The 1,153,433-nt window shown below is 44.5% G+C and overlaps 1 protein-coding gene and 1 pseudogene across 1 annotated transcript; one reads left to right on the top strand and one right to left on the bottom strand.

Moving 5' to 3' along the window:
• The first annotated feature begins 465,538 nt into the window (after window positions 1-465,538).
• SV2C (synaptic vesicle glycoprotein 2C) lies at window positions 465,539-998,193 on the top strand. Its single transcript, XM_086962974.1, has 12 exons — window positions 465,539-466,216; window positions 690,658-690,838; window positions 731,902-732,053; window positions 848,719-848,852; window positions 848,982-849,071; window positions 882,561-882,671; window positions 883,239-883,327; window positions 950,611-950,775; window positions 958,717-958,850; window positions 974,197-974,400; window positions 986,058-986,217; window positions 997,664-998,193. The coding sequence occupies exons 1-12, from the start codon at window positions 465,640-465,642 to the stop codon at window positions 997,845-997,847; spliced, it is 2,181 nt and encodes a 726-aa protein (XP_086819100.1). The 5' UTR covers window positions 465,539-465,639; the 3' UTR covers window positions 997,848-998,193.
• LOC147726712 (uncharacterized) lies at window positions 737,597-738,867 on the bottom strand (annotated as a pseudogene).
• Window positions 998,194-1,153,433: the final 155,240 nt, after the last annotated feature.

Here is a 1,153,433-nt window from a genome sequence, read left to right as displayed (position 1 = left end):
ACTCGAGCAGCAGAAAATGACCGCTTGCACAGTGCCAGGTGCGGTTTGCACTGATTGCACAGTGCGGATGAGCATCCGGCACTGTGCAATCAGTTAGAATAGCATTTTGCACAGTGCACTACACAGTTCGCGTAGCTACGCAGTCCGAAGTGTACTTCGTGTAGCTAAGCGTAGCGCTACTACGTGAACTATGCCCAGGATTACTCGTAGACAGTACCTTTCTTGTTGCAGCTGGCACGTTGGTGTGGGCCATTCGGGGCAACCGTTGCAGTGGCGATGTGAAGTGGAAGCGGTGCAGCGTGGGGTGCCCTCACAGCACAGTGCAAGCAGAGGCTCAGAGAGGGCCATCCAATGGTGTCAATGAGGCCAAGGCTTGCGATGCCGATTGAGGCGGTGCTCGATGTGGTGCTGGCAGGTCATGGTGCAGGCAATGGAGCTGGTCGATGTTTCGGTCGGGCAGCGATGGTGTCCGTGAGGTCCAGGCAGAGTGAAGCGAGGCGGTGCGGAGTGCGGTGCCCACAAAATGTGGTGCAAAGTGTGGAGGTGCCTTCTGCGGTGCCTTCAGGATACGGAGCCAGCAGTGGACTCAGTGACAGAGTCGGCTGCTCTTGTCCTCTGTGGAGACTGAAACCAGAGGTTTCTGAGACAGTGCCCAGAGGGATGGTGAAGTATTTGCTGTCCCTGAGACTTCATGAACAGGGGTCAAGCTCTACCTCAAGCTATTGAAGATACTGTTCAAGCAGGATACACACACAGTTCGTCTCCTTGGTAGAAACATCTACTGAAGTCCAACCCCCAACAGAACACAGCAAAGGGGCAGTACTTCTCCATCAGCTTTTCCCAGCTCATGTCCTTGGCAAAGGTTCTTCTTGTATTCCAAAAGTAATCTAATCCACTTTTTATAACACAAAGTCCTTTGTTCTCTGGTGGCAGAGAAGCTCTTTGTCCAACCAAAACCAGTTCTGTCCTCTCGTTGTGCAGCTGCCCAACAGGAGGTGGAGACAGCATTGTCCAAGGCAGACCAGGCCCATTCAGGTGTGAATGAAATCTCCTCCCCATACTCTGAATGCAGCCAGGTCTAGTTAGCCCAGCCCTGACTCACCCTGGAAAGGCAGAACACACTTTACCCCCCCCCCCCAAGTGGCTGTCTTAACAGAATACACATCCCCAGCCCCTGTTACCCCAAAGCCAGACAGTCCATACCGAAACCTCGCAGAGGCACACTGGATGGCTAAGCAAGAAAATAACCACTTTCTAAAAGTGGTATTTTGAAACCCAGGATATAAAAGTCATCCTTACTAAAAGATGCATCTTTATATCCTGAGTTCAGGCATATCAAACTCCGGGTTCATGTTGTGTTCCCATGGGCAGTTATACTTATAAGATGTTTTAAGTAACTCCCGCCCCATTTTATCCTATGTGATAGATAGACTTTATATCGTGAAAAACAAAATTGGCAGTATTTCACCATCAGGACATGCTACACACCTCAGGGCATGTCCTACCTCTCACATACACTGCACTCTGCCCACAGGGGTACCATGGCCCACCTTAGGGGTAACTCACATGCATAAAAATGGAAGGTTAGGGCCTGGCAATTGGGTGCACATGCCACGTCGACATGGCAGTCCTAGGCTGCACACAGACAATGCAGTGGCAGGCCTGAGACTCTTGTGCAAGGCTACTGGTGTGGGTGACACAACCAGTGCTGCAAGCCCACTTGCAGCATTTGATTTACAGGCCCTGTGCACACCCAGTGCACTGAAATAGGGTAATAGTAGTAAATCAAATAAGCCAAGTATGGAAACTCTAATCCATGATAACAATTGAGAGAGGGAGCACTTGCACTTTGGCACTGAACAACAGTGGCAAAGTGCCCAAAGCATCTAGACAAGCAAAAACTAAGTCCAACATACAGGAGGCAAATGCAAAAATACCGGGGAAACCCACACCAAGGATGCCAGGTCTAGCAAGTGTCCAGTGGTGTGTGTGGGTTCAGTAATGTGCTTGGTAATGCCAAGGTTTTCAAGAATTTCTAGACAGGCCATAAAGTTTGGGTTGGTGCTGTCTTTTAGATGAAAATAAAGGGCATAAAGGAGAATGAAGGTGCCGGTATTTATGATGAGGGGTGGGACGAAGTCCATAATGCTCTTAACTAAATCGGTGTGTGGTCCTGGTTGTCTGTTTATGACTGTTGGCTGTCAAGCATATCTTGAAAGTGAGGTGTTCCATGTAGCTGGTGGGGATATCTGTATAGGTGGTGCAACTAATGGTATCTTTGAATATGATGGCTACTCTACTTCTGGGCTTGTGCTGATGGTTTTGTCTGGTGACATTGTAGCTGGCAGGGATGGCTGTAGCCATGTTTTGGTTCAGAGGTTGAGTTTATCGTGGTGCAACTGTAGCTGGCAGCACTGGCAGATGCTATTGTTAATGTCCTGTTCTGCCCTTCTGCTTTCGCACTGCATTTACATAGCAAGCTGTCCCTTGGACAGTCAGATGGGATTAATCCATGAACTTAGTTTTTGGCAGGACGTGCTGGTTCCAGCACCATTTTTTGAGAAGGTAAAATGTCTGATTTTAGTTATCTATTAATTAAGGCATTTTATAGAGCACAGTGTATCACATTTCAGTCACTTTAGATTGCTCATAACAAATCATTGTTTGCACTAAGAGTACAGACGTCAAGAAGTTAAAGTCCAATCAGTGAGGGGTGTCCACAATCTGATATTCTTCAGTCACTTTTCACAGCTGCATGAGCTTCAGCAGTATGAGGTCTAGAGAAGTTAAGTTTTCAGCCCTGCTCTAAAAGGGAAGTAGTAAGGTCCTGTTCACAGGCTAGGGTTTAATACATTACACAGTTACCCCCCAAGTCCTGCCTCCAAGATTGATTTAACTGAAGGCTCATTGACAAATCGCATGTGGCATTATAAATGTGTATACTTGTAAATGTGTATACTTGTAAAGCGCACTGTGACTCCATCTCGGAGTGTCCTGGCGCTGTATACCGTTGGGGAACCCTTCCTGGCTTTCCCTGTGAGATGGTCCCTTCCGGGCATCTCCAAGGTGAAGCCAGGCATCCCCGGCGTTGAAGGGGCCGTTGTGGAGATTAAGCAAGCTATTGCCCAGAGTTGCAGAGTGGAACCCATGGTTAGAGTAGGCACTGAGGCGTGAATTATCGAGCCCGCGGACATTTTGACACAAGACCCTGCCGCGTCGGGAATTGAACCCTGGTCCCGGGCCAGACCTCTGCATCAGGGTCCGACGCTCTAACCATTGAGCCACGCTTCTCCACAGAGTCCTGCTGGGCATCTATTAGGGTGTCAGTGTTTATAGATGTTTTAGAGCTTTGCCATAGGAAGCCTTGAGTGTGCCCCAGAGAACTTTGAACTTCATCCTTGTATGGATTGGAAGCCTTTGCAGCATTTTCAAGGCCGGGTTGATAACCTCCTCTACTGAACTTCATTTTAAAGTATTTGCAGCCAATCAATGATCCTCTTTTGTAGCCCAGTGTAGATGATAAAGCAGTAGTTTAATTGTGCAGTCATCCAAATTCCCATTAACTCGACTTGGTGGTCACATCAGAGGAGCAGGAAGATATTCCAGAGTAGAGCGTGCTTCCAGTTGCCCTTGATTACCACCGTTAAATGTGGCATAAAGGAGCGCTTCTCATTGAATCTAAGAATCACATCGGTGAGGTAATACTCCAGGCCACCCACGGTCTGGTGATGCAAGTTTTGCCTAGCACCCGAATCTCAGTCTTTGCTGCATTCAGACATAAGACGCTCCTGTTGATATGCTGGTTCATGTGACCTAAACAGGAGGAGATCTGCTGGTTCAACAATAGCCTGTTTCCCAGATGGAAGTGGAATTGGCTTTATTGGTCTAGATCAGGAAGTTTACCTGATACTTATCCAAGAATTAGGCCATCAGGCACATGCAGGTTTTTATAAGTAAACAGGTTATGTACAACCTTAGTACTAATCTGAAGTAATTTTGGGGCAGATTTACTTAACTGAATACAATGCACAGCTCCATAAAAAGAAGCTGTGTTGCATAAATTGACACATTTTTTTGCAGCATCCTATTTACTAATCATTACTGATTCAAACGCAAGTAACACTGCTTTCACATGACACTAAAGCAATCTAGTGTTGCAACACAATCCAAAGGCTGGCAAGTGGTTCTGCATGAAATTTGCGCTCTAGGCATAACCTTGAATTATGCTCTAAGCATAAACTATAGTCAAAATATCCTCATGTAGATTATGACCAAAGATCACATAGGGTAATATGTGTATTTTGTATGATTCTGATAGTTAGTATGAATTTAAAAATAATGTGATTTCACCTACCCCACCTTTGGTGCTACATACAATCATGCACATTATCACCTACCTGCAGTTGCAAGAGCTAGACTCTAGTTTTGCTGGATGCTGTGCTGTTCTGCACACGCTGTGCACATACATGGAAGGTTGATTGTTAAAGTAGAGTAGTGATTCTTAACCTGTGGATGCCTGGGGGCCTGCGGTGCCTGCTCAATAGGGCCGTGACTGCTTCAAAAATTAAATTAAATTAACAGATTAATAAATTGTAAATAAATCCGAGAAACAAAACTGAACATTTTAAAACATTCTCCCTGGAAGAGGCCATTGAGCAACACATTGTTACCATTGTGTATTATGCCAATGACACACAGCTTATTGCCACCCTCTTGCAGGATGAGGGAGGTGTCACAGAGCATTTTAGATTTTGCCCGATGGAACTGGCAGAATAGATGGATAGGAGCTGCCTCAAGCTCAATGCCAATAAAACAGGTCGTAATGTTGGGAAAATTACCTCTGTTTGGTTCTCTGCTTGGTGGTTGGATGCTTTGGGCCCCACTCCAGCCCCCATCTAAAGTTAAAAACCTGAAAGTTTGGTTTCATTCTAACCTGACGTTTGAGAGCCAGATCACATATCAATAAATCAATCAATCAGGGATTTGTAAAGCTCTCTACTTACCCATGAGGGTCTCAAGGCGCTGAGGGGGAGAGGGGAAGGGGGCTGCTACTGTTCGAGGAGCTAGGCCTTGAGGAGCCTTTTGAAGGTGAGCAGGTCTTGGGTCTGCCGTAGGTGGGTGGGGAGGGTGTTCCAGGTCTTGGCGGCGAGGTAGGAGAAGGCTCTGCTGCCGGAGGTAGTTCGTTGGAAGCACGGGATGGCGGTGAGGGCGAGGCTGGCGGGCGGGGGTGTAGAAGTTTAGTCTGTTGTTCAGGTAGGCTGGTCCGACGTTGTGGAGTGCTTTGTGTGCGTGGGTGAGGAGTTTGAAGGTGATCCTTTTGTTGATGGGAAACCAGTGCAGGTCTCTTAGGTGGGAGGAGATGTGGCTGTGGCATGGGAGATTGAGGATCAGTCGGGCTGAGGGGTACTGGATGCATTGTAGTCGTTGCAGGTGTTTGGCTGGTATTCCTGCGTAGAGTGCATTGCCGTAGTCCAGCCTGCTGCTGCCGAGGGCCTGGGTAACCATTCTTCTTGTTTTGGTCGGGATCCACTTGTAGATCCTGCGGAGCATGCGGAGGGTGTTGTAGCAGGAGGAAGAGATGGCGTTGACCTGCTTTGAAATGGAGAGGGAGGAGTCGAGGATGAATCCCAGGTTGCGTGCGTGGTCCGTGGGTGTCGGAGCTGTTCCCAGTGCGGTCGACCACCAGGAGTCGTCCCAGGCCGAGAGGGTGGGCCCTAGGATGAGGACCTCCGTCTTGTCCGAGTTCAGTTTCAGACGGCTGCTCCTCATCCATTCGGCGATGGCCTTCATTCCCTCGTGGAGGTTGGTTTTGGCAGTGTGCGGGTCCTTGGTTAGGGAGAGGATGAGCTGGGTGTCGTCAGCGTAGGAGATGATGTTCAGGTTGTGCTGGTGGGCCACTTGCTCGAGGGGGGCCATGTAGACATTAAACAAGGTCGGGCTGAGGGATGAGCCTTGGGGTATGCTGCAGAGGATGCCGGTGGCTTCGGAGCGGGCGGGAGCCGGAGTCTCTGGGTTCTGCCGGAGAGGAAGGACGTGGTCCATTCAAAGGCCTTCTTCTGAATTCCGGCTTCTTGGAGGCGTGTTCTGAGTGTACGGTGGCAGAACAAGTCGATGGCGGCTGATAGGTCCAGGAGGATGAGTGCTAAGGTTTTGCCGTTGTCCAGCTGATACCTGAAGTCGTCTGTGGCGGTGATAAAGGCAGTGTCGGTGCTACTAGTCGCTTCTGAATCCGGACTGGGATGGTTCTAGGATACTGTTTTCCTTGAGGTGCTGGGTCAGCTGCATGTTGGCGATTTTCTTGATGACCTTCGCCGGGAAGGGGAGCAGGGAGATGGGCCGGAGGTTCTTGAGGTCTTTGGGGTCCGCTTTGTTTTTTTTTTAAGGAGTGCGTTGATTTCATCGTGCTTCCAGCTTTCTGGGAGTGTTGCGGTGTCAAAGGAGATGTTGATGATTTTTCGCAGTTGGGGTGTGATGGTTGCATCAGCTTTGTTGAAGATGTGGTGTGGGCAGGGGTCTGATGGCGATACCGAGTGGAATGAGTTCATGATCTTGCGTGTCTCTTCGTCGTTGACGGGAGTCCAGGAGGAGGCTGTCGTGAATGTTGGTGATCTTGCAATGGAAAAAGGTGGCCAGTGAATCGCACAGTTCCTGGGAGGGCGGGATATTGTTCGTGTTGGTGCTGGGGTTGGAGAGTTCCTTCACTATGTTGAAAAGTTATTTGCTGTTGTGTGCGTTGTTCTCCAGTTGGGATTTGAAGGACGACCTCTTGGCTGTTCTAATGTGGTGGTGGTGTCTGCGGATGGGCTGCCTGGCTGTCTGGTGTGCGGTCATGAAGCCATTTCTTCTCCAGCTTCGGGCATGTCCGTTTGGAATTCAGGAGTTCTTCGGTGAACCAGGCGGCTTTCTTGCTGGGGTGATTGATGGAAGGTTTCTTGAACGGGGTGAGACTGTTGGCGCAGTAGTCGATCCACTGTCTCAAGTTACGAGCGGCGGCGTCTGGGTGGGTGGGGTCGTTGGGTTGTTTCTGGGCGAGGGTAGAGGTCCGCTGGTCCTCGGTGACTTTGCTCCAGCGGCGGCAGGCCAGCTGTAGGGTGCAGTGGTGAGTTGTTGGATTCATGAAGGTGAAGTGGATGCAGCGGTAGTCAGTCCAGTGGAGTTCGGTGGTGTTGTTGAAGGCGACATGGGTGCTTGTGGAGAAGATGGCGTCGAGTGTGTGGCAGGCGGCGTGGGTGGGTTCGGTAATGAGCTGTCTGAGGCCAAGGTTGGCGAGGTTGTCAGGTGGTGGAGTTGGCGTCGTTGTTGTTCTCGAGGTGGAAGTTCAGATCCGCGAGGAGGATGTAGTCCCTGGAGGTGAGAGCGTGGGTGCTGGCGAGGTCGGCGATGGAGTCGCTGAATGGGGCCCGTGGTCCGAGGGGTCTGTAGACGAGTGTTCCTCTGAGGGTGGTGTTGGGGTCGGTGTGGATCCAGAAATAGAGGTGTTCGGTCGAGTTGAGGGAGTCGTCTGTGACGGTGTGGACCTGGAGGGTGGACTTCTGGACGATGGCTATTGCTCCTCCGATTCCGCTGTTGCGCTCTCTGCGGGAGATCTTGTAGCCGTCCGGGATGGCTATGGCAATGTCCGGTGCCGAGGAGTCGTTCCACCATGTCTCGGTTAGGAAGGCAACATCTGGGGCGGAGGTGTCGAGCAGGTCCCAGAGCTCGACAGCGTGTTTGCGTGCGGAGCGGGAGTGGAGGAGTATGCATTGAAGGTGGTTGTTATGTTGTTATGTTAGGTGCCATTTGTAAAGCGCGCTGACGCCAAAGCTTCCTGGGCTGGTTGGGTCCGGTTCTTGGAGGCTTGGTGGTTCTGTCGCAGGTGAAGTTGCAGGCGTGGCAGGAGAAGGGTCCGTGGATGTGTTTAGGGGCGGCCGGGAAGCAGTGGTGGTCCCTGCTGGTGTTGAGAGCGTGGAGGGTGTTGGCGTCGTATCGGAGTCTGATGTTTTGGAGTGCGCGGGATCCAGGGGTTCTGGCGCTGGGTGCAGTCCTGGCGCGGACAGGTGCAGAAGGGCTTGCCTTTGGCACGCCTTCGGCACGCCATCGGCGCTCCCGCTGCGGTCGTCCGCTGCGCGTCCGGGTGGCAGTTGCCATTTAAGGCGGAGAGGAGGGAGGAGCAGCTGGGAGGGGCGAGCGGGGCAGCAAGGGGGCATGGCCTCAGGAGAAGGTGGCGGAAGTGACCGGGATACAGAAGTCAAAAGAGGGGGGTGTAGAGCGGCGAAAAATACAGTGAAAAATGGCGAAAGATACAGTAAATAACAGTTGGAAAAGAGGCAGAGATTAGGCAAAATACAATACAGTACAATCAGAGACAACTATAGAAGAGGCACAGGAGCAGTGGCAGCGGGCCAGAATAGTAAAAATGCATGTAGTGCCTTTTCCTGCACTACGTGGCAGGCACCAAGCAGTGCCTGCCACTCAGTGCAGGGAAATGCAGGGGAGTACCATGGGTACCCCCTCGGTGCACAACCACCTCCCCCTAGCACAAGTGGGGCCTGCAACGGGCCCGCAAAACTAATCCCCGCCAGCCTTTCAATGGTGGTTTACCCGCCACGGAAAGTCTGGCTGAGGCCAGCATCCTAATCTGGTGGACGGTGCCTGCTAGGCACGCCACCATTTTACTGATGCTGACCGCTCCCCCATGCAATTGTAACGATTGCCTGTGGCGGATCCGTGGCGGGCGGTCTTTGCACCCACCACGGTCATGTTCAGATTCCCCCCGCCTTCGTAATGTGGTGGAGAAAAATTGCTTTTCGATGGCGGAAGGCTCGCCACCTCACTGCTGGCAGTGGTGGGCTTTCCGCTATCGTAAGGACCCCCTCTGTAACTAAATAAATGAAGAAAGCTTTCAAAAATATTATAACATGTTTTCCTTTATATAAAGCAGATTCAACTTCATTAACATTGCACCTATAAAATTCAACACAAAGATTTACGTACAAACAACAATAAAATATAACACAAATTAAGTATATGATTAAACCAATAAATAGCATAAATTATTTAAAAGTAACACATTTATTAAATTAACAAAACATAGCTAACAAATGTTTTTCTTTTTAACAGCTTCTACGAAATTCAACGAAACCACAACATCTACCAAGGACACTCCATCAACTAAAAAAAGTATGTATATTTATTTAATTACAAATAGATAAAAAATAAACACAAAATAATATAAATAATCAAATTAACTAAAATTACAACATGTTATGTTTCACAGATTCTACTTCAGAATAACTCCACCCAAAAACCCCAAAACAAACATTATGGGGTCCATTAGGATGTCGGGCGGTGGCACCACGGCGGTGCTGGCGGGGCAGAAAAATGCATTTTTCTGCCCGCGTGCAGCGGGAAACAAGTCCTCCATATTAGTATTGCAAAACATAGGTCAATTTTTGTCCGCCGCAGTGAGACGCGCACCCCCATCAAAGTGCGTCCGCCATCGCGGCGGTGTGAGCCAATGGAGACTTACCTCCATGCGGAATGACGTCCACCTGCTCCACAAATTAGTATGCCCCAAACAAGCATACGCACTCCAGAGGAGACACTGGCCAACCAGAGACGGTGGAAACTCGGCTGCGGAGCGCGATACCAGAGTCCCGGTTCCCACAACCCAGTCACAACCGCCATGGACCCAGCTCTACATGTGTTCCCGGTGCTGCGATTACACAAATACAACACACAACACAGGGGCTGACACAGGGTCCAAATCTAAAACAGACACCCTGCTGGGGACAACAATACATCCACAAGGGCACCCACACATGAACCACCTGCCACCAAGTCACCGCTCTGCATCCTGGACACACATTGATTGCGAAATTGCAGCAATGTCCCGGTCACGTCACCGCAGCGGCGAATACATGCGCCCAATGCAGAAGGCAGGGTCAGTCCAAGAAATGGGCGGGTCACAAAGACCCCAGGGACACACCTCCCTCATCACACATCAACACACACCATGAAGGCACAGGCCCAGTGCCCATCCGGTGCACTCCTATGCACAGCAACAAGCCAGGTCAATCCACACCCTGCACCACACAACAAACAACCAGGGAGACAGCCACTGCAGGAGTGGCTGCACAGGAACACACAACACACAGCACAGTGCCGGGAAACACACACACCACAACACCACCACACACATGGAAACACACATGAGTACAAGCACCAAAGTAACACATACAAGGAAAAAAATACAAATGGACACACAGCCTGCATATTCACACATACATACCACACACTCACACACAGACCCCCAAATTGTCCACAGCAATGAGGCACAACAAATCAGCAATCCAAAGTGGGATGTACACAAATGGAAGGCCATGGAGACACCCAACAAGCATGTGCACATCTCATCCAAGACCAGTAACACAGAACACCCCCCTCATCCCTTCAAACCACACATGGCTGCTAAAGTCAGTGAAGTCAAACCACAGCCAACACAGTGCAACAGCACAGGGAGACAGCAAGGCATACCAACTAACGGCACAAGGAAGGAAGGAAGGCCAGGAAGTCTAACTGGGAACAGCCACACGTGCATACAACAACCCCACAGGAGTACACCTGCAGCATAACACACAGGGCCCATATACATACTCCATTACTGACAAACGCCAGGAGGAATGTACACACATACCCCCCTCACAACAGCAGCACACAACACCAGTGCCACACACACTGAAAGCTGCCAATACTTGCCAGAACATACACACACAAACAAACATACACCCTGGGTGTAGCCACAAACATAACACACACACACAGGGTTGCCAGAACAGATGTCTGCCCAAAAACAACACACAAACACAAAACACAACCAAAACACACACAGAACCTCCATCAGAAACAGACATACCCTGTCAGCCAAAGGGTGGAAAGGCCATGGGAGCACAGACACTACAGGAGTGCACAACCCCGTAACCCCGGACCAAAACTCACACAATATACCACAAATCACACAAGAAGTGCACCAACACAGAACAACACTGCCACATCAAACCAACTACAGATGCACATGAAATAAAAACTGAACATACACTGCAGGTCATAAGGGAATGCACATCAGGCAATACCAAGGCCACATACACACAGCACTGTATGCACAACAAGCAGTGTGTGCACACCAAGCATAAGTCACACACAGACATGACTGACACCTCAACACACACACAACACAAATCAGCACAACACAACAGCATACCCAGGAAGTGAAGCAATACCACAGCCAGCACACATACATCCAACACAACAACAACAGATGCACCATTCTGGGATACAAGAGCAGAACCATCTTGACCAGAGCACTGGGCAGCACATAGAGCTGAAGGGCACATGAGCAATCCTGACTGATAAATAGCACAAGAACATCACATATAATCCATTGGGGCAATGTCCAGAATGGAACTTTTCCCTTGGCCCAAGAACTGCATCACAAAGCACAGTGTCACAAATGAGGGAGGGACACCCAGTGTAAACCAAGGGTACAGCTGACATCAAAGTAAACTGTCTTGCATGTCATTAGTCAACATGTAAGGGGTGTACCATTCACAAATAGAAGGAGTGCAGATTCACAATGGGTAGGCATAAGTGGCACACATAGGGTATGTCATTACATCACACACACCATGACATACAGGAGGACATACAGGAGGATTAAGGCCCATCACAAGATGACCATACACATACACAGCTGGGCACACATAAAGAAATAACACACATACATGATGTTATTGCCCAGCCTGCATGCAAACCTGTGCACGGAATCACACCCTGTGCTGGCAGTGTCCCCCAACCTGACATGTGAACAATGTAGCCAACAATAGCTAACCACGAAAAAGAGAACTGCATGACAGGTAAAATTGACACCGCAGATAACACAAGTATCAGTGTATGAATGGACTGAAGACCCTGTCACCCCTGTTAAAAAATGTGATGCAGGTAAAGTGCTTGGCAGTGTTGAAGTGCCACATAGAGCATGGGGCACAGTCAACCAAATGCACACACCAAAATAACTTTACTCAGCAAGGACACTGTCAAAACAGACAACAGGAGTAACTGTCTTTATTCACATATTGCACAGATGTGACAGTAGAACAACAGTAGAGAAGAGCAAGGCACCAAATGCTGAGCTTATGTAAGAGAATCTGCACAGGCAAACTATAAACAGGAAGGCCAGTGGCCTGTTCAGGCTGCATGGCAAATACATGAGAGGCTGCACAGGGTAGAGTTCAGCACAGCAGAGCAACAGGGCCAGTGGCCAGGGCAGGGTGCACAGCAAGTACATGAGAGGCTGCACAGGGGAGAGTTCAAAACAGCAGAGCAACAGGGCCAGTGTCCAGGGCAGGGTGCACGGCAAGTACATGAGAGGCTGCACAGTGGAGAGACCAACACAGTAGAGCAACAGGGCCAGTGTCCAGGGCAGGGTGCACAGCAAGTACATGAGAAGCTGCACAGGAGAGAGTCCAACACAGCAGGACAACGGGCCAGTGTCCAGGGCAGGGTGCAAAGCAAGTACATAAGAGGCTGCACAGGGGAGAGTCCAACACAGCAGAGCAGCAGGGCCAGTGTCCAGGGCAGGGTGCACAGCAAGTACATGAGAGGATGCACAGGGGAGAGTCCAACACAGCAGAGCAACAGGGCCAGTGGACATGGCAGTGTGCACAGCAAGTACATGAGAGGCTGCACAGGCAATGGCAGAACAGCAGTGAATGACAAGGCCAATGGGCATGGCAAAGTGCAGAGTCAGGACATGAGAATCTGCACAGGCAAGGACAGAACAGGAAGGCCAGTGGGCATTGCAAAGTTCAGAGTGAGTATATGAGAAGCTGCACAGGCAGGGCCAGAACAGCAGTGAATGACAAGACAATTGGGCATGGCAAAGTGCAAAGTCAGGACATGAGACGCTGCACAGGGAGTGTGTTTGACTGCACCCTTCCATGGGCAGCAACACACTCAGGGGGTAAACAATGGGCAGGACTGGGTCACCTGTATAAGAGACAGGTGTGTGAGGGGGACTACCACTCACTCTTGGCTGTTAGGGGGACTTGGAGCTGGCTGTGTGTCGGGGACAGCAGGACCACTTGACTGGGGAGAGAGAGGCCCAGGTGATGTAGGGCTATCAGTGGCTTGGCAAGCTGGAGGGCTGTTTGGACCAGGTGGTGTAGTGGCATGTGGAGGTGGAGTCATGCAGACCTGTGACACAGTGTGGGTGGCAGAGGTTTGAGGGGTGCTTTTCCACTTTTTGGGAATTTGAAATGACTTCCCTGTACTGGGGTTAATGGGAACTGGTGATGACACAACAGGCACACACACCAACAGAGCCGCATCAGGTGCAGACACTGGCACTCCCTCTGGTGACGTGCTGGATACTGCGGAATGCTTCATCTGGCTACGCCTCTAGCCCTCCTTCCCCTGTTTGGCAGGTGTACCCCCTACAGTGCCCTCCTTCCCCTGTTTGGCAGGTGTACCCCCTACAGTGCCCCCTTCCCCTGCTTTACTGGGATTGGAATGGGAGTCGATGTGGTGGGGAAATGTGGCTCTGAGCCCTTCCTAGGTGTACCCTTGCCATACAACACCTCCTCAGTGGGCAAATAAACTGCACGCCTACCTTTGGGTGAAGTTTTAGGGACAGGAGAGTCCTTCGCTGGTGATGCCTCTGAGGCATGTGAGCCTGATGTCTGCTTCTTTGCTTTTTTGGCCTTGCTCTTCCCTCAGGGGCTCTTGTATTTGCATTCTGGGCTGGCTTTGCTCTTCTGTGGGGATGGTGTCTGCGGTGGGCCCACTTGGGTTGTTTCTGCTGGGTGCTTCTCGTGCTGTATCGTGACTGTGACGCATGTGGACCGTGGTCACTATCATCAGATGTAACCACTAACTGGGGGGTGGATAAAGGCACTGGAGCAGGAATGGGAGTAGGTGCCTGTTGAAGGGCAGACGTCACTGTGGATGATAAAACCTGGACAGTACGGTGCAGCCCACCCACGTCAGAGTGTATGCCCTTCATGTAGGGAACCACCTGGCCTAATTTTTTGTCATGGTCACTGAAGGCATTGAGCAGGGCTGTCTGGCCCAATCAAAGCTGGTGCAGGAGCTCAACAGACTCAGCACTGAGGGCAGAAGGGGGGACAGGTGCAGGCTCAGCAGTGCCAGGTGTGAATGTAACTAGTACCCTCTTACTGACACAGACACAGACAGCACCAGAGGAAGTGGATGGGAGGGTGGGCACTGGCCGCTGTGTGGTAGAAGATGGTGCAGAGTCCCCATTCCCTGTGCCTGCCAACATGGATGCATCCCCACTGGCATCAGATGATGTTGTACTTTGTGTCTCAGGCAAGGATTCATCCTCATACTCCAGTCCCCCTCTGAGGTGCTTGTGACCTCTGTCACTGGGCTCCTGTGCAGCTGTAGTGCTAGTCTCACAACCACAGGTGTCCGGCTCCTATCCCTCAATGTCCACTGGCGAATCTGCATGAGAGAGAGATGCAGGGTCAGGTTAGTGTCATCAACAGGACAAAGCAATGCAATCAATGCAGTACAAAAGATACCCAAATCTACCTGTTGCTCCCTATACTCTGAAATCACATTGGAGCAACTCACTACATAGACCACAACAGTGCCTGTAACACTGATTACCTGCCATGACTGAACCATGTTAAGGCCACACAGCACAAAACCCTGCCCGTAGATGAAGTCTACGAGACACACAACTTGCTCTGCCCACACCTAGGGACATGATCTGGGCACACTACTTATTGCCACTGACAGACCTTGAGGGAACAGGAGGGGAGAACACAGACACCTATTAGAACATGACAGTCCACAATGGCAAATAGCCCATGCCAAACACCATGTTGTACTCTGGGGCACATTGTTGTCAGATGTGTAGGCCTCAACATTCATGGTGCACGCAATGTACGCATAGATGAAGTCACACTCAGATTGTGAACACTGCTGTTCACTCCCAAATAGAATGCCTACACTATCCCAATGCTGAATAACCATGAATATCCTAACACATACGGCTATGAGAATGCACAGCAGGGCGTATCACCTTTGTAAGGCCAGTTTGGGCTAATGCATGACACTGGTACCCATCACAGCAGCCGCTTACATGGCACAGCACTGCACTACCCCACAAACATCACATAGGCCACCGCTGCCACAGGCCCTGTACACATGCATCCGCTCACAGCCAAAGTCACCCTCCCCAAATACTCACCCCTGCCTTGCTGCCGATGCTCCTTCAGATGTGCATCCAGCTCAGGATGAGTCACTGCCAAGATGCGGCCCATCAGTGGTGTCATGCTGCGTTGTGCCAAACCCCCAGGACGTAGAAGCAGCCCCAAGGTCAACTCTGCCACGTTCTTTGCCAGCCGGCTGATGTCGCCCCGCCTCTTGTGGCAGTGGGTGCATCATCGGTTAGATACCCCCAGAGTTCGCACCTTCGCTGCAATGGCCCTCCACTCAGCCTTACACTGGTGTACCTTGAGCTGCAGGCAATGAGAAAAGAGGGGGAAATGATCAGTGACACAGTGTCATGTACCAACATATATCAGTACAGTAGTAAGACCCAGACTCATCACCAAATGTAATCTCTGGCCATCCCACCCTGGGGTACATCTCACATGGACACTCTGCATGGGCTAAGCTGATCTGATTGCATGCATTTATGAGGGCATACAGGGTCCCTGCTAATCTCACACACATGCAGGATGACAGCACTGAACCCCCTCTGTGGCTTGCACACATCTCCTGTCCTATGCATGTCTGGCCACTACATACATCACATATCGACCTGTGTCTGTGGGTAGACTCACTGTATGCATGACTGGGTAGCATTCAATGTGCATGTTCAGTGAACATATCTGTATGCCATGTGTGTGGCATTGGGGGACATGGACTCACCAACAAAATATTCATCTACACAAGTGTGGTCGTGTGCAATTATACAGGGCTGAGATGGTACATATTTGGATTTCAGTGTGAATGAACAAGAGTAAGGATACAGTAAGTGCAGTGATGTGATCTCGTCTTGGTGGGCGGGCACTGTGCAGAGCCTCTGGGTTCACACTGAGTCGGACAACAGGGACACACAGTGACATTTCATAGGCATCCGCAGACATTTTTCCAGGGGGGGGGTGGGAAATGTTAACGTCATCACCATCCTCCGACATGATGTGTGCCAGGTGGGGCACAAGAAACACTGGGGCTCAGAACTGGGATAGACTCAATTAAATGCCAGGAATCCAGGACATGTGACTGAACCTGCCACAGGCTAACAAACACCACCTGTAGGGAAAACGCTAAACTTTCTGAGAAGGTGCTTTATCTCTGTCTGCTAGGTGTGCAGACTTCCGGGTCCTCGATCCAACACCAATCAAAGCTGTCTTCAGCACGATTCGATTTTTATCAGAATACTTTAAAACAGCCTATGATTAAAGCACCAGATTAAATATACTGTATGCACAGTGTATGTTGGGGATTATTTGTAGCACACATATTTACCAATATTGGCTTCTTGGTGCTAGAATTCATGATAACTTTTATCGAAAGTTAAAGCACAACGTCAAAGTTAGTAATAAATAATGCATCAATCACACACGCTAGTGATTCGCCAATGGGTGCTCCCATTACTAGAATTCCCCGGGCATTGCTAAATGTTACACACATTCAATTAATTTATACAAAATAAAATGTATAGGTCCAAATGTTAGCTATATTTTTTAAAAGAAGCTTAGAGTCCCTCTACGTGTAGTCAATGTCAAACTCACAACATGCCCACTTTTAGGGATACAATAATGGCCAGCTCCCTTATGCGGAATCCCGGCACCGTAAATGATTGGATCTGTGGGTGGAGCCAGAGGTGTGGCCAGAATGCGCAGACATCCCAATTTTTAATATTTGTTATGCATTTCACTGCCCAGGTTAATCAACCAATGGATACAATGAATATATATAAATATATATTTTTTTCCTCCTTTCCGGAAAACAGGACCTCACGTCAGTGCAAGTCCATCATCCCTGCCTATTTGTGTCGCTTCCACATCCGGGGTGGGGGATGTCGCTCTATCTCTGTTCCATTGGGTGAAGGGTTCCCAGATATCCCGGGGTCTGGACGCAGCAGGCATCAGCTCCCAATAGGTGCCCAGTTGTGTGTGACCATATATGACCGCTATCAGCCAAGCAACAAACGTTGGCAGTGTCTTCCGTCCCCATCTGAGAGCAACCTGTCGTCTCGCAAACAGCAATAACAGAGCATGCAGTTTCCTACTGCCAGGAGCGGTGTTCACCACCATACCCAGCAGGCCCAGATGTGGAGAGGGGGGTTCCAGTCTACCAACAATTTGGTAGACTGCCTCAAATATTTCCAACCAGTAACTAGTCAGTTTGTGACAACTCCAGGCCATATGTAAGAAAGTAGCACTATCTTGTCCACATCTCCAACATCTAGCGTCATCTCGCAAGCCCATTCTATGGAGACTCATTGGAGTACGGTAGTATCGATGTAAGAATTTAAAATGCACTAGTCGAAGCCTGTAGTTGGGGGACAGTTCCAGCAGTTGCCTGCAGCAGAATGACCATTGGTCGTAAGATAAGGGAGGGTCTACCTCCTCATTCCAGAGGGTCAGGGATCTAGGTGTAACTATTGGGGCCTGTTCTTGCATCTCGTTATATAATCTGGTCACCAGCTTCTTTGGGGAGGCGCGAGCCAAGATGTTTTGGAGTGCATTTAGTGTGGGCGGGGCCTCAGGGAAACCCTCCCATAGGGAACTACATGCCGTTTTTAGTCTGTGATACGCAAACATTTCACCAAACGAGACCGACTCCCCTTTCTCCGCTGTCCGCTGATCTCTAAACTTCCCGTCCTGTTATAAGTCTGCGAAGGTGTGCATCTGGATGCCACCGAGGACCAGCTGTCCCCACAGTGTTCCAGACAAGCCAGCATAGGGTTATTTTTCAGTGGTATGGCAGGTGCAAACAATAAAGGCAGTCGTGCGCGCCTCTGCAGCTCACGCCATGAGCAGCGCAGTGTGTTTGCCGAGTCAACCTCAGTCGTTGGGCCTGTACTCTTCTGGTATAGGGCAACTTCCAGGGACATCGGCGATAATGAATCTGCTTCAACCGCCACATGTGGCTGATATGGAGTGGGGTATGCCCAGAAATGCCAAAATTGAGCTTGTGCACAAAGGGCATATAGGCGCATATCTGGAGCCGCCAGTCCTCCCTGTTTGAGCGGCAAGGTCAGTAGGGCCCAAGATACCCGGACCTGCCCACGTGCCCACAGCAGAGCAAACTAGTGAGATCTTAAACATTTGAAGAACTGGGCAGTGAGCGGTATAGGAATATTAGCGAACAGGTATAGGAATTTTAGCAAGACTACCATTTTGGACAGGGCCACTCTGCCAGAGATAGACAGCGGCAATCTAGACAATATCTCTACTTTAGATTCGAGCCAGTCTTGGACTTTGCGGCTCACCCATACTCCCAGGTATTTAACCTCATCTGCAGTCGAACGCAGTGGGAACTCAGACCTCACCTCAGGGGTATTATCTGTTAGGGTGAATACTACAGATTTAGACCAGTTAATTGATACACCCGAAAGGCCTCCGAATTTGACAAACTCCCTCAGCAGGGAGTCCAGATTAACAGAGAGTTTCAGGACATATAGTGTGACATCATCTGCGTAGATGACGATCAGCAGGCTGCGTGAGCTGAACCCAATCCCCCTAGCAGTGTGATGTTGCCTAAATCTCGCCGCAAATGGTTCCATTGCGATGGGGAATAGAAGGGGCGACAGAGGGCAGCCCTGTCTCGTGCCCCGAGTCACTTCGAATGTCTCCGAAATCATTTTGTTTACTCATACCCTTGCCGTTTGTCTCGTGTAGAGGAGACTGATCTGGGCTATAAATAGCGGACTAAAGCCCATCCGCACCAATATCTGAAATAAATAGGGCCATTCAAGAGAGTCAAACGCCTTAGTGGCGTCCAAGAAGACCGCTGCTGCATGCACCATTGGCGAAAGGTAGTGCAACACAGAGAATAACGTCCTCAGGTTGTGTGATGTCGAGCGCCCAGGTATAAAACCTGATCGGTCCGGAAGGGCCACCATCGGAAGGAGGGGTTGGAGCCGTTCCGCCGCTATTTTCACGTATATTTTGGCGTCGACATTAATCAAAGAGAGCGGCCTATAGGAGTCAAGGGAGTGCTCATCCTTGTCCGGATTGAGCAGCGTAATGATCAGGGCCTCATGTATAGATGCCGGCAGTATCCCAGTCTCTAGGGATTCAGCATAGACCGCATGTAGCCTCGGTGCCAGTTCCTCCGAGTAGGCCTTGTAAAAGGCCGTCATCAGGCCATCAGGGCCAGGAGCTTTGTTCAGTGGCATACCCTGAATCGTCTTTTTAATGTCCTCCACCGTCACCGGGAGTGCCATGTATTGGCGGTGTGTATCATTGAACCAAACTAACGCAATAGATTCAAGAAACGTTTCCAGATGTTCAGGAACATCCGGTTGCGTCGTAGAGTATAACTCAGCATAGAAGGTTCTGAACTCCTGCAGCACCTGTTCTTGCCCTGTCACAAAACCCCCGTCCGGAGTACGGATCATGTGCACAAATTGGACAGCTTTCTGTTTATTGATGAGACCCGCCAAAGTGCGGCTTGGTCTGTCCCCTTCCCCGTATCGTCTTGCCTCCGCATATTTACCTAAGAAGTTGAGTTTGCGTTGCGCCTCCTGTTCGAATTTCAACAATTTCTCTTTTATTTCAGATGCGGTTGCCGGACTGGGGGTGGTACAGAATCCCTTTTCAAGGTCCCCCATTTGCCCCTCTAACTCGCTCAAAGTACCCCTGAATGTCTTCAGTACGCCGGCTTGTCTTGCAATACATTGCCCTCAAATCACCACCTTAAATGCCTCCCACAGGGTTGCCTCCGTGGTCACCGAGCCTCAATTCAAGGTAAAGTAGTCTGCAATGTCGCCCCGTATCTCCTCCTTAAAGGCATTATCCATAAGTGCGTGCTGCGGGAGTCGCCAGCTAAATGCCAGCGTGGCAGTGGTCGGGAGTGATAGCTCCAACAAGCACGGTGAATGGTCTGACAGGGATCTAGCCATGTGGCCAACCCTCGTAGTCCACGCAGCCACGTCCGAGGTCTACTAGCCAATAATCTATCCGGGACCATGCCGTGTGTTGTGTGGAAATGCATGTGCCTTCTCAGGCGTTGGGATTGCGCACTCTCCAGACATCTATCAGATTTCCTTCGGCCATGACGTGTCGGAGTGCGATGTTTGCATGTGGGTGCGGTTGTCTAGCGATTCCCTTACGGTCAAGTGAGTCATTCAATGCCACATTAAAGTCCCCACCCCAGATGATCGTGGGACACCCCACTGCTGCGATTCGAGCCCAGACCTCTCTGAAAAAATCAGGCGTATCCGTGTTCGGACCATATACATTAACTAGCACCACCGCTCTTCCACACAGCAGCCCCTGAGCCACAATGTATCTCCCTCCTGGGTCTTTGTGTACGCATACCTCCCTCCAGTCCAGTCCCCTCCTAATCAAAATAGCAACCCCCCTAGCATAATTAGAGAAAATAGCAGAGTGAATTGTGCCCCACCTGTTGTGTTTCAGCCTCACCGATGGTTGTGAATTTAAGTGAGTTTCCTGCAAAAGGCAAATATCCACCTTGTGCCTCTGCAAGTATGAGTGCATCAGCCTCGCCTTTCCACCATCATTTGCTCCCTTAATATTCCATGTGACAATGTTAATTACTTCGTTAGGCGTACCCATTGTGCTTTCAACAACTTCATTTGTACATACTCCCCAAAACAGCCAGACACATGCACGCCCAACATAAGTAGGACTCGACCTTTCAGCAACCCGTTCCGAACCGAATATAACAAACCCTCAACTACCCCTCCCCACCCCCAACCCACTCCAATCCCCCAGTCAGGTTGTGTGATATCCCCCCATCAACACGATTGGCGTGCAAATAACAGAACATTGGGAGACACCCCATGAGGGCGAGTTTTCCCGGACATACTACCCTGTTGCACAGGGCGGCCATGGGATCCATGTAGGCGCCCATCGTGACTCCCCCGGCGCCCCTCAGTATTTAGAATTCCTTTATCTTGCACCTCAGCATAGTTCTTGTACCTAAAAAGGAATCTGTTTACATATAGCAGCCAGATAGGATTGAAAAACAGACGTAGTCTCTCAGTTCCGTTCAGATTGTCCAAACATCCCCAAACAAGCCCCGGATGCAGCTTCCTCATGGTATAGCTACAATACAGTAAATAGAGTCAATCATTATCACTTAGCTGATCTTCCTCTGCGCCTCGCTGCGACCTCGGGGTTTTCTTTTCCTTACCACAAACATGTTTAGCAAATTTCAAGGCAGATTTTGCCTCGACAAAGAACTGGGTCGACCCATCGTGTGTGACCTTCAGCTTGGCCGGGTATAAGAGCGCATATGGCACTTGTGCTTGTAATAGCAACCTTTTTGCAGGCAGGAACTCCCTTCTTGCCGCTTTCATCGTAGGCGTGAAGTCCGGATAGAATGTGATGTTATTTCCTTTGTGGGTTATTTGGCCTCTCTCGCATGCCATCTTTAGGATCGAGTCTCTGTCTTGATAGTTAAGGAGCTTCGCGAGAATGGGTCTCGGTGTTCCACCCACTAGCGTGGAGAAGTGTGGCTCAATGGTTAGAGCGGCAGACCCTGAAGCAGAGGTCTAGCCTGGGACCAGGGTTCAATTCCCCGCCTCGGCATGTCTTCGGCTCAAAAAATTCCACGGACCTGATAATTCTCGCATCGGTGCCTATTTCAATCATGGAGTCCCACTCTGCAACTCTGGGGAATAGCTTGCTTAATCTCCACAACGGCCCCCACAACGCTAAGGATACCTGGCCTCCACCTTGGGGGTGCCCAGCAGTGGACACCTCACAGGTAAAGCCAAGATGGGTTCCACAGCGGTGTTCGTACAAGTGCCTTGAGACCCTTGCGGGTGAGTAGTGCGCTATACAAGTATCAATTTACATCACAATTTACATTTACTAGCGGCTTCGGGCCTAGCGCTCGATGTGCGCGCTCCACCGCAAACATCTGGGACAAGTCAGAGTCAAATAGTTCACGGAGCAGATCTGTGATAAACACCTCCATCTTCCCTATGTTGGTGGTCTCCGGGATTCCCGTGATTCGGAGGTTGTTCCTTCGGGAGCGCGCTTCCAAATCATCATTCTTGGCTTTGATGACCATCAACAGTTTGTCCATATGTAGGAGTTGTTCCTTTGTGTCACGCTGAAATTCCACGCATTCCGTGTGCCGATTCTCCAGTCCATCAAGTCTCGTTTCATGAGTTGCCACTTGCGTTTTCACCTGGTCCATCTGTGAGGTCAGCATGCCCAGCTTCGCATCAATATTACGTAGGCTGGATCGCACATCTACCATCTAAGTGCAGATATCCACTTCCTGGTCCGTCTCATTTTCTTCACCCCCGACCGCTCCAGCCTCCGCCGACTGCGTGTTTTTGGTCTTTGCAGGCTTGGCGTTGTCGAACGATATTGTCGCCTGTCTGGCGTCGTTTTTCCCTGTGGCGATCACCAGATGAGGACACCTGTTAGCAGCACCACCAGTATTGCACACCTCTCAGCACCCCATGCATCAGCAGCGCAGCCCAGTGCCTGGCTCACCTGCTCTTCGGATCTAATATTATGGTAGCAGTGTGTCCCGCGCCACCAGTCCCCCTTCAGTCATCTGTGCTCGATGCGTACGCCAGTATTGCCCCGCCCTGGCGGCCCTCAGCTGCAGGGAACAATGGACGCCAAGTGTCCGTTTCTATCGGCGGTACTGCCACCCAGCCCTCCGCACCCCAATGCCCCCGGGCAGGGCGTCAATGCGACCTGTATGTTGGCAGATCTATCTGCAGGGTCAGGAAGGCTCATATGCCCAAGATGTTCCGTGCCATGTTCGAGGGCCGGCAAGACTCACCACACCTGCTTGTTGAGTGCCACCTCCTGATTGAGCTGTCTGCAAAGTCACTGTGCGCTTGGGACCGCAGCCTGCGCCGTACGTATCAGCACAGCTACTCGGCCCGAGCCTCGCATATCCCAGCCCGGGCTCAAGCAGCTCCACCGCCCCATCCGGGTCCGAGCACGGAGATCCCAAAATGGCACCTCCCGCCTCCACAAAACAGTGCCGGCACTCACCGCATCTCCTGTCCGCTCTGCGCTATCGCGGGTGTCCCTACGGCGTTGCCGCACTCCGGGCTCGCCTCTGCCTCGCACGCCCCAGGTTCACGGCGTCGCCAGCCGCTCCCGACCTGCACCCCTGGGTTCGGCAGGGCCCAGAGATCCGCGGGACGAGCTCTCCACCCCGGACACCAGGCAGGCCTCGTCCCGGGGCAGTACGCACCGCCGCCAAAAGACCGGCAGCCCGGGTAGCCGATGAGCAATAAAACACTCGGCGTGGTCCTCGGGGCTTAGGATGCCAGGGCGCCGGTTTTCAGCTCACAGGGACGCCACTATGCAGGACTTAGTGAAGGATTTGCTGCCATGGCCGGCGGAGCTTGCTCAGATGGCGGCCATTTCGCAGTCCGGCTAGCCACGCCCCATACACATGAATATTTAAGGTTATAATGAGTTATTGACATTAAAATATATTCACAAAGTGGGATATGCTTCTAATCACAGAATGTACCAAATACGATAAAATGTGGAAACACAAGCCATTTGTCTCAGAGCCATGCAGTTTCTGTCATCAGCACAACTCCCTTTTTCCACAACAGCTGTTCAAACATGAATTGTCAAAATATCCTAGTTTGCAAATGTTTTCTCTAAAATTATGGCTCTGCCATATTTGCCTCATAATGCAAGATCTGCTGCATGATCTGACCATTTAAACTAATAAATTGTTTGTAGCTCAAACATATCAAAAGTTAATATAAAATGTGACTTGTGTTGCTGCGGAGTGAATGGCCTATTGTAAAGGTTGACTGATCACCTTTCTCACTGCTGCGTTTGTATGTTACACTGGTACTAATAAGGCAAAATCTTTCCAGAGACTGTTAGCGTGTGTGCACACGTCAAAATAATAAAATATCTGAAAATATACTGCATTACGCTGCAGCCTTTTTTTAATGCATAATTTAGTCAACACTACGGCATAATGTTGTCATCCATTGCTGCATAATTAATTCCAGTGGCCCCACAGCAGGCAGCACATGTTAAAAGTGCTTGTGAATTAAGCCGGGTGACTGTAAGTTTGTGAACTTAGTTTGGTGTGCGTGCAAATCCTGCATTGCCAATCCCTGGTGAGTTGCAGCTACTACTGCTGAAACAAGGCCAATGGAGGTACCTATGGGTGAGGCAGACTGGCCTCAAGGGCAGGGCCAGCCATAGCACTGGTGGTGTCCTGTGCATTAATGTTTTTTAGTGCCCCCCAATGACCACCTCTGCCATGGATTCCTTCACTACCACCCTTTAACTGTGCCCCCCAAGTTACCATGACCACTCCCTCTCAGATGCATTTAATTTGATTTACAGCGCCACTCATACCATTGTAGGGTGTCAGCGCACTTTACATCACACACATTACACAGAGACAATCAATATGTGAGTAAATCACTGTATAGAAAATGTTACATAAGACTAAGGACTACAAGGTGTAGGAGTCACATGACAACCATACTAGTAGCCCGTATAGTTTTATAGTGATTGGTCTGGAGAAACACAATACCCGGGGTTTAAAACGTAATACCATGGTTGGGGATTCTCCTTAATAATCAGAATTGATTTATGTCCAAAAGAACACTTTTTGGAACATTAGGATAATCAAAGACTGTGCGGGGGGTGGTGGGGGATATGGAACATAACGCTCTAATTGATACATTGCTGTTTGTATGCAGCTCTTAGATGACAGTTAGTAGCTCACTGTTCTAAGTTAGGATTTTAACTTATAAACTGCAAGTACCAAAAGGATCTCTCTGACAAAAGCAGTAGTCCACTGACCTATTTACATTATGTGCACTTTGTGATCTGCATGGCGCATGTTCTTTGCAGCCGGTACATTAACCCTCTGAGCTACCTTTCCATGAGTCAAAACTTCCACTAGACAAAATTTTGATCTCTCTCTAGGAAGAACATTAATGACGTCATCATGACATTTTTATTGTTGGCAAAAATTGCTGGAGGCCAGGAAGGAGGCAGCAAGCATTTTTAAAACCATAATATACTTGCAAACATGATGCCTCCACCTAAAGTCAGCACCCGGTGCGGTCACACTGGTTGCACCGCCCTAGAGTTGGCCCTTCTCAAGGGTCCTGTGACCTCAGTGACAGGGTCACTGTTGCTCTAGGGTGTGCTGCTTCATAGGCCTGCCCGCAAGACTGGAGGTGAAATTCAGTATGGATAGTGGTGGAGAAGCCTTGAAGGTTAACCTACACTTGTCAGGCTAGGGTCCACCTGCTGGTGCAAAGACACCAGGACTTCTAAGGTGTTGTGAAGCCTTCTAAGGTCTAGCATGTGATTGTGCTCTCGCAGGAGAGTGTCTGGTGGACCAGTTATTAAGGCTAAACCTGGTTCCCAGTTCCAAATTCAGCAGCTCTGACCACAGTTCTACATCCTCTCCCCCACTGAACACCGTACTGCCCCACCGAGAAAAACTCCCACTGTCTTCAACTACAACCCAATGTTTGCCTGCTATAAACACCTGGATGCGGCTCAATTTAAATTACGCACTAGACAAGAGCAATATGTGGACTACAAAAAAAAAAGTAACACCATCCTGGAAAAAGCAAACACTTATAGAGAATGCAAAATGTATCAAACCATGGGAAATGTAAGCAGGAACAACATGGTTACCTTAACGCTTTTACGCTCGCTATTCAGAAATCAGTGAGTGCTTTTGCCTGAAAAGTTAAGGACATGACTTCAGGGCCATGAATGGACCCATTTCAATGGCCATTGCTTATACTCTTACAAAAGGTAAGAATTATGGTAAAAAGACCACATCCCTGGACGCAGAGCCGCAGCACACATTTTGTTTTCCAATCCACACATTGCAGTACCTCTAGGATTGGTGCACTAGTTGCAAGCCCAGGGAAAACAAAGACAAGAAAACAAAAATAGAGCTTCACTGGCAAACTCTGTAAAAGTGGTGCTACTGTGGTTCAGTGTGAATACAATCAGTTTGGCCAGTTTGCTACCACTCTGTCTTACTTTATTTCGTTATTTATATATTTTTAGCCTTTTATTCCCAAAGCTGCATTTGGAATTAAAATGTCAGAAAAATATGACATTTCCAGGAAAAAGTGTCTTTCTTTTTTGGATCCATTTCACAGGGAAGCAAATAAAAGAAAGGAGAGGAAAGAGAGTGAGAACCCCGTCTTGAAGTCACGGTTTTCATGGGCGTCCGCAGGGGGTGCAAGGAGGGTCACTCCAGGGGGGGGGGCATGCGCCCCACCTCGCCACCCCCTGCGGATGCCCAATCACTGTCATGGCACCTGCATGTCCAACATTCTGTGTCTCTGTATGGTTGACAATGTAACCTACTAGACTCAGACATACAACTGCAGGCAGCGAAACTTGTGACATTGGGACACACACTCCTTCACCCTGGAGACAGCATATTTGTCAGTGCATGACACAACCCTACACCCTCAAGCATATACTGCAGCAATTCAACTACATGTGTACCCTTCCTGCCCTACACCTCCCTTTTTGATGACTTACCATGATATTTGGGCACCATACAGCCTTGGGTACTGTGCAAGCACCTTGTCCACCAGGACCTCTAGCTCCTCGCTTGTGAATCGACTGGCACAGATCTTCTCTGTCCTTGCCATCCCTGTGGACATGGAACACCTGTAGTGGAATTGGGTGGTGAGGGGTCTCAGGCAGCAGGCTCTGGAGACAGCAGTAGATGAGGGTCTCAGGCTGCAGGCTCTGGAGGCAGCAGCAAATGAGGGTCTCAGGCAGCAGGCTCTGTGAGCAGTGAAAATGTGAGGCTCACTCTCACACATATATAGCTCCCTGGGATCGTTTTAAAGGTGCCAAGCTGCAACAATTGGTTGTCCAGGTCTGTCTCATTCAAAAGCATCCAATGACTGCCCCTGCGGTGGCGGAACACGCCAGCCGCGATTTTCCAAATTGCATCGCCACCACAATCATTGTTCCCATTGGCTGTAGGCAATGCTCCATGTCGGAGACACACTGCAGGGGCCAGGCGGTAGCTACCGCGATTTTGGTGGCGGGGCATGCCCACCGCCATTTGGGCATGTCTCCATGCCAATGACTACTGCACTTGTGTCAGGGGGGGTGCTGGTGACACACCGCCGGGGCCAGGCAGTATCTACCAGGGTTTGGGTGGCAGAGCATGCCCACTGCCATTTGGGCATATCTCTATGCCAATGACTACTGCACTTGTGTCAGGGGGGGTGCTGGTGACACACCGCCAGGGTCAGGCAGCAGCTACCGCAGTTTCGGTGGCGGAGCATGCCCACCGCCATTTGGGCAGGTCTCCATGCCAATGACTACCGCACTTGTGTCGGGGGGTGCTGGTGACACACTGCAGGGGCCAGGCAGTAGCTACAGTGATTTGGGGCACATACAACGGCAATGTCCATCGGACACACCTCAACAGTACACAGTGGCCACATGCTGAAGGGCACCTCATCGTGCACACAATGCCAATGTCCCATTGACTCAACAGGTGCCTACACATGCCATGGTTGTGTATGTGTGATGTACATTGGTCTATTGTCCCTACAATGTCACAAATGCATCAGATGGTTGTTGAGGCAGGACAGTGTGGTAGTGGACTCAACAATGTGTTCACATTAGGCCTGGGCGGTAAATTCCGTTCCGCTTGCCTAATTTGGGTAATTTCGCGTTCCGCGGAGAACGCAAAATTGCCCAAAATTCTGCGTTCCGCGACTTTATGGAATTTTTTGCTTGTTCACGATCTCAAAATGCGTGTTTGCTAGATATTTCCCCCCGAGCATGCAAACAGCAATTGTGACCAGGAAAAAAGCATCGCGAACAAGCAATTCCACGTGTTTGCGGAATTTCTGCTTGGTCGCAGAGATTTTTTTACGTTTTCCAGAGATTTGCATAGCGCGATGATGCAAATTTCGCCTACCCCTAGTACACATATGAATGTGTTGTGGGGCAGTGAAGACCTCAGCAAGGCTTTTCTGACTGTATGATGTTGTTACTTACTTGTGCTTTTCTGTGTGCTCATACAAGCAATTGTCAGTTTACCGCCAACTGTGATCATTGTGTTGTGGATGTGTGCCAAGTTTGAATGATGCATTGAGGTGTGACAGGAACAGCAGATGAGTATGAGACAGTTGCGTTGATTTGTCGCACAATGGCTGGATGCCACGCTCGCAGGCGTGCACAGGTGGAATGTGGGCATGAAAATATGTGCATTCACATTGACCTATGTGGTGTTTGAGGCACTGTTGTATTGTAAATGGATAGGTGTGCCCTCTGTGTGGCTCAAACGTGATGGATGTCATTGACATGTGTCCATTTTTATCTCAACTAGGAGGAGGCCTAATCTGATACGTAACTTGACACTGCTGGGGAACATGGAGGATGTGGTGATCATTCGCAAATATTGTCTAGATAGAGCCAACCTGAAGACCCTTTGTGATCTGTTTGAGCCCCACCTGCAGCCTCGCTGCACATACCCAACAGCTTCCACCCCAACTTACAAAGTGATTGCAGCCCTCTATTTTTTTGCCACTGGGTTGTTCCAGGAGACCATGGCCGGCGCTACATGGATGTCTCAACCCATGGTCAGCATGGTGCTGCGGGATGTTCTGTCCACCATGATGATCTACAAGGACCGATTAGTACATTTCCCCAGGGGTGCAAAATTGGCAGGTGTGAAGGGAGACTTCTATCAGCTTGGGCACATCCCACATGTTATTGGGGCCATAGATTGCACACATGTCGGTTTTGTGCCACCACAGGCAAGTGAGCACATTTTTCGCAACAGAAAACATTATCACCCTATTAATGTGCAGGTGGTGTGCCGGGCAGATATGACCATCTCACATGTGTGTGCCAGATTCCCTGGCTCTGCCCATGACTCATATGTCCTGAGGAACAGCATTGTGCCCCGGCTGATGGCTAATCTGCTTCCCGAGCGTGCTTGGATTGTGGGTGAGTATTCCTAGTCGTATGGTGTGCTGGGTGTGTGACCTGCTGCCTTCTGCCTGTGCAACATTGCAATGTGTGTTTGTCATTCCTAGGTGACTCTGCATATCCCAGTCATCCATGGCTGCTGAGCCCACTGCGTAATCCCAGGACACCGGCTGATGTCAGATACAATGAGGCCCATGGCAGGACACGTCCTGTGGTTGAGTGTACTTTTGGCCTGCTCAAATCACGTTTCCGCTGCCTTGACAAAACTGGAGGTGCACTGTCATACTCACCTGGGAAGGTGTGTAAGATCGTAGTGGCTTGCTGCATGCTCTACAGCCTGGCCATTCGCAAGGATATTCCCCTGATCCTGGATGATGATGAGGACCCAAGGCCCCACCTGCACAAGAACCTGAGTCCACTGATGAGGACAGTGGAGAGGAGGAAGGAGTTGGCATGCGTCAACAGCTCATCACCCGCTACTTCACTTGAGGGTGGTTGACAATGTACAACATGTACATTATCTGGTGTGATTGCTGTTGTCATGAAAGGCTATGTGCAAATGGTACAGACAGCCAGATGTAAAGTCACCTGTGTGTGGATATGTGACAGTGACATGTAATCTGTGAACGTATACAGGACATGTTTGTTGACACTTGTTGCCCATTGTGTTGGCTGCATGTTGTGTTATGTAGATGGTTTGTGTAGTGTAATGTCTGTGATGCCACACTCACATATGTCAATGTTGTTCTGTTGTGTTTCCCTAGGTGCCTCAAAATTATCCATTCCTACATACAGTACATCTTTCTGATACATTATGGACATTTTGAAGACTGTACATCTTGCACTAAAGACAAAGCTGACACGATGAAAGTGTGTAAGGTTTTTTATTTACAAAGTTAACATGTGAGGGGGTGGGCAGATTAACATGAAGGTGGTGATGGACCAGTGAGTTGACATTCATGGTAAATGAGATCAATTAGTAGACACCACATCGATGTGGTGACCTAGTCCAACAGACAGGTGCCATTCACAAGGCAGTATGGGGAAGGACAGTCCAAACAATCAATGCAGTGGGGAAGAGGGTTGCCATCAGGGCTGGCTACGTGACTGGCGTTTGGCTAGTGCTTTGCCTCCGGAGAGTCCCAGTCTCTTCTTTGGATGGCCCCTTGGTCCCTTCACTAGGGTAGGTCCTGGTGTGGTGCCAGTGGCGTCTGAGTGCTCACCCCTCTCAGTGGCCGCAGAGGAGGATGGTAAACTGTCATCCTGCAGCACAACAGAGGGGGGTGGAGGTGTTGTTTGGGACGCAGGCCTGTCCATCAGTAATGCCACGTGCTGGCCCATGAGGTCCACCATTTGTCCGATGCGGGTGTAGATGGACCTCAACAGCAGGATGAGCTTGTGTAAGAGTTTGCCACTTTGTCCCTGGACCTGTTCGTATGCCACAAAGACTCTAGTGAAATGGTCCAGGGATGAGGTCCCAACCTCCTGATGTCTGGGGGTGACCCTGGCCCTCCCACCTGCCCTGCTCCTCACCACTGTGGGTCCATGCACACACTCCACAGTTGTTGGTGTGGGCTGGTCATCCCCTGGGACAGGGAGGGTCCTGCAGGTGGCACTGGTGGTGGTGGATGCACAGACCGTAACAGCAGGGCTCTGCTATGCTGTTGTTGTTGCAGCAGATGTGGTGGGGAGGATGGGGTCCGGGGACCTGGTGCTCCATGGCACACCAGATGGACCAGCTTTGAACTCATCGTCCTGAAAATCCTGGCAGTCTACATCTGAGAGTCCATGTACCGGGGGAGAGACTGGCTTAGCTGGTTATTGATGTTGTCTTCAGCAGTGAGTTATTGAACATCTGTGGATTAGATGGGGAATGGTCAGCGTTGTGCACTCAGCAAGAATTATGTTAGCTGTGTTTCATCCAGTGTCTGTACTCTACACAATTGACTTATCTTCACATGTTTTGCTATGTGCAATACTGTGCCTCATAACATGATGCAGAGGTTCATACATTACTCGTACATGTTGTCAGGTGCCAATGCATAGCATGCAAATCGTGCTGTGATCATGTTCACAGGGACCAGTTGCCATGTAGGGATCAGCCCAAATGAGTTTCATGGTTCTCTCATTGTTGATTCGTATGACCTGGCTGACGTCACATCCGGCCATGGAGTGGCCATTGTATTGTATTGCATGACTTTGTCCTGCAATGCGCATATTTGGATTTATAAGCCCCCACATGTTTTCTGTAATTTTACATGGTCCATGCTGATTGTGTCACATGGCAATGCACTCATCAGTGTGTGCTGTGCGTGGTTGTGCATGGTCTTCCTTGTGCATGTTCATTGGTGTGTGACTTTTTGTTATCTGTGACAGTTCCCTTTACTTACCTGTGTGCACACTGTGCGTGTCAAGCATGGTTGGTGTGCATATTTGTGCATGGAGAGGCCTGGGGTTGCCATATGGCACCATTTCATTGATAACAGATGTGTGGCTGCACATACGTGCTACCTACCTGTTAGGTGAAGCAGAACAATGCAATGGCTGCCACATGCTTGTGGGTGGGAGAGAGTGCTCCATCCTGCTGTGGTGTGGGGCAGAGGGCATGGTGGGAGTAGTGGTACAGGCCTCCCTCCCCAAACAGGCCTCCCAAGCAAGATGGCTGCCTACCTGTTAGGTGAGGATGAACAATACAATGGCTGCAAACTGCTTCTGGGTTGGTGTGGAGTGCTTCATCCTGGTTAGGGGTGGGACAGGGGTGCTTGGTGGGAGTTGTAGTGCAGGCCTCCCACCCTAAACCAGCCCTCCCAGGGAAGATGGCTACCTACCTTTTAGTTCGTTTGGTGTACTGCAATGGCTTCAAAATGCTTGTGGGTGGAGGGAGGGCTCTGTCCTGCTGGGGTGTGGGACAGGGGGCATGGTGGGAGTAGTGGTACAGGCCTCCCTCGCCCAAACAGGCCTCCCAGAGTAGAAGGCTACCTACCTGTTGGCTCGTTTGGTGTACTGCAATGGCTTCCAAGTGCTTCTGGGTGAGGGAGCGATCCATCCTGCTGGAATGTGGGACAGAGGGCAATGTGGGAGTAGTGGTACATGCCTCCCTCCACCAAACAGGCCTCCCAAGCAAGACGGCTACCTACCTGTTAGGTGAGGGTGAACAATACAATGGCTGCAAACTGCTTCTGGGTTGGTATGGAGTGATCCATCCTGCTTGGGTGTGGGACGGGGGCATGGTGGGAGTAGTAGTGCAGGGTGACTGTGCTCAGGATCCCATGGTAATATTGCTAGCTAGACTGCGGCGGTGGGATACTGCCGGATCGTACTGCGGGACCATCAGGAATATCCTAATTTCCAGTGCGGTGTTTCCACTATGCTTGCGGTGGGTTGTAGCTTTTCTGCTGCATTTCCAACCGCCGCGGTCGGTTTTAGATCGCCACCGCCCGCATCGGGCGTTTTTTTATTTGCCCGCTACCGCCGCAGTCGGTCTTTTTTTGGTGGTTGATCCTAATTTGACCCCCGGTTTATCCACGGTCCCGCAGACGGTTGTTTTCCGCGTCCAGGGCATTCGTGGTGGTTTTCCGCCCGCCATCCTAATGGGGTCCTAAGTTTGAAAAACAAATACAAAAACAACGTAAGAGAAACATTTTATACGAAGAAAGTATATAAAGTAACCAGCAAATAAACCTAACTATGAAAAAACGATAAATTTAATGAAAAAATAATTATTACTAACAAATACTTTTCTCTAAACAGCATCTACGAACTTCAACAAAAACAACATCAACGAAAGAAACTTCACCAACTACAGTCAGTAAATATTTTCTTTCTTCAATTAACCCCTTCCATGCTCATGACAAGCTCAGCTCGTCATGCAGTACAGTGCTCCTGTGCTCACGACGAGCTGAGCTCGTCATGACAACACCCGTTTTTATTAGGGCCCTGCACAGGAGAAGAATCTCTCAAGCAGTGATGTGGTTAAATTAAGACTAAAAAAGCAACAAAAAAAAACATACTAATATTTTACCCTTTTATTTTATACTTCACAGATTACACTTCAATAAAACTCCACCTAAAAAAGTCAAAACAAGGATTAACTTCGAAAATAAAGACAAAAGCAACACTACAGAAAAATATACAAAATAAGTAAGTAATATAAATTAACCAGCAAATACAACAAACTAATGAAACTAAAAAAAGAAAATGTAACAAACAAATATTTTTATCTTGCCAGCTTCTACAAACTGCAACCTACAACAAAATCATCGAAATAGAATCATCAACTAAAAATAGTAAGTATTTTTTTTTCCTCAAATAAAAATAGAAACGAATGGGGTCATTATGATGGCGGAAGGACTGCCACCGCCGGGCCAGCAGTGGCAGTTTTCCCGCCATCATACAGAAAATGTTCACCTCCAAATTAGGATGACAGTGGGAATCCCAATGTTTTCGCGGTGGAAAGAAAGTGTGCATGCCATGGTTCCGCAAGGCAGTCCTTTTTCGCCGCCTTGCGCAACACGGAACCAGGGAAACATTACGGCGGTACCGTGCAGGCACTGCCGTAGAGATTACTGTATCCCGCCGCAAAAAGACACGCGGAGACTGGCTTTGGGGGCCCATTGCGGGCCCCCTCTGTATGTGGGGGGAGGTGCACTGGGGGGTATCCATGGTACCCTCCTGTATTTCCCTGCACTGCATGGCACGCACCGTGTGGTGCCTGCCACTTAGTGCAGGGAAATGCTCAGCATTGCCTTTTAACATTGTGGATGGTGCTGCAGCCAGCAGCACCGCCCCCGCAATGTTAAAAGGCCAGGATGCAGCCGCATACTGTTACTTGAACAAGCGCGTGAGGAACCACTTGTGTTCTGTCAGGGTGAGAACAGTACAGCGGCGACTATGTTGTGATGAAGCAGCCCACTGTGTTTTTCGAGCAAGTTGTGAGGAGCTGTGGCAACGGCATCCACGTTTGGATTGATTGAGACAATACTACAAGCACCAGGAGGCATTGTGCCGACACGCCCATAATAAGCAACCTGCACGCTGCCGCTCCCAGTATGCCAATCCCGTGAACAAGGGCGGTAAGCACCAGAAACATGTTAGGACTGATTTGGCTGAGAGTGCAACATCGCTGTACAAGTCTGCATTGCTGTGCTGATTGGCCGAAATGAAGAAATTAGACATGCTGTGTTTGGTTCTCCAAGTGTGGGCGTTATTCGAATGGAATATATGGTGGCCTGCCTTGGTCGCGGAGAACCCCCCTATATATACACATATATTCACAGATAGACCAAGAAATGGCAGAAGTAGCAAAATATATTACTACACAAAAGGGAGAACTACTTCTGTGTTACATGGGCTAAACTTATACACAAGAGAAAATGATGGGAATCAAAACATTGGAAATGCAGTAAATATTACTCTAACTCTTGCTCTGGGACAGCCACTACAATAGAAACCAAGGTAGTAAGTGTCAAAGAACACAACCATTCCCCCAATGTAACTAAAATTGAGGTTAGAGATGCTCTCGAGACAATCAGAGAAGCAAGTACTGGCTCCCAACTGACAAGTACCCAAATACCTAAAAACATGTTAACTAGAGTACCTGAACATGTCACATGATAACTACCATCTAACCCAACCCTGAAAAGGTTAATTGCCCGAGCTAAAAGTGCTACAGCTCAAACACTACCCACTCCCAAACATGTGCAGAAATACAAATATGACCAGAATACACCATCACCTTCAAAGATGAAAAATTCCTTCTACATGACAACAACAGTCATGAAAAACGAATTGTCATCTTAGCAACAAACAACAACTTACAAAAATTTAAAAACTGTAAAACACGGATGATGGATGCACATTCAAAGTCTGACCCAAGCCTTTTTATCAACTATAAATTATCCACGGTGAATATGAGGATATTAACATCCCCTTTATATGCGCACTACTCCCTAATAAACAAAACAGCATAGTGCTCCTAACAATATTAAAACAATACATCGACAGCTATTTTCCACAAAAAATCATAATTGAATTAGAACAAGCAAAGCTTCAATCAATTTTTAAAATATACACACACTACAATACAAGGCTGTTATTACCTCCTTAACCAAAGTATCTGGAGACAATTACAAAATTCTACTTTAAGTATAGATTAAGCCACCAATAGCAATTTTGCCTACCAAATAAAAAAATGAATAGCCCTGGCCTATGTACCAACAACTGAAGTAGCAAACCATTATAACCTACTTCTTGAACGCTCCTTCTAACGAGCAAATGTAACTAAACTAACTCCCTTCCAAGACTACTTTGAAGACACTTGGGTAGGAAGGCTACATAGATCAAAGCACCAAGTTCCAAATACCCTGGTGGAACGTCTACCACAGTACTCTAGCTCAAAAATCTAAAAACAACAAGGCAGTGGAAGGATGGCACAATGCCTTCGAAGCCACAATAGGAAGAGGACAACCAACCCTACATAAGCTTATAGAAGTTATCAAAAAACAATAAAGCTATCACGAACTAAGGCTGGAACAATCCCTAACTAAAATCGGCCCTAAACTAAGTAAACAAACTAAAACGATGTATGGATACCTACAACACAAAACTACACTATTTGTAAACACCAAAGTTCCTAGAATATCTAGATATGATAGCTAAATTCATAATTTAAAGAAAAAACAATGCCAAACACCAAAAACATTTTAAAATTTCCAAACATTTAAACAACATAAGCTTATAGAAGCTATCAAAAAAGAATAAAGCTATTAAGAGCTAAGGCTCGAACAATCTCTAACTAAAATTGTCCCTAAACTAAGTAAGCAAACTAAAATTATATATGATACCTACAACACAAAACTACACTATTTGGAAACACCAAAGGTCTAGAATATCTAGACATGATAGATAAATTTATAATGTAAAGAAAAAACAATGTCAAACACCAGAAGCATTTTAAAATTTCCAAACATTTAAACAGCATAAATGTACTAGTTTTTTAATTTAATAATTATAATTATGTCAAGTAAAATTTAAAACATAACACAAATATATATGACATAATATAATTATTAAAGCAAAAAAGAAACAAACAAATCAAAATAACTAAAAGCATTTCCCACCCATAATAATAAAAAATAACTTACACTTATGTAGCAGTAGTTCATCCTGGACATCCAATAAATCCATAGAAGATTAATCGAAATGCAAATCCATTCAGAAAGAGAATCCCCCAAAACAGGCCAAATACAACTGTAGAAAAAATAACTCCAACTAGGCAATCCTCATAAAAACTAAACTCTTAAAATCCAGAATATTAGTTTTAAAAACAATGCAAAAATTAAACTGTAGAAAAAAGACTCCAACAATGCAATCCTCTCAATATCAAAACCCTCAAAAAGCCAAAAAATTGTTTAAAAAAAAAATGCTCCAACAAACCTGAAAAAAAGGAAATGGAAAACAACTTGTTTTAAATAAACAAAATATATTTTCCTTTGTGTATAAAAAAATACGCATCGACACCACCATCCACCCACAAAAACACGTCCAAACCCACAAACATTAATATCAACAATAAACAACACATAACTAACACTATATAACACTCTATTCCTATCCAACACTAAGTCACACACAGAAAATACTAAACTACCGAAACAACGCCCAACTACACCAAAAAAAACAACAACATTCTAACAAACCTAATTACACTACTACTACCTCGGCCCTACAGTAAAACTACCTAAAAAGTAAATTAAATCAAAGTTACCTTAAGCAACAAAACCCAGGTTCCAACCACCAGGTTCCATCTTTGAAAATGATCTAAAAATGAAACAGATAGATAGAAAAGTAAGGAAAAAAAAGCAGCCTAATAAAAATGAAAAAAAGACTTAGAAGATAATGTACAAATATTTCTAAAATGCAAACAAAATATTAATATTTTTGTTTACTGTCTAAAAATGTAAAAATGATACAAAAATATTCAAAACATTGTAAAATATATATTAAAAATTATATGATCAAAAAAACAAAAATAAAAATATTTTATATACACTAAAATGCATGTTTATTTCATGTACTGTAAATGTACAGAAAATATTAAAATGTATAAATGAAAAATATATGTGAAAATATAATACATATATTTAAATAACAATAATATTCAATATACTAAATATTAAAATATAGAAAATTAATTGTAAAATACATATTTCATAATTAGATTAAAAAATGGAATTATATAAAATGTATTACAACATTGTTTTTAAAATATTATTACAAATGTTTACTTTTTGTCATAAAAAATAATAAACAATCAAACTCAAACTGTTTATAATAAATAAACTACAAATATATTTACTTTAGTATTTCATGACTATACTTAAAAAAAGCTACCATTTTTTAAATTGAATACAAACATTTATATGTAAAAAATGTTGTCAATTTTCCAATTCTACAAGAATAATATAGGTTAAAAATATATTATTCTGTAAAATAAAATTTTAAGAACATCAAAATGCTTGAATTATGTTTCTAATGTTGTGAAAAAAATGTATAACAAAACCAAATAAAATGTAATAACCAATAAAAATATTTACAATAATAACTAACATACATCTCCTTTCCTTTTTAAATTTACATACAAACTATAAAAATGAAATAACTAGTTAACAATAGAGATTTACTATTCCTAACTCCCAAACCAACTAAAGTCAGTAAAAATGCTGAATATTCAAGCATAATTACTATTTTAACTCCAAAACAAAAGAAAACTCAGGAAAAGTACTGGATAGTAAACCAAATTAAATTACTATTCCAACTCCACAATCAAATAAACTCAGGGAAAGTGCTGGATAATAAACCAAATATAATTACTATTCTAGCTCCAAAACCCCAAAAAACTCAAGGATAGTGCTGGATAATAAACCATATTAAGGGGTCTATTAGGATGGTGGTCAGAAAATAACTCAGACTGCCATGGTAGCGGGAAAACACCACTCGCTAGGACTGCGGCATAAGCGCTGGTCCAATTAGTAAGCACAGCAGTCGAAATCTGACCGTGGCAGTTGGACCACAACATTTAACATTGCGGCTGTTGCTGCTGCCAGCAGCACCGCCGCAATGTCCAAAAAAGCATGTCCTGCATATCCCTGCAATGCGTGGAAGGCTCTGCACAGGGCCTGCCACCTGGGACAGGGACATACCTTTCCATAGCGGTCCGACTGCTGTGGAAAGGATGGCTACCGCAGGCATCATAATCATGCCAGAGGAGCCTGGCCCTGCACCACCCCCATTTTAGCGGTCCAGCTCCGCCCACCAGTTAAGCCTGCAGACTTCTATCGGCGGAAATGTGGCAGGAGTAAAATTTCACCGCCGCGGTCGTCACCGCCATGCTAATGGGACCGGCATTTTTCTGGGTTACGATCGCGGGCGGATGACCACCACCTGCTCGACGGTTACCACTGCAGGCCTGGCGATGATCATCCGACCGCCATCCTAATAGATCCTTAAATTACTATTCAAACTCCAAAACCAATTAAATTCAGGGAAAGTGCTGGATAATGAACCAGAATAAATAACTATTCCAAATTCAAATCGAACTAAACTCAGGGAAAGTGCTGGATAATAAAACTTAATAAATTAATATTCCAACTCCAAAACCAACTAACCTCAGGAAAACAGCTGAATAATAAACCAAATTAAATTACTATTGCAAATCCAGAACTAAATAAACTCGGGGAAAGTGCTGGATAATAAACCATAATAAATTACTATTCTGAATCCAAAACCAGCAAAGCTCGAAGAAAATGCTGGATAATGAACCATAAAAAATAACTATTACAACTCCAAATGCAAAAATAATCAGGGAAAGTGCTGGATAATAAAACATAATAAATTACTATTCTAACTCCAAAACCAAAAAAACTCAGGGAAAGTGCTGGATAATAAACCAAATTAAATTACTATTCCAACTATAAAACTAACTAAACTCAGGGAAAGTGCTGGATAATAAACAATAAGAAATTACTATTCCCACTCCAAACTTATAAAAAAAATAAAAGAAATTACCAGTACCATTTTTATAATAAAATTATAAGGTAAAATACAATCATATTTCTCTTTAAATTAATGTTTTTAATACATTTGAAATATATATAAAAAAACACAAATACATTTAACCTCAACATTTTGTAATTTGTTTAACATTTTAAAATTTCAAAATTTTAAAAATATAATTCAAAATTTCAAAAAGTAGTTTAATAAAAATGTATTTTTAAACAACATTCAAAAATTACTCCCTACACTTTTCTCCTACAAACACAACATAACACTACTAAATTTTATCAAAAAATTCCTAAAAACATTTACAACGTATAAACAATATTTTTACTCCCTACCCATATCCCCCATAAACCCAACATCCCACTCCTAATATTTTTTTATGACTGTAATTTTTTAAAATTACTCTTCACCCTTATCCCCCATAAACCCAACATCCCACTCCTAATATTTTTTATAATTTTATACAATTTAAAAAATTCCCCCAATTGATAACTCCCCGCCCTTATGCCCTATTAATCCAACATCCCACTACTGAAACTTTACAAAAATGTAAAAAATATTTAAATATGAACACATTTTTAAATTACTACCCACCCTTATGCCCTATAACCCCAAAATCCTGCTACTTAGGGGCCGATTCCGATCTTGCTGGGAAAGCTCTACGGCCAACTCACACCTGTAGAGCTTTCCGAGCAACCTGGGCTCTGAGCGACAGAGTACGATGCGCTGCAGCGCTGACAGACTCGGGTCACTCGGAGCCCCATTGAAGTCTATAGAAGCCTGGTGTACGTTGAGTACATAGGTTCTCATAGACATAAAAAGCACATCTTGGTCAAGGGCGCCCCGTTTTGCCGGGAAGCCTCGGTCCCGCCTGCACAGTGCATGCATGTGTAGGGTGGACCCTTGGGTCGTAGGGCCCCGGGTGAAGGGAGGCCCACTATGAAACAATGAAAAAATTACCTCCATATTTTGCACCATCAATATTCTTGACTCAATATTAAGGCAATTCAATATTTGTATGTCGATATTCTGTCACTGCACCCACAAAATCTAGGCAAATGCTTGTCTGAAGATCCAGGTTTTTAACAAAGACCTAACGCTGGTGTAGGAAGACAAGACTCTAATATTCTGGGGAACAGAATTCCAAATGTCATGGACAAGCATGAACAAACTAGTTCCACCAAATATCTTCCAATTAAACTTAGGGACCTCGAATAAGTTTTGAAGCGCAGACCTCAAAGAGCTCTTGGGGACATATTTCTGAATTCTGAAGGTGACTTTTGCCAGATCAAGACTTAAAAATAGTACTCCTCGTCTTGAAAATAACTCTCTGTGTGACTAGGAGTAATTGTAACTTTACCAGCAAAGGTCTGGTATGACAAAATCTGGGCTGACATCAAACCAACCTACCTGCTCTGTTTTGGTCCAACTGAAGCCTCTGGCTCAACCCCTTGGATAAGCCCAAGTACAAAGAGGTAGCATGATCAATACATGACATGACTAGAGTAATTATAATCCGGCTGATAGCCTCAATTAAAAAAAATTATCTAATTTTATTTATTTGCTGAACCTGGTAACAAAAAGGAGAAGTCACTGGGCCTATCCGGGGTTTCAATGAAAGATCTTATTCAACTAAACTCCTGATGCCTTTAACTGCTTTTTTGGGATAGTAGGAGTGTCCATCTCTATAGGCCATCCTGGTCTTTGTTAAAGTTCCAGAAAATAGTGAAGCATATTTTCCCTAACTGGATATGGTCAATGGAGAGTCGCCCTGTAGATTTCAAGAAGATCTTTCAATGTGAAAACTGCCTTTATTGCTTTGAAATTTTAAAAGAGGATAAGGTTTATCATGTTTTATGATGTCATCAAAAGAAGGTTCAACAGGTTGTCGAATCAAGCTTGTTTTGGCTTCAAATAAGCCTTTTCAAGTACTCACATCTTACTGGCCCTGCTCAAGTAAATTGAGTCCCACAAATATTTTTAAGTCCCAATATGCAAACTGTGACTCAGTAAATTTCCAAGTTAGTGCCCTGAAGTAACAGGAATGAGACACATAGGGGCATATTTACAAGCCCCTATTGCCACCAGAATGTCACTTTTTTTAACGCTGTGATGGCACTATGGGCTTCACCTTATTTACAAGGCAGCATTAAAACTGCCTTGTAAATAAGGCACCCTTTCATGCTATACTTAGTGTGAAAGGGGTGAGTAGTGGGTGTTCAAAAATCGCTGATTCTGACGCTCCCCCATATTTACAAGAGTGGCATAAATATGAGGCAGCGCTAAAATTAAGACCAGGGAAAACATAGACTTTTCAGGGTGCAATGACGAGTAATGCTTTATTTCTCTTCACTGTTGCTGTTTTTATGTGCACTGCATTGCACAGCACACATAAAAACAACAAAACGCCATGCAAGATTGTTTATGTACAGGAAGGAGTCCCTTCCTGCACACAAACAATCATTTTAAAAATGACGAGTTGCAACTTCTATGAGTGCTGCACAAACCAGTCTGCTTAGAAGTTACAAATCGCCATTTAAGATTGTTTATGTGCAGAAAGGGACACCTTCCTGCACATAAACAATTTTTCCCCACAAAGCAGGCACTCTTTTACTATGGTGCCAGGGTGCCTGCGTTGGTGCTAGGCAGCTTAAATTACTACCAGTGCAGGGGGAAATGCAGGACTGCACAGAATTGTTGTAAATATGTTCAGCCCAGCGTTTCAAAAGTGGGGCTCCCTCACTTCTTTGTAAACATACCCCATAGTACTCCAAACAAATAGATTTGTCTTCATCTTCTCTTTTGGACTTTGAACCACTTTAAGATTTTTAAACCAAATGTCTGTGGTTGGATTATAAATGAAGGCCAATGGAAAGCAAAATGTATTGGAACTGACAGCAATGAACAATATATGCAGAAGTAAACATTGAGTGTTCCATCACTAATTACAGGGAAATGTGCAACATTTGCATCATGCTGGAGGATATAACAGGTTGACTAAGTACTACTGCTAGACCAGAGGTCTTTAATCTGTGGGGCGCGACGCAAAGGGGGCAGAGAATACTGGGAAGGGGGTCGCGCATTCCCCAGCTTCACTTGTCCATGCAATCCAAAACATTTACTTCCCTTTTGGAAAAAGACAGCTGTCCTGGAACAGCTAATTTAGGGGTCCATTACGATGGCGGAGGGACCGCCACTGCCGACCCAGCGGTGGTGGTCCCTCCACCACCTGGCTCCCATTTTCCCCCCGCCACATTAGGTTGGCGGGGGGAATCGTGCTTCAAGCGTGGCGGGCGCAAAGAGTGCCAACCACGCTTCTGCCACAGGCAATCGTAATGATTGCCTGGCTCAGCGTAGAAGTCCGGGGATATAGGGATGGTGCCTCAAAGGCACCGCCCAACAGATCACAATGCTGGCGTCAGCCAGCCTTTCTATGGCGGGTGGAACCGCCATGGAAAGGCTGGCGGAGGCTGGCTTCAGGGGGCCCATACAGTCCCCCTCTGTGGGGGGGGGAGTTGTGCACTGAACAGCTACGCTGCTATGGCATGGTACACGCACCCGCAGGTAGGGCGCTGTTGGACTTCACCCTTTCAGCAGGGTCTTCTAGAAACGTTTAGCCTTTACTCTTCCATTTTTGCTGAATTTTTTTTTGTTGGCCTTGAGATCCTTTACCACTGCTAACCAGTGCTAAAGTGCTTGTGCTCTCTCCTTTAAACATGTTAACATTGGTTTACACCCAAATGACATATTTAATTTACTTTTAAGTCCCTAGTAACGTGGCACTACATGTATCCAGGCCTGTAAATTAAATGCTACTAGTGGGCCTGCAGCACTGATTGTGCCACCCACTTAAGTAGCCCCTTAAAGGTGCCTCAGGCCTACCATTACAGAGCCTGTGTGTGCAGTTTTAAATTGCCATTTCGAAATGGCAAAATAAACTTTTTACCATACTCAAACCTTGCTTTTAAATACATATCCCCCCCCCCCCAAAGTGTAGGACCTGGACAGCCCAGAGGGCAGGGTGCAATATATTTAAAAAGTAGGAAATGTATATTCAAGTTATACATGTCCTGGTAGTGAAAAACTCTTACATTAGTTTTTCACTGTTGCATGGTATGCCTCTCCCATAGGACAACATTGGAATTGTCTAATTACATTTTTAAAATTTATTTTCCAAATGGGAAGAGATGACCAGTTCTTGTTTGGTGTATCTGGAATCACAACTTAATTTCTTAACCTCTGGTGAAGTTGGATTTTAAATTGCAGTTCTGAAAATGCCACTTTTACAAAGTTTAAAAATCAAGAGAAGTTAGGCTCTTGGGACAGAGATTGGGCAGGGCCGTTAATGAGTATACAACTGGGGAATGTGCCTAAATCTCCAAGTTTTTCAAAAGCTTAAGTTGTTTGGGCTTTGTAGACAAACGTGTACAACTTATGTTTATCTTGGTTCATTTATTCAAACCTTTTTACTTAGTCTTTTGAAGTTTATCTTCAATCACATAGAGAAATGAAAACAATGTCTTTCAGTTTTCATATTACAAAAACATATCATACATTATTTACATGAATGAAAAAATTATATTTGACAAACAACCTCACACAACATTTTAAATAGACAATTTTTTTGACAAACACTTTGTGGAAGACAATTACACTACAATAAAAGAATGAAACAACTACTTTTCAACTTGTGAAATAAACTACAATGAAACAACTACTGTTCATCATATTGCCCTATTCTTAAATGTCCACAGGATTATCTTCATTTAACCACTATAATGGACACTATGTTGTGGGCATAAGGGGTATTTTATCCCTTAGTTTAGAATGGATTTAAACCATATGCTGAGGCGTTTCGAATTCTGTTAAATTCTTCACAGAACTCTGATCAGGGCTTTTTCTCTTTTTGATATTATGAACAGAAGAAGCACTCATTATCCTGTCCCTACATTCATACCAGTGTGAAGCTTTTGACCCCATTATTTCAGGCACTCTATAAGTATGAGGCTCATAAAGTGTAACTCAAGTGAAATTCTAACAGGAAGGGAGTCATTAAAAATGGTTTTATTCTACAACTTCTTTTTTAGATCAAAAAGAGAAAAAGCCCTGATCAGAGTTATGTGAAGAATTTAACAGAATTCGAAACGCGTCAGCACATGGTTTAAATCCATTCTAAACTAAGGGATAATTTGGGCCAGATGTAGGTCAGTAACGGCCGATTTCGGCCGTTACCGACCGGTATTTGGTGATTGAGATGTGGGTGCCTAAATTTTACAGAATCGGTAAATTTACTGATTCGGTAAATTTACCGATCCTGTAAAATACCGAATCGGTAAATTTACCGATTCGGTGAATCTATATGTAGGTGGCACTGCAAACAGTGCAAGAGGCCCCTAAGAATTTGTTATTTACCATGTAATACTAATGCATTTGCTTACCGAGACTCTGTTCCCTGACTTCATTTCGAGGTTGAACGCGGCATTGGACTAAATCGTATTGATCCTTTCTGCCATTGCAATACAGGCATAGAATCCCCATGCCTGATAGGACAGTGCATCTATAATTCCCGCTTCTTTGTCTTGATAAAGACCCACCGTGACCACCAACAAACGCACAGAAGGGTCGAAACGTCGACGTAATCTCTATGTCCAGTATGACCCTGTTTCTACAATGAAGACAAAACTGTGGTTTCAAATAGAACACTGGCCTCTCCTACAGAAACAATTTCAGATTGAATATCCAGTGAATATTGTATATATCGCACACTGTGTCACTTTTTCACTATGCACAAATGTCACTAAACAGTATTTTGTATATGACTTGTTTTCATTTTGATATAAACAAATAGCTCATAATAGAATGAAGTAATTTTGATAAAGATTGAGCACAGATTTAAAGAGTATTGGTTTTGTTTTTTCTCCTTGTGTGTGTTGAGAATATCATAATTTCTCAGTATTCCATTTATTGTATTTTGAAGGAATAATAATTCTCATATATTGTATTTTGAAGAAATAATAGACCTACCCTACAGAACCACTTTTTCTTGAAACGTCTATTTTACCCAGGTTCTGAGGGACACAGGGTTACCCCATTATTTTGAACTAGGGTCTCTAGGGGAGCCAGATTTAATACTGAGACAGATGTTTCTTAAAGTCTCAGGAGGGGGGACAGAAAAGTGTTCCAGTCTCCACCCTGTCTTACTGACTCCCAACAGTTCCTCGAAATCACCTCCACTCACTGGGATGCCAGAAAACGAAGAGTAGATATTCCTCACCTTCTGTGTGAAATATTCTGCCATCCTATTGCAGTCTTCCACTGAATAAGTGCTAGATATATTTAAACTAGCTAACGTTGAGATCTCTATATAAATTCTAAAGAGTTCCTTAGAGGAATTCTCCGCATTCCCAATTCTGACTTTCTAATGTGCGGCCTTAGCCCCTCTGAGTAGAATTTGATATTTCCTCTGTCCTTCTCTATGTAACAATCTCTCCTGTGCTCGAAAACCCCTTCTCCATCTCCTCTCCAGTCGCTTGCAGCCTGCCTTAGCCTGCTGCAAGGCGGGGGTAAACCATGGAGTGGTTTTCCGCGCTCTGTTTACGGTTTTGTTCAAGAGCAGCGGTGCCACTTTATTGAGGGCATTAAAAATCCACCTTTCCAGGTTCTCCTTCGCTATCTCACTATTGGACCCTCCTGGGGCCCCCCTTCACTCAGCTCTTTATTAAATTTATCCTGCGTGAAGCTTTTCAGCTTTCTACAGGGATAGCTATTAGTTACCCCCTTTTGTCTCTCCTCTACAGTCATGTCTATACTGAAAGGCACCAAAGAGTGATCCGAACAAGGGACTGGTAGCGGGGTCCCAACCTCCACACTCTCCCAGTTGGCAAACACTGGATCTAACAGGTGGCCTTGCTGATGCGAAGGAGAGCATGATTTTAGAGCCAGTTGTGTAGACTGCAAATCCTGGCACAACTCAGCCGCCTCCTTGTGCATAGGGTCCTCAAAATGAGCATTAAGGTCACCCAAAACTAGGAATTTATCCTGCCTAATAGCCAGGTGGGCAATACCCTCTTACAAACTAGCCCTGAAGTTACCAAAGGCTCCAGGAGGTCTATATATAAGGATCCCAGTAATTGAAGACTTTGGGCCTAATTTTAACACAAAACGACCAGCCTCGCTATCATTCACCAATAAGGGGTCCAGGGAGCATTCATAAGGAGCCTTTGTGACTACTGCGATACCTCCGCCCCTGCCCCCTGATCTGTCAATTCTAGTTATCGTATATCCAGATGGGAGAGCCTCTATAATATCTGGATCCGAATTTGCCCCAAACCAAGTCTCTGTAAGGAACAGCACGTCGAGCTCCTTATCTGCAAAAACCTCCGAGATCTCAACGCTGTGCTTACTGAGGGACCTACAATTCAGTAATCCACCCAAAAGCAGCCTTCTACCCCCCTGACTATATTGCTCCCGACACCCACCAAATGAGCAGTGTTGGCAGCCTCTAGCTAGGGTCACTACCATGCTGTGTCGGCAGGCATTCATCATGGGGGGCAAAGCCGCATTAACTCCTCCCTACCATATTGTATTATATGCTTGCTTCGGGCAGGGATTATGGCCCCGGTCCCCGTACGGCCGCGGACTGGCGCAGACGGGCTTGCCTTTGGCGCGCGGGCGTAGTGCCGGCGGCGCGCCTGCTGCGCACATCCGCTGCACGGCCGCTGTTTCTCCGCATTTATTAGGGAGCGGGACGGTGAAACTAGACCGCTGCCCTCCTTCCTGTGGACCCGGGAGTGATGGGCTCCTCACCCTCCGCAAAAAACGCCCACAATGGACGTGGCGGAACGGGGCGGGCAACACAGGTAAGTTTCACAGACAAGAAATGGTATCTCAAGCACCCTCTTATTTACCCCCAATGGCTGGTAGTGCTGCACACATTAAAAAAACGATTATAAGATTTAAAAAACAATTGTTCGCAAATAACACCAACGCTCTCACTCAGCACCAGAGAATGCAAATTGAGTTTTTTTTTTAAGCAGGTGGTGCCTGTCGCTGCCACCGACATGCCCTTCTCCACTATCTCTGGTCACATGACAGGCTACAGCTGTTGGTTGAGCTATGTACATTCCTCCAATATAGCCACACATAGTAGGGCGTTTATGTATGCCTGGATGGGCATTCACTGGCAGGAGAAGAGGGAGGAGCTGGCCACAGCGTCCCTATATTTGAATGAACTGAGTCCTGCGTCCACACTAAGGGCTGTATCCCCCCATGTAATTAGTTTCAGCCAGGACAGGGGATACAGGATGCCTGGGGCCTCTTGGCCGCCATAAGTGTGGCAGGGTTTGCTCAGACGTGAGTCCCTTGCTCACTTTGCCACTGGATTCAAGCAAGCCGGGCTGAAGACGGCTGGAATGCCAGAAACCGGTCCTCAGAAGCTTGTTTCCGGTCCAGGGAAGACATGGTTTGGCAGTTCGGGCTGGACTGTTCCCATGAGGCACAGGGTCAGACTGATTTGCATATAGCCATGTCTGCACTGGGGTGGCAAAGTGGGCTAAAGAACGGTGATGGATTAAACCAAGATCTTTTGACTGGGTGTGAGTGTTTGATTGATTCAGATGCTCTGTCCATCACCACCCCCTTTTGTACCGCTTTTGGCCACCATAAGTGTGGCAGGGTATGCTCAGACGTGAGTCCCTTGCTCAATTTGCCACTGGATTCAAGCAAGCCGGGCTGAAGACGGCTGGAAGGCCAGAAACCGGTCCTCGGAAGCTTGTTTCCGGTCCAGGGAAGACATGGCTTGGCAGTTCGGGCTGGACTGTTCCCATGAGGCACAGGGTCAGACTGATTTGCATATAGCCATGTCTGAACTGGGGTGGCAGAGTGGGCTAAAGAACGGTGATGGATTAAACCCAGATCTTTTGACTGGGTGTGAGTGTTTGATTGATTCAGATGCTCCGTCCATCACCACCCCCTTTTGTACCGCTTTTGGGGACTTCAATAGGCATGCCACTAGAAGCATCTCCTCACTTCAAAGGCACCACTGTGTATAAAAGAAGGACCTCATATACCAACTTTTCCGTACGTTTCTGGACCTGCCAATACGCTGCCAAAAAGAATGACTGCTGTGCTGCTACAAGGGCTGCCACTTTGTTGGACTGCTTCTCTAAAGGAACTGTTGTCCTTCTGACCTGCTGCCCTCTTGCCTGGAGAAAAAGAACTGAACTTGCAACTACATATTGAACCCAAGACCCCAGTTTACTCAAAGGTCTAGTCTGTTGGCCCCCTGATCTGAGGGACATAAAAGGCTCCCCAAACAACTCTTGGCACAACACTCAAGAAAATAAAACTTCAGCTGGTCTAATTTGGGATTGTACATGTGCTCAATCGCAGTCTGCCTGAACCTCTTACTTCGACCTGAACCAGTGCAACAAGATAGCCAAGGTTGGTGCTTTATGGTTTAAGGTGCTAGTTTACACTTTATTCTTTAAAAAAAATCCTTACTCTGGCTCTACTGATTGGATTGTTGTCATTTTGGCCTTGTTTTACTTATGAAATTAATCTCTATTTTTCTAACCTGATATGGCATCTTCTTGTGTAGTGTTTTCACTGTTTTACTGTTTTAAGTGGTGCATAAAACTTGCACATTGCTTCTAAGATATGCCTGATGGCTCTGTGGCAAGCTAACAGGGGGTTGAGCACAGGATAATTTGGGGTTTGATTGTGCCTTACCCGGACAAGGACAGGCACAGGCAGCTTCAGGGATTCCGATAGAGGGACCTGATCGTCTTTTCGACACTGGGAGACATATGGTCTCATGATAATATGACATCCTTCTCCGACCTACAGGCAGAATTCTCACTGCACACCTTCCAGATTTATTGCTACCTTCACTTGAGACATGCCCTGGTGGTTTACAGAGGCAAATTCGGAGCGATTTGAGAAAGCTCTTCCCTAGAAGATAAATTAATATTCACCAGGTCAGGTCTCTGTTGCACAATGCCCTCGATCCCCTTACACAACTCTGTATAAATGGGAACTGAATGTGGAGAGGCTTGTTGATGAGAATTAGAAGGAGGCAATGATGGCCTGTAATGTTTGGAAGTGTGTTTTGGCTGTGCCTCATCCAATTTAAATATCAACACAGGTACTATTATACATCCCAACATCTCTGGCACATTGGTAAGATGCACATCCCTATTTACACAACAGGACAAGCCACAGAAGAGGATATTTTTTACATGATCAGGTTATGCTTGACCATAATACGATATTAGGAATCCTTATGTTCTGTACTGGTGGTGGTGATCGGTGGCACTGGCCCCGATGATCCCTGTATGGCAATATTAGGCTTACAAGAAGAATGGGGTGGGGGTCCTCACTCTACCTGACTGTTTGTAGCAAAGGGAATCCAGGTGGCCTAAAGAGATCATGCACAGCACTGGAGGGATGCAGAGGTCCCTACAGTGACAGAATGGATGAGAGGTATAGATCTCTGTGCAAAAGTGGAAGAGCTGGTTTAGAAGGCATGGGGAGTGAGCAAAAATCATGTAAAATGTAGGGAAACTGGTCCGACTATTCACAATCTTCATGTATTCCCCCCCATGTAAATGTAAATATAAATGTATTGCGATTTATATAGTAGACTTTAATGTATGCAATGTTGGAAACCTTAACAACTATAAAGCGCTGCCTGTTAGCGAGTTATTTGGTGTTAAACTTGAAAAACCCAATGAACATATTATAAAAAGAGATATGTATTGCTGTTGAAGTCCATGCTCAATGGACTCAAGGAGCGAGAATGTGCTTTTGCTCCATATCTGCTGCCCAGAGCCTATGTGATATGGAAAAGGACCATGCTTAGAGGCTTGAGAAGGAGGAGAGTCCTTACCCTATACTCTAAACACACAGGCCATGGACAAAAAAAGGCCTTGTGCCCTGTTGCCTTTGGGGCAATGGGAGTCAGCATATGTACTGACAATAAGCCACAGTGGAGAAGTGTGGCTCAATGGTTAGAGCGGCAGACCCTGATGCAGAGGTCTAGCCTTGGACCAGGGTTCAATTCCCCGCCTTGGGTTCAAAATTCCACGGACCTGATAATTCTCGCCTCGATGCCTATTCTAATCATAGAGTCCCACTCTGCAACTCTGGGCAATAGCTTGCCTAATCTCCACAACGGCCCCCACAATGCTAAGGATGCCTGGCCTCCACCCTAGGGGTGCCCAGGAGTGGACGCCTCACAGGGAAAGCCAGGACGGGTTCCACAGTGGTATTCGTACAAACGCCTTGAGACCCTTGCGGGTGAGTAGTGCGCTATACAAGTATCAAATTTACATTTACTGCCACTGATAAGGAGCTTCAATTAATGGCCAAAAGCTTTGTTCGGTGGGTGTGAGGTCTGTTACAGAAATCATAAGGTACGGCCGAAGACAGCGCACTGCATGCTCGAGTGAAGGAAGATTCAGCACACTATTTACTAATACACCACATCATGTATTTGGAGCCAGTAAAGTACAGCCTGCTCAACATGCTCAGGAGACGAGGGAGTGGGCGAAGGATTTGGCCAGAAACCAAGCTTCGTGCTCAGAGCCCTGAAGAATGTCCAAAGGTAATATCCAGTTGGCTGTATGGAAATGGGGTGTGAGCACAACATGTGGTTGTAGGCTACTCCATGTGTCCAGAACTCAGAGATTGAAGACTATTACTATGATTAGTGGACTTGGCTGAAAGTTATGTCTAGCGGGCAAAGGGTATTGGACGTATGGAGATCAATACCAGCATGGACAGGGACTTGACAACCGCTCAATGGGTGTACCAGAAACATATACTGGGCTTGCTCTATATTTTGGTCTGCCTGCGGAGTGGGCAGGAGCTGTCAACTTGGGTGTTTTTAGGCATACGTCTACCCATGTGTCCCCACCTCCACTCTGGCCAGCTATGCTATGGAGCTGGCACTCCCAGCAGCTCTGTGCTATGGCCTTACCTATGATCCATACCAATTCAATTCAATTCAAAGATAGCTTTATTCGGTATTTGTTAAAAGACCATAAAAGCACATATAAAAGAGATTAAAAAACATTTCATCCCCGCAATATACAATAGTACAATTTAATTCAATATTTTTCATAAAAAGGGAACTTAATCATTCGTTAAAAGCACTGGGGGAATCCAGGATGATTAAAAATATACTATTAAGTAAATTGATATACAGTACAATCATACAATCATTATGCCAACGAGCATCTACATCTTACTACAACCATGCCACAATCCACCATTACTTCTGGATTCTTCTATATCTACCCATGGTCTTCATTAATCACCTGGCTCCATACTTAAATTCACTTGGTCTTGCAGTCTTTCGTCAACCTATTGCTCCTCTTCAGCATGCTTGGTGGCCTTATAATATCCTTGAAAGCCACATGCACCAAAAGCATGCTGTACCAACTCTTGTTATCGTATTTTTCTGACATGGAGCCAAATATTATATGATGTATCCAATTAGAATAGGATGCATATTCCAGCCTAGCCATACCAATGCTTATTTGGTAATTTCGATATGGGATTGTTTATGCCACTTATCCAGCATATCTCAATTATCACTTTTTGCATTGAAGATCAATTTAGTGTGAACTCTGGTCACAAGTCTAGGATGGCTGCTGTTTATAAAGAGAAAATTAGAAAGTAAGCTCGATAGAATATTCTGATGAAGTGTCACTTTTTTTGACACCGCGGTGGTGCAAGTCTTTCAATCATATCTATGAGGCCACACTAAACCACTCTTCACGGCATGGCATAAGACAAGGCAGCGCAAGTTGCTGCTTTGACTTACTCTGTGCCAGGGAGGTGCTCCATGGGTGTTGTGAAACATTTCCTGTGCAACACCCATGGATTTTGACACTGCCCCAGATTTAATTAATGATGTATACCTAGGGCAGCGCCAAAACCTTAGGTCTCCCTATAGAAAGCGTAACAAAGAGAAATATTTTTATTTCTGTGTGTTATTTTCTCTTTTCATGTGTGCTGCATATAGAAAGAGGAAAGCATAGAAAGTATGCAATGGTGCAAGGGTGCCTGCATTGGCTCCAGGCAGCAAGTTGTGCGCCAGTGCAGGGGGAAAGGACAAGAATGCACCGTTTTCTATTAATACAGTGTATTCCTGCCCTTTCACATTGGCGTAGGGCGCAGGGCAGCGCAGCAAGAACACTGAAAGTCATTAGCTTACTCCCTTTCCCATTAAGGAGAAATACCTCCAAGGCTAGTTTCAACAAGGATGTAAAACGTGCACTTTTCGAATGATAATTCTAACCAGAGATGTAATAACTCCATTACTTTCTCTAGTATGCTTTGAAATGGCTCATCTCTGCTGCCAAAGATTTGTTTAGCATCTAAAATATCTAACTCTCCTTGTAAATTATTCCATAAGACACCTCTAGTCACATTAGGTTTTCTTCGACCCCATCAATCGTTATACAAAGCTAGCCATGTTTTAATGGTCTTCTTCTATTTTTTTCACGTAACTATGCATCTCTCTTACTATTTTTTTATCAATAAAGTATTTCAATTTCACTATAATTTCTCGCTCAAAAATGTGCTTCATGTTTGATATGTAATGCTTTGTGACACCCTCATGGCCGGGGTCACAAGCATTAAAAACATAACCTAATTGGATAAGTACACGTTTTAATATATATGCCCTTTTTATGAAGCGCCGTCGGGCCAGTGCGTCTCCAGTCTGGTTCGATGCACCATCCGTCAGCGCGGCAGCCACTCCTGTCACGTCAACAGACGTCTGCGCGTCTGCGCCATTTGTCTGTGATTTGGACAGCTTATGCTATCACCTGCTATAGGTGCCCGATGTGCTCATTAAACTCTCATACAGCACAAAACCCGTTTTAATCACACAGTAGGAGCACACAATACATCTTCCGCGACTTTTGTCTCAATGTGACATCTGCGTGCTCGTCACGCGCCAGAGAGTGAAGGCCCACTATGTCTTGCCTCAGCTTGTTTGCTGTAAAACCTCACCTATCCTTCATACTTGTACTGACACTGCATTTTGACAGGAAGACAGAGTCCCTTTTTTAAGTCTGGCTTGACAGTGGAGCTGACTGAATGATCTATTGTTACCAAGACTTTAAAATGTACATATCTTGGACGTTGGCTTCATCCAGACTAGTATAACTTTCTGCTCAATGTTTCATTCTGTCTGCTATGGAATTCTTCAATTGCCATGCAGGAGGGCCCATCTTACATCTCAACAATACACAAAATCATCACACATTACATTTTACATCACAGAGGTTTAGAAAATCTATTGATGTTGCTCTGTTTTTACTGCTGCAGGCTTTAATAAAAAATAAAAGGTTTAGCTAGGATTCAAAATGCAAACGCAACCCTCTGGTTTTGCCAATGCTTATTTTCTTTGTGTTTTTTGATAAAATGACAAATGCTGTAATGGAAACTTACAATGATATTTCTAGAATAAACGGAGAACCTAACAGATCCTTTCATAATTTATTCCTGATTCTTAAGCGCTGCATTCCACTTGAAAGCTGCTTCAGTGTGCCCCAAGGAAAAGAAGCTTGAGAGAGCTGTGGAATAACAATAGGTTCCGGTCCATCCACTGCTTAATTTACTCACATTCCAGTTCCTATTTAGCAGGGAGTGTGCCTAGGTAGGCTTCGTGACTCATGCGTGGGTTCCTAATCTAGGATGAATGCACTCTTCCAATAAATATAAATTGCCCATTTTCAACTCTTTCGTGGATTTGAATCCTAGATTTTGCAGAATATGCGTTGCTATGGAATCAGAACCTGTCCTCTCCGGCCACCAACAACTGCTGCTTTTGTTTTGCACTGTGTACATACTGTAGAAAGAAGGCAACCGGAAGCAATCAGCAGTTGTTGCAAGGCCTTCAACATTGATCTGAAATGGTGCACCATTCATGTTGAGACCAATGCTATGCTGTTATTAGTCAGTCAGAAGGCACATTATGTTAAACAGGTGCTACTGGTGTATTTACTACTTTTTTTGGCAACATTCTGAGTGTTTCACGTCCATGGGCATGTGCTATCACTTATGTACCTCTCTACAAACAATTTGGTTCAGATGGATTTGACCTCTGTGTCTCAAGAAATACCTCTTTATAGTCCCTCAATGTAGCCAAATGTGTTTATGTATATTATCTGATACTCTTGCATACCGTCTTTTAGGCGTTTCTGGATACTGTGTCATAGGTCTTGATGTAACAAATTTTGAAATAGCTGCAAAGGACGGTTCTTGGTGGAAAAGGAAACACAATCTTTCAATCTCAAGGTCAATGTAGTTTGCCAGTTGAACCATGCCTTATTTATATTTTCAAGCAGTTATGGTTTAGTAACGCAATGCCACTCGCACTTTTATGTTGATTAAAAGACCTACTTAACTATTCATTTTAGGAGAGTTTCTACAGTGACCTTTCGTCACATAATGTAATTTTTAAATGATTTTTAAATTTTTAGATGATTGTTTTATAAATCTTTATTAGTGCAGCTCATGGTGCTACCTTACACCACACTAAGGCAATTGCTGACAACCTATTTAGTATGCTGTTTATGGAATGTTTCCCAACTATATTTACCCTTTCCTTAGAGCGCTGACTCCATGTTAGGGGCCGATTCTGATTAAGGGTGGGCGGGCGGCTACGCTCCGTGCACGGAGTGTGCGTAGTGCCGGCTTCTACGCATTTTGCGTAGCAGGCGTAGAATCCGGCACTACGCACGCTCCGCAGACGGAGCGTAGCTGGCCGCCACCCGCCTCCCTCTCGCCCTCCCTAAATACTTTAAATGACATCTGTAAATGAATTAAAAGGCACTTACCTTGCCCGCCGCTGCCCGCCGCGTCCCCGGGGCTCGCTCTCTTCGTCGCTTCCGTCTTGGGTAATATTGCGCATGCGCGGCCGCCCGCGCATGCGCATTATTACCCAAGACGGAAGCGACGAAGAGAGCGAGCCCCGGGGACGCGGCGGGCAGCGGCGGGCAAGGTAAGTGCCTTTTAATTCATTTACAGATGTAATTTAAAGTATTTAGGGAGGGCGGGAGGGAGGCCTGTGGTGCGTAGTGGGGCTACGCGGAGTGCGGAGGTGGGCGTAGTTTCTCGCCCACTTCACGTAGCTCCGCGAAGCCCCACTACGCCCACTACGCCCAGGGTTAATTCTGATCTGGGTCGGAAAGCACTCCGACCGAGCCGGATTCGGGGTGTTTTCTGACCGATCCAGACACCTGCAGTCCGACTGAGCGAGTACGATGCAGCTGTATGCTGTCGGACTCGGTTCGGTCAGACTTCCATAAAATTCAATGGGAGCCGGTCGTACGACGCGTACATGGGCTCCCATTGACTGAATGGGTAATTCGCGGACAAGTGCACCCCTTACAGTGGGTACGCTTCGGTGCCATCTGCACCGTACATGCCTGTGTTCGGGAGACCCATGGGTCTCCCCTGTGTCCGATTCGTAAGGCTGCGGGTAACAGGGAGTCAGAAGAGGACCCCCGAAGTCTAACTCCGGGAGCTATTGCGAGCCGGACACTCCGACTTGATCTGGCTGTCCGAATCGAGCATCGTGTAAAACAACAAGGACCCCCTGATAAGGATCAATTTCCTGGGTCAGGGCAAGTAATTTGTGTGAATAAAACACCCAGGCAAATATCTAATAACCACTAACACATGAGCAATGGCATTTGCCAAACAAGAATAATAATGATCAACAACTGTTTTTACACATAAGATACAGTTTTAATTCCTTATACACAACATACTTATTGATAAAATTGATACATGATTATAGACAAATGATAAAATATTTCAGCATTGTAGCATATGCATAATTTCATACATTCAACAATTATTAAATATAAAAACTAATAGATGGTTTCCTGTCTATGCGTTTCGACACTGAGATGTGTCTTCCTCAGGACTGAACCATCGTAATTCTGTAAAAAATATTTTTAAAAGATATTTTTACAAATTTGTATTTACAGTGCAAAAACAGTTTGTATTTAAACTACAATGTCATGTGTTAGATACTTGTGGTTAACATGTACTGATGATACCGCTCACGAACATACTCTAATTTCTGAATTCTTCATAAAAACCCCATTTTCATATATACATGCATCTCTATCACATCTACATAAGTGTATGTACATACTAATAACATTCTTCAAAACCTACTTTATTCAATTTGACAGTTTCTTTCAATGTAACATTTCCCTCATTTATAAAAAGTTTTATATACATTCGAACAACCTAACGATAGGGGCAAGAACTGAAAAGTATAAGAGGGAAGAAAGAATGAAAAGAAGAGATTTTCAGTGTATTTATCAGTTGATATTGGATATGGCGAAAAAGTTTTTTAACTATATATGATGAATCACACTTATCACTTCACTGTGATATACATTATTCACATCTATCTTATCACCCTGTCATGGTTTTAAGTCTGTTCAATATGATGTTCTAAGATTATATTGCTATTTAATTTCCTATCTAAGTATATTATTAACATCCTGTCAGGATATAGGTTACAAACATTACGTCCGGTTTACGTCAGTTTAAGCTTACCTATATGATGGTTAACTGACGTAAACCGGACGTAATGTTTGTAACAACTGGCTTTAGACAGGTCCACGATAGGTAAATGAGTACCCCCTATATCCTGACAGGATGTTAATAATATACTTAGATAGGAAATTAAATAGCAATATAATCTTATATAAGTCTGGCTGGAACCCGAGCTTTCGATGAAAACACAAGCATCCAAAACAGCAGGTACCTGTTTCGGGCTTATGCGCACCATCCGTAGGATTCTCCCCCTACTCCCGCCCACATCTAGAAAACTCCTAGTCCAAGGCCTAATACTGGCACGCTTGGACTACAGCAACATGGTTTATCTGGGAGCACCAGAGGCCACAATGGCTAAACTTCAACGCACACAGAATGCAGCAGCACGACTACTTTTCAACCTTCCCTCCAGAGTATCAGCCAAACCAGCAATCAAGGCCCTTCACTGGCTGCCAGTGTGCCAAAGGGTGGAATTTAAGGCCATGTGTACTGCACACAAACTGCTAAATGGCGTTGGCCCTAGGATCCTCAGTGACCTAGTCACTCCCTATAAGGCCCCCAGATCCCTTCGGTCTGAGAATGAGCGCCTGGCTAACATCCCCAGATACAGGAAGACACGGACCGGTGGCCGACGCTTCTCTGTGAAGGCATCTGCCGGGTGGAACTCCCTCCCCCGTACCCTTAGGCTGTAACCGAGCTATCTGATCTTCAGAAAAAAACTGAAAACGCTCTTATTCCCTAAATAAAATCCCTGTCCACCTTGCCTCCCTCCTCCCTCCCCTCTCCTCTGGATAAAACAATCATTATAGCGCGGGGATGCCTTCGGGTCACCAGGCGCTCTACAAATCGTTAAATAAATAAATTGAAAGAAACTGTCAAATTGAATAAAGTAGGTTTTGAAGTATGTTATTAGTATGTACATACACTTATGTAGATGTGCTAGAGATGCATGTATATATGAAAATGGGGTTTTTATGAAGAATTCAGAAATTAGTGTATGTTCGTGAGCGGTATCATCAGTACATGTTAACCACGAGTATCTAACACATGACATTGTAGTTTAAATACAAAGTGTTTTTGCACTGTAAAGACAAATTTGTAAAAATATCTTTTAAAAATATTTTTTACAGAATTACGATGGTACAGTCCTGAGGAAGACACATCTCAGTGTCGAAACGCGTAGACAGGAAACCATCTATTAGTTTTTATATTTAATAATTGTTGAATGTATGAAATTATGCATATGCTACAATGCTGAAATATTTGATCATATGTGTATAATCATGTATCAATTTTATCAATTAGTATGTTGTGTATAAGGAATTAAAACTGTATCTTATGTGTAAAAACAGTTGTTGATCATTATTATTCTTGTTTGGCAAATGCCATTGCTCATGTGTTAGTGGTTATTAGATATTAGCCTGGGTGTTTTATTCACACGAATCGAGCATCGTACCAGCTCGGTCGTGAAACGTCTCCATTGTGCCCAACGGTTTGCTTGTGACTGAGTCGTATGGAGCGGTTCGGACCCAGAAACAATTCAGACAGAGATTTTGCGCTTGTTTGCATCGTACTTTGACGTGGACATGGACAGGTGAGCTCCGCGCCCCACATTCCATGCACTAGCTTGCCATTTCACGCACAGGAAAACAAACACCTGAGACGATTTCCTTTAAAAAAATCCAAATGTCGCATAGCAATCCGGCAGCCCTGGGATAGGAGAATTACATGAAGCAGCAACTACTCCAACTCTTAGACTTCTCGCTGCCTCTTCTTTGCAGTCTTTCCCATGCTCATCAGGTGTCACTTGTATCTGGCCCGAGCCCTTTGCACATCTCCTGTGCCCTCCCTCCCCCCAGGTGTTCCCCTCATTCTGGACAGTGTGCCAGTGCAAATCAGGTGCCTCCGCAACAGCGACTCTAACACTTTCCTATTGTTCATTTTTAATGCAGTAATGAAATGAATGTTCTGCCAATGCAAATGTCAGTCACGCCAGCCTCTGCTGCCATGCACTGCAGCGCAGGTCCCGGGCCTGGCACAGCATCTGTATCCTTGTGAGCACCTGACAAATAGGGGGTTATGACTTACCATTGTGTGGGCAATTAATTGAAAACCTGAGAGATTCCGTTCATGGTGATATGCGGCACTGCCAAATCCCCTATTCCACAGATAACTTGATTAATTTTTGGGGGACGGCATGTTGTGGCGTGGGTGCTTTGTACCCGGAACTTGTGCCGCTGGGGCAGAGACATGCTGTGTGCCTGAAGCTTTTTGTAGCTGCACGACATGCCATGTGCTGCAAGACACACTTAGTCCTACAGGGCTTTGCCTGTATTTTTCCATGTGAACTTCCATCTGGCTGTAGAAAATTACTTTTAGTTTCATAATATCCTCTCAGTGCAAATGCACAGGATGTCTTTAAATTAGGCATGGGCGGAAAATCCGTTCCGCTCGCGGATTTTGCGGATTTTCGGGAAATCCGCAATCCGCGAGATTCGCGAATCTCCCGCAAAATCCGCAAATCCGCGAGCAGCGGATTTTGCTCGCACTGCTCGCACTGTTCGCGTGAGTTCGCGTGAGTTCGCGTGAGTTCGCGCCCCGCGAATAAGTGCAAAATTGCAGAAATACGATCTTAGCAAAACTGAAAGTAACTACTTACCAGGTTCAAAAGTTCAGGCTCATCATTTGTAGCCATTTCCTGTAGTGCTTCCTGAGGGGCCCCTCCAGAGTTCAGTTGCCAGTTGAAACTATTATGTGACCCTGCTCTGAACCTCAGAATAGTTACACATATGCCACAAAGGTCCTGAATTACAGCTAAGGGAGACAAGCAGGAGCCAGGCTGGAAGTTAAAATCCATTAATCAGCCCCTAATTCATTATTGTCAGTTGGGGCAGGGCAGGTGTTGTAACTAATTTTGCAACAATGAAAGCACTTAGCAAGTGCAAAAGATCACTAATCAGGGCGCACTAAGGAAGCAGGTGCCAGCTAAAAAAATATTCTGTGACACATTAATCAGCCCCAAATTAATTCAGGTCACTTGAGGCAGGGAAGGTGTGCTTTGCTTTGCCGAAAATAATGTACACTGGACAACCAGAGGGTGTGGTGATGAAACAGAGGGTGGCATGGGTGGGCCAGAGGGTGGCATGAGTAGTCAGAGAGTGGCAGTGGTGACAGAGAGTGGCAGTGATGAAGAAGAGTGTCCCAAACAGGCTGGACACGTAGAAACAACAAGTTCGCGAAACTTGCGACCCGACAGGTAAGTTCGCAATTTGCGAAAGTGTACAAAACCCTCGCGAACTGGCAGAAACACGGGCGAACACAAAAAAAAAAATTCCGCAAATTCGCGGGAATTCGCGGATTTTGCGGATTGCGAATCCGCAAATCCGCAAAATTCGCGAACGCGAGATCCGCAAAATTCGCTCATGCTTACTTTAAATTCTCCTAGTTTATTGTTTCCGAATAGCATTGGCAACATTCACCCATTAACCCTTAGAAGAGAAGGCTGCAGCTCTCTTTACCTCAGAGAAACACATGTGCTGATACATGGTGGTTAGAGGAGTTTTTACCAAACTCTGCGCTCCAAGTGAAGCGCAAAGTGGGAAAAGCGCAGCAAAGTCTGCTGGCGGGGTAGCTTGTTAGTTTTATTTTTTTGCATTTTGAGTACCTTAAATAAATTTACTAACCATTTTTCTTTTTGCCTTCTGTAATGATTTTTAAATTTTAAAGTAACCTTCATGGTTAGGAATTGAACCTTGTCCTGTGTGGATTTTACATTGTGAATTTTTTATGTGGACTCTCTGGGTATTATTGAAATTTGATGCGTAGGGCCCTCGTCCTATGGTACTCACACACTTCCTGATTTGTCCACTGACCCTTTAATAGTAAAAAGCACTGACAGTTACCAAACCTAATTCAAAATGTTCTTACAGTTCCTCAAATTAAATACCTTTCTTATCCAACAGGAAATGCACAATATGTCCAACAGTTTTTTTTACTCTTTAAATTAATAACATTTCTTTTGATGTTCACACTTGTATGAATGCACAAATAATACTCTAAGTGAGCTACATGATGAATATTTCACAATTGTGAAATATATTCCACACCCATTAAGTTTGTGCTTTTCTGATTGAATCCTAGCTGAGACCATGGATATCTCTCTATAGGGAAACAGAAGCTAACATTTGCTGGCAAAGCCAATAGGTCTGACTTTGAAGTGCTAACAAATGCAAACACAAGCATGCACAAATGTCCACTAACAATTTGTACTGTATCTCTCTGCAATCCGTCTCTTTCTGTGACCTCTTATGTCTATGTACAATATTTTACTCTGCAGCTTCTGGTGCTTGCTGGAACCAGGAAGATGGTGATAATCTACTGAATTCCAGCTACAACCCCAGAACAGAAAATATCCCCACATGCACTTTCACTGCCTCCACACCACCCCCTGGAGTACAAAGCTGTGGCTGGGTCCAGGCCAGGGTTAACAAAACAGCCTACCAGCCTGCATTGGAAAATGCACCTCTCCTAGGGATCATGTGATTGATGGGGGAAACGGATGTGAGATTCTGGTAGACCACGTGGCCATGGAATTAAAATACAGTCTAAATCCCATTACATAGGGCAGAGGTCTTCAAACTTTTGTAGCTTGAGCCCCCCAGCTGAATTTTTTTAGATGTTGGGCCACCCCCACCAACCGGACAGAAATTTCTGGACTCGACCGCCACGCGCACATTCCGGGCATATTTAGCTCATGTCCCGGTTTTTGGAGAGGGTCGACTAAAAACAGGGGGAAGTGCTTTTTAGGTATCACAAAGCAGGGATAGTTAGCAGTTGTACCTGATTAACAATCCACTGTGGGCGGACCATTTCCCACTGGGTGATAAACATTTGATATTCATCAAATATTTTCTGTAAATCCGAGCTTCCTATTCTGGTTAATGCCTTTAAGAGGGACGGTGGTGTGTGTTCTTCTCAAAGTTGCTGCCAAGGTCTCCTCAGATGTAAAGACCTGTTTGCATTCGATCGCCCCCCTCCGGCCTCGGTCAGGCCGACCCATGGTCTCTTTACCCATGTGCCCAGAGCTGATAATCTAAGTAACCGGGGCCCACAGCTCTGCCACTAGCCAGATCAGACCCCCTCTGCTGCTGGGTGCTAGGGTTGCATCTTTAGTAATGGTGCCCTGCGCAGGGTTGCCTTACCATCTGAACCGGTCCCTCCCATTGAGGTGAGGTGGTCTTGCTGGACACAGTCCTTAAGCCCAATGCGGTGCCTCCTGCCAGTCTTCACGCAGTGGTCTCATGTGTGTCCAGATCTGTGCATCCCAAACTGCCCACAGCCTCTCTCCACCCAGTCGTGCCACAGATTCTCCCCATTTCAGCCCACAGTCTCCTCTCAGGCTGGCACAGCTCTGCATTTCCGCCCGCAGTCTCCTCTCAGGCTGGCACCGCTCCGCATTTCAGCTCCACATTCTCCTTGCGCTGGCTCAGCCTGGCCCTCTCCTTATGGCACTACCTGGCCCTGTTCTTATTTTAGTCCCTGGGTCTCCTCACGCTGGCCCTCCTTCTTATTTCAGGCAGCTGTCTCCCAAGCTTATTCTGCATTGCCATTCCCCTTGGATGGAATCTACATGGCATTTATGAGGGTTTCCCCAGTCTGTTGCTGTTAATAACCTTGATTGTCCACTTACAACAGTACAAATTTGGGGACTTCAGTGCACTTTTAAATTCAAGCCACACTATTGTCCTCTGTTGAACTACCAACCATCTCCTCCTTTGTACTTTTGGCTTCATGCTGAGAGAAAAGAATTGAGATGTGTGAATTGGCCCATTCAGAAGTAGTCAGAACATGTCCGAGCAGCCTGAACACGTGGCATTTATGTACCAGGCTCTCAAAATCTTAACTTATGCTTCGCAAGTTATATTCCAGTTCCATTGCCTGTGGCTTGGAACAGCCCCCATAAATCTTAAAGTTGTGGAGTTTGGACTTATTTCCAGGCAAGTTTGAAGTGTACCTTGTACTATTTGGAACGGCCTTAGGTGTCCTTCTGAAGGATTGAGTGGCAACATTTGTTTATCTTTGGATCCCTCTTGGAGCAGATGGAGTACATGTACTTTCTCCCATAATGGGTTCTCTGCAGCCCTGGCTGGGAGAAAATGCAGCATAATATAGTGACATATGTGATCTTTCTCCCTGTCTGTGGGTGCTTTTCTGGTTCCTTATTTCGTTTCTTTGCTGCCACTGGTGAGGCTTACCAGTCTCTCAGTAGCCAGTTTCAGTACACATATGTAGACCCATCAAGCTACTTAAATCAAAGACTGGTCTATGGCATTGGTGTTTATTGATATGTGGAGAAGTGTGGCTCAGGGGTTAGAGGCGGCAGACCTGGAGCTTGAGTTTCAGCCCTGGACCAGGGTTCAATTCCCCGCCTCGGCGGGTCTTGGGCTCAATAATCCCACGGACTCGATAATTCTCGCTCCGGTGCCTTCTCGACTCACGGGTTCACACTCTGCGACTCTGGGCAATAGCTTGCTTAATCTCCACATCGGCCCTTCGTGGCGGGATGCCTGGCTTTCGCCTTGTGGATACCCTTCCAGGGTTATCTCACAGGGAAATACCAGGACGGGTTACCTAAGCAAGTGCGGAGATGCCCCAGGGTAAGTCCAGCGCTATATAAATTTCATACATTTACATTTACACATTCACATTATCCCTGTGTTCGAGTAGCATCCCTCTGATACATTGACCTAATCTGCATGAGTTGACTCTGTATTAGTCTTGTCACCTGATTCTTTAGCCACTTGTTTTTGTTAGGCGCGGGGAGATTAAGTGATTTGCCCAGAATCTCAGGATGTTCAGCTTCATTGCAGAGACTCGAACACTGGAAACTTTGTCCACGTTCTGGGAAGAGCTAACTCTCCCAGGAGGGGGTTAATTCAGCTGCAGTGGGAGGCAGGATGTCTCCTCTGCTAAAACCGAAAGCAAGCAAACAGACACGCTTTCAGTTTTAGCAGAGGAGACCCCTTGTCTCCCAATGCAGCTGAAGCTGTCAGCTCGTTGAATTAACCCCCTCCTAGGAGAGTTAACAGGACAAAAGAACGGGTACCTTCTGCCCCATCGATCTCCCCACCCTCCCCCTTCCACATACCGGAGTCTTTTTGCACGGACGCAGGGAACAAAGGTGAGATTGAAGTGGAGTGCGCGCCCCCCCAGGGAAGGTGTCGCGCCCTCCCAGGGGGGCGCACCCCACAGATTGAAGAACACTGACATAGGGTGTATGGCCAAGATGGCAGTTGCATGAGAATGACAGAGAAACTGTTCAAATGCCCCAGGAGGAACTTTTCAGTGGCGTTGTGCCTAGTCTAGGCAGTGCAATCCCATAACATTGATTTGCGTGGTGCCACCTGTATCTGGCCAGAGGCAAGATTGTGTCCTTGGCCTCAGTGAGGGCAGCCTCAATGTAGAGGGGACTGCTATGAAGCAATGCTCCTCGGCAAGGGTATAACAAAGCCTAAACCCCAACACATGTGACTACCTCAACAGCTCCACAGTTCACTGGTTAGCACCTCCTGCATGGCTAGCCGAGTGAGGCTCTGAAAATCTGGTGCATGCTCTAACAATAAATAACCCATCATGAACCACCCACTGGTGCAGAGTGTGGCAGACAACAAATGCTAGCAGAGCCAGAGCATCTAGCACAGAGTAAGGCCCTTCATGTCCCCAGTTCAGCCACAAGAGGATACTGTAGTGGCGTTGTGAGCTATCAATGACAAAACTCTTGTAATTCCCAACGGACAACGTAGTACTGTGACTTAAGCATTAGAGAGTAGTGAAGTCAATGCAGCTTGAGAATGTTGAGGTCATGGTTATACTAAGCTCCATGTGTGGCATAGTCATTGGCAAGTACCCAGGCTGGGGAGGACTGTAGAACTGACGACGTTCTAGGAGATCAGTAATCCGAAGATTGGCTGTGCTCTCCAAGAGAGTTTGCCGTGGTCCAGCAAACTGCTCATGCATGCCATGTGTTTCTCCGTGGAAGTGCAGAATCGAAGTTTGGCTTATGTGGAGTCAATGAACATCTCCATCTAGAGTGAAGCATTTGATGATAACAAAAGCTTCACTGAGAAGCCGACAGATCATTGGCCAAGAACCTGCTGGGAAGGCTGTAAAGAGAGGTACCACGCTATTATGCAACACAAAGCTATAGCATACGCAGTGACATCTTTGGTGATTTGTGCACCATCGAAGAAATAGCAAGTCCAAACAAATCATTTTCTGCTCAAATGTAGTACTTATTAAGAGCTGCCACAATAAAAATATCGTACAACTATCAACTGCTTTTCCAACTGACTTGGAAAACACCATTGGCACTTCAGCATGTACCATGATTTGATTTGAGTTATAATTTTATATAGCTCTCAAATGCCCTGAGGGGTCTTGGTGCTGCTGATATCACAACAGAGAGTTGGAAAATAAAACCAGAATAAAAGCTGCTCTCCTGATTAAAAGCCAAGACTTCAGGGATTTTTGAAAAGACAAGAGATCTGGGCACTTCCTTAAATTCATGGGCAGGTAGGTCCATAGCTTTGTGGCCTTCAAAACAAAACTTCTACCTCCACATGAAGCTTGTTTAGCCTTGGGCTGTACTAAGTATTTTGCTTCTGAGGATCTAAGTCTCCTAGGAAGGATGTACCAGACAAATTACTCATAAAGATAGTGTGGATCAATATTGTGCTGTGCCTTGAAGTCAATACAGTGGAGTGCAAAAAACGATGGATTTAGGCCCAGATCCTTGTACTGGGGTGAATGTAAGACATTGATCTACATTCTGTCCATCAAATTGTTTTTTGTAATTTTCTCCCTGAGTGTACTGAGGTAGCTCAGACGTGGGTCCCAGAGCCTCCACACCACTGGAGTCAAGCTAGCCAGGCTGATGAGAGGTGTTACCTCGAAACCGGTCCGGTCCTCGGATGCTTGATTCCGGTCTGGGAAAGATATGGCTGTTGTATTTCGGACTGGACTGTTCCCATGGGGCACAGGGTCAGAGCTGATTTGCATAAAGCCATTATCTGACCCAGGGTGGTGTGGAGTGCAAAAAACGATGGATTTAGGCCCAGATCCTTGTACTGGGGTGAATGTAAGACATTGATCTACATTCTGTCCATCAAATTGTTTTTTGTAATTTTCTCCTTGAAGTCAATACAGAGCCCCTTAAATGCAATCTTTTTTACCACTGGTAGCCAAGGTAGCTTAATCAAGGCCTGTGAAGCTGAAAAGGGTGTTCCCATAGTCCAATTTAGCTAGGACTAAGGTGCTAACCACCAGTTTTTGAAAGTCAGAGGGGATAAAATAACATATTTTTCAGATTATTCTTAAAGTAATGAATAGCGATGTGGTAAGAGCATTGACCTGATCTACAAAATTAAGTATATCATCAAAGAGAATTCCTAAGTTCTTCACTTTCTGCACTAGTAAAGGTGGAACCACCATATCCTGCGCCCACCAGCTTGGCTATCAGAAAGAATTATCTATGCCAAAAATAAGGGCCCCTGTCTTTCCTGAACTGAGCTTTAAGCAATTTAATCTCATCCAGCAATCTACTTGGGACTTACAAAAGCTAAGCTTTTGAGCAGTATCCTAAGGATTGCTTGAAAAGGATACCACTATTTGGGTATCATCCGTGTAAAACACCACTGAGAATCCAAGCAGTGTTATCAGCCTCACCAGTGGGGTAACATAAAGATTAAAAAGGGTAGGGCTCAATGAACACCACCCGTCATTTGAATTTGTGCCAGTCAGTTCTCAACTGAATCTGTTTGATATTTTATCAATTTATCACTGATGAACAAAAAGTTTGCATTCTATAAATGTTTCTAAATTTGCATTCAGTGTACATGTGAGTTTGTATGACAGATGCGAAAGGGAGTGTATGATTACTACAATGTTCTATATTGTTAAAATACTTAATGTCAATTTTTGTTAAATAATTTGCTATCTTTGGTTCTTTCTGATTCATATTGTCTATTTATTAGTAATTAATGATTGCTGTTTGAAAGGTTGACTTATATGTGTACATTGGTGGAACCCCCATATCCTGCGCCCACCAGCTTGGCGACCACAAGGAATTATCTTTGTCAAAAAGAAGGGCCTCTGTCTTTCCTGAATTGAGCTTTAAGCAATTTAATCTCATCCAGCAATATACATGGGACATACAAAAGCTAAGCTTTTGAGCAGTATCCTCAGGACTGCTTGAAATGGATGCCACTATTTGGGTATCGGCGGTGTAAGACACCACCGAGAAATCAAGCAATGTTATCAATCTCACCGGTGGGGTAACATAAAGTTTAAAAAGAGTAGGGCTCAACGAAGAGCCCTGGTGTCCTCCACATTGCAGACTAAACTGTTCAGAGATGAGATTGTCAACATGTTTCGGTCTATCTATTAGAAAAGATGTTATCAGCTTCAGCATAAGGCTGCTTATTTTTTGCCCAGCGAGTCGGTCAATTAGAATATTGTGGATGACTGGATCAAAGGCCACTAAGAGATCTAATATCAATGCAACCCGACCTCCTCTATCTAGAATGAACCTCAGTTCCTCTGATGCAGTTATAAGCGCTTTCTGTGTACTATTTGCGTTTCTAAAACCATATTGGGTGGAATCCAGAAGGCTGTAATTGTCAATAAATGACATAAGTTCAATGTTCAAAGCCTTCTCTAATAGTTTGGCTGGGAATGGCAGTCTAGATATGGGCCTGTAACTACTAATTACAGATACTCTTTCCCTTGGGAAAACAACCAACAAAATTAAGCACAACAAAAAATATTCTACTATACAGTATATACAATAAAAGAAGTAAAAAAAAACATTATAAGATCTTAAAAACAAAACTATACATACTATTACTGGAAACAAGCATACAACAGTAAAATACAACAACAAAAACCTTCAAAGTTGGAATACTACAACATGAGCCTTGAACTAAATAAACAAGATGATCATAAAGCCAGGCAATTATCTGTACCTATGAGGAACATGTCTAATGCAATTGTGCCAGCGAAACTCGGGAATAATATTTTCTGGTTCAAACGTTTCACATACACACCTAGTTTTCTTCCAACCACCTTATTCCTGGTATTCACCATGATGTCCTCACCAGACGGACCAGGCTCCTCCTGACTATCCATAGTGACTTCCTGCCTAGGTATAGCCTTGACTACTCTAGCCACATTCCACCAATTAGTACTATTCAGTCTAACAGCATTTCCACACACTTTGTCCACCACCAATGGTCCAATGAATTTCTCACCACACTTTCTCACATACCCACTTTATTTCATATACACCGTCACCAACAATACATTTCACATAAGTCATATGATATCTGTTATTGAAATTATTTTTAATGCTTGTTCTTATTTTTGGCCTAATTTTCTTTTACTTTCACATTGCAATCCTTTAACTAGACACCAAACTTTACCCACCTACTCACCTAACTAGGGTATACCTTGGTGGCAGGTTTACTACCCCTTAACAATTTGAATGGAGAAACTTGTTTACATGATTGCGGGCTGGTCTGGTAAAACCATAACATGGACTTGGACTGGAGTGCATACATCACAATACACCTGTCCCACTGAACACAATAGACCAACACCTGATTCATGCACGCCACATGACCATTGCTTTGGGGATGATAGAGAGACATTTTCAAAAGTTTAACTTCGCCAGATTTAAGGAACATGTCCACCTCTTCATTAACGTCCAGTACACCATTCTCAGAAATAGGAAATTGGGGATGACCTTTTGAAAAGAACATTTCTTTGAGAAACTCAATTACCTTTTTGGCATTAGGCTCTGCTACAAATTCTACTTCTGGCCCTTTGAATACAAATCCGTTGCTACTAACGCAAAATGAATTTGACTTGGTAACCTATTAAACTGACCGAATAAATTAATACCCACTTTTTTCCAAGCTTTAGATGGGCACTCAATGGGCTGCAATGGAGGCTCCCAGGTGTCCTTTATGAGCCATCTTTATGAGCTTGAACCTGAACCCAAGAGGAGGTATTCATTTGTATCCTTCTAGAAGAAGTCCATCATCTACTGATAACTCGTCAGCTATCTTCCAAAATGGTTGGCACAAAATAGAAAGTGCTTTTTCTGTAGTCCATCCCTTGGAAAAATAAGACTTTATTTCTTTCATAACTTCATCCAACTCCATTTAATTCTTCACTTTTATTCAGATACTGCACACATTTGTTCAAGTTCCAATGTGCCAATCAAACAATTGTTATCCTTAGTGTCCTCAGCGTCGATCCCATTGTCATCTTGTACTGTAAACCTAGACAAAAAATCTCCATGCCCATTTTTTTCCCCTTGGATGTGCAAAATGTTACAATAATACTGCAACAATCTTGTTGTAAGCTTTGCAATTCTGGGAATATGTTCTTTAATGTTTTTCCCCAGTTTGGATAGCCACTAGAAGTTTATGATCTGTATTTACAGTGAACTTCGTCCCCAAAATATATGGTTTGAATTTCTGTATGGCAAACCAACTTGCCAGCAATTCTTTTTCGATGATTGAAAAATAGGACTCAGCATCCCTCAGCATCCTACATGCATAACTGATAGTATTTGATGTTCCACCACTGTCCTGGGTAGGAATAGGAACCAGACCATGGTTAATCGCATCAACAGTAATGAAACATGAAAGTTTAGGGTCAAATGGTTTGCGAATCCTAGAATTGGAAAGTTGTTTTTTTCACCCATTGAATGAATCCTGGCATGTGGAAATCCACTTAAAGATAACCTTTTTTTTTAAAGAGAACTTTCAAAGGTTTAATATGTGATGCATAATCCGGAATAAAATAAGCATAGAATTTACACATTCCCATAAAAGACTAATGTGCTGTTCTTTTATTATGACTCTGTACATCAATTATAGCACTAACCAAATCCCACCTTGGTTCTATGCCATCTCCAGAAACAATATGTCCCAAATTTTTGACAATGTGTTTACAAACGTCACGTCTGTCAATTTTAAGGCCTACCCTGTCAACGCTCGATCAAGAATTGCCTGGCATTCTTCCTTGGTTTCTACAAATATCAGTACATCGTCCAGATAAGACACAACCCATTTCTCATCCCTGAATACTTGGTACATTATTCTCTGAAGCATGGATGCTGCTGAAGCTAATCCAAACAGAATCCTATGGCATTGGATAGTCCTGATAGGGGATACAAATGCTGTGTAATGCATGGATTCTAGTTCCAGCACTACCTGGCAAGACACTAAAGCTGGGTCTAGCTTACTGAACCACTTGGCACCAGCCACTTCAGCAAGAAGATCAGAAATTTTAGGAAGACTGTACCAATCAATCCAAATAGCCTTATTAAGGCTCTGTAAATATACACAAAGTCTCAGATTGCCATTATTTTTAGGGGCCACTATGAAAGCTGACAGTCACACTGACAGCTTAATAGGTTCAATGATCCCACGGTCACACAATTTAATCAATTCTTTCTTAAGATCTTCTCTTATAGACAATGGCACACTGCGTGATATGTGTTTTACTGGAATGGAGCCCTCTTTAATTTAGATTTCTTTTTTTTTTTTCAAAGCTTTATTCGACATTTGTCATAAAAGCATTCACCTAGCCCTAATACAATAAATACTACAGATAAAATACTTTCTAAAATACATATTAAACATTGGTAGTCGAATAAAATACATGTTAAAATACAAAAAGATTTTCACAATTCATATAAGGTATTATTCTAAAAAAATGGCAATTCATGTGACGGAATGGTGGAATAGTAATAGACATAATTCATTATGTTGTAATTGACATTAGCGAGCGAGTACGGATTGTCCATGCCCAAGCAAGAAATTTTGCTACAGCAACCACAAACGGAGTTGAACAATCGGATTCCAGTATCCTGAGGGCTACCGATTGGCTACGAGTGCCCATGTTTAGGCACACTGGCTTTAGCCATTTGCGCCTTGGACTCGAGTACAGTGGGCAACAGAACAACAAATGGGAAATGTGCTCAGTTTGATCTTTGCAATGGTGGCAATGTTCATCCCATGCTGGAGACCAGTGCTTCTTAAAAGCATTCACTGGTAATGTACCTATACGAAATTGGAAATATAATTTTCTATCATGCGGTCGTTCAATTACGTCCCAAAATATTTTGCATGAGGGGTACATTTTTATATCCAAAAATCGAGTTGTTAGTTTTGATTTGGATACATTAGAAAACATTGTAAGGTACACCATTTCCCAATATAGTTCTTTCAACTTTGCTTTCGAGGGAAAACTAGCCACATCATTAGTATCCCATAGATGTTCCAATTTCAGCTTTACAAGAAGTCCCCGTAGTTCCTTTAGCCATGGGATACAATGGAAACAATCGAACTTAACAACATCCGTCAGGGCTGCAGCATAGTGACTTAATTCAGGGGTCACCATCAGACGTCCCCAGTATAGAAGAGGGCGTAGCCTAGCTATGTCCTCTATATTTTTCCTGCCAAGATCCAATTTTAGAGGAGATATAGGTGTGCTTTGTGGGACCATTACAAGCCCTCGCAAAAATCTGTTTTCTGCACGTCCCAGTTCTCCCAAATTAGAAAACCCTCATAGTTCGGATCCATATAAACAGGCACCCAATACTTTCATGTTGTAAATTTCAAGTGCACAATTTACCGGCTTAGTTAGCGAGGCTCGATGTTTTGAAGCAATTGCGCCTGCTAGCTGTCTAAACTTCAATACTGTTGTAATAATATGCGATTTCCACTTCATATTTTCCTGTAGGATGATGCCTAAATAGGAAAAAGAGTCCACTTTTTCTAAGGGAATACCTTTATATTTTATTACACCTTTGAAGGTGGACTGTTGGTTTAGGCACATGAATTTCGTTTTGGTAGTATTCAATTCAAGGCCCTTGCCATCACAAAATTCACCAAAGGCATCAACCACTTTTGGGAGACCGCTCGGGGTGCGTGAAAGTAAGAGCGTGTCGTCCGCGAACATCAGGACGGGGACGTGGGAACCTGCTATGATTGGGGCGTCACTAGGGGATTTCTGTAGGTATTCGACAATACCATTTATATAAATTGAAAACAGTGTCGGTGCTAGGACGCACCCTTGCCTAACCCCACGCTCTATTGGGAAAGGGTCTGTTACTTCTCCTTGCTTGCCCCACCTGATTTTAGCAAAATTATTTTCATGGAGACGAACAAGGAGAGTAAGGAGTTCCTGACTTAGGCCTGCATCAGCCAGGGTCTGCCACAGTTTTTCTCTGGGGACCAGGTCGAAAGCTGGTTTTAGGTCCACAAAAACTGCATACAATGTCCCCTTCTTTAGTGTAACGTTTCTCCAATATATGGTTAGGAAGTGTAAGACTTGGTCTACGCTACTAGTTAAGGGGCGAAACCCTGCCTGGTATTGTGACAGTATGTTCTTTTCATCGATCCATTGTTGCAGTTTATTCTGGACTAGGCGGCCCATCAGTTTTTGGGCTGTGTCAATGAGACTAATGGGTCTATAGTTTTTGGCCAGAGTTTTGTCGCCTTTTTTGAATATGGGGATAATTTCAGCTCCCTTCCATGAAGCAGGTACTTCCCCTCCCATTGCCACAGCATTGGCCAACATTGTAAAATAACTACACCAGGAATTCCGGTCCGATAGAAATATGTCAGCCGGAATTCCGTCCATGCCCGGCGCTTTTCCCCCCGCTACACAATCCAATACTTTACTTACATCCCTTTCATCAAATATTGGATTTTTGAAAAAAACATGTGGGGGGGGGTTGGTCAAGGTTGAAGGCTGGATTTCGGGCATACTGTGGTTGGAAAAACTCTATCCAATTATCTTTCGCAACATGGTTCAAAGGCTGGGCAGCTATCCCTCCCTTCTCCCATTTTACTGAGGCCCAGAAACGTTTAGAATCCCTGGCAGCACAGGCCTCCTTTAGTTCATACCAACACTCCTCATCCCAGCGTATCTTGGCCTGTTTTTGGGTCTGTCTGTATAATGGTTTCTGGCCATCCTAACTGTTATTGCATTTCCAGTTCTCAATTCCATACTTAGGTTGTGTCGTGCTAACCTACAACTCTTGTCGTACCATCCTTAACTATTTTGGTCCTTTTTCTTTTTGTTGGGAACTACTGTTTTAATGAAGAAGCTTTGGATTTTACAGAAGAGCTTCTCATGGGCCTCCATCATGTAGTCTTTGAAGTTAAACTTCCCACAGTGGGACTTGATCTTGTTAACTTCATCAGCTACTAGTTGTTTAAGAACCTCCAATTTAGATACATCTTCTAGTAACATACTCCATTTCAAATGCCGATGACTGTTTGAGCATACAACATCTTGCATCACCATTTCATTTTTACTGGAGAGGTCCATAGCTTCTTGGTAGGAGTGAAGGGTCAGGCATAGGGGGTTATGATCACTTTCTAGTTTGTCTTTCACTACCATATCTACCAATTTGCTCCAAACCCTTACATCCAATAATAGGTAGTCAATTCTGCTAGCTGCTCGGCCATTATCAAATGTATTTTTCCCTATTAAGTCAGAGGGTGAGCGCCCGTTTACTGCTCTCAACCCTCTTGATAGACAAAGACTCTTTAGCTGAATTGCCACTGTGCTCCATTTCCTGATAGCAGGCACCTCCAGTTGGGGTATTCCCCATTTGGCATCCTCCTCTTCGGCCAGTATCCTATCCTCTTCCCCCAGGGGTTCGAAGGTGGTATTAAAATCCCCACCCACTATTATGTGAGGTGTTGGTGGCAATGTTTCGATGTTCTGCTCTAAAGTTGTTATGACCTCTGAGGATTTACCACAGCCAACTCCCCTGGCATAGACATTAAACAGGACAAGTTGTTGGCCATTTTCCCAACTAATATTAAGAGCTATGATGTCATTGAATGGTATGGACCTTTGTTTAATTGTACAATTCAGTGTCTGGCGTATCCAAATTAACAGGCCCCCAGAAGGACGACCCACTCGATTTCTAATTGCAGGCATATGGAAATTCAAATACCCCTGCCGAAAGGTTGGGGTCAGTGACCAAGTTTCTTGCAACATGATAATGTCGTATTGATCAATGAAATCAACCCATTCCGGAGTATTTATCTTGTTTGCTATGCCGGCTATATTCCAAGAGACAATGGACAATAATAATGTCTCTTGTTGGTGTTGTGTCTGGCCCTTCTCAGGTTGATTTACAATTTCTTCATTTTCTACGATTACTATTTCTCCATCCCTCAGTTTTGAATTCCTCTCTGTCACCTCTCTGGCTCTATTTGGACCCTATGTGTCTGTATTTAGTTCTTCAGGAGCGGGAGTTTGGGGTTCCCTGGAACCTGTTTTCTGCTTGCCTGCTAAGTACTCATTCAAGTTTCCTGTCCTTCCATTCTTATAGGGCAACTGTCTTTTAGGAGGGGCAGGTTCACAGCCTACGAGTCAGTCGCATTCGTTTAGGTCGGATAGGGCAGAATAATGATTTTCCAAGTTTAGCCCCCACTCACATATGGGGCCATCCCGAGCCCTTCTATTTCCCACTACTGTCCACTTGGTTCTCAATATACTTGGTTTTGCTACAAGTCCTCTTCTACTATAAAAGAAATCCAACGTTAGTGGAATAATTTCCGCTGTTCTGTGCTGAGGAGGAAAAATATTACGCAAGACGTCTGGTAGTACTTCAGGGCCCTTAAAATTTAAAACCACACAATCCCCTTGGAATTTTTTGGTTTTAGTCCCTATCCACTTTACCCGTCTTGCTGTTAGCAGATCATCTGATAGCTTTTCTTTGCCCCAGGGAGATATATGCATATTATTACTCAACCACTGCAGTGCCTTATTTAATAGAGAATCTGGAGACTCAATCTGCCCTAATTTCAGTGGTGGAACATTAGCAAGCACTAGGATCAATGGTGAGGCCTCTACAATTAATTCAACAGGTCTTATTTCTGTATTGGGATCGACGGTTGAAGTATTACCTTGAATTTGCACAGGTTCTGTGGTTGTGGGGTTGTTGGGATTATCACCAGGTCTGGAGCTAATTAGCTGAATTGGGGCTAGTGTATCTTCTGCACCTCCAATCGTGATCCCCCCTGGTATATTTCCTGTGTCTTGCTTTTCCTCAAGTTTATTTATTATTAGATTTGGAATTTCCCCCACACTATCGTTTGTTTTTTTCAGGAGGGTCTCTAATTTGTTGACTTTATTAGTAAGGTGGTCTATTTTGGATATAAGAGGTTTTATTAACCCAGATATCTTGGATTCCAACATACCCATAAGCTTACTTGTTATCATGTCATCCCAACCTGTACTGTCATTCCCTTCCTCCCTTATTCCTTCTATAGCCCTTCTATGTTTACTTCTGGGAGGGGTTGCCGGTTTGTTCTTACTGGACCGCAATCCATCTCTTTTAGGAGGAACCTTAGTGGTCCCTCTTTTTGCTCTTGGTGCGGGAACAGGAGTAGGTGGGGAAATACTCTCATTGTCTGAAAATACACCGTTACAAGAAATATTTAACTCTTCCACAGTTAATAAGTCGGCAATAATATCTGATTGTGGTGCGATAGATGCCGTAGAAACATTTGTCACTGAACAATCGTTAGTTTCCTCAATAAGTAGGTCAATAGCATTTGTATCATCACAGTCCGATTGGGTTACACCTAGTGTTTCAATTTGGGCACAAGGTGGAGAGTCCATAAGTCCCAACGAAGACCTCCGTTCGCTATTAATTTTAGCCACCACCTGGACTAAGTAATTGTCCATGGTGTTGGCAGGAGTGACAGGGGTTTTCTGTCTCGACATGTAAGCCAATCAAGCCCAGTACAAGCAGCTAAATTGAAAAGAGATTTAGATGACAAGAGTAGTGAACAGACTTGTATGGAGCATGAGAATATGTATAACGCCTTACCACAATCACAATCGGGCGCGGGGGCCAAGAGGGATGGCCCAGTCCAGTCTTGCACTGACTAGAACGGGCTAAAACGGGCCCGCCCTTGGCCCGGGCTTCGCCCGGCGTCCCGCGAGACGGGGGTGACGCGCTATTTCAGCGCCTCCTGGCGCGCAGATGGCGCGGTGTGCGCCGCTTGGGATCCTGGGTATGGTAGTTTTTCCCCCTCGACCGCACTCCTCTCGGCTACCACCGTACTCCGAGATGGCAGGGGAGTCGGGCAGCGGGAGGCGGGAGGGCAAGCACCGGTATCCAGATGGTTCCAGCAGTTTAGAGAGGCGTCAGGGCAGCAAGAGCTTTTTTGGCACAGAGGTTCCCCCCTCGACCGGGGTGACGCGCTATTTCAGCGCCTCCTGGCGCGCAGATGACGCGGCGTGTGCCGCTTGGGATCCTGGGTATGGTAGTTTTTCCCCCTCGACCGCACTCCTCTCGGCTACCACCATTCTCCGAGATGGCAGGGGAGTCGGGCAGCGGGAGGCGGGAGGGCAAGCACCGGTATCCAGATGGTTCCAGCAGTTTAGAGAGGCGTCAGGGCAGCAGGAGCTTTTTTGGCACAGAGGTTCCCCCCTCAACCGGGGTGACGCGCTATTTCAGCGCCTCCTGGTGCGCAGATGACGTGGCGTGCGCCGCTTGGGATCCTGGGTATGGTAGTTTTTCCCCCTCGACCGCACTCCTCTCGGCTACCACCGTACTCCGAGATGGCAGGGGAGTCGGGCAGCGGGAGGCGGGAGGGCAAGCACCGGTATTCAGATGGTTCCAGCAGTTTAGAGAGGCGTCAGGGCAGCAAGAGCTTTTTTGGCACAGAGGTTCCCTTTAGAACTTAGAATTTAGATTTTGTGTTATAACCCTTCAATGACTCCCAGTTATCAGAAAATACAGAAGGACATTTAGCACACACATCCTCTACTAGGTTTTCTCCAAATGTAGAGACTTTGGGCTTGATGTAGATCTTGGTGGATCTGGTCTCGCTAATGCTTTTCCGTCTAATTCTCCTTTCACCTATTTACATGCTGGCGGATCGATGGATGAGAGTTCGTCGGAGTGCAGCCATCTTTGCCAGATTTTTCCACCCTCATCATAGCAAAAGTGTCTGTCAGAGAGAGTACAGCCAGTATTTTCAATGGACCAATCACAATGTGCCTTCCTGCTGGCATAACTGGGGTATGGAATCCTCCACACCTGGGTTAGCAGTTCCAAAGGAATATAAGGCAAACACTTAAGTATTTTATTTTTCACACTTCCTTTTCTGTCATGGACCCGATCGTCCAAGTCCAGCCTTTGCTGCTTCTACTTGACCACAAAGCAAATCAACCGTCTTGTCATCGGAATTGAAGGTAAGCTTTTTTGCTTGTTATATTTTGCATTTTCTATTTAAGTTTTATCCAGTCTTGGTTATTTTTCAATCTCTCTTACAAACAATAACTTTCTAAGGCAAAATGCATTTGTGTGTAACGTTTTCATTTAAGAAATATTAAAGAAACACACCTGTATTATTTTCTTGTATTTTTAAATTTGGTGCAAGGTGCCTTCAAGATAATAGACACTTTCATTAAAATGTATATAAATGAAAAAACCAAAAGGGACCATACAGGTTGTTTAATTAATTTTTGTAAACTATAAAATCCCAAACCTGGGCATAACTCATTAGTGGGATAATTGAAATTGTAATATAATGTAGAAATTGCACTAGACAAGGTGTAAAACGTTTATTTAAATATCAGTAAAATCTATGTTAGTTCTAAACTTGAGTTGGTTAATATATTTATTAATGTAACAGTTCCCTTTGTCAAGTGCATTTCTTGAAATGTATTACATTTCAAATGTCCCATTTTTAGCACTCAAGTTCAAATGAACACACCTGTATTAAGAGTTCATAAAATTCTATTTGTTGGTGTAAGTGTCCATTATCATGATGAATGCAGGCATCAACATTTAAATGTCCGCCACATTCTATTTTAACTAGTGTATGAACTTAACAAATTAGACATTTAAAAAAACGGTTGTATTTCCTGACTTATTGTAAGTAGAAATATCTACTTAATATTTAATCATTAACATTTCTAGGAATTAAAGAATTGTAATTGAAAAATAAATGCCAGGACAAGCTTGGTGAATCAAAAATATATGCTCTATTAACAAAGGAATTACTTCTCTCATAAAGCTTTCTTTATTATAAAACCATCAAAGAGTAACCAAATGGTTTCTCTACACAACAGCCTGTTGTACTGTTTTCCCAAACTTACCTCTTATAAAAGTGGCAAGGGGTAACCTCCTCATGAAGAAACATCTTTTTGGACACAGAAAAGGCACCTCAAAGATCTTTCCTAGGAGGGGTTGGTCTAGGTTTCACAGGGGTAGGAGGAGTACAGGTGGGAGAGGTCGGAAAGAGTTGGGTTTGGGAGGTAGAAGGAGCTGGAGTGGGTGATGTGTGTGACTACGTTTTGCAGTTGCATGTGGGTCTGGCGTATGTTGTGTATGTTCGGGTATTTGTTTCTTGGCAGGTGCATGTTGTTTGGGTGAGTGTGTGCATTTGGGTTTGGTTGGTGTTAAGGGTGTGCTTTTGTGCGAGTATGTTCGAGAGTGTCGTCTTGAGGTGGTTGGTGAGGATGTGTTGCATGCGTTTGTATGTTTTGCAGTTGCATGTGAGTGCAGTGTAAGTTTAGATGTGTGTAGTTTGGCAAGTGATTTGTATTCAGGTGCGTGTGTGCGTTAGAGTTTGGTTAGTGTTGTTTTGCATGTAGGTCTGTGTTTGGATGAGTGTGGTGTTGTGGTGCTAGTGGATGTTGTGGTGATGCTTGTGGGTGTGCTAGTGGTTTTGGGTGTGCTGGTGGTTGTGGGTGTGTTGATGGTTGTAGTGGTGCTTGTGGGAGTGGTGGTGGTCCGCCGCTCTTCCTTCTGCTGCTTTAGTGCATGCTCCTGTTTTATTGTTGCTATCATCTGTTGCATGTCTGTTTAAATGACTGTTTTGCTTGCTCTATTTGGGATGTGCCGAGCTTTTAATGACATAAACTATTGGAGGTTCCATCTACAGCCAATAGATGTACTTGTAATGAACAAAGTCCTGAAGAAGGTGCAAGATTGTGTATGTCACCGAAACGCCGCGTCGACAATTTGTTTGTTCTTCATTAACTGTAAAGTGACCAAAAAGGAAAATATTTTTTGTAATAAATTTTGTTTTTGTATGATTTTAATGAAAATGTTTTTATAATTCTAATTACTGAATTAGAAATTATGTACATTATGACCTCAGTAGAATACTGATATTTTAATAACCAATTTTTTTCAATAAATGATTGAAATTTTAAGCTCATGAGTGTTAAGGTGCTCTTACAAAAGAACTGTTTCAAAGAAGTCTGTACATTTCGTAACTCTAGCATTGACTCTACTTATGGTTGATGGGGAGGGCGCATGAAACTCTAAGGACCCACTAGGATCATCAACCTTGATAAATTGTGGAAAAGGGAAACTTGCTGCTGTTTATTGTAACCCATCCCTTTTCCGGTAGAAGGGTAACTCCCTCTTGATTTTGGTGTTTTGCCTTACTGCCATTTCTGTTATCTCTCCAATTTCTGCTGTTTTTCTCTGTTCCTGCTCCCTTTTTTGCCTTCTGTACCCCGTTTTCTCACCGCTGCTTCCCTGCCACCTCCCCTTGTACGGTGGCCGCTGTGCGGCCGTGCCGCGGGTACACTAAAGGCATTCCCAAGGCAAACTCGTCTGCGCCCATACGCGCCCGTCCGTACCTGGACAGCACACAGCGCCAGAACCCCTGTCCCCCGCCAATGCCACGACGCCTATCTCCGCTACGATGCCAGCACCCTCCACGCACGCAATGCCAGACGAGCACACACCTGCTTCCAGGCCGCCCAAAGCGCACCTATGGACCCTTCTCCTGCCGGAACTGCAGCTTCACCAGCAGCTGACCCACCTATCCAGCCTCTGGGACAGGACACAACCACCTCAGATGCATACGCCTGAACACCCGTTCCGCACGCAAACATGCCATCGAACTCTGGGACCTGCTCAACACATCCTCCCACGGACGTCGCCTTCCTGACAGAGACCAGGTTGAAAGACTACTCGGCCCCGACATTGCCATAGCCATCCCCAACGGCTACAAGATCACCTGCAGAGACAGCACCAACGGAACAGGAGGAGGAATCGCCATCATCCACAAGTCCACCCTCAAGGTCTCAACCAACACCGACAACACCTCAACACTGCTGAACACCTGCACTTCCAGATCTACACTGATCCCAACACCACCCTCAGAGGAACTCTGATCTACAGGCCCCCCGGACCCAGGCCACAGTTCGGCAACTCCATCGCAGTTTTCATCAGCACGCATGCCCATGCGTCCATGGACTACATCCTCCTCGGAGACCTGAGCTACCACCTTGAGAACAACTACGACACCAACTCCACCACCCCGTTCAACAACCTCACCAACCTCGGACTCAGACAGCTCGTGACAACCCCCACCCACTCTGCCGGCCACACGCTTTACCCCATCCTCTCCGCAAGCTCCCACGTCTTCTTCAGCCACACCACTGAACTGATCATCGCTGCGTCCACTTCACCTTCAAGAAGCCTACCATGCACCACTGCACCCAACAGATCCCCTGCCGCTGCTGGAGAAAAATCACAAAAGACTAGCTACATAGCGCCCTCGCCCGAAGCCCACCCACAGACTTCACCGACTCTGCCGCCACCAGCAACCTCAGACTCTAGATCGAAGACTGCACCAACACCCTCGCCCCGATCAAGAATCCCTCCAACAGACGCACCAACAGAGACTGCCAGCTGGTTCACCGCAGACCTCCAGACCTCCAAGCAAAACTGCCGAAAGCTGGAGAAGAAATGGAACCACGAAAAGAATCCGGAGAATCAAGCAGCCCACAAGAATGCCATGTGCCAACACCATCACCTCATCAGATCTGCCAAAAAGACCTCCTTCAAGGACCGCATTCACAACAACGCACACAATAGCAAAGAGCTCACAACATTGTGAAGGAACTCTCCAACCCCAGCTCCAACAACAACGACATTCCACCATCGCAAGACCTGTGCAACTCCCTGGCCTCCTTCTTCCACCGCAAGATTGCAGACATCCATGACAGCTTCGACAACCAGTACACCATGGCAGCCAACGACACCTCAGTCCCCACGGCCACGACCCACGGCGACCTCCTACTCACCTGGCTTAACATCAACGACGATGACACCATCAAAATCATGAGCACCATCCACTCCGGCTCCCCATTGGACCTGTGCCCTCACCACATCTTCAGCAAAGCCAGTGCCACCATCAAACCCCTCCTCTGCAAAGCTATCAACATCTCCTTCGAGATCGCGATCTTCCCGGAGAGCTGGAAGCACGCGGAGATCAACGACCTGTGCAAGTAACCCAAGGCAGACCCGAGGGAACTCAAAAACTTCTGACCCATCTCCCTGTTCCCATTCCCGGCGAAGGTCATCTAGAAAACTGTCAACAAACAGCTGACCCGCTACCTCGAGGAGAATAACATCCTTGACCCGTCCCAGTCCGGTTTCCACAGCAACTACAGCACCGAAACAGCCCTTATCACCGCTACCGATGAAATCAGGGCACTGCTGGACAACAGCGAGACCGCGGCCCTCATCCTCCTGGACCTATCAGCCACTTTTGACACAGTCTGCCACCGCACCCTACGCACTCACCTCGACGACACAGTAATCCGAGGCAAAGCACTAGACTGGACCACCTCCTTCCTCTATGGCAGAAAACACAGCGTCCGCCTCCCTCCCTTCCGATCCGAAGCCACCAAGATCATCTGCAGCATACCCAAGGATCCTCCCTCAGCCCGATGTTGTTCAACATCTACATGGCCCCATTCACCCACGTCGCCAGACTGCACGACCTCAACATCATCTCCTACGCCGACGCCACACAATTGATCCTCTCACTCACCAAGGACCCTCTCACCGCCAAAACCAACCTCCAGGAACGAATGAAAGCCGTAGCCGAATGGATGAATAACAGCCTTCTGAAGCTGAACTCGGACAAGACGGAGGTCCTCATCCTCGGCTCCACCCCATCTACCTGGGATGACTCCTGGTGGCCGACCGCCCTGAGAGCAGCACCAACACCCACCGACCATGCACGCAACCTGGGATTCATCCTCGATTCAACACTGTCCATAATCAAGCAAGTCAACGCTATCTCATCCTCCTATTTCAACACCCTCCGCATGCTCCGAATGATCTACAGGTGGATCCCCACCAACACTAGAAGAATGGTCACCCAGGACCATGTCAGCAGCAGACTGGATTATGGAAACGCCCTCTACTCAGGAGCCCCGGCCAAACTGCTGAAACGACTACAACGCATACAGAACACCTCTGCACGCCTGATCCTCGACATCCTTCGCCACAGCCACATCACACCCCAACAAGAGGATTACCTTCAAGCTCCTCACCCACACACACAAAGCAATCCACAACACTGGACCAGCATACCTCAACAAGTGACTCACCTTCTACACCCCGAACCGCCAGCTCCGCTCTGCCGACCTCGCCCTCGCCACCATCTGTCACATCAGGAGAGTGACCACTGGTGACAGATCTTTCTCCTACCTTCACTGCCAAGTGCTGGAATACCCTCCCCATCCTCTTCCAGCAGACCAAAGCCCTACTAACCTTCAGGAGGCTACTCAAAACCTGGTTGTTCGAGCAGTAGCACCCCCACCCACCCCCAGAGCTTTGAGACCCTCGTGGGTGAGTAGCACGCGTGACACATGTCTTGATTGTTATTTGTTTATGTGTGTGTGTGTGATTCAGCTGGTTGTGTCTGTTGGAGTGGGTGCCTGCAAACAAGTGAGTGTGCTTGAAATACAGGTTGTACTTAGGATTTGTGGTGAGGGGACTGAGTTATGGCACACGTTCGGACTGATTGGGAGGCAGCGGTCAGTAAGGAGGCTATTTTAGCAAGCGATCTCTGCATGTCAGACACTGAACTGTGGACAGCATACAGAAATGCAACTATTTGTTACATTTGGCCGCTAAGGCCCTTGATACCATTCATGATCCCAATCTCGCCTACAGAGATGCTGTGTTAGAGGTCAATAGCCTCTTCACTCAGCGCAGCTGGGGTTTCAGGGGCAGGGGTTGAGGTGCCTGTGGAAAGGAGACCCCAGTCCCTTTAGGGGATTGGGTTTAGCCAACTGGGAGGAGCAAGAGGGAGGGTGAAGATGGGTCTCAGGGTGGAGGACAAGGATGCAGTTGGTACAGTTCCTGTAGGGTCCACCAACACTAGGGACCAGTAGCTTGTGGAGGCCTCCGAAGATGTTGATGAGCCGCTGCCCTCCATTACAGTCCATTCACCCTCGTTGCCACGGTGTCGATCGGTGTCCGTGGTTTCAACACCCGAAACACAGTGGCCAGCTGCTTCCCTGCCTGCATGGCCAACATCCCCTTTTCCTGCTCCTGAACATACTGAAAACATATACAATTGTTTTAATGTATCTGTGTAAATAGAACTGAGCATGAAGTTTATTTCTCTAAACTTTTTCCAAATTTTCAGTTTTCACCCGCTTCAAGGTTTTCAAATTTTGGTTCATTTTTATCATTATCATTATCTCTTATCATGATCTCATGAATGTAGGGTACATCTTCAGTAACCAATTAGTCAGAGTTGTGTAATTTCCCAGTATTGCTCCTATACCATTTATGATATTTTCTCTTAACTATTTTCAATTCCCTCCAGAATATGGTTTCACACCCCGGAATGTTTCTGATTTGTTCTTTTCAATAGTGAATAGTGATCTAATTTCACAAACAATAGTATAATGCAAAAATACCTTTGTACAGTGTGTGTACAAGACAAAACAATCTGACATATTTTTATATATGAATCAATGTGAATGAACAATTAATGCAATGTTGTACCAATATTTTTATAAACCAAAAGCATTTTTAGTTTTTTTGCACATTTCACAATGGTAACACTTACTTCAAGTAACTTAAGTATTTTCCAAATGTTGACAATATTATATGGATTGAGTGCTGAAGTTGCTTATTAATGTATCACACCCTATGTATTTACTTATGCTGTTGTGGAAATTAAGAATACATCTGGGGATTTACAAATGACTTATACAGCATAAGTAAATGCATAGCGATTGATACGTTTCTAATACACATTAGTGCAGAGCAAAAATTATTTTACGTTTGGCGACAAAATATCTTAAGTTATTAATCTAGTTTGATTTACCATTGTGGACATTTTTTACATCAAAAATCGGTACAATATCAGAATAAACATGTCATACACTGATTCATATCTAATTTTCAAATCAAAAATTAAAATGCAAATCACAATATGCAACAGATTAAACCCTAATGTATTGCTACAATTTCCTAATGCGTCACGAGTTGTGCCTGATTTTGAGTTTTCCAGATGGCATATTCAAACATATATGTGCTGGAATATTTTATGTGCAAACATCCCTTTAAGTATCCTATCATTGACTTATCATCTGGCAATAAGAAAGGACATTTAAAAAACTGTTTTTGGGTATGTTTTACAATGTCACCAATGTGTTCACCTTCCTGTCTGTCTTTAAAAAGAAAATTTATGTCTATCAGATTCTCTTTTTCAAAAAACAGACTGACGTACATCCACATTTGTGAAGGAGTAAGACATCATTCAAATCTGTCACTTTTAACATAACTGGAATAGCATTTTTGATCCAAAATATATTTGTGATATGCTTTTAATAAAATATTGAGCCATTTAATCTTATGTTTGTAGTTATTTTGGCTTGCATGTTCACTCTTGTTTGTTTATATTAACAACTCAACAATGTGACGTTCAGAACATCCACATTATACTAGGTGTATTGTATGCTATGTCCCCCAATATAGGGCTAACGTAATATCCTTTACAATTGGGACTGAGCATCACAGCTGACACATTCATAAATTGTCGCCTGTCTAGTACAACTGTACTGCATAACATCCAGAAAACTCACGTAAGTTTTTTTCAGGCAGGCATGTGTCTGCTCAAAACGGTCCTTTAGAATATTCAGAAACATAGTAGTATCATTTTCAACAAATTAATATGCAAAACATATCATCATACACCTTGTGCAAAACTTACACCTTCAAGAACTCTTCCAGTGCATTGGACATGTGTCCACCTTTATGTTGATGCCATAATTTGTTACTGTAACATAAAATTGTTAGTTAACATGACAAACTAAAAAAAAAACGTACGCCTTTGATGCTACTGTGGGCTCTCAACTGCCTATCAAACTGGGGATAGGCCACTTAAAGTATATGTGCCAGGGTGGGGTGGCTTCAGGATGCTGCACACATGCTTTGTATGTTGGGAGGACCGCCAGGGCTAAACATCAGCTGACCTTTTGGTCCTGCATCGTAGGACCTCCCACCCCTTTCTGCAGTGGATGGTGCACCACTTGTAGACCCCCAGGGTCCCCAACTTTCTTGCGAGGCCTTCCAGATGCTCTTGTTTTGATAGGCGTTGACCTGCATGGATACAAAAAAAAGTTTTGGGAGTTTCTGTTTGTTTGTATTGAAGTTACACAGTTTAAGAGATTCCAATCACAAGCAATTTTCAAAAAATTTACAACAGCATTAATGTTTAATTATTTTTATTAAATACTTTTTTGTAGTAACTTATTGAATTCCCCGTAACCCTGGTCATGTCCGTATTGTATTAATCCAGGAGAGTGACGTCATCTAGGCTAGGGGTCTCCAACATTTTCTGTAATGAGCTACTTTTGATAAGTGAAAATTATCATGAGCTACTGAAGGCTAAACAAATTGTGCATTGTTACCAGACACACCTACGCTGAGCTTAATTAAATTTAAGCCTATTGACCTTAGAGCCACATACTATGGTTTGAACAAAATACAATGACTAAGGGCACTATGAAAGGGCTGCCATGTGTGTCAGTGAGAGCATGGTCTTTGGAGATTTATGAACATGTGTGCGTATGAATGGGATATATTTCTACAGGTGACTGAGAGCCTGTGCCAAATGTACTTGAAACCAGGTCATATCTTTCGCCATATGTGGCACCATTACATGCATAACACAACATAGAAAAATAATCTGCAAACGAATTCATATTATGGGACATTTTTCTGCCCTTTAAATTATCTCATGAAAAAATGACTGTATTTCTCCATTATAATTATGCATAGTGTCTTCCGGCCACTGGTAGAAAATGACCTGCTGTTTGTGAATGCAACACTTTCAAATGGGAGGAAATTGGAATGAAACGTTAACTTAGTCACTAAGGTTAATTTCCTTTTCAATTTTCTTCTATTTAAAGAAACATCATTTTGTTCACAGCTCCAATATTGAGTTGAAAAGGACTTTTATTTAAGAGTTAAACACCTCTGTCCATCTATCAATTAATCAATTAATCAGGGGGTTTATAAAGTGAGCTACTCGCCTGTGAGGGTCTCAAGGTGCTGGGGGGGGTTGGGGGGGGGGGGTGTGATGCCACTCTGGATCAGTCGAAGAGCCAGGTCTTGAGGGCCCTCCTGAACGAATGTAGGGTTGGTGAGCATCTGATGTTCACAGGGAGCTCATTCCAGGTCTTTGCTGTGATATGGGAGAAGGCCCTCCTGCCTGTTCTGTGTCTGCGGATGCAGGGGACCCCTGCCTGGGTGAGGTTGGCGGAGCAGAGGTTCCTCTTGGGTACGTGGTAGGACACTCTCTTGTTGAAGTATTTAGGTCTGATGTTGTGGAGGGATTTGCAGGAGTGGGTGAGGTGTTTGACGGTGACCCCCTTTATGGGGCACCAGTGGAGGTCTTGTAGGTGTTGAGTCATGTGTTTGTGATGCTGTGTTCCAAGGACGAGTCTGGTTGCAGCGTACTGGATGGTTTGGAGTTTGTGCAGAAGAGTTCTGTTGATTCCGACGTATAGGGCGTTGCCGTAGTCCAGTCTGCGGGTTATTAATGTGTGCGTGATGGTCTTTCTGCAGTTGGGGGGATCCATTTGAAGGTCTTACGGAAGATGCGCATGCAGTTGAAACTAGTGGAGGTGACGGCGTTGACCTGGCGGTTCAAGGAGAGGGAGGAGTCGAGGATGATTCCAAGGTTTCGTGCGTGGTCAGTAGAGGTGGGTGGATTCCCTAGGGCGGAGGGCCACCAGGTGTTGTCCCAGGCGGAAGTGCAGGCTCCGAGGATGAGGACCTCGGTCTTTGAGTTGAGCTTCAGGCACCTGTCCTTCATCCAGACTGCCACGTTCTTCATTCCTTCCTGGAAGCAGAGTCTGGTGTCCTCTGGATTCTATGTGAGTGAGAGGATGAGCTGGGTATCGTTGGCGTAGGATACAATGCTCAGCCCATGCTGTCTAATGATGGCAGCGAGGGGGGTCATGTAGATGTTGGAGAGCGTGGTGCTGAGTTTTGATCCTTGGGGTACTCCGCAGATGACATCAGTGGGTTCAGAGAGGAAGGGGGAGAGTCTGATCCTCTTTGTTCTGCCAGAGAGGAAGGATTGGATCCTGTTGAGGGTGGCTCCTTGTATCCCTTCGTCTGGAAGACTGGCTGCGAGCATGAGATGTTAGATGGTGTTGAAGGCTATGGAGAGGTCTAGGAGGATGAGGGCCGCAGTGTGTCCCTGGTCGAGTAGCATGCAAATGTCTTCAGTGTGGATATATATATATATATATATATATATATATATATATATATATATATATATATATATATATATATATATATATATATATATATATATATATATATATATATATATATATATATATATATATATATATATATATGTATATATATATATATATATATATAATTATATATATATATATATATATATATATATATTTAATTATATATTATTATATATTTAATGTGCATCCTGCAAATTTTAAACATTATGTTAATTTAGAAAAAAATATTTTTTTATACAAATTAACACATACTTTTTTAGATAGTGTGTTTGTGAATGTTAAATGTGTCACCACCACTAAAAAATTGCCGCTACTTTGTTTATTTATACAAAATGCTAATGGTGTTCATTTGTTTTTTTTACACAAACATTTTTATGTAGTGCATTAATGTGGTTAGATGCAATATTTGCGTGGTTTTGTTTATACTTTTGTTGACAGAGTTTTCTGTGACAAAATGTAAAATAAAACAAATGCGTAAATAATACATATAAGGTGTAATATTTACACATTTTAATTACAAACAAAAAAACACATGTATAAAATGTAATTTTGTAAAGGAAGAAAACAAAAATATTAATGTTGTGTATAAATATGTTAAAGGAGTAATTCTTTAGAAAAGTAGATGAAATGTATGTTTTGATTTAAAAATAGGTTTTCAAAACTTTACAAGATTTTTATTATTTTAAATGCTGACATATAACCCAGTGAGAGTGAGAATAAGAAAGCCTCAGGTTTTCCAACCATTTCCAGACTTTGCCAAAATGGAAGAATGGGATGTCATCTAAAAAGTAATACTGAATAGGCAAACAATTATTGATTTATATATTCAGCTGGACCCATATCTTCTGCCCCACAATAGGAATGCCACATCAATTCCACCAATTGTCAATATCATGGTAGTACTTGATTTTGTGGCCAAAGGAAGATTCCAATACACTGTGGCAGTATCTGGTGAAAGTCACAAACAACTTTCAGTGGTGTGCTACAAAATTCTTTCTTCATTGATGAGACACATCAACAGCTTCATGCAGTTTCCATTAATAGAGGATTTTGCCAATGTGAAGGGATATTTTTATGCTTTGGGTTGCCTCCCACATGTGGTTGGAGTAATTGATGGCACACATATTGCCTTAGTGCTACCACACAACCGAGGACATATCTACCACTATTGGATTCAATTCACGCAATCTGCAAATTACCTGCTTTCAAGGTTTGTACTTCACAAGAGTGTGTGTGCGTGTTCCAGGATCAACACATGATTCCTTTGTACTACGAAACAGCAGCATATGTCATAACATTGACCTGAGAGGACCTGGCGTGTTGGTAAATACAATCTGTCCATAAAATGTTTTGATAAATTTAAGTCTAATGATCGAAAATAGTATGCAATTTTTTGGCTCTGTTTTAAATTTTTGTTTTGTTTCTTCTAGGACACTCAGCTTATCCTAACTGACCATGGTTGTTAGCACCACAGAGGAATCCAACATTGCCAGGGGAAGACCGCTTCACTGAGGCCCATAGAGAAACACAAAGGCCAGTGGAATGGGCTTTTGGGCTCCTAAGACCAGATTTTGATGTCTGCACATGAATAGTAGAGCCATCCTCTACTCACCCAATAAAGTGTGCAAATGCCAAAATCACAATGGCATGCTACATGTTATACAACATAGCCCTGCAACAGATCTTCTCATACATTGTAGAGGAAGAAGACCATAATGCTCCACTTTGTGAGGATGTTGAAATGTCAAATGAAGATGATATTGGTAAAGCGGAAGGAATTTACTTACATCAAGATGTTATTGGCACTTCTTCCCATGAGTGTAAGTATATATTCACATAATATTACATTACATTTAAAGCCAACTTTCAATCTATGAGACTAAAAGTCTGTGATAGACATTTTTGTGAAAGGGCAAGTTAAGGTGGATCCAGGTCAAAGGTGTTTATCCATCTAAGTTTTAAAATACTGTATACTGTATTTATTTACATTATTTATCTTTGTTTGCTTTAAGAAAATGTGCCTTAACCCCTTCCTTAACCCCTTCCGTGCGTGGCTGTTTCCCCCGCTGTGCTGGGGCGGGGGCGCGTACAGCGCCCCCATGCTCATGACGAGGTCAGCTCGTCATGAGCTGCGGCACTCCGGTGCTCATGACAATCTTAGACTCAACAAAAGCAAATACACTAAAACTGGACTAAAACATAAAAGCAAAACAAACATTTAAAAAGTTAATCATGGTGAATAAAACTAATGTTGAAGAGGCAAAATTGCTTGAAATCCAATGTCCAAAATACAACTGGCATCAGAATGACAACTGTGTAAAGAAAATCGTCCACACAGTGAATGTATAACAAGACACTCACTGGGGGGGCCGAAACAACTCCGCCCAGTACCACCCGCGGCAGGAGAGGTCGCTGAGTGCGTTTGCCGTGCCTGGAGGCGCAGAAAAGGGAAGCAGCACTCCCACAGCACGGAATAGTGAGACACTCACTGGGGGGGCGAAACTACTTCGCCCAGCACCACCAGCGGCAGGAGAGGCCGCCAAGTGTATTTGCCGCACCTGGAGGCGCAGAAAAGGGAAGCAGCACTCCTGCAGCACCCATCGGAGAAAACTACCCACAAATTCCGATGGGGAGAAAGTTAAAGCGAAGATACCTAGAAACTGTGCTTCTATTATTTCATACCTGACACCTGCTGTGGGGGTGCTAAATGATTAAATCCATGTTGTGGAGGAGTAGCTGGGCTTAGGGGGAATATCGGGCCGGATAAGAACATACAGTCTAGCCCCCGGGAGATAATGAGTGGAAGAGCACAATTTAACTTAATTAGTGCTAACATTGAAACAGCCCCTGAGGTGGATGAATCAGCTCCCATTGAGGCAAGACAAGACATTTTAGCGACTGCCCAGGACCCAGTGTCAGTTATTGCAGCAACCACGGGTGGAGGGCGGAGGGGCGTTGCTTCTGCCTCTTCAATGGGGGCTACAAGTAAATGGAAACGTCAAAAGGGTATGAAGACAGGGGCCTATTCTGCTGTCTCTATGCTTGAGGTGGGGAGCAGAGGATCACCTGACGCAGAACTAGGGGTGGGCGGAATTTGCGAAATTAACTTTTGCAAACTATTGCGAAAATGTTAAAAATCTCCGCAAACACGTGGAAATATCGCGAAGACGCAGACCTTTTTTTCCCGCTCATTCGCTGTATTTTCTGCGTGAACGCTTTGAAAAATGTCTCGCTAACTTACCCATGCGGTGGCTCATGGGCGCGGACATCTTGTTTTCACTTGTCACTTGTTACTTCCTGTTCCGGGTCGCGCAATGCATGCCTCTGCCTGTTTGCGTTACGTATTTCCTGTTCGGGAATGTTTTTACGTGTTTGCGCCGCTTTTTGCGTGCTTGGGGAGAAAATATTGTGCGTACTTGTGCACGTGGTTGCAATGGGCGTGACCATCTTGTTTTTCACACTATGATATGGTTCTGGGGCCTGCTTTTGAATCCTCCCTTTATCTTTTCAATCCTTACTTTATAGAAACTTTTTAAAAATCTTTTTTATTTATTATTATTCATACTATCTTCCTGCTTCTAAAATTTTGGTTTTAATCTGTTTTTTAGCTACTTTTTCACTCTTTTTCTATTTCCTGCTATTTTCATTTCCTTTGCTTACTTTTTTAATTTATTCCCACCCCATCTCACTCTCCCCAGAACCATGTCGAAGGGTAGGGCTCGCCGCAGCCAGAGCCGCGACCGCCTTCCTTGTGGAAGGCGGCGCCCACAAGGGGTGCAGGCACGGGCCTTATTTGGGGAGATGAAGTTGGCTGCACTAATCTTCTTTGTGCAGCACCACCTCTCCTCAACCCTAGCAGCAGCTAGCAGGCCTGGGTCCGGGTATGGTCTCTGGGAGCGTCAACAGCGGTGGGGGAAGGTGCGCCGGGCAGTGTACCGCTGTACTGGGGTTCGGCGCACCCAGGCGCAGTTGACACACCGGTGGTCTGACATCCTGGACCGTGAGCAGGACCTGCTGGACCTGCTAGTGGTGGAGGTACCGGGTCTTGGTGAGTAACTATTTAATTATTACTACTTTGTGTCTGTTCTTCTGCTCTGTGTTATATATTGCGAATATCTTTTTTTCTTCCAACCAGCTAGAATGTTGCTGGTTACATTACAGGTGAATTACATTTAAAAGTCTTCTGTGATTGTTACAACACAGGTGCTCCTCTGCGCTACTACTAATCTTACTAGTTTGCAACTTTGTGTTTGCGCTCCCTTAGCGTGATTATGTAAGAATTTATTTTAGAGAAATGAAGTTACGTAATGCTATAGTGACTCTAGTCCTTACTTTGTCCTATCACTAAGAGATAGGGGCGGGTTGATACTTAGGTTTAGTTACTTTGCATGGGTTTGCAATTTTTTAGTGGTATGCGTGATACCCCCTCATTTACGTCATGTGATGCTAGTACCCCAGTTTTTATTAGAACCTTTTCTAGTTTGTTCAATGAGTGGTGGTAATCGGCTTAGCACTAGCAGAACATCAGCATCAATCAATCAACCAAAAATGTTGTGTATACAAAAATGTAGTCATGTGTCCTCCATTTGACCATATGCATTGTTGAGGACTAAGAACTGGAAATGCATTCTTAATGTACAATTGGCACGCCTGGATTAGGTGGGCTAGGCCAGGTGGTATGTCGTACTTAGGCTTAGTTAGTATTCTGGAATCAGAATGGAAGACTGGATTAGTCTTGATAAATAGTAAGTATTCGATCCGCAAATCCCCCGAAGCTACTTATTGACCAGATGAGATCGGTCAATTTAGTTATTGCAATTGCTGTTTACATAAGTGTTTTTTGACCGTTCTTTAAAAATGTTTTCTTTGTTTGGCACAATCATCAATGTTTGTCTCTTTCTAATATCTTTCCTGTTCAGCACTCAGGGGCAGGCAGACAGGGAGGACACAGTCGGTGGGAGAACAACACCAGGAGGACACCAACGAGGGCTCCTCTGCTGGCCCTAGTAAGTCTTCTTGTTTTTCATAATAATTCTTTTTCCATAACTTTTACTGCACCGGATTTTTCCCGAACTATTGTTTCCGTTTCCAAATGCTATTTGTTACCAACAATTATCCTTCGATCTGTACTGTTTCGAAAATCTTGTTATCCCTGCCTCTGCTACGATGACTCTCTGTACTACTACTACTACTAGTCTGTCTGTACTGTAGTAGCTAAGCTTGCCCGGTTGACCACTCTTTATTTAAAAGGTTGTAAATAAAACTCAGATTCACCAGTAGCTCTAGCCATTGAGTCCAGTCCTTTGGGTCGTCCTCTTGTGCTACTTCTAGTCTTATTGATCTTGAGTCTTTGTTAATCTTGATACTTTGACAATTCACACCAACAAATTCCCAACCAGATTTATTACTATTTTTATATGATAGGACATACTACTACTACTGTTGTAGGGAGTTTGCACATACAAACCTTTGCACAATAAAATAGGATGTTGGTGATGGGAGGTTAGACCTTCCTCACACGCCTCAATCTGAAGTTCAGAACCCACCACAATTCCCTGCCTGACTAGTTATAGTAGTGTCTTGTCATAACTATTAGCTCTCTGAACCCTCCCCCCAAGATACCCAACAAGTAGACAACCCAGAACATAACACACCCAACCTCTCACTCGGGGAAGCAATGTACATGCACACCCTTCCTTTCGCTCGCTCACTCGTGTAAGTCCATACCAAATACCACCAAGTCTATGTAAGTTCAAAATTTTTATTTTTAATTGACAAGCTCTGAACGTTGTTCTATAATGCAGCACAGCAGGAAAATCAATAACATTAAAACAATAAAAACATTGTTAACACTTACAGTTGGTAAATAAATCATGATAACTGAACAGTGGTGGAAGCACCACCATCCCCTAGGCAGGAATATAGTTTATACATTTGTAAATGAAGATCTGAGGGAATTCTGGGTACCCCTAACCTTAGAAGAACCTAGTACTGCTACTTGCTGCATCATAAGCTCTGCAAAGCTCTGGTTCGTAGAAGGGAATCTTCCGTCTGTAATGCGAAAAATGAAATGGTGCGCGTTAGTATATTGCAAGCATTTCTCAGCCGTGCCAAAAAGTAGCATTTATGGATAAGCAATATGGACTAACAGTACACCAGAACTTCATAAAAAAGTGGCTTTGTTAATGTTTTGGTTGACCGCTTGTACGCAGCTCTTAGTCAGTAGCAGTATGAGGTCATGTGGGATCAAAGGTGTCTTATACAACAAGCTGCAAGGTAACGTCACATGTGCAAAAAATAAAAGACACAAAGGTAAAATGGTTGCATGGCTCCGGCTAACTAAGCAAAGGCTAGAATGACCCTAGGGACCATATATAACTACTGGTGTCTACTCTACTACTACCTGATTTGTACTAGTGGTGTATGTTGTATACTACCAACTAATTTTTCAATCTTGCTACTGACCAATAGGGGGAGGTGTATAGGACGTCTAAAAAATTTGTAATGTTTTCTAGCCGCACTACTGACCACCATTGCCGGGGCCAGCGGCGGTGAAGACGACGCGGAGGGGGAGGATGCGGCAGTTGCCGATACTGATGGAGCGGTAGGGGGAGTGCCAGCACCCGTTGGCGGCCGGCGGTAAGTTAGATTCATAATCCTTACCTATTGACATTACACTCACTGCAAGGGTGTACTGTATGTATGCTGTACTTTTGAGACTTTTAGGGCCCTGGCCATTAGGATGGTGGGTGGATTGCCCCCGCCGGGTCGGCGGTAGTTACCGCCGTCCCCACAGGGGCAAACCTCCCGCCATCCATGTTGAAAAGCCATATTACAATGGGTTGGGAGTCTGTGGCGGATAGAAACTGTCTGCCGATTTTACGCACAGTCGACATGTCGATCGGGTGGAAAAGGGTTCAATATGGTGGCGGTGTCTGAAACACACTCAGAGCCATATGATCTGCATTTTGGAATGCCTAATGCCGCCACGGAAAGGCATGCGGAGTATGCTTGGGGTGCCCGTTGCGGGCCCCCATGGAGGGTACCTATGCTATGGTACCCCCCTGCCTTTCAAAGCACAACGTGGCAGGCTCCACGTGGGGCCTGTCATGTTGTGCTTGGAAAAGCACAACATGTACTTTTAGCATTGCCACTGTGACGGGCGCATCTTTCCTAATTTTCCCCACGGGACCCCCGCCCTTATGGCGGGCGGTCCCTTTTTAGCGTGGGGAATGGGATGGTGGATCCTAATGATGTCCTAAGTAAGTAAGAGTTGTTGTGAACGTTTGAAGAGTGAAGACATCCTTTAATTGGCAAAGGGGCGGGAGTATTGAGTAACCAATGGCCTCATCTATCCGTGATTTCAACTCCACTTTGAAAGTTTTATGGCGAAGACTAAAAGTCAGATCATATCACCTGGTGTTCAACTAAAAAGTGAAAGACGGGTGGAAGGAAGAAGGATGGGCGACATTTAATATTTATGACTGACAGACAGAAGGATACGAGTGATGCAAGCATGCAAATTGCAAAGGTGGCTGATAGTAAAGAATCTGGTGCATGGTTGGTTGAATTATGCCTGAAAAAAATCCTGCAAATGTTAAAGCCCAAGCAAGTTGGAGGATAGAAAGTAGATACATGCAACAAATGTTATGTACTGTGCTTTATAGTGCTAACATTCCACTATGTGTATAATTAACTTGTCTTACTGTTTTTCTAAGAGTATATTTTACAATTGTCTTGTTTTTTCTTTTTGATATGCAGCTACTCCTTCCAAAGTTGATCAGAAGGAGTTGGCTGCCAAGGCATGGCGCCGCAAGCTGGAGGCAATAGGAGCCCGATTTCGGCCGTTACCGACCTGTATTTGGCTTTTGAGATGTAGGGGGCCTATTCGGTAATTTTACCGATTCAGTAAAATACCGAATCGGTATATTTACTGAATCTGAAAATACATATGTAGCTGGCACTCCTAAGAGTGCCACAGGCCCTTAAGAGTCGGTATTTTACCACACAATCCTATTGTGTGGTAAAATACCGAATTCAGGTGTGTATGCACATCTGTGCATGCACACCTGTGCCATGTGACACACAGACATGCCCTTAGGGCATTTATGTGTGCCACATGTCATACAAGGCTGTACTTGGGGTGCTAGAGGGTGTCAAAGTGACACCCCCTGCACCCTTGCAGGATTCGGTATTTATCAATTCGGTAAATACAGAATCGGTATTTCCCATTGATTCCTATGGGCTTCAAGGCCCATAGGAATCAATGGGCAATACGGATTCGGTATTTACCGAAATCAGTAAATACCGAATCTTACAGCTGCGGTAATTGTGTTTAAAAAATTACCTACATCTGCCTCCTTCTAATTTACCAATTCATAAATACCGAATCGGTAAAATTCGGTATTTATGAATCGGTAAATTAGATTTACCTACATCTAGCCATATATCGCGAATATCGGCTGGTGGTCTTGGCAGAGGAGGAGGAGGAGGAGGAGACTGCAGTACTTGGAGCCTCCTCCAGTGCCCTGGGCCCCAGCCACCACCCTCCAGCGGTACGGCCCCACCACCAGGCGGCCGCCCACCACCGCCTTACCATCTCTGGTGCCCCTCCACTGTGGTTGCTAACTGCTTCGCTCTCAAGCGCCACGGCGCACCTCTAGAGGAGCAAATGCGTGTCGTCCTCGAATCCCACCACACATCATAGACTCCCTATCTTCTGACCCTTTTTTTATTCTTGTTTTAGTGGGTGGAAATTGGGCGTTGGGGTTTTGGATAACCCTGAGCGAAGCACTACGCTACGCTCGTGGAGTTTGCGAAGTTTGTGCAACTTAGCACTACGCGAGCTGCACGTAGCACAGTGCGAACACGCGCAGTGCAGCGTAGCGTAGTGCAGCGCTCATTTTTTGCTTGTTCGTGGTCCTGAACGTCATGTTCACGACCGCGAGCAAGCAAAATGACATCCCGGCAAGATTCTCAACGCGGGGAGGTAAGGTTTCTCATTGTGAGTGGTTGCGAATGCTCGCGACCGCTCTCAATGAGAAACTACCAGTTCACGTTGAGAAAGCTGCAGCTCAAGTAATAATCTACTCGAGCAGCAGAAAACTACAGCTCGCACTGTGCAATATGCCGTTTTCAATGATTGCACAGTGCCGGATGCTTGTCCGCACTGTGCAATCATTGAAAACACATCTTGCACAGTGCGAACATGCTACTACGCAGCTCGCGTAGTGCTACGTGAAGTTTGCGTAGTGCGAAGTGCACTTCGCGTAGCTTCGCATATCACTACTTCGTGAACTACGCCCACCCTTAGTTTTGGACATTTGGACTTTCTTACGGATATTGGTTGGAGTTAGGGAGGGGGGTGGGTCAGCTTTTGTGGGTTTTACATAGTGTATTTTTGTTAGGGTACATTAAATCTATATTTCTACTTTACATGCAATGTTGTTAATGTTTTGTAGGTGGGGTTACTGTTTTACATCACACTGTTTCCTTGCTGGTGCAGGTCCGCCCATAGCCAGTGTTTGATTTAAATAATTGTATGACTGTGTAAGACACAAACAGATAGATGCGACACCCCTCACTGATTGAGTTGTCCTACTAGTTCTCTCAGTCTCCCTCTTCTAGTCTATGCATTCTTTATCTGGACTCAAAGGTGTAGTGTCCTGCTCCCAATAATGACAGACACTCATATCTCTTTTACAGGAGCCTATATTCATGCATCCTACCTCGACCCTGTCCCTACTCTAACTGCCCAGGTTCCTGTCACTGGCTCCTCCCGTTACTACTCCTCCCTCTTAACTCCACCCCCAACCACTAGACTACATCATACAATCCTACATCTCCCCCCTTCTTAACAAAATGAACTTAATTTCCACAGTGTTCGCAATTCTTCAATCCACCACACGGGTTGGCAGACAGCTTGTTCTTCAAGCATCAGTAGTGTCGAATCCGTGGTGGTCCTGACTTTGATCAATCTTTCCGGTGTCTTAACCAAGACATCCTTGACTACGGGAGTGCACTTTTGAGAATGCAACCCATTGCATGTGGGCTGCTTATTATCCGGTTCCGCCGTTATCATGGTTCTTTCATGTTGTGTGACTGCTACTGGCTCAGCTCGGCAGTGGCAGTCTGCTTTCCTTGGTAAATCTTGTTCTGTTGACGGTTGATCTCCTTCAGGAGTGGACGATGTTCTGGTCCTCTTCCGAGCTCACACCTGTAAGGTTATTTCTCTTTGTCTTGTCAGGTTGGGAGCAGCACTGTTCTTCTGTTTACCGTCAGGCATGCCAGACGTTAATGTACTATCTGAAATGGGTGTCTTGTCTTGATTCTTGGACTCGTTTGCTGCCTCGGTTTGTCTCTCCCCCTCCCACTCGTGTTTGAGACTGGCGAAACCCTTGACCATCCGGTCATGTACCTGTTTCTCTCTCATTCCGTGACAGTCTATCTCTGTCACCACATTTGGTCCTCCTCGCGGGGTGAAAGGATAATCCTTTTCCACTTGGTAGATACTGTTCCATCTCTTTGTTTTCCTTCCGTCAGTTCTTTGAGTCAGCCTCGCTGACCCCATCAGGGGTGACGGTATATTACTCATGTCTTGAAATGGCGATGACTGATATGACATGTTGTCCTTTGATTCTGTTGTGCGTTCGGGTGATTGATGCCATGGACGTGGTCGGGACCATGATTTTGTTGACCCGAATGATCGGACAGACATGTTTTCCAACTCGGAGGAGTCGTTCGCCGATTCCCTTTCAGAACGTTCTTATGAGGGCATCGTGACTGATAAGTTTATTGAGTTGGTAGTCTGGGATGACATGCTCCTGGAGTCGGAGCTATCTACGGAACATTCCTTTGGGTACGTCTCTTTATGTGTCTTCTGTGTTGTTGCGATGGAGAGATTGTTTGCTAACCACACATTTACTTCTTTAGTTTGATCCCGGAGCATTTGGTCTTTGCCCTTTTCACGGGACATCAATTGTCCCTTCTCCGTTTTCTCATTGTCACAACTGTCTTGAGTGCACCTGCCCCTCCCTTCTCGGTGTCTGAGTGGCTTGCCACTCCTCATGTGGTTAGTTTCTTCTTCTCGCTTGTTGGGTGTGCTGACGTCCGTGCCATTGGGGTGATGTGTCTCACTGCTTGATGCTTCCTCCGACTCATCTACAGACTTTGGTGCATAGCCGGAGGATGCCCGGGGATGTTCGTGAGCCGATTTCCGGCCTTGACGGGATTGGTCCCGTCTTCTGTAGTGTGTCTTTCTTGCCCTCTTGTTGAGCAATCTGCCATCTTGTCCATGGGTGTGATCTGTCCCACTTGACACTTCATCTGCTTCATAACCATTTTCATCATCGGTTGACTGACTCCTTGAGGTTGAGTAACTCAGTGAGGTTGTATCAGTATCATCATCTGTTGACTGACTCCTTGAGGTTGAATAACTCCGTGAGGTTGTATCAGTGCCGCTATCGCAATCCTGATTCATCCTGGTCTTTTGTGATGTTGGCTTGGAGTATTCCATGACGCTCTGTCTCTTGTTTCGTCTTGGCTCTGGTTCACCCTCCCTCTTTTCAGTTTTGTTTGTTTCCTGGACCTTGCCCCCAGACATGAGGAATGTCTCTTTCCAGACATCCATGTGTCTTGCATTCGAGTGCACGTCTTTCGATAAGTCTTTTCCTTTTACCCGTACTCCCACCTCGGCCCCTCTGATGATTCCCTTTAGCGACCACTGCCCCTGAAGAATCTTGCGCTTCGAGTCTGCGCTTGAACAGCCTTCGATTATCCGGAGCCGAACTGCTTCTTCATTTGTAAATGTATTGAAGTAGCAGCAGGGTACCAGACTTAGCAACCTGGTGATGAATTTCAGCAATGGTTCTCCTGGTTCCTGCCGTGCTGTAGTGAAAGCGATGCGAGCATGATCCACCTCTACCTGTGCATGGAAATGGGCACGTAGCTTCACTTGGAGTCTTTCATAGCTCTCTGTGTCTCTTTTGGGAAATGTTCTGATTAAGCGTCGGCCCTCATGACCGACCAGCTGGAGGAGTAGTATCAGACATTTTCTATCTCTTCGCTCACCAATTGCCTCAAGAAAATCGTCCAGTGATTCCAGCCACCGGTTCCATTTGAGACCCAAACTCTGACTGTCAGTCTGTTGCACTGGGGGTGGTACTTTAATGCAGGGATTGGACCGATGGGTTGCATTTACCACTGCCATGAGGGAAGAAAGGTTTCGTCTGCTACCGTCGCAGGATTGTTCATTTTGCCTCCAGTCTTATTTGCTGACTTTCTTCGCCCGAGATCCTGTGTCTAGTCGTCTCCTTCGATGTTGGGAAGGTTCGTCACTCCTGGGTGACTACTGTATTCTGTCCGCCCTTAGCACGACTGTCTCGGTAGGCTTCAATGAGTGAGGCTTGGATTTCACGATTTCGAAATGGCCACTACTCAGCTGCTCCTTACATCACGTAAGGAGCAGCTGAGTAGTGGCCATTTCGAAATGGCGTGGCTCAGCAACTTCTCACTTCCGTTAGGGTGATCTGCTAACTGTAGGTAATTTGGGACTCTTCCGCGATGATACGTGAAGCCATTGACATCTCGTTCTTGCGTTTCCTTTTGGCCTGGCACAGGTTATTCAGTGGTGTCAATGATGAGAGAAGGCTTCCTTGACGTTCGTTCACTCGCGCTTCTGGATCATTTGATCTCTTAGCTCTTCTTACTGTTGATCATTTATCTTCGCGTGGTGCTGAAGGTTTACTTCGGTACTTGCCTTTGCTCGTGTTTTTTGCGTTCGGGATTTACACTCCCTCGTGTTAGTTTCATTCGAGATTTGTGTGGGCTTGTGCTTGTTTACGTCGAGTCTTGCATTTGCTCGGGCTTGTTTATACTTGAAGCACATGTTTGCTTGTGCTTGTTTTCAGTGTATCTCTTGCACTTGCCAGTGCTTGTTGTATTTATTGATACTTTTGTTCCTTTCGCTTAATGTTGCTGGTGCTCATGCTTGTTTATATTTAGTGCGACCTTCGCTTGTTTCGGTTGCTTGCTTGGGCTTGGTGCGCTGTAAATCTTGCCTTTGCCAGTGCTCATTGCTAACGGTCGGTTTTGTTCATTCCCCTTCTGGTCACTTGTATTAGTGCTTGTTCTGTTGCACTTCTTGCATTTGTCAATGCTTGTTGATTCACATATACCAGTGTTTGCACTCTCGGGTTTACCAATGCTTGTTGTACTCTCTCTTCTTGTCTTTATCAAAGCTTGTTTTGTAGTTGCTCGTGTTTGTTTATTCTGTTCTCTTGCATTTACTTGTGCTTATTTGTGTCCACTTGTTGCTTCTATTTACCTCTTGCACTTGTATGTGCTTGTGTTCTTTTATACTCCTTGCATTCGTTAATGCTTGTTTTCAGTTTCCAATGCTTGTTTCACCAAACTGGAGATTGCCTGACTCCAAGATGGCCGCTTCACAGTTGTACAGGGATGTCCTTCCCAGTTGCCTGACTCAAAGATGGCCGCCGCTATGAGAATCTCGTTTCCCACAAGATCTCAGTCTCATTCAGGCCTCCAGACTCACGTCTCTTCACTCGGCACTCACCGGCAGACGATTTCCAGGCAGACAGCACTTCCAGACACACCCTGGACACCAGCGTGGCAGGTAGGATCGGGGTGAGCTCCCGACCTCCGTTTCTTCAGCCGCCCCGCCACTCCTCACGCATCCGGGGTGAGCACCCGGTCTTAGCGCTCGCTCGCGCTTTTCCCGCCGGGGCAGACCCAGCGCTCACTAGCTTGGGCTCCACTCACTGCACTCACCGGGTGCAGGGGCTCACTTCTGCATGATGAGACCTCCACCGTCTCCACTCCAGCAACGGACACCACCGGGAAAGATCGGGGTGGGCTCCCGACGTCACGTTCCCCTCCCTTGGACTCACGCTTCAGGGGTGAGTTTTTGAAGTCCGTTTTGGCGCGTGATTGCGCTCGCTGACTCTTCCAGCGATTCACTCGCAGAGCAGCATGCTCCACGCAGCCTTTTCGGCCACGGAGCTTCAGGCAGGCGGGCAGTGTTTCTGGCGGCTCACTCTTGGCCGCGACGCTCCTTTCTATCGCAGTGGTCACGATGGCAAACTCCTCATCGGCGCTACCTGGGACAGGGTCACACAGTGTCACTAGATCGGTGTGGGGTGCACGATGTGCCCGATCCCACCCTCGTCGCCAGCTGTAGTGTCCTGCTCTCAATAATGACAGACACTCATATCTCTTTTAAAGGAGCCTTTATTATTGCATCCTACCTCGACCCTGTCCCTACTCTAACTGCCCAGATTCCTGTCACTGGCTCCTCCCGTTCCTACTCCTCCCTCTTAACTCCACCCCCCAACCACTAGACTACATCATACAATCCTACAAAAGGTTGTGTGAAATCATTGAAAACATGTCCTTTATTAATTATGCCTCGTCCAAACTTCTCTTACCCTGGCCTGATGTTTAACTTACAAAATACACAAAGTGCCTAGACCACTCTTTTTTTTAAAACACAAGAACAGTTAATGAAGGTCAAGAATACTCTTTATTGAATTCTGACCAGGTACTTATATTTTATACCTTTGACTTATTTTTTTACTTTCAAAGTTTTTTTATATATACATTCATTAGCAAAGATAGGACAAACTGTACGCCTTTGGAGGCACAGGCGTACTTGGAGGCACATTTGGTGGAATAATTGGCTCACAAGAGCTATCTGTTAGCTTAAACATCATGAAATAGCATCATTAATTTGACTCTATTCCTCACGCTTTCCTTCCTTCTTGCCTCTCTTTTCCTCCTTTTGATTTTGTCTCTCATTCATTGAAATCAAGTACACATTAATTTAATGTGTGTTTTGTTGTGATTATGTTGTTTATTTGAATTTGTGTAGATACATTGTGCTGTTTTGTTTATAAATTGGTTTGTATAGTATTGTAAATATATGTACAGTTTGTCCTATCTTTGCTAATGAATGTATATATAAACAAGCATTAGAAATGCAATAGGTCTCGCAGCATTAGAGTTAGTGCTTTTAGAATTGTTAATGGGTTTTTTTGTAAATCTTTAGCATGAGGGTGAGGGTGAGTGAGGGTGGGTGAGGGTGGGTGAGTGAGTGTGAGTGAGGGTGTGTGGGTGAGTGTGGGTGAGTGTGGGTGAGTGTGGGTGAGGGTGAGGGATTGAGGGTGAGGGGTTGAGGGTGAGGGGTTGAGGGTGAGGGGTTGAGGGTGAGTGAGGGTGAGGGGTTGAGGGTGAGTGAGGGTGAGGGTGAATGAGGGTGAGGGGTTGAGGGGTTGGGGGTGAGTGAGGGTGAGGGGTTGAAGGTGAGTGAGGGTGAAGGTGAGTGAGGGTGAGTGTGGGTGAGTGTGGGTGAGTGTGGGTGAGTGTGGGTGAGGGATTGAGGGTGAGGGGTTGAGGGTGGGTGAGGGGTTGAGGGTGGGTGAGGGTGAGTGAGGGTGAGTGAGGGTGAGGGGTTGAGGGTGAGGGGTTGAGGGTGAGTGGGGGTGAGTGAGGGTGAGGGGTTGAGGGTGAGGGGTTGAGGGTAAGTGAGGATGAGGGGTTGAGGGTGGGTGAGGGTGAGTGTGAGTGAGGGTGAGTGAGGGTGAGGGTGAGTGAAGGTGGGTGAGGGTGAGGGGTTGAGGGTGATTGAGGGTGAGGCGTTGAGGGTGAGTGAGGGTGAGGGGTTGAGGGTGAGGGTGAATGAGGGTGAGGGGTTGAGGGGTTGGGGGTGAGTGAGGGTGAGGGGTTGAAGGTGAGTGAGGGTGAAGGTGAGTGAGGGTGAGTGTGGGTGAGTGTGGGTGAGTGTGGGTGAGTGTGGGTGAGGGATTGAGGGTGAGGGGTTGAGGGTGGGTGAGGGGTTGAGGGTGGGTGAGGGGTTGAGGGTGAGGGATTGAGGGTGAGGGGTTGTTGGGATAATTATATTTTGTACAGAACAGCGCAAGTGTGTGTTGAGGGTTTTTATCCCTCATCCCTATGAGAGAGGGGTTGGGAGGACGGTTCAAGCAGTGAAGAGGGCGTGGGGGGGTGAGCACGCAAATACAACTGTGTATCGAGATAGCATGTGCTTGCGGTTGCAGAAGGAACAGCTTCAATAACCCAGTGATAGTGCATAGATGGGCAGCCTTCCCAAGTACCACGCACGGCATCTTAATTGCAGCGAATACGCACAGCGAGCACTAACTTTTATTTTCAAGCCGCCTTCAACGCTCACGTCTTTCGGCAGCTTAATTTATGCTAATATCCACTCTTAGCTTTAAGCCGCCTTTGCTCATCATGTTCCCAAAGATATTTAAATGTAACCTAATGAAACAGGTTACCTTTATATATATGGCGAGTCAGCATTAAACTGTAGTTCTAAGCCGCCTTTAACATCTATGTCCTTGAGCACCCTCTCCTAAGCAAGTGTCTCTGCGAGCTCCGCTGTGTTAATGTATTTCAAACAAATGAGTTAGTTGAACTCCACTCGCACCTTAATTGCAGCGAGAACGCACAGTGAGCATTAACCTTTATTTCCAAGCCGCCTTTAAAACTCACGTCCCAGAGCAACGTAACTGATGTTAATATCACTTTTACCTCTAAGCCGCCTTTGCTTATCGTGTTCCCAATGATATTTAAATGTACGGCGGGAAGGGGAGGGGGCGGAACGGGGGCGGAGAGGGGAGAGGTGCGAGTAAAATAAACAAAAAAAAAGAAGCCGGAGGGAAGAGAGGGGAGGGGGGAGGAGAAATGCGACACGGCGGGAAGGGGAGGGGGCGGAACGGGGGCGGAGAGCTGAAAAGTGTTGCTGCAACGTGTGGATGCTTGTGAAGGACATCATGTAGTGAAGATGCTCCCTTGGCGTAAGGAGCATAGTAGAGAAGACGTGGTGAGGAGGCTGATAGCTGGTGAGTTCAGGATTTAGCATGCGGCCTGTGCATGTATGTAGGGGACATGCAAAAAGACCAGAGATGTACTTCGATCCTAGGACAACAAGTGAACGGGGTAGCTGGTTAGTATTTTAGAAAGGGTATATGCTGGATCTGTGTCACACGGCGGGTAAACTAAACAAAAAAAAAGAAGCCGGAGGGAAGAGAGGGGAGGGGGGAGGAGAAATGCGACACGGCGGGAAGGGGAGGGGGCGGAACGGGGGCGGAGAGGGGAGAGGTGCGAGTAAAATAAACAAAAAAAAAGAAGCCGGAGGGAAGAGAGGGGAGGGGGGAGGAGAAATGCGACACGGCGGGAAGGGGAGGGGGCGGAACGGGGGCGGAGAGGGGAGGAGCGGGTAAACAAAGACGGACATGCACGCGCCCGTGACTTTTAAGGTCAATGCGCATGCGCATAAGCTTAATGCGCATGCGCATTGACCTTAAAAGTCACGGGCACTGCAAGGAATCGCCACGATTCCATGCAAGCTAGAAAAGAGTCGATGAGCCCCTATAGTCTCGCTTGCTCGATGCGCATGCGCATCGACAGGCGAGACCTAAAAAACGTTGAAAGTAAAAAAAGAAGTCAAAGGTATAAAATATAAGTACCTGGTCAGAATTCAATAAAGAGTATTCTTGACCTTCATTAATTGTTCTTGCGTTTTTTGAACAAAATAGTGGTCTAGGCACTTTGTGTATTTTGTATTTATAAAGTGTCTAGCCTATTCCACGTCCAATAAGGACCTAACTCCTTTGGGTTATGATGTTTAACTTAGGCACAGCGATGGCTGCATGGTGAAGATGGTTTCCTTTTTCTAACATGCCATGATTGGGGTGGTGGTGATAGACTGGTAGTATAGTAGTAGTAGTAGACACAGGCAGGGCAGCAGCATTTGCAAAAAAAGAAAATGAGACAGTCAGTCGCCTTTGAGAGACTATTCAAGGAGTAGTAGAATGAAGTACAGAACAGTACTTACCGAGCAACAATAATATGCTAAAATATTTTACAACAAAACATAATGGTGGTGGGGATAGCCTACTAGACAGAGTTACAAACTATAGTTGTGTCGAGTCACTTGACTAGGCCTACAGCGTAACAGTTAGTGCTGTGTATGAGGAATGACAACAAATCCAATCAACGCTAAGGTATATGTTCCTTTGTTAAATAAAAATCACCTCTAAAATATACTGCTCAAGGGTGGGCAAGCAGAAGAAGATCAACGCTCTGCCTTGAAATTGAAGTACTGTTGATTTCGCCACATCCGCCCCAGCAAGCGTGTGATTAAATATTGGTGTACATTTAATTTAGTCACACCTCAATAAGTCACACAGCCCGGGGGAAGAGGGTTAGGGTTTGTTGAATGGATGGGAAGGGGGTTTGGGGAAAGGTTTGACAGTGAAAATGAGTACGTATGGACAAACAAATGACAATCTTTGAAGACTACCATATCCAATATGTTAACCCCTTCGAGGCTGATGACGAGCAGGGCTCGTCATGGTGTAGCCTCCTCGCACACTGATGACGAGCCCAGCTCGTCATGAACAATGGGTTTTTTAAAAAGTCAGCGTTCCAGCAGAATAATAGCAGCGTGCATGTGGTTAAGGGAGAAAAAGGAAATGCATGCATGATGATGATTGATAAGGAGACCCGGATTACATACACTTCTTGTTCTGTTGTTCCGGGCTTAATACTTTTACAGATAGCAAATAGAATGTTTAAATATTGGTAGGGATGAATCACAAACAGAGAGCAAACCTAATGATAATAACAACGTCGCTTAGCACATCCTCCGTTTAGAGTACCTTTTTTTAAAGAGTTGGACAAAGCAAATATCCAAACATAGCATTTTACAATTTAAGTTAGTAAATCAATGCACCACATTCATCCCACCGCTACACTCGACTCCACTTCTACACAGACATTTGGGTCTGCTGGATTGTTGTTGACGTGCTTACCTTTTATGCCACTCATGAAACGTCCTCCTGACCTCCATTAATCATCTCCGATACTTGTACTGACTGACTGTGAAGATCGGCCTGCAGTAGAAGTAGAATTTTGTTATTACACAAGAGTAGAAATATTATTGACTTGAGTTACTCTTTAGTGTGTACAGTAAGACTACTAGTACACTTTGACTTCACTTCATGCACAACAAACAAACAACAAAAACACAAACACCAAACGCTCAGTGCCAGGTGTCCAATGCATGCCATTCATTTTCATTACCTGTTACTTCTCATCTTAGTTAATGGGTTGTTTTTTTCAGCATCATCATCATGGACGGTGCTGTTGTCATACTCATGGTGGAGATGAGTCCCCTTCCTGTACTCAATTAAAAGCAATGTATCAGGCTGCAGTAGAAGTACAATTATTAAAAATATTTTCAAGAAGGGGAAAATTGCCTTGAGTTACGTTTAGTATGTACTGTAGAAAGATGATTAGTGCACAATGACACAACTTCATGTACAACAAGCAACAACAAAATCACTCAGTCTGCGACTCTGCGTCCAATGCATGGCATCAATCATTACCTGTTCCTTCTCATTTTAAGTTAACGGGCCGTCTTTTTAGCCATTATCATCATAGACGGTGCTGTTGTCATACTCAGTGTACAGATTGACTCCCTTTCCTGTATTCAATCAAAAGCAATGTATCAAGCTGAGGTAGAAGTACATATTTCTTATTAAAAATATTTGCAAGAAGGGGAAAATTGCCTTGAGTTACGTTTAGTGTGTACTGTAGAAAGATGATTAGTGCACAATGACATAACTTCACGCACAACAAACAACAACAAAATCTCTCAGTTTGCGACTCTGTGTCCAATGCATGACATCAATCATTACCTGTTCCATCTCATCTTAAGTTAACAGGCTGTTTCTCGCGACTCTCAAAGGAGGATAGCTGTAGTAGTCATCATGTGCCACTTCTTTTTGCGGGACTAGGAAAGTTTTTATTTTTTCTTCTATTTTCCATCATCCAATCATCATGAGGGCAATGGATTTAGGGAGATTCAGTATGATGGAGCGGAGGAGCTGGATTAGGAGGATTGTACAGTGAAATGCAGACACCTGAAAATTGTATATTGAAATAAGAAGAGTAGAAGATGGTGGTAATGGATTTGTTGTGATTCAAAGTTTGTAACCGGAACGACAGACACACAAATAAAGGAAAATTAGGGAGGAAGACAGTAAGTGCAAGCCTAATTGTCAGGGAAGTAGATAGTGATAGTGAGTGTTGTGAGCCAAATGCACTGCCCTCAGCCTCGTAAGCTGCACTTGATGCCGCATGCTCTGCTGCAGTACTTCTTGTGGGTTGATCTTGCGGGCTTTTAATTAGCAGCCGTTCATTTTCCAACTTACTCGCTGCCTCAGCTATCTAAGTTTTGTAGCAGGCAACATCCATCTCTGAAAAAGGAATGAATTTCTTCTGTCCCAATTTTGCCAGTGGATCCAGAATTGTGGCAGAAATGTAATGTTCTTGTGCCAAAATCTTATTTTGCACCCTTGTATTTTCAGCTGGGCGACGGGCTAAGCTCTCCACCAAGTCATAGGCTTCCTTTTTTTCCTCTACACCTTTGTATGATTCAGACATCTTCTTCAGCTGATGCTCAAGCATTTGCAATAATGGGATAGCTTGGCCCATTGCACAGTCCTCCTTGCTGACTTCACGTGTGAAGACCTCAAAAGGACAAAGCATCTCAGTCAGGCATTTAACTGGGCACCATTGGTCCATCTGAAGGGTCATGCCTTTCACAGTAGCATCCAGTCTTCCCATGACATATTCATTGAGTGGCCTGTACTGCTCAAACAGACGATCAAGCATGTAATACATTGAGTTCCAACGTGTTGCCACCTCCTGGATGAGTGCTTTGACTGGCATTTTATATTCACATTGAATGATCCTCAGCTGCTTCCGAGCTTTAAAAGATTGGCTGAAATGAGTGCATATTCTTCGGCAGATGGTCAATAAGTTGCTGACTATGGGTTCTTTTTTCAGAAAGTCTTGAACTATAATGTTTATGCAATGCGCCAAACACGGAACCCTGAAATAGGAACCAAGGTCTATGGCCTTAAGTACATTACTGCCAATATCTGTGGCAACAAAACCAATACTACACCCTTTTGGGCACAGCCATTCAAAAACCTTGCTGCAAAACTCTTGCAAAAAGTTTAGAGTAGTATGAGATTTCTCCATGGCGAACATGGCTACAGTTGCATGTTTCCGAGTAGCTTTAAAAATCTCAGCCGTATCAACAGCACCTCGTTCAGATAGCTGATCTCTAACCCCCACAAAAGAGACCCAGTGTGCAGTGATGCACGTGTAATTTGTGGCTTGGCATCTGGTCCACATGTCTGTTGTCAGGAGGATATTGTGAACAGCACTCTGCTGCAAAGCTTGTCCAACCAATTCCAGCACATAATGATGTAGTGCTGGAACTGCAATTCTTGCGAAATAGGACCGGCGGGGAACCTTCCATTTAGGGCCTATGGCTGACACAAATTCAAGGAAACCCACCCCTTCCACAAATGAAAAAGGGAGAAGGTCCAGCGCTAACATTTTAGCCTGCTTCGCATTGTACAACAGTGCCGTTGGTGTTCCGCTGCCAACCAGCCAAACACCGCAGGAGTGAAGAACGTCCCAATCCTCTACCCTCGCCGTTAACCCCCTCACTCACAGATGTATTCCGGGTGGTGGAGAACACGACACCGGGAGAAGGTGGGTAAACAAAACAAGGGAACCCAAGGTCTTGGGGAACACAGCGCGTCTCCTCTGATTTCCTGGTAGCAGACTGCCTAACCAAGTCGAGACCGCTGAAAAAGAAAAGGGGGACAAAATTAGACACACCCCATAAACAAACCTAGTGCCAAGAACACACACGAACCTCCGACCTCCCTGCTCACCCCAGTTAAATCTCAGGAATATCTTGATACGAATCAGGAAACTATCCACTGTTTTCGTATTGGATCTTTCTTGTGTAACCCCAGACCAACCACGCCCCCTCGGGAAACACCGAGAATGACAAAGGGGTGGATTAGTAACATTAAAGACTAAGAAGGGAGAGGGGAAAAAAGGTGTCTAAAGAAAGAATAAGACACCCAAAAAACCCCTATCTTTAAAATGAACATGAAGGTAGCACAAAAAACGGCCGTTATTCAGCTCCTTCGTGAAACCACCCAAAAGGCATATAACAAGATGGTTTGCGTACAAAAAAAGAGAAATAAACGGGACTCCAGAACTCAAGGGAAATGCAGCCACGTATCCCGAAGTGCCACCGAATACAAAACAGGTCCCCACTAAGGGTTCAAAATAGCCCAAAGGTTTAGAAAACAGGGTAAATGGGAAAAGGGAGCCAAAGGCCAGCTTTCTAAAGGCCCGCTGTAAAGGACCGCAATGGAGAGAGAACAAGGTAGGAAAACAGGAACTGGAAACACACGGCAAGGGACCATCAAAGAAACCAAGCACCGGTTTCCTGCGGGCAAGCCCTTTTAAAGCGAGCCCAAGGGAGCGTCCATAAATTCGCATATGCACTTGGCACTACACGCTTAAAACCAGTGATCGGGGATCTAGACATAAGGCCCCCCTGAACCCCAACAGTTGGGTGGTTGCGTTGGAACTGCCCCTCCAACCTAAGCATGCTCTCAATGTTAGGCTGGATTACTTTCCTTTGTGGTGCTGTTGTTTTCATTAACCCACTTAGGCTCAACAACTCACTTTGTCTCATTGCGGTACTCAGTCGCCTTGGTGTCTCAGGCTGACTCAGAGTATGGCTCTTACTGTGGTGCCACTCAGATGTTAATGAGGAGGATGTGGGCAGTATCACTGGGAAAGGGCTAGAAATGCCTCTCTCTTCTTCACCTTCCACCGTAATATTATCGTCCCCTGATTCTTCATGCCCAACTTCAATGGGTTGAGTTTTTTTACTTTGTTTCAACTGAAGTAGGTGATTCTCCCACACGATAGTGTGGTGTATTCTGAGATGGCTTGCTTGGCCTCCGGTACCACAGTTTGTACCTAGCTTACCGCGCCGAACACATGTGCGACAAATTGGCATATAGCAACGTTCTCCTCCTTGGTGCTAACAGAAAAGAAGTCCCAAACTGGGGAGGAGAACTTTCTGGTACTGCTGGATGTGCCGCTTTCAATACCAGATGAACTGGAGGGTGTGCTTGGAATGTGACTCTGTGCAGATACACTGTGACTTTTACTACTACCACCACCACTACCTACTGAGATGCTTGAGCTGGATGTAGTAGGTCCCTGCCACGCCTTTGAAAATATGGCAGCTGGAGGTTGTGGTGGTGTAACCTGTGTTGGTGGTATCCGTGCTACATCCCGCTCAGTAGGAGCCTTTCTGGATAGGGTGAGAATGTTGGTCTCCATCCCCTTTGGGCCGGGAGTGATGTGCGTGATGACTGACTTGTCTGACTCTTCATCAACATCATCCCCCTCTTGTACATCTATCTCCATAACTGTAAGTTTTTCTGGATTCTTCCTTTTCAGAAGCATTGTCTTGTGGCGTGCATCACGCTCAGACAGAGCTGGTGGCTGCCAAGTGGCATCACGATCATCAGAAGCGGGGCTTGAAGAAGAGGATGATGTACTCAGCCTCCTTTTCCTTGTTGGTGGTCTGGAAGACAATAGATCTTCCGAAACAGTGGTTTGCTCCACTTTGTCTGCAGGAAGCTTGATTTCCTAAAATGCCTCTACGTCAGGAGCAACAACTACTATTGTGGGCTGTTCTTGCGGATGCTGCTGCTGTTCTTGTTGCGGCTGCTGCAGCTGTTCTTGTTGCGGCTGCTGCTGCTGTTATTGTTGTGGCTGCTGCTGCTGTTCTTGTTGTGGCTGCACACTTATCTGCTGGGATTACGCCTGCATTGATTGTGTACTACTTTGCGATAATGACATTTCAACATCGCTGCTCATTAGTAGACTGGCTGCCTCTGCGACACTCAAGGGCTTGGGCCGAGGTTGGTGGGGTTGGACCGCTGGTGCGGAGGTGCTGTTCCCGGACAACGCTGCTGCAGGCGTAACTTTTTTGGTCCCAAACAAAACTGTAGCAAGTCATGGTTAATGGCACTTCCTTTTTCTGTTCCTTATTCTCACTAGCAACTTTCTTGGTACTGGACCTGGTACCTTTCTTTGGGGCCATCTTCTTCAGATGTCAGGCAGGATGCAGATGCACAGCAAGTTGTGGTCACACGTGGACGTGATGCGCAGCAAGACTTCTGTCTGGCTGGCAGTACAACGGGTGATGAGGTGATAATGATGCTGACACCTCCTCCTCTGGGTTTTTGTGCACCTAAAAGCAAATAAGCCAGGAGAAGAACATCAGTGAAATGTTGCATTAGTTGTTGTGGTTCAGTTACTTACTACTGTACTAGTACAAACAAAACATATAGTCTAACCATTTCTTAGACTTTGTCAACAAGGGCTATGTTATACTACTGTGTACACACACACACACAACACTCTCAGGAAGGATAGGAAAGAGAATAAGAACCACCAAAATAAAAATATAATGGAAGTGGGGTGGACCCTATTTGCCATTAAATAATTTGAGCATCACATCATTCATGGAGCTGCTGCTGGCAAAGGGGATGGATGGATGGATGGATGGAAGCAGTAAGCCAATATGAAAACCAAGCAGACCTATATGGCAAAAGCAGGACACTATTAACTCCCAGCACAAAAGGAGGCCACCAGGCACATGGACACTCACAAATCACAAACAACAAGCAGGAGGCCTGGGAAACACCAGGAGCTGACAAAAGGCCTATAAAAGCCAGGCAAAGAATGCATTCTAAAGCACACTACTCTGCCTTTTTAATGCAACCAAATGCAAATACGAAAATTCACAGGCCCCAAAAAGGTCAGCAGGGTGCATGCATTGCACACCAACACACACCAGACACACACAACAGAGGTATGTCTTTAAGACGCCCAACATCACGAAGCCCACCCCCAAAAAAACTTCCCAACTCAATCCAATGCCATCCATGCCCTAAATGATGTCTAAATTCAACAGACCACACAGAAACACTTGATTAATAAAGCTGTGGCTATCTGCTCTGAGCCTACTGGATGAAAGCAGGCCTGTTGGCAGACAAGGCCAGACAAGCTTTGCAGGCCTAGACTTCAAAATGGCCACCAGCCACATGGTCAGGCCCAACATCAGAAAGCCCACCCCAAGAAAACACACTTCCCAACTCAATCCAATGCCATCATGCCCTAAATGATGTCTAAATATTCAACAGACGACACAGAAACACTTGATTAATAAAGCTGTGGCTACCTGCTCTGAGCCTACTGGATGAAAGCAGGCCTGTTGCAGACTAGGCCAGACAAGCTTGCAGGCCTAGGCTTCAAAATGGCCACCAGCCACATTGCCAGGCCCAACATCAGAAAGCCCACCCCAAGAAAACACACTTCCCAACTAAATCCAATGCCATCCATGCCCTAAATCATGTCTAAAAATTCAACAGACCACACAAAAACCCTTGATTAATAAAGCTGTGGCTACCTGATCTGAGCCTACTGGATGAAAGTAGGCCTGTTGCCAGACTAGGCCAGACAAGCTTGCAGGCCTCGGCTTCTAAATGGCCACCAGCCAAAAGGCCAGACCCAACAACAGAAAGCCCAGCCCAAAAAACACATTTCCCAATTCAATCCAATGCCATCCAGGCCCTAAATGATGCTTTAAAATGAAATACATAAAAAAACACCAAAGGAGCAGTTGCTTCATCATGCACACACCCATGAGGCCATGACTAGCTCTGGGCCTACTGACTACTACTACCCACAACATTTTTAAAAAAAGGAATGATAGTTACCAAAAATAAATTATAGTTGCAACAACTGCAATGCTCCAAATCAAACAGACACAACAACCACTTACTTGTTAAATATCTAATTCAAAAATCCTTAAATCCAATGGCAATGATGCAGCAGACAAAAAGAGTGATCTTTCCAGCTCAAAATCCAAAGGCAGAATGAGCAGGAGATGGACAAAACACTGGGAGGAGCCTGCTGGACAGGAACAGGCAGTTGGATATTCTGTGGCACTTCCTCCCTCTCCCCACCTTTTTAAAAATGGACTCCTTGCACCAAAAAGGACAGCCAAAGGTCAATCTGAGGAGTTTTTTTCATCCAAATCATCATTTGCAGAAGGTTTCATGTAGCTAGAGCTGATATTCTTCTCCAAATTGAAAATTTTACATGTTTGAAATCTCGAGCTTCACATTACTTCCGCCGGCACTTCCAAAATGACGTGATCGTGTTCTTTCGCTCCCTGTCGCGTTGGATATGACGTGTTTGGGTTCTCTTGCTCCTTGTCTCGTTTGATATGAGGTGTCCGCGTCCTCACGCTCTCGGTGGAGAATGACGTGTTCGAGATCTCATACTCTCGCTGTGCATGATCGCGAGACGAATGATGTGATCGCGTGATGAATGACGTGATAGCGTGAAGAATGACGTGATTGCAGGCGCTAACTTGCTCAAGATAGCACAAAATGGCTACCAACAATTCAACAACTCGTGGCGAACGTGACCGGATTGGGAAAACTTGTCGCGAACGCGGGGATGCAGGTAAGGCGAACGCGCACACAAGATTGTATTTTACAGCGTGAGCAAAAAAAGAAAATTCCGTGACGATGTGGATTGAGGAAATTTTGACATTTTCGCACTCTCCGCGGAACACGAAAATGTCAAATTATCACTATTTCCGCGAGTGGAACAGAATTTGACGCCCACCCCTACGCAGAACCCTGGTCAAACGCCTGTTATGTTACGGAGGTCGAAAACTGTATTCAAATGCATCTTACGAGATTGCTGGGGACACTCAAAGAGGACTTGTTGAACTGTATTAAAAATGCACTAGGAGTAATGTTAATCAAACTGACCTCCATAGATTTAAATTTAAGCAAATTGAGGGAGCATGAAGGTGGTATAAACAGGATTAAGGTTGTCGGTCACCGTAATGAGGCCGTGGATGACCAAGTAGTTTCCGGCCATACACACGCAGGGTCATCCAACGAGGTTGAACATACAGCCCTGTACCCAGGAAGCCCTACATTTGACCTGAATGCCAGGCCTGGGTGTCCAGTTTAACCCTACAGGGGTGCGTTCACAGCCCAAACAAATACCAGCCACTGTCTATAGTGCGCGGTCTAATCAGTCCCCCCCGCACATAGGGAAATAAATGTAGGCTCCATTTACCCCCGGAGGCACCACCACTGTCAGCCATGTTAGTAGGGGTCCCTTATTTGAATGACAATAAAAATGAGTCCCCGGATGAACTGATCCGCAAAGTCAAATTTCGGTTTTCATTGCTGCCAGAGGGAGGAGTCGATGCAGCCTCACATATTATTATGGCGAGGTGCGTGGGATGGGTTGGACAGGGGCTGAAGACCATTGAAGGAGATAGCGTTGTTATTAACTTTAATCAGGCTAATGTAGCTCGCCTATTGTTCAGAGATCCTAGGACCCTGGGGGGGGGAAGAGATTAAAGCTTTACCCCTGGGGTTTTTCTATTGCCTGCCTCTGAGAAACCTAGCTAGGAATTTACGGCCACATGCATCATTGCACCCGTTTGCGATTCCTAAATTGCGAAAATTAAGGAATCGCAATTTAGAAATCGCAAACGGCAATACATGAACAAATCGCATTAATTTTTGAGATTCGGTATTTTTCCTTAATTGCGATTCACAATTTGCAAATCGCAATTAAGGAAAACCCTTCCTATTGATTTCTAAGGGCCAAAAGGCCCATAGGAATGAATGGGAAGGCATTCACATTTTTTGAATTTCAAATTGCGATTCGCAAAATGTGAATGCAATTACAAGGGTGCAGGGGGGGGTCCAAAGAACCCCTCCCTGCACCCCTGAAATGTAACTTTAAATGCAATTTACACACACACATGCCCCAAGGGCATGTGTGTGTGTAAATTTAAACTTTCAAAAATGCAATTTGTGCATATTTGAAAGTTTTCGGTAAATTAGCATGAAGATCAACTTCATGCTAATTTACCACTTCCAAATTGCGAATTCGCAATTACAAAATGATCATGCATTGCATTTAAGAAATCTGGTTGCAATTCCTAAAATTGCGAAATGCATGATGCATTCCAAATTAGTCAATTGCATTCGCAAACGGCCGAAAATTGCGATTCGCACCGTTTGCGAATGCAATTGACTTTGATGCATGTGGGAATTAATTTCTTTGTGTAGTCATCCTATAGAGATGCTACATATATGGCAAGGTTTTACGCGTCTGCCAAGACAGATTCACATGCCGATTCTAACCCACAACCCACAAGTCTGTTAACAGCTGGGATTACACCAGGGCCTAGTTTACTGTGGGAACTCATTAGAACTTGTTAATAAATGTTCCCCTTTGGACTAGCTGGATGTCAATGACTGACTACCCAGTCATTCACCCATACTGGCAAAGATCCTCTCGGGTCAGATTGCCCTTAGTTCGAGTTTCCCTAAAAGGGTTGTTGAAAGAGGGACAGAAACGCTGAAAATCTTAAGTTGGAATTTAGCTGGTTTTAAGAATAAGTGTGATGACCCAGGATGGCTTGACCTGGTGAGGGAACATGATATACTGAGTTTTCAAGAAACCTGGGAGCCCGATAATGTATTTTGGTTGGACGGGAATACAACTTATTCTGATGCCACACGAAGACCCTCAGTCACAGGCCGCCCAAGTGGCAGCCTACTAACACTGATTTCCTTAAAAGTGAAGGGTAGCCATTATAAACTAGAAACAGGGTCTGTTAATTGTTTAGCAGTAGAGGTTAATTCCCCACAGGCTCAGAAAATACTTGTTCTTAATTTTTATAATTCTTTTAATAAGGTATTTATAAATAAACATTTATGCAGCCTTAATCACTTTTTAGATTCATACTGGGAGAAACATGCTAACCTAGTTTTCGATTATTTTATTCAGTTATTTTAATATTCATTTGTGTAACAGAAAATGCCAGGTGTACGATGATCTAGGGCTGGGAGAAAATTCTGAGACTCATTTTGAACATTCCCCCGAAGGCAGATTTTTAGAGGATGTTTTAGCTGACTTTGGATGGGCTTTTCTAACCACCACAGAAGCTGGGTTACGTATGCCCTCGTTTAAGGGCAGGGGACTATTTTCCACCATTGACTATATATTTCTTAATACAACTTTAATACCCCTTGTCCTGGTTTATTCTGCGATATGGTCACCTTATACTGATCATAACCCTATTATAATTAGCATAAGGGTGTGTTTTATGTCCCCAGAACTGGTAGAGTTCGGGTTACAGAACCTATATTAGAAACTAGGGATCAAGGCCGCAGAATAAAATGGGCCAAGGTGGTTCCAATTCTTTTCCCAAAAGACTTGTTAAAAACTGTAGGGACCGAGATGGCCATCTGTCAAGATGACAAATATGGGGCAGCAGGGATTGTGAAGCGTTTGATAGGATTTGTAAGTACGTAGCAAGTGCCCTCTCCATTCCTCATACAGAAGGGTTTTTTTTAAAGAAGAGAGATGGTTTGACCATAACTGCACAGCTTCCCACCAGAAGTTGTTACATGCCTTAAAATAAAAACCACAGGACAGAAATTTTATATTGGCAGCAAGGTCAGAGTATAATCGCGTTTGGCACACACACAAATTGGAAATTAACCCCTTCGCTGCTCATGACGAGCTCAGCTCGTCATGCAGCACACTGGTCGTGCGCTCGTGACGAGTTGAGCTCGTCATGAACAATGGGATTCTGCATTCCTTAGCACACAGCGGGAAAATGCACCGTATGCATGGGGTTAAACAAGAAGCCTGGGATGATTTGCTGTCTGTCGACGTGGTAAAGAATAGTGCCAAATTTTTGAACAATGTGGGCAACACTGTGGAGTGCAATATCCCCGAAGAGCTTTGGTTTAATCATTTTAAACATATTTACGATGACCTGTCATACCAAGAAAACACAAGGACCATGTGTTTAACCGCTGCATATAGTCAAAAATTTTCTGTACAAGAAGTGGCCACGGCTATAGCCCAAATGACTAGCAACAAAGCCCCGGGCCTAGACGGGGTTCCAGTTGGCCTTTTTAAAACTGAAATTCCCTTATGGGCAAAGCTATTGGCTAACGTCTTAAATGCAGCATGTGTGCAGGGAATGCTGAAGTCCTGAGCTACATCAATTTTTGTCCCAGTCTTTAAAAAAGGAGAGGAGGGGGACCCAGGCCAATATCGTTGATCGATTCAACAGTGAAGGTGCTGGGGAGAGTGGTTCTTAGCAAACTGACCGGGTGGTTTAACAAGCGTGGTGTGTTGTCAAACCTTCACTATGGTTTTAGGTAGGGTAGAGGCATCCTGGACCAGTACCTAAACCTCCACCTTCTAATTGGGAAATATACAGCAGCCAAGAAAGGGACACTTCACCTTGCATTTATGGATCTATCCTGTGTCTTTGACCGAGTAAATAAATCCAAACTCTGGGACCTGTTGCTTGCGATGGGCATTGATAAAAATATTGTGTATTTTGTATCTGACTTGCATAGGGATACCCCTGCTGTAGTAAGGTTTGACCAAAAGGGGAACCTAACACAGAAGATAGATATTATAAGAGGAGTAAGACAGGGCTGTATGCTGGCCCCATTGCTATTTACCCTTTATATTATTAACTTAGGGACATATGTATCAACACATTTCCCCATAGACACAAAATGGGCAAAACCCTTTGATACATCTGGCCCTTAGATCTGGTTTTGTGTGGAGCTGCTAAGGCTATCCGCCGGGTGGGGAAACAACTGATTCCTGCATTGCTGTATGCAGATGATGTTGCTCTATTGGCGAACACAGTGGTGGGGCGTCCTCCTTTTCTGATTTTATGAGCTCATTGGATTTGAATGTAGATTTCTGAAAATCACACACCATGAGTACGGGTGTAAAGCCTAGTAAAATCAAAACATTTAGCTGTGACAGGAATGAAATAACTAGTGTCACCTCATTCCCATACCTAGGTGTTATTTTTGATGACTGATGCTCATGGGCATCGCAAAGGAGGGTGAAGAGAAACGCCATGGCACGTTCCACAGGCACGGATCTCAATTTTGCTCAAAGGTTGGGTGCCAAACCTGTGCATAAAATGTTAAAAATATACAAATCTAAGTGCATTGCCATTGCCAGATATGGCTCTGATGTTTGGGGTTACAAAAATTGCATAGAACTTCAAACGGTGGAAAATACATTTTTAAGAAGCCTGCTTTCAGTCCCCCCATCTAGATCTTCGTACATAATTCAGGAGAAATTGGGTATTGGCTACGTGGCTGATCTAATTAAAATTTCCCCTCTTCCTAAATGGATTTCAATCTGGTGTAATCCAGAGTTAGTGTTAAATCAAGATATTATCCGAGATTGCATGGCGCTAGATAGGGCTAGCAATACCCCATGGTTCAGACATGTGAATGGTATAACAAGGATGCTTGGTCGCCCAGAGGTTTTTGATAACCCTGACAGTATATGTAAAAAAGATCTGGTGTGGGCTAAGACCTCGTTCTTACATTTAGCTTCTGCAGAAAGAGAGGTCACTGAATTATCGAAACCTACTGCCCGTGTTCAACAGATTTTAAAATTCTCTAATTTAATGGAACCTTATTTGGCCTTAGTTAAGAAGCCCGTTCATTGTTTTCTGTTGACAAGATTGAGGTTTAATCTTTTACATTTTTATTAGCCGAAACTTTGGGCTGGAGTGAGATGTGATCTGGGACCATGCCCTTGTGATAACTTCTCAAGGCAAGATACCTTGCACTTTGTCAGTCAGTCAGTCAGTCAATCTTTATTTGGGTACCACAGTATCCATAAAAGCACAATATAAAATTCATTACATATTTATTAAAATTTTAATCGGTCAAATAGTCTAAATACAGTCATTATACAGAACATAAGTGATTTAGTGCAAACTTTAGGATCATCACAGAACAAAACTATTTACATTACTCTCAGTCTTCAACCATAGATCTGCGTGCCCTTACTGCCGTTTTTAGGATAGTGCAAGTGCGAAAAATAAGGTCCTCATCATCTAAAGTTTAACATGGAATTAAATGCTGCCTCTAAACTAATTGGTCTTCTCTTATCAAAATATACGCATAAAAACTGTTTAAAATATTTGATATAAAATTTGCAGGAGAATATAAAATGCTTTACAGATTGCTCACTCCTCCCATCGCACGGACAGGGGATTGAGTTTAAATTAGAACAATAACCAAGTGGGAAGGAGAGTACAAAACAAATTGTGCCAGCCCTTAAACGGAACAATAAACTTGTCTCCCAGCAAGTCATTGGTAGTAACAAATAGATGTGGAGTGGGTGCATATAATGTTCAATGGCCATATAGTTCTCACAGTAGTTTTATTGACCCCTACTGCCTCACGCTCAGTCTTATATAAGGAGTACAGAGCATTCTGCATATCCTTTTTTGCAACTAAAGCAGCAAGTGAAGGGTCCCAAAAGATGCTTTCCATATTTATACTGCGCAAACTGATCAACACTCCACCCAACCACGAAAAATCTAGGCCCCTAGCACAACCTATGCAGTCCTTAATGATTGACTGGGTCAGGGAAGCTGCTTCGTTCTTCCATACAACAATCCACATAAGTGCTGGGCGAGCCCTGATAAAATCAGAAATAAAATTTATATTGAGCTCTTTATGGGATATATAATGGGAGGTTGAAATAGGGACATTCAGTATTTTTCTGCAGACTCTATTCTCCTTCTGCTGTATACCAGAGCAGCTGGCCGTCCCTCATATCTCAGCGCCACAGGTCGCTACCGGGGTACACTGATGTTTATAAATCCTTTGGACAGCTAATACTGCACCCATCGTCTTAGGGCGAGGGATGCTTAAAATCGAGTTATTGGCCTTTGAGAACTTGCTCCTGGCGCGAGCTGAGTGCTCACTCCAGGAGCTGTTCGCAGTAAAGGCCAAACCCAAATATACAAAGGATTTTACCGCCGTCATCTTATGGCCGTCTATTGCAATCGGGCGTATAGCTCATTTGCCTGGGCCACTGCTCATTAAAAAAGATTTTTTTAAATTGACTTGAAAGTCTAGATTTTTCATAAAAATATTAAAATCTTCAACAAGGAGGCGTAAACAATTTGATGTGTGCCCTATTAAAACTGTGTCATCAGCGTAGAGCAACGCAGGAATGAGTACTTTGTTAACATATGGGACGTCTTGGGTGGCCAATTTCAGGGATGCGTTCAGGTCAATGATATATATAATGAAAAGCAGGGGGGCCAGACCACAACCTTATCTGACCCCCCCTGCCAATATCAATAAACCCTGAGACCTCTACTCCCACCCCCATTCTTACTTGGGCCTTAAGATCTCTGTGCAGTAAAGCCAGGAAATTGACCAGAGTTTCGTCCAGACCCTTGGATAGAAGGGTTGCCCACAGCTTAGACCTATTAACTAGGTCAAAAGCTGTGGACAAGTCCATGAAGGCCATATAGACCGGGGATTTCTTAGCAATAGCATATTTACTAATAATTAAATTCAAGTTAAGGCACTGCTCCCTTGTTCCCACCTTACTCCTGAAACCCAGCTGACAAGGGTCCAAGATGTTAGTTTCCTCTGCCCAATCTAAGATTTTGTTATAAAGAACTCTACCTAAAATGTTAAGGGTGTTGTCTATTAAGGAGATGGGTCGATAGTTACACAGTAGTGATCTATCGCCTTTTTTAAAGATCGGAACTATTACACTTCTCGCCCAAGTTTCTGGGATCTTCGCCAGGGTTAAATTGTTAAAAATATTCAGAAGTAAGGGGGCCCAAAACGCCGGATTCCATTTCATTAAGTCTATTGGCAGCCGATCCGGGCCGAGGGCTTTATTGCCTAAACTTTGGTTAATTGCTTCAATTACTTTTGAAATGCTGATGTCTATAGGTGTAGGATTACCAAAAATAGGGGTTGGGTCAGATGGAGGTGGGGCACAGTAAATAGTTGCAAAATGGGCCACCCAGGCCTCACTAGTTATATTACAACTGATAGGTGTTAGTGACTGCCCTATGGAACACACTTCCCTCACTGCCGCCCAGAAGATGTTAGCATTATTTAAATTGGCAGCGGCGGACAGCTTGTCCCAGCGCTCCTTTAGGACTTCATTTCTCCTAATTTTGGTTACTACCTTGTAATTGTTTCTGGGCTGCCTAACCGTTACAGGGCATCTCGGGACAGTGGTTAGAGCCCTGCAAAGATTCCTATTTGCTTTCGAGCAGTCTCGATTAAACCAACTAGGGACAGGTGCTACCTTTTTGGGATGTTTGGATATGACGCTTTTAACAGTCAGACATATCTTACCAAAGTCCTCGATTATCTGTTCAGGTGTTGAGACAAGAGAAAGGCAGGACTCGATAAGAGGCATGTTGTTTTTAGTAAGTATGGGTGAAATTTGCGAATTCGCGTTCCGTGAATTTGCTCAAAATCAAATTTGCAATACGCAAAATCCGCGAATTTGTGCGAATTTGCGGATTTTTGTTTTTGTGTGTTCGCTGGGTTTTTTGCGTGTTCGTGGGTTTTTTGCGTGTTCGCGGGGCTTTTTACGTGTTCGTGGGCCGCTTCATTGGCGAAATTACCCATGCAGTCGTGTATGGGCACAGCACCCGCTGGTTCACCACTGCCACCCTCTGATTCATCACTGCCACCCTCTGGTTCACCCCTGCCACCTTCTGGTTCAGCATTTTCACCCTCTGGTTCACCACTGCCACCCTCTGGCTCACGACTGCCACCCTCTGGTTCATCACAGCACCTCTGGTTCACCACTGCCACCCTCTGGTTAACCACTGTCACCCTCTGGTTCAGCACTGCCACCCTCTGGTTCACCACTGCCACCCTCTGGTTCACCCCTGCCACCCTCTGGTTCACCACTGCCACCCTCTGGTTCATCACAGCACCCTCTGGTTTACCCCTGCCACCCTCTGGCACAGCACTGTCACCCTCTGGTTCACCACTGCCACCCTCTGGTTCATGACCGCCACCCTCTGGTTCATCACAGCACCTCTGGTTCACCGCTGCCACCCTCTGGTTAACCACTGTCACCCTCTGGTTCAGCACTGCCACCCTCTGGTTCACCACTGCCACCCTCTGGTTCACCCCTGCCACCCTCTGGTTCACCACTGCCACCCTCTGGTTCATCACAGCACCCTCTGGTTCACCCCTGCCACCCTCTGGCACAGCACTGTCACCCTCTGGTTCACCACTGCCACCCTCTGGTTCATGACCGCCACCCTCTGGTTCATCACAGCACCTCTGGTTTACCCCTGCCACCCCCTGGTACAGCACTGTCACCCTCTGGTTCACCACTGCCACCCTCTGGTTCACAACTGCCACCCTCTGGTTCATCACATCACCTCTGGTTCACCACTGCCAACCTCTGGTTAACCACTGTCACCCTCTGGTTCTGCACTGAAACCCTCTGGTTCACCACTGCCACCCTCTGGTTCACCTCTGCCACCCTCTGGTTCACCACTGCCACTCTCTGGTTCATCACAGCACCCTCTGGTTCACCCCTGCCACCCTCTGGTACAGCACTGTCACCCTCTGGCTCACCACTTCCACCCTCTGGTTCACGACTGCCACCCTCTGGTTCATCACAGCACCTCTGGTTCACCACTGCCACCCTCTGGTTAACCACTGTCACCCTCTGGTTCAGCACTGCCACCCTCTGGTTCACCACTGTGACTCTCTGGTTCACAACTGCCACCCTCTGGTTCACCCATGCCACTCTCTGGTTCACCACTGCCACCCTCTGGTTCACCCCTGCCACCATCTGGTTCATCACAGCCACCCTCTGGTTCACCACTCCCACCCTCTACAGAGACCTTTTGTGACGCAGCGGCAGCACAAAAGATGCGCCATGGTGCTGGGTATTAACAACGTGATGCATCTGAGAGATGCGTCACGTTGTAAGCCCTGCGCCATCAGGAGGCGTTCCGGCGCAGGGGAGGGTGTTCCTGCGCAGGAACGCCTCCTAAAAGTGGCTGAGTGAAATCTACAAGAATTCACTCAGTCACTTTTAGGCCAATGCTGCGTCAAAACCCTGCGCCTGCTTGAAGCAGGCGCAAGGCTTGATGCAGTATTGGGGAGATAGGGCCCCCCAGAGCATTGCTGGAGCTGCGTCGCAAGCTCGACGCAGCTCCAGCAATGCGCTGCTTTTACGGCACAGATGCTTGACGCATCTGTGCCGTTTTTGCCACATGGTGCGCCGCATTGTAAATGCGGCGCACCATGGGTGGCGGAGCTGCACCGCACAATAACTGCCCCATCCCTGGGGATGCTCCAGTTATTGTAAATCTGCCCCTATACATTTAGCCAACGAGGAAGCACTTACTGATTAGACAGTAGAAAGTACTCCAGTTGAGTAGACGTATTGCGCAAAAAGGAGGCATCTTCGTGGACAAACACGCAGGGCGGGATTCATTCAGCCCCCTGTTAGACTCGTTTTTTGTGCCCTTCTGCCCTCTGTTAGACTCTTTTTCCCTTGTTTTTGTGCCCTTCTGCCCTCTGTTAGACTAATTTTTCCCTTGTTTTTCTGCCCTTCTGCCCCCTGTTAGACTTGTTTTTTGTGCCCTTCTGCCCTCTGTTAGACTCATTTTTCCCTTGTTTTTCTGCCCTTCTGCCCTCTGTTAGACTCGTTTTTTGTGCCCTTCTGCCCTCTGTTAGACTCGTTTTTATGCCTTTCTGCCCCGTTAGACTAGTTTTTTGTGCCCTTCTGCCCTCTGTTGGACTCGTTTTTCCCTTGTTTTTCTGCCCTTCTGTCCTCTGTTAGACTGTTTTTTTGTGCCCTTCTGCCCTCTGTTAGACTCGTTTTTCCCTTGTTTTTCTGCCCTTCTGCCCTTTGCTAGACTGCTTTTTGTGCCTTTCTGCCCTCTGCATCACCACATCATCACACAGCGCTACCCCAGCATCACTCAGCACCACCACATTATCACTCAGCACCACCACATTATCACTCAGTACCACCACAGCACCACTCAGCGCCACCACAGCATCACTCAGCGCCACCACAGCATCACTCAGTGCCACCACATTATCACTCAGCACCACCACAGCACCACTCAGCACCACCACAGCACCAATCAGCACCACCACAGCACCACTCAGCGCCACCACAACATCACTCAGCACCACCACAGCATCACTCAGCACCACCACAGCACCACTCAGCACCACCACATTATCACTCAGCACCACCACATTATCACTCACACCACCACAGCACCACTCAGCACTACCACAGCATCACTCAGCGCCACCACAGCATCACTCAGTTCCATCACATTATCACTCAGCACCACCACAACATCACTCAGCACCACCACAGCACCAATCAGCACCACCACAGCACCACTCAGCGCCACCACAACATCACTCAGCACCACCACAGCATCACTCAGCACCACCACATTATCACTCAGCACCACCACAGCACCACTCAGCACCACCACAGCATCACTCAGCACCACCACAGCATCACTCAGCACCACCACAGCACCACTCAGCACAATCCCAGCATCACTCAGCACCTTCCCAGTATCACTCAGCACCACCACAGCACCACTCAGCATCACCACAGCACCACTCAGCACCACCACAGCACCACTCAGCGCCACCCCAGCATCAATCTGCGCAACCATTCAACAACAACTGGTTCAAATATGTTCTCCCAATGTTTCAAACTTTATTACAAATGTCACAAAAGGATGTTATTATTTCACTTCTATTCTTGGATTTTCGTCACAATAAAATACACTGAACATAATCTTCACAAAAGTTATTTACAAAAGTTTAAGCTATTGCCATTATAAATTAAAATCACATTTATTTAAGTATTAATTATTTTAAAAAATTAAAAGCCATTGTAATTTGTAATATCAATACAGCTAAGTCACGTAAATACAAAACATGTTGCATTACAAATGCTATAGGTGTCACATTTGCGAAAGTTAAAACTATTGGCATTGTAAATGACAAAGCTATTAATTTAGCTATTTTCAAAACCAACACATAAATAAAAAAAATTGTCATTTACAAGACCAATAGCTCAAACTTTCCTAATGCAAGACCTATTGCATTGCAAATGCTTGTTTTTATATCTGTCAGTGCTTCCTGTTGAGGTCTAATTTTCGTGACAGGCGCCTCATTGCCTATTTGTAACTATTCTCTGACCCTGCTACTAGGGTCAGATCAGGGTAAGAGAATAGTTGCAAGTAGGCAACGAGGCGCCAGGAAGCACTTACAGGCTTACAGCAGCAGGTGCCCAAGTTGAAGTTAATTTCTTTGTAACCCTTTTGTAAAAAGTTACAAAAAATTAGCTTCAACTTTTGCACCTGCTGCTGTAACCCTGTAAGTGCTTGGCTGAAAATTCGTCCCCGCTGATTCACGGATTTAACCGCGATTTCGCGAGATTCGCGGATCGCGAAATCGCGGAAATCCGCAAGTTCCGCGAGCGGAATGAATTTTCAGCCCATGCCTAGTTTTTAGCCAGTGCCTTAAAGACTTCTGCACTGTCTGCCCCTTTCCAACATAATCTTAAATTAGCTGTTGAGACTGATAAATTTGCCGCTACACAGTCGCTATAAGCGATAGTCCATCTGGTTGCTTTTAGTATTACTTTAATCGGGTTATGATTCCCAAAATCAGACGGTGTCACCGCAGCAAAAGTCACCAGTTTTTCAATTAGGGAACATACAAAAACATAGTCTAATGTAGAGCCACTCCCCCTTCCTCTATATGTCGGATGGTTAATCCTATGAGAACTTACAGCTAAGTCCATAACATTAGATAGGTTATGCGAGTTAATAAGTCTTTTAAGTTCTCGGCCTCTGGTATAAGAGGGTTGTGTACAGAAAGATGTTAACATATCAGTACCTTGGCCTTGAAATTTAGCATTAAAATCACCACCTAATAAGATGCCTAAAGTATCTCCTTTTGTGGACTGGTTATTCAGATCAGACATAAAATCAAATAACTTTAAAAAGCTTTTGTTAGGGACTGACTGAAAATCATTGTTATAAAAATGTAATAAATAAAATTGAATACCCCTTTTAATCAATGCAGCTTGAAAATCTAGGCTATACGTTGGGATAATTTCAAATGTGCCCCTAGATGTCACCTTAAATCCTATGAACAATCCCCCTGTTGGCCTTTCCTTCCTTGGTTTTTGTGAAAGGACACTATAACAATGAAAACCCTCAATGTATAAGTTTTCAGTAGCCCATGTTTCTTGAAACATCAAAATATCATGTTCCCTGACCAAATTTAGCCATTCAATATCATCAAGTTTTGATCGGAGACCTGCCACATTCCAACTGAGTATGCTCAGACTTGTCCCATCATTCCTTGTTGTTGGGACTTTCTTCCCTTGAGGTGGCTATTTTCCACCATTGACTATATATTTGTTAATACAACTTTTGCGATATGGTCACCTTATAGTGATCATAACCTTATTTTCATTAGCATAAGGGTGTGTTTTAAGTCCCCAGACGTGGTAGAGTTCGGGTTACAGAACCTATATTAGAAACTAGGGATCAAGGCCGCAGATTAAAATGGGCCACGGTGGTGCCAAATCTTTTCTCAAAAGACTTGTTAAAAACTGTAGGGACCGAGATGGCCATCTGTCAAGATGACAAATATGGGGCAGCAGGGATTGTTGAAGCGTTTGATAGGATTTGTAAGTACGTAGCAAGTGCCCTCTCTATTCCTCATAAAGAAGGTTTTTTTTAAAGAAGAGAGATGGTTTGACCATAACTGCACAGTTTCCCACCAGAAGTTGTTACATGCCTTAAAATAAAAACCACAGGACAAAAATGTTATAGTGGCGGCAAGGTCAGAGTATAATCGCGTTTGGCACACACACAAATTGGAAATAAAACAAGAAGCCTGGGATGATTTGCTGTCTGTCGAAGTGGTAAAGAATAGTGCCAAATTTTGGTACATTGTTAACAGATCTTTCTTTTTGGGCAATGTGGGCAACACTGTAAAGTGCAATATCCCCGATGAGCTTTGGTTTCATCATTTTAAACATATTTACGATGACCTTTCAGACCAAGAAAACACAAGGACCATGTGTTTACCCGCTGCATATAGTCTGAATTTTTCTGTACAAAAAGTGGCCACGGCCATAGCCCAAATGACTAGCAACAAAGCCCCGGGCCTAGACTGGGTTCCAGTTGACCTTTTTAAAACTAAAATTCCCTAACGGGCAAAGCTATTGGCTAACGTCTTAAATGCAGCATGAGTACAGGGAATGCTGAAGTCCTGAGCTACATCATTTTTTGTCCCAGTCTTTAAAAAAGGAGAGAAGGGGGACCCAGGGTGTTATAGGCCAATATCGTTGATCGATTCAACAGTCAAGGTGCTGGGGAAAGTGGTTCTTAGCAAACTGACCCGGGTGGATTAACCCCTTCTGTGCTCATGACGAGCTCAGCTCGTCATGAGGCACAGTGCTCGTGTGCTCATGACGAGCTGAGCTCGTCATAACCACACCCATCTTCATTGACTTCCAGCACAGGGGAAGAATATCGTGAGCAGCCAAGGTGTTAACAAGTGTGGTGTGTTGTCAAACATTCAATATGGTTTTAGGTAGGGTAGAGGCATCCTGGACCAGTACCTAAACCTCCACCTTTTAATTGGGAAATATACAGCAGCCAAGAAAGGGACACTTCACCTTGCGTTTATGGATCTATCCTGGGTCTTTGACCGAGTAAATAAATCCAAACTCTGAACCTGTTGCTTGCGATGGGCATTGATAAAAATATTGTGTATTTTGTATCTGACTTGCATAGGGATCCCTCTGCTGCAGTAAAGTTCGACCAAAAGGGGAACCTAACACAGAAGATAGATATTATAAGAGGAGTCAGACAGGGCTGTATCCTGGCCCCATTGTTATTTACCGTTTATATTAATAACTTAGGGCCATATGTATCAACACATTTCACCATAGACACAAAATGGGCAAAACCCTTTGATACATCTGGCCCTTAGATCTGGTTTTGTGTGGAGCTGCTAAGGCTATCCACCGGGTGGGGAAACAACTGATTCCTGCATTGCTGTACGCAGATGATGTTGCTCTATTGGCGAACACAGTGGTGGGGCGTTCTCCTTTTCTGATTTTACGAGCTCATTGGATTTGAATGTACATTTCTGAAAATCACACGCCATGAGAACGGGTGTAAAGCCTAGTAAAATCAAAACATTTAGCTGTGACAGCAATGAAATAACTAGTGTTCACTCATTCCCATACTTAGGTGTTATTTTTGGGGACCGATGCTCATGGGCATCGCAAAGGAGGGTGAAGAGAAACGCCATGGCACGTTCCACAGGCGTGGATCTCAATTTCGCTCGAAGGTTGGGTGCCAAACCTGTGCATACAATGTTAAAAATATACAAATCTAAGTGCATTGCCATTGCGAGATATGGCTCTGATGTTTGGGGTTACAAAAATTGCATAGAACTTCAAACGGTGGAAAATACATTTTTAAGAAGCCTGCTTTCAGTCCCCCAATCTAGATCTTCGCACATAATTCATGAGAAATTGGGTATTGGCTACGTGGCTGATCTAATTAAAATTTCCCCTCTTCTTAAATGGATTTCGATCTGGTGTAATCCGGAGTTAGTGTTAAATAAAGATAGTATCCGACATTGTATGGCACTAGATAGGGCTAGCAATATCCCATGGTTGAGACATGTGAATAGTATAACAAGATTGCTTGGTCGCCCTGAGGTTTTTGATAACCCTGACTGTATATGTAAAAAAGATCTGGTGTGGGCCATGACCTTGTTCTTACATTTAGCTTCCGCAGAAAGAGAGGCCACTGAATTATCGAAACCTACTGCCTGTGTTCACCAGATTTTAAAATTCTCTTATTTAATGGAACCTTATTTGGCCTTAGTTAACAAGCCCCATCATCGTTTTCTGTTGACAAGATTGAGGTTTAATCTTTTACATTTTTATTAGCCGAAACTTTGGGCTGGAGTAAGATATGATCTGGGACCATGCCCTTGTGATAACTTCTCAAGGCAAGACACCTTGCACTTTGTCATGTTTTTGCGACTATTACTTGCAGATTCTCAAGCATTTAATGTTCCCAATTTTAAAGGATTGAGGGTTCCTGCATGTTAGACCGGCTCTTACCCATCTGCAGATGTTGAATAGACCTTGGGAAATTTTTAATATTGCCAGTTTTTTAGCAGCAGCAGTCAGAAACAGGAAAAGAAGGTAATATGAAAAGAATGTGGGCCTATGGGTTTCGACTTTTCTCTATGCACATTTATTTAATAATTTTGTAATATTCTACTTTATTTTATTTGTATTTTATTACATTGGATATTTGTGGTATCAGATTCTTAGAGTGTAAATTGACTCTCCCTCTTGTAATATGTATTCTACATTTTATTGTTAACATTTTATACATGTATTTTATCTATGATGGATTATTGTAATTCCTGGTTCTATGTTTTTGGTATTTTAACATGCTTTTATGGTTTTGAATAATGGAATAAAGTGATTTTGACTGACTGAATGGGGGAGAGGGGTTGGATCAACAGTTGCAGGGACTGAGGATTGTGCAGCTGTTTGGTCTTGAGCAGGGCCTCCCTTTCTGTGGCTGAAGCGGATGTAGTTGGCTCAGATGTTGTTGGACTACAGAAAAAGGGAAGATGTTGCTGAACAATCTGTGCACTTACGGATAAACATATCATGCAGCACCCCAGTCAGGAAGCCCATATTGGAGTTTGGAATCTCCATCAGTAAAATGTGCTCCCTCTGCAATAGCTTAATCTCCCAAAGCTCTGCCAGGACCTGTCCCATCATGTCTTAGCACTGATGGATGGATCCCAACATTTTGTCAATGGTGCCCTGGGGGACAGTGAACCCAAGGCCTCACTTTGCTGGTCCACAGTTTCCCTCCCATGACTGTACCTCCACTACACTGTGCCCTTGATCTTGTGTGCCACCTCCCATTGGGTCCTGGTTGAAGTGGGGGTTGTGGTGGTGGTGATGGATCAACAGTAGCCAGGACTTGGGGGCTCAAGATAGGGGTGATGTTGGTTTGCACACAGGAAGTGGGGGTATCCATATGTTGAGGTATAGTAACAGCTGTGGTGGGAGGTGTAGGTGTAGTCCGAATGGACCAGTAAGCTCCTTCTCATATGAACCTGCAGGAGTGGAGTCTTCACTGAAGGCTTGTTTCTGGGCTGGGGTAGAATTATCCTCAGTGGCTGTTGGTTCTCCACGCAACTTGGGTGTTGGACCTATAATTAATTAAAAATATATATATTTCAAAATTCTGGATTATACATCAAATGAGTTTAAAGGTAAAAGTGAAGCAACCTAAAAGGAAAAAGAAAAATAATATAATGATTTTTCCTTTCAGTGGTATTATAATAATGTACACAAACAGTTTAAATTACACACAAAACTAATTAAAAAAAGCAGGTAAAAAGATGTCTTGAAATAAGCTAAATAAATAGAAAGTATATATAAAATATGCCATAGTTTCAAAACAACAGAGTAGAGAAGAGAAATGTGAAAGAACCATTTCAAGGCCTAGCAAGCTTACATTTTGACAAATAGTGAACTTAGATGGGTATATTGTATTGATCATCACATAAACCTTGCACAGTACATTTTTAAAAACATACACTTACATTCAGCATAATTGCATACCTTAAAATGTTCTCCTCGAGCCATTATCCCCCCCCAAAAAATGAACTAAATGTTATGACCCACAGGAAAATAAATGAAAGAGGAAGCCAGGAGAAGAAACAGAGAAAGCAACAAAAAAATCACCTGACAAATTTCTCCTTGATAATGTAGAGCTATAGTGGAATGGAAAGGATCATGGTCTGAAATGGAGTGTGTTTTATAGTGCGGTATGCAGGTGAAAACAATTAGCCACAACGCATCAGGTACGGGATACTAACATCCATCCAAAACCACAGGATTAGTACAATGTTGAATGCGTACCAAGGCAAAATCCCTCCATTGGCAATCTGCGACTAGAACACCACCACTGGCTCCCACCCTTCGAGCATTATGGACAGCGGTGCATTCCCCTAACTTCTCATCTCTGAGGAAGGACCTGGTGCACCTTAATTGCCGGATCCTGGCTCTTTTCCAAACCAATCACCGGATGGGTACCGGCAACTCATCAATCATGCCCCAAACTGGACGATCCATTATTTAGTTATATTATTTTATTATATTGTTTTGGGTGGACCATCAGAAAATTTGCCTATCGTTAGGCTCCATACGCCCAATTTTTGGCCGCCGTTATCCCTTTATCTCGGATTGGCAACCGCCAGCACAACCCATCAGACCGCAGGTCTGCTCATTTAGGGCTACTTTTCAGGCATTTTGTTCTATTATTCAGTCCTGATGATGATCCCAGAATCTTTCTTGGGATCGAAACGTCGTTGACACCTACATCTTAACTCTATACTGTAATTCATTATAAATGTGGAGTACAAGATTTATTTTTCATTGTGACTTTTGCATATTTACATTTTTCTTCTTAAAAGTCACTTTTAAGTCACTTGCCTGTGGTAAGGAAATTGACTAATTTCCCTTTACCCTGTCACGTGTAGCTCCCTCACTTTGTGTATTTTGTTGTGTTTTTCATTATTAGTGAATACATTTCTTGATACTGTCGATTAAGAGATAAACATAGCCAATCTTGATTGTATTGACTTTCGTTTTAAAGGGACCGTTGTCACTTAAAACTACTAGAACACCACCGGCACAACTATGAAATCTAAATGTGCTCAGTGCAATCCCACCACTCTGACGGCGATGGAGTAATGTTGGTTAGCAGAGACGTTCACTGCATTGGCAGGGGTGAACCACTTACACAACAGAAAACAGTCTGTCGAGACAGAAGGAGATTCAGCCAGCACATATCTAAATACAGCCAGTGAGATTCCATCAGCTTGGCGGAGTACTTGTAAACTTCGCCGCGGACAAACAACAGGATTCCAGCCAGGATATAAATCAAGCCCATGGTCTTTTGTGCCAGGCCTCAAAATCATTTTGAACAAACCTTGGTGAAACCACTTTAAAATACATAGACCCTTGACAGCCTTGTATATTTTACCAAAAATCTTTCTGTTCCTAAAATTTAAGAAATTTTCAAAAAATCCTGACAGATCGATATGTCTGCCTTCATGTGATACTGGTGCATGATCAGGAGGTTCTAAAATTCTGCCTGACCATGGTTTATTAAATAACTGATGGTTGATCATAGTTTTTCTAGATCCTGAATCCACTATTAGTCTTACTGATCTGTCCACTATCTAGATTTCAGCATATGGGTCTACACAGGACGAAAGATCGCCTGTACCAACCGCATCTTCACTAACCACTAAAATCATATCTTGAAGTTTTTCTTGAAGTTTATCTAAGTGGCCATATTATGTTATACTCTAGGGTTTGCTACTACAGTGTTACCCCTGACTGTCTGTTTTACCTGACTCTGACATACATTAGCAAAATTACCCAATTTATTGCAATTTCTACATACAACATTTCTTGCAGGACATTGTGTCCCAGACCTTATATGTGACATATTTTCACATCGAAAACATATTTAGTTTGCTTAAAAATATATTTTCTGATTTAGCTACTTATTTAACAGACTCCTTCATATTGGTTTTCCCTTTTTGTCTCACGTTTCCCAACTCTTAGTTTTTGTCTTCTAATTCTTTCACTGATATCTGTGGCGTTTCAATACTCTTAGCTATTCGTAACATTTCATCAAGAGATGTATCTGTTAAAGACAATAGTTTTTGCTGTGCTGCTTTGCATATAAATTGGTCACAAACTAGTTGGTCCGTAAACTTTTGAAAACGACAACCAGCTACTAGTCTCCTGATTGCTGACACATACATGTCTACATTTTCCCCAACATTTTGTTTCCTCGTAAGAAATGTATGTCTTAAAACTACTATGCTAGGTTTGACATCGAAACAAAGCTCTAGCTTCTTTACACAGTCTGTTTACACATCCATCTGCTCATCACTTGTTTGTTCCACATCAGGTAAATATTTATAAACCTGAAGAATGTAACAACAAAACTTGTTTCCTCTCAGTTCGAAATTTCAAAGCTCCTATTGCCTCAGATAAATTGTGAAAGCATCAAATCAGTTTCTCCCCACGATGGGGGGTGGGGGGGTTCTAGAAATGGTGGTGGTTGATTGACTGATTTCATAGCGAAAGACAGAATTTGGATTGAAATTCAGACCTAAATGCTCTATGATAGTGTGCGCATCACTGTGAATTAGATGCGCTACTGATAATAATGTGTGTTATGTTGTAAAACAATAGTGTGCATATCACAGAAAATACACTGTACCAAGATTTTGACATAGATATTCTTTATCTGCTTTTACTTTAAATTTGTTCAACTAAACATGTGATGCTAGACAACAAAAAATGCACCAAACAATGCCAAGGAAATGAGCAGTCATCAATCAAAATCAGAGTTTGAGGCTACTTGCAATCAGGGACTGAAATAAATGTTATATGCATAGATTGATTCATAGTAAGCCTGAAAACCAATTACAGTGCTGCTCCTCCTATGGAGTTTCACTTAAGTGGATGCAGGCTGCCTGGAATGACTGGTCACAGAGAGGGCACAATGTGAGTTTTACATTTAATAAATGTATTGGAGCAATTAAACTTTTTCCTCCCTTTAAAACAACGTGTACTGAGATGCAAGTAAAAACAAACTAACACTTTGAAGGGTCTTTAAATAGTCTTCAACGGAGGCAGGGCTGCTGGTGCTTAGATGAAATGCATGCAAACTTCAGCGCCAGGACACCTCCGGGTATTAGAGCGCTCTATAAATTTGCAAAATAAATAAAATAAAAAATAAATGTCTGCGAACGCTTTGTCATTACTTCCCTGCCTACACGGTAGCCGGGCCGATGCTGCAGCTTTGGTACAGTGAGAATTTGAGACGCGCACCAGCTGTTCCACTAATTCAAAATGGCACATGAAGAACGTGATGACGTTTTTGAAAGGCTTCTCAGCACACTTTTTGCGTTTCCTCTGTACGTGCTTCCAACAATACATGTGCTGCTGACACAGCATTAAAATGTCAAAAGAGATAACCAAGCAGCGTTTGACCCCTAATAGGAAATAAATAAATAAGGCTGACGTGATGTTTGACAAGATTAGATCTGTAGACCTTAATATTACGTGCTACTGTGGGATTCTGTGGCAGCTCCCAACTGCTCATTCCAAACAAAAGTGTGGTGATTTGTGCACCATCGAAGAAATAGCGATTCCAAAAAGATTAATTTCTTCTCAAATGTATTGCTTATTAAGAGCTGCCACAATGACACTGTTGTACAACTATCAACTGCTTTCCCAACTGACCTAGAATACTTACCTGAGCATTACAAGCCTTATATGCTGAGGTTCCATAAAATTACATCATACCATTGATGCTTAAGCATGTGCCACTCATACTACAATAACGCAAAAGGGAGATGCCACCAGGTTTTGAAAGAGCAGCAAATTGCAGGATAATGCTGAGAACAGACGAGCTGCAAAGCAGAGATCAACCAGGTGTCCGACAGTACAAAGAGTCGCCTAAAGGCAAAGTGATACAGATACAAGAAATTGTAATTTTCCTACCAGAACTGATTAATGAGAGTCATCAGACCAAAGTGCTGGGTGAAGAAGTGCCCGGCGTTGTGTTGACGGAGCGTTCCATCCCCGAAGGAGCACACCACCAATGCTGCCGTGTGTGGCTCAGAACAACTTTAGAGGTCTCCAAAGCTCAGAGGCAGGGAGCACCGATCAGAATTGTGCAAATTTGATTTTCAAATTGAGACCCAGAAAGAGGTCACATTTCCTGAAATTATTAAGGATGACCCAGAGACCAGTGCGTCGCAAGGCCTCAGAGATGGTTTACATAAACAAGCTTCAGAAAGAACACTAATTTCCACATCAGTAAGTTCCAACAATCGTTACAATGCTGCAACATTCGTGAAAGCACCAGCACCATTTGATACTACCAAAAAGCAAATAATTGGTGACAGATGGACTGCCTGGACAGAAACATTTTATGAGTTCATTGATGTAATAGAACAAGCAGATAAGAAGATTATCAAATAACTTAAGATGCTTGCTGGTGAAGGTGTAAAAGAAGTCATAAAGAAAATACCACAAGTTCACAAAATTACATACTGTCAAATCAGAGCAGCCTTGAATCTCAAGTTCAATCCAATGTCAAATGTAGATTACGTAAGATACATTTTCAGTCAAGAATGACAGAAGGTTGGTGAAACCATCAAAAAATTGGTGAGAGACTGGAAATGCTTATCAAACACTGTAAGTTCAATTAATGTATTGATTAGCAATCTATACACCTCAGAAATATTGACGGATGTCTGTTAGAGTCATGTCCACAAGGCCAAGCAACAATACCAGCTGAGGCAAATTAACACCAAATGAAGTTGATCATCACCTAAATTATCAATAAAAAGTTCTTCAGTATCAATATCAAGTGAAAGTGAAGAAGATTGTTGCGCAATTTCAATGTTTACCACAGAGAAATGAGAGCATGTTAGACTGGTCGCATGAGAGGAAGAACTAAGGTCAAAGAAAAACCGACTTGACAAAGGACCAAAGTCATTCAAGCATTGCCCGAAGATTACACTGAAAGTCAATGGTTGCTCAATACCTTTTATTATCGACAGTGGTGCGTCAATAAATATTATGCCTAAGGAGAAATACATTGAACTTTCTCCATTGTCCAGACTAATACTGTTGAAAACTAAAGTGTATGCATGGGCTACATCAACACATTAACCCCTTCCATGCATTTGTCGGCCAGACCATCGTAAGCACTACCTCCGAAGTGCTGCGCACGTCTGTAGGCAGACGCCGCCCCGCCCACTCCGATAAACCTTCGCCGCGGTTAAGCGGTTAAAAAGTCAAGGTTCATTTGTAACAATGATGAAACACAAGAGAACAAAAGTACAGGCATCCATTCATGCATTTCAAGGTATGGCGTCAAGTGCCTGTTTCCTCAGCTTCAGCTGAGGCATAGCTGCTGAAATGGGACTGATATCAGTGAACTATAACATGAATGCTCATTATGAAATAGCAATTCCCTTCCTTGTTTTAAGGGTTGGGAAAACTCAAGACTATGAAAGTATAATTATACATTAATGAGGACGTCCATCCTATTGCTCAAAGTCACAGATGAATTGCATTCCATTTACAGGAAGTTCTTGAAAAAGAACTTGAATCTTTACTCAGACATGATATCAGTGAGCGTTCCACTTGTCCAATGCCATGGGTTTCTCCCATAGCACCCAGAAAGGACGGTGAAGGAGCTGTATAAGCATGGGCGGAAAATCCGTTATGCTCGCGGATTTTGCGGATTTTCGGTAAATTCGCAATCCGCGAAAGCTCGCGAATTTACCGAAAATCCGCAAATTCGCACGCAGCGGATTTTTTTTTCTTGGTGATACAATTTTGCGGCGCGCGGCGTTTACTTACCGTCATTCAGCGTTTGCCGAGTTGTTTTTCTTGATATTTTGCGAGTGCTGCGCCATTTTGGATCTTGCTGCGGGATCCCGCGGGAATTTGGCGAGCGCGATTACGTAATCGCGGCTTGCCAACTTGCACAGCGAGAGTTTGTCAACGCGAGTACGCCGTGATCACGTATCGCGGTACTTCGCAATTGCGAGCTTGGAGATGCGGCGAGCAGCAACAATCTCGCACTCGCGAAAATACAAAATTTGCAATTCTGCACAAGAAATCCACCAGCAAGCAGCATAAACCTTCTGGAAATGATGATTTTTATCTGAATAACTCCTCAGGTTGACATTTGCCTGCACTTTTTTTGCGAGGAGTCCATTTTGGGGAGGGGGGGTGGGAGGAAGGAAGTGCCCCACAGTCTTCAACTTCCTGTTCCTGTCCAGCAGGCTCCTCCCAGTGCTTTGTCCATCTCCTGGTCACTTTTCGTTTGGATCTGGAGCTGGAAGGATTACTTTTTGTGGATGCTGCTGGATATTTGGATTTGAGGCCTTTTTGACTTTCTTTGGATCACTTTTGGATTAGAAATTTCACAAGTAAGTTTGTTTGGGGCATTACAGTTGCTGCAACTACAATTTTGGAATTTTCGATTTTTGGGCTGTTTTGGGGCCTTTTGTCCAGGGGTACTCAGTGGTGGGTGCACTGAGTCTTTCTGTGGGGTGTTTTGAATTTAAACATCACGGAGGGGCTGGATGGCTTGGGGTTGTGCTGATTTTTCTGTGATTTTCGTTTTTTGGCCTGTTGTGGCCTTTTCACCAGGGGTAGTGAGTGTTGCATGGGCCTAGTCTTTCTGTGGGTTTTCTCGAATTTAAACATCACGGAGGGGCTGGATGGCTTGGGACTGTGATGATTTTTCTGTGATTTTCGTTTTTTTGGCCTGTTGTGGCCTTTTCACCAGGGGTAGTGAGTGTTGCATGGGCCTAGTCTTTCTGTGGGTTTTCTTGAATTTAAACATCATGGAGGGGCTGGATGGCTTGGGATTGTGCTGATTTTTCTGTGATTTTCGTTTTTTGGGCCTGTTGTGGACAGGCCACGTGGTTGGGGGCCATTTTGAGTGCTGCTACAGGCCCTGGCCATGTGCTGGGAGGGAGGGGGCCATTTTGAATGCAGGCAGTGTTCTCAGGCCTGCACCCATTTTGCCTAGCTTTCATCCATTATGCCCAGGGGTAGTGAGTGGTGCATGGGCCTAGTCTTTCTGTGGGTTGTCTTGAATTTAAACATCATGGAGGGGCTGGATGGCTTGGGATTGTGCTGATTTTTCTGTGATTTTCGTTTTTTTGGCCTGTTGTGGACAGGCCATGTGGTTGGGGGCCATTTTGAGTGCTGCTACAGGCCCTGGCCATGTGCTGTGAGGGAGGGGGCCATTTTGAATGCAGGCAGTGTTCTCAGGCCTGCACCCATTTTGCCTAGCTTTCATCCATTATGCCCAGGGGTAGTGAGTGGTGCATGGGCCTAGTCTTTCTGTGGGTTGTCTTGAATTTAAACATCATGGAGGGGCTGGATGGCTTGGGATTGTGCTGATTTTTCTGTGATTTTTGTTTTTTTGGCCTGTTGTGGACAGGCCATGTGGTTGGGGGCCATTTTGAGTGCTGCTACCGGCCCTGGCCATGTGCTGGGAGGGAGGGGGCCATTTTGAATGCAGGCAGTGTTCTCAGGCCTGCACCCATTTTGCCTAGCTTTCATCCATTATGCCCAGGGGTAGTGAGTGGTGCATGGGCCTAGTCTTTCTGTGGGTTGTCTTGTATTTAAACATCATGGAGGGGCTGGATGGCTTGGGATTGTGCTGATTTTTCTGTGATTTTCGTTTATTTGGCCTGTTGTGGCCTTTTCAGCAGGGGTAGTGAGTGGTGCATGGGCCTAGTCTTTCTGTGGGTTGTCTTGAATTTAAACATCATGGAGGGGCTGGATGGCTTGGGATTGTGCTGATTTTTCTGTGATTTTCGTTTTTTTGGCCTGTTGTGGCCTTTTCACCAGGGGTAGTGAGTGGTGCATGGGCCTAGTCTTTCTGTGGGTTGTCTTGAATTTAAACATCACGGAGGGGCTGGATGGCTTGGGATTGTGCTGATTTTTCTGTGATTTTCGTTTTTTTGGCCTGTTGTGGACAGGCCATGTGGTTGGGGGCCATTTTGAGTGCTGCTACAGGCCCTGGCCATGTGCTGTGAGGGAGGGGGCCATTTTGAATGCAGGCAGTGTTCTCAGGCCTGCACCCATTTTGCCTAGCTTTCATCCATTATGCCCAGGGGTAGTGAGTGGTGCATGGGCCTAGTCTTTCTGTGGGTTGTCTTGAATTTAAACATCATGGAGGGGCTGGATGGCTTGGGATTGTGCTGATTTTTCTGTGATTTTTGTTTTTTTGGCCTGTTGTGGACAGGCCTTGTGGTTGGGGGCCATTTTGAGTGCTGCTACAGGCCCTGGCCATGTGCTGGGAGGGAGGGGGCCATTTTGAATACAGGCAGTGTTCTCAGGCCTACACCCATTTTGCCTAGCTTTCATCCATTATGCCCAGGGGTAGTGAGTGGTGCATGGGCCTAGTCTTTGTGTGGGTTGTCTTGAATTTAAACATCATGAAGGGGCTGGATGGCTTGGGATTGTGCTGATTTGTCTGTGATTTTCGTTTTTTTGGCCTGTTGTGGCCTTTTCACCAGGGGTAGTGAGTGGTGCATGGGCCCAGTCTTTCTGTGGGTTGTCTTGAATTTAAACATGGTGGAGGGGCTGGATGGCTTGGGATTGTGCTGATTTTTCTGTGATTTTCGTTTTTGTGGCCTGTTGTGGACAGGCCATGTGGTTGGGGGCCATTTTGAGTGCTGCTACAGGCCCTGGCCATGTGCTGGGAGGGAGGGGGCCATTTTGAATGCAGGCAGTGTTCTCAGGCCTGCGCCCATTTTGCCTAGCTTTCATCCATTATGCCCAGGGGTAGTGAGTGGTGCATGGACCTAGTCTTTCTGTGGGTTGTCTTGAATTTAAACATCATGGAGGGGCTGGATGGCTTGGGATTGTGCTGATTTTTCTGTGATTTTCGTTTTTTTGGCCTGTTGTGGCCTTTTCACCAGGGGTAGTGAGTGGTGCATGGGCCTAGTCTTTCTGTGGGTTGTCTTGAATTTAAACATCATGGAGGGGCTGGATGGCTTGGGATTGTGCTGATTTTTCTGTGATTTTCGTGTTTTTGGCCTGTTGTGGACAGGCCATGTGGTTGGGGGCCATTTTGAGTGCTGCTACAGGCCCTGGCCATGTGCTGGGAGGGAGGGGGCCATTTTGAATGCAGGCAGTGTTCTCAGGCCTGCACCCATTTTTGCCTAGCTTTCATCCATTATGCCCAGGGGTAGTGAGTGGTGCATGGGCCTAGTCTTTCTGTGGGTTGTCTTGAATTTTAACATCATGGAGGGGCTGGATGGCTTGGGATTGTGCTGATTTTTCTGTGATTTTCGTTTTTTTGGCCTGTTGTTGTGGCCTTTTCACCAGGGGTAGTGACTAGTGAGTGTTGCAGGGGCCTAGTCTTTCTGTGGGGTGTCTTGAATTTAAACATCATGGAGGGCATGGGATGTGCTGATTTTTCTGTTTTTTTTCGATTTTTTTGGGGTGTATAACTGAACTGATGTTCCTCTGTCTTCCATTGCTTTTAGGTGCACAAGACTCAAGAAAACCACCAGTGCCAGGAAGAAGTCCTGCAGCGGTGTGTGTGTGCAGCATAACGTCACGCGACGTCACGTCTGGCCACAGACAACTCTGCAACTCGTGCAACTGCGGCCTGCTGTTCTGACCTGCTCTGAAGAAGATGGCCCCCAAAAAAGTTCTCCGTAGCTCCTCTAGCAAGAAAGTTGCCAGTAAGGAGCAGAAGAAGCAAGTTACCAAGGAGGCTGGTGTGCCGGCCGCCGCGTTTTTTGGGAGTAAAAAAAAAAGTACGCCTGCAGCAGCAGCGGGATCTGCTGGGGACCAAGCTGGGAGCAGCACCCCCGCTCCATTGGGCTCAGTGCCTCCACCACCACCACCACGCCAACTTAAGTCAAAGCCCTTGAGTGCTGCAGAGGCAGTCAGTGTACTTCTTCAATCACCATCGACCAGTGATGTTGGCTCATCGCAAGAAAGTAGCAGCAATGTCCCTGAATCAACACAGGTTGTTGTAACTCATCTGACAAGTGTTGAACAACCACAGCCGTAACAACAACCCCATGTGCAAGTACAAGCCCAAGTACATGTGGAAGGAGAGGCAGCGCAAGGATATGCGCAAGCAGAGGTGCATGGAGGGTCACAAGTGCCCACAATAGTTGTTCCTCCCGAAGTAGGGGCAAATCAGGAAATCGACAATCAAACCGAGGTATCATTTGAGGAAGCCACTCCTCCTGATGATCATTCATTGTCTTCCACATCCCTAGCAAGGAAAAGATCAAGGGGGGTGTCTACATCTTCTTCAAGCCCACCTCCTTCTGATGATCTGGATGAAGATTGGGAACCATCACGGCCGTCTGAGAGTGAGGCACACCATGATCTGACAAAGGTACCTAAGCGTAAAAGGAAGGTCGTCGAAAAACTCATAGCTATGGAGTGTGATGAGGCTCAACAAGAAGTGACGGATACTGCTGCTGATGAAGCCTCTCACGACGATGAGCCAGTCATCATAAAGGTCACTGCAGCCCCAGCGGGCATGCAGCAAAGAGACATTTTGACCCTAGCCCGAGAAGCTGCTGAGCGTGATGATGATGTCGACGAGGAGGCAATGGAAACACAACAATCATTGGAGTTAACTAGTGCACCAACACCTACCGCTTCCATATTTCTTCCTCGCAAGAAGGGACCTCCATCCACCTCGACCTCAATTAGTGATGGTGAAAGTGCAAAACGTACTGAAGTTCGGCAATCCACATCCTCCACTTCATCTGGCATTAGCAGCAGGACCACCACCACCAGTATCGCCGCCTCCTCCGGCCCCCAAAGACATTTCAAGTCTGCAGTTTGGGACTTCTTTAGTGTTTGCCCAAAAAAGGAAAACGTAGCCATTTGTAGCATTTGTAAGCTTCGAGTTACTCGTGGTAAGTTTGGTACCAACTATGGTACCGGAGGCCAGAGAGGCCATCTTAAGAGACAGCACGCTGTCCAATGGTTTGCGCACCTACAGGCGATCAAGGAAGCCCGAATTGCACGTAATGAAAACGTTGATGTTTCATCTGATGATGACGAGGAGGAAGAAGACGTGTCAAACACTTCACTTACACCCAGTACCCCTGTCAGCAGCACACCCCATGTGAGCCACACTAAGAGTGTGGGATAGAGTGATACACCAATGCGAAAAAGTTCATCAGCGAGCGTAACTGGGTCAAAGATATCATCATCATCATCCCGTAAATCCTTGGTCCAGGGCAACATTAAAAAGATGTTGTTTACAGAAGCGCAATATGAACGCAACCACCCACTGACGCGTCTGTATAACACTAAGCTGGCTAAAATGCTAGCTCTGGACTTTCTCCCTTTTTCTTTTGTAGAAGGGGTTGGTTTTCTAGAATTAGTGGCAGCGCTCTGCCCTAAATGGAAGGTTCCTTGCCGGTTCTATTTTGCCCGAGTTGCGGTTCCAGCACTACATGAAGATGTTCTGGAGGTGATTGGGGCCGCTTTGCAGAAGAGTGCTGTTCACACTATACATCTGACAACAGACATGTGGACCAGTGGCGCAGGCGCTGATTACATGTGCATCACTGCACACTGGGTCTCTTTTTCAGGGGTTAAAGCAAAGCTAAACGCAGGTGTTGACCCGGACCAAGTTTTTAAAGCTGCTCGGAAACATGCAACACTAGTCATGTTTGGTTTGGAGAAACGTCACACAGCAGAAAACATTTTGGATGTGTTTAACACAAAGGTCCTTGACTGGCTGTCCCCAAAAAAACACGCCAGATTGGTTATGTTTCCACGGATAATGGCGCCAATGTAGTTAAGGCCATGGAGCTGGGTGAATATTTCAGAGTGCCGTGTTTGGCGCACTGTATAAACCTGGTTGTCAAAAAATTCTTGAGTGATAAAGACAGTGCAGCGTACAGGGTAGTGGACACCTGCTGAAAAATGTGCAACCATTTCAGCCATTCTTTTAAGGCCCGGAAGCATCTGAGGAGCCTGCTATATGAACGTCGAATGCCAGTGAAAGCACTGATCCAGGAGGTGGCAACACGTTGGAACTCAACCTTCTACATGCTTGAGCGTCTGTATGAGCAGTATACGGTACTCGATCACTATTTCTTAACACAGGGTACAGCTCAGAAGGAGGACCTGAGGATGGGTGCGGCGCAATGGGACATAGTTAAAAGCCTGACACGCATGCTTCGTCCTTTTGAGTTCTTCACGTGTGCAGTCAGCAAGGAGGACTGTAATTTGGGAAAAGCTATCCCATTGTTGTACATGCTGGAGCACCAACTGAAGGAGGTGTGTTCTGTGTTTCAAAAAGATGAAAAAAACCAAGACCCTTTTGTTCTGGCGGAGAAATTATTAGAGCGCCTACAAGGTGATGAACGTCTTAAAATGATCCACTCAAACCAGCATTACATTTGTGCTACTATTCTGGATCCACGCTACAAAAAGGCGCTGGCAGGCCAAGCATTCTTTCCTTTTGCTGATGAAGATGTTACAAAGTACAAACAGTGGCTAGCCTCCTCAGCCAAGAGGTTTGAAAGAGAACGGCAGAAAATTGAAAGAAAAGGCAGTACATCAGCATCAGCAGGCCATCCCCAGTCACAACAATCCACTTCTGCACCTGTGGCTGCGGCACAAGTGACCTCTCAGCCGTTAAAGACACCAGCAACCGGATCATCTGCACCACCAGACACAACAGTAACATTGGAGGCTGAAGAGGATTGGCTAGCTCGGCTTGGGTTTGGTTCTCAAAAGGTCACAGCAACAGCTAAGCAAAGTGGAGGAACCTTGGAGGAGCACCTTGAGTCGATGGTGAAGGACTATCTGAATGACTCAACAGAGGTCTATGTTAATGCTGACCCATTGGCGTATTGGCATGGGAAAAAAGAATTGTGGCCACAGCTCTCCAACCTGGCTTTAAACTACTTGTCTTGCCCACTCGCAAGTGTGTCTTCTGAACGTGTTTTCAGTGCTGCTGGTGGCATTGTAACTTCCAAACGGAGCTGCCTCTCGCCCAAAAATGTGGAGAGGTTAACAATGATCAAGATGAATCAGCACCTCATACCACCAGATTACAGAGTACGAGAAAGCACGCCGGATGAAGACGAGGTGGACAGCAACATAGATGAGGGAATTTCTTCTCTATCAGGTGACACTGAGCTCACCCTGCCTGAATTCGCAGAGTATGATGACGAAGCCTTATTCTTATTCGTGGACCATGACACGAGCCCTGAAAATGAGACAATGAATCAATAACTTTCTTTTTCGTCCTTATTCACTTTTATTCCTGTGTGTCTGTCTTTCTTTGTTGTGCACAGTTAATATAATTCAAACTTTAATCACCTAATCACAAAAACAAGCCCATCAGCAGAACTGTCTTCACTTGTTTGCTTATTAATTTTAAGGTGCCGCAGTCTGCATTCCTCAGGTTCACAAGTTCAGAAGAACATGCTCCCCTATCCTCCTCCTCCAGACTCCTATTTCCATCAAAGCAGAGGGCTGGTTTACGCCCAATGAAGAAAGACTCAGCACTTGTGGGGGTGTTCTACTTCTTTGCGGTTGAGTTGACGGCTCTGGGGCCATTGCTGGGAAGCTCTAATACCGGATAAAAGTGGGTTGGACCAAATCCGAGGCGGAAATTTTGGGGTGTTCTTGCTGACTTGCTTGCCTTTGAGGTGCTCTTTGGGGGGGTTCCGGGTGTTTGTGGGTGAGTTTCGGGGTCTGGGACCACTGCTGGGACACTCTAATCTTGATTGCATTTGCTTTTCAGGAAATCCGTGGTGGTAAACTGGAGTTATGGCCTAGCTACACAGCGCCTTTGGACCGAAGGCCGAGAAATATTGTAAGTATGAGATTTTGCTTTTGGGCTGTTTGGGGGTGTTGTGCTTTTTGGCGGGTGGGTTGGCGGGTCTTGGGGCATTCCTGGGAAGGTCTAATACCGGATAGAAGTGGTTGGGACAAAATCCATGCTGAATTTTTTTGTTGCTATTTCTGACATTTTGCTCAATGTAGCGTTTTCGGGGGCCTGTTTGGGGGGCTTCCTGGTGTTTGTGGGTGGGTTTCGGGGTCTGGGAGCACTGCTGGGACACTCTAATCTTGATTGCATTTGCTTTTCAGGAAATCCGTGGTGGTAAACCGGAGTTATGGCCTAGCTACACAGCGCGTTTGGACCGAAGGCCGAGAAATATTGTAAGTATGAGATTTTGCTTTTGGGCTGTTTGGGGGTGTTGTGCTTTTTGGCGGGTGGGTTGGCAGGTCTTGGGGCATTCCTGGGAAGGTCTAATACTGGATAGAAGTGGTTGGGACAAAATCCACGGTGATATTTTTTTTGCTATTTCTGACATTTTGCTCAATGGGGGGCCTGTGTGGGGGGCTTACTGGTGTTTGTGGGTGGGTTTCGGGGTCTGGGAGCACTGCTGGCTATGGATACTTTACTTTGCAAGAGGTTTGAAGCAAATCCATGGTGGCAGAGGGGAGTTAGGGCCTAGCTGCAGAGCGCGCGCGGAGTGATTTGGGAAATTGGCAAAAAAATGACTAAGTCCCCATTTTTGTACTTTTGCTCTTTGGCTGTTTGGGGGTCTTCTACTCGTTTTCTCCTGGGTTGACGGCTCTGGGGCCATTGCTGGGAAGCTCTAATACCGGATAAAAGTGGTTTGGACCAAATCCGAGGCGGAAATGTTTTGGTGTTTTTGCTGACTTGCTTGCCTTTGAGGTGCTCTTTGGGGGGGGTCCGGCTGTTTGTGGGTGAGTTTCGGGGTCTGGGAGCACTGCTGGGACACTCTAATCTTGATTGCATTTGCTTTTCAGGAAATCCGTGGTGGTAAACTGGAGTTATGGCCTAGCTACACAGCGCGTTTGGACCGAAGGCCGAGAAATATTGTAAGTATGAGATTTTGCTTTTGGGCTGTTTGGGGGTGTTGTGCTTTTTGGCGGGTGGGTTGGCGGGTCTTGGGGCTTTCCTGGGAAGGTCTAATACCGGATAGAAGTGGTTGGGACAAAATCCACGGTGATTTTTTGTTGTTGCTATTTCTGACATTTTACTCAATGTAGCGTTTTCGGGGGCCTGTTTGGGGGGCTTCCTGGTGTTTGTGGGTGGGTTTCGGGGTCTGGGAGCACTGCTGGGACACTCTAATCTTGATTGCATTTGCTTTTCAGGAAATCCGTGGTGGTAAACTGGAGTTATGGCCTAGCTACACAGCGCGTTTGGACCGAAGGCCGAGAAATATTGTAAGTATGAGATTTTGCTTTTGGGCTGTTTGGGGGTGTTGTGCTTTTTGGCGGGTGGGTTGGCGGGTCTTGGGGCTTTCCTGGGAAGGTCTAATACCGGATAGAAGTGGTTGGGACAAAATCCACGGTGATTTTTTTTGTTGCTATTTCTGACATTTTACTCAATGTAGCGTTTTCGGGGGCCTGTTTGGGGGGCTTCCTGGTGTTTGTGGGTGGGTTTCACGGTCTGGGAGCACTGCTGGCTATGGATACTTTACTTTGCAAGAGGTTTGAAGCAAATCCATGGTGGCAGAGGGGAGTTAGGGCCTAGCTGCAGAGCGCGCGCGGAGTGATTTGGGAAATTGGCAAAAAAATGACTAAGTCCCCATTTTTGTACTTTTGCTCTTTGGCTGTTTGGGGGTCTTCTACTCGTTTTCTCCTGGGTTGACGGCTCTGGGGCCATTGCTGGGAAGCTCTAATACCGGATAAAAGTGGTTTGGACCAAATCCAGGGCGGAAATTTTTTGGTGTTTTTGCTGACTTGCTTGCCTTTGAGGTGCTCTTTGGGGGGGTTCCGGATGTTTGTGGGTGAGTTTCGGGGTCTGGGAGCACTGCTGGGACACTCTAATCTTGATTGCATTTGCTTTTCAGGAAATCCGTGGTGGTAAACTGGAGTTATGGCCTAGCTACACAGCGCGTTTGGACCGAAGGCCGAGAAATATTGTAAGTATGAGATTTTGCTTTTGGGCTGTTTGGGGGTGTTGTGCTTTTTGGCGGGTGGGTTGGCGGGTCTTGGAGCCTTCCTGGGAAGGTCTAATACCGGATAGAAGTGGTTGGGACAAAATCCACGCTGATTTTTTTTGTTGCTATTTCTGACATTTTGCTCAATGTAACGTTTTCGGGGGCCTGTTTGGGGGGCTTCCTGGTGTTTGTGGGTGGGCTTCGGGGTCTGGGAGCACTGCTGGGACACTCTAATCTTGATTGCATTTGCTTTTCTGGAAATCCGTGGTGGTAAACCGGAGTTATGGCCTAGCTACACAGCGCGTTTGGACCGAAGGCCGAGAAATATTTAAGTATGAGATTTTGCTTTTGGGCTGTTTGTGGGTGTTGTGCTTTTTGGCGGGTGGGTTGGCGGGTCTTGGGGCATTCCTGGAAAGGTCTAATACCGGATAGAAGTGGTTGGGACAAAATCCACGCTGATTTTTTTGTTGCTATTTCTGACATTTTGCTCAATGTAGCGTTTTCGGGGGCCTGTTTGGGGGGCTTCCTGGTGTTTGTGGGTGGGTTTCGGGGTCTGGGAGCACTGCTGGCTATGGATACTTTACTTTGCAAGAGGTTTGAAGCAAATCTAAGGTGGCAGAGGGGAGTTAGGGCCTAGCTGCAGAGCGCGCGCGGAGTGATTTGGGAAATTGGCAAAAAAATGACTAAGTCCCCATTTTTGTACTTTTGCTCTTTGGCTGTTTGGGGGTCTTCTACTCGTTTTCTCCTGGGTTGACGGCTCTGGGGCCATTGCTGGGAAGGTCTAATACCGGATAAAAGTGGTTTGGACCAAATCCGAGGCGGAAATTTTTTGGTGTTTTTGCTGACTTGCTTGCCTTTGAGTTGCTCTTTGGGAGGGTTCCGGCTGTTTGTGGGTGAGTTTCGGGGTCTGGGAGCACTGCTGGGACACTCTAATCTTGATCGCATTTGCTTTTCAGGAAATCCGTGGTGGTAAACCGGAGTTATGGCGTAGCTACACAGCGCGTTTGGACCGAAGGCCGAGAAATATTGTAAGTATGAGATTTTGCTTTTGGGCTGTTTGGGGGTGTTGTGCTTTTTGGCGGGTGGGTTGGCGGGTCTTGGGGCATTCCTGGGAAGGTCTAATACCGGATAGAAGTGGTTGGGACAAAATCCATAAGGAAAAGCCTTTTGGCACTTTTTGTAACTTAGGGTTCGTTAGGGTTAGCCCTAGCAGCAGGATTGCATGTGTTTTGGGGTGTTCTAGATTTTTGCAACTGAGTTCTGGGGTCTTAGAGCACTCGTGAGAATGTGTAATTTTGGTTGCAAGTCATTTGAAGAAAATCCATGGTAGGAAAGGGGGGATTTGGCATAGTTAAAGATGCCTCTGCCACTATTCTTAACTTAGGGCTCGTATGGGTTAGCAGTATTTCTATTGCATGTGTTTGGGTGGGGGGGTTTTCGAGTCTTGGAGCGATGCTGGCTATGGATACTTTTGCTTGCTTGCAAGTGGTTTGAATACAATCCACGGTGGGTAAGGGGGTATTTGGGCCTACTTTTACTTTCGAAGTACGTTTTGTCACCAGTTTTCTGCTAGGCCTCGTTTTTTGAGATCTGATTGGGGGCCTTCTACATTTTTGCAACTGGCTTTAGTAAGGGTCTGGGTGGAAGCACTGCTGGTAAGGTCTAATTTTGCTCTAAAACACAGTTTCCAGTACACCTAGCTTGAGGGGAAAGATCCGCTAAATTAATTCGCCCATACTTATTTATCCTTGAAAAGGTGACTCAGACAGAGTACGCACTTTCAAAAATGTTGTACTGTCTATTAGGAAAATCAAAGTGTGACTTTTTGCACTACACAGTGTACATACCTTATATTTATTTATCAGTGCTGTTTTTCGTTCAATAATTACAGGCCGGGTTTCAGTCTGCAATGGGGAAAAAAGGATGGAGTCAGGCTTCACATTAGCGAGCCGCAATTCAGCATCCGCCAGGCAGGCAGTGTACAGGGTGTCTTCGGGTCACCAACATTGATGGACGAAGCGTCAGCTGGAATGGAGGAGTGCCGCTAATAAGAGGAATTGTTTGCTGCATGCAACTTACTTACCAAATTCAACAGGACAACTACAACAATACAGATACAGTATCCATTATTTTATTCAATGAGTGTGTGTGACTGCATTTCTTGGATCTCTCTCTGCTTCTAAATTTATCCCTACAGCCATTCTATATGTTTTACTTCGGCTATTTTTTTAACCTAATTTAATGTAGCCCTGTACTGTCGCATTCTGGCATTCACTGTTGTCGAAAGTACTACTTACTTTTCTGTAACAATGCATTCAGTAGTGCATGCACTTCCTTTATATCATGTAAAAGATTTATGGTTAGCTTTGTAACTAAAAATATCTTTATGTTCAATTATTGTTTGTCCATGTTGTGCTTTTTTTTTTTCTCTCAACAAAACCTACCCAAAAAGAAACCCCCATTCCTATCCATTTTACAAACCCTAACCCTCTTCCCCCGGGTTGTGTGGTTTTGCTTGATGTGTGACTAACTGAAATCAATAATTCCACAGCTGGGGAGGATAAGGTCATAGCAACAGGCTGGTGAAGGAATCCGAGGATATATTCTAGACTTACTCAGCTTCAGTACTATTTCTTGTAGTATTAGCCAATGTCAAAGAAATCCTACGCAAGTACAAGTTATACTATAAATACTTTACCATTTGTTAGGCTACATTGTGGCACTGTTGTAGTCTAGTGTACTGTCACCTGCTATATTCTCTATCGTACCGTTGTAATGCTACAGTAAGGACAAACCAGGTTTCATTTTCTTTTTTTCCATAGCCATGCAACTGCCACTGTGTCACACCACTAGTACCACCACAAGGAGGAGGAAATTTCAGCCGCCCTGGATTGCAACCTTAATCGCCATTTCCCGTGGAGCCAGCCCTGGGCCTAGCCCTACTTTCAAACAGAAATTACAGGTAAGATAAGTGTTTGGTTGGAGGTAGTATAATGGAGTATTAGGAGAGACGAGAGATTGACGGTAGTACTACTAAAGTCCTAGGACTATTCAGGAAAACAAACTTACTGTTAAACCCCCACCCACCAGACTCAAAAGCAGTAAAAAACAGGTATGGTCAGATAAAGTTTCAAAAAGTATATCTTTATAGCCCTAACAAAATAATCTCCCGCAAGACCCTCCCTAACCCCAACGATTGTCCTTCAAAAGTCCCCAAAAACCCAAATCCCAATTCCCACCCCCCAAAAGTCTCTAAAAAAGGGGCAAGGGACACTATGGCAGGGTGCTGTTGACTTTAGCAGCCAGGGCATCATGCTCCTTGCGGAGGGTGGCATGTTCGAAGCGGAGGCCCTCCACCAAGTTCTTATAATTCAGGACCTCCTGCTCCAGGTAGGACAGTCTGAGGGATAAGCGGCGCCGGCGTGCCTTGCAAATCCTGTGGGGGGCAGCTGCTGTCTTTGCTGCTCGGCGGTGGCGTTTGGCTTTGGTAGCCCGGCTCCGTACCGCTGGAGCACTGCGCTGGCTGGCAGCCCGCACGGAGGAGGATGCAGCTGTCCCAGTGGACGTTGTTGTATTACCAGACTGCGTCTCCTCCTCCTCTAGGGCCACCAGCCGCCAATATTCAGCGACAGTGGCATCCAGCCTCCGTTGCCGGGCCATTCGAGCCAGCTCCTTCCTCCTTGATGGTCTCTTGGATTTGGAAGGAGCAACTACATGAAGAAAGAAAGACATAGTCTGTAACCAATACTCCTTAAGATTAACACAAAATGATTGAGCAGAAAGTTGTCACAGTACAAGTAGCAAATTGAAAGCACAGTACATAACTATTGAGGACAGTATCTATGTAACCTCCGACTTCTTCATCCTTGCTCTAACATTAGTGGGAGTTTAAGGAACAAATTCTACGAGCACTATGGACTTCCATTACAGTCGACTATGACAGTACACCAGTCTTATTCTTCTTCTTCTCTCTTGTTTAGGAAAATTGGTACGTTATCTTATGCAAGCCGGCATAATGCCAGCGCAGTGAACTTGCACCCGAGAAAAACAGACGCACACCATGGTGAGTGAGACAGACTTGCGTTACTGTACCGGTCCAGTACATGCAGGTGGTGAAGCTCTTACTTTTCTATTACGGGTGGCATTGAGAATACTCTGTTAAAAGGGCTACTGCTTAATTAATTTAGCTTTCACCCTACAGTGCAAATGAGTATTAGAAAAGGAAAATGAAGAAGCTAAATAATCTGATTATCTATCACTTCACATGGGATGTATTTGATGACATATGGGATGACTTTAGGTGCTTTGCTTATTATTGAGTGAACAGTGATACACCCACACATGAATGATGTACTACTACTAAACTAAAGTTATTAAGAGTGGTAGGGAGTGTCCACCGTAATAACCGGATATATGCTGTGCTTGCAGTTGCAATACAAACTACTGCTACTATTCATGGGAGTATTTGGACAAAATTACAACTTCTTTTCCTTGCCTTTCCTACACTGGAACGGACGTGCGGGTGCGGTGTTACATGCTCTTCAAAGTAACACTTAGTTCATCCAGTGACCGTCTACTCTCTCTAGATACACATATGCTATCTAAGAGTCAGATAGTACCATGAATGATCCAGGCATCCATCCATTCAAAGTATATGCACACATACAGTTTCTGTTTCACCCACCCAGGCTGTTCTCCTTCCACCCATCCTTGCTTCATCATTCACCCAGCCATGCACCATACCATATTCTTTCCTTCCCAGCCACCTCGGGGACCAAGCAAACACATATCATTCTTCTTTGCCAGTCATCATTACATTTCTCGTCCTTCCACACTTACTTACACCCTTCTTTCGCTTTTAGTTCATCCCATCCATCAAGTTCATCCCAGATCTGATTGGGATTCTTCTCGCCAAAAACTTCACAGCTAAGTCGAAGTACATTTAGAGGAGGCTACTACCTGGTTTATTTATAATACACCCGTGCAGAAAGCACACTCTGCAGTCTTCAATCTCAATGAGTAAGGAATATATAGCTTACCTCTGCCCGCCACCACCGTGTCATCCCCCACAGAATGGTCCGGCACTTCCACCGCCTCCTCCCCAGAGTTGTCCTCCTCGTCCAATGCCACCACCACCTCCGCGCTGGCCCCGCCTCGAGATGTTCCACCTACAAAGTACATTTAATAATGTTAGAATACACCACTCACTACTATATAATATTTGGTCTAGGAGGAAGAAAGAAATGTGAAAAAAACAGTATATAATTTAATAATTTGTGACTGTCTACTCTAAAGTAAAAATGTCCCTTTTTCCATGGAAGGCTGTTGTCTTGCTGCACTTTTTGGCACAACTGATGAATGCTTGCTTTTTATTTTTAACACGCACCACATTTTCTCCTAACAGACAGAAGCTTGACTTCTAAGAACACGAGCAGGATCAAGTTCAAACCAGGTGAGAGCTCGGCTCGACCACAAGAAATGTGTCCAATTAATCGTCAGCACTAAGCACTTTTCCATTTTCAGTTAAACGTTTACTTTTATGACAAACTTGATTTTAATAAATGTGTTTACTTTTAATAAAGCTTTTAAACTTAAATAGACTCTGTGGTTTTTGGTCCTCCAGACTAGAGTGGATGAGCTAAAGGTTTTGCGATTTTTTCAAGCATTAGTCCGTGCCTCTGACATCATTGGGGAATAATCATAATCATTGGTGACTTTGGGAGCTAAATGACTCTGCCACACTATCTAGTCAGTAAGGAGATTGGGGGTTCAACTACAAAGTCTGTTATCACTGAGGTATGTGGAAAGTCTAACAGCACCTATTATAATTGATAAGCTAAGCAATGCATTATTTAGTGTCCATAGTTCTGTTTGTGCCGATTTGTCCCTGCAACACTAGTAGAATGGATTGTCCTCCTATCCAAACCAAAAGTAAAGTAGTATCTTATTCTTTCTTGGTGGTCATTCACCTTCTTATTGTTGGCAATTGTCAAAGCATAAACATTTAGAAGACTTGAAAAGACATTATGGACAATCCCAGAGGACTGCACTCTGTGCATAGAGCTATTGCTGACTAGAATGGGAGTCCAATGGAATTGCCAAATGTGCAATCTTAGTTAGCTACACAGACAGACTAATAAGAATAATCTAGTAATACCACACGGAGTCATAGTCGAGGCAGGATAAGAATTTAGATCCAGTCTACAAGAATATCAAAGACGATTTAGAAAAAATCGAATGAGGAACGCTGGGAAAAAATAAGTACTCTATATTAAAATTAAAACTTACTGGGGCCAGCAAAGGAGCCCTCGCCTGCCCAATCCTGGCCTGCATCCTCAACAGCACCCTCCTCCTCCTCCTCCTGTGTCCTCCTCTTGCCCCTGGGGGAAGCTGATGTACAACATGAAAGAAAGAAAAACAGAAAACATGGATGATATTTGTCAACCAAATCAAACATTTTAAAAGAACTAACCAAATATTTTGGCGAAATAGCAAATAGACAACTATTCAACGGGATATATTATTGACCAATCTCATGTGGTCTACTACGTTATTAGTATTGCTTGATTTGCGGACCGTCAAATTATAAACTTCTTATGTAACTCACTACACAAAGTACTAAAAAGGTTTGCCTAGGATTGGCAGGCAGCAGTCCGCAGCACGCGAAGTGACAGCCAAAGTCCACCGTGATTGCAGATCAGCGACAACACTAAAGTTTCCTACTACATTAACCAGTCATTAAAATACTCAAACTATCAATCCACCACCACTATTTCTCCTTATCGCCATGTGTACAAAGGAAGGACTGGACTTGAGTCTGTAGGGGCTGATTTAGAAGCCCCTTGCGGCTCTTTTGCTCCATTGTTGCGTGACTTTTGTGACGCAGCGGCAGCACAAAAGAGGCGCAATGGTGCAGCGTATATTAACAACGTCACGCATATGGGAGATGCATCACGTTGTAAAGCCCTGCGCCATCAGGGGACGTTTCGGCGCAAGGGAGGGCGTTCCTGCGCAGGAACGCTTCCTAAAAGTGGCTGAGGGAAATCTACAAGATTTCAATCACTTACTTTAACGACAATGATGCATGACTCAAACCCTGCGCCTGCTTGAGCAGACGTACGGCTTGACGCAGCTTTGGGGAGATAGGGCACCCCAGAGCATTGATGGAGCTGCGCCATCGTTGCGACGCAACTCCAGCAATGCGCCGCCCTTACGGCACAGATGCGTAACGCTTTAGTGACGTTTTGGGCCCATGGTGCGCCGCATTGTAAATACGGCGCACCATGGGTGCTAGTGGCGTGGCGCACAATTACTGGCGCATCCCTGCTACTTTGCAGGGATGCGCCGGTAATTAAACATCTGAACCTTAGTGTGTAGCATTACGCAGTTCTTTAAACTACACTCAAACATAATTTCACTGGCCAATGAAATGAACACAAAATCGGAAACACATAAGCATAGTAGCAACACAACTGAGAAGGAGAGCAGTGCACCTGAAATGCACAGAAGATTTTGAAATATAATATACCTACAATGTAATGAGCAGCATTATTGCTCTTGTTAAAAAAAAAATTGCAATATATTAACACAGGAGAAAACAGAGTAGTAAAGAAATAGCTACTACTACTACTCACCAAGCCAGGGGATCTCGAGGCCAAGCAGGTTGAGCAGATCTCGTTCACGGGTCAGGACATCCGTCCAGCGGTGGGTGGCCTGGTTGTAGGTGCGCCGGACCCGAGAGTGGTGGTACATGGCCCGGCACACCTTATCCCACCGCTTCTGGCGATCCCGCATCCCGTACCCGCCTCCGATCTTGCCGCCTGCCATTATGGTCCTGGGGAGGTGGCGCTGTACATAGAACAGTAGTGTGCCCACCTCCTCCGGGCTGAAAATCTCCCGGGGTGCGACTGTCTCCCCCCTCAAACGCCCGCACGGGAGCCGGGCACGGGGTGCGGGACCCTTCCCCTTCTCGGGATGCTTCCCGGCTCCCTTCACCATGGTCTGGGCAGAAAGGAATAAAGAAAATAGAATAGGGAGAGAAGAAAAGAAAAGAGTTTAAAAAAGTAGTTTAAAATTAACAAAAAGTAGCAGTAAACACAAAATATAGGGCTAGAAAAGTAGAGGGGTAGATAATGAGTAAAATAGATCAAAAAAAACTTCAAACAAGCAAAGGATGGCACAGATTTAGAGAGGATACAAGAAGCATGCCCAGAACCATAGCAATGAATGAGAAACAAGATGGCCGCGCCCGTTCACGACCGCGCGGGTAAGTTCGCGCGAGATGTTCCTCGCGAACACTCGCAAAATTGTACTTGCGAGCCGCACACTTTGCGAGATTACACTTCGCGCCCGGAAACGGAAATACGTCATGCAAACAAGATGGCCGCGCCCTTGAACGACCGCAAGGGTAACTTCGCGCCTTGCGCTACAAGCGGCTCGCGAAAACGCACAAAACCTTGCGAACTAACACGCCGCAAAAAAAGAAATCACATATTCGCACGAATCCGCGGCTTCCGAATCCGATGTCGCGCGTGTTCGCGCCCCGCGAATCCCGCGAAATTGCAGAAAAACGAGTTTTGCAAAACTGAAAGCAATCGGCAGGTGCAAGAGTTCAAACTCATCATTAGTAACAATTCACTGTAGTGCTTCCTGACTGGGGCCCTTCCAGAGTTCAGTTGCTAGTTGCAACAATTGTATGACCCTGCTCTGACCCTCACAGTAGGCTCATAGAATAGCTAGAAGTAGGCCACAAAGGTCCTGGAAAAAAAATTGCACTGCAACAGAAAGCAAATTACTGACAAGGAAGCAGGTGCCAGACCTGGAATTTTAAAACAGTGACACATTAATAAACTAACCCCAAATTAATTCATGTCAGTTGAAGCAGGGCAGGTGTGCTTGCTTTTCCCCCCCATCATCTACAGTGATGATGAACCAGAGGGTGGCATTGATGTAACAGAGGGTGGCATGGGTGAAAGAGAGGGTGGCAGTGGTGAAACAGAGGGTGCTGGGAGGCTGTGATGATGAACCAGACGTAGAAACAACATAGTCACAACCGTTGCGAGCCGACAAGTAAGTTCGCAATTGCGAACTAGTACCAAATCCTCGCGAACTGGCAGAAACCCTTGCGAACACAAAAAAAATTCTGCAAATTCGCGAGAATTCGCGGATTTTGCGGATTGCGAGTTCACAAATTCGCAAAATTCGCGAACGCCAGATTCGCAAAATTCGCCCATGCTTAGAGCTGTACACATCTTCATCGATATGCATCAAGCAAAAAAGGCAATTGAAAGATAACGACATCCAGGTCTCCACATTGCTGACATGATAACATAATTGAATGGTGGAAAGGTATTCTATTGCCTTGATTGAAATGAAGGATATTATCAGTTGGAACTCGAGGAGAATTGCAGGTAGATTGCAACTTTTCTACACATATTTCTCTGTTCCGATATAAAAGACATAGGGCCTCATTAGGATGGCGGACGGACCTGCGTCCGTCCGCTTCCCCGAGGTGGAGTGACAGTCCTCAGGGGAAGCGGCGGTCCCTCCGTGCGAATTAGGATGTGACCGCCACCCTGGCAGTCACATCCTGTATATCTAACATTGCGGCAGGTGCTGCTTGAAGCAGCACCCGCCGCAAGGTTAAATATGCATGCTTTCCATTTGCATGCACAAAACGGCAGGCACCGCGCGGTGCCTGTCGCCTTGTACATGCAAATGCTGGGGGGTACCATAGGTACCCCCCATGTGCACCCCCACCCCTCGACACCCTGGGGGCCCGCAAGGGCCCCCCAGAAGCTATTTTCCGCATGCTTTTCCACGACGGTAAATCCGCCGCGGAAAAGCATGTTTTTACACACATTGTAATTTGGCTGGCGGAGTCTTGCAAACACCACCACCAAATTGCAGCCAACACCCTGCGGATCAGTGGCGGACGGACCTGCCGTCTGCCGCTGATCCCACCGCCATCCTAATCTGGCGGTGGGTGTTTTGTAGGGCCGCAGCGGTGATTCCGCATCCTCCGGGCGGGCGGTGGCTTCCGCCGGCCCGGAGGATGCGGAATCACCGCAATCCTAATCGGCCCCTAAGTTTTGGTGCATCATCAACTGCAGAGCTTTTTCAAGATGTCATTCGATGTATCAGACAGTGTAAACCAAAATATCGTAGAGGAGGGGATGAACCACTTGAATCTTTGTCTTGCCAGGGTCTCTGGAAAAAAAATTCTTCCAACCCTCAACTACGCTGCACGGCCTGCAGCAATATTTTGGTCTATATAAACAGGAAGTTGGATGAACTTCTAATTCTTGATCCCTCCTCCATTGATTTGGGCACATATAATACAGCATGTAATGAATGCTTTCAATTATAGTGATGACATATTGGTTTTTGGAGCTATACAGAAAGAACACGGCGAAGTTCTCATGCATGTGTGTCGTTCGCTTGCTGATGCTGGTTTAACTTTGAATACTGAGATATGTGAGTTCTGTAAGACAAAGGTAAAATTCTTTCCCCCTATCTTTTCTGATGGGGGTATGACACCTGATCCAGCTAAAGTGCAAGCTGTGTCAGCTGGCAGTCCCCCACAAGATGTTTCCATGTTATGTTCATTTATGGGCATCGCCAGCTACTGTACAAGATATATACAAGACTTTGCCATCGTGAGTGCTCCGTTAAGAGACTTGATGAAAAAGATTGTTTCATTTCATTGGTCACATGAATGCAAGCAAAACTTCAAGAAAGTCAAACATGCTATTGAGAACACTACTGATGTGACATACTTTGATCAAAAGCTTCATACTGAAGTTTTTGTTGATGCTATGCCAGTTGGGTTAGGTGCAATCCTTGCACAGCACAACGGACACCCAAATGCTCGCAGACAAAGTGTGGCATATGCAAGCACAAGTTTATCCCAAACTGAACGTGCTTATTCACAGCCTTAGAAATAAAGCTTACCAGTGGTGTGGGCTTCTGAACATTTACACATATTCTTCTATAGGAAGCCTTTCATGCTTGTGACAGATCATCAAGCATTGTTGACCATATTTGGCAATCCAAAGGCAGAGATGCCTCCTTGCATCGAACGTTGGGGTCTATGATTACAAGAATACAACTACACAATTGTGTACTGTTAGAAATTGAGGTTTCTGGTTGGCAGAGCATGTACACTGTCCAAGCAGAAACCCCAATTCTAAGCAGGGTAAGTCAAATACACAACCTAAATTAGCCTGTGCGCACCCTCAGGTAGCTTGGCACAGAACAGTCAGGCTTAACCTTAAGAGCAACGTTTGGAAAAACAGGGAATATTAAATTTGAGTTGAAGTCAAGGTATGAATTTTTAAAGATTAAATCCCAAAACAGAGCTTAAAAGTCTATGGTGCTAAAAGTTGGCTTGTGGTCATGCTAGACCGGGAAAAATCCAAAGTTAAGGCCGACCACGATGGAGGGCAGGCTGGCTATAGGTCCCAGGCAGGGCCCAATGAAAAAGTACCTTGTACAGAGCATGGGTTGGGGTCGAGGACTCCCTGCATCGGGTCCGATTTGAGCCTCTCAGTCTTTGTCAAAATATTGCTACTGCATCGAAGTCGAGCCTCGCAGGGGAGTCTTCAGATGGGATCGGTGCTGCATTGCCGTCAAACCTTGTAGACAAAATGCGTGCCATTGTCAAATATGTACTACGTACAAGCCAGAGGGCTTTGCATCAGTTCTGATCAGAGCAATGGGGTCACTGGGTTAAATTTTGCGGAAAACAGTGCAGAACACACTTCTGAGGCATAGGTCTGGAGGGGGCACCACAGGCAAGGGTAGGACTCACAGATGGAAGAGTTCAGAAGCACCAGTAGAGTTGCAAGTAGTATCTTGTGTCCCTGAGACTTCAGAAAACAGGAGGCAGAGAACAGGTTCAGTGTTACTCACTCCCAGGCTAGAGGAAGCAGGCAGCAGGGCAACACACAAGAGCAGGTAGCACTAGCAAAGTGACAGCCCCTCCTACAGCACAGCAATCCGCAGGCAGAAAGCAAACACAGCAATGCAGGTAAAAAAGTGTCAGTCCCTCCTGCAGCACTGCAGGGCTTCCTCCAGGCAGAATGCCTTTGGTTCCAGTAGAGGTCTGATTTGGTGGCGACGGGATCCAGTACTTATCCCCAAATGTGCCTTTGAAGTGGGGTGACTTGAAAGAGGCCTTAGAAGAGCATAAGGTCCCTGCCGTGCCCTGGCTCAAGACTCACTACAGGGAGGTATGCAGTTCTTTGGCTGGGGACAGGCACAGTTCTGTTCAGGTGCAAGTGCCAGCTTGGTGCTGGGCCTTCAGGATCCAAATGTCACACCCTAGGTCCCGGTGTGTGACTTTCTAGAGCGAATGGCCAAAGCCCAGCTGTCTCCCAACCCAGACGTGTATTGAGAGACAGGCAGAGGCACAGAATGGTCAAAATAAGAAAATGCCATGTTTCTAAAAGTGGCATTTTCAGACTTAAAATTCAAAATCCGACTTCACCATAAGTTGTGATTTTTAATTGTGAGTCCAGAAACACCAATCCTCTATCTTTTCCCAATTGGAAATTACACTTAAAAGATGTGCTAAGGCAATCCCAATTTTAACCTATGGGAGAGAAAGGCCTTGCAGTAGTGAACAGCAAGATTTGCAGTGTTTCACAACTAGTACATATAAAACTAAAAAGAACATGTCCTAGCTTTTAAATACATTGCACCCTGCCCATAGGGCTGCCTAGGGCCTATCTTAGAGGTGATATATATGTAATAAAATGTAAGGTTTCAGCCTAGCAAGTAGGTGAACTTGCCAGGTAGAAATGGCAGTTTAAACTACACGCACATGCTCTGCAGTGGCATGCCAGAGCCATGTGTATAGGGTACTTAGGGGGGTGGCACAATCACTGCTGCTGCAGGCCACTAGTAGCATTTAATTTACAGGCCCTGGGCACATATAGTGCACTTTCATATGGACTTATAAGAAAATTTGCCAATTATAGATACGCTAATGTTACCATGTTTTGAGTACCGAGCACATGCATTTTAGCAGGCAGTGGTAAAGTACCCTGGGTCCTAGAGCCTACAAAAATGAATTAAGCAACAAGAATGAGGAGGAAGGCAAAAGGTTTGGGGATGAACCTACAGAAAGGGCCATTTCCAACATGCACCATCCAGGGAAAGATCAAAACCCTGCTGACTACTTCTCAGAAGAGCACCTGCAGTGCCCTGATACCCCTCCCAGTAAGGCTGAAGAATACATGCATTTCATTGAGAAATCAAGCACACCAGCTGCCATTTAGTTGGAACAAATCATAACTCCCACAAGTCAAGATAGTGACGTGTTAAAACTAAAAGACATTATTGCACATCAGTCTTAGCACCAGCACCCTTGATCTCTTACCAGTAATAGTGAGTACCAGATGTTTAAAAATGAACTGTCCATTACTCAGGAAGCATTATCCTAGGAGGTTTGGGAATTGTTATTTCGGAGAGTCTGTGACCATTGATAAATGAAGTGTCTCATTTAGGACATCGAGGAATCATTGCCACAAAGTGAGCGCTCCAAGACCGAGTCAGATTTCACATTTCGATGAGAGAGTTGAAAGAGAATTAAATGCCTGTCATCTTTGTAACTGTCTTTCATGGAAATCTATTCAACACACCTTAAACATGTTTCAGTTTCCAAAGCATGTATGGGAAAGATTTGCTATTGACTTTTGCAGTCCTCTTGATAATGGACATCACCTGAGGGTCATTGTTGATGAGTACTCCAGTTTTCCATTGATAGAAGATCTCTCATCTATCATTAAAGAAAGGGTAATTGAGAGATTAAACAGCATCTTCGCAACATGGGCTTTTCCTTCTATATTAAAATCTGACAGTGGTCCACCTTTTTAACAGTTGAGAATCCAGAGACTTTCTCAGTCATCCTAACTCTTAACTGTTTAGTCACAGGCCAATGGCTTTTCCTAATGTTTCATGAGTACTTTTAAGAAAGCTGTTCAGCGTGATATATGGGAAAAGCTTGACGTTAAAACTGTCTTGAATTCTACTCTTAGAGCTTACCGTTCGACCCCTCACTTGACCACAGGTGAAAGGCCTGCAATTTTGATGTTCAGGAGAACCCTGATGACCAAGTGACCTCAATGAACTACCAGAAGATCAAGCACTAAAGAGTCACAGTGAATGCAAAAAGAAAGGAGTGCGATTTGGGGATATAGTTCAATTAAGTCTGAACACAGGCCTTGGCTCCCAGTCCCAGTAGGTAATGTCTGGGGCGCTGGAGGAGTCAATGGGGGTCACTCCTGATGTGTGAAAGCATTCTTCAGCCCAGTTTTGCCCACTGGACATAAAACTATTGTTATCCATTGTGAATGGACCTTTTGATAGTTACAAAGTTCTTTCTTTGGTTTGAGATTGGTACTGGGTTTACACTCACAAAACTACACTTAGTCCTGCATCACAACCTACCGTAGCAGCTTTCTATGCACCCCCAGAACATCAACATTGTGCGATCACTGCCTCCTTACTGCAAGACCAAATTCAGAGGACTTCTGAGGTTGACTAGGCAGTATACACTTCAATACCACTGATATCAAAATAATTAGCCTCATTATCAGAGGTCTGAATAACCCGACCAAGTGAACTTGATATTGTTCCCCCTGGAACAGCGTGGGAGAGCCAACTATTTCCTCAAAGACACATCTTCTAACAAAAGATTGACACAGCTTGAAATCATGCTAGGTTCCCCAGCAGCACATCATCTGGGCCTCTAAAGTGAGAAGGAGCTGCTATACTTTTCTCTCAGAACTTCTGAGATGAAGTCATGAGCAGGATTGCTAACATTAGAGGCAAGTTGCTAGCATATCGCATACAGCTAGGTGGGAAATATCTCAAAATAGCCAATGTTTACACCCCCAATGAAAACCAGGAATTTATTTTAAATAGCACTATCTGAGATTTTGCAAACTCCTGACCCAGCTATCCTAATGGGGAGGTTGGGGTATGAAATTGGGTTATTGGTTAAAAAGGGTGGAAACCACACTCAAGCAACAACCGCAATTCTTGCCAGGGTAAACCATAAAAGTCAACTAATTAACCTCTGCTTAACCCTAGGTTAGATTGGCCCAAAAGCAGTCAGGCTTCACTTAGACACAACACAAGTAAAAATTGCAAACCAATTTAGAAAAATAGAGTTAATATAAATAAACAAAATCACACCAAAACAAATTAACTTCAATCAGTAGATATCATTTTGATTTTTAGTGAAACTAAGCCCAAGAACCAGAAAGTGATACTTGTGTGGAGAATGTCAAGCGTCTTGGGTGGCCATTGCTGTAGCTCAAAGAACAAGTTGTTGCTGGAGCTACTCTTTGGTTAATCATTGAAGACGTTCGCTGTCATTGGGAGGTTCAAGTCCTGCATTGCTAGTTGTCACAAATGGTCACTGTCAGCTCGAAGAGCAGACCCAACTGGAGCTGCACGTTGACGGCTGTTGCAGGTGGTCAATTGTTGGTGCCAAGTGCTCACTTCGCAGTCCTGAGGAGTCAAAACCTCAGGAGTTTCACCATTTTATCTGAAGGAGGAGCTCTCACAGATGCCAGCCAAAGGTCCTGGACTCTTGGGGATCAGGACTTAGTCTATTAGGTGCCATCAGCATGGCTCAGGCAGATCCCAGCAGGCTCAGTTGGTTCTGGTCAGCTGGGCAGTTGCAGTTAAGGCCTCTGTAAGCTTGCTGTGCCCATGTACCACCCTATGGCAGCTGTATTTCCCCGAGAGAAATTGCATCTTGTAATAAGGCGTCAGACCAAGACGACGGTATGGCAATTAATAGACTGCTAAACTCGTAATACAGCCCTAAGAATGAAGTTCTTAAGTGTTGGTGCCTGTTTTTATGAAAGACAGGAGGTGTGTTTATATATGTATATATACATATATATATATAACATAAATATATATTTGCCATTTTACATATATACATATATCACTTTTCATGAGCACCAGATTACATTACACAAGGTCAGATTCATTTTATTTTAAGCACCAGAGAGCACATGATTTACCCAGAATTAAAGGATGTTGACCCTGGTTCCCTAGAAAGTTAGCACCTCTGGCCATTATGCCACATCTATATTTCTAAATGTATATGTAAAAAAAACCACACACAAGTGTTATCTTGGTGAATGATATTGAATAGTGGGCATATTCTCTATTGAAATGGCTTTGTGAAGTTAAATAATAGCAGCACAAAAATACTGGAAGTTTCACTTGGAGACTTGCTTGGGAATATGTACAAGAGTTTCTTTGAAACTGGACTGAGCTGCATTGTTCAGCACCTTTGCACTGGTGCACAAACAGGGGTACTCATTTAAATGCTATTTAAATATAGACCAGTTCTTTCGCGACCCTTTAGAAATTGGTTTGCGACCCACCACAGGGTCTGACCCACAGTTTGGGAAACACTGATTCTAGCGAAATCTGCTATGAAAGTTATCCTTGGTGATGTTAGCAATGAGTAAGTACACATCAAAGCCCTCATTATGTGCTTCAGGTCATATCTGAAGGACTTTTCCCCTTCATGAAGAAAAGGGATTAAGAGTTTAAATGCAGAACTTGGGGGCATATTATCGAGAACGGCGTTAAAAATTATCACCGGTTTAGCAGCAGAAAACTGCAGCTAAAACTGTGATAATGGGCTTGATAATATGATCTTGAGAATTCCAATAGAAGTCCATGTTCTGGTGTGAACCTGGGCTTCTATTGGAATTCTCTAGGGCGTATTATCAAGCCCATTATCGCCGCTTTAGCTGCAGTTTTCTGCCGCTCAACCAGCGATACTTTTAACGCCGTTCTTGATAATATGCCCCCAGGTTTGATTGTGCTTTCTGGGATTAAGATGCAACCCCAAACATATTTATAGCACTTGCATGTTAATGTGTTATCTTAAAAACAGCACTTATCCCCGAAATCAAGTGATTCTTAAAGGCAAATCTTGCATAACAAATTATATTGCAGCAAATTCATCATGGTACGAACATAACTAACAACATTTACTATGAAGTTTCAACATCTTTATCTTAACCCATAAGCAATATCCCATTTTAAGAAAACATCCAGCATATTCTGCACTACTGCTATCCAGACATGTTAGAACAAAATATGATGAGGAGGTGTGGGAGCTTCCCACACTAAATCCTGGAGGTGCTCCTGTGGGAGGTGATTACCTCAGTTCATTCAACAGAAATATATACTCAAGTTCAATCTTTGGTTCTTCAGAAAAAAAAATGTAATCCAAAAAAAAGAGAAGTCATATATTCATGATCATATAGACTATTTGGTGAGGTTCAATACTTTGTACATCACTGACGATTTCAAATGCCAGAATCCCTATGCATTTCGGGACCGGAGTCCCTTCATCAAGGGATGAGGTTAATCTGTTGAGGAAATATACACTTGTTTAGAAAGGGGACCCTCTCTTCAACTTTAAATGCAAAGCGACAACAAAAAGAAATGGATGAGGTGACTTACGAGAAAATTACAAGTAGGCACTGACTGGGGAAAATTAATAAAGGATGAGTGAAGGAAGTGCAGAACGTTCGTATTTATCGTGTGGAAACACCGAAGTGACATCGGAAACGAGTTAAAGAGCCATGAAAATAATGTGCATTTCAAAAAAACGAAAACCTGAAAAGACAATCGTATTCCAAATATGAAACATTTAAACAATATCACTTCATACAAATTAATAGGACCCATCTACAAAGCAGAACTATGGTGGAAGGGCCTTGACTGTAACGGAAAGTGTATTTAAAACTTTGTATTCATAACAGTGGAAATACTATTTTCATCAATTTGACTTTGTCTGCAGAGCTTCTGAAGAGGGAAAATCCATAGAGGGACAGGGTATGAGGGGAGAATGCAGGAGTGAATTACAGAAATAGCATTCATTTTATACAAGACAGTATTTTTACATGACTGTGACATAACTAAATTATATTAATAGTCACAAATCTATATTTCACGTTAAGCTTATTTCAACAGTAATAGCATTTGCTCATCATTTGCATATTGGATCCAACATGAAACATATTATTATTCATTATTACTTAATGCACAATAATATAGATGTGGAAAAACACTTCCATGCAGTTATCACAAGCCTGGTGCACAGCTTTGTTTAATCTGCGCTACTGGATGATTGACATCTAAAAAGCAATGGTGAATTTTAGTATGACTATAATGTGAAAATAGAGGTTTTTTCTTTTTTTTACTTTTTAAAGTCCTCATTGCCAGGAATAACGGAGGTTCACTCCTTCATCACCTCCGAAGTAAGTGGCACCGACCAGTGATCTTATTTACCGGGACGGAACACTCTACACCTTGCCATCCTTACTCAACCTTCGGTGACTATTTCGTCAGATAATTTGTAAGCCACCATCAGAGTATTTTAGCACTATGGTATAGAGGCCTAATCATTGGACTATTATATAAATGATTCTACCCAGTTCTCATAAGGAAGCCAGAAATCGTTCTGCTTGCTTTTACGTACTCTATCTATTACATTAATATACTGTATTGAGGCCAACTATTCTATTTTATTAGGAGGAGTAGCTTTGACCCAATCCTTCAATATTTCCCTGCAGGTAAATAGTATAAAGAAGAATATCAATTTTATGGTATTTTTTATCAATGATTCATAGTTATCAGGAAGGCCAAAAAAGACTAAAGATTTGCCTACCTGGAGCCTTTCACCAAGTATTAGAGAGATTGTATTACTCACTTCCGGCCAAAAACCTTGAATCGCTGGGCATTCTGAAAACATATGGATATCATCGCCTTTCTCTTTACCACATTTAGGACATTTTGGCACCACTCCATTCCCCAGTTTAGATAATTTGTATGGAGTCCAATAGACCCTGTCGAGACAATAGAGGTGGTTCTGCTTTAAATTTGCAGGTCATACTGTGGAGTATTATGTGTTACAAGATACTTGCCATAAGTCTTCGATCTGCTCCCCTGGCAAGCTCTTCTCCCACAGCATAGTTGGCAAATTGAAATCGCCATCCGCTATTTCCATTAACAGCCAATACCCATGCGCCACCTCTTCTTTCTGAGTTACTCCGGCTACCAAGCATGATTACAATTTATTAGGTAGTCCTGCTCCAAGACCTTCATTGAGACTACAACTCAACATTTGAATATATTTAAATCTTCATAGTTGACCGTTGAATTAGGCTTGACCCTCTTCCCATGATATTAAGGCTCCATTCTTCATCAATTGGCTCCAGGTAATTATTCCTGCATCTTTTAATGGACGCGCCAAACAATCCCTAGCCCATTCCGGAGATCCTGGTGTATCGAAAATTGGCGCCATCCCGCTATAATAGTTGATTTTTAATTCCCTCCTAACTTTGTGACTCAAGCATTGGTAACCTCCCGTATGGATTACTGAAATGTCTTACTCCTAGGCACCACAGAGAAAAACATGGGGCGCCTGCAAGTTCTCCAAAACACAGCAGCACGTCTGGTCTTGAAACTCCCAAAAAGAGCAGCTTCCAAACCCGCTCTTGTGGCTCTACACTGGCTGCCGGTCAGGAAGAGAGTCATGTATAAAGCGCTCTTAATATGCCACAGATCATATGGCATAAAGCTCCATCCTATCTCCAGGACCTTGTCCATATTTGTGAGCCAAACGGAGCACTACGCTCAGTAGGAACAGGCCTACTGAGGATCCGCCGTGTAAAAAAAGCAAAACTGGGAGGCCGCTCTTTCAGAGTGTTAGCAGCTAACAACTGGAATCGGCTCCCGGCTGGCCTTAGGTTGGAAGAATCAGAGGCTAATTTCAGAAAACTCCTAAAAACTTACCTGTACAATCTCTAGAACTCTGATGGGTGGAGGAGCCTACCATAACACTGATTTTATCTTATCTCCATAGCGCGGGGACACGCCGAGATGGCGTCACCAGGCGCTCTATAAATTTCTTTATTATTTGTACTATGTTATTGCTCAGCCCTGCAAGGTCTTCAAACATATCTTTTTGAAATAGCGCGGGTCACCATATTTATGAATAAAATCAAATTCTCCCCCTTTTACATATTTTAACATTGCTTTATACATTTTCCCAATTTCGGAATCATCTGGTACTTTAAACAGACTTTCGGTAGGGCCATAAGGCAGTTATATAAAGTCCCCTCAGCCAAAACATTATTAAATGGAAGTTTATCCAATAACTTTAACATCTGTAGGGGGACTAGACAGGGGTGCCCACTATCCCCACTACTTTTTAATCTTTATATTGAACCCCTAGCCGAGAAGATCAGGAAACATGATAAGATAATTCCATTTCAAGTGAGGGGCTGGCAAAAGAAAGTGGGACTATATGCAAATGACTTGGTGCTGTATACATCAAATCTTAGCCTTGCATTACCAATGGTCTATGAGCTGGCTGCGGGTTTGAGGAAGATCTCAGGGTATGAAATAAATCAAAGCAAAACGGTTATAATGGTTTGAAACATCAATACACAGGCAAACTGTGTAGAAAAAGGAAATGAGGTATCTGGGCATCAAAATTGTGCAGAATGCTGAACAAATTCCTGAAACCATTTTTCAGAAGATAAATAAGGAAATTGGGAAACTCCTGCTGGGGTGTTCTCACCTGCCATTATCTATCTATGGAAGAGTCAATATCCTTAAAATGACAATCCTCCCAAAAATCACGTTCCTATTTCAGAACATCCCTATGGCGTTCAAGGAAGAGTGGCTTAAAAAGTCCCAGTCAAAAATCACTGAACTGAATTATACAAAATTTGGCAAAAAGTTAGAACTGTACTCAGAAATCATGCTATTTGTGATTAAGTTGTGATCTGTTCAATAATTTTAAAGAAATAAGCATTTATAAAAGGGCTGGGGTTGGGCATAAAGTCTATAACCCTCATAAAAAAGTTTGATATATCCCCACAGGTAGTTCAATGGGAGCCCCTTGGTGCCAAATATAAAAGAAATATCTACTTCTAATTGGTTGAGGAAGCTTTTTCTTCGGTCAGCCATTGTGGCACTGATGTACCGGTGCCAGCACCACTGTACTGATTGATCTGATTGGCTAGCTGCAACTCCTCTATAGAAAATGTTGCAGCTGACATGACAGGTCTCATGGACTTGATCCCGAAGTTTTGAAAACAAAATTGGAAAAAACCCCAAAGGGGGCAGGATGGGCAGATCCTGATGCCCATGACTAAAATAAATAAAATACATTAAATTGTGGACACCAGTATTGTTGTACTGGTGCGATATTCCATGTGATACTGCGGTAACAGTACTTTAACTGCAGTACCAAATATTTAGTTGAAAATTGCAGGTGTTTCTTCATAACACCAAAGTCCAGGGTATTAAGAATATGTAGCCTGGAATGTTCACCTCCTGCCCTAATCCCCAAAAAGGTGCAGTCAAAAAAGTTCGTGCTGTGCTGTAGGAGGTCTTGCTGTAATCCAAATAAGTAGAAAATCACCAGTCCTGCTAAAGTTTCTTATGGTGCTCACCAAGTTATTTATTATACCATTTATAATGATTATTTAATCACTTCATGAATACAATATCCAAGAAAACAGCAGAAGGCAGCCAACGTTTGTTTCAAAGAGAGTTCTCTTTCTCAAGGCATCAGTTAGTCTTTGTATTGGGAATTGGCTTCTTGGTTTTTTATTCTGTTCAAACAGAAAGTATTAATAATCGACCTTTTTTGGACCTTCGAATACTATGTTTGTGGCTCAGTCTTATGTACAACTAGTAGATCTCTGATTTTCTATTCGCCCCTGAGAAGAGGTATCAGAAGTACAGTTATTTTCTCATCCATATAGATTCAACTGATTAAGTTTGTAACCATTCCCAAACTATCAGACCATTTCAGGACCTTCTCTATGAGACACTGGTCGCGTTGGTTTATAAATATCGTCCTAATGTAGATGGCCTGTCCTGTTTTGAAACAGCTGTAACCAAGTACCCAACAACACAGATCCAAGTACTATATATTGGGGTGTGACTTTAAAGCAGTGCTGAACCATCAACTAGATATGTCCACAACCACTGTAGGACTATTTTTAGCTGCAGTCTACAAAATATCCCATATCATGCAGCAATGTGATTTGATTGACATATGACATCAAAGACACCCTGACTGTAGAGGACATACATGCTACATCTCAGTCAATGAAATGCCGTCTCACATGGACTCCTACTTACTGTAAAGACATGCTTTTACATGGACATAAAAATTTGGAAATTTAGCCTTTCCAATCATTTGCTTATTCACTCTATACAACCATTCACCTATAGTTTTAACAATTAATTACCCATTGGCAGGAAATAACGCAAAATGTGGTACTACTTCTTTAAAGCTTTGCAGGATACATTATTTAAATCGATGACATATCAGGCCTTTAGGGATTACTTGTAACTGAAGGTAGGTCCTGTGCCCAGCTCTTGTTCAATCAGAAAGCTTAAAAGGCATAATTCAGGGGGCTATGCTTATCGAAGCATGCTGGGATATTCTGTAAATAAGAGATAGGCTTAGGAGATCGGAGGTGAGTTACATGAATTCGAAGAGAGGGACGCAGGAAAATACTATGTGAGTTAAAGGAGAAACTTTAAGAATTGAGATAAGAATATGGTTGTTCAATCACATTAAAGAAAAAATATAACTCTATTAGATGGAAGGGTGAGGTGGAGTGTTCTGGGAAGATGCTTTCACAGATGCTGAAAGGACGCATCTAGAGTCATTATGGAGATAGTAGATGGCTCAGGGACTATAGTAAAAGACACTCAATGTATTTTTTAGGCTTTCACAGGATGTAACACTCAGCTTTACTCATCTTGATCACTGGTGACATGTGCTGACATCTCTGTACATTATCACTGGTGACATATGCTGACATCTGTGTCTATTTTTACAAAATTGCACTGGCCTGGTTGGAAGACAGTGATATAAAACCACTGTTGCAACGTACCACAGTCAAGGAGAATATAAGCACTATATTATCCATAACCAATAGTACAATGATGGTCTGCTACTGAATTCTATAAAGAACTAGCTTACCCGTCAAGGACATTTAAGGAAACTTGTCATGATAACATTCAATTTAGATTGTGTCATTTTTATTGAAACCTATTCATTTTAATATGGAAAACATTTTAAAGTGTTGTTTTAATTCTGTTTATTTATTCGAGTGCTTGTGGATACACAGTATTTTTTGTTTTTCCGTCTGGTGCGTACACAAATAAATCAGAAGGTTTTCAGACGGGTGAGCTGGCCACATACAGTTGTCCATGTGAGAAGCACGGAATCTCCAAATGTAGTCCACACACTTGCAGTGATTGTCCTTGTGCTTTGTTGATGGTCATTGCAAAAGCGAGTCGCACCGTAAACTGTAAATGTTCAGTATTGGAAAGATTATGAGGGCCCTGGGGTGCCGGGGGCCGATATTTAACACATTTTTCTTTTTTTTTGCCAGAAAACTTCGCGGGAGTGTACTCAACAACTTTTAGCAATTTTTTTTTTTTTGCCAGAAACCTTCACAGGAGTGTACTCAATAACTTCCCAAAGTTTCATGGCGAAAGGATGAATGGTGTAGTAATACATAAAGAACAAACAGACATACTTTCGTTTTTATATATATAGATATGGGGAGTTATTAGCGACTTACTCTTCAGCCATGTATGAAGAGCTGCTTCATAGTGTCAAACTGCTGCAACACTACGTGGGACAACCATGGTTACATTGCATAAGCCAATCAAAAAAACAATCTATATGTACATCACGTGGACCACTCTCCTTAATTATCACAGACACCAAGATGTTGTCAAAAAGCACAATGTCTAGGCTTCTTCTGTATAGGTGGGATTGGAGGTTCCAGATCAGACTGGAAGAATTCCTAGACGCACAGCATCACATATTCTCTTCACTCTCTATGGAGTACTGCATACAATATGTTAGTTCCTTAGGCTGTGGTATATTTAGACACTGAGCAGGCCTTTGGCTGACTGGAGCAGATGTTGACAATGCTGCAGAGGGTCTACCTAGTGGAATACTTTATAGGCTCAGTGTACTTTGTTCAGAGAGTAAGACCAGTATTAAAGTAAATAGTATATATTGTCATTTATACTGTTCTGATTAGCCATTATGCTACCTTCGTTATAGACCAGTTGCATAGCACTAAGCAAAATGGGTATCCTGCCCCTATCATTGTACAAATACCAGTGACCATAACTAGAAACCTCTTCAACACTCTAATGATGATGTTAACTAAATAAGTGTGGGCAGGCAAAGCGCCTAGAATATGTTGGACGGTCCTGAAGCTACCCTATTGAAAGAGGATATTTTCAAAACCTGATTTCGTGTTTTAATCTGATGTGGAAGGAGTCACTGTTAGGAGCCCATTGGAAGAACTGTTAAACAACCAAAGGTTCCATGATTGGACAACAGGGCTCCAAAGCAGAGCTGCTCCGGCCCCTGCAGTAGGCTAGGAGGAAGTCAGACCTCCATATATAACCTATGCAATCGACTTAAAGGGGACTGACAGTTTAACTCCTGGACACACTGTAGAGCCACCAGAAATCAAATATGACAGCACAGTATAATCGTATATCTGTAGATTAACTAGGGTTACACAATTATTCAGATAAATTCTGTCGTTGGTAGTGGTGTGGTCTGGGAAAACATGCCAACATTGATGGGCTTAACCTTTCCCTCTTCTGACCACTATCCTGTCTTTACAGAATAATAGGGTAAGATATTTATTTCTCAACAGAAGTCACAAAGAAATTCTAAACGGTAATTGTGTTGAGTTTAGAGTTATCAATTGAAGGAATCAGTATTCATTTACAGAATGGATGCATGGGGATACAAGCATGTAAGCCTCCTTCTTTTTAAAATGTTTTAGAGAAAAGAATTACAAGAACCTTTTCACATCATCCATTTAGTCCAAACTGAGGCTTTCATTCTCATCTTCCAGACTAGTAAGAATGCTGCTGTGACTGTTCCTTTTATTCTCAGAGCAAAATGTGCCCATGCTGTCCAATCCATATATTTATACGGATCTTGAAATTGCTGAAAAGTTTGCATTTCCGATTTCACAAAATAATCATCCATCCTTGTTCACAATGCCTTTTCTAGCACGCAATAAAGAAAAGACTGCTTCCGTGGCAACCAGAGAATATTAAACATTAGAACTGCAAAGCCTAATGATAATTTTTATAAAGCAATTGCTTGGAATTGCTTTCCACTTCCAACGATAGTGATGATGTGAATAGTAAGATCACTACACCTCTTTGGGCCAGATGTACGACGGCCAAAATAGCGCCTCGCAAATTGAGAGTCTTTTGCGACTCGCAAGCTGTGAGGTGCTATTTTTGATGTACAACAGTGTGGAACACACTGTTAGCGATTCCCAATGCGGTCGCAAAGACAGAGGATCATGAATATTAATGAGCCTCTCACAATTTGCGACCCTATTGGGAATGGCAGGCCCTCCCAGGTATGGTGGCCTTGAGGGCTCAGCAGACCACCATGTCTGGAACTGCTTTTAAATAAAGCATTTTTTTTTTAAATGAAACGGTTTTTGGGTCCACTGCCTGCCCTTAAAGAATATTTTCCTGTGCGCTTGCAGAGGGGAAGTGGTTCGCTGGGGACCCCTTCCCTTTTGCGACCTCCTTACCACCCTCCTTTAGAGGGTGGTAATTTGCGAATCTTTTGCGCCCGCAATTGCGGACACAAAAAATTCTTACATAGGGTTGCGCTCGCTATTAGGAAGGGAACGCCCCTTCCTAATAGCGACTCACAAAACCCTATTTTGCAATTCGCAAAATAGGGTTTGTACCTTCCCCATGCTGTTTTTGCATGTGCAAACAGGTTCGCAAACCCATTTGCGCATGCAAAAATGGTCGTGCATCTGGCCCTTGGTCTCTGAAAGTTGAATTAAAACATTATAGATGGCTGTTGCTCATTACCAAATATAGTGTGGAAAAGTTTTTTGGGTATTAAACAATGATCATTACTATTACATTTTACACATGATTTAATATGTATTGACTAAATTAATAAACTTGTAATTGAAACACATTTCTAATGCTGTATAGAATTACCTTTATAATATTATGTTTGAATTAGGCCACATTTCTGTGTAGTTTGCTGTTCTGGGGCAGTTTTGTGGGGCGGGGCTAGGCTGCACAGAGGGGAGGAGTGGTGGCACTACAGCCTGGGTGGAGAACATGCCCAGGCTTCCATTCCTCATCTGAGCGCTGAACCACAGCGCTCAGACCAATCACAATGCTGCATTGCAGTGTTGTGATTGACTTAGGGTAGTCTATCCTGCTTCCTGTTTGAACAGAAGCCAGAAAGGAGATGGAGAGGATGGAAGAGAGGCAGGCGGTTGCCGGCCAGCCAGCCAGCCAGCCACCCAGCAGGTAAGTGATCTTTTAAAAAAAAAATCACCCCCTTACCCCCCTTCTTCCCCACCTGCCCCAATAATGCTTTGCGGGTGCAGCTGCGACTGCACCGTCACTTCCTGCCTTACCTCTTAACAGGCAGTGAAAATTTGCAGTAGTTGGATTGCATGTTTACGGTCGCTCATTGACTGATTGATGGGAACACTAGTTTTGAAAAATCTCTTCTTTGGTAAGTCATATCTGAATCTCTGTTGTTCAGTGGGTTACAATATCACAATGCTCAAAGTTATTGCAGATCAAGTGTGGTAGCTCAAGTGGAAATTGCACTTTACAGACTACATGTCCTTTCTGTTCGATCTAGTTGACTTTTCTACAGCAGCTGCGATGCTAGTTAAAAACATCTAGTTGATTCCACATGTATCTCGGAGATGATAATTAATAGTGTCCAATCAAGGGGTTCCTTTAGTTTTAATTCCTATTTTCATTTTACCAGGATAATTTCCCTTGTTTCACTTGATAAATACGGTCAAGCCAAAAGACCTACAGCGATCAACTGGATCCAATAGAAATCATTTGTAACTGTTTATCCAGTGTTGCAAGTTGGTAGGAGTCTTCATATAGCATGTTTTAGATTTAGTGATCCATTTTCACACTTACAAGGTGGATTCAGTACTGTCTTAAGTTTGTTTGGAGTCATTACAATGTACATTGAAAACAGATTCTCAATTCTTTTATCAAAATGTCAGTTTGCAGTGCATGGACCGACTTCGAAAACATGGGTATCTGACATTTAGCAAGATGTACTACTGGATCTGTGAACCTCTGTTATGGCTTTTTTCTGATCTTCTATATAATGTTGAAATGTATAATTCAAGTATCTGTAACTGGCTCCAACCGGTAATTTCCAATATCCGGTATGAAATTGCCTTCCAATAATTCGATGGTTCTGAGCATGTGTGCCAGGTATGCATTTTTGTCTTAACATCTCAGACATTCACTCGATACTCCTTCATATATCATGTGCAATCTATGCGTTTTGAGATATGCTCTATGTAAAATGTTGAATTAAATTAACTCAATCTTGCATTTCTGATGTCTTTAGAGGGGAATCCAGCTATTACAGCCCTTTACGGGAATCTGTATAGAAATAAGGGGCACCCACTGTAGAAGAAGTGTTGGACCTATCTGAATGCAGGCCCAGAATATTGTGGCTCCCTTAAGAAGAGGAGGAGTGTGTATCCTTTAAAACTCATGTGCTCATTGCAGGAAGTTGCTTGTTATCAGAGTGACTTCCTGCTTGCTTGCGGCAACTTACCTAGTATGGAGCTCCAGCTGGCGTCTTCTGTGCTTCTGTTTTCTGGGTGTTTTCACAGTTTTGGTTCCTGACGTCTCGGCGTTGGTTTGAGAATCGCGGTGTGCATGTTTTGAAGATTTACAGACTGCAGGATAGGTGAGATATTACGTAATAGTTATATATTACCTACTAGTAAGTGTAAGTGGAGCAAATACATTATGTTCTCGTCTTTTCAGTAACTATTCAATCTATCCAGAAGGGTAGCACTAAAGAACATTTGAACAGAAGAGGGAATTGTCAGGTATTTCTCCTACCTGTGCCTACTTTCAGTCTAGTGTAGAGAAAATTGTCATATTCCTCCTAACTCAAAAACAGGAGGAAAGAGAGAGGAAATTGAAGGCGACACTGAAAAATAAGCTTTACTTTTCCATCCCGCTTCCGTGGCGGGCAGGATTAGGCCTTGATATACTTGGGACATTTCTGCTTGACCCAGAGGTTGGGAGTATTCTTCAAGACCGATCATTTTACTCCTGCAGAAATGCATACCAGGTGAGAACCTGATAAGTAGATTTATTCTGAATTTTGCGAAGATTTCACAGTGGATCGTAGAAATCACTTTTCGAGATCTACCATGTGTTAGTATGGAGCAGGAGGAGTTGATGATTCTTTATTGCCCCCATTCTAATATGCTTTTATTTGTCTTACTAGGGTGTCACAGGATTTGAATAGGCCTGCTGACAAGGTATCATTAGCCCTCAGTTCCGCAAAGATAGGTAGACTGCGACCTTCTAAGAGATCAACCCGTTAAGTTATACCGACTCTGCCCTGACTAATTGTATTAAGAGCTGTATCCCATCCTACAGAGTCTTGGGTGCAACAGTAAGGGGAGCCCAGGGGAGTATGCCTTCATTGGTTTAGTGTGTCAAAGACACTTTCTCAAGCAAAATCAACATGGTGACCAGAATTTAAGAATCAAAACTGTGACAAGCTTGATATGAAAGTAAGTCTAAAGCCTTTAGCCCTCCTTCCATGCTTGGCCTGTCCAAGCTTTTGAGTCTTGAGCTCTGATTGGCTGCCAACCTTTCAACCAGGACGTGTTGGCAGCCATTTTGGACTCAGCATCAGCCTAATCCCACACACAAAGCAAAAAAGAAAAGAAAAGAGGGCAGGGTAGGAATACCCTGAACACCAAGAATAGGTCTTGGGGTCCCACTGGGACCCCACCATGGTATAAAAGCATTTTTTTTAATTCACAGCAAATTTTGTAAAATATTCATAAATATCAACATGAATTTTAAAAAACAAGCGTGTGTTCCATCTCTTGTTTTAATTGTAGCCTCCGGGTGTGCCAGGCCCCGGGGACATGTGGGTTCAATAAAAAATTGAGGGGGTCACAAGGGTTTAAAAATGCCGCAGGGACCACCACCTCCCCAGTGCTAATTTATATCATAAGAGGGGAGCGCACGGTTACCCCTGGACCACCCTCTCCACAGAACTATAAATTAAAAATTATATGCCGGGCCGCGTGGACCACTGAGGACCACCACCTACCCACGGCTACACATAAAATACTTAGGGGGGCAGCGTCGACCACCTAAGCCCCGGGGACCACCATCTCCCAGGGCTATAAATAAATTGAATGGGGGGCTGCGAAGACACCCCAATCCCCAGGGATCGCCACATCCCTGAGGCTTTCTTTTGTCCTTTTAAGAAGGAGGGGGCCACAATGTCCTTCTCCTGGACCATTGTCAGCCCTGGGGACCACCACTTCCCTGGGGTGACCTGCGCTAACAGAGGGTGGGAGGCTGCAAGCCCCCCTCATGGATCCATAAATGGCCCTGGGGACCACCATCCCCAGACTCGGCTCCTGCTCTGTACCAAGGTGCCCACCCCCAGGACATAGCTATTTGCTTTTGCTTAGCTGGAGCTTTAACAGCCGCCATCACACAAAAGAAAACACTCTGGTTCCAGTGGGTGACAGCTGTCAAAGTGCTCCTGGGCATTGGAAGTTGAAATCTCATCTCTTTCCCTGCCTGCAGATATGTGGAGAGAGAGAATGATGAAACAATTGTTCCTGCACAAAGGGAGCTACCTTTCCAGCAGCGTCCTCCGTGCAGCAGCAATGCTGGTTTCTGCAGGAGGCGGGGAGCCAGCAAGGACTGCAGGGGCATTCAGGCTCCTACTGTGATCCCGACACTAGTTACTGGGGGCCCTGGGTGGGCTCCAAAGCACTCAGTGTTACAGGACTGGGCCTCGTGGGATGGGTTCGCTGGGGCCGGAATCAGCCTGTGGTGGGGGACTTTGCAACCCTTATTCAAATATGGCTGGTCCCAGGGGATGGGGTTCACAGGGCACACAGAGCCACTCAGACTCATGCACCCACTCACAGACTCACTCATGCACTCACTCACAGACCTACGTAGACACTTACACATCCACTCACAGACCCACTCAGAGACTCATGCACCCACTAAAGGACCAATTCAGACACTCACTCTGACACTGATGCACCCACTCACAGACCCATTCAGACACTCACACACCCACTCACACACCCAGTGAGACACTTGTTCAGGCACTCCCAGAGTCACTCAGACACTCACACACACATTTAGATATTCACACACTCAATCACACACCCACTGAGACAATCTTGCACTCACTGACACACTCATTTTCAAAGCATATGGTTTACTGTTAGGAAATACATTTTTTTCTTTTAAACTTAGAAATTCACTCAAAATACCAAAGGTTACAGGGACATTATAGTTCAGAAACAGATTTATAAAACCTTAGAAATTCACTAAAAAAAAGATAAGGTTACAGGGACGTTATAGTTAGGCTCAAATACCACTCGTACAGAACCAGAAAAATTCAGCAGTTATAGTTACCTTTTGCCCCTGCAATGGACTGCTTATGACTTCACAAACTACATCATTAATGACATTGTCAGTGAAATCACTGGTGACCTCAATGATGACATCTAAAATGACATCACTGATGACATCATGCACAGAACCACTCACACCCCAGTACAACTTCTTATATACCTACCTCTAAAACCCACACAATCACTCACATACCCATTCAAAGACCCATACAAGTACTCACACAACCACACATTCAGCAATAGACCAACTCAAATACCCACTCACTCACTCATTCATACAGCCACTTATACTACCATTTACTCACTCATACAGCCACTCATGCAACCAGTCACTCACCCATACAGCCACTCACACAGTCACACACTCATTCATACAGCTACTTACACATAGACTTGTTCACTTAGACAGTCACTCACAAACCCACTCACTCAACCATTGAGCCTCTCAACACAGCCACTTATTCAGCCATACAAGCAATCACACACTCACTCACACATGCATACCCAATCACACATCCATACAAACACTCCCATATCCCCTCACTCACTCATACAGCCATTCACACACTCACTCTTGATACAGCCACTCACATACCAAACCACTTACCTAAACACCCACTTTGTCACTCACTCACCCATGCAACCACTTACATTCACAGTCACTCACTCATACATGCAAACACCCACTTACTTGCCCATACAGTCACTCACACCCCCGCTCACCCATCCATACAACCACTCACACAGCCACTCATTCACCCATACAGCCACTGACACACCTACTTACTTACCCATACAGTCAGTCACACACCCACTCACATGCCCATACAGCCACTCACTCACCCACACAGCTACTCACACACCCACTTATACACCCATAAGGCCACACTCACACACCCATGCAGTCACTCACTCACACACCCACAAAACCATTCACACACCTAGTCACATACATACAACTACTCAAACAACCACTCACACACCACAGAGCATGTCAAAAACCTACTCACTCACCCACACAGCCACTCATTTGCATAGCCACTCAGAACACATATGTTAGAAGTAGTATCACTCATTAGTAGTACAACTAGTATAATAATGTAACTCCTGTGATAGGTTAGTATATATATTTAACATTCATAAACTCACTTCCACTCACTTGATGTCATCAGTGATGTCATATGAGATGTCATCAGTGACGTCACTGACCATGTCACAAGGAATGTAATATGTGAGGTCATAAGCAGCGCATTGCAGGGGATAGCAAACCATAACCTAATAACTAGTTGCCACTGGAGTCCCACATTTCCAATAAAAGTGCCCCACCACAAATAGATCCCCCAATGTATTTTACTTGCCTCCTATGCTCGAGAGTTACTCAGCAGTTGGCAAAGTGAAAATGTAAAGAAATCCATTCTCAGTAGCTTCAAAAACAAAAACGGAAGACGCACTTTAAGTTGCTACAAAATGTCCACTTTCCTTAGGACGTCACACACACTGTATTTGTAGCCTTCAAATCCATGCCTAAAATTAATCTAGTAATCTACCAAGCAGGACTGACGTCTCTTTAGTTTTCTGAGCTTTGCCACCATGGCCACGAGCCTCACAAAAAAAGGCTTGTATCTATGTGCCGGGCATGCCCAGCAATGACAGATGTGCTTGTCTGGGACAGCTGCACAGATTTTTGCCCAAGGTAGCCAGTCATTTAGAATGACCATCTGTGAGATGCTAAAAATGGTAACCCCATTGTAATCTCTTCCACTTTTCTGCTCTTGCGATTCTACACCTCTTGATGCTGAGATCACAGTGTCACCACTTGAAGAGTAACCGCCATCTACCTACTAATTTCCATTTGAAGATGGAAAAAGATTGTAGTGCCCAATAGTAAGGGTTTAGCTAAAAAAGCGGTTCCTCAACACAATGGACATATTTGAAAATTTTTACACTTCTTGTTTGAGGTACCGCAAGACAAAGGAGAAAGAAAAATACATTTTTAGGCTAGATCAATGCTGACTGGAAGAATCGTTGTCAGAACTCTGAGTGTTTCTCAGTACTATATAAACAGGGATAGTAGATAAGAATTTTGGTCAGTTAGCTTATCAGTGTGTGGACTATCATTAAAAAATGTGGCTGGTGGTACCTCACGCCTACATGCAATTAGAGAGCTGTAATTTGAAGGGGTCATCCAGCGTATAGGAGAAAAACTGTTATTTTTACCAAAATTGCCATTTCTGGCAACCACCAACAATAAGCTTTCTAGAATGTTGCTTTATTTGATGATGTCAGCTAGGGTTTCGAGATGAACTGTGGCTAGCCCCTGAAAGTTGTATTATTTGCTTTCATATGCTTTACAGATCGTCTGACAGCTTTCCAGGTCTCAGAAGACAGTTCTCCAGGGGCAGTTTCTGCTTTTGGGCTCTGGAGCTAATCAACATTTTTTAAATACATCAATTTATTTAGAGATATGATTTCAGATCGTATCTTTAAATAAAATGATGCATTTAAACCTGTGCTGCCTGCTGCACCTCGCTATGAACAAGTACCTGGAAGCCAGATAGTAAATCAACTTTTTACAATGTGACTCACAATGCAGTGCTTCCCTTTCTAAAGCCTGTTTAGTGCCATAGTAGTCTGGTGATATCCACGGTAGACCAGTGACGATGCCAGTGTCGTGGTTTCAGACTTGCAGGCTGCATCCCTGTATGAAGCCAGACGTCATTCATAGGCATAGATCCCACACTTTCCCATTCGTCACAGGGTGGGATAGGATGCAAGCACAGTAAGTGGGATTTTGCTCCTTGTCCTCGGTAATGGTAAGTGTAATGCCAAACTTGTATTAGGTATGTTGTGCTGAAATGCCTGGTCATGCTGACCTCCCCCACTGTGACATCCCAGGTTGTGGATGTAGGTCGCTAGCCCCTTTAAAAGTGGAATTACTGTATTTGTTCCCCAGTGAACGTGATCCAAAAGTCATTAGGGCTTTTGCTCCCTGGTTAAAGTTATCGAAATAACCTCAGCTTGTGGAGAAATATGGGCATATAGGGCCTTATTCACAAAGATAAACATCTTGGCGGTGCACCGTGCGCAAGGTAAATAGTTTTATTTATTTATTTAATTACTTACTTTACTCCGGTCCTTCGTATGTCGGAATCCACTAACCCCTACCCTGGCCCTCCCCCGCACTGCCCACCGCCCTGCAGCACTCCCTCTGCGAGCCGCCACTGCCCCTTGGTCTGTGGATTGATCTTGTTATAAATTGATAAAATTGGTTTGTAAAAGTTCTACTCAAGCATCAGCTTCCTCAACGCGAATAGAAGCTTTCTCAACGCGAGAAGTAGCGATGGCCTGCATTGAGAAATCTCACTGGGAAGCAGTCTACTGTTGGATTTTCCTTGCTCACGTTCACCCACTTACTGTGGGCAAGTGGGGAAAAAACTCTGAAACGCTATGCTATGTGGAGTTTTTCAGACCACCACGAGCTGTGCGGAGTGAGAAAAACTATGCAGGCTCTTAGTTCACCACGGGCCTCTGCTATGTGGCCCTGGGGACACATGCAGTGCCCCCCAAACATCTATGCACTGTGCGCCAAGCACCACATGGTGCCTGGCACATGGTGCATGGATGTTTAAAAACATCCCTTTTTCTATTGATGCTTGAGCTGCAGCCCTTTTCCCGGGCCACAGCACAAGCTGCAATAGAAAAAGGGATATTTCCGACCACCTACATGGCAGTCACATCATAATCTGGCGGGAGGGAATGTCGACTACTTGTCAGGTGGTCCTTATCCAGCTGCGATGGCTGTCAGACACTTGTCCGACTGCCATCGTAATAAAGCCCTCAACATGTTTCCTAAAACCACTCACTCACTTTGTTCCACTGATATTGCTGCTGTAGCTGCTGCTCTCAGACATTTAGCAAGTGCCCTGGCTATGGGATCTGGTATTGCAGACAGATATGCGTATGGGTCTCTTTTGGCCCCCGGGTGCGATAATAGCGAGAGGTGTTGGTGGGGTTTGGTACCACAGGAAATCTGGGCTGCACTGTTTTATTAACCTGGTGCAGGCCTTAAACCAAGCACCATTCAAAAGGTTTTGATGGGTGTTTGCTTCTTTTGCGGATGAGAAGAATAGGGAAGTTGCATACATCCTCCTTTGTCGCCACCGTTATACCTTCTTTAATAAATGCTGTTATTATTTGCTGCAGACCTAACTCTCCTTCTCATGATGTGTTTTACTGTGGAACTTAGGCCAATGGAGCATTTTCCTTCAAAACAACTTGAACAGGTTCAACATTTAAAATCTTCCCCACATTACATTTGTTTAAAGCCCAAACATCAGTTATCGCATGGTTGCATACTACATTAGGTAAACAATTAAAACATCATGCTGAAAGTCAGTACGTCGCCAACTCCCTTTATGTTGGCATATCGGCATACCAACTAAAGAGGCTACAACTTGTCCAGAACCAGGCCGCACGGCTCATTCATCATCAGCCTAAACACCAACACGTACGCCCTCTTTTAAAATCCCTCCACTGGCTTCCTGTCTCTGAGCGCTGCAAGTTCAAACTGGCCTGCATTATTTTTAAATCCCTTGCTGGCACAGGTCCTTCGTTTATTTCTTCACTACTGCACCCATGTGTCCCCTCTCGTAATCTCCGTTCCTCCCATCTGGCCTTACTCCAGATCCCGACCTTCAAACGCAAAAAACAGGGAGGACTGAGGTTCTCATTCCTTGCCCCGTCCTTCTGGAATGCCCTCCCTTTAGGCCTAAGACTAGCCTCCCCCACACCCATTTTAGGTCCCTTCTAAAAACTCATCTGTTCCGTAATGCCTAAAATTAACGCTTCCAGCCCCACGGATTGCTTGTTTTCCTTATGCTTTAGCTCCAAGAAACCGCTGGGTGCTAGTTGCGCTGTATAAGTTCCTTTTACATTACATTACATTACATGTTGGACGCACATTTCAGATACAAAGGGATAATTATTACTGCATTCAAAGAAAACACCACACGGCAGACATTTTATAAAAGCATTTACCCTTTTCAATAATCCAGACCCAATAAATTGAAAATGCTTAATCGGAGACCACAGAGGGAAGCTTATTTGTTATTGGGCCAATAGTGAACTCGACAGGCCTACTGATAGGATTAGTAGCAGGTTTGTTTGTAACTCCCACAGATGTGTTTGTTCTCCATGAGAGAGGAAGGTGGGGAACATCATTAGCTGGCACTGTGGAAAAAGTGGCATGAAGAACGTAAAATCCCGATCATCAACTTTTGCTTGAACATTTGGACCTCGTTGGTCTACCGGTAACATGGCTTTCACTACTTCTTGTTCACCTCCCAGGACTGGGTGGCGATAAACCACACGAGACAAGAGCCATAATCTCTCCCTGATGAATCACGTAAATCATGATTCATAAACAAGTCATAGGTGTTGCCATGATTATCTTATGTGCTGATTAGATGGATTCACAAGGCCCGTCCATAAGCTACCTCATGCTACTGTCACGTTATCAAGACCCACTGTTAACATGCAGGTAGAAATGGTTTACTACAGTGACAATGTTGCACATAACCTATTTAGGTTACCAGTGCTTTAGAAAATATCCAAACATCACACAGCTCTGCTACTAATGAAATAGGCAGGGGGAGTGAAGAGGCTTCTAGCCTCAGCAGCAAATCTATACCAGAAGTCCTGTGTTTGCTTTACACTCGAAGACAAACTACTGGTAGTGATGTAACAGGAAATCATAATGTAGACAGCACACACTGAATCAGTGTTATGAGAGGGAGAAAGAAGCATAAGATCAATGTTTCTCCTATTACTTGTTATTTTCTTTTACATTTGATGCAATTTCCATTGTTAGAAAAACAGAAAGTTATTTGCTGAAACGTGATTTGTGCTTCATCCTAACAATCATTGACAATACAACTAAACCTGAAGGAAAGGTAATAAAACATTAAGGAAAAAGCAACATTCTATATGACATAGATTTACATACTTACATTGGAAATGATTTCTAGTGATCTCGGCACATCACGTTCTTCCTTCTCCTGCCCTTGAATCATCCTGAGGGTACTGTGGTATAAGCATATCATCTTCATCTGACTCTAACAAGAGGACAGGTATTCTTCTTTGTGTTGCTATGTTGTGCAGTATTGCCCATGTTGTTACCAGGGGCGTAGCTAGAGCTTGTGGCGCCTGGGGCAGTTGTGAATACACCGGTGACCGGCAGTACAAAGGAGAACACACAGACTGCCACCCTGCAGGATTTCAGGAAGGGCCTAAAAACATGGATATTTGATTAACGTCCCTCATCAACAGCACCGCCCAACCCCCCAGCGCCTAGATACCCTCACAGGTGATAAGTAGCGCTATGCAAATCCTGTTTGTCAGTGGCATATTAGGGAGTGGGTGGGGTGGCAGGCCCACTGAGGGCAGGCACCGCCCAGCAGGTGTCACTCATGTCTCGATCTGGTGACGTCAGGCCTGGGCTGTACTCTGATTGACTGGTGGCCCATTGCGGCAGCCTTTATCATTTATTTGGGGACTGGGGACACTGACTGACACTACTATAAAGTGTCAGACAGTGAGTGTCCCCAAATAACTTATAAAGGCCGCTGCAACAGGCCACAAGTGCCACGCGGCCGCCGTCCGCAAAATAGTGCTGCCCCCCCGTAGCTATGCCACTGCACATAGAGCCTGAAAAATAACCCGTTCCAGTTGCTTTTTCTAATTTCGGCCAGTGCTAAGACCCAGCCACCTTGTTTGACACACCCTCTTTCCCCACTCACTTCATCTTTTAATGTCCAGTCAATATTTAACTTACACTCAGCCTTGCAGTACCACATTCACTCTCTCTTGCTCTCTCTTTTACTCTCTCTTCATCTTTCTCTATCTCTCTCTCGCTCTCTCTCCCCCTCTTTCTCTCTCACGCTCTTGCTCTCTCTCTTTCTCTCCCTCTCTCTTTCTCGCCCCCTCTCTCTCCTTCTTCTCCCTCTCCCTTTCCCTTTCTCTCTCTCTCCATCTCCATCTCTCTCGCTCTCTCTCTTTCTCTCTCCCCCTCTCTTTCGCTCCCCTCTCTTTCTCTCTCTCGCTCTCTCTCTCCTTTGCTCTCCCACCCACACGTCCCCACTCAGAATTTTAAAATGTAGATGAAGTAGAACCGGGCCTGGTTGTAGGTATGATGTTACTTGTTGTATCACATTTCTGGATGCAATGACAGAAACAGCAAAATACAAGTCAGGCGGCACACTATGCTAAACACAGATTTTTAGCATAAGTGTTTTAAAGCCACGCCCTATTTAAATTGGCCACCCCCCTTTGAGAGACCCCCCCAGTTATTTCATCCCACTTAAAGCTCTGTTGACAGCTATGTTGCCACTCTTTAAATATCCCCTCTGAAAACTCTCCAGTGACAGTCTTACCTCACTCGTCGTGACTCGCTCCAGGGTCTCTATGGCAGGTAAGGGTGGTTGGTTCAGCAGCCAGACTAGTCTCCAGAGCCAGCAAATCCCCAGTGAGCAGAACTGCCACTGACTGCCCCAACAGGCCAGAATGAGCGCGAGAGAGCGCGAGCGTCACTGCTACGTTGTTCTGATCGCAGGGGCAGGGCTGGCCCGGCAAAATAAAGCATTTAATGTCGCCCAGGGCCGTCATTGGTAGCGCTCGTGTGCCACAAGATTGATTGACGGCCCTGAAGGCTGGGACGGACGAATAGTCGAGCTGGGAACAAAAGAAGGTGATAGGTCATGTGCGTGCAGCTCGCAGCGCGCACTTTCAAACTGCCAGGGGCACTGGTGGCCCGTTGCGGTCGCGGCAGCCCTTATAATTTATTTGGGGACACTGTGTCCCCAAATAAATTATAACGGCCGCCGCAACAGGCCACCAGTGCCGCGCGGCCGCCCCCAAAATTGTGCAGCCTGGGGCAGACGCCCCCCCCCGCACCCTCTAGCTTCGCCGGTGGTTGTTACTATTTTGCAGATTGTCTCTGGTGTATACTGGAGTGCCCCACCACTTTTATGGAGAGAGCGAAAATATATTTCAGCAGCCCAACTGATCGCTCTATCACACTTTCTGTACATTTATGAGGTGAATTGTAGCAGCGTTCACTTTGTGTGGCAGAGCCAAAATACAGTGTTTAAATCCATGAACACAAAGCATCATCACTGTCTGCTACAATGCGAAAGTTTGAAAATGTTTAGAAACAAAATAGATGACCATGTTCAGCACATGCCTACGTAAATATCTAAAAAATGACCAAGCACTTATCCCTCACCAAATTATCCTCTAAGAAGGAGTGCATAAATCCCACTATGCCTAAGCGTAAAAAAATTATGAGTACTTCTGGGGAATCTTGCCACTATATCTGTAATTAAGTTTGATCCATTGCAAACTACTTCTATGTTTAGAGAATGTGAATTCTATTTCTAAAAATAAACGTATTGGTCAAATTGCATCAATACATCCAGTGCCATGGGGAAATTGTACAGTTTGATTAAAAAAAATTAACTTGATTAACTGCAGTTCCTGTGCAGTTGTTGGAAATTCAATATGAAAATTAATTTTCATCAGCATTGCATCAAGAAAAGCTCAGAAAAACCGAGATACTCATCCTGCTGCAGCAATCACACCTTGGTAGCTCCCAGAGGCTAAGAGGTGGAGTGAGCATATTACCCGCACATGGGTGGGAATTGAATAACTCCTGAGTGGGTTTCTCTCTAGCTGAGGCTTAATTCAGCTATAAGATCTAATATAAGAGCACTGCGTATCCTATATTTGTCAAAGATTTCTTCCTCTGTCTGTTGAAAAAGTGTAGCTCTGACACTAAATATGTGCTTCTAGAGCATTCTGCTCCTCTGCCAACTAGCCAGTGTCTTCATTCTCCAACCCATCATGTACAAAGAAGTCATTGTGCAAAACGCTGAGGCAACTAAGGCTGTTTATTTGTGTTGTACTTAGTTACCAACTGTGTTGAGTTGGTGGATAAATGTCACATGCAAAACAAGCATTCTGCGACAAGTCACAGTTTGTGAATGCTTTATACATACAGAGCCATATGCAAAAAAATAAAATTCCTTCGCAAAGGGTCGATTCGCAGAATCGGACGTTTACAAACGCAAACAAATGCCTTTCTATTGCAGCAAACCCTATTTTGCGATTTGTTACCAAATTGTAAAATGGGCCTGCAATTCGCTATTAGGAAGGGGTGTGTTTAGGGTGTCCCTTCATAATACTGAATCGCATCAGTATGCATAAATATCTTGCGACTGAAATGCGGTCGCAAACCATCTGCACTTTACCACCTACTTCAAGTAGGTGGTAACCAATTCGCAAATAGGAAGGCACCACTGCCTGCTCTTAGAAAAAGAAAGGAAAAGTTTTCAATTTCTCTTTTGTTAAGCATCCTGTTTTCCTTTAAGGGAAACGGGCTGCTTTACAAAAAAAAAAAACTTTGTTTAAAAGCAATCACGGACATGGTGGTCTGCGGACCCTAGCAGGCCACCATCCCCGTGACTTACCTCATTATTATTCATGAGGTAGGTCATTTGCGATCCCCTAGGAATTGCAGAAAGTGTTAAACACACTTTCATGCATTCCATTTTGCAATTTTCTAATTGCGAATCGCAAAATGGATTGTTGATGCATCTAGCCCACAAATACCAAAACACTATTACAGAATTCCTAATAGCAATTCGGTATTTGGAGTTGCAAAAATACTGATTTGTATTCATTCAGTTTGGTAAAAGAGAGAATCAAATGCCTTTCATACACACAATAAGGTTGTTCTGTATTCACAAATGGCCCGATTTAATGATTCAGACCTTCTACATGTGCAAAAAAAGCCTTGCTACATCTGGAACGACATTAGACAGCTACTTTCAGTTGAAGTCCTGTTAGAGGAGCAGACTGAAAAGATTAGTACTGGACAAGAAAATCACAAATCTACATGGAAAATTAAAACTAATGTCACTGGACACAGAAGGGTAACACTTTAGGATTAGATGTATGTTAATGTACAAGAACATTATTAAAGTTTCACTTTCAGTTTAATAGTGTTTCTAAATGAATCATTAAGCATAAAATATATGGTATTGTTCCCAGTCTGACATTATATTTTGTTTCATAGGCCAGTTGTATTTTCCCTTTAATGGAATAAAACATGTGAAATGAGAATATATTAAGTTTGGTTTCAGGGAATAGAGTGCTAATTACGGCTACAGCAGTATCCACGGTGACTGTGCGGGCACTGCCGCAGCAACAGTCTGACCACCCTATTACAAATTTGGCGGTTGTACCACCAGAGGACTGCAGCAACCACTGGGGACCCAAGATCCCTGGCAGTGGCACAGTGGTCTGAGGCCTGCAATATGCTTGGCAGTGCTGCTGCAGTACCACCATGCATATTACAAGTTGCCTCACCACCACAGTTTTAATGGCCATGATAAGTGTGGTGGTGAGGAAACAAAGGGGGCTGTATAGCTGTTGCCTCAGGTCTTTGGGGATGCATGCAGGGGGGCACATGGTGTGCCCGACTTTAAGACTGAACCTCCAATTCCAGCACGGCATGGACTTCACAATGTGGTAGTCCCACGGTGCTGCCTTATTAAGGCTCACATACAAGCCGTTGAAAGTCACAGCCCTTGGAACCACTGCCGCAGGACTGCCAGACCAGAAGAAAACTCCTAATCTGGTGGGAGGGCAGCAGAGGGCTTTGGCAATCTCACAGCAGGGCACTGACGTGGTGGCCCGCTGTGAGAGCACCACATTTGTAATCAGGCCCTTACTGTTCTCAGAAAATGAAAAAGTGGGATGCCTATTCCCTCCATCCATCCATCATCCATTCATACATCCATCACACAGATCAGCTGCACAGGGGTCATGGGATTATAAGAGGGACTCACTTTCCTCATCTCCCTTTCCTGAAATATAACGGGATATAAGATTTATACATAATGAAACTAGAGATATTTCTTGCAGAGAATTTTAATGCTTCAGTAGAGGATTGGAAAACCTAACAAGAACAATGTTTTTTATATTTTAATTTAAATTTTCCAGTTTAGCTGTTTCACAAGGAATCTATGCTGCTTCAAGACATCTTTACAGTTCAAGGTATTGCTTTCAACAATCTTTACAGCCTGCTTCTTTCTCTTTAACTCAGACTTACCATTCTTGTAGTGAACTTGTCCTTTTCTATATGTTGATCTTCTAAGGTAACTGACATTTTGACATTTATTGGTACACTCAGCATCCTCATGAACATCACAGCCCATGTAAGTATACTTTTGTTTGGCTTTTAAGTATAACTTCTTCAGGGCCACTTGAGCTACCATATACTTTGCTTATTTCTAGGTTGGGGGATGGTACTGAAGAGCCTCAAACTTTCGAGGACAGCCTGACTGTACTTTGTCTTTTGAAGAATTATTCCTTCTAAGGCCCTCAAGAAAAGATGGCAAAAGCTTTTTAAGTTAAAGGGTCAAGACGTGTAGGTATTAATTATATTGTGCAAGCTTCCAAGGTACTGCAGTTTACTGCAATAATCAATGTTAGTGAGCCTACATTTTACAACTGATACTTAAAGGCTGCAAAACCTGCTTGACTACTATGGCAGAAACCAACCCTTGAGGAGCACATTAGCCATCAATGATTAGAACATTTACATGTGCCTTTGCTCCTTATGTAATTTGATAATATTCATTGAATTATATAAATGATGTGGCTGGCCATAAAGTAGCTGTAAAATAGTATATCAAACACCAGTGTCTTGCATTGTTTGGAATGAAAATAAAGAATTTAACGATCCAAAAATGCATTAAAACTAATCTTTAGGGGGGAGGAGCTTCGCGGGCAACCAAGATGGCCGCGTGAGCTCGAAGCTCGGAGCTCCGAAGACCCTACGATCCTCTGAATTAATCCTGTCACCTATCCTGCCCCACGGAAGTAGGAACATGTTGTTGAACTGCTGCTGACACGGGACTCGTTCTCCGATTGAAGATCCGAGGTCCCTAGCTGGAGTTACACCGTGTGGAAGTTTGGGACGACGACGTCATCAGGGCCCGGGCTTGCATGGGCGACTGCGACGCTGCTGCACGGCGGTGGTCTGGGGAGAGAGAGACTGTCCCGCCTCGAAGTGTCACCTGTGTTGCTCTGGAGATTGTTGGAGCGGACCGAACGGTGCGCACGACTGCTACCGCTTGCCGATTTGGTGATCCGGCAAGGGCCAAGGGGTCTTCCCGACCGTAGTGGCTTCTTGCCTAACATGGCTGGCAGAGGTGATTCCGACAGAGGGAAGCCCCGGGTCAGTAGAAAATCATCTTTCTCTCAGTCCACCAACACAGAACGTTATGCCCACCCAATGGGTTCGCCCGGAGTCGCCGCGAGGCCTAAGGACATGCAACGGGATGTGTCGCCGGACGACTCGGCCCCAACCCTCCAGGACGTCATGGGCGCTATTGCGGGCATTAAAGCCGAGATGCACTAGCAACATGAGGTACTGACGCACAAGGTCGACACGCTAGCTATTGAGATCAACTTGATCAGGGCCGATCTGGGCAAGACTAATGACCGGGTCAAATCACTCAATATAAAATCGTCGAGCCTTACCTCGGACGTAACGGACCTGCAATCGGAGGTCCGTGACCTAAAAGCTGCAAACTCGCTGTTTGCCCGCAGGCTTGATGATTTTGAAGGACGGGCCAGGCGCCAGAAGGTCCCAATTGTAGGTGTCCCGGAGGGGGCCGAGGAAGACGTCACTGATCTCTTTGTCGAGAACTTGGTCCAGAACCACCTGGCCCCTGGTGGCCTCAGCAAGTTTTTCTCGGTGGAGCGAGCTCATAGACTGCCCAGAGGCCGCCCGAAGCTAGGGGCCCTTCCGTGTCCTATCATCGCCCGTGTGTTCAACTTTAGGGACAGGGACGCTATCCTGCAGGCATCGAGGAGAGGTGGACCGCTGAAGTTCCAAAATGCTGACGTTAACTTTTTCCTGGACTTCACCCAAGCGGTGCAGAAGCGAAGGCAAAGTTTCACGGGCGTGAAACGCAGACTGCGCGAGCTGGGGATGAAGTACTCCATTCTGTTCCCCGCAAAATTACGTATTGAACATGATGGCCGTGCATTGTTCTTCGACATGCCTGAAGTGGCCGGGGACTGGCTGGACACTTTGCCTCAGCGACGGGAGGAACCCAAGGAACAGTCGGGGGGGGCGGCTGGTGGCCCCGATCCTCAGGAGTAGAAGGTTTCTTTGGACCATGTTCGGACGATGAGTCTGCCTAGGCAGTTAGTTACACAATATTGTATTTTTGCTGATATCCTTGTTTTATGAATGGGGGAAACGGGGGGGGGATAGGTCAGCCTCCTTTCTCCTCTAGGGGCTTTTCGTAGAGTAGTTTTTGGGGCGGCAGGCACACTGCTAGTTGGGGGGGCTCTTTAGTCTAATGCAGGGGTGCAGGGTGGGGGCGGATGTGTTGTTTGTTTTCTATGTGTTCTCTTTTTCTCTCCTTTTCTTACTTCTTGGCAAGGCAACTGTTCTGCTGTCGATTATGTTATAGCGACGCCACCCTGCAGGTCTGGCATGGGCCTCTACATTGACGATGGGGGGTAAGAAGTTAAATGTTCGGAATGTTAATGGGCTGGGTGATCGTATTAAGCGAGGTGTGTTGCTGCAAATGTTTAAGAGATGCATGCCTGATGTCATCCTGTTACAAGAAACTCATCTGATTGGGAATACGTGCCATGCACTCAATAGGAAAGGTTTCAAAATGGTGGCACACTCGGCGTTCTCCTCGGGGTCCCGCGGGGCGGGGATTATGGTGCGCATGTCACTCCCGTTTGAGGTGGAATCCTGCGTGATCGATTAGAGGGGACGCTACGTCGCCATCACGGGTAGGTGGGAGGGGCGTACCCTGGTCTTGGTCTCTGTTTACGCCCCCCTGGTTTGCAAACGACTACATTTCAGGATCTTGGGGGCGCCATTTTGAGTCTGCCTGAAGGTTTGCTTATAGTTGGTGGTGACTTCAATGCAGTTGGATCTGGGACTTTAGACCGTCATCCATCCAGGGATCTTCGGAGCGCGCAGTCCTGGCTTCCTGACTTCTTGGATACCGTGGGGCTTATTGATTGCTGGAGACTGCTTCATCCCGCTCAGCGTCAGTACTCCTTTCACTCCGGTGCACATGGTAGCCTCTCCAGGATTGACTATGTTCTGGAATTGGCTGCCCACACGTCAGCCGTCTCTGAGGCCCGTCTGATGGCCAGGGGCATTTCGGACCATTCCCCGGTCTGGGTGTCCTTTGACTTCGACATCGTGGTGGCTAAGAGGGTGGTGCCAGTCAATCCGTGGTACTTCCGTAACCCTAAGACCCGTGGACTCCTGGCTAAAGCCATTGAGCTCTACTTTTCTGAAAATACGGGCTAGGTAGCGTCGGCCATATCCCTATGGGAGGCCTTTAAGACTGTCTTGAGAGGTGAAGCCTTCTCCTTAATAACCGAGGTGCGCAGACGTAGAGATGAGGATGTGGTGCGGCTGGAATTAGAGATTGAGGACCTTGACTCCCAATTGGAGACTGATCCGACGCCTGCCCTGCTCCACGCTCTCTCACTTAAGCAGTCGGAGTATCGGGCCACTGCTACTGACGCTGCCAAGGCAATGGGCAGAGAACAGCAAGGGAGGATCTACGATGTCGGGGACAAGGCAGGCAAGCTTATCGCGTGGCTTGACAAGAAGGAGATGGCCCCCCGGGTGGTCTCCGAGGTGCTGGGGGAGGACGGCTTGGCCGTTACCGACCCCAGCGCTATAGTCACGGTTTTCGCTGATTACTTTGAGTCCGTATATACCTCGGCTTCTGAAATGTCCGAGGCGGACTCTGCCGCTCTTCTTGAAGAGGTGGACCTTCCGTGTCTGTCGGACACTGAACGCGACGACATGGACAGAGGTATAACGGCGGATGAGGTCGCACTGGCGATATGCTCTTTAAGGTCCTATAAAAATCTGATAATCACAGAAAAAAGCAAATTCTTTGTACACAAAATAAATGAATCCAAGAACTCGAGTAAAGATCTGTTCACAGTAGTCAAAAAACTTGCCAAAATTGAAAATAATAATCCAGTAGATATATCATCTGACTTCTGTAACACTTTAGGCCACTTCTTCGTAAATAAAGTATCATCAGTGTATGAACTATTTAAAAACAATCAGAGTGACCATACAACTCAAAACCCCATAAACAATACAATACTAGACAATCAACCCAGCGGTACCCCATCCTTTAACTGGTCCTTACCCACAGTGGAACAAATCGCTAAGGAAGTAATGACAACCAACTCAGGCAGTCCCTTAGACCCATGTCCACCGAAAATATTTCAAATATGCCCTGAACAAATAGGATAAGCACTTCAAAAATTGTTTGAAGTAATTCTTAACACTAGCATATTTCCAAACGACTGGAAAACCATTTCAATCAGGCCACTACTGAAAAAAACCCATCTGGACAGTGAAGTCCCCAGCAATTACAGGCCCATAGCCAGGATTCCTTTTGCCGCAAAAGTGCTGGAGAAACTACTAAACAAACAGTTCTCACGGTACCTACTGGACAACAATTGGCTTGATCACTCTCAATTTGGATTCCGGGAAGAACACGGAACGGAATCAGCCCTCCTCACGGCCACCGAGGAACTTAGAAGCATATTGGACAGAGGAGAAAAGGCCGCCTTGGTGCTATTGGATCTCTCGGCGGCCTTCGACACGGTCAGCCACGAGATACTAATAAAACGCATTAGGGAAACCGGATCCAGTGACCACGTGTGCAACCTCATCGCATCCTACCTCAATGAGAGAAAATTTACGGTTGAACTAGGAGAAGCAAAGTCAGACTCCTTTAAAGTACCATGCGGCGTCCCACAGGGCTCGTCATTAAGCCCAACACTTTTTAATTTATATGTGGCCCCCCTTGCCGAATTAATAAGAGAAAATGGCTTCACACCAATATCCTACGCTGACGACACACAAATCGTCATCTCTATAGGCAAAGACAGTAAAGTAACAGCCAATAACTTCCAACTATGCATGCTAAAAATCAGTCAATGGATGCAACAAAATTGCCTCAAACTCAACGGAGAAAAGAGTGAGGTAATGATTCTAGGAGGTAACGCTGATATCTGGTCCCCAGACTGGTGGTCTCCTGAACTGGGAATAAGACCAGAACCCTCTGAGAAAGCTAAAAATTTGGGAGTCATGATAGACACCAAACTAACATACGAAGCCCAAGTAAACAAACTGGCATCGTCTTTCTGGCTGATACTAAAAATGATTAGAAAAATTCTCCCATACCTGCCCCAAGACACACGCAGAACGGTAGTGACAGCCCTGGCACTGTCTCGACTGGACTACGGTAACGCATTGTATGCCGGAGCCAGAGTAAAAATCATGGAAAAAATGCAGCGACTCCAGAATGCAGCGGCTCAACTGATACTGGAAATCCCAAAGTTTCAGCCTATCAGTCACAAACTAGAGACACTCCACTGGCTACCTGTAGCCAAAAGAGTCAAGTTTAAAACACTATGCTTGACCTACAAGGCACTGCAGGGCAAAGGCCCTCAATTCTTGAAAACTCACCTGAAGCACTACGAACCATCAAGGCTTCTTAGATCAGGTCAAAAAAAACTGATAGTGATACCCAAGTTCAAACGATCAAACTGGGGAGGAAGAAGCTTCTTCGTGCATGCGGCACGGACATGGAACTCACTGCCACTTGATGTAAAAAACAGCCCAACTCTGGAGATTTTCAGAAAGAGAATCAAGACCTGGCTTTTCACCGCATAAATATCTACTAACTCCAGACCTGCACCGGAAACTGGACAATTCACAGCGCCAAGACACCTACGGGCATTCGTGCGCTTTAGAAATTGACAAATCAAATCAAATCAAATCAAGGCACCCGGCCCTAATGGCCTCCCGGTGGAGCTTTATAAAATAAAGGCTGATGCCATTGCTCCGCCCCTACGGAACATGTTCCTTGAGGCGCGCGAGATGGGCGAGCTCCCCCCGAACCAAAGGCTGGCCACCATAGTGGTCATTCACAAGGAAGGGAAGCCCAGAGACCTCTGCCGGTCGTATCGCCCTATCTCCTTGTTAAACGCCGAGCCTAAGATCCTGGCTAAACTACTGGCCAATCAGCTGGTGGGTGCGATTAGCGATTTGGTCCATCCGGACCAATCAGGTTTTATTCCTCACCGCAATACCGCCCTTAATCTTAGGAGGCTCCACGCGGTCATGGCAAGGGTCAGTACGCTGTGGGAGCCGACCGTTTTGGCGTCCCTGGAAGCGACGATGGCTTTTGATTCTGTTGAATGGAATTACCTGTGGGCAGTGCTGGCGAAGTTCGGGTTTGGCCCTGAATTTTTTGGATGGGTCAAGCTTCTGTATGCTAGTCCACTTGCCAATGTTACGGTCAATGGCCACGTGTCTGCATCTTTTGCCCTTCGAAGGAGCACCAGGCAAGGTTGCCCCTTGTCACCCTTGCTATTTGCGTTGGTGCTGGAACCTCTGGCTGCTTGGTTAAGGGTTCACCCTGATATCAATGGGATACGGTGGTCCTCTGGCTTCGAGGACCGCGTGTCTTTATACGCGGATGACATTTTGCTCTACCTCACCTCCCCTTGTAGATCCCTTATTGTGGTTTGTGACGTGCTGCATACCTTTGGCAGATATTCGGGCCTGGTCATTAATTGGTCAAAATCTCACTTATATGTTCTGAGTGGTGTGGCTCTGCGACTTCCCAGGGGCTGCATCATACAGATCACGAGGCAGGGGTTTAAATACCTGGGCATCTATATTTCAACCGATGCCCGGACACGCTATGTGAACAACTTGCTTCCCCCTCTTGCACGCCTTTGGCACGACGTAGAGGGATGGCGGAAGCTACCACTTTCCCTGCTTGGAATGCAGCGTTGTTCAAAATGATGTCCCTGCCCAGATTCTTGTATGCGCTCCAGAATACTCAGGACCCAATCCCCTCCGGGTACTTTAGAGAGGTCGAAGGTTTGCAGCGGACCCTTCTCTGGGATGGCAGACCACGTATTGCTGTAACCAAACTGACGCTTCCGTGGTATGACGGCGGCATCGCTTTGCCTGATATCCAACGGTACTATTGGGCCCCCAACTGGCCGCCCTTAACCATGGTTTCTACGGTCTGGCCGATAATCCGGGGTACGCCATGGACCGGTGGCTCCTTGATGGTGGGAAGTACTACAGGGCGTTGTATTCGAGATCTCTGGATGGAGGAATGACGGGCCCCACTAGGACAGCTGTGCACATATGGAGGGCTGTCAGAAAGGCACAGGGATGGAAGGGGAGGCTTACGTTGGCCACCCCGCTTTACGACTCGTAATTGTGGCACACAAAGGGGTTTGATCGGTGGGACCTTATTGGTATCTCTAGGGTCGACGACATGATGGCCAAAGGTGAGATAAAGTCTTTCGCTGCTTTACATGCGGAGTTTCAGCTGGGAGCGACGGAATTCTTTAGATATGCCCAACTGCGACACGCCCTTATGGCGGTGCTGCAGGTGGGTGAGAAGGTCCCTGAGTCGTCCCCGCTGGAAGACAGGGTGCTGGATGGTCATATGCCGGACAGTGCCATCTCATTGCTTTACAAAAAACTGATTAACGTCCGAACGGACCTCCTTTTGAGTGTGAGAGACCAATGGGTGCGTGATGGATTTGAACTGGACGATGAGGATTGGCAGTGTGCGGTGTCTTCTCCCAAGGAAGTGGCAATCCCAGCTAGACTACGCTTGGTCCAATTAAAATTTTTGCCTAGAGTGTATGTGACCGGCCCCCGGTTGATCCATAATGGCCACTCGGTGGGCGGTCTTTGTAGGCGTGGTTGTGGTGAACTGGCCACATTCATGCACATTATCTGGGAGTGCCACGCCATCGCCTCTTACTGGAGGCGTGTCCACGCGGTGATGCGTGAGGTGACTGGTGTTGATTTGCCGGCGGAGGCCCGGCGCTGCTTACTGAATGTGTGGGGCCCCACGGACTACAATAATGCGCAAACCCAATGGGTCACTTTGGGAAACATGGTGGCGAAGCGCGACATCGCTCAGAAGTGGGGCGCCCCGTCGCCTCCTTCTGTGGAACTGTGGAAGACCAACATGGATTGGTGTATGGGTCGCGAGAAAACGGTGTATGTGGCCCGGGGCAAGCCCAAGAAGTGGATTATGATCTGGGGGGCTTGGAACGAGTACAGGGGTGATATCTGTCTCCCTCCCGACACTGCCCCATTGGATATACGACTTTCTCCCTAGCCTTTACTTCCAACCTACTTACCATTTCATTGTCATCCTGCTTTCCTTTCCTCCCGATATCGTCCATTTTGTACTGCTCAGTTGCACTCTTTGGGCATAAGGCCCTACCTGCTCCTGCGTTGGGTATTGTCGCATTTGTGTACTTATTCCTTGCCTTTTCACACTGGTTTTGGTGTTTCTTTAGGTTATTTAACTCATAGGTTTTCGTCATTATAGTATAAAACTAAACCTGGTACGATTTTATAATATGCACTGTGTGCACTGATCATCCTTCTTCTAATAATGCTGCCTAGCCTCCGGGATGTAAGGCTAAATAGCTGTGTGCCTTGATTTGTCAATAAAGGTTTTCCAAAAAAAAAAAACTAATCTTTAGGAGTTTTTAAGGGGCACCACATCCCCAAAACCAACGTTTTATATTTAGGAGAAATATAATCAATTTAATCTAACTTTATATTTTAATTGGAATTGTTTTTAAATGAAAATGTGTAAAAATTAGAGCATGGGTCCCTAATATCTATATCAGAACATTTATGGTACTTAATATCAAAGTTATAATAATGTGGGTACCCTAATATTAAGGTTTAGAATACAATGACAAGTGTCAGTATTTCCAGGACATAAACTGAAAAATCTGATGTCCATCCTCTCACTCCCCAGGTTGCAGCACGGCACGTACTTGAGTAAACAGAGGAAGCAGTATAAAACTCTGGAGGTTAATGGAAATGAGAGAGAAAAGACAAAGCAATAGCATCATGGGCTCGTCCGGAGTACAGCTCTCAATATTCAAGGGATGCAAGGCAGTATTCATACAGGTGAACTTAAGCATTTACTAGAAATACTACAAACAAATTAACAATTATTAAGATTTAAAGTAGGAAGCATGGTAATAACAACAGTGTTATTTGCTGTTATGCTTATTTGAATAAAAATGGTGGGCTGCACGGAATCTAAGCCTATGTATAGGAAACCGGTATTAGAAATGATGAACTCCAGGTTGAAAGCAATCCTGGAAAACAAGTATGAAGAAGCAAGGGACAAACACAGCAAAGCTAGCCAAATGGAAATCCGTAAGCAATTCAAAGTTCATATAGAAATCATAAAAAAAGGGAACTGAAAAAAGCACAAAAACTATTAACGAGAAGGTCAGATGATATGGTGAACAAACTATAGTGAAATTGAAAGAGCCAATACAACATGAGAAGTTGATATGCAGCTTTCCAAGGGAGGTGAACAATTTATAAAGCCCTTCTGCCACCCATGATCAGGGCGTCCCACTCTCTGTATCTTCAGGCTAGCAGTCTTGACACCATTGGCACCAAATTCTGTTCTGACACACTATGACAGGAACTCTTAAAGCAAGTTTCCATCTCCACCCACCCTGTTAATTCCTGTTAGTAAGTTATTAAAGTTGTAAATACCTACTGCTTTAATATTGTTGTTTTGTAATACCAATTGTATGTTTATGTTAACGTTTTGCATTAACCCCTTAAGTGCTGCTGACGGCCAATGGTCGTCAGCAGCGCTACCTCCCCAGTGCTGCGCACGACCATTGAACGTCCATTCAGCACTAGTTCTAATGGACAGCGCAGCACTGGGGAGAAATGTTTACACGCAGCTAAGGTGTTAAAGGCCTACTTCTTGAATATTGTTGTTTTTTAACATCAATTTTATGTTTTTGTTAATATTTTCCAATTTATTTGATCTGTTTTTAAATATTATTTATTTGTTTATAATTTTGTACCTCACTGGGAATTTTTAAATATTTTTTAGATTCCTTTTTGCTAAATTTCAATTCAATTTGTAATTGTAATCTTTGATTTGTTGAATTTTATCTGGTTTTATAAAGTGTAGTATTTTCAATGAATAGTTTATAGTTTTTTGTTATTAAAATGATTAATTATTGTTTTATTTTTAATTGCATTTTTTAAATTACTTTTATTTAAATGTAATGTTCTTTTTCGAGATGTTGAGTTCTATAGGACATTTGGTTGGGATGGTCTTAATCTATTTTTTATATATTTGAAATTAATTAAATTTTTTGTGTTATATTGTATTATTTAATTTATTTAATTTAAAAAATGTTTATACAGTCTGATTAAAAATAGACCATAAAAGTACATTACAAAATACATATCCATAATATCTCAGAAGTTTAAACACAGATTCACAAAATATTAAGATCAGTTAAAAATCTAATATAATTGCATGATTATATTTTGAGTCTCCAAATGTCATCATATGACCAAGATAAAAAGGAACAAGAAACATGGATTGTGCTTAAAATTGAATCATCACTACTCTCACATCACAGTTGGCCAAAGTTAAACGAAGGTAAGGGAAAGAAAAGGAGAGCAAAAACCTCAAACAGGGTCCGCCATGTACTCCTGCTAACACAAAAGTAAACAAATCTCAGCTAAACTCCACCTATCAAAGGCAAGCTCAATTCAAGTGGTGACTTTTTAAGCGAGAGCTCATAAGAATAGAAAGAGAGGAGCTCACACAGAAATCGCTCTCTATCCATGGTGCCTGATATTCTAGGTATATCTGAAGGAGGAGAGGTTAAATGGACTGTTAATCCATTTATATATAAAAGAAACAGCAGGGGAGCCAATATGCACCCCTGTCACACTCCACTCTTCAAGGGGAAATTAGAAGAACCCTCGCCATAGGAATTTTGACGAACTCTAGCAGTAAGATCTGTGTATAGTGAGTATAAAAATCTTACCAGTGGAGGGTCCACTCCTTGATCCAGCAACATTAACAATAGCTTGGTTCTGTTCACTGAATAAAAGGCGGTGGACAGATCCATGAAAGCAAGATAGATGGGACAGTGTTTGGTGTTAGTGTACATAGAAATTGTTCATTAAATAATTGAAGAATGAATGGAAATGGAAACCAGATTCAAAAGGGGAAATACTGTTCGTATCCGCTGCCCATTTAACTAAATGTTCGTAAATAACTCTGCCAATAATTTTAATCGTGCTGTTTATGAGCGAGATGGGACAATAGCACTCTGGGGTCATACAGTCACCCGTTCTGAATATTGTCACAACCGTTGTGGTAGACCAGGAAAGAGAGATGTTAGTTGTAAAGCAAGAATTACATGTGTTGGTAATAAGGGAAACCCATATCTCAGGCATGGATTTCAACAGATCCATAGGTTCTCCATATGGGCTAGGCGCTTTCCCGCCTCTCTGATCCCGCCTCCCAGCTGACCCTCCCACGCTCCGCCCCCACCACCAACCATTTAAGCCAGATGGTCCCACGCGCAGCGTCCACGCGCTACGGCCTCGCCGAAGTTGCGCCAAAGGTAAGCCCGTCCACGCCCGTCCGCGCCTGGACCGCGCCCAGCGCCAGAGCCCCTGCCCCTCGCGCTGCCCAGCCCTCCCACATTACCTACGATGCCGCCACCCTCCTAGCCCTCAACCCCGGCCGTTCCCCCGACTGCGTCCAAGCCGCTCCTGGACACACCCATGGACCTTTCTCATGCTACTCCTGCAAATTCACCAGCACCGTCAACAACTCCGCTACGATCACACCACAGATTCCCGACCCCAACCACCTACAATGCATCTTGCTCAACACCCGATCGGTCCACAGGCACGCCATTGACCTTTGGAATCTACTTGACACCATCTCTCCGGACGTCGCTTTCTTAACAGAAACATGGATGAACGCCTCCTCCGCCCCAGACATCACCATTGCCATCCCGGAAGACTATAAGATCATACGCAAGGACCGTACCGGCCACACAGGAGGAGGAATCGCTATCGTCCATAAGAAATCCATCCACATCTCAACTAGCTCTGACGTCAATCTCGCCAACTCTGAACACCTTCACTTCCAGATCCACATCGACCCCAAGACCACACTCAGAGGCACCCTCCTTTACAGACCACCAGGACCCCGCGCAAAATTCAGTGAAGACATCACGGACTTCATCACTCCACACGCGCTCCCCTCCAAAGATTACATCCTTCTGGGAGACCTCAACTTTCACCTTGAAAAGAACAACGACCGCAACACCACCACCCTCTTGGACAACCTCGCCAACCTCGGACTTAAACAACTGGTCACTTCCCCCACCCACATCGCAGGTCACACACTCGACCCTATCTTCACCTCCAGCAATCATGTCTCCTTCAGCCACACTACGGATCTCCTCTGGACTGACCACAGCTGCGTTCACTTCACCTACAACAAGCCGAAACCCATCAACCACCCCCAACCAACTCTGCAACGAAACTGGAACAAAATCACCATCGACCAGATCTCCTCATCGCTCCTTCTAAACACCCCAGCCCACTCTTCTAACCCAGACCAAGCCGCCACCAACCTCACCCTATGGTTATCCAACAGCGCCGACATCCTAGCACCACTGAAAAAACGCCAAAGCAAACCTGGCAGCAAGAAGGCCTCATGGTTCAACGATGATCTTAAGAAGTCCAAGAAACTCTGCCGCTCCCTTGAAAAAGCCTGGAAAAAAGACCCAACCACTAGCACCAAGGACGCCTTCAAAAACGCCACCCGCACACACCACCAACTTATCCGAAAGGCCAAGAAAACAGCATTCAAGGATCGACTAGATAACAACGCCCACAACAGCAAGGAACTTTTCAACATCGTTAAGGAATTTACCAATCCCTCGGCCAACTCCAACGACATCACCCCCTCTCAAGCCCTCTGCGACTCCCTGGCTTTATTCTTCCACGACAAAATTGCAGACATCCACAACAGCTTCAACAACCAACCCGGAGACCAACCCACCCAACCATATGCTGAACATTCTCCCCCCTTGAACACCCTTAACGACTGGAACCCAATCTCCACTGAGGACACCATCCGCCTGATGAGCTCCATCCACTCAGGATCCCCCACAGACCCATGTCCTCACCACATCTTCAACAAAGCAGACTCCGTCATAGCACCGCACCTCCGAGACGTCATCAACTGCTCCTTCAACTCCGCCACCTTCCCGGAAAGCTGGAAACACGCTGAACTCACCGCCCTTCTGAAAAAACCCACAGCGGACCCCACCAAACTAAAAAATTACCGCCCCATCTCGCTCCTTCCTTTCCCGGCCAAAGTCATCGAGAAAGCGGTCAACAACCAGCTCGCCGCCTTCCTCGAAACCAACAAATCCCTCGACTCCTCACAGTCTGGCTTCCGAGCAAAACACAGCACTGAGACCGCCATCATCGCAGCAACAGACGACATTCAAACTCTACTGGACAATGGAGACACAGTCGCCCTCATCCTCCTCGACCTCTCTGCAGCCTTCGACACAGTCTGCCACAGCACCCTTTTACAACGCCTCAGAAACATCGGAATACAAGGAAAAGCACTTGAATGGATCACCTCGTTCCTCATCGGAAGAACCCAGAGAGTCCGCCTTCCACCATTCAAGTCCGAGGCCACTGAAGTCATCTGTGGCGTACCACAAGGATCCTCACTCAGTCCCACCCTCTTCAACGTATACATGAGCCCCCTCGCGGCCATCGCCCGCAAACACAACCTCAACATCATCTCTTACGCGGATGACACTCAACTGATCCTTTCTCTCACCAATGACCCCAGCACCGCCAAAACTAACCTACACGAAGGAATGAAAGAAGTTGCCGAATGGATGAAACACAGCCGTCTGAAACTGAACTCAGATAAAACAGAAGTCCTCATCTTAGGTACATCCCCCTCTGCTTGGGACGACTCCTGGTGGCCGGAAGCCCTTGGAAAAGCACCCATCCCGACAGACCACGCACGGAACCTAGGCGTTATCCTGGATTCTTCACTTTCAATGAACAGACAAGTCAGCGCCGTCTCCTCATCCTGCTTCAACATTCTTCGCATGCTCAAAAAAACATTTCGCTGGATCCCCACCGAAACCAGAAAAACAGTCACCCATGCTCTGGTCACGAGCCGACTGGACTACGGAAACACCCTCTACGCAGGTACTACCGCTAAACTCCAGAAAAAACTCCAACGAATCCAAAACGCCTCAGCCAGGATCATATTAGACATCCCGCGTAACGAACACATCTCTGGTCACCTGAAAAACCTCCACGGGCTACCCGTCAATAAGAGGATCACTTTCCGACTTCTAACCCACGCACACAAATCACTCTACGATATCGGTCCAGAATGCCTCAACTCACGACTGTCCTTCTACACCCCCTCCCGCCAACTACGCTCTTCCAGCCAAGCCCTCGCCACCGTACCTCGCATCAACAAGACCACCATGGGAGGTAGATCCTTCTCATACCTGGCAGCTAAAACATGGAACTCACTCCCCACTTACCTTCGCCTTACCCAGAACCACCTAGCATTCAGAAAGCAACTTAAAACGTGGATATTTAACAAGTAATCCTCCTCCCCTCCCTAAGCGCCTTGAGACCCTCTGGGTATGTAGTGCGCTATATAAATTCTTTGACTTGACTTGACTTGACCCTTGATGTGTTGAATGGCCATTTCTACTTCCTGCAACAATATTAGAAAGGGTGAGGAATTCTGTAGTCTATTGTATGAGACAGTTAGCATACTAAGATCTTCCTCAATAGAATGGATGGAAACGAAATTAGTAACCCAATCTGAACCTAAAATTTTGTTTTGCAGAAATGGATTAGTAGGGAATTTCTATATCGAATTAATGTTACTAAATCCCAAAAGGATTTACTGTCTTTCCCTGGGCTACATTTTCTAGCAGCACCCAATCGCGCTTATGAATTTCCCTCTTACTGTTTGAGAGTGCGATTTTATACTCTCTTTGTGCCCTGGAAATCTCGCTCCTATCCCTGGGTTGTGCAATTAAAGCATTCCTGAACGTTCATTAGCCTTAGAACAAGGCCCATCAAACCGTGTGGGTTTCATACTGCATGACTGGACCAGCTTGAGCATAAACTCAATTATTTAATATGAAAATATGTATTGTTTTAGATTATGTTTTGTGTTTTTGGTGATGTCTAGGGGTTTTGGGTGAATGGTGGTTTATAATCAAAAATATATAATTTTTTGTTTTAAATATTTGTTGTTTCTGGTTGAACATTTTTTTACATTTTGTTATTAAAAATAATGTGCTTTATTTAAAAAAGTTTCAGAAAAAACATTAACTCCATTGTTTCAATTTTAAAAGTTACATTTTGTAAATTAACTTATTGTTTTAAATTAAATGTATTTCAGATATGGGGGTGTGGCTTAGCTAGCTGCAAGATGGCCGCACTTTGAGTGGGCTCTGCCGGCCAAGCTAATTATCTGGCATAATCCTGCAGACCTGGGGTGCTCTGATTGCCTCCAAACGGGGATCTGTGGCACCTGCACCCTGGGGAATACATGGATCATTTTGTTTTCAGGCCACTGCACACTGGAAGCGTGAACAGGACCCTTGTGCATTGCTGTGGCCTGCGTGTAGCTGATCGGTGGGCCTTGCGGCGGAGCAGCGTCATCGTTACTCGTCTGCTGAGGAAACCCTGCCCAGCTGTGCCTGTGACCCAGACTGCTGCAGAGTGGAGATGAGCCACTGTGCAGGGGTGATATCCCCGACAAGAACACCGAGTAAGTAGGGTGGGAGCAGCGGGAGGCGGCTAGTGAAGGAGTGGGGATGCGGGTGCCAGACCATGGGGCCCAGTGTGGCGGGCGACTGTGATGGGGTGCCTGCCTCCTGGCATTTGGTGACGGCCCCTTCTGAGCCCACGGGTCCCCATGACTGGGCCACTGAGCCCTCCTTGCATCCCCGCTCTGGCGCGCCTTCTGTGCAGCTGCCCTCGCAATCTGAATCCTGAGGCCTGGTCAAAAGCCTTCAAGTGCCAGCAGAAGGAAGGGGCGGGGCGGAGCTGTGCAGCTGCCACGGTGGAGTGCTCTGCCATTGGAAAGGAAGATCGTGTGCACCACGGCGTGCACTGACCGTGGGGAGATTACCCCTGCAGTGAAGCAAGGTCTCTGTGATCCCCCCCTCTACCCTCCTCAAATGACAAATGTGCCTGCTGTATGGTACATTGGATTAGGCCCCTGCTGCTCCCTGTATGCCAGGTGCTATCTGGATAAGGTGCTTTGATACAACACTGATCTGGGGAGGCGGCGAACCATGACTAGAGGGCACCTGCTGAGGGTGTGGGGCCTGCCCTTTTTCCTAGCTCCTCATTGCGACCTGCCCCATTGCTGGCGCTGATTTTGCTGTTGGCCGCCCTCATCTGTGCCATAGACAGACCTACCAGGCACTGACTATTGTTTCTCTGCATCTCAAACACGATCCTGCTGGCCTCCAGGTGAACTGTTTGTGGATCTCCTCCCTCTGGTCCTGTGGACAGCATGGGCAAGGCAGATGCCCAACAGACTATGCTAGCATTTGAGACCCATAGGCAGACTCCCCAGGAGGAGTCTGCCCTGGAGGCGGGCGAGCAGGCTACCCAAACTGAGCGCGGTGCAAAACGGGACAACGACCTGTAGGCACTGCTGCTGGAAGTCAAGGCCAGCATTGGCGGTATTGATACTAACCTCGATCAATTGACTGCCCGCCTCAACTGCGTGAAGACCAGGGAAGACACGCGTGACACACAAATCGTGCAGCTAGAGGCGAGGGTGTCAAATGTCGAAGATGCAATGACTGGAGATAAGCAAAATATGCTGCAAATGAAAAAGGTACTGGAGCTGATTAAATCTAAAAACAAAGATTTGGAGGCGCGCTCTGGAAGGAGCAACCTCTGCATCACAGGCGTAACTGAGTGTCCAACATCATGAAGATGGAAGATTTTGTCGAAACACTTCTGCGCGACCTCTTTGCCGATGTGCTCTCAGCTGTCTTTATTGTGGACAGGGCTCACAGATCCTTAGGGCCGCGGTCTCCTCCGGGCGCGCTGGTCCGCCTGATAATTGATACGCTCCGGAACTATCGCAACGCTGTGCTATGCGCATCACAAATAAAAGGCAAGATGCAACACCAAGGGAACACGTTGGTCTGGACTTTACGCTGGTGGTACAGGCTGCCCGCCGTGAGTTCCTCCCAGCCAAGAGAATACTCCAAATGCAGGATGTTCAATGTGCTCTGGTCTACCCCGCCACGTTGAAAATAAAGATGGGAATACAGACGCAGTTCTTCAATGACCCTAAAGCTGCGCTGGCATTCGCCCAAAAATTGGAGAAGCAGCAGAGTCATGCACCGAAAAACCCAGAGCATGTTCATTGAGGGGGAACAAGTGACTGACTAGTCGGGCTGCTTCATACTGCTTGTGTAATTTTCTGACTAGCATAAGGATGCCTGAACTCTTTGCTGGCTTTGCTGGATATAATACCGGTGGTGCTATGGCACAGGGGTTGGGGCATGTCCACATGTTCACAATGTTTGCTCACATTATGTCCTACCCTTAAATATGGCTTGGCAACCCTGTCCTCAGATGGGGGAGAATGCCAGGTGGAGTCAGGCCCCTATGGGATAACTCCCTTGCTTGCTGAATGTCATTAGTTGGGTCTAGGGAGGGTGGTTTTTCTCAACCTGATTGGTACGGGTGGCGGGAGGAGACTTTCGCGCCGGATACAGCGTGCTCTTGTTTTTGTTGTTCCTATTTATTTATTTATTTATTTATAGTGTTTTATATAGCGCGAACAAGACCCTTGGGTATCAGAGCGCTTAACATGTTGGGGGGATGTTGGGGGGATCATGAAGGTTGTTTTGGGGTTCCTGGTGGGGTGGGCTCGATACTCTACCTAACTGGGAGGTTGGAGTAGGTGGGAGGTGGATCTGGGTTTGTTATTTTGGGGTTTGCATCGGACATCTACTTCGTGGAATCTGCTGATTTGGTATTTCTGTATTGTTTATGGCATTTTTTCTCAGACTCACACCTCAAGACTGCTCTGACTGCAGGACACTGGCTCTCCTTGGTCCGACAGCAGACTGCTGGCTCTGCTTCATCATTTCCCCCATGACTGCTCCATGACTGACACTACCTTCATGACTTGGATATTAGGGGCCTTAACGACTATTGCAAAGCCCGCCTCATGCACGCACATCTCGATAGGCACAAGGTGGATGTCTGCTTTCTTCAGGAGGCGCATCTCCTTCCTGCTGCCTCTTCCCAACTGCACACTCGCTGGTGGGGGGAATCCTACAGCGCCTTCGACTCTAACTATGCAAGAGGCATCACCATCCTCTTCCAGACTGGCCTCCCTTTGCATGGCGCCCACTCCTTCTTAGATACTTTGGGTTGCTATGTTATCCTTGCCGGTTCCCTATACAACAGGCTGTTGATACTTGTGGCACTTTACGGCCCTAATACTGATGAGCCAGGCTTTCTTTCTCAGGTTTGGCAAATTCTATCCTCTATGGGGCCCCATTCCCTGATCTGGGGGGGTGACTTTAACATTGCACCTTCACGGACACCAGACCGTTCTGGGGACAGCACGCATCACCCACAGGCCACTGCTACCCTTCATTCCATCCTAGAGGGCAACACCCTGCTAGACGCCTGGCCCCATGCACACCCAGGCGTGCTTGAAGGTTCCTGCGTTTCTGGCTCGCGTGGCACATGGTCTTGTATCGACCTATGGCTCACCTCCATGGATGTTGCCTCCTGGGCCATTTCAGTAGATCACTTGGCCTGCAGATTGTCAGATCACGCCCTGGTGCGACTGTGGTGCACTTCCCACTTACCTTACCTGGCATGTTCTCATGGCGCCTCCCTTCCAATTCGCTCTGCGATGCCACAATTCGGGAAGACATCCTGGGTGCCATTATTGAATACTTCGAGCGTAATACTGTTAAGTCACCCTCAATGCTCTGGGAGGCCTTCAAGGTCGTAATAAGCGAAGAATGCTTCGCAAAACAGTCCAGGTGTTGAAATCCATTAGGGGCACCCTTGAGCTCCTGTGAAAAGACATCAAAACTCTGGATCTCCAGCATTCCCAAGACCCTGACCCGGCCACTTTGGCCTCCATTAGTGACAAGCTCACAAAGTTTCATGATTAAGCTGAGAGGGGGGTTGTATTCCTTGGCAGGGAGGCCTGCGCTCACCGTTACGGGGAGGGCAATTGACCCGGCAAGACCCAGGCAAGTCTTCTTAGGCAGCCACCTGCATCCTCTTGCATTACTGTACTCTGTGACGATACTGCTGGGTGTACTACCTTCCCCTCAGAAATTATCGAGAGGATCTCTTCTTTCTACTCACACTTGTACACTGAGGGGGCTGCTTCTAGGGAATTCCTTGATCAATACTTTGGCTCTATTGAACTGTTATGGCTCGGCACCAGTCACCAGGAGTATCCGGATGAACCATTCCCACAGGAAGACATCTCAAAGGTCATCTCGGGTCTCCCAGGCGACAAGACCTCGGGCTCAGGTGGACTCACCCCCGCATTCTATAAAGAGTATGCACCCCATCTCATCCCACACATGACTGAGATGTATAATGAGAGCCTTGAACTGGGCAGGGTCCCCCATCTCTCCGTGAAGCCATGATCTCTCTTTTTTTAAAGCCAGATAAATCCCCTGAGTGCTGCGATTCTTATTGTCCGTTATCTTTAATTATTACGACAATAAAATGTATGCTAAACTCTTGGCTAATCATCTTCTCCCACTGATGTTCTTAATTGCCCGCCCTGACCAATCGGGGTTCATCTCAGGTCGTACCACCTCACATAATTTGTGCACTACTTTCTCGGTCCTTTACCAGATCAATCCCTCTTTGCCTGCTGTGGCTGCCCTACCGGATGTAACTAAGGCATTTGACACTCTTGAATGGCCTTTCCTTTTCTACCTCCTACCACGCCTGGGATTTAGTCCTGACTTCGTCCGGAAAATTCAGCTCCTCTATACATTCCCAACGGCATGCATTAGGGTCAATTGGCTGGTGATTGAACCTGTAGTAATCACTAAAGGCACAAGACAGGGCTGTCCCCTGTCCCCCATGTTATTCGCTTTCGCAATGGAGCCCCTGGTAGCGCGCCTACATCAGCACCATACTCAGCGAGGAATTGGCTACGCGTCCCGTGCTCTGGTTACGTCAATGTATGCAGACAACGTTCCAAAGTATATTTGCGAGCCGCAAGAGAACCTGGCCCCCATGACTAGGGAGGTTATTCATTTCGGCTGCCTATCCGGGGTCCAGATCAATTGGGGCAAGTCAATCATGTTCCCACTTACTGATCCACACACCCATTCCCCACTTTCTATCAATTTAGTTGGGCTGCTGGTCCCACTAGTTACCTGGGCATCTGGCTGACCAGGGATCTGGACGAATTGTGGTGATCCAACTTCAGGAGAGTAATGCTGGAGACCAGAATACAAGCGTGACAAAAATGTACCCTTTTGCTGGCAGGACGCATTGCCATCGCAAAAATGGTTGTGCTTCCCAAATTCCTGTACTTGTTTATGAATATCCCCATTACACTCACATTGCAAATTAAAAAAAAACTTAAATCCAACATTATTATCTTGGTCTGGGTGGGACGGCAGCCCCATATTGCCTATCATGTCCTAACACTACCCTGGGTGAGGGGGGGAATGGGTGCCCCTGATCTCCGACTCTATGTGCTATGTGCCCAAGCTAGCTTCCTCCACTTCTGGATTCACCTCACACCTTTCCAGCCACATGTCACGGTCAAGGCGGATCTGGCCTCCCCTTGGTCACTGCAAACAGCACTATTTCTGCTGCATAAAACTGCAAGATAGGCACAGTGGAGTGTATGCGCTGGGCCTGGGATGGTCTACACAAATACACTGGGTAACAACAATTGTGTGCGATGTTCTGCTCCTGGCACGGACTTCGCGCATCTGGCCTGGACATGTCCTAAGGTTTCAGACTTCGGGATGGAGGTATGCTCCGAAGTCGGCGATATCACTCAGGAGCACATCAATCCTGACCCCCTATTGTGCATCCTGGGGCATGCCATTGACATTTCGGATGCCAATCGTAAGCTTGTCACAATGCTACTGTTGCTCACCAAGAGATGGGTGGCAATCCACTGGGGCCGGAAGCCGGCGCTCCAGGTTAAACACTGGTTATCCAACACAGCTCACTGTCAGACACTCCTCTGTGAATTCTGGGACCTGATGCCAGCTGCAAGCAGGCCCCGCGGATATATGGGGCCCTCTCACATCTTATCTTCACAGATTAGCCAACCTTGATGAGCTCCTAGAGGATCTTAATTTCACCAACACCCACACCACTGAAGTGGAGTCTGACGCGATTAAATCCAGTTGTCATATAGATCACCTGTAGTTCACTGGTTGCTTACACTCTCATTGTTCCATGCTCTTTTTCACTTGACAAGTCGCATGATGATGTGTACTATGGGGTACCCCTATTGCAATGTCAGCTATTTCATGATTGCAATATGTGACGCTGTGTCTGCTAAATGTTGTTTGTAACATGCTAAATGTTCAATAAAGGTTTTTGAGAAAAAAATAATAATGTATTTCAAATATTAAATGTATTAATTATATAAAATGTATATTGCTGTTTTAGTATTTTTAAATATGATTTAGATTTGTTTAACCTTCAATAGATAAAACATTTATGATATTGTATTTGTTAAAAAATGTGCTTATCTACATTGATTCTATTTTTTACTTCAATTTTGATAAGTTTGGAATGGAAATGGTGAATTTGACCTTCCCACCCACCAAGAGTCTAATGTTTTCCCCAAGGTTGCTTAGTTTGGCGTGGGAATAGTAGATCTGACCCCTTCAGAGTCCAACGTTTTCCTCAATTTTCTTTTTGATTGGAGTGGGAATAGCAGATATCACCTCTCTAGAGTTCAACAATTTCCCCACTTTTGTTTAGTTTGAAGTGTGTATGGTAAATCTAACCCAACACCCCAGCATCCAATGCTTTCAATCAATCAATAATTTGTAGAGCGCACTAATCACCTGTGAGGGTCTCAAGGGGCTGAGGGGGGGTGCAGCTACTGCTCGAATAGCCAGGTCTTGAGGCGTCTCTTGAAGGTCAGCAGGGCCTGGGTCTGTCGCAAGTGGGTGGGGAGGGTGTTCCATGTCTTGGCGGCGAGGTACGAGAACGATCTGTCGCCGGGGGTCGTCCGGTGGATACGTGAAATGGTGTTCAGGGCGAGGTAGGCGGAGTGAGCTGGCTGTTCGGGGTGTAGAAGTTGAGTCGTTTGTTGAGGTATGCTTGTCTGGCGTTGTGGAGTGCTTTGTGAGCGTGGGTGAGGAGCTTGTAGGTGATCCTCTTGTTGACTGGGAGTCAGTGCAGGTCTCTAAAGTGGGATGTGATGTGGGTGTGGCGGGGTATGTCGAGGATGAGGCGTGCTGAGGTGTTCTGTATGCGTTGTAGTCTTTCCTCGAGTTTGTCCGTGGTTCCTGCATAGAGGGCGTTGCCGTGGTCCAGCCTGCTGCTGACGAAGGCCTGGGTGACTGTCCTTCTGGTTCCAGTGGGGATCCATCTGTAGATCTTGCAAAGCATGCAGAGGATGTTGAAGCACGAGGAGGAGACGGCGTTGACTTGCTGGGTCATTGAGAGCGATGAGTCCAGGATGAACCCCAGCTTGCGTGCGTGGTCGGTGGGTGTCGCTGTGGCTCCCAGTGGGACCAGCCACTAAGAGTCGTCCCAGACGGAGGGATTGGAGCCGAGGATGAGAACCTCTGTCTTGTCTGAGATTAGTTTTAGGCAACTGCTCTTCATCCATTCGGCATCAGCCTTCATTCCATCGTGGAGGTTGGTTTTGGCGGTGGCGGGGACCTTGGTGAGTGAGAGGATCAGTTGGGTGTCGTCGGCCTAAAAGACGATGTTGAGGTTGTGTGATCGGACGATGTTGGTGAGCGGTGCCATGGGGACGTTGAAAAGCGTTGGGCTGAGGGATGATCCTTGGGGTACGTCGCAGGTGATCATGGTGGCTTCAGATCGGAAGTAAGGGAGGCAGACCCTCTGGGTCTGCCGATGAGGAAGGAGGTGATCCAGCCAAGGGCTTTATTGCAGATCCCTGCGTCATGGAGGCGTGTACATAGGGTGTGGTGGCAGACGGTGTCAAAGGCAGCTGAGAGATGAGCCAGGCAGCCAGAAAGATGAGCGCCGTGGTTTTGCCGTTGTCCAGCATGGTCCTGATGTCGTCGGTGGCAGCGATGAGGGCGGTTTCGGTGCTGTGGTTGCTGTGACATCTGGATTGGGACAGGTCCAGGATGGTGTTGTCCTTGAGGAAGTGGGTCAGTTGTATGTTGACAATCTTCTCGATGACTTTCGCCGGGAACGGGATCAGGGAGATGGGTCGGAAGTTCTTGAGGTCCTTTGGGTCCGCTGTGGGTTTCTTGAGTAGGGCGTTGATCTCGATGCGCTTCCAGCTTTCCGGGAAGGTGGCGGTATTGAATGAGCTGTTGATGATCTTCCAGAGTTGGGGTACGATGATGCGGTTTGCTTTGTCGAAGATGTGGTGGGGGCAGGGGTTGGATGGTGAGCCGGAGTGGATGGTGTTCATGGTTTTGATTGTGTCGTTGTTGTTGATGTGGGTCCAGGAGAGCAGGAGGTTGGTGTGGCTGGGGAGTGGTGAATCTGCGGTGTCGGTGGCTGTTGGGAGGGACTGGGTGTTGAAGCTGTCATGGATGTCTGCGATCTTGCAGTGAAAGGCGCTTGGGAGTCGCATATGTCTTGCGACAGCGGGATGTCGTTAGAGCTGGAGCCGGGTTGGAGAGTTCCTTCACGATGTTGAAGAGATCTTTGCTGTTGTGCACTTTGTTGTCGATGCGTTCCTTGAAGGAGGTCACTTTGGTGGCTCGGATGAATTGGTGGTGCTTGCGGCTGGCGTTCTTGAGGCTGCGTAGTTGTCCTTTGTCTGTTTGTGCCACCATTTTTTCTTGAGTCTTCGGCAAGTCCGATTGGATTCCTGGAGGTCTGTGGTGAACCGGCTGGCCTTTCTGTTGGTGTGTCTGTTTGAGATTTCTTGATTGAGCGAGAATGTTGGTGCAGTTGTTGATCCATTGCCTGAAGTTGCGGACAGCTGTGGCAGTGGTGTCGGTTGGTGGGTCTCGGGCGAGGGTGGTGATGAGCTGGTCTTTGGTGGCCTTGTTCCAGCAGCAGTGGGGGTCCATTGTGGGTGGTGGTGAGTTTCTTGAAGGTGAAGTGGATGCAGCAGTGGTCGGTCCGGTGGAGTTCCGGTGCTGTGGCTGAAGGTGACATGGTTGCTGGCGGAAAAGATGGGGTCAAGCGGTGGAGTGGGTGGCAGTTGTGATGAGCTGTTTGAGTCCGAGGTTGGTGAGGTTTTCGAGCAGTGCAATGGAGTTTCTGCTGTTGGCGTCCTCCAGGTACAAGTTCAGGTCTCCAAAGAGGATGTAGTCTGTGGAAGCAAGAGCGTGCGTGCTGACGATGTCTGTGATGGAGTTGCTGAAGTGTGTCTGAGGTCCGGGGGGGTCTGTAAATGACGGTTCCTCTGAGATTGGTGTTGGGATCATTGTGGATCTGGACGTCCAGATGTTTGGCGGCGCTGGAGGTGTCTTCGGTGTTGGTCGAAATTCTGAGGGTATTCCTGTGGGTGATGGCGATTCCTCCTCCTGGTCTGTCGGTGTGGTTCCTTCAGGTGATCTTGTAGCCATCCGGGATGACTATGGCAATGTCGGGCGCCAAGGAGGGGTTCATCCAGGTCTCCGTCAGGAAGGCGACTTCCAGAGAGGCTGAGTCGAGTAGGCCTCAGAGTTTGATGGCATGCTTGTGGACCGAGAGGGTGTTGAGTAGTATGCATCTGAGATGGTTGCGTCCTGCCCTGGCGGGTGGGGTAGGACATGCAGGTGTTCAGCGGCTGGTGAAGCTGCAGCTTCGGCAGGAGAAGGGTCCATGGGTGAGCTTCGGGGTTTCCACAATGTTGCTTAAGTTTGACTGTTAATAGTAAATCTGACCCCTCCTCTAGTCCAGTGCTTTCCCAAACCGTGTATAGTTTGAAGAGGGAATAGTAAATCTGAACTCCCTACAAATATTTTAAAGATTTAAATATATTACGACATTGTTTTCTATGTTTGTAGATTTAAATGTAATTATTTGACATTTTTAACATTTTATAAAACTATCTTTAATGAAGTTACTTAATTGATGTCTAGAAAAATTATTTTTGCTATTTTTCTTTTGATATTTTAAAGTGTTTCGGGGCACATGCATCAAGCTATTTAGGAATCGCAAACGGTGCGATTCGGTAAAATCGGCCGTTTGCGATTCCTAAATACCTTTTTAGTATGCATCATGCATTTTTGGAAAATTCGCTATTTTTAGCGAATTCCAAAAATGCGATTGCTCTTAAGGAATCGCAAATTTGCGATTCCTTAAAAGCAATGCATCATTTTTTTTAAAATTGCGATATTCAAAACTGGAAGTGTAAATTACCACGAGGTTGAACCTCGTGGTAATTTGCGAAATTGTTTAAATATGCTTTAAATTGCTTTTTTTAAACTGTGCAATAACAGTCACACATGTCCTAAGGACATGTGTGTATGTAACTTGTACTGAAAAGTACATTTCATGGGTGCAGGGGGGGGTCATTGGACCCCCCTCTCCACCCTTGAAATGCATTCATGAATTGCGATTTTTCAATTGCGAATTCGCAATTCCCATTGATTCCTATGGGCCTTTTAGCCCATAGGAATGAATGGGAATTGCGAATTCGCAATTGAAAAATCGCAAATTTCATGCGAATCGGTAAAAATTTCGATTTTTACCGATTCGCATAAAATTTGCCAAAAAAATGATGCATAGGCTTTTGCGAATTCTTATTTGCGATCCGCAATTTTTCGCAAATAAGAATTCGCAAATGCCGATATTGATGCATGTGGGCCCACATGATTTGTGAATTCAATATTTTTAATGTAGAAGTTATATTACTTTTCATTAATATAATTTTAAATACACATTTTTTACAATTTAATTATGATACATGTAGTTTTATTACTTTAAATGTATTTTAAAAAATATATTGCAACTTTTTAAAATGTAAAATACATTTTAAGTACATGCATTTCATGTTTTAAAACGATATGTTTCATATTTTTTACAATATATTTAGTTTTTTAATATTTCTGTTTTTTTAATGTTAGGTTTATGAATCAATAGCATTCTAATCTATTGTTTTGCTTCGCATTTTTTTAAACTGTTGATGTTTTGTAAGGCATTTTGGATTCCATTTTTTGATATTTTAATTATAAGTAGTGAGTTGCAGATATTATTGTTTTCAACATTTTTGTTGCCGATGTTCTGTAAAGCAGTCACAAAATATATTTAGAGGCTCGCTACCTTTAAGTGGTTGAGGGGCTTGTGTGTCTCAGTGACCTGTAGAAGTATGCCCTTGGTAGCTTAGGGCCTAATTACTCTCTTGCCAGATGGGATACTCCATCATGAACGAGACGGGAATCCCGTCCATCATATTACAAGTTCCATAGGATAGAATAGAATAGAATAGAATAGAAGAGAAGAGAATAGAATAGTAATGGAATAGAATAGAATAGTAATATAGCAGGCAGGATATCCGTCACGTTTGTGATAGAGTATCCAATCCGCCAAGATCGTGGCAGGGTCACCGAAGCCTGACAGGTCAAAGGGTAGAGACCAGACGGAGTGTGATCCACTGGTCTTTTAGGTTGATGGTTGAGCACAAGGCCAAAAGCCTTGCCCCATTAAAAAAAAACTGATACAGAACAGCATCAATGCTGTCCTACATGGCAGCCGATATAACAGGCTTGAATGGTGCACTTTTTTGAGAAACGCCATTTTATCCCATAAGGCACAGGGTAAATATCATCATCTCTCTGCGACCAGATATTTTGTCAAGCACTAGATGAATTCACATTTTTTTTCAGGCCTGTGTATGCTTTTCTGACTCATGCTTTCACTCCTTTTGCAACTGCAATGCACATCAAAGTTATATTACCTGGCTCCATTTTGTTCCGTCTTCATTGCCTTTGGCTAATTTCCTTCCAAATCACCCAACAATGTGGCAACTACCCACACAGATGACTGTTGAATCATCACCTTTGCAACCATGTTGACTAATTGCAGAGTGAATTTAATAGGACTTTAGTGTCGACACAATTACTAATCCCCGATCAGAAACAATAAAGGTAATTACCAGGAGTGCACAGATTCTACTAGCCACAGGGTGCAAACAAGATGAACTTGTTTAAATAGTCACTGCGGGGGAACATTTGAGAAGCACTGCAGAAGCTATGAAGGGGCAGGAGTAATGACTCACCAGTCCAAGTGGAGCTGAACGCTGTAAGCGGTAGATTGAACCAATTACTGCCTGCCAAGACAGAAAACCTCATTTGGAACAACTAGGTGTTCTATTATGAAATAGGAGATACAGTGATAAAGATACACTTTACATGGTCAGGTCCAAGTTGCGCTTTCTTCTGAAATGTATGCACGTAAAATTATTTGCAAAGCGCAAATATTGTCAAATAGCCACAGAGAGCACTGGTGAAGACATGGGCCTATGGATACAGTATAGGGATCCTTTACAATGAGGAAAATAATGAGCAAGGAGGAGACACCTATTGCTTAAAGACGCAGCGCTCTCTGAAAAGTTTTCAGATTTTCTGAATTTAGAGATGTATGGGCTAGTTTTGGTGTTTGTGGAGAAGTTGTTCCTGATCCTGGAAGCACAGTTTGAAAACAGCTGTCTTCTGTATTTTTCTCTTTGTGAGTTTTTAATTTTCAGCCTTGCAATGTCCTGGCTTCTAGTATGGTCCTGACACCACCAGATGTGATTTTTCTCAGTCAGGTGTACAGGTTACATTTTTATTTTTGGGAGTTTTTATATAAGGCGAACTCGACTCGAAGGTATGGAAGTGCTTTGCATGAGCACCTTACATCAGAAAATACTCATTTTTTGTAGGCACATGGAGATTTAGGGCCTAATTACGATGAATGTGGGACCGCTACTGACAGCCCGTTGGTGGCAGTCCCACCGCCATTGTAATAGGGATTCCCGCCTCATTAGGATGGCATAACCTCAATGTTGTCCAATCCAATGGTGGCGGTGCCTGCGAGGCACCGCTGTAGGGATTACAATGTTCCTTCCCGCCGACCGTTTCATTGCGGTTTACCCGTCATGAAAAGGCAGGCTGAAAGGGACATTGGGAACCCGTAGCGGGACCCCCTTCACCCCTGGCCCTGTGACATGGGCCCTGGGGTGCACATATGGTACCACCTACATATCCCTGCACCATGTGGCAGGCACTGCATTGTGCCTTCCACATAGTGCCGGGATATGCAAAAGGTGTATTTTTTGTACTGCGGCATGTACTGCAGCCCGCTGCACACGCCGCAATGCAAAATATACACTTCGTGACTGCCTTGAAGGCGGTCGTATTGTAATTTGCAGGGCAGGACTGCAGACAGCTAGTCGGGCGGTCCCGTCCCCGATATGATTCGTCCAACCGCCATCTTAATGAGGCCATGAGTGATTTGCCCAGAATCACAGGATGTTGACCGACACGGATACTTAAACCTGGTTCCCCAGTTCCAAAGTAGGCAGCTCTGGTTGTTACCCACATCCGACACATGTACAAAGGGCAATAGAGAAATAAATAGGAGTAATGAACTACGGGATTCCAAGTAAAGGAGCCAACAGGGCAATCAGAATATGAAAATTACTAGTATTAGGAAAGCTAAACCAAGAAAGAATGAAAATATGATTTCAACTACCTAAGGCAGAGAGCTCCTTTGCCTAAAGAAGGTGACCTGTCCCATATTTCACATCCTCACAGGCAATCCAAATTACAGCTCATGGAGAAATTATCATGAATAAAGACGTGACGGACACAATGCAATAATAAATTCGCTAAAGAAAAAAATCAATGAAAGGAAGTAATTGATGAAAGACAATGAACAAAAAAACTAAGAAAGTAGGAAGGAAAGAAGCAACGTTAGGAGAGAAGAATAAAAAGTTGGAATTGTTTTTATATAAGGAACACAACGTAAGTAAGGTATGGAAATCAAGTGCATTAAGTTTCTTTAGGCTGCCATGAAAACCACTGCCTGTAGAGAATCCCTCCCCTATATCGCTCTGTAACAGAATTCTCTTTCTTGGTTGTATCACAGAATATCAAGAACAACAATATCGGCATGCCAGAATATTGTTTCAAAATATTGTCTACAAAAATATCGAGTTTACGTACTTTGGGCCTCATTTACAAGGCCTTGTGCGCTGCCGGAACCTCACTTTTATTGACGGTCTGGCAGCGTACACTGCCGGACAACATCTGCAAGGCAATGTAAGGCCACCCCGCATGGCTTTACATGGCCTTGCAGATATGGGATGAGACAATGCGGTGCCTCACCCTGCGATAGGAGGCGTGCCTTGGGCGTTACGGTGGGTGTTCCAAAATAACACCCATGGCATTTGACATAGTCGCAGATTTACTAGATTTCGTAAACCTGAAGAAATAACTTTATTTCTCCTTGTTTTTCATTTTCTATGTGTGCTGCAGCCTACAGCACACATAGCAAGAGGAAAAAGCGTCCCTTCCTGCACAAAAATCAATCATCCCTGCAACGCAGGCATCCTTACACAAGGTGCAACGGTGCCTGCATTGGTGCATGGCAGCCCATTTTATGGCAGCGCAGGAGAAAAGGACAGGAATTTGCTGTATCTGATAGATGCAGTGCATTCCTGCCCTTTTCTTTTGCCGTAGGACAGAAAAGCAAGAAGGCTTGCGGCACTGCCCTATGACAAAACAATGCAAATGATGACCTATGTAGGAAACCTACCAAAATAGTGAGTTAAGAATATCATGGAACAAAATATTGACAGAAATAAGTCAAAATATATTTTAAAAGACTATGGGCCAGATGTATGACCATTTTTGCATGCGAAAACAGGTTTGCAAACCCGCTTGCGCATGCAAAAATGGCATGGGGTATGTACAAAATAGGGTTTTGCGGCTCGCTATTAGGAAGAGGCGTTCCCTTCCTAATAGCATGGACAACCCTATGTACAGATGTTTTGTGTCCGCAATTGCGGGTGCAAAACACTTGCAAATTACCACCCTCTTCAAGAGGGTGGTAATGGGGTCGCAAAAGCGAATGGGTTCCCATGGGATCCCTTCCCGTTTGCAAGTGCAGGGGAAAATGTATTTTAAGGGCAGGCAGTGGTCCCATGGACCACTGCCTGCCCTTAAGAAATTAAACGAAAAAGTTCCACCTTTTTTCTTTTTAATGCATCCCATTTTCCTTTAAGGAAAACAGGTTGCATTTGAAAAAAAAAATTATCTATTTAAAAGCAGTCCCAGACATGGTGGTCTGCTGAGCCCAGCAGGCCACCATATCTGGGAGTGCCTGCAATTCCCAATGGGGTCGCAAATTGTGAGAGGCAGTTAATATTCATGAGCCTCTCTATTTGCGATCCCATTGGGAATCGCTAACAGTGTGTTACACACTGTTGTACATCCTAAATAGCAATTCGCAAATTGCGAGTCCCAAAAGACTTTCAATTTGCGAGGCGCTATTTTGGCCGTCGTACATCTGGCCCTATATTTATACCATTACATAAAATGTATTTAAAGTAGAAATATACAAAATAATAATGTCATTAAAATAAACAGTTTCAATAATAGTAAAAATTAACAAACATATATGTACCATAACATATATGAAACCTAATTTAAACAGAATCAGTTCCAAGACATTTCCTGAAGAAACATGGGAGCAAAGTTGAAATGCTTTGTTTCTTTGGCATTGCCAGGGTACTGGATCTGACGAGAGGTAGAGAGAAGGAGAAACAGCTATGTATACTTGAGTCATACCCAGTGCTTTAAATGGGAAAAAATAAGTGCAGGTACTCATTAAAATACGCTAGAGGTGTAGTGAGTGGGCGGGGCTAGGGCGGGGCTAAGGGCAGGACATGATGATACTTAACGACTTCTATAATAGTTGCAGCACACACCAAAACACATGATAAATGTGGTTATATAAACAAGGCAGGTTAACTCATTACAGAAAATGAAAGAGAAATGCAATAATATGTTAACATTTACTTTTTTTTTGCAATAGTTGCACCTTCTTAATGCCATACTGTTAATTGCTGTTGTTTAGCACAATACTATATATTTTTGAGTAAGTGAGTAGGAAGAAACTGAAAATACCCCCACTTCGAACCAAAGTTGTTATGGCACCAAGCAAATCATCATGACCCTCCCCAGAAGATATCTCTTGTCTCTTCCATCGATCTATCCATTCATCCTTTCATCCAACCATTTACCTGCTGATGTTCACCATTTACCGTTTACATTCTATTGTCTATTCAGTTTTTCATCCATAATTCAGTTGATTTTCACCATTCCGTCTGTCCACCCTTCATATCCAAACCTATCCATCCCTCTTTAAACCTATCCATTAATCTTTTCACTCATCCATCTCTTTATACACCTTTTCACTCACCCGTCAATCCTTTCGCTCATCTATCCATCAACCCTTTCACTCCTTAATACCATCCGCCCTTTCATTCCATCCACCCTTTCACTAAATCCCTCCTTTCACTCATCCATCATCCACCCTTTCAACCATCTCTACCTTTCATTCATCCATCCAATATTTAACTTATCCACCCATCATCGGCCCTTATATCCAATCATCCACCCTCTTTCACCCATCCGTTCACTCATCCATCCATTCATCTGCACATCCACCCTTGCCCACTCATTCACCCATCCACTCACTCACTCACCAACCCTCCCTACTACGTTATTTATGAACCTTTGTCGCCGAGCAGACATGTACCCACAAAGTGCCACCCATTTTCTTTAAAATACCTCCTGAGAGTGTCTTGATTCTTTCTCTCTCACTTTTTTCTTACAAAAAACAAGCTTACAAATGCAGGCAAACAGACAAACATAAGCAGACACACAAAAGATGTTGGTATGTTAAAAGCCATGTTATACTCTTCAGTATGGCTTTTTTAATTGCCACTGCCAGGGGATTGCCAGGATTCCTGTGTTTACGCAAATTCAGAGGATAGTGTGAATGTGTTGACAGCACAGGGCAGAATGGACCCCAGAGCTGGCAAGGTTTCAGATTGCTATGTGTGACATTTTCATATTTTCATTGTAATTATGAGTGACATTTCAACGATGTGAGTGACACTTTTTCACTAGCAAAATGAGGGAATCATATAAATATTAAAAAATCACACATTTGAGTCGAGCTGCTGTTTCAGATTGCATGTGTGACATTTTCATAGATTCAGTGGATTTACGAGAGTCAGGCAACAACTAGATGTGTAACACTTAGAGGGGCACAATCTTGCGAGCATAACCATGGTATGAAGTCAATGGAAGTAGACAAATATCAGAAATCGCACTAATTTGAGCAACAAGTCAAACTCGGCAGCAGGTGCTTTTGAAGCTAATATTTAATTTCAATAAAAATCAGCACCCTCCACCCCAACCTCAGCTTCATGTGCGGCCAAACCACATATAACAAAGGGATCTCTGTGGCAAAAACAGCAACTCACTGAGCTATCCACATACAATACAGTACAATACAATATGCCTTTTTGAAGGCGCATTAACCATCTAAGCTACTTATTGGTCAGAGTGCAAACTGTCAGTAGAGAAAGCTCTGACTTCTCGACAGCGGCAACAATAATCCCATGAGTTATCTCTGACTTAGCAAGTCTAACTGTGCTTAGAAAATAAAGGGTGCTGCTTTGTAGTGTCACTGTCAAGCAGGGATGTTAAACACTTTGCTCTACTAATAAATCAGCAAAACTGCTAGTTTAGACAAAACGTAGCACATATTCAGCACACACAGACAACTCTAGTGTGCCCATTTGCAAGGACCTATGCGTGCTGGAGCCTAATCATTTTTGTAACAAACAGTTTAAATGTCAGCAGCAGGAGAATATTAAATGTTCTCTTTACTGCTGTCTGAACGATCCACCGAGGAGCTGCTGCCTGGCACCGCGGGGATCGCTAGTCTGACTCTTCTTCAGAGAGTCAGACAGCGGCCCTGCTGCAGTGCCTCAGCCTGTGCCACCTGCTCCCACTATGAGACTCACGATGGCGTGGTGAGTCTGGGGCAGAGGTCAGGAGGAGGTGTGCTCGAACACCGGCCTCCTCCTTGAACTCCAGGCAGCAGGGGAACTTCATGGGTGCACTGGGGCCCGGCTGGCAGGCAGGACATTAAACATCCTGCCACAGCATTGGCATATAAGAAGCAGACCGGCCAATGGAGGCATTTGGCGTTAGGAAGGTAGGCTCTTCAATGCAGAAAACAGATTAGCGCTCCAGGGGCCTCTTCGATCGCATTGTCTGTGCATTAACACTCACACCAAGAGAAAGGACTTGTGAGATTCCGCCGCCCTTTTGTCTGATAACATTTATGTTCAAAGTGTTACACTGCACTGACTTACTTTTCACTTGTCACTACCTGAAGTGCGGCGCTTTGAAAATCACACACGCACACTAGCAGGTAAAATGAATCCCGACTCACCTCTTTCAAGCACAGCATGACGGCAAGCACGGGACATTATCCAAAAGAGCCCTGCTGAATAGCTCAGCTGGGGCTCTGATGGGTGGGAGGGGGCTGCAGAAGCGGCGCCTCGGTTGCCAGTGACATGTCCCACTCTGGCTCACCAGCACAGCCACGAGCCTACCTTTTTATGAGTATAGGTACTCTCCTTTTGAAGAAGAGAAGTGCCGGTACTCAAAGTGATAAATTTAGGAAGTGCCGGTACTCAGTACCGGTGAGCACCGGCCCATTTAAAGCACTGGTCATACCTCATCATTGAACTGAATACAAAAAGCCGCAATGGTTTTCACAAGGCATAAAAACTGCCAATACATTAAACTCCGCTCCACCAGCAGAGTTTGCGGAGTTTTGCCTACTCCCCGCTCCTTTGCAAATACGGAGGTTAGGCAAAACTCTGACTCAGTGGCGGAGTAGAGTTAGCCAGCCCCGCCACCCTCCCAAATTATTTACGAATGAAAAAAGAAGGCACTTACCTGCGTGGCTGCCTCCTCCTCTGCCTGGCCGCTCTCCTTCTTACTCCTCGCCGTCCTTCTCCTATGAAAAATTCTCCTACATTGTACGTCTTGCGCATGCGCAAGACATACAACGTAGGAGTTTTTTCATAGAAGAAAGATGGAAAGAAGCAGGAAGGAAAGGAGCCAGGCAGAGGAGGAGGCGACCACGCTGGTAAGTGCCTTCTTTTTTCATTTTTAATTAATTTGGGAGCGGAGTGGAGCAGAGATCCAGAGAGTTTTTTTCAAACTCTGTGGAACTCCGCATAGCGGCACTACGCCATCTCCGCCCGCCCTTACAATACATATTGGCACATAGTGGACAAATTGACATACTATACAGATGTAGAACTGCAGTAATTTTATGTAATAAAGCTTTATCTCATCGAACCTTGGCTGGAGTGAGGAGACCCTTTATGATGTATCGGGTGCCTATTCTGATGAACTATGAACTTATTGTATTTATGAGATAATTCTTAAACAACCATGAACCATTTTGCAAGTATAGGGTGTATTGGATTACTTACTTTCCGTATATACTGGGAACATGGTATGTGGCTACATATGTCCTCTTGTTGTGCCTTTTTCCATGGCTTTACCCACAAAGGCCTACATGGGTCCTTTCGTTTCCCACAACTTCAAGTCCCTGTATTCATGTTATTTTCTGTGTGTTAGGTTATTTCCTTACCGTTATCACTTATTTCACGAAGATTACGAACAGATTATTGGGTGATCACTGAGATTGCCAACACCGTGCCCCCACACTGCCAAGAGTCACTACCGCCCACCAGATTAACAAGTTATTTGTAGTCTAGCAGGTAGCATTGGGTTTGCCCCTGTGGTGCCCTTTCAGAGGCGGCAGTGCCTTTGAAAAGGCTCAGCAATGGAAACACCTCACAAGGTACCTGCATGGCATGGACTGTAACGCCCATGCCATGAAGGAACTGATGTGCATGTGGTGGAACCGCCATGAAAACCTTGGCGGAGAGGAAACTCGTGATATGCTTCGCGGGGGCCACGGCAGTCCCACCAGGCATATTGTGGCTTCTGACCGCCATGCCAATGCCATGGAACTGTGGTTCCCTGGCAGCAGCAGTGGTCCCAGGGAAGTCTGACCGCCCAAGTCATAATGAGATGGTCAGATCGCCGCTGCAGCGTTGGCTGTACTGCAATAGCCGCGCCAACACAAGTCTGGCAGTCCTCAGACCGCCAGACTTATGATTTTTGCCCCTCAGTGTCATACATGGAGCAATACACACAACTGACTGTATCCTTGTACGTCTTCTGAGAAGATTGCATGCCATTTTACAGTCTTACGCACTTAAAGCGCATATGTAATAGGTAACATTTTGGCACTTGCCCAAATATAATATACATATAATTCATAGACATGGGGAACTAGCTCATTGACACACACCCAGACATGATACTCTAGTAGGTAATATTCATAATATAATCCTGTCCTCTAATTCATCGTACAGTACCACACACTGATCTACCATTACTGTATGACTGGTCTTACATATACCAGTTTCTCTGGTATTTGATTGTTTATTCTATCACCATCATTTTCATTGTCTTTTTAATTGCCCTCTTACCAACTGGAATCATTTGGAGAAATTTTAATTAGAAACATGATGCCTCACTAGTGAAATACATTTTGTATTTGCTTTAGTCTCATAGCTTAAATTGATGTGTAATGAGCCGACTGACGACAGTAACTATTTTATATTTATGATTACATGTCCACTGGATTTTTTAGATGAACTCACACCATAATAAGGATGTCTCAAAATTATGATTAATGTTTTCCTATATTGTTGCTTTATAGGAAGTTGATGTGTAATGAAGCCATGTCACAACAGTAACTCCCTTATGTCTATAATGGTTTGACTATGTGTTTTTGAGGTATGTTCTTACTTGATAAAGGCTTCTGTGAAGCTGAAAACTTTAATTGGTGTGGCTGCACAATGAACATGTGTTGTATGCAAAAATGTCTATGCTAATAATTATTGGATTCCTTTATATAACTAAGGGGTTTCCAAGCTTGAATGAGTCCCACATGACTGATGTGAATTCTATATATGTTGATCTGAGTCTCTGAGGGAAAATAGGATTTTCCTTTTCTTATGTTATATGTACGATAACAGGTGCACTGCAGTTGGAGTTCCTTCCTCAAGGATTATTACACACACACACACACACACACACACATGCATGCATATAGCACCCACACACACACACCTACACACACACACACACACACACAGCAGTGGAAGTTATAGTTAGGACCATGTTGCCATAGGAATTGTTTTTTTGGTTTGATTATATTTTGGACGGGGTTTGACTAATCTTCACAAAACTGTCCAAAAAAGGTTACATCTTCCTATGGGAAACTTTTGGGATGATCCTTCAAGTGGGGGTGGGGTGGAAGGGTCCCAATACACATTTTTTCCCCATGTAATTTTCCATAGGAAAATTGGACACAGCTACAGCCAAAACAACTGAACTCAACTACACCAGATTTGGTAGAAAGATACAGCTTGCTCAAGAAAGCGTGCTTTTTAGGTCTCGCCTGTCGATGCGCATGCGCATCGAGCAAGCGAGAGTATTGGGACTTATTCACTCTTTATCCACACTGCAAGGAATCGTGGCGATTCCTTGCAGTGCCCGTGACTTTTAAGCTCAATGCGCATGCGCATTGAGCTTAAAAGCGCGTGCACGTCCGTCTTTGTTTACCCGCTCCGCCCCCTCCCCTTCCCGCCGTGTCACATTTCTCCTCCCCCCTCCCCTCTCTTCCCTCCGTCTTGTTTGTTTACCCGCTCCGCCCCCGCCCCCTCCCCTGCCCGCCGTGTCGCATTTTTTTTAAATCCCCACTTCCCCCTCTTCATACTGCGTACAGCCCCCTCTATCCTTCACTCCCAAGAGAAACAAACCGTGTGTGAAAGAAACTCCCAGCAACCGACATAAAAGTGAAAGTCTAAACTGGTTACCAAAACAGGCTCAATCCAGAAAAGAGCTACTCATTTTAGTTTCAAGTTGTCCGTCGGCCGAGGTGAACATGGTTAAATTCTTTACAATAGCTTCCAAATGCACGCAACTCCCCAGCGGCGAAAAATCTCGAAATCCAAAGCACGGAGCCCTGTGCCAAGATACAATGAGTCCAGAACAGTAAAAACCATTTTTGTGTGTGCTCCAAGTGCCAGTGGTAGTAAATGAACGCGAGCCCGTCCCACGAAACGTTTAATGTCACGAAGCAATACGAGCAGCCACAAGTTGTTTTCCTCCTCGCGGTCTCCAGGCGGGCCAACTCCCTTACAGACAAAATCCCACACAGCTCCACCTAACGGAAGGAACTTGCCATAGTTTGCGTCGCTCGACTTTCAATTAAAGGAATTTTCCACTAACCTAATAGTATAACAAAACGGTTAAACACACGATTGTTAACTGAGAAAGTTACTTGCTTGTAATCCTATACCTGCAAGATCCTAGAGCACATTTAAATACACAACTCCAAAATAAAAAACAGAATGTATTATAGAAAACATGCATGTAAATCGGAATCGTTTGTCTTTAACAACCCAACTTATGCCATAGTATGGCATTTATGACTGAAATCTCCACCAGATGGCAATATTTTATTTAAACAAAAAGCATGAATGAAAAATCTTTGTCACTTCAGAAAAAGTACCGTTTTAGGATTTGTGGGCGTTCCAAGCAACAAAAAAAGTTCCCCATCCTCTTTGGAATAACTTTAAATGTATATTTATTTTTCTGATAATTACCGGGTATTAGCAATCAATGAATTCAACATTAAACTTTCATAAGCATTTCTCCTCCCCCCTCCCCTCTCTTCCCTCCGTCTTGTTTGTTTACCCGCTCCGCCCCCGCCCCCTCCCGTGCCCGCCGTGTCGCATTTTTATTAAATCCCCACTTCCCCCTCTTCATACTGCGTACAGGATGTTGTTCACTTCATCCACTGCACTGATCTATAAGGCTCCGTTGCCCACATACATGTGGAAGCCCCCTCTATCCTTCACTCCCAAGAGAAACAAACCGTGTGTGAAAGAAACTCCCAGCAACCGACATAAAAGTGAAAGTCTAAACTGGTTACCAAAACAGGCTCAATCCAGAAAAGAGCTACTCATTTTAGTTTCAAGTTGTCCGTCGGCCGAGGTGAACATGGTTAAATTCTTTACAATAGCTTCCAAATGCACGCAACTCCCCAGCGGCGAAAAATCTCGAAATCCAAAGCACGGAGCCCTGTGCCAAGATACAATGAGTCCAGAACAGTAAAAACCATTTTTGTGTGTGCTCCAAGTGCCAGTGGTAGTAAATGAACGCGAGCCCGTCCCACGAAACGTTTAATGTCACGAAGCAATACGAGCAGCCACAAGTTGTTTTCCTCCTCGCGGTCTCCAGGCGGGCCAACTCCCTTACAGACAAAATCCCACACAGCTCCACCTAACGGAAGGAACTTGCCATAGTTTGCGTCGCTCGACTTTCAATTAAAGGAATTTTCCACTAACCTAATAGTATAACAAAACGGTTAAACACACGATTGTTAACTGAGAAAGTTACTTGCTTGTAATCCTATACCTGCAAGATCCTAGAGCACATTTAAATACACAACTCCAAAATAAAAAACAGAATGTATTATAGAAAACATGCATGTAAATCGGAATCGTTTGTCTTTAACAACCCAACTTATGCCATAGTATGGCATTTATGACTGAAATCTCCACCAGATGGCAATATTTTATTTAAACAAAAAGCATGAATGAAAAATCTTTGTCACTTCAGAAAAAGTACCGTTTTAGGATTTGTGGGCGTTCCAAGCAACAAAAAAAGTTCCCCATCCTCTTTGGAATAACTTTAAATGTATATTTAATTTTCTGATAATTACCGGGTATTAGCAATCAATGAATTCAACATTAAACTTTCATAAGCATTTCTCCTCCCCCCTCCCCTCTCTTCCCTCCGTCTTGTTTGTTTACCCGCTCCGCCCCCGCCCCCTCCCCTGCCCGCCGTGTCGCATTTTTTTTAATTCCCCACTTCCCCTTCTTCATACTGCGTACAGGATGTTGTTCACTTCATCCACTGCACTGATCTATAAGGCTCCGTTGCCCACATACATGTGGAAGCCCCCTCTATCCTTCACTCCCAAGAGAAACAAACCGTGTGTGAAAGAAACTCCCAGCAACCGACATAAAAGTGAAAGTCTAAACTGGTTACCAAAACAGGCTCAATCCAGAAAAGAGCTACTCATTTTAGTTTCAAGTTGTCCGTCGGCCGAGGTGAACATGGTTAAATTCTTTACAATAGCTTCCAAATGCACGCAACTCCCCAGCGGCAAAAAATCTCGAAATCCAAAGCACGGAGCCCTGTGCCAAGATACAATGAGTCCAGAACAGTAAAAACCATTTTTGTGTGTGCTCCAAGTGCCAGTGGTAGTAAATGAACGCGAGCCCGTCCCACGAAACGTTTAATGTCACGAAGCAATACGAGCAGCCACAAGTTGTTTTCCTCCTCGCGGTCTCCAGGCGGGCCAACTCCCTTACAGACAAAATCCCACACAGCTCCACCTAACGGAAGGAACTTGCCATAGTTTGCGTCGCTCGACTTTCAATTAAAGGAATTTTCCACTAACCTAATAGTATAACAAAACGGTTAAACACACAATTGTTAACTGAGAAAGTTACTTGCTTGTAATCCTATACCTGCAAGATCCTAGAGCACATTTAAATACACAACTCCAAAATAAAAAACAGAATGTATTATAGAAAACATGCATGTAAATCGGAATCGTTTGTCTTTAACAACCCAACTTATGCCATAGTATGGCATTTATGACTGAAATCTCCACCAGATGGCAATATTTTATTTAAACAAAAAGCCTGAATGAAAAATCTTTGTCACTTTAGAAAAAGTACCGTTTTAGGATTTGTGGGAGTTCCAAGCAACAAAAAAAGTTCCCCATCCTCTTTGGAATAACTTTAAATGTATATTTATTTTTCTGATAATTACCGGGTATTAGCAATCAATGAATTCAACATTAAACTTTCATAAGCATTTCTCCTCCCCCCTCCCCTCTCTTCCCTCCGTCTTGTTTGTTTACCCGCTCCGCCCCCGCCCCCTCCCCTGCCCGCCGTGTCGCATTTTTTTTTAAATCCCCACTTCCCCCTCTTCATACTGCGTACAGGATGTTGTTCACTTCATCCACTGCACTGATCTATAAGGCTCCGTTGCCCACATACATGTGGAAGCCCCCTCTATCCGTTTAATGTCACGAAGCAATACGAGCAGCCACAAGTTGTTTTCCTCCTCGCGGTCTCCAGGCGGGCCAACTCCCTTACAGACAAAATCCCACACAGCTCCACCTAACGGAAGGAACTTGCCATAGTTTGCGTCGCTCGACTTTCAATTAAAGGAATTTTCCACTAACCTAATAGTATAACAAAACGGTTAAACACACGATTGTTAACTGAGAAAGTTACTTGCTTGTAATCCTATACCTGCAAGATCCTAGAGCACATTTAAATACACAACTCCAAAATAAAAAACAGAATGTATTATAGAAAACATGCATGTAAATCGGAATCGTTTGTCTTTAACAACCCAACTTATGCCATAGTATGGCATTTATGACTGAAATCTCCACCAGATGGCAATATTTTATTTAAACAAAAAGCATGAATGAAAAATCTTTGTCACTTCAGAAAAAGTACCGTTTTAGGATTTTTGGGCGTTCCAAGCAACAAAAAAAGTTCCCCATCCTCTTTGGAATAACTTTAAATGTATATTTATTTTTCTGATAATTACCGGGTATTAGCAATCAATGAATTCAACATTAAACTTTCATAAATCAGAGCATGCAAACCAGCACAAACTCTTGAGCATCCCTCACCCTCACCCACCCTCAACCCCTCACCCTCACCCACCCTCACCCTCTCACCCTCACACAGTGCAATAGGTCTCAGACCATTTTAGTTAGAGCTTTAAGAAATGTTTATGGCTTTTTTTATTTGTAATTCTTTAGCATTGGCTACAGGAAACAAAAAAATGCTAAACATTTACAAAAAAAACCCATAAACAATTCTAAAAGCACTAACTCTAATGTTGCGAGACCTATTGCATTTCCAATGCTTGTTGTGAATTGAGGTTAATCTGTTCAGTGGCTTGGGAGAAATCAAGGTTCAAAATGACTCAGTCTCCTCTCCTGACAAAAAGTTTCAAAAAAGAACATATAATGAGGCAGGGTATGCCTGGGGCCAAAAATCTATTTTTGTTTTTAATGCGGGACCATGGGTTAGGACAAGGACTGTGGGTCAGCAAGATTTTGTAAACATTTATATGCATTAGCTGAATCCAAGCTGTACAAAAGTAGTTAGAAAAGCAATATGACAGCACCCTGCAACTATGTAAACTATAAAACAAACTAGCACACTCATTGGATGATGTCATTTGTGATGTTGTCAATGATGTCAAATGAGCTGTTATCAGAGATGTCACAAATGATGTCATAGAACATGTCATGAGTGAAGTCATATGTGAGGTCATATGCAGTGCATGGCTGGGCGCAAGTTATAATTATTGCTACTTACTCTAACTGCAGAATGTCAGTGTTTTCTTAAGTTCAAAATGGAAATGTTGTAACTGAGAAATTCACCTAACTATAATGATACTTTAACCGTTGTTTTTCCAGTGAATTTATACTTTTCTATCAAAAAGAGATATTTCTGCTACACCTAAATATAACCTTACTTCAACCTTTGTTGTTTCAGTGAATATCACGTTTTTTTTTATTAAGTTAATTAATTATTTTCATTAGTGATGTATGGTAGAATCACTTTATAGTAGATGTTGTGTTCAGACAATATTTTAGTTATAGAATGTTTTTTCTCCAGTTCTCCCACATCCACAGCTGTGTTGGGTCCTCTCTTGCTTTTGGGTTCCTATGAGCTCCTCTCTCTCCTCCTCCTTCCTGGCCTTTATTTCCTTGAAGTCCTCTGTTTTTCCCTCTTCTGGGTTTGAAGGTAAAGAAACAGAAGTCTTTTTTATTATGTTTGCCCATTCTTTCTTTCTTTCTTGCTGTCCTTCCTCTCTATGTGCTTCTTTATTTTTCTCCCTAGGTTGCCAGAGATCATGTGATGGGGCAGGGAGAGATGTTGGGTAGGCCGTCCGTCTTGTCACACATCCTCAAATGCGCTACTTATCCATTGCTCTCCTATCCCTCCATATGCCATGCGTCATTTCTTTTTAGGGCGAAGGCTACCAGACAGTGCAGCTGTCTGGTTTACATGCAACATCTTAGGGGCATTCAGAAAGCTTCCCTGGAATGAATTCTCCCATTGTTTACCATTGGCTTTGTAGCTCACATTTGTTTCCTTTCTATTTGCTGGCTCTATTGTTTTAGGCTGTCCAGCTCAAGCTTGTCCCTTCCATTACCCGAATTCCTGTATTCATCTATCAGGAACTTTGGGGTTCTATCCAGATCCTTCAATAGAAACATTCAGAAAACACTTGCTTTTTTTTTTTCTTTTTAAAAATGTTATTTTGAAAAAGATCAAATAGTGCAGTCGTGGCGATCAAAACAAGAGTGAGTTAGCAGAGTGATGGGGCAGTGAAGCAATAAAGAGAAACAACCAAAAATTGTTCTATAAGAAAGAGAAAAGAACATCAAGAAAAAAGAACAAACAGTTCACGGAGCTATAGCATTTTTAAAGGTACACAACTTATATATGGTAGGCACAGAAGCTATTTTAACCATCCCTCCGCCAGGGCCCGGATCCTACAGGCTAGCTTCCGCCTACGCATACCCTTTAATGTAAATACTGAGGATTCCAAATTATAGATAGCTAGCAACCTAGCTCTCCAGTTAATGAATGTAGGTGCTTCAGGGCTTAACCATTGCAAGGTAAAGCAAAGCCGAATCATAGAAATGGCTATAAACAAAATTGCAGAGATTTGCCACGGATTTCTAGATGCCGCCGAGCCTTCGACACCCATTATCACCATCTCTGAGGACAGTGAACACAGAATATTGAGCTTAAGATTAATAAATCGCTCAACATCGGACAGGAAGTCACGTAGGCTCGGGCAAGAATAAAACATGTGAATAGCATCCGCTGCATACAGCCCACATCTTGCACAGTGATCGGCCTTTCTACAACCCCAATTCGCTATTTTTGCAGGCGTGTAGTATAGATCAAACACTGCCATGTAACTTTGGGTTTGAAGACTACCAGAAACCAGAACCTAGCTAGCTAGCTCCAATGCAGGTCTCAAATCAGCCCCAGTCTTGCCAAGTTTACCATTCCATTTAAGATTTTGTATTGTATTGTATTGTATATTGGATTTATATAGCGCTTATCATCCAGGGGTCTCTAAGCGCTTGCCTTGGGAACCCGTCCTGGCTTTTCCCTGTGAGATAGCCCCTACAGGGCATCCCCAAGGTGAAAGCCAGGCAACCCGCCGCGGGGGCCGTTGTGGAGATTAAGCAAGCTTAATGCCCAGAGTTGCAGAGTGTGAACCCATGATTAGGTCAGGCACCGAAGCGAGAATTATCGAGTCCGTGGACATTTGAGCTCAAGACCCTGCCACGTCGGGAATTGAACCCTGGTCCCGGGTCTGACCTCTGCTTCAGGGTCTGCCTGCTCTAACCAGTGAGCCACACTTTTTGCACCTCAAGGTCGTCCCGAAAGCTAGACAATAAGTATTGATACACTATCCTGGCCTTTTTTTGAACCAACTCATAGATCACAAGCTTATCTAACATTGAGGGGGATACGCTAAGGCGTTTGAAAATGAAACTTCTAAGCTGTAAATATTTGAAAAAATATTGCATATTCAACTGAAACTTATCCCTCAAAGACGAATAAGATAGTACTTGCACGGCCCCCACTAAATATCCTATAGCTTGAATACCAAGTGCCTGCCATCTAAAAGTAATGTAAAATTACATTAGGAATAGACAGTTTCTGCCGAATCTTTTGCCATATCAAGAACATAGCGATGACCACCTTAAACCTGGTCTCCTTAAAGTAGCTCCGCTCCAAAACTTGCGTCAGGATACCCTTGGCGGCTGAGGCAAGACCAAACTCGTAGATAGTAGGTCTGTTACATGGCTGAACCTCCGCCCTTTCCCCCAGCAGTGGTAGTCCCGGAAACTGAACCATCACAGACCAGTAGTATAATACCAAGTTGGGTAGAGCCCGATTGTGTGATCGTGTGAATGACACATCCACTTAGCCGCTCTTCGAGACTGGCGATACCCCCAAAGAAACCTATAGCAAATCATATTGGCCTTTACCAAGCTTTTTTGCGAGAGCTCTAGAGGGATTGTCCGGAAAAGGTACAGAAACTTTGGGAGCACCATCATTTTAAGGACACTGCAGCGGCTATAAAGGGAAAGGTGTAAGTGATCCAGCCATTCTAGCTTGGTATTTACAGCCTCAACCACCGGAAGAATGTTCAAATCCGGAATATTTTCTACTGCAGCCGTAATTTTTACTCCCAGATAAGTTGCTTCGCTGACCACTGTGGCATCAGAGTACGACATGTTAGGTGTTTGTACTACCTGGGTTTTTGCCGCCTTTAGCTTATACCCCGATACTGATCCTAACTGTTCGGCAGACGCCTTAAGAACCGGAAATGAGGAAGGAACATCTGGTGTAAAGACAACGATGTCATCTGCATAAGCCAACGCACGATATTCTGTACCTTTGATCCTTATAGGCAAGATCCCCGCATGTCCTTCTATTTTGCTCAAAAACGAATCAATGTACAGAGCAAAAAGCAAGGATGAGCAAGGGCACCCTTGCCTAGTGCCTCTGCTAATATTAAAATACCCTAGCTCCTGACCAGAAATTCGCAGCGCTGCTAATGGGGAGGTATATAATTCCCGAATTGCCTGGATAAATTCATTGCTGAAACCCTTCCACCAGAGCACGGCCTACAAGAACCCCCAGGAGACCCTGTCAAACGCCTTCTCGGTGTCCAACAGGTTCAACCCGAGGGGAGAGGTCGTGACCTGGGCCCAGTCCGATAGGGCGATGACATGCCGGACCTGGTCCACAGTGTCCCTGCCCGGGATAAACCCATGTTGGCGCAGAGATACTAATGGGACAATCACCTCTACCAACCTAGATGCTAGGATCTTGGAATATATTTTGCTGTCGCTATTTACGAGGGATATTGGTCAGAAGGATGATGGGCTCAGCTCGGGCTTTCCCTTTTTTTAAAAACAAAACAATTGTAGTCTGGTGCCATGAATCGGGGACAGTGCCTTTCTGCGCTGCCCTAAGAACAGTTAAAAGGTCTAGACGGACCTCCCCAGGGAAGGTCTTATAAAATTCCAAGGGCAGGGCGTCAGGTCCAGAGGCCTTCCCATTGGCTAAGACTTTTACTGCTAGCTCGACCTCCTCCCATGAGATAGGCGCTGATAACCATTCATTCTGCTCGTGAGGCATCTTCAAGGTATCCAACCCCAGCAAAAAATCCTCAATCTCAGACTCCCACTGAGTTTTTCTAATGTCTTCAGTATAAAGTGTTGAATAAAACTTCTGAAAAGCATCGGCCACTCCCTCCTGAGTGTCCTGGACCACCCCAGCTTCATCCTGATTTTTTCGGAAATCACTTGCAATGACTAGCATTTAATATCCTGGCTGGTATTTTTTTCCTTAACTATAGATACCTTTAACAGTTAACGCAAGAAGAAAACATTTTAAAATGTTTTTCAGCTGCCCTAATGGCCCCTGACTAATAGCTTAAGTAAACAAAGACAGAAAGGCAATTTAAAATTAATACAGGTACTTTCATCTACGGTTCTACTTAAGAATCATATGTAGGCCTTTGCAGAATCTTAAAACAAGAAGAGAATGCTGGATTTTTTCTCTGGGAAAGGTGGATACCCTAGCAATGCTCCAGGCATTTCTGTGCTGCCTCTTCCCCTCTAAGAGGAGCAGTGCTCAACACTTACTCTTGTAAGGTGCCTAGCAGGCTGGACTGAAGAGAAACAAATAACATATTTTGTTTATTTTTAATCCTGGGTCGGTGCGGTCCCGGATCAGAGTATTCTTCAAACTGCAGCTCCTTTAGAGAGACATGCTGAGGGGGCCTTCTTCATATCAAGAAGACTGGGGGCCCTACCGCACCGTGAGGGCTGCTGGGGTGTCCATTACGCCCCTGTGGTGACTGCACTCTACACTACGGAAATCTACTCTGCACTACTCTTCTCTACCCCACTGCAATCTACACCACTGTTCCATCAGGGACTGCCTGCTTCTCTGGTCTCTTGGTCCTTTCGTAACCAGAGAAGCAGGCAGTCCCTGATGGAACAGCAGTGATATACGCCCATGCGCCACAGGGACATGACGAAAGTGCCTCTGGTACTTTTTTAAGAAAACCCCCTAGAACCAGGGAAGTAAGGAGTCCCTCTGCGCCACAGTGTGAAACATTAATTCACGACGCAAGGACATGACTTAAGCACCTCTGGTCTTTTAATAAATAAAAGAAAACGCATCACAAGGCCTAAATACTAGACAACAGCTAAAGTCAACGCCTTCAAGTTCTAATATCAGGAGTCTATTGCATATGACTTTTGTAACCAAAGAGGGGAATACATAAAGCCCAAATCTTTACTCAAACACGCTCCGATGTGATTAATAACGAAAATCGGACCACATTCAAAAGAGAATCATAAGGGAGATCATATTGACCTACTCACTACGACAGATACCAAATGTTGTCTTGACAAAGGTGGATAAAAACGTGGAAACCCACTGAAACGCGTTGACGCACCATCGCAGTATAATTCATGACTCATACACCTTTGTTGATATGCGATTCTGTGGTGTGCACAACATAGGTGTTGGAAATAGAGTTGGAATATACATTTAGTACTGTACAAGTTTCACGTCTCACTGCGTTCTGTCTTTATGTTTCAATCTTGCTGGTCAATATTGAATGTTAAACAGTTTTATTGTTTTTCATATTCTGCCATAGTGGTTCTTGTATGTCCACTTTTTTAACATTTGTATTTTCAATAAATTGTTAAGAATTCTTTTTATATAAGCGAATCTTTTTATTGTTCTTTTGACCTTTGTGCCTTGTTCATCTAGTTCTGTTCAAGGGAATTATTTCTAAATCTCTTTGCACATTTTACAGTAGCCTGTCTTATACTATGGGCCTTAATACGACCTTTGTGGTCGGACCACCAGGCCTCAGCATCTGCGGTCGGGAGAATGGCAGTCTTGCGGTGGCAGTATGCATGGGCTCACAATGAGAGCCTGAAGGCAATGCCGCCGAACTGCAGTGCCTGCACTGTAGTGCACGCACTGTTGCCATGCACCATGCCATGCTTGGCACACACTGTGGGTAGCATGACAGTGCAGGCATGGGGGGAGCTAAAACACCCAGGGCCCTATTTCGGGTCCCTTCCCTAAATTTTCACTGACCTGTTGATGGCAGGGTTCCTGCCATGAAAAGGTCGGCGGAAATGCACGTTGTGGTTAGCAGGGCGGTGTCGGCATCGGCACCGCCTCCATTCCCCGCTGCCGCCTCGAGAGCCAGATCCTGGCGGTGGCGGGTCATGTGGCGGTTGGATTGCCATGGTTGTAATCAGGCGGTCGGACTGCCACCACAGGTAGAGCAGACTTCGGAGCGCCGTTCTCAGGCCCTATGTGTACTCCAGTTTTAAAATAATGACTTACCTGGGCACTGTGCTTTCGGTCGCAGGACGTAACATCACAGCACAATAAATAGATGTCACTATTCCCCACTGTGCAAATCAGGATTCTGTTCTGTAACTGATTACACACAGACATCTGCGGTATCACATTAACCAATTGAGCTTATCTAACGTAACAGAGTGCATTTCCCACTGATCACTTTAATTTGCATTTTTTTTAATTTAAGTAGTGTGTGTTATACTTTATATCAGTGGTAGAAGTGGGCGGGAACGGAAGGGCATGGCGTGCCCCTACTTCTAAAAATTATTTCAGTCAGTTCCCCTACTTCTTACTTTCAAAAAAAGCATCCCTGGACGGCAAGAATAGTCCTACTTAAAAAATATAACTTTTTTTTCATTCAGCTTCCAGGGGCTGCTCGCACTTCTCTGTTAAACTCCAGGGGCTGCAGCAGCCCTCCCCCCTTCCCCCCCAACCCTCCCCGCCTGAGCTCTCACAGGTTGAGGGCAGGCCCATTGTCATTCCGTTTGAGGCTGATTATCCCCTTTCGAACGACAATGCGCCACCCTCTCTGCCTTTAGTATATCAAGTGCCAGTGAGATCAGAGTGAGTGATTACAGAGGAGCTTTCCCCAGACAGAGTACTGTGGGGAACTTGACACCTTCTTGGAGAAGTGACGGGCAGGAGTGGTGATGGGGCAAGAGAAGTGATAGGGCAGGAGAGGTGACGGGCAGAACCTGCTAATGTTGTACAGGGAGTGAACTGGGCACGGACAGAAGAGGCGACAGGAAAGGAGAGGTACTAGGGCACGATAGGTGACCGGGAAGGAGAAGTAACGGCAGGAGAAGTAACGGGCAGGAGAAGTGACAGGGCAGGAGAAGTGACAGGCAGGAGAAGTGACAGGCAGGAGAAGTAGCGGATAGGAGAAGTGATGGGGCAGGAGAGTTGACGTGTCAGGAGCAGTGAAGGGACAGGAGAGGTGACAGGAAAGGAGAGGTGACGGGGCAGGAGAAGTGATGGGGCAGGAGAAGTGAAGGGGCAGGAGCGGTGATTAGGCATGGGCAGGAGTGGTAACCGGCAGGAGCAGTGAACGGATAAGAGCAGTGAATGGGGCAGGAGAAGTGGTGGGACAGTAGAAGTGATGGGGCTGGAGCGGTGATCGGGCAGGAGTGCTGACCAGACAGGAGCAGTGAACGGGCAGGAGTGGTGACAGGGTAGGAAAAGTGATGGGGTAGGGAATGTGACGAGGCAGGAAAAGTGACGGGCCAGGAGCAGTGACAGGGCAGGAGAGGCAACAGGAAAGGAGAGGTGACTGGGCAGGAGAGGTGACCAGGCAGGAGAAGTGATGGGTAGGAGAAGCGACGGGGCAGGAGAGGTGACGGGGCAGGAGAGGTGATGGGGCATGGGAGGTGATGGGGCAGGGGAAGTGACGGGCAGGAGAGGTGACGGGGAAGGAGAGGTGACGGGCATGAGCTAGAGCGTTTACCGGGCGGGAGCGGTGAAAGGACAGGAGCGGTGAACGGGGCAGGAGCAGTGAACAGGAGAGGAGCAGTGAACAGGAGAGGAGCAGTGAACAGGGCAGGAGCAGTGAACGGAGCAGGAGCAGTGAATGGGGTAGGAGCAGTGATGGGGCAGGAGCAGTGACGGGGCAGGAGAAGTGACGGGGCAGGAGAAGTGATGGGCAGGAGAAGTGATGGGCAGGAGAAGTGACGGGCAGGAGTGGTGATGGGGCAAGAGAAGTGATGGGGCAGGAGAGGTGAAGGGGCAGAAGCAGTGATTAGGCATGAGCAGGAGCAGTGACCTGGCAGGAGTGGTGAACGGACAGGAGCGGTGAACAGACAGGAGCGGGGAACGGACGGGAGCGATGAACGGACAGGAGCGGTGAATGGGGCAGGAGCGGTAAACGGGGAAGGAGCAGTGAACGGGGCAGGAGCGGTGAACGGGGCAGGAGAGGTGAACAGGGCAGGAGCGGTGAACAGGGCAGGAGCAGTGAACAGGGCAGGAGAAGTGACGGGCAGGAGAAGTGACGGGCCAGGAGAAGTGACGGGCCAGGAGTAGGGAGGGGGCAGGGGAATTGATGAAGCAGGAGTGTTGATCGAGCATGAGCAGGAGTACTGACAGGACAGGAGCAGTGAAAGGGCAGGAGCAGGTGTTTCCCAGGGCGACTGGAAGGGTAGGGGGCCAGTTTAGTGTGGGGGGACCGGTTGTGTACAAGAGCAGGAGTTTTAAAAACACTGCAAAGTTCTTTGTATACTCAGCAGGTTTCGGTCAACAATACAAGTGCCAAGATAACTTTGGTGATCAATGTACCTGCTGGAGAGAGATGGGAGCATGTTTTGTCTAGTTTCTATTTTACTCATCTAAGGTTGTGCAGAGGGGTAATATGCCTGCTGCAAAGAACATGCACCATGCATATCAAAGAGCAATATGTTATGTGCATAGATAGTTCAGTGGGTACTGCTTTGTGTTCGCTTCCCGAATGAAAGGACACTTGAATATATATGGCCTGGCAGTTCGGGCTGGACTGTTCACATTGAGGCCAGGATCAAGACTGATTTGCATATGGCTGGGTCCAAACTGGAACGGCATGGTGAGCAAAAAACGATGGATTTAGGTCTAGATCTCTGTACTGGGGCGAATGTATGACATTGTTCTGCATTCTGTCCATCAACTGTTGTTTTTGCATTTGTTACCTCTGTGGGACGGGTATGCTCAGACGTGAGTCCTGTTCTCTCCATGCCACTGGAATCAAGCTCTCCTGACTGATGAGGGCTGAAAGCCCGTAACCGGTCCTAGGATGCTTGTTTCCAGTTCAGGGAGGACCTGGCCTGGCAGTTCGGGCTGGACTGTTCCCATTGGGTGCAGGATCAAGACTGATTTGCATATGGCTGGGTCCAAACTGGAATGGCATAGTGAGCAAAGAAACAATGGATTTAGGCCGAGATCTCTGTACTGGGGTGAATGTATGATATTGTTCTGCATTCTGTCCACCAGTTTTTTTTGCTATATTATGATTGAGCAGCTAGCTGGCTGACATGAATATGAAGGAGCCTTTGTGGGTTTATGTGAGTCTAGATTCTCCTGAAGAGTCCCTTTCTCTTCTGAGCCCTGCATAACACATGTGTACAGGAGGAGCCCTGTATTCGTGACCTCAATGTTTGAAACAAAAAATAATCATGGATTTCTGAACAATGAGAGTAAAACCATTATAGTAACATGTTGTTCCTGCTTATATTTCACACGCTTTACATAAACCTGTATTCCCTATGAGTGTTTGCTTTTTCCTGAATTACACCTCAAATAAACATGTTTATCCATTGTTTTAATTAAATAACGTTATAAGCTGTAACTGGTCAGTGAAATGCTAAACGAACTAAAAATTGGTATGTTTTGGTATTTCTAGCCACACCCCTGACTCCGCCCACTGATCCAATCTTCGGTTATTCCCACCCCCTGATTCTCCACCCACAGTTCCCCTACTTTTTTCCCACTTCGACCACTGCTTTATATGTATCTACCTGAACGTGAAAGGCCAGCAAAAAATCTGCTTTTTCGCCACCTCGCTGGGCACGCCCTTAAACGCAATGAATCCCCATTCTTCCTACCCCCCCCCCCCCCCCCCCACCCCCCCATTGCACTCTGGATTAGTTCCCATGCTTTTTAAAAGCGCTGCCTCTTCTGATGTTACCAAATATGATATGACCTGTACAAGTTCTAGGTTCTGTTCCGTTTATCTTCCTAGCCGTCTACGCTGAAACACCCTACCACCGAAACTGGGGCAAATACCATCTCTTGAAACTGGAAGGGCCTAAATCACTACTGCCTCACTTCCTGCCTACCACGATAAATATGGGTACTGTGCATCTCTGTCGCAGTAAATATGTATCTGTTTCACTAGTCGAAGAGGTTTTCTTTGACACAGGTCTGTCTTTTCCATTGAATTGTGCAATTTTCCTCAACTGACCACTTCGGCTTAATGTAAACCACTGTTGTACAACGTAGTACTAAGGTTTCTCTTTACTACGCTTCTGTTTGAAATGTTGAACGCTAAAAAAAAATACATATAAATAAATAGAGAAATAAATAAAACCTGTCCCTGCAGAGTCGTGTTACAGTTCTTCTGAATCGGAGGCCTTTGCATCAGAAACCCCTTCCACAGAGAACGCGGTGTGTTCCTCTCAGGGCGTAAACACCGGGTGCGCGCACCAAGAAGAAGACACTTAAATCCGGAGCAGGTCTCACCGGACCGATGTTTGCATTATTTGTACGGCTTTGATGCCACGCTCTGCGGCCTTTTCCCAAATCCACCGATGAGCATTGTTCTTGATTTAATTAAAACATTTAAATGTCTTCATCATTAATTTAACAGCTTCTGGAAATGATAGTCTGAACAAGCAAACATCCACTGATGTTCTGGTTCAACTGAGGCTGTTACATTAGTTAAGTTTCATAAACATCCTCATCATTTATTCATGCTTCTTGCATAAATCAACAACGCGAAAGTCCATTAGGTAGGAGTCAAGTCCACCCTCGTGCACTTCGTGATGCTGGCTTCGCTAAGTACTTCCGGTGCTACGTGTGAGCTCCCTGCACTGATAGAGAGGTTCAGCCAGACTCCTCGCGACCCTTCATGCTATTCTGATGACAGCCTATTGTCGTATTAACACAGTAATGACCTTGCAGGACTCTAGATAACACTATACCTTTATATATATATATATATATACATATATATGTTTGCCAAAGCGCCCAAGCTTTGAAAGAGCACTCGACAGCGCTCGTTCCCCCAAGGGCAGTCACTCGCCTCGTTGCAGCTCACCTCTCCTGTCACTCTTAGTGTTTCATGCCGACGCGTTTCGAGGCTTCCACGCCTCTTCTTCATGGGCTTAATAAAAACAGGCACTCAGGGTTCACTTCAAAGTACGGTTCTTTTATTACTGACACGCCTTCATTTGGCTTAATTGAACAGAGTCTTGATGTCAAAGCATTCTGGGAGTTGTTGTCCTTTGAAGTTGAATAATAATTCCTTTGTAGGTTGAGTGTACCGTTTTTATAAATTTAAAGCTTTTTTTCACTCCTTAGTAGGATGGACAGTAAAGGCAGGCTTGATTAGCAATCCGGGCGCTGTGCTTCGCAGAACACGAGTTCGTTTCCACAGCCTTCCAACCAGTATGGAATGGTGCATCTTTCCACGGCGAGCCACCGTGCAGGAATTTTGTTTGCCAAAGCGCCCAAGCTTTGAAAGAGCACTCGACAGCGCTCGTTCCCCCAAGGGCAGTCACTCGCCTCGTTGCAGCTCACCTCTCCTGTCACTCTTAGTGTTTCATGCCGACGCGTTTCGAGGCTTCCACGCCTCTTCTTCATGGGCTTAATAAAAACAGGCACTCAGGGTTCACTTCAAAGTACGGTTCTTTTATTACTGACACGCCTTCATTTGGCTTAATTGAACAGAGTCTTGATGTCAAAGCATTCTGGGAGTTGTTGTCCTTTGAAGTTGAATAATAATTCCTTTGTAGGTTGAGTGTACCGTTTTTATAAATTTAAAGCTTTTTTTCACTCCTTAGTAGGATGGACAGTAAAGGCAGGCTTGATTAGCAATCCGGGCGCTGTGCTTCGCAGAACACGAGTTCGTTTCCACAGCCTTCCAACCAGTATGGAATGGTGCATCTTTCCACGGCGAGCCACCGTGCAGGAATTTTGTTTGCCAAAGCGCCCAAGCTTTGAAAGAGCACTCGACAGCGCTCGTTCCCCCAAGGGCAGTCACTCGCCTCGTTGCAGCTCACCTCTCCTGTCACTCTTAGTGTTTCATGCCGACGCGTTTCGAGGCTTCCACGCCTCTTCTTCATGGGCTTAATAAAAACAGGCACTCAGGGTTCACTTCAAAGTACGGTTCTTTTATTACTGACACGCCTTCATTTGGCTTAATTGAACAGAGTCTTGATGTCAAAGCATTCTGGGAGTTGTTGTCCTTTGAAGTTGAATAATAATTCCTTTGTAGGTTGAGTGTACCGTTTTTATAAATTTAAAGCTTTTTTTCACTCCTTAGTAGGATGGACAGTAAAGGCAGGCTTGATTAGCAATCCGGGCGCTGTGCTTCGCAGAACACGAGTTCGTTTCCACAGCCTTCCAACCAGTATGGAATGGTGCATCTTTCCACGGCGAGCCACCGTGCAGGAATTTTGTTTGCCAAAGCGCCCAAGCTTTGAAAGAGCACTCGACAGCGCTCGTTCCCCCAAGGGCAGTCACTCGCCTCGTTGCAGCTCACCTCTCCTGTCACTCTTAGTGTTTCATGCCGACGCGTTTCGAGGCTTCCACGCCTCTTCTTCATGGGCTTAATAAAAACAGGCACTCAGGGTTCACTTCAAAGTACGGTTCTTTTATTACTGACACGCCTTCATTTGGCTTAATTGAACAGAGTCTTGATGTCAAAGCATTCTGGGAGTTGTTGTCCTTTGAAGTTGAATAATAATTCCTTTGTAGGTTGAGTGTACCGTTTTTATAAATTTAAAGCTTTTTTTCACTCCTTAGTAGGATGGACAGTAAAGGCAGGCTTGATTAGCAATCCGGGCGCTGTGCTTCGCAGAACACGAGTTCGTTTCCACAGCCTTCCAACCAGTATGGAATGGTGCATCTTTCCACGGCGAGCCACCGTGCAGGAATTTTGTTTGCCAAAGCGCCCAAGCTTTGAAAGAGCACTCGACAGCGCTCGTTCCCCCAAGGGCAGTCACTCGCCTCGTTGCAGCTCACCTCTCCTGTCACTCTTAGTGTTTCATGCCGACGCGTTTCGAGGCTTCCACGCCTCTTCTTCATGGGCTTAATAAAAACAGGCACTCAGGGTTCACTTCAAAGTACGGTTCTTTTATTACTGACACGCCTTCATTTGGCTTAATTGAACAGAGTCTTGATGTCAAAGCATTCTGGGAGTTGTTGTCCTTTGAAGTTGAATAATAATTCCTTTGTAGGTTGAGTGTACCGTTTTTATAAATTTAAAGCTTTTTTTCACTCCTTAGTAGGATGGACAGTAAAGGCAGGCTTGATTAGCAATCCGGGCGCTGTGCTTCGCAGAACACGAGTTCGTTTCCACAGCCTTCCAACCAGTATGGAATGGTGCATCTTTCCACGGCGAGCCACCGTGCAGGAATTTTGTTTGCCAAAGCGCCCAAGCTTTGAAAGAGCACTCGACAGCGCTCGTTCCCCCAAGGGCAGTCACTCGCCTCGTTGCAGCTCACCTCTCCTGTCACTCTTAGTGTTTCATGCCGACGCGTTTCGAGGCTTCCACGCCTCTTCTTCATGGGCTTAATAAAAACAGGCACTCAGGGTTCACTTCAAAGTACGGTTCTTTTATTACTGACACGCCTTCATTTGGCTTAATTGAACAGAGTCTTGATGTCAAAGCATTCTGGGAGTTGTTGTCCTTTGAAGTTGAATAATAATTCCTTTGTAGGTTGAGTGTACCGTTTTTATAAATTTAAAGCTTTTTTTCACTCCTTAGTAGGATGGACAGTAAAGGCAGGCTTGATTAGCAATCCGGGCGCTGTGCTTCGCAGAACACGAGTTCGTTTCCACAGCCTTCCAACCAGTATGGAATGGTGCATCTTTCCACGGCGAGCCACCGTGCAGGAATTTTGTTTGCCAAAGCGCCCAAGCATTGAAAGAGCACTCGACAGCGCTCGTTCCCCCAAGGGCAGTCACTCGCCTCGTTGCAGCTCACCTCTCCTGTCACTCTTAGTGTTTCATGCCGACGCGTTTCGAGGCTTCCACGCCTCTTCTTCATGGGCTTAATAAAAACAGGCACTCAGGGTTCACTTCAAAGTACGGTTCTTTTATTACTGACACGCCTTCATTTGTCGCGGAAAGCAGCACCGTCCTTGCACCCCTAAGGAAGCCGTGTTCGGAACCGGATCCGGACCAATACGGTTTGGCGAACTGCGGCGACAAATGCTCGCTCTGATTTATTGGGCCCACTATGGGTGAAGAAATGCTTAAAAATCAAGACACAAAAGCAGGACCTACTATAGGTGAGATTACATTTCTGGATGGAACTACTAAAACCAGCATGCAATTTTGAACATTGAGAAGCCTAATGAGGGCGTGGCATGAAAAGAACCAATTTGAAGAACCAGAACTGCCTGCATGAGTCTTCTACTAAGCGACCTCTGATGATTGGCAGCAGCCATGAAACGCGTCAGGTCTATCAAATAATCCAAAGCAACATCAGCGCCAGCCTATGCCTTGTGAAAATGACCGAAAGGTTCAGCTTGCTAAGTGTGCGCTTTCAAAAGCTTTCGGGCACTTTGTTTGACAATTACTCACGCGGCAGCCCTGTCGCGGAAAGCAGCACCGTCCTTGCACCCCTAAGGAAGCCGTGTTCGGAACCGGATCCGGACCAATACGGTTTGGCGAACTGCGGCGACAAATGCTCGCTCTGATTTATTGGGCCCACTATGGGTGAAGAAATGCTTAAAAATCAAGACACAAAAGCAGGACCTACTATAGGTGAGATTACATTTCTGGATGGAACTACTAAAACCAGCATGCAATTTTGAACATTGAGAAGCCTAATGAGGGCGTGGCATGAAAAGAACCAATTTGAAGAACCAGAACTGCCTGCATGAGTCTTCTACTAAGCGACCTCTGATGATTGGCAGCAGCCATGAAACGCGTCAGGTCTATCAAATAATCCAAAGCAACATCAGCGCCAGCCTATGCCTTGTGAAAATGACCGAAAGGTTCAGCTTGCTAAGTGTGCGCTTTCAAAAGCTTTCGGGCACTTTGTTTGACAATTACTCACGCGGCAGCCCTGTCGCGGAAAGCAGCACCGTCCTTGCACCCCTAAGGAAGCCGTGTTCGGAACCGGATCCGGACCAATACGGTTTGGCGAACTGCGGCGACAAATGCTCGCTCTGATTTATTGGGCCCACTATGGGTGAAGAAATGCTTAAAAATCAAGACACAAAAGCAGGACCTACTATAGGTGAGATTACATTTCTGGATGGAACTACTAAAACCAGCATGCAATTTTGAACATTGAGAAGCCTAATGAGGGCGTGGCATGAAAAGAACCAATTTGAAGAACCAGAACTGCCTGCATGAGTCTTCTACTAAGCGACCTCTGATGATTGGCAGCAGCCATGAAACGCGTCAGGTCTATCAAATAATCGAAAGCAACATCAGCGCCAGCCTATGCCTTGTGAAAATGACCGAAAGGTTCAGCTTGCTAAGTGTGCGCTTTCAAAAGCTTTCGGGCACTTTGTTTGACAATTACTCACGCGGCAGCCCTGTCGCGGAAAGCAGCACCGTCCTTGCACCCCTAAGGAAGCCGTGTTCGGAACCGGATCCGGACCAATACGGTTTGGCGAACTGCGGCGACAAATGCTCGCTCTGATTTATTGGGCCCACTATGGGTGAAGAAATGCTTAAAAATCAAGACACAAAAGCAGGACCTACTATAGGTGAGATTACATTTCTGGATGGAACTACTAAAACCAGCATGCAATTTTGAACATTGAGAAGCCTAATGAGGGCGTGGCATGAAAAGAACCAATTTGAAGAACCAGAACTGCCTGCATGAGTCTTCTACTAAGCGACCTCTGATGATTGGCAGCAGCCATGAAACGCGTCAGGTCTATCAAATAATCCAAAGCAACATCAGCGCCAGCCTATGCCTTGTGAAAATGACCGAAAGGTTCAGCTTGCTAAGTGTGCGCTTTCAAAAGCTTTCGGGCACTTTGTTTGACAATTACTCACGCGGCAGCCCTGTCGCGGAAAGCAGCACCGTCCTTGCACCCCTAAGGAAGCCGTGTTCGGAACCGGATCCGGACCAATACGGTTTGGCGAACTGCGGCGACAAATGCTCGCTCTGATTTATTGGGCCCACTATGGGTGAAGAAATGCTTAAAAATCAAGACACAAAAGCAGGACCTACTATAGGTGAGATTACATTTCTGGATGGAACTACTAAAACCAGCATGCAATTTTGAACATTGAGAAGCCTAATGAGGGCGTGGCATGAAAAGAACCAATTTGAAGAACCAGAACTGCCTGCATGAGTCTTCTACTAAGCGACCTCTGATGATTGGCAGCAGCCATGAAACGCGTCAGGTCTATCAAATAATCCAAAGCAACATCAGCGCCAGCCTATGCCTTGTGAAAATGACCGAAAGGTTCAGCTTGCTAAGTGTGCGCTTTCAAAAGCTTTCGGGCACTTTGTTTGACAATTACTCACGCGGCAGCCCTGTCGCGGAAAGCAGCACCGTCCTTGCACCCCTAAGGAAGCCGTGTTCGGAACCGGATCCGGACCAATACGGTTTGGCGAACTGCGGCGACAAATGCTCGCTCTGATTTATTGGGCCCACTATGGGTGAAGAAATGCTTAAAAATCAAGACACAAAAGCAGGACCTACTATAGGTGAGATTACATTTCTGGATGGAACTACTAAAACCAGCATGCAATTTTGAACATTGAGAAGCCTAATGAGGGCGTGGCATGAAAAGAACCAATTTGAAGAACCAGAACTGCCTGCATGAGTCTTCTACTAAGCGACCTCTGATGATTGGCAGCAGCCATGAAACGCGTCAGGTCTATCAAATAATCCAAAGCAACATCAGCGCCAGCCTATGCCTTGTGAAAATGACCGAAAGGTTCAGCTTGCTAAGTGTGCGCTTTCAAAAGCTTTCGGGCACTTTGTTTGACAATTACTCACGCGGCAGCCCTGTCGCGGAAAGCAGCACCGTCCTTGTACCCCTAAGGAAGCCGTGTTCGGAACCGGATCCGGACCAATACGGTTTGGCGAACTGCGGCGACAAATGCTCGCTCTGATTTATTGGGCCCACTATGGGTGAAGAAATGCTTAAAAATCAAGACACAAAAGCAGGACCTACTATAGGTGAGATTACATTTCTGGATGGAACTACTAAAACCAGCATGCAATTTTGAACATTGAGAAGCCTAATGAGGGCGTGGCATGAAAAGAACCAATTTGAAGAACCAGAACTGCCTGCATGAGTCTTCTACTAAGCGACCTCTGATGATTGGCAGCAGCCATGAAACGCGTCAGGTCTATCAAATAATCCAAAGCAACATCAGCGCCAGCCTATGCCTTGTGAAAATGACCGAAAGGTTCAGCTTGCTAAGTGTGCGCTTTCAAAAGCTTTCGGGCACTTTGTTTGACATATACATATATATATATATATATATATATATATATATATATATATATATATATATATATATATATATATATATATATATATGTATGTATGTATGTATGTATGCATGTATGTATATATATATATATATATATATATATATATATATATATATATATATATATATATATATATATATATATGTTTTAAACGCCTCAGGCATGATTAATTATGGTACTATGTTGTATGCCGGGAGTTGCCTTGTTTTAACCCCCATAACTTTTTTTATATCACTCGTCCAATGTGATTTGTTTTTTTATATTCTCCTGTACTTTTATTGTTTTCTACATACCGAACAAAGAAATTGACTTGAATTGACAGCCCAGTTTTAATTCTGTTTATTAGATGAATTAACCCCCATGCACAAAGGGTATAGGAGGAGCGATAATATAAAAGTCATTAGGTAAAGAAAGAAGGAATGTAAAATGGGCCTGTTTTAGGGTATTAAGACCTACATTTGACATCCACTTTAAATTCACGAATTCAGCAATGCAAGTGATGAAAAGCACGAAAGGATGCCAGATAGAGTCTTCATGTAACTGAGAGGATGGCAACCTTAGTTTTAAGTTCAGTGAATTATTCTTTGTTTTCATTCAGCAGCTCTATGCATACTTACACAAGATAAGTTACCCAATTTATTTGCGATATGTGTGGAGAGAGTCATGGGATAGGTGTCTCCTCTGTCTGGAACCCTCTTCTCTTTCACTCCTCTTCCAGACCAGGTTCCCTTTGTTTCAGAGCTGCTGCTCGGTGTCTCCTAGGGAACTGTATGCAGGGGCAGGCGAAGCCCTTTGAAGTACGTCAGATACCTGGCTGATGGCTGATGCTATAAGGCCTTTGGTTATACAGCCCATAGGGAGCACTGATTCAGGAAGTCTTTAGCCAAGAGTAGAGCTGCAAAATGTGACAAAGTCCTGGCCATTACAACTCTGCAAATATTTGTAAGTGTTGTCACCTTCACAAACCGCAAAATTGGCTGATTTTAGGAAAAAAGGAGGAAATAAATGGGGCCCTTTGATGCAGCCGAAATGTTACCACTGTTGTGTAGGGCTGCATGGGTGACACTCGGCTGACACTTACCAATGCTTTCAGTGGTGTGGCACTCCTCTTCCCCACTGTTGGAAGCCCCAGTGAGGGAGGGACATCCGGCAAAGGGTGAAAGAAGAGGAAAACTGATGAGCTGCTGCCATTGTATTTCCCTCCAGCCAGTCACGGGCCGGCAGTCGTCAGTGATGGTAAGGAAACGCAATACGCTGCAGCCTGTCCATGTTGGACAGAGCGTTTGGCAATGGACGGATAAGCAAAATCAAACCTAGTTCACTCCCTCACCCCTCGCATAGCACGAACTTCCTTGATATCAAGGGTATAGTGTTTCACTTTGCTCATATAATTGTGCCAGATGTACGACCCCTTGATTTCGCCAGCTTCTAATTGCGTTTTTTTGCGGCTCACAATTAGAGACTTGTAAAATCAAATGTACTAATGTGTCTGGGACACATTTAGCCATTTGATTCTTAAATGGGTTACAAATGGAACTGCCTAATCAACATTCATTAGTCAGGTCATAATTTGCGACCCATTGGGAATGGCACCAATCACATGGATGGTGGCCTGCCAGGGTCACCATGTTTGTAATTGCTGTTTAAATAATGTGCTGCAGCAAAAAATGATGAACGAAATGCTAAATGAATCAAACATTCACCCCCAGTTAAGAGACCTGAATTAAATCCATCATTTTGTTGCTCACCATGCCACCCCAGTTTGGACCCAGTAAGATGCAAATCAGTCTTGACCCTGAGCCTCATGGGAACAGTCCAGCCCGAACTGCCAAGCTGTGTTCTCTCTGGAACAGAAACAAGCATTCAGAGACTGGTTTCAGGGTAACCCCCTCATCAGCCTGGTTAGCTTGAATCCAGTGTTCCCATGGGGAGCAGGTTCAAGACTGAATTGCATATGGCTCGGTTTAAACTGGAATGACACGTGGAACAAAAAATCTATGGATTTAGGCCCAGATCTCTGTACTGGAGTGAATGTTTGACATTGTTCAACATTTTGTCCCTCAATTGTTCTTTTTGCATTAGTCACCCCAAGTGTAATGGATATGCCCAGAAGTGGGTCCAATGCACTACATGCCACTGGAGTGAATCTCGCCTAGCTGATGAGGTGTGATACTCCGAAACCTGTCCCAGGATATTTTTTTCAGGTCAAGGGAGGACCTGGCCTGGCAGTTCAGGTTGGACTGCTCCCATAAGGAACAGGATCAAGACAGATTGGCATATGGCTGGGTTTAAACTAGAATGGCATGGGGAGCAAAACAGCAAGGCTTTAGCCCTAGATCTCTGTTCTGGGGTAAATGTTTGACATTGTTCAACATTCTGTCCATCAATTGTTATTTTTGCTTTTAAACTAGAGCAATAGCAATATTTTTTGTTGTTGTAATGCCGCCCATTTTACTTACAGTTCAGATCCAGCCATATGCAAATCAATCTTGACCCTGTTCCTCATGGGAACAGTCCAGCCTGAAATGCCTTACCCTTCCAACTTAGGCCGAACAGAGCAAACGCAGGGTCATGACTGATTTGCATATGACTGGGTCTGACCTGGGGTGGTAAAGTGAGCTAAAGAACGATAATGTCTGAAAAGTTTCAGCGCTCAGTCCATTATCTCCTTGTGTTTGCTTTGTTCGCCCTAGGTTGGCTGGGTATGCCCAGACGAGAGTTCCTTGCTCACCTTGCTACTGGATTCAAGCTAGCCTGGCTGATGAGGGGTGTTAAACCGAAATAGGTCCTAGGATGCTTGTTTCCGGTCCAGGGAAGACCTGGCTTGGCAGTTTGGACTGGACTGTTCCCATGAGGCACAGGGTCATGACTGGTTTGCATATGGCTGGGTCTGACCTGGGGTGGTGAAGTGAGCTAAAGAACGATGATGGATTCAACCCAAATCTGTGACTTGGGGTGAGTGTCTGAAAAGTAAGGGCGGGCAGAGAACTCCGCTCCGCCAGAGGAGTGTGCGGAGATTTGCCTACTCTGTACTACGCTGGGACCGTGGAGTATAGGGCAAAACTCTGACTCCGCAGCAGGGCAGAGTTGGCCAGCCCCCACTGCTAAATTTGCTCCCCGCCTCCACACCCCCAAATAAAAAATACTTAAAAAGGAATTTAAAATGAAATAAAGTCACTTACTTGTACTGCAGCGTCCCCGGGCTGCCCTCCTCCTCGTCCACGTACATCCTGTGAGAACTGAGGAGGGCAGCACGGGGACGCCACAGTACAGATAAGTGACTTTATTTCTTTTTAAATTACTTTTTAAGTTTATTTTATATGAGGTGGTGGAGTGGAGCAGAGTTTAACTGAGTTTTTCCCAATTCCCTGGACCTCCGCATAGTGGCACTATGCGAGTTCCGCCCCTGGTTACTGAAAAGTTTCAGCGCTCCGTCCATCATCTCCTTGTGTTTGCTCTAATTTACAAAGGTAATTTATACTTTTGAGTAAGTTTGCTACTTTTCGATTACTCTGAGTGTGTGTTACTACTAGAAAAAAACAGTAGAAATCCCAGTACTACACATGGCCAACCAGAGGTACTGCAACATCTTCTCACAGAAAATAATGGAGGTATGGACCTGAAATAGATCCCCACAAGAAATAATGCTGAATGAAATTAAGTTGTTTAAAGTAGGTAAAAATATAAATAAATTTGAATTAATGTTAAAAATGTTTACAAATAGTGCATATTTATCATTTAAGAATAAAGTAGTTCAATAAACTATTTTGAATTTAAAAAAGAATGTAACACATTTTAAGAAAAAATAATTACATGAATTTAAATTAATTCTATCCTTCACTTTTAATAATTATTAATGCACAATAAAACATGTTTTATTTTAGTTGAGAATGTATTGTTTCATTTTAACTTCAGAAAAATAATTTAAATTTAATTTCATATATTTCCATTAATTAAAGTTTCAATTCACAGTTCCCTTAATAGTGCTGTTGGAAGTCAATAAATGTGATGTCATCAATGTTTCCTGGGCCACTGGTCAGGCCTGCACTCTCCGACCACTTCTACAGATTTAGGGGCTGATTATGAATTTAGCCGTCCTACAGCGGATGGTGCAACAGGCTGTCGGCAGTAGGACCGCCAAACCTGTGGTATGACCGCCTCTCAGATTAGGACATTAGTCCTGGTCTGGTATCCGGTTGTGCTGCGCCTGACAGCAGTGGTCAGTTAGGCTCATAGAAAACTCTAACATGCAGACCGCCACTCTCATGGTGTGGCATAGATGCCTGTTTGGGCCCCCTTGGTTGCCTCACCGCCATACCTTTCATGGTGGGCTCACCACCATGAAAAGGGTGGTGGTGAGGCAACTCAGAATATGGTTGGTGGTGCTGCTGTGGCACTGCCAGAATAATTCTTGCTTTGACCGGTGCGTAAATGCACCGGATCCTGTATCCCTGTCAGACACAGCAGTCCTGTGGCGGTCTGACTGCCAGTCGTAGTTACTGCGGGTGGTCCTGCAGTGCACTGGTGGTCAGACTGCCACGCTGGGTTCTGCGGTCCTAAGGACCGCCAAGCTCATAATCAGGTCCCTAGGTTGATCATGGGTGGTATCTGCATGTGTGTGATACTGTAGGCATGATGCCTTTACCACGTAACTTTCATCACATATTACCTTTACCCCACAGCCTTTAATCTGTAAGTAATTTTACACAGCATGCCTTTACTTCGCATATATGACTTACCCCACATGCTTTTACTCCGATGCATGCCTTTACTCCCATGCATGCTGGAGCATGGTAATTTTTTTTAAATTGTATTGTATTGTAAGTATTTATAAGTATTTTAAATATTCAGAATTCAAGTTAAAACAATGAAATATAGGTATTGGTATGTAAGGGCTATATAAGGGGAGATGAAAAAAGAAAAATCACTATGTAAATTGAATTTTAAGGAACAAGTTGAAAAAGTTATAGCGCAAATGGGATGAGCGTATTCTAATAATCTGGTATTTTGATTAAATGCATTTACAAATAACTAATTTTTACATGTAAAATAAAAATAAGTATAAAAAGGAAATCGTCTATAGAAATATTATTTTAAGGTGCAGGGTGTGAGGGTGATAGGGCAAATGGGTGAGGAGTATTTTAAGAATCTGATATTTTAAATTCATTAATTTTTAAATTTAGAATTACATTTATTATAAAATAAAAAGGAGGGTAGGGGTGTTTAGCTCCAGTATAAAAAGGGAAGATTTTATAGAAATATATGTTTAAGGAACAGGTTGCTATAGGTATAGGGTAAATGTATTGGGAGTATTTTATTGTGCAGGTATTTAACTTATAAAAATAACAATTAATTTGAGATTTTAATAGAAAAAGGGGGTTGGGGCTCAGCCCACCAATATAAAACAAGCATTTACAATTCAATGGTCTCGGCTTTGTTAAAGTTAGAGCTATTGGCATTGCAAATGGCATTTTGTTTCATTTTTTTTAAAACAGAAATAAATGGTATTGTCATGTACAATGGCAATAGGTGAGCATTAGAGAGTAGTAGAGAGTATTAGCGGACACAGAGCCACACACACACACAGAGCCACACACACACAGACAGAGCCACACACACACACACACAGAGCCACACACACACACAGCTCTCTGCCCAGTAACGCCCTGGCGAACAGAGGCACGAAAAACCGGATCACAAGCAGGGAACGGAGGCACAAGCAGGGAACAGAGGCACGAAAACCAGATCACAAGCATGGAACAGAGGCACAAAAACCGGATCACAAGCAGGGAACAGAGGCACAAGCAGGGAACAGAGGCACAAGCAGGGAACAGAGGCACGAACAGGGAACAGAGGCACAAGCAGGTAACAGAGGCACAAGCAGGTAACAGAGGCACATGCAGGTAACAGAGGCACAAGCAGGTAACAGAGGCACAAAAACCGGATCACAAGCAGGTAACAGAGGCACAAGCAGGGAACAGAGGCACAAGCATGGAACAGAGGCACGAACCGGGAACAGAGGCACGAGCAGGTAACAGAGGCATGAACAGGGAACAAAGGCACAAGCAGGTAACAGAGGTACAAAAACCGGATCACAAGCAGGGAACAGAGGCACAAGCAGGGAACAGATGCACAAGCAGGGAACAGAGGCACGAACAGGGAACAGAGGCACAAGCAGGTAACAGAGGCATGAACAGGGAACAGAGGCACAAGCAGGTAACAGAGGCACGAACAGGGAACAGAGGCACAAGCAGGTAACAGAGGCACAAAAACCGGATCACAAGCATGGAACAGAGGCACGAACAGGTAACAGAGGCACAAGCAGGGAACAGAGGCACAAGCAGGTAACAGAGGCACAAAAACCGGATCACAAGCAGGGAACAGAGGCACAAGCAGGGAACAGAGGCACATGCAGGGAACAGAGGCACAAGCAGGGAACAGAGGCACAAGCCGGGAACAGAGGCACAAGCAGGTAACAGAGGCACAAGCAGGTAACAGAGGCACAAGCAGGTAACAGAGGCACAAAAACCAGATCACAAGCAGGGAACAGAGGCACAAAAACCGGGAACAGAGGCACGAAAACCAGGAACAGGGGCACGAAAACCAGGAACAGAGGCACGAAAACCGGGAGCAGAGGCACAAAAACCGGGAACAGAGGCACAAGCAGGGAACAGAGGCAAGAAAATCGCACACAAGCAGGCAACAGAGGGCCTATAGAAAACAGGCCTGAACCAGTCGAAAGGCCGCAACACCCACTGGACACTCGCTGGGGGGGGGTACACCGCAAGGTCTACACAGCGTTAAGGAAATGGCAGGCAGAGTCAGGGGGAGGGGGCGGGGTGCTGAGACCTCAACGCGCCGGAGGGCCATTCCCACCTCAATGCAGAGACAAAATTGTCGGACCTGATTGAGTCGGGCCTGATCGAATCGGACCTTCCCAGGAGGCCGTGTTACCCCTTCAAAACAATTTAGTTTAGTTTAACGTACTTCCACCGCTGTTTGGTTGTCATATTGTAGAGCTCCAGCACACAACACTAATCAGGTCGGGTGTCTAGCTCCAAGCTTTCAACCCAATATCTGACACCATCCATATGAGCACATTTGACTAGGCATCTTGTCCTCCTAATGGTCACAGAACTCTTCAATCCCCACACTTTTGCGCCACAACTTGACCAGCCTGAACGCAGCTCCCCGATACTGTCTTTTTCTATGTCTAAAGACTGCTCTCTGATATCTCAAAAGCAGCACACGGTTCAGTGCTGCAAGAGTCTGGTCTTTCCAGGGGAAAGTATTTCCTGAAACTCTCAGAGAGAGCAAAGACACTGGTAAACATTTGCATGTCCAAAGCCGGCCCAATACGGCTGGGCATTCCCTTCCAGGGAAGCGAGGTAGATGGTTCCTTCCGGGAGAGCAACAAAGACGTTTTTTTTCCGGGGCAAGTGGGCGGACATTTTCGGAGTGAATCATGTGTTTTTTTGCCAATCACAGCAATATTTATGGAGCAATACAGCCACCAGGCTCCTCTCAGTACAATCCCTAAACATTTCAATCACTATAAACCAGGGTACCGATCGCCGTTCTATACCTTCACTTAATTGAAGTCGGTTCGTGTCGTTTGTCTAGTGAAATCTATTAGAGCCGTGAAGGAAGCAAAGCTGACTAGAGATTTACTATCTTCTGATTGGAGGTACCAGGACGAAGGCGGTTTCTTATTATTACTGAAAGTTGAGACAAGCCTAATTTTCCCTAGCCAAGTCATGCTGAAATAGGACTACCATCATGGCATTATTTATAGATTTACATATATTTCCTATAGATAACTGTATGCCCCTTTGGTAGCTATGTGCACCTCAGTGCTTCCGCTTGTATTGAAGCCCCCTGATATAATGGCATAGATATTAATGACTAGCTCGTGCATCAGACTGTGGGGGTCATGAGGGCAGGTGTTCTTTGTTTTGTTTATTTATGGGTTTCTACAGAGAGCGTACTTTACCCAGAGGTGTCAGGGCACTTTGTTTCTCTCACTATAGCACTGCGCACCTTGGAGGTGCACGTGTGAGTGAGAAAGGTGTCAAGAGACACTCAGTGCCTGGGAGAGGTCTCAAGACCCTCATGGCGCTACCTCAATCCCAGGCACCCCCCACCACCTCTGAGTGGCCAGTCTACCCGCCACTTAAAGTGCAATAAACATGGTCCGACAGTAGAAGAAGAAATGTTTTGTCTGATCTGAATCTTATCCCACGACTAATCTAGGGACCTACACCCAGGTAAGCCTTTAAGTACCCTAGGGTAATGGTTGGGATGATTCAGGAGACCCTTCCAGTGGAGGAACTGGACAGAGGGGAAGTAATTCCCATGTCCTTTGTGCAGTTTGGCTCCAGAGCGGGAGTCAACGGCTCTGTGGGCTGGTTTGAACTGGACTATACATCTCCTATAATCCCATGGGCCAGCGTACGCACAGCAGAGCGAGGAGAGGCAGTTAATTCCCGGTTTTCCGCCCGCGCTGAATGCTGCGTGTTCCCTCTTTTAAATAGCGTGTTTTTACAACGCTTTTGTGTACTGCTTTTTAATCTGATTTGAAACTTAATTTAACCACTCTTACCTGCGTATTTTGCACATTTCTTGCTTGGGACTTTGCCCTCTGCCCCGGTCCACCGCGGCAGGAGCTGTTTGAATAGAGGGCCAAATCATCCCTAAACATAGCTGAACCCAGTCAGGGTGGGGAAGGGGCGGAATCACTCCCTAGCTCCTCCTATAAACCCTTGGGCCAGTGGACGCGCCAAAGGCAAGCCCGTCTGCGCACGTGTGCATTAGGCCCGCGTCCAGTGCCTGTCATGGTGCCCATTCGCAGCCAGCCTCAAGACTAAAATTAACAAGGGACCAAATTCTCGTACACAGGTACACACGCTGTCCCAACCCTACATGAGTAAATCCTTGTACATTAACTCATAATATCTCTAGCCAGAATGAGATCCCCCACTGTAAGACTGCTTATTCAATTTCAATTTTAATAATGATGACCTAGTCAGTAGTCAACAAGTGTAACTCCTTAGAAAGGACCGCAACCGTAGACCCAATGATAACTAGCAGTAAGGAAAACATTCATATAAGAGCCTGCCTGATAAACTGCAGGTCTCTCCCCAGGCACGCCGATGATATCTGGCTACTACTGGGAACCAAGACCTGGGACATTGTGTTCCTAACCGAAACATGGTTAAGAGAAAGCACCACTCCGGATGGCTGTCTGGCCATTCCTGAAGAATATAAAATAGTTACAGAAAATAGAGCGGGCAATAGAATCAGTGGTGGACTAGCAATTATCATTAAAAAAGACTGGGAGATATCACACCAAAGAGTTGATTCCACAGACTTGATGGACGCAATCTCCTTTAAGGTTACCACCTCCCCTAGGCTTACCATTGCAGGAATGCTGATCTACAGACCGCCTGGCTCCAAACCCACTGAACTATGGAATATTTGAGATCTAATTGCTGACCATTCTCTGAAATACACCAACTATTTAGTCTTAGCAGATCTCAACGTCCATATAGAAGACTCCCAATGTCCTCTAGCCTCCCAGTTAGTTGACAATCTCAAAGGACTAAATCTTAACCAAGTGGTCACTATATCCACACATATAGCAGGACATATTTTAGATCTCATCTTTGCCAATATCCCCACCCTAGTAGCAGAGAACCCCATCCCTCTTGCATGGTCAGATCGCTACCTGATAACATTCAACTTAACCTTTACCAGAAACCTGGGCTTTGGGGAAAGCAAGCACGAAGTGAGAAGAAATTGGCAGAAAGTCACTCTGGACACAATTGGTCTTGCACTACTTAACACGCCCTTACTATTTACTGGAGAACCGAATAGTGATGCAGTAAACTTCAACCACTGGGTTGCCTCTGCTGTCAACACCATAGCCCCCCCTGAAAATCATGACATCAGCCAGGCATAAACCTTCCACCCCCTGATTCACGCAGGAAGTACAAGCAGAAAGAAGCTGCTGCAGAAAACTTGAGCGGACATGGCGCAAATCCTATAGCATCAAAATGAAAAACATCTACAGGAAAGCAGTGAACCAATTTCATAAACTAAAACGTTTCGCCATAAAAAATCATATAGCCAACCAAATAAAATTATCAGACAACTCTACTAAAGAAGTCTTTAAAATTGTCCAACACTTCATGAAACCTGAAATGAAAAGTAACATCACCTCGTCTGCTACTCTCTGTGAGAACCTCTCACTCTTTTCTGAAGAAAGAATTCAAGATATCTGTGCCTCATTTACTGAGACTGAGAGCCCTAAAACGCCTTTACCCCTCCCTCAGTAGTCTGGTCAGACTTTTGCCCTACCAGCCCTGACACCACGCTGAAGCTACTGCAAAAAACGAAATCCGGTTCTCCCATGGATCCCAGCCCGGCGAGGTTTTTCAAATTACTGGCCCACCTGAATAACCCTCTGTTAAATCTGCTGTGGAACGCATCCTTAAAATCAGGCACCTACCCATCTGTCTGGAAAACTGCACTCATTCAATCTATCCTCAAAAAAGAGGATGCAGGCCCAGTTATACAAAAAAAATTCAGACCCATTTCCTTACTCCCTGCACCAGCCAAGGTTCTGGAGAAAGAGGTGCAGAAACAGCTATCCAGCTACCTAGAACCGGATTCAGAGCTGGTTACAGCACCAAGACAGCACTGTTAGAGGTAGCTGAAAATATCTGAGAAACCTTGGACAAAGCTGTGCTGCTTGACTTGTCAGCCACTGGATTCAAGCAAGCCTGGCTGAAGATGGCTGGAATGCCAGAAATCGGTGCTAGGAAGCTTGTTTCCGGTCCAGGGAAGGCATGGCTTGGCAGTTCGGGCTGGACTGTTCCCATGAGGCACAGGGTCAGACTGATTTGCATATTGCAATGTCTGAACTGGGGTGGCAGAGTGGGCTAAAGAACGGTGATGGATTAAACCCAGATCTGTTGACTGGGTGTGAGTGTTTGATTGGTTCAGATGCTCCGTCCATCACCACCCCCTTTTGTACCGCTTTGTTCACCATAACTTCGCAGGGTATTCAGAGACGGTGTCAGCCGCACAATCGGCGCGTAATCTGGGCGTCATTTTTGGGCCCAACCTGCAGCTGGATCTGCACGTAAATAAGACCACCTCAACGTGCATGATGCTGATCCGCATGCTGCGCAAGGTTTTACCCCTCCTTCCTGAGCAAGCCAGACCAGAAGTAGTGCGAAGTACCATCCTAAGTCGACTTGACTATTGTAACGCACTGCTTCTGGAGGCCCCGGTAACACTTCTGGGCAAGCTTCAAAGGGTGCAAAATATGGCTGCCAAACTCGCCCTTTCCCACCCCTACCACAGCTCTAAGGCAGCATTGCAGGAACTCCATTGGCTGCCGGTCCATTTACGCGTTCGCTACAAAGCAGCGTGTATTGTGTTCAGGGCTATCCATGGCCTGGGCCCAATCCCTCTGCGGCGAATGTTTGCCTGGTATCTTCCATCTCGAGCTTTACGTTCCTCGTCGTCCAGGCTACTTGTAGTTCCGCGCTTCCAGAGAGTGAGGATGGGTGGCCGCTCGTTCAGAGTAGCGGCGGCCAAACTCTGGAACTCCCTGCCAATATCCCTGAGAAGTCTTGAGGATCTCTTAGCCTTTAGAAAGGCGCTGAAAACGTACCTCTTTCCTAGGACATGTTGAGCTATTGCTTTTGCTGGATCATGGGTCAAAGCGCCAGGATGCCCTTGGTGGTGACAGGTTGCGCTATATAAGTATACCACAATACAATACAATACAAGGGTATGCTCAGACGTGAGTGCCTTGCTCACTTTACCACTGGATTCAAGCAAGCCTGGCTGAAGACGGCTGGAATGCCAGAAACCGGTCCTCGGAAGCTTGTTGCCGGTCCAGGGAAAGCATGGCTTGGCAGTTCGGGCTGGATTGTTCCCATGAGGCACAGGGTCAGACTGATTTGCATATGGCCATGTCTGAACTGGGGTGGCAGAGTGGGCTAAAGAACGGTGATGGATTAAACCCATATCTGTTGACTGGGTGTGAGTGTTTGATTGGTTCAGATGCTCCGTCCATCACCACCCCCTTTTGTACCGCTTGACCTGTCGGCGGCATTTGGTACGGTGTCCCACAAGATTCTCCTCGACAGGCTCAGGCAATTAGGAATTACTGGAACTGTACTGGCCTGGTTTAACTCCTTTCTTGAGGGGTGATTCCAAAGAACAAGATTGCAGCCGCATGTTTCATCACCCCGCCCCTGTATCTGTGGAGTTCCACAGGCCTCGGCCCTTAGCCCTACCCTTTTTAATATTTATCTTGCCCCCCTAGCCCCACTCATTGAGCAACATGACGTCAGTGTCATCTCATATGCCGATGACACACAATTGATGTTTTCTTTTAAAGACCACTCAGTGGCAGCTTTTACTAAATTCAAGCACTGTCTGACAGATATCTCTACTTGGATGACAAGAAATTGCTTGCGGCTTAATACAGAGAAGAATTGTTTTTCAATCAACCACCCCCGACCTGAACTTTGGTGTCCTTCAAAGCTCAACCCTACCCCATGCCCTGTCTCATCGGCAAGGAACCTGGGATTTAAATTCGACAATACCCTGTCATGTAAAACCCAGATAGGACATGTCTCCTCTGCATGCTTTTGGAAATTAAAGGCACTTCGGAAATTCCTCCACCTCCTACCAATGGACTGCAGGAAAACAATTGCCCATGCATTGGTTACATCGTAATTAGACTATGCCAACAGTCTATATCTGGGCCTACCAATCTATCTTTTCAGAAAGTTGCAAACAATACAGAACGCAGCTGCAAGGCTCATTAGAAATGTCCCTTTAAGACATCACATTTCACCACATTTATGTAGCCTACACTGGCTACCGGTGAAGAAACGGACGGAATTTAAAGCTCTCACCCTTGCTTACAGGGCAAAAAATGGAGTGGGCCCCCACTATCTACGAAAAAGAATCCATAAATCACAACAAACGAGGAACCATAGGTCCAATCATTTAGAACTCCTCTTCACCCCTCTTTTTGCCAAAGCCAGTTCAAATCAGAAAGGCCACATAGGAGTCTAGCTTCCGGAAGCTACTAAAGACATGGGGGCAGATTTATGTTAACTGGCGCATCCCGAGGGAAGCGCCAGTTAACATGCGCCACAGTGCGCCACAGCTACGCCACCCATGGTGCGCCGCATTTATGATGCGGCGCACCATGGGGCAAAAACGGCACAGATGCGTGAAGCATCTGTGCCGGAAATGTGGCGCATTGCTAGAGTTGCGTCGCAAGCGCGACGCAGCTCCAGCAATGCTCTGGGGGGGCCTATTCTTTCAATGCTGCCTCAAGCCTTACGCCTGCTTCGAGCAGGTGCAGGGTTTTGACGCAGCATTGCCCTGAAAGTGACTGAGTGAAATCTCATAGATTTCACTCAGCCACTTTCAGGAGGCGTTCCTGCGCAAGAACGCCCCCCCTGCGCAGGAACGCCTCCTCATGGCGCAGTGCTGTACAACGTGACGCATCTCCTAGATGCGTCACGTTGTAAATAGGGCGCAGGGATGCGCCACGTTTCCGTGCCGTTGCGTCACGCAACGGCGGCGTAAACGTGGCGCAAGCCCTTCATAAATCTGCCCCATGGATCTTTTATCTCCCATAGATTCACACAGGCCCGATTCTGCTAAACCTCCTGCTCCTCATGTCTCCACTCAGCGCTGGGACATTCTTGTTAGGGGTAGCTGTACGCTTTATAAGCTATATATTACTTATTAATATTTTATTATGCATGGGGACAACAAATGTGCCCCTCATGCAGACTGAGTGGTGCTGGTAAGAGCACCCACCCTACCCCATTACCCTAAATACTGTCTAGGAGGTGATCACACCTCCCTGTGACAGAATGCCTACTGTTCTGCCTTTCCCTGCTCCAGCTTCGCTCAGCAGTAGGAGGGAAGAATCGTGTCTCTGGTCGGCAGCAACCATTTTGTGCTATCCGGGTCAAGAAGGCTGGTACCGGAAACACTGAGAGCCAAATGGACGGCTCTTCCAGTGCTTGGAATCATATCTCACACACTGTTTATGTTTGATACCAAACATTAGGATTAGTTGCAGCCGTTTTCGAGATGATCATAGCGTAATTACACTGTGCCCCTCTATATGTTATATGGCTGCTTCACTGACAATCCAGGAGAATGGACTCTGTAGGCTGTAGCTGTTTCCTCCTCATGCAGGGGCACCCTCTCACTTAGTACCAAGCACCCTGCCTTCAGGATTGCAAAGGCCTGCTATAGTGGTGACTTATAGGCTTTAAGTGCAGTGACCCTTGATATTGGAAAGGGGCGACCATTCGGTCCCCCCGAACGTATGGCCGAGTACCACGATCCCCCCGGGAAGCCATCTTGGGCGGGAGGCGAGTCTCGGCTGGTATGCCCGAAGCGGCGTAGCCGGGGCGCGCCTCTTTCCCGCCCTGGAGTGGGCTGGCCTAGACACTGACGCGGCCGGGCCACGCCCTCGGGGCAGGCCGGGGCGGGTTTACGCCCGCCCTGAAGACGGATAAAAGGAGCAACAAGCCAAGGAAGCATCCTCTTGTTCCTGTGCTCTGAAGCTGCACCACCTCGCTGCACGTGAGCTCGAGACGGAACGAAGAGCCAATTTTGAGCGTTGTAATCTTTCTTGTTTGTTTTTCAGATACTCTATCGTGAGAATGCCTAAGAAGGTGGGAAAGCGAATGACTACCGACCAGATGCTGCGTCTTCTCATGAAGGAGGTGACCGACTTAAAGAAGCGAATGGCGGAGAAAGACGAGGAAGGGGGGCCGAAACGTCCTCTGGCAGGAGCAGCTCCAGGAGGAAAAGGCAAGAGGCCCAGAAGGGGAGCAGCTGGGGGGGACAACCCAGTTCCCTGTACCCCACTCGAAGCACCCACTCCTGTGCCGGAGGAAGGGAATCCGATTCCCGTAGTGGTCACCCCTGTGTCCGGGGAAGATATGCCGCCCGAGCTGGCAGCTCAATTAGCAGCGTGGTTGGGAAAAGGTAGCAAGGGCGCCACGGCTGACGACGCGCAGGTGTTGATGAGGCAGCTGCGGGAAACAAGGGAAGCGACGACGGCACCATAGCCATCAGTTCCAGTCGCAGATACAGCTTCCGGTTCAGGTAAGCGGCCATTGCCGATTGCGAGGGATGAGTCAGCACCCTCTCGGTGAGAAAAATTGGGTCAACATGTCCCTCTGGCGATTAAAGAGAAGATATGGGCAGGGGAATATATAAACATCTTCTCGTTGCTTACCGATCATTATGAAATGGAGCATGTTAAGAGCCAGAAAGAGCTCATGCATCCAAGTGTTTGGCGCGCAAAGATGGCCGCCTTTAAGGTAAATGAAAACATTGGTAATTGGGGCAAGGCATGGGGGGTTTTTACATCCATCTTGGGTGAACGTAGGCCCGAATTGCTGCCCGAATTGCCGATTTATCAGTCACGGATCATGGGCTACTCCGTATCTCACGAGGGCAATCATTGGTTTTGTTACGACAATGTTTTCAGAAAAGCGAAAGAGCATGATAAAAACTTAACTTGGGATTGTTATGATTCTGTGTCTTGGTCCAAAATGGAGGACTCCGGTATGTTGAAGGTGCCATTGATAGGAAGTAACGTTGGTGAATCCTCCCGCCAATATGCGGGGACGCCTTTTCGATCAGGTACAAGTAACGACAATCACTCGAGGCCAGCCGGCAACGCAAATAAAAGGGGAGTTTGTTGGAACTTTAACAGGGGGAAATGTACTAGGCCTCAGGGGTCATGCAAATTTAGGCACGAATGTGGGGGGTGTGGGCAATCTTCCCATCCTGAGTCCATGTGCAGAGCCAAAACGGGTGATAACGGGGGTAGAGGAGGCGCCAAACAGGTCTGACATAGTCCGAGGGGCGCCTTTACCTACCCCGATTGATACCCTGGCAATGATTCCCTGGCTCAGCGAATACCCGGATCACGCTTCCGCTGGGGTGTTGCGCAACGGATTTTCATATGGTTTCCGCATCCCAGTGGGAGAGTTTCAGGGTATGCCGCAATGTAAAAATCAGATATCGGTCTTACAGCATACGACCGTGGTACAGGAAAAGATCAGGAAGGAGGTGGCTCGAGGTCGAGTCGCCGGTCCATTTAATGTGCCACCAGTTGCTAACTTTGCTTGTTCCCCTTTAGGGGTGGTCCCCAAGAAGGACCCGGGTGAGTTTCGGCTGATACATAATTTATCAGCCCCACGTGGTCTTTCAGTGAACGATGCGATAGACCCGGAAGTGTGTTCGGTACGGTACGCATCCTTCGATGAGGCCGTAGCCATTTTGAATCGCCTGGGGCCCGGTGCGCTGATGGCAAAATCTGATATCGAGTCAGCGTTCCGGTTGCTCCCGGTACATCCAGACGATCAGCGTCTCCTTGGTTTCACGTTTCAGGGTCATTATTACATGGATAGGTGTATGCCGATGGGGTGCTCTATATCTTGTGCCTATTTTGAAAAGTTCAGTTGCTTCCTGCAATGGGTCTTCATGAGGAAAACGGGGTTTCAGAATGTGATGCATTATCTCGATGATTTTTTGTTTCTGGGGGCAGCCGGGGATCCCGAATGTGGACAGGCCTTGGCTGCATTTTGTGGTCTGATGAATCATTTTGGCGTGCCATTGGCACCAGGTAAGACTGTAGGTCCCTCGACTTGCCTCGAGTTTCTGGGGATCGAGCTGGATTCCGAGGAAGGTTGTTTTCGTTTACCAGGGGACAAAGTGTTAAAATTCAGGGCATCCCTACAAATGTGTTTAAGTGAGTCTAAGGTTAGGCTACATCAATTGCAGCAATTGGTGGGACAGTTGAATTTTGCCCTAAGAGTTATACCGATGGCCCGCCCCTTTTCTCGCTCCATCGCTCAAGCCATGGTCGGCCTGAAGGAGGGTCATCATCGCACACGGCTCTCGGCAGAGGTTCGCCAGGACATGCGCATTTGGTTGGCATTTCTGGCGGATTTCAATGGCCGAATTGTCTGGAACAAACCGCCCGTGTCCTCCGAGGAGCTGGGGCTGTGGACGGATTCAGCAAGGAGCATTGGTTTTGGCGCCATATTCGGCACTCAGTGGTCAGCACAAAAATGGCCGTCATGGTGGCATGAGAGTGATCTGACAAGTAACATTGCTTTCCTTGAACTTTTTCCCATTCTGGTGGCCCTGAGAACTTGGCCAGAGGGGTTCAGAGATCACTCTGTGGTATTCTGGTCTGATAACATGACCGTTGTTGAGTGTATCAATAGCCAGGCAGCACGCTGCAAGTGGATCCTGAGATTACTCAAGGAAATTGTGTTATTATGTATGCAGTTGAATGTAGTATTTAAGGCAAGACATGTCCCGGGGGTGATGAACCAGGCGGCTGATGCGCTTTCTCGTTTTCGTATGCAGGCCTTCTGGGGTTTTCTGCCCACAGCGGACCCGGTGGCAGCACCCTTTCCCGAAGCTCTCTGGTCTCTCGGTGCCCCGAACTACAGAACCTCGTGGGAGAGAGTTTAGCACCCAGGACGAGGAAGGCATATGAAGGGGCGTTCCGTTCCTATTGGGCCTTTTTGGGGGCAGCTAGGGGGGAGCTTTGGGGCCAGGAGGAGTTGGTAGTGAAATTCCTGCTATCTTTACGTCATGCAGGCAAATCAGTGGCTACGGCCCAGAGGCATCGGGCCGCCATTTCCTTCGTGGCTAGGGCCCATGGGATCCAGGATCCGACAGCGTCTTTCGTTGTGCAAAAAGCGCTACGTGGGTGGCAACGCCTTGAGGGTCGCAGAGTAGATGATAGGCGCCCGATAGGTCTGGATAGGTTGGCTTTGTTGTTATCTGTACTTCCTGCAACATGTTCATCCCAGTATGAAGCAGTGTTATTCCGAGCCGCTTTTGTGCTAGCATTCCATGGGGCTATGCGAGTAAGCGAATTAGTGGCAAGGAACAAGCTGGATACCAGGGGGGGACTGTGCCGAGAGCATGTCCGAATCAGGGGGGAGACAATGACTGTCTCATTTGTCAAGTCCAAAACCGATCAGGGTTCAATGGGGGACTGCATAATGATACGAAGGATCCCCGGGTCATCCATGTGCCCGGTGAGTTGTGTAGAGGGGTATTTAGCACAGAGGGTGGCATCATGGGGGGGGACATTGTTGAGACACGCTGACGCCACCCCACTGACGAGGTTTCAGTTTCAGCGGGTGCTTGCGATGTCGATTACGGCTGCGGGCTTGAACCCGAGCGAGTTTGGGACCCATTCCTTTCGGATAGGGGCCGCTACAGAGGCTACGGCCAGGGGTCTGAATGTCGAACAAATTAAACGTGTGGGGCGTTGGTCCTCCAATTGTTATAAGAGGTATGTGCGGTTGCACATGTTGTGAAGCTGTAACGATGTACTCACGCTTCTTGTTTTTGTTTGGTTTCAGTTGCGCAAGCTTACGAGGCGGGGCGGACTATGCAGTCGACCCAACACCGGGCCAGCGGTCATACTTCACCGGCTGTGAAAAAGGAGGTGTGGGTCGTGGGCCACTCATACGTGAGGCGAGCCGCGGACATATTCAAAGCAGGTGACATGTATCACGTGGCTGGGGAATACGGGTACAGTGTGTCCTTCTACGGAAAGGGCGGACTCTGTATTGACCAGTTTCAATCATTTTTTGAGGGTTTGCTAGGGCGGACGAGGTCACCGCCGTCTATAGTCATAGTACATCTTGGGGGCAATGATTTGGTCACCACTGGTAGACGACTTCTTCTTGAGGCGATGCTTTCCACTGTAAGTTGGTTGGCGAGGAGAGTTCCAGGGTGCACGATTGCATGGTCCCATATGATCCCGCGAAAAGTATGGCGGGGGGCTGTTTCCGTTTCTGCTTTAAACCATTCAGTAAGGAAAATTAATAACAAAGTGAGTAGATTATTCCGTTCCAAGACACTGCATTCTATTTCGCATGGTTGTATTATTGGTGACAGTATGTATTTGGGGGATGGTGTTCATTTGTCCCGGGTGGGGAACGAGTTACTCATAGGAGACTGTATAGCTTGGCTAAAGACTTTAAGTCATGACCTTTAGGTAGGAGTGTTGTGGGGGGTCCGGATAGCCGGTCAACTATCCGGCCTGTGGCGGTAAGGTCATGATCGGTGAGCACTAATTGGAAGATCCCTATGAGTGGGCGTCACCCATTACGGATGGGAGCGCTCGAAGGAGGTGGCCATTGGCCCCTCAACGGGGAAGGCGGTCCCTTTTAAGGATGGGACGCCGAAAGGAAAGGAAAGGCGGTCAAGGCCCCTTCCTGGGTAGGGGGGGCTACAGCCCCCTCCCGGAGAATTTCCCGGGGCCAAGACATCTGCGACGGCAGATGTGGTAAGATGTGTGGGGTTTGGGGGGGGTCTACGCTACCTTCTAGATTCCTCACACGAGTCCTCGGACGACCTTTAAGTGGCGTCGAGTTTATTGGGGCCCCCGTCAAGTCAAGGGAAATTGGTAGTTGCACTCGAGGTACGCCTCTGTGCGGTCGCCCCTCACAAGTGAGGGGGATATTTCTGGTTAGGGATCTTGACACCGGTTACGACCTTGCCGTTGGCCCTTAAACGTTAGGATGTACAATTTCAAAATTTCAAGTTAGATGTTTTGTAGGATGTTAGTTCGGCTAGGAGAACCTTTGTATTAGAGAATATGTTAAGGTTAGCCAAACATCGCAATGTGGTAATGAAATTGTACATAATATGAAACTGTTATTTTAATGTTTTAATTTTGTTTCATATTTTAATAAATACGGCCGGGAGGGTCACTCCCTCCCGTCTTCCAAAAAGTTCAGAACTGTTTCCGGTTTCCCATCCTTGGGGATTGTGTTGAGAGGGGGTGGCGGGTATCTCGGCCATATGGAAAGGGGCGACCATTCGGTCCCCCCGAACGTATGGCCGAGTACCACGATCCCCCCGGGAAGCCATCTTGGGCGGGAGGCGAGTCTCGGCTGGTATGCCCGAAGCGGCGTAGCCGGGGCGCGCCTCTTTCCCGCCCTGGAGTGGGCTGGCCTAGACACTGACGCGGCCGGGCCACGCCCTCGGGGCAGGCCGGGGCGGGTTTACGCCCGCCCTGAAGACGGATAAAAGGAGCAACAAGCCAAGGAAGCATCCTCTTGTTCCTGTGCTCTGAAGCTGCACCACCTCGCTGCACGTGAGCTCGAGACGGAACGAAGAGCCAATTTTGACCCACCCACCAGCCCCTGAAGACAGCGAGTTGTTTTGAATAAAGTTTGATGTGGTAACTCTTTTATTTGCAGGTCGGATTATTATCGTGATAACCTTGAATATGCAATAAAGAAATGGTCAATTTATGGTATGTTTTGCAAATAAAGTGATCTTGCTCTAGTGTTGATCAGTAGCATGTTTTAATAAATTGTTGCTTTTAACTGTCTTTTAAGTAATTTGGTCATTTAGTTTAGAATTCATTTAGCTTAGAACTGTCGTATTTATTTTGGTCGGGCGGTAAGGTCATGATCGGTGAGCACTAATTGGAAGATCCCTATGAGTGGGCGTCACCCATTACGGATGGGAGCGCTCGAAGGAGGTGGCCATTGGCCCCTCAACGGGGAAGGCGGTCCCTTTTAAGGATGGGACGCCGAAAGGAAAGGAAAGGCGGTCAAGGCCCCTTCCTGGGTAGGGGGGGCTACAGCCCCCTCCCGGAGAATTTCCCGGGGCCAAGACATCTGCGACGGCAGATGTGGTAAGATGTGTGGGGTTTGGGGGGGGGTCTACGCTACCTTCTAGATTCCTCACACGAGTCCTCGGACGACCTTTAAGTGGCGTCGAGTTTATTGGGGCCCCCGTCAAGTCAAGGGAAATTGGTAGTTGCACTCGAGGTACGCCTCTGTGCGGTCGCCCCTCACAAGTGAGGGGGATATTTCTGGTTAGGGATCTTGACACCGGTTACGACCTTGCCGTTGGCCCTTAAACGTTAGGATGTACAATTTCAAAATTTCAAGTTAGATGTTTTGTAGGATGTTAGTTCGGCTAGGAGAACCTTTGTATTAGAGAATATGTTAAGGTTAGCCAAACATCGCAATGTGGTAATGAAATTGTACATAATATGAAACTGTTATTTTAATGTTTTAATTTTGTTTCATATTTTAATAAATACGGCCGGGAGGGTCACTCCCTCCCGTCTTCCAAAAAGTTCAGAACTGTTTCCGGTTTCCCATCCTTGGGGATTGTGTTGAGAGGGGGTGGCGGGTATCTCGGCCATATGGAAACCGATATCTTTAGTAAGTGGTGCTAGCACCAGCTTACACATGCTGCAATGGCAGGCTTGTAGTTCCATTTTGAATGGTCTCCTATGGATGACATAATACATGCTTCAGCCCATGGGAGACCTCTGGGGTACCTATGCCCTGGGTACCTTAGTACCATTTACTAGGGACTTATAAGGGTACCCCAGTATCCACTCTGGGTTGTACCTAAGTACTGAACACAACAATTTAGGGAGAGAGCAGATAGACTGGGGCCCTGATTAGCAGGATCCCAGTCAGACAAGTGCGGCTTAGCACCAAGCAAAAAGTGGGGGTAACCATAGCAGTAAATCCTACTTTTCTACAGGAAGTAACAAGGGTAATTATTCTGTGGATGGCACAGACCTTGACATTTAGCAAAGGGCTGATTACGAGTTCCCCATAACCAGTGGTGGAGGTCTCTAGACCGCCAAACTGGCAGTCCATCCGCGGGATTACGATTATGATGGTGGGACCGCCACAGGCCCACTGCCACCACCAGGGATCATGGATCCCGCAGGGGTGGTGCAGTGGTGAAAGGCTCCAATATGCTGGTAGTGCCACTGTGGCACAGCTGAGCATATTTGAAGTAACCCTGAGCAAAGTACCACGCTACGCTCGTGGAGCACGCGTAGTTTGCGCTACTACGCACTACACTAATTGCACGTAGCACAGTGCAAAAACACGTAGCGGGCATTTTTGGCTTGCTCGCAGTCCTCAATGTCAAGTTGGCAACCGCGAGCAAGCAAGATCAACATCCCGGTGAGACTTTTTCCTCGATTGCGAGTGTGGAAAATAAACCTCCCGGGGAGATTCTCAACGCGGGGAGGTCAGGTTTCTCATTGCGAGTGGTCACTTATGATCGAGACCGCTCGCGATGAGAAACTACCAGTCCGCATTGAGAAAGCTGCCGCTCGAGTACAAATCTACAAGAGCAGCAGAAAACGACCACTTGCACCGCACAAGATTACTTTTGCAATGATTGCCACGTGCAGACAAGCATCCGGCACTGGGCAATCAGTGCGAACAGCATTTTCCCTACCGCACTACGCAGTTCACATAGCTACGCGTAGCATGCGAAGTGCACTTCGCGTAGCTACGCATAATGCTGCTACGCAAAGTACGCCCAGGGTTAATTTGAAGTTTCATCACTGCTACAGTTTCATGGCGGTGATGTCACCATGAAAACTGTGATGGTAAGGAAAGGACCCCCAGTTTCCTCAGGGCCGATGGGTGCCTGCAGGTGTGCCCCCTGTATGCATTCATTCCCTTTTCTGTACGGCATGGACTGCAGAGTCCATGCCGTGCGGAAACAGCCTTTGGCGCTCCCATTGCTGTGCTTTTCTTAATGGGCATCACCATAGGACTAACAAAGCACTGTCCATCAGACACAGGGTAATTTTTAATCTGGCAGGCGGTGTCAGTACCCCTTTGGCGGTGTGGGAGCAGGGCGCTTATATGGCTCCCGCAACACCATCGTCGTGATTAGGCTTTAAGAGTTTATGACGAGTCGTAGGTAACAAAATAAGTACCTGATCTCCTTCCCCAAACTTCAGGGTCTTAGTGTGTCATTCCACCCTTTCTTTTTTTCTTGTGCCTTGTCCAAATTCTCTGGTACCTTGTCACATATGAGGTTACCATCGGTTTGAGTTTCACAGCATACCTTAACAAAGGTGGTTCTTCCTCCTCCTCCTCCTCTTCCTCCTCCTCCTCCTCCTCCTCCATCTCCTCCTCCTCCTTCTCCTCAGCTACCAGATCCAGGAGAGTTCTGTGCTGACTCCCAAAGACATTTGAAAGGAGAGAATGTTGTGAGTAAGCATGGGCGGAAAATCCGTTTCGCTCGCGGATTTTGCGGATTTTCGGTAAATTCGCAATCCGCGAGATTCGCGAATCTCCCGCAAAATCCGCAAATCCGCGAGCAGCGGATTTTATGGCTTGCTCGCACTGTTCGCGTGAGTTCGCGGCTTCCCAGTACAACTTCGCGCCCCGCGAATAAGCGCTAAATTGCAGAAATACGATCTTAGCAAAACTGAAACTACTTACCAGGTTCAAAAGTTCAGGCTCATCATTAGTAGCCATTTCCTGTAGTGCTTCCTGAGGGGCCCCTCCAGAGTTCAGTTGCCTACTTGCAACTATTATGTGACCCTGCTCTGAACCTCAGAATAGTTACACATATGCCACAAAGGTCCTGAATTACAGCTAAGGGAGACAAGCAGGAGCCAGGCTCGAAGTTCAAATCCATTAATCAGCCCCTAATTCATTATTGTCAGTTGGGGCAGGGCAGGTGTTGTAACTAATTTTGCAACAATGAAAGCACTTAGCAAGTGCAAAAGATCACTAATCAGGAAGCACTAAGGAAGCAGGTGCCAGCTAAAAAAATATTCTGTGACACATTAATCAGCCCCAAATTAATTCAGGTCACTTGAGGCAGGGAAGGTGTGCTTTGCTTTGCCACAATAATGTACACTGACTGGACAACCAGAGGGTGCTGTGATGAAACAGAGGGTGGCATGGGTGGGCCAGAGGGTGGCATGAGTAGTCAGAGAGTGGCAGTGGTGACAGAGAGTGGCAGTGATGAAGAAGAGTGTCCCAAACAGGCTGGACACGTAGAAACAACAAGTTCGCAAAACTTGCGACCCGACAGGTGAGTTCGCGTTTGCGAAATTGTACAAAACCCTCGCGAACTGGCAGAAACCCGCGCGAACACAAAAAAAAAAAATCCGCAAATTCGCGAGAATTCGCGGATTTTGCGAAATGCGAGTTCGCAAATCCGCAAAATTCGCGAACGCAAGATTCGCAAAATTCGCCCATGCTTAGTTGTGAGCATATGGGCATGAAATTTGATGAAAAAGAAAATGAGGGGTATTTTTCTTTTATCCCAGACTTTGGCTGACTGTTCAATAGAATTCCACAATAGGGATCTGATTGTTTGGCTATAAGGTTCCACTAAACCAATAGTTTGAGTGTGACAGCATCTTGCAAATTTGAGACATGAATTTAGACATGAAGGAAATCCCTTGGTATGTTAATAACTGTTTTGGGAGCCCCACTCATGAAAAAGGTGAACATTGCTTGGGCAACTGTTGCTGTGGTCATGCCTGTCAGGGGAATGACTTCCCGGTAGGCATGAGCGGATTTTGCGGATTGGCAATCCGCGAATTTGCGGATTTGCGAACTCGCAATCCGCAAAATCCGCGAATTCCCGCGAATTTGCGGATTTTTTTTTTTTTTGTGTTCGCCCGTGTTTCTGCCAGTTCGCGAGGGTTTTTACAATTTCGCAATTTGCGAACTTACCTGTCGGGTCGCAAGTTTTGCGAACTTGTTGTTTCTACGTGTCCAACCTGTTTGGGACACTCTTCTTCATCACTGCCACTCTCTGTCACCACTGCCACTCTCTGACTACTCATGCCACCCTCTGGCCCACCCATGCCACCCTCTGTTTCATCACCACACCCTCTGGTTGTCCAGTGTACATTATTTTCGGCAAAGCAAAGCACACCTTCCCTGCCTCAAGTGACCTGAATTAATTTGGGGCTGATTAATGTGTCACAGAATATTTTTTTAGCTGGCACCTGCTTCCTTAGTGCGCCCTGATTAGTGATCTTTTGCACTTGCTAAGTGCTTTCATTGTTGCAAAATTAGTTACAACACCTGCCCTGCCCCAACTGACAATAATGAATTAGGGGCTGATTAATGGATTTTAACTTCCAGCCTGGCTCCTGCTTGTCTCCCTTAGCTGTAATTCATGACCTTTGTGGCATATGTGTAACTATTCTGAGGTTCAGAGCAGGGTCACATAATAGTTTCAACTGGCAACTGAACTCTGGAGGGGCCCCTCAGGAAGCACTACAGGAAATGGCTACTAATGATGTGCCTGAACTTTTGAACCTGGTAAGTAGTTACTTTCAGTTTTGCTTAGATCGTATTTCTGCAATTTCGCACTTATTCGCGGGGCGCGAACTCACGCGAACAGTGCGAGCAGTGCGAGCAAAATCCGCTGCTCGCGGATTTGCGGATTTTGCAGGAAATTCGCAAATCTCGCGGATTGCGGATTTCCCGAAAATCCGCAAAATCCGCGAGCGGAACGGATTTTCCGCCCATGCCTACTTCCCGGTAGCTGGTTGTAGAATCTATCAATACCTACAGATATTGATGACGCCGGGTAGATGGAACCCCATGGACCTACCAAATCCATTTCCACTCATTTATAAGGTTTATCAATGACAGGTAGGGGTTGTAAAGGAGCTTTAGCTACTATGGGTGGGTTGGTAAGCTGATTTAAATGAGGCTGTCTGGGGCTGCAGAACCCTACGTGTTGTTGATTACGGCCTGGATTGGCATGTCACCAGCAGTAAAAAGATGGGATTCACGTTGTCTTGAACAGAAGAATGAAAACATTGGGACAAATTTGTAAAATAAAACTTGGATGAACAATGGTATAAAATTGAATATTTGATGAATAACTGATTTCACTGTGCTTTTCTCGCTGTGCGAAATGTAAATGGAGCACTATTATGCTCCATTTGGTTTTGCAAGCTGTCTTTTTACACACAACACAGAATCTCCGAATATCCATGTATACCCCAGGCCAATAACTATACCTTCATCTTGTCCCAAAATGGCCATCTCCTACTTGAGAATGAAGTGATAACTATAAACTGGGTGATCTTTTTCCCTGAGACTCTACTACTCGATACAACAGCCCTTTTAAAATCAATAAATAAGGTCCTTCCTTATCTTTCACTTCAGTACTGGATTGTTTTCAAGCTTGCATAAAAAAATACAATGTAAAAAGCATTTTAAGGTTAGAATGCTCAGGTAATGGTTTTTTTTTTTAATTTATTTTTATTTATAAATAATATTATGTAATTTAAAATGTAACTATTTTTTAATATTGAAAACTCAGTTAATTATTGTAAGAGGGCGGGTTTGATAAACAGGCGTGGAGGCGGTAGTGGTGGTTTAAAGGAAGAAGGTTTATTGACAACAAGTGACGATGTGACGGGAGGTTGCAAAGAGTCTTCAAACTTTTCCTCTTCTTCTGATGTCTCCGGGGAAGTGTCAGGCGATGAAAGGGCTCGTGTGGTCTTCGCCTTGTCTTCAGGACGTGGTGGTTCTCCCCAGTGGCTCATAAGAGAAGGGAGGAATAAAGGAAGGTACCGTGAGAACGACAAAAATATCCTAAAGAGAAGTTTTCCCTTCACCACACTTTTTAGTGTACAGGGCCAGTAGTAAGTAACGGAGTTGTAATGGGTTGAAGTTTTGATAGTACAGGATATTTGCAGAGGTTTATAGTGCCTAAGAAATAACTTTGGAAGTGCTCACAGATTCGAGTGCTCACAGTGTCTAGGGCAAAATCGATAAGAGTGCTCCCAGTGATTATAGTTTTCACGTCTATGAAAGAACCAAATACATTTCAACAACAGAGCGCTGTGCGTTTAACCATCCTATGTTGCAGTTTGTGGTCCGGTTATATTACCTGATGCACAATGCGCGCCAATACCCATTAGACAAAAAAAATCCCTCCCCGTGTCTTTTCCCACCCGCTACCCGTTACAATCCCCTAGAGCCGATGTCACTCACCGACCCCGCCTTAACTCTTCCCAGAGTCATGGCCGCTCTCCAGCATCCACAGGACACCACCAGTCCTCAAACCAGCTGTCTTCGTCGACGTCCTGTTCGGGGTTGGGCTGGGTCCCGCGTCTTCCTGAACCGGGTCCGCACCGTCGTCAAGGGCTCCTGCCCCTTCTACGGGTCCCGCGTCTTCTTTCTCCGTCTCCGTTTCTGCACTCCTTTCTCCGTCTTCGGCGAGGACGCCCGCTGTCTCCGCCCTCGTCTCTTTGTAGCGGTCTTTCATTCGTTCTGCCGTATAGTATCCGGGTTGGTTCTCCTCTTCTTCCGGGTTACTGCCTTCACCACTTCTGACCTCCTGAGGAGACACAGCAAAGGAGCGTGGGTGTTGCGGTTCGATTTTAGGATAGCGCAAGGTACGGTTCTCATCTAGTCCGGCCTCCTCCTCACAATTATGTAATCACAATTAAAAATAATAGAAGATATCAATGTCATTAAACATTTTAAAACAACATGTTAATACATTAAAATATATAATAAGAGATTTTTAATTTAAAATAAAATCAAATTTTTATTACAACCATTTTTCAATGTGTAAAACAAAACAATTTAAAATAGAATTTTAAAATGAATGTTATTTCACAAAAAATATAATATATAGTTACTTCTCACAATTTCCAATTGCACTCTGTGGGAGTGTTGTCCTATTTGTTTGTTTTCAATGTTTGAGCATCCTTTTCTACATTCAGTCGTAGTTTGCCCAGATGAGCAGAGGCATGTAGCGGTTCTGGTGGTAAGTACTATAAATTTTATATTACACTTGTTAAGAGGGTATCATTTTTTGTAAGGACGGTGTAAGAGAGGTTTTAGAGTTCCATAAAAATGTCGCCAGAAACTTTGTCCATCAGATGCTTAATTTTTGTGGAAGTGGTTTGTTTTTTCTTTCTTCTTTTCTCAGGTAAGTCACAATAGCCCTTATTACTTAGTTGGGTGGACGTGCGTCGACCCGACGCCGTATTGGTCTAGACACTCTTGACCATGGGTCGGTAGTTCCAACCTTACAATTAGGATGTGACCGCACACAAGGCGGTCAAAAAAACATCAATTTTGCTATGGCAGCTTGTGCGGCGGGCAAAAAAAGTGCCTCAGCATAAGCTCCCATAGCAAAATGGATGTTGGTAAGCATCCCTGCACTTTGTGGCAGGCACCACATGGATATTTAGGTGGAGACCATAGGTGCCCCCAAGGCACCATAGCGGAAGGTCAGGCGGGAAAGGGGCCCTGCAAGGGGTCCCCTAAGTAATTTTGCGACAGCATTTCCTTGTCAGAAAGGCCACATGGAAAGGCTGTCGGAAAAAGACATCATAATCCTGATGGTGTAGCCGCCGTCATTATGATGTCTTTCCTAAACCCGTCAGAAGCCCCTCAGATGACCCCTCTGCCCGATGCCTCCGCCAGTCGCATCGTAATGTGGCAGGCAGACCACAGGGGCAGATGTCGGTGGGTATGACACTGATGTGCCGTCAGTGGCAGACTCAACAACATCATAAACATCCCCTATGTATTTTTTTTTTTAATGGACTATTCTTCCTTTTGAAAGTTTTCAGGCTTCATTCAGGTTCTTAAATGGTTTGATTGGAATTGCTTTAGAGGGCTTTTTATTGTCAAAAAAGGGACAAGGAAGACATTTTGTGGTGGAATGGGAGTTGTAGTGTTTAGATGGACTGCAAAAACACCCTCCTTTATGCACGCCAAATAATTTTAAATAAGGTATGTTTTCAGAATTCCGAAATATTTTTGATTTTTGAAGGGTTCTTTAAAATGGATTACTTTACGATTACTATTGAGAGTTAGCAAAAGGAGGGTAAAATGTTGAAAAAAGAAGGTAGAGTTTTTAAAAATGTTTTTTTTTTCATAATTTGAAGAAAATAAGTATATCTATCTGTAAATTAATGTATTGGTAGACAGGGGAGTAAAAGAAAATAGATATTGGTACTATTGTGATTGAAAATGTAAGCAATATTTTCCAAATATTCTACAGCCCTGCACATGCTACATTGCTGGACTTTTTAAAGGAGTTGTTCATTTATATGTTTTCTTTTTGTGAAAGTCAGGTTTGTAGACTATTCACAAAAGATAGTGCATGACAAATTTCCGGGAAACCCTGCTCTTTTTTGCAAAATTTCCAGAAAATTATATAAATTTGGGAGAGCTTATTTGGCATTATTATTTCATACTCTCCCTCTAAAGAGGTTGAGCAGCAGTTTCAATATTCAATACAATAATTTGGAAGCCATTTATGACCCATAATGTTTAGATGGCCAATCCAGATTTGTTCGAATTAATTTAGTAATTGGGTCAATTTTCTTCATTTCGGTTAAAATATGTAAATGGAATATTTTTAATGCATAATTTGTCTCCATGTTCTGAAGGTACAAAAGCCAATGCAGACTAGTTTTTGATTTTACGCTGTAATTTGTAAAAAAAACTGTGCACATTGAACTTCATGTCAACTCTTGACAGAGTATCTGAAAGCAGATGCGATACCACTAGAACTGCAGGTTAGGAACATACCTGCCATCTGCATGCATAGTGAGAAATTTAAAAACAAACTCCAGCTACATAGGAAATAATCACTTCCATCACTGGATGGTGCTTGGTATTGTTACTGCACTGGAAGAATTTAAGTCCATAAGAGACAGATAAGTGAACTAAAAAAAAATCTAAACCAGTGGGCCAACTGAAAACGCAAAGGCAGTACTCGACTCAATACAGAAAACCATGGAAGTGTATCAAGCCAAAGAACTTGACAAAAACGTTAACAAGGTCCTGAGAGACAAGCACAAATTTAATATTGAAATAGTATACCCTTACTTGAGACCTGATTTTTACATGGCTACAGCCATCCAAAACGCACTTACAAGCATCGCTTTTTCTGACACATCAGCTATTCGGACCAAGCCCAAGAGACCAGACATCAGGATCGGTGCCCGCGACTGATCATTTTTTGGCACCGGACCAGAAGATAGGAAGACAGAGAGGGATGGGAAAAGGTAGAGGCAGGGGCTGGAGATGCAACAACTACCAGACAGGAACCAGTACTACAGCTGGTAATGAGTGGTACCACTCTACCAGCAAACATGAGCAAGCATGGTTCACCTATTTTCAACATCTCTAAATACGTTTTTGTCCCACGACGAAAAAAAATCCTTACCATAGGACTTGGGTGTGTTATCATGGAGGATCCTGACTTCTTTAAATTTAAGATAGAACTCTGTAGATTTTTCAAGATTATCAGATTAAAACACTTCTTTGTGGACAAACCTGACCTCCCCACCCTGAAAGGTACAGACCTGCACCTTCCTTTCCAATTTGACCCCGCCAGTCACTTGATGGTTCCGGAAAATTTATAATACTGTACTTAGACAAGTCAATGACCTAGAGGAACAATGAAGGTTCATCCTCTACAACCTCCCCATAAGTGAGAAACTAGCACTTTACTCTCTGGCAAACAACTGCAACATAGCAATCAAATCAGCTGATAAAGGCGGAGCAGTTGTTATCCTGAAAACCACTAATTATTACACGGAAATCTACAGACAGTTGGGAGACATTAGACACAACTAGAAAATAGGATCTAGGGCCATATGTATCAAACTCCCCTTTAGCGATTTTTTGCGAATCCCAAGTTGAGAATCGCAAAATGGTATGCAAATAAAAAATCACAAAAAATAGCGATTCCGTAAAAATCGCTATTTTCATTGCGCCATTTCAAATAGCGATTCCTTATTAAAAAAAACTCTGCAGTGCAATATCAATCAATCAATCAATCATCGCATTTATATAGCGCACTACTTACCCAGAGGGTCTCAAGGCGCTGGGGGGGGATCTGCTACTGCTCGAACAACCAGGTCTTGAGTTGCTTCCTGAAGGCGAGGTGGTCCTGGGTCAGGCGGAGGTGGGTGGGGAGGGAGTTCCATGTCTTGGCGGCGAGGTAGGAGAAGGACCGTCCCCCTGTGGTGGCTCTACGGATGCGGGGGATGGCGGCGAGGGCGAGGCTGGTCGATCGAAGCTGGCATTTGGGAGAGTAGAAGTTGAGGCGGCTGTTGAGGTATCCTGGGCCTTGGCTGTGTAGGGCTTTGTGTGCGTGGGTGAGGAGACGGAAGGTGATTCTCTTGTTGACCGGGAGCCAGTGCAGATCTCTCAGGTGTCCGGAGATGTGGCTGCGACGGGGGATGTCCAGGATGAGTCGTGCTGAGGCGTTCTGGATCCGCTGGAGTCTCTTCTGGAGTTTGCACATTTCCACCAAGCACTCAAAAGTTATTCAAATAGTCCAAAAGTAAACTGCAGATCCATATATTTCACTCTTCTTCTTTATTACTTCATAAAGTTTTTCATAGTAGATTTCATGAACACAGCCAACACGTGTTTCGTCCTGTCAGTATGTGACAAAAACTTAAGTCATTTGTCACATACTGACAGGACGAAACACGTGTTGGCTGTGTTCATGAAATCTACTATGAAAAACTTTATGAAGTAATAAAGAAGAAGAGTGAAATATATGGATCTGCAGTTTACTTTTGGACTACTTGAATAACTTTTGAGTGCTTGGTGGAAATGTTCATTGTCCTGTAGCCTGTTGGCTATACATAAGGGTCTTGGTAACGGACTCTTTCCCGCTTTGAGCACCACTTGGACTTTTGTAAATAAGACTGCTTTCACACGCTGTGCGCTCCTGCATAACCGTTACCATTGTTCTCTTCTGGAGTTTGGCGGTGGTTCCGGCGTAGAGGGTGTTGCCGTAGTCCAGACGGCTGGTGACGAGGGCCTGGGTGACCGTCTTCCTGGTCTCGGTGGGGATCCACCGGAAGATCTTACGAAGCATGCACAGGATGTTGAAGCACGATGAGGAGATGGCGTTGACTTGTCTGGTCATGGAGAGGGAGGAGTCCAGGATGAAGCCCAGGTTGCGTGCGTGGTCTGTTGGTTTGGGTGCGCTGCCTAGGGCGGGGGGCCACCCGGAGTCGTCCCAAGCGGCGGGTGAGGATCCCAGGATGAGGACTTCCGTCTTATCTGAGTTCAGTTTCAGGTGGCTGTTCTCCATCCATTCGGCTACCTCTTTCCTCCCTTCGTGAAGGTTGGCTCTGGCGGTGGCGGGGTCGTTGGTAAGGGAGAGGATCAGCTGGGTGTCATCGGCGTAGGAGATGATGTTGAGGTTGTGCTGGCGTGCGATATCTGCGAGGGGGCTCATGTAGATGTTGAAGAGGGTTGGACTGAGCGAGGAGCCTTGAGGGACACCGCAGATGACTTCGGTGGCTTCTGATCTGAACGGAGGGAGGCGGACTCTCTGTGTCCTTCCGGTGAGGAAGGAGATGATCCACTGCAGTGCCTTCTCTTGGACTCCGACGTTGCTGAGGCGTTGTACTAGGGTACGATGGCAGACAGTGTCGAAGGCCGCGGAGAGGTCGAGGAGGATGAGGGCTGCTGTTTCTCCGTTGTCGAGCAGTGCTCGACATAAACAATGGCAGACACAGGAGACATGGCCAGCCAGGACAAACAGCAGCAGGGGAAACACAGAGAAAAAGAAAACAAAAGTTTTCAGAAACTGAGCTGGAGGTCCTGATCCAGGAAATGGTCATAAGCCACGAGCACCTCTTCGGAAAAAAGTCCCTGCGAGTGCCTGAGACACGCAAGTGGAGGATTTGGGCTGCTATCCAGTGCAAAGTAAATGCAGTTGGCCTCACCCACAGAAGCAGGGAATATCTAAGGAAGCGCTGGTACGATATGCGCCAGCGCTCTAAGGAGAAGGTGGCTGCCAGGTTGGAGCAGGCCAGGAAGACTGGTGCTGGGACCTCCACTGCCACTTACTCCACACCACTAGAGGAACTGGTTGAGGGGACCCTGCTTCCAGAGAGTGTAATGGGCGTGGCCGACCTGGACAGCTCTGACCCCCTGGTACCAAGACAAGGTAAGGAGCATGCCATCACACCCCTGATACCCCCCTAGTACCCAGACACACCCAAGAGCGACCCAGGGGCAGAAAAAAACTAAAAGTCCAGTGCAGGTACACAAGCACACACAGCAATGCATTATGGGAGATGTAGTCACATGCACATTACAGTGGTGCATTTACACCCAGCCAGTCCCTAATAGTATGTGCACATCAGTAAAGGCAAAATACAGACAGACAGGACCCATGTAACTCCAAACAGTGAAATTTAGTGCATGACAAGTGCAAGTCAAGACAGAAAATTAATGTGTGCTTTTACGTCCACAGCACCATCAGAAACACAGGGAGCAGTTAGTGGATGAGAGGACGAACCCTAACCCAGAGGCAACAGGGCAAGAGGAGGAGGGCAGCCGAGTAATCCCTCCAAAACGCCACAGGCGGATTGTAGTGCCACCACTGCCCCCACTGGAGGATGAAGGCCAGGACACCGATGGCGATGTCCAACCAGTCCCGGCACAGCCAGAGCCACAACACCGTGCTCAAGCACCTGCTGTTCCGATCCCGCCAGTTCCACCCAAGCACAGGGCACGTGCATCCACCAGTGCATCAACCCCAGAAGAGGATGCTGTCTTCGGCGGCAAGGAGGGGGACATGTTTAAAGTACAGAGCCTGCAGGCAAAAAACATAAAATCCCTATAGAGGCAAATCAGGATTGACTTCATGGGCATGAAGGGTGCCCTGGAGGCACTCTGTGCGGAACTAAAGGCAATAGTGCTGCTAGGCGCAGGGAGATGCATCGCCTAGATCTTTACACCTGGGCGGTTAACCACCTGTCCTCAGAAACAAATGTGCTGTCAAGGCGCAGCATCTGTATGTACCATGAGGTGGCACACAACAGCCAGGACGTGGCAAGGGCCCTAGTACAGGCCACATCTGCTGTGGATGAGCTGCGGGTGCGGGCAGCTCGCACTACTGGCCCAGGAGTCCTCACTCCAACAGATGAGGACGCCCAATCTGGTACGGGCAGCATCACCCACCCCCCCTGGATAGGCGCCGCAGTGGGCGTCTTAGTAGGGCTACTGGGACCGGTGAGGAGGGAACTGTGCACCCCCAGCCAGGGGCTCTGACCCGACAGCGCTGCATTTGAGGTACACAAACTTGGACATGGAGATAGGTGCATCAACCCAGTTTACATGGACAGTTGCTCCTGATTGTTCAATCGCACTGTGATCCTAACATGTGCTGGGCAATGGATGAGCCATTGTGTGGTTGAAGTTAAGAAAATAAAACACAGTCTCACAACTGATATTTAGCATTGTGTCATATTTTCTTACCTAGAAATAGTTCCATGCAATCTCATCTTGCCTCTGGTGCCCAGCAGCTGCACCAATTACACCGGCTGGCATGCGTCCTGGCGCTGGCCCCTCCTCATCTGATGAATCAGATTCACTGAGCTCCACTGGTGTGCCTGTCCTGGTGGCGATGTTGTGCAGCATGACACATGCTACCACTATCTTGCAACAGGTCTGGGGGCTGTATTGTAGTGCCCCTCCACTCTTATGTAGGCATCTGAATCTGCTCTTGAGCATCCTGAAGGTCCGCTCAATGGTACATCTGGTTGCTATGTGGGCACTATTGTACCTCCGCTCCCCGGCGTTGGCAGGATTCAGGTAGGGAGTCAGTATGAAATCACGGACCGCATACGCACTGTCACCTGTGGGGTGGGAGGAATATGGTTAAACACTGTCCTGCCAATGCTGTCCTTTACTAGTGTGTCCTTTGTACAAATACAATTAACTAGTAGGCATCCCTCACAAAACTCCCCACTTGTGAGTCGGCGGTGTATCCCACTGTGGCGAAAGATGAAAGCGCTGTGCGTGCTGCCTGTATATTTTGCGACAATGTCAGTGATGATGTTCTTGGCATTACACACCACCTGTATGTTCAGGGAATGGTAGGATGTGCGATTCCTGAGCACATACTCTTTCTAGGAGGAGGGTGATATGGCGACATGGGTCCCATCTATGCATCCAATGACGTGGGGAAATTGTGTAATTTGATAGAACTCCTGCTTGGTCTGGTCTAGTGCCTGTGGTGTGCTGGGGAAGTGGATGTGGTGATGCAGCCTCTGTACCATGGCATCGTGGAACGTGTGGAAATAGCACAACAATGCAGTCTGTGAGACCCCTCCTGCTGAGGCTATCACCCCGTGGAAGCTACCTGATGCCAAAAGGTGCAGTTAGCACAGAACCTGGATGTGGGTGAGGATGGTGTGTGTCCTGCGTGTGGGGTGTTCAAGTATAGATTTGAGCTCCTCAATTAAATCAAGGATGCTCTCTTTATCCAGCCTGTAGTTTGTATGGATCTCCTCAGTCCGCTGGAACAGGGGTATGCGCGCTTGAAAGATCCTTTCTTGGCGTCTCCTCCTCTGTGCAGCAGCTCTGAGTCGCAGCCTCCTGGCTATCACATACAGCCCAGCCATTGTGGAAAAAATGTGTTGCATTGTGGGCCTCCTTAATTAGTTTGCACCTGGCTACCACCTGCTCAGAATTGGTGGTAATTGCAATTCTCAAATTTGCGAATTTCGTGGAATCGCAAATTGCTAATTTTACATACATTTCATTGCGATTTCCTAAAATGCGATTTTTTTGCATTTTGAGATTTTTGCAAAATGAAAATCGCAGTTTTGGAATTCGCACAATGATTTGCAGATTTATTGGTTCGCAGTATGAAAAATCTTTTTGCAAATCCTTATTTCCGCTATGCGAAAATGTCTCATACATCGCTTTTTGCAAATTTTGTATTGTGCGATTAAAAATTCTTTCATACATATGGCCCCATGTCCTTTAAAAGGGCTACAGGAAGTAATACATAGCATTTCACAACATGCACTTCATGAAGGTATTATCACTGAAAAAGAACACGAATATCCTCAACAAACCACATCCACACACCCCTATATTATACACTGTTCCCAAGATTCACAACAACTTAAAACAACCCTCAGGACGTCACATATCTCCTGATGTGGGTCAGCACTTGAACCTATATGCAGGTACATTGATGTGGGTCACTATGCTTATTCAACTATATGGGCACATTTTGATAAGCCACCCCTTGAGCTCACTGAGTCCAGTCTTAGCACCAGCACGACTGTGCATGTGGTTGGGTTACTGGACACATCTGAGTATCTTATATTGAAATAAAGCCCCCTTTTGCCTTTTAATTAGGTTGTGACACACGTTGGATCACATACATTTAAACATTGAAGCAGGATTTCTGTGACACCAGGTGGGTCACAAAGGTTTTTTAAACAAAGCAGGATCCCAGTGACGATCCCGTTGCAGGGTGAACTCCTACAGGACTAATCCAAACCACTCCTTGGCACGGCGGTGCCTGCCAGGTACCACTGTAGGTATTACAATGTTCCCTTTCATGGCGGTGAACCCTCCATGAAAAGGTAGGCAGAAAGGGACATTGTGGGCCAGTAACAGGCCACCCTGTCCCCTAGGCCTCCAACCTGGGCCCTGGGGGGCACCTATGGTGTCCCCCTAAATATCATTGCACCATGTGGCAGGCACCTAGTGGGGAAGGGATAAATGTAATGTCTATTCTTTGCACTGCGGCATGTGCTGCAGCCCGCCGCACCCGCCGCAATACAAAATGTAAACATTGCGACCACCATGGTGGTGGTTGCATCCTAGTCGGCTTGTGGGACCGCCGATTTGTAGTTGGGCGGTCCGGTTTCCGAATGGATGGCGTTTGGATGTAAGTCCGACCGCCATCCTAATGAGGCCTTTAGTCCTGAGGAGACCCGATCAATCAGCCTAGGTCAAACATCGACATCTATCCTGTTGTTCATATATCCAATGTGATTATGATGGATATGCATGATATGCTATCTGTTATCATTTGAAATCACTTCAACCACAGTTGTACAGCGTCTTAGATTCTATATACTCACGCACCAGAGCACTGCGTCGTTTGCACTTTATATACATTATTATACTGATTATTGAAGAGAATTTGGATGATACACATTATCAACAAAACTCTTGTCAGACTTTTTGTTTGTGTGTCTTTAACCGAGAATATTTCTCTATATTGTTGAAGTAATTAGATTGATTGCAGGACTCACAAATTTAGGATATGATTCCTACCCACTGAATGATGCCCGCACTTTGTATACATGTAAAAGAAATTTGCTATCTGACATGCAATCCCCTGCTAAGCATGTTGTATGTGTTTCATACCATACAGCCTGTGAAAAATGGATAAAAACATTCTTGTATTTAGGTATGTGGGCACAGTTTCATTATTGTAGACATCACAACCAATTCCGCATCGTAAGATACCGGTAATATTCCTTTCCGACCGCCTCATTACAATGGAGGTGGTCGTAAAGGAATCCGAACAGTCATTCAAACTGGCTTCCGACGGGCTTGGAGAGCCTGTCCGCCAATTGGAATGCTCCCAGTAATCCCAAGGGCGTCTCTTTCTGCCCCTGGGATTATGATGTCGGGTTTTAGCAGCCTTTCTGTGCCGGCCTTTCTAACACAGAAAGGCTGTTGGAACTCGACTTTGGGTGCCCCCAGCAGGGCCCCCTTGGGTGCACGGCCTCAGGTTGGAGGCTGAGGTTGATCCCTGCACCACATAACAGGCACCTTTTGGTGCCTGCCACGGGGTGCAGGGATGACCTGCACCTCCTATTTAACGATGGGAGCATGCATTCCGGCCAGAATACATACTCCCATTGTAAAGTATAGGGATGTGACAAAAAAGTGTTTGGTCGCATCCTAATTAGTCGGTCAGGACCACCGACCGGATGTCGGTCGGTCCCATGACGAGACGATGTCAGGTAAAAGAAACTCCACTCAACATCGTAATCATTGGGGCACCTCAAGGTGCCTGCCACAGGGTGCAGGGATCAACAGGAGGGGAACTGATTCCTACCTGATGCCGTGCACCCAAGAGGGCCCTGCTGGGGCCCCTAAAGTTGTGTTCCAACAGCCTTTCTGTGTCAGAAAGTCCGGCACAGAAAGACTGCCAAAACCCGACATTGTAATCCCAGGGGAGGAAAGAGCCACTCTTGGGATTACTGGCCGCATTCTGCCTGGCAGATGGGCTCTCCGAGCCAGTCAGAAGCCAGTCAGAATGACCGTTCAGATTCCTTTCCGACCACCTCTATTGTAATGAGGCGGTCAGAAAGGAATCCGATCGGCATATTATGATGCTCTTTCCAACCACATCGTAATCAGGCTCTTGGTGTTCAACTGATAAGAACAAAATTTCACAACATTGTATCTCATCGTTCAAACCATTTTTTCACGATTTCAGGTCACCATCATTGTGGTTAGCTTCCATATAGTGCCCTGTAAGGGCTTACATACTGTAATAGTGAAAATGTGGTATACCTAAATTCCTGTCAATGCGGCCTACTCTATGTTGGCATGACTACTCAGAAATTAAAGATACAAATAAATGAACATCATAGCACTATAATGTGCAAAACGAATAATATCAGATTGAAACAACACTATGTGGAAGCTAACCACAATGATGGTGACAGATCCTGGGTGATGCTGGAGAAAATGCCTTGCATATAATCCAAAAATTGTTCACCCTGGATCAGAGGTGGGTGTACCGCTTGAAATCCTGGAAAATGGCCTGAATAACAAGATACCATGGCTATAGTTATGAAGCACTGATCTTTTAGTTGATCACCAAGTACAGATACTATATCTGACCACATTGACCTGGGTTAAGGTTGCCACCCTGGTATTCAGACAATAAACCAAACAAAAAAAAATATTGAGGAGCAGAAATATCGAGTTTTAAATATTGTGATGCACATATATCATGTGCAGAAATATCAGTGACAAGAATATCGATTTTAAGGTAAGTAATATTGATGTTTAATAATTTCTATTTTGTTAATATTGATGTTAAAAATATCTATATTGTTAATGTCTTTTACAAAAAATATATTTGTTAATAATATTGTTTTAAAATTATTTTGATGTATTTTAGCATGTATTTTAATTGTATATGTTTTAAACTGTTTGCATAATTGCTACTTTTTTTATATAGTTTGTAAATTTGTATTTGTTTTTAAACTTAATGTAATAGTTTTTTTGTATTTTTAGTGCTACAGCAGGTTGTGGAGTTTAGGGGGATATAGGATGGCAGGAAAAATTAATGATGTTTCTTTTATTAATTAATTAATGTTAAATATTTAATTGATCATTATTATGTTAATTGTTAATAATTTGTTTAATTGTGATACGTTTTAGGTGCGGGTTGTGGGGTTTGTTGGGGCATAGGTTGGGAATAATTTAATTATAATTATTTATTAATCCATAAAATTATTCTTAAATATTTTATTGATAATAATTATGTAAATTTACTAATTACTTTCATATTTTTGGGTTGTTGTTTTTGTAGGGGTGAAGGGTGTGAAGAAAATTATTTATAATAATTAATAACTAATGTTAATTATTAATAAGAATTATTAATGATTTAATTGATAATTACTTATGTAAAGTGTGTAATGTAGACATTTTTTAAGTTATATATTAGGTGCGGTTTTTGTTTGTAGGGGTTAAGGATGGGAAATTAACTAATTATAATTACTTATTGTTAGTTAATTGTTATTAATTGTTTAATTGATAATAATTTATGATTTGTTAGATATAATAGGGGCAAATTGTTAGGTTTGTAGGGATGAAGAGTGGGAAGTTAATTAAATATGAATATTTTATTATTAGTTAATTACTGATACATGTTTAATTAATAATTATGTATAATGTGTGTAACTATCATATTTTAGATATATTTTAGGTGTGTGTTGTTTACTTTGTGCCGGTATAGGGTGGAAAGTTATTTAAGTAAAGATAAACGCAAAAATAGTTATTGTTTAAAAAAGTGTTATTTATTATGTTACGTGTTAATTGTGCAATGCTTTTTAATTGTAAATAACGTTACATTTATTATTTGTTGGTTGTTATAATTGTGACACTTTCCCAACTGTTGCACGAATTGGAGTGGGAATAGTACATTTTACCCCTCCCGGGTCCAACAGTTGCACAGACTGGAGAGGGAATAGTAAATGTTACCACCCCCCACCCCCTTTCCTGGCCCACAGCAATCCAACATTTTCCCTACTGTTGCACTGACTGGAGTTGGAAGAGTGAGAATAGTAAATTTTTATCCCCAGTCTTGCCATGTGCCATGCATCAGGCGTTAGGACTAACACATTTCAGTGTGTTGCTCTGCATCACTGCACTGAAATGCATTGTCACACATATGTTGCATTCAGCATAGTGTCTCAGCTTAAGCTGCTAAAACTGTTACGGAGTGAGTGGCAACTGGGAGTATGCTGCCCGCAGGCTTGGGACGCTCAATGCTCAATGCTCTTGCTCTTGACTTTTACTGAAACAAAGTGGGGATTTGGCATTCATTTATCACTACGAGGCCCTCATGCGAAGTTAATGCCTCTCCATTTCTGATGTTTTGCAGCAGTTTTAAGATGATCTTAGAGTTTCTAGTTGCTCAAATGGGTGTCATTTCTGATATTTTATATATGATTCCCTCATCTTCATTGCTTGATTTTGCTCGCAAGAAAGTGTCACTCATAGTCAGTTGAATGTCACTCATAAGTACACTGAAATTATGAAAATGTCACACATAAGCAATCTGAAACCTTGGCAGCTATGTACCCCTACTGAGTTCAACCTTTTCCCTACTGTTATACCGACTGGAGAGGCAATAGTAAATGTTACCCCTCCGCACTCCAGCGCTTTCCCTACTGCTACAGCGACTGGAGTGGGACTAGTAATTTGTACTCATCCTGAGTCCAACGCTTTCCTTATTGTTGCACCGACTGGAGTGAAAATAGTAAGTTTTACCCCTACGCAATTCAACACTTTCCCTGCTGTTGCACAGACTAGAGTGGGAATAGTAAATTCTACCCCTCCGCAATCCAACACTGTCCCTACTGTTGCAGTGACTGGAGTGGGAATAGTAATTTGTACCCTTCCTGAGTCCAATGCTTTCCCTGCTGTTGCACAGACTGGAGTGGAAAAAGTAAATACCCTCCTGAGTCTAACGATCTCCCAACTGTTACAGATATTTGAGTGGGAATAGTATGCGTATTACTCCTCCAATTTTAAAGTTTGGTTTATATTGTTTAAATTTGTAATATTATGATGTTTCTGTGTATTTATCATTGTAATATTTTTATTCAATAATGTTTGTAATATGCAGTATATTTTTAGTAATACATCATTCTTTTATTTTGTTTACTGTTTGTGTGTAGTTAAATTGGTGATTTTTTAGATTTTTTCCAGTTTTCCAGTTTTCTAACAGTTTGTAATTTATTGTGTGTATATGCATATATATATGCATATATATTTTATATATACATATGTACAAATAAAAATATATGTGTATATGTATATATACACACATAAATATATATACATACATGTATATTTATTTGTTATTTTTTTAAAGTTTACAAAAAATTTAACATTTCTCGTAAGGTATGCGCCTTCACGCGCGCTCGTACATTCGCAGTTTTCCGGGAAATGTCGCAACGGAGAAGCCCGGGAACGCCGCTGAAAAGGTAATTTCTTTTAAATACTTATTTCTAATGTTTTAATAGTGAGGGCGGGAGATGGGAGGGAGGCGGGTGGCACGTAGCGGAGCTACGCGGAGAGTGCGGAGATTGGTTCCGTCTCTGTGGCACTCCGCGTAGCCCCGCTACGCTCACTACGCCCACCCCTAGTAAACTACCTGTGCATGACATCCAGACACCTATACTGCTAGGCCCATTGCATTGATGCATATGGTCCATAGAGGTATGTACCATAGTATACACAACATCCTAAGACTAAGCTCACGTCGTAAGGACTAGTATGTGTGACACTGGGGCCTGTGTGGGCAAATGGACTAGTAAGTCATATTGGACTTGTGTTGTTTCTACTACCATCACAGGACAACCCTTTTGCCATATGTGGAACTATGACGGGGATGACAATCAACATACTATTGTATGTGTAGTGGGATAGGGAATAATGTAGCCAAGCAGATGATTCACATTTCTAAATCTATTCAAAAGTAACCCACTATCTACACTGTTCATGTCACAGGTCTGCAACAGGCCGGTACATTGGCAGAAAAACTTTTTAAAAGTGTCAAGAGAGCTGTGTGAGTAAGGGGACAGTCTTTAGTGACAGAAACACATTGACACTGTGGGTCAATGAAAGAAGTATCAGGTCATGGGATCACTTTAGTCACCATGCCTCATATTATCCATGTAACAGCTATCAGGGCTACTAGTGGTACAGACAACTCTTCTGGGAAAATCAATGGACCAGCAGGTCTACAGGGACATTACTCATGCATCAGTTCTCCTGCCACAGTCAGGTCTTGCTCTCCGCAGGCTGAGGCTACTTATCCCACATGACCTCAGATTTCCACCAATTCGTCTGTCCATTTTATATGGGAACATACCGTTGTGTGGCACTCTGAAGGGATCTGTGTGGTATAGCTATCTCCCAGACAACTGTTTCACAAAGTCTGGTGTTGGTTACATGATCAGTGGGATGGTACACCTGGCTAACACCATTCTCAAATACTTATAACAGAATATAGACATGGCTTATGGTTTGAAGCCCATACATGACAATGCACATATACCTTGATGTGATTTGAGAACTAATTGTAGCTACTACAGGGACTACAGGGTCCTCACAATGTTTGCATCCAACATAATTTTTACGCTTTGACTCTCAGGGGTACATCGTAGCAGAGAAATGGAGTCAAATATGTATTTGAGAAACGTACCTATTCCTCTGGTGAGCCATAGCGCTGGGAATAAAGGGGAGGTACCTCATCCACCAGGGCATTCAGCTCCTCTGGGGTGAAGGGACGGGCTGTCTCCCCTGTGTTGCATGCCATGATTGCTCCCAGAGGTGGCAAACTGCAGCTAAAATTGTGGGGGCGTTGATAGCAACAATGACCGGAGGCCGGTGAGAATGTTTTCCGCCATGTAAGCGGTCATTAGGATCAGCCCGACATCGCTTAGACCACAACCAACGTTAGCCTATGGCTCTGTCCGCCATACATGCGACAGCCCACTATGTGGTCAACTAACTCAGTGTATGTTCAACATGTCCTATTAGTGAGGTCAGGCATTCACCATGTTAGAGTTTGAGAAAACTGTATTGGTGACAGTTAAGTGCTTCACCACCACTACCAATGAGGACAAACATGTTTACATTTGAAATGTTCCATTCCCATGTCATATCCAGTACAAAACTTCATCTGTGTAGTGCATTGCTTTGCACAAGGGATAAATGTGAGCAGCACACTGTACACCGCAATTGCCAGTATTGCACATGAAATGTTATTCTACCCTCACTATAGTGGCAATTTACATTTTCTGAATTGATGATGTGCACAGCTATGTTACAAACCTGTGAAGGCCATATTGGGAATGACTGGTGGATGTTCAAGGTTTGACAATGATGCTGTAAAATGTATACTGCTTCTTGAAGCATTGATGTTCAGACACATGGCTTTTGCCTTATTCTTCTCATATTTTACTCTGCACACTGTGACCATTCTACATTTTTTCGTTACTCCTTACATAGGTACCCTGGGAGAGGCTCCAGTGTACCACCCATTTCCAGACCTCCACACCCTGGAAGAGTGACATGTCATCCAGAAGTTGAGTTTGAATCGTCAGACAATCCTGGATCTATGTCATCAGTTGGAGCCTGACCTCCTACCTCACATCAATAATCCTACATCAATCCCACCACTTACTACTCATGTCTGTTTTGCATTTTTGGGCCACAGGCTCATTTCAATTCATTGTCGTGATTTCAGGTGAAATGCCACAGCCAGTGTTCAGATGGGTATTCGAAGAGGTGCTAGCAGAACCTTTGAGACACGGCCAGCTACATCTAGTTCCCCGGACATGAGGATTTAGCCAATGTGAAGGTAGATTTCTATGCTGTTGGACAAATCCCACATGTGATTTGATCCACTGATAGAACACACATTACCTTGGGTCCAATGTATACCAGGGAACAAATGTACAGCAACAGGAATACTATCATTCTATTAATGTACAAGTTGTCTGCTTGGTGGATTTTTACATCTCAAACATCTGTGCCTGGTTCCCAGGATCTGCCAATGATGCCTTTATACTGTGGAACACAATGAACAAGTTGCCTCTGACACCATAGATACAAAAAAACACTTCTTTTCCCAAACGGTTTTTCAATTAACGTTGGGTTGTATGTATCACATTTTTACTTCTTTTTACTTTTTTAGCTGTTGCAAAACAACACGGCCCATCAACAGGACCCCGCAAGTGACCAAGAATAGTCGTACTGTTTTTGCAGACAGAATACAGTGTGCTCGTGAATTATATACAGTGCAGTATTAAATACTCAAGTATTATGTACATTACAACAGTGAAACAAATATATACACATTAAATCAAGAGGTACATGGAAACCGAAAACTTCATGTTCGGAAAAGGAGAAGTCCTATTTACATATATCAAGGCAGTGTATTGTATTGGATTGGACTGTCCTCAAAGATATCTAACTTTTTATTTGCCAAATGAGAGGTCTAAGGGAATTTTACTCTGAGCCCGAAGTAAACACCATTTGTTTGGAAAATGGTTTGGTCCAATTAAGGACCTGATTCCAATTCGGCTCGGCTGAGAGCCTCTCTCCAAAGAACCAACGCGTTTCGACCTTCTTATTGGCACGTTTTTGTGTGAAGGTCTTCGTCAGGGAGAATATGTTTTTCATGCCAGGACTTGTGTACCTACATTAATTTAAAATAGACAAAAAAACAGTACCTGGGTCAGTAACATGGTTACCACTTTTGTCTCTAATTTAGCAGATTCTCAATGGAGGGTGATGGGAAGCCAAACATACCTTGCTTTTTCTTATGGTGACGCCGGGGATCCTCAGGGAGGGAAAGAAATCTTGATGTTTCTCGTGTGTGCTGGGGGTAAGAGAAGGAAATCAATCATTTGTGGGGCTGGTACATGTATCTTTGAAGCATAGCGCGGCAAGTAAGTAAGAAGCTTTGATTGATCTGACACAGGGATGACATGTGATGCTATTCTCGGTGTAGGCACTATCACGCTGGCATGCATGTGTGGTTTGTACCTGTGACCATGAGCCATGTCGAAACGATGTTGAAGGAGGCCCCCGTGATCGATTTTACATTACTTAAGCATCGCCTCTGGTAAGCGCTGTGGGTGCGGTGGAACATTCTTATGCCAAACTTGAGCCTCTCTCCGCATTCAGAACTGCTCCTGTGTTGCAGGCGGACGTACCTTGTTGAATCAGGAGGGTCTCTTCCTTTCTTTATGGGTTCCATCGGGGGCTCTTTACTCGTCTCCGCGTCTCCGGAATTACTCCCGGTACCGGTAAAGTTGGTGGCTCAATCCTCTTCTTCCGCGTTCTACTTGATGTCTCCGGTAGTACCTTTTTGAGTCCGTCACTTGGACCTGATTGGTTCCCCGGCTTGCCTGGCTTGTCTACCGGCCCGCCATCTTGGAATCAGGCATAATCTTGTATGTTACAGTGGGAGTTCGATCCTGCTGTTGTTTCAGAACTGTATGCACGGGCATAATTGTATTACCGGGAATGTGCCAGAGCACAACCAGGGCAGTTGTAGGGGGAAAGGAGGGGAATTTTGAAGGACTTTTCATATTTCAAATGCTCTGGATTTTACGGGGCAATTCTACTGGGCAACAACTTATGTCAGTACTTTTGGAGATGGTCTGTGATGTTGGACTTACACGGGACTCCAATGTCCACTCTCCTTGGGAACAGGAGCTTACGTTATGTGGCTCACTTCACTCATTTCATTCAGGCTGTTATCAACTGTGTTAAGGAACATGATTGTTTTGGGTTTTAACCTTGACAAAAGTATGTCAGCATTCTGTCCCTTTACATGTTTTAGTACCGTCCATTTTAGGTCTTCAACACCATGCTGATTGTCAATGAAATGTTGGACCAGTGGGGCCGTCAGAATTCCGCATCTAATCCTAGAGCGGTGTTGTGTGATGCGTTTCTTTATTGCCTGTGATGTTTTTCCAATGTACACTTTTGGGCAAGGACACCTGATTCCATAAACAACATTGTGGGTGTTACAGTTTGTGAATTCTTCATGTTTCACAAATTTCTCCCCATATGTGAAGATTGATCCTTCTATAGTGCTTGCGCATACAGAGCAATTCCCACATCTTTTATGGCCTTTAATGGGAGGCAATGAGAGTAAATTTCGGACTAGTTGGTTGTTGTTTTTCGTCATGGTGTCTGCTCGGACCAGTCTGTCTCTTATGCTCTTGTTCTTTTTTAAAGCAAATATAGGGACATTTGCGAGTGGTTCCAGCGATTTCACTGTATTCCATTTTTTTCTGATAATTTTCTTGATCTCATTAGTTCTACCAGAGAAAGTTGTCACGCAAACCAGGGGTGGATCCACATTTTTCATCTTTGGTGTCAGTAATGCCTCCCTCGGGGTGGACCACGCTCTTTTCATTGCTCTTTTGAGCAATTTTCTTGGATATTCTCGTTCTGACAATTTCTCCAGAAGTATGTTGGCATTATGAAAATAATCTGCTTTCTGTGTACAGTTTCTTCTGGTCCTTAAAAACTGACTGAAGGGCAGGTTTTCACAAAGATTTCTCTGGTGGAAGCTCGAAAAATGGAGCAAGGTATTCTTGTCTGTACTTTTCGTGTATAGTGTTGCATATATGTATCAAACAAAAAGAGAGTGTCATGCGCAAAAAGATCTGTGTATGAACACTGAGGCAAAGACTGTAAGAAAAACCCTTCTAAGAACACACTGGAAATCTTTTAAGGATTTTTTGGAAGCCCTCACTCACCAACCTGGTTGGTGACATGCTTCATCATCGGGCCCACCAGGAGAAGCCGAATGCCTCCCTGGTGTGCTACAACGCCAGGTTACTGCGGAGCTGGTTGTTGTGACAGTGATGTGAAAAAGTGATTTAAAAATGTCTAAAACTGTACCAAACAAAAATTTAATTCATTGGTCAGTTCGAAGATATGTGTGGGAAAACTACCATAAATTATGATGGAAATTTCCACTTATAGTGGGGTTGACATGTTTCTGCCCGTCTAAGTGTATGATTTACTGGGCATTCTTCAGGACCGGGTTGCGTGTACCTCGGCGGTATGGGCGCACTAAGGCCCACTCTAACCAGAGGACGTGAAAGTTAAAATAGAAATAATGGTGTAAAAATAATAGGTGCAAGAAAACAAACCACAAGTTGTGGGAATTACCTCAGTTATGAGGAACCTGTGTAGTCTGGAACGACAAAAGAACGTACAAACATGTAAGACAAACATAAACATTATGCTCTTGGAATAAGAATGTTTCCTGCAAGGTCAGTCTCTGCAACATAGTGCTGTATACTGGTCTGGAAGTGGTCCAAGTGCCATAGGTTATATGTTAGTGCAAGAAACGCTGTATGGTTGCCTAAGGGGGCATTACAGGCGTGTAAGCATGCACTATGGCAAAAGGTAATGGGGCCAAAGGACAGAGTGGCTAGTTATACAACATACGTGAATAGACATCAGTGGGCCATGAATGTACGGCCAAAAGTGCTAGCCTCTGAATCACACGCAATAAACATATGAATAAGGCAAGTTGATCTCACTTGTAGTTTAAAAGATCCACGCCCCATAGGTCTCGGAGGGGGTGGAGGCGACAATGGCACACCCTGTAGGGGGACATTAGATAAAGGAAAGCCAGGTAAAAATTACGCGCCAGAAAGGTAGCGAAAACATAGGTTACTTAGCTCTGTGTGAATGAGATGCGAAGAAATCTTACGCCCGCAACGCCTGGCACCCGCTCGGCACCTAGCTTCTCCTGCAACAGGACCTCGTGGATGTAAGCCGGGGCGCGGAGAGAGCTAATGTGGAGTGCCGGTGGGGGCCGGATGACGTGTGACATTCGGCAGCCAATCAGTGAGCTGCACTGAAAACGAGGCTTGGAAAGCAAGCCTGTGTCCTGGCCAATCATTGTGGCAGATTCAGAAGGAGGCTTGGAACTCAAGCTCCGATGGCAACTATGGGAGTTTGCCTATGAGAAATCATGATTGAACCCTCGTGAGCACGAGTAGTCCACTCAGGCAGCTCCAAAAAGTAGATTAGAGCGGCGCCCTAAAGAAAAATTGAAATTAAAAGGATTTTTTCAATTTTGTGGCCAATTAGTGCTGGTTATCAATCAATGTTGATGATTATGGTGAGTAGGACGGAACAGGTTTCAGGACGGAAAAGGGACTTTGATCAAAGGGACCCCAGGATAGTTAAGGTCCCAGTGGCATGGGTCAGTGTACAAGGTTACCCTGGAGAGTGCGAAACAAAATGTAGCAAGTCTCCTGAATACAACCAAGTCGAACTGGGAGCCTGGTTAGGTGGATGTTCAGCCCAGTCTAAAGGAGGCACTTTAGATCCCGTACTTGGGTTGAGAGGTGGTGTTCTCATAGAGCATGTATCAAACATTGCTGGAATGATATGAAAGACTGAGTGGTCAGAGTTTTAGTACGGTAGATCAGGGAATCTGGTCATTCAGCCCATGCAGATGTGTGCCGAGTCTGTACACCCAGCGTTGTTCTTTTTCATACAATACACTGGCGATGTTTCTCTCTGAGTCAATTTGCTCAATGATGGTCCATTGAAGGTCGTTGGGTGTATGGTTCTGTTGGAGGAAATGCTCACTCAGCTTGGTAGTCACTCTGCGGCATCTAATATTGCTCCTGTATTCACCGATACGTTGTTTAATTTTTTTGGGTGGTCATTCCAACGTATCTTTTCTCGCAGGTGCATGTGATTAGATATACAACATTCATGGAGTTGCAGTTCGTGTGTTTGGTTTGTATCCATGTTTTCCCTGGTTCAAGGGAAAGTTGTTTTGTGTGTGTCGTCAGGTGGCACACACTGCAATTAGAACAGGGATAGTGTCCAACTACTGGTGGCAGACCCCATGCACTCATGATTGATCTGTCAATGTGGGGGTTGGGTTTGCCAGTTTTCGGGCGTGTATGGACCAGAGAATCCTTGAGGCTGGTAGCCTTTTTGAAGGAGAAAAGTGGTTTTTGCCAGTCTCTTTTGTTACTCGTAATAATTCTCCAGTGTCTGTTTACTGATTTCTTCATCTCATTTGAAAGACTGTTGTAAGTTGTAACGCACGTTAGTGGTATCTCCGTAGGTTCCTTGATGGTGTCCTCCAGAAGTGCCTCACGTGGCTGGTTTCTGGCTCGTTTGCTATCTTTTTCAAGGATTTTTGCAGGATATCCCCTTGATTTAAGTCTCTGTGTGAGGTCTACTGCCTGAGTCTTATAATCGTTGATGCTGCTGCAGTTTCTGCGTATCCTTAGGTACTGGCCATAGGGTAGGTTTTCCCTGAGTGGTCTTGGATGGAAGCTCGAAAACTCCAATAGGTTGTTTTTGGCTGTTGGCTTGTAATGGGTTTTTGTGGCCAAAGATGTACCATTCACTTTGATAACCACATCCGGGAATATTACTTCTTTCTTACTGAAGCTGTGTGTAAATTTTAGAAATGTATCCAAGGTATTAACCTAGTCCAGAAATAGCTACAAGGATGTTTGGTCACCCTTCCAGATCAGGAAAATATCATCAATGTACCTCCTCCATAGTCCTATGGAGGAGGCAAAAGGGTTGTTGGACGGTACAATGTATCTGGACTCAAAATCATGGACATACAAACCCGCTACGCTGGGAGCAAATGTGCTGCCCATCGAAGTTCCAGTACTCTGGAGGTATAATTTGCCTTTATGTTCAAAATAGTTTTCTTTTAGGGCTATCGTAGCGCATTGTAGTATGAAGGACTTCAGAGTTTGGTATTCCCACTCTATTGAGTTCAAAGCTGTCGCTAGAACTCTCAAGGTGTCATTTTGGGGAATACTAGTGTAAAGACTCTCAATATCAAGCCTCACTAGGATAATTGAGTCTGCCTCGAAAGTGACTTGTTCAATTAGTTGTAACAAGTTCTTTGTATCTTTAAGATACAGTGTGGTTTTCTGTATCGGAGGTTTTAAGTAGTGGTCACAGAAAGTGGACAAGGGTTCGAGGAGGGATCCAATCCCTGACACAATTGGTCTTCCTGGTGGTGGGATTTTGTTTTTGTGAGTCTTTGGCAAGGTGTAAAAGAATGGGATGGTCGTGCCACCGGCTGTTAAAAAAGCCGCCTCATTCTTAGAAATAAAGTCGTTCTCTTCTGCTTCTTTCACAAGGTTGTGGATCCGTGTCCTTAATTCAGGTGTCGGATCTTCTGTTAGCGGAGTATAATTGGTTCTGTTATTGAGGAGGTCCATACATACTTTCTCATAGTCTGAAGCATTTTGGTTCACTATGCCACCCCCCTTATCCGCAGGTTTGATGGTGATTTCTTTGTCATTTTTAAGACTTGCAAGGGCTTGGTATTCAGAGGCCGAAAAGTTCTTAAAAGGTGTCAGTGTGGGTAGCGATTCCATGTCATCGAACACAGCCTGTTCAAATGCCGTAATCTTCACCGGGATGGTATGCGGAGGTGGCACGAAGGTTGATTTTAACCTCAAGTTGGTGTCAGAAATAGGGACATCTTTTGTCGTGTCTTCTTTAGACTCAGTGTTGCATATAGAAATCCATCTTCGTGTTTTATGAGGAGATCCAGAAAATTGATCTCTATTTTGTTGGCATTAATGGTAAATTGGATATCTCTATTCCTGTTATTGAGCCAGATCTGAAATTCAAGTAATTGTTCCTTGCTACCTCTCCACAGCATAAAGATGTCGTCTATATAACGATAACACATTTTGATGCGGCCGTCATATGGATTCTGTCTGTATATCCAGTTGTCCTCAAAGAGAGCCATGAACATGATTGCCATTTCTGGGGCAAATGGACAGCCCATGGCTACTCCTTTGATTTGTAGGTACTGGTTGTCATTAAATTTGAAAAAATTGTATTTCAGGCAGATGCCTGCCAACTCCAACAAAAACGACTTTGGAACATTGTGAGGTCTCCCTCTTCTGTCTAGGAAGATTTCCATTGATTCTAGACCTGCCTCTTGTGGAATGTTGGTGTAGAGGCTTGTGATGTCTAGGGTGACCAGATATTCTTCATCTTTGTCAAAGTTCTGTCCCTCAATGATGGTTATCTTATCTTATCTTAATGTTTTGGTGAAGCGCTACAGCTGCCCCGGCAATGAGGCGTCCCGGCGCTGAAACCCAGATCCGATCCTGAGCTAGAGGGTCCAAGGACAGAGGAAAGTTTACAGGCAAGGGAATAGAAGAGTTTTCACTGCCTTCCGGAAAGCAGATAAGTTGTCCATCGCGCGAATATGATGTGGAAGTTCATTCCACATCTTGGCTCCCAGGAACCTAAAGGAGCGTCCGCCCATGCGGCAGAGTTTTATGCGTGGGACGCAGAGAAGGTTTTGGTTGGAAGATCTTAGGTTCCGTGACGGCGCATAGGGAGTGAGAAGGGGTTGAAGCAGAGGGGGAGTGTTAAGTTTGAGAATTTTGAAGGTCATGATAAGGGTCTTAAACTTGATTCTGGAGTCAACCGGGAGCCAATGCAGTTTTCTGATGGTTGCTCTGGCTGAGCATCTGCGGGGAAGGCCGACCAGAGTTCTAGCGGCCGAGTTCTGCACGCGTTGGAGTCGTGCTAACTCACATTTGTTGGCGCCAAGAAGGAGTACATTGGCATAGTCTAGACGCGAGAGGATGGTGGCTTGGATGATGAGTTGGCGGGTCTTTGCGTCAAAGAAGCCTAGTATGTGGCTAAGGCTTCTCAGTAAGCCAATGCAGGTGCCGGCAACTTTCTTGGTGTGAGCTCGAAAGTTGAGTGAGTCGTCCATCCAGACACCCAAGTTTTTCACTAGGGTTTTGGGGGGAGGGATGGTACCAAGGGAGGATGGCCGCCAGTGCTCATTCCAAAGGCTGGTGTTTTTGCCAAGGAGAAGCACCTCTGTTTTTCCGCCGTTGAGTTGTAAACAGTTTGTGGTCATCCATTGGGCGACCGCAGAGAGTCCGTTTTTAAAATTAGAGGAAAAGTTGGAAGGTCCGTCTGAAAGGGCGATGGCCAGTTGTGTATCGTCAGCGTACGATACCAATGTCAAGCCCCATTCTTTGGCCACTGCCGCCAGAGGCTGAACATAAAGATTAAAAAGAGAGGGGCTTAGCGCAGAGCCCTGCGGGACTCCCTGTTCAATAGGGTGGGGTTTAGATAAAAAGGGGGGGGCAGAGACTCGAAAGGACCTGTTTTCGAGGAAGGATCTGAACCACTCCAAGGCACGGCCCGTTACTCCAAAGGTCTCCAGACGTTTAAGAAGGATGACATGGGATACCGTGTCAAAGGCCGCGCTGAGATCCAGAAGGATCAGCGCAGCACCTTGACCGGCATCCAAGATCGTCCGGAGGTGCTCTGTGGTGGCTAAGAGAGCAGACTCAGTGCTATGGCCTGGTCTGAACCCATTTTGTGATGGGTCCAGAATGTTGTTTTTGACCATATGCTGGGATAGAGCGCTGTTAACATGCGCTTCAGCGAGTTTGGAGAGCCATGGAAGCAGGGAGATTGGACGAAAGTTCTCCGGTTTAGATGGATCTAGGGTGGGTTTCTTGATGATAGGCGAAACCCACGCTTGCTTCCAGGCAGATGGTACACACGCTGAAGTAAAGGAGAGGTTCAGGATGGCGGTTAACGCTGGTAGGAAGAAGTTGAGTGATTCTAGGAATTGAGCCGGGCGCATGGGGTCTGCGGGGGAGCCAGACTTGACTTTATTGCATAGTCTGATAAGAATGTCTTTGGAGATTTCTGGGATGTAGGTCAAGGTCGAGTAGCTAGGAGAAGCGGAGGGATAGCTGATGGTATTAGGGTCATGCTGGGGGAAGGAGGTGTAGATTTTCTGCACCTTGTCAACGAAGAACTTAGCAAGTTCTTCGCACTGTTGCTCAGAGGAGATCATAGGGGGGGGTGTTTTGCTGCTCTGTAGTTCTTGTACGAGTTTGAAAATTTCTTTCGCGGGGGTGGGACTAGATTCAATTTTGTCGGCGTAGAAGGCGGTCCGTGCAGCACGGATGGCTTTATGATACGTTTTTTGTAGCAGAAGGTATTTAGCTTTGTCTTCTTTATTGTATTCCCTACGCCAAAGGCGTTCTGCCTTTTTACACTCTTTTCGTAGATTTTTGAGTGTGTCGTTGTACCAGGGGTTCGATGGCGAGTTACGACCTTTTGTCCATTTAGCAGGGATAAGACTGTCTAGTCCGCCCGTAATCCACTCGTGAAACGAGCTATAGTTAGCGTTGATGTCAGAGTTAGAGTCAGGGTGGAAATCCCCTAATGTCTTGTGTAGGTCCTCATGAGACAGTTTATGCCACGGTCTTTTTAAACGGCTGGTCGGTGCCGTATTGTGCCTGCTTTTGTTGACCGGAATGGCCAATTTAATAAGGGAGTGATCTGTCCATCCCATAGGAAGGGGTGGCTCTGAGGTGAGTTCTTCTAAGTTGGAGAAGACTGGGTCTAGGATGTGGCCGGCTAAGTGAGTTGAAGTGGAGATGAAGGGGTTGAGTTGCAGTGCAGAGAGATCTGCAAGGAGTGTTTTGATCGTGGAGTCATTAAGTAGATCAAAATGGAGATTAAGGTCTCCCAGAATGGTAAAATTGGGGTTTTTGGTGATTAAAGAGGTTGTTGACTCAAGGAGGGCCTCAATGAATTTTGAAGAGGGGCCAGGTGGGCGGTAGATGTAGAGACCCGACACGGTGAAGTTGGGAGTTATGGTAATTTTGAAGTTGGCGCATTCAGAGTCTACCAGATCTTCCTTGACAAAAGAACAAGAGAGCGTTTTTTTGTGGATTATAGCGAGACCGCCTCCTCTACCCTCTCTGTTAATGGCCGACATCAGGTAGTCGTCTGGTAGAGTAAGATTGGGAATGGTGGAGGTGCCATCGCGAAGCCATGTTTCGCAGAGGAAGAGGATATCTGGATTTTCATCCAGTATTAGAGTGTTAACCTCCAGGTGGTGTTTAACTAGTGATCTAACATTGAGGTGGAGCATCGTGATGGAGGTGGTTTTGTCCGGACCTATAAACTGTTGGACGGCGTGGGGTTTAGTAGTAGAGAAACTGCAGGTTTGGCATTGTAGGCAGGTGAGACCGGGCTTACCTGTAATGTTTACGCAAGATCTTCCGGGGTTCCAGCTATGAAGCGTCTCACTATCATAGGCGAGGAATGGTGATGATATTTGGCCAGGGGGTCTGGCGAGAGGCGATGACTTGGCGACGACGGGCGCAGACGGGCTTGCCTTAGGCGCTCCCGCTGCGCTCGTCCGCTGCGCTTCCTATACAGGCACATATCAAGGGAGGGAGGGGGTGTGGCCTGAAGGGGGCGGAGTCAGCGCGCACGCCTGGGAGATTGGCGGCAGCTGAGAAAGCGCGAGGTGGGCGCGTCAGCTCAAGGGCAGCTGTGCACTGAAGCAATGAGGCGCTTAGGTGAGTGTTGTAATCTTAAAAACACAGAAAACAGTGACACCACACAAAGCAAGGAAATAGTAGAATTTTGTTCAATTTTAAAATATTTTCGAGTACCTCCAGCTCCCGGCTTCCGCCTCAGGACTGGGTCAAAGGTTTGTTCGTTGCCGCTGGGAGTCAGCGGTTTAAGTATAGCCAGCAGGGGTCGTGGCCTGAAGGGGGCGGAGTCAGCGCGCACGCCTGGGAGATTGGCGGCAGCTGAGAAAGCGCGAGGTGGGCGCGTCAGCTCAAGGGCAGCTGTGCGCTGAAGCAATGAGGCGCTTAGGTGAGTGTTGTAATCTTAAAAACACAGAAAACAGTGACACCACACAAAGCAAGGAAATAGTAGAATTTTGTTCAATTTTAAAATATTTTCGAGTACCTCCAGCTCCCGGCTTCCGCCTCAGGACTGGGTCAAAGGTTTGTTCGTTGCCGCTGGGAGTCAGCGGTTTAAGTATAGCCAGCAGGGGGCGTGGCCTGAAGGGGGCGGAGTCAGCGCGCACGCCTGGGAGATTGGCGGCAGCTGAGAAAGCGCGAGGTGGGCGCGTCAGCTCAAGGGCAGCTGTGCGCTGAAGCAATGAGGCGCTTAGGTGAGTGTTGTAATCTTAAAAACACAGAAAACAGTGACACCACACAAAGCAAGGAAATAGTAGAATTTTGTTCAATTTTAAAATATTTTCGAGTACCTCCAGCTCCCGGCTTCCGCCTCAGGACTGGGTCAAAGGTTTGTTCGTTGCCGCTGGGAGTCAGCGGTTTAAGTATAGCCAGCAGGGGGCGTGGCCTGAAGGGGGCGGAGTCAGCGCGCACGCCTGGGAGATTGGCGGCAGCTGAGAAAGCGCGAGGTGGGCGCGTCAGCTCAAGGGCAGCTGTGCGCTGAAGCAATGAGGCGCTTAGGTGAGTGTTGTAATCTTAAAAACACAGAAAACAGTGACACCACACAAAGCAAGGAAATAGTAGAATTTTGTTCAATTTTAAAATATTTTCGAGTACCTCCAGCTCCCGGCTTCCGCCTCAGGACTGGGTCAAAGGTTTGTTCGTTGCCGCTGGGAGTCAGCGGTTTAAGTATAGCCAGCAGGGGGCGTGGCCTGAAGGGGGCGGAGTCAGCGCGCACGCCTGGGAGATTGGCGGCAGCTGAGAAAGCGCGAGGTGGGCGCGTCAGCTCAAGGGCAGCTGTGCGCTGAAGCAATGAGGCGCTTAGGTGAGTGTTGTAATCTTAAAAACACAGAAAACAGTGACACCACACAAAGCAAGGAAATAGTAGAATTTTGTTCAATTTTAAAATATTTTCGAGTACCTCCAGCTCCCGGCTTCCGCCTCAGGACTGGGTCAAAGGTTTGTTCGTTGCCGCTGGGAGTCAGCGGTTTAAGTATAGCCAGCAGGGGGCGTGGCCTGAAGGGGGCGGAGTCAGCGCGCACGCCTGGGAGATTGGCGGCAGCTGAGAAAGCGCGAGGTGGGCGCGTCAGCTCAAGGGCAGCTGTGCGCTGAAGCAATGAGGCGCTTAGGTGAGTGTTGTAATCTTAAAAACACAGAAAACAGTGACACCACACAAAGCAAGGAAATAGTAGAATTTTGTTCAATTTTAAAATATTTTCGAGTACCTCCAGCTCCCGGCTTCCGCCTCAGGACTGGGTCAAAGGTTTGTTCGTTGCCGCTGGGAGTCAGCGGTTTAAGTATAGCCAGCAGGGGGCGTGGCCTGAAGGGGGCGGAGTCAGCGCGCACGCCTTGCTTGCATCGTATCTTTAATGTAGCTTGTGGTGGTTCCAATTAATGGCTTCAGGAATGTGTCAACATATTTCGCTGGTCTTTCTAGAATGGAATTTACACCCGAGATGATGGGCCTCCCCGGAGGGTTTTCAGTGTCCTTATGAATTTTTGGGAGGGTATAGATGAGTGGTGTTCTTGGATTGTCTTTAATCATGTACTCTGCTTCTTTCTTTGATAACCATCCTTCCTTAAGTCCCACTGCTGTTAGGTGTATCAGTTTGTCTTTTATTAATCTTGTGAAATCTTCATGAGATCTTTTATAGTGTTCTTGATTGGATAGTTGGTGTGTTATTTCAAATTCGTACTGGTCCCTCTGTAAGATGACAACGGCTCCGCCCTTGTCTGCGGGCTTGATTATTATCTCCTCATTTGTCATGAGTTGTTTGAGTGCATCATTTTCTGATTTTGTCAGGTTCCACTTTGTAAAGATTCTCTTATTTTCCAATGTATTGAGATCCCTCAATACATTCTTCTCGAACGTCAAAAGCTCTATCGGCATCGGTGGAACAGTACCATACCCCAGCTGATGCCACAATGATTACCAGAGAGGGCCTGGCTTGTGGGTAAGTATGATCTGTCCTAACTTTGTTTGGGTGATGTTAAGTAGGTAGTATGAACTGAAAGTGTGTAACTCATTGTTGCACTTCTGTCTATCTTACATCTGAGAGACTCAGTGTATCCCAACCGGCCATGGTTGTTGGCACCGCTAAGGAATCCTACTATTTATTAAATAATAAAGTGGTCCCTATGGAGGTAGTTTAGCCCTTCACTATTGTGGCAATCGTGTTACTTTAGTGAAAGAAGAAAAACCTCTCAAACGAGTAAGATTCAGTTATGCATTCGGTGCATTTAATTATACATATCTCATTTATGAATATATTGATTAATTCACACAGTATGATATAATACTTTTACAGGGTGCTCCTAAGGAGTGACGGCGCAGTGAAAGTGGTATAGAGTAAATGAAAAGTGCCTTTGCGCTATGTACAACATATATACATGTGGCTGATAAGGGCAATAGAATGTTTTGAAGTCACACCCGTGAAATAAGTGTTGACATCCACCATCAAAATTTTTAAAAACATAGTCCACCTATGCTGTTTGTCAACGATTGCACCCCTTCAATATAGGAATTTAGAGCAGGGTCATCATCAGGACAAAAAAAATCCTACTACACCAGGGGAAGTCTACTTCAATGAGGCCCATGGAAGAACACAGTAGTCAGTGAGCTGGCTTTTGAGTTGCTGAAAGCCAGATTCGGATGTCTGGACAAGACCGGGGTAGCCCTCCTCTACTCACCGTGAAGGTGTAAGATCACGGTGGCCTGCTGCATTCTCCACAATAGTACCCTGCGTCGGAACATCCCTTACATCACGAGGATGCAGGCCATGAAGAGCCACCATGTGAGGGATCTGAAATGCCAAATTATATTTATGATAGTTGTGAAGAGAAAGGAGCTGACTTGTGCCAAGACCACATCCAAAACAACTTCTCCTTATTGTAAGTATGGTGTGAGGTGTGATGACTTTGACTATTATTGCAACTCTTGTAGTGATGTTGTGACGAGGATGTTAATGCTACTTACTAGGAATATAATGGCCTGAAAATTTCTGGGGAAAAGTGTTTGTATTGTAAGTGTACCTTTGTTCAGCAGTAAATGTCTTGGACTGTGCTCTCCAGGAGTTGACAATGTGATGTGTGCCATATGTAAGTTTTCTTGGCTAATCTCTCTGTTGGTCTGTTTCAGGTACCTTCAGCATGTCATCTTCATTTGGACATTTCAGAGTTGTAAAATCAGCAGTTGTATGTTGCTGTTCAGCTGTGCAAAGTGGACATGGATTGTTCTTGGGAATGTCTGTCCCAGAGTTTCGGTGTACAAGACTCGTACCAAGACAGCATGTGCAGCGATAGAATGAACGTTACCTGGCTTCCATTGGACCTGTTCTTTGTGGTGTAATGGTCCTACTGCAACAAGTGTGCCATTATGTGATCCAACACCATTTTGGATTGGGCCCAATTCATGGTAGTCTTCCTTCACATTGGCTAAATCCTTTATTTTGTATGAACTGTATGTAGCTGTGTCTTCTCGTTGTAGTCCAACGTGCTAGTGGAACATCACTAACATTTGTTTGTGATATACCACCAGATGCAAGCAACAGAGGATTGAAGTGGCCCTGTGGTCAGAAACTATTGTACTGACGTGCCTGTTTATTTATTTATTTAATGTGGGATCCCTATTGTTAGGTAGTTAATTTTGCTCCAGCTGATCGCATGGACCTAATTTATTGTTGTCTATTGTGCATTAAAAGTCTGCAACTAATTATGTGACCACTGACACAGAAAAAAAAATATCTAATTTGCTATGTTTCTGACATCGTGTCAGCCTCTGAGTTGGACAATGGATTAAATATGTTATCAGATCAGACACTTGTATGCATGTGTTGTTGTGAAATGGTAGTATTCCTGAGTTGAAGAGTGTTTACATACACTATATCCATGCATCCAGAAGTCCCAAAGTTTGACATTGCAAAGTCCACATGGTAGTACAATCACATTGTTATATGTGACAATTACAAGAGGAGACAATGATTTGTTAATGTGTGTTTTTAATTACGTCAACAAGGATGAGATCAAGAAATTAACAACAAAATACACAGCACAAACAAAAAGTGAAGCCTTCAGTCATGGTGGATGAAACCAGTGTAGTAGAGTCCAAATTGTCAGGAGTCCAAAGTCTAACATACTTCTCCCGTCAGATATGGAAAAGTGAGCAGGAATTGTCCACAAAGTGAATGTGTAGCTCACACAGGATGACATTAGGGGCAAGTTTTTTCCCTGATGGTGGGTGTCTTGCCAGCTTGAACTACTAGAATTTTCTGTGGATGTCTCCCCTTTCTGAGAGAGAGGGGATCCGGAGCTGCTGAGACTGGAGCACGTGCAGGCATGTCCTCCTCTGACAGGTCCTCTCTTCCTGTGGCTGCAGCAAATGTTGATGGTCTGGATGTTCTTGGACCACAGGAAGGGGTAGATATAGGTGTAAAAGCCCTGAAGTATATGATGTTAATTTCCTGCAGCACCCCAACCAGGGAGGCCATGTTGGTATTCATGCTAGCACCTCAGTGTGCATGTCGTCCACCTTGGTGTCTATGCCGGCCACCTCATGGTATGTGTCCCTCTGCAGCTCCTTGATTTTCCAGATTTCAGTCAATACCTGGCCTATGACACTTTGGGAGTCCTGGTAGACTCTCAGTACTTGGGTGATAGTAGCTTGAGTGTTGGTTTCCCCAGTGAGCTCACTCCGTGGGCCCACAGTTTTCCTCCCACTACACATTATCCCCATGAGCCTGTTCCCTTAGCAAAGACTGTACCCTCCCACTGGGTCCTGGTTCCTCCATTACAAGGATGGTGATAGCGGCTCACAATATAGGACTTGGGGGGCACTGGATGGAACTGATTGTGCTAAATGCACAGGTTGGGAGGGAATTAGTTGGCTGTGTTGTTGCTGCTGTGGTGGGAGCTGTCGTTGTGGGCACAGTGAGCCCCATGGTTGGCATCTTACCAGGCTCACCAGGTGGTCCCGGATCATCCTCCATATTGAGCTCTTAAGGAGCGTTGTAATCACAGAGGGCTTTATTCTGGGGTGACAAGGAACTCTGTTTGGTTTCCAATCTCCTTGCAGGTGCAGTGGTGGATCGACCTGTTGAGAGATAGAGAACATTGTTAATGGTGGATGTGAGGCATACTAGCTTCAAATTAACTGTAGAAGGTGTGGTTGACTTTTTGAAATTCCATGCATATCCCAAATAACATAAATTGTTTTTATTTTTCCAAAGCCAATCACAGAGTTAGTTCATTTTCCTGTTGTCCTCCATTCTAACTATCTTCCATCTTCAAAGTTGTCTCATTCTGCTGCAGCCTTTTCCTGTGCACTACTCCTGCTTGTCTCAAAAATGGCCAGCATCTGGATTGCAGACCATAGTTTTGTGTTGTGGGCCAGAGAGGGTGCTACAAAGAGTGGCATTAACAGGGACCTAGATTACCTAATGTAGACATTACATGGGTTAGCCAGAGAGGGTTAAAGTAGCATCAATTTCTGCTTTTGGTTGAAAGCATTGCGGATTGCCAACGTCCAGACCTAATGATTGTGCACTGTGGTGGCAATGAGCTATATTCAGCATATCTCATACAAAAGTTACACTCGAAATGAATCTAGCACAAGAACTCTCCAGGCATTCTGCACTATTATTCCTCCTCAATTTTGAACAAACCATATTTAAGGAAAATCACTACCCTCACCACCATGTACATGAAATGTTCATGAGCATTATTGAACATAGATCACCATGTAAACATATATGTGAATTTTTAATAGTTGTACACCTTCAAGCCCTCTATCCAAAAATATATACCTCTATGTATCTTTAAGTAAACTCAAAAGTCCCACCGTATATCTAGCTATGTGCAAGCCCAAAAACCATATCTCACCATCTAAGAATATGCAAAGCGGTCATATAAGTTAAAAACCACATTGACAAACACTTCCCACTTGTGGAGAAGTGTGGCTCAGGGGTTAGAGGCGGCAGACCCAGGAGCTGAGATCGGCCCTGGACCAGGGTTCAATTCCCCGCCTCGGCGGGTCTTGGGCTAAAAATTCCACGGTCTCGATAATTCTCGCTCCGGTGCCTTCTCGACTCACGGGTTCACACTCTGCGACTCTGGGCAATAGCTTGCTTAATCTCCACAACGGCCCCTCGCGGCGGGATGCCTGGCTTTCACCTTGTGGATACCCTGCCGGGGCCTCTCACAGGGGAATACCAGGACGGGTTCCCTAGGCAAGCGCCAGGATGCCCTTTGTGGTGACAGGTCGCGCTATATAAGTATACCTACATTTACATTTACATTTACATTTACATTCCCAATACATACCTAACAAGTATTACTTCTTTCTAATTCATATACAGACTGACACCATGTTCTCATCTTTTATTTCTCACTACACTATTCCTGTTTAATAATGTTACTAAAAGTACTACAACTCCCAAAATGCAAATACCAGATATGTCTATTCTGCACATCATGTTTAGACATTTAAAACATTCTTAGTTCCTCATAGCAACTTTCCATAAGAGAATACTGTTATTTTTCAATATAATACACAATGTAATAAAGTGGCACTAGTTCATTTTTCTCCTACTTCCCAGAACATTCACCACTAACCTCTTAAACACATACCCTCTAATAGATACAGGTCATATCACATACAGGTCATATCACATTTCTTTTACATCACTGTGATAATCCTTTTAATCAAACTCCCATATACATCTTCATTTCTAATGTACTTTCTAAAAATAATTGCAAAGTTACATACATACCTGTTAATTGAGTTTGCAGATTATATAGTTGTTTTAGTTATTTCTGGATATTTTTGACACTGTTAAGATTTGTAGAAACTAAGCACAAGAATGGTAACACTCTCATAAAAGTAACTCTAAAATAGCAACCTCTTCAACTTTCCACTACATCATCATGAGAAAAGCAGAAGATTAAATCATGTCTTTCATTTTAAAATACTGCATCTCCATTTGTGTATGTTTAACAGTTCTTAACTCATTCCCTCTCTTTCAAAGCAAGGTTCGTGTTGGGGATTTTTTATGATGGTTTCACGATCATTGCGGGGAAATGGGAGTTCAAATCTATATCTAGCTTCATTTTTCTGAAATTTAAATACTACACTACAGTTTATTACATAGTTCTGAGTTAGAAATTAAAACGTGTCATTACTTAACCCCTTCCATGCTGGTGACGAACCCCAGCCGTCATGCACTACGGTGCTCGTGTGCTGATGACGGCTGGGGTTCGTCATGGCCCGCCCCTGTTTGTTTGTTTACCGCACGGGGGCGGAAATGGGCCAGCAGGGAAGGGGTTAAATTGTGTCATCTCTCAAAAAAATGTTCTGTCTCTTTAACACCCTTCGCCCCAATACAGCCTTAGCTCAGTGTACCTAGAAACACAGTGGAACCAGTAGGCAGTGGCGGCTCCTGGAGGGAGTGCTTCTGGGCAGTGAGGCGGGGCAGGGGAGGGGCAAAGTGGTGGGCAGTAAACTCAGGCATATGGCCGAATGGAGATCATTAAATAAATAAGACAATATACATTGCGCACACTGCAGCGCCAACTCGGCGATGCACCGCGTGCGATGTTCAGCCATTTGCTGGAGTTTACTATCCCCCACCCTGCCCCTCCCCCACAGCACTCCCTTGAGGAGCCACCACTTCCAGTAGGTAATACGTTCACAGCACATTCTAGAAGGAACATGTTGCTTCCAAATAAGATAAAGCAAGTGTGCTTCACACCACAGATTCAAAAACATATCCATGTCTGTATTTCATTTCTTTTTCTAAACAACAGCCAATGATAAGACTTCTTGCTAAGGCATCCAACATACTAACTTATTGTATTCACTTTCATGCTGACAACATCCAATTAAATATATCTTTTAATAAAAAGAATTTAAACTCAATTTTAACTACTTTGCCTCTGGAAAACTACCTTGTTGAGCTCCAGTCTTCTCCTTATTACTGTCGCTCCTTCACATCAAAATGCTTACAGTATGGATTGTGGGCCACAGCTCTGTCTATTGGGCTGCAAAAAAGAGAGGTACTGACAGGGACTTGGGGTTGCCAAATGTGCAGATTACTTGGTTTGGCCGAAGAGGGTTAAAGTTTCATCAGTTGATGGCTTTGGTTAAATCCATTGATCCAAGTCTCTCACATCATCATTGTGTACTGTGGTGGTAATGGCCTAGCCACATTGACTGGGGTAGGGATGGCAGTCTGAATCAAAGAATCCTTTGCAAAACTGATGTCACTTTTCCCTTACACTGTCTGGGTTTACTCTAATATATGCCAAAGACAGAAATGGACGTGGTCAAGTCAATTCTGTCCACAGACTGACAAAACCAGGAAACATGTTAATAAACCTGTTTCTGAGTCCTCAGAGACCATTGCATGAGTTGTATCTACAACAACAATCTGCGTTTTGACATGCATGGAATTTATAGAAATGATGCAGTGCACTTTACAGATGAAAGCAACAGGGTGTTTCTAAGTAACCTGATACTCTGCATCCGGTCTTTTGTATAGCAGCCATATATACACACAACTAACACAACAACTCTTGTCAGAGCCACCCTGGTACCCGAAATATTGTGACTTTTTTTCCAAAGGTTTTTCTTTCGTTTTTGGTGATCTTCGCGACGATGTCATGATCTCCAAGGAAAATGTGGCAAAAGTGTAAAACAAAAGCAGACATTCAATGACTTCCAACACATCCAAAAATAATATGTACAAAAATCCATTCTGAACATTGCCCTACACATATTACTATATACATACTTCTTTCAAAGCAAGTTTAAACTCATATTTTTGAACTAAGTTTCTTTAAAATCCATCTTTCAGACATATTTTCTGTTTTTGCTGTTATTCGGGTTATCGTGATAACGTCATTACCTACGACAATTTCGCCTTTTCCATAAAGTTAAAACACATATATGCACACATATTACAGTATTTTGCACACAAGGGGTTTATTACTGTACATTTCAAACTCATGTTTTTCTAGTGTATTTCTGTTAGAACTGGCTATTTCTGGTAGGCTAGAGCTGACGCCAAAGCCAGGCAGAAACCACCATTCTAGTCAGGGCAAGGGAGTCACACGCCAAGATAACCCCTGCTCACCCTCTGGTAGCTTGGCACGAGCAGTAAGGCTAAACTCGGAGGCAATGTGTAAAGCATTTGCGCCAGCACACAACAGCAACAACATACTAGGCACACCACAAAAGGAACTCCACAGAAGGTTATTATAAAATAACTTTTGTATTGTAAAAACACATCAGATAGAAGTCACACATGTACATTGTGCCAACTGGCACGGGCAATATTCACAAGGGATTATTTACAGGACAGGGCCACATGGGCCACTGTCAGAATCAACAGTTTTAGAAATTAGAATAAGTATAGCACAAAATAACAATTATAGATCACATCCAGTAACTACTGGGAACAGGTGAGTACCACCTACGCAACCCTAAACGCCTTAGGAGAATATCACGCAGGGGACCAGGACCTTACTACGACCACCTGTACTGGAAAGAACAACCACCTAAGAATAAAATACATTTAGGGGTGTAGGTAAGAACACATTACACATGATGCATAAAAACATTCAGAGGTGCAACACAGGAAAACACATGATGCCTAAACATTCAGAGGTGTAAGGAAAGAAAACACATGATGCATAAAAATACATTCAGCGGTGTGAGAACAAGGGAAACACATGATGCCTAAAAACATTCAGAGGTGTAAGACAAGGGAAACACATGATGCATAAACCTACACATTCAGCGGTGTTCAGAACAAAGCACATGATGCAATAATCTACATTCAGAGGTGCAGCGCAAGAAGACACATGATGCCTAAAACATTCAGAGGTGCAGTGCAGGGAAAAGGAAGACACATGATGCATAAAAACATTCAGAGGTGAGAAATCAAGGAAGACACATGATGCATAAACACATTCAGAGGTGCCAGAACATAACTCAATAGCGCAAAAACACCTTAGTAATTACTATTAAAAACATAGAAATCACATTGCACAAAAATCACATACCAGCCCCCATCTAATAAAGGGACTAAAGAGCCCTGTGTCCAGAATGTCAGGGCGCGCTGCCAAGCAGCGCCAGTCAGGGGTGCGCCACTGGCGCAAAACCTAAATCTAGCAGGTGCCCACTACTTACTGGGCACCTGAGGACATCCTAGGACCTAAACGGTGCAGCTGTCCACTAATTGCTGGGCAGCTGGGACATCAAACTGCGACAGGGTCCTCACTGACCCTTAGGCGCAAACTGTGCCAACTGTTGGAGCCACACAGGCTCTGACCTAACACAACCGTTGGAGCCACACAGGCTCTAAAAACACCGGTGTCCCACAAGCCTCACTGGGCACTAAACATCATGGGGCAGGGAGCCTCGGGGCTCTACACAAAGAAATGCCCCCTCTAAGCCTATCTCTGGGCTCTACAACGGTGGGGCGACCCACTGACAACAGGGGCCGCCTTGCTTGCACCAACAGCATGCGGGGCCTCGCGCTGCACTTAACACGCGCCCAGAGCTTCCCCCCAGCAGCCCCTTACTCACCGGGCCGCTTCTCCATTGGCGGGGCTACTCCGGGCAGGTAGCAGGACACCTTCTGCGTTCGCGGTGGGGGTAGGCACCGGCCATGTGCCTCGCGCCCCCTCTGCTCTTCTAGAGACTGCCGGCGGTTCTCCTCATTCACACGGGCAGCCAGAACGTCCTTTCACCAGCGCGGGGCTCCCCTCTCCTCACAGGAGCCTCGCAAGGATGCTGTCGCACTGCCTCTTCTCCCGGGCCCCCTCCTGGGACCCGGGGCTTCACCGCACCGGCAGGGCTCTTCCCTCACATGGGAGCCCTGCTCCCGCCGCCATCTTCACTCTTCCCCTCCTTCCCGGGGCTCCCTCAGCACACGGGAGCCCCGCAGCAGGCCACACTTCCTCTTTCCTTTCCCTGGCCGGCAGCCAATCACAGCGCGGCCCGGGAATGACATCACGGGGCTGTCCTGCAGTTCCACCCCCGGCCTGCCTGACTTCCTGGTCGCGGGCCGGGCGGCGATTTTCAGCTGTCCCGGGCTGCGGCGGTGATGTGGTGGGACACACGAGGGGTGGGCTCCCTCAGTAAATTAAATAGAAAGCGAGGTAGGCACTCGCTATGCTCCGCGATCTCGGGCAAATGCCGGGTGGGCACCGGCTTCAACAAATAAAGCGCTCCCCAAGCGCTAAAGGAAATTTAAGGCGCTCCATGCGCTAAAATAGCAAATCAAGCGCTTCCAAGCGCTACAACAGAAAATAAAGCGCTACTAGCGCTAAAGGCTGAGATAAAGCGCCACCAGGCGCTAGGGGTGAGAGCAAAGCACTCCCAGCGCTAGGGACCAGTAAAGGTCCACAAGTCCAGCAAAGTCCTTCAGGTTTCCAGGGGTGGGCAGGGCCCAGGGATGCTCCTGGGCCCAAGCAGCAGCACGCCCCTGGCAGGATTCAAGTCAAAAACAAGAACAAATTGGAAGGGGACACAGCCCCTTCTTATACAGTGAAAAGTCTTTGAAGTCTTTGTGCAGGCAGTGTGAGATCCAGCTAAAACTGGTTTTAGGGAACTCTCTTCAGTGTCAGGGACAGAGGTGACAGTCGCCCAGCGGGAGGTGGAGCCAGCATTGTGGTCAGGCAGGCACAGCCCTAGTCACTCCCAGGTGCCATCTCCTCCCACTTCCCTGGCAGCAGATGCAGCCTTTCATCCACGGCTGACTCAGACAACCTCCTGGGGCTCCCCAGCCCCTGTCACCCTCAAACCAGACAGTCAATCCACAAGCAGGCCCAGGCACTCTTGGGCCAGGCTTACCAGCCAATCACACACCAGGCACAAATATGCCAACTTCTAAAAGTGGCACTCCTACACTAGACACAGTTATGCGGCATATATCATTTCGCAGCATTCAATCTCACGAGTTCATTCATATCAAACTCGACCCTGCACTCCCCACACATCAGGAACTACCATGGGCATACATATTCCCCATTCATTCTTATGGGAGGGCAGGTCACTCACCACACATACACAGAGAGCTCAAGCACTTTACACTGTACCACAGTGAAAAAGTGCGCAGAGGCCTAAAATCACCAACACCAGGTTCCAGAAACAGGCTAGGAAAAATCAAAAAAGTCTCGGGGTGAACCTGCCTAAAGGGCCGGGTCCAACAATTTCTAGAACAACTATCTCTAAAACCTATTTTCCATTTTCACGGTGACTCCGGAGATTGCGATGACGTCAGTAATTGCGATCCCCCGGACACGTAGCAAAAGCAGAAAACAAAAGCAGATATTTAATGGCCACCAACACATCCAAAAATAATATGGAAAATAAATCCATTCTGAACATTGCACTACACATACTACTATATACATACTTCTTTCAAAACATATTTAAACTCATATTTTTCTACTAAGTTGCTTTAAAAACAATTTTTCAGACCTATTTTCCATTATTGTAGTTATTCGGGACATCGAGATGACAGTGTTAACTGAAATGATCGCGCCGTTTTCATAAAGTGTAAAACACATATATCCACACATATTACAGTATTTTACACACTAGGGGTTTCTTACACTATTCTCTAGAGTCATATTTTTCTAGAGAGTTCCAATAAAAACATCTCTAAAACCTATTTTATCTTTTGCAGTGACTCCGGAGACCACGATGACGTCGGAAATTGTGATCCCCACGGACACGTCACAAAAACGGAAAACAAAAGCAGATGTTCATTGACCACCAACACATCCAAAAATAATATGCAAAAAAATCCATTCTGAACATTTCCCTACACATATTACTATATACATACTTCTTTCAAAGCATGTTTAAACTCATATTTTTGTACTAGGTTTCATTAAAAACATCTTTAAGACCTTTTTCCATTTTCATGGCTATTTGGTACATCTGACGATGTTATTAACCACGACGATCACACCTTTTACATAAAGTGTAAAACACATATACTCTCACATATTACAGTACTTTACACACAAGGGGTTTCTTACACTACTCTCTAAAGTCAGGTTTTTCTAGAGAGTTTCGATAAAAACCATCTCTAAAACCTATTTTATCTTTTCAGGTTGACTCCAAAGACCTTGTTGATGTCGGTAATCGCAATACCCGCGGACACGTGGCAAAAACGATAAACAAAATCAAACATTCAATGACCATCAACACATCCAAAAATAATATGTAGAAAATCCATTCCGAACATTGCCCCACACATTTTACAATATATACATATTACTTTCAAAGTATGTTTAAACCCATATTTTTGTACTAGGTTTCTTTAAAACCCATCTTTAAGACACATTTTCCATTTTTACAGTAATTTGGGACGTCACAACAACGTTATTAACTGCGACGATCGTGCCATTTCCATAAAGAGAAAACACATATTTGCACACATATTACAGTATTTTACACACTAGGGGTTTATTACTGTATACTTCAAACTCATGTTTTTCTTGTGTATCTCTAGAACTACCATTCTCTAAAACATATTTTCCGTTTTAGCAGTGAGGCCGGAGATCGTGATGACATCGGTAATCACAATCCCCGTGGTTACGTTGCAAAAGCAGGAATCCAGTAGCCACTACCACGTAAAAAAAATATATAACTATATAATTAATTCTAACTCTCACAATAGATAACTCACTATATAAATAACTCTATAAAAAAATTTAGCAAAATCTCAATATTTCTATAACAATGTGTATTGATTCACAGATATATTTTTTTATATTTTCACCAATTTTTTTGATGACGTTGATAGTCAAGATGTCTTTGCGATGGTACACTGGGCCACGCTGGCGTTGCGTCAATGCAAATATCATGCATGATTAAAATGATCAATTTTGGGCACATAACTTGTGTCACTAACACCCACATTTCTCAAACATAAAGTCAAAGTACCTCTACTCTGAACTCTTATGTTTGCTTTTTCAAAACATTTATGCCAAAAATTTCTGTTCAGGTTGCGTCCAGCCAATCAGAACATTCCTGTTGGTAAATACATTCGCGATTTATCACGAAACAACAGTGTAATATCCACAGCCAGAGATACACTTTAGTTTTAAACTTACATTTCTCAACAACTACTGAATGGAAAGGGCACTGCCGACATCTACCACCCTGCCAAATTTAAGTCCCTTCAGCGGTTGTGGCTAAAAGTTCTTATGGGAATTAACATTACTAACGCAGCCTTATTTCCCACCTTAAATTCTCGGTCCCCACTGCACCAATCACCCCCAAACTTTCCATAAGAATAGAACCCACCTTCACACTCTTGGTAAAATTTCATGAAGATTGCTCAAATGACACCAGTATTCATATAAATATATATATACACACAATGAAAATGGACTATGTGCAAACACGCATTGATATATTTTATTTCTTGAGAAAGCTAAAACTGAAAAAATAAATTCACTTGCATAACCCAAGAATGAAAGAACTCAGTGATGCAACATCAACTGATGTTTTATGCATTTTGGATGTAGAAACCCTACATACTGTGGCATTTTTGAATGCTGATACTGATTGTGATGAAGACCCTTTGACAACTCTTGAAAACTTGTATATAAGGGTTGATATAACAGGGTCAGGCGGGTTCAAACCTAAATCTACATTTTTACCATTAGTACATTGTGATGAACTAGAGGTGTTTGAAAAAAGTGTAGTGAAGGATCTGAAAAAGATGTGGTATTCTGGTAAACATCAAGCCAAACGCAACCTCAACTTGGCCTAGACCACAGCATTGGAGAACATCAAAAATTATCAAACTATAGTTATCAGGCAATCAGATAAGGGAGGCAATGTTGTGATCTGGAGTAAGGAGGATTATCTAAAGGAAGGGCAATGACAATTGGATGATCAGTTATGTCATCAACCCTCATCCAAAATGGAAATATTGGTTTCAAATGTGAAGCACAATGAAATGCTCAATGAATGGAAGGATCAAGGCCTTTTGGAGTTGGAGGAGTATTGCAATTTGAGATGTAAACATGCTAAAACTCCAATATTATACCTGCTCCCAAAACTGCATAAAAATTGTGTCAATCCTCCGGGTAGGCAGATAGTATCATCCATGGGTTCACATTAAGAAATGACATAAAAATATATAGATTTCTTTTTAAGACAGTTTGTGATTACCTTGCCAACATATTTGAGAGATACTATGCACTTTTTAAACATTATTGATGGTCTTCAGTGGTTACCTGATTACTTGTTGATTACTCTTGATGTGACAAGTGTATATACATCAATCAGGCATGATTTGGGGATACAAGCAGTACGTCATTTCCTAAGAGCTAGATCGATATCTCTGTTACATCATACAGAAATGCTACTACAAATGATAAAATACTGTTTATCCAATAATTTTTTCTACTTTGATGGGAAAGTGTGTAAACAGTTACAAGGTACAGAAATGGGCTCCTGCTTCGCCCCCAGCTATGTGAATCTTTTCATGGGCTGGAGGGAGGAGCAGGTGTCCGGTTGTTGGGAGACGTATGGAGAACAAGTAGTCCTATGGACCAGATTCATCAACAATATATTTTTAATATGGAAAAGAGATGAGTCTAGTGCAGCAACATTCATATCATCCCTGAATAAGAACACACTGAATATAGAAATCATGTCCCATATGAGTAAGGGCAGGATTGTGTTTTTGGAAGTGGAGGTATTAGTGCAGGAGAATCAATTGATTACAAAATTCCACAGAAAAGAAACTGCAGGCAAGAGTATTTTATTTGCCTCTAGTGCTCATCCATATAACTTAATCCAAAGTATGCTATATGGAGAGTTGATTAGAGCCAAACGGAATAGCAGCACAGATAAAGAATTTCAATTAGAACAAAAAACAATGTGCAAAATATTTGAAGCACGTGGTTATACCAAAAAAGTAATACAAGCAGCTGTAGACAAAGTATCTAAATTACAAAGATCATCACTGCTAAATCTCAAAACAAAAGTTAACACAGAATCGGAAAATTAAATCAGATTCATTACTACATACTCAAGCCAGGCATATAAAGTAAGAACAATATTAAACCGTAATTGGCCTAGATTGAAAACATGCGATTTTATATAAATATCTCAGTGAACAGCCACAAATAACTTTTAGGAGAGGAAGGTCTCTCAAAGATGTACTTGGTAGAAATGCAGTCACATCTGAAACTGTAGATCGCACACAGAAGTGTGTAGGATTTGAATGTTGTATGCATTGCAAGGCGTGTGCCAACAGTAGAAGTTGCATCAATATCAGGGTACCCAATAGCAGTAGGGATTTTGCAATCAAAGGAAATTACGATTGAAATACTAAATTTTGTGTTTATTGTTTGATCTGCCCATGTAAAAAATATTACATAGGCAGTACCATACATAGAGCCAGGAAAAGGCTCTTAGAGCATAAGAGGGCTATATGTAATAGCAACAAACAATATTCAGTAGCCCGACACTTTAAAAGTACTCATGGACAAAATGACAAACTTCTATCTTTTGTCATATTAGATGCTGTACCAATACAAGTCAGGGGAGGTGATAGAGAATGCCAGCTGAGAGTCTTAGAATCTAAATATATCATTGATTTCAAGACAATATTCCCTGTAGGGCTAAACTCCAGTGATGAAATGGCCATTCATTTAGGTTGACCTGTTAAATAACAAGTTAGACCATATCTGTAACATGAAATGGAAAATTAACTGATCGAGTGTACTTTCTAGGAACTTTCCTTCCTTTAGCAATAATGTATGTTTTTAACTGTAGATAGGAATTTTTAGAATTTAAAATTGTATTTACACTATTATACACATTTCTTTGTGTAAATAGGATCTAGCAGGAGTTCATGGCTGCTTATAACAACTATTAACAAAGCTATGAGATCAGAGGAGCACCATAGATAACGAAGACTCAATGGTACTAATGCCATACAACATCATCAGCCCACTTGGGCGAGAATGTGATGAATCAGCAACAATATGAATTAAGACTGGATACTAATACCCACTGGGGCGAGATCGGACATGCAATATAATGTTGGCTGTAAGATAATGAATTGTATGCAATGGTATTGACGAGTATTTTCCTCAATTTTTTTTTGCAAAATTGCAATTTAGAAATATTGGGCCTGTACAGTAGTAATAGTTTTGTACATATAATGACATTGGTATTTTACAGTTTTCTAAAGCTCTATATATTTGAGGTTTTGAATTAAGTCAGCAGATTGCAAGCACTGACTTTTATGTATACTTCTTTAAGAGCGCTCGTGAACTTGCATTAGCACTTTTATCATGTAATGCCTATAATAGATGGCAGAATCATTTGTGCATTTATCAGTGTACTAGCGGCCCGGCCCGACGTTGTCTGGGGATGAAAATGAAAGTCTAGAAAGTTCTTTTTTACCTGTGTAGTCGAGCAGTGCATACACAGTAATGCTAGGTGTCCATTTCAGCCGAACATGTGCCTCCGCTTGTCCGGCCAGTGAGAGTATGTGCCACAGTGACTGCGTTTTAGCCCCGCTGCTACGCTGAATTGCCTCAGCACCCGCCTCAGCACCCTAGCAATATGGGAACGTCTGTGTCGGCTCCAGCCGCAAACGTGTTTGTCCGCTGTACCTGACGCCACTGCAACATGCGAACTGTATCAGTCGCAAATGTGTTTGTCCACTGTTGCGCCACTTAGAGACCCCACATGCCGTCAACGGCCAACGCCCACATCAATGCCAAATGCAACGCCCACTCGTATTGGGACTCTAGTCGCACCCAGAACGCTTCTCGCAAGCGGTGGAATCCAGCTTGTTTTTGACGAATGCCGCGCCCATCGCTCTATGCACACGCCCCTAGCACAACGCACATGCCCACAGCGGACTACTCAGAACGCTTCTCGCAAGCGGTATAATCCAGCAGGGTTTTGACGAATGCCGCGCCCATGGCTCAATGCACACGCCCCCAGCACAACGCACACGCTCACAATGGACTACTTTGCCCCTAACATTCTTTTCCTCTTATAATGTATATGGTGGGCTGCTGTATAGCCTATGTCCATCTGCTGATACTGTCTTTTGCAATGCTGTATTGGGTGTTCCGATTGGCGCTGTGGTTCCTGAGCTTACCCGCCTCAAAGGTTTGGGCTCTCTCTTTATAATATTAGTATGGATATACAACATTTTACTGTAACAGATTACAATTGCAGTGTAATGAATAGAACTTTATTGACACATTACGCTTCTGTTATATGAGATTGAATACCAGTTAAAGATGGCGCCCATGTATTTCTGTGATACCACGTGTAGATCCTGTTTCTATGTTCACATCATGATTGTATGAATACAGTGCAATATGTCTTTCCTTACTGTGACAAAGTCATAAAGGTGTCTGCAATAAATAGCAGTTGAGCACTGTGGAAGTATCCTGAACTTTATTCTTTGAATTGGAATAAGGGTGTTGCAGAGAAGTGTTCAAAGGGCACGTCCCCTTTTTACATCACTCTGCAATGTAGCTCCGTGGCACTTACTGGAGGTACCTGTTGGACTAGTTGGCCCCTAGGAGACCTCTGGATTGAACTTAAAACGTGCCACAGGGCATGTTTGCACACATATCACCTCAAGCCCCGCCCCCTACCTTCACCACTGTGCAAACACGCCCCTAGTGTGTTCTAAATTGAGGGATTAAGTCCCCTTGCATACTGGGGGTCCATGGGGGCCCACTAGCCCACCAGGAACCTCGAGTATGCGCCAGGGCTCGCTCTGCTTTGCAGAGAGGTGTAAAAAGGGGCGTGGCCTCATTACAGCTCTCTGCAACGCAGCTCCTTGGCGCATTTGCAGAGGGGGAACTAATTCCCCTTGCATACTGGGGGTCCCTGGGGGCCAACTAGCCCACCAGGAACCTCCAGTATGCGCCAGGGGGCTGCTTGCAGAGAGGTGTAATGAGGCCACGCCCCTTTTTACACCTCTCTGCAACGCAGCCCCCTGACACATTTTCAGGGGAGGGACTAATTCCCCTTGCATACTGGGGGTCCCTGTGGGCCAACTAGCCCACCAAGAACGTCCAGTATGCGCCAGGGGGCTGCGTTGCAGAGAGGTGTAATGAGGCCACACCCCTGTTTACACCTCTCTGCAACGCAGCCCCCTGGCGCGTTTGAACAGAAGGAACTAATTCCCCTTGCATACTGAGGGTCACTGAGGGCCAACTACCCCACCAGCAACCTCAGTATGCGCCAGGGAGAGAGGTGTAATGAGGCCACACCCCTTTTCACAACACTCTGCAACGCAGCTCCGTGGCGCTTACTGGAGGTACCTGGTGGGTTAGTTGGGCCCCAGGGACCACCAGTATTCAAGTGGAATTTCTTCCCCCTCTGCAAACGCGCCAGGGGCACGTTTGCAGAGTGGTGCATTTGAATTTGAATTTAAAAACATTTATATAGCGCGCTTCTACCACGCGGTTTCTTGGCGCTTTTGGATTGCGAGGAGACTACAGGAGCAGAGGGAGATTAGACATTGTAGGCTCGGGAAAAGAGCAGGGTTTTAAGATCTTTCCGGAACTCGGTATAGGAGGGTGTCGTGCGGAGCTCCGCCGGAAGGGAGTTCCAGAACACCGGAGCAAGAACTGCAAATTTTGTTCCGCCTGCCTTTTTCTTTCTAAATCGGTGGGTGGTTAAAAGAGCCTGATGGGTGGAACGGAGCTCTCTGCCCGATATGTAAGGCTTGATAGCGGATCAAATAAACTCCGGGGCGGTGCCCATTTTGGCCTGGTAGGTGGTGCACCCAAGCTTGAACAAGGCTCGATCTTTCACCGGCAGCCAGTGTAGTGCCTGCAGGGAGGTGCAGGGAGGGGGCGGGGCTTGAGGTGAGGATCACACCACTCTGCAAACACGCCCCCTGGTGCTTTTCAGAGGGGGAACTAATTCCCCTTGAATACTGGAGGTCCCCGGGGGCCAACTAGCCCACCAGGAACCTCCAGTAGGCGCCAGAGGGCTGCGTTGCAGAGAGATGTAAAAAGGGTCATGGCCTCTTTACGTGTCTCTGCAAGGCAGCCCCCTGACACATACTTGAGGTTACTGACCACCTAGGCCTGCTCTGGGGGTCCCACAAGGACCCCCAAGGCCCCCTCAAATTTATTTATTTTTAAATCCCGGGATGCGCGCAGGGTACGCTTACCCTGCCGAGCCGAAAAAAAACATTAAGGCACCACTCCTCCAGTTTGCGCCAGGGGGCTGCGTTGCAGAGAGGTGTAAAAAGGGGCATGGCCTCTTTACACGTCTCAGCAAGGCAGCCCCCTGGCGCGTTTGCAGAGGGGGAAATAATTCCCCTTGAATACTGGGGGTCCCTGGGGGTCAAGTAGCCCACCAGGAACCTCCAGTATGCGCCAAGGGGCTGCCTTGCAGAGATGTGTAAAGAAGCCATGCCTCTTTTTACACCTGTTTCCAGCCTTGGGGGTCTTCGTGGGACCCCCTGAGCAGGCCTAGGGGGTTAGGGTGTTTCTACCCTGCCCCCTTTTTTTATTTTTCAACTTTGTTTTACCGTTTTCTTGTGACTCGGTTCTACCAAGGCACAAGATGGCTGCCAACACCTCCTGGTTTGGAGTGTTGACAGACAGTTGACAGCCAATCAGCATGCAGCTCGTGCTCGTAATTTTATGGATTTCCGTATGCGTGCGGTACTTCGTCTCTAGGTATCGCTATGATTTTACTTTTGATTTTCTCAGGAACTACTGAACGGATTTACATCATTTAACAAGAAGCACAATCTGCGAACCGAACTCTACCTTTCTGCCAAATTTGGTGTATGTCTGTTCAGCCGTTCGGGTTGTAGCCCTGGCTAAAGGTCCCTATGGAAAATTGCATGGGGAAAACATGTTTTGGGACCCCCTTTTTTCTCGGCCCCCACTTGACGAGCGGAGCAGGTCATTTTCTTGGAGAAATTCGCAAAGATTTGTCTACCGGCACCAAAGTTATTCCAAATAGAATGCTGTGGATTTCCTATGGAAAGTAGGTCCTAACTATAACTACCTACTGCTATGTCCGAAACGCGTCTGATGGCTTGCACCACCACGAAAAAATAAAGCACTTTTGAGATGAAGACTGGCGTCTGCGTTATTTGTTGTCTGCAAACCCGTTAGTGCAACCAGGCACTTTTACGACGAGTCAGAGATTTATATATATATATATATATATATATATATATATATATATATATATATATATATATATATATATATATATATATATATATATAGGGACATTATAGTTAGTAACTATGATTTAAAAAGCCTTAGAAATTCACTAAAAAAACAAAGGTTACAGGAACGTTATAGTTAGGGTCAGATTTTACTCATACAAAATGTGAGTAAATAGTTACTGGAGTTAACTATCACTCGCCCCCTGCAATGCACTGCTATGACCTCACATATTACATCACTCATGACATGGTCAGTGACATCACTGATGACATCCCTCATAACATCTCAAATGACATAACAGTGATGACACCATCCAGTGACTGTAACTGCTTTACAAAAAAGTGTATGAGTAAAATCTGACCCTAACTATTTCGTCCCTGTAAGCTTTGTTTTTTAGTGAATCTCTAAGGTTTTTTAAATTCTATATGCTAACTATAACTTCCTTGTAACCTTTGTTTTTTCAGTGATTTTCTAAGGTTTTTTAAATGCTAATTCCTAACGATAACGTCCCTGTAACCTTTGGTTTTTTAACTAGTGGTCACATTTGCACAGTGGTGGAGAAAGGGGGTAGGGCATCCGACCAGCTCTCAGGCATCCTGCTCTATCTGACTTACTGGAGGTAAGAGGATGGCTTCTGGGCTCCCAAGAAACCTCAGCATCCAAGAGGACTTCAGCACCCAACCAGCAGTGCACCAGGAGGAGCGCTGAGTGTGGTGGAGAAAGGGGTGTGACCTCCGAAGCCCTCAGCAATTCCGCTGTGTGAGACTTACTGCAGGTAACAGGATGGCGTGTTGGTTCCCAAAGACAGTCTAGAGCCAATAGGACTTCATCCCCAAGCCAGCAGGAGGCACATTTAAACATTGGTGGATAAGGGTAGGCAGTAAACTCTGTTCCACCAGCAGAGTTCACAGAGTTTTTGTCACTTTGCACTCCAGTTGGAGGGCAGAGTTTGACAAAAACTTTGCCTATGCTGTATAACGGATTTTAGAGGCACCCATCAGTAGAAACAAAGGCTTGAATACCATCCTACCTTCATATCATATAGAAACAAACAAAGACGGCAAAGGAGGTTTCAATATAGTTCAGAACTATAATGAAACCTCCTTTGCCGTCTTTGTTTGTTTCTATATGATATGAAGGTAGGATGGTATTCAAGCCTTTGTTATCGTTTGTTTGTTTCTATGATATAGAAGAAAAAAGCATTTAGAAACAAACACACAAAATAATAAGAGTTTCTTTGCTACCCACTTCAGGAATATAAGAAAAAATAGCCCGCCCTGAGACAGTGATGACAGCTCAATTCTCACCAAATAAGGAGCCGGCATACTCCAGCTATGACTCCTCCCTCGCAAAGACATGCAGAGGAGAGGAGTCTGAGCCAACACCACAGAGGTCGAGTCTGCATGCTAGCAGACTCGCCCTCTGTTGTAGCTTCTGTTTGTGGCCTTGGCCCTGATTGAGGGGCTGTGAGCTGCGAGGCACCCGATCGACAGATGCCTTGCTGGGAGCTCCTGTGGGGCCTCTGCAGTGGCGTGACCTGCAGGTATGGTGTGAGCTTGGTCTGCCGGCGGCTTAACAGTGTGCTCGGGCATGTCTGTTGCCTACCTGACATCATGTTGATGGCAGGTGGAGGAGTGCACGTGGGAGAGTCACAGGGGCTGGAGGCAGCCAAAAAGGACTGTGCCTCGCCTGCGGACACTGAGGTGCTGGTGTGAGGATGAGATGGTAAGTCTCTTCCTTGTCTTCAAACTATATTAGTTGAGTTGTGTTCTAGTCAATTCTGTATCATGATTAGTTTTGCTGTGCACCATCGTCACATCTCATAATTGTAGTTGTCCTTTCTTACTAAAGTCGCTTTGTCTTTGTGATTATAAAAATATGTCTACTTTATTAATGTGTATCAGCGGATTGTTAAAACAGTTTTTAGCTCTCTCTGATGGAAATGCTAGAGACTGACGATGGGTCTACACCAGTAGCATGTTGAAAGAAGGCTTGTGGAGGAATGGATATTTGTAGTGCTCTCCTAAAATGTTATATCTTCATATATATTCTTTTAGAAGGGTGGAAGGTGGAGCCGCATAGCCCCACTACCCTTGGTTGATTTTGGTATCAGTTCCACATCCCCTGGAGCCAGGCTTTTATTTTTGTATATTAAAGGGAGGAGGGTTAAGCAGCCCCCCTCCCAGGACGATTTCTGCCCTGGGGACCCCATCACCCAGGACCGAGCCTCTTCTTTTAATTTTAATTTTTTTAAATAAATAAGGGGGAGCATCGTCCCCCTCCCGGGCCGATTTCGGCCTCGGGGAATCAATCCCCCGTGGCCAGCCTCTATAATGGTAATCCCAGGACACCCACTCTGTTGGGGACCCTGAGGGGTCCCTCAAGGCCCTGTGGTCTCTGCCGACTCCCCGCCTCCTGCAGGAGCTGGCATTGCTTTTACAAAGAGGAAGCTGCTATCATGCAGCTCACTCTTTGTAAAAGCAATTGTGCTTTGATATGGTTTGGCAGGAGTTGTAAAGCTCCTGACAAGCCATAGCAAACAGCTATGTCCTGGGTCTGGGAGCCCCTGGGCATATCAGGAGCCGGTTCTGGGGGGGGGGGGGTGGCAGGTCCCCATGGGCATCTTTGATTCTAGGAGGGGGTCTGCTTGTCCCCCCCTCCTTTGCTTCATTTTGTCTCTGGTAGGTGGTGGTCCCTGGGGCTGCGCGGGCAGCGTGGCCCGCTGCATTATTTAAAGTGAAAACCCCAGGGAGGAGGTGGCCCCTGTGGCTGTGGGGGAAGTCTGTATGGCCCCCTGCACTGTGAAAAGATTAGGCCCTGGGGAGGTGGCGGTCACTGGGGTTGGGAGGACCAAGAGCCCCCCCCCCCCAATTTTTATTGAATAAGCCCAGTGAAGGTGGTGGTTACTGAGGCAGTGCGGGAGGCCATACGGGTCTCCCCTGCTATTCTGATTAACCAAGCCCTGAGGAGGAGGTGGTCCACAGGGGATTGATAAGTCCCAGGATAGGGGTGTGCATACCTCCTCTTTTTTAAAATGCCGCTGGGAGCTGGCCCACCTGGGGGCCGATTAGAAACGAAGCACAGGAGCCTGTGCTTCATTTTTTAAACAATTTCAGTGGCATTTGTGGATCCATCCCAACTCCTGCTGAAATATTGTTTTTATAAATGCTTTTTTGGCCCTGCGGGATCCCTTTGGGACCCCGTCCCCCCACAAGAGGTTTAGGGGGTAAGAGTGTTTCTACCCTGCCCCTTTTCTTTTTTTAAATGTATTTTTTTTTAATCGAGTCACAAGATAGCTGCCAACCTTTCCTGGTTTGAAGTGTTGACAGCCAATCAGATCTCAGCATGAGATTGGGATGGGTCATGGATCTTCTGCGTTCCCTAGATATACAAATTTGGATTTTCTTTAATATTTCAAAAACTACTGAACAGATTTACACCAATTAAAAAAAGGGTAACTTTCTGGACCAACAGCTATTTTTCTGCTAAATATGGTGTAATTCCGTTCAACGGTTCAGGCTGAAGCTGTGTCTTAAGTTTCCTATGGAGATTAACATGGGGAAAACGCATTTTGGGATCCCTTTTTTCCCAGTCCCCAACCCTCCGATGATTCTCCCCAAAATATTCAAGACAGTAGCTGAAGTGAGAGGCAAACTAGTTTTGAAAATCTTGTGATTATTCTTCAAACAACAACAAAGTTATGGGCAGACGAAAAACGTTCCTCCGATGAAAACTAGGTCATAACTACCCACTGACAACCGCCAGTAGCTAATATATATATATATCACAGGGGGGGGTTGAATAATGATTTAAGAAAATATAGAAGGACTTAATTTACGCTGCTGGCCACCTCGCTCCTCACGCCTTGATCTTCCTCTTCTTCCTGGTTCCAGCAGACACTGGTACAGCATCATACACTCCCTGTGCAATCCCCATGCAGCTCCCATGCTATGAGAGCAGCATGGGGATTGGCCTGAGCGGGCTGGTTTAACGCTCGCTCAGGCACATGGAGTCTATGCTGTTTCTCCAACCCGGCTGTTCAATACAGCTGGGTTGGAGAAACATAACTGCGCATGTATGTTTGGCGAGACTAACACGGCCGGCCAAACACACATGCATACCCAGAAGTGCACAACCAGTCCTCCAACACCTCCCATGGCCCCTGCCCCGCCCCTCCCTACACATGCAGGCTCAGCCAGCAACTGAAAAAAAAATAATGAAATATCATTTTAATTTACAGCTGCTGGCTTTGAGCCAGTGGGGCGATGCTCTACACCATGGCGGAGGAGCCGCCACTGTACATAGGGAGTATCTTTCCCCTCAGCGCATTGCCTGCATCATCCTGTATGCCCCGTACATATGCGCCCACTGTAACTCCCCCAGCTGATGGACTAAATATACTTTGGGACTGACCCCCAGATCCGTCTCTTCTGGGACCATTTACTGACACTCCTAGAGGGGATCACAGGTATTTCAGGGATCAACTTCTGGGAAGTGGGAGCTCCAGGCATTTTTTTTTTGTTTAGGAAATTTTTATTAACATTTTGAAATAAAAAAGCAAAACAATACATATGTCATAAATATTGGAAAAAAGTACATAGTAATATGGATGACAAAACATATGTAACAAGGAATAAGTCAACAGTGAGAAGGGTAAAGAGAAGAGAAAGGGAGATACAGAAGGAAAAGGAAAGACAAAAGAATAAAGGAAAGAAAGGAAAGAAAAGGGGAGGGGAGAAAAAAAGAGAAGACTAGAATAAAACAAGTGGGAATAATATAACGCAATCAAGAAGGAGATTTGAAGGAAAGATAAGTGGTAAAGGGGAGCCAGAGGAGATCGGATTTGATTTTTAGGGGGACAGAAGAGGTGGAAGCAATAGCAATCCTGTGTTCATTACAAACAAAATTCCACCAAGTATGAACAGAGATCTTAGAGTTATCTTTCCAACACGATAATATAACTTTAAATGCAAGAGAAATAAAAAGGTCCAACAATCTTACAGAAGAAGCGACAATATCTATATCAGTTGATAAAGAACCTAAAAAAACATTCTGTAGAGATAATGGAGCAGAGCAACTAAACATTTGCATGCAAATATTCTAAACTTCCTTCCAAAATGATAGGACAGGGGAACATTCGTATATTTGATGCTTAAGCATCCCAGTATCTTTTGAACATGACCAACATAACGGAGAGGAGGTTTGGGAAAACTTATGGATACTAACAGGGGTAATGATGACTCTAAGACAGAGTTCTTCAATCTGTGGGGCGCGCCCCCCTGGGGGGGCGCGGCACCATCCCAGGGGGGGCGCGCACTCCACACCAATCTTATCTTTGATTCCTGCTTCCGTCCGTCGCAAGCCGTCTTAGAGCCGTTATGGTTGGAGGGGGGAGGGAGGGGAAATCGACCTGTTCTTTTGTCTTGATAACTCTCCCAGGAGGGGGTTAATTCTTCGCTGACATGCTCGAGCTACAGTGTGAGGGGGGGGTCTCTACTGCTAAAACCGAAAGTAAAGAAACAGACACGCCGGTTTTGGCAGAGGAGACCCCTTGCCTCCCACTGCAGCTGGGGCACTCAGCTGTATGAGTTGGCCCCCTCCTGGGAAAGTAAACTAAGTTTCCGTAGAAGTTTTGGGAGTGGACACGAGTGCTTACTGGTCACATCATCATATTGGCGAAGAGTGAAAACCTGGATAAACGGAAAACACTACAAAATGCCGAACGTGCAAAATGCTGCTGTAATTTGGTTCCGTTTAAAAAAAGAAATACTTGGAGCCGTCCACCGCCTCGCGTTTCTTCATACAGCGTATTTGCATTACATTTTATTTCTTTTAACTAAACAGAATAGGAGCGTGTGGAGCAGGAATTTAACAAGTTTTTGCCACTTTCAATTCTGAGGATTACCTGGCAAGATGTGAGCATCTTTTATGTTTAATTTATTACAAAGAGCCTGTGAGCGCAAACAGTCAGCTTGTACATAATCCTCAGCAGCAGTGGTCACGAGGAGCATGACAGCCGCAAACAGTGCGCGCGCGAGTCTGTCTATTACAGAGTCCATCTATTGAGCAATGCTCGTGCCGCCTGCATTCCAAAGCACGCTCTGAAGGGCAAGATTTGATTTCATCCGCCTACTGCTGCAAACCCGGATAAAAAACAAGTTTTTTCAGTGGGGTAATCTGCAAAAGAAAATATTAATCACAGGCATTAGAAAACCGGCAAGCCATCACAGTCTCCTTCCATTTTCATGTATTTGGACTTAAATGTTTGCAGCGCTCCAGAGTCTGTTTCGACAGCGTGATGACGAATAAACCTCTTGTGTCATTCCTATGATTCCAGTCATACCCAGGCCGGGCCGGCATTAGCGATGCCTGGTGCGACAATCTTTTTGTTGCCCCCAACTCCCATTACAAATTCGTATTCCCTCACTTACACCATGTAAACGTGCCTCTCATCTCTCCAAACCCCTTCTCTCACATACATTTCTATTGTTTTAAAGAGGTTGCTTTCCTAATCCACTCAGCTATCCACATAAAATGCAGATCTGTTCCACAGCAGGCATATTAATCTTCTGCGCTACTTTATGGCGAGTCAAAACCGCCATTAGGCAAACCTTCAATCTCTCTTTTACCAAAAACATTCACGAAGAGTTATCTTCACATTTTATTGCTGCCTGAGAGTTGGACGCACAAGCAGCTCCCCAGCAGGTTTTTTACATCCTAAATTATTGCTAAACACAGCGCCGCCCCTCCAGGTCAGTGGCCAGTGCGCCCCCACCAGCCCCTCCACCCTAAAGCCGGCCCTGAACCAAAGGCACGCTGTTGTTCTGAAGACAGCTGATGGGTTTGGACATTTTGGGACCTCCCACTCCAGGCTGTCAAGCAGGCCCTGCTCAAACATAGAGGGCCGTAAAGAAGCATGGGTGGACCATAAAGATGATTGGGTACTGGCCAAACAACAACCAAGTATTTAATCGCTCTGGTAATTTAGGTATTGGCGCCTGTCCAAATTTAACATAAAACAAGCATGATGTGCTTCAGGCTTTGGGGAAGGGCAGAAACTCTGCTTGTCAAATCTTTAAGATGCAGAACTTTAAAACGGCAGCATGCTGCAGGTCATGTGCGGCAGCAGTTTCTGCTGCCACACAGAGCCACTTACAGCTTGTCATGTTTTTAAAAGAAGTTGGCAGCTTTTTACTTTACAAAGCATTTACGTAATGAGCTGGCAACCCTAATCATAAGACTGAAAGTTTGTTGAGGGATCAGTACATTATTTCCTCCACCCTGATCCCTGGTTACTGCCATAATAAGCCTCTGTCATTTCACCACACTCACAAACCTGCAGTTTACTAAACACTCTTATTGTATTGAACATTATTTGCTGGATATGCCCGGAATGTGCGTGTGGCGGTCGATTCCAGAAATTTGTCAGGTGGTGGGGGGGCCCAACATCTGAAAAAAATCAGCTGGGGGGGCTCAACCTACAAAAGTTTGAAGACCTCTGCTCTAAGATATATGAACAATAAAGACTGAGTAATGCGAGCAGCAACAGATACTTTGAATAGTTTGGACCAAAGACGATCCCACATCAAAACGGGGAGGGACATATCAAGGTCATTTTCCCAAGCAGTCTCAACAGCTGATTTAGAAAGGTGAGTAACATTTGATAACAACATTGTATAAACAAGCGCAGCCTTAGGTTGTTGAATAGAGAATAAAGGGTATAGTGGAGTGGTAGGAACGAAAGAAGGCAAAACATCAGGTAAGGAGAAAAAAGCTAAATGTGACTGAATGGCAGACGTTATAATGGTGTATTCAGTTACAGATAATGAAGGCAACTGAAATATATTTTGCATTTCCGGGAATGATATGATAGAACCATCAACAAAAAACTGGTGAACAAACAAAATATTCTTTTCTTTCCAGTGTTTAAAATAAAAGGATTTGCCTTTGTATCTAAGGAATTTGTTATACCACACAACAGATAATAAAAAACACTGAAGAGGAGAAAGGGTTGCAGAGAAAACATTATGCAACACTGTTTGGGAGTATTTTAAAATAGGAAACTTGGTCAAAAAAGAGCAGTTTGACATAAAAACAATATGCTGAAATTAAAAGTCTTTCAGGAGGGAGCGTTCTAGGAGAACCCATTTAGGCACAGGGTTATTTGCGAAGTCATAGGCCAAGGAAAAGGAATGTTTGATCAAAAAGGCGGAGTGGTATAATTTAAAATTGGGAAACCGAACGCCACCTTCATTTTTAGGGCGAATCAACTTATGCATGGCTATTCGAGGATGTTTACCATTCCATAAGAATTTAGAATAAACAGAGTTTATGCGAGAAAAATATGAATTTGGAATTTTAAAAGGGAGCATGGAGACAGTATAAAGAACATGAAATCATCATTTTAATCGTATCCAGTCTGCCCCACCAGGAAAGAAATAAGGGGGACCAAATTTGAAGGAGGGATTGGACTTTATTTAAGAGGGAATCAAAAGTAAATTTAAGGGTATCGACCAAGGAAGAAGCAAACCATATGCCGAGGTATTTAATTTTGGACGGGCACCATGCAAAGTCAGTATTATTAAACATATATTGATAACATCGCAAATTTATGGGTAGGACTTCAGTTTTGGATAGATTGAGTTTATATCCCGATATAGAAGAATATAACTGAACCTCATCCAAAAAATGTGGAAGGGAGGATTCAGGATCTGACATATATACAAGCACATTATCCGCATAGGCAGACCATTTAGTTTCAGTAGACAAGAGTTTAAAACCAGTAATCCTAGGATTGGAACGAATACGTTCTAAAAAGGTTCAAGACACAGAATAAATAACAGGGGGGAGAGAGGGCATCCTTGTCGCGTGCCTCTAGATAAAGAAAAAAACTCAGAAAATTGGTTGTTAACAAAAATACTGGCTCGGGCGAGAAGTAAAGGAGCTGAACCAATGAGATAAAGAAGGGGCCAAAACCCAAATTTTGGGGTATGGAACATAAACTGCCAATTAATACGGTCGAAAGCTTTTTCAGCATCTAAGGACAAAGCTGCCAAAGGAACTTTAAGATTTTTACTGAGTGCAATGATATTGGAGAATGTGCTGGCATTATCTGAAGCAAGTCTACCCTTCACAAAGCCCACTTGGTCCGTTTTAATGAGACGGGGAATAATGGAGTCAAGCCGCGTAGCCAGGATTTTAGCAAACATTTTGCAATCATAATTGATTAAAGATATAGGGCGATAATTTTTACATTGTGTATGGTCTTTGTCGAGTTTGGGAATTATGATAATGAGTGCATCCAAAACGGACCCAGATGCTTTTGCATCTGAAATAAAAGAATTAAAAAGTTGCAGGAGTTTTGGTGCAAAAAAGGTATGAAAAGAGGAATAAAACTCAACAGGAAGGCCATCCGGACCAGGTGCCTTTGATTTTTTGAGAGAGTTAATGGCCTGAGTTATTTCCTGTAGAGTAATCTCCCCTTCCAAAAGAGCAAATTCATCCGGAAAGGACTGGGGGGAGGGAAGACCTTCAAAAAAGGACGTTAAGTTTGCAGCAGAGGGATGCGTATCGTCAGTATACAAGGACTGGTAATAATCAAGAAACACAGTAGCAATGTCTTCATCCGTCAAAACAAGTTTATTAAGAGAGTCGTTAAAAATAGGACCTACATTTTTACGTTCTGATTTGATTTTAAATAATTTGCTAACATTTTTCCCGCTTTGGTCTGGCCACCATGGAATTTGGACTTAATTTTAAGGAGGGTTTTACAAGCTTCATTAGTGATCATTTTGTTTAGCTCCGTTTTGGCTAGAATTAAGCCTTGAAGAGCAGAGGAGTATTTAGAGGAAAAATATAAATGTTCAAGCAGTTTAGTTTACTGGAGTTTCTTTTTCTTGGCAACATAGGATATAGTAAACACACGGAAAGAGGCCTTAAAAGAGTCCCAATTATTAGGAATGGAGGTGTCAGAAGGGTTATTAAAGGAGAAAAATGTGTTGAAGAACTCCAAACTCTCTTTTATAAAAATGGGGTCAGACAAAAGGAAGGAATTAAACTTCCATTGACTGAATTTAGAAGAAGTAAGGGAAAGGACAAGTGTAGTGTAAACAGGAGCATGGTCTGAAATAAATATGGATCCTATTACAGATTTTTGAATGGAAGGGAGTAACAATTTACTAACCATAATGTAATCAATCCTCGAGCGAGTGTGGTGCACATTAGAGAAAAAAGTATATTCCAATAAATCAGGATTACACATCTTCCATGAATCATATAAAGGACGCGAGGCAATGCCAGATTGAAAACTCTATGGGACTTATCAGGTTGAAATTTACTTGAGGATGATCTATCTGAGAAAGGGTCTAACCATTGGTTAAAGTCACCAGCAATAACAAAATCAGGACAATCAATGGAGGAAATCAGGACCTTAATGTCATTCCAAAATTTGGGATCAGGACGGACCGGACCATAAATATTTAACAAAATCATCGTCTTATCTTGGATGACAACCTTAGCCAAGGCCCAACGTCCTTCATCGCCAGTCTTAGAGGAAACAATCTGAACATCTAAAGCTTTATGAAATAAAATAGCAACCCCCCTTTTTATGAACAGCAGGGGAAAACACAACTTGACCCACCCATTGCCTTTTCAGCTTAAGAGATTCAACATCAGAACAATGCGTTCCTTGAAGGAAAACACGCTGTGATTTAAGTTTAGTTAAATGAGACAATACCTTTTGACGTTTGACAGGGTGACCAAGACCTCGTACGTTCCACGAAACAAAATTACACATGATGGGAGGAAGGAATGATGGGCGACACACAGAGCAAACACATGGTATGGGGGCCACTACAAAAAGGGATACAACAAGAACATAAGTTACATAAGAAGGGAACTCCCAAAACATTCAGAATATTGATGTACATTACCAGCAAAATCACAAAGAAGAACATCATGAAGAAGAAAGATAGAAGTAGAAATTGCTTAGAAAAAAAATAACATAGAGAAAGGGAGAAAAAGAACAAAGCCAAGAAAGAAAGGGAAAGGGGATAAGAGAAGAGGAAAGGAAAGAGAAAATGAGAGGAAACAAAAGAGTAGACAGATCAATCAATCAATCAATCAATCATGGGCATTTGTATAGCGCGCTACTCACCCGGGAGGGTCTCAAGGCGCTAGGGGGGAGGGGTCCATTACTGCTCGAAGAGCCAAGTCTTGAGGAGCTTCCTGAAGGAGAGATGATCTCGGGTCAGCCGGAGGTGAATCGGGAGGGAGTTCCATGTCTTGGCTGCCAGGTAGGAGAAGGATCTTCCCCCAGCAGTGGCTTTGCAGATGCGTGGTACGGTGGCAAGGGCGAGGCTGAACTATCGTAGCTGGCGGGTAGGCGCGTAGAAGGTCAGGCGGTTGTTGAGATAATTGGGGCCTAGGTCGTGGAGGGCCTTGTGTGCGTGGGTGAGGAGTCTGAACGTGATCCGAAGAGCCAAGTCTTGAGGAGCTTCCTGAAGGAGAGATGATCCTGGGACAGCCGGAGTTGGATCGGGAGGGAGTTCCATGTCTTGGCTGCCAGGTAGGAGAAGGATCCTCCCCCGGCAGTGGCTTTGCGAATGCGTGGTACGGGGGCGAGGGCGAGGCTGGACGATCGTAGCTGGCGGGTGGGCGCGTAGAAGGTCAGGCGGTTGTTGAGATAATTGGGGCCCAGGTCGTGGAGGGCCTTGTGTGCGTGGGTGAGGTGTCTGAACGTGATCCTCTTGCTGATGGGGAGCCAGTGCAGGTCTCTCAGGTGGCCGGAGATGTGGCTGTGTTGGGGGATGCCCAGGACGAGTTGTGAGGAGGCGTTCTGGATGCGCTGGAGTCTTTTCTGAAGTTTGGCTGTGGTTCCGGCGTAGAGGGTGTTTCCGCAGTCCAGCCGGCTGGTGACGAGTGCCTGGGTGATCGTGTTCCTGGTTTCGGTGGGGATCCAACGGAAGATCTTGCGGAGCATGCGCAGGGTGTTGAAGCATGATGATGAGACGGTGTTGACTTGTCTGGTCATCGGGAGGGAGGAGTCCAGGATGAAGCCTAGGTTGTGTGCGTGGTCCGTTGCTTTGGGAGTGGTGTCCAGGGCAGGGGGCCACCAGGAGTCGTCCCAGGCAGAGGGTGATGATCCCAGGATGAGGATTTCCATCTTGTCTGAGTTCAGTTTCAGGCGGCTGTCCTTCATCCATTCGGCGACGTCTTTCATCCCTTCGTGTTGGCTGGTTCTGGCGGTGGCGGGGTCGTTGGTGAGGGAGAGGATCAGCAGGGTGTCATCGGCATAGGAGATGATGTTGAGGTTGTGTTTGCGTGCGATGGCTGTGAGAGGGCTCATGTAGACGTTGAAGAGGGTTGGGCTGAGTGATGATCCTTGTGGTACGCCGCAGATGACTTCGGTGGTCTCGGATCTGAACGGGGGAGGCGGACTCTCTGGGTTCTTCCGGCGAGGAATGAGATGATCCACTCCAGTGCCTTCTCTTGGATTCCGATGTTGTTGAGGCGCTGTACTAGGGTGCGGTGACAGACAGTGTCGAAAGCTGCAGAGAGGTCCAGGAGGATGAGGGCCGCTGTTTCCCCGTTGTCGAGCAGGGATCTGATATCATCAGTGGCTGCGATGAGGGCGGTCTCGGTGCTGTGGTTGGCTCGGAAACCGGACTGCGAGGGGTCGAGGGATCCGTTCATCTCGAGAAAGGTGGCAAGCTGTCTGTTGACGGTCTTCTCGATGACTTTGGCAGGAAAAAGGAGGAGTGAGATGGGGCGGTAGTTCTTGAGGTCGGTGGGGACTGCTGTTGGTTTCTTCTGGAGGGCGCTGAGCTCGGCGTGCTTCCAGATATCCGGGAAGGTGGCGGTGTTGAAGGAGGCGTTGATGATGTCCCGGAGTTGGGGTGCGATGATGGAGTCGGCCTTGTTGAAGACGTTGTTCGGGCAGGGGTCGGTTGGTGATCCGGAGTGGAAGGTGTTCATCGTGCGGGTGGTGTCTTCGGTGCTGACCGGGGTCCAGGCGCAGATGGTGGTGGTGGGGGGCGTCAGTGGTTGGGTGCGTGGTTGGTGCGCCGAAGCTGTTGTGTATATCGGCGATCTTGCGGTGGAAGAACGAGGTGAGTGAGTCGCAGAGGTTTTGCGAGGGAGTGATGTCGTTTTTTCCGACGCTGGGGTTGGAGAACTCTTTGACGATGCTGAAGAGTTCCTTGCTGTTGTGGGCGTTGTTGTCCAGCCGTTCTTTGAATGCTGTCTTCTTGGTGGTGCGGATCAGCTGGTGGTGTTTGCGGGTGGCGTGCTTGAGGGCCATCATGTTGTCTGTGGTCTGGTCGTGGCGCCAGGCTTTCTCGAGGGTGCGGCAGTTCTTCTTGGAGATCTTGAGTTCGTCGGTGAACCAGGGGGCTTTCTTGCTGCTGGGTCTGCTGGGAGGGTTCTTCAGTGGTGCCAGCTCATCTGCGCAGTTGGTGAGCCACTGTGTGAGGTTGTTGGCTGCTTCGTTGGGGTCCGTTGTGCTGGCGGGAGGGTTCTGGCGGAGGGAGGTGGCGAGCTGCTCGGCGGTAATCTTGCTCCAGCTCCTGCGAGGAATCTGTTGCCGGTGGTGGTGGGTCGTGGTTCTGCTGAAGCTGAAGTGGATGCAACTGTGGTCAGTCCAATAGAGTCCGGTGGAGTGGCTGAAGGAGATGTGTTTGCTGGAGGAGAAGACGGGGTCAAGCGTGTGGCCGGCGTAGTGGGTGGGGGTGTTCACCAGTTGCTTGAGTCCGAGGTTAGCAAGGTTGTCCAGCAGGGTGGCGGTGTTGCTGTCCTTGTTATTCTCCAGGTGGAAGTTGAGGTCCCCTAGGAGGATGTAGTCAGCGGAGGGGAGGGCGTGCGGGCTGATGAAGTCGGCGATGTCTTCGTTGAATTGGGTGCGTGGTCCCAGGGGTCTGTAGATGAGGGTGCCTCTGAGGGTGGTCTTGGGGTCGGTGTGTATCTGGAAGTGGAGGTGTTCGGCGGCTGTGAAGGTGTCGTCAGGGTTGGTCGTGATGCGGATGGTGTTCTTGTGTACGATGGCAATGCCTCCTCCAGTCTGGTTGACGCGGTCCTTTCGGGTGATCTTGTATCTGTCCAGGATGACTATGGAGATGTCAGGTGCTGAGGAGGCGTTCATCCAGGTTTCTGTGAGAAAGGCGACATCTGGTGATGTTGTGTCGAGCAGGTTCCAGAGTTCGATGTCGTGTCTGTGGACGGAGCGGGTGTTAAGCAGGATGCACTTGAGGTGGTTGCTGCTGGTGCTCGGCTTGTTGGGTGCGGTGCAGGTCTGGAGGCAGGTGAATTTGCAGGCTTGGCAGGTGAATGGTCCGTGGGTGCGTTTGGAGGTGGCTCGGTTGCAGGCGGCGGTTCGGCCGGCGTTGAGTGCGTTGAGGATGGCGGCGTCATAGGTCCGTCGTGTGGTCTGGTGTCGACGGAGGCCAGGGGTCCTGGTGCTGGGTGTGGTCCAGGCGTGGACAGGCACGGACGGGCTTGCCTTTGGCGCGGCTTTAGCGCACAATTGGCGTGCCCACTGCGCGCGTCCGCTGCTCGGTCACTGCGTGGCCTCCATATGTAGGTCAGAGGGAGGGAGGAGCAGCTGGGAGGGGGAGCGGGGCAGCCAATGGGGTCAGGGGGGGCGGGCCACAGGGACACAGCGGTGGGAAAAAAACAGCGGCAAAGATGCAGAAAGAAGGTGGCGGTGGGGGCACAGAAGGCAGGGGGCACAGGAGGGGAAAGCAGGGCAGAAACGGCTGTAAAAAGCGGCAGGAAGAGGTGGCGGCACGGGCACAGGGGCCCAAAAGGAGTCACAGAGTAGGGGGTCAGCAGGCACCGGGGTGTAGAATAGTCAGCAGCGGCTAGCAGGGGCGGCAGTGGCAGCAGGAGACCGGGCACACAGGGAGCTGCGTGGCAGTGAGGAGAGCGACCTGCCTGGTGACAGGTTCAGAGGTGACAGGTTCAGAGGCACAGAAGCCTGATCGGAGAAGAAGAGAACAACCAAGACATCAGGGGCGAAGAGACACCAGAGAGGGGACACAACCCCCCGAGCTACCGAAAGAAGGACATACATAGGAAAAGAGAAAAGGATAGAAGAGCTGGAACCCACGAAAAGGAACAAAGACGAGAAGAAAAGATTAAAAGAGGTCATAGTGAAGTCAAAAAGGGCTACAGTGAAGAATCAGACAAGAAGAAACATTAGATAGCAGTGTCCATATTAGAGGTAGAGACACTCTGTAGGTAGGTATGAAGCTTTTGCGGATCATCAAAGGAACGGGTGCGGCCATTGTGAGTAATCTTGCAAAAACATGGATGCAGAATCCCATATTGAATGTTCAGCTGTCTCATTAGAGGACGGAGATTCAAGAATTCCTTGCGTCGGGCATTCGTAGCATTTGAGAGTGTCCAGACCATTGGAGACGCCATTTAAGCCTGGCAGCCTTCAGGATAGACATTAACTCTGTGAATTCTAGAAACAGCATGATAATGCCACGAGGTTTGGTGGAGTTGGAGTTCATGCGGCCTAGACGGTGAGCTCTCTGAATATTGAGAGAATGTGACGCAGGTTGAAGATCCAAAAGTTCCTGCAAAAATTTACATATGAAAGCCACCATATCTGGACCCTCAACATTTTCCGGAATACCATAAACGCGTAGATTGTTCCTACGATTACGATTTTCCAAGTCCTCAGTATATAGCTTGAGTTTATGGATCTTCTGTTCCAAGAGCGGGATTTTAGCTGATGCATCTTGAAAATCGCTAACCCGTTGCTCCAAATTCAAAACTTTGTCCTCCATAATAACCCAACGTTCCTCAATCTGTTTAAGCTTTTCATTGGTGGCGGTCATAAACAGTTGGAGAACACGAACTTCCTCAAGAATGGAGTCCAGGACAGGATTCGAGGAAGACTGAATGGGAGAAGGAGGGTCATTTTTCGGCCTCTTAGGCTTGGCACCAGAGTGAGACAATTTTGGAGTAGGAGAATCATTAGCCATGACGTCAACGAGGAATTTAGCTTAAAAGGCATTGCAGAGGCAAGAGGACTGATGTGCACACTACGTAGAACAGCTAATGCCTACAAAGGTGACGAGACCGAACTCAGAAGTGAAGAAACCGCAATAAGTCCACATCCATTGAGCAGATTAGGCATTGGAGGCTGAGGTAGGAGCCCATAACAGACTGGTAACATAGTGAAAGCCCTATGAGAAGAGGCCACTAAGAAAAGACGCAGTATTGCACTGAAGGTACTTAAAAAACCTATCAAGGATGGCTCTGTAGAAGCCAGCACATTTATGTTGAGGAACTTTAAGGCCCATTGCACTTTTAAATTGATTGTTACACAGTAGATATGGGCGAAGTAAGATATCTCCTCATAATCGACATTCACAAAATGGCGGCCGTAATTTCAGTCATAGACTAACACTGTGAGGTTAAATACTTAATAACCAGCATAAATAGCAGAGAGCATGAGGGACACAATCAAAATAACTGAGGAAGAGGAAGCGCGACGTTCCCCTGCATAGGTAGAGTCATTGCGCTCGGCGCTACATGTGAAACGCGAGGCACAACACAGACGCGAGCTCGGCGGCCAAAATGGTGGCCGCCCGCGACTCTGAAGAAGCAAAAAATTACCGGAGCATTTTAAAGTCTGCTCGTTGCCTTAGAACCTCTTCCAGCGTTGTCCACGGGTTCTCCACTCAATCCGCAAATACTGCAGAATTCACTGCCGTTCAGAAAAAGGCAAAAACAGCTCTTCACGACATTCGTAGGTCGCGTCCGAAGCGGAGCTCACGGGGAAGCCGTCCTGCTCAGCTGGCGCACAAGCCACGCCCCCTCTGCTCCAGGCATTTTTAAACATACCCACAAATGGAAAGCAGTGTCACCTGGCTTGGACCTTGCCTGCTCCTTGCTAAATACTCTATCGCTATGAAGTGGAAGCTCCCCTAGCCCCATCCATGGAGGCCTGAACTCAGACCCTGACCAAAGGAACAACTTCTGCGGCCACACCCTTGCAGCGTAACGAGACCGAAGGCCTGAGACGACACCCATTGCCCATGCGTTGGAAGAGCTCCTGTCCTCATTACTGGCTCTCCTGGATGACCCTGATCCTGAGGTCGGGCCCCTGCCCCACCCAAATTCATTTCAGGAGGATGTGTCCCTACCTGCTCTAGGGTGTCTTGTGCACTCTGCCACACTCAGGGTCCATGCTTAGTTGAGAAACTCCTCCTTACCCCCTCCAGAGGCTACATCGATAAGAGAACCCTCCCACCCTTCTTGCTCCCCCCACCCCCAGCTCGTCCCTCTTACCGGCTCGACTACTCGACTATTATATTATTATATTCTGATGAATGCACGGACACGATTCATCAGTCTGTGGTGCCAGCTCACGGGTGGAGCCATTTGACACAGCTATTCCCCCTCCCCCCCCCCCCCCCCCCCCCACACACACACACACACCCGCCCCCTCCATTCCCCTCTTAGTTCCCCATCAGAGAGTCTATTTCTTCGGTTCATCTTGGCACCCCATCAGATCACCCCTTGGGGGCAGCACGGAGCTCGGGGGTCACAAGGGGCGCACCTACGTCCTCCAGCCCAGATCCTACGGCTCTCACCAATCATGTTGTTAACATGCCTCGCCATCACCATGTCCAGAGTAGTCCTGGCGACAAGCTTAAGATGACTCCTCTGGAGCATGGGAGGATTTCTTAATTTCCTGTAACTATACCGCATTTATGAGGTGATTAAGAGCTGCTTACTTTTCACAATTCCATCATTGCTGGTCAGTCTACTCCATGCAGCCTCGAACGCCCCGGCTGGTAGCTCTTATCCTTGCACGACTGTTTTTACTTAAACTCTACCCGAATACACCCCAAATAGTTTACGGATGATCTAAAAGATGGTTTTTCAACATTGAGAAATGTATGCATGATAAAGAAAGCTAGTCGTGTGCGTGTCAGTTGCAAAATTTAAAAGAAATCGAAATGGGACAAAGTTTGCAGTGCATAAAACGAGAAAAAATTGAATGCCAGTGCACTGACAAGCGACAAAGCGCAGCTTGTCTCGTTTGACAGGCTTCCTCTAAAGTGCATGTTATTTTACGTCTGATAATTGTTGCTGTGGAGGAGAGAACACCAACCAAGCTGTAGTCAGTGCGCTTCCTGGCGAAACCTCTCACGTGCCTGTAGTATTGCGTTCTGTTTCCATAGTCCCCAGTGGGTGCTTTCGTGTGCCTTCGCCGTGCCCGCTCTGGTCTCCACGCCGCAGCCCCCCGGTGACTTCCTCGTCCCAGGGAGTGCTGCCGCTACTGCAGTGTGCGGTGTGAGCGCCGCACCACACCCCTGCAGCTGCTCCTCCTGCCCGGACCCTGCCACCAGCTGCAGGATGCTCACTCCTACTCCCATCCCGGCTATTGATCGCCCGCGCCCCCTCCTGACACCTCACTGAGGAGCAGGCACAGCCCGCAGACAGGAGAAGGGAGCGCGCACACCTCTGCGGCACCGACAGAGAGGGGACCGGCCCGGGGCGCCTGCAGAGGGGACACGCGCAGGGGGTGGCAGGAGCGCAGCCGGGAGTGCATGGGACTCAGGAGCAACCGGGCGCCTACAGCAGAAGAGACTGCACGGGCTGTGCTGGAGGTAAGGCAGGGAGCGGCCGGCGGCACTGCCCGCGCCAGCTCTGGGGAGAACAATGCAAAAGGCAGGCAGGGCGCCGGCGGGAGGCGCCCGGCACAGGCAGGCTCGGGCCACCCGTCCATCCTCAGCAGTCCGCCTCGCCGACTTCACCTTACAACTACTTTACATCTCACGGCTGCTGTCTTCAGTACCTGTTAACTGTTTGTTTCACCTTATGTACCTCTCATATACTTTTCCCCTGTGTAGTTAGCCCTCTGTCTCCTCGTTTCTGATCTTCCATTTGCTGACTCCCTATCTTTTTACCCCTAACTGGTCTCGCACCTTTGCCACTAGCCAGCCCCATATCTCATAGTCTCTCTCATCCTTCACTGCGCCACTTACTTTATGTTTGTTTCACCCCCATTATCAGCCTCTTCATCAGTTGTAGTGCTTTTTAGTCGTCCTTAACTGTTACTGTAACCACTGGTCTACTTAATCTAATGCCGACATATCCGTTTACCCCTTACCCAGCTTGCTCTACTGGCTGCAGGGTTTACACTTGTCGAGGGCATCTTACTGCATACATTTAAAATATTACCAAAATGTATTTTTAAACCGTACATACTACATACCAATATGCCCGATGTAACTCCTCAAAGGTGTTGCTTTGTATCTTACCCCTCACTGGTTGTCCGCTATACCACTTTTGTTTAGAATGTCCCATACCTAGGTATTTCTTTTACTCTGTACTTAGATGTCTCGTTTGCCTTTACACTGTCTGTTTTGCCGCTCGTATGCTTTACCCAAGTTTTAATTAAGTGAATGTATTTACTATGTACCCCATTCCGAGCAGTTTATTTTACCTCATACTTACCATGCCTCCTTTACCCCGTGTACAGCTGTCACGTTCACCTTTACCGGGCTGTCTTTTTTTTACCCTTTTGGTTAACCGCAAACTCTTTACTCTTAAACCCCTATTCTCTGCACGTAAAGCCCTACGGCCCGGTGGAGTACAGGTACAACCGTCTCAGCCGCTACGTGCCTCTGACAGTGGGTCGTGGCAGACGATCAAACGCCTTGTCCCCGCCCCACGAAAGAGTAACGGTGTCTGTCAGGGGTGCCTGGAAGAAAAGACGGACAGAGCCGTCACCAGCACAGGGGGCGAGCGCTGAAGACCCGCCCGGAGCATCTACAGTGAGGAAAGAAAAAAAGGGGGGGGGGCGTGGGGGAGGGTGATCACCAAGGCTAGGTCACCCCGGGCTCCGCCTGACGTCAGGGAGCTGCCAGGGATACCCCGAAGCGCGACACTCCGACAAGACATAGCCCAGTCTGCCCAAACAACCCCGCCTGTGGCCCGGGCGCTCTTCCTTACACACCAGTGGCAAGTCACCTTCCATTGTGTGCGTAGCGAGAATATGACTACACACAGGCACACATTCAGGCACATAGAAAACCGCCTGTAACCATTCCTGGGTGGGTGTTCCATCATAACACTCTAAGGGTGCCGTCGGGGCCACATACGCTGCTCTGAAAATGAAGTCAATTTCTAATAAAATGAGTTTCAGAATGTTTTTTTCTCTATTTAGATATTCAGCAACTTGATTTAAAGGTGGGGGCGGAAGCGTATGAAATATTTCTTTGCTACCACTTCCAGTTGCCTTCCTTTGAGAACGTAATTCACATTTTTGAATTATGCCAGAAGACTGTTTCTGCAGAAAAGCTGTATTTGAAGGAGTCTGAATAAAATAAATGTATACACTCAACAATTGCATCTCTTTGAGACAGCAAAGGAGCAAATGGATTCAGTTAGTAACTATAACCATGGGTAGGGGTGGCACGAAGTTGGGTTGACCTCTTCCTGTTCCACCTTGAACAGATGAGCTGGAATGCTGTTCATTATCATAGCATATCACATCACGTATTATCAGAATAAGACATTGGAGTATAAGAATTCTTTTATTTATGGTTTGTCCCACTGGAGGCATATAAAGCGAAAAAATATTTCGTGTATACCAACGCACCACGGCAGTCCTCCCTTCCAGCAGTAGTACCGGTCTGTTTTTGAAGTAGCCACCCCCTCTTTGTCTGCGGCTTCTGCTAGCACAGCTGCTCGCCAATCCCTTTAAAAGCCGCCTAACGTTGTAATGGTGACTTTTGAAGGGAGCCCAACTGTGGGTCGTGATATCCCGACCTGATTACCTGAGCTCGTCCTTCTATATGCTGGGAAGGGATGGCTCTCTCGTTCAGTGTTTTCATTTTTATGATTAAGTTAGGAGTTATTTTTACAAACATCAGGGGCCAGGCTCAGAAAAACCGACAAAACCACCGTCTAAAATTATGTTTATTAAAAATATCAAAAAATGCGCTGTACACGTAATATCAAGTATTTATCTAAATTCTGGCATTTGTATCCCGCACTCTGGGGGGCTTAGCGGATCAAGATGAACGAGCCACCGTCGGTGCCACCTTTTTCTATCAAATGATGGCTATTTCGAATGCTTATTTATTGGCCCAAGAGGGCGGCATTTGAGCCTTTTCTGAGGGCGATCATGAGATATGAGTTTTAGCTCTCACTTGCGCTATGGTGCCCTCCTAAACTTGTGTATGAGCTCGTATGAAAACTAGCAGTGGCTGTCGTTCTCATACAACTTGACCGAGAGACAGGTTCCTGCCCCGCAGTGTGCTGTCTCTCTCACCTCCGTGGCTGCCAGGTCCGTCCCCAGAGTTGCAGTAAGTTCCCCGTTTGCCGCAGCTCGGCCTGGCTGCGGCAAGCAGAGAACTTATGCCGCCGCCACCCGCTGTACTTGGCAAAAAAGCGAGCAGGCGGAAAGAGCATGCTGCAGAATCTGGGGAAATCTGCTTATTCGGCCACAATATGAGAAAGCCACCAGAGCAGCGGGGCTGAGTCATTCTGAAGCTGTCATTTGACAACTCTGTGTGGACTAACAGACCGAGGCGAATGCAGGCTGGCAGGGGAAGGGAAATCTCATTACGAGAACCCGCGTGCGTCAGGGGAGCCCCGCTGATTGATAGCGTCCCCTGCGTCGACGCAGACTGCGTTCGGAGTGGACGTGACCACGTCGGGGTGCGGAGTACGTGGTTCATGCCGGAGGGCGCAGAGCGCAAAATATCTGATATCCGAGAGCCTTGCATCGCTCATTTCATGTGTAGTTGAGACACTCAGCCCACATGTAAAAAATTCTGCAGGAACTTTGAGACATAGAGCCAAGTGAACAGCCATTTCGTTGTATAATGAGCACTACTACCTGCTATTTGTTTTGGATCACCGAACGAATTAATATTAATATATGCAGAAGTCCTTAAATGAAGTGGAACTCAGCCTTAGCTTATAATAACAACATCTTTGATAGATATATGCTGGCCATTTCTTGTTAGACCTTCAGATAAACGTGGCACTAAAATTCATATATTTTCAATTTGGGTGAGTCACATGAAGAGGCCTCTATATTAAAAGGCTTACCAATGTTAGGAGAATGTTCTTTCATTGCAGGTCTTGGCATTGCCGATGAGCCATTTGCACGCTTAACGTTCAACATTTCTAATCAATACCATCTCGAGTAGTAGTGCCACGCATGAATGGATGAAACAATATTTAAAAAAAGGGACACAAACTGGATGGGTGCCTCGGTGTTAAAAAAACTGACTGAATAAGTCAATATGTGGAGGAAGAGAGTCTGGAACGGGACTAAGGAAGACAGACGGCCCTTTTTTTTCAAAAGCTTCCTTCAGTTTTGATGATCCTGGGTGGCATTCAAATGTAGACGTATCAAATTCTACGAAGTGATGGCCACATAGGAGAATGATTTGCCCCGAGATCTAGAGAGATCTCTTGATTTTAGGAACTGTCACATTCTGCAGTGCAAAATAATGCAAAGTGCGACCCAGAGCATAGGGGATTCATTTTGTCCTGATGTACATAGGAACTGTCTTCCAAACTCCTCTATGACCCAGACAACCAGGGCACAAGCCCTAAAAAAGAAGTGGGCGGACTAACCTAGTTAATCTGAATGCAAGTGGCATCAGGGTACGTGACATTACGGCGTGTGACATCACCACGCGTGACTTTACAGGAAGTGGTATCATAAGAAGGGACATCAGATCTTGAGCCCTCATGTGTAGCAGGTCTATATCAGGAGTACATTGGAGCGCATTTCAAATACACAGGGATACCCTCCTGATTTAGGCAGAAGATTCACACTTTTGAAGCTACACATTAAACAATCTTGCCTTTTGTCACCGCAAACTTCCTCTACCCATAGTGCTTTACAAGAAAAAATAGTGGTACTTAAATTATTTCAACACCTCCTCAGGAGTAGTAAGCAGTTTATAAATTACATTTATGTTGTGTAAATACAGGGAAAGACCAACACATCTGACATTCTTACAGTGCATGCAAATCTCCTAAACATGAAAAGCTGCCACTCTTAAGTATGTGTGAAGTGCTAACAAGGTGTGAACCTTTGTTTCCCTCTGCTTCATTAGCATCAGGTGTGAGGCTCATGACTGCTCCCAGCCAGGAGACTCAAAAACAAAAGGAGACCTGATGACCCCTCAAATTGGGCCTTTGTTATGGGCCCAGCAGGAGTCTGAACTAAAAAAGCCCCCTCCCCGCCTGCACATTGTTGCTATGGAAAGCAGACAACAAGGTGCAGGCGGTGCTGAATGTGTCCAGGAGTTTGCAAATTAAACCGGGACGAATTTAGAATACTTTTCAGTGGGGCCAACTACTTGGCAGGGTGGATGGCGTCCATCCTGTGAAAATAGTGGGCGGCTGCCATCTTCCCGCATGTACCCCCGACTCGTGCCCTGCAGACAACCTGTTTTAAAGGGATTCTGTTTGCTAATAGGTAGCCATTGTAGGTCCTTTAAATGTTTGGAGATGAAGTCTTGTTGAGCTGGAGAGTGCTGCATAATTTTCAAACGGTGAATAAAATACTGTACTCCAAGACATTGGGAGCTCCCATAGTTCAATCGGGACATAATGAGGGCCTGCACCACTGTTTTGCGAAAGTCAAAAGGGAGCTAAAAAAAAATTTTGTCAGCGCCCTCATGATCAAGTGGCATGTGGTAGGGATCTTATTAATATCGGTTTCAAAAGACAACTGATGGTCAAACCAAATCCTAAGAATCTTGGCTGAGGAAATAGGAACTGGGGTCAGGGGTCGGGGGTTGAGGGGTTCACTTTGCTCTGCAGGGCCACCATTTGGGAAACCAGTACATTGTTTCTCAAATAGTATGATTTCTGCATTTTCTTTATTATGTTATAGACAATTGTCACACATCCAAAGTCAAACTGCTGGCATATATTTGATAAAAGGTAGTTTGGAGGGATCATAGGTGTCAGCTGTGGTAACGACAATCTGAGTGCCGTCTGCATGTGACAGGGTTCTAAAGACTGGACAATGGTGTCCCTATAGACATTAAACAGTGTAGGGCTAAGCGCAGAACACTGAGGAACATCACAGCCTATGGAGGAAGGCTTGAATTGAACAGGTGGAGGCAGCTTGCGTTCTGCCTGTTAGGAATGAGAAGAACTATCTCAGAGCTGGCTGGCTGACAAACTCCTGCAAACCTAGAGATGAGGGTGGAATGACAGTTAATGTCAAAAACTGTAGATAGATCTAAAAGGACCAGAACAGCAGATCCACCCTGGTGAAATATCAGCCTGACAACGGCAGTCATGGCCAGTGATAACAATTCCGTATTATAGCCTACTGTAAGGGCCAGACAATGTGTCATCAAGAATTCTTCAAAATGGGGGATTGTTGGGGTGGGATGTTCACATGTTTTGAATAAATAATGATGTACTTATGGACGATCTATACCAGATTGGTTGTGTATGAAACAGACCTCTTACGGAGGGGACGATTGTTCTGTTCTTCTTTGCTCTATGAAGGATGGTGGAGGATTCAGGACATAGATCTTTCCCATACGTGATGTAAGGGTGTAAACTGGAAATTCGACTGTAATGTGTACATTTCAATGTATGAGAAAAATTTATCTTTGCAGTCACTAATAAAGTGTTGGAAAAAAAAATTAAGAATTCTTCAAAAAATCGAGAGATGCCTATTAAACTGTTTCTTCAGGATTAAGGCCTAAAGAGGAAGTTAGGATGTGGGCATGTAGTTGAATAGTACTGCAGGATCTGTTTGAATTTCTTTACCTCTTGAAAGATCATGGCCTTTCTCTAAGTTAACGGAACAGAGGGGAAGGCTAAAGGAAGATTACATGTATCAGTAATAATCAGTGTGATCTCATCACCAGCAAGTATTAAAATCTAGAAGGGGCTAAATTCCTCAAGTCATCAATAATTGGCTATTACCGGACTGTTCTAGACTGATTGTTCACTAAGAAGAGTGCAAGCAATGAGAAGGCCTGTATGTGAAGGTTCTTCTTGTCCTTTAGTAGCTATGAGGGAATTTATAAAGCCCGGCATGCTAACATTTTGCTAGATTTTCTCTACTTCATACTTAAAGAACTAAGTCAAATCATCGCATAGGATCCTCAAGGGTCTGATCATGTTGGTTTCAACTGATAGATGATTGAGTTATTTGCTAATTGAAAACAGGTCTTGAGTGGGTTTTTCCATGACATAATCATCGAAGAATAGTATGTAGATCTGGCTAATCTATTGTTTGTAATTGGTGATAGCTGTCTTGTAGTTCCATAGTTTTTTATCCATGTCCTTTCTCACATTTTGCATTATCTTTCTGCATCCATTAACTGGACAATAAACCATAGAGCTGTAGGTGCTTGTCTTTTACATTTGAAGTACTGGTTCGGGGTTAACTCAAATAGGCCCTTAGTGAACTATGGGCAATCATTATCTACATTAGTATCAATATTTGTTATTAGCCTTAACCCCTTCGCTGCTCATGACTTGTCGTGTGCTCATGACGAGCTGAGCTCGCCATGAACAATGTGGAAAATCAGGTGTCAGCACAGGAGGGGAATTGCCTTAGCAGTCATGTGGCTAGAGTATGGCAGTAACATTAAACAGACTATTAGCAATATGTTAAATACGCGTTCACTTCACTCTGTGACAGTAACATATAAAACAGCCACAGAGCAAAGAGTGCATCAATGACTCAGATGTCAGTGGTCTTTTGTGTGTGCTTGCTTCTTATATGCACACTTCAAACATATTGCCTCCTCGTTCGTCTTCCTCATCCCCATCCTTTCTGAGTGAGAGATCATAGCTGAACATATGAATTTTTTCTATAACAAAGCAGACATTAGAAAAAAAATAAAACTGCTAATATGGCCAACTTCCTCTTCATGAACAATAGCATGAAGAGGAAGTAGCCATAACCCACTTCCTGTTTTTTCATTTCTGCACAATCAATTTGTATTTGGTCCTATGGATCATGAGGATGTATACTTGTTTATGTTTGTCGGTTTGCAGTAGTGGATTGTTTTTGTATTTTATAGTAAATGCCTGTTTCATTGGTTGGATCACGCTGCTACCCGCAATTGCATGGATTTTTCCTGTCTTAGCCCATGCAGAGAGAGCTTTTTGTTATGTGCGAGATTGGCACTTTGGGCTTGCAGTAGCAGTTGGGCCTTATGCAGGGAAGTCAGGTCCTTCTCTAGAGGTCCGCATGATTTCATGTGATCACGAGCAGCCTATCTTTTTTATTGGGAATGGTGGTCCTGCAAGTTGCATGGGATACTGTTGCCAGGCAGCACTTCAAGCAGGAAGCGGGCATCAACTAGACAATATTTTATCTCCAGCAGTACATCAGTCTATGGTGTTTGAGAGATTGCGTATTGATGGTGGAACATTTTGAAACTTGCTTTGTTTTTGGGAATGGAGAAAACCAGGTTCAAAAAGAATAATCGCCAACCTTTTCAGATGAAGCATTTGCTAAGCCTTCTTCTCTGGATAGAATTACAATGAACTCAATTCAACAAATGGTTCAGGCTTCAGTGGAAGGAGCTTTTGCTGCTAGGGAGGATATAAGACTAGCTAAAATCCCCAACTAGCTACTCCTTTCCAGGATGTGGGTGGTGATAATGAGGAGGAAGAGGTCAGAGGACGCTTTGTAGAAGGTACAGATTGTCTGAAGTGCTTTATCACTTAATACAATGTAGCTATGCCTTTAACTAATGCTTTGACCATTGCTGTGAGGAGGCATCTTTTGAAGGATTCCTGGAAGAGGAGACAAATTGAAAAATATGCGTCTGCATCTCCTTTTTCAGAAGCTAAGGTGTTTGGCTAACAGCGGGGAGCTGGTCCAAAGCCCACTGGAAGATTGGAAGCTTTTGACTCTGATGAAAACTGTTTTAAAAAGGAGAGGGTTTAGATTCAGAAGAGCTTTCGGGCCAACCTCAACATTCAAGTCAAATCAGCCAGTCTGAGAAAGGGGTTGTGGGTGGTGGAAACAAAACCCAGTTCCAGCCAACAACTCCAACTAACATTTCTCAAACACCAAAGGCATGACTATGCCAACCCTGTTCACAGCCAAGTGGGAGGCCTGTTATTACAATTTCAGCAGCTTCTCAAGCCTAAGTATTGGACAGATGGGCACTTGAGGCACTTCACCAGGGTTGTATGATGAACTTTTCAGACTTCTCCTAGATTTAATCTGTCAAACTGCTCTTCCAAAAGATCTGGTCTGACAACAGGCACTGTTGACTGGAAACCAGCACTTCATTGACAGAGCTACAATTTTGTGTTAAGGCATGGAGGGTAACAATATCAATTTCCTTTTATTGCTTCTACTCATAGCAGCAACCAAATATAGAATTTAGAATCTTTAAAGTTCCAATAACCAATAAAACACGGGAAAATGAACCATCTTTTTTCTTTTGTTGCTGTTGTTCACAAGATAAAAACCTTGTACCTTTTCAAGTTTTCCTTTAAAAAAATGTGAAATGGTGTATATTAAGATGTTCATTAACACTTTACTGTCATTTTACCTTATATAATGTTTTTTTTATTTCAGGATGATATAAGTGGGGTTAATAGACACTGAATTTTAAATGTGTCGAATAAAAAAAGTTTTGATTCTTAGTTGACTTTAATTTTTGGTGTTTGGTATGGATTGGATTTGATCTTATGCATTTCAATCCACGGTTTAAGTGTGAGGTGATTCACTTTGACCATTTTTAAAATGTGAATTGATTAATGTAGAAAAATAATAGAAATGTTTGCAAACCTTTTACCTGGGGCTGCTTTTTTAAATGTGCTCAAGTGAGGCAGTTGCTGTGACACATTTTGGTCTTGACTGAAGCCACTCAAAGGAAGACACTTGAGGGAGTCAGAGCAAGTGCACAGCTGAGGTGCATAGCAGGAGAAAGATGAAGAGACATTCGAGAAAAGTCATTAGACTTTGATGATGACTGTTTACTTGATGCATTACATGATCAGCAGCCACCTTGAAGGATTGAAACATTTGGGAAATTTGTATGAGTAATATTAAAACAGCCATTTTAAGCAACTGGGACAAGATTAAGCTTGTTGCACCTGATGAGGATGAAAAAGCCTCATAAACCAAGCCTGTGGATCCTTTTGGGGATGGAAATGTTTGATCCTCTAATGATGAAGTATCCTTTGCCATCTAAATGGACTCCCTCGCCACATGTGGCTCAGTATGTGGTGTATTGGTTTAGGAGAGAAATTCCCAAAGTAGTCTGATAGCACTTGCGGTTGGTATGTCCAAGACTCAACTTGCCTAGCAAGGCAACAATAACACTTTATTTAGATGGTAAGCTTTTAGCATTTATTAGTAAGGGGGTAAGGATCCTCAAAGAGGTCTAGACAGAGGACTTAAGTCTTGTCAAGACAGGTTGCTCAATGTAATAAGAACTCTATTGAAGATTTTTGATTTGGTCGAGGAAGCATACACAAAAAAAGTATGGTGCTAGGAGCATTTGTGGCAGGGGGTGCAACGTGCAATCTACCTTTCAGGCAATGCAAGCACAGCATTGTCCAATGAAAGTAGAAAATGTATTGTAATTAAAAGGGATACTAAATTATTTGAAGTCGCATCAAAAGAGGGAGGTCCAGTTTCTCAGGGATGTTTTTTTAGATGATGATTTCATAAAGGAAATTGTCAAATATGTAGGTGTCTTCCATTCATTACAAAAATCACAGAAAGACATCAAAAGAGTTTTGAATGGCAGAGTTTTTCCAGGGCTTGGAGAACAAGGGGCCAGTTCCCCAAAGACTGGGCATGTCCCAGGGCTTCTTGGCATGCAGAGGTGGATCTCAGTATGGTGATGGTTTCTTTCAGCCAGCATGGCCTCAGTTCAGTGAAGGGGTTCTTCGTGCATCTACAAAGATCATATGGGAGAGGATCTAAAGGTGAGAGGCTACAGAGAGAATCATCTGGCGATAAGAGGAGGCCATTTAGATATCCCTATAAGTTTTGGGAGGCAGACTAACCCAATTGTATGGGGAATGGCAACACCAGATACATGGGATTTGCAGGCAGTACAAGGGTAAAGAATAGAATTCTAGAGAAACAAATTCAAGAGTATATACCAAAGGGGATTCAATTCTCAGAAGAGGAGAGAATCGTAGTAGAGAGAGATGTAGAATATTTTTTTGGGAAAGAGACACTCAGAGGGAGTAAAAGATTCATTGATAGGCTTCAAAAGCAAACTTTTTTTGGTTGGAAAAAAAGGACAAATATCCGCAAATAGTCTTAAACTTAAGAGAACTGAATGATTGGGTGATATTCCATCATTTCAAGATGGAAAGAATACATCTTTTAAGGGATGTGTTAAGAAACAAATGATTGACAAGATTAGACCTTAAAGACACTTATCTAACACTTCCATTTGGGAGTCTGTATCAAAAATACCTGCAATTCTGTTGGAAGGGAGACCTTTGGAAGTTCAGGAGTCTAGCATTTTGTCTGTCTTCAGCCCCTTGGTGCTTTAAAAAATGGTTTACAACTTGTGGTTTTGTGATTTCAAACAATAGGTGTTCGATTAATTACATAAAACTTGATGACATTCTTATTAATTATGGCTCAAGTAAGGGGAGAGGGTCAGATGAAACACATGCATTTAGCAATAGGGCTGCTGGAGTATTTATGTTTTGTGGTACACCGGAAGAAATCCTGTTTGGAGCTGAATGAGGAAACTCAGTTTGTAGGTCTCATGATGAACACACAGTTGGCAGATTTAAAGTTGTCAAGAGACAAGGTAAGGAAATTAAGGAAGAAAGTAAAAAGGTTCTGGGAGATGGAAGAGGTTACGTTGAGAATACTAGTGAGGATTTTGGGGTTGTCATCTTCAGCAATTTAGACTGTTTAGCCAGGACACCTACATTACAGGATGGGCTGGAAGTTTCTCAAAAGATATAGTTGAATTTAGAAACAACATAGGAGTTGGAATGGTAGTATCAGAATGTGAATGCATGGAATAGCAGGGCAATATTTTGCAAGGACCCCAAGACTGTAATATAGTTGGATGCGAGTTTTGAAGGATGGGTGGGAAATGTGGAACTTTATTAGTGTGTGGTCTTGGAATGGATCAAGAGAAGAACTTTCATATCAATTGTTTGAAGTTGTTTGCAGGTTCCTTTGCAATTTAGTGTTTCAAAGGGAACACAATTAGATGTGTGATGTTATGCATGAACAATGTTTCTGTGGTGCATTATGTGACCAAGATGAGGGGGACCATGTTCAAAGGGCCTGGCAGAGCAGAACGCATTCCAGAGGTGAACAACAGATGGCTGAACAGATGGTTTTCAAGGAATTGTACATATGTAAGCAATTGGAGACTAGACTGAATGGTATTTCTTATGATTCAGAGAGCATAGGACCCTTATAAATAGGTTTATTTGTGAACAAGGTACATACTCAGCTCCGCAATGTTTTCTGTTGGAGGTCAGCTCAAGCAGCATATAGGACTAATGCCTTTCTTCAGGAGTGAAGCAAACTAATGCCTTATACAGTACCTCCATTTGCTATGATAGCAAGATTACAAGTACAAGTATGCAGATGCAAGGAGACAGTTGTGGTTGTGACTCCAATCTGGAGAGCGCAAGCATGGTTTCCGGAGATGTACGTTGACTTTTCATTAATTCTTTCTTCATCAAGGGACTTTTAGCTGGTCCTCAAGGAGAGCATTACAACTTATTAATGAATGGATACCTAGCTTGGATGGCTTGGTGGATTTCAAGAGGCAGTGAGAGAGTCCAGGTCTTTTGGCAAAGACTTTTTGAGTCATTTGAGAATTCCGGTGGTCCTGGAATGAGGAAAGCCTATAGACGAGTTTGGATAAAATGGGTTTGTTGGTGTTTACGAAAATACTTTGATTTTATTTCAAATTATATAGTAAGTATTGTGAATTGTCAATCATATTTATTTTAGTTCATTGAACCATCAAAGTGCACAATTTAAAAATGTAAACAAATTAAAAACAGATCACAGTGCAAATGTGTAAAATGAATTACATTCATAATAATACATCTATTGACAATAAAGTGCCAGAGATTAAAGACAGAACCAGAGGAACAAAAACCTCCAAATAGTCCATAAAAAGGACACATAAAAGGTATGCTAAATTACCTAGGATGTCTTAACGGCTCACTTTCGGTCAATTAATCAATCAATGTGGCTTAAATCTGCATACGTCCATAATATTAAAAACATACCGCATATGCAAAGGCATTTTAAGTAGGAACAATCAATAAAGTTAAAATGATCAATACTCAGGGTGCAAATAGAAGTTTCGAATAATGTTGATGTGATGCAGTTAGTGACCCAATGGAATTAAGAGTCAGAAATTTAAGGTAAAGTAAAGAGTTAAGCTGGTCAATGTTCAGCGTGTAAGTACAATTTTCAAGTAATATTTAAATATTACAGTTAACTACAGTTAATACTGAAATGTTTAGCTCATGGATTTCCTGATTTGTGTATTGTGAATTATCAGAGAGAAATGTTTGTGTTGCGATTATTATTTAGAACAGTGAATTCATATAGATCAGCAATGATAGTGGAACACGTCATGGTGAATGCTGTGATTCAAGATTTGATGGTTAAAAAAGTCATGCCTAGTATTAGGGTTATGGCAAAATAGTCTTCATTTTGGGATGTAAGTATCATATTCAGGGCTTTGTGAAGATGAGGAGACAATGTTGGTTTAGATTTGAAACAACTGTTTTGAAAATTAACTATGTTATATTTAGTTTCCTTTAGAATAACTTAACATAATAAGGCTTTAGATGTGACTAACCAAGCTTTCAATCCCGAGGCATGTTTTTTTAATAGAAAGAAGAACTCAAGACTCATATTTTATCCATATTTTCAGTAGAGTGTGTGGTAAGATGTTTGAAAGAGTATGTGAGAAGAACTTTGTGACTGAGGGGAAGATTGGTTTCTCAACTGTTGATATAAGAGACCTCACAATCTAGTCTGCGCTGTGACACTAGCAAGATGGATTAGGGAGGTCATGTGAAATACAGGTTTTGATGTAAGGAGGTTTGGGGCACATTCAGTAAGGAAAGCATGAGCTAAAGGCGTTTGTGGTTGGTGGAAATTTACAGGATATTCTACGTTCAGTAGAAGATTGGGCAAACAAATCAATATTTAAAAGTTGTTACTTAATACCATTGACTAGTGCAACAGATATTTGTTTCTGCATTTGGACATAGAGTCCTCTTTTCAGTCTATCTGCTGTATATCTTCAAAGGAAGGAGAATTTCCTTGTGGACTGCCTAAGCCATTCATTCCCATCCCCATTAACCCTTGTACTTCATCCCAGGATGTTTTAACAGATAGGAGAGAAGTTTGGTTCTCCTTCGTTGGATCTCTTTGTCTCCAAAGAGATCACTCAACTTCTCAGCAGCCTGTCTCTAACCCCAAAATCCTGGACAGTGAATGCTTTCTCAGTTTCTTTATGTCTTTCCCCCAATTCACCTAATTCCAAGGGTCCTTCGGGAAATAACAGCAAATCAGTTTGAAATGCTCCTAGTAGTTCCTTGCTGTCAACAACTACCAGGTGAACGATTCTTTTAGACCTATGTCCCCATTGGGCTCAGTTTTAGACCGGTCTGTGTTAGCTCACCTTCATCTGGGGACTGGCCCTTGGCTGAATCTACAGGCTGTAGTTTGTTCAGAAGAGGTAGCTTTATCAATTCAAGAACTCAGATGTCAAGGCACTCCTAAACTTTACGCTAGAAACTAGAAGTTTTTTGCTTCCCAGTGTTCTTCTAAATCCTTATACCCAGTGGTATGATATTCAATAAGGGTCTTCGATTTTCTAAAAGATGGTTGTGTATTAGGGGTGGCGGTATCAACTTTGCACAGCGAGTGGGTGGCAATCACAGCATTCAGGAAAGGAAATATGAGGGAATTAGAAACAATATTTTCTAGACTTCATATGAGTTTTTTCCTAACAAGACCAGTAATTAATTCCGTTTAGCCTCCCTGGGATTTACCTTTAGTCCGCAGGTGTCTTTATGTCTTCAGGGATCTCCTTTTGAGCCATTAGGGTCTGTAGATCTAAAGGTTCGGTATTTTAAGATAATCTTTTTTGAAGCTATGCGTTATGTGTTCAGGGAAAGGAATAGGGCAATTGGAATAGGTCCATCAAGTGGTGATACTTTTCTCCATTTTTTTCAGACAAGGTCATTCTGAGACCAGATAAATCATTTATTCTACAGATTTCTGATGAATACATGGCCCAGGACAATTATTCTTCCCATCTTATTTTACAGCTCCTTCTTCTCCAGAGGAGAAGAAGGAGCTATAGGAGATTTCACACCTTGGATCTTTGCTGAGCCCTATCCACGTATGTTCAAGAGCTTCTTTTAAAAAGGTTGAGACTCTGTTCATGAATTTTGGGGCATTTGGCCTGGGCTTAAGACCATCTTCCACTTCACTGAGTAATGGTTTAGACTGGTTGTCCTGCTAGCTTATGACAAAAAAGGATGAGTCTTTTCTGGGTGCTGTGCATGGTAGTTCAACTACACGTATGTCAGCTTCTCAGACTATGGTGAAAACCACTTGGTCCTCCCCTCACAAGTTTATGAATCATTATCCCCTTCAGGTTGGGGGCGGGACTTTGCCAAAGCATCTTTGATATGCTTTTGGCATTATTCCTGAATTTTGGTACAATGATTAAAATTGTCATGATTTCCATCGCATTCTGATATAAATGTATTTTCTGGTTGCGTTTACTGCTTGGGTATTGTAAGAAAGTGGATTGTTATTTAGGGTAGGTGTCGCCCACTCCTAGGAATAACACTAACTTGTCAGGATGAACCCCGAAAATCACTAAATTAACCTGAATTCAACCCACTGCTAGCTATGGCACAGAGCAGACAGGCTTAACTGAGGGCACTGTGTAAAGTTGTTATGCAGTACCAAAACAGTAATAAAGTCGGAATACAAAACAATTAACATCCCAAACCGAATTTTACAAATAGAGTAGATTTTAATTTAAAAAAATCACAACAAAAATCAAAAAAGCGTAACCAGAGATATTAATTTTGAAAGTTTTAAGAAAACAAAATGGCACAAATAAGTACTAAGCACCAATGATAGTCTATGCATGCACAAGACCGGAACCTAGGCATGATTTCAGGCAGAAGGTAATAGAGCACAGGTTGGATACACCCATCTTGGCCACTTGGCTCTAAAGCTACGGAGCCTTTGCCCCAATCCTGATGGCTACACTGTACTAACCATGCAACAGATCAGCCAGGGGGAATGAAATCACCCTCCCCTGGGAGCCGCAGACTATCCAGTGAAGCCCATTGGAGTCCACCGGAGACTCTGCACACAGCTGCTGTTGGACGAGTTGGGAGCGGCTCAGCCTTCCTCAGCAGCCCAAGGCAATAGGAGCCATGGGCAAACCTGAGGCCGGGGTGATGGAAACCTTCTGGGCCCCCCTCATCAGGAATAGACATCAACAGCCAGCCGCCCCCTTCACCTGGCAGCCTAACTTTGCCCTGTTGCAGTGACTTCAGCAGGCCCAGCCTATCCTCATCCCAGCTGGCGGCCACGCTCTACGTGCTACAAGGGATCCGGCCATGGGTGGCCTGGGCCACTGCCTCGCATCCTTCCAGACCAGCAGCCATAACCTGCACTGCCCGCCGACCAGCTGAAATGACTGACCCTGCTGTAGGGTCCACATTGCCAGGACTCTGGTGTGTGTCTCAGACATGGTAGAGACTGCCAGAGATTTACCAGCTCGACACACATGGCGACCCCGATTTACCAGAGACAGGGGGGAGCCCAAGGGGCAGACTGGAACCCCTCCCCACTGGGTTTCCACTTTGTCCAGCGGGCTGGGTCGAAGCTAACAGCCAGTGGCCCTCCCTTCACTGCCTTCCTTCCCATTCTCCAGCGGTGACATCCATACAGCCTACCTACTTCTTCCCTGGCTGGCGGCGACATTTCCTCTCGGCGGGGAGGTCTAGCCTCAAACGAACGAGGCCACCATATTGTTTTGTCACTGGCGGGCAGCTGTCACCGCACTTCTCATCACCTGCTGACCCGTTAATGGCTGCTGACCTGGTGGTCAGTTCCCCCACCACTGGACTTATGAACACTGAGGACAACACCCCAGCTGCTGCTGCTCCTGCCATGCTTTACCGATGCTGGAATACACTGGAGACATACTGGGCCACCTAGGATCAGCCTGTGTCATTCTGCAACACCTGCTGGGAAATCCCCCTGACCAACACATATCCGACCATCACCAGCTGCGTGCTTTTCTCCTCGGTGAGATTCTTGGTTTTCTTCTTCATTTCCCTTTTTTGCACGTGGTCGGGTGCCCTCATAATCCACAAGCTTTTTGCCCCCCACCTCCTCATTACTCTTTGCCGACCCTCCACAGACTGCGCTCCACCCTGTTGTTGAACATAGCACCTTCCTTTAGACTACTCAAACACTGTATAGCAGCTGTCCCACTTACAGCTTCCCTTGCCTTCTCACTCCTTTGAATAATCTGCTATGCACCAGCCATGGGTCGGGGGACCCCAAACAGGGGAGACTCACCTTTGAGGCCCTCAAGACCAATGACAGATCTGGGGCTTCATCTGACACCGAGGAAATCCGCACTGCCGCTCAACCACCCGAACCGCTGGATGGCACTGCAGTGATCATGGCAGAGGTGCGGGCTGGATTCCCACCTCGACAGCTTGTAATTAAGGAAGTACCTATGGGTCCCCCAGGAGGGATCGAAAGTGGGTGACGGAATGTGTGCCTCCTGCAGGAAAACCACTTTTATACTGTGATGGTTCAAATACGATAGTACCTGCTTACCCTTATGAGAGTTGCTAATTTTCCAAGTGGGGAGTGCAAGGTCGACTAGCTGCTTAATACCCCCTATCATTCAAATAACTGAGTAACATTGCGCTTGTCTGAGTCTGTGTATGGAATCCCTGTACATCGTGTCTGGCCTTGTGAGAACAGCTTTGGGAAAGAAGAAGAAGAGAACAACGAACAACATTCTTAGAAACCTATTTCGCCCTGCTCCCCATCCACACTGGACCATGAGGCACCAGTGAATCCCCAGTATAACTGTAATACAAACATAGAACCCAACATAATATATGGAGTAATCCCTAGGGGGCGAGGGATGCGAAAGGAGGCAGTGTCCATTCTGAAACATACTTTTAGTCAAAAAGGAGGGAAGGCTACACAGCAAGGATGTGTCTTGGGGGATACAGAGCAAGAGAAAAAGTGAGGACATCCAAAGTTGGATTGTGGAAACTCAGCTGGTATTGAACAGGTGAGAACAGTAACACATATGTGGCTCTGGGGAGGTGCGTTCTTGAGAGATGCGAGTCGGAGAGGGTCTACCAGGCCCCAGCTGTTTACAAAAGAATATGACTTCAACTGGAGAGTCAAGGAATTTGGCTTTGCTGTTTATCATTACCCTAAAGCCTGGCGGGGTACAGCATAACGTACTTGAGTCCATGCTTGAGGAGCAGCGCCTTAGCATTGTTAAACTTTCTTTTGGCCTCTTGAATAGCTAACTTGAAATCAGCATAGGTGGTGATCGTTGCATTCTGATATCACAAGATTGATCGTTCCCGGGACAGGCAGAGTGTGGTGTCTCAGTCTCTGTAATTTAGGAGCTTTGCAACTAAAGGGTGTGGGGGTACTCCTGTAGGGGGGGTGAGGGCTCAAGGATCTGTGTGCCCTCTCAAGAATAAATGTGGATGAAAAGGATTCAACAAACAGTTCTGGTGAGCCCATATTAATTGTTGCGGCAATGCCCATAATTCAAATGTCATTGCGGTGTGACCGGGCTTCCAGATCTTTGTTCTGAATGGCTACTGCTTTTAGAAAGTGCTCCGTTTTCTCCAGACGGCGTGCCATATTGATCATGTTGTCTTCAACTCTAGACACACGCTCTTCCGCGGTATCCAGGCAACGACAGTGCTGTCCCCATGTAGTCCATACGGGAAACCAGGCTGTCAAGGTGGGCATCCATTAGCAACTCTCATAAGGGTAGGCAGGTACTATCGTATTTGAACCTTCACAGTATAAAAGTGGTTTTCTTGCAGGAGGCACACATTCCGTCGCCCACTTTCGATCCCTCATGGGGTACCCATAGGTACTTCTTTAATTACAGTTCCTATTGGAGTCTGCATATTGCTTCACATAATCTCCCCTTTCATCATCACACCACCATTACTGATACACAAGGCCACTACATCTTTGTTACGGGTACTCTACTGAGAAGACGGGTCTTGCTCTTAAAGGTATATGCCCCCAATTTTGACAACCCCTCCTTCTTTCACGACTTATCGGCCCTTCTTGGCTGCTTTGACACTGTTATGCTAATAGTAGGAGGCGATCTGAATCTAGCAATCGACTCCCAGCTCGAAATCACCAGCACCTGTTCCTATGGCACACCCTTCTTACTGGGAGCCTTACATAATATAACTGATTACTACGAACTCATAGATGCCTGGCGTACCCGTGATTCAAACACCCTGGGATATACTTTTTACTCGGTCCCAAATGCAACATGGACTCGGCTAGACTAATCGCACATCTTAGGAAACTCCAGCCCCTGTGTGAGTGATATCAATATATTGCTGCGTATGCTGTCTGATCACCCCACAGTCAGATTGGCTCTCACAATGGCCTATGGGGGTGGCTGGGAACTCTGATGGTCTTTTTCATCCACTACTTTACTTAACACAGTGTTTCATTCTGAGGTGCGGGAATCAATTCTTGACTACTTTAGGCTGAATGCTGGCACTGTTGACACCCAGGCCGTGTTATGAGATGCTTTTAAAGCTTACATCCATGGGGTCTGCATTTCAAAACATGCTGGAATCCTTGGGCCCCATGCCGGGACCTGGCCGAAATTGATGCTGATTTAGCGGCCCTCAATCATCTAACTCCTCAAACCCCAACTCCACTTATTTATCTAAACACACTTTGTTATTGACAGGGTTCCAGGACGTGACAGAGAAGGAGTCCGTGTACCTCGGTAAATACCAGACTTCATGCCATTATAGTGAGCGCCCTGGTCGCACAATGACCCGCCGACTTATCCCTTCCCAAGAGCTGGGATTCATTATCAGACCACACCTTGCTGAAGGTTCCCAAGTCAAGGCAAATTAATATATTTTACGGGACTTGTCTCTTATTACAAATAGTTTTAAACTACACACCTTCATCCCAATGATACAACACGTCTGGTTTATTTTGAAGAAATAGTAATGGTCTGGCTCCTCAGGGCCAACCTCAATTTCTGGCTAAACCTTTCACTTTAAATGAAGTAGCCACAGCCATAGACTCCTTGGATGGATCTAAATTCCCCAAACTGGATGGCCTCACAGGCACTTAATATAAAGCGTTCAAAGGGATCCTAATCTCCCACCTCCTGGAGGTATACACAGAGGCCTTAGATAGGGATCCCTCCCCCTTCTATGAGAGAAGTGGCGATCTCCCTGCTTTTAAAACCCAACAAAGACCCGGCCCTATGCACCTCTTATAGACCCTTGTCCCTACTCAATTTTGACAACAAAATCCTAGCCAAAGCAGTGGCTAACAGACTCTCACTGCTGCTGGAACAAATCATATCCCCTATCCAAACAGGGTTTATTCCCAATAGATCCACATCATTAAACCTACATACTGTCTTTTCTGTGCTAAACAGAATCTCTCCAGAGATACCGGCTGCGGTTGCCCTTCTCGATGCAAAGATGGCTTTTGATTCTTTGGAATGGCCTTTTCTCTATAACACACTGTGAAGACTCTGCATCCCACCCACAATTCATAGCTTTGCTCTCCCTTCTGTATTCTGCACTCAATGCCTGCATAAGCGAACGGTTCTTTATCCAACCCCTTTACTGTAAGGAGAGGCACCAGACAGGGGTACCCACTCTCGCCGCTGTTGTTCAATATCGCGATGGACCCATTGGTACACCACCTACAAGAGAAGCACTTACACCATGGCCTGCATTTCAGTCTAGGCCCACTACTTATCTCAGTGTATGTGACAACATTCTATTGTTCGTCAAGAACCCCTCAGATAATTTTGCCCCTTTCATTCGTGAGATAATCCGTTTTGGTGCCCTGTCAGGCCTTATTATCAACTGGATCAAATCTGAGCTATTCCCTCTTACCGACATAATTGATCCTCCTCACTGTGAGTATCCTCCCACATGGTGCACCGAATCAACCAAATATTTAGATATAACATTACATAGAAGCAAGGAGCAGATCTTTCGACTCAATTACGGTCCTGCCATTGTCAAACTTAGCAAGCCGATTGAGCGTTGGATACGCCTTCCCTTGTCCATAGCAGGCTGGATCGCCATTATAAAAATGGTCGCCCTATCCCGCTTTCTTTATCTGTTTCAAAAACTCCTTTACCCTTATCCGCTTCGTTCGTCGGATCTGGGCTGGTCGCAGGCTCGAGTGGCTTGGGACACCCTCATTCTTCCATACCAATGTGGTGGATTCGTGGTTCCTGATGTTTTTATTTACTTGCCTAGTTGCACAATCACAATTAGCTCACCATTGATATCATCCTGATGCCCAATTACTATATACTAAGCCCAAGCTTGACCTGGTGGACCCTACCACGCTGGAAGCTCTGCTACTCCAGGGCCTCAAACTTGATTCATCAGATATACAAACTCTCTCCACGACGAGCTGGTCCCTCCGGAAACTTAGCGGGGTACTGGCATGGGACCTCCTATATTCCCCAGCATTGCCACTGTTCACTAACCCTTGGCTACCACTAATCCTGGAAAAATGAGTACAGCATACATTGACTACACCCGGTGTCCACACATTTTGCGATTTATCCCCGAATGGTCATTTCATCTCCTCTACAACATATTCTAATATTTCTCACGCCACACACATCAATCAATTCATTTTTTGCAGACTGCGTGGCACGATCCTTTCGCTCTTCCCCTCTTACCCACTGGCACCTGAGGACTTCACACATCTGACATTACTAATTACATATCCCGATGGTAAACTCTTAGTCTCCAGGCTCTGCCGTGCCAGTATGACCCTTAAACGCACCCATGACGGTAGAGTAAGACAACTCTGGGAGCAGGACCATGGCCACCCTCTCACAGATGGAGACTTGGCATACTGTTTCACACAAACTAAACTGGTATCTCCCAATCACTGCCATAAATTGCTCAATTTCCAATTCCTCCACAGATCATACACTACACCAGCTGGTGTAGCCAAAAAAGACTCATTCAGATCCTCTCTATGCCCCAAATTCAAAACACCAAATGCAGACTTTGCTCACATGACATGGACCTGCCCCATTATCGCCGTATACTGAACAGCAGTCTTCAAGATCCTATCACACATTACTTCACTGACACTCACTCCTTTTCCCTTTATGGCTCTCTTGGACATTGTCTTCTCTCTCCCGAAAACTCTTTACCGCTTCTCAGCCATTGCTTTGTTGTTAGCTAAGAGAGATCGCCCTCCGTTGGGGCAATGCATTTCGCCCCACTACAGCATCCTACTCAAGAGCATGATGTACTGTGATCTTACCAGTGAAGTCTACGCCACATTGTAACCCCCTCCTCAAGACACAAATACATTTGGAAACCTCTTAGTACTTATTTACTGACTCTCCAAATACACCCCCTCATGTACTAGCTGACACCACTTTCCTCTGCACTATCATTCAAGACACTATTGACTAAAGTTTACCAGCCCTCCCCATTATCCTTTCTCTACTGTCCTGCTCCAATCGTTATTGATTTCCAATGAGAGTCGAACAGTTCTTGCTGTATAAAATGTGAATCCACTGTGTCATTTCATTTTTTGGCACTTACTGTCATTGATGAACTGCAGAGCACTGAAAGAATTCCAAATAATGATGTAGAAACATATGTAACATCTGGGCTGTTTATACAGTCTGTGTCTATTTTTAAAAATAATAAATAAAGTTTAAAAAAAATAGAAAACGAGAGAAAAAAGAGAGGGCCAGATGAAATGAGAAGTTCTGCTGCCTGAGAGAGATGACCAGGGTCTGACAGAGAGTGTGGGGGAGCAATAGCCAGGAGGAAAGGAGCTCACAAACCCTGTCAAAAAGAACAGAATCATGGACAGACGTCAAAAGAGAGACATCAGGCCTGGCAGAGAAAGGGTCTGACAGAGAGAGATGGACCTGGGTCTGTGAAGGACACAGTGCCTGACAAAAAGACAAAGTCCATGACAGAAAAGAAAGTGGTGCACAAAGGCCAGACAAAAAGAAAGGGCTTTGAGCCTGACAGACAAAGGTAGCTATCACAGTCTGACGTGGAGAGGGTAAAGCTTGACAGAAAAAGAAATAAAACGGAACAAACCTGACAGAAATGAACCAGGGTCAGACGGTGAGGGTGCAGGACCTGAGAGTGTGATAGGACCTCACTCCTGAAGGAAAGGGGAGGCACATTGCCTTACACAAAAATAAGGCCCAAGGCCTGAATGACTGACAGGAAAGAAGAGAGACGAGTCTGAGAGAGAGGGACAAAGTTCTCACAGATTCAGAGAAACAAAAGCCGAACTGATAGGGCCAATACATATATTACATACTCCTGATTTAAGAGGGAAACTCCCTATTTTTAAACAAAAAATGGCTTTTTGTTAGCTTTTCTTGTTTCTGTTACAATGCAAGAAACAGGGGAATTCATTTGCCATGTTTTTTCCCAAACCTCCTTCTTTTCTGTTGCCAAATGTTGCCATGCCTGCTGATGGCACGACAGAAAGTGAATAAATTATGACGTGGTTTAGGAAGATGGCCAGCAGTCTGTCAAATAGAAATGTTTCAGAGCTTGCCCGAGGGTGCATGACCTCAGTGCCTGACGGCGAAGACACCACAGCTTCAAAGAGATACAAGGCAGGACGCCTTGCGGGGAAAAACCAGGAAAGTGGGATGACTATGTTTACAATGCAGGCACTTAAAACATCCTTGCTGTATTTCTATCCTGCTATGCCAGTATAATAAAATAATAGTAAATCAGAGATTATTTATAGCGACTCAGTGATTTAGGGCAGTGGTCAAAGTACATTAAAAAAGTAAAAAGTAAGGGGAACTTAGATATTGTGAGCAGAATGCAGGGTCATTGAGTGATGGGGGCGGTGTCAAATGTGCAGGGTGGGTGACGCTGCTTGTTGCCGAGGCAATACTCCATGAGAGTTAACTTGTAAGAAAAGGTGGGGCATTCACCAACCATTAGACATTTGCAGGCTATGCTTTTGGAAAGCCAATCCAAACCGGTGGGATGGGTCAGATCCCACAAAGTACATACAACAGATGACCTGACAGCACACACACTGTCTAGGCTCGACCTAAAAAGGAGTACCTGCACTCGGATGGGCAGTGGAGATTGTTCTAAGGTTTGCGATATTCGCAGATCTCAACTCATTTAAACCCTCATTAGTAATAAACTCAGAAGAAATGCCCTAAATTTCACCCGCTTTGATCTACCTCATCTGTTTATGACACATTTTGTATTCACCCTGCCTCCCTTTCTTCCTTTTGTCTTCAGTGATACATAATCATATTATGTGAGGGCAGAAAAACAGAGTCAGCAAAATCTTTTGATCCAATTAGTCTAAAACGCTAACCCATCTCGGGAAGAATTATACGTGTTCCTTTCTTGGTCTGTCAAGTCTACATTATTGGCAGCAAACTGTAGTCAATTCATTTTGTTGGCAGCCTGTGCCTCCAGGCATCCTTAATGATACGAATATCGGAAATAGGAAATATGAATATCATAATTCCATTCTAAAACGTTTACAATATTATTCATTTAATAAAGCCGACCTGTGATGCAAATTTCTTATTTCATGCTGCTTTAACATGGCAATAACGACCTCTGCTTCAAGATGCAGAAACATATGTCTCTCACTCGCGCGTCTTCACATATTTCTTTATAGAAAATGTGCACAATGGCGAATGTTATTATTGTCTGCATGACATTTTCCAAAAATGTTCTCATGTAGCTAAAGTTGATAATTTCACATTTTGAGCAGATAGGTCAAGAGCCTGGAAAAGTTATAGAAGGGTTCCCAAAAGTGGTATTTTCTGTCAAAGTGTCAGAGAAAACTATATTCAATAACACAGCGGAAAAGTAACAAAAATTACTTGGAGCAGAAAGTAGCATTCAGTGCAAGTGTGTTTCTAAGATTGTTTTGGTGAATATCTAATTTGTATTTTTTACTTATTTAGTGACTTTTAAACCATTAAATGTGTGAACTGAAATGTTGAAAGAAAACTCAAATCTGGGCAAGATGCACCCCCCCCCCCCTCCCCCCCCCCCCCATTAACCACTTCCTGGTTCTGTTTTGCAAACAAGACGAAATATGGGTCCAGATGAAAGAAACATTTTAGTTGTTGCAATCACTCTGATTCAGAGTTTGCAAACCCAAAAAGTTTTGTTGCCAACTCATAAATGAGCCTGCGCCTGGTTACTGAGTTGCAGTTTGGAAGGGGCATGTTGTGAGCGTCTCTTCCAAATTGTGATTCAGTATCCAGTGTATCAATGGTTTGCGACCAAAATTCTGCTTGCAAATCATTGAAAAATGACTGACTACTAAGTCCCCTGACAATCAGCATAAGAGACAATAATAAACCCTAAGCACTCAACTAACTTGCCCAGTGGTGCTAGATAGATGTTAAATAGTTTGGAACTCAAAGCTGAACCTTATGGTACCCCACAAGGCATTTTCTTGAAGTACGACGTGAATGGTGGGAGATGGACAGTTTGCTCTCAATCCAATAAAAAGATTTGAACCACTTTTTGGCCATGTTGATAATGCCGGCGGTCCTCAGCTAGTCTAACAGGATCTCATGGGAGACCGTGTCAAACGCTGCAGAGAGATCTAGCAAGATGATCACTGCTTTTTTACCTAAATCAAGATTGGATTTGGCAAATTCTGCCACCTCGAGAAGGGCCTTCGCCTTCAAAAGCCTGACTGAGAGTGATGCAGAGATGCATTGTTTTGCATGAAATGGGAAATCTGAAGATTGACTAACTGTTCTAGCATTATTATCAGAGCAGGAAGGAGGAAGGTTTGTCTATAGTTACTCATACATTTTTAACAAAAGGAGGACCAGAACCTTCTTCCACAATTTAGAAAAGAGGCTCATTTTTAGAGATTGATTAAATAGCATATTGATTTGTTTTCTAAGCACTGGTGACGTTAACTTTAAAATAAATGGAGGGCAAGTGTCAAGAGGAGATCTAGTTTTTGTTGTTAAAAGAGCCCTTTTGGTTTCTTCAAAGGACATACTCTCAAGTTCTGATTTCACATGTCTGTCTGTAAGAGGTGACATTTGTTGACAAATATCAGGACCATAGGCACTATTGTCAGTCGTCAGACTAGAGTAAATGTTAGTAATCTTGTCCTGAAAAACGTCAGACAGATTGTCACATACATCCTGGGTATCTTCCACATTATTTTTAATACTAGCCGGCGAGAGGAAACATTTCACTATCTGAAAGATAGCTTTGGTGGTGTTACCCTCTTTCCCGGCATTATCAATTAGTTCTGTGATGACATACACTCTAGCTTGCAGTGTTTTTTAAAGAAAAGACAGGTGGGCTGCTTTATAAGAAGCCTTGTCATTAGGGTCGTAACACCTCCACTTTCTTTCAAGGGATTTACAATGCCTTTTATCCTCACCAAATCTTGCGTAAACCAAAAGGCTGAAGGGGACTTGCATTTTGAGGTGCTAGGTTGTATCGGTGCCACTTTATCCAAAGCCTCTGGGAGGAGAATATCAAAACTTTCAACATTAGCGTCTAGATCAGGGCCTGCCTTTAGCAGTGTTTTATTAAGAGATTGAGTTAGACTGCCAACAGTGATTTTGTGCCAGGGCGTGTTTCTAAAATAAAATTAACATAGCATTTAACCAATGCCACTGAGTGCCAATAGAAAGGAACTAAAAAATGGTTTGACCAGATTACTGGATAATGAGTATTAAATAACAGATTAGTCAGATTAGAGAAACTTATATCCAGAGAGTGCCCCTGGATGTGAGTCAGGCCATTACTTCTAAGGGGAAGATGTAGGTCCTCCATTGCTTCTTCCAGCTTTAAAGCCCTATTATTGTTAGGATCATCCATATAGATATTAAAATCCCCTAGCACCATAAAATGTTAATATTTTATGTATAGAGCAGCTATTGGTTTGGCCAATAATTCACCAAAGTTAGCAAAGCAACGTGGGAATGACATTCAGGCTCCAGAGAAGAATAGATTATTTGTAATTTTCAGTGCCAAAGACAGCTGTTCTGCAGTTTCTATGTCTTCCAGCTTTTTGGTAGTACAATTAGAAAGGGACCGATGAATCACTGACACTCTGTCTCCCATTTGGTTCTCAAGATTATGGGAGACTATAGTGTAGCCGTATGTTAGGATGAGTGCAATATCCGGGCCAGAGGTATGACTCAGCCATGTCTCAGTGGTGAATAAAATATCCCAAGAATTGTCCGCGACCAACTCCCATACAGCCAATTTGTGCTTGGCAAGGGACCTTGCATTAATTAAGCATGCTTCAAAATGGTTGATGACCTGTACATCTCTTCCTGTTTTCATGAAAGTCTCTTTGCCCTGGAGCTTACTGTCAACATGTGGAGAAAATTGATAACATGGGGTCAGTGTAATCTGACAAAACTTACAAACCAACGTATAAGCATTTTCCCAACAAAAATAAAAATTGCCTGAGCAGCTTTGATGTTTCAGAGACCAAAGACCTGCTGTATATTTTGTGAGTTTTCTCTGAGGAGGGCACAGTTTGGGCATAGTGGCGGGTGCTGGCTACATTCGGGACGCATGTGGGCGCAGATGGGCTTGCCTTTAGAGTGCCTTTGGTGCAGCAACAGTGCCCCTGCTGCACACGTCTGCTGCACGGTCGCATTCCTGCCATCATTTTATAAGCAGAAATGTTGACGGTACAGCCTAGAATGCACTAGAGCCCTAACTCAAAGTGGGCCCGGACAAGTGTTCCAGTCGGAAGTAAAAATGGCAGCACGTGCCAAAAAGCAAAACTAACTCTGTTTCATTCTGCTTAGCTATTCATGTATCTTCCCTGTTATCTTGGCTCCCAGCTGTTCAGCCAGTGTGAGTGTTCTGTGTGGACTGTTGGTGTGATTGAGATAAATGGAATGTTTGGGTGCCTGTGTGGTGAGGTGTGACAGTTGGAGTAGGGCTTAGCAGCAGGCAGGCTGCTCCTGGTGCGGCTCTTGTACTTAAATACCATCCTGCAACTAAGAATAATAAAGAATCTTCAAAGATACTCCTCGGCTACTTGTCATATGTCACAAAATACTCCCTTCCAGAAAAACTGGTTCCCTCCTCAAATCCTCTCACAGTGTAAGATATTAACACAAACTCCCCATAAAAGAACTTCTCAACAGTGTTTTAAAAAATGTTAAGTCAATAAAAGGCTCAAAGCTTAATTTCCAAAAGTTGACGCTTTACACGCTTGTCTGATACAGCTGTGGTGTATTCTCCAATTTTTGTGGTGTATTCTATTTTCTCCTTTCTTACCACATCAATTTTATAAGCACTGTGCATTTGAACTGCGCAATGAAATAAATCCGAGTCTTCCAGATTATGCTATTGTCAGTTTACAACACATACAAAATACCACTATGAAGCTACATCTGAAGCAAAAAAGTAGATACTACCCTGCACTGGACCACCTTCTCTGCATTCATTTACAGGACCTTATATTGTAGTGAATCCTCTTTCTTTAGAAAAACATTTAGGGGGCACTTCTCCACCAAGTTCATCCACTCTGCATCCTACTGCATTTGCCTCTCAATCGCCGTACTTGCAATTATCAAGCCGCAGCCCTCCATATCGAGCTTTCTCAAAATAGCTGTTTCTTCACAGATCATTTGCCCTTCCATTAAACCATCAGAACATGGATTTACCTACAATAGAGGAGTCTTCTGGTAGTCCCATTTGTACTCATTCTGAGCAACATTATGCCACCTGTGTTGTGTGCTGCACTGCAAAATAACTGATATTATAGCATATTAGCAGAGAAAGTACTGGTCAGGAATAAAGTCTCGTCTATTTGGTCAGATAACCCTACCCCTATCATAACCCTGGGCTGCCCTGCTTCTGAATGAACCATTTAGGATGCATTCAGTATCTGTCCAGCCTCAAACAACATGTCATAAGATCCTTGAGAGGTACACCTGGGTGATTTTGGATTTGCCACCCAGCAGAAGTCTAGATTCTGCTCCCGATGAATGTGCATACAACGTGCACAATCTTCCATCAAATCAAACTATGATCCCCTTTCAAGCCCATGACTGGTAGCTGCAGGCTGCTGATTATAGATTTAGGGATAGAGAGATCTTTCTGGGAGCCTTGTTGGGAATGCTGCTACCTGAACATCTGGTAGAAATTAGGTATCTGTTTGGCAGAGTATATACCCTGTCCAAGCAGTAGCCACATTCCTAGTCAGAGTAAGTCTGATACACAACCTAAATGAACCTGTGCTCACCCTCTGGCAGCTTAGCCCAGAACAGTCAGGCTTAACTTAAGAAGCAATGTATAAAGTATTTGTGTAAACTTTAATTACAGTAACGCAGTGAAAACATCACAAAAAACTCCAGATCAGTTTAGAAAAATAGAGAATATTTGTCTGAATAAAACAAGACCAAAATGACAAAAATCCAATAAGTACAACTTGAGATATGATGTTTTTTAAAGATTACATGTGAAAAGAGTGCTTAGAAGTCAATAGCGGTCAAAGGGTTACTTGAGGCCATGAGGGACCTGTGTAAATCCCAAATTTAGTCCAACCACAATAGAGGGCAGGCCGGCTAAAGAACCCACATAGGGCCCGCTGAGAAAGTACCTTGTATGAAGCAAAGTGTCCACATCGAGCACACGATGCATGGTAATTTTACCCGTAGTCAGGTTAATGCATCGAAGACCTGCATCAGACATTCAAAAGCAAACTTTTTCAAAAATCAGCTAGATCAAGCCATGAACCGACCCAAAAAACTATTTGAACTAGTCCAAACTCAATCTATTGGCGTAGCTCACCCCCGCAAGCTGGACAATGCACTCCACCCAGCTGCGAAGAATTTGCCTCCTTCTTCACGAAAAAGATGGAACTCCTGAAAACAGATCCGCTTAAGGCCTTAATAGTTCAGACTGAAACTCAGAAGGACACACCATTTCACACTCTAGCAACCCCAATCACTTGCACATCTAGGCTCGCCCTCAAAAATAACGCCTACTGGGCCTCCTTCACAACTTATAGTGAAGAAGCAATTCTAAAAGCACTCACGTCCTTGAACCCCTCCAACTACTTCTCAGACCCTCCTCCTGCAAACTACCTCAAAGACCTCATACCTGTGCTACTGCCACTTTGGACACAAGGAATTATTCCTAAAATTCTCAAACCTGGACAAGTTTACCTCATACTATAAAAAAACACTGGCGGACCCCACAGACCAATTTCCAACATTCCAACTCTGGCTAAAATCCTAGAAAAATGTGTTCTCAGCCAGTTAGACAACCACATCACCAATTTCCACCTGCTCAATAAATTCCAATCTGGCTTCCGTGCAGGGCATAGTATGAAATCGGCTATGACCCACATAGTAAATAACACACTAAAAATCCTAGACCAGAACGAAACCTGCCTCCTTATCCTGATTGACTTATCTTCGGCCTTTGAGACCGTCAAATATGATAATCTACTAGACCTCATTAAATACAGAATGGGCATATCAGGGTCAGTAGTAAATTGGTTTACCTCTTTCCTCCTAAATAGATACCAAAGTTTCAAGGTCAACCAATCCCTGTACATGGAAGTCCCTGTCACATTAGGAGTCCTGCAGGGATCCTCCCTCTCACCCACACAGTTTAACCTATTCATGGAGTCACTCACTGAGATCCTCAACTCATCAAATATCCACTTTCACATGTATGCAGACGACACACAACTATATTTAAAGATAAACTCTCCGGATGACATCGAATCTCTCAATCTAACTCTACAAAAAACTCAGTCATGGTTGACTGAAAACCATCTCAAACTAAACGCCCTCAAAACTGAATCCCTACTAATTGCCCCATCTAACCAATCAGCTCCCATAAAAGAATGGCTTAAACAAATTACTGCGCTCAACTGCCAACCTTTAATAATTGACTCAGCAAAATCACTGGGAGTAACTCTGGACAGTAACCCAAACATGCAAAAACATATAAGTGCCACAGCAAAAGGAGCAAACTTTCAGGTGAACACCCTGAGAAAATTAAAACCCTTCCTCCCAGTAAATGACTTAAAACTAGCAGTCCTCGCACCAGTAATTCCTAGACTAGAATATGGTAGTGCAACTCCCGTTGGACTCCCTAGATCTACAAATGCCCCTTTAAGAGCATCACTCAACTCAGCGGCCAGGCTCAGCACAGGTTCCAAAAGAAATTGCCACATTTCCCCCGACTTCAAAGCGCTCAATTGGCTACCTTCGAAGCAAGAATTCAATTGAAAATCGCCTGCATGACGCACAAAGCCCTACATCACAGCACCCCGAGATATCTGGCCCAGAAACTGGAGCTCTTGTGTGGAAACAGATCTTCCAGGAGTGCCAGCAACCTTCTTCTGAAGCCTCAAAGATTTGCCAAGGAGAAAACATATAACCGCGCCTTCTCTGGAATTGCTCCAAGGATTTGGAATGCACTACCCCCAGAAATCAGACTTAATCCCTCAACTGTCTCCTGTTAAAAAACAGTTAAATCCCTACTCATGACGAAATTCACTTGAACATTGTATAGGATAACTAGAACAACCAGCTGTAACATAAGACATTACTTTGAAATACAATGTTTCTTTTGTACATTGTCTCTTTTGTTTAACTACCATACTTGTAAAGCGCTCTGAAACCCGCAATGGTCATGCTCGCGCTATATAAATCAGTAAAAAGAAATATTGAAGATTCTGCGCTGCATCGTTGTCAAGCCTCGCAGATGGTGTCAAAGAATCGGCGCTGCGTTGTCAAGGAGCCTTGCAGTCGGGACCCGTTTCATCGTCAATTCGCCACTGCGAAGGCTTCGATGAGCGATGCGTAGATTTTTCTCACACAGTCGGGTCAATTCGCCGTTTTTTGCAGAAAAACAGCTGCGGAACCCACTTCTGAGGGCTCAAGTCTGGACGCGGTACCTCAGGTAAGGATAGGACTCACAGATGACAGAGTCCAGTAGCACCAGCAGAGTTGCAAGAAGTTTGTTGTGTCCCTGAGACTTCAGAAAACTTGAGGCAAGCCCTTGTAGAATCTCGGGTTCAAGGATATAGAGAGCAGGTCCAGTCCCTCTCACTCCCAGGCAAGAACAGCATGCAGCAGGATAACACAGCAGCAAGTTGCAAAGTGGCAATCCTTCTTGTAGCACAGCAATCAGCAGGCACCAGGCCAACACAGCAATGCAGGTAGCAAAGTGACCGCCCACTACAGCACATCAGCTCTTCTTACAGGCAGAATCTCCTTGATTCCAGCAAAGTTTTCCTTTGGTGGTATCAACGGTCCAATACTTATACCTAAATGTGCCTTTGAGGTGGGGGAGACATCAAAGAGGCCTTTGAAGATCGCAAGGTCCCTACCTTTCTTGCCCTGGCTCCAGACTTACTACAGGGGGTATGCAGCTATTTGTGTGGGCAAAGGCACAGCCCTATTGAGGCCCAAGTGTCAGCTCATACTTCCCAATCTACCTCAGGAAGGCCCTTCAACCTGGTGATGGACCATTAGGATGCAAATGTCACACTGCACCTTCCTTTGTTGACTGTCTAGAAAGAATGCATAAAGTCCAGCATCCACTCAACTCAGATATGTATTCAGAGACATGCAGAGGCACAGAATGGTTAAAGTAAGATAATGACAACTTTCTAAAAGTGCACTGAAAGAATCTAGCCTGCACACCTTAATTTTAACTAATGTTGATCAATATTTAAACAATTTTCTCTTTGTGTCTTGGGAGCTTCCCAGTGGGTCAGTTGTGCCCACAACTGTAGTTAAACTGCTTATTTGGAGGCCTAGTGTGAACTAGGTCTGAACCGGGAGCTCTCACTATTGGTCCCTAGGGTTTCAGAGTGTATCTATACAGTTCATGAAGTTCAAATCAATGATAATTCAATAAACTCATTCAATAAATTTTTGAGATTTAAAGGTTTGTTTAGTAAGCATTGCTTCAATACCTTATTTCAGAAATATTGACAAAAATAACATAGGTTCAAATGTCCATAAAATAATTCAATTATTATCCACAACAAATACAGTAAACAAAATTACACATTTCCCAATGCATTTCGGGTCTAACTCGACCCTTCTTCAGGGGAATTTCAAAAAGTAGCAATTAGTTCTGTAAACAGTGTCAAGCACTTCAGTCCGATTTCAGGCACTGCAAAATTAATAAGAAACAATTGTATTTCTTTTACAATAAAATCCATTATGTACAAGATGAAAAATAGAATTAACACTAAATACCGCTTTATGTTGTACACTCTGTCATGCAAGTGAACTATTATACCGTGAGCCAAAACAAATAAGGGTGATCATTATGAGCTTTAAGTGATGCCCACTAAATTGCCCTCTCAGGTGGTGTGAGTTTACACTGATTCCTCGTGACCCAAGGGAATGACTTGTAAGATGTCAATAAGGGGGGCTCTCTTAACACACTGTATTCAAAAGGCTACCTGTTTGGTGCTCCTAACAGTCCTTAAATGAAGAAAACCGATTCTGCAGAGTCCAGTACAAAGTCTGCAAATATAATATGTCCATTATTTAAAGGGGGTACCAATTATCTGAAAGGTAGTGGATACTAAAAACGTTATCGCCTTACCCATGTATGCACTCGCTATGTTGGAGATTAATCGCTGGGTGTCACTTGATTATGCCTACTTGGGCAGTGTCCCGCTGTTCAAACCCTCTCGCCTTCAAAGTCTAAGAAAGAATGGCAGCGCTCGTTATTTAAGTGCCCTCCAAGTTAATAATGGCTGCAAAAGCCGTCAATGTTCCGTGCTTACCGCTCATTCGTGAGTGAAGAAGTGTCTTCAAACTCCCTCTCTTCGTTAATAAAAACCTTTCACAATCTCCCACCTAACGTAAAATAAGTAAAGGAAAAATCATTCCTCACTCGATCTTGTTTGTTGATTTACTCGATGGGTGCGCACCTAAACGGCGCGATGCACTCACCTTCGTTCTCGCGTGCGATGACCTCTGACTCCTCATCCACTTCCGGTGTAAACATCCGGTTAAGGGATGCGTGTTTAAATACCCATATCTAACGTTAGGGGAATGTCATGGTAACTAACGGTGATTAACTGCGCTTGGACTAAGGATCACGTAACCGTGGGGTGACGTGTCTCATGCTGCAGACTTACTCATAGAAAAAAGGTTGTCAGCTCCTCGTGCTGAACATCGGATAAACTCTATGTTGGATTACAAAGCTCTACTGGAAAGTATTGCGCGCCACTTGTTATAAAGGAAAGATTTATCTATGAAAAATAAAAGAGTGCGTGAGATGTTTGCCCAATAGAACGTGATAGAATCATTGTGTACGTTAAACATTGTCGGTGATAGTGTCAATCCTGTACAGAAAGTAAAACATCATTGCTGTTTAAAATACAGACATATTATTCAAATACATACCATGTGGTGTAATGATGTTCCCGTATGGTTATAATCATTTATAAGAAGCAAATCATTTCACACTGGTCATTGAGCCCACCTGGGATAAGTGTGCCAAGCATTTTTATCCAAAATGTTTCTCTGCGTGCTAAGGCTACGTTTTGATCTACACCCTTGCGTTTTTCTACCACTTCAAGTATAGTGTATCGGAGTTGTGGTATGGAATGACTGAATTTCGTCCAATGTGTTGCTAGGCAAGATGTCGTTGACTTATTCCGTATGGTACTCTTATGCTCGATGATTCGAGTTTTGACTTTTCGGGAAGTTCTTCCCACGTAGGTTAATCCACAAGGACATGTGATGGCGTAAATTACTCCCACTGTATTGCAATCTCCACTGAATTTCAATTGTATTGCTTTGCCGCTGTGGGGATGCTTGAATTCTTTTCCTATGGATACATTGTTACACTGACCACAATTGTAACACTTTCTCATGCCTTTATGATTGTCTGTTGGATGAGTTGATGGAGATTTCAATATCTCTCTCATGTTTTTTGCTCTTGTGTGTGCTATTATTGGTAGTGTTTTGAATAAGTTGGCGAAATCGGGTTCATTGGCTATGATTTCCCATCTTTTCCTTAGTATCTGTTTGATTCGTTGTGACTGTGTTGAGTGTTTCATGACAAATACTATGCGGTCATTAGTAGATTTCTCCGTTTTTTTCAACAAGTCTTTTCTTTCCATCCTGGAGACCCTCTGTACAGAAGTCTCTAGTATCTGTGTTGGGTAACCCCTGGCAATGTATCTTTCCACTTGCGCTTCAATCATGTTGTTACTATTCGTTGAATCTGAGGATATCCTTTTAATCCTGATTAATTGGGAAGTTGGGAGGTGATCTTTGAGGTTTTTAGGGTGAGCACTTGTATAATGCAGTGCATTATTTACATCAGTAGGTTTACGGTAAATGTTGGTGGTGATGCCATCAGGAGATTTACAAATCTCAATGTCCAGAAACTGTATTTTTTGTTCTTGTATGTTGTGAGTAAACTGTATTCTTGGGTTGCACTTATTCAATTCTCTGATGAGTTCTTCCAACTCCATATTGGTCCCTCGCCAAATTATCAAAATGTCATCAATGAAACGTAAAAACAAAATTAAATTCCCAGTCCATCTGGTGTCTGATAGGATAAATCGTTGCTCAAAATAGGCCATGAACGTGTTAGCGTATGCAGGCGCCCCTGAAAATCCCATGGACGTGCCAGTTTTTTGCAAAAAGAAGTCTGATTTCCAAGAAAAATAACTGTGATATAAAGAAAAATGTAGGAGTTCCAACAGAAAAATTCCTAAGGAGTGGTCCACTTCCGATTGTAACAATCTCCATTCTATGGCCTCCAGGCCCTCTGTGTGTGCAATTGAAGTGTAGAGTGCCACGACATCTATAGTGCAAAGTAATGTGGTTTCCCCTATCAGATTGTTGACTTGTTGAAGTTTCAATAGACAATCCGTCGTGTCTTTTAGGTATGTTGTCCAAGACTGTACCAGTGGTTGTAAATGGAAATCAATGAACCGGCCAACCGGTTCATGTATAGAGCCACATCCTGCCACGATGGGTCTAAACGGTGGATCGGTGATACTCTTATGAACCTTAGGTATCATGTAGATGTGTGGTATTTGTGGGCTGTTAGTTCTCAGGTATTTTCCAGTGTTATTATTGATGATGCCCGAATCTTCTGCTTGTACAATGATGTTGTCCAATATCTTGCTGAATTCATCCGTGGGATCTTCTTCCAATCTTATGTATGTCTCAGGATCCAAAACATGGGCATCAACTTTTCTTTCATAAAAGGTGGTATCCATCATTACCAATGCTCCTCCTTTATCCGCTGGTTGGAATGTAATCGATTTGTCTTGTTTGAGGTTGTTCAGAATCCTCTTTTGTTTAATGGATAAGTTCTGTTTTTTGGGTGTTACGTATTTGATGGCTTCAAGGTCCTTTTTGACTAGTGTTTCAAAGTTGTCCAGAATTTTGTGTGAAATTGGGGACATGAATTTACTTTTAGGCTTGAATTTATCCTGTATTCTCGTTGTTCCATCCATCATTGTTGTTGAGAAAAACCACTTGAGTCTCAATTTACGTAGAAATTTGAAAAGGGCTATTTCAGTTTCCAAACTGTTCGATACATAAGTTGGTACAAAGGATGTACCTTTGTTAAGAACTTTCTCCTCCTCTGTTGTCAATTGTCTGCTTGAGATGTTGATTATCAAGTTTGTTTCTTTGTGACCTGTCTCTGCGGTCGTCCTGTCTCCGTGGTTTTTTTTGGTGCCTTGTCCCCTGCGGGTGCGTCTGTTCTTGATTCTAAAGACTGGTCCGGTGGTTGGATTGCTGATTGACCCTCCGCCAAAAAAGAAGGTTGTAAATTCTGAGAGATACCAGACGTTGTGGCTTGTGATGTTACTGACGTTGTTGAAACGGGTGCTGGTGGTCTCTGTAATGAGAGATCCTCATCTAATGCCACACTTTCTTCTGATGAGGTATTCCTGGGTGTTTTACTCGAGAATCTTTTGTGTGCATAGGCCTCCGCCCATGTATATACCTCATCTAATTTATAATCTATCGTATCTCTACGAAATTTGCGAATTTTCCTGTCATGAACCTCCTTTGCATGAACATCCAATCTATTGTTAATGTCTTCAAGAATTTTTGTCCAGTCTGCTTCTGGAATAGTTTTTGATAGTTCTTGTTGTAATTTGAAGATGTCTTCCTTCAAATCCTGGAGTATCTGTGAAAGTTCCTCAATAATCAGTAAAATTAGATCTAGTGAACATTTGTTCAAGATGGCTTGCCATTTGATTATAAAGGCCTTATTGAATTTGAAGAGCATGGGTTTAAGCGCTATGCGTAATCCCCTAGGGATTCTCTTCACCTTATGGTACTCAATCAAAGTTGTTGCGTGTAAACGTTGGTTAACTTCCTTCCGCATGATGTATTCAAGTTGTTTCAACATTTGGGTGGTTGTGCCTTTAGACGTGCTGAATGTGCGTACTTGTTCAATTAAAGAATAGATGGACGCTGCTTCCTCTGTGCCATATACCTTAATCTCTGCTTGGTTTAAAGTTAGATTTGCTATTTCTTGGAAAGACGCCATTATCGTTCGTGATGTGGGTGCTGGTCTAGTGTGGGGCTGTGGTTAAACTGCACTGAAAGAATCTAGCCTGCACACCTTAATTTTAACTAATGTTGATCAATATTTAAACAATTTTCTCTTTGTGTCTTGGGAGCTTCCCAGTGGGTCAGTTGTGCCCACAACTGTAGTTAAACTGCTTATTTGGAGGCCTAGTGTGAACTAGGTCTGAACCGGGAGCTCTCACTATTGGTCCCTAGGGTTTCAGAGTGTATCTATACAGTTCATGAAGTTCAAATCAATGATAATTCAATAAACTCATTCAATAAATTTTTGAGATTTAAAGGTTTGTTTAGTAAGCATTGCTTCAATACCTTATTTCAGAAATATTGACAAAAATAACATAGGTTCAAATGTCCATAAAATAATTCAATTATTATCCACAACAAATACAGTAAACAAAATTAAGGGTGTAGATCAAAACGTAGCCTTAGCACGCAGAGAAACATTTTGGATAAAAATGCTTGGCACACTTATCCCAGGTGGGCTCAATGACCAGTGTGAAATGATTTGCTTCTTATAAATGATTATAACCATACGGGAACATCATTACACCACATGGTATGTATTTGAATAATATGTCTGCATTTTAAACAGCAATGATGTTTTACTTTCTGTACAGGATTGACACTATCACCGACAATGTTTAACGTACACAATGATTCTATCACGTTCTATTGGGCAAACATCTCACGCACTCTTTTATTTTTCATAGATAAATCTTTCCTTTATAACAAGTGGCGCGCAATACTTTCCAGTAGAGCTTTGTAATCCAACATAGAGTTTATCCGATGTTCAGCACGAGGAGCTGACAACCTTTTTTCTATGAGTAAGTCTGCAGCATGAGACACGTCACCCCACGGTTACGTGATCCTTAGTCCAAGCGCAGTTAATCACCGTTAGTTACCATGACATTCCCCTAACGTTAGATATGGGTATTTAAACACGCATCCCTTAACCGGATGTTTACACCGGAAGTGGATGAGGAGTCAGAGGTCATCGCACGCGAGAACGAAGGTGAGTGCATCGCGCCGTTTAGGTGCGCACCCATCGAGTAAATCAACAAACAAGATCGAGTGAGGAATGATTTTTCCTTTACTTATTTTACGTTAGGTGGGAGATTGTGAAAGGTTTTTATTAACGAAGAGAGGGAGTTTGAAGACACTTCTTCACTCACGAACGAGCGGTAAGCACGGAACATTGACGGCTTTTGCAGCCATTATTAACTTGGAGGGCACTTAAATAACGAGCGCTGCCATTCTTTCTTAGACTTTGAAGGCGAGAGGGTTTGAACAGCGGGACACTGCCCAAGTAGGCATAATCAAGTGACACCCAGCGATTAATCTCCAACATAGCGAGTGCATACATGGGTAAGGCGATAACGTTTTTAGTATCCACTACCTTTCAGATAATTGGTACCCCCTTTAAATAATGGACATATTATATTTGCAGACTTTGTACTGGACTCTGCAGAATCGTTTTTCTTCATTTAAGGACTGTTAGGAGCACCAAACAGGTAGCCTTTTGAATACAGTGTGTTTAGAGAGCCCCCCTTATTGACATCTTACAAGTCATTCCCTTGGGTCACGAGGAATCAGTGTAAACTCACACCACCTGAGAGGGCAATTTAGTGGGCATCACTTAAAGCTCATAATGATCACCCTTATTTGTTTTGGCTCACGGTATAATAGTTCACTTGCATGACAGAGTGTACAACATAAAGCGGTATTTAGTGTTAATTCTATTTTTCATCTTGTACATAATGGATTTTATTGTAAAAGAAATACAATTGTTTCTTATTAATTTTGCAGTGCCTGAAATCGGACTGAAGTGCTTGACACTGTTTACAGAACTAATTGCTACTTTTTGAATTCCCCTGAAGAAGGGTCGAGTTAGACCCGAAATGCATTGGGAAATGTGTAATTTTGTTTACTGTATTTGTTGTGGATAATAATTGAATTATTTTATGGACATTTGAACCTATGTTATTTTTGTCAATATTTCTGAAATAAGGTATTGAAGCAATGCTTACTAAACAAACCTTTAAATCTCAAAAATTTATTGAATGAGTTTATTGAATTATCATTGATTTGAACTTCATGAACTGTATAGATACACTCTGAAACCCTAGGGACCAATAGTGAGAGCTCCCGGTTCAGACCTAGTTCACACTAGGCCTCCAAATAAGCAGTTTAACTACAGTTGTGGGCACAACTGACCCACTGGGAAGCTCCCAAGACACAAAGAGAAAATTGTTTAAATATTGATCAACATTAGTTAAAATTAAGGTGTGCAGGCTAGATTCTTTCAGTGCAGTTTAACCACAGCCCCACACTAGACCAGCACCCACATCACGAACGATAATGGCGTCTTTCCAAGAAATAGCAAATCTAACTTTAAACCAAGCAGAGATTAAGGTATATGGCACAGAGGAAGCAGCGTCCATCTATTCTTTAATTGAACAAGTACGCACATTCAGCACGTCTAAAGGCACAACCACCCAAATGTTGAAACAACTTGAATACATCATGCGGAAGGAAGTTAACCAACGTTTACACGCAACAACTTTGATTGAGTACCATAAGGTGAAGAGAATCCCTAGGGGATTACGCATAGCGCTTAAACCCATGCTCTTCAAATTCAATAAGGCCTTTATAATCAAATGGCAAGCCATCTTGAACAAATGTTCACTAGATCTAATTTTACTGATTATTGAGGAACTTTCACAGATACTCCAGGATTTGAAGGAAGACATCTTCAAATTACAACAAGAACTATCAAAAACTATTCCAGAAGCAGACTGGACAAAAATTCTTGAAGACATTAACAATAGATTGGATGTTCATGCAAAGGAGGTTCATGACAGGAAAATTCGCAAATTTCGTAGAGATACGATAGATTATAAATTAGATGAGGTATATACATGGGCGGAGGCCTATGCACACAAAAGATTCTCGAGTAAAACACCCAGGAATACCTCATCAGAAGAAAGTGTGGCATTAGATGAGGATCTCTCATTACAGAGACCACCAGCACCCGTTTCAACAACGTCAGTAACATCACAAGCCACAACGTCTGGTATCTCTCAGAATTTACAACCTTCTTTTTTGGCGGAGGGTCAATCAGCAATCCAACCACCGGACCAGTCTTTAGAATCAAGAACAGACGCACCCGCAGGGGACAAGGCACCAAAAAAAACCACGGAGACAGGACGACCGCAGAGACAGGTCACAAAGAAACAAACTTGATAATCAACATCTCAAGCAGACAATTGACAACAGAGGAGGAGAAAGTTCTTAACAAAGGTACATCCTTTGTACCAACTTATGTATCGAACAGTTTGGAAACTGAAATAGCCCTTTTCAAATTTCTACGTAAATTGAGACTCAAGTGGTTTTTCTCAACAACAATGATGGATGGAACAACGAGAATACAGGATAAATTCAAGCCTAAAAGTAAATTCATGTCCCCAATTTCACACAAAATTCTGGACAACTTTGAAACACTAGTCAAAAAGGACCTTGAAGCCATCAAATACGTAACACCCAAAAAACAGAACTTATCCATTAAACAAAAGAGGATTCTGAACAACCTCAAACAAGACAAATCGATTACATTCCAACCAGCGGATAAAGGAGGAGCATTGGTAATGATGGATACCACCTTTTATGAAAGAAAAGTTGATGCCCATGTTTTGGATCCTGAGACATACATAAGATTGGAAGAAGATCCCACGGATAAATTCAGCAAGATATTGGACAACATCATTGTACAAGCAGAAGATTCGGGCATCATCAATAATAACACTGGAAAATACCTGAGAACTAACAGCCCACAAATACCACACATCTACATGATACCTAAGGTTCATAAGAGTATCACCGATCCACCGTTTAGACCCATCGTGGCAGGATGTGGCTCTATACATGAACCGGTTGGCCGGTTCATTGATTTCCATTTACAACCACTGGTACAGTCTTGGACAACATACCTAAAAGACACGACGGATTGTCTATTGAAACTTCAACAAGTCAACAATCTGATAGGGGAAACCACATTACTTTGCACTATAGATGTCGTGGCACTCTACACTTCAATTGCACACACAGAGGGCCTGGAGGCCATAGAATGGAGATTGTTACAATCGGAAGTGGACCACTCCTTAGGAATTTTTCTGTTGGAACTCCTACATTTTTCTTTATATCACAGTTATTTTTCTTGGAAATCAGACTTCTTTTTGCAAAAAACTGGCACGTCCATGGGATTTTCAGGGGCGCCTGCATACGCTAACACGTTCATGGCCTATTTTGAGCAACGATTTATCCTATCAGACACCAGATGGACTGGGAATTTAATTTTGTTTTTACGTTTCATTGATGACATTTTGATAATTTGGCGAGGGACCAAGATGGAGTTGGAAGAACTCATCAGAGAATTGAATAAGTGCAACCCAAGAATACAGTTTACTCACAACATACAAGAACAAAAAATACAGTTTCTGGACATTGAGATTTGTAAATCTCCTGATGGCATCACCACCAACATTTACCGTAAACCTACTGATGTAAATAATGCACTGCATTATACAAGTGCTCACCCTAAAAACCTCAAAGATCACCTCCCAACTTCCCAATTTATCAGGATTAAAAGGATATCCTCAGATTCAACGAATAGTAACAACATGATTGAAGCGCAAGTGGAAAGATACATTGCCAGGGGTTACCCAACAGAGATACTAGAGACTTCTGTACAGAGGGTCTCCAGGATGGAAAGAAAAGACTTGTTGAAAAAAACGGAGAAATCTACTAATGACCGCATAGTATTTGTCATGAAACACTCAACACAGTCACAACGAATCAAACAGATACTAAGGAAAAGATGGGAAATCATAGCCAATGAACCCGATTTCGCCAACTTATTCAAAACACTACCAATAATAGCACACACAAGAGCAAAAAACATGAGAGAGATATTGAAATCTCCATCAACTCATCCAACAGACAATCATAAAGGCATGAGAAAGTGTTACAATTGTGGTCAGTGTAACAATGTATCCATAGGAAAAGAATTCAAGCATCCCCACAGCGGCAAAGCAATACAATTGAAATTCAGTGGAGATTGCAATACAGTGGGAGTAATTTACGCCATCACATGTCCTTGTGGATTAACCTACGTGGGAAGAACTTCCCGAAAAGTCAAAACTCGAATCATCGAGCATAAGAGTACCATACGGAATAAGTCAACGACATCTTGCCTAGCAACACATTGGACGAAATTCAGTCATTCCATACCACAACTCCGATACACTATACTTGAAGTGGTAGAAAAACGCAAGGGTGTAGATCAAAACGTAGCCTTAGCACGCAGAGAAACATTTTGGATAAAAATGCTTGGCACACTTATCCCAGGTGGGCTCAATGACCAGTGTGAAATGATTTGCTTCTTATAAATGATTATAACCATACGGGAACATCATTACACCACATGGTATGTATTTGAATAATATGTCTGTATTTTAAACAGCAATGATGTTTTACTTTCTGTACAGGATTGACACTATCACCGACAATGTTTAACGTACACAATGATTCTATCACGTTCTATTGGGCAAACATCTCACGCACTCTTTTATTTTTCATAGATAAATCTTTCCTTTATAACAAGTGGCGCGCAATACTTTCCAGTAGAGCTTTGTAATCCAACATAGAGTTTATCCGATGTTCAGCACGAGGAGCTGACAACCTTTTTTCTATGAGTAAGTCTGCAGCATGAGACACGTCACCCCACGGTTACGTGATCCTTAGTCCAAGCGCAGTTAATCACCGTTAGTTACCATGACATTCCCCTAACGTTAGATATGGGTATTTAAACACGCATCCCTTAACCGGATGTTTACACCGGAAGTGGATGAGGAGTCAGAGGTCATCGCACGCGAAAACGAAGGTGAGTGCATCGCGCCGTTTAGGTGCGCACCCATCGAGTAAATCAACAAACAAGATCGAGTGAGGAATGATTTTTCCTTTACTTATTTTACGTTAGGTGGGAGATTGTGAAAGGTTTTTATTAACGAAGAGAGGGAGTTTGAAGACACTTCTTCACTCACGAACGAGCGGTAAGCACGGAACATTGACGGCTTTTGCAGCCATTATTAACTTGGAGGGCACTTAAATAACGAGCGCTGCCATTCTTTCTTAGACTTTGAAGGCGAGAGGGTTTGAACAGCGGGACACTGCCCAAGTAGGCATAATCAAGTGACACCCAGCGATTAATCTCCAACATAGCGAGTGCATACATGGGTAAGGCGATAACGTTTTTAGTATCCACTACCTTTCAGATAATTGGTACCCCCTTTAAATAATGGACATATTATATTTGCAGACTTTGTACTGGACTCTGCAGAATCGGTTTTCTTCACTTAAGGACTGTTAGGAGCACCAAACAGGTAGCCTTTTGAATACAGTGTGTTTAGAGAGCCCCCCTTATTGACATCTTACAAGTCATTCCCTTGGGTCACGAGGAATCAGTGTAAACTCACACCACCTGAGAGGGCAATTTAGTGGGCATCACTTAAAGCTCATAATGATCACCCTTATTTGTTTTGGCTCACGGTATAATAGTTCACTTGCATGACAGAGTGTACAACATAAAGCGGTATTTAGTGTTAATTCTATTTTTCATCTTGTACATAATGGATTTCATTGTAAAAGAAATACAATTGTTTCTTATTAATTTTGCAGTGCCTGAAATCGGACTGAAGTGCTTGACACTGTTTACAGAACTAATTGCTACTTTTTGAAATTCCCCTGAAGAAGGGTCGAGTTAGACCCGAAATGCATTGGGAAATTTGTAATTTTGTTTACTGTATTTGTTGTGGATAATAATTGAATTATTTTATGGACATTTGAACCTATGTTATTTTTGTCAATATTTCTGAAATAAGGTATTGAAGCAATGCTTACTAAACAAACCTTTAAATCTCAAAAATTTATTGAATGAGTTTATTGAATTATCATTGATTTGAACTTCATGAACTGTATAGATACACTCGGAAACCCTAGGGACCAATAGTGAGAGCTCCCGGTTCAGACCTAGTTCACACTAGGCCTCCAAATAAGCAACTTTCTAAAAGTGGCATTTCCAGGCTTACAGATCTGACTGCACCATAAGTTGTGATTTTAAATTGTCAGTCCAGAGACACCAAACTCCAAATCTTTATCTTTTGCCACTTGGAAATTACACTTAAAAGATGTTTTCAGGCAATTCCAATGTTAACGTATGGGAGAGATAAGCCTTGCAGTAGTGAAAAACGAATTCAGCAATTTTCACTACCTGGACATGTAAACCTCAAAAGTACATGCCATCCCTTTTAAATACCCTGCACCCCACCCATAGGGCATGGAGAGCAACAAATGATGGATTTAGGCCCAGATTGCTGTACTGGGGTGAATGTATGACATTGTTCTGCATTCTGTCAATCAATTGTCATTTTTACGTTTGTCTCCCCAAGTGGGGTGGGTATGGCCAGACATGGGTCCCGTGCTGTCCATGCCACTGGAGTCAAACTATCCTGGCTGATGAGGGGTGAAACCCTGAAACCTCTCCTACGGTGCTTGTTTCCAGTACAGGGAGAACCTGGCCTGGCAGTTCGAGCTGGACTGTTCCCATTGGGCACAGGGTCAAGACTGATTTGCATATGGCTGAGTTCAAACTGGAATGACATGGGGAGCAAAAAGCAAAACAAATAATGGATTTAGGCCCAGATCTGTGTACTGGGGTGAATGTATGACATTGTTCTGCATTCTGTCCATCAATTCTGTTTTTGCAACTTTCTAAAAGTGGCATATTCAGGTTTAAAAATCTGACTTTACCTTAAGTTGGGATTTTAAATTGCGAGTCAAGAGACACCAAACTCCAAATCTCCTTCTTTTCCTACTTGGAAATGACACTGAAAAGATCTCATTGTTAATCTATGCAAGAGATAAGCCTTGCAGAAGTGAATAACGAATTCAGCAGTTTTCACTACCTAGACTTGTAAACCTCAAAAGAACATACCACACCTTTTGAATACACTTCACCCCGCCCATAGGGCTGCCTACGGTATACTTTAGGGATGACATATATGTAATAAAAGGGAAGGATTGGGTCTCGCAAGAACTTGCAAGGTCGAAATGGCAGTTTAAAACTGCACACACAGGCTCTGCCATGGCGGGTCTGAGCCATGCTTTGAGAGCTACCGAGTGGGTATCACAATCAGTGCTGCCAGCCCACTACTCACATTTAAATTACAGGCCCTGGGAACATGCAGGGCATTTTACTAGGGACTTATAAGTCAATGAAATATGCCAATTGTGGATTTGCCAATGTTGCCATGCTTATAGTACGGAGACATGCACTTTGGTAATGGTTAGGTGCCCAGGAATAGTAAAGCCAACAAAAATAAATTCAGCACACATAGAGGGAGGACAGCAAAACGTTTGGGGGTTACCCTGCAAAAAGGGCCAGGTCCAACCCCTCCTTCCCCCAGTGCAATTCATGATGTCTATTGTGACGGGGACCCTTCATGGTGCACGATTGAGAGATACAGAGCGAAGGAGAGAGACAGAGAGAGAGCACCTGGATAGGATTCCATCTTCTAGGTGTTCCCTTCTGTATGTGTAACCCTAGCATGGTGAATTAATATAGAAAGCAGCTGATGACCTTGCTGGCAATAGTCTCCTCTTTTTTCCCTGCATGTCCCTGCACTACCTCTCACTGTTTTCACCCTGTGTAGACTGGTTGTTATGTATCTAGTTTGGATCCACAAGTGATGGAGCAAAGAGAATATTTCCATCAATGCAAACCATTACTTGCACACCAGATGCAGTGGTCATGAAGTTACCCTTTTTTAAAAAAATAGTTTATTGGCATTTCTTTAAACAGAATAAACTCATCAGTTCACTTTTCCATCTTACTTGTCAGCATTGCCACGAAAAGACACAGAGCATGCTGCAGCGTCCTAATGATCATGTGGCTAATAACGTGGAGCATGGTTTGGTGACTGGGGTCTAGTCTCTGGCCCCTTCCAATGTCCCCCATGTGTGGGTGTGTTCTGAGGCTGGTGAGGTCATGTACCGGTACTTCTGCCAGGTCTGTAGTCATCGATAGAGTACTACAGTCATGGTGTGACATCTATCCTTCTCTCTCCTAATGTGTACATGGAAGTTCCCATTCTCTGCATTTGGTAGTGCCAAAAGCAAACTATAATAACAAACTGTGCCGAGGGGGTGGGGGTCGACACTAATATCAGAACAAGGCCGGCATCATTGTCATGTCATACAGCTACAGGAGTGGTGAGGGGCAGGGCCCGGGCCAGGCTATCCGGGGGGGGGGGAAGGTGCAGGGTCAGGAATCCAACATCCAGTTGCTCAAGTGCTCACCTCACCTTCCCTCTGCCCTGCTCCTAGGGGTTTGGTCTCCGCTCACATTCCCATTTTGGACAGTTATTTTGTTCCCCACCATAATCTCCTCCTGCTCAGACTCTGTCTCTGTTGGGTACTCCCACTCACCAACTACCTCTATCCACAGTCTTTCTATGGGATGTTTGTGTACCACCTCACCCCCACGCCCCGGGACTCTTCTGTTATCAGCGCCCTCTCTTCGGCTCTAGCCCACAATGTCACGTCTCTTACCCAAGTCTCAAACTTGGGCCCCATCTTAGCCTTCCAAGCCATGGCGATTTTCCTCTTGGAGTATCAGGTCCAGGTCTACAAATCGGTTCTCAACTCTTTTGGCTTTGGGTCTAGGAAGATAACCAGTAGGTATGTCTCAACAGTATTCTCCAGCGAGTGGTCCAGGGTCGCATTACATTTTGAGAGTTCTTGTTCCCAGTACCCCCATAGGTGGATGCAGCCCCAGGTCATATAGAAGCCTGGGCTGAGTTCATGGATTTCCGCTATATGGAACTCCGAAAAGTGACCAAAAAACTCTGCTGCACCATGTAGAGTTTCAAAAGTGGCAGAGTGTGTTACCTGCAGGGGGTGATTTTTAGCGAAGGGTGTTTTACCTGTGCTGTAAAATGGCACCGCACACAGCACAAGAGGGCACTGCTTCTTTCGGCCGCTCGGATGGAAGGCTTATCAACATAAGCAGTAGCAACCATGCATGACCGCTCGCATTGAGAAATCTTGCTGATAGGTGGACTCGAGTAAGATTTTCCTCACTCACCAACATAACGTTGGCAAGCGTGAATGAGTTTTTCAGAACTACGAGCGATACGTGGAGTGGGAAAATCTCTGCAAACTCCATGAGCAGAGCGGAATTTCATGCCCAGGCCTTTATAATTTGAAGAAAGTCTGCCTCCAGTACTGTGCATCGTGAGCACTGCCTGGGCTCACACCCTTAAACTGCCCTTGTGTGTGGCATCCGGTAAGTCCTGTGGGTGTAATTATACTGGATATACTTCAATCGGTGTTACACAACATTTATTGGGGGTATTCCAGTAGCCTCCCCCAGTCTACATCCAAAAGATCCCAGACCAGATTGGCCGTCCGGCGCTTCCTGAGGGCCCCCAATGGCTTCCCAGTCACTGCATTTAGTGCCCTATAAAACAAGGCAACCAGATGTCTCCCAGCGCACCTCGTCAGTATTAACGGCAGGACGAGGTGAGTTGACCACTTTGCGTCTTTCTGTCCCTAGAGATCTCTGAACATTTACACAAGTGCCTCGTACATAAGAAATTGACCTGTCAGGAGGTTTGTCTGCTCCACTAGTTCCGGCAGTTGGATGAGTGTGCCCAATTGGTACCAATCGCTCATTGTCACTATCGCAGCCTCTCTCCAAGTGCTCAGCTGACTAACTTTAAAATACGTGATCCGGTCTACATGTGGTAGCGCAACCAGTTGTAGCTCAGGGGCATAAAGCGCTGTGCCTTCCGTCTGCCTACAGCAGTGATGCCAGCAATATAGTGCTGTAGTCAGGAGGATTCCAGGCCATAGACTCATCAAAGAAGGCCAATTTAGCGTAAACCTTCCTATGACGTCCAGATTCCACTGGATCACGTTCCCAAATGCAGAATCTGTACTCTCAGTTTTTAAACAGGTGCTGTACGACACATGATCCATGCAACGCTGTTCGCCTCTCATTCAATGTCAGTTACGTTGAACTTCACTCAAAAACCCCTCCGGTGAAACTGTGGATGCCAGGATTAGATACGAAGGCTAACGTAGATATGTAGCTAACAATTGAAGTGACAACTGTCGTTCGTACATTGTGCACATTGTCACAAGAACAACTACTTGTTTTTCATGCGTTTGATGCTGTTAAAGCATAAAGGACAGTATGCTTTCCAATGTAGCACATGTAAGTTGAGTGGATTAATGTGTTAATGTTTTTAAAAACTACAGAAAATCCAGAGTGCACTACACAACCCCCACTGAACACATCCCTGTGTGCCATGTCCCCTACCACTGCATGTCATATTTATAGGTCACCCTCACAGTAGGCTAACAGCCCTAAGGCAGGGTGCTGAATATTACATGCAAGGGCACACCAGAGTGAGCAGATATGCCCCTGAACTGTTCAGTCCTATTACTGCCAGTGCACGTGTAGAGGGAAGCCATTTTAAAACATGTGCTGAACACCGGTGTAAACGAGTTCCCCAACTATATGATGGCTTCACTAAAAATAGGGATACTTGGTATCAAACATCTTGCATTGGTAAACCAACACTGATGCCTAAGGACACCAATCCACGGTCGCCCCTGGACCTTGGAGAAGAGGACCAAAGGTGTAGCCCCATCCCCGAGCATCGCAAAGCCTGAGCCCACTTGCTGGTTCAGCCAACTGGCTTCCTAGTCAGAGCCTGAATCCTCTTTTTACAGTGATCGAACCCCCAAAAAAAACATTGGGCTTCTGACGCTGATTTGCACCCTGCTCTCAGCCACCCTTGTGCTGCTGCTGGTGTATTGTTGGTGCTGCCTTGGACCTTGCCCATCTCTCACCATAACTCCTGGACATTGGTCCTGTAAGTCGATGTACTGTACCTGTTTGCAGAACGTGTTCTTCCTTCCATAGGATAAGATTGCTGAACTCAGAAATTGCAGTGTGTCCACGTTTTAAAGTGAAAAGAATTTATATTTAAAAATATACTTACCTAAATGATTTTGTCTGATGTCAAATCACATATAAAGATCCTTGGTATTTTTATAAATTGGTGTGGATCTCCTTCTTGAGTCACGTTCTCATTTATTAATCATTGTGTGTATTTTGCAAATTTTTTGCACTTCTCTGTGTTAAGCCTAAGGCTGTCCGACCACACTACCCTCTAATAGAGCACTTTGGGAATGCATAGCAAGCCCCTGACCAATCATAAGGAAACCCCTGGACTCGTCACATGGTATATCAACTTATTGATATATCACATAAACAGCCAGCTTTCTACACTCCATTTTACCACACCGGCCTCCGTAATGCCCTCAGCGCTCCACCTGAACTCTTATCAGGTAGAGATCTCCCTCAGTGCTCAAGGTCCCACTCCGCTTCCTTTAGATGATCTCGGCCAATGTCTATGGGGTGGCTACTGGTGAGCAGCTCTCTGTTTGATCCGACCATTTCGATTACTGACAGCATGGAGACGTGTCCCAGAGTCGAGTCCTTCTCATCTTCCTTCCCTTTGGCATCTGTGAGCTCTGCAGCCGCCTGCAAAACCTCCACCCTGTCCCAGTCTGTTTGCGTTTTAGAGGGCCTGACAAAGCATTCCACCTCATGTGGCCCCATGGGGTCGCCGCTTGCTCCTCTTGTGCCTCCTGCTTTGCAGTCCAGGCTGCGAGGGCTCTTCATTCCTGCCCGGTATGGCTTGATCCAGGACCATGTTTCTTATCGGTCCTGGCAATAGTGTGAAGTGGCATCCTCCAGGATTTTTAATTTTGCGGTAACATGAGATAGAAAAGATGCCCTTTTGGCCTGAACTGCTGCTGTGTAATCCAGAAACAGTGCCACTTGGCTGTTGCCCACTCCGAAGGGGCCCAACTCCCGGGTCCGCTGCAGAAGCACATCTCTGCCTTTGTAGTGTAGGAATAGTGCAACTACTGGCCAGGGTGATTCCCTTGGGCTGGTGGTCATGCCGGTATACTGTGTGCTCTCTCAATTACAAAAAAGAGGGTGAGTTGGTTTAGGGCCACCGTTTCCTGCAACTATGACTCCTGGTACGCTACCATGTCTGGGCCCTCTGTGCCCTCGGGGAAGCCCACCACTTGGATGTTGTTCCACCAGGTGCATCCTTCCGTGCCCTCTACTCATTGCTCAAGCTTGCTCAACCACTCTGTCAGGCCCTTCAGCTGGGCACTCATAGATTTCTGTGCCAACTGCACCTCGGATAGGACCATTTCAGTTTGCTCACAGCAGGCCCAGCACTGTCACCACCGTGCCAATCTCATTCTGAAGCATGGTCTTTGCATCAGGTATGCAAGGATTTTGACCAGCGTGTTCTGTAGGGGTGGGGACAGTGTCTCCAGTTTCAGCTCTGTTTCTGTTGGGTCTGGATCACCCTCCCATGACTCTTGTGGGGGACCCTATTGTTTGGTCCTCGGCTTGCCCAGTTGTGCCTATTGTTGCTGGCTGAGAACCGTTCAATGATCATCTGTTTGGGCCTTATGGTAGGGTGGACACTGTAAATGTAGATCTGCATGGCCCCACTTGTCCCTCAAGGGGCCCGTGGCCTCAGGAGTGTTCACTGTTTGTTCCTGGGACTTCACTGCTGTCCCCAGGGCACAGCACAACACTCACTGACCTTCGCCTCCAATGGACAATTGGGTCTTCCAGGTATTCCTCTACGGTCTCCAATTCCGGGCTCTGCCGTCTCAGGGGGTCTTCAGAGAGCCAGGCAGGAGCCCCAGTTATCCAGTCAATGTCCACAGGTGCCCCCCAACTTCTCTCTAGTGGTCCCCAGACCCCCTCAGGCAGCAGCTAGACCTCAACTGGAACATGTGCATCGATATCCGCACCAAGATTTTAGGCTTGCAGGAGTGAGAAAGAGCAAAAGCCCTGCTCGCCGGACCCGCCCAGCCCCTCCAGATAGCAGCAGTTGGGGTGGCCTGGCAGACTTCCACCTTGGGTATCCAGGAGGAACTGGAGAATGAAGCCAAGGGGAAAAAGGAGGGGGAGAGGACGTCCCTTGCACACTACACCCCCGTGCATAACTATCCGGGGTACAATGCCACCGGGGTCAGTTTCACAGGTGTGATGCAGCTCCATTCCCCCTCCGGGGGCCCCAGAGTATCTCCATTGCAGCTCTATCACCCCAGGGGGCCCAGGCAACTTCAGGAGCTTGAGGCTCATTCAACACCACCATCAAGGTAATGAAGGAGTCTTTACAATCGGGCAGCACTGGTTTATCCAAGCCCGGTGCCTCTGAACTGGGTTGCGCTGTTTCTTGTGGGCATTTGGAGCAGTTGTGGCTCGTCAGGCCTGCCTGCCTGCCTAGGCTTGCGTGAGTGAAGCCACCCATCTAAGTCACCGAGCCCTATTCTGGGCAGACCCTCCAGGATTTCGCGATTTCGCGATTTGCAAAATAATCGCGAAATCGGCACTTTTGTAAAAAGGCCGCGCTTTTTACAAAAGTGGCCGCGAAATTAGGTGTTGCAAGCTCCTCGGGGGTCTGATTAGTCTTAATCGGCGTCAATTGTTAACATCTCTCAGACTGAGAGCCTCCAGTTCACATCAGAGACAGAGCGCTGTGAAAGGAGGACACATGGGAGTCACCGGGAGCGGGAAGGATTTACATGCTGTTAGTTGTAAACTGTTCTTAAATGGCATGTGGCATTGTGGCACAGTATGGGGCCCCTCCTATCCTTTTAAAGTCTAGTTGGATCCTGGTTTCATTATATTCCGAGATGAGAAAGTGGCGTTTTTCTACGAAGGATTTTTTTTTTTTTATTCTTGCCTTGTGTCTGTATTTATTGTGGCAGTGTTCACAGAAATCATTTGTGTTTAGCAGGGCAGTGATTTATAGCACCGAAAGCTTGGTGTGTGCACCGAGATGAAGATACTCCTTTCCTTTTGGCAGAGGGCGTGTTGTTGCCCGGTGGAGTGCTTCTTCTGCCTCTGTTACGAACTGGAAAGTTTATGGCCCCAACATTTCTAGTAAGGAAAGTATGGACCTGTATTATGTTTAGTTAAGCAATTTTAGGGATTTTTCATTTTTCACTTTTCTGAATGCGTACTTGCAATTGTGGTTGAGTTTTGGACATTTGGCTCTTTCGGTACGGAATTATTGACGGACTGGTGAGTTTTCATAGGAATTATTTCTCTCAGAATAATGTATGATTTTGTTGACCCCCTTTACTACTTTATATAATTGTAATCAGTTTTCCTTCGTGTTTCCTTTCGTACAGTGTCTATCTCCATGATCTTCAATTAGTCTGCTCTCGTGCTTTCTACATGTTCATTCTCACAGGCTTTTTGCTGGCTCAGGTATTACGAATAATAGGCATCGGGGATATTTCTACAAATGCCAGACATTAGAGCCAATTTAACCCCACCGAAGTGCCGTATGTCATTATAGTTCCCTTCAAGAGTGGCGATCTTGTTGTTGAGTCGGTGAGTCTTTTTTTCAGCTTTGAATAACTTTATTTAGTCTGCCCTCTCATATTTTGTCCTGTTCATGTTCACAGGCATTCTACCAGTGTCCCGCAATCAATTACAGTGGGCATTTGGAACATTACCACACATCTCTATGAAGTGACTTATATCCACTAGGTAACTTATTAGCCAGCAGCTCGCTTATGCAGGGTCACTCATTGTTTCTTATCACGCAAGTGCACTTGGCACAACATGGGCGTGGTCCCTTTACTGCTGATTGTCTCTTTCATCAGTAATCTGTAGTATGGTTGGGCTACTTGCTCCTTACCAGTATATAGAAGCTTTATTTAACTCAATTTGTTTCCATCTCCACAGGGCCCTCCTACTATCACTAGGATGGCCACGAGTGTTCACTCCCTATCATCCTTGGTGATCCCAGCTGATATAGAGTCTTTCACTATTTTACTCTGCATTGGACCCACTGCATTAGCTGATCAGGAGCTGAGGAGCCCTGAGATCTGGTGAAGCTGCCAATGAGGAGCAGCGCTGTGCTGTGATGCATGGCTCTGCGTCACTCTGCCTCGGTTCTGGTGAAACCCTCAGATCAGCCAGGAGAAGTATACTCTGACTCCAGTCAAGGGTCCAGGACCTTGACAACAGCTCTTTGGGGGCAGGACTCAGTACCACAGATGCAGCAAGATGACCAGCAACCCTGTGCTATTGTGCTTGGCTAAACCTATGCTCAAAAATATACCAAAAATGAGAATATGGCAAACAAACACTCTCAGACACTTTAAACATGCCTATTTCAAAGTGGAATACTCTGTTAAAACAGAGCCATTGATTTATGGCTGAAAAGGAATGGATAGGAGTAAAATAAAGTGCCGCAATAATGCCGCTAAATTTCCATTTTTGTGCCGCTAAATTTCCATTTTTGTGCCGCTAAATTTGCAAATCTATGCCGCAATATCCTGGGGGGTCTGTCTGGGCTTCTCTCTGCACTGCAGCAGTAGGCGGGTTGACTCCCAAAGTTCCCCGACAGTCCACAGGGCCAGGCTGTGCTCTAGTATATGTGGGCCAGTTGTATCACCACTAGCTCGTTCCTTTGCCAGCACTGGGGGACCTGCAGCACCACTTAGCTTCATTTAGTCTGACGACCGTTTTAAGCATCCCTGGGCCCCTTCGGCAGAAGGTGGTGGTTATTTACCTATCGATAAGAGGTAGAGGGGCACATATGCACCCCCAGGCATTCAATAGAGAGGATACTGCCGGGCCAGTGCAGAGCCACCACGTTAAGCATCCGCCATTGTGGCTCGCTGGGCAATACCACCTCATAAAGTAACCATTGATGTGACATACATTTATGCCGGTCGTAAATAATCTTACAGATGAGATTACGTATCACTTACCTTTAATATTACATTATGAAAGAGACAACTATAAATATAGTAATATTTAGTAGTTTAAGTACTTGTTTTTATTTAATTACCTTGTGCCTTTAGCTTTTGCTTCCTATTGACATAAATATTGTGAGGTAATAAACATTGCATTTGGTGTTATATATGTGTGTGATTTTATTAAATGCAGTGGAATAAATATATATATATATATATAGTTCACAGTCTATTTTAACAATAAGAAATATGGAAAATATTTAACTGTCCTTGTGAAATATGCTTATCTTCTTCATAATCTGCAAAAAAGAAACTCAGGCAACTAATTATAAAAAAAGGTAGAGGGCACACTGAAAGACACATGGAAAGACAATGTGATTGATACAAAAGTAGAAAAATCCTTTTAATCTGATAGATAGCAATTTCACTGTGTCTTTAAGTATAGATATTAACAGAAGAAATCTGCAATAAATAAATAACATGCATAATAATCATCAGACATACTGATGCTCATTCTTACCCATTCATACATCCACTTTTCATCACTATTATTTTCAATATATTGCAAAAGTTCACAAGTTCAATAAGTATATTCTTTTTTGCAATGTATTAATATTAACCCTGCCTTCAGCAAGCCAGCTTGTTGCAGGGGCCCCTTTTTCTCTAAATCTTTCTTCTCCATAATGTCTGTTTCCAAACCACTCTGCAAAATGTTTCCATTGTAAGGGTTACTAGAATGACATGCCATTGAGGACTAAACTAGACAGCGAACTTTTCCAAATTGTGCAGCAAACAAAATTAAATAATGAAGCATTTTATCTGAATGCATTTTGTTCATCCATTTGATTAGGAAACACAATTTTTGCAATTCATACACATTATGTGGCAATTGATTATGCATCTCAAAAACCCTGCTGGGTGTGTCAGTGAGTATTCTACAAGGTAGTAAAAGGCAGCAAAAGCCTCTTGCATGCAATAAAATACTCTTAAATTGAACATGGACACAACTGAGGTTCTCATTCTCAGCCATTTGAATGGAGATTGGTTGGATAGCTTGTGACCTCGGGAACTCAACCCCTCTGCTTTCTTTATATCCTTGGTTAAAAACGTAGAAGTTCTTTGAGAGAATACTTTGAATATTAGATATCAAGTTAATCATTTGTTTTTAGTACCTTAGGGTGCTCTACATAAGCTGCCCATTTTCATCTATTGATTGCAGTAAGATGGTATGCCAAGGGGTTTTCCTTTCCAGGTTAAGTTAGTGTAATGTCCTGTGTATTGCTTCTCACAAAGCATTGATAGACTGAATGCAACTACTTAAAACTAGGCCTTACACACGACTATGAGTTATTTAGAATATCCCACGTCTACGCTTAGTGGGGTCAAGGACACAGGCTTACTGTTGAAGTCTCTGCATAGCCGGGTCAGCTATACTTGCCTACTGTTGAGAAGAGAATAGCCTTAGGGCACTATGCCTCACTCCTTTGAGGTATAGATAACACACTGCTAGACCTTTCAGCCTTAGGGTGGTTTTCCACCAGACGTTTTGCCTTCTCCACTACTGTTTAACTGAATTCGCTTTTGTTGGCCTTAGGACTCTGCACTTTACCACTGCTAGCCAGTGCTAAAGTGTTTGTGCTCAATCCCTAAAACATGATATAATTGGCTTAAACCTGATTGGCCAATTTAAGGTATTTATAAGTCCCTAATAAAGTAGAATACCATATACCCAGGGGCGGTAAATTAGATGCTACTGGTTGGCCTACCTCACTTATTGTGCAACCCACTTAAGTGGCCCTTTAAAATAAACAGATCTAAGGTCTGCAATTGCAACCTGTGTGCAGTTTAAACTGCCAATTCGACTTGGTAAAAAAAACATTTTGCAAGCCTAAAACTCCCTTTTTAATACATGTAAGACACTCCTAAGACCCCAAACTGCCCAGAGAGCAAGGTGCATTGTATTTAACAAATTGGACCGTTGCTTTTAAGTTTTACATGTCCTGGTAGTGAAAAACTCACAAATTCATTTTTCTCTACTGTGAGGCCTACCACTCCAATAGGATAACGTTTGGCTACCTTATTACATTTAATAAGTGGTAGCTTTTGCATGATAACAGATAGAAATGTCATTTTTTGTGTCTAAGGACACACATCTTTTTTAATGGTAAAGTTGGATTTTAAGTCACAAATGTGAAAATGCCAGTTTTATAAAGTTACAAATAAGTGAACGCAGCAGGTGTGCACTCAAGAAACTAATTCAAACTCTCTATTTCAAAAAAACTGTATAATGTTAAATATTCAAACAAAATCAAATGTGCACCAGGCAAGGGGTTCTGCAAGCCACCTAATTCAAAATGAAAAAGAAATAACTAGATTGATATCTAGGTTAACCCAGTTCACTACGAATATGTCACATGTTAGTGTACAACCATCGTTTTCAGAGTATCAAGGATAAATGTGTGTTCTAGTACAATCAATCAACAGTAATCAATAAGCAGGATCAATTGCATCAAATAATGACAAAGGATCTTCATAAGCTTCAATGGTTGAAAATCTGTGTGGTTTATTCCAACGTCCTAGCAGATCAAATCCAAAGTAAAAGAAATGTTGTGGCTTGAATTCAGCATGCAGAAACAAATTTCAAAAGTTCCCAAAGCATTTCGGGCTGTAAACAATAGCCCTTCATCAGGGGAATCTGTAACAAGTGCATGAATTACAAAATTAATGATCAATAATGATTTCAAGTTGGCAGTTGGCCTTTGAGTATTCCTCCTGGACAGCAACACAAAGACAGGGCCACACTTAGATTTGAAAGGAGCTGCCTCAGCACACACTCAAAGCACTTCACACTAGCCTTTTGTAACACTAGACCCAGTGGAGCCAGGCCAGGGATCCAGAATATTCTAGTAACATATGTGTGTGGGGGGAACTCTAGAACTTTCTTCCACTTCAAAGCTAGCACCATGTATAAAAATGGGACTCTCTGGTCTACTCTTCAGTTCACTTCTGAATGGCAGAGGACTTTCAGAGGACGGCCCTGCTGCCTGAGGCCTGTTTTGTACTTCAGAAGACTTCCTTTCTGCTCCAAAAGGACTGCCCTGTTGCATAAAGCCTGCAATGTGCACCTCAGATAACTGCCCTGCTGCTGGAGACATACTTTTCTGCCTGAACCCAGGGCCACCAGAGTGACTCAAATGGCTAGTTTGCTGGCTTCATATTCAGAGCTTCAGGGATACAAAAAGCACCAACACCTTTTAAAGTGTACTTTGAACTAGCCTGAAGTAAGTCCTGACCCTCCAAGTGGTGCCTTTGAGTCCTGAACACTTGGAAGTGGTGCTAAAAGTACCCAAATAGTCAGACTCCAAAACGTGGGACCAAAAAGTGCTCCAAGAACCAAGAGGAGATTGGGACCCATCTCCTTGTCGATCCACCCAAGGTGCATCATGCTTGTGGACCCTTAGGTGATCTGGTCATAAACCCATTTTATTATCACTTTTATTTTTCAGTGGTGGCAGGGGCAGAAGGGCGGCGCTCCTCCGCCCTAATAGAGGGGCCATCATTGGGGGTTCATTTCTTAAACATTTCCTTGAAAGCTCAGAGCCTATGGGTTGGCAGCATGCAACACAGGGATATATCATTCTCTGAGAAGAAGGCGCCACTGCCCTGTTATAGCCATAAAGTGGGTTATGCTGGTGCCTACAAGCCTTATAATAAGATTTGCAATCACATTTTATTGGTAGAAATCCAGGTGGCAGCATGACAGGTACCAAAGTTGTCATACTTTACATACACAATAGGCTTATAATTGTAGCTGCAGCTTTGTGAAAATTAAAACCAAGGTGCAGAATCCAAACACGTTCTAGTTTCTAAACATGCTAACTGTTTTAACCAGTTTGAAGGCCTTTTCTGCATTGCCTGTTTGATATTTCAGTGCTACAAGTGTTATCCCCTGTAAAAGGGAAAGGCATTTCATTGTACTTTCTTGAACACCTTAAGTCTCCCGTCTTGAACGAGTATATCTGGAGAAATCAGACTACTTATTTCTAGGTGCCAAGATACTAACAGGACTTCAAAGCCACATGAAATTTTGATCTCCCTAAAAATGCAGCAGATGCCTGGGGACACCTATGTGCACACAGCTAGGCAGGCGCAGTGATGCGCCCTGCAGCCGCTTCTCCTCAGAGGACCTTCCACCACCACAGAAGCACTCATGTAGCCTTTCTCGACACAAAATACCAGTGTGACGGTAACTTGTTCAGTGTGCCAGCCTCTAATGCATGTGATGTTGTCCCCCACAGACCCATCTGGAGCCTGGGCTTGCTAAGCTCTTCTGCCCACACTTTGCCATGTTCTTGAATACTGTAGAAGCATTTCACAGAGACAACCTTTTGAGATAAGACCGCATCCCACAAGAGCTGTTGAGCTGTTAAGACTATTAGTCTTGTTTCATATTTCTCTTTTAACAGTTTATAATATTTATGTCAAGAGCCTTCAGCTGCTCCGAGGTTGTGGATTGTGGAAACTAGTTTGAACCATTTCGTCTCTTTAACTTCTATCAAGCCAGTAATATGCTCACAATTCATTGCCAGAAACCAATATTTCGGTTCCCTTCAATGTTTCTTAAACGTAGCACAAAATATTTACCAATCCTAGGGAATTCCTGGGGTCAAGCGGTTTAAACTCCTACTATACTCCCAAGCCATGTGTTTGTTAAGCCGTGAGCACTGGGGCTGTTGGTAGGTTTCAGGGCCAGGGTGGAAACGAAAACCAGCCCTGGCAAAAATGTCCAAAACAGCCCCAGACTGCAGGTGACCAGACTGGAGACAGGCACACCTGTGAATCTCGACTCGAGTCTGGGTGAAGTGAGGCGTTCAAGAGGACTATTCCACCGAGGATGACAGGGGCTTGTAAAGAAGGCACCCCCAAAGGCTACAGTCGCTTTTTATTTGTCAGGAGGGTGAACAGAAGTAAAAAGACGCACCAAAAGCAGGTGAGTTGACAGATATGGGCATTGCTGGGTCACATAAGCCCACCCAGCTCTGAAAGTAGCCCAACAGGAAAATGCGAGGGTAGCATGATAACGATGTGCGTAATGACGCATGGCAGTGGTTGTCAGTGAGACCACACCGGCGGCTGGCATGCTTCTACGGTACCTTATCCGCCGAGCCAGGCGCTGGCAGAGCACAGCCACGAACACTAGGCCATTGTCACCGACGCATGCGCGCGCCGACAGCACGTTTGAAATGGGTCGGCTACTCGGCGCCGGTGCCAGGACACAGTGTTGTAGCGAAACATTAGAATAATACATTTAAACCTGATCTGAAGAGCCAGCAAATCCCAAATCATAAAAGCCCGTGTGCGCCACGCGGCAATCTGTAATTAAGGTGGCGATAAGGACAGCCGGGGCCTTATCTTTGGCATACAGGGGGCATTATTGATGTGCCAACGCGTCCCCGATGTGCTGATCATCACACAGTTAGAGAAAGAGAAAAAGGCTAATTGTGTTACTGGATTGTTCGTCCCAGAGCCCCAGTGTACAATGTCCTACAACATTCTGATACCCCGACACAAAGAAATGTCCTGGGGAGGAGATGTTTTTGTTTTAGCAGATTAAAATAGCACTGCACCGTTATGCTCAGAAGTATTCTTTCTGTGTTCAAAAAGAAGTAAAAAACTGGAAAGGAGTCCGCATTCAGACCCTACGACGCAACGATGCTAAACCGGCTTTCCCCGCATCGAATATGTACATACACGGCGTTCTGTTGCTCTTTTCCTACAGGCCATCACAGTGCCGTGAATGCGGGGCTCTGCAGGCCCTCTCGGGGTATTTTAGTCAATGTACATTCTTGCTGGCCGCCATCTTGCATTTTTGGCATTCACGCAGCAACACCCCTGATCTTTAGGGGTGCAGTTGGCAGGAGCCTCGCCCCCCACCCCGCCTCAAAAGCAGCAGGTGGAACCATGGGCAACCTGCCCTGCGGCTGTGCTTAGAAAAGGTCCTGACTTTTAATGTGCGTCACTGCGGCCTAACAAGGTTAGACAATAACTGGACACAAAAGTATTAGAGTAACATTGCCCTTTATCTAATAAATCATGAAAGTGACACGCAAAAGAAATTGCACACGGCATGCCTGTAATTCCAATGTAATCTTCTCAATTTGCTTGAAATGTAATTAAAACGTGCAGTTGTCTTGTCTAGACTACAATTACATGGCACAAGCCAGGAGACGGATGCCTTCTGAGATGAAAAGTCATGTCTGTGTCTACTGGCGTCTTCGCGTACTGGATGAACTGAAAAAACAATGTATCTTGGCTATCAATAGGCTGGACGCAGGGCACAGAGCAGACATAGGGGCATATTTACAAGAAACTGGCAGAGCGCGGTGTGACGCCAAAATTGGTAACGCCATGTTACAACAGTTTCAAAATGCAGGGATGTGCCATATAATATGCCATATAATATGGCACACCCATGTGTTACCCTTAGCGCTGGCAGTGGAAATGTTGGCTAGTGCCAGCACAGGCACCCTAGTGCCATTTTGCTGGGGTGCCTGCCTTGCACAAGCAATTGTTTATGTGCAGTAAGGGACATAAACAAGGGACATGGGTGTTGCCGGGGAACGCCCACTGCAACACCCATTGCAGTCCCCTTTCACGCCAAGTGCTGAGTGAATCGGGACATTATTTGCAAGGCGCGTTTAGCCACTTGTAAATAAGGCAAGGGAATTACCGCCTCCAGAACGTCGGAAAACGGTTAGGTATTGTTAACTCATTGTAAATATGCCCACAGTGTTTCACTTGCACAAATATTACTTGTATAGGAGGACCTATGTTTCCTTTTGAGTGCTGGGATGTTTGAAGTGATTTTTCCATGCCATTTGTGCTCTTGTGACTGTGGCTTCATCGGTGTGTGTGTTGGTGTGTTACATTAGGCACTGAAGGCGTCCCGTCACTTTTCACACACATGCTTTTTAGCATGGGTGAAGTGAGGCGCAGACCTATGTATGCCTCAGCTGTAAAGGGGATGGCTTCTCTGGATGGAGTGTGTGTTGAACACAGAGAATAACCCATTAGACAATTATTTACCCTGCTCTTTGGGTAAACTCTTCAAAAGGGAACACACATGGGATCAGAGCAGAGGACCCACTGGAGGACTTATCTAGAGTCCCTGCACCTACGCGAAGCCTCGTCCTATCCCATACTTTTCTCTGAGAAGGGAATCCGGGCCCCAGACTGACTGGCATTTAGAATTTAGAAGATTGATTTGGCATTGAGCTTCTGTGGACTGCCCACCTATGCGAGTACCGCCTTGAGCAGCGCAGCAGCCAATTGACCATTTTCTGCACTTGGACCTTGTTGTTGAATTGTATTGAGAGAATGGCTGGAGATAGTGTGCTGCTCTCGTCCTCCTGGATGAGATGAAGCAAAGCACCGCCAGAGCCCAGCTTGCCCGCCCTGTTGTTGCAGGCATTTGCCGAGCTTTGAAGACCCAGCCAGCTGCAGAGTTCTGACCTGCTGGGGGGGGGGAATGAGATTACTGTCCCACTCACCTCAAGATGAAAGTGGGCAGCTGAAGGTTCAAACTTGTAAGACCCTGATGTTAGCATCTATGGATTACCTCATACCCTGCACTTAGTGGTGGCACCACAACATGTACAGCTGAGACAGTGGCAATTCTGCCTGGTTAGTGCTGGAGTTGGACCAATCTAAAAGAATTATCCAGAATCAGTGCCTATTTCTGAACAATTTCAGCAGCATTGAGGTATGTTCTCTATTGAGTATAGATCCCTCAGTTTTGCAGTTGTCAGCAGCCCCCATCAATGAGACCAGGTGAAAAACCAGGGTTATTAAGGATCAGTGATGTTTAGGAGAGGTACAATGTACCCCCAGCCTTCTGACACTAGCGTTCCGGTGATCAAAGTGTTCCTGGTGAATTTGAGTAGATCACCCTGGCGCCTCTTGGGAGGAAGGAGACATGGTATTATGTAGATAGATCTAGGGTAGCGGTCTTCAAACTGGGAAGCCTCAAGGGATTCCAGAGGGGGGGAGGTGGGGGCTGGGGGGAGGCACCAGACTCTGGCCATAACAGTGCTTGGTTTTCATTAGGGAGGACGGGGAATGAGCGGCAGTGAGCTGCTCTGCAGTTAGGGAGGACGGGGAATGAGTGACAGTGAGCTGGTCTGCATTAACCATCACTAACATCTTTTGTCATTCATATCCTGGCAGAGAGAAGGTGTCAAAAGGGAAGGGACTCCAAATATTCCTCAAACCCCCCACCACTATGTCTAATATTCACACCGCAGATACTTTTACACTTAAGTAAGGCCTGCCTAACCAGAAAAGTATGTTCTGTAATCATGTACTTGATTGCATTTTTAAAACATTACAGAACTTAAACTGCATTATTTAAATATGTAAAATCATATTTAAACATCGGCAGTTAATTTAATAGGATAATTGTGAAAAACGTTGAAGGGGGATCCAATGATTTATATTTCCACGGGGGACTGCAGCACAAAAAAGTTTGAAGGACACAGATCTAGGGCAAAATCCGCCCTCCTTTCGCATCCAAAGCTTGTCACTTTTTGGGATGGCCAGGTCCGGTAGCGGGCAAAGCAGTGCTGCCCTCATATATATATACATTTTTAGGAACCCCAGACCTCTCTCGTACCGACCTCTGAACAATGTTTTCTTTGGTATTTTACCTTTCCAAGTGAAGTCTAATAATCAGTTCTGCATATAATGAAGCATATCTCTCCAAAACCTCAAAATAAGAGTTGGGTTACATACAGCAATCTATTCATTTTTATACAAGATATTCATCTGTGGTACATTCTCACTACAGATGAGCTCCTTGGAAATGATAGTGTAGTATACCCAAGTAAGCCAGTTGGAGTATTTCAATTCGGATTTTATGTTCAGTCAACAATGCCCTTTACGATGGTGGAAGGGTGGGATCTCCTGTGGCTGCTGATTTCTCACAATTATTATAAATCCGGATGCTGATGTGACAACGTTTATTTCTCTGATGTGTTCTGAGATGGACATGCCAGAATCTGACAGTAAGCATATTATGTCATCCACAAAGAGGACTTGTTTGTAAGTGGACATCACGTGTGATTCCCTGGATCATTGGTTTGGCTTTAATCCTGTAAACTAGGCGTTCGAGAGCCAATGCTCCCTAGAAACTTAGGGATTGTGTTTGATTCTGACCTCTCTTTCGCTACCCAAATTCAGCAGATCTCATCATATTGCTTTCTGAAGTTAAGATCAATCAGAAAACTATTGCACCTGCTGGCAGAGACATTAAAGATTGTAGTGCATGTGCTTATGAGATCATGCTTGGATTATGCTAACAGTTTATGTTTGGGACTTCCAGCCTTTTTGATTCATAGACCCCAGATAAAACAGAATGCAGCAACCAGGCAGATTCGATGGGTAACCTTTGACATCATATCTCCCCCCACCTGAAACAGCTTCATTGGCTTCCGGTGGCTAAGAGGGTTGAATTTAAAGCTCGGACACTTGCATATAGAGCCATTAGGGGCAAGGGGCCAAGATACCTGAGAAACAGGATCAGACAGTACCAGCAGGTGAGAGCCTTGAGTTCTAATCAACTGCGTCTTCTGCGTATCTCAAGGTTTGCCAAGGTTCACTGTGGCGGGCGGTCCTTCTCAGTACTGACGGCTAAGCTTTGTAACACCATGCCTATCCATCTGCATATGGATAACTCTGAACACTGCTTCAGAATTGATGTAGAAATCTGTCTCTTTAATCAAGTATAGATTTGAGTGTCCAAGTCTGTTCATCAGTCTTGCGTTTGAGTGCTGGGACACCTTAGTTGAGGCAGCCGTGCGCTGTACAAATGTCTTCGATTGAATGCTAAACCACTGTCGAGTGAGGACCACCCTGCCCATGCCTTTCCTTAAAGGTAACTGTTGACCCAGTGAGGTATGAATGCGTACCTGTGCTGTGTGATGAACTTAATTAGTTCTGATTCATTTTTGATCTCAGGGCCCAAGGAGGTCTTATCCAGAACCTTAAACGTGTATTGCCAGTTCAATCAGTCAATAGCCTTTATGGCATCTAGAGAGAGTAGCAACAATGGGATTTTCTGTTGGTATGTGACTTGGCAGAGTTCAAGGACCAAGCGTAGGTTATCGTGTACCTGTCTCCTCAGAATTAAACCAGATTGGGTGGGTTAAATTATGCATTGTCTACTTTTGTCAATTATTTACACCGATATCCAGAAGTATTTTGAGTCGTTATTTAATACTACTATAGGCCTATACAATGGGCATATTTTGGAATCTTTACCAGGTTTAAGGATCTGAGTCCACCATCATCTCAGAAATACCCTCAACCCCAAATCAAGAGTGGGATTAAGTAAACGTGAAAGCAGGAAAGTCAGTGCTTCTTTAAATGCTTTAAAATAGGAGGCTGGGAAGCCATAGGCTCCTAAGACCTGATACTTTGAAGAGACTTTATTGTGTCTACCACTTCTTGTAGAGTTATACAATTGTGTGGTCGCAGGGATTACTCGAAACGGAATTGTTTCCAGGTATTCATCCTGGATGCTTGGCCTCATATATGTGTGTGTGTATGATACTACTGAAACATTTGAAGCATGTCCTCTTCCATGCATTATTTGGTACCTATGGGGTGCTGGATGCATTTTATAGTGTTTCTGTGTTGCATCGCCTTAATTTTACAGACTAGACATTTGTCCACTTTGTCTCCTTTCTCTTAGTAAGACTGTTTTGTCTTTCAGAGTTTCCTGGTGGTTTCGACCTTTAACACATTGGCTGCTAAGCAGATTTTCCTCCTGTGCTGACATTTTCAAAATCTCCTTTTGCATGACGAGCTCAGCTCGTCATAAGCACAGCTCCAGTGTACTGCATGACGAGCTGAGCTCGTCATGCAGCATGGAAGGAGTTAACAGATGTTCCAGTTCCCCGCGTGTTTTGGAGAGCCCTGGGTTCCCTTTTAGAAGCTGTGCTCTGATAGTAATAGTAATTGCATTTATATAGCGCTTACTACCTCTGACGAGGCGTCAAAGGGGTTTATGCCGGGCAGCACGCTGCTCTGGGACCCAAGGTTAATGGTTAGTTCAGTGTTATTGTTTACTTTTTTGTTATTTATTGGGACTAGTCTTGTGCGCTCAAAGCAAATCATTCCATGCAGTCTTTTCAGTTTTTTATTGTGGAATAAAGTAATAATAGTGGGTTGCAATCGTTATTTGTCGGGGGAACTCAAGTACATGGTTGGTTGGGTTAATATAGGAGTTAGAGAGATTAGGTATTGTTAGGATACATAAGTATAACATTCAGCAGAGGGAGGAGATAATGTGATCTTGTAAATGAATAGTGGGAAATTAGCTGAAATAGAGAATAGTCAAAAGTGCATGTGTTAGTGTAGGTTGTGCTCAGAAAGAGGAGGCATGCAGAGGATGGAAGGGAAGGAGAGGGACATTTGAAAGAGAGAAGGAAAAAAGGAGGTGACAATCAGCAGTTTTAATTAAAGGACAGTTTTGTAATGCTAGATATAAGGAATGTAGTGACTATTTTAGGGCAGCATGCAGTTTGAGGATGCAAGAATGTAGAATGATTTTTTACTTGTGAAGATCGTGCTATATTGGACATTTTGATAGGTACTTAAACAGGTAAACCAATCTCCGTTGCTAGACTACTGATAGACCAAATCAAAGTTTGAAAGAGAAAAATAATGGCTGGATGCATATCTCTACAAAATACATGGGAAATAATGTACACACCGAAAAAGAGATTCTTGCGTTCATCCTCAGGTTTGACTCAGAGTATTAATTATACAGAAGAGTGGGATACATTTACATTTACATGCCTCAGGTTCGTGCTGGCACAAGATGGAAGATGAGTGGAAGACAGTGGAAGTATATTACCTGCCTTCCAGTAGCTGGAGGGCAGGGGATGCAAACACTGGTTTGGGTTGGTGAGGGGATGGTGAAAGGGCTCCCATTACAAATTAAATGAACTTTTTTGTTAGCAAATGGTTGCTAATTAGACTTCCTGAAGCACTGCCCTTTTTAGGTTTCGCCTGAACAGCACATGTTCTGTGCTTGTGAAATCTTTTGTATTTAATGTATCTTAAAAGGGGGCTCTTATCAGTTCTCATGACTGAGAATTACTGTGTTCATTCGCTTTTGTGTGAGACTTTTTTTGTTAACTTCCCCTGGCTGCACACATTTATGGTACTTCTACAAAAGCTGTTCACACTGTTTAAGCCCCATTCATTGTCAAGATAAGATCTCTTCCCACTGAAAAGGGAGACAGCTACTAACAGTATGCTAGAATGCTTGTTTTTTATTGCTTATTAAGTCTCGCCTAGCGACACAGCACATGCGCTGCAAGCTTTGGCGAACCTATAGTCGTCGTTTTTTCTGCCAAAGGGGGACAGGAGATATGCACGCGTACGGACAAGAGATGTGTACTCCGTATGCGTACACATCTCCTCTCCTGTCCCCGCGTGAACACAGAGCACACATTGCACACTTTCACTTTCCCTCCCCCGTCCTCCTAGTTAGTTTCAGTGTTGCGCTGAAGCCACAGCCCACTTAGCCCTGCTCGGAGGAAAACAAACATTGGTGGAATGTATACAGTTTGCTGTTAGAGCAAGCATTGCTCCAATAAAGAGTTACCACTTGTTTACATGAAACTGCTGTAAGCAACATTTATTCCTCCTACCGCACTGCAGAGTTGCTTCCTCACCTGATCTCCTTGTTGGTAAACAGACTGACCCTCTCTAGCTCCTCTAGCTCAGGAATTCGGTCCTCAATCTGCTGCTGTACTACTTCAGCCATGCCGGGGTATTGCTCTGTACACCAAAGGGCTTTTCTGTTAGTATTCCTAAGAAGAGTATCAACTATCGGGCTGTGCTTTCTAGAGATGGGAAATGACCGGTGATCTTACAAGTGAAAGTAAAAAGTAGAGCTAGAAAGCGGTGGGGCGGCAATACGGGCTGGAAGGGCCCTAAATGGGCCGCCATCTTAAAATGTACTGTTTTCCAATTGATTCAAAGAGGAGTATAAATTGAACTGTAGTGTAACTTGTATTGCAAATAAATCCACTTTGCATTTAAAAAAGTGTCTTCTCAACACGCAAATAAACAACACAGTTGAACATAATGCAATTAATACAGCCTTCAACTAATTACTGTGCTTTTCATTTTATGAATAATAAAATGCCTAAAATGGCGAAAGAAATCGGTTTCATTATTCAGCCCAAAAAAGAAAAAATCACAGTAAAAGGAAAGCAGAGGGGCTTATCATTTATTCTTAATAAACTGTATCTAAAAAACATTGGGAAATCCAAAGGGGTTTGGAATTGCATGTTGGCTAAAACTTAGATCAATACATGCATTCGAAAAGCACATATTCACCCTTTAGGGCATCTTGGCTCTGAGTAACCCATGTTTATTGTTACCAATGTTCAGAACGATGAAAGGCTGAGCGAGCCCACAGGGATTTGAACCAGTGACGATGATATCGAGCACAGACTCCTTGACCAGATGCATTAGTCCACTGACAACTAGACCTGACTGTTCAAGTGTGCTGCAGGGAAAACAACACTTTACTTTTTCTAATCACAAATCATAGTAAAAGCAAGGATTTAATGTCTGACTCTGTGTACTTTTGAGATGGGAAATTGTCCTTCTTCCATTTCAGTGCAACAAGTCCATGGGAAGTGAAATGATATATCAAACAGCCCAATGCATGACATATATTTTTTGTCTTCAATAGAACTCCTAAGGTTACGGGGACACTATAGTTAGGTTCAGATATTACAATTACAAAACCATAGAAATTCAGCAGTTAGTTACCCTGTGGCACGAGTTATAGTTCTCTCAAGTAACTATAACGTATGCCCTAAGGTCACTATAAATATAAACGCTGAATTCCTAAGGTTTTGTAGTTGTGAAATCTGACCCCATAACACCCCTGTAACTATTGATTTGTTTAATGAATTTCACCATTTGTTTAATATAAAGAGTACTGCGATTTCACCCATGAGTTCAATTTACTTATATACATAATTTATTAAAACTAAATAAAAAAATGATGGTAAGGTAACGTATGCAGTCATTGGGTCTTTGACAACAAAAAAACATTTGTAATGCAATAGGTCTCGCATTTGTGAGAGTTTAAGCTGTTTGCATTTACAATGGCAATAGCTCAAACTTCCGTAAATGCGAGAACTATTGCATTGCAAATGCTTGGTCATGTAAAGCAAATGCTTTAGCCTTAGAACGTTTGTTGCATTCCCTATTCATGCCTCAGTACTTTTCTTTGCACTTTGTAGTCCTTATCGGATTGATTTTTTTCAACTTAATCTATTTGGTCATTCTGATCAAATTCTAAATGTTGCAATAAACACTGCACGTTAAAAATAAAGTTAATATAGAAGAGCTATGTTATGCTCTTGTATAGAACTGCTGTTCTGTTACTTCGCTGATTAGGAGCGGAGTCTCCACCTGCTAGTGAGCCCGCCGGTCACCCCACGCCCACCTTGCTGACGAGACGGTGGGGGTGGCGGTCCTGCACTCTGACGTGCTCCGCGGCAGTAAGAAGGCAGACGTCTATGTCTTCGCGCAGTGGGCGCCCCTTTGGCGCGCCGAAGGGGCACCAAAGGTAAGCCCGTATGCGCCCGTCCGAGCCCTGGCGAGCCTTGAGGCCAGGACCTCTGTTCGATTTCTACCAGAGGGCAACTCTCAGGCCAGGATCGGTTACTCGTCCTTGGAGCTCCGTAACATATTGAAGGCAGCTTCTGCCATATCAGGTGCCGCGCAGACCTGTCCTTTTAAATTCCCCGACTTCCTGGAGGGTCCGGTAGCCTGTAGGAGCTGCTCCATTCAAGGGGACCAATCTATTAGTCATGTGCCAGTAACTAGCTTACACAGGACACCACCGTCGGAGGGCCGGTCTTACATCCTCTGTAATGTCCGGTCCTTAGCCAAGTATCCATTCGAAATCTGGGACGTAATCCATTCGCACTCCCCGGAGATTTGTTTCTTGACTGAAACCTGGCTGAATCCTGCCAATCTTTCAATGGTTAACATGCCTATCCCCGAAAGCTATGGGTTTATCCATGTGGATAGGGTGGGGAAAACGGGGGGGGGGGAGGGTATTGCTATAGTGTTTAAAAAGCACCTTAAAGTTGCTTGGATTGAAACGATCTCTGACAAACACTTGGAGCTAGGTCTTTTCAAAGTCATATTTTCACCCTCAGAAAGCTGGACCGGGCCTTGGTCTATATCGCCCTCCTGGTCCGAATGCGGATTTTACGGATAGGCTTGTGGATTTAATAGCTACCCATGTTGTGGCCTCCAGCAAATTTCTATTACTGGGTGATTTCAACTTTCACGGTGAGATATTTGCATCGCCTGAAGTAAATAAACTTCTTACAGATATGGAGCACCTTGGGCTTCCCCAAAGAATTCTAGGACCTACCCATAATGGGGGGGCATACACTTGACCTACTGTTCACAAACATAGAATCGCTCGTATATGATGCTCCTTGGCCCCTTACGTGGTCGGACCATTTCATGATCAAATTTACGAGCCCGTCTAGTTTCCCTCCATGTAGAGGACAGCCTGCTGGTAGAGCCCTACTAACTCAGCGGCCTTGGAACAATCTCACCCCCCAGACATTTGAGACAGTATTTACGCCCCCCTCTTGGACTGAGGAGCGGGAGGTGTCCAATGCCTTGTCGACCCTCACGACAGAAATGGTGAGAGCCTTGGATATAATTATTCCAACTAAAAAGAAATCAAGACCCCAGCTGAATCGACGTTCTGCCCAATGGTATACTTCTGAACTTAGGCAGGAAAAATCTTCTTGCAAAAGACTGGAAAGACTCTTGCGACGAATTAAATCCCCCTAATCAAAAACTCTTTTTAAATCTTCCCTATCAACTTACCACCACAATCTTAAAGCTGCAAGATGCCTGTTTATCGCGAACCAGATCAAGCACGCTACCAATTCCGCTAAAGCGCTATTTGACATTGTGAATGATTACGTGGCCCCTGTGGCATGCAAACAACCCTCCATAGAATCCCAAGACCTCTGCAACTCCTTGGCAAGGTTCTTTCTGGAGAAAATTGAAATCATTTATTCAAATTTTTCACATGAGGCGCCTATTTCCTTCAACCCTGGCAGTACACTTATTCGGACTGATTGCTCCCTTTGAATGCTTTAGACCTATTACTTTAGCAGAAACTCAGAAAGCATTAGAGGCCGCTAAATCGGGCTCCCCGGCGGACCCCTGCCCCCCAAAAATTGTGGCACTTTCATCCCATACTTTGGCTCCTACTATCCAGAATCTTTTTAATCTTTCAATTGCGGAGGGCTAAATTCCAGTGCCATCCTATCCTAAAGAAACCTGCGGCTAACCCTCAGGAGTTGGGCAACTATCGCCCGATCTCGCTGCTACCCATGTTGGGTAAAATGCTGGAAAGTATGATCAATCAGCAATTAAACAGCTATCTTGAGTCAAACTCTATTCTGGACGCCTCGCAGTCCGGCTTCCGCAGGGGTTTTAGTATGGAAACAGCGCTATTGGCCGTCACGGTCTCCCTGCAGATGTCGGTGGATGCTGGGGGTTCGGCAATCCTGACCCTTCTTGACCTCTCCGTGGCATTTGATACCATCTCGCATGCCAGGCTGGCGGAGAGGTTAAGATCTATTGGGATTAAGGGTTCGGCCCTCAGGTGGCTTCAGAATTTCCTAATGGATAGACCACAAACAGTCATCATTGGCCCCTATCAGGCAGAGAAAACTCCATTGGACAAGGGCGTTCCCCAGGGCTCCTGCCTTAGCCCTACCCTTTTTAACATCTATATGGCACCTCTGGCTAAGGTAGTGGAAGCCCTGGGTTTTGAAACTATTTTGTACGCCGATGACACCCAGCTGCTGTTCAACATTGGCCCAAATCAGGAGGTGGATAGACTCCGTTTTTCCAAGGGTATTTGGGAACTCTCTAACTGGATGACCAATAACTTTCTCCAGTTGAACCCTGGGAAGATGGAAGTCATGCTGCTGGGGAAGGCTGCGGCAGTCTGGTCCAAGGAGTGGTGGCCTATACAACTGGGTGCCCCCCCACACCAAAGGAGTGTGTGAATAACTTGGGTATCAAGATTAACCACTCTCTTTCCATGCAGGATCACGTACCGATCATTTCTGGGTCCTGTTACTATGGGCTAAGACTCTTGAGGAAGATTTTTCCTTTTATCCCACTGGAGCACCGAAGAACCCTGACCCAAGCAATGGTCATTAGCCGTTTAGATTAAGGCAATGCCCTATTGGCAGAAGCTGGTGCAAACTCCCTGAAAAAACTGCAGGTGGTCCAGAATACGGCGGCAAGGCTGGTATTGAACATGTCGGCGAGATCCCCCTCGCTGCCTCTGCTGAAAAAAACTGGCTGCCCATAAGGCAGAGATATATCTTCAAGGTTTGCTGCTTGACCTTCAATGCCCTCCATGGTCAGGGCCCTGTCTACCTGCAGAACAAGCTGGTAAAACATATCCCGAGCCGTTCTCTGCGATCTAGCTCGCAGCGGCTACTACAGGTCCCTCGAATCAGACTCCACAGGTCAGGGGGCAGGGCTTTCTCTTATTTGGCTCCCAAGTATTGGAATAGCCTTCCTATCATCTTACGTGTAATTCCTTCCTACCAAATCTTTAGAAAACATTTAAAGGCCTTTCCGTATTAGTGGCTCCTCCTTCTCCGGTTTCTTTCCCCCCCGGAGTACGTTCTGAGTAAGCGCTGAGATGCCTCATGGTGAGTCGAGCGCTATACAAGAAGGTATAACATAACACAACACATACCATTATATCTTACTACTAAACAGGCAGCCACTAGTGCAGTTACTTTGGAGACAACAGGGTTATGATTTGACTAGTACAGCAAGTGCAGTAGCACTGGGTCCAAAAGTTGTCAGAACTCCTCTAAACACATATTATTGCTATATTTGACTACTAAACAGGCAATGCCAATTGCAGTTACTTTGCAGCTAAACAAGATTTGATTTGAATGGTGCAGCAGGGGCAGTGGCACCGTGTCCAAAAACTTTAGGGACCCCATTAAACACCTAAAATTGCTATATATTATACTAAACAGGCAGTCACAAGTGAAGTTAACTTGCAGATAACAGAGTCATGGTTTGAATAGTGCAGCAGGTGCAGTAGCACCGGGCCCAAAAGTTGTCAGAACTCCTCTAAACACCTAATATTGCTATATTTGACTACTATGCAGGCTCACAATTGCAGTTACCTTACAGTAAAAGGGGCTTGATTTAAATTGTGCAGCAGGTGCAGTGGCACTGGGGCCAAGAGTTGCCGTAACCCCACTAAACACCAAATATTGCTATATCTTACAGGCAGTCACAAGTGCACTTATCTAGCAAGCGCAAGGGTCATGATTTCAATAGTGCAGCAGATGCAGTGGCACCGGGACCAAATGCTCTAGGCACCTCATTAAACACAGATTATTGCTATATTTTACAACTAAACAGGCAGTCACAAGTGCAGTTATCTTTCACTAGAGTCATGATTTGAATGGTGCAGCAGGTGCAGTGGTACCGGGAAAATAAGTTGTCAGAACTCCTTCAAATGCTTCTTTTTAAGTTGAATAATCTCTCCCCTCAGGGCCTGTTTAAGAGTGCTTCTATTTCTACAGGAGAATTTAGTGGAGTGGGCAATAAACTCTCCACGTATGACCGTCTTGGCCACGTCCCAGCGGGTCACAAGTGAGGTGTCAAACTCATCATTCTCTCAGAAACAACTATTGAGTGCCTCCTTGATGGCACCTTGCACAAGCGGCTCTCTGAACGCTATCTCATTCATGCACCATTGTTTGTTTGTGTGGCTCTGGTAGCGCCTAGCTGTCAATTAGACCATAACTGGGGCATGATCGGACTAGATCTGAGTTTCTATACGGCTCTCTGGAAAATGTGAGATCGGGTGTCTCTGGGTACAAAACATATCGGTTCTCCTGGAAGTTTTGTGTACGTTGGAGAAGAAAGTGTGTTCTCTCTCCATCCAATGTAATTCTCTCCAAGTGTCAACTAGTCCTAAATCTCTAATACCCTCAATATTAGCACGTGGCCATCAGCATCTATATGTTGCCCCTGTCTGAAAGCATACCGCCTTCTCAAATAATACTGTAACCCCTTCAGCTCTCTGTTTAGCTGGAGACTAATACTGAAGGGGAACAATCAAGAGTGTAATCAGTGAACGTCCTAAAGAAGGAGATGAGTCTCCTGCAAGAAAATCAATGCAAACTATTTCTAATGGAGCCACTCCAGTAGGGTTCTGCATTTTAGTTCTGTGTCCAGCACTGCTGTGTTCAATGTTCTGATGTTAAGCTCAGACATATATGAGCGTTCGTGGATCTATAAAACACCTCCCTGAGGGAGAGAGTGACCCTCCCCCAATACATTCGGCAATTGTAGAGCTATGTCATGAGTCACCTAGAATAGGTATGGATTGATATATAGTTAGTCTGTTACCTTAAAAGAGGTGTGGGGAAAAAGAAGAAAAACAGCTAAGGAAAGGAAAAACAAAAATAAACAAACGTAAATAATTTCTTGCAAGAAAATATCTTGGGTGGTCATCAGACCCCCTCGGACTGTTGGGTAGTATCTGGATGACTTTCTGAGACCCAGCAGTATAAGAAGCATTTCAAACTGTAGAGGTTGCCACTACACTACAAAGTGAGCACTGACAGGAGTAGTCCTTCAATCCTACAATTACAAAAGACATTTCCCACTCTTATACCCTCCTGTGCCCAAGTCGAAACTCCTTGCCAGGACAATCCAGGGTGTTTCCAGTATTGGAACAATAGTATAGTTAACTCACAAATTTAGTAGCAATGCTCACCCAGCCACAAGAAAATATGGCAGGCAGCCTGAAGTGTGTCAGTCCCTTTGGCTTTGATGCTCCTCAGTAGCCAAGTCTTTAAGATTGTGAATGAGTTGTGCTATAAGTTCTTGTTATGGAGTCCTTTGGATGCACCATGTGGGTTCCTTCTCTTTAGTCAGAGTTTCAACCTCCGCTGGGACGGACCCAGAGGTCCTGCCTAATGTGAAGATTGACTCTGCTTCTTTCAATGTGGTGGCAGAATGTTGTTTTTCCTGAAGAGTGTGAAAAATTCAGCAGAAAAAAACCCAGCATTAGGAAATCTTACTGGCTCTAAGGTAGTCAGTCACTGGTTTGAACGCTCTTCTCTTGGCCAGAGTGTATGAGTATATATCCTGGAATATGGAGATGCCATCTACAGCAAATTGTAGTTTCCCCATTTGATGGGAGGAAGCCAGGATATCCTTTATTTGTCTATAATACGGTAGTCTGGTCAGGACATCTGGTGGCTGATTCCTCCACCTTTGAAAGTCTGAGTAAACCTTATGCATCCGATAAAGAACTATGTCTGTGTCCGACGTTGAGCCCAATATTGATGACGGTGTGAATGTGGGAATCGAGCATGCCATCAGGGACGGACTATTTCATACCTCTCATCCAAAGGTTACTGCGATAAGAGCGATTCTCACATCATCTATGTTCCATATCATGGCTTGTTGGTTCTTGTTAGAAATTGGGTTTCTAGTTGGCATAGTATGCACCCTGTCCAAGGAGGAACCACAATCCTAGTCAGGGTAAGTTTAGTACATAAAAAATGTTTACCTGGTCTCACCTTCTGGTAGCTTGGCACAGAGCAGTCAGGCTAAACTAAAGAGGCAATGTGTCAAGTATTTGTGCACACACTCAGTAACACAGTGAAAACAGCACAAAAGTACTCCACACCAATTAAAAAAATAGCCAATATTTATCCGAGTAAAACAGGATCAAAACAAAAAAAATTCAACATACAAAAGTCAAGAAATTAATATTGCAAGACTAATTCAAAATGCAGTGCTTAGAAGTCAAAAGCTCCAACTGGGTCTATCTGGTCACGCTTGACTGGGGCAAATCCAAAAGTTCAGCCTCACCATAATAGATTTCTGGCTGGATGCAGGAGGCGCACAGACCCACTGACAGTGCCATGGGTGTGTTGAGGCTTGGTCACGATGTGTTGAAATATGGAGGTGAGGCTTCGCTGTTGTAGATGATGTGTCGGGTCCAAAGTCTGGAAAAGTTGTTGATGCAGCATCGTGTCAAGAACGCTGTCTGTCGTTTTCGAAGTGTTGATGTCAAACCGCTGGGCTGAAGGCGTTGGTTGGAGGATGCATAGGGCCTGGGATGCATCAGAGTCGGGGACGGGGCATTGCAGACATCAGTGATGCGTTGTCTAAGACTCACACAGCAGCAGTGATTTGGTGGTGCTGCATCGGAAAAGTTAGGTCTGTGTTGTAAGTCGGGGTCGTTGCATAACACACTTGACGAACAGTGTCCACAGCTTTGGTGCAGGCAGCGTCAATGTGTCAATTTCACAGGGAATGCGGAGTGAGGTTCCGAACAACGCTTCTGTGTTGATGCATTGGTTTATTGGGTTGCAGCTCCAAACACTCACTTCCAAGGGCCCAGGACTGGATTTGGCACCACTTGGCAGAGTAGGACACCCAGGAGAGGAGCCCAGGTGCTGGTAGCATGATGCAGGTGAAGTCTTTGATTTCCCTGAGACTTCAGAAGCAGGAGGCAAGTCCAAATGAGCTCTTGCAGAACCTTTAACAATGCAGGATGTAGATAGTAAAGTCAAGGCCTCTCAAGAGGCAAGAAGCAGTAGGCAGCAGGCCAACACAGCAAGTGTCAGTCCCTCCTGGCAGCACAACAGCTGTTCTTCCTGGCAGAATGTCCTCAGTCCAGAAGTGTTCTCAGTATATGGCATCAGAGGTCCAGTACTGATACCCATTTTAACCTTTGTAGTAGGGAGACTTCAAAGAAACGTCTTTGGAGTGCACAAGATCATGCCCTTCCTGGTCATGCTTCCAGACACTCTAAAGGGGGGTATGCATCTCTTTGTGTGGGGACAGGCACAGGACTATTCAAGTGCAAGTGTCAGCTCCTCCCTCTTGCTCTAGCTCAGGCAGATTCATCATCCCGGTGATGTGCCATCAGGATATGCAGGGAACACCTCAGCTCCCTTTGTGTGTGACTGCCTAGAGCAGAGGTCTTCAATCTGTGGGGCGTGACCCCCAGGGGGGTCGTGGAGTCCTTGGAAGGGGGTCGCCGATTCTGCCAGAGCACACAGTTCCTGGCGGCTGATCGAAGGCCTCACCGAGGAGTGAAAAACATCAACGCCTCATTAACATGTAAAAGGTCTTCTAAAGACCTGTCAAGTACTCGGGTGTGGCTGTGTGTGTGTGTCCCTGAAGCCGTTTCTGGGGGAGGAGGAGAGGTGGGGGGGGGGGTGGGCGGAGGGGGGCTGGGGGAGCAGGCTGTAATGTAGCCCTTTGAGGTCAATGCATACTGCGCGCCTGGAGCTGTGAGTCCAATGACACGTCCCCCGCCCCCAGCAGGGAGGCACAGAGATGCCCTTCCATGATCGGGAAAGAAGGAAGAAGAGCAGAGAGATACTGACCCCCCCCCCCCCCCCCCCCCATGAGAGAGGCACAGAAAAGGTGGGTGGATGAATGATGGGTGGATGGATGGATGTAAGGATGAAGGATGGAAGGATGTGTGAAAAAGTGGGTGGATGAATGATGAATGGATGGATGAAAGGGTGGATGGAAGGATGAAAGGATGGATGGATGAAAGGGTGGATGGATGGAAGGGTGGATGGTTGGATGAAAGGATGGAAGAAAGGGTGGATGGATGGAAGGATGAAAGGGTAGATGGATGAAGGATGTATGGATGGACAAAAAGGTTGTATGGATGGATAAAAGGTTGCATGGATGAATGATGGATGGATGAATGTGTGAAAAGGTGGGGGGATGAATGATGGGTGGATGGATGGATGAAAGGGTGGATGGATGTATGGATGGATAAAAGGTTGCATGAATGAATGATACATGGATGGATGTGTGAAAAGGTGGGTGGATGAATGATAGGTGGATGGATGGAAGGGTGGATGGGTAAAGGATGGATGTATGGATGGAAGGATGAAGGGTTGGGTGGATGAAGGATGGATTTATGGAAGTAAGGATGAAAGGTGGATGGGTGAAGGGTGGATGGGTGAAGGGTGGATGGGTGAAGGATAGATGGATGAAGGATAGATGTATGGATGTAAGGATGAAAGGGTGAACGGATGAAGGATGGATGGATGAAAGGGTGGATGGATGGAAGGATGAAAGGGTGGACGGATGAAGGATGGATGGATGGATGGATGGATAAAAGGTTGCATGGATGGATAAAAGGTTGCATGGATGGATGAATGATGCATGGGTGGATGTGTGAAAAGGTGGGGGGATGAATGATGGGTGGATGGATGGATGAAAGGGTGGGTGGATGGATGTATGGATGAAAGGGTGGATGGATGAAGGATGGATGTATGGATGGGAGGATGGGAGGATGAAAGGGTGGATGGATGGATGGATGGATGGATAAAAGGTTGCATGGATGAATGATGGATGGATAAAAGGTTGCATGGATGAATGGTGGATGGATGTGTGAAAAGGTGGGTGGATGAATGATGGGTGCATGGATGGAAGGGTGGAGGGGTAAAGGATGGATGTATGGATGGAAAGATGAAAGTGTGGATGGATGAAGGATGGATGGATGGATGGATGGAAGGATGAAAGGATGGATGGATGTGTGAAAGTGTGGGTGAATGAATGATGGATGGATGTGATGAGGCCTAACAGGCGCATTTATGGTTGTCAAAAGATGATGATGAGGAGTTCCAGTTTCTAGAAACTTTTGTCGGAAGGGGGTCCTTACCCCTAAAAAGGTTTTACAAGGGGGTCTCGGCATCAAAAAGTTTGAAGACCTCTGGCCTAGAGGAAATGCACAAAGCCCCCCTTTCACCCAACCCAGAAGTGTATTCTATGGACAGGCATGTGCACAGAATGGCAAAAAGTAAGACAATGCCAACTTTTCTAAAAGTGGCATTTTCAGACCTGCAATTTAAAAACCAAGTTCACTAAAAGATGTGTTTTAAAATTGCGATTTCCGAGACACCAAACATACTCTTCCCACCTTTTCCCAATTGGAAGTTGCACTTGTAAAGTATGATAAGGTAGCTCCAATGCTAACATAGGGGAGAGATAGGACTTGTTGTAGTGAAAAAATAAAGTTAGCAGTTTTCATCCACCAGGACATGTAAAACTCATGCTTTTTAAATACACTGCACCCTGCCCATGGGGCTGCCTAGGGACTAAATTAGGGGTGACATATTTAATAAAAGGTAAGGTTTGGGCCTGGCAAGTAGGTGAACTTGCTAGCCGGGAATGACAGTTTAAAACTGCGCAGATAGGCTCTACAGTTGCAGGCCTGAGACAGGTTTGAAGAGCTACTCATGTGGATGGCACAATCAGTGCTGCACGCCCAGTGACTAGTGCTGACATTTTTTTCTCTTGTGATTCACTTTCTGTGAGGTTTTCTATGAATGCGGCATTGCCCTGTTTTTTGTTAAAGAATGCTTCCTTGATATTGGCTTCTTCAATCCCTTTCTGTTTGGTCACGGCTATACTGGCAGAAACTCAACCTGGGTTAGAGGGAGATGGATGGAGTAAGCCACGATTACTAAATGCCCATGAGCCTTAGGCAATCAAACTGGTCAGTGTAATAAGAAATCAGATCATAATGGCCCATTCAGAGCCAGGGTAAACATATTCTTCGTGGGGTGGGTAGATAGGCAATTGAGGAGTCCCCGACTGTTTCCCCCATGCCAACCAGTGTGTCAATGTGCTCATGGTTTTCGAAATCCCAAACTTCATATGGCATGGAGTTTAAAGCAATATAAACAGCTGTGACTATTTAGAGAGTCATAGGGGTCATAGATGTTGATTCACCAAAATAACTGGGGTAGCAGAAGTGACATCACACGCCCTTTGTCTGCAATGACATCACAGAAAGTGACATCATATGACCCTTCTTGACTGCCCCTTCATAGCCTCTATCACCTGCCTCCCACCTCTGTCCTGCTCCCCATCTGTCTCCTCTCCCTGCCTCCGTCTCTATATCATCCCTCTACTTTTCCCCCATATTCCCACCTTGCAGCAGTTGCTGTTTCTTTCTCACCTGTCTATTTATCACTTTTTTCTCATCTATCCCGCCTTTTTTCTTATTTGTTTCGTTACGTCTCCTCTTTCTCTGAGTTATCTCTCACACCTGTCTGCCTTTTTATGACCTCTCATTTCTCCCATCTTTAGCTCTTTGAATTGTCTCATTATGATCTGGCCTGCCAACTAATTCTTCGCTGTCTCCCATCCATCCGACTCCATCACTTCCTTCTTTTGCCTGTTTTACCCTCTCTTTCTTTCACTTCTACTTTCTCTTAATCATTTGTTGTTATAGCCTATGTCTTTCCTTCACCTTTCTCAATCTCCCTTTCAGGTGTTGATGTCTATTGCTATCACAACTGGTCTTCTCTTTGTCTGTCAGCTGTCTGTTTACTACCTCTCTTGCACATACAAACAAACACAGATACCTGTCTTCATCTTTATGTCACTGATCTGCCACACTGCAGTGTCCTCCTCCTGTCTTCTTTCTACTTACCCTGGTCATCTCCCTCTACTCACTCTCTCTCATCCTGCCTCTCACTTTCTTCTTTCTCTCATCTTTCTCATAAGCTGTTTTTTTCTCTCCCCACACATGCTCCAGACAGCCAAACAGACGGAGACCCCCTTTTACATCGGCCCTCTCCACCAGGAAAATCTGCCATGAGATTATTTTGCATGCCTTCCTGAACTGCACAGTTACCAAAGGGCACCTCAGAGGACGACGCCCAGTACACGAATAATGGCGCCATTGTCAAGTTTCATATGGACAAATGTTATTTCATAGTAGCTGAATGTTCCCCTTCTGAACACATTTACTCTGATAAACAGCCTGTCTAAATAACTGCTGGCTACTCAAAGTACTCACAAGAGCCCCCTGTATAATTTGTGTTGCGTTTACTAACTTTAGGACATCTGATGCCAGCGGTTGCAAAGGCAGGGGCAGCAGGGGTCAAGTCAGTGGTCGCAGCTGTGAACCCAAGCAATCCCTATATGATGGGGGTCTGAGGGAGTTGGTATTGTCCGGAGGCCGCTTCAGCTGATTTTTCCTGTTGCGACCCAAATCTTCTGCCCATACCCCGCCAACCGGCATGGACTCCACCACTATCAGCCCACATACTCACTTTGCTTTGTAATGGTGGGGAGGAAGATATTTCAATCAAGTCCTCTCTCTGTGACCGGGGCCACTACAGTGAGGCCGAACTGCCTCCAGAACCACTTGTCACAAGCTATCTCCTTGTCCGGGCAGCCATCTTCTGTCCTAGTACCACCGCTGCACTGTTCTCTGCCGATCCCACGTGAACTCCCAGAGTTATGTTCTTTTAGACCACAGCAAATCAGAGGCCATTCCGAGCTAGAAATTCATTTGTATATATTCGCGACCAGGCCTAGGAACGATCTTTTTCAGCATTTGGCTGGGCTCAGAAGGAGACCATGTCAGTGGGTCCTCATCCTGGCCATGCAACCCGGCGGATGGGTTTTGGTGCTAGCTCAACTCCAGGACCAGTATTATGCTGCTTGAAATTTAACCCCCGAGAGGAATGAGGGCAGTAAAGTGTCTCTCTGAACTTTGTCCAGTGGCATGGAAATTGACTGTGTCGGACTCGCCATTCATTCACTGGCATTTTAGTCGTGGAATGTAATCAAACCTGAATGACCTACCATGACCCAACCATGAAAGCCTCTATGACTCCACTCTGGTTATATTTCAGAATATCACAGTCAGAAATATTGCCTGACATACATATTGTGCCTAAAATATGTTTCGCGGAAATATCTTCCAATTGGGAATCGATTTTCTCTTATTAGCTTCAAAGATGCGATATTCTGCTAAACTATATTTAAAATATTATATTTATAGGATTCCAGCCATGCCCTAGACCCTCACCATCAGCCCCTGTGGTCCAGTCAACCCAAAATGTAGGCTTTTATAACCATTCCTCTTGCACCTTAGATCTATTTCATGAGCACCAGGGGCCTTATTTATGAGGTTTTGGCACAGGGCAGTGCCGCCAGGAACCTTGCTGCACTTCCCTGCGTCAAAAGAAAAGGGCAGGAATGCGCCCTATCTATGAGATGCGGTGCATTCCTGTCCTTTTCCCCTGTGCTGATGCACAATCGGCTGCCATGCACCAATGCAGGCATCCTTGCACCATGGTGTCTGCGTTGTAGGGGGTGAGTGTTTTGGGGCATGAAGGGACATCTTCTTGCGCAAAAACAATAACAAGAGGTGTTATCCTCTTTCTATGTGTGCTGCAGCTGCACACATAGGAGTAGAAAAAACAAGGAGAAATAAGAATATTTCTCCTCGTTGTGCCTCCCTAACTCCACTCCTGAGGTGGCGCTGGAATGTGACACGTTCCCAGGTTTAAGATTCCTTGTAAATCTGGGAATGCTTCAATCGGCATGGGTGTTTTGCGTACGGACCGGGAACGAGCCGCCATCATTGTACGGGCTGTGTATTTTTACAAGAACCATAGTGTCAGTGCCCCACCCTTTCGACATGGCACCTTCAACCCGCAGTAGAACTCGATGTCTCAAGTCTCCATGGTTTAACATGTGGGGAGAAATATATTTGTCTTTTGAGATGTGTGGGTCCTATCTGTCTTTACAAAAGCGATACTGCAGCCTTTGTGTAAAATAGTTCTACTTTTAACTAGTGTTCCCTGCGGTGTTGTGCAAATCGAACAGGTGTGAATTGTGCAATGAAATTCATAAGATCATCCTGGAGGCGGCAAAATACGAAATAGTGTCAGATACTTTAAGCTTTGTGAACAGCTTCGGTTGTTTATTCTCACAATCGCCGCACTGCATTTGTGTCTGCGCTTTTCAGTCACTCTCCATGGTTGCGTTGCCTTTAGGAGCGCCGGCCGTGCCTGCGGCTGCGGCTGCACGCTGGCGTCGACGCGGCCGCTGTCCAGGGTGCTGACGGAGTGGGGGAGGCCACATGACGCGGCGGGACAGGGAGCAGACTCTGCATCCACTTCTGGCGCGCAGGCCTTGTTCAGACCGCAGCTAAAGTGTAGTTAAACCAATCGATCAGTGAGGGCGCACTTTATTAAAGAACCGTTAGTAAAATGCCCTTGAAAAGTACAGCGAAGGTGCACAATGATGTTAGTTTAGGAGGTCTGCTTGCTCTGTCTTTTGTTTTCTTTTTTCCTTTTGCTAATCCCTTGTACTGCCGTCAGTATCTATCAATACTTCTGGAAAACTGAGCAACTATACATGTTTTAAAACTATACAATAAAATTATTGTCACCTTCAAAGTGCGAATGTCAATACGTGCTGTTCTGTACCTATCCTTTTCATATGAAAGTTCTCAAAACGTATTTTCCGTTAGGTACTTGTGTCTGCCACTTATGCTCGTTTCTTGAGTGTGCTACTTACAAATAGAGGCCAAAAGTTCCAAAATATGCCCACGTAGGGGCGTAACTATTAAGAGGGCAGCAGGATGCAGTTCCATTGGGATGGGGGAGGGGGAGGGGCACCACAGCCGAATTATAGATGTCTTCACCACCCAACCATGAGCAGTGGGGTCCGCATTATTTGCTTGCTCCATCAATCGCCGCATACTCCACCCTCCCCCCACACCTCCCCCGCTCCGGAGCTCCTTAGACTCGCCCACACTCAGAATGCCGGTAACAGGCGCCCCATCAGGAGGTTGGTGGCAAATAATGATCTGAGGGAGGGGTGCTGTATTCAACCTCCAGCGGGAGGACAGTGGTGGCGCGTTGGCACATACCAAATTAAATGAATGTGTTTCAGTCACGTAACATCTGAGAAACCTTAGTTAGTAAAATGTCCGGCACGCAGGTTTAAAGTCTGTCTCAAAGAGAAGAGAGGATGGGCTTCAGTCCTACCCCAGGGTCAGCTAGATCTGCCTGTCTTCTCATGGAAAGGGACTAAAAGGCAATCCATTCCAGCCTCCTGCAAAATGCTTAGACCTTTGTTACTTGAGAAAGGATAGAAACCAAAAGGTGAAGAGTTGCAGACTATTTTGCCATAAGGTGTTGCCTGTGAAGTAAAGGTGACATGTGTCCTTTTTAAGTCCAGCCTAGAGGCAGCGGGCATGCACTGCTCGCTCTGTGAGACTGCTGCAGTAGAGTATGGAGAGAAGTGACTCTCTGCCCATATTTTTCATTAGCTTGGGTCACTGTCTTCGGATTCGTTAATAGGCTTGTTAGTCCCTCCATAGTACGCCTTGTCTTCATTTGTAGCCTCCCATGGCGACTGGCCCTTTTACTTCGGTTGTTACAAGCGACCTGTTATTTAGTCTGTAAGCACTATTTACTTTATGAAGTTTCTCTTACTGCAGGCCGGACAAGCGCGCTGCTCCAGCTGAAAGCGCTTCTGTTTTTTTTAAGCAGCACGGCCTACCCCGTAACACAGGCGCATTCTTTTAATCACTTTAACCCAACTTTATCCCATGTCTGTTTCAACCCCCATCCCGTCCCAAGTAAAATGGATATAGAAATAATTAGGAAATTAAGTCATGTGAATTCCAGTTAGCACATAATTGTGTGCTAAGGGGCTGAAACTGAAAACAGCACATCTGTGTTACATGTCATCTGCACTAAACCACCTGACGGCTTGTTTTCAAAAGCCTGTGTTTTTTAACAACAGCACCACCATCACCAATACCACCACTACCAATACCACCACCACTAATACCATCACCAACACCACCAATACCACCATCACCACCAATACCACCACCACCAAATACCACTACCACCACCACCAATACCACCACCACCACCAATCCACCACCACCAACACCACCCATTTCAATACCACCACCACCAATACCAATACCACCAGAACCACCAATACCACCACCACCAATACCAATACTACCACCACCAATTCCACCAGCAACACCACCACCTCCATTACCACCAATGTCAACACCTCCAATACCACCACCAATACTAATACCACCATCACCAATACCACCAATACCAATACCACCACCACCAATATCACCACCACCAATACCAAAAACACCAATTCCACCACCACCAATACCACCACCAGGAATATCACCACCACCAATACCACCACCACTAATACCACCAACACCGCCAATACCACCACCAACACCAATCCCATCACCAATACCATCAATACCACCACCAATACCACCACCATCAATACCACAACCAATGCCACCACCACCACCAATACCACCACCAATAGCAATACCACCACCACAAATACCAATACCAATACCACCACCACCAACAATACCAATACCACCACCACCAATACCAATACTGCCACCAATATCACCACCACAAATACCACCACAACCAATACCACCACCACCAATGCGACCTATGCCACCACAACCAAAACCACCACCACCAATACCAATACCACCACCACCAATTCCACCACCACCTATACTACCAATACCACCACCACCAATACCACCACCTCAGCGCCTCTGCTCACTAGTAATAGCAGGGGCACTGGGCGAGGCCGAAGCTACATCCAAGACCATCCACCCTCCCTCCATGCCTGCCATAAAGCACATCCCCCCTGCACCAGGTGGTGAGGACAGGACCCTACTACAGCTGGATTGTTTTTTATTTGGCCAAATATAGCAATGACATTACGCAATGCCACACTGCAAACGCAAATAAAGAAGAGGGCAGGAAATAGCAACCCCCTCCCACTCTTCCTCCTGAGCGGTGATAGTGTAATCACAGAGCGAAAGGTGTTGGAGCACTTTGTTAGTGTTTTTAGCTCGGATCATATGGAACTCTCACTTCACACTTTGTGTCTGTAATTTACAGCACTCGCACATCTTCTTCACTGCACTATTTATCACTACTTTGAAGACGTTGCAGGCCGGGATCATCCTCTGATATTGACAATCTAACAAGCGGTTGAGAAGGTTTTTTATTGCAATGCAATAGGTCTTGCATTTGTGAGAGTATACACTATTAGTATTGTAAATGACAAAGCCTTTTATTTGTGTTTTAAAACCCAAAACATAAATAAAAGGCATTATCATTACAATGCCAATAGCGCAAACTCGCGTGAATGCAAGCCTATTGCATTGCAAATGCTTGTTGAGCTGGTAAATACAGCTGGCCTGCAGCTGTTTCACTGGTGCATTGGATGTGTGCATCCACCTGTCAAGTCCTTCAATTGCAAATCAAAGAATGTGAAGCGTCTTTTCTCCCCAGTGGAGGCCAACTGAGGTAATTTCTTTAGGCACACTTATGGGAGCAGGGATTCTGCTGCACACCCTGCCCTATCCTCCCCTCCCACCTGGCAATCATGCTTGTGGGGACCATATTGATCAATGTTCCTGAGCGATAGAAACACCTTGAAGTTGTCAATAGAATGTGAAGCCTTGTAAGATGCCATAAAATATGTTTAATAATTTTCATGAAGTGATAATATCAACAAGGAGCACTTTAGATAATCCTACAGGTTATGTGTAAGGGATAATTAAGCCCAAATTGGCTGCAACCAGATGACCGCTCTGGAGTAGGCAGTTTTTCATTCTTTTTAAATACCCTTTTTTGTTTTTTGCGGGTCATCAGGCATGTGGTCAGTCTGTGACGACATCATCTTCTGCAGTGGTGTGCCTGACTTGGCATATTGTAAACAAAGGCTACTACTGGTATGTACGGAGGGAAGACATGCTACGCGGATTGCCTCTGATTGTCAGAAATATCAGAGTTAAATCATGGGCATGGTATGCCACTGCCTCCAACCCTTCCCCAGGGCATGTCGGTTGCTAGGAGAGGTGGGTGGGCGAGGCCCCACCAACCTTCCTGGGCCCCCTCACCCGCAGCTTGTGTACAAGTGGCAGGCTGTCGCGAGCACTCTGCAGCAGCGCTTCACAATCCTCCTCAACCACGAGCTGCTGAGAGACAGGCGCTTTGTGGTAGGCCCATCGGTAGGTGCGGCCCAATGGCAGTGCCAGTTTTGATGCCAAGATTGGGCTGCCTGGTGTGGATACCGCAGATTTCTTTCCTTATGTAGCACATCATGGCAGTGTATGGGATGCAGAATGCACAGCTGCCATGTGCTGGGAGTTTCTAGAGAGCTGATTGCCTCTGAGTAATATTTACCTGCTTTATGTGTGAGACTTCACTGTCTAAGACTGCACTAAATCTCCCATGTTGATTTAATGTGCATTAAGGTACATGAAATTCTATGCTTACCCCGAGAACAGTGAAATATAAATGCCAAACTCCAGTGGGGGGAATTTGGATTTCACCGATAACTCACACCTGACATGAGACAGCTGGAACTATCAAAATGTTCACTGTCAGGTTCCCGCATGCTGACCTCTTGGTGGTATAAGAACTTGTTGTTTTCGAGTAATGTATATGAAAAATATTTATCTTATATGAAGCTCGCACAGAATTCTCACTCAAGCTGTCTTGCATGTAAATGTGCAAGTTCTCAAATTAATACGATTCCAATTCTTGTAGATCTAACGCCAAATAAAGAAAATCCCAATTTCCAACTTGGTCTTTGTTGCTATTTCATTTGTGATTTAGAATCTTATTTAATCTGGAGACCTCTTCATATTTGTTCCATGTACTCACAGTTTTTGACCTGCCCGAGCCTGGTGTTAGCAGCTCCTAGGGTCTTCTTTCTTCCTTGGCACTGCCACATGATTTGTGCTTTTCCCATTTCAAGTGCAGAGATGACAAGGATAAGAATGCACATGGATTATCTCTGAAACCTCTCCAGTAGGGCGTGAGGAGAAATTTGGAATAATAATTACTCCTTCAGTTCTGCACTGTTGTGGGCCTTCTCCTGCTCCAGGGCCGGACTGGCCATAGCGGGCACCGGGCAATCCCCAGCCGCACGGGTGGGGGCCGGTTTTGGGACCCTGGGGGGGCGTTTTTCTTACAGGGCTGTTTTTGCAGCATAGCTGCAAAATCGGCCCTGTACCAAAATCGTTCGAAAACCGGCCCGGCAGAGAGCTCGGTGGCACCCCCCAGTGGGGAGGGGAGGGGGGCCGGCCGAGCACTTTGCCAGGGCGGGTTGTGGTTCCCTAATCTGCTCCCCTCCCAAACCTCAAGCTGGCCGTCTACCTCAGTATGAAGTAAGCTGGAGGGATTCATCCAGTGCTTGAAGTAACCTCCTATCCACCCGAATGCAGGCAGAGCAGGAGGCACCAAAATACTTGGTGGCCGGAAGAGCTCTAGATGCAGTGATGTAACATAGGCCAGCATCCCCCACTGTGAAGGGGGACACCCGAGCTCCAGGGCCCCCCTCAGCACAGTACTCTGACCTGAGAACTCCAGACTGAGTCGGAGGTGGGGGTGGGGGGAAGGGGGCTGGGGGGGCTCAAGTTTTGTTACACTACTGTCTAAATGCTGTGTTACAAAACTCCTCTCCTCTGATGCTTGGCTCCCGAGCCGTGTGTCCAGAGCTGGTGACTCTGCTGTCACTGTCAGCATCAGATTAGAGGGCCAGATTCTCCTTACTGGCTCTGTTCGGTTACGCAATTTCCGGCGCACAAGGAAGACTGCAAACTCTGCCAAATAACGCAGCCACTAGATTTTTGCTTCACTAAAACATTTAAATCACCCCCTCTACACTCAGTCAACAGCTCACTGAATCCCAAATCTTCTCTGCTCGATACAGAACACGCCCCACCCTCTTCACAAATGTCAGTTTCATGGACGTTCCTCCATAATTTACTGACGCCCTTAACACATCTGTAAGTGGAGGGCGTAGTTTCCTTACCCTTCAAAATTGTGAAAATGTGAGATTTCTGAAAAGAAACTGTTGAACATCACCCCTAATTCCTCAGGACCATACACAACACTCCTTTGCACAAACATGCATAGGAGCAGGCAGTTGCAGCATCGCAGTCCCGGCGCCATTTCACTCAGCACATCTCACATTTGATTGCATCAGTTTATGTTTCTTTTTAATGCCCTTAAAGGCACTTCAGTTTATAGTTGGTGGAAACACTCTTGCATTTCATTGCCTATAATGATGCTTTTACCATCTGTTTGGAAACTGTAAACTCTGTGGCATAGGATTTCAAGGTGACCGCAGGCAGATCAGTGTCCTCACCGCCATTGCCTTCAAAGAGGTGCCATGGTCCCTTTTGAAAAAAAGGGGGAAATGGGCCCCTTGACTGATGTTTTAGTAGCAAAATATAGCCATATTTAGGTTTGAGTTGGCCATTCATGCCCTGGTGCCACTGCACATGCTGATAGGTACTCCAAGGCCTGTGACATGAGTCTTTCACCACCTGAGGCATGATTCGCCATATCCCACACTGCCCATGCTCTATATTGATGCCACAGAACAGCCATGTAAAGCATGTTTGTGTATCACTTACCAAGGGCATTGTGTCTGTTGTGTACGGATTGCTAAATCTACCATCGCACCTTTCCCTTCACCCTGTCTACAACTCTCCTCTCACATATCAGAGAGAGACACACATGCACACACGCACGCAGGCACACACACACACACCAATCTCCCCCCATAACATGCTTAATATTATAAGGACCGGCCTTTGACCGTAATGAAGTGTGTGATTATTATTCTAATTCAAGTTCAACACGCTCTTTGATAGTAGGGCAGGTTATGAAGCAGACTGAGGCACATCTAACTGCGCTTTTAGTTTTTTGATACACTCACTCAAAAGTACTTAAACACACAACTGTAACCGGTCCTCACCATGCACCAGTCCTCAAAAAGATGGTGTTTGTTTGGTTCTGACAAGGTTAACCCATGCTTTGAGGACCAGGCTGGACCGCATAGTATGGGCTATACATTCTCATTCTCTCATTCTCTCTCTCCCCCCCTCTCTATCTCTCTCTTTTTCTCTTTCACATTCAAACATGCATACTTAGCCGGATTTGAATGGCATAGCCTCGCAACTGCCTGTTCTGCAGCAAGTCATGGGCCTTGGCAACGGCATAAGCTGCTGCAAAGGATGTCTAGTTGCCACCGACCAGTTATGGTAGTCAGTTAAAATGGGTGAAATATGGCGCCAGACAAGTGTCTCAGACAGGAGGCAAGGACTTCCTCAGGATGAAGGCATTCTTGGGTAATAACAAGTGTGCAAAAACATTCGCTGCAGTGGTACCTGCAACTTAAATGACAGCCCAACAGTAAAATAATGCGCCCAGTGAGTGAATGTAGAACCAACCCCTGTGACAATTAAGGCCGTTGTTCACAGACACTGTTCCAATGGTTGAAACATCTCTCAGATCACAAGCATATATGCACATTTGGAGCCAGAAGTACGACCCTTATATTTTGCGACTCGCAAATTGCGTCACTTTGTGAATCGCAATTTGCTACTCGTAAAATGCGATTTACAACAGTGTCTCATGCGTCTATGTGCCCATGCCCTGTTCTATTCGAAGGCCATCACTCTCGTGCCCCTGTGCATGTAGTCTCTAGCTTTTCCAGTGCATTAGAAGGGCATAACCATATAATTCTAAATGTATGTTCAGCTTCACACAACCACTCTTAAATACAATATTCTGGGTCTGTATTGCATAGTACCTTCTGTCATTATTTCTAAATTAATTTTCAGATTTGTACTGTCACTGTTTAATCCTGTATGCACATTCATATTCGCACCATCACTCATAGATCCTAAACCAGTTTTTCATTTTGGACTATCACTCCTTAATCCTAAATATATGTTTAGAATTTCAGCATCACAGAAGAAAGATTAGAACATGTTCCCATCTGTCCCATCAATCAGTAATCATTAGTGTATGTTGATGATTGACCTACAACTCAGTCATCATTAGTGCTCGTGCAGCCTGGGTCCCAAGTGAGACAATCAGTAATTGCACATTTAGAATTAAGGCTCAATTGTGAACATTGCCACATTTAGCATTAAGGAGTGATGGGTGATGGTGCAGATGTGAAAAGGCTATTAAGATTAACGAGTGATGGGGAGAACGTTAACAAGCACAAAGCGTTACTGAGTTAATTGTGCAAATCCGATCATGCATGGTGAGGATGAAAGTCTGATTTACCATTAGGATTGAGTGATGCTTCGAATCGGAATATGCCTTTAGGATTAAAGGTTTTTGCAGCAAATTTCAACACGGATTAAGGGTTGCTAAGAAATGGTGCCCAGCACACCTTGGGCTGCGGCACGTGGAAAGAACCACCTGAGCTCTCACTCGTTCATCTCTGTCGTCCATAAAGGTGCTCATTCATCCATTCACTCATCCACCCACGTTTTCAGTCATCCATCCACTGGCTCATTCCTGCATGGGGCTACTGACGTTGGTAAATGCACTGAACCCCTTATGCTTGTAACTGCGGACCGTCAGGGGCGGCTCTAGGCTCATGGAGGCCCTGGGCAGGGAGCGTAGGTAGGGGCCCTAGAAGAGGGAGTCAGGGAGGGGCAGAGCCCCCTCCCCCCCCCCCCGCCTTCCCCGGAGCTCAAGAAGGTGTTTGGAAGTGGAACAGAGACAGAGGCCGCCAAATCCCTGTCAGGGGCAGCCACGCAAATATGTATCCATCTCAGAGGATTATTATATTAAGGATATATATCGGCGTGGTGGCCCCTGAGGTTTGGTGGCCCTGTGCAGGTGCACAGCTTGCACATGCCTAAGGCCGCCCCTGGGACCGTCAATGAGGCATGTACTGGCTGGGTCTACAGGCATATGTACTGCCTCCCTGCCTGGGGCCACTGAAGGGCATTAAGGATAATTGGGCCATCGGGGCTCATCATTGCTGGGGCCATTGACGCTGATTGCTGTGTAAGGCCATTGATGCTCCTTAGTAACTGGGACAAGTGGACCTGTACACCAGCATGGCTGGTAGTACATCTGTGTGCCTAACTCTGTCTGCGCATGCGCATTGAAGTATGTCAATGCGGGGTGCAGCACCATACAAAAGTGAAAGCCTTTGGTTTAGTCAATATTTATTAAACCTAGTGTTATGTATGTGAGCTCTTCAAATGCAGGTGTGTAGCGTCATCAATTAAATGGCATTTCGATTCATTATTAGGGAAAACTAACACGATGGTGCATTGCCCTGTTGTGATTTGGACTAAGATGCTGCCAGGCACATTGCTGGTGTTCACATACTTAAAATGAGAACCGCTTGCAGGTTTGCAGCGTTGAGGAAATATGTAGGCGAAAAAGTGCTTTGTGGGGTGAGTTCAAGTGTGGCGCTGCGCTCAATCACTGGCACAGGGAAGGGAATTACAGCCGGGCTCTGTTTCAGGGCAGTGACTCAGGGCTGGCAAATGGTATAATCGTATCTGAGCTGCCCACGCGGTCACTTGTGTACAACTGGAGATTATCTGGCATTTAAAGAGAAACATAATGTGAAAGGCCAGAGGTAGCAGAACAGGTCTCCAGGTTGTACAAATATAGATTAAGCCCAATGCCCTGTGCGGCTCTGACATGGTGTAACTCATCTGTGTGGAAGGGAGAGGAGGAGGGGCGAAGGGGTGAGGGGGCCTGGAGAAAAAAATACAAATGTTCTCCCACATGTGTCAGCGCACGCGAAATGTAAAGAGGAGGTTTAGACACAAAGGCCCTGATTGCAATAGGACGGCTTATCTCTGTTTCGGCACGAGCTCCATTCCTTGCACCCAAAATAGGCAGGGCACAAGTCCTAAAAAAGAAGTGGGGGGACTAACCTAGTTAATCACTAAGCAAGTGGCATCACAGCGCGTGACATCACAGGAAGTGGCATCACAAAAAGTGACATCAGATCTTAAGCCCTCACATACATATTTAGCTAAAAACCGGAATATGGATAATTGGAGGTAAGTAAACAATTTAATTAATAAAACGAATTTCGTAGCGCGCACGGCATCGCATTTTGCGATGCAGGTCACGCTACGAAATTCTTTTTATTTATTACATTGTTTACTTACCTCCAATTATCCATTTTCCGGTTTTTAGCACCCCCCCACCCTGCCCCTCCCCGCCTTCCTGCCCCACCGTAACTCCCTCCACGGGCCGCGGCTGCCCTGTCCCCTCCTGCACGTTGTTGCAGATGGAAAGCAGATAACAACGTGCAGGCGCTGCTGAAAGTGTCCCGGTGTTTGGAAAATTATACAGGGACGAATTCAGCATCTTTATCAGTGGGCCCAATTTCTTGGCAGGGTGGACGGCATCCCCCTGTGAAATAAGTGGGTGGACGCCGTCCATGCGCGTGTACCCCTGACTTGTGCCCTGAAAATAGGATTATAAATTGATCGCAGATTGCACCCATGCAGTTGTTCTAACCTCCCAGCAAGCGCGTGACACCCATTGGGCTCAAAGGGCTTCAGCCTCACCCTCCCCCCGTCGTGTGTGTCGCCCGGGCTGAGACAGCTTCCCGGACACAGACACAGTTGCACCCAAGTATTTCACAGGTCTTTAAAATACCAATTACTTGTTAAAGAGGTATCAATGTTTTTCACCTCTTTGAGAGCCCCTGCAACTCCACTCTGGATATAGCTGGAAGAATCAGCCTCCCCCGAAATTTTTAGTAGCCCCCCCCCCCCGAAATTTGTCTCTAGTTGCGTTTCTGCCTCCCAGTACACCTCAAGTGAAGCCTGATGTCGATGTGAAAGGCAAACACAACACATTCCTGTGTTGTTGCACATTGGAACAGGGGGAAACACAATTAGTGTATTATATCTCACTGTAAGGTCTCTAATACGGAATCGGATGCAAATTAAATAACTGAAGCTATTGCAAACGACTATTAGCTGGTTCATGGTTTCCCCCTTGATTGTGGGACCATTGCAGTCAGGGTCACAGTGTGAAGTCCTTAGAGCATAATTCTGAAGAATATGAACATGCACTAGTGTTCAAAGATGAGTTGTTAATGTGCATACAGTAAATACAAAAATTGTGCAAGGCTCCCAGGACTCGGAACCACCAGAGACTCGAGGTCTGACTGTTCTACTCCATGAAGAAGACCAGTGGTTTAATTGGTCAGGCACTATCCGGTACTGAGTACCTGAGCTTCTTCAATATGAAAGGGAGAGCATCTGCACTTCTCAGCACTCCTGCAGTACATTTAAAGGGAGAGTACCTGCACTTCTCAGCACTGCTGCAGTAAATTTAATTGGAGATTACCAGCACTTTTCAGGAGCAAACAGGGACTCAGGATGGTGTGTACCAGGACTTTTCTAGCATAGTCTTAGAGCCCATGTAGCGGGCACTACCGGCCATTAAAGACCTAATCCAGCATTAAAGACTGAAGGCGAGGGCCTGTAACAAGGAGGGACCCTTAATGGCCAGTAGAGCCAGCTATGGAGGACACTAAGACTATTAGAACATTCTGCACTCAGAGGGCAGAATGTTCTAACTTGTAAAGCAAAGGTCTCAGGGAACCCGAGGGGTTTGAAATACCCTCCGTCTCCGTGAGGCCAAACATTGGAATGTTGATGCTCAGGGCTTCTCCTGGCCATTACAACGGAGAGCTCAATATTCCAATGTTCTAATATAGCCTTATAGCCCGCCTTAGCGGGCAATACCGGCTATTAAAGACCCGCTCCAGCGTTAAAGGCACAAGCCGAAGGCAAAGGCCTTTAACAAGGGAGCTGGACTTCAATAGCGGGTATAGACCAGCTACGAAGGTCTATAAGGCTATTAGAAAATTCTGCCGGTAGAGGGCAGAATGTTCTAACAAATTAAATAAAGGCCTCTAGGAGCAGAGGGGATTGAAATCCCCTAGGGCTCCCAGAGGCCTTTGTTTAAACAACATTGGAATGTTGCTTTGCGGGCCTTTACCGGCCCGTAGAAGCACGGAGCACTCCATTGTATTCAATGGAGTGCTCCACATTCCAATGTTCTAATTCCAGTTAAAGCACTGAAGACTCTTTCTATTGAAAGAAGCTAGGGGCAGGCTTCATGATCTTAACTCTGAAAGCCTCATTGTCGAAGGCATTTGCCCATAGAAGCCTCACACGCACACGTGGTTTGTTTTACCAGCAAATAGTGTTGGTATTCATAATTCGAAACTGTAACATTACCTCACAATGGTATAATATTACACCTCTTAAAATCCAACTCTATTTATGGAGAGTGAACGTTCCATTGATGGGATGTCACAGAAAAGTTGGTAGCAAACAAGTGTATGGTTACACCCAAAAAACGTCTGACCTCTTCACACTTCACAAATGGTCAGAGAGGGCACGAGTAAATTGCTTTCCAGAGTGGCAATGGGGATGGAAAACTGCCAGAATGGGAGGGCATGTAGTGGAAGTAGCTTCTCAATAGAAAAAACATGTTACTGGTAAGGAAAAATCACAAAAGGAAAAGAAAAGTGGAATTTTGAACACACAAGGGCACTAAAGTATGAGTGAATATGAGAAAATACATTGCCAGAATGAAAAAATATACACAGAAAAGAACACTTATGTACTCTATATGCAATTGTGCATGGAGAAAGTCCTCTTTATTAACACGAGTAGGAATTCACGAAAGATTCCAGTAGTAGTCCGGGCCTCTTGAAACTATTGTCGATTTCCAGAGATAGGCTTGGAAACATTTATGAGTTGCTAATATTCAGAAATCTGTACCCAAGGTAGTACCTTGGCTGATCAGACTTCTGATTTTTGGGGTGAACCAGTCTGAACACGTGATAACAGCAGGATCTTGAAACGCCTCACTGCTTGAGGTAAGGCAAATCCGCTTAGTCTGCTTTTCACAGCTGTGCAGCTTGCATAAGGAAAGGCATTGAGACAACTGTACCTCCCTAGTTTGTGCCTCATGGACCGAGGCGGGAAACACTTCAGGGGCGCTAAGTATTTCAGGGGGCTCCCATTCAACCCAATGACAATGTATATCTTTAAGATGGGGAGACTCAGGGGACCCTCGTTACATTCTGCAAAGGGGACCCATCAGTGCGCCTTACACCACTGCACGGACGCACATTGTCTGAAGTCCTTTTGATGGCGTAGGTCTGTTACACTACATCCTTGCTACAGTGTGTCTCTTATACTTTGAAAGCACCGTGCTTGTGGGTTTTCATATTAAAATGTTGTTCTCTGAACATTCTGCCGGTGTCTTCTTAGCCCCGGCCCTCAGGCACCTTAGCCATAGATTAGAGGGAGATGCGGATGTGTGTGTTTGTCTATTAATATATATATATATGTGTTCTTGGGTTGCATATAAGCAAATCACAGAGCGGAATATGCTGTTTATTACCTGTGTTGGCTTTTGTGAGGGGCGATGACAAGCAAGAGGCAAAGATTCATGCTTCCCCGCCCCTCCCCAAACAATCGTAATACCTACCGTAAAATAGCATATGCAGATCTGTACATATGCTTTATGCCAAACGGGTTTTCATGTGTAAATGTTCCAAACAAAGCTGTTTAAGTAGAACACAAGGGCCTAAGGGTGTGAAATTAGCTCTCTTTTTTTCTGGACAGATTCAAAGGTGCTTTGCTAGCCTGTCCTGAGGTTTTGAGCTTTTCTCAGCAGTAATAAACTTATGAATCTGCATTTATTAATACACTTATGTCCAATTGAATGTTTCAGTGGGCCACATTTGTTTTTAGCAACATAGAAGTGAAATGCAAATGCTAGGACTATAATATTCACATTATTACCATTGTCGAATGTGTGTCATAATATCCTTCCCAACCATCAACAGTGCAAATCAATAGAATTTCTTCTGGGTGGAACGGGAATCATGGTTGGTTAGATAGATTCTTTTCATGAATAGAAGCTACAAGCAAAGGTATTTAACGAGAAACAAAGCACACACTGTAGAAAACTTGGATCAATGTAGCTTGTACTGTGGTAAAAACCTTCCATTTAAGCTTTGCAAAGTAGTAATAAATGTGCGAAGGTACGTTTACCAGTACATTTATTGTAAATAAAATGTTTTATTGAGCTAGATTTATTTTCACCGGCATGGCATATGTATGCTTTCCTGGAAAAACTTTAGTCAAGGTTCAGTTAATGTTGCATTGATACCAGTTGAATACTGCTGCCAATCAAAACAGAATTATCTTGACACACTGTCAGCATCACAAAACTAACATATCCTTGAGATTCTCCAGGTAATGAAGCAATGCAGCCTTAATTTACACTCCTACCAAGTACTGTATTTGGCCTAACACATAAAGTACCAAATGAATGCAAACGTTTCGTTTACCCATGTGCAAGCGCACATAAGCGGTTGACACCATAGAATCAAAATTAAAATACTAAAATATTCAAATAGAAAATAATCCCAATGCTCACTTTCCAGCTTTTTGCAGAATGCCTCTACTCGTCCTCTTCAAGGTACACTTTAGGAGTATAATTGTACCTCTAATTACTACCTTTTGGGAATCCCATAAAGTATGTTTGGATAGTTTCCCATTTTGGCTAAGCATAAGGTAGTCATCTAGGCACTTTCATTCTGATTGAGTGTATCTATAAGAACATAACCACTCAATTTTCAACATGTATGCTTTTCTGCTCCATAGAGAAAAAATCCTACATTATTCATGGTGAATACCTAAGTCAATGATTTATTTTACGCATTTTCTGCTTTTTTTGTGTTTGACTAGTGTATCTATGCAGTACACATGGTCTATTAGTTGAAAGTACCTGTTCACAGTTGAGACAGTTGTATAGCCTTTAGCCCAAAGTGAAATTGCCCTATCATTTCCACCACGTCACAAGCCCATGAGGCATCTTTGAACTGTTGGCAAATCTAGGTACTGCTCTTTCCCTTCCTAACCTATCCATTTCTGTAACCTTGACTAAGATCTCTTCCCACTACAATTTCTCTTCATCACCACTTCAACTTCAACACCAGTGAATGCAAAAAGTTGGGCTTGGCTCAGTATACTTGAGATTGAGATCCTTCAGATCCAATCTTTTCTTATGTACAACGCGCCTCCACTCTTGGCACTTTAAGTGTACCTCTACCATATCTCAGTGTGTTCTCAAGCATACAATTGTGTAGAATAATATCAGTTAAATATTCTCGATGCATAATTTCACTCACCATCAATCAACAGGCGTTTGGTGCATCAGATGATTGTTATATAAAACATTCCAAAACATCAAGCATCATTCTGGTCGGGAAAGAAGGAGAGGAAAAATTAAAGAGATTTTTAAAAGCCAAATAAAAGGTGAAAAATGTGTCTTATTCGAGATTTACTGGTAGAGTTAAAACAAGGAAAATAATAGGAAACGACTAGCAATGAATTTAAAGTAGTTAAAAAAAGCATTTCAAAAGTTCAAGAATAGATGTGAAAAGTTAAGTCATTGGGAGGTGTAATTTCAAAATACAAGTGATTCAGCATTCAGGCATTTTTGTCTTTTGGCCTTATGTAACCATGTTCGGGGTGAAGATAGTAGTGTGCAAATATAAGCGCGCTAATAAAAGCATCATGTCAAGCCTCTAATGTCGAATCAGACTGGGGATAGTCTTGACCTCTCTTCTAAGATGAGGAGGCAGGGTTGCTGTTATGACTGGTGGAGTTGCTCTCTGAAAAAATGGTGGTTCGGAGTTCATTTTGTGAGATTGCCCTGCAGAAAGTTCCCCCTTAAGTTTCTAAATGTACACCTTTATCATTCTTATCAGCTCCTGACATCTGTTATTGAGGGATATCAGTCAGGTTGAGCATATGTTTCAAACACTTCTATGATGTGAATTGTAGGAGACCCTTCCATGACCCATGGATAGAACAGGATGCAGTTGCATTTGAAATGGTACCTAAGAAGATAGGGTCCAGACTTAGAAGCCCCTATTCTCCCACTTCCCTGTTGCTTACTTTCAAGTGTAGCTGTACCCTCTGTTCACTTTTTAAACATTTAATGACAAAACCTTCTGAGACCTCACAGATGCTTCACTCATGTTTTCCACTCAGGTTCCATTCATGGAAAAGCTGGACTCGCAGATGCATGCTGCTCCCTGGCGTTCGAGATCTCAGTAGGCTTTCCATCCTGAGTTTCCCCAAGGCAAGAAATGGGTGTTTGGATAGATGTCTGTTTTGCTTTCTTGTGTTTCTTTCATCCCATGCTAGCTGGACCTACCTCCATGGATTGCGTTAATTCTAGGTTTGGTACAGGGATACAACATTTGCTTTTGAGATTATCACTTGCAGATAGATTGGCAGAAAGTATCCCAGGGATCTTCTTCTGACTACGTGGTTGGGAGCATTTTGCTAGAAATATAAGTGGATATGAGAGTGTTGGTGGCCCCAAAGTATAGGTTGATACTTTTCGAGCCATTGGATCCTTGAGTATTGCAGCTTCTTATTGGGGTGTGAGTGTTGTGTTTTTTTCTTCTTTTCTCACATTAAATGCAAATGAGCAAACCTAATCATGTTTACACTGTCCTCCATCTTGCTCCAATATCACAATGTATCACGTGATGCCTACTGCTTATGTTATTGTAAACGATTGTAAGGCTCACCCTGATAAACAGAGAGTCTTCTCAGAAACCTTCTCTTACTTTACCCAACCAAAAACATTTCTATTGTCTCGAGCCACTGCTATACAATGTATCAATTTTGTTGCTTGAATTAACCATGAGAATAACTGGAAATCCAATGTACTACTACCATGAGAGAATCTTTGAATACATTCTGTAATAAAATGTTTCTTCTTGCTCGTTCCCTATTGGTACACATCCTGAGAACCACGTACCCGTGTAGAATGTATGACGGTCTTTGTCTGATATCCTATAAAAGAACATGTAAATTCTGTACCCCAGGGAGGCCTTTATTCCCCACCTGTAGAAGGTGAATCTATGCGGGATTTCACTCAGAACAGCACTGAGTTCGCTGTACTTAAGATCTGTGTGCATTGCGGCTAAATTGACTTATGGCATGTGTAATGTAAATGCCTATTAATTCCACATATAACATTTAAACTGACAGCGCTTGTTTGTCATTCTTGCACGAATGTTTCAGCATTTGAAGTTGGACTTGATCAATTATCAGATCTAATCGGGGAGCATCAAAGTCCTACAGGGACTACACTACTCCTGGTACTAGCCGGTGGCATGCCGCATGAGTTAGATTTTATATAAGTTAGCAACACAGACAGGGCCAAAGAATTAGGGCCAGATATAGGAAGCCTAATACTGGTCGGTAACGGCCGAAATTACCGAATTTCAGCCGTTACCGACCGGTATTAGGCTTTTCAGATGTAGAAGGCCACATTTCAGGATTCGGTAATTTACCGAATCTGTAATATAAGAAATCGGTAAATTACCGAATTCTTAAAATACCGCTTCGGTAAATTACCGAATCTGTAATGTAGGGAGCACTCAAGTGAGTGCTTCTTACATTTAAGGATTCGTTATTTACCAGCAACTATTAGTTGGTGGTAAATAACGAATTCCTTTTAAAAAGCAATTTTTTGCTTTTTATTCAGTGCCATGTGGCAGACATACATGCCCTTACGGCATGTATGTGTGCCACATGTGCACCCATGCACTATTCAGGAGTGCAACAGGGTGTCAATGCGAGACCCTGCCACCCTTGACAGGATTCCCCCTATTACTGATTCGATTTTTACCGAATCGGTATTTACTGAATCGGTAATTCCCATTCATTCCTATGGGCCTCCAGGCCCATAGGAATGAATGGGAATTACTGAATCGGTATTTACCGATTCAGTAAATACTGAATCGGTAAATACCAATTCTTAATTTTTTTACAGAAAAATTATCTGCATCCCATTTACCTATTCTTAAATACCGAATCGGTAAAATTCGGTATTTAAGAATAGGTACATTGAGATTACCTACATCTGGCACTTAGTGTCCTGCAGCCCGTAGTGGAAGGGATTATAAATTACCACCACCTCTGCAGTAACCACTCTAGTCTGGTTTCCATTCTTGTGACGGGTATGGAGACTACTTGACGTAATGAGGGCATGTTCATCATGGGATAGCGACCAATACCTTCACAAGCTTGAATTAAAAGGTGTGGAATGGTCTGAAAAGTGGTGACGTCCATTCTTTCCAACACAGTTCACTCAATGTCTAGAAGCCTAGCAGGAGTGGTGATAAAGAGAAAAATTAGACTATGAGAGGGGGTCCTTCAACCCCCACTCACAAGGAAGCATTAGATGTGTATAATAATTGGGGCACTGCTGCATATTGACTCTGCAGGGTGTTCGAGCCTTTAGAACATGTGGCAGGGTTTGGTCTTGGTCTACCAAACAGTTCCTTCTTAGGGTTGTCCATGAACATTTTGCCAAACTTATAAATGACTCCATCCCCACGGCAAATTTATAAATGACCGCTAAGCAGGAGGTTATTTAATGCATTGGCAGGAACAGCCGTCATGGCGGCTCCTGGCAATGCATCTCACTTTTTAGTGCAGGGCTGCACAGGATGATGCAACCATGCACCAGACAGCTATCTTTTTTATTTTTAAATAAAATTCCGAAACAGGATTTTCCTTCCCAAAATAAAAAAGTAATGCTTCCCTCACAATGGGTGTTATCTCCCATGGCAGGCGGAGTATTATTTGCTTTTTACTGTCCACCACTACTAGGGTTTGCCTGGTGATGACAGACAGTGAAAAACATTGTTACATGTCCGCCCATCCTGATTGGCCATTTCTCCGACAGTCCTTACTCTGTTTGGCAGATGGAATGGTTTGGCTATTGCAGTGATGGAGTAGTCTCCTCCGTAGACAAACCTATGGTCTGTCCACAATTAAAACAGGTGAGCGGACCATTATGTTAGTGTTATGAATACTCTGTTGCAATGAAGTATTCACACTGCTAACATATAAATCGGGCCCATAATATCTTGATCTCCAATCTGTTGCAGTGCCATTTTACCTTTAGGGGGAAACAGAAGCAGTGTCTGTTGGGTGGCAAAATGAGTCTTTTAAGTTATCAGCAATGATTCTTAAGTGAGCTGGCATTTCCATGTCTTGAAAGAATTAAGGGCCATATTATCAAGAAAGGGCGATACATTATCGCCACTTTTATCGGCAGGAAACTGCCGCTAAAGCGGCGATAATGGGCTTGATAATATGCCCTTGGGAATTCCCATAGAAGCCCAGGTTAACACCAGAACCTGGGCTTCTATGGGAATTCACAAGGGCATATTATCAAGCCCATTATCCTTGCTTTAGCAGCAGTTTCCTGCTGATAAAAGCGGCGATAATGTATCGCCCTTTCTTGATAATATGGCCCCAAGTCTCTATAGCACAGTATTTACTAAATGAATTGCTCAGGCCACACAACTCTCTATAGTGGATAGCAAGTGAGTGGCTGACAGATTGCCTCATTCTGACGGGCCTGTAATCAGGAAGCGAACACTACTAATAGAATAGAGAGAAGCAATAAGGCCCTTCTATGACACTCATTAGAGCCATTTACACATGGTTTCAGTGAACATATTTGCAAAAACATACAAAGGAAACAATACAGAGACTCAGAGGGTCTGGATGGCAAACACTGTAAAAGCTGTGACCTCCTTTGGTTAGTCCTGAGATCTGTTGACCACACGACTTCACAAGACTCAGTCTTTTCTGTTGAGTCCAAAAAGCCTGCGAGTTTCTATTAAGGTTCAGCTGAAATTCGAGACACCAACAACAAGTATTGAAGTACATTGCTCCGGTGCATTTACATGAATATGAGCTCTATATGGAATTTTTTATGTCTTAAACTGATGAGTTCATCCAAGCATTCACCACCACATAGGTGTTTTAAAGCAGCCATTTTGAGGCACCAACATAACTGCTCATTGCCTATATGATTTGGATTAAAGAAACCAGAGTGGTAGAGACACGATGATTAGGTTTTCAGGGGCCAGGACAGTAGAGTTGTGTCCAGGGAAAGCAACCATAGGTTTTGTGGGGGGTATGTCTGCTTGCGCTTGGTTGCGCACAAACATGCTGATGCACATTTACAGCACACTCTCGAACAAGTGTGTAGTGGCCTGGCCTGTCTCGCGCTGGTTGAGCGCGAGGCGTGCATTCAGAGTCTCGTGCCGTCCGCTATGACGCGGACGGTAATGACAGTTGGCGGATTACAGTTGGTAGACTTCTAGCCACAGGCAATGTAGGACGTGCCGTGGGAGTTCGTATTAAAGACATATTATTTCATAACTTTGTCTCTGTCGAGTTACTACACTCGAAAGTGGCGACGAGGACGACTCCCACAGAGAACCCACAGAAGACATTAACGTAACGCACAGACCTCAAGCGTTTCCCTCACGCAATGATCGGCGTCGATCCACTGCAACAGCACTAAACGGTGAGACGAGCGTCTGCTTTCCGGTGTTGGAGCTTGCTTCATGATTGTCAGCGCTAGCGTTTCTGATAAAAAAAATTCAGAGTACGCTCTGAGGCAGGCGCGCTGACTTCACTGCTGGTTCCTCCCTTTCCGCCCATCGACACTTGATCTGGCAGTCTTCTCCTGCTCTGTTCTTAAAGGGGCAGCTTCGTTTTCCTAACAAACGAACAGTGCAAATTGTGGGCTGCGCTTTGCATCGAATTGAAACACTTCCGGTGCTCGCCTGAGAAAAAAATGAATGACTGTGCTTTCGGGAGTGCCGATGACTGTAAGGATTAACCCTTTAAGTCACCCTTGGGTTCTTTCCTTGTATTTGGCAAATAAGGTCATGTTTTGGGCACGTTCTTCGTGAAAGGAAACACACATAATTCCCCAGCTTCTATGGTTGGTGTTAAGGAGTCTTTGTCAAACGTCTTTGGCTCATGAAGAATACAGTGATTGGAGTATAATTCTGTACTGACTCATTGGGTTGCCACTCTCAGCCACAAATAAGTTGACTCTATAAACGCTTCCCACCACCCTCAGTTCATAGGAAAATATTAAATGATGCAATCTATTCTTCCTCCACCTCCTTTCCTGGACACACCTGGTGAACCTCCAGTGCCTTGGAGAAAGTGGTTCGATGCTTTCGAAAATTACCTGGGAGCAATAGGAGCACATAGGTTTAGAGCAGAAAGAAAGAAGTTTCTACTACTTCACTCTCTGGGGTTTGAAGGCAGAGAAACCCTAAAACATTTACCTGACGTAGTGGGTGGGGAAGAAGAAGATGCGGATGAATACAAAAACACTGTGAAGAAATTGAAAGTCAGATTTGATAAGCAACCCAGTGTGGTGGTGTCTAGACACAAGTTCTTTAAAAGAGTGCAGAAAGCCGAAGAAGACGTAGACACATATATTACCGCCTTGAGGAAGTTGGTGGCTGAATGTGAATTCGAAAACTTCAGTGAACAATTGATTCGCGACCAGTTCATAGGAAAATGTCTGGACAAAACCATACGACAAAAGCTCTTGTCTTTGGAAAATCCCTCCCTTGATGAATCTATTCGCATAGCGAAAAGCATTGAAACTTCACAGTCCTCTATCAAGGAACTAGAAAGTATGATAAGTGAATCATTGTTCAGGAAGAAATGGGGTAACAGACCCTTGCTACCACCTGACAGAGAGCCGGTATCCTATGAAGGGAGAAGCATAGAACTGATGGGGTACTTCGAAGACATCCTAATTTTCAAGAACAGACACATATATGGCAAAATATATGTCGCCGTCAATGGATTAGACATACTGGGATGGTTCCACCAAGGTTTGTTCAGCATGATGCTGTGTCCTGGAGCAAAAGAACAGATTTTGGTTGTGCGGGACCAATCACATGTTGAGGAATTACTCAATAAATACCCAAGAATGTTTTCTGGTGAATTGGGAAAAATTAAAGGATTCAAACACAGAATCAAGATAAGGAGCGATGCTGAACCTGTAAAACACAAAATAAGGAGTATTCCCTTCAGCATTAGAGAAGATTTGGAAAAATAACTTTTGTCCATGCAAAAAAGAGGGGTTATCGAACCCATTGAATCGTCTGATTGGTCTTCAGCTTTGGTCGTCGCAAGGAAGAAAAATAACGATCTCAGAATCTGCATTGATTTGCGCAATTTAAACAAAGTCATTTGGGTAGATTCGCATCCTCTACCGAATATATCAGAAATGCTGGGTGTAGTTGATGGTGCCAAGGTCTTCACCAAGTTAGATTTGGCCTCAGCATATCATCAAATTGAACTAGATAAGGACTCACGCCATTTCACTGCGTTCAACTCTCCAGCAGGCTTATTCCAATTTTGTCGCATGCCTTTCGGGCTGGCTTCAGCAGCCTCTGTCTTTCAGAGGGTTATGGTCAATCTACTGAAGGGTATAAAAAACGTGGCCATATTCCAAGATGACATTCTGCTGTTTGCTAAAGACCAACAAGAACACGATATGGTGTTGAACAAGATCCTGTCTATATTCCAAGAGCATGGTGTGGTCCTCAAAAGGGACAAGTGCGAATTCTCAAAAGACAAGATGGAATATCTGGGGCACACAATCTCTAGTGAAGGAGTCACACCCAAACCGAGTTTGGTACAAGCCATTGTTGATGCCACGGCCCCCAAAGACAAAGCAGGAGTCAAATCACTTTTAGGTCTCACAGAATTTTATGCCCGCTTTATTCAAGACTATGCCACGAAGATACGTCCCATTTCCAAATTGCTCCAAGACAGAAGTGAATTTGTATGGGATGATGAATGCAAAACCGCCTTCGAATGGATCAAGGAGCAACTTAGCACTGTCAAGGCATTGAAGCCATTTGTACCAGGAGTCCAGTGTACTTTGACTGTAGATGCCAGCAGCTACGGACTGGGCGCTGTCTTGACACAGGTGGTTGACCAAAATGAACACACGGTAGGATTTGCATCCAGAGTTCTAAGAGAAGCTGAGACCTACTACTCAGTCATTGAGAAGGAGCTCCTAGCATGTTGGTGGGGCATCGAAAAGTTTAAAAACTATTTGTGGGGACAAAAGTTTATTCTTCAAACGGACCACAAACCGTTGGTTGCGATTTTAGGAAGTACCAACAGCCGCGGGGCCACTCCCCGCATCGCACGCCTAGCGTCCAAACTTTTACAATTCAATTTTGACATTGTACATATTGCTGGGGGGAAAAATGTAAGAGCGGATGCTCTGTCACGTTTACCTGCTAATACCTGTCAGGATATGCAAGGTGTAGATGAATGTTGTTTTGATGATAAGGAGGACTATATCATAGCAAGTGTTGAACTGAATAGTGTATGTACTATAGATCAGCAAAATTGGAGGGAGGCGTTGGCTGGTGATGAAGTTTCAAAAAAAGTGATGACATATATTTCCCAAGGGTGGCCCAGGGAAAGGAATGTGGATGTTGCTTTACAACCCTATGTCAAGGTGTGTGATGAACTTTCGATTGAGGATGGTTTAGTATTCAGGCTAGAGAAACTTGTTCCACCGGTGGACATCAGATCCACTCTCCTATCTAAAGCACATGAAGGGCATCTAGGAGCCACGTTAACCAAGCGTAGAGTAAGAGAGTACTTTTGGTGGCCCAAAATGGATGAAGATATTGAGGAAATGGTGCAAGAGTGCACTATTTGTTCGTCTAGTGACAAAAGTCTTCACACTAGTAGTCCCCCTCTTACACCGATTCCCCTCCCGGGTGGACCGTGGGAAAAACTTGGGATCGATGTTCTAGGACCTTTTCATAGTCTACCTCAACAATGCAAATTCGCTATTGTCATGGTGGACTATTACACTAAATGGCCCGAGGCCAAGTTTGTCCCCAAGGTTGACTCCGCAGAAATTATTGACTTCTTAAGGGAAACATTCATGAGAGAAGGGTTCCCCCAATCCATCATATCCGACAACGGAGTACAATTTGTATCATCTGAAGTGGAAGAGTTTCTTAGAGAAACTGCCATAACCCATCACCGTAGTTCTCTCTATCACCCTCAAACTAATGGCTTGGTAGAGAGACTCAATAGAGTCATAGGTGATTGTGTCAAATGGGCCCTAGCCCATCACAAAGCTGTTCCCCTAAGTGTCAGGACAATGTTGTGGTTTTATAGAACCACCCCCCATTCTTCTACCGGAGTGTCCCCTTTTGAATTACTAAGAGGTAGAAAACCATGCACTGAATTTAGACCTGCTTGGATGTCCAAATGGAATAAATCCAATTCCACTCCCCAAGAAATGGATGAGAAAGTGAGGTCCAAATCTGCTGAGGTCCAGTCCAAACAAAAAGAGTATTTTGACGAAAGGAAGCGTGTTAAGATCAGAGAGTTTGCTGTGGGGGACAGGATCAGAATCAAGAAACCTGGTTTTGTAAAGAAAGGGGAAGCTAAGTATGGGGAAATTGTGGTGGTGGATAAAGTGTGTGGCAATGCTGTTCGAGTCAATGGAAAGGACTGGTGGAATGGTAACAAGGTGGCGAAAGTCAAAAATGTACCTGATGACGTTAAATGTTCCATGTTGAAAAGAGAGGTCTCTCATAATGTCTCTCAAGGTAAACTGGATGTCCAGAGTCCTCCTCCCTGCCACGCCACGGTCAGGAGGAGTTCCAGAACTGTTAGTGTTCCTGTTAGGTACCGTCAATGATCTTCTGATGTTCTCTGTGCCACTTGTGTTTTCCTGCACATGTTCATCTTTCTCTCTCTCTTTCTCTCTCTCTCTCTCTCTCTCTCCCTCTCTCTCTCTCTCTCTCTCTCTCTCTCTCTCTCTCTCTCTCTCTCTCCTCTCCTCTCCTCTGTTCGCTCTGCTTCTCCATGCTCTAAGGAAAGGAGATATGTAGTGGCCTGGCCTGTCTCGCGCTGGTTGAGCGCGAGGCGTGCATTCAGAGTCTCGTGCCGTCCGCTATGACGCGGACGGTAATGACAGTTGGCGGATTACAGTTGGTAGACTTCTAGCCACAGGCAATGTAGGACGTGCCGTGGGAGTTCGTATTAAAGACATATTATTTCATAACTTTGTCTCTGTCGAGTTACTACACTCGAAAGTGGCGACGAGGACTACTCCCACAGAGAACCCACAGAAGACATTAACGTAACGCACAGACCTCAAGCGTTTCCCTCACGCAATGATCGGCGTCGATCCACTGCAACAGCACTAAACGGTGAGACGAGCGTCTGCTTTCCGGTGTTGGAGCTTGCTTCATGATTGTCAGCGCTAGCGTTTCTGATAAAAAAAATTCAGAGTACGCTCTGAGGCAGGCGCGCTGACTTCACTGCTGGTTCCTCCCTTTCCGCCCATCGACACTTGATCTGGCAGTCTTCTCCTGCTCTGTTCTTAAAGGGGCAGCTTCGTTTTCCTAACAAACGAACAGTGCAAATTGTGGGCTGCGCTTTGCATCGAATTGAAACACTTCCGGTGCTCGCCTGAGAAAAAAATGAATGACTGTGCTTTCGGAAGTGCCGATGACTGTAAGGATTAACCCTTTAAGTCACCCTTGGGTTCTTTCCTTGTATTTGGCAAATAAGGTCATGTTTTGGGCACGTTCTTCGTGAAAGGAAACACACATAATTCCCCAGCTTCTATGGTTGGTGTTAAGGAGTCTTTGTCAAACGTCTTTGGCTCATGAAGAATACAGTGATTGGAGTATAATTCTGTACTGACTCATTGGGTTGCCACTCTCAGCCACAAATAAGTTGACTCTATAAACGCTTCCCACCACCCTCAGTTCATAGGAAAATATTAAATGATGCAATCTATTCTTCCTCCACCTCCTTTCCTGGACACACCTGGTGAACCTCCAGTGCCTTGGAGAAAGTGGTTCGATGCTTTCGAAAATTACCTGGGAGCAATAGGAGCACATAGGTTTAGAGCAGAAAGAAAGAAGTTTCTACTACTTCACTCTCTGGGGTTTGAAGGCAGAGAAACCCTAAAACATTTACCTGACGTAGTGGGTGGGGAAGAAGAAGATGCGGATGAATACAAAAACACTGTGAAGAAATTGAAAGTCAGATTTGATAAGCAACCCAGTGTGGTGGTGTCTAGACACAAGTTCTTTAAAAGAGTGCAGAAAGCCGAAGAAGACGTAGACACATATATTACCGCCTTGAGGAAGTTGGTGGCTGAATGTGAATTCGAAAACTTCAGTGAACAATTGATTCGCGACCAGTTCATAGGAAAATGTCTGGACAAAACCATACGACAAAAGCTCTTGTCTTTGGAAAATCCCTCCCTTGATGAATCTATTCGCATAGCGAAAAGCATTGAAACTTCACAGTCCTCTATCAAGGAACTAGAAAGTAAAAGTATTGAAGTGGTTACTCCTGTCCGTTTTAAAAAATACGAAAGGAAAAAAGAATATCAGCCAAGTAATTTCTTCAAAAGAACAGATATCTGTTACCGATGTGGATATCCCTCCCATGTGAAAAGTGGAAGACCGTGTCCTGCAAGAAATGCATCCTGCCGCAAATGTGGAAAATTAGGGCATTTCGACAAAGTATGCCAAAGTCAAAAAGGCAAAAAAGAACTGGTGGCATGTGCTGTGGATACAAGTGGCAGTGACAGCGATGACACTCTTTGCGAACTCAAAGACATGGTTGTTGTGGTCAGTGAAGGGAACATAAGAAGTGGTAATCCTGATGACTGCATTGATCCCTATGCCATCATTGGTGTAGGCGAAGAAAGTCTAAGGCTGCTAGTAGACTCTGGCGCGAGAATCACAATGATAAGTGAATCATTGTTCAGGAAGAAATGGGGTAACAGACCCTTGCTACCACCTGACAGAGAGCCGGTATCCTATGAAGGGAGAAGCATAGAACTGATGGGGTACTTCGAAGACATCCTAATTTTCAAGAACAGACACATATATGGCAAAATATATGTCGCCGTCAATGGATTAGACATACTGGGATGGTTCCACCAAGGTTTGTTCAGCATGATGCTGTGTCCTGGAGCAAAAGAACAGATTTTGGTTGTGCGGGACCAATCACATGTTGAGGAATTACTCAATAAATACCCAAGAATGTTTTCTGGTGAATTGGGAAAAATTAAAGGATTCAAACACAGAATCAAGATAAGGAGCGATGCTGAACCTGTAAAACACAAAATAAGGAGTATTCCCTTCAGCATTAGAGAAGATTTGGAAAAAGAACTTTTGTCCATGCAAAAAAGAGGGGTTATCGAACCCATTGAATCGTCTGATTGGTCTTCAGCTTTGGTCGTCGCAAGGAAGAAAAATAACGATCTCAGAATCTGCATTGATTTGCGCAATTTAAACAAAGTCATTTGGGTAGATTCGCATCCTCTACCGAATATATCAGAAATGCTGGGTGTAGTTGATGGTGCCAAGGTCTTCACCAAGTTAGATTTGGCCTCAGCATATCATCAAATTGAACTAGATAAGGACTCACGCCATTTCACTGCGTTCAACTCTCCAGCAGGCTTATTCCAATTTTGTCGCATGCCTTTCGGGCTGGCTTCAGCAGCCTCTGTCTTTCAGAGGGTTATGGTCAATCTACTGAAGGGTATAAAAAACGTGGCCATATTCCAAGATGACATTCTGCTGTTTGCTAAAGACCAACAAGAACACGATATGGTGTTGAACAAGATCCTGTCTATATTCCAAGAGCATGGTGTGGTCCTCAAAAGGGACAAGTGCGAATTCTCAAAAGACAAGATGGAATATCTGGGGCACACAATCTCTAGTGAAGGAGTCACACCCAAACCGAGTTTGGTACAAGCCATTGTTGATGCCACGGCCCCCAAAGACAAAGCAGGAGTCAAATCACTTTTAGGTCTCACAGAATTTTATGCCCGCTTTATTCAAGACTATGCCACGAAGATACGTCCCATTTCCAAATTGCTCCAAGACAGAAGTGAATTTGTATGGGATGATGAATGCAAAACCGCCTTCGAATGGATCAAGGAGCAACTTAGCACTGTCAAGGCATTGAAGCCATTTGTACCAGGAGTCCAGTGTACTTTGACTGTAGATGCCAGCAGCTACGGACTGGGCGCTGTCTTGACACAGGTGGTTGACCAAAATGAACACACGGTAGGATTTGCATCCAGAGTTCTAAGAGAAGCTGAGACCTACTACTCAGTCATTGAGAAGGAGCTCCTAGCATGTTGGTGGGGCATCGAAAAGTTTAAAAACTATTTGTGGGGACAAAAGTTTATTCTTCAAACGGACCACAAACCGTTGGTTGCGATTTTAGGAAGTACCAACAGCCGCGGGGCCACTCCCCGCATCGCACGCCTAGCGTCCAAACTTTTACAATTCAATTTTGACATTGTACATATTGCTGGGGGGAAAAATGTAAGAGCGGATGCTCTGTCACGTTTACCTGCTAATACCTGTCAGGATATGCAAGGTGTAGATGAATGTTGTTTTGATGATAAGGAGGACTATATCATAGCAAGTGTTGAACTGAATAGTGTATGTACTATAGATCAGCAAAATTGGAGGGAGGCGTTGGCTGGTGATGAAGTTTCAAAAAAAGTGATGACATATATTTCCCAAGGGTGGCCCAGGGAAAGGAATGTGGATGTTGCTTTACAACCCTATGTCAAGGTGTGTGATGAACTTTCGATTGAGGATGGTTTAGTATTCAGGCTAGAGAAACTTGTTCCACCGGTGGACATCAGATCCACTCTCCTATCTAAAGCACATGAAGGGCATCTAGGAGCCACGTTAACCAAGCGTAGAGTAAGAGAGTACTTTTGGTGGCCCAAAATGGATAAAGATATTGAGGAAATGGTGCAAGAGTGCACTATTTGTTCGTCTAGTGACAAAAGTCTTCACACTAGTAGTCCCCCTCTTACACCGATTCCCCTCCCGGGTGGACCGTGGGAAAAACTTGGGATCGATGTTCTAGGACCTTTTCATAGTCTACCTCAACAATGCAAATTCGCTATTGTCATGGTGGACTATTACACTAAATGGCCCGAGGCCAAGTTTGTCCCCAAGGTTGACTCCGCAGAAATTATTGACTTCTTAAGGGAAACATTCATGAGAGAAGGGTTCCCCCAATCCATCATATCCGACAACGGAGTACAATTTGTATCATCTGAAGTGGAAGAGTTTCTTAGAGAAACTGCCATAACCCATCACCGTAGTTCTCTCTATCACCCTCAAACTAATGGCTTGGTAGAGAGACTCAATAGAGTCATAGGTGATTGTGTCAAATGGGCCCTAGCCCATCACAAAGCTGTTCCCCTAAGTGTCAGGACAATGTTGTGGTTTTATAGAACCACCCCCCATTCTTCTACCGGAGTGTCCCCTTTTGAATTACTAAGAGGTAGAAAACCATGCACTGAATTTAGACCTGCTTGGATGTCCAAATGGAATAAATCCAATTCCACTCCCCACGAAATGGATGAGAAAGTGAGTTCCAAATCTGCTGAGGTCCAGTCCAAACAAAAAGAGTATTTTGACGAAAGGAAGCGTGTTAAGATCAGAGAGTTTGCTGTGGGGGACAGGATCAGAATCAAGAAACCTGGTTTTGTAAAGAAAGGGGAAGCTAAGTATGGGGAAATTGTGGTGGTGGATAAAGTGTGTGGCAATGCTGTTCGAGTCAATGGAAAGGACTGGTGGAATGGTAACAAGGTGGCGAAAGTCAAAAATGTACCTGATGACGTTAAATGTTCCATGTTGAAAAGAGAGGTCTCTCATAATGTCTCTCAAGGTAAACTGGATGTCCAGAGTCCTCCTCCCTGCCACGCCACGGTCAGGAGGAGTTCCAGAACTGTTAGTGTTCCTGTTAGGTACCGTCAATGATCTTCTGATGTTCTCTGTGCCACTTGTGTTTTCCTGCACATGTTCATCTTTCTCTCTCTCTTTCTCTCTCTCTCTCTCTCTCTCTCCTCTCTCTCTCTCTCTCTCTCTCTCTCTCTCTCTCTCTCTCTCCTCTCCTCTCCTCTGTTCGCTCTGCTTCTCCATGCTCTAAGGAAAGGAGATATGTAGTGGCCTGGCCTGTCTCGCGCTGGTTGAGCGCGAGGCGTGCATTCAGAGTCTCGTGCCGTCCGCTATGACGCGGACGGTAATGACAGTTGGCGGATTACAGTTGGTAGACTTCTAGCCACAGGCAATGTAGGACGTGCCGTGGGAGTTCGTATTAAAGACATATTATTTCATAACTTTGTCTCTGTCGAGTTACTACAAAGTGCTACCTAAAATGTATGTTTAAACAGGAACTCACGTGATGCTCAACCAGGTTGGGCGACATGCATTGGTTAATTCCTAATTGGAGTGGCAGGATTTGATCTGAAGCAGTCCCCTAAGTTGCTTCCCACTCGAGGGCCCACCAGTAGAAGAGAGTGCTGTACAATAACAAGATCAAAAACAATCAACGGTTAACTCTGATAATAGATTAGTTTCATCCACACAGTGTGACTGAGCCAAGGTGGAAGGGGGGTGGGGGGGGGGGGGGGGAGGGGGGTTGCCTAAAATAAGAGCTGTGCTGATTGTTTTTACTGCAACTGTGGTTTTAGTAGGTTACTCATATTTCAGACAGCCAGTTTAAATGAACTCTTAGCAAAGATGAATAAGCAAAACAAGACCTTTAAAAGGGGGGGTTGCCACAAGTCTGCATGCATGCACAATGTACAGCGCAGCCATTGTCTTGAGATGTTGGAATAGAACACCAAAATATTTTTCTCAGTTAGGGATATGATTTTAATATGAGTAGTAGTTAACGAGATGGATACTAATAATTCACATCTAATCTAAAATTGTTAAGACACATATTCATCACTTAAAAGTATGTTTCCACAGCCATTTTACCACTCAAAAAGGTCACTATCTCTGGTGATTTCATATGCACATTTGGTATTTTTGGCTTTATATTTGGATGTAAAATAGCAGGCCAGGCATGATTGGCGATAAAAGTATATTGTCGAGCTGGGAGGATGTTTTGACACAATAGGGGAACCACGCACTGGTCAATCTCTGTGCTACAGCAGCTCTTCAGCAGCACCCTGCCCCATGTGACATTAAAGAAGTAACTGGCATGGAAATGAAACGCATAATGCCCCAATGGGGACCTTTATTGATTCGTGAGTGCTTGCTTTTGTTGGAAATGTTCCTGTAACACTGACGATGAGGCATCAGATAGATCAACGTGAAATTTCCAGGACAGCTGCTGACTATGTACAGAGCACTCATTGAAATTAATTGTATGTACATTTATATCAAGGATATCATGAACGTGGGGGGCGCTAGAGGGCGCACTGCAGAATGGCCGCACTGTCGTGAGGCTCCTGCTGCCCGGAGCTATCATCCGCCTAGGGATCCTGATTACCATCGCTGCGCCCTGATCTGACCCTATAGATCTACTGGGACATCGACTGACCACCCACGGTCCAACTCCTGGTCCATTCGGAGGTTGCTGGCCGAAGTTACGAGAGTTCCAAGTTTCCCCGACTTGCGCTCTGGAGGTCGGGTGTTCCTCAGCCCGGCGTCATCATTCACGCCAGCCCGTGGCTCTGCACGTGGGGTGTAGGCCCTGCTCTGCCCCTCTCCACCGGGCACGCTTGCTGGCCGGGCAAGCTGTTGGATTCTGCTTTCCATTGGACTGATTTCTCGGTTCCTACATCTGCCTGCCCAGGTACCATAGCTTACAGAGACACAGCGGATCTCCTTCTGGTCGTCTGGGGATAACCCCTTTGGTCTGGGAGCGGAGACGGCCATTTTTTCGCCGTTGGGAGTGGCGGGGCGCGCTGGCCTGCTCGTGCCCCCACGGTTCGGTTTTTGCCCGTGCCCTTTGTCCGGCCTACATCCTAACTCCTATTTGCTTTGCTCTCCCGCTGCACTACTAGCACATTATTATGGGGAAGCCGGACGCTAAACAATCCAAATTGTCCTTTGACTCTGGAGTGGCTAGGAGGGGAACGCGATTGCTCCAGGATGCTGGGACTTCGCGGTCACCCCCCCGCCTGTCGCTGATAGTGTGCCGCAGCCACCACCACCGGACTTTCCCCAGATGATGCAGGAGATGAGGCAGGGGTTTGCCACGATAGTGGACAAGGTGGACAAGATATCGTCGCGCATGGATGCCGTGGTCCAGAAGCTGGACGTGCATGAGGAGCGCCTGACAACGGCGGAACAGCGCATTTCGGACCACGACGACACGGCAGCTACCCATACCACCCAACTGGCGAGAATGGACAATATACTGCGTGTCATTGCCGCTAAGAATGAGGAGTTGGAGGCGAGGAGTAGGCGCAATTACGTTCGCATTGTAGGTGTGCCGGAGTCCACAAATGTGGGCAAGATGGAAACTTATGTGGAGAGACTACTGGTGGGCGCCATTGGGGCGGAAGCATTCTCATCCCAGGTCATCGTCGAGAGAGCGCATCGGACACTGGGACCTCGGCCGGCCTCTGGGGCCGCACCGCGCCCCATCATTGCGCGTCTTTTAAACTATCGTGACCGGGACGCTGCCCTCCAGGCTGCCCGCACTAATCGGGCCCTCTCCTTCGATGGGGTGTCTTTCACCATGTACCCCGACTTCACGCCGATGGTGCAGGACCAGCGTCGTAAGTTCCTGGGGGTGAAAAAGAAACTTCGAGATCTACAAGTAGACTACGCTTTGCTTTACCCTGCCAAACTTAGAGTGACGCACCAGGCTAAGCAACATTTTTTCACCAACCCACAGCATGCTGAGGATTTTGCAAAGCGCCTCCAGCGCGAACGAGCGGCTGCAGATCGACGAGGCGATCGAGACCCTGAGGATGAACATTCGGCGGCTGAGGAGGAGGTCGCCTGATTATGGTGACTTTGTTCTTTGTTTTCCCCTTTTTTTTTTTTTGGTGTTGGAACATTCTGGACGCATGCCTTTTGCACTGACTTCTACTGACTTCCTTGCCCGCATTGGTGGCCTAACTGCTATCCGCTTCTTTCTTGTTGTAGCGGGGGTCATGTCTTGCCTGAGGTGGGAGTGTATGTATGGGTTCTTGGGGTCGGTGTGGAACCGCAGGATGGTGCTATCTGGTTTCGCGCTCTGGGCACCCACCCCCCGTGCTGCGCCTGGGGCCATTTGATACTTGTTGGCTCGGACACTGGCGTGGTGTGAGGGAGTGGTGTCGTGCACCTCTAGAAGGTTCCCCGGAGGGTGTACCCCACTTGCACCTTTGGTTTGGATTCTAGTCCTTAGTTGGTTGACTGGATGTGTGTTGGGGAACGGGAGGGGGGTGGGGGTGAGCATGGCCTGATAGTTGGGGTGTCATCAGGTGGGTGGGTGGGGTGGGGACGAAGCTGACCACGCTTGCTTGCCCAGGCCTCATGGGTCAGTGTATGGATCGCTGCTACTGTCTGTGTGCACAGGCGCGGCTCCGTGCCCGCTACTTCGGCTGGTCCATTTATCCTTTCGGCGGTGTTGGTTCTGGGGCCTTTGCCCCCGTCCGCCATGGGTCCGGATGGAACGGCCGCCATCTTTGGCGGCCGCGTGGCGTTGAGCGCTTGGCACGAGGAACGCGTGTGCGAGTTGTGGGCCGTATGAGCTGGGTTGGCTGCGTGCTGCGCGCAATGTTTTCTAAGTGCTTGCTGCATGGATGGTTCAGCTGGGGGGGGGGTTGTTGTGGTTCTGGTTGCTTGGTTTGGAGATGGCTGGGATGTGTGTGGAGTGTATGCGGGGGGACGACTGCTCCCTGGGGTGGGGTCCTGTCGCTGGCTGTTGCTGGGAGTCGGATGTTATGTATTTGCTTGTTGGGTCCTGTGGGGCCCGGAAACTGGCTAATGTCGACTGCTGTTATAGATCAGATATCGATTTTGTCCTGGAATGTACGGGGACTTAATGATGCCAGGAAATGTCGTAGTGTGATCCAGTATTTGGACAGGCATGCTATTCATGTTGCCCTCCTCCAGGAGACGCATCTGCGTCCCGCTCCTTCCCCCAGCTTTGGTGGGAGGTGGGCTGCGGCCAGGATGTTTGCTTCATACTCTTCTTATGCTCGCGGGGTTGTCATCCTTGTTAAAAGATCGCTCGCATTTCAGGAACTGGGATCTATGGGGGATCCTGAGGGGCGCTATGTGCTACTGTGGGGGCGGCTTGGGCAGAACACTGTGCTGTTTGTTAATTGCTATGCTCCCAATGTCGATACGCCAACCTTTTTTGTTACATTGTGGGGTCATGTGCTTGCTGTTGATGCCACTTACATTGTTTGGGGGGGGGATTTCAGTTTTGCATTTCATGCCCAGTTGGACAGGTCGGAAGGGAGTCCTCAGTATAATGTGCAAGCTAGAGAAGTTCTGCGTGGGGTTGTGGAGGAGGCTGGTTTGATCGACAGCTGGAGGTACACCCACCCTGCCACTAAGGAGGGTACTCATTACACTATACATGCGCGTTCATGGGCGAGGCTGGACTATGTGTTTCTCTCTAGAGGGTTGGTGGCTGGCCTGCGGGAGGCTGCACATCTGGCTCGTACGTATTCTGATCACTGTCCGGTGAAGGTCGTTTTATCTGTCCCCGGGCTGCACAGGCCGCGCCCGCCTTGGCGCCTTTTTCCGACTGCTTTGCTTGACCCGGTGTTCAAGGAGGAGCTTGGTGAGGAGGTGGAGGCGTTCTTCCCTAGAAACAAGGGCTCTGTTGACAGTGTCGAAGTTATATGGGAGGCGTTCAAGGTTACGATCCGGGGAGTCACAATTTCTAAAAGTTGTGGTATGCTTAAACTGATTGTACGGACCCTCGGGGGCTTGGAAGCTAACTTGCGAGACTTAGAACGCAGGATGCAGGTTGACTCTGATCCCGATCTTCTGGCCCAGTTCCGTACTAAACTCTCCGAGTATGAAGAGGAGGCCGCCAGAGAGGCTAAACATAGGGGAAAGTACTGGACGGCGAGGCGATACTGTAAGGTCCTCGCTGCCCTTACTAGACATCCAAGGCATGGGTCGGACGTGCTGGAATTGGTGTTGCCGGATGGCACTCGCTGTCGGGACACTGCGGAGATTCAGCGTACTTTTATTGACCATTACGCACACCTTTACACGATGCAGTAGACTGGTGAGACACGATATGGCGGATTTCTTGATGAACTGGCACTTTGTTGGTTATCGGATGATCTCCGAGCGTTCTTAGGTAGGCCCCTAGAGGTGGAGGAGGTCAGGAATGCCATCATGTCTTTGAATAATGGGAAGGCCGCCGGTCTGGATGGCCTTCCTGCTGAATTTTATAAGTGCTACGTGGACATCATGGCCCCTGTTCTCCGCGAGGTTTTTGAGGAGTCCCTGGAGGAGGGGCGTCTGCCGAGCTCCATGCGGGAGGTCGCTATTACGTCGCTGCTCAAGCCGGGGAAGGATCCGTTGGATGTGGGTTCCTATAGGCCCCTCTCATTGCTCAACTGCGATGTTAAAATTCTCGCGAAGGTCCTGGCGGTGAGACTTGCCGAGCTCATGCCCGTCATTGTACTACCTGATCAGTCGGGGTTTGTGCCCGGCCGTGCTACCTCCCACAATCTTCGCACCTTGTTTTCGCTTGTGTCGACCATTGCTCCTGATATTCCGGTTGCCGCCATCTTTCTTGATGCCACTAAGGCGTTTGACTCCGTTGAGTGGGGCTATCTTATTGATGTTCTCTGTCGTATGGGCTTCCCCCGGATCTTCATCTCATGGGTTAAGCTCTTATATACTGATCCGATGGCGAGGGTGGTGGTGAATGGGGTGCTATCCCCCTCGTTCCCTCTCACAAGGGGGACCCGACAGGGATGCCCCCTCTCGCCCCTCCTATTTGCCATTGCCATTGAGCCTCTGGCCTGCAGAATTCGTCAGCTTCACCAGCAGAGCGCCTTTAATTGTCTTCAGCGGCAGGTCGGAATTTCTTTATACGCTGACGATGTCACACTTTATGTTAAAGACCCTGAGAACAATCTTAATTCGCTCTTGCGAGAGTTGGTCGCTTTTGGGGGTGTCTCCGGTGTCCATATTAACTGGCGGAAGTCCTAACTTTTCCCCCTCACTGCGGCTGTAGCTAGGTTTCCCCTCGATTACCCTCTGGAATGGTGTGATTCGGAGCTGCGGTATCTCGGCATTGTCGTGTCATTGGATAGAGAAGAAACGGTTCGGCTTAATTATGGTGTGGCTATTACTAAACTTGCAGACGACGTCACTAGATGGATGTCCTTGCCTCTCTCCATGGCCGGTAGGGCGTCACTTATCAAGATGGTAGTTTTGCCCCGCTTTTTGTACCTCTTTCAAAACCTTCCATACCATCCTGGTGCTTATTTCTTTCGCAGACTTCGCTCTGAGCTCATACGATTGTTCTGGGGGGGCAAGCAGCCGCGGGTGGCTTGGGCTACCCTTACATTACCCTATTCTGATGGCGGATTCGACGTCCCTGACTTTGAGCTTTATTACCTTAGCGCTCAGACGCATTACGCATATCACTGGATGCGCCCCACGCCGTTTATGCCCCAAATTGCTGCTGAACATTGGGTTGCCCACCCGCTCCCATTGGAGGGGTTAGTATTGGGCAAGGTGTCGGATGTGGAAACGCCTCGTACGACGGTGACGTGCACGGTAGATGCTTGGAAACGGGTGGCTCAACTGCTGGGCGTCTCCTTTCTTTATTCGCCGGCCTTGCCTCTGGCTTATCACCCTGATTTGTCTCTGTTGCTGGAAACGGGGTTTCAACGAATGTGTAGGCGGCTCGGTATTCTCACGTGGGGTGACTTGTTTCATGAAGGTGCCTTCCGTACGCAGGGTCATTTCTTCGGAGTAGCTGCCTGCTCCCCTTTGGAGCTGTTTTACTTTGTCCGTTTGCGTCAGGGCATGCGTGCATTGTTACCAGATTTCCCTTCGGAGCCGGAGGTTACCCTCCCCCTCCACGTGCTGTTGGTTTCAGATGGGCGACACCTGGTGTCGAACTTATACGGTGCTATTCGCCGACAGCGTTCGGTCCCGGCCAATCGGGTGCGTGAGCAATGGGTTGCTGAGTTGTGTGCCCCTATTACTGACGAGAAATAGAAGTACTGCTGTGGACTCACGGCCAATGTTTCCTCCAGTTGTCGCCTTAAGATTATCCACTACAAATTTGTCCAGAGGTACTATTACACCCCGGCGAGGAAACTTCGGTTTCATTTAGCGGAGGATGACAGATGCGCTAGGTGTCGAGCAGAAGGCGCTGACTTTCTGCACTTGGCTTGGAGTTGTGCGGGGGTGCTGGAATATTGGACTCAGGTCCATGAGGCCCTGCAAATTATGGCGGAGGATGGGGTGACATTTAACCCCTTGGTGATGTTGCTGGGTTATTCTAAGGACGTGCCTGCCTCTCATCGTCGATTTGTTGACGTGGCCCTGCTGCTGGCTAAGCGTAGGGTTGCTTGTTGCTGGGGTCGTGGCAGGGTACCGCGCTTCCAGGATTGGTTGAATGACCTCATATACTGTCAGGACCAATATAACATCTACTCTGAATTGATGCCTGTCAGATGCAGACCGAAGGAATTTTGGAGCCCGCTCCAGGTGTACCTCCTAACTAGAGCTGTGCAGGATTCTGATTCTGAACATGGGGACCGTGTAGGGGTTGGTTGACAGCAGTAGGGTGTGCTGGGATTTCATTTTACATTTGCTGATCCTTAAGTATCGGGGGAGGGACTGGGCTGCTGCCACTTTCTGCGAGTTCCCGGGGGCTGTGGTTCCTCTTATGACAATTGGATGGTAGAAATTGCGATAGGACCCCTGTCAGGTCTTCTCTTGGCCCTGCTATCTGAGTCTCCTTTGTTTTATTTTTTATGCGCTAATAGAGTATGTCCGTAATGTATTGTCTTATTAGCTTGCCTGTGCATCCTGGATCATTTCTTTCTCATATGCATTGTACATTTCGTTATGGCTATATGTGTTGACTGATATGCTACCCTGTACTTGAAACTTTTATTTTTCGAGTCTGACGTACCATTGTAATGGCCATCTATGACTGTATGAATCGTGTATGCACTTCCTTTGTCCTTGCTTATCTCCAAATAAATGTTTAAAAAAAAAAAAAAGGATATCATGAACGTCTGTCATGTATTTGTCCCACATGGACACACAACGGTCATCCATGCAGTAACACGCAGCTAACACCCTCTGTCAAGCATCGGTCTAAGCTTTAGCAGATTTACCAATGGCACATCATTTTATAGAGCACAAGTAGGTAGTCACAAAATGTAAATATTTTTTATTCTTAAAGAATCTCGATGTGGGCCAAAATAGAAAGTAGGACCAATTGCAATATGTTCGGTGTTATAAAGATGTCAAATAATTTCTGCACAGACAGGAAACATCGAAAACAATAGGCCAGTGCCTCAGGCCTTTGGATGTTACTAGGCGTAGAGATAGAAAACGTGGACATGCACCTCATATGCGGAATTAATGGTAATGCAGCTTCTGGTGGGCGAAGAGATAGGGAGGATAGGGTCCAAGCAATTGTGCAACTCTGCCAGGGGCAGCATCTCAAATTCCCAATGATAACTCACATCCCCAGATGGAGAAACTGAAGATGCATTTAACTTCCTTTAGAAAGATTAATACAGGAGATATGGAAAATGCACTGGCATCAATTAAATCAGGGTCCGCTCTGGATTCCGCCCCCCCCCCCCCAATTATTCTTCAGAAAGGTGGAAAGGTGATCTGCCCAGTCCTGGCCAATATAATTGATCAGTCTTTTGATCGTGGGGAAGTGCCGCGAGCATGGAAGCAGTCCATGCTAAAGCCACTTTAGAACAACTCTCACTAGATCCATTAACTACAGAAAGCTACAAACGAATTTCCCTGCTTCTAGCTATCAGTAAACTTGCTGAAAAATGTGTTAATAAACATTTGTATTAATTTTTGGATGATCAAGGGAATCTCCACTACACCCTAACATGTTTTTGAGCAGGCAATAGCACCGAGACGGCTTTGCTAGCCATCACACAGGAACTGAAAGCAATTCTAGATACCAACGTGTCAGCGTCAGTAATATTTCTCTATTTTAGTGGCACATTTGATACGGTATTCCACCTGGCTCTCATAAGGAGACTAGAAGAGGTAGGCATAGCCGGGAATGCCCTTAAATGACTATCCTCATTTCCGAAAAATAGAACTTTTCAAGTTTGGGAAAAAAGTTACTGTTCAGAAATACTTGTTATGGATCAGGGGGCACCACTAGGCTTAACCTTGAGCTCCACCCTGTGTACTGTCTGTGTTCAACCCCCAATCATAATGAGACATAGGTTTTTAATGGTATCAAATGGAGATGGCACCCTGAAAACCCTCTCCCTAACACCTGACACAACAGCTCTTTCCATCCAGCTCAATGCATGTTTCAGAGATTTCACTGACTGGATGCTCAGCAACAGCCTTACATTCATTGGAAATAAAACTGAGGTGCTGGTGGTTAGCAACAACTCCTCCTTTTGGAGTGAATTACAATGGTACATCTACTTAGGAGACCAACCCCATCCTAAAACTGAAACAAAAAGTCTAGGTTCCTGGATCGATCATAATCTTACCATGGAGATCCAAGCCAAGAGACTCGCGGCCTGCTGCTTTGGTCTACTCAGGACCCTAAGGAAGGTGCTGAGTTGGCTTTCGCAGGCCACTTGAAGAATGATTGTCCAAGGTTTAGTGCTTTCCCGCCTCGATTATGACAAATAAGTATATCTGGGAAGCCCGCTGTATGTGATCGAGCGCCTTTAAATTGTTCAAAAGGCAGCAGCCTGCATTCTCCTGAAGAGTCCCAAGCACCATCCTGTATCGTGATCTTTGGCTGGTTTACACTGGTTGCCAGTCCGCAAGAGAATCACATTTAAATCTCTCTGTCTAGCCCACCGAGGGATTTATAATTAGATCTTCCCTGTAATGCAGTGGCTGTTAATCCTTACAGCCTTAAAAGATCATTACGTTCCACGGATCAGAGACTCCTTACTGTGACAAAAAGAAAGAAATCTAGGAGCGGAGGGCGTGCTTCTGCCTACTTGGCACCAAAGCTATGGCATTTGCTGCCTTTACCCTTGAGGATGATTGAGGAAGAAATATTATTTTGTGAAACTGCTTAAAATGTATCGTTTTGAATGAGCAGCGTGCTTGATTCTTTGTGTGAAGGACCTTGTTCCTTAGCTCTGAGAAGCTCGCAGGGTAGCCATGCCCTTTACAAATCCTTAGCATCGCATAGCATATCAGCTGGCCAACCAACCATGTTTTCTCGCCCTCTAAGTAATAGGGTCTGATCTGTGTTATGCTTCAAATATGATGTACACAATTTTTGCAGGTTTTGGTTATTTGCTTGTTTCATAGTGTTGGTCTTCGTTGACTTTACCCCAGCCAACTTGGTGAAATCCAACAACTCCAACAAAGACAATTTTGTTTTTTGGGCAAGGCAGGTTCAAACATCATGCACACACATTTCTCTTGACTAGAACCACAACATCCGATCTCAGACTTTTCTATTCCCTTTTCCCCTGTATCCTAACTCCTGCATCTTCCTTCACATTGCCCTAATTTCTGGTTTGCCTTTTCTTATGGATTCAAGAGACTTTTCAACCGTTCTTCCAGTTCAATGTCATGTCTCAGAATTTGCTTGTTGGGCAAATGACACCAAAGGGAGCCGGTGTCTGATTACAAAGGTGTGCCCAATAACTCAGAATTAGTAATAGACATTATTTTTAAGGCACAATCAAATTTAAGTTTACTTTCAAATTTAAATAAGTAGCATCATGTATGCTTAACATTTGTTAAATTTTGCATTGTATATCTGCTGTATTACACAGAAATTTCCGTTGCCATGGACATGTCACTAAATGTAACGCTTTGCATCCAGTGCTATCATTTTGCAGAGTGTAATGTAAGGCCTCTATTAAAGTCCTTTAATGTTCATTCTTGACACTGAAGCAATGCATTTTCCTATGTACTCACACAGAGGCATCTATATTCGTGTTCCACCCTGGTCTTGCCTAACTGAAGGAATATTTGGAATAATTGCACTCTTTGAATGGGAAGGTCCTCCAGTAGATAACTGCAGAATATTACCAGTAACATTTAGCGTCTTGAACTAAACAAAAGTTTGGAAAGGTTGTATAATATGAGTTTTCAGAATATAAAGACTATATACTTAAATACATTATTTTCTGTTTTTCTTTGCAGGTGTCACTTTAAATTTCAAATTTGCTTCACCTAACTGTAATTCATCAGAACATAAACAGTGGCCCAGGTCTCAGCAGCATTTGAATTAGTTGACATCAGTCAGCCATCCAGACAAGATGGAAGATTCATATCAAGACAGGACTTCTTTAGTGAAAGGGGCAAAAGATATTGCAAGGGAAGTGAAAAGGCAAACAGCCAAAAAGGCTAATAAGGTAATGGACAAAGCTCAAGATGGTTACACACAAAGATCTTATGCCCAATTTCAAGACGAGGAAGATGATGATTATTACGTCCGAGACGGAACTTATAATGGAGAAGCCAATGACGATGAAGGATCTAGTGATGCCACAGAAGGGCACGATGAAGACGACGAGGTTTATGAAGGTGAATATCAAGGAATACCAAATCATGGCCAAACGAAGGATGGTCTGGTAGCCTTGGGGCAGCCGATCTCTGACGAGTATAAGGACCGCAGTGTTCTGGAAACTGAGAGAAAAGCTGATGAAGAAGAGCTGGCTCAGCAGTTTGAGCTAATCATTCAGGAATGCGGGCATGGGCGCTTTCAGTGGGCCCTCTTCTTTGTCCTCGGAATGGCATTGATGGCTGATGGAGTGGAGGTGTTTGTGGTTGGGTTTGTTTTACCCAGCGCAGAAACTGACATGTGCATACCAAACTCAGGATCAGGGTGGCTTGGTAAGTGCAATTTATTTTTCATTTTCTGCTTTTCTGCCATTTCTTAACTTACATAAACATTCATGTACATGGTTGGAAATTTGCATGGAATTTTACTTTGAGTAAGTTATGGTGCTATAACCAGAAGAACAAAGGGCTAGATGCTTAACCTACTTTAATGGCCTCAGACACTTCAAATCAGAGTTTACTTGCGCAATAATCTTTTGCGCAAAATACAAATTCCATTTTAAGAGTCAGTAAAGTTTTAACGATCCCTTAAAATGTGATTTTGACTGGATACTGTTTTTCTGTTTGGAAGGAGCATGCTGTGGACATCAAAATGTGATGCAAGACAACAAATCAAATCGTTTCTCAATCATATCAAATAATATTGATCAGTATGATGCTTTGAAGCCATTTTAAGTACAAACAAATATGGGCAAAGACAGTATAATCTGCTGAGAATGTATTACATATGGAAACCGTTTGACTTTTATTACAATTAGGTGGATATTCATTAATGTTTTGACTGGTTCTATATGTACACCGGGGGAGAGGCGGTACCCAACACCAAAATCTTTTTCTGGGCAGGTAATGTGTGAGATTCCATGACCTATCTGTAGGCTTTAATACAGTATAATTATAATCCACCCTTAAATGGCTAGCAATTTAAACATGTGCTTTCCAAGATCAATATATAAATATGTACAAGTGCCTCCTGTCCGAGTGCCCTTTAATAGGAACCAGTGATATCATTCTGTCGGGCCTGACCCAATGTCGATTGGCCTGAATACTTCTCTCTGCCCTTCACTTTCTGTGCTCAACTTTTATAACCTAATCTTACTGTTGTTAAGAACTCTTAGTGAAAACAGCTGACAGAAAGGGGCCTGATGCCCTTTCAAATATTTTTGTTCAACCAGATGGTATTCTTTTGAATAGGGGGGAGTAACAAAGAGAGAGCGAGGAAGGACAATGGGGTACGTCTTTTCCCCTTGATTAACAGTAGTTTTAGAACAAAGTGGACAGACCCATGAATGAATCCTCCTGTCAGGACGGCTCAGTACGGTGCACTGGAGTACAAGAAACCCAAAAGGTTTCTTGTACTCCAGTACTCACTCACCAACCTAGCTGGTGGCATGATTGGGTTCCCAGATGGGCGGCTGAATGCAACCCAGCTGTGCTTCGATGCCTGAGTTACAGCGAAGCCGTTTTTTGTTTTTTGAATGTGATGTGTGCTCTGAGTGGTGAGATAAAAAAATAACTCTGGGATCCCCTGCTGAAAAAGTTTTATTCACATAGTCCCAGGACACAGTTAAAAACAGTGCAGGGATATAGTGAGGATGATCTTCGTTATCCCCTAAATACTGGTCAACATGTTTCAGCTTCATAAACAATAATGAGGCTTTCGTCTGGACCATCAAACGTGAATTGTGATGTGGCAAAAAAGAAGCCACATGAGTTTTTTCTTTCAGCACATATGCTAAGGTGTGCTGTGCATGCAGTGGTATAACCGTACTTACGCACCCATCAACTGGTTAAAACACTAGCTACATAAATAGAGTAACTATAATGTATCCCGGAAGGGGGGATTTCTGTAGTCAAATATTCATCAAGTCTGACCGCCCGCCTGGCTGACCTATTTCAGTCTTCTCTGGATACTGCTGATTTTTTTGAATATCAACAAAAGAAAGACATGTAGTTGTTAACATTCCAGAAACTCTTAGAAATCAATAAAAAACTAATGGGAAGAAACATTGCAAATATTTTCACATACACTTGATTATCACACCGCAGAACACAATAATATAAACCAAACGTGCATCGTTTGAATCATACTTGTTCATTATTTTGATAATTTCTTGGCACATGTTACTCAAGCAAAGGCATACCCAGGATAGAAAACCACAATATTTATGGCAGAGCATTCGTGTCAGAGGTCTTCAATAAAGTATTCCAAGACATTATCTGGTATACAGGAAAATGTTGATTGGCTAACAAGACAGATCAATAGTTATCGCAGTAATAAACTGCCTTATAACGACAACATAATCCACCAATTGCCTCAATAACCTAACAGTTGAGCCACTCATTCAGCCAAGCCATTCATTCTCACATTTCATCATATCTCATCACGCACTTTGTAGTGGCACACAGTACGGGAAACACTCTTACAAAAAAACAGAATACTGCATTGTGAGTAGTAGTGCTATGTATGTATTTATGTGCTGGTTTTATATATCACAAATCAGGCTGAAAAGTGAAGATGTATTTGGAGAGTAGGCTGATTTCTAAAAGAGATAGTGGACTATTACTGCTTCATGATGTTGTGTTCTTTTAAGAGGGGTGCCTTCTGCTCTTTTCTAAATTAGAGGAGGGCAAGTACAGTCCTGAGTATACCTGGATCTCTGTTCTCGATACTGGGTGCATGGATGGAGACGGCTTAGTGTTCTATTTTTGCTGTTGGCTTAAACACAAGTTTTGAAGCCCTTCTGCTTCATATCATTGAGTGAGACTTGAGTACTTGTTACATGTTGTTGTTGGTGAACTTCTGGCATGCTGCTGTGGTGGGCTACGCTTCTGGTAGGTGCTGGTCATCCAGGTCTGGATGAGGTTCAAACAGTGTTTGAAGTGTAAGCTGTCTGCAGTACAGGCAACCTTCAAATATAGTGTGCGTCATCAGCGAGGTTGTGAACTTTGATGTTGTTATCTGTGAGTAGGGCTTCATGTAGAAGTTTAAGAGGACAGGGGACAAGATGGAACCCTTGAGGAACTCTTCAAGTGATCACAATCGTCAGGGACCTATAGGTGCCATGTGAACAAATTGGTGTCAGGTGGATAGGCATGAGGAAATGTACTGAAGACATTTCCCATGAATCCCATTTGAGACTTTAGAGTGTAGAGGAGAGTTTGGTGATCAACACTTTTGAACTCAGCTGAGAGGTTCAGTAATATCAGGAAGAATAGGTCATCTTTATCTGTGGCCAAGAGGGCATCATCTATGATTTGCAATGTAGCTAGTCTACATGCTGCAGCGTGATCTGAAGCAGATTGATAATAGTACAGGCGATGGTTGGTGTTGATGTGGCCTTGACTATACAACTTTTTCAATGATTTTGATGATTACAGGTAGATGTGGTCTGGGCCAGTAGCTGGTAAGAGTGTCAGGGTCTTGTGTAGGTTTCCTCAGGAGTGAGAACACATAACCTGCCTTGAGGGTTTCAGGGAAGATGATGACTGAAGGAGGTTCTGGCAATGATGAGTAGGGGTGAAAGGCCTTCTCCAGGGAGGACTTTGATGAAGTGAGATGGTAAGATTTTATCTTCAGAAGTGGTGGTTTTCAAGGAATTGAGGATGTCGACAGCAAAGCCTTTGAGAGACAGGAGTATGATGGACGACCATTATGAGATGCAGCCGGGTGCAGTTGGTGTCTGTGGAGAAACAGGTATGGTGTTGTCAATGTGCTTTGTAGTTTCTGTATTTCTTCCTTGAAGAAGTGGTGGATGGAATTGTACTTGTCTGTGAAGTGTGGGACAGGAGGTTCAAGTAAGGGGTTATTATTTTGAAGTGTTCTGCTTCTGTTGGCAGGTTTGTTGATAGCATTGGTAAAGTGTTTAACTTTGGCTGATGTCACTCTATTCCCCACATCCATGCATTGGCTTCAGAGGCAGCATTGAAAGAGGGGCAATGCTGTACATTTTTAGAAGCATCCTTGTGGACTATCATTTTATTCATTGGCGTACTAAAATGTAACAGACTACAATAATCCAAATCGTTAAAATTTCAGTGGCAATCTAAGCGGGTAAAATCACTTAATCGCAGATCTCTTTCTAGATTTTACTTCATTGTATATAAACTGGACTAAAAAGCTGGATACATTTGGTAAGGGGAGGGGGATATTTTTCAAATGACAGAGGAGGTATGAGATCACAGGCAATGGATGGGCTCGTCCACCTTTTGCAATGAAAGCTTAGAGGCTGAGAGCATGTTTGCCTGTCTCTGAACCTAGGCTTCTTTGTATTTGACTAAATGCTCATTAGAATGCTAGCAAGTGTTTAAAGGCTGCTGTTGATATCGTGACTTACTTTCCAAGGCGTTTTAATTGCTATTCAAAAGCACTACTCCCACTCAGACGCAATATACAATGCATGTGAAAAACAGCCATTATATCAAATTGTAACCTTTACAAGGTCGTGGGATAGGATGAAAGCCACTTTGCCATCTGCCAGAACACTTCAGGATGTTTATTCTTCTTAAAAAAGAAGTTGCTCTTTTAAACTATCATCTGGACAGCAAACACAGATCTATTTTAATGAACAAGTTCACCTAATAATCACACTAAAAGAAAGCGTAAGGAGTTTGTGCTCCCAAGTACCAGCACGTGTTATAAGTAATAGTCTCGAATTACTCTACTGAGCCAAAATTCTCTGGAAGGAACCTTGGATGTCTATATCATTAGAAATAATACTTCGGAAAATATTATTCAACAACCAGAAAATGGATTGAGTTTCTGCTGTTCTAGCCAGGTGCAACTTCACAGTATTGGACTTTTGGAAGAGATGAAAATGAAGAAATAGTAATCCATTTCAGTGCACAGTATGGAAAGATCAAGTCAATAGCCCTGGCCTTCTTTCAGTTTCTCCACATAAGTTTGTACAGAAATATTTGCAAAATATTCCTATCTTCTCTACAGGCATTCATATTTCAAAACCTAAGATCTCCTAGACACCTAGCTGATGAGCCATAACTAGTGTGAAACCGGTCCTGGACTGCTTGTGTTCCTATTCACGGAGGCTTGTTGTGGTTCAGGGCTGAGCTGTTCCCCTTAGAGCATTTTTTAGAGTGATTTGCTTATGGCTGTGTTCAAACTGAGTTGGCATAATGTGCAAAATAATGATGGACTGGGTTGCTGCCCGAATGATGACCAGTTGCTGAGATTAATTCAAGCATTCCATCCATCACTTTTTTGTACACTTTAGTGTGTCACCCTAAGTGGGACAAGTATGCTGAGATGTGGGTCAAGTGCACCCTGTGTCACTGGAACCAAGATATACCGGGCTGATGAGCTCTAACTAGTGCGAAACCAGTTCTGGATTGCTTATGTTCTCATTTATTGAGGCTTGTTGTGGTTCACGTAGTACCTGACTTGGCAGTTCTGGCTGGCCTGTTTCCACTGGAGTAGTGTCAAGACTGATTTTTACATGGCTGTGTCCAAACAGAGGTGGAATGGTTTGCAAAATAACAATGGACTTGGATGCAACCTGAGTGATTGCCAGTGGCTGAGATTAATTCAACTATTCTACCCATCACCTTTTTGTATACTTTAGTGTGTTGCCCTACGTGGGACTAGTGTGCTGAGATGTGGGTCCTGTGCACACTGTGTAATTGGAACCAATATAGACCTGGCCAATGAGCCCTAACTAGGGGAAACCGGTCCTGGCTTGCTTGTATTCCCATTCAGGGATGCTGGTCCTGGCAGTTCGGACTGCACTGTTTCCATTAGAACAGGGTTAAGACTGATTTGCATATGGTTGGGGCCAAACTAAGGTGGCAGCTTGTGCAAAATAATGATGGACTGGAGGCTGAGAATAGATCAAACATCTCATCTATCACTTTTTTGTATACTTTAGTGATTTAAAGCAGAAGCACTGTCACCCAGAGGCTCAAGACATAAAATATACACACAATGCAAGGAGGGGAGATAAAGATGTGACAGAGATCTTCAATTTTATAAAAGGAGTAAGAGCGTACAGCAAGCATATGTTTTTAATTGGAAGTCTACCTATTGAATTAGGAATGACGTATGATGTGGAAGGGGAATGTTAGGATGTAGCATGATAAGATAACAGTAGACAGTTAAAGAATTGTACAGCTTACTAGTTACAAGGTGAGGCAACAAATGAATTGAAAAACGGCATCAGAGCGAGTGTCATGGTGGAGGGAATCCTAATGCAACAGACCATGTAGTGTCTGTGTGAAGACAAGGACATACCTCTAGTGCAATTGTCTTGTTGATGACTGACCATTACATTAAGCAGGTAGCTTCCTTGGCTTTGGTACAAAAAGGACATACCTCAAGCATAGTTTTCATACAAATGACCAGGTAACAAATAGAACAGGTACCTCTTACATCATTTTAATGCAGGCAACACACAAGTGTAAGTCACATCATGAGTATCATTTTTGTGAAAATTATTCTTGGAAACAGTAATGCAATTTCGAACACCTCTATATAATGAATACATCCAGATTGCCTTGCTTTAGAACAGTGGCACTGTAAGAAATTGGGTTATTATTGGTGAGTATGGGATCCCCAAAAAACATAATAAGCACATTCCATGTCAGGGTGGCACTTGTATACCCAGTACCAACCTGCGTATGGAGGAAACTCCCTTTGTCTAACCATAAGTTGGTTGTGGCCCGTTCTTCCCTTTTCCCTGGGTTTGGCTCCAGTCTGTCTAGGTGGACAAAACTCAGGCAGGCCCAGGTGTGCTCTGCACTTGCCAGTGACTGGGTAGGCATCTTTAGAAGTAGGAAAGGGGATGAGCACAGCCCTCAGGCTACCATTTGAAGTTCAGGAGAGGCTGTGTACAACCCCCAACGCCATCCAGCTCAGGAGAGGATCACCCCTTCCCACGCCCAAGGCCCTTTTGTCTCCTATCTGGAAGGCATACACATCACACCACAGGAGAGCCGTTAACAGTAATGTTTCCCTGGACACTTGGCAAAGACCACATTTGGTTGCTGCAGGAAAATGCCAACTTTCTAAAAGTGGGATTTTTAAAATAGTGATTTTAAATCTGACTTTACAATTAAAGATGATTTTAAATTAAAATTCAACCGAGTGGAAGAATTATTTATCTGCTTGCAAACTAAAGTTATCACTTATTAAGTGTAATAATGTAAGCCAGTGTTAGTCTATGGGAGAGCTAGCCTTCCTGGAGTGAAAAAGACTCTGGGTGGTTTTACAATCGCAGGACATGTAAAACGTAAGTACACATGTACCACTTAATAATTACTTATGAGCCTTTGAGGCAGTAGCGGCTCGTGGAGGGAGTGCCGTGTGGAGGGTAGCACAGGTGTGGGAGTAGCAGGGTGGGGGGTAGTAAACTCCGGCTCATGGCCGACCGGAGTAATGTAAATAAATAAATAAATAAAGCGAATGTGATTGCGCGCACTGAAATACCAAATGCGTTTCAGCGCGCGCAATGAAATTTGCTTCTTTTATTTATTTATTTACATTACTCTAGTCGGCCGTGAGTCGGAGTTTACAACCTTCACCCTGCCCCTCCACTGCCCCGCCCCACCGCCCCACGGCACTCCATTCACGAGCCGCTATTGCTTCAGGTTTGCCTTAGAGGTGACTAATAAATTTTTTAAAGGAAGGTTTCGGCCTGGAAAAATGTTATTTTGCTGCATCAAAAATAGCGGTGGGCATAATTCGTGTAATTTGCTGCAGCGTGATTAGGCGGAAAAACAGCTAAATTACACAAGATCAGGCAGAAATATTTGCTGAGGATAACCCACTATTAAGCGCTATTTTCTTAATGGAAAATGCACCCTTGCAACCAAAATTTACCTGAGGATACATTTTGCACTAAGGAAATATCTCTGAATGCAACAGAACTCGATCAGCAGCAGGCACTCGTGCTCGCTACTTTTGTTGTTCCTGTGCTTCTGTAGTTGGATTGTTGTGCCAAATTAGACATAATTATGCAAACTGGTGTAATCATACAATTTCGATTCAAACAGGAACATGTAATTGCCAAAATTACTCAAGTTACTCCGGGATAATTACAATTTCACACAGGCCTTGTCAAAATGGCAGTTTGAAACTGCTCTACAGGCTCCTGTGGCATGCCTGAAGCATATTCTACAGGGCTAATTTAATGGATGGCACAATGAGTCCTGCAGCCCACTTGTAGCATTTAACTTACAGGCCCTGGGAACATGTAGCACCATTTACTGGGGACTAAATCAAATGTGCCCATTGGGTGTGTACCAATTTGATTATATTTGGAAAGAAAGACCACAAGCAATTTACTAGTGTGTAGAAGGATTAAAATGTGAAGCATCTTAATGCCAACAAAAACGGGTGCAGCAAAAAGTTGGGCAGTGAAGGCAAAAGTCTGGGGGAATGTCTTGCAAAAGAGGGTCACTTCGAACAGGTGCACAATTGACTTAAATGCATTTGCTGACTGGTACCAACACCACCTATCACTGAAAAAGCCTCCGAAATTTAAACATGAGATATGAATTAGAATTGCAATGAAATAGATAAAAACATTATTTTTAATTCTTTTATTTTAACAAAGACATTAGTCTTTGAAGGTCTCTAACAAAGGTGCATCACCTGCCACCTGTCAGGATTAGCAATGCTCTCTGTTTATTTAGGAATAAACTATGCCTCAGAAAAATGACATTCCGAAATCCATGCTGCCATGACTTTGGTGTTTTTCCAAGAAAATTTACAATCAGAATAGATGCTTCCAGCAATCAGACACCCCTTGAGTAATGCCTCAGCTCTTGATTAGGCAAACCATTGTGAAGTCCATAAACATGTTTACAAGTGATTGCTTAGTTCTACGGGGAAAAAAGATGCCGTACAATAATGGTGAAACCCTGCCACTATAATTACAGCCCAATTGGCATTTCTAGCAGAAATCTTCCATTTTCAAACCTGCCAATCTCTGCGTGAATTGTGCGGAACTTTAGAATGCAGTTTGACAGGTAGCATCCATTAAATGTCTTTAAAGAAAACATGTGCGTGCAATATTAAGAAACCACCTCTTGGAATTCCTTTCAAATTATGCTTAAACAAAAGAAAGCGAATCATAAGAATGTATTTGTCATTTGTACATGTGAAGGAGTGGAAGGTTCAATATTTGAAAGAGAAAATAGGAAGGGGGTTCGTGTGCTTTGCCCCTGCGTTCACAGAGCAGTGTAAAAACAGCTTAGAAAGAAACAGGGCTAGCCAATAAAACGCCCACGCTGCTTGGGGTTATCTAAACGAAAATCACCTGTAGATGTTGGTGTAAATGAGACAGGGCTCTGTAGACAAACGTTCTACATCAGTGCTATCATTGTTTCATTCCCGCCTGTGAAGTCAGAATGTGTTATTGTGTGCTATTCAAACACGCCGCAGCTCCTTTGTCGTGGCTAATGCATAAAGCTCATGCAATTTAATTATTTCAGTGTTTGCTTTCTGTATAACTGAATCATTTGAGCACGCTTTTGTTCAGTGACAAAATGCAGGCATCTTTTAAAGAAACTCAAATACACTCAGCTATAACGAATGAAGGATTACTCTTCAGACATACAACTCTTTACAGAAATACTGTGCATGACTAACATATGCTACGTGTATATTTCTCTTTTACTATGCAGCGAGCTTATGCAGCCAGCAGGCTCAAGATGCTCTTTAGATGCTGGTGTTGCAGCGGAAACAATAAACATCGAATTTTAACCTTAACACTCCTTCTGGGCCTATACGGGTAGGATTTGTACTCACATTCTATACTTCACCTCACAGGGGCGGCTGTTCCACAAGAGCAGAGGAGCGTTGCCCATCCTGCTGCGAGTGCAGCAGACAAACACACATAAATAAAGTGGTATCATAATGCCATTTTATGTGGGGAGGGGCTGCATCCTGCTATTGCAGGATTACTGCTGCCCCTTTCAGTGCGCATGTTGGCTTGGCTGGCTGGCTACCTACAGCCAGCCCGGCATGCGCACTGTAGACCCAGCAATACCCAGGCTGTGAAACAGCTGGGGATTGCTGGCACAGGGTCTCAGCCTCAAAATGAGTGCTGGGTTAGCCTGCTCCCACTAATCCTGGAGCTGCCCCATGCTCTCCATGCCACTGGCAGTTTCGACGGGACTGTTCCCATTGGGTGCAGGGTCAAGACTGATTTGCATATGGCTGGGTACAAATTGGAATGGCATGGGGAGCACAAAAGCGATAGATTTAGTCCCAGATCTCTGTACTTGGGTGAATGTATGACGTTTTTCTGCATTCTGTCCATCAATTGTTGTTTTTGCATCTGTCACCCCGAGTGGGACGGGTATGCCCAGACGAGGGTCCCATGCGCTCCATGCCACTGGAGTCAAGCTATTCTGACTCATGAGTGCGAAACCCGAAACCGGTCCTAGGATGCTTGTTTCCAGTACAGGGAGGACCTGGCCTGGCAGTTCGGGCTGGAATGTTCCCATTGGGCATAGGGACAAGACTGATTTGTATATGGCTGGGTTCAAATTGGAATGGCAAGGGGAGGAAACATCAATGGGTTTAGGACCAAATCTCTGTACTGGGGTGAATGTATGACATTGTTTTGCATTCTGTCCATCAATTGTTGTTTTTGCATTTGTCACCCCGATTGGGACGGGTATGCCCAGACGTGGATCCCATGCTCTCCATGCCACTGGAGTCAAGCTATCCTGGCTGATGAGGGGTGAAACCCCAAAACCGGTCCTAGGATGCTTGTTTCCAGTCCAGTGAGGACTTGGCTTGGTAGTTCAGGCTGGTATGTTCCCATTGGGTGCAAGGTCTTGACTGATTTGCATATGGCTCGGTTCAAATTCAAATGGCATGGGGAGCAACAAAATAATGGATTTGGACCCATATCTCTGTACTGGGGTGAATGTATGGCATTGTTCTGCATTCTGTCCATCAATTGTTTTTTTTGCTCATGCTGAAAACAGCATGAGGACAGCTTCAGGATTGGTTGGATTTGCGTTCAACTGAGCAGACAGGAAGTTCTTCCATTCCTGCTCATGGACATGGGGGGGAAATGCCATGCCGCGAAGGAGTGCCGCATTTATGGTTAGTTGGCGCTGTCGTGTCACACCATATTTTAGAACCCCTAGCTACCACCACAGAGGTGATGGTCCTCCAATGGACATTTCTCTATCATAGTGAGGGGTGAGAAATCAGGATATCCCACTCTCAGCCACCCAATGAGAATGACTAATTGGAAGACTTACCCGCCTGACAAGAATCATGCAACCAAGAGCTCTGCCTTGGCTACACAGAACAAGGGCAACTGAACCTGATGTTCTGAGAATCATCTATGATTCTCTCTATTAGACATTTAAAAATCAATCAGATAATTGTAGGCACAGTTTCTGTGGAAAGAACATCAAAACACAATAAATGATGTAGACAAATTTTGACAATTTGGTTAAACATCTAAATTCAAAACACACAAGTAACATTTTAAGAAGCTCAGTCATTAATCTAACAGCTTAAAGCATATAACCACACACCCAGTCGAGTAAATCTATCCCTAAATTAAAGAATCCATAAAGAGGATGGTTTTGAATTAATAATTTCTAACACTAACAAAGGCTGAAGGTTGGCTCACAAAGGTTCTCTTAGGATGGGCAAAGGGATCAAGTAAAAGTCCATTAGGGGAAAAGTCCATGGGAATAGGCAAGGGGACTGAGTCAAAAATCAGGAATGCTCAAGTCTGGTTTCTCACCAAACTGCTCCAAAATGTCCAACAGGCAAGTTCATCAGCAAGGGCAAAAAGGTTAGGGGCCTAAAGGTAAGGCCAGCAGACAAACAGGAGGCAAGTAAAGTGAAAGAGGGTAGCCAGAGCCTAATAAATCTTGAACTTGACTTTTCCTGCCTCCTCCTAAGAATGGCACTTTTTATAGTTCATATTTGTCACTATGACATCAATGGTTGGTCCACAATGGTCTGATCGTCATGTAATAATTCTCCCTTTCTTCAGGTACAAATTGATTCTCCAGCATATTCTCCCAGGCTCATCATAAGAAATAACTCTCCATTCCGTCCTCACAGGTTAGTTGACAAAGAGCTTATTAACGTTGCTGCTCTCCAGGGATATAGTCCAAAGGTCGAGTTCTCACCATTAATCACAAAATGGGCTGTAAGAAAGTCTTTTGTCACTTAAAGAATGTTGCATAAACAAGAAAAAATAATGCAACATTTGAGGAAATGTATCAAAGTCATTTGCAAAGGGCTAAGGAAAAATGCAACCTAAGGAGAAAGGAAATCTCAAACATATTTTATAGTTAGTGTTTCTTATTTAGTAAAATAAAACTTGTAATGAAGTTGATGCATAATGAAGTAAATCACACATCAAATAGAAGCATTTTATAAGGTTTTTGGTCATTTTCAACTTTAATTGTGGCCTACTACCCCAATTCAAAAAAAGTAGCAACATGTAAACCATTTCTTAAAATCATTAAAACAAAATTGTTTCAATGCATAAATGATCTTTATAATGTTAGGCACTTATACTGTAAGTTTCACACATCTAGCATACTTCATTCACAAATTGCATTAATGTCGAGTTTGCTATAACATTGTACAATGAAGTCAATTGGAATGCTAAGTTTCATCATTTGTTTTCATGACATCTTTGTTATGAATATAAGGTAATCAGTGACTAAAACATCTTGAATTCACTATTTGATTAATCCTACTTTTTCTATTCACTTTTAAGGTGCTGGTACATTAACTTTTTCTGCCCTTCAGTGTTGTTTTTATAGATGTTTTCAAAGTGCACATTTGTGTTTTCATTGTCAGGATAGATTTATATGTTGTGCACAGCATGCTCAGCTTTTATGCTGCATCACTGGTATGTTAAGAGTAATTCAGAGAATAGAGAGAAAACAAAATACATACGTTCAATATGGGATGCGATATGATGCCTCTTCATTTTAGCAGCGTCGCAGAAATGCTTTTCTTCCCCCTCCCATCACTACTTCATATCTGCACACGGTTTCTGTTGCTGGTGCAAGCCTTTTCTACATTTGGAAGATTTCCAATTATATAGTGCACTGTCCATGAACAAAAACATTTATGATCTGAATGACGGGCTGAAAAAGCCTCTAAGACCTATAGTTCAAATCCATCGCACAACGAGGAAAGGAAGACATTGTGAAATTCAAAAGTTGCCAGATTACACCTTGAGCTATTCAACCTGATCAAGTATCCTAATGCCTAGCAAAGAATGCTTTAAGACATGTGGGACTTTTGCTCATGAATCTAAGATGGCTGCACCATGCTAAGTCTTGTGAGAATCCAGTGGCACCCTGGCACTTGTGGTATTTCTTGACTTCACTTGTGTGTTTCACGTAGTACATGCATCACAAATTTAAAGCCTTGGACCAAAAGGCACCCAACCTCTGTGTGTACTGCTTACTTCTTCTGCTGTGAAAGACCCTTGCACCCAGAAAGAGGAGCTTGCCTCCTAATCTGTCCATGTCTCAATTCATGTAAAACCCCACAACTCAAACGGCTCTGCTCTATACCTTCTCATTATGTGATGGATATCCCATCTGCCTTATTACAAATGCCATAGTATCTAATACACTTCTAATAAGGTGGATGGGATATTTTCATTCTGCTTGTGATGGAGTAATCCACCCACCAAACTCTAAATCACTCCCATAGATGGAGAAGACAATCCTGGTAAACTGGTCTAACAACTTTCTCATTCTTTTTATGTCCACTCCTTGAAAGTCATAATCACTGGGTAGTGAAGAAGACCCAATCAGTAGGCCAGATATCTAAATAACATTGATACCCCATGCTTTCCTCCAAAATCGCTTATATATTACAAGCCATTCCACTAGAGCAGGAGGCCAACTGGCTTACTGCTCCGTACAGTGAAATATGAGAGAGATAATGGACACAGCTGTTGGAAAACACGTGAAGTGCAAGAATGATTGAGCTATTTGCTATTTAGAAGAGCTTACCAAGGGTAGAAAAGGTCTCAGAACATATGTACAAATGAAGTGTCAAGGCACCACTCCAGAGAACCTGGTGCAACTTCAAACTAAGAGAAACAAATATGCATCTTCAAGCCAAATCTTCCCATATAAAAAGAAAGATAGATTAAGCTGAAAAAAATGAAAGTACTCCTTCTATGCAAGCCCTACTCTAAGTGTACCTAGAGTGTGTGTAGGTGTAGAGCCAAGAATCCCCCAAGGGATGATCCAACCCATTACCAGGTGGGAAAGAATGAAGGACCCCATCTTGGTCATGAACTGGACACCCCTCATGAGATGTCAGACCGTTGCATGGTGAATTCTCAGCATGCACGGACCTCTGGTGTCAGCTGGAGTGCCTCCTCTGCTAATCTATCTGGATGCTCATTTTTTATAATAGAAAGCAGCCTTGTGATGTGCGTATGGATTAGGGATGTTGTGGATATGTAGATAGCCCTGTTGCCTCGTGGATGAAGATAGAGATGACATTTGTACATAGTGCAAAAAGAGACCTTGTACGTGATTTTCAGGGCATTGTGATAATGTTGTGCAAAGCTAGAGTTGTATACAATTTTAGTTTCAGGGAAACTAATCAAACATTGTTGCCCACACAAATATATACAGCTAAAATATAGGACAATGTAAGAAACAAGCTGCTTCACTACATTGGCCTAACTATGGAATATAACACAGTCAAAGAGCCAATTCAATCGAAGAGCCAGGTCTTGAGGTCCTTCCTGAATCGAGGCAGTGAGGGTGATTGCCTGAGATGTAGAGAATAGAGTTCCAAGTCCTTACGGTGAGGTAGGAGAATGATCTTCCTCCGTTCGTGGTCTTGCAGATCCGTTGGATAGTGTCCATGGCTAGGTTGGCGGAGCGGAGGTGTCTGGTGGGAGTGTACAAGGAGGTGGGTGTTCCGTTATGCAGGTTTGCTGTTGTGGAGAGACTTGTATGCGTGTATGAGGAGCTTGAATGTGGTTATTTTGTTGATCGGGAGCCAGTTGAGGTTTCTCATGTGATCGGTGATGTGGATGCGACGAGGGGTGTCCAGGATAAGTCTCGCAGCAGCGTTCTAGATTCATTGCAGTTTCTTTTGGAGCTTCTGGGTGGTGCCGGCGTAGAGTGCATAGCCATAGTCGAGTTTGCTGCTGACGAGCACCTGGGTGACCACTCTTGGAGTGTATGAAAGCAGGAGGACATCATTGATTTGGCAGTTCATTGAGTGCAAGGAGTTAAGGATGATGCAGAGGTTACATGTGTAGTCAGTGGGTGTGGGGGAGGTTCCAAGCACAGCCGTTCACCAGGATTTGTCCCAGGCAGTGGTGGCGATTCCCAGGACGAGGACTTCGGTTTTGTCAGAGTTGAGTTTGAGGCAGCTGTTCTTCAGCCAGGTGGTGACTACCTTCATCCTATTGTGGAGGTTGTCCTTTGTGGCTGTAGGTTCATCGGTGAGGGAGAGAATCAGCTGGGTGTCCTCGGCGTAGGAGACGATGTCTAGTCCACTGTTTCTGACAATGTCTGCCAGCGGCGGGGCCATGTAGATGTTGAAGAGAGTGGGGCTCTGGTAGGAACCCAGAGGGGCACTGCAACTGATCTCAGTAGAATCTGAGGAGAACGGTGGAAACCTGACTCGCTGGGATCGATTGGTGAGGGAGTAGAGGATCCACTCTAAGGCTTTCCTGTGGATGCCGGCATCTTGGAGTCTTGCATAGAGGGAATGGTAGGAGATGGTGTTGAAAGTGGCACAGAGGTCCAGGAGGATGAGGGCTGCGGTTTCGCCTCGGTTGAGGGGATTGCGTATGTTGTCTGTTGGGGCGGGGAGTGCTGTCTCAGGGCTGTGGTTGCTTCTGAAGCCTGATTGGGTAGTGTCCAATATGTGGTTTGTTTCAATTAATTTGGCAAATTGGGTGTTGATGACCTTCTCCATTATTTTTTCTAATTATTTGATTAAATATACTAGTCAATTTAGATTTCTGTTCCTATGAAAAATACTCTTCTGCCCGTATGATCTTGTCAGTGCCATGTAACATTGAACAAAATAATAAATAGCCTTGAAGAGACTCAGGGAGTGGTCATATTGCTCTTTCAAACTGGTGTTAATTTTGCCATGGCCTGGGACTGTCTTTTATCCAGTCCTTTGTTTTTTCTGCACATAGAGTTAAGTATTTGAAGGATGTCAGTATCAAAGTGCCCTCCCTACTTTACCTCTTCCATGCATGAATAGCATGGAATAGGTCAATTTCTGTGTATTCTGAGGTGTAGTCATCTAAATCAAAGCACACATTCTGGGCTATAAATGACAGAAGACAAATGAAAAGCCTGGACTGGATGGGCTACTTACATAAACATGAAAAACCTGATCTGCAGTGGCGGGCGCCGCAAAACAAAAATGGGGGTTGGAGGGCTGGGGATTTAGGGTAAAAATAATAAGTTTTTAAAACGTACCTGTCGCTACAGCGATGCTGACGGCCACCTCGGTGCTTCTCTCCTGGCAATCACTGGGAAAGTACAGACTCCCCACCCAATTCAGACGCTGATCTCATAGAGGATTGGTCTGAGCGGCCTGGTCTGCCGCTCAGACAGTACCTGGAAGCCTGCGGCTTTCCTCCAATCCGGCTATGCAACACATCTTGATTGGAGAAATTAAATTGCGCATGTCTGTTTGGCCGTCCTATGATGACCTGCCAAACTGGCCCAGACCCACCCTACACACATGCATGTATGCATGCTTCAGCCAGAGTCAGTCACAGAAAAATAAAATTATATTATTGTTTTATTATCATTTGAATTTTCTGTGACTCACTCTGACCAGTGGGGCGATGCTCCTCTACCATTATGGAGGAGCCGCCCCTGCTGATCCGTCTTCACTTCAAAAAGCTGCACTTCATCTCCCAATATGCTTAGTGTTTTGGGTGTACAAGCTAGGATTTGAATAAAGTATCCTTGTTACACACGGTTATTTGACAGCTGTTCCGGTCAGGCGCCCTTGAAGACCGGGTGAAGGTCAGTCACTGTTCTGAAGGCTGCAGTTACAAAGGCATATGTGTGGAAGCTGCTCAGATTACTTCAGTGCTTAACACCTGTCTATTTTTTGACAAATCCTTAAAACAGTGGGTTGCTATACTATGGTTACAAAGGAATCCATGCCATCCTGGACTTTATTCTTAAATTCAGCTTTTTTCTTTGCACACATTTGTAATCTACAACTTGAGTCTGGTTGGTTCAAGCGAGGTTTACCAAGGCAACAACTCCCTGAATGCTTCAGGATTTTTAAATACATGACCTGGACTAGGGCACAGTGTCCCTGGAGACACGGAGTCATCTGTAACCTTTGTTATGTTTCAGCAACAAATGTATTGCCCAAAGGCCCTTCTGCTGTTCTGCTTCAACGCATTAAAAGGCAGAGATAAGATGGTGAGTGAGACAGCAGACATCACTGGTTGCAGATTTTTAATCATATGAACCGCTACTTATGTCACTATTTTGGAGCATATATTTTTTGTTTTGGATGTTCAGAAGGTAGTTCTACAAATCAAGGAATGTTTCCACTGACACCGCGCCGCCACATGTAAAACCATCCAGTGCAGGTGCGTGCAGACACCTTAGTCTTGCTGCTCTTGCTGCTGCCTTGCTGCCTGCAAAATTCTGGTGTATACCACCTCCTAGATATCAATTCATGGGCTCAGAACATGGTCCGGAGCTATCCAGGGCTCTCAGTTTCTTGGGTGTATGTGTGAGTAGCAGGGAACGAAAACTGCCCCTGACAAAGTGCTCAGCCGGCCCCCCCACCCTCACCACCGGGGGCTGGGGGTGCCGCCGAGCTCTTTGCCAGGGCCGGTTTTTGGCCAATTTTGTTACAGGGCCGATTTTGCAGCTATGCTGCAAAAACAGCCCTGTAACATAAACGGCCCCACCCGTGCGGCGGGCAGGGGGATTGCCCGGAGCTCGCAGGGCCGGACTGGGAACCAAAACTGGCCCTGGCAAAGTGCTCGGCCGCCCCCCCACCCAGGGGGGGTGGGGGTGCCGCCGAGCTCTTTGCCAGGGCCGGTTTTTGGCCAATTTTGTTACAGGGCCGATTTTGCAGCTATGCTGCAAAAACAGCCCTGTAACAAAAACGGCCCCACCCGTGCGGCGCGCAGGGGGGTTGCCCGGTGCTCGCAGAGCCGGACTGGGAACCAAAACTGGCCCTGGCAAAGTGCTCGGCCGCCCCCCCACTCAGGGGGGTGTGGGTGCCGCCGAGCTCTTTGCCAGGGTCGATTTTCGGACGATTTTGTTACAGGGACGATTTTGCAGCTATGCTGCTAAAACGGCCCTGTAACAAAAACGGCCCCCAGGGGCCCCAAACCGGCCCCACACCTGTGCGGCGCACCGGGGGATTGCCCGGTGCCCGCTAGGGCCAGTCCGGTCCTGAATGCCCGCTACCTCCAGTCCGGCCCTGGTGAGTAGCTCATCTAGTCCCGGTTTTCACTTTGCATTCTGGGATAGTAGTGCTGATTCTATAATGAAACAAGCAGACCTACAAATCTCAGAATACAATGAGAAAACCCTTGACAGGATGAATCCTCCTGCAAGTACCTAGTAGACCCGAGAGCACTGGCTTTTCCTTCAATACTAGGAGCTTTCATATGTCTAGTTGGTCAAGGGAAGTAAACAATGACTACTACCCCCAGAGTAACTGATTTATTGAAGGTCAGGACTAGGATCATTGTGCCCTGATGACCTGGGATGATCTGTACTGCCCTTGACTCTCTTGACTACCTTGAAAACTTCAGAATGGAATCCGTTTAAGTCATTAAATGACTTGTTATTTGTAGCCACATGTAAACCCCTCCCAAGAGGCGAGTCCCCTCACCCTCCCTCAGACATTTCCAACTGCGTCCATCTTAACCTTCAAAGCACACAAGTGACAACCAGCTTGGTGCCTTAAAAGGTCGCAGTTTATTACAACATAACATTTATACATATCACAAATTTCATGTTCTTCCAAAACATAATGTTGACCCATTTACTGTCTTAGCATGTATTGTTCTTTTAGGCCATTCTTGTTCATTATCTCCTCTCAGAAAGACCAATATCTGAGGAGGGGCCGAAATGCCTGGGCCACTGTTTCAACAGTGTTAGGCTTCAACTTGCTACCGACTTGGTGGGTGTCCGTCCGGACCTGCCCAAGCTGCAAGTGCCGTCCAGCTTGCCTTCGACCCCTTCTTGGCCCCTCCCTGCTCCTCCGGGTCCCTGCCGTGTGGCATCCTAAGGACCCTGTATGAGTACTTCATCTATCCAGCCTGAGGCTGAGTTCTGACATCTCGCTCCTTTTGTACCCCTGCCGTGAGGCAACTCAAGGGCCAAACGGGAGCATTCCATTTTCTCTGTTCTCAAGCAAGGGGTGAGTGTATGCTTTCAGAGGCCTTTCGCCCCCTTCTTAACACCCCCTTATGGCTTACGATCTCGCCCCCTGATTGGGGGGGGGAGGCGTAGTCTGCCCTGATCGCCCCATTTTTTCTCGGGCTTGTGCCCTGGAGGGTGGAGAGGGGCTTCACGCCTCCGGCCGGCATTTGTCCCGGGCCCCAATTATGTCCAGCTTCGCCTTGCCCGGGCTTCAATACTTCTGCCGTGGGACTTTGGAATTGTGTTCATCTGCTTCGATGCCTGAAGAGGTGGCTAGTTTATTGGAGACACCTGTATAACAGGTGCTGCCCTAGAGACTAAACTAGCACAAGAGAAAGTTTACAAGTGGCCAGACCTCTTTCCAATCTGGAATCAGAAAAATTGCCATTGATGCATTATGGTACTTGCCTCCTGCCAGCCCTCGGCAGTCTATCCCCTTCTGGGAAAGCCCTGCTGATTTTTACTCGTGTTGCTATGGGCTCTGCTGATTAAATGAGGATTTCAATGGCTTGGCCCATTTTTGTAGCTACTGCGGTTGCATCCCTGAAGCAGCCTAGAAGGTGAGTCCTCATTATTGGACAAGTCTATGTCGTTAGTAGTCGAGGATAAGGTTATCATGCTATTTCATAACACTACTCAGAAAAACAATAACTTTAGCAAAATATTCAACCCTATAGCACCAATAAATCTAACAGTATATTTTATATAGTTAGAACTACATAACTGTCATTGTATAAACCTCCATGCAAAGTTAGTTTTCTGACAATGTTTGCAAACTTCTATGAAAAACTTCACAACTTCACGAAGTTGAATAGTTTTACACTTTCTTTCACATTTGTGTAAAAATTGTGACTTTTGCATCAACGTACGTCACAAAATGTAAACCTGTGCAGTAAAAATCTGTACATATTTTCCATCTTGCCTGGGTTTCATTAGAGTGAAAATCACCTCTCAAAGAGGCAAAATAATTTTGTGCGCATATACATCTTTTGGCACAGCAAAGGTGTGCCTAATCGGAGGGCCAAGTTTCCCAGGTCCATGCATGACTAGCTACTCCAGTATAGGTTTTTTCTTTGTTTTGTGGGACTTGGAGTTCTATTTTTAATGGGATAAAAAAGACTACAAGTCCCAGCGTGCAAAGAAAAAAACATAGCCTGAGCTGCTAGACCTGCGAAACTTGGCAGGGGTTCTGAATTGAGAAAATCCACAACCTTCATGAACTGCAAAATACATGAATTTCGCAACATATTGCTTGCATAAAATAGCCTTGCAATCCCCTAACTCAGAGTAGCTTTTACTTGCACAAGGGAACTTTTATATTACCTTTGGAAGCAACCTACCTCGTGAGGGTCCCAGTTTAGTAGTCCTGTACTTTTATTTAACAAGCTAATGCATGCTGGGGTTTGTAGTTTTCGGAATTTTCCGTTCCATCAATTGAAGAACGCACTTGATGGGATTCATTATGTAAAAAGAAAGCTCCGGGTTGGAAAGACTGTATATTATACAGGGAGCTACGCGCACAGACTGTGTTTAAAATCTTATAAGGTGTACATGTGAAAGCTCTTCTGCTTACGGCCCCTACAGCTACACGCATATTGTTTAAGTGGAATAAGAGCTCAAACTTTGAGAACCTGAGAACATGAGATATTGACTCTCCTGCAGATAGGCGTCTTGCAAGTTGATAACCATGCACACACAAGAATTAATTATTTGATTATTTTCTACACTTAAAGTAGCAAAGCACGGCTCCCTTTAACAACCTGTTACTCAGCCAATGAGTAATTTACAACTTTGTAGGTTTCAGATATTCTGAAACACTGAACTGTGATTTTTGCCTGACCTTGGGAGGGTATGTAAAGCACAGCATTTGGCACACGACACTGCTATGGCCTCTCGGTGCCGAGTGGTGTACATGCTTTTTTTCAGGTTTTGCACCAGAGGTTTGGAATTACTTTTCACGAAGTATCAGAGAAGATTCAACCTTCAAATATTTCAACCATTGCCTAAAAATGGGGCGTGGCCAATCGGGCAAGACAGCGCATTCTTAAATCAGCATCTCTCCATCACTATCACCATCTGTTATGATCCCAGGAGCAGCCACGCCCTAGTAGGTGCCCAAGTGGCTCAAGTGGGGGACCGACTGCGGCACCGGGCAGCTGCGATTGAAAAGCGCAGCCTGAGAGGATTGGATCACTATTGGCAGCTTGCTGGAAAGGTCGCAGCCGAGCCGGCAACTAGGGAGGCTGCAGGTGCTTTGCACTACCCCAAACACCTAGGGGGTGTTGGTGGCAGTACCAGCAGGGGACCTGATGCCGAGACCCTCAACATTTCACCCAGTCACGTGGGAGGAAAAGCCAGCAGCCTTGGTGATAGCAGGCAAAGCCCCAGGGAAGGGTGCAGGGAACTCTCCTGCCCCCCACAAACACAGTGCTAAGGATCTTTACCCTCTGAGTGTGGCCCACTACCCCAATTTGTAGTTAACCTAGGGTACTGGCTGCACTTGAAGGGGCCTGCCGCCTACTGTTACTGCTACGACCTAGGGCCTGCCTAAGCTACAAACCACAAGACATTAACAGTGGGCAAAACGCTTTCCAACCCCTCCCCCCCATATGGCTACTGGGCAAACTGGCCTAACACATGCATGACCAGGGTGAGGAGAAACGTGTAGGGTGTCTGTTTTTAGCCCCACATACCCAGAAGCAAAAAACTTAGTACAGCAAGGGAACTGGTAGTGAGACAGGCCACAACCCAGACTGGAGGGGACAGTACCCTCGAAATTGAAAGCTGATGTCCGCCCACCTGCAGAAGCGTATACAGACTGAGATCTTTTCAGAGGAGGGGTAGAAAAGTCAGTGGTATAGTGAAACATTGCAGCCGGCCGATTATGTCCCCCCCCCCATCTTCCTGCTCCCTCTCTCCATGAATCCGGTGGACTGACTAGGTTGTCAACTGAGGTAACAGGATGTACAGAGATGGATAGTGAGACTTTAGGAGTAGAGAGTGATAGAGTAGAAGATTTTATCTGAAATAAATGCCATAATGTACACTGCACATTAACACAAAATTGATTAATACAATGAAACATAGGAAAATGTGCCTATCATTAAATGTGAGAAATAACGTGTAGCATCATTTACTCAGGAAGCACTAATTCCTATTGTAGCTAGACTACTATGCCAGACTACGACTCTTCCATTTTCTTTCTTTCAGTTAATTTTCTTCTTTAATAAATAAATGCTTTTATGAAATGCTGAACAATGCAAAATTATTTGATAAATGATTCACACTTGACTTGTTTAAACGAATCACTTCTGTAGAGTGTGCTGACTTTAAAAATGTATTTCTTCTTTTCCTAAGCTTCATGTCCTCATCATATTAGTTAGTTTTCTAGCTGCCACATATTCACAATGCTGAATAGTGTATTGAAACAATAATGATTACACAAAGATGTGAATCTCATAGCTTGATATCGTAGGTTACAACTAGAACACTTCTGCCTTTAGAATAGTTCAGTGTAATACTGAATAGCTAATACTTTAGCCTGCAGGGTTCTCATGGGAACTCAGAGTGAAGCTAACGTACATGAATGTTTAGCAGCGAAGTTGATACTTGCAGTTAGCACCTTGCTGTAGGATTGAAGGAAGAAGCAGCAGACCATCAGTGGATCCTTCCTCATTGGCTTAATATGACCTAACACCAACATGGAATGTTACATATATTGTTGTGTTTTATCATATACATGTTCCTAGTTAGAATTAAGGCAGTCCAAGCAGTGACGTCCAGTCTGGTCCAGGCCATTCTTCTGCGACCATCCCGGGAAGTTTAGACCTATACTTTTCATGCATCTGCCACCAATAATCCATATTGATACTGCTTGGTGCGTGACCTTGTGTATGCTTGTGGCCGAGTATAAAGAGTGGCCTGAACATCGCTGAATCTCTCAGAACATTGGATAGTCTATTTTCAACTTTTAGATGGCAACACAGATGGTTTACTGGACAGTTAGAAGAATGCATTGTTTTGATGTGCCCCGTGAAAGAATATGTTATTAAAGAAAAGGGTCGATGGAATTTGTGCTCTGGGAGTGCAATAGGTTCTTTCATTTCAAGATGCAAGCAATAAATGAAATGACTGGCATTCAATATAGATGTGAAAAAGGCTTCATCCCTTTCATTGTGCTGCACGTAATATCTATCAATAGACCTTTCATTGACTTCACCAGCACTCTTTTTGTGACACGAATGGTCTGGCAGATTATCCCATCTAAATTAATAGGCAATATCTGCTTTTATCACACTCCAAGAACTTGCATCTTTTCGTATGTTTTCTATTTATCTTTTCATATGTTGGGTATTTTGAGTGGGATGGAGTGTGTGATGCGTTATAAGTGAGGTGGAACATGTGGTATGTTGTTCCACTACTCAAGAGGAGAAAAAACATTTACAAATGTAATAGGTGCCCAACCTCACTCCAAATCTGGGTATTGAAACATTGGTCGTAGGTTTCAGAGAGAGAGAGGGTTGGCGAAGCTTGTACAAGAGCATACACATTACATATATTCACTTGCACTGATTCTACCCTGCACGTGCTGGAACTTTAGTGTGTTGGACATTATTGAAGAAGACTACCAATAATATGGAATGACCACCATTAAGCCACCTACAATATGCAAGGATAGACATTATCATGCCATGCATTGCCACAACATGTCATGAATTACTACCACAATGCATGGTCCAGCATTTTAGTGATTGTGGGTGCCCTCTATATGTTACCAGTATTATGCAACAGATGGGCATGATGTGGCTAGGACGGCCAGTATACTGACAGAACAAATCCTGTTGTCACGAATACCCAGAATATGCCAGGAACTGTCCCCATTGTTCCAGGGTGAACAATAAGCCTGCCCTGTTCACTGTTGTGCAATATATGTCTTGAAAATGCCAGGAATACACACCCTACTGCCAGGACCACCATTGTGGCACAGGAGAGCACCACTGTGTCATGGAAGCCCACAACTTGCCAGGAATTATCACTGTTGTGCCAGGGCTAGCATTTACCAGGGATAAATGTGTATATCATTTTGTATCGCCCACACCATGTGAAAAGGTATATTTAATTAGTGATTTGAAGTGTCCTGGGTTCTGAGAGTGGAGGTGAGCTGTTACTTGGTAGTGATGTAAAGTTGTTTTAAGACGCGCGTCTTTAGCTCTTTCCTACATTGTAGCAGGATTGGAGCAGTCCGGATGGATACAGGGGTGCTTTTCCAGGACTTAAGAGCATAATCGAAGATGACCTGCTGCCTTGGTATTTTTCCTTTTTTTAACTTTCTTCTCCAGTCTGGTGGTGCCCTGGCTACAGGTGCGACGAGAGACACCATTGGTGGTAAACCTGTCAGCCAGGTAGGCGGTGTGCCACTTGTAATGGCTTGGTAGATGATGCAGCTGGTTTTGAAGATGGTGCGTGCTGGCAAGTGGGGCCAGTGTAGTTCCATCACAATTTATTTTCTGTGATAATATGCAAGTGGTATTATTGTCATATTTTTCTGGCCCTTGATGAGGCAAGCTTTAGCGTGTAGGCGTGTGGAGTCTGGGAAGTCATGGAGCAGGACACTGTCATCACCCAGAAGCAAGAGTACACAGTAATATTTTGAGGATTGTCAGGGCCCCGGGCAAGAAATGCTTTGTGGCCTTCTGTTTGGAACAACTTTGAATGTATTACCTTTTTTAGCTCATTCAAGCACTCATGATGTCAAACAATAATGAATTATATATTAAACCTTTAAAAAAGTGGGTGCCCCAAAACAGCTGCAGAGCTCAAGCTGTCTGATGTGCACCAGCTGAATAGTGCCAGAAGAAAGCTTGAACAAACGTTGAAAAGTTATTTATATTTGAGCTTGGATCTAGGTGTTTTTACTTGCAACAACAGTTTATTTGTACTTCATTCTCCTTGTAGGAAAACCTGCTACGGTAGACTTGGTGGATGTTTAGTGAACTCATGCATAATATTAAAATAAAACATATACATATAGTACTTGAAATTTGACCTCTAGTTGTTGAATCACAATATTTGTATTCACTACTAGGGGTCGCGTTGCAACTGTGAAAATCAAAGTGCTGCTTGGAGAAGATTCAACATATCATTGGTTAAAATCTGATTATTTTCTCCTAATTTCGCTTCTCTTCCCTTGCCTTGCTCTTGGTCTCCTCTTCGTATATGTGCACTTCTCTGACTTGACTAGACAGAGACCCTCCTGAGTAAGAGAACTGGGACAGGAAAGAATACAGGTTAGAGGTGAAAATTAAAGGGAGAAGGCAGTAGACAAAGAGTTGATGTGATGTAGAAAGATATGTGAGGTAGAAAGAGAAGAAAAGTAAATAGAGAAAGTTGTGATAGCGAGAAGAAAACTTAAAGAGAGGAAGTTGGTAGAGACAATGGTAATGGTTTGGAGTGGGATAGTGAGAGATCGAGATAGGGAGAAGGAAATGTAGACAATAGTGCAGTTCTTCAAAGGGTAAGGTTAAAACTAAGGTAATGTAGAACAATATTTAAATCAGAGAGAGGTAAAGGCAGTGGGATTTAGAAGTACACAGTTGGAGAGACTTGAGGGAAAACAAAAAGATGCAATCTGGAGAAGAGCAAAATGGGAAAAGATATAGAAAAAGAGTCAGATATAGAAAGCAGTTGGGAAGAGAACTGACATAGGGTATGAAGGGTAGAAAGAGAATTGTGTAGAGCGAAAGTAGGAGGTAGAGATACATCCGTGAAATAGAGAAAGAGGTGAGGCTGATAAAGAGGTAGAAATAGTTGTTGGATAAGGAAAGCTGAAAAGACAGGTAGGAAAGATCTGTGAAAGAGGAGGTAGAAAAGGTGGCGAGGGTGAGCTGAAATGGAGAGGACATCCAGGCAGCCGGAGAAAGAGAGAGAGAGAGAGAGAGAGAGAGAGAGAGAGAGAGAGAGAGAGAGAGAGAGAGAGAGAGATTGAAGAAGGTAGAAAAGAGATAAATAGGTGGAGAGGTGAGGTAGTGAAATAATGATGAGGTAAACTGGGAGAATAAGTAGGATAGAGGGGTTTGTGAGGTAGACAAAGTAAAGAGATAGAGAGGTGAGTATGAGTGATGAGGTGGAAAAAGGACTGAGAAAGATGCAGATAGAGGACATGTAGTAGAGAAATGGAGAGAGAAGAAAGGAAAAGAGAGGTATGGGGTTGATGGAGCTGGAGGAGTGATAGGGGATGTTAGGTGGAAAAATAGCAATGAGATACAGAGAGAGGGATGAGGTACAGGCAGGGAATCAAGAGTTATAGATATAGAGATAGGCATAGAGAGTGAAAGAGAGGCAAGGCCAATAGAGATTAAATAGAGTGAGTATATTGGGTATATTGAGAGAGAGGTGAGGTAGCCAAAGGTGAGCTAGAGAAGGCCAAGAAAGAGATAGAGTATAAGTACATATAGAGAGAATTGTTAAGAGAGATGGCTAAAGTAGAAGATGTGAGGTGAAGGAAGGAGAGTGAAATGATACAGAAAAAATATTTTTCAATTTACTTGTCACCAAGTGCATGAGACTGTGAGGGTTAATGCAGGGCAGGCCAGGCATGCACATAAGGGTAGTAATGTACTAATAATTTGGAATGGGGTTTCATCAGAAAAGTAATGCATTTGGAGTATAGTGTTGATTTTAGGATTTGCCTTCTTGTGCACAACATGTTTTACACTGGAAAGTAGAACTCAAAGTAATACAAAGTAGTGACTTGAGGAGAAGCAGGGCTTGCTGCAACCATGAAGGCTGCATATTGGCGGTTCTTCCTTTCAAGCTCAGGGAACACACTGGAAACTCATCAGCCTGGCTGACAATAAGGGTGTGATAGGGAGAGTCAGTTGAAAATACCCCCCACACACTGCACCAGGAAACTTGAAACTGGATGCGATTCCTAGGACAAAGAAGCCATGGCACGGGGGATTGGAGTGCAGCACATGCTCCGAGCCTGATGAAGTGGGCTTGCCGAGACGGCCATTAATCTCCCAGCTGAGGCATGGCAGCCTCCAAATCGGTCGTAACCATAAGCAAGCTGTCCAGCTCTTGTTAAATACTCAGTGCAGCCCTTGTTAAACTATCTGAGCCTTTAGCACGATTTAGCTGTATAGCCCTGGGCTATCACTGGGAAATACTTGAAAAGTTGCGGTCCTGACACGACGAGCCTCCTGGAATACATGGCCTTCCCTGGGGCTTGCTGGAGATGGGACCTACGGTGAGATTACTGGAAGCTAATCCAGATGGAATACGAAGTTCTTGGGGGTCTCCACGTCTCAACAAATATTCTATTAAGTTTTTTTAACTGCAGCAATAGACAAGTCTCAAGACTGATGTTACAGATTGGTTCTCAGAGCACTCAGTGGGTTGAGGAAGTAGGTGAGATGGACATTAAAGTATATTGTTTGATAAGAAAACTAGCCTCTGCTCTGCTCTGTTGATGCAAAAATCAATAATATCATTGCTCCCATTGATTTCATGAAAGATAGATTCGACAAATATGGACACCGTCTAGATGAGGCAGACCAAAGGTTTCGGTACTTGGAGATATTTCTTCGGATCTAAACGAAAGAATACAATGAATGGAGAAAGAATTTGCAAAACAGTGATGAAGAACAAGGACCTTGAGGCGGTATCACACAGGAACAATTTGGGCATTACCAGGATTCCGGAATCCACCAACATGGGGTGCCCTGAAACTTTTGATGAAGAACTACTGGCAGTCCTGGTGGTTGAGTTGACGCACTGGCCGCTGGACACAAGACTGCCACCTGGAGTCCCACCAAGGTCCTTGGTGACCAAACTAGTGGACTATCATGATTTTGACACGACCCTAAAGATTACTAGACGAAAAGCCTCCTTGCAATGTAAGCGATCTGCCATGTCAATACACCCAAACTTTACTATGGCAGTACAGGAGACCAGGAAATAGTATGAAGGGGTGAAAAAGATGCTGCAAGTAAAATATATCCATGCTATATCCCACCAACTGCACATTCAACATAAGGACCACATAAACATTTACTCCAACCTGAAACACATGAATAAATTTGCCAAGAGAGTGGGCTACATGAACGGGAAAGGCTCACAAGATGCTGAATGAAATACTCCTAGAAGAAGCCACCAACTGATCCTGAATCTCTTTTCCCTCTACATGCCAACTGACTGGTGGAGAACACAGCGTAACCTCAAATTGACGGGTGTAGACGAATACTCTCTAATATGACTGTGCTAGCTGGTAGCCATAGCACATGGAACATCTGTATCTTGGTTTTACCAAGAACATTCAATGTGTGAGTGGAAATGGGAGAAACAATGTGATATATTGTATATATGCCTGGAGGTAACAGGCAGAGGAATCTACAACAAAAGAGGAGGAAGGGAAGGGGAAAGATATGAAATATATTGGAGCATTGGCATGGTTGGCGAAAGCCCTGCCCTTAGCAAAATTCAAAACGTTCTATTATATGAGAGAATGTTGTTTGACCGGGTATTGTTCACTGAAAGTTGGGATGATCATTGTGGGTGGGTAGAGGCAGGGGTTATTAATGTGGTTCTAAGCTTGGATGAGAATAGTATACTGCGACTATATGATATGATGGTGTTATCCATAACATGTGATGCTAATATGGAGAGCAGCTCTCTGTCCTCTGACCATGCACATCAGAGGCAATAGCTGAGATTGATTAAAACAATAACTTGGAATGTACTAGAATTGGGAAACCCAAAAGAGAGACATGATATTGTCATGTTTGGAGCGGTGTGGAGTCGAAGTTGGGATGTTCAGGAGACATATTTGAGTCTAATGAACACATATTCCTTCGCAAATGCATGGAGCCAAAACAGATACTTTGCCTCATGCCTCATCCTCAAGTAGGGTGGTAATATTATTTAAAATGTCCCTCAGCTATAAATGTATACACATACATATTGACCTGCAAAGGCCGATTCGTGGTGGTCACGGGCACACTATATGATGTCTTAGTAGATGTTAAAATAATTATGAACCAAACGTAGGTGAAGCATTTACATGGTGTCAATGACACAACACCCGTAATCTGAAATGGGGAAGGGATTACAATTTGACTCTGAACCCTAAACTTGACAGCACCAATCCAAACAGAAGGGGCCACCCGAAATTTGCCAGGGGACTGTATCATATACTAGACATGGAGGGGCTGCAGCGATCTGAAGGAAAATATAGGGAGTGGAGAGGGCATTCTTCTTTTGACACATATGTCCGAATAGATTACCAGCTGGTATCCGCTGGGGTAATACCCTGGGTTATGGAGATCATTTATATACCCAGGACACTGTCTAACCACTTCTCAGTACTCAAGGGAGTGGACCTGTGTTATATTTATATGTTATGTGGTTCATCACTTTATCATTACTCACATCTTTCACTCATTAGAATGTTGCATGTTCAGGTCTTCCTTTGAAGAATAAACCCACTTGGAAATATTACCAGATCTACTTGGTTTATTTATCATAACAACCTGCCTCAGCAGAGGTCACCTGGATGTTCGTGGGGGTTCCCAACGGAGGGCACTGGGGATGTAGTGGTCAAGAGTGAGCTACAAACAGCCATCATTGAATTCACTACAGTAGGGGGGGGGGCTTTTAAAGTATATATCTTCAGATGCACCATGGGTAAACACATAAGAGTGCTTAGATCCATTTGTACACTACTCGATAGCAAGGAATGAGAAATAGCAGAACTAGAAAAGAACCATGAGGCTGAGCTCCTGCCTCATACACTTTTGGACGTACGTACAGCCCTAACCGAGTTTAGGGACTTGGTAGCCTCTGGAGGAGGGGTGACCTAGTGCCTGGGGTTGGAGGCAAGCACGGGTAACTGGGGCAAGGGGGAAGCAGGATAGATCTGAGCAGCCAGAAGCAGGAGTGCTGGAGAGATACAGGCATTCTGGAAAAGATGGCAACCAGGAGTAACTTGGAGGGTGGAGGTGACCATCTGGTGTGCTTGGCGGCGGTGTAAGGCACGCCCAGGAGCAGGCGGGGAGCTCTCGCGAAGGGGGACCTCAGGTCACACCACTTGGAGACCCTCCAGTCTATCCGGCTTATAACCCCTGACACAGACAATCATTTTTCTGAGTTTTTCTCATCTTACTAAAATGGCTAGCAAGAGGAATCTTTGTTTTTAACTTTTGCTATACAAGTTTGAGGTTTCCGAAACTTGCATAGCAATAAGGTATTTCATTTTAAAAGGTGATGTGCCGCGGGGGTATCTTCATGAGACTAAATATAACCCTTTACCTGGCAGCAATGTTGCACCGCATCATTGACACAAAAGCTAAAAAATAGTATTCATTAGTAATTGTCTAATTGTTGGAACATTAATAATGAGGTACTAGTTAGTATGAGGTATTCCTGTGTTTTACAACATTTTTATAGGTATTTCATTGAGCCATTGTGCATGCCTTCAGATATTAGTTTTAAAAGCAAACATCGCACAAATAAATAGGAAAAGACGAAATGGCATTTGAGAGGTTTAGCTCGTTTACGTTCTCTTTCACATAAACGTTTAACCCTAACAGAGGCTGCCACCCAGGCCACAAACCTCCTCCACAGCCATAACGCCACCAAACTGTCATTTTCCTGCAAACTATTTTTCTACTGCATTGGTGAAATGTGAACATTTTATCACTAGGATCAACAATTTTGCCTTCTGTAGAGTTTGATGAACGTCACAAATGACAGGCACACACCCTCTTTCGAATCCTCTTGCACTCAAGTAGGTATCTGAAGGGCTCTGTGTAGTCTCGAAAGCTTATAATTACATTGAATAAGCATCAGCGAAGCCAATAGAGCTTGATTTCATGTTCTGCCATAAGGAAACAAAAACACTATATTGAAAGCTTTCTTTCTTCCTTTTTTTAATTTATAATTTCACAGCAGCAAGATTACATACATCCTTATATGAACAGGATGACAAAGAAAGGAATACATACAATATATCCATACATAAAAGGCAGCTTAGACCAATAGTCCAAAAATTACACAAATAGCCAATTCAATTCATTTTGATCAGTCCTCGTAATATTCGCCAAAAGCCCCCCAAATGTTTATACCGATCTGTCGTTTCCTAAGACCTTTAACAGAAAAGAGACCCCAATCCAATTTATACAAATTATACATTCGAGCTCGCCATAATTTAAATTTTGGATAAACTTTCTGCGACCAATCAGCTGTGATGCATAGACGAGCAACAGTCATGGAAAAAAAAAACAAGTATCGATGTTGATTTAAAACATTCATTGGGCTATTTGTAGGCGTCTTCCCCAATAACATCATAGCAGGAGTTATGGTCAAAGGAAACTTTATAACCAGCGACAGAAACTTTTCTATATCAGTAATAAATCTATGGAATTTATCACACTTAAAAAAAATATGAATACTGTCCGCGTCATCCTCCCCACAACGAAAACATTTCCCATCATACCCACTCCCCCACTTAGCCATCCATGCGGAGGTGTAATATAAATCAAATAAAGTCTTAAAAAACGGAATTTTCAAATTTGCGGACATTAATAATTCTTTAGACATACCAATAAGTTCCTTAATCACAATATCTGGATCTACCAAACCCTCAACCCATTTCCTATTATGCCTATCAAGGTCATCTGGCCTTCCAGCAAGCTCCAATATTAAGCTGTCGTCTAACCCCCTCTACAACATCATCAGGTCGCATATTAACATTGACTCGAAATAAAAAATCCCTAATTTGCAAGAATTTAAAAACTGTGCCATGGGGAGTCCATATTGTAAAACTAGTTCATCGAATGATTTACATAAACCATTAACAGAGTACAAATCCCCTAGTTGCCTAATGCCTTTCTTTCTCCAATTTTGAGAAATGCTATCCCCAAATATTCCACGTAAATGCTTGAGTGCATTCAGGGGAGTCTAATAAGATACTTTCCCCAGTGTCTTTAACTTACGAATAAATTTCCACACTTTGAACACACTATTCAAGACTTTAAATTGTGTGCGTTTAAAATTGCTGCCGTCCAATTCTATGAATAAACATTGTCTTGCAATTGGGCCAATAAGTATTTTAAAAAAAAGGGCAAGCTAGGGGTGGGCGCTGCTGTCACCATCCACCCCTCCATGACATTGACGCACACAGTCCCCTCCACACTATCTGGACACCACATTGTATTTCTCGCGTTGCTACACAGCAGAATCTGTCCATGACAACTCAATGGCTCCTTGAGAAGACAATCTCTTCACCTTTTACCCTGCATTAATGAGCGTTAGAGACTGCATGAAGTAATGTCTTCATTTGATAACCATGGAAAGACGCAGCATTTAGGTTTCATTGCGAATCGTCGGTCTAGAACAATGCTCATCTGCACATAGATTGGGGCAAGTTTCAGACCAGTCAATATTGCACAATAATGTCTTTTGTTCCTGAAAGTGGACGACAAAGAAAATTGCACTGTTTTGCAGGATTAGCCGTTTTCTTTAAAGAGACAACATTTTAGCTCGTTATTGGTCAAAAATCTCTTTTTTTGGCAGAACACCTAGGCTGCTAGTAGCACATGCGTGTTGGGCGAATATGTTTTTGGCCCCAAAGGCATGAATGGCATCAAGGATGGCAGAGAGTGGGTTGTTGACAACACAAAGATCAAACAAAGTATCGAGAGCCTTTTAATTTATTAAACAAATCAATGGATGACTAATCGCAGCTAGATGACATTTATACATTATTGTTTACATTGACAGGGTGTATACCTAGACACTTCACACAGAGATAAATGTAAGACTCTGATTTGATCCACTAGCATACCCTGCATTAATGAAATGTATTTGATCTTGTGCAATTCCCTCACAGTCCTTGATGTGAGTGACCTGCCTCGCGGCTCATGGTTGCTCCGTGGGCAGCGAGGCTCGTTTCATACGAGGAACCGCTTTTAGTGATCACTAATCCATCCGGAAGCCTATTTTACAGGAACACAACACTTCTGGCTCATGCCCTAGAGCATCGGTAATTGATTTCCAATGTCTTATTTATTCTAAGAGATATGGTGAACAGGGGTGGATAAGATGGTTTTCATCTGGGTCCCAGAGGTGGCCTCCACATTGGTATGCGGTGCCTCGCTAGTCTTTGTTACAGAGGTTTTCATGGTCCTTCATTACAAGGATATAGCTCTTGTGGACAGACATTTTTTATTTATTTTGTTCTGATGATGATCTAATAACTTGACAAACGTTGAAACGCATCAGCGGCTATTTGTTAAAGAAAGGCAACCATTGTCTGATTCAATGCAGAAAAAATTTCCAAACTTTAATGAACTTTACTCTAAAGAAATATCATTCGGTGCTGTAAACAGAAAGTGTGTTTTTTTTCGCAGCTCTTTTTGATTGTGATTATTCCTTGCGCAGATTGCACCCTTGTTTAGAGCACTGTGTGTTCACGATTCATTGAGCTCTTATTGTATGTATTTTAATAAATGTTTGTATGCTGCATAACTTCCTATTCAGATAACACTTTTAGCAAAAAATGAATTTTGGATTACAGTCCTGTCATACAAATAAGCTGTGTAAGACATTATACTGTTTAGGTGTAGAGTAGAATGTATAGATTGCTCTTTAAATTGATAATTAATTGGGCTCTGTTGTCCCATACTATATCATACCCCTGTCCATTAGGTCGATGGGTTGCTCCTGTTGAAATTGCACACACCCTCCTTCACAGCCCTCAGTGATGGATGACAGAACCCTGCATGCATTTCCCATGCATATCTTTACTCCGCAGTCACTACCTCGACTGCGACGATAACACGCTTTCCTTTACCACACAAGTCATTACCATGTCTTGCCTTAGGGGGGAGCTGGACTTTGGAATAGTATAAATTACTAATCCAACTCCAGTCAGCTTAGCAGTAGGGATGGTTGTAATAACTTGCGTGGTAAAGGAATGCATGGTAATGTCGCAGTCGGGGTAATGACTGCAGAGTAAAGGCGGGTCGTAGTTCTGCCTGCGGGGTAAAGGATGTTTCACCTCAGTGAGAATTACCCTTATTTATTCGGTAGCCAGTGATGGTAGGAGCTCCCGGGCGAAGGTGGCTGGCATTGGCAGGGCTACGCAAACACCACCATGCTGATACCATGTTGAGTGCTATTCACGCCTCTGACACTGCTTTGCAATTGACTTCAGCGTAGAGGTATCCACACCACTACCTCCATATTATGGTTCACAGCTGGGGGGCATTACCTTGGTGGAGAGAGTCAGCAGTCTCGCTCTGCCAAGCTTCAAAACAAGATGTAAGTTCCATGCAGCACAATTCCCCAATGTTAGCATTGCTGAAGCCATCAAACATCATTAAAATAAATCACAATATGATCGGGCATTTGCAAATCAGCAATGGTCAAGAACAAACTCCATGTTAGATCACGACGCGCAGCAATCTAAATAAGAGGGGGTGACCGGATGCAGCATAAGGAAATATGTTAGTGATTGCTTTATTTACTTTCTTTGATATTTAACCATTTTTTTTATTTTTACAGCAGTCACAGTGGTACCATAGTGGTCTATCACAGTAATTTGCCCAGTCACGTTGATAAGAAGAAGCACAGTTGATGTCATTGCCCAGGGCTGAATTGGGGTGGCTGATCAGTCTCATTGATTCCTTCCCGTTGGGGTACAGTCGGGTTAGTGTGGCTTATTCCGGTTTTTACACTAGGAGAAGGCATCCCGCTCTGTTTACTCTTCATATTTCCTTGCTGTTGATGGCACTGTCAAGTTCACCGACTCCTTGTTTTCCCTTTCTCTTGCTACTCCTGCAGTGCCAATGCCTGGGTTGAAAGGGATGCACACATTACCACTTGCTAGTATTTAAAACACTCTCCTTCTCAGGGTTTTAAAATGTGTGGGGATAATTCTTTGATGGTAGCCATTCAGTGAGATTATGGATTAAGGAAAACCTTTATTTATCTTTGATCTTATTTTTCTCAAATTTAGTAAATTTCTTCTTTTAGGCACCTTATCAATCCGAGTCATCATCACGGAAAATGTTGATGTGTCTGACGAGATAGAATGGCCAGCTATATCAATTAGCTTCTGCAAACATGAACTGAATTGTGTCTTTTATCATAAATTCCTCAGAGAGGTATATTACGCGGTTTCCAAGTTATCGGTTGCCTTCCTAGTGTCACATTCATCACTTGTCTTCTAGCTGAACAAAATGTTCCTTGTTGGCTTTGAGAGAGCGCAATTTGAATAAAACGTATATCTTAGCCATATTTAGAAGCACATTGTATAACGTAGGAATGAAATGCATATCGTAACATGAAGTTGACATTTATAGCATAAAGCTAACCGATATAATCAAAGTAATATAGGAAATGTAACTGTATTCACGTTTAAAACATGTATTAGATTTAGAAGGCCCGTATACGTAGTGGGCTAATGTAGAAATGTGTAGAAATGCTTACGAAATATAGAACGTGCAAAGTAGAATTCATGTACGTGTGTAACTTTAAATGGAGAAACGGCGTGAAATGTAACATGGAGAAATGTGCAGAGAGCATACACGGCGATGTAACAAATGAGAATATAAAAGTTATACTCTACGTAGTTTATATTCTATGTAAAATGTATTCAAGTATAATCAAGATTTTGTTAAATGCGATTGTATATAAATGTGTGTTAAAGGTTATACTGTGTAGAAAGCTTCTTGTAAGAATGTTAGAAGGGTTTAGGTCATTTGTGATTTTAACCTGACTGACCAAGGGTTCGCAGGAGGGTAGTCCGCTGTATATAATTTAGTGGGCTCACAGGAGTCGTGAATAGCCTTGCTGTGAACGTGAGAGCCAAGGAGTCTAGTTCTTGTTAGATTTAAGGTGACAATGTCGGACGAAGTTTATGGCCTAAACGTGAGAGGAGACGCTTGGAATTTGAGTCTTGTTTTGAAATGACCATTCACAGGACCAAGAAAGGTTATATACATAGCCATAAAGATTAAAGGTCTGCTAAGGTTATAAACTTATGATCTGAAAGTGTCAATGAAGTCATCAATGAGAAGATGAAGATGGCGTCTAAAGAAGAAAGGTCAACTTAACAGACGACGCGAAAGAGACGAAGCAAGGAAAAAGCTAGAAGATGACCTCACGGGGAAAGTCCGTGGTGGGCGTCGATGGGGCGTTCCACCCATACTGTGATTGTGTATTTTAGGGACAGCACCCCGGGGAGAAGATAGCAATTAGCGAAGGGAACAGCGAAGCGAATTGCTCAGAGGGAGAACAGAGCGAAGGGCGAAGGGTAGATGACTTGAGCAGATGCGCTGAGAGAGATCAGTGCGCAAGAGAGCAGTAGGCCGAGGACCCTTAGAGAGCGGATGGGTAGGCAGCGAGGGTACTGCTTCTTAAATTTAAGTTACCTTTAGAGGCTAAGAGAGTTTGAACTTCTTTGGGAGTCAAACTGCTGACACCTTTTTAGGTTAGGAACTTGCGAAGTAGGAATGTCACTTAGTATAGAGTAGGGACAGATTTAACTTGATACTTTTCTCTTTCTGTAGATGACGCGAAGGAACCACTTCATATCGAAGCTTTTTGCTGATTCTGGAATTGAATTTGTATTCTTTTGTATACTTTTGTGAGATTTATCCTGAGAGGATTGTATACGCATTTAATCTTGACTTTATATAAAACTTTTAAAACTTTATCAGTTGTCAGTGGTTCTTCAGAGTGGCGTCAGTTTATGGGGTTTATCTAACCTATGCGGGGTTTGTCTTTTACTCAATGACAGATAATAAGCGATCCAAAATTGTCGAATGAGATAAGTTATTAAATTGATCATAAATTGATATTAAAATCTCATTCCCCGCAGTTGGTAGCAGAGAAAGATGGTTTTCTTCTTGAGGAAGACAACCTAGGTCAGGTTTAGTTTACCCCAAGGTCCCTAGTCATCGACGACCAGAAGAAGAATCCCTGCCGAAGACGGTGCTGACGGTGCATCGAGAGAAAAGCAGCAGAGTCGGTCGAGAGTGAGTATAAGGGTCATGCGTTGTAAGATTGCGGTGTTTTATGTTGTTCCTGTGTTGTAATGTCAAGCGGAGTTGAATGCCTGTAGTGTGATTGAGGGAAGGTTGTGAGCGCGCGCAACCGGATGAAATCTTAAGCTCCAGGGAAGGACTTAAGTGGTTCGGGTGTATCGAACACCCAGAGTAATTTGTCTACCATTGAAAGGGGGTCATGAGGTACCATTGATCGCCCGACAGACCGATGATAGGGGGAGCGTAAGAGTGAATGAATGAGTAACGGACGCTGGTCGTACGTTACTGTGTGTAAGTAACCTATCAGTTGAGGCGATTGTCTGACCGTAAGAGGGAAGACGTTTCGCCAGTTGAGGTGACAATTACAGTTAGACTGTGGCCGTACAGTCAGAGAAAAGTGATCGCTTGGACGGAAGTAGTCATTTTTCGGTGTATGAATGAAAATGCATGCGAAATCATGAGACGAGTTGAGAAAGAAGGGGAACTGCTGCAGAGGGAAAGAGTGACGTCAGCGTAGAGCCGCGCTGAGATTGGTCGGTCAGCGTAGAGTCGCGCTGAGATAGGCCGATTAGCGAGAGCCGCGTAGGGATTGGTTGGTTTGTCATCGGGACATAAACAAGGAAGAGAAAGAGGAAAATAGTAGAGTAGCGAAAATGAAGTGTTTTAAGAGTTTAAGAGCAATCTTTAGGGGGAATAGAAGAAACTTATATGCCGGAGAAGAAGCTCCACCAGAAGGCACACCAGCTTATCATATGGCAGTGAATGTAGGCTTACACTCGATACTATGGATCTCCGAGTGGAATAAGCTAACTGAAGGGAATAAGGAACTGACGTTTCCGAGATTCGGAACGTTTAAGCTAGACGTGTTGAACGAACTGAAAGCGGTAATGCTTGCAACAAGACCTCTACCAAGGCCAACACAGTTTGAAGCCCTTAGTGCATGGTTTAGAGCAGCACACGAAAAGAGCGTAAAGAGGCGCCAAGAAAGAGTGAGACGATCAGTAAAGGCAGTGCAGGATGCTAAATGGGATGAGGAAGCCAAAAAGTGGAGGGTACAAAAGATAGAAGCAGACAAACTGTACCCGATGCTAGAAGTTACGGGAGAAAAGAAACCTCTAGAGGAAGATGAGGAAAGCGAGACGGAGGAGGATCTGATAGAGAGGCTATTAACAGATAGACCACCTCCGTACAGCGGAGGGGCCGCAAGTCCCATATTACAACAGGAAGACGGAGCTAGATGGGGGGAATATAAATCGATCCCAGTAACAGAGTGGGATACCAAGAAAGATGAGGAAGTACCTCAATCTAGTTCCGAACAGAGAGTAGTGGTAAGACTAGTGGTCCAGAAGGTGCCAGAAACGCAACATGCAAGGTCCTACCAAATGCCAGACGCTTTACAGGTACCTGTTACCATAGGCCCTATTGTGTCAATCTACAACCCAGAAGGGGTCCAGCAGGAGGAACAGGCACGATGGGACAGGGAAAGGGCAGAGATGGAGAATAGGAATACCATGATAAATCCTCAGAGGCAGATACTAGCACCGATGAGTCGGAGTACCCCATTAGATGCCGCAACAGGTCCCTGGGTAGAACAGGGGGGTCAAAGAGGGCCAATGGACTTAAGAGGACCAAAACCGAAATCCCACAAGGAATTAATGGAATACCTGAAAGAATGGGACACTGCCGAAGAGATTCGGAATAAAAGTTTAGAAACAGGAGCAGAGTGGAGAGACCAGGATAACAAGATCCTCTCTCATTGTGGAGCTGGCGAAAGCAGCCCGGAGTGGGAGAGAGGGAGCCAGGAAAGCAGAGGAAATAATTGTCCTACTATCAGCGGCAATAGGCAAATGTGCGATGACAGGAGTGCAGGGTGTGGCGAAGTGCCTCGCGTCACCTTTAGTGAGGGGGAACGAAGGACGCAGGAGTATCGAAATACTTTCAGATGCACTCACCATACCCCGGGTGGAACAGTGCAACATTGGAATCACGGGAACATGGAGAGTCGTGAAGGGTCTCGCCATGCATCCGGTGAACGCGAGCGAAGTCATGAGAAAATAGGGAGTCGCGAAACGTCTCGCCATACTTCTGGTGATCAGGATCGAGATCGCGGGAGCATGGAGGGCCATGAAGGACCTTATCGTTTATTGAGCGACACCAGACAGCAAGCGAGTTACAGTGGTTCTGAACAGAACGGTGGATCCTATCTCGTATCTGGAGAAACCGAGCCGAAAAGGCGCAATATAGGGATGGGGGATGGAGTAATGTTCCACCACACCCCACGGGAAGATGGAAAGGCTTGGGATCTAGAGAGGTGGGAACAAAGAGATGGAAGGAAAACTCCTCATAACTCACCCGTGTTTAGGCGTAGGGCGCATAGTGGAGGTGAGAGGGGTATGAGCGAACCACCTAGGACTGACATACTGAGAGCTGAAATAAAAGCAAGACGGATTGATGTAATGAGTTTAAAATCAGACTTGGACGAAATAATAGACGGCACAGTGGCAATAGAGAGGCTAGAGCTGTACGCACCAGATGAAATATTGTTCTTATCCAAAGATGTTACTCGGAAAGCAAGGGCAGCTCATGAAAAACTATCCGAATTAGCAGAAAAGTATATGATAGACATGTCACGAACTAAAGCTTTACAGCCCAATCATAGGCTAAATTGCACAGATCAAGATCTAGATGAACGTAGAACAATTGGACTAAGAGTACACATAAGGGAACTGATCATGTGTATCAGGATATGGAGAGATCTGGACAGATGGGAGGAAAAATGGTCCAAGAGGGGATCTGTCAGAAGAAGTACAATTGTAAAGTCCCAGGATACAGACCTAATGCGAATGGAAGCTTTCCCTTTGCGAGAAATCGCGAACGGAAACTACGTTCATGTACCCTGGAGTAGGGGGGATTTAGCGGCATTTACTAATTCTTTCCCAAAGTTAAGAGAAAACCCAGTGGAGTGGTACAAGCAGGTAGAGAGATTCGTAAAGATCTCTAAGGTGCTGTGGATCGATTTGAACACTTTGTTCGATATCGTAGTACCCGGAGATTTGTGGACGGCATGCAAACTTAGTATTGAATGGCCCACTTGTGAGCCTCCGAGAGATACCCAGACGAATGGTCCATCAGTTAGAGTCATGGAAAAATACGAAAGAGTAATAACATGGCTAAAAGAGAAAGTGCCAGTACAAGACATAGACTGGGTTAAGATAGATCGAACAACTCAGGAGCCTAAAGAAACGGTTCACGAATTCTATGAGAGGCTACTGAAAGCATTTAAACAATACAGTGGGTTAGATGTAATGGATCCTAAGGACATAGGACAGTTTGTGTCGAAGTTTGTTTTAGGATTGAGACCAGACATAAGCCTGATGATACAACAGCATTTGATCTGTTGGCAGAACAAACCTTTAGATGAGATTCTGAGGTATGCAAGCTACTGTAGCGATGAAATAGATTCAAAGGCAAAGAAACTCAAGGAAAAACTAATGCTGGTACAAATGCAAGCAGTTGGAAAGGGTGGACAGCGGCAACAGGGAACAGGAACGCAAGCAAAGAAACAGAATAATCAGAGCAGAGATGAGGAGGAAAGACCGAGACCAAGAATGGATATTGCGACACTGAAAAAGACAACGAGGTGCCATCAGTGTAATGAGGTGGGACATTGGAGACGCGAGTGTCCTTACAATGTTGAGACAGGGGAATTAGAACAGGAGGAGGAAGAGGTCCAGAACAACGTGGTTAAGGGAGCAACAGTCCCGAAGGGAAAGTTTATCAAAGGGGGGACTCAGACTCCTCGAGCCCCGTTTCCTCAACCACCTCGCATCATAAACGGAGGGAAAACCTATAGACAAATGCCATTGTTTGTAGGAGGAGAAGAATGCTACTACGTTGATCCTCTTACAGGGCAACGAGTTAATAGGGAGGAAGACTGTACTCTAGGAGCAGCCCTAGAAGTAGATCAGAGAGGACCATACGTAGAGGCTGAAGTAGCTGGATGTCCTACAACCTTTTTGGTGGATACGGGGGCCACTCGATCCACGTTGAGATCAGCGGTAGTCCCAGGTTTGCCAATATCGGGAGAGACGATTCAGGTGGTAGGAGTCGCAAACAAGAGGATGACGAATCCTCTGACCGAGCCAGTGTCGGTAAAGATAGGGAATTACAGCGACGAACATCAGTTTGTGATCTGTGATTCTAGCCCTGTGTGTTTGCTAGGAAGAGATCTGTTGTGTAAATTGAATTGCACAATACATTGCACACCTGAAGGAGTAGAAGTGCAGACCAATGATGAGGATGCCGATTTTAAGGTTGTAAACTCGCAGGAGTGCGTGGAACTATATCCTACCTTAACAGTGGAGGAGCTCCCACAGGATTTGAGGGAGAAAGTGTCAGCTGAGGTGTGGGATTTTACTGGAGAGGAAATAGGATTGATTAAAGGAGTAGAACCAGTAAAGATCTTGGTAAGACTCAATGCCGAATATCCAAGAACACCACAATACAAGTTGACACCAGAGACGATTGCAGGAATAAAGCCTGTGATCGAATCCATGATTAAACAGGGAATACTGAAAGAGATCGTGGGTAGTCCATGTAACTCCCCGATTATGGGTTTGCAGAAGCCTAGTGGAAAATACAGAATAGTGCAGGATCTTCAAAAGATTAACAATATTGTTGTCTCATGTTGTCCAGTGGTACCGAATCCATCAGTGATATTATTTCAGATACCGTTCCATGCTGAATGGTTTACCGTGATAGATTTGTGCCAGGCTTTCTTTTCGATTCCTTTAGATGAAGAGAGTCAGTATCTTTTCGCTTTTAAGCTGGAAGATCGCGTTTTAACATGGTGTCGTATCCCTCAGGGGTATACAGTAAGCCCATCGATCTTTAACCAGCTGTTAAAAAGAAATCTTGAAAGTCTAGTACTGCCCAAGAATTCGGTTCTTGTCCAGTACATAGACGACCTCCTAGTTGCGTCAGAAACTGAGGAAGCTTGCAGAGTAGACACCATCACCTTGCTAAATCACTTGGCCGAGAACGGACACAAGGTGTCTCCAAGTAAATTGCAGTATTGTAAGACTGAAGTGCAATACTTGGGCCATAGGATTGAAAAAGGAAAGCGGAAGGTGTCTCCAGACAGAATAGAGGCGATCATGAAAATGAACGCGCCTACAACACAAAGAGAAGTCAGGATGTTTCTAGGCATGGTCGGTTATTGTCGGCAGTGGATAGCCAACTTTTCACTAAAGGCAAAACCGTTATTACAACTGACGCACAAAGGAGTAAGTGATCCGGTACCATGGGACAAAGATTGTTTGATGGCGTTTTTGGAGCTGAGGGAGGACTTATGTCGTGCCCCGGCTTTAGGAATGCCTGATTACACAAAACCATTTTTGCTTTACTGCTGCGAAAGAGAGGGATGCGCGTTAGCAGTTTTGGCCCAAATACATGGAGATGCGCGTAGGCCAGTTGCGTATTTTTCGGCTACATTAGATCCAGTAGCCGCAGCGTTGCCCGGATGTCTCAAATCCGTAGCTGCAACGGGTGTCAGCATTGAACATTCTGAAAGCGTGGTAATGGGACATCAGTTAGTGGTGTACGTACCACATTCTGTAGAATTGTTAATGACCAGGACTAAGACTCAGCACCTGACAAATAGCAGGCTCACACGCTACGAGCAAGTCATACTGGCTGCCGAGAATGTGACCCTAAAAAGATGCTCCGTCTTGAATCCTGCAACTTTGATGCCACTTCCAAATGAGATCGATGATGAAACTTGTACAGATCATGATTGCCTTGATGTGACTGAACTATGCACCAAACCGAGACCCGATATTGTAGATGAGTCATTGACTGACCCCGATGAAATATTCTTTGTTGATGGTTCATGTGTAAGAGACAATATCGGTCAGCTGAGAGCAGCTTATGCAGTTTGCACAATTACGAGAGTAATAGAAGCCGCTTGCCTGGAAGGAGTACACTCCGCTCAGGTAGCTGAAATTGTTGCTTTGACGCGTGCTTGTCTAGCAGGCGACAAACTTCGAGTCACCATATACACCGATAGCCAGTATGGTTTCGGGGTAGTTCATGATTACGGGCAGTTATGGTCTCAAAGAGGTTACATGACCTCCTCGGGTTCTCCCATTAGGAATGGAGAATTCGTGAGACTCTTGTTAGAGGCATTGCAAGGCCCGACAGCCATTGCAGTTGTCAAATGTGCTGCGCATACGAAAAATTTAGATTTTGTGTCACAAGGTAACCGCTATGCGGACGAAGTAGCGCGTTATTGCGCAGAGCAGGGATATTCTCACACTGATGTAAAAGTGGGGGGAATCCAAGAAAGAACTGAATTGACAATGTTGTTAGATACTGTAGATACGTGGGATGAGCTAAAGAGTGTTCAGGAAAATGCACCAGATGACGAGAAAAAGAGTTGGGAAACAGCGGGTTGTACTAGAAGTGAGATGAACTTTTGGATCTCTGCCGATGGGAGGGCAGTTTTACCAAATGAGCTTGTTAGTCCAATGGCAAGGAAATTGCATGGATCAGCACACATAGGTAGAGATGCTATGGTGAGAGTGTTCAGACAAACGTGGTTTAACCCGAAGTTTAGAGTAGCGGCAGAAGCAGTGTGTCAGCGATGTGCGATCTGTCAGCAACTAAACGTGGGCAAGAGAACACCAGTCACTTTGAGTCACATTGGGAGGTCTGGGGGGCCTTTCAATAGAATGCAGCTTGACTTCATAGAAATGCCTAAATGCAATAGACTCAGATACGTTTTAGTGATTGTTTGCATATTTTCTAGATGGGTTGAAGCTTACCCTACACGTAGGTGCGATACACTTACAGTAGCGAAATTGTTACTTAGAGAGTTGATACCGAGGTTTGGGGTGCCATCCTCTTTGGAATCGGACAGAGGAACTCATTTTAACAGCGAAATAGTGAAGATGTTGTGCTCAGCTTTGGGTATCGATCAGAAATTACATTGCAGCTATTGACCAGAAGCTTCAGGGATTGTAGAGCAAATCAACAGTACAATCAAGTCCAGACTTGCCAAAGTTTGTTCATCAACATCAACATCAACATCCCTGAGTTGGCCAGACGCACTTCCAGTGGTTCTTATGAGCATACGTAGCACACCAGATAGAAAAACAGGTCTCTCTCCTCATGAAGTGCTAATGGGGAGAGCTATGAGATTGCCATCGGTTCCGACTGCAGCGCTATTGAACATCACAGACGATTTGATCTTGGACTACTGCAAGGGACTATCTGATGCCATTAATTCTGTGTCCCTCCAGGTCCAGGCTGCAGAGGTTCCATCAGCACAAGACTTGTGCCATGACCTGTGTCCAGGAGACTGGGTTTTGGTGAAAAAACATGTCAGGAAGAACTGCTTAGACGTGCGCTGGAGAGGACCGTTTCAAGTCATACTTGTGACGAATACTGGATACATGCCAAACTGGATACATGCCTCACACACCCGAAGAGTGCCAACACCTCTAGAAGAAACAGCTCCTCTCTCGGATGAGAATCCAGCGGAAAGCGGAGAGGCCATAGAGGGGGAAAGCCAAGCTGTGGAGGTGATCGAAGACGCTGAGATTGAGTCGGAACAGGTCGACGAAGGTCAGGACACCAGTGGGACCGAAGTCGCCTCAGGAGAAGAGAGTAATTGGGAGATCGAATCAGATACTGAACAAGCAGAGAGTGACCAAGAGACAAGTCCAAGAACAAGGAGCAGGAGGACAAGGAGTGACGAAGCTAGTTGGCCGGAGAGAAGGGGAAGGCCAAGCTTAAAAGCAGAACAAGAAGGAGCTCTTGTCCCGATCGCTGAAGGATCGGATCAGGAAGAGGAAACTACAGACTCGGGAACTGAGAGTCCAAGAAGATCGAGAAGGGTACGTGTGCCCTGCAGAAGGTACGCCACCCCAGAGTGGACTTATCTAGCAGATGTCTTGGGGACAGAAATCTGGGAGAGTGAAGAAAGTGAAAGTAATCGATCATGATCCATTTGTGGCAGTGGAGATATGGATGTTGACGCCTGGACTCGAGACTGAGGGGTTACTGACTTTCACACTTCCCATACCACCATACCTGAGTCGGATCAAAGATCTAGTGTTAAATAGATTACAGTTTCCGACTTTTGGTCATCAAATTCCAGAGGAAGAAGAAAAAGTAATTCGCTTTGAATTATTGGAAATTGTTTTGAAAGCTGCAGGTACGAGAATAATTGTTGATGCATAAAGACTTTTGTATATAAGCTATAAAGAAGAAGTTAACCTAGCGCCGAGTGGAAAGAAGAATAAAAATAGGGATTACATTTAGAGGACGGAGAAGGGTTAGGGTTGTCTGTTGCTAAAGAGAAAAAGACATTGGTTGCGAAAAAGAGACTTTTTGTTGATAAAGTGCACTTTACAGACTGAGAAAGCAAATAAAGCAAACAAAGACTGGAAAAGAAAAACTTTTTCGCAAAAGAAGGAGCTACGCTGTTTGATAACATGGAGAACGGCAACCCAAACCGAAAAGCTAAATGTATAGTAGGTACACTGATAGCAGTAGTAATTTTTCTCATAATTACAGTAGTGACAATATCATACATAATAGGACATGAAAACGATAAAGAAACAGCAGATGTAAAGCCTGTAACGACTTTGAAACCTGCTCTTGTTGGGAAGGAGGAGGAGAGCAATGTAATTCGTGAAAAGGCGTTATTGGCAGATGAAGCTCGTAGATTACACGTTGACGAGTCACAGGGAAACTTTAGGTCAAACGCATATGCTAAACTATTGTACGAGTATATCGATGCCATGGAGGCCAAGGATTGCTATGTTTGTATGCAATTGCCGGCTTCTGTAGACGAAGGCATTAGATATCATCATCTCCCACTGACTTATGGGATAACATGTAGTTTACTGCTTAGTATATTTTATGGTAGAGAAGGATTTGAGTACTACTTTTCAAATTATGATTCGGTACTGCCTGAAGTTCCGAATTATAAGCAAATGAATAAGTGGGACTATTACAAAAAGGAGGATAGACTAGCCAAATTCTTTCTTCCTTGGGATACACTAGATACTTCATATGCACGCAGAAATAATCTAACTTGCAAAGTGTCAGAGGTTGAGAAGAAGTTCATAGGACAAGTAGACGACAGATACAGAAGGCAGAAGATTCTAAAAATATCAGGACAGTGGAAAACAGATTGGACCGAAGAAGAGAAGGCACATAAAAAGAAAGGTAGCAATGGTCCAATAGCATTGGATAGAACGCAGAAAGGGAAGTTATGTTTAACTCGAAGCAAGACATATTATGAGAGTGTATTTGTAGGTGAAGTAAATTGCGAACATGCTTTTAGATTAGAGTACTATACGAAAGATTTTATGAAAGGGATGCAAGCTATTCCGAATGTGTATTTTGTATGTGGAAGAAATGCCTATGTAAAACTACCTGACAATTGGTATGGTTCGTGTTACTTGGCAATTGTCTTCCCCAAAATATATCATGCAAAGGATTTAGCGATCATAGAAGGAAAGGCTTCGACGAGAGCGAAAAGGGAAGTAGGAGATGCAGAAGTAGTAGGAGATGTATTTGGAGCGATGTTTCCTATGTTAGGTTTAGTACTTAACGATGTTAAGATCAGGAGACTGGCTACAGTTGTAGATAGATTGTCTGCAAACACTGCAAGGTCATTAATGTTAGTAGAAGGCGAGATGCAGTCGATTAGAGCAATGGTTCTTCAGAACCGACTTGCTTTAGATGTACTGCTAGCAAAAGAAAGCAGAGTTTGCAAGGCTTTGAAGGTTCAGGAATGTTGTACCTATATTCCTGATAATTCAAAACCACTTGAGAAAGTCATAAGCAACATTACACAGATTCATCAAGAAATCGAAGATTTATCAAAAATAAATGTTTGGGAAAAAGTAGGAAAGGTTGGGAGTTGGTTTGCCAACCTTGGTAAAAGCATAGTATGGTACATATTAAAACCTGTATTAATGGTATTAATTTGCATGATCACATTATTAGGATTAGTGAAACTGTATAAATGGTATAGGTCGAACCAGTTACAACGATCAATGAGAGAACAAGAAAGGAGATTAGCTGCGTTACAAGATCAACAGTACAAAAGCTTAAGAGCTCTCGAAACGATGAAAAGAGGGAATATTGTAACTAGTTCTGTGTAAGGGTGCTATTCAAATTGCATTTAGTGATGACTCCTAGAAGTCATCAAAGGGGGGAACTGAGAGAGCGCAATTTGAATAAAACGTATATCTTAGCCATATTTAGAAGCACATTGTATAACGTAGGAATGAAATGCATATCGTAACATGAAGTTGACATTTATAGCATAAAGCTAACCGATATAATCAAAGTAATATAGGAAATGTAACTGTATTCACGTTTAAAACATGTATTAGATTTAGAAGACCCGTATACGTAGTGGGCTAATGTAGAAATGTGTAGAAATGCTTACGAAATATAGAACGTGCAAAGTAGAATTCATGTACGTGTGTAACTTTAAATGGAGAAACGGCGTGAAATGTAACATGGAGAAATGTGCAGAGAGCATACACGGTGATGTAACAAATGAGAATATAAAAGTTATACTCTACGTAGTTTATATTCTATGTAAAATGTATTCAAGTATAATCAAGATTTTGTTAAATGCGATTGTATATAAATGTGCGTTAAAGGTTATACTGTGTAGAAAGCTTCTTGTAAGAATGTTAGAAGGGTTTAGGTCATTTGTGATTTTAACCTGACTGACCAAGGGTTCGCAGGAGGGTAGTCCGCTGTATATAATTTAGTGGGCTCACAGGAGTCGTGAATAGCCTTGCTGTGAACGTGAGAGCCAAGGAGTCTAGTTCTTGTTAGATTTAAGGTGACAATGTCGGACGAAGTTTATGGCCTAAACGTGAGAGGAGACGCTTGGAATTTGAGTCTTGTTTTGAAATGACCATTCACAGGACCAAGAAAGGTTATATACATAGCCATAAAGATTAAAGGTCTGCTAAGGTTATAAACTTATGATCTGAAAGTGTCAATGAAGTCATCAATGAGAAGATGAAGATGGCGTCTAAAGAAGAAAGGTCAACTTAACAGACGACGCGAAAGAGACGAAGCAAGGAAAAAGCTAGAAGATGACCTCACGGGGAAAGTCCGTGGTGGGCGTCGAAGGGGCGTTCCACCCATACTGTGATTGTGTATTTTAGGGACAGCACCCCGGGGAGAAGATAGCAATTAGCGAAGGGAACAGCGAAGCGAATTGCTCAGAGGGAGAACAGAGCGAAGGGCGAAGGGTAGATGACTTGAGCAGATGCGCTGAGAGAGATCAGTGCGCAAGAGAGCAGTAGGCCGAGGACCCTTAGAGAGCGGATGGGTAGGCAGCGAGGGTACTGCTTCTTAAATTTAAGTTACCTTTAGAGGCTAAGAGAGTTTGAACTTCTTTGGGAGTCAAACTGCTGACACCTTTTTAGGTTAGGAACTTGCGAAGTAGGAATGTCACTTAGTATAGAGTAGGGACAGATTTAACTTGATACTTTTCTCTTTCTGTAGATGACGCGAAGGAACCACTTCATATCGAAGCTTTTTGCTGATTCTGGAATTGAATTTGTATTCTTTTGTATACTTTTGTGAGATTTATCCTGAGAGGATTGTATACGCATTTAATCTTGACTTTATATAAAACTTTTAAAACTTTATCAGTTGTCAGTGGTTCTTCAGAGTGGCGTCAGTTTATGGGGTTTATCTAACCTATGCGGGGTTTGTCTTTTACTCAATGACAGATAATAAGCGATCCAAAATTGTCGAATGAGATAAGTTATTAAATTGATCATAAATTGATATTAAAATCTCATTCCCCGCAGCTTCACAGCTTCAGGCCTCCTGCCAAAAATACCCTAAGCCAAGTACATCCGGTAGTCATCTGGCACAGGATATCCCAATGAACTTCAAAGAGTTTTGATTAACGTTTTAGAAATGCTCCTTAATTTACAGACCTACAAGAGTGCAGACATTTCTTTGATCATTTTAGTGACTCATATTCCTCGTGTGAAAGAGAAACATCACCATATGTGTCTTTCATCTTTTAATGTGATTGGATTATTTTATGAATGTGTCCAGTAGGTTGAAGATGCCCTAACCAGGTTTTCTGCACCTCTGTTTCACAAGTTGCCCATTGACTCTGTGAACAACTGTTTTCTTAGGATGGACCCCACCCGCATGCGCTACATAATTAAGCCTTCCCTTGGGAAAAACTCTTCATCAATGTGTTCTCCTTGAATGGAGCTACCAAGCTATGTTGTGCACCTGTTCCTCAGACATATAAGTATTATGTTTCTCATTTTGTGCTGTAAATCTTGTATCTTGCATAGCATCTTACTACTTCTCTCCGCTGGGCAATACATGGCCTCAACTTATAGCTGATTTTGAGAAGACCTTGGGCCTCGATAGGAGTGCCCAAGTGTTATCCCAGTCTTTCCCCTCCCAGAGTTACCAAAACCAGTGGTTATGGCATGTACCCCGATGGGGTCCTCAGAAATGAGGAATTACTGGAGGAATTGGGAATACCACCCTTGATTGCCCTGGTAATGCGACTTCCTACCCAAGGATTTCCACTACTTTTAGAAGTTGTATTTTCAAGGTAATTGCAAAGAATCTGATTTGTTCCCATCGATCTTGTAATTCCAAAGGGACAGTATAAATGGATGTCATTTAGGGGTGACCAGGGGTCACAGTTGCGGCCCCTGTCTTGCCCCCTTGCGAACCAGGGAAGTGCTTTTGTGAATCCTGGCCTCAGAGGTGGACACCTTATTACCAAGAACAAGGGTCAGCATGCTTTTTTGGTAGTTGATGTTCAGCTCTTCTTGTTTACTGCTCATTTTTTAGCTATGCTAATAGCGAATAATAACATATTATTTACTATTAGTGTAATACAAACTGGAGCACCAGGAGCAGGAACAAGACTTCTGCTGCAAGCTAAGGTAAACCAAGTAATATTTTTAAGTGTATGTGGTGTGCGTGTTTGCAGGTGAGAGTTTGTTTGAGAGAGTGTATCTGTGAGTGTGTATGTCTGTACGTGTGAGCATGTGTATGTGAGTGAAAGGGAGTGGGTGGGATTCAATACCGGGAAGTGAGTGAGAATGAGAGAGATTGACTCTCAGTGAGGGAGTATGAGTGAGTCAGAGTGAGGGAGAATAAGAGTGACTGCACACAATGTAAGTGGATGAATACAAATGAATAAGAATGAGGGTTAAAGAGTGATTCAGAATGAGTGAGAATGAGTAATAGTGAGTGAATGCAATTGTGAGTAAGAATAAGTGAAAGTAACAGGAATTGCAAGTAATTGTGATTATGTGGAAACATATGACTAAACAGTGAATTTGAGTGGCAACAATGGCAAAATACTGGCACTAGTAGGCCACAGTCAATGTTTAGCATGAGAGGCACCTGTCACAAAATGCTGGCACTGTCATACTGGGGGTAGTTCTTGGCATAATGGAGACCCATGGTAAAATCCTGATACTGGCATACTATAAAGGCAAATAAGACATCAGTGACAAACTTCTGGCAGTTGCATAATGCATGTGTTTTTTGCATAAGGGCGTCCATGGCACATGAAAGGCATCCATAACAAGATGCTGTCCCTGGGGCAATGCGGATCATTTTTGACACATTGGCTAGCCAGGGCACAATTTGAAAAAATTGGGTCAACTCCCAAGGAGCGTCTGGTTTCACTTTCATTGCACCAGGTGACCTATGTCTGATTTTGTGGCAGTACAGTATAATGGCTAGTTTATATGCACTATACAATGTGTTCTTCCTAGGTTTCTAGGTAGAGATCGCCACTTGTGTTGAGTGTCGCTTTGCAAAAGTTCACTTGCATTAATCAAAATCCTGTCCAGGTCCTATTACTGACCCTCCCTCCCTGGAGGGTGTACATTTTAACAATGTCCACCAAAGGGGAATTTTGACTTGAGGAAAGGTTTCACCACTTATTCATTAAGTTGTTCCACTTAGTGGAATTCTGTGGTTTTGGACAATTTTGGAGGCTTTTCACCTTCTCCCTCAACATGAACTGGCAACAACATTGTACGCACTGTGAACCAATTATGACTTTTTTCATGGATTTGAAAGAAAATGCATAAAAAACATAGACGTTGGAAGTAGGGGTCCTATAGCACCCCCAAAATAATCATGCTGGAGTTCAGAAGGTAAAGGAGCAATAAAGAAGTCTTTAAATATTATCTTGCCACAGAGGTCAAATGTCAGACTCTGTCTTCTGACAAATTGTTGCTTATTCTCTTAACCTGTTGTGTGCTTCTGTCGGCCAACGGCCGTCGCGCGCACTACCTCTGTAGTGCTCCGTAATGCTGCGCATGTCCGTTGGCCGACGCGACCCCGCCCACTCATCAAAGGTGCCGCACCGCTGCGGAATTTCCGCCAGGGTTAAGGGTTAACATTAACATTGGTGTTTATTTCTTCTTTGGCTGCAAAGTGAGGAGAAAGGCAATAGGATATTATTTTATTTTCTAACACAACAATACGTGAACTATACATATGTTCAAATATATATTAACAGTTTAGGAAAGCACATACAAAGCACTTTCATTTGTAATTCTGAAGTATAATGGAACCAGTTTTAATAAGATGAAAAAATCAAGGCACTTTATTTGGTGATCCGTAAATGATAATTATTCACTGAAAACCGCTTTGCACATATCATCATTTGTGCGCTGCATTGTGTGATCAGTAAAACTACATGGCTGTGGAAATGTAGAGGTCATTTTAGTGGAAAATGTGCTGTCTGTCAATGACTGTGCGCTACCACGCCATGCTTAGTAATGTGTTTGCTACAGTGCGCTTCTCACCGTTCTCCTGCTGAATGGGAGTGGCATCTTTGCTGTACTTGTTCTTTGTGTGATGCTTGGATTTTTCACAATCCCTCTGACCTCAATGACATAACACTGATGGCAGCACCCTACTCTGAAAATTGTTCCAGCAACACTGAGCAAAAACAGTTTTCTCATCTTTTTCATTTCCGCATTTCGCAAAAAATAATCATTCATATCCTGAGTGGAATGCTGGGAGCTGGCCAGACAATCAGAATTCTCAGGGGCAGATTTATTAGGCCGTTGCGCCTCTTTGCGCCGCAATTGCGTCACTTTATTTGACGCAACTGTGGCGCAAACAATGCGCCCTATTTACAACGTGACGCATCTAGGAGATGCGTCACGTTGTAAAGCACTGCGCCATAAGGAGGCGTTCCTGCGCAGGGGGGGGGGGCGTTCACGCATCTGTGCCGTTTTTGCACCATGGTGCGCCGCATTATAAATGCGGCGCACCATGGGTGGCGGAGCTGTGGCGCACTGTGGCGCACTGTGGCGCACGTTAACTGGCGCATCCCTGGGGATGCGCCAGTTAACATAAATCTGCCCCTCTGTTTTCAGGATATAGATTTTATTATAGGCCCAGAAAGGGAGCATTCTGCCATTTCCCAACGTCCCTTCATCGTGCTGTGGGCTCCGAGAGAGCTGCAGGAGCCTCAGCGTCTCTTCACTGAAGAGACAGATTAAAACAGCTCAGTTCTCCCATAACCCTCTCTCAGCCTCTTCAGAAGCAGCCTATTTTAACATGGCATGGATTTCCGAGCTCCTCTCTTTGACTCTGCTGAGAGACACGACGAATCAGCCCCCTCCAAAAAAGCAAAAAACGTAGGTTTACTTTTTCAACTTTATTCGGTTGTATTTTACAGTCAACACGTACTGTTGTAAAAATATCACAGCAATTTGGTACTGTTTTCATTTACTGTACATACTGATTTAAACATATATCAGTTTGTAGTGTATAGTGCCTACAGTATGAACATTTCGTGAAATTCGTAGGAAAATGTACTGCAAACTTAAACAACTTCATGACACACCGCCTTTACATCGTAGCTGGCTTCTTGGCTATTCAATTAACTTATATTAAGCAACCTCATCAGATCATTATTTGGAGTGTCCAAACTTTACCATGAATTTACTTCTGTTTCAAACTCTTCAGTGGAACTACCCTGAGGGGACCAGGCCTTTAGGAACGTTCACAGAAGCACCACATCCCCTCTCGTCTAGAACCTTGGTGTGAACCTTTGCTCACAAATTTGCCTTTTCACTGGCACTCTTACGCCTAACTACATCACATTACAGAAACAACCCTGCAGGAAAATACATATTACATTCTTCCTTTTACAATATACTGATTCCAATGTTCTCTCCATTTGAACAGGCTGAATGGCACAATATGTGTTTGTCGCTAGAGAATTGGGTGCATTGTAAATCGTTATGGTGCTCTTAAAATGGAATATCACCGATTGGTTGCACTTCATAAGGAGCAGTTTATTTAAAAACAATTTGTACTATCCTTTGGAAAGAAATTCAATAGATATTTCAATGGCCTATTACATTACCAGAGAGTGACCTAGCTTAAAAACAACACATGCTCCTTTAATACCTTGCTAGATATGTTCCTGGAAAGAAGTTTATATTTTCTAATTATTCTGATAACCGGACAAACCCTCTAGACCTCATCATGGCAGTGCCTTATTCTTTTTTTGGTAACATGTTAACACTTTGGACTTTGCCAGTCCCAGAACATAACCAATAAATAGAACATCACATGGAATGATTTGTTTTATCTGGCATAAGTGAATAGCACACTATGATAAATAAAGTCAGCTCATTTTTAATTCGCATATGCCTTCTTTTGTTGCTCAAAATGTACTGTCCACAACACTCTTTGTATTATTGCCCGCATATTCATTTGTTTTTTAATGGTTTTGTGTAAAAGTGATAAAGTAACTATACCCACATTAATCTCTTGGATTTTGAACCTTTGATATTATTAAGGATGATTTCAAAGTCAATAATTGCAACACAAATAATTAATAAAAACAAATGAGGCCTAGCAACAGGATTAGACTTCTCTAGAAATTTCAGCACAACTCTAAGTACAGTTGCATGCTTTGGATAGTCTAGCGTAGCCTGCTGGGTGTGGTGAAGTGAAGGTTCCCTGTGTCTCGTCACAGGGTAGTAGTAACATCAGAGGTCCTGTCCATATTCACGACAGATTTAACCTCACACTGCACTTTTTTTAATAGTACCAGCCGGAGTTAGGAATAAAATTGTTTTCGTGTATACTCATGTGCCAGGTACTTTTTAACCTTCACCACGTCCCACCACTCACTTGTAAAAACACCCAATACACATGCACCACATATAGTCATTAACTATAAGTGCTCCCACGTAGTCGTAGGTCGTAGCACGCCGCATCCCGTTAGAGGGGTGCGAAGACCCCGATGATGAAGCATGACACCAAGGGGCCTTTTGGTGTGTGAGGGGTATTTTACAAAACACTAAGTGCTCCAACACCAATTGTTGAACACTTCACCCTACCTCTGAGTTGAATTTGAATTTGAATTTGAATTTAAAATATTTATAAAGCGCAGCATTCACCAGCGGTTTCTTGGCGCTATGGAGGGCAGGGTACCTATGGGGGAGAGTGACCACCATACCAAGAACTGGTGGGCCTAAAAAGAAGTGAGAGCATATCACAAAGGAAAGGCCTGTTTAAAAAGAAAAGTTTTGAGGTCTTTCCGAAAAGGAAGGTAATGTGTTGCCAGTCTTAGGTGGTCCGGTAAAGAGTTCCAAAAGGTGGGTGCCAGCGTAGAAAAGTTCGACCCACCCCACTTCTTGCGCTTAAAGCGGGGGACCACCAACAAGGATTGGGAAGAAGAGCGAAGCTCTCAAGTGGGGATATACTCCCTGATCATAGAAGAGATGAAGGCGGGAGCCGAGCCCCGCCGTGAGTGAAAAACCATGCAACCCAACTTAAATAAGGCCCTCTCTTTAACAGGCAACCAATGAAGTGCCTTCAGAAGAGGAGTGCAGTGATGCGAACGAGAAAGGCCATGAATAAGTCGGGCTGCCTGGTTTTGAACCAACTGGAGTTTCCGTAGGCTATACGCTGGAATGCCATTGTACAGGGCATTTGTGTAGTCCAGCCGGGAGACAAGAGCGGACATAATCAGCTTGAGTGCCAGAGAAGAAAAAAAGCGAGAAACAGTGCGAATAGTGCGGAGAGTGAGAAAGCAAGAAGAAGCAACATGACTAACTTGTGAATGAAGAGTGAGTTGATTATTGAGTTTGACACCTAATGTCTTGACTGAGGTAGAAGGAGAAGGAGGGGGCCCAAAAGAAGAAGGCCAAAATAGAGAATTCCAGGGACTGGAGCAACCACCCGTGAGGACCAACTCGGTCTTGTCCGGGTTCAACTTTAGGTGGTTGTGGTTCATCCAGTCCCTGATGAAAACCATAACTGACTGAAAATTAGAAATAGAATGAGAAGAGGAAGAAAGATTAAAGATAAGCTGGAGGTCATCCGCATAGTTAAAAACGGTGACCTCCAGCTGCTGAAGAGCAAAAATCAAAGGACAGATGTAGAGATTAAACAAGAGAGGAGAAAGAGAAGAGCCCTGAGGAACACCACAAGTGACGGGTAATGAGGTAGCCGAAAAGTCTCCCAGCCGGACCGCCTGGGTGCGGTCCCTTAAAAAGGAGGAGAGCCAGACCAAGGCCGAGCCCCCGATTCCTGCCGCTCCGACACGGGACAACAAGATGGAATGGTCCACCGTGTCGAAGGCGGCGGAGAGATCGAGGAGCACCAGGGCCTGATGATGGTTTTGGTCTGCTCCCTCCCTAAGGTTGTTAAGGACCGACACCACAACGGACTGCGTGGAGTGTCTTGGTCGAAATCCTGCTTGTCGGGGCGCTAAGCCGCCATTCTCCTTAATGAAGGAGCTGAAAACCGTTGTTACATGCCGCTCCAGCACCTTGCCCAAGTAGGGCAGCAGCGAAATTGGACGATAATTGGCTGGAGCGGAAGGATCAGCCCCCGTTTTCTTGAGGATAGGCACTATAGTGGCGGATTTTAGGGAAGGAGTCACCACCCCTTGTGTCAAGGAATTATTAAGAAAAAAGTAAGGGGGGGCAAAGGACAGGCAGTATAAATGTGTTTGAGGATGCGGGCTGGACAAATATCCGTCGGAGAACCCGATTTAACTTTTGGGAGAATGGCCAGAAACGCATCCTCAGTGAGTGGTGGAATAGAAGTGAGGGAAGACCGGGCCATAGGGGGGGAAGGATCAACAAAGGCCGGGGAAGGAGGAGGAATATTTAGTTTAATGTTGGTTATTTTATCCAAAAAATAAGAATTAAGGGAATCACATAAATGTTGAGTAGGCAGGGGTTTGAGGGATGCCCTGTCCGAGTAGGCAAGCTCATGGACTATGGAGAAAATCTGTCTGGGTTTATTTTCTGCCACCAAAATTTTGGCGGAAAAATAAGCAGTCTTTACATCGAGTATAGCTCTCTTATACTCTCCCAGGAGGATGGTGTATCTAACTTTCAGTGTAGGAGAGTAGTCCCTTCTCCACAGCCTCTCCGCTCGCCTAAGAGCAAGCTTCTTCTCCTTTAACTCCTCGTTAAACCAACGATTGGATTCATTGGGACGTCTGGTTGATATCCGACGTAAGGGAGCTACCAAGTCGCATCCCCTGGCGAGCCAGGTGTTAAGGGTGGCGGCTTGGGATGAGGAGGAGAGGCCTGTCAACTTAGGCGAGGAGTCCAGTAGGGAGGATGACAAGGACTGGAGGTCAACACGACCCCAGTTACGTGCCCAGGTGTTTTTGGCTAATGGAACTTTCACCACTGACCTGTAATAGAGGGAAAAGGCAACTAAAAAGTGATCCGACCACGGACAAGGGGAAACAGAGATGGATGAAATAGAGCAATTGAGGGACCAGACCTGGTCCAACACATGACCATGTTTATGTGTAGGAACCTGGACATGAGAAACCAAGTTCAAGGCCAAAAGAAGTTCAGAGAACTGTTTAGAAGAGGTACATTCTTGGGCGTCAGTAGGCCAGTAATTAAAGTCCCCAAGTACAAGGACCGAGGCATGATTGACCACTAAGGTGGCCAAAAGATCCTGTATGGAGGGCAAAAATGAAGGTGACAGCTGGGGCGGACGATATACCAATAAACAGGTAAGAGGGGGAAATAAAGTAGGGAAAGAAACTACAAGATGGTCTGTGGGCGTAATCGGGGGAGATGGGAGTAGTTGCATGTTAAGGGCAGACCAGGCAATGATAGCCACTTCACCCCCGCCTTGCCAGCCGGACGATCTGAGCGTAGGGCAACATAGGATGGGGGAAGGGTAGCCAATAGAGAGGGCAGAGACGATTCGCTAAACCAAGTCTCGGTCAGAAATAATATATCTGGCTTCTGTACCTCAAGCAGGACAAACAGGTCCTGTCAATGCCTAACCGCCGACCTCGTATTAAGTAGGAAAATGGATAAAGGGCAGAGTGGCGAGGCATTAAGGCCGGGAGGCGGCTGAGTCGAGCAGCTAATAGAAGGGGCCAGGTGGGCAGGGACTGGCTCGTGAGTAGAGGGGCTTAGACCAAAAGATGCAATATCAGCAATAGTGGCATCCTCCAGGGGCCACTGGCCCTGTAATGCCACGAGGTCATTGGCAGAATAGATGAATCGGCGGGCATAAGGACGTGCCCCTAGCCCTGTCTGGCCGCGGACGGGCGCAGACGGGCTTGCCTTAGGTGCGCCCGCTGCGCTCGTCCGCTGCGCTTCCGAAAACACATTGCCAATTGTAGGCTTTCCCACGCGAGCACTGGACCGCTAACTCCGGCCAGGCTCGTGGGACACCCCTCCCCAAGATGGCAGCTCGCCCTCTCCTCTCGGCCCCAAGAGACCGGCTGGAATTCACGAGGGAGGGCAATGGAGGAGCGGGGGTGTTAGTGGGACCCTGCACAACAAAAAGCAGGTTAGTGCACTTTAAAATAACAATTTCGGCAAATTCGCCGTTTTTTAAGAAAATACAGTGGAGTAAAATCACACACTCCCACCACGTAGCAGCTCTCCAGCACAGTGACCGGGACCCTCCAAACCGACCCCAGGCGCTGCCACCAGCCTGAGAATCGGCTCGGAGCCCCTGGTCAGTTGGTCCAATTGAAGGCTTTCCCACGCAAGCACTGGACCGCTAACTCCGGCCAGGCTCGTGGGACACCCCTCCCCAAGATGGCGGCTCGCCCTCTCCTCTCGGCCCCGAGAGACCGGCTGGAATTCACGAGGGAGGGCAATGGAGGAGCGGGGGTGTTAGTGGGACCCTGCACAACAAAAAGCAGGTTAGTGCACTTTAAAATAACAATTTCGGCAAATTCGCCGTTTTTTAAGAAAATACAGTGGAGTAAAATCACACACACCCACCACGTAGCAGCTCTCCAGCACAGTGACCGGGACCCTCCAAACCGACCCCAGGCGCTGTCACCAGCCTGAGAATCGGCTCGGAGCCCCTGGTCAGTTGGTCCAATTTAAGGCTTTCCCACGCGAGCACTGGACCGCTAACTCCGGCCAGGCTCATGGGACACCCGTCCCCAAGATGGCGGCTCGCCCTCTCCTCTCGGCCCCGAGAGACCGGCTGGAATTCACGAGGGAGGGCAATGGAGGAGCGGGGGTGTTAGTGGGACCCTGCACAACAAAAAGCAGGTTAGTGCACTTTAAAATAACAATTTCGGCAAATTCGCCGTTTTTTAAGAAAATACAGTGGAGTAAAATCACACACACCCACCACGTAGCAGCTCTCCAGCACAGTGACCGGGACCCTCCAAACCGACCCCAGGCGCTGCCACCAGCCTGAGAATCGGTTGGATTCTCTATGTTTATTAAAGTATTCTATGGAGCAAGAATCCTTCTCTATTTTGCTCTACCTCCCCCTCCTGTTGTTTGTACTGTATTTATTTTAGTGCAGCATGTTCCAGATTCAGCGATGTATGCTCATTAAACTTAAGTCACCACTGATCAGTTTAGTTTGGGGAAAGAAGAGGAGCAGTGTAAAATTGGAAACACTACAGGATACCTACAAGCAGGGGGGACCCTGTCACAAGGAGCAATATACGCATAGAATATATAGCAGAACGGTCATGCGGGTGCCCCACAAACTAATCCTGCGTCTCTCCCTGCATGCTTGCGATATGTTTGGTGCTCGGTGGGGTCACAGCTTATCTTACTCTCAGACAACACCATTATCGGATCTTCCTGGGTTTCAGCATATGGATAAAGAGATCAACATGAGATGTTGGAAGTCTAGGGGATGCCAGGAAGCAGGCAGCTTATATGTAGATGGACATTTGCACACATGGACCCAGGCAAAAGACCTCTTCCACGATGGAGAAGGTCAATTCTTCCACTACTGGTAGTTCCACCTTGTGGTGGTGGGAGAGGAGGGGGGGGGGGGCAAAAAACATAGGGCACTCACAACACCGAACTGCATAGCTCAGAAATACAGACATTAGTCCTAGAAACAGACGAGGGTGAGGGAGTGATAACACGTCTATACCAGGCAATTCGAACAGACACAAGTAGGCCCCTGCTGCATGCAAATCAAAAGTGGGGGGGGGTGGACTACAATGTGCAGTGTCAGGACAAACAATAGCAGGAAACACTTACACTCAGTAAAACGTCATCAAGTAACAGTAGATTCCATTTGATACAATTCAATTTTGTACACCGTATAATTCTAACTGCAGCCACGCTCCATAGACTAGACAATACAACATCAATTCAGTGCTCTAAATGAGGACATGTGCACAAATCCAGAGCTACTGGGAGTGAGTATATACAGAGGTAGGTTATGCCTGGAGCTGCGGGACAGCCCTCAAGTCTTCCTGCTAGGTACTAAGGACCCGCCTGTTAAGAGAACTCACAAAAAAGTTTGTTGATTTTGCCCTACTATTGGTCAGAAGTACGGCTGGCGATCCAGTGGCAGGGTAATAGGGGTCCAACGGTTGAAGGTTGGTTGAAAGATGTGGCACAGCAGAGGGAGCCACAATGAAACTAGTAGGACTGACACTAAACTCATGGGTGAGCTAGAACTTTAGCGTGCGCTGCTCCTGACACAGCGATTCCCCCCAGATGAACGCCTACCATGAATGGTGCTTGGGTGGGCTGCGGGTTAGCAATACCTCAGCATGAAATACCTAAAAGGCCCGGGTGGGCCCAAATGATGACACTCTTTCCAATTAGCCCCAAAAATATGGCCAAACTCAGACCAATGATTTGCCCATGTCAACGAGGTTTGGAGTTAAGTTAAAAGTAGGGCTATGCACTGTTTTGATTTGTTATTGTTTTACTAGGGATGTACATGCTTGCTACAGTAGAAAAAGGAACATGTGGATGTTACATGACTGACCATTGTAAAATGACGTCCGTGGCTGAAGTGCATAAAAAGCAATACAATATTTAAATAAAATAATAAGTAGATACATATATGTATTACATGTGAAATCAATTATTTGAAACTAGAAGACCTTCTAGCTAATAGTTCCAAGTTAAGCTAAGGCAGGGTACTCTGTGTTACTGTTGTTATCACCTTCTTACCCTGACTTCTCAAAGAGACCACTTCCAGGAAAGGCTCAACATTATCTGTGAAAGCAGTTACACTCATTAACAAAATAGTCTGGGAGATCCCACGAGTTCACATGACAGAAATGAAGCACTGAGCTCAGGTGCCAGCAGACGTTCACACAAAGCCCAGAACCTGCAGGCCCTTTGCATTTTTCATCACACCCACAGGTGAGCAGCGTCTCAGACGGGCTGACCATCCGGACTCTGCGGAGTGCGGTGAGAACACTCCGAGAGATCATTAGCAGAGCATCCCTCTTCGAGCACGTTTCCAGAACTCTTCAGGGCCTTCTTTATCAGCCCATCTGTAAAACAAACGTGGTGCAGGATTCAGCACCTGGAATACCAGTGGGTGTCCCGCGGAGGGGCTTTGTGACTGAGGTAAGACAGTGGGTGTCAGAAGCCACATGCAGGCTTGTTTTGGCTCCAAGAGGACCTTGAGTTGAGCCAGAGACAAGCATCTTACTCCAGTTCACCTAGAGCCGTCACTGGCTCAGCCACCTCTAAGTAGAATGTGCAGTCAGTGTGGGTACATTGACACAAATGTGGTCTACAAGTGCAGTCTACAAAAAATTCTTGTGAAGTAGATTCAAAATGATAATGTCCTGGGATATTTCTATTTCCAGAAGTGATAAAGCACAAGATCACCACACCATACACAGTGAGCAAATATATTTTGGAGAAAGGCCATGGCAAAAACTAGGAATAATACAGTGTGTGCTGTGTGAAAATACATGGCTATTAAAAAAAAGGAAAAACAAACTACACGCACAATGTTGGATAGATGATACTTCTATCAGGCTGGCTCATGTTTTTAGTTGCTAGATTACAATACTCTATAGCACAGCTGTGCCTGCCCCTTTCACTAGAGTGTCATTGGATTATGTTACTGATATTACTGAGGTGTCATCTATGCACCCGCCCATGCTTCTGTTTCGCAGAATTCATCACCCACCAAATTGGGTGCCAGAGGATGCACTTCGCTGTGGCACAGGTGAGCTGTAGAAACGCTCTTCCTATTTAACATTTTACTAAATGTGCGACAGAAGTGGCGCTGGTGCAAGAGTTTCTGAACCCTAAGGTATCAGTGTATTTGCAGAATCAACATACACGTGGCACCAATCTTACTATAGGATGCCCCTTGCTTTTTCCTTGAAGTGCCTCAAAAGTGCTGCACATAAATAAACTTGTCTATAGCAACACACCCTCACACGAATAATCGCAAGGGATGCCAAGATATAGTTCTCGTGCCAAGATCCAGTGGTCCCTGATCGTAAACTGGTCTCCACTCGCTATGCCGCCACTCCCATACATTTCCACCATGCTTACTTAACCCCAAGTCCTCTGACCATTACCCAAGGTGCCATTTTGATCATTAGCTATGTTCCATTGGGAACAAGTACACAGGTTTACTATATAATATAACATTGTAGCCTTCTGCTGTCGGCCACAACAGTTGTTAAAGGCCCTCCTGAAGAGTTACAACCTGAGCCATAGGCAAGGCCCTGTAACTTGAATAGGGTCTTTAACAACCATTATAGCCCGAAGCAGAAGTGCTATAATGCTATTAGAACATTGCACCCATTGCACCCAATCCGGAAAAGTGTTATGAAATAATCAGGGATAGAAACAGAAAAACAAGCATTGGAAGGTTGTAGCAGAAGGACTAAACTTCCCATTATAGGCCCTGGGTCAATTCTGTGCCCTTAATGTAGCAACCAACATTCCAATGGTGTGGTGTATGTCACCTGCCCACTTTGGACAAATAATTGACTTGCTGAGGTTAAAAGTTCTCCTACATTGGAATACTCTTCTCTTTTTCCCCAGCCTCAGACGTTTTCTACCTATGAAAAGTGTGCCGCCTCATGTTTTATTCATGGCATTGGAGTGTCAGAGAATTCCACAAACCCTGTCGATCGGCGCTGCCGAAAATTGCTTCAGACGCTGTGACTGTGTTTCTGGCGTGCTTTTCGTCTCCGAGCCTTCCCGCCAAGGGATAGGGCCTGAATGACTTTCTGTGTTTTTCGTCCCAGCATGTGGAATACAGGAGTGGCCCATCACTATTGTACTCCGAAGACAAATGAGCTTTAATTAACAGCAATTATTGAATTCCTGAAACCTTTATTACCTCCAATTAGCATGTTCTAACGTTGTATTCCCCTGCAGTGAAAGAACTGGGACACGATTGCAGTGAATCGAGTTTTAACCTTCCAAGCCTTTTGCAAATTGTTCTAGTTTATTGAAACAGAATCCTCTTAATGATTACATTGTATTTAAAGTACTAACTTGTTGAAAGAGGGTTATATTATTCTGGCAACAAGACAATCAGGATCCTACGAGCTTTCACTTACTATGGTTTGTACATAAGGGCTTTGATGCCACATCAACACCCTTGTGTATCGACTTGGGCATTTTGAAGGGGGCACTGAGTGACTCATGCTTGATCTGTATTAGACTGGGTTCAAACAATCAATCAATCAGTGTTTGATAAAGCGCGACTATTGACGCGTGAGGGTATCAAGGGGGAGGGCAAGGGCGGGTGCAGGTCCTGATGGGCATAGAGGTTCATTCGAAGAGCCGGGTCTCGAGATCTTTCCTGAAGTGGGTCGGTGACAGGGATAGCCTGAGGTGGAGCGGTAGGGTGTTCTTTGTATTGTTTCGTTGCATAATTGAGAGAATAACTTGATGAATGTGGTTATCAGATCCTATTTTGCCACTTACTTAGTCTGCAAGCTGAGCAAATGGCTTGAAAAGAAGAGCCGCATTGTGCCATTCGTCCCATTAAGAAACTGGGCGTGGAAAGCTGTATGACTTTAATTACTGTAACAACAAAGAGGAGATAGATGGAATGCTTGAATTAATTTCTGCCACCGGCAATCGCTCGGCTGGCATCCCAGTTCATCATTTCTGATCACCATGCCACCTCAGTTCGGACTCAGCGATACGCAAATGGGTCCTGACCTGGCTCAATTAGAAACGGTCCAGGCCAAATTGCCAGGTTAGGTCTTCCCTGAACCAGAACACAAACAACTCAAGACCACTTTCTCCCTGATTAAGGCTCATCAGCGAGCACCGGGCCTACATCAGGGCATACCCATCACGCTTAGGGTGTCAACTGCAACAACAATAAGGTGATGGATGGAATGCTTTAATTAATCTCAGCCACTGGCAATTGTTTGAGACGGATCACTGAAATAATATCGAGGGACAAAATATCGACTTGCCAAAATATCGTGGACAAAATATCGACAGTCAAAATATCGAGTTTGTATCTACAAACAGGTAAGTACAAAAATATCGAGTACAAAATATCGTTTACAATAATATAGATGTAAAAAATATCGACTTTATTAAAAACAGTGTTAAATTAAATTAATATTAAATTTTAATTACTAAAATATACTTAAAAATACTTAAATTAAATTATAATAATTAAATAATAAATGAAAATAATAAAAATATTTTTTTACAATCTTATTTGTTAAAACATATATATATAGTAACATAATATAATTAAATAAGATACTATTATATTACCGTACAATACCAGAAGTGTAAAAAATACTATTCCCACTCCAAAGAGTATCGACGGTCACATTATCGATTAGCAAAAATATCGTTTAAAAACTGAAAACTGACCCTGAACCCTAAAATATACCCCTTTACCCAAAAACCCAAAACTGACCCTGAACCCTAAAAATACCCCTTTACCCAAAAACTAAAAACTGACCCTGAACCCTAAAAATACACCTTTACCCAAAAACCCAAAACTGACCCTGAACCCTAAAAATACCCCTTTACCCTAAAACTGAAAACTGACCCTGAACCCTAAAAATGCCCCTTTACCCAGAAACTGAAAACTGACCCTGAACCCTAAAAATGCCCCTTTACCCAAAAACTGAAAACTGACCCTGAACCCTAAAAATACCCCTTTACCCAAAAACTGAAAACTGACCCTGAACCCTAAAAATGCCCCTTTACCCAAAAACTAAAAACTGACCCTGAACCCTAAAAATACCCCTTTACCCTAAAACTGAAAACTGACCCAAAACCCTAAAAATGCCCCTTTACCCAAAAACTGAAAACTGACCCTGAACCCTAAAAATACTCCTTTACCCAAAATTTATCAATATTATTTAATTACCAAATAATTATTAATTAACAATAACAATAAAGTAAATATATTAGCACATTAGCTGTAATTATTTTTATAATTAATATTATTTTTTCCCAATTAATTACTTAACAATAACACAAAATTATATATATTAAAATGCACTCTAATTAATGTAATTAACTAATTACAATTAATTAATTACCAAATAATTACTAATACAAAATATGTCCAAAATTATATTAATTAATTAACTAATTATTATTAATTAATTATTAATTAAAAATATTTACAAACATATATTAATTAATTAATTATTATTAAATTACTTCCCACCCTATTCCCCTATAAACCCACAACCCGCTACAGAATTACATTACGCAATTATTATAAAAACAAAATTCATTTAATAAAATATTTTATAACATTAATACACACTTTTCACACATATTATTACATAAAAATACACTATAAAATATTATATATTATTAAAAATTCGATATTTTTGCTATCTATATTTTATACAGTCGATATTACTTCACTTACCTGAAAAACGATATTTTTGTAGTCGATATTATGTCCAGTCGATATTTTGTCCAGTCTATATTTAAAACTCGATATTATGTCCAGTCGATATTTTGGAGTCGATATTTTGTCTGTGCACCGTTTGAGACACATCCCAATCCATCGTTTTTCACCCACCATGCCACCTCAGTATGGGCACAGTCATATGCAAATCAGTCTTGACCCTGCTGCTGTAGGAACAGTCCATCCTGAATTGCCAGGCCAGGTCCTCAATGGACCGATACACAGGCAACTCAAGACCAGTTTCACCCTAATTAGGTCTCATCAGTCAGCTTGGTTCCAGTGGCACAGTGAGCACGGGATCCATCTTTGGGTATGCACACCGCACTTAGGTTATCAACTGTAACAACAACAAGTTGATGGATGGAATGCTTGAATTAATCTTTGAAATACTTCAGATTGTTTACTGTAAAGCATGCATTTTTGGATTTATTTAAAACCAAAGCACAATATACATATTATGCTCACTCACAAGTGTATTCACACAGGATATGACAATCCAACTCTTAAAGTTATACTTATCACCCCTTTTTAAAAATTACTCCAGCACCACAAGGTCCAGCCCCTCAACTGATGTTCAACTGCTCACCCCACATGACTTATCTGGATTTTGAAACATTTCACAGATTCTCACATAACCCCTTTGGTCTCTGACAAAGCCATCGGTTAATCCTAAACTCAGTTGATACTCTAGAAACATCAATACATACAGTTCATGTGCATGTGTGCAATATCTGAATAACAGTGGTGTGTTAGGGTTCATGCCTCATGTTAACAGGTTACTATACACTGTGGCTTTATCATTTGATTCCAAAAGAAGCCATTAAAACTGGTTTAAATTATTACAGATTTGTCTTTCAGCTTCTTGACTGTCTTAGTGGGTATTAGCAAGTATTAGTGTAAGTCACTTCCAAGATGGCATTGGTGCTTGGAAATAGTGGCGTATTCCATGACAGTAACGGCTGGGTGTCTCAATTCAGTTCAAGGGGGGTAAAGCAACAGGAGTATAACCCATAGACCGAATTGAGATCTGGGTGTACATGTATTATCAACAGCAATATCTCAATTGGGTTCAGTAAAAGGGGCAAGTAAAAATATGAGCAAAAAACATTACAAGAACGTGGGCAAAGGAAGAGAGACTCTGGAATTCATTTTTTAGAAAGTGCAAGTAGCACCATATATTTAAGAACTCATTTCATACAGGACAGTTAAAGCAGCACTGTAGGCATAAAATGCGGTGGCAACCCAAGGGGGCTTGAAGGCTTTTAGGTTGGAATCACGTGAAAAGTGCATGGAAAGGGAGGTATAAACAGTATTGAAAAAACAGACAGGAGCAGAGAGGCTTTTTCACGTGTTTAATGAGTACAATGTGGGGAGACCAAGACACAGGAAATGTGTTATCAGTGACAATAGATGATCGTCCTTTGTACAATGATTTAAAGTGTACATGTAAGGGAAGCAGGATAGAGAATGAGTAGGGGAAACTAGATGCAAAATGTAGGTGAGTAGGTTCAGCCTTGTTTACTAAAACTTTGGCCAATTGTACTTTGAGCAAAAACAGTTGAGCTAACTACCATTGCTTAAACATAGTCACATTTGTAAGAACTGGATTGGAGTAAAAACCTCCACACAAGATACTAGTGTACTAAACTATGTTTAATAAAGGATCTATTGAAAATGGGTATATCTGTGTTTTCACTACTTTTGCTAAGAGGCTAACCTGTTCTTCTTTTCTCCATACATGGAAAAATTATTTTGAATGTTACTTTTTTCATCAAGTAGAGCCTAACTCACAAAAATGAAGAAATGTGGGTAGCTATACATGTATGGAAATGCTTTGCATTGATTTCTGCATGTTTTGGAATTTGCAGCTGTCCCACTGAGACATATGTCTTTCAAGGATTTCAAGAGGAATGTCTGTCCTACCTAACTCTGCCCTACTTTATTGACAGTGAACTGGGCAATTGGCAGGTTTAAGGTCAGGGGAAATGTGCATTTTCCCCTTAGTTTCCTTTGTAATCAACAGGGGTATTTAGGACATTTTCCCACATTATCGGCATCACTTGACCTACTCTTCAATTTTTTTTAAGAGAAACATTTTATTTAATTTTCCATAAAAGTACAAATAGAGTAGACACAATGCAAGCCTTCGAGGGAAACCTTCACGAGTCATCCAAGGAAATCTCAAAATCCAGTCTTCACCCTCTGCCCCTCCTTAATTATTCTCCCCCTCCGTCCCATAGTAAGACCACCACCACCCCATATCCTTGATTGTTTCTTTGGGCATTCACAATCTACATAGATGGACGCTTAGCACAATGGTCCATGCCTGCTCTTCAGTCTCTCAGTGGGGCGGGTGGGGGGGAGGTGCATTTGGCCTCTTCCAGTATTGGGCAATGTCTCTTTTCACCAATAGAGTTAAAACACCCACCAAGGCTAACTCACCCCTGGGGCCTCCCAAGTCAGATAGGAACCAGAGCAGAGCAACTTTCGAAGAAGTATTCAATCCAGTAACCCAGTACATCCAAGAGTGTTTTAAATATACTAATCTGTAATAACTCAAAGCTAGGTCTTATTGTATCAAATATGTATATGGATACACTGGAACAGTTTCTTTATCTTTCTGTCCCCCGCTCTGCATTTCCAACTCAACTCCTACTGTCTAAACAGTAACATTATAGACCACGTACCACATTATATATTCTATATGAAATTACTACATATCCCCCTTCTTTAACAAATGAGCAAGAAATAAACAAATAAATAGATTACCACTGTTCAATCAGTCTGTGTGATGTTTTGAAAGTTCATGTTCTTCTGAAAGAATCACAACCATTTTCTTTTGTACTTTGTTGCTCTTGAATTGGAGTAATAAAGTACAGAAGAAAATGATTGTGATTCTTTCAGAAGAACAACAAGAACACTTAAGAGACCACAGAGACTCATTCAACATTGTTATTTAAGCACTCTGCACAGTTCGTTTCATGGGCTTGTTTAAGCCCAGTGTGAAGGGGGGCAGGGAGAGGGAATTCGGGATGAGGGTTGGGGGGGACGGTTTGTATGTTATAGTTCAATCGGCATGAATGGTTAATATGGCTCTGATGGGGTGGACTCCCACAAGATACATTGTTATGGGAACCCACTGGGATAAAAGTTTTACCTTAATAAGTTGGAATGTGAATGGGCTCGGGGACAAGGTGAAACATACCCAGTCTTGCAATACCGAAAGCGCCACTCTCAAGATGTGGTCTTCCTTCATGAAGTGTGGGCCAAACTGGTCCTTGGGGGCCAGCGGGTTGGCACAATAGAGTGCATCAATCCTTGGTACTTGCAGAGCCTGGTGGTTCGCAAAGAACATTTGAAAGCCATTGACTGTTACTTTCAGTAAAACCAGGGTACCCGATTTAAATGCCTCTCATCCTCTGGGAGGCGTTTAAATAGTCTATCAGAGGAACAGCCCTCTCTCTTATAGCGGGTCAGGAAAGAAAAACATAAAGAGCTCAAGGCGGTTGAGGAGGAGATCCTTTGATTGGAAAAAGAACTTGGTGAAGAGGAAACTCCAGAAACACTACACCTCTTGCAATTGAAGAAAGATGAATATAAGGGCATCGCCACTGACAGGGCCAAATCTGGAGGGGGGAGAGAGACGGCAGGGTGTACAAATGGGGTGACAAAGCCTGGAAGCTACTGGCCTGGTTAGGCAAAAAGGAAAGGGCGAATAGACTTGTTCCCGAGCTGACGGTTGACACGGTCGAAACGATCATGGATCCCATACTAATCACCAGTGCGTTTGCTGCTCATTATGGCGTTGTGTATCAAACACAATCATCCTCCAAAAACGAGAGAGTTTCCCAGATAAACCAGAAAGGACAGGGTAGAACAAGAAGTAAACAAACAAGGATTCCTTTCTGTGTCACTCAATTAAATCCGCATTAATTCTACTGTATCAAAATCTATCTCAAGACTTGTGACCATCTCAAAAATTCAATACGCACTTCACATGCTATTACAACACCTGTAGGATCATATTAATCATAATTTTTATTTATTTAAAAAACAGAATTGTTTCGCTATTAAAATCACACAATATATTCAACACATAATTGCTGTATACTCTTTCTTAAAACTGTTATTTCTGTTGTGCTTTTGGTATAATTTGTGTACATTCAGTACCTTCCTTTGTATACAGCAGATAAACACTAATGCATAATCAGTTCATACAATACAAATATAATAAAAATATTATCTCCTTAGTTCCTTATGCTAACCGTCTCTTTCATTTAAGACAATTTATGGATTTCTTTCCAGGGTGAATTTTTCAACTTTTCAATTCCCCTCGATCCATGTAGTGCCACCTCTTTTTTAGGATACTTATGGCACCTTCCGGTTGTGCCTACACGGCTATCGTCCTCGTCGTCTCCTCTTAAATGAAAGAGACAGTTAGCATAAGGAACTAAAGAGATAATACAGCATTGCTGCGCACAAAATATTGAATATGGTGTCTCTCTGAAACTCTTATTACGAGGACGTAAAGCCATTAGACGGTCTATTGCCTGAATATTGGCATGCCAAACACAATAAATATTGAAGATATGATGTTTTTAATTGTTCAGTCCTGAAGAAGGTGTTTACAGAATTCAAATAAAAGGCACCGAAACGCGTCGAAAAAAGGACCTTATGTTAATATTTTTATTATATTTGTATTGTATGAACTGATTATGCATTAGTGTTTATCTGCTCTATACAAAGGAAGGTACTGAATGTACACAAACTATACCAAAAGCATGACAGAAATGACCGCTTTAAGAAAGAGTATACAGCAATTATGTGTTGAATATATTGTGTGATTTTAATAACGAAAAAATTCTGTTTTTTACATAAATAAAAATGATGATTAATATGATCCTACAGGTGTTGTAATAATATGTGAAGTGCGTATTGAATTTTTGAGATGGTCACAAGTCTTGAGATTGATTTTGATACAGTAGAATTAATGCAGATTTAATTGAGTGACACAGAAATAAATCCTTTTTTGTTTACTTCAAACACAATCGTCCCTCCTTGAAACTGATTCTGCTGACCTCCTGTGAGATATCCAACTCCCAGTCCTTTCTGAGGACGATAAAGTTTTTTGGACAGCAACATCACAAATGACGAAATCACACAGGCAATCAGGAATCTCCGACCGGGAAAGGCACTAGGTCCCAATGGGCTGCCGATTGAGCTCTACAAACTACATCCCGACAAACTCGCCTCACATCTGAGAGCTATGTTTGAAGAGAGTAGGAGATTGGGATTACTACCGCCGGACCAACGTCTAGTCATCCCTAAGGAGGGCAAGCCTAGGGACAAATGTGCATCCTTCTGACCCATCTCCCTGCTTAATGCAGAGCCGAAAATTGTTGCCAAACCTTTGTCCACCCGACTGTCGCAGGTAATCAGTAACCTGGTGCACCCAGACCAGTCAGGATTTATGCCCCAACATAATACGGCCTTGAATCTGCGACGAGTGCATGGAATGCTGGGAAGGGTAGAAACCATCCGGGAGGAGGCTGTAATCTTGTCTCTAGACGCCTCCATGGTGTTTGATACTATCGAATGGCCACACCTCTTTGCTGTCCTCTCCAACTTGGAGTTTGGACCTGCATTTATATCATGTGTCAGACTCCTCTATTCGGAGCCTGTGGCGCAGGTGATAGTCAACAACAAACGTTCTGACTCCTTCGGTTTAAGTCAGGGGACCGGGCAGGGGTGTCCGCTGTCGCCCCTGCTTTTCGCCCTCTCTCTGGAACCGCTCGCACCCTGGATCCATCATGACACGGCCATCCGTGGGTTGCGGTGGTCGGCAGAGTGGGATGATCGCATCACGCTTTACGCAGATGATATACTTCTCTATTTGGCCTCCCCCAAAATGTCTCTCAGATGTGTCTTGGACATCTTCACGATCTTTGCCCGATTTTTTGGCTATTTTCTCAATTGGAATGAATCTCTCCTTTGGGTGGCAATGCACCGGCTCTCCCCAGAGACTGCCCGGTACAAGTAGTGGATGGGTTTCGCCACATAGCGATCTTTGTCACCACGGACCTCAAGCTCCGCTATGAGAGAAATCTGCTCCCGCCCTTGCAGCACCTGAGGCGGGATTTTACTAACTGGAAGGCACTCCCTCTCTCGATGCTGGGCTGTGCAGCCCTTTTTGAAATGATGTCACTGCCCCTATGTTCCTCTATGCCCTACAACCTAACCCGACCTGGTCCCTGTGAGATATTCCAGGGAAATCAAAGGTTTACAGAGGAAGTTTTTATGGGATAGGAGGCCCCGAATAGCACTTAACAAACTAGTTCTCAACTGGTACGATGGTGGTATAAGTCTCCCCGATATTAAGAAATACTTTTGGGCAGGCCACCTTGCCGCCATTAATCAAGGTACATATCGCACACCGGGTGATCCGGGCTTTGCCATGAATAGGTGGCTGCTGCCGAGTGGGAAGTACAATAGAGCCCTGTAAGCGAATCCCATGAAACTCCCCATAACTGGGACTACCAAGCACTCTGTTCGGATTTGGCATGTGGTGAACAGGAGTCTGGGTTGGGACCGGAGGCTAACGCTGGCAGCTCCCCTTTGGGATTTGAAACAACCTGGCAGTCTACATTCCTCTAAGGGATTTGATAAGTGGGACCTCATCGGTATCTCTCGGATAGGTGACCTCTGGGTGAAGGGCGACATGATTGAGTTTGACAAGCTACAACAACAGTCCGAGCTCGCGAGCACAGAGTTTTTCCGCTACATGCAGGTCCGCCATGCCCGAGTAACAACCTTAAAGAGGGGCTCCTCCCTCCCTGAGTCTTCCCCACTAGAAGACAGGTTGCTGGATGGGTTGCTCCCACAGAAGGCCATATCACTAACTTACAAAAAACTGATTAATAACACACCGGATCCCCTCGACAGGTTACGAGAGTCTTGGGGAAAAGACCGCTTAGAGCTTGACGCTGAAGAGTGGCGGCAGCGGTGGCCTCTCCCTGTGAGGTGGCGATCTCCACGCGGCTGCGGCTGGTGCAATTTAAAATCCTGCACAGAACTTACATCACCGGGCCCTAGCTGGTTCACATGGGACGAGGGGAGGGGTATGCTTGCAGATGGCAATGTGGTCAGACAGGCATCTTTCTGCATATTCTTTGGGAGTGTGAGCGGGTACAGGCGTACTGGAGGGGGATACATGCAGTCATGAGGGAAGTCTCACACAAAGATATTCAACCAGAGGTTAAAAGGTGTCTACTCAATGTTTGGGAACCCACTGAGGTCGAGAAACTTTGGGCCACCTTGGGAGCGATAGTTGCCAAGAGAGAAATAGCTCCGCAATGGAGGGGGAGTGTCATCCCCGAAGCTCCCCACCTGGGAAAAGACTCTTAACTGGTGTATGTTCAGGGAGAAAACAGTTTATGTGGCAAGGGGTTGCCCCAAAAAATGGTCCCTGGTGTGGGCTAATTGGAACACCTACCGGGGGATATATGTGTTGCATCTGCTGCCCCCATTGAAGATGAATCTGTGTCCCCTTGATGCCCATTCCAATTTTTATGGTGTGTCCTCGACGTCGCAGAGGCCCCAAAATATTTGCCATAAGTACCAGAATTTTTGGGTTTCAAAATGTGATATGCCGATTTTTTGGTTTATGTTATTAATAAAAAGATAAATAAAAAAACATTGTTAATTAATTAATGTATTTATTTAGTTGTTTATTTCTTCCTCATTTGTTTAAGAAATGGGAATATGTAGTTATATCATACAGAATACAGAATATACAATGTTGTATGTGATCATAACCACATATAGAATGTTGCTGTTTAATTGATGGGACTCCTGGCTCTGACAGTTAATGTAACAACCGTCCACCCTATAATAAGAGAATTTCCTGCTTTGATTGAAGGTCTGGATAAACCGAAGTATAAAACCATTGCTCTGCACATACATGAAAAGGTGAAACATGTGGCACAAATGCATAGGAGAGTTCCAATTCACATGCAGGACAAAGTGGAAGCAGAGATAAATTTACTACTTGGGCAAGACATCATTGAGCCAGTAACTGTCCCAACGCATTGGGTGTCCCCAATAGTAGTGGTACCTAAAAAAAAGACAAATAAAATTCGAATTTGTGTAAATATGAGGGTGACGAATGCAGCAATTGAGAGGGAAAGGCACCCAGGACCGCACTTGAATGACAGGATTAGCATCTTAAATGGAGCAACAGTTTAGTCAAAATTAGATCGCTGTAAAAGACATCATCAACTAGAGATTGATGAGCATTCAAGATATATATCAAAACTTTTTCTATACATTTAGAGCTGTTCCGCTGTAAAAGGCTCAATTTTGGGATTTGTTCAGTGGCAGAGAGTTTTCAAGAAATCATAAAGAATATCATCAGACCTGTAAAAAACTCAATGAATTATAGTGATGGCATTCATGTATTTGTAAAAACAGAAAGTAAACACGATAAAGCTTTAAGGGAAGTATGTCAAGAACTTATGAATGCTGAACTTACAGAAAATCCAGATAAATGTGAAATTGACAATGCAGAATTAGCGTTCTATGGTCATATATTTTCATGCAAACGAATGAGACTAGACCTTATGAAAGCATCATCTCTAAAATCGACAACCAGTCCAAAATACTTAACAGAGTTAAGCTCTTTTTTGTGAATGGGTAGTTATTGCTCTTGTTATATCAAGAACTATGCCACTGTTAGATTACCTCTTTGAGAGTTGACAAAGAAACAAAGAGCGTTTGACTGGGATGAACAATGTGAATATGCATTAAAAAAAAAATCAAAAATGATATAGCTGCAGCAACAAACTTAAAATACTTCGAGCCAGATCTATATACTGAGCTGATACTAGATGCTAGTCCTGTGGGACAAGGTTCCATTTTGGTGCAACACAATCCTAGTAAGGAGACTCCTAGATTTGTAGTGTTGCATGCTAGTAAAACCCTAACTGACATAAAAAATAAATATTCCCAACCTGGGAAAGAAAGCTTGGCTGTAGCTTGGGCGTGTGAGCACTATTATAACTTTTATCTGGGAAACCTTTTGTGATAGTCATGGACCATCAAGCTCTGATGACTATTTTCAGAAACCAGAACGCAAAAATACCTCTTTGCAGTGAAAGACTATGTATAAGATTAATATATTATACTTTTTTAATTGCTCACAAGCTTGGAAAAGAATACAATCCATCGTTTATTTGTCCCGACATCCAGTTGACATAAATGAAAAACAAAGTAAGAAAGTTGAAGAAAATGTAATTTCATAATCAAGTCAGTATTTCCTGGGGCAATTTCAGAGCAGGAGTTGAGTCATGAATCTACCAAGGATAACACTTTTGCAGAAGTGAGACGAATAATAATGTTAAATAAATGGAAGCAGAAAAAATGCAATGATGACATTTCAACCTCACATAAATAAAAGAGATATTATTGTGTTTAAAAATATACAGAATAGGGGGAGGAGCCAAGCAGGCATTCGAAATGGCCGCATAGTCGCTCGGCTCCGTGAGCCCTTTCGCCCCACACGTATATCCTGGCGTTTATCCTGAGCCACGAAGGCGTGCTTTAATAGGAGAAGGAGAACGAGCACTTACCGCCTGCTCCAGAGGCTCCTGCGTGCGGCAGGTCCTGAGAACTGTCCCCGACTGCTCTGCGGCCCACGTGGTGATGAGACCGGGGCGTTGACCTGGACGTGCATCCGGCCGTGACTGCAACAACAGCGGCCGTCGGTGGCGGTGAGGAGCCGGCCGGAGGGTGCCGTTGACTTGAAGGGCTGCTGATAGCGGTGAAGGCCCGGTCCACTTGGCGGTGACCCTTGAGGAGCAGTGTGGTGCAACAGTATCAGAGGGGGCGCATGACTCCTGCCCCCTCCCCAAACTCTTCGCCCGGGCATAACCAAGGACTCCCCCCAATATAGGCGGGCGACTCCCGGGGTGCGGCAGGGATTTTATCCTTTTGGTGACTCTCCTCCGGAGAGCCCGCCTCACAGTTTTGGGCCCCGGTTGTGCATCCCGTGGCGCCCCGCACTGGAGCCTGGTCCCTGAGTGAGGTGAAGAGGGACGGGGCCAAATTGACTAAGATGGCGGCTGGTGCCCTCCTCTACGATCCTTGTCCATGTTTGACGGCTGACACACGGCTGGGGCCGGGATGCTTGCAACGTGCGCAGGAGTCCACATCCAAGGACGTATTGGCTGCCCTAACGGTTTTGCACGAGATCCTGATTTGTCATGCTCGGGACTTGGATAGAAGAATGGCCGCCATTGCTGTCTCGCCATCTATAGCGGCCACAGCCCAATTCCAAGGGACTGCCGACGAACCCGCAGCTATGTCCATGGAGGGAGTCCCGGCTCCGCTTAGATACCGGGAGCCACCGAAAGACCCGGTTCCCGTGACCGCTCGGGCCGACATGGTTCTACTCGTTGGTGTCTCTTTGGGACACATGTTCAACTGGAGGCTGGGGATAAAATGCTATTTTCTTTATTGGACTGTCCCAGCGATGTCGTGGCGATTGCCGGACTGTGTGACTCTCCTTTCCTGGATGGTACTACTGTGTGTGAACTCTGGGAAGTTCCCGGGGTCAATGTCGATATTACCGGATCTCCACTGTCGATACTTGGATGGGTTTGGATTGTTGTACTTTCCTATGGCTACGCTCCGACCTGACCCGCCCAGTTCATTTGGACCTTCCAGGCTGTTCTGTAAACCGATTGATGAGTGGACTTATGGCGGTATCATTGCCAGACAGGGTCAGGGATGATGTGGGTCACAGTCTATTGGCTTTATTGTGGATAGACGGGGCCGTGGGCATGTTTGACCGGGATTTCATCGCTGTTGTGACCGGGACTTGATGTTCTTCATTACTGTACTACTTCGTTTCTGGGATTTTCCTGGGTGTAGGGGTGAAGGGCGGGGTCGGGCAGCAGGACCGAGGGCCCTCCTCCGCTTATCTTTTTTCTCTCTTTTCTCTCTCTTTCTATATTTTGGGTCTCTATTAGGGCGACAGGCACGCTGCTGGGGGGGGTAGGCCATGGCCTTCTGTGCGTGTGCAGGGTGGGGGGTTGGGGGATGGGTGTTTGTTCGGTATTTGTTTCTATGGCCCTTTAGTCTTTCTTCTCTTTTTAGTGTCGTCGTCGTTCATGGTCTTTGCAATATGTTTGGTTTCGAGGGGTGAAGGTTAGACTCGCTACGCGCCGGGGTTGTGCCTGCATTTCTCCTGCTTCGTGTATCTTACCCCCGATATTTCTTTCGTATCTGTACTGTTTGTAGATATCCTGATTCGCGCGCTGTATTGTAGGACTGTGTACGACTGTGTGGCACCCTTTCTTTAGTTCCTTATTTGAAAATGAACCTCTCAAATCCTGATTTCAAGTTTGTGCATCTGATTACAAGATCTGTCCTGGTATTTTTATGACCCCGGATTTCGAACTGCTATAACTTTTCATATTGCTTGCTGTACTCTTAGCTCTGCTTAGCGGTTGTAGGCCCATACTTGTAAATGCTTCTACTACTAATAAAGGTTAAAAAAAAATATATATATATATATATATATATATATATATATATATATATATATATATATATATATATATATATATATATATATATATATATATATATATATATATATATATATATATATATAGAATAAATTGACCATAGCTGCCTCTGGCAATCTTCTCAGGGGGAACAGAATAGTTATCCTTCACACTTTGCAATAATGCATGATTCATTTGGCACATGAAATTCATAGAGAAATATCAGCGACAAAAACTCTGTTGCATGAAAGATTGTGGGTCCCAAGACTTGACAGTCAAGTTGAAGAAATGTTACAAGTCTGCCACCTTTGTCAATGCACTACAAAAGAAAAGAATGTTAAGGAACTGCACATATAAGCTCCCAGATGCTGTATGGTCTGAGCTAGTGTGCAACTTTTATTGGCATTGGATTCTGGACAATATCTGTTTTTGTAGTTGATGAGTACTCTAGATTTCCAATTGTGAAAATGGTGTCATCCACTTATTTGTCTGTGAAACTTCCCGTCCTAGATAATATTTTTACTACATGGGATATACACAAAATATTAAAAACAGACAATGGTCCGCCTTTTAATGGAAGTGAACTTTCTAGATTCTTTTAGTATATATGGGAGTGGCAGATAAAAGAATTACTCCACTTTGACCACAGGCTAACGGAATGGTAGATAGGTTAATGGCTACTATAAAAAGAATCTATTCAAAGAGCCAAGTTGTCACAAAATTCTATAAATAAAGCTCAGGCTTTATGTTATTATAAAAATAGATAGACATGAAAATGACCTTTAGAATTGTTATTTGGGAAAGCCAGACAAACAAGTTTGCCCCAGGTACCGTTAAAACCCCCTAAAGTACACTTCACATTGCAAAGACAGATGACATAATGAAAGGAAAAATGAAATAATATACAGATCAAAGGAAAAATATTCAAGAAAGAAGTTATCAGGTTGGAGACCTTGTATTGGTGTGGCAAAACCAAACAAGAAAATCTGCAAGCAGGTTTCAAACGTCTCCTTTGGAAGTATTGAAAATAAAAGGGTCATCATTCTATCAATTTTATTATCTACTTTTCACATAAGTTTTATTATCCTTCTTGGATGGTTGCCTGACTTGTTCCAGAACTTTTTTCTTCTTTGTTCCTTAATTGTGGCATGTTTTTTAGCCTGTACTTCTGTACGTGCCATATGAAGAATTGTTTGGAGGTCAAATTTTTTTTCTAATAACTTTTTTCGGAATTCTATTAAATCATATCCGTCAATTATTTTCAGTATGATTACTTTTACATTTGTCAAATTCACAAAACCTAACCAGTTTCAATAGTTTAGTCACATATTCATCAATGGTTTCATTATCTTGTTAACACGAGGAGATGATGGATATTCAAGCCAGCTTGGTTGATGAGGGCTTTTAGCCCGAAACTGGCCCCAGGATGCTAGTTTCCGGTCCAGGGAATACATGGCTTGGCAGTTCCGGCTGGACTGTTCCCATGAGGCACAGGGTCAAGACTGAGTTGCATATTGAACTAGGGTGGCAAAGTAAGCTAAAGAACGATGATGAAGTAACCCAGATCTGTGACTTGGGTGAGTGTCTGAAAAGTTTCAGTGCTCCGTCCATCATCTTCTTCTGTTTGCTTCATTATCTTGTTGACAGGCTATGTTGAAATTGTATCTCTCAAAGTCTAAGATTCTTTGGGAATCGAATCTTTCACTTAGACATTTCAAAAGTCCTTTGTACAAGTTCTTGTCTGCGTCAGGAAATGCATCAATTAGATCCTCAACGTCATCACCTTCCAAGTTAAGTAGTAAATCTTTAGCTTGGTCATCAGTGGGTTTTTTACATGTGGCTTTCAAAAATTTTCAAATCTCCTCCATTTTTCACATCTTTGAACAATAGTTTGCTGGTCAGTTGTGTCAAAAGGTAAAGGTTTCCTTAAAATCATACTGGAAACATTTTCTTCATGTTGAACATATGTATCTTCAATTTGTGTGTTTGCTGTTGTACTTGTTGAACTTTCACTTCATCCAACATTTTCTTTCTTTTTTTAACACATTTTTGATTAATATTTCAAATATTTTAACATGTTCTTTAATATTTTATAGTATTTTTTATAATGATTGCGTTTTTCTTTGCATTTCTGCCCACCTTAAAAATGGCTTCCTGGTATATTTTGTATTGATATCTTTTATTTTGGCCTGATTTGAAGATGGCCGCCAAGTGGGAAAAATCTCGCAAGATTTTCAATGCGCATGATTCACTATTCAATTACATCAAGAACTTAGTGTATGCTGATAAATGGTGAGCACTTTCCCCGAAGTTTTTGGAAAATGCCGATGTTCGCTTAAAATGTTTGCCAATGGTGATGCTTGTTAATTTTATTATGTGAAGAATGCGCTGACAATTACTTTCGATGAGTTGCTGCTAAAAATACTTAGTTGGCTTATAGAAAATTTATTTCACCGTCCTAGTAATTAACACGTCACAGGTTCAATCCCATTTTCTTCGCCACTTTATGATAACGTGAAGCCAGGTTTTATTGTATCAAATATGTTTATTGGTACACTGGAACAGCTTAATTCAGCTTTCTCTCTGATTATCCAACTTAACTCCTCTACTTTTTAAACATTAACATCCTATATCTGGTTATGACCACTTACTATATTGTATTCTCTATACGACATCGCTACACTAATCCAATATTGTTGAACAATGGGGCAACCCAAGACTGTATGGAAGAAATCTGCCATGTTGTCTTAGCATCTGGCACAAATGAACCTTGGACATTTCTGACCTTGTCATAGTTGCGTCGGTGTATAATAATATATACATTGCATATATGTAGCATATGTACAAGGCGCAGCTGGGCATATATTTCCAAGGTGCGTGGCAACATCTGTGCCTCCCTCCTGTCCTCCTCCTCGAGAGGACTCAGCCAACCCTCCCATCATTCCTTCAGGCTCAAGAGAATACATGGTGAGTCATTGACCAATGCCCTATATACTTGTAATATATCTCTCATATATGAGACCCATGAGAAGTTGCACCTCTAGATGGTCATATTATGGCGGATTGGTGATTCCCTCATGATAACTTGATAGGGCATGCCTGAGGTGGAGGTACCGACAGAATTGGGATCTTTGTAGGGAGAAATCTGCCTGAAGAGTTAGGAAGAATTTCATGTGGTCATCCTCCCACACATCTCCCAACCTCGATACCCCTATTCTAGCCAATCCCTTGAAGCCCTCCAGTTGTGACCTCCAGTGCAACCACCTACGTACAAGGAGAGATGTCACTAAGTTCACCCGGCGATCCCATCCCTTCTAGTGGCGTGCCGCCCTCCAGACATCAAATACTACCCAGGTTGCTTCCGGGAATGTCTGAGGTATCATTGTTCCATATAGCAAGCCCAAAAGGTTGTCCACGCCAACAGATGTCACTTCCAATCTAGAGAGAGGGTCTGCCCACCCTCATGCAGGCATTCATTCAGAACCAGGGTATGAACTGCCCAGTACTGAAGATGGATAGCCGCCATTGCTAGTCTGCCATCAAATGTCAAGTGCCCACATTTGTACAAGGAGAGTGTGAGCCATTTGCCGGCCCAGATACATTTACGGGCTTTAGCAGCGATGGCATTGAACCAATGATTTGATATGGAGAATGTGAGGTGTTGAATGATATAAAAATAAGTGTGGTAGGACCATCATTTTATGCAAGGCCACCCTTCCCAATAGTTTGAGTGGCAGCTTAATCCATATATCTAAGTCCTCCTGTACTGCAGGAGCGATAGGCCGTAGAATAAGGGTCCAAGCCAGTTCCGCTCCCAGGTCATATGAATCTCTAGATATCGAAAACTAAGGCATCAGATGAGGAGATCAGAATGCCAGGTTTCATTCCCACTGTCTCCTTGCAGGGAGAACTTGAGTGATTTAGGCAACTTTACTTGCAGACCGAAAGGGGATCTATAGGTGTCCAGAATGGGGAAAAGGTGGGGCCTGGTTTCAGCCAGGCGGGCCATAAACAGGAGGATGTCATCTGCATGTAGCACTATCCTGTCCTCCTGAGCAAATCCCCAGTCGAATCCCCAAACCTGGGCATCACGCCATATCCAGGTCGCCAAGGGCTCAATCTCCAGGAAAAAAAGAAGAGGGGACAGAGGGCAGCTGTGTCTCGTACCACGTCTAATCAGGAATCTAGGTAATACCCCCCTATTCACCTCCCCCTGTGGTCTGGCATACAGGATTAAAAAAAAGACAAATTTACAATAGTAGTGTGACTGTGGCACAATGTTTGTACCAAGGACTATGTATGTAAACTGTCTCCTTCTGGCCATTTCATGCCTCATGTTCAGTTGTAGGTCAGATTTGAGGGCCTCTAGACAAATGTTTTTCCAAGGAAGCAAGCGTGCAAGAGAGGTAAAGAAGCAAACAAATCCAATTTTCTATTAAAGATCAGTTTAGTGCAGTATATTAGAAAGTCTGTGTTGTGCGGTTGATAACATTTCATGCTTTTCCCAAGGGCATCAATGCATGAAATCAGGATCAGGTAAACAGCACACCCTGGGTTTCTAGGGTTATTGGCAGATTCTGATCACTGCAGAGAAATGAAACACTTTCCATGTGCTTGACAGATATCAAATTGGATTCTGTCTATAATAAAGAGAGGAGAAAGGTCTACAAAATCTCTTTACTGACAGTAATTTATGGAAACAAAAGAAACAAGCCCAAGATGCAGCAGAAAGAGATTACCTTCTGCAAGGATTCAGATGTTCAAATTGCACTAGAGACCATTATCCAAAAGTAATTTCCAAGTCATAATACATTTTACTTCTTTATACGGTGCCGGCCCATAGTTGTTCTCATTCCTCAGAGAAGGGCTATGTCTTTCACATATACATAAATCCGAAGTGAGGAAGTGAATCATCCCGCTACCCATAAAGGGTCTCATTTCTGGAGTACATCTTTGGAATATAAATCATACATTTATGGGTATGCAAAAGATTTAGGCATTTTGCCGCATTTTCATTTAATATTTTTAATTACTTCTAGCCGACATGTAAATCCACACATTCATGTGTGTATAGCATACAATTCTTAACACGCATTTTACATTGGTTTTATTTAACTCTTTTGGTGCTCATGGCGGAATGGTTCCATAATGAGCACCAGTGCTCCTGTGCTCATGACGGAACCATTCTGTCACATGCACAGGCACACTAAATCCCTCTCCTGCAAACAGCAGAGGTATTTCCTTTTTATGGGGGGGGGGGGCTTGGGAAGTAGGAAAGAGCTTCCCCAACCTCCCGAGGCCTGTTTCTGATTTTCCATGTAATGACGATTGCATGCATGGTGTGCTGTCGTTATTTCATTGAAAAACAAAACTGAAACTCAGTTTCAGTTTCAATGTTTCGGTGCTCGTGGGGCTATCTCAGTCAGGCAGTAGCCCCTGAGCTGCCCCCCGGGGGGCAGAAAGCCCACTAGGCACCAGAGGTTCTTTTTATATACATAGGGATGGGGGCTACCCAGTATAGGCATGCCAATGCCTCCACTCCAAAAAAATGCTACAGTCTTTCTGCCCCCCTGGGAGGTAGATGGGGCAATAGGCCCTTATCTGCCCCACCCCCTGGGTGGACAGAAAGCCCAGTAGGCACAAGGGATTTTTATTCTCCAAAGTTCGGAGTGGTGGCTGCCCAGAATGTGCATACCAATGACCGCACCCCCTCAAAAAATTCCACAGTCTTTTTGCCACCCCCCCACCCCCAGGAGGCAGATGGGGGCCGTGTCCCCTTAACTGCCCCCTCCATGGGGCAGAAAGCCCACTGGGCACCAGACATACATTTTCTTTTTAATTCCGGGGTGGGGCTGCCCAGAAAAAGATGCCACAGTCTTTCTGCCCCCCCCCCCCCCCCCGGAGGCAGATGGGGGAAATAGCCCCTGATCTGCCCCCCAGGGAGGCAGAGAGCCCACTAGACACAAGCGATTATTATGGCTTTTTTATACATAGGGGTGGGGCTGCCCAGAATTGGCATCCCAATGCCCCCACCCCTCCCCAAAAATTGCCACAGTCTTTCTGCCCCCCTGGGGCATATTGGGGCAATAGCCCCCGATTCCCACCTCCCAGGACAGCAGAAAGTCCACTAGGCACTGACTTTTTTTCTGCATGTGCCTAAGTACCTACGTGTGGATTTTGGGTCCTAGCGCAGCAGCACCCAAGGAAACCTAGCAAAACTACACATTTTTTAAAACTAGACACCCACGGGATGTGGTGACTTGTGTGGCTCTCACCAGAGTCCATTAAAAAATCTCAAACTTTGTAAAAAAAATGAATTTTCCCCACATTTCTGTGATGGAAAGTTCTGGAATCTGCGTGTCTCCCAGGGTGTCTAGTGTTAAGAAATGTGTGGGTTTGGTAGGGTGCCCTAGAAGGCTGCAAGCCCAAGGCCAAAACACCAGGTGCCCCCCTACAAAACCAGGTAGTTTGATGATAGATCATTTCGAAGTCTCCACAGTATGATTTGGGCCATTTCATGTTGCAGCCTCTCTGCCTATCCACACAAGTAGGAGGGTGGGTGGAAGTTTGTGGACCCACGCAGATTCCAGAACTTTCCATCACAGAACTATGGATTTTTTTTTTTTACAAAGATTGAGGTTTGCAATGGATTCTGGGCAACAGAACCTGGTGAGAGCCACACGTCACCCCATCCTGGATTCCCCTGGGTGTCTAGTTTTCAGAAATATATCGGTTTGCTAGGTTTCCCTTGGTGCCGGCATAGCTAGGGTTCAAACTCTACAGCTAGGCACTTTGCCAAGAAAGGATCAGTTTTCACTGTAACAATGTGGTATGTCCATGTTGAGTTTTGGGCTGTTTCCTGTCATGGGCACTAGGTCTACCAACAGAATTGTGGTACTATTTTTACCGGAAGACTTTGGAGAATGTGGGTGGGTGGAATTTTGTGGATCCACACAGATTCCAGAACTTTCCATCACAGAAATGTGAGGAAAATGTGTTTTTTGACAAGTTTGAGGTTTGAAAGGGATTCTGGGTAATAGAACCTGGTGAGAGCCAGACAAGTCACCCCATGCTAGATTCCCCTGGGTGTCTAGTTTTCACAAAAGTATAGGTTTGCTAGGTTTCCCTATGTGCCGGCAGAGCTAGGGTTCAAAATCTACAGCTAGACACTTTGCAAAATAAGGGTCAGTTTTCACTGAAAAAATGTGGTGTGTCCATGTTGTGGTTTGTGCCGTTTCCTGTCACGGGCACTAGGCCTATCCACACAAGAGAGGTACCATTTTTATCTGAAGACTTTGAGAAATGCGGGGTGGGTAGAATATGGTGGATCCACACAGATTCCAGAACTTTCCATCACAGAAATGGGATGAAATGTGGTTTTTTTTACAAAGTTTGAAGTTTGCAAGGGATTTTGGGTAGCAGAACCTGGTGAAAGCCACACAAGTCACCCGATCCTGGATTCCTTTGGCTGTCTAGTTTTCGAAAATGCATAGGTGTGCTACATTTTCCTAGGTGCCCGCAGAGCTAGGGTTCAAAATCCACAGCTAGGCACTTTGAAAAAAGGTTCAGTTTTCACTGTAAAAATGTGGTGTGTTCGCGTAGCGTTTTGGGCCGTTTCCTGTCATGGGCACTAGTCCTATCCACACAAGTGAGGTACCATTTTTTTTGGAAGACTTCTGCAAATGCGGGGTGGGTGAAATCTTGAGGATCCCTGCAGAGTCTGGAACTTTCCATCACAAAAACGTGAGAAAAATGTGCTTTTTGTTTTTTTACAAACTTTGAGGTTTGCAATGGATTCTGGGAAACAGAACTTGGTGAGAGCCACTAAAGTCACCCTATCCTAGATTCCTCTGGGGGTTTAGTTTTAAAAAATGTATAGGTTTGCTAGGTTTTCCCAGGTGCCGGCTGAGCTAGGGTTCAAAATCCACATCTAGGCACTATGCAAAAAAAGATTCTGTTTTCACTGTAAAAATCTGGAGTGTCCATGTTGCATTTTGGGCCATTTCCTGTCATGGGCACTAGGCCTGCCCACACAAGTGAGGTACCATTTTTACCAGGAGAATTAGGGGAACACAGAATTGTAGAGCAACTGTTCTTATCTCTTCAATTTTGATGTATTTCTGCCTTCCAAATATAGGACAATGTGTAAAAAAGAAATCACTTTGAAAAATGTCCTATAATTCACATGCTAGTATGGTACCCACAATTTTGGAGATGTGCAAATAGCTACTGTTTCTAAACTCTATATTTTGTTCCTATTTCGTAAATACATGGGTGTCTTTCATACCGATTTTTCACAGTTTTTATTTTCCCAAATGAATTGCTATATGCCAGGTGCACAATAAAAAACCATTGCAAGACGCTGCTCAGTAATTGGCTGTGGGTTCCTCAGGTTCATTCTGAACCTACAAGTCCTATTTATCCCCACAACCAGAAGGGTCTAGCAGTTGTAACGTTATATTGCTTCCAAAACTCTGTCATACTTAGAAGAACTTACAGGTAAAAACATTGGCACAAATGACTGTTTTTTCCAACTCATTTTCAATTTTTCCTATTTTCAGCTGTTAGTTTCTATAAAAAAACATTGAAGGATCTATACAAATGACCCATTGCTGAATTCATAATTCTGTCTACTTTTCTGAAATGTATAGCTTTACAGTATCCATTATTGATTTCATACCCATTTCTACCATTAACTGGAAGGAGGTTGAAAGCACAGAAAATAGCAAAAATAGGGTATGTCACAGTAAAATGCCAAAACTGTGTAAAAAATGTGGTTTACTGACAAATGTCTGTCAGTCCCCGAAACTGGGAAGATGGTGATTTCACACCACAAACGCTTTGTTGATACCATTTGCAGGGAAAAATACCCATGATGCTGGAAGAAAAGGACACAAATTTGGCGTGGATCCCTTATGTGGTCAAAATGTTACTGGGGCGTAAGCACAAACTACCCCAAAAAGCCAAAAAAAAGGCTTAGCACAGAGGGCGAAAAGGCCTAGCAGCGAAGGGGTTAAAACTGAAATATAATGGTGCCCACCTTAATGAGTGTGCAAATCAGAGGCCTATTACAGCCATGGCGCAGTGACTGGGCCCGATTCAACCACTTCTATGTCTAGAGTAGGATACAACTACTGAAAGAATATGATTTGTGAATGTGGCCTGAAAATTCTGAAGTAATTCACACCACAAAAAAAGTAACACAAACTTCTTTCAAAGTTTTTTGCAACTGCCCTTTCACTGTTAAAGTTGCCTCTGGATTTTTATGCGAAGATCACTTCTTGTCTGTGTGTCTTCACTGTACTTTGATGAGTACTTAACAAATCAGTTCAGCCATTTTGTCCACCAATTTCAAACTGTAATTTTTCTGAGGACTGGCAGGGCCATTCCTGTGTTACATTGCCCCAGAGAATTGTGTTTTACCACTAAACCCTTTCTTAGTTTTCACAATAATAGGAAGAAATAAATGTATCAATGTGCAACATATTTAGAAGGAACGTGGGCTCTGATTAGGGCATGTGCTTTCAGGTGTATTACCTGTAAAGAAATAAGACAATGGCTCGAAGTTTAGATGTTCTTTTACTCAAACTAGATAGATATCCCCAACATTGGGATATCTTGCTACTAAGGGGCACACACAATAAGATCAATGAAGAAATGCAAAAACAATAAAAGGTGGGACAGTGAGGCAACACCCTCACAGCAACAGGCTCCACTCAGTCCATCTTTACTAGCCTTGTGTTTTTTTCTTTGTGAACCTCTCTTCCGGTATTTTGTGAGGGCTAGAGAGACTCCTTGGTCTGGCTAGGGGCATACACAACTGGGCTTTCTGACATAGGCCCTCATTATACGTTGTGTGTAGTGGATAGTACATGTGTTAGGGCAATACATACACTCCGTACAAATACAAGTTTACTGAGTGCAATTTTACTACTCCCAGTGTTTTGGGGTGGAATTCTGTTGTAGGAGGATACACCCCTGATTTGAGGGAGCAGTGACATGTATGTCTACACCTAGCTGTGCATTTATGCTCAGAAATGGTAAATAGTAAACAAGTGCAGAACTGTAGCAGCAAATATGCCTGTGGCATAATCATGAAGGTAAATTTGTACATGAGTACATCATGATGAGAACATTTACTCTAAAACGTTTGAATAAATTTACCAATTTTGGCTGTTCACCATTTCCGAGTGTAAATGTATTCCAAAGTGTAGATGCACATGTCTCCAAACCCTGAAAGCAGGAGGTGGAGGCAGAAAAATACAAAAAAAGTTATTTTTTTGGGAAATGCTTGGATTTCCTAACAGTCCACCACAGCTGCTACAGATAATGTGAAGTTAGTATGCCGTTTAGAGAAAGTCTTGTGAACTTTTCACCTACTAGTAGAAAGAGACTACTGGAAACATGTTTACAATGGAAATGGAGGTAAAAGAGTGTGAGGGATATGAATAAAAGAGACGACAGTGTGAAACTGAAAAGCAGACTGGTGTAGATAAATTGCTCAGTAGGGAGTGTAAGTTTGTAATTGACAATATTTTACAAAACAAAACATAAATGAAAAGCATTAACAGCAAGTTATTGAATTCTTTTCAGGGCATATCTGTGGATCTGTGGTCGACCGCAGATTCACACGGGGTCCACGCTAAGTGGTGTGGTGGATCCGCAGATTAGCAAAAAAACTACTAAATAAGGTATCTTTACCAGAACCCTGGAAAGGGTTAAAAACAGTGACCATAAATGACTGGTATAAAAAAATTGGAAGATGAAAGGAAGTCTGTTATTTGGTAAGTATAGGAGTATGAGTAAGAGCACATGGAAAGGGTAGTCTTTATAGGTACTTTTCTACTGAGAGTGGAGGAGATTGCTATAGTTCTTACTAGTGATGTGCACTAGAAAACGTATGTTAACAGATATTTAATTAAATATTGGACAAAAGCAAACAGATTTTACAGGTTTGTTAAATAGGTTGTACTATAAAAAAGTATATTTTTACAAAAGTGTGTGTGTATATAACCTGAAAGAAAATGTGTAGCTTCGGGACACTGCAGTAAAGGCAAAATAGAAGGGAGCTTAAATGACAAAATTAACTAAAAACATAGTGAGCAGCAAAGGAGGAAGAGGAATTGCTTTTCTGAAAATATAGGTATTAATATTAATCAAGTATGAATTAATGTGTTCTAAATTAGCTGTGGGTGCTTGCTTATAGTATAGTATGTTTTCTAATTGTATGTCATTTTAAATGTGCTGGGACCTTTTCTGAAAGGCCTTCCCAAATGGGGGCTATTCACATATTAAACATAAGATTGTGGCCGAAAATATCTTATTTACATCAATTACACCTCCCATGAATTCAAAATGTACTTACTGGTGTACCTTAATGCATTTCTTTTTGTGGATTTCTTTACCATGAGTGTGGAATAAATACTCCTTTGTACATCCCACTCAAAGGGTAGGAAGGGAGAAAAATTTGGAATTTTCCAAATTCCAATCAACCCCATTCCACCCAGGAAATGGTTGGTGATTAACGCCCTTGGGCTGGAGTAACTCCATTCCAGGAATGAAAGGGAATAGATAACAACAAGATTTGCTAGGAGTGTAGAAAAAGAGCTTTAACCAGGGTAAAAATATTTTTATGTGTAGAGAAAAAAGTGCACTTGACAGAGGGCTTCATCCCCATGTGAGAAAACTATGCTCGGTAGAAGTCTGCACATTAGGAATAGGACTTGTGGTAATTGTCACTTTACATTCCCATGATTATGCCGGGAAACCTGTACCAGGTGTAGCCATATTGCTGGGAATGTTTGTAACTCCCAACAAATTTTAAATTATGCTAAATCTCTGTCTATACTTATATGTTTTTATTGATGAATCAGGCTCAAGTTTGTTTGATGCAGCTTAGAGCGCTCAGCTTTAGAACACTTGTGATTCATTTAACTGACAGAAATGTTTATGATTTGTACAAACATTAATTGTTTGAATTGACCCTTTTATGTAGTGTAAGGGGCTAGATGTACTATAATTTATAGCCATCATAAACCCTCAAATTAACAAATGTATTTCTATGCATTAAACCTATTCTGGAAGTCAGTAAAGGTTTACGACTTCTAGAATGAGTTTAGAAATTTACAGCGAATCACAATTCGAAAGCGGCATTTTGTGGGTGCCTCTTCCAAATGACTAGTCTGTACCCTTTGTATCAATGGGTTGCGACTAGCTTTGTTGTTGGAAATCGTTGATAAGTTACTGTTTTCCAAGTTGGGGAGGCAAGTCATTGGGAAAAGGGAAGGTGTCCCCTTTAAAGCCCTTTCTCCTTTGCAGATTGGGGTGGCAGCTTCAGGGGGAGTAGGATGGCCCAAGAGACCACTGCCAACTTTCACTGAAGTTTTTCAAATTGTAATACTTTTTTTTAAAAGCAGCAATGTTTCTTTTAATGAAATTGGGCTGCTAAAAAAATGTATTCAGTTTTGAAAAGTAGTCATAGAAATGGTGGACTGCAGACTCTTGCAGGCCACCTTCCATGTGTTTGAAGCCAATTGTAGCGGGTCGCAAATCGTGATGTGCCTAATTAATATTCATCAAGTAGGTCAGTCTGTGACCTATTATGATTCCTTAATTGTGAACCAACCTATTAATACAAAGGTCGGTCCACAAAATAAGTGACTGGTTATAAAGGTCAGTGTGCAATTTGCAACTGCTTTTTGCACCAGGATTTTAATACATCTGAATCCTGGTTTCTTTTGGAAAAAATCCTTATGAGGTGTATACATTATAGGTAATATTTTTATGGAAGAAAATGAACTATTCATGTCTAGGAGGCTCATGAACGGAAGTTTTGATTACGACCACAGCAAAATTGGGAAGATTCTGCCAGTTTTAGAGCTGGTTGCCAATATGGTGGTACAACCGCTGTATTTTCTCAGCTTTCCATCAGATGCAGCCTGATGACAGGGGATCCCCCTGTTGATAGAGCTTCAGCCAGGCAGATCCACCTAGGAGGGATTCCTAGCAATGAAAAATTAACTGCTCTTTAATTCAGATGTGTCAGGTATTCCCTGCACCTACTCGTAATAATTTATACCTGTTATGGCTGGGAAGAAGAGGTACCAAGGATCAGACTGGCCTATCGGACAATCAGGCAGTGCCCGAAATTCCAGCCTGAAAGGTAAGTGTGTGGGTTGGTTTCGTGTCTATGGTGGGGCTGTTTTATGGTCTGGTGGGCCAGTTTTTACAATTGATGTCCCTGATATTACCACAAACATTACCTCCCGAAAGCTCAGATCCATGCAGCCTTCCATGGCTTGCAAAATATTTAACCAGCGTGTCTTTACAAGCTCAGACCTGCCCGACACGCAAACATGTGCCACTTTTTCGTGATAAATTCACTAATGGTAGCTACTTTTGTTTTGGCGCCAAGGCCTATTTTCTGTCACAGTCTGACCCTGTAGGTACCACAGTAGTACTTTTGGCCCTGAGACGGTGGTGGCAGGTGGGATACAGTCAAGTTTATAGTGGCAGCGGCTCCTCCATCTAGCCATCTCCTAAAAGCTCCCCTATCTGCCTTGCACTCTCCAACCCCTCTTGGGTGAAATCCTAACCCGCAGGTCCAGAAGTCATCAAAACTCTCTTGCAGCTCACACTTCACCTTTATGGACTCATGGTTTCTGCTTCAAAGGCACAGTTGTCATCACCATATTTAAAACTACTTTTATCAGATACTCTAATCCTGCAAGCTAAACTTCCTATCCCAGTATCGCTATTTTGAACTATTGGTTATGTTTTTCAGCCAGCCCACTTATTTTCTTCCTAGCAACAAGTTCTCTAGAAAACAATCACCACGAACCACGAACAGCTGGAAAACAGCACATTCATTTTCAATGCCAATGCACTTCAGCATGAAAAACCTAACCATAAGGGAAACTGGATTCTCCGCAAACTACAGGTAGGCCAAAAAACGAAATTTCTGCGAGATTTAGCGTGCATAATAAAACATCGCACACTCCTGAGTTGTGTGACACCTGTAGTTGGCTATTTTTACATATTGCTGGTAAGATAATTCAGTTTGTTTGTGCTTTATCAAAAACAATGTATTAATGGCATTAGGTTATCACTTGATAATCTCTAGACTCGGTTGCATGGTGATTGTCAGGCCAGGTCAGGGTCATGTCTTTTCTCTTTGACTTGATAAAGCTGGAAGCGGCAATCTTCTTCCGCGCAGTGGACGTGCCTCTTTGTCATGCCTACAGCGGCTAGCGTCTGCACAAGCCTGTGCTCCACGCATTGTCCGTCATTCCTTTCCATCGTACGATTTTACAGCCCATATAATTGACTATCCTCCACTTGTCACAGCTGCGTTTATCATTTCCAAATGTCGCAGGGAGATAAAAAATATTGCTCCCATTGGAGAACTTCGAGGGGCTTTGGTGGCGCCGTACATTTAGCCCTGTTGTCGCCGCAGGTTTATTTCACCTCAGTGTTTTTTTGTCTGCGCTTTTACGGTTTTAAATAAATCACTCTTTGAATCATTAAGTGTCAGGTGCAATTTTCAAACCAAATTGAAGTGTCCTAACCCTACAATACTGAAGCCTCCCCAAGGTCCACATTGACTGAAATCCGCAGTGTGTATAAATCACGCAGCTCGCGTCTCATCTATCAAGCGCTGATCTTTATTGCTTTAGGCGGCTGCGCCCCAGAAGCGCGCGCCCACTGCAGAATTCCAAGTCGTGGCACGCGGTGAAAGGAGAGTGGTAGGCAGAACCTGTGTATTCCTTGCTCTAGCAGAAATGTTGAAATCCTGGACAGCTGGAAGAGCCGGGGATGGCCGGGTACCGTCACCCCGCGGAGGGACCGACTGCATTTTGATATATTGCTGGCCTTCTTTTTTCCTGTTTATTGCTTTTCAACTCATGACTTTATATCCATAAAATAAACGGAGTCCAAAATCACATGACTTAAGTGATAAAAACGAAGGCGTTTTCTAAAACGTTGCCTTAGTATCAAGTAGTACAAATTTTGCCATCATTCTGGAGTAAATGTTTTCAATTCACCTTGTTAGGCACATCTTCTCCGGAACAGTGCAAGGATTTCCAGCAAAAAGGATTTTGTCTACTGAAAGATGATTTTTTCACTGCCTTTTTCTGTAATTTGACACCCTACTGGTTGGCACTCTATGCCTTACCTGCCCTTATAGTATTTGAAATCACATGAGAGATCTTTGGGCACATTTACAGGGGCTTATTGCCACAGGAACATCACTTTTTGCAACGTTGGTGTGGCGATAATTCCTTCGCCTTATTTACAAGGCCGCAGAGTGGCTTAACGCCACCTTGTAAATAAGACCCCTTTCATACTACACATAGTGTGAAAGGCATGGGCAATGGGTGTTGGGTGAGGTGGTGGGCGTTCTGCCGCCACACCCATTGATTTTGACATTGCCTTCTATTTACAAGGGTGGCGTAAATATGGGCAGCTCCAAAATTGAGACCACGGAAAACCTGGTCTTGACAGGGCGAAACGAGGAGACATTTTTAATCTCTCCTCATTTTTGCTGTTTTTATGTGTGCTGCATTGTGCGGCACACATAGAAACAGCAAAGTGCTGTGAATGATTGTTTATGTGCAGGAAGGTGTTCCTTCCTGCACATAAACAATCATTAAAAAAATGACGATTTGCAACTTCTATGGGCGCTGCAAAATGCAGCACACATAGGAGTTACAAATCACGATTACTGATTGTTTATGTGCAGGAAGGGACACCTTCCTGCACATAAAAATTATTTCCTCCATGCAGGCACGTACCCTTGCACTATGGTGCAAGGGTGCCTGTGTTGGCGCTAGGCAGCTGAGTTTAGCGCCAGCACTAGGGAAAAGGCAGGGATGTGTCTTCAGCTGTGGCCTGTGCAGGTAAGAGCGAAGGGGCGCTGGGGCCCAGTGGGAGGGATTTCAACAGACGATGAGGAGGGGAAATTATTTATTTATTTATTTTTCCCTTGTCATCGTCTGTCGTAATCCCCCCTTACCGGGCCCCACCACCCCACCACTCTCACCTGCACGGGCTGCGGCTGTGTGCCGTACCATTGTAAATACAGCGCATCCCTGCATTTTCAGAATGGCGGAGCCTGGGTTAGCAATCTTTGCTTAAAGCCACACTTCGCCATTCACTTATAAATATGCCCCCTTGTTTGCACAAAATCATGCAGGCAATCAGGATTGAACAGGTGCGTAGGAAAAACCCACAGAGTTATGTCAACATTTTGGTATATTTCCCAATTTGCCTCAATAATCCACAACTGATATCATTATACCCACTGCATGTGGAAGGGATTTCTTTCTATGGTCTATATTGTCTCACTTTTCACTTTGTTCATTATTCTGATAGGGTTGTCCTTAAATAGAGATTGATAAAATGAACCTTTTAGGTATTGGGTTTGGATGTTTTCAAGCAGTCTGTACTTACCTCTTTACTTGTTTCTCTACTTTTTCTCATTGTCTATGCATTTGCACACAATTTATTTTGTATTTTATCCTTTAGGGCCCTAGTTAGAGCTTGGTGGATGTGGGGCATTTGCCAAAGAGTAGCATCTGCCAACGTCCACCAACCTGGTGTGGGAACCACAGGGATTCTGCTGGTGAAGTTGACTTCACTAGTTGAAGCCATGAATCTGGAAGCCCGTCACCCACTAAGCTCACAAAGTCACAATAGCAGTTGCTCCACCTCCTTAAGATAAGGAGATGTCAATGGATTTAGGCCTTGTAGCCATGCATCAGGGCCGTGTTTGTTTTCCCGGTGTCTGATATGCAGGGAATTGACTCACAGGGAAGAAAGCTCCAAGGGTCAAGGCTATTTATGTTTTTTTTACTGAAGCAAATTCTCACTCTAGGAGAATGTTCCAGTTAAACAAAAAAAGAATGCTGTGTAAGTGAAAAAAAACAATGGTGCCCACTAGGCATTGATATCCACCACCAGGGGAGCCGAGCGACTCGCCCATAATAAATAACACCCTTATTCTTTGTTATAACATGCAAAAGCCAAGTAGCTGAACGCAAATAAAAAAATAGAAAAACGAAACGGTGGCTGCCTCAACAGATCTGTCCACATGCATGTAACTTAAGGATCAATCCAAAACATGACTATAAGGATTCACTAGTGGCTGTACTACACTGGTGTCTGAAACTTGGCCTAATTGTGATATGAGAGAGAGAGGTAGAGAGGTGTGGCTCACTGGTTAGAGGCGGCAGACCCGGAGGCAGAGAACGGCCCGGGACCAGGGTTCAATTCCCGACGCGGCAGGGTCGTGGACCAGGGTCAGCGGACTGATAATTCTCGCCTCGGTGCCTACTCTGTGCAGGGATCACACTCGGTAACTCTGGGCATTAAGCTTGCCTCATCTCTACAACGGCCCCCCACAGACGCCGGGGATGCCTGGTTTCACCTTGGAGATACCCAGCAAGGGACCATCTCACAGGGAAAGCCAGGACGGGTTCCCCAGCGGTCTTCCGCGCCAGGATACTCCGGTAGTAATTGAGCGCGCTACAAAAACAGCATATTACATTACATTACATATTACATATGGGCCATGGGAATGTTACTTGGACGCCATCAATGAGCACCTGTAATTGCACAAATTGAGTCACGTCTGCAGCCCTGCAGTGTTGGATGAGCTGTATGCACTGTTTCCCTACCTGTCGTCAACCTAAGACGAGGGCCGGACTGACCGTAGCGGTCGCCGGGTGTTTCCCCAGGTTGGCCAGAAGGGTGGGGCTAGTTTTGGACCGGTGGGGGCAGTTTTTGTTACTGGGGGCAGGTTTTGCAGCAGTGCACAATCAGCCCCCTGTAACAAAAGCAGAGCAGCAGTGTTCCCTCCAGTCCCCTCCTCCCCGCCTCCTCCTTGGGTCAGGCAGACGTAATTGCCAGGGCTGGTTTGCGATCCAACTCCAGCCCTACCTAAGACTATAACGCAAGGCAACAACAGCGTAAGAAGTCTGTGTAGTATTAATTGTAGTGCAGTGGAGGTCGGGTGGGGGAGGGTGTAGGGACTTCCCAGACTAGTTTTATCCAGTGCGATAAGCATGGATGCAGCATTCTAAGCCCCACTTTGAAGTGTCTTATTTCTCTTTATTGTCCAGGAATGGCTGCCTCAGCCATATTTATATACAATTGAGACACAGAATTTGTATTGGCTCACAGGACCTCTTAATGACTAGGATCATGATTCAAATGATACAGTAGTCTGTGTTCTGTGCAATCCATATCTTATTGCATTTTTACATTTTTAAATTGATGCTGTCATGTATCTTATCGCCAGTACTGATAATGTTATATATAATGCAATTTGTGGTGTAACCTGTGAGGTTCGTGGGCATGCCATGCCTGAGGTCATGAATGAGCTTTGGGGTTGGTCTAGTGCGGCTCCTGTAGGATAGCTCAAATCAACTGAAAAAAACCCTCTGTTTTTAAGGTTTTGGGCCAAAAGTTTTCTTAGGGAATGTCGTAGAATTCAATTAAAGCATAGTTATTACGTCGATCTTAGCAGAGAACCACAGGTCCCTGTATCACAGTTTTCTGAGTGTCTTGTAGAGATATCCATTCTCCACTGCCATTACACCCACAAGTCATTCCCATTGGCTAATGAGCGGTACACTTCTCCTAAAAGCAATTTATTATCGCAGGAGATGCCCCACCCCTAAAATATTTACTGATTAGCAACATTTAGTCCCCTGATTTTGCTACAACCTCTATGGTGTTTTTACCCTAAACATATTGTTACTCAACTTTATCTCTCTACATCTCAAGTGAAATGCCTAAATCCTCTTTACGGATCTACTTTTAACCCCTTCGATGTTCATGACGAGCTCAGTTCGTCATGAGTTACGCCTGTCGTATGCTCATGACGAGCTGAGCTCGTCATGTTACGCGATTTAAAAAAAAACTCAGCACACAGCAGGAAAACGGCCCGCGCGCATGAGGTTAAGAGAACCTGCTCACACACATGCAGCCATAAGTTTCTTTATTTTGCTACCCGTGCGTTAAAGATGATTGAACTTAACATTTTTAACACCAGCCTCTCTCCCATAATCAAAACCAAGCCAACAACCATTGGCTATCTCACCTGGAAAACACATTGTTGCTACTTGTGCTTCTGTGTGCCCCTTGTATGCCAGATCTAACCTACATGTGACACCAACACTCTTCCTTCTTACTCTGTCTCCCGCAGGGTTGGGTCACACTAATACAATAATCCAAATAATTTAGATTGGCGACAGTAGCTGCCAAACCATCCTCCTTACCACACTCATTTTTCCACTTTGCGCTTGACTCGCGGCTCTATGCCATATTTCCAATACTTTGCTAAACCCTGCCCATAGCTCCTCTATGGCATTTTAAACATCCGTTCAGTTGTTATCATTGTGTGTTGATCATTCACTCTTAATGCTGGAACACGTCCTCTCTATCTTCCTTCAAAATGGATCGACATGCGGCAACTTCCATTGGTCACAAAATGTCGTGCTTTTCAAAAACATCACAAACATTCCACCAACCAGTCCTCTAACATGTCTTCACCACTGTATCACCCATTACAATGTCCCTTTGAGCTATATGCCCCCTTTACTACTTCCCTTGCCTTGCGCTCTGACAACGCCCATTCAGCCTAAAACCATTGCTTCCCCTTCTTGTGGACTTTCTGCTCTTCTCTTGTATCCATTTCTTGTGCCCCTCTGCTCTCCTCGACGTCCTCTCTCTCTGCTCTTTCTGCTCTCTTATGGCATCCTCTTCTTGTGCTCTTCATGCTCTCCTCTGGCATCCTCCTCCTGTGCTATTTCTCCACTCCTCTGACATCCCATTCTTGTGTTCTACATGCTCTCAGCTTGTATCCTCTTCCTGTGCTTATTCTGCCTCTACTCTTTTATCCTCTTCTTCTGCTATTTCTGCTTTCCCTGCTATTTCTGCTCTCCGTTTCCATCCTAATCTTCTGCTCTTTCTGCTCTCTTCTGGCATCCTCTTCTTCTGTTCTCCCAGCTCTCCTCTTTCATCCTCTTCTTTTGCTTGTCCTGCTCTTCTCTTCTTGTGCTCTTTCCGCTCTCCTTCTGCATCCTCATCTTGTGCTCTTCTTGCTCTAATATTGCATCCTCATCTTGTGCTCTTCCAGCTCTTCTCTTGCATCCTGTTCTTATACTATATCCACTCTCCTCTTGCATTCTCTACGTGTGCTATTGCTGCTCTTCTTCTGCATCCTAGTCCTGTGCTCTATCCGCTCCTCTTGCAATCCCTTCTTATGCTCATTCTGAGCTGGCATCCTCTAGTTGTGCTCTTACTGCTCCACTCTTGTATCCTCGTCTAGTTAGTGCTATCCTCTTACATCTCCTTCTTGTGCTACATCTGATCTAAAATCCTTTCCTTGAGCTCTTGACGCTCTAGTCGTGCATCCCCAATTTGTGCTCCTCCTGCTCTCCTCTTCCATTCTCTCCTGTGCTCTTCTGCTCTCCTATTGCATTCAATTCCTCTGCTCTATCCACTCTCCTCTTGCATCCTTCTCTTCTTGTGCCCTTCCTGCTCTCCTCTTGCATCTTCTTCATGTGCTCCTCCTGCTCTCCTCTTGCATTTCCTTCTTGTGCTCTGCCTTCTCTCCTCATACATCCTCTTCTTGTGCTTTATTCACTCTCCTCTTGAATTCTCTCCTTGTACTCTTGATGCTCTGATCGTACATCCACAATGTGTGCTCTTCCTGTTCTCCTCTTGCATTCTCTCCTGTGAACATTCGCTCTCCTCTTGCTTCCGATTCCTGTGCTCTATCCGTTCTCCTCTTGCATCCTCTTCTTGTGCCCTTCCTGCTTCCCTCTTGCATCCTCTTCTTGTGCTCTTCATGGTCTCCTCGTACATATTCTTCTTGTGCTATATTCACTCTCCTCTTTAATTCTGTCCCTGTGCTCTTGATGCTCTCATTGTGCATCTTCAATTTGTGCTTTTCCTGCTCTCCTCTTGCTTCCTCTTCTTGTTCTTCATGCTCTCTTCTTGCACCATCTTCTTGTGCTCGTCCTGCTCTCCTCTTGCACCCTCTTCTTTTACCCTTCTTGTTCCCCTCTTGCACCCTCTTATTGTGCTCTTCCTGCTCTGATCTTGCACCCTCTTATTGTGCTCTTCCTGCTCTGATCTTGCATCCTCTTCTTGTGCTCATCTTGCAATCTCTTCTTGTGCTCTTCCTACTCTCCTCTTACATATTCTTCACGTGCTTTTCCTGCTCCCCTCTTGCTTCTTCTTCTTGTGCTCTTCCTGCTCTCCTCTTGCACCCTCTTCTTGTGCCCTTCCTGCTCCCCTCTTGCACCCTCTTCTTGTGCCCTTCTTGCTCCCCTCTTGCACCCTCTTCTTGTGCTCTTCCTGCTCTCCTCTTGCACCCTCTTCTTGTTCCCTTCTTGCTCTCCTCTTGCATCCCATTCTTGTTCTTTTCCTGCTCCCCTCTTGCATCCTTCTCTTCTTGTGCTCTTCCTGCTCCCCTCTTGCACCCCTTCTTGTGCTCTTCCTGCTCTCCTCTTGCACCTCTTCTTGTGCTCTTCCTGCTCTCCTCTTGCACCCTCTTCTTGTGCCATTCTTGTTCTCCTCTTGCACCCTCTTCTTGTGCCCTTCCTGCTCCCCTCTTGCACCCTCTTCTTGTGCCCTTCTTGCTCCCCTCTTGCACCCTCTTCTTGTGCTCTTCCTGCTCTCCTCTTGCACCCTCTTCTTGTTCCCTTCTTGCTCTCCTCTTGCATCCCATTCTTGTTCTTTTCCTGCTCCCCTCTTGCATCCTTCTCTTCTTGTGCTCTTCCTGCTCCCCTCTTGCACCCTCTTCTTGTGCTCTTCCTGCTCTCCTCTTGCACCACCTTCTTGCTCTCCTCTTGCACCCTCTTATTGTGCTCTTCCTGCTCTGATCTTGCATCCTCTTCTTGTGCTCATCTTGCAATCTCTTCTTGTGCTCTTCCTACTCTCCTCTTACATATTCTTCATGTGCTTTTCCTGCTCCCCTCTTGCTTCTTCTTCTTGTGCTCTTCCTGCTCTCCTCTTGCACCCTCTTCTTGTGCCCTTCCTGCTCCCCTCTTGCACCCTCTTCTTGTGCCCTTCTTGCTCCCCTCTTGCACCCTCTTCTTGTGCTCTTCCTGCTCTCCTCTTGCACCCTCTTCTTGTTCCCTTCTTGCTCTCCTCTTGCATCCCATTCTTGTTCTTTTCCTGCTCCCCTCTTGCATCCTTCTCTTCTTGTGCTCTTCCTGCTCCCCTCTTGCACCCTCTTCTTGTGCTCTTCCTGCTCTCCTCTTGCACCACCTTCTTGTGCCCTTCTTGCTCTCCTCTTGCATCCTCTTCTTGTGCTCTTCCTGCTCCCCTCTTGCACCCTCTTCTTGTGCTCTTCCTTCTCTCCTCTTGCACCCTCTTCTTGTGCTCTTCCTGCTCTCCTCTTGCACGTCTTCTTGTGTTCTTCCTGCTCTCCTCTTGCACCCTCTTCTTGTGCCCTTCCTGCTCTCCTCTTGCATCCTCTTCTTGTGCTCTTCCTGCTCTCCTCTTGCACCTCTTCTTGTGCTCTTCCTGCTCTCCTCTTGCACCCTCTTCTTGTGCCCTTCCTGCTCCCCTCTTGCACCCTCTACTTGTGCTCCTCCTGCTCTTCTCTTGCACCACCTTCTTGTGCCCTTCTTGCTCTCCTTTTGCATCCCATTCTTGTGCTTTTCCTGCTCCCTTCTTGCATCCTTCTCTTCTGGTGCTCTTCATGCTCTCCTCTTGCACCCTCTTCTTGTGCCCTTCTTGTTCCCCTCTTGCATCCTTCTCTTCTTGTGCTCTTCCTGCTCTCCTCTTGCACCCTCTTCTTGTGCCCTTCTTGTTCCCCTCTTGCATCCTTCTCTTCTTGTGCTCTTCCTGCTCTCCTCTTGCACCCTCTTCTTGTGCCCTTCTTGTTCTCCTCTTGCATCCTTCTCTTCTTGTGCTCTTCCTGCTCTCCTTTTGCACCCTCTTCTTGTGCCCTTCTTGTTCCCCTCTTGCATCCTTCTCTTCTTGTGCTCTTCCTGCTCTCCTCTTGCACCCTCTTCTTGTGCCCTTCTTGTTCCCCTCTTGCATCCTTCTCTTCTTGTGCTCTTCCTGCTCTCCTCTTGCATTCTCTTCTTGTGCTCTTCCTGCTCTCCTCTTGCACCCTCTTCTTGTGCTCTTCCTGCTCTCCTCTTGCACCCTCTTCTTGTGCCCTTCTTGCTCTCCTCTTGCATCCTCTCTGGGGGTTCATCCTGCTCTCCTCTTGCACCCTCTTCTTGTGCCCTTCTTGCTCCCCTCTTGCATCCTTCTCTTCTGGTGCTCTCCCTGCTCTCCTCTTGCACCCTCTTCTTGTGCCCTTCTTGTTCCCCTCTTGCATCCTTCTCTTCTTGTGCTCTTCCTGCTCTCCTCTTGCACCTCTTCTTGTGCTCTTCCTTCTCTCCTCTTGCATTCTCTTCTTGTGTTCTTCCTGCTCTCCTCTTGCACCCTCTTCTTGTGCCCTTCCTGCTCTCCTCTTGCACCCTCTTCTTGTGCCCTTCTTGCTCTCCTCTTGCATCCTCTCTGGGGGTTCATCCTGCTCTCCTCTTGCACCCTCTTCTTGTGCCCTTCTTGCTCCCCTCTTGCATCCTTCTCTTCTGGTGCTCTTCCTGCTCTCCTCTTGCACCTCTTCTTGTGCCCTTCCTGCTCTCCTCTTGCATTCTCTTTTTGTGCTCTTCCTGCTCTCCTCTTGCACCTCTTCTTGTGCTCTTCCTGCTCTCCTCTTGCACCCTCTTCTTGTGCCCTTCCTGCTCCCCTCTTGCACCCTCTTCTTGTGCCCTTCTTGCTCCCCTCTTGCACCCTCTTCTTGTGCTCTTCCTGCTCTCCTCTTGCACCCTCTTCTTGTTCCCTTCTTGCTCTCCTCTTGCATCCCATTCTTGTTCTTTTCCTGCTCCCCTCTTGCATCCTTCTCTTCTTGTGCTCTTCCTGCTCCCCTCTTGCACCCTCTTCTTGTGCTCTTCCTGCTCTCCTCTTGCACCACCTTCTTGTGCCCTTCTTGCTCTCCTCTTGCATCCTCTTCTTGTGCTCTTCCTGCTCCCCTCTTGCACCCTCTTCTTGTGCTCTTCCTTCTCTCCTCTTGCACCCTCTTCTTGTGCTCTTCCTGCTCTCCTCTTGCACGTCTTCTTGTGTTCTTCCTGCTCTCCTCTTGCACCCTCTTCTTGTGCCCTTCCTGCTCTCCTCTTGCATCCTCTTCTTGTGCTCTTCCTGCTCTCCTCTTGCACCTCTTCTTGTGCTCTTCCTGCTCTCCTCTTGCACCCTCTTCTTGTGCCCTTCCTGCTCCCCTCTTGCACCCTCTACTTGTGCTCCTCCTGCTCTTCTCTTGCACCACCTTCTTGTGCCCTTCTTGCTCTCCTTTTGCATCCCATTCTTGTGCTTTTCCTGCTCCCTTCTTGCATCCTTCTCTTCTGGTGCTCTTCATGCTCTCCTCTTGCACCCTCTTCTTGTGCCCTTCTTGTTCCCCTCTTGCATCCTTCTCTTCTTGTGCTCTTCCTGCTCTCCTCTTGCACCCTCTTCTTGTGCCCTTCTTGTTCCCCTCTTGCATCCTTCTCTTCTTGTGCTCTTCCTGCTCTCCTCTTGCACCCTCTTCTTGTGCCCTTCTTGTTCCCCTCTTGCATCCTTCTCTTCTTGTGCTCTTCCTGCTCTCCTCTTGCACCCTCTTCTTGTGCCCTTCGTGTTCCCCTCTTGCATCCTTCTCTTCTTGTGCTCTTCCTGCTCTCCTCTTGCACCCTCTTCTTGTGCCCTTCTTGTTCCCCTCTTGCATCCTTCTCTTCTTGTGCTCTTCCTGCTCTCCTCTTGCATTCTCTTCTTGTGCTCTTCCTGCTCTCCTCTTGCACCCTCTTCTTGTGCTCTTCCTGCTCTCCTCTTGCACCCTCTTCTTGTGCCCTTCTTGCTCTCCTCTTGCATCCTCTCTGGGGGTTCATCCTGCTCTCCTCTTGCACCCTCTTCTTGTGCCCTTCTTGCTCCCCTCTTGCATCCTTCTCTTCTGGTGCTCTCCCTGCTCTCCTCTTGCACCCTCTTCTTGTGCCCTTCTTGTTCCCCTCTTGCATCCTTCTCTTCTTGTGCTCTTCCTGCTCTCCTCTTGCACCTCTTCTTGTGCTCTTCCTTCTCTCCTCTTGCATTCTCTTCTTGTGCTCTTCCTGCTCTCCTCTTGCACCCTCTTCTTGTGCCCTTCCTGCTCTCCTCTTGCACCCTCTTCTTGTGCCCTTCTTGCTCTCCTCCTGCATCCTCTCTGGGGGTTCATCCTGCTCTCCTCTTGCACCCTCTTCTTGTGCCCTTCTTGCTCCCCTCTTGCATCCTTCTCTTCTGGTGCTCTTCCTGCTCTCCTCTTGCACCTCTTCTTGTGCTCTTCCTGCTCTCCTCTTGCATCCTCTTCTGGGTGTTCATCCTGCTCTCCTCTTGCACCCTCTTCTTGTGCCCTTCCTGTTCCCCTCTTGCATCCTTCTCTTCTTGTGCTCTTCCTGCTCTCCTCTTGCACCCTCTTCTTGTGCCCTTCTTGTTCACCTCTTGCCTCATTCTCTTCTTGTGCTCTTCCTGCTCTCCTCTTGCACCCTCTTCTTGTGCCCTTCTTGTTCCCCTCTTGCATCCTTCTCTTCTTGTACTCTTCCTGCTCTCCTCTTGCACCCTCTTCTTGTGCCCTTCTTGTTCCCCTCTTGCATCCTTCTCTTCTTGTGCTCTTCCTGCTCTCCTTTTGCACCCTCTTATTGTGCCCTTCTTGCTCCCCTCTTGCATCCTTCTCTTCTGGTGCGCTTCCTGCTCTCCTCTTGCACCTCTTCTTGTTCTCTTCCTGCTCTCCTCTTGCACCCTCTTCTTGTGCTCTTCCTGCTCTCCTCTTGCACCCTCTTCTTGTGCCCTTCTTGCTCACCTCTTGCATCCTTCTCTTCTGGTGCTCTTCCTGCTCTCCTCTTGCACCCTCTTCTTGTGCTCTTCCTGCTCTCCTCTTGCACCCTCTTCTTGTGCCCTTCTTGTTCCCCTCTTGCATCCTTCTCTTCTTGTGCTCTTCCTGCTCTCCTCTTGCACCCTCTTCTTGTGCCCTTCTTGCTCCCCTCTTGCATCCTTCTCTTCTGGTGCTTTTCCTGCTCTCCTCTTGCACCTCTTCTTGTGCTCTTCCTGCTCTCCTCTTGCACCCTCTTCTTGTGCTCTTCCTGCTCTCCTCTTGCACCTCTTCTTGTGCTCTTCCTGCTCTCCTCTTGCATCCTCTTCTGGGTGTTCAGCCTGCTCTCCTCTTGCACCTTCTTCTTGTGCCCTTCTTGCACCTCTTCTTGTGCTCTTCCTGCTACCCTGAGGCATTCTCTTCTGGTGCGCTTCCTGCTCTCCTCTTGCATCTTTCTGTTCTGGTGCTCTTCCTGCTCTCCTCTTGCACCTCTTCTTCTGCTCTTCCTGCGCTCCTCTTGCACCTCTTCTTGTGCCCTTCTTGTTCTCCTCTTGCACCCTCTTCTTGTGCCATTCTTGTTCTCCTCTTGAACCCTCTTCTTGTGCCATTCTTGGTCTCCTCTTGCATCCTCTTCTTGTGCTCTTCCTGCTCCCCTTTTACATCCTCTTCTTGTGCTCTTCCTGCTCCCGTCTTACATCCTCTTCTTGTGCCCTTCTTGTTCTCCTCTTGCACCCTCTTCTTGTGCCATTCTTGTTCTCCTCTTGAACCCTCTTCTTGTGCCATTCTTGCTCTCCTCTTGCATCCTCTTCTTGTGCTCTTCCTGCTCCCCTTTTACATCCTCTTCTTGTGCTCTTCCTGCTCTCCTCTTGCACCTCTTCTGGTGCTCTTCCTGCTCTCCTCTTGCACCTCTTCTTGTGCTCTTCCTGCTCTCCTCTTGCATCCTTCTCTTCTTGTGCTCTTCCTGCTCCCCTCTTGCACCCTCTTCTTGTGCTCTTCCTGCTCTCCTCTTGCACCTCTTCTTGTGCTCTTCCTGCTCTCCTCTTGCACCCTCTTCTTGTGCTCTTCCTGCTCTCCTCTTGAACCCTCTTCTTGTGCCATTCTTGCTCTCCTCTTGCATCCTCTTCTTGTGCTCTTCCTGCTCCCCTTTTACATCCTCTTCTTGTGCTCTTCCTGCTCTCCTCTTGCATCCTTCTCTTCTTGTGCTCTTCCTGCTCCCCTCTTGCACCCTCTTCTTGTGCTCTTCCTGCTCTCCTCTTGCACCTCTTCTTGTGCTCTTTCTGCTCTCCTCTTGCACCCTCTTCTTGTGCTCTTCCTGCTACCCTCTTGCACCCTTGTCTTGTGCCCTTCTTGCTCCCCTCTTACATCCTCTTCTTGTGCTCTTCCTGCTCCCCTCTTACATCCTCTTCTTGTGCTCTTCCTGCTCTCCTCTTGCACCTCTTCTTCTGCTCTTCCTGCGCTCCTCTTGCATCCTCTTCTTGTGCTCTTCCTGCTCCCCTCTTACATCCTCTTCTTGTGCTCTTCCTGCTCCCCTCTTACATCCTCTTCTTGTGCCATTCTTGTTCTCCTCTTGCACCCTCTTCTTGTGCCATTCTTGCTCTCCTCTTACATCCTCCTTTTGTGCTCTTCCTGCTCCCCTCTTACATCCTCTTCTTGTGCTCTTCCTGCTCTCCTCTTGCATCCTTCTCTTCTTGTGCTCTTCCTGCTCCCCTCTTGCACCCTCTTCTTGTGCTCTTCCTGCTCTCCTCTTGCACCTCTTCTTGTGCTCTTCCTGCTCTCCTCTTGCACCCTCTTCTTGTGCCATTCTTGTTCTCCTCTTGAACCCTCTTCTTGTGCCATTCTTGCTCTCCTCTTGCATCCTCTTCTTGTGCTCTTCCTGCTCCCCTTTTACATCCTCTTCTTGTGCTCTTCCTGCTCCCCTCTTCTTGTGCTCTTCCTGCTCTCCTCTTGCACCCTCTTCTTGTGCTCTTCCTGCTCTCCTCTTGCACCTCTTCTTGTGTTCTTCCTGCTCTCCTCTTGCACCCTCTTCTTGTGCCCTTCCTGCTCTCCTCTTGCATCCTCTTCTTGTGCTCTTCCTGCTCTCCTCTTGCACCTCTTCTTGTGCTCTTCCTGCTCTCCTCTTGCACCCTCTTCTTGTGCCCTTCCTGCTCCCCTCTTGCACCCTCTACTTGTGCTCCTCCTGCTCTCCTCTTGCACCACCTTCTTGTGCCCTTCTTGCTCTCCTTTTGCATCCCATTCTTGTGCGTTTCCTGCTCCCTTCTTGCATCCTTCTCTTCTGGTGCTCTTCATGCTCTCCTCTTGCACCCTCTTCTTGTGCCCTTCTTGTTCCCCTCTTGCATCCTTCTCTTCTTGTGCTCTTCCTGCTCTCCTCTTGCACCCTCTTCTTGTGCCCTTCTTGTTCCCCTCTTGCATCCTTCTCTTCTTGTGCTCTTCCTGCTCTCCTCTTGCACCCTCTTCTTGTGCCCTTCTTGTTCCCCTCTTGCATCCTTCTTTTCTGGTGCTCTCCCTGCTCTCCTCTTGCACCCTCTTCTTGTGCCCTTCTTGCTCCCCTCTTGCACCCTCTGCTTGTGCTCTTCCTGCTACCCTCTTGCATTCTCTTCTGGTGCTCTTCCTGCTCTCCTCTTGCACCTCTTCTTGTGCTCTTCCTGCTCTCCTCTTGCACCCTCTTCTTGTGCCATTCTTGCTCTCCTCTTGCACCCTCTTCTTGTGCCCTTCTTGCTCCCCTCTTGCACCCTCTGCTTGTGCTCTTCCTGCTACCCTCTTGCATTCTCTTCTGGTGCTCTTCCTGCTCTCCTCTTGCACCTCTTCTTGTGCTCTTCCTGCTCTCCTCTTGCACCCTCTTCTTGTGCTCTTCCTGCTCTCCTCTTGCACCCTCTTCTTGTGCCCTTCTTGCTCTCCTCTTGCATCCTCTCTGGGGGTTCATCCTGCTCTCCTCTTGCACCCTCTTCTTGTGCCCTTCTTGCTCCCCTCTTGCATCCTTCTCTTCTGGTGCTCTCCCTGCTCTCCTCTTGCACCCTCTTCTTGTGCCCTTCTTGTTCCCCTCTTGCATCCTTTTCTTCTTGTGCTCTTCCTGCTCTCCTCTTGCACCTCTTCTTGTGCTCTTCCTTCTCTCCTCTTGCATTCTCTTCTTGTGCTCTTCCTGCTCTCCTCTTGCACCTCTTCTTGTGCCCTTCCTGCTCTCCTCTTGCGCCCTCTTCTTGTGCCCTTCTTGCTCCCCTCTTGCACCCTCTGCTTGTGCCCTTCTTGCTCCCCTCTTGCACCCCCGTCCTGTGCCCTTCTTGCTCCCCTCTTGCACCCTCTGCTTGTGCCCTTCTTGCTCCCCTCTTGCACCCCCGTCCTGTGCCCTTCTTGCTCCCCTCTTGCACCCCCGTCCTGTGCCCTTCTTGCTCCCCTCTTGCACCCCCGTCCTGTGCCCTTCTTGCTCCCCTCTTACGCCCTCTGCTTGTGCCCTTCTTGCTCCCCTCTTGCACCCCCGTCCTGTGCTCATCCTGCTCTCCTCTTTCATCCTCTTCTTGTGCTTTTCCAGCTCCCCTCTTGTACCCTCTTCTTAAGCACTTTCTACCGGTTCTAATATCCTGATTTTGAAGGAAGAATCACTGCATAAAAACGGTTATTATTTTTCATTGCGTTCTTGTTATTTTAATACAAATAGACTTGTAGATGACGTCCAGGCGAATCTTGGAGTTCTAGTCTGAATTTATCAAACTAATAAAGTTAATATTGAACACTGAACACTTTCTGAAGTCAAATGCTACCTTTGTCCTATTTATAATCACATCCACGTCATATGTCTGTGATGAAACACAACGTGGAGCACGATGTTTCTGATTAAATTATTTGAGTGAGCAATTATTTTGAGTTCCATACATAAAAAAATACGATGCTACAATACAACGAGCTCGCGCTCATGTGTAGCCCCACATTTTAGAGAGTGTGTTTGTGTTTGTGTGTGTGTGTCTGTGTCTGCGACTGCTGCCCTGTGGGTTGAAAGCTCTTCTCTGTTAGTAAACTAAAAAAAAAGTCAGGGTGAGGAGCAATTAGTTTTACATTTTTTTACTTATTCGACCAATATTGACGTGGTTCATTCACAACAGCCTTTATTAAACATGGCTTGGGTTAGCAATATTTATGCACAGAGTTGTTCTTTTTGCAGTTTTATATAGCGCAAATTCGACTCGAAGGTCTCAGAGTGCTTTACATAAGCACCAGTTGGATAACAGACGGACACGTTTAATTTTTTACCCATTGTTCTTAGGCACGGGGAGGTGAAATGATTTGCCCAGAATCACTGGATGTTTGAGCCTCCCACCAGACTCGAACCTGGTTCCCCAGCTTCTAAGTCGGCTGCTCTAGCCATTAAGCCACATCCTCTTGTACTCATACCACTTACTACATTTCAGTTAAAAGGCATATTGTTGTGTTAGTCAAAGGAGGCTTAATCGACATGTTCCCCTGTATATTTTTGTTGAGTGTCTCTTACTCCATGTTGTTATGTTTGCCAGTCATTGTATTTGCACTGTTTGTCTGTGAATGTGGTACAGTTGTTGCAGTCTGCAGCATCTTCCTTGAAGTCTGTGCTAATCAATGTGTGTCGTGCTGGTGCTGCAGTTGTGTTTTTTTTCTGTATGTTGCAGTCCTGCAGTGTGGTTGTGTGTGTGTGTGTTTGATCTATGTCCATCTCTAATTAATGCTGGTGTTACCATCGCTTGTGCCCTGCTGCCCCTTTGCTTATACATGAGCCATATGCAGAAAAAACCTTTCACTCTCCCCAATGCATTACTCTGTCTCATGCTCTACCTCTCTCAATGTATCCTCTGCCTCCACTCTGACTCATCCCAAACCTCATTCTACTACTATCATCCCCCAAATAACCCTTTCTAGACTCTTCCCTCCTGGCTCACCCAAAACCTCATTCTAACACCCTTTCTAAATTCTTCCCTCGTGAACCCCTCCTTTGACTCATCCATGTCTTTTACTTATAGGATCTCCCTAATCCCTTTCTAGAGACTCTTCCTTCCTCCATCTCTCCGTTTTACTCATCGCAAACTTCCTACTACTACTATGATCTCCCTAATAACACTTTCTAGATTCGACCCTCCTCTATCCCTCCTTTATTCTATTCAATCAAACTAACAGACTCACATGTCCACTGCTCAAATTAACGCATATTCTCCTATACTAATCCATGATTAATCCTATTGGGTTCTGGAGTAGCGTGGTACTCACCGAAAAGCATTTCAAAGCCTCGTCAGGGGTGGTAAGCACTATATAAACAGAATTATCATACAATTACAACCGAATGCAAAGAGAAGTGTCCAATTTACCTTTGGGGTGCCTCTCAACAAAATGATGCCTGCATGCGTCCTGTTAGCGAGGTCTCCATTGCAGTGACGTGAGGTGTGTATGGAGTGCTTAATTTGTGCTTGTGTTTGCCTGTGCAGGTTCCGTCACCTATTTATGAGCACCTTGACTTAAATGGTGCTGCATACCTGTATCACTTCTTGCCTGGGGCAGGTTTTGCCTTACACAGAGCAAATGTTCTGTGGTCTTTGTTGCCCCACAGATGTTAAATCGAGTGCAAAGGGAGGTCTAAGTTGAAGGATTGAACAGAAACTTACTAAACTGCATGCAAAAGGCAAACAAGGACATGTGCAAACTGGCCATGCCATAGTTATGATCTGAGATGAGATGAATTCTCATTTCTGGCTTTGAAGTAAGATGCTGTCCATGCAGACAAGGCCCGCACAATCTCATGTGTTAATGGTCATCTGTGTCGCTGGAATGAAATGCAGTGGCAATGTGCATTGCCCGCTCTGCCTTTGAATGGCACATGAGCAACAAAGGGGCCCTGGCAGTTATATTTTCACAAATTAAACCCAGTATGTTTATCCAAACCTCCCATGGAAAGGAGCCCATATCCCTCCTCCACTGTGAGGGTGCTTTGAGGGGATTCCATCAGAAGACAATAGTCAGGATAAATGATAGTCATGATAAATGCCTGCAACCTCAGAAGGTCAGGCATCTGGCGCGCACCACTATTGCCACTTTGTCCATGAATATGCTTCAGAAGGAGGAACGTGTGGATGGAGAACGTCCATTTGCAATGTTCGGATGGATCATGTGGGTGCTGGATCCGTTCGATATTACAGGTAAGGACGTGCACAAGACCCTTCTGCAGTGCCACTCAGCAGGTGGGGCACAGTTACCTGGCATGAAACCATGGGTTTACCTGCAAAAGTTGGGTAGAGCTACCTACAATTTCGTTAAGGTGGGCAGCATCACACAAAGAAACTGTGTTGTGGGGCTCGGAACCGTTAAAGCATGCATAATGCCCAGGGCAAAAGTCGGGGGGTACACGCAGGTACGCGGTGTCCACCCACTCTTTTCACAGGGTGGACGCCATCCCCCCTGCCAAGAAGTTGGGTCCAACAGAAATGTGATGAACGTGTCACAATGTAATTTTTAGACACCGGGACACGTGCGACACATTCAGCAGCGCCAGCGCGTTGTCTGCTTTCCATTACCAGTAGCAACGTGCAGGCAGTGAGGTAGCTTTTGTTTCATCTCCAGTTGGGCCGAAGTTAAGGGGCCATCAGGCCTCCTTTTGGTTGAATATCCTGACTGGAGGTGGCCTGGAACCTCACACTTCAATTTAAAAGCCATGGAGGGGAAACAAAGGCACACAGCTTGTTATCTCTTCACAAGAACAAGAGAGGCAGCTTTTGCCTTTGTTCTGTCCCTGTATATAATAGATGCATTCACTGTACGAATTTCAGGTTTGTCTGTCCCAGTATTTACACAAATAACAAATAACAATTTCAATAGCACTATTTTATTTCTTTTATAGTGCTATGCAACCCAATCCAGGGAGTCAGAGCTCTTTAAGTAACATACACATTATACATTAACAATAAATCATGTACATGTACATGTGTAAATCATGTGTAAATCATATGTAAATCAATGTACAAGATGAGTTACATGAGACGTTGAGAGGTATAAGGTCACATGTCACATGTCACATGTCCTTTATACTTCACTGTGGTCTTTTAGAAGGATTACAATCTATGAATCTATGAACTGCAGGTAACAAAAGGAACTATGTGTTAAAAGCCATAACCCACTTTACTATCTATATGAAATAAAAATCTGCCATCTGCTTGTTAGAAGTTGTGCTTTGCAGGAGACACATTTACCTTCTCTACTACTTCAAATCAGGGACTTCACAAAACACAGATCTCTACAGCAAGTGCATTACCTACCGGAGTTATCTTACCATTATTACTATTCCCTGAGAATTACTGGGCACCCTCACAGCAGATGCCTTACACAATCAAATATATTAAAATGTAGACTTTGCAACCAATTAAGCATAACTTCTACTACCATGCTTCTCCCTGTTGCCAATTTCTTTGTGGCAGGGTTTAAAAAAAATGTATTAGTTGTGGCCCCGATTTTGCGTTGGGATTGCGCCACTTTTATGGCACAACCCCAACGCCAAACCTCAGTTGTTAAATCTCATAATGCACTTAAATGTACTCATGATATACCTGATAAACATATGTGTGGGGTCTTCATATATGATGTCACTTCTTGTGATGTCACTTCCAGTGAGGTCACATCCTGTGATGTTACGTGCAATGTCACGCGTCTTGACATCATGCACTGTGATGGCACGCATCATGATTTCACTTGCATAATGCATAACCTTGTTATTTCCCCCCACTTCTTTTTTTTAGGACTTGTGCCCTGAAAATGCCCCTACAGGCAGTGTGTGGCAGTCCCTCCACCATTCTTTCTATCTTTAATTTAGTGCCTAGACTTAGACCCCACCAAGTTCAGCGCTACGACACTTTCTGAAACGGCAAGGAAGTGACCTGGTGGGAACTCTGCTTTAGAAAAGGGGATTAAGGCAGGCCCCTGCAGTCCCTGCAATGCTCGGGATCCCATAACCATTCAGAGCCCCCTCACCCCTTTAGGGGGCCCTCATTCAGTCCAAAGCTAATGAATATCTGTGAGATTCAAATGTTCCTCTTCACATTCTGCAGGGGGGGCCATCAGTTTGTGTTTACTCCACTGCTTTAGAATACAGGAGAATTTTGATTTTTAAAACCCTGCGATCCAATAAAAGAAGGCAAAAGGTAACGCAATAATAGCGCAGAAAAAATTGCGAAAATAATTTGCCATTTCAAATGATAACTTGTTTTCCGTGGTTGAAACTTTGACAGTTCTCTGTGGTTCCAGTCTTCTAGGACTCGAATTAACTGTGATCTCACATGTTGTTTTTCCTCAGCTGAAGCTTCGCAGAGAGTTTGAAAATCAGATTTGTAGGGTAGGGTTAATTTCCCTGTGTATCGTGCAGTAATTACCCATCACTCTTGCAGAAATGCCCTCCTGCGAGAATTATCAGCATGTGTTGTTGCTCTTGGATTAAGACAGGTGCAATATGCTGCCGCAAATTATATTTACAGTTTATTTAAACTTCCTGCTCCCGGCTCTTCCCTCTCGCGTTGTGTGTTTGAGTACTTCTCAAATAGAAATATTATTTCATTTGTGATGCTTTTCTAAAGCACTAGATTTGTGATAATGTCACGCCTTTACATACTATACCTGATTTTAGTATCCATGGATTTGTACCCAGCCGTGTCCACATCTCTGCATTAGTCTACTACAGGGTCTGACTGGGACAGAAAATAGGCCTGGGTAACAAAATAAAAGAGGCCCCCCATTAGCGAATCAGATAGCTATAAATGTGGGCCACATTTGCAAACAGGGACAGTTTTAAACATGCAAATGCACACTGTATAGGTGTTTTGCAGGGTTGTGGGAGCCTGCATGCATTTGAGCTTGCTTCAGGCAATGTTAGTTGTAATAATAGGAATATAAACCGTAAAAGAATGGCCCAGTAGACCATAAAAAAGGTCACAAATAGCCCAAAAAACTGCCCACACGTTGATCTGCAAGCCCAGCCCTTCTGGATCTACCAGCAGATTGCCAAATAGGCCAGTCCAACCTTTTATTATATTGTATTGTAGCATTTATATAGCGCTTACTAGCCCTATGTGGGCACTGAAAAGCTTGCCTGCATGAATAGCATGCCACACCGTGTAAGATGTATGGTGGGAAGGATGTTGTCTTTGTGTGATGCTATATTGGAAGTGTTTGCATGCTGTGTGTAATGGCCACCAAGGAGCGTTTATTGTGTTATGGGACAGTGTGTGTGGAAGTGTGTTGGATGAAGAAGTGTGAGTGACAGGTGCACAGTTTTATGGGGGTTTTTTGTATGCTGGTTGGTTTGAACAGCTTTCTCCAGGTCTCTTTATGGTATTCCATTTGATATGGTCTGCTTAGTTCGTTCCTACACTAGGTTGTCCAATCAGAGATTTTGTACATAGTTGTGGTCTTGATTTGGAGGGAGAGAGAAGTGGAGAGATCTTTTGTGTTGGGCATTTTTATTATCCGATATCTAAGTGTCTTTGTGAGGTCTGTAAAGATGGTCAAAATGTATAGCTATTTGGGACGTGCAGTAATGTACTATATTAAAGTCCTCCAAATTGTCCAGCAATTGTGTGACAGATCTCTTCAGTTATTCAGTGTATGGTTATTTGGTGATAGCTGTTTTTGGCTGTACATTGCTGGTGATAGACAACCCTCATAGCAGATATGTCTTATCTGAATTTAAGAGGTATAAGTTTTAATTTGTTGTTGACAACTATTCCAGCCAGTCAGGAACTGTGCAACAAAATTGCTAAATTCTTTTTTGAAAAAGTAAACAGTATCTTCCAAACCTTTCCCGATTCCTCATCCAATACCAGTAGTGACTTGGCAACCGATCAAAGGAAAGCAAAAGACAATGCCCCACGATTAGACAGCTTTGCCATACTAACAAAATAAGACACCCTCAATCTTTTGGTGAAGGTAAAGTCAGGATCCCTGTATGATCCTTGCCCGGGTTCTGTAGTAAAACTAGCAGCAGAACCAGTTTCTCGAAAAGTGCACTCCGTTTATAACATAATGCATACAGAAGAATATTTTCCTAGAGTTTGAAAACATGCATCAATCCTGCCCCTACTGAAGAAACCCAGCCTGGACGCTAATGATCCAAATAATTTTTGACCCATATCCAGACTACCACTGCCAGCAAAAATCATTGAAAGAAATATGAATGCGCAACTCAACAAATTTCTGCTCGACTCTCAGGCGCTGGACCCAACTCAGTATGGTTTCAGAGAGGGCCACAGTACGGAAAGCGCGCTTCTCAAGTCTACAGAGGAGATTAGGACCATCTTTGATCAGGGAGGAAAGGCTGCATTGATCATGTTGGACCTATCTGCAGCATTCAACATGGTCCATCATGTTTACTGATGGACCGATTGGACGAGATAGGAGTCAAGGGCACTGCTTGGAAACTTCTTCAATCCTTTCTTTCTGATAGAATGCAAACAGTGGCCAAGGAAGAATTTGAAACCAAATCTTTTCTCTACCTTGCGGTGTGCCACAGGGGTTGTCATTAAGCCCAACACTATTTAAAGTTTACATGTCCTCATTGGCACCCCTAATCGAATCCTTTTGATTAGCCCTGATGTCCTATGCGGATGACACCCACATTGTGGTGTCCATTCAACCAGAAATGTCCCAGGAAACTGCATCGAGACTACATGAACTGCATGAACACCATGGGTAGGTGGATCGCACAAAATTGCTTGAAACTCAACTCCAGCAAAACAGAGGTCATGTTATTTGGCAACAGCCCCAACTTCTGGACCCCTGATTGTTGGCCCGAGGTGTCAGGTCCGGTCCCCACTCCTATAAGGAAAGTGAAAAGTTTGGGAATTTGGATAGACGACAAACTGAATTTCAGAGACCAGGTGAACTCAGTGGCCGCATCAAGTGCATATATACTCAGATCATGCAAACAAATGATGCCTCTACTACCCAAAGATGCACAACAAACTGTTGTTACTGCATTAATAATGTCCAGATTAGACTATTGCAACAGTCTATATCTTAAAATCCAGGAAGGGTCTTTATATAAACTTCAGATTCTGCAGAATGCTGCAGCTAGACTCTTTACAGGCACACCAAAGTTTTATTCAATTTCAGCCCATGTCAAAAAACTTCACTGGCTGCCGGTTAAGAAGCTCTCTCAATTTAAATCTCTCTGTCTGGTTTTTAACGGCCTTCAGGGAACCAGACCAGAATTTTAGAAACAGCAATTTTGCAGGCATACACCTCAAAGAACACTGCTGTCTTCAGATGCAAGACTCATAACTGTCCCTAGGGTGGAAGAGGCTTTACAGCGAATGTGGCCAGATCATGGAATGCTCTGCCATAATAACTGCGAAGCATGACTTTTGGCATTTAGGTAGGCACTGAAAACATGGTTGTTTTCAAACTGGTCATGCTATTTCTTCCATGCCATCCAACGCTCTGTAGGCCTTCACACAGTGCCAGGACACCTTCAGGTAACAGTTAGCGCTATACAAATACCAATAAGATTACCAACTCTGTTTTATGGTTTTCGAGTCACCGTGGGCCATAACTGATATGTATGGATGTACATAACAATATAATGCCACAGTGTAACATAGGTCAGCCCTTCTTAGCTTAGCTGCATATTGAAAGGAGTTTGCAATTTGTGAGTTGTAAAGCAGAGGATTGCTTTTGAGGGTGGGACTGTTTTCTATGCGCTTTTGCCAGGATGTGGGTGGAGCAGTGACTTAGGAAATAGCCACGTTTTCAACTGCCTTTTGAAGTCTATATTTCCTGGGTTTTTTAATGCTAGCTGCTAGTGAGTTCCAGAGCTTCGCAGTGTGTACTGAGAAAGCAGTGCCTCCTCCTGATTTCGTAAGGTAAAGTGGTATGGTGAGAAGTGGTGCAAGTCTGAATCTTAGTGTTCTGTTTGGTTCGTTAGTTGAATTTATCGTGTAGATTTCACTGGTCATTTGTTTGGGAGGCTCTCGTCTACTTCCTTCAGTATGCACTTTCAGGCCAGGCTGTAGTGTGCAGGAGATGTGTTATAAACACATATAGTGCCCATGCTCAGAAACAGAAGGTGCCCCTGCACCTGTTTTTTGCCGATTTTGTGCTGTTTGTAGCATCTACACTAATAAAAGACCCAATGCCTTTGTGCAAGAGCTGCAGTGCTGACATCACGGTCTGAAATACCAAGCGGTGTTTCCATAATATACTTTCGACAGCACATGCCCTTAAAGGCTTTGCTACTTTATGCGCTTTAGACAGTGCAATTCCAGTTAAAAATGGTCACAAAGCCCCATTCTTCATCAAGGCAGGGGTGGTGAAGATGTGCAATGTTATAATCTACTGTTGCATTTCCCCTTGCCTATGTTTCTCTTCTCTACTGCTCAGCCAGTTTGAGTGTTGGTGTGCCTGAAGATGTCTAGAATGTTGGATGTATGATGATGTCATGGAATGTTGGGTGCTTGGTGAGCTGTGGAGTGTCAGTTGGTGTGTGCAGGCTGAGCAGGGCAGAGGCTGCTCCTGGTGGGGCATCATATGGACTTACCATCTTCCAATGGATATTGATGTTATTAACTTATCAATAAATCTAATGAATATATCTACTCATCATCTGGTTTCTGAGGACTATCTTATTTACAATACTGGCGACGAGGTAAAAGAAACTACGTGTTGGTGAAGGATTACCCTGGATTACCCTGGAACTAAGGACTTGATTAACTACAGGAACTAATGAACAGAACTTTAAAGAAAGAAGATTACAAAAAAGCTACGCTCTGGTAAGCCCCACCAGTGTTCTTAGTCAACAGGACAGCCTGCAGTCCAGAGCGTTTAAAGTTTGTTGGTTTTCCTGTGAATAAAAAATTTGGATTTATCAGCCTTGCTTGTTACCTGCATTTTTCTATTTATGGCTATCACATGCTGACTGTCCTACTGCCGGTTTTATTTTTTAGTTTTTTTGGTGTGCTGTCCTACTGCCTGTTGAATTTGACCTGGGACCTGAGGCGGCAGGTGGTGAGTTTTCACTTCGTGGTGTTCACGAGTGAAGCGGGCTGGCTTTGAGAATGGAGATTTGACCTGGGACCAGAGGCGGCAGCTGGTGAATTTTCACTTCGCGTTGTAACGAGTGAAGCGGACTGGCTGCGGGTGTGGAAGCAAGGTCGGGGGCACACAGAGGGACTTTGCTGTTATTGTGAGGAGGCTCTCACTACTGAAGAGCACAGTTTTCACTTGCCGGTGGAGGGATCGGGGTCTGCGCTCTCGCTCTGTTTTGGCAGTGTATATGAATCTTTACATTTCATAATGTTTGCAATGTTCGTCAACTCACCGTATGCTGCGCTTGTTACGGTTGTGACGGTTGGCCAGCAGAGCTCTTCTCTGTTCCCCTGCTAGCGTCCATTTGATGACGTTGTTGGGATTCTTCAGCGTGTTGGTGATTCTTGCGACGTTTATTTTTACGGAGGTATTTTGAAGTGTCATCACGTCAAAGGTGAAAAAGTGACCTATTTCCTTTAAAAAAAGACGCTAAACGACGCTGTGGCGGCCATCTTTACACTTTGGGATGGTTCTTTTTGTTTTGCTGAGGATCACGACGTTTTAAAAAAAAAAAAAAACGCTTAGGATTACCGTTCTATGGATTTCAAGTTTATCCGACTCCTCGTCATTCGTTCTGGTCAAGGGATGCAGCGAGTGACTTTGGTAATTGATGGTGGGTTTGTCGTGTCCTTGTTGGTACCGGCCCTTGTCATTGGACTTCCTGAGCTTTTACTTTGTGGGCTGATAGGTACCACTGATGGAGACTTTATGCTGGGAGATTTCGGGTGAGGACACCCTCGTTAAGGATGGTCATCGGTAGTCACACTAACGCAAGATGTTAATTGGAGCATTGTCGTCATGACTTGGACTGTGGTACTGGTGGCGCAATTGCGTGCATCTGGAAACACTGGATCTAGCCTGCACCACATGGACTTCGGGTGAGAGGCTACAAGGTTTTCGGGTGAGAAATCGCTCACCGATCTTAGACAACGGTGACTACGTTTTTTGTTTTAGTTTGTTGTTTTACTGTTGCTTTTACCTATTTACAACAGAGTGTTTGCAGTATTGCATGGGGGCATGTTGCAGTTGTCACAGGTGCTTTCTGTTTGTTTTTTATGAATTCATATGGACTGAGAGGAGGTTGTGTGTATTGCCTTTGTTGTCTTTGCCTTCATTCTAAGCTTGGTGTGGTTTTCCCTTACGGGTTGCTTTGAGTTTGGGGGTATAGTACTTATCTCTAGTTTGCCCATTTCCTTTGGTTTATCAACTACTTATTTGTGGTTATGGTTTCACATTTTGTGTGTTATGATTCATATTTAGTGTTTTACCTGGTTGACATTAGTTTGTCGATTTACTTCACTTCTGGATTGGGTGAGTGAATGTTTTTATGTTGGTCTACGTAGAGTAAACACCTTCACATGAAGTTTCTCTGCGTGTACACTCACTGTTTGGTTTGTGGGTGAATGGTTTTTCTGGTTGGGTATTGTGGTTTGCTCTGCGTAGAGTAAATACCTTCACATGAGGTTTCTTTGCGTGTACACTCACTGTTTGGGTTGTGGGTGAATGGTTTTCCTGATTGGTTATTGTGGTTTGGTCTGCGTAGAGTAAGCACATCTACATGTAGTTTTTCTGCGTGTACACTCACTGTTTGGTTTGTGGGTGAATGGTTTTTCCTGTACTTTCTTTAAGTGCTATCCTGGATAAGATTGTGTTGCAGATGACACTTTCTTGCGAGTTTTCTCTACTTCTTACTTTTTAAATGTTTGAGTTGAAGCTATTTTGGGCTTTACCTGGTTATGAGTCTTTTTGTGGTTTCCTGGTTTTACCTATGTTATGTTGGATTGATTATTATACTGTCTAAGTTTAATGCTTTACGGGATCTATTTTATTGTGTTTCGAGGTGTGTGATTTCATTGGCATTTTGAATTGTTATGCATTTTCATTTATGTTATATGTACTTGATTCATTTGCTCAGTGTATTTTCATGCATCTTTTATTATCCTTTATTGTGTTTGGTTTCTTTAGGGAGGGGGATGTGTTATAATCTACTGTTGCATTTCCCCTTGCCTATGTTTCTCTTCTCTACTGCTCAGCCAGTTTGAGTGTTGGTGTGCCTGAAGATGTCTAGAATGTTGGATGTATGATGATGTCATGGAATGTTGGGTACTTGGTGAGCTGTGGAGTGTCAGTTGGTGTGTGCAGGCTGAGCAGGACAGAGGCTGCTCCTGGTGGGGCATCATATGGACTTACCATCTTCCAATGGATATTGATGTTATTAACTTATCAATAAATCTAATGAATATATCTATTCATCATCTGGTTTCTGAGGACTATCTTATTTATAATATGTAACATACAGCTGTAGATGTCTAGGCGTTAGAAATGTCGGGTCTGATTCACAAACCGGTTGCGCTTAAGTTAACCACACAAGCAAAAATAATGAGCGAAAATAATGGCATTTGCATTTGCTAGAGTTTGCCCTTGCAAAAGGAATTTGTGGTGGAATCTTCCTGTGAGAAGATCTGTTACTTTGCCAAAGATTTATTTCTTTTCCTCGCTGAGCTTTACAGCATGAGTAGATGCACATCCACAATCTGGCAATTCTGTGGATACTCAGCAAACATTTGTAGGTTTAATTCCCCTTGAAATGTTTGTAGTAGGCAGGACTATATCTGCTTTCGGGATGGGAATAGGAACACCTCCAAAATGTACAGGGGTGTATGGGAAGGGGTTTCTTTGCACTGAAACTTATTTTCCTCACAGTGAAAAAAAATAACTTTTTCAAAGAACAAATGTACCTTTGTTTCGCGTTTGCTTTAGTGGTTACAAATGAGTCCTCTTGGGAGCGTGAAACTGTGGCAGCTGCTCAGGAGAAAACCTGAAATTCTTGGTGTATTCCTTGAAAGTCAGACATCTGCACAAACTATAGTTGTAATGCTGGGCGAGTTCCTTTCACCTGGGTAAACTGAGACCAATATTATCTCCCTTTCAGGGTTTGTTTTAACAATACTTTTGTTATCTAGATTATGTCCTTTTTGTGTCATGCTTGTGCTAGTGGTGTATAATACAATAAAGTGCATATTAACGCAAACAGCAGAAACATGACCACACCTGTCTTGACCGCCCTTTAATTGGGTCCAGATCTTTTCGATATTACAGTAGTAAATGCCTCTGTTTTTTGGATGTGACGGAGGAGATAGAAGATGCTTGACCTCACCTCTCCCCACACCTGGCACTCGTGATGTGTGGTACTGTGCTTCCTAAAAGAGAAAGTAAATTTGCCTACAACTTTAGAACAGATGCGGAAGAACTGGGGGGCATATTACCAAGGGCCATTATCGTCGCTTTATCAGGACTTTTTCCCGCTAAAGCGGAGATAATTTGATCGCCCAATTACCAAGCTGTCGCTAACACCAGTTAGCGACAGCTAGTAGGCGATAGCGATCATCTTGGTGCCCGCTTTGCATGTCAGCGATAATTATCGCCAATAACATGCAAAGTGGGCGTGCAAAGATGTTAGCGACTGGAAACAGTCGCTAATATTGCTATCTCCTGTTACCAACAATGGCTTAGTTTTGGAAATATTCGCGCTAAGCACGAATATCTCCAAAAGCTAACGCCTGCCCAGAGCTGTTCTTAGCCATGTTATCCAATGGAAGGTGGATAACATGGCTAAGAGCATTGTCACGATAATGTGTGAATATTGCTGTATTTAGAGCGATATTCACGCATTTCGCCTGCTTTTTATCGTTTTAGAGATATACCTTGCTAATAGCAAGTTATCTCAGCGATAAAAATAGGTGAAGGGCGGCAATAGAATTATTCCCGCTAAGCCAACATAGCGATAATTATTGCTAGTTGTTGGTAATATGCCCCTGAGATCTTAAACAGGAGGACGATATCCTATTACGAGAAGGATGTAAACAGGGACTGGCCAAGAAGACACATAGTTGAAGGTGTTGTTGACCAAAAAGAGGTAGAGACAGAAGAGGAGGTAGGGCAGGAGTACTTGTTGTAGAACGGTTGGAAGATCTGCCCCCCCCATTTTACTTTCCAGATGGCCACAGGCTTGGGAAATGCTCTAGTCAAGAGAACATTGACTAACATGAGGGTCTACTGATCAGCTTATTCTAAAAATCATTTGCGCTCTTAGATATAGGCAATTTCTTTCACAGTAATTCCTATAGACAACCCAAGACATACATCTACCTACTAATGCCTACACCAGGTTGGGTAGCTAACTGCTCTCTAATGGCCGCTAGAAAGTTACACAGCATAACCTACTCGCAAGAGCAAACCACCTCCCAGAATTTCGGTAGCACAAGTCTCATTATTTAGGAACTTACTGCTGGATGAGTTGCAGACAGTCACTCCCTACCAGTATTCTAACCTTTCCTTAAAAGTCCCCTCTAGTGCGCGGATCAGCAGAAAATGACCCCTCTTCCTCCATTTTCCTCCATTTTCAACATGGTAAAACTTCCAAGTAGGAAATACTGGAAATACCAGGGAAGGTGTAATCTCTTCAAGGTCACAGGTTAGGAGGCTCTTATTCGGAAGAGGATCATCAAGGAGTACCTCATGGAAGAGGGAGTAGCTCGGAGAAAATATAAGTGGTGCATGCAGCAGTTTCTGGAAATTTATTTTGAAACGCCCTGGGGGGGCTCAGAAACTGTTTTTGGTGGCGGAAGTGAAATCAGTCAGAGGAGCACTTCAGCAGCAAGGTGAAGTGGGGGAGTAAATGGAGGCAGAGAACCTCTCACACAGGTGCAACCTCCAAAGCCATCTTGGATAAGGCATAGCCACGAAGAATCTGAGTTGCCTTAGTGGCCATTGGAGGCATTTTACAGAACTTCCAACCGTGATAGCACTGTAAAGGGGATGGAAGACTGGGGAGAGTGTGAGGGTAGCAAGGTTATTCACAACAAAACAAAACTTGATAAGGTATGACCTTATACTGTAAGAGAGTGACAAATGGAAAACACATTCATACAACCAGCAAAACAGGGTTTATCTTGGCCCGTATGTCCCATTTACACTCGGACTTAAAGGGGCCATCAAGTGTAGAAAAAAACAGTTATCTTTACTCAGTCTTGCATTATTATAAACCACCAACAATAGTCGCTTTGGAGCACACCATTTTTTGATGATGCCTGCTTCGCCTTCTGTGACATCATTCATTGAAGGCACCTTTAATGGGCAACGTCTAGGTGGGCCCACAGATGACCTGTCCTCCGGGTATAAATGGAGCCTGAGAGTGGAGGGGGTGCATTCTGAGCGCAAGTTGAGAAGACCTGTGAACTGAGATAGGCCATTCTGAGACTGATATAGTGTGTTGGGATGGACCAAAATAAATGGTTTGTGGTTTCACCTGTTGAGAAGTAGTTATTAACCAGAAACAAATGAAAAGAAGAGGCAGTGAAGGGAGCGGTGGTGGTACTAAAGTAAGGATGCAGGTGTAGGACAAGCAGGTAGCCTTGTAGTCGCCTTGCAGCCTCGTTACATGAAAGTGTGCATTATGCATATTTTGTGATGTACATTAGAATTTTTTGGTTTGTGAGGGAACATCTAATTTAAACACTACAGAAGACACTTGCACACAACCGGGCAAATCAGACATACAATCTCACAGAGTGACGGAAATCCAAATGTGTAACTTTTCTTGTTTGTAAATTCTAACAATCTCTGAGAAACTTTCAATTGCAGCAAAAAAACAGAGAATGCGAAATGGAAGGTATTACTCCGAATTAACTGCAGTACACATTCATTATCTCCCACTTTTGAGCTGAAGATTAATATTTCATGCCAAGGGGAACAAATGGAGCTCAGGGTAGAAATGAAATATAATAGCATGCTTTATGATGAAGCACAGAACGCTCGATTACTGCCTCGGATTCTTGCCGTAGGCTAGATTGAGTGTTGATAACCTCTGTGTATTACCTGTGGAGCAGGGAGGTGTTCCTTTTCTGTTTACTGTTGAGCAGAATGACTGCGGATGGTGTGCTCCAAAGACACCGGTGCCTGGGCGGTGCTGGCAATGGCCCATGATGAGAGCATTGCCACAATTGTCACTATTGTCACTGGCTTAGGAGGATGCCATAAACAGACTGCTCATTTGGTTTATTACTGTGCAAGCGAGATGCCATGAATATAATATCATTTTCAGGTAATTCCTGTTTGTAAAGCGCAAACATATGACCCCTTAAGGTTTCAAGGCGCTGGGGACCATAGGAGACATGAAGTAGGCTTTTGCCCAGAGTCACATGATGCTGAGCTGCTGCTGGGGATTGAACTATGAGCCCCCACACTCTGAGTCAGCAGCTCTGGCCGCTGCGTCACACCTCTCCCAAATGAGATCCACAAGTGAATGCTTTACCATGGTAAGAGAGGAACAGAGACACGAATGCTCGCACTCTTACCAGCATGGCCTGTTTAATAGCTGCATAATTTCTGACATGAGTTAGGGAATTTAGAATTACAATGGTCAGAACAATTTAGCCTAAGGTGCCTAAAACTTGTATGAGGCAGCTTTTATCTGCTAAGGAGATACTCAGCTGCCCATACCAGTGTCCTAAAAAATATCCGACCAGTGCTGTGTCTACCTCCTGCTCCATATCAGACCTATCAATGCCCCATCCTCCAGCTATACAGTCAGACAACGGAGCCACATTGTAGAGTCCAGAAAGAATCACATATGTGTTGTTACAATGCTACTCCTGCAATGACGCTCTTCAAGGCATGTAAGTCATAAAGGGCATCCTTTAACATGGTGTCCAGGAGGCCTCAATCTTGGTGTACTTTTGACCTTGAGCACTAACAGAAAAGTTGGGAGTTGCTCTAACTTTATAGGACAGGACTCTATCATTTTTCAGCCTTACTGTAGCTTCTGTAATCCCTCAGGCACTGTGCTTGGTCACTCAATGAAAAGTAGAAAGAGTTTTAGTGTGGCTGGTGTAAATAGACAGTTCTTTCCCCGCCTTTCTTAAGACTCCAGGGAGCCCCATTGCAACTCCGAAAGAAGGAGGGACAACTTCTCTGTAAGAACTCTAGTTGGGTTGTCCAGCATCAGTCACCCAGCGACTGCTTCAGATCCAAGGACCATTGTTCAGCATGCCTCTAGAATCCAATGTCTAAATCATTGTGGATCCCCTCCTAGGCAGACCTTCATGCTTAACATGCTGATGACTACTGACGCAGGACCAGAAATCTCTTTCTCCTGGCCATTGTCATGGGCCACTTGGAGAGTGCCCATCCCATAGTTCCAAAGATCGTTTGCGATATAACCGCATGCACTAACACCGCAAGACTGGCGGCTTGTGGACACTGAAGATCTACTGAAGTATCTGCCCTCAGGGCTAACCTAACCAGATTGGGATGCTATGTTCATGCATCTGGCAAAGAATGTGACATATCTTTGAGATAGCATGATATCTCTGGGGGAGTAAATTGAGCTTCAGTAACTGCCCAGTGGTATCCAGGTATACTCCCTCTAGTAGACTTTCTAAGAGCAAAATCACCTCTTTGATTGTTCTGCTTACTCCTCCTAGATCCAGTTAGGACACTAACCCACCACAGCCAATTTGAAACAGACAAATGACCCTAGAGACATTCTGTCACAAGCACCTTTATTGATTTAACACACATTTTTTATTTTATAGAGTTTTATATAGCGCAAACTTGACCCGAATCAGGTACCAGAGTGCTTTACATAGCACCAGTTGCATTACATGAGGACACATTCATTTTTTTTGGTTAGGCATGGGGAGATTAAGTGATTTGACCAGAATCACAGGATATTCGGCGTCATTGCCAAGACTCGAACCCAGTTCCCCAGATTCGAGGTCGCCTGCCCTAGCCGTTAGGCCAACTCCTCTCCCCAATTACGCACACTGTTCATTCTTGTTGCCATATTTGAACATCCTTTCCTGTAACCAATAGAAGGCTCTGATAATGCTCCTGAAGGCGTACCCTCTGGAGATGCTGTTTACTAGCTGGTTTTATGATGCCAGACTTTAAACTGGAAAGTGGCACTAATCCCAGATAAACAATATTTTATCTCATATTCTAAATGAGTTATTTGAATGACCTTTGTAATAGGGGCCATCCGATGATCTCAGCAATGCAAGCATTTCTTCTGCATCATTGGCTTTCCATGACCCTTACATACAGCATGGACATAAGGTTGTATTTCCTTATAATCCGCCATTCCTAAAATGTTGGAAGCACATATGTGTTTGTGAAATGTAGCTTTTCACACCTGCTCATCAGGGACGTCAGAGGGGGGTGGGGTTCTTTATGGGCCTCTTCTATCTGCAACGCGGCACACAAAATATGATAAATACCGTTATGAAGTAATACACAAAGAGTAAGCAGGAGCAAGAAAGAAGGAAAGATGAGTAAACAGAAGAGGAAAAGAATGAATAGATGACTGGGTGAATGAGTTGATGGATGAATACATGGGTAAATGGATGAGCTGGTGAAAGGATGTGTTAAAGGATAGGTGGATAGACAGGTGAAGGGATGGCAGAGCAAACGGATGGATGAGTGGCTAAAAAGACGAGTGACTGGATGATAGAGTGGATGGACAAATCGATGGATGGATGGTAGCGTGAATGGATGAATGGCTAGATGGATGGATGGAAGAGTGGATGGGTGAGTGGAAGGCAGGCTGGATGGATGGCTGGCTGCATGGCAGGGTGGATGGATGGATGCATGGCAGAATAGATGAATGGTAGGCGGGATGGGTGGATAGATGGATGGAAGGAAGGAATAGGGAAAGATTGTAAGATGGTTGAAAGAATAAATAGATCACAGAATGTAAGTGTGAAATAGTGGATGGCAGCGGTTGGATGGAAAGTTGAAAGGATGAATAGATATATGCTTGGATGAAAGAGACACTAGAGCTCTTCTAGTGAAAGGTAGGCTCACTTGCTTTGTTTGCTTGGTGTCATCAGTGGTTTCGTTCAAATTGGGGGGTATTTACATTTTCTGGCTACTTCCTTTCTGCTAATCACCTGGCAATGTGCTGTGTAGCCATGCCAGTACATTAATTGTCAGAAGGCATACCAATGAGTTGTCTTCTTTGTGAATTTTAAATGGTGATCCTCACTCAAAAACGTCTACAATTCACAGGGGCCCCACAACGGGCAATCACATATGTGTCCATAACTAGAAAACTCTGTTCCACCTGTCATGTAGTTTTTGATGTGATTGCACTGGTGATATGATGACCATTCTACTTTTGCATTGATCCCAAGTCATGCACACTGTCGCCCACTGATACAATCGATTTATTTTTCGAATTAAAATTACATCAAAGATCATCTGAAAGTATCCTTCCCTCCACAATCCCCCCTTAAACATCCAATGTTAAGGGTGCATCTTGTCTACAAAACGTTGAATTAATGTAGAATAACGTCTCTTTCTCTTTTTGTGGAATTGCCCTTGCCAAGACCGCAGTTAAATTAAGTTTGAGTGGCATACCACCTATTGAAATGGTATGTTTCATGGGTACCATGCATCAGACTTTAATCAGCATTCTCCTCTCTCAATAATCAGTCCATTGGCAGCATGTAAATTCACAGACAATAAAAATAATCAATATCGAAACCCATTTGGTAGAGCCCAGATATTCAAAAGCTCATTTAGTGGAAACACAAATTCATTGGAATACAATTTGGTCAAAAATAATAGAAGAAAATCCCAGGACAGTTAGACACATATTAATGTACTAATGAAAAGTAAAAATAAATGATAACTGTTTTAAAAAAATTGAAGTGTAGATCCAATAGAGAATCCATGCTCAGTAACATAATTTTAGTATTAAAGCAGAAAAAGAGACAAGGACACAAAAGTCGAGTAAGGGAGGGTAGGGAAAACATAAAGAGCAAGAAAGAGGGTGCAGAAGGGCCCTCCCACCAAAAAAAGAGGAGGAGTGAGTACTTAGAAAATAAGCTAAGGTTAAAAATACCCCCCTCCCTCAAAGAAATAAGTGGGAATGAGGAATGAGGAGGAAGGAAGGAGACATAATAGGGGGGAGTGTTGGACAAGGGAAGCAGTGCTTGAGGTTAAGCTGATGTCAACAATTGTTTTAAAGTGAAACGTCAACCAGTGATAGGACATGGATGTCAGGAACTTGAGACAAAGTGTCTGATCTAGAGTATGGCAGTCAGATGCTGCTCTGATGGGATCACGGAGAGCATTGACCCAGCCAACTTGAGAGACCTTCACGCATCATATTTAGAGTTGTCCTCCAGCCCAGCGGACAACTTTAAACATTTGCAGGAACCAATGTCACAACACTTCCTGTCAATGTTGTAAAAGTTTGACGGAGCCATCTGTCAAAGAAGATGGTTACCCGTCAAACTTTTACAAAGAGTTACTTTTTTCAAAAATAAAGTCAAAAAATGAGTTTGTTTTTGGAAAATGTAAAACTAATGGCCCTCATGGTGTGGGATTCATTATTTTTTTACACTGTGCCTCACTGCTGTGATGGACAGCAAAAAAAAGACATTCAACCGCTCGATCTAAATAAGTCAGGCAGTCGGATGGTTAACCTATGAGTAGGCCTCTCTCTTCATCACCAAACCTTTGGTCTGTTTGTCTCTAAATGAGCCTACTCCAGTTCTGTACTCGTTATAGTTCTCTGATGGTGCAATGGAGTATTGGCCGTCAGACATTAGCCATATCTAAATTAGGTGGGCGGACCCAAAGTTTGGTGGAGAGGGTACTCTCTCACCATCGTAACTGAGTACCCTCTCTTAAATTAGCCCCTACAGCTGGTAAAGGAGACAAGTCAAAGTAAACAGCAGAAGACAGCAAAGAAACGAATTCCAGAATGAATCAATTGGGGCAGATGGAAACTCGACCTGAGGAGGCTCAATATAATAACAGGAGGAGTGGGGTCAGCACTTTCAAGTTAGTTTCAGTAGAGTCAGTTGAATAGAAGAAGTTGCATTGCAACTTCGTTTGTTGTAGGGTTCCAATTACCAAAAGTTTGTTCATAGTTAGCATCCCTTTTCCCATTTGTCGTGTTTTCCTGCCCTGTTCCAGTCCATTTCCCTTTTTTGCTGTGTTTTTCAGTTTCCCTTTGATTATGATTTACTTGTTTATTCCTCCAAGTCTGTTGATGTTTTGCATGAGTGCTCTGCTGGTGCTCCTGAGCATCCCTCTGGGGTTATCAACTGACCCATGATTGGAGCATCAGGTAAGCGTGCATTGATATCAGGTAATACCAACAAGCTCATATATATATATGTGTGACAATATTTGATGTATGCTTTCTGTATTTTATTTAAGAGTCACACCTATGAGAAGACATAGTAAAGCCCTGGGGGGTAGACTGACTCTGCATCGATATTAAGCAAGACTGGAAGGGAACGCTAGTTCTCTCTCTCTCTCTCTCTCTCTCTCTCACTCTCACTCTCTCACGTAACCCCAGTTTCCCCCGAGGTGAGAGCAAGTGCAGCAGTTACCAATCTGCTTTCTATTCAGGCGGGAGGGGGTGGATTAGTATCAGTGATCAGTGCCACCATCTCGCCCTGCAACAGTTGACTTGTGACAGTGGGAAGGATAGGGGGATTGATGGCAAAAGGGGAAGAGAGATCTATTTTCAAGATTAATGTTGCATTTTTACCTTTAACCCCTTCGCTGCAGGGGATATTCCCCCGCTGTGCTGGGGGTGAGGGGGGCGCGCACAGCGCTCACATGCTCATGACGAGCTGAGCTCGTCATGAGGCAAGGCGCTCCTGTGCTCATGACGAGCTCAGCTCGTCACGGCCACTCCCGTTCCCGTGGAACGCTCAGCACAGCAGGGGAATTATCCCCGCATGCGAGCGTTCCACGGCTCATTACGAGCTAAGCTCGTCATGAGTACTAGAGCGCAGTGGCTCATGATGAGCTCAGCTCGTCATGAGCATTCAAGGGGTTAAATAAAAAGATGCAAAGGCGATCTTATAAAAAATGTTTTCTACGAATTTATTTCAGCCAAATGGAGAATGTCGTTCACCATGAACATTTTGATTTAAGAGTGTAGGTCAAATGGTTTTTCGTACTAGTATTATTTGAATAGAGTTTCCTATGAAATTATATACAACCTTGTCCACTAACTCCTTATTATGTACTAGGTGTATTCCACTATCAAATTCCTCTTCACTATATAAATATATGTCAATGTCCCATCAAAGAAATATGGTGCATAGAGTTTATTCTCCAGTTAGCCTCTCACTACTGTCCTACAACAAGCATGGACTACTTGTGATAGCAAGCTCACGAATCTGAATGCATGATTAACTGCCACCCCCATTCTGACTCTTACAGGATTAAAGTTTACACAGTTTACTGTCGGTGTATGCTGTCAAAACCCACTAATTTTTATCCTTCTGATCCCATCCTCATCACTGTTTGAAGAGGCAGATATGGTCGTTTTTACCCCACTTATTTACTACTAGCATCCGACACATAGTGGTGGAAGGTAGTTTATTAGTAGACGCAAGTCTGCACCTGCCACACAAAATAAGGTCACTAGCACGATATAAGGTCCAGACGAGGTCTTGGTAAATGATGCCCTTGCTCAACTCTAAATAAGTAAGACACACCACAAAATAAAAACCTCTCACTAATTTGTAAAACTAGGAAATATGTTTATATTTAAAATGACATTAAAGCAACAAAAATCCAATATAGGTAACTGGAGATATATATTTTATATTAGCAACGGTTATCTCAAAAGTGATAACATTTTCGGCCATAGCGGCAAAATCCGTGAATATCGCTGAGAATACAGAGATATTCATGCATTATCGCTAACAGGGTCTTAGCCATTATATCCACCTCCCATTGGATATGATGGCTAAGAACTGGTCTGAGCAGGTGTTAGTGTTTGGAGATATTCGCGCTTAGCGCGAATATTTCCATCGCTACGCCTGTGGTGCTAATAGGAGATAGCGGTGTTAGCGACTGCTTTCAGTCGCTAACAGGTTGGGTACACCCACTTTGCATGTCATTAGCGATAAATATCGCTGACATGCAAACCGGGCCCCAAACCGCTTGTTATCGTCTACAAGCTGTCGCTTACTGCTGTTAGCGACAGCTTGCTAATACGGCGATAGTATTATCGCCGCTTAGCGACGAAAATTGTCTATCGCCCTCCCTTGATAATATGCCCCTCATTGTGTGTAATTTATGCTCATGTATGTAATTTATTCCCTTGTGTTTCATACACGCGTACCCGTACTTGCACATTTGAATGAAGTGCTGCACGCATTGGTGGAACTTCTGGCCTCTTGATCATTATTACATGACCTCTGAAAGGCACAATTTCAAGCAGCAACGTCACCCTCTAAGATGGTACCTTAAACGAGGGACTCTTTTCGCACTGTGTTGTTCCTCCGCTTGAAATGCTAATGCTTGAGACGCAAGTGATAAGGCTCCTATACCGCAAAGTCATCGGTGTTGCACCGCCTGTCCCGTGCACGCGGAGGCTTCTTATCACAGCCTCCAGCTGGGAGCAGGCAGATCAGCTCCCTGCAGTGCAATCTGTTATTGGTGACAGCCCTCTGCAGTCGCAGCTTTGCAGATGTACTGCCTGGAGCAGCAGCTATCGAGCATCTCCCTTGAAAAAGAAACATTACTGTAGTTTATCTCTGCACCTTCTATTTTAAATAATCAAGCCTTCGCGCTAAAAGGAGTGTTAGACAAGGGATACGTTTAAAGAACAGTCTGCAAAAACTGTTTTGTCAAAACTGAAACAACAAACGTTGCCCCAGCACGTACTGATCTTAAGGGTCTGTGCACATGCAATAGCAAACGGGTCACAAACAGGCATTTGGCCTGGGCGCAACTCTAATGAGGTGTTAGTGACATAAACACCAATATATGGGGATACGTGCAGATATATGGGCGTGACTTGAATAAAGGTACATGTGTCGGAGAGACCAACTTGAATGATACTGGGTGCAACTGGGGCGAGTGCAAACATCTGGACGTGACTTAAATGCAGACATCTAGGCATAGCTGGAATTAGTGCCGGCATCTGGGTGTGACTTGAATGCAGACATCTGGGTATGACTGGAACGAGTGCAGACATCCAGGCGTGACTTGAATGCAAACATCCAGGTATGGCTGGAATGAGTGCAGACATCTGGGCGTGACCTGAATGCAGACATCTGGGTATGGCTGGAATGAGTGCAGACATCTGGACATGGCTGGAATAAGTGCTGACACCTGGGCATGACGTGAATGCAGACATCTAGGAATGGCTGGTGTGACTGCAAAAGCGTGACTTGAATGCAGACATCCAGGTATGGCTGGAATGAGTGCAGACATCTGGGCGTGACTTGAATGCAAACATCTGGGTATGGCTGGAATGAGCGTCGACATCTGAGCATAACTTGAATGCAGACATCTGGGTATGGATGGAAGAAGTGCAGACATCTGGGCATGACTTGAATGCAGACATCTGGGTATGGCTGGAATGAGTGCAGACATCTGGGCTTGGTTGGAATAAGTGCTGACATCTGGGCATGACTTGAATGCAGACATCCAGGTATGGCTGGAATGAGTGCAGACATCTGCGCGTGACTTGAATGCAAACATCTGGGTATGTTGAGCGCAGACATCTGGGTGTGATTTGAATGCCGACATCTGGGTATATCTAGAATAAGTGGAGATATCTGGGTGTGACTTGAATGCCGACATCTGGGTATGGCTGGAATAAGTGGAGACATCTGGGTGTGACTTGAATGCAGACATCTGGGTATGGCTGGAATAAGTGGAGACATCTGGGTGTGACTTGAATGCAGATATCTGGTTATAGCTGGAACGAGTGCAGACATCTAGGTGTGATTTGAATGCAGACATCTGGGTATTGCTAGAATGAGTGTAGGTTTCTGGGTGTGACTTGAATGGAGACCTCTTTGCATGACTGGACTGCATACGTCTGGGCAGGACATGAAGGCAAACGTGTGGACGTGACTGGAATGAGTTTAGACATGAGGGCGTGGCTGGCAGGAGCTCAAACACAGCAAAAGGATACAAGGCTAATTATCCACTTCCATTAAAACATTTTTAACACTAGTGCCCTTAGTGAAGTCTCCTGCAATCTCTACAGTTTAAATGTAACAAACAAGTATAAAAATAGTGAATGCAATTCAATTTCATACTTGCGCAAAGTTGCCTTCATAACGATGCAAAGTACTGTCAAGCATTTTTGCTGGTGCTGAAAATGAATTTGCCTAATCGGAACTACACCTTTGCTGGTTTTTGTCTTGGTATTTTCCTGTGATTCTGTTTTGTTGCTCACTGTTTCTAATCTGGGAGTCTTTCCCCAACCGCCGGTTTGAAAACAAAAAAAACACTTTGGACTTGATTCATCGCTTCTTCCTGCACACCTTAGTTCAGCTTTGTTTGAGTTGCACAGATATACGCACATTCCACATGTCACGGCTCGTGCTGTGGTCCCTTGTGCCTCGGGGTGGATGTAGGTTTTCTTCTAAAATTGCAGATCTGCACCACATTTTGCCCATGCACCGACCCACTTTGTGATTCTGAGTATGAATGAAATGGGACTTTTTCTTATCTCAAAGTGTGCATATGGGGAAACCAGTTTCTGAGAAATTAGGCCATTTTAGTATAAAGCAGTATATTAAATATTGGTGTTAAATGAACAACCTCTTGAAACTGTCCCATCTATGCCAGGTATACCGGGGAGCGGGTGCGGTGTGGGGGGTTGTAGTCAGTGATACTGATTTCACACCTTCAGTATTGGTTACTTCACAATGCCTGACTACATGGGCTCTGCAGTGCACACTCCACCTAAATCGCTTTTAGGCACTCATGTTTGACTTACAACCAAAATCGCTCATAGTCCTAAAAACGCTTTAGCCGATGTTAGCGAGGTCGTCCTAACATCATCCTCACATTACCCGGCTCATTTCAGCCTGAAGCCTCATCCTTCTTGATATGTCAGCACCCTACAATGTCCAGGAACAAGGGCCGAGGGTTCAGACTTAGCATTACTACAGATATGATAATTCTGGTTATCTTGAAGCATGTACTTCCCGTTTCCCAAACTCTTCAATACCAATATATAGCATATGATATATGTAATTCACAACATCAACTCCCATTCACGTTCTACACCACCATACCCAGAGCATGGCCTAGGATCAATACTCCAAATGAATTTACAGGACCTCTCTCCAAGGTTTACTTTGAGCAATGAACCCTTCAGTTGGTTTAGGGAGACTGAAGGTCAGTGCAATCATTCACTGTGGCATAAGAGAGAGTTCCAGTGACTCAAACATTTCCCATTTTGACAAGATTAGCGAGGGAAGCAAGTACTTTTCATTAATAGGTATTTCTGTGAAAAACAAAATGGAACAAAAAATAAAGCTTCAAAATTTCCAAACCCTACCCATTTGCGTAAGGGGAAGTAGTGTTGGAAAGTCGAAGTCGTGCCCCTGAGAGGGTTTTTTAACTTTATAATTTAAATGGGAGGAGAAGGGGTAACCAACCAGGGGAAAACCAGAAGTCTATACCTGTAGGAGGTATGAGCGTGACGGTAGGATAAAACGGGAGATTATGAATATATGAATTCAGGGTAATTCAAAAATAGACATAGAAATCTGTGCCTTTCATCACTTCAAGATTCTGAAGAGGAGGACAAACAAGAACCTAGTCCCTCTCAACTCGATATCATATTGCAAACTTTAACCAATCAACGCATAGAAGCACAAGAACACTATCTGCAGCTGCGTGAGGATAATAATAAACTTCAGACTACCCTCTCAGAACTGACCTCCAACTTCAGCGAGGTTTCACGAGACATTGAGGAATTACAGCACCGTGTGGTTGGCGCAGAAGAAACAATTTCACGGACACATGTAACAGTAAATAAACATGATACTCAGATAGCGACTCTTCAACTAAAGGTTGAGGATTTGGAAAATCGGCAGAGAAGGTCGAATCTGAGATTATTTGGGGTGCCGGAAGGTTCAGAGGGTTCAGATCCGAGGGCGTTTCTTGTAGGTCTATTACAAAGAGCCTTCCCAGACCTGGCAGATTGGGACTGGGATTCACAAATCCAAAGGGCGCATCGTCTACCCCTAGTCCAAAAAAACAAGGAGAGTAAATTCCCACGTCCATTTCTTATCTTTTTTGGCAATTTTCTGCTGAGACAGGCAGTGTGGCAAAAAGCTCGGCCCAATACACCTATAACAATAGGTAATATTTCACTTTTTGCGCGGTCTGACCTCAGTAAAGCTACTATGGACAGACGATGGGAACTACGTAAGCTAATAGATCCAATTAAATCGGTGGGTGGGCAAGCATTTCTTCAAGAGCCAGCACGCTTAAAAATCATTAAAGATGGTCATACTTATTTTTTCAACGACCCCAAAGCAGTGGGAGAATATCTTTCAGGGTTAAGCAAAAGCTAGTTTTCAGATATGTTGTTAATTAACTAGGTAAAAACATAAAATATATATATATATACATATATATTTACACATTATAACTTTCTCTTTTTGAACATGGTGATATAGCAGTTAAGGCTACGGTAATGGAAACTAAGTCTCATTAGATTCAGAACTTATCGGAGGGGGGTGGCGGGGGGGCTCCTCAGGTAGCCTGTAGCAGACGCTGCCAGGCCAACGGCAGCAGCAACCGAAGGGCAGTCCCTTCCCGTGGTGGGTAGGTGACACGGGGGCGGAGGGAGGGAACCTCTTGCTCCTTGCACAAGAGTGGGGTGGGAGGGGTGGGGAGGGGAGGGGGAAAAATTCGAAAAATCTATTGGCAACCTAAAGAGAAGACTCATCACAAAAGATAAAATTATAAGCAACTTTATTTGTTTTTCTGTAATGCAAGAACTAAAGAACATCCACTTGGGGTTTTTTTCTATGATGGTTACTCGGTTTCAAAATGCATAAAATAAAGTGTCTTGCATGGAATGTAGCGGGGCTAAACAGTAAAAACAAACGCCGTCTGGTCACAGAAGAGCTGAGACTTTACAACCCCCATCTTATATTGTTGACTGAAACCCATATTGTAGGCAAGGACAGAAAAATACTACGCCAATTGGGATACGATATTGTTAGTTGCTCAACTTTTGGAGCCTCAATTAGAGGGGTAGTAATCCTTAAAGATAGACGATTTAAAGCCGAAATCTTGCAAACTAGCCAAGATAAAAATGGTAGATGGGCTATTGCCCACTTAAGCATTGAAAACCACAATTATGTTGTCTGTGTAGTGTATGGCTCAAATCTGGATGAACCCAAGGTTTTTGGGATGGAGAGCTCATTATAATGGGGGACTTCAACTGCATCATGGATTACCACTTAGATACCACTAAGCCTAGGAGCTCTCAACAGATGCGGAAAACCAGAGCTTCTATCACAGAACTTAGCCGTATTCATAACATTAAAGATGCGTGGCGGTATTTATACTCAAACTCTCCTGGCTACACTTACTATTCGGCCCCCCATAAACTATGTTCTCGGCTAGACATGGCCTTCGCAAGTCCCAATCTTCTTAACAAAAGTACAATGGAGGTATGCCCCCGAATAACATCTGATCATAATCCTATTATATTATCATTCGATACACCACATTCACATACCTTCTTTAGACCTTTTTCTTTTCCCAGACATTTAACATCAGATCCAGATTTTATTTCACAGCTAAAAACACATCTTATTGACTATATAGAATTTAACCAGAACTCTACTACATGCGATATTGTCTGGGACGCTTGCAAGGCAAGTATTCGGGGGTTCACTCAAAAATATGTACTCAGACAAAATTCCGAACTACGTAAATCTAATACAACTTTAATCTCCAACATCACCGCTCAAGAAACACAACTAGCTTCGGCACTACTGTTAAATTTGCCAACGGTTACAGAAATAGGTCTTAAGCTAAATCAACTAAAATCAGAAACTAAAGCAAAGTTTATAAAAAAAACAGTATTCATCTTCATAAATACAAGATTGAACAGTATGAGGGCGGAGATAAAATAGGAAAAATTTTGGCCTACAAAGTGGCAGAAGACAGAGCCAGTACTTTGATCACCAACATTCGGGGTTCCGATAACAATGTATATGTCCAACCCCACGATATCCTGGAACAATTTGCGGATTTCTATAGGACCCTATACACCCCAGAATCAATACCAAACGAAAAAACAATACAAAGCTATCTAGATGATCTCCCTTTAAGTACACTTGATACTTTAGAAATTGATAAATTATCCGAAGAAATAACGGAACAAGAACTACACCAAGCTATTGCTGTCTTGCCAACCGGAAAAACCGCAGGGGTAGACACCATTCCCCTAGAGATTTACAAGGCTTGCTTGGAGGAACTCATGCCTATATTACTACAAGTTATACAATCTATTGGGGTGACAGGAAAGGCTCCAAAATCATGGAATAAAGCCAAAATTATATTTTTTCTTAAAAAGGGCAAACCAAAAGCTGAGAGGGGGTCTTATAGACCTATATCTCTGATCAATACAGATGCAAAAATATTTGCTAAAATTCTAGCTTCTAAATTAGCTCCACTTATGCCTAAACTCGTTAACCCACAACAACACGGGTTTGTAGCCGGAAGGGACACCACCATCCATGTGAACACAGCTATAACAGCGTTTGACGTGGCCGAAACAGAGACCACCCCACTCGGTATGATACTACTGGACGCTGAGAAGGCTTTTGACCGAGTGGGGTGGGATTATCTCTGGCGGGTCATGATCAAAATGGGGTTCAATGGTTATTTTCTGAAAGGGATACAGGCACTATACGACAACCCTCTAGCCTGTACCAGCTATGGGGGACAGACTTCTGCGGACTTTGAGATTTCTAGGGGCACCCGCCAAGGCTGCCCCTTATCACCCTTATTATTTGCCCTATCACTTGAACCATTCCTTCATTCCCTTCAGATACAACCTGAAATTATCCCCTTTAAAACTAATGAACAGCTTTTGAAAATTACGGCATACGCCGATGATGTCGCTATTTACACATCCGACATAATTAAAGCATTACACAGTATTAACTTAGAAGCTCAAAAATTTGGCAAAGTATCCGGCTATAGACTAAATATAAACAAAACACAAATCATAACTAATTACTCACCAGTGGACAACGTTCCTGAGATATGCAAGACTACCACATACCTTGGTGTTAAAATCACATCTAAAGTAAGAGAAATAAATAATATCAATTACAACGAATTAATTAAAACCACCACCGCCTTGCTAAAAAAAATGGCACAGATTACCACTGAACCTAACTAGTAGAATCAATCTCATCAAAATGAAGATACTACCCAAATTTTTGTATCTCTTTCGCTCCATACCGTTAGCACTAAATAATTCCTTCTTTAAACGGTTAGACGGAATATTCAGTAGCTTTCTATGGGGGTACAAAAAAGCTAGAAGATCACTGAAGCTCCTCAAAAATAGCACAGACAAGGGCGGCCTTAATTTTCCAGACTTTAAACTATACTTTTGGTCTTCATTCATTAGTCGTCTCAGGTCTTTGCTACTTAACGAGGACACCTTTTTTTTTCACTCTTTTATGTTAAAATCTGAATCAAAATTGTTTTTGTTGCGAACCAATGATCCTAACTACTTCAAGAGGGTGAAGTTCAAGACCGCCAAAGATATCTTTAGGATATGGACTAATATTATGGCCTACTGTACAACTTCCTTTTACCACCCGAAGCTGCAGCTATGGGGTAACCCGGGTCTTCCAGGTATCTTCAATGACGGAACAGCTCTTAGATGGTCTGCTTATGGTATCAATACTCTGGGAGACTTATACGGCGCAGAGGGGTTTTTAAGCTTCCACATCCTTCAAACTCTTTATAACATAACGGAAACTATGAGATTCAAATATGTACAAATACACGATTTTTTAGTAAGAAAGAAACAACTATTCAATATCCTAGACAGTGACATTTGGAATTGTCTATATTCTACTAAAACCAATTCATTGATAAGCGAAGCTTACAAATCCTTCTGCGCTGTAAAAACTGATGACTGCACAAAATTAGCAGAAAAATGGAGCCATAAGACTGGTTTACACATAACTTCTAACCAAATCACACGCTCTTTCTCCAATATCAACAACGTTGTGCGATCATCCAGCTTAAGATTACAGCAGTTTCGCACAACATGTATGTTGTACTACACACCAGAAAGGATATCCAATTGGTCCCGCGATAACACACATGGGGATCGCACCAAATGCCCTAAATGCTCAGCCAACGCGGCAGATCTAGGACATATGTTGTTCTCTTGCCCAATTTTAAAAGACTTTTGGGGAGGCTTACTCAAAATCTTGGAAATTAAAAACATGGTTTTACCCACTCTTACTGTATTATCTGTACTGTTGGACATACACCCTGTTTCTCACCCCCAATCGTCTCTGATAACGATTCTTATGTCTTGTGCTAAACTCGTGTTGGCTAGAGCATGGATAAGCCCTAAACCTCCTGATATTTGGGAATGGTGGTTATTAGTTAATGAAATTTACTCTATGGAGCAAGGATTAGCCAAACTAAGAGGGGTTCGCTCATTACAAAAATTTCAGAAAATATGGGGAAACTTTATTGATGGTCCCGCGACCAACCAGGAATAGAAAGAAAATTTCTTTTCTGTATCTATTTATTTATTTATTTTTTCTCTGTCTTTTTTTGACTATTTCATGTATGTATGAAATTAATTATTCTGTTATTTTTTTGTTCTTTTCTCTGTATACCAAGTGGAAAAAATGAAATTAGCTCCTTTTGGGGAGCAGGTAACTTATATTTTGTAAGCAAGGATTTTGTATAATATGTACCATGATGTGCCTCCTCTAAAGTTTGTCAATAAAAAATAATAAAAAAAAAAAAAAAAAAAAAGACAAGATGAGCGAGGGAAGCAAGTACTTTTCATTAATAGGTATTTCTGTGAAAAACAAAATGGAACAAAAAATAAAGCTTCAAAATTTCCAAACCCTACCCATTTGCGTAAGGGGAAGTAGTGTTGGAAAGTCGAAGTCGTGCCCCTGAGAGGGTTTTTTAACTTTATAATTTAAATGGGAGGAGAAGGGGTAACCAACCAGGGGAAAACCAGAAGTCTATACCTGTAGGAGGTATGAGCGTGACGGTAGGATAAAACGGGAGATTATGAATATATGAATTCAGGGTAATTCAAAAATAGACATAGAAATCTGTGCCTTTCATCATCTGCTGTACATGGTAAATTTAAAACACAATGGAAATAATGGGCCTGTTTTGGGGAATTCGTACCCATAAAAACACATTTTTCAAGAAGCCTGTGAGTGCGTGATTTTCCAGTGCTCTGCTGGTTCTTGTTGGTGTGTGTGTGTCTGTATGTATGGATATATATGTATACTAGCTTACCCATCGCGCGTTGCTGCGATCTCAGAAGAAAGGAAATTCAAGGAAACTCATTATGATAACATTAAATTTACATTGTGTCATTGTTATTGAAACTTATTCATTTTATTTTTGAAAACATTTCTAAGTGTGGCTTGAGCAGTGCGTCCTCGATTGGCTTCCAATCTTGATTCTGGTTGCTCTCCTGTTTCATTCGAGCAGGCTTGAGCAGAGCGTAATTGATAGTTTTCCAATCTTGATTCTCGTTGCTTGTTCGTTTGAGAAGAACGGGCTTGAGCATTGCGTACTCGATCAGCTTCCAATCTTGATTCTTATTGCTCGTTCGTTTGAGAATTACAGGCTTGAGCAGTTTGTATTCAAACAGTTTCTAGTCTAGCTTCCCGTTGCCCGTCTGTTTGTGAAGCTCGTAATGCCTTTTTCTTTCGTGCTTCTGATGTAGATTGACCAATTGATTTCCCTTGAGGGGTCATAAATGTCGACGATGCTCGCAAATTCGCTGTCTATTTCAGTATTAAAAAGATTAGGGGGCCCTTGGGGGCCGATTTTTATTCAAAAAAATTGACAGAAACCTTTGCGGGAGTGTACTCAACAACTTCTCAAAGTTTCATGGCGATCGGATGATGCATGGTGTAGTAGTGCATAAAGGACAAACAGACAGACATACTTTTGTTTTTATATATATAGATGTGTGCGTATATATGTGTATATGTATATATACATATATATATATATATATATATATATATATATATATATATATATATATATATATATATATATATATATATATATATATATATATATATATATATATATATATATTGTTGTGATCAAGTCCGGGAGCACCGGACGAAACGCGTCATGTCTGTATTGAGATAATAAAGAAGCACTTTATTCCTACCTACCGTGTGGTCCGTATCTTGACTCCTGGTCTTCCTGGTGGCGGTTGAGTCGGGGGTTCGGAAGGGGACCGCAGTGGCAGAGTCAGAACCAGTGGCGTTACGGAGTGACCGCAGGCACCGCTGATCCACGCGGATCCCGATGAGGTTCGAATGAAACCGAAAATAAGGTACTATAGGCCTTTTAGGAACTAGAATTAAATAAGATTCCTCAGACGTTTACTCTAAGCAGTACTTAGGAGTAATTCACATTTTTTCGCACACCATCACATGGTCCTGAAGAAAGCCCGACCAACCTACTGGCGAATTAGGGCTGAAACATGTCGACCTACTTCACGAATTTGTGGTGAAAGAGTCATATTAACTCTAAATCACCTAAATTGATTTTAATGCCTCTTGGAAACCGGAATGAATAAAGGAATTTTTTCTGGAACCTAGAGACTTTTTATACACCTCACTGAATCACAAGCACTTTTTCTGGTTACTACTGTGTTAACAAAGGGTAGTATCACCTCCTGGTGGAGGTGGCATAACCACTAAACCCTGTGATTATGCAGACACGTGTGAGGGAAAGCAGAGAACAAAGATACACCGCTAAACGTTACCACCAACCAACACGTGCATGAGGGTTTTTATTGGGATTTGACAGAACCGTTTACATATACCCAACGTTAAGCAGGACAAGTGATCCTCCTCCATTGATTAGTTGGTAAATAGACATACACCATTGATAGATAGAACATTTAACCAAATCACGTAACAATGTCCTGATGCACCGAACATCCACGTAACTTTGCCCAATTACAAGTATGAATATAAATATAAATATGCATATAAATACAAGAACAAAAACAAATATCTTTATAAATATCACTGAATATATGCACACATCCCCCTCAAAATAATACAAAATGACATACATGTTCAGTATACAAAGACATGAATATCCAATTATCAGATCTGATTACTTCCACATAAGCATAAATATGCTGTAATTTATCTGTAAAGCTATCTACTAAATGGCAAATAACAGCCATAAACCTATTTATATCATTCGCTGTCTAACAGTGCGGAGCCTAACTAAATTGCATTCTGGCTCAGGTCATTAGGTTTCTTAGGCACATATTGCAATTTTTTGTCTTTTTATGCAATTTTTCCTATGCAAGACTAGACCACAATTCCTCGGTAGCATTGAGGCCACCCGGGTGTTGGGTGTCCAGGTTGATAATGTACTGCATCTCTAATTTTCGTAGACCTTTCAGCCGATCACCCCCTCTCTTTGAGGCGGGTACTGAATCGATTAAGTAATAACGTAGATGTTGTGGATCCCCCTTGTGTATCTCATTAAAGTGGCGCCCCACTGGATATGAGGGGTCATTATTTTTGATTGCTCTCAGGTGCTGTAACACTCTTTTGTGGCCTTGTAACACAGTACTCCCAACATATTTTAAATTGCAGGGACACTCAAGAATATAAATCACATGGTCAGTTTTACAACTTAAGACCTTATTGATAACTATTTCTTTTTCACTAAAAGGTGTTCTGTATTTTGTTGTTGATACTCCATGCTGGCAAGCCTTGCAATCTTTGCATTTATTAAAGCCAGTACATTGTGAAAGCCATGTGTTTTTAATTGGTGGGACACAAGGGTCATTCTTAACTAGAGTGTCTCTCATAGATTTGCCACAGCGGTGCTGGGGAACTGTTTTGCCTATGACAGGATCTTGTTTGACCAAATGCCAGTTCTTTTCAATTATCTTCCAAACCGCCCCCTCCTGTTTATTAAATCTTAAGATAAACCTGAAAGTATCATCTTGTGTATTGTTGCTTGTTCTTTTAGATCTGGATGTTATCAATTCCTCTCTGCTCACCAGGTTACTCTTGGTGAGAGCCATATCAAGACATTTTTTCGTGTACACTCTCTGCGAGAATCTTTAACAGGCATTGCTCTTGGGCTATTTGTAAGTTTTGCTCATTGCTACATATAAGCTTCAAGTGCAATAGTTCCCCGTAGGGGATACTTTGGATCAAGTGCCCGGGGTGGGCACTATTTGCATGTAGCACCGCATTTCCAGCAGTGGGTTTGCAGTGTACCTGGGTTTCAAGTTTGCCCTCCGCAATGAACACCTCCATGTCTAGAAAGTTAACCCTGTTGTCACTAATGCAGGCACTAACATTTAAATTGAGGTCATTTGTGTTAATTTCCCCGATAAAAAGCTCAGCCTCCTCTTTTGTGCCCTGCCAGACTACAAAAAGATCATCAATGAAACCCTACTAGGCTCTGATGTGCTGTGTCATGGTGACCTGGTGTTTCACCATGAGAACCAGCTCCTCCCACCAGCCTATATGCAGACAAGCATAGCTGGGGGAGAAGTTGGCTCCCATGGCAACACCTCTTTCTTGTTGATAATAATTGTTTTGAAACATAAAGATGTTGTTAGTTAAACAATTTTCGATCATGTTTATCAACATTTTTGTGTGTTCATTGTGGTCGGGTCCTCTGCGTGCCAAGTAATAGCCAATAGCTCTAAGACCGTTTTTGTGCCTAATCGAGGTATATAAGGATGTAACATCCAGGGTAATTAGCAAGAAATCTTTGCACCATACAAAGTTACAATTTTTTTGTATGAAATCCCCAGTGTCTCTGATATAAGATCTTAAAGATTGGACATAGGGTTGGAGAAAGAAGTCAATATACACTGAAGTTCGTTCAAATATACTGTTTCTGGCAAAGATTATCGGCCTACCTGGCGGTCTCATTGTATCCTTGTGAATCTTTGGGATAAAGTACAAGATGGGCGTCACCGGATTGTTGTTCTTCAAATACTTGTACTCATTCAGGGATTGCAGACCTATACGCTTCCAGGCCGATAATTTGATATTGTAACTCCCATGTGTTGCCAACAATTTCTGTTTGCAGCTGCGACTGTAGCAATCTGTGACATTTAGCTGTGACATCGCTTCATTGATATAATCTTTGCGCTTCCATAAAAAAACATTGCCCCCTTTGTCAGCGCTCCTTATAACTATTTCGTGGTTGTTCTTGAGTGTAGTCATGAGTTGGTGATATGGGAGCTCTTTTATGTCCTTCTTTTTCTTATTGTTGCTGGCAATGTTGCTTTGGACTTTCCTATTTAGGTTTTTCAAGTCCAACACCACTTGATCCTGAAAACTGTCCAGAGTGTCTTTCATCATTATTGGATAGAAATCAGACGGCGGTTTAAAGGGTGTCGGTTTATCATTAAATGCTACCCAAGGTGATGGTTGAATATCCAGAACATTTGAAGAGACATCACCTTCCTCCAGCAGTGCCTCAAGTGTGGTAACCAATTGCTTCTCCTTAGCCTGGCTCGTTGTTCCATCATTGTCAATAGTCACAGGAGAGATATTGTCGTTGTTGCAAGGTGCCTTCATGTTTTCCTTCATGTTGTTTTGTTTGAATTATTTTTATAATTTTAATTTGCGCACACTTTTATAAATGTCCACCCTGGTTGCCGCATAATTGAAAGAGCTTTCTGGGCAAAAAGAAAGACCAAGGGCTAGCATCTGCTCTTCTGCCTTGTTGAGAACCACCTCTGTCAGATTGATCACTGTTTTTGATACTGGTTCAGAGGTCTGAGAACTCAATTGCGCCAATATTGTTTCTTCTTCTGTTGGCGTTTGGGTGGCCTCTGATTGTCGCTATTTTCTTTGACTGCAGGCTTTGCGCCTTGCCCTACGTTTGCTGCTTGGGCTGACGCTGGTTTGACTTGTCTTTTCCGAGGTTTGCAGGCGCTCCTGACATAAAAAATCAACCTCTTCAGTTAGCGAGAATCTCCTAGCACCACCTATCCTATTCGTTTTTTGGTTCTCTTGTTCATTTTCATGTTCGCTCTCAACGACTGTATATATATATATAACATAATGGCAGCCACAAATGTGTAGTTATGAGTAGGTCTGAGTTTCCATAGGAAGAAAGTATTTTGTTTTCTTTAAAAAAAATGTTCATCCTCCTCAGCTCCTTCCTGGAAAGCTTCGGGGTTGTCTGTCAAGCAGGGGCCCAGAAAAAGTTTGGGGGGGTCCCAACATTTTGTTTTCCTATGTTAATTCATGGGAAAGCGATACAGAAAAGACGGCTCATTGGAATTACATCAAGTTTGGTAGACAGTTGAATTATTACTCAGAAAGCATGTTTTTTATTATTTGGTGTAATAACTTCACCTGTTTGTGAGCTAAATTTGTTTGAGAAGTTAGCTTTTAACTTATAGTGCTATCTGGACAGTTGGTCTTGTAATACTACAGATAAAATAAATAGTGATCTGATTGGTCGAAAGGGCTTTTTCCTGTCGATCTTTTCAGTCCTGCAAGACCAGTGCTTTCCTGTGGTACTTAGTAATCTGACAGGCTGGCTACAATATGAAGAAAAATGTTGGGCCCACCGTTACAGGGCACAGGAACTTCTTCTGTCCTGAACTTATTAAAAAGGATGTAAGGGGGCAGGGTAGTGGCACTCTGGCCTCTGGCACTCATACCGGGTGCAAGAGGCATGGCCAGACTGGGAACCGAAACCGGCAAACAGCTTGGTTGGCCCTTACTAGTTGGAAGCACCACTCCTGTCTCACAGCTGCTGTTTTTGTTACAGGTGGACAGATATTGAATACCGGTCCCGGTACCAAAAATGCCCCCATCCGGTGTCCAAAACCAGACCACACCCTGGCGACCCCCCGGGGAAATGCCCAGTGCCCACTACAGCCAGTCCGGCCCTGCCAAGAGGAACCAAAGAGGAAAAAAAGTTTAAAAACATGTCCGTCCTGTAATACGCTCCCGGGACCCAGCACGTCCCGTTTGAAGTACCGTGAGACTCCTGCAGGAGCCATGGTAATGTGAGGCTGAGCAACTTCAATAATTGAAGCATGCCCATTCTTGCGGTACTGTGGGCGACGCCTGAGCTGAAAAAGATTAACCTGAAAAATATTAGATGTGAGTGACTGTGCTGGGTTGGCCACTATGTGGGAATTGGGTGCAGGCAACCCCCATGCAGTGCACGACAGAACTTCCTGATATCATATGTAAATATAACATAACTTTAACCTTCATTTTGTTTCAGTGAATTTCACATTTGCCCAACTCCCTCACTGAGCATAGCTTTAGGCATTGCACAGGTACAGCAGGGGTGGCCTTCCGCAGTGGTTTGGGTGCTGGACCATAGAAAAAAATAAAGGTTAAAGTGACATTATAGTTAGGTATGGTAATAAGATCGTAATTTATGTTAGAAAAAACCCTTAGACATTCACTGAAAAACCTTGAGGTTAAAGTGTTATTATAGCTCCATATCGTTATAAGATCTTACTTTATGTTGAAAAAAACCTCAGAAATAAACAGGCAAAAGCAAAAGTTACAGTGATTTTCTAAATAGGTAAGGCAATGAGATTTAAGGTTAAAATTACAAAAACTAGAAATTCACTGAAAAAAAACAAGGTTAAAGTAATCCTATAAATAGGTGTTGCAATTATATATAAAAACAAATGTTTAAAAATAAAAAACACTGAAATTCACCAGTTATAGTTTACTGAGCGAACTATAAATTGCACACCCAACATGCACTGCATAGGACTTCCTATATTAAAGTACTCAAGACATGTTAAATTACATCATTGATGACATCTCAAATCATATCATTGATAACATCACCGATAAAAGTATTTATTATTCCAAATCCTAAATATTAAGAAAAAGGAATTTATTTCTTCAAAAATAAATGTAAAAATATAACCATATTGAGATATTTATACCACTAACATTATATTAAATGCAATTAAAGTATAATTTAAATAAATATACATGAATTATTGTTAATAACAGCTCAAATTGAATTTCTCAACACAAAAATAATAATATTGAACAATAAATACCAATGATGTTTTTTAAATATAACATTACACACATTAAAGTTAAAAATATTAGCTATTTAAAAAATGTATCTATAAATTTGTAACCAAATAATATAAAAGATCTATATGAAATATTTCAACACTTAATTTACAAAATAAATGAAGGTTTTCCCCAAATTAATTATCAAACACACACATTAAAAGATGATTAAAAACATTTATAAAAAGTGCCATTCCTACTTTCATACAAACACAACAAAAACATCAAAATAAACTTTGAATAATAATAATTAAATATATCAACCATAATAAAAACAAAGCAATTAAATAAAAAATATCAAATAAAACTATCAATATACACATAGATTATTCAGCTTTTCAACACATCAAATTATTCATAAGGATTTCTCAAAAATAACTAATAATTTAGATGATATGTAAACAACCTACTCTCCTACAAATCAAACAACCCACCAACATATAAAAAAGGTAAATGGATTATAATTGTTCAAATAAATTACCAAACCAAAAAAAACTATAAAGAATTACTATCAATTTAAAATAAATTATTATTTTTGAACACTTAAACTAATAAAACATTTTTAAAAACAATGTTATCTTTTATACAACACTAAATATATAACAATATTAAATAATTCTATATTTTTAATGAAGTATAAAAAATGATGTAAAGTTGCACTATTATATGGACATCACAGTATTTAACCAAAAATTTTGAACACCACCAATATTTTGGAGACAATTTTAAGGCACAACATCAAGGCACAAACAAGTCTCTAACAAAGGCTGTTTTTGGATTAAACAGTAAAGCTAGAGATTGCTAATGTACCTAATACCTGCCGTTATAGAAATAGTCTATTATTTGAAATGTTTAGCCAATTTAGAAAGATACTTCGATTAGCTCAGTGACACTCAAAGTACGGCCCAGAGGCTGCTTGCAGCCCTCTTGACCTTTACATGCGGCCCCCCAGGTGAACAACAGCACAAGCTGCTGTTTAGTTGCTGAGCAATAATATTCAGAAAATAATGTTAAATAAACAGGCAAATAAATGCTTGGTCGCCTATTTAACATGTTTTTAAACCTCCTTACACATTCTCTAACCCCCTACCACCACCCTGCTGGCATCAGTGCGGCCCGCTGTCACACCACAGACCCTACTTTGCGGCCCCATGGCAAATGTTCGTGAGATTAGATAGTAGTCAAAAATAGTGGCTTCACCAATTTGAGCTACCCTTGTAAAGATTCAGACTCAATAAAACTGTGATTTAAACTGAGACTTGATGGAATCGATACCCCATTGGCCAGTAGCATTCTTGAGGATTCTATGTAGCAATTAAAGAATAAGGGGGAAGATGGGTACCTTTTGTGGACACCACATGGATTGAAATGATTTCAAGTCTGGTAGAGCCTTCCTGGACCAACAGTATTATTGTTTATCTGCAAGGAGGTGAAGCATTGCAGGGTGAGCCCATGAAAGCAAATTCATGGTCAAAGGTTGTCGAGTATGGTATGGTGATTGATGCAAAAGACTTCAGAGAAAAGCTGATGAGGACAAGGAGACAAGGGTCATCATTGTCAGATGGCAAGAAGGCATCATGGACCAGTTGGATGTGGCCTGAAACCGGATTGGTAGATTTGCACGAGGGAGTTACTTTTGAGTTTCTCCTTGATCTAGTAATCAGTAGCCTTTTCCATGGCCTTCCCCATGACTGAAAGGTGTTTGATTAAGCACTAGTTAGCACAGTCGTCTGAGTTTATGGTGGGCTTCTTCATGGAAGGCAGGACTTCAACAGTTTTGAGGTTGTTCTTGAAGATGCCTTGAATTAGGTTCCTCAAAAGTGCTTTCCGTGTGTGATTGATCGTCCTAACTGCATTCTCATATTTGATAGGCGAGCATGCATCCAAATTACCTTGTTAACACAATTAATCCACCGGGATAACCTCTGGGGAAACATATTGCTGGTAGTAGTCCAGTGTTTGTTTCCACTTCATTGTGGGATAATTAAGCCCTTGTTACCTATTATAAATTCAGAATCAGAAATGGTCATTACCTCCAGCTGTTTACTGTCAAATGTTTTTTATAATACAAAAGAAAGTGGATGAAATTGAATTATATATGATTCCCCCGAACCCAGATATAACTGGTAAACAATAGATTTGGAAATCAGCATTGGCTATCATTATCTACTAATGTGCTCGTAATGACATGTAGCGGTGACAAGGCTACCTAGTGGATTGCCTAAAATATTTAGATGAAATTATGTTATCTTTCCTAGAAGTGGCTTTCAGGACTAAAAGGAATGAAGTCAAATTATTCGTGGAAAAGGTGATGAAGGTAGACTATTTTGGTGTGCTGCAAATGGAGATGGTGTATTGTTCTGGTGATAGCCAGTGGTTTTGTCTCAGTAATTTTTTTTATTTTGTATTCGTGAGCATGAGGCCGAGAATATTTGCTGGTCCCTCCTTCAAAGAGTGGGTGGCAGGAGTGAAGCTAAAATAGTGTACGATTACGGTGAAGAGCACTTTCCTTCTATTTGAGTCTGCATTGATGGTGGCTGTACAGTAGGTGTCTTTGACTTCGAAGATGAGCTGCCTGAGATTTTTCAGTGTCATTGGGTCTTCGTGCACATCCGCTTCTTCTCTTGATGGTGCACTTACGGTCATTGAGCTCCTATTTATACAAAGCTATATTGTTATTATTAACTGTCAACTTTCTTAATTAACAATGAAAAAAGATATATTTGTTTCATCTCCATATCATATTTGTGTGCAGTTTGGTAAGGTTGCATCCAAAGTATAGGTGAAGACATACAAAATGTAGCCTTGAAAAAAAAAAAGCATGTGGGCTGTATGCAAAACCAATTTCAGCTGGTCTTGTTTATATTTGTTATTCTACACAATACAACACACAGCAAGTGTGTCATTCTGTTCTTAAGAAGCCTATCCCCAGGGCCACTGGAATTTTGTGGCAGAGGAGTGACAGATTATATAGCAGGGTTGAAAAAATTATATGGCAATAAAAGGGAAATTATGCTGTGTGATGTTGCACTTTTTATGATATTATTACCTCATTATTTTGTCATTTTTACACTTGCTAACACTGCCTGGGCATTGGATCTCCTCATTAGTGCCAGTTTAATACAAACATATATCAATAAGCAACAGAAAGGTGACCAGTCAGACTTTGCAAAGAGCCTTCCATTGCTTGACAAAATGTGTTGCTGCGTTTTTAGTAACTTTTGAACTGTTTGACCTACAATATTTGTTTTTAGTTACAATCTGCAGATTATGCAGCAAACAATCGATTATGCGGCAAATGCGGCAAATCTATATTCAAATGAATAACCCAGTGGCCACTCAATCGTATATTTTCAGTGACCCTACCTATACCACATGCATATACAGATAAACTCTCTCTTACTTTCTTGCTCTCGTGCTCTCTCTCTCTCGTTCTCTATTTCTCTTTTGCAACCCCTAAAACTACCATATTGGTTGCCTGATAAGGCAAAATCAATTTCAAACTTCCAAGCTTTAATCATGAAATATGTATGAGATCACCCTCATTACCAGCACAAGTCACCAGAATTTAGTGAGCATATGAATTGTAGGACCCTTGCCTATGCTCTTTGTGAAGTTACTCATAATCGAGACTTACAAAACTCACATGCTTTATTATTTATTTATTTATTCAATCATTAATCACTTTTGTAATGCACAGCATTCAGCCTTAGGTCACTTAAAAGTACGAGATATGATCAGCTAAGCTGAGTGTTGACACAAGTTAAACATTTGAGTGCTGTGAGAGTACAATAACCCACTTTCGAAATATACATTGTATACAATGCTGTTACACTACAGGGCTTCTTTTGAAAATGCAACTGTTAAACCTGACACCATTGGCTGTTATTCCCCTAACCATTTTGTCTCTCCTTTTTTGTAAAACACATTTTTGTTGGCTCTAGGACTCTACGCTTGTGCTCTCTTTTTTAAACATGGTAAAACAGACCTACGCCCAACTGTCACATTTAATTTACTTGCAAGTCTCTAGTAAAATGGTATGTCATACACCCAGGGCCAGAAAAGTAAATGCTACTATTGATTCTGCAGCACTGATTGTGCCACACACTTAAGTAGCCATTACAAAACATGGTTTGGTCCTGCCATTACAGTCTGAGTGCAGTTTAAATAGCAATTTCGACCTGGCAATATTAACTTTTTGCACGGCCTAAACCTCCCTTTTTAATACATATGCCACTCCTAGAGTAGGACCTAAACAGCCCATATTTAAGAAGTTGGACATGTACTTTTGAGTCTTACATGTTGCGGTAGTGAAAAACACCTTAATTTGTTATTCACTACTGTGAGGCCTACCTCTCCCATAGGATAACATTGGGTTACGTTAGTAATTTTAATAAGAGATAACCTTTGTTTGGGAGCAGGAAGGAATATCGTGATTGGTGTCTGAGTATTTGTAATTTAAAACCCTCTTTAAAGGTAAAGTCAGATTTTTATGTCACAATTCTAAAAATGCCACTTTTAGAAATTTGCCATTTTCTAGTCCCAACCATTTGGTGCCTGCATCCTGTTCCCTGGGTTACATACTAGGTGAATTTGACAGTAGCCTTTGTGTGTTCCTCCCAGACAGCCATCCTGACTTGATGATGAGGCAGAGCCTGAGACACTTGCAATTGAAAGACGCTGCCTCAGTTCACTCACAAAGGACTGCACAATAGCCTATTGTGCCTATAGACAGACTGGGACCATGGCAGGGAGGCAGGAAATTCCAGTAATTTCTGTAGGGGGGAAGACACCAGATGGTTCTTCCACTTCAAAGTGGGCATCGGGTGAGCAAAAGGGGATCCTCAGAACCACTCTTCAGCACACTCCTGGACCTGCTGATACTACAGATGAAGGACTGCCATGCTGCCAGAGGGCTACTCTTCTGTGTGAGGCCTGACCTTGCTGCCTGATATGGAAGACTGGGCCTACACTTTCCATCCCAGCCTAAAGTGACTATAAGGACTTGTCTTCCTGTTCTGAGCCACAGGGACACAACAAGGTCCAGAGGCCTCTCTGCAACTGCCAAACTGACATGATGTTCTGCACCTGCCTTGTTCTGCAAATGTACCTGCCTGAGCCCTGCTGGACTCTTCTGGAGTGAGTTCCTGATCCGCAGGAGGTGCACCTCAGGTCCTGGACCCTTGGTGTGGCATCAGTTGAACTCCGCTATTGACAATGAAAAAAGTTTTTAAGGAGAAACTCTTTTATGAAAAGGGAGGGGTTAAGTATTATGAAACAAATATAAAGGTTCCCTTTTCATATTTTTTTAGTAAGGAGACTGCAGTCTCTAAGGGATCCAAGTCAGAGATAGTTGGTGAAACACTGGGTTGTATCTGAGATTGCATAAGGATTGACAAATTTACAATTTCAGCAAGATAAATCTATTTCAAATATTTGAATCATACATCAAGTAGAGCCAATGAGAAAGTGAAGACGAAAGGATTTATCAGGTATATTTCTGAGATTTATTATCTATTTATACAAATATTGATTAAAAACATCACATTTATTCATAAAAAACATTTCATTAAAAACAATATAAGAGATAAGGACAAATACATATGTCATAGAAATTGTAAATATCAAAAATGTATGGGGACACAACATACTTCACGAAAACCTTTCATTGATTAGCTGGAGTTGGCTAGTTGAGTGCAGCACATGGAGCTGCGCGGTTTGGTGGAAGTCTCCAGTCAGAGCTGAAAAGGTGCTTTTGCTGGTGACAGATGTTTTTTGGAAACAAGGGGAACCCAATCGATAGCTAAGGACCATGGGTATAACTACGTTATAGGAAACAAAGGTGCTTAGCTTATTCAACATAAATACAATACAGTATAGGAACACAATGGAATACTATACGGTTAAGGTTTCCTGACCCAGCCGGGAAAGGAATTTATTTTCAAGACACAATGTCTAATATACAATGCAAAACGAAATAGCATGACACAAGCCTGTGCCGTACCAAGAAGAAAAAGGAAGAATAGGAATAGAGTGAAAGGGGTGTTTTTTCAGGCAAAGGAAGGGAGCAAGAGCAGGGCACTGTAGACACATTAAAGATCACTGACAGTGTCACCTGAAGCGGAGCATACACAATTTCATTTGACAATATTGTAAGTGTAACCCCACTTTTGGGTGTCGACGTTTCGATCCCTATTGCTCATTTAATGCATGGGATCATCATCAGGACTTTAGAAATAAACAAAGCATGCCTGAATGTAACAAAGCCTCTATTGTTCGAGGTAAGAAGCCTCACGTGGGAGGTTTCCTGCACTCCTTGGTTTGTTTGGCGGAAGTTACGATCAACACGCCAAGCAAGGGGTTGAAATAGCACGGAGGTCCTTAATGGGATCCAGTTGCAATGTTGTTTTTTTCAATTGGGAAAAACGTGTCCCGTTTTTGTTTTCGCCGGATAACCGTACTTTTCCACTCTACGTGAGGGCAGGGTACGAGGTTTTAATGCAGGCATCAAATGGCCATACACGCAGTGCACCCTCAGCGTGGTGCTCAGGCGTCAGTCCGGATAACGACTCGCCTCTGCTTTGGAACCGGCATTGACCGAGTATCCACAGCAGAGGCGAGTCGTTATCCGGACAACCAAAAGTGGGGTTACACTTACAATATTGTCAAATGAAATTGTGTATGCTCCGCTTCAGGTGACACTGTCAGTGATCTTTAATTTGTCTACAGTGCCCTGCTCTTGCTCCCTTCCTTTGCCTGAAAAAACACCCCTTTCACTCTATTCCTATTCTTCCTTTTTCTTCTTGGTACGGCACAGGCTTGTGTCATGCTATTTCGTTTTGCATTGTATATTAGACATTGTGTCTTGAAAATAAATTCCTTTCCCGGCTGGGTCAGGAAACCTTAACCGTATAGTATTCCATTGTGTTCCTATACTGTATTGTATTTATGTTGAATAAGCTAAGCACCTTTGTTTCCTATAACGTTTGCTGCTGACAGATGCACTGCCTGTGTTTGCAATAGGGAACAACTTTTTTACACCACTAAAGCCATAATATAGAGCAATAGCAGAGTCCATTCGCGAAATGCCAAGACAGTCTATTAATCACATTAGCACTCACAAAAAACCTCTAAAGAGGAGTAAATGGCAGAACTCTGGCTCCAGTTCCAACAAGGGGTAGTAGTGTCATCCAGAGCAGCCCTATGCGGCATAATGCCCAACGAGGAAATTACTATTGGCAGAGGACAGCCAAGTTTGTTTGTTTGCGTCTGTTTCGGATAAGATGTGTGTGGTCTGTCGCGCGTTGCTCAGGACTCAATGCATTGTATGCCAAGGCTACAGTAACTCTATGCGTCACTATGACAAAAACCGATGGCTGTAGTATTCACTCACGCTCCTGGCAACTTCAGTTCTCGGCCGTTCAAAAACGTTACCAAGGAACCAGAAATGTGATGGTATATACCTATCTATGAGAGGAGAGGTAGAAAGTTAATTGGAAAATCTTTACCTATGGCGCAGGTTCGGCGGCCACTGGCGCAGCACCTCCATGGTGCATATAGCCCACCTACAGCAGGTCGGTCAGGCAGGCCTAGAGCTCACGGTGGCGGGAGCGATCGGGCGTGAAACAGACAGCGTAGGCCCGCTCTCCTTGGCAGCCTCTGGGCTGTGCTCCCCCGCCGTTACTCCTCGTCTCCAAGCTGCCTCTCCTGTCAAAACTGCACCATACCAAGCGCCTGGAATAGGAAGCAGAGGCGGCTCCATGAACAGACTGTGGTTTCAACCAGCGAGGCAAAGGGAACGAGGCCCGCGCACATGCTCGCCTAACGGTCTCCCTCTCCTTCCTCTGCATACTGCGTCACTGACATGCGCAGTCCATCCTGCTCAAAAATACACACGCACACCTTTCAATGGAAATGCAAACATCCAAGAGCATTCGCCCAGTGGCTAATCTGCCTGCAGACTCCAGTTTCAACAGCAACGTAACAAATGAAGTAAGCAAGAACTCTCTTGCAGCAACAACCTAACTACGGCATTCTTCGTGACACAGAGTTTGGAAAGCTCTGTTCTAGGGCCACATTAAATGTGTTCAATTTGTGAGTTCTGTCACATGAGAATGAATTAATCAGCCACTTTACAAATAGACATAATAGATTTGTCAATTATAGTTCACTTTAGAAAAGAATTGAGAAGAATCACTGGACCGAAACAAGGATGCATCCTGACACCGAACACTTTGAGTTTGTGTGACGCTGATTTTGAGGCAAATTCAACATGAACAAATTGTTTCCTCCTTGCCTGGATATGATTATGCAGAACTTGCTGATATATGCATGCATTTTGGTCTTGAGTGATAGGAATCCTGGAACACAAGATCAGAAGTTGTTACACAGCCCAAATCACTTTAAACATATTAATTCCTACAACATATACAATGATATTTGTTTCAGGGTGTCAATAATTCTTTACAGATATCTTCACACTTGGCTTAATGTGACTTAGAGAAGCCAATTCTAATTTCCTAGCCACAAGTGCTGTGTGGATTACCAAAAAGGTGCAGGTATACAAAAGATATATGGGGTTATTCTATGAAATGTATTGTATCTTTCTCTTAAATATGCTAGTTTAATTGGAAAAAGCATCAAAAGTTTAGATGATATTGACATCAACAAACTGGTATTTTTTAGAAGCACTCCCCTGTCTGTGATTACAATGTGAAGCACAACGAGAAAGCAAGTCTGTTAGTGGTCCATTTGACTTTAGTGTGTGTTTCTACTCTTACATGCCATGCCACTGAAGTCAAGCTAACATGGCAGATGAGAGCTGAAAGCCCGAAACCGGTCCTAGGATGCTTGTTTCCAGTCCAGGGAGGACCTCGTCTGGCAGTTCGGGCTGGACTGTCCCATTGGGCGCAGGGTCAAGACTGATTTGCATATGGCTGGATACAAACTGGAATGGCATGGTGAGCAAAAAAACAAGGGATTTAGGCCAAGATCTCTGTACTGGTGAGAATGTATGACATTGTTCTGCATTCTGTTCATCAATTGTTCTTTTTACATTAGTCACCCCAAGTGCGATGGGTATGCTCAGGTGTGGGTCCTGTGCTCTCCATGCCACTGGAGTCAAGCTATCCTGGCTGATGAGGGCTGAAAGCCCGAAACCGGTCCTAGGATGCTTGTTTCCAGTCCAGGGAGGACCTGGTCTGGCAGTTCTGGCTGGACTGTTCCCATTGGGCGCAGGGTCAAGACTGATTTGCATATGGCTGGTTCCAAACTGGAATGGCATGGTGAGCAAAAAAAACAATGGATTTAGACCCAGCTCTCTGTTTAGGGGTGAATGTATAACATTGTTCTGTATTCTGTCCATCAATTGTTCTTTTTGCATATGTCACCCCGAGTGGGACGGGTATGCTCAGACGTGGGTTCCATGCTCTCCATGCCTCTGGAGTCAAGCTATCTTGGCTGATGAGGGCTGAAAGCCCGAAACTTGTCCTAGGATGCTTGTTTCCAGTCCAGGGAAGACCTGGCCTGGCAGTTCGGGCTGGACTGTTCCCGTTGGGCGCAGGGTCAAGATTGATTTGCATATGGCTGGGTCCAAACTGGAATGGCATGATGAGCAAAAAACGATAGATTTATCCCTGATCTCTGTACTGGGATGAATGTATGACATTGTTCTGCATTCTGTCCATCAATTGTTCTTTTTGCATCTACTCTTTCACCAGCTAATCCACTAACGGTCTGATTGCCAGTTTGGCAGTCTTGGAGTGGGCGCCATGCCAGCACCCCGCTCTCAAGACCGGCAAACCTGTTGTCTGGCCACCCACCATATTCCGATTAGAGTACAGGTCGGGCTGTCCTGCGTCTGCGGTCCCATGGAAATGTGTTTCAAAGACTCATATCTGAGTCTCAGAAAGGTACCGCACTGGGAGAGCCACAGCACATTCTTGCACGGCATGGGCATATGCTATGCAGGAACTGGGGGTGCATGCATACAGAGGGGCACAACATATGCCCCTATGTATACACCCCCTGGCCCTGAGGCAACAATTTCCTCACGTCCACACTTTTCACAACAGGTCCAAAAAAAAGATATAGAAGCAACAACTCATTCATTCGTTCTATGATGGTTATTCATTCAAAATAAATGACAGAACTAGAATTACACTCAGTTTAGAATCATTTTATTTTCATTCGATTTTTATCTCTGTGTTGTTCTTGGGTGGGATTCTATATTCATTTTTTGAAAGTCTGAGCAATTAAGTTTACATCAAAATCTGTGACATAGGGGGGGCGTGGCCAAGGTAGCCAACATGGCGGACGCAGCTTAGTAGAGCTCCGTCCCGCCGATTCAATATCCGCTAAAATATCCTGCTTCCCCCTCACCCAAGAGTGTCCTGACAAGGTGCCTTGCAGCGGAGGGTAGCAGGCAGGCCTGGAGCGAAATTGGGCCGAATTGGAGGCGCGGAAGGTCGGGCATCACGACCGGAGGCGGAGCGGCCTTTATCGAGGCGAGGCGCAGGGGACCTTGAGTTTGGGGGCGCCTGGCGATGGAGGCAGGCCAGCGGTGTACAGTGGCGGGCCTGCGGCGCGGCAGTGGAATCGATGACAGTGGCCAGGAAATCTACAGCACTGACTGTCCCTCAACAAAGTGAGGCACCGGAGTGCACATAACAGCAGGCACCGGCAGGCTGACCCGGGGACATGAGGGTGGTGGCCTGGGAGGCGCCACGCAGCCAGGACCTGAATTTTGAAGATCGGCTGGCCGGAAGCGGTAGCAGCATCCCCGAGGTACGGCTGGGGCCTGGAGGCGCTCTTCACACGGTGAGCCTACCCGGGGAGTGTGGAGTGGCGGCCCAGTGGCGTGGCGGGAGCGGGGGGGACAATTGACAGGACCCCGGCGGTCGCATCGGACCGCGGCGGGAGAGGCCCGTGGCGGCTGGCGCTGCAGTGACCATTCCCCCCTCTCCGCTTTCCCCTATCCTCCCTGGCTACACGGGGGTGAGTGGGCCTCTACTGGATGGGCAGTGTGAGGCGGCGGGGACTCCCGCGCCGGGCTGCTGGGGCAGCCATATTGGGTCAGGGAGACCTCCTGCTCGGCGGTTGAGTCGGACCGCGGCATGAATCTGGGAGAACGCCCTGCTCATAGCGAAATGGCCGCACGGAACATGGAAGTGGTGCAATAGACTGGACCGGGCATGCCAAGGCGAGCGTAGCGCCCAGGGGCTGTGAGTAAAGGTACCGGGTTCAAGGGATTGGAGCCACTTTGTTGAAGGAACCAGAAAAGGAGTTGCGTGACATCGCGAGTGGGCAGAGCAGGCATCTGAGAGAGACATTTGCGTCGTGGATCGCTGGGTGCAGCCTGAGTCAGCGGCCGACTAGCCACCTGGGTCCTGTAATCTGCTGGTGGGGCGGCTTGCGGGCCTGGCTGGGCCCTAGAGGACGAGCGAAATATTGGCGAGAGAGGGCCCCCCCAGTGGTGAGGTGCAGGGAGCCAGGAGATACACACGGCGGGACCCGAAGGAGTGACATCAACTGCCATTAACCATGACCAGAGGCGGGAGTGGCGGCGGCGCCTCGAAACAGGGGACAATAGACAAGTTCACGGGCCCGAGTGGGAGAGCGGGAGCCTCTGGAAGTCACCAGCCACAGGGGCCAGACAACGCAGCTCTCATGGCGGCGATTACACAATCGAGAGACATGTTAGATGCAAAGATAGGGGCCTTGGGGGCAGACGTCACCCTATTACGCCAAGACTTGCGGAATGCTGTGGCCCGTATCACCGAAGCAGAGACCAGAATAACAGGAGTAGAGGATGATGTGGCGATCTTGAAGAAGAAGGTGTCCAGCCTGTAAGGGATACATAAGGGCCTGGTGCTCTGGGCAGAGGACGCGGAAGGGTGGGCTCGGCGCAACAACTTAAGGTTCGTTGGATTTCCGGAAGGTTGCGAAAAGGGCAACATGGAGGCCTTCCTGACCCAGTGGCTGGAGGGTTGGCTCCCACCGGAGTCCCTCTCTCGTTGCTTCATAATTGAACGAGCACATAGAGCGCTTACCCAGAGGCCGCCGGTTGGTGCTCGCCCTCGACCGGTAATAGCTAAGCTACTCAATTACCATGATCGGGACACTATCCTGAGACAAGCGCGACTGAAGTAGCCCCTTATGTGCGACATTCAGAGAATTTTGATATTCCCGGACCATACAAAGCTGGTGCAACAACAACGGCAATCCTTTACAGCGGCCAAAGCTCGCCTGAGGGACCTCAAAATCCAATATGCCTTGCTCTACCCGGCCCGCCTGCGGATAGTATACCAGTCTCGTACACAGTTCTTTAACTCTCCGAAGAGGTATTCACCTGGACCGATGAGACGGTTTGAGTCAGAGCGCATACTCCACCTGCCGGAGACTCTGACTCGTCCTCATCGGCAGCGCCGCCACGGACCCCCAGACGCTCATGAAGTAGGAGTAACTGGAGATCCCGAACATCGAAACGGTCTCCCTCCAAGGAAGGGGGAATTGGGGAGACCGACACTCCAGGCACTCGGAAGTTGGATCCGTAAGGGATGGAGGAGTACTGATTAACACTTTGGCACGTAACACTGCGCGAGAAACTTGAGCAGCCATATGAGGCCCAGCTGAAGATGGCAGACGACTTCGAGAATCACTGACAATGTTGTGTAGAGGAATATGGCTTTGCAGACATGGGATGCGGGTATGGGTGGGGAGGAGCGGAATGGAGGGCGGACGCATTCCCCAGGTTTAGAGGAGTTCATATCTTGGGGGGGTAGGTTAGGGATTGGGGGGTTTTTCATGGGGATCCATTGGGATAGATGGTCTCCGGTCTCCCGTTGGGGGCTGGTAATATGCTATGCCGCGACAGGTACTTCAACGTTGCTGAGGTATGGGGTGGGAGGTTGGGGGGCTGAGGAGGAGTTGGGGGAGGGAAGGGGGAGGGAGTGGGGAAGGGGGGTTGAGGGAAGGTGGGTAGAGGGTTGCACTGCACATGGTTGTCTCGTTTGTTGCTCTTGGTGTGTTCATGCCCACTATGCCTATTGCTGTACCCGATGCTATGCTTGCGATTAGATGGCGGCTGAGGATCCCGGACTGAGGCCACCTAGAGTCTATAAGATTAAGAGAGGCGCAGTACTAAGGCTGGGGAAAAGGGAAAGAGCGGACATTCTCTTGCTACAAGAGATGCATCTGTTGGGCAATAAAGCACTCAGAAATACGGCTACGACCAGGTCTACCATGTTGGGTTTGTGAGGGGGTCTGGAGGAGTGGCGATTTTGGTACATCGCAGATTGTCCTATGCCCGCTCGATGTAATGGATTAATCCGCTGGGCCGGTATGTGTTTATAAAAGGGACGATAGGCACGGAGTCGCTAGTAATAGGGAGTGTATACGCCCCACCTCCACTACAGTGGGCATTGATTGAGAAACTGTATACAATATGGGCGGAGATTCCAGAGGGACTAGCAGTAATAGGAGGTGATTGGAATGATATTATGCAATGCCGACTAGACCGCTTTAGACCCGGGGGTGACCAAATTACACACATTCCCACCAAACTGGGAAACATGGTACAGGGAAGGGGATGGGTAGACACATGGCGCTATCTCCATACACATAATTGAGAATATACATACGTTTCTGCGGTACATAAATCTTTTTTGAGACTCGATTACATCTTTGTCCCTAACGCCGCAATAGGGAGGGTTGCCTCGGCGTCCATCCTACCGCGCGGACTGTCAGACCACTCTCCCGTCACAATAGATGTAACCTTAGATAAAGGGAGACAGCCATTTCGGTGGCGCCTCTCAGCTTGGAATCTGCAACAAGAAGACTACCAACATCACATGGGGAGGCCATAGCTCACTACTGGGAGGAGAATTTAGGCACAGTGACAGACGTGAGGATGGTATGGGAGGCCCTAAAGCACACACTTCGTGGAGTGGATATTGCCTGGTGCGCTGCAGCGCGGCGGAAACGGAAAGAGGAGCTGGTGAAGGCCGCAGCGACAGTAGAATTGTTGGAGACTCAGTGCGGAGTTGCGAGAGACGGAGGGGAGGTGGGATAGCTACTCCTGGTGCAGCAGTCTTATGCGTCTCTGCTACTAGACGAGGCTCAGCAAGTATGGCTGGTGACAAGGAGCAGAATTTATCAATGGGGTGACAAATCAAGTACGATGCTACATAGACTCTGCCAAAATACGTTTCAGGCGCAGGTACTGCCAGGTCTTAGAGATGATGCTGGGGCCTCAATTTCGGCCCCAAAGAAGCTAGCGGACAGCTTCGCCGACTATTTCGTGGCCCAATATGCTCCACAGGAATATCTCCAAGCGCTGGACATTGACAAATTTATAGCTGACCTTCCAACCCGCGCGCTCCCAGAGGACGTACGAGAACGCCTTGAGACTCTGTTGTCGGCTGAGGAACTGGGCACGGCCCTGGGGGAGCTTAATACCGGTAAAGCCCCTGGGCCCAATGGGTTTCCGAGCGAGTTCTTTAAGAAATATCACCTCCAGTTAGGGTCACACTATAAGGCTGCCTTGGAAGCAGTGAGAGAGCACGGACTCCTGCCGGTGGACCGGCGACATGCAGAAATTGTGGTGTTCTGCAAACCTGGACGACCCCCGGACAGGCACGAGTCTTATCGACCGATCTCCCTTTTAAACATTGAGGCCGAGATACTAGCCAAGGAGCTTGCAAACCGACTCCTCCCCTATATCACAGAACTGATCCACCCGGATCAGGCCGGATTTATGCTCTTAGGGTGACGAGACATAACATCAGACGCACACATGTAGCGGTAGAGGCGATTGGGAGAACTGGGGCCCAGGCAGCGCTGTTGCTAGCCGACATTGACAGGGCCTTTGACTCTGAGCTGGGTCTACCTGTTTGCACTCCTCCCACGTCTCAATCTTGGGCCACATTTTATGTCATATCTAAAGCTGCTGTACACTGATTTGACGGCCTCGGTGAGGGTGGCCGGAGCTACATCTGTGGCCTTCCCAATAGGGCGAGGCACCCGACAGGGGTGCCCCCTCTCGCCGTACCTGTTTCGCTCTTGCTATGGAGCCACTGGCCGCGTGGGTTCGGATGGATGCGCAGCTACGGGACTTCGAATGGGAAGCAGGACCGTCAGACAGAATTGCATTATATGCAGACGACGTCCTGTTTTTCCTTACGGATGTGAATCAGTCGGGGCCTAGAGTCCTGGAAATAATGGGAATATTTGGTGAGGTATTGGGATTGTACCTGAACCCGCGGAAATCGACTCTTTGGGTGCTGGGTGACCGCACGGAGATTGGGACATGGGCGTCGACACTGCAGGTCACAGCTGGGGGCCTCAAGTACCTAGAGGTGTTTTTGACGGTCTCGCCGGCAATTGCTTGGGAACGTAACATTGTCCCGGTATGGGATAGGGGCAAGAATGAGATGAAGTATTGGTCCCGTATGCCCCTCAACCTCTACGGAAGGGCAGCTATCTTCAAGATGGTCGCCCTTCTGCGCCTTCTGTACCAGCTGCAAAATCACCTATACACGATCTCGTCGCAATGGTTCCGGCAGGTTAATTCGGCTCTAGGCCAGTTCTTATGGGCAGGGGGGGCAGCACGAGTGGCCCTGCGCACCTGCTTTTTGTCCACGTACTGCGGAGGACTGGCGACATCGGATATGTTGTCCTATTATCAAGCATCCCAACTCCTAGTTTTGAATGAATGGTGGTACGGAGACAGAAAGGACCCAGCATATGCCCTTGAGAGATACTTGATGGACCCGGATACATTGCACACTATTTTATACTCAGCAAGGCTGAGGAAGGGGCTGCCCAGGGCAACTCAGGTGGTCTTTCAGATCTGGTGACAGTCGCTGCGTCGTATGGGATGGTGGGGGAGACTGACGGAGGAGACCCCGCTCTAGCACAATGGGTGGCTGCCGGCGCTGGCATCACTGCAGGGCTTCCGTGGCTGGGATTCTATAGGAATTTCCACATTAGGGCATGTCTTGAATGGCACGACACTTAAATTCTATCAAGAACTTAGCAAAGAATATTGTATGCCCGAATGCAGTTCTTTAAGTACCTACAATTCCGACATGCCCTCACTAAAGGGACTAGACTCCTTGCCTGAGTTCAGCCCGATAGAGGCGAAGGTGTTTATGGGGGACTTAGAGGAAAAGAAAATATCCCGTATTTACCAAACACTAGTCACACATTGCTCTTCCAATCTACAGATGCTACGGGACCACTGGGTGGGGGACGTGGGGGAGCTAGAGGAGGAGAATTGGCGAGAAGCCCTTGAGGCCCCTAGAGGAGCGGCTATTGCCATGCGCCTGCGCTTTATACAGTTTAAGTACCTACATAGGGCTTACTACACCAGGGAGAGATTGTGGTGGGCTGGTCTGATTGAGTCTCCAATGTGCCTGAGATGTAGCCATGAAGTGTGTAATTTCCTACATACAGCGTGGAGCTGTGTTGGTTTGGTAGGATTTTGGACTGGGGTGTGGGACTGTCTATCGGAGGTGCTGGGCTGGGACCTCCCTCGTACCCCCAAATTAGGACTGCTTCACGTTCTCGAAGGGGTGGGTGGTAACATCTACAAGAGACATTTACTTCTGCTGGGCCTTACAGTAGCAAAGAGGGATGTGGCTCAGGCATGGAAAGACCCCAGGGCTCCCAAAGTGGTTGTATGAAAAAAAAGCCTTGATATTTGGATGGGATTGGGGCGGCCAGTATTTGAAGCCAGGGGCTGCCCCAGGAAACATTATAACATATGGAAACGGTGGGCGGACTACAGGGGTCTATGCTGGAACCCCCAGCACCGTTAAGAGACGCAGAGGGACAGCTGTGATGGGGACATGGGGGCGATATCATACACACTGTTCTATGTATGGAAATTTTTCTGCAGGAATGAAGAGACACTGTGCAGGGGGGGAGGGGAGGGGAGTGGGCCAATGGGGGGGGGGGCGGGGCGTTAGGGGTTGAGTATTAGGATGTAATATGGATCACTGATTATGCTATAAGGAACTTGTTGCAGCTCCTCCGGTGTACGGAGCGCTGTGTCTTATGTGCGATCTGTCAATAAAAAGAGTTGTTAAAAAAAAATCTGTGACATAATATCGTTTTCACATGCCTATTTCTTACAAAACATGTACTTTGCCGTCTACTGTACCATATAAATATCCCAGTACAAACATGGCACTTATAATTTTAGAATACTTTTACAATGGCAGTTAAGTAAGGGAAGCGATGCATGCTTGGTGGAAGAGCATGGTGGCATGTCTGTGCAAACCTTGCCGTATCACTGACTAGAATTGTGGGAGGACCAAATTATGTTGCCGGAGCAAATAAAGTATGCAGCAAAAAAGACAAATTATGCAGCATAACGCAGCACCAATTGTGGCAGAGTTACTGCACTATTTTGTCATTTTTACAATGATTACCCAGTCTGGGCAAAGGTTTCACCTCATTAGTATCACAGCTAAATACATCAATTAAAAGGTAACCTGCCATTCTGTGGCAAAGGGCCTGCCTGTGCACTGCCACACGTGTAGCATCTTTTTTTAGTAACATTTCATGTTTGAGCTAGAAACAATTATGAACAAGATGATATATTATGTGCAAGTGCTCAAATCGGTCTGGCCAGAGCAGGGGGAGGAGCGGGGGTGGGGGGCACTCTCTTAAGTGTGCATGACGGTTTGGTCGGCCATCTTGGACTGGCCAAACAGTCTTGTACGCTTAACATGTTCTCTACCTGACTGCCGCCTGAGCTGAGAACATGCAGAGGCTCCCAGTCCCTGGCTGAGAGTAGCACCACAGTGCTCAGACCAATCACAACACTGCTGTCGTGCTGGGGACAGCAGCATTGTGATTGGCTAGAGGAGTCTGGCAGCCTGTGTGCTCCCTTCTTACTGCGCCTGGAGTTGACCAAAGAGGACCGAGAGGCGGCTGCCCCTCCCCGGCAACCCTGTTAAGTAACAGCGGCCACTGAGAATCACACACTTCCAGTGGCCCTATGTATGAGACAAAGGCTGCCTGCTTGACGGTTGCAAGTGGCGCCTACTTGAGTTCTGGAAGATATGCCCTGACGCTTGAAGACCAGGATATGAAGTGTCCAGTACCAGCCATCCATGAACTGACATTTTTTTTCTTCAAGGAATTAAAATTCAGCACTGATTACATTAAAGATGCTGCATTAAATCCATCAGTCTCCGATTTTTTTCATCAGTTGTTGGAAAGTGTCCATTCCCGCATTTGAAATCTGTCCACGTAGGTTATAATTTTTTTTTTTTTTAAATAGATTATCTCATGCTATTCGAAGACTGGTTTTATTTGGATGCTTGCCATTATATGATGTATGAAACGATTCGTGTGTTCATTTTTCTATTGTGATAAATGTTCACTCAGAAGTGTATTTAGTTAATTGAATCTGTTATTATCAAACCTGCTATTACAGCTTCGACGTGTTCACATTTTCTTTAATATTTATAGAATATTATGATTCTAACGTTTTATAATTGTCGTGTATCTGTGCTGCCCCATGCGCGTTATGTTTTAAAAATATGTTCTTTCAAGAACCTGCTCTCCACCTACATGCCCCCTTTTACGGTCAGGCAGCTGTTTCCTTTCTTTGTACTTTTCACAGTGCTTGGCACGTGCGCATGCCAAGTCAAAATTAAATCTCCGATTTTCAGCTGCACCTGATGTTTATTCTACTAAGATTGTATTACTTTATTTGACAGTTTAATTTCTTTATTTTGCAGTTGCTTTTTCCTAGTTTAAATAAAAACAAGTATAACAATTATGATTGACCAAAAAAAAAAATGTTTTTACCACTTTTTCTTTTCTTTGTTATCCCTTGCAGACCTCTTGCTATCCTTGTTCTCAGGGTTCATAAAGAGGCTTTGCAAAGTTGTATAGCTCATAGACTCGCAAATACAGAAATTAGTATTAAAGGTTTTGTGAAGGTCACAAACTTCATGAACTTAAAAAAAAAAAAAGCATAGGTGCTACTTCAGCGAACATGCCTCATTGGCAACAGGCCATGAACGGCAAAGTGTTATTGCAGCTAGTAACCTCCACGCTATCACAAGGGCCAGTGGCGTAGCAAAACTCGAGGGTCCCCCCCTCCCCGCAAAGGACGTTGAGGGGCTGGGCGGCACACTCCAGATTTAGCCAGGACCTCTCAGGCCACTGGCTCGCCGCATGTGCACAGTGTCATATGGGGGCCCCAGGAGCTCCGGAACCCCTCACTGCGGGGGCTATTGATGTGCCTCTGGCCAAGGCACAATCCTGCTCTGGGTCCCAGACGTCCACCTAATCCACTCCCAGCGCAACTCAGCACTACTGCAACTAAACAACATATAGGCACACATATTTTGCTCATATATTACCAGCTCCACAAACCTGCTTTTTATAATTTGGCGGGAAAAGGTGTTTTCACCTAGCACTGTTTTATTTCTTAACAAGAACATGTATTTGCACCACTCAGAAATGTTTTCTGATCCCCCTTCATTCCAGTCAAGAGGAAGTGGCATGACAGAAACTATGTACACTCTAAAAGCCATGTTTCGTTTCTGTAGTTTCCTTGTTGCTCGTCTCAAAGGAGGTGCCCTTTTTGCCTGGACGTTCTGTCTGTCCATCGTGTCTTGGCATTTCATGGACACTTTAGTGATGGGGCTTCAAGTAATCCTTTTGTTAGACAGCAGCTCAGCATGATGTGTAGTTTGTAAATGATAGCCTGTGATAGTGTGTGTTCTTTGTTGTATTTATTTACCTAACACAAGCATACTTTTATTGATGATTTGTAGCTTTTTGTTAGGGAAGTGCTTTCTATTTGGACGCATTAGCCTGTTATACAGACAGAGTGTACTATTCACTAATCATCTTTTCTTGTTCATTTGTTCTACATTGATGTCAGGATAACATGTTGAATGCATTACTTATTTTGCTCTTGAAGGAAAGACATGAACACATACACATTATTAAAGTGCAACAAAACAACTGGCCTTTTGTCAAAGTATCTACAGTGCAATATTTTGCTGCAGGTGCCTTTTAAAGTTCAACACTTATAGCTCGAGCTTAACCTTCTAGAGCCTCGTCATAACGTTCTTCTATGAGGGAAAAGCTTAACTTTGCTAATGGAATCTATTCATCATAGGAGTATCCTTTGCCCCTCTTCCATAATGTTGTGGCACAAGACGTTGCTTTTCTGATGGGATTTTCTTTGTAAAACAGCTGGAGGCAACAGACACACCCCAGTGCAGCCCGGTTATAAACAAGCTCTTCCCTTAACAAAAAGCCAGGCCTAGTGGCTTTGCCAATACTTGCTACATTAGCCAGATAACTTTTTAACATTATTTTTGCTACAAGGTTAAGTTTATGCCATTCTGAAGAGGAAGGCACCAGGGCAATTGAATTGCTCCTCAGTCTTCCATTCTTCAGGCATCCACCAGTGATTGGTGCCTCTACCTAGTTCTCTATCTTTGTGTTAATTTATTTATTTATTTATCTAATTATTTATTTATTTATGGTGGAATGAGTTTTGTATAGTACTGCATGTTACTGTTCTGTAGCTTCAGATTGCTTGGATGTAAGTAGTACATTTTTATTGTTGATAAGGGAAATTAGCGTCCCATTGGGCAGGGTGAGCAACCATGCCCAATTTTCCATGGAACAACCCTTTTACTTAGAGAAACTGATTCCCACACAACTTCTAAGAATTCTCCACATCTCAGTTAGAGAAAGAGTGGGTAAATGTGTATATGCTAGTGGTACCTTGCCTCCTATACAAGGCGTCTTCCAATTATTGGCTTTCACTTACAAAAGTTAAAGTGAAAAATCCCACTAAAATAGCACAGGAGGCAAATAGAAAGAGTGGAACAGAGACTAATGATCCAAAAGATGTAGGGAATATAAGAGAAGCAAGAGATGGAATGCTGGCAGTGAAAATAATTAGGTAGGTGTGCTATATTGTTCTTCACAAAAGCTATTGACTGCCTTAGATAATTTATTGTCACTGCCAACCATCCCATAACCTCAAAGTGTCAATGTAGTGATTTTTCGGGTAGATTGTAAACGGCAGCCAGTCACCAATGAGTGCTAGAGCTTAGATGGTTCCTCTTTGTTTAGTGATGCAGCAGTGGGCAGGTACTTTCCAGCCAGACAGACACAGCTAACCTGGAAATCCAGCTGCCTTCATGCTAGGGCCACAAAGCAATCAATTTTTATTTCGGGTCCATGACCCAAACTACTATAAAAGAGTTAAATTCAAGACTGCTAGAGCCATCAAAAGAATCTGGGATCAAATTATAGACACCAATAAAATTCCCTTTTTCAACGCTGAACTACCAATATGGGGGAACCCGGGGTTACCAAACATTTTCTCTGATGGCGCTAGTGCTCAATGGCTAGATCATGGTATTAAATCTCTAGGAGATTTTTATGGTTCAGAAGGTTTTCTAAGCTTTAATACATTAAAAATACTATATAAGATTAAAGATTCCATGTATTTTAAATACATACAGCTACAAGATTTTTTGATTAACAAAAATAAAATTGTGAGTGTCGAACAATCAGACATTCTTCAATGTATTTATTCGAATCTCACCAAATCTCTCATTAGTAAAAGTTATACTCTGTTGAATAAAGGCCATGTTGGTGATTGTGGGAAGATAGCAGACAAATGGACCAATAGGCTGGGAATTAATATTAACTCCAACCAGATTACGAGCTCACTTAAACAAATAAATCGAGTTGTCCACTCTTTAAATTTAAGGCTACAATTATATATGACAATCACCCAATTATACTATACACCACAGAGAATCTCAAACTGGACATCTGGCAATACTTCTAATGAACGTACCAAATGCCCAAAATGTAATAAAGAAGCCGCTGCTATTGAACATATGCTTTATCAATGTCCGAAACTTTCAACTTTTTGGGCAGGAATAACTGAGGTTCTTAATAAAAAACAAATAACTTTTCCGGCCATATCTGCCCACTTAATCTTACTTGATATACAAGATAATAATAGTAATTTAAAAAATTTAATAACAATAATTTTTTCCTGTGCGAGATTGGCCATCGCGCGAACCTGGATATCTAAAGAACCCCCAACCGTTATGGATTGGTGGTATCTAATTCATGAAATCTATACAATGGAGCTATCACTGGCTAAACTAAGAGGCCCAAAAGCACTAGAACGAAGGGAAAAAATATGGGGATCATTTATAAACTAAATGTATGATTGTATTGCGTTACCGGCACGCTTGTTTTCTTTATGTACTTATTGTAATTTATTATTTCTTTTTATTCTTCTCTTTTTCTGTTTTCTCTTATATACAATAAATACTACATGTACAGTTTCTTTTTTCATATATGTATGCATAATTAATGCGATTTCAGTATTGTAAATATTCTCTCTTGCAATCAATAAAAATGGTAAAAAAAAAAAAAAAAAGGAAATCCAGCTGCCTCTGTTGGGTAAGCATGGCCAGCACTGTAAGTGCCAACTCCTGTGGCTGGAGTCGCAGAGTTGCAGAAGAAGTTAGGGACACCATGATGCAGACTGCCGTCTCGGTCAGCTGCAGCACAGAAGATGTATAGCGAAGGGCACACTGAGTCCTGCTAAAGCACCAAGGGGCCACAATGTCTGCCCACAAACACTTTCCTTTCACCGAGGAGAAAAGGGTCGGGATCACAATATGAAATGAACAGAAATCGCGCACACAGTTCTTCCTTAGAACCAATAGATATTTCTGAGAAGGCACAGTGGGAGGAGTTAAGTACCTGACAACTAACAATAAGAGCCAAAAGAGGTGGGACTACAAGTCCTCCCTCCCTACATAAAGAAAGGCTACCAGTCAGTCAGCAAACCGGTGATGGACATACAGAATATGTTTCTACCAAGGCCTTATCTCCTCCTCAAGCAAGTGAGGGATCTCAAGGGGTGGCCTGAGAAGGAGGCGGCATACACAGGGAAGGTGGTGACAGACCATAGGTGTTTTCCTAATAAGCCCCTGTCTCTTCCACTGGGTGGATATGAGAAGGATCCTAAGTAACATTACACATCACTGGTTCTACCTTTTGTTGAGTCAAAAAGATTCATGTTTCCTGGAGGCAGAGTACAAGTGAGTTGAATATGAAGTTATATTCACGGTACTCAAGAACCAAGCAAAATAACTAAACTGGTGTTTGGACACTAACACTTCAGTCCTGGCATTTCTAGGAAGATATTGAGTGTATGCAAGGGGGTGATCAGATTACACAAGAAACTGTTGACATGTGCTGTGGCAGACGAAAGTAGGCCTTCATTTTCTGTATTGGTAGGGCCTCTGGCTTCTACATTAGTTTGGGCCAGCTATTTATCAAGAACTTTTATATTCAGGGATGCCAGGAGAGAGGGTTAGGGAAAAGTTAAAATTTAGCTGAATTCTCATGAATGATGCTGAGTCTTATTTGACTTCCCTGAGGGTGAAATGTTGAGCCTACAACAGAACATTCTTACTGCGATGTACTGCGGATGTCAGATGTTGTGTCCCCCATGATTGTCTAAATATTTGTTTTGGCCACATTAATACCAAGCAAAACTCTACTTATGCTTTGTGTCCGTAAGAGAAGCTCTTTACCTTTCTGTGGACCTGTAATTACTGTTTTTTTTGTTAAATCTACACTTATATCTAGAGACACTGCAGCTAAGTATGTGTTTTTCATTGTCACAGGAGAAGCTTGCAGTTTCGTTGATTAGTCAATTTTTACACTGGTCTGGGTTCTTCAGTTCTGGAGCCAGCCTGGCCTTCTGATTGCTCCCACAGAGAGGATATTACTAAACAAAACTTATCTGTAAATCCTGGAGGTAAATTGTGTAGTGGCAAATTACCATTAGTTCAATATGCAATCATTAGTAGGTGTAACAAATTGGGTTACTAGTTGAGGGAGGTGAAACTCTACTCAGCAGCAACCACAATCTTTGTCAGGGTGAAGTTATAAGCAGACCCTAAATTAAGCTGTGCTCAACCCTCAGTTAGCTTGGCACAGAGCAGCCAGGCTTAACTCAGAGGCAATGTGTAAAGTATATCTGCAACACTTCAAACAGTAACCCAGTGAAAGCACACCACAAAAAGATCCCACATCAGCTTAGAAGTATAGCGTAGATTTTAATAACTAAAACAATACCAAACCAATCAAATCAAATCAGTAGAACCGGACATATGCAGGCTCCAGGATTTCATTGAAATTAGCGCTAAAAAGCACAAAGTGCCAACTGTGGTCATCTGGTTGTGCCGGACCAGAACAAAGCCACAGAGTCAAGCCAATCGCGATGGAGTGCGGGTTGGCTACAGGGATTCAGATAGGCCTGCTGATTTAGAGTACCTTAAATACTGGTTGTGAAGTGTTCCGAAGTCCTGTGTCGAGAATTCATTGCACAGCTGAGGCGATGTGTCAGTTTTGAGGAGCTGCAAAGCTGCAATGCACTGTCCTGCATCATCGTCGAAGATCCCATCAATGAGGGCTTGCGATGCAGAGTCTGGCATCGAAGAAGCATTGCGCATTCGAGGTAATGCACCGGTTGCGAGGAGCTGCGTCGCCGTCGAGGTTGCTGGCAATTAGAGATTTGCAATAAGAGATCCTGCTTCAGTGTTGCTTCGCACAACACTGTTCCGATGAGGGCTGTGAAGTTAATGTAGAGTGCTTGTGCTAAGAGAATCTTTGCAGCAGAGGTGATGTGCCAGTTCTGCTTGGGGTTGTGCTATGCAAGAGAGGAGATGCGTCAGTTCTGATAGGTCCATAAACTAGCTGGCAGAGTACCTTCATTCCACTTCCAATGGTCCAGGACTGGGGTGGCACCACTTGCAGGGTAGAACTCACAATTGGAGAGGCTGGGTGCTGGCTACAAGAGACTAGCACTTTGAGTCACTCTGGTGGCCCTGGATACAGGTACCCAGGCAAGGGGGCAGTAGGCAGCAGCACAGCACACCACAGCACAGCAGGGAGCAGTCGTCAAGGCAGCAGTCCAGCAAACTGGCAGCCCTTTCAGCAGCACAGCAGTACTTCATCCTAGCAGTCTCCCACAGGTCCAGAAGTGCAATTGTCAGTTACACTCAGTCACGTGACCCAGGGACAGGCTACAGGCACTAAATGGCTAAGGCAAAATATTGGCAACTTTCTAAAAGTGAGTTTTCCGAATTGTAATTTAAAATCCAACTTTACAATAAACAGGATTTTTCAATACAATTCAAAAGAGACCAAATGGTTACCTATTCCCGTTTGTAAATTATGGCTTATTAACCCCTTAACTGCTGAGCCTACGCCCCCATCCCCCAGTGCTGAGCCATTTTTTGGCTTTTTGGGGTAGTTTGCGCTTAGAGTTCCATAACTTTTTTCCAGGTAAGGTAGCCACACCAAATTTGCGTCCTTTTTTTAAAACATCCAGGGGATCGTAAAGGTACCCAGGGTTTGTATATTCTCCTAGAGAGGACCGAGAAAATAGGAAATATATAGCAACATTTTGAGTTTATTTTAAAAAATAGCAAAAAAAGACTCCAGATAAGTGCGTGTTTTTTTCCCCTAAAAGTGACAGTCATGAACAGTTTACTGCACTAAAGTCACCATCTTCTCAGCTTTCAGGAACATGCAGAGCTGAATCAGAAAACCTAATTTTTTACCACAGTTTTGGGCTTTATCTAAGAGGTATCCCATCTTCCATTTTTTATGGGCTTTCAACCTACTTCCAGTTTGTGGTGGAAACCAGCGTGAAATCCAGGGGTGATCCAGAAAAGCTATAGATTTATGAGAAGTAGACAACATTCCAAATTTAGGAAGGGGTCATATGTGTAGATCCCTCAAGATTTTCTCACCGAAAATTACTGTTGAAATAAAGAATATTGAAAATGAATAGGAATATACAGGCATTTGTGACAACATTTTCATCTGTATCTTTTTGTCACGATGGCCAGTTTACAAAGCAATATATTATACATCCGCTAGATCCTTCTGGTGGTGGGGATATATAAGGTTTGTAGGCTGTTCAAGGACCCAAGGTACCCAGAGCCAACAATGAGCTGCAGCATTCAATGGTTTTGCATTGAGTACCGAGTAGAGTATAGACCAATTCATATAGCAAAATAGGGAGAGTGAAAAATGGGTATTTAGGAAACCTATGTAGTTCTGAAATGAACACAAGATATGGAGTTTAGGAGCAGTGGTGATTTGTAAATCTCTGAATTTGTGGGTGTCCCTATTAGCGTGTAATTTAACGGGTATTTTTTCAAAATGTCATATTTTTTAATCACTGGCTTACATTTAAAAGGCACAAATGCAGCGAAATCCAATGGGTAATAACAAATGTTCTACTATTCTATGCTCCCACAAGTCTCCCAATAAAAACAACACCTCACTTGTGTGGGGATGCCTAGGAAAGGGTCCAAAATGCAACATGGACCCATCACATTTTTCCACTGAAAACTGAGCCTTTTTTTCCAACATGGAAAGCTCTAGATTTTGGCCCCTAGGTCAGACGGCACCTAGGGAAACCTAGCCAACCTGTAAATTGTTTTAAAACTAGAGTCCTACGGGTATGCAGGATGTGCTGACTTGCCTGGCTCTCACCATGTGTTTTTTACCAGGAATCCTACGCAAACCTCAAACTTTGATTTAAAAAAACACATTTTTATCACATTTTTGTGATGGAAAGTTCTGGAATCTGTGGGAATGCACAAACTTCCATGTACCCTGCATTTTCAAAAGTCTCCTGATAAACATGGTACTTCACTTCTGTGAGTAGGCCTATTGGCCATGACAGGAAATGGCCCAACATGCAACATGGACGCATCAAATTTTTCCACCAAAAACAAACCCTTTTTTCAAATGTAGGTTTTGGAACTTAGCTCAGCCGGCACCTGGAGAAACCAAGCCAATCTGCACATTTTTAAAAACTAGATACCAAGAGGTACCCAAGGTGGTCTGACTTGCATGGATCTTACAATGTTTCTTTACCCAGAATCCTTTGCAAACCTCAAACTTTGACCATAAAACAAATTTTCCTCACACTTCTGTGAAGGAAAGTTCTGGAATCTGTGGGCAGCCACAAACTTTGATACATCCCGGCATTCCGCCAAGTCTCCTGATAAAAATGGTACCACACTTGTGTGGATAGGCCTAGTGCCCCGACAGGGAAGGGCCCAAACACTTATTGTGGAGACATCAAAACTATCTAACAAAAAATAAACTGTTTTGGTGAGGGGGGCACCTGCATTTCTTGTCCCATCCTTGGTGGCCATCTAGGGAAACCTACCAATCCCAGACATTTCTGAAAACTAATCAATCGGGGGAGTCCAAGGAGGTGTGGCTTGTGTGGATCCTCCAACGCTTTCTTGCTCATAATCCCCTGGAAACCTCAAATTTAGCCACAAAATTACATTATCCTCACATTTCTATGTGGGAATGCTGATGGTTGACCAGGCAGGCACAAATTTCCTACCATCCAGTGTTCCCCCAGGTTTCCCCATATATAAATGCTGCCTCACTTGTGTGGGTGGGCCTAGTGTCTGCGACAGAGAAGGGCCTACCAAATCCAGACATTTCTGAAAACTAGACACCTGAGGGAGTCCAGGCAGGTATGTCATGCATGGATCCCACAATGTTTTTTTACCCAGAAACCCAAGCAAACCTCAAATTGTGTTAAAAAGTTCAAAATTTCCCTACATTTCTGTAGGGGATCACTGTGCCGGCACAACTTTCCTAGCACCCAGCATTCTCCTCAGTCTACCAATAAAAATTATACCTTACTTGTGTGGGTGGGCCAAGTGCCAAAAACATGTAGAAATTGCCATTTTGGGCCCGCTTTGGTACCACCTCAGTTTTTAAAAATATGTTTTAGGAAGACTTTGCTTTGGGCTTTGCAGTCACTCAGACACCCGCTCACACATGAATACACACGGTCACACAGCCACTCACAAAATATACGTTAGAAGGAGTACCACTCATTAGTAGTACACCTAGCATCCTAATCTACCTTTTGTAGAAGCTTGGGATATATGTTTAACACTCATAAACTCTAAGAAAACACTTATAATCACTGGATGATGTTGTCAGTGATGTCATTTGAGATGTCATCAGTGATGTCACTGATCTTGACATGAGTGATGTAATATGTGAGGTCAAAAGCAGTGGATTGCCGGGGTGTAAGTTATAGTTAGCTGAGGTATCTATAACTGCTGAGAACTTCTAAGTTTCTATGGTTTTGTATGAGTGAAATCTGAGCCTAACTCGAACAACCCTGTAACTTTTGTTTTTTTTCAGTAAATGTCTACGCATTTCGTTTATTCTATCTCCTAACTATAACGTCCCTGTAACCTTTGGTTTTTAAAGTGAATTTCAAAAGTTTTTTTAACAGCATTTGTTAACTTTAACGTCTTTATAACCTTTAGTTTTGTTAATGGATTTCTACTATTTTAATGTTATTTCCTAACTATAACATCCCTGTAACCTTTGTTTTTTTTAGGGAATTTCTAAGGTTTTTGTAATTTTATTTCCTAGCTGTAACCTCTAACCTAGGAGAGTGAGTGAGTACTTGAGTGTCTCAGTGGGTGTGTGAGTGAGTGCATGAGTGTCTCAATGGGTATGTAAGTGGGTGTGTGAGTGTCTGAGTGGGTCTGGGAGTGGCTGCATAAGGGCCTCCCTGGGTGTGTGAGTGGGTGTGTGAGTATCTGAGTGGGACTGTGGGTGGGTGCATGAGTCTCTGAGTGGGTATCTAAGTGGGAACATGAATGTCTGAGTGAGTGTTTGAGTAGGTCTGTGATTGCTTCCATGAGTGTTTGAGTCAGTCTGTTAGTGAGTGCATGAGTGGATCTATGTGTGGGTACGTGAGTATGTGAGTGGGTCTATGAGTGGGTTTAAGAGTCTCTAAGTCAGTGAGGGGGTCTGTGAATAGGTGTGAGAGAGTATGAGTGGATCTGTAAGTGGGTGAATGAGTGTCTGAGTGGGTCGGGGGTTGGTGTACATGTCTGAGTGGGTCTGTGAGTGGGTGCATACGTGAATGAATGTCTCTTTGAGTGGATGTGAGAATGTCTGAGTGGTTCTGTGACCGGGTGCATGAATACCTCAGTGGGTGCATGAGTGAGTGGGTCTGTGAGTGGGTGCATAAGTCAATGCATGTGTCTGAGTGGCTGTGAGAGTGTCTGAGTGCATCTGTAGGTGGGTGCATTAGTGTCTGAGTGGGTCTACGAGTACTTGTGAGAGTTTCTGAGTAGGTCTGTTAGTGGATGTGTGAGTGGGTCTGTGAGAGGGTGTGTGAGTGTCTGAGTGAGTCTGTGAGTGGGTGTATCAGTGTCTGAGTGGGTCTGTCAGTGGGTGTGTGAGTGCCTGAGTGTGTGAATGGGTGTCTAGATGTCTGTGACTAGCTGAGTCAGTGACTGGGCCACAACGGAACAGCACCTGCCCTTTTATCCATCAAGAATTTAGAGTTCTGAACAAACAATCTACCCAAGTGGAGTTCTTTCTCCTGGGTAATTACTAAGTGCTACCTCCTTCTGTAAATGTCCAGTACATATTCTACACTACATTTACGTAATGGAGCACAAGGAAATGTCACCAGTGAACTTATGTGCCTTTTAGCAATGTGATTGTTCCTGGTGCGTCTTTGTTAAACTTGCCATCTTGTGGCGTGTTTCCCCTGTATTTTTGCTTTCTGATCTCCGGGTTTTGACTCTGTTTTTGGCTGGTTTATTGTCTCTGCGCACATTCTCACTGCTGTTCAGTCTTAACGTGCAAGTGCTCCTGTTGTAAATTATGTTATGGATTGGTGTTCCCATGACTGGCATGTTTGATTTACTGGTGAAGTCCCTCGTAAAGTTCACTGAGAGTGCCAGGGTTGGCAAATCAAATGTGCGCAGATTGTACCTGCCATGTTGGCCTAGCAAGTGCACCCACTTGCCAGACCCCAACCTTTCCTTTTTCTACATGTCAGGCACCCCTAAGGTAGGCCCAAGGTACCCCTGTGGGCAGGGTGCTGTGTATGTTAAAGGTAGGACATGTACTGAGGTGTGTGACATGTCCTGGTGGTGAATTACAGTGTATTTCGTTTTTCACCATTGCAAGGCTGCCTGTTCCCATAGGACAGAATGGGGAGTTTGTTTATAACATCTGATAAACATAACTGGCCCTGGGAACAAGGTTGAGATATAAAGTTTAGTATACCTGAACTCAGAATCTACAGATGCATCTTTTAGTGAAAGTGATTTTTACATTTTTTTTAAAATACCACTTTTAGAAAGTAGGTATTTTCTTGCTGAAGCCATCCAGTAGGCCTCTGCTGGGTTTGTGGATTGACTGTCTGGTTTTGGGAAGACATGGGCTGGAGAGGAGCAGTGGCTCCAGAGAGTCTAGATGGGTCAGGTAAGGGCTGAATAGACCTGGGCTGCATTTAGAGTAGGTAGAGGAGGTTTCCTTTCACCTGAATGCGCCTGGTCTGTCTCTGAAAATGCTGTCTTCACCTCCTGCCAGGAAACTGCACCAGAGAGGACTGAACTGGTTCTGGCTGGGCACAGACAATCTCTGCCTGAGAGGACAAAGGATTTTGGGCTATAAAAAGTGGGGCCCAAACCCCTAAACATTAGAACTCTTTTGGACCAAGAAAACAGCCAAGAAGAAGAGCTGGAGAAGCCGTGAGGAGGACCTACCAATTTGCTGTGTGCTTTGCTGTGTTGGCCTGCAGTGGCTGCTTCTGTCTTGGGCAGTGAAAGGACTGGTTCTTGAACTTTCTGCAATCTCTTTTTGTGAGTTTCGATAAGGGATTGAGGTAGAGCTTGCCCCCTGTTCAAGAAGTCTCAGGAACAGCAAAGACTTCAAGTTCGTCTGCCCTGGGCACTGAGGACTGTGTGTTTTGTGCTGCAACAGAAGAAAAATCAACCTGATGCCATCTACTACGCCGCTGTCAAATCTGTGTCCTGAAGGCACCGCAGAGGTGCCGGTCTCACCCACAACACCTGCTGATGCCACCACCAAGCCGCTGCTTGCACAGCAACCTGTGGCCACTGCACTCCGCACAGCCTCGCTTCACAGCATCGCCTTAGTATCCCTGACTATAACGCTTCACACAGACATTGACGCCGCTGCTTGCACCATAGTCCAAGAGCACCGCTCGTAAAGTTACACGATGCACCGTCCTCATCCCACACCGCAGCCTTGGCCTTCTGACGCCGGCGCCATGGACTCCAGTTCATCAGCTGACGACAGCGCTTCAGCAATGACGACGCCGCTGCTTGCACCGTGACCTGCCAGCACTGCAACGAGCACCGCACGCTGCACCGCTGCACTTCGCACCCGACACCTGCAGACACCAGCGCTCCCGACTTCAACCACGAGGAGCTTGATCTGCAACGCGTGTGACTTGAAGGGCCCGACAACTCCTGCACCGACTTCCAGAACTGACCCCTGAAGACGCTGTGCTTTCGGAGCTCAACGTGAGGTCACCGACTCATCACATTTCCAAAGGTACTGTTCTGCGGATCTCCCCGACACTGTAGCTGGTCCGCGATGCTGGAGTCAGCCAGAACTGTTTGGATTTTGTTGTGCACGACCCTGGGATAGCCCCAGACAGAACTATCGACTTCAAGGAACTGTTTGTCAAGTTTGATAACTGAAGATTTCTAAGTACACTATGGAGCATTCTTTTTAGTTTTTGATCTTGTCTTAAGTATATAAAAATGTTGGATATTTTTCTAAACTGGTGTGGTGTCCTTTTGTAGTGCTTACACTGTGCTACTGTTGCTTATGTGCAAGTGCTTTACACACTGCCTCTAAGATAGGCCTGACTGCCCGTGCCAAGCTACGAAAGGGGTGAACAGGGGTAATTTTAGGAGTGTAACTCCCTTATCCTGACAAGAAGGACGGGTCCCTACTGGGACAAAGGTGCAAACCATTGCCAGCTAGAGACCCCCATTTCTAACAGTCTTCATCCAGAAATATTTGATAACATGAATCCTCCTAAAGAGAAGACTACGAGACTACAAAGAAGTATATATCTACCAAATAAGGGTCCTTCCTCTAAACTATATGAAGTAAGTGCTTCTTTGTTTGATGGAGATGTTCTCAAATTCCTCGTCATCAAGAACTCCTCATCAAAATCATCGAGAATTGCGCTGGGGGCCGCTTGTTAAGCTGCCCATCATCCAGAAAAAACGCAGAAAAGACCTTTGGATACTAATAAGGTGGGAGGGGTCAGACAGGGAAGCTCCAAATGTTTTGCACATTTGCATGCTCCTAGCAATTATAAGGGAGAACCATTGATTCTGCTCTCACCAGGACAGGACAACAAATAATCCACTAGTCACAGTCACTACAGAATGCGCTCCAATAGATCAATGCATTCACCTCTACAAAGGATTTCAGATTGTTTTTTAATATGGACTTGCTGAGAAAACACACTCGTGTCTCACTGGGTGCCCTGTTCTCACCCAGGAAACACAGTCTGCATGTTGGATAGTGCAGGGGAGCCTCATGGCCCCTGCGGTCCCAGCAGGCTCCCTACCTCCTACGGGAGCCAGCACTGCTCTTGCACACAGTTAGCTGCTGGAAATGAAGCTCCCTGTGTGCAAGCATAATCCGTTCATGTCTTTCCTTGCCCTCATGTCTGTGGGCAGGGACAGAGATAAAAACTCTGCCTCCAGCAAGTGGGAGCAGTTTGACAGCTCCAACCCGCTGGAAGCCGAATGTTTGCTTGTGGTTGGCAGGAGCTGTCAAAGCTCCTGCCAAGCAAAAGCAAACAGCTATTTCCCGGGGAAGGGCACCCCGAGACATAGCAGGAGCGAACCTTGGGGTGTGGCAGTCCCAAGGGACATATATATCTCCAGGAGAGGTTCCGCGCTGCCCTCCTCCTTTGATTTTCAAGGGTCTGCCCTGGAATGTGGTGGTCCCCTGGGCCGAGAATGGCCTGGGAGGGGGGCTCCATGGCCCCCCTACTTCTAAAAAAAAAAAAGAAAGCCACAGGAAGTGGTGGTCCCCAGGGCCCAGGAGTCTTCTCGCGGCCCCCCATATATTTTTTTATTTTACTGCCCCAGGGAGATGGTGGATCCCACATTATAAATAACCCTCCATTTTTTAATGAACTGTGCATGCCTTCGGGACCTGGCCCACCCAGTGGCAACATTAAAAACAAGCGCAGGAGACCACGCGTGTTTTTTTCTCCAATTCACAGCAATATTTACAAATATTCACTAATTTAGCCGTAAACTAAAAAAATAATAGATTTTTTGCCCTGCCAGTGTCCCTCTGGGAACCGATAACTAAGGCTACGGGGTTAGGGACTTCAGAATGAACATACGTTTGCAAATTTTGCAACCAGAATATTTGTCTGCTCTGTTCTAAGATGGAGTACAATATAAACCACGTGTGTGTGTGTGTCAGAAGAAATTATTCATTAATGATCTGAGACATTAAGAGTAGATTTTTTAGATGAATTTAAACGTTGTGTTGGTAACTAGTAAATACTTTTTCTGTAATTTACATGCAATCTTGATTCAAATATATTTTGAATTCTATGAAGTGATGTAAAATCGGCATGTCTACACTAGCTCTTAAGTGTTCATAAATGTTCAGTACCTACTTTTAACAATATATAGCCCATCTTTTCCCCTAAGCTACGTGGACGAAACCCGATGTGCTAGAGCTCCACAGGTGTCTTCCACAACCCTTCTATTGATACCAAGATGTTTTGAAAATGGGTGTGATAACTTCAGTTGAAAAGAGACTGACCCTACTGTTTTCATTCATTGTGGGAAAAAGCTTTGTAGGTAGTGGACATTAGGTAGCGCTAGAGAGGTAGGGGATACCCCCTTCATTAAGTGTAAAATACGTTTCTGGGAGAGAACAATAGTCTTGGCCTGGCATCAGTTCTCTAGAAGGAAGGCAGGGAGGCATTATTTACAGGCCATCCTCCACTTCTTATTGTGGAACATGAGAGAAGGAAGTTCACAGAAACAGAAGAAGGGCATTACACAGTCCAACTCTGACTTCTTTGTTGCATGTTGATACAACACAGTTCTGGTGTAAAAAGGCTTTCGTGGGGCCTGCTCCTAGCCAAACTGTCTCCACTCACAAGAGGAGGAGAACCTGCCCTCAGGAGTTAGAAGTCTTGGAAAGTTGCTTCATTTTATTTGGGCAGAACCTGGGTGGGAATTCAGAGCACACTGACACTGGGGGCCTGTTTCATAAAGGTAAACTTACACTTTTGTGTGAGTTTCCGCTGTTTTTGTATTCACAAACTATGATTTAATAGTATCTTTACGACTATTAAATCATAGTTTGTGAATACCGATAAAGAGTAACCATACAATAAAGTGCCACATTACCTTTGTGAATTAGGACTTGGGTCTCAGAGCCCAGCTTTCTGGGATTGGCTGGGCAAGGCGACATGAACTGCTGCCAAGTTTATGGATTTGCTAGGAGTTATGACCAGTCATTGGTTAGCAACGACCTCTGAACAGAATCACAATTGGGAAGACATGAAGAGGGAGAACCTCGGCTGAGCATCTCATCCCACCGTGACTTTCTCGTGCAGAAGGTGAAACTGTTGACCAGAGTGAGCAACTGAGCTGTGGCTCCATCGCAGGTGGCCTGACTAGAGCTTAGAACTCGGTCATATGTGCTCGTTGACTTAAATTGAAGATTTGTGTTTGCTTTGTGCTTTTTAACTTTTAAAATGTAAAAATCCATAACCATTAATCCCATGCTTTCAATATGAGTTTTTGACCATTGTTTCATTTTCTTTTATTAAATGTTATTTAATTACTTAACTATTGAGGGCCTTTTTGATTTGTTTCTTGACTACAGTGTTGTTTTGGTACTGTGTTCAGACTTAACAAGCATTTCTCTGGGGAAAAGTCATCTGTTTTGTATCATTGGTATCAGGGGTTATGTCAAGATTTTGTCATTGAAGCTGTTATTCCTAACAAGGCATTAGATTCGTAGTCTAGTTAAAGTCTTCCTCAGCTAATCCCAAAGCATCCATGTTGAATGGGACTACTTTGATCATGATATGGATAAATGTAATTCCTAAGTATTTTATAGATCTGCTTTGCCAAGATAGTCTGTGAGGGATGATCCTTTTTTAGACAAGGGGGGTAAGTTCAGTTTTGGACTGATGTATGCTTCATCATGAAGGCAGGCAATTCTGATAGTTGAGAGACAGTTAAATCATCTGCAAATGAGGAAAGAGGTAAATTGATACCAATGAAGGAGAGCTCTGTGTAGAGAGTGAAGGACTTAGATTGGGTGTCCAGCAACTCGTAACATTTAACAGCTAAAACACAAGGAAGCAGGTGGTGGAATTGTCTAGGCTAGCACCCGCCTATGGTCATGTGGAATCATGGTGTAGTGAGGAACTTTGCAAATATTGATCAGATCAAAGAAATATGGTACATGGAATAGTATAGTGCACAGCTGAAATCATCTCAGGATCTGCTATAGGAATCAGCAAAGTATTTGATCAAATGTCTTTTCAAATGGCTGCAGCAGGAGTATCCAATGTTACTGCTTCTAAAGTGCTATAACATCAAATGTTTGGGAACAGAAAATATTTGATATCTCACAAGTATCATCCTCAGAGAAAACCAGATTGGTATGTGTGTGTTGAGATTTGCATAGCACTAGCCAAGCAACAAAGCAATGCAACAATGGATAATTAACTAATTACAACTGTTTAATTAGAGATGTTTTAGCACAAGGACAATGCAAACGACGAAAACGCGGACAGCTATTGTTTGAGGTACGTTTTTTACTATTTTCTTTTAGCACGAAATCAGTCCTCATGCCCAAAATGGATATGAGGACGCATTTCGTGCTAAAATATAGCACTGAAGTGTGGTATTGCATCTCTCATAATTTAAAGTAATTTTTGAGGAACTTCAAATAATTATACAAAAACAAATTACGCAAACTTTACATACCCCTTGTGCAGAGGAGCAGTGCAGAGAAAAGAGTTGAGGGAAAGGATGCAGGCAGGGCAAGTGGAGTTCTAGATGAGCTCCATCATATGGAGGTATTTGGTCATTTCATAGTAGTGCTAACTCTGGTGGCAGGAACAAATGTTTATTTACCGTATACGTAGATCGGCTTGTTCTTTTCCAGGAGTTCACTAACATTGTGTCAGTGAATGACCCCTATGTGGTAGAAGCTGTGATGAGACAAGAGAGGCAAAGAATGGATAAAACTGAACCTTGAAGCTGGTTGGATGTGGTGATTGTAACTTGCTTGCACCATAGTCTTCTGCATGGGAATTGTTATTATTTTTGTACAACGGATGTCAGTGACATCTGGGGTTGTCTCTTGGCAAACAGGGTAGGACTCTGCATATTATCTCACAACGTAATTTGTGTAGTCATTAAATGGCAAGCAGCATCCAATATATGGGCCTCATCACACACTGAATCTCTGTCCGGCAATATTTCATACGATGCTCAGTAACTTAGCACTCCAAAATGGGATAGTCAAAGCCAATATATTTTGGGACAAAACACCAAAAGACCCGGTAGCCTACCAATTTGAGACATTTATGAACACGTTGGGTCTCCAACGACTGGTTGATGGTCCCACACACAACAAAGGGCACACTCAGGACCTCGTCTGGACCTCCCAGCCACGGGATAGTCTGATAGATATCAGCCCGTGTGGATGGTCTGATCATTCCTTAATCAACTGCTGGGTCCTGATGGACAGCCACCTGTCCAAACCTCCCCAAAAATGTAAAATGATGCAAAACTGGAAAAAATTGAGCCTACAATTTTAGTGGATACTCTCCTCAGCACCCCCCCCTCAAATTTGAAAAGGGAAACCTAGACCAGGAAAGTGAAACACTCACGAATAGTCTACGCGCAGCTATAGACCACATAGCACCTGAGCCAAGGGATAGGGTCAAAGTCAAAGGAAAAAGGTGCACCCTGGTTCAATCAATCGCTGGAAGAAACAAAGAAAAGTCTCCGCCACGCGGAGAGAAGATGGCGCAAATCTAACAACCCCGTTGAGAGAGAAAATTACAAGACTCTACTCAACTCATACAAAAAATGCACCATGACTACTAAAGCTGAATATTATGAGACTAGAATCACTACAGTGGCAAACAGACAGAAAGAGACCTTCAGAACCCTGAAGGAACTCAGCCAAAAGTCAGAGCAGAAACCAGCTGGTGATTCTAGCGACTGCAACACTTTCCAATCGTTTTCTCTGCAGAAAATGAGGGACATTCTCTTTGACATAGACAATACCTCTATCAATTATAGCCCCCCACTCCTGCCTCAGGACCCCCCCCCCCCAGGCCAAGTGCTTACCACCTTCCCCAAACTGTACCCGTCTCCCTTACATTACTTATGAATCGGATTAAATCGTGATCCCACCCAGATCCCTGCCCTCCCAGATTCTTTCAAATGGCCCTTCCTGGTTTAGAAAGTCAGATCATCACCATGCTAAACCACTCTCTGGAGACCGGGTATCTGCCATCTAACCTAAAGGAAGCTAGAGTCATAGCCCTTTTGAAGAAGTTGGGGGCAGACACTGCCAACTCCAAAAACTATAGGCCTATTTCCCAGTTACCCTTCCTGGCGAAGGTCCTAGAACAACATGTCCTTAAAACACTTTCATCCTTCCTGGAGGACCACCAACTACTCCAGGGGCGCCAGGCAAGTTTTAGGGCACACAACAGTACTGAGCTGGTCATGTTGTCAGTACCTAAGGAGCTCAGAGTTATGGCCGACAGCAAAAGACGCAGTGCCCTGATTTTACTGGACTTATCAGTGGCATTCGATACTGTCAGCCATGCTCAATTACTAGACAGACTCACCATCCTGGGCATCCGCGGCTTGGCACACCAATGGCTTGAATCCTTTCTATCGGTCGGTCCCAAAGAATTCAGTTGGGTGAGCTGGTATTAGACAAGGGTATGATTAGTTTTGGAGTCCCTCAAGGCTCGGCCCTGTCTCCACTCCATTTTAATGTCTATCTGCAACCATTGGTAGCAGCTCTAGCCAACATGGTCTGTAGAATCTTCAACTACGTGGATGACACCCAACTCCTCATCATCGATAACACCCCTCATGCTCAGGTCCATGCACAAAATGTCCTAACATTTGCAGTGAGTTGGATGACAGCAAACTCACTGAAAATCAACCCAGACAAGACAGAGGTCCTGTTATCCCCACAATAAACTCCCTGGGAATGACCATTTCTGGCGCCATGAGCTAGGCCCCACCCCCCGACCCATGCCGGTCTTGAAGAGTCTTGGTATAAAAGTAGATTCCGAGCTCTCCATGGCCAACCAAGTTTCTTCTGTGGTCAGTACTTACACCAGCATGATTAGGCAGTTGTGGAAACTTGTCCCACTTCTCTCCACTACCTCACTCCAAATGATTGTGTCGGCCACTATCATCTCGAGGTTGGACTACGGTAATGCATTATACATTGGCCTCCCACAGAAATTGGCTAACAGACTGCAGGTGGTGCTGAATGATGCAGCCAGGCTGATCCTCAGGCTCCCTAGAAGGTCTCATGCCACTCCTCTGTTGCACAAGCTGCACTGGCTCCCTATTAGGCAAAGAGCAAAGTTCAAGGGCCTCTGTATCACCCACAAAGCGATTTATGGCCAAGCCCCAACTTACATAAAAGAACGCCTTGAGGCCTATGTTCCCGGCCGCAAACTGCAGTCTTCTGAGACCTGTCGTCTGTCCAGTCCACGGTATAATACTGCATCAAAAGAGGGCAGAACCTTCTCTGTCCTAGTCCTCCAGCTTTGGAACCAGCTACCTGAGCAACTCCGGAAATAATCCACTCTACTCCGGTTCAGGAAACAGCTCAAAACAATCCCGTTCAGGGAGGCCCTAAGCACAGTTTAATTCTGTTTCACGCTCGACTCCAGTTGTCGTCTAGCAGCCAAGCCCACTCCCTCCTGAGCGCTAAGAGACCTAACGGTTATTTAGCGCTATATAAATATCAATTAACAATAACAGTAACAATATATCATTAAAACTAATCCATTTGCGTCTGCATATGGGACACCTACGTATAGCTGTAATCTCCTACCCTGAGTAATTATCTGACCCGTCCAATGAAGGGCCCACTGGAGTAGCTCCACTTTTCAGCAAAATATGATCAATAACAGTGTTGTTTCCCTGAAAGTTGGTACTCCCAATGTTATGGTTCTGGGTCAGCAATGGGCACAGGTGTAAGCAAGAAGATACAGTCCAACTCTTGCTTCAGTTCAAAGATGGTGACCAAACACAGACTCAACTCAATATGGCAACCAAACATCAACACCATTCCAGCATGTAATTTTCTGGGACCACCCAAATCCTGTCAGGTTGTTCCTACCCAGAGACTTCTAGTCATGTGTTCAGAGACAAACCCCTCCTATTTTACCAGTATATAAATAGCCTCTGATTAGCCTCCATATGTGTTTCAACTCATTTGGATTGGACCTGCTTTGAATTCTGTGCTCCTAATCTTCTCTGGTGCTGTTGATTAGTTTGTCTTACTTTGGATCTTACGTGGGACTCCAGGGGCTGTATTATGTATACAAAGCATTTTCCTGGATTGTGCTGGGCGCAATGCGTCCAGCACAATCCAGGAAAATGTGCTGCATTATGATGAATGCACTGCCCTCAGGGCAGACACTAACTCGCGCTGCTCTGTGGGTAGCACATTCAGATGAAAAACAGTGCGACTGCTTTGAAGCTGCTCCGTGTTTTCACAGTGCAGGCGGTAACCCGCCTGCACTTTGAAGGGAGATTAGAGATCCCTTTGCAGGTGAGTGCAATCAGTGACTGCACCTGCCTTCAAGGGGATGTCTAGGGGGTCCATAGGACCCCCTTTTGCCCCCTCCACAAAGCTGTTCTCAGGGGACAAAGACAGCGCACCACCTTTTAGGTGGTGTCAGTGCGTCCCCTGAGAGCTTCTTTGCCTCTGCGCCCGCATCTGTAATAAGGCACGGGTGCAGAGGCAAATAGATTCCCTTATTTGCATGGGGCACGCCCCTATGAAAGTGAAGGAACACCCTCTGAAGATGGCGCTGGCTCTTTATGTGCACCAGTACTATCAGTATTACAGAAGGGGATGCACAAGCATCTGCGGCCCCTTCTGTAATACCAAAGTGCCCCGACGGTGTGCAAAGCGGGTGTAAATGCCCATTGCGCCCCTGGATCACCTTGTGGAATATGGCCCTAGGTACACTCTGGAGTAGTTGCAGTCTACCAGCAGGCTGCACTGGGTAAGTTTAGATTTTATTCCTGTGCTTACTCTATTCCTTTCCCTTCAGTATGTTGTCCCTTCACTGATTTATGATACTTCTCCCATAGGTAGAGAACTGCATGCCCCTCTTAGCAGGTTATCCCTAATGGAGGTGCACAAATTGTAATGGTGTGACAATAGCGCGTGCGCAAACTTCCACCCTCCACGTTCTTTCAAATTGCTGATGCGCTGTTACCCCTCATGTTTTGCCCTGAACTTAGTCTAAGCCCCTAAGTGTATTAAATATTACATTTGATAGGTTCTTCTGCAGGGAATGTTATGATTTCTTTAGTATGGATGTTGCACCTGCTCCAAGCTCAGGAAAGCTCTTTTTTAAATATTCAATCTAGTAATATCATCAAATATTCCCACAAGCACTCTGTACTCTTCTTTACTATCCTTCCAGTGTCATAAACTCCTACATATCCATCTCTGTTAGTATGTAGTGCGCAGTTTAACCAGGTTCTAAAATATCAAATAAATGAAAGCAACAAAGTATTTGTAATTTGTGTGTGCACACCAATGTTTGTATGAGCATCATAAGTACGTTGTACATTTAGTGGCAATGTGCTTTAAAATGTGCCTGTTTTTATTGTATTACCAGTCCATGGAACACTGCCTCTGTTCAGTGTCAGCTTTCATAGTTTGGAAGATGCCTAGAGCACTGATGCCAAGGTCTGATCTCTTTCTCATTCTGTCACTGCAGTGAACATTGGTGTGCCTCACACACACACACACACACACACACACAGATCGCATCAAGGTAGCATGTTTATTTATATAATCCACATAAAATCCTTTTTATGGGGAGGTTAGGTTTGTGTTGGGTACCTCACGAGTTGCATGAACTGGAATGGCGAGAGTGTAGGCAGTCTTTGGAGCATAGACTTCAGCAGGGCAAGAATGGAGAGGGGGGTTGTTTAATGGTCTGTGCTCGAGAGGGGGCATCAGTAAACAATCCTAGTGATGATTAGGAAAGATGCTGATTCAACAAGGTACTTTACCCTTCTTGTTACCCTCATTACCTCATGGATCTTTCAAGTAATCATTTTGCATACTTCCCATGACTGAGAAAATATAGTTAAATGCAGTGCTTGCTGTAATACTGAAGAGACATTCATGCACAACAGATGAGACCAGAACAAGAGCAAGGAAGTGTTTCAGAGTGGAAGAGAAGGAGAAAGGAGCTCATTTAGAGTGCTACAGTGAGTGCGCGTATTATGCATTAGTGAGGAGTTTGACATCACTTTTTGGCAATGCATAGTCTAGATGAGCAAGTCATCCTGGATATTCTAGGTCGCATCTACCCCAAACGTGAGCCCTGTATTTACACAAGAAAATCAGTTGTACCTCTTGTGAGATTTTTACCACTTTAAAATGTCTGTGCACCGTGGTCTTTCTAGGGAAGAATGGCTGTCGCGGTTGGGATATCTCAGCCAACACTTTTAAAGATACTCTGGAAGAGATACTTTGGGACATGATCTTCTACATAAAGTTTTCTACATTTGTTCCTGAGCTAGCGCTGTGAAGCTTGGGATCTAGAACGTTACGTCTTTTTCATGTCTGATAGCGGCAACTGATTACACTCATGTAACTACTGTCCCGCCTAACACTTCAAACAGGAACTTTACAGCCTCTCTATATTACTCTATATGTTCAGGTGATACACAATTTGATTTCATGATGAATTATTACTAATAACGTTTGCCTTGATCCATACGTGATTCATGTAGTTAATGTAGCATTTCGTGAAACATGAGGAACCTGCAATCTAAACCATCTGGATAGTCGTTAAACAGTATTTCTATGAAAACACTGGATTAAGTTGTAATAGGAGTACAGTATGTTATGTTTTACTGTACCGCAATAAAGAGAAAAGAAAGTTAATTTTCAAAATAATATGGATGCATAGAAAGTAAGTGATGACAATAGTGACTCTGTCCCCGTCGGAGAGTAATGGAGGCTGGCCCTCGCGTATATCCTCCAAGAAACTGATAAACACAAACACAGTACTTGAGGATGCTAGAGCCAAAAGTGTCCTATTTTGTTTTTGACCTATTCCAGCCGTGGGTCATCAAAAGGTTTTTGAGAGGTTGTCTCACCTTCAACTTATTGAGGCATGCTTCATCATTTGCCAAACTCTCACACCGGGGTAGGGACAAAGGCACCCTGGAGGACTCAACCGAGGGAAGGTCATCACACTCTGGGAGTTCCTATAAATCTATTCTCAGGACAATATTCTGGGATCCTGTTTTTTTGGCAAGAAACCAATGTATAAAATATACTTAGAGGTATACTCAAAGGAATTCTTTATTTGACTAGTACCTCTGGTATGATTTAAACCACTAAAAGTCAGTAATATTACCTGTAGTTATAGGATTTTTTTATAACTAAAGGATTCTTTACGGTCTAGTGATTCATTGTACTTCAACATCATATGACTGACTTTTAGTTTATAAGTTGAGGGTGAGATGACCTCTCAAAAATCTTTTGATGACCCACGCCTGCAATACGTCAAAACCTTTGGCTTTAGCATCCTCAAGTAGCGTTTTCGTGTTTATATGATAATAGGGGACACATTTTAATACTCAGGGATTACTGTATATAAATAGTTAATATAATATTAGTGCCAGAAACAAGGGGAACCCAGGCCCATTCTAGACATTTGATAGACTCTTTCTGGAGGCATTGATTCTCCACATTTAAGATTAATGAATATTCATGGGTAGGTTGGGACACTTCATGGGCATAAAACAGGCTTCTGCAGCCTCTGCGGTGCAGGGGAAACCCTATACTTTTAGGGCCCCCCAAATGCTTCAGAAGGGGCCCTGTTATACCCAAGGTCAATGAATATCTGTGAGATATGAGAGACTCAGGAGACCCTCGTCACATTCTTCAGGGGGGGGCATCATTTTACATTACATAATTGGGACTCTTGTAACAAGTTCATTTGTTTTTCATCTGTAGGAGACAGTGCGTACTCTTTGAAGTGCTGGCTTCTACCTACCATCTTACATGCTGTCAATGATGAGAAGCACAATTATAACGTTTCATACTTCAGGACATGCAACACAAAAAGAAAGACAGTTGGACACCTTAAAATACAGTGCTGCTGCTTACCTGTCACTAGTGGCGACGTCCTGTACAATCCTAGCCAATCATTCCTAATTATAACATTCTGCTGCATGACACATATTGAAGCAATGAGACGGAAACGTCCTATTCTAAAAGATGCTGATAAGAAAACGCTATGTTTAGACGGCTAGAAAAATTCTTGCAACAGCAAGTGACAGCCAGGTCCAATGCACAGACTTTAGACGGCTCCAGAGAAAATCTTCACAAAACTTTATTTTCCTTTTCCAAATAATGTGCTACGGCATATTGAAAGGGTCGTTTTAGGATTTGATCCGAAAGGCAAATGTTTGCTTCTTCAATGTGAAAAGGAAAATTGGGCACATCAATTTTAAAGATTTCTTTTAAGACAGTTGGCATTCCTAAAATTGAGAATTGCTTCAGGAATAAAACATTTAAAAAAATTATTTCTTGTAAATGCATGACAATAAATGGGTATTTAGAGCTGTTTGTTTTCAAAGCACAGCTATTTAGAAAGAAGTAACTATATCCAAATGAACTTTCACTAAATAACATAAAAATTGATTTCTCGAGTAGGGTTGCTCTCATTTCTGCATATGTGAAGCACTGAAGCAGACTACCACAAACATTGCAATTGTTAAAGGAAGTAATGGGTGAGAAATCAGTATTTGTGTCTACAACAGTATGGAATGGGATCAAAGATGTCATAGCATAATGAACAGCACATATTGCCTGCGCACTATGACATCACTCATTGAAGGCTTTCTCAAATGTGTGTATGTTACTCTCTATACCAGTGCTATGCTGGGTCTTCTCCCCAGTGGCATGATAAACATCACAACTGTGGTTTGCATTCACCTCAGAGAAAAACAAAAGATCTACATTATGTAATATCTTGTCTTTGGATACTGACAATGAACTTGTTCTCTTAAAAGACGTTGTTCCTGGGTTATATTTAACAATGTCACTTTATCATTCCAATCCCTTTTGTGAATGTTAATTGGTTATGTAATAAAAGCCCACATCATTAAAGAGTGGCATGACAATGTCCTTGCCATCTGCATTATCAAAAGAGGTTTCATTGGGGTCTTTTGTTGATCTCCCATTTGATCTTCAGTGTAGTTCACTGTGTTTTGATGGTGCAGATACAGACCTCTCTTTCCCTTTGCATTTGGTCTGGGATACTCACTTGAGCTGGGACCCAGGTACAACAGTGTCTGACTCAATTACATCATCTTCTTCGTCAAATAGGTATTTTGTACAGTAGCATTGTGTGTTTTTTTGTCAGTTGAGTTCAGCACAATTAAATTGAAGAACTTCCATGCTACACTCTATCATGTGTATGCTGTTCAGCAATCACACATAGGAAAAATACCATTGCAGCTGCTACATCGATCATTCTTCTAAATATTTGAACCCACTTTTCATAAGGATTTTTGTGAGGGCTCTGCGTATGATAATATTTACATATTTTTATTGTCTTTTTCAATTTGCATTGCCTATCTCCTAAACCAGAGAGTTTGTGAAAGTTCAGGGTGATAGGTCATTGTGTCGCTGGTCAATTCCAACAATACAACGTCTGTGAGGCGCTGTCCCTCTACCTTCCCTTTGCATTGCTGCAGACATTTCTGTGTCCACTCTGTGCCTTCTAGTTAGTTTCTTCTTCTTTTTCTTATGGGAAGCCTCGTTCCCTGGTGGAGTGTCAGTGCCTCGTGATCAGCCTCTTCGCCTACCGCAGGGGCGGATATATGAACCTCCAGTTGAGCTTCCCTGATGACTATCTTTTGCTACTTCCCGACATCAAAGTTTCCTGACAGAGTTGTTGTATAACTTTCCTCTGCATAAACATAAGCAAACAACAAGTTGCCAATAGGGAAGTTAGGTCTGTCGAAACATCTGCACACCAAAATAGGCTGCAGTAGCCTGGGCACAGCTGTATTATCAGAGTTCATGATTTCTATGTTAGTCTGTTTCTGTTCTCGTTACATAGGAGAGCTGTCCGTTAATTATCTTTCGAGCTGTAGTCCTTACCCACTTTAATGGCACCTGTTCAGAACTGGCCCCTCATCAGTCCTCCAATTGCAGCTGGGGATTGATTGGAGTGAGGGGTTTCAAAGATGCACTACGGATTCTAGGGTGGTTGTACCAGCAACTAAACAACTCTCCCATAGGTCTGTGGCATGATTTGAGGGGTCCCCAGTACCAGCATTTCCAGTGAACTATCGTATTCAAGGAAATGACAGAATGTTAAGCAAATTATACAATGTAACTATTTGCCCGACATAATAATTGTGTTGTAAGTATTCTAATATTGATCTTTGTATCCAGCCCTTTACATTAAGGCTACATTTTTCAATCATGCACTTGCAATTGTTCATATTTATCAACAGTGAAGGTTGAAAGGGTGTTCTACCATAACATTGAACTTAGACTATGGATCATTACCATTATCAATTCCACAATATTGACTGGCGACATAGCGTCAAAGTAAATAGATAGGGGTTAAGAACAGTAAATATATTCTTCCTTATGTATGTTTACCTTGACGAAATGTTTGTGGTTGATATTGTAGAGTCGATATATGTGCAGGTTGATGCTATTAACCTCGATATTGTGGAAAACAACCTTTGAAAGTGTATCAGGTGTTTATTAGCTATTCATTCTGTGACTCTTTCATGAGATCAGCCATTTGGCACCCCTGGACATATTGCATAACCTGCACTTAGTGCAAAAAGCATAATTAAAGTAGCGCAGTTAGATTCTACTGAGCTAGATGTAACTTTGGTACACATCTTGCACTGGCACATTTCTGCATTTGTTGGACATTATTTTCATGAGTGCCCCAACCCCATGAAACCACCCTCCATCTCCCTAACATTGCACATTTATCATTATTGAAAATATGTGGGTCGCTCCATCAAGGTACAACTACACATGTTGTATACCACATGGAACATTGTCTAAAAATCATGCTTTGCACAAGGCGATTTAGTGATTTTGTCTAGTATCCACAGGGGTTCAACCAGTTTTGGATTACCATACAGGAAAAGTAGGTACCGGCCTATGGTCCCCAATTCCTTTTAGGGGCCCCGCGATAATGGATGAAAAAAATTATAATTTGACCTTGAAAGAAAATTACAATCTAGCTTTCTTAAATAGTGGTTGACACTAAGTTGCATCTCCTGATTAGGAGACGTCCCCCTGTGCACAGATGTGATGACCCATCAAAGAATGGGTAACAATTTTAAACACGACAAATAGTTCTCACAAGTTATCAGTTCTGTTTGAATGTTGATGTTTAATTCACATCGAAGATAATTTGTTTTCATATCATGATTAATTATGTGTTGAAATGAGACATCCACATAAATGCTGTTACATCAATACCGATGCATTTCGGCCATCCCTGTGCCCTTCGTCAGGGGAAATCATCTACAATGAAACATAAATGGCAACTCTTATAAGAATTAAATTCCCCTGTCACTGTTGATTAAAATATGACCAGCGTCTTCCCAAAGAATGAATGAGAAACAAGAAAAGAGTGTAGTAATTTTAGACACTGTAGGTGTACAAAATGTACAGCAACATTGCCCGTGTGGCCTCGGATAATGCGTTTTATGCTTTAACACTCTATGGAGTAGAGAGTGATACCCCAGTAGCACGCTACAACTCTACAAGTCTGAAGGACTGGCAGTGCGTGTCCCACCTCAGTCTGTTATTAAATAGTGCTTGCAAAGGATAGAAATAAATGTATCAACTCAAAGAAATGAAAACTTTACATTAAAAGACTCTATAGAGAAAATGCTGTATTAATGTAATATACCCATTATCAACTTAAAGTACATAAACCAGAGAAGTTAGACTCACATAACAATTTGTCTCTTAAAAGCTCATCTTCTGGCAACCGTCCGATGCATGGGGTATTAGGAGATAATTGGCAAGGTGGGGCCTGAAAATTCAACTGCCTAGGGGCCGCCAAAGGGTTTCATCTGGCACTGGGATCAACAGATTATGTTCCCCCCTAGAGTTAGGGATTGCCTTCTAACCCCACCTCTTGTGCATGCCCAGTTGAGAACCAGCAAAGACAGGCAGCACTGTCTCAGAGTGGGTGCTGATGTAAAACAGTTCTCGATGAGGCTGGTATGTAGTGTGCCAGGACCTTTAAATAATACCAGGTTTGAAGGAGACATTCAATATGTGATGCAGGTTGTATAATATAACGCTTCTTATGTCGATATACACCTAAATCCCGGGATATCTTAGACAGCCAATTACGTGCTCGAGGTAGCCTATCTAAAAGAGAAGAAAGTAGAGCTTTCCAGAAGTATATCGCACACACCCCATATTCCACACACTTTTCCTCCCTTTCTTTGAGCATGCTCTCTTACCTAGATTTTGGTCCCAGGCTCACTGTGCCACTGGATTCAAGCTATCCTGGCTAATGAGGGGTGAAACCCCAAAACCGGTCCTAGGATGCTTGTTTCCTGTCCAGTGAGGACCTGGCTTGGCAGTTCGGGCTGGACTGTTCCCATTGGGTGCAGGGTCAAGACTGATTTGCATATGGGCAGTTCTGAACTGGGGTGGCATGGTGAGCAAAATAATTATGGATTTAACCCAGATCGCTTGACTGGGGGTGAATGTTTTGATTTGTTCTGCATTCCGTCATCAACAGTGTGTCTTTTACGTGACCTAGCCTGAGCACTGTGAGTGATCTGTGTGGCATTCCTTGCTCAATTTCTTTCTCCATATTTTATTTTCTACATCGTCATTACTACTTCTCCAGTCACAGTTTTGTCACAGTCATTCTAGCAGGAGATGGTATATTGCCACAGGTAGTGTCTAATAGTTTTCACGGTATGAGCGGGCACAGGCCTTTAGTTTGTCTTGCTGTGGCTTCTCCTCAAGGCGTATCATGAAATGGACCACTGCTGTAAAGAGAGCAACATGGGCATTACAGAAAGGCTATGATCCTCTTTAAATACAATTGGTGTAAGGTTTGTCAGGGTTACAGGTAATGGGACTTGCTGCATTTTACCACGTTTTGTGACTTTCCGCTTCGGTCTCCTCATGATCTCTGGCTGTACAGTTAGTGGTATTCCAATAGCCCCATCCTTTGTGTGGGGGAGGGGGGCGACCTCTAGAGGGCTCCCTCAGCACTGTGCATGGACAGCAAGCACCCGGACTGACGGCTCTTGATCGGGTCCGGAGCGTGAGGGCCCCTACATGTACTTTGCAGGCCACCCCCCCCCCCCCCCCCCCCAAGTTTCGTAATGCCACTGAATACAGTAGGGAGTGTTAATGCTGCTTCCTTCACATCCCGCTTATTCATGTTTGCGGGTCTGAATGATTTTGGATACAGTGATGACGCCACTCTTTCCCTTGAACTTTCTCAGGTAAGGCTTGCTAAAAAGATTTTTGACACCCTAAGCAACGTAGCATTTTGCCTTCTGATTACCAGGGTTGTGGGGTCATATTCAATGCATCCATAGGAAGGAGAGGTGTGGTGCCGCGGCCAGGGCGACTGACGCTGGAATCTGGGGATCACGGTTCGATTCCGGCTCTGGCGGCAGATTAGCCCAGCACCATGTGACTCTGGGTAATAGCTTGCTTAATCTTCCTGACAGCCCCCAGCGCCTGGAGACCCTTACAGGTGATTGTGCGCTTTACAAATGTGGATTATTATAATTATCTGGCCCCTTGATCTGCCATATGTCAGGCGTGCAACGCCCATGGGGCTCAAAGGGCTTCACCCCCTTTGTGTATGTCTGCCCGGGCTGAGACAGCTTACCGGGCACACACACACAGACAGTTTTTGAGCTGTTGTAGGCTGGCTGTTCTGGCGTCCGTCTTATTGCAGCCGCACCCGAGTACTTCATGGTTCTTTAAAATACCATTTACTTCGCAACGAGGCTTTGTTGTTTTTTCACCCCTTCTTAGAACCCTTGCATCTCCACTCTGCCTATTGCTGGAAGAATTACCCCCCACCACCCCCGGAAATTTTTATTACCCCCCCTGAAATTTGGCTCTAGTTGTGCCCCTGTCTAGATTGCCTTCCATATGCCCTGGTCTCAGGGGCAGTTCCTCGGAGGCAGCAGAAAGAACAGAGCCGCCCTTCCTTCCTTCCTTCCAGTCGGGAGTCTCTGCACTGCGACACACCGCACTCCCTCCAAGCTGGTTATTTCAATTAAAAACTGCGTCACCGCCAGCGCTCTTTTACGAGGCAATGATCCATTTCCTAATGACCTTCGAGGCTGAAGGCCGAGAGTTAATTCCAATGAGAGGTTTGTTTATTGAATCAGTGAAACACGAGGGACGCCAAATGAATAGCCTTGTTCTCTGATATACTTACCTGTCACATCTGCGGCTCCGTGCAGCTGCCCGCATCCCGGCAGTGTTTCCGCAGCATCCGCGCCACTGCAGGAGACAAGGAGCCGGGGACGCGCAGCTGGGCAAGGGGGATATCCGAGATACGCAGAGACATCCGGGGATAAAGTCCCAGATACAAATGTATCGTTAGTACCAAAAATATGAAGTAATCTGTTCGAATGTATACACACTCACGTGCGTCAGAGACAAGTGATGCTGCATTAATCAATGTATTTGTAATTACACTTTACACTGAGTCTCCACTTATAAAACATGCTGATGGACTCCCTGAGAAATGTAGAATTAGTGAATTACCTTCAACAGTCAATGCATTAAAGCAACTGTATGGAGGGATTTTAGCCACCTAAGAAGAAAACGTCAAGAGCCCTTAAATGGTATTTGAAAAGCACCTTATGACAATTTTTGCTTTGCTTTTTACAAAGGAAAGCACTTTGGTCGATTACAAGTGGTCCAGCAGCAAGCCCTCTGAGGTCCGTAATAGGGGTTACTGCCCCAGAAGGAGTATGAGAGCCACAATAAACCCAAAGGTCCGGTGCTTTACACCCCATCCTTCTGGCTGCTGAAAGCAGCTGACATCTCATCGGGGACTAATGAGGATTAAATAGGAAATCAGAGATGGCAAAACAAATTCCCCCTGGTAATTCCTCAGAACGCGTTATCTTCATGGTACACATACCCAAAAGGGGGGGGGGAATCACTTTTAAAGCAGTCTAAATTCCCGAGGCTTCTCCCATAATTAGTGGAACTATTAGCTAATTAGAAAAGATACATCCCTGTTGAATCACTCTCAGAGATGCAGATTGAGGCATCAAGCAAACTTTCATTATTACGCCTTCATTATAGGGTAGGTCTCCAGCTAATACTTGTTCCTCAATAAATGAGGGCGTTTGTATCCACTGATGCAACCATCTCAGTGGTGTGGTGTATTGCCCTCATCTTCTTCATTTCCTGTCCTACTGTAAGGCCGGAAGTAGTAATTGTGATGGGAGGGGAAGTGTCCTGTTCCTGACTGTGATTTATAAACAGTATGGGCCTCCTTTATGAGAAGTGACGCATCGTTGCGTGAAAACAGTGATGCCTCACTTCTCGGGCGCATTCCTTGCGACATGCTGGATGTATCATATTTACAGTATGATGCATCATGTCGCAAGGAGTTACAGATACTGTAGGCGCAAAAGTGACGCATTGCTGGAGTGTGTCACAAAAGTGACGCAACTCCAGCAATGCGTCCTTTCACATGGGGCAAGCCTCATGTGACAGGGCCTGCGTCAGTCTTACACCTGTTGAGTCAGGCGTAAGATATTGATGCATTTCCACCCTAGAAGTGGCGCAATTACATTTAGTAGATTTCACTGCGTCACTTCTACGAGGCTTACTAAGGTGGAAACGCCCACCCTGCATACATCATACCTGACGCAGGTATAATGTAGCGCAGGGGTTTACAAAGTGGCACATCTGCTTAGATGCGTCACTTTGTAAATAGGGCGCAACAGGAGGCATATTTTACGCCGCTGATGCGTTACAAAGAGTGACTCAACAGAAGCGCAAAACTGTTGCAAGGCCTCATAAATAAGGCCTTATATATTTATACCATATGTTTTATGACATAAAGTTAGTGTGCCTAAGACTTGGGCTATTCCTAATTTTGGATTTTTTGCCTAGTTAGGCTCATTCATAATCCTTGAGTAAAAGTACAGTATGTGATTGCAAACTCGGTCCTTTTTCCATGTTTTTATTAAAGTTTTGGAGTGAACAAGGAACAGATACACAGGGCAATGACTGCATGCAAGATACAAGGAGTCCCACAGTATACAGCAAGACATGATGTACAGCATGCGGTCGGAATTGAGGAAGGGGGGAATCAAACCAGCCACTCAGCAAGGATTAAACCATTGTGAGCCGCTGTTACGACATCTCTCTATGCAACAAACTTTAGAGAATTTGCATAGTACTAATCGGCCTGGGGGACAGGGCTATGTGTTGGGGAGGGCATCTCCAGATCATATACAATTAGGTCAGGAGACCGGGAAGTAGCGGGGGGCCTTGCTGCCGTCCTCTTGTGCGCCTAGGTATGTCTCCAAGGGGGACCATATATCCTTGGGCCAGTAGCAGGCAGGTATTTCAGTATGCATTCAGCTTCTCTTGACAGTATGCAGTGTCCCAAAGCCACCCTTCCCTCTGGGGCACTGTCTCCTCATTGGTCAATAGCCAGTGATAACAGGAGCACGGTCAGCTTGCCCAATGCGCGGGAACTCTTTAACATAACTAAGGAGTGCGCATCTCAGCAAACTATGCCCTGTGATCTTAGCGATATAATCAAAAACCATCTCCCAAAAGTGCATTGTCCCATGCTAAATGCAGAAAGTTAGCACTAGGTGTGGTGCACGCATCTTGCATCAGCTATCAGACCTATCCTCTGCATTCTCACAGGTGTTCAATATATATTCTAAACAGGGACTTAAAGTGGACCAAATGCAGACTGTATTTCGGGGAGAGGTCCCAGGATTGGGTGTGCAGTACTTCCATTGCTCATCGCTCATGGCAATTGCTAGGTCAGTGGACCATGTTTGGTGAGCTGAAGGCGTTCGGATCAGCACAGTCTCCTGTATTCCTTCGTAGAGTCGCGTGATGAGTCTGCACGGGGAAGGGTTCATAATGGTCGCTACCAGCACATTAAACGTCAGAGGGGCCTACTGAAAAGTATCATGAGCTGCTCTCAAGGCAGCAAACAGCTGGAAATAGGTAAAACTGTCCAGAAGCGGGACATTGGGACCCTGGAGCACCTGTTGCAGACTGGCAAAGGTTCCCTCTGGGTACACTACTCCATAGCCAGCACAGTCAATCATGAGTACCAGCGTCCAAAATGGTTGGTATAGAAGGGTGGCTAATAATCCGCACCGATGTGGCAAATAAAGGATCCAGCCATGCCCATTGTGTCTATCTGAGTCTGTGGCCACTTAGGGGGAAGGTATAGAACTGTCTGCAATGGACAAGGGGTGGCATGATCATGTTCAGGTGGTGTGTGCGGTTGAAACTGTGTAGGAACGAGCCAGTAATGGGCAATTTGTGCTTGTGCACTAAGAAAATATAGGTCCATATCTGGGGCTCCAAGTCTGCCCTGCCAGCGTTGCTGACCTGTCTACTCCAGTGGTAGAGATAAGACCTAATCCGCATGCAGAAGCACAATGCCAATGGGATTGGCAAATTAATGAACAAATGCAAACATTCAGAGAGGATCACCATTTTGGCAAAAGCTAATCTCCCAGTGAGGGACAAAGGGAGCTCCGTCCATCTTTCTATGAAATCCCCAAGCCAGGACATCAATCTGCCATAGTTAGCCTGCCAGAGCTCATCAAGGTCCTGAGCAAAGAAAGTACGCAGATTGTGAGCCGTTGAACAGCTAGACTGACCCGGTCGCACTGTGCTCTGCAGAAGCGGGGGGAACCACAAACCTATAAATTTTGCTAGAATTTGATTATCCATTATTGTCGTGGAGAGGGGCCTCTATGATGCCCAGCACTAGGGGTCTTTATCAGATTTTAAAATGGTGACAATCAGCACTCCACTCGATATAAATTCTTCATGCATCATTAGGAGATACAGGGCCAGGATTTGGGAGTATTCCTTATAGTAGGCAGCAGTGAGGCCGTCCAGGCCTGGGGTTATCTCTCCAGGCCGTGCACTAATAACCTGGACAAGCTCATCTACCATGAAGTGCTCCTCAAGGAAGCACCAGTGACTCTCTACCAGCCAGGGCAAGAAAGAAGGTTTGGGTCCTGTATCTGGACTGGCTTGGACCACTCAATTATACTCAACAAACAAAACAGCCAGACAGATTTACTTTTGAATTTTCGATACCGCCCAGCCTATCAGTTCTGGGGGATCACCTATTTTATTTTAGTATTTTTGTATATTTTTAGAAAAACATTTTATCACTTGATTTACATATATCATCAAACAGACAGTCATCAAACAGTGAAAAATACATACAGACAAATAAAATGTGCATAAATATACAAATGTTCAAAAATCCTTACAATCAATACTATCACTTTTTTAGAAACAACACCAAAAACTATTTAATCAGATACCTAACAATTAATTCACGCTAGGAACCAGTCCTTTGTATTAGGTACAAGAAGACAAGCGGACAAACAATTTATGAGCACTGCCTGCCTGTCTTACTAAACCGGGGATCAGGAAGTGAATTATAGGATTGCAAGACTAGGGATAACAGAATGTATTACGTTTGAACGACCCTAGTGGCACCCTTCTTCTTCTTCCCAGGCTTGGGGTCAACGCGTTTCGAACCACAATATTATTATGGGTTCTCCTCAGGACACGGACTGGATGGAGCCGAAACTGTAAATGATAATAATGATGGAGGTTGGTGTAAGAATTGTGTGGAAATATTAAAAAGGTTTAAAACTCAGACTCGAGACTCAGTACATGGTATCAAAAAGTACCTGAACATGGCACTTGAACGTCACTCATGTGTCGTTGCAGTTAGATGGCCTCTCGAGTGCCGGAATTCTGTAACCAGACAACAGTAATGATAAATACCTTTGCTTGTGACAAGTGCTGCAGCGTTATATTAGACTAGATATATATGAAAAAGAGCGTACCTCCACATCAGAATGCGTCGTGAACACAATCGGTGGAGGAATTTCCATGGAAACTGTAATTCAAGATAACGACCTTGTAGTTCGTTGACAGATTTCGTGAGCAAGCTTATGTAAAAGGTAGCGGAGAGTGTTTTTAAGTCTACCGCCACGTTGTTGCTGACTCTACCAGCCAGAGCAGTTGCACAGAGACCAAATAGGGAACAAGGTCATGGGGGAGGGGGGCAGTCACTGCGAGGACGTATGTAAGTCAGAAAAGAAGGAGAACTTTGCACGTTGTCTAGAGTCCACCCCAATGTGAACATTCTGCTAATCGTCTGTCAGCTCAACTGTATAACCACTTGCCCAGAGTATGGTCAGCAGGTGTGCCACTGTCTTACTCACACTGTCCTCACTCCATATCACCGTACAAGGGCCTCTTTCCCCAGGTAGTGTGTTTCTCTGTGTGCCCCATCAATGTTTTCTGAGAGTTTGCTCCGGAAGGAGCCAAAATAGATTTGCTACATATATCAAAGTACTGCAGTTCTAAGGCTCGAATCTCTGCCTTCAGCTGTGTCAACACTCCCCACAGCACACAAAGCACTTGTTTGTTGATAGAGACCCCCCGGATCACCACTCTGAAAGCCTCCCACAGGGTGGACAAATAGGAGCACAACCTCAACATCATCTCCTACGCTGACGACACCCAGCTAATCCTCTCCCTCACCAAAGACCCCAACACCGCCAAAACCAATCTACACGAAGGAATGAAAGAAGTAGCCAAATGTATGAAGAACAGCCGTTTAAAACTAAACTCGGACAAAACAGAAGTCCTCATCTTAGGATCGTCCCCCTCTGCATGGGACGACTCATGGTGGCCACCGGCTCTGGGAACAGCACCCATTCCTACAGATCACGCACGGAACCTGGGCTTCATCCTAGACTCCTCCCTCTCGATGACCAGACAAGCCAACGCCGTTTCATCATCATGCTTCAACATCCTACGCATGCACCGAAAAAAGAAAAACAGTCACTCATGCACTAGTCACTAGCCGACTAGATTATGGAAACACCCTTTACGCCGGAACCACAGCCAAACTACAGAAAAAACTCCAACGCATCCAAAACGCCTCAGCCAGACTCATACTGGACATCCCCCGTCAAGCCCACATTTCCGGTCACCTGAAAGATCTCCACTGGCTTCCCGTCAACAAGAGAGTAACGTTCCGTCTCCTCACCCACGCACACAAGGCCCTCTACGACCTAGGACCCGAATGCCTCAACAAACGACTGTCCTTCTACACACCCCCCCACCTACTACGTTCATCCAATCAAGCCCTCGCCGCAATTCCGTGCATCAATAGATCCACCATGGGAGGAAGATCTTTCTCCTACTTAGCAGCCAAAACCTGGAATTCTCTCCCCACTCACCTACGCCTTACACAGAACCACCTCTCCTTTAGAAAGCAGCTAAAAGCCTGGCTATTCGATAAGTAATGCACCCACCCTCCCCCAAGCGCCTTGAGACCCTCTGGGTGAGTAGTGAGCTATACAAATTACTGAACTTGAACTATTCAAGTACGGCCAACCGCACTTCAATCCAGAACACCTTTTCCCAGAAAGCACCTGGCGGTAGACGTCAAGAGAAAGTGTGCGATGCATGCGCGGGGGGGAGAGGGGCATTTCCAGCAGGACCTGGGCATGATCGGATAATGTCCACGGGAGGTGTACAACATTAGTAGTTCAGACATCCACATCTCTAGCCGCCAGTCAGTAAGTGATTCTCACCTGCGTATTGCGTGTAGGTGCTATGCATGTGCCCTCTGTGTTACTAGCATGTCAAGAACACCAACTATCAGTGAGATTGTTGTCTGTCATTATGACACACAGTTGTGTGATAGCATTCGGGTGTGGGAAACGGGAATCACTTGATCTGTCTGCACTTACATCAAAGTTCACGTTAAAATCCCCCCAAAGGATCACCCCCTGCCCAACTGTACCAGCTAATCTCCAAACCTACACTAAAATGGGGCTCGGCGACATTGGGACCGTAGAGCAATATTATAATGATGTGGTGGCTTTTAATGTGCCTGCCAATATAACATATTATCCCTGCTTATTGCACAGTATGCCACGGGGTGCCCCTACGAATCAGCAATGTAACCCTTCGCGCAAAGGAAGAGTAATATGCCACATGTCGCTACGCAATCCAGCCCTATCGCAGACTCACCTGAGCCGCCTCCACCAGATGCAGCTCCTGTAGCAAGCAGATGTCAACCTTATGCCACTGTAAGTATGCTAGCAGGTCTTGCATTTAATTGGCAGCAGTAGAGAGGGAGAAAAACATCCTAGCAATCGAACTGTGGCAGCCAGTATAAAAATCAAGGACCGCAAAGCTGAGTGGCATCGAGGGGATTGGTCAAACAGAGAGAAAATAAACATAAAATAAACAACAGAAACATTTATCCAACTGGCAGCCCATAACCCAGTTTGAACCTCCAAACAGGCCAAATAGTACCTTTCCACCCAACATTCAAATTCTCATGTGCATGCAGAAACATTAGAAAGGTAATCACCCGAGGGGAGGTCCAAGAGGCCAAACATCCTCCCAGCTACATGTGAGCAGGGTGGCTGGAAAGGAAAGTAACTAAAGCGGGAGGGGCAAGTCCAAGAGCAGCACCCGGTACCATGCACCCGGAGGCCACATCCACAACATGCATGCCCCTGGCCACTCACCAACTTGAAGTACGAAAGAGTCATGGGATGTGTCTGCTATGTCCCGCCCTGTGGCGGTCCAACTGCTATTGGTCATCTTTTCAGGATCAGCTCCATCAGTCATTATAACTACTGTGTCTACTATCACTGCTGAGAAGGCAGCTCTGGGTTTGTTACAGCATTGGCTGCTGCCACCAGCTGTGAATGTGAATAAAGATGTGAATATAGATGCACCAAGGTGATCTTGCTCCGAATGTCTTGGTGATGAAGAAGCTCCGGCGTCCACAGCACGAAGGCCTTTGACAAATTTGGCAGCAGCTTTCGAATCAGTGAAATAATCAGTTTCCCCAAATGGTGAATGCTAAACTTGTCTGGATATATTAAAGAGTATTTGGTGTTCATTTTCGGCAGTGTGTATTTCACCGTAAGGGTGTCCTATCTGGCAGCCTGAACACCTCAGATGAAATCCGTAAAAAGAGAAATCTTGTTGCCTTGATACTGGAGAGGTGCTGTGGTCTCTGGCCAGGCGCAGCGTAGTGACCTGGTTTTAGTAATTTAGTAGCCAGTCCATAATCAGGTGAGCAGGCATGATCGTGAGCGGCTTCTGACCAAGCGATCTGTAAGCTCTCTCAATAATGAGCATAGGGGACAGGGCCTCCTGAAGAGCATGTGAAGCGTCCTTTCCATTTAGATCTTCATTTGTTCCATCACTGTTAACTCAGACACTCCTAGGATTCACAGATTATTTCTCCTTGAGAGAAATTCTAGGTCTTCATTCTTATTTCGGATGACCTCAAGTACCATCTCCATCTGGACTAGGCGCTCCCCAGTAGAGGATTGCGTGTATTCTACATTAGATGTGCGGCATACGAGTTGGTCTATCTGCTCCTCATGCCTGTCCTCTTTCGCTTTTAGATGATTGAATTGGTCCGTCAGCGTGTCTATTTTCGTGTCAACGATGGCCAGGGTGTGTATGCAGTCCAGGAACATGGAGCGACTATCTTGCTCCAGAGCACTGTTCCCACTGTCCCAACAAGAGATGATTCAGTGGTGTGTCTACCTGCAGTCAGGTTCTATTTCATGATGTCGGTTTTCCACATTGTACCCTAGGGACACTGAGGCAGACCTTGGTGGGGCAGCAGGCCCAGTTATGTTGCCACTCTTTGAGGTCTGTAAAAAGCGGTGCACCAGGTGCTTGCCCCCAGAACCCATGGGGGTAAGAATAAACTCAGGGGGAGGCCTGCTGTGCACAGCAGCTTAGTTGAAGGGGCGAAGTGCAGACCTTTCGCTCTTGAGCTTCTGTGTATTCAGGGAGCACAACCACTTCCAACTCACCCCGGGGCCAGCTTAAGTTCACCCAGTCCGACTGTTTCTGCAGTCACCCTCTTGGCTACAATTTCATTGTGCGCCCACTTCCAGGCATCCTTCCCACCTCCATGGCTCGATCTCAGCTGTGATGTCAGCTCCCATAGTGGTAGGCCGCAGCACACCTGCAGATCAGCTCCCAAGTCTCCCTCCTCACCAAAATCAAGCTGAATCAGTGCAGCGCACCTCTATGAGCCCACGCACCGCCAGTTCGGTTTTGATACCCCCATTTGGGGTGGATGCATTTCATATTGACCTTTCCTGCGGGCAGAGCTTTCTCTAGCTGGTGGCCATCTTTCGGCCATGCTTTCTGGCGCACCCTGCAATCTGAGTTCTTTAAATCTATAGTTTACACCTTCCCAGTCCTTAACGTCGAAGGTAGGAAGTGGGTGTGTGAACCACTCAATCAGTTGAAGAAACCTAGTTGTTACCAAGCTCTCATATTATGTTTTAAGGGTGACCACCCTCAGCTTGTAACTAAATTCAGCAAGTTTGTGGAAATAGTGTTTGCATAATTTAAAGAGCGGAAGATGCTTTGTTGAAAGTATGCATTGCCCCACTGACTAATCCAAGATTTTAGTTTCTGTAAATGTGGGTTCAAGGTGACAATACCTAATTCTACTTTCTTAACACAGCTTTTACATATTACACAGATATTCCAGAGAAACAATCACCAAATGATGCACAACGTTTGTGATTAACTATCCTCTTGCTTTTAGAATCTAGCATTACTGTTTTATCCTTTGTGTCTATTGTCATCTTTTACTGCTCTTGCTTTGTGATAGTTATAATTAATTGCACAATCAATTCTTGTAGGAGTGCCATAGTTTTTGTTAATAATAACACCATTTTGGAGGCCACAATGTATATTTCATGTTTTTTGCGGTACATTTTTACAATGAAAACTAATATTAAAACGGTTTATGGTCAGGTATCATGTCGAGAGAAAATGGAAGCTGTAGGTGGTCTTTTACTGGTCTGGACGATTTTAGGCCCCAGTGTTCTCATCCCATCATTTTTCTCCATCAACCTTTGTACCCATTCTATACCTGACATGCCACTGGCACTTCAGCGGGCCATGCATTTTCCGTATACTAGTTCTTTCTAAAGGCCTGATTACGAAGACCGGCGTACTCGCAGTGGCATATTGGGAACCGCTGAACTGACATTCCAACCACTGCATTTCAAGTGCACTGGTCTTACCTCCACAAGATCCAAGACCGCCGCAATTGCCGGGAATCCATGATCCCTTGGTGGTGGCACAGTGGTCTGGCCCACCAATATGTTGGCGGTGCTGCTGCGGCACCGCCAAGCATATTCTTAATGTCTTCACCGCCATAGTTTTCATGAGCCCGCCATGAAAATTTTGGCCGTGAGGGAACTAACCGTATTTCCTCAGGGCCATTGGATACATGCAGGGGGGTCAAATGCTGTGTGACTGCTCCAGTTCATTCGGTGCAGAAACGGGCTTTGGCGCTCCCTCAATGCTGTAGTGCCAAGGTTCACCTATGAGTCTTTGTATTGCTTAGAAAAGCATACATTTATAAATATATTACTTTATATATTTAAATAACATTGAAATAAGTAAACACATAAGTAAACACAGGAGCAAATCATTAAACTAAATTACCAAGTTATGTAAATATAAAAGCCTACAAAATTAAAAACAAAATCTTAAAAATATTACAAAAATTAAACAAATATCATATATAAACAAATAATTTAAAATTAAACAAACAAATAATGCAAACATATATATTTCGACAATTTTAAAAAGAAGTATTTAAATAAGAAAATAAAACATACAATGTTTCCACTCCAGTCTGTGCAACAGTAGGGAAAGCATTGGACTGCAAAAGAGTACACGTTGCTACTCCCACTCCAGTGTGTGCAAAAGTAGAAAAAGTGTTGGACTTTGGAGAGATAAAATGTACTATTCCCACTCCAATATGTGCAACGGTAGAGAAAACGTTGAACTTCGGAGGGGTTCCCACTCCAGCCTGTGCAACAGTAGGGAAAGCATTGGAATTTAAAGGGATAAAATGTACTATTCCCCACCCAGTCTGTGCAGCAGTTGGAAAAGCAATGGACTTCAGAGGGCCAACATGTATTATTCCCTCTCCAGTCTGTGCAAGAGTAGGAAAAGCGTTGGAGTTCAGAGGGGTTACATTTACTATTCCTACTCCAGTCTGCGCAAAAGTAGAGAATTTACTATTCCCACTCCAGTCTGTTCTGGTACTTACCTGAAATCGTCAGTTTCCCACATTTTAAAACCTCAACGTCCCCACCCCACATCACCGCCCGGTGGCACGCTCTACACGGGCCGTGGCTGAGTGGGGAAAGCGTTTGACTTTGGAGAGGTAAATTATATTCTTCCAACTCCAGTCTGTTCAACAGTAGGGAAAACATTGGATTTCGGAGGGGCTAAATGTACTATTCCCACTCCAGTCTGTGCAACAGTATGGAACGTACTTCACTTCAAACACATAACCTATTTTAAAAACCCTATTCGTTTTCCAGAAACATAAACCTCTTTATATAACAATTATATATATAACATTAGAAAGCAATTAAACATGTACATAATTTATTTATTTTTTTGCCGAAGTTTTATATATCGCAAACTTCACCAGAAATCAGGTATCAGCGAGCTTTTATATGAGCACCAGTTGCATTACATGAGGACACAATAAGTTTTGTTAGGCACGGGCAGATTAAGTGATTTGTCCATAATCACAGGATGTTGAGCATCATTGCTGAGACGAGAGCTCTGTTCCCCAGATTTGAGGTTGGCCGCCCGTCCTATCCGTTAGGCTACATCCTCTCACCAGCGTAATTATTACAAATGTTAATAATTTTGAATTAAAAAAAATAAAGAAACATAACATAATTAATATATTTAATAACCAATTAAATAATAATTTGTTAACTATTACTTAAAAGACTACCCACCCTTTGCCCCTATAAACACAACTGCCCATAAACATAGCATGCAATGTTTATTATTAAACAATTTACATATATATTAATCAATTATTTAAAAAAAATTAATTAATGACTTAACTTCCCACCCAATACCCCTACAAACCCAACAACCCACAGCTGAAATATAACTTACAAAATATAATAATTTCACAATTTACATTATTAACAATCAAGTAAATAATTAATAATTAATTATTGATCAAAAATTACTTAATTAACTTCCCACCCAATTCCCCTGCAAACCCAACAACCGGCACATAAAATATAACTTAGAAATATAATAATTACACAATTAAAAAGATTAATTATCAATTAAACAATTAATTATTCTTAATTAACTTCTCATTCTGTACCCCTGATAACATCACAACAAGCTACAACACTATAAACTGCTATTAACAACTACATTAAAAATTATATATCACTTAAAATGGCAAATTATATTTAAAAATATTGTCAACAGTTGTACAAACAATATTTAAAAAGCTATATTTTATGATTATATTATGAAAAACGATATTAACAACACAGCAATTGTTGAAAACAATATTACTTACCTAAAAAATCGATATTCTTAACAATATTTTTGTATCACAATATTTGTGTCACGATATTTAAAACTTGATATTTCTGTCGCTCGATATTTCTATCCCAATATTTCTATTGCAAAGCAGCCTGGGTGGAGAACATGCAAAATGCACATGATGGTTTAGCTGGGCCAAGACGGCCGGCCAAACCATCATGCGCACTTCAGAGCACAGCAATCACTCCTCCTCCTGGACATCAAGGGAGCCAAGCCCCGCCAACCCTAACCTGATGATACTAAAAATAAAATAATAGTAACATATGTATTATCATTTTCTTTTTTGTTTTACCCTGCTCCACAAGCATTGAGGCGATGCTCCTCCACCTTAGTGGAGGAGCCGCCACTGCTGGGCAGTCTCACATTCCTATCAAAGACACCTCAATGTGGGTTGTCCTGTTTTGGGCATAAATTATCTCGAGCTGCTTGCAACATATTAGGGGCTATAGATAAATGTGCATGTGCAGATAGATGGAATATTGAAAATCTGAATGTAATGTGTGAGGACACCATTCCTTGCATCACATGTTGCTTCTCTGGCTGCTCTTGTAATGTGTAACATTTGCTCTTCTCCATCAAGTCTACTATTACTTCTAAGAAGTTAACTCTTCTGGGTTTGTTGCAGCTTTGGCTGCTAGCACCAACTGTGGATGTGAATAAAGATGCATCAAGAACTGTAGGTGGTCTTTCTTTCATCACCGGCTAGCTGAGGTGGGACTCGGTCCCCCCGTCTGCATCACACCCGTGGCAGAGAGAGGGAGGGGCCTCTCTCCATTTAATCCCCCGCAGATTACCGCAGCGGGGGCATGCTGAACGGGCTTCCTGGCCCCTGACAACACTTTCTTTCATTGCCAGCCAGCTGTGCTAGGACTCGGCCCCCCAGCCTGTATCTTTCCGGTGGCGGAGAGAGTAAGGGGCCATTTAATCCCCGCAGACTACCGCAGCACTGGACGGGCGCGCGGGGGCACCTGTGCTGCGGCCGTCCGTAGTCCAGTGAGGTCAGGCTGGGCCCAATCTCTGAGGTCTTCATTTCTGTGAAGCTTTAACGCTATCGTCTGATAATCCGAGGCTATATCCATCTCGAGGTACAGTTTTTCAATTTCCTCGTTACTATTCTGAACGGCCGTGCTTTTACCGCAAGATTGGTTGCGTTTGGTGCTAGTTAACTCTTTAATCGGCCACTGGGACCATGGGCAGAAAAAAAGGAAGTAACTCTGGGTCCACTTCATCTCCCGCTGTCGACCCTTCACCAAAGTCCCCACCAAAGACTACCTCAATTGACTGGATGCTCCAATGAGCTGTTAGCGCCATCAGCAATGAAATCGCCAGAACCAAATGGAGGCTTTCTATTAACTCAGATGGGCACAGTGAGGGTTTTTTCAGCCCGCCTGCTTGCCTCTCCTTTGCCACACACACAGCCACACCCTATAATAATGTTGAGCCCTCCCCACTGCAAGACCACATAGCGAAACAAGCAATGTCCTCCTCTTCGGCCACACCCCCTGTCTCTTCCATCAGCCAAAAAACAAGACCTTACCCATAACAATAACAAAGAAAGTCAGACTCGGCACGACCTGCAAACAGACGGCCAGATCTCCTCCAGGGACCTTGTAAGTGACTTCGCCCGAGCGCAGGCAGGAGATGCCACCTGTCTTGGTATTAAATACAGATGCCCCAGAGCATCCAGTCTCAACCTTAGCTCAACTTTCACAGGCTGACAGGTCGCATCTTTTCAACTTCATCAACGAACTCTTGGTGACCCAGTTAAAGTCCTTTACTGAAAATGTGTGCTCACTCATTAACACTATTCTCTCTTCCCTGGTTTCAGGCCTATACACTATTGAGTCCAGTCTGGCCACACTGGGCATTAACTTTCTAGACCTAACCATTTGATCTTTAACCAGTGTCTCCACTGGGCTCTGTACCTCGAGTAGGATACCCAGGGTCCCTCCGGAAAAATGTACGCCAGCAGCTCAGGCTCCGCTCCTTTCTAGCAATTTGCCAGCCCAAGCAGCCCATCAGCACAATGGAAAACCCGCTTTTTGTCAGTCTCCAGACCAAGTCCCCCCTCCTCTTCTCATCCCTTTAACAACGTAAGGGACCCAGGGGTCAGAGAGATACCACTTTACACCCAGATGCGCTCTCAACTACCAGTCATCAACCTCCCTCTTGCCGCTTGCCCTGTGTGTGGTCGTCTTGAGACGGGCTCCTTTACTACGCCCGGATCAAAGTGAATCCTAAAAGCAGCTCTTCAATAAAACTTTAAATTGGTTGGTGTGACACAAAGGCTTGTAATATCAGTAACCTAAGGACATCTTGCATGTCAGGAGATGTGCATGGATTGGGCCAAACCGTCCGAACTCATATGGGGATTGTATTGTGATTAGTTGCAGATTTCCAGAGCTGGCACACCATCTGTTATTTAATGCAAGAACTATCAACGGGGCTTTCTCTACTATCTCTTTGGTCCCTTTATGTTTCTTCTACAGACCCCCCCTTCATCCTTGGCTGTGCCCACCCAATCCAATTCCAATTAGCCCACCCAATCCAATTCCAACTAGCTGTGCTCTTGTTATACCCCCACTTAATCTCCTTAGGGACACAAACACACATAGAGCTATTTGAAGTCAACCCTTTTTAATACCCTGCCATCATCCCAGGTCCCATCGAGTGCTCCTCCTGTCTCTTGCCCCATATCCACATCCAACAGATTTGAGGCACTTTGATTTAGATTGACTCCCAGCCCCAAAGGTAGCCTCAACATCTACCCTGTCTGGCACTCTATCATTGGTAGACATTCCTTCAGAGTTAATTGTTGTTACCCCAATGTTAGCATCAGTGGTAGTAGCTTCCCAGGCAAATACTTCACACTTGCACTACAGAACCCTTTCTGTCCTTTGTTGGAACGTGGCAGGCCTCAAAGGAAAGATTATCAACGATGATTGGAGGGCATTTGTATCCAAGTTTGATTTAATTCTTTTGCAGGAGACCTGGCTTACTGAGCCATCGTGCTTTGAGAGTTCCGCTTGCTATTCAAGTCCCGCCTCCCCTTCTACCTCCGGCCAAGCAGTCAGCTGATTACCCACGTGGATTAGCTTGAGCCTACAGGTAGAGGTTACACAGATTAATTCAATTCCCCTGCCTTTTTAGCATTATTTATTCGATTACCAAAGAGAAACATGGATTTTTACCTGATACATTTTTATAACAATGATTTTTCCAATTCTAGCTGTTCACACTACATAAGCTTATTCAATTTTGTATCCCTATTACAATCTAAGACTGACAACAGCACTACACTTGTTCACTTTTTCCTTTGTGGTGATTTTTTTTAATGCTAAGATCAATGGGAGTCTTCGGCCACAAAATATGGACACAAATAGGCACCGTACTTGGCAAGACGCTAGGGGCGCGGAACCTTCTAGATATCTTACTTCCCACAGTTTGGTCGATCTATTTGAAATCCTTGGGGGTGCATGTATTACACAGATTTCATTTAGAGGGGGCAGGAGAACTTCTCTTATAGATCTTATAGATTATATGTTTGTTAGCTCAGACCTTTTATCTTGGTTCTCCAAAAGCAAGGATTTTGCCCACAGAGTGGGGGGACCATAACACCTTAATTGCCTCTATGTTTTTACCACTCAAGGGCTTGGCATGTAACAGGAACTTGCCTTCCATTATGCAACATTCTGCGGCTGCCCTTTGCCTATTCTGGCGTAGGAATAATAATAAAGAGACACTCACAGCCCTACTCAAGTTACACCTAAACAAATATCTCTGCTGTTTGGTGGAGAAGGTATCGGATTCTATGGCCCGACACTATATTCAACTAATGCAAGCAATTAGGGACTTCATGCTTAAGCCCATTCGTATCTTAAACACAAACCCAAGATGGTTCGACAGGGCTTGTTCACTGGCAAATAGGAGGCTGAGAAAAGCCCTAAACACATGCCCCAGGAATAGAACTGAAATTTCCTTGGCACGCACCGAGTACAAAACTGCACTTGCTATTAGGAAAAATGAATTATACACCCAAGACTGGGAACTTCCGGAACTAGGGTCCAAGGGAATGGATAGCAAATCACGGTAAAACTGATACGGTCCAGGAATTCTCCCACCAATCCCCCTCTTCAAAATAATATCTCTGGCGCAGACTGGGTTACCCACTTTGCCTCCATCTACCACACTGAGGAATAGCCAATTGTGTCCACTGCTCTTCATTCCACACTGCAGTGTTCTTCCCCAGTTTTGCTAACCTTGGAGGAATTGAGTTGGCCATCCAGCACAGTAAAGGAGGGAAAGCCCCAGGCCCAGATGGGGTACCGATGGACCTGGTGAAATCCATGCCCAACATTTGGGGCCCTCTTATTACAAAAAAATTGTAACATTTCCTTTTCATCTTCTATTCCACCCTCGTGGTCTACTGCAATAATAGTCCCCATATTCAAAAAGGTAGACCGATCGTCGCCCAAGTGCTACCCACCAATTTCACTCATCAACAACATGATTAAAAACATTGGCAGAGTCATTAAACACTCTGCCCCTGTTGGCGAGTCACCATCTACCAACCCCTGTGGTAACCCTGGGAATTTGGTTCTCACTTCCAACAGACGAAGGGTTAAATGGGGGAAAATAAACAGTGCAGAAGATAATATAAGTAGAATCTATGAAGTAGCACTCCCTAACCTTGAAGAAATGGAGGATTTAATCAATCTGCCCAGACAACCGGATTTTAACGAGCAGTTAGGCCAAATTCATGACAACTTGGTGGGAGCACTTGGTGAGGTTTTTTACCCTGTGGCAGCCCCACGACGCAAAAAGACCAGAACCTCAACCTGGTACAACTCCTCTTGTAAAAAGGCTAAAACAGAGCTCATCGCCACAATTAAAGCAGGCACAGATAGGGCCAGGGTAGCCGAACTCAGGCGGGAGTACAAGGCGGCCTTGGCACTGGCAAGGTCAGAGTGGGACTGGAATCGTTGGCAGGAGCTTTCCCTAGCACTGGAAGCCAGGGATCTTAAAATTTTTTGGTCCCTGGTTAATTTTGGTACAGGAGAACCTAAAGCTGCAGTAGAGCCAAACATTGCAACCTCTGCTTGGGAAGACCACTTTGGTAAACTATATCAAGAGACCGAACAACTCACAAATGATGAAAATGCCCCAGGCGATTTATCCACCTCTGCGGCTGGTTTGGAATTCACCCTTGGGGAGGTGGTGGGCGCAATGGAGAGATTAACAATGGGGAAGGCCCCGGGACTGGATAGATTGCCTGGTGATCTTTTCAGACACCATCCGGAGATCTGGGGCCCGTACTTTTTAATTCTTTTCAATGCTATCTTGGGAGGCATGAAGATCCCCTGTACTTGGCTGGAGGCAGAGATAGTGCCCATTTACAAAATGGGTTCTCCCCTTCTCCCAGCCAACTACAGGCCGATCAGCCTTATAGATGTTCCCCAAAAAACTCTTCTCCCGTCTTCTCCTGGACCATCCTATGGATTGGATGGAGGCTAATGAAATTTTGAGCCCACTCCAGGCTGGCTTCAGGAAAAACACGTCCACCATGGACCAGATCTTCCGCCTCGTCCTCCTGTACTGGAAAACAGTGAGGATAGAGGGGGGGAGACTGTACATGGTGTTCGTGGACCTGAGGTCAGCCTTTGATATGGTCCCACGCAAGAAACTATGGGAGGTCCTACAGAAGCTGGGTGTTCCTGCACAAATACTCCATGCTATAATTAGGCTCCATGACAACAATTACGCGCAGGTTAGGTGCGGGAGGGATGGAGCATTGTCATCAAGGTTTCCTGTTCTCAGGGGGGTGAGGCAGGGTTGTGTCTTGGCGCCAACCCTGTTTTGCCTCTTTGTTAACAGCGTCATATCCCACCTGGACAATGTTAGAGACAATGACGCCCCTCTTTTGGCAGGCAGGAGGGTGCCAGCTATTATGTTTGCTGACGACACCCTCCTGCTTTCCAAATCTCCGATGGGGATACAAAGGATCCTAGATGGATTTGGTCTCTTCTGTATACAGCATGGTCTAGAGATCAATACTGAGAAGACCAAGTTCATGATCTTTAACCCATCCCCAAAGACCAGACCAAATTCCACCTTGGGCGAAGCCAGTTTGGAAAGGGTTACAACCTTTCAATACCTGGGGGTCACATTACATGAGAATCTATCCTGGGACCCCCAAATAGTAAAATCCCGGATGAAGTTGTGCCAACTTTCAGGTGCCATCCTAAAGGCTGTGAACACTTTCACCTTCAAACCCATAAGCCCGGCATTAGAGCTTTACAAAACTCAAGCTAAAGCGGCTGCATCCTATGGCAGCGAGCTTTGGGGGTATAAAGCGGGACGTGATCTGGCCAATGTGGAAAATAATTTCTTAAGACGCCTTTTGGCACTCCCTCATGGCACACCTCTGCTCCCCCTAAGATTAGATGTGGGTTTACACTCTATCGTTGTAGAATTGGAGTCAAAGCCAATAAGATTCTGGCACAGGCTATGGACCACCAGTGAGCTCGCTCATTACAGGCGCGACCTCACCCATGTAATGAGCTTGAATAAGTGCGATAGAATCCCATGGCTGGCCTTTGTTAAAAAAGAACTGTACCGGTTGAAACTGGTTGAGCTGTGGGAGGACCCAGAGCAGGGATGTCGAACTATTTCCCATAAAAATCTGGCGCAAATCCACAAGGAACATAGTTTAGCTCTTCTTCTGTCCGGTTCTACCAACGGCACTCTGACTGACCGCTTTTTGGAATTTAAGAATTCGTAAGAATTCGAAGGTTTTATGGACATTATATTCTCCATCCTAGCGAGAAAATTGTTTATACAGTGGAGGTTAGGCACTTTGCCTATAAAAACCTTCACCTGCAAATGGCTTAAGGGGGGATAGATCTTGTCCTGGATGTAACACACATGACGAGGAGGAAATTCATCTTCTTTTCTTTTGCCCTGCCTACAGGAAATACTGGCTGGTGCCCTTATGCAGGAACCTGGGATCTAGGTCTTACCTGTTTGCATATAGAATTTTAAAAACAAGCACCCTGCCCCATATTGTATTTGCAGTGGCTAAATTCATTATGGCTATGTGGCAGATAAGAAAAAAACTATTACAGGCCTAAATGTAGAACTCATGAATGTTTCTCTTAATCAGAATTATCCTTTTTAACCCTGAAACTATTCCTCCTAAAATCATGTAATTGATCCTTCCAATCAATTTTTTATCTCTGGCACAACATGAAAGCTATTTTTTATTTACTGTATTTTAAAAATGTAATGTGTTTTTCTAATGTGGATGTATAAATGTATTTTGTATGGATCTTTTATGGTCTTAAGGACCGAAATAAAGAAATTTTGCATTGGATTGGAAATGTTTTTCAGACTCAGAAGGGAACACGGTCTCATTTTGCCCATGTGATAATCACTCTGCTCAATCATTACTGCATTTTATGTTCTTTTGCAATTTGCACAGATTAGCATGACAGCACTTTCTGATACCTTTATTAAGGAGGCTAGGCCTTCGTCGCTGCAGACCTGCTCTCCTCCATTCACAATCTTTGTGCTCCACTGAAATTGTTTTTTTTGTCTGTGCCTTCCTAAAAGCAGCACTCATGGCTAGATGCACTATGTCGGGCTAGTCCCATAGAATATTACGCGCAGCATGGCATAATACACTGAACATGGTAGATACATCGGGTCCATTAGCGGGGGACAGTAGGAGCGCGTGGCGAACCCTATTGGAGGTCTTATTCTCCCGCTTCCCCCCTTCCTGCTTTTTAAATTGTAGCTTTTAACTCCAATTCGGTAACAGCACGCTGCAATTTGATCCCATTTCGCATCTTATGGTCCCTTTTAATTACGGATGTTTGAGGTATTTTCTGACATATCTTGCCAGCAGCTATTGTGCTATATTTCTATGTAATCTGATAGTCATGTTGCCCATTTAAGCATGGATCTATGATGTATTATCCAACGTGTTTGTTTCGTACCTCAAAAGTTCTTTCAGCTTTTTTAAACATTCTCATTTTATGACTATTTGTACCTTCTCATGTGTGTTTACAGTTTTGCACATTATTCTTTCATGTACTTTTATGGTCTACTGTTTTTAAGACCGAATAAAGTTTTTGACTTGAATTGAATTAAACTGCAGGTGGTCCTAATAATGCCAAACACTTATCGGGTCCAATAATATGGAGCACATAAAATCAAGGTGTTGCTAATTAGAGGTATTCTAATCCTCTGTAAAGGTCACCCTAGAGGGCACCATATAGCAATTCTAACATGAGCATTTGTTGTTGAGTTTGAGCTCCCTCGACAAGTGTTGCAAATCATGGGTCAGTGCATTCTGTACTTCTGAAGACAGCAGTCACTTTTTAACTAGTATTCGCTAGTGCACCATCCTTTGGTGTATGCATCATATCGAGAGGCTCTTTTTGTACTCTGCTTTCTTCCAAAAACTGCTTAAACCAAAGCAGAGGTTCTAGGTATGTGACAGAAAGTTACCTTGTCTTCTTGTGGCTGGACATTTAAGCTACAGATGTGCTTGTTCAAAATACATTCTGTCTATAACAGATGCAATATGTTTTGATGGCTTGTTTTTTTCTGGGCACGAGTTCATGTCTGGTTAGTTGACCAATATGAACATGGCCTTCGGTGCTGGCAGTGCAGCATACGAGGGACTGCCTGTATTTGGTCAATTTCTCTCTCTGGATAGTGATGCCAGTGTGGATTTGCAAGTGGCACAGGCAACCCAGAAGAACATTATAACGTGCTCTCCACCTTCAAGTCTCAAAAATCACAGCCTTGATATACTGTATGTTAATGTAAAATATGCTGGCCGAAGTAAAATACTATGAATGAGAATTTGCAATAAATTTGCAATACATCATACAAATGCTGGGTAAACGTGCACCTTCTGATCTTTTAAACAGTTTTGTGATATGATTTGGCAAGGACTGGACTTTGGTGTGACGGGGGCCTGGCGTGATAACCTTAGAATGCAAGTTTGACGCCTGGGAGACCCGGCAGTTGAACTTAATAATACTCATATGGAATGCAGTCTTACAACCACATGTTAGACTTGAGAGTGGATTAGTTAGTTGTGAGAATTTAGAAGAAGATATATTTTTACACATTGTCCTGTTGCTTTAGAACATTGTGTTTAACTTATTCTGAACTTTAAAAAATCAAGAACGCCTATGTAAAGCCTGACACTAAACAATAACAAATAATTCTTCCTAGTATTGGACTAGACCAGAAGCTGGTTGTCGATGATATAGAACTGAACAATTGTCCCAAAACAATGAATGAGGGCAAACAGTTTTGCATTAACTTGCTGAAAATTACCATAGATGTTAATGTTAATGTTAGTGAAACTTATAAAGGCGCGAATACCCTGAGGTGTCTTGGCGCTGGACCAGAGTAGTACCTGAAGACGACGAAAGAAACAATGCGACAAGTTTGAGAATAGCCAGGTTTTTAATTGTTTTCTGAAGGAGGAGAGGGAGTTCAACCCTCTCAAAGATGCAGGGAGAGCACTCCATATTTTTGCTACACAATAGGCCGTGCTCCGACCTCCCCAGCTAGCAGTTCGGATCTTAGGAACCAGCATTAATTTGGCGTTTGTCGATCCTAACTGCCTGCCTGGGTGGTTCCATGAGAAGATATGTTTCAAAGGTACCTGTCCTGCCCAATTCAGTGATTTATGGGCAAGGCAGAGTGCCTTAAACTTAGAACGTTGCACCACAGGCAACCAGTGGAGATTTCGTATCTCTTCTTTAAATGATTGGTACTTAGGAATTTTCAATAGAAGCCTGGCTGCAGCGTTCTGTACCATCTGGAGCTTCGTTAGATGTTGTTTCTGTAACCCAAGGTATAAACCGTTACAGTAGTCCAACTTAGGCAACACCAAGGTGGTCACCACTGTTTTTCTAAGATCCTGAGGAATAAATGGTAAGACCTTTTTAAGTTTCTTCAGCAGATAGAAGGAGGCTGAAACTATAGCATTAATTTGATGTGCATAAGTGAGACCGTTATCTATCAGAACTCCGAGGTTTTTTGCCTTCATCACTGGTTCAGGAGTCTGTCCCAGTTCAGCCGGCCACCATAGCCCATCCCATTTTGGCTGTAGATTGCCGAAGGTAACCAATTCAGTTTTATCCGAATTGAGTTTTAAACAGTGTCTTCCCATCCAGAGGCTGATTTCCCTCCTGCAGCATTGAAACTGTACTACCTGGGAAAAAGTGTTTTTATAGGCCACAACGACGATCTGTGTATCGTCGGCATAAGATGTCAATTTGAAGCCAAACTTCTGTATTAAAGATGCAAGTTCGGAGACATAAACATTGAACAACGTGGGGCTCAACGACGAGCCCTGAGGGACCCCGCAAGGAAGTACATAGTGGGTTGCCTGATAATGGTCGAGGGAAACTCTCTGCCTTCTATTCTTCAGAAAGGATGATAGTAATGTAGGACAAGGTCCCTAATCCCTAGATGTTCAAGGCGTGTGAGTAGGATGTCGTGGTGCACAGTATCAAAGGCCGCTGATAAATCGAGGAGAATCAGAACAGCGGCACCACCCTTATCCATCACTGCTCTGATCTCCTCAGTGGCCTTGATGAGAGCTGTCTCCGTGCTATACCTAGAACGGAAACCGAACTGGGATGGGTCGAGTACTTCATTCTCATCGATGAATTGCGTGAGTTGGCTATTCATACTTTTCTCAACCATCTTGGCGGGTAAAGGAAGCCTTGCAAACAGGCGATAATTGCTAGTTGGGGACGGATCTAGATTAGCTTTTTTAAGCAGATGAAGAATGATTTCATCTTTCCAGACTGCAGGAAAAATTCCTGATAAAAACATATTGTTAAAAATGTTGGTTAAGATTGGACTTACCTCCCCTGCAATGCTTTTAAGAACTGCCGGGGGACATGGATCCGAAGGGGATCCAGATTTGGTATCCTGAATGAGTTTTTCCACAAGCTCATTGGATACCTGTTTGAAAGTCAACACTCATTTTTTCTGTGGGACACAACAGTGGGATGCAGGTCAGTTGCCTTATTGGAAGTAATGGTGAAGATACTATATATATCATTGACTTTATTCCTAAATGCGCTAGCTACACTATGACATAAAGATTGGCTGCTCTCTGATAGTGGGCTATTTAGAGGAGTTGTGAGCTTCTTCACAACCTAAAACAGCTGTTTTGCTGAGTTTTTGGATGACTCTATCTGTTTAGTGAAGTAAGTCGTTTTCTCCATAGCTAAAAGATGTTTGTGATTAGCTAAGGCATGTTTATAACTCTCCTTTTCCTCATCTTCGTAGTTCACTCTCGTAGTCCCCTGCTCCAGGTGACAGCAGGGACACCTGTGGATCCAGTAGTATCACTGGCATCTCTGTGAGCATTAAATAAACCATCTATGTTCAGTGCATTGTGGTCCCATAAATGTAGTCCTGCAACTGTAAATAGCCAGTTGAGGAGAATGCAGTGCTAAAATGCAGAACTGATGTTGAAAAGAACCAATAGTTATCCATCCCAGCAGCACCGTCCTCCTATAGGTTGTCTCTGACAGAAAGCACATGTCTTCATCTACCTCTTATCTTATGTTATTTAAAATTATAATGCATGTGAAAGACCCAGGAAGGGTATCTCGGCGCAACAAAACTAAGACAGAGGAGAAGACAGATTAGGCAACAAATAAGGATGTTTTAAGAAGTTTTCGAAATGTGTAATGATCCACACATTGACATATGTGCAACTCAAGCTTATTCCAGAGTAAGCAAAGTGGTTGGCAGCCATCCTCCACAGTGCTGTCAAGGTGTCCCACCGCCATTTCTTGAATGCCATCAAGAAGTTAACTAAGAGTCAGTGAATTTCAGGGACTAAAGAGTCATGTGTGCATTTTCTAACTAATGGCACAATTATATCTCCTTAGGCTGCAAAGACATAGAACCTTCCTGTAAGGTCAGATTTCTAATCCTAGTGACAATGGGCAACGTGTTTTTTAATTAACATAGGAGCCTACCTGCAATGTTGGCACTGTGCTAAGAGCACTAACTAATGAGGTTACTTAAGTCTTCAAAACCATTAAATGAAGAGGGACGGTCATAGTGGCTAAGGTGGTAGTTGAGATCCCACCACGCTTAAAATGTGCACAAGTGTCTCCTATTCATAAATCCTCAGAAGTAAAGTAGTTAGCTGTCTTAAACTGATGGTTTGGAAATGTATTATTGATATAGTAGGGTAATTGTTGAAATGATGGATAGTAGCCACGAGGTAAACCAAAGTAGAGGTGTATTTGTAAGTTACAGGATGGTTGTTCTTCATTTCAGCTGTTAAGAGGCCCCGCCAGGAGCAGCATCTTTGCTGCTCAGCCCACTCTCTCTAACTGTCATGCCTCCAGTCCACCAGGCACACCAACATTCTACTCAGTCATCAGGCACTCCAACATTCCACACACACACTCATGCATACTGGCTGAGCAGTAGGAAATCTAATGGACACACTCAAGGGGAATGTTACATTGAACAGCTTTTTAACATGTAAATTTAATTTAATAAATTATGCATGTGGAGAGGTTAAGCAATCAGCAAGGTAGTAATGAAAGAGAAGATATTATTCCATGCCCCTTCTTCGTTAGGTTCAAGCTCATGCTGAGTGATATAATCTGGAAGATTTGAGATAGGAATGGCTGGCGATACACGCTACTGTGGGGCAGGCTCATACCGCGGTCAAAGTATCAATAACTCAAGGCTTTATATATCCAACAAGTTGCCAGTCTTTCTCATGCACTCGACATATGCAAGATCACTCAACTTAGTGAAAAGCTCCTTTCAAGAACCTTCCAGAAACTTTCCCTAAATATAACATGACGTGTTGGAGTGTAACCCATACCATTGCATAAGCTTTATTGTGATTTATCTTAAATATGAAAACATTTCACATGATTATAAAGCTGCACCACTGCAATGCCTGAAACAGTAACTTTAACTCAGAGTAGCCTTTGTTTAGAAAATACCATAGCATCCTAGCACATTTACTCTATCCTTCTCTGAAGAACTAATTTGAGGTACCAGTTAACAGTCAAATATCAAGCAAGTTGTGCTAGGTTGAAGCGCTTTCCCTGAATGTACACACACAAAAATGTCTTCAACAATGTTTTAACTTATTCCTCTATCCGAATCAGTACAGATAACACAGCGTTTCTATTCTTCTTCCAAACAAGTGTGGGCTCCACAGGTACCATTCCCACAAAGTACTAATTACATCACACAAGTGTAGGGCACGTGGGATTATGAGGCCTACATCTAGGTTGTTGGCAGCTAAAAAACTGTCTTTTTGATTTCTTTTAGCATCTTTAAGAGATGCTACTTGTAGGCTTTGTTCCATCTTGTCAATGAACTATCCCTTCTTAGGTTTTAATTGTTTGGCTTTTGTCTCCATATTTCTAAACCACTTTTTAAGCTAGTGGTTATTATTGCTTTGAATTGTTTTGAGGGTCTTTATGGCAAATGACCCCTATGTAGTTGTTGTTCGATAGGAGGAAGTCAGCATGATGTATTTCGAAGGGACGCCCTAAATACGCCCCTTCCAAATACTGAATACTGAATCAGTATGTACTCCCAAAATGGGGTTCATTCGTACATCCCAAAATGCTTTTTTGTGTTCACACACTGGCCCATTCTGCAAAAAGGTTTTTTACATCTGTCACAAGAATAGTTTCCTGATGAACTTTGATACTGTAGGAGGTTTTATGTGGAGAGTTGTCTGATATTGGATAGATTATTTTAGGGGATCTTGATATGAGACATTTATTTTCAAGATCTTTTAGGATATATTTGCTGAGTGCGAGAAGTTTTTCCTTTAAAGGATACAAGTGAGTAAAAGGAGGTGGTGATCATTCATAAATAGGTGCAAACAGCCCTCATCTGTCTCACCTCACCCTTTTTCAAACATCTACCACCAACCGGCCAGCCACTTTCATTAATTATCTAATCCACCTACAAATTTAAACTTCGGTTTACTTAACATACTGGATGTTTGCTGCTGGTGGTTCTTTTACTATAATCATTATCTCCAATAACAGATATGTTTGTTTGTGGTCAAAGAGCTCCTCTCACTGAATATTTTTGCTGGTTAGTGGTTGTGAAATGCTTGATCATCAGCACAAAGTTGGCTTTATCAAAAAGAAGGAATAGAAGAGTGCAGCTGCAACTCTAAAGGGCACCACACAAACAAATGCCGCAAGCAATTTCAGGTTCCATTTTTTCAATAGTGAATTTAGACACCGAGAGGCTTATTTACAATCAGCCTGTGCTGCCTGTACGTCACTTTTTCCCATATTAAAAGTGCTGCACCAACGGCTCAAGGTGCTCTTATTCTTAACTAAAATATGATATGTGACTTAAATTGACCAGTCGTCAGATCAGGCATTTTGCAAATATTTCAGAAACAGGTATTTGTATTAATCATACTTATGAATAATACACGACATGCTTATTTAACACATTCATTAGTATGTGTTTTACAATTTGGAGAATTGGGGTTGGATTCAGTAATGTGTCTTTGGGAGGCTCATGAAAAGGTATTTTTATCAATGAAAAAAGTAGAACAATTTAAAAAATGTGTTTCTCTAAATATGTAGTATTAACCTTCCTCAGGTAGCATCTGTTGGTCAGTGGGTCTGTTTGGTAATAACGCCCATTGAAAAGGCTCTGGCTCTGTCTAGTGTGTCCTTATCCTAAAGGGATATAGGATGAATCATGCAAAGACCTTCCTAGTGTCTCCACCTGGTAACTGTGTCCAGGAAACACTCTATGTGAGACTTGCTGTGGAGTAATAATCACACATGCCATACTCTTATTTGCAGCCCATTGCAGCAGGGAATAATGTAACTATGCACAGCACTTCCACCCCAGGGAGGGGAAAACAAATTTAAACACCCTACCTCACTATCTCAAGCCATAGAGGCTCAGGTACTCTCATGAGAATTAATACTCATTCTCTCCTTCACGATGGATGCTGATGGCTCAGTCCCTACCTGATGGTATCTAGCCATTAATAAACACAAGGAGATGATAGACGGAGCACTGAAACGTTTCAGACACTCACCCCCAGTCACAGATCTGGGTTGAATCCATCATCATTCTTTAGCTCACTTTGCCACCTCAGTTCAGACCCAGCTATATGCAAATCAGTCTTGACCCTGTGCCGCATGGGAACAGTCCAGCCCGAACTGCCAAACCAGGTCTTCACTGAACCAGAATCAAGCATCCTAGGACCGGTTTCTGGGTAACACCCTTCATCAGCCAGGCTAGCTTGAATCCAGTGGCAAAGTGAGCAAGGGATGCACGTCTGGGCATATCCTGTCAACTTAGGGTGAAAAAAGCAAACACAAGGAGATGCTGGACGGAGCACTGAAACTTTTCAGACACTCACCCCAGTCACAGATCTGGGCTGAATCCATCATCATTATTTAGCTCAATTCCCCACCCCAGTTCAGACCCAGCTATATGCAAATCAGTCTTGACCCTGTGCCTCATGGGAACAGTCCAGCCCGAACTCCCAAGCCAGGTGTTCCCTGAACAAGAAACAAGCATCCTGGGACTGGTTTCTGGGTAACACCCTTAATCATCCAGGCTAGCTTGAATCCAGTGGCAAAGTGAGCAAGGGACCTATCTTGCCATCTTGCTCATCCCTTCGAAACTCATTAGTCAGAGTAAAACAACCCTCGTTAGAGCATCATCAAGCGTTCATCCCTCTTGCCTGCTGAAGATACAGGGTTTAGCTTCAACAGTAGCCTCCTAAATCCTGGCTCTCCATTGGCTCTGCAGGACCTTCCCCTGCTGTATCCAGCATTTTGCATGCACGCTTACATACACTGTATAGGGAAAGCGGAAACCTTAAACTGGCCCTAGCTGGACCTGTGGTGATGATTATGAGACTTGAAGTACTTTAGTATTGCTGCGGATTTCATAGCCCTTTCCTGCTGCTGTCACGACAACTCCTCCCACCTTAGAAAGCCTCCTTACTGAGGTATCTTTAAACACTTTGGGGCATATTTACAATTACTGGCTCATCCCTGCAAATTAGCAGGGATGCAGCAGTAATTTTGCGCCATGCCTCCGCCACCCATGATGCGCCGCATTGTAAATGCGGTGCACCATGGGGCAAAAACGGCACAGATGCGTTACGCATCTGTGCCGTAAAGGTGTCGCATTGCTGGAGTTGCGTTGCGTGCGTGACGCAACTCCAGCAATGCTCTGGGGGGCCCATTCTACTAATGCTGCGTCAAGCCTTACGCCTGCTTCAAGCAGGGGCAGGGTTTTGACGTAGCATTGGCCTAAAAGTGACTGAGTGAAATCTTGTAGATTTCACTCAGCCACTTTTAGGAGGAGTTCCTGTGCAGGAACGCCCCCCCCCCCCTGCGCCGGAACACCTCCTTAAGGCGCAGGGCTTTACAGCGTGACGCATCTCCCAGATGCGTCACGATGTAAATAGCCCGCACCATGGCGCATCTTTTGCGCCGCCGCTGCGTCACAAAAGTGATGCAACGGCGGCGCAAAAGAGGCGCAAGGGGCTTGTAAATCTGCCCCTTTACATATGTCCTAAAATGGTTCTAAGAAGGGACTTCCTGCTGTCTTGGAAAAAACTAAGTAACACGGGTACAAATAGCCAGACACCACCGGCCCCTTTCAAGCACTGCAGAAAAAAACAGAACTATAAAGCATGAAAGTAGGAACCTTTAAAGCGTCCACTCTGTGTGATCCTCACACCACACGTCACCAATTAGTGGGCGCTCATCAACAATCCTGCTCTATTGATGTCCTGGATCTGAAAGCAGCTTCACTGGGACAATTGATGCTGCAAGGGGGGCTGGGGAGGTTCACACCTGCACCAGATGAAAAAAATCCTCCTTTGAATAAAGTGCACATTCTAATTTGCTCATATCTTTGAACCCGTTCATGTACATCTCTTTGAAGCAGACGCCCCCATGCCTGTCTAACAACAGAGCCCACATTGGTAGCACAGGCAGGATTTTGTACGCGTCACAAGTGTGGAGTAAATCCTAATTCTGAGGGTAATAGGTCTTCCTGGCCCAACTGGGATTAGGAGGCTGGGGGGTTTTCCTCTTATTCATTCAAAAAAACGCAATGAGGCTAAAATATGAAGCAATCGACCGACAAATGAGATTAATCTTCATTCAAAAAATGTCATTTCACCATGGTATTATCAATTATCTGATGCAGGAATATTGACCCGGTTAATAACAAACATGGAGCAAGCACTTAAGCACACATTGCAAGTTTTCTCTTTTTTTCAATTTCAGTTGCTTTTTTTGCTTGATTGTGCATTGCTGATTTGCTTGAAAATAACAGCTCTCTTGTCTCTCTTTTCTGTTCTTTTCAGGGAGCATAGTGTACCTTGGAATGATGGTGGGTGCTTTCTTCTGGGGCGGCCTCGCTGACAAGGTGGGAAGGAGACAGTCCCTTTTGATTTGTATGTCTGTCAATGGATTCTTTGCCTTCCTTTCATCGTTTGTCCAGGGCTATGGCTTCTTTCTCTTCTGTCGCTTGCTTTCTGGATTTGGGTAAGAGTTTCTGGTTTTTCTGCTACTTTCCTTGGCTTTGAATTGCTATCTCTGTAGTATTCGTCTTCAGCTGTATCTCACAGGCAGTGTTTGCTTCCAGTGCACATGATAACTGTGAATGAACTTCAAAGCTTTTATGCCAAGTTTCCGAAGATGGTGCGGGCCAGTTGACACTCATGTAACATAGTATCTCGCTCAACGTTAGCGGGTGAAGACTGGCAGACAAGTAGAAATGTAATAGAAATGAGACCCTGCTGGTCTAAGCTCTTGACAAATCCTTTGGACAATGTCTGAGCTTACTCTACGAAGCACACTTATATAAACCATATTTATTATTATGTAGATGTTCCACAAAACGGTTATATGTTGGAACAACGAGGTCCTCAACAACGACTACCTCAACAAAGCGGTTGTCACAACGACCGCGTCTTAACCATGATTTTTTTACCACGCATTCCTTAACCACAAATTTTAGTGGTAAAGGAATGCATGGTAAACGGAATCCCTCTCACCCCTTAAAAACGTACCCGAACCCATCCAACGCCCTAAAAACTACCCCGTAACCCCCACCCCTAAAAGCTAACCTGAACCCCTTAAAACTACCCCAAACCCCACCATTGCATAACAATACCCATCCCACAACCTAAAAACTAACCTGAATCCCTCCCAACCCCTAAAACCTAACCCAAACCTCTCTCACCCCATAAAAACTACCCTGTCCCCCACCCCCTAGAAACTAACCCGAACCCCTTAAAACTACCCCAAACTCCACCACCCCCTAACTATCTCATACCCCTCCCACCACCTAAAAACTGACCCATATCCCTCCCAACCGCTAAAAACTAACCCGAACACCACCCCCTTAAAACTACCACATACTCCCCACCCCCTAAACATTAACTCGCACCACCTAAAAACTAAACGGAATCCCTCCCACCCCATAAAAACTAACCCAAACCCCCATCACCCCCTAAAAACTAACCGGGTGCACTTAAACTACCCCAAACACCACTACCCCCTAGAAACTATCCCTTACCCCTTGCACCCCCTAAAAACGAACCTGAACCCCCACACCCTAAAACCTACCCCGCCCCCCTGCCCCCTAAAAACTACCCTGAACCTCTCCCCTCCCCTCCAGAAAATAACCTGAACCCCTCTTACCTGTCCTGTTCCTGTCCTTCGCTCCGCTCTCCCCGCACATCCCGAACACTAGGCCGACTTACCCTCAGCCACGCACATGCGTGGTTAAGGCTAAGTTGTTGTTCGGGCAAGTCGTTGTTAGGCTTGCGTGACTCTGGAACTCATTGTTCTGGAGTTGTTGTTCACGATGTTTCCCTACAAAACTCACAGGTTTAACGTATTTATCATAAGAGATTTAAAATCTGGGAATTGGAAATGTATTGAGTAGTTTACCTTTATCATCCTCACATAAAGCTGCTCTGAGCAAGAACATACGCACATATCAGTTTGTTTTCTTACACAGCTCGGTTTACTGTCTCTATTAAAGATGGCGGCCGAGATCAGTTTACTGTAGTTAGATGCATCTGCTCTACAAACAATGCCCAGCAGAGAAGCAGCCCTACTATAATAAAAATGAAACACAAGCAATTATATATAGTCACAAAACACGCAATCATTGGTTCTGAATTTAGAGCAGGTATAACTTGGAAATATATTAGAGAAACTAAAGAGTTAAAGTCTGATAATTATAAATAGATAGCAATGCCATCGAGCACTATGTTTTAATAAATGTTGCTGATTTAAGTGTCAAAATAAAATTTAAAAATGGCAGAACTGAAGATGGCTGTAGCATCGCTGGGATAGGTAGTTGTAATATCGCAATACGTGACAGGCACGTCACGACGTCAGGGTCCCATGGCCCCCGCAGTTAATAAAATATGAGAGGCGTGCTCACGTCGGCCATTTGGCGACGGAGACGACCCCTTACAGTTATACCTCAACAGTGGCTCCTGAGTATATTTTATAGTTTAGGCATCAAGCCCTTTTCCCATCACGCCCCTACCTTAAGTGTCGCACTGAGGGCCGCACGACACAACAACTGGCAACGAAGGTGGGCGTGCCCTCGTGTTGTGGTGTGGCGGCCGCAAGCGTGTCTTGGGGCTCGCGGCGCTCGTGCCCTATCTAGTGACGCCGGGTGCAGCCCGGGTCCAGCACCTGTTGCCCCTGTGAAGTGCGGTGCTCCGTTCCGCTCCAGGAGAAGAGGCCCGGCGCAAACAGGAGGTGAGCGCGCTGTGTCTAGGGCCGCTGATAGCCAGCGCGGCCTCGGCGGCTCCCTGCGGCGTCCCTGCGGCGCCCCGTGTGGTGCGTGTGAGGCTGGAGCGGCCCGCCTTTACTGCTGCCTCATTCTCTGCCTGCCAGGAATGGCTGGGTGAAGCACGGCCTGGCTGTCGGCTGTTCAGGGCAAAATGTGGTCTCGTACTGAGACCAGAGACCGGCACGGAGTTAGGCCCCGCCCCCAACAGGCCTGGAACACAGCAGCAAGTGAGGGGAAGCTACACAGTGTGGTGCCCCGAGTTGTAGCTGACATTTGCCCATTTTCACTCCAGTAGCAGAGGGGAAGGTCAGGAACAGCACCTGCCATCAGGAATAACTCCTAAAGAGGACAGGGGACAGAGAACTAAAGAACATTGGGGACACACAGTTGCTATCGGCAATCATAGTGGTGGGAGCCATACATTGCCTCAATATTGTTGGGAACCTGCGCATCTCCAGTAACGCAGTCAGCTCTGGTGCATCAGGCATACCGCTCGTCCCAGGCAGGGGACTAAGGCAGAAGAGGACCGCCATTGGCAGCGTGCAAGGAACACGTAGGTGCACAAGCGTGCCCACACACACCATGTCGCAGATACCTCCAATAGAGCCCTTCATAGTCGAAGGGTCGCCGTTGTCTCTAGCGCCCAAATGGAAGGACTGGGTGAACCGCTTACGAAGCCACCAAGGTACACAAGGATCAAAAGAGGGCGATGCTGCTCCACCTCGGAGGGAAGGATATCCACAACATTGATAAAACAATAGTGGAAACGACGCCAAAGAACCATCATTCCCTGATAAACGCTCTCAATGCTCATTTTGAGCCCATGGCCAACCAGGTCTATGAAAGGTTCATCTTTCTCCAGGCCCGACAACTCCCGGATGAATCTTTGGACACCTACCATGCAAGGTTAAAAAATCTGGCCTCCACGTGTGGGTTCCTGGATGTGACGGAGGAGATTCGCTGTCAAATCATACAAGGCTGTGTGTCCGCAAAGCTTCGGGAACGAATCCTCGAGGAATCTGGCAAGCCCCTGGCGGACAGCTTGGCTCTCGGATGCACCAAAGAGCTGTCCAAAGCTCGAGCGGCTCACATGGAGGCGGGCCACGGCCCTCCACACACTCATAAAGACCGAACGTGTCAATGCAGTGACCACCAAGCTGGCGCCAAAATGGATCAAGAAAGGGTCACGCAGTGCCCCGACAACACCTGCGGGTACATCAGCCTGCCGACTGTCCCGCGAAAGGAAAAAGGTGCTCGGGCTGTGGGCGCTTCAATCACTTCGAAAAAGTGTGCCGAGCCAAGAAATATCGCAGGCTAAGACAAAGGGTCAACGCAATACCGAGTGACATGGATGATGACGAGGAGGAAGAGAGGGTTGTGCATAAGGAGCCCTTCATTGGAACTGCCACCCGCAAAGCGCGACGCCTGCCCCAGTGTAACATCCAGGTGGGAGATCAAGAAGTCCCGGCAGTGATCGACACCGGGGCCACCATCAACGTCATGGCAGAGGCCCTCCACCGCACGATGCGACCGACCCACCATTGTGGTATTCGCATACGGCCAAGACACTCCTTTGAAAATCTTGGGGCGCTTCAAAACATCCGTGGCACATGGTGACCGGAGAGTCCACCCCAACATATACGTCACTGAAGAGGGCCAGGGCATGCTCCTAGGGTGTCGGGCTACTGAAGATCTTGGAGTAGTCTCATTTGCCTTCAGTGTCCATCAGGAATCCATACAACATCTCCTGGAAGAATTCGCTGAGGTATTCGAAGGCATCGGAAGGTTCAAGGGGAAAGAAACTGGAGGCCGCCAGGATAATTGAAAAGGTCACAGGCCCCACGCCGTGGGTTTCACCCATCGTAGTCACTCGTAAGCCCAAGCAGCCCGGAGCCGTACGCATCTGTGTTGACATGCGCCTCCCGAATGCCGCCATAAAGCGTGAGCGCCACATCACCCCGACCATTGACGATCTTATTGGAGAGATGGCGGGAGCATGTTGGTTCTCTAAACTTGATCTGCGGTCCGGCTATAACCAACTGGTTCTTGATGAGGCGTCCCGCAACATAACCACATTCTCAAAGCACGTGGGACTGCGACGCTACACCCGATTAAGCTTCAGAGTATCCAGTGCGGCGGAGGTTTTTCAGAATGTCATACAAGAGCTCATAGCCGATATCCCAGGAGTCATCAACGTCAGTGATGACATTATGATCCACGCCAAGGCATTGCCTGAACACAATGCCCGTCTCACGCTGGTATTGTGGAAATTGAGAGTTGCTGGTCTTACGCTGCATCACGAGAAGTGCGAGTTCTTAAGGACAAAGCTGCAGTTCTTCGGCTACACCTTTTCCAATGAGGGTGCCAACCCGGATCCTGACAAGGTGCGAGACATCAAGAACGCCATTGCCCCTGCAGTGTGACCGAAGTCCGCAGTTTTCTGGGAATGGTCAACTACTGCGGCCGATTCATCAAAGATCTAACAACTCTCACGCCACCACTGAGTGAGTTGATTAACGAGTTTGTTCCGTGGCAGTGGGGCCTGCTTCAATAGAAGGCCTTTGAGGACATCAAAAATGCTCTGTCAGAAGCAACCACCTTAGTCTTCTTTGACCCGGAGAAAATGACTCAAATAGCCATGGATGGCCCAGTGGACTTGGGTGCTGTCCTACTACAGATATCACGACCTGAAGAGGACTGGGCTCCGGTAGCGTTTGCAAGCAGGTCCCTCACCGCAATGGAGCAACAATATTCCCAAATAGAAAAGGAGGCTATTGCCATTCATTGGGGATGTCGCCATTTTCACTTGTATGTTTATGGGAAACCGTTTGTGGTCACAACGGATCACAAACCGCTTGTAGCCCTGTTTGCAGGAACGTCCACAAAGCCTCCGCCACGGATTGAGAAATGGATGCTGCAACTCCAGGATTATAACTGTATCAGCCAGGATCCCGCAACCCTGCGGACTATTTATCACGACATCCTCGAGCAGCCACTGACAAGGAAATGGAGGACGCTGCAGACACGGAGCAGTATGTCAAGTATGTCACCGCTCGATCCTGTCCCATTCCGCTCTCTTTGCAGGAGCTGTCAGCGGCAACTGTCCAAGATGAATGCCTCCAACGGGCCAAACGAATTCTACAGCATGGCAACTGGCACAAATCCCAGGAAGAGTGGAAAATCCTGACAGCTTCCGCTCAAAGAATTATGGAAAGTCTACATCACATGAAGGATGAACTCACTGAAGACCGGACTGGTTGCTTGCTGCGAGGGCATCGTTTGGTCATACCGACGGCACTCATAGAGAGATGTGCGCAACTAGCCCATGTCGGCCATCAAGGTATGGTCAAGACTAAATCACGGCTTCGCACGAAGGTGTGGTTTCCACTCATGGACGAACTGGTTGAGAGCATGGTGCGTTCCTGTCCTGCATGCCAAGTCACTGTGGATTTACCTCGCCCTTCCCCGGTCATGACGGAACCTCGCCCGCAGTCTCCCTGGTCCTGTGTGAGCATGGATTTCGGCAGCCTACCGGATGGACAGCACACCTTGGTAGCAGTGGATGACTATTCCAAATATCCTGAAGAGGAGATCGTTGGGACTCCCAGTGCCGCGGAAGTGATACCTAAAATAGAAAAAATCATGGCCACCCAAGGTCTGATGAGAGAGCTCCGCACAGACAACGGGCCGCTGTTTCAGGGGCAGGAGCTGTTAGAGTACCTCACTGCGCTGGGGGTACAGCATCGTCGGATAACGCACCGTTGGCCTCAAGCTCCCGCTGAAGCGTAGCGATTTATGAGGACCCTTAATAAAGTCATTCGAATTGCCCATGGCAAGAGACAATCTATTGAGTTGGCCATCTTTTCGTTCCTTCGGAGCTACCGGCAGACGCCTTACTCCACCACTGGGGTGGCTCCTGCGCATCTACTGATGGGTCGGGTCATTGCCGATTCAATACCCCATCACCCCAATTGGCAGCCCCAGGTCCCTGATGATATAGGGATTGACACGAAGAGGAGAAAGGCCCATGCACAGGCGAGCCATCGTGGCCATGCCAAGGCCAGTCAGATTCGAGAAGGTGACTTGGTTCTACTAAAAAATCGAGGTCATGCCAGCAAATTCCAACTCCCCTATAAGAAGTTGCCGTGGACAGTAGTGAACGTTAAGGGCACTAGGATCATTGCTACCCGAGGGCGAGAGACTGTGACCCGCAATGTCTCTCATTTCAAACGATTTCACGTCAAATCACTAGCTCCTGGTGCAGCGGCTGCTGCACTTTCCGTACCAGAGCCGGGTGATTATGGGGCGGTAGTCCCTGCCCCTGCAGATGGAGCAAGCGAGAGTGCTGATCTGGATGATTCCTGGGTTGGTTACACCAAGGCTAAAAATGGTGCTGGTCCTCCCACTGAGCCGAGTTCTCTTTTGCCCGAAGCGTCTCCAGAGGCTGCTGGCGTTCCATCATCTGGTCGAGGTCTGTCCCAATATCACTTGCGAAGAAATCCCGTACCCTCGTCACGACTGAGGGACTACATCACGTAAGACTGTTCCATGCCAAGTTTGATGTCTGCTGAGTACCTATGCCTTAAGGGTGTGAAAGAGTTGCAGCGGGACTATAATGAGTCTATTGCATTCAGTATTTTGTTGATGAAACTGTATTTGATGTTGTTTTAAACTTTGTTGGGAAGGAATGTAATATCGCGACACGTGACAGGCACGTCACGACGTCAGGGTCACATGGCCCCCGCAGTTAATAAAATATGAAAGACGTGCTCACGTCGGCCAGTTGGCGACGGAGGCGACCCCTTACAGTTCTACTGCAACAGTGGCTCCTGAGTATAATTTATAGTTTAGGCCCCAAGCCCTTTTCCCATCACGCCCCTACCTTATGTGTCGCGCTTAGACCCGCGCGACACAACAGTAGTCAACTTAAATGAGCACGCAGTCCAGCAAGTCGTATAGAATCTGAGGACAGAAAGAGTGAAGTTGCTACCGATAAAAGCTAGAATTGCTCTTGGTTGTTGTGAGAGCATCAGAAACTGAAGCAGAAGAGTGGAAGGACCCATTGAGAGGCCTAATGTAAGGATTGGAAGGCCAGGATTTAGCCTGGTCAATCTGCATTCCCTGATGCTTCATGCAGAAAAAATCCTTAATCATAATTATAGGGTCAGGCCCAGTGGCGGCTCACATAGGGCGTGCTGTGGGGCAGTGGGCCAGGGCAGGGGAGTGGGAGGGTTGGTGGGAAGTAAACTCGGACATACGACGGAACAGAGCAAAGTAATTATTACATTCCACCGTTCCGTCGTATGTCCGAGTTTACTACCCCCCGCCCTGCCCCGTCCTACGGCCCCGCAGCACGCCTTATGTGAGCCGCCACTGGTTAGACCGGGAAGGGCAGCCAAGAAATGTGCTGTTCAAACTGCGCTCCTTGGCAGGAAAGGACAAAATAATGCTGATGTTGAGAACATGCCCAACATTATCAATATATTACATCTACAAAGATCTACCCCTGGTTATTTTTTCAGAGTAATAATGCTTTCAGACTCTTAATTAGCAGAGTAAGAAATCTAATATCACCAGGCCTGCCCAATTGCTCTCATCTTTTCGTGAAGGACATGAAACACGGAGTGTTTGGGATGGAAAAGTCCCTTGCCTGGTGATGAAGGTGTACCCCTGCCCTGAGGGCCCCAGGTGCAACAACATATGGATCCTTACTGCTGATTTTTGTTGCCATGTGCGAACACAGCTCACACGTGAGTGCCCTAACATAGGCCTGTCTCATGGATTGCAGATCTTGCTGAACACTGGGGTGGAGAACTCAGAGCCCTACCCTTATAATGGTGAAAGGCTACTGCCTTTACCAGAAGTTAAGTAGCACCAGTGCGGTGGTGACGGCATACTGCATGATCAATAGGAGTGAACAGTCCTTTTAACTTGTGTCACTGGAGTTAGGCCTACAGGCCCACTCATAAAGTTCTGCTGCTGTGTAATTAACTCACCCTTGGCTACATCATTACTATGTAGCTATGTGCAGTGCGCATGTGGGTGCATTTGTATTCTGGGTGTATGTGTGCCCTTTAGTCGTACAATGAATGAAGGACTGTGGGTTTCATTTTGGGAGACCCAGGGCTGACAGGGTGAGTATGGGGAGATAGAGGATTCCACTCAGATAGATTTGTGTAGTGCTACATTCCTGAGAGCTGGATGAGACATACACTGGAGGAAGGAAGAGCCACGCTCTTTGGTACACTACAAAAGATGGTCTGATTCTGAGAGAGGTCACTGGAAAGGGGTCGGAGCACATCATTAGGGAGATGGAGCTAATCAGAGAATCATAAAGAGCAGGGCAGCACCCATGGAGTAATGTTTTGATGCACATATCACTATGACTGCCATTAATGTGAACCTTTAGTCACTCCCTTGGCTTGTGTTGTGGAGCTATCAGATTTTGTTTGGCTCCTGCTGTTACAGCCTGCTTTGTGGAGGAGGGGCAAGGCAAAAGAGTGGTCTCTTCAAAAGTAAGCAGACCCCCAACATAAACTCCAAAGACTCAGACACTAAATAACATTTTATGTCAGGAAATGGACTATGAGAAGGGGAACTCGAGGTTCCCAAAAATGTCAGCAGCCAAGCAACCACATGGGCTGTTTGAGGAAGAGAAACTCTGTGAGACTTCAACCTATGTCCAGGGCTGGGGACTAAGGTCTGGTAGTCTCCCCGCTAGGTGAGGGGACATCACCCAGGGAATCCAAGATCACCTGCCCTGGAGCACCGGCGCCTGACACCAAGACCAGTCTGCCCTATGAGGAAGAGGAGAGCACTTGGCGGGTGCAAGGTTGGGTGAGCGAACCTGGTGAGTGGATCTCCATTGCGAGCTGTCAGGAAGCTGCTGTTGCACTAATAGTGCCAGTACCCATGTGTAGAGTAAAGTTGGCAACCCTGTATGCCAGTGGGGCCTGCCGTGAAGTTAGTCTTTTCTTCACCGATCGCCCCGTCGCCCCAATGCAGGGTAAAATCAGCAACACTGTATGCCAGAGTGGGCCGCAGTGACAATTGCATTGCTACTGTGCCAATCAGGTCGTCACCCATGTGTGGAGTAAATTCGGGAGCGCCAGAGGGGGCCATCACAAAGATTACATTACTGCAGTTCTGAATTGCCCATTGTCCTTATACAGATTGAAGTCGGTAACCTTGCATGCCAGAGGGGGCCAGTGTAAAGATTGCATTACTGCTGTGCTGATCAGGCCATTGCCGGTGTGTAGATTAAAGTCATTAGCATTGTATGCCGAAGGGGCTGTTGTGAAGAGTGCGTGACTTCTGTGCCGATCGGGCCGTCACCTGTGTGTATTAAAGTCTGTGACCATGTATGCCTGTGACCTGTAAATGCCAAAGCTCTAAATAAAGCATCAGAACCCAAGCAATTGTCCCCCTACGTAGGCATAAGGATCAGAGGAACTTACCCCAGTGGATGAACAGCTCCTGCCCCTGCAAAGACAAGAGTAAAAATCACATCAAGTAGACACTGCAGACCTCCACAACATCTGAGAAAGGAACACTCCCATTGACTCTGTATGGAGCGGGAAAGACTGAGCGCATTGCCAAAGGAGAACTTTTTTGGCTTCATAGTGCTTGAAGCACTGGAACACTTAACTTTGGAAGCAGGGCCGGACTGGAAACCAAAACCGGCCCTGGCAAAGTGCCCCGCCGGCCCCCCTGCCCACTCAGGGGGTGTGTGGGGGGGGGGGGTGTTGGAGGTGCCGCCGAGCTCTTTGCTAGGGCCGGTTTTCAGTCGATTTTGTTGCAGGGCCGATTTTGCAGCTATGCTGCAAAAACGGCCCTGTAACAAAATCAGCCCCCAGGGGCTCAAAACTGGCCCCCACCCTTGCGGTGCACCGGGGGATTGCCCGGTGCCCGCTATGGCCAGTCCGGACCGGTTTGGAAGAGTCAGAGTGGGACCCCTGAAACTGAAACTACTATTGGGACCTTAGTGGAACTCAGAGACCTGCCTATCGAACACTAGTGGACACTAGTGAACTGACATCAGGGGACTGTGTGAATTATTTGTGTATGCCATATTTTACTTTGTGTTGGTATATAAATTCTCCTTTTTTCATAAAAGCAAGTATTTTCAATCATTTATTGCTGCTGCTGAACATACTTTGAGTTGTGAGTCTGTGTTCATCCCCTGTGTCTACCTCGCCCCTGAGAACCTTTGGACTGCTTGACCCAAGCTACTATTCAGAGTCAAGTGCCTAGTGAGTGTCTGGCCCAGTTGCTCAAGACCCATAGCAGTTTGAATACCGTGTCATCTGGAGTTAAAGGCTTCAACTCCCTACATTTGGGCCCAGTAGCCCCTGCCTGCCCTGTGGCCCTATGAAAAGGGTTCTGACAGTTATATGGAAGAAGCATCAAAGCTTTTGGGGCTCAATGTGAAAAGAGGCATTGAAGAGATGATGGCGTCCTGAGAATTCCCCTAAGGTACATGAAAAAAGGGCAAACATCTCTTGTAACACATTGTCTGAGCTAAGGTGCTGAGTAAAAAAAGAACCTGGTTAAAGTTTTCTATCAGAGTGCTTTATGATGAACAATACAGGAGAAGAGAATCCAAACTGTTTCTTACAGAAAATACTAGAAGAAGTAAGACTTATAGATGATAGAATAGAATAATTGAAATCTAGTAATAAAAAATAGGCATGGGAGGATGGGTAAAAGGACAGAGTTTACTAAATATGTGGAGATGGTTATGTTCTATGCAGTACATTGTGGAAAGAATTGTTTCAAGGCATCACTAGATTAGGAGGCTTTTGAGTTGTTTTCTGGAGGCCAATAGAGAGCAAAGCATTGCAGCGGATGGAAGGACTAAGAATCCTGTGGCATAGAGAACACTGAAATTGACATAATAAGAAATCCTTAATTCTAAACTGCTTACAGAGAGAAATTACCTTTCTCTGTGTTTTATCACATAATACTGTAAGGAGATGACCACTAAGAAATAACCCCAACAGTAGAAAGCCTCACTAGAATCAGAAGAGGGGAGATCATTATTAACACCTTGGTTGCTAGGGGGTTTTCCCCTCCTGTGCTGCAAAGTGGTATTTATCATTGTTCATGACAAGGTCAACTCGTCAAACGCACAGCGCAGCTAACACCCATGACGAGCTGACCTTGTCATGAGCATGGAAGGGGTTAAGAGTTCTCTTGTGTCATTGAAAATACCTGTAAGAAAAAAGTGGGTGGGTTTAATGTTATTAGGGATATAGTGGAAGGCATCATGCTAACACTAACGTGTGCAGTAGCTCTCTATATTGGACAAGCTGCATTTTTTGGGAACTTTGTACCTAGCTCCTTGACTTTCATGAAGGCACAGCAAATCATTATGGAGGTCTTCAACATGACAATGTGTGCAATTCTGGATTTTTCCAGGACAGACCGACACTATCAGTTTGACACCAATTTATTTTCAAAACAGCATTTGAAACTGAGAGGTACTTGCTATTGGGCACTATGGCTATCAGAGTTTACTCCCACAACTACCATTTTGCCAGCATTGATATAATTGCCCTTGATTACATTTTACAGGCAAATGTTGACTAGGTTCTCATGAATAGTATAACCACCTGTGTTCATCCACTAGTAACCTGGCGAGTGACAATCTTACTTAAGGATCAACAACTTAAGGTGTGTTGGATGTTTTTTTTCTCCTGCAGCAACTTCTTATCAGCGTAGGAAATAAAATCAAGTAAAGAATATGAATTACCAAATAAATGATATGATGCATGTCTTAGCCTTTCATATGGGACTCTTCTTTTTAAGTTTGAAAGATTTGTTTAATTAATGAAACACAAATCAGAGAATTTCAAGAAACATAGTAAAACTTACAACAGCATGGAAAAGCAATAGCATATTGAGGTATAAAGATACAATATAGGTGTAAAGTTATATTATAAAAATAAGTCATTACAGGATATTTAGACTTTTTTATGGATAATTTTGTAACATGAGAAATAAAACAATCATAAAAAGAAAACCGAGTCTGAGTAATGTTGGCTGCCCTAGAGGTTTTATAATTTTTTAGCCGAAGTTTATCCCAAAAAGATACTGGCTAGGTAAGACCAATATCCTTTTAACATAACAGTTCAATCTTAGATTAAAGACTTAATAGAGGTGAAGATAAAATCAATGTATAAATAAGATAGGTTTTTGAGTGAGAAGGTAAAAGAAAAGCAGACTAGCAGTAAGAGGAGATGATTACTGAGACTCATATAAAGAATAGAGAGCATCTAGCACTATGTTTAGAAAAATAGAGAATTGAGACTGAAATGAAGTGGAAAATGAAATGTTGATATATGTTGAGGGAAATAAATAGAATCATTATCCTGAAAGTAGTCAGATACTCAAATAATGCTGCATTCTCTCCATAATTTCCAATAAAGCAGCCTGTTTTTAAGTCTAGTAAACTTGCTATGCAATAAATTTAATTGAAGAAACTCCTTGCAAGAGGTAGAGGCTGAAGTGACAATAATGAGCAGGCATAGTTAGGCACTGCAGGAGTGACAATCAAGGAATGGGAAGAAAAAGAAATAACCTCTCGATAAGAGGAAGTAGCAACCAACATTTTTCTATTTTTAACCATAGTGGGTAGAAAGGGGAAGGTGTTTTTGCAAACCAAAGAGAAGCCGGACAGCGACAAAAGGCCTAGTGATATTGAGGAAAATCTGGGAAGTGACCCCCCCTACTCCCAATTGGCTTTCTTAAGTATGCTCGGAAAGATTCAAAGGTCTCTTTTTTCCCACAATAACCCTGAAAGAAGAGAATCACATTTCTTAAAATAAGTGAAGAGCATTTTTACCAATTGCCTTGAAATGGTATAGAGGATAATTTGCAAGACCATCAATTTAATAGAATCTAAGCAACCCCACCAGAATAAGAAGAGTGAGTTCCAACCTGAAAGTAGGGACTCCGATTTGGATAAAAGTTCCTTAAGATTGATATGAACTGTCCCATTATTAAAGTTAGTAAACAAAAGACATAAGTATTTGATCTTGGAATAATTCCAGATAAATCCAGATGGCTCAAATAGATTTTTGTTACAAAATGTGTTTAAAGGGAGTATTTCAGTTTTGTCAGTATTCATTTTATAACCAGAGGCAGGTAGGAAGAGAGAAGATTCATATAACATGGCTAGTAGTGATCAGGATTGGGCACAAAAAATAATAATGTTGTCTGCGTAAACTGCTAGTTTAAACTGGGTATCACCGTAATAAAAGCCAGATATTAATGAATTGTCATGAATACAGGAAAGAAAAGGTTCCAATTCAAGAACAAACGGAAGTGAAGATAGCAAATAATCTTGGCATACACCTCTACCTAGTGCAAAGAAAAGAATGGCTCTCCCATTCACTATCACTGAACCCCTAGATGGTTTATATAATAAAGAAATAAAATAAATTATCTTCAGACCAAAACCATTACAACGTAAAGATTTAAGCATAAAATCCTAACCCAATCTGTGAAAGGCTTTTTCAGCATCAGTTGATATTGCCAGCTAAGGATAAGGCAGATGAGAAGGTGTACTTAAGACATTAAAGAACAATCTAGCATTGTCTGACTCAAGGTCTACCTTTAATGAAACCGTATTGTTCCATTCCAATAAGTTTAGGTAGAAAGGAATTCAGACATAAGGCTAAGGGCCAGATGTATCAAGATACACTTTTGCAATTCTCAAATAGCGATTTTTAAGGAATCGCTATTTGAGAATTGCAAAGTGGTATGTATGTAGAAATTCGCTATTTTTTTGCGCTTTCTTAAAATTCCTTAATTGCGATTAGCAAATTGCTAATCGCAATTAAGGAATAATTTCTCATTTATTTCTATGGGCCAGGAGGCCCATAGAAATGAATGTGAAATGATTCTCAATTTGCGTTTAGCAGTTTGCTAATCGCAAATTGAGAATAATTTCAAGGGTGCAAGGGTGTCATGAGGACACCCTGATGCACCCCTGAAATAAGCATGGGTGCACATGTGGTGGACATACATGCCCTAAGGGCATGTATGTGCATCACATTACACTTTGAAAAATGCGAAAATGAGCATTTTTCAAGAAATTCGCAAATTACCACCAACTTGAAGTTGGTGGTAATTTGCGATTCCTTAGGAACAATTAGCAATTTTCTTTTGCATCATACATTGCATTTAAGGAATCGCAAATTTTGCGATTCCATACATGCAATCACAAAATAAGGAATCGCTAATTTGCGATTCCTTATTTTGCACTGAAATTTGCTACATACATACCATTTTGCTCAAATGAGTTCGCAAAATTTCGGCATTTGCGAACCCATTTGAGCTTCATACATCTGGCCCCTAATCTTTTACAAACATTTTATAATCCTCATTACCGAGGGAAATTGGTCTGTACTTTCTACAAGAGGTAGTATGCTTACCCTTTTTGTGAATGATACAAATTAAGGCTTCTTCAATTGTACCACTAGTTGAAGTGGATGAAGTGAAGAAATTGAATCATTGCAACAATCTTGGCATTAAGATGTCTGAAAAATGCAGAAACAATTTCACAGAAAAGCCATCTGGGCCAGGTGTTTTACCTTTCTTAAGTAAAGAAGTAACAGAAAGTATCTCATGGCACAATATGTCTTTCTCAAGAGGAGAGGAATCAATGTTATTAACCTGATCATTTTTTGTATTTCCTAAATAATTATCTATCTCCAAGTGAAGACGGACATGGCCTGGGGTATGTAGAGTTTGATTTTGTTTAAAAAAACAAACTCACTAATAATGTCATTATCTTTGAGAATGGGAGTTCCTTGAGAGGTCTCCAGGAAGGACATTTAGTGTGTTGCTTCTTTAATCTTAAAATAGTGAATAATTTACCAGCGTTATTAATACTGCCATTATACAAGCATTACTTTTAAGTAAAATGGTTGCTGCAGTGTGAGTAGAAATTTCATTAACCACATTTTGGCTGCAACTATACCACAAAGAGTAGTATTAGAGTGGGGCACTTACTATGCTGTAGCTGTTTAATAGAAGCAAGTGAAAGCTTATGTTTTTGAACAAATTTCATTTTTTTTAAATCATAAATTATAAAACCATGAGACTTGGCCTTAAACTGTGTCCCATACCATTGAGATTTATAAGGCAGAGTCATCATGTGTACTAACAAGTTCTGAAACAAATGAAGTTAAGGACAAAGAAAAATCAACAATGACTTTTAGCAGAGAGTTATCCATCTGACCGAAAGGGATTAAACAGAGATTAAATGCAAGTCAATAATTACTAAAGCATGATCCAAAATCAGAATGAACCCAATTTCAGCGCCAACCATATTTTGAGACTGTTTTTTATACAAAAATATATGATATAATCTACTAATTGAATTATGTGCTGTGGAATAAAAAACATATATTTACAGATACTGGGGTTATAAAGTCGCCAGAGTCAGGCTAAACTCTCACTGTTTGTGAATTTTGTGAAGGATTAATTTAGCTGATGATTGGCGATCTGAAGTAGGTTTTATGATCGGATTGCAGTCACCCCCTGCCCATTAACAAATAATTATCTTCATATTGAATACATTTCTTCACAAGATTAGGCCAGACATTAAAGTCAATCTGTGTGGGACCATATACAATTAAGTACAGTCAAAAGAATCTTGTTAATCAAAAATGTTACAAAAATCTTCATTGTTAGTTTCTTGAGATAAAGCAGTACAGTCCAATTTTTGGAATAGCAACACCATTTTTCTAATTAAGCGCAGGGGAGACAAGTACTGTACCAAAACCAAATGTGGTTACGTTTCAATGTTTCAACCTTTGACATTCCATGAAATAACACTGAATGTTAATAACAATTAGAAATAAAAAGATGAAAGATTAAAACCAATCACATTAACATAAAACAATAGAAATGACAAACAGGGCTAGTTCTATAAAGAAAGACATTGGAGATGGGGAAAGAAAGACTAGAAGAGGGAACAAAAAAAGGTAAAGGAGAAGGAAAATAAGGTAGAGATAAAAGAGGCAGTAAATGTCAAAAATATTATGATCGAGTAAAAAGTACCTTAGTAAGATGAAGATGAGAAGGTGATAGCACAAAATGAAAGCGGCACAACTGAGCGCTTAACATGTCATCGCCAAGTCAGACAGGAAAAAACATACAGTCTCTTACAGATAGAAAGCAGTATCCCTCAGATATGATCTCAGGGACTCTATTTCTGTAAGGAACACGTGCATATATGACCTTTAGGTGATGTGTTAAATGACTAGATACCTTTTAAGGAGCCACCACAACTATAAGTTTTTCAATCAATTCCAGGTATTTAGTATCGATTCTGACTTGTACTTTACACAATGATGAACTCAGCAAGAATTTATTAGACCTTAAAAAAGCCCCGGGCTCGCGGTCTAGGCTGGGTAAAACATTTGTTTGCTGAAATTTGTGACATCAAACTGCACTGCTCATTCAAAGAAAATTAGAGAATGGAAATGCAGGCAAACCATGAGTTACTGAGGCAGGCAATTTAAACAAATTTCTATCAGAGCCTGCCACGCAACAGCATAGTGTTTATGTGGAGGCAGTATTGAGGCATTACCATTGCTCTGACCAGACCGCAATTGAAATAAGGAAATTGGCTGCCATGACCAGCATTTACTTTGAAGGACAGTTTCCAAATGTTATGAGGGCAGTTGGAGGAGAAATGAAAGAGGCTGTGCGCTCCTCAGAACCCGCTCACCTCTCCGAGTCACTTTCTGAGTCCTCATGGAGCAGAGAGACCGATGCTGGAGTCAAGCTAAATACAGAGCAGCACAGCCCCCATATGAGACACTTTTGAGGTGAAAAATGTCTGACGGGTGAGCTTGAGATAACACAAAATTGCAATGATCCAGGAAGACTCCCAAAAGATTATTGATTATAAAATGGCAGCTCGGTGACCTATGAATGGTCAGGACACTCTATATATGCTCTGCTGATAATGAGTTCAAGGTTATACAAGAGGCTCAACGAACTCGATAAACTTTTATCAAATAACCTAAAGACATACCTGTCCAGGAACGTTGTTGATAAATTTAATACCAGACAGAAGTTTCAAGAATGTTAGCTTAGACTGTACATGCGAGGAAATGAAGCCCACTCCTACTAGATGGCTTTTCTTGTCTCCAGTAATACTATATACAAAAACCTTACTCAAATATGTTATAAAACAATCCCAATCTAGTAATAACATTATTAGACTATTTACTGTGTCAGGTAGACTAATAAACACTCTTTCAGAGATAAAACTCGTTTTGCTTCATAAACCTGGGAATGTGAGAGTGCTCCCCTTACGGGTGTTTTGCCTGACTGACTGAATCTAGATTGGAAATCTTAGTGGAGCATTCTTACCACTAGCCTGGAGTTTGAGCTGATCAGATTCCCTTTAAAAAGACCAATTACATTGAGGATAGACAGGTACCCAATGTGATCAATAAATTAAAACATCTAAGAGAAATGGCAAAAAGAAGAAATCTACTGCCCCCATTAATGACTTGTGGCTCTAAAACGATGTTTGGTCATGTAGAGTAGCTATTACAAGCAGGCTATGTTTGGCCTGTGGGTGAGGTTTATCAAATGTATGTTTTGCAAATTACTAGTAGCCATACATGTCGCAAGTGATACATGTGAAAAGTAGGTAGGTTTGCCTTATGTCTCATTTCCTGTGTGTCATTTTGGTTGACGTCTTCTGTTCTAGCTTTGCTAGAACCAGGACAAACAAGATTTTCAATTTGGGCACAAGAAACAGGTTGCCCGTTTCACAAATGCATTCCTGGTATGGCACCCGAATATTCTAACCAAAATATCTGCCAGAACCGGGTTGTAGAAGGTTTCGAATTTGGGCACCATGAGAAAACAGGTTGTAGATAACAGAATATTCTAACCATTATATGTCTGATAGAAATATTGTGTGCTAAATATCACTTCAGTAAATATTGTTCTACAGAAATAATAATAACGAAAATCTAGACCCAATGGTTTGATATTCGTGTAAGCAATATTTAAAATGCCATAATTCTCTCAGGAATATGGTATTCTGACATACAGCCTTCAAGTAACAGTGGTGACCCTTAATTTAGTATTTCACCTGTTTTAATAATGGTCCTTAAAAATATCTGAAGCCCACAAATTGATAATCACAAGCAGATGAGTGTGGGGGAATCATTTCCTTAACAAAGAAACCAAGTACTGTATACTTGTGATTTGATGGTAATAACAGCAATAAAACACTCTGCAAAGCACATTGCTGTCAGGTTTCCCGACTTTAGTGTTTTGCATAGTGTGCTGAAGGGATAGCACGTTTTTTTTGGTATATGCTCTCTAGGTGCCTGAGTCACAAATCTGTTTCTATGATAGGTGTGTCTGACCCCAGCCTCCTACTCCAGAGTGGGCTGTACCTGAATATACAGGTTTGATGCAGGTGAATACGTGCAAGAGATTGCATGCAGTTATTAATACAATGGGGTGGACATTAGAAATGTAAACCACACCATAACTGCCAACCACACACCAAAGACACATACAAAGTGCGAAATGTGTCTCTCTCTGGACAACTACTTGTCAATTGTCATAAGCCTGTCCTAGACTAGTAACGCACTCCTTCCAACACCACAAGCATACTAAACTCTCCCTATACCTCCCACTTTCTCTCTTTCTCTTTCTCCTCTCCTGCCACTGAGGGAGTGAACAATCAAGGGCTGCGAAAGAGACAATTTCACCGGCCACACAAACTTATACAAGTCCAACCTCAAAAGCGGGGGAGGGCAGGAGGGACGGCCGGAGGCCAAGATGTGACCTACAAGAAAACACGAACAGTATGCAACGCCAGAACTACGCAGCCAGTCAGAAATGCCAAATGCCATTGTTACTTCTGCATATCTCCCTTGTTCCCCCGCGACCCCCCGGGGGGTCTCTTTCGCCCCTTGTATCTTCTTCTTTTGTCTCGTCTCATTACTACCCATGTAAGTGCAATGCACCTTGTATATATAAATTCAATAAAAAAAATTACTGAAATAAAATTTTACAAAATGAAAAATGTAAACCAAATTAAATACTGCTCTTTATGTGATGAAGTCAAAACTTAATGAATCCATGTTAATGGAGTAGATAGAATTAGGGACAGGATGGCAAGGAGGCAGAAATGTTGGCGCGCGCCCCTCCGTGCAGGCAGAGTGCGTGTGCGCATGAGCAGGACGTCTTCCCATGCCTTCGCTTGGCTCTGCACATTTACTCAGCTCATTTGGCGCTGAGTCATGCTGAGGCCAGCAATGGCCGCAGAGAGCAGGCTGAACTGAAGCATGACCAGAACATGGCAGCCTGCCGAGCTTGAATCTGAGTCCCCGGGCACTGAAAAGAAGCAGTCTAGCTTTTATTTTTTTTAGACAAAATATGAACACTGTTTTTTGCCGCAACACTGACCTCAACTACAAACAGAGCAAAATAGCATACCCTTACAATATACAATATGCAGGACCGGCTCTTCCATAAGGTGAAGCAATGAGTAGCCCCATGGCACAGTCTGCTGGTGTTACAAAAAAGCAAAATGTCCTTTTTTTCTATGTATGGGCAGCGCTAGATCACTATATTGCATGGAGCTATGAAAATCATTCCTGGTGCTAAAGTGCTGAGCAGATCTTTAGTGCAAATTAAAAGCAAAACGTGCTTGCAGTTGATCTAATCGTGCCCTAGGCTGGCAATGACAGTAAGGGAGTTCTGAACATAAGAAAGGCTGAGCAACCAGCGTGTTCCTTGTGCACTGAAGGTGTCACTAGTGGCTTGGGCTAAACCTCTGCTTTAAATGTAGTTCTTTCTTAAAGGATCTGTACTAGGCAAGGTCAGGAAACAGGTACTAGGCGCTTTATAGCAGAAAGAAGCCCTAACTATTCTCTCTTCCCCCTCCCCCTTTCCCTAATCTCCCTGACGTTTACATTTTGCCAGTGGCGTAGCTAGACCTTAGGCCGCCCATGGCGGCCCCTGCGTTTGCCTTCCGTGGCCGAATGTCTAAGTGGTAGGTGGGGGGTGCTGGCAATTCCTGCGGCCACCTCCCCGCGAGGGCCGCAGGTGAGAGCAGGGGGCGGGGCGAAGGCCGTCGCCCCCCAAACTTGTACCACCCAGGGCGGATCGCCCCCACCCCCTTGCTACGCCACTGCATTTTGCAGCTATATGAGATTCCATTTTTTTCTTTACATTCTCTTTCTTTGCTGCCTCCATATTTGAGTTTTTATCTATTTTAATGTCCATATCTACTTATGCATCTGTCTGCTTATTATAACATTAAAGAATTTTGGATTTTGTCTTCTCGCCTCACCAAAGTGAGGTCAAATTCAGGGGAGTGTATTATGACACCTCCGTTCCTTTCCCAGTTACTGACAAGTTGGTATTGGGCAAGGCTCCACTGGATTCCTGCCTCATACCTTAGCAGGGGAGATAATCTGCAAATGGAGGAGTGAACCATGAGATTCCGCGAGCCAGCGATTGCAGCATACAAGCCTAAAACTCTTTGGCTTAAAGCACTAAATAGGGAAATGGACTGCATCACTGTAAAGCTCCGCTACCTCACTAGAGAGCACCTATCAATATTTCGCTATGACCCTCCCACTCTAGCTTCCTCACTGCCTGAAAGTTTGATCCCACTCTGACCCCGTAGCATATTATAAGCATTGGCAATGAATGAATGGCTTATGAAAGCACTGTCAAGCCAGACCTAAATGTCCATGTGCATTGACTACCCTCCTCCAGTCCGTGCTGCTGCCTAAAAGAAATGTCATGAATTATCTATTTATCTATGCCACTTTACTAGAATTGCAATGGCATGTGTCTGTCCCTAAAAGTTCAAGCTCAGGCAGCTGAATAAATAGAATGATATCAGCTGTGTGAAAGGCAAGCACTTTTTTATGGAAGCACATAACAACTGCCCAATCAAAACAGGTACTCCTGACTCCCAAAATGTGGGCAAAGCCAAAGCCCCTCTCCTGGGGCCATATGTATCAAGGCAAAATGGGTTCGCAAACGCCGAAATTCGCAGAATTCCGGCGATTGCGAACCCATTTTCGCTAAATGGTATGTATGAAACATTTTTGTTGCAAAATAAGGAATCGCTAAATTTGCCATTCCTTATTTTGCGATTGCATTTAAGGAATTGCAAATTTTGCGATTCCTTAAATGCAATCTATCAAAGAAAAAAACATTCCAAAATGCCATTAAGGAATCGCAAATTACCACCAACTTCTAGTTGCTGGTAAGTTGCGAATTCTTTCAAAAAAGCATTATTTTAAAAATCAAAAGGTGGCATGTGACGCTCATACATGCCCTTAGGGCATGTATGTGCGCCATATGCGCACACATGTCATTTTCAGGGGTGCAGCAGGGTGTTCTTGAGACACCCCTGAACCCTTGAAAATATTCACAATTTGCGATTAGCAAATTGCAATTCGCAATTTCCCCTTCATTCCTATGGGCCTCCTGGCTCATAGAAATGAATGGGAAATTATTCCTTAATTGGGATTAGCAATTTGCTAATCGCGATTATGGAATTTTAAGGAATCGCTAAAAAGAAGCAATTTTCTACAAACATACCATTTTGCGATTTCTAAATTGCGATTCCTTAAAAATCACTATTTAGGAATCGCAAAACGGAATGTTGATACATATGGCCCCTGATGACACTCGCATCATTCTCTGGCCACGGTCTCGCTGTCAAGCCAGACCTTAATTATATTCCGGAGAGGACGAGCAAGGGTGTGGGAATTGGCCATAATTTATTTTCCTTGCTCCTGAATGTAGGATTTCCAGTAATGATCTATTATCATTAAATGACGTGTTGTGTTCTGATACCATTGATCCTCCTGCGAAAGTGAATGAGCACTGTAGAGGCACTGGCCTGCACACACCTCTTCCCCACCCCAGGCCCATCCTCGGTACTCTCTGTCCAGTATATTTACTTCTAAGGGTTGTGTGATGGAAAAACGCATGCCTTAACAACGCATGCCTTAACCAAGCGGTCTAAACCCCAACCGTGTCTGTACCATGCATGCCTTTACCAAGCAATTTTGTGGTAAAGCCGTGTTTGGTAAATGGGCATGTGTGGTAAAGATCACACTCCTGTCCCTCTGTCCTAAACCCAAAAGACACCCTAATTTTAAAATCCTTCCCAACTACCCCACCACAACTGCCCCCCGACCTGAAAACTGCCCCTATCCTGTCCCCTACCCTGTGCACTACAACTCAGCCCCCTTAAACCTACTCTGACCCTAGCCCCCGCCTTGAGCCCTAAAACAAGCCCACACCCCCTAAAACCTAACCCCGCCTACGCCCCTAGCCCAACTGCCCCCTCATCCTTAAAACTGCCCCTTTTCTGTCTCCTGTCCTGAGCCTAAAACTCCCCACCCCAGCCCTGAAGACTACCACAACCCCCACAGCCCCCCAAACTACCTCAACCCAAATATTCTACCCAACCCCCCAATACCCAAAACTACCCCAACCCAAATAATCCACCTCCGTCCCCTGCCCTGAACCCTTAAACTCCCCCCCCCGCCCCCTAGCCCCCGACCCTGAAAACTACCCTGACCCCTCCCAGCCCCGCAAACTACCCCTCAACCCCTACAAACTAGCCCCTCAAACCCCGTCTTACCTCTCCTCCTTGTCCCGATCCTTGCTCTTCCTGCTTACGGCAGCAGCAGCAGCAGCAGCATCTAGACTGTGCATATGCTTTAGCCATGAATATGCGTGGTTCAGGCACATTTGTGGTTTAGACGTGCGTGCTTCTGCCTGTGTGGTTCAGTCCCGCGTAGCTCATGCTTAGTGGTTAAGGCTGTTTTCCACTGCTAAGCATTATGTCTTCTCCCTGTGTCCATCATTCCCCTCTTCTGTTAATCCTAGGACTGCTGGTACATCACAGCATGTGATACGATGCCTACAATTTTAGTAGCTTTGTTGGACTAAGAATGAAGACAGTCATGTGCTGTAATCAAATGTGCAACAGATATTTTGCACATAAATTAGAGCCACTTATTGCGGATTGAGTTACATTTGTATCGTCTTGAAGGCATAGCGTTGCCAGCTTCAGTAACCTATAATATTTACCTCAAATATAGAGTCTCAGAACATGGAAGTAGATCTAGTATCATGGCTTTGTAAACATTTGAGCCTGAATACAAAGCAAATGGAATTAAATATTTTTTGGAAATTTGCCCTTTCTTCATGGTCACCCCTTATTTTTGTGCCTTTTTTCGGAACCCAATTTTTGCTGGCTATCGAACTCTGTGCATTTTTGCTAACCAGTGTTAAAGTGCTTGCATGTGCTCCTCCTTTCAAAGTGGTAAAATTGGGATACTCCTAAGTGGCATGTTTAAGTTATTTATGAGTCCTTGGTATATGGCACCCACAGTGTACCCAGGGCCTGTAAATTGAATGTCACCAGGGGGCTGCAGGACTCATTGTGCCACCCACTGCAATGACAATGTAAACAGGACTGCAAGCCAGCCACCAGTTGCCTAGCTGTACAGGTTTAACCCCTCCCATGCTCATGACGAGCTCAGCTCGTCATGAGCCACGGTTCCCATGTGCTCATGACGAGCTCAGCTCATCATGAGCTGTGGAACGCTCACACACGGGGCTAATTTCCCTGCTGTGCTGAGCGTTCCATTAAACGGGCGTGGTCGTGACGAGCTGAGCTCGTCATGAGCACCGGGCCGCTGTGCACGCTCCCTCTCCCCCCAGCACAGCAGGGAATGTGCCCCGCAGCCAAGGGGTTAAACTACAAATTCGATGTGTCAAAATAACCACTTTTGACAGGATTTAAAAAAAAACGCTTAAAATATTTATAAGTCACCGCTAAATAAGCCTTACACCTCTGACACAAATAAACCTCAATCTGACCTCTCTTGGTGATCCACAATCAAAATGCCCTCCTTGGCTAAACGTATCCGTATTTTTCCCACAAAGCTGGAAAATGGCTATCCCTGCTAAAGTAGCCTATAAAACAAAATATTAAACTTATTGATGAGCTACTACTTCCGGAGCTAGTCCCACCAAACCGCATCTGGAAACACTTCTGGGCACAACAAGAGGAAATTGGCTTTGTGAATTAATGGCCTCTATCACTCCCTGTGGATAAACACTTCATCTCAAACCTCAATGATTACCAAAATAGGGAGAGGTTACTTTTCACGCTTCAAAGCTTAATATGTTCTGTCAAAATTAATCTTCCACAAACCCCAACCACTCGAAAGTCCTTATTCTCAAGATATGTAAATACTGACTAGATTTCACTCCCTTGCTATATATTCGAAAGACTGAGATGTATCAGAGATACACCATGCCTATCTCTATAAACCACATTCAAATCATTGTCCAACAAAAATAAATCAACCTCTTAGATATGCATTGCAACATTGCAAATCAGCATCATCAAACCTTGCTGCCTTCTCAGCATTAATACAAAAGCAGGACCTGGCCTTATTAGCCATTGCCAAAATCTGGTTTACTCCCGCCTCATATTTATCGATTGATCTCTTATTGTTTTATGGTTGTAAAATCCTACTACAAGACACACCCACAAAAACACTCCAATGCATGGTAATAAAAATCCTAGATTACCAGAAATTATTCCGAAATGAAAATTACCTCCAACACTTTACTTTACTCACCCATAACAAGGGCTCCACACGTGACATGTCTAGTGCTAAGCCAGACACTATACAGATTATACGCCATGTTTCAGTTGACTACGATAAACAACATTTGCCATTCACTAACCCAGGGTCGGCTTTAGTGCTGATATCGCCTGGTGCGACAGTCTTTTTTGGCACCCCTCCCTCCCCCATGACCTTTCCTCGGATATCCTCACTACCACCAGGCAAAAATGCCCCCCATCTCTCCATTGCCACTCTCTCACATACATTTCATTTGATTTAAAGTTCTGGTTAAGGCTGGTTTTAGTAATCAACTTGGAAATCCACATAAAATACAGATCTGTTCTTTGCAGCAGGCATATTAACCCTCTGTGCTCTTTAATGGTGTGTCAAATTGCCACTAGACAAAACTCTGATCTCTCTCTCTCTTTAGCAGGAACATTAATCACAAGAGTTATCTAGACATTTTTATTGTTGCCTGAAAGCTAGACGCATAAGAAATTCAGCAGGTGCTTTTAAATCGCAAATTATTGCAAAACAGAGCACCCACACCTCCAGGTCAAATGTCCAGTGCTGTCCCAATGGCTGCACCGCCCTAATGCCAGCCCAGCGCTAAGTCCACCACACTACCTCCTCAACCAAAAACAATATGACAAAGAACTATTTATGATTAGGTACCTCTAACATCAACAATAACTTTCCAAATCCATGATACCTTCCTTAAATCTTCTCTCATAATGTTACTGATCCATCCACTATGGCAATGAACGTTCCCTTATTCTGAATAAACGAACTTCTCTCTCTACAATTTTAGAAAGGCCAAAGGACAGCACACTCAGCAGTGCTACAAGCCAGCATCACATATTCTGCCAGAGGAGCAACGAGTTTTCCCTCCTGAAAAGAACTAATTATTTGCTTGAAGAAAAAACACTCAGGAGTTTGCAATGCTTTCACTCCTATTACAGAAATACAAGGAATGGGCTATGGAAACATTCTACTAAAATGTTTCAAACCGTATCTGGAATGCAAATTACATTGCTAAATATTCAAAACCCTTTCTTACAACATACTCCCAAGCCTTTGATATCCCTCAGGGGTTTACCTTTGCCTCACTACTCTTCCGTTTATATGTATCAAGCGTTTTTCCCGTTCCCCAATGGGCCGATTCGCAGAATCGGCCCGTTTGCAAACGGGAAAAAGCCTTTTGAGATGTATCATCTCAAAAGGCATTCGTAAAATAGGGAGTCGCAAAGATTGCGATTCCCTATTTTGCAAATGCATTTTAGGAATCTTAATTTGCGATTCCTTAAATGAAATGCAGGAAGTAAAACAAAATTGCGACCTGGCTTTAAGGAATCGCAAATTACCAACAACTTCAAGTTGGTGGTAGTATGCGATTTCAAAGACAAATTCTCTTTTTAGCATTGTTCAAGGTGCCATGTGGCGTACATAAATGCGCTCTACAAGTGCACACATGCATATTTAGGGGTGCAGCAGGGTGTCCATTTGGCACCCATGCACCCTTGAAATTGCATGCGCAATTTGTGAGTACCTGTTGGGTACGCGCAAATTGCGCATGCAATTCCCATTCATTCCTATGGGCCAATAGGCCCATAGGAATGAATGGGAAGCCGTTCCTTATTTGTGAGTCGCAAATAAGGAAAGGGTAGGAATCGCAATTTATTTTGAAAAACCTACATAGATTGCATTTTGCGAGTCCATAATAGCGAATCAGTAAAATTCGCTATTATGGACTCGCAAAATGCAATGTTGATACATCTGGCCCTAAGGGTCTACACGTAGTCTACAGATTCTTACAACTGTTTTACTATAATGAAATCATGGATGGAAAAATCTAAGTATGCTTAAAACCACTAAAAGTAATTCCTTCTTATCTGACCTAAATGCTGGATAGATTAAGAACAAACCAATATGCGTGGCTTCTATTTTCAGTTATATGCCTGAATTATTGGCTTTGCCGGCGATTGTTTCATTTTTTAGTGTTCTGAAGTTTATAGGTCGATTTGTGAGCGTGTTTATGAGCAAACATAGCATGGTCAAACTACCTACACTGGGGAGCCCTGGAAGTCTAGCCAAACCATATCCAGAAGTTCCTCAAATGGCCTAGCCCTTTCTGGTAGATCACAAGGATGTCTTCTGCCAGGCCTTATGCCTGGTCCTTGCTACAATGCAGTTGGCTCCACAGATTTCAATTGTGCGTATTTATTGGTAGTTTGACACTACAAGAAACGCAGCGTATCAAGGGCTTCAGTGTCTACGTTCTTGTGGGAATTAAATATTTCATTGGTAATGGCTGATTTGCACTCTAATGATACCTTTGCAAGGGAAGGAAAGCAGTAATACCACCCAGGATAGGGGGAGCAGATACCCAACGAGTTGGGGGGAGGAGGAGGAAGAGACAGGCAGCCTGAGGAGAGGGAGTGAGCAGCTGTACCAGGGAAGGAAAGCTCACAAGGAGTAACTAGACACAGAGGGAGAAATGATAGCAAGGGGGAGAGGTCGACCGGCTCCCCCACCATTGTGATTGTGCAGCAGCCCCCATGGGTCATGTGAAAGTGGGTGCAGATGATGTGGTCTCCTGATGTCACAATATAAAGTCCCTGAAAATAGGAAGAAGAGGATCCAGGCCCATGGCGTAGCAAAGGGATTACCAGCAGTTTCAGGACACATCTTGGGCAGCTGCAAATTGATGCTTCCACCTCCCAGGCAGGAAGTGGTGAGCTGCTGCCTTGAACAAAATCGGTCACTCCCTTGTCACCTCTTCTTAGCACCTTGGCTGCTTGACTTACTCCCTGCTGTGCTGGACCATAATAGAAATGGGTGTGGTCATGACGAGCTGAGCTCGTCATGACCACACGAGCACTGTGCCTCATGACGAGCTTGTCATGAGCACCGAAGAGGTTAAGCAGCAGCAGAGGCTGGCATGCTGGAGGGTAGCAGTCCAGCAGTATGGGCATGGAAAGTGCCACATATGGCATACAGTTATATTTAAGGTGGGTGACCCAATATACCCTTGCGAGCTTGGGCTAGAATTTGATATAGAAAAATTGCCAACAAGGGAATTTATTTGAAAATACCTAAGTAACAGGCGGTTGATCAATCTGAATTGTCAAAACTTAGGACCAACTTAAATCAATTAAAACCTGTTATTAATCTGATTTGTCACTTTCAATTTTGACACAGCGGTAAGTACTCACAAAAGAAAAGCTGCACGGGTAATAGATTTTATAAGGACAGGGGCGTACCCACAAGAAAGACAGAATGCAGGTGTGTCCAATCCTATTTCGTGCACACTATAGTGAGCATATTATTCAATGAATAGCATGCCATCAGTAAGGCGGGAAAGGTAAAGTTACAAAGTATCAATTACAACTTCTAACAGTATGTTTCAACTGGAAAAAATAATGTTGTGTACCAAAATTACTATGTTATGAAAGTTGTCAAGTGCCAGAGGAAAGACTAATTTATGACGATATGTTCAACTAAATTCGCATCATCAGAATCTACTGTATCTCATGAATAACACAATTAAAAACACAATTTAAAAAGAGATGTTTTCCACACAGTAAGTTTAGTAAACCTCTGTTTTAGATTTATTACAATTACAAAAAACAATTGATCATTATACATTATTACAATCTTAAAAAACACACGTTATACATTTTATAAAAAATGACTTAAAAACACAAAGAATCAACAAGTCGACACGGCGTTTCGGTATTCTGTTAGTCTACCGTCTTCAGGACTGATTCTGGATAGATTTAAAAAAACAGAGTTACTATTCTTACATTGGTGCAGATTCAAGGTACTTCTCATAGTTAAAACCATTCAAAATTCAAACCATAGGACCTCATGTCCTATGGTTTGAATTTTGAAGGGTTTTAACTATGAGAAGTACCTTGAATCTGCACCAATGTAAGAATAGTAACTCTGTTTTTTTAAATCTATCCAGAATCAGTCCTGAAGAAGGTAGACTAACAGAATACCGAAACGCCGCGTCGACTTGTTGATTCTTTGTGTTTTTAAGTCATTTTTTATAAAATGTATAACGTGTGTTTTTTAAGATTGTAATAATGTATAATGATCAATTGTTTTTTGTAATTGTAATAAATCTATAACAGAGGTTTACTAAACTTACAGTGTGGAAAACATCTCTTTTTAAATTGTGTTTTTAATTGTGTTATTCATGAGATACAGTAGATTCTGATGATGCGAATTTAGTTGAACATATCGTCATAAATTAGTCTTTCCTCTGGCACTTGACAACTTTCATAACATAGTAATTTTGGTACACAAAATTATTTTTTCCAGTTGAAACATACTGTTAGAAGTTGTAATTGATACTTTGTAACTTTACCTTTCCCGCCTTACTGTTGGCATGCTATTCATTGAATAATATGCTCACTATAGTGTGCATGAAATAGGATTGGACACACCTGCATTCTGTCCTTCTTGTGGGGACGCCCCTGTCCTTTTGAAAACTATTATCCCCCCAGTCCCCTATTAGCCTGCGTGGGGTCCTCCTTTTACTTTTTAACTAATAGATTTTATAGAAATATCACTTTATGTAGAGTTTTCATCTTCAAGGGTACAATATTTAAAAACAATCAAAAGCAATCAACAAAATACAAGTGGACAAAAAGTAGATTAGTTGTTCTTAAAATCCACTTGCTTTATGGCATACAACAGTGATTCTTGGCTGGGCCGAGGATTAAGCATTGACAATGAGACCCTAACATGTCCACCTGAAAGGGCAACCAAGAGGGCCGCTGACTCACAGTCAGTACTTGCACCATGCATTGAAGCAACTGAGCCAACGCCTGATAAGCCCAACTGCTGAGCCAATGCTGACAGTCTTCAAAGTGAAACTGATACCTGCCATCAATTATGGACACCTGGCCTCCCGGGTGCCCTGGATAGGCTCATAATATCTGCACAAGCCGAAGCATACAAATTAGTGCTGCTAGTTCTGCAGCCAGCTGGAAAAGCAAGGCTAAGGCTAGAGCTTGGTCTCAGCAGGCCAGATTCGGTGTTACAGGGGGACCTAATCAAGTTCTTCATTAGGGTCCTGAGAGCCCCAGAAGACACACTCAAACACCAAATGAGTATTATTTTTGAGGAGGAGGGCTCCCTCTGGCACTCCAGCCACAGGCAAGAAATCAGCAGCTTGAAGATCGAAGCAGAAAGCCTCCACTCTCCCATCATCCCATTATCAGCTTGGAAAAACTTGGTGAAGAGGCAGGTACTGGCAACTTCGTCCGAAAAGGAGTCTGCTGCTCTTTGCCTCAGCCCCATTACTGCGGCACTGGGTACTGCATATAGCTCGGGGAAAGTTCATCCTTTTCTACGCGACACACTGTCAGCTCAGGCCTGCAGGAATAAACTCTACATAAGACTCATTGTTCTAAGAATTACAGATTGTAATCAAGCTTGGGTAGAGAAGGAATCAGCAGCCTCATGCAGGCTTTGCTCATACTGCAAGGAATCCTGGTTTTACCTGCTGTGTTATTGTTCCAAACTGGCCGAAGATGGCTGCCGTTTGCTCGCCCAATTTTTAGGGCTAACGGTTTGAGTACTTGCAAGGAGGTCTCGGACTAGCGGTTTACTGAAACCAATGCTTGTAATTTAGCGAGAGTGGTGAAGTGAACACATTTAATCAGATTAGCACTCAAAGAGTCTCTATAGATTATTTTAGCCCCACGACATGCTAAAACCCAGCACACTATAACCTACAAGACCCATTTTAACCTGTAGGCTCACAATGAGACGGCTGAAACTAACCCAAGTCAAGCGAAAGGCCAACATATGCATGTTTAACTCACATGATGCACTTTAATCCCCCTAAAGTGGAAGTAGAACACTTTTCTATTATGTGCAGGAGTGGAGAACTGTAAGGGCCACCCCCCAGTAGTATAAGAATACTATATCTTGAATCTTTAATCCTATTGGCTCTACATTGTTGAGCAACTATGCTTCAACACCAGGTCCAGCACATTGCACTTTAGTACAGCATTTTATAATGTATCGAACCAAGTTGCTGTGAAGTAGGTTTTATCATGTATAGGAGGAATGCACAGCCACCTGCAACCAGTCTAATTAATTCCGGATTTTTAAATTTTTACTTAAAATGGATTCTACAATGGGATATCTTTTACGAAGGGACAAACATCACAACGCATTCTGATGCTTCTTTACTTTGAAATTGTAATTTACAATGACTTGAGACCAGAAGTGAGCCGTCAGACTCAGTAACTCTGGGATTTGGTGGGGATGGGGGAGGGAGGAACACATATCAATGCATATTTTACTGTACTGATTTTAATTAATCGAACAGTTAATAAACTTTACTTACAGTACTTGCACCTGAGTCTCGACAAAAACAGAGACTTTTTTTCAATAGTAAATGCATGTATAAGATAAGCCATTTTGTGGCAGCAAACTCTGTGATTCACAAAATCACAGGGTTCACAATAACAAAATATTTTTTTAAGTATGTATTAAAGCCATTTTGAAAGTTAGAAAAAAAATTGGCTCACAAAATTGCGTTTTGGAATTGTGGTGTGTAACGCACCAGGCGCTGACAGTACACCATGCCTGCTTCCCCCGTTGTATTCCCTAAAAAAGGGTATTTTTAAGGCTACACCAGTTCCTTTTATTAAACTGTCTACTGTTTGCAAATGCAGGCATGGTGATGTGATGTCCCTTGCAGGCCACCATCCCTGTGTTTATAGCCAATCACAGGAGGTTGTAAATAGCAACCTGCCTAATATATATTAATTATTCAGATTCTTCAGCGACTCCCTGTGACTGGAGATTTTGTAATGCGATCTAATATTTCATAGGTAGCACCACCAAATTAAAGACTGCTCACAAAAAGTTGGTGAGCAATTTGTGACAACTTTCTGTAATGACTCCTTTGGTATATCAGGCCCTTAATGTGTAAACTGGTAAAAGATAGTCTCTCATGTGTTGCAACACAAGCACTGCATAGGAGACACAATTATACATGAATAATTAGTAGCATCATTAGAGGGAAATACTCCTCTAGGCGGAGCCAGAAGACAACAAATGTATATTTTAAAGAATTATTAACAAATAATGTGCAAGACATCTAAGGCTGCCTGCAGCCGATCTAAAAAAAGATTTAATATCTGTATAAGACCACATTCTGGGCCTGATTCACAATAGTAACTTACACTTTTGAGTAAGTTTACACTTTTGGGTACGTTGACTACTTTTTAGTATTCACAAACTCTGAGTGTAAGTTACTACTAAAAAACTGTATTAAGTCCAGACATACACATAGTGCAAAATCCTTCCAATCAAATAGTAGCAAAAGGGACTTAAAATAAAAAAACAAAAGAATAATCTTAAATTCATGGTTACAATCTAAAAAAATGTGAATAATGTTAAAAAATATATAACAATAATATGTATTTATTATTTTGTTATTTTCTATCATTGTTGCAAAGCAGTAGTGGCTATGTGTTATGCTGGGCTTCCTACAAAAGTGTAAGTTCCTACAAAAGTATAAGTTCCTACAAAAATGCAGTTTGTGAACACCGAAAAGTAGTAAACATACACTAAAGTGTAAAGTTACTCAAAGGTGCCATTTGTGAATCAGGCCCTTGCTTGAGTGACAGAGCATTGGTGCTTATAAATACATATAAACTCATAATCTAAGTAGGGATGCTCTTAGGTTGATGCCAGGCCCCCATTTCGAGATCATACGTCTTATCGATCCCTCTGCTCTCCCGAGCATATTATTACCATCACCAGAAGCACACACAGATATTTAACCCTTTTCCACCTGTAAGGGGATTGGCTAAAGAACTAAAACAAATAATTTGCTTTGTATCTGTCGGTGGATTGTATGTGTTTTATAACACTTAGCACCTGGGAGTCACTTAGAGTTTGGTGGATGCAGAGTATTCTCCAAATAGTGCAACCGCCTCACCCGCCAAACATTTAGTGATGGGCACAGTGCCAGGCTTTGTGTGGTGGAACCTCATCTGACTCCGATGCCAGAAACCTTCCACCGACAACGCATCTGCACCAAGGCTATTGGTCAATGTGTATCAATATACTCCCCATTTAGGCCAGTCAGTCTAACACGTATTTCTTCTGTTAAGCTTGGCAGTCCCAAAGAGTGAAAAACACAAGTCACCCTCCATGCTCTCCAAGAATATTTCCCAGCACATCAGGACTATTTTTTATTATTATTATTATTATTATTATTATTATTATTATTATTATTATTATTATTATTATTATTATTATTGTTCAATAACAAACTCCAACTCACATTGAAAAACAAAGGTTTTACTGAGTTGGTGAAACAAGCTTTGTGCCTGCTTAGCAAAGTCCTGTACCTTAACAGCAACCACTGTTCCAGCAGCTACACTGAAGGCTTTAGAAAACAGATTTAGGGCCAGATGTACGAAGCATTTTACCAGTCGCAAAACGGCCAATCGGGCGATTTGCAACCAGTAAATTGGATTTTGCCATGTACAGAAGGCAAAATGCATCTTAGTAACTTGTTACCGAATCACATTTTGCTTTTGCGATTCGGTATTCGGAAGGGGTGTGTTTAGGGCGTCCCTTCCTAATACTGAGTAGCACTGCTATGTATGAATGTTTTGCGACCAGTGATGCGGGGATTCTGCACATATACAGAACTATGCACAGGAAAACAGGACCTCAGTCTGTAGGGGCTAAGCCTTCCTACCGCCTCAGTACCCATAATCCCAGAACCGACTAGCTATAGGGTCTCATTCATTCTCCTACATAATCACAAAGCTACAAATGATTAGACAACCCAGAACACAACACTCCCGACTCTCTCAGGAATCGCGGTGGCAAGACGTACCCTTTCACTCACTCAGTCATACTTGTCCACAAAAAGATTAGACAGAGTCACTGTTATAGTTCAAGATGTTTATTTTTAACTATCGTGCTCTATAATGCAGTATACAAGCCACTACCAGCAGCAAGAGGCATAAACCTAACACAGTTTGCATTGTAGCAAGTCCATAGACTATGACTGGGGAAATCATTGTATACAGACAGTGGATAAAGGACTATAAGGCCTAACCACCCTCCACTTGGCAAGAAGAAGTTTTATTATATAAAAGAAGATCTCAGGGCTTTGTGAGCAGACGCCATAGATTGTAGTTTTTACATCATAGCAACAGCATAGCTCTTTTCCCTGGAAAGGTCCCTCTACAAGTGTGTGTTAAACTAACATGCAACCCCATAATATCAAATCACGGGTTTCCTGCTGCTGCAGCTGTGTAGCATGTTTTGTCTAAGTGCTAGGGACTGACCAGAACAGAATAACAAGGGGCATTGTTTATCGACCTTGCACTCCGTGTTCAGACTAAACTCCAGGAATAGGCAGAGAACGCAGAAAGCAGACACTTCTCATGTGAAAGGCACAAACAGAGCCTCACATAATAAAGTCATGTAGTAATGTGCACAAAAGCAGCATCATAACAGCAGAGCTCATGCTAACTTAGCAATGTCAGCAATGTCCCCAACGGCCATATGACACAGAAAACACGGTGGCAAAACATTTAAAGTTACCACCAACTTCAAGTTGGTGGTAACCCATTCGCAAATGGGAAGGGATCCACAGGGGACCCCTTCCCCTTTCAGAATATGGTTGCCAACATTTTTCAGAGCAAGCAGTGGTCCCACGGACCACTGCCTACTCCTGAAAAATGAAAAGGTAGCTTTTTCATTTTTTTTTTTAATTAATCCCGTTTTCCTTTAAGGAAAAGGGCTGTATTACAAAAAATATATTGTTTTATTTAAAAAGCAATCACAGACATCATGGTCTGCTGGCCCCAGCAGGCCACTATCCCTGTTATGTAGCCATTCACCATGGGTCGCAAATTGCTACCTGCCTCATGAATATTGATGAGGCCGGTGCATTTGCTACCCACTGTAAATCTCTAACAGTGTCAAACACAGTAGCGGCCAGCGGTGGAAGTGCTACTGGGCGCTGATGCGGGGCGGGGGAGGGGAAGAGTGGGGGATAGTAAACTATGGATTACGGCTGATTAGCGGTAAGCAAACATATAAATAAATCAAACGAATTTCGTTGCACATGCTGCATCCTAAAATGCGATGCGCCGCGCGCAACAAAATTTTGGCATATTATGGAGAAACAGCGTTGACAAATGGGTTTTCAAACCTTATCGAAGTCAAATCTTTACATTCAAAATCAAATCTGATTTGCAGACAGAAAAAATATTGATGGTATTTGTGTGGCTTGAGAATATCGGACCCAGGTGTTTGCATCCATTCAATTTGTTAGGATGGCTGATAGGAGATTCTGAACGGCCACTGAAAAGTGGCACCTCCCAGCCCCCGGAAACATCAGTGGGTGAAACATTTTCTTCTTAATAAAAGAAATAATGAAACTCCATGAAAGTTTTGAGTGCTGACCCTACCATTTAAGAAAATTCACAAAAACTCTTTTTGAAAATCTTCAAATTTTGCTGTACGCTTTCATCATCAACATAAGGTGTGAGAAATAATGAGCTAAAATGATTTGCCAGCTGTGCAAAATAACTTATGTCAGGGAGAAAAAGCACTGAAAGTCAAAAAAACACGGGGGAAGAACAAACCTGGCTGCCAGAGCCTGACACCGACCGGCGCAGCCCCGGACTTGTAATAGTTTGTGGCAGTGCATAATCGGAAATAAAAAAAATGTGTTAGGACCCTCACCTGAAGACCACTGCATCTGTAACCACCCATTGCCTTGCCAGCGCTGCCAACGACAGACCTTCCAGGCCTCCAAAGCTATAAGAATGGGGGGAGTGCCAGGAATTGATCAGGTTTAATGTAGATTGAATTAATAAACAGCTGCAGTTCTGCTCATCTCTATGTTACACAGACAGCACCCCATGTGGCAGACCGTCATTGTGCTGGTGTTCACAGTTAAGTGCCGCTGCCAAGCACCGGAACCCACCGGCTCAAATTAAGCACTGGGAGTGGAAAGGGGTTATTAATATGTGATGTGTCCTCCTTCCCTGGCTGAACAGCCCAGCACAGGGAGGTTAATGCCATGCCACCCTGCTCTGCCTTTTCCAAGAGCTTTGGAGGGAAACCCCATGACCAGAAGACTCTCATGTCATAGCCTTTCTTAATCTTTGTCAACAGCTGGGAAGGAAAGTGTGTGCCTTCCCAGCTCCATGTACTCCTCTTCACCACAGCTGGAAACCAGCAGAAGAATGCCATCAATATGTAGAGAAACCATCTTTTCTGGTGGGGAAGGTGATTTCCTTTTGAGCCTTTTATTGCCTTAATCAATATGTCAAGGATCCAATCAGGATAGTGATTAATCGAAGTGAGAGGGGACATAGCGGCCAGGGTCCCATACCTATAGATAAAGGTTCAATCAAGCAGCTGATGATTTTCAATCTGCCACAGCCTCGGAGTAATCACGTCCGAGCAAGTTAATCAGGTAAGTACCCAACCCAGGCTGTACAAACCTTCGATCAGAAAGGGCCACTCTAGGCAATGAGCTGGAGGCTTTTTCAGCATCAAGACACACTCCACCACCGGCCTTAGCTGATGTATAAATGCAAAGATGGTGCACAAAGCAGAGTTTTCCTACCAAGAATAAAGCTTGATGATGCATGTTTAGGAATTCAGGGACCAGCATATAGACATTTTGCATTGGATTTGCAAATTCAAATCCACGATAAGACAGTTTTTTAAACTTCTTTCCCTGGCTGTAGACTTTCAAGTCATCCCCAAGCGCATGTGTAGTGCACAGAGCCCACTGCACATGGCATACAGCAAAGACAATGAGTCCAGAGCCCACAGCACACAGCTGGAGGCCATGTGCAGTGGGTCTGGGATGGAAGGGGCCTTTGCGCAGCTGCTGGTCATGCTCAGTGGAGGTTGTGTATGGTGGACTGGTCAGCCATGGCCGGTATGGGAGTACCTGACGGGTGGACGTGGGGATGGGGAGTGGCAGGGTGGGGGTTAGTAATGTATGGATTACGGACCTTAACAGGTAAGTAAACATATAAATAAATCAAATGAATTTCGTTGTGGGCACTGCATTGTATTTGGTGATGCAGTGCACGCAACGAAATGAAATGAAATGAAATGAAAATGTATTTATAGAGCGCATGGCTGCCCTAGAGCGTCCCAGCGCTAAAATGAAACACAAAACCACAGCCGTGTGCACCAGGAAAATTAGGTGTCAAGACGGAAGAGGTGGGTTTTCAAGGCCCTGCGGAATTTCCCAAGGTTGGGCTCCTTGCGGAGCTCAACAGGAAGGGCATTCCACAACTGCCCAGCGTTTATGGAGAACCGACGGCCGCCGGACCTTGCTTTCTTCACTCTGGGAATTGCCACCAAATTACCGTGATCAGTGCGAAGGGAGCATGGCGGCGAAGGGAGCGTGGCGGCTTGTAGGGGGGGCAACGAAATTCGTTTTATTTATTTATATGTTTACTTATCTGCTAAGGTACGTAATCCATACATTACTACCCCTCACCCTGCCCCTCTCCCTCCCCACGTCACCGCCCGGCAGGTACTCCCATACCGGCTGCGGCTGGGACTGGTGCAAGGTGGGTTGAGTGACGGACCTGCCTGTAGCAGACAATTCCCACTGTGGACAGTCAAAGAACACCCACACCACAGGTTGAGTGCACAGGCAATGCAAGCAATCCCTGTTACACACAGGAAAGGTTAAGTGCAGCCGAGATTGCCCATAAGGTGGGTTTGGTGCAGGGTCAACCCTACTTCATAATTCCAGTGGCCATATATGGCAGAGGAAAATCACAATGAGGGAAGGGATAGTAGAATACATAAATGTATAAAAGCTTGGGAGTTAGACATAATAAAACATAAAAGAATAAAAACATAACTGAAAGTTTACGCTGTACCTTTCTTTGCTCATAAGACATTAATGTTTTCTTAAAATCCCAGTAATTTCCGAACAAAAAACAGTTGAAAAGATGTTTTGAACCCTTTGAAATTGGCCAGTTACAATGAGTGATTCAAATTATAAAGTGCCCCCAAATGCACAGCTTGTTACCTCACACATGATTTCACAGATGACATCACAAATAGCATCAGTGATGACGTCACTCATCACCAGTGACACCATTGATGCTCTCATCATCGATGGTGCAGGCAGTGTACTTCCATCTTACCAACAAACGAAAGGTTAGATAGAAAATATAGCATCTCCAGGCATGGCAATTTGAAATTGGCCAAGTTCCGCACCGAACATGCAACTTTATAGAGCTAGAAATCATGATTGCTTTTTCAAATCGACTGCGAAGGCAATGTTTGCCTTTCATCCAGCCACAGCTATCGGGTAGAACTGATGGAGATGTAAGAGCCTACTTTAGACAGTGGTAATAAGACCTTTTTCCACAAGTGAGTTGGGACCAGATATGCTTAGCTTTTTTAAGCTCGCAAACAGCCAGATGCCGTTTGCTACAGCAAGAAAGCATTTTTAAATGTATAAACCTATTACTGAATCGTAAAATGGGTTAGCGATTCGGTATTAGGACGGGGTGTATTAAAGGCATCCCTTCCTAATAGCAACTTCCAGTCATATGTGAAAAGGTTTTGCAACCGAAATACGGTCACAAAATATTTGCATTTTACCGACTGCTCAAAGTAGATGGTAACGGATTCACAAATGGGAAGGGATCCCAAGGGACCCTTTCTTATTTGTGAATGGTTGTAAAAACGGTTTGTAAGAGCAGGGACCACTGCCTACTCTTAAAAAGTTAAAAGAAAACTTTTTTTAAACGCCTCCCATTTTCCTTTAAGTGGAATGTGCTGCATTCTCAAAAAAAGTTGCTTTATTTACAAGCAATCATATACATAATGATCTGATGAACCCAGAAGACCACCATCCCTGTGATTTTAGTGATTCCCAACGGGTCATAAATTGCAACTTACCTCATGAATATTGATGAAGTAGGTCTTTTTGCGACCCACTGGGAATCGCAAACAGTGTAAAACAAACTGTAGTATATCGCTGTTTGCATTTACCTAATAGTGAAGCACACACATTGCTATTCAGTAATTGCAAACACAGACCTATGTACATCTGGCCCATGGTTACTAGACCTTGTTAATGCTACTTTCCCAAGTTCACTAACAATGCAAAGTGTGCCTTTCATCCAGCTGCAGTGACACGTGGCCTCACTAGATCACTAGTCCAGTCATCGATTATATCCCTAAATCCCTCATATGTGGCCTCTTATGATAGGCCATGAGCAGTGCACGGGTGGGCAAGTTAGGGTTTGCACTTTCTGCAGCTAACCATATTTGCCTAATTTCAGTGTTTTGTTCAGTTTTTTAAATATAACATCACTTCAACTAGGTTTATCAGAAAAAAAAGTGTGTGTGTGTTTTGCCACTTTTAAGTCTCCTCCAATAAAGCTATTGAGACTCCCTTCAGGAGTAATGACTGTGATGAGATTACTTATGATTTCGCTCTTTATAATTAGTGTCAGTAACTGGCTAGAGAATGACAGGGCTGTGCCCATGGCTATGATGGGCAGACACCACCTTATAAGCATTCATTGTATGAGTGGATCTGAGTGCATGACCTGATTTTTAAGTACATTGTATGCAACATTTTTTCTAGTTTTATATATAGCGTGCACTCAAAAGGAAGGTGTTGGAGTACTTTACATGATCATCAGTTACATTCAGCAAGGACACATTCATTTGTGTGTTTTTTGACACGAGGAGATTAAGGGCCTCATTTATGAAAACTGTTGTTTCGCTGCGACAAAACAGCAATGCAACAGTTTTCACTGCATCCTCCTTGCGACCCGATGGATGAGCCATATTTAATGTATGGCGCTCCATGTCGCAAGGATTTACAGATATATATTTAAGGGAGAATACATTTCGTCATCACTGTTGTATGTATGGTAATGAGGTACCTTGATACATGCCGTCTACCATCTCCCGAGCCAGCGTGTCTGAGTGAGGCCACTTCCGGCAAGGCCCCAGGAGGTGGACTCACTCAGACATGAAATGTATTCGCCCTTAAATATATGGGGACACAATTAATTGAATTCCAATGCAACTACCGAAATTTAATATCGATAAATAAGGAAGACTTGCAGCTCACTTTTTCCTAACACAAAGATTTTGAAAAGCAAAATGTATGCCCTGATTAAGTTCACATGTAGTGAATGAAACGTGGTGGCTGTTCAGTTCCATTTCTAAGAAAAATAAAGATTACCTTGGATGTCATATGCAAAGATTGGACTAAGATTTGTGGAATACTGATTTGTGACGCATCTGTAGGTGCAAAAGTGAAGCATTGCTGGGGTGTGTCTGAAAACAGACGCAACCCCAGCAATGTGTCCTTTCACATAGGGCAAGCCCCATGTGAAAGGGTTTGTGTCAGTCTAATGCCTGCTGTGAGGAAGGCGTAAGATATTGATGCAGTAGCCCTCTAGAAGTATTGCAGTGAAATCTCATAGATTTCACTGTGGCACATCTACGACCCTTTATTGCGGGTTAATGCCCACCATGCATACATTACACCTGATACAGCTATAATGTAGCGCAGGCCTTTACAAAATGACACATCTGCTTAGATGCGTACTTTGTAAATATGTCCCAACTTGCGGTATAATTTACGCCTCTGCAGCACCACAAAAAGTGACGCAACAGTGGCGTAAAAGTGACGCAGTCCTTTATAAATAAGGTCCTCAGTATTTTTCCCAGAATCACATGATGTTGAATGGACGCCGAGACTCGAACCTCGTCCCTCAGTTCCAAGTCAGCAGCTCTGGCTGTTGCACCACATCTTCTTCTCTCTCAAGAGCTAAATCAGTTACTATACAGATTTTCAACTTTGCAACGCTGCACGCCTGTGTATTTGATTCTGTTTTAGATGCGCCACTTAATTCAGTAACAAGGTACTCTACTCCGTGTAACTTTAAAACAAAGAGTGAATGCCATTTCGCGAATGTCTAAACTGTCCAAGTAACACAAGTTAAAGCCAAGAGTGCATCATTTTGTTTGATGTGAGCAGTCTCGCTGTCTAACTGTGGCATCCTTTCTTCTTTTGGTTCTAGCATCGGTGGAGCAGTGCCCACTGTGTTCTCCTATTTCTCCGAAGTGCTGGCTCGGGAGAAGCGCGGCGAGCACTTGAGCTGGCTCTGCATGTTCTGGATGATCGGTGGAATCTATGCTTCTGCCATGGCCTGGGCTATTATTCCACACTATGGTATGTAAACAAGAGTTCTTCTTATACAGCTGTCTATAAAGTGTTCATGTGAGCTAAACCTATTTATCCAGGTAGCCGGCTCTGCTTTCCTGTAGGTGAATGGACATCTGAGGTGAAGATACCAAGAACTGGTAGAAGTTCATGGCAGGCTCAGACCACCCTGTCGATCTGTTTAGGGACTTCATTGGTAATTTCAATATAACAGAGCTTACATTTTTTCTGGTTCTTCCTTTCTCTGCCACCATCATGATGCAAGTTCTAAATGGGACAAAAAATAGACCCAGGCACCAAAATTAAAGGGAATCAGTTCACTAAACAAGTGGCCTACTTGTAAATCAGGCCAGTTTTGAACTTGTAAAGACACAGTGTATGGGTATTTTGCAAGGCATGGGAGCCTGCATGCATTTGTGTTTGCTGCAAGCAATGTTTGTGGTAATATCAGGGGAATCAACACTAAAAACTGACTACCTGGCAAAATTAAAGGCCCATAACCAGATAAAAAACAGCCCACTCACTAACCTGCAAGGCCAGCCCATCGGGTACTGCCTGACTGACATATAGGCAGTCCGACTCTGTCACTGTGGTTACTTTCAATGTACAAAATGATTGATGGACAGCTGCTGTCAGCTTTGGGGACTGTTTGCCACATTTTTACATTTCTTTTTAGTTTTTCAGATACTAACTCCACCCCCTGGGAGGTTTCTACCAGGGTTGGGGTTTGTTAATTGTTTTTTCTATCTCTCACTGCCTGTTTTTGTTCTGGATTACAGAAAAAAGCACATTCGATCATCCACCCTAAGCAGAGTGGGTGGTGTAATACCCGCTCTCCAATGCCCCTGCTTTGACGGGCTGTCGGAGGAAGTTTTCTGACAACAGACCCAATGAATAGTCTGTCGACAGAAAACTTAAGGTCTACTCATCTGGAAATGAGGCGAGCAGACTCCGCCACCTTTGCCATTGCCTAGCCTCTCTGCCAAATCCTAAACCGGACCCTAAGATCAAGGCTCAAAAGAACTCACTCTTGATTAGGAAATTATGGAGGGCAACGATGTGGCAGTATTGGTGGTTTTAAGCATCCCTGGTTGCAGGCTCTAGGGTCATGGTGGCCCTGGGCAGGGAGCGTAGGTAGCGGGCCCCCGGAAGAGGGGGTCCAGGTGGGGCAGAGCGCGGAGGCCAGTAAAGAGGGGTGGGGGGTCAGGGTGTTTAGAAGTGGAACTGAGTCGGAGGCCGCCAAATCCCTACCAGGGGCCGCCACACAAATATGTATCCATCCTCAGAGGATAAATATATTAAGGATATATATTGGTGTGGTGGGCCCTGGGGTTTGGTGGCCCTGTGCAGGTGCACAGCTTGCACATGCCTAAGGCCGGCCCTGCTGGTTGCTTGCGTGAACAATGCACATTTGCAATGAGGTCCTTTTCCTTTAAGAACAGCTCTTAGCGAGACAGTGCCTCTCAGTGAGTGTGTGAAATGTGTAAGCATTACAAGCAAGCCTTGGAAAAGCCAATAGGAGTGATTTATATGTGCTAATGCGTTCAAAGTGCATTTGTGAGTAACTGTGATTTACATGTGTCATCACATTAAAGATAGAACTATTACAAAAAACAAAAATGCAGCAATTGGCTCAGGTAGAATTCATTTATTACTGATGAATTGAATCTACCCTCTCACACATATGAGGTGAAATGCTGCCTCGGAGGACAAATATCTCTGACATTGAAAATGTGAGGCATAGAGATAAATGCTGCTATCGGTGCAAAATGGATCAGGAAAGTACTCCTACATGTTACCAGGGGCTAAGGGAAAATATTTCTTCTAAAATGTTTTCAATGTGGAGAAAAAAAATGCTGAAAGGTGCAATATCGTTATTCCGGCAAAATTAAAGTATACATGTGGGAGGTAGGAGTGCATCTGACAAATTGCGGAGTATGTTTGTGAATCTCAAATTGAGTACAAGTATCAAAATCGTAAGCTTAGGTTGACAACTTTTAGACTGATGCTGTACCTTAATTTTTGTTTAGACATGCAGTGGTCAAGTTTCCTTCCTATCCATGAACATGTGTGTGTTCCTAAGAAAAGTAGTTGGCCTCTATTACCAAAGCAATGGAGAAAGTGAAGTGACATGACGTGAAAAGGGATACAGCATGCAGGTGCAATATTCGTCAGCATCTTTCACATCTAGATCGTAATGAATGTATTTCTTGTGCACGTGAGGGTCTTCCTTCTAACATGGATAGAACATGTGACTGGTGATCTCTCTCCAAGTGGGCCGTGTCTTGGTTTCTGGTGGGTTATCTGTTGAATTCACTAAAACACCCATGCCTTGCTGGAGACCGATGCCGAGCATGTTCAATTCCCCCAGGGTATCCAGATTGTTTCTACGGTTGGTTGGTGTCCTCAGAGCATTGCAGTTTGCTGAATGCATAATGAAGGACAAATGCACACTCAGGTGAAAACGCTGCCTCTGTTTGGGCTTTTGGAATCATTTTCCCGCTGTGCTGATTTTCAGATTCACAGTCACTGAATGTTTTCTCATGCTAAATAGCGAGAGAAGTATAAAACACTTGCTACCTTCCCAGGCAACTCACCCGCTCCTTCCATGGCCTACATCTTTGTCCTGTGTCTGCTTTTCATTATACTTCCAGGAACTGTGCGGCTGCAATTTATGCAACTATATTTCTGCAGCATCTTACAGTAAATGTGCTGGCATTTACAATCAAATTAAAAAGAGCACTGAAGTATGGTTATAGATATAGTCTCTGTAAAGGTTTTCCTATAATGTTAGTAATAGTCTACCTAGCTTGCTATGTTAGCAAGAGTATTTACCTCTGCTACGATTGGTTCGTACATGATGTTCTTGGAATGGTTCTAAGTTGTAAGATGCATTCTACTTCAGTTGTTGGCTGTTTACTTCTGTGTATGGATGCAGTTAATTTACAACTCTTGTACTTACTACAAGCACTCATCGGATAAAACAAAAGGCATCAAGAGTGTGACATATCTAGTCCGATTTTTAGTCCTCAAAAATGGCAGAACATTCCAATGGCTGAATTGGTACTTTGCTACAATATTCTTAGAGTAAGCGTTTTAGTGTAGTATTGTGATGTCTCTGTCGTTTCCAGAGCTTTACCCCTACTGAAATCCTATAGGATTCAGAATTGAGAAGAAACCCCTTTGTTGCATTTGTTACATTTGGTATTATCAGAAAGACAGGGTTGGGGAGTAAAGCAGCCCCGGAGAATGTTTTACTCATAGCGCTGTAAAAGTAGAATGGGTGCCTTCGAAAATATCTGGGAGGAAAGAAATTTCCCTTCAAAATTGTTTTAGAAATAACCCATGCTTCTCCTTGAGGACTGATTTCAGGGCAGAGGGTTGTGAGCCTCTAAGACCATACTGCCCTGATAGCAGGCCTCTCCCATACTGCTAGGTTTCTTCTCATATGCTGTATCATAGATTGGTCCTAAGGGAAAAGCCTTCCGTACAGTAAGTGATGGTCATTCAACAAAATCATTCATCATTTGAAGCGCTTTGTCGATCCATCAAACTAATACAATTGACTCCATCTAACTCAATACAATACACGTGGTAAAATTACAATTAAATACATTCTCTTGAGCATTTAGAATTAATAATTAAAAATAAATACTCTTTAGCACAAGGGAGTCATTTAGAGTTGACAGAACAGTGCATCCAGCATAAATAGCAGATTCGCCATTGCCCCAGACACGCGGACCCTCAACCCCGTATAGACATGGGGGAACCTCAGGGTTTCCAGTGAGAGAGCTTCAGATGGCCCCACCTTTGGAAGCCCGGTATCTGATGGCCCGTGTGGCATAGAGCCATCAGGTCAATGGTATCACCCTGCCCTATTTATGGCAGTGTGCCCATCATTCTTTTTACCACCCAAGACTGCCATGTAGGACATAGCAGTCCCAGATTGAGAAATTGCACAATGCAGAGCAAGGACAAACTCCTTGTGCATCAGGGCCATTGTTATTTTATTCTGCAAGAACGTGTTCCCACTTTCGCGATTTGTTGCTACAGCACAAAATACTTTGCAGAGTGGGTACATCTAATATGGCGCCTGTTAGTAGATGTCGTCACCAGAGCAACCGTAGTGGCTGCCCCACTGAAGGCACAGAGATCCCCGCCAGGCAGTTGGGGATCAATAACTAGGCAAGAACGTCTTTGCCAGGGCGGTGGGGGTTGTGCATCCGCTGACCAGCCGAGCCATCTGACCAGGTCTATAAGACCTCCCAAGTCTTTAAATACAGTATCATGCTTTAGCAAGTACGAAAGGGGGAGGTTAATTGAGTTCATCAGAATTCCCTTCATAAGCACTTATTATGAATGGCCCTGTGACACCCCCTTTATTTTCCTGCCCTAGAATTACCGTGAACAGGATTCCCACCTGTTCTGCGGGCAGGGATAACATGTAGAGATCAGTGTTTCTGCACCAATTTTCACATGTTTTCCCTTCGTGCTTCACAAAGAAATGTTTGGCTCATTTCAGCTGCCAAAACCTCCTATAAAGCACAGCAACCTATAATTCTGATAAGCCTGGTAACTCCTGTTATCGAGCCCATCGGAATTAAAGGGCCACTCCTAATGAGAGCCATAGTAACTCCGACAAGCATTTGATCTGGTGCCATTTTATCACTAGCACAATATTGCTTGTGGTAGTGCATCTAAAAACAATGACATGCCTTCACGTGCATTGGAATTTCTCGGTTGTCCTGGAAACAGTCTCTGAAATCTTTTGTCACTTGCTTAGGCTTTAGACGCTGCACTTTTTAGTTTCCTAATTTTTTTACATTGGAGGAGACTATAAAATCCTCAACCATTTATATAAAGAGCTAAATCTATGTTTGAAGGATTGTCTTCCTGAGCTGTGATATCACCCTTTTTCAGCATCCTTAACATCTTCTATTACCGCTCAGACATAAATGTATATATATCTTTTTTTTAATAATTAACATTTTTAATAATGTTAAATGATCTAAAAGCACCACAAAGTCTCTAATGAATACATTTCAACCGCCATCCTGAAAACTAGTCCAATTAGCATAACCCTATTCGCAGTTCTTCATCTTTCTTTAACCTTAAACCTTGCCCTTATCCCAACCATAACTCTAATCCTGACCGTAAGCAATGCCTTTTAACTCTTTTTTTAAACCCCTTCTTTAAAAATCTTACCCTTTAGTTACATTACTTTTTTAATGATAGCGAAAAACACTACTATAGCTGTATCAAATTTTTTTTTTTAATAATGCTTTTGTTATAGGCTACTTCAATTGTGTCTTCTTGAGAACGTGTAAAGTACACCCCTCAGCCCGGGAATGTGAGGAAAATGTTCTGGACCACATTACATTTGTTTCCTTGATCCCACACCAGTCAATTTCACACATCACAGCCCATAGCATGCTATTCTTCCATGAAACTCAACTTACGCCAGATGCTGTCATAGGTGAAAGAACAGGGGGTGCAATGTAATAGCTTTGATATTTGGTTATGTGCACTACTGAAACCAAGTGACAACAATGTTAAGGCTACGGTTCAATGGACTCAGCGACTCATTTTCTTCCTTTGATTCGTCGACTCACTCTCTTTCTTTTCCTGCTGTGTGTTACACATCTTTTATGGCAGGTCTCAGGAGGTGAAGGTATTCAGTTCAGATGTAGTGCTGATAATCTTCATTGCTCTCAAGTTTCTCTCCTTGCACAACTAGGGATTCATCTAAAAATAATTTGATTTCTGCTCCCTGGTATGCAGCAGCTGATGCTTAATAAGGTGTGGTGTCTGTCTGAAATTCTTATCACATGTACCACACGTGTAGGGGTTTCCTCCAGTATGTATTCGCCAGTGCCTGACCAACAGTTGAGAAGTTTTGAAAGTTTTCCCACATTCGCTGCATGTATGAGCTTTTTTCATCACGTTTAAAGAGATGGAGAGTCTCTTCATACAGACTGCGCATTAATGACTTTGGTTGCCTGTCTTATTCTGCTGCTGCGTGTTGTCCATTGTTGACTGATTGTAGTATACTCCACACCGACTACAAGTAGCATCTTTAATTCGAGTCTGTGCATCCTGATTCTGTTTCATATTAAAAAAATTATTTGAACGCCCCTCATGTCTTGTCCAGGTAGATGGTTCTTGCTATGGGGGGCTTTTATGAAGTTCACTAACGTTTGACTTCTGGGTGGTGTTGCTTCTAGTTTCATCACATTAAAATGTTTTCCCATTTGGGTAAACTGTTGCAGTGTTAGTAATCGGAGATCTGTCGCTGATGGATCTCAGACCTGTTCACTCCCAGTTCCTTCCAGTGGTGTGTACGAATATGTTTAGCCCTCTGGGGCGACTGACACTTCCACTGCTCTCATCACTGGGACGGTCCAGGGAAACAGCCCTCTTCCTCTTTGACGATGAAAGAGACAAACTCCTCTTCTGTGCCGGGATAATACACGCCTTCCCTTCCAGTCGCCTCTGGAGGGTGCTTCGGCATTCGGGTGTCCTCTACTTTTATTCCTAGTGACACTGAAGAACTAGCAATCACAGAACCTGTGGAGTGTGTGCCAGAGAATCCACAGTCCGGGGCCTGCTGATCCCCAGGGCTCCGCCTTGCCTTATCTTTAGTGCTCCATGAAAATGTGGCAATAAGAGTGCCAAGTGAGAGCAGTGCTTGTTGGATTTAATTTGTCACCTTCTTGTACAGCTCTGTCTGCCATTCCTGAAGTAGGGTCTACTCCTCTTCAGAGAAGTAGGCAGAGCCTTCCTGAAGGGCAGCAGGCACCTGGTAGGAGCGCTGCAGAGACATGTCCGCCCGCATGGAAGGACCCTGGGTCCGAGCTGTGCCTTCCCAAACCAGGTGCAGACACTTGGGTCTAACCTGTTTTCATCATCTGATTTTGGTTGTTTTTGTTATTGTCATGGCAATGCAATTCTTATGTGTTGCTTTGCAGTGCAGGTGTATGCAAGATCTCTTGTTACCAATTCTTTTAAATTCGGTGTTGGCTCCAGTTATAGCAGTATAGTTTATCACCTCGTTCTTCTGGCTGGCAAAGTTTCTGGCATGCTTGCATTGCGAAGCACGAGTGGCTGTTTTACAATTCAAAAGTACACTCAGTCATCACACAATAATTTCTTTATCTTGTGTATATATTGCATACAGGAAAAATCCTTCTTTGTTAGGGTCTAGCCTGCAAGAGCGTGCAGTAGCTCATGTTTCTAGCTTGAGAGACACTGTTGTATACATAAAAGGGCTTGGAGCCCGCCTTTCACTTCCATTTGTTGGCTTGCGTGGCACTCTTCTTTACAGCCTCGTAATTTGTCAAGGCAGGCCTAACATCATTTCCGTTCCTCTCTGTGGAGCAGGGACCAAACACTGATTGATTCAACTTAATCAGTGCCTGTCCGTTGCTCCCGATGTGATTGAGGTGGGGAACATCCATTACGACGCTGTGTTTACACCGCACTACCATTACAACGATGGTTTTACAACGCAAGTCGTTACCACGACTTGCGCTGGAGGGCGCACTAGGCTAAGGAATAGTAGATTTACTATTCCAACACCTTCCCTACTGTACATAGGCTGGTGTTGGCATAGTAAATCTTACTATTCCTAAGTCTAGCACCCTACAGCGCAAGTCGTGGTAACGACTTGCGTTGTAAAACCAGAATTGTAATGATAGTGCGGTGTAAACACTGCGTTGTATTGACATACAACCATTGAGGTACTATTTTGATCTTTTTAACTTCTATTGCCCTGCAAACAGAAGTCATGTGACTGGAAAGAATGTGCCCAGCAGGACAAAAAAAATTGCAAAGATTAGTTTTCTATAGTTAACTTTCTTTTACTTTGCCAAGTCTTCTTTTCTCACTTTGCACTCATGTTTCCTTTTGTTTTTGCTCTTGGGCGCTATTTCCAAAAGATAAGGGGTATCTTAATGTAAAGCGACGTTGTTTCTGTCTTATGTGTAATTTTGGATATGATGCTTTAACACATAATCATGTAGTACACCCCAATCCACCCATCTCCAATCTATGCAAATCCACCCCACTTAACCCTTCACTAATCCGCCCGCTCAAACCAATCCAACCCAGTCCAATCCAATCCAATCCAATCCAATCTACCCCACTCCAATTCAATCAACTCGAATCCAAAACAGTCTGCCCCACTCGAATCTGTCCCACACCAATTTTCCCCACTCCAATCTGCCCCAATCCAATCGAAAATATTCTGCCCTACTCCAATCTGTCACACTCCAATCCACCCTACTCTAACCCGCCCCTCTCCAATCTGCCCCACACCAATCTGGCCCACACTAATATGCCCTACTCCAATCTGCCCCACTCCAATGCACCCCACTTCAATCCAACCCACTCCAATACACATCATCCCAATCCAATCAACCCCACTCTCTCCCCAATTTATCCCTTTCAATCCAAAACAATCTGCCCCACTCCAATCCAAAACAATCTGCCCCACTCAATCCAAAACAAATTTCCCCACTCCAATCAAAAACAATATCCCCAACTCCAATCTGTCCCACTCCAATCCAAAACAATCTGCCCCACTCCAATCCAATCTCCCCCACTCCAATCCAATCCACCTCACCCCAATCCAATCAACCCCACTCCCTCTCTAATTTACCCCAATTCAATCCAAAACAATCTGCCCCATTCCAGTCCAAAACAAGCTCCCCAACTCAATCCAAAACAAATTGCCTCACTCCAATACAAATCCTGCCTCACTCAAATCAAAAACAATTTCCCCCACTCCAATCTGCCCCACTCCAATCCAAAACAATCTGCCCCATTCCAATCCATCCCACTCCAATCTGCCCCGCTACAATCTGCCCACTCCAATCTGGTCCACTTCAATCAGCCTCACTCCAATCCAAAACAATCTGTCCCACTCTCATCAACCCCACTCCAATCCAAAATACTCTGCCCCACTCAAATCAGCCCCGATTGGAAGGTGGATTATTAGTAGAGGTAAGTATACACCTACCACTAGCAATGAGGCCACCAACGCAATATAAGGTCCAGTCAAGTTCTCAATACATTAGCCCCCAGCTCAACCCTTGGTAGCTGGCAGCGAGCAGGCAGGCTTTGTTTTGGAGACAGGTGTTTAAAGCATTTAAAAACACCAATACATTCAATGAGTAAGACTTAACACACAAAAAAATCTACAAACTAGGTTATAAAATAGGAAATATTTTTATGATTAAAATGACGCCAAAAATGACAAAACTCCAATGTAGGGAACCAGAGATGTGAATTTTTAAAGAATAAACACTTTCTAGTGCTTTAAAACATATAGCTCCAACTTGGGACATCTGGTCGTAATGGACCGGCACAAAGTCAAAGTTTGAGGGCAATTGTGATTTCACCTTCACACTTAGAAGCTTTTCAGGAGGATTTTCTCTCGTTGATGAGCAAGGCTCCTCTTCAGGCCGGGATTTGACGATGGCGGCTTGGTTCAGCGCGAGGCCTTGGTGAAATCCTGGAAGTCTTACGCCCCAGAGTTTTCAGCGGGATGAACCTGAAATCAAGGCTGGGTCATGGTTTTACATCAGCGACCTGACCCTTGCTGACGGAGCCGTCACCTTATGGAGCTTTTTCCAAAAGTTGCTCCAAATTTCTCCAAAGTTCTAGAACGTATTCCTGAATTTCTCCTTGAGGATGCAAAGTGTCCAAAACACACACCCAAGGGTCTTGAAGCTCTGAGATGGTCCTTGGAAGTTTGGGGCTACAGTTCCCACACTACACCTGGCCAAATCCTCAAAAAAGTCCACTGGACGCATCCCAGACTAGGGACTTCTTGGGGCAGATGGTGTGGCTAAGCTCTGTTAACCTGTTGCTTTCATGGACTCCACTCCTTAATCCTTTTTGAAGCAAAGCAAAGTCCTCGAGGCTATGGTTCCAAGTGTGCAGCAGGAGCAGTCATTCAGAGTGCAATCTTTTGGGGTGCAGACCAGGGTTCCAGCAGGGCAGTCGTTCTTCTCCTTGTAGTTTCAGGTAGCAGATATGAGTTGATATGCAGCTCTCACATATTTATCCAGTGTTTTTGGGCAACAAGTAGGTGGGCAACCTTGACCAATGGGGTACACGCTGCCACCCAAAAGCATGACAATTTCCTCCAAAGTGTGGCATATTCTTGTCCCCCAAACCTCAGTACTTTAAAATTCAAGATGATAATTTCTGTCCTTGGGAGTAAGAGCCGGCTAAGCCAACCTATTGGTATGACTCATTTCCCTTAACACTCACTTTTCAGACCTCCGGAAAATTCCATTCCTGTGGCACCTATCTGGCTGGGAGATACAGGAAGAGGGAGTAGGCCTGGCTAGCGTTCCGTACTGCTCTGCTCTCTTTGAAGCTCATTTTGTTTACCCAGACACCTTCATGGCCTGTACTCTGTTGCATAGCTCCCCCCACCAGATAGCCTATGCCTATTTACAGGCCACTTACCACCTCATCAAAGCAGTTTGGCTAAGCCGGTTAAGGGCTGGCCAATCAGAGAGGCTGCTGGAAGGCTGGATTTTGGCTCAAAGAAAAGAATGTTCTATACCTTCTTTTCTGTATTAGTTATGATAAATTCAACAGTGGCAAGTTGTTGGGTTTATCATTACTACTCTTTTAAGTCCTGGAAATAATATTTTAGATCACTCCTGTCGATAGTTACAATGACATTTGTAGTTTCTCCCTCACCAGGGCATATAAAACATCTTTTAAAATGTCCCTGCTTATTTTTACATGGAACCCTACCCTGGGGACACCTGGGGGTAGACCTTAGGGGTGTCCTATATATAAAATATGGTAGTTTAACACTTTGGAAGTACCTAAATCTCAAGTTGAATTTGCATGTAGGTTCAATTTAAAAGCAGCTTGCAAAGCATGGCTGACTTTTAAAATGACAGCAAGTAACACATCAGTGCATGCTTAAGTGCCTCAAAGCTGCTGGGCATTTAAACCATGCCCTACTATGTATTAGAGACTTACAGATAGGTTATCAGGGCCAATTCTAATTACACCTAATTACCATTTACCTTTTTAATCAGAGCACTAGTCCGGAGCCTGGATTGCAGAGCCCAGGACTCAGTCAGAGTCAGTTACCACCAATATCAGTCAAACAATGGGGGTGATCAGGGCAAAACTAATGACTTTCTCACAACTCTACTCCAATCTGAAACAATCTGCCCCACTCCAATAAAATCCCTCTCACTCCAATCCAAACCACCTCACCCCAATTCAACCCAACCCACCCCACTCCAATCCAGTCCACAACATCCCACCCCAATCCAATCCACCTCATTCCAGCCAAATCAAAACTACCCCACTCCATTTCACCCCAACCCACCGACTCCAGTCCAGTTCACCACACCCCAATCCAATCCACCTCATTTCAATCCATCCCAATCCAATCTACACCACTCAGTCCAGTCTACCTCATTTCAATCCAAACCACCACAAATTCCAGTCTAATCAAATCCACTCCACCCAATGCTAATTCAATTCACCCCAGTCCAAATCACCCTACTCTAGTTCTTTCTCATTACTCCATTCCGTACTACTCCATGGCACCCCACTCCACTCCATTCCACCCCACTCCATTCTACTGCACTCCATCCCACCCAATGCCATTCCATTCCAACCCACTCCAGTCCACCCCCACTCCAATCCACCCCACTCCAACCCACTCCTCTCCTCTCCAATCCACCCCACTCCAATACAATCCACCTCACCCCAATATAATCCACCTTTCCCAATTCAATTCACCCACTCCAATCCAGTCCACCACAATCCAATCCAGCCAAATACAATCTACCCCACTCCATTTCACCCCACCCCACTCCAATCCACCCCATCACAATCCAACCCACCTCAATCCTATCCACCTGAACCCAATCCAGTTCACCCCACCCCAATCAAATGCACATCACTCCAATCCAATCCACCCCACTGCAATCCAGTCTACTCCATAGCAATCCACCCCTTGTGAATCCAATTCACATCACTCCACTCTATCCCACTCCAATCTACTCCACTACAGTCCACCCCACAGCACCCCTATCCATTCCACCCCACTCCATTTCAGTCCACCCAAATCCAATCCACCACACTCCACTGCACTCCAATCCAACCCACTCTACTCCAATCCACCTCACTCACTCTACCCCAGTCCATCCCACCCCAGTTCACTCCACCCCACTCAATCTAATTCATCCAGCCCACCATACTGCAATTCACCCAACTCCAATCTAATCTTCTCCACTGGAGTTCAATCCACCCAACCCCACTCCAATCCAATCTATCTCACCCCACTCCAGTCCAATCCACCATCATCCAGTGCAATCCATCCCTTCGCTCCACTCTAATTCTCGTCACCCCACTCCAAACAACTCTACTCTAATCCAATCCATCCCACTCCAGTCCATTTCACCCCATTTCAATCCACTCCACTTAAATCCACCACATCCAGTCCACCTACTACAATCCACCCCACTTCTCTCAATCAATTCCACTCTACCCCAATCCAATTCACCCCAATCTAATCCAATCCAATTCACCCCACTATCTCAATGCACTCCAACCTACTCCACCCTATTCCACCCCACTTCACTCTACACCGCACTACACCACTGAAATCTATGCCACTCCACTCAATACCACTCAACTCTTCGACACTGCACTCTGACACTACACTTTACGACTCTCTCTGCCATTGAATCACTGAACTCTACTCCCCTCTACTCAACTCTACGACACGCTACTCCCCCTTCTCCACTCTAGGACACTCCACGCCATTAACTTTTATCCATACTGAACAGCAGCCACACTGGTATACAACATGTCAAAACAACACTGCCAAAGCCAATAGCTCTTGTATAGGCGAGACCTATTGACTCTTGTTTTATTTTTTTCACTCTACCAGCCTTTTTCTAATGTTTTAGTTAGAACTTGAGTGTGCGTTTTTCTTCACTTCCCCATTGTTCTTTCAACTCTTTCTTTTCTACCGACTTTCCATACATGTTTATTTTCTATTTTTACCCAGTTATTTTCTCAAACTGTATTTTATTAATTGTTTTTCTTCAACTATATTTTCATAAGAAAAAGGCTTTGCCACAGTCAAAAGATCTACCTTTAATGAGCAAACTAATGCAAGTAGGTCATGCACAAACACTATTAACACTCTAAGGCCAGAACATTTGGCTTTGCCCATGCTTTATTTTTTTGCTTTTTAAGCTAAGATGTGTCATTTCAAATGCTGTACTATTGCTGAAAGGAGGTGCTGTTTCACCACAAGCAAGAAGAATATCAGTATTTTTTCCATTTTGAAATGTATTTCCGAGTGTCACTCCTATAAGTTGCTGTAGTTAAAGAAAGGCTCAAAGAGACAGAAAAATATTTTCTTTCTGCATAAAAAGTAAGGTTGCCTATAGGATTGTTCTGGCTTCCTCCCTCGGGCAAGGAAATGGATATGGGCTCCACCCACTATGAAAATTATCTCAGTGTTACCTCCGAGCAGGAATCAAAATATTGTCTTGCCAAAATATTGTTCACAAAAATATCACCCCAGTGGAGTTGATAGTAGAAAATCTACACCCAGCAGAATGATGTTTGTGAACAATATTTAGGACACAATATTTTTGGTAGGCAAATGTTTTGATAAAGATTTTCTGACATAAAACCGACTGGACTGTTCTAAGAATCCCTGAGATCTTTTACTACAAGTCTTGCTTTCACTTACATAAATTCGCCGGCACCAAGTGCTCCATTTAGGTTCAGCAGCCTGGGCAGGGTTTCACAGCACCCTGACCACAGGGCCGGCGCTAGGCATGGGCAGTGAGGGCAGCTGACCGGGGCCCCGCTCTCAGCCCATGAACACAAGGCCCCACACCAGTGTGTCACAGACACGCCAGGGCACACTGGCCCTCTCTTGACACCTGCTCATCTAATTTGAGAGAAAGGTAGCACCTTGCAATTGGACCCATGGGAGGTGTCCCTTCCCTGGGCTTCACAATCATGGTATAGTGAGGCTATACCGAGCAGAGTGGGGGCCTCCTATTGGCACAGTTGGTTTGTCCTGCAATCATGCATCCTGCCCTGCTACCCATTCAGAGGCACCATAGTACGTCCTTTGTCCTGCAGCAGTTTTAAACCTTTCTGTTGAAAAGCAACTCTCACGCATTCAAGCCCATTATGAGATGCTAAGATGTGCTTGTAAGTGGATGAGAGGGAGGGGCTCCGGCCCAGGAGGGGTCTGTACAAAAAATCTTCAGGTCTAGGGTAATCTACTGAGATGCAAACAGCCCTGAATGTGTAAGGTTGTATGCAAATTAGAAGGGCCTCGCACATTGCGTTTCTGTCCAGGGGCCCCAAAATCCTAGAACCATCCCTGTCTGACTGAACTCTCTACCCCCTTCCCCACTTACAACAGGCCTCTGTGCATTAGCTTGCGTGGAGAAGTACACTGTTTTAGCCAATGTACAACAGTAAACTGTATCAAATGTCTTCTGACAGTGCCTTACTGTGCCACAGGCCTATGGATTTTCGAAAACTCTCTATATCCCTGTGGTTATGTTCTTTATGTTTCATTGTGTTACATTAATTTGCATAGGGCGTTGCCTGCTGTTCGTGTGCCCGTTGATTGTCTGAGTTGCCATGCCAGTCCAGCACTTCCATCGTTAACTGGAGTCTGGACATTCCTCTCTGTGTATCCTCTCTCCTTGCACCCTCCTTCTGTGCATCCTGTGCATTGTCTAACCCTGCCCCCCCCTCTCTGTGTATCCTCTCTCCCTGCAACCTCCTTTGTGCATTCTCTAAACCTGGACCCCCTCTTCATTTATCCTCTCTCCCTGCAACCTCCTTTGTGCATTCTCTAAACCTGGACCCCCTCTTCATGTATCCTCTCTCCCTGCAACCTCCTTTGTGCATTCTCTAAACCTGGACCCCCTCTCCATGTATCCTCTCTCCCTTCACCCTCCTTTGTGCATTTTCTAATCCTGCAGCCCCCCATGTATGCTATCTCCCTGCACGCTCCCTCTGGTCATCTTCTAGCGCTGCATTCCCCTTCTCTGTACCGTCTGGCGTCCGCCGCTGCTGACAAACAACGAATGTTAAAAACGTTGAGGGAATGCATTTCAGCGATTTAGTTCCTCATATTTTACGTGTTTACTTGATCTTGCATTCCCCACGAGTTAGCTATTTCATAATGTTGTTTATCTGTATTTTTTCCTGTGCATTCTTTGAGGCTTGAGCCATGCCAGGTCCTAGGATGCTTGATTCCGGTCCAGGAAAGACATGGCTTGGCAGTTTGGGCTGGACTGTTCCCATAAGGCACAGGGTCAAGGCTGATTTACATATGGCCATGCCTGAACTGGGGTGGTGTGGAGTGCAAAAAAACGATGGATTTAGGCCCAGATCTCTGTACTGGGGTGAATGTATGACATTGTTCTGCATTCTGTCCATCAACTATTGTTTTTGCATTTGTCAACCCGAGTGGGACGGGTATGCTCAGACGTGAGTCCCGTGCTCTCCACACCACTGGAGTCAAGCTATCCTGGCTGATAACGGGTGATAGCCAGAAACCGGTCCTAGGATGCTTGATTCCGGTCCAGGAAAAACATGTCTTGGCAGTTCGGGCTGGACTGTTCCTATGAGGCACAGGGTCAAGGCTGATTTGCATATGGCCATGTCTGAACTGGGGTGTGTGGAGTGCAAAAAAACGATGGATTTAGGCCCAAATCTCTGTACTGGGGTGAATGTATGACATTGTTCTGCATTCTGTCCATCAACTATTGTTTTTGCTGATGTTTATGAGAGGCTTTGATTGAGCACGCAGGCGCGAACGCTAAAGCCAAACAAAGTGCCTGTCAGTGGGTTGGCCTCTCTGCAGAGCACACAGAACAATATTTGTGTATTCCATTTGCAACTGAAATTCTGTGTAAATGTGTGTGATGGAGGTACACTGATGTCAAAATATTTGCAAGGAAAAGTAAGATAAATTAAAGTGCTTATATTTGAGGGAGTGCAGTGCATGTTGGGGGCGGTGAAGTGACAGAGATGTGAGGAAGGGCATTCGGGGAAGAGTGAAATGAGGATGCTGAAGAGGAAAGAGAGGGGGTTGAAGATGTGCAGACGGGCAAGATATGCAGAGAAAAAGAGGATACATATGTAACATAAAGCACACATAATTGAAGGCTAAAACTCCTTCCAGAGGCCTCAATGCTACGTACTTCACAGACTCAATATTTCAGAATTTTAGAATTTCTACATTTTCAATGTTAATTATTTATAATAAATCATTGTTGTTACTCATTCATCTTAAACCGCTAACATAAACCGCTAACACCCACTGACAAAGCCAATCATACTGACAGGCTTTAGACGTATGTCAGTTGCTGTGCCATTTATCGGGATAAAATTACATCTCAGAGAGAAACCAAAATACTGGTCTGATGGCAGACTATGGGAATCACAGAAATGTATTTGGCATGTTCCTTTATAGGGAGCACCCACTTTTTTCATCTCACTTAAAGACCTGTCTGCACATATTTCTATATGACTGGTTGGTTACAGCCAGCAGCTGTGGGTGCTTCCTGAAGTCTGGTTAGGGCACATTATTCCAAAATTAATGCTGCATGCAGTGCAAGACACGGGGCAAGCATGCATTTTAAAGGGCTAAAGTTGTCATGCAGACTAATTTACATATTACAGTAACTGTTGAACAAATTAATACAAGAAGATACGGGGCAGTTTTTAATGTGTTTAATATTTCAAGAATATACGTTCCCACTGCTTAAAAAGCCTTGCTTTATTGCTGCATTCATTTGCCTTAAAAGGCACCATTTGCCAATCTTTTTAAAATGTATTTCTCAGGAGAGGTACTTTCCCTAGACCCCAGGTTTGTCCATTAAACTTGTTCACATCACTAACTAGTGTTTTCTATTGGAAAGGTTAGAGCCAAAGCAGTCTTGCTTAGTACCCTAGCCCTCTTCAGAAGTCAGACTTGCTTGGCAACCCTTAAATTCTCTGAAATAATGTATGAGTTGTCTTTAGTGAATGCCTGGAAGAACTGAATTTTGAGTCCATTTATCCCGGAAATAGTGCTGATAATCGCACCAAAAAGATGCCAATTTTAAAAAAATGTCTTCACGGGGGGAAGAACTCCCCCCCCCTGAACTCCCAGTATTGCCATCGGGCTCGCTCTCTGTGCTGACTCGCATGTGTTGATTCGTTCTGCATACGCCTCACCAGTTTCAAATTCCACCAGCCGCCACTGCAGATCTCTGGCACTATAATTGATTCGTGGAGGACAGGCATTCTCTAGTAAGTTATCAGAGCTACATTTTCTCTCACCTAGGGGCTATATTTACAAAAAAATGTTGGAGTGTGGAGTCACGCTAAATTTGGCAGGGTCACGCTCTGACATTTTTAGATCACAGGGATGCGCCGTATTGACAAGAATACAGTGCACCCCTGTGTTTCCCTTAGCACTGAAGCAAAAAAAGCTGCTCAGCGCCAGTGCAGGCACTCTGCCGCCATGTTGCAAGGGTGCCTGCACTGCAGGGAAGATTCATTATGTGCAGGAAGGGAAATCTTCTTGCACATAAACAATCACTAAATTGCGATTTGCTCTTTCTATGTGTGTTTCAGAATGCAGTACACATTGAAAGAGACAAAAAACAAAGAGAAATTAATAACTTCTCATAATTTCTGCATTCTAACACCTGGTTGTCCGTGGTGTTAGTTTTTGGCGCTGCCTCATCCTTGTAAATTTGGGGCAGCATCAAAAAGAAATGGGTGTTGCAGCATCAAAAAGCAATGGGTGTTGCGGTGGAACACCCACAGCAACACCCATTGCATGCCCCTTTGCCGCATAGGACTGCAGCGGAAGATGGCATATTTACAAGGTGGTGTTAAGCCATGCTAAGTGGCTTAGCGCCACCTTGTAAATATGGAAAATGGTGCTACGCTACCGGAGCGTAAAAAAAGTGATGCTCCGGTGGCGTTAGGGGCTTGTACATATGCCCCATAATGTCTACAGTCAGTCTCCCACTTTCCAGTCCCGGTTAAAAAAAAAGATGTATCTTCCTTTTATACCATCCGATTCTCCAACTAACCCTTCCCGTTTTAGGGCAGTGGTGCTTTAGCGCACCAGTATTAGACCAGTGAAGCATGGGGCAATGATGGACAGTTTGTTTATCATTCTCGCCCCGCATTCAGACAGTGCCTCATGCCTCAGTGTATGTTAGTGCATAGATGGCAAATGATACCTCTTGGTTGTAAGTTGTATGCAGAACGGTGTACTCCCTGTATAATTGGCTGAAAATTGACAATCTCACTCCGTCTCCAACTAAGGCCCATATGCATTGTAGGGCATAGTCTGACGTGGGCCAGGCTCACTCTTAACCATACCAGCCTTTCAGAACAGCAAATATCTCGGTAATTCCAAAGATTTCGCCTTCTGCCATACCATACCAATGACAGACCGTGCCCTATACAAATGCCACAAGCGTAACATACCGCACAACGTAGCATTACCACATAACATATGGCGTGGCATAACATTATATACCATACTACACCATAACCAATAAATATAATGATTCTCTCAAGTAAGTGTTGTCTTTACTCGGAAAAAAATGAAAATCCTGGTGAAAATGATGACTTTATGGCGGTTCGCGGGTTATTATTTGATAGAAATCGCTCCACGGAGATATTCTACAGAATGCTGGCTGGCTACCCTGCGTAATGTGCATTTAGAACAGCGAGTGACTGCTCCAATGCTAAAGGCAGGGCTTTAAGTGGGCCGGGTCCTGCCGGTGCTGAGCACCAGCAGTTCTAAAAAGCAGGAGCTGAGATGGGTCCCTATTGGGCTCTGCATTTTTGCCCTCATCCTCTGTGGAAAAAAATCTTAACTCTGCAGCAGTACCACCCTCTACTATCTGGTGTAACTTCAAAGAGACTCATCATAGTTCTTTCAAAGACTCATCATTTTAGAACTGAAGCACTTTCAATATTATATACAACGCAGCCATTCCTGTTGCTTTTTTTTTTATCGCATACAACTAACAACCACTGACAAAGCCAATAGTCCTGGTTTGTTGTAGGTATAATGTTACTTGTTGCATCAACTATCTGGATGCACTGACAGAAGCAGCAACATACCAGTCGGGCGGCACACTATGCTAAACACAGACTTTTAGCTTATGTTTTTAAACCACACCCTTAATTACAACGGCAATCTACCTTTGAGAGACCCCCCAGTGTTTTCATCCCACTTCAAGCCCTGGCTAAAGGTGCCATCCTTCATTGCAGGCGGGCACTTCTGTTAATCAAACAACATGGTCTGTGGCAACAGAGTCTGAAGATCTTGCCCTCTGTCTGGTTTCTAAACGGTGTTGTGGGCCACAGCCGCAGGCCCTGCTGATTCTTTCAGAGCCTTTTTTAGTTCCACCAAATATTCTGAACTGTACTGGGCCAAAACAAAACATTGCACTCCATTCTTTTACGTCCTTCTGATTTTGAATGCGGAAAACTGAATATGCCCTTGAAGGCGTGGGGTTTAAATTATCCTTCAAGCTCATTTTACTTTGACAATTACATTTTAACGTTTGTTTTAATAGTTTCTCTATTTCAATTAGTGTTTTAGGTACACACGTTTTCATTTTGGACAACGTTCTTGTTCCACCCGTCGTAATTAACATGTACAATTTTACAAGCACAATTTCCACTTCTCACTTTGGAAAACCTACGTTTGCGGTGCATGTTCCACCCTTGGACGTGTAGGACTGGAAGTGGGAACATGGGTGAACTTAGAAGGGGACTTTGGGGGCCGTTTCGAAAGTAGTGACCACCCAAAGTGTTCATCAATACTAAGCCCCTCAATGGAGGTTGATTGTTAACTAGTTTGGAAATATCTCACCCAGTATCTGCTAATCGCATGGGCTGCAGTTCCTACCAGGTGTGGGGCTTTTGTTACTTATCTTCAAAGTAGGGATAATTCTAGGTATGCGTGTTTTGCACACCAATTTTAACACTTTTTCACTGTTTTGCAAGCACTGCTCCTGGATGAATTTCAAAAGCGAAATGTGCACAGGAAAATATCAGAGGTGCGGGTTTTCCCACGAAAATTGTAAGATTAAATTGTGCGCAAAAAAGGTTGGCCTGCGGGTTCTCATTCCTTGTGAAAAATACAAGCATAGCAAAATATGCTCCTAGTGGAGAAGATTAGATGAAAAAGCAAAGTCGACGCACCTTTGAGTGTAACAATAACCTGTGGGTTTTTCACAGGTAACATTTTTACCACCAACTTACGTTTTGGTGTTCCTATATCAATCTGTGATATTGTGAATGCCAAGAAAAGAGTAACTTTACAAAAACCGAAGGCTCCGGTCCTTAATGCACGAAACAAACTAATAAAAACACTGTGCCCTTAACATATTTGTCCCCAACCCAGCGTCACTTGGCTGCAGTTTGAATGATCAAATGCAGCAATAATCAGAGTTGAGTGGGCCCTTCAGGCTGCCGGCCCCGGTGCCAATGCACCTGCTGCCCAATGGAACCCGCGTCCCTGGCATCCATGTCTCCCATAAAGGCTCCCCCCGCGAATCCCCCTTCTTGCCCATTATATGTATAATCACCAACCCACTTGCGAGCTGGTTGTGCGTGGTGACGATGGGCCTAGCTAATGCATGTGTGAAAAACATGCGGCTGATTTCACATTCGCTGCTGACACCGAGCGGTTTCTCCGGAGTGGAACAGCACTCGCAGCTCTCCTCCGCGGGCACTTTTTTCCTGCTTGTCAGTCTCACTCCTACATTTTCTTTGGCAAACAGCTTTATTTGTCAGCGCCGTATCTTGTACGCCGTGAAAGATGCAGCCTTTAGAAATTGATTCCCAATGGCACGCGCTGCGGCTGACGAGGCTCGTGTAATTGTTCTGCTGCCGCGTGTCCACGTTGCTGTCGAGGCGACTGAGCGTCACTACGCTGGGTTTGACTTTGCGTCTGTTTCTGTTCGAAGCCAGACGCATGGATTCATTTTATCAGTGATTGTCCTTCTGGCGGTGGCTCTGGGTGCGCATATCCAGCAGGCATTTACCACCATATAGTTTTTTTTTTTAAAATGTTGAGTTTTTGTTAGGGTCAGCAGTTAAACTTCCACAAGACTTCTGTCTTTGCAAAAATCTCTTTTATAGAATATTTTTCCATTTAAAAATGCATTAATGGACAAACCATACTAACAGACACGTCCACCTCCACCAGTTGTGAGAGAATTAAGCTGGAACTCCGCAAAAAGATTAGCACGCATTTTTCATTCACAGTACATTTGCTGGGCATTCTCCCTAACAACTCTGTTTTTGCTGCAGTGATAACAAAACTGGTGAGCTTACCATACTATTAAATAACACATGTAAACAACACAAATATTTGACATACTGAATTTGCAATGTTTTTTAAATTCAGTAGAATAGCAATTCTTGATCTAAGATATTCAAAAATACTTTTACATTGATATATTGGCAGGAATGGCCACATGGGCGCATACTACAATTCTTACATTTCCTGACTCCTATTTTGTTCTTAAACTTTGGATTCAACTGTAGTTTTTCACAAATTTCCACATTTTTTAGGTATCAGACGATATTTTTAGGGCCAAGCCTGCATGAGCATGCGCTACGGCATTTGTCTTGCTTGCAAGATGCTCTTGTGTCCAAAAAGGGTACAGAGCCTGCCTTACCATTTGTCTGCTTCAGCATCATTCTTCTTTGCAAGCAAGGTCGTTGCCCAGTGCAGCCGAAACGTCACTTCCGATACTTGCTGTGGAGCAGGGACCAAGCACAGACTGATTCAAAGTAACCTGTGCCCATCCGCTGCTCCCAACGTGATTGAGGTACTTTGTGTTGCCCTCTCTTACTCCCCCACCCTGCAACTCCGTCAACTTCTCCGCATTCTTGCTTCTTTTGTTCCCCCAAACACCCTCCTCTCACTGTTGCTTTCTCCCTAATTAATTAAATTATAATTGGTAATTAATTTTTATTATTTGATTATGTGGCTAATTGCCATTCCTCTCACACTGTCATGGGGTGTTGCTTGTATGTAGTGTGAACTCGATCTGAAGGTATCCGAGCGCTTCTTATGAGCACCATCTTCATTACTGACAGACACATTCATTATTTTTTTATTCATGGACAGATTGATTTGCCCATAATCAAAGGATGTTGAGCCTCCCACTGAGACTCAGACCTAGTTCCCCAACTTCAAAGTCGGCTGCTCTAGCTGTTATGTCACATCCTTCTCACCTTGTTATACGAATACAAACCTTTTTTAGTCTTAACTTGTGCTTGACTGTTTTATATTTCATGCAAGGTTGTGCTCAGAATCAGAGAATGTTGAACCAACACCGGAAAATGTACTTTATTCACTCCGTGTTCTCCTCCTCCTCCCTCTCCCAAACGCGATCTATATTTTGTGTGTGTGCCTGCGTGAAAGAAAGTGATAGCAGAGAAATGAGCGAGCACCTTTTTTCTCTTTTTTATTTTTTACTACCGTCTCTGTCGCTGACCGTGTGACCTGCAGGGGAACATGGGCGGGGCAGCGCTTTAGTCCCACCCGGCTAGCTACAGCCAACCTATGGGGCGCCCCTTCCTGCGTCCACCTCTCACCGGCCAGGGGGAGGGCTTACCTGTGGGAGGGGCAACCCCGCTACTTATACCTCGGCGGCCGTAGCTCGGCCTCTCTCCTTCCCTGTGTCACCCGCGGCTCAGCGCTGTTCCGGTGTCGTCGTGTGTCGTCCGTCGTCGTTGTTAGCAAGGTATGTGCTACCGTCTTGCCTCCCCCCGGCCTCGTCCCTGGGCATGACCTGGTTGCACAGGTTGCCTGTGCAACCTGGTCATGCCCAGTTAGTCCTTCGGGCGGTCGGGGGTCCTGAACCGATCGGGGGTGTGCCACACCGCTCCGCCCTGACAGGGGGGGGCGGGAGTATAACAAAGATGGTAATGTGCTGCACCGTCAGAGCATCGACTCGCCGTGCAAGATGGCTCCTTAGGCATGCAGGACAGCGAGGGGCTGCCTGCTTTGGTTCGCCCGTAAGATGACCCACAATAAACGTCATACCTGTGATGTATGAAATAAACCTGCAGCAGTTCTTTCCCACAAATATGTCTCCAGAGTTTCTTTTGGGTGGGAATTGTAATTGTGTATTGTACAAGCGGGCGGGAGCGAATGGCGGTGTGGGCACTATGATTTTGTTTAATTAAGGGCAGCTTTAAGTGTTCTGGGGAATCACACCCGAAAGTCAGCGATTCTCATGAGCAGGCTTCCACATCCACTCGCACTATACAGGCCAGTATTCAGGAGCATGTTAACTCGCAATAATCCAATTTCTTTGCTCTTATGGCCTAAAAAAATGAGTGAAAGTTTGCTTTATTGGGAGTGGACGGTTAAGAAAGGGGATCTCAAAACTCAAAAGGACATACATTCATAATATTAAGCGTTTAATTTACAGCAAGTTCGACTTTTGTCTTTATTGCCGTTTTAGAGGTTATGTTGCAATAAAAGTAAGGTAGAAGGCGCCTGTGATTGTTGCAGCCTCGAGCACTTTGTGTTTGCACTTTATGGAATTCAATGTTGCCCTCTAAACATGGTTGCACTGCTGTCAAGACATGTGTCTTGGGTACTTTGTTTAACAGAGTGTCGGTATTTTATAACGGTTTGCCCCAGCTGAGTTTGTACAACTGCGAAGGGCAGCTGATTTCTTGTAATAAGTAAAAGCTAAGTCTCCATTTTTTATAATATCACTGGATGATTTCATTTGGCACGTGTACAGATAACACTAAACTAATCTCTTTCAGGTGAACTTGTAGTATATTGTGTTACTAACCATCTCCTTCCTTTCACTAATTTGGACATATACATTTACTGCATTTTGCCAGTGTGACATCATTCTCATTTCGTATTCTGGATGGCTGCATCTTTGATTTTCAAGCTATCAATAGCATGTGTCACCATGCCAATGTTGCTCCTATAAAGTCTGATGGTGTTCGAGTGTTTCGATTGAAAAAGATCACCGAACTAACAAAATGACTGATTGTTTGCAAGATGTCTGAGTGAGTTATTCAGTAACTGCTTATATCTGATATTGCTCGACTTAAATCATGGCACATCCTGGCAAGACTTCCTTCCAGTGTTGTAGATTCAATCCCATTACATTTAATAGTAGGACCATATTGGCAAAGCCAGTTCATCAGCGCTCACCTAGTAAAGGTGAGACCTATTGGTTTTTAACAGTACTTAAAAGGTAAAATAAAACATAATACATGACATGGCTCAACATACTTAGGGGCAAGCCACTGCAGCTGGCACAACCTACTAGGAGACCCACTGCCACTGTAACACGTTGCCGTCATTCACATTTTTAATTCACTTCAGTTCGTTTTTAGGTCTGATTTGACAGTGCACCTGTCTGCCATACCTATTTTTAACAATTCTTTAATTCTTTTATATGGGAAGTGGGCTTTGGCTCTGCCCAGAGAAATATTTCTCTTTCTCATTGTGCAATTGGTTGTTTGTTGTACAATTCTGCTTCCTACAAATTGTTTGCACTGCAATGCATGAAGGACTATATTACAGCTCAAATGTACCACAAATCGTTAAGGGCCAGATGTACGACCCTTTTTTTGCGCTCGCAAAAGGGAGATCGTCCCAGTTCCGATCGAAAAAAATGGTAATGGCATGTACAAACGAGTCACTGACTCGCAAAATAGTGTTTGCAACTCTATCTATTAGTAAAAGGGCATCACTTCATCTCGCTATTAGGAAGGGGCGTCCCTTACTAATAGCGAGACTCAGTGCCGTTTACTATTGTTTTGCGACCGCATTTGCTAAAGCCGGCCTTGGCAGCAATGCAGGACACAAATTCATTAGCAGACTTGCCAACTCCGATGGTGCCACAGTGAGACACACCATATCACACCCCATCACATGGACACCTGGGGGCAGATGTATCAAAATACCTATTTGTGATTCTCAAATAGCGTTTTTTTGAGAATCGCTATTTGAGAATACCAAAATGGTACGTATGTAAAAATTCGCTATATTTTAGCAGTTTCTTAAAATTCCTTACTTGCGATTAGAAAATTGCTAATCGCAATTAAGGAATAATTTCCCATTCATTTCTATGGGCAGGAGGCCCATAGGAAGAAATGGGAAATTATTCTCAATTTGCGATTCGGAATTTGCTAATCGCAAATTGAGAATAATTTCAAGGGTGCAAGGGTGTCTTAAGGACACCCTGCTGCACCCCTGAAATTTACATGTGTGCGCATATGGCGCACATACATGCCCTAAGGGCATGTATGAGCGCCACATGGCACCTTTACAAATGTAAAAAAGTGCATTTGTAAAAGAATTCGCAAATTAACACCAACAACAAGTTGGTGGTAATTTGAGATTTCTTAGTGTAAATTAGCAAAACCTGAATGCTTCATACATAGCATTTAAGGAATCGCAATTTGCGATTCCTTAAATGCTGACGCAAACTTAAGGAATCGCACATTTTGCGATTCTTTAAGTTTGCAATGCGATTTCAATAATACATCGTATTTTCCGGGTTTTTTTGTCGCAAACGCTGCTATTTTGCGATTCGCAGCGTTTGCGACAAAAAAAACGTTTGATACATCTGCCCCTTAGTGAGGAGCCGATAGCTCATGGTTATATGGGAAACAATCTGAAAACCACTGTAAATAGTAGTTTTACAGATAGTTTTCTGAGTCTTTGAACTGCTGATGTCCATTAAGGGGTGTGAAAACACCCCAGGACATAGACACCAGCCTCAACAAGATTATTTTTTTTTGACGGAGGGGATTTGGGGGCAGAGTGTAGGCAAAAGTGCGTCTTAGGTACTTCTCGGCACGAAGCCCCACCCCTCCAAGGTCCCACCCCCTTCTCACACTGTGAAATGTTGGTTCAAGTTGGCAGGTCTGTATTAGCTATTCCTTGGTAGCCTTGCAATCTTATGTAAAATAGCATATCCTGTAACTTCTTGGCAAAGAGAAGTAGGATATACACATTAAGTGACTTGACGGGATGTCCTCACAGATTCAGTTGCCCCCTTTCATTCCATACCCAGGTGCTATTAACTGCTTAATATAGCGTGACACACAAGTACAGCCTATATTGCTGCAGACTCTAGACCAGATAACTTATCTGGTTATATGATGAGAATCATTGTTGAATCAATGTGTCATGCAATTGAAATTGAGGAATGCAAGCCACATGACCACAGAAGCAGTGAACACAATGAAGGACATTCACATGCCCATACAGTAAGAGCTATATCATCCAGACCTCTGTTAGTAATGCATCTGTGGTGCCTGTGGCCAGTAGGGAACAAAATCATTTCTTCCTAAAACACCATTAGCATGTCAGAGAAGGGATTTCAGATGTCATCATCTCATCACTTTACTGTACTAAGTTGCCCAAGATGAGATATAGCTCCTTAATGGTAAATGAATCATAGGCCACGAAAACACTGGTACATGCAACAAATTAGTGTAACCCACCCTTGTCACCAGTGCAATATGGAGACAGAGTTACCTAACATGGCATAACTGGTTCAATTAAAGTCAGTCAGAGCCTCTATTTCACAAGCTGTGGTGAACTTCTCAATTCTGTTCCTGTTGCTGACCCCTACCTGAAGTGAAGAAAAGCAGGGGGAGGGTACCATAGCGAAACTGGAGGTAGAGCTTCCATGCAGCCGTGGGTTCAAGATCATCGAGGAACCGCTCCAACCTAAACTCATCCATCACCAAAAGGAAGGCGTTGAACAGAGGACCAAAGGAGCGTTGTGGCTGCATTAACCTCATTATGTGTTGGCCATACCTGGCTTTGATGGAAGTCTTACTAAAAGACCCAGCCATTGCCCTACTTTCCTAAGGTCTCTGTAATGTTCTTTATCCAAGGGATTTTACCAGCGTCAGGCAGACACAAAATCTCTTCCAATCCCTCATGGTATGATAGTAGCTAGTGGTCGCCCTAACTGAAGGTTCTACCATGGACCATATTAGATTCAATGCGGGTCTGGCCGCCGTAGCAAACTGGATGACAGCTAACTGTCTCCAATTAAATGCTGCCAAGATGCAAGTACTTCTGGTGGGAAGAAACGCAGGTCTTTGGGTAGACCACTGGTGGCCATCTACTTTGGGGGCAGCCCTACACCTAAGACTGAAGTGAAGAACCTGGGAGTCTGGTTAGACTCAGAGCTTAGCTTCTGTGTCCATACGAAAAAGGTTGCCGCCACCTGTTTTGGCATCTTACGCAGTCTAAAACCAGTCTTGAAATTTTTCGATCCAGGTACCAGACAGCTAATTGTTCAGTCCACGGTGTTGTGCAGATTAGATTATGCCAGCTCCTTACTTCTAGGCGCTAATAAGGTGGAAACTGCACGTCTCCAACGTATTCAAAACTCGGCCGCTAGGGCCTTAATAGGCCTGCCACGTTTCAGTCCTACTTCTATCTCCATCCGGAAACTTCATTGGCTTCCTGTAGCTCAGAGGATACAGTTTAAAACCTTGTGCATCTCTTTCAAAATCCTCAGACTCTCTACTCCCAAAATGTTGGGATCACTTCTGAACCTGTATGCACCTTCACGTTCTCTGCGTTCGGCAGGGCAGAATTTGGTGGTAGTTCCTCGGTTCAACCGTAGCAGAGCAGGTGGTCGCTCCTTCAGTTTTCTAGCAGCGAAGTTATGGAACTCCCTTCCTGCCCAGATACGGGAGCTGAAGGACATGCTACAATTCAGGAAAGCTGTCAAAACTCATCTATATCCTGGAAATTAATTTCCCCTATTCGGCTTTTCTCCGCCCTCAGTTCCGCTGTTTCACTTAGAATTAGCGCCGGGACGCCTCTTCGCTGGGGCAGCTGTGCGCTCTATAAACCTTTCAACATAACATAACATAACATAACGTAGCCCCGTACCTTCTCCAATATAGGATTGGTCTCAGGCCTTTCCCTTCTGAGATGGGCCAGAGGCCATTGTCGAGCCTGAGGGGGAAGTAAAGGGGTACTAACTGGTAAGCCCACCAGCTGGAGCTAAAATTGTCCCTCCATACTCCCATGAGATTCTCTCTAACTCTCTCCGGTTCATGAGCATTACCAAGCATAAGTACTACAGTATTTTTATTTTTTAAGACAATCTTTTTTAATTAAACTGTATTTTCAAGGTACAGTAATTTAAAGCAAGTAGTACACTTTATTTCTGCCAATAAGAATCATATTTATTAAAGGTTATTCGCGCAATAAATAGACCACGCAATGTCAGTGTAAAAGGCCATTTATTAGACCAGGCTGCGTAATCTTACATAACAGTAAACAATAACAGTAATAACTTCGAACCCCCACACAACACTTCACTTCACACACGCTTCAGCCGTTCTACCTCATACCAGGTCCCTGTATACCCCAAACCGTACCTCATTCATCATCCAATCACCTGCCATCCTACCGGATCCTCGTGACCTTCCAGTCATGCCTCTAGCTGCCATTTAAAACTCCCCCCCCCCCCAAGGGATGGGTGTGCCCGCTCTTGACCCCCCTCTTCCTTCAAAGTACCGCCTAAACACAGCTCTAGCCTAAACTGGCAACCCTAACCAACCCAAAACTACACCCCTAAATGCAGGGCGGGTGGGTGGCCTTCGCTAAACCCTCCCGATGATGCAAGGCAACAGGAAGAGGAAGTTCCCTTCCTCCCCTGTGCCTTATAGCCCCCCTCCTAACTCCTCCCCTTCCCCTAACTAGCCTATCCCTGCGCAAAAGACAACGGGGTAAGACTAGTCTGCGACTGTGCTTCCCCCGGGGCCCGGCATCGCGCAATAAATAGACCACGCAGTGTCAGTGTAAAAGGCCATTTTTAGACCAGGCTGCGTAATCTTACATAACAGTAAACAATAACAGTAATAACTTTGAACCCCCACACAACACTTCACTTCACACACGCTTCAGCCATTCTACCTCATACCAGGCCCCTGCATACCCCAAACCGTACCTCATTCATCATCCAATCACCTGTCATCCTACCCGATCCTCGTGACCTTCCAGTCATGCCTCTAGCTGCCATTCAAAATTCCCCCCCCCAAGGGATGGGTGTGCTGATCTTGACCCCCCTCTCCCTTCAAAGTACCGCCAACCAGGGAACCCCCTGTAGGGCGGTTCCCTGCCCCACCCCCCGCATCCTAAGGGTCACACATCCCGTTCCATACTTCACTCCCTGCAACACCAAATCGCCTCGTTCCACAACTTGCTCACCACATCCCTCATCTCCATCATATAATAAGCGTTCCCAATACGAGACAGGTGCACACCGTCGTCCCTGAAAAGCAAAGGCTCCTCCAGTCGAATGCCCGCATGTGAGATCACTTTAATGTCTTTGTCACCGCAAAAAAGTCTCATTGCCCTATTGAGCTTCCTTCATGCTTTCTCAATCGCCCCATCTTTCATGGCCCCTCTCCAGACTTTCCTAGGCACCTCTCCAGACTTTCCTAGGCACCAATTCAGTCCAGGCAATGCAGGTCCCTGCAAGCCTTGATTTCAATACCTCCAGGTCCCTCTGCATGAGCTGTAAAAGCGCCAAACCTGACAGCTGCACCAGATCGTTTTCCCCCAAATGCACAATGAACAGGTCCGGGCATCCTCTCTGCGGACCATCTTAGCGAGCCAAGGCAATAGTGCCCCCCATCGCATACCACTTTTTCCCCACCATTGCACCTCGTGTAAGTGTCCTTTCAGTCCCAGGTTACGGCCGTACACCTGCTGTTCTGCGTACTTGGACGCCCAGTGCACAAAGGAGTGCCCCACAATCCATGTCACAGTCTTGTTCCCCGGTCCGCCCACGCAACCTACGAGAGAAAGGTATGTTAAAACAAATCAACAAACCACAGCCCCATCCGCAGTCCGCCCCACTGTACCCCCAGTTCACTCCCGCACATACCTCTCACAACAAAGATGACCTCCATCTCCCAATCTGTCTGATCCTATCCCAGGACCACCCCAACTGGACCGCAGCTGTCGCGGCCCCTATCCTAAAGGAGTGTGTCCCAAAACCAGAAGGCTCCAGCCCCAGACGTCGCAAAGCCATGCGCAACAGCACCAACAACTGGCCGGCCGACACTCGAGCTCCAGACTCATACCGGAAAATCTCCCCACTCAACACAGGCGAGGCCCCCACAAACAATCTCCACTCCGCCACCGGACTCACCCCTCCCCCACCAGCTTCACACAGCCAAACCCACTTTGCCCTCCCCAACTGATCAGTCTTAGAGCGTCCAAGCCAGATCCCCAAGCGCCTGCCATCCACACGTATCTCCTCATACTGCCTGCCAGCACTTGCCCTCGAACCCAGCAACTCAGACACCCGAAAAGCCCCAAAAAACATCCACACCATGCACAGCCGAAAAATCCTGGCTTCAAAAGGATTATAGCAACACACCGGCAACACCCCAACCAGCCGAACCAACAACTCAAACGTACTCGCCTCCCGCAACTTCCCCCCCTCCAGCCCCGCGCTCCCTGCCCCAACCTTTGATCATCCTGCTCAAAACAACATCTTTTGTGGGATCAAACCCCAGAAACAAAGAACAATAAAAGGATATTCCTGCCAGTTTTCCAGAAATCGTAGCTGCAGTCAAACCCTTATCAATGCACTTCAACACAAATCGCCGAACATCCTGCTCAACCACAGTCTGATCCTCCAGACACGATTCATGAAAGCACCAAACTCAGACCAAGCTAGCCGATACGTCCTCCTCGTGGTGTCAGCAACCGAACGCTCCACCAGGCCAATCATCCTCACTCCCCCAAAACCCAGATGCCGTCCGGCAGCTCGGTCTTGTACTGATCCGCTCCAGGTGCAAGCTCCCGGAACCGCTGCCACTGCGAACGAGACAAAGCATCCGCAATGTCATTATTCGCCCCAGGGACAGGCTTGGCCCTGAACACCACATTCAACTGCAGGCAACCCAACATGAATCTCCGCAGCAAACGCAGCACTCTCAGATCCCAGGCCCTCTGGCGGTTCACCATCTCCACCACCGTCATGTTGTCAACGTGGAACAGCACAGACCTGTTCCGGAACTCCTGCCCCCACATCACCAGCGCCACCAGCAAAGGAAAGAACTCCAGAATAGCAATGCTTCTCCCTTGATTCATCCAGTGAGCAGGCCAACTTTCAGCACAACACGGCCCATCCCAGAAGATGCTAAACCCCGCTGACCCAGCTGCATCAGAGAAAATTTGACATACCGCCCTGTCGTCCTGAAAGTCCAGTGACACCCCGTTGAAGTCCTTCAAGAACTTCAGCCATGTCCTCAAGTCAGCCCGCACTCCCATGGAAATCCTGACTCTGTGGTGTGGAAGAACTGCCCCGACATGGCCATGCCGAGCCGCCTGCAGAACGTCCGCCCTGCCCTGACCACCCGGCACGCAAAGTTCAAGAAACCCAACACCTTCTGCACTGCCCTCAACGCGATCCTCTTCTCCCCGATTGCCCATTCCAGACATGCCAAGATCTCGGACACTTTGGCGGAGGGGAGGCGGGCCTGCTCAATCCCCAGAAACATCAGACAGCAGCTGGGACCCGCCGTCTTCTCAGGCGCCAACGGGACACCAAAATGGAAGGTGAGCTCCTGAAACCGCGACAGGGCCCTGCCGCAATCCCCAGAGCCTGCCTGGCCTACGAAGAGGAAGTCATCCAAATAGTACGTGACCTCACGGCACCCACTAAAACACACAACAGCCCACTGCAGGATCGTACTGAAGAGCTCAAACAGGGCACAGGAGATGGCACATCCCATGGGCAACACTTTGTCCAAGTAGATGGCCCCCCCAAACTGCTTGCCCAAGAGTTAGAAATCCGCCGGATGAATTGGCAGCAGCCGGAAGGCCGACTTGATGTCACATTTTGCCAATTCAGCCCCCGCACCGCACGCTCTCACCAGACGGATCGCATCATCCACCAACGTGTAAAGCACCAGTGAATCTTCCTCCGCGATGAAATCGTTCACTGACTGCCTTTTGGGCCACGAGAGATGATGAATCATACGAAACTCCCCCTCCTCCTTCTTGGGCATCAACCCCACGGAGAAACGATCAGATCATCCAGAGGCCAGTCAGTAAACGGGCCTGCCACTCTCCCCTCAACCACTTCCTTCCTCAGTTTGTCTGCCACCACGTCAGGTAGTTCCTTCGCAGATTTCAAATTGTCGGCCCACCTGCGCACCCTGGGACCCTGGTAGCCTAACCTAAAGCCCTCTGTGAAACCCCAAAACAGCCGCAGGGCCGCGGCCCTGTCCGGGTAACACAAAAGCCAAGGGGCCATCGCCTCCACCCTAACTGGTGTAAGTGCCCTTTTGGTCCAGGCTGGCCCCTGCCCCTGGTGTTCCACCATTGCTCAGAGGGGGTGACCAGCGATAAGCACTGCGTAAGGGCATGCTTCCCTCCAAACTTAGAGCACTTATGCTTGAATCGACAGGGGTACCGCGAACAGTGCCCCCTGTTGTAGCTCCAACAAGCCCCCGTGGTGTAGCCTCCCTGTTTGCCGGATTGGCCAGAAGTGATGGTGCTGGGAAACGCACTTCCCCCTGCCCCGCCGCGGGCGGGACGCGAAGGAAAAGACCGATACGGCACGGGCAAGCCGCTAGCCGTGTGGGTAGAGGCAGCACAGTGCGTGGACGCCATCCACTGCATCCAGAGCTCCTGATCCACCTCCCCCAATTCTTCTCTGGATTCGCACTAACCCTGGCCCTGAACTCCTCGTCGTAGCTTAACCACGCAAAACCCCCAAACTGCATCTGCGCCTTACAGATAATATCCATATATTTCAATAGCGCAATTGCCCGATCCAAATATTTCTCACAATATATGCTGGCATAAATGAGAAACGCCGACGTCCAGTTCTCCATCATAATCGGGACCTGGGGCCTCCTAGTTAGCTCCCACTCTTCCTCCTTTGAACCTTCCTTCACCTGCACCTCTCTGTGTAAAAGCTTAAAAACGTCCACATACTCGTGCTTCCAAATCTTGGACATGACCTTCTCTGACAAATGCAACCCCAAGGACATCGCCAAGCCCATGTAGGGCAACTTCTTCGGCAGTTTCCTGTCACCCTTCTCTTCTTTACCGTCCCCCTTGTCCGTCTGCACCCCGGCCGTAGCCACAGACTTACCATCCACCGCCTCACCATCCTCAGGTGGATCGCCCGTTGGCCACCTTGACTCCCTGACTGACCCCTCCCCCACCCGCACTGACCGACAAGCCTTCTTGCTACCCTCCTTAGGCCCCCCATCCTAGGCAGCCCACCAGGAACCCTCACCTGAGACAGTAGATGCCAAGTCCCGGGATCGTCCGCGCGGAGTCGCCACCTTGACTGCTGCCACCTTGTCCTTGGTTTTCACCGTCTTCGGGGCCTGCAAAACACCAACGTCTCTGTTGTCTACCTCACCCCTCGGGCCGTCACTGTCCTCCCACACCTCCCCATCCTCAAGCTCATCACTCTCCGCACCATAATCCAATTCCAGCCCCGGCTCAAACTCCCCAGGCGCACACAACGCATCTTTCACTGCCCTCTTCACACCTTTTTGCGATCCAACAGGCACACCAGGCGTACCAGCCACACGCGACGCCGTAGCCCGTGCCCGCGGTGGAGGGACAGCTGCCGCGGACTGCCCTACTGCTTCTGGCCGGCGTCTCAAGGCTGTCTTGCGCCCTGCCAGGCAGACCCGAGCTCTGCCGACAGCCGCCGGCCTGGTTCCCCGCCCGCCCCTCAGGTCGCTCCAGCCTGAGTGGGCCTCGGCATCATCGGGCCTCAAAGCCGTTCCGGCCGTCCCTGCACCCCGAACCTTGCCTTTAGATCCTGCCACTAGTGTCTTCCTGCCCTTTGCCTGCCTCATCTCTTCCTCCAATTCCGCCTCCCGATCCTCCTCAGAGGTCGGGGTGGGCGGGCCCTTAACCTCAGGCCCCCAAACAGCACCCACCCAGGACATCATCTGTTCTGCCCACCTAGCCTCTTGAATCTGCGCCAGAAGCCTCTCCTCCCGTGCCCTGTCTTCCCAGGACATGGCCCCCCAAATTGGGAGGGACGGGGAGGGCAGTAGCCCCTGAAACCCCCGCCCGGTGGCAAGAAAACTCCCTGCATGTGCCCCATGAGCAGCCCCCCCATCCCCAGCTGGGGCCCAGACAAAACCAGTTCCCCCCTGTTCTCCACTGTCACAGCCGCTCCCCGCCCCACCGGGGCAGGAGTATTGGCCCTCGAACTGGTGGACAAGTCAATGGGGGCATCATCCCATTGTCCCCATCCATGTCTACTGCATCACCCACAGGGACCTGACCCTCCACCTTCGACCCCCCCCCAGAACCTCCCCTTCAGGCAATAGGACCACCCCCGCAGACCCAGGGGCGCCCCCAGCCAACAAGACACAGGGCTCACCTCCATCTACCCCCTCAAAGCCCCCCTGGACAGTCTCAGGCCGCGTGGGGGGGCACTCCCCACCCTTAGTCACGGCCCCAAAAGCCCCTGGCATGAACTGGAGCAGGGGGAAGACTCGCGGGGGCAGGCTCTTGCGTTTCCCGCCCCGCGCCGAGTCCCTCGGTGCTCCGCCCTCCCCTCTCTCAACTGCCGGCCCCTGCGCTGCTGGGGCGTCGTCCTGGCATGCCAGGATCGCTGCCGCGGCTCCGGCCGAGGCCGCGCGCATGGCCCTCGTGCAGCCCACCCAGGACTGGCCCAACACACCTGGCTGAAGCAGGTCCTCTCGCCCCGCGCGGGCCAGCAGCAGCAGGGCCGCCCGCACCTCCTCGGCCGATACTCCCGACATCGCCAAATCCAACGCTTCTGGCGTGTACACTGTACCGCTACCGTCAGGCACCCCCGCAACGTCGAAGAAATGCCAAAAATCACCCCCGGCCTACTCTAACACTGTCCCTACACTAGCTCCACACTCTCCCTTTGCTAAACCCTCCCGATGATGCCAGGCAACAGGAAGAGGAAGTTCCCTTCCTCCCCTGTGCCTTATAGCCCCTCTCCTAACTCCTCCCCTTCCCCTGACTAGCCTATCCCTGCGCGAAAGACCCCGGGGGAAGACTAGTCTGCGATTGTGCTTCCCCCGGGGCCTGGCAAAGTACACCAGCCTGTAACACACGCCGGCAAGACATCTGCTTCATTTACCCGGGGGCAGGAAGTGAGGATTGATGTGGGCGGGGTCGCGTCTGTCCCTCCGTGCAATCGGCACTGTTTGCCGTGACGGACCGGGGACCGCGAGAGGCAGAGTCAATATCTCACAAGTACAGATTAAAAAAAATAAGTTTAAAAGTTTAAAACCAGAAGTGCAAGGTGCGAGCAATGTGCAAAACAGAGGAAAGCAAATTAATAAGGAGCCGTAGCTGGCCTCACGGCGCGCAATTACCTAATACCTGGTACCATCACCGCCGCTCAGTTCTAGCGGTGTGTGCAATAATTTCTCCATGTTGGCTGGGCCACAGATAAACTTTCAGGCTGTCTGCCGCTTTCTTTTTAGACTTCTAAAAACTGTTGTGGGAATGGAGAACTGTTGCTGCATTTCAGATGACTTTTATAAGTTATTAAAGTTACCGTCTCTTTTTACTACTAGGATCCTCTTCCACAAGTTAGATTTTACAAATGAAAAAGTGTCAAATTCAAGACAGGCTTGCCTTGCGCACAGTGCTTCACTTGTGTTATTAGTGTGGCTGCACTGCATTGAGAGAAATGGATTCACACTTGAAATAGATAAGGATTGGGCAGAATGCGCAGGCCCAACCTCTTAGCTTAGGTGCAGAAGGATCTGTAGTAATCTGTTGTCTAACTTTAGAATGGAGCTCTAGGTGGTGACACTTTCCACCGTGATTCTGAGCTTCAGATGGGTTCCAGTTTTCCAGATGGGAGGTGACAGGGTTGTGGCTGAAATAAATCTCAGCCTGTTTGGTCACCACAGAACCATAGTGACTCGCAAGCATCAGGAGGGGCAGTGCAGACAGATGAAACTCCGCGACTCACAAAGATTGACCAAATGTGTCTCTATACTGCGCCGCCATCCTTGAGCCCAAGGTTCAAGGACAGGTTATATGTCTCGCTGGAAGTGTGAGCCTGATCAGGACAGAGTCTAACTACCTCCATTATCGTGCACAGTTCTTATGACACTCCTTTATGAATAACCATAACTTTCTCGCCTCCCAAAATAATTCTTGTGTCATCAAAATCTGGTCAAACGCCACTGTTTAAGCATTCAGAGTGGTGTCTCTAAGAAAAGCTTATAGAATGAAGATTGCGCCATCTGGACTCAGGTGCATGAGAAATTTGTTTCCGCATTATCAACAAAATGGTCCCACATCAATCCATGTTTGTGGCTGGCATATCCATATGGAGTACTTAAGAACATGTCGAGCAGGCATTGTGAGGAAACAGAGCTCTGGGACCCGCCGAAGGGCACTGGAGCATTCAGAGGTGAGCGCACCTCCATCACGAAGACATCTTATAAATGGGTTTGGCACGTGCCTCTTCCCTGGTTCCCCTTTTCCTGATCTTACAAGGTTCTTTCGTTTTCTTGTCAGAATTTCACGATCCATGCAGCTGAAAGGGCGGACATAGTCATTGAAGACAGATGCACCTTGCCTGAAAAAAAAGATAATTTACTACCCAGAGAGAGAGCTCTGAGGAGTTCATACCTGGGCTGAACGTTGTCAAGAACATTTATCAACCTGAAGGAGAATGTTAGGCGAGCAGGAAACTGTCTTCTAAAAAGACAAACCCCAATTTCATCATTATTACATATTTGAAGAACATTATAAGACAGCTACTATTGAGAAAAATTCAATTTGTCACTCCTGTCTCATCTCCACTATCCCGGCATAGGTTCACTTACATATGGTGTGGAGAAATAAGAACATATTGAATTTGAGCTATTCAAATTAAAATAGACAATTAATGTTCTGGTTTTAATGCATACACGAACAGGAGATGATGCTATGTAGCAGCACATATTATGCAATATACAGCCAGATTCATCAAGCGAAATGCGCTCGCAAAAGGGCCAGATTCTGAGAATCTGGCCCTTTGCGAGTGCAATTTTTGCATTTGGGATTCATCATCCCAAATGCAAAAATCGCTAATAAAGAATTCGCAAATTTGCAAGGATTAGCATTTAAGGAATCTCTATTAGAGATTCCTTAAATGCTATTCATGAAACATTTAAAAATTGCGAATTCGCAATTTAGGAGCGCTATTTACCACAAAGTCAAACCTCATGGTAAATAGCGAAAACTTAGAAAAATGCATTTAAATGCATTTTTCTAAGTTGCATGTTACACACACACATGTCCTTTGGACATGTGTGTGCACAACATCAGTGTAAATTCACATTTAAGGGGTGCTACAGGGTGTCCTTTGGACACCCCTGAAATCGCATCCTTATTTGCGATAAGCAAATTGCTAATCGCAAATAAGGATTGACTCCCCATTCATTCCTATGGGCCTTTGGCCCATAGGAATGAATGGGGAGTTATTCCTTATTTGCGATTAGCAATTTGCTAATCGCAAATAAGGAGGCTGTAGGAATCGCAATTTATTTTGCGATTTCTACATGAATCCCGATGTGCAAGCCCTTAATAGCGATTCCTTAATAATCGCTATTAAGGACTCACAAATCAGGACTTTGATGAATCTAGCTGTAAGAGTTTTCATTTTATTAATATACATTCATCTATTTCCTTATCACAGCCTTATACTCTGTACAAATTTCCAATTTTTATGGAATAATTTAGTTACTTTGCCATAATAAGGACAGCTTCTAATTACAGGATGAACGTAAAGGAAGGTGAACCTGTGGAAACCTGCAGTCTCTGTGCATGAGAAAGCTCTTAACAGCCCCATTTTCTATTAGTATTAATACTTGCATTTTTATCTGACTCAAAGTCCGACATATTGGTAGTGTCAGGACAAAGCAGGAGCTCCGAATATTGCTCTTCAGTCTGACAGTATCACATGCATAGGTGCTGGAAGTTGGGGTGGTGGCGCTGGGGGAGAGGAATGAAAAAAAATGCACTTATCAGGGAACTGCCGCTGTCGCCACCGCTTCTCCTTCTTTCTTCTTACCACAAAGCAGGAAGGACACAGGCTCCCAGACTCCACTAGCCAATCACGATGCTGCTGTCACCAGCATGACAGGGGCGTTGTGATTGGTCTGAGAGCTGTGGTTCGGCACTCAGACAGAGGCTGGGAGCCTGTGCATGGCCTCACCCAGACTGTGCAATACAGCCGGTGGAAAAAATGCTAAGTGTGCATGACAGTTTGGCTAGCTCAAGACAACTGGCTAAAACACCATACCGACTTAGAGAGAGCCCACCACTCCTCCCACTGCTCTGGATACCAGAGCCCCAACCCACACCCCTAGGGCTAGTACGGAAAAATAAAACGATAATAGCATTGCGTTATTATCATTTTATTTTTCCTTTTTGAACAGCTCTGAGAGCAGTGGGGCGAACCTTAGCAGTGGAGCGCCGCTGGCAGCACTCCAAAAGTAATCATGCTGGAGTTTAGAAGGTGATTGAGCTATAAAGATGCCTTTAAATATTGTTTTCTCTTGTCACATTTGTGTGCGTTCAAAGAAAGAGGTCAAAGGTCACGTTAGTCTTCCAAAAAATTGCACATATTTTTCTATTCTTCTAAGGTACAGATTGGTGTTTATTTTTCTTTCTCAGACAACAAAGTGCAGGATTTTGTAAAGTAAACTATGCGAATTGTGGCAGTTTTACTGGCAAACAGGCAGTGTGAAAGGAAATGCAGTAGGATGTTAATTTGTTTTTGACTCACAGCACAATTTTAATTTTAATTTCCCATCACCCAGTAGCCCAGAAAGTGACATCACCTGAACATGAAGTGAAATCACTGAATGTCCCATCATCCATCAGGACAGGAAGTGACATTACTGGTTTTCCCCCAAAAAATGTCTTTAAAGGAAAAAAACAAGCAAGAGGACTTCATATCCCATCATCCATCAGCACAGTAAATGGCATCAGTGGCTCTCCCATCACCCACCTGAGGATGTGACCACTGAATTTCGCATCATCCATCTGAACAGTAAGTGACATTACAGGTTTTCTTGCCAAAACATCTTTAAAAGAAGACGCCAAACAAGAGGACTTCAATTCCCATCACCAATCAGCACAGGAAGTGACATCACTGGATCTCCCATCATCCACTTACACAGGAATTGAAATGACTGCATTTACCATCATCCGTCTGGACAGGAAGTGACATTACTGATTTTCCTGCAAAAACATCTTTAAACGAAGAAGCCAAGCAAGAGGGCCTCATTTCCCATCACCCATCATCACAGGAGGTGATATCACTGCACCCTGGACTTCTCCCTCACCCAGGACCTACGGCAACTGCCTGGCCCGATCACCACCCAGCAATACTGCGCAGCCCTCTTTAGGTCGCTAGACACAAATTGCAGTTACTCCAATTGCTGCCATGCCGCACCTCACACCATAATAGGAGCTTTCACCTGCACCCACTGCTGGTTCTCCTGCAGCCACCCACACACACACCCCACGAAAATACTGTCAATTTCTCAACACCGCTTCCCAACACACATGCCACACAAGCATCAACAGCACCTACAACCCAGCTCTACAAACATGCCACAGCAAACCTGCATATCAACAAACGCATGCATGGTTCTCAACACACGATCATTCAGCAAACAAACAACCTCAAATATGCGACCTGCTGAGCAGCAACGCACCAGACAATGTATTTGGATTTTTTTTAAAGTATCAAAGCTAAAAATATTGATTCATCAATATTGTGATGCACAAATATTGTGCACAAATATCGTTGACAAGAATCTCGATTTTAATGTAAGTAATATCAATGTTAAAAATATTTGTTGGGAATATTGATGTTAAAAATATCCATATTTTTAATATTGTTTACAAAAATATAGTTGTTAATAATATTGATTTTTAATTTTTATCTATTTATTATATATCTCAATTGTATATGTAATACGTTGTATAATTATTGTTAATGTTTTCAATATCGTTTTTACTATAGTTTGTTAATTTGTAGTTGTTTTTTGTAGTTGTTTTTAAATGTAATGTAATAGTTTATTGTTATTTTTAGTACCGGATTGGGTTGTGACTTTTATTGGGGTTCAGGGTGGGAAGTAAATACATTATAAAAATAATGAATACTACTTTTTAATTAATATTAATTATCAAATTGATAATTATGTTAATTGTGTTATTATTATTTTTTTAATATGGCACGTTTTAGGTTCGGGTTGTGGGGTTTGTAGGAGTATAGGTGGGAAGTAATTTAATCATAATTAATTATTAATTTATAATTATCATTCATTATTTCATTGGTAATTCATTATGTAATTTGTGTAATTAATGTAAATATCAATTTATCATTTTAGTGCGGATTGTTTTTGGAGGGGTAAAGAGTGTGATGGAAATTGATTATAATAATTTATGGTAATTATTAATAATTATTTAATTGCTAATGAATTATGTAAATTGTGTAATTATTATATTTTATAAGGTATATATTAGGTGTGGGTTGTGTTTTTAGGGGTAAAGGGTGGGAAGTTAACTAAATATAATTACATTATTATGATTTCATTTTTTAATTGATAATTATTCATGCAAATACAATATTTTTTCATTTATATATTAGGGTTGCATTTTTGCGTTTGTAGTTGTAGGGATATAGGAGTGATTCATGTCGGGTGGGGATGACTAGTTGGGAAAATGATACATCTTCTATGAAAGTAGATGGAGTTGTTGCCTACATTGTTTGAAAGAAATACCTGCAAGCATCACAGGGGCCTCTCTTTGAAACATCGATGGTTGGAGAAAAGCCTTGTCGCACTACTCCGTTTCTCCTAAGGAAACAGATTGGGACTGACAGACAGTTCTCTTTGTTTTGAATATAAATGGGGTGTAAAACATGGATTTACACCCCTGGTTTGAAATGTGGCATCTAACCCCGTGTGTGTTGCGGGGATCATGGAACATATGAGAAACAAGCTATTACAATGCTAAGAAAAGACATGGTTTGTCAATTCAATCGTACTTCTAACCTTGAGGACTTATGGGCATAAGAAGAGTTAATCTAGGAGAGGTCACTCAAAGGGGACCCTAATAACTCTTATTCCTAATGTGGTTTTTTTAATGGAAGAGTGAATAATTTAACAGGGTCTGATCATTGACTCTTACAATGCTTGCTGTACCTGCTCCAGAAGGAAAGAGTTTGGTGTTGCCCATGATAAATATTTTATAGACCTTTAAAAATTATTTTTGTCTGACCAAGATGTGGGAAAGTTAGAGATAGACATTTAAAATATGCTAGTAAAATGCCCAGGAATAGTGGTTTTACAGGTCGTGTTATGGATGCAAAATTGTATTTGGGGAAATGGAAAAAGAATTTAAAGAGTTTCTGCGAATTACACCTGGCCCGGAGGTCGTGTGGTACAGAGGGTAAGCTCTGCTTTTACTTTGCCGACTTCTGGGCCGCATTTGAAAATGTGGAGGGGGGTACCTCATTGGAGCAAGTTGGGGACTTTAGGGACACCACCAGATCTATTGGGACTTTTTATTGTTTCCCCAATGATAATCGGATACAGATGAGTTGAATTTAAAGATCCCTTATTGCACCTATCCAGGGCCAGATTTCCGTTCCTTTGGTATTTCCCTAGTAGGATGTAGGCTATGGGGCTGCTCTCAGAGCAGAATGGGTGGTCATGCCCTAATTATTCCCTCAAGGCCCCAGTCTAATTCCAGCTTTTTGCAGTGCGGGACTGGTTTGAACAGATATGCCAGGACTACATAAAATAGAAGATTGGTGAATCACCGTATTAATGTATGCTGATGACTTACCTACATTGGTATACAAGTCTGTTTGTTTACGAGTAGTTGAGAGAACTATAAAAACACTGTAAAAAGATTAGTATTAAAATACATTTTTTTTTTAAATAAGTGGGATCACCCTGGTAAGTGCGCGGAAGTTGAAAGTAGGTGAGTTCTGAATTTACCTGGGCTTCACTGTTACACAGAGGCAACTACTATGAAGAGGCAAGAGGCGATTTGTGTAATAACAGTGTTGAGCGATTAGGATAAAGGATTGGGAATTGAAATATGTTCGAGTAACATGAAACAGACCATGCAAATGTAAGGCGTGAGTAAAGGTATATCATTTTACAGATCTGTTATTCCATTTTGTTTTATTGCATTATTTATGGAATATTGCACTATTTTGTGGACTTTTGTAGTTTATTAAAGCATTTAAAACGTATAATCTAAAAGAAACTCAAAACTATTAAAGATCAAATGTTTACACTTGATGACGTCATAGTGAGTGATGATATCAAAGACAATGCTCCTCCCAATGACACAGTTAAATGTTTTTATTACTCTTGACGTCTTCGTTGTTTTCTATCAATGAATTAGTTTATTTGACATTACATTGTTTTATCAATATATTCTTGTCCAATTGATGAGATATTTAATTCATTGTCTGCTTTGAATTATTTAACAGTTTTACCTCAGAACACATATCTCAAACAAGGCTACAGTGAGTTCCATTCTAGAAGCAAATAGAAGAAGCAGGGAAAGTTCACAAATATAAGGGAAAAGAGAAGGTCCATGAAAAGGAAGCTTTGGAAAACTCTTACCAGAATTCCCTTAACCTTAAGAAATCGCAATACCATGTTCATATGTCCAAATGTATTTACCATTTCCATGTATATCTGAGTGTTCATAGGGGGATAATCTCAAGGACAGGTGATAATTATCACCAACCTAGTTTTACGCAATTTTACATAACGCCGTTTATCGCGGGAAACTAACGCTGTGTTAATGGTGGATTCTCAACATGCCGGCAACAGGCAATAGTTTCCAGATAACACATCAAATGTTTGCGTTAAATTACCTGGACACCGATAAAAAAGGAAACCCAAACATGAAAAAAGTTGCGATGGGCCTAACAGCAATAAAAACATCAGCGATAAGCAGCACCAGGCTTGCTATTCCCACGCCAGGTGGGAAAAATCACCATAAAAGCTGCAAAAACCCCACACAAAAAAAAAATACTGAGAAGCACCATGGAGGAAGCTGGAGTAACTACAGAGGTCAACCAGAACCCAACAAACCCCCTGGAGTACCAGCCAGGGACCTCAGGGAAGGAGAAGGGCAAGGAGAAGAAGAAGAGGAACCAACGGTTCAGTCTGAAGGAAAACAAGATCCTGATTAAGGAGGTGATAGAACACCACCACCAATTGTTCATCACCTCCACTGTGTCATTGGCAACTAAAAATGCAATACGGCAGTCCATCTTGGCCAAGGTGAATGCAGTCGGAGTGAAGAGAAGGGAAGTGGACGACTGCAAGAAATGCTGGAATGATGTGATGCACAAAACCAAGCTGAAACTCCCTAACAACCAGAAAGCCACAATGCAGACTGGAGGTGGCAGTCCAGCACCACAGCAGGAGCTGAATGAGATGGAGAAAATGGTGTCACAGTCATCAGTGGAGAGATGGTGGCAGGAGTTGGGGGACCGGACACTGCTCAAGATGACCTGACCCCAACAGCAACAGGGTGAGTAATGACCATGGACTGGGGGGGACATTGAGATGGGCACAATGGCACACATGCACAATTAAGTATAGCACAGTGCAGACCCACAATGACTCTGGATCATGTTCCTGATCTCCTTGGCATACTGCAGCACACATAGAAACAGTAAGTAGGCCCCCTACTACAATGTGACCAGAGAGGCCTTCCCCACACATCACTAATCTCACAACAAAGCCATGCACATTGGCTGAACCCGGCAAAGCTGCAGGTCCATGAACCACACTGTCAATGCAAGTGACACTGCATGACGATTAGCCTGGCTGCAGTCCAATTATGATGACATGGTGCATGCCAAGACACTGAGGTGGTTGAGTGTGGACCACATCCGTAAAGGAGCAGGTCACACCCTGACACATCCACATTGCCCAAACATACTGTGACGTCAACAAGACATCTGGGGACAAACCATGCCCAAGAGTCCCAACTCCCACCAAGAGCACAATTTATCCAAGTCTGCAACATCTCAGCACAGTATAAGCACAGAAGTGAAAGGCACACTGCCTAAAAGGGATAAAGGCCAGCAAAATCAGAGCTGCAGGGGCGACTCTCCCACAATGCAGCACACACACATAAGAATCAGAGAACACCAACAGCGACAACAATGTGGTACAAACTGCAACACTTTCACAACAGAACAGATGACACAACTGCTGCCGCATGTGTGCAGAAACTGGCCAATCACATTTGGGATAGCAGGAAACTGTGAGATAATAATGTACAAGTACAACCTAACATCCCTGATGGTGTAGAAATGTCCACCGTCCCGCATCAAATAGGCATCTCCTCCTAAACATTCACAATGTACATTGTCATGCAGTCTGTTTGTAAACTTGTCCAATGCATGAACATACATGGAACACACTGTTAAACTGCATCTCCCCTTTACATTGCAGAGGGAGAATCAACACCTTCTGTAGAGCAGACCATACATCTTTTCACTGCTGATGAAGAGGACCTCCACACCATCGACACCAACGCCCTACAACAGCTCATGGACACCATCAGCCCCAAACCCCCAGGAGCAGGGCAGCCCTGTGGCATCAAGGAGACCCCACTCCCTTTACAGACCACACAGCAGGAAACACCCACCACCACGGCTGTCTCCCAGGACCCCCACGACCAACGGTAAACAACATTTACCACAAAACTTTTTTCCCGCAGGGAATTACAACACGGTTGTTACAACGACCGCGTTTTAATTCCACATACCATTACTCTGCAAGTCAGAACAACAACTTGCGGAGGGGGGAGAAGGTGTTGGATTTAAAATCCAGCACCTTCCCTAATGTCCGCACAGACTGGAGTTGGAATAGTAAATTTGACTATTCCAAACATCCAGAGGCCCCCCTCTGCATGTTCTTGTTATGACTTGTTGGATAATGGTATGCGTAATTACAATGCGGCCGTTGTAATTCCCTGCAGAGAAAAAGACTGCGTGATAACAAGGTATATTCATGACCAACACATGGCATTGCAACGCCGTGTGTTAGAGGGCTAGAAGGAGATGTCTGATCAGGTGCGGGCGGGGTTCAACCTCATGGCAGCCAAACTAGATGCCATACGTGGGTGGCTGAGTCCGATCAGGGACCATTTACAGTCCCTAACGGACACCCACAGTCCGCTCCATGCTCTCCAACAAGCCATGGCTGACATCGCTGGAATCATGACTCTGAGACAAGAACAACTGACTAGTCAGTGGGGCTCCTGCGATGTCACCCGGGAGTTGGAACTCATGCGGAGGATCATAAAGAACATGGAGCAAGCTGAAAGAATGGTTGCCACCGCTGCACCCCAGTGAGATATAGCTGGGATCTTTCATGCCCTGCAGATCTCATCATGGCATTGCTACCACAAGGCCTGGCGCAGGTGAATGCTGCTGCTACTACTCCATCCACATCTCAGCCCCCTGATGTGTCAGTGCCACACCACACAGTGTGGCAGACAATCCACTTACTGCTCCTGATGTATCAGTGCGACACAGTGCTGCAGACAAAACACCACCACGAACATCTAAGGCACATCACTCATCAGAGGACGATAATGTGGATGGTTCTGTCTGTGTGGTAAAAATGAAGCGTTAGCATTCATCCCTGCCATATGGCCTGTTTCAGCTTGGTTTTGCCATCTGCCTCATGCCCTGGAATAACACCTTACACTGTCCCCCAATACACTCTGCGACACTCACCTTGGCCCTCGACATGGACTGCCATATTTGGTTTGGTTACCAATGAGACAGCAATCAGACTGATGACTGAACTCTTCCGATGAACTTATCAATCTCTAAAGGACTCTGGCTGGCCCTTCACGGGGCAACAATGTAAAGTGGGTTTGCATGGCCATGTACTGGTCCAGCGTCAACACTCCACCGAATGTGATTAAAACATTCTAATTCACACAGATGTGTCATGTCTATGATTAAGCAAGTATACGATTGAGGCTAGGCCTTTGGCTTATGCTGCAGCAATGAAGATACACACACAACAGTTGGCATGGATGAGCCAAGACCAAGAGCGGTCTTGCGCGTCTTTATTTATCCATTCGAGCAAGCCCGCCCTTCGGGTGCATGCTACATTGCAACATTGTCGATTAAGGTCCGGGTAGTGCCGACACTACAACAGATATAGAACAAAACTAATGCCAGTACTGTTTATATAATTCCATTCTTATTCCTGAATACATGTGAAGTAAACACCATGTACTTTGACAATTAAATGAACAGATTTAATCACTTTTTATTTTTTTTTAACTTCAGAATCATTATTTTGGTTGAATTTCACCAATTTTATATTTCAAACCATCTACAAAAAATACACAAAATTAATGTACATTCTCATAAAAACATCACCCTCCATGCATTCATATCCGTTTCAAGCTCTCTGCAATTCCATACATTCAACAGTCAATCTCACACATTCATGTTCCCCACAAATATATACAGCATATTTACAACTTTACAATATTCACAAAAAGCCATAGACAATTGATCGAAAATGTTTTTCATTTGGAGCTCTTTTTTAACAATGTTGTCAACAACTTATGGCTCAACAAATATGGTCTATGCGTTTCGAACTCAGAATCAGTGTTGAGTTCTCATCAGGACCGAAGCTTCTATGAAGTTACTCGACGCTGGACTTGCTAAGAAGTCTGTGATTGCACGCACTGTATGGATTTGAGCAAAGCCCCAAAGGGGCAATCTGAGGGTGTGCCGGTCTTGAAAAATGCTGGTGCTCACTGCTTGTCTTAATTATGTAGATGGTGGGCAGACCGATTGAATCTGTGGTACCTTGCGAGAGAAGCAAATAGAGCTTCTAGGTAGACGAGCGATGGCAGCCTCCGAGTAGAGCGGGTGATCGAATCAACCGGCTCTCTCTTCCTCGTATTACACGAATGGAATAAGAATGGAATTATAGAAACAGTACTGGCATTCGTTTTGTTCTATATTGGTCAGTGGCTTGACCTTACTGTGGATAGCCCAAACCCAGTGATGGTTATTAGATACTATGACAAAGAAACACACCATAGTGTCTTTTGTGGCCAGCCCCTCTGGCGTGAAGTCTCTGAGGCTGGTATGTTTTCAGAAGGTCCACTGTCTTGTTCTGCGCTGCCTTAGTGGTAGTCCGGGGGGGGGGGGGTTGGTCTTGGGGGTGGAGGTGGTCCTGGGGGTGGTGGCGGTGGGTGTTGTGGCCCTCTTGGGTCTCCAAGCCACATGATTAGTAGCTCCATGGCATCTGTTGGTCTTCAGATATGGCTCTGGGCTGGGCTACCTTTATACTGCAGGTTTTCATCCTACTTAAGACCAGAAAAAAGCAGGTCTTAAGTCCCTGCTGATATGTGCCTTATCGCCTGTTTTTGGACTCGATCGCCAATCTGGCTGGTCGTTGAGAATATCGCCAAGTGGTGTTATTGTGAGTTTTTGGACGGGAACGCCTACTCTGCATATGATTGGTGTTAGTTGTCGCTGTCAGCCTTGGCGATGTTTTTAGCAGCAGCTATCACAGGTAAACTGATGATTTCAGCTGTTAGAGCAGGCTTGTGAATAGAACGATAAATCTATTGCCACTTTCGTGGCAGAAAAGTGCCTCTAAATCAGCGATGAGCCCTTGAGAATATGCCCCCTAAAGTGCTATTTTAACAACGTTTGTTTCCGTCCTTCCTGTCTGCAGGGTGTTTTCTGCCGTTAATAGTTTGTTTGCTTCGCTGTGCACAAGAGCACTGCTCTTGCCTTACCGTAGTTTAAGTATTTTTTTTTCACTTTACCGTAGTTTAAGTATTTTTTTCACTTTGCTCTCAAGATGCTCATATTGAAAATGATAAACCTGGAGGAAAATTAATCAAGGCATCTGTTTGGTTAATAACTTCACATTGATTGATGTTTTGGTTTTATACAGTTATGTGCCTTGAGTTACAACAACAACATTTTAATTTTATTCTTCGCTTGTCTGGCACCATTATTTTTCCCATGATATTGCCGTGGGACATTTTTATCGATATTAAATTAAATCAAGGAAATTGAATTCTCTCCACATTGTAGTGTTTGCCTGCTATTTCTTTCAGTACGGTCTTCAATACTTAGCAAATCGGCGTGTTTTTAGAATATGTGTAAGTGTCAACTTTAATTGAAAATGTTGAGACTGTGTGGGTCGTGGTGTAGCAACAAAAGCAAATGTGATTGCTTGTAAAAAGACAGAGACAAAGCTTGAATGAAGGGACTTAGCCCACGTTTGAAAATGTATTTCTAAATTAAACACTTGACTTCAACTCCAAACGTCTGAAGTAATTAAACAGCAGGTTCCACGCTCTCTGAGAAAAGCACTCGAGTCCCGCTTAAACAACTGCGCAGAGGTTAATTGATCAGCCATCTACGTCTTTGAAAATGCTAAGTTATTCAAAGACTCTTTCTTGTGCGCGCGGCGGACTCCTCGGTATCATGGCTGCCCTTGCGTCGCTTTGCGTCGCTAAAATAGAAGGATTCGACCTGATACCTAAGCTGTGTGTTATGTCGTGTAAAGCGTTAGATGTGAACGGCTTCGTTGAGCAAGAGCCCAGTAATGAAGGGCTCTGGAGGAATGCGTGCGATATAAAACTCTGTGGAGTCGCTGACTCGGTCAGCCATACAGCCAGCTCAGTTATTATCTCGGTGCCAGGATCCCTGTAATGAGATTTTCAATGGTCTAGGGGGTTTTACATTAACCCGGGGTTGACCATCTGCCCATTTGCTCATAATGGGGAAGTGTGTTTGAGCAGGTTTGGTTGTGTGTGTTCCCTTTTGTACAACACCAGGCCCGGACTGGCCGTAGCGGGCACCGGGCAATTCCCCGGTGCGCCAGACGGGTGGGGGGGCCGGCTTGGGGCCCCTGGGGGGCGTTTTTGTCACAGGGCCGTTTTTGCAGCATAGCCGCAAAATCGGCCCTGTAACAAAATCGGCCAAAAACCGGCCCTGGCAAAGAGCTCGCCGGCACCCAAAACCCCCCAGGGGGAGAGGGGGGCCGGCCGAGCACTTTGCCAGGGCCGGTTTTGGTTCCCAGTCCGGCCCTGAAGAACACTGGAACCTCAATCTAAATATATGAATTTTGTAGACATTATACAGCATTTGGCAACTGCCAGGCAAATAGCTAACAAAAATGTTGCTTTCTATATATTTTTTTTCCGTCAATATGCTTTTGTAAGACTGAAAGCAATAGTTCAACGTTCTGTTCCCACCACCATCATTCCTAGAACCGGTGTTGTATCGGTTAACTAACTATGGCGACAGTGGTGTATGTGAAAACCACCTACTAGACTAATGCTCTATGAATAAAGCATGTTAATAACCAATCCATTAATTAAAAGATTATTTTGGCCAGCAAAGAAAATAATGAAAATCCATAAGCAGGTAAATGAGTTAAGCACACAATTGCATTTTTGGGAAATGGCCAAACCTAGTGTCATTAGGAACCAGCTGACATTAGTTACTGACACACATTACCAATGGCACCGGCGACTCCTGAGGATCACTTTGGGCCACAAAAGGGGGGGGGGGGGCAGCACAGACCACAGACTACCTTGTTGGTGTGAAAAAGGCCACTTTATTGGAAACAGGTGCACCTTACCAAGAAAAATCCCTTGGCCGGTGCCGTACAAAACTAATCCTCACTAAATATTGTCTTCCTTCCTTACCCCCCACCCCCTACCCTAAACATGTTCCCCCCTTGCAACAATTATAAACACAACTTGCCATTCCTAACTTCTCTATACCTACCTAACTATGTAAACTTCTTATGTTCCTTCAAAACTGTAACCAAACTCATTATATCCCAGAAGACCTAGGAAAAATGCCCCCAGCAACATAACGCACCACACCAGCACCTGTTCCAGCGACAACCCCATACAAAGTTTCCCCCGATGCCTTTGCTCCCAAGCAAAACCACCTGCCAAACCTGATGTGGCTAAACCAACCACCCGGGAAAAACCCGAAAAATACTTTAAAAGGGGGAAAAAGGTGCAAGCAAAAATTATTAGGGTGGGCGGGAGGGAAAAAGAAAGCCCCAGAGACCCTCCCACACCGGCTGCTGTGTCACGACCACCAAAATGGTGACTCGTGACACGAAATGGCCGGTTATAAAGCCAAGTAGCCCAAAACCAGCCCAGCCCAACCAGCCCAAAACCAGTCCAAAATAGCCCAACCAAGCCCCCCAGGTCCAGCAGCCCCCCAGCCCAAAACCCCCAGGGGGGTAGGCCTCCCGCTGGTCGCCCCCCTCCCGAAAGCCCTATTAGGCTGGATATCTTTCACCAATTCATCACTTTTCCAGCCATTAATGATTGGTCGCCAGCCCTGAATAACTGCCCTTGTGACGGTCTTTCAACTCCATGCACTCTGCACTTTAAGTTAATTTGTTCCTCTCATGCTGCACCACGTAAGCAATATATTCAACCCATTCTTTTAGCGGCGGTCCGTGCCCGTATCACCGTGGGAGGGTGTGGGAGGTGGAGGGAGTCAACAGACGATGGAATAGGAACAATTAAATAAATAAATAAATCCTATTCCTTCGTCTGTCCACTCTCCCCCCCACACCCCTCCGCCCAGCCGCGCTTACCTGCACGGACAACAGCTGCATTATTCATGATTATAACTGTAAGCGGTGTCAGCCTGCTCTGCTGTTTCTCCAACAATTGAATTCTTTGGCAATTGTCTGCAAAATGTCCTGCTTTCTAGGGTCTGTGATCAGATTAAGGAAATATCTTAACAGCACAGGATGATGTTTTTAACACATATGGCATTTCAGTTTTATTATGGATCTTTGGCAATTATTTGAGGATTGATTATGTAATTTGTATTTTGTCTATGTGTTTGCTTTTAGGATTTTTAAATGTAAAATCAAATAAAGCTGAGATGACTGACTGACCAACTGTATTCGGGGCATTGGGGGAGGTTTGTATGTATGTATATGCATGCACGCATGTGCATTCATGTAACTTGTTGGTTACAGTGTCTAGAGACTGAGCAGGGCTGATTTATTTGGTGAACTTTATAGTTCAAAGTCTGTAAAATTGAACTCATTGACTTCTGTGTCTAAAAACATCTGTTCAGTGCCAAAAATTAGCTTTTGGGTTACACATTATTCGTTCGAATTTATGAAAAACAGCATTGTTTTTCATACTTCTAATTGTATCACTTTAAACTTGAAGTGTGTTTCACTGAAATTAATTAAGTGCAGTGTAACTGTGAAAGTAACACTAAGGGCTTAATTAAGATGTCGGCGGACGTGACCCTTGCGTAATCGGGATTAACAGACCTCCGGTTGGTAGTTCTGATCGCAGAATTCGAATGCAACCACACATGGTCCGGTTGCATCCTCCCATTTGTCTATGAGAGCTTTTGCTATTGCCATAATCCAACCGGACCACAAACTCCTATAGAGAAATGGGAGGATCTGTTCATCCCTGCACCTTGTGCCGGGCACCTTAAGGTGCCTACCACATGATGCAGGGATCAACAGGTGGGCACCATAAATGCCACCTCGGGTCCCAGCTGGAAGCCGCAGGGTGAAGGGGGCCCTGCTTGGGGCCCAAATGTGCTTTCTGACAGGCTTTCCACATCAGAAAGCCCAACATGGAAAGCCTGTCAGAAACCGACAACGTAATCCCTAAAACAGAAGCGCCGTCAATAGGTATTATGGGTAGGCCTCCGACGTCCTCCTTGAGCCCGTCGGAATTCAGCTGGAATGACCGGGCAGTTTCACTTTCGACCACCTGCATCGTAATGTGGCGGTCAAAACTGAAACCTGCGATGAGACCCGGAATGCCTCCAATCTGTGGTTGGAGGCATTCCGAGTCTCATCGCAATTAGGCCCTTAGTGATTTTTATCCTACCTGTATGCAAAAAAAATAGTAACTTTTATCAATAAACCTTAATTTTAACACATTTCCAAGTGTGGCACTAAACAAATTCAGTCATAGGGGTTAAACCATTTATCCCTAACTCATTAACCCCAAATCCTTTTACTCCAAACCCATAGCTCTATATCCCAAACTCTTAACCACATACCCATAACTTTATACCTATAACCCTTTATATTATATCCTTAATCCTGTAACCCCCTAACTCTATGGTTCAGGATGCCTCAATTAGAGAGTATATGGACATCTCCTTGGACAAGCACCCTCTGAATGTAGTGATCATGATCCCTAAATCTGGGTTTGGAGACTGATAACCTATAACATTCTGTCCATAAGATGTGACTAATCCTGACATTAATGAGGTCTGGTGATAGATCTATGTGTAATCTAGTGTCTGGTTGGAGCACCATTCTTTTCATGACTTCAATGGTTGAGGTAGCCCATCCTATCTTGAATAAAAGCCTGAAAAAAAACGCTATTCACTTCAAGTGGCTACAACGGGGGCCATATTATTAAACATGCCTGTGGGGCACAATAGACATGGCAAATGAAGAAACCGTTTACCTTGGTACCTGTGCCATATTATTGATGTGGGTGCACAGGAAGGAGGGCTGTCAGGGGAAGACTGACTGTATGGATATAATGCCCTCACACACCCAACTCACTAGGTGTCATGCTTCATCATTGGGCGTGCTTCTCGTCGGGACGGCGGTGCAATTCCAGATGGGCACCCTCAATGGGGGCTCTTTGGCGGAGATTTTTTTATCCTTGCCGTTTGGTGAGTGCGTGTGTGGGGCCATAAGGGGTGAAAGTGTAGTGTGTGAGCTGGTAGTGGGTTAATACAGGGGAAGGTGGTCAGGGCCACTACTTTAGTAATCCTGCCTCCTACCCGGATTAAAAGGGTTATGGCAACTAACCACTATGATGTGGTGGGTAGTTGCACCTATGCGGTCAACATGTTTCTTACCTGATAGTCCCAAGGAGTGGTATCAAGCGGCAATTCTTCAGGTCCAAAAAGATAAAAATCAAGGTTTTATGAACTACACTAGTTACTGGTTATCAGGTGTATTAGCCTAAGTGTTTACCAATTCTGTCGCACCAAGAGCAGTCAACGTCCCCCGGTGCTGGAATCAATCTGGGATTTAAAACAAAATGGAAGCACATAGTCACATAGTCACTAATGTAAAAAGAGCATCACATTCAAGCTAGAACATATCAAGCAGGTAGGAACTCAAGTGAAGCAGAACTTTAAAAAATCACACACTGAGGCCACATGCAATTTTTGTGAACCTTAAATCACTAGCCAAGTTGTAGGTGTGACTTAATATCTAGTAAATAGTGTCAATTAGAGGAATGTTTAAAATTAAAAGTGCAGCTGAAATAGAAAATCATAACTGGTTATAGTGGGTAATCTCGAGGCCTGAATATAGTGTGTTTGGTTTCAGCAGGAACCTCGATATACCACTCACCTAAAGAGTTTCACCAATGGCAACATCGGTCAACTGGCAACATAAGAGCACGTAGAAGTAACACGTCGTTCCCTAAGAAAGTGGTGGGAAGAGGAAACAATCAATGTAGGGCCAGAACAAAAACAAAGGAAAGGCCGACTCCGGTGGACCCAGCGTTGCTAAAGAAACATCAGCGTAGCAGCGCGGTCATCCTGAGTGTCCAAGAGCAGCATCCACTTTTTTAGTGCAAGCACAAAGTGCGGGGCACCGGGGGGAGCCACTAGGAGCGTAGAGCGTTATGGCGCCCATAACTCTTTATCAAGCTACCATAGCAGTGCCCCCACGGCAAGTCTCACCCCCAAGCAAACACAAGGTAACCACATTATGTTAGTAATGCATATTTAATGCCCTGGTATGTGCCCACTATCGGCAATCAAGGAGCGGTGCCCGGGCCACGCGGATGACCCATTCACAAATGTTGGTGAGTCTTACCTCCGTCATCCTGAAAAAATGCAGCCGTCTATACTTACAGGATCTCGCGCTCTGTCGGCGGAGGACCTACCCCGTGTTGCCGGTTCTGGGAGGTACCTGTAACTTCCACTCGAGTGTATTTGAACTCTCCGGGACCTGTACACGCTGGGCATGTCAGCGTCGGAGCGCGAGGCCCTGGAGACTAGAGTGCCACAATGATCATGCTGGAAGTGTGGCGGCCTATTTGGAAAGGTAAAGGATCGGCAACAAGCGGGCACCATCATAGAAGAGTATCAAATGTGTCTAAAGTGCATGTTATGTAAAACAGAATCAATCACAGCTGGGTTGCGGATCTCCCTAAATGTGATGCTATTTGTAGGAAAACCCACAAGGACTATATAATTTTGTTGCCATCGGGTCTGTAAAGGCAGACAACACAGCCTAATGTCCTAATATCGGCAGTGTGCTGTAATGCGGTTAGTAGGTATTATGTTGGAAGTAAGTATTATGTTGGAAGTCAGAGACTGGTGGTCAAGCAGGTCGTTATGCTAACCGGTGTCAGGTACCCCAAGGTGGTCATGGCGATGGATAGTCAGCAATGTGAGCATGCTAACCGGATGTTAAGGTAACCCATATGCGATCCTGGCTATAGTAAAGTACTAATCAGTGATGCAGGTGCCTTATGAGTTGAGGGAGCCCCACGGAATACCCTCATTAAGGCCATTCTTCTCCAAGTCTAAGAAATGTACCCAGCGTTGCTCAATTTTAAAGAGTGCAGATGTGGTAATTGAGGGGTGTGCTTCCAAAATAACCCACCTCAGGGACTCATGGGTGTGGTGACTAGTCAAGAAGATCCAATTTGTGCCAACCTTCAGACGGCAGCCTCTGAGTGCTGAAGTCAACTTCACAGAATAGCTAATTTCTGTGCAGTGCCAATCTCATCACAGCAGTTTGTTAAATTGTCGTTATGTATTGTGCCACTGTCACAGAGGAGCTTCCAGTCTATTGCGTTTATTCTTGATGGGGCAAAATCTCATGTGCACTAAAAGAAATATGTATTTTTTTTTATTATGGCTAGCAGCAATCTAATCTGGTTAATGCTATAACAAGTACCCCAAGCCTCTCCATCATGACATGCCATACACACAATTTGAATTGCAGTCTCACTGGGCCTTTTCATGGATGCCCCTGATACCACTCACATCAGTTATTTCATCAAATAATTATGATAGTTTATGTTTTTAAAGCATTCTAAATAGTTTTTCAGTTTTCAAACTTATGAGAGTTCTTGTTTTGTCTCTTTTCTTCTTTATTTATGGGGGTTGTTTGTTGTGCACATCTTTGGTTGAACCTCTGAGTGTTTTGGGTGTTTTTTCACAGCAGGTTGAGCTTGCTTTTTATTTAAGACCTAGTGTATCAGATTTCAACATTTATTTGTATTGGTTTGCCGAAACCCTACAATATGACGATTAACCTATGGCCCAGTGCCTACTGGAAAATGTAGTCTAAGCCCTATCTAACAGCTCACACTCGATTAGAAAGTTTATTGGAACAAAAATGACACCACCCACAATGCCCCAATTAACTGTGTGTCACCTGAGAGAGACAGTGCAAGGAAAACAGAATAATTGAGGAAGCAACAGTTGACTTGTAGCTGTAGCATTATCAATGCCACAGATGGAGTCTTAGGATTAAGACAAAGAAGGATCCCTTGGTGTATCAGTGGGGCTTCAGAAGTAAGGAGAGGGGCATGCAAGCTGCACACAGAATACCTTGGTAAGGACAGCACTTATGAAAAGATCAACTTACACCTCACAATAAGAAGTGAGTCTTAGTGATGCAGATTTTTCAAGCTAAGCTAAGTGTGATGTTGCTCTGAATAGACACAAACACCTGTGTACATGCATGGGACAAATGCAGTGTCCAGTAAACATGCCCATTAAGATATGCACTTACAACACTTGCATCCCGTACCCACACACATAAAATATTTTAAACAGCTTGTACATGCACGAAGTTTGTTAAAATCTACACAGACTTTTACACAACTAACATATATATTTTCCTACAAATGAAACGTCTTGGGTGTTGGACATGACATCCTTGGCATGGTTTTCTTCAACGTTTTGCCTTTGATCCTCCTGGTTTTGCTGACTTTGTTTTAGCTGTTCTTAGGACTCCCCACTTTACCACTGCTAACAAGTGCTAATGTGCTTGTATTCTCTTGATTAAATATTGTAGAATTGGCTTACACCCAATTGGCCCATTTAATTTACTTGTAAGTCCCTAGCAAGGTGATACTGAATGTACCCAGGGCCTGTAAATTGAAATCCGCTGGTGGGCCTGCCGCACCTATTTTGCCACCAACGTAAGTAGCCTTTTAAGGCGTGTCTCAGGCCTACCATTGCCTGGACTAAACTTTCCTCTTTAATACATAAAAGTCACCCCGAGGGTAGACCCTAAACAGCCCGTAGGAAAGGGTGCAGTGTATTTAAAAAGTTGGATATGTAACTTTCACATGCCATGGGAGTAAAACATTCTTACATTCATTTTTCGTGACTGCAAGGCCTTCCGTTACCTAGGATATAATTGTGTTAGCTTTTTACATTTATTAAGTGATAACTTTTTATTAGGGAGCAGGTAGGAAAGTCGAGTTCGATCTTTAAAGAATTGTAATTTAAACCCCTCTGTAATGGTAGAGTTGGATTTATAAGTCACAATTCTGCATCTGTATCCTGGGTCATATGTAGGTGTAGCTGGCAGTTGGTCTTTATGTATTACTCCCAGACAGTGAGACAAAGGTGGAATAGATGTTGGCAGGATGGGCCATCTCTGACTTGATAAGGAGCTGAGCTGTCACCTACCACACGTGCACACCACAAAGACTCACAAAAGGGTTTCACACTAGTCTTTTGTGCCCCCAGACAAGCTGGGGCCAGGGCATGGATGCAGGAAATTCCAGACACCTCTGTAAGGCGAGGAGTGTAGACGTTTCTCCCACTTCAAATGCGCACCAGGCATAAATATTGGACTCTCAGACACAACTTTCCACAACACTACCGGCCCGCTGGAAGACTCAGAAGACTGACTGTTGTGCTGCATTGCTGCAAGAAGGACTGAGTGAGACGGACTGGACTTGCACTTTGAACCCAAGACCACCAGTGTGTTTTCAGGGGCTAGTTTGATGGCCTCCTGAGCAGAGCCTCATCCACAGAAAAGGCTCAAACCACCTTGAACCCTGAACCTGGACTCTGCATGCTGTGAGTTCTTCGCCTTCAAGTGATGCCACTTCAGTTCTGGACCCTTGGGAGTATGCCTGAAGTTGCTCTGCCAGCCCAGCTGTGGACATTGAGCAAAACTGATGCAGCACAATGCATCTCCTCACAGCTCTACATCAAAGCTGAAACACCCTGCAGCTTTTCATAACCACAGCTGTGCAACGCCTCCTCAATACAGGCCCTCCATCTCAACCCTGTAGCTCCTCAAAACTACCGCTGTGCAACGCATCCTCTAAGCAGGACCTCACATCGTAGCCCTGCAGCTCCTCAGAAGAGACACAATTCATCCTTGATACAGAACCTCGCACAGCAGCCTGTAGCTCATCTGAATTACCGCTGCGAGACACATCTTCAACACAGACTCTTGCAACACTCTGCCATCAGGATTTATGGTATGTTGTTCAGCAGGCCTAACTTGGTCCCGGTATCCGTCCCATGCTCCATCACGGTCTGCCTGAACTTGTGACTTTGTCCCTAACCAGTGCTAATAGATAACCACAGATGTCACTTTGTGCTTTTAGGCACTATTTTACCTCAATCTTTCAAATTGCATATCCTCGGTTCTCCTGATTGGAGTTTTGTCCTTTTTTTAAGTTAAAAAAAATGGTTATTGAAAAGATTAAAATGATCAAAAAAACAATACTTCGTATAGACAATCATTTACCAATGCATAAATACAAAAAAAGAGTAATAAAGAATGCTAATGATATACAATAACCACTGAAGTAATAAAAAGATAACATAGAAAATTATATGAATATGTTCAAAGGTTCACAAGAATCGCAAATGAAAATACATGTCAAAAATACACAGTTGAGAAGATATTGTGGGGAATGATAAGTTAAGCTGGGTTGTATACAAACAATAGAAAGTCAAGGAGGCTTGGTAACTTCTTGAATGAGGGAGAAAATGAAGAAGTGTTCTTCACGACATCATTTAGGTGTAATCGTTTTGTAGCAAAAGAGATAGGATGAACGAGGGCTGTATCTAGGCGATGATTGTGACACACAGTATGCCACCAAGCTAAATAAGACAATTTAGAGGAATCTTTCATTTTTTTTATATCTGTTGAATAGCTACAGCTAGTAACAAATCAATGAGTATAATCTCTTTGGCGCCAATATTACTGTGGCACTCAATATGGCGAAAGGAGACCCTCACACTGACAAGAGATATTATAAGTGATGTCCTGAAACCTGATGGGGTGTCAACAGTTAAAATACATCTAACTGTACCAAGTATCTCACAAATGGAAAAAAATCAACGTACCTAACTTTTGTAACTAATCTACTGCATAGGTACATCCTGGTGAGATTCCGTCTAAACTATATTCCTCTAATGTTGGGTATCCCTGGTAATGTTTATGTTACTGCCGATCTCCCACTCTGTACTTGTGATAATCAGTCAATACAGAATGATATGCATTTTTTGCTTTTTTGTAAACATTACCATAATGAGATGAAAAGGTTTATCATCCCCATTTTGCGAAAAATGAGTTTTAGACAAAGTCGTGTGGCCTTTTACTATTTACAGCTATTGTCTGGCCCCTTTATCTGTTCCTCTGTGGCATCCTTTCTTTTAACTTCTCTAAAAAAGAGACGTTCAATCTGCGGATCCAATTAATTGTAATATGAACTTAATCAAGTATGAATTTTTATCATATGTTTTGAAATTTTATAGCTATTGTATCTTAACAATTATCGTACTGTAAGGATGTGGAATGTTTTTATCTTTTATCCTTTTATACATGTAGTATACTTTTATGCCTTCATCATGTTGGCGAAATAAAGTTATTCTGACTGACTGAGTGTTAGCTGGGATTGTCCTTTTTTCCAGTCCGGCGCTAAACTGCCTAAGAAAATTATTGTAAGGTAGAGGGGTGCTGTGGTGTGAAAAATAGTGTTAATTTGGTGCCAAACCTGTTCCCAAAATTAAAATAAGTTATGTACTTTTAATGTTAAATAATGTATAAACTTTTACTCTAGTTTTCTACATTTGTGTGGGGATTTTCTTGTGTTGTGTTTTCCCTTTATTTTTGTCTAAGTTCTGCATAAATACATTACTCATTCCTTCTAAGTTAAGCCTGACTGCTACCGGATGGTTAAACACAGGTTAATTTGGGGTTCGCGTGTGATTCACCCTGACAAGAATTGTGGTTGCTGCTTGAGTAGGGATTCACCCTCTCAGCCAGTAAGCCAGTTTCCTACATTGGGCAACTCACACACCTGCTTACAGGCACCAGAAGATATTTTTACCACTAAAGACCGTGCATATACAAAGCCTGTTACACCCAGTTAAAGTTCAAGTTGACCAGTTAGAAATGGTTTCTGTGGATGTAGTTCAGACAGAGACAGGAAATGTTGCGTATTACGTATCTTTCCTGAACTTTTCTCTGTGTTGGGCATGTGTCCTGTGCTCTCTCCGTTGCTGTGTGGAATTAGCAATGTCATTCTTAGTTGTTGGGCTGTGAGTTAGGAAAGATTTCCTAGGAATGTGCACTTGAGTTTTTGAGGTTCAGTTTTACTTTGAGTTTCATAGCAGTGCAGAGCAACATCACAAAGCTACTAACACAGCACATGCCATCATTGTTCACGACAAGGAATTGGCAAAGTCAATAGGTTTGATTTTTGATGTTTGATTTTTGTGTCTCGTGTACACGACTGGTCCATGGGTTATTCAAGCTTCAAGGCTTTTAGCTTTATTTAAAATGTACAGCACAGATGTTATCAAACTAATTAATATGATAGAAACGTATGGTTAGATTGCATCAAAGAGACTGAATATACTTAGAACATTGGAATACTGAGCACGCTAAGGCATCAACATTCCAATATTTTCCTTTCACAGATGTTGCTGTGAAAAAAGGCCTGACAGGGCCCAAGGGGATTTCAACCCCTTTAGGCCCAGTGTGGCCTTTCTTTTGCTAATTAGAACATTATGCCCTCTAGGGGCGGAATGCTCTATTAGCCTTATAGCCCTCTGTAGTTGGCTACAATATATCCTTCTGGCCCGCCAAAGAGGGCTATACCAGCTATTAATGTCACTTCAAAAGCTGGTATAGCCCAGCTACGAGGGGCTATAAGGCTATTAGAACATTCTGCCACTAGAGGGCAGAATGCTTTGACAAATTAAACAAAGGCTTTAGGGAGCGCGAGGGGATTGAAATTCCCTCAGGCTCCCTGAAGCCTTCGTTCACAGCCAGAGCTGCGAACAAAGAAGCATTGGAATGTTGGAGCTCCAGGCTTATGCCAGCCATTATGAGCCCGGAGCTACTCCATTGTTTTCAATGGTGCTTCACACATTCCAATGTTCTAATGGCCATTAAAGACCCACTCTCTTGTTAAAAGCTCGGACCTTAACGATTTAATAATCGGTATAGCTGGAAGGCTATATGGGATCCAGATTCCCCATTCTCAGTGTGAAATAAAATTTGCAAGCTGCAATTCCATTCTTACGGAGTTTTTTGATTTCTTGATACATCAGGCCCTGAATTACAACCCACCATTGCTTCATTCTGCTCTTACTCCCAGGCTGATCATTCCTCATAATAAAAGAACAAGTTGGAAGGCATTTTCAGGGGCTCAGACAGCTAAGCACTGGAATGCATCCCCTACTCACTTTCTGCACAATTCTAAGTATCTGCACTTCAGGAAAATCTCCAAAGAGTATTCTCTTTCAACAAACGCAACGAGGTTTACATGTTACTTGTCATATGTTGTAAATGTGAAAAATACCAATACAAATATTTGAAAAAATAAAATAAAATAAAAAAATAATAGACTTCTCCACTCAATAGCATTGCTTTTCTGACCACAGTACATTCAGGACCAGGTAAAATCTGGATGTGTCTAAAACAAAGAAACTTGGTTGTTCACACAGGAAATCTATTTGTGGTTCTCGAAATGCAAATTGTTGTTCACAGTGTTAGGCACTGAAAAGCAGAGAAAACTTTAACTTCATTTTCCAAATGTTGTTTCTAAGCAAACATTTAAAAATAGGAAACATATGAAATTATTTAAAAAATATTAATAAATTACATTGTCAACATCATAAAGATCAACCATATACCTTTAAAATGTACATCTATTGTTTATTTGTGCATTTGTGCATGCGCATATCTTCCTAAATGCCCATGTCTCTTGTGACACCTTCAGCATGCTCTAGCATTTTAATTAAAACGTTGTTTTCTGGGATTTCTTATTTTACTGTAACATTGTAAGGATGAGCTCTCAAACGACATCATGGGACAGGCTATGGGACAAAAACCAGGACTAGTTGACGGTGTCTTTTATCACCTGGTGCTATTTGGAATCTATTATGCTGTTGTTCAGAGGTACATGTGTGCCTCCATCTGTAGTGTATGCACCTGTATATGTGTCCCTTTTTTAGGTTTAACTGCACGTCTCCTTGTGCATTTGTGTCCAAACAGGATAAAAACAAACCCAGCGTCTCTACCAGTGCTTGTTGATAACCTTCCTGGGAGGCTTTGTCCAGCATAAGCAAAGATAAAAAGAGCGCAAGCCAAGATTTAATTTAGAATATAAAAGGCTCATATCTGAATCCGCATTCGCTCTGACGCTGAATGACTTTTGTTGCATCAGCTAAATTATTAAATAGGTCGTGTAAGCCTTGTTCTGGAATAATGATTTAAATTTTGAGAGAATGGAAAATGACATTGCAATAAGTGACTATGCAGAGAGATTAGTCCCTTTATGAATTTCGCCAGAGATCTAGCTGACACTGTTATTACGCTGTAATCCATCTTGGCAGTCGGCGTGATTCATTTGGCCATTTCTGGTAATCAGCAGAGTGAGAAGGTGATATTGAGTGAGAGGCTGCAGTAGTTCCAGGCTCGCGCGTCCCCGCTCTCACTCTGCGTCATGGCCCGTGAACAGTGTTCCCAGGATGCATCTGGGCTGATTGCTCTGACAATCAGTGGCACTTCTGGAACTTGCTCTTGGTTACAAGATTAATGACTGTGGGATGCGGCATTTGCAGGGGTCAAAGGTGAAGTTTAACTCTGGGAGGCAGCAGACAGCACAGTCTCAAGAAAGCTGCAAAAAGCTGTTACATCTTCTCTGATGCGTCATAAACCTGGAGCAGGATGGAGAGAGACTGGGCAGGAGCCAGAGAGATGCATGTCTTTGAATACAAATATCTCTTTGCAGAGCCTCCATGGACCCATTTGCAACACAACAGCCATATATAGATAAGAGCCGCCGCGGCCCGTGCAGGTAAGCACGTTGGGGCAATGGGGCCGGGATTTCGACAGACGACAACAAGAGGAAATTAAATAAATAATTAATTTTCCCTCATGGTGGTCTGTCAACATCCCCCCACCCAGCCGGCCCCACCCCCACAAACGCTGTTTCCTGCACGGGCCGCGGCTAGATAAGAAAGGATGAGGTAGCAACCTTCATTCACTCTGAGGGCTCGATAAAACTAGATAGCCTTTCTGGAGTCCAAGTCAACGCATAAAGTGAAATATTGCTTGTATTATGGCATTTATATAACATCATACCATATATGGGGCTTCAACGTGCATTTTCAGACAGATAGCACGCTACACTATGGGAGAGTGTGTGGTTGACATTGTGTTATATTTGTTGTAATCTTATGTGGGAAGCAATTTGGTGCCTTCCTTGAGGGGCCCTAGAGTGCTCTTATATTGCGTTGGGGTGCAGCGCCTACCAGTGAGCTGGAGGAGGATATGTAAAAGATAGGCATGTTTAAGTGATTTTGCTTGAAAAGACTGTTTAAAATGAAAATTATCTTTTTAATTCTTTTGAAAATGCATGTACACTTGTGCAGCCAGAAATACACGATTCTATCACTGAATTGTTAAATTAAACTATGGAAAACCACTGTGACCCAATTTGCGTGGAATTTGCTGCACAGTAGTCTTGGAATACTGCTAGCTTAGTCGTGAATTCCATGATAAGCCAGGAGTAGTTCTGGTTTACTCCTGAAATTTTGGGGAACATTAGGAGTATTCTAAGGCAAAGTATCCTTGGTCTTTGTGCACTGAGGCCCTGGTCCTGAGACCGGAGCCCTTGTTTTGGAGCCATGAGTTTCTTTATTCAGGTCCCATGGACTCCAGACACTTAGCACATTGCGTTATAGTAAATTCCAAAGCACAAGGCCAGTGTTAATGAAGGTGGTGTGTCTGGGCTGTGGCTTGCACTGTAAAAAAATGTATATTTCTGGTTAATTATGGTCACTTGAAATAACATTTCTCATGTAAGATCTTTCATTGTAAGGAGATCACAAGGTACTAAACAGGCTCCAGACTGGAGACCATACATGACCTAAGTCCCTTGAGCAGTGAGGTCCATGTTAAACCACCCTACACCTTCACGTCCATGTTTTGGTGTCGGGGTGGAAGGGACAGGTGAAGCAAGCAACAGATTCACTGCCTAAGAGTTTAGTTAATAGTTTTGATCTATATTATGCTCTGAAGGAATGACGGAATCTAGCAGATCCGAGAAGATCTCTGCTTCTAGCTTGCACCTGCGCTCTCTATTGAGCTTGCTCTTAGAAGCCATGTTAGATTGCGTATGATTTCCTGTGGTGCACTTCTACCCTTCATGCACAGAAAGTTTCTTCTGCATCCATTTGTTGGTATTTTCCATTTCTGATGTATATGCACCGTAGTGCATAAACTGGTGTTACACCGATGTGCAAGAGCAAAAGGTCTGACTGTCTGGTTAGACAAATATTTTTCTTTTGAACTCCTAAATCAACCTACTGTTCATAACTTTCAACCACTACCTGAGGTTCTAACATCAATATCTCCCTTTATCCTACCCTGGAAAAAAATTGTACAAAATTATCTTTAACAGACCCTAAATAGAATGTGCCAGTGTGATCTATTTTTCTTTGGTTTGGCATCCTCAAACCTACATCTCATCTCTAGCACCTTATTATTTCTATAAATCAGATACCTTTACAAATAATCGAGTAAAAGAACAACTTAAACAAATACCTTCCTAAATAGCAATGTTCTCAGCGCCTTCTATACCTAAACAAACTGTCCCATTTCACACAGTGAGAGCGGTAGAGTGTTCCATAATTTCATAATGCGAATGGTAAATTCGGCCCCTTCCACATGATACACCTGAGTGCCAGGTGAGACACTAGAAGCAGACAATGACAGCTAACATCTGCTGAAGTTATCTGAATGCTCTACATCAGTGGTTCTCCAACTTTTTAGAACTACTACAAACTTTTTAGAACATCAAAGTTTTGTTACCCACCTACCTGTAATGAACATAAGAAGGGGCGATTTCTTAATGTAACTAAAGCATTGTGTGGTAGTGCAAGGGCATTTACAGACAGCACATTTTCCATTGAAGTGGCCATTTACTTTACACAGACATACTGTTTTACAGAAGATACTATATAGCGCACAAATTATTATGTATTGAAATCGGGTTTTTGTGAATATTTATCATTTGTTCATCACTAAGTAAAGTGTATTGAATTGTTTTGTTCATGTTAAAATCTCTGTTTCCAGCACACTTCAGAATTACAAAACAAATGTGCTTCAATTTTTGCTTTCCCCAACTGCTGAATGTATACACTTCATTTAACGGTTTCTACATTCTGTTGTGTGTTGCAAAAAAAAAATCTCACTTTCCTGTACTCCAGCAAAATTGTCAAATAATTCACGTTAAAAAAAACTCTCACTTTGAAGTTGGAGAAAGAAAAGTAAGCATCAATCCCATAAGCAGTAATTTGTCAGAAGACATTCAGCATTGTAAAGAGTTTTACATTTTTAAATGTAAATAAGACCAGCGAAAACAATGGGGAAACTAAAAATCATTGTAATCCTTAAATGAGAGTCTGCAGACCTTTTCAAAATCAATGTAAGCATTAGACAAGAGCCTACAGGCCTTTTAAGATGAACTATAATGGACCAAGTGTTCAAAATCCTTGAGTAGAACAAGGCTGGATATTGTAGTTGAACTACACTCACAAAGTCAGATACCTTCTTTTCAAGGTGCCAATGTAGCCTCAAACTTTGCACTCAAAAAGTTAAAGTTAGACAAACATAGGAATATTTGGTTGTCACAACTTATTAGGAAGTCTTGGCACCTTCTCCCAGTAAATGTCTGAAATCAATTTGTAAATCCTAACTTTACCTAGAGTTGAAAATCTAATTCATGGATGCTTCGGTTTTTCCCAAGTTTTCAGCAACTGTTGCTGCGGTACAAAACCATGGAGTTCAATGTAAGACAGACTTCACACCACTTTCTCTCCAGGCCCGCTGGTAGAAATCCAGTTCCTAGTGATCTGCTGGTTTTCTCCAAGGCATCACAGTACACTCCATTTCTATACCTTTTCACCTTCCAGCCTTCATGGTAGTAGATCAATAGCAAAGCATTAGGGCATTAAAACAGTTTCATCATCAGGGATCCAAAGTGAGGATATATCCTTTTCTTTTCTGACCGTGTATGACACACCATTGTTGAGCTGGTCATTGTTCGACAATGAAGTGGTCAATACCTTCAAGATTGGGCGCGTTTAGCTGGCCCAAGGGAGTTTAGTATTCCGTGGATGTAATGGGATATAGAATTCAGATCTGGAATGGGCTGCACATATACAGCTAGGGTTTACATTTTGAACATTGTTGCAGCAAACAAAAAGTGTAAATGATTATATACTGTCAGAGAACAAAAAACTATTTCCTCACTTTGGATAAACGAGGCTGAATCTGGCATGGCTGCTCTAATACTTTGCCTTTTCAGGGAAATAATGTGTGAAGTTCTAAGAAAGAGTTTTCATATATAAAATAGCACTCTGAAGATAGGTTTTTCTAGAATACCGCAAAAGACCTATTTGTCATAGGATAATCTATTGATTATGTTAAAACTATGTATAGCCTATAGAGAATGTAATTATATTTTTACATGGTGTATAATTGATGAAAGGAAATGTGTATTTAGAATGTTCTTGATTATTATATTCTCTTTCCGTTTAATATATAGGAACTAAACACAGATAATTTACTCCCCCACAAAATATAGAACCTTTGTAGGTTTTATTTATTAGAATAGTATAATATAACTAGTCAATAGGGGTGAATCACTTGGGTGAGCAGAAGTATCTGCCAATGATTCAGACCATTTAGTCTGAATTTTTTAATCTTATAAACACCCCAACAAACATGGCTATTGGGCAACAAAAACATAATTTATTAAATGTAGATATACAAACCCAAGCCATGAAAGGCAATATTTTTCTGCAGACTTCGTACACTTATATCTATTTGTGTGAGACTTGATTCCAAAGTTCTTCTCTACTAACTTTCTCAAAAACTATCTTAAGACTGTTCTATCACACTGCCACTTTATCTGAAAACCACACCTGAAATCAGCATTAGTTAAATGCCACCTGCATATACTGTTACTTACAAATCTATGAGCATATTTATAGAAGGCAGATAATTCACACATCTGAAGCTAACAACAAAAGCATTCCTGGAAATTCCAGTCTTACCAACGAATGCTAGGCATCAGACAGCCAGGTCCTCAGCTGACAAAGGAAAGCTAAACGATTGGTTTCTTTACAAAAGTAAGTTAAAAAAGGGGCAGTGCTTAATTTGTAAATCAATGCTGGTGCCCGTATCACTGCTCAGAAGCCCACGACGATGCAATTGAATGTCACTACTCAGAATACCAAGCCTGAGTAGCCTTAACCCCACGTGCTGCCTCATGAATTCACTACCAAACACTCCCTGCCCCCTTATGTCACTATTCACATTGTTTTAAATGCTTTTTCCATCTTCCTCTTCCTCTGTCTTTTCTAATTAGTCTTTTTTTCCCTCCCTTCCTTTTGTTTATGTCTCATGAAGAAAAATAAGTGCCAGTCCCATAAAATGGGTGCAGGTTGCCTCCATTGGCACCCACCGGCTTAAATTAAGCACTGAGAGAGGTTTATTCTTTGGCACCTCCAATCAAATAGGCTCTTCTGCTCAGTTATAAACACCTACATTTTGATTTCCAGAAAATAAATTTGGAATTGGACCAAAGATTTACCAAGAACGTTATGATTAAAAAAACGTGATGAATGTAACAAACTGCATTTTTAAGGATTCTCTTAGAGACTGGGAGCCAATGCTAAGAATCCAATTTTGAGGACATTGCCTTCAATGTATTCAAACCAAAGATGGTGATGCAGTTAACCTTCCTGCACGGCTGACCCAGTTTTTCCCAGATAAAGGTAATTAGGACTAGCTTTAAGCGAGACATTAAAAATTGGTTGAATCATCTGCTGTCATACTCTAATGTTAGTGGTGAAAGGCTGCTGCCTTTAGCAGGAGTTAAGCAGCATTAGCACAGTGGTAGCAGTGACCAGTAAAAGTGAACAAGGCCTTTTTACCTGTGTCACTGGAGTGAGACCTATAGACTCACTTATGTAAAGTTCTGTTGCTGTGTGCTTAACTCACTCTTGGCCTGCATCCGTTGTGTGTATAGTGCTGCACAGTACATGTGTGGTATACAAGTGCTGGGTGTATGTGTACTTGTGAATGGTAGAATGTAGTGATAATGCAGAACTTTGCACTGCGTGTGAGCTGTATGCATGCACTGAATGTATATGTGCCGGTGACTGGTGCAGTACATGAAGGATGTAGTGCTGGGCAGTGTGTGTGTGCTATATGTATGTGCGAGGTGAATGTGTGCCTGTGTGTAGTACAATACAATGAGCCTCTGGGTTATATTTTGGAAGATTTAGGGCTGTGAGAATCATGAGAGAGGAGGTAGAGGAATCCCCAAGACAGATTTGTGTTGCTGCATTGCTGTAAGTTGGGGGGAGGGGTACACTAGAGTAGGGGCGAGCTAGGCTCTTCAGTACACATCAACAAGTGCTTTTTGATACAGAGAGGGGTCATTAGGAAGGGATATGGGCACATCTGAGGAATGAGATGGGGATGATGAGAGAATCATAACGAGTAGTGCTGAGACACTGTGTTAACCTTTCAATACACATATCACTGTGGCTGACATACAGGTGTGAACTGTAGTCACTTGCATGGACTGTGATGTGGTGCTATCAGATTTGGATTGGCTTCTGCTGTGACAGACTGCTTTCTGGAGGAAATTCAGTGTCAAAGTCATGAGTAAAAAGTAATGTACCTCATTCTACTTGGACTGAGTTGCAAGGTCCTGAGTCGTGCTGCATTGACTGGCATCTGTTCTGATGGTGCATCCATTCAGGAGCTTTGAGGTACTGAATTGAGTTGCATTGCGCTGCATCAGTTCTGATGAGGCCCCTAATTAGGAGCAGCATCTAGTTGTGCTGCACTGCATCAGTTCTGATCAGGAAATGTGGTGTCCTGCATCTGGTTACGCGGCGCTGCGTCGGTTCCGATGAAACCCACAGTTGGGCCAGAAGGACTACACTCTGATGCCCGCCAAGGCTATAGGACCTGAGGGCCACCTCTTGGGAATCAGGACTCACTCCAGCAGAGGCCAGCAGCAGGGTACAGGCATGTCCACTTAAGTCTGGGCAGATGCAAGATAGATCTTTGGAGCTTGTTATGGCCCTGTAGCTCACAAAAGGCCAGTCAATTCACCCTTGGAGTTACTCTGGTGGTTCTGGGTTCGAGGAGCATGTCCAGTCTTTGTTCCTCAGGCAGCAGGGTGGTCCTTCCAGCACAAGGGCAGCCCAGCAGTCCTTCTTCTGTGTCTTCCACAGGTCCAGAAGTGATCTGAAGATTTGGCCTGAGGGTCCAATATTTATACCTGGTACCAGCTTAGAAATGATAGGAACTTCTAGACTTCCCCCCCATCTTTTTCTGGAATTTCCATCCTTCGCCTGATACTTGGATGTCTGTGCTCTGAAAAGTCTAGTGTGAAGTTCTTGTGTGAGTGCAGAAGCAGCTCCTTTGAAGTGAAAATGTGGTAGGTGACAGCTCTGCCCCTTCAATTAGAACAGGATGGCCCATCCTGCCAATACCCTGTCCCCCTTTGGGATACTGTCTGGGAGGATTACACAAAGGTCAACTGTCAACTACACTAGTCATGTGACCCTGGATACTGGCTGCAGGCACTAAAGGGTTAAAACAAGACAATCCCAACTTTCTAAAAGTGGCATTTTCACAATTGTGACTTCAAATCCGACTTTACCAATTTCTTATCGACATCAACCATGATTTTATGCCCATCCCTAAACAAAAGCTATCACTTATTACATGTAATAATGTAACCGAATGTTTTCCTTTGAGAGAGGTAGTCCTCACAGAAGTTAAAAATGCATTTGTGCATTTTTCACTACCAGGATATGAAAAACTTAAAAGTACGTGTCTATCTTTTTAAATACAATGCCTATGGGCTGTTTAGGTGATTTATTATATATTAACAAGCATTTGCAATGCAATAGGTCTCGCATTAGTAAAAGTTTGAGTTTATGGCGTAGCAAATATTAATGCAGCATTACTAGTTCGAATTTTGTTAATGTAGACCTATAGAGTGTAGTGTGGTACAGTGAAGTGGTGTAGTATAGAGTATAGGAAATTATTATAGAGTGTAGTGGAGTTGAGTAGTTTAGCGTGGAGTGGTGTTGAGTTAAGTGAAGTGGAGGAAAGTTTATAGAGTGCGATTGTGTGTGCTTGTATTATGATAAAATATAGTAATATTATGTAGGAATGAACGTATGAGAAATATAGGTTGGTGGTACTACATTTGCTGTATCAATATATTTATAATATGTTTTGTTGTGCAAGGTTATTTTACATGGAACTGCTTGTTTAGTTGCCTGTTTGGGCTTTAAGCAGTGCATATAAAAAAATGCAAGACCTATTGCATTGCAAATGCTTGTTCTTAGGACTTCTGTCCTGTGCCTATCTGTGAGTGAGGGAACGAAGCAAGGCACATTCATACCAGTGGGCGTGAGGATGGCACATAGGCTTCTGGAAGGGAGCATTGCACAATGTTTTAGACCTTTTGCGCGCACATTAAATGAAACACGTTGTCCATAGAACTGCCTACTCCACACACACATTTATGCTTGCAGTGGACATGCCGGAGTTCAGGACGGCGCATGCTTGTTCTCTGTCCCTGTTTAGCTGGCGCGTGCGCACTTCCACCCAGCGGCAGCCGTGCATGTCTCCAACTCGTGTCTCACGTTTAACCTGTGGTGATTAATAGAGACAAAAGAACATGCTGGGTGGGCTGCAGGTAGTCACATTCCTGCATGTGCGGACTGGGAGGCTCAGAACACTGTCAGCAGCTGCCTCACAGGGGTGCATTCTGGATGCAGGGAGCGGGATGACAGTGCGCAGGGGAAAAGAGTGCCCCTTACTAACAGTGGATGCCTTCGGATTGGATGCTGTCTTCCAACAAGCAGGCACAAAGGATTCACTCTGGGAGCACTGGGGCAATATTGTGGCTGAGCTACAGCAATTTCCAACTATTAATTTAGTGATAAATTAGAATGAAAGGTGGATATGTGCGCGATTTAGTTTCGTTATTACACGGTGTACTGTACTATGTTGTTAGCGGTCACATGAGTGGAACAATCTTAGTCTACTAACTAAAAGCAGGTTGCACCCGATGCAAAGTACCGACCACGGCTGCTCGGTCCCACTGCTTTTCTCGTGCACTGGAAGGGCAGCACACTTGACAAACTGTCCCCGGGGCAGTAATCCCTCTCACCTTCAGACGCACGTACTCGCAGTTGGTGCCTGGGCAGAGCCACCCCCATACAGAGCGCCGGGCAGCAGTACTCCTTGTACATGGTGTCTGGGCAACTCTCCTGGTGGCACCTTAGAGACAGCTGCAACTAGCCGCAAATAAGTGTAAATGCTTTGACGTTCCTAGTATTCAACATGCCGTTACCCTCTTTTCACAGACCGCATGGGTTTAGATCTTTGAAAACCGTTGATGAAGTTTTATTAAAAAATGTCTCAGAGTGAAAAATAGTACAGAAAAGAACAGGCAATAGAATGGCACAGAAAATAAATATGTACAAGAAAAATACTGCTCAATTCGTTTTAGAGGGTCCAGGTGGGGTGGGGTGGGGTGGTGTGGCGTGGTTAGGGTAGCTCATCCTTCCAGGCATGGGAAACGTCGGACAGATGAAAACAAGCACATAGTAAACTAACTCTCGTATGGGCTGTGAATTGCAGCAAAGCATCTCAAACAAACTGTCAGTATAAATTCAACATATACTTCATTTAACATGCACTCTGTGACAGAGGCATTCGTGTTACTCATGAACTCACCCACGCTACTCACTCACTGACTGGTTTTATCCCTAAGGTGCACGCCTTGCTCATGCCCTGGTGCCCATGGACAATGGAAGATGAGTAGCCTGCATTTCTACATGCCAGCTCCCTAGCCTTCCAGAAAACAATCACATCTGTCCTATAGCATTGAACTTGCAGCAGAGCAGGTGTCTAAGATGTGGACCGGGGACTTAGGACTCATCCAGGATTCATACTGGAACCTCTCAAACACAGCTCTGTAACTGCTCTAACAGACCGCAGAGAACCAACCAGCTGTAGCAATAGGCACAAATCACGCTGCTTGTGTGCTGTGTACACTTTGCGTTCCAGGCCAGACCGTGTAAGCCACTCCGATCCAAAATGCAAAGCACGGCACTGGCTCCGTTACCAATGCTAAACAGAAAAAACAGTGACATGGACAGGCTGTCCCCGTGCACGCCAGCCTCCCTCAGAAATGCAGCCACCGCATCGGTGTACAGTGACACAGCATCCTGCTCCGAGCACGTGCGCTAGGGCCTTCCATGGCCCCAACCACCTCCCGGGGTCCCAGGGCCCCACACCTCCCAAGGCCCATCACCTTGACAGCATCGCCAAAGACCTCTTCCTCCCAGAAGCAGCCCCCGCCGCAGCAACACAGCCACATCCTGGCATGACTCAAGAGGCACTGCACTCACCCACCGTGCCAGCCGTTGCCAGGCTTGCCTTCGGACTGAGCGCCCCATCCACCCACGAGAGATGGAGGGAGGGGTCGAGGCTGCTGCCATACCAGCCGGGCCAACACAGACCAGAGGACACACTGGCCTCTCTGACCGCAGGTCATGCGCTCCCCAGCATCAGACGCATTAAACACAACCTGCATCTCTGCGGTGGCTCTTGGCGCACTCCCCCCCGCAGCTATCAAGGCACCATGCTAACCCGCCCCTCACGCCCTGAGGGCTGCCCTGCTCAGACCACTCTAACTGGAAGGCCCTCATGGCCTCTGTGCAGTCCTCGGCCAGGCTGGTGCATGCAGGGTCAGCAGCACCTTATATCACCCCGTCTCCTGCAGGTCCAACACTCCCTGTTCCTTCACATCCCTCACTTCTTGCTCGGGTGCAAGCAGGCATCGCAACAAGACAGGCAGATTGGACATAATGTGCAAATGACAGACAAGAAGCACACAAGACGTCAGCGGTTCTTTAATTTAGTTGCTTCCCTGTGAAATGGATCCAAAAAAGAACAAACCCGCGAGTGGTGCTCGTGCGCGCGCCACAGCGAGACATTTAGTTTCAATTATCGCGCCCGTGTCTGGGCACGATAATTGAAACCACATGGCAGCAGTGCACGTAATAGACACCAATAGGCCATGAGCGGAGCAATGCGCCCGCCTTTGGCCAATTGCGTGCTGTCTTTGACATAAAGATGCACACCAAGGTCAAGTGTTAGCATGGAGGTGCTGGAAAACCTCAGACCAATCTCCTTATTGCCGTACGTGGCGAAAGTGGCTGAGAAGGTGGTCAATGCTCAGCTTACGGAGCACCTGGAGAGATGGAACTTACTTCATCCCTCACAATCAGGATTTAGGGCGGGCTACTCTACGGAGACAGCTCTCCTACGGGCCACTGAGACCTTAAGAGCAGGGGCAGATGCAGGACACACAATGGCCCTGATCATGCTCGACCTAAGCGCGGCTTTTGACACCGTAGCGCATTCCATCCTGCTACGGTGTCTGAGCGAAGCTGGGGTCGTTGGTCCTGCGCTGCGCTGGTTACAGTCGTTTCTCACGGAAAGATGTTTCCAGGTACAGCAAGGGACATGTCGCTCAGTCGAGATGCCACTAGATCAGGGAGTGCCTCAGGGCTCTGCTCTGAGCCCTACTCTTTTTAATCTTTACATGGCCTCCCTGGCGAAGGTTGTACAATCATTTGGGGTGGAATTGGTGTCATACGCCGACGACACCCAGCTGCTGATCTCCCTATCCCAGAACCCCTCCAACTCCCCCACCAACTTTAAATCATGTATGCAGGCACTAGCTGAGTGGATGGACTCCCATTGCTTAAAACTCAATGGCTCTAAGACAGAGGTGTTGGTGGTGGGGGGTAACAGCAACAACTGGTCAGCTGAGTGGTGGCCTTCATGCCTGGGTACTACTCCCATACCTTGTGAGGAGGCTAAGAATCTAGGAATCTGGATGAACCCCTCTCTTTCATATGATGGCCACATTAGGCGACTGGTGGGCAAATGTTTTGGAGTACTAAAGACCCTAAACAAAACTTTAGACCTCCTACCCATAGCGGCCAGAAGGACATTAACACAGGCATTGGTGACCTCTCAGTTAGATTCAGAGGGTGCCGGGTTGCTGACTGTCCCCAGGATAAGGAAGGCTAGAATGGGTGGACGATCCTTTGCGCTCCAAGCAGCTCAACAATGAAAAAATACTTCCTCCTGCTCTGAGGCTGGAGAGCAGTGAAGCCCTGTTCAGGGCCAAGCTTAAAACACAACTATACACTGCGTAGGTCATTGGCTCGCTTGGTGATCGCTGGTAGCTTTAGCGCGGGGACACGCCGAGATGGCGTTACTGAGCGCTCTATAAGCTCTTTAATAATAATAATAGTGTGGGCCAAAAGGTAAAGCACACGCACAAGTGTGTGCGATTCCTAGGTCCATTTTCAAACCCCCTACATGAGGTCTCTCACCGCAACGCTAGACGCAAGACCCAAAAGGGAGGCCTACGCCGGGCAAAAGGTTTATTTTGACATGTTGAAATGTGAAATGCCAGGTCTGAGACATATTTAAAAGGGCTACTTTAGTGGGCAGAACAATGAGTGCCGGAGGCTCACTGGCAGCGTTTGATTTACAGGACCTGGGTTCATGCAGTACCACTTTACTAGTGACATACAAGTAAAGTAAGCCAATTGGGTGTAAGTCTGTTTTACCATGTTAAAAGGAGAGAGCGTATGCACTTTAGCACTGGCTGGCAGTGGTAAAGTGCATAGAGTCCTAAGGCCAACAAAAACAAACTCAGCAAAACAGGAGGGGTGAAGGCATAACGTTTGGTGGTCACTCTGCATAGAGAGACAGGTCCAACAATGATTTACATACATTCTGTCAGTCAGTGCTTATTTTATGAAGAAAATAGGTACCTGGGCCCTTGTCTGGAAGCCACTGCAGCTTGCACTACCCATTGCCCCTGTCAGTCCTGCCAGTGACAGTACCAACACAACTACCAAGCGTCATACTCCTCCAAGTGTAACAATTCAGACTTTTCCAGGCCTCCAAAGTTGTAAGAATGGCTTAAGAGGGACGTACTAGTTATTTTAAATATATATTGAATAAACAAACAACTGTTTTTGTCTCAGCTCTAATTAGACAAACAGACAAACCATGTCGCAGACAATCATACGTTCTAGTGTTGACAATTAAGTACCAAGCACCAGAAACCACCGGCCCAAATTAAGCACTGGTGAGTAAGCCTTCTCACTGAATGTTTGGCAATGGTTTCAAATCTCGTATTTCACAGAAAGGAGGTGTAAATATGAATCATTTCCTGTAATTCACATGGCTGTATTCAATTGCAGGATATTTAGCAGCCCTAAACAAGCACATAAATTAAACACAGCATGTCATCTGTTTTCCAAAGCTCGTAAAAACTAAAAGCTTTCACAACTGTGCTGCTCTTAGGTCATTGCGCAGCACACCTGACAAGCAGACCCTTGCAGGCCAATCCTTGATGCAAGCATTTACCAATTAATCCTTCCCAGTTTATGAAAATACACAATGTTAACACAGAGCCCTACCAACAAAAAGTTACTCATTGTACTTTATTTTCTTTAAATATGTCTTGCTAAACGTACTTTATGGTGCAAATGTAATACAAAGCAAATTTTAGAAAGCATCTTTTTGATTTCCTGCAATGCACTTTGCATTTAAAAATGTGATTTACAATAATACATATTGTTGCATAAAACACATTTTAAATATTAACACATTTCCCTCAACAATAAAACCCATTTCTCAAAATATTGACAGACACATCTTCAGTCTCAATCAAACAAAGAATACTTGTTGGGAGCCTATTACGATGTCGGTCGAAAAGCCTCCGATCGCTAGTCGGAAGCTTTATGAGTGCAGTCGGAGGATTTCCAAATAAAACGGTCAGTCTGCGGTCAGACCGCCCGATCACGATGTTGGCGATCGGAATGTAAACCAGATAGTCATTCTGACTTGGTTCCCAACTGCGCTTGGATTCTTCCAGCCGGTCGGAACCGCACCGTAATCCCCTCTGTACGGTGTTTCTACGATCGGGATTATGATGTCGGTTTTCCACAGCCTTTCTGACATGAAAAGGCTGTCGGAAAGCATCTTTGGAGGCCCCTAGGAGGGCCCCCTTTCCTCCATGATCTACGGTTGGTGGTCGAGGGGGTACCTAGATCCCCCCCCCTGTAAAACCTTGCACTGTGTGGCAGGCACCATCTGGTAAACACAAGGAGATGATGGGTGGAGCACTGAAACTTTTCAGACACTCAATACCAGTCACAGATCTGGGTTGAATCCATCATTGTTCTTTAGCTCCCTTTGTCACCCCACTTCAGACACAGCTATATGCAAATCAGTCTTGACTCTGTGCCTCATGGGAACAATCCATCCCGAACTGACAAGCCATGTCTTCCCTGGACCAGAAACAAGCATTCTGGGACCGTTTCGGGCTAACAGCCCTCATCAGCCAGGCTAGCTTGAATCCAATGGCAAAGTGAGCAAGGGACCCACATCTGGGCATACCTTGCCAACTTAGGGTGAACAAAGCAAACACAAGGAGATGATGGGTGGAGCACTGAAACTTTTCAGAAACTCACCCCAGTCAGAGATCTGGGTTGAATCCATCATCGTTCTTTAGCTCACTTCGCCATCCCAGTTCAGACACAGCTATATGCAAATCAGTCTTGACCCTGTGCCTCATGGGAACAGTCCAGCCCATACTGCCAAGCCATGTCTTCCCTGGACCAGAAACAATCATCCTGTAAATGTAAATGTAAATGTATGTATACTTGTAAAGCGCACTGTTACCCCATCACGTGGCATCCTGGCACTGTATACCGCTGGGGAACCCGTCCTGGCTTTCCCTGTGAGAGGGCACCCCCAAGGTGAAGCCAGGCATCCCCGGCGCTGCTAGGGCCGTTTTAGAGACTAAGCAAGCTATTGCCCAGAGTTGCAGAGTGGGACCCATGGTTAGCGTAGGCACCTAGGCGAGAATTATCGAGTCCGCACACATTGACCCAAGACCCTGCTGCGTCGGGAATTGAACCCTGGTCCCAGGCCGACCTCTGCTTCAGGGTCTGCTGCTTCTAACCATTGAGCCACACTTCTCCTGGGACCAGTTTCAGGCTAACTGCCCTCATCAGCCAGGCTAGCTTGAATCCAGTGGCAAAGTGAGCAAGGGACCCACATCTGGGCATACCCGGCCAACTTAGGGCGAACAAAGCAAACACAAGGAGATGATGGGTGGAGCACTGAAACTTTTCAGAAACTCACCCCAGTCAGAGATCTGGGTTGAATCCATCATCGTTCTTTAGCTCACTTTGCCACCCCAGTTCAGACACAGCAATATGCAAATCAGTCTTGACCCTGTACCTCATGGGATCAGTCCAGCCCATACTGCCAAGCCATGTCTTCCGTGGACCAGAAACAAGCATCCTGCGACCAGTTTTGGGCTAACAGCCCTCATCTGCCAGGCTCGCTTGAATCCAGTGGCAAAGTGAGCAAGAGACTCACGTCTGGGCATACCCTGCCAACCATCTGATGCCTGCCACAGGGTGCAGGGTTTTACACACACCCACATTTCTGTATAGGAGCCTGTATTAAGGCCTGTTTGATGGTAGTGACACAAGCTCCAATAGGGAAAAGTGAGTATGTGACCAAACAGTGTCCGGCGGCATTGTAATCAGGCGGTTAGAATCGCCGACCTGAGGTCGGTAGGTCCTGAGTCTGAGACGATGTCGGTCAGAGGCAAGTACAACCGACATCGTAATAAGCCCCTAAATGTATGACGCTCAAATGCAATAAATCTGTCTAAAGAATACTAAATAAATTAATAAATCATGAAATATAAAAATACATCTCAAGTAACATGTTTGCTATGGTTCTATATTGCCATCTCAGAGTTCAGGTCACATTTATAAACCATACACCCCATGCAAGCGTGCATTCACACTTCATGATTGTCTTTGGGAGGTGGCCCCACCAGTTATCATCACAGTTTGGTTGAAATGGGGTAATGAGGAGATTTTCCTAAATGGGATAGCACTGGCTTCAGACAGAAATATTTATTCCGAGGTGCCTTCCTTCCATTACAATTTTAGACCATTTCTCTATTCTAATGTCGTTGTCAAGTGAGCAGTACCAGGTAAAGTACGTGATTAGCGTTGGTGTAGCTCTCATTTGGTGCAGCAGCACAAAACGGAGCTTTGTGTATGATTATCACAAAAACAGAGCTGTCCATACCACACATACTAATTAAATTAGTTGGTGCATTTGCCGCAATCAATAAAGAATTAAAACCAGAGGGATGTTTCATCCTTCACTCCATATTTCCATCAAGTAATTCATCAGCCTCAGATGGATGTCCTGAAAAAAATCCTTGTGAGAGTGAACACTCCTACTGTTTTTGGAGCATCCAGGGCCCTCTTCTGTGGCCATTGTAGTAGGCAGACAAAACATAGAGTTTTAAATATTGACATACAATAATGTTGATGTTTAAATATCAAAGGGACATAATATAGAAGATAAGTTATATCGATATGTTTAATATCGATGTTAGTAATATCTATGTTACTAATATCGATGTTAGTAATATCTATGTCACTAATATCGATGTTACTAATGTCGATGTTAGTAATATCGATGTTACTAATATCGATTTTTGTATGATTTTTATGTATATTATTATGTATTTAATTTTTATTTATATAATTTAAGTACATTTTGAATTTTAGTACCGTAGCGGGTTCTGGGTTTATAGGGGAATGGGTGGGAAGTAATTTAATTAGAGTTAATTAATTATTAATTATTAGGAATTATAAATTTATTTTAATTAATTGGTAATTAATTTTTATTGATTGGTAATTAATGTTAATTAATTGATTAATTGATAATTAAGTTCTGTAGCGGGTTATGGGTTTATAGGAGAATAGGGTGGGAAGTAATTTAATTATAATACATTAATTATTAATTATTAGGAATCATAAATTAATTTTAATTAATTGGTCATTAATTTTAATTAATTGGTAATTAATTTTAATTAATTGAATAATTCATAATTATGTTCTGTAGCGGGTTCTGGGTTTATAGGGGAATAGGGTGGGAAGTAATTTATTTATAGTAAATTAATTATTAATTATTAGGAATTATAAATTAATTTTAATTAATTGGTCATACATTTTTATTAATTGGTAATTACATTTAATTAATTGATTAATTGATAATTATATTCTGTAGTGGGTTATGGGTTTATAGGGGGATAGGGTGGGAAGTAAATTAAATGCAAATAAGTAATACTTTATTTTAATTCATTGTTTAGTAAATTATATTATTGTTAATTAATTATTAATTTGTAATGTATTATTATTAATTGGTATTTAATATTAATTCATTTTTACTTAATTATTGATTGCTAATCATGTTTTTAATAATTATGCATTGGTTTTTGTAAATACTTTAAATTTATTTAATAATACATTTTTGTATTATTTTAAATTATTAATTTATTTATAAGTATGTTATGTTTACCTTCTACGCTATCCAATACTTTCCCTACTGTTGCACTCTCTGGAGTTGAAATAGTAATCTTTACCCCTACGCTATCCAACACTTTCTCTACAGTTGCATTCTCTGCAGTGGGAATAGTAATTTTCACCCCTACGCTATCCAACACTTTTCCTACTGTTGCACTCTCTGGAGTGGGAATAGTAATTTTTACTCCTACGCTATACAACACTTTCCCTACTGTTGCACTCTCTGGAGTTGGAATACTAATCTTTACCCCTACGCTATCCAACACTTTCCCTACTGTTGCACTAACTGGAGTTGGAATAGTAATTTTTACCCCTACGCTATCCAACACTTTCCCTACTGTTGCACTAACTGGAGTTGGAATAGTCATTTTTACCTCTACGCTATCCAACATTTTCCCTACTGTTGCACTCTCCGGAGTTGGAATAGTAATTTTTACCTTTACGCTATCCAACACTTTCCCTACTGTTGCACTCTCTGGAATTGGAATAGTAATTTTACCCCTACGCTATCCAACACTTTCCCTACTGCTGCAGTCTCTGGAGTGAGAATAGTAATTTTTACCTCTCCGCTATTCAACATTTTCTTACTGTTGTTTTTTGGGAGTTGAAATAGTATTTTATTCCCTCTGTTACCTAATATTTTTTGTATTGTTTTAGTTAATGTAGTATAAAATTAATAGAAAAAATATTAAAAATAAAAGTATTTATTTAATTTTGTTTTGCATAATTATTTATTTTTTATTTAGGTTATCATTTTATGTGAATTTGTAATATATAATATTTTTAATTATTTATGAGTTATTACAATAGATATTGCAACTGATTATTAAGTATATATATTATATATTATATTTATGTTTAATTATTTTTTATTACCGTATGTACATTACTTATTAATTTTAAATAATATAATATATTTTGTACTATGTTTATTATATTTTTAAGTATTTTTTAATTAATTTTACATATTTTGTTTATTAAAAAAACGATATTATTTTAAAAAAACGATTTTTTTGACATCAATATTTTTTTCCGAAATTTTTGTACTTACCTTTTTGGAGAAAGGATGTCGATATTGTTGACATCGATAATATTGCTCCGATATTTTTGTAGGTCGATATTTTGTCTTTCTATATTTTGTCATAAATCCGACCATTGTACAGAGTGACAATTCATAGGTTCCTGTCACACTGTTTGAGTCTCTGTCGAGGTAGCCCTGAAGGTTATGACTTCACCTCATGACGCTGTCCGTGAGGTCTCCCAGAGATGGTTCATGTCTCCGCCCAACTAGGAAACTGGGAAGGTAGGCTCCACACTGTTAGTGCCTCCTCGAAGACCTTTTGGGCACTGCAACTTCATCTGTGATATAGTGCATGCAGGCAGGCTATGTGCTCCTGACATTTCCATGGATCACAAAAAAATATGTAAAACAAGATTGTTCCGTATGTTTTTAAAAAAAGGCTGCAAATGTCCATTTCACTCCTAGGGCACTTTAAAAATGCAGTTACATGAGCCCTAATAACATCTGCTAAGCAATCCAAGAGACAATTATAGATAGATTTTAGTGTATTTAAAGAGGTGTGATGACATGTGACATGTGATAAACCAAAAGCACGCTTGTCCAGTCATGGGACATGTAACCTTCGTGACTGTTAGCCCAGCAACTCTTTGTGAGAAGTTGGACTGGCATATGCTGTCCACTATTCTAGTGGGCACCTTGCACCAGTCCAAAGGACCCTTATTGATTGTAGGTTTAAAGACAACCTATATAGAAAGCTATCAGAGTGGTAGCTTTGGAGAGCAGCCTTCAGGCTAAGTCTTGGAGGAATGTAAAGCAGCTTGTTTACCAGTCTATAATCTCATGAATGACCAAATGAAAGGAGAACCACGCCAGGTATATATATACAATATATGTATTTATTCTAAACACATCCCTCCAGTCTCTTTATGAGGCTAGAGGCAAAAGTACATTCAGTAAACTTATTTAGCACACAGTAAATTAGCACAATATACGTTGAGCCCTAGGGGCGTACCAAACCATATATTATGAAAGTGGTATAAGAACCATGACTGACATAGACACAAGACCTAGAGCCTTTAAAACCACTCGGGCCACCACAAACCACCCAAGGTAGTGACACAGGGGGCCCAAGGGTGACGGGTGCAGTGTCTAAACACAGCCGCGAATCACCATTAACTTCTATGGGGAAAGTCGCGGTTGGAATTTTACAGATTAAGGTCACTTAGAAGAGGACTTGTAGCAAACTCCTTTAGAACTAGGAGGTCCTAGAGTCAACACCCACGGAGCTCCGGAGTACTCGAGTTACCTCACCCAGGGAAGCCGGGTGCATAGGTGTCTTTTGGTGTTGGGTTTCGTCGTCGATTTCAATGGCGAGCTGCTGAAAAATACTCCAGGCGACCAAGTGCGAAGTGTCCTTGTGGATCCAAGGGTGGATCAGAGATGTGAAGATCCTGAAAACAGAGGGTACAGAGTCTGGGTCACTTGCCAGTGACCAAGAAGGCGATGAGAAGATGTCAACCGATGTCGGGTGATTTCAGGTGAAGAAGGTGAAGCTTGACTCTTCAGTCACGAGGACCAGGAAGCGTCAAGGATGACCAGGAGCTGGATTTGAGCTGTCCCACGGAGGATGTCAAGTCCTGCTGTGTCGGTTTACGGATTGGACCCGACAAGACTTGGCAACAGCAACCCATGCAGAAAGCAGAAATTGGCTTAGGTGCAGACCAGTCAGGTCTGAGGGACTCACCCTTTGGAGGGGAGTCAGGGCACATCTGGAGCAACCAGGGAAGTCCAAGAAAAAGAAGAGTTACCTGCGTGGGGACCCACCGGTCGACGGACCCGGGATCGCAAAGGGGCCTCAAGCAGAAATACTAGAAGCTGGCTCATGGAGCACTTGTTGAGTGTAGACCCACAATCTTTGGTGCAGATGGTGCTCGGGGCTTGGACTACACGTAGCACAATGCACAACTTCGGGAAAGCTCGAGAAGTGTATGCACTAGCAAATGTGCAGGGTGTCCAGGAGTTCTGGTCCCACGTCACTTGTAGGGGCTGTGGGTCTCAGCTTTGCTTGGATCTCGTGTCAGCCTCTGACAAGTGTGGAAGTCTGTGTCCTGAGTCACAAATCCTTCGGGATCTCGCGGAAGCCTTGGAAATGCCGACCGGCAAGATGCTTCTTTGGTGCCTGTTTGAACAGGGGAGTCACTCCATGACCCCAAGGGAGATTCTTCTGTCTTCTAGTTCTGTAGAATGTCAAAGTTCCAGGATATATGTTGCAGAGTTTCATCCAGGTGTAATCTGAAGTCCTGAAGACTGAGGTCCCATACTTATACTAAGTTAGGGGGTTGGACATACTCTGAGGACCCCCCTATGGGAGGGTCTGGGAAGAGGGGTGGTGACACCCATTCCCTTTGTCCAGTTTCGCACCAGAGCAGGGGCTGAGTGCCCCTGCAACCGGTTTGAACTGGAATATGCACAGGGATACCAAGTGTGCCCCCAGCACTGTCTGAAAAGCATTCTATGAATGCACCCACCCAGCCCCCATACACTACAGCCAGTCTGGGAGGTGGGTACACCTTCCTGTGACAGGAAACCTATTGTCGAGATCTCCCCTGCTTGAGTTTCGTCCAGAAGCAGGAGGTCAGATTCGTGTCTGTAGCTGCAGCATCCATTTTGTGATGCTGGGGCTCTTTTGAACTATTACCGGTTAGGTCAGTGTGTACATGTCTCTCCCTCTTGAAGGGTGGAATTCTACCCTCCCCCCACCAGGACTGGTGGGGGATAGGATTCTAAAATGTTTGACACCAAACACGACATGTATCCCTGCAGCCATTCCAAAGTTAGCATTAACCGCGAGGTTATAATGCACTTAAGAGTATATGGTCTGGCTGCATCACAGAACAGCTACAGAGAATTGATTCCGAAAGCTGCAGAGGGGTCCGGCTCATGCATTGGCACACTCTCACACAAAACCAAGCACTCTGCCTTTAGGATTGAGAAGGTCTGCCATAGGAGTGACATATAGGTTTATATGTGTCAGTGATTAAAAGTAGATATAGGTAACCTATATCTTAGTAAGGGGTGCATGCACTACTTTACCCAGGCTGCAGCAGTAGACCTGTGGTGCAATTTTGGAAGGCTTCCCAGGGGTGGCATAATACATGCTTCAGTCCCTGGTAGGCCTCTGGGGTACCTATGCCCTTAGTACCTAAGGTACAATATACTAGGGACTCACAGGGGTAACCCAGTAACCAATCTGGAGTGTACGTAAGTACATGCAATCAATTTAGAGAGGAAGCAGCTAGGCTGGGGTCCTGGTTAGCAGGACCCCAGCCAGACTAAAGTCGAAAAACAGTGAAACACCAGCAAAAAGTGGGGGTAACCACAGTAAGCAGATCCTACTCTCCTACACTCTTGTTTTCCTATTCTCTACTCATAGGTTAATCCAGTGGACAGAGATGTGAATTTCAAGTAGTATTGTATCTCAATCCCCCAAAATGCTCATTACACTCATGTGCACGCCTAAGTTTACTGCACAAATTGCTATATGAGTGTAAACTCATATTTGTTATTCTCGGAATGTGGATTTAAATTTAGAAAAGGGTTTACTTGTTCAAGTGTGAATATTTTCTGCCTGAGAGCAGAATGGGTATTCTTTGGTGGCGATGCCCTGGTAAGTTTGTGCACACCCACAAACTACCATCTTTGTAGGTATTCAAACTTCTCTGCTGGCCATTCTCACATTGGACATGGTGGGATATTTACTCCTGTCAAGGTACATCCATGCCCAGGATGAACATGGAAAGTGCATACCTCCAAAATCAGTGTGGATGTAAGGAAAGTGTGTTTTTTCTATTGTAAAAAAATGATTATCTCATTGTTAGACCTGGCCCTTTTTGCAGGTTTAGCCCAAACTTTTTGCCTTTTGCCTCCTGTTTTTCTGACCCTGTTTTTGTTGGCGTTAGGACTCTGGGCAATTTACAACTACTGATCAGTGCTAAAGTGCATATGCTCTCTGTGTAAGTTGTGATTAAGATTGGATATCCATGATTGGCATATTTGATTTTCTGGTAAGTCCCTAGTAAAGTGCACTGATTGTGCAAGACCTGTAAATCAAATGCTCTTAGTGGGCTTGCAGCACAGGTTGTGCCACCCACATGAGTAACCCTTTAAATGTATCTTAGACCTGCCACTGTAGTATCTTTGCACACAGTTTTTAACTGCCATGTTGACCTGGCACGTGCACCCACTTATCAGGCCCAAACCTTCCCTTTTCTTACATATAAGGCACCTCTCAAGTAGGCTCAAGGCACCCCCATGGGTAGGGTGCAGCGTATGTGAAAGGTAGGACATGTATTGGTGTGTTTTACATGTCCTGATAGTGAAATACTGTGAATTTCATTTTTCACTGTTTAAAGGCTATCTGTCCCATAGACTATCATGGACGCTGCATTGTAGCACTTTACATGTGTACGTTTCAATTGGGGCAAGAGGAAGGAATGGAGTTTAGGCTCTCTGAACTCAGAATGTAATAACACACATTTTAGTAAGAGACGTGTTTTTATTGTGTGTTTGAAAATGGCACTTTTAGAAAGTGGGCATTTTCTTGCTTTACCATTCTGTGTGCCCCTGCCTGTTTGTGTATTCTCCATCTAGTTTTGGAGTGACAGAAGCTGGGGGCGTGCATTCACCCTAGAGAGTCACAATGGGGTTGAAGAGTGTTCTGCCTTGCCTGGCTGACTCATCGCTTGACTAGAAGCAAGGGGCCCCTACTTGGACAAGGTTCAAACCTCTGCCAACTAGAGACCCACTGTGCAGCGCATATAGTTACATATGCAAAAAGGTTTTTTCACAGGTGTGAATGGAATTCACATTAAAAGTCCAGGAGTACTCCTGGGAACTTACAACTGTCACATCTTCCCAGGCGTAATTCCCAGGCATAATTCTGCATACTTTTGTGAATGGCAAAAGGGATATACATTTACTACAGGTGTGGACTGATATTTAATGGAGTAAAATTCGGACCCTCAGAATGTGTGAAGGCAGTAGCTGGTTTGGTTCTCATCTAATGCGTGCCCCATTCAAAAAGAAGGATAGGGTAATACTGGGACTACATATAATACAATATCAATAAACCTTACCCGACTCCTACCTCGTAGAATGCCATGTACACAAGCCCTCTGAATAAAGGTAATTGTAAATAGGGATGCGAGACGAAGAGAAACGAGTAATCATTTTGGTCTCATTCACAAACAGGGCTAGATTAAGTCATAATTTTGGGGATTCACAAGTAAATTGATTACAATGCCACTATCATGGATTTGCAATAGTATTAGAGCTGAGCACAGTTTTGTCATTCAGATTTTATGCTATGGGGCGATCTGCAAGAGTAATGAAAACTAAATTGTTGGTCTGTTGAGGATAAGCATGGGCGAATTTTGCGAATCTCGCGTTCGCGAATTTTGCGGATTTGCGAACTCGCAATCCGCAAAATCCGCGAATTCTCGCGAATTTGCGGATTTTTTTTTTTTGTGTTTGCGCGGGTTTTTGCCAGTTCGCGAGGGTTTTGTACAATTTCGCAAACGCGAACTTACCTGTGGGGTCGCAAGTTTTGCGAACTTGTTGTTTCTACGTGTCCAGCCTGTTTGGGACACTCTTCTTCATCACTGCCACTCTCTGTCACCACTGCCACTCTCTGACTACTCATGCCACCCTCTGGCCCACCCATGCCACCCTTTGTTTCATCACCGCACCCTCTGGTTGTCCAGTGTACATTATTTTCGGCAAAGCAAAGCACACCTTCCCTGCCTCAAGTGACCTGAATTAATTTGGGGCTGATTAATGTGTCACAGAATATTTTTTTAGCTGGCACCTGCTTCCTTAGTGCTTCCTGATTAGTGATCTTTTGCACTTGCTAAGTGCTTTCATTGTTGCAAAATTAGTTACAACACCTGCCCTGCCCCAACTGACAATAATGAATTAGGGGCTGATTAATGTGTCACTGGATTTGAACTTCCAGCCTGGCTCCTGCTTGTCTGCCTTAGCTGTAATTCAGGACCTTTGTGTAACTATTCTGAGGGTCAGAGCAGGGTCACATAATAGTTGCAAGTAGGCAACTGAACTCTGGAGGGGCCCCTCAGGAAGCACTACAGGAAATGGCTACTAATGATGAGCTTGAACTTTTGAACCTGGTAACTAGTTTCAGTTTTGCTAAGATCGTATTTCTGCAATTTAGCGCTTATTCGCGGGGCGCGAAGTTGAACTGGGAAGCCGCAAACTCACGCGAACAGTGCGAGCAAGCCACAAAATCCGCTGCTCGCGGATTTGCGGATTTTGCGGGAAATTCGCGAATCTCGCGGATTGCGAATTTACCGAAAATCCGCAAAATCCGCGAGCGTAACGGATTTTCCGCCCATGCTTAGTTGAGGAACACTCTTTCTTGGCATGAGCGATGGCCGAGGTCCAATGCAGTGACATAATCCAACGTATAACAGGGATGTTCCCCGTTCTAAAGTCTTTGTAGAATGAAAGGCAGCATGCTCCTTGTCAAGGTCACTGAAAAGCACCAAACGCCTCTTGTTACCAGTTGCCCAAAATAAAAGTAGCTGACAAGTGGTCACTTTGAGCAGGCCCTTCTCAGCGACATTCTGCTTTGGCGGAAAACTGGCAAACTGGCCTCAGCCGAGAAAGCATATTTTCTTGGGAGAGCCTCAGATCAGTGGGCCATTCACACCTTTTCACGCCTTCCTCAGACTGGAGGGACATGTGAAGGAAAGCAATTACACTCGTCTGTGGGAAGCGCAGCCAAGCAACACAAGCCAGCCAGCAAGGTGAAACTGGATGTTTATAAGGAGAAATATAACAATCATTTAACAGTCATGCTCATGACATAAAATATAACAATCTATGTTGGACAGTATTTTTTATTATAGGGAATAGTTGTCTGTCACACGATTGGTGTGCTTAGATTCTGCAAACCAAAGTAAGATAAGTACACTTTTAAAACTGCGCTGGCCAATCAAAGTATAAGAGGCTGCCATACTGAAAGGTACAAGGCGCTATGGGCCAGATGTATTAATCATTGGTCACTAAATACTGGTTGCCATCTGTATAGTTCTGAAAGTTCTAATGGTGAGATAGCATTCCACCCATACAGATTAGGGAAAAACTACTTAAACCTTCAGGAAAGCGAATTTGTAACTTTTCAATGACCTGGGTTTTAGAACATTGAATGGCCGGATCGTGTAGGATTTCCTACCTAATCCAACCTTTTCATTCAGCAATATTACTTCAGTAATAAACTTTACATTTTCGTATGCAGCTGAGTATACATTGCGAAATGAATCTAAAATAATAAAAAGAAAGTGATCAGAACTACTAAGACATCAGTTTTTGTCTAGGCCACATACATTAAAGCTGCTTAACAAACAAATACATTAGTCCACAACTTCCCTTAACCAGTTAAATCATCTTTGCAAACAACCTTTCATTAATTGCTCGACTAACTCTCCAGTCACACAGGAGACTAAAAGAACAATGACAATTCTTGAATGGGAACAGTTCCTTCAAATAGTTTCTATTTCTTAACACCATTGCATGGGTGCAAACGGGTGCAAACTGAAATCGGATGAATAAATATGATTACGTAAGACAGAATTCTATAAGAAACAATTAAGTTCTCTGCTGAAAGATAATTATTCCTCTAATTAAGACAATACTGTTAAATCTATTGAAGCAAGAACTTAAAAGATCTGTTGCTGATGTCTTGAGAAGCAGACAAGAGGCTGTTTGGCCAATGATGCATGAATCTATCAAAATAAATCAAAAGAAATCTAGATGGTAATTGGTCAAGGTTCTATAACACATAATTCATCCTGTGATTATAATATCTCTTATGAAAATTGGAAACGTTTCATTTGTGATGTATAGGCTACAAATGTATCTCCCATTTCTGATATTAAAACTTCTTTTACCCTAAATTATTCTATTTCTCAGACCGAAATCAGTGTAATAGGTGAGAGCAGTCGGCCACACAAAGCCCTGGCCTGAATAGAATTCCAATAGCTGTTTTCAAGCAAAATCCACAATTTTGAAGTAATCCTTTAGCACGCCTATTTACTAACTGTGATACAATGGCTTCTGCCCTGCTAATCCGCCTGGATTTTTCACTTTTTGAACACCTGGGATTTTACCATTTGCTGTGAGGGAGCCTCATAACCTGTGACTCATCCATGGTAAACACATGCAAATGGACTCTGCTTATTTACAACAAGTGTCCGCCTATTAAGATAAGGCCACTGCGATGCAGAAAGGATAAGGGGTATTTTGCTGGTTACATGTGAACACATGTGCACACGTGTAAGGGAGAGTTCTATTATGCGCAGCCCGGTACCTGCACACAGCTAGCCTAGCCCATAGTAGACTCTGGAGGATTGGATATTGATGTGGGGTATGCCTTATAATGTTAGTGTACACTCACAGGGAAAGTCAGTGTGGTTTACTGTCTTGTCTGCAGTGTCACTCCATTGTTGCCTTAAAGAGGAGCTTCTCTTCCCTTTGGCCTACAGATACCAGAGACATTTAAAATTGGGTTGTAATCTGTGGGAATCACTTCTGCAAGTTCCAAAAAGATATCTTTATGGCTTATGGGTCATTCAGGAAATAATATTTCTCTGGCTCAGCTCAGGATCAGAGCCCAGGCCTTTTGTCACCCTGCTGTGCTAAGTTAAATACATTTCTCTCCAGCGGCAGGAACACATCGCTCCCCTCACAAAGGGAGAAATTAACAGTGCTTCACTCAGCTCCTGAGGAGGAAAGGGGTGGGGCTGAATGCTCTGCCTCCTTCAATCAGCTGTCACGTTGTACCGGGGATGGGCCTGCTCAAGCCCACTGAACAAAGGAGGGAGCCCAGACCTCTGGGGCCAACACAGAATTGGGGGTCCCTTTGAAGAATTGGTGGGAAAGGCACTGGTAGTGATGTCAGCAAGGGCGGAGCTGAGTCCCCCAAAGCAGATGTGACAAGTGTCTCCTGGGTGACACTATCAATGTCCCAGCAAGCTCTGCAAGAAGGTTGGGAAAGGGACAGAGAGGTGATGTGGCACCCCAGGATAAGGCAAGAGGTGCCTCACTTCTGTAACTTACCACACCCCCTGAAAAGGTCTTGCACAGGGCAAGAGTTCTCACTTGGTGGTGTTTATCTGCTGGACACTGGGACTGGAGGCAGCAACCATCTGGACTAAGGACTCTAACTTCAGTTCTCTATCAAGTAACTATCAATTAATATGCTATCTGGAGCCAGATGGTAAATTATTTGAAGTATTTTTACAACAAAAACAAGCAAAATGGTCTGAAAGCAAAAAGCTAAAAAAATTCTATGGAACTGGTTTTAGGCCAGCCTGTTCAACACCCGAAAACATAAGGGCGCTCAGTATGCTCATTAAAACTTTTTAGAAAGTAAGGAGATTGATCTTTTTGTTTGCTCTATCTACATATAAACATATGTTCACGAGGAAGTTGCCCACCAGCATGTTCAGTTTTCAACACATTTTTAAAGGTCTCAGAATAATCTCTTACGCTTGCTGACCATCTCCCCATTTCGTTCCATTTTTTATTTCTTTCTATTACTCCCTCTCTCTCTCTCTCTTTTATTCGCTGTATCTCTGCATTCTCTGTGTTGAGCTCACTCCTGCACCTAGTCTTTTGTTTCTTTCTCTATTACACAGACTCTAGTTCCTTTCTTGCCGTCTTGCCTTCTTTTATCTTTCATGTCTCTCACTTAATCTATTGTCACTCCAACTCATTACCTCTTTTTTTCTTTCTCAATGCCTCACTTTTACTAATTTTCTCTGTATTTTACACTCTAGTTTCCCCCTTTCTCTCTAACCCTCCTAATTTAGCTTTCACACCCTTTCTCTTGCTCTCATTGTTTCTTTCCTCTTGCTCTGTTTCTTTCACCCTCTTTCCCCTCACTTCATACTCTTCTTCATCCTCACACACACCCCTCCCTCTCTTCCCACATCTGTCTCTTTCCTCCCTCTTTCTCTCTCCCTATTTCCCCCTCTCCTCTGTCACCCTCTCTCTTTGGTATTCCCCATAATCTTTTTCGCTGTCTCTCACTCACACATTCTTACTTCTCACTCCCTCTCACGCATACCCTCATCCCCCTTTCACACCTCCTTTCCATCTCTCTCATGTTCACATTCTCTATCTCCACTCATGTTTCACTCCCCCCACTCTCATAATCTATGTGGCGGTGCGGACGATTCTGATGCGTGCGCAGATCGGACAGCCCCAGGCCGTCCTCCGCACACACCCACTTTGACACCGGACGGCCGGGGGCTGTCCGACGCATGGAAGTGATTAACGTTGCCTTGTAAATAAGGCCCCCTTTCACGCTATGATTAGCGTGAAAGGGGTGGGCTTTGGGTGTGTGGGCGTTCCACCACAACACAAATTGATTTTGATGCTGCCCCCTATTTACAAAGGGCAACGCAAATTGGAGGCAGCGCTAAAATGAAGGCCAGGGAAAACCTGTTCTTATGTTGGCAAAACGAGGGGAAATGCATTATTTCTCCTCAATTTTGCTTTTTCCGTGTGTGCTGCCTTGTGCAGCACACATTGAAAAAGCAAAATGCCATGTACATGAAGGACCTCCTTCCTGTACATAAACAATCTTTTTTTTTTAAATGCCATTTTGTCACTTCTATGTGTTCTGCATTAAGCAGCACACAAAGAAGTGAGAAAATGGCATTTAATGATTGTGTATGTCCAGGAAGGGGTACCTTCCTGTACATAAGCTATCTTTCCCTGCACACAGACATCCTTGCACTGTGGCCCAAGGGTGCCTGCGTTGGCGATACGCTGCTAAGTGTAGTGCCAGCCAGGGCGGAAACGCAAGGCTTCCCCATATTGTTGAAAATATGGTGCATCCTTGCGTTTCTGAAGAGGCGGAGTGAGGTGCTAAGCCATGATGGCTAACTGCTCACTCTGCCACTTCCTTATACATATGCCCCTCTGTTTCTGTCTCTTTTCCAGTGAAGAGGTCACTGGGAGTAGTTACTGTTTTTGTCTGGTCCAATTTACTTTGTGACTCAGCAGGGGCGTAGCTTCAGGGGGAGTGTTTGGGGTGTGACACGCCCCTAACAAATGTACTGTCTAGTAAATAGTTGTGTACAGGTGCTTTCATTTGGGTATGGTGAGATGGCTGTCGGATGTCACCTAAGATTTTTACACGCACACAAAGACAAAAGCACACACACTCTCTCTCTACTCTCTGTTTTGTAATTCTTAAAACTGGTGGTTATTTTACAACATGTTGTATTTTAAGTAACCCTAACAATCCGCACTGCAATCCCTTCCCACTGCACCTTAAGCCCCATCATGCTCTGCTTCTCAAATATTGCATTTACCATGCTATGCCAGAGTGATTGTTGTGAAATTTGAAGCTAATACCCCCCAATCTTACTGACTAACCGGTGCCCCTGTGACTCCGAGTCCGTGAGCTAGCTATATTGTTGTGTAAATTGGATCTAAATGTATTTACTTTAATTTTTTGCTATATTCAATATTATAAGGAAAGGCACTGACAAACAAATGCATATTTTAATAATATACCTGCAAGAGATCCGGACCACAGTCCACTGAATTTATAGCCTGCCATAGTAATATTTGCAAACATTAAGTACCATCTAGTGGTAATCCTTAGTATTGCAAGTAGTATATTTTTCTTTCAGCCAGTGCATGCACAACAACCAATATGATTATCTTCAAAATAAGGAAGTAAAAAATTCAGAGGCACATTCACAAAGATTTCCAGGCGTAAATTGATGTTTATACACTGAAAATGCTTTGATGTATGCATGCATACATTTTGCACGATTAACAAACGAGCAATGTACATTTGTTTGTGTAGTTTACCTGTGTCTAATTTGCCCAATCTTTGCTACGAATTAATTCCGATAAAGCTTTAAAATACAAAAATGTTTAATGCCTACATGATTGTTTTCTCCATTGTAATCCTTTAGAGACTATGCCATATAGCAAGTTAAACTATAAAGACAAACTTTCCTGTTGTCTTTCACACTTTCCATTTGAGGTTCAGTGTTTGTGAATGGAAATTGCCACCACTAGAAATCATGTAACAGTCAAAGAGTTTGCAGGATGTTTGCACAGTGTAGAGGAAGGTAAAACAATAAGCCATGTCATGGAAAGGTGTGCGTGAGGGACTAGATTATACTAAAAGGTGCATGGTTCCCCTTTGTGCTGGACGAGATGTGCACCGTATAACAAAAATAGAATCTGCTGTCTCCTGTGCAGGATTGGGCTTGTGCTTATGCTACGCTTATACAGTGAGTCAAAACATTTTGAATGTACCAAAGTCTGTTGGAAATTTACCCTTTCTGCACCCCAGATTTGTTTTGCATTTTTTGCTGACTATAGAACTCTATGCACTGTACCCCTGCTGACCAGGGGTAAAGTGCTTATGCCACTTATTTGAGCTTGGTAAAATTGTTATACTCTTGATTTGCATATTTAACTTACATATACGTCCCTTGGATTTGATGCCAAGGGGTACCCTAAGCCAGGTTAAATGTTACAAGTGGACTGCAGCACCCATTGTGCCACCCTCTACAGCAGACTTCTCTGAGTAGTTTGTGAGGTACTGGTAGCTCCCCAGTGATATATAAGTTGCTCCTCTGTGTGTGCAGCCCAGCGTACTAAATTGGAATCTTTTGCTTAGTTCAGTTAACATATGCTTAATAAAGCTTAAAGCGTTTATTCAAGAAAAAAAGTGTGTATTTGCAGAATTCATAAGCTGATGTTTGGCTAAATATGGATGAATTTTCTAATATAGTTGAAGTGTATGTTTGAGTGATAAATCATGTGGCATTGGGGAAGGAGACTTGTTACTAATATGATTACCTTGGTGCCAGGGGAATTGCAGATGTGTTTGCTATGTGTTACCCATGTAAAGGCAATCTTCATTGACAAAGCCTTTTTTACATTCCTGCTGGCAACTGTGCTTTATGAACTGAGTTGATTTCTGATAATCCTGCATGTGGTGGCCATCAGTGTAATAATGTCTGTTGTGATCATTATTACAAAACTAATAATGTTAGCAGCTCAGGAAGGTTTTCATTAAACACAAGTAGCTCTTACTATAGAAAAGGTTGGGGATGACTGCTTTATAGTGAGAATGTAAACATTAGTACATGCCTGTCACCAGTAGTATGGCTTTGCAGGTTTTAAATGCAGATTCGGCTTGTCAAATAACCCCTTTTGACAGGTCCAAACCTTCCTTTGCAATATTTATAAGTTGCTGCTAAGTAAGCTGATCAAGCATGTAAATATTTAATGTTAAGCATGTCCTTACAGTAACTAGCACTACAAAGCTACCTTCACTGTAGCAAGGCTGGTTGGACCATAGGAAAGCACTGGGATACAATATTAAATGCTAATATTGTATCTCAGGAATGGGTCTAGCTCAGAAAATAATAAACAACTATTTTTAATAGTTATTAAAAATTCAATTAAATGGTGAAGTTGTATTTTTTCAGGAGATTAAGGAAAAGTAACTTTTAGAAAGTTGCATTTTCCTTGCCTGAAGTCCTTGGAAGGTAAATCTTCGTTTTGCTCTCCCATTTTGGCCAGATATTAATTAGCATTTAAATAGGCATGATCAAGTGATTGAGGTGTGAACTTTCTCCCTGAAGCAAACAATAGGCTGTGCTGAATGGACAGAGATGGCACATCTGAGCTTCATAGAATATGCCTGGGAGACTGGGTGGATTCCCTTTGACACTGCAGTGTGAAGTCCTGCTTGAATGTCACATCCTGATTGTGAGGTTTGCTGGAGTTTCTCATATAATGCTTGGGCCACACTTCAAAGAAGCCTCCCATGTCACAAGCAAAAATTAGATGACACTTATGCAGGGTTCTTATTTTGTTCCCCCCCACCCCGCCAGTCAGGCCCCATTCACAGTGAGCCTCTTTTTGACATTTCTGTGTGACAGCCTGCTTGACAGGTCTTCAGGTCTGCTGGGTGCACCTATAACATTAGGTGTACGTGCACTCCAAAGGGTGGACGCCCAAAACATTCTTATGGAGCTATCTGGTTGGTGAAAACTGCATTTTATTCTACTAAACTTCTGTCTCTGAGGTTGTGTGGGTACAAGGACTTCATCAAGCCAGATTTTGATGTTAGATGTGTGGGGACACTAGGATTAGTATGTTCCACACGCTCACCTCCAGCCCACAGAGCCCAAGTTTATTGTGGCCAAAAACTGGCTATCTTGAAAATGCCCAAAATGGGTTGTGTTAGCCCCAGGAGCTTTTACCCATTGGTGTCGTCAGGCCCATTCAAACCGACTAATTCATGCCAGGCATACATGTGGTCTATCCAGGCACCCACTTCTGAACAATCCTTGCCCTGTGGAAGATAAGAAGAGGACTGAGCCTGCAGTCTGCGACCTGAGAAGAGCCCAGAAGACTGGGCTTGTCCTCCATCGTGTACCCAGGACAAAGAAGTAGACTCTAAGGGTCATAAGACACAACTCCTGCTACAGCTACATGGACACAATACGCTCAAGAGGCCTTCTTCAGAAACCACCCTGTTGACCAGTAGATAACATCTTTTGCGCAGGACAAACCTGATAACTGCATCTGACCCAGTGCCTGGGTCCTGCTCTATCACCACCATTGACTATCATTGGCACTTTGTGATTCTTGTCACTATTCTTACTTAAAACTTTAAAACTTCATATCTCTGATTACCATAATTGAAGATTATCGCCTGAGGTGGGTATACACCCACCCTCAACTAATACTCCTATTTTGTCCAGTGTATCATTAAAAGGCATGCCCTGAAAATGTATTCGAATACTTGAAGAGAAGACGAAATTATTTTTGCATGCACCTTTTTGGGAGATCGTGCATGTTCTGAAGCAGTCCTTCTGTGTTAGTAGAGGGTGAACCGCTGAAGGCTCAAGCACAATGCTAGGCTCTCTCTCAGCGTGAGGTCATCCAGAAATCCAGGGCCTAAAAACAGCAATAACTTGTTTTCTCTCACCTCATTCTCAAATGCCTCCTCCACTTACGCAGCAGGTGATGTGCCTGCCAACAGCGCTGTGCCAAAGACTTTTTGCAGTTGTTATTACGATCCGGGAAGATTCAGTGGTATCACTCACAAAGATGGAAACCTCCCTGCAGAACATTTGGAGGGGACACTAAAACTCCCAGATGTCATTGATATTTGTAGTCCAGAGGATAAATGGAGACCCTGAAGGGTAGGGGTGGACTGACTATCTCCACCACAGGGGCTGCAAGGGTTCATGTGACGCCCGCAGATGGATTCAGGTGGGGTGATCGGGAAGATGCCACGGAGTTCTGTGAATAGGATGCACTCAACAGCATGTTCATGGTCAGCCAATCAAATGCTGCACCAGCCCAGCAGGTAATCATAAATGTAAGAATCCTGAGCAGCCCATCTGAGGCACAGTCTGAGTTCTGCGCCTCACCTTTGTTTCCATGAAGGCACATACGTTTGCTAATATATGTAATTGCCATGACCGAGGTGTTGAATGTCGGCCTATTTGTTAATTATGAGGAAGTCACTGATAATAAAATAAAAAACTTGAATGCCTTTTCATAAATTAGTACATGTTTTCTAGAAAGACTTTTTGTGTCAGCTCGAGCTAACCTGCAATGTGTGTATTTATTTACAGGTGAACTAGTTTCCCTGGCTTACTTATATCAGATCTTTTGACTGGGTGTGAGTGTTTGATTGATTCAGATGCTCCGTCCATCACCACCCCCTTTTGTACTACTTATATCAGGGCAACCTAGGTGGGCAGAATGACATGTTTTTTTCTCGGCTAGAAACTGCTGGTATTTTCACTCTGAACACTGAGAAATCACTATCTGATTTCTCAGTGCATGTGTTTCCTTAATGATGTATAAGTTGATGGTAGTCAGTTTGTCAGCCACAGGTGCACAGCTGTCCTGTTCCTTGCAGTACAGACCTACAGAAAGGCTGGTGTCGCTTTGCAGAACCTCACGGTGATCTGTAGGGGAGGATAGCTATCTTCCTAGTACGGCTGGTAGTAGATAAGAGAGGGATGTCCTCCCTGTGAATCTTCGAAGGAGAGGAGGTAAGATATGGTGTCAGCCTGTCCTCCACTGAAGCCTTAGACCAGAGGTTACAAACCAGTCTCGGTGAGACTAGCCTTGGTATTCATTGGGAGGGAACACAAGAGCAGCTTCTTCTTTAACATTGCTAGTGTAAACATTTGGAAAGCTTGAATTGGCCACTCAGATAGCAGGGAACTTGCCATAAAGGAGAGACTGTAGGCGTGGCGAATTAGAATAGAGTCCGGGAGTGCCTCCATTAGGGCATTGGGGTGTTGCCCCACTCGTATTTTGGCCCCCCAATCATTGTGAGTAAACTATTCATGCCCTCTGCAGTCAGCCTTCAGCCACAGGCCAGTTGCAGACAGTATTGTGTCAGGTGTATCGAGAGCAAGGTGGGTCTTGGAGTGCTTCGCAAGCGGACCTGAGAAGGTGGAGCTTAACGATGTTAACAGACAGTACTCTTCGTCAGGGCACCCGGGCCCAAGTACGCATGTCAGGTTGGATTGCAGCCTTTCTCAGGCCAGCCCGACATGTGCATTAGAGGCCTCTTCACCTGCACATTAGTGAGCCGGGGGTGACTTAAAGCTGCAGCCCCCGTCTCAGTATTTATTTTGTGTTCTTTAAAAAAATAAAATGACATTACTTTACCTCCCATTTTTACATAACTTTACCTCCCGTTCTGCGAAGAGCTCCAGGGTACGGCTGCTGGTGGGCAGGCTTGCCCTATGTCCTTTGCAGCCCTGATTCACACCTCAGTAAATCCGCTGTGCTGCTTCAATGAGGCGAAGCTCCACAGCAGGAGAGTTTAATGAATCGAACTTCTGTCCCCGTTTCTAAGAGGGCCGGTCGAAATGTGAGCTTGCACAACACTGTGATTAACATGCAGGTTCACCTGACCCTCCCTTAAAAAACGCAACATTTCTTTAAATAACCCAGGCACTACCCAATTTCTTAAATTTAAAAAAAAGTGTCGGGACACCGGGACATTTCTCCAAAAACCGGAACAGTCCGGGAAAATCCGGGCCGTCTGGTCTCCCTACCCAGAACGCACCAGTATGTTAAATGAATGCCCAGGACTGGGAACATCTATTCTGCAGCAAAGAAGGAAAGAGAAGAGGCGAGACGCACTCTGATTGACGCACAACTCATCATACATACATACATGTATTATAAAGTGATGCTTAACCGCAATGATATTCATATGATTTGAATATCGCTGCAGTGATAAATGTAAACACCATATGAGACTAACTCTCGGTCTCATACCGGCCTCACAGCGGATAGAGCTCCTGCCTTCTGTGTAGCCAGGTGCCCCAGAGCCCGCGCTGCTTGAGGCCCGGTTATGCTAGACGGCTCCAGGCAGCCTCTTTCCTCCCTCTTTGCCTGCCAGCCCTTGTCCTGGCGTGCCCTCTCCCTGTCAAACCGGCTCTTATCACATACCCTCCTGTGGGAAGCTTCTTCTGTGTTTCCTACTTGCTCCGTCTAAAACTACTGTACCAGCAGGCCCGGACTGGTGCTTTTGGGCACCGGGCAATCCCCCGGTCGGCTGGAAGGGGTGGGGGCCGGTTTTCAAATAGGGGGCCGGTTTTGTGGCTGGGGGGGCCGATTTTCGGTCCGACCGTCACAGCGTTACTCACGTCAGTCACCAGGTGTTGTGTGACTCGTGTCTGAGACTCTCACAGTCTCAGGCTTTCCAAGTGTTCCAAGTTCCAAGCTGGAGTGCACAGGCCTGAGTGAATACTAAATAATACTAGCGTCGCGTCAGCAGCAAGTCTGATTGACCCGTGACCGTGTGCAATGCAGTGCAACCTAAACATATGTTTCAGGAGGAGGAGGAGGTGCCTGTGCGCAGCTCGCAGAATTATGCCCTATCTCCTTCTCCGGCGCGTCTACTCGCCTCTCTAGGGTGCGGCTGATGTAATTCCCGCATGCGCAATTGCGCATTGAGAAATTAAAACTGCGCGTGACTGGTGCCCTACAGGCTGCAGCATCACGACAGTGGCGAGAGGAGCAGACCGGAGCAGCCATAATTTAATTGGCTAGCCTGTTTATGCCACTGCCACCAACAGCAGGAGGTAAGTGTTTCCGCCCTGGGCTGGCCCCGGCACCAAATCAATTAATCATGACATGATGAATGTTTGCCTTCACATTCACAAACAGTTGGCGGGCGTCGCACAGTGGTGGTGGTCTCTGGTCTAGAGAGTTCAATCCGACAGTTACCAGCACTGACCGTATTTGCACAGCTCTGTATGGTACGCCGCTCGCCAGCTAGAGCCTGCCCTTGTTCAGCCTTCCTTGCTTCTTCAATTAGCTAAAGTTACCCACATCCTCTTGATCAGGCAATGCTCCTATTGTCTTCGCCAGGCCGCCCTGGTCTTTACCCAGCCTGAGTGATGAAGCATGGTCCTAATCTCCGGAAACAGTAACCGGGTCACGGGGCCCGCAAGTCACTCACATCGCCCCAAATCGGTTCTTAAAGTGCTCTCCTAAATCCTAAGGACTTTACAAGCCCTCACCCAAAGGAAAAAAAAAAAAAATGTGCGGTTACTCATTCTTTAGACCTCGGTGGGATGAAATACTGAATGGGCCCTGTGGGTTTCCAAGCATGTGAGTAGGTGGCGAAACACATATCACTGCAAAGCATGCATTGTACACTAAGAACAGATGTATTTGTAAAACTGCGCCGTAAAATGGATGGTGTGACGTCTCACTATTCTTGGGATATAGGCCACAGAACAGGGTCAACAACAGCCACTACTATTTCTATGTGAACTCGCACTGGAACATTTCCCGGTTTGCAGGCGGTTTGCTTTTAAATGCCACCAGCCTGTCCATCCCTAATAGTTTGTTATAGGTTGAGTTTTGATTTTTGGGAGCGTGACTTTCCCCAAAAGGCCATAAATTATTTAACAGAAACCGTCGCTGCCTTGTCAACGGTGCTTTTTCAGTATTGGAAAAAAATAGGGAATGAGGCCAGGGGCTAAGAGACAGAAAAGTGGGAAACAAGAGCGCAAATGGAGAGAGAGAATCAGAGAGAAAGAGAAACAAAAAACAGCCACTCGTGCAGGACCTGGAAGCACGCGTCCTGTGCTGGGGAGGCTGAGACAAAACAACTGCTCTCTTCAACTTCACAAGCAAGGCCATCACTGGTGCTGTGTGTGATGGGAAGAGCATGAAGTAACACAGTGATTGGCCATGTTCTCGGGTACACCCAGCCTCAGTGCTGACTGCTGAACATCGGTCAGCGGGAACATGCCTACCTACCTCAGCTACGGTGCATACAAAGCTAGGAGGAGTGAGGGGCAAATGCATCGGGGAAGTGAAGTCTCTCACCCGCCCTTCATAAACGTGTGAGCGTGTATGCTGGTAAGGTAGATCGGCGGCTCAAAGCACCTGCAGCTGGCGACCCGAATGGGCTGGCACAGTATTATTCTGTTGAAGAACTAGTGTTATTGAGCGTGGAGAACTATAGAGGGCTTCTTGTCAGGGCTCATGCTACCAATATGACTTACAGCAGCTGTCGTCACTACATCAACCAGTCTGTTAATGATATGGAAATTATCATAATTTCGACAAGGCTGCTGCCTTGACCTCCCTTGATGATACCTGACTCGTCACCTGGCAATTCAAGTGATACTATCTACATCTTCACTAAACGTATCTCTAAGATGGAAAAATATAGAGACAATCTCGCCTGTGAGAGGTATTGGCTTTGTCAACGTTGTTTAGCCAGGTCACACAGCAGCGCGGCTGCAGGGCAGCATGACTGAAAGTAAAAAGAAAGTAAAGCAATAGGACATTGTACTTTTATTTTTGTGAGAGATAGGGCAGTAAGAGAGACCACGAGGGAGGAAGGATGAGCATGGAGGGCAGCACAGATAATGCAGTGTGTGAGAAAAAAGTGATGATGCGGGCAGCAGCGCCAGCGTTACAGTGTATTTTTTTGTTATTGTGGGTGAAGGAGCAAAACAGACAACGGAGAAGCAGGCACAACATTGACAATGGAGGTAGAGCAGATTATGGCTATCATGTGCAACAGTCCGAGAGAGGGCAGGTGAGGGATTGAGACATGGACAACAGAGTTCAGTGGCAACACAGAAAATGGATAGGCAACACAACCATCAGAGTGGAGGGTGTGTTGGGGTCAATACGGAGAACAAGGGGGTGGTGGGTGGAGGGCACCACAGACTGAGACAACTGAGGGAGGGTGGATTGGCGCAACTTGGACAATGAAGGGAGAGCAGGTGGGGTGAACATGGACATTGGCGGGCGAGCGGGTTAGGGCAACATAGGCAGTGGACAGAGGGCGGGTGGGAGGTCAACACGAATAATGAAGGAAGGGCAGGAGCACACATAATAAAAATAACAAAATGTAAAGTTTTAAAATAGTACATAAAACAGCAAGTACTCCAATCGATTGGAGCAGGCGGCCAGGCCGGCAGGCCGCAATTAAAGTAGGAGAACTGAAGTAAGATAATGCAGCAGGCTGGCTGGCTGCTTTGTTCGTTCTCCTACTTAAATCACGGCCTAGTCATGGGTTGGATTAATATTAGTAATCAGCAATTACCTTATCATGTGCCTTAGTGAGAATTCCTAACAGTGAAATCTACTTATTTTTCACTAAAAACCCAGTTGTGTTTAAACCTTGGAGATAATCGTATGATCACACATTTGTTTGCACTTTGGGGAGCAAAGGAAAGTTAGGCTGACAAACGTGATGTAAAATAAGTTGTCTCTTCCTTTGGATCTGCTGCAGTTTACAAGTTTTGAAATGCTGACTCAGAGGCGTCCAAGTTTGGTCCAGGGAAGCTCGATCCTTGGCTGGTGTTCGGATAAGCACAGACTGTGTAATGTGTTCCATTTCAGACTCAGTGGATGTGCATTTATCTCATGTCCATCACCTTAAAACGTCTCTTAGACTATGGAGCTTTTGGTTTAATTGTTGCCTGCTGTCGATATTGGGAGGTACAGGTAGCACAGTCGTGCTCTGTCTAGCATGTATGTTGTGTTGCCCCATAGGTGGCTGAAGCAGAGCCAGTCGTGGGTGTAGAGATGAAAGGAAGAAGAAAAGACAAATGCGGACAGAAAAGGGAACAGTGTGATATCTCTCTCTCTCTCTCTCTCGCGCCCCCTTCTTTTGCCCTCCTCTCTCCCTTCCTCGCTCCCTCTCTTGCTCTCTCTCTCTCTCTCTCTCTCTCTCTCTCTCTCTCTCTATCCCTCTCTCACTCTCCCTCTATCCCCCCTCTCTATCCCCATATCTCTCTCGGTTCCTCTCTCACTCTCAATCTCTTTCTCTCTATCATTTTTTTCTTTCTCCCTCTCTCTATCCCTCCCTCTCTTTTCTATCCCTGTATTTCTCTCCCCATTTCTCTCCCTCTCCCTATTTCTCCTCTCTCTCTCCCTCTCTTTCTCTTGCCCCTCACTCCCTTTCTCTCTCTCCCTCCCTTCCTCCCCCTCTCTTTATTTCTCTATCCCTCTCTCTCGCTCCCTCAGGCGCTCTCTATCCCTCTCACTCTCTCTATACCTACCGCTCTCTCTCTCCCCCTCTCACTCCCTCCATCCCCCTCTCTATTTCTCTTTCCCTCTCTCTCGCTCCCTCACGCGCCCTCTCTCTCGCTCCCTCAGGCGCTCTCTATCCCTCTCACTCTCTCTATACCTACCGCTCTCTCTCTCTCTCCCCCCTCTCACTCCCTCCATCCCCCTCTCTATTTCTCTTTCCCTCTCTCTCGCTCCCTCACGCGCCCTCTCTCTCCCCTCTCTATCTCTCATCTCTCTCCTTCTATTTCCTCCCTTCCCTCTCTCCCCCTCTCCTTTCTCTCCCTCTATCTTCCCCTCCCTCTCTCTCTTTTTCCATCCCTCTCCTCATCTTTCTCTCCCCATCTTTCTCTCATTCCACTCCTTCTCTCTCATTCTCTTCCTCTTCTACTCCCTCTACTTCTCCCTTTCACCTCTTCTGTCTCCCTCTCCTCCCCGCGTAAAAACATAGCCAGACCTATTGCCGGACTCAGTGCTTGTTCATGCTCCCAGCTAGTAGTGGTTGCTCACTTCGCTTGCTCGCTACACACCATGTGGGGGCTGGTTTCACTTTTACTTTGTTCTCTCTGATTCACTACTTGTGTCTATTTTTGGTGCTCTCTGAAAGAATGCCTATGGGTACATATGACTGGGTGGGTAACTTGATGTTCTTTAAGGTCATCATCTACTATTTACTGTGCTTTGAAAGTTGATACAATTTGAATATGTAATGAAAAAAGTGTTGTAAAATTAACCATTTTCGTCGGCTCGCTACGCGCCGGACGGAGGCTGGTCTTGCAAAATTTGCCAGGGCTGCTTTCAGTTCCCAGTCCGGCCCTGTGTACCAGTGCTCCACCACATGTACCCTTACCCCAGCCCCTGTACCCTTAATTTCACCCCAGCCTGCTACGTACTGCCAATATACTGTGATCTGCTGCTTGCACAAATGAAGAAATAAAACATGTAAAATTTACAATAGACTGTCGTGGTGCTTGCACATCAAAGGCAAGAGCCTGGAATTTCCTTCACCAACATAGTTTTACAGCAGATCCTGTGAGCCCGGTATTTATGGCCTGACAAAGGGCTTGAAGCTTGAATAAAACAATTGATTTGCCAAAAGCAGGCTCTTCCACCCCTCACAAATGCAAGCAATACATTCAAGTCATTGTTTCAGGACATAAACAAAAATATGGGCTGCCTGGTAAGAGATAAGAGGCTTTGGTCTGTAGTTTTCTCCGCTGTAGAATAATCCCAGGGAAAGGAAATCCATGGAGGAGCCAGTTCCCATTGTGACCAGTCCAGGGAGTTAGCACATGTGCAGTGCAGCTAGCTTGATCAGTAGCGCACAGTGACAGAATACGTATATCTTTTGAACTTATAAATTATATTCATATCTAGATATACATTATAAGGTAAAAAAGATGCACAAGTGGCATCTTACTTACAAGCAATCATAAGACATCTTCCCACTTCTTTGTGCCTTTTCTAATGTTCATAACTAGCAACAGTTTGTAAAAATTAAATCGCTTGTAATGAAACCTTGTTTGACTTAGCCCTTTATGCAGGGTCATCCCGGATCTTTTTGCCTTCCTCCTGTATTGTTTCAGACCTGTTTTTGTTGGTTTTAGGACTCTGGGCACTTTACTACTGCTGATCAGTGCTAAAGTGCATTTGCTCTCTGTATGAAGTGTTATGGTAATTGGTTTTCCATAATTGGTATGTTTGCCTTACTAGTAAAGTGCACTATGTGTGCCATGGCTGGTAATGCAAATGCTACTAGTGGGCCTGCAACACTAATTGTGCCACCCACACAAGCAGTCCTAAAGAGAGAACTCAGGCCTGCCACTACAGTGATTGCGCACAGTTTGCTAACTGCCATGTTGTCCTGACAAGTGCACCCACTTGCCGGGCCTTACCCTTTCCTTTCCATGCACATCAGACACCCCTATAGTAGGCCCAAGGTACCCCCCTGGGCAGGGTGCAGTGTCTGTGAAAGGTAGGACATGTACTGAGGTGAGTGCCATGTCCTAACAGTGGAATACTCTCCTATTCGTTTTTCACTGTTGCAAGGCCATCTTGCCCATATGACAGAAAGGGGAAGGCTGTGTAATATGTTTTCAGCCTTTCTTCCCATAGGCTTAAGATGGAGAGGTAACGTTTAGTGTGCCTGAACTCACAATTTAATAACACATCTTTTTGTGAAGGTGGTTTTTGAATTGTGTATTTAGAAACCACACTTTTAGAAGTGGCTGTTTTTTTGTTCTATCAATTCAGTGTGCCTCTTCCTGGCTGTGGATTGACTGTCTGGATTTTAATGTGATGGGATCTGGGAAATGTCTTGACCCAGGGGAGGACTAGGGGAGACAGCAACAGGCTGACCTGCATCTGGAGTGGAGGGGGGAGGAGTAGCCCCCTGGATGTGAAGAGGCCTGGGCTGCTGCCATAAAAGAATGGCTCCACCTCCTGCTGAGTGATGGAGGAACCAGACCCCACAATCAAAGGATGAAGGTGTTACTGGCAGGGAGATACTCAGAACTGGTTTTGGACAATGGTCAGTGCACCCTAAACACAAAGACTTCAAAGACATTTAGGGGTATAACTATGAGAGCTGAAACCCCTAAACATTGGACTGTTCAAGACTGAAAGGATTGAAATTACTTTGTGGTCAAGAGGAACCTCTGCCAAGGATGAACATCTGAAGAGACTGACGAGAAAGACTGACCCTTGCTGTGTGTTCTAGGGCTGGCATGCAGTTTGCGATTTAACTAAGGGACTTTGCTGTGTGCTGTGTCCCCCTGCCTGAAAGGACTTTGCTATGTGCTGTGTCCAGAAGTAACTTGTCTCCAAGGGCCCGAGGAGAGCTGGCTCCCTGTTGTGGAAACTCAGGAACATCAAAGTTTCCAAGTGTGTCTCAGCGACGCTGTGTGCGTGTGCTTTTTGCAGCCTGAGACCTTCGTAAGCATTACCCCGGGACTGTGTGGCTCGAAGCCCATCCGAGTCTCAGCGACGCTTTGTGCGTGTGCATGTGCAGCCTGAGACTGCGTGGGGTCCGTGGTGCTGGTTGTAAAGTGCTGCGTAACTGCAGGGCCCCTGCAACATGAATCATTGTCACGCTGCTGTGTAGCTGTTTGTGGCACGAGCCTTCATCGTAACGGAGGCTGCAGTTCAAGGTCGCTGCCGCCGGCCCGAGCCGCAACAGGCTAAAGGATTTCGTAAAGCTAAGGAAGCTGTGAGGTAATCGTGATCGTTGTTCGCCAGAATGATCTGCCCTAGATCGTCAGCAACGGAGAAGGCAGCGCCATAACCTGTCCGTCTACAGAGTCGCCTTTCATCGGCGCTGCTTCATCATTGGGAGTGCCCAGCAGGACGTCCGACGGGTGGTTAGAGAAAGAGAGCGAGACAGCGCATCCCTCAGGTAAGGCTTGGACTCCGGTTGGGAGCCGCAAGCATGTGGGTCCCGGGGAGGCGTCCAGGAGGAGTACAGGAGTGCTCCAATCTCTCTCCTGCTGCATTGTGTTAGACGTGCTGAGTCCTCGAGTGGCCAGGACCAGCCCGGCGGCACAGGAGCCGCCCTCCTAAGTTCAGGACTGTTGTCTGTGGTTGAGGCCTAGTGGTACCCGCGCTAATCACGTTGATTGGCCTGGTATTATTCCTACATTACGAACTGCCTTATTACTTGCATTAGGGATTGTATTATTCCTGAATTGTTAACTGCCTGATTATGTGCTTTGAGGATTGAATTATTCTCGCATTTGAAACTGCCTTATTACTTGCATTAAGGAGTGCGTTATACTTGCATTACGAACTGCCTGATTATGTGCATAGAGGATTGAATTATTCTCGCATTACAAACTGTCTTATTACTAGCATTAAGAAGTGCGTTACACTTGCATTACGAGCTGCCTGATTACGTGCATAAAGGATTGCATTATTCTTGCATTACGAAGTGCCTGATTACTTGCATTGAGGATTGCATTATTCTTGCATTACAAACTGCATTGGTCTGACAATACGACCTGCTTTATGAACTGCATAGCATTGCATTAGTACTGCATTTGAAAATCGTGAACTGCTCATTACCGTATTTTTCTTCTTGAGAAAGATACCACTATTTTCATACATTAGTGTGGTGTCCATTTGTGTTGTTATCACTGTGTCACTGGGAGTGTGTTTGCAAATACTTTACACATTGCCTTGAAGATAAGCCTGGCTACTCGTGCCAATCTACCAGGGGGTGAGCTGGGGTTATCAAAGAGGGTGTACCTCATTTCGCTGACTAGAAGCAAGGGTCCCTATTTGGGCTAAGGTAACTGCCTCAGCCAACTGGAGACCCCCAGTTCTAACAAACCTGTTTTATTGTAAAGTGCTCTAAACCCTTTGGGTAATGTCTGTGCTTTATAAACCTTCCTATTTTTTCAGATGTGCTTTAAAATGCCCCAAACCCTCTTTACAATAATCCCCAACTTTTACACCTCGCCACTTTCAGATGTCACCAGCCGCCACTGAATAGGGTGCTCCACCTCACCTCTGATAGATGCTGTATCTGTTGGGGTTTCAGTGAGGAGCTTTGAATTGCATTGGATTGGATAGGATTGGATCAGAGTGGAGACTGGTGTGCTGCTGCCTGTCGTTCAGATGAGAGCATATAGCCTCAGAAACACCAACCCTCTGAAGGGGGGAGTGAAGCTTGTGTGGGACCGGAGAGCTACTGAGATCAAACGGGGGCAGCTGGAAGTGAGAGGAGGCAGGGGAACAGAATCACATGTTTGCTTGATGCAGTACTTGGGAGAGAAGCAAATTAGCTTGTTGGTGAAAGTGTGACCCGCCCTGACCATGAGTCAGGGCGGGAGTTTTGTTCTACAAAAGGTTCAGCATCAAGGCTTATCCCCCAATTGGCTCAACCGGACATTCGCCAAAGAGCACCTTAGACACTAGACATGGTGGAGATTTGTTTCTTGGCCCCAGATGTAGGTAAATCTGATTTACCGACTCTAGAATACCGAATTTTACCGATTCGGTATTCTAGATTCGGTAAATCAGATGTAGGTAAAAATTCGGTAATTTTTACCGAATCTGTATGAATTCGGTAATTGCCTACAGGTCCATAGGAATCAATGCCAATTAATGAATCGGTAAATACTGATTCGGTAAAATTACCGATTTTGCAAAGGTGACAGGGTATCACTTTGACACCCTGTTGCACCCCTGGTTTTGCCTTGTGTGTCATGTGATACACATCCATGCCCTTAGGGCATGTCTGTGTGCCACATGGCACCGGTGTACATGCACAGATGTGCATGTACACTGGAATTTGTTATTTACCATGTAATAGTATTACATGATAAATAACGAATCAGTAATGGCCTGTGGCACGGTTTTCAGTGCCACCTACATCTGTATTGACCGATTCGGTAAATTTACCGATTCGGTATTGTACAGAATCGGTAAATTTACCGAATCGGTAAATATACCGATTCTGTAAATTAAGCCTACCTACATGTCAAATCCCAAATACCAGTCGGTAACGGCCGAAATCGGCCGTTACTGACCGGTAATTGGAGACCTACATCGGTCCCCTGAACTTTAAATTGAGTGACAAAGCTACCATACACTTACTGTGAACTGGTATTTGGAAAGCAGAATCTCCAGAGAACTTTGGAGTCAACACCAAGGACTGGGCTGGGGCCTCAAAGGGAGAGCAGGGGGGCAGGGTGTACTGACTTAAAGAGACTCACAAAATATCAGAGGGAGATTCTATCTACAAGCCAAAGACACCTCTTCAGGAACTCTGTGAGGGTAGAAGCTGTAAAGTGTGCCTGCATGACAAGACAACTGACTTTCATCCAGCCCTATTGGCCTGACTGACGGCTAGGGGCAACCTGGAGCTGGGAGTTGTGTTATGGGATTGGAGGAAGAAGGAGCCTCGAATTGCCCCTTACAAGTACTGTGCAGAAATGTTCATTGCCTGTCCGTGCAGACTGGAGGAGCCATGTGAAATGGAACAGTCACTCTAAGAAGCTATAACTTTCCAGTGAATTATCTAATTCTGCTGTTTTGGCCTTATTTTAATCAGAAAATGCTTTTGATTTTACTAAATTGGTCTAGGAGCTTTACAAAGTCGTTTCTTGATGCAAGTGTTGTGATGATACTGTTAATCCTTCCCCCATTTTCTGAAGCTGACTTCAGTCTCGGTCCTGCACTGCTAAAGGGGAAACATTCTAATCAACACGAGTTCCGGAGTCACGAAAGCGGAAGAACGACTTGCCAGAACAACGACTTAGACGAACAAAGACTTGCCCGAACAACGGTCTAGTGTTCGGGCAGGGAGGAATTCAGGAAAGTCGTTGTTCAGAATGTTTCCTAGCCTGCACTACGTGTGTAACTCTCACATGCGTAATGTACGTGATGTGAAGCGTCATGCTTTTGCCCACCTTTGAGCACCACTCTGCCGTCCTAATTTCTGTAAAAGTGTCACCCTCGAGAGAGGAATTTCGTTGCATGTTAGTGCAAAGCTGATGTCACCATCTAAAAGCAGAAAGTTCAGAGAAGAGACGTTGAGGAACAGGTAAGAGGTTAAGTTAAAGGGGATCTGGGATTTTGAGATAGATTTCAGGGGTTGGAGTTTAGTAATTAGGGTTTAAGGGTAATCAAGTTATTTTTAGAAAAAGGGAATTCGTTTTTAAAGTGAGAGGTGTTTGGGGTAAATATACAGGGGTCGGGAGAATCATTTGTAGAGGTTGGGGTTACTTTATAGGGTGTGTGGGTGATCGTGTTTGCTTTAAGGGAGAGGGAAATTCGTTGTTAAGGGGTGGAGGGAATCGGGGTACTAGCTGGAAACAATTTTATTTAGCAGGCATTCCTTGACCATGAAAAAACGTGGTAAAGGAATGCCTGGTAAAAAAAACGTGGTTAAGACAAGGTCGTGGTTAGGAACTCGTTGTTTGGGAAGTCGATGTTGGGGAAGTCGTTGTTAAGACATACAACCCTGCTAAAGGGTAGAGAAGGTTGTTTAAGATAAACAGTGCTTACCTAACTAGGAACTGGTTTTGCACAGTGATGAGGGAATTTTCCCCATTGGGCAACTTGGCTCCCTACATAAAACTCATCTTAGAGCTCAGAGGGTTGTGTAACTACGCTTGAGTTCTATGCGTATTGCGTACATATCACGACTGGATTCCTCTGTGACAGAGTGAAGTTCTCTGAAGGTCAATTGAATGAGTATGGTTAATTCCTGGTAGTATGAAACCTTGGTAATATTAGCCCTTAAAAGGTACAAGCTGGTGACAGTAAGTCACATATATACACTAGCAGTTGCTACCAGAGGGGAGTGGTGGGATGGGGGTGGGTGGGAGGGGCTAAAATAAAAAAACTTACCTGGGCTGGCCAGCCGGCACCTCTCCCTGGTCCACTTCCTTCTTCCTGACTCTGACGGCAGCAGAAGGCACCCACCCAGACTCTCCATAGCCAACCACAACGCTGCAATGCAGCGTTGGGAGTGGTCTGACCACCATGGTTCAGCGCTCAGATGGGGAATGGGAGGCTTTGCATGTTCCTCACCAGGCTGTGTAATGCAGCCTGGTGGGGAAGATGCAAAGTGTGCATGACTGTTTGGCCGGCCCGAGAAGGCCGGTCAAGCAATCATGCCCACTTGAGGAGTGCAAACCACTCTTTTCCCCTTCTCTGGCCATCCCCGCCCGAAAGCAAAAATGCAATGATAATAACAACATGTTATTATCATTGTATTTTTCCTTTTGAGCAGTGGGGCAATGCTCCTCTGCTGGACAGACCTTTTATTCCAATGGGCATTCCCAAGGGAAGTTGAAGCCATCGGAGGTCTGTTTTTGAAGGCAGAGGCCACTGCTGACTCCTCTGCCATTTTCTTCAGCTCCCCCAAGATAATTGCATCAGACAAAGTAGGTGCTATAGGAGAGAGAGAGGGGAAAGAAGGAGAGAGAGAGGGAAGAGAAGAAATGAGAAAGAGATGAGAGAGGTGGAAGGGAGTAGGACTTGTTTGAACAGTTTTGCCAGGGGTGCTTTTGCTTCCCAGCAAAGTCAGACTGGCACTACTGGGCACTGGGCATTTCCCCAGAGGGCTTCCAGGTTGGGGGCCGGTTTCAATCCTGTTGGGGCCGGTTTGCAGCAGAAGTTTGGCCGGCCAAATTTCGGCCTTATCAATAAATAAAACAAAAACAAATGGTTTCAAAGAGTGCTTCAGGACCATTTGTGTTGGTATGTAGGTGGTGCCTGTCTCCTGCAGGGTCGCCATCAGTGGCTAACCTTCAGAGCTTTGGTGCCGGCTATGGGGGTGAGGGGCCTGCTGTTGCTTGGCGGAGAGAGTCAAGTACATGTGTAATATGGATTCTTCAAAATATAAAACTCTTTTTGTATTTTTAATGTGATCTTTGCAACGTAAAGTTCAGTATATTAAATATAACATTGCATTAGAAATGACAGGTTTTACTCATGGATTTAGAATTATTAATTATCCCACTACCATCCTGACGACAATGCTACTAGTGAATGAAGAGAAAGTCTGTCTTTTGTCCTCTATTCATGGCAAAGGATGTTATTATAGATGGAGTAAAATTCTACTCTTTTGCTTTTTGTGCAGCGCTCACTCTTAACTGGTGTATTTGAAGGTGCTCTCAAGTGATGACGAAAGAAAAGGAGGCGCCGTGAAAAAAGTCATTGCCTAGGACTGCACAATGTACTCAAGGGGAAGCCGGGATTGATGCAAAAGGTTTTGAGCGATTCAGCCGATACGTGGTTACCTCATTCTCTCTCCCATATTAGGTCAAAGCTTAATGGTTTGTGCTTAGTCCTTTGAAGTGCTAAATCAGTGCACTGTGTAAAAAACACCCAGGCTATGCATGTTTCATATGGATTGGTGGTAGTAGTGTTTGGGGAGGGTGACAGTATAATGCAGAAGTTGAAATGAAAACCAGCACCCACCCGGGCCAGTACCTTGAGACCATTTGCTCCACATAGCTTAAAGTCTTTATCATGTGTTCTTGAATTCATTCATCCACCCACACCATCCAACTATTCATTTATTGAGCCATGCAGACCTATTTCCACTTTTCATCCATCCATTCAGTGATTGGACAAGGTTCGATAATGAAAAATATATTGTAAAACACACCGTGGGGCATATTACCAACAACTAGCGATAATTATCGCTATGTTGGCTTAGCGGGAATATTCCTATCGCCGTCCTTCACCTGTTTTTATCGCTGAGATACCTTGCTATTATCAGGTTTATCTCAGCAGCGATAAAAAAACAGGCGAAATGCGTGATTATCGCAGTCAATACAGCGATATTCAGGCATTACCGTGACAATGCTCTTAGCCATGTTATCCACCTCTCATTGGATAACATGGCTAAGAACTGGTCAGGGCAGGAGTTAGCTTTTGGAGATATTCGCGCTTAGCGCGAATATTTTCAAAACTGCGCCTGTGTTGATCATAGGCGATAGCGATTGCAGCAACTGTTTTCAGTCGCTGACATTTTGGCACGCCCACTTTGCATGTCATTAGCGATAATTATCACTGACATGCAAAGTGGGCCCTAAAATGCCCGCTATCGCCTACCAGCTGTCGCTAGCTGGTGTTAGCGACAGTTGGTAATAGGTCGATAAATTTATCGCCGGTTTAGCGGGAAAAAGTCCAGCTAAAGCGGCGATAATGGCCCTTGGTAATATGCCCCCGTATTCACAATTCTTTAAAAAAAATATTCTTGGAGGAGACCCTCCCCACGCCGTTCTCGCAGTGGTCGGGTGCCCTCACTGCGCGTGCACATGCTCTAAGGGCGCCGGTCTAACAACATTTGCCAGGGCTACTTTTGGTTCCCAGTTCGGCCCCCGGTGAGAAACCTGCTCGGTACAGGCTAGTGGAAAGTGTTTTCAGCGTGTGTGAGAGCCCGGTACAACCCAGAGAGCCCCGTGTGCACACCCACCCAGCCTGAAAGAATGAGAGCTGGAATCTGCCGCGATCATTAATCATCTTAGCCGGCGCCGATTCCCTTCTGTGATTAGCTTGAAACCCAGCGAGACATTTACAAGATTTACTCTAAGCTAGAGGGCTTACAAAAAATCAATTAACTGGCCTGCTCTATTTTTAGCAAGGAGTGGATTGAATACATTCAGCGGAGCAGCTCCTGAGTAATGGGGCTGTTCGCCACTGAGTCAAGAGTTTGCTTGGACCCATGGTTGGGTTCCCTCCTGTTTGCAGCCTGCCCTGCACCGTCAATGAGCAGGAGACAAACCCGCAGCCGTCAAGGGTGTCCGCTTTGGATACATTGCTGTTGTTTTTCCATACCGGTATCATTCATATATATCTGCATAATTGCTACATTAAAACTATGTTTATCATTAGTTCTGGCGTTAGCCAAGGCATTTCGAGTATATGCATAAATGACATGCATTCTGCTGTTTCACAAGGAACGCACCCCACACAAAAGGCCCTATGACGAGTCTGGTGGTCCGAAGACCGCCAGACTTGTGGCAGCGGCGTATCCAGCCACCTCTGCACCAGCGGTCCGACTGCCCCCTGTGGCTCAAACATATGTGGATGCACATGGGGGCATAACATGTGCCCCTCGGTGTGCATGCACATAGGTTCCTGCACAGCATGAACTTTCAAGGCCATGCCATACAGTCAACGTGTAATTCAGTCCCACTGCGGTGCCTTTTATAATGGCACCGCCGCCTTTAAAAGAGGCACCGCCATGGGACTGCCATGCTGCGTCCCTGCCAGACTACAAAAAAGTCATAATATGGCAGGTGGACGGGCAGCGCGAGCTATGGCGGAGCTGTGGCATGACGGTTTGTGCAGCCGCACCACCACTCCGCCAAAATCTCGTAATTAGGGCCTAAGGGGCAGATTTATGAGGCCGTTGCGCCTCTTTGCGCCGCAATTGCGTCACTTTATTTGACTTAACTGCGGCGCAAACAATGCGCCCTATTTACAACGTGACGCATCTAGGAGATGTGTCACGTTGCAAAGCACTGCGCCATAAGGAGGCGTTCCTGCGCAGGGGGGTTCGTTCCTGCGCAGGAACGCCTCCTGAAAGTGGCTGAGTGAAATCTATGAGATTTCACTCAGTCACTTTCAGGGCAATGCTGCGTCAAAACCTTGCGCCTGCTTGAAGCAGGCGTAGGTCTTGATGCAGCATTGTGCACATGGTGTACCCCGAGCCTTGCTGGAGCTGCGTTGCGCTTGCGACGCAACTCCAGCAATGCTCCACATTTCCGGCACAGCTGCGTGACGCATCTGTGCTGTTTTTGCACCATGGTGCGCCGCATTATAAATGCGGCGCACCATGGGTGGCGGAGCTGTGGCGCACTGTGGCACACGTTAACTGGCGCATCCCTGGGGATGCGCCAGTTAACATAAATCTGCCCCTTAAGTGCTTGGGACTACTATTGTAATGTGGGCTTTTTTGAAACCCAAATGTATTTTTGCCTTTAGCCGGTGATTTAAAAAGCACACACATTTTAATTGATGAGGTCCCGGCAGGTTCCTGAACAATAGTTTTGCAAATAATTTGACAAAACAAAACACACTACGAAAAAGCCTAAAGCTGACAGCTAACAACAGATCTATTAGCTTTGCCAATGCACGTTTTTGTATGTACGACCAGAACATTGTGATGTCTGTGCCTATAATACTTAATCCTGTGTAGCTCTTACTCTAGTCAGCTATTTCTGAATTTGTTGATGTAAATAGTATTAAAACTGTGGGGCTTATTTACAAGCCCCTTGTTCCGCCAGTGCGTCACTTTTCCCCATATTAAAAGTGAAGCATCGGCGGGCAAGGGGTTTGTAAATAAGCCCTTAGGTTTCTATATATAAAAAGGTGTCAGTAATACAATTTAAGGTCAGAATATTGATTCAAGTAGCTAATTAAAATTACTTTTATGATGCTTCCTACATTTATTTTTGGATATTTTTCTACTGACTTATACTGGATGTTAACTGCCACTGGTCCTTCCAAGAATACTGCGATTGTTTGTCTACTAAATCATTTGTATGTATGTGTTAGATTGTTATGTACTTGATGCGTAACTCATGCTGTTTCTGGTAGCATGTCCACCTTGGCCTCTCTTGATGATTTTTGATTTCATGTCTGTGGTTTGTAGTATGTGCAGTCATGTTTAGTACTGTGTCATCTGCAAATGTTTACACCAAGGATACACATTCTTTGGGAAGTTATTTATTTAGATTTAAAATTATAAAAGTGAACTGACTAGATTATTGAGTTGGCTTCCTGTGGGGGTATTTAGGATGCAGAACTGAAGTGGCATTGGACTCCATTTGAGTGTACCGATTAGATCACTTCCTGGGGTAAGCAGTGGGCCAGCAGTGGTAAGATGGAAGCAGCCATCACTGTGTTGGACCCTCTGCTTTCCATGGGAAACGCAGATCCGTATGTGCCTTCGGAGTGATAACCAGTTATATGATCATGCATATGCAGAGAGGAAGTAGCTGGAGGTGAATTAGTCACACTGTTTGGAAACCTATAACAAGGCGGAATATAGAGCTGTAACATCCCATCCCATCCCCTATGTCCTGATGGGCAGCCATTTTAAATCTGTCATTGAGCCAGAGATCAGCGCTGCTTCTGAAGTGGGCTTCCACTACTCGCAAGGGCTTGACATGAGTGAATGGTTAGGCAAAGCAGATATTGACATCTGAAAGGTTCAATTCTATATGAGCAGGACTGGAGGCTTCTTGAACATGATGGATTCGCCGTAGAGTGAGCTTTCAAATTACAAAAAGGTCTCAATGCAGTGCTGTGTTTGGTGACATCTCTCTGGATCGACATCAGAGGTGGATCTTCAAAACCTGACCTGCCCTCAGCACAAACAAAGCCAGCCACATTTTTACTGTTTCTTCTTGAGCACAAAAGTCATACCACTGCAGGATGCAGAATAGTTTAGCAAGACAGCTCAACCTACATAAATTCACTAGAAATTTGTATTCATATGTCTTTCCTTTATGTATGTTAACTCATAAAGTGCTGGTCTTTATCCTGGCATGTAGTTAAAGACCACAGACTGAGGCCTCCAACAGGAACCGTAAAGAATCCAAACCACGGATAATACCTCAGGAGTATGAGTTCTATTAACACTCCCAAATACTTATTCACTCACTGAGTTTGTGAAAATAATTCAATTTATGGAAATATACCACAAGATCTATAAATGTGTAGCTCAAGGCTCAGTCGTAGTCGCTAATGCAGGTTGTGTAAGTGAGACACTCATGGGCTGGTTAATAAAAAACCTCTTTGCATACCCAAGTGATGTATAGATTACAAAGTGTGAACCAGCAATCACAAATAATGAATACTGATCTACAGAATCAGAATTTGTGTATTTTTTGGTCACCACTCTGAAAAATCTGCTTTTTAGCAGGATTAGATGGGTGACTCCATGAGACTGCCATGGGAGGTAGCATAATACCACTAGTGGTTCACTATATGGCATGAGGCCTGTCTCTGTTGGCCTGCAGTGAGTAATGTTACTCTTCTTCTTGACAACCCTCCTTATCTGCTGGGAAGATGTGAATAGTACAGTTTGAGACGTTGAGGCCATTTGTAAATTCTACCTGTTAGCCGCTCATAAGGTTTTCACCTTTCAACAAATACTATCTAGTAAGCTACTAAAATAAACTTGCTTCATCCATTGTTCGACCATTTGTTGAACAAGATGTTGAAGCCTGGACGATTGGTGGTCGCAAGGCCCAACTCTCAATTCAATCACGCAGAATAGCTCCTAATACCCTCTGCCACTTGCTTGCCTACAGCCCTTTTAACTAGTTCGCATTGAATTGAAAACAATATGTTTTTATTGGGTAAGAAATCCTCTTGTTTGGGTTATTCATAGTCCCCTCAAGTTGTTGATGGCCAGGCACACACAGTAGAAAATAGATGGCCGTTCCACTTTCTTGTCAAATTTAGAAGTCACATCTCCCCCTATTGTGACTACCTGACACGCGCTTGATGAGGCACATGAACCACCAGCACAGCTGAGTGACTGTACGCAGAACCTGCGAGAGTTGTGCTCTCCTTCTTCCCTGCTACCCATATAAGATCCCATAATCACAAATGGATTTTAATGCACCTGATATGCTGCAGTCAAATATTGTGTGTTTGTGTTTGTTCTGGTCTTTATATGTAATGCTTTGCTGCTTCTCAGCACCATGCTGTTTTCTTTCATCCCTTGTACGTGGGTTGATCTTTCCATTAAATCTGTGTGCATTCTGGTGACTCCATACGCTAAAAGGCAAGTTGAAGGTCTTCCGGTGGGAGCAATGGGAGCCATTCTGGGTAAACACTTCTACTAGCACAGACAGTTCATTTTGTATACCATAGATGTACATGTCAAATATGTATGTCAACCCCTTTCAAATGATGAGTGGTAAGATCCTTCACTTGGTATAAATCTAAAATGGTACAATTTCTCCAACAAAGGTCTGGCTGTATGATTATTTATGCCCTTTGCGGCCTTTTTAGGTTCTTCTCCCAAGAACACATCTCACTTATGTTCTGTTGTCTTCTTGCAGTAGAGTTGATGTATTTTTATCATATTTGTCAGTTTATCTATATGGATGTTACAATGCAAACACTGTGCACTGTACCGTACTTTGGAACATTTCACGATAACTCAATAAATACAGATGACAGGTTCTGGCCTGGTTCCACATAAACATCTTGTTTTCTCTTTGTCTTTAAGGATGGAGCTTCAGCATGGGATCAGCCTACCAGTTTCACAGCTGGCGTGTCTTCGTGATCGTATGCGCTCTTCCCTGCGTCTCTGCTGTGGTGGCTCTCACCTTCATGCCGGAAAGTCCTAGATTCTTGCTTGAGGTATGATCTAGAACCTTGTAGATTCACAAAATAGTGTGTGTCCTTGAGGTCTCCACCTGATTTAGATGTTTGTTTTCTTTGTTTTATCCCTAATTTCGACCCTGCAACGTTTGACACCTGTTGACATAGATTGGGAAACACGATGAAGCCTGGATGATCCTCAAGCAAATCCACGATACCAACATGAGAGCTCGCGGTCAACCAGAAAAGGTCTTCACCGTGAGTATCGTCCACATTGTTCACATTTTGTTTTCTTCGATTATATTATACTGTAATTGAAGTTGTACGAATTGTATGCTACTCAACATGCATAGGTGTGTAGTTATGAGTTCCAAGTTAAACAACATACGTGTTCCATAAGGTATTGGGACAATTAAGACGAGCCAGAGACTTATCACCGGAACAACGTACTGTTCACTCTATCAATTTATTATTCTGTAAACCTGCAGTTCAAACATTCAACGGCATACTATGATTGTATTAAATATTAAAAACAAAGCCGTAGAACAGCTTAAATGGCTCAATTGAGTGACTATTGCTTTTACTGTTTGTCCCGTCCGAGTTAGTTCTAAACACAATAATTTAGGCTGTTAGAAGATTGGTTTTAAAGAGATTGCTACCAATTCAATATCCAGGGGCTGATTTACAAGTATTTTTCAGATTTTATTTCCTGACCTAGAAAAAAATCCAAGGAGGTGCAATAAGGCGAGCTCATTCGCTGATGGAACAAAAGGTGTCCAATGATGGCATGGCAGAAGAAAGCTTCAGCCGTGTTCTCAACCAATCCAAGGAATGTCGGGGTTTCTTCCCACCTAGTACACTCAAGGTCAATCCGGTTTAAATGAATGTATTTCTTACTTCAACGATTTCTACAATATCAATCCAATTCATCATCAATTCATACTTAATTTGCTGTCAACTTCCTAAGCAAGTTCAGGAAGTCCATTTACTTGATCAGAAGGGAGCTTATTTACATGTAAAAAAACAAACAGAAATATAGACTTGTCAGAGAAAACAACCTCAAACGACGACTAAAAAAGAAATCCTTTAGTGTATTGTTCTTCATCACTTTACACTTCATCATAGCATTGCCTGAGGAAGCATTGTCTGCAGTCATAGAGTACATGTCTCACCAGCATCAGTGCAATGATTTGCCATTGCCTCATTTCTGTGTCTTCTTCACCCAGCCCTTGTTTTCTGGTTTTATTAGCATACGTCCATCCGCTTCCTCATAGGACCCATTTACGAGTTGCACGGTACCAAGGCAGACTTGCCTCACTATAAATTTGCAGGCAAATTTACCATTACTGTTAGACCTGACATCATTGGCTTGAGTCTCTCCTCCATTTTTCTGTTTGCCTCTACTGTTTTACGATGTTTTGCTGGTATATGCTTTGGGCGCCGTGTCACTGCTGATCAGTGCCATAGCGCAAGTGCTCCCTATGTTAAAATGATGTATCTATTGGATCCATGTTTGGCTTATTTGGTTTACTGTCAGTTCCTAGTCTAGTGCACCAGGAGTGCCAGGGCTTGTAAATACAAATGCCGCTCGTGGGCTTGCAGCACGTGTTGTGCCACCCACAGGAGCGGCCTTGTAAAAGAATGTCTACGGGTCGGTCATTGCGAGACCCACGTGCAGTCCTGTACTGTCACGCCGGCTGCGCAGGTATCCCTACTTGCCAGCCCCTCCAACCTTCCCTTAACTTCATGTTAGTCACCCCTATGGTAGGCCCATGGGCAGGGTGCATTGTAAGTGTAAGGTAGGACACGCCTGACCAAGTTGGCATGTCCTGATAGTGAAGTGCCGCCATCTTAGTGCTTCACTATTGCGAGGTAGCCTGCTCTCCGTTGGATAGAATGGGCCGCCGGGATTATTAACGCTATAATCCTAGCTGGCTCGGGGAGCATGGTGCAATGTCGAGTTTGGTATCCCTGAACTCGGGGTTTAATTACGCATCCGTTGGTGTGGATGGTTTTTGGACTCTGGGTTCGAAAGTAGTACTTTTAGAAAGTGTCTATTTTCTTGCCTAACCATATCTGGTTTCTGCTGGTCTTGCGTGTGTGTGACAGGAGCTGGGTGGCTCCACAGGTCTGGATGAGTCAGTGTGGGATGAGTGGGACATTTACGCTAGGTATGGGCGGAAAATCCGTTTCGCTCGCGGATTTTGCGGATTTTCAGGAAATCCGCAATCCGCGAGATTCGCGAATCTCCCGCAAAATCCGCAAATCCGCGAGCAGCGGATTTTGCTCGCACTGCTCGCACTGTTCGCGTGAGTTCGCGGCTTCCCAGTACAACTTCGCGCCCCGCGAATAAGTGCTAAATTGCAGAAATACGATCTTAGCAAAACTGAAACTACTTGCCAGGTTCAAAAGTTCAGGCTCATCATTAGTAGCCATTTCCTGTAGTGCTTCCTGAGGGGCCCCTCCAGAGTTCAGTTGCCAGTTGCAACTATTATGTGACCCTGCTCTGAACCTCAGAATAGTTACACATATGCCACAAAGGTCCTGAATTACAGCTAAGGGAGACAAGCAGGAGCCAGGCTGGAAGTTAAAATCCATTAATCAGCCCCTAATTCATTATTGTCAGTTGGGGCAGGGCAGGTGTTGTAACTAATTTTGCAACAATGAAAGCACTTAGCAAGTGCAAAAGATCACTAATCAGGGCGCACTAAGGAAGCAGGTGCCAGCTAAAAAAATATTCTGTGACACATTAATCAGCCCCAAATTAATTCAGGTCACTTGAGGCAGGGAAGGTGTGCTTTGCTTTGCCGAAAATAATGTACACTAGACAACCAGAGGGTGTGGTGATGAAACAGAGGGTGGCATGGGTGGGCCAGAGGGTGGCATGAGTAGTCAGAGAGTGGCAGTGGTGACAGAGAGTGGCAGTGATGAAGAAGAGTGTCCCAAACAGGCTGGACACGTAGAAACAACAAGTTCGCGAAACTTGCGACCCGACAGGTAAGTTCGCAATTTGCGAAAGTGTATAAAACCCTCGCGAACTGGCAGAAACCCGCGCAAACACACAAAAAAAAAAATCCGCAAATTCGCGAGAATTCGCGGATTTTGCGGATTGCGAGTTCGCAAATCCGCAAAATTCGCGAACGCGAGATTCGCAAAATTCGCCCATGCTTAATTTACGCTGAGAGTAGGGGGAGAGTAGTTGTTGATAGCCTGCCTTGCCTGATACAATGCTGGCTCCACCTCCTGCTAAGCGACTGATGGCTCTGTGCCTGCCATGGACGATCCTAGCCCCACCTCCTGCCAGGAGGGCGATAGCTCTGCTCCTGCCAGTATCAATGCTGGCTCCACCTCCTGCGGGGCGTCTGAGGACCCGGCCCGGCTCAATGAATAGGCCAGGTGCGACTACCTAGCTCCACCCACCGCAGACCCAGGGTGTTGGGAAACCCCCGGCATAGACAAAGGGATCAAAGACGAAAAGGGGTATAAGAGAAGGACCCCTGAACTAGGAAATCAGATCACTTCTGACAAGGAACCCTGTAACCAAGGACAAGAAGCCTGCTGATCTAAAAGGACTGCCTACCCCTTCTGCCAGTGTGCTATTGTTGGGGGAATCCTGCAGTGCTTCTTTATTTTTGCCAAGGAACCAGGAGAGAGGAACTGTGTGTGTACTCTCACGCTTGCTAAGAAAATCTCCAAGGACTGGAAGAGTGCCAGTCTCCTGCTGAAGTCACAGGGCTAAAGGACTTCATCTGCTGAAAGTGCTATTTGCTGGAAGTGTGAATCCAGCACCTCTGAAAGAACCAGCAATCACGATGAACGGACGCTGGGCCCGACCGACGCCAGCAGCAACGCCAGTGAGTAGGAGTACGGCTCTAACTCCAGAGGACCTCGTGTCTGCCCCGCTGCTGATCGCATCAACCGTGTGCCCTTCGACGCCGTGAGCGCTGCTCACTCTGTGCAACTGCATCATCGACAACGCCTGCTGAGGCCTAATCAACACCGAAGACGCGACGCCGGATTGCTCGACGCCGCTGATCATCGTGTGCTTCATTTTCCTAAGGTACTGTGTTGTTGGGGGTCCGTGTGACTCCAGGCCCGACGCAGCGCTCCTCGCGGTCGACGCCGAACCTGTGGATTATCTTTGCCCCGGCGTTGTGTAGCTCCCGTGTGAGTTGCCCTGTTGCTAAGAACTGTGTTTCCAAGAAGAAGAATTGCTTGATACTAAAGACTTTTATGCTAAAGAAGAAACTACCTTTGAACTATCCTTTTTCCTTCCTAAACGTATTTATTCCGATTGTGTACAGTTTTGCCGTTATTTGGTCTTGTGCTAAGTCTTATATAAAAATACTTATTTTTATAATACTACGGTGTCGTGTCCATTTGTAGTGTATTCACTTTATTACTGTATGTGGTCATAATTGCTTAACACACAGCCTCTGAGATAAGCCTGTTCTGCTCTGCCAAGCTACCAAGGGGGTGAGCAGGGGTTATCGAAGGGTGTGATCCCCTTGCCCTGACTAGAAAAGGAGTGTCCCTATTTGTCAGAAGTGCATACCTCTGCCAACTAGAGACAGCCGGTTCTAACATTGGTGGCAGCGGTGGGATTTGGACCTTGCATTTATGACCCATGTACAGTGATTAGTGTGCGCTACGTAGTGAAAGCAGACCATAACGCAGTCACAATCTGATTCGGAAGGATCCTATTTTTGTTCTCCGCTTTCCTGAAACGTGATTTTCTGAACACTGCCAGTTTTAACCATGAGTGACAACGGAGTCACTACCCCTGCTATCGTTGTTGTTGAAGAGTTCGAGAGGAGTAAGCTAAAGAGATACAAGAAAGATGAGCTGAAACACTTTTGCAACCAGTTTGAAGTTCCTACCACCGGCCTCTCGAGAAAAGATGATTTTTATAAAGCATTACAGGCCTGGTGGGAGTCCAGAAATCCCTCTGATGTGGTGGTGGTACCCACAGAGGAAGGGGATGAGGAGGTGCCAGTGAATGGCCCTGTGCCCTCTCCCGGAAGCAGTGTTTCCTCCAAAGGTCTTTCCCCTGAAGAAAGAGAAGAAAGGGCGAAAGAGCGAGCTTACAACATGGAGATGGCAAGGCTAAAGATAAATGGGCAGTTGGAGTTAGAAAATGCAAGAGGTAGAAGGGAAGCTGATTTAGAGATCAAAAAGTTGGAGTTTGAACGAGAGAAGTTAGCTTTGGAGCGTGAAGCCAGGTTGAGGGAACTGGATATCCAAGCTAAAAAGTTAGAGTTGAATCCCTCTGGTGGCAGCATGCCATCCGAGCCTGCAGAAAGTAAGTTTTACTTCCCGAAAGATGTGATCAAAGATTACAATAAGAATGAAGATATTGGTCAATGGTTTAAAGCATATGAGTTAGCATTGTTGGCCCACCAGGTCCCTGAGAAGAATTGGGGAGCGGGGTTGTGGGGTCGCTTTGTGAATGAGGGAAGAGATACCCTGTTAGACATGCCTGTTGCGGATAGGATGTCGTATGCTCATATGAAAGATGCTTTAATGTTGCGATATGGTTTAACCCCCGAGCAGTACAGACAAGCTTTTAGAGAATGTAAGAAGTTGCCTGGTACGACGTGGGTTGAATATGTGTCTTATTTTTGCAGAGCCATGGATGGTTGGGTAAAGGGCAGCAAAGTGGAAAATTATGAAGCTCTCTATGATTTGTTTGCGTGGGAGCACTTGTCTAATAACTGTTTTCCAGAGCTGCGCCAGCACCTGATTGATAGCAAGATATCTAACCCTAGAAAACTTGCTGAGGAGGCGGACCGCTGGGTCAGTACCAGGGTCCACAAGGGTCCAGTGGGAGACTCAGCCAAAGGTGGGCAGGGTCCCCAGCAGAAGAGTGGGGGGGACAAGGGTAAACAGAAGGAGTCTCAGAAAGGGCCCCAAAGTAATCCCCAAGGGAACCAAGGGAAAGGTTAGCCTCCCCCTGAGAAGAAGCCAGGGGCCCCGACGGGTAAACCTGTTCATAGGGGCCCCTAACCTGCTACGGTTGTGGGCAGGTGGGACACCGGTTTTATGACCCCCAGTGTCCCAAGAAGGATTCGAATGCACCGCCGCGTGCACCCCCTCGTCAGTTGGCAAGTGTAGCCTTGGGAGGGGAGGAGATGGTTGTCCATGGTGGGAGGGGTCCCGCAGAAATGTCCCTGGTCTCGCTAGGAGACATGCAAATGGTCCCTCCACCCCCTCTGCCTAGTAACACTAGTAAATATAGGCAGTGGGTGACCATTAATGGCCATAGAGTGGAAGCTCTCAGAGACACCGGAGCGAGTGTGACGGCTGTCAAGTGTCACTTGGTGTCCAGAGAGCAGGTGGTTCCCCACGCATTCTACCCCGTGATAGCTGCCGATAACTCCCAGAAAGAGTGTGAGGTGGCTCAGGTTTCCTTTGAATGGGGGGGGAGTTTCAGGTACTCTTCAGGTTGCTGTGAGGCCCGCCATGCCTGTCGACTGTCTCCTGGGCAATGATTTGGAAGACTCCCCTTGGGCTAAGGTGGAGCGAGCGGCGCACTTGAAAATGTTGGGTGTACCGGAGTGGGTGTGTGCAACCACTCCATCCGTGACAGCGAGTAAGGGTGTTGATGGGGTCCCGGAGCCTGAAAGTACGGCCCAGGACCCAGCTGTGAAGAGAAGAGGCAGGAGGCGCGGTAAACCGGCCCCCGTTGTTCCCGTGGTCCAGAAGGAGGTAGACCCTGAGGGGGATGCCCTGGAGCCCACAGGGGAACAAATTGCCGAACTGGGAGATCTGCCCGAGCTGACCCACTGGCAGCAGGATGGTGGTCCCTCCAGGGAGGAATTCTGTGCGGAACAGAAGGTGTGCCCTTCTCTTGTGGGCATGAGGCAGCAGGCCTCAGCCCAATCCTCAGGTGATCAGTCAGGGTCACATTTTGTGTACTGGGAGAACGACCTCCTGTATAGCGAGCCTAAGGCTGCTGAGCCTGGGTCAGCCCGTGTGCTGGTGGTACCCCAGCGCTTCAGAGCCTTCCTACTGGGTTTGGCTCATGACGTACCGTTAGCTGGACATCTGGGGCAGGACAAGACCTATGACAGGCTTGTCACCCATTTTTATTGGCCTCAGATGCGTAGGGATGTAGACATCCATTGCAAGACTTGTCGCACTTGCCAGGCAAGTGGGAAAAGCGGAAGGAAGCAGAAGGCTCCCCTCCAACCTTTTCCGGTGGTCAGCACCCCCTTTGACCGGGTGGGTATTGACATTGTTGGGCCCCTGGACCCCAAGACAGCCCTGGGCAATAGGTTCATCCTGGTCTTGGTGGACCATGCCACAAGGTACCCGGAAGCCATCCCTCTCAGGACAGTGACGGCCCCCGTGGTGGGACGGGCACTGATGGGTGTTTTCTCCCGGATGGGGTTCCCCAGAGAGGTGGTGTCCGACCGAGGCACCAACTTCATTTCGAACTATATGAAGTCTCTGTGGAAGGAGTGTGGGGTAACCTACAAGTTCACCACTCCTTACCACCCTCAAGGAAATGGGCTGGTTGAAAGATTCAACCGGACCGTGAAAGGCATGATTATGGGTCTTGAAGAACCAATGAGGCGGAAATGGGACGTCCTCTTGCCATGCCTGTTGTTTGCTTACCGTGAGGTGCCGCAGAAGGCTCTAGGGTTCAGCCCCTTTGAGCTCTTATATGGTCACCCGGTAAGAGGACCTTTGAGTCTGGTCAAGGAAGGCTGGGAGCAATCTCCCAGGAAACCTCCCCAGGATGTATACAGCTACATGCTGGCCTTTCGGAACCAGACTCGGCGCTTCAGAGAACTTGCTCAGGCAAATCTGGAGGCCAGCCAGGAGGAGATGAAGCGATGGTACGACCGGAATGCCACTCTGGTAGAGCTTCAGCCTGGTCAGGAAGTGTGGGTCATGTCCCCCGTGGAACCTTGTGCGCTCAAGGACAGGTGGACTGGACCGTTTAAGGTTGTGGAGAAGAAGAGCGATGTCACCTACTTGGTGGACTTGAAATCCCCCAGGAACCCCTTGCGGGTCCTGCATGTCAACCGTTTGAAGCCCCACTTAGAAAGGTCCGAAGTGGGCATGCTCCTAGCTACAGATGATGGAACAGAGGAGGAGAGTGAGCCTCTTCCTGACCTCCTGTATGCTAAAGAGCAAGACGGGTCAGTGGATGGTGTGGTCCTCTCTGACACACTGACCCTTGAGCAGAGACAGGATTGTCACCAACTGTTGGGGCAATTCCCGGATCTGTTTTCCTTGGTTCCGGGTGTCACGCATTGGTGTGTCCATGACGTTGACACCAGAGACAGCCCTCCTGTGAAGCACAAGGCTTACAGGGTGACTGACAAGGTCCGAGCGTACATTAAGGAGGAGGTCTCCAAAATGTTCGCGTTAGGGGTGATTGAGTCCTCTAGCAGTCCTTGGGCCAGCCCAGTGGTCTTGGTCCCGAAGGCTGCAGCGCCTGGTGCTTCACCGGAACTCCGGTTCTGCGTGGACTACCGAGGGCTCAATTCAGTCACGAAGACTGACGCGCACCCCATCCCCAGAGCTGATGAGCTCATCGATCGGTTGGGGGCTGCCCGGTACCTTAGTACGTTTGACTTAACGTCTGGGTACTGGCAGATCGCCTTGACTGATGGGGCAAAAGAGAGGTCAGCGTTCTCCACACCAGATGGGCTATACCAGTTCCGGGTGATGCCCTTTGGGATGAAGAATGCCCCTGCCACCTTCCAGAGGTTGGTCAACCAGGTCTTGGCTGGCCTGGAGGAATTCAGCGCCGCCTACCTGGACGACATCGCAGTGTTCAGCGCCAGCTGGGAGGAACACTTGCGCCACCTCCAGGAAGTGTTGTTGGCCCTGCGCGGAGCAGGCCTCACAATCAAAGCCAGTAAGTGCCAGATTGGGCAGGGTTCTGTGGTGTACTTGGGGCACCAAGTAGGGAGTGGTAAGGTGGCCCCCCTGCAACCCAATATTGATACCATCCTGGCTTGGGCACCGCCCAAAACCCAAACGCAGGTGAGAGCCTTCTTAGGACTCACGGGTTATTACTGGAGGTTTGTCAAGGATTACGGCAACATTGTGCAACCCTTGACCTCGCTGACTTCCAGGAAGCAGCCACGAAACGTGATCTGGACTGATGCCTGTCAAACGGCCTTTGACACCCTGAAAACTGCAATGTGCACAGCACCTATACTCCAGGCACCCGACTTTTCGAGAGAATTCATTGTTCAGACGGACGCTTCAGAGCATGGCGTGGGGGCTGTTCTAGCTCAGGTGAATGAAGAGGGCCGAGACTTGCCTGTAGCCTTCATCAGTAGGAGGTTACTTCCCAGGGAAACGGGGTGGAGTGCGATAGAGAGAGAAGCATTTGCTGTGGTCTGGGCGCTGAAGAAGCTAAGACCCTACCTGTTTGGGACTCACTTCCGGGTTCAGACAGACCACAGGCCCCTCAGATGGTTGATGCAAATGAGGGGTGAGAATCCAAAACTGTTGAGGTGGTCCATTGCTCTACAGGGGATGGACTTTACGGTGGAACACCGCCCTGGTACAGATCACGCCAATGCTGATGGTCTGTCCAGATTTTTCCGCCTTAGTGATGAGGACTCCCTAGGTTAAGGGTAGTTCTCCCCACATTTCAGCTGGAGGGGACACGTGTTAGACCTGACATCATTGGCTTGAGTCTCTCCTCCATTTTTCTGTTTGCCTCTACTGTTTTACGATGTTTTGCTGGTATATGCTTTGGGCGCCGTGTCACTGCTGATCAGTGCCATAGCGCAAGTGCTCCCTATGTTAAAATGATGTATCTATTGTATCCATGTTTGGCTTATTTGGTTTACTGTCAGTCCCTAGTCTAGTGCACCAGGAGTGCCAGGGCTTGTAAATACAAATGCCGCTCGTGGGCTTGCAGCACGTGTTGTGCCACCCACAGGAGCGGCCTTGTAAAAGAATGTCTACGGGTCGGTCATTGCGAGACCCACGTGCAGTCCTGTACTGTCACGCCGGCTGCGCAGGTATCCCTACTTGCCAGCCCCTCCAACCTTCCCTTAACTTCATGTTAGTCACCCCTATGGTAGGCCCATGGGCAGGGTGCATTGTAAGTGTAAGGTAGGACACGCCTGACCAAGTTGGCATGTCCTGATAGTGAAGTGCCGCCATCTTAGTGCTTCACTATTGCGAGGTAGCCTGCTCTCCGTTGGATAGAATGGGCCGCCGGGATTATTAACGCTATAATCCTAGCTGGCTCGGGGAGCATGGTGCAATGTCGAGTTTGGTATCCCTGAACTCGGGGTTTAATTACGCATCCGTTGGTGTGGATGGTTTTTTGACTCTGGGTTCGAAAGTAGTACTTTTAGAAAGTGTCTATTTTCTTGCCTAACCATATCTGGTTTCTGCTGGTCTTGCGTGTGTGTGACAGGAGCTGGGTGGCTCCACAGGTCTGGATGAGTCAGTGTGGGATGAGTGGGACATTTACGCTGAGAGTAGGGGGAGAGTAGTTGTTGATAGCCTGCCTTGCCTGATACAATGCTGGCTCCACCTCCTGCTAAGCGACTGATGGCTCTGTGCCTGCCATGGACGATCCTAGCCCCACCTCCTGCCAGGAGGGCGATAGCTCTGCTCCTGCCAGTATCAATGCTGGCTCCACCTCCTGCGGGGCGTCTGAGGACCCGGCCCGGCTCAATGAATAGGCCAGGTGCGACTACCTAGCTCCACCCACCGCAGACCCAGGGTGTTGGGAAACCCCCGGCATAGACAAAGGGATCAAAGACGAAAAGGGGTATAAGAGAAGGACCCCTGAACTAGGAAATCAGATCACTTCTGACAAGGAACCCTGTAACCAAGGACAAGAAGCCTGCTGATCTAAAAGGACTGCCTACCCCTTCTGCCAGTGTGCTGTTGTTGGGGGAATCCTGCAGTGCTTCTTTATTTTTGCCAAGGAACCAGGAGAGAGGAACTGTGTGTGTACTCTCACGCTTGCTAAGAAAATCTCCAAGGACTGGAAGAGTGCCAGTCTCCTGCTGAAGTCACAGGGCTAAAGGACTTCATCTGCTGAAAGTGCTATTTGCTGGAAGTGTGAATCCAGCACCTCTGAAAGAACCAGCAATCACGACGATCGGACGCTGGGCCCGACCGACGCCAGCAGCAACGCCAGTGAGTAGGAGTACGGCTCTAACTCCAGAGGACCTCGTGTCTGCCCCGCTGCTGATCGCATCAACCGTGTGCCCTTCGACGCCGTGAGCGCTGCTCACTCTGTGCAACTGCATCATCGACAACGCCTGCTGAGGCCTAATCAACACCGAAGACGCGACGCCGGATTGCTCAACGCCGCTGATCATCGTGTGCTTCATTTTCCTAAGGTACTGTGTTGTTGGGGGTCCGTGTGACTCCAGGCCCGACGCAGCGCTCCTCGCGGTCGACGCCGAACCTGTGGATTATCTTTGCCCCGGCGTTGTGTAGCTCCCGTGTGAGTTGCCCTGTTGCTAAGAACTGTGTTTCCAAGAAGAAGAATTGCTTGATACTAAAGACTTTTATGCTAAAGAAGAAACTACCTTTGAACTATCCTTTTTCCTTCCTAAACGTATTTATTCCGATTGTGTACAGTTTTGCCGTTATTTGGTCTTGTGCTAAGTCTTATATAAAAATACTTATTTTAATAATACTACGGTGTCGTGTCCATTTGTAGTGTATTCACTTTATTACTGTATGTGGTCATAATTGCTTAACACACAGCCTCTGAGATAAGCCTGTTCTGCTCTGCCAAGCTACCAAGGGGGTGAGCAGGGGTTATCGAAGGGTGTGATCCCCTTGCCCTGACTAGAAAAGGAGTGTCCCTATTTGTCAGAAGTGCATACCTCTGCCAACTAGAGACAGCCGGTTCTAACAATTACTGAACAGAAGTGCTGAACAGAAAGGAGATGCTGCTGTGAAGGGTAGAACTACAGAACTGAACCCAGGAAGTAGCTGAGAAAGGTGGCTGATTTTCCAGCCTGGCGCACGTGCCCCCCCACCCCCACCCCCAGAAAGAAGAGGAGGCAATGCTCTAAAGGAGGGAGATGTGTAAAGAGGCCTTGGCCAGGGCAGTGTGTGGCTGTAACATACCTGGCATGTGCCTAAAAAGTCACTAGATCATCAGTGTGGTCTGTGGTGTTGAGAGGAGACCTTGGTGAGGTAAGTAAGGCACGTGCTCAATTGTGAGGCACCCGACTACCAATACAATACCAGACCTATTGTGATTGGGTGGGAGCCCTGTGAAGCAGCAGAAATATCCTATAAGACAATAGCAGGGAACCCAAGGACATCTCAGGGGGTGAATTAGTACTTTATTGTGATGCAGCATCGGTGGTGGGGAGTGAAGGTGGTCCATGATTTAAAATCAATAGAAACAATGCCATATGAAACGACAATTTCTGGCTTGAGACAAAGTCACAGGGCAACTTCCTCAGAAGGGGCAGTTCTAGAGCACAACCCAGAACTAACTGAAGGGGCTCAGGGAGGCCGGATCAGGCATTAACCAGAGTGAGAAGAATCTGAATCAAAATGAGGGGCAGAACCAGGCTTGAATGGGCTCTCCTGGAGCCTTGCCTGCTTAACTGAAGGTTGGGGCGACTTGTATATTGCTGATGAGAGGCCTGAGGGGCTCAGGTGGGAAAGGAAGGTCTCAATTATTAAACCTGGCAATAAACTATTGTGGAGATGAGTCTAGCATTCAGTATCCAGATATCTGGAAAACTGATGCATAATCAGCTCAATGTTTTGGTTTATTGTTTAGGATGAAGGTTAGGACGTCGGGTTGTCTAATGTTGCATGACCCGGTGGAGGAGGGTAGTTCTGAAGCAGAAGAAGCAGGGCCGGCTTAAGCGCTGTTGGTTCCCAGAGCGACAATTTTTGTTGGTGCCCCATGACCTCCTTCACAGATTCCATCCCTACCACCCTGTATTGGTGACTCTTATCTCTCCATAGCCCCTCTCTCACATGTATTTCATTTGTTTAATAGCACTTATAATACTAGTGTAGGGTGTCAGAGCACTTCAGATCACACGCCTTATACAGAAACAATGAATCATTTGTGTGTAAATTAGTATACATGAAATGTTCCATAAGACAAAAGGAGGTGTGGGAGTCACATGACAGCCATTCTGATAGGCAGTATATTTTAAGAGTGCTTGGTCTGGAGAAGCACAAACTCAGGGGCGTATTACCAAGTCTGGCGATATTAGATTATCGCTGCTTTAGCGTCAGTTTTCGGCCACTAAGCGGCGATATTTATATCGCCCTATTAGCAAGCTGTCGCTAACTGATGTTAGCAACAGCTTTGAGGCGATAGCGAGCGGTTTGGGGCCCGCTTTGCATGTCAGCGATATTTATCGCTAATGACATGCAAAGTGGGCGTACCCAACCTGTTAGCGACTAAAAACAGTCGCTTACATCGCTATCGCCTATTATCAACGCAGGCGTAGCAATGGAAATATTCGCGCTAAGCGCAAATATCTCCAAAAGCTAACGTCTGCTCAGATCAGTTCTTAGTCATTATATCCAATGCGAGGTGGATAGTATGGCTAAGACCCTATTGGCGTTAATGCGTGAATTTTGCTGTATTCTCAGCGATATTCACGCATTTCTCAGCTATCGCCGGATATTTTATCGCTTGAGAGATACACGTTGCTAATAGCACGTTATCTCTGCGATAATATCCGACGATGTTTGGCAATAAAAAAAAACTCGCTAAGCCCATTTAGCGATAAATATTGCTAGTTGTTATGTTATGTTATGTTAAAATGTGTTTGTATAGCGCTCGGCTACTCTAAAAGAGTGTCCCGGCGCTTTCCACATAAAGCTGCAGTGTATAACAACATAACACGAAAAACAAGAGCCCAAGAAAAAAGAAGAAAATCCCCTAAACAGAAAGATTAAAAAGCCAAGTCTTCAAATTCCTTCTGAATTGAAGCAGATTGGGAGTGCTGCGAAGTTCCAGCGGAAGCGAGTTCCACAGCTGGGAGGCCTTGAGGCTGAAAGAGCGCCCCCCAATCCGGGCCTTCCTCACGCGTGGAACCACGGCCATGAAAAGAGATTCCGAACGCAATGAGCGGGCGGGACGATAGAACGCCAATCTCTTCTGAAGATATCCTGCGCCTGAGCCAAAAAGAGCTTTATGCACCAGCGTCAAGGATTTGAACATAATCCGCTTACGGATCGGGAGCCAGTGCAACGTCCGCAGAAGGCCAGATGCCCGTGCGCGTCTATGCAGACCAAAGATTGCGCGCGCTGCAGAGTTCTGTGTCACCTGCAGACGCTGGACCAAGTAGTCTGGGAGACCCAGGAAAAGAGCATTGGCATAGTCTAGCCTGGATCCGATAAGCGCCTGCACCGTAATCCGTCTATGCTCCGCAGAGAGTAGTGGAAGAAACTTGCGGAGCATTTTCAGAACGCCGAAACAGGTGCCAGCCAGGCCAAGAACATGAGATCTGAGAGAAAGCTTGTTGTCAAGCTTAACGCCAAGATTTTTGGCCACCAAGGAGGATTGTGCCGGAGGACACATGGCGGCCGGCCACCACTGCCGCCACTCAGGATCGGTGACACAGCCGAAGAATAACACCTCCGACTTACTGGAGTTGGCCTTAAGACTGTTCCGCTGGAACCAGCCAAAGACCATATCCAGACAGTCCCGAATTCTCTCCCCATCAAATGGCTGATCTTTAGCACATGTGAAAAGGAGTTGCGTGTCGTCGGCATAGGACACGATCTGGGCTCCGTAAGCCTCCACCGCTGCCGCCAGGGGGGACATAAAGATGTTAAACAATGTCGGGCTCAACACAGATCCCTGTGGAACCCCAACTCCCAATGGCGGCATCTCGGCGGAGCTCTGGGAAACCCAGACCGTCTGGCGTCGGCCCTCCAGAAAAGATGAAAACCATCTGAACACCGTCCCCCTTAGGCCGATGTCATGAAGCCTAGCGAGAAGCGCCTCATGGGGGACGGTGTCGAAGGCCGCCGACAGGTCCAACATGACTAGCATGGCCTTGCCACCCACATCCAAGGTCTCCCTGATGATCTCAGAGACCTCCACCAACGCCGTTTCCGTACTGAAGTTCGGACGGAACCCGGATTGGGACGGATGGAGCAAGTTGTTAGATTCCAGATAGCTCGACAAGACGCCATGAACATGTTTCTCTGTGATCTTAGCCAGGGCCGGGAGCAGTGAAATTGGCCTATAATTGGCCAGGACCTCGGCGTCAAGACCAGGCTTTTTCAGGAGGGGGATCACCATCGCCCTTTTCCAGGTGCGAGGGACACTCCCCTCTCTCAAGGAGGCATTGAGGATAGGGTTGACCAGGGGATTCACCACTGCCGCCATCCCGGCCAAAAATTTGGCAGGGCAGGGGTCAAGCGGGGAACCAGATTTGAGACTGGCCAGCAGGGCCCGGGACATATCACTTGAGACAGGTGGAAAGTCAGCCAATACTGCCATAGGCAGGGACGATGTTCCAAGTCCTGCCCCGGGACCACAACAGCCCTCCACAACGCTCTCCGAGAAGGAGGCCTGAATAGCCTTAATCTTGTCGGTGAAAAAAGTGGCAAGATCACATGCCCACGCATCTGAAGAGACAGGCGGGGGGGAATAGGAGGAAGGGGCCGTGAACTCCTTCACAATCGTGAAGATCTCCTTACTGGAGTTCGCCGCCGTCTCAATCCTCCTAGCAAGATATTCCCGCTTGGCACCGAGAATGTCACGATGATAGGCCTTCACCGCCGATCTGTAGGCGAGTTTGGCCTCCCCATCATATTGATTGTTGGTAATATGCCCCTCAGTATTTAAAATGTAGCCCTGTGGTTGGGTTCACTATACTTATAAAAAAGTATTTCAACCCAAATTAACCTTTTTTTAGTAACATTAGGATAATGAAAGACTGGGAAAAAACACAATTCTAATTTATACCTTGCAGCTTGCATGCAGCTCTTTGATGACAGTGCATAGCTCACTATGCTATATTAGGATTTTAACTTTTGAAGTACAAGTGACAAAATCAGTAATCAGTAACCCACCAAGCTATTTACATTAAAATACAATACTGTGATCTGCATTGTACACATTCTTTGCAGCAGGCACCATGCCCCTCTGCACTACTTTATAATGAGCTTGAAAGCGGAGACTGCTGCTGCCGTAGTTCGAGGGCATTTCTGGACCCTTTAATCATCGCCTCTTTGCCTCAACAACTTGCGGAACCCGCTTCGCGGGTCCCGCTGCGCACCAGGGAGAACAGGGAGCAGGTTTGAAGAACGTGGACTGGACCAGGGCTCCGAGCGCGCGGAGCAGGACTTCAAGGACCAGTAGCCTCTGCACACCGCGCCCGCCTACCAACACCTGGTCGCTCTCCCTGTCCACCACGCCCCGCCTGCAACTCTTTAATAGGGCAGAGTGGAGATATCGTCGTGGGACGCTTGAAAGCGGAGACTGCTGCTGCCGTAGTTCGAGGGCATTTCTGGACCCTTTAATCATCGCCTCTTTGCCTCAACAACTTGCGGAACCCGCTTCGCGGGTCCCGCTGCGCACCAGGGAGAACAGGGAGCAGGTTTGAAGAACGTGGACTGGACCAGGGCTGCGAGCGCGCGGAGCAGGACTTCAAGGACCAGAAGCCTCTGCACACCGCGCCCGCCTACCAACACCTGGCCGCTCTCCCTGTCCACCACGCCCCGCCTACAACTTAACGGTCCACCTACATAAGGGAAGGCCAGTACCCGCTAGCGGGAGCGTGCGGGAGCGTCCCGGGAGAAGCCCGGAACAAGGGCGGGACCGTCTGTGGCCGTCAGTGGACTGCAGCGGACGGGCGGGCTACCCCTCTGACAACTTTTCTAAAGGTGAGCATTTATTACGGATATTAAAATGGGCGACTGCGAGAACATTGATGTAGAAAACAAGATTGCTGAGACTTCTGTCTCCCTTATAACTTCCTTTGAGTCAATGATAGACTCTGCCTTTAACGAAATAGTGGAGACCGAGAGAAGGTTCTCTATGGGTTCTTTTTCTACTAATAACAAAACGACTCTCACAAGCAGCTCCAGCTGTACCAACGGAGATGCACACATAAACCCAGAAATAATTGTGGCAAAACCATCACATCCCTTTGTTGACGTGCCCACTATTCTGGATGATGAAAACACTGTCACCTATATAGCACAAGTTTCTGCCTCCTCAACATCAGTGGCAGCAACGCCAAAGCCAACACTGACAGCGACATCCCCGGTATCCCCTCAGATAGAGAGTGTTCCTACAATTGTAACTGCCTCGCAGGATGATGTCATTAATGTGGACATCATTGACTCTAGTAGCAACAAGCCGGGCAGGGAGAAACGCAAAAGAGGCACATCTAAGCAAAGTGCGAATAAAAGAAAACAGCCTGTATTCCACAAAAATCAACCAACACCACAAAGTTTGTGGAATAAAAATAAATCATCGGGGTGCAAACCGTCTTGACCGAGGATAAAGAGGATAAAACCGTCTTGACCGAGGATAAAGAGGATAAAGACTCCGCAGACTTGGATAGTATTTCTGATGTATCCATTATTAACCCATGTGGGAACTCTAAAACTACATGGCCCCAAACTACTATAATGGGTGATAATTATAATCTTTCCAGACAGAACGGAAATATGATAGAAACCATAGTTGATACTATTTTTAACCGGATTGAAAAACAAATGATCAGCCAGTTTAATAATGTTTTTAAAAGACTTGATAGATTGGATAACCTGGTTAAAACTAGTGAAACAAAAAGGAAAGGGTCAATCATCTTGGACCAAGTCAGAGCAGATCGCCTTTTGAAGGAATTGGAAACTGCAAACAATATATTGTCATCAAAAAAACAGGTTAACATCAGTACAGCGGGAGGGGCACTAAGCAATTCTGTTTCTGCTTCTCCTTTGACGGTACAATCATCAGTTAAACCCACAACCACTAAAAAGGGGCCAGCTATGAGTAAGGCTAATACATCCACGAAACCAACCCCTATACCTGCCCCTAGGAAAGTTGTTATTCCACCGACTTCCAACACTTCTGTTCCAAGCAACAATAATGGCCCAACCAATCTAAGCGCAGCTCCAAAATCGACTGCAGCTAACAACAACGTGGGTAATGGCCCCCAAGGGTCTACTAAATCTTTCAAACATCAAGGACCAGCATTACATCTGCCACCGGATGCCTGTCCTTTTGTTCTGGTTCTAGCAGGTGTCCCGCCATTGAGGGAGGATCAGGGGGAATCGTAGGTACAATTGCGGAATAAGAGCATAGACTGGCTAACCAAACACAAAGGTGTTGGTTTTGACATCTCTAGAGAAATTATATCTGCGCGTAGGGTATCGTGGGTTGGCCCTTTACTCAAGGACAAGGAAGGTGACTGCGTAGTTCTTAACTTTAATAATCCTGGGACAGTAAGAAACCTCCTAAACAGAAATTGTAACTATTCAACCATCCCAACTGTTGCAACTATGTTACCCTTGAGTTATTTCTACAGACAACCGGCCACACAACCTCGCCCACCTCCTATGCAATTCACAGTGCCATTAATGCACCCACAACCAGCACCATTTATGCATTTTCAACCACCATCTGTGCATTTTCGCCCACCACCTATGCAATTTCACCAACCTTATCTTCCATTACAAATGTACAATAGATATGCACCACTTTCGGATCTGGACATGCAAGACTGACCACCTTCGACTACCTCTGTCGACCCTTCTCCGGTATCCGAACTCCCGATTGTCCCAGAAAATTCGCCCCAAAGAACCCTGAGCAAACCACTTCAGACCCTTGCTCATTTGCCTCTGGACTCAGTACTGTCTATTGTTAGCTGGAATATAGCAGGTTTAAATTCGAAATTGAAAATTTCAGAGTGGTACAAATGGGTTGACAATAACTGTGATATATTGTTGCTACAAGAAACATGGAGTACAACGTCACCAACAACTGAGGGCTTCTGCTGTCACAATCTTAAGGCTTTGCCGTCTCCCATGGGTCGACCTAGCGGGGGACTATCTATTTGGTCCAAGATAAAACATGGGGTGCATATTAAGTTGATCCCAACACCAGGTATCTGTTGTTTTATGGCTATCAAGTACATTAACAGACTGAAATTATGTATTATCAATTTTTATAATAATGATTTTGTTAGCCGCCCAAATGGCAATTTCACATTATTGTTTAATTTTATAGATGAAATTATGGGGGGACAAAAGCATGGATCTTTCGATGGTATTTGCATCGGAGGGGATTTTAATGCACACTTGTATCGCCATAGCCCAATATGTAAGAATGGGGCAGAATTGAAAGATTTTATAGCTTCCCATGACTTAGTTAATGCTATGGAATTTGCAGGTACAAGTATAAATAATGTAACTACCCCCACTTTTATAGGTCAGGGCTGTGCTTCTACGATTGATTATATTTTCACATGCCCTGAGTTAAGTGAAATAATCTTAAAAGCTGAAGTCGTCTGCTCCGCATATAGTGATCACTATCCGCTTAAAATCAACATACACAATCCCCAGACCTCAAGGGTTGCAGTGAAACCAGATGTAGGTCCCCTAAATCTAGCATTATCAACCGATAGATTGAGACTAGCATGGAAGGGAGCTGACAATAAAGGGATACTTTCCAGAGTAATCAAAAAATACCCCGAGACAGTTGAGACTTGCCTGTCGTATATAAGTCCCAGCAATGAGGTGGTTGGCGCTTTGGGGATCTATGCAGGGCAATTAAAATTGAATCCTCTAAACCTGTCAGGCAGAACATCTCCCAGGGACCCCGTTGGTTTGATACTTCTTGCTCTAAGGCCAACAGGGATTTGAGGGCTGCACTTAATACCAGCCCGAGGGACCCCCAACTCGTGAGAGCATTAAGATCACAATATAAAAGGGTCTTACGCATTAGATCTGAAGCCCTAGTAATCAACCACTGGGAATCACTTACGCGCACCGCCAAATTGAAGGACTCAATGGGTTTCTGGAAAGAAGTCAAGTCGTTAAGATCCTTTGGTTCTAACATCAACCAACTTAATAGTAATATAACTGGCGAGGCGTGGGTAGAGCATTTCTCCCAAATCTATGCCATATCAGCTACCCCTTCAGACACTGTCTCCCTATCCCTCAGTGATGAACCCTTGACCTTTTCATTACTTGAGGTCGAGGATGCTATCATTGACAGTGCTAGCAATAAAGCCCCAGGTCCTGATGGTCTTTCCATTGACCAAATAAAATCAGAAATCAACTTCTGGGCCCCTCTTTTATGCAACCTATTTAATAACCTAAATGACAGCTCAATTCCCGAATCCTGGTCGAACAGTGTCATTGTGCCCATATTCAAGAAAGGCGATAGGTCGGATCCCGCCTGCTATCGCCCGATCTCACTGATCGACAACACGTTAAAAGTTTTGGGAAGAGTAATCTTCAGACGGATAAGGGATTGGGCTGAAGATAACAATATTCTTCATTGTAGCCAATTGGGTTTTAGAAGTAAGGTGGGCACCACAGAACAATGCTTAAATCTAAACCTGATTATGGCTAAATATATTATTGTTAAAAAATCCCCTCTTTATTTAGGTTTTATGGACTTGAGTTCTGCGTTTGATTTTGTTAACCGTTCTAGGTTGTGGTCACTTTTGCTCGATTATGGTTTAGACGATTCATTGGTGTATTTCCTCTCTTACTTACATAGGGATTTAAAAGCACGAGTACGAATCAACAATGATGGTGATTTGTCTGATGATATCCCTATCAGCAGAGGAGTTAGACAGGGCTGCGTACTCGCCCCACTGCTTTTTATTTTATATATCAACAGGTTAAGCAACACTTTGAGTGAGATTATTAAGGATGTTCCCATAATAAACGGCTCCCCCATCACTACTCTACTTTATGCGGATGACGCTGTATTGATGGGGCGTACACCGAATGCACTACGTACTTTAATCTCTGGTTTTGTTACCTTCATGTCCGATCTTGGTTTAAATACAAATTTTAAAAAATATTTTATAATGAATTGCGGACCAAAGAAGTATAACATTTCATCCATTAAATCGGGTGATAACATTTTAAAATGCACCAGTACTTTTCCTTATTTAGGGTTGTTATTTTCCAACTCAGGCTCATGGCAGCAACATGCTGCCTTTGCAAGCAACAAAATTGGCAAGTCAATTAACTCGATCCTATCCCTTCGCCAACCGAAATTAGCTGATGTTGTCACCCCTCTTCTTACCATCTACCGTACCCAATGTCGACCAACCGGGACTTACGGTGCAGAAGTATGGGGATATTGCAACAGTTCGGCCCTTCAGGTGGCGGAAAATAGATTCTGTAGGAGGGTGTTAGGGGGAGTCCCTTGTGCTCCCACTCTGATCTGTCATAATGAATTGAGGCTGCCATACATTGCTGATTTCATAAAGTCAAGGCCTGCCCTATTTTGGATTAAAATCTGGTTAAACCCAGCAGCAACATTGACTCGTAGTATTATATCTGATTGTTTGTCTAGTGACAGATCTCACCACATACCTTGGCTAAAAGCAGTCAAAACCAGTCTGCAACAGGTGGGATTAGGATCCTTATTTAGTTCCCCTGACCTAATTGTACCCGCCCACAAAAACAGTATTAAACGGGCACTTATGGAGGTATATACTGAGGAAAGGATGAGATCAGAATCTAGTAAACCAGTGGTCATGAAATATTCACGCATTTGTGATCTAGATGTTGATAACCCTAATAATTTTATTAGATATTTGACAATGCCGATAGGTAGATGGAATCGGAGTCTTTTATTCAGGTTCCGGGAGGGAAGCTTAGTTTATTTGCTTAGCTTCCCTATTGGCTACAATAAAAACTTAGAAGAACTGGATTGTCCCTGTTCTTTAGGTGGACGACAAAACCTATTGCATTATTTCTTCTTTTGTGGCCACTACAAATTGTATACCTGTCAATATTTAAGACCAATCTTACGCAAATATAATCTACGTGAATCTATTCCTGCTCTGCAATTTTTGCAAATGATGCATATGGATGATGTTATTTATTCTGTCAGCTGTTTCATAAAAGCCTGTGTGAAATCGAGGGCAACTATGGAACATGGATAATGGATAATAGCACTATGCTGGTTTATGTACTTGAGTACCAGCTATATTAATATTGAATGTTTGTAAGAGATACTTCTATAGTGGGTAACTGTGGACATTGATGGATTAATATTCCTTAGTATTACGCACCATGCATGTTGTACATTATATTATGCACTTTAAGTCATCTTGCTGCTTAACCTAATTGGATCACTGTTTATAATTTTGTAAGAATCGTTTTTTTTAATGTTTTTAATGTACTTTCATTCTGTATGTACTTTTATGGATCTATCAAATCCGAATAAAGATCATTTGAATTTTTTTTGAATTGAGTTAAAAAGTGCCACTAGACATAACACTCTCACTCTCCAGCAAGTACGTAAATCACCAATGTTATACTGACATTTTAATTGCTGTCTGGAAATTGCCGGCACACAGGACACTCTGCAGCAGCTTCATTTAAAACCATACAATATTTCAAAACACAGCGCCTCCTGAGCTCGGCGCTCGGTGCGTTTGCACTGGTCACACCGTCCTAGAGCCGGGCCTGAAGAGGTTTTGTTTTCTGGTGAGCTGGGAGACTGGGATACAATTGGGGGAGAGGGGACACATCAGGTCAGAGTCGTCTTAATAAGTTCTTTGGCGACTTTTCGGTCATTTCAGCATATACAGCTAGGTATATGATTCCTGAGCTAGACACTGTTTAATAATGCGCCACGGGGTTATGTAGTCTCATTAAATGCCTGGGGCTGAATCATAATACCCCAGACAAGGGGATATGTGTGCTCTAATCTTTTTGCAAGATGTTTGCCACCAGGTTTTCCTACAGGAAACCCACTTGCTATTGTGGACGTGCTGTACTCCTAGAAAATTGTAATTCAATAGCGCGTCCACATGTTGGGTGCATCGAGGACAGTGTTACCATCAAATCATAACGCAATGTGCCCCAGAGACAAGGTGCAAAGCAGCATTTCAGAATACAGTCAACACGAAAGGACTGACTCAAAAAAGTGAGTTATAGAGTGGAATTTAGAAAAACCATGAAGGTTTTTATTAAAAGTACAGCACAAAGATAGTAAAATGCAGATGCAGCATTAATCTCCTTTAAATATATTAAGTAATTGTCATGAAGACTCTCAATAATTGGAACAATGCAGAATAATAGACACAATCAGAAATAGAGTAAGGACCTGATTTATATTTGAGTGGGCATCCCAATATTCTGTCAAGCAGTGGAGTAAATTACTCCTTTGCCCTGGTGGAGGGACCGCCTGCCAGGTTTATAAGTGACCGCCAAGCTGGGGGTCTTGTACAAAACATTGCCATGAACGGCCGTCACAGCGGTTCCTCCCAATATATTTTACTGTTTGGTAAAGGGCTCCGTCAATAGGACTGAGCCCTGTACTAAAAAGTTTTCTGTTTTTATTTTTAAAAACGTTTTCTTTATGAAAATGAAAAAATACAGTGCTCCTCTTTCCATAGGAGTCCTCTCTCTTGGAAAGGAGAGCCTTTGGCAATTTTCACTGCACCTTACCACCCGCGTTTTCCTGGCAGTGACAGGCAGTGAAAATTGACCTGTCATTCCACCCATCTCAATTAGGTGGGCAGACAACAGGTTCGCCTCTGACAGCCCTTACTCCGCAATGCGGTCAGAGACATACAGATTTTGTATATGTATAAATATTGTTTTATTGAAATGATGTATTGTGAAACATGTATTGATTTATTGTGAAATTTAACAAAACTGAACACAATGTTGCTATGAGGAATATGTATGATTGTTTTTTAATGAATTGTTAATGCATTTATTTCAAAATCTTTTTTATAAAAAGTACTCAGATACATACAATTTTATGTTGTGATTACAATATCTTATATGGGGCTATACATGTAGTTTGAAATTGGTCTAAACAAATGGTGTTTTGGAAAGTAAATGTGAATATATGAGTTGGAACATACAGAAAGGAATTTTCTTTGCTTGATTGTGATATTTCCCGGTCCTTTCTGGGTTTATTTGGGAAAACTCTCTTTTTAGAGTCAGAGAATTATGGCCATGCAAGAAAAGGAGTGGTCTCCGCCGTTGCCAAACCTAAGACCTGCCTGCATATAAATCTGGGAGCAGACTACTCTGTTGGCAGGGATAGAACTCCATCACCATTGCAACGGATTTCCTTTCCCCCAACATATAACCTGCGCCCTAAGTCTCAAATGTACTGCAAAATCAATAAAAAATTAGGAAACATCCCTATTAGAATGCACAGTGACCCAAAAGAGTTCTAGCTCATCCCTCCAAATAGACAGATTTATATAGCCATTTTCTCCATAAGAAAACATTGACACTGCAAAGTCAGCATGGTGTGAGCAAAGAATTACACTTTCAATAAAACATTTTGCAGTATTATGCATCATCATATAACCCTCCCTCACCGTAGCACTAACTCACTACATGAATATTGATTCTACCCATCTCACCTAATGGGGTCTGGAAATGTCAGAACAATTTATATCAACAATAGTAAACCATTGTGAATGATTGCAATACCATGTGCAAGTGGAAGATTGTATGAAAATGTTAGTAAAAGCGTCCTCTAGGAGGCCCTGTTTTAGAACAGTGTTATTCAGAAATACACAAATCACATTATTCTGTTTGTAGTGTCAGGCAGAAATATAAACAGACAGCAAGGGGCAGCTTTTCACGCAAGGGGCAGCTTTTCAAAGCAAAGTAGTGTGATCATAGCTAAAACTACGGCCCTAGTGGTATCCTTGGCCAAGCTATCGAAGAAACTCTCAGGTCCAACCCTTGCCCCTCTACTAGAAGTCCTTAGAACAAAAATTGGGCCAACACTTTCTTATGGCATAGAGACCTTTAAAGGTAAAATGAATACTGCCCTAAACAAACACACAACCAAAATCTACAGAAAGGTACTTCATTTATCGAGCACTGCTTCCACGGCCCAGATTAGATTAGAGCTGGGATTAACCAACTATGAAGCTTCTAACGTGGGTACTTACCTTAAGCTGTGTCATAAATTAAGACAGGCCGAAGCAGGTACACTAGAGTCCCTAATCTGGAAAGAAATCAACGAGACTAATCCAGGGGGAACATTCGGGCGCCTTCTGAATGATTACATCCATCAAATGTCAGTTGCTGATCTTTGGGCTCTTAACCCCAGTCAGACTGTTTTTAAAAATATAATCAAAAAATGTGTAAGACTGAAATCTCTGGCGTTAGACAAAGCTCTTGTCACGAAACGTAGTCACTCCTGGGCGGTAGTTAACTCCTACAATCGATTGACCCCTGCAGCCTACCTCTCCACGACATTTTCACTTTATCTAAAGCGCTGCTTGATAGCCCTAAGAATGGGAGATTGGCGCTTTCTCCAAAATCTACCCACCTGGCGCCGACAGAAGGAAGACACAACATGCAGAGGATGCGGGTTAGCAACAGAAACAATCTTGCATGCGCTCTGCATCTGTCCCTCATTTAATTTCCAACGCAGGTGTCTGCTTAAGCCAGAATGGAACAGGCTGGGAATTCGGACCAGTAGGCATGCTATTATCGCTGCTCTGTCTCCAGATAATACTGTCTTAAACATAAACTTGTCCAAATTCATTCAGCACGCTTATCGCACCCTAGATAAAATGGACATTGCTGAGACTGTACTGCCGATTGACAAGATCGAACATGCACTTTAACAGAACTTGCAATGCCCGGGTGGGCCAATCTACGAATTGAAATGTTTTAACTAGCATGCTTACGGTTACATTTTATTCTTTTATCATTTTTTATTTATAAAACTGTACATAATGTGATTTGTGCAATCTTTTAAAGATATGTTTTTATATCTAAATAAAGAATTACTTACATACATATAAACAGACAGAAAACAGCTTTGATAAGACTGTGTTGAGGCCTAACTCAGGCCTAGTTAGCTTATGCCTGGAAAACTCATTTTAACATGTTGTAGCAAGTTTGTTTTAATTGTGATAGTTCCATATCAGTATGCACAAATGTAAATTCAAGTGTAGGTTAATTGGTCTAACCGTGTGAATTCAAGTGTAGATTGGTCTGCACACTATTAATAATGCTTTGATTAAACTCACAAAAGCTCTCACACTATGTAAACATACATGGGGACTTCTTCCCTCTAGACCAGTTATTCTTCTTTGGTCCTAGGCCCAACTAGAGGTTCACAAAGCCTACTCAGGGGGTCCTTGAATGTTTAGAAAATGAAATAATATTAACAGGTTGATAAAATGTATAGAAATAAAGATACAAAATGTCAAATTGACCATTTTAAATTAAATTGTTCTTTACATCTTAAGTGATTTAAAGTGGAAGGCTTAAAGTTACGATTCCTGGGAGCAGTGCAAAAAGTTATCAAGCAGAATAGAGTATGGATAAATGGCCTCAACGGAATTTAGAAAACCTCCCACCTTCCCATTGAAATGTTGTTTTTTTCCTATTTCTTTGTGAATTAAGTACACTATTTAATCATCTGTGTATTTGTTTGATGTATGATTGTTTCTATATCTTTTGTGCATTGTTTTGCAAGGTCTCTAACTTCCAATAATGATTCAGTGGGGTCCCCGGATTCTAATAATGATTCATTGGTGGTCCCTGGCTTACAGTAATGATTAAGTAGGGTTCCACAAAAGTCAAAAGGTTATGAACCACTGTTCTAGACAATACATGGTAAAACACTTCTCATCAGCATAATCCAAATCGTTATGGTTGGAAGTCCTTCTCACTTCAGGGATCATTGGCTGACACAGTGGGGAGGTGATTGCTCACTAATTGCAGACTACAGGGTAGGGTTATCTTCTGTGCTAAATTCCGGCCAGCAAGCATTTCTTAAAACAACATTGCCGAGGTTTTGGCATTTGCTTCGGACCTTCTTATTGTGGGATTGAAAGGTTTTTGATGGAGAAACTGGTAGATATAGGCCAACATATGGGGGATGAATCTGATGTCAAGGCAAATAGTGGTTGGGAGACACAGTAGAGGGTTCTGCAAAGGACTGATATTGAGTATTTTCATTCCTAAACCTGAAACAAGTTATAAGCCAGAACTGAACTTACCTTTAACAACAGTAGACTGTAATCCGCAACAAATGTGAGTGCCAATATCTCTATAGCAAACTTTGGGGTGTTTATATATGCAAGCTGCTGATGTAAAAGGCTTGCAACACTGAATTGTTCATTGGTAGGTGACCAACTGTGCACTGTATTTGTGTCGTGCAACCCCCCGAATAAAGTGTACAGTACACCTTCCTGCACAAAAACTGTCAAAAGAGGTTTTTTCCTCTTTCTATGTGTGCTGTATAAAAGGAAAAAAATTAGGAGAAATAAAGATATTTCTCCTCGTTGTGTCTCCCCTAGGGAGGCATAGGTTTTTGGCGCTGCATCAGATTTACAATTTCTCATAAATCTGGGGCAGTGACAAAAAGCCATGGATGTTGCTAGGAACACCCCCAGCAACACCCATGGCACGCCCCTTTCACGCACTTTTCTGCGTGAAGGGGACACATATTTATAAGACCGTGAAAAGCCATGTAACGTGGCTTTACGCAGCCTTATAAATATGCCAGTGGCACATTGCGCCACCGGAACATCAAAAAAGTGATGTTCCGGCGGCACAGAAGTGCTGGTAGGACCTCATAAATGATGCCCTAACCATCTACTTATCACAGTACTTATCTCTTAAACACTTACTCTCAAAAACAAGCACCACAATGTGCATTCCTTCTAATAGAGTGTATTGAGAACTAATCTACTCCGTTAACTATTCGCAATCCTGTGAGAATCCTGCAAGAATGTAAAAGTTAGTTAAAAACACTATAATTGTATTTTCTTCACAGTAATTATCCCTTAGACACCTCCTCTCTAAACTTTGGGGGACAGAATTCCATTTTGTTGCCCCCTTATATAGCTTTTTTATTTTATTTTCACAACACCTCCAATTTTTCACAGTAAACAGTAATAGCGGCCATTTAATTTCAAACATTCAAATAGCTAGCCAATCAGAGCGCTTGACCTGCCGGCGTGTGGGAGCCTCTTGCTCCATGAGACCATAAAGGCCGAAAAACTAGCCTTTCGACCAATCACAGGGCTCCATTTTTTAATTTGTGCTCTTGCGGGATGCTCGATGGACTTTCTCAAGCCCAACCGTCCAAATATACAATTCTTTTCACCCATATTTTTTCATAAACTACTGAGCGGATTTACACCAAACCACAAAAAGCACAACCTGTGGACTAAGATTTAGCTTCATGCCAAATTTGGTGTAATTCCATTCAGATGTTTTTGCTGTAACCGTGTCTAAAGAAGCCTATGGAAAATGCATGGGGATTTTATGTTTTGGCACAACCCAGTGTCTCATCCATCTGTACAAATTGTGGCGTTAACAGGACATGCACCCTTAGGCACTTGCCAATTCCTGTATTACTGTTCATGAATTAACCTTCTTTCGTGCCCTTTGAGTAAATCTTGGGTTTCTGAATTGTAATGGGGCATTCAGTGCATCCAAGCGCAGAACCACATGAGTGTTCTCCGCCACTTGGCGTTTTTAACCTTTGTTTTGCACTTTTCACTTATTGCCACAATGAATTCATTTTAAAAAACTGTCACCCTGCATATATTTTGATTTAACAGTGATTGTTGTAACTGTTTAAATCTTTTCTAACTTTGTTCAAATGGAATTGATAACGTTTTTTGAAAGTCTGTCTTTTAAAATTACAAGGCAGGCGAACAACATATGATATGTGTTCTATATTTATTATTTTCAAACAGGAAATGCTTTAAAAGACAGTGCAACTTCCTGGTCTTTGTATGACTTATTGACAAAGACTGTGCTGTCAAAACGCGTCAAATCCTTAAAATATTAACTCCTAAGAATTGAAATCCTGTGTGCGACTCTCCTTGCGTTCTGGCAGTGCCAGATATTAACAAATATATATATATATATATATCAAGCGCTCAAAACTCCGAACCAATTTCCGAAGGAGACGACACGCGTGGTGAAAGAACCTTCTTTATTTCAAAAGTCGCTTACGACGCGTTTCGCCTGACCCAGCAGGCTTGGTCACGATAGGTTTTGTGTCAACACATACATTCATTTAAAGTGCTCAATACTGACGTGGTACATCACGTGACAAACAAATTCATAGAAATGGAAAAGTTATTTACACATGTTATCATCGTGCACAACATTCGAGCAAAGAAATTATTATTTTTCAGTGTCATTTTCAAAGAAGCCTAAAAAATGCAATTTACATAAATAAAGCATCTAATCAAAGTGGAAAAAAACGGTGAAAGAATGAATAAAAAACAATACATATTTCTTTTATCATTCCTCTACCCCAATTCGGGACGTTTTCACACAGTTTTTGGTAAAGCCAATGCAGCCCAAGTGGTCTTATTTTAATTCACCAAACCACCTTAAACGGCAATTTATGAGCAGTAATCAGCTTCTAATTTCGATATTATTTGACTGATATTATCATTGTGCATAGATGATTTACTGGTACTTTTTCCAGAAAAAATAGAGCCCCAGTGGGCAAACCCAATCTATTCTATTTATTGACTGTAAGAGCACTTAATTAAAAACAATCAGTTACTTTAACTCCTAGAGGGAATGAACTTTTGTTTATGCAGGAAGTCAGATACACCACAAAAAATTAATTGATTTTAAAGTCATAAAATAAATCATAGGTGAGTGTATAGATGTTCTTCAATGTTTAATCCATACGGGCTTTTTGTATTCAGTTCAACTATGTACCATGACTCTAGTTTGCGCAGTTTTATATATATATATATATATATATATATATATATATATATATATATATATATATATATATATATATATATATATATATATATATATATATATATATATATATATATATATATATATATATATATATATATCCCTTGGGCGTTCTCCTTGTGAACAGCAAAACCAGCGGCACTTGGTTAAACAATGGCATCAACTCCTATCCTGATCAGTTTCCTTTTATTAAATTATTTCCATCTTCTTCAGAGCATATCTGCATTCCCTTTGTAAGGACGGAACGATGCGTTACGGCGAATCAGCAAATTGCCTTCTACTGGGTCTTATATATATAAGGTTACAGGGGCATTAAAGTTTGGAACTGGAATAAAAATAAACTTAGAATTTAATTGGAAAAACCAAAGGTTACAGGTACGTTATATTAGGCTCAGGTTTCACTCGTACAAAATCAGTGAACTTCAGAAGTTCTAAATAGCAGTTCTAACTATAGCTCACGCCTCTGCAATGCACTGTTTATGGCCTCACATATTACTCATGGCATGATCAGTGTTATACTTCACACAAAAAAACAAGGGGAGAGGGTCAGCTACTCAACTACCCCAAACCCCCTTATTCAACATACTCACACCAAGAGGGGTACAGAGGAAACCGAAGTGATACACATGCAGTGGCACAAATTGTGTTAATGAAAACTGCCCTCACTCACACACAAATGTGTGTGACATGCTTCACCATCGGGTCTGCTTACAAAACACCCTGTCTTAGCCACACACAGGATGGATCATAGGGAGGGGGAGACAAACAACATAAAAATGAATCAAAATGGTGTGTACAAATTGCTACCACCAACGACTGGGGACAGTGATAGAAACAAGTGCAGTGAAAAAAGAGGTTAAAACTGGCTCGTGGGCAACCTGTCGATCACCTTTATTCCAGGGTCCAACGGTCAGGATTAAAATAGTGAAGGATGTGCGTGTTAGAGAGATTACTAGGTACTCACAACCCACCTCCTTTGACTGCCAATGTCAACATGTTTCGACCGTGTTAGTATGCCCACAATAGAGGGTCACGTCGGTCTTCCTCAGGACTTCTATCAGTCCCAGTCAAGCTCCCCCATTACCTTAGTCTGGTCAATTACCGGGTTTCAAAGCCTAGAGCGATCCCAACGTGTGGAGGCAGTTCCCCTAGCACAGGATGCAAATACGAGTTTATTGGTTTATTGAACTCGAAATGGCGGCGGGCACGGAGAACCCCTAAGAACACTACTGTGTCGAAGGTGGTTCACGCCAATCGGGCTTGCCTCTTCACCACCGTTACATACACACTCACTTAATTACTCATACAGATACTAACATTTACTCATTCACCTATACGTGCACTGCATCGCCTTTTGGATGTAGTGTGTGCAATAAAATTTGTTTTATTTATTTATATGTTTACTTACCTGTAATCCTCCGTAATCCATAGATTACTACCTCCCACCCTGCCCCTCCCCCAACCCACGTCATTGCCCGGCAGCTACTCTCACCACCAACCGCTACTGTTTGTGAGTGAGTGTGTGAGTGTCTCAATGGGTGAGTGAGTGTCTGAGTGGGCCTGGGAGTAGCTGCATGAGTATGTGAGTCAGCCTGTGAATGAGTGCATAAGTGTCTGAGGAAGTCTGTGAGTGGGCGTGTGAGTCCCCGAGTGGTCCTGTGAGTGGCTGCGTGAGTGTCTGAGTAGCTGTCTGAGTGGATGCATGAGTATCTGAGTGGGTCTGTGAGTGAGTGTGAATCTTTGAGTGGGTCTGTAAGTAGGTGTGCGAGTCTCTGAGTGGGTCTGTGAGTGAGTGTGTATCTAAGTGGGTCAGTGAGTGTGTGCATGAGTGTCCCAGTGAGTCTCTGAGTGGGTGCATGAGTCTCAGAGTGGGTCTGTGAGTGAGTGCATGAGTTTCTCAGTGGGTCTGTGAGTAAGTGCCTGAGTCTCTGACTGGGTCTGTGAGTAGCTGCATGCATCTGAGTGGGTCTGTGAGTGGGTGCATTAGTCTCTGAATGAATCTGTGAGTGGGTACATGAGTGTCTAAGTGGGTCTGGAGGTGGGTGCATAAGTGTCTAAGTGGGTCTGGGAGTGGGTGTGTGAGTGTCTAAGTGGGTCTGTGAATGGGTGCGTCAGACTCTGAGTCAGTCTGTGAGTGGGTGTATGAGTGCCTGAGGGCTCTCTGTTTTGCCCTCTTCTGCTTTGTTTTGCCTTCCCCATTGTTTTTCTACCCTCTGGATTAACTTTTCTGCTCTCTTTTTTTGCCTTTTCTGCCATTTTCTGACCTCTGTTTTGCTTTTCTGCTAATTTTTCTGCAGACAGCAGTTTTGCTCTCTGCCCCTCTGTTTTCCCTTTCCTGCTCGTTTTTCTGCCTTCTGGTTTGTCTGTCCTGCTTGTATTTCTGCCCCCTGTTTTGCCTTTTCTGCTTATTTGGCCCCTTATGAGCCCTGGGGCCTCCACCTCCCCGAGTTTTACTTATATCAAGGAAGGGGGCAGCTGAGACCCTCCCTCCATTGAGCTCCAATAGCCCTGGGAACTGCCTTTTCCCTCAACATCTTGTGATTCTGGGCATATCACCTAATCTCCCCATGGTTTTAAAAAACTAATGTGACCTTGTGTACTGTAACTGGTGCTCATATAAAGTACTCCAATAACTTTGGGTCTAGTTCGCAGTAAATAAAAACTACAAGAAAATGGACTTACAGATAAAAACAAAGCAGTAACATAAAAAAGTAAAGACAAATAGATACCCATTTAGTGACTGATTTGAACAAAGTGAAACCAAAAAACCTAAATATATCTCGGTGTAACCACTTGTATTGTGTGATCTTTGGCAAATATTTTATTTCACAAAAAATACTTCTTCATTATTGAATTAGAAAGCACTTTCAAATATGCACGTTCAAAATAACAGTTGTACAAAACCTATTGTGTTTGATTTAATAAACCATATGTGGTAACAATCTGGGCCTTGTAGTGGGGTTACATGACAACTGACTTGCTTTTTGTTCACTAATGGTAAATGTTTAAAATCTCTTTTAATAAGTACGTCAGTGTTATAATGTAACCTGGTAATGTCAAGGGTTCCTGATGTTAAAGAAATGAGCGTTTTTGAATTTTGACGAGATTTTATCATATTTTACCTGAAGTTTGTAGTATGATTTACATAGCAAACATTTTAAGGGTTCGTGCATAGGCTATAAGGTCCGAACCAGACCCTTGACTCGGCACTTGCTAGGCCTTCCCTGTTAATTTGTTGGCTCGCCCTCCAGTACTAGAAAACGTACTTCATAACTGGATCTAGGGCTTGTCAAATGTTTTGTAGGGAAAAGTGAAATTTGATTACTTGTGGTAAGTGTTAAGTCAGCTGCCCCTTCCCTAATTTACAAAAATAGAATCGGCCCAGCTCTGTTCATCTTGACAGAAGTGGTACAACTATGGTTGTGTCTGACAAAACGTTAGACAAATCCTTAGATTGCATCGGAATATTAATATTAAAAATGGAAAGTAGAAATATTTTACTCTTAAAACTGATTTCTGTAGTAATTTAGAGTCCTCTGCCTGAATATTTGATTGATTAATGGCCTGTACGTTCAAATTAGAACATTTCAAATAAAAATGAATCCATAAATCCTCATTCGCTTTCCAGTTTTTATTAAAACGATTCTTAAAACCTTGTGTAAATGCGAGTTTTAGATCAGCATTGTTCAGTGTAGGTAATATGTTGATTGTACTTGGAAGTCAAACTTAAAGTAATGTTATCTTCAGCTGCTTTTTGTGTTTTTCCTGTCCCTCCTCCATGTGTAACTTTAGTATTCACCCGTTCGTGCAGGACTTTTCACCTTTTTCTGCTTCTTGCAGGTTAATAGAATAAAAACCCCAAAACAGATTGACGAGTTCATAGAAATTGCAATGGACACAGGGGCGTGGTACAAGAGATGCTGGGTTCGAATCCGCACCGAGTTGTACGGAGTGAGTATAAACTGACTTGCAGAGGGGATTCAATGCCCCTAAGTGCAGCTTGTTTTTTCTCATTGGCCTTTCTGATCAGGCTTGAGGGGTCTCCCACTGATTTTCGGGAGTGATAAGTACATTCAGAAAATTTTCAATAAAAATGCACAAATAAAGTTACTCTGCCATTTATATTATTATTAAACTGATGTAATACTTTGAGCAGTTGCTGCAAGCTTGTTATGCACCTCTAGGTAGCAAACTTTAGCAGTGGAGATGATTTGGCACTTCATGGAGAATAATTCATTCTTTCTCCAGAAGAAAGGTGAGTTTCTAGAGGCGAGTTTCTGGAGAAAGAATGCTGTGGGTGGTATCCGATAGAGGCCACATGTACTGATGTACTCTTGTAAGCCTTGGGCCTTTCCTCGCAAGGCTGTGAATGATGACCCTCCAAGCTCTTGAGAAGTAGGAAGGTTCCTTAAAGTAAATGACCTCAAACCCAAACACTTGCTTCTCACCGCTAAAGAGTTTTTTAAGAAACATGTCACCTGCACACAAAATGACATGACTTGTTTTCTCCCCTTACAGATTTGGTTAACATTTATGAAATGTTTCAACTACCCCGTGAGAGAAAACACCATCAAGCTGTCCACGGTGTGGCTCACTCTGTCATTTGGGTAAGATTGTGTCTGTGCTGTGTTCACCGTCCATCAGTTTAGATGGGATTTTAAAATATGATGTGCCCAAGTTACGAAAAGGGCTATAACTTAGACATGGGTTAAGTGACATCCTCTCACACGTGCAGCAGGCAGCGGGGAAACCTGTACACCACGGAGGCCACTAATTCAGAGGAAATAGACGCCGGGAGTGAGTCTTACACGTGAACACATTTTTAGAAATGCACTTGCTCTATCATATGTTCATGTGTAGTCAGCTATTGCAGGTAAACATAAATATAAAAACGTATGGGATGTATCATGAAAAGGTGTGGCATGTGAGCTCTTACCTCTGGTGATTGATGCCTTCTGAAACTATACCTTATGAGGGCAGCAAAAGGCAAGAGTGTACAAAAGTAGTTCTAGTCATCACTGCTCTCACCCAACGAGCAATCAGAAAGTGGCACCTTTTCTACAATGGGGATTGCTACAAAACGTAGATACCTACCCATGTAGCAGTAATCAGGGAAGTTTTGGTGTGTTTTCCTGGAACATTTCTGGACTAAAAACTTACCTGACTGAATCTGACTGTTAGAAACCTGGGGGCATGGTTACAAGGAGTTAACGCCACTAAAGCAACATTTTTTGTGACATTCTGGTGGCGTTGAGTGCTTTGCCTTATTTACAAGTTGGCGTTAAGTCACTGAATGTGGCTCAATTCCACCTTGTAAATGATGCCCCTATTAGTGCAGCACTTAGCGCGGAAGGGTAGGCAATGGGTGTTGTAGTGGGCGTCTGTTGCAACAACCATTGCTTTTTGATGCTGCCCAATATATACAAGGTATGGGGCAGCACCAAAAATAAGACCAGAAAATACCTGGTCTTAAGCAGGCGATATGAGGAGAAATGTCTGATTTCTCCTCACATATTGCTCTTTCCTAATATTGCTCTTTCCATGTGTTCTTCATTCTGCAGCACACATGGATAGAGGAAATGCAAGGGTGTGTCATATTTTTGTAAATACGGAGCATCCCTGCACTTTGAAATGACAGAGCACAGCGTTACCAATTTTGGCATAACACTGCACTAGTTTCTTATACATATGCCCCACGATGTCCTTCGTTCTTCTGCAATTCTATAAAACTGGCGATACTGACTGGGCGCTGATACCAGGTTACATCATCATTAAAGGGGACATCAAAGTCCCATTTACATTTAACTGTATTTTATTTAATTAGCAGTTTTCTATAGCACCTGAAAGACCAAAGGGTGGCAGGGAGCTTTACGTGAACTTAATAAATGAACAGAATGCAGGTGTAAGAACAGTACAGCAATGAATGTTGTAATATCCCTAGGCACTTCTTGTGGTGCCTGCTAGACTAGAACAGACCATCTTGGGAGAGAAGCAAATGTTTCACTGTATAGGTTATCAAACTTAAACTATAATACATGCAAGAGTGTTGACCGGAGGCATTAGGGCTGTCCACCCAACAGTCAACAGTGCACTTCGGTGGTCCAACGTCTGTCTAATCAAATGCAGTTGTTACCAACTAGCATTTTACTCCTATCAGAAATAAAATGTTTTGAATGTGTCTACTTGAAAATATATCTGTAGTATTTTCCAGTATATGATTCCACATGGGAGATATTTTGTAAGTAGAGATTTTAAGGACATAGGTCTTGGCTATGCCACCACTGTTGAATATGCTGATAGATGTTCAGTTTAACAAGCTTTTATTAGAAGAAGAAAATGAGCACCATACAAGTTGAGAAGTGAAAAGCAATATTCTCATCATTATAACAATGCATGATGAACATTATAGTAGTATAACAAATAAATAAGTTACAGTAAAAGAAGCATAATTAATTAATTGTAGCAGACTATAAGCTTGTTTATAGGGTTTCATGGATTTTCAGGGGATTGCAGGGATGGGGCAAGGGATAAAGGAAAGACAGACATAGGTACAATATCAACCATAATAAAAAAAAAGATCAGAATAACTAACAGGTAGGTATGAGCAATAGTAATTAAATAAACATCAAGCAAGAGTAAATATCAGAAAAGCTGGAATATAAGGGTTGGCAAATCCAATACTGTTCAGGAAGGTTTGAAAGTAAGAAATGATGATGGTTGCTTGGTGTTAGTGCGGGCACCAATGGTTTCCAGAAAGATACTAAGGGGTAACCATAGTGAATCACTGCTATGTAACAAACACATTGATTCAACATACTGTCTTTCTAACCTGTGATGATGGCAAACTGTATACCACCAGGCTTAATAATATTTATAGGTGTACATTTCCAGTTATTGATAACCTGTTGAAAAGCATTGACAAGCAAAGGATGCAGCAGTTTATTAATGGAATAGGAAGGCTGCCAATCACTGTGTAGGCTACCCAGAAAATGAAAGGCAAAACTAAAAGGAATGCATATTTGGAAAATACAATTAATTTGCCTATAAACCTTACGCCACAAAATTAAAGTATTGGAATATAAAAATAAAATATGTTCTAAGTCACTGGTTGTGAATGAGCTGGACCAACATTTGGAATCAGCTATATTAGTAAAATTAGATATGTAATGTGGAGTGAAGAGAAGCCCATTATAAGTAAAATATAGTACCTGCGTAAGGGTGGGTATTTAAGAAGTTTTGTGTATTTTATGCCATACCTTGTCCCAGACAGAAGTTGGTCAAACATGTCCCAAATCAGCTTCCCACAATGATTTTAATGAAGTCTTAGGTCTTTGCTGTGAAGAGGAAGATAACAATGTATACAGGAGGGAGGCTTTAGGTCGAATAGATAAATTTGAAGGAAAGAGTGAGTAGAAGGATCTTCAGGGGAGTTTTCGGGTAAGGCTAACAGAATGTTTAGAAGCAAATACAATAATATAGAAAAATTAGCTTTAAAAGATTTAGGGCAATGAAAGATTGATTGAACTTAAGGAAAGGAGAGCAGAGTATCACAATCAAAGAGCTCACCAATCTAGCAAATTCCCTTAAGTTTCCAAGTTCTTAAAAAAAGAGGTCTATTATTGACTTTGATTACATTATTGTACCAAATGGGTTGCTGAAATAAGGTAACAAATTCAATAAAATACAAGGAAAACAGGAAGGGAAAATTTGGCATAAGTGTCTAAAATTTGAGGAAGATAAATGAGGTGGATGAGAAGATTGTGTAAGATATTTATGAAATGAAAAAGGAGAAATAAGGGATATCTCTCTAGATAACCATACTGGTGAGAAAGGGGATGATCTGTTGAGCAACCAAAAAGAATCCCAATGAAGAGATAAGCCTTATGATACTCTTGTAAATTAGGGAAGTTCACCTAACCATTATATTTGTTGCATCAGATTTTAAATAAGAAGACAAGATTTTTTTGTATCCCACAAAAACTTGGATAAAGGTGAGTTGAGTTTTAAAATAAATAAGTGTGGAACATGCACTTGGGTCAGAGATAGAGTATAAAGGACAATAGAGGTGATCTCATCATCTTAATAGAGTCTAAATGACCCCACCAAGATTAGAAAATAGGACTACATTTAGAAAGAAGAGAGCCAACTTTAAGAAGAAGATCTACAAAGTTAAGAGAGATGGATGAAGTAATAGAATTGGCAAACCATAATCCTAAATATTTATTTTTGACCGGAGCCCATGTCAAATCTGAAGAGGCAAATAATTGTTTAGTACAATATAAATTTAATGGTAGAATTTCAGTTTTATCAAAATAAATTTTGTAGCCTGAGACATTTGAAAAAGAGGAAACTTCATGGAAAAAAGCTGGTAAAGAGGTCTCAGGATGCAAGATAAAAAAGAGAATATCATCAGAGTATGTAGCTTATTTTAAATGAATCCATAGCAGGGTCTGTTGGTTGATGTTACAGGATAAAGAGAGTGTTGTAGTAAGACTCAAATGGATGAAGGATATTGCAGACCAGGGTACCTGAGTTGGATCAAAAGATTCTGCTAAGATACTATGGCATTATCTTTTCGTACTTTAAGATAATTATCCAGGCGTTTACCCATGTTATTGCATCTTCCATATTATCAAGCACTGCCTCTTAGTAAGTATGAGGAGGCATCGTCAGAGAAGACTTTAGCAAAGTGGAGTTTAGCTACAACCAGATCATAGAGTGCAGTATTTGACTTAGAATAATAATATTGATGTTCCAGTTGTTTAATAAGAGTTAAAAGTTGAGGATGTTGCCTGAGGAGAGACTTATTTTTGTAAGAAACATAGTAAATAATAAAGGCACATGCCATCACCTTAAAGATGTCCCATAATAACTGTGGAGAGAGAAGAGTATTGTTGCAAATAACAAAGAAATCAGAGGTGAATACAACAAAAGAGAAGAACTGGATGTCTGATAATTAGGCATTGCCAAATCGCCATCTATTCAGTGTTTTGTGGATAGGTAAATAATCAAAATCAGCTATTACCGGAGTATGGTCTGAAATCACTATTGGAGCTAAATCTACCATTGGCAGGTGTTAAGAGAGGTGTTTGCTATTGAAGAAATGGCTGAGTCTGGAATGAGAATTATGTGGTGGGGAAAAGAATGTGTATTCGCAAGCTACGCAACTACCAGGAATCTACTATGGATCTTTGAGAGATGAAAGAACCAAATCTCTCATGTTATTTATGGGAGAGAAACATAACTGGGGATTGTCTATCCAAAATAAGGGTCAATAAATTGATTACAGTCTCCAGCTAAAAGAAAATATTCACTATCAAACTGGAAAATCTTTTTTCAATATCAGGTCAAAAGAAAACATTAATGGGTTGGGCCATAAACATTAAACATGGTTAAAGGAATGCTATTAACAGTAATCTTAGTAACAATGTATCTACCCTCATTATCAGTGTCTTTTGAAAGAACAGAAATATTGATATACTTATTAGAAAGAATAATAACACAATCTTCCTTGTTTGAAGTGGGTGAAACAAGAACAGTACCTACCCAGGGTCATTTACGTTCATGTGCTTCCAATTCTGTGAAATTAGTTTCTTAAAGAAGCACCATATTAGGAGTATACTTAGCCATATGAGAATTCTCTGTTGTTTAATTGGATTTTTTACACCATTGACAATCTAAGTAATTGCTCTGAATTATAATAAGTTGAAACAAATAAAAAATAAAAGACTGATCTACAAGTATTATATAGATATGCAAAAGTATTTGAAAAAGGAGGTGGAAAAATAGACGAAAGGAGAGGAGAAAATAGAGCAAGGTCATAGTAAAGACGTAGGAAAGCAACATGAAAATATGGAAAAATAAGACAGTACAGGCCAGAAACATTGCAGCTAAAGGGAGTATCTGTTTGTAATGGTAGACAAGGGAGGGGGTGATAACAGTACATCACAAGAATGACAACCAGATAATACCAAAAGGGCGACATACAATCTGTTGGAAGAAGAAACTAACATTATAGGCATGAAAATAAAAGCAGAGGAGCCACAATACAAACAAGTATTTGCAGTGCAATCGGTCTTGCCTTTGGGATCTTATATGTATTTAGCTATTCAGCACATTAGCCTGTGTGCTGAAACATCTACTGTTCTTTATCATGGAGGGAAAATAAGAACCTAAATGCATGACACACCAGGTATGGGAACACTTGGAGAGAAATAATGCCTTTCAGCTGAAAATGGTATAGTCCAAAGCTCTGTTTTTAATATAAAACAGGGCTTTTGATGGTCATATCACTAAAAATACACAATTTGAAAAAAATATTATTTCCTGCGGGTGCTCATGGAAGATAATTTCTATGGACTGAAAACTAGAGAATGCTAAAGAGATTCTGGTATTTTACTGACCTCTGCTGGTCGTTTTCTATCAAGAAAGTTAAATAGAGGCCTTAAAGCTCCCCTCACTCTTGCTCCACAAACCCCACTTCTTCAGACAGACCATCACTGCACTCACCAAGGGTCGAACTCATGGATGATGCTCTCGAAGCGTATGACAGCGAAGAGCCTGGAGCTGAATTCGGCCAGCCAGGCCAAGAAGAGGATGGTGAAGGAGAGTAAGGACTGCCAGCCCATCGGCTGCGAAAGCCCACTGGCCAGGGCCCCACTGGAAGAGGAGCTGCCCCCGGTGGCCCTGCCCGAGGAGGGGGAGGCATCAGCTCCCTTCTGTAGCAGGCTCTCCAATGCCGCCTCCTCCGCCATGCTTGAACCCAGGGCTGCGAAGTCGGACATGCTGTTGCGTGCAAGCTGCTTCCCTCCGCTGCTGGTCCCGCATGCGCTCACTGTGCCCCCTCCAACAGCCACGGCCATGCGCTTTCTCTCCAGCAGCCACTAGGAGTCCTCTGGTTCTCTGTCAGCATCACACACTGGGAAAAAGAGCTAGACCGGGAAGCAGGAGCGAAACGCTCCACCGATAAGGAATGACATCTCCTCAGACAGAAGACGGGTGAGGAGAGGAAGTGGGTCAAGGGCAACAGAGTGGTCTCATGCGTAGCAAGTCAAGACATAGAAAAGAGTTGAGACGTGACGTAGGATCTCATCACGCCCGCAAAACGGCGGCCATATCTAAATAGAATAATCATTTCAAAGCTCACAAGGCTAGGACATGAAAACTATTGCTAATTAAAATATATTTGCATTAATAATATCAATTCTAGTACTAGAAAGCTATAACAATATTGAGATAACTTGTTTTTCATAGTGAATGCTTTGAATACAATTCTGGACTCACGTTTTGTACAGCACACATTTTTCGTTCTATTTCTTTGTTTATTGTTTAGTATTTTTCACTTCTATGTTCAGTGTGCGTACTAAAGAAATTTCGAAAATGGACACCAGGCTGACATCCATTTATATCCTGGCTCGGGCACCACTTGCCTTTAGTCTGTCATAACTGTTTAAAAAGGGGCGGCTACTAGGCTGCACCAGGAAACGCTCCTCTTCGGCACGTCACCAATGAAACAAGCATTTGCAATGCAATAGGACTCGCATTTACGCAACACCTATTGCATTGGAAATGGGAGTGTGGGTGGGCCAGAAGGCAAGAACGGGAGTACGGGGGGGCGGGAGACCAAGAAGGGACGGACTGTGGGAGGGGGGGAAGCAAGGGATGAAAATAGTGCTTAAAGTAAAGGTGCCAGTAGCCATGGAAGGAAACAAATGATGACATGGCCGTCATGAGGAGGGACTAACAAGCCTAAAACCAATCTGACGGCAGCATTTAGGGACTAAGCCAATGAAAAAGATGGGGCGAGAGTGGGCGGAGCTTCCTTGGAAGTTCCACGCCATACTGAATGCTGCATGCATCGCAAAGCGAGCAGCGCATGCACGCTGGCTCTATAGGCTCGACCTAAAAAGTACATTTAAAAGATAAGAATCATTATCATATTTATAATGAATAACTTAGAGCTTATGAGAACAAACGAAACAGAGCAGGTCAAGTCAATACATGGAAGGACCAGCAATCTCAATGGAAATATTGGAACAGTGTTGGAGAAATTTCTTAAGCTCCACAGGATCGGTGAAAGTAAATGAGTTATCCTTATAAGTAACTTTGAAATTACATGGATCTAGCTAACCAAAATGAGCTGCCATGTTTCTCAGAGCTGGCTGGAGAGAAAGGAATTTTTTTTGTCTATCACCAGTAAGTTTGGCCACATGTTGTGTGAAAAATTATTTATGACCAGACCAAAAGAGTTGTTGTTTTGATTTAGTAGCTTGTAAAACTTTTTGAAGGTCTGTGTATTCCAACAATAGGTTAATAATCCCTCTAGGTTTAGGTGAAGCAGAAATGTTACGACCAAGCCTGTGAGCACGTTGAATGTAGAGTTTGGGTAGATCGGGTAGATTATGAAGCAGTGGTAAAAAAGTGGTGAAGAAGGCAACCCGATATATGCCCTTGATATCTTCAGGAAGACCGCAAATATGAAGGTTATTCCGCCTATTTCTGTTTTCAAAGTTTTTGGCATGTCATTTTAGCAAGCTAATCTCTTTCTGCATGACAACTACTTTGGAAGGTTTATCTTGAAGATCACTAATTTGTTGCTCAGCGTCCACAATTCCCAATTCCATGGAAGAACACTGAGGGGGCCCATTAGGATGTCGGGTGGATCGCCACCGCCAAGTGGGCGGTGGCGATCCGCCTGACATCCTTTGCCGCCCGCCACCCATTTCCCCCCAGCATATTAGTATGGCGGGGGGACCACGGCGGACGGAAAGACCGTCCGCCGCTTTTCCGCCCCAGTCGCCTTGCGGCGGGGGCGGAAAATGTTTAATATGGTGGCGGTGTCTAATAGACACCGCCAGCCATATTATTATGGGCTTTGGGGAATGCCTTTCCGTGGTGGCAAAGGCATGCAGAGGCTCCCTGCAGGGGCCATTTGCGGGCCCTTTGGGACTCCTTGGGGGTGGGGGGTGCACATGGGGGGTACCTATGGTTCCCCCCCGCATTTCAAAGTGCAAAATGGCAGGCGCCACTCGGTGCCTGTCATGTTGTGCTTTGAAATGCACAACATGCATTTTTACCAGTGCGGCGGGCGGCGCTTTTAGCATCGCCTGCCGCAATGGTAAAAATACAGGATGCACCGCCAGTGTGGCGTCTATGAATCACTGAGTGGTTTTTTAGATACTTGTATTGCTGTAACAATGGATTCAAATATCATACTCTGTATTTTACAAAGAGTGATGAAAGATTTTACTAGTGTATGAAAAGGTGTATGTGATTGTCACCTGGATGATGTCATCAGTGATGTCATTTGAGATGTCATCAGTGATGTCACTGGCCTTGTCATGAATGATGTAATATGTGACATCATCAGCAGTAGATTGCGGGTGCGCGAAATATAGTTAGTACAACTAACTATATAGGAGCAATTTCAATGGTTTTGTATGAGTGAAATGTCCAGCTAACTATAACACCCCTAAAACGTATAGTTTTTTGAGTGAATTTTAAAGGTTTTTTAAATGCTAATTCCTAACTATATAAGGCCTGAAACCTATGGTTTTTTCAGTGAATTTCAAAGGTTTTTTAAATGCTAATTCCTAACTATATAAGGCCTGAAACCTATGGTTTTTTCAGTGAATTTGCAAGGTTTTTTAAATGCTAATTCCTAACTATATAAGGCCCGAAACCTATGTTTTTTTCAGTGAATTTCAAAGGTTTTTTTAATGCGAATTCCTAACTATATAAGACTTGAAAGCCCACCAGGAATCTCCAGTATGCGCCAGGGGACTGCATTGCAGAGAGGTGTAATGAAGCCATGCCCCTTTTTACACCTCTCTGCAACGCAGCCCCCGTGCATGTTTGAAGAGGGGGAACTAATTCCCCTTGCATACTGGGGGCCCCTGGGGGCCAACTAGCCCACCTGGAACCTCCAGTATGCAACAGGAGACTGCATTGCAGAGGTGTAATGAGGCTATGCCCCTTGTTACACCTCTCTGCAATGCAGTCCCCTGCCGCGTTTGCAGAGGGGGAACTAATTCCCCTTGCATACTGGGGGTCCCTGGGGGCCAACTAGCCCACCAGGAGCCTCCAGTATGCACCAGGGGGCTGCATGGCACAGAGGTGTAATGAGGCTATGCCCCTTTTTACACCTCTCTGCAACGCAGGCCACTGGCACGTTTTCAGAGGGGGGACTAATTCCCCTTGCATACTGGGGGTCCCTGGGTCATATCTCCCTAAACACTGATGTTCTGAACGATTGAAAATGACTTTTCTTGAGAAACATTTGGATTTGGATTATCATATCCTATACTTTGGAATTTTTGAAAGACTGACTTTGAGGATGCTTTAAATTACTCAAGTGTGCCCGAATTTTGTGGGTAAAATTGATACCTAGTCACTTTGAATAAGAATGCACTTACGTCTCGTCTAACATTTGGAAGAAATATCTAGTTATATAACAACAGGATACCGACGTAACTTGAAGGAAATAAGAATGCCCTGAAGAAGTTCTGTTGTACAGAACAAAACGTTTCGGCTGGCTGTGGTACATAAACTTAAGGAAAATAAAAGCATTTGAATATACACCAAGATTCAGCGCTTCAATAAGGGCTCTAAGTGATATGATTTGATTGGACTTATTGTGCAAGTGGTGCTGTGCCAAACTTTGGAATATTCTCCACTACTCTCTACTACTGACTCTCTCCTACTCCACTACTCTCTAAATACTCACTCTCTACTACTCATTCTCTACTGCTCTCTACTACTCTCTCTCTACTACTCACTCCCTACTACTCACTATCTACTACTCTATACTACTCACTCTCTACTACTCTCTACTACTCACTCTCTACTACTCTCTCTCTACTATTCACTCTCTACTTCTCACTCTCTACTACTCTCTACTACTCACTCTACTACTCACTCTCAACTACTCTCTACTACGCACTCTCTACTACTCTGTCTCTACTGGTCTCTACTACGCACTCTACTACTCACTCTCTACTACTCTCTACTATTCTCTCTCTCTGCTAATCACTCTCTACTACTTTCTACTACTCACTCTCTACTACTCACTCTCTACTACTCACTCTTTACTACTCTCTACTACTCACTCTCTACTGCTCTCCACTACTCACTTTACTACTCACTCTCTACTATCTACAACTCACTCTGTACTACTCACTCTCTACTACTCTCTACTACTCACTCTACTATTCACTCTGCTACTCTCTACTACTCACTCTCTTCTACTCTCTCTACTGTTCTCTACTACTCTCTACTACTCACTCTCTACTCTCTATTACTCACTCTCTACTCTCTACCTCTCTACCTCTCTCTACTTCTCTCTCTACTAGTCTCTACCTCTCTACCGCTACCTCTCTACCTCTACCTCTCTACCTCTACACCTCTACCTCTCTACCTCTCTCTACACGCACACATATACACATATATATATATGCATATATATGCATATGCATTTATATATGTATGTGTGTATATATATATATATATATATATATATATCAAATCATTTGGTTTCTGCAAACGCTGAAACGTCGCCTTGACACGACCTCTCGCGATGTGGGCTCGTGCTGGGTGGCGAGCCCTGCAATTCCTTCGTATTTTCACACGCTCCTCTCGGTATGAAAAACACGAGCCCAAGTGCATCCAAAGGTTTTTATTTTAGCAAAACGGCAACAGATAAACTCAACGCGTTTCGGGATAGTCTCACTTGCTCACGAGTCAAGTTGTGTGAGTTTGATTGGAGAAATATAAACACCATGTGACACATAAACATAAACAAAAGACTGCCGCGATTTATGTAAACAAAGCGGTAGCTAGGGAATGTTTTCCTCTAAATACAATTCATTGTTTGTAGACATGGTTAAATTAAATAAATGGTATTTCGCTGTGAATTCAAAATGTGTGAAACTAAATTCAACAAGAGGCACAACTTTGTTTAACAATTAGCTGGTATATGCTGCGCGGAAAAAATATAATAATAATAAGCTGAAGAAACTGTCAATATAGCTCATAATATACCAAATACATAATGCAAGTTAATACATGTAGCGCCCCTGTGGGCAGTCCTATTATTCATATTAAATGATTTCTTCCAGCTATGTGTCATACACATCGCGCACAACATTATCCACCAAGAATATAGCCCCTGTGGGCAAACACAAGTTGTATATTGACCTTGCCTTACAAACTCCATTACAAATCGGTATCGCCCCTCTGGGCAACCATTTCAATATGATTTGCGCTCACATTGTAAATCTCAGCGACTACCAAGCAACTAGAATTGAGCCCCAGTGGGCTTATTCTCTTATTTAACCATAACTGTCTGTTGAGTTGTATATATTGTCTCCTTCACAAGGATTTTCGCATTCCCTGAAAAAATAATAAAAGAACTAAATTAAAAACACACACTAACAAGATATTTATACAAATTCTTAAAAGAGTTACTCTCAGCGAGCACATATATATACATCAACATTCTGGGTTATATCAAGACAGACTGTGGGGCACCCGGGTACAGCAAAACACTAATTTGACTAATTCCACACTGAGTGTAAAAAGGTCACCCCAAGTGTACTTCCATCTCTTCATCATTGTTATGCCCCAGAGGTGTCATGGTTTTATATCTGATTATAAACTTTGACTCAAGTCTCCGTAAACACTGTAATCTATTTCCACCTCTTTCATTATACCTCACTGTGTCTAAGACACAGAAACTCAACAGATCTGAATTCTGGTGAGGATGACTTTGGAAATGCCTTGCTATAGGGTAAGTTTTGTCCATGTTTTTAATTGCACGCAAATGCTCTAGAACATGCAGCTTAGCTTTTTTAATTGTGCTGCCAATAGAAGCTTTTTTGCATGGGCAGAACAGTGCATACACAGCATAATCAGTGTTGCACGATGTATGTTCGTGAATTACAAATGGTTCTGCTGCAGAAGACAAAATTGCTACTTTTACATTTCTACTGTTCTTGCAGGCTTTACAATTTCTACATGTAAAAAACCCCTGTACAGTTGGTGATGTTGTTTTAATGGGTTCAATTGCCTTGCACAATTGGTCTTTCAATGATTTCGCTCTCCTGAAAGTTACCTGCGGAGACGTTTCTACACAGGTTGCTATATCTGGATCAGAGTGTAACACAGGCCAGAATTTATTCAAGCTTTTCCGCAATAAAAAAGCTTTGCTGCTGTAAGTTGTGATGAATCTGGTCTTAGTGTCTTGCTCTGTTGTCTCAGGCTGCTTAACGAGCAATGACTCTCTGCTCCTACCCGCCACCACCTCTGTGCATTCACAATAGTTTTCCGCGGGTAACCCCTTGCTGCAAACCTCTCACACATTATCTTTTCCTCTGTGGAGTATGCGCTGCTGGTACTACAGTTGCGTTTAGCTCTTAGTAATTCCCCTACCGGGATGCTCTGAATAAGGGAATTAGGGTGGCAACTGCACGCATGCAACAAGCTGTTGCCTGATGTTGTTTTCCTGAATAGTTCACTTTCCAGTTTATTATTCTTAACTTGCAGTTTCAGATCTAAGAATTCCAGCGAATCATTAGACCAATGATGTGTAAATTGCAAGTTGAATGTGTTTTCATACAATGTGCACACAAAGTCAGTTGCTTGTTCTTCATTGCCTTCCCAGACTACAAAAATATCGTCTATGTATCGCATCCATCTAATGACATGCTTTTTATACATAGACGATCTGTACGCAATTTCCTCCTCCCAGTACCCCATGAAGAGACCTGCAAAGCAGGGAGCAAAACAAGTCCCCATGGAAGTACCGAGAGTTTGTTTGAACACCTTGTTGTCAAACAAAAAATATGTCTGTGTTAGGCATGTGTGCATCATTTGTATGAGCATCTGTGTATGATGCAAATATGACACTGATCTCCTCGCCAAAAAATATCTACAAGCATCTAAGCCTTGTTGGTGAGGGATGCTTGTATAAAGGCTTACTACGTCTAACGGCAGTAGTGAGTAGTTCTCTTTCCACTCTATTGTAGCAATTTGTCCCAGAAAATCTCCAGAATCTCTGACATACGATGGTAGCCCTTGTACTGCATGCTGTAAAAAGTGGTCTACATATTTGGATGTATTTTCCAGACAACTCTTATTAGAGGAAATTATAGGTATACCTGGAGGATTTGTTTCACTCTTATGTATCTTAGGTAGTAGATACATCGCAGGTAACTTGGGGAACTTACATTCTAAAAATCTAAATTCCTCTTCTTCTTCAATAACTTCGGCCAACCTCCATTGTGAGAGTTGTGTGTTGTAAGCTCTTACAGAATTCTCATATTCCATTCTGTTACTTCTACAGTAAGTGGTAGTATCTGATAGCTGTCTCAGCCCTTCTGCTATGTAATTGGACCTTGATTGTATCACTAAGTTCCCACCCTTGTCTGATTTTTTAATGACTATTTAATGACTATTTGGGGGTCATTCTTTAGATTTTCTAGTGCCTTCTTTTCGCTCTGTGTAATATTTTTCCAGCCTTTGTGTTTTCTATTATTGGCTATGTGTTGCAATTCTATACACATGCTCTTTTCAAACACATCAACAACGTCATTTTTAATCAGTGGCAAAAACACCGATTTTGGCTTAAACCCACTTTTTACACTCAAGTCCAATGGGATTCCTTCAGCTTTAAGGTTTTCAAAGGGATCACTGTTTGGCTCAACTTCATTCGATAACACATTCAAACAGTGTTCCAATTCCACATCTGCTATACTCTGGTGACTAGGTTTTACGTCTACTGTAACTGTTTTGTCCGACACTTTAGTGGCATACCATTTTTTTAACCTCAACTTTCTTGTAAATAAAAACAGGTCAATCTTACTTTGCGTGTAATTAAAAGAGTTAGAGGGGCAAAAAGTCAAACCCATAGAGAGTAAATCTACCTCTTGTGCAGTCAGTTCTCGTGATGACAAGTTGATCACTGTTTTTTTGTCCATCATTTCTGCTTCAGTTGGCCCCTTGTGCGCCTTCCCACGGGGCTTCCCAGATCACTTTTTACAGCATGCAGTACAAGGGCTACCATCGTATGTCAAAGATTCTGGAGATTTTCTGGGACAAATTGCTACAATAGAGTGGAAAGAGAACTACTCACTACTGTCGTTAGACGTAGTAAGCCTTTATACAAGCATCCCTCACCAACAAGGCTTAGATGCTTGTAGATATTTTTTGGCGAGGAGATCAGTGTCATATTTGCATCATACACAGATGCTCATACAAATGATGCACACATGCCTAACACAGACATATTTTTTGTTTGACAACAAGGTGTTCAAACAAACTCTCTGTACTTCCATGGGGACTTGTTTTGCTCCCTGCTTTGCAGGTCTCTTCATGGGGTACTGGGAGGAGGAAATTGCGTACAGATCGTCTATGTATAAAAAGCATGTCATTAGATGGATGCGATACATAGAAAATATTTTTATAGTCTGGGAAGGCAATGAAGAACAAGCAACTGACTATGTGTGCACATTGAATGAAAACACATTCAACTTGCAATTTACACATCATTGGTCTAATGATTCACAGGAATTCTTAGATCTGAAACTGCAAGTTAAGAATAATAAACTGGAAAGTGAATTATTCAGGAAAACAACATCAGACAACAGCTTGTTGCATGCGCGCAGTTGCCACCCTAATTCCCTTATTCAGAGCATCCAGGTAGGGGAATTACTAAGAGCTAAACACAACTGTAGTACCAGCAGCGCATACTCCACAGAGGAAAAGATAATGTGTGAGAGGTTTGCAGCAAGGGGTTACCCGGGGAAAACTATTGTGAATGCACAGAGGTGGTGGCGGGTAGGAGCAGAGAGTCATTGCTCGTTAAGCAGCCTGAGACAACAGAGCAAGACACTAAGACCAGATTCATCACAACTTACAGCAGCAAAGCTTTTTTATTGCGGAAAAGCTTGAATAAATTCTGGCCTGTGTTACACTCTGATCCAGATATAGCAACCTGTGTAGAAACGTCTCCGCAGGTAACTTTCAGGAGAGCGAAATCATTGAAAGACCAATTGTGCAAGGCAATTGAACCCATTAAAACAACATCACCAACTGTACAGGGGTTTTTTACATGTAGAAATTGTAAAGCCTGCAAGAACAGTAGAAATGTAAAAGTAGCAATTTTGTCTTCTGCAGCAGAACCATTTGTAATTCACGAGCATACATCGTGGAACACTGATTATGCTGTATATGCACTGTTCTGCCCATGCAAAAAAGCTTATATTGGCAGCACAATTAAAAAAGCTAAGCTGCGTGTTCTAGAGCATTTGCGTGCAATTAAAAACATGGACAAAACTTACCCTATAGCAAGGCATTTCCAAAGTCATCATAACCAGAATTCAGATCTGTTGAGTTTCTGTGTCTTAGACACAGTCAGGTATAATGAAAGAGGTGGAAATAGATTACAGTGTTTACGGAGACTTGAGTCAAAGTTTATAATCAGATATAAAACCATGACACCTCTGGGGCATAACAATGACGAAGAGATGGAAGTACACTTGGGGTGACCTTTTTACACTCAGTATGGAATTAGTCAAATTAGTGTTATGCTGTACCCGGGTGCCCCACAGTCTGTCTTGATATAACCCAGAATGTTGATGTATATATATGTGCTCGCTGAGAGTAACTCTTTTAAGAATTTGTATAAATATCTTGTTAGTGTGTGTTTTTAATTTAGTTCTTTTATTATTTTTTCAGGGGATGCGAAAATCCTTGTGAAGGAGACAATATATACAACTCAACAGACAGTTATGGTTAAATAAGAGAATAAGCCCACTGGGGCTCAATTCTAGTTGCTTGGTAGTCGCTGAGATTTACAATGTGAGCGCAAATCATATTGAAATGGTTGCCCAGAGGGGCGATACCGATTTGTAATGGAGTTTGTAAGGCAAGGTTAATATACAACTTGTGTTTGCCCACAGGGGCTATATTCTTGGTGGATAATGTTGTGCGCGATGTGTATGACACATAGCTGGAAGAAATCATTTAATATGAATAATAGGACTGCCCACAGGGGCGCTACATGTATTAACTTGCATTATGTATTTGGTATATTATGAGCTATATTGACAGTTTCTTCAGCTTATTATTATTATATTTTTTCCGCGCAGCATATACCAGCTGATTGTTAAACAAAGTTGTGCCTTTTGTTGAATTTAGTTTCACACATTTTGAATTCACAGCGAAATACCATTTATTTAATTTAACCATGTCTACAAACAATGAATTGTATTTAGAGGAAAACATTCCCTAGCTACCGCTTTGTTTACATAAATCGCGGCAGTCTTTTGTTTATGTTTATGTGTCACATGGTGTTTATATTTCTCCAATCAAACTCACACAACTTGACTCGTGAGCAAGTGAGACTATCCCGAAACGCGTTGAGTTTATCTGTTGCCGTTTTGCTAAAATAAAAACCTTTGGATGCACTTGGGCTCGTGTTTTTCATACCGAGAGGAGCGTGTGAAAATACGAAGGAATATATATATATATACATACATATATAAACATATATAACCTGTATATCTATGTAAATACAAATATAAATGCATGCACACATATACATATATGCATACATATGCATGTTATTTACATGAAAGTTTAAAAAACACAAATAAAAGCAAAGCTAAAAAGCCACCTCATTACAAACAGAATGGCTTTAACTTAAACGAGGGCGAGATCTATTGCATTTTCAATGCTTGTTTACTTTGGTTCCATCAAGAAGGCATTCAGATGTCACACATTTGCCATAAATTACAAATGTTAGCACTCTAGTTGCTCATTAGATCACTGTAGTGAAGTTACTGCTCACCAGGGAAGTCTGCTGCTGGTATTCAAAGTGCATGTTTCAGTCTGCATGTCAGAATTATTTTAATTAAATAGAAGAGGATTTGAGAAGTCACACAAAATGTGCCCTAATTTTTCTTTCTGAAGCACTAATCATACTTTCTATGGCAAAATGAACCACCTCATTTTCGCAGAAGCGCAGGATTTAGGACCAGACTTGCAAACAGAGGCCCATTTGAGGGCTTTGAATGTGTTCAGCAGCAAATGTACTTGCATCCATTAGCGGATTGACTCTTTCTGGCACTACAACTCCCGCAAGACTTTGCAGAATACTCGACCATTCAGGTGCGTGCAATTAAGGACTTTTAAAGGGAGTGGGTGACCAGATTGTGCACTTTCCCAACCGCTAAGCCTCTGAGGAAGGAGTCTTTGAACTTTGAAACGCGTCAGGCAAACATAGCGGAACGGCTGTGAAAGAAATCTGTATGCCGGTTGTGGTCCATACCTATTAAAGGGCTTGTGCCTTAGCGCTGCTGCCTGAGGGCTTTTTTACATGATGGGAAATCGGGAGCAGTGATCTATACGCGGTGTCCTACCGCGGAAAAAGCACCGCCCCGGAAAGCATGGAGGCCACGAAGCTTGGGCAATCAGCAGGCTGGTAACATGGGGCAGAAGCGCAGGATTTAGGACCAGACTTGCAAACAGAGGCCCATCTGAGGGCTTTGAATGTGTTCAGCAGCAAATGTACGTGCATCCATTAGCGGATTGACTCTTTCTGGCACTACAACTCCCACAAGACTTTGCAGAATACTCGACCATTCAGGTGCATGCAATTAAGGACTTTTAAAGGGAGTGGGTGACCAGATTGTGCACTTTCCCAACCGCTAAGCCTCTGAGAAAGGAGTATTTGAACTTTGAAACGCGTAAGGCAAACACAGCGGAACGGCTGTGAAAGAAATCTGTATGCCGGTTGTGGTCCATACCTATTAAAGGGTTTGTGCCTTAGCGCTGCTGCCTGAGTGCTTTTTTACATGATGGGAAATTGTGAGCAGTGATCTATACGCGGTGTCCTACCGCGGAAAAAGCACCACCCCGGAAAGCTTGGAGGCCACGAAGCTTGGGCAATCGGCAGGCTGGTAACGTGGGGCAGAAGCGCAGGATTTAAGACCAGACTTGCAAACAGAGGCCCATCTGAGGGCTTTGAATGTGTTCAGCAGCAAATGTATGTGCATCCGTTAGCGGATTGACTCTTTCTGGCACTACAACTCCCACAAGACTTTGCAGAATACTCGACCATTCAGGTGCGTGCAATTAAGGACTTTTAAAGGGAGTGGGTGGCCAGATTGTGCACTTTCCCAACCGCTAAGCCTCTGAGGAAGGAGTCTTTGAACTTTGAAACGCATCAGGCAAACATAGTGGAATGGCTGTGAAAGAAATCTGTATGCCGGTTGTGGTCCATACCTATTAAAGGGCTTGTGCCTTAGCGCTGCTACCTGAGTGCTTTTTAACATGATGGGACATCGGGAGCAGTGATCTATATGCGGTGTCCTACCCCGGTAAAAGCACCACCCCGGAAAGCTTGGACGCCACGAAGCTTGGGCAATCGGCAGGCTGGTAACGTGGGGCAGAAGCGCAGGATTTAGGACCAGACTTGCAAACAGAGGCCCATCTGAGGGCTTTGAATGTGTTCAGCAGCAAATGTACTTGCATCCATTAGCGGATTGACTCTTTCTGGCACTACAACTCCCACAAGACTTTGCAGAATACTCGAGCATTCAGGTGCGTGCAATTAAGGACTTTTAAAGGGAGTGGGTGACAAGATTGTGCACTTTCCCAACCGCTAAGCCTCTGAGGAAGGAGTCTTTGAACTTTGAAACGCGTCAGGCAAACATAGCGGAACGGCTGTGAAAGAAATCTGTATGCCGGTTGTGGTCCATACCTATTAAAGGGCTTGTGCCTTAGCGCTGCTGCCTGAGTGCTTTTTTATATGATGGGAAATCGGGAGCAGTGATCTATACGCGGTGTCCTACCACGGAAAAAGCACCACCCCGGAAAGCTTGGAGGCCACGAAGCATGGGCAATCGACAGGCTGGTAACGTGGGGCAGAAGCGCAGGATTTAGGACCAGACTTGCAAACAGAGGCCCATCTGAGGGCTTTGAATGTGTTCAGCAGCAAATGTACGTACATCCATTAGCGGATTGACTCTTTCTGGCACTACAACTCCCACAAGACTTTGCAGAATACTCGACCATTCAGGTGCGTGCAATTAAGGACTTTTAAAGGGAGTGGGTGACCAGATTGTGCACTTTCCCAACCGCTAAGCCTCTGAGGAAGGAGTCTTTGAACTTTGAAATGCGTCAGGCAAACATAGCGGAACGGCTGTGAAAGAAATCTGTATGCCGGTTGTGGTCCATACCTATTAAAGGGCTTGTGCCTTAGCGCTGCTGCCTGAGTGATTTTTTACATGATGGGAAATCGGGAGCAGTGATATACATACATATATAAACATATATAACCTGTATATCTATATAAATACAAATATAAATACATGCACACATATACATATATGCATACATATGCATGTTATTTACATGAAAGTTTAAAAAACACTAATAAAAGCAAAGCTAAAAAGCCACCTCATTACAAACAGAATGGCTTTAACTTAAACGAGGGTGAGATCTTTTGCATTTTCAATGCTTGTTTACTTTGGTTCCATCAAGAAGGCATTCAGATGTCACACATTTGCAATAAATTACAAATGTTAGCACTCTAGTTGCACTCTAATCACTGTAGTAAAGCTACTGCTCACCAGGGAAGTCTCCTGCTGGTATTCAAAGTGCATGTTTCAGTCTGCATGTCAGATTTTTTTAAATTAAATAGAAGAGGATTTGAGAAGTCACTCAAAATGTGCCCTAATTTTTCTTTCTGAAGCACTAATCATACTTTCTATGGCAAAATGAACCCCCTGATTTTGTTCCTTTTTATATTAAATGTTTTCAGACTTACCACTTCATTCCAATCAAGATAGCTTCTGGTGTGCCCTACTTTTGTCATAAGTAAGACTGTTAGCGCTCTAGTTGTCTTTAGAACACTCTGGGACATTCTGTCATTGGGCTATACTTAGGCTACATCTGGGTGATATTTGGGCTACATTTGGGCTCTTTTGTCTCTGGTGGCCATCTTGGGAGACTGCATGTAAGAATTTTTTTAATGAAATTGAAGAGGTTTTGAGAAGTCACTTAAAATGTACCCTAATTTTTCTTTCCGCAGCACTAATAATACTTATTATGGCAAAATATACCCCCTCATTTTGTTCCTTTTTAAATTAAATGTTTTAGGAGTTAACACTTTATTCCAATCAAGATGGCTTCAGGTGTTCGCGCTCTAGTTGTTCTTTAGAACACTCTTGGAGGCTGCAGTAGAACACAAAGCAATCAACTGACAGTCTCTGTCCTTGTTGGATGTACATGTTTTACTGAGAATGTCAGACTTCATTCTCACATGACTGAGAAAGATAATGTGAATTTACAGAAAATATGCTTTCAGTTTAACTTATAGATCCCCTTCCAAACCACTGTGGGAAAAGCATGAGATAATAGTTTTCTTTCAAACATGATTCATGATATCGCAGCAGAAGGCTTTTTCACATGGTAAAATCACCTTAGAACACACCACAATTCCTAAAATGAGTATGGTACCATCAACAAATGATTTATAATGTAACTAAAGTCCTAAAACCCTCTATTAACTACAATGCTTTTTAATGAGGTGCTATCATGTATATTGGTCCCAAGATGGCTGCCAACACTTCTTGGATGAAGTGCTGACAGCCAATCAGATCAGATGTGTGGTTAGGCTCCGCCCAGATATATATGTGTTTTTGAAGTTAATTTTCATAAAAACCACTGGAGCAATTTTCACCAAACATAGCAAAGGCACATCTGCGTACCAGTCCCTACAATTTTGCAAAGTTTGGCGTTATTCCGTTCAGCGGGCTGTAGACTTGTCAGACCGTCTTATGGAAATTAACATGGGGAAAACACATTTTGGGACCCCCCTTTTTTCTCAGCCCCCACTTCACGAATCCTCCCGAAACTTTCAGGGAAGGAGCAGAGCGGAGCTGACCAAAAGTTTGGAAAATTGCACGCAAATCCCTCAACCGGCGCCAAAGTTATTCCCAATAGAATGTTGCGGATTTCCTATGGTAGCTAATCCTAACTATATATACCTACTGGCTATCGCCAGTAGGTAATATATATATATATATATATATATATATATATATATATATATATATATATATATATATATATATATATATATATATATATATATATATATGCAAAACATTTTTCCCTCCATCTTGAGAAAATCCACACTCCAATCTTAGGGTTAACTCATTTATTCACCAACAGAACATCACTTTGTGCAAAACTGGAACACGTTTCGGCTGTTAATACAGCCTTTGTCAACCCTAACATGCATTGATTATTTTCTTTCATTTAAATCCTCTCCACAGGTGTTGCCACTTGTATGAACATGAAAGAATTAATCTTGAATCCATTAATCTTTCGTGTTTAAAGGATCCAATATTTTCATCTTGGTAATCACTTGTAAAAAAGTACAATTTAAAATCATATATATTGACCACCAATTCGATCAAAAACAGCACTCTTTATTACAGCTGGCTGTTTCCGAAATTTTTCACCCAACAACGAATGTACGCAGCACTCCAGGAAAGTCTTGAAAGTAAGCTAAATGTATTTGTTAGTGGTCATATAATGCCGCCACCAACTAAGTATTTCGACTGCAAAGTCATATATATATATATATATATATATATATATATATATATATATATATATATATATATATATATATATATATATATATATATATATAATATATATCCTTTTCACCTCGCTTTCACTCCCAATCCTCACATGGACAAACAAGCGTGGACCCGATATTCTTTGTGCATTTCTTTATTTAGCCAGCGCCGCTATGACGCGTTTTGAGAGATCCCTCCCTTGATCACATGACAACCCAAAGGCATAACCATTCGCTTTTTAAAGTGCAAGTGCAGTGCATCCATTACATGGACATAGTGGAAATACTTTGTTTGGGCACATCTTCCAATTCAATTGTGCCTCAATTGCTATATAATTTTTAACATAATGTAAAATGTAATATCTGTTTTTTACACCATTCCCTTAGGAACCTTCCAATTATGAAAATCATAACAAGGAAAAATTACATGTGTAAATGCTTGTAGTGGCATTGTATACCACCATGAATCGACAGTGCCTAATAAATAATAATAATAGTGCAATACCATAAAGTGAATAAGCAATAAATAACAGTCATTTCTTTCCTCGGTTTCCCAGCAAGGCAACGTACCATCTGTGCAAAAATTGCAAGAATATAAAGTGCAAAGTGAAATCAGGACAGTCAATCTATCATACACATAACTATCAGGGTCAATCCATTGATAAAATCATTATAAATATCAGAAGTATCAAAAATATATATACTTTCTATGTAATGATTCTAAAAACACATCCCTAATCCTCATAAATATGTCACAAAAATACACTATCCTAAAATCCATTCCTACTTTAAAATTCATAAGCTTTCATTTGGTGGAACAGAAAGATGTCAAATTGCATTTCCCCAAGATCGTGTCTACCATACCCTATCAATGGACTCTTCTCTGTTAGTTCTTTACATTATAATGTTGAATCAGTTAACCTCTGAGTATTAAAATATCTACATGTGTTAGAGGAAGGTATGCAGGTCTTCACTGATGTTTAGACCATTCGGATGTTTTGAATCAAACCGTAGGATGTACGATGTTTCCAACCTTCTTATTTTGCATTGCCTGCCCCCCTCTTTTCTGAGTCATAATGGTGTCTATGGCATAATATTTCAGGTGCTTAGGGTTGCTGTTGTGACTTTGTTGGAAATGCTGTGCCACAGGGTAACTGTCATCCTTGTTGCATATGGCACGGATGTGTTGCAGCACCCTCTTGTGTACAGGTAGTTTTGTGCTCCCTACATAACGTAAATTGCAGCTACAGGTGAGCACGTGCACTGCAAATTCAGATTTACATGTTATGTGTTGACTGATTTTGCAGGCCGCGGAACCAAACGCAGTGGTGTAACTAGTCGTGTTAACTCCATGCTGGCACGCTTTACATACAGCACATCTAAAGAAACCTTTCCTTGCCATCAGCCATGACCCCTTCCCTCTGGTCTCAAAATTACTTCTGACCAGGGAGGTGCCCATGTTGTTATTTCTTCCTAAAGTTATAGATGGCATTTTAGGCATTAACCCCCCTATTACCGGGTCGCCCTTAACAATGGGCCAGTTTTTCTGGACTATCTCCCTGATCTGTTTCTGCTGCTTCGAAAAGCCAAGGATTTGTCTTATGGGTTCCTTTTCTGTACCTTTCATGTTCTGTTTCTTCCTGTACTGCAACAGGTCTTCTCTTGCCTTTGATTTAGATTTCCGAATAGCTGCCTCAATCACTTCCGAGCTGTACCCTCTATCCAGAAACCTGTTTTTACACTCATTCTGTTTTTCCTCACAATCAGCCTCCCTGCTACAAATCCGTCTTATACGGAGCATTTCCCCGTACGGGATGCTCATCAATAAGTGGGGGGGATGTGCGCTTGAGGCATGTAAGAGTGTATTGCCAGATGTAGGTTTACGGTATAAGGTGGTGGTAAGCTCGTTTTCAACTACATGTACCCTCACGTCCAGAAATGTAACCATTTCTCAACTCATCTCTGCTGTGAAATGTAGGTTAACCTCATTAAGGTTCAACGTTTCAATAAAATCAGTGGCACTAGCTGTGCTTCCGTCCCACACAATAAGCAAATCGTCAATATAGCATAACCATGTTGCCACATTGCTGTTAAACACCAACTCGTGTTGCCGCTTGAGGACCAGCTCCTCCCACCAGACCATAAATAGACAGGCATAACTGGGGCAGAACCTGGCCCCCACAGCTACACCCTGCATCTGTTGGTACATCCTCACATCAAATAGAAAAAAAAAAATTCTAAGCAGAATGTTATCATCTTCAGCAACATGTTTGAATGCAGAGAGTAGGTGATAGGTCTGTTATGAAGGAAGTATTCAATTGCCCGCATGCCGTCTCGATTTCTAATGCATGTGTATAAGCTAGACACATCAAGAGCTATTAACAGGTAAGAGGACCTCCATTCTATGTCATGAATTTTCCTAAGAAAGTCACTCGTGTCCTGTACATAGGATTTCAAGCTCTTGACCATATCTTGCAAAAATAAATCGATGTACCTTGAGAGATTTTCCAGTAGGCCATCGCATGGAGAAATAATGGGGCGCCCCGGTCGTCTATTCATACGTTTATGGAATTTTGGTATGAAATAGATCATTGGGATGCTGGGATGCTCCTTCTTTAGATATTTAAACTACTCCCAGTTAAGCATCCCCACACTCTTCCAAGCTAATAATTGTTTTGACAAAGCGTCCTGGGTGTCTTTTTAAAAAAAAAAAATTATTTCCAGAACAGGGCTTCACCGCTGTCGCTCCGTGTTTCCGGGTGCACTCTTCGACGATGGTGGATCGTTCAATATTTCTTCACTTAGCGAGCAAGAATAGCTAGCTAGTAGATTAAGAGGCACACACGGAGTTGTTGTGTAAAGCTAAAGATGCTTTATGAGGCAAACACGGAGTTGTCGTGTAAAGCTAAAGATGCTTTATTCGGTGCTTAAAGTCCTCTCCCCTCCATGTCGACAGACGCGTATCGCCTCGCGAAATGCGTCTGTCGACATGGAGGGGAGAGGACTTTAAGCACTGAATAAAGCATCTTTAGCTTTACACAACAACTCCGTGTGTGTCTCTTAATCTACTAGCTAGCTATTCTTGCTCGCTAAGTGAAGAAATTTATATATATATATAGGTTATATATATATATAACCTATATTACCTACCGGCGGTCGCCAGTAGATAGTTATAGTTAGAACCTATTTCCATAGGAAAAGCATTTTTTGATTTGCCAATATATTTGGCACTGTTTGACGAATCTTCGCAAAATTTTCAAAACCAAGGGGTCGGCCATTTCAGTTTCTCTGTTGAAAGTTTCAGGGTGATTCGTGAAGTGGGGGCTGAGAAAAAAGCGGGTCCCAAAGCAGGTTTTCTCCATGTTAATTTCCATAGGAAATTTTGGAACAGGCTACAGCCCGAACTGCTGAACAGAATTACACCAAATTTGGTAAAAAGCTAGCTCTTGGTTCAAAAAGGGCCCTCTTTTTTTAAAATGGTGTAAATCCGTTCAGTAGTTTTGAAGAAAATATAAAATTAAAAAATATTGATATCTGGGCGTAGCCTAATCACACATCTCATTGTGAGATCTGATTGGCTGTCAGCACTTCATCCTGGAATTGCTGGCAGCCATCTTGGGACCAATATACATGATAGCACCCCATTGAAATTCCCTTTCAGTGAATTTGGTGTTAGGATGTATACTGGATTTTGTCAGATATTTTGTGATATTTTTTCTCTTTCCTCTGCTTTCATGAGTACTGTTCCATTCTGTTTGGTGGATGGTCTACTCTGTGTCTATCCTTTTTACAATATCACGATCTTAAACACTCTTCTAGTTCCTCAACCCAGACGATATTTTGACCTGTTCTCCTCTGTCCTCGGTGTATTTCATTTTATTTTTACATCGTTTTGGATAATCGATTGTGTGGTACTTTACTACGCAATTGGTTATTTTTTTTTTCTGTTGTTGACCATACGTTAGAGTTTTTTAAAATAAACTACATAATTGATGCAACCTTTGACTCCCATTTACGTACAGGAGTTCATGCGGAATGGAAGAATTGACGTAACATACGCTTGAGTAAGTAGGAGGCTACGCACATTCAGGCCGCAGCTACTCGTCATGGGACTGCCCTCCCTTTAACTGGAGAAATTACAAGAACAGGAAGTTGACTTTTTACTCTTCAGTCTGTTAGTTGTGGGGTTTGAGGACATGAGAGCCGAACACGGGTAAGCTTTTGGCACGGTGTTATACAATGGGTGACTGCAATGAACACTTTCTTGAATAGCGGTTTGTACAGGTACTTCGAAATGGAGTTGTACCCGTTCCGCTAGCTAGCAGTTCGGCCCCTTTACCCATTGTTTCTTTGGATCTTGATAACTGACATACGAAGGGCTTTTTACAGCCTTGGTATATATGTTTTATATAATCTTGTGCCTAATGAAGGGACAACTCGCCTGTGAAAACTGCATAACAGTCCCCTCTTTGTTTTTAAATAGGATTGACAGTTAGATACGTGTGTATTTTGAATACCCTAACATGAGGGCTGAGAAACAAAATAATTATCACTTTTTTGTACTGCTATTTCGCATTAAAACTTTAGATGACAACACAATTGGCACGTCTATGTACACATCGATTTGGATATATTATACCTACCATGGTTAATTGTCTTACAAGATGGACGCATTGGTATATTTCAGTAAGGATTGTTTATGTTTCACTTTAGCTCAGACCTGTAAATATTCACGTCTCCCATACGTGAGGGAGTCCATGATGTGTACAAGAGTTTTTTTGGAACGTTTCTAATGGATTGCGCTAGCGGACACGTCAAGCTTGCTATCAATTGAACCTGAGCTAACCCATTGTAGGTTCATTAATTAGCCTAAAGGTACTAGTATGTTTCCTTTTGGGGGAATGATCATTTGATTTCAGTTACTTGAAATTTGTGGAACAATTTCCTGAATTGTCATCATTCCTCTCTATAGACCACAGCATCTCAAGTGGGGCATCCATTTTGGAGTTATTTTCAAAACCCCAAGAATCTTCTGGTGGTGTCACTAATGGTATGGGGGTCAGAGCAAAAACATCTGACTTTTACAACATGCACTTGGGCATATATACGTCGGGCTAAAGTGCCGCTGTCTACTCTGTCACTGGTTCAGCATAGTTATACACTTTGTGTTAAAACTGTCTCACTCACGGTTGTATTCTTTTGGGTTCAGGTGTTTCTCTCACTTTATCGTTACAAGTAGCTCGTCTTGAGGTCTTGTTTCTTTCCTCTTTTCTTGAATCTTTTTCTTGGTGTTCAGATACTATATTCTGTTTAGAGCATACTAGTTCTGATGCAGGTATGACATGTGTTTTGTTAAACCTAACCTGCCTCTGGACCAATGGTGTTTGGTCACTTTAAAAAAATGTGTACTCACATTGGCAACTGTCTTTTATCACTTGTACAGTATCCTGATTTGAATATGTTATATTTCCAGCTCTGATGATGCCCTGTTTAGGGAGAAACGCGTTGGCTGCAGGTGTGTTCCGCTTATCTTTTGAGGACTCAAGAACATTTCTTTGGTCATTTGACTGCCTATTTCTGTTGCCTTTCTGTCTGTATGTTTTGTGTAACGTTATTACATGGTCTAGAAGCAGCAGACCTTAGAGGTGGGCAATAGTATTTCATGTGAATTATTCTTCTGTACATACATTTAAGTGATTATCTGGGTTGTGTGGCTTTAATCATCTCTAGCTGCGTGTATTGAGATTGGAAATCTGTCTGGTGGGGGAGTTCATTCCCGAGCAGCAATGCGCCAGGAGGCGTGTTTGCACAGTGGTGTAAAAAGGGGGCGTGGCCTCGAACCACTCTCAGCAATCTAGCTAGCTGTATGAGGCTTACTGGAGGTAACAGAAGGGCTAGTAGGCCACTAGGGACCCTTATGGAGAAAGGGGACTTAATACCCCAACTTAGAATGCACCAGGAGACACGTTTGCAGAGTGGTGGATAAAGGGGACGTGGTCTGTGTCTACCTCCCAGCAATCCCACTGTGTGGGGCTTACTGGAGGTAAGAGGTAGGCTAGTTGGCCCCTAAGGACGCCCGGAAGTGAAGGGGACTTCAATCCCCATTTAAGAGCGCGCCAGTGGTGGGCAAAGGAGAGTATCAAAAATGAGGGTTTACCCAGAACAAGTCACTGGGACCTGGGTCATAATGTTGCTAAGAGGGAAGGGGTCCCAGTGAAAATTAAATAATTATTACAAGTTAAATCAAATTAGAAGACACTTAATGAGTTTACAATGTTTTATTCACATTATAGACCAAACCAGGATATAGTATCCAACATTACTCGTTTGAAAAGGTTGAATAGTGCCCCTGAGAGTGAGGAAGAAGTGATAAAGTGAGGGTAGTGCAGGTAGGGATAAGTGACAATAAAATCAGATATGTATCTGATGCATTTGTAAATCAATTCAAATGTACAAAACGGTCATAGATCCAAAAGCATTATTTCAACAAGCACATGCCCCAAAGTAATACATTGTATGTAGCAATTGTGGATGGGGGGCTGGAGCAAGGAGGAGAGTTGTCGACGTTTCGACCCACAAACGATGCAGGAATCAGTGGAGCCCTTGCGGCGGGGTCTTCATCAGGACAAATAGGGGACTAGCAACCTATTAATGTCAATGATTGGGTACAAATTACTAGCCCATTTCAAGATATTCCGTAGTTACATAATGTGCTTGTTGAAATAATGCTTTTGGATCTATGACCGTTTTGTACATTTGAATTGATTTACAAATGCATCAGATACATATCTGATTTTATTGTCACTTATCCCTACCTGCACTACCCTGCACTGCCACTACCCTCACTTTATCACTTCTTCCTCACTCTCAGGGGCACTATTCAACCTTTTCAAACGAGTAATGTCGGATACTATATCCTGGTTTGGTCTATCATGTGAATAAAACATTGTAGACTAATTAAGTGTCTCCTAATTTGATTTAACTTGTAATAATTATTTAATTTTCACTGGGACCCCTTCCCTCTTAGCAACAGTGGTGGGCAAAGGGGCATGGCCTGTTATGAGAACTTAGCAATCCTGCTGTGTGATACTTAATGCAGGTAATAGGAGGGGTAGTTAACCCCCAAGGATGTCCTTGGGGGCCAAGTACCCCTCTTGTTACCTCTAGTAAGTACCACACATCTTTGGAGGCCATGCCCCCTTTCTCCACCACTGCAAACGCGCCTCCTGGCAAACTACGGTATGAGGGATGAAGTCCACTTTACTCCTGAGGGATTTGGGGGCCAAGAATCCCTTCTGGTACCTCCTGTATATCCTTCGCAGTGGAATTCCTGGGCGTTGGTCGGAGGTCCAGCACCCTTTCTCGACCACTCTGCAAACGCGACTACTAGTTAAGGAAGTTTTTGTATTGTAATAGGTTTCGAATTTGTGAGAGTTAGAGCTATTGGTGTTGTAAATGTAAAAGTTTTTCACTAATGTTTTTTGGAGTGGAGGGGATGTACGTTGTATGTAGTGGAATTATGTGGTATGTTGTGCAGTGAAAATTATGTAGATAGGAATTGTGTGGTATTTTGTGTACAGAAATTATGTAGAGTGGGATTATGTGTCATGGAGAGCAATTATGTGGGATGGTAGTCTGTGTTGTGAAGTGGTAACTCAGGTTTAGTCTTCCTCGTTTCCATAGAAGCTCAATTATGAACTCAGTGAGACAAAAAAAGAAGGAATCACTTAGGATCACTTGTGGGCCTAGTCTGAGGTATGATTAGGGCCACTGGAATTATGTGACTGTTTGGCTGTACCGACTTTCGCACAATTATACATTTTCTGCATTAGCCACATAATTCATCATCTACTCCCTAATCTGCAGATTTGAACAAAAAAGCCTTTTTTCAAGCTCAAACTGTTCAAACGTTACCAAAAATGCAGTGACAAGTGTTACAGCGTGGTGGGAGGCCCTTTGTAAACCTAGAATGGTCACCTGTTACTTATTGCTAAATGTGGGTGTTAAATTGGTACTAATGGTGTGCAAGCCACTCCTGCTTCCTTCTGCTCCTTTCTTGCATCTGTCTGCATTTTTGTTGCTTTTTTCTGCACGTTTCTTTCTTTTTCTGCACTTCTCTTGCCTCTTTCTGCAAATCTGTTATAGTCTCTGCACCTCTCTTCCCTCTTTCTGCACCCTTTTTGCCTCTCTCTGCACCCCTGTTCCTTCTTTCTGTACTTCTTTTGTTTCTTTCTGCTCCTGTCTTGCTTCGTTCTGCACCCCTCTTGCCTCTCTCTCCACCCCTCTTCCCTATTTTTGCACTTCTGTGGCTTCTTTCTGCACGTATTTTGCTTCTTTCTGTACCTCATTTGCCTCTTTCTGCACAGCTACTGCCTCTTTTGGCAGTTCTCTTACCTCCTTCTGTACTTCACTTGCCTCTTTCTGTAACTTTTGCCTCTTTGTGCACCTCTGTGGCCTCTTTCTGCACCTCATTTGCATCTTACTGCACCCCTTTTGCCTGTTTATGTACCCTCTTCCCTCTTTGTCCAACTCTCTTGCCTCTTTCTACACCTCTCTTACCTCTTTCGGTACCCTTCTTGCCTCTTTCTGTACCTCTGTTCCTTCTTTCTTCACCTTTCTTGTCTCTTTCTGCAACCTTTGGGCCTTTTTCAGCACCTCTGTTGCTTTATTCTGCACTTTCCAAGCTAATTTCTGCACCTCTCCTGCTTCTTTCTCTACTTCTCTTGCCTCTTTCTGCACCGCACTTGCCTCTTTCAGTACATCTGTTGCTCCTTTCAGCAGATCTCTTGTCTCTTTCTGCACCCCAGTTCCCTCTTTCTGTACCTTTCCTGCATGTTTCTGCACCTCTTTTATCCTTTTTCTGTACCTCTGTTGCCTCTTTCTGCATTTTTGTTGCTCTTTCTGCACCCTTTGCGCCTCTTTCAGCACATTCTTTCTGTACTTCTCTTCCTTCTTACTACACCCCCTGCCTCTTTATGTACCTCTCTAGTCTCTTTGTTCACCCCTCCTACCTTTTTCTTCACCCCTCTTGCCTCTTCTTGCACCTCTATTGGTTCCTTCTGTACTGCTCTTTCTTCTTTTCGCACCTTACTTGCCTCTTCTTTCTACACCTCTGTTGCTTCTTTCAGCAATTCTCTTGCTTCTTTCAGCACTTTCCTTCCTTATTTCAGCACCACTCCTGCCTCTTTCTGTACTTCTCTTGCCTCTTTGTGCACCTCTCCTACCTCTTTCTGCTCCACTCTTAGCTCTTCTTATACCTTTGTTGGTTCTTTCTGCACTGCTCTAGCTTCTTTCTGCACCTCGGTTGCCTCTTTTTGCACCTCTCGTGGTTCTTTCGAAACCTCTGTTGCTTCTTTCAACAATTCTGTTGCTTTTTTCTGCACTTCTCTTGCTTGCTTCTGCACCTCTCTTGTGTCTTTCTGCACCTCTTTTGCCTCTTTCTGTACTTCACTTGCCTCTTTCGGCACCTCTGTTGCTTCTTTCTGTACCCCATTCCTCTTTCTGCACCCTTCTTCCCTCTTTCTGCACCACTCTTGCCTCTTTCTGTACCTCTGTTGCTTCTTTCTGCAGTTTTCTTGCCTCTTTCTGCACTCCTCGTGCCTCCTTCTGCACCTCTGTTGCTTCTTTCTAGATCTCTGTTGCATCTTTCAACATTTCTCTTGCCTCTTTCTGCACTTCTCTTGCCTCTTTCTGCACCCCTCTTGCCTCTTTCTAGACCAGTCTCTCCTCTTTGTGTGACTCTCTAGCCTCTTTCGACACCTCTCTTCCCTCTTTCTGCCCAACTTTTGACTCATTTTGTTTGTACCTCTGTTTCTTCTTTATGCACTTCTCTTGCCTCTTTCTGCACCATTTGTGCCTCTTTTAACACCTCCATTGCTTCTTTCTGCACTCCTCTTCTTTCTTTCTGCATGCCTTGTGCCTCCTTCTGTACCTCTGTTGCTTCTTTCTGCACTTCTCTTGGTTCTTTTTGCAATGCTCTTGCCTCTTTCCGCATCCCTCTTGCCTCTTTGTTTTTTTGTCTTTCTTTTTCATTTTTTTCTTTACTTATTGACAAAAGGTCATACAAGCACATTATACAAAGAAGAGACAAGAAAGAACAAAATATACAAATAGAGGCAGGTAGTACTACAAAGACAGAAACTTATACATGAACAACAGCATCAAACTGGCACCTACAGACATCCAGTGACTGGACTCACCAATAATCCCTACTCTTGAGACCATTCCTTAAAAGGAGCCCAAGTTTTGATACCCATCTTCCGCCTCCTTTTCCCCCTTAGGAGATACACAGAGGAAAAATTGTTCTTTCAATTATATCAGGAAGGAAGCAATGTCCTTCCCAGTGAGTCTTCAGTGATGGAGGTTCTGCAAGCTATTGAAACTCATAAAGTCACTGCAGATCAGAACGAGGCTCTGTCAGCCCCCATTACATGGGAAAAGGTCAAATCAGCCATAAAGTCCCTAGCTAACGGAAAGGCCGCAGGGCCAGATGCTATTCCCCTTGAATTTTATAGAGTTGTCTCTCAAGAGATCCGCCAGGATGTTCTGTCGGTTTTCTGGGAGGCACAAAGCGGGGTTGTTCCCGAATCCTGGAGGAGAACAACTATTGTTCTCTTTGAAAAAAGATATACCTGAATTAAATCCTGCATCCTATATTGATTATAAACCCTATCTTGATTATAAACACAGACAGTAGGTATATTCCAAAATATTAGCGTCTAACCTGGCCGAAGTTATCATATCCTTAGTCTCAATTCCGCAACACAGGTTTATCCCTGGTAGGGATACAGCCAACCATGTTAGGTGGGTCATTGCTCTGCTGGACTGGGCCCAGGCTACAAGCTCGCCTATGGGAGTGATCCTGTTGGACACCGAAAAGGTGTTCAACAGGGTTTCTTGGCATTTTTTGTGGGCAGTGCTTCGCTGGACAGGTTTTAGCCCAGAATTTATACAGGCTTTACAATCATTATATATCTTGCCAATTGCAACGATCCGCATTTCAGGACAGGAATCAGGCGTGTTTAATATCAGCCGGGGCACTAGACAAGGCTGTCTGTGTTCGCCATTGCTCTTTGCTCTGTACTAAGCATGGGCGAATTATGCGAATCTGGCGTTCGCGAATTTGCGTATTTGCGAACTCGCAATCCGCAAAATCCACAAATTCTTGCGAATTTGCATATTTTTTTGTTTTTATAGTGTTCGCAAGGGTTTCTGCCAGTTCGCGAGGATTTTGTACCAGTTCGCAATTGCGAACTTACTTGTCGGCACGCAACGGTCGCGACTATGTTGTTTCTATATCTGGTTCATCATCACAGGTTCACAGCACCCTCTGTTTCAACACTGCCACCCTCTGTTTCACCCATGCCACCCTCTGGTACATCAATGCCACCCTCTGGTTCATCATCATCACTGTAGATTATGGGGGGAAAAAGCAAGCACACCTGCCCTGCTTCAACTGACATGAATTAATTTGGGGTTGATTTATTAATGTGTCACTGTTTTAAAATTCCAGTCTGGCACCTGCTTCCTTATCTGTAATTTGCTTTCTGTTACAGTGCAATTTTTTTTCCAGGACCTTTGTGGTCTACTTGTAGCTATTCTATGATCCGGCTGTGAGGGTCAGAGCAGGGTCATACAATTGTTGCAACTGAACTCTGGAGGGGCCCAAGTCAGGAAGCACTACAGGGAACGGTTACTAATGATGAATTTGAACTTTTGCCCCTGCTGAGTGCTTTCAGTTTAGCAAAACTCGTTTTTCTGCAGAACAGCAAATGTAATGCCCCAAACAAACTTACTTGTGAAAGTTGATTTCTAATCCAAAAGTGATCCAAAGAAAGTCAAAAGGCCTCAAATCCAAAAAAGGGCAGGCAAATGTCAACCTGAGGAGTTATTCTGATAAAAATCATCATTTTCAGAAGGTCTATGCTGCTTGCTAGTGGATTTCTTGTGCAGAATTGCAAATTTTGTAATTTCGCGAGTGCGAGATTGTTGCTGCCCGCCGCACCTACATGTTCGCAATTGCGAACTTACGCCGCAAGCCACAAAATTGTACCACCAAGCAAAAAAAATCCGCTGCGTGCGAATTTGCGGATTTTAGGTAAATTCGCGAGCGTTCGCGGATCGCAAATTTACCGAAAATCCGCAAAATCCGCGAGCGGAACTGATTTTCCGCCCATGCTTACTCTGTACATTGACCCTTTTCTCAGTATGATAGATTGCAATCATAATATCTCACCGATCAGGGTCAATGATACAAAGTATATGACGCTGGCCTACGCGGACACCATAGTGGTATTAACTAGGGATGTTGCTCCGACGTTTGTAGCTCTAAAATCATTGGCAGCACAATTCGGGCTAAATTCGGGTTACAAATTGAATATTGGGAAAACACAGATTTTACTCATGTGCCCTTCCGATATCCCTGTGGTCACCGAAGCCACTTATTTGTGGGTTAAAATCTCTGCTTCAGTTGCTAATATTCCCAATTTAAATATGTTACCTGTGATTGAATCTACTAACACCAGACTAGAAAGATTGGATCATCTGCATCTTTCACTTTTTGGACGCTGTAATATACTGAAGATGCTGGTTCTCCCAAAGTTTATTTATTTCTTTAGAACTATCCCCTTGGAATTCTCTCAGAAGTGCTTGACCAAGGCCGAAAGGATATGTTATAGATTTCTGTGGGGCTATCGTCGATCACGTAGGGCAGCCAAATGGATCTCCCTAGAGATCGTGGGGGATGGACAGTTCCTAATATATCACTACATTATTGGTCATCCATGGTACAACATTTTGGGGTACTGCTAGTAGGGGATAGGGTTAAGATCCCAATAGCTAATACACCGAATATTTATGAAATAGGTTTTGGAGAGTCAGCAAAGGGCAGTTTAGCATGAGTACTGGAACCAAGTTATTTTAAAAAGACAAAGTTCAAGGTAATGAGTGCAGCCTATTGCATATGGCGTAAAATTCGCCGGAAATGGGGAATTTCAAAAGTTAATGCTTACACACCATTTTCGGCGGCCGTAATTCTACCCCCAATCATTCAGGATCAGGTTATTTATAGATGGAAACAGCTGGGTTTGAGGGTGATTGGGGATTTGTGTTCTGGGGGGAATGTGCATCCTTCTCCTCTCTAAGGGAAAAGTTTCATATATATATAATCATGACTTCTTTAAATTTTTACAGGTCAGAAACTTTTTAGACAAGTATCAAAATGAAGGCACTTTGTATTTGAAAAAATCCCTCTAATTGAATTAATCCAAAGGAAGGAAAGAATAGGTACAATATACCAATTTCTTCTTTCTGGCTTCCCGGATGACTTAGAGGCGCAAAACACCAAGTGGGAGAGAAAATTCGGGAAACCAGGGGTAGATGCTACCCATACCCTAGAACTCGCCAGTCAGTTATTATTTTCCGGTAGTTTACGGACCCAGTGCTATATGTCATTATTTAATTTATATTATACGGTTGCGAAGATTGCAAAGTGGGGGGGAGGAAGGGCGATTGTTGTGGCAGGTGTAGGCTACATGCAGCCGATGCAATTCATATGTTTTATTTGTGCCCAAAATTGGTGGAATTTCTCTATGAAACAGAGCATTTCATTAACTCAGTGTTAAAAATGCCAGTAATCTTTTCTTCAGAGATGGTTATAATTGGTTATGAGGATACTGGAACTTCCGTTAGGTCTAGATATATTGCGATTTTCTGTTTGTTGCAATGGCAGTGGTACGGCTGTGTATAACTTCACAATGGATTAGCCCGGAAGCCCCTACCTTCTTTAACTGGAGATCCAGGATGCTTGCACCCTCTTGCCTTTTTAAGCACCTCTTTTGCTTTTTTCTGCACTTCTTGCTCCCCCTTCTGCACCCCTCATGCCTCTTTCTGAACCTCTCTTGCTTCTTTCTGCAGCTGACTTGCCTCTTTCTGCACCTCTGTTGCTTTGTTCTGCAGCTCTCTTGCCTCTTTCTGCACCTCACTTTCCTGTTTCAGCACCTCTTTTCTCTTGCTGTACCTCTCTTGCCTTTTTCTGCACCCCTGTTCCCTCTTTCTACACCTCTCTTGCCTCTTTCTGTACCTCTGTTGCCTCTTTCTTACTTCTCTTGCTCTTTCTGCACCCTTCGCACCTCATTCAGCACCTCTGTTACTTGTGTCTGTACTTCTCTTCCTTCTTTGTACACCTCTCTTGTTTCTTTTTGCACCTCACTTGCCTCTTTCAGCACCTCTGTTGCTTTTTTCTTGAGATCCCTTACCTCTTTCGGCACCTCACTTGCCTCTTTCAGCACCTCTGTTGCCTCTTTCTGCACACCTCTTTTCTCTTTCTGCACCTCTCTTGCCTCTTTTTCTGTACCCAATTCCTTCTTTCTGCACCTTTCCTGCCTATTTATGCATATATCTTGCTTCTTTATGTACCTCTGTTGCCTCTTTCTGCACTTTTCTTGCCTCTTTCTGCACCCCTTTTGCCTCTTTCTGTACCTCTGTTGCTTCTTTCTGCACTTCTATTGCCTTTTTCTGTAACTCTCTTGCTTCTTTCTACACATCACTTGCTTCTTTCAGCACCTCTGTTGATGTTTTCTGCAGATCTCTTGCCCCTTTATGCACCTCATTTTCCCCTTTCAACACCGGTGTTGCTTTTTCCTGCAGATCTCTTGCCTCTTTCTGCACCCCTCTTTTTTCTTTCTGCACCTCTCTTGCCTCTATCTATACTCCTCTTCCCTCTTTCTGCACCTTTACTGCCTGTTTCTGCACCTCTCTTGCCTCTTTCTGTACCTCTGTTGCCTCTTTCTGCACTTCTCTTGCTCTTTCTGCACCCTTTGGCCTCTTTCAGCACCTCTGTAACTTCTTTCGGTACTTATCTTCCTTCTTTCTGTACATCTCTTGCCTCTTTGTGCACCCCTCTTACCTTTTTCTGTACCCCTCCTGCCTCTTCGTTGGTTCTATCTGCACTGTTCTTGCTTCTTTCTGTACCTTACTTGCCTCTTTCTGCCCTTCTCTTGCTTCTTTCTACACCTCTGTTGCTTCTTTCAGCATTCTCTTGCCTCTTTCTGTACTTCTCTTACCTGTTTCTGCACCTCTCTTGCATCTGTATGCACCTCCATTGCCTCTTTCTGCAATTCACTTGCTTCTTTCTGCACCTCACTTGCTCTTTCGGCACCTCTGATGCTTTGTCTACACCCCTCCTGCCTCTTTCCGCACTCCTCTTCCCTCTTTGTGCAACTCTCTTGCCTCTTTCTACACCTCTCTACCCTCTATCTGCACCACTCTTGTATCTTTCTGTAAATATGTTGCTTCTTTCTGCATGCTGTCGCCTCTTTCTGCATCTCTCTTGCATCTTTGAACACCTCTTTTGCTTTTTTCTGCACTTCTCTCTCCTCTTTCTGCACCCCTCTTGCCTCTATGTGCACCTTTGATGCTTCTTTCTCCACTTCTATTGCCCCTTTCTGCACCTGCCGTCCTTCTTTCTGCAGCTGACTTGCCTCTTTCTGTACCTCTGTTGCCTCTTTCTTACTTCTCTTGTTCTTTCTGCACCCTTCGCACCTCATTCAGCACCTCTGTTACTTGTGTCTGTACTTCTCTTCCTTCTTTGTGCACCTCTCTTGTTTCTTTTTGCACCTCACTTGCTTCTTTCAGCACCTCTGTTGCTTTTTTCTTGAGATCTCTTACCTCTTTCAGCACCTCACTTGCCTCTTTCAGCACCTCTGTTGCTTATTTCTGCAGAACTCTTGCCTCTTTCTGCACCCCTCTTTTCTCTTTTTGCACCTCTCTTGCCTCTTTTTCTGTACCCAGTTCCTTCTTTCTGCACCTTTCCTGCCTATTTATGCATATATCTTGCTTTTTTATGTACCTCTGCTGCCTCTTTTTCCACTTTTCTTGCCTCTTTCTGCACCCCTTTTGCCTCTTTCTGTACCTCTGTTGCTTCTTTCTGCACTTCTATTGCCTTTTTCTGTAACTCTCTTGCTTCTTTCTACATATCACTTGCTTCTTTCAGCACCTCTGTTGATGTTTTCTGTAGTTCTCTTGCCCCTTTATGCACTTCATTTTCCCCTTTCAACACCTGTGTTGCTTTTTTCTGCAGATCTTTTGCCTCTTTCTGCACTCCTCTTTTTTCTTTCTGCACCTCTCTTGCCTCTATCTATACTCCTCTTCCCTCTTTCTGCACCTTTTCTGCCTGTTTCTGCACCTCTCTTGCCTCTTTCTGTACCTCTGTTGCCTCTTTCTGCACTTCTCTTGCTCTTTCTGCACCCTTTGGCCTCTTTCAGCACGTCTGTAACTTCTTTCGGTACTTATCTTCCTTCTTTCTGTACATCTCTTGCCTCTTTGTGCGCCCCTCTTACCTTTTTCTGTACTCCTCTTGCCTCTTCTTGCACCTCTGTTGGTTCTATCTGCACTGTTCTTGCTTCTTTCTGTACCTTACTTGCCTATTTCTGCCCTTCTCTTGCTTCTTTCTACACCTCTGTTGCTTCTTTCAGCATTCTCTTGCCTCTTTCTGTTCTTCTCTTGCCTGTTTCTGCACCTCTCTTGCATCTGTCTGCAACTCCGTTGCCTCTTATTGCACTTCACTTGCTTCTTTCTGCACCTCACTTGCTCTTTCGGCACCTCTGTTGCTTTTTCTACACCCCTCCTGCCTCTTTCCGCACTCCTCTTCCCTCTTTGTGCAACTCTCTTGCCTCTTTCTACACCTCTCTACCCTTTATCTGCACCACTCTTGCCTCTTTCTGTACATCTGTTGCTTCATTCTACATGTCTCTTGCCTCTTTCTGTACCCTTCATCCCTCTTTCAGCACCTCTGTTGCTTCTTTCTGAACTTCTATTGCCTCTTTCTGCACTGCTCTTGCTTCTTTTTTTATCTTACTTGCCCCTGTCTGCACTTCTCTTGCTTCTTTCTACACCTCTGTTGCTTCTTTTAGCAATTCTCTTGCCTATTTATGCATTTTTCTTCCTTCTTTCTGCACTTCTCCTGCCTCTTTCTGCACCTTTCCTGCCTGTTTCGGCATCTCTCTTGCCTCTTTCTGTACCTCTATTGCCTCTTTCTGCACATTTCTTGCCTCTTTCTGTACCTGTTTGGCCTCTTTATGCACCTCTGTTACTCCTTTCTGCACTTCTATTGCTTCTTTCTGCACCTCTATTGCTTCTTTCAGCACCTCTGTTACTTCTTTTTGCACTTCTCCTCCTTCTTTCATCACCATTTCAGTCTCTTTATGTACCTCTCTTGCCTCTTTGTGCACACCTCCTACCTATTTCTGCACCCCTCTTGCCTCTTTTTGCATCTCTGTTGTTTTTTCTTCACTGTTCTTAATTCATTTTGCACCTTACTTGCCTCTTTCAGCACATCTTTTGCTTCTTTCTACACCTCTGTTGCTTCTTTCTGCAATTATCTTGCCTCTTTCTGAATTTCTCTTGCTTGTTTCTGCACCTCTCATGCATCTTTCTGCACCTCTGTTGCCTCTTTATGCACTTCACTTGCTTCTTTCTGCACCTCTCTTGTCTCTTTTGGCACCTCTGTTGTTTTGTCCTGCACCCCTCCTGCCTTTTTCTGCACCCCTTGTCCCTCTTTGTCCAACTCTCTTGCCTCTTTCTACACCTTCCTTCCCTCTATCTGCACCACTCTTGCCTCTTTCTGTACATCTGTTGCTTCATTCTACATGTCTCTTGCCTCTTTCTGTACCCTTCATCCCTCTTTCAGCACCTCTGTGGCTTCTTTCTGAACTTCTATTGCCTCTTTCTGCACTGTTCTTGCTTCTTTCTGTACCTTACTTGCCTCTTTCTGCACTTCTCTTGCTTCTTTCTATACCTCAGTTTCTTCTTTTAGCAATTCTCTTGCCTCTTTCTGCACTTTTCTTCCTTCTTTCTGCACATTTCTTGCCTCTTTCTGTACCCATTTGGCCTCTATATGCACCTCTGTTACTCCTTTCTTGACTTCTATTGTTTTTTCTGCACCTCTATTGCTTCTTTCAGCACCTCTGTTATTTCTTTCTGCACTTCTCTTCCTTCTTTCAACACCACTCCTGCCTCTTTATGTACCTCTCGTGCCTCTTTGTACACCCCTCCTACCTATTTTGGTACCCCTCTTGCCTCTTTTTGCATATCTGTTGTTTTTTTTCTGCACTGTTCCTTTCTGCTCCTTGCTTGCCTCTTTCAGCACGTCTATTGCTTCTTTCTACACCTCTGTTGCTTCTTTCTGCAATTATCTTGCCTCTTTCTGCATTTCTCTTGCTTGATTCTACCCCTCTCTTGCAATTTTCTGCACCTCTATTGCTTCTTCCTGTACCCCTCCTGCTTTTTCCAGCACCCCTTTTCCCTCTTTGTCCAACTCTCTTGCCTCTTTCTACACCACTCTTCCCTCTATCTGCACCAGTCTTGCCTTTTCCTGTACATCTTTTGCTTCATTCTACAGGTCTCTTGCCTCTTTCTGTACCCTTCCTCCCTCTTCCAGCACCTCTGTTGCTTCTTTCTGAACTTCTCTTAGTTCTTTCTGCACTGCTGTTGCATCTCAGTATACCTCTTGTCACTTTGAGCACATCTTTTGCTTCTTTCTGCATCTCTCTCTCCTCTTTCTGTACCCATGTTGCCTCCTTGTGCACCTCTGATGCTTCTTTCTGTACTTCTCTTGCTTCTTTCTACACCTCTGTTGCTTCTTTTAGTAATTCTCTTTCCTCTTTCTGCACTTCTCTTCCTTCTTTCTGCACCCCTCCTGCCTCTTTCTGCACATTTCCTGCCTGTTTCTCTTGGTTCTTTCTGCAATACTGTTGCCTCTTTCAGTATCCCTCTTGCCTCTTTGAGCACATCTTTTGCTTCCTTCTGCACTTCTCTCTCCTCTTTCTGCACCCCTGTTGCTCCTTGTGCACTTCTGATGCTTCTTTCTGTACGTTTGCCTCTTTCTGCACTGCTCTTGCTCCTTTATGCACCTTACTTGCCTCTTTCTGTACTTATCGTGCTTCTTTCTACACCTCTGTTGCTTCTTTCTCAATTCTCTTGCCTCTTTCTGCACTTCTCTTCCTTCTTTATGCACCCTCCTGCCTTTTTCTCTTTCTACACCTCTCTTGCATTTTTCTGCACCTCTGTTGCCTCTTTATGTACTTAACTTGCTTCTTTCTGCACCTCTCTTGTCTCTTTTGGCACCTCTGTTGCTTCTTCCTGCACCCCTCCTGCCTTTTTCTGCACCCCTTTTCCTCTTTGTCCAACTCTTTTGCCTATTTCTACACCTCTCTTCCCTCTATCTGCACCACTCTTTCCTTTTCCTGTACATATGTGGCTTCATTCTACACATCTCTTGCCTCTTTCTGTACCCTTCATCCCTCTTTCAGTACCTCTGTTGCTTCTTTCTGAAATTCTCTTGGTTCATTCAGCACTGCTGCTGCCTCTCAGTATCCCTCTTGCCTCTTTGAGCACATCTGTTACTTCTTTCTGCACTTCTCTCTCTTCTTTCTGTACGCCTCTTGCCTCCTTGTGCACCTCTGATGCTTCTTTCTGCATTTTATTGCCTCTTTCTGCACTTCTCTTGCTTCTTTCTACACCTGGGTTGGTTCTTTTAGCAATTCTCTTGCCTCTTTCTGCACTTCTCTACCTTCTTTCTGCACCCCTCCTGCCTCTTTCTGCACCTCTCTTGCATCTTTCAGAACCTCTGTTGCCTCTTTCTGTACTTCACTTGCCTCTTTCTGCACCTCTCTTGCCTCTTTTGGCACCTCTGTTGCTTCTTCCTGCACCCCTCCTACTTTTTTCTGCACCCCTTTTCCCTCTTTGTCTAACTCTCTTGCCTCTTTCTACACCTCCCTTCCCTCTATCTGCACCACTCTTGCCTTTTCCTGTACATCTGTTGATACATTCTACACGTCTCTTGCCTCTTTCTGTACCCTTTGTCACTCTTTCAGCACCTCTGTTGCTTCTTTCTGAACTTCTCTTGGTTTATTCTGCAAAGCTGCTGCCTCACCGTATCTCTCTTGCCTCTTTGAGCATATCTTTTGCTTCTTGCTGCATCTCTCTCTCCTTTTTCTGTGCCCCTCTTGCCTCCTTGTGCACATCTGATGCTTCTTTCTGCATTCTATTGCCTATTTCTGCACTTCTCTTGCTTCTTTCTACACCTCTGTTGCTACTTTAAGCAATTCTCTTGCCTCTTCTGCACTTCTCTTCTTCTTTCTGCATCCCCCTTCCCATTTCTGCACCTCTATTGCATCTTTCTGCACCTCTGTTGCCTCTTTATGTACTTCACTTGCTTCTTTCTGCACCTCTCTTGTCTCTTTTGGCACCTCTGTTGCTTCTTCCTGCACCCCTAATGCCTTTTACTGCACCCCTTTTCCCTCTTTGTCCAACTCTCTTCCCTCTTTCTACACTTCTCTTCCCTCTATCTGCACCACTCTGGCCTTTTCCTGTACATGTGTTGCTACATTCTACACGTCTCTTGCCTCTTTCTGTACACTTCATCCCTCTTTCAGCACCTCTGTTGCTTCTTTTTGAACTTCTCTTGGTTCTTCCAGCACTGCTGTTCCCCTCAGTATCCCTCCTGCCTCTTTGAGCACATCTTTTGCTTCTATCTGCACTTCTCTCTCCTCTTTCTGCACCCCTCTTGCCTCGGTGTGCACCTCTGATGCTTCTTTCTGCATTCCATTGCCTCTTTCTGCACTTCTCTTGCTTCTTTCTACACCTCTGTTGGTTCTGTTAGCAATTCTCTTCCTTCTTTCTGCACCCCTCCTGCCTCTTTCTGCACATTTCCTGTCTGTTTCTCTTGGTTCTTTCTGCAATGCTGTTGCCTCTTTCAGTATCCCTCTGGCCTCTTTGAGCACATCTTTTGCTTCTTTCTGCACTTCTCTCTCCTCTTTCTGCACACCTCTTGCCACCTCGTGCACCTCTTATGCTTCTTTCTGTACTTCTTGTGCCTCTTTCTGCACTGTTCTTGCTCCTTTATGCACATTCCTTGCCTCTTGCTGCACTTCTCTTGCTTCTTTCTATACCTCTGTTGCTTCTTTTAGCAATTTTCTTGCTCTTTCTGCACTTCTCTTCCTCCTTTCTGCACCCCTCCTGCATCTTTCTGCACCTTTCCTGCCTGTTTCTGCATCTTTCCTGCCTGTTTTTGCATCTCTCTTGCCTCTTTCTGTACCTCAGTTGCCTCTTTCTGCACATTTCTTGCCTCTTTCTGTACCCGTTTTGCCTGTTTCTGCACCTCTGTTGCTCCTTTCTGCACTTCTATTGCTTCTTTCTACACCTCTCTTGCTTCTTTCTGCACCTCACTTGACTCTTTAAGCACCTCTGTTTCTTCTTTCTGTGCTTCTCTTTCTCTTTATGCACCCTTGGTGCCTCTTTCAGCACCTCTGTTACTTCATTCTGCACTTCTCTTCCTTTTTTCAACACCACTCCTGCCTCTTTATGTACCTCTCTTGCCTCTTTGTGCACACCTCCTACCTTTTTCTGCATCCCTCTTGCCTCTTTTTGCATCTCCGTTGTTTTTTTCTGCACTGTTCCTGCTTCTTTATGCACCTTACATGCCTCTTTTAGCATGTCTATTGCTTCTTTCTACACCTCTGTTGCTTCTTTCTGCAATTATCTTGGCTCTTTCTGCATTTCTCTTGCTTGTCTCTGCCCCTCTCTTGCATCTTTCTGCACCTCTGTTGCTCATTTCTGTACTTCACTTATTTATTTATTTTATTTTATTTATTGAGCTTTTAGAGCGTGACAGCTACCCACAAGGGTTTCCCGGCGGTGAGATAATGCAACTAGCAACAGTTGGAAGAGGCCACTCAGTTATTGATTAAAAAGCCAGGTTTTGACGGCCCTGCGAAAGCGAGTATAACAGTCCTCTGCACGAATATAGAGAGGGAGGGAGTTCCAAAGCCTAGGCTCCAGGACAGTGAAAAGAATTTGGGAAGAGGAGCGAAGAGAGCGGGCAGGGGAATAGGAATTCACCAAGGTTTGCAAGTAGCTGGGAGCCTGCTTTCTCCTGATCTTGTGCATATAGCTGAGCGCCTTAAACTTCACTCGACTGGCCACTCTCAGCCAGTGAAGGTCCCGTAGGCGACCAGTTATGTGATCAGTTCTGCGAAAGCCACTGAGTAAGCGCGCTGCGGCGTTTTGCACAAGTTGGAGGCGTCGAATGACTGCCTTGTTCGCCCCCAGGTAGAGTATGTTGCCATAATCCAACTGGGAGGCGACCAAGGCATTCACCACAGACCTCTTGGTGTCACTAGGCAGCATCCATAAGATCTTCTTTAACCGGCTCATGATGGTAAAGTAGATAGATGAGACCTTATTCGCCTGGCAGTGCATTGACAGATCCCTGTCGATGATCATTCCCAGATTAAGCACATGCTCCACCGGGGAAAGAAGCGGGCCTAATTCAAGAGGCCAGTGCCTGGAGGTCCAAAGGTCAGGTTTGTGCCCAAGGACAAGGACTTCCGTCTTCCCCCCATTCAGCTTGAGAAGGTTTTAGTTCATCCACTTGGCGATTTCCCCAAGTCCGGACTGAAGGAGGGAAGTAGCGGCCTTGTCAGAGTTAGAAAGGGAGAAGGCGACCTGCGAATCATCGGCGTACGTAAACAAAGTTAATCCGACGCTATCGGCAACGTGGGCCAGAGGGGTGACATAAAGATTAAAAAGTAAAGGACTAAGAATAGAACCCTGAGGGACACCGTGGGGTTGGGAATAGGTGTTGGAGGTGGCAGTGTGTGAAAAGATTTGGAAGGTGCGATCAGAAGGGAAGGAGGCTAGCCAGTCAAGGGCTAGACCTTCAATGCCCATTGCGGCCAAGGATTCAAGTAGAATTTTGTGTGAAATAGTATTGAACGCCGCGCTGAGATCAAGTAGTATCAGCGCAGCCGTCTCCCCTCTATCAAGCAGGGAACTAAGATTCTCCGTGACACCTAAGAGAGTTGTTTCCGTAGAGAAACCGGGACGGAATCCTGACTGCGAAGGATGCAATAACTGAGTCAGGAAGTGGTGAATATGTCGTTCTAAAACTTTCAAGAAGGCTGGCAGTAAGGAGATGGGGCGGTAATTCAAAAGATCCTCAGGATCAGCAGTAGGTTCTTTCAGTAATGGCGTGACCATTGCATGTTTCCAACTAGCAGGGACGGTAGCGGTCTTAAGAGAGAGGTTCAGGATAGTGTAAATGGCAGAAAGCTGGGAGGAATCAAGTGATCGGAGCACGGGGATGGGCAAAGGGTCAAAAGGGGAGCCAGATTTTACCTTGCACAAAATATCTAGTAGAGCCTCAGGCTGCAGCCATGCCAGTAATGGATCCGTGGTAATTGCACGGCATCGGTTTGCGCCTATTTCCTTAGTGGAAGAGGCCAAGTGGCCATTATTACTGTTATGAGTGGAAATGTCATGATGGATCTTATCCACTTTGCTAGTAAAAAACCAGCAATTTCATCACATCTACTACTGGATAAAGAGGGAGGTTTCACTGTAGTAAGGGAACCAGCAAGGTTTTTAACCAAGCCAAATAGGACTTGCAATTTGTTGATAGCACCAGTTATGGTATTAGTGACAAAATTGGCCCTAGTCAAAGCACAAGCTTTGTGGTAGCTTTTTAGAGCATTTTTATAGGCGAGCGCTGCTGGTTGAGAATAGTCTCTACACCAGATGCGTTCAAGCTTTTTACAGTGGGACTTGTCCACTTTTAGTGCTTCCGTGTACCAGGGAGCTGGAGTCTTATTGGGTGCATCCTTCTTGTAGGAAGCGGGAAGGCAAATGTCAATAGCCTTTTGAAGCCAAGAGTTCATCAGTATGGCTGCTGTTTCGGCATCCGCCGAAGCCAGTAGGTCTATGGGAAGGTGAGCGGCAAGCACTTTGTTTAGGTATTCAGGGGCAGATTTATAAGTTCTGGCGCACATCTGCAAATCAGCAAGGATGCGCCAGAACTGATGCGTCACACAATTCCCTCCTTGCGGCACCACAGATGCGCCGCATTTACAATGCGGCGCACCATGGTGCAAGGAAGGGCAGATGCGTGACGCATCTTGTTGTGTACGGGCGGCGCATTGCTGGAGCGACGCAACTCCTGCAATGTACAGAGGCCACCCATACGTAACGTGGTGCGACACTCCTTACGCCTGCTTCAAGCAGGCGTAAGGATTTAACGCAGCAGCGTTGTAAAACTGACTCCGTGAAATCTTGTAGATTTCACTGCGTCAGTTTTATGGGGCTTTCCTACGAGGGAACGCCCACCCTGCGACAGAACGCCCACATGGAACATGACGCAGGTTCCATGTGGCGCAGGGCTTTACAACGTGACGCATCTGCCTAGATGTGTCACGTTGTAAATAGATCGCAGAGATGCGCCACGTTTCTGCATCGTTGTGTCACGCAACGTCGGCGTAAACGTGGCGCAAGTCCCACATAAATCTGCCCCTCAGTATCCAATTTTTTCCATTCCCTCCTGCTAACCGCATGAGCACTTTTGTGCTGACATAGAGCATCCATGGGAGTGACCATGAAGCTAACTTGGTAATGGTCCGTCCAAAGGACGGGCAAGGCAGGAGGACAATGTATATGTGGCAGATTAGAAAAGATGGGGTCTAGGAGGCGACCACCTTTATGGGTGGGGCCATGATTATGCAATGTAATGTTCATTGCTTTAAAGTCAGCAGTCAGGATTTTGGCCGCAGTGTCACCAGGGTCGTCCAGATGGATATTCAAATCACCCACGATCAGTAAAGTACCGGAGTTAGATAAAATGGAGGAAATGAAATCAGACAGGTGGGAAACCCAGGCAATAGCGGGGCCAGGAGGGCGGTAAATAAGCATTCCTGTCAATGTAGTTTTGGGGTGGAGGGCGAGTTTAAAGGACGCAGCTTCACAATCATTTAGGGTGATATGGTTGAATTGGCATTGATACTTGTTTTTGAAAATGATGGCAATACCACCACCTACTTTCGCGACCCTGTCACACCTGACAATAGCGTAATTGGAAGGAAGTGCTTCCGCTATGTCGGGTCCAGAGCCATCATGAAGCCATGATTTAGTGACAAAAAGAGTATCAGGTAGCTCCTCATTAAGGAGGTCAAAGATCTCACGTCGGTGCTTAGGCACAGAACGAGAGTTCAGGCTGAGAAAGTTGAATGAGGTTTTAGGAAGGATCGCAAGGTGAGGCGTGCAGCTATGACACAGCCAAGGGGCTTCCAGAGAAAGTAAACATTGTGTGCAAGACTGGGAAAGTTTCCTAAACAGGTCAAAAGTGGAACAGTCCACGTTATGGTGGGGTCTGTAAGCTCGTAATTGTTCGGCGCTGTAAGTGTATCCTTGAGGCAGGTAAGCAATTTGGCCAGGGGTTATGGCCCCGGGACCCGTATAGGCGCGGACGGGCGCAGACTTGCTTCTTTCTGCACATCTCTTGCCTTTTTTGGCATCTCTGTTGCTTCTTCCTGCACCCCTCCTGCTTTTTCTGCACCCCTTTTCCCTCTTTGTCCAACTCTCTTGCCTCTTTCTACACCTCTCTTCCCTCTATCTGCACCACTCTTTTTTTGTCAAATCTGTTTATTAGCATTTTTGAATAAAGACATCACATTGCATGAGACAGGTCAACAGTAAGTGCACAGTAAGCGGGCATATGAGGTGGCCTTTAAGAATCTATACACCGTATGCTTAGACATTCTAGCCTCTGATCAAATTAAAAGAGAAGAATTGTCCCGCACACTACTGGCATTTCATAAGATATTGGGTAACCGCCTCTAGGCAAGTTTGTGACTGTCCACGCGCTAAGTTGGTGTACGGTAGCAGAACAGAGGGTGGATGACCTTCCTCTTTATACCAGGGTTGCGCACTTCTTTGACATTTATACAACAACTGCAAATCAACAGTAAAGGAAGCACATAAGAAAAACAACAGCGGCATTATCAAGAACACTGATACCCTGTAGTATAGCTCCCTCCTCCCCACCCCCGGCAGCTCCCCCCCCTGGTACGAGTGCCTACCCCAGCCACTACTAGACCACTCCCTGGGCCTGTGTGTCCCTGGTGGTAGGCGACAATGGGCAGCAGAATTACTAAATAGGAGCTCTTTGCACTGCACACCCCACCCTCAAAAGGCTCCGATTAGTCTCCATCTCCTCCCGCATCCTCAGCCACACCCTTCGGCTGCAAGGCTCTGAGCATGCCTTCCCAACTTTCCACCATTGGCTCCCTACGGAGCCCCACCGTTTCCTCCCTGCGCAAGGCCGTCCACTCCGCTCGGGCCCATTCTTGAAAGGAGGAGGTCCATGCCTGTACGCTCGGCGGGTCACTCACCTTCCAACGCCACGTGAGCAGGCTCGTAGCCACCACCATCCCCAGGTCCAGAAACCTGGAGGTCGCTTTGTCTTTAGGCGGCCTCCTGAACAGATGCAAAATATACTCCGGCCAGTCAAGGGGTATGATGCGCTCAGTTCATTCGCGAAGCCGCTCACCAATCACACTCCAGTAGGAGCCTAGCTTGGAGCAGCTCCACAAAATATGAAGGATTCCCGCATCAAGCTCCCTGCATCTGGGACAGGATGCATCCGTGCGCTGGATATATCTGTCTGTTAATGAGCACAGGCGTGAGGTAGGCTCTGTGGTTAACATAGAGTTGTATCTGGCAGAAGCGCAGATTTCTGGGGACGCACACCGGACTCCTAAGGACTCCCACTCCTTATCAGACAGCTGCCTGCCCATGTTGCGCTCCCATTTATCTCTTAACGGGGCCAAGTTAATCGCTGTGTGTACCCTTAACAACCCTGCAAACCAATGGACCAAGTGCCTGCCCCTTCCCATGACATGCAAGTTTTGCATAGTTAGGTTATGAGTAGGTTCCAAAGATATGTCCACCAAGTGGGCTGTCATTTTTGCCACTATGGCTTGGTGTAGCAGGAACCCCCCTAGGTGGGAGGCCATCTTCTGCAACCAGGGTCTCATACGCCACCAGCGCACCGTCTCTGAAGAGGTCCCCCAATGTCTGGATGTCCGCTTCTTTCCAGCGCTCTAGCATCGGTCCCACTAATACTCCGTCTCCGCCCATAAAAGCCTCCAGTGGCACCGCAGGTGCATAGGTGAGAACCCGTCGGGTGAGGAAGAGGGCCCTGCGGTAACATTTGTATTCTACCGCCAGCACGCGCCAGAGGTCACACACTCCCCAATGCTCAAGCCAATCCCTGAAAGCTTGTGCTGTGGACGCTACTGCTGTGGCTTGAAGAGAGGGGAAGGACCTGTCTAATTGGGGGTCCAGCACCATGTTAAAATCCCCCCTAACTAGCCAGGGGAGCCCAGGGTATGGGTGCAATACTTGATTCAGGCTCTCTAAATAAGGTGGCTGATCTGTGTTCGGGGCATAAAGTGATCCCAACAGGAGTTCCTGTCCATTTAATTGTCCCCTCACCAGGGTATACCTGCCTGCAGGGTCTACCAATGTTTCCGTACAGCGGAAGGGGACGCCCGCCCTCACCCAAATGAGTGTGCCGCGTGAGTGGGCAGAAAAGGTGGTTCCGAATAACTGTCTCCTCCAGCGCCTGCGTAATTTGTCCAGTTCGACCAAAGTCATGTGCTTCTCCTGGAGAAGAGCAACCCCCACCCTATGCCTTTGTAGGTAGGAGACCACTGAGTAATGGCAGGACGGGGTGTGCATGCCGCGGATATTCCATGTCACTATGTTAGTGTGCGTCATGTGTCAGGTTGGGTCGCGCGCGGGAGCAAGGGAGCGCCTCAAGTTGGGCCCTAGGAGCGCTGGTGTGGAAGGGGAGGTCAGTACGCCGCATTAGAAACATGTGAACTAACACAAACAAGAGAACAAGAAGGGCACATCCCAAACGGGGCATACGTCCAAACTTTAACTAGATCCACCTCGCAAGAGTAAGTTTAACGCAGCGTGGTTGCTGTATGGGTACGTGTGTTGCCAAGAAGGTCGTTACGCTGCCCCCCTAACGTGATGCACCTGACTGCATGGGAGGTGTTGCTGGGTAGCCAGAGCCCGCGACTATGCCGGGTCGGTGCGGGACACCCGCAGGGGAGCCTGTCAGGGAGTTGATCGCGCAGCACCCGCCATGCGCGGCCCAAAAGCTATACCCTTCACCTAGTAGCCCAACGGCCTCTGACAGCAGGGCCAATGGATATTAAATAGAGGCAACCTGTCACAGCATCATGTACATCAGCGGAACGGGCAGCACTTTTCTATCCGGTGCCAAGTTCTGGGTGTGTTGCTGAGTGTGCTCGCTGTAGTGCACGTTACATAAAAAGATCAGCAGTTTGCGGTGTTACCACAGGCATGACCACGTCTTCTGAGTTCACAGTTGAGGGGGACGTCGGGCTACTCATGTCCGGTTCACTGCGCGTCTGTGAGGCCGGTCAGCCTGCCTCCTGTGATGCCCCCAGATTCACAACCGCCTAGAGTGCTTCTTGTCGCTAACGCCTCATGTTCTCCAGACTGGGGGCCGTTGGGCCAAGGCTTAGGCCGAGCTGGGCGCCTCTCTTCCGGCGCCTTCTCGACCATTGCACTTGCCATGCACCATCTCCGTCCACACCTTCAGGTCTAGCGTCCTTCCCTTGCCCCGTTTCCTCCAACCAGTCCCATACATCGGACGGCGTGTCAATGTAGCGGGCCCCTTCCTTGGAAATCACTCGGAGCCTGGAGGGGAACAGCAAGGAGTATGGTAGTCCCAGTTCCCGCAGCTGCCTTTTCACTACCAGGTACGTGCTCCTCCGCCGCTGCACTGTTGCCGTATAATCCGGGAAAAACATCACCAGGCTGTTCCTCACCGTCAGGTTGTCCAATTTCCTGGTTTCCCGCAGCACCACGTCCCTATCCCGGTAGTTGAGCAGTTTGAAGAGGAACGGGCGAGGCCGGGCTCCCGGTCGTGGCTTCTGCGCCGGCAGCCTATGCGCTCTTTCCACGACAAAGTGGGAGGACAACGCCTCCGGGGGCAAGAGGCTTCTCAGCCAGGATTCTGTGTAGCGCTCCATATCTTTCCCTTCTTCACCTTCCGGCAGTCCAACCACGCAAACATTATTGCGCGGGGGCGCCCTTCCGCATCTTCCACGCGGTCCTCCAGCACCTGGACCCTATCAAGGACGTCTTGAAGTGCCGCGGTATGCTAATGCACCACCGGCTGCAGCTCCTGGAATGACTGGCGCTGCTCGACGACTGACTCCGCCAGCTTGCAGTGGTCGGCGTGGAGTAGAGTAAAGTCCGACGTTACCTTGTCGGTGTGGGCCTCTAAGGTAGTCTTCGTCAGTTCCAGGGTGTTACCTATGCGTTCCACCGCTGCCAGCACCGAGTCCATTTTGGCCTCAAGGGCCGCCGTCAGGCCCTGATCATCACCATGCGATCCATGCAGCAAGCCCAAGCCCCCCTCGGCCTGTTGCTTCTGCTGGGATTTATCCTGAAGTCTGCCCATCACAATTTGCTATGTAGAAGGCATCCACTCCTGCTTGCGGCCATCTGTCTCCCGATGCCAGGCCCCCACCAATGTCCTGTTGGAATGGGCACCTCACCAGTTCTGTGCCACCTGCTGCTGCCAGGGTAGTCACCAATCCAGGCCGAGTACCAGTACAGGCCAGGTCCAGTGTACCTCAGATCGCGCTCTCCTCTCAAGCACCCTCAGCAGCTCGAGTAGGGCCACCCAGCCGACCACAATCGCCGCACAGCCCCTCAGTGTGCACAGTTCAGTGTCCCTTCAGCGCAGTGGTCTGAACGTTACTCGGCTCCCAACTGTCTCTCGCATCTTGCAGGCCTCAGCTCTCCTGTCTGGCCACCCCGCTGCGTGCCATCCTTCAGTCTCCGCCAACCACCCCCGTTCCCTCAGCTCACCTCGAGGGGTAAAATTCACCAAGCAGCTGCTCCTGCAGGCACCAGCTCGGGGACGACACTCTTCGGTTGGTCGCTACTTTTGGTCCCGAGGGGAAGAGGAGGCTCCCCCGGCACCCAGGGGGACAGCGTCAGACCCCTTCTCATGCCGACCACAGTGGTCACCACAGCCCCCAGCCGTCTAGTGCACGCCATCCGCCGCCTCAACCTGGTTCGTCTGGCGCCCCTCAGGATGTCCTTGCCATGTTCGCTGCCTTCCAGTGTGGTGGCAAGCGCACCCCGGGTCTTGGTCACCTAGATATCAGCCGCAGCGAAAATGGCACCAACTCCAGCAACAAAATGGCGCCCAGGACCCACTGCACCTAGTTGCAAGTATACAGTCTGGTCTCGCTATTCGCACTGTTCGTGGCCCATGGCCGTCAGAAGGGGCCACCCAGTCCGCTACAATAGCCCCTCGGCTCTTCTATGGGACACCCAACCCCTGGTTGGAGCTACGTCTCCCGCCGTCACAGGGCCTCCAGCTGGCCGCTTTCCGGGGACTTCGCCTGCTCAGTTCTCTGGCTTTGGCCCCACGCCCAGGATGTCGCACTCGCTGTTAGCTGGCCGGACACGGTGTCCAATGCGGGAGCTGCGTGGCTTGTCCGGTGCCCAGAGCCGCCTCCGCAGTCGCGCTCTCACGATGTGCAGGCCTTAGCCCCCCGCTGGGGCCTCCTTCCCTGTTCTGGGCTCCTCTCGGTCCCCCCAAATCCCGCTCCTCACCGCCCGGGGGGCCCCATCGTGCAGTCTCCCGAGTAGGCGCCCTCGCAGGAACCCCACTCGCTGGCTATCAGCTGCCGCCAATCCAGAGAGGCAGAGAGGCGTTGTACAGCCCCCGGGCACAAAATGGCGGCACCCGGCTCCTCTCCGCTGCAGCCCCAGGGTCCTCCTCGGCCTCCTGCCTCGGCGCGCACCACGTCGGCCGCCCCGACCTGCCTTGCCCTCGCTGTGCCGTTACTCCACTTGCAGGGTGCCCGGGTGCCTAGGGCAATGTCCTGCCCCCCACAGTCACGGCCGGGTGTCGCAGCAGCCACTGTCGCCCTGCATGCCACTCTTCCACGGGCCTGAGCGCCGTCCGCCGCCGTTTGCCTGGGCCTTCGGGGCTTCAAAATGGGATCCTCCGGGCTCCCAGAGCTCTCACCGCCTCCTCGCACCGGTCCCCTGTAGCGCGGGCCCAGTGAACACCTCCCACAGGCAAGATGACAGGATAATCAGGGGCCATACTGCGGAGCTCTATTCCAGTGCGTCCGCAATGTTAGCAGGTTGGCCACGCCCCCTCTATCAGCACCACTCTTGCCTTTTCCTGTACATCTGTTGCTTCATTCTACTCGTCTCTTGCCTCTTTCTGTACCCTTCGTCCCTCTTTCAGCACCTCTGTTGCTTCTTTCTGAACTTCTCTTGGTTCTTTCTGCACTGCTGTTGCCTCTCAGTATCCCTCTTGCCTCTTTGAGCACATCTTTTGCTTCTTTTTGCACTTCTCTCTCCTCTTTCTGCATCCCTCTTGCCTCATTGTGCACCTCTGATGCTTCTTTCTGCATTCTATTGCCTTTTTCTGCACTTCTCTTGCTTCTTTCTACACCCCTCCTGCCTCTTTCTGCACATTTCCTGCCTGTTTCTCTTGGTTCTTTCTGCAATGCTGTTGCCTCTTTCAGTATCCCTCTTGCCTCTTTGAGCACATCTTTTGCTTCTTTCTGTACTTCTCTCTCCTCTTTATGTGCCCCACCTGCCTCCTTGTGCACCTCTGATGCTTCTTTCTGCATTCTATTGCATCTTTCTGTACTGCTCTTTCTTCTTTCTGTACCTTACTTGCCTCTTTCTGCACTACTCTTGCTTCTTTCTGCACCTCTGTTGCTTCTTTTGGCAATTCTCTCTTCTCTTTCTGCACTTCTCTTCCTTCTTTCTGCACACCTCCTGCCTCTTTCTGCACCTTTCCTGCCTGTTTCTGCATTTCTATAGCCTCTTTCTGTACCTCTGTTGCCTCTTTCTACACATTTCATGCCTCTTTCTGTACCCGTTTTGCCTGTTTCTGCACCTCTGTTGCTCCTTTCTGCACGTCTATTGCTTCTTTCTGCACCTCTCTTGCTTCTTTCTGTATCTCAATTGCCTCTTTCAGCACCTGTTTCCTCTTTCTGCGCTTCTCTTGCTCTTTCTGCACCCTTCGCGCCTCTTTCAGCACCTCTATTACTTCTTTCTGCACTTCTCTTCCTTCTTTCAACACCACTTCTGCCTCTTTATGTACCTCTCTTGCCTTTTTGTGCACACCTCCTACCTATTTCTGCACCCCTCTTGCCACTATTTGCATCTCTGTTGTTTTTTTCGGCACTGTTCTTGCTTTCTGCACCATACTTGCCTCTTTCAGCACGTCTTTTGCTTCTTTCTACACCTCTGTTGCTTCATTCTACATGTTTCTTGCCTCTTTCTGTATACTTTATCCCTCTTTCAGCACCTCTGTTGCTTCTTTCTGACCTTCTCTTGGTTCTTTCTGCACTGCTGTTGCCTCTCAGTATCCCTCATGTCTCTTTGAGCACATCTTTTGCTTCTTTCTGCACTTCTCTCTCCTCTTTCTGCACTCCTCTTGCCTCCTTGTGCACCTCTGATGCTTCTTTTAGCAATTCTCTCTCCTCTTTCTGCACTCCTCTTGCCTCCTTGTGCACCTCTGATGCTTCTTTTAGCAATTCTCTTGCCTCTTTCTGTACTTCTCTCCCTTCTTTCTGCCCCCATCATGCCTCTTTCTGCACCTTTCCTGCCTGTTTCTGCATCTCTGTTGCCTGTTTCTTTACCTCTGTTGCCTCTTTCTGTACCCGTTTTGCCTATTTGTGCACCTCTGTTGCTCCTTTCTGCACTTCTATTCCTTCTTTCTGCCCCTCTCTTGCTTCTTTCTGCACCTCACTTGCCTCTTTCAGCACCTCTGTTAATTCTTTCTGCACTTCTCTTCCTTCTTTCAACACCACTCCTGCCTCTTTATGTACCTCTCTTGCCTCTTTGTACACACCTCCTACCTATTTCTGCACCCCTCTTGCCTCTTTTTGCATCTATGTTATTTTTTTCTGCACTGTTCCTGCTTCTTTCTGCACCTTACTTGCCTCTTTCAGCACGTCTGTTGCTTCTTTCTACACCTCTGTTGCTTCTTTCTGCAATTATCTTGCCTCTTTCTGCATTTCTCTTGCTTGTTTCTGCCCTTCCTTTCCATCTTTCTGCACCTGTGTTGCCTCTATCTGTACGTCACTTGCTTCTTTATGTACCTCTCTTGCCTCTTTTGGCACCTCTGTTGCTTCTTCCTGCACCCCTCCTGCTTTTTCCTGCACCCCTTTTCCCTCTTTGTCCAACTCTCTTGCCTCTCTCTACACTTCTCTTCCCTCTATCTGCACCACTCTTGCCTTTTCCTGTACATCTGTTGCTTCATTCTACACGTCTCTTGCCTCTTTCTGTACCCTTCATCCCTCTTTCAGCACCTCTGTTGCTTCTTTCTGAACTTCTCTTGGTTCTTTCTGCACTGCTGTTCCTCTCAGTATCCCTCTTGCCTCTTTGAGCACATCTTTAGCTTCTTTTTGCACTTCTCTCTCCTCTTTCTGCATCCCTCTTGCCTCATTGTGCACCTCTGATGCTTCTTTCTGCATTCTATTGCCTCTTTCTGCACTTCTCTTGCTTCTTTCTACATCTCTGTTGCTTCTTTTAGCAATTCTCTTTCCTTTTTCTGCACTTCTTTTCCTCCTTTCTGCACCCCTCCTGCCTCTTTCTGCACATTTCCTGCCTGTTTCTCCTGGTTCTTTCTGCAATGCTGTTGTCTCTTTCAGTATCCGTCTTGCCTCTTTGAGAACATCTTTTGCTTCTTTCTGCACATCTCTCTCCCCTTTCTGCACCCCTCTTGCCTCCTTGTGCACCTCTGATGCTTCTTTCTGCACTTCTTTTGTCTCTTTCTGCACTGCTCTTGCTCCTTTATGCACCTTACTTGCCTCTTTCTGCACTTCTCTTGCTTCTTTCTACACCTCTGTTGCTTCCTTTAGCAATTCTCTTGCCTCTTTCTGCACTTCTCTTCTTTCTTTCTGTACCCCTCCTGCCTCTTTCAGTACCTCTCTTGCTTCTTTCTGCATCTCTGTTGCCTCTTTCTGCATTTCACTTGCTTCTTTCTGCACCTATTTTGCCTCTTTCAGCACATCTGTTGCTTCTTTATGCACTTCTCTTTCTTCTTTATGCACCTCTGACTTAGAAGTAGCTTTAATCCCCCTGCCCTTTTATGTACTAGGGCCTTACAGGGGAGGTCATGCCAATCGTAGGTGTACACCAACCCATAGTGTACACTAGTGTATGTAGGTGTTTCACTGTATTTTAAGTGTCTTTCAGCATAGCACTGGCTCCGGGCCTGGTTAGTCAGAGCCAGTTACCACCAGTACCAGTCAGCAAAAACTTGGGGTCACAGGATGACTTTGCAACAAGGCTTCTTTCTGCACCTCTGTTGGTTCTTTCTGCAGATCTCATGCTTCTTTCTGTACCTTTCTTCGTCTTTCTGGACTTCTGTTGCCTCTTTCTGCATTTCTCTTGCTTCTTTCTGCACCTTTCTTCCTCTTTCTGCAAATGTCCTACCGCCACCTTCGGGCGTTGAGGATGCACCACTCTCAGATGTGGAGGGGCCACGGGGACGAAATTACATTGCTGCTGTCGAGTGGAGAGACTGAACCTTGGATTTGGGGCACACACGATGCTTGACGGCTTATGAGGGCTGATGAGATTTACACTTACCCAATCCCACCGGGGCAAGAGGCAGACTGTTGACACTACATATCCCAGGATGCTCTGGGATCTCTTATCACGGGGCTCATTGGAGGAAGAATGTTTTAAATAAAGCCAGCAATATTGCAAATTCATGGAGTCCAGCTTATTAATAAGGGAATACCCAAAACGTGCCAGGCATGACTCAATTGGTTGAAGTGCTCTGTGTTTCCTGTGGGAAGATGGCGGTCCTTGGAGTGCATTCTCGAGTGCTGAGCACCTGTTTCTTATATATATTTATATATTCATGTTATCTTTTTGCTCAGATGTCTTCTGCACCAGCCCTTCCGGGGTAAAGTATGTCAGGGATGGCCCATTTATCTCTTCCCAAAGCATGTCACATGCGTCACACAATACCAATAATTACTCATACTCCATGAGCTATGATGCCAGGTGTTTATTTCTCAAATGAAAGTAAGGGGTCCGATGCATTTTGGCGGAATCAGCAGTCTTGGTCATGGTAGAAGCTGCTATTTCCTTTTCTTCTTTTGTGTCCCATGTGTTTGGTGTCAAAATAGTTACAGTGAAGCAAGACAAACTCATCATTTATCTATTCTTTCTACACACATCAACATGATATTTACACAATTTAAAACATACTTCAAATTGTGGGATTCTTCAATTTTATTAGGATCATAGTCAATCATTGCATGGTGTCTGTTAATATTTACACTTTTCATTGATAAAGCCCAAGCGGGCTTATACTTTCCTTCATACTTATGACTTGAGTATATCATGTTTATTTTCAACCTTCAGAAATATAACTCACCTAGTTGGCTCGCCGCCTATTAATTATATGCCATGTTTCTCTCATCACTTTTTCATGAACTATTAATTATATGTATTATATGACCCATCATCTTACTCTGTGTTAGTATAGAGAGCTAGCCTCAAACATTAATGTAACTGAAAAATTAAAAAGGAAGGCTAGTTAAAATAATGTTCCCATGGAATCATTTGTGTATGCAATATGTTTGTAGTAGATGTGTGGCGACATTATTCTGGTTGTCGTCTCCCTTTACAAACCCCTACAAATAACATCCATTCTCTGCTTTACCAGCTCCTGCACAGACTGTAAGATACAGTCATACAAACGTTTGAAAATGTGCAGAAAATTGAGATAAATTCAGGAAAAAAGATTAAGGCATTCACAGAGCCTTAGAAGCAATTACATATGGAATAAAATACCCTCTTTCATACACTAATCTATACTATTCTTGGCACTTGGGGCTCCCAGCGCAGAAACTACATACCCGTCTCATAATCCTTATGCCTTAAGTAAAAGGGGATGTCTTAATTATAAAGTAAAGTCTTCAACTGTTTACTGAAGCTATGTTCAACCTTATTCTTTTAGGGCTAGTGGAAGAGCGTTTTTGAGCACTAAATAAGGTTTTTTGATCTTAGCGACTGTAAATAGCCCTAGATCAACAGATTGTAGTGATTTTCTAGGGGTGCAGTGGTATAACAGATGTGGTACAAGTTGAGGGACATTTTTATGCATTGCCCAATGGGTTATGCAAAGATCCTTGAACTCTATCCTCTTGGATACTGGCAGCCAGTGTAGAGAGACCAAGGTAGATGAGACAGAATGGTGTTTTAGTATTTTTAACAAAATCTGTGCCATAGCATTTTATACCACATGGAGTTTTTTGACCACCAATTGAGGGCTTCCCAAATACAGAGAATTCCCATAGTCTAAATGTAATAGAACAAGTCCTTGTATTACCACTCTCTGTGTGGAGCAGGGTAGCCAACCCAGCAGTTTCCCGAGGGCCCCCAACAGGCCAAAACACCATGAGGCTAACTTACTGACCTGTACCTCCATAGTAAGTTTGTTGTCAATCTAAACATTTTCTGTCCAACTAGAGGGGAATTACCCACTATTAGCATTCCGATTTTGTCTCTGTTTAATTTGAGGATGCTGATGGTCTTCCATTCCATTACTCGCTTTAGACAAGCATTTAGTTGACTGGAGGCTGCTACTATGTCAGGAGTTAGTGAGATAATAATCTGCATGTCAACTGCTGATGATACTATTGAAAAATCATGTGCACGTATAATCTCTGTCAACGTGTGAACATAAAGATTAAATAGCGTAGGGCTCAATGATGATCCTTGTGGGACCCTGCACTTCAAAGGGTGTAGATCTGAATAGAGACTTCTCACAGACTTGAAATCTTCTGTTGTTCAGGAAAGAGGCTAACCATTTGTGAACTAAACCAGTAATTCCAACCTCTTCCAAACTCTGAATTAGGATATTCCAGGTTAAAGAGGAATGCCACCAATTGCTGATTTCCTTTTTAAAGTCACAGCATTCTGAGGGGATTTGAAATGTCCTTTTCACTTAGGGCAGGGGGTATTTTTAGTCCATACAGTACATGATTACACTATTATCTTTTTGCCAAAATGCTGGTGTTCTTTGTCATGGTCATAATCAGCTTTATTCGATTTTCATAAAAGCATACCATGCAAGAATAATTTACAAGTTCATAAGCATAAAAAAGTCAACAATTAAACTTTAAAAAGTAGTGTGTGAAATGTTATTACTGTGTGATCGAGTTTTTTCCTTCACCGAATCACAGACCATAAATATTGTAAAAACAATAGTGCAGGCAACTTTAATTAAAATTATGTTCAACAAGAATTGGCAGTATAAAATGTTTCCAAGGCAACTCACAAAAAGTGCAGAAAAACATGATATGTAAAGTGCATTGATGAGAAAAGTCATCACAAGGGCATTTTATCAAAACCTCTGACCAGTCATTAATGACAGGAAAGGTGACTAAGGGATAAAAAATATCTAATTTAAAACGTGTTAATAAGAGTCTAACCTGACAATTCCGTACAAAAAGTAAGATATATATACAGTTGCACACTGTTCGTAAGAAGGATCAACTGATTTTTAATAACACTAGATTTCGCCATTTCCCAGGATAACCTTTGATCTTCAAGGAAGGACAAACATTGCTATTCTAGGCCACTTCTACTAACAGTGTGAAGTGCCTCAGGAATTTCAAAACATTCAATGTTGCGCATATGAGTTCCGCATCGTCAGCATAAAGCAGACAGGGAATGGATATATGGCCCGATTATGGAATCCAGCCTGGCATGGCCATAGCATATGTCGGAAGGTTCACTGCAGGTCTACAGCCCCCACTTTCTGCCCCACTTGCCTGTTTGGGGGTTATTGGAGTGATGTCCGCATGGCCTGCACTCTCCTAACAGTGCCAGACCAATGTACAAGGCTCTCCTTGCTGGGTTGCAGCCAAGCTCTTTGTAGTAGTGCCGTGTCAAGAAGAAGAGATGCAGCGCCCCACTGAGAGGCCAGCGCATCTTCAAAAACGGAGTTAGCTCTGTGTCAAATGCTTTGCGCTCAGTACAGCGAGTCCGCCATTTTGTTGAGGCAGAGCTTCTGCTTCAGGCCGCCTCCTGCTGCATCCGCCGCCTCTCCCTGGTGCGCTGAAGCGTTCACTTTGCACAAGGGGTGCCCCCACCTGCATTTATGTGCCTCCTGGAAAGCCGCTGACACAACGCGAGCCCCGGAGATCGGAACAGAATGCTACCGGGAGTCCACTGTGATGGAAGGCTCCATTTTCCCCTGCGGAGCTCCGGACGTCCTCAGCCCTCCAGAGCAGCTTTCTCCATGTAGAGGCACCTCACATAGGATCTCCGGCCCTCCCCATCTTTGAGGAGTATGGCCGCCATGCGGGATATAAGATTAATTGGAGTAAATCCACCTTGTTCCTGGTGGGAGGGGTGGTGGAGCCCCAGACCTACCCGAGTTGCATACGATTGTCCACGGAGGGGTTCACTTACCTTGGACTTTATGTCACCACTGAGGTAGCAACTAACTTAGAACACAATATCATGCAAATCCTTCTAAACTTTCAAGAAGATATCGCAAGAGGTGGAGGAAACTCCCTTTGACGATCATGGGGAGGGTCGCTAAGTACAAGATGATCACACTCCCTCAGTTGCTTTATATTTTGCAAAACACCTACTGCAAAATACCAGAGACCGTGTTTACAACCCTCAACAGCGAGCTACGCTTGCTTCTATGGGACAGGGCCCATCCACGAATAGCCCTGTAAATGTTGCAGCGAAAAACCATACAATAGGGGTCTGGCCTTACTGGATATCAGGGCCTACTACAGAGTGGCCCATCTCATTATAATTAATGAATGGAACCACTCTCCAAGAGACCACCCACCGACATGTTGGAAAGATTACAAATCAGAGAACGCACATAATTACACTATATATATGGAGGTAAAGGCAGTAGCCGGCTCCTACCAGCTACCCAAAGAGTGTTGGATGTGTGGAAAAGTGCTGAAAAGCAAATTAAATGAAACATGAAACCTACAAGGGAGACCCCTTTATAGGAACTAGACTAGCTGAGATTAGAAAACTGAGAGGCTTTAAACAGTGGGATCTAATAGGGATCTCTAAAATAGGGGATGTAATAGAGAAAGGTGCATTGGCCCCATTCACCTGGCTTCAAGCCACATATCAGCTTTATGATACTCAATCTTATGCCTATCTTAGACTGAAACATGCCTGGCAAGCAGAGGGACTAGACGTGGAGACACTGCCGGAATATGCCCCATTACAAGGCAGACTCTTGCAGGAAGACATTCCGACTCAAGCCAGCTCGTTGACATATAAAACACTAATTAACAATATGCCTGACAAACTAGGCCCACTTAGAGTTAAATTGGAACTCACAACTGGCCCAATGGAGGATTTCGACTGGGAGGCCGCCCTTATGCACCCACGTGAAGTGGCGATTAAACTAAGATTGCGGCTCATTCAGTATAAAGTCTTACACAGGACTTACTTTGACAAAGCAAGGTTACACACTATGGGGAGAACAGACAACCCTTATTACCTCAGATGCCACACAGAACATGTACATTTATACACACCCTCTGGGAGTGCAGCAGGATTCACACATAATGGATTAGGATAGCGAAGGAAATTAACAATATACTCGAAGCCCATCTTGAGTTGGAAGCTAGGTTCTTCCTACTGGGAATCCCCACAGATGTGGATTTGCCACGTCATAAACTCATGTTGGCTAACTTGAGGCTGGTGGCAACCAAGATGGACATAGCTCGATACTGGGGTGCCCACCAACTCCCTACACTCAAGGAATGGAGAACATGTTTAGATCTCTATATGGTTGTGGAGAAAGTGACATACGAAGCAAGGGGTTGTCCCCGAAAATTCAAAAAGATATGGGCTCCATGGATAAAATCTTATGGCTTGAAGCTGGGTGCAGAGGAAGAGGGCCTGGACTTGCTACTGGGGAGATCGGGGAAAGAGCCTTAAATTGTGATACCTGACCCATTGTTGATAAGTGTGGATAATTTGGATGTGACCCTCAGCACATGTATATATACAACACTGGAATGTAACCTTATTCTCTCTTTCAGAGGAACTGTTGCTATAATTTTTTGCCCTACCCCAAATGCTACTGCCCAACAACCAATTTGTATTGTGTTTTCATGATTTCATTGAGTGTCAGTTCAAACTACAAAAAATAAATAAAAACATTTTTTTTAAAGAGTGACAGTGAATTCACCACTGGAACCAAAGCGTACCCTAACCTTGCCCCCTAAGTATATTCCTCCAAGGAGGGCAATTAACAGTGAGTCCACCCTGAGCTAAAATAAAATTTCCCACATCTTACTGTGAAGGACACAGTTAAATGAACTTAACGGTCAACAAAGGCTAAAAACCGCTGGCCCCTTATCATTGAGGTGTATTTACCAATAATCAATTTGAGATTTAACCCTACTCGATAGTCCCCAGGCCCCTACTAAAACCATACTGTGTGTCAGAAAGAATATTGTTAGCTATGGCCCACTCTTCTAATCTGTTCAGAAGTATTCTCCCTGTGACTTTCACCAGCGAGTCAAGGCGTGAAATGGGGCAATTGTAGGACTGGTTTGAACAATTCCCTTTCTTGTCGATTGATACTATCACAACCTCGGACAAGCTGTTCAATATAGTGGAGTGGCACCTTTCCCTTAACACCCTGGTTAAAATTGGGCCCCACAAAGGGACGTTGGCCTTGAAGAGGTCAATGGGAATGCAGTCCAGGTCATGGGCTTTACTGCGCTTGCTCCCCTTTGTCCAAGGTGAAATACAAATAACTAATAATGTGATGTTATGTTAGTATGAATTTGTAGAGCGCACGTTCACCCCAGGGTTTCTTGGCGCTGTGTGCCGCTGGGGAACCCGTCCTGGCTTTCCATGTGAGATGGTCCCTATTGGGCATCCCAAAGGTGAAGCCAGGCATCCCCAGCAGCGCGAGGGGGCCGTTGTGGAGATTAAGCAAGCTATTGCCCAGAGTTGCAGCGTGGGACCCATGGTTAGACAGGCCCCGAGGCGAGATTTATCGAGCCCACCGGCATTGGTACCCTACCCTGCCGCGTTGGGAATTGAACCCTGGTCCCAGGCCGACCTCTGCTTCTGGGTCTGCCGCCTCTAACCGGTGAGCCACACTTCTCCACATGATTCTGGGCCATGAGTGCTTGTAAGGTCAGGCCCCTGAGACACAGGACTAGGGATGGAATGAATCTTTGAAAAGTGGGCAACCCAATCAGAGTAGTTGATGGTTGCTCCAGTATAGGAGCACTTTCGTCCTTAAGAAGAGGAGCATTAATGACATGCCAAAAAGATTAGGTGTTCTTGAACAAACTGGCTTCAATCAGGGATTTCCAGGCCAGGCTCTTTAATTCCTTCGTTCTTTTATTTAGTGGTAGCCTATAGTCACGCCTATACCTATCACTTCCAAATGGCAGCGCTGTGGCTTATTAAGGCCTGCCTTAAGGAGCTGATGAGATTTGGAGCACATACCATTGAACTTTTTCACATAGGGCAGGGGTATTTTATTCCAATACACTATTACCTTTTTCCTGAAATGCCTACATTCTTGGTCTCTTTACCTTTGAATGGCATAGTGTGGCTGCAGATACCTAGAATAAGGACTTGTATTGCGAAAACAAACAAATATGCAGACATTCATTTCTTTCAAATTATTACATTAGAACCATCCTAATTTAAGTCATTTTCAAAAACGGGTTAAGTTCAAAAGGTATTGTAATAAGCAGAAATAATTCTGATTTTGTATAATGAGCAGTTCAAAAATAAACATACTGCCATAAATATCTCTTATCTTTTACTGGCTGTTTATTTTCAGGGTAAATGCGTTCTGAAAAGCTGAGAAACTAGTTTTCTCTTTGTATGTTTAAATAGCAGTTAAAATTATGCCTCGTGGCCTGCCTACTATCCCCACTGTCAGCTGGGTCTGGCGGCAAGCATGTGACATTACAACTCAACTATAATATGGTATCACAGCTCAGCACTTACATAATTTTCTATTACAGGTGACTTGTGATGTCCCAACTACATTGTAAAAAGAAAGACTGGTTTTTAAATACGGTGTGAAGGCAGGCGTACATGTATTACAAACTGCACATTACAAAGACATTACAGGTTCATAGCCTTATAGAGCCACAAAGCCACATGCCAACTGCTGTTATTAGATCATTGAACTCCGAGGCAACTTGCACTAAATGTATTAGTGTAAAGTTAGAAATTACTATATTTCTTTTAAAATGGCAATTTTTCAAGTTTCTTATCCAAATTATTAACTTGTATTTATGAGATTTGTATTAACAACTGGTTTTCAAAAAAGTGCTTCTTACAGTCCTTCTCCCACAAATCCTACTATTACCAGTTTTTGCAGCTTCCAACCTCGGAAAAAAGGCTCGGTTTGGCTCACCAGGATTCACACTCATCATGAACCCCTGAACCTCTCAGGATACCTTTATTTTCTTTCCTCTGTGTTTAGATGTTTCATTTTTTTTTCACTGCCGAACCTACCTGCACAAACGCTGGGTCTGTAGGGTTCCTCTTCCCATCAGAGATCATGAAAGAAAGGGAGAGTGTAGTCTCGAACCATTAAATACTCTTGGGGTGGGGGGAGGGGAGGATCAGTAATTGTGTTTTGTTAACCCCTTCACTGCGGCGGCTATTCCGTCGAAGTGCTAAGGGGGGAGGGCGGCCGAGCGGCGGGCGCATGCTGGTGACGGACCCGCTACGTCACCAACGTCGGTTGCGCTGTGCTCATGACGGAGCGGTTCCGTCACTGCTCCGCCCGCTCATCAGAACGCGCTGCGCAGGCACGGCGGCCGGGCCATGACAGAACCGCTCCGTCATCAGCACAGCGCGACCGCGGCTGATGACGGAGCGGTTCCGTCATCAGCAGGGGAGGGGTTAAACCTTTCTACTGGTGCAGAACTGTAGCAGACAAGGTCAAGAAAGATATCCATGGTGATGTCACTAGTTGCTAACAAGCAATTCTGTGACTGTGATACAGAACAGTTGCAATAATTGCTGATGCTCGGAAAGTAGTCTAAGACTCTCTCACCTAAACATTAGTAATCTAGAGATCCAGAAACAAAGATCTTAAAAATCAGTGAATTTCCTTTGAAGGACGTAAAGTCAGGAGAAAAAGGGAATCAAGCAGGGAAGAGTTAGCATCTCAGAAGCTCGATCAAGAGTCTTCTATGGGTCAGGAAGAAGTTTTAGCCTAAGCCACATTTAAGCAAGAACCAAAAGGGGAAGCAAAAGGTCTAAGCCTCTCAATTTCCATGTATGTAGTAGGGAATCAGGAAAGGTGTCCAATGGCAGATACAACTATAAAAATATGGTGTGGTGCGACACTGCCAAACTCGCCATATTTACTGCTCCCCCGGATGCGGCACTTCTCTCCCCATATAAGCGCCCTCCAGCAGGAAAAGGAAGGCCTTCCTTCCTACTTAGGGGAACACCAACAACCAATCCTGGAGCTGCTCTCATTCTGAGCAGGCTAACCCAGCGCTTATTTTGAGGCCAGAGGCTGTGCCAGCAATCCCTCGGATGTTTCACAGCCATGGGATTGCTGGGTGTTCACTGCGTATGTTGGGCTGGCCGTAGCAAACCAGCCATCCAACCCAACTTGCACTGTACAGGGACAGCTGTAGTCCTTCTATCGCAGGATTCAGCCCCACCCCCTACACTCACACTGTGCCTGTAAGTCAAATTACATTGACAAGCCATTTTATTATTTGTGTGTGCCTTCTGCACTTGCAGCAGGTAGGGCAATGTTTCTTCGTTACTGAGGAGGAGCCACCCCTGCAGGGGTCTTCAAGGGATCCGCAAGAGATATCTGCAAGGTCACAAGGTAGGAAAGGATCAGTTCAGGGGCAACAGTATATACCAACATGCGAAGTGCACTTTAGTAACACAAACTTGATCACACCATCAGGGGTCCATTGTCCTCATCAAGTTCCCAAGTTGCAGACCGCAACATTAATGGTTTATCCCACACTGGACAGACACACGTAGACTGAAACATTTGTTGAATAGTCCATTCTATTAGCATTTTCCATGTACTTCCGTCAAGGTCTTCTTCTCAGGCTGTTTTCCCTATCTCTAGTTCAGTAATGCAATTATCCCAGACTAACAATGTATGTGAATGCCTGCAAGACATATTGTGTTAGCAGAAAATGGGAAACACTATTTTATGAAATGCAGCATGGTGAAATCAAGGGCTAAATTGTTAGGTCAAGTTAAACATTAATTCATTGGTGCACATTTAATATGTGTGTGCACATTTAAACATAAATGAACATACATTTCTATTAGATGTTATCGAATTCAGACTACACGTGGCATACAGTAGATCTTTAAAATAAATCAAGTGTAAGTATGATTAAGAACTACATTTATATGCATATACATTTAACATTAATCCACAAATTACATAAACTGTAATGTTTCAATTAAAAAATCACATTCTACATATAGGAGGATGGTTTTAATACCAGTTTCTAGTCATTATGTTTTAATCACATGCTATAGCTCAAGTTTAGGAAAGTCAAGCTTTTTCAGAGTAAGGACATAATCTATTAACCGAGAATGGTTTTATGTGCATTAAAACCTCATTTAAACACCTTGATTAGCGTGGTTAAACTCACTCTTGTGAGGAGATTCTCTAATTCTTTTATAATTCTACTATAAATGCACTCTTTAATAGTAATATTGAGTGAAATATTTTCATAAACCATTGAATCAAGTAAGAAATCTGTGCTAAGTGCACATTCATGTCATGTATTTGTTATCGCTTTCTGTCGTAATATATGACGTGTAATGAGTGGGCAACTTTGTGCTGCACCATTGTGCTTACCATAAGTGGACGAAAGCCTAAAGGGTCCTATCAGAATCGGAGGTTGTAAATTGACATCTTGTTATATGCAACATGAGTTATGCAATCTAATATTCGTACAGAGTCAGTGACTCTGTACGAATATTAGATTGCATAACTAGTGCATAAATAGTGCATCTTCTGCTACCATACGAACTCTATATAATTATTGTGATATAATTTAAGCAAAACAGCTTTCCAAATAGTGCTATGTTAGAAACATTATCAATTTTAGCCCTGTTCTTCGCTGCAAATCCACGTTTTATCAGTACAAACGTGAACAAAACATGTGGGCCATTGTATATGCCCAAAGCTCAAGCATTTATCCATCCTTAGTTGGTGACTCTACATGTACAAATGTTATCATCAAACATGGTTGTTGAAAATTGTACTGCAGATTGATAGTCCCTATAATACTTGTCTTCTCTTCACAGTTATTATGGTTTGTCCGTCTGGTTCCCAGATGTCATCAAGCACCTACAAGCCGATGAATATGCTTCCAAGGGGCTGCGATTTCAGGGCGAAAACGTCACAAACTTCAACTTTAACTTTACATTGGAAAACCAGATACACTACAATGGAAAATTCATCAACGATGGGTCTGAACAATTTAGATTTTTTTTTTAGTTTAGAAAAATTGCATATTTATTTTTGTTCTGATATTCAAAGACATAATGCTTTTAAAATCACATTCTCTAATTAGTATTGCACTTTTTAATATTTCCCTTCTTTGGTTGGTATTCCGCCTTTCAATCAAACAGCTGAACAACTTTTCAAAACCCATTTTCTTCAACTATTGTTGTAGGAAGATATGCCCAAAAATGGGAATATTCATTTGTAGCCTTTGCCTAACAGTAGTGGTATGAAGTAAATGACACTGGTAGAGCTGACAGAAACTTAGGGGTTAATTACGAGGCGCGTAACGAGAAATAACCCCCCCGCCATATTTTGATGGCGGTGGGTATTGCGGCGGACGCAAAGTCTGTCCGTCTCTTTTCCGCTGGTCGGCAATTGTTACGATTGCCGGCCGGGCAGAGCTGGGCTAGTAATATGGTGGCGGTGCCTAGCAGGCACCGCCGGCCATATTATGATGTGGGTGGGTACAGGCCTTTCCATGGTGGCGATGCCGCCATGGAAAGGCTGGCCGGGATTGGCTTTGGGGGCCCGTTGTGGGCCCCTGGTGGGGTGTGGGTGCACTTGGTATCCATGGTACCCCCCTGCAGTTCCTTGCACCAGGTGACTGGCACCTCATGGTGCCTGCCATCTGGTGCAGGGAAATGCTGTGACTGCCCTAAAACCATTGCAGACAGTGCTGCAGCCAGCAGCACTGTCCACAATGGTAAAAGGGCAAGATGCACCAGCCAATATGGCGGGCGCATCCTTTATGGGCTGGTGGGACCGCTGCACATCTGATGGTCGTTCCCATCACCGTTATAGTGGTGGACGGACTGATGTCCGCCCACCATCATAATGAGCCCCTTAGTGACAGCAGAAAACTTGCTGTCACTCACGTCATTGAGCTTGGCTCTCACTTCTTTCCCTTAGTTTTCTTTTAGCCGTTGTTTTTCCAAGGCAAATATCTTTAGGGATCCTCGGCTCCAACAATTCATTTTCAATAAATTGACTGAGCTCCTCTTGCACTCTGGCCCCACCATACATATCCTTGGAGGAGACTTCAATGATGTATTGAATCACCTGCTGGACCGCTCCTTAACTCGAGTGGACGCCCCCAATATCACACCTCTGGCCTGATTTTTAGAGTCGCTAGGACTGTCTGACCTGTGGCGGCGCCATCATCCGCTTTGGCGGACGTATTCTTATTTTTCCAGTGCCCACAAGGTGTTCTCCTGCTTAGACTATCTTCTCGCCCCGCAGGGGGAGATACAACGAGTGGACGACATAGATTATCTGGCTAGGGGCATATCAAACCATTCTCAGTGGTGGAGGTGGTCAATGGCTTCCACAATGGAGGCTTAAAGTTTGGGAACTGCGAGATGAGACAGTTGCTGAGGAGCTCGGTGTCGACTCTCAGCTGTATTTGACTGAAAATTAAGGTTCTGTCCCATCCGCGGTCACTTTGTGGGAGACTTACAAGGCGGTACTGTGTGACCGGGCGCAAAATATACTTGCCCATAAAAGGAAACGTGCGACTCAGCAGCTTGAAGAGTTAGAATTAACACTCCTAGCCTTAGAAGGGGCTAGCCAGGACAGAATGACTACAGAGGATCTGCGGCAGCTTGAGATCACCAGGCGAGAGTACTTAGCGCTTGCGACTGATGAGGTGAAAACGCACCAACTAGCATCCCAGCATCGACTTTACGAAACTGGAGACCGGGCGGGGAAACTGTTAGCGTGGCTGGGGCGGAAGGAACTTGAGTCAGGATGGGTATTGTCTATAAAAGAACAAGAGGTTGTCCATACCACGCTGGAAAGTTTTGCGGGAGCTTGTGAGCGATATTACAGGGCTCTCTACGAGGCCCTCACCCAAGCGGGAGACTCTCAGCTACGCCAATATCTTCAAGGTATTGACATGCCCACCCTGACATTTGAAGACGAGATAGCCTGGTGGGTGACCTGACACTGGGGGAGGTTAATGAGGCCATAGGCCAACAGAAGGCAGGTAAGACTACGGGCCCTAATGGCCTGCCAAGTGAATTTTTCAAAATGAACACTGCATTGTTGGCGCCCCACCTCCTTAAGATGTTCCTAGAATCAAAGGAACGGCGGTGTCTCCCACAAGACCTTCGGCTAGCCACAGTGGTGATCATCCACAAAGAAGGGAAACCCCCAGAGGATTGTGGATTCTATCGCCCCATATCCCTTCTTAATCTTGAAACTAAAATCCTGGCCACGATTCTTGTGCATCGCCTGTTAAAAGTGATTCTTCTGTTGGTGCACAAAGACCAATTTGGCTTTATGCCTAAGCGTGCTACCCGTCTCAATCTATGCCGCCTAGCTAACTGGATTGACACAGTACAGGGTCGCGACAGTCCCCATTTGCTTCTCTCACTTGACGAGGAGAAAGCGTTTGACACGAATAACTGACCCTTTATGTAGCGAACTCTGGAAACCATGGGCTTCGGCCCGGTTTTCCTAGAGTGGCTGGCGTTGCTATATAACATGCCCGAGGCGCGAGTCCGGGTCAATGGCACTCGATCCGCTAGTTGGCCGATACAACGCAGCACCAGAGAAGAATGACCCCTATCTCCATTATTGTTGGCCCTCATACTGGAGCCCCTGGCATGTTTGGTTCATTCCTGACCTGACCTGGGTGGCTTCCTAGCCGATTCCTGTTCCCCGGAGAAGGAACGCATATCATTATATGCGGATGATATTCTGCTCTATGTCACGCACCTGCGGAAACGCTCCCACTTCTTTTACAAATCTTTGAGGAATATGCAAGTTATGCCGGCTGCAAGATTAACTGGACTAAGTCCCCCCTCAATCTATTAAGTGGCGATCCAGAATCTTACACTTATCCCAGCTGCCTGCGACTGGCCAAGGAGGGATTTCTTTATCTGGGCCTTTATAATACCACCAACTCTGTGCTTCACCTGGATCGCAATATAAGGCGAGTGTTACTTAATTTTCAGACAGATGGGAAGCGGTGGAGGAAGTTTCCTCTGACTATCATGGGAAGAGCCGCCATGTACAAGATGGTGATGCTCCCTCTGATTCTTTACATTCTCCAGAACATATATCACAAACTACCTGATAATATTCTTTCTTCTATTGATAGTGAGGTGCGCCTCTTTTTATGGGATGGTGCTCATCCACGGATAGCATTGCAGACCCTACAATGCAATCCCTGCAACGGAGGGTTGGCCGTACCGGATATCAGAACCTATGATACGGCGGCCCACCTTATCAATATTAATTGATGAAATCATGCACCAGGGGCCACCCGGCATATAGGCTGGAAAGGCTCCAGTTCCATGAACGTTCCCAACTGCACTACTTATATGGGTGTGCTGGAAAGGCACAACTCCTTCCCGCCACGCAACGGCTAAGAGAAGCCTGGAAAACTGCTGGAAAATTGATGAGATGGGAGGGGAACCTACACGGGAGACCCCCTTATGGGAAGGGAGTAGTCTGCCTGAGATCAAGAAGCTGAGGGGTTTCAAGAAATGGGAACTCATTGGAATTTCGAAGATAGGAGACCTCCTAGAGAGAGGCTCTCTGGCTTCTTTCTCTTTCCTTCAATCCAAATATCAACTTCACAGTTCCCAGAATTACACATATCTTAGGCTTGACGACGTGACACTGACAGAATACGCCCCCCTTGAGGGTGATCGTGACTCAGGCGATATCTTTTACAAACTAAACGTAACTCAATAGCATGCCGGACAATCTTGGCCCACTTCATGCAAAGTGGGAACTCACCACAGTGCCCCTTGAAGATATAGACTGGGAAGCGGCCCTCATGCACCCACGTGAGGCGGCGATCAAATTAAGATTGCGTCTTATTCAATACAAAATCCTACATAGGGTCTACTATGATAGGGAACGATTACACAAGATGGGGAGGGTGGAGGACCCTGCATGCCTTAGAAGCCTTGCGGAACAAGGCACGCCCATTCACACTGTCTGGGAATGCGGTCACATCCAGCCCTACTGGCACACAATAGTGGAAGAACTAAGCAGAATACTCGGAGCAAACATTGGGATGGATGTGAAATTCCTACTATTAGGAATTCCCACAGATATTGACCTGACACGTTATGCGCTCCTACTTGCTAATCTTGGGTTGGTGGTGAAGGGACATAGCCAAGCATTGGGGTGCACAACGCATTCCTACACTTACGGAGTGGAAGTCCAGTATGGATCTATATATGGCTGCGGAGAAAGTGGTTTATAAGGCGAGGGGCTGCCCGTGTAAATTTAGGAAAATTTGGTCCCCATAGCTGAAATATTATAAGCTGGATCTTGATGTAGAAGATCAAACCCACACGCTGTCTCATGCGAGTTCTGGTTCTGGCACGTAAGAAACGCTTTCCCACCTTCTGTCTGAGACTGGAATTCTAAAAGGGTTTGCCTTATGTACTTATTGGATTGTCACTGTTGATGTGAATGTACATTTCTTCTTGAGCAACCTTCTGCGAGATTCATTAACCATTGTTGTACCTCCATGCTTAATATTGATAGTACATCTTGCGTTGATGACCTTTTTTCCCATCTGTCAGTATTGTTTTTTAATTGCACAGAAAATCAAAAATAAAGTTGTAAAATATATATATATATGTATATATATATTTAGGGAAGCAAGAACACATACATTTTGCTCTTTTTATCTAGTGGTGTGAGAAACATATTTACAGGACATTCAATTGTATGATTTAACTGGTGAAAGGTGGGAATTGTCTTTAAAAACATAGTAGTCAGGATAAGTTCAACAATAGTTTAATCAGTTATTATAAATTAATAAACTACCAAAAAAAGTTGCAGTCTCTTTGTGAAACAGTTACACGGTTAAAAAGTGGCATGGGCAATACTTTGAGTGGGATTTCAGTAGTAAGGGTATTTTTGAGTATAAGTTTGTTACTCATTTACACATGTTATTTATGACATTGTACGAATCAAGCCTAACATCTATTTTTGCAAATTTTTAATGGACATAAGTGGATTTTTTAAAATGTAAAACATTTTTGAATCCTTCATTTAAAAAAACTATAAATGATATGTATAGCCTTGTAATAAGTAGACAGAATGTTTTTAAATTATTTAAGAGATTTTTGAATAATTTGCTAATAAGGCAAATATGTTGCAGCTTTTAGAAATCCGATTCTTAGTTAAGTGGTAATGAAATAACATGATTGTATCAAACACAATCAACATTTACTATTCAGTTTTAAAAGGTATTTAATGGTTGTGAAATGTTGTGGATTTTGCTACAATTATATAAGATCCAATGTGTGATAGTTACATTTTTAAGAAATAATCTCAACCTTTGAATACAAATAGAAAGGGTATGAAAGAATTTGTTGCAAAAATTATCTTAAGGAAGTTTTCTGATTTATATCTTGGAGTCAGTTTGTATGTAAAATTGTCATTTCTATCTAAAAGGGCCACATTTTTCTTAATGGTTCTCAGCATAACACCTGCTTTCAGGAACAGAGGGCCTCATTTATGAAAAGTGACGCATCGCTGCGAGAAAACAGGGATGCATCACTTTTCATCGCGCCCTTCTTGCAATACCAATGATACGTCATATATACAGTAAGACGCATCATGTCGCAAGGAGTTACAGATATGTCAGTATTTCTGACATATCTGTAGGTGCAAAAATGTTGCATTGCGGGAGTGTGTCACAAACCTGACGCAACACTAGCAATGGGACATTACACATGGGCAAGTCTTATGTTAAATGTGCCTGCATCATTCTTACATGAGGCATGAGTAAGATATTTACGCAGTTGAGTCCTAGAAGTGGCGCAGTGAAATCTCATAGATTTTACTCCGTCACTTCTACTACCGTTTCTTGCATCGGAACACCCCCCTGCATACATTATACCTCACGCAGGCATTATGTGGCGCAGGGGTTTACAAAGTGACGCATCTCCCTAGATAAGTCACTTTGTAAATATGACGCAACATGGCAAATTTTTTACACCGCTGGTGCATCACAAAAAGGCACGTACCAGCGGTGTAAGAGTGACAAGACCTCATAAATAAGGTCCAGAGTTTGAAAATGTTATACCATCCTTTCTCCCCTGACATTACTCTCCAGGCCTCTGCTAGAATCCTACCTCTTTTTGAACCCTATGCATAGTATTTACTTTTATTACACAACATGCCTGGCTAGTATTGTACCTCGCTGTACTTGATTTGTTGCTCTTTGTGAGCACCTTACTACTTGTGTTTTGGGTGGTTTGAAGACTTCATGAAGAGAAGCAAACATGCTGTTTATAGCATGACTGCCTCTATGGAAAGCCATTGTTACCACAGTTACTATCATCACAGGCACCATTGTAGATGAGATGGTGGCTGTTTTAATCACAAGGGGATTAAAGAAAAAATTGCCCTCTATTGCTTACAGCAGCAAATTTGCCCAACATTATTCTTGAAGTTGGCCATTCCACTTGTTCTAATGTTTAAGGCAGATAGGTGGGATTTTTATCCATGCAAGCTGGAAGAGGATACTTTTGATGTGTAATTTCTTTAAGGTGATACATTGGGGGTCATTAGGATGACTGGCGGACTAAGTCCGCCCGCCATCCTATCGAGACTAGGGACCGCCCGCCATAAGGGCGGGGGTCCTGATGTTGGAATTAGGATGCGCCCGCCACAGTGGCGGGCGCATCCCTCAGTTTTACTATTGTGGCGGGCGGTGCTCTCTGCACCGCCTGCCACAATGTCAAAAATGAATGTATGCATTTGCATACAAGAAGCGGCAGGCACCCCGCGGTGCCTGCTGCTTCTTGTATGCAAATGCTGGGGGGTACCCCCCATGTGCAAATGCTGGGGGGTACCCCCCATGTGCACCCCACTACTCACCTTCACTCTGGGGGCCCACAAGGGGCCCCCAGAGTGAAGACTGCATGCCTTCACCCCATCTCCTTTGGCCCATCATAATATGTCTGGCGGTGTCTATTAGACACCGCCACCATATTATTCCTTTTCCGCCCCGGCCGCAAAGGCGATCGGGGCGGAAAATCGGCGGACGGTCTTTCCGTCCGCCGTGGTCCCCCCCGCCATCCTAATATGGCGGGGGGAATTCTGGTGATGATGTCGGGCGGATTGCCCACACCAGGCCGGCTGTGGCTACCGCCAGCCTGGCGGGGGCAATCCTCCTGACATCATAATGGCCCCCATAGTGTTGTTATTACACAAATTCACCAAATGTGTTGTTTTGCCAGTAAATATATGATTTGGAAAATTGCCCAAGGCATTGTTATCGGAGTCAGTTGGTAAAGCTTTAGATATAGTATTATAAACTCTTCGACCAGCACTTGAGAAAATGTCGGATATCAAGGCCTCTATAAATAGCAAGGATAATAGTATAGGCATGATTGAGATGTGGGTGATTAAAATGCAAAAAACTAACATTATGGCAAATGGACTCATAATTTAAAAAAAGTCAGATTTGTATGATCTAGTTTGGAACGATTAAGATAAGTATAATAGACAAAGCATCACTTGCAGCTGACCATTGGTATACATATGCTCATTTTGACTGACTAAAATGCTTCTCTTCTATTTATTTGGCCTAGTCCTTGGAAGGTCATTCAAGACATATACAGGCATCTGAGATAGCTCAATTAGGGTAGTGGAGAGTACAGAGAGATAGATAATTCCTACTGAGCTACCAACTGAAGACTAGACACAAGACAATGGCCACGGGTCATTCGTTCAATATGTCCTGTCCTGCTTTCTGGGGTAACCTTACCTACTGGTCATAAAGTACAAGGATAACATTCTGTCATGTTTTCTTAATCGCCTTTATCACAATTATAAAACCTAATTTCTGTCATGGAAGGAAGAACACACATAAGGTTGAATGCAGAGAGTTACTCTAACACAATGATTTTCGTTTTTTACAGGTTTGTGAATATGAAATTTAAATCAGCCACCTTTGAAAATTCTCTTTTTGATAACTGCCACTTTGAGTATGTTACGTCGCTGGACACCTACTTCAAGAACTGCACTTTCATTGACTCCTTTTTCTTCAGTACCGGTAAGGAAAATTACTTGCAAGTGAGTGAGCCTCAATGGTAAGGGCATTATAAATGCTGCTAGTGTCCCCATGGATAAGAAGAGTTTCTTGTAGCAAAGTAAGTCCCTCTAAAGAAAATCTAGAAGTTATATTTCTTAAATTGTGACCTTGCAATCTGTAGCTATCTGTAGCTCAGTAGTATCTCAAACTGTCAGTGGTAAAAGCAGTGGGGATTCTCGAAATTGTCAGCAGGAAATTGCACACTTCTTAGCGCTTCGTATGTAGACACAATTGAACCTGTGGTTTGATTTAGTATATTTCGTGAGCTACACATGTAAAAGGAAATACCAAATATGAAATGTGGGCCCTAGAATGCCTAATTTAAGAATGAGCCTTTGGGCCCGTCTGTTGACTGATCATCATGTAATTACATTTGTTTTATTATAAGATGTAAACAAATCCATTTGCCGTAAAAATTGACACAGCCTTGGAAGACGTCAATATGAATATTGGTTAGAGGAAGTACTGAGCTGTCACTCGGGCTTTGGGCATATTTAATAAAGAGCTCCAAACAACACTAGATGAAGAGGCACCGACGAACGACAGTAGGAATTATCAGAGTAAGGCCACAAAAAAGTAGGTACAGATGGTTTGCAACAAGGAAATTGTAGAGGAAATGGAAGCTGGCTATAAAGGCAAGGAATTAGCCAGCTATAAACAACATATTTAAATGTTATTAAAAGAGAATATAGTGGAATGAATCAAAATCGAAATATATGGTTACTTGTACTTTAAATTCCAAGAGTATAGCTAATAAAGTGTTTAAAAATGTTAATTCAACCAAATTACATTCCGGGTACATTAAGACCCTCCCAGGAGGTCTGTAATGAAGTGCGAAGGTACATCCCTATAAGGATTCAGAAAATGTATGATAAAATCAAATCAGATCGGGATCAGATGCTGAGACATCCTTGATCTGGGCCTCTTTCCAAGAGGCGAGAGAGGAGGAGATATGGAAACGTATTCCGGAAAAGAAGTCAGGGTTTCCAGATGACACGGTTCCTATTTCCCCTTTACATACATGTGTGTTGCTCCTTAAGGGACACGGATAGTAAACCCGCCTTTAAATACAGGTACCCTTCCATTGAATTGGAAGAAAGAATAGTTAAGGTCTCTTTTAAAGAAATGTAACTTAGATAGTTTTACGAGTGAGAGCTACAGACCCATCAGCTATCTGCCAGCTCTTAGTGAAGAGGCTAGAAATAGGAGGTTGCCCAGTTGAATGGCATCTAGACTTCAGGCCTGGCGGACGGATGGAGTCAGCTATGGCACTCACACTTCATGAGCTGCGCCCAATGAGGAAAATAGAGCTGCACTGATCCTGATGACATCATTTGATACAATGGATCATTTCATCATGTTTAAGTGCCTCATGATCCTATGCATAAAGGGGTCCATACTAGGTTGGCATATTTCCTTCTTGGAGAATTGATATTATACAATGATTGTAAACCCTACTGCTGAATGTCGCAGAAATACCCTGACCTCCCTAGGCCTTTTGGGGGAGGGGGAGGGATCCCTCAGGGCAAAATAACGTTCTTTTACAAAATAAATAAATTCAGTGGGAGCCTCGCTGGAGCCACGGCTCACACCAAACATTTTTTAAAAAAGAACCGCAGGCTCCTCGGACATGTGCTACTTAAAGGGGGGGGGGGCCACATGGACCCCCCCTCCTGGGACTTATAAATGCCCCAGGGACCTGGGCCCCAGGGAGTTTTTAAAGGGCCCCAGGGAGTTTTTAAAGGGCCCCAGGGAGTTTTTAAAGGGGGGGCCTCCCGTTCCACCCAGGGGACCACCACCTCACCTGGGCCACATTGAAAAAGTAAATCGGGGGTTCTCGTGGACCACACATGCCTAGGGCACCGCCACCTCCCTAGGGCTTTTTAATTTTTTGTAAATGGGAGGGGGCCCTTCTCGGTCATGAGGACTGGCACCTCCTTCAGCCAGGCCCTACAACAACAAAGGAGGGGGACCACACAAACCCCCTCCTTGAGCACATAATGGACCTTGGTAACACCCCAGGGCCAGCTCCTGCTTTGTCCCGGGGTGCACAGTCCCAGGACATAGCTGTTTGCTGTGGCTTGGCGGGAGCTTTAACCAGAAGTTCTAAAAAAGAAAGTTATATGGATCAGGGTAGGGTTATCCTGACACCCAAAGCCCCATGGGGGTAATTCAGAGGGACTGCCCGGGGCCAACAAAGAAAGAAAATGGCAAAATAATGCAGTGATCCGGCGAGTCTCTAGCCGGATTAAAAAAAAGAAAAGCAGCTGGGCTGCATTTAACTACCTTAAACCCCAGGACCCAGGATCGGTTTCCCTGCCCACTGCAGCACAGGCAGGGATACCTGTTTTTTCCCTCGCTAAGTGGGAGCATTTCCAAAACTCCAGAGGGTGCTGCTACTTGAGCTGATTCTGCTGGCGCTCAAGTAGACACAAGAAGCAGCTTTCTGACCGCGAACTGTCGAGACGGCTCGCTTTGGGGGAATCTTTCTAGCACCCAAAAATCGAATTAGGGGACACCAAATCTCATTTGCACTTGCCAACTTACCATTGCCAAGCTGCGTGTGAGAAGAAACTGTGCAACACAGTGGTTGGCGAAATTTGGCCGGAACTCGGCCTTAGATTTCACATTAGCAATCAACCAGAGATACATAGGAACCCCCCATTTTTAGGTGCTCCTTGGGGGCGGCAGCAATGCCAGCTCCTGCTGGAGATGGGGAGACAGCTGTGGCTGTAGGGGCATTGGGGTTCCCCCTGCAACCCTCGACATTGGTAAAGTGGGTGCCCTCGGTGGGCTCCTGGGCACCCACTGTTTATTGGCCAGGCCCAAAGGATGGGTTCAGGAAGGGAGGGCTGCGCTGCCCCTTCTCCATTTCTAATTGGCACGGCACTGGGGGGTGAGCTTTGTGGGGCCGATGTTGTCTGGGGAAGGGGGCTGTGTGCCCCTCTCCCCATTTGAAAATTAGCCTGACCCCGGGGGATATGTACCTGGGGCTGAAAACGATCTCCTCCGTTATTAATTATAAAGGCCCGAGGGATGGGGTCCAGGGAGGGGGGCTATATGCACCTTTATATTATGGCTGGCCCCCAGGAGATGGGGGTCCTGGGGCAAGAAATCAGTATTGGGAGAGGTTCTGCATGTCCCCCCATATATTTAGCAGAGGTCCCTGGAGAGTGGGGGCTACATGTCCCCTTCCCCATGAACAATATGGCTGGTCCCCGGCAGAAGGGGTCCCTGGAGCCAAATACGGCAGAGGAAGGGGGACATGTACCCCCTCCCCTAAAAAAAGTGTTCTTGTTATTCTGAACTAAGGAAAACATTAGAGGTGTTGATTAAGATAGAAATATCATGAATTGTTTTAGTCAATATATTAAGCAATCATTTGTTACAATCTCTTGAGACGTTTTCAGGAGTTGTGAAGAGTCAGGTAGAGGAAACACACCCAAAGGAAGAGTTGTGATTGGTTGATATGTCTTTATTTGCAAAAGGTAGTATCCATTCTTTTGTTTTTTTTCCTATTGGAGTTTGCTGTGGGAAGACCTTGTTGGATTGCTCTATGCGCCTTTTTGTTTTGGCATAGAAAAATGACTTCTTCAGATTGTGATGAGCAGCCTGGTGGTGTGGCACCATCTCAGCCACCTCTGCCTGCCAAAGATACTTTGGTAAAGCAATTATTTTACATAAAGTCAGCCAGCAAAGAAATCTCTGCAAAGTATGTCATCTGCAGACTTTGCAAGGAGTTCAGCCGGGGGAGGAGAAATGCAGAGTACAGCATGGGTAATACAGGCAGGTGGAGGCACCTCAGATCTATGCATCCATGAAGGATTACTCAGGCAGAGTTAACTTGTGCTGCACAGCTAGTCAATTCTTTAGGGGCTTCTTCCTCATTATAACCTGGAGGTATTGTGTCTGCCCAGGTACTGAGTGCTAAAGCAGATAACGGCCCTGCTTATCTTTATATGGCACTTTTTGCTGCTTATGTAAGCAGATAATTTTTCCGTCGAAGACATGCAGGTCTGCACAGGACAAGCTTGCCCATGATCACAAATGTCGCCCCGCCCATGCAGGCAGCAGTTTCTTTCTTTGAGCAGTAAGGGGCAGATGTATCAAACGATTTTTTTGTCACAAACGTGATTCTGTAAAAAGCAGCGTTTGAGACAAAAAAATCGGTAAATGCAATGTATCATCTAAAACGCATCGCAATATTAAGGAATCGCAAATTTTGAGATTCCTTAAATGCTATGTAAGAAGCAATTACGTTTTGCGAATTTACACTAAGAAATTGCAAATTACCACCAACATGTAGTTGGTGGTAATTTGCGAATTCTTTTACAAATGCACTTTTTGGCATTTGTAAAGGTGCCATGTGGCGCTCATACATGCCCTTAGGGCATATATGTGTGCCGTATGCGCTCACATGTAAATTTGAGTTGTGCAGCAGTAAGACACCCTTGCACCCTTGAAATTATTCTCAATTTGCGATTAGCAAATTGAGAATCGCAAATTGAGAATAACTTCCCATTCCTTCCTATGGGCCTCCTGGCCCATAGAAATGAATGGGAAATTATTTCGGAACACAAAGTTCCTTGGTCTCGGGTCAACCAGGTGTTCTACAATGTCATTGTAGAACACCTGGTTGACCCGTGACCATGGAACTTTGTGTTCCGAAACGCGTCGGGAAGTGTTTGCCACAGCTCTGTGAATGAAATAAAGCTCGCTTTAATGAAATTCGGGCTCGGCGCATTCTTTGGAAGAAAGGATTGCATGGTTCTGGATATTGAAGGTTTGTGACCTTGCCGGTAGCCCGCCGCCATAAAGGCAGAGGACATCGCGAAAAACAGTTTGAATATATATATATCAAATATATATCAGTGATGTCATTTGAGATGTCATCAGTGATGTCATCAGTGATGTCACTGACCATGTCATGAATGATGTAATATGTGACATCATCAGCAGTGGATCGCGGGCGCGCAAGTTATAGTGAGTCCAACTAACTATAACGTGGAAATTTCAATGGTTTTGTATGAGTAAAATGTTCAGCTAACTATAACTGGTGTGAAACCTATGGTTTTTTCAGTGAATTTCAAAGGTTTTTTAAATGCTAATTCCTAACTATAACAAATTTGAAACCTATGTTTTTTTCAGTGAATTTCAAAGGTTTTTTAAATGTAATTCCTAACTATAACAATTGTGAAACCTATGTTTTTTTTAGTGAATTTCAAATGTTTTTTAAATTCTAATTCCTAACTATAACAATTGTGAAACCTATGTTTTTTTTGTGAATTTCAAATGTTTTTTAAATGCTAATTCCTAACTACAACGATTGTGAAACCTATGGTTTTTTCAGTGAATATATATATATATATATATATATATATATATATATATATATATATATATATATATATATATATATATATATATATATGCACCACTGTGCACACACCATTATCCAGTATTTGGGTGTCTTTCATAGATTCACATGCCTGAATCATTCCCCGTCGCCGAGACGGGAGCCTCCGGTACATAAAAAAGTAATGTCCTAAGGACATACCTAGAGAATATAGGCCGAAGGGCCTCCCCTTTGGGGCCTTTCCACGTCCTTATGTAAAAAGGACCGAACTCTCATCGTTAGCCAATCAGCTCCGACCTCCCTCTAGAACCTTCCCGGGAGGAGCCTCAGTCCCTCAGATTTTCTACCGCACGTTGTGCTAGGGAGTCTCCAACCTGAGCTCTTCAGGTTTTCCTGGCTTCGAAGTCTCAAACTTCGCTGAAGTACACTTTGTACGGAAAGGATATATATCCTATCTTCGACTACATGTCGGAATCTGATAAGAAAGCTTCGTCCATGGCGGACTCGCAGAAGAAAGCCCTTCTAAGGGCCTGTTCCTCCTGCGGCAAGCAACGGATTCAAGCGGAGGACAAGCACGACCTGTGCTTATATTGCCTGTACCCTGACCACGTCACTGACAAGTGTAGGGTGTGTAGAGCCTTCCCAAAGAAGACTGTTAAGGAAAGGGAAACTCGCCTCCGCGAATGGCTCGACAGGCTTAAGGTCCGAGACACTCTGGAATCTTCCGAGGGTAGTGTCTCCGCGACCTCCAAAGTCTCCAAGAAGAGACCCAGGGTGCAGTCCCCTGGAGAGACAGACACTCCTCCTAAGAAGGCGCACAGGAAACCTTCGGAGGCACGTTCCACCACCTCCTCCGTGTCTGTTAAGGATGGCCAGAGGTTCAAGAAGCCCGCTCCATCTACTAAGCGGACTACCTCGGTCACGACCACTGTGTCGACCACTACGGCCTCATCGCCCTCCGCGACGGCCACGACGACCACCACTGCGTCCTCAGGCGCACCGGTCTCCTCGACCATTCCTCTGAAACCTTCATCCGGTACGAATACAAAGTCTTCGTCACCTAAGAGGTCTAAATCTACAGGTACGCCTTCGCCGAAAACATCTCATACCGAAGGATCGTCACCTAAACGGTCGAGGTCAAGTTCAAAAGGCACGCCTTCGACAACGATATCTCAAGTCCAAGGCCCTACCACCAGTAAGACGGCGAAACTCTTATCCCCGCAAAATTTGATGCCATCGACCCTAACGGAGGTGCCCAAGTCACCAACACACACGGCGGGCGCGCCATCTTCACGCACGTCGTCGGAAGAGACCCCGGCGCCATCTTGGAAAGAATCGAGATTGGTCGAAGTCTCTATTCACTCGATTCCAACGCCCTCGGTTCACCCAACGGTGGAGTTGGCACCCGAGCAAGAACAGGAGACACTCCAGAGTGAGGAGTCAGACGAAGAACAGGGGGATCACGAGGAACACCAGGACGTCCACGAGATCCGGGACGAACTTATATATCAAGGGCGCTCCCTGAACGTCGACACGGTGAACACCCCGATGATCTGTTTGCCACTGTCTCTGGTCAACGATTTGAAATCCCTGGTGCAGGACTATAAACAACGGTTCCCGGACGCCGACAGCGGCACCCAGGTGCCAGTCACCCAAGCGCAACCATCGGCCTCGCAACCTTCCGCTCCCCAGGCCCGTCCTCGGAACCAACCCCATCCTCGCACTCGACCGCAAACTCAGGCGGAGGACTCATCGGAAAGCGAGGAGGAGGAGACGGACTTAGAGGAAGGCGAGGTGCAAGACGCCGCCTCGGACCCCAGAGACGACGATGCCGATGCTGCGTCATCACACCATTCGTCTACCCCGGCATCCCCGCGACCGCGCCACTCTGAGGCGGCGGACGTGGGAGGTTTCCACAAACTGGTGGACAGAGCTGCAAAGAGGTTTCACATGGCAGTGGAATCCGCGGAAACGGAATGCTTCCTCCATGATTTCAAGGAACACAGCCAGAAATTGGCCAAGTCTATTCCACTTATAGACTTTCTGTGGGAACAGGGCAAGAAGCTGATGCTCACGCCTGCTTCGGTGCCTGCGGTGGTTCCGCGCCTAGACAAGAAATATAAGGCCCCGAACACCGCACCTGCCTGCCTGACCGGCCACCCCAAACCGGACTCGGTTGTGACTCAGGCGGCCCAAAAACAATCCCGCAACCCTTCCTCGCCGCTGTCCGCGCCCCCTGACAAGGAAGGAAGGAAGCTGGACACCATAGGCAAACGGTTCTCTACCACGTCCGCCATGACCATCAAGGTAGCGAATTCCATCGCCCTCCTTGGCCGCTACAACCGCCAGCTATGGGAAGACATAGCTCCTTATCTACAAAGTCTGCCAGCCGCGGTCCAGGACGAGGTGAAAGCTCTTCTAGCGGAAGGACAAAACTCTGCGGCAGAAATTATCGACTGCGCCATCGACGCAGCCATGACGGGATTCCGCCAGTTGGCCGGGGCTGCTGTGCTCCGCCGCCAAGGCTGGCTCAAAGCAACGTCCTTTCGGCAGGAGGTCCAATCTAAGGTGCTGGACATGCCGTTCGATGGTCAATTCCTCTTTGGAGAGAAGATAGACGAAGCGCTCCAGGCCATCAAGAAAGACACCGATACGGCGAGGGCTCTGGGCTCCCTCCAGTCTCGGAACCAATCCTTTCGGGGGGGCCGCTCCAGAGGTCAGTACTCCTACAGGGGTTCCTACCAAAATCGGTCGTCCTATTCCTACAGCAACAGGAACCAGCCCCAGCAAAAACAACAGTCCCGTCAGTCGTCCTATGGGAGGTCGTCCTTCAGAGGCAAATCCGCCAAGAAGGGCGCTGGCGGCCGCCAGTGACCATTTACTCCAGCCAGTCCCACCACCGTCTCAATCCTTTCGAATTGGGGGAAAACTGACCCACTTCCTCAAAAATTGGCAAAAAATCACTACGGATCGGTGGGTACTACAAATAATTCAATTTGGACATTCCCTCGAACTGGTCAACACCCCTCCCAACACTCCTCCGCTGAAGCGTGCTCACAAACACCTGCACCTCCTTCTCCAGGAAGTATCCGCCATGTTGGTCAAAGGAGCCATCGAAAGAGTCCCAAAGTCCCAGAAGGGGAAGGGTTTTTATTCCCACTTCTTCCTAGTCCAACAGAAAGGGGACAAGTGGAGGCCGATCTTAGACCTCCGGGCGCTCAACGCCTTCCTGCGGAGTCAATCCTTCCGGATGGTCACAATCCAGGAGATCCTGGGAGCACTGGAAAGAGGAGACTCGATGGTCTCCCTGGACTTACAGGACGCCTACTACCATATCCCCATCCTCGTAAGGCACAGGAAGTACCTACGGTTCGAAATAGCGGGCAGACATTACCAGTTCAAGGTTTTGCCTTTCGGCCTCAAATCCGCACCACGTATCTTCACGAAGTGCTTGGCGCCAGTGGCAGCCTTCCTGCGGCAAAGGGGTCACCAGGTGTTCCCCTACCTGGACGACTGGCTGGTGAAGGCGCCTTCCCCGGAAGGCACGACGGCTTCATCCGACGCCTGCAGCGCTCTTTTTCAACAGCTGGGTCTGACGATCAACCTCAAGAAATCCTGCACTACCCCTTCAACGAGGATCACCTTCCTAGGGGCTACCCTAGACATGAAGCGCGCGAAGGCTTTCCCCTCGGAGGACAGGACCAACAAAATACTGTCCCTGGCCGCGGCGGTGGCCAAGAAGCCTCGCATCAAGGTACGGACATTCACCTCCTTGCTAGGGATGATGTCTTCATGTATTCTCCTCATACCACACTGCAGGCTCCGCATGCGTCCCCTGCAGGAGGCGCTGGCGAGACAATGGAAACAGAGTTCCGGCTCCTTCGAGGACATTATCACGATCACACCGGCCATCACAAAGGCCCTTCTGTGGTGGAGAAACCGTACTCACCTGACGGCCGGCTTGCAGTTCCTCCTGCCACCGGCACCACTGGTCATCACGACAGACGCCTCACTGGAAGGCTGGGGAGCAGTACTGTTGGACCTTCGCGTCAGCGGAAAATGGGACGCCCAGGAGAAACAACTACACATCAACCTACTGGAACTGAGAGCAGTGTATCTGGCTCTGCAGGCATTCCTGCCACGTATCGGCACTTCCCCGGTGCTCGTCAAAACAGACAACACCACGACGATGCACTACCTGAACAAACAGGGGGGAACGCGATCTCTCTCTCTCTCAAGAGAATCGCAGAAAATCTGGAACTGGTTGGTGGCGCACGGACTCTCCCTCAAAGCGGAGTACGTTCCCGGGAGGGACAACACTATCGCGGACGCCCTCAGCAGACAGACCTCTCTCTCCCACGAATGGGAGCTGGACGGCGACACGGTAGCCCACGTCTTCTCGCAATGGGGGACCCCGAGGATCGATCTCTTCGCGACGGCAGGGAACGCCAAATGCCAAAGCTACGCAAGCTGGCATCCCCAACGGGGGTCACTGGGAAATGCTTTTTCCATCGGCTGGTTCAGCGTGTTTGCGTACGCTTTTCCTCCGTTCCCGCTGATACCGAGGCTCCTCCGGAAGATGAAGACGGAACCGTGCACCCTGATACTGATTGCTCCGTACTGGCCGAGACAACATTGGTTCTCGGACCTGCTTCGCCTGTCCATCAGGCCCCCGATTCACCTGCAACAACACCCGAACCTCTTAACGATGTCCGGAGGCCAGGTACACCACCCGAACCTCCGTTCGCTCAACTTATCGGCCTGGCTCCTGAGCACCGAGAGTTCGGAGACCTAGAGATCCCGCAGGACTGCAGGGCAGTACTAGCCAAAGCGAGGGCGGGCAGCACGAACAAAACCTACTCGCTGAAGTGGAAGAGGTTCTGCCTGTGGTGTTCGGAACACGACTTACACCCCCTCCGGGTCACCCCGGTACAGCTGCTACCGTACCTCCTCCACCTGGCTCAATCGGGGCTGGCTCACGCCTCCATTAAGGTTCATCTGGCTGCGATTTCAAGATTCACCAGGACCCCATCTGGACCCTCCCTATGGTCCAGTCGACTGATAAAGCAATTTCTGAAAGGGCTCTACAGGTCCTTTCCAAGGCCTCGGAAAGTCCCTCCAACCTGGCAGTTGAACTTGGTGCTCAACCAACTCATGAAACACCCATTCGAGCCCATACACCGGGCCTCACTCAAACATCTTTCCTGGAAAACGGCACTCCTGCTAGCCCTGACGTCAGCCAGACGGGTCAGCGAACTTCAGGCGCTGTCTATTCAGGAACCGTATCTCCAATTCAGGCACGACCGAGTGGTACTCAGGCCCAACCCTAAATTCATCCCTAAGGTGCCGTCGGACTTTCATCTGAACGAACCAATTGTCCTCAAGTCGTTCTTTGCGAACCCTTCCACGGCAGCGGAAAGGGCGCTGCATTCCTTGGACCTTAAAAGGTGTCTCAAATTCTACTTGGACAGGACCAAAGACGTCAGAAAGTCTTCTCAACTCTTTGTAGCCTACAGCAACCCGCGCATGGGGTTGCCCTTGACGAAACAGAGCATCTCCCGCTGGATTTCTTCAGCGATTGCTTTCTGCCATGATCAGGCCGGACGGCCTTTGACGGACCGAGTGGCTGCCCACTCTACCAGAGCGATGTCTACGTCAGCGGCGCTCTTCGCTGGAGTGACGATCCTGGACATCTGCCGTGCGGCGACCTGGAAGTCCCCGCACACCTTTTCCAGACACTACTGCCTGGACATCGAACTGCAGAAGGACGCTGCAGTGGGACAAGCGGTGCTGCGCCATCTCTTCCAATAAGGTGAGCCTTACCTCGTCCCGCCATCCAGGTATGCACATTCTTCATGGTCTTTGTTTATCTCTGCTATATGCATGACTATATATTACCATGTTTCTCTCACATTGTCTGTGATTTATGCAGGCCTGCTGGTTGTGGGAATGTGCTTTACCACTATGCATGTGTAACTGCTAACTACTCTGATTCAGGCATGTGAATCTATGAAAGACACCCAAATACTGGATAAGAAATGCGTTACTTACCTGTAACAGCAGTTATCCAGTATTGGTGTCTTTCATAGATTCACATGCACCCCTCCCGCCTCCCCGGTAAGGACTCACGTACCTCTATGTCTACAGTGCGACACCCTAGCTGGGTGCGTACGAAAATCTGAGGGACTGAGGCTCCTCCCGGGAAGGTTCTAGAGGGAGGTCGGAGCTGATTGGCTAACGATGAGAGTTCGGTCCTTTTTACATAAGGACGTGGAAAGGCCCCAAAGGGGAGGCCCTTCGGCCTATATTCTCTAGGTATGTCCTTAGGACATTACTTTTTTATGTACCGGAGGCTCCCGTCTCGGCGACGGGGAATGATTCAGGCATGTGAATCTATGAAAGACACCAATACTGGATAACTGCTGTTACAGGTAAGTAACGCATTTCAAATCTGCCATCCACCCAGCGTAGAAAACAAAACATGGCACATCCAATTCGGTTTTTCAGGTTTATTAATATTTATTTTTTTAGGTCATCACACCAAGGGTCATGTGATCAAGCCTTCTCCAAGGCGAAACGCGTCATGGCGGCAGCGCTGGCTTTAATTGAATAAACTTGTTGCACCAGCACTTTCTGGGTCGACTCTTCGTCATTTGGGATCTTGCAGATAATCTCTGTCGATTTGGTGACGACCAACGCAATATATATATATATATATATATATATATATATATATATATATATATATATATATATATATATATATATATATATATATATATGCACCACTGTGCACACACCAAAATCTGCCATCCACCCAGCCTAGAAAACAAAACATGGCACATCCAATTCGTTTTTTCAGGTTTATTAATATTTATTTTTTTAGGTCATCACACCAAGTGCACCAACAGCGTGAGATAACCTACAGGGGCCATCATACATTTAGATATTTCTTCTTGTTCCAGTTGAATGGGCCAAAATAAAAAAAGGCTCTGCCCCCATGTTTAGCAGTGCGAATGCGCTGTGGACATAATAGAGATTGATTGCTTGATCACAGCTTCTGTTTTGGACGTAAGGAGTGAGCCTGTTCTGAAGGTACTTTGGACCAGAGCTTGACAAGGATTTATGGGTCAGGCAAAGCAGTTTGAATACTGCGGTCTTGCGAATGGGAAGCCAAAGTTGGCTCTGAGTGTAGGGGGATGATGGAGTCCTAGAAGGCAAGTTTCTTACCGTATGGGCCGCTGTTTTTTGGATACTTACGGTTTCAATAAAAGGGATTCATTTCGGGCAAGGAACAGGGCATTGCCATCGCCTAAGCGGCTGAGGACTAGAGCCTTGATGAATAATTTTACATGAGCTCCACAGAAGTCACTGAAATATTTTCCGGAGGAGACGCATGGTGCCAAAACAGGTTCAAATTATGGAGGTGATATGGTCCTGCACAGATAGTTGGTCATCTATGAGTATGCCTAGGTTTCTAGCGGTTCAACTGGGCACAGGGGAGGGGCCAAGTTATACCAGCCACCAATTCTATGTCCAATGAAGCTGAGCTTTGCCAAAAAATAGAATCTCTGTCTTGCCCCCATTAAGTTGAAGACAGTTGAGAGACATCTAGAAGGCAATCTCACTCATGCATGTGATGAATCTCGGTATGGCATTCTCCATGACCTGCCCAAAGAAATGACCAACTGAGTGTCATCTGCATTTGAAATTGTGTCAAACACAAAGACTTAACTAATTGGGCCTAGGGGGCTACATAGATGGTAAAAAGACCAGGGCTCAGGGAGGAACCCTGAGGGACTCCCTTGTCTAAATGGATGGTGCTGGAGTGGAATGTACCCATAGAAACTGTTTTTTCCTATATTTGAGGAAATCCATAACCAGTCGAGGGCAGATCCCTGGATACCATACTGCTAGAGATGTTGCAGAATAGAGTGTGAGGTGATATCAAGCGCTGCTGATAGATCAAGCAGAACCAGCATGGCAGGATGTCCAGCATCCAGAGATAGCCTAATAGTACCAACTATTGCAAGTAGATTAGTCTCAGTACTGTGCGATGGTCGGGAGCCTGATTGCAATAAGCCCAGCAGACTGTTGTCCTCTAGATAGGCCAAGAGCTGTTAGTTGACATGGGGCTCTAGAACATTTCCAAACAGAGTGAACAACATGATTTCCAAACTATAGATACATGTACACATGTATCTGTTTGCGTCGCCACAAAAAACAGTCTAAAACATCATAATGCTAGAACACATATAGGCATTACAAAAACAAAACAAAATTCATCAATACACATTTCACTAGCTGGTTCAGGACGTTAGAGAGGAAACAATAAAGTGCTTGTTATTCACAGGTGTACATAAAGTTTTTCTTCAGTATTAAGTCCTGTGGGTATCTTGCTGTTCAAATTTAACATATACTTCAATTAAAGTATCCTTAGCTGCTGCTTCCTATGACCACCTCTTATATTGGAAGGCACAGAGTCATTGCTGTTATGGACTTCTTCCAAATGGCATGCTACGGGATAGCTGTGTTCTCAATTTATTTAATTTTTTCTGGTTCTTTCCAAAATTATGAGGGGACGCCTAAAAGAGTGGGCCTGGAGATGCCCGAGTGTTAAATCTGGCAACTCTCAACAGCAAGTTAATTGATACTTTATTAGTGAAAAAGTATGTAATAGAAAACTAAACCCAAAGACTGTAATGGATCAAATGTAATACAAAAAAACGAATAAACAGCTGCTTTAAGTATGTTAAACATATTGGGAGTAATGCTAAAGCCAGAGAGGCTTTAACTAACAGAAGAAAAATGCTAACATTTTCTAGGGAAACCTACCAATCCTTAATATAAAGAATAATAAAGTCTTATAAAATAAAAAAGAATGTTTGCAACAGGCAAAATGTATTTATCCTTATTGATTCAGACTCTGGCACATTATGAGAGGGGAGTGGGGATAGTGATTGCAAAAATAGATGAGGAGCAAAGCAGGTTTATTGCCACCCCCTTGCTCCCAATAATAGTAAACTATCTTTATTAAATGAGCATAACCGTTTCTTTCAGAATGGTGATAATTTTATTTATAACCAATCTAAGCACAAATCCTACATCCTTCAATAAAAATAGTTGCATTCCTTGATTTATTTATAACTCAAATTTCTACCATAAATATTTATTCGAATTGCTTGAAATATGTAATTCCAGAAATAATTCACCAGTCCCAAACACTTTTTTAAGTGATATAGCGCAGGATGTAGTACAGAACAGGGCAGTCTAGTGAGGCGGCATAATGCAAGCAGTAAACGTGTGATATGGCTAGAAATGCCACCACAAAGCTCCGCCTCCCTTCTGCTGACCTTCCCATTCCAGGTTGAGTCAGCCCACTCCTGCCTTACACAAGTGCACGTTTCCTAGACTTCCACTGGATCCCATGTCCCCTTAAGGCTTTTCAAGACAACTTGTATTGTAATTTTGTATTCTGAGCCTGTATCCTGCTCTTAATGAATCTATGCCAATCTCCCAGTGCTAGCCCATAGCTCTAGTAGCCCACTTTTCTAACATGACCTGTTTATTATCTTTCTTCATCTCCTTTTCCTTTTCCAATCCTGTGTCCACTTACTGTGCTGACTTCAGGTGTATCATTTGATGTAACTTAGCTTTACTTTTTATGTTACTTCTCAAATTCATATAGGCAAACACAACGGTACAGCCTGTTACGAATTGTTTCTATGTTGCAATACAATAAGTTTGGTTTCATATGCTAATTCAGGTGCAGAAGCATTCATAGTGTGCTTAGTGTCACTGCAGTAAGCAATGTGTGGTTTCTAAATGCCATCCATGACAGTTAATTTTCTTGCTTTTCCTATTTTATGGTATGTATACCTGTCTATCAATATGTCTAGATTTTGGATATTAAGACTGATGAGATTTTCTTTTTCTTTCCCCTTCACACAGATTTCGAAGATTTCAAAATAATTGATTGCACCTTCATAAACTGCACCTTTCTTCACAACAAGACGGGTTGTCAGATAACCTTTGATGATGACTACAGCGCCTACTGGATTTATTTTGTGAATTTCCTGGGGACATTGGCAGTATTACCGGGGAACATCGTATCTGCTCTTCTGATGGACAGGATAGGGCGAATAACAATGTTAGGTATGGCACATATGTCACAACTTACAGATGACAGCAACACATTACAACAACAGAGGTTTGAGAAGTGCCCTTAATATTGTGAACTAGCTACTCGTGACAGAGTTTGGTATAAGACAAAAGCATTCACTCTTTTCAAAGCTGTCTCTAGCGTTAATTTGAAAAGCTAGAAGACACATCTTGGGCACCTCATTACATGTTGTGGCATGTCACCAACAGTGATAACTTTGGGTGGAATTCCGCATCTCGACAATTATAAATGTCTCCAGGCCCGGAATTATCAAGACTGCAAAGCTAGCCCTGCACCCCCACCTCCACCAGCCCTCCAGGTGACACTTTCCACCTTTTTATAGCATGGGGGAAATGTCCACGGTTTCCACCCAGAATCGGGAAAACTGCCCAGAAAGAACCCAGTGTTACTGAGTTTGGGCAGTCATTGCCTATTCCACCGGAAAACTCATAATTGACCGAGTTTGGTGCAGGGATGCTGACCGAATCATAGTATCCCTGCATAAAACTCTGTGGTACTCATAATGAAGGCCTTCCTTATTGATGACACTGTTAGAAATGGGAGTCTCTAGTTGGCAGAGGTAGGTACCTCTGACCAAATAGGGACCCTTGCTTCTAGTCAGGGTAAGTGGGATACACACTTTCGAAACTAAACAAGACCAAAACGACAAAAATCCAACATACAGATACTCGGTAGAATGTCTTTAAAAAAGGGTTGTTGCAGAAATAAACTTGTAGATGGTAAATGCGACACTTTTCTCTCAAAGTACCTTAAATGCGTAACGCAGAACAAACAAAAGGGTCGCAGAGAAGGCAATGCGTCAATCCTTCCTGTGCTCCGGTTGAGATGCGACAGATGGCGCCTCGATGCGTTGCGACGATCCGGTGCGATGCAATAAAATGGCGTCTTTGGTGCGATGCGTCACTGTGGATGCGATGCATGCATGTCCGAGGTCCGTGAAGGAAAATCAGTGGTTTCTTGAGCTGCGACAGGCCCTGCTACACGCTTCTCCGGTGATGCAATGGCGATCAGCGGCAGCACGCTTTCTTAGCGATACAACGCTCTGGTGACACGCTTCTCTGGTGATGCGGCGGAAAACAGCGGCAGCGGCGACACGCCTCCTTGGCAATGCAATGGCGACTGCTGCGGCGACATCACGCTTCTCCGCTGCATCGTTCTTCCAGCTCTCAGCAACAAGGGCCTCCCACACAGTTACAGGCAGCTCAGGGCAGGTCAGAACTTCCAGCAAGGAAATCAGGGAAGCTGGGGTAAAGTCCTTTTGTGACTTGGACTTCAGAAACAGGAGGCCAGCTCTTCTCAGGCCCTTGGAGACTTTTCTTCAGATGGACACAGAACACAGCAAGGTCCTTCTTCAACCAGGGGACACAGCAGCCAGCAAAGTCCCTTGATCCTCTCCTCAGTAGAAACAGCAAACTGCAGGCCAGCCCTAGACACACAGCAAGTGCAGTACTTCTCCTCAGTCTCTTCAGCTGATCTTCTTTGGCAGGGATTACTCTTAATCACAAAGTAGTCTTGGAAACTTTTATATCCCTGTGTTTCCACAACAGGAGGCGACCTCTTCTCAGGCCCATGGAGAATTTCCTTTTTAGGACACAGCACACAGCAAAGTCCTTGTCAAGCAGGGGGACTCAGCACACAGCAAAATAACTTTGGCAGAAATAGCAACGGCAGGCCAACCCCAGACACACAGCAAGGGTACCTCTTCTACTTCAGCTCTTCAGCATTTCTCCTCAGCAAAGGTTCCTCCTTGGTTCCAAAGTAGTCTGAAGTTCAGGGGTCTCAGCTCTCATATTTGTATCCCAAAAGTCTTTGTTCTCTATGTGTGAGGGGTCCTGGACCCAACCCAAACCAGTTCTGGGTGCACTCTGCCAGTGCACAACTTCTTCCTTTGTCAGTGTGGGCCAGGGCACCATGGGAGGTAGAGCCAGCATTGTGGAAGGCAGGCACAGCTCTATTTAGGCCCAGGTGCTACTCCTCCCACCACTCCAAATGCAGATTGGTCTATTCAGGCTAGTGCTGACTCACCCAGACTCCTGGAGCCACCCCAGCCCCTGTCATTCTCAAACCAGACAGTCAATCCACAAACAAGCAGTGGCACACAGAAACGTTGACCAAGAAAATAGCCACGTCCTAAAAGTGCTATTTTCATACACAGAATTTAAAAACCATCCTTCCTAAAAGATGTGTGTAACAATCAAAGAAGTCTTGATGTCAGCTCTTGTAGTTAGTAGTTTATTCATCAAGTTACAGCTTAATAAGTTTCAATATACGCCCCACCAGGAGCAGTCTCCTGGCTGCTCAGCCCATCTTCTTCAACTGCTATCTCACTAGTACAAACATACCTCACATTCCAAATGACATCATATTGTTAGAGCATCAGGCAAAGAACAAGGGCAGAGAAGGTGCATTACTTAACAAGCAGATTACTACACAGTGTTATCAAATTCTGAGTTCAGGGATACCAGATTCCAATTTTCTATCTCACTTCTACGGGAAGATATGTGGGTAACCATGTTACACAGCATTCCCCATTCTGTCCTATAGGCAAGATAGCCTTTCAATAGTGAAAAACGAAATTGGCAGTATTCCACTATCAAGACATGTTAAACACACTAATACATGTCCTACCTTTTACATACACTGCGCCCTGCCCAGGGGATACCTTGGGCCTACCATAGGGGTGTCCTATGTGTAAGAAAAGGGGAGGGTAAGGCCGGGCAAGTGGGTATACTGGCCAGGTGAACATGGCAGTTTGCAAACTGCGCACAGGCACTGCGGTGGCAGGCCTGAGATGGATGTATGACGGTACAACGCGTACCGTCACAACGCATCCCTTTACCACGCATCCCTTACAACGCAAGTCATTACCACGACTTGCGTTGGGGGTGCGGATTTCGAATAGTATAATTTACTATTCTCACACCAGTCCCCGTGGACCCTAGGAAAGGTGTTGGGATAGTAAATTAACTATTTTTAATCCTTTAGCGCCCTCCAGCGCAAGTCGTGGTAACGACTTGCGTTGTAAGGGAAGCGTGGTAAAGGTACCGCGTTGTAAAAACTTCGTGGTAAACGATGTATACCGGCCTGAGACATCTCTTTGGGGCTACTCATGTGGGCGGCACAATCAGTGCTGCAGGCCCACTAGTAGCATTTGAATCACCAGCCCTGGCACACTCAGTGCACTTTACTAGGGACCTACTGGTAAAACAAATATACCAATCATGGATAACCAATCATAATAACAATTTACACAGAGAGAGCATATGCTGCCTGGCTCCCTATTAGAGAGAGGATACTGTTTTAGGTGCTAGTAATATTTTTTAAGGCCCACCATGGTAGGGGTCCCATCTACCTTAGAAGACGAGTCGACTGGTATGTTACTAAAAGGGCTTTAAGATCAACTTTGGGGCCTATGTATGTGTCCTCAAGCTGCGGTTAGCAAACAGAGGTGGCAAGTCCTTTAGCCGTTGAGGGCCACAGGCTTGGAAAACACTGCCGCTACCTCTTACACTTGCCCAGGGCCTTTTGAGTTTTAAGAAGATGTTAAAAACTTGGCTTTTTGGCAACCTATAATCTCTATTGTCTCTTCTCAGTAGTCTGTGAATCTGCAGCGCCGGGACACTGATTCAGGAGTAGCTGCGTGCTCTATAAACTTTGTGATTCATTCATTCATTCATATGCACTTTAGCACTGAACAGCAGTGGTAAAGTGCCCAGAGTCCTATAGCCAACAACCACGGGTCAGGAAAAATAAAGGAGGAAGAAGCTAAAATGTTTGCGAATAACCCTGCAAAAAGGGCCATTTCCAACATGCACCAACATATGTAATGGAGAGAGATTATAAAACCTTTACAATTTTCAAGTAGGCAACAGCTGTGCTCTAAAGTATCCATGTGCAGTGGTGTGGCTGGCCCACACCCAAGATGCAGCATAGTCTCAGGTCTCCCAGCTATTTTATCACCTGCCTGTTCGCTGCGCCCTCATGAGACAGCCCTGAGCATAGGAGCGATCCCCTTATTGGAGGAAGTAGGTGGGAGTCTAGAGCAATATCAGGACTCATTCCATGAGACCGCTGGGATGGAAACATAAGCGTTTTTCTCTCTACGCCGGCAATGGCCTGAGAACCGTGTGCTTACTACACAAAGAAGATTCAACGTTTTATTGAGTTTTATAAAGAGATGAGCAGGAAACAGACAAAAAATATCAGCAAAAGTGTAGTTAAAAGTCACAGTAATTATATATATATGATATCTAATTATGCATTAAGAAAGGTATTGGAATTAATAACAACCTTAAAAAGAAATATACATTATAAACATATATAGGGCTACATATGGAATACTGATTTTAGAATATTAAAAAGAAATGCATATTCATATCTGCTCAATAAAAAATATATTCATCCAATGTTTTCCACATAAGAGTTCGGATTAAAGGAGATTTTTTCGTTTTGTTAAAAGAAAAATCAATTGCTTTCCTTAGAATAAGAATCAAACCCTACCAGACTTGCACAGATAAAGGGTTTGCAGATTTCCAATTGAAAGTGATAGATTTGATATCACATGAAATAAGAAGATCAAACAATTTCATATCCATATATGATAAAGGTTTGGGAGGGGAGAAAGATTTGTTTATAATAATGTTGAAAGTTAAGGGTACATCAAATATATATATATATATATATATATATATATATATATATATTCATATATTCAAAAAGGTTGCGCTCTGCAAATAAGAACACCCACGCTCCGTTCGTTTCTTCCCTTTATTGGCAGAACAGCAGCAGCAGAGCTCAATGTTTCTTCAAGCAATATGTGGCACCCTTTGCCTACGCGTTTCTGGAAAGTGTTCTCCCTTCTTCATGGCTTGGTGCTGGTTGGTGGGAATAGAAAGCAGCAAGGTTTTATACGCAGCATTCTGCAGGTGTCAATTAGTCCTGCCCTTCCGGGTGTGGTGACGGCAAAGCACTGTGGTCAATGTAGTACCCAGCACTATCTGTAGTCCATAGTGGAAGCTGCTTTCTTCGCTCCCAGTGCTTTGCTGTCACCACGCCCGGAAGGGCAGGACTAATTGACACCTGCAGAATGCTGCGTATAAAACCTTGCTGCTTTCTATTCCTATTAAGAAATAGTGATCCAAAACTAAATGCCTCCATAGGTTTAAACAAAAATTTCCTGTTAATTTTATCAAGTGCTTTTTCAGCATCTAGAGCTAAAAGACCAATAGTGTGCTTTATTTTAGATAAGAAGCAATAGTATGACAGACAAGTCTTATATTGTATGCTGATAAACGCCCTTTCATAAAACCTGTTTGCTCTGGGTGAGTTAGTACCTGGAATAGTCTAAGTGCAATCATTTTTGCACATATTTTACAGTCTTGATTAATAAGCAAGATGGGGTGAAAGTTTGAGATTATAATATGGTCCTTGTCTGGTTCAGGAAGCACAATAATTGTGGCATCTTTAATTCTACCCTCAAGGAAGCATTAAAAGCAAAATCCTGAAACAAGGATAGGAGGACCCGGGCTATTTGTGTAGAGAAAGTTTTGTCGAATTCTGCTGGAATTCCACAGGACCAGGTGCACTTTTGGACTGTGATGATTTAATTGCAGAGTGAACTTCTTCCATAGTTAAAGGGGAATCAAGAATATTTCTATCTGTGAGGGGTAGCCTTGGTAAGTTACAATGAGTGAGGAATTGAGTAGCTGTATCGTCAGGAGCACCATGGAGTTTACTGTATAGGATTGAATAAAATTCTTTGAATTCTTGAGCTATTTCTGTGGTGGATAAAAGTAGGCGGCCACTTGAGGAATGAATGGAAGGAATCTGTATCTTATTTCTTGTAATACGTAGATAGTTTACAAAAATATGACCGGCTTCATTAGCATTAAACTGGAAATTAACGTACTGCTTATTACTAAGCAGTATATTGTTTTCATATCAAGGGGTTTGCAACTTTAGAGTAAATTGTGTATCTGTAGAAAATGTAAACTGTTTTTCTGCTGTAGTAATTTGTTTCTCTAGTAATTACTATTTGGAAACAAATAATGTATTCTCATTTACCACTATGAAGATGGAAACACCTCATACGTATGGTTTAATCCTTCGATGCGTTGGACGGCCCCTGACTGTCTGACGTCACAATGGGCATGTACGGAGGACGGCCGGGGGCCGTCCGAACCGCTCACGCGTCGTTTTTTTCAGCACCGCGCCGGAATGTCCACCCCGGCGAAGAGGTTAAAAGCGTACTGATGACTTATCTTGGCGGTATCTTCAATTTTGTTGTATGTTGAGGAACGTCAGCTAAGGTTAACAAACAAAAAAGAAAATAAAGCATTATCTGATATATTCATGTGTTCTATTTTAGAAATGGAAATCATATGAGTTAAATGTCTGGAGGCTAATAAATAGTCAATACGTGAAAATGTAGAATAAGCATTGGAAAAGAATGTAAAGTCTTTTTCAATTGGCCGTGTGTGTCACCAATTATCTAATAATTTAGTAGTTGAAAGAAAGGTTTTAAACAAAGCATATGCTTTTGTAGGGCGTAAGTTAACTTTGGAAATTTTATCTAAGAGATGGTCAGAAGTTGTACTACAGTCAACACCCAGAATAATAGGTATATAGTAAGTATTTCAGATCTAATTGTTTGCCTTAAATGGGGGTCATCTTGAGTGGGAGCATAAATACTGACTAAATGGAGAGAATATTTATCAACTTGGATGTCACGGCTATCTAACTCAGCTTTACTATTTAAAATGATACATTGTATTTTGCAAGAGGAAAGGATAGCAACACTGTTTTTATGACAAGAAACCAGTGAGAACACTATGGGGCTGATTACAATACGGCCCGTAAAGGCTCCGACCTGCGATCAGAGCCTTTATGGGCCGGTCTGTTTACTTTCCACCCGCCTCATTATGTTTGAGGCGGTTTGAAAGTAAACGTACCGGTCATTCCAGGTGGCTTTTGATGGGCTCGGAGAGTCCATCCACCAGTCGAAAGACAACAAGTTCTCTCAAGGGCGGGTCTTTCCGCCCTTGAGATTACGATCACGGTTTCCAACATGGTTTCCATGCCGGTCTGTCCGACATGAAAACCATGTCAAAAAGCTTGTTTGGGGGCCCATAGCAGGTCCTCCTTTGGCGCACGGCCTCCGGTTGGAGGCAGAGGGGCACCTATGGTGCCATCCTGTTGATCCCTGCACCTTGTGGCAGGTACCCTCAGTTACCTGCCAAAAGGGTGCAGGGATGAACCACACCTACCATTTCACTAGGGGAGCATGCTTTACGGCCAGTTTATTGCCGTAATGCATGCTCCCATACAGAAATATAGGATGTGACCGAACAGTGTCTAATAAGGCAGTCGGGACCACCAACAGGGTGTCGGTTGTTCCCATGACCGAGTTGGTGTCGGGTAGAAGTGATTCCACCCAACATCATAATGACCCCCTATGACTCCAACCCTCGATTTAGTCATAGATGCTAGGATGCTATTATCAATATGGGTTTTTGATATAAAACAGATGTCAGCTTTACATTTGGATAAATAATCTAGAACTTTCCATCATTTTACTGGATGTCGTAGGCCGTTAACATTAAATGAAACAATTTTTAACTTACAAATACTAGCCATAACAAATTAGAGAGGACAGAAAAGTGTACTCAAAAGTGGGATATATATAGGGAATAGAAAAGCTAGAAAGGAACAGAACAAACAAGTTGCCTATCAATAAGGACAGACCCAGGATCAAGATAAAACAACCATTTGTAACACTTACATACAAAACACATTAAATGAATTATTGAAACTACGAAGGTACAATCCAGGAATCCATTAAAGATCATGAAGCCTGCTAATGGAAGAAAGAATAATATTAGTTATGTAGTAACAAATATCAATTAGCATTTATAGAAGACTAAGATTCCATTGCCACCATAGCGTGAAGATCAAGATAAGCAATTAGGTCAGATGGAGAGGTGAAGGACTTGGTGATGCCATTTCGTACGTCAAAGAATGGCTTGTGCATGACTACCATCTCTTTTGCAAATTCTTGATGAATATAAACTTTATGTCCTTCAACCATAAGAGTTGGAATTTCTGTGACAGTCTTTTGAATAAGTACGACATGATGGTGTTGTAGTACTTTAAAAAAAATCACTTGTCTTGGTTTGGATTGAGTTGATTTACGATATGAGGGAGCTCAATAAGCCTTGTTGATTTTAGACGATTCAGAGAATTTTATTTTCAGTAGTGAAGGAATGATTATTTCCAAGATAATTTTGCCCTTCAATATTCTCTGCGAGATTGAAAAATACACAAATTATATTGGCGAGTTCTGTTTTCCAGGTCTAGAAGCTGTTTCCTCATGGGCTCACTAAGATTAACCTGAGGAGACATTTTGTCAATCTCAGCCTTATTAGCTCTTATTTTAAAGGCACATCATTATGTGAGCACTGCCAGATCTCTCTGTAGATGTTTAATATCAGTGCAGATGGCATCTGTATTATTATGTACGGCTGGTATTTCTTCCACATTTCTTGCCATTGATTCTGCAAGTGAATCCAACATTTTTGCTTTGGCACGATGTGGAGAAGATGTTTGTTTTCGTTTATTATGAGGATTTTGTGCATTTTTAAAATACAATTTATATAATTATAAAAGACAATTGACTCTAAGGTTGGTAAAATTGAATAAATATGGAAAGAGCGAATACAATCCTCCTCTTTGTGATAGAAATGCAAAAAAAGTAGGCAATAAACCAGTGAAATTATGGTGCTCAGAAAAGTAAAGTTTAACAGTTGCCAGGTTTCAGTAAAAGCAGACCTCGCCTTTATGATGTGAATCAAAAGGCAGAAACAGTACCTTTAGGAAACAGCAGCAGCCTGAATAAGACTGTCCTCTTTCAGAAAGCCTCCCTCAGGCAGTCTCTGGAAAAGTAGGCTACTACTGGAGCACTGAAGGAGCAGAAGAGAGGGCACAGAGGCAAGAAAAATGACTAAAAAAGCAAATGGTATGTGACGTGGGGCATGGAATCCGAATATTCATGCAGCCAGTGAAGTTTAGAACCCCAATTCCTCATTAGAAATCAGCCAAAATTGCAGGCTGTAACGGAGCTTAAAGTGCGACCGCCATCGTGGATCGTGCACGCTCCCACAGTCCACACAAAGAAGATTCTGGTGATGTGGAGGCAGACTCATACATGCAACCCTTGTAAAATGGTTGATAGGTGTAATTGGTGACACTAAGACCATCTGTGCTTCTGGTCTGACCCATTGATGATGCTGAAGTCCTCAGGGCTGAGGGTGAACAGGGGCCACAGCAGTCTTTCTGTGGTCTTCTCAGGAATGAGAAGGTCACAGGAGCAGCCAGTGGAGGAGAATTTTGATCTGCACCAGCATATCTTCCCTCATTGTACTCTACTGGTTTGTCTAGTGTATGGCAAGTGACTGGATTTCAGGCCTCCAGGAGACATAGGTCTCGATACTCATTCATCGGCCTGAGGCACTGAGTGTGACCTGGAGCTGATCCCTCAATAGGACAGCCATCTGTGACTTTACCTGTGACTCACTATGACAGATTTCAAGAAACTGAAGGAGGATTTTTTTCATTCCCTGTCTCACCTCAAGCAAGGCCAGAAAAAGGATCAAGTGCACTCGCTTGATGATATAGATCTTTCACCAGTGGGGAAAACCTGCTGAGATTCATCAATACTAAAGCAGACCTTATTGCCAGAACTTCTAAAAGTGAGACAGCAGAAATCTGAGGAAGTGTCTACTGTAGAGTTCAGACTTGAAATGGCAGAGCAAAATATCAACTTGCTGGAGGGCACTTCCATCTCCTACATAACAAATATAATGTAAAGTGTATTTGTAAAGCATACATTCATGCACGGGTATCTTAGCGCTGAATAACAGGTTTTTATTGTTACTCAACTCAATGGTACTCATTTTATTGACCTCAGAAGGATGAAAGGCTGAATGGACCCGCCGGGATTTGAACTTGTGAGCATGAGGTCGAACATAAGCCCATACAGTGGGCACATTGGTCCACTAAGCCACCAGTCCCGCATCCTAGCAAAACCCAAACTTCCAGCACTTAAGAGCCTCTTGGGCATTGGTGCCCTGTTGCTTCCACTTCAACATACTAAGTTAGTGTTCCAGGCTTTGTTACATTGTTGTGGTATTCTCCTAAAGACCATCACCTGGCATGGCTAACTAGCTACTGTAGTTCAGGAACAGCTTTGGGAAAATTAAACAGGAGAACAATCAGGACAGTCCCAAAGCAAGAGCAGTGTGCACACAATGACATGGGGACACGGCATAAGGCTACCCCACTCTACTCTTGTTGTCAGTGCCTGCACCACACTATCATCAGCTTCCTTCGCCTCTGCATTGATTTCTAGTTCTTTGTGCCTTACCATCCATTTATCATCACACATACTGTTGTTCGCAGAGGGTGTACAGTCAGGCACCAGGTAGAACTGACCCTGAGTGCTCTTTAGAAGTAGCAGGTACATGTGAACTTGAGTAGAGGTGCTGTTGTTGAACAGTGCAGCCTCTCTCTCCAGCTTAACTACCACCTTCGGCTCCATGCACTCCTTGAGCATCACTGCCCAAGCCAGTAGACAGATGGTTTTTGAAGATGCACGTCGCATTGTTCTGTGCTGGCACAGATCATCCAACACCATGACTTCTATCATGCCAACCACTCCAGATACCACCTGTATAAAACGGTGAACAACCTTTACAACGCAACTTTTACAACGCACTACCATTACAATGCAGGCATTACAACGCAAACCATTACAACGCATTGCGCTGGGGGGCGCTCTAGGATAGGGAATAAGTTTAATTTTCTATCCAACACCTTCCCTAGTGTCCACGGGGACTGGAGTTGGAATAGAAAATTAAACTTTTCACTATCCAGCACCCCAAAGCGCTATGCGTTGTAATGGAGTGCGATGTAAAAACCGCGTTGTAAAGGCATGCGTGGTAAAAGCATGCGTTGTAACATCATACATCCGTATAAAACTTGTGGCTTTCCCTCAGTATCCACTGTAAGCTCTCCACAGCTAACGCATAAGTGGTCTGAACCGTGAGAACCATGTGTATATGTGCTTCAAACCAAACTTTTTGGAATTTGTAGAGTTGAACACAGGCAGTTTTGCCATCACTTTGTCAAATGTTTTATGTGAGTGAGGCCTCCTTATAATGAGCAGGTGTGTGGTCAAAAATATTGCAATTTAACTATTTTAAGGTATGAGTATTACATAGAAATGCTAGTACTGTTTTTCAAAGCCTGTTGCCACATCCTTGTTGTTATAAGCAAGATAAAGTAAAATAGACTCCCACCTAAATACTAGCGGAAGTATCTTTAATGACTCGAACATGTTATACATTACAGTCAATATTGGTTTCATATTGTGTTATCCAGTTAATATTTCCTGAAGGGAAGCACTCAAGTGCACTCTTCTGTGCTGATTTGGAAGTAAAGTCATGCTTCTGATATAATGTTCCAATACTGTATTTTATACACCTCCACCATTTACATTATTATGTATGTATGTGGTTCATTTGAAGTTTTGCATAAGGAGAGTCCTCACTAACTCTGTGATTTTTCATTCTAGGTGGTTCTATGGTCCTTTCTGGCATAAGTTGTTTTTTCTTGTGGTTTGGGACCAGTGAAGCAATGATGATAGGCATGCTGTGTCTCTACAATGGACTCACCATTTCTGCTTGGAACTCCCTGGATGTGATCACTGTAGAATTATACCCTACAGACAGAAGGTATTTATGTTTTTATTTATGTATTCATGTGCAAGGCACTCTGCACAACATTAATTGTCTTTAGACCCCAGTAACTAGGAATAAGTACTAATGGACTAAAACGTACTATACTGTGTTAACCATGACAGAACTGTGAGCTGTAAAACCCAAAACTTTGATTACTATTGGAATAAGAAGGTTTTTTACTTTTTCCCCTAAGATGAGAAGTGTGGGAGTCTCTCTAACATTTAGAATTAGGTAGACTTAAGACTACAAACCTTCTATCCCCTTTCCCTTCACGCATGTGCATTAGTCTACCAGCAAATCAGGAACTCATTGGTCCATGGAAGGAGTACAAAAGCCATTTTTTCCTGGAGGTACTCTGGGAGAGATACCAAAAGACAGTTATCACAAGCGTAGTATTTAACAGGCAATTGTTTAGTTTGCTGGCCACTGGATCTGTGGTGGATATGTTGGTTCTTAAACTTATCCTGAAAAAACAAAGCAAAGATTGCACCAACTGCTAGGACCGGAAGTGGTGTAGTCAGGATACGGACTCTGGTGCTCCCCGACTGGAACTGCCACTTAGCTCCAATTATGAGCATTCAAAGAGAAATGCTGAAACATTCTGATAAGAATGACAGAGAAGAGTTGTTGTTTCAAAACGTTATAAGTAGATTAATAGATTACAATAGAAATGCCTTTAGTAATTTTAGTAGCAAAGCATGAAATCTTAAGCACAGATAATTCATTTCAGTTCTAAGAAAAATACAGCATAGATTTGCCTTCTATGCCTGAGAATTATGGAGGCTCCTTGGGTACAAGAATCTGAGTCCTTTTAGAGGGCATTAGACAAAGACATTCATATATTCTACACAAATACATGGATCACAAGATCTTCACCAATGGGGAACAAGCAATGGTAAATATTCTGCTGTAGAATACATTCAAATATTCTCTCATACGTTTTAGACATTCTTACTGGTTATTAGAGCAGTTGAAATGATACATTGTTCAACAATAGCCTGGGACAGTTAGGATGTCCTAGGCCAGGCACAGCAAGGAAAGTCTCTGGGAACGCTCTCTGGGTATTTGTGAAAATGTCAGCAATACTTTATTTATAACAGAAAGACAGCAATAGTCATCATGCGATATGTTGTGACGTCTGAGCAAGACGAAGGACAGTGTAAACACACTCTAATTTCAGCATAAGCTCTGGTCAAAATGCATTAAATACAAGATTTAAAAAAAAACGTTTGCAACTGCAACCTGGTCGAGACACGGTCCCACGTCATATCTTTAACGCCAAGCAACAATGAAGTCATTCATTCTGGAATTTGGAGCATCCTGCGCAACTGTATTTGTGTAACCCAGTTTAAACATTGATCAGTGGACCAACTATTGCTTGTGGTGGGATAGATCGTGAAATGGAAGGAATTATGCCAGATTTTTTAAGCAGAAAAATACTACATATACTACTGCTTCAAACTTATCTTTGTTGAGCCATATTACTTGCACATGTTTCCTTTAATGAGGTTGTGTGGATGCCAAACAGATGGTGATGCTAAGATATAGGGGCCCATTAGGATGACGGGCGGACTTTGTCCGCCCATCGTCCCACCGGTGAAAGGGACCACCCGCCAATAGGGCAGGGGTCCCGTGGCCAGCATTAGGATGCACCCCCCACAGTGGCGGGTGCATTCAGCATTCCTACCATTGTGGCTGGCGATGCACTCAGCACCGCGCGACACAGGAGACTGTCAATGATTAAGTCAACAATATGCATATTTTACCCTTCTGAACTGTCCTCGTGACATAACACTCAACCAATGCAGATAAGGGGAAGAATAATATTGTCCCTTTTTTTACTACAAACCTCCGGCTGAAGAGTTAACCGATAATGGACGTATGCCCTATGATTGTCCCATAATGTCTACACTGGGCCGTTGAGTTCCCGGACAGTCAAATATGCTCTATTTGTACAAACCTCCATAGCTGTCACTCACCATAGAAGCCGCAACCTTTCCAGCGCCGACCAACCCAGGCGGATCATGGCAGGTCTTGGGGTGATGCAGAAGGAGGCTGTGCCGCCGTCCTTTCCTCCCTTCTTCGCTGATGACAGGTGCCAGTTTGATTTCGCGATTCAAGCACGCAGACTAAACACCAGCAACAATTACACAACCAGACCTCACCCTATCCGCACTCCTCATTGGACAATCTTTCTGAGCTCTTCTTGTGATTGGACAAGCTTCCCGTATGCAGCTCCAGAAATGTGTTGGTACATAGATAGGGCGACTGGTGGAAAAAGAACATGGAACTAGACAGGGACTTAATGGGGGCAATGGTTGTTTCTCCTAGAGGATGGGCTTTTATCCTTTTGACTTCTGTGGACCACTATCAAGTCAATACTGGAACCCAAGACAATACACAAATATATAGACACAAGTATACATCAAACAAATACAGACTTTATGAATTAAAAAATACACTGCACAAATAGAAATTTTGATTTTAATTGGAAGGTTATAACTTCTCGAAATGTAGCTGCACCGCAGGAGTGAGGGCAGGCCCAGGCAAGAGGCAGAGTGGCACGAGTGCCCCGGGGCGGGCACGGGACCCCAGCCCGGAAGAGCAGCAGGAGGAGCGCCCCAAGGAGCTTCACCATCGCCCAGCGCCGACATGGGGGTGCATAGTGCGTTTCACTTTCTGTTCTTTGAAACAAAAGGAGTGATTTGACTTTGAAACACCCTCGCTTTAATAGACAGCAGGCTGTGGGGTCAGGGCAGAGGCACAGCAAATGACGTTACAGGCACCCCTCTGCAGGGCTTAAAATCTTTTCATAGGGCAGTAACGGGACTTCTCAATTGTGCTGCTATACCTTTAATGAGCCCATCCCAACATTCTCAGCAGTGCCGGTGTGCGTTATGTGCACCTGTACTGATCCTCTCAGCAAGCCTGTTATCATTTGAAGGGACTGTACTGCAACTTTGCAGTATGTCTGTAACCATTGGACAGAGTGAGGGAAAGCACATCCGCCTTTCTCCGAGGCCAAGGAGAAATGCCTCGTTGAAACGCGCCGTGATTTTCGGATTCGGGGGCGTGTTTTCTTTCTCTCCTCTTCCCATTGGCTGGAATGTAAAATTCCAGCCAATGGGAAGAGGAGAGAAAGAAAACAGAAAGAAAGTAAAAAACACACCCCGAATCCCGTCTTCAATGGAGTGATGCCCCTCTCCTTCAATGGCTGGCCTCCGTTTAGAAAGCCAGCCAATGGAGAAGAGGGGCAGGTTCAAGCCCCCATACTGTAGACATAAAGTCTTGAAGCGAGACTGCGCAAGCGCAGCCTTCGTAGTCCGAGGCCTAAAAATAGCTAAATAGTGTTTATGAACATGACTCTATCATTTAATCGTGCTTTTGACTGTCAAGCCCTGGTTTAAATGAAGACGCTTATGTTCCAATCTTTGCTAGTATAAGCTATCTGTCATTTGCATGCCTTTAGGGTTATTACTAAGGCTAATTCAGGTTAGTTCACGAACATGAGCTGACCAGCAATTGTTTTTAAACTAGTGCCAACCATGTGCGGGCTCAATTCATATTATCAGGGTAATAGTTTGTTCACATAGTTACCTCTGGTGTCATGTATATTTAATATAGACCCTTTGCTCAGACCCTAAATGAACACTATTACCACTGGAGTAATCAAACCTTGAAGAACAGCTTCATTCATACATCCTAAACAAACTAACAAAACATTATTCTACTGACCTTTCACCATTCATTTCCTCTTAAACTCTGCTTAGAGACTGAAGCCAGTGCTCTTCGTCCATCTACCATGGTACTATGTCTCTTTCTTTTAACCCGGAACATGTGTTGCTACTTTCTTTTTAACACCTCTTTCTAGCACTTTAAAAGTTAACTTTAAACATTTGATGAATTGTTTTTTCGACTGTGAACAGGAACATTTCGGCTCATTTGCTTTCTACAGACGGTATACTCTGGGCCAGATTCGCAAAGATAAACTTGCACTTTTATGTAAGTTTACTATTTTTTGGGTATTCACAAACTACCCATTTAACTTTACTAATAGTAATCGACTGCAAAGGCTCTGCACATAAGGAGATAGGCCTGAAATCTATGTATGACATGTATGCTCATATGTATATATAGGGCTGGGTTATTATTTTGGAACAGGAGGTACCCTGAACATGGCATACATACAGAAAATAGTGATATACCCAGGTGGGCATAGATATATCTGCTTTTTCTAAAAAAAAAACACAGTGAGAATTTGTGTCTTTATATGACCAAATCGTATGGTCCTTTATATAGCTTATTTCACATACAACATTTCTGGTGTAGAAATGAATTAATTTAAAAGTCAAATTTGAAGCTCTGATACAAAAAAGAACTATTGAAATAAAAGCCAATATAATATTTTAATTACAACAATTGTAGCTCAGGGTTCAGGAAAATCAAGTTACACAAGCACCCTCTACAAAGTCAATTATCAGGGAATTTTCCGTCCAATATTAGTATTTCAAGGTTTTTACACCAGCATCAACAATGAGTTCATTTAGAGTTAGAGGGCTTCAAAATATGGATCCAAAACAGTCGTTGTACTTCAAAATCTTTATTTTCAAACACATTAAAAATGTTCCAGCTTTGCACCGCCGACACGTGTTTCGCCTACTCAGAGGCTTTTTCAAGGCAATAAGATTTCTTATCTGGTGTGTTGGTCGGGAGGATCTTATTAGTCAAAGGATGCAAGTAGGAGGTGTTGGAAGCAGGATTCCTATCAAGTAAGGAAATAACAACGAGATGAAATGGGTGTTGAGTCCACCTCAATATTTTCGTGATATTAGGCCCCACGTAGTGTTTTCTTATAGTATGCACAGTCGTAGCGATATATCTTTATTGGGTAGTGCGACTCGCTGAGTGGAGATAAGTCAAATATTCAGATAGTCAAGTTTCCTATGGACCATGATAAGTCTTTTCGCTTTCAGCATCGGGGCCGAATCTCCACTGCTAGGCGCAGATTTCACGTATAATTTGTCCAGTGGGAATAGATATTAATGGAAGGTGCGGACGTCTTCTCTCTTTGAGAAACACTACCACCAATATTGTTGTTTAACGTAGCTCAGGGTTGTTTGTGAATTCACACCCTTCCACCAAAAGTAAGGTGCTTTAGTTCGTGAGATGAGGAATAGAGAGATGGGATCAACAATGTTGTAGTAGTAATAGGAGTGTTTCATGGAGACAATAAGGAACCAGTTTGGGTTTGTGGGGTGTCCAGGATAATGTTCAAGGAGGTAAATTGTATTTGTCCTGGATGCGAATCAGAATTTTTAGGGTCCGTCCTGTAAGGGGGCCACATACAGTCAGTGGTGAGATAGTCATGCTGGAAAGTAGGGGAATCCAATTGGATCCCAATTGGATCCCGGTTCCAGCAGCTACGTCTGACCCAGATCTGGGATGCGTACAACCCAGTGAAATATGCTGAATTTGTCCTGGTGTAATTTTCCAACACCGGGACATATTTCAGCAGCAGTTTCTTCATTCGGTTTGGAACAGCAACCTGCAGACAGTGAGGGGGCTTTCTGTATTTTTTCACTTCCAGCCGCAGCTCTAAACAAAGGATTGAATTAAAGGGCCATCAGCCTTAATTTTTATTCAGTATCACCGGGTAGGGAGCCATCTGGAGCCCAACACCTAGATTTCAATTCAATAGAAGAAAACAAAGGCCCACAGCTTCTCTCTTCGCAAGTACTTTAGAGAAACTATGACTTGAAGGCAGGTTTTTGACTGTGCTTTAAGCCCCATGTAAAACATGTGCATCAACAATAAGAATGTAAGATTTATCTGTGTGAATGAGTAATTACACACAAAAAAAATTAATTGCGCCTATCATTTACTTTTCATTTAATCATGTACAATCATTTAATTGTACAATAGCACTACTCAACCCAGTGTAGGGTGTCAGAGTGCTTTACATCACACACATAGAGACAATAAATCATACAAGTATGTAAATAAATGTATAGGAAATGTTGCATAAGACAGTCAAGTCAAGTCAAGTCAAGTCATAAAATTTGTATAGCGCACTACATACCCAGAGGGTTTCAAGGCGCTTAGGAAGGGGAGGAGGATTATTTGTCAAATATCCACGTTTTAAGCTGCTTTCTGAACGCTAGGTGATTCTGGGTGAGGCGAAGGTGAGCGGGGAGTGAGTTCCATGTTTTGGCAGCCAGGTATGAAAAGGATCTGCCTCCCATGGTGGTCTTGTTGATGCGAGGTACAGTGGCGAAGGCTTGGCTGGAAGAGCGAAGTTGGCGGGAGGGGGTGTAGAAGGACAGTCGAGAGTTGAGGCAATCTGGTCCGATGTTGTAGAGTGATTTGTGTGCGTGGGTAAGCAGTCGGAAAGTGATCCTCTTATTGACGGGTAGCCAGTGGAGGTCTTTAAGGTGGCCAGAGATGTGTTCGTTGCGTGGGATGTCTAATATGAGCCTGGCTGAGGCGTTTTGGATTCGTTGTAGTTTCTTCTGGAGTTTAGCGGTGGTACCTGCGTAGAGGGTGTTTCCGTAGTCCAGTCGGCTCGTGACTAGAGCGTGGGTGACTGTTTTCCTTGTTTCGGAGGGGATCCAGCGAAATGTTTTTCTGAGCATGCGAAGGATGTTAAAGCAGGAAGAGGATACGGCGCTGACTTGTCTGTTCATTGAGAGTGAAGAATCCAGGATGACGCCAAGGTTTCGTGCATGGTCCGTCGGGATGGGTGCTTTTCCGAGGGCTTCCGGCCACCAGGAGTCGTCCCATGCCGAGGGGGAAGTACCTAGGATGAGGACTTCTGTTTTGTCTGAGTTCAGTTTCAGACGGCTTTGTTTCATCCATTCGGCGACTTCTTTCATTCCTTCGTGTAGGTTAGTTTTGGCGGTGCTGGGGTCCTTGGTGAGAGAAAGGATCAGTTGAGTGTCATCCGCGTAGGAGATGATGTTGAGGTTGTGTTGGCGGGCGATGGCCGCGAGGGGGCTCATGTATACGTTGAAGAGGGTGGGACTGAGTGAGGATCCTTGAGGTACTCCGCAGATGATTTCAGAGGCCTCGGACTTGAATGGTGGGAGGCGGACTCTCTGGGTTCTTCCGGTGAGGAACGAGGTGATCCATTCCAGTGCTTTTCCTTGGATTCCGATGTTTCTGAGGCGTTGTAGAAGGGTGCTGTGGCAGACTGTGTCGAAGGCTGCAGAGAGGTCGAGGAGGATGAGGGCGACTGTGTCTCCATTGTCCAGTAGAGTTCGAATGTCGTCTGTAGCTGCGATGAGGGCGGTCTCAGTGCTGTGTTTGGCACGGAAGCCAGATTGTGAGGGGTCGAGTGATTTGTTGGCTTCGAGGAAGGCGGCGAGCTGGTTGTTGACAGCTTTCTCGATGACTTTGGCCGGGAATGGAAGAAGCGAGATGGGGCGGTAGTTTTTGAGTTCGGTGGGGTCTGCTGTTGGTTTTTTCAGAAGGGCGGTGAGTTCAGCGTGTTTCCAGTCTTCTGGGAAGGTAGCGGAGTTGAAGGAGCAGTTGATGACGTCTCGGAGGTGCGGAGCTATGACGGAGTCTGCTTTGTTGAAGATGTGGTGAGGGCATGGGTCTGTGGGGGATCCAGAGTGGATGGAGTTCATCAGGCGGATGGTGTCCTCAGTGGAGATTGGGTTCCAGGCGTTAAGGGTGTTTACGGGGGGAAGATGGTCAGCAGATGGTAGGGTGGGTTGGCTTCCGGGTTGGTTGTCAAAGCTGTTGTGGATGTCAGCAATCTTGTTGTGGAAAAAAGAGGCTAGGGAGTCGCAGAGGGTTTGAGAGGGGGTGATGTCGTTGGAGTTGGCCGAGGGGTTGGAAAATTCCTTGACGATGTTGAAGAGCTCCTTGCTGTTGTGGGCGTTGTTGTCAAGTCGATCCTTGAATGCTGTTTTCTTGGCTTTTCGGATCAGTTGGTGGTGAGTACGGGTGGCGCATTTGAAGGCGTCCTTGTTGCTGGTGGATGGGTCTTTTTTCCAGGCCTTTTCAAGGGAGCGGCACAGTTTCTTGGACTTCTTGAGATCATCGTTGAACCATGAGGCCTTCTTGTTGCCAGATTTGTGTTGACGTTTTTTCAGTGGTGCTAAGGTGTCGGCGGTGTTGGATAACCAAAGGGTGAGGTTGGAGGCGGCTTCGTTGGCGTTAGAAGAGAGGGCTGGGGAGGTTCGAAGGAGCGATGTGGAGATCGGGTTGTAAGTTGTAGGAATCACATATCTTCCATACTTGTAGACATTATAATCCCCTCAAACTGCTTGGCACACAAAAATCTCAGCAGCAAGTGTTTAAACCTGTAAGATCATTTAAAAGGTACCTTATTTGTAGCCAATTAAGTAAGCTAGAACAGATATACTGCCACATTTGCCCTTGTTGCCACTTCCTTCGCAGCATATATTTTTTTAATTAGCAATACTAAGACAGGGGTACAGGGTAAGACACTTGACTGCACTCAATCTAATGAATCCTGGTCTAGTTACGTTTGTGGGTGCCAGAAACCTGAAGCCACATACCCCTAGGCTTCCAAAGCTAATGCCCAAAGGCGCTTTATACAATACAATACAATGGTTCAGCACACCATACAGTATATAGTAACAATGTTGATCAAATTAATGGTGTGCTGAACCATTGTGTTGTATTGTGTAATATATATTTTTAATAAATGTATAAATTGACAGTCGGACTCTGCTTTTCAAGCTCTGCCCCTTATGACTCCACCCCCTTTCCTTTGCTGCACCTTCCCCTCCAATTTATGTTTTCCTGGAGCAACAGTCTGTCTATTTTGGAAGGTATACAAGCTGTGTCCATCAATCCTTTTCTCTGCCTTGTGGTGTTCCTCAGGAGTCATCACTGAGCCCAACACTTTTTAATATTTACATGGCCCCCTTAGCGAATCTGATTCACTCCTTCGGCTTTGCTACAGTGTTTGACGCTGATGACACTCAAAATGTGGTGTCGATTTCAACCAATGTGGAAGGGGGCAATTCTTAGCTGGATGAGCGGTAATTGCCTGAAGTTGAAGTACTTAAAAACTGAGGTCCTCCTCTTAGGAAAGGAAACCTCCTTCTGGAATCAATCATGGTGGCCTCAGACTCCGGGTCCCCTCCCCCAGCGCCCCTGTCGATATCCAAAGTTAGAAACCGCTGGGTAATTTTTCACACTGAGCTTTCTTTTTCGGATCAGATAAATAGATTGACCTCATCTTGTTTCTCTCTGCTGAGAGCGCTAAGGAAGTTTTTGCCTTTTATTCCCTTCGATTTGCAGAAATCAGTTGTCATCACACTAGTATTATCTAGGCTGGATTACTGTGAATCCCTTTATCTGGGCATTAAACAACGCTTTCTAAATAAGCTTCAGAAGCTGCAGAATGCAGCCGGTCGTCTTCTTACGAAGATACCAAAGTTCAAATCGGTCTTGACTGCTTTGTCAGAAGTTCATTGGCTTCCAGCCAAAAAAAGGGTGGCCTTTAAGGCTCTCTGTTTGGCACATAATGCTCTGCATTGTCATCCACAAAACAGACTGTTGCGATCCGCATCCTTGAAGTCAATATTTGTTCCAAAAATCAAGAAAGCTTCGTGGGGTGGCCTCTCCAGTTGCCAACTTTGGAGCAAAAAGCCTATGCCCCTCAACTGTCAGTCTAATAAGGCAAGTTTCTGAAAAAAATGAAAACCTGGCTGTTCTCTTCTTCTCTTAAGTCTCCCTCTTCCTCCTTTCGGTGGTCTCTGAAGTTTAGGAAACATTTGAATGCTGGCACCAGGTCGCTCTAGAAATTGAAATCAAAAATCAAATCAAAAAAACGATGCACATGATAGTCCTAGTTTTTTGTGTTGAAACGTTTAGACGACTAGGGACTGGTTTCGGGGGTCATCATATGGGCAGGGGTCCTGCAGTATCTGCATAACGTAGTTTATGGAGAAGGCTGTGTTAAATTCTGCTAATTGGCCTGTGTTAGAGGTCAGGGGCCCCAAGGAGGCAAGATACTGGTTTTGGGGGACTCGTAGCCTCTGCTGCGTGCCTGAATCAGGCACTAGCTAAGTACAGGGATGGGAGGCAGAAATCCCCAGGTGCCTTCCGTTCACACCGCACTTAGGACAGTCTGCCACATGGTGGTGCTGCTCATCTAATTTAGAAATGAGCTGAACAACAGTTGTTTATGAATACAATATACATTAAAAATGACTGATACCTGCCTCCCCAGCCATTCCTTTAGCTTTGGGGATCTGGATTAATCTGAACTGTTGCGCCCGCAGGCGAGAGAGATGTTTAGCAGTTGTTTTGGCAGCAATGACAGGGCAATGAGTGGTGCAAGCTGCAGTGGCTGCCTGGTCAGGGCTCTGTCACTTATTATTACACACATTAAGCACTGGGGAAACGGAGATGCAGCCTTGAGTGCACACAAGTATCAGAAAAAACCTTTACTCCCCATTTCCTGAGATGTTTGAAACCCATGGGAAATACTGACATTAGTTACTATCAGGGCACGGGTCGGGTGTACACACGGGTGGACGGCGTCCACCCACTTTTTTCACAGGGTGGACGCCTAGAAGTTGGGCCCCACTGAAAAATAGGCTGAATTTGTCCCGGAGTAATTAGCAAACACATGGACACATTCAGCAATGCCTGCACGTTGTTGTCTGCTTTCGATCACAACAATGTGCAGGCGGGAGGGGGCTTGCTTAGTTCAGACTCCTGCTGGGGCGAATCTGAGGGGTCATCAGGCCTCCTTTTGTTCAAGTCTCCTGCCTGGCAGCAGTTATGAGCCTCACACCTAGATGCCAATGAAGCAGAGGGGAAACAAAAGCTCACGCCTTGTTAGCACTTCACACATCCTTAAGAGAGGCTGCTTTTCACTTTGTTCAGTCCCTGTTTTGGAGATATGCATGCACTGTAAGAATGTCAGATTTGTTGGTCTTTCCCTGTATTTACACAAAATAAATGTAATTTATAAAGTGCTTACTACCCCTGAAGAGGCATTGAAATAAATTTTTTTCTTGTAAAGCACTATGGGGAGAGAAAGTTTACTCTGACAAAAGGCAACATTGTTTTATGTGTAGCTTTCAAAAGTGTGAATCTTCTACATAAATCAGGAGGGTTTCCCTGTGTACTCGAAATGTGCTCCCATGTACTCATGATAGACCTGCTAAACATACATATCTGGTCTTAAATTCTGATGTCACTTCTTATGATGCCACTTCCTGTGATGCCACTTCCTGTGATGTCACGCGCCGTGATGTCACGCACCGTGATGTCACACACGGTGATGTCAAGTGCTGTGATGCCACTTGCATTCTGATTAACTAGGTTAGTCCCCCCACTTATTCTTTTAGGACTTGTGCCCTGGTCACTATGATATATTTACAATGGCTGAAGACTTCAATATGGCGGTGTACTCTGAATCGTCTTTTCTGTCTTTCTCTTCCCACAGGGCTACAGGCTTCGGCTTTTTGAACGCGCTTTGTAAAGCGGCTGCAGTGATGGGAAACCTCTTCTTCGGCTCCCTAGTGGGCATCACCAAAGTAATCCCCATCCTCCTGGCGTCCACGGTTCTGGTTTGCGGGGGCCTCGTGGGACTGAGACTCCCTGACACAAGGAGCCAGGTGCTGATGTAACCGGATGAAGCCATTCCTGACCCGCCCTCTTCCTCTACTGCTTCCCTGTCCTTTCTCAAGAGCCATCTCTTCGGACTAAATGGTGAAAAATGCGTCAGAGGTTCAAAGAAACGCGATCAGAAACCAGAAAACGTGATTTTTTTTAGCTTTGCTAAATGTTTAGAACTTTCTGTGATACCTTTTCATTTTATTTCAACACGTGTCCATTTGTCTTTCGATGTTCCAAAGTGTCCCAAATTATTGTCTATACTACTTTGTCAAGGACTCCACGTGATTTTCAGTAGATAAAAAGGAATATTTTGACAAGATGTGAGAAAAATTAAAACTCATAAAAACACCTTAAGGGAAATTCCTGTTGACAAGTTGCAAGTGGTTTCTACTGAGTTAAGTTTCAGCATATCGTTTTTTTAACACTGGACTGCTTGTATCTGGCAGAAAATCAAGGAAAGTTGTATAGGTTATTCAAAAACTGAAACTAATATCTGTAAAAAACAATATATATATATATATATATATATATATATATATATATATATATATATATATATATATATATATATATATATATATATATATATATATATATATATATATATATGTGTTGCTAACTGGATCAAGTAGAAAATCTTGCAACTTAAATACCATCAGGGCTATGACTACTTTAATGCACTGTGCCAAAGAATTGGCGCTAAAATAACAGAAAATGAGTCGGCACTGAGGCTGTAGGGAGCCCACTATCTGTGCTGGATCCAGAGCTAGAGCAGCATTTAGCAGCATAAATGAGTGCATACACCAGGTGGCAGCGTTGTATCACATTTCGCCTTATATTGCTGAGTTGCGAGGAGTCGATATGATTGTCTACATTGGATCAATCTACATCAAATCTCACATAACATACCCGTTTTGAGAGTGTCTCCTGGGTGTATTCGGCTGACTTCATAAATGGTTATTAATCACGTTCTAACTTATTGAACGATTTAATCAAACTGCGAGCGCGCGTTTAGAAACCTTTATAAGCAATACCGCATTTCAGGTGTTTCAATTGACAATTTACACACGTAGTAAAAACAACGGGTACGACACGGACAGTCTTATATAGTCTCACTACTACACAACAAAGACTGCAGCGCTCGTGGGTGCCTGCCTGCCATCAGACCCTATAGCTGGGAAGACGCAAATTTTAATCACATGTATATGTTTAAATCAAGTGCCTCGAATCCCGTTGTTCCTAAATACGGTTCAGTTCAGGGTGTGGGTCGGGTAATACAGGAGCATATTACCAAGGGCCTTATCGCCGCTTTAGCGGGAATTTTTCCTGCTAAAGCGGCGATAATTGTATTGCCCTGTTACCTAGCTATCGCTAACACCAGTTAGCGACAGCTAGTAGGAGATAGCGATCATCTTGGGGCCCGCTTTGCATGTCAGCGATATTTATCACTAATGACATGCAAAGTGGGCATGCCAAGATGTTAGCGACTGGAAACAGTCGCTAACATCGCTATCTCCTATTACCTACTTTTGGAAATATTCGCGTTAAGCGCGAATATCTCCAAAAGTGAACGCCTGCCCAGAGCAGTTCTTAGCCATGTTATCCAATGGTAGGTGGATAACATGGCTAAGAGCATTAGCTCGGTAATGCATGAATATCGCTGACTTTTCAGCGACATTCATGCATTTCGGCTGATTTTTATCGCTTTTGAGATAAACCTTGATAATAGCAAGGTTTATCTGCGATAAAAATCGTCGAAGCTCGGCGATAATAATATTGCCACTAAGCCAACATAGCGATAATTATCGCTAGTTGTTGGTAATATGCCCCACAGTTCTTTATTTATTTCGCAAAACAATCACATTTCCCAAAATGTGTGAAAATGGCAGATGCACAACCGTGCTGTGTTGCTGCTGTGCAATCAGTGGACCTACTTGTAGTCAGATAAACACAATATTCAATATAAATACGATTTACCTTGAAGAATAATGTCAGGGCACCATTAAAACAACACTCTAACAAGTACCGTGACCAACCGTCCGTAAATTTCACGGACCGTACGTAATTTCGGTCTCACGTCCGTTGTCCGTGATGATCCCTATTACAGATGCCTTTTGTCCGTAATTTTAGGCATTGGGCCAGACTGGCCGTAGTGGGTACCGGGAAATCCCCTGGTGCTCCGCACTGGTGGGGGCCGGTTTTGGGCCCCTGGAGGCCGATTTTGTTACAGGGCCTTTTTTGCAGTATAGCTGCAAAATCGGCCCTGTAACATAATTGGCCAAAAACCGGCCCTAGCAAAGAACTCGGCGGCGGGAGGAGGGCTAGGGGCGGCCGAGCAATTTGCCATGGCCGGTTTTGGTTCCCAGTCCGGCCCTGAACAGCACAGTTCCCCTGCATGAAGCCTCAGCTCCCTGATGGGGCCGCCTTGCTCTCCTCCTCAGAGCACAAGAGCAGCCCCACCCCACACATTGTCATTCTGTATCGGTCCGATGATTGCCAAATACAGAATGACAATAGGGCAGTTTGGGCTGATGGCCTCTCCCAGCTTCAGTCTAGGGCAGGGCATTTTGTCACATGGAAGACGGTGAAACAAGTTAAAAAGAAGGGTATAGAGTTCTTTCACAGTCTCATCATTTTAGAATTGATGAATTTTCAATATTATATTCAACAAAGCCATGTTTGCTGCTTCTTTATTTTATGTAACTAACAACCATTGACAAAGCCAATAGTTCTGGCTTCTTGCAGGTGTAACATTACTTGTTATTATATATCAGGATACAATGACAGAAGAGGCAAAATACCAGTCGGGGGGGAGGGGTACACTATACTAAGATCAGATTTTTAGCTTAGGTGTTTTAAGCCACGCCCTTAATTACATCAAACACCCCCCTTTGGAGAGACACCCAGTTTTTTCATTCCACTAAAGCCCTGGAAACAACACCATGTCACGGTCACCTCAGGTCCTGGCACTGTGCATCATGCATGACTCATGACTTCCACTTTTTCAGATGGCCTATGTGCAGGGGCATAGTGAACCCTACCCCCACCCTACCCCTTGCTTTAGGAACTACAGCAAGGGTGACATTATTGATGGGCCTCTTCTGCCTGCAACTCTGCAAACAAAGGCTCAGCTCATAATTAATATGAAAAGGTGGGCTAGTGAGTAAGGGAAGGATGAATGAAAGGGTGAATGGATGAATGAAAGGGTGAATGGATGAATGAAAGGGTGAATGGATGGATAATGAAAAAGGCCAAATGGATGAATGAGTGAGTGGGAGGATGGATGAGAGAAAAGGTAAATAGATGGATGTATGGGTGGAAGGATATATGGATGGGTAAAAGGGTGGATGTATAAGTGAAAGGATAGATGATGGGCAAATGAATGGGTGGATGGATGAGTGAAATGATGGATGGATTGATGAATTGATAAGTGAAAGGTTGAATGGATGGACTGATGAGTGAAAGGGTGGATGTAAAGATGGGTGAGTGAAAGTGAGGCTAGATAGACAAAAGGATGGATAGATAAGTGAAGGAGTGAAAGGGTGGATGGATGAGTGACAGATTAGATGGATGAGTTAGTGAAAGGATAGGTGAAAGGGTAAATGGATGGATGGGTGGAAGAGTGGATGGATGAGTGTACGGATGGATAGGGTGAAAGGGCGGATGGATGGATGAGAGAAAGGCTGGATGAAGGGATGGATGAGTGAAATGATGGATGGAAGGATACATTTGGATAGGTTTGCAAATGGTTGAATGTTTGGATATGGATGGACTTACTTATATACTATTCCGCAACCTACTGTGATGTGTCTGTAAAACTTACCTTTTGTCCTGAATTATGACCTCCTGTCCTGAATTTTTGTCCTGAATTTTGGACCTTTGTCCTGAATTTTTGCACTCACCGTCCTGAATTTGCACCCATGCCAGTTGGTCACCCTACTAACAAGGAGAAAATGCGATTCAATGGACCCAGGATACACACATACTCCACAGAATTGTACATTTACTACATCATATTTACACATACATTCGGAGAAGTTTGCAATAACATTTCAGGCGTCCTTCTGGGAAATTATGGCAGTGCGAGCATTCACCCGAACTCAGAATCATAAGCATTTAAACATGTCAAATTTAAAAATACGCAGTGTTCATTTTTATTCTTGAACATTCTAAGCCAAAGTGCATTTGGGCGTACTAAATTGTGTCTTTTTCTCTAAAGAAAACTGTTTTTCTCCATTGAGAATCAAATTCTCTCTCTACCAATGTTTGGGTTATCCCTTCCACACTCACACAGGGTATTCGCTTAGGTGTGCCCGTGTCCAGGAACGGAAAGGTGAAAAAGGTTTGTGAATATCCCACATAGGCACAATTTTGTCGGAGCTCACCGACTTTCCATGGCATACCAGCTTCGGAGCACCTACTCTCCTCCCACAGAATTACTCCACCCTAAAATAAGCCTCAAACTAGTGTAGTTTTACATGAGAACAAAGCAATTTACAAATGTAAATTCTCAATTTGTGAATTTCGCACCAGAGTGTGCGCTCCTAAATCATACATCTGTGGAACTAAATTGGATTTTGATGTACAAAATGGCTTGGTGAATCGAGCCTGCAATATTTTATATATTGCATTATTTTCCAGAGTTTTTGTATTTTACATTTATTTAAAATGTTAAGTCCTATATTCATTTAATGTGTTCTTTTTCAAACATAGGTTTATTGATGTTATGCCTTAGACATGGGCATTCATTTGCCTTTCTTTGCTTTTGACCAAGAACGATAATTTAAAAGAATTATCATTTAAATTGTTTATACTTCTGAGGAAAAAGTGCTGATTGTTTTTCTTCATTTATGAAACCCCGAAAAAATGCTATTAAAATGTTTCTGAAACGCTGTAGTAATACAGAGCACCTTACGACCTGCGTTGCAAAAACAAAAATCACAAAGTAAAAGAAACTCCATTAGAAAGTAAACTACAAAACAAGCTTTGAATGGCACTCAGCTGCCTGAAGCAAACGCATTTTGGAACAACGTCCATACTTCTCCTACGGACCAGCCCCTCAAAAATGACCCTATAAGCCAAACCTTGGAGGCATCTCTAAGCAAAGAGAAGCCCTCCTTGATAAACAGCAGATTGTTTCAAGTCGATCCTATTGGAGGGTATGGCTTTCTGGACTTCTTATTATATGTGCCCAGCGACAAATAGCAGGGCGTTTCTGCTACTTAAATCTAAACAGTGACCGAAACCAATAGACCTCATTGGGCACCAGTAAAGCAACTAAAAACAGTAGGGACTAGATCTAAGGTACAAATGGCTTTTTTTCCAAAGCTATCCATTAACTCTCAAAAACCCAACTGTATCTAATGCTATTGTGTATTCAAAGGGTAGGTGTGTTTAGTTGTAGCAAGAGGTGCTGTTATGGAATTTGACTATAACTTCACCCATCAGCATGTGAAACTGTAGACATCTTAGTGAGAGGATAATATGTGGCAGGTGCTTGGGCTTGAGCAGAATTTTGGACGTGGAGCAAGAAAAGGCCAGGGAGTGAGATAAGATGATAGTGCGAAATTGAGCACCTAAGCTTGATCATTACCATCGCAACGCGCAATTTGTATTTAATTAAAAGAAGAGAAGCACTTGATTTTTCTTAAGCAACATTAGAGTGTTCAAAGTCATTCCATAGGCAATGAAATAGGTGGTCAATAATCCAACAATCAGAGAACCATGTTTCCCACTCTCTACAAACCTGACCATGGGCCCCTCCAGGAGGCACCAGTCCTGAGAAGGAAGTGATCTCTTCGGACTGTACCTGGAGTTTGATCTATTGGGTACAAAGACGCACCGGAACAAACAGCTCAATTCTACGTAGAACGTCTGAAACTGAAAGACCATCACCAATGAGGTCTTAGGTGTGCACTGGCTACAGGCTGAGATTTCTTCAGGCCAAACAGTCACCTGTAACCTGCAACTCAAATAGATTATGTATACCTAAAAAAGTTTGTAAAGTGTGGGGCTACCAACAATGGTTGTGTAGTGTAGCGCAGATTGAGGTGAAGAATCGTGACTTGATACATTGATAATAAGTTCTGATTGATATTGCACCCAGCTATATCCTCAAGGATTGGGCTGCACCTCTCTGTGTGCTCTGTTGACCACCCATTGCACCATCCATTTGAGATCCTCCCTAAATGCCAGGCCCACACTCTTAGGCCTCTCTGGCAAACATTCCAGAGGGTTATGTGCAGCCAGCATACTCTGGTAGTAGAAAAGGCATCTACTGAGAGCATCAATAGAGTGCACGTGAAAACTGGATGTGTGATTGAATTGAGGTATGGACGCTGTTCCTTTAATCGCAAAGAAAAGGTTCCACAATGAAGAATATTTCTGTACAATGTGCATCGGTATAAGAAAGTATGGATAGAGCCAATCCTTGTTAAAAGAAAAAGAGGACTAAATCAAGGCTCTTGTTTGTATTTATTTACCCTGTTTGAGCTCTATGAGGATACTATGGAGTAAATCAAAGCCATGGGCGAAAAGAAGGAGGTAGAGTTGAGATACAAATGTAAGATAGAAAAGAAGGATAATGAAAGGAAAGGACAAAATAAGCCACATTGTTCCAACGTGGTGAAAATGGAGAAGTGGCAAAAGAAGAATTGCTCACTGGTAAGAGCAAGAAATGACAAAGAAGGGCCTTGTCACTTGTGCACCAGCAAAAAATGACATCAGAGGGCTTTGTCACTTTTGCACCAGAAAGAAATGACAAAAGAGGGTTTTGCCACTTGTGCATCAACAAGAAATGACATCAAAGGGCTTAGTCACCTGTCTACCTGCAAGAAATTACACCAGAGGGCATTGTCACTTGTGCACCAGCAAGAAATCACAAAAGAGGGCCTTGTCACTTCTGCACCAGCAAGAAATAACATCAGGGGCACAGTCACTTGTGCACCAGCAAGGAATAACAAAAGGGGGCCTTGTCACTTGGGGACAAGGCAGGAGCAAGAAAGGACTACAGAGGGCTTTGTAATTTCTGCAAAGGCAGGAAAAGAAGACGTTGTAACTTCGGCAGTATGGAGACATGAGAAAGGAGAACTTTGTGACTTGTCTACTGCCAAGAAATGACCAAAGAGGAATTTGCCACATGAACGGAAATTGAATGTGAGGGCATACATGATTTCTTTGGAAAAACGTGAATATACATTAGGAGTATTGAATAGATGAACACCTATTGAACATCCATACTCACAAAACTGTCCTCAGTGGAAAGTAGTGTATTTGAAGTAAAATCTCACAATAGATTTACACTGCATGTTGATGATGCAGGAGTCCATGAATCATCAAAAGGATGCACAATAATCAAAACAGTAATCATTTATAAAGGGCACACCACAAGCTGAACTGCCTCTGTGGTCGAGGAACATTAACAACAGGAAAGGTAGGGTTTGGGGAAGTACCTTCTAAAGAAGTGTTTTCAGAATTAGCCTACATTTTTGAGCATTTTCCATACCTGGATTTAGTTGATAACCTGTTGTGCTCAAATCAATCATGTACAGGCCTGTCAGCTACTAACTTTCATGTGTCCCATAAGTGTGGCAGTAGTTATTTTCTTTTATAGAATTAACCATACAATCCGAGTTAAAACACTTCCCCCGCTTACACTTTAGCTGTGTACAAAAGCCGATTAAACTATATCTTGTTTAGAGCCAGCCTATCCTTTCACACTTGAAACAGAAGCTACAAACCATTGCTTTGCCTGTCCTAAACCAGCAGTCCTACACCTGTATAACCTAGATCATTATTTTTATCCCAGATTTGCAGTGCAGAGATGTTTGGGAAAAATACATGTGACAACATTGTATGGTCAACATAAAAGTCTGAGACATCCGTAGGCCTAAAGGTCTGAGAGACCAAAGAACATCATTACCTCTACTAAACAGTGTAAAGTTTAATGTTTGTCATTACCTGCATGTACAACAGCAAAAACAAATACAAATACATGTCAGACATCTACAGTTGTGATAGTTGTAGATCAATAAATCAATCAATCAATCAGGATTTATAAAGCACAGCTAATAACCCGTGGGGGTATCCAGGCACTGAGATCTAGGCTGCTTGAGTGGCATCAGTTCAATTGCCAGATATTCAGTCCCTTTCTAAATTCCTGAAGTGAGAGTTGATGTAGACCCGACTGGCTAGGTCGAGACTGAGTCTGGCTGCTGAGTTCTGAATGGTCTGAAGTCTCTTCAGGATGAGTGTGGTAGTTCATGTGTAGAGTGCCTTGCCGTATTCCAAGCAGCTGGGGAGGAGGGCTTGAGTGACAGTGCATCTGGTGGAGACTGGGAGCCATTTGCAGATCTTTTGGTAGCATGTGCAGAGTGAGGAAGCAGGTAGACGAGACTGCGTTGATCTGGTTCTTCATGGTGAGTTTGCTGTCCAAGATGATGCTGAGGGTCCGAACGTGGTCTATGGGGTGGAGATATAAACTAAATCATTGCAACCATCATGTTCAATTTGCCAGAGAGAGTCGGATGTCTTGAAGCAGGAACATGTTTTTTAGCCCCTTTAGAAAGTCCAGAGTAACAGGCTCTTTAAACAGACGTACTTATTAATTGATGTTGGCTTATTGGCAAAATGAAATGTATATATAAATATATATTTAGGATGCCACCAGTACACATATGTGGTGTGTTCTGCACATACTGAATTAAATATTAGTGATTTTGGAGCTAGTGGTGAAGGTTAGGAGGGAAAGAATATTTTGAGAACTTACAGTAAAGTACCTCTTCAACAGAAGATACAATTAGTGAGAGCTGGATCTACCACCATGACAGACAGCATGAGAATATGTGGAAACATGAGCCATAATACTGTAGGGTGGGGAGGGCTTGATAAATGAGATAAGGGACGGTAGTTCAATAATGTTATGCTATTGGATAGAAAGGGGATGAAGGCAAGCTTGGTGCAGAGGAGGAGAAGCAGGGACAGAGTAGGATAGTAGAACATGACAGGTGACACAAGAGCTATGAGAAATTGTGGTGGGACTGAGAATACCAGGATAACCTCTCGGGTGAATAGTTGCACTATATGAATAGACTGATTGATTGATTGATTGATTGATTGATTGATTGATTGATTGATTGAGCATGGACTGGAAGACTGCTGGAGAGGATACTATAGTATTGATGCTAAGTAGAAATGAGTATGTGAAGGAACAGTTTTGCATAATCGAGAGTCAGGAAAGGATGGTTATTAAGTAGATATGGCTGGTGGAGAGTTGGAAGGTTAGGGGAGATTGGACCTTTGGATGATGCTGTGTCATAAAAATGCTTCTGTTGGAGCAGAGGTCCTGGGGGCAGTGGTGGGGATTCAATGCAATGAAGAAAGTTGAGGCAACTCCAATGATCTTGAGAAGTTTTGTGCATTGGTCATGGCAAGGAAAAAATGGCCGATGGATTTCGGTAACAATAATAGTAGAACCAATGAAAAAGAAAGGACAATATGTGGGTGATTGCAAGTTGGCAGTCTTGTATAGAAGCAAGTGAGCCTTTGGATTAAGATGTAAAAGGAAAGCAGATCTATTTTAGAAACTTCAGTGCACATGGGACTGATCTTTTCAATTAAACAGTAGCCGAGCTACACTGGAGATCTTTATATTCCGTCCCTCTCCCTCTTGTAAGGTATTTGTTGGCCTGTCTAGGTGCATCTTTCCAGTCACCGGGTTCCTCTGTTATGTACATGTGTGCTTTCAAAGTTTCAAAAGTGAGCTCTGACCTCAGAATTTCTGAAGAGCCATTTCTCCTCGAACAGCCGACTTGGGGCATCAGCACCAACCCCAATTATGCATTTCCAAACCTCGATGGACTTAGTGGGGCAGAAAATGCTGAGAACTGGGGGTATGAAGTATATAAAAAATTAAGATGGGTGCGGAGGTCAACTAAATGATGGAACGGAACAAGATTAAATATTTTTGTGATGCAAATATATAGATTTGATACTTAATAGTAAATTATAATGTACATTAGTAATGCAAACCACTATATACAGATACTCATGAATCACTTCACCTTTCATACTTTATAGTGATAAAGGTAACCAGCGGTAAGATAAATCAGTTCTGAAAACCTGATATGCCCATCAGTAGAGTGCCAAGAATAGATTTCCAACACTTTTTGTGGACATCAGTTTCTCTAACTGCAGGGCTCTTGAAAAGGCTCACTGCTAAATGTATTTCTTGAACTACATTAGCCACCCACAATTACTTTCGATCCTCCTAAAAGTGATGCTCACAGATATCAGTGTGCTTGGTCCAGAGGTCCCACTACACAGCTTACTCCAAAATCTCACTGTCCCACCGACACAACTCAGAGCAATCTGGAAACAGAGACATCAAGCTGCCTCATATCCTAAAATTAACCACCCTATCTTCATGAGCACTTCACACCGTCAGATAAGCACTAAAATCCCATGTTTGTTGACTACACACTATAGTCCTACAGCTTTTCCTAGACTAGTATTGAAATAATTTGTAGAACACACTAAAAAAGAACTCAGCATCTTAACATACATTATCACCTCTACAAGTCTCCATGTGCATTTGTGCCAACATCCAGAGTGCCGCGATCCAGCACTCGCCGATTGCAGGTCATTTAAAGGTATATGGATCAGCAGGGGACCACATTAGACTTCACACTTTTGACTGCATCTTTTCAATATTGTGCCAAACTCCATGTGAAGAAGGGATGTGCAGCTTTTTCGTTCAAACCACAGACATGATTCTAAAAGGGCAACTTGATTACTCAAGTAAGGTTGACATGATGAATGTGCCAATTTTCTGCCCAAGCTAAGATGAATATTTTTGACACGAATCAAGGATTCTTTACGCCACTCAGCCAAATAATGCCTAGCAATCCTCAGACTGTATTGTATGTCTCCAGTCTGTTAATGAATACCATAATTTGTATGTATGAAATGTTGTTGCAGCTATATTGCCTTCAATTGTGTATCTAGGAATAGAGCCATTGCTTCTTAAAAATTGTTTCTGTTTTACACATGATTCCAGCCAGTGCTTTATTCTTCGATTAAAAACCCGAACATTACAAGACAGAATTAACGCACCTTCTAAGTGGTATACATGTATGGTCCCTAATTTAGGTCTGTCTGAAGGATGGAAGTCTGACTAAGTCTGACCAGGATTCAAACGCATGACCTCCGAAGCACCGCATTCATTTGCAGTCATCTATCATTTCATTGGTCAATTCGCATCCCACAGCAGTTTGGCCTTAATAAGAAAGACACAGAACATGTCCATGTCATCTTTCGAAATCTATGTCAAACGAGCTGATAACGCAAGAGGCGGGCAATGCAATGAAAGTCTACGCAATTGTTTAACTGAGAACATGTTTTTATAGCTCTGCCTTTTGCGTGGAACGCATTGTTTGTGGCATGCAATGTGGTCTGGACCAATCAGAGATTGATCCTCTAACAGGTACGTAACCTACCTGTTAGAGGATCTGCTTATGTAAGCAAAACAGTGCCAAGCTTATAACATGACCATGTTCCATTGGATGTGCGAGAATATTAGCCCAAGATGCATTCGCAGATTAAAGGGTATTGTAATGTGTATATACAGATAAGAGAACGATGCAAACCAAGCCAACATGCAAACAGAAAGATGCCAACCGAGGGGTGACTGCATCTCCTTCACAGTTGTATCATGCTAGAAACTATCTTTTATGTGTTTTTGTGGGATATAATTCTATAGGTGCCAGATAGGGTCTTCAAACGTCCATTGTTTTGACAAACCAAAGAGATATTTTCAGAAATGTATTGTATTTTCAGTTTGTGAAAGACAATGTTTCCAAAATCAGTGAATCAGAATAGATTTAAATTCTCATTTGGGTGGTATTGTTAAATGATAGATCAGTGAGTACAACGCAGGATGGCTTTATGAAATAAATGTTGATATAGGGTGAATGGTAATTTTGATAATTTTGAATAGACCCAACATTCCTGGTTCTGGATCATCATGTGTTTCATGATAAGTGACACAGAAAGATGAAAACTGTGATAGTCTAACACATTTCTCAAGACCTAAGAATTAGTCATTCATGTTTTGATTAATCATAAAAAAGAAAGTTACATGAATGTTGATGCTCAGACTATGAGTATCCCACGTAAGCAGTCAGATTATTTAACCGCTTTGGAAACGAGAGTCAAGTAAGCAAGGAGTAAGACATTGTGATCATAATATTAGCTTCAAGCAGGGGTGAAGCCACTTGTAAGCATTCACAAGCTACATGAACCGCCAAGCACCCGCTCTATTGGACGTGCAAGGCAACATGCTAACTGCAGATGAACAGATTGTCATCAGTTAATGTGAAGGTGGAGTTTTAGCAAGAAGATGGAAATGTAGGCAAATGTATGCTGAAATGGTGGTTAACCCCTTGCCTGCCAGATAGTTGTTTGGCGTTAACTGTACAGGTTAACAGCTTGAGGCAGTTTCCCCCTCACATAGAACTACTTGGAAATAGAAGTACATTATTGCTGCTACATCGATGAGCACAATATTGTCATGGTAAGTTTTTAATAGTTGTATTTCTCCCTTTGACCTATTACACTGACCCACTCTCGACCCCTACATCAATTAGGACTTTATTTGGAGTTTGGCAGAAGGGATACGCTATCATAAGCGCAACAGATGTCCTGTCGCCATAATGGCAGTTCCAATGTGGTGGATGGTAAATCTGCCACTTTTTGATGGAGTATTTCGTTTGCCAAACAGATTTTTAAAAATTATTATTTCATTACTGCTTTTCTTAATGTTAACTATAAACCTTTTTATCTAAGTGAAATGGTATTTAGTTTAATTATTAATATAAACCTAACCTTCATACCTACCGTAATATTTTTCTATTTCATTTAACTTAATTATTTGCCCTTATCTCTACAATAAAATTAACTCTAAATCTCCTAATCAATAAGCAAAAATTTTAATTGTTTTGAATACAATAATTATCCTGAACTTCACCCTAATAGTATCCCTAACTTTAAACATAAATTATTTAATTTATATTAAATGTAATCATTCTGTACATAAATTCATTGCTAATCTTCACCATGAACTTTTATGATTTATGTAATTAATTAAATAACTTTAACCTATCCTCTACATAAACCTAATTCTTAAATATTTCAAAATAATTGAATTTTCACGAATAATGTTATATTTCTGGCTAACCCGCTTGGTATTACCCTGTTTGTATTAAGTTAGATATATTTCTCTTTGCTTATTGTCACCATTACTAATTCCACTTCTTGATTCATTTAAATTAAAGTTCAACAAATTTTTGGAACTAATAACTCTTTCTGAGAAACCCTCCCCTGAAACCTCTTTCTATATTTTAATTAAATTCGTTTCCATTAACTTAATATATAAATTGACCCTTCTTCTTACCTTTGCTGATACAGTGGCCGTCTATGTAATTGCTACATTGAAGTAGTGACCATGACGTTTCATTTCATCAATGTAGTGACACTGATGTAGTGCAGTTACACCTTTCTCTTAGTTTCCTAAACTCTGCGACGCTCAGAATAGCCTTTATCGTGATAGCAGCCATATGAAAATCCATGCTGGTCTGGATGGTTTTATTTAATTTCACTCAAGAGTCACTTTAATTAAAAGATTGTATTCATACTCTAAGTTCAATGCACTACCCCATTCCTTACCTTTTCCTGGCACAGAAGAAACCATTTAGAGTGCTCGAAACATTTGGTAAATATGTAGAAATCAGAATATTGATAATTTATGGTACTACAGAACAGCCTGTTTGTGGTAGCATAGCTGTCGTGACAGGGTCATTATAGCAGATTTAACATGAAATTCTATATGAAGGCAAGACTGTAAATTATCCTAAATCTGCGCGACACCCCAATATTTGCAGATAAAATTATAGGTGTGAGGGAGACAATTCTTTGCAATATTTGTATGGATTTAGACTGACCTAAGCTATAAAGTGTGAAATCTCCAAAAAGGGTGGTCATCTTCAAAAGTATATTTTGGGGCTCTATTCTGTATTAAGAGAGGATTAGCACCTTTAAATTAGCTTGAACTTTTCAACCGGTCTCAGGAAACACATCACTATTTTATTCAATATCATAAAGCATGATGGTGCAGACTCTGACCCCAATATTAGTTCCTCCTTCTTTCAGACATCGTCTGTTTGGCAACAGAACTGTGTGTAAATATGTGTATATAAACGACTGAGATATATTTTGATTTGCCAAACTTCTTTTGCCCTAATGTCTCCAGTGCATCCCCTTATCTCACACTGGAGACGTTCTCAATGGTCTGTTTGTCTGTTTGTTATTTTTACTCCCTAAAATGTGCTGTTGAGGTGTTGCCAATCTGCAGTCCTTCCCTCTTGTGTATGTGCCTGCATGTGTGTGTGCTGATAAGACCTCACTCTCAAGGGTTTTGTTTTCATTGTACTCCAGCTGGTCCCGTTTGTGATGTCACTTCCTTTTGGTCTGCTCCCTGTGTCAGATCGCTGACGGCCAAAACAATTGACTGTGTGTGTTTATAAAAGCTCTCCTCAAGGACGCTGTGTGTATAATTGTGAAAGGGCATGCTCTGTATCGAATGACCATATGTACAGTATATGAAACGTGAAAGTGTGTATAAATTTATCCGCCAAATGCCAATCATTAATGTAACTAACTGCAAAGATGATGTATATCAGATGAATAAAAGGGCATTTTTTGCTCTACACTATTCAAATAAAGATGTGTAATTTAGTTGTTTTTATATTTATAAGTCTATTTGAGTTGAAAACAAACCGTAATAGTTTGCTTGAAGAGTACATAACTTAACCACATACATTTTTAAAATTGTTAAGAAACATCACAACAGCTTCACATAAACTCTTGATTTTTAGGATTAATAAAAAATGCTTTTAGACTTGTCTCTTCATATTCTGCACATTGGTATATGTCCACTACGTACACACAAATACTGCTGACTTATTGTTTGAATATCCAATTCGCAAGGGTTTCTGCCGGAAAATAACTAGGGGCAAAATATCAGCAAAGAGCTGATTGTATAATTCGAGCTTTGATGAGGGTTAATTTTAATTCAAGTCTTATTGCTTTTATAGGTGTACACTGGTTTAATCATAGCAATCTTCTCCAGGCCCATACTTCAGATTTATCAATTTGGTACAGGTCATAAAACGAATTTGTGAACCACGGCTCACAACAGGAGTGATTTTCGCACAGTAGCCTTGAAGAATGGAGAACCAGATCTGCTACCAAACTTTGAGATGGGCCTTAGAAGGCCATTGATCGGTTTTTTATTGCTTTAACTTTCTTCTTGAAAAAGGGATCTTGTAGACATTCCTAGCAGTTAACATTCCCAGGTATCTAAAACTTTCTAATCTACAACTATCAACAAAGCCAGAGCCTTTATAGGTGATCCAAATGTAAGCGATGGCTCTTTCCAAGGTTGCTTTCCAATTGGTTTTCCTTTGTATGTTCAGCAAATCTAAGATCAGCATTCTTTGAAGTCCCATCACTTTATGGTCCAGCAGCAGCAGACCATCTGCATAATACAGCACCCACTTCCAGGTGGGCCATGCCATAGGGGTTGAGAAAAAAACCAATAAGAAACAAGCCACTAAAACATATTTTTTAAAACAGGGCCTAGGTCTTCATATGTAACTGGACAAAATTAATACTGAGTAACTTTATCCAGAGTTTGACACACAGCACATAAATGCTTTAGTAAAATGTATCAATGCACAATGGAGTGTTGTACATCTATTGACAACCAGAACAATTAACCCTCAGTACCAAAACCATAACATTATGCATGACAGTATAGCCTTCCAAAAAAACCTTTCTGGAATGGTGAAATTATTTTTCTACTCTTAGTCCAAGTCAAGAGTTCACTAAAAGCGATCAGAGCAAAACTGTTAACAGGTGGATGTAGCATGGGCAGTCAGCGATAATTTCCCGAGCTTTGTCCCTGATCGTTTTTTGTAAATAGCTGCAACTTTAGCACCTTTCCAGCAACTTCAAATTGTATTTTCAGTATGAGGGCCCACAAATGGAGAACTGCTTTTAGACGATTCCTAGATCATCCCTCTGGACCTGTTGATGCTGAAGATTTATTTTCACAAATTATATCTATAATTTCAGAGATATGATGGACAGTTTTGTACGATTCCTTGGATTTGCCTCATCACCTTTATCTCTGTTCTTATAGCGATTAGAGATATATTCCTTAAATTCCCGATCGCTTCTCTGGTTTGTTGGGTCTGTACCATCCTGTGTTCAACACACTGCCTGCACTCCACCAAGTTCCAAAATATTTTATGGTATTTAGTTGTAATTGTGTTTTGGATCATTCAGCAATTTCTCACATGTTGGTTATTTTGTTAAACATGATGCAATTTTAGGCCCTGCCTTGTCTGTCAAAGTTCCTCTGCAGCTTTGGGTGTCTTGTACTTCCTCAGCTTTCTAGCAACAGACCTATTTAATCTTCACCTATCTGATACCTCAGCCTCAAACCATATATTTATTGAACTTCTGGAATTTGGTCAACTGTCTGTTTTTTGGAGAGTTTAAAATCTGCTGATACAGTTGTATATAGGTGATTGATGGGGCACAAGCACACTTATTTTCTCTTTTCTCTCACTCATTATCGTATGACTAAATATTTTCATATCAATAATGCAATCATTGTTGAACGTATCATCATTAGTTTCAAATTTCGTTTTATCTTCCTTATAGCAATTCATATTAAATGTTGTGGGTAGTCTTCATTTACTTCTAAGTAGTCTGTTCCATATCGTATACAATTATGGAAACTTGTATCTGAAATAAAAGTGCTCTATACAAGACTGCACATGTGGAATTATCGGAGCTACAGGGCTAACGCCTGCCATTTAAATGCCATAGCCCCTGCTTTATAAAAACTCTCTTATAAATATTCCACATCAAGTCACTTTTACCTCAAGAAAAACAAAATGTTCCATCGAATATCATTTTGGACATACTCATGCACCTCACTCTCCTACATTGAGAGTTTTTTCTTTTTTTTAAGTTCAGAGAGAATTTTATTGAGAGAATAAAGGTGTCAACATACAATGCATAAGTTCAAGCACGGATCATCACATTACAAAGAAGGTCTAAAAGAGATACATGAATTGGAGTTATATACAATAAAAATAAAACTAAGAAAAGCAAAGAAAAGAAGCAAGCATTTGTAAAGTAAAACAAAAACAGTGGAATGCACAGGGGAATCATTGTGGTTTGAGAACTTTATGTTGAGATGGCGTTAACAAAAGAGAGGGCCTGGAAATTACATCAATGTACAGCGTAACAGGTGACCATAAATTCAAACGTTTTACCGCCATAAATACACGGTAAACAAAAGAAGTATCCAATCTGTGATTACGGCAGACTGCATACCACCAAGCCTTGTAAGAAATTTTGGTAAAGTCTTTCCAATTTTTAGTAATTTGCTGGAAGGCGACTGCCAATAATAAATCAATAATTTTGACATTGGATGGGTGGTCTATCCAAATAGGGGAGAGACTACCCAAGAACACATGAATAAATGAAAATACAGAAGCCTATTATAAATTAAAAAACAGTGTTTGCAATGTATTAGCAGCTCTGGAGGATTGTCGTAACTTTGTCCAAATTTTCTCCCAAAATTATATTGGCCAGGATGACTCTAAATCCAGTTCCCAGGCACTCTCTATTTAAGATTTTTGTCTGGTATTCTGAAGGCAGCACAAATGGGTATAAAGAGTGGGGGCCTTAGGCTTGGTTCGAAGCAGAGTGTGAGGATTATCAGGTAAAGCAGGAGTATGGGCAGTGGTAGGTGCAATAGCAAGTTGGGTGCAAGTGTCTATCACAGCCCTACTGAGAAAATTATATTTAGGAAGAAAGGAAGCAGGTAGTCCAAACAATTGACTGAGTAGAGAGAAAGGGATAATTCCTGAGTGAGAAAATAGTTGACGAGCCCAAATCAAACCTTTCTGCTTCCAAGTCCTCCAGTAGACTGGTTTATTGTGGATTAGCAAGGATTAGCTATGCCATATTATTGAGTTGAGGAAAGAATCGGTTAATGTAAAAAATTTCTTGTGAAAAATGTTGTTCTCTTTCATAGTATATGAATGTTTTTAGATGTAGCACACAGTCATATGTAATCATGATTTGGTTTCATTCCACATAATATTCATTATATGTATTAATTGTGTAAGTTGGTGCACCTATATTCAAATATCAAAGAGCACTTTGACTGCTGTGCCAACTCAGCATAATCAGAAGCCTTACGTTTCTGAGTTTCAATGTTTAACTTTCATGTGAGAATAAAAGGTCCACCAACTGAGGAGAGGAGAAATCAACAGGCTAAGAGCTTTCTCAATACATTAATGATGAGGTAGGTAAAATCGGCCACCACTAGGTCATGCCACATAACGTGAAATGTGTCCCGGACACTATATTTATTTTTTAATAAGATGCTCATGCTACCAGAAAACTACAACAGAGAGGGGCCCGTGTGAACTTTGCGACCCATGCCCCACAAAAGATTCTGAGAGGGTTGTGGGAATGGTGTGCACCCACATTCACCCCTAACTAAATTTGTGATCGGTATCGGACTTAAAGGGGGAGCTAGTTAGCAAGCTATTTTGTGTCTGGTCATGTTGCAATGGGCATCTTGCATGTACAGTAATGCAAGTCTGTGATGCGAGCTGTTTCAGGTGCTAATTAGGAAGGTCCTTTGCTCAATTTGAGCCCGTGGCCGTTAATTATCAACACCGGCACTTATTACGGTCTGCACTGTTTATCTAAATTGGAGATTAACACAACAACAGTTGTTTATTATAAAAATGACTAATATCTGCTGCTCAAGCTAATATTGTACCTTTGGGGTCTGGAATAGTCTAAAATATCATACTTGTAGGGTGTGTTGATTAATAGTTATGTTGATTCTGTCACTGGTGGAATGTATAGGGGCAATGTGTAGTGCAAGCTTCCGTCAGCTCTTGGTGAGGGTTCCAGCACTTATTTTTTTAATTAAGTACTAGGAAGAGCACTCGGGTTAATCCTAGAGCATCCCATAATAACCAAGTGTGTTTTCCTTAGAGGAGAGTTACAGAGAGAACAACTAATTTAAATCAGCACAAATCAAACAATACTCAATACACCACAGCCATAGTGCTGCGTATCACTTGCTTTTCTTGGTTCATCTTTTTCTCCTCTTACCCATCCTGGGGTGAGCCTTCCATACCTGCATGTGTATTCATCTATCACTCTAATGAAATGGTCAAATTGGCTTAAACTCCATCTTCTATAAGCAAGCTATCTAGAAATCGATTAAAATTGTTTTAGCAGAGAAGAGCCCTAAATGTGATTGGAAGTAAGTTCACTAGCAAGTGACAAAGAACTACAATATAAAATGCAGCTGAAGGAGATTAATTAACCATTAAACACAATCCAACCAAATGCACGCACAAATTGAAAATGGGCCAGGACAATACAGACAGGAGCAGGTTCAAATCTACCATGAGACACTACCACCACATGATCCTGATCACCAAATAAGCCACTCTGGCAGGCAACCTCGATGCCAGCACCTACAGAAGCAAAGAAATCTCCGCTATTGTGAAGGATTTCACATCACCAGTGGCCGCCTACAACTCGATCACCCGCTCGCACGACTTCTGCAGCAATCTCACTCAATTCTTCAACAAGAAATTCACTACTGTTTACAACAACTTCAACGCACACCAGACCCAACATACCTCGCCAAACACTTGCCTATCTTATCCAAAGAACCAATGCTAACCACATGGCCCATCATCACACCAGAAGAAACCACTGTCACCATCAACTTTACCAACTATGGGGTTCCATTGGATCCCTGCCCACACCGCACATACTGTAGAAGACTGCAACCAATCAGTGCCATGCTCACACCTATTCTGAATGCCTCCATTTCTTCCACTACCTTCCCAGACGCTTGGAAAACAATGCAACTGTCCTCCAGTTACAAAAGAAACCCTCTACTGACCCTTCAACGCTCACCCACTACAGACTGATCTCCCTATTACCATTCTGAAAAGTTCAGTAAAATATAGACATACAGGATAGTGATATGTCAAAGAGGTTTATTGGAAAACACCCCATCCATCAGCTACCAGTGAGTAACTGATATTCAGGGAATACAAACAGGCATGACATTCTAGGTTCCAAAGAACCTTAAAGCAACAGGATGAGGAAGACACTACACATCTTCCTTCTCAAAACAAAGCATTACCCCACAACAAAATAAACATAAAGGTACCATGCATAAGAGAATCAACCTAAAGGAAAATACTTTTAAAACAACAACCTAACTTACATAGTCCTTGAGATAAGAAGGCATTTTCCTAACACGAGAAGTTTTCATTCTATCTCAAACATTAGACTCAACAGAAGATCTACTTACATTGGGTATAGAATTAGAAACATTCCCATTGACCACAACTACACGATTCACATTCCCGATTTTCCCATTCTCCAATTTTACAGAATTTCTGAAACATTTCACCACCCGCAAGGGAGTAGTATACTTTGACCATGACATTGCCCCAACTGGAGCTTTAACACGAACAAAATCCCCAACTACCACCACACATTCCTTAACCCTTTTTCTGGAATCATAAGAAACCTTGTTTTTAGACTGCATAAACTCCTCCCTTTCTTTCCAAGCATTATAGTTTTTGTCTTTCAAAACTTTACCCCAAAACATCCAACCAGGAGAGAGAGTGGTATTAGGATTTCTACCTTTAAACAGTTCAAAAGGGGTTCTTTTAGTTGTAGTTTGTGGAGAAAATCTATGAGCCAAAATACATTTCTGCAACTCCTCTTTCCAATTCAAACAATTAACTCTAGAGAGTTGTATATTCTCCTTTATAACCCTATTGAACCTTTCAATTACACCATTTGATTCTGGGTGATATACAGACGTCCTCTTATGCTTAATCCCACATGACAATAAAAATTCATCCATCATATTTGAACAAAATTGAGGTCCATTATCACTCAAAATTGACGTAGGAAATCCTTCCCTTCTGAAAACATCCTTTAGAAAAGAAATCACAGAAAAAGACGTGACTTCCGACACAGAAGAAACCTCAACCCATCTAGAGTAGAGATCTATTAAAACAATTAGAAAAGGAGTTTTCTGTTCACCAGAAAGAGGACCTACAATATCAATGGCAATATCAACCCAAGGACCAGTGGGTAAACTCCTACAAATCATAGGTGCTGTTCTTGGTTGAAGAATTTTATCACTTACTTTGCAATCTACACACTCCCTCACCTCCCTTTCTATTTCCAAATCCATTCCAGGCCACCAGAATGAACAACGAATCCTTTCCTTTGTTTTTACAATTCCTAGATGACCTTGATGAGCCTCCTCAATTATTCTTCTCCTCAAAGTGATAGGAGGAATTAATTTTGAGCCTCTTAACAAAACATTATTTTCAACAGACAACTCATTAAATACCAAGTGCCAAACTTTATCAAAGGACTTGTCAAGTACTAAATTTTCCTGAATCAAATTCCTTATCTTAGAAACAACCTCATCCTTACCACATTCTTCCAACCATTCTTCCTCAAGTACTATTCCAGATGTAATCTCACACACATTCACCTCGTCTTGACAGATCTCTTCCTCTTCAGATAAACCATCAGCATCTCTAACCAATCTCGATAGGCAGTCAGCAGTCACATTTTCCACACCAGGTATATAATTTACAGAAAAATTAAACTCTTGCAGACCAATTACCCATTTCCTTATACGTGAAGATACACAATCCAAACCTTTCTTTGTGAAAATCTCCTTCAAAGGCTTGTGATCCGAGCAAACCTTGAACTCCTGTCCCCATAAAAAAAAAATTAACTTTCTAAGAGCCCGGAATATGGCCAAAGCTTCTTTTTCTATAACAGAATAGTTTAATTCTGCACCTTGCAAACTTCTAGAAGCACAGGCAATGAGTTTCTCATCCCCACCTCTATTCTGTTTCAAAATAGCACCAAGCCCTTTTGAGCTGGCATCAGTTACCACAAAAGTTTCTTCAAAAGGAACAAAAGCCTGCAAATTTGGAGCATTACCTAAATCATTCTTAATTACCTCAAATTCCTTCTGACAAAGTTCATTCCAAATAAATTCCTTGTTCTTTACAATTAAAGCTCTCAAGTTGCCAGATTTACTTGCTAAATCGTTAATGAATTTTCCATAATACTCTACCATGCCAAAAAATGAAACAACTTCCTCTTTGTTTTTAGGACATTCCAAATTACTAATACTATCAACCAAATCTTTCTTTGGAGATATGCCAAAAGTAGAGATGTGACCCAGGTAATTTACACTATTCACAGAAAATTTACATTTCTCATACTTCAGAGTAAGACCAGCAGATTCTAGTCTCCTAAGAACTATTCTCAGAATCTTATCATGCTCTTCCTGATTTCTCCCATGAATCAACAGATCATCTTGATAACATTTTACCGCCTTTACTCCTCTCAAGATTGATGCCATAACCCTTTGAAAAACTGATGCAGCAGACACAAGACCAAAAGGCATCCTTTTATATTTGTAAGATCCAAAAGGTGTGATAAAAGCCGTTAGGTCTTGTGACTCCTGCGTCAACTCAATCTGATGATACGCCTGAGCTAAATCTAAAGTCGAAAATATTCTAGAATCACCAAGAGAAGTCACAATCTCGTCAATATTGGGTAGAGGAAACTTATCTACTACCACCTCCTTATTGAGCGATCTCAAATCACAACAGAGTCTAATATCCCCATTGGGTTTGTTTGCGACAACAACTGGCGCCAACCATTCAGTCGCCTCAACTGCTTCAATAATATTCTGTTCAAGTAGTTTCTTTATTTCCTCTTCTACCTTACCCTGTACCGCAATAGGAATCCTCCTAACTTTAGCAATAACAGGAACAGCATTCCTCTTTATTTTTATACCATGCTTGTACCCTTTTAAGCAACCTAGTTCTTTTCTAAATAGACGAGGGAACTCCTTTACAAACGAATTCTCCTCAGATCTTATTTCATGAATTTGAATCTGTGGATTTGAATTTGGATTTGAAACCACACCCAACAAACGCTGATGAGACCAACTGATCAAAGAATCACCAACCTTTGAGACATATACCTTGCCAACAATCATGTTCATTTCAATTTCAATTAAAGCATTAAAATAACCTAACATACTTATGGGGAAACCACCATACCCTCCTGGATTGAGATCCAGTCTACAAAGCTTGTTTTTCTTCTCAAAATGTTTCTCATACATTTCCTTAGATACAATAGTGATCGGAGAACATGAATCAAACTTCGTGTCAATTTTCACACCTTCAATTTTCACCTTACCAACCGGATGATCATCATTCAAACTTTCCTTAACCTGACAAATAACCTCTTTTACTTCCTTTCTAAATACCTTTCTTTCCTTTGATTTGCTAAATTTTACAAAGTGCCCTTTTTTTCCACAAGCATGACAAACAAAGGTTAAAGCCGGAAAAATTTTGGAATTCGCTTTATGTCCAGATTTCTCACATCTGAAACATGAAATAGCATTAAAAGAAGCATTCTCTTTGCTAGGTTCATTTGAAAAAATGTTTACCTCTTTTACCTGACAAACAATCTCTTTCACATCCTCAACAACAGTTTCAACTTTCAACTTGTCACTCTTTAATTCATTAACACATTTTAACATGTGTTCTACTCTCTTTGCTATACCCACAACTTCTTCTAAAGGTGGTTCATCTTTCAACCATAATTCCTCTCTGATCTTTTCCTCTCTACATTTCAAAACTAACTGATCCCTCAACCGTTCTTCATTCACTGCACCAAATTTACATGTTGAAGATAACTTTCGTAGGGCAGATAAATTCTCTTCAATAGATTCATCCTTCCCTTGTTCTCTTTTCCCGAAGTGATACCTTTCCATAATAGTGCTGACACGAGGCAAATAATGTTTATCCAACTTCAATAAACATACCTCATACTCATCCAAACCTCTTTGCTCTTGAACAGAAAGTTCAGGTAAATTTTCTAACACCTCCTGACCTTCCCCTCCTAAACAATGCGTTAAGAGAGAATACTTTCTTTCCGCACTTAGATTGGTGCCACATACTCGTGCGTAATGCGCAAACATTTTCTTCTATTTACTCCATTTTACCTTAGGTTCACCTGGATCAGGTAGAAAAAACGGTGGAGTAGTAACATTTTGCATCCTAAAATTAACTAAAACCTAAAAACACACTTACATCACAAGAAGAAGAAACTTATACCTTACAAAATGTATTTCCTATACTTAAACCAAACTAAATTATTATTTTAGTTAGATTCTTTAAACTAAAATTATTAAAAATATCACTTTCTTCTTGTTATTTTATGGAAACTTCTAAATAAACCTCTTCTCAAACTTTTGCTGTAATATTCTCAAAGTTTTTCTGTTACATTAGTCAGATACCAACTTCTCTCATACGAAAATAAGCAGTTGCTTGAAGAGACTTCAGTAAAAGGATCGTCCCTTCAATGCGTTTCCACTTTCGCCTGATGAGGTTTAAATACAAGGAGCGTTTCCTTTTTCCACTTCGTTAAGAAAAATTTATTACAGCGAGCGCTTTCTCCTCACGCCGAAGTACACCTCTCTTCCTCTGCGTTCCACTTCACCGAGGATAAGACTACTTCCGCGTTCCAGACAACAATGCAGCTCTCGTCCTCAAATCTCGCGAATGTTCACGTTCGCCAATACTGTTATACGCATTCTAATTGGTCATCATTTCTCACTGAGTCTTGAAGAATGAAGACTTCGCCAGCTCCTCAAATTGCCAGAGCTCACAAACGGCCCGATAGAAAATAACGTTACACACAAGAGCGAACACAACTCTTGGTGAGTCACATCACAATTGAACTCCAAGTCATTAACTTTCAAAAAACGACTTTTGATATATAATTTACGATCAATTGTTCTTTATTTAAAATTCCAAGTCTGTTTTTTTTTTCTTCTCTAAATAATAATTTATAAATTACAGCCGCTGGAGAAGTATCCTCTTCTCTTTTAAAACACTGCCGCTGGAGAAGAATCCTTTTAAATCACGTTTTAATATATAATTATTTCCGTTTTTTAAAAACAAATACCTTCCCAATTTTTTTTATACAGCCGCTGGGGAAATAAAATTCTCTCCCTTTTAACACACTGCCGCTGGGGAAGATACATTCATTATTCATCCAGACAAGACTTTTCCAATGCTTTCTTTCAAACGTTTCTTTTAAAACATGAAAAGTCACAATTTCTCTTTTTCCAAATTTTAACTTAGCTTGATGTTGAGGTGTCCTTTCTTACGCCTTTTCCTCGAATTGTCCTCGTCGCCAATGAAAAGTTCAGTAAAATATAGACATACAGGATAGTGATATGTCAAAGAGGTTTATTGGAAAACACCCCATCCATCAGCTACCAGTGAGTAACTGATATTCAGGCATGACATTCTAGGTTCCAAAGAACCTTAAAGCAACAGGATGAGGAAGACACTACACATTCCTTACTAAGGTCTTAGAGAAAATCATCAACAGAACCTCACCAAATACCTCAATGACCACCTCAATATTCATTATGGTGCAGAGTGCATACGCTACTCTTAATGTTTCATGATGGTCTTGCAGACCAGAACCATCCTTGATGAGACTCAGTCTGATATCAGACTCAATTACAGCACCGAAAATGCCCTCATTGCTGCATGGGTGACATCCACATGCTCTGATCAGAGAAGACATGGCTGCCCTCATCCTCCTGTATCTCTCTGCAGCATTTCACTTGGTCTACCTCCCCAACATCTAATGTTCAAACAACATCGGAATCCAAGGGCATGCACTCCAGTGGATTTGCTCTTTCCTGACTGGAAGGACATAGTCAGTCAGCCTGACACTGGCCTTGACCCCATCTGCAGAGCTCCGCAAGGATCCTCCTTGAGCCAGGCCCTCTTCAACACATCTATGATCCCTCTAGCCAGCATCATCAGCTCTCACAACAGCAACATCCTCTACTACACCAATGGCACACAACTCATTCTCTCACTCACTAACAAGATGCCCAGTACCTGAATCAAGTTCAATGGCTGCATGAATGAAATCATCCACTGGATGAAGTCCAGCTGTCTAAAGCTGAACACCTACTGTGGTGGTGAGCCTTAGCAAGGCCTACCACTGCTAGGTGTTCTCCTTACTCTGCACAGAGTCCTCAGACCAATAGGAAGAAGTTGGCACAGAAACTGGAATAGAAAAGACAGAGTTTATTAAACCTCATGAGGTGGAACTTTTTTAAAAATATTTATTCATTTAAATTTTGTATAGCGCTAGCTGGACCCGAAGGTATCAGAGCGCTTCACATCAAATACAAATAGGCATCAACAAGACAGGTGGGTCGAAGTAGGGTAGGTAGAACATGGGAAAGTAAAAGTCAATACAATATCAGCATGAGGGCACAACATGGCGGAGATCAAGGGAGAGTCATCTGGTTCTCTCTAGGACCATAGAGATAGTGAACTATCAAAGTCAGACGAGGGATTCTCGTTACGATCCAGCCCGCTCAAGAAAGAGGGCTTTGAGTAGTATCTTGAATTTCGGGAAGGAGGCTGTCATCCTGATGTGGGGGGGGATGGAGTTCCATATCTTTGGAGCATTACCAGCAAAGGACCTGTTAGATGTTTTACGTTTCTGTCATTTCAGAGGAATGAGTAGTAGCGTGTTGGAGCTTCTGAGGTTCCTAGATTGAACGGCTCTATTGAGTTTATTGGCCAGATATTCCGGCTTACCTGTATGCAGGGCTTTGTGTGTGAGGCAAGCTGTGCAGAAGTTGGCTCGTAGGTGAATAGTAAGCCATTTCAGATCCTTGAGAGCCAGGGTGATGTGCTCATATTTCTTTGTTCCCGTGACCGTTCTTGCTGCTGCATTAAGGATAACAGTCAGAGGACCCAGGTGAGATTTGGCTGTTCCAGTCAGAGTAGCAATGCCATAGTCAATCCTAGAGAGTACCAGTGCCTGAGTGGCCTGTTTCGGGTCTTTCGACGAGAGGTTGGAGAACCAGGCCTTATGGGCCGGGCGGCGCAGGGCATGCCTAAATTCCCGGATTCACCTGCCTTGTAACTAACAGAGACACGAGACACTCCGTTGGGCGTGGAAGCCAGGTTTATTAGCTGCAGCTTACCACAGTTGTCCCAAAAGTTACACACAGGTTGGATTCTTAGGAGACTGCCACTTCAATCCGTGGCGCACAATCTTTTATAGAAAACACATTTACAATATCCCACTCCTTGCACATACAAAATGAACCAATGAGAAAAGTTGAAAAACAAGATATAAGGTGTCTCAAATATGCCCCTTTTTCTCGGACCCAGTGTGCTACCCCTCCAGACAAATTAATCAGTGATGGTGTCTACAATCCCCTCTTGCAGGTGGCAGGACGTACTTGTGTGTCTCAAAGGATGGTTGTGTAATAGGAGCATACAAGGAGAGAATAGCGAAGGCCAATCGGATAAGATAGTATAAGGAAAGAATAGGAGAGGGAAAATAGTCGGCCGAGACAGGGATCAATCTAATCATACATGGATTAACGAACTCAGACAGACCCTGACATCGGCTTTCATTAACAAGGAAAATGGAGTTACTTTTTAACTGAAAGGACACATGTGGCAGCTGGAAAAGCAAAAGCACATCGTTCGCCGTGCTGCCTGAGTGAGGGCAACACAAAATGGCGACAGGACACAAAATGTCGGCTCGATACGGGGCGAAATCCGAAATCGTAGAACCTCAAGGAAGGGTTTCAGTTTGTAGAGAAGTTTCAGGTTAAGGAGAGCACTTTTGGCAGTTTTAGAGATGTGTTCTTTCATGTTCAGTTTTGGGTCCAGAGTGATCCCCAGCGATTTGGCGGTGGTTGTAGGTACAAGGGGAACATTGAGTGCGTTTAAGGCTTTTTTAGCCATTCAAGTATTTAGGGATTTTCACTTTTGTTTGAGATGAGGAGCACTTCTGTCTTTTCTTCATTAAGTTTGAGGTGGTTGGATGAGAGCTAATGTTGGACCTCTGTGAGTGTACCATTAAGTCTGTGTATGTCTGCGATCGAAGTGGTTTCCAGGTAGAGTTGTGTGTCGTCCGCATAGAGGTGAAAGGGGGTGTTGGAGTTCCTTAGAATTGTAGTGAGGGGCTCCATGTAGATGTTGAAAAGTTGTGGAGAGAGTACTGACCCCTGTGGGACTCCTCTAGTAATGGGGACGGGGTCCGACTCGAAGCTTTTAATTTTGATTATTTGGCAATGTATGAAGTAGCACACTGACTGGAAGGAGCTTGGTACTTTTATACCCACACAGGGGCTAAAATGAAGGTGGTACAAGTACAGAATGCTGGTTTTAAATACATATAAGGTAATACAGAAAGTGTGCTGGCAACAAGTGGGAGGGGCTGACAGTTCGCTAATTCTGGTGGACACATCCTGACAGATACAAGTTGCGGACAGCTGTAAGCTCAACTGAGCATGTGTGAAGCAGAAGAGGCTAAATATATCTCGTCTCTAGGCAGATTTCAAGAGCAGTTAACAGGAAGGTAGGACAGAGCACATGGTGAGCACATGGCAAACAAAATGGCTGACAGAAATGCAAAATGGATTCCACTAAACTGTCAAGTTAATCTCTAAATACAGGATGGCTTCTGCTAACGCTGACTCCGTCACTACTAAATTACAACAGACGACCCTTTCAGTGTTAGCTGAAGACATTTGTTTATCTGGGGTAATCTAGATATGCATCATGTACATCTATTAACATTATTTCGGTGATTTCTTTATTCAACATTTGTTGGACTTTTATTTCTGCAACATTTCTTTTGGCGGGTGTACAAGCAGTAATGCAGATAGAGCAAAGCATGGGAGCACATTGTATACATAAACAACATGTAAATAGTATCACCAGTAGTATACATAGAATAGTCAGTAGCTTCCAGCCCCAAGTAGCAAAGAGTGTCCATAGCCAGTTCGAAAATGTCCATGTACCAGTCTCTGGGTGAATTTCTGCAGCAATTTTATGCAGTTTAGAGATTGCATCATATACTGAATGTGAGTGATCTGGTATAAATACACAGCAACTGCTACTGATGATGTGACATGCACCACCTTGATCAGCCAGAATCACGTCAAGCCTCATCCTATTCTGGAGTGCTACAATCCTTGCAATTTGCAGTTCCTCCGTAATGTTCCCAAGTGCCATAGCTGTCTGATTGGTGACAGCTTCCACAACACAAGTTAATCGCCTTATCTTTCTGCTATTCATTGCAGCACCCACGAAGAAGAACAAACCCAAATAGAAATTGACATATTGTTGCAAAGTGGTATCCGTCTGGTCAACCTCATCTGTACTTATTGTTCGATTGTATCTATTCTTGGAAATGTCATTATACAACTTTAAATCGATGTGATATGATGCAGGTGCCAAAAACACAGGGGGTAACAAAAATGATATGTAACATACCCCGGGCCACCCAACAGGCAATTGATAGTATCCTTTATTACCGAATACAAAATATGAACTATGTGAAGACGTAAAACTACTGTTATTAGCACCTTCAATAGTCAATGTTAAAATACATTCACTCCGTCCTACTGGAATTCTCCCAGCACTGCCAAGACATAAATCTACTTTAGCTCTGGTCACAGAAATTACAAAGGGTCCAGTGTTCTCGATTGTTCTCATATTTGTGAAGACATATGGTGTCGAAATATTATCCGGTTGATACTCTTCTCATTCCCATTTAGTCCCTTTAGCTTGAGGATAACCATCTTCATCTTGGTAGCATACTTTATTCAAACGAAAGATAATTCCACCTACTGAGGGCTTTCCGGAAGCAAACAAAAGTGCATACCAAGCTTGACACGAACCATTATGGGAAAACGGTAGAGGAATAAAAGGTATTCCTCCTTTCTTTTGGTGTGCAGGTATCATTCCACACACCCAACAGTTGGTTGCATTCGTAGCATTGTGTATATGATGCAACATCTGGATGAATGTGTTATTTAGGTAGGATTGTCAATGCTTCTGCTCATGATAGGGAAGCATAAAGTAATGGTGTTCCACTGGAGCTGGAGTAGTGGCAACAAAAAGCTGTCAAGCAGGAGCCAATTTCTCAACAAACCAGGGGATTATCACCATAAACACCAGAGCAACAACAAACCCTACAGAACAAATGATTCTTTTGTTATTCATTTTAGCAACAGCGATAATTGATCTTCCTAAAAACTCGTTGAAAACAATAGTTGGAGCTCTTATCCCTTGGGCAGCCGCTGATATCTTCACCACGGGCCAAGACGGGTGTCACTACACTAACGCAGGGCTGATCCCCCCTTGCCACATCTGCTCTCCGTTTCACTAACCCAGGGCGGTAGCTCAACCAGTCTTTTTCAACACTGCAGATTCTTTCCTCGGTCTCAAGTGATATTGCGATGCTCCAGGAATTGTGTGGTCCGAGAAGACTTCTGCAGATTCATCAGGTGAGATAGCTTGACCTTTCTCTGTCTCCAGGATTTCTTGATGGTCGGTCAACACTGCAGGCTCCACCAAGGCAGGCGACAAACGCTTACAGTGCGTGCTGTGGACCCAGTTCTTTTTGTTCGTCACTCGAACTGCTGTACTTGTAGCCAGGAGCACCTGCTCCGGTCCTCGCCACCTTGGTTCCAAGCCGTTCAATCTGTCGAAGACCTTGACCATCACGTGGTCGCCAGGACGGAGATCATGGGCCTCACCTTCGGATCTGTCAGGAAGAGCTTCTCGAACCCGTTGATGAATAGAAACTGTTGTTTAACTGTGGCAAATAATCATTCATCAGAACACAAGGAACATCATGTATGAGGGTGGCTTAGAAACTTTCCAGATATTCATCGGCCTCCCAAACACTACCTCATAGGGCAAAGACCTGATCGTGAATGTGGTATCGATCTTATGGACAACAATGCCAAAGGGAGTGCATCTGGCCACTTCAAAGACGTGGAAGCCAGTATTTTCTCCAATTTTAGTTTCAAAGTAGCATTGTACCTCTCCACTAATCCTGCTGATTGCGGGTTGAAGAGTGCATGGAATTTCTGCTAGAGCCTTAATCCTTTCAGGACATGCTCAACAACTTGCCCAATAAAATGTGGTCCGTTGTCACTCCACAAAAGTTTACAAACACCATATCTAGGGAAAGACTCCTTTAGAAGCACCTTTGCTGTGGTGAGAGCAGTATTATCCTTTGTAGGGTATGCCTCTATCCATTTACTGAAGGCGCATACCACCACTAGGACATATTTTAGATTGTTGCAGAGTTCAAGTTGGATGTAATCCATCTGCAAGACTTCAAAAGGTGCGGTCGGTGTAGCAAACCCTCCTGTAGGAGTTTGTGTCCCCTTTCCAGGATTATACTGCCAACAGATCAAACAGGACTGTACTACTCTTTTAGCTGTGCTGGCAATTTCAGGATGCTCCCAAACTTGCGTAAGCAATTTAGTTATTGCTAGAGCTCCAACAGGTGCCAGCCCATGTGCCATTTGAACCATAGGTTGTAAATAGGCTGCAGGCAATTTCCACTTATTCATTTCTTTGTTACACCAGCAACCCTCATCGTCTACCATTCCTTCTTTAGACTATTGCTCAAGCTCTTCCACAGAGGCAGATCTCTGTATATCAAATACTTCCTGTCTAGCGTCATGCCAGCGCTCAGCTTGTGATTTCACTACGTACATGGATGTAGTGCTTTGCTGCATCGCAGTCCCACGGGCTACGCAGTCTGCAAAGGCATTGCCTTGTCCTATTTTGTCAGTCACTTTCTTGTATGTGCTACACTTCATAATAGCAACTCTCTTTGGGTATGTAAGTGCAGTCAAGAGATTATGTACTAATTCTCTGTGCATTATCTGCATCCCACCCGTGGGATGTAAGAAAGCCTCTTTCCTTCCAGAGTAGGCCAAAATCATGGACCACTCCAAAAGCATAGCGGCTATCCGTGTAAATGTTCACACACAAGTCAGTGCTAAGTTCACACGCTCGTGGCAAAGCTATTAGTTCAGCTGCTTGAGCCGACTTCTGAGGTATGCGAGCTTTTTCCACTGCTGTCTCAAGCGTGGTAATTGCATAAGCAGCTGAAGTCGTGCCATCTGGTAACTTCAGATAGGAACCATCAACCCACAGTTCCCCATCTACATCTGAAAGGGGCTTATCTTGCAAATCGATGCTACCCTTTGTCTGTTCCTCAGTAAGGACTATACAATCGTGAGGTTCCTTTGACTGGGACTGAGTCACAGGATATGGCAACAAAGTGGCTGGGTTCAGTGTTGCGCACCTCTTCATGGTAATATGAGGTGCTAACAGTGTCAATTCGTATCCTGTCAGGCGAGCACTAGTTAAGTGTTGTGTCTTGGTCTGATTCAAAAGGGTATCTGCTGCATGGGGTACTAGCACCAACAGTTTGTGTGACAAAACTATCCCTTCACTCTGACGTATGGACACAGCTGTTGCTGCAACTGAATGTAAGCACCCAGGTAATGCACGAGCAAAAGGCTCAAGAACTGCAGAAAAGTATGCACAAGGACGCTGTTTGTCCCCGTGTGTCTGTACTAAAACTGACAACGCAAGTAAAAAACTTCCTAGGCAATTGATCAAAGAAAACAAGTCAATAAGGGAATGAACAGGAAACAGAAACTATATGAAAAACATTCATTTTAATGACATCAATTAAAAAATATTTAGAAAAAGTAGTGTTGTGACACAATACATACAATTGTACATTTGAAAATAAATCCCATATAAAATGTATTTAAAAAAAACGAGGGAGAAATCAATACAATTGGTGGCACAAATCAAATCGACGCGCGTTTCGGCGTACACAACTTCTTCAGGAGAAGCCACACATTTATCTGTAAATAATAATAAATATACATTCAAATATTACATTTTTATCACATATACTTTTTACATTACATTTTTTTTCTTAAATATTATTCTTGCATAAAACAGTAATACATTAGTTATATAGAACATCTTTTTATAAAAAATATCATAGTCTGTATTCCATGTTATTCCATTTATACTAAATCAAGTTTCCATTACAGAAAATTCTGATATCTGAGTACTCATATCATTTAATAACTGTATAAAAATGGCTTAAAACATAGGCTACCCTTAGGATCAGAATGATACATTTTAAGTGTTCTCAAGTAGCTCTCTATGATCCCAAATCATCAGATCCAAGACTGTCATAATAGAAAGAAACTGACCATCCACTTAAGATAACATGGTGCTCATCAACGCCTGTAGTCTCATTTTCTAACCAAATACGGACATACTAGTGGATAAAATGGACATCTAAATGTTGTGAATCCAATATGTAGAAAACATTTTTTTTTTAAATCTATCCCAACATCTACCTGCAAGAGAGATCTCATTGGTGGGTAGGGTATAAAAGTTCCTATAGATTCAGCGGATATTTAGACATAACAGACATCTATCTGTTGATAATGTATATGTAAGGGAAACTTACATTCAATTCTCAGGTAGTCAATAACTTTAAAAAAGACCTGGAGATGGAGATCTTATGACTGAAGTACGATAGGTAGTCGGTTCCTTAGATGGGGTGATAAAAACATAATCATAGGGTATATATATTGCCTTCTCAACTTGTGTCCAATATATTAATCTCTAATGTATTCATTACTTGTTTAATGTCCTCTTATATAAATATTATATTGGTTAAATGAATGCCCATATAAAAGGATACCTCAAAATGAATCCATGTCTTAATAGAGGTTTGCATCCAACGGTGATACTAGAGTGACGGAGGCGTATTCAATGAGAGAGTGCCACCAATTGTATTGATTTTCTCCCTCATTTTTTTATATCAATTTTTATGTGATTTATTTTCAAATGTACAATTGTATGTATTGTGTCACAACACTACTTTTTATGAAAAAAAATATTTGATGTCATTAAAATGAAGTTTTTATATAGTTTCTGTTTCCTGTTTGTTCCCTTATTGACTTGTTTCCTTTGATCAATTGCCTAGGAAGTTTTTTACTTGAATTGATTTTCCCTGTCCTAGGACTTGAACGCATCACTGTTCAGGGGGTCCTTGTTTTTCACATTTGTCTAAAACTGACAATGCACATCCATCTTTCTCATGTACATAGAGTGTAAAAGCTTTCGTGTAATCAGGTGGGCCTAACACTGGTGCAGAGCAAAGAGCTTGTCTTAACTGACTAAAAGCGTTTTGGCATTCATCTGTCCATGGAAGGGGGATCGGAGTGTTTTTAGTCAGAAGCGCTAGCAGGGGTTTAACAATGTGTGAAAAACCCAATATCCATTGCCTACAAAACGGAGTCAAACCAATGAATGCACGGACATCTTTCTGTGTGGAAGGTACTGGGGTGTCTAAAATTGCTTGAATGCGATCTGGTGTCAATGCACGGCCCTCCTTAGACAGAAGGTGCCCTAAGTAGGTTACCTTCGGTCTACATTATTGCCATTTCTTTCGTGACACTTTATGATGGTGTGTAGCAAGAAAAGAAAGCAAAGTACACTCTTCACATAGTTCAGACATATCGGCTGCCAACAAGATGTCATCGACATATTGTATGAGAGTCACTCCTTCAGGCAAAGTAAAGGAATCAAGCTGTCTCTTCAATGCTTGACTGTACATACTATCGACTTTCAGGATGAATAGGGATCGAAAAGAAAGCGTTCTTTAAGTCTATAACAGAGAATGTAGTTTGCTGTCGGAGGAACCAAAGTAAGTAGTGTTGTTATGTCAGAAACCACAGGGTTCTGCGGTACTACAATCGTGTTGACTTTTCTCAAATCAATGATGAATCTATAAATCCAGGTGTCAGTATCTTTTTTCAAAATGGGAAGAATCGGACTATTGCAAACATTGTAAGGACCCCCCCTTAATCAAATCATGAACAATGTGTGTAAGAGCTTCTTCTCCTTCTTTAGAAATGTTATACTGAGGCAGTCTTGGCAAAGAAGCACCCTCCTTGACACTAATATGCACTGGCGGAATAACCATTTGCCCTACATCGGTGTCTGAAGTAGCCCACAAAGTACTAGGGAGTGAGGCTAGTGCAATGTCCTCTTTTACAATACAAGATCTCTCAACACAGGGTAGTTGTCATTTAAAAAAAAATGTACTCCATCCGGAGAACATAGTATCGTAGCCCTGAAATATTTAAGCATATCGAGACCCACAATATTGTCTGGTGTGTTTGGAGAAAGCAAAAATGGACATGGAGCAGTAAACTTATCAACATGGAATGCAAGTGGGTGTGATAATGGGCTAAGGGAAGGTGTTCCATCGAAACCTATCGATGTAATGGTTAAGCCAGACTGGGGATCCCTTGGAACCGATTGTTTAGACAAGGTGCTATGAGTAGCTCCTGTATCAACCCGAAACTGATCAGTAGAACCCAAAAAATGTGCTGTAACATAGGGACCCCTCTGATCTACTGGAACTTCAACTGATTCCTTACCCCATCCAAGGCAATCCTATGCATAAGCAGAATCTTGAAAATCAGACGGCACATAGTCGGAGATTTGATATTGGTTCCGTCTATCAAAAGTGTTATACCCATCCTGTCCACGTGTATTAGCATCAAACCTAGAGCAATCATTCGTGCTTCCTCTAGGCCCTGAATATCCTGAGCGATTTCTCATTTGTACCCCAACCACGTGGACACTGCTGAGCACGCATTACTGGACAATCAGAAAGCCAATGTCCAAATTTCTTGCAGTACGCACTCTGGTCAACAGATAAATTCGAACGAGTATAAGAAGGAAAGGACGAACCCTAAGATCCACGTCCGCCTCTATCATTACCTCTAGAAGGTGGTCCATAAGCTTGAGCTAACATAACCTTTGTTTTTAACTCTTTAGACTTTTTATCCTCATTACTTTTAGCTTCTAATTCTTGTCACTCATAATACTGAGCCATGGTTAAGAGAGAAACCGGAGAAGAGGTAGTCCATGAACTCTCACTGGCCTTCAGGCGACTAGCTATTTCTGGCAAAAAGGTTTGCAACATATTTATCGACAAACAGATGCCTACCCTTGTCATCTGTCAATGACTGGCCACTAATATCGTGGAATGCCTCTTCAAAGAGTGTAAAGAAATCTGTAAACCGATTCATCTGCCTTTTGCTTACACAACGCTAATACAGTCCAATCTATCTTTTTAGGGGGAATAATCATCTTTAGCTTAACTAATATAGCTGCTGAAGATTTAAAATTAACTGACACGGTTTCTGTGCAGGTTCTCTATCTTCATCTAACTGCTCTAAATCTTTCCATAATGCTCAAAATGTCGCACGGTCATCAACTTTACGCACAGTTCTCCACATATCAGGCGGTAATATTAATCTAAAAAACAAATCAATATCAGGCAAAGTCATAGTACAAGAACTAATTGCACCCTCAACTTCCTCATAAAAGGCTGCTGGATTCTTTCGCGGATCAGGCAATGCATTTTTAAGGGCCATAACATCTGCTCTATTCCAAGGAGTGTAAACCTAATTATAAATAAAATATCCTTTAGCATCTACAGAAGTCTTATCATCATTTGTACCCATTCCTTTAGGAGGAACATATAAAGGCGCGGCTTCCCGCATGGGTTTCACATAAATTACAACATTCTTATCTGTTTCAGGAGTAGAAGTTTGTGCCATGCTGACGTGCGATGTTTGTGCAGCTGCATCTGCTGCCTTTTTCTCCTCTCCCAAACGGGCTGCTTCAACACACAGTTTAACCAAGTGTCTGATCGTGTCAGCCACCTGGGAGAAGCCAAAAAGACCTTCACGTAGTTTTTTACAATCAGCTTCTACATCCTCGGGCTCTATTTCTACTGAATATTTCCTTCGATAACCTCTGCGGCACATGTATCGGTAAAATATATTTCCTTCATTTCCTGCCAATCTTTTATACTATCTAAAAGTTCAGAAGCAGTGGCAGTACTACGAACGGCTTTACGTGCAGCAGATCTAATCTCAGACGCACGCTCAGCAGATAACATTGAACGAGTTTCTCGAGCTTTATCCTGGTCTGAAGAAGAGTCCTCATCTGACTCATGAGTAGCAGAAGGATGAGTATATGGAGGTGGACAACGATCTAATAAGAGAGAATCATCTTGGGGTTTATTAAGAATAGGATAAATAGGTTTACGAACAGCGTATTGGCCATTTACCTGTAAATGACGTTCCCTATCTTCCCTCTCTATAATTTTTTTAATTTCTCTATTTTTCATTTCCAATGCTTTCGCATGAATGGTCTTTCGTTGTTCTTTTTCAATCAAGGCTTGCTCACGCTTCATTTGCTCAAGCACTTCTTTCTCCCACATTCGCACACAGTAAAACATATCTTGCCTAGCCTTTCGCTTAAACATTCGTTGCTCCACATACTGAATCTTTCGCAAATCAAATGACCCATGCATAGGCCAACGTAACTCAGGATCTTTACAAGTATATTCATTCCATAGCGTGCTGTACATTATGGAAGAAATACCATACTTAACATACATGTCCCTATTAGGCGTCCCCTGTGGGGGTGGCCGGTTGTGCTTTGTCAAGTCTCAAATTGGTACCACTACATAAGCAACACATCCTACGAAGTGTGCTGGAAACAGGTATGCCAAAAATAGTGCAAAATATGCAGTATTATAATCAAAGTTGCGCTTACTGTACTCTTCGTACGTTGCGCCGTTAAAACAAAAAGAAATAGAGAAAAATCTCCTCATTACCTGCCTATATGAATTGCAATACATATATAATTGTCAAACAGATTTCAATATTGGCCAATCGTACAAACAAGCTGCAGTAATTGTTACTAAACTACCTTACCAATCAAAGGCGTCAAACCAACAGCAAGTGCCGCAGAACGGCTCTTACCAATCAAATCGTGTCCAGGCTCCAACTGCCAAGTTTCAAATCAATCAAATGGTCATTGCACGGCGAATCAATCAATCAATAAAAACTTTATTTCGCTTTTGTGTTGCAAACCATAAAAGTAGATACAAGTACAACGGAATAAAAAATTTTATTAAGAAAAACCATCATCAAGATACAAAAGTACAGAGTTAGCAGCCATTTATAACAGTACAATCTTTGCTGAAGTCTGTTAAATACATATGCAAAAAAGTTTAAGCAAAAATCATTACAAAACCAAACACTTTCTGTATTTTACAACTGATTTTAAAAACTCTAATATGGATAGGATACTGTCACTATGTAATAGTTGTAAATACACCATGGCTGGTCTGATCTGACAAAAATTGAGTTTATTTAAAAGCGGCACCATATAACGTTTACGGGGAAATTCATATAATTTACATAAAAACATAAAATGCAGCATGTCCTGCGGAGACTTTCCGTCGCAACCGCAGGCGACTGCTTCTTTACTAAAAACAGAGTTTTGTGGCCTAACAAGCAGATGATAAAATTGATTCAGCCGGAATCTGGTAAGTAAAATTTTCTCGTATGAGGCCAGAGAACCCATTAAATAAGGCTCAGTGTATGGAGTTGTTTTTAACATAACATATGTCCTGACACTCGGTTTCTGAACCTCTTTAGCTTCCCTCATCAATTTCCTATCCATGAGGAAGGTCGTTTTTATTGCCTGCACATCCCTCTTAGTAATACATTCAGGGGTTTCGAATAACTCTCCCCACCCTAGGCCTAAAAAGCTTGTCTTAAGATATTTCAGCCAGGGTACAGCAGATGAGTTATCCATAGACAGACAGTCTTTTAAAATCATATGCGTAAGGGGGATATCAGGATTTAACCCCAATTTTAACCAGCAGGACAGAGGGCACAGGGAAAAGATGTCACTGACATACTGGACCCCCAGCTCTTCATGGGCAGCTAGGTTAGATGTACCTTGTGGGAGACACAGTAAACGTTTCAGGTCACTGCACGGCGAATCAACAGAAGAGATCTCAGGCGAGGACCGGCGCCACCTGGATGGTCAGAGCAGAAAGAAAGGAAAAACGCCGTGGGTGCCAAGACTCGGGTCTCCTCAGGCAGCGATCGTGTCCAAAGCGAGATTCCAATCCTTCGTCGTGACATGTCCTTCGGGCATCCGAGTCGTCGATGAGCCCCACGTTGGAAGCGCCAATTTGTGGTGGTGAGCCTTAGCAAGGCCTACAAGTGCTAGGGGTTCTCCCTACTCTGCACAGAGTCCTCAGACCAATAGGAAGAAGTTGGTGCAGAAACTGGAATAGAAAAGACAGAGTTTATTAAACCTCATGAGGTGGAACTACATTCACACAACACACTTTGCCAATGCATGAAGTAGCACACTGACTGGAAGGAGCTTGGTCCTTTTATACCCACACAGGGGCTCAAATGAAGGCGGTACAAGTACAGAATGCTGGTTTTAAATACATATAAGGTCATACAGAAGGTCTGCTAGCAACAAGTGGGAGGGGCTGACAGTTAGCTAATTCTGGTGGACACATCCTGACAGTTACAAGTTGGGGACAGCTGTAAGCTCAACTGAGCATGTGTGAAGCAGAAGAGGCTAAATATATCTTGTATCTAGGCAGATTTCAAGAGCAAGAAACAGGAAGGTAGGACAGAGCACACTGTGAGCACATGGCAAACAAAATGGCTGACAGTAGGTATACAACCGTTTCAACGCAACTTTTACAACGCATTCTTTTTCAACGCACACCATTACAACGCAGGATCCTTTACAACGAATGCCTTTACAACGCATGACATTACATAGCAGATGCTATTACAACGCATGCCATTACAACGTAAGTTTAGGTAAGTATATCGTTGTATTTAAACATTTAATATTAAAAATAAATTAAATAAATTAATTTAAGTAATTTTATATATATAGTTTTGCGTTATGGGGTACAGGGGTATTTTTAGGGTTCAGGGCTGGGTTTGGGTTATGGGGTACAGGGGTATTTTTAGGGTTCAGGGCTGGGTTTGGGTTATGGGGTACAGGGGTATTATTAGGGTTCAGGGCTGGGTTTGGGTTATGGGGTACAGGGGTATTTTTAGGGTTCAGGGCTGGGTTTGGGTTATGGAGTACAGGGGTATTTTTAGGGTTCAGGGCTGGGTTTGGGTTATGGGGTACAGGGGTATTTTTAGGGTTCAGGGCTGGTTTGGGTTATGGGGTACAGGGGTATTTTTAGGGTTCAGGGCTGGGTTTGGGTTATGGGGTACAGGGGTATTTTTAGGGTTCAGGGCTGGGTTTGGGTTATGGGGTACAGGGGTATTTTTAGGGTTCAGGGCTGGGTTTGGGTTATGGGGTACAGGGGTATTATTAGGGTTCAGGGCTAGGTTTGGGTTATGGGGTACAGGGGTATTTTTAGGGTTCAGGGCTGGGTTTGGGTTTTACACTAACTGGATTTTAAATATTAATTTTAAACACCTACACTATTTAAAAATATATATATAAATATAGTTACAAATATAGTAATAAAAAATGTATATAATAAATAAAATTAAGTAAATATTTATTAATTACATTTGTTAAAAAATAATATGCTTACCTAGACTTATGTTGTAATGGCATGCGCTGTAATAGCATCTGCTATGTAATGTCATGCGTTGTAAAGGCTTTCGTTGTAAAGGATCCTGCGTTGTAAAAATTGCGTTGTAATGGTGTGCGTTGAAAAAGTTTGCGTTGTTACGTCATACATCCCTGACAGAAATACAAAATGGATTCCACTAAATGGTCAAGATAATACCTAAATACAGGATGGCTTCTTCTAATGCTGACCCTGTCACTACTAAATTACAACACTACAAGGCCAAACTCATGATCTTCAGGAAGAGCACTTCAACATGTGACTCCACCTGATGGCCAACAGAACTAGGATCAACACCCCAACCACCACCACCCATACCAAAAACTTTGGGATAGTCAAAGACAGCAAACTAATATATGACCGTCAGACTCAATGCAGTCACCGCCTCATGCTTCCATACCCTAAGGATTATGAGGAAGATTTTCAAATGATTTCCAATCAGCACCCAGAAAACTGTCATGCACACCCTGTTCACAAGCAAGCTGGACTATGGTAAAACCCTTTATACTGGGATGAACAAACAATTCACTAGAAGGCTTCGGAGCATTCAGAAGTTTGTGGCCAGAATGACTCTGAATCTCCCACACAACACTCTCATCACACCACACCTGAAGGAGCATCCTCTGGTTCCCCATACATAAACAAGCACAATTCAAACTCCTCATCTATTCTTTCAAGACACTACATGACATTGGTCCAGCATGCCTCAACAATCGCATCTGCTTTCACAAATCTTACAGAAACCTCTGTTTGTCTGGATTCCTATTTGCACACATCCCGCTCATATGGAAAACTAGATCCGGAAGGCAAACTTGCATCTCAATTCTTTCAAACTCTTGATATCATCATAGGTTCGAGCTTTGATGTTCTCCAGCTGTATCTTGTCATTTATCTTCCTCATTCTTGCCAACATTTCTGACACCTTCTGTTTACACCCACAATTTAAACCCCTTTTAAACCAAATCACCACAAGAATTTTAAGTAAAACAATGAGTTGATTATACATACTAGAACAATAATTAGTGGGGTTAGAATTCACACCTATAATATCAAACGATTCAACAACATTTTCAAAACTCTTTCCAATTTCACTACTCCATGAACCAAAGTTTTCCAACAAACCATGTTCTTCGAGGACCTTTGCCTCATGTGAAATATTAGTTATGCTACCAATATAATCATAAATAAGATTGCTGTTATCAAGTATGAAAGTACAGCATTGTTGAATCCTTAACACCTGACAGAATCTGTCCTCTTTTGCCAGAAGAATACCTAATGCAAGATGATTTTATATCATCATTGTACACATAGCCATTAGCATCTTTCCAATTTTCACATCATTCAAAGCTACAAGGCATACATCGTTCAGTACTTGACCAAACCCACGCTTTGTCCTTCCACGTCCAATATTACTCCTCTGATTGATTTAATTCATATGATTGATATTAGCAAATGCTATGGCAAGATAGCAGCTTCCCACCTAATTACATGGGAGGATAAAATAAGCTAAGCAGTTACCAAATGCATCATAAATTCCTCTTCGCACTGTTTATTCACCAATCAGAAAACATATAGCCAAGCACATAACTCACAATATACTCGCTCTTTCCAACCAATTCTATAGGCTCAACATTTAGATTTTTCTCACACCATACACTTTAGTTCTTTCTTTTCTTGCTGCTCTCTCAATCTTGAATGCATTTTTGATTATCTGAATATCTCTTCAGCCTCTTCCTACGAATCAATTTCTCTCATTTCTTCCCAATTTGTAATAATTTGCACCTTTTCTTCATAATATTCTTTAATCAATTCATGCTCCATTTCACTCAGTTCAGACAAAAGCATATTTTAGACAGATTAGATTTTAAATTAGCTTGCATAATCAATATCAAATGATTAGAAATAAGCTCCAAATCTTTACTTTAAGAAAGTTCTCCAAAGGAACCTTTGAACTCCGTGAGGTAAGGCACTTGGAATTCTGTACCAAGAAAAACATTAACAAAAGCACTACATGATAAAGAATTAGTCAACCGAAGATGTAAGTAAGTGGCCTCTTCTGAGACAGAGGTTGGGAGAAATTTGCAAACATGCCAGTTGCTAACTTACATAATAATTGCATACTCGGACAACAAAATTTAACAAACATTCTCCTTAAAACTGCCCAAAAGCACCTCTTTATATGCTAGTTTTGCATCTACTATTCTAATATATGTAGTGGTTAATTATTTACTCTCATCAGTAGGTGAATCATATCCAACCGGTGAAGTCAAACTCAAACATAACAGTAAGCCAACTAAAAATATTACTATTATCACTAAGAAGTCTATTCGCAAATTCAAGCAGCACCTTTGCATGGACATATATTATCTCCTTGGTATTGATAAGAGAATATGCACAGTAATGTTCTGAAAGATCTGTAAGCAATTCAGCACATACACTGGGAGAACTAGTCATAAGGTATTGCCGTTGTCTTGCCTGGAACCAGTAATAGCCTTAAATACTGTCAATCTGCAAGCATAGGGTAGTGGGAGTTAAGGAGCCTTATACATTTTTAGAAAATGGAAGACAATCCCAAAGCAACTATTCAAAAGTGATGCCTAAATTCTGGACTGTAGAAAAGGGTGATAGAGTGTATCCAAGCTTGAAGAGCCTCCGCATTGGTCCAAACAGAGGATGCTACACTTTAGAGCATAGAGAGCAGCAGAAATCTCAAGTTGCCCAAGTCAGGAATGAGTAGACGGGTTTGGTTTTCACTTTGATTTATTTTGTTTTCCATTGTTGAATGCAGGATATTAAATACCAACATGTAAAGTAAAAACCAGAACTAGAACAGTAGCTCTTTCATATTATTGGATATTATCAGAACTTTGAAACAATTACAATGTGAGCAGCAGCAGTGCAGGCCCTCCCTTCCGAGGACTACATTCTCCTAGGAGACCTCAACTTTCACCTGGAGAATAACAACGACAACAACACCACCACCCTGCTTGATAACCTCGCCAATCTTGGACTCAAACAGCTGGTGAACACCCCCACCGACTACGCCGGACACACGCTCGACCCAATCTTCTCCTCCAGCAAACACATCTCCTTCAATCACACCACAGGACTCCACTGGACGGACCATAGCTGCGTCCACTTCAGCTTCAGAAAGACAACGACCCACCACCACCCGCAACAGGTCCCCAGCAGAAACTGGAACAAAATTACCCTCGACCAGCTCACCACATCACTGAACCAAAACCCTCCCGCCAGATCTATGGACCCAAATCAAGCAGCCTTTAATCTCGCACAATGGATCACCCACTGCGCTGACGAACTAGCACCCCTGAAAAACCATCCCAACAGACCAGAAAGCAAAAGAGCCTCCTGGTTCAATGACAATCTTAAGAACTCCAAAAAGAACTGCAGCACCCTCGAGAAAACCTGGAGAAAAAACCCAACCGCAGACAACATGACCGCCTTCAAGAACGCCACCCGCAAACACCACCAGCTGATCCGCACCACTAAGAAGTCAGCATTTAAAGACCAACTAGACAACAACGCCCACAACAGCAAAGAACTCTTCAGCATCGTCAATGAGCTCAACAATCCCAGCGCCGGCAACAACTACATCACTCCCTCTCAAGATTTATGCGACTCACTAGCCTCGTTCTTCCACAGCAAGATCGCAGACATACATAACAGCTTCAGCGACCTGTCCTCTCCCCCTACCTTTGAACTGAAGCCCCCTACCACCACCCTCCGCGCCTGGACCCCAATCAGCATCGAAGAAACCATACGCATGATGAACTCCATCCATTCCGGATCTCCAACCGACCCATGCCCCCACCACATCTTCAATAAGGCCGACTCCGTCATCGCACCCCAACTCCGAGATATCATCAACGGCTCCTTCAACACCGCTACCTTCCCGGAAAGCTGGAAGCATGCCGAGCTCAGCGCCCTTCTGAAGAAACCTACAGCAGACCCCACCGAACTTAAGAACTACCGCCCCATCTCACTCCTCCCGTTCCCCACCAACATCATCGAGAAGACCGTCAACAGCCAGCTCGCCGCCTTCCTTGAGTCTAACGGCTCCCTTGACCCCTCACAGTCCGGATCCCGAGCTAACCACAGCACCGAGACCGCCCTCATCGCAGCTACACATGACATCCGGACACTGCTCGACAACGGGGAAACAGTGGCCCTCATCCTCCTGGATCTTTCCGCAGCGTTCGACACGGTATGCCACCGCACCCTAGTACATTGCCTCAGGAACGTCGGATTACAAGATAAGGCTAACGTCTACATGAGCCCCCTCGCATCCATCGCACGCCAACACAACCTAAACATCATCTCCTACGCTGATGACACTCAACTGATCCTCTCCCTCACCAAAGACCCAACCACCGCCAAAACCAACCTACACGAAGGGATGAAAGACGTAGCCGAATGGATGAAGAACAGCCGCCTAAAACTGAACTCGGACAAGACGGAGGTCCTCATCCTAGGAACATCCCCCTCTGCCTGGGATGGCTCATGGTGGCCCCCGGCACTAGGCAGCGCACCCAAACCAACGGACCATGCTCGCAACTTAGGATTCATCCTAGACTCCTCCCTCTCCATGACCAAACAAGTCAACGCCGTCTCATCATCATGTTTTAACATCCTACGCATGCTCCGAAAGATCTTCCGATGGATCCCCACTGAAACTAGGAAAATGGTCACCCAAGTACTTGTCACCAGCCGACTAGACTACGGAAACACCCTCTACACCGGAACCACATCCAAACTGCAGAAAAGACTTCAACGCATTCAGAACGCCTCCGCCCGACTCATCCTGGACATACCTCAACACAACCACATATCAGAACACCTGAGAGACCTGCACTGGCTCCCTATCAGCAAGAGAATCACGTTCCGTCTCCTCACTCACGCACACAAGGCCCTCCACAACCTATGACCCAGCTACCTCAACAATCGCCTATCCTTTTACACCCCCACCCGCCAACTACGTTCGTCCAACCTAGCCCTCGCCGTGATCCCACGCATCCGTAAAGCCACCATGGGAGGAAGATCCTTCTCTTACCTGGCGGCCAAGACCTGGAATTCCCTCCCCTCTCACCTCCGTCTTACCCAGAACCACCTCTCCTTCAGGAAGCAACTCAAGACCTGGTTATTTGATCAGTAATGAACCCCTTTCCCTTAAGCGCCTTGAGACCCTCTGAGTGAGTAGCGCGCTATACAAATTTCTGACTTGACTGTCATCCACACAAAATAGTGTAGAAGAACTGCAAGTTTACCATTCACAGAATACGCGTTGTACAGACGTAAGAAGAGCATCCTTTACAGGTGCATAATCATTTTCAGGTCTCCCACCTCCACCGCTCCGAAGATACACACACAAATTTCAAAGACCTAGGGTGGTGATGGCACTCACCCATTATAGATTACCTGAAGTTCTGCTTTGCCGAGCCCTAGTTCAGCAGACTTTAGAAGGTGGTAGCAATGCAGATGTCCCCCAACAACAGACTCTCCTCTCTGGTCAATTTCTGGTCCATTTCAGTATTGTAATGTTGACTGAGAGAGAAAATATAACCTTGGAAAATTGGTTACTAAAAGAGAAGTTCCTGTTCAGTCACCGAATGGGGCGGGTGGTGTTTGGTCAATCCTCCTGTCTCCACTTAGTAAAACATATTCTGTCCTTCCCATAATGCGGAGCTAAGCCTCTCTTTATCTGTACTAAGATCAATTAATTTTGCTCTGTGGGATACAGAAAAACTTAAGTAGTAATAAGTAGTAATAGTAGTCAAATAAAGTTTATTTAGACCATAGTCTGTTAAACAGTAAGATAATAATACATATTTAAATCTTTCAAATTACTTAATCTTTTGACGATGATCCAGACATGGCCAATAAAACTACATATGTCTCATACAATTAAAACTGGTTTTAAACAGAGGGCTAGGCCAACCGTCAGAGAAAATAGCCGCTTCCTAAAGTGGCTCCGCGACCCGTCTCCTCCCCTGCCAATTGCAACACAATTATCCGTGCCCCCGGCCTGTGTGACCCGAGGTCGTTCGGACAGGCATCCGTTCAATCGAGCGAGCTGACACGGTTCCAGGAGGTAGAACCCACCCGGGTGCACCACCTGAACCTATCCTGGCTTGACTCTTCAATTTCAGAAATCAAGATGTAATATTGCAGACATCGCTGGCAGCCTCACCAGTACATTGTGAAAATGTGCAAATATCCTTCTTTCCGGACTTAGCCCTGAAGGTACAAAGACAGAAACGCCCTTTTCAATCCGAAAAACAAAAGTTACGAGATAAAGTAGTGAAATGCCCTTGCTATTTCCGGCAAAGTTGCTTATTGAGAATGAGGGCAAAACATGGTACTTTAATACACAAGAAGCAGCGTGGTCATCGCTTGATGGGTGGCGCAGTGTCGGGGGTCCCTCGTCCAGGCCGCAGCGTGGAAGATGGCGAGGAGAGTTATTAACCTTATCTTACAACAACGCAATGGAACATTCCGAAGGGATGAACTCTCCACAACTCACCAAGCGGACTAAGTTCTAGAACTGACCTGGACCCATGAAATCTGGAATTCATATGACAGGGCTGTATATAAAGGAACAAAGGCTCAGAAGTGAGAAGAAATTACCTTGTGGGTCCCTAAGATGAAGACTGAGAATGGACACAGCGCCACTGGGGGTGCTGCTGTTACTGATCGAAGAGCCAGGACTTGAAGAGTCTTCTGAAGGTGAGTAGGTTTTGGGTCTGTCGCAGGTTGGTAGGGAGGGTGTTCCAGGTCTTGGCGGCGAGGTATGAGAAGGATCTGCTGCCGGAGGTCTTTCTTTGGATGCGGTGAACGACAGCGAGGGCGAGGTTTGCGGAGCGGAGCTGACGGTTGTGGGGGGGTAGAAGCTGAGTCTACTGTTCAGGTAGGCTGGTCCGTTGTCGTGGAGTGCCTTGTGAGTGTGGGTAAGAAGCTTGAAAGTGATCCTCTTGTCCACGGGGAGCCAGTGAAGGTTTCTCCGGTGGTAGGAGATGTGGTTGCGGCGGGGTACGTCGAGGATCAGCCGGGCGGAGGCGTTTTGGATGCGTTGGAGGCGTCGTAGGTCTTTTGCTGGGATGTCTGTGTAGCGTGCGTTGCCATAGTGTAGCCTGCTGCTGACGAGGGCCTGTGCCATCCTTCTTCTTGTTTCTGTCGGGATCCGTTTGTAGATCCTACGGAGCATGCGGAGTGTGTTGTAGCAGGAGGCGGAAACTGCGTTGACCTGTTTAGACATGGCGAGGGAGGAGTATGCAGCTCCGCTGGCACAGGTGGTGGTGAATGGGAGAGTCTCACAGATATTTAAGCTCCACCAAGGAACCAGACAGGGCTTCTCCCTCTCACCCCTCCTTTTTAGGTCTCGCCCTGGAATTCGCATCCGAAGGATGCGTCCAGGGCGGAGACTTATAGTCGGCTGACACGGGGGAATGAGGGACACAAAACTGTGACGAGCGTGGATTGAGCTGCGTGCACGCGCGTCAACATTCACGCATGCGCACATCACAGCCACACGCATACACAGCACTCACGCATGCGCACATACACACGCATACACAGGCACACCCCCGTCACCTACACGCATACACAGAGACCCCTCCACACACACCAGCCCCTCTCCTCTCGGCTCCACACACACGCACACGCATTTACACTTACACAGACACGCAGGCACCCAGACAGGCAACCCCCCCCCCCCCGTCACACACACGCATACACACGCATACACACAGACTCCAGGACACATACACATACACACACACATGCACGCTCACACACATACACAGTCCGCCGCCGCGCGCGCGCACACAGATGCCCCCCGCCCCCCCCCAACAAGGCGACGCCCCACTCACCGGCATCCTCAGTGCAGCGGCTCCCACCGGCAGCAAGACTCTTCTTCCCTTCTTCGGCACCGGGGCGCAGGGTAGGCTCCTGCCTGCTCCGGTGCGCCAAACAATCGCGGCTCTTCCGTGGGAGGCGGGGTAGGCTCCCGCCCTCCTACTTCCGGTTGTCCCGCCCGGCCTGCCTGACTTCCTGTTCGCAGGCCGGCGGAAAACGAAAGCGGGAGTCCGCCGTAATTGCTTACCTTAGGGCAAAGGAGCGTGTGCGCGGCGGTTTCCTTTGCCGCGCGCGTTGATTGGTAAATGCGCAGTGAGTATTTTTTATAAAACTGTAAAATACTTGAATCAAATGCGCATCACGACGTCTGCGCATGTCCGTGACTTGGTATGATACAAGGAGGCAGGAGAGGAGAGTGTGCGAGCGGCCGGTTTCCTTTGCCGTGCATGTTGTTTTGCCAAGCGTGTTGTTCGTTGAGGGTGGAATGCGCAGTGAGTTTTTTATGAGAAAATTATTAGGTACAATTGCACGGACTTGATTCCTGGAGTACACCCTGTCCACGCACAGAGGACTCCTGAGCCGTGGATGGATCTGGTTTCCCAGGCGACCGATGGCCGGGTTGTGTGCCTGGCCCTCTCCATCAAGTCTTCGTCTGATCTGTTTTGATAAGGACGGGTCGGGTGGGTTCGTTGTTATGGGTGATTGATTTTTTTTTTTGTAAGTACATTCCTCCAAGATACAGTGAAACGTTTAGTACTTTGGTATTGCGGGTACATTTTGTCTCTTACCTCGTAGCTTCTAATCTACGGCCTTGTGCTGTTGCAGGAACATATCATTTTGCCATTTTGTTCAGACATTGACCAAGCTTAGCTCCTCTGACATAAACCAGTGCACGCAGAAGAGGTACCCGTTTTATGCCACAAAAGGAACAGTAATGATGAGTGCAGAGTGAGTGCAGAGTGACAGTGAGTGCAGAGTGCATGCAGTGAGTGCAGAGTGACAGTGAGTGCAGAGTGCATGCAGAGTGACAGTGAGTGCAGAGTGACAGTGAGTGCAGAGTGACAGTGAGTGCAGAGTGACAGTGAGTGCAGAGTGACAGTGAGTGCAGAGTGACAGTGAGTGCAGAGTGAGTGCAGTGACAGTGAGTGCAGAGTGCATGCAGTGAGTGCAGAGTGACAGTGAGTGCAGAGTGCATGCAGAGTGACAGTGAGTGCAGAGTGACAGTGAGTGCGGAGTGACAGTGAGTGCAGAGTGCGTGCAGAGTGACAGTGAGTGCAGAGTGAGTGCAGAGTGACAGTGAGTGCAGAGTGACAGTGAGTGCGGAGTGACAGTGAGTGCGGAGTGACAGTGAGTGCGGAGTGACAGTGAGTGCGGAGTGACAGTGAGTGCAGAGTGACAGTGAGTGCAGAGTGACAGTGAGTGCAGAGTGACAGTGAGTGCGGAGTGACAGTGAGTGCGAAGTGACAGTGAGTGCAGAGTGACAGTGAGTGCAGAGTGACAGTGAGTGCAGAGTGCAGAGTGACAGTGAGTGCAGAGTGACAGTGAGTGCAGAGTGACAGTGAGTGCGGAGTGACAGTGAGTGCGGAGTGACAGTGAGTGCAGAGTGACAGTGAGTGCAGAGTGACAGTGAGTGCAGAGTGACAGTGAGTGCAGAGTGCAGAGTGACAGTGAGTGCAGAGTGACAGTGAGTGCAGAGTGACAGTGAGTGCAGAGTGACAGTGAGTGCAGAGTGACAGTGAGTGCACAGTGACAGTGAGTGCAGAGTGACAGTGAGTGCAGAGTGAGTGCAGAGTGACAGTGAGTGCAGAGTGAGTGCAGAGTGACAGTGAGTGCAGAGTGACAGTGAGTGCAGAGTGCGTGCAGAGTGACAGTGAGTGCAGAGTGACAGTGAGTGCAGAGTGACAGTGAGTGCAGAGTGACAGTGAGTGCAGAGTGACAGTGAGTGCAGAGTGAGTGCAGAGTGACAGTGAGTGCAGAGTGAGTGCAGAGTGACAGTGAGTGCAGAGTGAGTGCAGAGTGACAGTGAGTGCAGAGTGACAGTGAGTGCAGAGTGACAGTGAGTGCAGAGTGACAGTGAGTGCAGAGTGACAGTGAGTGCAGAGTGACAGTGAGTGCAGAGTGACAGTGAGTGCAGAGTGCGTGCAGAGTGACAGTGCGTGCAGAGTGACAGTGAGTGCAGAGTGACAGTGAGTACAGTCACTCAGCACCACCACATTATCAGTCAGAACCACCACAGCATCACTCAGAACCACCACAGCACCACTCAGCACCACCACAGCATCACTCAGCATCACTCAGCACCACCACAGCACCACCATAGCACCACTCAGCACCACCACTGCATCACTCAGCATCACCACAGCCCCATTCAGCACCACCACAGCATCACTCAGCACCACCACATCACAAATATATTCTCTCAATGTTTCAAGCTTTATTACAAATGTCACAAAAAGATGTTAATATTTCACTTCTGTTCTTGGATTTTGTTACAATAAAATACACTGAACATAATCTTCACAAAAGTTATTTACAAAAGTTTGAGCTATTGCCATTATAAATTACAATCACTTTTATTAAGTATTAAAAAAAATTAAAAGCCATTGTTATTTGTAATATCAATACATCTAAGTCACGTAAATACAAATGTTGCATTACAAATGCTATAGGTGTCACATTTGCGAAAGTTATAACTATTGGCATTGTAAATGACAAAGCTATTAATTTAGCTATTTTCAAAACCAACACATAAATGAACGTTTGGTAAATTTCCATTAAAATATTTGACTTTTTTACTAAGATATTATTATACTGTTTTATGCAAACAAAATTTAGATACTGCATAAATAACTTTAATAAAACATATTTTATATGAAGCTTTTTATGTAAAAAAAAATATAGCATAAAGCAAAAAACAATTGCCATTTACAATGCTAATAGCTCAAACTTAAATAATGCGAGACCTATTGCATTGCAAATGCTTGTTATTTTGGTCCTGGAGCAGTTAGCGGCCTGAATATGAGGCGGCCCACTGATCCGAGGCCTCTTATGGATGGCAGATTGGGAGGACAAAATATCATTGTTTGCAGACCATATTATCCTCTATGTGGCGTCAACCAGGTTCTCCATCCCAAGAATTCTAACTTGTTTTGTCACATTCAGAAGATGCTAGGGACTCACAATCAACTGTTCCAAATCCATGATCTTTGTCTTATATGGACCAACACCTCAATTGCCTAAAGATTGTGAGGCACAAGTAGTGACAGAGTGATTCCAATACTTAGGAATCTTCATCACATCTCACCAAGATTTATTCCCTGTCAAACATTTACACGCTCCATTAAACTGGTTGAAAGGAGATTGCAGCATTGGCGCTCACCCCTTAATCCTTAATGGGTAGGGCGGCACTCTTTAAAATGATGGATTTGGGGTGTGGCCAAGATAGCTTCTTGGTAGGATGCAGCTATGTGGCTCTCTACTCCCTCTGGGCCTTTTATTGCATTGTTGGCAGTGGGAGGGTCACCAGAGCTTGCAGAGATCCTCACAAAACTGGGGCTGCAATCCTGGAGGGCAGGTAAGGCTGTGTTGAGGTCCTGGCGGGAGTTCCAGCACTGCCGCGGAGCAGCTCTGAGGGAGTGGCTGAGCATACAGAAGCAGCCGCGGAGAGTCCGGTGAGGAGGGCTATTGCTCGAGGTCCCCAGCGATCCCTGCAAGGTCCAGAGACCGCCGCAGCACAAAGATCGGAGCAATTTCTCCCGGCAAGGTGAGGAACGGGCCCGCACACTACTGGGCAGTGGTGGATTCGGGTAGCGAGCATCACACAAGGCCCTGTCTCCGTGGGCTGGGGTAGGCCTCATCTTCAGTGGGCACATGAGGATGGAGCCGCCACTTCCATCAACCGCACGGAGGCGCTGTATTGCCACATCACCTGCTGCACCCCTATCTGGAGAGTCTTACTTGGGACACGTCGACGTGGGGCCTAGCGGACCCCTGTGGCCTGGGGCTGTGCCCGGTGGCCTTTGGAGATGGGCCTGAGGCGGGCCTGTGGTGTGGCCTACAGAGCCCGAACAGCGTGTAGGCCCGGTTGGGGTACCAGAACACCTGAAGACATGAGCGACCCTGGCTGGGGGCCTTTGGCTGTGCTCTTCCGCCCACCAGCCCTGCTCTGGTGGCCTCCTGGATCTGGCCCAAGTGACTCGAGCCTAAAACTTAAAATTGCTGAGTAGCACGACCTGTGGAGTGACTGAGATGGGACAGTGCCTCGTCAGGAGCCCTAGCCAGGAGGTGGGAGAGGAGGCGAGCAGCGATTAGATGACCCTGCAACAGTGGTACCCCAGTGGCAGGCTGCTGGTGATTATCTCGCTCCTTCCTCATAGTGCTTGAATTGGGGCATGAGTAGAGGTCCTGTGTGGGGGGCATTTCATGGAGGCCCTTCAGCTGTGACATCACCCTTCCAGACAGTGCTCCGCATTCGCACACAGTTGCGCCCCACCTGTAGAGCCTTTTGCACCCGCTCTGCACCCCGCCCGAGGACCCAGCAAGTGGAGGAGCTATGGCAGCCCCCAAGGGCAGGAAAGATAGGTCAGTGAAGGGCCTCCTGCTTAACTCAACACAACAGATGGAGAATAAGCATGGAGCAAGGCCTGTGGATGAGGTGGAGGGCGGTGAGGGCCCGGAGTCCCCGGTTATCCGATCCTTCCTAGAGTCACTCTTCCCCTCTTTCCGAGAAGATTTATCCGCAATGAAACACGAACTGTCGGCGGACATGCGGGAAGTGAGCCGAGATATGGATTCCCTGGGGGAGCGGCTCAACACTTTGGAGAAGCGCAAAGCTGGCTGCGATGAAGTAATTGAGAGCCTCCAACAGGAAGTCCTCAAGCTGCAAGAACAGAACCTGGACTTACAGGCCCACACGGAGAATCTCGAGAACAGGTCTTGGTGTAACAACATTCACATTCGTGGCATAGCACGTGGCGAGGGAGCCTGTAATATCGAGGCACTGGTGGCGGGCCTCTTCTGCTCCATTCTAGGAGAATCCCTGGACTTCCCGATCAAGCTGGACCGCACACATCGGGTGGGTCCACTGAGGGAAGCCCCTGCTCCTCCGGTGGACATACTGACTTGTGTCCATGACTACCAACTACAAGACAGGATTCTCCGTGAATCTCGGCACCGCTTGGACTTTACCTACCAGGGTCAGAAGCCCCATTTATACCAGGATCTGGCAGCCTCCACCTTGCTTAAATGCAAATCCTTCCATCCGATTACGCTTCAACTCCAAGATGCAGGCATTAAATACTCCTTGGGCACCCGTTCAGGTTGATCTTTCATTACAAAGAGGAAGTGAGGCTACTCCGTTCACTGTCTGCGGCCTACAAACTCCTGAGTATTGAAGAACCAGTGGCGGACCAGCCTCACATGGACAATCGCTCTCGCAGATGTCGGAGCGGCCATGGATGGAGTACCATTAAGCCTCCTAGCCTGTTGGCACATCCTGACTCGGACACCATGGCCAGGGAGTGGCAAGCAGTGTTGACGTCTCTTGCAGGTGCACCCTCGGAGTGAGGCAGGACTCGCTCCAGCTGAAAACAGATGCTTTGAAGTTTGCACCCTTGCCCATCATCAGCAACATTATCAATATTTACATGGAAGATACCTGGGGGGAGAGGGAAGCTGGGGCCAGAGGTACTCTTCACTTTCTTTCCTAGGAGCAGTACGCTCCAGACATTGACTCTGTGTTCTACTGTATTATGCCAACATTCTTGCTTTGTTGGGGTTTTGTTGTTTTTGTTGATGGGTTCCCTTCCTCCCCGCTGCGTCTCCTTTATCTTTTCTATATGCATGTGACCCTCGCTTGTCCGGGTCACTTTGTCCAGGCTCTCATGGGGCCCGGCAGTGGCGTGCTAGAGGCCCTGTTGCTCCCACAGCGCAACCTGTCCGCACCAACTGCGTAGATGAGTGCCACAACCTGACTTTGAATGTGAAGGGGCTCTACAACCCTATTAATCGTAGGGCTATCCTGTCTTATTTGGAAAACTCTGGTGCCCATGTTTGTCTGCTGCAGTAGACCCACCTGCTACTCAGTGACACACATAGATTGCGCTATAAGTTTTCACTCAGAACAACTTTTCTTCCCTCCAAACCAAGAAGGCTGGGGTTGCTATCCTTGTTGCCCGCACTTTCACATGGATGGTGGTGTAGTGTAGTTCCTATATTCCCAATAGGCTCTGCGCATTGAAATAATATATCCTATAGATTAGACGTAGGACTGAGGTCTACTAGGTCTCTATCGAATATACTAGACTTAATTGTGAGTGCCAGCTAGCTCAGAGGTCACTAGAAACTTTCTCGAATGAACAGAAGGGATTTGTTTCTGACAACCGCATAAACATGACAACTTTGTTTCTCCAAGAGAAAACTGATCATCAGAGTCGTGGAAACAATAGATAGATATTTTACTCAGTCAATCGTGCATGCTTCGTTTCACCAGAGGTGCAGAGAAAATAGAGAGACAGGCATTTTCAATTAAAGTATTTATTGAAGAGTCTTCTTTCTCATGCAGAAGAAATGAACTGCTACAGTCGTAATACTGGCTGCAAAGTATAATGCGTACAGCAAAAAGAGCATTATAAAATAATATTGTAAAAGCATGGTATGGTTTCTAAGCCATTGAATACATACATAAATAATAAAAGGTTTAAAATGTACTCAACTGGTGCTTCTAAAATACGCCTACCCCGGTGTGCCTAACCTAAGTCTGGTACGAGGGAAGGAGTAAATGAGGTGTAGCATAAATCTAGTTTTCTTTTTGCCAAGAATCTATCCAAGATTTCTCTTAGGGTCTAATCAACTCCGTACCTTGGTTTAGAATGAAGGAGGTCTGGTATCTCTCTGTCTCAGGACTCGATTTCCCAACAACCCGCAAGGGGAGCTTAGAAACACTGGAGCTGGATTTCTCGTCAAGAGAAAAGACAGCGTCTCTCTCAGTACGTCTGCTGGAGGGTCGGCTTCCTTCGGCACTTGCTGTAGCGAGCTGCGTCGGGCAAGTAGATAGTCGAACTGCTCCAAACGACCGTGTGTTTGCTATGGCAAGTGTGGGCATATTTATACCATGAAGGTGCCGAGATTGACGTAAAGGTGGACATAATAACGTCATCAAAGAGTCTCAGTTCTTTGAAAATTCCATGAGTTCTTGTACAAATCAGTATTCAAGCAAGGGGAAGTTCTTAACTGGGGAAGCCGAGTTTTTCCAAAAAATTGTTGAAGATTTTCTGAACTAGTGGAAGTAGCCATGCTGTATTTGGACTGCATGAGCTATGTCTAAATAAGGGTATGAGTTCTATGCCTATATAAGGATATGGTGATTTATACCTATATAAGGGCATGAATCGTGAAAGTTACACTAGGGTCCTAAAATGCTCTCTGAGATCAAGGGGAGGCTTTTGGCATTTTCCGTGACCTTTGGGGTGCACACACCAACACTGGCCACTATCTACGCCCCCAACGAGGGCCTGGAGGCCTTTTTATGTAAAGCGGTGGGGAACTTCACATCTACACTGACCGGCAAATTATCATATGGGGTGACTTGTATATTGTGTTTGATGGCCAACTGGACTGCTCAGCTCAGAGGCAGGGACAGACAGGGGCTCTTTCTGATGCCAGCTGTCAGTGGTTGCACACTTAGAGTTGGGGGGCATGTGGCATCACTTACCCCCATTCTACCGATTATACCTTCTACTTCCATGCCCGGGGACCTTACGCCAGGCTAGATTATTTCTTAAGGTAAACATCGTTTACAACGATGTTTTCACAACGCGGTACCTTTACACCGCGGCTGTGACAACGCAAGTCGTTACCACGACTTGCGCTGGAGGGCGCTCAAGGTCTAAAAATAGTTAATTTACTATCCTAACACCTTCCCTAGGGTCCACGGGGACTGGTGTTAGAATAGTAAATTAAACTATTCGAAATCCGCGCCCCCCCAACGCAAGTCGTGGTAACGACTTGCGTTGTCACGGCCGCGTTGTAAAGGTATGCGTTGTGACGGTACGCGTTGTACCGTCATATATCCATTTCTTAATGACCCGGTCTCTTTTTTCGTTTTCACAGGACTCGGTTATTGAGCCCCAGCAACTCTCTGACTATGCAGATTTGACTACAAAATTGCTGTTTCCCCCCCACCCCTCGGTCATCATACTCTTGGAGGCTCATTCACAGTCCTGAAGTTGTTGCGTGCAATACTAAAACACTAGAGGACTTTTTAGCCGTCAATGATACACAGGACACCTCCATCATTTCCCTTTGGGAAACTCTCAAATTAATAGCTCAGGCGACTTTATAGCCACGTCCGCCGCAGACAACTATTTGCGCAGGGAGAAGAGGGAGGAGCTTTCTAAGCAAGTATCGGAATTAGAGGGGGTCTACAAGCGGAGAAGGGCCCTCAGAATCTGGGAGAAATTAACGGCGGTGCGGGCTCAGCTGACCAGTTTGGACCTAGATAGGGCAGAACACTCTACTTTTTGCTTGAAGCACATGATCTACACAGGGGGATAGATGAGGTGGCTTGTTGGCTCACAAATTGTGCACACAGTGTCAGGCAGCGATAGTCCCACTCCTTCTGGTCAAATGGGGTGCAGAGCTTACGCGGGAGGTAGATATAGCTTGCACATTTTGGGATTTTTATGAGGATCACCATGTTGCCCAACCAATACATGACCAGAACCTCTCTTTTAGTACTGTTAGGGCATTAAACACACTCACACTTGAGGCCTGGTCAGGCCTCTACCGTAGATAGCCGGATTCGGGTCGAGGAGGTCATTTCGGCCATAGCTCGACTAAAGCTTGACTCGACTTTTTAATGCCATTGATGGCACCCTGGAGCTACCGCCTACGATGCTCTTGTCGTCGGTGGCAGTTTAGCCCAAACCCGGTAAAGATAGCAGATACTGTGCCTCTTATAGGCCTATATCTTTGCTGAGACTAGATTTTTAGAACTTCACAGGGATCCTGGTGTCTAGATTGGGACAGTTGATGCCGCGATTGATAGAACCGAAACAGGCCGGATTTGTCACGACCAGACAATGCAGTAAAATACTAGGAGACTGATGCACCTCCTGGATAAGGCATGTCGTCAGACAGAGGAGCGCATTGTATTATCGGTCGATGCTGAAAGACGTGTGACAGGGTTCATTGGTGCTTCTTGGAGACTATTTCGGAGAGGTTTGGGGTTGGGCACGGATTTTGCCAATTGGTGTTTAGCAGCTACAGTCACCCCTGGGCCATGGTCTAGTTGAACGGCTTCATGTCAGACCCCTTCCCAATAACCAGAGGCATGCGTCAGGGCTGCCCGCTCTCCCCTCTTCTGTTTGCTCTCTATATGGAGCCAATAGCACAGAGGGTCGAGAGAGAACCAGCAGATCAAAGGGATTCTCTTTGGGGGAGAGTGGCACACCATTAGCCTCTACGCTGACAATGTTATTACCACTCCGGAGTCCCTTCAGACTTCAGTCCCAGCCTGGTTGGCCGAGCTAGAGGAGTTTTCAGTAGCCTCTGGTTTTAGGGTCAATGTGGCCAAATCACAGGCCTTGGGTTTCTCCTTACAACAGCCAACTGCTGCTTCCCTGGCCCAGATGTGTCCCATCCGCTGGGCTCAGAATACCATCCCGTACCTGGGCATCACGCTGTCATTGTCTACCGCTGAGACGGTATCCTTAAACTATGCAAGAGAAAAGGGGGATCCCCTCTAAGAGGAAAACTTTACAAGGTCAGGTAGAAGAGGGGAAAAGCCAACAACACACTAGAAGTTCTCCCTTGTGACCTATCTTTCTTTTTTTTACGATTCAATTATGAATTCGACATAGGCTGTACATACAATTAAACCATAATAACATACATATACAAATGTATGATTTTTAATTCTGTTTATTCCAGCCTTCCGTATGGATCACTTGGTCTTACAACCAGAGGGACATTTAAGAGCACTGTACACTAAATCAAAAAGTTATCACTTGGAGGAGCCCATGCCCCTAACGATTCAAATGTGGCACTCTACACGGGGAACAGCGTTTACAGCGCAACTTTTACCACGCAGTACCTTTACCACGCAACTTTTACAACGCAAGTCGTTACAACGACTTGCGCTGGGGGGCGCTGTAGGATAGGGAATAGTTTAATTTACTATCCAAAACCTTCCCTACTATCCACGGGGCCTGGAGTTGGAATAGTAAATTAAACTATTCACTATCCAGCGCCCCCCAACACAAGTCGTTGTAACGACTTGTGTTGTAAAACCTGCGTGGTAAAAGCATGCGTAGTAACGACATACATCCCTCTACACTCAACAAGCTGGGATGGAAAAACTAGATTACCTCAGCGACACCCTTGTGGGAGTCAGATCTTCTTGTGGACATGGGCAAGAGAGGGTTTGATAAATGGGACCTGCTGGGCATTTCAAGAGTGGAAGATATATATTCAGGAAAGGGAATAATACCATCCATAGACCTGCAAAGGACATGCCGTTTAGCCCCCACTAAGGCATTTCGATATATACAACTCCGGCATGCCCACGAGCGAGAATTCACAAAGAGAAAACTCTGCCAGAATCATCACCACTAGAAAATAGACTACTTGTGAAACATATGGCCCAAAAAGTGATCTCGCTAACATACAAAAAACTTGTGAACAACTCCCCAGATATGTCAACATGGCTGCGAGAAAACTGGGAAAGAGATATATCAGACATACAGGAAGATGAGTGGACCCCAAGCAACCTCCCATCCGGTAGTGAGTTTGTTGGTACAGTGCTGACAGAAGGCTGGTCTGTTTTGCTGTGTTTTTTAAACAAAAAGAAGTGTGTTTTTATTTCGAACTTGTCCCGAGTGTAAATTTTAGCCAAATACATTTGTCACTTTCACTCTGCCATCTCGGTGTCCGCCTGTTAGAGCAGACCCGAACAGAGGTCAGCATTCTAGCAGCCTCACAGCCACCTTCCTCTCACCGGCATAAAACGTATGATGCATAGACTACGCAGCGGGCGCGTCATCGGCGTGCCAAAGGCAAGCCCGTCTGCGCCCGTCGGCGCCCGGAGCGTGACCAGCGCTAGAAAACCTGCCCGATTCACACGCCACCGATACACTCAGATCAAACTCATCTGTCTTAACACGGGTGAGTGCCCCCTTCCCGGATGGAAGCTAGATATCATCAATGGCAGCTCCACACAGTGTAACTTATGTGGATTAATGGCCCTAGATCTTTGCACAAAACATACAAGTATGGAAAGGAGGGTATTATCCAGAAGAATATGTGCTCCCCATGTGCTGTCACAACGCAGGATTCTATTAATAACAACCTCAAACCCTTAATATGTATTTTACTTAAAACCAGATCGATGGTCAAACATAAACATGATTTAGAATGTTTGATTTTAACAGAACATCCAGACCTGTTTCTTTTATGGACACCTGGGCCACGGAAGCCAATGAGCCAGACTGGAATGCTGCAGTTCCAGCGGGTTATTTTGTTGTTAATCACGATAGGGTAGGAGCAAAGGGGGGGGGGGGATTCGGGGGAATAGCGCTGATCCATAGATCCTGTTATACGGTGAGAATCATGTTCGAACCCTCTGGGTGCTGAGGCAATCTCATTTAGTGTTAAAGATAAGAACCATGAACTTTTCCTGGGGTTACTTATCTATAGGCCTTAAGGCTCCCGATCCTCCTTTACTAAATCCCTACAGACACACCTGGAATCATGTTTAGATTCTGCCTCTTTTACGGTATTGGAGGATTTTAATTTTCATCTAGAGGACATGAATAATCCTGATACGTTACATCTGATAGACACCGTAGCTAGTTTTGGGCTGAAGCAGATTGTCTCAGAGCCCACTCACGAAGCAGGTCACACGCTGGATGTTATCTTTACCAATAATGAAGACATTGAAGTAAAGTCTGTGCAGCCACTACTTTGGTCTGACCACTCCGCTGTGTACTTTGATGTTAGGATTGGTACAACTAACACTGGTCATAGGATTAGACCATTATTGGTTAAATCACGCTCTTGGAAATTGGTACAACATACCGAGCTGATTAACTAACGTGGCAGTCATCAATTTTGACAAAAAGCTTAGCCAGTTAGCAAACCGACTGGCACCTGAAACCACTAAGCACTCAAGAGGGAGGCAGGTATCTTCTGCTCGGTATTCGGCTGAGCTAAAACAGATAAAAATGAAATGCAGGCACAGGGAACGTACTTGGAGATTCGATTATAGAACGACACATAGGAAGGATTATTGTTTAGCTCTAGAGGAATATAAGACCGCTATAAAACAGGCCAAAAAAGCCTATTTCACTTCCAAAATTCAGGAGGCCTCCAGTACCTCGAAGGAGCTATTTAAGACAGTTACTGCTCTGTCAAGATGCCCCAGAGATGCGGTTTTTGCACCAGATCAAAATTTTGTGAACAACCTGGCTGGGTTTTCCAAAATAAAGTTCAGAATGTTTACAACAAAATCTTAAACAAGGCTGAGGCAGATAGGTACGAACCACCAGGGGGAACACACAGATAAGAAGCCCCTAACAAGTCTAGCTTAATTCTCCCCTTTGGAGGAAGGAAAGGTACAAGACTAAATCTGGGTCCGCTCTCGACCCCTGCCCCCCACACATTCTACATCTGGCTTCAGAGGAGATCATTGTATCCCTGACCCCATTGTTAAATCACATCACGAGCACTGGGATTTTTCCATTCGACTGGAAAAAAGCCTGTATAAGACATATACTGTAAAAACACACGCTTGACCCTTTAGATACAAAAACACTATCGTCCGATTTCCTGTCTCCCACTGCCCTTCAAGGTTTTGGAGAAAGCCATGAACGCAGAACTAACGTCATACTTAGATCATAACAACATACTAGATCCCACCCAACATGGCTTTAGATATCGGCACTTCACAGAGTCAGCCTTGATCTTGGCGACAGAAGAAATCTGCAAGTCAATGGACGGGAACGAATGGGTGGCCCTCATCTTGCTCGATCTCACTGCAGCCTTCGATACCGTAAATCTTGAAGTGTTGGTACGAAGACTGCAGGACGTCGGTATTAGTGGGAAAGCCTTAGCCCTTTTATCATCATTCCTGTCAGCCAGGGAACAATCAATCTACTGGAATGGACTCTAGTCACAACTGTTCACTATTCCAGGTGGAGTCCCCCAGGGCTCAGCTTTGTCCCCAACCTTGTTTAACATCTATGTCGGTCCCTTAGCCAATCTAATAAAGAGCCATGGCTTCTCGCTTGTGTCTTACGTGGACGACACCCTGCTAGGGGTGTCCATGACACACAGCGTGGATGCCACTGCGGAACGGTTCCGGAATTGTATCAAAGCACTGATGACCTGGATGAACTCCAATTTTTTAAATTAAATACAGGCAAAACCAAGGTTGTTGAGTTTGGTCTGATTCATCAGTCTAGAGCCAAATATGGTGGCCTCCTGAAGCCGTAAATTTCCCGGTGCCAGCGCTCAAGGCTAGGAACTTAGGTTTCCTGATAGATAAAGACCTCACGCTTGTCTTCCGGATAAAACAGGTTTCCTCAGCCTGCTTTTTCACCTTGAGGTCCTTTGGAAGATCTTCCCCTTTATTCCTTTCTCCCTGAGGAAAATGGTGGTTGGAGCGCTAGTATTGTCGAGGTTGGACTACTGCTATGCCCTGCACTTGGGAGCAGGTGCAGCCAAGTTCTCCAAACTCCAATCTCTTCAAAATGCGGCAGTGAGAGTACTGCTCAATCTCCATAAACACCACCCCACTTCCGCCAGCATTATGCAACTTCCCTGGCTACCAGTGAGACGGCGGGTGGATTTCAAGGCCCTGTGTGTAGTATTAAACAAAGCCCTCTATGGAGGAGGGGCTTATGACCTACAAGCTCTTTTCCCTGCTATGTACCTTCACGCAGATTCTCTGCCCCAAAATAAATAGAGCCCGGTGGGGTGGAAAGCGCTTTTCACTCAAAGCAGCTAAATTGTGGAATTCCCTCCTAATACCACTCCAACTTCAATCGAGCACTTTTTAGGAAGCAAATAAAAAGATTGCTTTTCTCTCAACACTAACTTGTCTCACTGTACCGGCCGGCACATACCTTAGTGTCAAGACGCCTCGGCAATAGTGCACTTTAGAAAAATCTAGTCAGTCAGTCAGCCCAATGCCCTGGCCTCCCCTAGAGAAGTAGCTATCAGGACCCGCTTGCGTCTAATACAACTAAAAATATTACAAAGGGCATATGTTTCCTGCACCACAATGATAAAGATGGGGAGGCAACTGGAACCACTCTATCGCAGAGGATGCGGACAGGAGGGAAAGTTTTTTCACACAATGTTGGACTGTCCGATAATTCAATCCTGTTGGGACAGGATAATAAAAAAATTGAATAAGGTACATGGGGCAAGACTGCAATTATCGGCCAATTTATGCCTGCTCAATATATGGGATGTGACGTATCTTGGGGGGTGGGTGGGTTGGGGGACATATTGGTGTAACATTGGGTTTTATGATTGCTAAAAGAAATGTAGCATGAAATTGGGGTGCTAGAGCGGCACCATCCCTAAAAGACTGGGAGAGGGATATGGACTGGTGTATGGTAGCTGAAAAGACTATCTATGCAGATAGAGGCTGCCTCCAGAACTGGGGAAGGGTATGGAGCAAATGGAATGAATATAGAGGTCTCCCATGCACAGCTCCATTAGCCCAAGAAAGACTTTCAATATCTGATGAAGAGGATGATTAGAGTGAATAATCAAAAGAGGGTGGTGCACAGACAAAGTACAAGTGGGAAACGATCAAGAATATGCCTTGTTATGTAAAGACACAGATGAATAGTGGTGTAATATCATTGATGGTATAATGTAATATATAACACGTTCTTTTCAATAAAAAGAGGTTTAAAAAAACTGGTTTTAAACTCCATCTAAAATGTGACAGTCTAAGGATGAGGCCGTGGCCAAAATGTCGGCCTGAACAGACGTTCGTCCTGGGGCTCTATGAGCGACCTAGATGAATCCCCCACCATCCTATCCAAGCCTCCTCTTGCAGCCCCACTGCCGGGTCAGAACTGGTAGTAGAGGGGTCTGGAGGTTCCATAGAGCCCGAAGCCCGGTGCTCTCAGTCCACGTCCAAGCCGAGACAGCAGGGGAGACTGAGCCAGGACGGTGGCAAGGGAGCCCGGCTGGAGCTTGCACATGAAGACATGAGCTGTGCGCAGCTCTAACCAGGATCCAGGAGTGTGGTTGCATCCTCACGGAGCCGCCCAGAGCTGGCTCAGTGTGGCAGAGTGTGGATATGGAACCAGCAGTGTCCCCGAGTGCGGAGTAAAGTGGGGAGGGCTGACCAGGCCTACACTGCACGTTTTATGACGGCCTCACCATAAAGGTAGAAGTGGATCGTAGTCTGGGTCGAGCCCAGGAGCAAGGTGGCATCAATGTTCTTGGCCAGACAGACCCCTGCTGACCTTTCTGTACCGGCTGCTGCACGCTTCAGGCACATTATGGAGAGGGCCCCCGGCCCAAGCAGTGCTCCTGGAAAGCAAACCCACCTGACAGTTGGGGGTCAGAGTGCAGGCAGTGCTGTTCCCTCCAGGAGAGAGCTCCCGCTAGTGTGCTGCTAGTATGCAGCTCATACCAAGACTCGGGAGAGCATGGTTGCCTCCTGACCAGTGGCGGCTGGTGACATTTGAAAGTGGTGAGGCGTAAGTTGTGGTGAGTGCACTGTGGCGAGCCCGCCCGCCATAAGGGATATTCAGGAGTGGGGGGGGGAACTTTTTTTTATAACAGTGTGCAAATGTTGCATTTTCAAGCAAAGTTTACCCTGGTGCAATGCTGTCCACTGTGCTGTCACTACCGCACAGTGTAACCCGCATGTAGTGCTATCCCTGTTCTGTCACTACTGTGCAGTGTCACCATTGTGCAATGTACCAACCTGTTGTCACCACCACATAGTCTATCCCTTCCAATGTATCACTATAGTGTAGTGGAACCAATGTTTAGTGTCACCTTAGTGCTATCATTAATATGCCATTCTCGTGCAGTGTCAAGACAGCTATCCACGCAAGGATGGTGTGACAGTGCAGACAAGTGCTGACAGGGATGGTTTGACAGAGAGCGTTGTAACACTGTGGTACAGGGCTCCATGTTTGTGCCGGACTCTGCAGTAGGAGGTGGTACACAGATCCAATGATGGCGTTGCTGGGCCTGGGATACCCGGGAAAGATGCTTAGCTCCTAAGTCAGAAGGTGAACAACACGATGATGGAGTTCTAGGCTTGGAGCCTGCTCATTGCAGGTAACGAGACACCTATTGTTGGCATGTGTGCGGGGGAGCAGCAATCATGTCCTTAAACCCCCCCCTTCCTTCTGACAGGAGCTGCTCAACAAAATCACCACAATCCCCCATAGCCCCCCTCCTACCCAACTTTTCTCAACACAGGCTGTAGCAGCACTCCCTACACCAGCAAACAGCTTGTTGTAAGCGTGCCATGCATCTATAGGAGAGAGTGAAGGGAGGAATACGTCATAACAAATGCAATCTATGAATGAAACCTGCATGAATGCCACAGGTGTGGGTGCCAGGCACAAGTGAAAATTATGAAAACATATAGGTATTGGAATAACTTAAGTACTGCACAAAGGACAGGCTTATATTTACATTACAAACTCACAAAGATGAAAATGACACGAATATTCAGGAATCACAAAACCTGCCCTGAAATAAAGAGCAAAATAAACAATAGAGGAATTGGCAACAACACACCACACACGCACACATCTATAGCAACCACACAAACCCTTTGTGCATCAACACCAACTAAATACACACACAATATGCACACTACTTTACCTACACAGGTACACAACAGACTCCAGTATTTCCACACTAACCGAAACACATACAAACAATATTTCATGCTCATCTATTTGTCTTTTGTCGTGATAATGTTGTTTCCTCCTTACTTGCCACACTTCGGGTTAATTTGACCCAGTGTTTTTTATGTGATCCGATGCTGTGCTCCCCATGGCACTTTTCTTCGAATTGCACTCATATTCATGTAGAACATCAACTTACAGGGCACCTGGCAGACTGTTGTGTGTCCGTGACCCCTGGAAAAGAGCCCCCCTCCCTCCTTTGTCTGCCTTAAAGCTGATTTCGAAGTGGTGCGAGCCAGGCAACAGCCTCATAATCTGTACATCTTAATAGCTTGACCTTTGTGATACAAAATACATTAATAAAGCTCCGAGTCAGCACACGCCACGGAGCCCATTGATGGACCTAATTAGAGGGCTGTAGATGGTGGATAGAGAGAGGCCTAAAATGTTTAAAACTAAGAGCAAATTCCCCGAGCAGGACAAACCACAAAAAAAAGCCAAAATATAACATGCCCGCCTGGGCCTTACCTGCGCTGGTGAACTGCTGACTCCTGAGTTCACTTTAGTCCCGCAACTTGCAGTCCAATCAGTGCAGTGGCAGAAGCAAGCAGAAACCATTGGGACTAGCTTCTGCCAGGGGTGCACTGCAGTAATGCTGGACTGTCTCGGGACTCTCGGAGTAAGTTCTAAATTCAGTCTGTGCCCGTCTTGCTGGAGTTGAACTATGACACTTGACACAGTTAATCAAATGGCTTCCAGTGAGTTTCACCACAGTTGACAGTGTAGACTCACATGCGCAAAGCAGTCTGAGGACGAGTCTGCGCAGACTCAATTCCACATCTTCCCGCCTGCCACACCCCTTTCCCAACTCGTTACAGGGTGGGTCCCAGCACGCCCTGTAATGAGTTGGGAAAGGCAGTGGCGTAACAATAATTGAAGGGGCCCCCTGCCAGGTACGTGAAGGGGCCCCCTCTGGACTCTATTAGGAGCTCTCAGGCCGAAGTGCAGCGCTGAGGGGGCCCACTAGAGCTTGAGGGCCCCCCCGCACTGCGGGGGATGTGTGGGGCTGTGTTACGCCTCTGGGGAAAGGGGTGTGGTGATAAGCTCTCCACTCCCTGATTGACGTGGAGGGTTAGCGATATCGGGCTTGGTATTAAAATGCCCATGGCTGACTTAACCTCCACGCCATTAGGGGGTGGAGACTGGGCCCTGAAGCTAGGTCTTTGCCGAGCTGATGACATCACAGCCTTCAGGGCTGTGAGGTTGTCAGCCGGCAAACACTAGGCTTCTTTAGGCCTGCCCAGGGAGCATGCAAGGAGACTGTCACGTGATCCAGACTTCAAAACAGCCACTGTCACCGCAGCATTATCAATGAGTGGAGCAGACAGTGCCCTATATTCACTACTGGCAGAGTATAATTTAGAAGACTACCAAAATCGGGTACTTTTTTATTTAAAAAAATATGAGCATTCATTGAGCACTTCTTTTGTAGAATGTAACGGGGGCGGAGCCCCGACGCCCATATGGAAAAACCGCCACTGCTCCTGACGGAGCTGCCGAGAGCTCGGTACAGTGTGGTAGTGTGGTGCTTGTTCACTGTAGCATTATCCTGAATGAGGGTAACGTCCCCAAACGCACTCAATAAAGAAAATTGTAAGGCTGATGTAATTTGATTTGCACGAAATAAAGTTTTATTCGAAGTTCTTTTTGGTTATGTTTCCATTTTTCAATTTTTTCTTTTCTATGTAATGTTACAGTCACATCCAAACTTTTGTATCAATATTCTATATACATGCCCAATGCATTTCGGGCACTAGGCCCTTCTTCAGGGGATCGAAATTCTGTGCAAACAAAGGAAGTATCCATCAATCTATTAGAACCATTACATATAAGTTACTCATCAGTATATATATTTTAGATAAGTTTCACCACAGGTAGAACCTTATAACCCACTGGTGCCAAGTAAAAAACGATATGTGGAAATAAATTCAAAATTAATACCAAACATTCAACATGTAAAAGAACATCAACATAGAGAGGTCATTATAAATGTCATCCACTAGTTTCAAACTAAAGGAAATATGCAAGTGTGCGTTAAAAAGAATAGGGTGTCGAAAATGTAGAAAACATATGAGCAAAATGAATACCTTATGATAGGACTTTAGTATCTTTCATAAGCACGTGTATGATTCTCGATCACGAATCTTTGTCTGGAATACCAAAGTGTACCAGTAAACAAACGAGAGTAAACACGACCTATCGCCATTATCTGGCGAAAACATGTAAAGAGCCGTACCTTAACGTGTCCTAATGTCCACTGTGTGATAGCGATTTATGAAGCGAACCCGGACGGATTCTGCAAAGGTAAAAATGACAGAGTTCCTGTGAGTCACCTCATAAATCAACCGGTAACAGTACCCTGGAATCTATAATACGAGAGTAGCGTATCTTACCAAAATTCAGCGTCCAGCGCCGCCATAACCTCGACCAAGCCTGACCCGGAAGTGTACGCTATTAGTGAAAGACTGGAAGTAAATACGTCCGGTCTTGATGGATAGGGAAGGTAGACTCCCATCTGCGGTGTCAACATTGGAAAAAAGACTATAATGGAATCGCATGAAACGCGAAGGGTGCACAAAAAAGAAATAAATAAAAGAATGCCGAAAAATAAATACGTCCAGTTTTAGTGAATAAACAGAGTGTAGACTCCCATTATATGTGTCTACATCGGAACAAAGAAAGTGATTGAATCGCGTGAAACGCGAAGGGTGCAGAAATGAAATAAATGAATAACTGTTCAACTCACGGTTTTTAAGTGTGTGCAATTCAGTAGATATGCGATTATCCGAAATTGGCCATTTATGTACATAGGTAATGGAAATGTTTACATTTCATCGAAAACAACCCTGTACAAGTCTAGAAGACAGACCAGTTACTGTGCATATGTAATCTTGTACAGCCTGTCATAGAAAACTGATTACAGTACATATGTTTTATTATCAAACATGTCATAGAAATCAATTTAAATCACTCCGATCATTGAGTCCCTTCGGCTGAATGGTGTTCAGGAGAGTCATCCAAAATATCTCCCTTCTCAATAAATGTTGGCTATTATTTCTCCCCGGTAGAATTATTGGTTGTTCCAAAATTAAAAATCTCACTTGACTAGCTGTGTGATTATGCGTGTTGAAATGGGCTGCCAAGGGGGATTTAGCACTTTTGGTTCGTATGTTACTCTTGTGTTCTGTTGATCTCGTCTTGATTTTTCTTTCCGTTTTGCCAACATATGCTAGGCCACATGGGCACTTAATCATATATATAACATTACGACTGTCGCAGGTGGCGTTCACTTTCAGTTTTAAAGGTGTTCCTTGGCTGGGGTGTCGAATCTCTTTTCCGTTGATGATAGCGTTGCAATTGCCACAATTATGGCAAGGTAACGTTCCTTTATATGTTTCTGTTGGTACGTTTTGTTTTTGGTTTAACAACTCTTTGATGTTTTTAGAGCGTTGGTATGCAAATCTTGGTGGTAAAGAAAATATGCCATTAAAGTCTTCCTCTAATGACAGTAACGACCAATATTTCAATAAAATTCTTTTGATGTTGTAACTCTCGGTGGAGTATTTGGAAATGAATACCATTCTTTCATGGGTGGTCTTTGATTTTTAATAGAGTGACTCTATCAACTTTTTTTGCCTTTTCCATTGCATCTTGAAGGATGCCTTGGGGATATCCTCGCTCTCTGAATTTCTCTACGGTGATCTTCATGTCTTTTTGAAATGTTTCTTCGGTTGATGAAATTCGCTTGATACGGAGAAGTTGGGAATACGGTAATTGTTTTTTTAAAGAATGTTGATGGAAACTCTGAAAGTGCAGTAGATTATTTCTGTCGGTGATTTTGGTGTATACACATGTATTTAGTTTTCCTTGATACATGTGTATACACCAAAATCACCGACAGAAATAATCTACTGCACTTTCAGAGTTTCCATCAACATTCTTTAAAAAAACATTTACCGTATTCCCAACTTCTCCGTATCAAGCGAATTTCATCAACCGAAGAAACATTTCAAAAAGACATGAAGATCACCATAGAGAAATTCAGAGAGCGAGGATATCCCCAAGGCATCCTTCAAGATGCAATGGAAAAGGCAAAAAAAGTTGATAGAGTCACTCTATTAAAAATCAAAGACAGAAGCACCACCCATGAAAGAATGGTATTCATTTCCAAATACTCCACCGAGAGTTACAACATCAAAAGAATTTTATTGAAACATTGGTCGTTACTGTCATTAGAGGAAGACTTTAATGGCATACTTTCTTTACCACCAAGATTTGCATACCAACGCTCTAAAAACATCAAAGAGTTGTTAAACCAACAACAAAACGTACCAACAGAAACATATGAAGGAACGTTACCTGGCCACAATTGTGGCAATTGCAACGCTATCATCAAAGGAAAAGTGATTCGACACCCCAGCCAAGGAACACCTATAAAACTGAAAGTGAACGCCACCTGCGACAGTCGTAATCTATACTACTATAATAAAGGAAGAACTTTCAGCCTTTGAGGCAGGTAAACTTGGGAACCACAGCGCCAATCCACACACCCAATACACCGTTGGAATCGTCAGGGTGTGTAGATGGTTATAGGCTATATAAATAAAAATAAAAAAAGTTATTTCAAAAATTTACAGTAAAAAAAACCATAGTCCCTCCGAAGTAGCGCCAGCCGCGACGTGCGTGCTCACGTCAGGAGCGCGGGGAGGAGAGGCGTCCAGGAGCCAGACGAGGAGCAGAGGACATGGCACGTGGGAGGAGCGGTGACGTGAGGAGCAGCGGACAGGCCAGCGGCGGTCAGGTGAAGCGTCGAGGAGCGGTAAACTGAGGAGTGGCGGCTGAGGTAAGGGGACCCATGTCGGAGCACGCGGGGGTCGGGGCAGGCGGGGGTCGGGGCAGGCGGAGGACGGGCCGGGCGGGGGCCAGGCTAATAGCTGTGGGCCAGGACTCTCCAGGGCTTAGGAGACAGGTCTTAAAAGAACAACTATCTGGTTTAAATCCCCTCCACCACCGTATGTTTTTTCCTCCCGGAAGTGAAAGGGAAGCTTACAAATACTGGCGCCTACGTGTTTTTCTATACCCCCAACTGCTGCTCTCATGGAAGGTGTGGAGACGCACAAAATCCTGTTTCTGCGAATATGTTTAAATGTATGTTTGTACTTCTCCGAACTTTGTGGTAGTGGAATTTTGCACATGAACATTCTGTTGTAAACTATATTTTCAAAGGGGCGGGCGGGGGTCGGGGAAGCCTGATTGCTCCCGGACAAGGTCGGGACGGGCTGCTAGTGTTATATATATGATTAAGTGCCCATGTGGCCTAGCATATGTTGGCAAAACGGAAAGAAAAATCAAGACGAGATTAACAGAACACAAGAGTAACATACGAACCAAAAGTGCTAAATCCCCCTTGGCAGCCCATTTCAACACGCATAATCACACAGCTAGTCAAGTGAGATTTTTAATTTTGGAACAACCAATAATTCTACCGGGGAGAAATAATAGCCAACATTTATTGAGAAGGGAGATATTTTGGATGACTCTCCTGAACACCATTCAGCCGAAGGGACTCAATGATCGGAGTGATTTAAATTGTTTTCTATGACATGTTTGATAATAAAACATATGTACTGTAATCAGTTTTCTATGACAGGCTGTACAAGATTACATATGCACAGTAACTGGTCTGTCTTCTAGACTTGTACAGGGTTGTTTTCGATGAAATGTAAACATTTCCATTACCTATGTACATAAATGGCCGATTTCGGATAATCACATATCTACTGAATTGCACACACTTAAGAACCGTGAGTTGAACAGTTATTCATTTATTTCATTTCTGCACCCTTCGCGTTTCACGCGATTCAATCACTTTCTTTGTTCCGATGTAGACACATATAATGGGAGTCTACACTCTGTTTATTCACTAAAACTGGACGTATTTATTTTTCGGCATTCTTTTATTTATTTCTTTTTTGTGCACCCTTCGCGTTTCACGCGATTCCATTATAGTCTTTTTTCCAATGTTGACACCGCAGATGGGAGTCTACCTTCCCTATCCATCAAGACCGGACGTATTTACTTCCCGTCTTTCACTAATAGCGTACACTTCCGGGTCAGACTCGGTCGAGGTTATGGCGGCGCTGGACGCCGAATTTTGGTAAGATACGCTACTCTCGTATTATAGATTCCAGGGTACTGTTACCGGTTGATTTACGAGGTGACTCACAGGAACTCTGTCATTTTTACCTTTGCAGAATCCGTCCGGGTTCGCTTCATAAATCGCTATCACACAGTGGACATTAGGACACGTTAAGGTACGGCTCTTTACATGTTTTCACCAGATAATGGCGATAGGTCGTGTTTACTCTCGTTTGTTTACTGGTACACTTTGGTATTCCAGACAAAGATTTGTGATCGAGAATCATACACGTGCTTATGAAAGATACTAAAGTCCTATCATAAGGTATTCATTTTGCTCATATGTTTTCTACATTTTCGACACCCTATTCTTTTTAACGCACACTTGCATATTTCCTTTAGTTTGAAACTAGTGGATGACATTTATAATGACCTCTCTATGTTGATGTTCTTTTACATGTTGAATGTTTGGTATTAATTTTGAATTTATTTCCACATATCGTTTTTTACTTGGCACCAGTGGGTTATAAGGTTCTACCTGTGGTGAAACTTATCTAAAATATATATACTGAGGAGTAACTTATATGTAATGGTTCTAATAGATTGATGGATTCTTCCTTTGTTTGCACAGAATTTCGGACCCCTGAAGAAGGGCCTAGTGCCCGAAATGCATTGGGCATGTATATAGAATATTGATACAAAAGTTTGGATGTGACTGTAACATTACAAAGAAAAGAAAAAAATGAAAAATGGAAACATAACCAAAAAGAACTTCGAATAAAACTTTATTTCGTGCAAATCAAATTACATCAGCCTTACAATTTGCTTTATTGAGTGCGTTTGGGGACGTTACCCTCATTCAGGATAATGCTACAGTGAGTTTACATGACCCCAATACTCAGTGGGGCACACCAAACAGGACCTACCCACTTGGATTAACATATTACCTTATTCTAGATTCCTACCGAGCAATCTTTCAACTTCGTATATTTAGAAGAAGTCACAGTGTGATATTTACATCAAAAAAAATTATTACTAGATCACTAGTATAAGAGCAAAAAGTCCCATTTTTCATCCAGTATGCATGCAGACACCCGAATTTTGAAATGCGTCTGGTCCAAGTTTATTCCAAGTTTCAAAAATAAATCCGAATCGTCCTTGATTCAATCATAGAGTCTATTCAATTCCAAAGTTCATTCCAGTTATTCAACAAAGTTCAAAGAACATCCTCTGCAGCCAAACGTGTTTCGTTGGGCATTAATCTCATGCCAACCAACTTCCTCAGGGCTAAACAATAAGTCAGTATTCTCCAATCTCAAGATCCTTTAACACGTGTTTCGTTGGGCATTAATCTCATGCCAACCAACTTCCTCAGGGCTGCAAGCCAAATTAATAAAACATATAAGCTAATATGAATACATGTATCAACATTATTGGTGTAGAAAGATAGATATTATGCTATTGTAAAATTCACCACCTAGGTGAGTAGGAAAGCATAGTGCCCTTATTAAAGTGACATGTATTATCCAAAATAGCTGTATGTGGATCCCGGTGTCAAGTCATAGACAACAGCTTAACAGTCAGGTATTCGCCAAATTCATGACAGTAATACAAAAAGAAAATGATATCTTTTTTACCTAAACAATAAGTCAGTATTCTCCAATCTCAAGATCCTTTCAGCAAAATTTGTGCAAAGACTTTACTATATCTAGAAATAACACAGGAAAACTTTAGTTCTGTCACCACTAAATGTCCATTATTGGACAAATCTTTAAGATCACCTTTAATAAATAAATAAATCAGTAATATTGAGCTGATACCTCTGCACTTCTTTACTCCCACGTTGATATTAATTGATAACAGTGTAATTGTCCTCTGCGAATCTATCATAAAGAAATTTCATATATCAGACTCCTACTATTAGATACAATCACATAAATTCCTTTCGTATATAACTCTATCTCATCTTACCTATTTCTCGGTATGTAGTTATTTAAGTCTCCGTTCCCGTAATATCCGTTATATTTCTCGTATTTATCTCTCGAGTCTATAAGTGAAAACCACACTATCAGGGGTCTGCTTTGGTTGTTAATATTTAAGAACGCTCTAGGTTTAAGTTTATCAGAGCAATTCTTACCTGTATCCCGGCTCCGGTTTCGGCGTGTATCTCCGCCTGTAACCTAGTATCGGCGTGTATCATGAGCGCCATCTTGTTTAAGTACGTAAGTTTATTACGCAAGAAAACAAGAAGAAAACACCTACTATTCAGTCGCCATCTTAGCGTGGTCAGTGGGTCCGTGCAGAGGATCTACTTCTGTCTTCAGACGTTATTTCATCATAATTTTTACCACATATCGGCAGTAGTACGTAAAAGAATTAATAGCCATACACGTGCCGGAGTTACATTATCAGTCAAACCCGTCTCGAACTAATATATTATAACACTGTAAAACCTTCCCATTATTCGGTTGCAACGAAACTATTTGATTTATAATTCTAAAAATTAATTATGTAAATGATTATTAATCTTTACATATTTCCCAAAGGAATATTCCATCGTCATTATCGAAACGATATATTTATACCTATTGAAATACGTTGCCATCTTTGAATTGGTTTAAATTTCGTAAATTCAACAGCTTCTGATTAACACGAACTCCTAACCATATCCATATCACTATTCCCACGGGAAGTTTCTCCCTCTAGGTTTAAATTTCACTGTCCATGTCTCTATTCCATAATATTTAATGCAACCAAAGGGTAAGAAAATAAGTTTGGTAACCTTCCTTTTCTGCCTAGTAGCAATCACTGACATTACTCCTGTATCTTCACCTAGCCATATTCACTGCTGTGCGCCCCTTATCCTTGTTACCAATTTATTTTTTACAACATATTACCTTACTTTTGAAAAAAAGGAGTGCGACCGTTCCACATTTTCAAATTAGTGTGGTGCTAGTACCAGCGGTGTCCCTGTGTGCAGAGCAAAATGGGACTGACCAACTGGACCTGTGCTGCACATTGTTTGACCCCGTTATAGTGAAGGATTCTAGTACAGGAGACTTACGTCCGTGCGATTTATACCACAAAATACTTGTCGATCCTGAAAAAGATTCTAGTAGAATTGTCCAATCCGGCAGTTATAGCTGACGTCACGAGCTACTGCAGATCCTCAAGTTGCAATATACAGAAGTTGGCGAACAGGTTTAAATCACGCCCAGTTCTCGAAGGGGCTCTTTTTGAAAAATTAGTCCTGATGATGGTCTTATAGATGTCAACAAGCAAGACCGAAACGTCGACCTAATCACCATCTCCACAGAACTTCTGCTTGAAGGACACCTTTGTGCATTACTGAACTTGGTTTTCTTCCCTTACTTTTGGAGTTGCTGATATGTTATGAATTGATTTGTTGATTCTTTATGTTCATCCATTCATAACTGTGATTACTGATTTATTTCGCCTTTTTATCCCCATGATTTGTTTTCTGTGATCAATTCAATACTAAATAACTTTTCAGATCAAATTAGTTTACTGTGTGTTACTTATTTAATTACTTTTTTTGTTCTCTTTAGTTCACATTCATTGAATATTTTGGAATCACGTAATATTGATTTAGTTATCCTTTGGATACAATTGGGTTCAATTGCTTATACAACCCCAGAATGATATTTTTTAAATCATAAGTACTACGTTTATGAACAAAATCCCTTGTAGCTTCCTCTTACCCTGAACTATCCATTGCCCAAGCCTACAAGGGTTTATTGGGTTACCCAAAATTTCTTTATACTTTCATGCACATTGTTTGACGGCCTCACCACCAAGGTATAAGCAGATCGTCTTTTGAGTCAAGGACATTTCTGTACTGGCCCTCACGCATCGGGCATGTTATGGTGAGGGCCCCTGGCCCACGCAGTGTTCCCCGAAAGCAAACCTATCTAACAGTTGGGGGGCCAGAGAACGGATATTGATGCTCCCTCCACAGAGAGAGCTCCCGTTAGTCTGCCGGAAGCCAACTGGGCAGTGAATTGAACTCCTCACTGAGAGCCTTCCTGAAATTGTGGCGCCTCCTTCATGATACACAGGAGGCTCCCCAATGCCGAAACTCCCATATCCCAGGGAGCTCATGAGGTTGTGGGGGGAAGTAGAGCAGCCCCGATCATCCTGAACTAGAGAGACACCGGCGAAAAATGGTGTGGGCTCTGAGAGCTGCTCACACAATGGAGTAAGTTCTGACCTGCCCCGGAGGGGACCATGCGGAGACAACACACTTGCCTGAGATCAGGGGGCGGTCATGGGTCAGTACCTGGGGCAGGATAGTGAAACCAAAAATGGCAAAAATTGTCTCCACTACCCCCAGCAACAAAGGACTTGCAGTAATGACCCAGGTACCAAGCAGAGGTACTCTTTACCTGCTGGAAATAACACAGGAAAAACATTCGAGCCAATTCAAGTGCATATTGCAGGCCACCCTGGAGAAAGAAACAACGCTGGAATCCAAGGTATACACAATCACAATTGAGGTGTCTCTCCTTCAGTCTGGCCACAAGAAACTTTCTGAAAGAGTGGAGTATGCTGAGTCGCCCCTTTCGGCGATCTGACCAATGGTGCATGCGGTGCAAGACAAACTACAGCAGCTTACATGGGACGCACAACAATTACAGGAAAGGGCGAAAGGCATGGAAGGTAGGTTAAGACACAACAACACTCGATTTCTCAGGATACCGCAATAAGTGGAAGGCCCCACAGTGGAACTTTTTCTTCAGAACTAGTTAATGGAGATGGTGTTGGCCAACAAGCCCCCTCCATTTTCCTATGTCGAAAGGGCACACTGTGTCCCAGGACGCCCAGCTCAACATGGGGCAGCCCCATGACTGCTCATCACTTGGCTGTTAACTTACAGACAGGAAGTTAATAATGCAACTGTTCTGTGCTAAGAGGCCCATGGAGGGCTCCAAAGTCACATCATACCGAGACTATATGGCAGCGGTCCAAAAGCGGTGCTTCTCCTTCCCTTTCCAATGCCGCCCCATACAAGACTGGTATGGTGTACTCTGACCGGGGTTTAGAGAATGTGGGGAGGCTCCGTCATCTCTTACTGATGAACTACTTTTATTGCCCAAGAGTGCACTCACTCTATGTGCAACTGGATAAAGCCATATGCAGTGCAACATTGCAGAGAAGCATCCAGTCAGCAGAGTACCTGGCAAAAACACACACAGACCAAAACTCACTAATGATGACATCGATTGAAGCAAGTTCCGACCTTTAATTCCGACATGGAAAATTAACCTGGTATTTCTGGAGGCCTAGTCTTTCGTGACATACTGGGAGACAGCATGAACCAATATTTAAGTGAAAATGAGGGCATCTCCTCCCATGAGTTGTTGGAGTGGCACACCTTCAATGTGGTACTGAGAGGGCACTGCATTGCCACAATGCAAGGAGTCCATGGGCAGCAGCACATGCACATTCAAATGCAGGAGGGCCTTCTTTGGCACCAGAAACAGGAGCTGGGCAGGGACCCTGCTGCTGAAGATAGACTGCATGAGGAGCAAGAGACACTGTTGATGATGAATGAGCACTTATGTAGGTATGACTGCCGGTCCTATATCACCAGAACCCATGATGAATGTGCTAAGTCAGGTAGTCTACTAGCTTAGCTCGCTAACCCTGAGTAGACGGGGACACCCATTCTGAGCATAAGAAATAGACACAATGAGGTGATCCATTCACAGGTGACAACTAAGTATTCTTAGAGTACTATCAGAAATTATACACACCTGGCAAAGAGCGCAGAGCGCAGTTGCTACAGGACTAAGGGCCCGATGTAGGTAAAACGCATTTTCCGATTTTAAAATACCGAATCGCACCGAATCGGTATTCTGAAATCGGAAAACGAGATGTAGGAAAAAAAAATCGGAAAAATACCGATTCGGTCGTAATCGGTATTGTGATTCGATACGTACCGAATCGGCATGCACCGACTCGGAATGTACCGAATCGGCTACCACCGATTCGGAATTTCCCGAATCGGCAAATACCGAATCCACAAATACCGAATCGGTGATCGAAATACACCCCCATGGCCAAAATGCCCATAGGAATGCATTGAAAAATCCGATTTGTTAAAATCCGAATCGGTGAAATCCGAATCGGTAAAATCCGATTCGGTAAAATACGAATCGGTAAAATCCGATTCGGTAAAATCCGAAACAGCCAATGAGGTGGATCCACCCTCCCCCACCCAAGCAGGGAGTGGCTACCCAGGCAGGTGCAGCTCATTAGGAACTTTCTGGAGAGGCAGCCTGAGCTGAACAGTCACAGTGAGCAGCAGTGGAAGCAGGAGCCAGAGCACTGTGAGAGAAAGATGGCTAGCAGCAGTGAGAGCCAGAAGGCAGGCCACAAGAGAAAACCTAAATTCAGTACCATGGAGCTGCAGGTGTTGGTGGAGGAGGTGGTGAGGGTGCACAGGCAGCTCTTTGGGAGGCTGTCCCTCACTGTACCGGAGAGCACAAAGAGGAGGCTGTGGAGCGAGATTGCCGAGAAAGTTAACTCAGTTGGTGTTACCCCCAGGAGCCTTGATGACCTAAAAAAAAGGTTTTATGACATCTGCAGCCTAACAAAACGCAAAATGGCAGAGCTGCAGAGGCAAGCTGGACTGACTGGTGGAGGCAGGAACCCGGCGCCACCCCTCACTGAGCTGGAGGAACTGGTGTCGAGCACCATCGAGAGGGAGAGTGTGACTGGAATCGGGAACCTGGATATCTCAGCCAGAGCTACAGCTAAAGGTAAGAAGCATGCGCATCATGACACACCCTACCAGACACCAGCCCTTTAGACACAATGCACAGCCAAACCCCAGCCCAGTACTGCTACCAACAGACAAGAGAAATGCATCATGGTAAATGTAGCCAGCAGAAGTAGGCAAAATATGGCAGTGCAGAACCATAATATAAAAAACAGTGGAACAGAAGAATCAAAGTATATGCAAGGACATGTGCAATGCTTTAATTGTAGTGACTGTAATACATCAGCACTCAATTCACAAATGCTTCTTTATACCTAGGGGCACCATCAGGCGGAGGAGCAGAAGCAACTGAGGCACCAGCACCAGCAACATCTTCCAGTGCGGTGGCAGGGCCTAGCACTAGTCGAGCTGCCCTGGAGGAGGAGGAGGAGGACAACACCATTGGCCAGGGAAATGAGGAAGACCTAGGACTTGACTTCACATTTCTTCACTCCCCCCAAATGTCTGGCACACCCCCATTGCTGTTCTCCCCTGAGAACTCGCCAACAACGGCCCACCCTGCACCTGCCACATCTCCTGCCAGGAGTATTGTTGTGGCTCCACTGAACCCTATCCAGGGAGCAGCGGGTCAGGCCCCAGCTACCAACACAGCAACACCAGTGGCACCCCAGCCCACACAGCAGGGCAGCAGCAGTTCCCGGAGGCGTACAACTTCCAGCACTGCACTTCCGGCACGGGAGGGCACCGTCTTTCAGGGGCTGGAGGGCAGCATGGTGAAGATACAGCGCATGCAGGCGAAATCCATCATGGCCTGCCAGCGCCAGCTGCGCCAGCATAACCTGCAAATGGGAGAGATGGCGCAAGGGTTTAAGGCTTTCGTCGAAAGCAATTAGGAAGTTGCTGCAGGTCTTGGCCGTGTGACCACAGCCATCACACAGCTATGCACCAAACTTGACGAGCACGAGCACTCTCGCCGCCGGGATGCCCGCATGCACAACAGATCTATAAGCCGCCTTGCTGCTGCTACCGCACAACTATGCCAACGTGGGGCAAATATGGAGGCCAGCCTGACCCAGAACACCGCTGAGGTCACCAGGGGCATGGCCCGCATAACGACCGCCATGGAGGCAATGATTATTTCAAACACTGTGGCCAATCCAGCCCTGGACCTGGTCGAGGCTGGGGACAGCAGCAGCCGCAGCAGCCCGGCCAGCGCAGTATCGGAGCCGCGCCGGAGCACCAGGCGCTCTGCAGAAGCTGCTGGACATGCAGAAGGGGGAGAGGCACACCCCAGTGGGGCTGCTAAGCGCAGCAAAAAATAGGCTTGCCAGGGCGGGTGAGGCAACCCGGACCTTTGACATTGAACTACTTTTCGTTAACATTTTCTTTTGTTGCACATCAGTGCAGTAACGGTGTTGCAACATTATTAAAATTTTCTTTTCCTCACAACCATTTGCCTGTCTGTGCATCTGTACTCACTCAGAAATAGTTTTCTGTAATCTCCTCACGTCTGTATCTGCCATCGCTTGGCGTAGACACCCCAGCAGGTTGTGTTTGTGGCACAGCAACGTCGTCGTCATGGTCCTCGTAGTCTGACAACTCCACCTCAGTGCCCTTCTTCACCGCAAGGTTGTGCAACATTGCACAGACAGCTATGATCTTGCAGCAGGTGATGGGGGTATACTGCCTTGCACCTCCACTCTTGTGCAGGCATCTGAATCTGCTTTTCCAGATGCCAAAGGTCCGTTCAACTACATTCCTTGTGCTTTTGTGGGCCCGGTTATACCTCCTTTGGCTGGGTGTGGAGGGGTTGAGGTAGGGGGCGAGTATGAATGAGCGGAGGGCATATGCACTGTCGCCTAGAAGGAAAAGGGGTAACATTACTCACATGCATACATGTATTTCACTTAGCTACTTTGTGTTATGGGGGTCTGATGATGTGTCTCACCTAGGAGGTATCCTTCACCAAATTCGCCAGCCATCAGCCGTGCATAGATGCCGCTCTGTTGAAAAATGTAGGAGTCGTGGGTACTCCCTGGAAATTTTGCTACCAGGTCTGTGATGGTGCACTTCGCATTGCAGATCACCTGAACATTGATGGTGTGCGTAGACTTCCTATTGCGGTATATGTATTCTGTGTCAGCTGGGGGGCAAATCGGAATGTGCGTGCCATCTATGCAGCCAATGATTTGGGGAAATTGTGCCATCTGGTAAAAGTCAGCTTTAGTTTGTACCAGTTCTGCGTGGGTTACAGGGAAAGAGATGTATTGGTCCATCCTGTGTATCATGGCGTCAAGGAATGTGTGGAAAAACCTTGACAGGCTGCTCTGGGTCACCCCTCCTACCGCTGCAACTCCACTTTGATAGCTGCCAGACGCAAGCAGGTGTAGGCTGCATAGCACCTGGACGTGCGCTGGGATGGCGTGTGCCCTTGGGGTGGGGTGGTCCAACAGTGGTTTGAGGTCCCTGATGAGCTCCAGAATGGTGTCTGAGTCCAGCCTGTACCTCTGTAGGATCTCTGCCTCTGTGAGCATGAACAGGGTGATCCTCTGTCTGTAGACCTGTTCCTCTCTTTGCCATTCCCTCTGTCCTTCCTGTTGTAGCCGTAGCCGCCTTGCAATGACATAAAAAGCAGTCATCCTGCAAGTTGCAATGCATTTTGGGTCTATTTTTATGGGTTGGAGTTGGTTACCACCTGATTGTAATCCATGGTAAATACCGATTTTGAGCCAAAATCGGTATTTCTGTGCTTCCCTACATCTCTCTATCTGTCCGAATCGGGGATTTTCCGATTCGGTGAATCTACCGATTCGGTAGGTTATCCGAATCGGCATTTTTCCGATTCGCTGTCTCTACCGATTCGATACATGGCCGAATCGGAATTTTTACCGATTCGGTGTCACTACCAATTCGGTACATGGACCGAATCGGTTTTTCCCGAATCGGTGTCACTACCGAATCGGTACATGGACCGATTCGGTATTTTTATCCGAATCGGTATGTTACCGATTCGTTATCTTTCCGATTCGGGGAATTTCCGAATCGGATTATTTCCGATTCGGTAGTCATTCCGATTCGGTATTTGGACCGATTTGGACGATTTTCTTTGCCCTACATCTCGATGGCTGTATACCGATCGGTAATGGCCCAAAATCGGTATTTTCGGCCGTTACCGATCGGTAACGGCCTACCTACATCGGGCCCTAAGTCCTCAGTGCCAGGCATCCTCTGTGTAGCCATGACAGGCATGAGATTAGGCAGTGGATTCCTTAACTGGAAAAAACTGCTGTATTCACATCTGATGGGCCGAGAGAAGACTGGCTTGGACAGCTATAAGGTGGGCAGGGGCACCCAACGGAGTTGCCTGGTTTCACCAATGCTGTTCAGTGAATCAACTTCTAGACGGAAATATACTAACATCACTGGCCTCCATGCACCCAGCGGTAAAGGTCTGACTGGAGCTCCCACTTTCTGTCATGGGTAGAGTAGCCTTAACATAAATGATTATTCTACCCAGGCTGCTATACTACTTCACGGCCCTTTCCATTGAGATTCCTAGGAAGGAGGTCAGGGACATTGAGCCTCTAACTCTGAGTCTGATATGGGGCATGGGCAGGAAAAGAGTTGCATTAGCGGAATTGAGGCTCCACATGTTCGGGGAGTGGATTGGCAGTTCAGGACTTTGAACAATGTTACCTAGTGACTTAGTTACAGTGGGCAGCACACTGGCATGAATGTTCCTGGGTTGACCACCGCGGTGAAAGTTCTGATTTCTTTGTGAACAAAAAAATGTGTCCATGCAATTACTACTGAACCCAATGAGGAGCGAGGAAGGGATCCTTGTAACGACTCTACGCTACGTGTGGCGGCAAGAACTACTGCTTACCTGGACCCAAGTGCCCTTCCCCCATGGGGGCAATTTGAAGGAAATCTGGAACTGGATGGCGCCAGACCAAACTAGTGTGGGCAACCTATAAATAAATATCAGACTGGTGGACTGTCTGCAAGACCTATATGACATCTTAGAGCACCACTTCTTACTTCATGGGAAACTGAGGGGTGGGGTGACGATGGTGGTGCACGGGACTGGCCGAACCCACAATATATAGAGGTCTGCAGTGCATTTGCCAGATATCAGGGCAATGGCATGCCACCTCATTATTACACAAGGAGCAGCTAGAGCAAGCGAAAGTAGATCTCAGCCCACTACAGGAACGACGGGAAGCAGATCAGGGGACCTGTGATAGCGAAACGGATTGCACTAGGATACTTGAATACACACTGAGGGTCTCATGATATGCATGTTTTAAACTCATTCAGCACAACGTACTCCACAGAGCCTATGTCACATTCAAAAGGGTGAATCTGATGTCACAAGGGTTGGGCATGGTTTGCCCCATGTGCGACGAATTATGCGCTGCATTCTACCATATGTTCTGGGTGCGCCTGGTCCTCGCCCCCTACTGCTAAGTGGTGATGGAGGCAATGGCCACTGGGCGCCTGCTACGCGAGAATACAGTGTTCAGAAGGGAGGTGGACTGGGGGCTGTGCCTGGGGAGCTGGGTGGAGGCATGGACACAAGTTTTGAAGGACATGCTGCAGGTGGGGGATGGGACAATAGTGAGGTCAAACGCAGGAGATCTGGAATTGCCCTGAGGCTTTCCAAGGCTTATGCTTGTATGTGCACCTGCCCCGCACTGCTGATAATATCCCCCTTTGAATATGGAGGGCCTCGGCCCCGAAAAACCGGGACAACAAGGCACAGGCAACCGCACCGCAGCGCACACCCCAAGTGTCACTCCTGATCAACACAACAGCATTCACCTCAACCTTACAGGGCTGGTTCACAGTCTTCTTGGAGTTCCTTACCTTTGCGTTAGCTTTTGTTTATTGGGCAACAGAATGCTCCACCCCCTTTTCAAGTTGCTGTTGATCCCGGCTTGCTACTGATAACTGACATTGCGCCAGATGCTCTCATCTATTAGTGAATGCCACTGGGACACCGCTGGTATCCTTACCGATGTGTGGGGGTGGGATATGGACTTAGTTCGATGTATCTGTATTGCAAAAACTCAATAACAGTTGTTTTTTTACATGTGACATTCTAAGATGCATACCATATTAAAACAGCTGGTGAAAATTTAACACCAAAGAAAATTAGTGGACCAGCAAACACTAACTAAATTGATAAGGCCAATAAAAACTTACCCATTCCACAAATTACATCAAGGAATCGCAAATGATTTAAAAACCTTATAGCGTCTAGTCTTTATACCACTTTTGATTAGAACTGGTTTTAAAAGTCTACGCCTAATTCCAATAAAGTATAAACAATCCATTAAAACATGCAAACTAGAGCATTGGGCTTTCAACCCACAATTAATTTCTTCATCCATCAGCGATTTTCCACGGACTTGGATTGCAAATGCGGGATTTATCCCTACAAGAAATTTTAGTATCCCTGTTCTCATTGCAGGATACTGTAACTCAGAAAGATAGGGTTACACCATGCAATTCAGCCAAAACTTTCTTAAAAACAATGTCGAACTCTTTAGATTTAGATATGTAAAATCTCTGTCTCTCTTAAAAGTTAAGGGGGTATCGCATTTACAATTTTCTATGTTAAGGAAGTGGGCCAGGCTTTTCACACGCTCCCCAGTTATCCCTTGCCCAATGTAACTCACTCTGATAGATTTCCTTTGCACAAAGCCTGGATACTTTTAATTTCAAGCCTGTCAGCTGTTTGTGCCAGAATCACAAGAACTGGAAACTTAGGTTTACTATTTAAATAGTTCAATCCAGCTCCCACTCTAATTGCCTGCCAAAGTCACATGAAGAGAGACCTAATCATGACAATGACACACTAATTTATTCCAGTCTCGCCTTGAACCCAGGCCTTGGCTTGCTACGTTATATAGCATATATGGAGGGGGCACAGCTATATATGCAGTGAACACTGTCATTATTGAGGGCCCACCAAAGTCGCTGTTTAAAAAAAATGCATTTCACACAGATATTAGTGCCCAAGTTTTTAAGGTGTCCAAGTGCATTCTCCAATGTAATGTTTTATTGAAAAGCATACCAAGGTATTTACGGGAGGCAGTTCGTTGTACAACCATTTCCCCTATCGACCAAGTAAAGAGCTTAATTGTTCTCCCTATCAGCAAGATTTTTTTCTCTTTTTTTATTTTTAAATCATTTGCTTTACAGTACTTATTAAATGCATATTTTTTTTCTTTGAAGTCCCATTTGGGTAACAACAAAAATATCAAGGTCATCAGCATATACTAAGCAAGGTGTGTGCTGTTTCTTCATTTTGGGGGAAAATTAGTGTGTATTTTGTAAGCTTTCAGGCATAACAGCAATATAAAGAGCGAACAGAGTAAGGGCAAGGACACATTCCTACCGTGAGCCATTTTCATTTGGGATTTTACTTGCAGGAGCTCAATTATTATCTAACTCCACCTTGCACGAGTTGCCTTGTTGTAGTACCTTTATCACATCTAGTAAGCTTCTGAGGGATATTCACACCACTTAATTTTTTTTCATGCCATTCCACTATTAACCAGGTCAAATGCCGATTGGAAATCGACGAGGGAACAAAATATGCTCATTCTGGATTTTTTTGCTTTCAGCCTAGTGCCCAGAGACAAAGGGGATCATTAGGATGGTGAGCGGCGATCCGCCCGCCATCCCAACCCGATTTACCCCCGCCATAGTATAATGGTGGGGTATCGCAGCAGACACAAAGTGCGTCCGCCGCTCAGCAATCGTTCCAATTGCCGTCCGGGCGGACTTGGGACTCAATATGGTGGCGGTGCCTAGCAGGCACCGCCATCCATATTAGGATGCTGGGTTTCACAGGCCTTTTCATGGCTGCTTCGCCGCCATTGAAAGGCTGGCGGAGAATTGCTTGAGGGGCCCATTTTGCCCCCAGGGTTGAACTTGGGGGTACCTATGGTACCTCTCTACATTGCCATGCACAAGGTGGCAGGCACAAGGTGGCAGGCACTGCGCGGTGCCAACCACGTTGTGCATGGCAATACACAACAAGGCACTTTGGCATTGTGGCGGGTGCTGCTTACAGCCGCACCCGCTGCAATGTCGAATATGCAGAATGTGACCACCAGGGTGGCGGTCGCATCCTAATTAGCGGTGTGGGACCGCCGCACGTCTGGCGGCCGGTCCCAGCACCGTGAGGATGGCGGGCAGACTAAAGTCCACCCGTCATCCTAATCAGCGCCTAAAGCTTTAATCAATCGCTCAATGCTCCCCTTTGAAACCCCTTGCCCACCAGGTATTAACTCATTGGTGTCAATCCAATTCTTTAAATATTGAAGGATCAGTTTCTCAAATATTTTAGCCCCCACATCAAATAAATCAAACATGATAGGGTTCATCACCCTTGATAGGTTTAAAGAAGCTATTGTCTTTTTTATCTCATATTTTGCCAAATATGATTTCAATTCCCCATTAGGTCTTACACACTCACCTGGAGGAAACACATTTTTGCTACTATAAATCAGAGATAAATATCTTACCCCAACTTCTTTTCACACAACAGAGCTGGGGCACTACTGTCCTTATCTGATCCTTCCTGGATCAGATTACAACTGTTGTTAATGTCCTTGGAAACTAGCACTATTATCATTCCGTCCCAATTTGCTTTATAATATAAAGACTTATTTCTTAATTAAAGCAGTATATTCAGCTTCTGTTTCTCTTGCCGTTCACTATTTGACATTGAACCCTTATTTTGTCTGAGCTTTCCCTGTTTCCTTTTTAAATCGTGGCACTGGGAATTAAACCATGCAGGTGATTTGGTAGGTCTCTTATATGATGAAGGGTATGCCTTTTGTATTAGGAGGGACCAACAAGCAATCAATTGCTTTATTTATCATCATTTCATACCAAGCTCTTATCTTCTTTCTTGTCTATATTTCTATATCCTGGTCCGATAATTGCAAGTGAGCCAACAGGTCAAGAGGCTCCTCATGAATGTACATTGTCTAGCACCTAGGAAAAACAATCTTCAAGTGCAACACGTGCCCATATTTTTAATCTCATAGTTAGCAGCCAATGGTCGCTATATCTGACTCTTATTAGCTGAAAATTCTCACACAGCTGTACAAGTACATAGCCTATTGGCTATTTTAGATTACCCATAGGAAAGGTGTGTCTAACTAGAATGTCTACTTTAAAGCATCAGTTTAGACAAATAAAACCACCATCAGCTAAGCAACGCTGCATCTCACATGCAATTCTCTGTGAAGTAATTTTGGGGAAAGTGACTATTGGAATACTATATAGGCAAGTCCGCCTGACATCGTAATATGCCTGATGATAAGGTGCAGAAGCACAGACCAACACTGGGTTCACTGAAAAAATATCGAGGTCAAAAGTATCGACCAGAAAATTATCAAGGCATATATATCTACTACAACAATATCAACAACCTATACAGTTCAAAAATATTGAAAAAATATATCGTTTTCAATAATATTGTTGTATTAAATATCGATTTTTAAATATATCTAAATGAAAAAATTAAAACTAAAATATATTAAATACTAACAATAATTTTATAAAAATTAAATATATTACGGGCCTGAATACGATGTTGGTGGGAAAGCTTCCGAACGGCATTCGGATTTTCCTGAACCGTGTCGGAACCTATGTTTCTGACTGTGTCTGAAACATTTCTGACCGACCAATTATGAAGGAACGGTAACCATTCAGTCATTACGACTCAGTTTCGACCAGCATTCGGAAACACCGAGTCAGTCGTGACCGATTCGCACAGCTCAATGGACAGCGTTTCTAACCGATGGATTACAATGTCGGATTCCGACAGCCTTCCCGACTGTATCTGTTCGACACGAAAAGGCTGTCAGAATCTGACTTTGGGGGCCCCTAGCAGTCCCCCCTTCACCCAGAGGTCTTCGTTTGGAGTCATGGGGGTACCCAAGGGACCCCCCTGTAGAACCATGCACAGTGTGACAGGCACCATGGGGTGCCCATCACAGGGTGCAAGGTTTTTCAAAACCACCTCTTTTTTCAATGGGAGCATGTGTTTTCAGTTGGAACGCAAGCACCCATTGAAGTAAATGGGAGACTTTCTGAATGGTGTGCGGAAACATCATAATCGGACGGTTGGAACCTCCAACCCCAGTCAGTTGGAACAGTTTACGACAAGGACTCGGTCAGAAAGCTTTCTGATCGACATCATGATCAGGCCCCTTAATGTATATTATTGCAACAAATATAATAAACTTACTTTAAAAAAGTTAATCACATACATACATATATGTCTATATATATATATATTCACTGAAAAAACCATAGGTTTCACACCAGTTATAGTTAGGAATTAGCATTTAAAAAACCTAGTAAATTCACTGAAAAAACCATAGGTTTCACACCAGTTATAGTTAGCTGGAAATTTTACTGACATAAAACCATTGAAATTCCACGTTATAGTTAGTTGGACTCACTATAACTTGCGCGCCTGCAATGCACTGCTGATGACGTCACAGATGACATGGTCAGTGACATCACTCATGACATCACTGATGACACCATCCAGTGAATGTGTGTCTTTCTGTAAAATAAATGTTTTATATATGTATATGTAAAGGTCGATGGAAGAATAAATGTTTAAATAAGTGTCTTAATGGATGTTTTTAAAAAAAATTAATTGATTGGTTAACTGGCTTATTAAGTGTATCTTAGTGAATACATATATTAGCGAGCATTGTTTAAATATATTTAAATGTTTGTATCAGTGTTTCACTTTGTGTATAAGTGGCTGCATGGGTTGGTGAGCTACATGTGTGTGTATATGGGTTATTAGATGTTTTTTAGTATCAGTATGAGTGTCTGTATGGTTTGGTGGGGGTATTACTTAGCACATAGATGCATCAATGACTGACTCACTGTTTGTATGTGTTTTGAAGACAGCATATGTGCAGGACTGTATGGGTGTGTTAGTGAGTGAATGGCTGTCTCACTAGTGTCTTTATCATTAACGACATATGTTTTAATCTAGTATATGTGAGTATTGATGTATATAATTGAGTATATGTGAGATTGTAAGAGTTCCTGTTTAAATAAGTATGTGTTTATATAAGTGATTGTTTAAGAGAGTAAGTATGTGTAAGTTTCCTTAGAAGTAAGCTGGTAGTGTGTGTATAGTTATATATGCAAATAAATGGATGTTCAATAGTTTTTTTGCATGTCTGAGTATGTGTGTGAGTAACTTTTGGATGATTGTCGGTGTGTAACAGGATGTATAGGTGTATCACTAAATATGAGAAGTGAGTATATGTATGAGTGACTATGTAGAACTGTTGCTGAATGAGAGGATGTGTATATAGAAGGTGGAATTACTGAATTGGTTGTTGTAACTGGTATGGGTTTCTCCACTTTTTTGAAAATGTTAGTTTCTATTTTTGAATATGTGTTTCAAGGGTTACTTTACAGTGAAAGGAGGTCTGTCACTCTGTCACAAGGATGGTGTCATCAGTGATGTCATGAGTGATGTCACTGACCATGTCATGAGTGATGTAATCTGTGACGTCATCAGCAGTGCATTGCAGGCGCGCAAGTTATAGTGAGTCCAACTAACTATAACGTGGAATTTCAATGGTTTTATGTCAGTAAAATTTCCAGCTAACTATAACTGGTTGAAACCTATGGTTTTTTCAGTGAATTTACTAGGTTTTTTAAATGCTAATTCCTAACTATAACTGGTGTGAAACCTATGGTTTTTTCAGTGAATTTCAAAGGTTTTTTAAATACTATATATAGGGCCTCAACCCTATTTTTTTCTCAGTGATTTTCAAATTTCAAATCTCTATAGGTATGAAATGTAATATTTTTTATAACGAATTTTACATTTTATAATTATGTAATATATATATATATTTTTTTTAATTTGTTAGCCCCGGTGCGCTCCCGGGGCGCGTACCGATGCGCTCACCGGTAAGCGCAGTGCTATGGCGCGCCCCGGGGAGCGTACCGGTGAGCGTCCTGTTAGTGTTATTGCCACGAACGAAAACAACATTGTGACGTATCGCGTAGCCGCGTGATGCGTCATATGACGCACAGCGTAAGCGCACCCGGAAGCACGCATGCGCATACGATCGCAAAACGTTCTGGCGCGCCCCGGGGCGCGTAGCGTAAGCGCGTCGGGTCATGTGACCTGAAAATAACACTTTTCATTGGTTCACAACACTTTTGGTTTCAAAATGATGAAAGCCCCGCTCATGTTTTTTTTTTTCCAAGGACCACCCCAAATGCTGCCCCCTTGGCAATACCCTTTCTACCCGCAGGGACCCCCAGAACCCCCCTTTTCACGACAGAGGTTGGGGCAGAGGAAAAGGGCACTAGCGGGGTGGCGGAGGAGGGGTGCAGTGGCAAGACCAGCCGTCGACATCCGCCCCGATGGAAACCAGGAGCGCAACGAGAGGGAGGAGAGCCTAATCGTCAACCTCTCTAGGAGAGTACTCACTTCCACTGAAATGGCTATCCTCGAGAAGGGTTTAGGTTTTGTCCCCACCCCCACCCCGGACAACTTCACAGAAATGTGCGAGATAAAACAGCTTTTTCGCAAAGTACCCCTCAGGGCTTACTTCCGAGATCAACCAGCAACTGAAAAGACTGATACAGGGCTGCGCAATCCATCCACTTTCACCCCAACGGATGGGATGGTCCCACCAGAGGTGTTGACATTTGAGAGGGCTGTATTAAGGTCCTTAGAGAACAAACCACATACCAGTAGTTTTAATAACCTGAGCAGAGCTGAAAGACAGGCAGTCTTATCTCTGGGTAATGACACCTCCATCGTCATTAAACAAGCCGACAAAGGGGGAGCAACTGTCATACAAGACGCCATTGACTACGACACAGAGTGTAAGCGCCAATTAGCCAACACCACCCACTACAGACCCCTTCCGGCAGATCCGACCAGCAGGTTGACCACAGACATTTCCAGCCTGATCATTGAAGGCGAGACCAACGGCTGGATCTCGAAAAATGAAGCAGAGTTCCTCCTGACGACAGACCCAGCGGTCCCTTATTTCTATACTTTGCCTTAGATCCATAAAGGTACCAGTCCAGTCCCAGGGAGACCCATCGTCTCGGGAATCAGCTCTTTGTTGGAGCCACTGTCCAAGTTCTGTGACGTATTCCTCCAGCCCATTGTAAAGAAAATATCATCATACCTGCAGGATACAAGGGATGTCCTATGCCTCATAGATTCCATCGAAGGCAGAGAAGAAGTGGACCTCCTCCTCACGCTTGATGTGGAAGCTTTATATACTAATATTCCCCAAGCAGCCACACTAGAAGCCGTATAATCTGCCCTTATGCAGGAGGAATGGTCCTCACCCACTCCAATACCTTTCATCATGGCATGTGCGAGCATTGCCCTAACGGAAAACTTTTTCCAATACGGATCGCAGATGTACCATCAAATCAGGGGTACCTCAATGGGTTCCACATTTGCTCCTAGCATAGCCTGTATTTACATGGCAGCCTTTGAGAACCAGTTCATCGACCCAGAATCCAACCCCTTCAGACAACATCTGACATTATGGCGTTGTTACATTGACGACATACTAATACTATGGAAGGGTAACCGCGATAGCTGCACTCAATTTTGTACTTGGATCAATCAACAGAACCCTTATCTGAAATTTACAGGCTCCATGTCTGAGACAGCCCTGCCCTTCCTTGACCTCACGATACGGCTGGGCCCAGCAGGTCTGAGTACTACCCTGTTCCGCAAGGACACGGACAGAAACAGCCTTCTCTTGTTTAATAGTCACCACCCTAGAGCTCTACGCGAAAATCTTCCCTTTGGCCAATTCCTGAGGGTGCGCAGAAACTGCTCCTCTAGGGAGGATTATAGGCAAGAAGCCAATACCCTCCAACACAAACTGCAAGATAGGGGATACCCCACCAAACTGATTCGTGACTCCAGCAAGAGAGCCCTGAACAACCATAGGGAGGCCCTCCTTGAAGTACATCAAAAGGAGCGTGATGACCTAATAACGTGCGTCACCAGCTTCACAAGAAACTCCAACTTCATTAAAAAAAACTGTGAACAAGCACTGGGGCATCCTGAACTCAGGAGCACTGAGTTACCCAAACCAAGGTTCGCTTTTAAACGCACGGCCAACTTAAAAGACTCCCTGATACATACACGCCCTAAGAGACATCCATGTGGTGGGCAAAGGACATTGTGGCACCTCCCCCTGTTGTTGGGCACTACCCGTGTGGTGGCTGTGCGGTATGTCCTCAGTCCAGACAATGTAAAGAAATCAAGCTTACTGATACCTTCACTTGGAAACTCAACAGACACACAAATTGCCACAGTACTAAATGTATCTACCTTCTTATTTGTCCATGCGACAAATTCTATGTAGGAATGACCATGAGACAGGTAAAGCTCAGAATAACGGAGCACAAAAGCAACATACGGTGCTCCAAGACCCACACGAGATTGTATGAACACTACCAATTACACAATCACCCCGCAGACAGCATCCAATGGTTAGTGCTCGAGTCCCAACCAGCCATGACCAAACAGGCATTGTTCAGGCTTGAACAGAGATGGGTACATCGCCTGCGGCTTGATATAGTAGGGCTCAATGATGCTATCCCCTGGGCTACCGTCTCTAGATAACATTCCCCGGCCAGCCCGCTTAACAAATTATAATCGCACACATCCTAGCTCGGCACAGGTCCTCCCACTATAGAGGATTAATGACTTGACATAGGACCTTATGATACCTTCCCCTGGGCTATCGTCTCCAGATAACTTTCCCTAGATAGGCCATGGACCCAGCTATCCTTTGAATCACCCATTTCCTAGTTTGGAATAGGGCTTCCAACTTCAGAGGCTAAATGGCATGCACCATCATTGATGACTCACAGCTCCTGATCGACCCTTACCATCCCTGAGATGAACCTCATGTCCCGGCCACAAGAAGAGCTTCCTTTAACACTATCGGGGTTTCTTTAAATTGGTGATAGCCCCATTTCTCCTACAGCTACACGGCTCCACGCCTTTCCATATTCGAACACCACTGCTTTAACCAAAACAAACCCCCCCAATAATACACGCCCCGCGCGCTAGTAGATCAAAAGGTCTTTCTTACAGTAATACCTGTATGAGACTCTGTTACCGAGAGCTACCCGGTTTACCGCCCTCCTTGACAGACCTCATCCACAGCCATAGCGACCCCTCTAACATGGCCGCATTTCCTTGCCTTCATGATCCCGATGCAGGTCTAGTCTCCACAAAGCTTACACGCATGCGCATTACACACGTTATGCGCGACGTCACCGACGGCGCCACGGCGGACTACCAAAATAACCTACTGTTAGAACTGGCTATTTCTGGTAGGCTAAGGCTGACGCCAAAGCCAGGCAGAAACCACCATTCTAGTCAGGGCAAGGAAGTCACACGCCAAGATAACCTCTGCTCACCCCCTTGGTAGCTTGGCACAAGCAGTAAGGCTAAACTCGGAGGCAATGTGTAAAGCATTTGCGCCAGCGCACAACAGCAACAACATACTAGGCACACCACAGAAGAGACTCCACACAAGGTTATTATAAAAATAACTTTTGTATTGTAAAAACACATCAGATAAAATCACACATATACATGGTGCCAACTGGCACGGGCAATATTCACAGGGATTATGTACACAAGACAGGGCCACAAGGGCCACTGTCATAGTCAGATATAGCACTTCTAGAATAAGAAATAATAAAACATAAAATGGTAATCACAAAGATAACAACCAGTAACCACTGGTAACAGGAACCAGGACCTTACTAGGACCACCTGTACTAAGAAAGAAGAACCACCTAAGTATCACACAGCATTAGGGGTCTAAGAAAGAATACATTACTCATGATGCAATAAACCTACATTCAGAGGAGTAGAAAAGACAACCACCTAAGTATCACGCAGCATTTAGGGGTCTAGGAAAAGGACACATTACCCATGATGCAATAACCTACATTCAGAGGAGTAAGAATAGAGCACATGATGCAATAAACTACATTCAGGGGTGCAGCGCAAGAAGACACATGATGACTAACTATTCAGAGGTGCAGCGCATGGAAAGGAAGACACATGATGCAGTAACACATTCAGAGGTGTTAAGAATAGGGCACATGATGCAATAAAATACATTCAGGGGTGCAGCGCAAGAAGACACATGATGACTAAACATTCAGAGGTGCAGCGCATGGAAAGGAAGACACATAATGCATAAACATTCAGAGGTGCCTAATAAATCAATAGCGCAAAAACACACAGTAGGCAATTACTATTTAAAAACATAGAAATCACATTGCCAACACTACATAAGCCACTACCTGTGGCAGTCCCTAGGCCAACTGGCCTTGTTGGGGCAAGGATACCCTGGGTCCAAAGTCAGGGCGCGCTGCCATGCAGCGCCAGTCCAAAGTACAAAAAGCCTAAACGTTGCAGGTGCCCACTAAGTGCTGGGCACCTGGAGAACAAAAGAACTGCGCCAGGGCCCTCACTGGCCCTTAGGAGCAAACTGCGCCCAGGCTGGAGCCACACAGGCTCTAGAACACATACACTGTGCACGTTGGAGCCACACAGGCTCTGGCCAACACTGGTCAAACGTTGGAGCCACACAGGCTCTTAAAAACACATATGGCCCTTCTGAGCCACACAGGGTCTCTCAAAGCGTTGGGGCGACCCACTGCCAAACGGGGCCGCCCTGACTCTCCATTCACTTCATAGGGGGCCCCCAGCGCCTCTCAGGGCACGACATCAACAATGCCCCCTTCGTTGGAGCCTCAAGGCTCTGGCGTAGCGTTGGGGCGACCCACTGCCAACCGGGGCCGCCCGAGCACCAACTCTGCCTCACCGGCACACAAAACTCCATCTGCTCCCTCCCGGAGCAGCAACAGCACTGCTCCCGTCTCACCCGGTCCACACGGAGCCCCCCAGCCCTTTGACTCACCGGGCTCTCCTGTGCGGGGCTCCTCCGGGCGGCGGCTTCTTCTTCTGGGCAGCGCGGGGCTCCTCTTCCGCCACGGAGCCCCGCCTGCAAGCACAGCTGCTTTCTGCACTCGAGGCTCTCCCTCCATTCGGGGAGCCTCGCGCTGGCCTTCCTCTCCCTCGCCAGGGCTCCCTCGACACCCGGGAGCCCCCAGCAGCGGCCACGCAGCTTCTCCTCTTCTCGGATCACACGGCCCTCCCCCACAGATGCAGCCGGGCTCCCTCAGCTCATGGGAGCCCGGCCGACCCGCCGCCATGAGTCCTCTTCTCTTCTCTCCTCTCCCCCAGGCAGCTTCTCCCCTCTCGGGCTGCGGGGGCGGGACTTCCGGCCGGCCGCGATGGGATTGGCCGGCCGGCCATCCACTTCCGGGTCGCTGCGGGCAGCGCAGCGGCCCTTCTCCTTTAGGCAGGCAGGCGGGGAGGCATTTTAAAATATCGGCAATACCGGCGTGGGCAGCCGAAGTTGGATAAAAAGAAAGAATAAGCGAGGTGGGCACTCGCCAGACTGGCAAAGCGCTCCTCAGCGCTAGAATCAAAAATAAAGCGCTCGAAAGCGCTATGGGGCAATAAAGCGCTCCCAAAGCGCTAGAATAAAAAGTAAAAAGGGTCCTTCCAGCAATGCAGCTCCACCATGCTGCACAAAGGTCCAGAGAGTCCCAGGGGGCAAAGCAAAGTCCCCCCCATCAGCCCAGCAAGGCAGAGGGGTCCCCCAGGAGTCCAGGAAAGTCCATCAGGTGCCCAGGGCTGGGCAGAGCCAGGGATTCCCCTTAGCTCAAGCAGCAGCAGCCCCTGGCAGATTCAAGTTGAAAACAAGAACATTTTGGAAGGGGATACAACCCCTTTTTATACAGTGCAAAACCTTTGAAGTTCTTTGAAGTCCTTTGAAGCAGGCAGTGTGAGAACCAGCTGGACTGGTTTAGAGGGAAGTCCCCTTCAGTATCAGGGACAGAGGTGTCAGTCGCCCAGCGGGAGGTGGAGCCAGCTTTGTAGTTACACAGGAACAGCCCTTCACTATCAGGTGCCATCTCCTCCCACTTCCCTGGCAGCAGATGCTGCCTTTCATCCATGGGCTGACTCAGACAACCTCCTGGGCTCTCCAGCCCCTGTCATCCTCAAACCAGACAGTCAATCCACAAGCAGGCCCATGCACTCTGGGCCAGGCTCACCAGCCAATCACACGCTAGCACCAACTTGCACAAATATGCCAACTTCCAAAAGTAGGACTTCTAGACTAGACACAGCCATGTCGCATACATCATTTTGCGGCATTCATTCTCACGAGTTCTCTCATACCAAACTCGCCTCTGCACTCCCCACGCATCAGGAACTACCATGGGCATACATATTCCCCATTCATTCCTATGGGAGGGCAGGTCACTCACCATTCATCCACAGAGAGCTCAAGCACTTTACACTGTACCACAGTGAAAAAGTGCGCAGAGGCCTAAAATCACCAACACCAGGTTCCATAAATAGGCTAGGAAAACGCAAAAAGTCTAGGGGTGAACCTGCCTAATAGGCCGGGTCCAACACAACCCCCTTCCAGCCAAAACGCAGGGTAGACCAATCACACCACTGATGGGCTTCACTGCTTTGGGCGACAAAACCACGGACACGGCCTTGCACAGCAGGGACACCGTCCAGTTTTTCGCCACTCTGAACCTACATGGTTTCCTCCAAATAATAACTCTCTGACTCAACTAGGGTACCCCACTGGTACACACTAGTCATCCACAGCCAAGACCAGGCCATAGGCCATCCAAATCACAGGTCCTAACTAATCCACAGAGTGGGGGGTAGTAACCCCTGGCATACAATAGCCATTCTCCACTCTCTCTCTCAGTGTAGCTACAACTACCACTGATCCAACAACCTAGGGACCATACCCTCAGGCTGACCAGAGGTCACGGGCAAGAATGCCCCACCCTACCTCTACTTCTGGGTTTCCGCACCCTCACAGAGAAGCACTCACCAGAACACAATTCTCCTACCAGATCAGGACCTCACTCCATCACTGGTCTACCACCTGGAAACTATTTCACTTCTGAGGTACAAAGCACACAGCACAGTCCCTCTTCAAGCAGGTGGGGGGACACAGCACACAGCAAAGTCCCCTTTCCTCTACCTTGGTGGAAACAACAAACTGCAGGTGAGCCCCAGAACACACAGCAAGGGCAGCCCCCTCAGTCTCTTCAGCTGATCCACTTTGGTAGAGATTCCTCTTGACCTAGAAGTTTCCTAATCTCCCAACCTAAGATTTAAACCCTCAGGTTGCACCGGGGTCAGAAGTAAGGACACCGTCCCTCTGCACCCCCTTCCAGTTCCAGTATGTCTCAGGCTAGACAGAGCACACGCCAGCGGCGTATCAGCGACACACTCTCCTCCAGTACTCCTTCCAGGTCAGGCCACACCCCAACCTGGCTTTCCCCCCTCCTCGGGGAATGACCTCCAGAGGCCCCACAAATGGTCAAGCACTCTAGACGGTCAAATGCTCAGCGAGCCAGGACTTCTGCACCCTCCACTTAGGAGCGGTACTGCCCAACACTAGGACCGCCGGAGTTCTGGTTACAGACACTCCCCGTCCGCTAGACACAGGAAGATCCTCCTCAAATGACCTATGTACAGCTTAGGCCCCTGACCTGGCGCTCCCTTAAGGAACCCTCCAGGCCCTGAGATAGGGTTTCAGGCCAACGTGGGACACACCGTCCCACACTCACTCCGCCTCCACTGAGACAGGGCTTGAGCCCCTACACCCCTACCATACTACTGGGACCAAGCTGGGTTACACATGAACCTCTTCCCCTTTACAGGATCATCAGATACACAAGCCACTCCTTTTGGAACCACTCCCTAATGCCTCTGCAAGACATCTAGCACACCGCCAGACATCCACCTTCCTGTCCAGTGCCTCTGCAGGACCTCCTGCACACCACCAGAGGTACACCTCTCATGCAAGCTCTTTAACAAAAAGAAAACTCACACCAACTCCTCCAGTTCAGCACATCACTCATTCGCACACTCCCCCCCCTCGGACTGGTAAGGCAGTTACTACCACCCCTGATCACTCAACCTGACCACACGTGACACAGGTACCAAACTCTGGGAGCGGGGAATGGGAATTAACACACTGGACACATTAAAGCTGCCACCACTGGATCCTACCACACTGGGGAATCCAGACACACACACTACACTCAGGGAACAACCACCCTCCTGAGCTAGTCATTTCTCCTCACACTCCCTCTCTTCCATCTACCCACACAGGGACAGGATTTGGGATTGGACACGGGACCCAGCAAGGGATTCCTAATCTATGGGAACCTCCCCCCTCTAATGGCGTCCCGCCCTGTCACTTTCTCTCATCTGCCACTAAACATAAAGTGCAGAAACACATTTGAAAATGACACTCTTGAGGAAAAAAATCAAAAACAATAATCCCAAACATGTGACTATCTGAAAAAAACAATTGCAGAGTTTTGTAATGTAGCCAGTTGTCGCTATGGCACTGCGCAAACACAAGTTCCAAATCCGCACCGCTGACCAACAATGTTAGAACTGGCTATTTCTGGTAGGCTAAGGCTGACGCCAAAGCCAGGCAGAAACCACCATTCTAGTCAGGGCAAGGAAGTCACACGCCAAGATAACCTCTGCTCACCCCCTTGGTAGCTTGGCACAAGCAGTAAGGCTAAACTCGGAGGCAATGTGTAAAGCATTTGCGCCAGCGCACAACAGCAACAACATACTAGGCACACCACAGAAGAGACTCCACACAAGGTTATTATAAAAATAACTTTTGTATTGTAAAAACACATCAGATAAAATCACACATATACATGGTGCCAACTGGCACGGGCAATATTCACAGGGATTATGTACACAAGACAGGGCCACAAGGGCCACTGTCATAGTCAGATATAGCACTTCTAGAATAAGAAATAATAAAACATAAAATGGTAATCACAAAGATAACAACCAGTAACCACTGGTAACAGGAACCAGGACCTTACTAGGACCACCTGTACTAAGAAAGAAGAACCACCTAAGTATCACACAGCATTAGGGGTCTAAGAAAGAATACATTACTCATGATGCAATAAACCTACATTCAGAGGAGTAGAAAAGACAACCACCTAAGTATCACGCAGCATTTAGGGGTCTAGGAAAAGGACACATTACCCATGATGCAATAACCTACATTCAGAGGAGTAAGAATAGAGCACATGATGCAATAAACTACATTCAGGGGTGCAGCGCAAGAAGACACATGATGACTAACTATTCAGAGGTGCAGCGCATGGAAAGGAAGACACATGATGCAGTAACACATTCAGAGGTGTTAAGAATAGGGCACATGATGCAATAAAATACATTCAGGGGTGCAGCGCAAGAAGACACATGATGACTAAACATTCAGAGGTGCAGCGCATGGAAAGGAAGACACATAATGCATAAACATTCAGAGGTGCCTAATAAATCAATAGCGCAAAAACACACAGTAGGCAATTACTATTTAAAAACATAGAAATCACATTGCCAACACTACATAAGCCACTACCTGTGGCAGTCCCTAGGCCAACTGGCCTTGTTGGGGCAAGGATACCCTGGGTCCAAAGTCAGGGCGCGCTGCCATGCAGCGCCAGTCCAAAGTACAAAAAGCCTAAACGTTGCAGGTGCCCACTAAGTGCTGGGCACCTGGAGAACAAAAGAACTGCGCCAGGGCCCTCACTGGCCCTTAGGAGCAAACTGCGCCCAGGCTGGAGCCACACAGGCTCTAGAACACATACACTGTGCACGTTGGAGCCACACAGGCTCTGGCCAACACTGGTCAAACGTTGGAGCCACACAGGCTCTTAAAAACACATATGGCCCTTCTGAGCCACACAGGGTCTCTCAAAGCGTTGGGGCGACCCACTGCCAAACGGGGCCGCCCTGACTCTCCATTCACTTCATAGGGGGCCCCCAGCGCCTCTCAGGGCACGACATCAACAATGCCCCCTTCGTTGGAGCCTCAAGGCTCTGGCGTAGCGTTGGGGCGACCCACTGCCAACCGGGGCCGCCCGAGCACCAACTCTGCCTCACCGGCACACAAAACTCCATCTGCTCCCTCCCGGAGCAGCAACAGCACTGCTCCCGTCTCACCCGGTCCACACGGAGCCCCCCAGCCCTTTGACTCACCGGGCTCTCCTGTGCGGGGCTCCTCCGGGCGGCGGCTTCTTCTTCTGGGCAGCGCGGGGCTCCTCTTCCGCCACGGAGCCCCGCCTGCAAGCACAGCTGCTTTCTGCACTCGAGGCTCTCCCTCCATTCGGGGAGCCTCGCGCTGGCCTTCCTCTCCCTCGCCAGGGCTCCCTCGACACCCGGGAGCCCCCAGCAGCGGCCACGCAGCTTCTCCTCTTCTCGGATCACACGGCCCTCCCCCACAGATGCAGCCGGGCTCCCTCAGCTCATGGGAGCCCGGCCGACCCGCCGCCATGAGTCCTCTTCTCTTCTCTCCTCTCCCCCAGGCAGCTTCTCCCCTCTCGGGCTGCGGGGGCGGGACTTCCGGCCGGCCGCGATGGGATTGGCCGGCCGGCCATCCACTTCCGGGTCGCTGCGGGCAGCGCAGCGGCCCTTCTCCTTTAGGCAGGCAGGCGGGGAGGCATTTTAAAATATCGGCAATACCGGCGTGGGCAGCCGAAGTTGGATAAAAAGAAAGAATAAGCGAGGTGGGCACTCGCCAGACTGGCAAAGCGCTCCTCAGCGCTAGAATCAAAAATAAAGCGCTCGAAAGCGCTATGGGGCAATAAAGCGCTCCCAAAGCGCTAGAATAAAAAGTAAAAAGGGTCCTTCCAGCAATGCAGCTCCACCATGCTGCACAAAGGTCCAGAGAGTCCCAGGGGGCAAAGCAAAGTCCCCCCCATCAGCCCAGCAAGGCAGAGGGGTCCCCCAGGAGTCCAGGAAAGTCCATCAGGTGCCCAGGGCTGGGCAGAGCCAGGGATTCCCCTTAGCTCAAGCAGCAGCAGCCCCTGGCAGATTCAAGTTGAAAACAAGAACATTTTGGAAGGGGATACAACCCCTTTTTATACAGTGCAAAACCTTTGAAGTTCTTTGAAGTCCTTTGAAGCAGGCAGTGTGAGAACCAGCTGGACTGGTTTAGAGGGAAGTCCCCTTCAGTATCAGGGACAGAGGTGTCAGTCGCCCAGCGGGAGGTGGAGCCAGCTTTGTAGTTACACAGGAACAGCCCTTCACTATCAGGTGCCATCTCCTCCCACTTCCCTGGCAGCAGATGCTGCCTTTCATCCATGGGCTGACTCAGACAACCTCCTGGGCTCTCCAGCCCCTGTCATCCTCAAACCAGACAGTCAATCCACAAGCAGGCCCATGCACTCTGGGCCAGGCTCACCAGCCAATCACACGCTAGCACCAACTTGCACAAATATGCCAACTTCCAAAAGTAGGACTTCTAGACTAGACACAGCCATGTCGCATACATCATTTTGCGGCATTCATTCTCACGAGTTCTCTCATACCAAACTCGCCTCTGCACTCCCCACGCATCAGGAACTACCATGGGCATACATATTCCCCATTCATTCCTATGGGAGGGCAGGTCACTCACCATTCATCCACAGAGAGCTCAAGCACTTTACACTGTACCACAGTGAAAAAGTGCGCAGAGGCCTAAAATCACCAACACCAGGTTCCATAAATAGGCTAGGAAAACGCAAAAAGTCTAGGGGTGAACCTGCCTAATAGGCCGGGTCCAACACCTACATAAAGGCGGACCCCTCCGGGATCAATCACCAGCTGCTCCGCACCCTGACCAGGTGCCGCGAGCATGAGGGGTAGGTGTCCCGCCGTTGCAGCGCCTGTACCGAGGTAAGCCATGTCTCCCTCCCCTGACCCCCTGAGGCTCGTCTCACTGTTTACAACTGAGCTTTATTGACATTGACAGGGACTGCTTCGAGTCCCGGTTTGGACCTGCGCACACTCGTCACAGTCCCAGATCAAGCTGATGCCCTTCTCCCTCCCCTGACCCCGGCAGGCTCGTCTCAATGCTTACTACCGAGCTTCAATGACATTTACAGAAACTGCTTCTAGTCCCGATTTGGTCCTGCGCAAACTCGTCACAGTGCCAGACCAGGCTGTTGCCCTTCTCCATACTTATAGCTCTAATCCCATAATTGACCCACGCAACCTTGTATAGTGCGGCCATAAGTCTAGCGGAGTGTGGGGTTTGCCCCCCTGCCCCCGACTAAACTAACTTGATCTATCCCATATTTTGAAGGCTTTGATCCCCGCGGTGACCCACAGCATCACGACGCAGAGTTCAAGAACACCTTAGGCTTGCTAATATGTGATATCATTGGGGCACCGTTCTGAAATACTGGGCTCCGCCCTGGGGCCACTTTGACCTTCATACTCATAATGTGGATAGAGTGGCCGTCCTTGCTCCAGCCTCATGATTGTTTACAAGGGCGTGTGTTGTAACCCCCGGGGGGCACCTGCCCAAATAGCCTCCATCATCAGGCGCCAATATTTTAAACCCCCCCCTCCCCCTTGATGTGTAACACAAAAACCAATACCTCTCTTACACACCCTACAGGTTCATTCACCAGACAGCGCTGGCCTCACGGGAGCATGCTGCGAGGCCCGTGTTACTCTCCCTTAGGGTAAGAACCTGCCTGCTATCCTCATAGGAATGGGTGTCACTTTGAAAGATTCGGCTTCACACTTTAGATTAGTGTTTTATTTGCACTCTGGTTCCTCCATTGAGAGATAATAATCGTGCCATCACAAGACCGATTATGAAGGGAAATCTCACCCATTGTCCGGTATGATCGGTTTCCCTACACGCCCCCCCTTCACCCCTCACAGTGTGGAGAGCATTCACTGAAGTCACCCTGCATCTCCTGATTATACAGTCATATAATTAAGATCTGATGTGACTCTCTCTCTTTTAACCCTTGTTTTCCCCCCTACCTCTAGGTCGCCTAATTAGAGCAGGACCCCGTGGCCCTCTTTGCACCCGACCCAGAGAGGTTGTATTTGCTTTTTACTCTGTGAATGAGCATTTAATCACTTGTTTTCCTGTGTAGTACCTTGCTTAGGTCCTGACGAATCGCCGGTTGGCGAGAAACATGTTGACCACACCAGGGGGTTGAGGTAGTTTGCTGTATACCTTCACAGCTTCTAGCTCCCCCCCACCCCTTTAAACCAGGGAATCAGCCACGTTAATAAAACTCATTGTGGACTGATCACCCTTTTTAATATTCACTCACTTTGCACCGACTACACGCTCTTTCGTCCTCACTCACACTCACCATCGGCAAGGAACAAAAGAACTCCGCCTAAAGAGTGCCTTTGGGCACTCCGTCAGACATTGCAGTGCCGGTCTGACGAGGGGCAGTGAGCCGATGATGATACTGGACATCCTTCAACCAGGGTGTGTTTCACACCTAACGCTCTGGGTGTGTGAGGCTCTCTAGTTCCGACAAGGGAACACGCCCAGTTCCTTGACTCCATACATCCACTCTCTTCTCCACAATGTAGTACTCTCCCCGGGGAACTTTGTATTCTTCTGTGTGCTCAAGCCCTGCTCATGTAACTTGAAAATAACACTTTTCATTGGTTCACAACACTTTTGGTTTCCAAATGATGAAAGCCCTGGTCATGTGACTTGAAAATAACACTTCTCATTGGTCCAGAACAGTTTTTTTTCCAAATGATGAAAGCCCCCTCCTTTTTTCTTTATTCTGACTTTGTCCTTTGACTGAGGAAGACCTGTTTGGAGATCTGTCTCTAATATATTCTACTTAAAAATGGCTACAGTAGCAGCAGCAGCTGGAGCATCTGCCCCACCACCACCACCACCACCATCAAAAAGACCACCAGAAGATCACATTGGTGGTCAAGAAGAAGAGGAGGAGGAGGGGGAAGAGGAGGAAGGCTCAAGGCAGTTCCTGCAAAAAGTTCATAAGCCCTACAAACCAAAAGAGCACTTCGTATGGCAGTTCTACAAAATCCCAAGGGGTTTCAAAAAAGTCAACGCTGCGAAGGTGACTTGTTTGATTTGTGATACTGAGCTGTCCAGGGGGAACCCTAACAAAAAATATTCCTTCGGGAATCATACCATGATTCGGCACATGATCCGTTGGCACCCAATCAACTATTCTGCTGCAGAGGTAAGGGACCTCTGCAGTAAGCTACCCCCATCATCATCTAGACCCTCAAAATCAAAAGAACCAACTCCATCGGGTTCAGAGGCAACAGAGACAATGCCTATGATACAACCCAAATTTAACGATTTTAAAATCATGTGCAAATATTGTGGTAAGTTAATTTGCTATGGTGAGCAAAGTGTTAAACTTATCATCTGTGCTGGGGATAACCATAAGTGCCCGAAAAAACCCTAATTGTTTGCAGAATTTTTTTTGCTCCAGTTGAGCCATTTACAATTCCCTGTTTTTTGTTTCTCCCCTAAGAAAATACAAAAAAAATATAAAACTGTTCAGAAAAGCCATAAAAAGTAAAAAATGTTCAAAAAAACAATAAAAAAATATAAAACAACAAAAAGAAGAAAAAAAACAGTTCTTTTTAGAACTACCTCCAATTTATAAAAAAAAGGCTACATTTTTAAAAACTCTATTATTCATTTTTCCCCATGGGACGCTCCCCGGTGCGCGTACCGGGCACTCCCCCCGCGCAAATCGAAAAAAAAATGATTATTTTTTTTCCCTGCGGGCCCTTTTATAGCTACCACATGAAACCTAGGGGGTCAGGGGGGTCTACTCTGCCCCCTAATCGTCTTTTCCCCCTTTGTTTTGGCCACCTGTTGTGTCTCGATCCTACCGAGACACAAGATGGTGGCCGCTCCGGACCGTTTGGAATGTTTACCGACACCCGAGAGCCAATCAGCTTTCCGTGCGCAAGTCGCGTGGCGCGCCCGGTGCGCTCCCCGGTGGAGCACATATCTTGAGACATAGCAAAGGCACATCGGTCTATCAGTCCCTACAATTTTGCCAAGTTTGGTGGAAATCCATTCAGCCGTTCGGGCTAAAAGTGAGGTCGACCGCCCTATGGAAATTAACATGGGGAAAACGTGTTTTGGGACCCTCCTTTTATCTCGGCCCCCGCTTGACAAATCCCCCCCAAACTTTCAGGGGAGGACCGGGGTGCCGCGAGGCCATTTTGAGGAAATTTTCAGGCAGATTCGTCAACCGGCGCCAAAGTTATTCCAAATAGAATTTTGAGATTTAGCATTGAAAAAAATCCTAACTATAACTAACTACCGGCGACCGCCAGTAGGTAATATATATATATATATATATATATATATATATATATATATATATATATATATATATATATATATATATATATATATATACATATATATTTATATATATATATACATATATATATATATATATATATATATATATATATATATATATATATATATATATGTGTATATATATATATATATATATATATATATATATATATATATATATATATATATATATACACATATATATATATATATTTAAAAAGTATTATAGAACTAATAATTTCTAATTATATTATGAATCAAAAAAAATGAAATAACATAATAATATAACAAATATATATAGATATATATAAATATATGAATAGCATAAAATACTTGAAAAGCAAACCATTTTAAATTAAAATGACAAACTAAACAACATACTTTTTTATAATTTAATAAAAATATTTTATGAATAAAAAACATTAGTTATTATAAATATTATTGTTTTAAATAAACAAAAACATTACATCAATTATAACAATATAACATAAACGATTAAATAATACAATTAATAAATATAAAATGCCCACTACAGTTTATACAGAAATAGACAAATTCTTATACTAATAATATATAACATTTACTACTCCCACCTCACACAACACAACAGTAATAAACCTTTTACATCATGCAAAGGTAACATTTACTACTCTCACTATTATAAATGCAAAATTAGATAAATATTTTATTGCAGAGTACTAAAATGTACTATTCTCACTGCAATTAATACAACAATAGGAACATTTTTGGATTACAGAGACAAAATCGTGGAACGCAGCCGGGCAAAAGCAAGAGAACCCCTTTTTCAAGAGGAATACAAGGTGATCAAGAGCACGTGGCTCCGGGGAGGAAAGAACAAACCCCCGGACACGGAGGAGCCAGGAACAGGAGTACCAGGAGGACGAGGAGGTCAAGGGGCGGAAAAAGGAGGAAGAGGAGGAACAAGGAACTCCCGCTGGACCAACCGCAATCGCACCAAGAAATAGCGACTCCTGATACCACTGGCTCACAAGAACAAGCCAACTTAACGGTTGTTAATCTGACATCCAAACAACTGACCGACCAAGAAACTGAAGTTCTCAGTTTAGGACTAACCTTCTGTCCCAACAAAGAACTAGAGTATACCCAAACAAGGATTGACTTGTTTCGCTTTACACGAAAACTAAAACTCCACAAATATTTCAAACTACGTCCCCATACTCAAGACTCTAATAGGAAGGGGGCAAGAATAACAGCAACGGATGCCCTAAGCAGCAGAGATCTAGTAACAGTAGAAGCTCTTGAAGATCTTGAAAGAGAAGAGACACTAGATGTAGAACATTTGGACACTGCACAAAGGGCAGAGCTGCAAGGGATCGATCAGGAGAGGGAGGAGAGCAATTTCAAACCTCCTTCCGTATTTGTTCCCCAGTCTCCGAGGGATGCTGTGGATGCGTTTAGCGAAGCTATGGTCAACGACCTCATGAAATACCGCAAGTCACACCATACTAGTCACAATTTCAACATCACTGAACAGCAATATGAGGCATTAATGAACCTAAAGAAAGACAATACCATCGTGGTGAAACCTTCTGATAAAGGTGGGAACGTTGTTTTAATGAGTAGGGACTATTATAAGACCGAGGCATTGAGACAGCTCTCTGATGAAAACTTTTACATCAAATGTACCATGAACATGTACCAACAGAGTATCAAAGAATACGATATTCTTATCAAAAAGTGGTACGATCTACAGATGCTGGGCAAAGATGAACACTTATTCCTACTCAACAACTGCCCAATGATTCCCACCTTTTACCATCTCCCAAAGCTGCACAAAAGTAAAGACAGTCCACCTAGACGCCCCATTATCTCTTCAATTGGCAGCTTGACAGAGAACATGTCTCGCTTTGTAGACAATATTCTTTTCCCTTTGGTGTTGAACCTGAAATCGTACATCAGGGATACAAAGGATTTCCTGATGCAAATACAAGACCTACAGTGGAATTCAGGATATTTGCTTGTGGTGCTGGACATCACAAGCTTATATACAATCATTGAACACCAACATGGTTTGAAAGCAATAAGACATGCTCTTGAACAGCGCCAGATGCGATTCGCCAGACACAACTTGATGATACTGGAATTTGTTGAATTCTGCTTAACCCATAATGTATTCCTGTTCGAAGAACAATTGTATTTACAAAAGTCAGGTACGGCGATGGGTACCTGCTTCGCTCCCAGCTACGCGAACCTTTTCGTGGGCTGGTGGGAGGAGCAGGTACCCAGGAGCTGTAGGGTTGGGCAGGAGGTGGGCACTACCGTGTGTTGGCATCGTTACATCGATGATCTTTTCATCGTTTGGAACGGTAATGTTGCAACAGCTACTGAGTATATTAAGATACTTAACGATAACAATCTCAACCTACACTTTTCGGGATCTATTAGTCCGGTGGCAGCGGAGTATTTAGACCTGAAGGTGTTTGTTGAGGATGGACAGCTACACACAAGCTTATTCAGGAAAGAGACTGCTGGCAACTCAACACTCTTTGCCAGCAGTAGCCACCCACCACAACTTATCAACAGTATTCCCTACGGAGAGCTCTTGAGACTCCGTATGAATTGTTCCAGAGATTCGGACTTCGAGGCGGCCGCCTCTGACTGTATATCCCGCTTTAAGGTAAGGGGATATGGCGAAGATTTATTGCATGACACGCTGAGAAGGGTCAAAAAGATACCAAGAGGGAGTCTACTCACTGCCAGATCAGATGGATCCGGCCGTGATAAGAACAAAACCACTAACAGCAATAAATTTAGGATGATCACCCCCTACTCCACCGGGGCGAATGACCTGAGAAGAATGTTCAAAAAGAACTGGCATATTCTGCAAATGGACACTGTATTAAAGGATGACCTTCCCCCCAATCCATTAGTAACATTCAGTAAAGCCAGGTCCGTTGGAGACATGCTCGTTAACAGTCATTTGAAACCACCCCCCCCCCTAGGATAAATACTTTAAAAGACCAAAAAGGGGTTTTCCCCTGTGGGAGGTGTAAAGCCTGCGCGAGCAGTAAAAGGGTTCTCTCATATACCATACCAGATACAGGAAGGAGCATGCCTATTAGGAAGTTCATTACCTGTAGCACGCAATATGCGGTTTACTGTTTGCACTGCCCGTGTGGCCTTCGCTACATAGGCAGTACAATTAAAGAACTGAAACTAAGGATCATGGAACATCTGAGAGCCATCGACAAAGCAGACCCCAGCTACCCTGTGGTCCGCCACTTCGCGGAGGTTCATGGACGAGACCGGAAATTATTACAATATTTCGGTCTAGACACCATACCCCCTAACGTGAGGGGCGGAGATCGTCTAAGACGACTCCGTAGACTGGAATCTAGGTTTATCATAGATCTCTCTACGAAGTATCCCAGGGGCTTAAATGCTGGGGAGGAGATGGCGTTCCATTTGGGCAAATAAGTAATACAGAGTATCATCAAGGCTATATAGTTTGCAAGAAATTCGCCCACTCGTGAGAACTAAAAATAGAAGTATTGTAGTAAGAACTCTGGGTGATCAGACAGCCTGCATAAGATCTTTCATATAGTTGTAATGTGATGTAGAACTTGACGTATGTTGAAGTATTTGTTTCTTTTGGAACCGGTATGCATAACTGCTTATCAAATGTACATATTTTCGTCTATTATTTTCGCATAATCTGTACGCTCACCTGATTAGGGCCCTATGCTTTGCTCAATGTATTTTGATCAATTCCCTGAGATTTTCCTTCACTTAGAATTTATACATGCTAAGGAATTGAATAATGTTGTGTTCAAGGGATCCTGAAATTCTTGTTTACAAAACAACGTTGATGAACTGATATCCAGCTTTTGGGATGTACAGTTTTTGCGATTTATTCAGTAACATGATAAGTTGAATGCCTGCAGATATTGGTGGATTATTATTTGATAAAATTAGATAGAGGACCTTAGCCGATCCACAGCTTTATTTTATTTGTTCATAACACAAACATTTGATTCACTGTATATACCGGCTTTCAGTATGGATTTGCCCATCTATGGGCTCTATTGCACAATCTTTGATCATCTTTGGGTTGTACTAATAACATTTAAAGATGGCGCCCATAGCGACCTAGGTGGGGTTGTCCTCTGTCTATTTCAATGTCAATAGAAAGAGAAAATGTCTTATTTAATCCGCCGAAAATGTAAATTGTTGTTACCCACACTGACGAAGGCAGCACGCCGAAACGCGTCTGTGTAGAGTGCCTGCGATAATAAAATCTGCATGGTAGAAAGTACCCCTCGAGTGCTGTTGTCTTCTTCGGATACGAGGAGGAGTTGGAGCGTTATATATATATATATATATATATATACCATAAACTTCCAAGTTAGACGCGCACTCAGAGGTAAAGTGTACACAGTGTCGCTTTATTTGCTGTTACGCGTTTCGGAAGCCAAAACTCCCTTGCTCACACAGCAAGCCATCAGCTTTCCACCAGTTACATACACACAGCGTGATAGCCATAGAAACAGGACTGTACACATTTCATTTTGGCTGACATCTTTGAGTGTACTTGTTTTGCAATGTTCTTGTACACACAGTGTCTCTTTTTACACAACCACTTATTCATAAAAGTGATTAAGTACATTTCATCATTACTTCTTATCTCACATTTCATTCGCCACAGTGGCTGATTGTGCAGTGACTGTTTCTAAACCCCTCTTCTTTCGCCTAGTGACTTAATAAGGGTTCAATGTCTCTGGTTAAAGCTTTATCTTTAAAAACAAAGAAAAAAGTGCAAAAAACGTGAACTATAAGTGAAGAAATTTCTACTTAGCGAAGAAGTCTTCTACTCTATTTTCGTGAATCTTCTGGGTGACAGGCTCAATTCCTCGTGAAGTGCACGTGATCCCTAATATATCATCTTGATTCCGCCTGTTAGAGTAAAACAAAAATTAAAATTACAATCTTATTCTCATTAAAACATATTTCCAGCTTAGATATTTAAACCAACATTCCTTCATTGTGACAAACATGTATGGATTTACGTTTCATAGGTACAGGATTCTTACTTTTTTTCTTTCTTCATGAATCATATAGATGAACTACCAATTCCTCATGGTCATTGTGCCCATTCGGTTGTCTTGTTTCTAGTTCTAAAATCCATTTAGACTCTCTTTTCCTTAACTGCATCTCTCTGTTACCCCCCCTCTGATTTTGCCTCACCTGTTCGATTGCAAAGTATGTTAACAGATTGCAATTCGATCTGTGATATTGCGCAAAGTGTCTTGCGACTGGGTATTGAGGGTCCTGATTTGTGATTGCCCTAAGATGTTGCATCACCCTATTTTTAGCCATTACTGTTGTGCTGCCCACATATCTTTTTTTACACGGACATTCAAGCACGTATACTACATGTGTAGAGCTGCACGTAAGGAATTGTGTTATCTTTCTTTTGATCTAACCATGAGGGAGATCGAAGTCTTTTCTCATAGGGCTGTACTTGCAGGCTTTACAGTGCCCACACGGAAAGAAACCTGCCAGATGTGTGTATGTAACTGGTGGAAAGCTAATGGCTTGCTGTGTGAGCAAGGGAGTTTTGGCTTCCGAAACGCGTAACAGCAAATAAAGCAACACTGTGTACACTTTACCTCTGAGTGCGCGTCTAACTTGGAAGTTTATGGTAAATAATTGACTGGCGGGGCTCTGCCAGCCGTGAACGCGCCACCGGACTGTGGGAGGTTCCGCCGCGAAAGAGCCGTGAGAAGTAAGCATATATATATATATATATTTAAAAAGTATTATAGAACTAATAATTTCTAATTATATTATGATTTAAAGAATATGAAATAATATAATAATATAACAAATATATATAGATATATATAAATATATGAATAGCATAAAATACTTGAAAAGCAAACCATTTTAAATTAAAATGACAAACTAAACAACATAGTTTTTTATAATTTTATAAAAATATTTTATGAAAAAAAAACATTAGTTATTATAAATATTATTGTTTTAAATAAACAAAAACATTACATCAATTACAACAATATAACATAAATGATTAAATAATACAATTAATAAATATAAAATGCCCACTACAGTTTATACAGAAATAGACAAATTCTTATACTAATAATATATAACATTTACTACTCCCACCTCACACAACACAACAGTAATAAACCTTTTACATCATGCAAAGGTAACATTTACTACTCTCACTATTATAAATGCAAAATTAGATAAATATTTTATTGCAGAGTACTAAAATGTACTATTCCCACTGCAATTAATACAACAATAGGAACATTTTTGGATTACAGAGAGATCAAATGTACTTTTCCCACTCCAATAGATGCAACAGTAAGGAAAGTGTTGGATTGAGAAGGGGCAGACTGTACTATTCCCACTCTACTGGTGTAACAATACAGTAAGGAAAGTGTTGGATTGCGGTGGGTTAAAAGTTTTTATTCCCACTCCAGTCAGTGAAACTTTGGGGAAAGTATTGGATTGCGGAGGGGTAAAATGTACTATTACCACTCCACTGAGTGTAACAGTAGGGAAAGTGTTGGATTGGGGAGTGATAACATTTAATATTCCCACTCCAATGAGTGCAAAAGTAGGGAATGTGTTGGATTGCGGATGGGCAAAATGTAATATTCTCACTCCAGTCAGTGCAACAGTAGGGAAAGTGTTGTATTACAGACGGGCAACATTTACTAATACCACTCCAATAGGTGCAACAGTCGGGCAAAGTTTGGGATTGTAAAGGGGATGGGCCCGATTCATAGAATGAATTTAAGACTAAATCCTAAACTTACTACCATTTGGTATTCACAGAATGCACTTACTACTTCTGGCATTCACAGAATGAACTTACTACTTTCGGAATTCACAGAATGAACTTACTACTTACGGTATTCACAGAATGAACTTACTACTTTCGGTATTCACAGAACAGACTTACGGCTACTAACTTTATGTCCGCACCCAGGACGTAATTTCCACCACCGGGCCGGAATTTACGCCTCTCCGGCGGAATTTACGATTCCGGCTCGCAATTTCCGGCATTGTGTGGTAATTTACGATTCCTTGCAGGAAAATATGATTCCGGGCCGGAAGATATGATTTTTGGTCAGTTAGTCATGTTAGTCAAGGGTAAACACCTGTCCAAGTGCCTACCATCCCCCACCATGGATCAGCTGACACACTGCAGCCAATCCCAGCCAACAGCTTCATTTTGCCATGGTGAATGTTGCCAATGCCTACCATCCCCCACCACGCTCCAGCTGAAGCCAATTAACACTAATTGACCAGCACCACAAAACACATAAAAGCAGCACACATTGAAGGAACAGGTTTGGCCACAGAGAGTTTGTGTCTACAACGCTCACAGTGCCACATAAAATGGAAATGAGGAGAAAAAAGAACTTTACAGCAGAGGAGAACACCATGCTTGTGGAGTTCATAGTCAGGCACCACAAGTGCCTATATGGACTCCCACCCTACAGCACCAGTGGGACACAGAAGGCAGCCCTATGGCAGCAGTTGGTGACTGCTGTCTCAGCATTGGAGAGGAGAGGCGCACAGTACAGGACATAAAAAAAAGTGGCAGGACGAAAGGCAGAGGGTGAAGGAGAAATACTCCAGGATTAAATTAAGCAGGATCCTCCCTGCTACATGTCCTGGACCCCGCATACGTCTCACCCCACTGGAGGAGGATATCCTCACAACAATACACCCCCACTTGGTCCATGGGCTGCCTGTCAGTGACATCCGCTATGTGGTACCAGGTAAGTGGAATGAAAAGAAAAAGTGCATGAAAAGATTGTCTGTGTTACACTGTCATTGTGATTATGGAACTTGTCCAAAGTGTATATAAAAATGTAGTCAGTCAGAGACCCTCTACGTAGCACCACAAGTCCCAGAATCCTTTGCATCAGAAAAGGCTAATCCCTCTCCATCTATTAAAAACATGGGCACAGTACTGCTGCCATACATACACAACCCTGCTAATTCGATAACTGTTCATATTGACTAAAAATGTGCAATAATATATGGAAATGCTAAATAAAGTTTTTAAAAAAGTAGCAATTGACAAATATTAGCAGGGAAGCGCCAGTACCAATGTGACATGCAATTCAACCCTTGCGCAAACACGGATGCGTCGCGTTTACATGGTGGTGCACTGTGGCGAATCTGTGTGTTGAATCTGATGGTGTGTAGGGGGGGCTTTGCTGGAGTTGTGTCGCAAGAGCGATATAACTCCAATAATGTCCATGCACTGCCCATGCCTAACGTGCTGCGCCACTCCTTACGTCTGCTTCAAGCAGGCGTATGGTTGCGTCGCAGCAGCCTCTGAAAAGTGACTCTGTGAAATCTTGTAGATTTCACTGAATCACTTGTACGCAGCATATTCCAAAGGGATGCCACCTCCCTGCCCACATCAAAGCTGACGCAGGTTCAATGTTGCGCAGGGCCTCACAACGCGACGCTTCACCATAGAAGTGTCACGTTGCGAATAATTCTAAATGTGTTGTCTGTTGTACACCACTGTTGTGTCACAGAAGTGATGCAACAGCAGTGTAAATCTTATTCAAGGGGCTTGTAAACCTGCCACAAATTACTTTGCCATTTGCCAGCCTAAATTACAAAGCAGAAGGTGAGAGTATCATCAGATGTAAATATGTCATACACATATTCTGTTGTCCATTGTCCACTCCATTACATCCCCAACACACCACTGCTCCTACCTGCCCCGTCTGCGGCAGTACTTCACAACACTGTTAGCACGCAGAAGATATGGGCAAATCCCTGAAATGTTCCACAAGCACATTTCCCATTTGTTTACTTTTCTCTCTTCTCACACATTGACACACCCAGCCAGAGCACAGACAACTGCAGTAGCAGAGGTCACCGCATCTAATGGGAGGAATCGGCAACGTACAGAGGAAGGCATGACAACCACACTAACTGGTAAGTCAAACTGGCCAGGAGATGGTCAAAATGCATACATTGTCAGGAGTCGACAGAGGGACAAATAGTGCCCACCTCTGTAAGTCAACCAGTGAAGCAAAATTTGCTTCATTACAATTGGAGTTGTCACTGGACATTCATCTTTACCATATGACATTTGTGAACAGCGAAAGACAAAATGTAAAATGTCTTGGCTCATCATACCTTTGTAATTGTGGTACACAACATGTATTTTACCAACAGTCCCAGACCGGGGAAACCAATCCTGTAATCGAGGGCCACAACTAGTCAAAAGGGTGTGCCCACTATATTGTAATAGTGTCTGTAGACCTAATCAAGAAATTGTATTTGCACAGATATGGAAATGATGAACAAACAGTGAGATACCAGTCTCTGTAGTATTGACAATGCATACACTGTCCAACTTCAAATCTTTCCAATATACATTAAATTGCACAGTCCACACAGCTGGTCATGAACTGCGTACATTGGATGGATTATTTTCTGGGCATCAACAAAACACGATAGTGGACCTTACCTCTGGATTCGAAGGCATGTCATTGTGATATAGGCAGCATCATGGTAGCGGGTCCATTCTAAGTTATATGTGGGATCACTCATTACATTATGTATGACACACTTTTGCAATGGTGGTGCCCACAACTGCTTGTGCTCGTCCTCTGTGCCAGAAATTGAGTTCATCACATGTGGCAGCAGAAATGTAATGTTGCAAAACACACTTATCATTGTAGGTACAATGTGGTCCTCCCAAAATCAAAGATGCACACTGACTTCTGCTACTAGGTTGGACCTGACATCTGTCCAGGGACCACACACTGCTCTGGTGCTGGGCCAAGGTAAGTCAACCTGGCTGAATGCTCATTAATTGTGCCTTTTACCTCCACCGTGTGTGTTGTACAACACTGTTGTCCTGTATCACACTATGCTCAAATAGGGCATTCGAACACATGGCCGATCAGACCCTGGTGGCAAATGAGAGGCTGACACAAAATGTATGCCAAGTGTGTGCAGAATGGACATACAATTGAACAATGTGTCATACGAACTGACCAAAACACAACAGGCTTGCAATTCAATGATAGGATAAACCCTAGCAAAATGTACATGGTTAAATCAAAATGAAATTGGTATGGCTGAGGCACACACTGGTGCCAGTTGTGTACCTTTGAGATGGGTGCAGGGCCTGCTAAGATGACTCTTCATGCAGTTACACCTGCAAAATGAATTGGCTGAAGAGCAAGACAATAATCCAGTGCAGGTGGGAAGCCTGAAAGCTTCGCACCTCATCTGCAATGTGTGATCATAATCAAATGCTGTTTTCTGCTTGCCTCCCTTCTATCGTATTCACATGTATAGGTGAGTGTTTGACATATGAGGTTTGGATGTCTGCTGCACAAGACACCATCCGTTGTCATGTAAGTAGTACCATGATGTTGGAAATGGAGTATGGGAACAGAGAACACTCAAAGGATGGACATTAGTAATCTGTGTTCTCTCATTCAGAAATTAGCTGTGTGAAATCATGGGTAGGGAAGCACAAATGGGCAACATCATGTCCCTAACAACTGCACATCTCACACATGAACTCCTTTCTGACTTGTTAACAGACAACATTTCACCCATGACAAAAGTTAGTCTCAATGGTAAAGGTGAAATCAATGTGATGCATATGAGTCTGGGTCATTTATCCCCTTCCTTGAAATATCAGTAACCATCTCATACAAGTTTGTCAGCTGGTGTGTCATTTTATTGATGCCTGTGCTACATGGATGTAACAGCTGGCAAATGCTGCTCGTGAGTAGGTGCCCACATGTAAAGTCAATGAGGTAAACATGCTGCACATCGTCCTTGATTATCCGCAAATGGTTAATGAGAATGACATGTTGGGTCATAGCTACAATCTGTTGTACTAAAATATGGACATGTATTTCTCATCACAGGTGCTGACAGGATGAGACCACTGCAGCGCAGTGCTTAATTTGTGCCGGTGCTTTCCGGTACTTAGCACCGGCACATATTTATCAGGGCCGGGTCTAGACCTGAGTGCCTGCCACTGCATACTCAAATCAACGACTGACTGACTGCACGTGTGTCTCTGTGACACAAATCTAATTACCTGTTGTTCACTCATGCGCTGTCTCCCCTGTGAAGTGTGCTTCGCCTATAACAAATTAAATCTATGCCTTCGGACAGTGTTTCCAGTGGGCGGGACACTGATTTGGGCATCTGGGGCTGCTGTGCCAGCTTAATTAAAGCCGCAACCAAATGTAACTTTTCTAGAATCTACACTGGCCCCCCCCCCGCCCGCCTTATCATTATGAGCACACTGCAGTCCGGAGTGAATGCACTACGTGTCATCGGGTAGTATGCAGTGTGCAGCAGAGCAGCAGGCCTCCAATAAGGCAGTGACCGGTCTGTAACTGCAGTAACATTACAAAACTGAGTAAGTAGTAAACAACCCCGGGAGCCTGGATGGCGGGAGCTGGGCTGGTTTTGAAATGGGCCTGTTTTGTTACTAGGCCTATTTTTTTTTTAACCAAAATCGGCCCGCAGTAACATCAGACGTCCAATATAACAGTGCTGCTGCCTGAAAGTGTTTACAATCTTGATGATTAAATTATCCCCTTAGGTCGTTGCGTGACTAAAATGTCAGTTTATTGCGTAAGATTCGATGTCTGCCCGCTCCCCAGTTCAGACATACCAGGAAGTCATCTAAGTCATACGTTAATTCTGGCAAAGCACTCCGGAATGTGTGAATGTCACGTCACACTTTTGTTTTGTTCCAGCATCTAAACAGTCTTTCAAGTGCAGAGTTGCTTCCAGATTCTCGGTTAGTACTCTTTGCTCGATGTTATGGTAAATACATACATACACACATACCTAAATGTGCGTGTTTCACAGTTAGTGCCTCAGTGGTTCATCATCAACAGCTGGGTGTATTGGAAAATGCATGGTTTCTCGTTTCTTTCAATAGACAAAGAGGTATGACTGTTGTACGAAGAGTCAAACGTTGAGACTAGGCCTGCTTGCACATGTTGCCTAAAATAAAGCAAGTAATTGTGTGACCTTCTGAGTGTTGTATCCCTCTCACTTCCCCTTTGTTTCGCAGCATGTTGTCAGGGGGTTCCAGACAAGAGTGCAATTAGCATAGTTGATAGCTGGCATACCTGTGCAGTGCCACAGGACACTGCAAAGGTGATATTATTTTACCTGTCTTAACTCTTGCTGATGGTACAGCATTAAATAGGGAGATCCTGTGACATATCCCCTCACCGAATCCCATGTGCCGGAATATTGCAAGCATATATTGCAAATTCAGATGATCAAGTTCTTTCTGCTGGTCTACTGACTTGGCCATGGCCTCCCGATACAGATACATTTGCATATTTCCATCAAGAACCCAGAAGCGGTGTCTGAGGCTCAGTGAGTGATTAAAACCCTTCTGATGTTGCTGTAACAAGTGTAACAAAGTTGGCAACACTGGATATAGACATCTTGCTAATATTTTGCTCCTTAGTTTATTTTCTGTATTGATCACGGACAAGAGCTTCTACTAGACACCTTCCAAAAGGGTATGCTGTGGTTTAAATTTAAATATAAAAACAGTTTCCCAGGTTGACTTTGGAAAGCCTTCCAATTACAGTACTGTTTAGTACATGATAACCAACCTGCAGGCAGGGCCACTGGAATTATGCAATTGTTTGGCAGCAGCATTTTTCATATACGTATAGATTTGCTGCCTTTGCCATATTATGTATTATCTGCTTCATAATTTGCCTTTTTCCACACAAAAAATATTACTAACACAATTGGTTCAAAAGTTATTAAACATGCAAGCAACATGTTGCTGAGTAGTTGAAGGTGCTTTGCAAAGGTTGACTGGCCACCTTTCTTTTGCTTATTGCAATATTTGTGTGTTAAACTGGTACTAATAAGGTACAGTCAATGCTCAGGAAGTGTTAACAAGTGTAAAACTGACAAAATAATGAAGAATCATGAAATGTCCGTCATTATGCTGCATAATTTGCCTTTTCTTCCCGCATAATTTACTCAACTGTGCCGCATAATTTGGCCCTTCATGACACAAAATTCCAGTGGTCCAGAGGAAGTGGGTAGAGCCAGTGGAGGAAGTGGGTGGAGCCAAGGAAAGTGGGTATGACCTTTGACAAACATTTGAGCACCTGTACTTCATTTTTTTTACAAATTAAGCACTGCTGCAGCGGACACCATCCCGGGGGATGCATGACACACTGGCAGCAGCAGTGAAACCCTCGCGTACCTGGCCTTCAGGTAAATTGGGCATGAGGTGTGTCACCAGCTAAGCCAAGACCGAGATCGAGATCCCCTTCTGCATGGAATCAACAGTTGTTGATTACAAAGTGAAATACAAACCAGGAGTGTCACATATGCCTTTCTGTCAATTGGTGATGCAGATCATTGAGAATGTTGTTTCTACCCTCTACAGCTATGTCTACAACAACTATGAGGAGACAGGTGCAGCAGGATACCCCAGGGGGTAACGTGAAGGGACAGAGAGTTGTGGTTGGAGCTGGTGAGTTTGCTAGTATTATGTACCACTCCGTGTAACACCTCAGTGCTATGGTGTGAGCGGTCATTTGTGGTGGTACCCTAACCAGATCACATGATCCTCATCTGCTGATGCAAAGTACAGTTAATACAATCCTGGTGTTGCAGCACATGTAATACCTGGTCAGTCACTAATATGGTTGCAACCTTTGTGTTTCAGATGATGCTGAGGGAGAGGATGACAGACCAACAACCAGTGCTGGCCGACGGGGAATCAGAGGGGAGAATCCCCTGATCCTCCAGGCAGCAATGTCAGCAGCAAGTCATGCTCAAGAGGAGGATCAAGATCATGAGGACGTTGACCTTGAGGAGGTTGATGGCCACATATTCATCAACTCCGTGGATGACGATACTGATGTCACGGCATCACATCCTCTGCCAAGCAACGCTCGTCTGCCTCCTCCCAAACAAACAATACAATGTCCTCAGCCTAGATCAAACCAGCCACGGCTCCCACACATCCAATCACAGACCTCACTCCCTCACAGCCCTCACGTCCGGGACCAACATGTTGGTTCCCCTACCCACTCTTCCCTATGCAGTGTATCCCTGCTATTCTCTCAACCATCTATGGGAAGTACCAGCCCTGTTGTGGTGCAGGTACCCCTGGGTACCCTTTACTTGCCCACAGTTTTCTACCTGCCACCCCCCCCCCCCTGTTGTTGGACCTGCTCATCTCATCACCTGCAGAGGGGGCCTGCATGTGGCGATGGTGGCCAGTGGGAGCAGGACTTCTACCAACAGCAGGCAGATGTGAGGAAGGACACTTGTGCCATAGGGGCTACCCTGTCAGACATGTCTGGGTCCCTGCAGGACATGGTCCAATTCCCTCAGGTGGAGGACAGGGTGTGCCAAGCTTTGGATAGAATGGATAGCACTTGGCATAAAATGTCCAGGAATATGACAGACCTGATATCCATCCAAAGGGAAGAGAATGCAATACACCATGCCTTGGCCATGAAGATGATGGAGGGCATTGTGAGAGTGATCCAAAGTCCCCCTTCACGGCCAACGCAGGGAGGGGAATAATCATATCGGCCTTCAGTACAGCACATCCACACACCTGTAACACGAACTGTACAGCACCACAGCAAAGGTAAACAAACACACCGGCACCCTGAACAGGCACCCCCAACACCCCCACCACCCTCACCACCTGCACAACCAACCCCTGTACAGTCACCCCCACCACCTGCACAAACACCACCAACCTCTGTACAGTCACTCCCACCATCCCCACCACCTGCACAAACACCACCAACCTCTGTATAGTCACTTCCACCACCTGCACAACCAGCCCTTGTCCAGGCACAGACACCAAATGTGCAGACACCATCTGCACCTGCACCTCTTGATCACCATGTACAACACCCACATACACAAAGGCGACAAGCTCAACCTGACCCCTCACCACGTTCACCACCCCCACTATTGCGGAGGCGCAAACACGATCGCCAGTGACATTCACGTGGCCAATTTATCTTGGGGTCCTTAGGTGTATAGTGAAAATAAATATCTACAAAAGTAATATCCTGTTGTGTATCATGTCTTGTCTAACGATGTAGGCATGTGTGTGTGAGACAGTTACAAGTATAACACATCATAGCAACACGTTATTATGTGCATAGCATATGACTCACAAAATATGTGTCCATATTTGGAAACAGACATTCAAAATGAAGTCAAACAAGTTAAACAAAGTAGGATTCCTTAAAGATATTTATGTAGGAACAAAAACTAACCGTCTGTTTAGAAGGGAGAAAGGAAAACAAATGATGATCTTAATGCAGAAGGAGAAGGGAACTTGGATTGGGGGTGGGGCAAAACAAATATAATATGTCAGGGAGCATCAGGGAAACCAGTTTATTAACAAGGGGAAAAAGAAATCTTCGTCCAGAACAATGTCTCCAAAAGTCAAGTGTCTTTCTGGTCATCCTCCAGGACCACAATGTCTAGATCCTCAGGGTCGGACACATCCACACGGCTGGCTGGTACAGGAACAGGCACCACATGGGTACGTGACACACGAGGAGTACGGGGGGAAACAGTGTGGGGCAACGGACAGGGGGACACATTGGTATGGGAAGGGATTTGGGAGACAAAAGATGACATGGCTGTGCTCAGGGACTAGATGTGGGTGCCGAGGTTGTCCATAGATCGGACAAGGTCCGCTCGCATCGAGTGTATCTCGAGACACACTTGTAGCAAGATGCAAGCGGACATGTCAGGTTGGCCCTCGACCATCCAACTCAAGTCCCCTGGCACAGCCACAGGACGAACAACACCGGGAGGGACAGAAGGGATGTGGTGCCTCAGGTCCAGAGCTGATGTGTTCGGCTTGGCGGCTACGAGGAGGGGGACAGGTTTCAGGGTATCGAGCTGGAGTCTCCGATGGCATGGGGACTCTAGAGGTAGGGAGGGGCAGATGGCAGGCCCAGATTGAATGTTGGCCTGCCCCGGGGACACCTCTTCGTGAGCCACTGGTGATGAGTGTGTGGGTGACGGGCTCTCCACCACATCATGGTCCGAGGTGTCCGGTCCTTCCCCCCCTTACAATGTCCACAGCCTCCACCCGGAACGTAGTACCAGAGTCGTGTTCTTCCTCATCCGGGGTGGGCGCAACCCCCTGGCCTGCAGATGTTGAGGTCCCCTCCTCCTCCTCTTCTTCATCGCAGGTGGAAAGAGGGTGTAGCTGCGGGCGAACTGATGCCCTCCTGCTCCGGACTTGTTCCTGCATTTCTTCTGTCTAACCAACCGTGCCTGCAGAAGTTTAAGCAAATCCTGATGTGGTGGTTGTTTCATGCAGGACGATACATATACATAGATGAGCCAAGGTCAGATTTTGTTCTCCTCTGATCACACTCTACAGTTGTCAGGGGCCGATTTACAACTTCTGGCGCATCTCTGCTAAACAGCAGAGGTGTGCCAGAAGAGTTGCAATGCATCTGCCCACCCGTGCGCCACCCCTGATGCGCTGCATTTACAATGTGGCACACCGTGGAGTTTGGGTGGGCAGATGCGTGACGCATCTCCGGTAGACTAGCAGCGCTTTGCAGGAGTGGCGTGGCAAGTGCAAACACGCTCCAGCAAGGCTCGGGGGGGGCATGATCGCTAACATGCTGCGTCAATCCTTACGCCTGCTTCAAGCAGGCACAGAGTTTTGATGCAGCATGGCCCTAAAAGTGCCTGAGTGAAATCTTGTAGATTTTACTCAGCCACTTTTAGGAGGCGTTCCTGCATCGGATGCGTCACGTTGTAATTACCCAGCAGCATGGCGCTTTGTTTGCTCCGCCGCTGCGTCATAAAAGTGGCGGTGTGAAAGAGGCGCAAGTGCCTTGTAAGTCTGCCCCTCAGTCTTTATGAACTTAATGGGAGTTGGGAGCACACTGCCTCACAGTCCCAGCACTGTTCGCCCCTTTGCATCCTGGTAAATGCAGTACACAGTTCAAACTTACTTCAAAATCATCTGGGGTTGCTGGAAATGCTTCCAAGTTCCTCTCAGGTCACAGTACCACTCACAGGCACACAGCAACCCAAGATTATGTTTCTTTGCTCTCTAAAACTGCTGCTCTCTATTGATAAAGGGTTCAATCCAGAAACACGTGTCTAGAGATATACAGCAATGTCTGCACCAACTTTGGTGAAAAACTTCAGATAATTTTGAAGTAAGTTTGAACTGTGTACTGCATTTACCAGGATGCAAAGGGGCGAACTGTGCTGGGACTGTGAGGCAGTGTGCTCCCAAACCCCATTCTGTTTATGAACTTACATTACATGTATGTTCACTGTCATATACTGAATTGAGTTTGACATGGACATCTCATATGTATTATTGTGGCTTACGCAACTGTATTGGCCAAACCTCAACCTTGGCATTCTTGTGATCTGTTTGTCCTGTCACTGCTACATGTGCCGGTTCAAAAACCAGTCCACCAAAGGAGAACATGAAGAGTCCAGATTTAATAGAATTTGGCCATTGATATGGATTTGCAGCTATTTAACGTCTGGACAAGTGTCATCTGCTTTGTAGCATTGTATGGGATAAGCCGAATGTCGGTCACACATCCACATAGTGTCTGGAGTACTCCTCTAGCTACATTGTGAATCTAGCCTTTTGCCGTCCCCATACATCATCGGACAATCCAGTGCCACATATTGGCTTTGTTGACTTAAAAGGTAGTGCAGTACACCGGTGAACAGTGGTGGGTTGTTGTGACAGCTACCTGTACATGTAAAATGTAATACAGGCCACTGAGGGTGAGACGTCTGTCAGTGGACACACCTTGCAAATTTAGGAAGACATAAGAGTGATGCAAGGATCTCAAAGTCTGTCTTGACTCCATAGCACATGATGATCTGTCTCAATTGGAACCCAACTCTACATGTGCAATGCAAATCACAACATCCAATACCCTATTGCCTGCCATGCGCACACTGGACAGTCTCTGTTCCATAGCTCATCCAATGCACACATCAGTTAGGATTTACTTGGTTCAATGGTAGTGGTGCTGGCAGAGCCGAATTCAATATGAATGCATGAGTGCGGCTCATTTACTCAGTTGTCATGAAGAAACTACAACTCCCAAAATGCACTCTGCCCTGTACAGTCCATATGCCACAGTGTGCTTTTTAATCTTGGTGACTGCTGCTTGGACACAGAATTGGTGAATGGGGGCATGGGACGCACAATGGTTCAGCACTGTTTCCCTCACATCATACTCCCAGAGACATATTGCATGTGATACACTTACTAGGTCCCTGCTGCTCGTGCTCCTCCAGCTGAGCATGGAGGGTCGGCCCAGCTTCTTGCAGGACCCTCCTGTACAGTGGGGAGAGGCAATGACGATGCACATGGTGCTGGGATGACAGGCCTGCCAGCTCCCTAGCCTTGTGACGGGCCCAGTACTTTAGGTCCTCCCAGCGCTTGCGGCACACCCTAGCACTCCGGGTGGACACTCCCACTGTACTGCAGTGCTCGGTGATGTTGGCCCATAGCCTGGCCCGGGCTGCAGTGCTCAGCTGGTGCTCAGGGACCCCATATAGCTGAGGAAATTTCTCCAGCACCCCCTCCACCAAGATGTCCAATTCCCTTTCTGAGAAAGGGGGTGCTCTCTCCTCATACTCCTCAGCCACTATGGGGAAATAAGTTTGATGAGACCAGCAGGATGCCTGAGGATCTGATCAGTAATAGAGGATGACTCAGAATGAACACAAAATGGCTGCCAAGTACCACCTGTGATGTATTTCCTGCCTCCCACTTCCTGTATAACATTGCCTGTATGAAATGATGTGTTCCAGTTTATTTTCGGAATTTGCAGCCTGAAAACGTAGTTTCCGGATCCGGAGCGTCGTTTATGTGCACGCGCATTATGCCTCGACACCGGAACTTACGATTTTGGGCCATAACCTCCGAAAATAACCCGGAACACATTATATCATACAGGAGATGTTATACAGGAAGTGGGAGACAGGAAATACATCACAGGAAGTAGTTTGCAGCCATTTTGTAGTCATCCTGGTCCATCCACAATCAGTAACCAAATCCACTGCCATCCTGCTGTTCTGTTGTAGGAAAAAGTGAAATGACAGTGCAGGCGTGAATCATGAATATGTAACAAAAGGGGGAACAGACCATTTCATGACATTTCTGCACAGACGGGGGTGACACAGCATCAAACCCCAGTTTCATTTTCTCATACTTTGCATTATGGGACATGTAGTCCATATTGAGTGCTAATTATCAGAGTTGTGTGATGTGTTAAGTAACATTGGTGTGGAGCAGTGTGGATATGTCACAGACCCATGGGGGCAGATTTACGAGCCCTGTATGCCCCATTGCGCCACAGTTGAGTCACTTTTGTGACGCAGCGCAAAGCCAACGTCATGCTGTGGGGTATTTTCAACGTGACGCATCTGGGAAATGTATCATGTTGTAAAGCCCTGCGACACAGTTGGGCGTTCCTGCGCAGGGGGGGGGGGTCGTTCCAGCACAGGAACGCCTCCTAAAAGTGGCAGAGTGAAATCTACAAGATTTCACTCAGTCACTTTAATGGCCATGCAGCGTCAGAACCCTGTGCCTGCTTGTAGAAGGCGTAAGGATTGACGCAGCATGTTAGGCATAGGGTCACCGCTAGCCTTGCTGGAGCTGCGTTGCGCTTGCGACGCAACTCCAGCAGTGCTTCACATTTATGGCAGCAGATGCGTCACGCTTCCGTCTATACTTGCCCCATGGCGCGCCGCATTGTAAATGCGGCCCGTCCATGATGGCGCTATGGGTGTCTGCTGTGACGCACAATAACTGGGACATCCCTGCTGATATCCAGGGATGCACCAGTTATGGTAAATCTGCCCCATGGTGCCTGATTCTCCCATGACATCATCACTCACATTCTGGGCACATCATTTCTAGGGTATTCAAAGCTGTTAAGGTCACAGGCCTAAGTATGCAACCTTTTGTGATTTGGTGACCCATCCTTATGAGGTCCAGATATGTCTCTCAGGACATGTATTGTTTGTCATCAGCGTGAATAGTTGGTTTTAGGGATGTCCACTACACTGATCGCTGACATGGGCACATTACCTGAGGGACACTCCACCTTTTGACTACTGTCAGCGGCTGTGATTTGCATGCAGTTAGTGTGGCTTTCAAAGTCGTCTCAGGGTGGGATTTATTGGCACTGTTGTGTCTATCCAAGTTTCATAATTGACAACAGACAGCAAACCACATGTTGTCCGTGACACTACAGGTTGCACATGTGAAAAACGTGGCAACGAGCTGATCACAAACTTGCATGCCCTGACGTCGGTCATGTGCAATGGCCCGGTTTCCCACATTCAGAGCTAGCCGAGGTTCCAGGAGGCATGTGTAAGCCATGGGTTAAAGCAATGTTGTGCAAAACACAACAGGCTAATATGATCTTGCACACGACTTCTGGGGAGTACAAAAGCACACCCCCTGTACGTTCGAGGCATCTGAATCGTGACTTCAACAGACCAAAAGTGCGCTCTATGATGGCTCGAGTACGTATGTGTGCCCTATTGTACCTACGTTGAGGTACAGTGTTTGCACGCCTGTAAGGGGTGAGGAGATGTGGGGAGAGTGCACACCCAGCGTCGCCTGAGGACGGAAGAAAGGGCAGTTGTTAACATTTCCCTCTTTGACTTGCACAGAACATGATCTATACGTTCGTACATGCAGTGTCTGTTGAGCCATGATTCTTATTGTACAATGGTTAATATTGGGGGGCCTTCAGACATTTCAATGACACATATCACTCATTTTTAGTGCTTGGTACTTACCCAGTAGCCACATGTTGCCAAATTCTCCAGCAGCCATACGCCAGGCAAGAGGTGACATGCGGAAAATGAAGCTGTCATGGGTACTGCCTGGGAACACTGCGTGCACATTGATGAACCTCCCACCGGCATCACAGACAGCTTGCACATTGATGGAATACCATCTGTGTCTGTTGAAGAAGATGTGTGCAATGTGGCGACGTGGCTGAAGGGCCACATGGGTGCAATCAATTGCACCCAGCACACGTGGAAATTGTGCAAGGAGATAAAAAGTCTCTTGCTGCCGTTTGTCTCATGGCCAGTGTATGTGGCATTTGTATGTAGTTGGGGGCACAAGCAGTGATGGATCTCAGTACCTGATGCAGGCACCGCGACTGGCTTGCCTGGAAAATGCCTACATGTTACTGGAGACCCTTTGGAAGGACCCAATGGCAAAGAAGTGGAGAGCAGAAAGGATCTTGAGATATGCTGGTATTGCATGTGAGCAGCAGGTCACAGAGTCAAGGTCCTGCTCTCACTCACATACCATATCCAAGATGACTTCTGGAGGGAAACGGTACCTGGCCCTTACATCCTGGCTGGACATTCCAAAAAGGTTTATCCTCTGTCTGAAGATCCTCTCTGCTCTCCTCCTCCTCCTCCTCAAGTAGTTTTGCCGCATGGCAAGGGGCAGTGCTACAAACACATTCAGTTACATTCTGAAAGGGTTTGTTTGTGTCTGCTCTGCATTCATACATGCTGCAGGACTGGAATTGGCTGCAGTGTGTCAGCTGATCCATGGTGGGGGATGGTAGGCACTTGGACAGGTGTTTACCCTTGGCTAACATGACCAACTGCCAAAATGTGTATCTTCCGGCCCGGAATCATATTTTCCAGCCCGGAATCGTAAATTACAGCACAATGCCGGAAATTGCGCACCGGAATCGTAAATTCCGCCGCAGAGCCGTAAATTCCAGCCCGGTGACGGAAATTACAGCCCGGGTGCGGACTTAAAGTTAGTAGTCGTAAGTCTGTTCTCTGTGAATACCGAAAGTAGTACGTTCATTCTGTGAATACAGAAAGTATTAAGTTCATTCTGTGAATGCCAGAAGTAGTAAGTGCATTCTGTGAATACCAAATGGTAGTAAGTTTAGGATTTAGTCTTAAGTTCATTCTGTGAATTGGGGCCGTAGAATTTACTATTGCCACACCACTGAGTGTAACAGTAGGGAAAGTGTTGGATTGTGGAGGGATACAATTTACTACTCCCACTCCGATAAGTACAAAAGTAGGGAAAGTGTTGGATTGCGGAGGGATAAAATGTACTATTCCCACTCAAGTAGGTAAAGAAGGGAATAATTTAATATTCCCACTCTAGTCAGAGCAACAGTAAGGAAAGTGTTGGATTGCAGAAGGAAAACATTTAATATTCCCACTACAGTCAGTACTACATTAGAAACAAACAAATTCTCAGCAAAACAAAATCAAATTTTCTGCAAAACAATAAAATAATTTAAAAAACAATATAAAAACATTAACCCCTTCGCTGCGGCGGCTATTCCGCCACAGCGCTAAGGGGTAGAAATTCGCGCAGCGCAGGAGCGGCGAGCGGGCCGTGACGGAACCCTTCCTTCACCAGCACAGCCCACCCGAGGCTCGTGACGGAACGGTTCCATCACGAGCATGGGAGAGGTTAAAATATAAATATTAATATATCTATTTTTTTATATAAAAAATGATATACAATAAATACATACAATTTTAAATGCAAATCATAAATAATTACAAACATTATTAAAATGTTAATCCAAAAACTATTTTCGTACAACATTTTTTTATTATTATTTATTAACATAAAAATAATGTATTAAATATTTTATATTTTAGTAACCGCTCACCATATACCCTTACAAAACTTACAAGCAACAACAAAAATGATACTTTAAAAAGGTAATTACTAAAAAAGTAATAACACTAATAACACAATTAATTATTAATTAAATAAATATGAATGAAAAATTAACCATTCATTTATTATAAATAAATTACTTCCCACCCTGTGCCCCTAAGCACCCACAACCTGGTACGGTACTAAAAATAACACAAATGACTTCAATTTTTACAAATACATTAAAAAACATAAACAATAATTATTAAAAAATACATCATATGCATTTAAAATATAGACCAAAATACATAACAATAATTAATATGCTATATTTTAAACAACCATATTTTTGTAATCAATATTAATAATTTCAATATTTTAACAATGGATATTACTTACCTTAAAATCGATATTCTTGACAACGATATTCTTGCTGACGATATTTCCGTGTCATGCTATTTTTCTGAGTTTTGAGCTTCTGAGTTCCAAGTCAATATTGCGTCTCAACACCCCAACACTGCTGGCAGACTTCAAAGGTAACAGCAAAATGGGAAGCAAGAGTCTGCGCAAACTCAAATTTCCTGAAAAAGAACTGGACATCCTCATTGAAGAATGCTGCAGCAACCATGAGCAGCTGTTTGGGAGGGCATCTCACACTGTCCCTGAGTCGGACAAATGAAAAATCTGGAGGGAGATCCAGCTGGGCATCAATGCCCTGGGTGTGGCCGACAGGTCCATTGATGAGATAAAGAAAAGGTGGTATGACCTGCGCACCAGGGTCACGGAGAGGGTGGCAGAACAGCTGCGTAATGTCCAGGGAACAGGAGGAGGTCCATCCAATGTCTCAGAACCATCAACAGCAGAAGCAATGGTGGAGAGTACCCTGGAGAGAGAGGCAGTGGTAAGATTTGGGGCCCTTAACACATCTCTAATTCCACCAGCCCCTGGCAAGTGTTCAATGTGTATCATATCAGCATTTCAGCACAACCCTGCACTCCACATGCATGCACACACACCCTCAACCGAATACACCTAGATGCTCCATCTACATGACCCAAAACTCACAGCTGGTGCATTATGGGAAAAGTAGTCAGTGACATAAGCAGTGCAGTTAAGGTCTGACATGAGCTGATAAAATAGTAACACCACTGAGATAGTGTCTCACTTATCATTTGTATTCATGTTCCTGTTTGCCACATAGATAAACCTCTGGGAGGAGAGGAAAGGGCTGATGATGCAGGTGAAGACCAGGAGCAGGGCCAGATGAAGGAAGGGCAGGGGCAACAGGGAATGAGCCAAGTTGTTCCAATGTCCAGGCTACTTCTGCATCCAGTTTACCACAGGCTCAAGCGATACATGGCCCAGCATTCCACCAGTCAGCAGCAATCCAACACAGTGCTGGCACCAGGATCCGACTTCTACGTACAACATAGTAATCAAGGAGGTGCTGCAAGTAAGGCTGCGCACTCTCTCCAAGGCAGGAGCAGGCAATCAGGTGGTGTTTGATGTTCTGGAACAGGCCATGCTGGAGTTTAAGCGCCTGCAGCAAAAACCTCATTAACACCAAGCTGAGCCAGGGCTTTAACAACCTCACCCAACAGATGGCTGATAATCAGGCAGGGACGCCTCCTTTGTAATGGCAGAGGAGCTTTGCCTCACTGCCAGTAGATGATAAATAAAATGATATTAATATTTTATTATTATTTTATTTATCTCTGCACGTATGTCTGACAGGAGGGGCGGGGCTAGGCCAGGGCAGGGAGGAGTACTCTATACGTTTAAGTGTGCATATGTGTTTGGCCAGCCATATCAGGCCAACCAAACACACATGCGCACTTATGTTTCTCTAACCCACCTGTATTGTACAGCCGAGTTGGAGAAACCCCACAGGTTCCCAGGCACCATTTGAGCAGCAAAAAAGGCTGCTCAGACCAATCTTGGTGCTGCTCTTGTGCTAGAGAGCAGAGTCTGGATTGGGTGGGGAGCCTGTGACCTTAAGCCCATCCACTTCTGGCTTCTGGGACGCGAGGAGCAGGAGGAGCAAGGTGGCCGTCAGCGGATGCAGGGGGGCAGGTAAGTGTTTTTTTTTTCATTCTCTCCTCTCCCCGACCTGCCCCCACCATCTTACCAGTTTTAATTGGCAGCAGCCGCCACTGTAACCAGGCTTGCCTTGTTGGTGGTGGAGTAACCACATTACATGTATACTTTCTTTTTGTTATGCAGATTATGATGGACAGGTTGCCCACCATGGTTTTTGCATGCCCTGACAATAACTTTCATTGCAAAATTCACATTTTGAATTGTAGAGGGTAGTGTGTCAATGGGTAGGACATACCTTGCTAAATAATGTCTACCTATCTGGTCCCTGTACCTTCACCCCTCTGCTGCTGTGCTTCCCTCGCTTGGCTGTTGGGCAGGTGGGCCAGGGTCATCATCCTCCAAGTCTGATTGAGAAACCTCTATGGGCAAGCCACTGCTGCAGGCAATGTTGTGCAGTATAGCATAGGTTGCCACTATTTTGCAGGCAGTCTCAGGCATGTACTGCAAGGTTTCACCACTCTTGTGAAGACACTGAAGCGTGATTTGAGGAGGCCAAATGTTCAATCAATCACAGACCTGGTGTGCCTATGTGCCATGTTGTACCACAATTCATGTGAGGTGCTGGGAGACAGCTACGTGTGAGTATCCATGGCTTCAGGACATATGCATTGTCACCTGGTGGAACATATATATGGGTGAGACAACATGCAAAGAGTACTAAATGTGCCAATACATTTTACTGTGGACATGACATTTAAGCACCTAGTAGGCATACATTTTCAAATTACCCTCTTACGAGTTGCTGGTATATGCCACTGTGCCTAAAGATGTATAAGTCATGGGTGCTCCCTGGATATTTGCCCACAATGTCTGTGATGGTGTTGTATGCATTGCAGACAGCTTGTATCTTGAGATAATGTATGCTTTTTTGGTTCCAGAATAAGTGTTCTAGGAGAGATGGGGGGACGTATAGGCAAGTGGGTCCCATCTATGCACCCGATGACCTGTGGAATACATACTTTTCAGTAGAATTGCGTTTTTATATTTTGTTGTTCCACATCCTCCCTGGGCAGGAAGATGTGTTTGTGTATGTGGTGGCAAAAGACATACAATTGTTGTACGGAATCTAAATGGCTGGGTCCAAACTGGAGTGGCGTAGTGGACAAAAGAATGATGGATTTAACCCAGATCTTTTGACTGGGGGAGAATGTTTGCATTTCAGCATTCCATCCATCATTTGTTTGCTGTAACACTTTTTGCCCTAAGTGGGATTGGTATGGCCAGACGTGCTCACTGTGCCACTGGGTTCAAGCTAACCTGGCTGAAGAAGGGTGAAGTACCCTGAAACCGGTCCCAGGATGCTTGTTTCCGGTCCCTGGAGGACCTGGCCTGGCAGTTCGGTCTGGACTGTTCCCATGAGGCTCAGGGTCAAGACCGATTTGCAAATGGCTGGGTCCAAACTGGGGTGGCGTAGGCGGCAAAAGAATGATGGATTTAACCCAGATCTTTTGACTGGGGGAGAATGTTTGCATTGTCAGCATTCTGTCCATCATTTGTTTGCTGTAACACGTTTCGCCCTAAGAGGGATGGGTATGCCCAGACGTGGGTGCCTTGCTCACTGTGCCACTGTATTCAAGCTAGCCCGGCTGAAGAAGGGTGACATACCCTGAAACAGGTACCAGGATGCTTGTTTCCAGTCCAGGAAGGACCTGGCCTGGCAGTTTGGTCTGGACTGTTCCCATGAGGCACAGGGTCAAGACTGATTTGCAAATGGCTGGATCCAAACTGGGGTGGCGTAGTGGGCAACAGAACAATGGATTTAACCCAGATCTTTTGACTGGGGGAGACCGGGTGATGAGTAACTATCGCCCGATATCCCTTCTGAACTATCTGAGCAAAATCTTGGAGGCTCATGTGACCGCTTGCCTGAGCTCCTTCGTTGAGGAATCCTCCTATCTGGACCCCCACCAGGCGGGATTTAGGCCTGCCCATTCGACCGAGACCGTCATTTTGACGGTCATGGATGAGTTACTCTCTGGCGCAGACCAAAATGCCCCCGAGGCTTTGATCCTCCTTGACTTATCCGCTGCATTTGACACGGTCGATCACAACATCCTGATCGACCGTGTCAGCAGGGCTGGCATAGGGGGCCTGCCATTAAGTTGGATTCAATCCTTTTTGTCGGACAGATCTCAATCAGTCCGATTAGGTTACTTCTGTTCTTCAAAAGGAAAACTTCTCTGTGGAGTACCCCAGGGCTCTTCCCTGTCGCCCCTATTATTTAATTTGTATCTGCAACCCTTGATTCGTGTACTACAGGACATGGATGTTCTGGTTTTTAACTATGCAGATGATCTGCAACTCATTTTTAACATACAACCCACTACTGCCTCTGAGGTCAATATGCAGTCTGTCATGACGTACATTAGCAACTGGATGAGCCGGAACCAGTTGAAATTGAACCCCGACAAAACGGAGCTTATTTTGACAGGCGGTGCCTCCAATCCATGGAGCTCCAATTTTTGGCCCCACTGTTTGGGCTCCCCGCCCGTCTCCACCCCAATGGTAAAAAGTTTGGGAGTAAAAATCGGTAACGATCTGTCAATGCAATCTCAGATCAGCTCTGTGGTGTCGGTCTGCTTCTTTCTTCTGCGGAAAATTAAATGAATAAAAAGACTCCTTTCCTCAGAAGCACTAACCCTGGTTATCTTAGCGCTTATAATAACTCGTTTAGATTATGCCAATTCCCTTTATGTGGGTATCCCGGCATATCAAACACAGCGACCGGCAACTCATTCAGAACCAGGCGGCCAGATTAATCTTGCATCTCCTCACCCGCCAGCTTTTAAGACTCCCTTTGAAGAAACTGCATTGGCTCTCCGTGAGCCAGCGTGGTGTCTTTAAGCTCGGCTGTATTACATATAAGGCACTGTCTGATGGCCGCCCTGTGTTCATTCACAACAGGCTCAAGAAATACACTCCCCTCCGCACTCTACGTTCCGCTGGCCAATCCCTACTGACTATTCCCAGGTTCAGACGCATAAAACACAGAGGCCTTCGTTTCTCGACACTTGCCCCCCAACTCTGGAACTCTATTCCCCTCTCAATATGCACTACCGGTACCTTTTTCCAGTTCAGAAAGCAACTAAAAACCTGGCTCTTTCAACAAGCCTACCTCATCTGAGCCACTGAATCCTCAGGAGCCTGTCCCCCCCAGCGCCAAGAAACCTACCCGGTGAACGTTGCGCTTTACAAATACTTTTTAACATAACATAACATAACAATGTTTGCATTGTCAGCATTCCATCCATCATTTGTTTGCGCTAACACTTTTCGCCCTAAGTGGGATGGGTATGCCCAGTCGTGGGTCCCTTGCTCACTGTGCCACTGAATTCAAGCTTGCCTGGTTGAAGAAGGGTGACATACCCTGAAACCGGTCCCAGATTGCTTGTTTCTGGTCCAAGGTGGACCTGGCCTTGCAGTTCTGTCTGGACTGTTCCCATGAGGCACAGGGTCAAGACTGATTTGCAAATGGCTGGGTCCAAACTGGTATGGTGGGCAAATGAACAATGGAGTTAACCCAGATCATTTGACTGGGGGAGAATGTTTGCATCATCAGCATTCCGGCCATCATTTGTTTGCTGTAACTCTTTTTGCCCTAAGTGGGATGGGTATGCCCAGACGTGGGTACCTTGCTCACTGTGCCACTGGATTCAAGCTAGCCTGGCTGAAGAAGGGTGACATACCCTGAAACCGGTCCCAGGATGCTTGTTTCCGGTCCAGGGAGGGCCTGGCAGTTCGGTCTGGACTGTTCCCATGAGGCACAGGGTCAAGACTGATTTGAAAATGGCTGGATCCAAACTGGGGTGGTGTAGTGGGCAAAAGAACAATGGATTTAAAACAGATCTTTTGACTGGGGGAGAATGTTTGCATTGTCAGCATTCCGTACATCATTTGTTTGCTGTGACAGTGTATGTGGTGGGGTACGGCATCTAAGAATTTGCAAAAGAAATACGAGAGTGCACTCTGCAACCCCCTACAGCCACTACAATTACATCTTGGTAACTACCACTGGCGATTAGGTGAAGGGAGCACACAGCACCTGGACATGGGTGGGGATTGCATTGATGTGCTGGGTTCTGTTTTTTAGTTGTGTCTTCAAGGTAGGTATTCGCTCTAGAATCACAGTGCTACTAAGTGTCATGATTCGCTCCCTATGCTCTCATACCTACCACCAGAGAGCTGGATTGTGGGACATTCCAATGTTATAATAAGCTTCTGGACCCTCCCCTTCATGCCCACACTGACTTCCAGCCATTTGGACTCTACTTGGAAATGGCCATCCAGAACAAATCCATGCTGGGTTTTGTGGAAGCCAGCCTGCTCATGCCTGAAACTCTATTACCTAGAATTCCCCCTGCTCACTGCTTCGTCTCCACCCCTGCAGGTCATGGATGAGTGGAGGAATTCAGCTTGCCTGGTCCTGTCTACTGCTAGCCTGTCACAGCTGGTGCATGTAATTATTGTGAGCTCTATTTTTTTTTTTTTCATTTTTTTTTGTATTCCTCATATACCAGATTGGGTATTCTAGTTAGGGCATCTCCTCCTCCCTACATTGCGATTCACGAAACTTAGAGGATTATATCCTTAGTAGGGAGGAAGGGCGAAGACCCCGCTCTAGACTTGGCTGTTTGCTGTGTCCGCTCCATACCATTTCGACCTTGAAGACTCTTTCTTCGGCAGGAGAACAAGCACCAACAGTGCCCAGGTGAAATCATAGGAATACTGTCATCGATTCCGCCAAGCCACAAGGGCCGCCCAGATCTTATCTTGACTAGAACTATCACAAGCCATATCGGACTCACTCACATAAATAATATATTTCAGGCATTCCGTGAATGTAGGGGCATTCTCTGACTTCCAGGCTTTACAAATTTCACGCCTTGATAGAATAATTATATAAAAGATGAATTTAGTCATCAAATCCTGAAGCTGGTATTCTGCCCCTAACCCCAAAAAAATTATCCTAGAGGAGATCTCAAAATTTATGCCGAGTACGTCAGATATGAACTCTCCAATTTTAGTCTAAAAGAGTAACAAACTTGGACATTCTGCGAACATGTGTATATCATCTGCTGCAGGGGCCTTACAACGTGGACAACTATATTCCAGCTTTGTAATTTTAACCAGTTTTTTTGGAGTTATATAGACTCTATTTAAGGTGAACAGATGATTGCGCTTTAGGGGGGCAGATTTCACCACTATATTTAACAATTTAAAAGAGTCTCCCCATAATGCTAGCAAGTTATCACATTGCAGGTCGTCTATCTCCCCCCAGAGTTTGTTAAGTTCACTCTCTGAGATTTCATCCTTCTCATTTAAGGCCTCATACCAAAAGGAGATCTCCTTTTTCCATCTACCCTTTCTCATCACAAATTCAAATTTTGGGTTGGTTGTGAACTCCCATGGAATGGTAGACCACCAACTTGATAACTGATAGAATTTGAATCTGGTGAGAGTTCCATTTGTCAACCTGGAGAGTGAGTCCCACCCCAATAGCTGGGAATTATCCATAAAATCCTGCCATTGCATAAAACCGTCTGTTTTAAGAGGAATTGATAGTTGGTCTCTGAGACATACTGGCGTCCCAGGTGAATCCAATATAGGGGCCTGGGGGGTGTAATAGGGAATACCCAGTTTCTTTCTCACAAACACCCAGTTTCTCAGGGCAGTTCCTAGCACCTTTAATCTAAACTTCTTGTAGAATCTTGGATCTCCAAATTTGAACAAAAAGAATTCTTGCCCTAAAGGGATACCATGTAGTAGCGCCTGAAATAGCCGTCCTAAAGAGGATGTATCGGCTTTGTCTGCCGTACACCTAAAGTTTTTAAAGTGAAAAGAATGACAATAATACAAAATATCTGGCATAGCTAGTCCTCCAGCTTTCAATTTCCGTCGCAATTTTTTTAAAGAAATTCTGGGCGATTTACAATTCCAGATTAAAGATCCGATTCTTCCCTGTAGTTTGGCGATATCTTTAGGATCAAATGATAAGGGTAATGAATTAAATAGGAAAGTAACCTTTGGCAAAATAACCATCTTAATTAAATTAACCCTTCCAAAGATGTTTAGTGGTAGGCCAGACCAGACGTTGTAAAGTCCCGCAGATTTCCTTGTAAACTCTGTCCATGTTCACCTTGGATGTTTCTACGATGTTCTGAACTAAGTGAATTCCAAGGTATCTCATCCGGGGTTTTGATTCCGGAAGTTTATCCACATAGTTCCATTGCATGGCCTCCGTTTTTTCTTTATTGATTCTATATCCTGAGATCACCCCAAAACTTTCAGCATGACGAAATAGGCGGTGGATGGATATCTCAGGATTAGATGTATACATTAGGAGGTCATCAGCATATAGTGCGAATCTCAGGTCTAACTCATTAATCTGGAAGGGTTAATCATAGTATCAGATCTTAACTGGTTTACCAAAGGCTCTATATAAAGATTAAACAATAAAGGAGACAGGGGGCATCCCTGTCTGGTACCCCGTGTTATATGAACCCAATCTGTTAGCAGATTATTTACAAGGAACTTGGCCTTAGGACTGTGATATAGCGCTTTTATGGATGCTATAAAATTAGCTGGAATGCCAAACTTAGATAGAGCCTCCCATAAATATAACCAGTGGACCTGGTCAAAGGCCTTAGCGGCATCAATTGCCACAATAGTCAAGGTTTTTTTTTGCTCTGAAGCATAATCTATTGCAGCAATGGCTTGATATGTCAGTTCATTTAACTGCCTGCCTGGCATAAAGCCCCTCTGATCCTCATGTATTAAGGACTTAATTACTTTGGCCAATCTCGCCGCCAAAACCCCAGCAAAGATCTTATAATCTATATTTAGCAGCGAGATTGGCCTATATGACTCAACTGTCAGCGGGTCCTTATTAGGCTTAGGGACTAACGTTACTGTGGCTTCCAGCCAGGTCGGTGGGATAGGCTGTCCCTCGAAATGTATCTTAATAAATAGAGATGTAAGAATTGGAACTATTATGGCAGCCCCCATTTGGTAGACTTCAACTGGAAGGCCATGTGGGCCAGCTGATTTTCCCCTGGCCATTCTTTTGAGCTGATCGTGGACCTCCCCCTCTTTAATCAAAGAGCCTAGCATCAAATTATCCTCGTTAGTTAAGTATGGGAGGTTGAGCTCTTCCAGCCAGAGAGCTGCTTCTTCAGTGGAAGTTTTATTGTCTGTACCAGAATATAGGTTCTGCATATATAGCTTAACTTCTTCCAATAGCTCATCATTATTAAATGTTATTTCGCCAGAGCTCTGTATCTTTAGCCTGGTTATCTGGTTTCTAGTTCGATCGGACCTGGCCTTCCAAGCCAGAATACGACCACATTTTTCGCCATAGGAAAAGTTCTGCAATCTACTAGCATCCCACCTCTCTTTGATAGTCTTATCAAGATTTGCCTGGTATTTGACTTTTAAGTCCTCTAGCTCCTTCTGAATGGAAGGCAAGTTGATTTGTTGCTCTAGTGCGGCTCTTTGAAGCTCTTGCTCCTTTTGTTTGATTTTATACAGCGAGTCTTCCTCTGTCTTCTTCCTCTTTATATTTCTCTGTATCATTATGGTAGAAAGTACTCCCCTTAAGTAACACTTAAATGCTTCCCATACAGTTTGTTCTGACGCAGTGGTGTTATTGATTTCAAAATACTCCTCTATACGCTTTAGTAGGTCATTTTCTAAATCGTCCTGTAATAGGAGGGACCTATCTAGGGTCCAACGTCTTACCTGAACACATTGAGAGAATACCACTGTTAATTCTACCATAGAATGGTCAGATAAGATGGCAGGAATGTAGGTGGTAGACACAGTCTTTGGAAGTAATCCTTGATCAATAAGGAAAAAATCTATACGTGAGTGGTGTCTGTGTCTATGACTATAGAACGAATAGTCTCTATTATGTGGATTCTTTACTCTCCAGATGTCTAGTAAGTTAAAATCCCTCATCATGTTTCTGAGCTCTCTTTTAGATTTATATGATGTGGCAGAAATAGCTCGGGACGTACGATCCAATTTAGGATCAAATACTAAATTAAAATCGCCCCCTAATATAATAGGAGCATTTAAGTTTTGAAAACTAGTTTTTAGATTAACCAGTGCTTCTGGAGAGTCCTGATTCGGTCCATAGTATATAGCACATGTCACCCGTGTGTTTTTTATAAATAAGGATGCTGTTAACCATCTACCCGTATAATCGGTTTGATGTTTTTCCACACTTATCCCACTGTTGGATCTAATAATCAAGGCCACACCTTTGGTACTACCAGTCTGTTCAGAGCAGAGAAGATCCTGAATCCACTTTTGATTTTTAAAAGCTGCCTTGCATTCCTGCTGCTCTAGGTGGGTTTCTTCTAGGAATATAATATTGGCTCCAGACTTATTCAAAAATTCACAAATCCTATTAAGTTTCCTATTTTCCCTTAATCCATTGACATTCCAGCTAATTATCTTTGTCTTATTCTCCGTCATCCAATTTTGTTATGACCAAGGAAAGAGTCTTTTGCCTCCATTTCACTCTGCTTAACAAGTCAGTTTCATCTAATACCAGTATATGAGGAAAATATTTTTTCTTTTTATCCATCCACCTCCCATCACCTCCCCCCACCCCCATGAGGAACCCCCCCATTTGAACCTTGGCGATTGTATCGCCATACGACAGCTCTACCCCTAACCTGGATTGTGGCCTCCCCAAAAGAAAATTATAGTGCACCTAAACCAACACTAGCACTAATCATACGTGATGAGAATATATATGTATATATATATTTTTTGTTGTTTATAGGTTATATATTTTTATTATTATTGTGAGCTCTATTTTAAACCCCAACAACTTTCGGTCCAGGGTTGGTCATTGTAGCTGTGTTCCAGTGAGACTGATCCTTGTTTCCTGAGCTTTTGATATTCCTTGTTCTAGAGTTGCAGCTATTCAGTGCTCTCTTAATTCCTGAGCTGTAGCTATTCCTTGTTCCTGATTACTACTGCTTGCACTGCTCTTTCGATCCCTGAGCTATAGCTATTCTTGTTCCTGAACTAGCACAGCCTTCAGTGTTTCTTTGATTACTGTACATGAACTGTGGCTATCCTTGTTTCTGAATTAGCACTGTTGTCAATGCTACCTTGACTCCTGATCCTTAGCTTGTCCTTGTTTCCTGAACAAGTACTATTTAATGCACCATTGAATCTGCTCTCCTGTATTTCCTTGTCCCAGTTCCTGGTTTTCTTCCCATTACATCTGTTTCAGTCCTTAGTTTCTGTCTTCCTGTTCTACTGTCTTGCTTCTAGTTTGTTATTTGCTTTCTGCCTAGTGTGTCCTTGTTTCCCTTCTTTTCTGTTAAGCACTCCCCATTGCAACTCATTGTCTATTGGTTTGTGTTTAGTTCTACACCCTTGCTATTACCTCCTTGCGTGTTCCTGTTGGATCGCCAGGATTCGTGTGCATAGCTGACTACCTGGGTGGTGTTTCTCCTCTACTGTGACTATTGTCTTTGAGTTACTTTTATAACATCACCATAGGTATCAGCTACACAGACTCTGCCTTTGCATGTATATCCTATAGGTGGTTATTTGCAGTCAAAATCTGTAACAGCAATGTGGGTGAGGAACTTACTGGGCCTCAGTCCTACCGTGTGGAGCTCCTGAGTGCTTTACCCCACATTCCCTTTATTGTTAATGTTGTTATGTGTGTATTTATATGTCTTGCACGTCCGTCCTGGGTGTAGTTATTCTGAATGCTAAATTGCCTCTTGAGGGCCCATCCTTTCTAAGTCTTACCCACCTGGTTTACTTATGCAGGCTTTCCCTTTGGGTCTCTTTTCTCCTCTGACTTCTTGTGTGATCTTGGGCAGCGCTGTACTCCTCTTTCTGCTTATGTTTTCTACCCAGTTGCCAGTCCTTGCACAAAGTCCCTGACTGTGTTCCAGACATACCCCCAGATTCATCAAAGTCCTGTTTTGCGAGTCCTTAATAGCGTATTTTAAGGATTCGCTATTAAAGACTCGCAAAATGGGATGCATGTAGAAATCGCAACAATTTTAGCGATTTCTACAGCTTTCTTATTTGCGATTCGCTAATTGCTAATCACAAGTAAGGAATGGCTTTCCCATTCATTCCTATGGGCCATAGGAATGAATGTTATGTTATGTGATCTTGTATAGCGCATGGCTACCCCAGCGACGGGGCGTCCCAGCGCTTGCAGACATGCCAGATCCAGGTATGGTAAAGGAGGTGCTAGATGGATGCAAACAACCAGGTTTTTATAAGTTTTCGGAATTGCAGATGATTTAGAGTAGCCCGAGCTTTAGGGGGGATAGAATTCCAGAGCTTAGGGGCCAAATACCTGAAGGAGCGGCCACCGGCTCTGCTCCTCCGAATTCTGACAGTACAAGCAAGTGAGAGGTCCGCTGAGCGGAGTGCGCGCGAGGGAGTATAGAAAGAGCACAGTCCCTGCAGAGTATGGGGGCCAACATTATACAGGATTTTATGGGTAAGGCAGAGGGTTTTAAAGTGAATGCGCTGTTGTATAGGAAGCCAGTGTAGTCGACGGAGAAGGGGGGACGTGTGACAGGTTTTAGGTAGAGCAAATAGAACGCGGGCGGCAGCGTTCTGTGCTCTTTGCAACCTATTTATTGCAGTCTTGTTAGATCCTAGCATGAGGGCATTGCAATAGTCCAGGTGAGATAGAACTAAAGCCTGGACTATGATCTGACGAGTGGTAGGCTAAAAAAAAACCAAAATGGGTTTAAGAGAGCGAAGACGCCCAAAGCAGGTACCTGCCACTTTTTGAGCATGAGACTCCAAGTTGAGTGTATTGTCCAATAACACCCCCAGGTTTTTTACTGACTCCTTGGGTATAGGAGCAGGTTCCAGCGCCAGAGGCCACCAGTGCTCTTCCCAAGTCTGCGTGCCATTGCCAATCAGGAGAACCTCTGTTTTGGAGGCATTAAGCTGAAGGCAGTTGTTGGATAGCCACCTTGAGATCGCCAGAATGTCTTCCTGGAATTTAATTTGGTCCTCCACATTGTTGTTGGAAAAGTTGAAAATAAGTTGCGTGTCGTCCGCATATGATGTTAGTAAGATCTTACGTTCCCGGGCCAACAAGGCCAGGGGGCGGACGTACACATTAAACAATGTGGGACTGAGCGCAGACCCCTGAGGCACTCCACATTCAAGAGGGAGCTTGCTGGATGAGGAGGGGAATGGGGAGTCATTTCTTATTTGCGATTAGCAATTAGTGAATCGCAAATAAGGAAGCAATTCCAAGGGTGCCAGGGAGTGCAAAGGACACCCTGTTGCACCCCTGAAATGGTAATGTCCACTGGTGTTGCGCACACACATGTCCCAAGGACATGTGTGTGTGTAACATACAACTTAGAAAAATGCACTAAAGTGCATTTATCTAAGTTTTTGCTATTTACCACGTAGTTAGACTTCGCGGTTAGTAGCAGCCCCAGATTGCGATTTCGCAATTTTAAAATGGTTCATGAATTGCATTTAAGGAATCTTAAATTGAGATTCCTTAAATGCAATTATTCGCAATTTAGCGATTTCTACATTTGCGATTTTTGCATTTGGGATGATGCATCCTAAATGCAAAAATAGCGCTCGCAAAGGGCCAGATTCTCAGAATCTGGCCCTTTGCGAGCCGATTCTGGTTTGATGAATCTGGCTGTAAGTCCCGGACAGTCCCTGACACTCAGCCAGTACTGCTCATATATCTCTTTCTCTGTCTTCCCAAACAAAGTTAGCCTGACTCTGAAAATCCTCTCCTGTATCCACCTCCTCTGCTGAGCAGCCAGTAACCTCATCCGCCTTTCTGTCACATACAGAGCAGCCATGTTGAAAGATTTCTGATGCATTCTAGCACTGTTTTTTTAGGTTGAGTCCTGTTACCACGTTTTTGATTTGTGGTGCATTGCACATGCAAATGGGCCAATTTGCACATTGTCTCTATTTGATTCTCGTTTGTACATGCAGAATAGTGAAGTGCAATCTGCGACTCACAATTTGGGACACGCAAATTTCGCACTCAGTTTTTGCGAGTGAGTAATCAGTTGCATTACAAATTTTAGATGGAGCTCCCAACATTCCAATGTTCTAATATCTAACAATCTCCTTAGCCCATGGACATTCCAGGAGAGGATCTCAAAGTTATCTGGCAAACACTTTTCGTAATCTACATTGCCTTATTGCTGAATTGTTTAAACAGAAGCAACTATTGCCTTAACCGACTGTTACAGCTTTGCGGGAAGGAAACTTTTTAATTGCCTCTGCAATAGCCCATGGTCCTCTTTTGCACCTGGGATCAACCTGCATGATTGGTTAGAAATACCTTCTCCGTTCTTCTCATTATTCCTTACTGATGTACTATTCTAAGGCAATGCTGTTTTAATTGCATCTCCGAGTCCTATATCAGTTTTCTTTACCAACCTTGTGTCGAAGACTACTTTTAACAAGGGGTGAGTGGAATGTTTAACTCCACTGGCAGAATTGGAGAAATTTAGTAATTCTGCGTTACTCTCGTAATGCGGAATTACTAATAAATTCCACCACTCCGCTCTGCCGGCGGAGTTAATCATTCAGCACTGGTTTCAAGTTAAACTACAAATTTTAAGATTTATCACAAAGGGCTCTTTAGCTGATTTATCCATGCAGTTCAAGGGAGGAGAGCAAGAATATTATCTAAGAGCCTCTGGGAGAAGTCACTTTTCCATTGGGCTGATCATGCAGCTGCAGACACCGGGTTGCAGAGGCGTGCCGTGAAAGTACTCGGAGAGGGACTGCAAAGAAAAGCCTTATTTACACTACAGTCAGTGAGGTGGAGGCTGGATGGGGAAGTTACTCAGATCAGAGGGCACTGCTGCAGCCAGGGCTGCTGTCATTGCAGCCTGACAGCCTCTGCCCCAGTCTAGCGCCCTGACTCATATCACAAGTGTTCGGGGCTCTTACACACTTGTGAGGCTGTCGCAAAGATGCCCGCCCCATCCACTCCCTGTTCAAGTTGTCTCAATAACTGTATTTACTTTTCACGGCAAGGTGTACCTAGTCCAAATTGGATCATCTTCATAATTTCGAAAGCAGTATAGCGCCCCTTGATGTAGCCATTTAACAATGTAGCCCTGAGATAACTGAGAATGGAGGGATGCTGACAGAGGCGAGGCTAGCATTGCTTTTCGTCAAATGCAGATCCATCTTAGAGAGGATACTTTGTAATAGAAGACAACTTAAATTTTAATTGACGCATTAAAATTCGACATTGCTATCAATCAATCAATCAGGGAATTGTAAGTGCGCTACTCACCCGTGAGGGTCTCAAGGAGCTGAGGGCTGTCCGAAGATCAGTTTAGCTGAAGAGCCAGGACTTGAGGGTCTTCCTGAAGGTGTTCCGGGAAGGTACGCGTCTGATGTCTGATGGTAGCTCGTTCCAGGTCTTGGCTGCAATGTAAGAGAAGGATCTTCCGCCTGCTCTGGCTCTGTGGATGTGCTAGGTTTTGGCCAGTGTGAGGTAGGAAGATTGGAGGTTTCTTTTGGGTACGTGGAAGTTGATTCTGTAGTTGAGGTATTTGGGTTGTGTAGGCATTTGTAGACGTGAGTGAGGATAGGCATAGGGAGCCAGTGGAGACTTCATAGGTGTTGACTGATGTGTTCATGTCGGGGGATGCCGAGGACGAGTCTGGCGGCGGTGTTCTGTATTGTCTGGAGTTTGCGGAGTAGGGACTTGTTGATGTCGGCGTAGAGTGTGTTTCCATAGTCCAGTCTGCTGCTGATAAGTGAGTGGGTGACTGTCTTCCGTGACTCAGGGGGGATCCACTTGAAGGATGCGGAGGGTGTGGAAGCAGCTGGAGGTGACGGAGTTGACCTGTTGATTCATGGTGAGTACGATGCTGAGGTTCTTGGTTTGATATGAGGGGGTAGGTGGGCTTCCGAGGGCGGTCGGCCACCAGGTGCTGTCCCATGCAGAAGAGGTGGTACTGAGGACAAGGACTTCTGTCTTCTCTGCGTTGAGCTTCAGGCAGCTGTTGGTCCTCCAGACTGCGATGTCTTGCATTCCTTTCTGGAAGTTGAGTTTGGTAGTGGTGGGGTCTTTGGTGAGGGAGAGGATGAGCTGGGTGTTGTCAGCGTAGGATACAATGTTGAGGCCGTGTTGTCGGACGATGGCTGCCATGTGGGCAATGTAGATGTTGAAGAGAGTGGGGCTCAGGGATGAAACCTGTTGGAATCCGCAGGTGGTTTTGGTGGGGTCGGAGAGGAAGGGTGGGAGCCTGATCCTTTGGCTTCTTCCAGTGAGGGATGATCAGATCCAGTTCAGGGCTGTTCCATGTATGCCTGCGTTGTGTAGTCTGGTGACAAGTGTGCGGTGAGAGACGTGTTGAAGGCCGCTGATAGCTCGAGTTGGATGAGGGCTGCAGAGTGGCCTAGGTCCAGGACAGTGCGGATGCTGTCTGTGACGGAGAGTAGGGCGGTCTCTATGCTGTGGTTGCTTCAGAATCCGGATTGGGACGGGTCAAGGACGGCATTCTCTTCAATAAATCGTGTCCATTTCCGATTGAATGTTTTCTCTGCAACTTTGGCTGCGAAGGGGAGGAGCGAGATGGGCCGATAGTTCTTGAGGTCGGTGGGGTCAGTTGTGGGCTTCTTGAGCAGATCTGACTTCTGTGTGCTTCCTGTCGTCTAGGAAGGTGCCTGTTTTGAAGGTGGTGTTGATGGTGCGTTGTAGTTTGGGTACAATGGCGGCCACGGCTCTGTGGTAGATGTGAGGGGGACAGGGGTCGGTGGGGGTCCCCAAGTGGATGCTTTTCATGGTTGAGGTGCTTTCTTCTGCCGTGATCAGTGTCCATTTGGAGATGATGGGTTGGCTGGTGTTTCTGGGGGGCGGGGGGCCATCTGTGGCGCCTGGTGGATGGTGATGAAGTTGTCTTAGAGGTTTTTGATCTTGAGGTGGAAATAGGTTCCAACCTTGTCACGGAGGTCTTGGGATGGGGTAATGTCTGTGGCTTCGCTGTGTAGGTTGGTGAATTCTTGAATGACACTGAAAAGTTCCTTGGAGTTGGTGGAGTTGGCCAGCATTTTGTTGTAGAAGAAGTTCCTCTTGGTGGCTCTGATCTGGTTGTGGTAGTTCGTCATGGCGTCCGTGTAGGTGGCGTGGTTTTTGGTTGTCTTGGTGTTTCTCCAGTTCTTTTCCAGGCGTCTGCAGGTGTGTCTGGCTTCTTGGAGAGCTTTGGTGAACCAGGTGGCTTTCCTGGGGAGTTGTCTGTTGAGATTGCGTTGCGGGCGGGCTCGTCTGCGCAGTAGCAGATCCAGGTGTGGAGTTCTCTGGCTGCGTCATTTGCGTCGGGTGCCCAGGTGTGGTTGTCTCGGGTGAGGGTGGAGTTAAGTTGCTCATTGGTAACCTTGCTCCAGTTCCTTTGTGGTGGGCATGGGGCTGGGTTTGAGTACCTTCGGTTTGTTGATGCGAAGTGTACGCAGTGGTGGTCGGCCCATGGCAGCTGCGTTGTGTGGCTGAATTGGACGCTGTTTCCTGCCGCTAAGATAGGGTCGAGGGTGTGTCCTGCTCTGTGGGTCGGTGTGTTGACAAGTTTTTTAAGTCCGATGCTGGTGAGGTTGTCACGAAGGATATTGGAGTTGGGGGTCACTAGGGTTGTAGAGGTGGAAGTTCAGGTCTCCAATGAGTATGTAGTTTGTGGGATGCGTTTAAGTCGGTGATGGTGGTGGCAACGGGTGTTCGGGGGCCGGGGGTCAGTAGACGAGGGTTCCTCAGAGTGTGGCTTTGGGGGTGGTCTGGATCTGGAAGTGCAGGTGTTCGGAGAAGAGGAAGGTTTCACTGGAGGTGGTGAGGCGGAGGGTGCTCTTGTGGGCGATGACAAGGCCCCCTCCTGGCCTGCAGTGGTTGCTTCACTGCCAAGGGAAAGGAGAAGGAACTTTGTAAGGACTTTCATCACAACAGCCCCAACAGCGCTGGGATGCCTGGCTTCACCTTGGGGATGCCCAGGAGTGGACATTTCACAGGGAAAAGCCAGGAAGGGTTCCACAGCGGTATGCGTACAGCGCCGGAAACCCCGGTTGGGGTATAAGTGCGCTTTACAAGTACAAATTCATTTAATTTCATCTAGAGAATATTCTCCAAGGGCTTGAACTGTGCTTGCCTCCTGCTGAAGTCTCAGGGACAAAAGACTTCATCTCCATCTCCCCCAGTGAATTTCCTTGCTGGGAATTCTATCTACAGACATTTGCGTGTCGCTGGGAACTGGAAGCGTGACGCATCGAGAAGAAGCGTGTCGCCCCCGCAGCTGAAATCGTCGCATCGCTGGAGAAGCGAGCCTTCGCTGCATCTCCCTGGAAGCATGTGTTCATCAAAGCTGCCTGCTGTCGCATCACAGGAGAAGAGTGACTCCATTGTGAGAGTCGCCATTGCATCACCTGAGAAGCGTGTCGCAGGGCCTTTCGCGGCTCCAAAGTACAAGGCTGCCAGGGCGTCATCGCATCGCCGCACCAAGGGCGCCATCTTCTCGCATCGCAACCGGATCATAGCATCGCATCAAGGCGCCATCTTGGTCACCGCAACAGGCCCGCAGGCTGAGAATCTACGAATCACCTCCGCACCGGTAAGGATCACGACGCATCCCCTACTCTGCGCAAGCATTGAGGCACGATGCATCATCTCCCCCGGATCACGGAACCGACACATCTCCCCTTTTGCGAGCCTTTTGTTTACTTTGCGTTACGCATCCAGGTACTTTGCTGAGAACTTTGCCGCATTTATCATCAACTTAAACTAAGCAACTTTAATCATCTTTTAAGTAATCTTAAGTGTAATATTTTGGATTTTTGTCGTTTGTGGTCTTATTTTCATAAAAACCTGTGTTCTGTCCATCTGTAGTGTTTTCACTGTAATACTGTGTATATTCACAAATGCTTAACACACTGCTTCTGAGATAAGGTGCCAAGCTACCAAGGGGGTGAGCTGGGGTTATTAAGGAGTGTAATTCCCTTATCCTGACTTAGAAGTAAGGATCCCTATTTGGACAAAGGTCAATACCATTGCCAACTAGAGACCCCCTGATCTAACATAACCAAATTTGGCAATTGTTAAAGAAGGATGTGAATTTTGAATGGAACGATAAGTCACAGCAGGATCAAGTCTTCTTAACTAAAAGAAAAGTGTAGGAATTGGAGTTACAGAAACAGATTTGGTCCTATCCCACTACACCCACAGTAACAGGTTATTACCAGTTCAAAATTTGAGGGGAGATGAGCCTACAATAAAGAAAATTTATGTTGGTTGTCTAAGCAAAAGATCAGTGATTGGTCCCCAGATAAAATCAGATTGAATATTGAGAAGGCACAAAACACCTATTGTAATTATTGTGATCACAAATATGGTATATATAGAGTCAAATTGAGTGCTGGAGATTTGGTGAAAGTCAAAATCCACAAATTATGCCCAAAGGCAGTAACAGATATACTGCTCCATTAAGAAATGTCATTATTTTTAATAAGTCTACTAAATTGACCAATGGAAGGGTATGGCATATCAGTAGGTTGGCAATGTGTGATAGTGGTGAGATAAGGATGTGTGAGGTAGAGGGCGAGCATGCTGGGGAAGCTGAATAGGGCTGTTGATTATTTGAGTATTTAAGTTTGGTGTTCTTGATGCGAGGGAATAAGGGCGACCTCAAGTTGGAGTGGAGAAGAAAGAAGATTCTACAGTAGTGACAACCTTGGGTGCGATAGAGGAAACAAAATGAGGAGAGAAGTGGGGAATGTGCCTGAGGAAGTGATGAGGAATGGAAGTGGTGGAGAAGATGGAGTAAATGTGAGAAAGATGCGTTGGGGTTGTTCGGTACAACGGCACTTAAATGGAAGGATTTTCTGTCACCTGTATAATTTTTATGATTGAGATTCTGGAAACCTTTGTTTGACTTTTGAGTTTGGATTAAAGGGGAATTTTATGGTAGACTGGTACATGCCATGTTTAATAATTTGTATATATTGTAATAAGTGAATGTAACTACTTGTTTTATGCCTAAGTAGTAAGTTATGTTTCTTCTTTACTTTTGTTGTGCCAGTCCTTTTAAGATTTGTGGGTTTATTAAATAGGGACGATGTGTTGTGTCAGTACTTGGACAAAATATTGAGTTTTACATTTTTAGTTACTGAGATATTTGAAAAATATATTGGAATGCAGAAATATCGTTGTAAAGAATATTGATTTTTTTTCCAGGTAAGTAATATCGTTGTCAAGAATACTGCTGTTGTTATTAGCATTTTCAATAATATCGTTGTAAAAAATATGGTTTATTTATCTTTATGTTTAAGTTCATATTTTATTATGTGTTATTATTGTTTGTATAATTGTTAATAATATTTTTAAATAAAGTTTGCAATTTTAAGTGATTTATAATTTCTTATTTAATTGCTATTGTAATTTATAGTGTTGCATCCGGTTATAGGTTTATGGGAGTAGAGTGGGAAGGTAATTATGTATAATTAACTAACAATTAATTATTAATTTATTATTCATTAGTTGATTGTTAAATATGTACATTTTATAATATTTATATTTTTGAGGTATATATTAGGTGTGGGCTATTAGGTTTGTAGGGGTATAGGGTGGGATGTTAAATAAGTAGTAAAGTATCAATTATTATTTACTGTATTATTAATTATGTTAATTGTGCTATACTTATTTAATTAAGTTATATTTTAAGTGAGGGCTGCTAAGTTTGTGCGGGTATAGTGTAGGAAGTGAAGTAACAAATACATTTAAAAAAATTAATTGATAATTATTACATTGTTTTACAATCCTGTAAATATTTTTTTATGTATCATTTTTGATTAATTAGAGATGGTCATATTAAGAGTTTTATATTTGTTGTAAATTAATAGGGTTATTCAAATATGCCATGTGGTTGAAGTGAAGTACACTCCCTACTGTTGAACAGACTGGAGTGGGAACAGTAACTTTTACCCCTCAGTAGTCCAACGCTTTCACTACTGTTGCACAGACTGGAGGGGGAATAGTAAATTTTACCCCATGAAGTCCAATGCTTTACCTACTATTGCACAGACTGGAGTGGGAATAGTACATTTTACTCCAATGTAGTCCAACACTTTCCCTATTGTTGCCTAGTCTGAATTGGGAATAGTAAGTTTTACCCCTCCAAAATCCAACGCTTTCCCTACTGTTGCACAGACTGGAGAGGGAATAGTAAATTCAACCCCTCCGATCCCCCCAATGCTTTCCCTACTGTTGCACAGACTGAGGTAGCTATAGTAAAATGAACCTCTATGAAGACCAATGCTTCCCCTACTAATACACAGACTGGAGTGTGAATAGTAAATGTAATCCATTCAAAATCCAACGCTTTCCCTACTGTTGCACAGACTGGAGGGGGAATAATAAATGTAATCCCTCTGAAGTTCAAAGCTTTCCCTACTGTTGTATAGTCTGAAGTGGGAATAGTACATGTAATCTCTCCGAAGTCCAATGCTTTCTCTACTATTGCACAGATTAGAGTGGGAGTAGGTCATTTCTCCCCCCTGAAGTATGCCATCTTGTGTGTCTGCAGTCTGCCCTTTCACACCAATCCTCACTCTCACGGAGGTCCCATCGACCAGTATGGGACACCACAAGGTCTCTAGTATATGAGGGCAGCCTGATACCCTTCAGGGCTTGCAGGATTCAGTATGGATTACAGTTCTGGCTAGGAGCTTGAGAAGGACATGTCTTACTTGGCCATGGTATAGGCCACGCCCCTTCTCTAGGGGTCATCGAACGTACATATTGTTTTCCCTAACACCATAGTGTTAAGTGGGAAAGAGTGAAGTCTTTGGTAAGCTGTATTATGGGGAGAAAAACAGAGTTATTCTTTAGACTCTTTATCAGAAATATCCTCCATTTATATACTTTTCTTTTGTGTCGAGCGGTGTCAGTGTATAGATGGCATTAGGAACTAGCTTCTGGGATCACATCTTGCTACTACAGATTTGCACAACTTGAAGAAGAAATGAATAAACAGGATGGTGCCAAAGCATTAGTCAGGAAGGAGCAAATCCAGCAAAGTGCAGGTCCTTAGATGCCGGCTTCATGCAGTTGCTGGATAAGGATGGGGTAGGATACTGTGTTGAAGGCTGTGGTACGATCCAGTAGGATGAGGGCCACTGTGTCACCTCTAGCCATAATCATCGAATGTCGTCCATAGTGGCAATGAGGGTGGTCTCTGTCCTGTGGTTGGGCCTGAGTCCAGAATGGGTGGTATTGAGGAGGTGGTTGTTGCTGAGGTGGGTGGCTAGGCATTTATATATCATGTTTTCGATGACTTTTGACAGGCAATTTAGCAGGGAGATAGGCCAGTAGTTGGCTTGGATCTGCTGAGGGTTTCTTGAGGAAAAGAGTACTGTGGCATGTTTTCGGGCATTCAGGTGGGTGGATGTAATGATTCAGTCATTTAAAATTGGGGTGAGGTCTCTGCTGATAGGGTCCAGTCATACATTGATGAAGACTTGGTGAGGGCAGGTTCTTGGGGGTGCTCCAGAGTGTATGGACTGCATGGTCATTGCAGTTTCTTGAGTGTTGAAGGTGAGCCAAATGGCCAGGGTGGGACTCTTGATGTTGGTTGAGATGGGCAGGAAGGCTGTGGGGTGCAAGGGTATGGTTGGGGCTTGATTTGGTCATAGATGCTGGTGATATTTTTGCCATAAAGTAGAGACAGCTGGGTACATGGGTCCTGAGAGGGGGTTACACCGGTGGTACTTGCTGCTATAGAGGTTACATCTTTCACTACGATGAAGATTTCCTTGCAACTGTTGATGCTGTTTTCAATGTGGTCTGTGAGCACAGAGCGTTTGGGAGCTCTGATTTACCTATGGTAGTGTAGGAAGACAGATTTGTATGTGCTCTTGTTGGTATCATCCTGACTATGTCTCCATCTACGTTTAAATTGCTTGCAGTGGTGTTTGTAAGTCTAGGCTCTTCTGTGTACCAGCTCGCTTGCAGTCCGGTTCTTGTGGCCGATTTTGGCTTTGAGATGAGCCCGGGTGTCTGCACACGCAGTGATCCAGATGTTGAAGTTGAGATGGATTCTGGGAGCATGTTGGAAGACAGGGGTAATTCTGAGATTTAGCAGAGGGTGGCCCAGCACTCAAGCATGTAAATTTTGTGTAGATTGAACTTATTTATTATCCACAAATGCAAAAAAACAGGTAAGCAGTATATCAAGATCTTCCTAAACAAAAATAAGGAAACCACTCATAAATGTTGATTGTAGGTATGAAAGTTCTTTATTCTTTTTTCAATTCTTAAAATTCAAGATCGCCAACGCGTTTTGTCCTCATACAGACTTTTCAGGGCTCCGCTAAACGCAAGAACTTTACTTGACATGAAAATTCTTGTGTGTGATCAAATCAAATGGAATAGCAAGACCGTATAAAACGAAAAAAGTGAGTGTATATGTGGATGTCGTTCTTCTTGATCCGAAGGGATCTTATTTTTACTTGAATTGCTATTATAAAAGTGATGTGGGATATGTATCTCAAATGTGTCAACGGTATTGTATGGTTCAGCATTGATGCTGAACCAGACGATACCTTGGACGCATGGGAGATACATAGTATCTCAAAGACTAAAGACCTTTCATACCTACAATCAAAATTTATTAGTGGTTTCCTTATTTTTGTTTGGGAAGATATTGATGTACTGCTTACCTGTTTTTTTGAATTTGTGAATAATAAATGAGTTCCATATACAAAAAATGTACATGCTTGAGTGCAGGGCCATCATCTGCTTAATTTGTTTAAGTGGCATCTGTGCCACTTTTTCGGCACATATGGAAGTCATGTTCCAGGCCAATTTGCAACAATCAACAAAGCAACAGACTTTGCCTAGATAAGATATTTTGACTGGTGCAGGATCATTAGCCTTGATCCTCCTTACTTTTAAATTTTTTTTATTCTGAGATCTAGTTTCAGTCTTGTTGTGAAGATTTGTATTTGGTGTTTGTAAGAACTGGGTTCGCCAGGTCCCCGGGGGGTAGCAGGCACCCGAAGCTTAGGTGTAAAGTGACTACACAACACACTCATCCACTGAGACAATAAGTGCACACAAGGACTGAGTCCACACCAGAATGCTTGTTTCAAATAAAAACGTTTTATCTTGAATTATCTTGAATTAGAATCAGAGCAGTCAAAAATCACAGCGGTATGAACTCATTGCCGTTCCTTTAAAACACAGGTTTTGCATTTGTAAGCAATAAATATGCAATAAATATGTAAATAAATAAATATTAAATATTAAATAACGGTCAGCCTGGTAATAGCCTTACTCCTAGTCAGCACCTGCAAAGAATTTCCTTCTCGGACTTTTAAATAACATCTCATTGCTCAGCAGCAGTCACTAATGGAGGGTAAACATGTCCTAGCTGCAAAAATAAGCCATTTATCAGCAAATACAGTGCATTTCATCAGGCTGGAATAAAGCGATTGAACACTTAGCTATGGGCATTTCTCTTGGTCATAATAGGCAGGACATGACTCTCAGGAGCTAAGTATGACAATTCCCTTAACGATCAGGCCACCACAGTAGAACAACCTTTCCCCTGCTAAGGGGTTAACTTTTCTTAGGGCTCCTGCCCAGTCCTCAGTATCTCTTGGGACCAACGGGGCCCAACTATGATCTCCCACGGGGAGGGCGGACTTGGAGCCTCCCCGGGGGTTAACCTCATTTCTTTGGCCCCTGTTCGGGCCCTTGCGAAGGGTTATCACAAGGTAAGATGACTCCCGGAGGCGTGCTCTTCCTACCGCGCCCTCCGGTGGTGTTGTATGCTATCGGGCTCCTTTTAAGCCCTCCAGTGAAGTCGGGGGGGCGCAAGGGCTCCTATAGTCTCTGCGAGCCCCCCGCGCAGGTGTCAGCTCCGGTCCCGGTCCTCCCTCAGAGCCTGCAGGGACCGGAGCGGGGACCAACAGGAGGCCAGGGTGCGCAGCGACCGCCAATTGCAGAGCAGCTCGCGGAGCACAATTTCAGGGCCCCAATCAGGGCACGGCGGGGGCGGAATTACACCGTCGCCCCTGTCACGTGATGCTAGATCCCGGCTTCAGGCCTAACGAGGCCTACTGTGACCTGACCAGATTTTATGGCGGCCTTCTCTTGGCTCTGGGGGCCGCCGAGGGGGATGCAGAAGGCAGCACCGGCGTCGCGGAGAAGGGGCCACAATGCAACAATGACAGTAAGGCTAAAGCAGAAGTGCAAGAGCGCTCGACAGAAGTGCAACCGGGGGGGCCCAGCTGAGAAGCTTTAAGTGGTCAAAGCGCTCGGTCCTCGTGGCGCTTTAGGGCAATTTACCATCACGCCTCAGTCAGCACTCTCAGGACCCACCCAGGGTCTCCACGCAGTAGCGCTTCTCAAAAGGGGCACAGCGCTTGCCAGTCAGCAGTTCACAGCGCCTCTCAAAGGGAATGCAGCGCTTGTCAGTCAGCAGTTCACAGCGCTTCCAAAGGGGAATACAGCGCTTGGCAGTTCGCAGTTCACAGCGCTTCTCAAGGGGAATACAGCGCTTGGCAGTTAGCAGTTCACAGCGCTTCTCATGGGGAATACAGCGCTTCTCAAGGGGAATACAGCGCTTGGCAGTTAGCAGTTCCCAGCGCTTCTCAAGGGGAATGCAGCGCTAATACCTGGTTGATTCTCCACCAGTCCTGTTGGCAGTAAGAGGGGGGTGGTGATGAGTTGAAGGCTTGTCCAGTTTCCTCAGTAAATCACTTCAGGTGGTCCCTGGGTTCCCCTCCCGCTGGGCCAGATCAGTGGGCTAGTTCAGTGTTCCTCACACAGCTTGATGGGCAGCGCCTAAACCCTATCACCCCCAGTAGCATAGGTTCCTGACTAGGCCCTACCGCTTAAGTCTCCTGCATAGGTTCCCCCAGGTCAGTGATGCCCCAACTACTCTCTCTGGAAAGTTTCCCTCCCTTACCTTATATAGCGGCAGTTGGCAGTTGGCAGTGGCAGTTGGTGTCACCTCCCCTGTTCTGGAAGGTTCCAGGAGCTTCCCTCATTCTAGCTATGGGCAGGCTGGCATTGCAACATTGTTTAAGGGTTCCAGCCAGCTCCTGGCTAATAGAGTGCGCCTAAAAAGACCACGCTGCAGTAGCAGGGGTCAGTGACAGCCATCTTAAGGGAAGACCACCCTAAGGCTGACAGGTCTAACAGTGTTTCTGGGGTGGAGTGGGATGAGTATACTGGAGTTGACAAGGGCATGTTTGGACTAGGTGGCTGGTGTGCGCTTGTCCACTATGATGAAGCTGATGAAGAATGAGCCCAGTAGGTGTCTGGCAGCTTCTGCAGTGCCTTCCACTCGCTGAGTGAAACCGAGGTTGAGACAAAGAGGTGTACGCAGTTCCTTGGTGAAGTAGTATTCACCAGAATGATCCAAGACTGTGTTGTCCAGCCATGTAGAAAAGGGTAAAAGGAGAAAAGAAACAGGGGTCAAGAACACAAAAGTAAGAGGAAGGAGAATACCTCCTTTCAGAACTAATGCTCTCACACACGCAGCAAGCTAGGTGTCATGCTTCTTCATATGAGAATGCTCCTCGTTGGGCCGGCGCGCAATGCCCAACGGGCACCCTTAAAGGGGTTCTTTGTCAGAGATCTTTTGTTCCTCGCCGTAAGGGTGCAGTGGGGGTGAGGGGCCTAGTAAAGTGTAGATGTGTGTGCTGTGGTTTAAAATAGGTCAGGGATTCCACTGGTGAAATCTTTATTCTATTCTATAAAGTAAAAAAGTAAGGGAGGGATATTATATCCTGTTAACTATGCGACAGAATATACATTCAACTCCCTGAAGGTCGACATGCTGCTCGCCTTGTCTTTGTCATAAGAGATCAGAGAATGAAACCGAGGTAGGACAGGTCCTCACGGAGGTTGGTCATGTTGGAATCTATGAGGTCCTCCAGGTGGTAGTTGAGGTCACTGAAGAGGATGATGGCACTGGAGTGGATAATAAGGGCAGTGAAAAAATCCACAATGGTGCTGCTGAAGTTGTAAAAATATGGGAAATAGCAGGTGGTACAGGAGAATGGCCTTTCAGTGTTGGGTATGGGGCACAGCAGCAGTGCTGGGAGATTTGACCAGGATTTAGGGCACCGAAGGTCGCAGTGGATTAGCTAAAGGAGGAGGTGAGTGGGAGGACCAGGGATCTTGGCGCTGGGTGCAGGAGCAGATAGGCTTGCCTTTGGGATGCCTTCAGCATACCAGAGCACACCCACTGCATGCCTCCACTGTGCCTCCACATTACAGCCACCATTAAGAGAAGACAGTTTTGATAGGAAGCTTGTCCTGCAGTTAGGTGTTGGAAAATCCAGTGATGTTACTTCCTGTGCAGATGGATGATGGGAAATTAGTCCTCTTGCTTGGCTTCTTCTTCTAAAGGCAGTTTTTGTTCCTGATGGCTCAGAGATCATCCTAATTCTGAAATACTCCAAGGATAGGACATTTCTCCTCATGTATGCTTTCTTCTTTTAAAGGCGTTTTTTGGAGCAAACCAGTGATGTTGTTTCCTGTGCAGATGGATGATGCGAAATCCAGAGATGTCACTTCCTGTGCAGATGGATTATAGGAAATGAGTCCTCTTGCTTAGCTTCTTCTCCAAAAGACAGTATTGTTGCTGATGTCTCAGAAATCATCCTTTATCCTGAGTAATCACCAGAAATTCGGATCTTCAAAAACTGAAATCCTAACCTGCAGAAAATGGAAGAACTACCAACCTGCCACTGTCTGACCCTAGTAATCACCACCAGCAACATGAGCTGAAATAGGAAATCTGAGCATGATCATAGATTCCAGTCTTTGACAAATTTATCAAATGAGCCAAGTCACAAGACATGCGTCCTGCATTTTGTTAAGTCTTTGATTCCTCTTTCCTCATCTAGGATTCCCACAGACGTTTCAGGCCTCTATCACCCTTGTTGTGTCTTGTTTAAGTCAACAAATGTTCCCT

This window comes from Lissotriton vulgaris, chromosome 3_1 (assembly GCF_964263255.1).
Source record: "Lissotriton vulgaris chromosome 3_1, aLisVul1.2, whole genome shotgun sequence".
Lineage (NCBI taxonomy): Eukaryota > Metazoa > Chordata > Amphibia > Caudata > Salamandridae > Lissotriton > Lissotriton vulgaris.
This window is presented reverse-complemented; position numbering and strand designations above follow the sequence as displayed.

Bases quoted from the DNA above. Each gene is read 5' to 3' on its own strand.
- SV2C (XM_086962974.1), top strand. From the start codon at position 465,640: ATGGAAGATTCATATCAAGACAGGACTTCTTTAGTGAAAGGGGCAAAA. The intron at 732,054-848,718 runs GTATGTAAACAA...TTTGTCTTTAAG, and splicing joins GGCTATTATTCCACACTATG to GATGGAGCTTCAGCATGGGA. The intron at 882,672-883,238 runs GTGAGTATAAAC...CTCCCCTTACAG, and splicing joins TCCGCACCGAGTTGTACGGA to ATTTGGTTAACATTTATGAA.